The sequence below is a fragment of the Paramormyrops kingsleyae genome, chromosome 9, assembly GCF_048594095.1.
Source record: "Paramormyrops kingsleyae isolate MSU_618 chromosome 9, PKINGS_0.4, whole genome shotgun sequence".
Classification (NCBI taxonomy): domain Eukaryota; kingdom Metazoa; phylum Chordata; class Actinopteri; order Osteoglossiformes; family Mormyridae; genus Paramormyrops; species Paramormyrops kingsleyae.
Window position 1 is genome coordinate 32,490,279 of NC_132805.1, and position 1,065,571 is coordinate 33,555,849.

General features: G+C 46.4%; 36 protein-coding genes, 10 long non-coding RNA genes and 1 other non-coding gene across 117 annotated transcripts; 26 read left to right on the forward strand and 21 right to left on the reverse strand.

Annotated features, from left to right (window-relative positions):
* Positions 1-19,367: 19,367 nt before the first annotated feature.
* Positions 19,368-22,542, forward strand: LOC111844603 (uncharacterized protein C18orf19 homolog B-like). 7 transcript variants are annotated; one of them, XM_023813199.2, is made up of 5 exons: positions 19,368-19,544; positions 20,012-20,059; positions 20,625-21,157; positions 21,706-21,817; positions 21,924-22,542. In XM_023813199.2, exons 3-5 carry the CDS (start codon positions 20,739-20,741, stop codon positions 22,254-22,256), a joined length of 864 nt encoding a protein of 287 aa, XP_023668967.1. In that variant the 5' UTR covers positions 19,368-19,544; positions 20,012-20,059; positions 20,625-20,738; the 3' UTR covers positions 22,257-22,542. The 7 variants fall into 7 exon arrangements, with proteins under 7 accessions (XP_023668967.1, XP_023668960.1, XP_023669007.1 ...); XM_023813192.2 differs by having other exon boundaries at positions 20,714-21,157; XM_023813239.2 differs by having other exon boundaries at positions 19,368-19,511.
* A 3,273-nt stretch (positions 22,543-25,815) lies between these two features.
* Positions 25,816-66,097, reverse strand: LOC111844588 (low-density lipoprotein receptor class A domain-containing protein 4-like). 5 transcript variants are annotated; one of them, XM_023813173.2, is made up of 5 exons: positions 65,962-66,097; positions 59,275-59,415; positions 30,449-30,603; positions 30,060-30,110; positions 25,816-29,542 (listed from the first exon to the last, which is right to left on the reverse strand). In XM_023813173.2, exons 1-5 carry the CDS (start codon positions 65,999-66,001, stop codon positions 29,003-29,005), a joined length of 927 nt encoding a protein of 308 aa, XP_023668941.1. In that variant the 5' UTR covers positions 66,002-66,097; the 3' UTR covers positions 25,816-29,002. The 5 variants fall into 5 exon arrangements, with proteins under 5 accessions (XP_023668941.1, XP_023668933.1, XP_072572905.1 ...); XM_023813165.2 differs by lacking the exon at positions 65,962-66,097 and adding an exon at positions 59,559-59,972; XM_072716804.1 differs by lacking the exon at positions 59,275-59,415 and having other exon boundaries at positions 65,962-66,049.
* On the forward strand, positions 45,980-48,467 carry LOC140592523 (uncharacterized). The gene is made up of 3 exons (XR_011992836.1): positions 45,980-46,206; positions 47,636-47,758; positions 48,103-48,467. It is a non-coding gene; the product is annotated as an uncharacterized lncRNA (long non-coding RNA).
* On the forward strand, positions 63,640-69,773 carry LOC111844623 (uncharacterized). 2 transcript variants are annotated; one of them, XR_011993137.1, is made up of 3 exons: positions 63,640-64,037; positions 64,828-66,147; positions 69,731-69,773. It is a non-coding gene; the product is annotated as an uncharacterized lncRNA (long non-coding RNA). The 2 variants fall into 2 exon arrangements; XR_011993138.1 differs by lacking the exon at positions 69,731-69,773 and adding an exon at positions 67,205-68,935.
* Positions 69,774-88,527: 18,754 nt separating this feature from the next.
* cep192 (centrosomal protein 192) lies at positions 88,528-112,284 on the reverse strand. 4 transcript variants are annotated; one of them, XM_072716807.1, is made up of 48 exons: positions 112,189-112,283; positions 111,728-111,958; positions 110,550-110,745; positions 110,128-110,238; positions 109,824-109,984; positions 109,527-109,588; positions 109,297-109,441; positions 108,977-109,086; positions 108,419-108,571; positions 107,675-107,825; positions 106,481-106,683; positions 106,083-106,202; positions 105,578-105,947; positions 105,308-105,460; positions 104,796-104,860; positions 104,492-104,707; positions 104,076-104,199; positions 103,886-103,971; positions 102,780-103,722; positions 102,517-102,646; positions 102,236-102,398; positions 101,311-102,034; positions 100,568-100,710; positions 100,252-100,482; positions 99,431-99,556; positions 98,903-99,043; positions 98,669-98,732; positions 98,450-98,589; positions 98,088-98,180; positions 97,899-98,017; positions 97,601-97,801; positions 97,265-97,355; positions 96,921-97,100; positions 96,312-96,572; positions 95,869-95,990; positions 95,577-95,686; positions 95,314-95,476; positions 94,701-94,882; positions 94,316-94,439; positions 94,068-94,173; positions 93,591-93,795; positions 93,235-93,311; positions 92,918-93,013; positions 92,493-92,612; positions 92,084-92,172; positions 91,138-91,264; positions 90,481-90,539; positions 88,528-89,683 (listed from the first exon to the last, which is right to left on the reverse strand). In XM_072716807.1, the coding sequence occupies exons 3-48, from the start codon at positions 110,717-110,719 to the stop codon at positions 89,551-89,553; spliced, it is 7,863 nt and encodes a 2,620-aa protein (XP_072572908.1). In that variant the 5' UTR covers positions 110,720-110,745; positions 111,728-111,958; positions 112,189-112,283; the 3' UTR covers positions 88,528-89,550. The 4 variants fall into 4 exon arrangements, with proteins under 4 accessions (XP_072572908.1, XP_072572909.1, XP_072572907.1 ...); XM_072716808.1 differs by having other exon boundaries at positions 102,242-102,398; positions 111,571-111,958; XM_072716806.1 differs by having other exon boundaries at positions 111,571-111,958.
* Positions 112,285-119,974: 7,690 nt separating this feature from the next.
* On the forward strand, positions 119,975-131,483 carry LOC111844781 (tyrosine-protein phosphatase non-receptor type 2-like). Of its 4 annotated transcripts, none has more exons than XM_023813574.2 (10): positions 119,975-120,179; positions 121,304-121,394; positions 121,673-121,773; positions 122,833-122,931; positions 124,908-125,045; positions 125,211-125,420; positions 125,662-125,835; positions 126,385-126,563; positions 126,652-126,791; positions 131,036-131,480. In XM_023813574.2, exons 1-10 carry the CDS (start codon positions 120,123-120,125, stop codon positions 131,359-131,361), a joined length of 1,515 nt encoding a protein of 504 aa, XP_023669342.2. In that variant the 5' UTR covers positions 119,975-120,122; the 3' UTR covers positions 131,362-131,480. The 4 variants fall into 4 exon arrangements, with proteins under 4 accessions (XP_023669342.2, XP_023669361.1, XP_023669352.1 ...); XM_023813593.2 differs by having other exon boundaries at positions 126,652-126,750; positions 131,036-131,218; XM_023813584.2 differs by lacking the exon at positions 131,036-131,480 and having other exon boundaries at positions 126,652-130,226.
* Positions 131,484-136,335: 4,852 nt separating this feature from the next.
* On the forward strand, positions 136,336-144,942 carry cep76 (centrosomal protein 76). Its single transcript, XM_023813562.2, has 12 exons — positions 136,336-136,760; positions 136,936-137,091; positions 137,410-137,482; positions 137,767-137,991; positions 138,303-138,488; positions 139,091-139,188; positions 141,006-141,134; positions 141,243-141,431; positions 143,344-143,510; positions 143,649-143,982; positions 144,248-144,465; positions 144,569-144,942. The coding sequence occupies exons 1-12, from the start codon at positions 136,698-136,700 to the stop codon at positions 144,705-144,707; spliced, it is 1,977 nt and encodes a 658-aa protein (XP_023669330.1). The 5' UTR covers positions 136,336-136,697; the 3' UTR covers positions 144,708-144,942.
* Positions 144,943-250,677: 105,735 nt separating this feature from the next.
* LOC111843634 (neurocalcin-delta) lies at positions 250,678-299,785 on the forward strand. Of its 6 annotated transcripts, none has more exons than XM_023811395.2 (5): positions 250,678-250,740; positions 286,209-286,605; positions 294,531-294,636; positions 295,740-295,858; positions 297,553-299,785. In XM_023811395.2, exons 2-4 carry the CDS (start codon positions 286,228-286,230, stop codon positions 295,835-295,837), a joined length of 582 nt encoding a protein of 193 aa, XP_023667163.1. In that variant the 5' UTR covers positions 250,678-250,740; positions 286,209-286,227; the 3' UTR covers positions 295,838-295,858; positions 297,553-299,785. The 6 variants fall into 6 exon arrangements, with proteins under 6 accessions (XP_023667163.1, XP_023667138.1, XP_023667155.1 ...); XM_023811370.2 differs by lacking the exon at positions 250,678-250,740 and adding an exon at positions 250,747-250,910; XM_023811387.2 differs by lacking the exon at positions 250,678-250,740 and adding an exon at positions 272,934-273,166.
* A 2,576-nt stretch (positions 299,786-302,361) lies between these two features.
* Positions 302,362-321,191, reverse strand: grhl2a (grainyhead-like transcription factor 2a). Of its 4 annotated transcripts, none has more exons than XM_023811329.2 (16): positions 320,849-321,191; positions 318,760-318,946; positions 317,741-317,805; positions 316,921-317,257; positions 316,626-316,684; positions 316,379-316,535; positions 315,895-316,006; positions 311,660-311,754; positions 305,634-305,792; positions 305,137-305,224; positions 304,905-305,044; positions 304,283-304,320; positions 303,979-304,070; positions 302,848-302,933; positions 302,588-302,652; positions 302,362-302,500 (listed from the first exon to the last, which is right to left on the reverse strand). In XM_023811329.2, the coding sequence occupies exons 1-16, from the start codon at positions 320,866-320,868 to the stop codon at positions 302,386-302,388; spliced, it is 1,815 nt and encodes a 604-aa protein (XP_023667097.2). In that variant the 5' UTR covers positions 320,869-321,191; the 3' UTR covers positions 302,362-302,385. The 4 variants fall into 4 exon arrangements, with proteins under 4 accessions (XP_023667097.2, XP_023667105.2, XP_023667088.2 ...); XM_023811337.2 differs by having other exon boundaries at positions 305,167-305,224; positions 316,921-317,275; XM_023811320.2 differs by having other exon boundaries at positions 316,921-317,275; positions 320,849-321,190.
* Positions 321,192-321,211: 20 nt separating this feature from the next.
* Positions 321,212-329,299, forward strand: LOC111843665 (uncharacterized). 2 transcript variants are annotated; one of them, XR_002838223.2, is made up of 4 exons: positions 321,212-323,286; positions 323,466-323,485; positions 323,621-323,772; positions 325,776-329,299. It is a non-coding gene; the product is annotated as an uncharacterized lncRNA (long non-coding RNA). The 2 variants fall into 2 exon arrangements; XR_002838226.2 differs by having other exon boundaries at positions 327,271-329,299.
* Positions 329,300-333,207: 3,908 nt separating this feature from the next.
* znf706 (zinc finger protein 706) lies at positions 333,208-337,008 on the forward strand. 4 transcript variants are annotated; one of them, XM_023815858.2, is made up of 3 exons: positions 333,208-333,478; positions 335,608-335,747; positions 335,990-337,008. In XM_023815858.2, the coding sequence occupies exons 2-3, from the start codon at positions 335,613-335,615 to the stop codon at positions 336,083-336,085; spliced, it is 231 nt and encodes a 76-aa protein (XP_023671626.1). In that variant the 5' UTR covers positions 333,208-333,478; positions 335,608-335,612; the 3' UTR covers positions 336,086-337,008. The 4 variants fall into 4 exon arrangements, with proteins under 4 accessions (XP_023671626.1, XP_023671598.1, XP_023671609.1 ...); XM_023815830.2 differs by having other exon boundaries at positions 333,345-333,478; positions 335,611-335,747; XM_023815841.2 differs by lacking the exon at positions 333,208-333,478 and adding an exon at positions 333,506-334,884 and having other exon boundaries at positions 335,611-335,747.
* Positions 337,009-347,477: 10,469 nt separating this feature from the next.
* On the forward strand, positions 347,478-358,598 carry LOC111844958 (14-3-3 protein beta/alpha-1-like). Its single transcript, XM_023813917.1, has 6 exons — positions 347,478-347,608; positions 350,612-350,917; positions 354,194-354,317; positions 357,072-357,235; positions 357,339-357,434; positions 357,643-358,598. Exons 2-6 carry the CDS (start codon positions 350,624-350,626, stop codon positions 357,703-357,705), a joined length of 741 nt encoding a protein of 246 aa, XP_023669685.1. The 5' UTR covers positions 347,478-347,608; positions 350,612-350,623; the 3' UTR covers positions 357,706-358,598.
* Positions 358,599-365,751: 7,153 nt separating this feature from the next.
* On the forward strand, positions 365,752-386,027 carry LOC111845056 (polyadenylate-binding protein 1-like). Of its 6 annotated transcripts, XM_072716817.1 has the most exons (27): positions 365,762-365,907; positions 367,030-367,264; positions 367,753-367,946; positions 368,091-368,206; positions 368,479-368,618; positions 368,694-368,788; positions 375,377-375,514; positions 375,604-375,699; positions 375,837-376,109; positions 376,192-376,282; positions 376,421-376,531; positions 376,615-376,763; positions 377,864-378,083; positions 380,245-380,438; positions 380,583-380,698; positions 380,952-381,091; positions 381,167-381,261; positions 383,065-383,202; positions 383,291-383,386; positions 383,524-383,796; positions 383,879-383,969; positions 384,108-384,218; positions 384,302-384,450; positions 384,558-384,642; positions 384,737-384,867; positions 384,986-385,084; positions 385,758-386,008. In XM_072716817.1, the coding sequence occupies exons 2-26, from the start codon at positions 367,072-367,074 to the stop codon at positions 385,076-385,078; spliced, it is 3,528 nt and encodes a 1,175-aa protein (XP_072572918.1). In that variant the 5' UTR covers positions 365,762-365,907; positions 367,030-367,071; the 3' UTR covers positions 385,079-385,084; positions 385,758-386,008. The 6 variants fall into 6 exon arrangements, with proteins under 6 accessions (XP_072572917.1, XP_072572916.1, XP_072572918.1 ...); XM_072716813.1 differs by lacking the exons at positions 365,762-365,907; positions 367,030-367,264; positions 367,753-367,946; ... (1 more) ...; positions 368,479-368,618; positions 368,694-368,788 and adding an exon at positions 373,294-373,431 and having other exon boundaries at positions 385,758-386,003; XM_072716814.1 differs by lacking the exons at positions 365,762-365,907; positions 367,030-367,264; positions 367,753-367,946; ... (1 more) ...; positions 368,479-368,618; positions 368,694-368,788 and adding an exon at positions 373,681-373,832 and having other exon boundaries at positions 385,732-386,004.
* On the reverse strand, positions 374,437-375,228 carry LOC140592713 (uncharacterized). Its single transcript, XR_011993143.1, has 2 exons — positions 375,093-375,228; positions 374,437-374,864 (listed from the first exon to the last, which is right to left on the reverse strand). It is a non-coding gene; the product is annotated as an uncharacterized lncRNA (long non-coding RNA).
* Positions 381,758-385,829, reverse strand: LOC140592712 (uncharacterized). The gene is made up of 3 exons (XR_011993142.1): positions 385,729-385,829; positions 382,782-382,908; positions 381,758-382,553 (listed from the first exon to the last, which is right to left on the reverse strand). It is a non-coding gene; the product is annotated as an uncharacterized lncRNA (long non-coding RNA).
* Positions 386,028-386,981: 954 nt separating the features above from the next.
* On the forward strand, positions 386,982-392,339 carry LOC111845052 (polyadenylate-binding protein 1-like). The gene is made up of 15 exons (XM_072716818.1): positions 386,982-387,772; positions 388,167-388,360; positions 388,505-388,620; positions 388,992-389,131; positions 389,207-389,301; positions 389,612-389,749; positions 389,838-389,933; positions 390,261-390,533; positions 390,617-390,707; positions 390,846-390,956; positions 391,040-391,188; positions 391,296-391,380; positions 391,475-391,605; positions 391,724-391,822; positions 391,968-392,339. Exons 1-14 carry the CDS (start codon positions 387,580-387,582, stop codon positions 391,814-391,816), a joined length of 1,905 nt encoding a protein of 634 aa, XP_072572919.1. The 5' UTR covers positions 386,982-387,579; the 3' UTR covers positions 391,817-391,822; positions 391,968-392,339.
* Positions 388,743-388,877, forward strand: LOC140592912 (small nucleolar RNA SNORA5). The gene has a single exon (XR_011993364.1). It is a non-coding gene; the product is annotated as a small nucleolar RNA SNORA5 (small nucleolar RNA).
* Positions 392,340-405,111: 12,772 nt separating the features above from the next.
* LOC111845891 (E3 ubiquitin-protein ligase RNF19A) lies at positions 405,112-434,077 on the forward strand. The gene is given in 11 exon segments (XM_023815592.2): positions 405,112-405,344; positions 423,021-423,824; positions 428,650-428,858; positions 428,943-429,087; positions 429,421-429,583; positions 430,150-430,264; positions 430,888-431,049; positions 431,252-431,465; positions 431,706-431,849; positions 431,948-432,557; positions 432,559-434,077. Coding segments are annotated over 10 exon segments (2,400 nt in total). The 5' UTR covers positions 405,112-405,344; positions 423,021-423,216; the 3' UTR covers positions 432,589-434,077.
* Positions 434,078-434,215: 138 nt separating this feature from the next.
* Positions 434,216-450,474, reverse strand: LOC111845880 (sperm-associated antigen 1). The gene is made up of 20 exons (XM_023815582.2): positions 450,367-450,474; positions 449,942-450,010; positions 449,393-449,539; positions 448,662-448,821; positions 448,451-448,567; positions 448,250-448,320; positions 447,990-448,102; positions 447,806-447,911; positions 447,098-447,228; positions 446,801-446,907; positions 445,821-445,926; positions 444,449-444,883; positions 440,701-440,800; positions 439,883-440,035; positions 439,445-439,602; positions 438,663-438,804; positions 437,021-437,147; positions 436,624-436,782; positions 435,706-436,044; positions 434,216-435,589 (listed from the first exon to the last, which is right to left on the reverse strand). The coding sequence occupies exons 3-20, from the start codon at positions 449,530-449,532 to the stop codon at positions 435,461-435,463; spliced, it is 2,793 nt and encodes a 930-aa protein (XP_023671350.2). The 5' UTR covers positions 449,533-449,539; positions 449,942-450,010; positions 450,367-450,474; the 3' UTR covers positions 434,216-435,460.
* A 76-nt stretch (positions 450,475-450,550) lies between these two features.
* Positions 450,551-455,090, forward strand: fbxo43 (F-box protein 43). Its single transcript, XM_023815603.2, has 5 exons — positions 450,551-450,703; positions 451,680-453,165; positions 453,274-453,376; positions 453,477-453,662; positions 454,567-455,090. Exons 2-5 carry the CDS (start codon positions 451,754-451,756, stop codon positions 454,813-454,815), a joined length of 1,950 nt encoding a protein of 649 aa, XP_023671371.1. The 5' UTR covers positions 450,551-450,703; positions 451,680-451,753; the 3' UTR covers positions 454,816-455,090.
* Positions 455,091-455,175: 85 nt separating this feature from the next.
* LOC111844046 (regulator of G-protein signaling 22) lies at positions 455,176-470,780 on the forward strand. Of its 2 annotated transcripts, none has more exons than XM_023812147.2 (24): positions 455,176-456,014; positions 456,150-456,178; positions 456,918-456,980; positions 457,174-457,353; positions 457,498-457,583; positions 458,272-458,437; positions 459,912-460,540; positions 460,670-460,831; positions 460,975-461,146; positions 461,355-461,585; positions 461,859-461,957; positions 462,252-462,353; positions 462,518-462,712; positions 462,878-462,970; positions 463,059-463,225; positions 464,093-464,255; positions 464,945-465,103; positions 465,833-465,892; positions 465,973-466,134; positions 466,647-466,826; positions 467,290-467,442; positions 467,603-467,719; positions 467,799-467,904; positions 468,626-470,780. In XM_023812147.2, exons 1-24 carry the CDS (start codon positions 455,993-455,995, stop codon positions 469,054-469,056), a joined length of 3,927 nt encoding a protein of 1,308 aa, XP_023667915.2. In that variant the 5' UTR covers positions 455,176-455,992; the 3' UTR covers positions 469,057-470,780. The 2 variants fall into 2 exon arrangements, with proteins under 2 accessions (XP_023667915.2, XP_023667923.2); XM_023812155.2 differs by having other exon boundaries at positions 459,909-460,540; positions 468,796-469,057.
* Positions 470,300-682,437, reverse strand: LOC111844242 (intermembrane lipid transfer protein VPS13B). 14 transcript variants are annotated; one of them, XM_072716822.1, is made up of 63 exons: positions 682,313-682,437; positions 681,971-682,032; positions 681,185-681,349; positions 679,583-679,726; positions 662,652-662,772; positions 657,967-658,134; positions 655,485-655,666; positions 654,903-655,113; positions 651,551-651,837; positions 649,878-649,973; positions 649,039-649,161; positions 648,531-648,668; positions 647,795-647,882; positions 645,317-645,511; positions 644,090-644,262; positions 643,511-643,705; positions 642,215-642,339; positions 631,984-632,168; positions 620,860-620,994; positions 619,866-620,039; positions 591,253-591,368; positions 587,266-587,410; positions 579,491-579,618; positions 571,638-571,872; positions 570,450-570,649; positions 565,836-566,051; positions 562,944-563,115; positions 561,068-561,182; positions 558,985-559,126; positions 557,614-558,049; positions 557,265-557,379; positions 538,919-539,122; positions 534,714-534,840; positions 534,092-534,235; positions 521,050-521,731; positions 520,832-520,969; positions 516,370-516,756; positions 509,155-509,357; positions 508,377-508,590; positions 507,298-507,482; positions 503,012-503,208; positions 501,725-501,906; positions 501,264-501,625; positions 498,224-498,385; positions 489,408-489,563; positions 487,435-487,698; positions 486,445-486,528; positions 485,556-485,731; positions 483,942-484,112; positions 481,852-482,059; positions 480,785-480,973; positions 480,519-480,665; positions 479,288-479,568; positions 478,882-479,009; positions 478,178-478,377; positions 476,325-476,443; positions 475,205-475,980; positions 474,303-474,479; positions 474,037-474,207; positions 473,751-473,927; positions 472,321-472,423; positions 471,407-471,656; positions 470,300-471,278 (listed from the first exon to the last, which is right to left on the reverse strand). In XM_072716822.1, exons 3-63 carry the CDS (start codon positions 681,329-681,331, stop codon positions 471,033-471,035), a joined length of 12,117 nt encoding a protein of 4,038 aa, XP_072572923.1. In that variant the 5' UTR covers positions 681,332-681,349; positions 681,971-682,032; positions 682,313-682,437; the 3' UTR covers positions 470,300-471,032. The 14 variants fall into 14 exon arrangements, with proteins under 14 accessions (XP_072572923.1, XP_072572928.1, XP_072572931.1 ...); XM_072716827.1 differs by having other exon boundaries at positions 644,090-644,259; positions 654,939-655,113; positions 681,942-682,032; XM_072716830.1 differs by lacking the exon at positions 558,985-559,126 and adding an exon at positions 559,764-559,830 and having other exon boundaries at positions 557,614-558,046; positions 644,090-644,259; positions 654,939-655,113; positions 681,942-682,032.
* Positions 682,438-689,222: 6,785 nt separating this feature from the next.
* Positions 689,223-699,902, reverse strand: osr2 (odd-skipped related transciption factor 2). Of its 3 annotated transcripts, none has more exons than XM_023811588.2 (4): positions 699,831-699,902; positions 690,799-691,497; positions 690,253-690,352; positions 689,223-690,024 (listed from the first exon to the last, which is right to left on the reverse strand). In XM_023811588.2, exons 1-4 carry the CDS (start codon positions 699,869-699,871, stop codon positions 689,842-689,844), a joined length of 1,023 nt encoding a protein of 340 aa, XP_023667356.1. In that variant the 5' UTR covers positions 699,872-699,902; the 3' UTR covers positions 689,223-689,841. The 3 variants fall into 3 exon arrangements, with proteins under 3 accessions (XP_023667356.1, XP_023667348.1, XP_023667368.1); XM_023811580.2 differs by lacking the exon at positions 699,831-699,902 and adding an exon at positions 694,002-694,338; XM_023811600.2 differs by lacking the exon at positions 699,831-699,902 and adding an exon at positions 694,002-694,329 and having other exon boundaries at positions 689,223-689,942.
* A 5,130-nt stretch (positions 699,903-705,032) lies between these two features.
* stk3 (serine/threonine kinase 3 (STE20 homolog, yeast)) lies at positions 705,033-759,996 on the forward strand. Its single transcript, XM_023814201.2, has 11 exons — positions 705,033-705,226; positions 706,094-706,174; positions 707,909-708,037; positions 708,664-708,778; positions 716,995-717,159; positions 719,443-719,610; positions 732,917-733,054; positions 734,384-734,509; positions 738,154-738,349; positions 743,664-743,839; positions 756,751-759,996. The coding sequence occupies exons 1-11, from the start codon at positions 705,204-705,206 to the stop codon at positions 756,907-756,909; spliced, it is 1,476 nt and encodes a 491-aa protein (XP_023669969.1). The 5' UTR covers positions 705,033-705,203; the 3' UTR covers positions 756,910-759,996.
* Positions 759,997-760,625: 629 nt separating this feature from the next.
* Positions 760,626-764,212, reverse strand: LOC111844065 (delayed-rectifier potassium channel regulatory subunit KCNS2). 2 transcript variants are annotated; one of them, XM_072716834.1, is made up of 3 exons: positions 763,913-764,212; positions 763,326-763,830; positions 760,626-762,844 (listed from the first exon to the last, which is right to left on the reverse strand). In XM_072716834.1, exon 3 carries the CDS (start codon positions 762,801-762,803, stop codon positions 761,370-761,372), a length of 1,434 nt encoding a protein of 477 aa, XP_072572935.1. In that variant the 5' UTR covers positions 762,804-762,844; positions 763,326-763,830; positions 763,913-764,212; the 3' UTR covers positions 760,626-761,369. The 2 variants fall into 2 exon arrangements, with proteins under 2 accessions (XP_072572935.1, XP_023667952.1); XM_023812184.2 differs by having other exon boundaries at positions 760,626-762,841; positions 763,913-764,211.
* Positions 764,213-770,343: 6,131 nt separating this feature from the next.
* LOC111843728 (NIPA-like protein 2) lies at positions 770,344-792,637 on the forward strand. Of its 2 annotated transcripts, none has more exons than XM_072716835.1 (11): positions 770,344-770,670; positions 778,525-778,611; positions 778,781-778,949; positions 785,344-785,403; positions 785,578-785,699; positions 787,683-787,779; positions 788,141-788,276; positions 788,766-788,854; positions 791,140-791,203; positions 791,298-791,392; positions 791,975-792,637. In XM_072716835.1, exons 1-11 carry the CDS (start codon positions 770,581-770,583, stop codon positions 792,088-792,090), a joined length of 1,125 nt encoding a protein of 374 aa, XP_072572936.1. In that variant the 5' UTR covers positions 770,344-770,580; the 3' UTR covers positions 792,091-792,637. The 2 variants fall into 2 exon arrangements, with proteins under 2 accessions (XP_072572936.1, XP_072572937.1); XM_072716836.1 differs by having other exon boundaries at positions 778,543-778,611.
* Positions 792,638-795,689: 3,052 nt separating this feature from the next.
* Positions 795,690-805,197, reverse strand: pop1 (POP1 homolog, ribonuclease P/MRP subunit). The gene is made up of 16 exons (XM_023811513.2): positions 805,059-805,197; positions 804,382-804,513; positions 802,942-803,076; positions 802,630-802,805; positions 801,614-801,874; positions 801,236-801,323; positions 800,654-800,832; positions 800,129-800,397; positions 799,883-799,976; positions 799,685-799,790; positions 799,417-799,536; positions 798,852-798,988; positions 798,433-798,624; positions 798,181-798,335; positions 797,100-797,321; positions 795,690-796,857 (listed from the first exon to the last, which is right to left on the reverse strand). Exons 2-16 carry the CDS (start codon positions 804,509-804,511, stop codon positions 796,203-796,205), a joined length of 2,919 nt encoding a protein of 972 aa, XP_023667281.2. The 5' UTR covers positions 804,512-804,513; positions 805,059-805,197; the 3' UTR covers positions 795,690-796,202.
* A 582-nt stretch (positions 805,198-805,779) lies between these two features.
* Positions 805,780-810,742, forward strand: rida (reactive intermediate imine deaminase A). The gene is made up of 6 exons (XM_023815416.2): positions 805,780-805,990; positions 807,346-807,451; positions 807,680-807,734; positions 808,256-808,324; positions 809,902-809,957; positions 810,153-810,742. Exons 1-6 carry the CDS (start codon positions 805,926-805,928, stop codon positions 810,210-810,212), a joined length of 411 nt encoding a protein of 136 aa, XP_023671184.1. The 5' UTR covers positions 805,780-805,925; the 3' UTR covers positions 810,213-810,742.
* A 150-nt stretch (positions 810,743-810,892) lies between these two features.
* On the reverse strand, positions 810,893-817,405 carry LOC111845771 (uncharacterized). The gene is made up of 3 exons (XR_002838723.2): positions 817,100-817,405; positions 812,472-812,780; positions 810,893-812,020 (listed from the first exon to the last, which is right to left on the reverse strand). It is a non-coding gene; the product is annotated as an uncharacterized lncRNA (long non-coding RNA).
* A 1,604-nt stretch (positions 817,406-819,009) lies between these two features.
* rpl30 (ribosomal protein L30) lies at positions 819,010-821,061 on the forward strand. The gene is made up of 5 exons (XM_023814996.1): positions 819,010-819,090; positions 819,207-819,255; positions 819,723-819,868; positions 820,418-820,548; positions 820,966-821,061. The coding sequence occupies exons 2-5, from the start codon at positions 819,235-819,237 to the stop codon at positions 821,016-821,018; spliced, it is 351 nt and encodes a 116-aa protein (XP_023670764.1). The 5' UTR covers positions 819,010-819,090; positions 819,207-819,234; the 3' UTR covers positions 821,019-821,061.
* Positions 821,062-821,920: 859 nt separating this feature from the next.
* On the reverse strand, positions 821,921-836,078 carry LOC111845490 (matrilin-2). 6 transcript variants are annotated; one of them, XM_023814945.2, is made up of 16 exons: positions 835,888-836,077; positions 834,177-834,313; positions 833,394-833,966; positions 832,408-832,530; positions 830,418-830,540; positions 828,528-828,650; positions 828,241-828,363; positions 827,958-828,080; positions 827,619-827,741; positions 827,225-827,347; positions 826,694-826,816; positions 826,429-826,551; positions 824,333-824,737; positions 824,079-824,231; positions 822,735-822,836; positions 821,921-822,254 (listed from the first exon to the last, which is right to left on the reverse strand). In XM_023814945.2, exons 2-16 carry the CDS (start codon positions 834,295-834,297, stop codon positions 822,199-822,201), a joined length of 2,517 nt encoding a protein of 838 aa, XP_023670713.2. In that variant the 5' UTR covers positions 834,298-834,313; positions 835,888-836,077; the 3' UTR covers positions 821,921-822,198. The 6 variants fall into 6 exon arrangements, with proteins under 6 accessions (XP_023670713.2, XP_023670721.2, XP_023670729.2 ...); XM_023814953.2 differs by having other exon boundaries at positions 822,735-822,833; positions 835,888-836,076; XM_023814961.2 differs by lacking the exon at positions 832,408-832,530.
* A 794-nt stretch (positions 836,079-836,872) lies between these two features.
* On the reverse strand, positions 836,873-849,123 carry laptm4b (lysosomal protein transmembrane 4 beta). Of its 2 annotated transcripts, XM_023812078.2 has the most exons (8): positions 849,014-849,123; positions 848,425-848,633; positions 846,608-846,719; positions 843,948-844,021; positions 843,386-843,508; positions 843,186-843,284; positions 841,849-841,944; positions 836,873-839,551 (listed from the first exon to the last, which is right to left on the reverse strand). In XM_023812078.2, the coding sequence occupies exons 2-8, from the start codon at positions 848,518-848,520 to the stop codon at positions 839,477-839,479; spliced, it is 675 nt and encodes a 224-aa protein (XP_023667846.1). In that variant the 5' UTR covers positions 848,521-848,633; positions 849,014-849,123; the 3' UTR covers positions 836,873-839,476. The 2 variants fall into 2 exon arrangements, with proteins under 2 accessions (XP_023667846.1, XP_023667842.1); XM_023812074.2 differs by having other exon boundaries at positions 848,425-849,060.
* On the forward strand, positions 847,340-856,399 carry LOC111844017 (uncharacterized). The gene is made up of 2 exons (XR_011993146.1): positions 847,340-847,791; positions 852,890-856,399. It is a non-coding gene; the product is annotated as an uncharacterized lncRNA (long non-coding RNA).
* mtdha (metadherin a) lies at positions 850,098-861,815 on the reverse strand. Of its 2 annotated transcripts, XM_023812062.2 has the most exons (13): positions 860,959-861,815; positions 860,431-860,831; positions 859,281-859,379; positions 858,513-858,597; positions 857,859-858,032; positions 854,994-855,044; positions 854,501-854,671; positions 854,225-854,308; positions 853,902-853,982; positions 853,407-853,516; positions 852,831-852,944; positions 852,401-852,710; positions 850,098-851,803 (listed from the first exon to the last, which is right to left on the reverse strand). In XM_023812062.2, exons 2-13 carry the CDS (start codon positions 860,779-860,781, stop codon positions 851,736-851,738), a joined length of 1,698 nt encoding a protein of 565 aa, XP_023667830.1. In that variant the 5' UTR covers positions 860,782-860,831; positions 860,959-861,815; the 3' UTR covers positions 850,098-851,735. The 2 variants fall into 2 exon arrangements, with proteins under 2 accessions (XP_023667830.1, XP_072572941.1); XM_072716840.1 differs by having other exon boundaries at positions 860,431-861,814.
* Positions 861,317-867,849, forward strand: LOC140592714 (uncharacterized). The gene is made up of 2 exons (XR_011993147.1): positions 861,317-861,374; positions 865,754-867,849. It is a non-coding gene; the product is annotated as an uncharacterized lncRNA (long non-coding RNA).
* LOC111843966 (E3 ubiquitin-protein ligase UBR5-like) lies at positions 862,822-892,441 on the reverse strand. 4 transcript variants are annotated; one of them, XM_023812049.2, is made up of 58 exons: positions 892,191-892,441; positions 886,403-886,447; positions 886,036-886,117; positions 885,703-885,779; positions 883,439-883,558; positions 882,685-882,946; positions 882,425-882,584; positions 882,084-882,233; positions 881,445-881,638; positions 880,732-880,848; positions 880,524-880,634; positions 880,189-880,343; positions 879,933-880,050; positions 879,666-879,850; positions 879,429-879,538; positions 879,081-879,193; positions 878,201-878,344; positions 877,743-877,854; positions 877,493-877,647; positions 877,082-877,279; positions 876,645-876,837; positions 876,410-876,536; positions 876,158-876,309; positions 875,975-876,070; positions 875,756-875,876; positions 875,207-875,304; positions 874,825-874,976; positions 874,640-874,731; positions 874,293-874,439; positions 873,970-874,088; positions 873,726-873,852; positions 873,359-873,488; positions 873,066-873,226; positions 872,609-872,848; positions 872,176-872,299; positions 871,972-872,083; positions 871,741-871,872; positions 871,354-871,611; positions 870,981-871,231; positions 870,372-870,583; positions 869,858-870,091; positions 869,460-869,533; positions 868,931-869,103; positions 867,889-867,999; positions 867,543-867,745; positions 867,334-867,454; positions 866,470-866,815; positions 866,054-866,141; positions 865,785-865,929; positions 865,354-865,484; positions 865,214-865,271; positions 864,953-865,131; positions 864,783-864,867; positions 864,538-864,693; positions 864,202-864,315; positions 863,846-863,990; positions 863,574-863,659; positions 862,822-863,441 (listed from the first exon to the last, which is right to left on the reverse strand). In XM_023812049.2, exons 1-58 carry the CDS (start codon positions 892,250-892,252, stop codon positions 863,229-863,231), a joined length of 8,376 nt encoding a protein of 2,791 aa, XP_023667817.1. In that variant the 5' UTR covers positions 892,253-892,441; the 3' UTR covers positions 862,822-863,228. The 4 variants fall into 4 exon arrangements, with proteins under 4 accessions (XP_023667817.1, XP_023667799.1, XP_023667792.1 ...); XM_023812031.2 differs by having other exon boundaries at positions 864,953-865,134; XM_023812024.2 differs by having other exon boundaries at positions 881,445-881,656.
* An 11,026-nt stretch (positions 892,442-903,467) lies between these two features.
* LOC111844751 (Krueppel-like factor 11) lies at positions 903,468-907,550 on the forward strand. Its single transcript, XM_023813517.2, has 4 exons — positions 903,468-903,620; positions 904,818-905,030; positions 905,133-905,928; positions 906,302-907,550. Exons 2-4 carry the CDS (start codon positions 904,830-904,832, stop codon positions 906,583-906,585), a joined length of 1,281 nt encoding a protein of 426 aa, XP_023669285.1. The 5' UTR covers positions 903,468-903,620; positions 904,818-904,829; the 3' UTR covers positions 906,586-907,550.
* An 821-nt stretch (positions 907,551-908,371) lies between these two features.
* On the reverse strand, positions 908,372-917,786 carry azin1b (antizyme inhibitor 1b). The gene is made up of 12 exons (XM_023813503.2): positions 917,598-917,786; positions 915,525-915,665; positions 913,355-913,545; positions 912,801-912,974; positions 912,153-912,325; positions 911,926-912,060; positions 911,568-911,649; positions 911,321-911,395; positions 910,591-910,756; positions 910,387-910,502; positions 910,090-910,304; positions 908,372-909,973 (listed from the first exon to the last, which is right to left on the reverse strand). Exons 3-12 carry the CDS (start codon positions 913,454-913,456, stop codon positions 909,859-909,861), a joined length of 1,353 nt encoding a protein of 450 aa, XP_023669271.1. The 5' UTR covers positions 913,457-913,545; positions 915,525-915,665; positions 917,598-917,786; the 3' UTR covers positions 908,372-909,858.
* An 8,323-nt stretch (positions 917,787-926,109) lies between these two features.
* On the forward strand, positions 926,110-933,278 carry atp6v1c1b (ATPase H+ transporting V1 subunit C1b). The gene is made up of 13 exons (XM_023815818.2): positions 926,110-926,280; positions 928,153-928,324; positions 928,565-928,632; positions 929,403-929,488; positions 929,773-929,867; positions 929,988-930,079; positions 930,685-930,783; positions 931,176-931,244; positions 931,400-931,492; positions 931,599-931,692; positions 932,036-932,133; positions 932,262-932,388; positions 932,620-933,278. Exons 2-13 carry the CDS (start codon positions 928,184-928,186, stop codon positions 932,713-932,715), a joined length of 1,158 nt encoding a protein of 385 aa, XP_023671586.1. The 5' UTR covers positions 926,110-926,280; positions 928,153-928,183; the 3' UTR covers positions 932,716-933,278.
* A 3,945-nt stretch (positions 933,279-937,223) lies between these two features.
* On the reverse strand, positions 937,224-940,280 carry LOC140592715 (uncharacterized). The gene is made up of 2 exons (XR_011993148.1): positions 940,085-940,280; positions 937,224-938,778 (listed from the first exon to the last, which is right to left on the reverse strand). It is a non-coding gene; the product is annotated as an uncharacterized lncRNA (long non-coding RNA).
* On the forward strand, positions 938,263-976,941 carry LOC111845015 (protein spire homolog 1-like). 6 transcript variants are annotated; one of them, XM_072716841.1, is made up of 19 exons: positions 938,263-938,760; positions 945,514-945,545; positions 956,327-956,557; positions 958,507-958,632; positions 963,057-963,128; positions 963,377-963,541; positions 965,157-965,243; positions 965,718-965,847; positions 967,018-967,059; positions 970,008-970,177; positions 970,609-970,699; positions 970,799-970,941; positions 971,452-971,610; positions 972,631-972,657; positions 973,408-973,545; positions 973,775-973,845; positions 974,091-974,118; positions 974,417-974,559; positions 974,845-976,941. In XM_072716841.1, the coding sequence occupies exons 1-19, from the start codon at positions 938,415-938,417 to the stop codon at positions 975,092-975,094; spliced, it is 2,451 nt and encodes an 816-aa protein (XP_072572942.1). In that variant the 5' UTR covers positions 938,263-938,414; the 3' UTR covers positions 975,095-976,941. The 6 variants fall into 6 exon arrangements, with proteins under 6 accessions (XP_072572942.1, XP_023669819.2, XP_023669834.2 ...); XM_023814051.2 differs by lacking the exon at positions 972,631-972,657; XM_023814066.2 differs by lacking the exon at positions 971,452-971,610.
* Positions 976,942-977,037: 96 nt separating this feature from the next.
* Positions 977,038-982,433, reverse strand: LOC111845038 (uncharacterized). 2 transcript variants are annotated; one of them, XM_023814104.2, is made up of 5 exons: positions 982,215-982,433; positions 980,794-981,057; positions 979,859-979,912; positions 979,595-979,738; positions 977,038-978,314 (listed from the first exon to the last, which is right to left on the reverse strand). In XM_023814104.2, the coding sequence occupies exons 2-5, from the start codon at positions 981,014-981,016 to the stop codon at positions 978,145-978,147; spliced, it is 591 nt and encodes a 196-aa protein (XP_023669872.2). In that variant the 5' UTR covers positions 981,017-981,057; positions 982,215-982,433; the 3' UTR covers positions 977,038-978,144. The 2 variants fall into 2 exon arrangements, with proteins under 2 accessions (XP_023669872.2, XP_023669866.2); XM_023814098.2 differs by lacking the exon at positions 982,215-982,433 and adding an exon at positions 981,920-982,177.
* A 3,328-nt stretch (positions 982,434-985,761) lies between these two features.
* On the forward strand, positions 985,762-995,312 carry prelid3a (PRELI domain containing 3A). 2 transcript variants are annotated; one of them, XR_002838581.2, is made up of 7 exons: positions 985,762-986,145; positions 987,825-987,993; positions 988,638-988,727; positions 990,673-990,743; positions 990,841-991,016; positions 992,504-992,581; positions 992,735-995,312. XR_002838581.2 is itself a non-coding variant. In XM_023814573.2 (7 exons), the coding sequence occupies exons 1-6, from the start codon at positions 986,114-986,116 to the stop codon at positions 992,573-992,575; spliced, it is 537 nt and encodes a 178-aa protein (XP_023670341.1). In that variant the 5' UTR covers positions 985,875-986,113; the 3' UTR covers positions 992,576-992,581; positions 992,735-995,312. The 2 variants fall into 2 exon arrangements, 1 of the variants encoding a protein (XP_023670341.1); XM_023814573.2 differs by having other exon boundaries at positions 985,875-986,145; positions 990,841-990,943.
* A 579-nt stretch (positions 995,313-995,891) lies between these two features.
* fbxo32 (F-box protein 32) lies at positions 995,892-1,002,429 on the reverse strand. The gene is made up of 9 exons (XM_023814561.2): positions 1,002,183-1,002,429; positions 1,001,396-1,001,508; positions 1,001,253-1,001,302; positions 1,001,043-1,001,135; positions 999,035-999,128; positions 998,235-998,419; positions 997,875-998,057; positions 997,532-997,675; positions 995,892-997,164 (listed from the first exon to the last, which is right to left on the reverse strand). The coding sequence occupies exons 1-9, from the start codon at positions 1,002,293-1,002,295 to the stop codon at positions 997,075-997,077; spliced, it is 1,065 nt and encodes a 354-aa protein (XP_023670329.1). The 5' UTR covers positions 1,002,296-1,002,429; the 3' UTR covers positions 995,892-997,074.
* Positions 1,002,430-1,008,296: 5,867 nt separating this feature from the next.
* On the reverse strand, positions 1,008,297-1,014,643 carry LOC111843525 (kelch-like protein 38). Its single transcript, XM_023811178.2, has 4 exons — positions 1,014,260-1,014,643; positions 1,011,364-1,012,714; positions 1,011,167-1,011,272; positions 1,008,297-1,010,711 (listed from the first exon to the last, which is right to left on the reverse strand). The coding sequence occupies exons 2-4, from the start codon at positions 1,012,711-1,012,713 to the stop codon at positions 1,010,422-1,010,424; spliced, it is 1,746 nt and encodes a 581-aa protein (XP_023666946.1). The 5' UTR covers position 1,012,714; positions 1,014,260-1,014,643; the 3' UTR covers positions 1,008,297-1,010,421.
* Positions 1,014,644-1,039,858: 25,215 nt separating this feature from the next.
* LOC111845970 (uncharacterized) lies at positions 1,039,859-1,045,023 on the reverse strand. 2 transcript variants are annotated; one of them, XR_002838782.2, is made up of 4 exons: positions 1,044,896-1,045,023; positions 1,041,577-1,041,748; positions 1,040,784-1,041,026; positions 1,039,859-1,040,651 (listed from the first exon to the last, which is right to left on the reverse strand). It is a non-coding gene; the product is annotated as an uncharacterized lncRNA (long non-coding RNA). The 2 variants fall into 2 exon arrangements; XR_002838783.2 differs by lacking the exon at positions 1,044,896-1,045,023 and adding an exon at positions 1,042,452-1,042,673.
* lratd2b (LRAT domain containing 2b) lies at positions 1,044,971-1,047,853 on the forward strand. The gene is made up of 2 exons (XM_023815739.2): positions 1,044,971-1,045,205; positions 1,045,364-1,047,853. The coding sequence occupies exon 2, from the start codon at positions 1,045,578-1,045,580 to the stop codon at positions 1,046,391-1,046,393; it is 816 nt and encodes a 271-aa protein (XP_023671507.1). The 5' UTR covers positions 1,044,971-1,045,205; positions 1,045,364-1,045,577; the 3' UTR covers positions 1,046,394-1,047,853.
* Positions 1,047,854-1,065,571: the final 17,718 nt, after the last annotated feature.

Here is a 1,065,571-nt window from a genome sequence, read left to right on the forward strand (position 1 = left end):
GGAGCCCTGAGATAAAGAGTTGGAGATACAGAGATGGAGATACAGAGATGGAGATACAGAGATGGAGGTGCAGAGATGGAGATACAGAGATGGAGATACAGAGATGGAGGTACAAAGTCCAAGTAACTGTTACATATAAGTCTATAAAATTCACCACTTTTTTATCCTCCAAAATACATTTCTTTTTTTCCACAAATTATTTTGAAAACAATTCTCTCTACCTGCCTATTGTCTCTGTAAGTGAAAGAGATTTTAAAACACAGAGTTAAGATTACATTATAGAATTTATGGAGTGGTATATTAAGGATTTATTTAACTTCATATCCAGAACGGAGTATATGAAAAATCAAAACAGCTCCCTGTTTCTACAAATCCTGGAATTAAAAGCTAAATATGAGAATGTCATATTGCGAAAAATACTGATGATTATATAAACATATACTAATGGCACTGTATTTTAATTAAGTTCAATACACAGAAGAAATTTAAGCATAAACCCAGGTGAACAGCATCAAAGCAAACTGGAAGTGAATAGTTTTTGAGGTTTAATAACGTAATTAAAATCACAGAGGGGAAGGCACCGTGCAGAGAAGGAGTGAATCTCTGACTTTGTCGTCTGAAAATGGAAATTAAAAGGTTTAAAATTTCCACAAAGATGAGTTTTGAAAATGTAAATACCAGTGTTCCTTCTGAGGCTGGCTGCCAAACTTCATGAAAGTGTTTTGTTTAATTTTAAGACTTAAGAGGTCTTTTGGTTTCAGATATAATGCTAGCTAATTATTCAAACAAAGCATTCATTCACTTATCATGACGCCAGTGGCCCTAAAGCTGCCACGCTAGATCTGGTTTGATCCAGCTTTGCCGCACTTCAAATGCACCACTGTTTTACAGCTGTATCGATCTGATATCACAGCATGAAACTTTCGTTTGAGTTCTGTCCTTGTGTAAACCTTATACCTTGCCCACTTTTTTATCTATATTCACAGTATTTGCAGACTGTGTATGTGAACTACAGTATGGATGACACAGGTCTTTTACAGCTTTATCTGGAATATTGTAGAAATAAATTCAAAAAGCAAAAGTGACCAAATGAAATAGAGTTTATTTTCATTCACTTTATCTTTTAATAAAAAGAACAAATTGTTACATGAGTTACACATTTTCACCCATGAAAACACCATTTCTAAGTGTGAGTAAAAAGAAAATAACACATTTTAGCTGAAAAATAGAGTATTGTGTAACATACATAACACACCAAAACAAATTCGGTAACATTTCACTTAAGGACATATGTTTTTAGTTTTTAGTATTTTATAAACACATTCTTAATGCATTATAATGCATTCATAAATCATTATAAACATGGCTGTAAATATTTATAAAAAGGCAAAAAAATTACATCTATATTTACTATGAGGTTCTCATCTAGAATGCATTATAGATACCTTTATAATGCAGTACAAAGCATCCTTAATGCTTATACCGACCATTATAATGCATTATGAAGGCTTTATAGATGAGAGCTTCATAAAGCATTCATAATGCATAATACACATGCCCATGATGTGTTATGCCTTTTGATAAATATTTATAGCCATGTTTATAATGATTTTTGAATGCATTATTATTTTGTTATGAGTGTATTTATAAATTACTAAAAATATGGCCTTAAGTGTTAGCACAAATTCTTTGGCTAAATAAATGATTTAAAATGTGTGAACAGGTAATTTCATGAAAATAGCTTAATAAAGAATTTTAATGAATCTGAAATATATATTTAAAGTGATACTTTATTTTTTTATCAAGGAAATAAAAAACTGACATTTTGAGCAAATAAAAACAACATAGTGAATTTTGTACCATTATCTTTCAGGAAATAATCTTCGGAACATTTCAAAATTGATTCTATTGTTGTAATTAAATTGCTAGTCACTTAAATGCAGAAATGCTTGGGATTGTTTTCAATTATAAAGAAAACATAGAAGTTAACAGGAATTATGGGGTCCTTTACATAGCATTCAATGCTTCTAATTTCAATTCATGCCTGCACTAAAATAGTAATTGATTATCCAACAAATCATGCATGACACATTGCCAGGGTCTTATATAATCACTGTATGAATAACAATAAAAGTAATGTTCTTGTTTACTTAGGATGTTTATCTAAGTAGCATATTTAATCTGTCTGTGTTTTCTCATATCGACCTTAATTTACTAAACAACGTTATATTATTTCTGACCTCCTGAAGCTGCACTCAATCCCTTTTCCACAAAGTTTTTCAAACAAGTTATAAGTTCATTGTCAGCAGATGTTCTGAATATTTCTCTGAAAGAAGGAATTATTCCACAATACCTTAAAACTGCTATTGTCAGGCTGTTATTGAAGAAAAGTAATCGCGATGGTACAATGCTTAGTAATTATAGGTCATCTCTAACCTTCTCTTTCTTGGCAAAAAATAGAGAAATCTGTGTCTAATTAGTTGATTATCTTACCACTAATAATATCCATAAAGTGTTTCATTCTGGCTTTTGGGCACATCACAGTACTGAAACAGCTCTTCTCAAAGTGCTAAATGATTTAAGATTAAACAGAGACTCAGGAACACCTCCATTCTTTTCTTCCAGATCTCAGTGCTTCCAGACACAGAAGATCCTGAGATTGTGCCGAACCGACTGCATTGCTGGGTTGGCCTTTCTGGTACAGTCTTAGACTGGTTCAGATTGTACCTTAGTGGGCGTGAATATTGTGTTGCTCTTGGTACCTGTGTCTCAAAACATCAAACTATGGCTCAATTTTAGGCCCTATATTATTTAGTATATATATGCTACTGCTACCAAGTGTAGTAAATAAACAGAAAATCAGCTTTCATTAGGGGTGTAAATCACAGCTTTCCTCGCGATACGATACAATATCGATTACTTAAGCCAACGGTTCGATTTTTTTTTGATACCTCAGAAATTCCCACAATAGGATACGATACAATATGATTCGATTCAGTTTGATACTGGGGTTAGTAGTCGAAATGATGAAATTTCACACAATCCTTTATATTTCAATGAGTTTTGGGAAGGCACTTTTCTGTTTCCGCATGACTGATCTATAAACTCTACCTCAGCCACTCATTTTACTAATACAACTAAGAATGTTGCCCCCCCCCCCCCCCCCCAGGCTGAATGACCACACCTCTGCTCTTAGACAAGGCTGCAGAAGGGCAGAGCGTATTCAGCACAATTAATTCCATCTTAAACCCTACTGTTGCTACTGCTGCTGTCACCTTTGCTTCTGCTTGAAAGCTGCGAGACGTTTTTGAAGTTCTTCACTGACATAAGATCCAACATCTCGCCCCCAGACTAAGATCCCTCTGAGACACATCATCCAATCAGCTTCCTCCGGCAATTTCAGCCAGTGCCACCTGCCCAGCTCTCTGAGGTGGTCTCACAAATGAATGTCACTTATTGCCCCTTAGATATCATACCATCTCGTCTTTTTAAGGAAGTTTTCATTACAATCCGTTCTCTTATTTTCTCCATAATTAATAGCTCATTAACTAGTAGAAGCATCCCTTACAGTTTTACACATGCAATAGTGCAACCTCTATTAAAATTACCTAGCCTAGACCCTAATGACCATAAAAACTACAGGTCCAAGCTACCATTCATTTCCTAGACATTGGAAAACGTTGTACTGCCCCAGGTAACCTCCTACTTGAACAAGTTTAAAACCTTTGATAAATTCCCGTCTGGCTTTAAAGCTCAGCAAAGCACAGAATCTGCCCTGCTGAAGGTACAGAACGATATTCCTCTCACTATCGATTCTGGTTCTAGTGCAGTTTCAGTCCTGCTTGATCTCACCGCAGCTTTTAACACGACTGACCATGACATTCTTTTAAAGTGCTTAGAGGCGGAAGTTGGATTGCAGGGCTCTGTGTTAAAATGGTTTACCTCGTACCCGAGAGAATGGAGCTCCTCAGTCAGAATAGGTAACTGTTCCTCCACTCCCATTAAATGTGACATTGCCCAAGGTTCCATCGTAGGGCCTCTTTTATTCTCCCTCACTCCCCCTTAGCTCTATCTTCAAAAAGTACAGTTTTTTGCACCATTGTCATGCAGACGCCACAGAGTTTGTCCTCCCAGTTACAGCTGATAGCACCTGCTCTCTGGAGAACCTGCTGAGCTGTATAAGTGCTGGATGGTGAGGAACTTCCGTCAACTAAATGAAAACAAAACTGAAGTAATTACGTTTGGAGCCCGGACTCTGTCGTTAGTCTTAGCGGTGTGATTGGCCCTCTGTCCGTGAATTTGCATAATGAAGGGAAAAACCTTGGTGTGTTTCTGGATACTTCATTGAATTTTGACGAACAGGTCCGCAGTGTTGTGAAGGGCAGCTTTTGTCATCCTAGCACTATCGCCAAGTTAAAGCCGATTTAATAATCTCACAAGGACCTGGAAATAGTTATATATGCCTTTATCGCCTCTCGGCCTAACTGCTGTAATTCCCTGTATATGGGTTTCACACTTTCTGAACTTCAAATGATTCAAAATGCAGCTGCTAGACTTTTAACTGGAACGGAGAAAGTACTGCTGTCACTCCTGTTCTATCTCATTTACACTGATCACCTGTGAAATACAGAGTAGATTTTAAAGTTTTGCATTTTGTTTTTAAACCACTCAATGGATTAGCCCCACAATACATTTCAGACCTATTAGTACCGTATTCTACCCCCCGGTCACTTAGATCATCCTCACAACAGCTCCTCACTCACACCTCAAAAGTGAAGGTGACCGGACTTCCTCTGTAGCTGTGCCCAGACTTTAGAATAGTCTCTGGAACTCTTTCCCAGAAAACCTCAGAGCTACTCAGTGTCTTTCAAAACTATGCTGAAAATGCATGCGTGTAACAACCTACGATAATCAGTTATTTTATTCATTTATTTTCTGCATTTATATTATTTTCTTTTGTGCTTGATTTTAATTTATTGTGCTTTCATCTTTTAAAATGTCTTTAAAGCACTTTGTAAACCCTGTGGTTGAAAACAGTGCTGTACAAATACTGACTGATTGATTGATTAATTGATTGATTGATTGATTGACTGATTGAGTGATAAACAGTAACAAACTGTAAATTAACTTCAGAACAAGCTTTCCTAAATTTCTTCACTTCATGGCAATTCACATGAATAATACTTAATAACATAAAACATTCTCATTGTGTTATTATTCTAATTAGATTTTGTTATGAAATGCAGGCCTTTGTTTTTTCTATTGTATCCCCAGACTAAGTCAGTGTGTATTTCAGACTGGTGAGTTACAAGACCATTCAGTTATATTTGAATCCAGCTGGTAGACAAAAGCCGGGCAAAATTTACTGCAGCATCCAATGAGCAGCGGACCCCAGGTCCGTTCAGCGGCTTCACAAGCAAGGTGCCAGACCCTCCTGTCAGCCGTGACCAGCTCTGGAGGCAATCGGTGGACGTTCACATCTCCGAATTGCTGCTCTTGCCCTCATGTGCTGGACTTACTCTTTTATTAAGACGGTGCTTTCAGCCATACGTCTCAAGTACAGCTGACATGAGATCAGTTCTGTGGGACATGGTAATGTGTCACTGGATGCTGTCACATGGGCTGGACAGGGCAGCCCAGGAAAGCAGCAATCCAGTGGAATTTAAGGCGGCATATTCAAAGTCACATCGCACTGCATCACATGAATCACAACGCACTAGATGTTAGTAAAATCGCAGAGCTGCACCACACAGCCCATAGCATAACAGACACTTATCTTTTTTGCTGAATAGGCAGTGGAACTCATTTATGGATGACTTTTGGGATATTTACTTGTCCAGTCTCACAGGAAGTTGACATGCTGTGTATTTCATGACACTCACTGATCAAATAGCATTTGAAACCCATTATTAGCTGCATAACAAAATACTATCATCAGTTTCCTCTAAAGCCTTTGTAGAACCGTACATTCAATTATGAGCCGCCTGTCAGGCTTTGTTAAGCCCTTACTAAGAACGTCATTGTCTGTTCCCAGAGCATGACAGACACTCTCGTGCAGAGCCACTAAAAACTCAAATACAAATGTGTCCCACAGCAGCTGTCATTCTAAAGACACTGCACTCTCACTGTACACTGCACTCTCACTGTTGGTAATAACACAGGAGAGGTTAGTCGGGGGCTGCTGAAGGCCAGACATGCACCAGTGTTCAATGACTCATTAACCAGAGACACCCTTTGTTCTATTATCCCAGCTTCTCATCTTCTTATGCTGACAGAATGTCATAATATAATTAAATCAGTAGTTGTGACCTCAGGAAAATGGTCTATGGGGAGAGGTGAGATATGATTAAACAAAGATCACCCTTAATTCAAGACACTAATGCCGATTCATTTTTCACATGCCAGAGAGGGCGAGCTGGCAAACTCATTCAAGAGCTTTTGAAGTGGTACGGTTCATTTTTCTTGAACAATTTGAACTGCATCGTCTTGGCTAAAAAGCATGTCATTTATATAATTTCTCTACATGTGATTTATATAATAAACTCTCCGAGAAGAGGAATACTTAACACGAAGGTCACATATGTTACGGTCTTCAAAAAAACCTTTTTTAAAAAAATAGTTACCACTAACATGACAGGCTTGTTTACCAGAGTGAGTACTGATTCGTCTCAGACTGTCACAGTGCCAAAGCCAGACAGAATATTAAGGAAGCCCACAAGTTTAGTGAAATGTCGGAGTTCACTATGTAGCTCCCAGAACTGCCAATCTGATTGATCCCCAGAACCACATTTCATAAAAAGACATGAAATTATGCTTTTTCGCAAGTGGAACGAGTACAGGCACAGTGGAGTACTTCTTTCTGCATCCTCTATCCTTTGATTCATGCATGCATGCATATATATATATATTTGAGAGCAGAACTTGGGGCCAGTCTCCAGCAGTCAGCCATTTAACCAGCAGCCTGGAGTATTTGTTGGGGGGTGGGGGTTAAGGGCCATGTTCAAGGAGCCATAGCCCCCCCCCATGGCTAAATGATACCAAATGCTTCACCAATCAAAGTGGACTCTATCATTTTGATGTGTTACTCTTTGGGCTTCACAACGCTCCCACAACAAGCATTTGGCAATCCCAGTACGTCATGCTGGGTAAGAGTCTATACAACTGGATGAATATTTGTATATTCAGGCCTGTTATGAATGAACATTACATTTATATAGCACTTTTCAAGACACCCACAGTACTTAACAGAACCACTGTGTAGCCCCCACCTGCATGATGCGATGGCAGCCATTCTGTGCCAGAACACTGACCGCAACAGTAGCTAAGGTGGTGAAGGGGCAGGAGAGAATTCACCAGTTAGATATAGGGGATGATTAGGAGGCCGGTTTTGATAGGGCCATAGTGGGCAATTTTAGGCAGGACATGGGGCTATCACCCCTGCTCTTTCAAAAGGTGCTGCGGAATCTTTTATGACCTCAGACAGTCAGGACCTTGGTCTTACGTCTCATCCAAAGGACGGCACCATTTTTTACAACAGTGTCCCCATCACTGCACTGGGGCACTGGGACCCACATAGGCCACTGGAAGGGCTAACCTTTAGGTCACACCAGCACCAGACCAGCTTTCCTAGCTGCTCTCCCATCCAAGTACTGGTCAGCCCCAAACCTGCTGAACTCCAGGCGGTACGGCGGCAGACAAGTCACATCTTTACATCGAAGGCAGCCATATGTACTACAAGCAGTGCTGCAGTTTAGCGCCATAAGCTAGTAAGCTGCACAGTAACCAACAGAGAAAACAAGGATAAGACCAATAAGAGTGTAACCAAAACCAAAGTGTAACACCTACTGTCACTCCTATCAGCTTTGGCCTTAAGCTATTCAGACCGCTCTGGAGAGATCTTCTGCCTGCATGCCCGATGCCAGCTGTTCATGTTTAGCTTCACCGTTCAACGTTTTAAATCACATGTTGAATAAAACTCCTGTTGCTTGCTGTTTTCTGGCATTCCTGGCCGCTGCTGTCCACATAAGATAAATCCCCTGGCTATTAAAAGTCTGTACCTTTAAAAAGTCTATTTCTGTGTTTACGTACAGAATAGTCCAAATTAGCACAGTGCGTGGAATCTTCATTTTAGCTCCTCCCACCAGGAGTCCAGGTCAGCATGAAGTTTACTGGCTGGACCATGATTGGGCCGCTGCATACCAAGTCCAATGCATGCTTCACACATGTGCTGTGTACAAAAAAACAGTAAAAAGCTGCAGAGGGAACCACACAATGTATTTTTAGAAATAACACAAATGTGAATAATTATGGCCCATGAGCTATCGATAAACACGTGTTAAGGTCACAAAACCTGCAGCCGAACGAAAGGTATGTTATTTTTAAATAGCCACATTCTCTTCGAATAAAAGTGTCATTGATTGACACAGATGCATCTCACTCTTGTGAGATAAATAGCTTTTTTGTTCGGACTACCTGAAAAGTCCATTAGAGATCACTCATCCCCAGATGTATAGGTTTAGATCACGAAGGGTTGAAGATGTTCTGCCCAGTATAAAACTTAATGGAGAGTATATTTACAAAACACTTTCTAAGATTGCAGCCTTAGCTTCACTTTAGCAAACAGACGAGGGGGGGTTACAGCCAATTAGAGTGCAGCATCTTGCTTTGTCCCCCGTTTACAGAACTTCTTTCCACAAGAAAGTATCCTGGAGAAGAGGCCTTTTCTCATTCTGCTGCGTTCTCCGGGAGTTTTTAGGGGGAATTAGAGGTGCTGCCTGTCCTTTTGGTTTCCTTTGGGTGCTGCGATCCCCTACAGGAATGAAACGAGTCGCATATTCAGCGTCTGGAAAAGTATTAAATCCTGATTGTGCACCATCAAGATGTCAGATCAAAAGAAAGGCCACAGGAAAACAATATCGGGCTCGTTCACCATTTCAAGGATTCCTTTAAGTGAGAGCAACATCAAGCACTCAGAAAGCATTTCATTACCATGCAAGCATATATTCTGGTTATGATCCATGCAAAATAATTTTTTTTAAATGTTTTGCGTAGATTTGTAAGGCAGATTCTACAACAGGAGTTATTTCGGGGATACTCAAGTACATATAAATTAAAAAGAACCGTTCTGATAAAAATGGAAATTTAAAAATTTTACAGTTATCTGTTTTTCCTGTTAAAAAAATCCATTGGTGTGCAGAACCATCCTGACCATGAACCTGCGCGCTTCGTACGACGTTCACGCTCCACATGTCTGCCTTGTCATCCGATTTGTGCTGAATCCACACTATGCAGCTTTGAAGGGCAGAGCTAAGATCCTTCAAGTTTCTCCCAAGTGGACTGGACATGTCATAGCCAAGATTTCCAAGCAGTGCTTCTGGAATTTTCCCAATGAAAAGCGCACAGTACTGGCGCACAGTGGTACAAACACCGGCCATCAAAAGCCTTTCCTTCCAGTCTCAGACCCATTGTTATCTTTACTCTGGTTTCGGTCCTCTGTGCATAAAGCCTAGTGAGTCAAAGGAATGAGTCACCAGCATCACAGCCCTGCCACTATAAGGCTGAAAATGTTCCTCTACAATACCACACTACCTTGAGCTCATTTGTAAAGATCATTAAAAACCACAGGTAAAGAATGTCCACCAGAGGCACAACAGAACACTTAAATTTTACGAAACTAAGAGGGAGATCAAACAGCCAAGCTGCCCTAATACATTCTGGAAAATGACCCCTGTCTCTATTCCGTCTGGCAGTAAACAAGGATCTGATTAGCAGGCGCAGGAATCAAATTAGCTACGTGATGATTCTCGTCTTATATGATGTTTTATGTGTATAGTGAGGTTGATGGGTGCAGCAGATTAGCTCAGGTGTTTTCCAGTAAATAACGAAACCTCATACAGATACATAGATGCATGAAAGGCATGAATCGCAACAAAAGGCATCGTTATATGCTTTCTCAGCGGGGGGGGGGGGTTGTGTTCCTGTGCCATTTGTTCCGTTTACAGGGCGCTAATTTGCTATGAAATGTCAGATCGGAGCATCAAAGTCAAACCATAACTCTGGGTCAATGAGTGGGTTTGACAGTGATCCATACTGCTCACAAAGGTCAGGATTTAAAACATCCTCAGAGGTTTCGTGCTTTGCTCAGTATAAGACGAGAGCAGTGAAGGTAAAGATGACGGTTAAGATGAGAGTGACATATGGCAGCTACATACACAGAGGACTACAGGAGAGCTGGAGCAAAGAGAGGAAGTGATCGACACCATTGTCGTAATCTTTGAAGCATTTCCTTTGATCATAATGAGTATTTGGGGTTTCAATTGAGAGATGGTGGGAGAACCCAGGATGTTGGTCTGGTCCTGGACCAGTAAAGGATAGCGACTGCTCCAGATTGTTCAACAGGGGGGAGTCATATTACTGCCAAACCTAGATTGGGTGTCTTCATGTCATAATTCTTATCCTGATTGTTGGCAGCGTCGTTAAGGCTGTACTGACCGTGGAGCATCTCACACTTCACGACATCTCACACGTCACGACACAGTGAGATCTGAGCACTGAGCTCTTGTCCATCACGGTGTGACCGATCCTCGGGAGGTCGAATGCCACAGCACTGTGGGGATCTATTTCCTGTCATCGCCAGCGTTCTTCAGGTCTCCACCATTCACCTTCATCTCACACGTTCACACAGCTAATAATTAATCCTCCTTTGTTACAGAGGGAAAAGGAGAGTGTGACTGGTATATCAGTCTAATCTGGCTTCCTGTGATGGGAAAGGGGGTTGGGCTTGGCCCCTTAGTTCCAGTAAAAGGAACTCTTAATGCGGCAGCATTTGAAGCTATTATGGACAATTTCATGCTCCCAACTTTGTGGGAATAGTTTGGGGACGGCCCCTTCCTGTTCCAACATGAGTGTGCACCAGTGCACAAAGCAAGGTCCATGCCTTGTCCCCGCTCTATGATTTTACGTGGCCTTACCACTTTGTTGCTGAGTTGCGGTTGTTCCCACTTGCTTCCACTTTGTTATAATACCACCAGCAGTTGACTGTGGAATATCTAGTAGGGAGGAAATTTCACGAATGGACTTATTGCACAGGTGGCATCCTATGACGGTACCACGCTTGAATTCACTGAGCTCCTGAGAGTGACCCATTCTTTCACAAATGTTTGTAGAAGCAGTCTGCATGCCTAGGTGCTTCATTTTATATACCTGTGGCTATGGAAGTGATTGGAACACCTGAATTCAATGATTTGGAGGGATGTCCCAATACGTTTGGCAATACAGTCTAGATATGAACACGAAACAAGGAAGCAATTCATTTTAACTTCTTATTATAGAGTCATGAAAGCCCTTCTGGCTCTCAGTCTCTTGCCTACTGTAACATTACCACTATTGTTAATAAAGATTGAAGAAACAAACATTTTTTTTTAAAGTGATCTATTTTATTTTCAAAACATATGAGAGGGTGACATCTACTGGTGAGATTTTTAGTAGCTAAGAAAGGCACGACCCAATTGACTATGAGGAGACATAAATAACATTCATTTAATATAATAGCGTTTTCACCCAGTTAAATGACATCTGGCAGATGCGTTTATCGAAAGGGAAAGTATTTCTTCAGTAAAAGTTATAATGCATCCAATTTACATAACTGCACTTGGCATGAAACAGCCTGGGTAGTATGCAAGTTAACTGCAGTGCAGTCACACGCCTCATGTCTTTGGACTGTGGAATGAACCTGTTTTAATACAGTCTGGGCTAGGAGTAGAAATCAGACATAAAATCCCAGAGGCGTGAGGCTACACGGCCATCCACTGAGCTACCACGAATACCTTCATACTCGATTGATTGACTAATTTATTGCTTTATAAAGACATTAGAAAACGTTGTCTCCATCACAATCTCTGATAGTGTGGTACGTGGCTTCTGCAGAATGATTCAATTAACGGTTTCGGAAATGTGTCTGCAGCTCGGCCGTAATTCACTCTGCCCTGTGAGACCGCCACAGCTGCCGTCACCTGAACGCGATGATCGCCGGGATCTTTCGTTAGCCTCGCGGCAGCTGCGGCTCCTCAAAGTGCGCAGCGACAGAAAGACTTCCAGCTGCACATGTCAAGAGTCATCCTCTAACAACGGCTCCCGGAGGACTCGAAGGATATCGACGGGCTGCAATCTTCTCTACAAATTACACCCCACTCCACATTACTGACCACCCGCAGTCAACTTAATCTTTCTCGCAACTAGGTGCCACATTTATTTGAACTCTCAGCGAAGACAGACTGTTCTCTGAATCTGTGTGTATGACTCGGCACACATTTTACCCCACATGCTGCCATGAGGAGTGGATGGAAAGACCACCTGTACCTGCTGGTGTGGCCAGCCATGACCTGCCCTGCAGGGGGCGCTCATGAACACATGGTCACAGATGAAAGCAGTTTCATTTATCTAGGTTTGAAACCAGGCACCAACACAGCATTACAAGACAGGACAACAAGGCAGGAACAGGCTGTAGCTGTTTACAGGAATTGTTTGGCACTTTCAAAACAAAAATAAAATAATATTAATAATTCCCTGGGGAGTGAAACAAAGGCCCCACCCACTGAGTCACCCATATACACCCAACCCTGGGGAGTGAGGCAAAGGCCCCGCCCACTGAGTCACCCATATACACCCAACCCTGGGGAGTGAGGCAAAGGCCCCGCCCACTGAGTCACCCATATACACCAAACCCTGGGGAGTGAGGCAAAGGCCCCGCCCACTGAGTCACCCATATACACCAAACCCTGGGGAGTGAGGCAAAGGCCCCGCCCACTGAGTCACCAATAAACACCAAACCCTGGGGAGTGAGGCAAAGGCCCCGCCCACTGAGTCACCCATATACACCAAACCCTGGGGAGTGAGGCAAAGGCCCCGCCCACTGAGTCACCCATATACACCCAACCCTGGGGAGTGAGGCAAAGGCCCCGCCCACTGAGTCACCCATATACACCAAACCCTGGGGAGTGAGGCAAAGGCCCCGCCCACTGAGTCACCCATATACACCCAACCCTGGGGAGTGAGGCAAAGGCCCCGCCCACTGAGTCACCCATAAACAGTTGTGGCTAAAACTGGGCAAACACTTTAGAGAATAGCGATGCAGAATTTTATTCAACTGTTGCTTCAGTTACTTATTTAACAATCCAATGTATAGTTTTACAAATATCATGCAGAATATCACTCAGATTTTCTTCCCCCGATCTAAAGTCATGACAATTTATGTGTTCAGCTTCTTTAACTTCTCATTTCACTTTAACTCATTTCAACTTGCCACATCTGTCTTTAGCAAATGTGAGATGTGTTACCAGCACAAATTAGCCCATAGTAACTCATGATGCACAACATGTAAACAATAAATAAGCATCTCTTCGGTTGTACGTACCTGTTGTTCTCTAAACCTGGCCACGCCTTTCCCAAGCCGACCGTTCTGCAGTGGAAAGTCCAAGCTAGCTGGAAGTGCACTGTAACTAGTGTCTCTTTGCAGTATGTCTGGGGCTCGGCCTTGTTCCTGGATGCCAGTGAAAAACTGGCATTTGTCTAGGAACCCTGCCTTACTCACGTGTTCGCTGTCTGAGACTGTGAAATCTCGCGTTTCTCACAGTAACTTTAAAACTTTTCAGTGCCATTAATTTATAACGGACCCAAGTATCATTTGCAGATTTTCACATTTGCGGGGATGTTGCACCCTTAACCCTCGTGAACACGAAGGGCTGACTGCATATTCAGAGCTTCATAAGGCCTGGTGCGAACGAACACTGAGGATTCACACTGTGGGACAGTTCAACATCTGAAGGCAGCAGGTTGTGCTGGACGCCAAAACATGGAGGCCCGTCTTCTGCCGCGTGTCATTTCACAGGCTTTGATTGCGCACTGTGCACTGAAGCCTTGACAGCGAGGAGGGGCTCCATCTCCATGCATATTGCGAGTCTCCACCTTCTCCCATCTACCCTGGGTGCCCATTACTGTTCCTTACAATGGGATCACTCTGCTCTGCAAGCCAAAGCCATCAAACCATCCACTCCAGCAATACACCACCAGCTAAAAAAAATGAGCGTGGAGCACAAACTCAGTGCTGACTCATACGCAGATCGGACAAAAGCCACGGTCAGCACGGCCTTGCGGGGCCACTTAATGTCCGGGGGTAGGAGGTGAAAGATTTCAGTTGTGGTGTAACAGTCAAGCAAACACAACAGTCAAAAAAAAAAGAAACTCAAATGTCAAGTCCACTAGTTGTCGAAGTTGGACGCTGACTGCTTCAAGGATGCACTTTTGAATGGTTTATCCCTGCGCAAAAAATAAATGACGCAGAAAAGAGCCCAACAGTTTATGACAATAAATCAGACACTTCAATGACTAACAAATTACCAGCAATGACCAATATCACATTTGCTGAAGACAGACATAGCAAGTTGAAATGAGTTGAAGTAAAATGAGAAGTTAAAGAAGTTAAACACAATGTGAATTGTCGTGACTTTAGATCGGGGGAAGAAGATCTGAGTCATATTCTACATGAGGACCTGGAGCGGATTAATGTATCTGGGGGGTGTAGGTGGACATCAGCATAGACACTCTGATAGATAGATAGATAGATAGATAGATAGATAGATAGATAGATAGATAGATAGATAGATAGATAGATAGATAGATAGAATATGCAAAAGAATAATAGGGAATAGAGAAAGTGGCAACAGTAACAATACTTAAGGATAACAATAATGATGAAAGGTAAGGTACTAAGAATACTCATCACTACAGAGTAACTATTTCATGCTACAATATTTGCCAGTGAATATAGTGGTAGTGCAAGTGCAAGGGAAAGTGCAAGAAAGACAACACAGCATAATGCAAACATAAATGTTATAATTCAATAATGCTAAAAATTCTATTGTACTACAAATACAATAAATGCTATAAATCTGTAAATACCGTAAATACTATACATACAATAAATACTATAACACTATAAATTGTAGAGAAACATACATGTTGTCTGGGGCTCATATATCATTGAACAGAGAGACGTTAAGTCAGTAACTATAAGATGTATGTGAATCCTAGGCTGTAGTCTAGATTATTCTATGCATTAATCCAACCTGATGGGAACGGCACTTACCCCAAAAGGGAAAACCCACAAATGCAAAAAGAACGTACGAAAAAGAATAATACTCAAAATCATTGAAAATTGAATAATAATCGACAAAGCAGTGAGAAGAACGATTCCCCATAGAAGCAAAGCCCTCAGGGCGACCAGGTTCACCGGGTGGGCAATCACAAACACGCAGGTTCGAGGCATCCACAGCCTCATTAATGACTCAGTGTCACAGACTCAGTGAGACACCCAAAGTGAGCAGTGAGATTTTAATTACAGCATCACAAGGCCAAACCAAGTGCAGGCGGCGGGAAGACGGGAAACCGAGCAGGAAAAGGAGATATTAAGATATGTGTCATTTCACTGGTTTTCTTCATGGACACCAGATGAACAAAAGGCACTGCTGGCTTGAATGCCATTAGCAATTATAAAATCACACTTCACAGGGTATAAACTTCGACTAATTTAATACCATTAAATTATCTGCTAGTAATACCATTAAATAAAGAAAACTATCTGCCCAGTTTGACCAGTGCATTTCACTTCCCAGTCATCATACCAGACGTTCGTTCTCCAGCTACCGCGCATTCTTGACGCTCCTGTTATGGTCGCCCAGACAGGCCGCCTCACTCCTTTATCCAGGGCACAAGCCGCACCACGGAAGCTTCTGCAAACCTCCCAAGTGCACGGACAAATTAGCTGCGGACGGGATTTTTAAAATACTGAGACACAGCCTAATTTCCATATAGATCCAAAAAAAAAATCGCTCTGCTGGTTTGCAGCTGCATAGCAAAAAGGTTGAGATACTTCAAAGCAGCCGCTAGTGCCAGAATGTACAGTGAATTAGGAAGTTGACTCCTATGCATTTCATTCATTTTCTTTGTTCATTACCATCAACTCATTCCATCTGCTACCACACAGACCGGTGATTTTGCAGTGGTCCAGGGTCCTGGATGGAAATGTTTTTACTTAAAAAGAATTTTAGAAAAATGGGTACAACCTACTTGGCTTTCAGAATGAAATATTTACAACTCAGCTTTGCTGGTGCAGTAAGTTCACTGTGTTGCATCGGTCTGCTCGAATAAGCCAGAGTGCATCATGGGATACGACGTCAGCATCCATAAAGAATGCCTGCAAATCAGGAAGTAAGCACCAGTTTGAACCAGTTCATTCCAGTGCGGTACAACTTCTCAGGCTATGTTCCTTGTATCCCACAGAGCGCATGGGAAAGCTGTCTATTCCGCAGCGAGAGCATCCGGCACGGGGTCTGCCAAAACGACAGTCATACATGTCAACACAGCTGCAATGAGAACAGTAAGATGATGCACTGCAAAATTTGGTGAAAACTGTGAACCTTCAAAGGGGTTCACCTTTAAAGTTTTGCAGAGGCGAGGAGGGAAGGCAAAAAGGGCTAAAATCCATGAGACCTGACATCTATATACAGTGGCTCTTTTAGCCAGAGTCAGGTCACAATTAATAGTAATTGAAACTTTATTGATCCCCATGGGTAAATTCTCTTTATAGCTCCCCCAACTTGCTCTCTGCAGGTGACGGCAAGCTGGCCACATAGAGCAGTCGCCTGTTACCCCGAACTTGCCCTCTGTTGGAAACAGCAAGCTGAGTACAAAAGGCAACCAGCTGTTGCGGTGCCCAGGGAGCTGGGGGTTAAGGGCCTTGCTCGAGGACCCGCAGATATGCCAAGGCTGGGCTTGAACCAGCAACCTTCTGATCACAAGCACGGAAGCTTAGCCCACTGAGCCTCACACTACCCACCATAAACTGGTTACAGCACCATGAAGACCTTCCCAGCAAACACGCTCACTTTGTTACCATGCTCAACCCAGTTAGAACAGAGGTAGGCAACCCTAATCCTCAACGCCGGTATCCAGCAGGTTTTCTATCCTGCTTGATCTCTGATGAACTACACCTGATCGCAGGCAGATACTAACTCATCCGGTTTGGCAAAACCTGTTGGTTCCCAGCACACCAGGGTCAGGGTTACCGACTCCTGAATTAGAATTTAGGTTTCTAACAGAAAGCCATCTTTCCATTTTCACTATATATGATGCATTCACTGTTGTGTATTTCTCTACAATTCTGCAAATGCTTAAACATACATTTTGTTTCTAGGACTGTTCCATATTATTATGGAAGATATATATTCGTAGGATTTGAGTGACAATGAAAGTTATTGTTTGTTTATTTTCTCATATCTTTTTAGACAACTGCTATCCATCTCAGACCGGTTTGTTAATTAGTTTGTCAGACAGTCTTAATTAAAGGGAAACCTACTTAAAAAGGCGGTTCCACATTATTGAGCAAGTCACAGTTCTCATGCAATATGGGGAGCTATCTGAAGAAGAAAAGTGTGAAATGGTGCAATATCTTGTAAACATGAAAACAACTGATATTTCACGAAAACTGATCTCTATCATCGAAGAGATTTGTGAGTGACTCAGAGAGCAGATAAATTTAGTCAGATAAAGGTTTATTAAGGAAAGTTTCTGTCAGATAAATTTATGTTATTAAGTGGACAGCTTTAAAAGAGAGCAAGCTGACCAGCAAACGGGTATTTGAAGCTGCTGGTGTCTCTGGGAGTCCCAAGAACCACACAATGCAGGCTCCTCCAGAGACTGGTAGTGGTGCATAGAGATGTATTCTGGTCACCCCTAACCAAAGCTGACAGAGATAAATGTTCATATTCGGCTCAGAAATAAAAGAAGATTCATTTTCAGTTGCATTCACCGACGAACGCCGTGCCGTGAGTTCAGGATGGCTGGGGACCGGCCACCATGTCCCAACGAGACTGCAACGTCACCAAGGAGGTGGCGAAGTCACAGGGGTTGCCTCCACAGAATATGCGGAATTCTTAACTGACCGTTTCCTGCACTGGTTTAGAAAGAAGCATCACATTTAACGCAATGAAATTATTAAATTCATGCAGGCGAATGTACCATCCCAGGCTGCCTCTTTGGCAGCTATGGGTGTAAATGGAGAAAAAAACATGGTGTGGCCACCATCATCTCCTGACCACAACCCTGTGGAGCATCATCAAGAAAAGGTCTCAATCAGCTCTGGGAGGCAATGCTGGCACCTTCAAATGAAACACAGGCAGGAAGTCGGCATGGGCTTGCAGGTACAGTGGATGAGAGGGATGTGTAAGTGATCTCAAAGACGCACTCATATGTTAATATTTAACTTGATCTGCAAGCGTTTTTTGTTGTAAATTGTTTATTTTTGAAAAATGATTTGCCCATGCAGCAAATACAAGAGATTTCTGTTTTGGGTTCCTTATGACTTATTGAATATTTTACAACTGCATTCTACATAATTTGGTACAATTTATTTTGTGTTATTTTCAAAACATTCATTATCAGTAGTTTTGCCTGTAAAAACATCAATATAATTGATGATGATGATTCAATTTTTTTTTTATCTTAATCACAACGCTATTTCAAAGACATTGGTGAAATTGGTGGTCTGTATTACACAGACGATCTACAAACTAAAACTGGGCAGCAGGATGAGCAAATACGCATGACCTTCTACTTACGAGTGACGGCAGGGGCGTGGTTACGGGTGGGTAGACCAAATTTAACCAATCAACAGGGGTTTAAATTCAGGATAAAGGAGAAAGTATGATTCACTGGCCCCCGGAATATAATCTTGTAGTATACGTAGCTCCCGTAATTATTATTATTATTATTAGTTATTATTATTAATAACATGTATATTTTTTTTTCGAAGTAGCTCTCACTGTAAATAAGGTTAGAGAACCAGACCCTACATTGGTGTAACCTTTATAGACTTTCACGTCATGGTTGGACTGCCCACCAGGGACCCCCCAAGACCATTGACCCCCCCAAAACATTTCGAACACTGATGCCCACCCAACAAACTAAAATGCCCATCCCAGGATGGCATCCTGGTAACGCTAGTTTGACAGAACAAGCAAACCAAATAACAGTGAACTAATAAGCCAAAACATTGCCAATAGCTGCAAACCCACTGTAATATAGCTATTCCTAATGCGTCAACAAATAAGTAACAACATGTGCTTGAACTGCTTCGTGATTATCCAAGCACCGTGGCAAAGCATGCTTAGCAGTACTTCCTGTATTATTCCTTCCTTTCTTGGGCATGCTCGCTATGCATGCTGGGAATTGGAGTTACAACAGGAGAAGTAAACACGTGCTTAAATAGGAAATGTAGACTACATTTCCCGAGTACATTGCACATCCAATTTTTACCATGTGGGAGGAACTCTTTCCTAGCAGCAGTTATCTGAATGACAGTAGGGACATGCTTCATTGTTTAAGTTAGCTACTATTAACTGTATTTATAATGGACGAAGAAGAACCGGGAATTCGTGAAGTCGAGTGGATTTACTAAAGTGAGGATGTTTTGCACTGAAAAATCACAGACGGTAAACCCCTAATACTGCATTATGGGCGTTTCGCATACTTTTCTTAGGTTGGTAGTTGCTCAGCCCGACAAACTGGCAGGTGTTCAGAACTGGGCCTCAGCTGTTACTGAAACTGGACTCCAGCTACTTTCCACAATGTTAATATGGATAAGTTAGGAGCCGGAGCTACGTGTTGGTCTTCTGCTGTCCTTCAGAAGGACCTTATATTAATACCAACGACAGAACATCACATTTACGGTAGTATCTAGCAACTAAACCTAAATTGCCGTAGATCACGGAGTATCGCAGGCTCCGACCCAGTAATATTAAGAGTAAATATTTCACATATTTTTTTCTTATAGAAAAGGTAAATAAATTTTGTCTCAGTTCATTTTTGTTACTACATTTGTGTTTGATTAGGACGTTTTTTAGAAGTTAGTCAACTCCTTACCGCTTTGGTGTTAAGCATATTTTGTTTTTCATTCCAGCATCTGCACTATCTGCACTGACTGCACTGCCCATTAATATTATTTAAGGTAACGTGCTTTTATGTTTGTGACAGTACTTTGTCATGCATGCACGCAATACCGGCTGTATTTCGTTTAACCCTTAACTTTCGAAAATGGTCCCATGCGGGAAGACGCGGTCAGGCGCGTGCGTTTCAGCGTTGTGGAAGCGCGCGGCGCTAAAGCGTGCGGTAACGTTTCCACGGAGGACCACGTGACCGTTCAGTGACCTGGCGTGAGATTTTCAATTCAAGATAAGTCTTCACACACATGCGTACGCATTTATATGTATGTAATAGATCTATTACCTTGTAAATAGTCTGTAGGGTTTGCAAAGTGACGCATTAGATGTAGCTAATTTTAGGTTTATAATGGAATAAATTGGCCGTAAGATTTCTTGTGTGAGTCTGAAAGTCAGAATGCGTGACTGTCACACCAGATGCGTGTGGGATTGTCAATCCTGCATCGGGCAGCTTAAAAACTATGTCCGCAGAATATAGCCTTGGAAATAATACCTGTATGCCTTTGAGGCTTTCTTGTGTCTTTCTAACATGAGATTCAGGTTATTAAGCCTTTTAAGACTTTTGTATTGCAGACTAACAAATGAAATGCAACAAATCAGCTGAAGCTGTCTGATCAAGACTTTGCCAGTATATGTTATGATGCCCCTCCCTGGATCCTCAGGAGGTGATATCCAGTGGGAGCGGTGATGCAACGTCTCCTTTCCCAGAAGATCTTATGGCAGACGGCCGCCATGCGGTCTGTGGTCATCTGCCCAGCTGCCCGTGAGCCGTCCGCTGTAGCCTCAGCTTTAAGGAGACGGGCGCCATGCTCGTGTTGGCTGAACACATCGGTGACAGTCAGGGCCGCAGGAAAACGCAGCCCTGACCCTAAAGAAGAACCCCAGCCTGCTCCGCCCACGAGTCTGGCTGGGGCCGACCCCACCTACCAGTCAGACTCGCCACAGATACCTGGCTCTTCCGCAGAAGTAGACCCCCTCCAGGACAGATCCATCGGTCTGGTACAGAGGTTCAAGAAGACCTTCAAACAATACGGCAAAGTCATGATTCCGGTGCATCTTCTGACGTCCTGTGTGTGGTTTGGCTCCTTCTACTACGCTGCTATGAAGTAAGTTAACTTAATCTGTTCTCAAGCACAAAATATCCTTGCTATATAAGTGGCTTATTCATTCTTCCACCTGCGTATACTGGTCAGAGTCACGACGGGTCACGCTGGACAGGATGCCAGTCCACTGCAGAACGTAAATACAAAAATCAGTCAGATTAGATACCAGTTAGCCTAACTGCATGTCTTTAGATTGCGGGAGGAAGGCCACGTGACACGTGCAAACACACGCAGTGGAAGTGAGATTACACCGCCAGGGTTGGAGTTTCTAAAGCGAAAGCACTACCCACTGAGTCGCCATGCTGCACTCTTGTTGGTCTGGTTGTTATTTTTTACGTCCAAGATTTCTTAATGCCACCGATTTTTCTTTGTTTTAGGACCAGATTGCATTACAAAGTGCTAATTTAGTTATTAATTTTGGCCAGTTAACACGTGAACATTTGCTTATATATATATAAGTCATATTTGTCTATATTATGACTATATAATAATTAACTTCCCTGAATTGTGGCAAGTATCTTGAAGCGATTCATCTCCGTCTGTTTCTGTAGGGGAGTGAATGTGGTTCAGTTTCTGGAGTATGCCGGATTTCCTGAAAACATTGTTAGCTATCTGAGGGATTCCCAGAGTGGCTACGCCATCACAGCCTATGCTTTGTACAAAGTAAGGTGGATTTCCAGTGCTATTTGCCATATCTGAACTTCCTTAGGGGAAAAGGCAGTTGATTTTCAAGTTGTTACATAATTTGACTTTTTGTTCCTTTTTGGAGATCGCTACACCAGCCAGGTATACGGTGACGTTGGCCGGAACCTCCATTTCCGTAAAATACCTGCGGAAACACGGGTACCTCTCTACCCCACCACTTGTCAAAGACTATCTCCAGGACAAGATGGAGGAGACAAGGGAGAGGTTCTCCGAGAAAATGGAGGAGACGAAGGAGCGGCTCACCGAAAAGATGGAGGAGACGAAGGAGCTTATCTCAGAAAGAATGGAGGAGACGAAAGAACGCCTTTCAGAGAAGATGGAAGAGACCAAGGACAAGTTTTCCGAAAAGCTGCAGGAAACCAAAGATCGGATCTCCTTGCGAAAGAAAGCCGATTAGCTGTGTGTCCCCAAGTCTCCCGGGTAACATGAATCCATTCTGAGATTCGACCACTGAGTCTCAAACAAAAAAAAAAATGCAATGGAACACAGAGGGACTGAAAGTAGTTTATAGCTTAAAAATAAAATAATTTGTTCAAAGTGATGGCTACCTTTTAAAGAGATCAGAATTGTGCCAATATGTTGTAATCAGTTGTGCATAAAATTGAAGCAATATACTGTTTCTTAAAGTACTTCATTTATGTAGTGCAGAAACAAAAGCACTAAACTGCAGTTGTGCATTTTCAGTGTGTTTGACTTTCTTTCCTGATACGATACTGCATTCACACTTCTGAACTGCACACCTCGTTCTACCCTGGTTGCAGAATGCTAACCTGATGGGTTAAGAGTGTAGGACACTGAGACAGCACGTCCCCCTGAAAGGTTCAGAAAAAAGAGAGAGATCATGCATCTTACTTTAAGCTTTGGAATACAAACATGCCAGGTTGCGAGCAGGTTAAATATTAAAGGAGATGGTAATGCAAACAGTCTGAGTGAATTGGAATGAAATTGTTTGGTGTGAGTGTGTGCCGTGCGCCTACCAAGAGTCTGGGAAAGCTGTTGCACTAAGGTTATGAAATCTTTTCAAAAGCAGCTCCAGACTGTATCCCCACATGTGCTGTCTGGGATCACTGGACTATGGAGCCAGGTGAGCAATGGAGGTAATGTTCTGCTCCAAAAACCTTCCACTGATGACGAGCAGAGACCCGGAGGTGCGGTAAAAACAGGCCGCTAAGCAGCAGTGCCAACATTCCAACTGCGCAGTTCTGAAACGCCAGTGGCGGGTTTGACAGCAGGGTTTAAGGTGTTATATCTATATAGCCTTGGATGAGCCGGCAGGAGGGTGATGCTTGAAAACTGCAGCCAGACTTATAAATATGAATCTGACCTGTGGCTTCACAGAAGTGACATCCACTTGGGAGGAAGTGGAAACAAGCGACTGATGGATGCATGTTTCAAATGAGTAACACTCATGCCGGGACACTGGGTAGCAGTGGAGTGAGCATCAGCTGAAGGTGTTTTCATGGGAAGCCCCAAGATCCAGATTCAGCAGCTGGTCCACTTTCCTGAAACTGGTGGCATGCTTTGTTGGGCCCTGGAGCACAGAATGGACAGTAAAGGGTGGAGAGATATCAATCAACCCCGTCACTGTGGTCTCCATTCCAGCAGTAACATCTGGCAGGTTTCTGTCCGTCTGTGTTCCTGCTGTGACCTGAGACCGTTAGATCTCCTTTCAGGTCTTGCATATCTGGACCCCTGCCCTTGTTACCAAGATGCCACATGTCAGATTCACCGGCAAGGGATGAGCATCTCTGTCAGAATGAAGGTGCTCTGATTTACAGGCCACAAGCTGTCCTCTCGTGCTTTGAGGTTAAGGAGGATTAAACACGTCCATCTTCCATGACCTGAACAAATCACCAGAATCTGGCATCTGAAATGTCTCGGGTTAGACTCCTCAAGAACAGGCCATGTCTTCCGGTCACTAAGCCATGTTGCACAAATCCCGTCCCAGATGTTCGATCAACCTTCCTTAGTTTTTGAGCCACAGTATTGCGTTACCTCTGCTAGAACCTGTCTTTTATTTATCACATCTCTTCAAGTGTGGTAATTTCCAAAACTTGATCACAGAGCACTTAAGATTCACATCCTTAATGAATAAATATGTTAACTGCAAAAAATGTCAATGTAACATTTTCTGGCAACGAACCATCTAAACCTTTAAGAGTTATTTTCAATTGTACTCACCGGTTTCATCCAAGTGTTCCCACATGATAATCCACAGATCATAAATTATCAGAAACACCACAAAAAAAGACCAACAATTCAGCATCCGAATAGGTCAGCCCCACCCCCAAACAGAAGCAGCCCATGTTATTGGTTTCTTTTTTAAGTTTTAATAATTTTGCTGCAGTTTGACCACAGCATTAAGTACAAGCATAAAATCTTTGACTACAACAGCACTTAGAGCAACATTTTTTGATTTTTTTTTCTGTAAAAGTATTGCAATAACAGACCTTAGGCCTAAAACCTATTACATCACAATTGCTTAAATTAAAAAAGGCGAAGTACACGACAGTTTATAAACATCTATATATATCGATATCTATTTATATATAGATATATATAGACAAGTTTTGTAAATAAAGCAATCAAATGTTACAAAGTCCATGATGGAAGTAGTCATGTAAAAACTGTCAAGACTGAAGTATGTGACTGCTGTGACATCGTAAGAACAGAACACGGCTATGGTCTGTGTTTTATTTATTTGTTTTTCTGATGCCTGGTGATAAATGTTGGAACGTGGTGACCAATTCTGTTTGAGCCAAAGTTAGTTCTGTAAGCTAGTGCGGGGGGTGGGGGGGCGAGGGGGGTCAAAGGGCCCTTGGAACAAGAATTACAATAAACGTCTCAAGATGGCGACTTACTGCCCATTTGGTGCACTGGAAAAACAACAAAAAGACAAAACAAAAGTAAAAAATAAATGGCATTGCTATGTACATTACCTAGAGATAAGAATGAACATGCGCAACGATACTGTACAGTGGAGTCTTAGTATATAAATGAATGAGACTACAATTAAAATGCTTTTCCTACACACCACATACACTGAATATGTATAAAATAGAAAAACAGACTGAGCTGCATTCTCTGTCCAGTTACATCCTGGTTTGTTACATGCCTTTCTTACCACAGTGTACAGTTTAGTGCTTCATCCTGATCAGTCGTGTGCTTTTTTAAAAGGAAAGTGTGTGTGGGGGGGGGGGGATAAAACAATTTGCTCAGAGATCATCGAGTGGAAATTGGGAAAACACCAGTAACATTCAGCGTAGGAATCAGAGGAATCTGTCACCAATCAGGCATCCTGCACCAAAGTCGCCAAACAGAAAGTGTCTCGCTTTCACTTTTTCGGGGAATAAATGCGCGGCGCGAGTTTAGGGCAGATGGGAATTCATTTCAAAATAGTGCCACGTGTCCTGTAATGTGTAGGGATGAGTATTTTCTTGGCCTTTCAGATCTTGCAAATAAACTTTATGCTACAAATTTGTACGTTCACACTGACCATTTGTCAGTGGAGTGAACACCTTGTTATTTAATAATAATAATTTTGAAAGTCCCAGTTCAGCTGCTTGGGAAACGCCTACTGGGGGCTGTGGGATGGGAGCTGAGCGCTAGACCGAATCAAAATTCACACGGTCTGGCGGTGGTGGCCATCTGTGCAGTAGGCGAGACGATTCCATGCGAAATGGCTGGCGATGGGAGCCTGTTGTGGTGAAACCTTTCCTGAGCAGACGCCCCGGTGCCCGAAAGGCGTTAAATATCAGAAGCCCAAGAGCAGCCTTGTTTTTATCGGCAAGCAAACTCGAAAGACTTCCATCCCCATGTACCGACGCATCGGTACGGGAGTCTAATGTAACAAGCTGGCTTTAAAAAGTCACCCAGTCTGTCACCTCCACACGCGGTTCACAAAGCAGGACACCCCCTAACTTCACATGTTCAGGTAAAATAAAAACTGACTTCGCTCTGGTTAAATGTGTTTAATACCAGACCAAATGACGGGTCACTAAAGCGAACAGTGAGCACTGTGGTACCAATTCTTTTCTTAAGGAAAGAAAAAAAAAAAAATCTGTTCAATAACATCCTAAATTCAGAACATTAGTTTCATCCTTACCGTAACAGATTATTATTTATAGGAAAATAATATAAGTAGCAATTTGTATTTATTTTTAATCATTTAAGCATTACTTTGCAAACCCTTTCTTGTTTACAAAAAGACAAAAGCACATTTTGAAGGCATTCGGAAACTGGATGCCACCATGTTAAAATTTTATATCATCTGTACATTATATTACATTATTCACAATGTCCGTTTTATGTTGTTTCTACCCATTGGGTAGGATATGTGCATAATATATTCAAGTTATATACAGCACCTTACAAATAAACATAAAAGAGACAGACTACTGAAAAAAGCACCGTTGGAAGTGAGGCACAACGAAGGTCGGGGCTTGAGTGCAACTGGGTTCCTATATCTGCTCAAACGAGAACATTAGGCACCTTTTTACTCACATAATAGTAACATCCAAACCTCCTCATAGAAAACAGTAAATGAGCATTTCTTTTCCTCCTCGTTTAGCTACGAGAGCAGACAGAAACAAGCAAACGTAGAGAAACAAACAGACGTTAAAATGTAACAAACGGAAGAGGAACGAAAACGGCTTCAGACATTTAAAAAAACGAGTCTATCATGCAACAATCCATATAGGGAAAAGTGACACGGAAAATGACGGACGGACGGCGGTGGCAGCAGCAGCAGCGGCGGTAGCAGCAGTAGCAGCAGCGATATAGAAATAAGAGAACGGACTGCTCTCCGGAGCCAATCAAAACGCAGGGAGTAAGTGCGTCACAATAGCAACGAAAGGCTTTCATTCTAGAATCCAAGTTGTTACAAAAAGTGAAATAAAAGGAAATTAAAACATAACCCAAGAACACAGTTCATCTTCATTGCTTCCCAAATAGTCTCTAAAGTTGTATAAATAAAGTCTAGGCCAGGGAAGCTTGCTATTGATTTTCCTATCTTTTCCCATTCAAGCACACAGGAAGAGGAAGGGGGATCCCTTCAGGGAAAAAAAAAAAACATCAGATCCAGGGGAATCCTGTCGCATTACAGCCAAACGCCGATACACTGGATAGTCAGCGTGTTAACGGCCAATCGGTGCGGCCGAACTGCCCACGGCAGCCGTTTCCTGTCATCCGTATGACTGAACCGCACCAGCGTTCCACTGGAAAGCTCCCTCAAATGACCTCCGTGACCCCTCTGAAGCCAGATTATCACGATGTATCAAAAGCGATGAATCAAATACGCACAACAGCAGCTCGAAAGGAAGTAAAACGTACAGTTCAATTAGAAGGGCTGTGGGCCACGTCAAGCAAGGGCCCCCTCCTTCCCCCCTTCGGGGACACCACGCTATGACCAAAGCAAGCCGAACAGTCACCAACACTCAAGGTACCGGGGCCCACAAAGGCTACCATACGAAGGCATGCGGGGCCCCGATGTGAGGCCCCCTGGGGTCCTTTTAAAGGGATCGAGAAGCACTGCTGTATTCAACAAAACATTTAATCAAACGTCTGTGCTGGGTTACGTAGGTGGTACACATCATAAAAAGCTGGGGTTAGCTTTAATACTGTCAGTAATATAGCGATAGCAGAGAAGGCAACGACGCGTGAAGAAAGGCTAGGTCAGAAGGTCACAGACACCACCGTCACATAGCCCTTGTCTTTGACCACAGTCCAAAACCTGATTATACCAACCGGGGACTCCTCGGGACACGCGGCATGAGCCGAGGGCGAAAGAGCGGTTCCCCGGAGTTCCCCGAGCCGTCCGTGTGACAAGCACATGTTGGGCGTACGGGATGAGCCGAGCATGTGTGGGGAGAGCGAGGGGCTGTGGGGTGCAGGTCTCGGAAACGTGAAAATGACCCGAGGAGAGGCTGCCTCAAGAATACTGGTGGATGAAGGGCGGACAGGAATAGAGGGAGGGTTTGAATATCATGGACATTTTTTTTTTTTTTTTAATGTTCAATGGCAACTGGTATGTTCATATCGGATGGCCCTCAGTCATCTACGGTAGGACATGGATGTCCTACACCGGTATGTCCCAACCCGGTCCTCAGGGATCCTCAGACAGTTCACGTTTTTGCATGGGAGCTGGGAGGGAGCAAAAACGTGAACTGTATGGGAGGGAGCAAAAACGTGAACTGTCTGAGGATCCCTGAGTACCAGGTTGGGAAACGGTGACCTAGACAACAAGCAACACCTCTGCTAAACCCCCATCCAGCACAATTATTCTTTAGGCCTTTCATCCAGCAGAATGAGGGCAGAGATTTCATACTGTGTCTCTGAGAATGTGAAAGTAAAAAAAAAAAAAAAAAAAAATCTAAATGTCCCTGTACTAACAATTTGAGTCATGAGGATTTTAGGCTGGATCCGAGTCTCTTGCGTGTTTTCTACAAAAGGAAAAGGATAAACCCCTATTGCTCCCACTGCAAATCTTTGGAGCCAAAATTCCAATCCACAAATGAAAGGACAAATACACACATACGCACATACACACACACACACACACACACACACGCACAGAGTAAAATACATACAGCAATTCCCTCTTTTCTTTAAACGATAAGATAGTGCAACTTTTAGATAAACATTTCTTTTGAGCATTAAGCAAGTCCTCTCCCCATTGATTTTTTTTTTTTAAACTTCCACTTGAATCTTGGCACTCAGATTTGGATTTCCACTGGTTCATCTTGTTTGTGCACAGATCCCGGTCTTAAGAAGAAGAAAAAAAACAAAAGAAAAACTAAAACAAGTCCTGGGGGGGGGGCTGTTTAGAATCTGTGCTAATAATCTTTATACTCACGTGAAGAATAAAAAAAAACAAAAACAAAAACAAAAAAAAACAGCTATGAATCTGAACACTCCACACGGTGTGCGCCCCCCCACAGTTTTAGCAACGTTTAAAAAAAAATTTAGGAAAAAAAAGCAAAACAGAAAAAAAATTGTAGTCTTGGTTCCTTTACTTCTTGTCTGTTGTCTTTGTAGAGAAGGTCGGTATTCAGTTGTGCATGGGAGTGTTGAGAAAGTGACCACATCCCCTTTTTTTGTGAAGGGCGGGGCCAGACTTGCGTAGCCCCGCACACCCAGCCCACCTCACACCAGGTCTTCCCGCTGGCCGTCCTTGGCCTTGGCGGGAGCCGTTGTGCTTTCGGGGTCGCCCTGCCGGGTTGTCCTGCGTCCCGCCCCCTGTGTGGGGGGGTTATTGCCGTGCTGGTGAAGAAAGAAGGCGTAGCCAGGGTAGTGGCCCATGACCTCGCTGTAGGCGGGTGGGGGCCCCTCCATTCTGCCGTGGCTGCCGGAGTGGGCGGCACTGATGCCCGAGTTGCTGCTGGGTGGGCGTGGCCCGCTTCCAGCGCTGTGCACGTCGATCAGGTCACTGTCAAAGATGGTCCGGTTGGGCGGAGCTCGCACCGACTCCCTGTTGAGCTCCATCTGCTGCTCGGGGTCGCGCAGCTGCAGCGTGCAGGGGCCCTGGTAGGGAGGGGGCTCCTCGCCGTCCGACAGCGAGATGGTAGGCGGCAAGTCGATCTCGTGCTGCAGGTAAGGGTAGGTGGGCTGGAAGCGGCTGAATCTGTCCCGTTGCATAAACGAGGGCGTGGTGAACCTCTCCCGAGTCTGGGGGGCGTATGTCACCTGCAGAGACGGGCAAACGGCACCTCAATCAGAACCACCACCGTGGATTTCCAGAGGGAGACCCGTAGACGTCTCAGTGGGACTGTGCTCTTGTCAAGTTTCGTAAATTTAAGTAAAAGTCTGTAAATTACATGCAGATCAACTCGCTTTCACATAATTTCCACAGAGACAGAAATTATCCTCAAGAACAAACACAAATCAGTAAGGTAAATTCTACTGCTTCCCCAATAATGTCTTAACATAATTATGGCCTGAGTTGTATTTTATGTACTCAAGCTACTTTTTATTATCATTAAGAAACTAATAGGAAAGAATGCAGAAGTGGCCAAATTCCAGGAGCCAATGGGCATCAGTTATTGGAATGTATGAAGCTGAAGCTCATGCGAATTCCCACCATTGGTGTGGCCTCACTAGGCGACGTCACCAAACACTCTGGTCCCCATGTAGACGTCATTGGCGCAAACGCAGAGGATTAGTGACACGCGGATGGGGTTGGGGGACATACCCTATAACTTACCTCTGCAGCCCCTTGTCGCGACCCGCTGTCTGGTGGCCACAGACACCCATCCTACATAAGAAAAAAACAGGGGGGTTGGGTTAGGGAGCTCTCTGCCCAATGCGATGCCTCGCTGGGTGGGCCAGGCCACAAGGTGCTTCTGATTGGTCAGTAAGATAACATAACAGCCTTTCAGTTAAACGGACTCCCACATTTAACAGCTGGAGGGCTTGGTCCCTGTAAATTTTAGGTGGGGTTTATCATAATGGATTCAATGGCATTACTCGAGCCAAGCTAGGCTAACTGGGCAGGGCTAACCAGGACGTGCATTTTAGGTTTCCCATCGGTCAGTCACGTGACTGGGTCTCAGAGCTGCCTTCTACACTGCTGGGTGGGACAGCTGGACTCACCGGTTGCAGACTGTCCTCTTGCCTCCTGGCTTGACTCTGCCGGTTGATGAAGGACCAGGTGGAGAGCTTGTAGTGGTTCAGCAGACAAATGATCACGACTACCATCACGGTCATCACCACAATTATAATAATTATCTGAACAAACTCCAGTTCAGCTGGAAAAAAAAAACAAATAGGAGAGAGAGAAAAAAACAGAACAATTAATACCCAATGAGCCCAACGAGAATGCCATTACTGACAACTTACAAAGTGTACCGTACCCACTGCATCTGAGAACCGTCACAAGGAGGCAGCAGAGAGCAATCACAAGTCCTTCCCATTTTTCTCCCCCCAAATCCTCGAACAAACTGTCTGTGCTCTCTCAGAGTTATTAAAGCGCTCAGAGAGGGCCAGAGCAGGCCGGCCATACAGAGGTGCTTCAGATTCGACGCAAAGGAACAATGGGTCCCCTTCAGACGATGGCTGGACGGGAGCCCCCAGCATTAGCGCTGGCTGCGGCCTGACAACAGAACTTTATGTCCAGCGATGAATCATGCACAGAACAACAACGCTTCGGCAGATGAGAGATGAGACACAATAATAACTTCTTGTGCACAGTTCTGTGGTTCAAGGGCATCCCAGGGACATATTAGCATGATTCTCAATGTATTGTTTTATAGAATGATTTTATTTTTCGACGCACCAAAAAAAAGGCGTTTTGTTTTAGCCGGGGCAAGGCAGGGTCGGAGTAAAGGGGTGCAACGGAGGTCCGTCCACAAGGGGGGGGGGAGCAAGGCACGGTCAAAGGGGGACCTTGTTCCTGATCCACAGAGTCACTTGGCAAGTAAATGAAGGCAAGGGGGTGGACACAGCGCTGGAGGTGGAGCCTCGTCAGAACCTCCAAGGGAAAGGGGGGACGCTTGTTTCTCTGACATGTCAGGGAACAGGTCAGCATGACGGGAGAGTTTAGATGAGGCCGTTTGTGGGTTTTAACACAAACCTTTGGCGGTAAAAACCCGACGCAGGGCAGAGGAGGGGCTGAACCTTCTAGAGGAGGTGAATCCAAATGAATGTTCCACTCCCCTGACCATGCTGGGCAGTCCCAAGCCACCCACGTCACAGGTAAAGCCACCTCTTAACCAGGTTAAGCGGTTAAGTACTCCCACTAAGCAATTGAAGAATATTTGGTAAACAGAACAACTCTGAGTTGCATCTCAGAGCGGATGGGGGGGGGGGGAGGAAGAGGAACATCCCAGCCTGTTCAGTATGAGAACAGTGTGTACTCGAGTGGTCAAAGGGGGGGGGGGGGGGTTCCGGCGCTGGCTCCGCAGACAGCCCTGCCAGCTCCCGTTCTCACCAGACACCAGGACAGGAAGAGAACGCAGTGGTTACTTGGGTCATGGGACAGATTAATTTGTTTGGGGGGGGGATTCTGTTAATTATAATCTGGGTTCTGCGAAAGGGTGCGGCAGGTTTCTCATTTCTGAAAACGGTGTGCTGGAAGAGGGGGGTCTAGACAGGAAACACAACAGACAGATGAGAAGAGGCAGAGGGTGACAGCGAACGAGGGGGCGAGAGGAAGCAGATTTAAGATGCCGTCTATCCAAAAACGCTGCCGCTGTACCCGGCGGCTCCTTATCGCCACTGTAAAGCGCCAAGCGTTTGACAAACGACCCTATCGCCCAGTGACCTGCGTCTGGAGTCTGAGCCGCTCATTATAATGCAAATGCGATGAAATACGGTACGGGCTCGCCAAGGCGTGACACGCTCACACGGGGGTGGGGGGCACGGGGACACCGGTGCACTTCACCTGTCGCGGGCCCCTTTCTCCGTGCCGCTGGCCAGTCAGCCGTGACAGGCACCGTGCGGATTTTGCTCACCTTTCCGCGGATCGTGTTTGCGTGTGCGGTGGAGAGGACAGGGGAGTCACAGATGCAGAGATGTTAGCTGCAAATCGACAGGCAAAAGCCATGGATGTGGTTCTTGAGAACTTCTGAACCAGACCTGATGCCCACACATATCTGTAACATCTTCTATATCTGCGGTCAGGTCCCCCAAATGGCACAGCTCCTCCAAGCTGGATCTTCCCAGCACACACCCCGACACTAGACATTATCTTCACCACCCTCCCCCCAAAAATTCTTTTAAAAATTATTTCACTCTGTTTTGGTCAAATGGTGAAGGCAGTCAGATGAAATGTGACATGGCTCACTGTAGGGGCTCCCAAATGTTTCATGTTGGTTTATATTGCACAAAAATTTCACAGGTGGGGTTGTGGGTGGGTACTGAAGGATCGATTGCCGGGTGGACTCGCAGTCTTGGGAAGCCCTAACCTAACCGACGTTTTTCCACAGGACTTTCAGGAATTACTCCTTCTTGGTACATACACATTCTCTGGCACATCTGGTAAGTGAAGACTGCACTGCCAAAGCCATCACTACCTACAAGTTTGTAAGTAAGCACTAGTGGCAGAATGTCCAAACACTAAAAAGCCACGGTTTGCTTCATTTCTTCCTGTCCAATAAACCAGAGAAGCACTTGCTGTACTGAGAGGAAATACAGAAGAAATAAGGACCCAAACTTCAGCCGACAGAAGCTTGCGCTGAATGGACCAAGCTGGGTTACTGTCCCATTGGTCCAACACACCTTGACAGCGTGCGCACACGCACACACACACACGCACACACACGCACACACACACACACCTTGCACTCTTTCTTGTGTTCCCTCTCAACATGAACAAACCCTCCGTCAGAAACTGAGTCAACTGTAGAGACTGGCAGACCTCTGGGACGGGTGAAGGAGTGGTAAGGGGGCTTAAAGATGACGTCTATGCATTAGCAAATCTCAAAGCTTCCTAGGCCCCCCACCTTCCTACAGCCAAACAGGCAGCGCGCTTGGGGTCCAAACAACTACACCTCTACACCCCTCACGACAAGTTGCTGTAGTCCAACTAAACCTGGAAAAAAAAACTACAAAATTAAAACATGATTCCAGTCACATGGGCATGGAAAACTGTATCCTCCTGTTGTAAACACACAGGCAAGGAGTCCCCCCCCCCCCCTCCGCCACAGGAACCCTGGCTCAGAAGCGGCTGAAGACACACGAGTGGCTAAATTTGGCACCTGTCTCCAGCAGCGTGGGGCTGTGCAGGGCGACTCCGGGCTGTGACATTCCCCTGGTCTCTGAGCGACATGCTCAGTCCAGCAGAGCTCAGGACAGCTGTGAGAAGCTGCAGCTCTGTCCCAGATACCGCCAGGCCCCACCCCCTGCCCCCCACCCCCCACGCGCACGCTCACGCACCCATGCCTGCTGAGCTCACTCGGGCCCCACCAGGCAGTGCCGCCGTCACTGTGGCAACGGATGGCTCAGCAGCTCTTTCGATGGCCCCGGAGCCGTGGGGGATCCGAAGCAGTGACCTGGCAGTGAGGCCACTGGCAGACTGAACCAGAGGGAGGGAGGAGGGAGTGGGGGGGGGCATGAGGCCAGGAAACAGAGGGCAGAACACACGCACGCACACAAACACACAGTCATTGCTTTGTGTCTCTGTCTGTGTGTATGACACACAAAGGTACATCCAGACACACAGACCCACAAGCAATGATGAAAGGGTGAAAACAGAGAAACACAGAGATGGACAGCATGACAGAGAGGGACAGACTGAGATTAAGACAGTTATACCAAGAGAGAGACAGATGGAGGCAGACAAATACAGTCCAAGACTGACAGACCAGGACAGAGACAGGCAGACAGAAACAGGCAGACAGACAGACAAGCAGGCAGACACAGACAGACAGACAGACAGACAGGCAGGCAGGCAGGCAGGCAGACAGACAGGCAGACAGACAGACAGGCCAAAGCAGTTAACTCCAGGCAGAGAGAGAGATACACAGCAGCTCACAGACACGCCGCACGGCTGGCTGGGCTCTCTGATCAGACACTCAGGTGGAGGGGTTTCTCACAAGCAGCACGACTTGCACAAAGCACCAGCCTCCAGACGACGCTACACGGCCCAGGCTTTCATCAGCGTGACACAAAGCGACATACGGCTACTGTGATTAAGGCAGGGCATCCCAGTACACCCCAGCAAAATCTATACCGGCGTGGAAGTCAGATTTACAACAGTAAGTGGAAAAGAGCTCATTAAGGCCTAAACTCTTACAGACCGTCCAAACAACCAGGAAATTGACTGATACACAGACACACAGAGTCAATGCATTGCATCACGATACCAAATATTTTAAACCATGCTATTCTATCATTTTGCAGATTTCTGTATCTGATGAATGTGTTCTGTATATCTCTATTGCATACATTAAAAGGCACTTTAAGAAGTATTGTAGCATAGTGGACGTGTCGAATGTGCGCTTTGGGGAGAACACTCGTTTCATGAGTCTCTTGCGTGGAGGAGCTACAGAGATGGAGCACGGAAATGACTGCGGCCCTCAGCCTGCCTCTGGCCGATAAGCAGGGCAGCTGAAGTGAGACGCGGCATTTCGTCGGTTTTAAACCGAACGATGAAGGTGAACCTGCAGAGTCGACAGCCCCAGTAAGCAAACGCTGCTACAAGGGGAAACAAGTCTAACCTGGTGAAGCATCTGTCTCTCACTCAGCCTGATTTATATGAGGAGTTTAAAGATCGTCAGATTACGGTATAAGAGATGATAGAGATGTAACTTAGTGATTGTTACACTTAATGTTTTTGTTTAAAGTCATGTTTAGCTGACATGCGAGTTCTTTCATATCCTTTTCCCCAGTGACGAAAAGGCTAGGCTAAATGACGAACAGAACAAAACACAAATATAAACCATACGTCAGTGTATTATCGATGAGGTTTTGTAACAGCTGAGGCCAAATTAATATCTGAATCTATGCAATGATTGCAGTTTAAACTGCATATTTCACTGGTAATGTTAAAACTGTATAATAGGCTATTGCTGTTAGTTAATTCATAAACAGGACTGTTTACTTTGAAGCAATAGAACACTGAAATAGAAATGTTTTACTGAATCATTTTAGGAGTAATTTGGTATTGATAATGAGGTACCAAAGTAAGTATTGAAGTCAAAATTTTGGTATTGCTCCAACTCTACTATGTAAATTGCATGATTACACTGCACACAGCATAAACGAAAACATCCACACAGAAAGCAACGGCTTTTCCTGTGCTAACACTCACACCATGTGAGCAATGTCCCATAATCATATTAAAAGCTCTGAACAAGATTGCAGTAGAGGCTTATTTTAGAACAAAGCCACGATGGAGATCGAGGAGAGACTCACGCCGCACCCCCCCCCCACCCCGCCACCCCTGTTATCTTCACCGTTTCAGGCAGGCGAACAAAGGGACAGGCACAACCTAACAAGCTACATGGGCAGGGGGATTGAAAGCCAATGGATTTCAGACAGAATGTGCCAGACTGGGAGGGGGGGGGGGCAGACAAGGCTCTGAGGAACAATTATCTGCCTGCTTCTGAGACACTAACCCCCCCCTCCAAAACACACACACGATCTGAGTCATGGTGTGTGTATGCGTGCGTGTGTGTGTGGGGGGGGGCATGCGGAGTGGGGGGGGGACAGGTCTGCCTGAATGGTAGCCATGGTGAGCTGACCTGCATCACCAACACAGGCCCATAAATAGGTTTCCACCACACCACAAGCACATGCACAAGAGCCTATATTGTCACCACTTCCATGCACACAACCGCCCCCCCCCCCCAGACCCTAAATATTCATATGCACAGAAATGAAAAACGGCCACATCTCCACCAGCCCCACCGGAACATCTCCACCAGCTTGGGACGACGCAGAGCTCGAGATGAACGTTTCTGTCGACTCCCACATCACCCAAAACATGCCCCTAAGCAGGAGCTCTGATTAACTAGGACAAGAACTGCACTTGGATGTGAAATTTTATTAATCCCAATTAAAGGCAGCTTTATAAAAGTTGGATTCTGCAGCAATTTCCGAGAGCAAATAAATGTCAGCTTTAAAAAAGAATTACTCTTTAATATGATAGTTATACCCGCACTACAGACACTGGTAGCTGCCATTAGATTCAGCTACATTTTGACCAGGCCAAGAAGAAAAAAAAAAAAAAAAAAACTTCCCATAACGTTTGTCAGGTGTGTTTAAAATTTTGCCTGAAAAGGCTTTTGTTTTTATTAGTCAAAACACCAGCTGAACCATAAAGATTAACAAGATATTTTTCAACATAAGCTAGACAGTTAGCCTCAACAACAGACAGGAGACACCTGGTTATTCGTTTCATTACACCCAAAATTCATTCTGTCTTCCTTAGTACCCAGCTTGCAGGGCATGTTTAGCTGTGGCCGCAGTAAAACCCTAACATTGCTTTCAGGATCGTGCCAGCCCAATAACAGTCATGTTCATACAAGTGCTACCGCCATCTTAAAGCCTGAGAAATCACACGGAACACAACAAAAACAAACAAACAATAAAAGCCAAACAAAACCTAGACAAAACACATACCAACCAAAAACCAAGATATACCCCCTTGCCCTGTCCCCCACCTGAATATTTCACTGCCTTGCTTTGAAGAAAACCAAAACAAACACAAACATGTCTGCGCAGGCAGTAAAAACATAAGGGGGGGAAATGACAGGAGCTGGGTTAGGTTGGTGGGGGGGGGGGGGGCGGAGTGGGGTGGGAGAATGGCAGTTGAGATGTTTAATCATGTCTCTGCAGCGGGACAAAACAATCCATTTGCAGCACGCTTGCCATCTCGTCGCTGACCTTTGGCTCTAATCTCCGATAAAACGGCCGCACATTAAAGGCCCTGCGTGATACACGCTCCAGACGTGTCTAGACATCGCGTGTCACAACACAGACTTCCCTCGAATTATTTAACCTCCCAGTTACGGCTGAGAGACGGCTCAGACGACCTGAGCCCTTGCAAGGCCACCTGTTGAGCCCCCCCACCCCCCACCCCCCACGCTATCAGCTCTGCCATCATACCAGTCGGCTCACCTCCGCGGCCGAGTGAGGGATACGCAGACCGCTTACGGCCACATGTCTGAATCGAGGTCTCCGATTTCATCCACAGTGCTGCCAAAAAGAGGACCTGACACTGCTGTGGTGTATGTTGAGGGGGGGTGTAAGTACACATTAACCCATCAATCATCAGAGCAAGACTTTATACTTCGAGTAATAATAAACAAACAACCTAGAACAGCAGGGAAAAAAAGAATCACTGACCAGTAGGATGTCAAATTAAATGGATTCCAACAAGTAAAAGTCTGATGAACAGCAGTAGCGATGTTTCATGAATATTGACAGATGACGAATTAAAATTTTCTTCGTCTTAGTGGGGTGGTAATGCAAAGTGGCCTCTTAGGCCAGTCTTACAGGTTCACTTTGGGGAATCTGAGCATGAATTTGGGGGGCAGCATGAAAACAGCATGTGGAGAGCCTTCTGAAAGACAGGAGAGGCTAAGACACACGCAGTGTGATCCCAAAGTGACAGAATGCTGGGTCCGGAGTGTCAAAGACTGTTGTAGTCATTCAAGGGGGCCGTAAACGTGAAATATAATTTTGGACGTGCACATGCGCACGAGTGAACGTGTATTTAATGTATCGTTAAACCTCCATCTGTCTGAGTTACTGTCTCTCCCCCCCCCCCCTCATCATAACATTATTTACTCTTATTTTCGCAAAGCCTTCATTCATCTATCAACTTCATACGCTGGCAGTGAGATTAACAAAACAATGATTCATAATCACTTTGATGACAGTTACGGGCGCCACAGTAAAGGAACACACCTCGTACGGAAAACCGATTTGTGCCAAGACGCCTAGGAAAAAAGAAAAGCGCTTAATTTTCTGAATTAACTGGCCAGACTCCAAAGAATTTTTCTTGCAATGCACAACAATCTTGAAGCAATTTCTTGAGCTGGGATTACAGGGGAAAAAAATCATTTCAGAAAAGCACAAAACTAAATCCGCACAATCTTAAACCTCCCTTCATGGCCAGTAGTTGAACCTCAAGAAAGTCAAGGTAGACAAAAGTTAGCTCTCTGACAGAATCACCAAAGGCATTTTTTTGGCAAGGTCTAAGCACAAAGGAAGGCAAAGACAGAAATTGCAACACCGTTTTGTATGAATTCCACAGGAAAAAAAAAATCCACAGTGAAGCTTGATATGCTGGGCCGGGGGGGGTCAAGTGTTGAGAGAGGAATGCGAGACCTTGGCTTGTTCCACACAGGACGTTTTCCGATAAAGGGCCCCCCGTTTAGGTTCCCAGCACCAAACCCCCAGAATAAAGAAGCAGCCTGAGACTGACAGCTGTTCAATGGCCTTTCACAAACAGGAAGAGGTGAGAGAGACTGAGACTGGAGGTAAGTGAAGAAGAGAACTTTCTTCTTCCAAATGCAAAGGTGTCGATGATGGTCCCTCCTGCCTCAGAGTTCCAGTTGCTATGGAGAAAACACCTGGACTGAAAGCATGCTCAAACCAACAACCTAAGCATTCTGAATGGATTCTTACTCAGACCATCCCTGATCCAACCTAGTGATCACCCCTGAGCACCTCGATCAGCATGGACCCTTGGCTGATAGAACATTGTGCCAACATCGACCTCGCTTGCCTAATCTGGGTAAAGTGCCATGAATCCATTTGTCAGGGCAGGGCAGGCAAGAGAGACAAGAGTTAACAGCTGAGGTCTGTAACACTGACCTATATTAATTATTCACAGATGATCTTAAGGATGACTATTACAACACCCACCCCCAACAGACACAACTGGGGATCTGGGGGGGGCTGTGGATCATAACTCCTGACACCAGTCACCAATTTATTCGTATGGATCGTTGACAGATCCTCTACCAAGAAACGTGGCCCGGCAAATCTGTGTAAAGAAACTGCACTGGTAAAAGATGGAGCGCTTGAGCTTGTCCAGTCCAGGTTCTCTCAAATCACCCAATTACAGGTCCTGGGTATAAAGTTACATTTTTTGTAGGGACACTCTTACACAAGGCAGTTTGTAAAATCATGATGGTCACAAGGTGGTATCATACCAAGACTGTTGAAGACGAAGACGTCTATAGATAGAACTATGTGACTGGGATGCATTTTGAGCGTGATGTGCTTGTACAGTGTACTCACACCACGGACAAAGACACCATGGAGAACCTGGCATGTACTGGAAACCATATTCAAGAGGTAGATTGTACTGTCAAGGTTTCAATGCTTATAAACCGACTACTGCAAGCAATGTCTTGCTGGCAGAACATATACCAGGTACCCAACAGAAGTAGAGTCTGGTTCTGCCTTGAATAGGAGGGATATTGTCCATACAGACTGACAGGAGTCGTCACACCGCTATAGACATGGGAAACAAGGTCTTGATACCCGCGGCAGACATTATCAAGTATCAATCGATCTCAGTCCAATCCGAACCAAAATAACACGAGCCAATTGGAGACTGGATGTGTACAGCCATCCCACCCACTGTGGGTTCTGAAGTCCCATCACACCACGCTATGCATGGCTGAGGAAAAAAAGAGACCAAATATAAAGTAGAAAACTAGGTTTTTGGCAGTGAAATGGACTCCTCCATCAGCACTGGCATTGTCTGAGACGGAAAAGACCCACCTGATAGTAACGGGGCTCAGGGATCAGACAGGAGAGACAGGACCCTGTCAGATAGAATGGTCACTCCATTTCTGCTCCGTCAGGTTACCACACCACGCAGATGCCTCCACACTGGCATGTCTCAGCACAGTGCAGCCATAATTTGTTTTGAAATACGATGCTAACTCATTGTATTTTGATATCCTCAACATCTCTTTAAATGACATTAGTGTACAAGTACACTGCTGTTTACATTGTTCCTGCCGTGTTTCTGGGATGACAGCAAATCCTCCTCCTGGCCCAATAAAATGTTCTGATGCTTACTGGCACTGCTTGGCCTACCCTGACGTTTGGGTGGGGGGAGAAAATTGGACAATGGGGCTCTTGTAGCACAGGGTCTTTTTCGGAGCTGGGAGGATTGTCCCATCATATGCTTATTAAAACCTGTGGACCACCGACAACAAAACCCAGGGCTGACAAACGCACGAAGGAACACATGCCTCCCTATTCACTTTTACTAGCTGCATTGCACTAAGCCAACACGACCCCCACCCCCCCTTTAACTTGCCACGGCATGTGTCCAGTTTCTCGTTTCCTGGGAAGCTGCAGAAATGGTAACAATAAAAACAGATGTAAAAGGTTACTCTGCTCCAGGGGAACGCAGAGACTGTGAGGACTCTGCCTGCAGACCCCGAGACACAAGGCATCCCATCATTAGGGAGTCTCCACACGTCCACAAGCTCCAGAGTAAATAAAATTCAGACCCCAGCCCCCCATCCATCCACCCACCCAGACAGACACGCCTCTCCCCGCCACACCGTCTGACTGATGGGCCGACTTGCACAGAGGGGGTGGGGGGGACAAATATGTTTCAGTCCCCAAGGGGTCATGGCGACTGGGGGGTGGATGGCACAAACACAAAGGAGGCCACGTTCAATGTCACTGACTGAGGCTCTCCGGAGCCTTTGCACCTCTGCTCATCCCAGGGCCCCATGTATGTACACACACGTACACACACACACGTACACACACACACACGTACGCACGCACACACACACACACACACACACGCACGCACACACACACACACACACGTACACACGCACGCACACACACACACACACACACGCACACACACACACACACACGTACGCACACACACACACGTACGCACACACACACACGTACACACACGTACGCACGTACACACACGTACGCACGTACACACACGTACGCACGTACACACACGTACACACACACGCACACACACGTACACACACACACACACACACAAATCCCCTCCTCCTGATGGGAATCAGGAGCAAAGCCATCTTGATTCCAGAAAAATAGGGAAAACGCCGCCTTATTCCCTGCAAATTCAGTGTTTTGTATATATTAAACATTTTTAGCATGTAAATAAACACAGTTTATTTGACATGTGCACATCCCCCTCCCCCCCCAGCCCGCACATAAACATGGCCAGAAGCGAACCACTGCAGCTAGGAGGGTTATGAGTTCATGCCGAATTAAAATCCACCTATACACTGATCCCAACACATCATGCGCTAGTATTACTGAACCTATGGACGAGAACCCATTAATTATTGAAAAAGTGCGAGACGAGCAGACCTAGGACTAGACGGCCAGGCTGAAAGGTGGCCTCTGCCACCATGCGTGGGCTTGGCGAGGAACTTACAATGAACATCAAGACAAGTGAGATAGGAAGAACCCGCCGGAGGAGGCTGGATCACGCGAGCAGGGCAGCTGAATTCTGCACGGATCACCGCTAAACGTGACCTCCTGCCTCTTGCCAAGAGATATTTTACCGAAACTTTTGTAACAAGACAATTATTTCCTCCCACACATGTACATATTTTAAAAGCAGGCGTCTAAACAAAATACATGGTGTATCTCGGGCTTTCAGCCAGATGGACCACTCCTAACTGAGATTAAACACCTTGTTTGTTTTACCAGGGGAGAAGAGAGGAATTGAACAAAGAAAAAAATGGTCTTTTCTCTAAAACATAAAGCAAAACGCTCAAAGGAAAATGTACAAAAATGATCAGAACAACTGCATTTCTTTCTCTCCCCCCCTCTGCCACACACCTATCCTGTACATCTAAGCAAGGCAGACGCCACAGACTACCAAACAGGCCGGGACAGAAGCGGATTAGGTGCATCAGTCGCATCGGATCTCCAGTTAATCCTTGCAACTCGGCCAGGTCCAAACTCCGAGTGTCAAAATCTCACCTTGTACAAATGGTTTCCCGCACCAAAGGAAAGGGATCAGAAATGCAACCCAAAGTTGACCTGCAAGTCCGCCCAGCAAGCCATGAATCGGTCGGCATCCTTGGACGCAGTAGTAACTGCAGAAATATACCACTACATATACGATCTGACACCGTGCTTGAGCAGGTAGGAATGTTAAATCGCAATGCACAGTGACTGTGCGCTACTTTGGACAAAGCAGACAGAGGCCAAAAGATATTTAACTGTGCACATTTAACCACCTGTGCACTCACCCAAATGTATCATTGCTGAGAAAGGCCAAAAGCTTCCAGACCGGAAAAAAAAAAGCTAAAACGGTGGCGGAGTCCCGGGAGTCCCGGTCCTCTCCGCTTACCGCCGCGAGCAGACGAGGCACGCCAGGTGACGGCAGACACGACCTGCACCAGATACGGTTACACAAACGTTCGCCAAACATAAATCCCGCAACATTAAAATGCAATGCACTAGCATGGTGCCGGAACATCGAGCAGTGCACAAGGTAAACAAAGCGAAGAGGAACGTGGACACGGCCTGTGTTCGACGGGATTACTATTAGAAGCACTGCATCCAATACATACGGCTCTATAACAGCATACAGATCGTGTTTACGGTTTTTTCTTTTCTTTCTGCGACTGGATTTGCGGTCACAGCACGTTTATACACTCCTGACCGACTGGCGTAACAGCAGCAGTCAGAGTTCAAGTTGTTAATTAAAAGTAGAGGTCATTAATTCTTGGAGCAGAGCTGCTGGGCGAATCGTTTCGGTAAGAGTGTCTTATTTTCTCTGACAGGCTGATTTGTAGCTACTTGATAAAAACGAGGAGATCGATGGCATGAGGGGTGGGCCAACAAGCGGCGTCGCTTCACCCACCGGACTCAAGGAGTCGGATGCGGGCCCGACTCTCTGTGAGGATGGTGTGAGGGCCTCGCTGCAGGCAAGTGAGAACAGCTTCATCACGCACTCCTTTGAGACACACATTTGACAGCAATGTATGGGGTCCAAGGGCAGGGTCGGCCATTTATCTGGCACCCTGGAGCATTTCCCGGCGGATAGGGGCCCAACAGAGATGTGACTACTATGTCGGGGATGTGAACCAGTGGCCGTCCAATCACAGGCCAGAGCTGAGCCACACAGTGCCAGTCACACTGCTGACCAGGGGAAAAACAAAAATTCATCAGGTCTGCAATACATCAGGTTGCGATACTTCAAAGCGATTCCTCCAGGGAATAATTAAATTCCACTGTAGTGTAAAAGCTGCTTATTAAAAATACAAATATTTAGTAAACCGTCTTAACCATGCTAGTTAATCCTTTGCAAGCAATGGGCTAATGAAGGGGAAAAAGCAAGACCTTTTGTTTTTATAATTCCTTTTCGTTTATCAGCCTATCCGTTGAATAATGTCAGCTGTTGCATTTAAGTGGAAAACTAAAGGAAAGCTGCACGTAGACAGTAACAGAACAAGTTACAAAATTTGCTCCCATCCGTTAGACAGCATGCAATGCTATTCCACACACTGCCACTGTAATCGAAATTAAAAAAATATGCAAAACAATGAATGCTTTCACAGCTATCAGCTTCATCTCACTCACATATCTTTTTGCTTCTGCGTAAAAAAAATAAATTAAAAAAGTCACATTTCACCCAAGTTAGAAGGCAGTGGACTTTTGCAGCACAAAAAGCTTCAAATAACATCATTTAACAACGAAAACAATGTGTGCATGTACACACATAAAACAACCAGATAAAAATTCACACACCTACAAGCAGCAATACTTCATAATTAAGTTTTATACTTAAAGTTGGGGATCATTTATATAATTAGAGAAATGTTGACTGCGTATGTATCCTATATTTAGAAAAAGCCAGTCTTCAGAGAAGCAGTGTTTTACTTAGTTTGATAGCACACTAGAGAGATGAAATGTCAAAATAAAATTAAAAAACTGCATATTGATTGGATTTATACACACGGCCAGGCCAACAGTAAATGTAAGTAAATTATAGAATACCAATATTCAAGCAGGTCGAGGCTTTCATGCTTCAGAATTAAAAGACAACTTAACTTTGTTAAACTAGAAATTGCTCATTGTTGAAAGGGGGCATCATGTTTCCTGTCGACATAAATTATGCAGTATTTTCAAAGGGTATCTTTTAAATTCTACACCGAGGTTCAAAACTGTTTTCTTATGTCTCTCGCAAAAGACTGCACGAAATCTTTTATGGAGCAAATAAAGATGCAGGTTTTTTTCCGCATTCAACATCAGGCATTTCTCACATGAGCTGGCCTTACATAAATACGGGATCTAGATTTCCCAATTTCTCCTTTGTAGGGAGGAACAAATTAAATTATGCATCTCGATTCCCATAAGTTAACATTATAAATAGCGATTCATCATACGCAGAAGATGCCCACGGCCGTTTCTTAAGTAGCCCTTTGTCCGCGGTTCAGTTCAGACAGACCACAACTCCCAGCGTCGCGCGGTGAAAGGGCCGGTCTATGGGGGCGGCAGTGGGGGGGGGGAGAGGGGACCCAAACCATCCTCCAAAGCCGCGTCAAAACAACGATCATAATTACACACACAATTATAATACTGCTCGTTAGCTCCCGCTGGGCTCTCCGTCCTTTATGTACGGCGCGGTGTCATAAATGCTTGGACTACTGCAGATGTTGAAACCTCCCCCCCCCGCAAATAAAACATCAAGAAATCCGACAACGTTAACACCGGTTTTTATGTGGACTAACTTGCAGTGCATGCAGCTAAACAGGCATCGCACCACACTTTTTAAATTATTATAACATATGTGAATCGCTCGAGGGGGGTTGAAACTACTCCCAGCCATATAGGCAGTTTCTAGTCCATTACAAATGGGCAGAAATACACGGCGGCGCAAATTTAAACTAAAATACCCAATTTAGCCTAGCGCCGTTAAAACGATGCCTTCGCTAAACCACATCGATGCACCTGCACTGCTTTTTGGATGATAAAATGAAAGAAAAAAAAAAATCACGCTGTAAGTGCCCGATGCACCGAAGGGGGGTACGAGACGGATTTTTTATTTTTTATTTTAAATAGCTAGACTGCAAAAATATGGTGCAAAACCGCTTAAGATAATTTAACGCAGTCCTGCTGCTTGTACTTACATATCTCCATCCCCTGGGTTTGGGGTCCGGTGCAGTTGCAGGAGCAAATGACATTGGAGTTGGAGTTGACGCGGCTGCCCAGAACTGTTAGGTTTTGCATGGAGATCCGGGGAGGAAAGTGAAAGCGGGCAGAGATCCGCCGGTAAAGCGGCCCCAAATGCAGGACTGGCTGCGGCCCACAATTAGAGGAAGCAGCTCCGAGCCCGCATTCTCACGCCATAACGCGTACCGAGCGACACCGCTACCGTGATTCAGCCTCATGCATTTTTTTTTGTCCTCTTCCCCTTTACTTTTTTCGTCCTCCCCTCTCTCCCTCCCTCTTCACTTCATTCAAAAGAATGCCTCTGCGTTACGTGATCGTGTGGGCAGGCAAAGCCTACACCCCAACCCCAAAAAAGGTAGCGGCTCCAGCCATGCATGGGGAGGGGGGGGGAGGGGGGGGGGTGGGGGGGTGGAAACGCACTCCAAGGAAAAACCGATGGTGACAATGGCGATGAAAGAGGGGATGGCCTGGCCGGCGAGGGATGGGGAGGTTAGAATCCCCCCCCCCCCCCGCGCGCTCATTAGTGACAGCCACGACCAATCAAGGAGGCCACTGAACCGCCTAACCTTGAGCTGACCCCACAGTCTAGCTGATCTGTGTCGGATTCCCCCACCCCAACCTAACCCAATGCTCTATAAATAACCGAAGCACTTAAAATGAAGGGAAAAAGTGAAGCAGAGCAGCAACTTATTGCCGGGACAGCAGCCTGCAAAATAATCAACAAACCACTCAGAAAGGTTTGCTATTCAACAGCATGTCTATGTGGCGGTGGTGTGATATTAGCAGTAATATTAGAATACAAAAATATGCAAAAAACGAAGGATGAAAACCAAGTCTCCCCCCCCCCCCCACATTCCGTTCAGATAAACTTTTAAATATTTATTGATCGTTTGGAGAGGAAGTATTTCAATATGCACGCAGGCGACATTACGTAGGCGGTCTTGTCTACGTGTATGCCAGAGTGCCACTGCTCCCCAGGGCCAGCGACGTGGCGCAGACGGGGGGAGGCCGTCGGCTCAGCAGACAGCAGACAGATTACACCGGCTACCGCATACCAAATGCGTCCCCCCCCCCCCCCCCCCCCCCGGGCTGTCTGAGGAGGGAAAACAGCGCTTCACTGGGGACACAAACGCATAAACTGCATTTTATATTTACGTATGCATTGATTTGTACTGCAACGTCATATGTAAGTTATCATATCGATATATACGTGTTTTAAAATCAGTGTTTCTGTTGGCTTGCGAACTGTACCATAATCATTAAAACGAAAGTATCTTCCGGATATGCAAGAGTTTAAACTGTATTTTCCTCAGTTAGCGAAGGTGCATTCTACAGGGCAGCTCCAAAACACATCTCATTGTATTTGTACAGTGAAAATAAGGTTCTCTTATCTTATATTTAAGTAGCCTGTGTAACTAAGGGGGCGGGCGGCGGTCCCTGTTGGGCAGCGCCACCTAGCGTTCACGCTGTTTCGGTGCCGGAGTCGATGCCGGTGCCGGCGAATGGTCATATGGGCAAAACCACGGACGAGTCTGAAATTAACTCTGTCCTACTTTCCTAGTTTCCTTTTAATCTATGCCACTTAAAGCGACTTTCAATTTGTAGATTACAGGCGTTTTTCATAATTCGCAGAAAAAAATACTAAGAAAACGAGGCACCCCTGTACTTTAGCTGACTTTTACCAAGTACGGTGAACTCGACTAATCACTAATAAAACGACGAACATTTTTCAGATGATTATATGACATTAATCTGACAGATACATTTTTACGATGTCAATCCAGACAAAAGTTTATACCTTCATGAATGTTCAGAGAGCCATTCTCACTGTGCTGCAGATATTTCAGCCATGAAGTGTCCCTCCAGGACATGTAAATCGAATGATTAAAATACAAATGGAAAAACACGACTATTACTGAGGCATACGGATATACGTAAAGTGTGAACCCCAGCAAGCTGAATGGTTTAGCTCAGTGCTGGCTCATACGCTATGGCTTAGCTTAGCAGTTGTGTGTCTCCAGGCTGTGGGAGGGGCCGGGTTCCAACATGCCGTCCAGCCTGCAGGCCCCAGCCACTGCTCTACCGTTCGCCCTCGGCTCTCTCCAGGAGGAAACAGGAGCTTCCTGTTCCCACTCGTCCTGATTAATCTTCTCCCTTTCCCTGCAGGTGCCAGCCGGCACGTCCACCTGCGAGCCCGCCCCAGCCCCCGCCTACTCCGGCCCCCTGCCATAGCTCCCTCACGATGCGCCCTTATCGCAGACTGTGACGGCGTCCGTCTGCGGAGGAGTGGTGTGTGTCTGTGTGGGGCGGGGAGGGGGTGGGGGGCGGGCGGCGGGGGTGGGGGGGAGGCGGGACGCCCGCAGACTGCCACTGCGGCGCAGGGAGCACATAATCACCAGGTATTGGGCTTTTCACTCTCCTGCAGGCTTGTTGAGCATCGTAATGGGCTGCCTGCCCAGGAAGATGAGGTAATGTCTAGGTTTAATGCCAATCTCCTGAACTGGCAAGACACAGTGGTTAAACAGGCTCCCGGTGCGACGGGAGGGGCGGTGTACCGTCCGTGTCAGAATTAACGGTATTATCATTATTTAAAATTGGGAAGCGAGCATTATTAGGGCCTCTATCATCCTCAGTGTCACGACTGCAGCACGAACCCCCGGCGTCCACACGTATCCAAGGAAACGCAGTCACCAGACGACAGCCCAGCCGGGTCTGGTGCCTCGGGTCAGTACATCACACCATGTGCCTATCGGCATCCAGTGTCCGCGGCAGTGTTTTGATTCCCTGGGGTGACTGATTATCATAATTGATGATGATGATGACGACGACGACGACAAGCATGATTTTTTTCCCTCAGGGCCAATGACAACGCAGCTAGCTTCCGGTATTACGCCTCTATGCCAACAGCATGATTAAAGATAGGCTGACATCAGTCTTCTAAAAAATATATATATAGCAAATAAGACTTGGTTTTGTCTGCTGCCCAAACCGGTGGTAATAATTACAAAAAAAAAAAAAAAAACTCAAGCAGCTGGAGGAAGACAGGAAATCTTTTTCTGTTTGCATTTCAAGTTTCATGGTCCGCAGACATTAAGAAAAAGAACATTTAGCCTGAGAGGCAAACGATATTATTTCCCACATAAATCTTTTCTCAGGAAAGGGAATAATAATATGATGTAACAAGGGTTGGTCTCCTAGTTTACAATCTATACAAATTACTCACTTGGCATGGGACTGGCCTACCTGTGGTTTCAGTTCAACTTGAACACGGTGGGAAAAAAAAAAATATATATATATATATATATTTAAAAAAACACATACACACACAAAGGAAAAATACAACAAACACACCCTGGGGTGATTATAATTAGCTTTACTATAGCCCCAGGCTTTGCCTACCAACTCTTAGGTCAGAAAGCTCAGCTCCCAGCTACTGCTGTCAAAGCTGTCACCACAATTTGCCGTACGTCCCCTCGCAATACCGAGAGGTCCGACTTACTGAAAGAACAGACAAATTCGCTATAAGACAATGTGGCCTTTGACATGGCGATACAGACACTGGCTAGATAGATAGGAAAACAGGAAAAAAGACCAACATTGGACAGATCTTTGGCCCAGAGAGGGACACCATACATAAGGTACCAGTGATTAAAAAAAAAAGAGAACATTTACCAGATTCTTGGCATGAGCTGAGTGATCATTTGGCAACAGAAGTAAAGCCACCACAGAAAGCTGTAAGGATTAACAGGCAGGGCCACGAGGACAGAGGGATAAAGAACTCTGGTGTAATTTCATCTGCTCATTCCTCCTTGAAGTCCTTGGCTGGTTTTTAAAGCCAAATCAAGTCTGAAATAAATCCATACAGCCGTCTTCTTTACCATGTGAGGCAGAGTGCACTGCTAGGCCACCTGTGGCAGAAGCCAAGTCTATGTGTTACAGCTTCTTTGGCTAATAAACCAAAGTGTCTAACTGCAATCCAGGTGAATCCACCCCGACCCTTTGTCAGCCCACTGTATAATAATGACCAATATGAGGTTTTAGTCGCTAGTCTCCCTTGTGCTGTGGCACCAGAAATCAGTGGCAAACGTAGTCAAAAGGCAACAACTGAACGTTAGTGTTGAGGTGGCAGCAAAGGCGCGTTCCGGGTGCCGGGGGCCCTGGGGAGCGCGGCGAGGGTCCCAGTGTGAACATCCTCTCGCCACATTAATTACACGAGCGACAGGATGCCGCCCACGGGGCTGGTCCCTCCGTCGGATGCCATGGCTGCCTGACATTTAATAAACCCGTTAGTGGCACGATGGCCCGTCTCTGCAGTGGGAACGCACAGGCAAACCGGCCCGACATAAAATTGGATCCTTGCTGTAAAGGACATGGGATAAAGACTCACAGATCTGGGTAATAAGACGGACGTCCTGACGGGGAACCCGGCACCTGAAGGATAGGAGGTTCCAGACAGCGGGGTCACAGGTCTGTGCTTGTACTGCCCCCAGAGCAAAGTCCTCCTCGACCGAGACACCCACAGGAGAAGCCAGATGCTTGCTTCAGTCACGATGATTCATCTGTGCTCAATACGCATCGACCTGTTGCTTCTACTCAACTCAAGACAGCCCTCGTCTGAGGGGGCACACACACGGCAAACACTTCCCATTATCCAGGGCCCCTACATGCCTTCTGCATCTTTCCACTGTTACTCAGTCTGCCCGTGTGGCTAATTTCAGGTGCTGTTCAGCCAAAGTGCGCCAGCTTGAACCCTTAACCAGAGAAGAGAAAGGGTCTTGCTGAATGTGCCCCTTTCAGAGGATGCCCAACAGCTGACAGGCCAGCAGAAGCAGAACATTAATGGGTATGAGTGCATTTGAAGCTCAGATATATTTGTGGCTCAGGACTCAGAGATCTAATTCAGCACATTTTCAGAGAGAAACATAACATTTTAGCACAGTCACTGTGGGTAATTATGTCAGTGTGCTGGACAGAGACCCATGAACAGAAGGAAATAAATGCTTGTTCGGCTGACATACCACCCCCCCCCACACACACACACACACGGGGGCGTACCTATCTAAATGGGGACCTTACATTCATTTCTATGGGAAAAACTCTAATCCCAGTCACGACACCCTTAATCCCTACCCAGCCCTAACCTTAACCATAAGTAACTAAACAAAATAGGCTTCGGCATTTTTAGTTGTTTTAGTTTTTCACAGATTTTTATAAAATTGAGGTTATCCAAATCGGGACCTGAAAAATGTCCCCAAAAGTAGATTCATGTTTTACCACACTTTGGGGACATTTTGGTCCCCAAAACTGATCGAAGCAAACCAACACAGACACACAGACACACAGACACAGACACACATACACAGGCACCTGCTTGTTTTTTGTTTGTGGGGCGTTTAGATCCTCGGGCCTTAAAAGCCTGCTTAATGTCCTTAAATTGTTTTCTCTTCAATCACCTTCAAGCCCGTTTGTCACAAAAATTCTGCCACTCCCCCCATGGTGTGACAGATTTGCCACGTCCCGGATTTATCTTCCTAATCCCCGTGCCCCCACCCCAACCACGCCCTCGCTCTTTCTCGGCTCTCCTGTGACTGGGCCGGGAGAGATGGGAGCCGGCTGTCTCAGCGTGTAACGCAGGCTAATGAATGACGGCCCCAAGAGGAACTTCCTGCGGCGATGAGCGCTTTGTCATGCTGAACGCCATGGCTGCTCCCTGTCTGAGGCCGTCACACGCCAGGCCCCAGCCCTGCCCCGCTGCCCACTTCACGCACTCACTGAGCCACCCCCGCATCACCGCTGCCCTGCTGGGATTCCTCTCGCATCGGGCTGAGCCGTGATCGCTCATGATGGCATATTGCAGAGGTTCTGCCTTGCTTTCTGCCCCCACCGCAAGCTCCAGGGAACCAGACTGCAGTCACTCCACTCTCCAAGCTGCGCAGACCCAAACTAGACTGCAGTCACTCTCCAGGCTGCGCAGACCAAAACCAGACTGCAGTCACTTTCTGAGCTGCACAGACCCAAACCAGACTGCAGATGTAACCTGACTGCGGCACAGATGCATTTCAGGATCCACTGTGGAGCAGAGTGGTGACTGATTCCCCCACGACAGGCTCCCGCTCCTGACTTTACTCCAAAACGACCTACGACCTTCCCTCATCCTGCTGACTAATAAAAACTAATGACACAAGAAGCAAAACATTCCAATATTCCAGCTATTAAGATAAAGGAAACAGCCTGAGAAGTGTTACGTCCTACGCGTCCCCCCCCACCCCCCCCACATTGCTACAGCATGCAGCCTTCATTAAAGGGGGGAGGACGGCTTCATTAGACACTGAGCACAGTGTTGGAGTGACCTACTTCCAGCAAAAACACAACAAACAGCCGAGAACAACAAGACCTGGCACAGCCAGACATGCCAAGGCAGACACGCCCCACGGCGCCGCCGGGCGAGACAAGGGGCCCGTAGTCCGGGAAGGGGGCCCCGGCCTGACCAGGGGATAGCCTGAGTAAGGGACGACAGCCGGTTCTCCAACCACCATGGGGGGTGGGGTTCTAGGCGTACACCCCCACCCCCCAAATAAACGGGCGACACATGCATCAACGTAACCAAAGCATGCTCAAGGTTCCTGGTGCCTCCACATGGTGGCGGGCAAAATACCCAGAAAAGAAAGTCTTACTATAGTAAAAAGAAAAGAGCGAATGAGGCGTGGGGATTAACTTTCATCCTTGCTGACCATGAACCTGCCGCGTTCTCTATTCTTTTTCTTTATCACCGGCAGGCTTCTGAGCCGTTCCCATAGAGACTGCTGGCACGCCGGCACGCCGCTCCCCCCGCTCCCCTCACCTCTGCTGCCGCATTTCACCTGATGGTTTCATCTGGATGAAGACGGACGGCTGCGTGGAGCCGGGGGGGGGGGTGGGGGGTATGGCGAGCTCGGACGTCCGCCGGCTCACGCCGCCCACATCGCCTAAGACCAGGAAGCTGAAACGTCTCCAAACTTTAGTTCCCGGTGTGGTTTTTGGCATCGGTCCTGCGCCGCGTCGCTCTACGGCGCCCAGCAGCACCAGCCACTGCGGCGTGAATGCAATTTACGCTTGCCCCAAAATCGCAACGCAAGATGCCCCTAAGTGGGAGGCCTCTCTGTCCTGCGGCAGGTCCACAGCCTCCCGCCTGAAACCTGAGGGCTACCGATGGGGGGTGGGTGGGGGGTTGTGCCCTTACCATGTCCTCCACACTACCCCCCTCCCACAGTGACACCCCCTTCCACTCTCGCATCTGGTCACCAGAACCAACAGCTGAGTCATGGGTTCAATGACAACAGCAACAGAGAGAGCGGGACTCCTCCCGGCCGGACGATCCAAAGCCTGCTGCCATAATGTGGGACATTGATACAGCTGCTGCGGTCGGCCGGGTGACACGAGCGCCTCTTAAGATCACTAATACACGGCAGTCAACATAAACACAACATGACATGGTCATTAAGTATGCCAGGTCTGTACAGCAGTGTTTCCCAATCCTGTCCTCGGGGATCCACAGTCAGTCCACGTTTTTGCTCCCTCCAAACTGCCAGGCAAAAATGTAGACTGTCTGGCAGGGAGCTCGGAGGGAGCAAAAACCTGGACTGACTGTGGGTCCCCCAAGGACTGGATTGGGAAACACTGCTGTAGAACATAGGGCCTTGTAATTGCTAGAAGAACCAGGCTCGCAAACTAATGCACTCCAGCCTTGTGTCCTGTGTGCCTGGGATAGGGACCAGCTACCCTCCCCATGACCCTGCTTAAGATGGATGGATGGATGGACCCTGCATTTGGAAGATGGATGGACGGACGGATGAATGTTTACATGTTGTTACAGGCATGACTGAGCAAACACCGAAACGGAAGGCACTCCTGAGCGGCTGGTGTTCGATCGCATGATCCCATTCCATCCCATCATCCTCCTGGGACGGATCATGCATCTTATTGGACGGCACAGGACACACATGACCAGCTGAGGCTGACCACGCGCTCGAGAAGCACAGCGCCACGTCACCAGCACTCTTGCCAAAACTAAAATAGCAGTCAGAAAAAAAATATATATAAATATACAAATTAAAAAAATGTCCTTTTTATAGGCTGGGGAGAGAAGCCGTGCCATCTGAGTAGCCAGCAGACGTCTCTGGGCTCATTCTCGGCACCTCATCAGTGCCAGGGCGCTGTGCCCAGAGGGACACGTGGCGATGTGGCGGGGGGGTGGGGGGGGGGGGGGAGTGGGTGGAGAGGGGGCTGTCAGACTTGTCACGATTACCCGCGCCCACCTCCGCCTCCTACCATGTTCTACGAACGGGGGCCCCCGTGCGGCTGACGTCAGGGCTGCGAGGTGGATTGTGGGGGGCGGGGGGGGGGGAAATGGAAGCCGCAAGGACCTACACACTTCCACGGCTCACTGAACAACCTGCTTAAACAATGTCCTGCTGCATTATTAAAGGTGGAAACCGCGGAAATTCAAGGCCCTTCATAAGCTGCTCCTGGAGGGGTTACTCTGTTCGGAATAAACAGACCATTTCGGTATCAGAGGGATAGATCAACTTTTTTTTTTTTTGGGGGGGGGGGGGGGGGGACATGAGAGAAAAATTACAGTCAGCACAGGAATCCCAGTGAGAATGTGACCATCACCCAAACTGCTCATTATCTATGCAGCACCTAGGCTGGATGGGAAATTGAGTCCCGAGAAGCAGAGAAGATTGCTGTGCATCACAGTATAAAGACGTTTTGAAAGGTCCAATGCATCAGCTGATAGGAGACACACTAGGAGAAGGTGGTATATGTGAATACTGACATTTGTACAGGGCACGTATTGCTCTGCGAACGCCGAAAACAGAAACGAAACGTCTCAACGTCGTCAAAGGGTGACATTCTCATGTGATCAACCTTCCTCTAGTCAGGAAATCGCCTAGTGATGAATAAACAGCTGAGGGTTCCACTTCGCTTTGAATTATCAACATGCATCAACGTGGATAAGAAAATGATGCGCTAAAAAACTACGCACAAACAGACATCACGCGCTGGGAGAAACTTCCCTAATTTCCGTCGGCGGCAGATTCCTGACGTCGTGGGGACTGATGGTGGATGTCGGGGAGGCTGGGGGGGGGGGGCACGTGCGGAGCCCTTTGTTGCCTCGGTTTCCGTTTCCTGGTGCAAATGAAGGCCCTCAGTGTTAAAATAAAACGTCTCGTGCAGCACGTCTCTGCGGGCGCGACGGGCCGCTTTTAAAGTCCACTTCACTTCCCTTTGTCTCCTTTGTAGGGTGGGGGTCAGGGACAAAAACAATTCTGCAGCCTGTGAGCCTCGGGCGGCAAGGGACAGATACAGGTCAGGAGCCCCCCACACCCTCCTACCCCAGCAGGGACACCCACACCCACACACAATACATAGAGTGGGCCATGAACCCCCCCCCCCCCCAGAGTAGGAGGCAGCAGCAGATGCAAGGTATTGTGGGATGCAAAGGGAAGAGAAAAAAAAAAACGTGGGGGGAAAAGGAAAGATGTTCGTCCCTCCCACCCGAGGATGAGTTTCAGGCGGCACGCGATGCCTCTCCTGTACCCGATACCCACGCCGGGGATGAGATAGCGGCATGTTGGCAGCGGGGAAGGTTAGACGGCTCCCTTTCAGGGGCACACAGAGGCAAATGGACACCAGAGGAAGAAGAGAGGGTGCTGTGTGGTGCTGAAGACATCAAGCCAAGGGTCTGAGCCGCCCGGCGCCCAGAGCCACTAACGGGCCGGGCTGCTGCAGCACAGTCCACCAGAACAGCACTCTGTCACCTGACCCGAAGACCACAGAACTGGCTTCAAAGTCTGTCCCTGGCAGCCGAAACGAGACCGAAAGCTTGGGGTTAAATAATAATAAAAAAAACCCTCAAGGTATTCAGCCCCACTCAGATGGTCTACTTAAAATAATCCCTTAAACATATGGAAATGAGCAGGGCAGGCGGACACCGGAATCTGCATACCAATGACCGGCTGGGGAGAGAGGAGCAGCGTGGGGTGGGCGAGCGAGCAGGCGGGCGGGCAAGCCCTCCCCCAAGCCCAAGCCCAGCCCCACCCCACCAAGTACCACAAGCAGGTTGTGTAAAATGCCCCCTCCCCATTCAGGGTGGGGGAAGGTGGCAGTTAGAGGTCACCGCTCTGTGAAAAGCGAGAAAAGGTCCCGGCCAAGTGTCCCACTTCTTACAGCGACAGGCCTTTTCAATTATAGTGTCGGAGAACGTACTCTTTCTGCCTGTTTGATCTCAGTCGTGAGTGTGTGTATGTGTGTGTGTGTGTATGGGCGAGGGGGGGCACCAAACACCCCAACCAGCTGCAACTGGCCCTGCTTATGGCTCTCCGCACACTTACAGGTTTTCAGGCTAATTACTCTCACAGCGACCAAACACCGTTTTCAATCGCAGGGCGAAGTGCTTAATCCATCTTTACAGAGTCATCAGGGTTGGCGATAAAACGAGAGGAAGCGATGAATAGGTGAAATCCCCAGAAAAAATGTGGCAAGCGGGAGTTTGGCTTCTAAGAGCTGTGACTTACGGGCAAAGGAGGGAACAAAAAACGTACCTACAATCCTTGACAGCCAAAAACATCAGAAAAAAATATGTATATAGATGAAGAACTAATAAGACATTACACTCAGCCACCTGAGGGGTGACTAGCAGAGTACTTACTTCATGCAAACTATGTATAATACAACTGTTCACATTAAGAGTTGCATCACCATTTTAAGTTCTACAAATTGATTATTAGTGTGTCTGTAAACAAAAGCCAATGTAAAGTAATTCCCTTCCCCTGCCCTTTCTGTAGTAACATGCTTTTTATAGATCGGACTGATTACGTGGCAACAAACGCTGAAAGTCTGGCTGCCTGTTTATTTCACGTCCATATGAATCTGCGCCCACCGCCACCCCCCCCCCCCCCAACATCGTGTTTTTTGTCCCAGATTCGGCCCGCGTGTCTGAACTGCTGCAGCAGCGAATGAAATTTTACTTTATTTTTTTTTGTTTTGCTCCTGCTGGGAAGCGACTGAGGAAACATTAAAAGGGAAAAAGGGATGAAAATGTCTAGGGAGGCAGAGACAAGAGCCGATAACGGGGTTAGGGACTGTGGGCAGCGATATCCCAGAGGAATAACGTGACAGCCCAACAAGAAGGGGGGGCTTGGTTGGGGTGGAGAGACAGACCAGGCCGTGCTGGGGGCCATGGAGCCGCGGTGGAGCCGAAACCCAGACACACCAGTACCAAGTCACACTCTGTACTGCTGCCCATAGTGTCAATGTGACACATTTTAAAAACATGCTCAGATTACCCATCTGTGCGACCGTCTCATCCGAAAATATCAAAGGAGAGAGAGAGAGAAAAAACATATCGCTTCTGACAGTACTAATGCCCCCCCCCCCCCCCCCCCGCTCTAAGGGTATTCAAGTTCGGAACATTTCTATCATACAACGAAAAAAAAAACATTCAATCCTGACACGTCTGCTAAAAGACTATGGATGCTGCGTGACGATTAACCACAGCGGTCAGCAGCGTGGGTCGGGGTGCAGCCCCAAAACACCAGACCCACCCACCCCCCCCCCCCCCAGGCACAACGTCGGCTGGAACTAATCAGAATTGGCTCCGATCGATTAAGCCATCACGCGTCCCGAAGAGCGCCTCTTAGGAGTCTGGGGTTCAGCTGCCGCCTCCCCGTATCTGTAATAATGAGGACTTTGTCCATCAGCCCCCACCCCGACCGCACGTCCAGCACACTGATCGCCATTTGATCAGGGAGTGGGGTGGTTGGGGGGGGCCCTGACTTCCCTGTTACATTGTTTGTCCTGAGAGACCCAGCACCTCACCCCAGCACACAGCGTCTAGACACTATTCATGATCCATCTGTCTGGCAGAGGCGCAGCCGGGAAGATGGCAAACTCGATTAGAATTGAAACATTTTCACCCCCACCTCCCTGTTTTGCCCTCTCCCTCTCTCCCCCTCTCCCCCCTCCCTCCTGCTCGGGCTGTGCGTCTCGCTCCCGCTGCCGGCGAATCAGTATTCCGGCTCTGAAAAATGACAATCGCTCTATGGGTTTTGTCGTAATAGTGCTGCCAGACGCTCTCATTAACATCCGCTCTAGACGGCTAAATATTTTAAAGTACCCGCACTGGTCACAGAAAACGATGCCCCCGCACTCCCCCCCACCCCCACCCCTACAAATGGCACGGGGGACTATTTGGGGGGGGGGGGGGTTATGAACATATTTGAAAAGATGAAATTAATAAAGAAACAAAGGAAAATAGACAGTTTGCAGCCCTGCTTTTGAAATATTACGGAGGCAGAGTGGGGCACACACACACACACACACACACACACACACACACACACACACACAAACACACACACACACACAAACACACACACACACACACACACACAAACACACACACACACACAAACACACACACACACACACACACACACACACACACACAAACACACACACACACACACACACAAACACACACACACACACACACACACACACACGCGCGCGCTCGCACTTTATCCACCCATTACAAAGTTACCCCCATGGCGCAAAACTTTCCAAAACAAAAGCCTGAACGCATCAAAGCCATCTGTCACCCAGCGACCAAGTCTGATTTTGATTCTTCCCCATCCCATCAATCCTGCTGAGCCACAGAAGAAAACAGTCAAAGAAAACAGCCACTTTGTTTTTTGGCCACGTCACTTCGGAGACAGACCACTGACTGCATCCCCGGACCGGACCGCACCGCACCGACCAGCCTGCGCGTGGAGCCTCAGGGATAGAGGATGTTATGCCGATGAACACTTATGTGTGCGTATGTCTCGGAGGAGAGCAGGATGGGATATGCAAAAAGTACAGATTTCCAGTGTACTTGGGCAAATGGCAAATAAAAGCAACATCATCACTTTGAGCAGCCTCCATTTTCAAAGCAGCACAGAAATGGAAAAATGGTGCATATATAAAGTACATTTAACATGGACAAAACACTGCGGAAGGTCAACTAAGAAACCGTGAAATTGCTTCTGTTTTGTGCAGAATGACAGACAGTCGACCGAGGTCGGCCATCACCAGCCTGATGGAAGCAGAGAGAAGATGACATTCTGTGAAACACCAACCCCCCCCCCTCCACTGCCACCACCAGTTCAAACCCCCCACGGAGAAAAGTGCATCAAGAGGAAACTGCAGCAGTCGCAAGTCCACAACCCAAAGAAGGGTGGGGTTTGTCCTCACAAATAAGGTCGCTCTCGTTACTGAAAACCATGAACAGCAGGAAACCGGGTGGGCGACACACTGAGCTGGGGCCCCTGGGAATGGGACAGGGGCTGGGGGGAGGGGGGGGGCGGGGGGACACGCAGCCCAGAAAGACAGAAACCCGAATCGTCATGGGCCAAAAATAATAACAGCGATAGCAAGGAGAACAGAGGAGTATCACTAACGGGCAGGCACAGGAATAAGCAGGAACCAAGGATAGCATAGAGAAGGAACATGTACTGCAAAGCAAAGGATGGCAGGAGGGATGAAATGACAAAAGGATGGAGGAAGGGAGAGGCAAGGACGACAGGTGATGCCCGAAAACAGGGCCAGACGGGAGCGGAAAAGAAGAACAGAGGCACCGTGATAAAATGAAGAGCAGGAGAGCAGAAGAGTAGGGATGAATGGCAGTAAAGATTAAAGGAGGTGGTAGAAAAGAGAAAAAGAGTGAGAGAGAGGGAGAGTGTGTCTACGAAGGCCAACGGCGAGGGGGAGGGAGGGGTACTCACAGCTGAAGATGCCGGGCGGGGGGTGCTGGGTGACCACCGGGCAGTTCTCCTCGTCGCTGTTGTCCCCACAATTATTCAGCTGGTTGCAGATTAAGGAGCCAAGACGTAAGCAGTTGCCATTGCTGCACTGGAATTTGCACTCTGGGGAAAGAGACCAAGGCCTCCATGACAACCAAACTCGCACCTCACCACCCCAGCAAACCCAAGCCACTCTGACCCAAGCTCTTATCCTCACTGAATTCCTTTACATCACAGTCCTGCCCCCACCCCGACCCCCGCCTCACCCTCTTTTCTGTTTTGATCTGCTTGTATCAGCCGAGAGATTCGCTTTGTGTCCTGAACGTTCAGGCTGACGGACGCCATGGGCCGGCGGGTAGAGCGCTCCGTAAGAGGATGATGCTTAGACTCAATCTAATAAACAAAAAGTTAGCTACTTGACTACCTGTAAGATATCCAAGTTGTTCTGGATGGAACTCATGGCTAGATGGTGGAATGATTTCTATGGGTGCAACCGGGCGTCCATTGCGTCAATCAGCCACTGCGAACTGATGCCGTACCACTGAGATCGAGCGAGGACAATGACAAACAAACATATTCCCCGTGCGCCCCACCCACAGCGGGGGGTGGCAGACTCCTGTTCGCTCCACATCATCACGCAAATCAGCGACCAGCAGACAAAATATAAACGTTCAATGTGTGTTCAGGAAAAAAAAAAAGAGAGAGAAAGAAAAACTCCAGCCTCACCTGTGAGGGATTTTCAACATTTTCTTGTCTGACTTTGTTACCAAGGCTTAAATGTACAAAACTAAGACCTTCTAAGACTTTTCAGGTGCATACAAAGAAAAACAAAAGAAGGGAGAAAAATAACAGGGTTGACAGACTGGAGCAGAACTTGAAGGAAGGAAAAAAAAAAAAAAACCAACAACGACTAAGATGGAGTCTGCGGTGCCGCACGCTAACGTTTCAGTTAATTGCTTATTTAAAGTCATTAATTGGATAGGAAGCTACCCCACCTGGCACTGCAGGAGTGAATAAATGAGCAGATTAAAAAGGTAAGTGGGAGAGTCAGTGAGCTGCCCACCCGCGGCTTCCAGCGGAGCCGCAGCATGGGCACCAGGTGCCGGCTGCCCCGGCGCCCCTCCCAGGCACAGAGGAAGCCGGGGGCACGGTGTGAGGTGGGGCAGGGCGGGAAGCAGCCCTACAGAGACACCGCCAGAGCCCTGACACACGGTGCCACTGCGGCGGTGCCACTGCAGCGTCCTCGGGCCGTGATTTTTATTTTTTTTTTTGTATGAAAATATTCCCGAGAGTGTTTCTGGGTGCACATGGTGAGCATCGGTGAGGCCTCACAGGCAGAGAGCACCTATCCGGTGTTTTCCGTGCCGTGTGGCCAGGCTGGGAAAAACAGCAGAGGTTCAAATTCAAAATGTATTTCCTTCAGGAGGCAATTTCCGCTGACCTGCTAAAATCAGGCCGATACTAATAAAAAAAAAAGGAAAAGATCCTAATGACAAAGCAGATTTTCTAACCCCCCCCCCCCCACCCCCCCAAACCCCCTCCCCGTGGCTCCCTGTTGAACAGGAACAGCTTGTGCTTCACTCGTCTAGACAGGCTAGGGGGAGGGAAAAAAAAATAGAGATCCGCGTAAAAGGAGAAAACAGCACGTTTAAAGCTTTCACTTCCTCACTCCTGGGCAGCAATTAGCATGCACTCTCACACCACTGCACCGCCCGTGCACTCTCACACCACTGCACCGCCCGTGCACTCTCACACCACTGCACCGCCCGTGCACTCTCACACCACTGCACCGCCCGTCTCACAGACAGCGCCACCCGGAGGAAAAAAAACAAGTAAAAATAAAAAACAGGCCCAGTTTTCAAGATTAGATGGGAGTAAACTAAATGAGAAATGGGGGCTTGACTTTTAATGAGAGAAAGAGGCATGCATCTCCCGCAGACAGTCACAGCACGACCCTTCTGGCTTTCAGACAAATGATAATTAAGACATTCCAGTGTTTACAGCCTACGGGGCACCTACAGCGTGCCGTAATGCGGCAACACGTAAAACACTGCGAGCGGCGTCTGGCATCTCCGAGGGTGACGGCTGGAATTCATGTGCCATGTTATTGGCCCCGTGTGCTCCGACCCTTTTGGCTGACATGGCAACACCGAGACCCATCTTAACTGCAGGCACAATTAAAAACAAAATAAGCCACACCCAACCCGGCATTCCTCACAAACTACAGCCGCGATGAGAAATGAGGCAGAAATCACCTGTGAACAGGAGGGTGAAGTGGCCTTGGAGACAACCTACATACCAGAAGTGACAGCCCTCACCCCCAAGAGGGTGTGACCTCCACATCACCTGTCCCGCGCAAGCTCCCCCACCCCCACTGGCCTGATCTCAGCGAGTTCCCCCATGTCTCCGCTGCACCAAGTGCCAGTAATGAATGTGCTGCAGATGCACGGACGATGCATGAGGGATCGGGGACATCCTTCCTCTGCTTGCCGCCCCCCCCCCTCCCCCTCCCGGCCCTTGGCTCAGCCGGGATAATTAAGCATGTCTGGGATGTGCTGAGGTGGCAGATTTGACGCACTGAGTGGGAGGGAGGGGAGCGGAGCGAGGGAAGCAAGGAGAGACGGCAGGCGAAAGAGGTGTAGGGGAAGAGACAGCAAAGAGGATCTTCAAACCGCATCCCCTGCACTGCTGTCCTGCAACAGAGCGTGAATGAGGGGCTCAGTAACCGGGCAACTGTCTGTCAGATGGGTAGTGAGTGGCGGGTCAATGGAAGTCAAAGCCTTTTAACTCTCCTCATACCAAAGGAAACGCAGAGGAGCAAAATCCATTTCACAGAAATATCAGCAAAGGGTGCTGTACTGGTGACTACATTTCAGGTTCAAATTCCTACTGGACGATGACTGAATTTCCAGAAACCTCATCAGAAAACACTTCTTAATATTTATCATTATCATCATCATCATCATCGTGATTGTGTTACTAGAAGCTTTTCAATCATATATTGTCGGTTTATACAGCTGGATGTTTAACCGCAGAAATCCTGGGTTTAGAACCAGTAAAGTACCTAAGAACTATCAAAAGCTATGATTAAACAAATGGTGTTTCCTGCAGACCCAATTAATAATTAACAAATGCTTTCCATCGTTTATCAAGAAGACAACTTGAAGACAACTGTGATAGTAGAGTCCAATGCTTAACTCGACCAGCAGGTCAGAAACCGAGAACAACCTGAGATGCTGATGTAGGACCACACTATACTGCAGGCTAACGGACACAGCGCAACAAAGGCAGTGAGAGAAAAAAAACCTCTTCGTGATCTTAATTTGGATCCATAGGATCTGCCTCTAGGACACCGGTAGGCTGTTTCGGGCAAGTAATCTCAGCAAGAGAGTGTTTCCGGGACGTGTCCCGCCTGGCACATTGTGGAACGACAGGGCCTCTCGCTACAGGGTCTCTGCAGGCCGTACTGGTTCTCTGGCAGCGCTCCCAGGTACTTCACGGCCTGGGCCGCCACAGCGGACGAAAGGTCACCGACAGGTTTGACTGAGGTGCACACGGGAGCGCTCTGGTTTCAGTTGGCGACCAACTCCATACACACCCTTCAATGAGCACTGCTAGGATTAAGCACTCACGATGACCTATGTAACACTCCCTGTCTCCTCTCTGCTTACACTACAGACTCTCTCATTTTCCCCAATTCCTGAATGACCTGAAGGGTCGTTCAACACCAAGCAATTAACAAGCAGACGGACAAAAACCCAAAAACGCAGGCAGACAAACAGAAAAACAGATGAAGACACTGGCAAAAACAGACACACATGGGCAAACAAAAACGTTCAAAGAAAAGCATAGGAAAGCGGGAGAACATCATAGGAAAGAAAAACAAACCGGGTAAGGTTAACTTTAGGTTAACGCAAAATAAATGTACCCATGGAAGCCGACAACTAAACACCACCCTTCAAAAGGTAGAGAGCTCATCGGGGCTTTTACTAGGACGCCAAAGTGTGTTTATATATGACTGAATAACAAGGTCACTCGAGCGGAGCACGTAAAAAATATCTCCATTGAAATGTTCTGAAGGGAAATAACTTGATCCATATAAATGAGGCATTAGCGTGGTATTTAAAGACGAACAGAAGTAGTATGCCAATATGCACTTCTTTCATATATATTTAGCATTCGGGTTAAATAAATTAGAGCTTTTTTTTTACAGTGCTGTAGTCAGTAGCGAGGAAAAATTACGTTACGTAAACCTTTTCGCAGCACATTGTGTTAGTGGCTTGTCGTTGCTCCGTAAGATCGAAAACTGAAACTCCACGCGGAATTCTGCGCGCGAGAATCAGCTCGCGTAATCCGCGCGCTTCCCGGCGCTAGCCGGCTGTCGCAATCACAGTCTGCCGGCTAATGTAGGTCACGCTAAACTTGCGCTATCACGGTCGGGAGGCCGGGTTTTAAAAGTGCAGGAGGCGAGTAAACAAAACCAAAGCGCAGCCGGGTTCGTAACGGGGGCGGGTCAGGAGGGAACCAAGCCGTGACTCAGCCGCCTGGTCTGCAGGGACACCGCGGTGACACGACGCCCGATCTCCGCACCCTCGGCAAGGCACGGTTAATGATGCTCGTCTCAGAGCCGGCTCTTGTTATCCCTTTCAGCCTAAGGAGCGGCTCTCAGTTAAAAAAAAATAAAAAATTGCTCAGAAGCGGCCAGCGTGGCTCCGGATACTGCCAGGCCTCAGCCTCCCTTTAGTGTGAGTATTTCTTAACTCTCTGTGGGCAGCTCTAGGGGAGAGAGGAAGGGTGGGGGGGTAACGTGCAGGTTGCATCGAAAGGGATTATTTTTTTCCCCTTTTTTGTAATTAAAATGCATCTGCTTTGTGAAGATAGGTACAATTCTCTGGTGCAGCCCCACTGCCAGACATTACTAATAAATGGTTTTAGCCTCCTTGAGAGAGAGAGAGAGAGAGAGACAGACAGAGAGAGAGAGAGAGAGAGAGAGAGCCTTCCCCTTGTCTGACGATACAGTACTCCCGTTTTGTATTCAGACCTTCCTTCCTCTACCGTCTGCTGCTTACATTCCATTCCAGGTGGGGGGGCAACACAAAGCAGGAAAAAAGACTTTGCCCAGAGAGGGGACAGAGCAGAGTAGACAGGGGAGAGAGAGACATAATAACAAATAATCATGAAACTGGGTGATTTCGGGGAAGAACGGGGGCCAGTCACGGATGTTTGTCTGACCATCCACTTCTTTATATATTACAAAAGTAGCTTCTTCTAAGACTCAGTAACCTACCAGGAATTAAAATCACAAATCAGTCATTGTAAAAAATTGAGTTTAACTGGCTCATTTGTCCTCTGTCTGGCTATCAGACACCTGCAAACCAAAGGCAACACACATGACACAGCGGAGTACTGTGCTGGACACAGCTGAAGTACCATAAGGTTTCCTTCCTTCCCTCTCTGTTCCCCTTTCATCATTCTACTCACTGGTGCAGCATGGCTGAAGATATTTCCCTGATTGAGCTCATCACTGCATCACAGGTGGAAAAGTGGCCTGAACCAGCTCTTCAGCTGGCGTCCGGTACCTGGGAGGAAACATCAACTCATCCCTGCTGCTTTCCAATGCCACTTCAGGACAAAGGGGGGAAAGGACACACTCCGATAGAATGGAGGCCGCAGAAGAAGCCATTTCAAATTAAAGTATGTAAGGATACAAGCCAAATACTGACACCTCAATCTCTACAGGCAAAGGTACTGGATGGAACGGTTCCTGCATACAATGAAACAGAGCGATATAACAGACACTGGGGGCAGGCCGGCCAATTCAGAGGAGCGGCATCGCTCACTCAACACGAACTGCGCAGTAAACAAACACTCTCTAACCTTGATGGTATCGATTTCTTCCCCCTGTTTGCCTACCCATCCTGAACGTGCAGGAGTCATGCCCCTTCCTCTGCCATTCCAGTGATCAGTCAGAACACCTGGTTTCACATCTTTGAAGAGGGGCATCATGGGAAAAAATGTATGGAAAGATGTGAAGTAATGTGTAAGATGTCCAATTTTAAATCAGCAGCTCAAAAAGTATTTCTTCAAGACTTTCCCTGTTAAAAAGTATACTGTTAATATGCAAGGGCATTATCTTGTTTGTGGTAAGATATGAAGTCCATAAAATTGTTTTTTAACATTTTTATGGAGCCAAAACATGCACCCATGTATCACATTGTCAAAACTATTTTCCGGCAAAAATAATTACCAGCTAATGTATTATGCAATGCATTTTTAACCAGTAAACAAACTCTGGGGGTAGGAGCACTCAGAGTTGTGAAGGGGAGCCCATTTACAGCGTTACAAATCTATTAGGAAAAAAAATTAAATTTAAAGCTGGCCTTAATTTCATCAGATTTTGACACTGTTCCATTTCTGAGTTGCCGCTGAAGATTGCAGGAGTCGAAGTATCCTATGAGGGAAACTGTGGGGAATGCCAAACAATTTCGGGGCGTACCGTTGCCCAAACAGCTTCCACTGCATCGCACGCAAACACCAGTCGACTAACGGTAAGGCTGTAGGAGCTTGCAAAATATATACAATGTTAAAAAGGGAATCTGGGTTTAGGCCTGGGATTGATGCTTATTTACAGCAGTAAAGTGATAACCACTGACATCTCCTGGGGTTTACCTGTGAAAGCATTTGTGGCTGGAAAGTCAGCTTCCTGCATACTGCTGCCCCAGCAAAGCCAGTGATGCCAACGTTAACCAGTCCGAGTGGGTGTGGGCTGCTGGGAGAATCGCGGCCGTCGCCTGCCGTCCATCTCAGCCCCTCAGGACCCCATGGCGCTGTCCTTGGGGGTCCCAGCCAGAAGGGGTGAGCTCGCTGTTTGTCAACACTGGGACAGGCTCTCAGGGAAGGGGGGGCAGGGGAGGGAGGGAGGGAGCAGGGGGCGTACAGATGGACAGTACGATGGAGGGTTTCTGATCCAAATGTCACTGATCTCCTGATTTTCAGCCTCGAGACACGTGGTTGGGGGGTGCACGTGTGCGGGTGAGGAGAAAGGGGAGGGGTGGGGGACCAGGAAGAGGGGCTAGAGTTATCCCCCCAGCCAGAAACACCCGGCCATTGCTGAACGAAGGTCCCAGTGGCCGAAATCGTCAGTGCGGGCGTCAGCTTCCTTAGAGATGTTCCTGCTTCACCGCAGCTCGGATCGGCATGCCGGCCCTCGTCCCGGATGCAGTAGCTTGAACCGGTGCTGACAATTACAAGGAGCTAAGAGAGAGAGACAGACAGAGAGAGAGAGAGAGAGAGAGAGAGAACAAATGAAATGCGGCATCATTCCCAAAGGAACAGGGTCTCTCGATAACCCACGGCCCTTGGGCATTCATACAGAAATGAAGAGACACATGGCACAGGAGAACAGGGGCAGGGAAACCCCAGCCCCTCCCCCGCACCACCACCCCCACCCACCTACTGTGACACTCAAAAAACAAAGTTTGAAAAAGGCAAAACACGATGACCCTCTTGTTTTTTTGTTCAGATGCAAAAAAAACATGACAGGGCAGCACTTTGAAGTGGGAAGATAAACAGAGCCGAAGGTGGCGTGTACTGAGAAAAACATTTCCATTTCAAAAGCAGCATTTGTCTGGGAATAAAGGGAGGTCTGTTCGCGAAGATGAACAACACGGCGCTAGTTAAAAATACTGAAGATAAAAAAAACACAACAGGACAGCACAAAGCACTCTTTGGCAACCGGGCTGACAGGGCCAACAGATTCTAGATGACAGACTTTAATCGGGACTCTTTTATATGCTTTTAAACATGGGTGGGGGGTAAGCTCGGGTAATAGAATATGGTACAAGTCCATTGGAATTACGAGAATTATGTGTGTGTATGATACAGAGAGTAACGGGCTGTTAATCCTGCGTAGGGGAGGCTCTGGTGAACGACGCACTGCAACCAAATTCCAAAATGGCGCCAAGGAACCCTTGATTTTCTATGCGACGAAGAAAGAAACCATGCGGCCCGAAGTGAAAGCAGCACATCGGATCAGGAAGGATGCAAATCCGCAAAGGATTCTCTCAGACAGGAACCCGTTAAAACATGACAGGCCTGCTAAGGAAAGCTTACACAAAAATCTGAGAACGGTACCAATCATGGAAGACATTTTTACGAAGGATCAAAACACTTTCGATCGCATGCTCAGAGAATGTCTGACTGCACATACTGTGAAGTCTTAACACTGCATGCAGACTTTAAGGCCTGTTTTTCCAGTACTTGTGAATATATTATTATTAACTCTGCGTGGAACAGTGCACCACCTGGGTGTGCACACTCTGCTGGTCACTGAACCAGCATAAGAGGATCACTGTCCTTAGCAATGGACTGAATTCTGCACACTTGTGTTGGTCACAGGAAAAGTAACAACCGGACAATGTATTACAGCAGCACTTTCTCCCCAGAACCGCCAGTTGGCCTTATGGTCCTAATTGGGGAAGAAATCCCAGAGTATGGTGCATGTGATTGTCTAAATTTATCTCCACACTACATCCTTTACTTCTAATTTTAACATGACCCCACTGCCTCATAATGAGGATCACACTGCAGACGTCTTAGTGGGAATTCCATGTCTCTGACATGGGCTCCAGTACGTCAGTGAACTGGCCACGCCAAACCCTGCAGCTGCTCCCAAGTACAGCGGAGCCCCCACCTTCCCTGACAAAGAGAAAATATACAGTACCGTGCAAAAATGTTGGGGTGCTGAAGAAAGTTATGCTTAAATTACCCTGATGTTGATGTAAACCTACGATTTTATGTCTGTCAAAGTATGCTGGCTTAGACATTTGGAGACCCCCCCCAAAAGTCACCCCAGTATTTGCAGTAACCATCCAATACACCCATGGACTCGAACACAAGCACATTATGTTTAGCTAAGCAGTACCTCATCAAGTTAATTAAAGTGAGCCGGTGGTGAAATTTAGTGAATACATGGTATTGCTGTGGTGCCCCAGAGGAGGTCTGGGAACTGAAGCGGTGTCACCCAACAAGATTTCAGTAACATTTTGGAGAAAATTTCTTAGTTTTTATTGTCAATGTTTATTGATATACTGTGTTTCTGAATAAGTATACACTTACTACCCAAATAAGATTAGCTTTAAACATTTTCTTTGACTTTTGCACAGTACTGAATTCTCACACAGACACACACACAGGTTTGTAAGTATATCTTTGCGGGGACTGTCCATTCATTCCTATGGGGGAAATGCTAATCCCACCATGATGACCCTAACCCCTACCCAGCCCTATCCCTAACCATAAGTAACCAGACAAATTACAAGTCTTTCAGCATTTTTACTTTTTTCACAGATCTTTCTGCAGATCTGAAAAATGGTCCCCACAATGTCAAAATAACAGGTTTTCATTACATTGTGGGGAATTCTAAAAATAATTCCCCCCCCACACACACACACAAATACAAACTTAAATATTAGCATAATTACATTGTTTTGGTAACAATTCCACCTAAATAATTTAATTGATTAAGATTTAAACTACAAGCAGTAGAATTATATTATAGATTATACTGCTTTCTGTTCAATAAATGCATTTAATAAACACAGAGACCATAAATTGAAGTCAGAAAACTTTTTTAAAAATCTGAGTGAACATCTAATTAGGTTCAGCATCAATTTACAATTAAAATGTAGTAACAGATAGCAAAGCACTCGTCTCGGAACCTTAAATTGAAAGCAAATTGGGCAAAATAAATACTGCCCTAAATCTGCCAATATTAAATTGGCATCACTGTTGATGACATTTCTAGAAGTTACCACAAAGTCAGAACCAGAGTCAGAGGGAGGGGGGGGCACCCTCCCGTCTCACCATCATCTCCATCGTCTTGGAGGGTGTGAGAGAGAGAGAGAGAGAGAGAGAGAGCATTTCTTGGGAAAAGCATGTCATGTTACCCTAGATACCCTGCAAAGTGTGGTCACACAGGTGCACAGAGCATTAAAGAGAGAGGCTAGAGAGACAGACACGAGAGAGAGAGACAGAGACACAAAGTGAGACATGAGAGAGAGAGAGAGAGAGAGAGACAGACAGACAAACAGAGAGAGAGAGAGACACCCCCACGAGTCAAAGGCACGGCTCAGTGTCGCAAAGCAGCATTCCACGAAGAAGCGGGATTTCATCCAAATCAAACAGACAAAGTGCCAGAGGAAGCATCTAGGTTATTTCACAGTGAGAGCCCCCCCGTCCCATTCATTTTCAGAACAATGTGATTATTACATAAAAAATGCTTGAATCAAAGTCCTAATTTTTTTTTAAAAAGAGGAAAACATTCAACTGGCGTGCAGCATTGAATGGAAAGCAAAACTTTTTTTTGGTTGTTGTTCAGTTGTGTTTGGGAATTGACTTATTTGCCAGACTTGAATATCTGCCACTTTTTTCTATGCAGAGCCAGAAAGGACAAGAAAAAGAGGGAATTAGAGTCAGGAAGACAGATGTGAGGGAACAGACCCTTATTTAGAGGCATAACTACTGTAACCATCTCATGTTACGGGACCGTGAAACAAAACAGCAACAAAATCTTAACATATATCGTTATATATATAGCGTTAATAAACATTTTTCTGAATCTGAAGAGAGCTTTGATAAGGCTGCAGCAGTCCACTGGGAAGGTTCCACTATCCATTTCACTTTAGTACAGCCGGTCTCAGCGGTACCGATGCTGTCAGATGGACGGAACGCTCCCATTTCAAAGCGCCCCCACGCCGTTCACCAGACAGGCCCCTGAACACAGAACTCCACAGACGGGGTTTATACAGAACATGTGGGCCTCAAACAAGGATGTCCATTTAAAACCAACAGGCCTGGCTGTCAGAAAAGAAAAGACAAACAAGAAACCCACTGCAATGCCATTCTGTTATCTGCTAAGCCCATGGAAACACCAAGGTAATAACTCGCATTTAATTGAGAGGCTGAATGACTCCACGCTACATTCATGTTTGATGTAAGAAACTGGAAATAACTTCACAAACAAATACAGAGTTAAGAGTTTTCTCTAAGAGTCGCTCTGCTCTATAGATTCCCATGAATTTTAAAGATATCATCCTGTGGATTAAAAACATTATTTTTTTTTTGTAACACATATTGGTTTCAAAAAAGGACATTAAACGCCCATTGGGGTGGACCAATGTAACTGCATCCTTCCGTAAACAGTCGCCAGTCTGAGGAAGTTCCGTAACCTTAGGAACGCACCATCAGCATCTGGTGTTAATATGGTGTGGGGGGGGGGCAGAAAGGAGGATCGATGAGGGGGATAATTTCACAGCGTGGCAGTTAAACGGGATGCCGGGCAGAGAGACTCCTTTCACATGCCGAGTGGCTCTGATGGAGACAACGGACAGGCAGAAAGAGGAAGAGTGCAGATGGAGAGGCTGACTGTAGCACGCGCTCATTATGAAAGGTTTGCAGGAAAGGGCCTTTTTATTCTTATTTGTATTAATATAGATATATATATATATTTTTTTTTTACAAAAGCAGTGGTTTTAAAAATACACAGAGACACACGAGCTGTGCTTATAAATGATCAGTAGGAACTGAGCAGGGGACAGAAGATCCCTCACACACACAGGCGAGGAAAGGCCTAACAAGTACACTCCGTACTGCCAAGGCACCTAGGAGGACAAATATTTATGTAAAGGGGGGGGGAAGAAAAAAATCCATCTCATCTGAAGGAGAGTGCCATGACGAGAAGAAACAGAGCAGCCTCTCTTCCAAGAGAGAGAGAGAGAGAGTGAGAGAGAGAGGGAGGGAAGGAGGTGAACGTGGATAGAAAATGAATTCGCAGACCAAATATTCTGGAGCAGTCAGGTATTGAATACACAAAGTCTGAAAGATATAGCGGCTTTGTGGTCTGTGCAGAAAGCTTAGATAAACACCCCCCACACACACACCCACACCCACACACCAGGCACATGTTTTCATTTGACTCTACAGGGTGTGGGTGCCTGAAAGTTTAGGGGTCACCAGGGAACATTCCAGAATCATGAATTATTTCTGTGATATTTCCTGTAGAATATCACCAGCAAATCGCAAAGCTATACATATGGCATTGGTCTTCTCTCACGTACACACCTTGGGCGTGGTTTTGCGGGTTAGTCTTCACCTGCTCATATACGCTTGCACATTTCGGACCAATGACCGTGAAGGCTAGGCAGCACCCAGCAGACATCACCGGCATGCGCAAATGGACAATTAGAGAAGAATCACACGTTTATTCTTATTTTAGCTTTGCATAATGGGATTTCAGGGCCATCAGCCATTTGTCTACTTTCCTCCACTGCTTAATGTTGCTTAACAGTGAAATCACTCGAATGTTGTTTACTTGTGAATGCAATACACTCATACATAAATTATTATACTTATTGTTGAGTAAGAATTCATTATGAGAGACACTTGAGGGTGAAAGATTGAAAAGCAGCATTATCCTGATTTAAATCGGAATCGTGTCCTGCTTTCAGAGTAAACAATTTAAACGCTCGAGTTCTGTTTCAGTCGGCGTTACACATCGTATACACACATATCTAATGGGGGCTATTTAAAGACACCGGTTCCACATTAAATGAAACAATTATACTAGCAAATTGGCAAAATTGTGATTTTGTCTGCACTAACTACTTGGCAAGTACCTCAGGAACGTACGCAGTGCCTTTGATTGACAGGTGCTTATTGGCGCCTAAGAAAGGGGACACAACAGAGACGAAGCTGACAGGAAGCAGCGCATCCAAGCTGCAAGTTCAGCATCTCACACCGTCTGGCCCCTCCCCCACGGCGCCGTTCCCGGTCGCCACACAACGTCAGACATCGCCAGCTATTGCCTGTCCATGCATGACCCATTGGTTAGGCCCTGTGGGAACACCCGACAGACTGTGGGGGGGGGGGGGATTCAGACCGGATAAGAGTAAGACGTAATTTTCGCACCAATATACACGTCTCGTATCTGTCACAAAAGAACCGTAGTGAGCCAGCAGTGAACCATCCAAACAATCATAGGGAAAAAAAAATAGCTTTTCCATGACAACTGCTTCCCTACAGCTGAACAATTCTGTCAATACGCAAATGGGAGCGTATAGGCTGTCCCCATCCCAGACCTGGGGGGGCACACATGCACTAGGCAGGGGTGTATTTTAGTAAGTGTGGCGCAGGAATGGTGGCACAGTGGGTACACTACCACCTCATGCCTCCAGGGGTGGGGGGTTTGAATCCTGCGGCTGCTGTGGGTGCAGACTTTGAATGTTCTCCCCGAGTTGTGTGCCTTTCTTCTGGGTGCACTGGTTAGCAGGCAGGCTAATTGGTAGCTCTGTGGGGTATGACCTCGTGTATGCATACTCTGGTAGACCGGCATCCCATCCCATCTTTTGCCCAGTACTGGCTGGCATAGACTCCAGTTCCCCTATGATCCTGACCAAGATAAGCTTTTGGATGGATCATAAAACACAGCTGGCTTATGCCCCTGTGATCACAAAGTACTGAGATACCCACAATATGGATCCATGGATGAATAGAAGTACTGATGAATATGGGTAATTTAAAAATCCTTTAGTTTCTGGTCAAAGTGTCTGTTTTGATTTCATTGATATTTACTTTCTTTCTGAGGCCACAACACGCTGAGAATCGGCTCAAATGGCACGCAAACTGACCAGCAACTGCCTTCCGCTCTCAATCGTAGAACAGACAGATAATTCTGGTCGGCGTAAATGCGGTCCGTGGTTGCTCTGAACACCCCATAGATCCTGGGCAGGTCCGAATGTTTGGGGCCCAGAGACTGAGAATGTTCAGGGCCAGCAGACTGCAACATCTGCTTAAAAAACCAACATTCATTCCTATGTCCGCCACACATCCCCCCCTCCCCCCCCAATAGATGACAAACCAACCTCTCATACTGGACTGTGTAGTCAAAATAATGACAGATGAGCCTTCACACGCCGAAAAGCTTTCTGACGTTCACATCTCTGGGGCAAACTTCGGTGCGAAGCAGAGTATCCGTTACTCAGAATCCGCCGGCGGGCGAAGGAGGAAGACGTCTCGAGGCGAAATCCGGAATGATGTATCGGGCTGTCTCACCAGGCGGAGAGATGCGGCGGCGGGCGGCCGAATACATTACCGCTCGCTCCACGGCCGTCTGCGGCACGACACGAGCATTTTCGCCAAACTTTCAAAACAGCTTCCCGCACAACCTCTAGCCCTAATTCTTCAAGTCACTGCAGGCATTTCGCGGAATTAAATTGCGGCTTCCTGCCACAGGTCCCGGGCCTCATGCACATTGTGTCATCACACCCCGTCGGGGACAAACCTCAGAGGGATGAGGCTTAAGGTTCAGGCCCCAAATAAACAAAGCTGACAATTCAGCGGTTATCCTCATATGTCGTCCACGTCACGGGACACCACACTTAGAACATGCAAAGAAGATTAGATAGATAGATCGATAGCTAGATAGACAGAGAAAGAGAGAGCTGGGGGGGGGGGGAAACACAGAATCAAGTGAAAAAAATCAACACTCCACATAACAAGTAAGATATTTATATTAAAAATGTGTGTGAGACGTAACAAAGCATTTTATGTAAGCAGACACCTAAACAGCTGGCTTGAGAGCCTGACCACACACACCTGCAAATAGGACACAGCGAGCGTCTCTCTAATTCAAGCTGTTTTACAGCAGGAGGGATGTAGCCGACTGACCACTGGGCAAGACCTATCGTCCCCCAAAACAAGCGTGGCAGAACACCCCGCTCCCAAACTTAAATAATAACCACACAAGGCATTGCACACCGGTCGATGGCAGGCCAGCCCGTAACTCCCAGGATTCAGTTTTCCACAAATGGGGGGGGGGGGGGGATGTCCCTCCCTGCCCCGTGCCGCACATTTTAATTAGCTAGAGTGCCTTACAGCAGTGTGTTCGGAGTGACGGCGAACCTCGGGGCTACGCTGTAATTCTGACATTGATCAACGAGCTAACAACTTCTCCACTTTGTGAATAACAAAGAGCAGGCAGTCATTGGAAAGGAAAAGAAAAAATCTGTAAAGGCTTTGGGTTTCTCCTGTATGCCATTCATCAGATGTAAATGTTAAAAAAAACTGATTAGGATGATTGCAAGTACTAAAATCAGGGCAGCAGGCTCTTATATGTAAAAATATCACGCGCATTTACTTAAAAATCATAAAGCTCTTCTGCTACTTCGAAAGTAAGGACAAAAAAGGGTGTCAGATGCAGGAGAAGCGTAATGGGTCTGGGACGCGGTGACGACGCCGGAATTCTGCTCACCCGGAGCCTGGAGGACTTGGGGACGCCGGCTGGGGAAACCCTGGCTTTGGGTGATGGCGAAGCAGCCAGCTTCCCAGTATCTAATCCACATGCACTGCTATCCAAACCTGCTACCCAACCCCACAACAAACGAGGCACTGAACAGTCATGGAGGAGCTGCAGCGAGGGGGGGCGAGTGGCACAGGGTGCGGTCAACACTGTCCCCAAGGTCAAAACCCTACCCCATCTTACCACCCTGGCTATTCTGATCACATGAGATCTCAGTGGAGACACCCCCCCCACACACACCAACTCAGGAGAGGAACAGCTCCCACAAAAGGGCCCATACCCAAGATATGCTCTACTGCCACCACGGCAAGGGAGAACGCAGGCATATCCAACAGACACACACCCACCTGTCCCAGGGTATTGCTGTCTCTCTCTTGCTCTCTCTCTCTCACACACACACACACACACACACACACACACACACCTGTGCTCATATCTTTGTGGGGACCATCCATTCATTTCTATTTGCAAAACCCTAGTCCCAAAAATGACAACCTTAACCCCTACCCATCCCTAACCTTAACCACAAGTAATCAAACAAAAATGTTTCAGTTCTATGATTGCAGTTTCAGATTTTTATAATAAGCTTCCCCTTGGGGGCCCAAAAAAAATGATCCCCACAACATCAAAATAAAGGGTTTTTAATCACATTGTGGGGATGTTTGGTCCCCACAATGTAATGTATGTCTGACCCACACACACACACACACATATACCTGACTATGATTCTGTACACCATCACATATACTTGGGTATCTCAGACACATGCTTGAAGAAACAGGAAAAAAATATGGGCCCAGTTTCAGACAGAAGCACACAGTCCTGTAGTCTGTCTCTCCCCCTCTCTCACACACACACACATGCGAGCACAAAAATACACACGCAGAAGCTCACTGGCACGCGCACACACACACACACACACACACACACACACACACACACACACACACACACACACACACGTAGGCACATGCACACACACAGGGAGAGACCAAGACACGGAGGTCACGATGCAGAAAGGGGACGCCCTGCTCCGGCTGGATTTCACTTTCACTCTGAGGAATGGGCGAATGATCCCCCCCCCCCAGTGTCGCCCCCGTTCCACCCCCCCCCCCCCCCGCCTGTCTGGGCCGCGCGATTGATTGGGCCCGTCTGAGTGAGTCACTTGAGCGTTGCAATGCCTCTGATGGCACGGGGCTGATTTAACGAGCCCCCCCCCTCCCCCACTGTCGCCCGGACCGCCCGGGATCGCATTTCCACCCAGACAGTGCGGGAGAGCAGCCCAGCAGACGTCGCGGATGTGGCTGGGGGGCAGAGGGCGGTTTGTTAAGGGGGCCGGGTGGAAATACACAGAAATTATTAAAGTCACAGACCCAAAACCGAGGAAAAACCTCCTTCATCATCATCATCATCCCCGGTCCATTTGCATGTGCATGCATGTCTGTGTGTGAGCCTGATTTACAGCCCCCCACCCCCCCAAGACCACCTCTTCGTCTCTCGCTCCCACAGACAGAACCCGCAGCACAGACCCTCTGTCTGTCACCCGCGTCGCTGGGATATTTGCCAGATGCCTGGACACATGTCCCGTTTCTCACTGTGGCCAGTTTGAGCTTCTACTCGCCCAGCCCAGAGGTCAGAGGGCTTGACCCCAGAGCCCCAGCCTTGTAGAGGAAATTACCAGAGTCGCTCAGGTGTCATGACCCAACCATGACCCCCCCCCCCCCCTCCAAACAAGTGCCCCCCCCCTCACCGCAGCACCGTCCCCTTTCTTGTCTTCAGGTCAAATTCAAACCCAAAGCCACCAAGCAGGTCTGCCACCACGGGCCGGGAAGTGGGCCTTCCCTGTCCGACTCGGACCAGCACCTTTGACCTTGAGGGGGATTTTTATCAGAGCTAATGCTTCAAATCAGCCCCCCCCGGCCTTGAATGACTGGCACAGTGCAGCAAAAAACGGTAAAAATCCCAAATTCATATCAACTTTCCTCTGCCAAAAAATTTGCATTATTTAAATTTCTTATTCTAATATTATTCTTAATATCTCGTGAGCAATATTTTGAAATACGCCGATCACTCAGAGCCAGATAAATGCAACACCCCCAGAGAGGTCCAAGCTTTTTGGGGGGGGGGCAAGAGGCCCCATGTGACTGAAAGACCGGAGAGGGGAACAAAGGAGGCAAGGGAGGGGGAGGGCAGGGAGAGGAGGGGGTGGGGCAGGGAGGCTTGTCGTGCCCCCCCCAAAGCTTCTAGGCCCAGCCATGTCCTCCTGCCAAATGATCATCAAGGAGCGGCTTGGTGACGTGCCAACGAAAGCACAACGGAGGAGAGGGAGTCATGTCCACCTATTCACCTGGTGTCCCATTCCTCCCCCCTCCCCCCCATATCATTCCCGTGGCACCTTCACACCACGGGACAAATGGGGCACATAGCAACAGTCTCCATGGAGCCAGCACGAAAACAACTGGCAGCGAGTCACACCGTAACGCGCCACACAAGGGGGCCAAAAACCAACGCACATCCGGACGACTTCCAGACAGACCCCGGTGGACATCTTCAGCCAAACACCCCCCTCCTTTTAACACCCTGGGAATTTGGAGTGAAAACTGCATGTTTCTCTGCATACACAAGATGTGAGAAAAGACCTCCATGAATTTGGGGGGGGGGGGGGGGTATAATGTACAAGAAACCACAAAGCGGGGGCCGGGGGGGGGATTTGTATTTCACTTTCAGCACCCTGGGTGTTAAAATTGACATAAGAGTAAGATATCGAAGACCTAAAGGTTTTTATCTATAGTGAAGAAATCTGGCAAGTGGCCTTGTAAAAGCCTCCCAAAGAAAAACTTAAAATCAGAGAATGAAAGAACCATTTTTTAAAATTCACAGCACCAAACTTACCACATCACCTATGGGTTTGAAAAAAAAAAGAAAGAAAGAAAGAAACAAGTTTGACAATCCAGATATAAATATCAAAGCAGGAAGCATGTTTCATGGACAGCTCCCTGACAAGCTCCCCTTTAATTGTAACAAACTGCACTGCATCTGTCCTACTGCATTCACAGACTGATTCAGCAGTGCCAGTGACTGCCAGACCGTAAGTAACCTCAAATAGATTCCCATCCCAGGACCGCTCTGTCCCAAAACGGGCCTGGCCATCCGTGCCGCTCGGACACACCGACCTCTGCGCCTGCGGAGCAGGACTCGGCTTTCAGGAGCGGAGACCTGCCGAGGGATCGCCAGCACTTCGGGGGACAGTGTCTCTCAGCTCTGATCTCCATGGTGACAACGGCACTTTCACTCTCCCGTACGTGAAAACGTCTGCACAGTGAAGACCCAGGCCTCTGGCGCAGGATGTCCCAACAGCAGCAGAAGTAACTGTTAAACTCAAATCCTGCACAGCTTCAAAACGACAGCGACTACACAGTTATACCCCCGTCCCCCATGACACAGTCAAGGACAGCTGGACAGAAGTGAGGACGGGACAGATGTGTCCTCCTGGGCACAGAAACACATCCATACCACCCACCTGAGAGCAGACCAGCACGGCCTAGCCAGGACCCCCCCCCCCCCCCGGAGGACACCAACCAAACTGTGACCACCCACCCCCCGCCCCCCGCCCTGCAGCTTGGCACTGACACACCTGCTCTGAATGCACTACACGGGCCCTGGCTGACAAAAATGCAAATTCGAAAAAAATATAAGGGCATTTACCCCCCCCCCCCCCTTCTGAAGAGGTTCCAGATGCTTTCATCTACAGGTGAACCCAGAGAGGAATCCTCTCCACAAAGCTGCGTTTTACCGGAAGAGGGCAGAGAGGCCTCTTCGAATAATAGCAGAAAAGAAATTAGGGCTTAAGTCCACTCAAGCAAGTATAAATATGTAAATACACACACTCATTGTAAAAAACAGACATATATAAGTATGCATGGATACATATTTCTATTAGGAATCATTATATCTGCAGAAAAGGGGGAAATTTTAGTGTATAAAGTTTAAATAACACTGTAATGGTTTGCCACCGTCGTATAAACACATAAAGCTTTAAAGGTTACCTTATTTTCGTCAAGGTGATGAACAAGGCCTTCCTGTTAGGAGAGTTTTAAAGTGACCCCCACCCCCTGCCCGCAACCACCCCCACCAGACCTCAGCTGTTTGCTCATTTATGTTCCCGTCTCCCATGGCGATGTCGGAACGGCAACGCCGGCGACCTCAGGCACGCCTCCCAGCCAATCGGCAGGCGGCCTTTCAGAATTCCATTCACGCCGTCTAGACGGGTAGACATTTACGGCTCGCCCGCTGCAACGCGTCGGGGGTCGGCGCAGAGGTCACAGACTGTGGGGGAGGCGCTCTCAGTGTGAATCATTAACCCATGGGAGGGGGGGGGGGCGCTAGTGCACAGCGCCAAATGCTTAACTACCCCTCCGAAAGGGAGTGCGTCCTCCAGCAGGTAATGCGATAATTCAGCTCTGCTTATTAAAAATAAATAAATAAATAAATCAGATAAGCGCATAATATATTCTTGCGCTATTATAACAGTTTTGCAGTATATTGTTTTTATTTTTGTAGAATCGTGATAGAAAGCGTGGATGGAAAAAGCAGCAGAAGATTGCGGGGTTGCTGGGAGACCAAATGAGAACATTAAATCGGTGATTTTAAGCAGATGAAGGAAGCCTGGATTCGGAGTCACTTAAAGGTATCGTAGCGCAGGAACCCAGGGCAGGGGGTCACACCCTGAGCATATGGCAGATTTGTGCTGGATGGGGGTGGGGGTGGGGGTGGGGGGGCGCAGACAGTCCCTTAGATATCTGCAGTGCTCTCAGACGGCAAGACGATCCAGGGAGGATCGCGCTTCACGCTGCATATTCATGAAGAGGGAGTGTGGCTCTTGTCTGCACAGGGCCGACGCGGATGGGAGGGTGTACCAGCAAGACACTGGGACACAGGAGAATCGGCGGGGCCTGCAAGCTGGGGGGGGGGGGGGGGGGTGGGATCGATGGTCCGGGTAGGATAACAGACCATCAGCTAATCCACTGACAGGAAAGGCGAGGGACGGGTGGGGGGGTGAGATGATGGTTTAAGGCGGCCGGTATCGCTCAAAGACACACCGTGACAGCGTCGTCATGTATCAGGGAGACAGAATGCACCACAGAATTATGGGAGAAAATCCCATTCGAGAAGTATGTGAGCTCCAGACCACCCAAACAGTACCCCCCCTCCCCCCCCGCCACCACCACACAGTCTGCGGGGTCCCCTGCAGGACAGAGCTTTCCACTGCGCCCCGTGAGTGGCGCTGCCTGCCAGTGCGGCGGATTAGAACCCGCGGTGGGGCTGAGCGAGCCTCCATCTGTCCCGGCCTTTGAGGAGCGACGCTGGGAGAGCTCCGCAGCCATATGGCGCCCTGGCCCCTGGGCGCTTTGTGCCGCTCCCGCCCTGAGCAGGACATGTGAGCCACGGGCGCTGGGCTAGGCCTCTCCTCTCGCGTGTTCCGCCCAGGCTGCGGGAGTGACCTTTTCATTGGACCGAACCCCCCCCCCCCCCCCCCCGGGTTCATGTCCTCTTATCTCAGCATGCCCTCTTTCCCCCTCCTGCCTAACCAGCATCATAGCAGTGGTGGGGAGAGGGTCCTCAAACCCACCTAAGCCCTCCGATCCCCCGACCCCCGCCCACATGCATCTCATGACATTTTCCTCTGCCAGCGACTCCCCAGCCACTCGCAGGTGACCACGCCTTGCGGCTCCCAGGCCTTAGACAGCTCCCCTGCTACCCCCCCCCCCACTCATGCTGCTAATTTACAGCAGCCTAACCCTGCGCTAAGGTTCCAGGAGAACGGCCAAATACATTACGGACGCTTCAGGCGCTAAGAGGAGAGGCCCAGCTCTCACGTACGCAGGACGGCAGCTCCGCACTGGTACTGAGTACGGACGGGGTGGATGATTACCACGCAGCCAAAGGAACGCCGGTATCACACAGGACCCACTACAGAAGCTAATCCCACTGTGCAAGGCCACTTTCCACGTTCACAAACCATTTACTGCATTTCCGCCTACCACTCTGCAGTCATGTAGTGGGACAAGACTGGACCGACGTGAGATACCGTTATAAACTAAGACTCACACATCCCGGTAATCGCAGAGAGGGGAGGTAAACCGTTTTTTACAGAGTAATAGCTATACAGACCGAACAAATAATTTAACTGATCTGCTTGAATCGTATCAGGGATTAAAGAGAGCAATTAATCCGACTTCTGTACTCCTTCCAAACTGGCCACACCTGGCCGCTCGCAACAGCCATGAAGCAGGAACAGTGGTTTCAAGTAATGCGGCCGGGTTTCTTTAAGGTAAACGAATGGGACGGCACATGAAAAGATGGGTGGCGGGGGCGGTTAGCGTTCCAAGCACTTCATGAGAACACCCCCCCCCAATTAAGAGAGAGTTTCTGTGCCAGGGCGACTTCCTTGAAGGCCTTCCAGAAGCTCTGGGGGTGCATCCTCTGGTTCTTCAAAGATGAACCCCTTTCTCCAAAAGACTCTTGCAATTTTTATTTTTATTTTTTTTTTGGGGGGGGGGGGGGTACAGTTTTTTTTTTTTTTTTTTTAATGAAAATAAATATACAACTAAAAACATAGCAGAACAAAAACCAAGCACGAGGACCAAGATGTACACTGTGCTGTCGAACATTGCTGGGATCAATGCAGGAGGACAGTAATCATTTTATCACTAATCATTACATTAATATGAAGTAAGCAAAGGAACAGACCCCAGCTAATTTTGATATACTGCCATGGAATGCAATTTTAGAGGCCTTCCACAAAAGGTTTACATACATTATATATATATATATAAAAAAACTATCATTTGACTTTTATGGCTCGGGGAAAAGTTCTTCCATTGTGTGTTGCACGAAAGAATTTTAAAAAGCAGTTTATAAAAACAGAGGAAGGAACATTTTTATTCATGTTATCGGCCATTCAGAGGTGGTGTGCCAGGCGGTTATGGCCCTGGGCTATTTAAGACGTCTGCTTTCTGGAAACGGCAAAATGACACGGAATGTTCGGTCCGTTAAGAGCTTTTTTAAGAGGGAAAAAAAATAAATAAAAAATAAAATCTGGGCACTCTGATCCACGTCGACAGATTCTGCAGTCAATTAAATTAATACTTGCAGAAGAGAAAGAACTAAAGTCGCAAAGATAGTGGTCCCAGCGAGTTTGAAAATGTTTTGCTCTTGCAGAGAAAGTCTCAAAAACAAAACAACCAGACAAAATTTATCTTGCAGTTTCCAACTGTGTCACCACTGATGGCCTACAGCCCATCCAGCGAAGCTATAAGAACCCACTTAAATAGGTGCGTTTTACATACAGGACATAGGAATGCTCTTGGTTAGAGGCCTGATACACAGTGACAAACTCCCAAACCATGAATTATTAAATCAACCATTTAATAGAACATTATTTTATTTCTTTTCAAAAGGATATTCATCAGTAATTAACAAATTCAACTTTTAAAGCTGGTTTTAAGTGAAAAGCTATGATTACAGCTGTGGGTAAATTGCAGTGGGGGGGGGAAGAAAACAGAATATCATCCCATTCTTCCCTTCCCTTGACAAACGTCTTGCCTCCAAACTTCTGTCACACTCTCCATCCCACTGAGCAGCTAAAAACAGTCCTCCGGATGTACGGAAACCATGGTCACAGACGACCTCACGCCGGCCCTCGCGCGGCTGAAAGAATCCCCGTATTGAGGCACCACATGAGCCCGCCGTCACCCCGGGGCCTCCCCCAGGAAAGCAGCCCGCCGCTGGGCCTCTGCGCGTGGGGCTGGGCGGTGCTCCCTCCACCAACTGGCTGCATGCATGGGAAACGGACATATTGCATGGCACGACTCTCTATTCCAACACAGCATGGGAGGGTGGGGGGGGGGGGGTGACAACTGTGTCTAAATTATCAGGAGTCTGTACGGCCCGGAAGGCTGCCGTGAAACGCTGCGGATCGTTGGACGGAAGGTGCCGGACACCCAAAACATCACAGTGTAATTTTCAGCCACAAAACTTGACTTGGCGTAACCAGCGACTAGCTGCTCCGCATTCTCGCAGCTCCTGCCCTCCATCCATTTCTCAGTCTCTCTATCCCTCTCATATTCCCAAGTGGCACCTCTAATACAGAAGAAGCCGTTTGAGGTGTGAGTCTGCTAATTGGCAGAGCAAAGGAGCGCCAGTCTGCCCTCTGTGCCCTCTCTCCCAAGCAGCAATGCGTAGCTTTTGTGCTGTTGCACACTTCCTAACGCTGACATTGGGTCAGCGGGGGTGGAATTGAGGGGGAAATTGACAAAAAGGCTGTACCAAAAATACAAGGCAGAGTGACACTCTTGAGTACCCCAGTGGTGTCTCATCGCTGGATGCCCTACACGTCCACAGCTGTTCGAACCCGTAACCAGCTCCTTATATGCATCTGTGATCTTACTGACAGATCTGCCTCACGCACAGCGACAGACCTCCAACAGGTGCTCAGCAAAATCAAGCTAAACACCCAGCTTTGAGCAGGAAAAAAAAATCCTTCATGTTTCTATGTATTTTTTTTCCCCTCCATTTTTACATTTTTTTTTTTCCTTCACAGCTCGCGGACGGCAGACTCCAGCGGGGGTCCGTTCAGCATGGCTTGACGTCTGCGCATCTGCGGATCGCGCGGCACTCCAGACGCGGCTCGCCTCTGCATTATTCAAGACGCGTCCCGGTGATGGTGGCGGCTCCCAGGACGGGCAATGTCTGGGGGGGGGGGGGCAGCATGACGTAGCACCCCCACCAGTGTCGGCCAAGCGGAACAAGACACTTCTTGTGGTCTGCATCTCATTTGCCCGAGACCTTTGCAGCCAAAAAATGCCAAGCCAAATGTGCCCCCTCCCACCCGCAAATGGCAGCATCAAAGATACAGTTTCACCTGGGGGTATCGCTTCACACAATGACGGAAGGGGGAATGAGGACACCTACATCGTCTTCCTCGAGAGACAAAGAAAAGATGTAGGCTTAGGGAGACGGAGGACAGAGGGACCCATCCAGGCCCTTTAGAGGCACTATTCATTCGGGGAATTATCTGCTATTTGACCATGGGCAACCGCAGTGAGGAAAAAAAAAAGCATATGGCTCCTCTGTCCATCCCAGTGACAAGATAAACCCAAAAACCATCACACACAAACGCCATTTCACCTAATTCATCTTCAGGTGGTTGCATCCAGTCAGCAAAAATCATGCCCTGAAACTTACTTATGCATCAACAATATGATACTTCTTGGCAACTTCCAGAACATTCGGTGGACCAATAATACTTTTGGCACTAATCTCACCATATGGCAATTGCATTGTTCAAGGTAAACTACAGATGCAAGAAATATGAGTATATATTTAATACCCCAATTTGCACTTTCCCTGCCGCCCCCCCCCCCCCCAAAAAAAACAAAAAACACATGAAGCATGATGTTCAAAGTAGGAAAAACAGAACTTTATAATGCAGTAGTTAAACCCCCCCCCGCCCCTCGAATGAAGGAAATGGCCAGTCACAGCGGCTGAGAGGGTAGACTCAAGCTAGCTAAGGAGACAGTACCAGCTGCCCCCCCCCAAACCACCATCAGATGCATTAAATATGAGTAGCCAGGGAGGGGCAGGCTGAGAGAACCAAAAGAGCTCAGGGGCTTCAATTGTGACAGAAAGGGCTTCAATTATGGATGCGCAGGGTCCTCCGCCAATGCGAGGCCACAGGGCTCTAATTTTACCGTCCACGCTGGAAGCAGAAGCCGGGACGCGCTCAGCTTCGCCGCCGACAGCTGAGGATCCCACGTCCTACTTTCACTAAATATCTACCCCATCCATTTTCGTGCCGCTCAGCTTGATCTAATCTCCGACTACTCCGCCGTATTTATGTCTTTTAAATTTGCTTCTTTTTTTTGTATTCCAGCGACAACATAAAGACTGGCTGGAAAATGTAGAGCTTTAAGCATGGGTGCGGCCCATGTACCGGTTCGCGCATATTCCAGGAAAGGCTTTTAATCTGCTAACGAAAGTCAACCCTCCAGCGCACCAGCAGCCTCTATATGAACTTAAGCGCAGGACCAAAAAGTTTTCAGACATTGATAGTTTAAAAATGGCTCTTTTACAAGCACGTTTACTCAGTGGTGAAACAGAGATACCATCTCTCGTACCAACATTTGCGTAAAGTAAATTAGGAAGCCGACTGGAATCCAGTTACTCTCCAGTATTACTTATAGGAGCAAAACAGACTCGGTGGCCAGGGGATAAGTTGCATGTCACCCAAGAGTGTCATTCTATGCATCGCTATATGACGGACGGTCTACGGTTTGCACGAAGAATTAATGCAAAAATATATATTTGCCATTCAATACCGTCAATATATTAAATAAAACACAGCGGGGGCTGCAGCAGGGCAGGAAGCCGCCGCGTCGCCTCAGATACACCCGAGCACATCCATGCACATTTACCGTAATGAAACCCGTCTGCCCCAAAAGATACACACGCTGCTTGATTTTATACATCTTCCCGTTTTCAATATCATTCCCCCTATATTTGTATCAAGCAGACATCCGCCTACTTTATCCGATCCATAGTGCATAATGAAGCAGAAATTCGGCAAAGGCATCAAACAACCAAGGAGTCGGATTCACACGTATAAATGTGTTAAACCCCGATTAAATGAGAAAATGTTTACGTTTCAAATCTGAAAAGACCGACACGCGTGATGTTAACCAAACTATTACCGAATATTACTAACAGCTAATATGCACCATAATAAATTAAATAATCATGAAAAACAAAGCCTGGAGCCCCCCCCCCCCTTTCCTGTTATTTTACTCCGTAACACATAGTTAAAAAAAATCTAGATATTAATGGCAGTTATGTAAACACAAACGTCACATAAACTGTACGAGCTGGAAAAGGCGATTTAACGGGCTGGCTCGTGCAATAAACAAGGGCAACTAGTAACCGATAACTAAACGTATAAAAGTTTGCAAGGACAGATAACTGGCCGCAATAATGCGCCATAAACCGATCCGGACGGGAGATGCGCGCAGCCTTAAAACATGGATCCGTCTCCAGCACCCGCAGCCGACGGGACTGTGCGTGCCGGGCGGACTCGGATTACCCAATAATTTAATTCAGAGACAACATTTAAGCGCACAGCATCGGAAATAAGCGCAGCATCAGCGTGCCAGCGCTGCCTGCCGTGCAGAATAAACATGGACGAAGAACGCCGACAGACCGCGGCGAATTACACGCTGATGTGATGTGTGCAACATAACGGGACCGTAGGAGTTTATTAATAAACACGCAAGATGATATATCGTGAGGATGTTAGATAAATGCATGGCAAACAATTTCCACTGACTTCCAGATTTTGCGAACGTTTAAATGCGGCCCCTTTAAGGATTGGGGATCTTAAACTTGTACAGCCCGCAGTAACTCCCTGCAACTCACACCGCTCCTTTAATGCGCCGTATTAGCCTCGTCTAACTAAGCCCGTTCGTGCAAAGCGCTCAGAAATGCCCCCGCAGTCTGCAACGTCCGCCGGGGCGCTTCTGTTTGAGGGTTGCCGGTGCTGCCGGTGGAAGCGCCGCGTTACCTCCAGTCGTGCGCCTTCCCGCTGAGCGCGTCTGTTCCGGGCTGACGGGCGATCCCTCCCTGCGGCTGTCCTGTGCGTCTGGTCCGTAGCTGGCTGCCGGAGACTGGGCGCCGCGATCGCTCACGAAGACTGCGAGTCAGTCAGCGGCGCTCCACCGCTCTCCGCGTACCCCCCCTCCCCCGTACATCCATGCGCCTAATTTCCAAAAAGCTGTAGCGACATCTGCAGAGTAGGAGTACTAACGTAACGGCCACAAAAGCCGGCAACTCCGCTAAGTTGTAGATGTAGTCAGCTGTATCTGTTGGCCTAATGCAATTAAATATGGGAATTTAGTTCATGACACTGTATATAGTTAAGGACATGTATTGACCTCAAATGTCAAGGTTCAGCATACAGTGAAATCCCTGCTGTAGTACATTTCAACAAGGTAATTTAATTTCCTGATTTAACCATCCAAGTGTATAGATTTTGAAGGAAAAAAAAGCAACGGCTTTGTTGCTATATAAAAATAAATCGAATCTAATGGGGGGGTGCACGGTCGCTTCACATGGGTTCGATTCCCCGCCTCGGCTCCATGTGTTTGGACTTCTCTCCGTCGTAGTCCCGCTCCAAAAACAAGCTAAAGTGAATTGTCCGTGGGTGTGAATGGTGTAAGCGACCTGCGATAGTCGGCAATGCGGCCATTGTTTCCGGGATGTGATCCGGACCCCTGCGACCCTGCATAGAATAAGGCGTATAGAAAATGAATGAATGATCCTGTGAGACAAGTTCTGTAACCTTGCTGATGTTCATTACCGATAAACAAGCATTTGTAGTGGGGTGTCATATTATATAATGTAGTTAGTAGTACCCTGTCTCAATTAATTATGCCATGTACAGAAAGCTACGTGTTTGTTTTGGTCTTCCGATTCCCATAGCTAACAAACACTCCCTCTAGTGGAGAAGTCTTGATTGCGCTTCTTCTATTTCCATCACTTGAAGAAAAACAATGGAAACTACGACCATATCCAGACGAAACTTTATTTCTTTAACATTAATGGGCGCTTTAAAAGCTTGACTTCTTTTAAAACGTCAGAAAGATTGGGAATTCTAGTGGAAAGATGGAATTTTCCATGTTGTTTGGAAGGTCAGATATTCCAGTTAGATTTGATTGTGGCTTATCAATTTACAAATTGCGCGATTCTGACGATTTTAATGTTACAAGAGCATATTTAAAGTTACAACGTGTTATATTTGAATAGGATAGGAGAAACGATCCACTGCTCTTTAAGCAAAGTAGTTTAGCCTGTAACTCAATGCAATGTGTATGTAAAATTTATATTAAACTGAACGGAACACCCGTTAAGTGCAAAGGAAATAGTTTCTATTTTAGTTTAAGACCAAAAACAAACGATATATAAAGTACGTATCTACATAGCGAAGAGAAAATATATGACTTACTGTATATAAAAAGCATGTACAATAAATGAGCCTAAAATTCCTTAAAAAAAAAAAAAAAAAAAAAAAAAAAAAAGTGTGTATAAACTATCGCTATGACCGAGTCTCCTGGTGTGAGTTTAATTGAATAAATCCCTCGCCCTCGGGGATGGTGGTCTGTTGATAAACTGGGGGGGGGGTTCAATCAATCTGATAAAGTACCATGCGCTCACAGGTGCCCTGGGGAGGCCTTATAACGTAATCCTAACATAATAACCTCGGGGGGAGGGAGCTCTGGCCCTTTGGGAAAGTAGGCGGGGCGGCTCTGTCCAACTCAGACATGGCCGGGGGCCTTTCAGGTGGGTAATTAGGGCACCATATGCTCCCTGGGCACCGTCTCTGCGGCTGGGAAGCTGACTGTTCCCGGCAATCTGCTTGTGTCGGGTCCCGAGCGCTCCGGGTGCACAGGCTCACTTCCGTGGCGACGGGAGCACCGCGCACGCACTGGTGGTGCCGTGTACCGCGCCCTCGGAGCCCGGCACAAGTGCGTCCAGGCGTCTCCCTCCCGAAATACCGGACGTAAGCACCACTTAGCGGGGATCGCACGCACACACTCATATTTCATAAAGATTGTCCATTCTACACAACCCTCAGGCAGAAGAGCGGTGAAGAGACGTTTTATACATCAGTACAGAAAATCTGTTTACAACGCTGCACTGTCCCAGGACGACTGGTGATCAGGGAAAGGGGCCGTGATCCATTTGTTTTATAATAATTTAATACCATAGTTGTCCCTTTTCCCTGTAGGAGTTATAAAAGGTTTACCTCACAAGAAACTGAACAGGCGATAGTCAATGTAAATCATTTATTTTACCAAGTACATTATTTAAAAATAAATACATCTGTAAGATACATCAAGGAAGATGCAAGAAGCATGTAGAAGTTATGAAATATTTAAAAGACTGGCACACCTCCATCTTTTGGCAAAACTAACAGGATACAAAAAAATACCTGTTTGATGAATATAACATTCCCTGACTGGCAGACTTAGGGTTATCTGTATCAACTCTTAAAATATTGAAAACTGCAAAAAGACCATTACAATGTGAAATTGGCAATGGTAAGGTGTGTGGGGGGGTGGGGGGGTTTGTGCCACATTTCTTTAAAAGGTCCTTGATTGACTCACACACAGGACTATTCGGCAGAAGATACGGGTGTCATGGTAACAGCTCCCACATGACAAAACAAGCCGGCCTCTCGGGCGCCCAGATAGACCTCGGGGTGACCATCTTAACATTGATCAACTGGCTCGCTAATGATGTCGAAACCTTTCCTGATCAAAACCTAAGTGGATCTGGACAGATAACTTGTCAAAAATGGATTATAGTGAAGCATCCCTTAATGTTTAGAGTGAGCTCTGGCTGGTCTATTCAGAGAGATTCACGCTGATGGTGACGAATAGCGTAGCGTGATGTTTGGACCCGCTGTGGACGGGACCATCATGCAGCTTCAATCAGCTACCAGCCCCTAGCAGTAGCTTCCATGGGGTTAAATCACACCAAGTGAGGTAAAGGGAGAGTGAGCCCATCCACAGGCCACTATACCGATATCTCAAAGCAGCATTAGGCACCATAAAACCTTGACTGTGGAACAGGGCTGTCAACTGAACCACATGAGCAGCTAAAGGGGCGTGGAGTGTTGATCTGACAAAAAGCCTGTGGATTTATCTACAGGAAAGATTTTAAAAGAAAGGCATGAGATGCTGAGTGTCAGTCTGCTTCAGAAAGCCAGGAGGGGGACCCTTTTCTGGGAGCTGACTGTTTTGCCCAGACACAGGCGTACCAGTACATGGCACTTCCCCAGGTCTCCTTGCTCAGGGCACCGCATCACCAGTCAGCTGAATGGTGAGGATGCCGCTTGATTCGGTCTGGATGAGCAGTAAGCCGGAGCTCCTGCCTGCCGTCGTGGGCCTGAACTGGACGGGCAGGTTGATGTAGTGCTGGGACCTGGGGGGAGGGGGGGGGGGGCATTAACGCTCTGCAATTTACTGCACAAACACCAGCTGGCATGCTTCAAGCCCCGCAGACTCCCTCTAAATTATGAAGTATGTAAAACATATTAATTCCCACATGGGACATCGATTCTACAGCCGATGCTGATGTTTAATCCTGCCAACAGATAACGAATCAATCCATGCCATGTTAAGAGCACACAATCCGGGTTTAGTTGCAGATCGGCAGCTGAAAATGCATTAGGAGTCACTGCAGACTTTTCTCTCTTCAGTAGACATGGAAGCAGATTATCTGTTTTTTTTTTTCCTCCTCTCTCTCCCTCTCCTTCTCTTGAGGAAGTAAATAAATCAAAAATAAATAAATAAGAAAATAGAAATAAAGCAGTCCTCCGCAGAGGGGGGGGGGGGGGTGTGGAGGGAATATAAAGAAAGAAAAAAAAAAAGGAGTCACTGCAGTCTGGAAGGTAGCTGTCAACGTGAGGCTGCAGGAGAACCGATGGCGCATTCAGCCATGGGACTGCAAGGCTGCTGGTCAGTGACCACAGCACACGTGCAACCTGAAGTGTTTCCAAACCTAAACGACGTTGCGTATAGGACTTCCTGTCACACGCCAGCCACCACAGTACCTGCAGTTTGGTACCATGAGAAACCAGAGGCCCCCCACCAAGCACAATTGGCAGGAATATCCTCTCGCTCCCAGTCTTCTGCTGCCAAACACCCGCACCAGATTATGGCGCTAACCTTCCGTTACCCAGAAAATCTGTGAGATTATCCCGAAGAGGAGCCACTCACCTTAGAGAGTATTTGCAATGCTTGATGTGGAAGGGCTCTCTAGGGCTTACGAATTTCAGCTGCAATTCAATTAGAGAAGCTCAACATCAAATCCATGCAGAGCATTCGGGGGAGAGACAGCGTACCTCATGCATCAAATGTGGTCCCATGCAACATTCTGTGCGTGAATTCAACACATCATATGACAGTTGTAGGTTGGAGCTTGTGGTTTCAGATAAACTTGCTAGTCTAGTCACTATTGACCATCTTGATGTTTTTCTTAGGGATGAAAGCTGGTCCAAAGACCACTTCTTCAGAAGATGACATGGCAGGACTGTTGCCAGACTAATCAAGTTGACCACTAAGGCAGCTCTTCTGAGAAGCATCAGTATGGATGTTAGCTATTGATACCTTGACTCACATCCTAATATCCAAACATGACTAAAGTTCATGGACAGAATTTACAGGAGATAATTTAAAGCTGACAGACAGGCTTCAGAATCTCCTCTGACTCAGGCTGAACGGAGAACACTTGTCCTTTCTTAGCAAACTAAAACATCTATCCGTTTCCCATGAGCCCCTGCATGACAGGCTATCCTCCCAATCTTAGATCTGCTACATTTCCTGCTTATGCAGGCTCTTCCCACCACCCAGAATCCTTTGGGTCATATCACATACCTCGTGAGTGTCAAAGGAGTTGTTACGCACGTGGACCTTCAAGGTGCAGGACTCACCCACCCGCGTCTGGGGAAAGGTGTACAGGTCCTGGGGTGCATAAACACCCCTCCGCTGCATCTCCTCCTGGCTGGAAGAACACACAGCGTTTCTAAAACGCCCACCTCAGACAGCCACACAGGAAGTGAAGCCATCGGCAGCTCAGAGGATGACGCCACAACGTCAGCAGAGGTTAGACCGTTTTAAATACCTTTTCCGTATCGCTAAGTGTTAGCCCCCCCACACCTCCATTTCAGGATGGGGAGAGGGAATTTGGGGTTTTTGTGACGTTTATACAACATATTCATCACACCCTGCATGAAGACAGGAAAGACTGTGTACGTTCCCCGGTTGATAAATTTGTGCCTTTGCTCACAATCCAACCCACGCAAAGCAATGATGTACAAGACAAGAACATTTGGGGGTCGGGGGCCGAGTAAGTTGTTCTCAGATGGGGTGCAATTTTTAATGGTCTCACTGAACAACTACATCTGAAGCGGATAAGGCAAGTACATGGGATGGGACGTCTAGGAATACGATCAACCTGAATGGAAACATCCAGAACCACACACTGGACAGGGAGGAACAGTGTGCAGACCCACGCTGAACTTCTTACATGCTCAGAACCCTACTAATTAAGCATTTAGGGTGTTTGTGTGTGTGGTAAAGTCACAATCTCCCTACACAGCTGTGGAACCCATTTCTGATCCCCACGCAGCACCAGCAAACCAGGTCAGACAGCCTCACACGATGACAGGAACCGGCTTCTTCTACAGGAGGCGAGATTACGGAGCCTGTGGCTCCATCATCTTACATAAAACTAAAGTCAGTTCACACCGCGGGTGTGACACCTACACTGGAGACTGTGAGCAATCACAGCTCTCTCTCTTAGCCAGTCCTGATCACAGACCTCTCCGGCTTCTTTCTGCTCTTCACGGTGGCCTCCGTCCGCACCAGGGAGTCAGCGTTCGCACTGACGGTTGCTCCAGCCTTCACGCCCTTAAGAAGAACAGAGCTTCAACAAGCATCCTCTAGGAGACGGACTCACTGACAGGTCCGGCTGCTTGTCTGTGCACCCTGGGCTCGATATTCAGCAGCAGCATCTGACACCAGGACACAATCCTGGATCAAAGTCTCACAATCCTTCTCATACATCTGTCTCACTCGCTTGTGTACAAATATCAGTGGAGTCAATGTCAAGTATTAAGATTTATAAACATAAACCTCCTTTGTGGATTCCGCTCCAGAATCTGACAACTCTCCCCAGAAAGGATCAGTGATCAACCAGTGCCCCCCTGCCCTAAAAAAGCCAAACCCACCGTTCCACAGAGCTGGAATCGAACCCTGCACTTCTTCAGGGGCTCAGCCACTGGGTGGCATTCCAAGTCCCAGAACTGGGCGTAATCGCCGGCATCTCGTGGCAGGAAGGAGACGGGAACCTGAGGGTAGACAAACACAGGAAAATATTATTTTTCACTTCGAATTATAAATGTGGTACATAGTGCGAGGAGGATTGAAATGACATTCACAGTTATGTCATCAGGAAAAGCCGCAGTGACACAGGAAGCCAGCCTGTCATCACCAAACCTCAGGATTATTAATGATCCAAAGTCAAGGTTTTGCACATTCCTGTTTATTCGATTTCATAGTGCATTTGCACAAGTGTACACTTTTAAACTAATTTCTGATGGTGACAAAGATACTTTGACTTGACGCTGAGCCACGAGCCCAGAGGCAGCCTCACCTTCATCTTCTCCCGCACTCCCAGAACTCCCGACAGGCGAGAGCACCTGAAGGTGGTGTACGTGGCCCGGTACACATCCCCACTGTTGTCCACACCCTGCAGGAAGAGTCACTGTTCAGTCCTCTCTCTCTAACACGCCACGTTCCTGGGTCGAGTTCCTGGGATTTCAACCCTCATGACTCTGGCTGAATCTTTAGATGATCCACATCGGGTTTGAACCTGCTTGTGTCACTCTGGGCCTGAGCCCTTGGTGACTTGAGTTCACAAATGAGCTCATGACAGACAGGACGGGCTCATGTGCGTCACTCTGAACACACCTTCACATACGGCGGGGCGAACGATGACAGGTACCACCGCACTTCATCGCCGGTGTTCTCCATCTCGAGGAAGGATTCTGCGAGAACACAGGCAGTGAGGACGGCCACGTTCCAGAGCTGGGTGATTCAGTACCAGACAGTAAAAGTCCAGACCAAGATTTTGTTTCAACCAACCAGATGAGTATAGAGTCACAGGGTACTCAACTGGTTGGTTGAAACAAAATCTTGGTCTGGACATTTACTCTCTGGAACACCGGCCACAGCCAATCATACAGGAGCAGTTGACAACATACAGTCACCATCCATTATCAAATGGGTCATGCCAGGCAAAGAGATACCCCAGCCACGGCCCTCACCTGAGGCCCCCCCGGACGGCGTTGCTGGGAACACCAGGGTACGGCTCTTAATCACCACCTGGGAGCACAGGGGTGACTCAGGGGAACGCCCCCCAGAGACCGCTGGTGTTTCCGCCTGCGGGGGCAAGGCAGACAGCGGCTTGGGCGAGGAGACATCTGCAGACACATCCAGGGCCAGGTCCTGGCGGATCTGAACTTTGATAAACTAAAGAGGAGATGAGGAGGAGAAAGAGGAAATCAGCACCGACTGTGAAGATTAAACTTGCACACAATGCTTACAGGAAAACTACATTTTTAACACCCCCAAAAACACTTAGAGCTTTTGTCTAGCACTGGACTACATAAACATTAAAAAAAAAAAATATCTAAGATTCACAAGCACTATATTATCACAAGGCACTTTCACGAGAACATACAGCACGAAGAGACTGAAATTATTCACATAACCAACAAAGACAATCAAATTGGCAGGTCCACCTTCTGCTGGTCACCACACTGGACGTAGATCTGTCCAGTCCAGGGCAGCATGGCAGATTTGGGGGCCAAGGACAGGTTGGGGCTGATCAGGATCTGTAGGTGACTCCTGTGTGAGAAGTGACTGCTCAGTCCTGCCCATTAAGAGCCCTGGAAACTACATCTGAACTTATCAGGATATTCTACACAGGACCACCATGGGCCCCAGGTTCAAAGCCGGGTCACACCGGTCCAGGAGAGTAGGTACGTACTTGGGTTCAACGGTCCCATGCTGGGGGGTGACGGTCAGACAGTGGGCAGGCCAGGATAACTCAAAGCGCAGCTCTCTGGGAGAGTGGTTCTGGATCCTGACATGCCTCGTGTCAGCTGCACCTTCTGCCACAGAGTGATGGATCTGTCAGTCAAACACTAACCCAATGAAAGAAAAGGCACAAAGCAGAAGTCCCGCCCCTCTCTTTGCACACATTACAGAGAAGATGCATTAGTTTGCATTACAACTTCCACTGCACACATAACCTGGTCATTCTGGGTCAGTGTATTTTAAGACCGCGTCCTCCCAAGTAATGCTAACACAGCGCCTCATTTCTGACCCCAGGTCAGACGAGTGTGGAGTTAAAAGGGGGGGGGGGGGCTCACTGATGTTGGGAACGGTGAGGACCAGCTGCTCTGGCAGGACGCTCCATGACACCCGGGGCTCAGCCGGCTGGTTCAGGGCCGAATCGGCAACACTGAGGGACAGGGGGGGGCCCTGGGGGCCCTTTACCGGCAAGACATCCAATGAGACATTGCTGATGTGACGGTCCGAGTTTCCAAAGCCACTGTGGGGGAAGGACAGTCAGTCGATTTGGGCTTTAAAGCCCTGTCCTTACAACCAAGAGACATTACCAGATACAGGTGACAGTGATACAATGCAGGACTCATCTACAGCTCAAGATACACGGTTGACTACAAAGAGGGTTATCAGTGAAAGTACAATGAGTGTGGGACTCAGATACATTAGTGCTATACATCACCAGACCCTAAGCTGGAAGAGCTTCCAAAAGATCAGAAAGTAATAGGTATAGAAAAATGATTCCCAATCCGGTCCTTAGGTACCCATAGACCGTCCCGGAGGGAGCAAAAATGTGGACTGGCTGACAAGGAGCTAGGAGGGAGCAAAAATGTGGACCAGCTGTGGGCCCTGAAGACCAGATTGGGAAACACTGGTACAGAATATCAGCGGACCCAGGCATGGGAATCCAGAGGCTACCTGTCAGACTCAGAGCCATGCCGAGGGGAGGGCCGCAAGGACTCGACACAGTCGCTTTCCCCAGAATCGGAGACGTCGACGGTGCCCAGCACGGTCAGAACCACCTTGCTCATGTTGCTGTAGAAGAGTTGTGCCTCGTTGGGCCTCTGCGGAAGGTCGTACACTGCAAACACAAAAACGTACCTGAAAACTCACAAATCTTAAAACTGGCAGATGCCCGGGAACCGCAGCTCCCACCTTCAACACGCAACACGGCTCCTTACCTTCCAGCACCTGCTCTTCACCGAGGAAAGGCTCGTCAAAGCTCAGGTCCTTCAGGAGGCCGCTGTCGGACAGCAGCTTGCGGCCCGCGTCAGGTCTGCTGCACAGGAGCCTGGGGGGAGGAAGCCAAGGTGAGAAAAACGCATGATCACAGTAAATCATGATAGAATTATATAAAAGGACTGATCGCATCTTAAAACCAAACCGAAGTCTTCCAAGCGGGGCCAGGGACCCAGAAGCCGGAGGCCGTCCTCACCAACGAGAACTCGGACAAGCACCTTCCCTGGATCGTACCTCCTGTACTGCTGGCGTGAGACCTCGTCCCCACAGAAGAAGCAGACCGTGGCCAGCAGGGCGGTGGCAGACTGGCAGAGGCTGTGCTCCCTGGACGTCGCTTTCAGCAGGATGGTCACCACCTGCAAGTATGCCCAATCAGTGCAGGCCTGGCCCTCCCCAGCGTGAGAATAGCGGGTCTATGGTCTGTAGCCCCTTTGCCGATTACTACGTAAGGACCAACTCCAGAGTCTTTAGGGCGTTTTATGTGGACTCGCTACTTTGTTCGAGCTACAAGCCGCAACCATTAGCTAATGATATAAAAGCCAACAGTTCCGGTCTCATATCCTGCCTCCATCGTATAATTCGGAACTTCTAACACTGGAGTCTTTAAGGGAACACTTAAATGGAAGAACAGCAAAGTACAGTTAGCGTTAAAGGTAGCCAGGGGTGACCCACCGTACCTCCTGGGTGCGCTCCTTGAGCACGAACTGCGGGGGCGACAGGCTGATGACGGAGGCGTCCATGCGCTTGCGCGTCTGCAGGTCGGCGTAGGCCGCAGCCTTGATGAAGGCGGCCCGCGAGCCCGTGTTGCGCACGCTCATGCACACCTTGCTGACTCCGCCCACGGACACGCCGGCCATCGTCACCACGTAGCTGTCGGACAGCTTCCGCGCCTCCTCCAAGATGATATTGCTGGTGCCACCGTAGCCTGACAAAGGGATCTGAGGGGGGTTCCCCAATGTAAAGGTGAAACAATCCACCCAAAAACACCGAAGAGATATGCTGTCATTGTGGGGGGCGGGGCATAGTTATCAAAGTGCGGGGGACAAAAGCAATAGTGTCATTAACAAAATGCTCCTCAAAATGTGATAAAAACAGAGCAGATAAAGTTAGTCCTGAAGCAAACAGCCAGAGAGCAACCCTCAGGCACAGGACCGAAGAGGGAAGGACAGGGAGACGGGCACAGGACCGAAGAGGGAAGGACAGGGAGACGGGCACAGGACCGAAGAGGGAAGGACAGGGAGACGGGCACAGGACTTGGCAGAGGCCGAGCCGCAGCAAAGTCACACCGTGAACTTGACGCCCGGCTGGGAGGAGCAGACGCCAGACTGCTTGATCTCCAGCTTGGCCAGCATGCAGGCCACGCGGGTCGGGGCGAACAGGAGGTGCACAGCCACATCCTCCCGGGGCCTCATGGTCACCTCCCTGTGCCGGCTGAGCCGCTCCTCTGGGCCAAAGGTGCTCTGGAGCTGAGGGTCAGACAGGACATAAGACAGGGAGCAGACATTTCATTCCACTACTGGATGATCTGGGGACCTTGTGGTGGAACAGGATACACAAAACATCTGGAGGTGCCTGGAAAGAAATGGGGTATCAACACCGTCGTGGGAAGAAGTGCCAAGGCGGGTCTCACCTGGAAACAGTCCTGGTCCTGACCTCGAATCAGAAGGCGCAGTTGCTGCGTGGAGCCTGGGGAGTTGTTGCGAAGGACCAGCTTCTGCTGCCTGAAATGCGACGCACACAAAAAGCAGTTGTCCCAGGAGGAGAGCGGCTTTAAATAGGACAAAAATCCCTAATACTTCTAAACAGGCCATGAGCAAGTTTCTTTTGATAACTTGGCAAGTCAGCCGACAGGAATTCAAAGGCAAACATCTGGCAGCAACGTCAGCAGCTTCATTGTTCTGGTACCCAATAAATCCTGCGAGACGGAGACGGGACAGGGGGGAACGTATTGGGTCGGCTTACTTACACAGCCCTGCCCAAGGTGACCCCTCCCCAAGCCATGAACTGTTTGTTGGAGAGAATAGGGGGAACCTCGCTGCTTTTCACGACCCCCACAGGGGGCACTTTCACCGGCGACTGACGCTTCCCAGAATCCTCTGGGGTGACTTCCCCTTTCAACATGACTTCGTACTGAGGCCCCGAGGGCAGCACCAGGATGGTGAGCATGCTGGAGGGCCAGAAGAACGGCAGATCAGCAGCAGGTGGGGTTCAAGAGAAAATAAGCAAGTGTGGAAGTGAAGGAGGAGTGAAGGAGAGGTGCTTACGTCTCCCTGAACTTCCCATCGCCCTGAGCATGGAAGGAGACCGTAACTCCCTGCTCCTCCCCCTCACGCAGAACGAGGTCCTCCGGTTTGACCGAGAAGCAGCCATCAGCATCGGTGCTCTGCAGGAAAGGCAAGGAGAGCACATGAATGACAGGGCGCTGTGGGGCACGGCGGCCGCGGGGGACGTACCTTCAGCTTCAGCTGCACCTCGATGTTGCCTGCGTTCTTCAGGGGCAGAATCTGCCTGCTGGTCTTTCCCAACGGCGCTGCAAGGTAGACGTTCTGCAGAGACCCAGGAAAATATCAAGAGGTTTGCATCCAAACTTTCCCGCGGCTGATAAACACAGAGTGCTTTTGATTTCACTTTATAGGTCAGCGGTCTACCAAGCGTGAAATTTACACCACTGTGAAAGGCTTTCAGTTAAACCACACCCCTGGGGAAAACCCCCATTATCACCTCTTACGTGACCTTTACGTGATACATTACCCTCTAATGACCTTTAAACTACAGGGGGAAATGGAAGAGGAATGTTGCACCATACTGTCCCTACCTGCATATCCTTGGGAGCGTGTACACGGGCAATGCCAGCCCTGGCCCTCAGCGGGATGCTCTTGATCACCTGACTGGGCCCTGGGCCGTCCAGCTCGATGTCCACCCGAGCAACATACTCCTCCGCTGGGCCAAGCTCCCCTGCGGCCGAGGACAGAGAGGGCCGTCAGTACCACATGCATACCAATAGGGGGCAGTCCTGAGAAACAGCGGAACTTACCCGAGCAGGGGGTGTAACGCTGCGGGGCGTGGAATTGAACCCACAGCATGAAGCTTTCTAGATTCTGAGAGAGAAAAACAACACAGACTATTTTTTAACAGCCGAGGGGAAAGGGAAGAAAACTGAACATAGGAGTTCCTAAAAAACCGAAGGAGACCAAGGCTCAAATATCCAAACCGTTATTTTCTCTGGGAAACAGGGCATCAGTGAGACTAAGGTATGGAGATCACTCACATCTCCATAGCCGGCGTGCATCACGTGGTTCATGACAGAGGGGGCCGCCAGGGGGGGCAGACCACCCGCGTTGAGCGGCCCGTCCGCCGGCGCAGTGACCGAGCTCTTTGAGAAGGTGAAGCAGCGCCAGGCGTTGGCGTTCTGCGGCACACGTGTCAAAAACAGAAGGTATTAGTGGAACGAGGTCGGTGAAAGCAGGTCGGCGCTGAGCTATAAGACAGCAGCTAGAGGGCATAACCTCGCTGCTTCAGAAGGCAGGCCATGTATACAATTACTGCTACAAGGTGTCTGGTGAGAGCTACGAAAGACTGAGGACGACTGCTAAAGGCATTAGCATGACAAGCCAAGCCAGTACATTTACTGGGCACCAGGCATGTTAGCCTGTTAGCCGGCAAACAGCCGGAAGCACGTCTAACAAAAATAGCTATGAAATGAATATAGCTGCTAGCATGCGGTGCTATACAAGCAAATGACGCGGAGTGACTAACTGCTACATTTACGCGTGGTAAGGGAAGGGGGGCGTCTCACCGCGCTGATGACCAGCCGGACGGGCACCGTGGCGCGGGTCCTGTTGACGAGCTTCAGAGGAAGGGCTTTGGCGCTGCCGCCCACCAGGTCCCCAAACGCCAGGCATCCAGACGGTCCCACGTCCACCTAGAAATTAGAGATGCACCAGTTGACCGACTATCGGAACCAGCCAGCTTCCGCTCCTAACACGCAACTGGCCGATTTTGTGTTTATTTCGGCCGATCTGGGTTCCGGTAATGTACACCCCATGCACACAAGCTGCAGCCATTTGTGTGGAAATATGTGGAAAAGTCGGTGCAAAGGAAAAGTTAATTGGGCAGGAACTAGAGCAAACACGATCTGACATGTGCATCACCTAATAGAGCATGATGAGTATCTTAAAAGAGTTGATGATGCCAAATACGCAAAAGCTTTAGCTCTCACTCATCCATGGACACTGGCCATGGATAGGCAATCTTATCCGCAAAGGGCCGGTGTGTACGCAGGTTTTGGGGTAACCTAAGAGTCCAGGTATGAGACAGGTTCAAATCCAGGTATGAGAACTCTTCAGCCAATCAGTCCATTAATTAGCAATCTAATTAAGGAGTTGCAGCAAAAACCCGCATACACAGCGGCCCTTTCTGGATAAGATTACCCACCCCTGGTACAAGCAAAGCTTTAGAAAACCCAGAGGCATGGCAGAGATGGTCAAAAAGCACAATCCATTACAAAGTAATGGAACTCATTGCATTAGACGACCAGTGGTTTTCGATGGCTTGGTTCCTGTATGCCAGTAGAATAGCACCATAGGTACAGCACTGATTGAAGTTCTGCAGCCTTACCTCAATCGAGGGGTTCTCAGCTACAGCAACGAGGACCACCCTCCTGGCAAAGACCTCCACCCGCGTTCCGGCAGCGACTGCTGCAGAGGCAGGCCAGGACGACACGCTGATAACGCATTTGTACACTCCGGCCTGGGGTGGGATGAACAGCACCTTCTGCTCCTCGGTGCTCTTGGGCCCGATGATGGTCTTGCTCTTCACAATGAGCCACTGGATGGGAAGCACGTCCACCTGCGTTTGGGACAGCACCAGCGTCACCGTCGGGCCAGTCACTGGGTAACTAAACACAGGAACTAGTGCTGAACACAACGCTCACCTTTTCGCCGTCGATGGACAGGCCGGAGACGGAGATGCCAACCTGTACCCATCGCTCGGTGGGGTTGAACATGCTCATTGTGGTCTGGGAGGCGATGCCCACACAGCATGCAGTAGGAAACTTCAGCTCCTCGGGGACGATGACTTAACACCAGAGTAAGCAGAGTTTAAGGTGCGTTACAATTCCACAGCAAGCACTGACATTACCCTGCCATGAACAGTAACGTTACTGGGGACGGACTGATACACATTTTTTCAGTTCCAATCTGATTCTGATACACAACGGTTGATACTGATACAAGAGCTCCGGTACAATATTTTATATATACACACAAACAGTTTATATTAATATTTTTAAACTAGTAAATACAGATGAAAAAATGTATGCCGAAAAATCTTTAATTAAGCTAGTAGAAACATACATAACACACTGTTCCACCTCGTTGGTACATCTTGTTTAAAGTGTTTTTGAGGCATTTTACAGCTGTTTGAATATCTTCCAAGTGAGTGGCAAATGCTTAAAAACATCCCACAATTTTTCTCCCACTGTTAACACCACTTGAAGTATTGAATGTGGATCGTCACATATAGCTGATACCCGATCCGTCTAATAAGTCTGGATCGGTGCCGATATCTCTAAAGACTGCCCTTTCTCTCTCAGAATGAAGGACTGAAAAAGAATGATAAGATTCAGTCTATTATGATGCTTGAACCCATCAAAATAAAAAGTAAGGTTTGGTTCACCTTGTTCTGCAGCCCACATGCTCAGAGCTTCCAGGTCATGCTGGCCGTAGGGTTTGCCCAGGCCAGAGACCAAGGGTGGCTGGTGGATTGGGCCAGGGTGCAGGTAGCTGCCAGGTAGGCCTGAGGCACTCAAGGGTATGGAACCAGGAATATGTCCCATTGTGGGGTTGGCACTGGGGGGCCCATAAAGTCCTGAGGCACCACCCATGTGGTATGCCTGCACAGGCAGCTCGACCCCCAGGTACTGCTGATTTAGCTGGGGACTGAAGAGTGGCTGGCCAGAATGAAGGGCCGGAACAGCAGGGGGCAGATCCAGCAGGGAGCCCTGGGGCTTGAAGCCAGCGATTGGGACATAGCGCAAATCGTCCGTGCCGAAGGCTGCCCTGGGGTACATCTCTCTGGGCCACTGCTGGGAGGCCTGGTCACTGGTTCCGGGCTGCTGGATGTTGATATTGCTGGAGTACCCAGAATCCCCTGGGGCTGCTTTCCGCTGGCTGGGCTCCGAGTGACGCTTGTGCTTCCCACCGTCTGGCACCAGACCCCTGAAGTCACACTCGCTCTGCCTGCGGGTTCCCGGATCAGGGCTCTTCTCCCGTAGGCAACAGTCCTGGTTCCTCGTTGGACCCTTCAGATGATTATAAAGGTTCTGAGTGAGGTCCGGCTCCACTGGCGGGGTAGGACTTGCCCGGACGATGGTGGTGCTCAGCGCCAGGCTGCCGTTGCCCTGAGAGACGAAGAGAGTGAGCAGCCCTGCTAATTTGTATCCTATGCTCAAACTTAATGAGACCTCAATGAGATCTCACTCTATCTGTGCAAGAAACCAGGTTTTGAACATCTTTAAAACGGAGCCTCGGCTGATGAAAGATCTGCAGATGCAAGATCACATTCTGGGGGAGGAGCTCCTGAGCCCCCATCCTCAACTCACCCTCACCTTGTGTTTCTCTGGGGTTGGCAGGCAGGTGCTGTCGCTCATGGAGACGTATGTGAGTCTGCTAAGGCTGGGACTAGAGCAGACAGACTCGGGGGACAGGGGCTCCTGGGATCGCTTCCCTGTCAGCCCTCCGACGGAGGCAGGGGAGGACGGTGCCCTGAGAGACCAGAAGGGGGCGTCAGCGAGAGGTGCCATGGCACCGAATGTCAACCTGCAGGCCAGAAGGGGGCGCTAAGAACACTCGAGTCACATGGGAAGAGGCACGGCTGCTTTACCTGCTGGTGCTGGGGATGGACGTCTGGCTTGGAGACGAGTGTGTGAGCGGGGAGGTCGAGGGCCTGAACGTGCACTGGGTCTCCTCCACGGCCGCGGCAGGCAGGTCTCGGGGGAAACCCTGCCCCTCACCTGTGTGTGTGAGTGCGAGTGTGACAGAGAGAAAGGGGGTGGGCCAATCAGAAAACCGCACGCAGGCACCAACCAGCCATTCAGTAAGAGATTAAGCAGCATTGGGCTTGGTTCAGCGACAAACGTCCTTTACCCTCACTGGAGGACATTGTAGCCTCCCCGGCAAAACAGACGTGCTTTTCTGTGGTCCCAGGCTGTGGTCCAGGGTTCTTCCCTGCTGTATTTCTGGTGACTGAGCTGGTCCTGTCCACCTCCCGACTTATACTCCTCTGCTTCTGGGAGCTTGATGTAGCATCCCTGTTAGAGGGTGGTCCAGAATATGCCCCCTGCTGGCCAGGAGAAGGTGCTGCACTGGGAGCAATCTCCATGCTGGACACGCGAGGTCTGACGGTGCCCATCCTAACACCCCCGTTCCCATTGGTGGTGTGAGACCCTGGCTTGCCTGGGGCCTCAGAGATGGCTGGCACTATCTGGGCCGGGGGAGAGGGTTCAGGCACCTGCCTGCTTGCAAGGGCTTTGGCGATGGGGATGCTGCTCCTCTTAGCACCGGCAGAGATCCCGCCAGATGGCGTGTCGCACCCTGAAGGCCAGACTTGGGCCTGCCCTTCAGGGGGAGTGCTAGTAGCCAGCTCCTCCCGTTGCAGAGGCGTGGACCTCCTGAGAGAGTCACCAAGGCAACTGAGGATATCAAAGCTGTAGGGGGAGACTGAGAGGTCGCCGTCACTGCCTGAAACCTCGGCCTTCCTCAGGTACTTCTCCATGTCCAGGGCGCTCAGCTCCCCAGCGTACATGCTCATTTGTGGCGTCCCCGCTAGGCCGCTCCGGTCTCCCTGCAGGGACATGGGGGTATCCGGGGATGCCTCTGCCCCGCCCCCCTCCTGCCTGACCTTTGCCTTGCTCCGCTTGGACAGCTCCATGATCATGGCGGCGAGCTGCGCGGGGTCGGAGCTGACTGACGCGTCGGCGATGGCAGAAGCGATGGTGCTGATACTGAGCGCCAGGTTGCTATTGCTATGGAGGGAGTCTGGGCTCACTGTCGGTGCACTTTGACTCCCGGCAGCAGGTGAGGGAGGCACCTTTAAGAGGCAGGCACAGGAGCGCATAAGCATTACGCATCCTTCCATCCAGACTCTGATCCAGGTTAATCAACCATAAACACAGAACCTTTTAACTCCCTTAACTGCCAAGTAAACCACATACAAATTTGAAAAACAAAAAACAGAAATGGCTCCGACAGACCTCAAACGTTTTTCCGACATCGCCTGGGTGCGCTTGTCCATTTTTCCCTTCTCCTTCTCCCTCCTCAAGCGTCTTGTCCAAGTCTTCTACATGTTCAACAGTGTAGGATCGAGTCAGAAGAAACATGGAAGAAAGTGGACGACTACTGACAACCAGCGCAAACCAACAGCGGGCTGGATACGTGGCGTACCTGGGGTCATGGTCTTATCGGCGTCACTGTGAGCTGAGCCCCCCCGCGAAGAGAAGTCGGAGCTTCGGATAAGCGCAAAGGGCTCCCTCTTCTCTGGGGAAGTGATGACGTAACCGAAGGAGGGCTGGGTAGAAGGGGGCAGGGTGCTTTAATCATGCAGCGATTGGTCTGGTCAGGGTAAGATATTCCCAACACCACCCCAACTAATGACCACCACTTTTCAGGAAGGATCTCCCACAAAACACTTAAACGAACTACAGAGGAAGGGTGTGATTAGAGATCAGAACTTAATCTAATTTTGCCCAGAAACCAACTGACAGAGCACTACGGAATCATCCATCCCCCAACCCTCTCACAAAAAGGCCCTGATTGGTGTGAACCCCCCCCCCCAGCCAAACTGCACCCCAAACACCGACCCGCTTGATGTCCTCCTCACTGTCTCCCAGGCAGCCCAGGGCTTCGGACCGCTGCTGGAAGAACTCGCCCAGAGACAGCCTCAGGTAGCTTTGGCTGCCCTTCTCGAAATCCGAGGACACTTGAGACACCCTCAAGAGGACGTGGTTACTGTCAGGAAGCTTCCAAGAGGTGTCCCCCAGTCCCAGGCTGGGGTCTGGGGCCACAACCTGCTCCTCCTGAAAGATTAAAAAAAAAAAAGATTATTATATACCACCCCAAACATCCATGGTAAAATGGTTCTTCAGAAAAGCCTGCAGAGCTTACCTGCATGAACTGATGCTCTCTCTCAAATTCCTCTTGATCCTCAATAATCTTATCAATGGCGTTAGCTGGCATATAAACAATCATAACCGCAAATTACCACATAAATGGTCAAAATGACAAAATCTACACATCGGCAGAAAGTGTCACTCGTTGATTCCACAGTTTCATCCACAGAGATATTCCCAAATTCTATACTTTTCCAGAAGTGTGGTAACATGTTTTGCCAAATTCTCTAATAAATTAATATCTATAACACAAGTGTTTTACATTTTGAAAGCAGTCGATATGAGCCATCATGAGCAACAATATACACAAATTAAAAATTCTACACTAGAGTACAATAGGACTGTTCTTGCACCCTAACCCTAATTCAATGAGACGGTTGTTTGCACGACTGCATCTGTGTAACACCCAGGAACATAAACACTGGCATCTGAACCGTGCAGTGCAGGGACCTACAGTGCCCTCCATGATATGAACCCAGTGTGTCGTATGCCACAGCCCCGACTTACTCCCAGAAACAAACTGCTCCCCCTCAAGCTGCTCATCCATGAGCTCCGGCACGTTGCTCCCCATCTCCTTTGCAAAGGTGGAGTAATAGGCCAGGTCCGTCACCCACTTCCCCTCCTCGTTCTGGTAAACCACACCGTGTGCGTCATTTGCCTCTGAAAAGCCAAAAGGAAATACCAGAAAAAGGCGCTGAAGATCCCCAGAGGGAAATCGACTCGTCGATAAAATAAAAATTCCTAAAATAAGAGTCCTTAAAGAACTACGGTGCCCACCTGGTTGGAAATCGAGCCCGGCGTTATCTGGGCTCCGGTCCCGGCTGTCAGAGTCCTCCTCCTGGAAGGAGCGGGAGAAGTACTTGGCCTCCAGAGAGGCCGCACAGATCTCCCCCTCACTGTCTGAAGGTTCCGGGAGAGCGGAGTTCCCACAAGGACCCCCCCGGGGCCCTGGGGCATCAGCCTCTACCTCTTCATCAGCACTATGGGGGGGGTGTACTTGGGACAAGTGGATGCTGCCCTGGGTTCCCTGCAATAGAGAGGAGATGGATGCCTCTTGGGGTCTCCCTTGCCCTGCAGCACTCCGCCAGTAGAGGGAGTCCAAGATACCATCAGCTGCAATGGCTGACTCAGTGCTGTCCATAGCATCCTGAAACAGCATTGGAAAACCAATTAGAATAAATTGCACTTAACAAAGCAACATGAATTAAATGAATGATTTTTTTAAGTTAACAGCATGTGAAAAGGCAAGTCAACTACAAACTGTCTCATTCATGGCACTTACCAAGGCCACCTGTCTGTCCAGTGTCATACTCCAGTTTACCGGGGAGACTCTATACCCTCCTGGACCTGTGTCAGCAGAACCAGCCTCTCCTGTGCCAACGGGTCCAACACGGTCCCCCATCTGAAACATCACACAGGGGAAACATGACATACATACCACTGTGGGGAAAGCATGCAAGCAAGCAAAAAAACACACAATCACATGGACTCAAACACCATCTAAAAAAAATAAATAAAATATATCAAGCTGAGTAAACCCAGAACTCGAAAGGGATTCACTTTAAATACCCAACAAGGTAACATGCAGAGCAAACATGACTTCCAGCTACAAACACACACCCATCTCACGTTATATTTCCAGCTTTGCCACTATAAAGAGCAAAGTGGGAGATACTATACCTCACTGTGTGCAAGGGCACCGGGCCAGCTGAACCCGTCATCGTCGTCCCCTCCGGTACCACTGGCTCCCACGATGCCCAGGCCACGGGTGACATCATAAGCGGCCTGAGCACCCCCGGAGGTCAGGGGGACAACTGAGACCCCGCCGTCGCTACCCTGTCCCTCCCCGCCACTGCTGCCATCGCCACCACCACCGCCGTCACCTGCCAATCAAGCCAGGCCGGCAGAGACACCGAAAAGAAACACAAACACACACAGATACAAAACTTAGTGTATAGTTCCCAATGTTCATTCAGAAACATCCAGGAGCATCAGTTGCGCCCAAAACAAAGAAAAAGGTCAATTAGAATACAGATTATTATTATTAATAATTAGAGCTGTATGGATCCATTGAGTAACTTGATTACAAAAAATCCTCGATGCAAATTCTTTGGTTTCGATGCTTCGTTTAATCCACACGATTATGTTCTGCTCAGTGATCATCATGTTTCACATGGAGGATTATTACTGTCGCACAGTGCGCTTACGCTGCATTACGTGTAGCAGAGCGGTAGAAAAAACAGTGCGCCGACACTCACATAGGGACCCATTGTAAAAAATGGCGGAGAAATTTCCAATATACTTCCGGGTCATGGGGACGGTGAATAGTTCCAAACACTGACATTCACGTCAAAGAATCACATTAATTTCCTTTGCTTACCAAGCAGTATGCTAATAAAATATTTTTTTTAAAAACGTTTGATACATTACCTATCATTAATATACTAAATATGTGGTTTTTACATGTGCTCAGCATTAGCTATTAATGTTTCATAGTTAATAGTAATTTAGGTAGCTTAGCAGCTATCGAGGCTAACATTCCCATTTCACTGATAATCTTGTCAACTACTATTGAGGCAGGATAACTTCACATATTAAGCTGTTGTGGTTATCAATGGCTTCATGATTACAGTTAGCTGAGCAGCTACCATATGAATACATCTGATTAAAATATGAGTTTACAGCTCTCCACATGTCACATGGTTCAATGTCAATTTACTACCAAATTTATGACAAAATAGCTTAAATTATTTTGTGGTACTTTATTTGCTTTCATTGGACATCTCATACGGGTCAAACGTCAGCCTTCAAAGTAAGAGTACGAGTTTCCAGCCAGGAAGTAGCAAATCTAAAAGAAACAAAGCAACTCTTTACCTGCAACAGGCGAGTTGATGACCTGGCCTTCTGCAGAGCGTCTAAACTCAATTCCCGAGCTTCCAGGTCCTTGGCGAGTGGCAGGGAGATCGTCGTCTGAGCTGCCCCCCTCCAGCCCTGGCCTGAAGCTGGGCCGGTTGCTCTCCCCCACCTGCAGCAAGCAGCAGACATGAAGAGCAGGCAGCCCAACACTGTGCTATTCAGAAAATTGCTCCCTGGGGGTTGGGTCAGAACTTCCAGGAAACCACTCATCAGAAGGAAAGCCAGTAAGACATTGAAGGATCATTTTCAAAAACCATTTATTTAATTAGAAAGCTGTGCTGGGAAGCACAGGACGTAAAACAGGCAGGCGAGACCCTCAATGAAACGCCAGTGCATCCACACAGCACTCGTGCACATTCACTCACAGCGTAAAAATAACTTTGAATCACCAGCACGTCTTTAAAGTGCGGGAAGAAACACACAGAGCATGAAACTACACAAAACTAAGGACATCTTTGAACCTGGGACTCTGAAGGTGTCAAGCCTACCTACTAGGTCACCATTTTAGTGTAGACTTTAGTGCCCTGATGATTATTTTAAATAAAACCAGTTAGGAATTTATTCATTTATACAGGTTATGGTGCGGCGTCTGAAAAGCCTGTGCTGACTTAATACCCGATCTTCCCCAGCCTTCACTCAGTCACATCCAGCCACCCTCAATGCCCAAAACCCTAGGGGGGGTGTGGGGGGGGGGGTACTGACCAGCTGTCTGGAGCTGCTGTGAAACATGTGCCGGGTCCTGGAGGCACCAGGTCGCCGAGCAGCCTCCAACTCATCCTCCGTGTCCTCGTCGCTGGCCGGGCACGAGTCCATGCCGGTGGCTGCCAGGCGGACGTGCGGCATCTGGAAGTCAACCTGCAGAACCCAATTACAACCAAACTGGGAGAGCGAAGGACACTTCAGCTTCAACACAGACTTCATCTTTATAATACACATAAAGAGCAGTTTCCCAATCCGGTCCTTGGGGACACAGACAGTCCAGGTGTTCGTTCCCTCCCAGCTCCTGGACTGGGAAACACTGACGTAGAGTACTGTGCAAAAGGAAGTTTCAAGCTATATATCTGGGTAGTAAGTCTGCATGTCCTCACAATTATAACATCTTCATCTCTTGCTCTAATGTTAATCACAATTATAGCGACCAAAATTATGTTAACAGTATTATGGGGTTATTGTAAAAATGTACTGAAAACCATCAAAAAGAACTGATACACAAACAAATGGTTTCATCGAGCGAGGGGAGTGCGACAGAGCCTGGCTTACAGCGGCCGGGATCTCCTGGCCCTCCACTCTCCCCCTCTGCATGCCAGGGGGCACCAGCTTGCTGAAATACAGCTCCAACTCATCCTCCTGCAGCGGGTCAACATCTTCGTCTAAGAAAGAAAAGCGAAACAGGCGTCACCATACATTTTACAGTACTGAAGCCATGTTCTTATATCTATAAAATGAAATATATAAAACAACAATACAATGCACACAAACACATTATCTTGGACTAAAAGTTATGCTTCAATTATGTTCATTTTGAAGCAGGGTAGCATCACTTCATTGTGTTGCATAGCATGAGAGTACCCAAAATGCACCTGTGTCGTCGCTGTTCAGGCTATCGAGGGACATAAGCTTCTCATTGGCCAGAAAGCTGGAGACGCTGCCGCTGAAGCGGTCACTGTCGGCCCCGTCGCTTGTCGCGCCGTCCTCTTCCAGCATCGTAGGGAGGGCAGGAGTGGCCTGAGGAGGAAAGGAAGAGGGGTGGTGTCACGGCAACCGCTGCGGTTTCTACAGAAGGCTAAGTCCCCCCCCCCGAAAGCGGTACCTTCAGCGTCATGTCATCTTTGCCACCGAGGTGAGACAAGGTTATCAGCCCTGTTGAGATGTCTGGAAGGAGACGTGGAGAGAATATGTTAAGTCACTGTGGTAATCTTACCAATGTGACGCTACGGACAGGAAAAATAAAGGTCACGTTGATCAGCACAATTTAAAAATCAGAATTAGAATCAGAATCAATTACAGAGCTACAGTAGACATTTGGAACATAAGTATATAAGGTGTGGATGAGGCATAAGTAAACAAGCCACAAGGGACGACTAAATGAAGGACTGCTGATGCATACCATCTCCATGGTCTACAGGGCCTCTAGGGGCCGGCCCTGACTGTGCAGGGGGCCCAGGCACGGAGGGGTTGCGCTTGGCAGCCGACTCCGATTCGTCCAGGTGGATGCTCACTAGCATGTCAGAGAAACGGTGCGCGGCAATGAAGTCGTCCACGTTGTCCCTGAGAGGTTGAGGTCAAAACCAAAAGGAAATCGGGTCACATTAAGCACCCAAACGTTGACACCTGGGAAACTTTACTTAAAGCTTCCCGAGGAACGGCTGCCTCCGTTTCTCAGGCCAAGCACAGAGCGAGCCAGTACTCACAGATCATCATTGATGCTGAGTGCGAACTTCGCTTTCCCATCCTTAGAGGACTGAGAGTTTGCGTGTGAAAGCTGCCCTCCCTCCAGGTAAGAGGCCTGGAAATCGGACACCCTGCAGAAACATACGTGAGACAGCACCATTACGCTGTTACCTAATCGTATGGCTTATAAATGACAGCTTACATGTAAACAATCTGGCAGAAGAGCACGCCACATTAAACCACTTCAAGCCAGTAAACAATCTCAACCACAATGTCACAGTCAATAGCACAGGCCTGATTAACCCTACAATTAAAACTTTGCAGGTGATCCATAATAAGTGTGAGTCAAACACAGTTCAGTGTGGAAACAGGAGGCCAATGTGTGCATGCCAGTCACTGATCCACCCTCAGCAGGCCTGCACGGCAGCCTACGCGGCCCCACCTGCTATCCGTCGCAGCTCTAATTTTAGCCACAGTGGAGGCAGCCATGGGAACCCCCAGCGTGGAGCCCAGCGTCACGTTCCCCAGGGTGGCCCGGCCGGTACTGCTCAGGGAGGCCGACAAGAAGCTGGGGAACGGCTCATCCTCGATATTGCGGAAGCTCTCCGTCATGCTCAGCACCAGAGGCTCTGAATCACCTGTCGCGCATTCATGCGTGAGCGGAGGGGGATATGAAGAAGGGCAACAGGGAGAGGCAAGTTAACAGGCTACACGATAACATCCTCACTGAATAACGAACAATTCTGCTTTTCTACTTCATTTGAACATAATTCAGCCTCTGGTCTAAAGATGAGGCCGTGATCTCTGAGACTGGACCCAGTTGCACCCCTCAGTAAACAAAAGCCCTCAGAAAAGCCTGACAAATCACAAGATGATCATGCTGACTAAACCGGAGGTCTGTGACCCACACATAGACCATTTTCAGGCGTGTTATTGCTTAACCGAACTGTATGATGCGGAGAAGACAGGGGTTTTCAAACTTGTAGTAACATTAATTACAATATCAAGAGTTTGCAACGTAAAATCCGATTAATCAAATGGATGCCATATTGTTATCATATCCTACTGCTTTAAATTAAAAGATTATTAATAACTTACTCAAATAGAAGGGAAAGTATAATTATACGTTCACTGGATGTTAAAATGATAACGATGGGAGGTGTGGGGGTAAGATCCAAAGTTGTCATTTTTACTGCATCCAAACTGAGCCAAGCCAGGCAGAGGGTTGGGGCGACATAAAAACCCTCGTCGGCCAGCCGAGGACAGCAACGTTAACGGCCAAATCCCGCCGGTACCGATCACCTCGGTGGTCGTTTATTGGGCCGTGGAGCTCACACGAACACCGCCGACTTTATTCACACACAACACCAGCAGCCTGCGAAGTTACTCCGAGAGTAAAAACTTTCCGCAGCGCACGAAAGCACGAAAACGGCCTTAAATCTCGCCGAGCACCGATTACTTACTTTAACGGCCACCACTCCGCGAGCGGAGCGAATCCGCCCCGCCGTCCGCTGCGGGATAAACGGTGCGGCGCCAGTAGGGTGCCGAATAACTGCCCCTGTCCCCCAAACCGCGCTAAACAACCGAACTGGGCACTCAAGGCAGCAAGCCCCTACGTACGTCGACAGGTTCATCCACTTCCACGCTCAAAAAAAAGTTCAAATAACTGCGGCTTCTTTTCTCTTCTTTCTCCTCTAGGTTATGGGGTTTGCAGACCAACCAAACCGCGCCGCCCGCCGGGAGCTTACGCCAGGGTGCCAGTTGTCCGGTAAAATCTTTCGCAGGAAGCCCGCGTAGACGTCACGCTGCATGGGCGGGGCGTCGAGGAGGAGAACGGCCGTCTCATTGGCGCTGCGAATTCAAGAATGTAAATTGCGACCATTGTTTGGACAATCTCTGCGTCAATCAGATGCTCCTCCGCTACTCGAGTAAGCCGTTTTTGAAAAAGCTGAACACTTTGCATGTAGTTGTCGGTGGTGAGAGCGTATTTCGCTAATCATAAAAGTGCGCTCTGGGTAGTTCGGAGAAATAGACCCAGAAATATGCACTGCCGAAATTAGACCTACACTTAATTTACTCACCAGATTTTCTGCTAGTTAAACTCCTTATGCAACTTAATGGGTTGTTTCAAAAAGTATGCACAGATTTATCACGGATCGGACTAAGGCCTTCCACTAACCACGCTTAAAAACTAAAGGGAGCATCTTTTACATATTATACTGCAGCCGGGACCTTTATCTTGTTGCATTCAGTCCTGAGATAATCAGGCGTCCCAGCTGTTTGGTAGCACAGTGCTTCCAGTTAAATGCAACAGCTGTTTAAATCCTACTCCAGGCTATACGGAAAAACACACATCTGAGCTGTATATCAAGTGTTTGGCACAAATATAAATAGGATACATGAAAACCATATACAATCTACTTTGAGGTGGAAAAAATAGTGCCAACCACTGTATTGTCTGCCCATTTTATTAGATTATTCTATAAACAATTTCTTGGAAACCTTTAAAAAGAACAAATAACATGAATTAACATTAGCAGGAAAAGGGGAAGTTGTAAGGAGAAGAGGCACAGATAGTGCCACTTCAAAAGCAGGGAAATGAAAAAAAATATATATTAAATAAGGAGATAGATAACATATAAAAGGTACAATATGTTTTATAACCAAATGATGAAACATGGTCAGCAATCATAAAAACACAGTACTCCTACAGAGTAACCTTCTCCACAAGACACCACAAAGCATTTCTCCATCATGCAGTCAAGCTCAAAAATGGGCAGAACAATTGCTTCACCGCTCCAGCATTGTGGCCTTCCCCTGTGTGTTGAGTTTGCTCAGGCTTCCTCCCACAATCCAGGCAGACAGTTTAAAGGCTTTCACTCTGAATTGCTGGTTGTTTGCATCCTGTACCCAAGGGGTGTCTGAGCCCCACATTGGAAAAGTGGATGTTAAAATGTATTGAAGTTGTATTTTCCAGTACTATGTGCCAGCATTAGCTTCAAATTAATGTGTGTACAGTTTCATCAGTATGCAACCAACTGAACAATCATAGCAGAAGTCAGCTCATTGTTTGTTTTGTTACATTTTTTTTACATTCATCACTGTACAGAGGATAAAGAAAACAGAAGTAATTTTCAAATAACTTCAGGCTTAGACTGAGTTACTTCCTCAACCACCCCCATTTTCACTCAGTGTATAGTTCTAATAATAATGAATGAATTATCAAACAGTAATACTGATGAATGTGCATAACAGTACATATTAACACAGCTAAAGCTCTGGGCTGCTGTAGGACAGGTGAAGGTATTTAACAAACTCTCTGTATGGATGCATTTTTTTGTCAAAGCTGGAAAAAGTTTGTCAGGTTCACGTTATCAACAGTATTTAGACTAATTTATTCCTTCAGGGAAGTAGTGCTGGTGGGGATGGGGGGGGTCATTAAAATATGGTTTCAACAAGTTAAGTTTATTCATTTTAATGACCTTTTTAAGACCATTATGATTCCAATTTAAGACAAATTTCACAACCATATTGGCAAAAAAGTATGAAGAATATGAAGGAAAATAAAAATCCCAAATTACTTGCAAAGTAAATTATTCACTTTCAACACGAACATGCAGCTATGTTTTTGGTGAGAGGAGACACCACGTTAACTCACACACTACATGGTGACACTAGCTGGGCGTGCTCTGATAAATTCTGACCAGGCTAAACAGCTTATTGGTTTCATGATGGTTTCGTTTTGTAGTTTTGTCAAAACAAGATCAATACAATTCTGTCACGCCCCGCTCCGTCCGCTCCCGATGTGTGCCACGCCCACCTCATTACCTCCTGTTTCGCCCTAATTGTTCCCACCTGTAGCTCGTTCTCTGTTACCTAGTCTTGTGTATATAGTCCGAGTCTCAGTCTGTATTCCCCAGATCTGTCATCGTTGTATAGTCCGTCGATGTCTGCACCTGTCCTTAACCCTTCAAATAAACCCTTCACCGGACTTTTTGGCTTCATTCGCCTGCTTCCGTGCTCGCGTTCCCCTTCGAAGCTGACACAATTCTATCCGCCAAAGCACATTTAAAAGTGAGACTAAACTTAATAGAATTTTATAAAAGTACAGCAGTCCCCCAATATCCGTGGGTAATATGTTCCAAGACAATGGATAGCTGAAACCGTGAAAAACAGCAAGCCATCCGTGAACCCCATATATAACCTGATTTTTGTGTACATACAGTAAGACACCACCAACATTAACTGCAGTAATACTAAAGTACATTGCTATATAGTACTGTACAGTGCGGCGGATGCTCAAATAAAAGGGACAATATAGCAATGAAAGAAAAATGTATCAAGGGATGATAGAGCAATGAAAATCATGCTTTTCATATCCCTCAAATGATGATGGAACAATAAAAAAACATGGCTACTGTTGCACATTTTAATGAAAAATACTGCATCATGCACTGCATCACATCATAACCTGTAACAGGAAAAATTTGTTTTGAAATATCTTGTGGGTACTCACAGGCTTACATCCTGTGCTCATGTGGTAGCAATTTTAAACTTATGAACTGTTCTCTAATTTTTAAACTTTTTTTTCCGGACTGAAAGTGATCTGTCTGTAATGTTGACTTAATAATCCAGTCGATTTTTAAGATATATCAAAAATTGTACTTAATACATTTTAATCCTAAAATTCAGATAATTGGATTTTAGACGTTTTAATGACCCATGTAAACCCTGTTAAACAGAGGTTTACCCCAAACCATCCTAAAACCTATACTTTTTTTTTTTTTAGACTTTAGAATGAGTTGAATGTTTCAAAAACGCAGTTAAAATCTCACTATCAGTTTCCACTAGCAATTTATACCGCATTATTCTGACTTGCAGTTGTTAATTAAAACCAATATATATTAAACATCCCTTTAAGGTGGAATGGTGGCTCTGAGGCTAGGGACCAGTGAAAGTTGCTGGTTCAAATCTTGTGAATGCCTGGAGTGGTTCTACTCCATAGAGCTCTTAACCTGCAATTGCTTCATCCTGGGTATGACGTTAATCTACATCCAGCCCTATAAGGTCCTCCAACTTACAGGGAAATTTGGGGGTTGGTGGCAGGATTGACTCTCCAGCCACTGGGAAAAACTCACTGGTCCATTCAGACTAGTGTGGTGCTGAAGTACCACCCACCTCATGGCTGCACTCAGGTTCTCATCCCTGAGGTGGTTTGTCGTGTGGTGGGTGTGGCAATGCACTGCAATCAGCCCCTTACTTCTCTATATTAAACACTAAGTCCAAATAGTAGCAAACTGACAATCCAATTGCTTTATTGTCCCCATTTTCTAAATGCAAATGTGCCATCAAAACTGAGTCTGGTTCATTATCCTACATTATAATTTCAAATCAAATTTAATACAAGTTCAAAACACCACCTACTGACACCACAATCAGGAGAAAAGATGATACAGTCTTTCTTCAGCAGAGCACAAAGGAACCAGAAATTATAAAACCAGGATTTCAGCATTTAAACCAAAGATGCAAGGTATCCAGTGAATATTTTCAGTTTACTACTCTGAAAGACCCGAGACATCAGAAGATCAGCCCTGAAGGTTGACAGGACTGTTACCACTAATCCGCGAAATGCCTCCTGGAAACACAAGAGGAGTCATACGGAACTGTCATAAGGAGGGTTCTGGGCAGTGGCCTGAAACAAACAAACATGATTCACTTTTTACCAATAGTGCTCACAGGCTACTGGAAAAGGACATCTGACTCTAGCTCTATACAGTGTTTCATATACACCATTTGAATGACTATGAGTAGCTATTAGAAAACAATGCACTCCGGCACCTTCAGATCTAACCTGTTCGGTGGAGGAGGGAGTTCATTCCGTGCAATCCCGACCACCCATGACGGCTGGAGAGTCCATTTCCAGGAATGTACAAGCCTGCCAGGGGCCCACACACTTCCAAGGCACAGAGCTCTTGTTTTCACACACAGTCTCAGGGCACTTAAGTACTCGCAGAAACAACAGCCGTTTGTACAAATACATGGAGGACATCATTATGCATTTATTTTCAGTAGAGTATGTCTGTGACCAAATGGTGGCGCCATGCCACAGTGGTTGGCGTTGTTGTCTCACACCTCCGTGGGATTGGAGTCTCTGCCCCGGCTCAATGTGCATGGAATTTGTATGTGTGGGTTTCCTTTGGGTTCTCCGGTTACCCCCCGCAGTCCAAAAACATGCTAAGGTGAACTGGACCTACCAAACTGTCCGTAGGCATGAATGATGTGTGACGGCGTGATGCCCCATCCCTACTACTGCCTTGAACCCGCAGCTTCAAGAATAGGCTCCAGACCCCCACGACCCTGCCAGGGTCCCCCATCCCAGGTGAATAACACACCCATTTTGCGGGCGTCCCCGCTCAGATTGGCTGTGCGCCACCAGCTCTCCTTGTGGTTATTTGGTGAATAGAACGGGCATTTTGATAGTTCTGAAACGCCTTTGTGTTCCGCAAACGAGAAGCTACCAGAAAGGAGAACTAGTCTGACTCATCCCAGGATAATGTGAACCCAGCAGAGACCACCTGACTCTGAGGACTTAAACTCAGGGTGGTAACATAAAGATACTCCCCCACTCCATCACTGGCAAGCATCTCGGTGGGAACAAACAGGAACAGAGCTATCTAAACATCTGGACAAACATTCAGTCGAAGAAAATCCTTGTTTTCTACAAAAGTCAAATTGGGGGGGTGGAGGTCATTTAACCTAAGAAAGACAACACTCCCACCCTATGAAATCTGACTGACTCATTTGTGGCTGTCCAGGCCAACAGTGTGTAGGTAGTAGGGTTGGTAGACATGAGATTTTTCCCTTTTGTCTGGAAGAAGGAGCCCCAGTTATCTCCCGTGTCATGACACCAACTGGCCCCCTGAGCTCCTAGAGGGTGACGTCACGGCCCTGCCCAGCCACTACATATGGGAGATTCGGATGTCAAACACGGGTGCGACCAGCATCCTCCAGCTTCAGAGGACTAGGGAAGTTTCTCTCCCTCCTGTCAAACAGCAGTCGGCAGCAGTCATGGACCTGGATCACAAGGTCTGAGCTCCAGAGGAACCCAAAGACCTGGAAGAAAGGTACAGATGTAAAGAAAAAGCATTTCCCTGAATGTAAAACTGCAAGTGTTAAGCTGGTTAGTGGCAGGTGAATGTTAAGTTAGGGTAGCTGCTTGAGGCTGGAGAATGAAATTAATACAGGCTTCCTCTGCAAGATTATCACAAGAATTATGCAAATTAAAGCCCATCTCATAGAAAATGATGCTCTAAAGTCAGGATAGGTGTTATGGAAATAATACCCTGATATTAAGAGATCCTATGTGAGTACAAAAGAAGACTGCAATGTCAAACGTGCAAAACAATGCAGAGGAGCCACAGTCTTGATCCTTCATCTAAAACTTAAATTATAAATACATATGCAGGTATTCATCGACTTAGGTCCGACTTGCGTCCCGGAAGAGAGCATGCATGTCAGTCTGGACGTTTCTTGATCATTATAGGGGTGACATCAGATATACTGTATAAGATATAATATCACACACATGTACTAAAGCTCTATAGTGGCAGTGCAGTTGGTTTGTTTAGGTTCTTGCCGTATGCCACACGTGGTAAAATACATCAGCTAACGGCCACCACGTCTGCTTCGGACGCCTGTCGATACATTTTATTAAGGCTCTCATGGGACGTACAGTAAATACGATCAAACATTACTCTATAGGACGCAAGTTAACAGATGACTGTATAACGTTATACAAATTAATACAATAAAACAGTACTGCTGAATAAAAGTAATAAAAGTTCAATATTGAATTTCTGTTTTTTTTTTTGCAAATTTAGTTTTGACGTTTAGAACCTTCAGAAGTTCTAGGAATGGATTCTGAACATTAACCAGAGATCTTACTGTACTGCAAAATGCCAATCATGGCCAAATTATTCAATTTTATTAGATAAACTCAGTGCTTTACACGAAATAGGGTTAAAAAGAAATGATTAAATGATTAGATCAATTCCGAGAAAGGGCAGGAAATTTAATGAATCCCTGCCAACACAGCAGGATTCCCGGAACTTCAGCACACATGACCTGCCGTGTAGTAAGTGGTGCTTATCGAAACAGATTCCCACACAAGGCTGAAGATCCCCACTGGTGACTTCAGCAGAGTGTTATATAATCCATAGCCATTCAACCTCACAGTCCCATCCTCTCCAATATTCAAGAGAAACACAAAAGGGGGGAAAAACCCAAAACGAAAAGCTATAGGTCAAAATAAAACCATCGGTCTACCTGGACGGGTTTTCAGAAGTGGCTGGAGCTAATACAGGAACCATTGGCTAGCTTAATTGCATCCAGCACCTCGTACACACACTCCTTGCCATCAGCGAAGCATGCAGTCATCCTTTTTTGTTTATGAATTTAACAGGCACCTTTATCAAAAACAACATACGTTTTAAAAGCCTGGCTCAAGGGCCCAACTGTAAAATCACTGCGCCAACCCTGGAACTTGAACTGACAACTTGTTACTCAAAGGCAGAGTCTGCTAACTTACTGAGCCACACACAACCAATGTACTTAGGGACGGCCTCACCTGAGGATTTGACTTAACCAAGGCCATCATTCTCCTGCAGATTTTCAACCCGCAGGAACAAATTGAGGAGGGAAACAGTAAGTTAGAGATATGTACACATGCATTGAGGATCAGAACCGTCAGGCCAATAGGGTCGCAGGGACTGGCTAGAATCACTCAACAGCAGCTAATCACAAACGGACCTGGTACTGCTACTGTCACAATACTGTGAGGGGTGGCACAATTTACGCTACCTAGCAGCAGTCTGGTAAGTAGCGGAAAAGACCAACACCTATCCGAGCTCCTGGCCACAAGCATTCTGCCACACTGACCAATATCGTGCAAGGCATGCCACATGGTTCCGCTGGTGATTCACACTACAAGTCCACTCCAATTAGGACATTAGAGAAGATTAGCATGACAACTTTAGTGTCAGTGTTGGGCTGACTTGGCAGGAAGGTCTTTAAGGAGTTTAAGTAATTAACTTTTTCCAAACACACCCACATTAGATCACTAATCAGGGGAACGTGGTTTATGCAATTTAATCAGAAATGAGTCGGAGGTCACGGGGTAATTACTGTACATGGATGATGCATTATATTTTTTCATTCACAAGTTCCGTGATTAGCAATACTAGTAAGGTAATGTCATACACAACTATAATGAAATAACTGACTTTTCAAGTCGTACGATACATTACAGAAGTGGTCTTTGTGCTCCACTACAGTTGTTCGGCTACCAAACATGTCCTATAAACCTCTGTTCACAAAGGGCGACTTTGACAAACTCATCTGTACATTTTCACGATCCTTGCACTTATTTCTGCACGGGGTAAGCGTCATTAATGGCTAGGGGGGTAACATCACATTCCGGTACCTATGCCCATTATATCAACTTGCATGACAAATAGACCGCACTGAGGTATCCCTATTATAATTATTAATGCTTTTAAAAGCATTCATGCAAAGAGGAGCCCTAAAACGACACAGGATGAAGCCAAATGTTATCTGAAACGCAACCACACATAACGAAACACTACCGTCACCTACGGGAATTCCTTACGAAACGAAAGACGGCTCGTTTTCTATTTGATAGGCGGCCGGGCTTGTGGTTGTTCGCGGAATATGACTAAGAACCGTAGCGGGTCAGGAAGAATCGGCTGCTATTAGCAGCGTCAAAAGCCCATGAAAGCCGGCTGGAGAAACAGGATCAGAGGCGGCGAGCGCGGCCGGCGCTCGTACCGCGCATGCGCCGAAGGGCGCCACATGCGCCCAGCAGCGACACGGACGCGCAGTTCGCTTCGCGGTGTTCCGGCGAATGGCCGAGCCAGGGTATAGGCGGCGAGCTGGCCTGTGACCGGAGCCTTTCTTCAGTAATACCCAACTGAAACAGGGCTAGCCCGAGAGCAAGATGGACCGTGAGTTGAACGACGCCGATTCGGCGGAGCGATGGCACAACCTATACATCGTAAGTTCACCGGCTTTCGGCTATGCTCGTCCGGACCAAATCGTGCTGTAGGTAGAGACGTCGGAATGTCTCCACTTTCATAGGAAGTTCAAGGGCCGCAGGTTTTCCGTGTAAACACCGATTTTACGCCAAATACATGAGAAATGAAATTTAAATGCTACGCGACGACATCAGCTGTACGGTTTGAGTCGCTAGGTTTGTTTTTTTAAAAATCGCGTCCGTCTGTATTTGACCGGTTCGTTTTATCAGTTGAGTTACGCATCTGGCGTGGAGGAGATGTAACGCGCAGGGGAAGCGTGCACGCGGTGCGGGATCGGTGTAACGCTTGGGGAGACTCAGGAACGCGCATTCGGCGTGAAATCGGTGTGACGCTCAGGGGAGCCCGGGGGTGCTGGGAGACCCTTAAGTATTTTCATTTAGCTGTGAGATAATGATCTTATGCTTAGTTCAGTAAAGCTAAACATTACAAGACGGGGAAAGCCAACTTTCAGCAGTATTTTATATAAATGTCAGTTATGTAAACACTCTTGTCAAATAATCTGGTCATGTATGAGCAGTATTTTCCCTAAAGCAATCATTTATGTAACTGTAATATAAACAAGTGACCGTGTTACACTGTAGTTCTGAAGGTACCTTCCAGACGTGTGTTTCAGATAGTAATGCGAACTGAACACCGCGGTACGTGGGACGCCTGTCGCAGAAAGGCCATTAATTGTTTTGGGCTGTTTTAAGTTAGACGAATGCAAACAATATTGAACTATGTTTGTGCTTATAATATTATCGTTAATAAAGATAATATAGCACTGAGATATTGGCAAAATGGTAATAATGATATTAATACTAGCAGTATAGCATGCCTTTGTTTCTATAAAAATATGAGCTTGTGCTGTTATTTAAAAAAAAAAAAAAGATTAATGAATTATATTTAGTTTCAATGCCTGTAAAGAAATTCATCAGCTGCAAATGCAAGAATCTGGGTAATTCAGCTGAACCCAGAGAGCAAAGAATAAAAATGCAGGACCTGGGGGGGAAATAAATACTGGAATACCCCCCAAAAATATGTGCAGCTCGTTTTGTTATGAGTGTATTACACGAACTGATTTTGATGTGTGTGTTGTGCTTAGGAAATCCGTAACCAGTCACATGAATGTTCGTACAGAGTGGCGAAATACCCAGAGAATCGTAATCTGAATAGATACAGAGACGTCAGTCCATGTGAGTAACAAAAAATCTGCCTCTTGTCATTAAATGCAAGTATTCGTCCAGGTATTGTTTACTGTAATCCCATTTAATACTTTGTTTTTAAATTACATTTTTTCTCAGATGCAGCTTTATGATTTATTGTTTTTTATTGCCCAAACTATATATTTCACTCAAGTCAGGTGTATGTTAAAAATATGACGAAATAATATATTTTGGTGCCTTTGGGATTCTGGTGTGCTATTCGCATATAGAATTTATAGTTTATGCATTTTCCTGTCCTTTTAATTTAGACGATCACAGTCGAGTTAAACTAAAAAATTCGGAAAATGACTATATCAACGCAAGTTTAATTGTAATGGATGAAGCCCAAAGAAGCTACATCTTAACTCAGGTAAGTGCATTGTCAGCTATTCTGGAAGGTTACACTGGCTCATTTTGATGTGGGTGGTATTGGATGTGTGTGTCTGCTGCTGGTTCTCACTTTGTGTATGTGGGCGGCGTCCAGGTTCTCCAGTTTCCTCCCACAGTCCAGAAACATGTGCTTAGGTGAAACGGTGCCTTTAATCTGCCCATTTGTGCATGTGAATGTGTGCCTTGCGATGGACTGTCATCTCATCCAGGGGAGCCCCCCCCCCCCCCCGTTTTGTGCCCTGTTCCTCCTGGGATATGGAAGTGGCTAGATATTTATATCTGGTTTTTTGTTGTTCAGTCTTTTTTTATCCACTAAACTGAGGTGCTGAGAATCAACTCTGCATGATATGTGAATTTTGAGTTACTTGTCAAAATTTGTGGTCCTTAAAATAATTTTGAAAATAATGTTTTTTAAATGGCCCTTGTCGTTTTGCCAAATTCACTTGCATGTTTAATGCACTAATACAACTGAACGTTTGTTTTGTGGTAGTGTTTTTTTTATAATTTAATTGAGTTACTTTGTCAGGGTCTGTCTTAAGACTAGAATCAGCAAACCATCTGTCCACCAGTATTCTACCTCCAGGCTTCCAGTAACCATAAACTTTATATGGGTTGTTATTTATAATTTTTTGTTCTGTGATTATTTTGTGATTCCCAGTAAACTTGTCACATAAATGAACTACTGATCACTCTTGTGGGCATAGAGACAGAGAAGAAACTTTTTTTTTTCTTTCTGTGAACTGTCACTGTAATCAAACATTACTCGCACAGGGATTAAATAACACTTCTGACACAAAAGTTCTTCTCCGTGGATTGGGTTTCATCTAGCAACGATCATGCGTGGGACACAAAAACCACAGTGTTCCGCACGACCGCTAATGACTTGTGTTTCGAAAGGAATCCTCAAAACACTGAAAGATGTTTTGCTTCTCCGGAACGAAGGATGAACAGGTTTCAGAAGGGTGATGTATTTGCTCCACGATGGCGCTGAATCTGCTTGCTATGTTTTTAATTTAATTTTTTTTTTTTTCCTTTCCAGGGACCTTTGAGAAACACATGTGGTCATTTTTGGTTAATGATCTGGGAACAGGGGACAAAGGCTGTAATCATGCTAAACAGAATCATGGAGAAAGGATCCGTGAGTACACTCATCTCTTTGAATGTATTTATTTATATTTTGAAGGGTTGGGATCATATTAGTTGAAGCCCACTGTGTATCTAACAGAAAAACCCTGAAGGGAAATTGACCCCGTTTTTCAAGAAGCGTCCTCAGAGCGAAATGTGCATGTCCCCGTGCTTTGATTTCTGCTAAGGAAGGAAGAGGTTTCGAATAATTGCTCCGGAGAGCTGCATCCTGCGAAAGCGGTACGTGTGTCTGCATTCTAGCTGAAACGCGAGCGAAGGCACCTGCGAGTGCTGGAGAGAGCCGGAAGGCAGGCCGCCTGGGGCGGCATCGACGGCTTGTGCAGCCAGACTCGTCCTGTGCCCCCTTGTAGCTCTGCCACATTAGCAGGGCTCCTGGCTGAGGGACACTGGCCGTCCTGAGGCAAAGGCTCTTGCCAGAGATCTTTTTACAAGAAGCAGTTGTTTGGAGTGGGGTGGGGTAAACAAAGCAGGTCAAGGCTGATATTGGTTATGGACAATCTAATTTTCTGCTTGAGGTAAACTGAGATTCCTTGAATGGCTGTTCGGAAGAAGAGTTGGCTGACTTTAACGTGTGTCTTCCACAAAGAATGATGTGGTGACTAAGGGAGCGAATGTCGACTCGCTGTGATTCAGCCCCGAATGATGAAAATGTGGCAAGCGAGTATAAGAGCAGCTCGTTGCTGAACAGACTAGCGATGTACAAATTGGGTGTGCATAACATTCGATGTTGGTATTAATATTGCACATCGTCCAGCCCTATAACATACTACAGCCATTTTTCAAATCCAGTATAAAATGCACTGCCTCACATTGTTATGTCATTCAGCACTAATACCATTTTTTACGCCAGTGGAAAATGGCTGAACCTGGTGTGGAACCTGGTGTGGTGGAAAAACGCCCTTTACTTGAGCAGTGAACTGGACAGCTTTTCAGAGCTGTACGTTTTGTATGTGCTGTAGGGTTTTTATTTTATTTTTAAACAAATGAGATGCACGCTATTCCTTTTGGCTACGGTGTTATCTGAAGGCAGACGACACTGCCGTATGGTCATTTAGTGAACCAATAACACGGCCTCTGCTATGCTCCCAAGCTTCTTCCGTTACTTCTGGGTCAAAGCCTCCTGGGGGGGTGGAACTGAGGAGCATGCACAGAGTGCCTACGCCAGTTTCAGTCCTATTGAATGCATACACGGAGGAATAATCGATTATCAGGGTGTCTAAGCCCGGTTGTGAGAAAATAATTTTACTGTTACTTTATACTTTAAAAGTCCGGTTTTAGTCGGACTAACACAATTTGATTTTCTTAGCGTGCATGTAAACGTGCTGACTGTCTGCTTCCTGAATCGGGTTATGGAGGGTGACTGGGCAGGGCTGGTGTACCTAAAACCCAACACCGGTGGCATAGTTGGACCGTTGGGTCGTGGAGACTATTGAATCGAGATCCAGTAGTTGTAGGGTTATAAGTAAGAATCTAACTCGCGATGATAATTGTAGCTAGTATTAATGCTATTACAAGTCCTTTTTAATAAGAGTGTTCTGTGACCTCACCTCCCAGGGTGGGGGTTCATCTCCTGTCCCTGGTTCTAGGTCTGTGCACGTTGCTTGTTCTCCTGAATTTGTGTGTTGAACCAGAGATTTGGTGGTTTTTTTGAATCTGTCTCTCTGAATTGGCTACTGCTGCTTGTTGGCATGCCTGGTGATGCCCTGGTGTCCCACCCAGCGTGTAGCCCCCTCCCCTCCGGGGGCTCCATTCGCACCATGACTCGGATGAGTAGTTATGGAAAGTTATGGACAGATGTGCCTTTTTCTTTCATTCATGTTTTTCCTATAATAGTTATCTAATATTAATGATGCCTGTTTGTCACATAAATGAAGGGTGTCACCAGAGTAACCGTGGGGGGAGGTGTGTGTGTGTGTGTTCCTCAATAAATACTCACTGGAGTCAGGTTTTTGCATTTTCCCCACACAGGAAAAGTGTGCACAGTATTGGCCGTCATCGCAGGAGTGTGAGATGTCTTTTCAGGACACAAATTTTACTGTGAAGCTGATTTCAGAGGATGTCAAGTCCTACTACACAATACGAGTGCTGGAGCTGCAGAACATGGCCGTGAGTGTGTTCACCGGGAAGGCCTGCCTGTGGGGATTGTATCTGTGACTGTACCCAAAATAGATATTCACTATTGCTGCTGACTTTGAAGATTCTTTTGTAGTTTAAAAGTTTAGCTTTGACCGTTCCACTACCTTTTCGTGACCCTTGTCTTATTTTGTTTAGACTGGAGAGTCCAGAGAAATCTACCATTTTCATTACACCACGTGGCCAGACTTCGGGGTCCCCGAGTCTCCGGCCTCCTTCCTGAACTTCCTGTTCAAGGTCCGGGAATCGGGCTCCCTGGAGACGGAATACGGGCCATCCGTCGTGCACTGCAGCGCCGGGATTGGCCGCTCAGGGACGTTCTCGCTGGTGGACACCTGTCTCGTTCTGGTGAGGTCCGCAGCCTGCCCCCATCCACACCCGTGGCAGAAGTGAGCAGATTTAAATCTATGTTGATGAGACGATATTGTAAGGACAATATCGCATGAAGTAAACGCATTCACATGCGTTTTTGGTGGTACTTTTTGCATTGTCTTGAGTTGAGTGTTGAGATGCGAGAAGTATGACAAATACAATGGATATGATTAATAGTTGAAAGTAGGTCTCTTGACTAGTACCGACACCGTTCTAGATGGAGAAGAGGAAAGACCCGTCCACAGTGGACATCCAGAAGATCCTTCTGGATATGAGGCGGTACCGTATGGGCTTGATCCAGACCCCTGACCAGCTGCGCTTCTCCTACATGGCTGTGAAGGAGGGTTCCCAGTACATCACGGAGGACAGGTCTGTGCAGGTATCTGTGCAGGTATGTGGTAGGGGTTTGGGGCTGGGTGGGGGGCGTATGCCACAGCAGGCTACAGGGCTTGGCGCACAAACACCACATGCACTACAGTTAATTCAGTGTAAGAATATTTGTTTTGATGTACACTATATGAACAAATGGCCAAGTGTCCCAATACTTCTGTCAATATAGTGTGTATCATTGTTTTGCTAATATCATCACAGGTAGAGGGTATAATTTCTTTAATATTTTAATAAAATCAGCCTTCATATCCCCCTATGCGTTTTGTTTGCTGTCCTAAAACCTGCAGGTGAAACGTGTAATAAGATTAGCGCAAGCAGCTGTCCTGGATCCCATGTTGTGTAATAAGCCTCTTCTGTCACAGTTTGTCATTATTGGGTATCTGTGAGTCACTAAAAGGCAGGTAAAAGGCCTTTGGACGTGGAGATTAGGGTGCTGGAATATAGGCCAGTTGTCCACATGGGGGGGGGCAATATGGTTGGAGGGGCTGAAGCCATGGATCTCTGTTTGATGAATCGGTTCTCCCTGCTTCCACCTCCTTGCTTCACTCAGCAACAGTGGCAGGAGCTTTCCAAGGAGGACGGGGAGCCGGAGCCAGAGTCCCCCCAGCTGCCCCCGCCGTGTCCTGTCAGCAGAACCAATGGCAGCCAGGAGGCACCCTCAGGGCCCGCGGGACGTCCCGAGGAGTGGCCGACGGGGAAGGATGCACCACAGCCAGGGAGCGCGAGGAGGTGAGTCCAGGATGGCCGGCTTCGCATCTGCGGTGCACGTGGGTCCCCGCCGTCCCTGACCTCTGACCCGCGCTCTCCGTCCTCGCAGCCTGCGGCAGAGGCACCGGGAGGAGCGTCGAGCCGGCACGACGGAGCGCGTGCAGCAGATCAAGCAGCGGCTCAGCGACACCGAGCAGCGGAGGAAAAGGTGGTTGTACTGGAAACCTGTGGTTCTGGCAGCGGGGGCAGGTGTGGCTCTGGCGGTCGGACTCTATGCTGTCTGGGGGCTCCTCTCCCAGTGAGGCGCCCCAGGGGGGTGCATCCTGCTCCCTCTTGTTAGAGGGACGGGGCTTTTTTATTGTTAATTTTATTGTAACCCCTCCTTACACACACACACACACACACACACACACAGTGACGAGGGAAGAGCTTTCAGGCGCTGGCATACAAGGTCACATGATCTACGCCCATCAAACACAGAAGACCGTGGAATGGGCTCCTCAGGACCTTGTATAGGAGCAGATGTGCTCGTATGCTGTAGGACGCGGCGCCCCGAGGCTCTGCTTAGTGCCGGAGTGAAGCCTCCTTTCTCTTTGTCTTTTCGTAGCTGTGCGATTTCTCTTATGCTTCTGAGGAAGATCTTCGAATTGTACTTCATTGTAAGAGTTAATTCCACTCTCAGCAGCTAAAATGGAGAAAGTTTTTTTTTTTTTTTTCCTTTTCTAAATTCCTCTGCCTCTGTTTATTGTTTCAAAATGACAGCAGTGCAGCTCGCAATTAGACGAACAAATTCAGGTGCTGGTAAGAAACCCCATGTGGAGCATTTTACACAAAACATCTGAATGTGACCAGGACCGGTGAATGTAGCGTTTCATTTGGAGACGTCTGAGCAAAGATATGTTGGCATACCACAGGTGGACTTCATGCCCGCGTCCAAGTTCACTTTACTGGAAGCATAAGTTACGGGTTGACGGGCGTGTTCTTCTGGCACATCACTGGTCTGTCATGACAGAATTTGGCCGGTCGCCTTAGTGACGTCCGTTCGGGGGGGGGGGGGGTAAACATTCTTATGGCCAGATGAGGTTAATTTATCATTCATCTTTTTGGGAAACCAAATAAAAACATGTGCGGAAGACTTAAATGTTAAATTCATTGGATGAGGACCTCATAAGGACCTCATCCACAGGTTTCTCCCACATGATGTTCCGGAACATTTCCTTGCTTTTCTCAGAGGTGTCAAATACTGGGAGTGATGTGAGTGCTTTCAAACGTGACATTTTTTACAGATGAAACTTTTTGGTCTGGTTGTTAACCAGTTTTGTTTGTTGACTCCACTGGTAGCTTTTTTCACCACAGTTACCAGCACAAACTTGGGGTATTTATTTGTTTGTAAATAATATTTGCATATGGTGTTACATGCTCTGTTTACAAAATGTATATACAGATGGAGACAAATAAAAGAATTGGGATCCATGAAAGGATAGTGACTGGGCTAAGGAGGCAGTGATTGGCGGTGTGGGATAATCCCTCCCCAGTGCAGCTTTCAGAACATATGGCAACTTGAGTCTCGATCAGTGACTAGCTGTGTTATCATCACTGTCATTATTATGGGATTAACTAGACAGCACTGTTACTAAGATTCCAGGTTTGGTTAGAGCGGCCCATTGGGAATCAAGGGGAAGGAATCACCCAGAGACGATTTCTTTGTCCACATTTAGTCTGTAGTTAATAAGGTGATTTCTGGCTTTTAACTTTTTCGTTTTATTGCAGGTATTTATGAGTATAATACCTTTTTTAATGGGCTGATCAGGAAACCCTTTATAAACACGTGCCTTTAAAGCAATTCACAAACTTTTCATTTTTAAGCAGGAAATGCCAAGGTCGTAGGTATGTTTATTGTCTGGTCATTCTCTATTTGGTGCGCATCAGTGTTTTTTCATGTTGAAGCCTGTTAGCTCTCACTTTATTATGGGCAAAAAGGCTTTCGTTGGTCAGATCAGTTACAGGAGGGGGCTGGAGTTTGATTTAAGGGCAGCATAAAAATGTACTGATTCAGCAGTCTGCTGTATTTGAGAGATTGTTGGCAGTCTGGCACACAGACTTGGAGAGGTAAAACTGGAGTTGTGAATGTGTAGCAGAGCACCAGGAGGCGCTGTTCTTCCTGTCCTTAGATCAGCTGACCAGCTTGACCAATCGGCTCACTTCATCGCTGTTACGTGCTGTTTAAAGCCCATAAGAGCCCCAGATCTCGAAATGGACCACCATTTTTTTCTAAATAAGATTCGGAAACTGTCAAACTGCACATACACATTTTTTATATCTTCTATTTTGTTTTTGGCAGAATGGCATTTTTCTTCAGCATCACTGTCATGTTTTGAAACCTCACGCTTTCCCACGGGTGGTGTTTGTGGGATTTCAAAACCGGCTTCTTGAGCCTTATGTGGCAGGGGTGCGATAGGTGACATCAGACGGCGCTGCAGTCCTGCTCTGCAGTCCTGCTCTGCAGTCCTGCTCTGCAGTTTGTTTGGCATGGCTGGGCGCTTCTTGTCATGACTTGAACGGAGGTGGTTTCTATGGTTTGCTCGGAGCACGTGGGCGTCCTGCCGGGGCTCTACTTAGAGAGTGAAGTGAAGCGTCATGGGACGTTTTTGTACTTTTCCTAAAATCTCCTCTTCAACCCGCTCTCAGAATCATTGTGAGGACTGCTTCCCACTTTAAAGAATCCCAATAAGTCCAGCTTGTGATTTCCATTCTGTGTTCATTCTCCTGGCTCCCATATTCAGTCACTGTTCAGTCACAGTTCTCCGCTCTGACAGCATGGATGTAGACGTCAGAACTTTTTCAAGCAGGTTTTGTGTAAATGGTCCTACAGTGCTGGGTCTTCAAGATGAAAGCACAGCAGTGGTGTGGCATCAGTGTGTAGAACCTTTATGCTTGAGATGTTGGTCCCGCTCTTCTGACATTTGTGACCTGAACAAAGAGTTGGTGTTGGCCCTGCCCCCTCTTCTCTGTCAGGTGAAGCCAAGGCAGCTGCTGTCACATAGTTGAGCCTGAGTGAAGCAATCCGATTCCCCCCCATCAGGAAGTGTGATTACTACTCGATATGTTTGGGGACCAGATTTTGAGGCCGTGCTAATGGTTCCTGCTGACCCTGCTTGCCTAATGACTGGGACTGTTGTGAAGCTGAGTCTCTGTCCCCTTCTGTGACGTAGACCGGGCACTTTAAGAAACTTGTACTGTATGTAACGGTCCTGACTTGTCATACTGACAGTCTGACAGATACTGAACCTGAACCTTTTTCCACCCTTTGCTGAAGAGATACACGACCAAAGTATTTTGCGTACTGTAATTACATGGTGTTCCAGGTCGGGCTGCATGCCGCAGGCCCCGTTGGCGCATCCATGCGGACTGTCAGCGTGCAGCAGCGGTTGCTCTTGCCAAAGCCATTAAAGAATAACACGTGGCAGTGTGTGCATGTGTGTTTGGTCGCCTGGCTCCTTGGCCCCTGCCCTGGGCCTGGATGTCCTCCGCCAAGGGGGATGAACGCCACGCTTCCTGCGTGTGCGCGTGCTGCAGCCTGGATGATCGGCCCCCCGTTGTTAAATCGGCTTGTACCCCACCCCCCTACTCCCATTTACAGTTTTGTAAGCCTCGTTTCGTATTTAATAAACATGTCAGAATTAACAGCCTGGCTTCGCTTGTTCCTTCACACACGTTTCCGCTTCTGTGCCGTTTTCATTTGCAATATGTGTCTGAGGCATGAATTTGATAGTTTGTCATGGTTTTCTATATTTTAGAATGGGATTTGCTCACAGGACCGAACCCTTTGGGTCGCCCCGATGGATTTCAGCGTTTTTATTTTGCCCTATTAGTCATGTTTTAAGCTGTGACTAAAACTAAGATTGTGAGGAAAAAATCCCCAAGTCTCCCTTAAGAAGAGCCTGTCTGGTACTGGCCTACCTGTCTTCATAAACATCTGTTGTTATAACATGTTTTTATTATTTATTATTATTATTATTATTATTATTACTCTTTGAAGCCTGAAAAACAGCCTTATCTGTGCATAGTCATCCATCCATCTTCCAAGCCATTATCCTGAGCAAGAGCCCTGGATCCTACCCAAGGCAGCAATAAGGCAGAATGCCTGAATGGTGTGTCTAAATCTGACATGCATAATAATCCAATAATAACAGACACCTGGGAGTTAAAGTGATTCTAAAAGTAACTACTACTTTACTTTGGCTTTGGACTGCTTGAGTTACTGAGTAGCTTTGATGTTATAGTGGAGTAGGACTGTAATGCTGCCCCCTGTGGGGGCTTTCAGGGATGTCTTCCAGCTGATGTTGGGCCCCTGTGGATCAAGACGCGTCAATAAGTCCTGTGCACAGTCTCACATCTTTTAGGTCAGAGGGGTGTGTGCTGAACCTCATTTTGTCTTTCGTGTGTGTGTGTGTGTGTGTGTTCCCTCTCTTTTTCATTGTGTTGTGTGGCAGGCCGAGGAGGAGCGACCCCTGGGTGTGTCCATACTGAGGGGCAGTGGGGGTGGAGGGCAGGGATCACATCTGCCCAGCGCCCCCCCCACCTCCCAAGCTCTCTTTCACTGTTTACAATATCAGCACCGTTTGGATTAAACACATATACAGAAAGCATCATTACATTTGGATTATTATTCTTGTTTGTTCCTGCTTTCCAGAACAAAACAACCATACATTTTAAAGTTCGACATTTTGTTTTTGTTCTGTATAGAAAATGTGTAATATTTAAAAATAAAAATGAGGAATTTTCTATGTATGTATGCAGACCCAGGTGTGAATCTTAGAATGGGGTCTGCTTTTCATGCTTTTCCTAATGTAGAGTTTTCATCTTTAATTGTACAGGTGAGCTATTAAAACTCAAATGTCCACAACCAAAAATAGCCTGTGAGTTGAAACACAAAGAAATGAGACATGTCACATGTAAAGTGAAATGAAAACAACTGTATTTGTTTAATGATATGTGATGTTTTGCTGATTAATGTCACACACACACACAGATATATTCTATTAATTCACAAGTCAGATAATCAGAGCAGTACTTTCTGCTCCTACAAACAGGCCCCACTTCTGCAACCAGCTTCAGGGGAAAAGAAATGTCAGATTTTTTTTTGTTTTTCTGTCAGCTGGTGAGTCAGCTACCAAACCCCAGCAGTGACAGTCTAGCTCTCTAGCAAAATGCCTACTTTTGGCCTGTGGGAGGAGACCCAAGCAAGCAGGGTCATGCCAAACCTTTGCAAAGGGCAGGTTCTCCCCCTTGACAAGTCAAAACAGAATTTGCACTTTGCTAAGTCAGTGATTGAAAAGGGGCACTCAGGACGTTAAAAGGGAGTAACTTTCAGGCAAAAGAGGCAGACGGCCCCGGTGTCCCCCCCCCCCCCCCCTTGCGTTCCTGCATGCAATAAGACTCCATATATACAGAGCAGGAACAGGACTCAGAGAAGCAACTGTGAGATTATCTGCTGAGCCACCATAACACCTAAAACCAAAACGTGGGCAAAATGACATGATAATATTACTTGTCAGACAAGTCCGAAATGTTTCTTGCATCACAGCAGCTCTACTTGCAACATTAAAAATAAAACACAAATTAAGACAGAGACACAACAATATATTCATTTAACATAACATCACAACCACGAAAGACAACATTCAACACATATTTGACCTGTGGTTAGATTCCATATTTAAGATTGATGCACAAAACAGTGCTTCGGTGTAATCTTATTAAATCATGCTAGATTTTAGTTGTAGATTGCTGATTTTGCATGATTTTAATCACACACGAAAATTAGGAACAATCACCTTTTCTCAACAAACAAAGGCCAGTAAGTATTGCAACCCAGTAATCTGAGTGATGTGAAGCAGTGATGCTTATGATTGCTTAGACACTGCTGATGGTAAGAGTGGAAGGGCCAGAGGCTGCAGCACAATCAGATTTGAACGCAATAAAAAAAGGTTAGATGGCAGTATGCTCACTTCTGTTCATAGCTAGCCGAGGACACGCACCCCCGGCTGCCCACTCGGCCCTATGAGTCACCGTTTCCTTGTGTGTTTTCACCTCAATTAGCAGGGTGTAATTAGATGCACCTGTTTTCTGTCACATTCCAGGAACCGGGGCTGATATTTCCAGAAAAGGCCATGAGGTAATTCCATCAATCCGATGAGATGGCTAAAGGAATTAGGCAGAAAGGGCAGACCTTCAGTGTCTCAGAAGCCATATGCTCCGTAATTCACATCGTGGAACGCCTAAATCTGATTTTATTACAGCAATAATAATGCAAATATTTAAAGAGGCATATTCCTTCATTTTCTGATCACCAACAAGTAATTTCCAGCCCCTGATTTTGAGCCCAAGAGACTCCGTTAGCTATGTCTGTATACTTAACAGCCATTCGTCGCTGTATTTGGAGGGTGTAACATTCATTTTGGAGATGCAGCAATACTATTCGTCAAGTACCTCATGAAATTACAGCATGCTCACATTCAAATTAATGGTTTATGCCAGTAGTAGATCACAGTGTAAATGGCAGAAATCTTGACAGTTACATTTTAAAAATTAAAAGACAAAACTATGTCATAAGAACATAAGAAATTTACAAACTAGAGGAGGCCATTCAGCCCATCAAGCTCGTCTGGGGAGAACTTAACTAATAGCTCAGAATTGTTAAAATCTTATCTAGCTCTGACTTAAAGGAACCCAGGGTTTTAGCTTGCGCTACAGTGACTACACTAACAGGCATCGGTGTAAATTACGGGGGGGATGGGGGAGTTGTAGCCCCCACAATAAATCAAAACCAGCTAATAGAACCTCCCCAATAATCATGTTTCCCCTGTAATGGGTGAAGACCTCAACCCCCCCAAAGTTCCAGCCAGATTTACACCCTTGCTAACAGGAAGGCTATTTTATTCTCTAACTACATGCTGTGTAAAGAAGTGCTTTCTCAAATTCATTTTAAAAATGTTCTCCCGCTAATTTCCACCTATGGCCATGAGGTCTAGTATTTAAACTAACATTGAAGTAGCCATTTGTCTGAACAGCATCCAGACCTGTTAGAATCTTATAGACCTGAATCATGTCTCCCCTTAGTCTCCTTTGCTCGAGGCTAAACAGATTGAGCTCAGCTAACCTCTCCTCATAAGACATTCCTCTAAGACCAGGAATCATTCTCATAGCCCTCCGTTGCACCCTTTCCAAGGCAGCAATGTCCTTCTTAAGGTATGGTGACCAAACCTGCACACAATATTCTAGGTGGGGTCTTACCAAGGAATTTTATAATCGTAGCATCACCTCCCTTGACTTAAACCCCACACACCTAGAGATGTAGACCAACATCCTATTAGCCTTTTCTATTGCTTCCCCACACTGGCGAGAGTGGAACATGGAAGCATGAACATACACACCGAGGTATTTCTCATAATCAGCTACTTTTATTTCAGTGTAACACATAAAATATCTGTACTTTATATTTCTGCTCCCTGCATCGATTTCCTTACATTTATCTACAGTAAATTTCATCTGCCAGGTATCAGCCCAGTCACTAATTAAATCAAGATCCCGTTGTAGATTCTGTGCTGCTAGATCAGTATCTGCTATACCACCCACCTTGTCGTCTGCAAATTTAACCAGTTTACTGTATGTATTGGTGTTAATATCATTGATGTAAATTAGGAACAATAGTGGTCCTAAAACTGAACCCTGTGGTACCCCGCTATGAACGCAGGCCCACTGTGATACTGTGCCTCTAATAACTACTTGCAGTTTTTGATCCAAGCTGCTACAGTTCCTAAAATCCCTGCAGCTTTGATCTTAAGTAAGAGCCGTTTGTGGGGTAGGGACAACATCAAAGGCCTTCTGGAAATCTAAGCAGATTGCATCTTAGGCCTTTTTGTGATCAATTTTTCTTGTAGCCTCCTCAAAAAACTCAAGTACAATAGTTAAACAGGATTTACCTCTCCTAAATCCATGTTGGCTATCCCTCAGAATGTTATTTGAATCCAGGTAATCTACCATTTTCACTTGGATTATAGCTTCTATTACTTTTCCAGTTATGCAAGTCAATTTAAAGTTCTCCATTTCACCCATAGAGCTAGGCTAAATTTATTTCCTGAAGCACCTTCGGCAAATGTACAGCAGCAGATGAATTAAAGGTTTGTCAACTGATTTTTGCAACAATAGATTTTTGCGGCAAACATTTAAGGGGAGGTGATGTCCACTGCGATCCAAGGGGGAAAGAAAACTTGCTTAACTGACGCTACTTAAAATTCGGGGAATTGACTGGCCGCAACATTCGCACTTACATACTGCTTCCACTAGGTGGAGCAATGGACAATAGATAAATGCGTGTTGATTCATCAGAACTTTTTGAGGGATGCAAGAATTCTAAAATAAAATTTATATGCAAAGATTTGGTCATAAAATGTTTAACCAAACATGAACAATCATCAATTATCCCTTTATTTTTCGGGGATGTATACTTGTATGTGTAGGCTGCTTTTGTTATGAGTTGTACGATCGGTTTGCAGTCACAGTCATCGTCACCCCTGGTATGACGGTTTTCGTTCCAGATAAGCACCTAACTGCACAGTCATATGAATTCTGACTTTAAATTGATATGTCATGGTTTATGAAAGTGAGGGGTGTTGAAAGCGGAGTGCACTATAAAAAGCAAATCTTTTTAACAGCGCAAAACAAACCTTAAACGACTCTTTTGTGTTTCCGCCCTCCATTAATTGTCTTTTATTCACTATTCGTTTATACCAGGCCTGTTCTAAGCTGCCAGTAGTCAAACACTTATGTAATATAATAAATAAAATAAGGTACATTATATAATAATAAATTTAACTGACCCGCACCGTCACAATTCTGCGGACTGCAGCAACTCATCCGGTAATCTGGCTTCTTTTGACCTAAAAGGGTTCACAATGTCAAACTCACAGCCTGAAAGACGCTAAATTGATTCTGAAAATCGCCAGTCCGGGAGTGAATGAACTGACAAATACTAATTAATTTTGCCAACTGCAGTAAGCAATAAACCGACGCGCTTATTGTGCAACAAAATCAGTTAAGAAAAGAATACAACGTAAATATTTATAATATAAATAGCCAAATTATGATGCAATACATGCGGATGCATAGATGTTTTAATGTTATACTGCAATATAAAGTTATGCTGCCACAAAGTCTTTGGTGTGGCCCAGTGGTTGTCTTACTTGGCCCACTTGCCACTTAAGTTGAACAGACTTGGTTTATACCATTGCATGGCAGGTAGGGACACTTAATAATTTGGAAAAGAGTTGAAACAAGTGCCATTATATGTCACGGCTCTGGGAAAATGCTTCGTCACACTTCTGAATATGACTAGAGTGTGCCTCAAAACTGACTGCTGAAGAATTATTGGTTTTACTTTTTCCTGGTGCAATCTATCATTTGGGAAGGAAAATGTGTCCCAATAAAAGCCGAGCACTACAATTAATGTATTATAGTAATTGATAATGTACGATGACAATAATTTACCGAAATATTTATTATTGTTACTAGATATGACCAGGTTTAAAGGACAAGCCACACACTCACGACCCCCTAGAGCCAAGCGCCATACCAAAGTGACGCCAAAGAAAAAGATAACTTGTACTATCACGTGATCGCACATAAGTAGGGTCCTTCCTGTTTTTTTAGGCCGAATGTCGCGGCGGTTGTCTATGTATGTGCCTGATACAAAAGCGGACGTGCAATTTAAATTTATGGGGAACTGTATCTAGCGACATATCCGAGACAATTAGGTACAATATAAATGACACATGTAAAACATTGGTATCTGTCTCTTTATAATTAATAACACTATTGTTTAAAAATAAGCCAGGCCTGATTGAGAGGATATTCCCGCTGGCTTTTCCGCCACAGTTTAAACTGACAGTTGTAGAGGGAGGAGTGTATTTGTGTAGTTACGCTCCGAAAATATGGAAAACAGTAGTGGATATAGATCTCAGAAGGTGTTTTTGATTTGACACGTGACTTAACTTTAACACTGAGATCGGACGCTCAGAAACTTCGTCTTATGGTTAGTCAACCAAGGAGATCAACGGAGACTGAAACGGTGTTAGGTTTAAATCCGGTGCTGACATGTCGCTGCCGCCGGAGAAAGCTTCCGAGCTCAAGCAAATCATTCACAACCATTTAACTAAGGTGGGGATTTACTTACTCGACACAGTTTCGGTGGCAGTCAGAGCTTGGCAGCTTGTCACCAGCTGTTAGCTAACGGACATTATTTGATGTTCAAGGCTGGAAAGCCGGAGATATTCCAGCATTCATGTCAGGACATCGTTGGCGGTCTTGTTGATACATTGTTCGTTTTACGCAGATGGACATTCACGGTAAGATAAGAGACGTGCTGGCAGAGACGGTGAGAGAGGAGCTGGGGCCGGAGCACCGCGCACTATCCGAGGCGGACTTCATACGAGCCCTGCAGCGCCGGGGCATCGTCGACGACCTGATGAAGCAGCTGCAGTTTTCGAAGGTGCCAGATATTAACAAGTGAAACTTGTACAGAAACTGCTAATGACTCCTTTACTGCAAGGCAGGCAACTAAATTTAATCAAAATCCTAACTTTATATAACATAGGACATTAATATTTTCAGCATCACAGTAATTTTATAGCTATCAGATTAGTCATAGTTCAGGTAGACATTGTGGATCAAATTTTTGGACAAGGTAGAAGGACATCTTGACACCGTTGTCCGGAGCGATATTCGAGACCATCAGAGTAACATGATGGAATGTACAGAGCACTTGGCAGAAAGTGACTTATTTGTGGATCTTCCTCATCCTTGCCAGGAGGTCAGCCCAGAATTGTCTCCCAAGCCAGCCACTCACTACGTCGATACTGAGGGGACACAGCTGAGGAAAAGTCAGTGTTTTTTTTGTTTGTTTGTTTCACATCATCTGTGTGTTAGTGTGCTGTAGTCTGCTGCTGAATTGTGGGTAAAAGACAGTGAAATGTTTCTGTCCCTAAGAATAAAACAGAAATTACTGCTTCATCTGTCACATTAATATTCGTACTATATACTAACTACAATAGTACATACAGATATAAATATCTCAAGGCACAGTTTGTTATCCATTTGGATAAAAAGGCACAATTGCATTCAGTAATCTTCTGCTTCATTGGTTTTCTTTGTACTGTTTCTCCAGCCAACATTGACCCGTCGAGAAGATACCTGTACCTGCAGGTGCTCGGGGGGAAGGCTTTTCTGGAGCACCTGCAGGAGCCGGCTGCCTTACCCGGGCAGGTGTGCTCCACCTTCACCCTGTACCTGCACTTCAGGAGTCAGCGCTTCCGCTCCAAGCCCGTGCCCTGCGCCTGCGAGCCAGACCTGACAGAAGGTTTCCTGCTGGAGGTGCATAGGGAGACCGCCGGTGTGTGTCTCTCGTCACCGCCCCGCCCCTCAACCCAACCCCCACCCCTTGCTGTAAACATTTCTCAGGCTCTGTGGTTCTTCAGCATCTCAGTTCAGACCTGCACATGAAGCCGTAGTTAATCAAAACGATGTGATCATTGGAATATTGTATTAAATATTGAGGAGCTCAAACTGGGGAGAATATGAATATGTTTGACATTGTGTTAAATGCACACAATCAGCATTGTGTTTTTGTGGGGAGAGAAACCTGGAATATCTGCATATTTTTTGTGTTAGATTAATTGTATTTGTTGCACAATCCTTATCCAGGGGAGGGCAGCAAAATGGCCGACGCAACCGCCATGCTGTCTATCTGCGACCCGGTGCACATGGTGCTGATCAAGACCGACCCGGCTGGGGAGACTGCACTCGTCTCCTCCCACTTCCTAGACTGGCGTTCCATCCTCAGCTCTCCGAATGGGAAAACCAGTCTGGCCGTGGAGCTTCTGGGAGTGGGTAGGGAAGTGTGTGACCTTTAATGAGGAATTTACATGCTGGGTGCCTGTTGCCTATATGTGCAAAAGTGACCAATGATGGTGTGAACAGGCTGTGTGTGTCATGAGTGTGCATGGTAAGAGAGAGATTTATCCTGTATGCGTGTAAGAAATTTTTCCCAGTAATTTGTGTGAGCAGTCCTGTAGCATGAATGAAACCTCCTTTCTGGTTGCGCTGCTGTAAGTAGAGCAGTGTTAGGGTGCATGGTTGTGTGTGACCCCCACACCAGGGATTCCCAACCCCCGGTCCCAGTATTCCACCAGACCACAGAAATGCTGGGGTTTTTTTTTGGGAGGGGGTGTTGGTTGCTTTCCAAAAAATAAACTATAAATATTCAGTTTTTGCAGCCCTCATGTTCATGCATTCTCTTCACAAAACAATGACCGTTAAACTTAAGAAAGCGATCGATCCATCCCTGACCCCCCCCACCCCACCCCCCGCATTTACTGGCCAATGAAATTTTTGTTTGATGTGAACCAGAGTAGAACTCCACCATGTCTCTGGATATTTAGTCTCTCTCTCTTTTCTTGCCCCCCCATCTCATCCCCTCATTGGATGAACAGGCAGCGAGTGTAAAGTTCCAGCCGGTGTCCTGAATGTGAAACTGGAGCTGTACCCCCCCCTCAGTGACACCTTAAGCCCGGATGTTGTCAGCACACAGGTGGGGTGCGTCGCTCCGTGTAGCCGTGCTCTGCCAGCAAACACAGACCAGAATGTGTGCTCTAGGTTTTATTCATGGTGCTTTTCCACTGGCATTCAGGAACCGAGCCGTATCACGAAAAGACATTACTTACAGCGCGGCTGCAGTTCGCGTCGGTTTTCCACTGCATGAGGGTCGACTCGGTAAAGGTGTTGCCTGGCTTGGAGAACGACAGTGACGTAAAACCTATGAGCCACCTATTTACTGTTCACACGGTGTACATCATGATTACTATGTGCTAATTTCCGCCAGTCATGTCTGTGAGAATCGCCAGGTTATGTAAGCATCAAACACTAGCGGAATTGGCGTTATCTTGCGTAAATCTGGATTACGAATCCATTCCGTTCAGCCGTTCCCTAGTACTTGAACTTGAAAATTTCCAACCTTTATCAGGAATGTATCAATACATTGTGATGTGTGATACTAGTAATAATGAATAATATATAGAATATGTTCTTTTTCCCGTCAGATAATCCATGCATGTCGACACAGATCACCGGTATCTCCATGCGTTTTGACCAGTCAGATAGTGGGGATTAGGGCTGCCAGTAATAACTATTTTTCGGTGGAATAATCGATCAACTATTTTACTCATTAGTACATCAATTTAAACGATTCATTTACCTCCAGAAAATCAAATTGACAGTAATTTAATTTTACTTTGACAACAACGAACTGTGTCATTGCAGCGCTTTATATAAAGGATGCTAGCTACGCACATTGTTGCCCACAATATGATAAGCAGATTAATAGTAGGCCTAAAAATATTAATGAGATGCATATTGTGATGCCCAAAAGTTAGTAATCTGTTTAAATTCCGTGTATGCTTATTAAATTCGGTTAGTGGAGCATGCCACATGGTAAATCATGTCCCTCAGTAGCCAGCATCTTTTCAAAGAGGAGATATTGTGGTTAAACTATGTAGAAAGATGGTGGTATGGCAGTACTTTTGCAGATTAAAGTCGGACACTTTTTTTTTGTAAATACAAGGACAAAAGATTAAAAAAACATTTGTTATTATGAACTGAAGTATTTTAGAAATCATAAAGGTAATTTCATCAAAATAATTTTAAAAGTAAGATGCATCGATTTAAAACACTGATGTAAATGTCTTTTCAGCGTTGATGTCATCGGCTACGTCGATTAATCTCCCCTAGTGGTGATGCAACCAGCTTAGTTTAACCATGCTTTTGGCACTGTTAATAAGCAGGGCCGTGTCAGTGCGGGTATGGCTCGGATACGGCTGGGGTATGGCTCGGATACGGCTGGGGTACGCCTCGGATACGGCTGGGGTACGCCTCGGATACGGCTGGGGTACGCCTCGGATACGGCTGGGGTACGGCTCATATAATTTACGATGGCTGGAAATCGGGTATGGCTGAGGTGCGGCTCTTATAGTTTACGATGGCCAGAAATCGAGTACAGCTCACTTCTTAGTGACAGTGGAAAAGGTCATTAATTTCTTAGCAAATTTTTCTGTTTGTAGTGACTGAACCTTTACCCCTTGGCACAGCAAGCCATTAACTTTGGGTTTAGCTCTTTATTGAAAGGTACAGCAGATGGCCACAAATGGCTATTGGAGCACAAATTGTTTTTGTACGATGCCACCTGCTGGCTGATTGTGAATTTACATTTTTATTTTCCTTGCCCGTTTCAATGCTCCTCTGTCCTTGTGTTGTATCTGTGACTATGCAGCCCATGGCTAACCGACCCAGTGTGTTTGCATGAAAAGTGCAGAGTCCCCACTTTCCCATAGTGACCCTAACTGGCATTTGCAGCAATCCATGGAGCGGCAGAGAAGAGCAGAGAGGGAGCGCTTGTTTTTAGTCTACGCCAAGCAGTGGTGGAGGGAGTTCTTGGAGATCCGGCCGTCACACCAGACCAAGCTGGTTAAGATCTTTGCCCAGGTTAGGAGAACCCCATCTCCCAACAGATCCCCATGTGTGAGGCTCTGCTGCTGTGTGACAGCCATCTCTCCCCCCCCCCCCCCCCCCCCCCCATGTACTACCTCACAGGACGAAAATGGTGTGAACCGGCCCGTGTGCTCCTACGTGCGTGTCCTACGGGCGGGCCGCATCCTGGAGAGCCCCCGACAAGCGGCCCGCTTCGTCAGCCTGCTGCCGCTGGAGAGGGCCCCCGTGGTGGGGGGTGGGGGCCGCCATGAGCAATGGTGCAGCCTACTGGCCTTCCTCTGCAGGAACAAGGTAATGCTGGTCAATTTCACACTTAACAGTATTCTGGGATATATGTAGATATACTTACATACACACACATATATTGTTGGAAATAATGGTGATAATTTTTTGTAACCGGTTGCAATGGTATTCACTATAAGCATTTACCGCAAGAATCACAATACAGGTCTACATAATATTTTCATTATAGCAACAAAACACACAAAAAACAGACTGACGTGAAACAAATCAATTTCAGCCTGCATAATCTCAGCACGGTCTCACCTTTTTGCCAGTTATCTGTCTCAGTGGATCTCAACTTAATTGATCTTCTCTAACCAGTTAGCTAACTTGATTAAAAAAAACAAACAATATACAACCAGACTGCTAAGAACATTGTAGTGTTTCAGTTCTCAGGGGCCCACAGTCGCGTAGGAAACGCAGGGGTCCCCGAGCGCCAGTTTGAGAGAAACTGAAATATTGCGCTTGCCTCACACGTCTATAGAAGGGGCAACTACGCGGTGAAGTACACGGGCAAGTATGCAGTGTGTGCAGCATGGCATATCAGGAAGAATTGGTTCCAGAAAAGCTTCTGCGTTGATCGTGTAGCAATGGCTTCAATTTGAGAAATCTTGCATGCAGCAATCTACAGTTATTTGCAAACTTTGCAAAGATACCGTTCGTTCGACACATGGCAACACTGCCAGTGTTTTTAACGTTACATATAACGTGCAAAATGTGTTTGTGCCATATCACCCACCTCTACATGGAAGTATATGGGCATAGGTTTTATATTATGTTTTGTATGAAAATGTTAATATGCTGATATGTTTGCATTTCTGATGATATAATTACGTTTCTATACGATCAGAACTTTACCCATGATTTATTTTTGGGGGAAAAAAAAAACATTTTAAAGCTGCTACCCATTTTTCTAGGGAATTCAGTGGACAGAGAGCAAAGCATCCAGTGTGTTTTCTGACAGCTGATGTGAAACAACCAGACCAGTTTTGTCTGGATGATGTATGGTTAAAAAAATCCCAGTGCTGCTAGTAGTTTTTTTTCTGGAATCTTCTGCCTACTGCGCCTGTGGGCACTCCTGTGCTTTCATCTCTAAAATCATACTCTTAGACTCCTGTGGGTTGGAGTGTAGATTGCCACGCTGTGATTTATTGGTTCTGTCGCCGCTAAATTAATTCTAAGGCTAGCCCGGGACCTCTTTGGACTGTGTGGTCCATATTAATGGTTCTGCGAGCCATCCGTCATCCTGACCGCACCGGCCTTGGCCCAGTGCAACGCGGGTCAGCTTCTGGAGAAGGGGCTTGGGGATAGGCTCTGACTGGAACACTGCCCTGAGAAATGTTTGTTCGCCCCGCACGCTTGTGGATTCCCCGTGATCTAGTTACTTTTTCAAGCATTTGACTTCTGACTTACCAGGTAATAGAGTGAGTTAAACCCTAGTTCCTTTGGTAAGCATTGGGGATCGGAATTCCACCCAGAAATGAGACTTATTTTCTTGATTGCCAAGCCTTACCCTGCTTATTCAAAGACTGTCAGCCACTGACAACTAAAGATGCGTCTTTTGCATTATTTATGTTTCACTGAAGAAACTGAGTGACCTGTATGCTGCTGCCTGTTTATGGGTTGTTCTGCTGTGTTTACTTTTAAAAGAGGGCCCCTCCCATCCCAGTCTGTGTTGCCGTTCCCTTTGAATCTCATGAATCTGCTGTACAGGGGGCAGCATAGGTGAGGTTTGCTGGGGGTGTGAATCTGTCTGATGCCTGCATAGTGAGCTGAAAACACCCAGGAAAAATATGAGGGCTGACTGTTTGAGTTAAAAGTCCTTTTACTCAGGAAACTGCAAAGATCTTCTTTCCAGGCCGGTGTGTGTGTGTGTGGTCGGTGCTCGGCACGGAGGAATGACGTCCGTCTGCGTTTCCAGGGCGACTGCGAGGACCATGCCACCCTCCTGTGCAGCCTGCTGCTCGGCTTCGGCCTGGATGCTTACGTGTGCGTGGGCACCAAAGCCAAGGCCGTGCCCCACGCCTGGGTGATGACCTGTGGCACCGAAGGTTCCGTCACCTTCTGGGAGAGTCTCACTGGGCACAGGTATCTATGCCCGGAATTAAGTACCAGGAAACTATATACGTGCAGTTTACCCTTAAAATGACTGATTGTGTGCAATGGAAATAGTGCATGAAACAAGTATCGAATTTCAGAGGCACCAGTTTCTTGTGTCATTGGCAGATACCTGCACCAGCCCATCAACCCAGACGACCCTCCTCTCGCACCTCAGCCCCGCCCCTCGTACCCGTACAGAACGGTAGGCTGCGTGTTCAACCACAAGTCCTTCCTGGCCAACTGCCAACCCTCGGACACCGTGGAGCTGTGCATCTTTGACCTGCGGGAGCCGTCACTGTGGAAGTCCATGAGCGAGGACGCCCTGCTCTCCGTGTGCGCCCCGGGATCCGGCTCCTCGGTGCCCCCCTTGCCCCCGCTCTGCGGCCCTGCGTGGGATCCGGCTGCTGCCAGCAACCACTTGGAGCTGGAGATGCGCTTGCTGGTGTCTGAGCACAGGAAGGTACCATCTGCTCGTCGATGGTCTGAGTCTCTTAGCTGACAATCTGTGCAGTGGATTTTTGGTACGCTTAAAGCTGTACATTTAACTGCAGTTGCTCTGATTTAAGTTCTTTAAAGATAAAACCACAGTCCCCACTTGGGACTTGAACCAGCAACCTTCAGAGTCTATAGCCTTAACTGCTACCTGCCCTTTCTCGCTGACTCTAGTGCAGTCTGGCTAACGGAACCAGGCAAACTCCTCTGCTCAGGTGCTCTCCTGTTTCCAGGACCTGGGTATGACCACAGCGTGGGACGACCAGCTGTCCTACCTGCTGTCCGCGGCGCTGTCGGCCTACGAGCTGGAGCGCAGCACAGGGGTGTCCTGTGGGAACGAGGAGTTCCAGGACGCGGTGCGGCGGGCAGTACCCGATGGCCACACCTTCAAGGGCTTCCCCATCCACTTCACGCACCGCAACGCCCGCAGGGCGTTCGCCACCAGCATGCGGTAGGCAGGGGCTGTAGGGAGGGGGGAGCGCTGTGGCACTCAATTTCACACTTAACAGTATTCTAGGAAAGTGGCAGGTAACAGCCCTTTTGTGACCTAACAGGTCTCCGTTCTGTGACGAGATAGTGTGTTGTCGTGGTGACCAGGTGAGGCTGGCGGTCCGAGTGCGGGTCTATACCTACGCCGAGTCTGCATGCGCCGTTTGGATCATGTTTGCCTGCAAGTACCGCTCGGTACTGTGACATCTCACCCCTGGGAAGAGACTGATGAACTGTATTAATCGCCAAGAGGCAATTAAGGATGCTGTTTGGCATCTGGAACCAAACATGTTCTTACCTGTGTTTTTGGTACATATTGTACATATTCCTGCTTTTTTAAATGTAAACCATTTGTTTCCTTTGTACTGTGTATATAAAGCTCTATTTTTGTAAAACTGTATGTGTTTTATTTACCAGAAAAAGTAAACTGTATGTTGAATGTGCAGCATTGATGCTTTACAGTAAGGCCTTTATAATTTAGTATAAATTGGACAATAGCCAAAAGTGCAAAGAATTCAATTGTGTGGGTTCCCCCTCCTCCATTATCCCAGTAGAATAGTCTTTTAAAGTGCTCAGAGACCATGACAGCCAAATCCTTAATCTGTGGAGAGTCCCCCCCCCCCACCTCATACAGTTCCCTGGTTGGGTATCCTGTCCTCCTCATAGACTGATGTCTGGATCATCTGTGACTTTTTCGGTCAGATGGCAAGGAGAGCAAGCCCCCTGCCACCAGGGGGCAGTGGTCTGTGTGGGAGTCAATCTTGATATAGATCAGGGGTGGCCAGTCTCATCCAGAAAGGGCCACAGCATATGCCGGTATCACTGCAACTCCCCATTTAGATTACTAACTAGGGGAGTGATTGACTGAAGAGTCCTCACACCTGGGTTTGAACAGCTGACCTAAAGGTTAGCCCTAAAACCTGCGTACACAGCGGCCCTTTGCGGATAAGATTGGCCACCCCTTATGTAGATGGTACAGCTGCTGTTGTACCATTTGTCCTACTTTGGTCATTTCCTAGTCAGACAGCTAAATGGTGGTCAACCCTGGTCTCATCAATAGCTGTGGGATAATCTTTTCTGTCCTACCTAACACTTAAGTTATTTTTCAGGCTGCAAGCTGCCTAAACTTGCCTTTCAAGTACAACTCAGCTGCGATTTATGACGAAGTAGAGAGAGCGACTTTAAGGACCTGAAAACGTCACCTGGTCACACAAAACTGTTCCATAACCATATATTCAGTGTTTAGCTAATTGATTGGTTATTGGCTGGAATATTCTTTTAAGAATATTATTTAAATATTGTGGTAATTAATGAAGCACAGCGGTCTTGTATAAACGTTAGACAGAATTCACGGAAGTTGTAGCACAGGATTAGCACGGAATATCACATCTCCGGTGTTCCGGTTAATAAACAAGTTTCTGCCGAAAGAAAAATCAGAAGCAACCCCGGATCTATTTGAAAGTTGTACAACGTGATTGCAAGTTACGTTTTTACTGCCGCCCTTTGCATATTGACCGCACGGTAATTGTAAAGGCGGGTGTATTTTATGTCCTATCCACAAGGCGGCGGTTAAGTACTGTCAATGGAGAATTCTCCGTGTTTGCTTTAAAAATGGGAAATAAAATGCTAATTTGCTCAAAAGACAATTATCACGTTTCAATTCTCAATTATTGTCAGGAAATGAGTTCAAGTTTAATATACTTTGGATATAAGAATATAAAAGGTCAATAGTGAATGATAAAAATTCCCCACAATATATTGAAATTTGTTCCAACAATGGAAATGTTGTATTTTGACAGTCAGTTATAGTCCAATTCTGTGTTAAATATAGGAATATATTATTTTGAACTTTTTGTATCATCTCATTAATTTGATTTAGTGGTGATTTATGGCTTAGTCCAATAGGGCGCGGCAAAGTGAGCCCAGTCAGCACCTGTCCGGGCGAAGGCAGAGGACGGCAAACCCAACATCTCACTGAAGTCACTGAGTGTGCATATCTATCTATCTATCCATCCATCCATCCATCTAGCGATCCATACATCTACATTAGAGGGTGGAGTTTAACCCAAGAAGCGTGGGACTCAGGTCAGGGAAACAATAATATAAAATCTAACCAGATTAGTTAGGTATCCGCCTGTATTTAACTTGATGATTTAAGATGATGAGGCCCAATAGTGTATTTATTTATTTTTATTAATTGATTTTGATTTGTGCTTTTAGTAAACCACCTTTTTGGGAAAGGAAGTTTTTATAGATGTATTCTTCCTCACGGCTTTTGAATGATTGTATTAAAATTCTGTCACTCGTGCTGAATGTTGACTGAATATCTGAGTCTCGCATTCGTCTGCTTCAAAGAAAACAATCAATCAATCAATCAATACATCCATCCATCTTCTTTTCATGGTCAGTATCTGTACGGATGTCAGTCCTATATGTGTGGATCGGAATATAACGTTGAAGAAGAAACTTGGAATTTGACTAAGATTTAAAATTCCTATGTGTGTGTGTGTGTGTGTGTATAAAGCAATTCATCATCCATTACGAGGTAGCCTATTCTGCATAAAGTTGGAAGGCTTACTTAAGTAACCAGTAGTTTCTGACAGAAAACCTGTCATTAAAATTACTGTCTTAATTTATTGAAGTTATACAAACATTTAATTAATACATATAATTAACATGTAATTAGTATTTTTTAATTAAGGAGCCGTCTTAATTTAAAAACTCCACGGCGTCCCGCCAATCGTCCCAGTCTCGCCGCCCGGCCGCGACGCAGCGGCGTGACTGAGGCAAACGTCGGCATCAGCCCGAATTTTACAGGCATGCCAGGGCATCCAATTTATTCAATTTCGCTGCGAGCAAATTTGCAATTCCGTGTTTATCCCAAAGTTGTTGAATATGCGGATTGGAGGGGGTGGGGGGGCTAGGCAAAGCTAATGAATAATTCCACCCTTACCGACGCGCGTGCCTCCGCACCTTATTACGGAGCGGGAAGGGAGGAAGTGATGGTGAAAGGAAGCGCCTGACGTGGGGAATCTCGGGTATTTTTCGCCCCATATTAAGCAGAATCGCTCAGGTGTAATTGTCTAATAGGCCCCGCGAGATGGCAGCGCGCGGGAACAGGTGCGCGGGCAGAAGCTCGCGCCTTGCTCTCACCTTGCCGGAGCCTTATTAGCGACTGCGCCGCAGGTTCGGGCGGCTGCGCATAATGTGAGATGATGATGGAAACATCAGCTACCGGCGTATGACCCTGAACAACCTTCATCAGTGCCCTTAAATGAGCGTTGAACTTTCACCTGAAACAACCGCAGTAGAGTCACACCAGTGAGCAGTGTGCACACATTTTAAAATGCCTGACAGGTCTCTGAAACGCTTGCAGTACCGTGTGTGCTGTGTACTAATATTTAGCACAGTGTGTACTGCAAAATTTATAAAGCACCTGTAAAGTATTCGTCATTGCCCGATATGACAGCTGGAGATTTAGCATACCTGTGTCAGGCCTAATCTTACAGAGTCACATTCAGGGCTTAAATATAACATTTCAGATGCCTAGTTCTTCATCTCTCCTGCTATATTTTGGTACAACGCCTATAAATCACACCAAGATTGAGGGGTTGGTCTTCGTCACGCATCCCGGGGCCTGCTTCAAACGGCGATGCTCATTTGCAGAAATTGGAGGTGATGAATGGCTAAATCACTTCTAAAAGGAAGTCGTTGACAGGAAACCCTTTCCATCTCAGTCTCGGATCTGTTTCTTCCCCCAGTACAGGTCCTTTTTTGTTATTTAGCAGTCATTTTTATCCAAAGCGATGTACATCTTTGAGAGAAAGCAGACTCAGCCAGTGCCTGGGATATTTGAGGATTAAGGACCTTGGATAGCACTAAAAATCACACCACTGACTAGGGAATTTGAACCAGCAACCATCTTATCATACGTACAGCATCCTAACCTGTTGTACCACATGCACCACAAGAAACAATCATGCTCTGCTGTTCTGCTCAGATGAGCAACCTTGACTACATCTGATCAATCTTGGCTACATCTGACCATTCTTCACTAAACTGGCAGCCTGCCTATTGTTCATCCTGTCCTTCAATTCTATAAAGAAATTCATTGTTATTTACATTTAAGGGCTGTGTGGTGGTGGAGATGCCCTGGATCACATTCCTGCTCTTGGCATGTTTTCCCAGTACAAAGACATGGAAATTGTAATCTTTACATTTCTCACAGCGCGTGTGTCCTGTGACCAGCCTCGGGTGACCCTAAGCTGGATAAGAAGTTAGATGACGACGGGATTACTAGCATGTAGTAAATATGTAAAGAAATCAATACTGCTGCACATTCGCTTAATCTTCATTTCCACTCTGCATTACTGCAGGTAAATCAGTTCCATTACATTCTAGATGCAGAAATGTAAGCCACGGTACTTGCAGCAGAATCCCTGATGAAGCGATTGGTACCTTTTCACCAACAGCCAAAAGCAGACACATCTTTGTGTGCATTCATGTTTGAATTTGAATTTTAATAACAAACGGCACAGCTGAAGGTATGAGAATCTTTCTGTGCGTCAAAATTATTCTCATACTGCTTAAAAATGCAAAAATGTCATTAACACTGAATTTTCAAAGCAGAGTTTGATTAGGTTTTTGTGGAGGTTTGTAGGTCTTGTTCACAGGAGATCTCTGACATTGAGGTGAGATTAATTCATTTTTTTTCTCAGAAATACTTCCTTTTCATTTAATTCTTTATCTTTTTTTCACGTCTGCTGAAGATAATTGTGTGATAATCCATTTGTGCTTACTCTTCCTTACCTATATTTGACTCATACAAAGAGAGAGATTTTTACCTCAAAAAATTAATTTGAAAAGACAGCATGATGAAGTGAATGTTTTCACGTAACCATTGTTCCCAGGATTGTTTCTGTTGCTTCTATTGTTTATCTTCTTTCCCTTTTAAGTTTCTGTAGAAGCGGAGAAGTGGAAAGAGGCGGGAAAGTTGGGTGTTGGGGGGGGGGGGTGTCGCATGGCCAGAAGTCTAACGGGTAATAAAGTCATTAATTCAGCTGATTAAGTTGGCCTTTGGGTTAAAAAAAAAAAAAATTATATCCGTCTCCCTTTGAGACAACTGGGGAAGCGCGGAAGAAGGAAGAAGTAAAGCTAATTAGTGCAGAGAAAGAGGGGAAAAGGAAGGATGGGGGAAAAGAGGGGTACTGGGACTGAACTATTAATGAGACATGTTTGGGGTAAAGGAGTGACAAGCTCATCAAAACACTGGCTCTCCTGGCGCGGAGACGCTCGCTCAGAGAGCGGGGACACTACCTTTGAGCGGCACACCGCTAGTTAATGATGTGAGGCTTGGGAAGAGGGGGGCAAACTCGGGGTGAAATGTCAGTGCACGTGCAGTCTAATGAGCTTGTTGTTGTGGGCAACCAAGAAAAAGAAAGGATAAAAAGGGAGAGAACAAAACAGGCACTTTTTTTCACCCCATCTCTCATTCCGCTAAGATGCTCCTTGATATCGTCGCTCTGCGAAATGCTTTAAAGATTTCTTTAGCACTTTTTGTGATGGGGGCCAGTGAGCGCCGTCGCTCTGGAGAGCATTGGTGCCGTGCGGCGATCGGCCTGCGGAGCAGAGGGACTGGGCACACCTGAGACGGTGTTACCGACCCCCCCCCCCCGTCACTGTTTCACCATGACCCCCAGAGTTCCGTCACGCTGACGCGTCCCCGGATAAGCATCAGGAGTGCTGCCTTCAGTCACGCTTCAGCGCCGCGCCCATTAACCCCAGCGATCGGCTTTTAACAGACACCTTCATCTTTACCAAGATCTGTACCTTCATATTCCCCTTGCATCTGAACAGTCACAGAAATGCCTGATGAAATGTTTACATTTTAGTATTGCTAAAATGCATCACTGTAGAATATCAGGATGTACACTTCATAATATTTGAACAGGGCTGTGCTTAGTGTGGTGACACTGAGGCTCAGCGTGCAATGTGGGGAATGGTAAGCAGGGCAGCAGCTACCTTAGGCCCAGCCCCCCCAAGGTTGAGAGCCCCCCCTGACTACAAATCTCAGATATATGCAAAACACTTACGAGGAGTAAGTGGCTGATGTCATACATAATATATGAAAATGTGACATTCTACTTGTATATCTCTCATTTTTATATATACAATCTCATTATGGTGGGAGTCATAACACAAAAAATATTTGGTACAATATTAACATCTACAAAATTTGAACAATTTTAAAGTGTAATATTTGGCAATGTTATGTAATCAAATTATATTGTATATGGCATGTAACAAAAAATATGTTTGTGGAATTTAACTACTGCAGTGCATGATGGGTATGATATTTGGAGGCTACTTAAATTTATCATTAATCATCTGCAACTGGCATCGGCAGGCCCTAGGTGTGAGTTTTGAAGGGGGGGTTGGGCATGGTGTACAGTTGTTCCACCACTGGTGTGTGTCTCTGGGGCTGTGACTTCGAGTTTTTAAGTCCCTGTGTTTGGGTGAGTGTCTTCCCACAGTCTAAAGCCATGCAGCCAGGTATAAAGGCCGGTGTGTTGTATTTTGTTTGGTTGCTTATGGTTATTGTTAGAACTGGGTAGGGGTTAAGGTTGTCATGTACGAATTAGAGTTTTCCCCATAGAGATGAATGGAGGGTCCCCACAAAGGTATAATTACAAACCTCTGTGTGTGTGTGTGTGTGTGTGTGTGTGTATAAGGGGTACCCTTGCCTGTACCCTGATCTCGCTCGGATAGGATACCGTCTTCTTTCTGTGTGATAAAAATCATGTTTATAAAAAGTCAAAAACTGAACCAAATGAAAACCTACAAAAAAGATGCATGACGACATCGATAAAATAAAGCAAAACATAAATTAAAATCATACAGTTTAACTGCAGCAAATTTAAACGAACCCAGACTACAGTGTGTCTCGAATGACATTTTGACGTGGAAAGCCACGGTGAGACGATGCTTAAGAAATTCGTCACACTAAGTGGGTTTAAATTAATTTGTATAATTCAGTGCAACAAAGACAAAATTGGGACTCATTCACACAAAAAGCTACTTTCACTCTGTCACAGCTCGAGGTTGAACAGTGCAAATGTGATGCCCCCTTTTTTAATTTCCACCTTCACAGGCACCTTAGCAGCCTGTGAAGAGTGACTCTGAGGGACACGGATATAATTCCCCTCCCTCTTTAAACCCGAAGGGGTGACTCAAGTTTCAGGAGTGATAATGAGCTGGACACTGGCTGTGAAAGGCTGATTCCCATTGGCTGCAGTGGTGAGTTCACACAGGATGCAAATCGAATTTCGCCCATGACATCATAATGAGTTTGGAAGTATACAAGTCAATCAGTGATTCTTCATATTGATGACTTTAATAACGTACTCTTGCCTCTCATTTCCAGAGCTGGGGATTTGTTGCCTGCAGTTTGCTTGCTCTTCCCCGTGTTTGCCTGGATTTCCCTCCATGGTCCAAAAATATGTTGCCAGGCAAATAGACACTAAATTGCTCATAGTTTGTAGGTGTCTGTGTATCCTGAAATGGACTGGCACCTCATCTGAGGTGACCCTGGTGCTTCTCGGGATGGTCTCACGCCTTTATTTTAATAGATAAGTAGTTGCAGATGATGGATAGAAAAGATCCTTGCGACATGGTTAATCTGTATTGCGAAAAATATTTTCCGTGGTGTGTCACTGGTAATAAGCATAAGACGTCCTCTGTGCAGCCATGAGCTTGTTGATATATGTTATTATATAATTAGTAAATTTCAAAACTGTGAAGAGCTCCCAATAAATATGTCAGGCTTGCGGAGTTTAGGTGACTGAAGGCGCATATCCAGTAAGGAATGATGGACTTATAATTCAGTGGGTTACTTTTTAATCGGGCATTGAAGAAGAAAAAAAATTAACCGCTGAGTGGATATGCAAAATGCACCCGCTGTAACGCACCCCAAGTACTAGATCTAAAACTACACACCTCACGTATGCTTTGCTCTCATCTGTCCATATTCACTGCTACAGCTGATTCGGTTGTGATTAATCTAATTTTCTATGGGCCAGTAGGATAGGTTTAGGATTAAATGCGCTTCCAGTCACTGTAGCCTAGGGCTCGGTACTTAGCTCGAATTTCCCAAAGGAGAAAGAAAGTATAGCACGTCGAACCTCAAACCACAGACGAAACATCTGGAAAGAACCAGGAAAATAATAATAAATTGTTTTAAAAAGCTGCACAGTCCACGGAATTTAGCTAATAGCAGTTAGCATTAGGAGCACAGCCACAGTAGGACCGGAGGTAAAGGCCTGCAACTTTCCGAATAGAACAGACAAACACGCTGTTCCTGCCAGAGCCAGTGACCTGAGTGTGTCCTCAACTGCGTCTGTATTTTTGTCTTTAATGCGAAAACCCAGGAGAGTGATTTTTCTAAAAAGTTAGCAACACTAGCGTTCACAGCATTCGCTATGCTAATGCAATACCTGCGATTATCGTTCATTGTATTAATTGACCTTATTTCGGTTGCAGCGGCAGACACAGGTAACAGCTCATCGCATTAACATAACTAAATTTATTTTGCCGAGGTAGCTTGGAAAAAGGGACCCGGATCAACGGGACGCTTCATCGGGAGGACAGAAAGTGCAGGTAGTTGTGAAAGTTTCCACATCTGTCCTTCTTTCATAACCACTTACCCAGCACAAGGTCGCGGAGAGCTTGGAACCAGTCCCAGGAAGTCATTTCAATACAAGATACAAACAAGGTGAGAGTAATTTGGAGACCCCAGTTCGCCAAGCCACATGTTCCAAAGCTGCAGGAGGAACCCCACCAAGACACAGGGCAAACACCGCAGGAACGGGACCCCCAGCCTTAAAGCTGTGAGGTCACAGGACGGCCCACTGTGCCACCCACAAGCCTGTAGTTGCCGAGAGGAAAGTTTCACCTTTAGCTCTACACTGACTTCATATTGCCAGTGTACTTACATTTTTAGTACAAAGCGACTCATGCATTAGATGTGGTTACATGAATAGAAAAGGTGCAGATGGTGTCTCAGAAAATGCATCGAGGTGCCATATGGAACGCTGAGGTACTGCGAGAAACAGCAGCCCTGTCTGGCAGCTCCGAAACGAGCACAGAAAACTTCCCCGGCATCCTTCTCTCCCCTGGTAGGCTAACGGCTCACGATGTTTTCCCTTCCCGAGCAGCTCGGCGACATCGGGATGGAGGGGGGCAAACCGTGAGCAGTGGGGGTAAGGGGGCACAGGCCGTGGTGCATCTGGTTCACCAGCACACAAAGATGGGGCTTTGTCCATTAACTGTACGGGGGAGCGAGTGCGGATGCTGAGAATGCCCCCCCCCTCCGGCCAATGAAAGGCTACTTCTTGGCCCCATTAGAGTCAGCAGGTTCCCCTGTGCCAGCTGCAAAGGGTCACGGCGCCAAACGCAGGGTCACCCGGGGGCCCGGTGGCGGGGCCGGCCATTGAGGCGGACGGACCCCCTCGCAGGTGGAGCCTCTGGAGGAGAGCCAGGGTCCCCCCGTGCAAAGAAATTTTTTTTTTTAAAACGAGCGACCAGCATAGAAAGGCCAGCTTGACACGGGGTGGGGGGGGGGCGTTCTCGCTTCTCCTCCGCTCACACTGGGCCGGGGAGTGCGTCCGGTTTGGATTTTGGAATTTCTGCTACCCCTCAGGCCGTTCGGGCCGCGGTGGGAGGGGACCGTCCGGCTGTTAGATTTCAATAAGCGCTGGGAGTGCAGCATAAGGAGGGATTGTTGCGGCTGAGACGTGCCATCCGTCCCCCTCGCGGTTCATTTCCCATTTCCCGGGCCGGGAGACAAGAAACCATTTAAGTAAGCGGGCTTTCAAATTGAAATCCCTTGGCAGGCTGTGTATGGGCAGATTTTATTTCCTCCTCCATAACAAACAATGCAGCCAATATGTCGGGGTGTGTGGGGGTGTGTGCGTGAAACGGCCGCAGAGGGCAGAGCTGCCTGTGTTCTTTTCTATTTTAAAAATGCAAGTTCAAAGTGATGCCCCCAGGCTTCCTGCGACACTGCAGCCATGATGAACGTGTGTCTCTAAAACGGCACTCAAGACCGACCGAAATGGCAGGAGTGCCCTCAGTCTTTAATGGCGACACATCGCGATCGGCAAGGTGATTAACAGGAAGTGATGTCACCACTGGCGTAGTTTTCGGAAACAAAAATCCTGTGCGTTTAGCAACAGGAAGGAGGAAGAAAACCTAAGACGTTCAATTAACACTCTTCCCAGAGAAAAAGCAGAGTCGGGCTTTGTCATGAAATAATTGCAAAGTTTGGCAGAAAGTCCTTTGAAATGAAAAGATTGGCTCCAGGCACACAATCTATTCTCCTGATCTTTGGGAGCGAAGGTTTTTTTTGTTGAAAGAGTAAATGGAAAGCTGCACACCTGCGTATAAATTTAACTTATCGGGTGTCGTACAGCCGGCTGTATTTTTTTTTTATTATTACAGCCTTTGGGCTGCAGACTTACTATAAATCCCAGAATCTAAAGGCCTCTTACCATCCAAAAAATTAGAATAGTAAACTTGCCACTGAAGGCAGAGAGTCGGCGCTGGTTGGGAGCCTTTGAAACAAAGAGATGTACGGTTAATGGTGAGACGGTCTGATCAGCCCAGACAAATTCAATTACGGAGCAGCTCGGAGATAACCGAGATTAAACTGTATCTAACAAAAACAATCAGGGCCTATCTGATTGTAAGGTTTAGCAGGGGGATGCGTGTGTAATGCAGACTCCCTCTCCCACCGGCTCTGTCTCTCTCACTCGACCTCTATCTCTCTCCGCTCCATCTCTCTCTGCCTCTTCCTCTCTTCTTCTCTCTTCCCCTTTCTTTACTCTCTGCCCCCCCCCTCCCACGTCTTCCGTCTCCCCCCCCCCCAGCCCAGCCTTAACGTGGATTACGGTGGGGCTCTAAAAGGTGGTCCGCCGTTTCATGGCGCTGCACCTCAATAATGAAAATATCACAGGCGACCCAGTGGGCGATGATGACCTTTCGGAAAATGTCGAATTTCTCCTCGCTTGCCTGCTCTTTTGTAAAATGCCCAGGCCATATGCCTCTCCCCGGGGGGGGCAGGGGGGGGCTGGGGGGGGGGGGGGGGGGACACGGCTGAGTGCCTTGCCGTGTATTGAGTGCTTGTAGATCTATATTCTGTGTAAATAATTTATTACCGTGGCTAGGCGTGTGGGGGAGCTGGGGGGGATGGAAAACACTCGGGCCGAAAGAGCATCATGAGCGAAGATGCTGAACACGCCATGGTGGCTGGCGGGGACCCGCTAGCCCCACATCACCCCCCCCCCCGGGAAAGATGCCGGTGGTGGTGTTGCCGTTACAGCTGCGATACTCCCATGTGTGCTCAGCCGTAAAATCTGCACGTCCGCCTCTGTCGTTCCCGTTCGCTGCCCCGGTTCGAACTCGGGAGCCCCTCAGAAGCCGATCACGCTCTACAGAAGATGAAAACGCAGGATTCCTCACTCAACTGCAGTCTCTTTTTTCCCCGATAAATAGAGATGCAGACTCATGTGCCAAGAACATGACATAAATAGTGCTATTTTATGGGGAAAGAGGTAAAACAGGCTGCTACCTGGGTCCTGCATGCCGCTCTCCTTATTCATAACGCTGCATTTTCATTACATCCAAGATGCATTCGAGAGCCTTGCACCGTCATCGCGCTGTTAGGCCTCTTTGGCAGACTGGCCGTAAATGCTTTAATGGAGGCCGCACCCAGATGTTGGGCTGTGCAGTGCACTCAGAAACGAGGCTTTCAGCCGTGCCCCAGCCCTCATAAAAGCCTGAGCCGTTTCGATCTTAAGTGGCCTAAATGCAATAAAGCATCGGCCAAGTTCTGGGCGGGGGGGGGGGGATACAAGTTATGTTTTCCACCAGGGGGAACGGAGGCAGAACCGGGAAGGAGGCTTCGACCCGAGCTAGCGTGAAACGGATAAATGAGTCTGAGGAGCGAGAGAGTATGGCGGACATCACCCCCGGGATGCCCACCTGCAAAGTCCATGCAGCCACAGCTCAGTGGGCCGCCGGCTGCACGCGAGAAGGACCCATAAGAGCATCTACAGATGAAAACCTCCGAGAGAGCGGGGAAGCGGGAACGGCGCGCGCTACATTAGCTAACACGCACGTGCGAGCGGTGCCGTTTGTGATGGGTGTGCGGCGATTGGCGGCAATGCAGGGGAAATCAGCCAGGGGCAGCAACAAATACTGAGCATTATTTCACCTGGGGCACGTCGCCGTCGGCATTGCAGATGTGGAAGGGAGAGGTTACATCGCATTCCAGAGAGAACAAAAAGAAGGATATTAACACCGACCGTGGTGCCAAAATCCGGTGCTTTTCTGCACCATGACACTGTTCAAATATGAATATTTCTGATAAGCAAGTAATAATTTGTCATCGGCAGAATTAGTCTTTCTCTTTGCCAAATTTAACATCCTTTCAGCTGCCAAAAGAGGCCAAACTCTGGCCGGTGAATGTGGCATGGCTTTCAGTGGCGGAAATATCCTGTCTTTCCTTTGCGTCATTGAGTTGAGGAGGAGTTTGTGTGGCCTGTCCGTCTCAGTGTCTCCGTTCACCATTTTGCCATTCGTTAATGTTCTCACACCTTTTATTCCTCAACGTACAGCCCTCGTCTCTTTGTTACATCAGTTACACAAAAAAAAGTTCCCATGATGCATCTGGGCAGTCTAATTGACACTAGTTTCATTTGCTCTGATCCTTGTCAAGTTTTGCTAAAATAAATTAGGTCGCCACATATATTTCGGGGGTGTTAAATGAGAACTTATTTCCTACACCCCAGCCCCCCCCCCCCCCGCCACCCCCAGCCCAATCAGGAGGTGCTCAAGTGAATGGTGTGGTTTAAGTGGTTTAAGGTGGGGGTACAGAGATTGTTCACGAACAGGCACCTGCTATTGGGATAGTCAGTCCAGGACCTACCTGATGTGACCCTAGAAATTGCCTCCCTTCCTCTGCCTTTTTGACGCGGGTCTAGACAGGATGCAAAATGGGCTACATTTATACCCCCAGGGCCTGACAGAGAAAAGCAAGCCGATTTCACAGAGACCCACAATGCTCTGTGACTGGGGCTTCATCGTCCTCAAAATTTTCAAAGAACGCCTTTTTAAAAAAATGAAAAAACCGTCCTGTTTTTCAAGTGACAAGTAATCAAAACTGTTTCACATAAACATGCGGAATTGTAAGACTAAACACACAAGGCAACGTAGGCTATGCATTGAAAGATGATAAGCGATAAACTCGATTATTCTGCAAGTTAATGACAATAACGGGTAATCGACTATATAGCCTTACGCATAGCTTGTGCAATAATTTTATTCACTCCTAAACCCTAAGGGCGGTATATGAAGAGAATGACACAAAGTAAGAAAAAAATCGAATACACTGCGCATTGATAATTAAAGCCACATTTTGAGTGGCTAAATTGCATTAGTACATTTGATTACTTCTGGAGGAGGCAAAAAAGGTAATTTTATTATTAGAAGAATGATTTTTTCCCCCCGTCGCTGTTCAGCCGCGGGAGACAGGGGCAGCGGGGCGTTCGTATTGTGTTGGGCGACACTATGGGGTCCCGTAAAAATACCGTTTGCGTTAACGCAAAATATTCGTGGCATTTACTACATCCTATTTAAAAAAGAGCATATAAATGACCGTGGGAAATAATAATAATAATAATAATAATAATAAGGAATAAATGTTAAATTACCTCTCATCAAATATTAAATCTTAAAGCTAATTTTGCATGCTTGGTGTACTGTGTACGCCAATATGGACTTATCTGTATAATTAGAAATGTTCCAATATTTATCAGCAATATTTATCAGCATCTCGCCGACAGCAATGCTGCGCAAAACTTACTGAATTACGCTAAAAGTGATTGTGATGAAGGTCTTTTATCTGCTGTTTAACTGAATTATTATTTCCTCTTACCGGACGCTCTACAGAAATAAATACTAAACCAGTAAATGTGAATACTGTTTATTGTGTATTCGTTGCTGAATCCACTCCTCAGCTAAGTTGGGGTTTTGATGAGTGGAACCGGGAGCTTCCGGGTAATCGTGACTTCAGACTTAATTGCCGACAGCCGACAGGGCTTTATGTTGAAAATAGTCAGTCCCTTTTCCACGAAAATAGCACGAAAAAGACCAAGAACAAGCTGCACTCGCCTGCCACCGGCGCCGAGAAGCGAAACTTAATGGGTCCGTTTCCGCCCGCTCGGCCTCCCCCCTTACTTACGTAGGATGAGGGGATCAGCATGCAGCGATTCAGGGCCGCGGTCACATGCCAGCAGACTGGATATTATATTTATAGATCGTACCATGTATTTTTAGACAACATGCATATTTTTACGTTTAGGGACAATTTAAGACTATGCGTAAGATTATAAGTTTATATGTTTCACGGTTTATTAATATTAAGTCAATGGAAATTCTTCTTAGCGCAGGTTATGTTCTTTTTAAGGTATGATTTTACATTACTGGAAACCAAGAATTGTTAGTATCTTATTTACACTGTCGGACTCACGGCCTTGATATCTTCAATATTATGCATAATACAAAATAATTAATGAACCGACCTCGACGGGCTTTCGCCATTAAATTTTATTTAAAAGAAGCAATACGTTTTGTTTCACAGAAGTAAAAAATGGATAGTTTTTAGGGGCTTGAATGCTAATATAATAATGGATGCCTCTGTCTTGTTCCATTAGGAAAAAGATATGTGAAAAATAATTGCCACAACAAAAGCATTTCGCCCCAGCCACTTCCCCTCAGCCCCCCCGCACCACCCCCCTCACCACCCCACCCCCCGCTTTTATGAAAATCAGATTCAGGGGGTACCTAATTAGCCGTGATTCAGGGGAAAGGAAGGAGAGAGATGTGAATAAATTGAGACAGGGACGGGGGGAAAAACGCGACAGACTGGTGATTAATGCGGAGACTCCGCGGTGCACGTCGTCTGCGAAGCGAGAGTCAGGAAGAGGCGATTATAAAAGGAAAATGAGTTAAAAAAAAAAAAAAAAAAAAAAAATTACTCCGGAAGTTTCGAAAACTCGATATAGTAAAGTTCGCTGAGGGTCAATGAAGAGGACAAAAACGGAAGATAACATATATGCATATCCCGATATCAAAGTATCCGATACGAGCCCTTAAGGAGAATCACTGCACAACACGTGACGTGGAATTATTTTATTAAAGGATAACATCAAGTAAAAATTATATATATATATATATATATATACACACACACACACACACACACACACATATATATAAATAATGTGAAATTATATATATATATATATATCATTATTATTATTACATTATTTATCCTTTAACGACAGACAGTGGCTATTTAATATATAGTAAAAATTATATATATATATATATATATATATATATATATATATATATATATATATATATATATATACACACACACACACACACACACATACACACAAGGTGTTGATATAATACCTCGGGGAATTCTAGTATATAATTGGTATTTAATATAAAAAAAAAGGTTTGAACTGGAAAAAAAACAGTCTTCAATATGTTTTATAGTTTACTTGTTTTGTCTGCCAGAATGTGCAATGGTTTGTTGATTCACTTTTTCATCACTCACGATTTTTTTTAAATAAACGAAAGCGAGTCAACTGGCAGAGGCAGGGAGGTGATTCCATCGTGCGGCGACGGCGCGTTTCGGCCCCGCCGGAGCCTCGCGGGGGCTGCTATGCGGGCTAATTAGAATGCGACCGGGTGAAGAGGCCGGCGCGCTGCCGCCGATTCCTCAGCAATCAGCCCTCACCGGCTTCCGCGGTGCTAATTGGAGTTGGAGGAGTGTGTGTGCGCGCGCGCGTGTGTCTGTGTGTGTGTGGGTGGGGGTGGTCAATGGCGGTCAGGTCTGTGGCAGCAGTAGTGCTATTGCCTGGTCGCTAATGGAAGGTGCTGGCTGCCCCAGGGCCCTCCTGACCTGTCCGCACCCCCATCTCGCTACCCCCACCCCCAGAGCTTGTTAAAAAAAAAAACTCAGAGATGAAGGAAGGGTCAGGGAAAGGGGGTCCCTACTTTTATCAAGGTTTCTGGTGCCTTGGTGCTTTGCACTTGGGGGGGGGGGGGGGGGGGTTAGGGTTAGGAAATTGGAGGTTTTATGGAGCCTTTTTTTTTATTCATGGAGGTGCAATGTTCACACTGTGGATTATAAACTGTGGGTTGTGGGTTCGACTCCCACCCCTGGCGCTGTGTGTGTGGATTTTGCATGTTCTCCCCTGTGTCTGGACAGGCATGAAGTCTTCAAATAGATGGTGAGGGGGGACATGGCATTTCCACAGTGAGTGATTGTGTGTGTGAGTGTGTTCCCCATAGACGGCTGGCATCCTGTCCGACTTGTCCCGCACTCTTGTTCCCGAACCCAGGCTCTTTGTGACCCATGTGCTGGATAATCTGTCACGGAAGATGGATGCATGATAGCATGCGATTGAATCTTGTGGGTAGTACTCTTGCAGGATGGGTTCCAGAATTTTCCTTTTTGATTTAGAGTTCTCTTCAGCATGCATTTGAACACGAACATTTTAGCAGGCCGGATGCCGTGCAAAATCTCAACAAAGGAGACAAATTTCATGAAGGACTCAGCTCACCATCCCTCATGTCCCACCGTGGGGTAAATTTTGCCCCCCCCCCTTTCCTAATTTTGCCCCAATCACCCCTCACTTGCCACTCCATCAATACCTCATGATTAGTACAAAATTTTAACGCTGGCTTCCAGGAGTGATGTGCTCATGGGATTGTGCTGGGGGTGGGGCTTCAGGAACACCCCCCCCCTCCCCCCCAATGCCAGTGATCCAGCAAAGTCTCATTACCAGCCATGGCAGGATCCGGAACAAGAGAGCTTGCACGTCATGTTCGATTGTCTTCCTCTGTCTTGTAAGCGGTCCCCTAAGATCCGGGGACAGGCGAGAACGGAAAAGATCTTGATTGCCAAAGAGGCAAGAACCTGAAATATTAAACATGTAAAAGACTCTCAGGAATCAAGTGGTTTGTTTTCTTTATGTGTCATTTTAGTTTTGGAAAATAAAGCTGTACCCAGGATTTACGTTCCTTTATGAAATCTTAAAGTCAACACAAATTATCATTTGTCTCTTAAAAAATACGGTACTTTGCTCTCTTTGAACGTCAGACTTGTAGACTTGGGACCGTTTCAGCAGAAGTTAAAGTAAACTTTGCTTTGTGAAGACGAGGCAAACCGCACCAAAGCGTGGGGATCAAAGATCGCCTCCTTTGGGCAGACGCGTCGGGGGTCATGTGGCGTTTCTCAACACCAAGGAAGCGGAGATCATCCTTGTGTTTTTGGCGATAGCGGTCTGGCTGCTAACTCCCAAGAATGAACTTGGTAAAGTGAATCACTGGGTTGTTCTTGTCTGGTGAGGATATAACTAATGCATCCTTTATATTTGAGGTGCAGCAAGAACGACATCCGGGGATTCTTATCGTCCTCTGTACTTGTGTTCTTAGTATTGGAACTGGTCTTCGGCACTGGGAGATAGTGTAAAGTGAGTGTGCGAGACAACAGGAAGTATGAAGATGAGAAACGCTGTGGATACGTTGCAGATGTCGTCGTTGTAGGCACAGTGAATTGTGCTATGAAATAAAAAAATTAAAGGCCAAAGAAAATGCAGTGAAAAGCAGGTAATTGATCACAGGTGTAGGGCAGTATGAGCTGCATTAGGTTAATACATATTTATAAAATTTATCATCATATTTAGATTACGCTAAAAGAAAAACAGCACGATAACTGGATAATTAACATAACACCACATATTTGTGCTGAGAAGCATGACTGATGGTATGCCCCCCCCCCCCCCATCTGAGGTGGACGGTGTTAGATTTACTGGTGGCCGAAATCCAGTTGGGCTGCTGACTCAGCCTCCCGTCCTCCGTCCTGAGGTGCCAACGAAGGAGACCGGGCAGTGACTGAGCAGCGATATGCCAGTGACCCTGCCCCCATGCCACCCCCATGCTCCACAGGGAACTGGTACCCGTGCAAGACCAGTGGTCAAGAGTCTGGATGATAGACGTATCCGAGGTCCCTGCTTGCACTTTGCTACGGCTGAGATATAGAGATGCTGAGGGAATTCCCGGCAAGTGCGGCACGTGGTGTGGGGGGGGGGGGGGGGGGCAGGTGGGGGGAGCTGCTTTATCAACAAGCTGCGAGGCAAGAGGGGGAGTTTGGTTTTAAATATTAATGCATTGTCTAAGGGAAGAGAAATTGTGGCAATCCAATTAAAAGCTGCTCCCTCAGTAAGCCCTGCATAGTGTTATCATTCAGATGCGGTGACCTGGTTAAAAAAACCCCACGCAAGTAAATAAACAGTTTACAGAGACAGGAAGGCGCATTGTTTCAGTCGGAATGCGCTGAAATTGCACACGAATGATTAAGCACTCGAGGCAAATAATCACATTACCATCAGACATTTCGGCATTTTCCAGATTTGATTTGGAAAGGAAAAGAAGAAAAGAACCGCCAATTAGCATAATGAATTATCCCATTTCTAAACCATCTATTGGCACAATGTGTTTGTATGCATGTTTGCGTGCGTGTGTGTGTGTCTGTGTGTGCGCGTTTACGTGTGTTTGTTGGTTGCAGGCCCAGTTGTCTCAAGCTTGTTTTGGACTGCTGATAATTTCCTCATTTGCTAGCTGGAAAATAGCTAATTAAAATCCACTTCAGCTAACAAGCTGTCTGGGACTATGCTAATGTCGCTCAGTGCTAACTGCTGCTTCTGGCTCCTAGTTTCTGTAATCGGAGGCTGTTTCTCCTCTTTTTTTAACAGTAATGGATGGTGACCAGTGATGGCCAGGCTCCATGTGAAGTCGTATGTGCTTGGTGGGGGCCTGTTGTTCACTCTAACTGGTTTCCAGTGAACGTCTGTCCCCATAGCCAACCCTATCTGGTTAGCTGTTCTCACAGCTGAAGGAGGAGTGTTGGTGTGCCCTCAGTCCCATGTGCTTTGCAGTCCAACAATGCTCTCCGGAAAATTCTGACAAGCTTGAAAGTAACCATAAAAATATAAAAGTTATATTATATAAAGAAGCAAAATTTAATACTTTGGGAGTGGAAATTGCAGTTTTTAACCCAATTAACATTATTTAACATTGTTATTACTATTTTATTACCTGTTCATCTTCCACTTATCCATGTACAGTAAAAGCAAGTGGACATGTAGTGAAATTACTGGTTTGAATCCCCACCCTGAAATTCATTTGGTCCCAACCAGACGCATAGTCAGGTAGCAAAAAAAAATGAGTTTGATCTCCCTCAAAATCTGACATACCCCACACCCCCCCAAAATGAACCTCTGCCTATCAGCATGATACAGGATCGCGTATTATTAGATTCAAGCTTGTTATCATTTTTACAAAGAAGCATAAACATTCCAAAAGTACAAAGCAAGAGAAGAAAAACCTTCAAATGTACATTAAAAGTTGTCATATTTCGTTTTCTCTTTTTCAAATACAATCGATCCATATCAGTGGTACAAAAGGGAAGAATTTCAGGTAGCATTTAAATTTACATGAAGAAAATCTGAAGAAGGAGTTCATCTTTCACCACCGTCACTCGCAGGAAAATCACTCAGCACTCAGAACCATGTTATTAAAATAATGCAAAAGCAAAATCTTTAAATGATTAAAGCTGTCAGTCACCGGCTTGCTTTCGGCTCATGTTTTGTTTCTCAGTGCTGCTCAGATGAAAGGCAGGATGGAGGAAAACATTCTATTGATCAAAACAGCCAACAGCTTTCATTTCTGCATGCTTAATCTCAGTTTTGCTATGTCTTTGAAAGTTACTGCCGAAATGGGCTTTATACTCTCCATGTAGTGTGGGTGCAGTGGACCTGTGAATCCTTCATTCCTAGCAAGATTCTTCAGCCTGTAGTGAATCCATCCTCAGCATCCATCCATCCATCCATCCATTCTCTCACCACTTATTCAGCAGAGGGTCAAGTCCAAAGTACTTTTTTGTGATCCAAAACCATTGCAGTGCTATGTCAACTAATACCACACAGAATCATCCGCAGGGATGCACATGAAATCAGAATCTACAATATTAAGACAATTGCCTGCTCACTTGATTTTCAGAGTAACACATTAGTCTCTGCAGAAGCAGGTTTAAAATTATATATAAAATTATATGCCAAAAATCCTTATGAAATTAATTTAGAAGCCTTGTCTTTGTTGTACTGGAAAACAAATAATCCTTAAGTTTAAAAGTAATATGGTAACTGAATCAGAATCAGAATAGAATTTATTGCGAAGTATGTTCACACACACAAGGAATTTGTTTTGGTGGTTGGTGCCAGACATTAAAAGATAAAGGTGGGTTATATATATATATATATATATATATATATATATATATATATATATATATATATATATATATAGGCATACACAGGTATAACATTCCCTTATACTGATATTTGACCTATGACCTTTGACCCCCCAGTACTGTATTGGAATGCACTTTTTGGAAATCTTAAAACAAAACTTGGATTAGGTTGGATGTCCCTGTGCAGCTGCCCAGGGGTGGGGGGGTTCCCATAGTGAGTGACATCTGGGGACGCTGTCCTGGCGGTGTAAAAAGGTTTGGGTTGGGGTGTATTTTGGCATCATGAACATCCCAGGGGAGGGGGTGAGATGAGAAATGGCATTCCCGAGGGGTACGGAGCGAGCAGCCCAGTGGGTTTGATCCCACTGATCCCTGTGTGTTTGGGTCACTCCACTTCACTCACATCAATTCCCAGGATGAGACTCTGGCACCAATGTGACCTGCGATGAAAGAGCGAACAGGCAGTGAATACTGAAAACGCACGATAACATGCAAGACTGAACAAAGAAATGTGATATTTTATGGGGAGACACTTTCAGCTAAAAGGACACATCCCATTTATTTTATATTATTTATAAGTGTAGGAATAGTTGTCACTAAAGACTGTATGCTGGATTGGGAGGTTGGATTGAATTTCATAAAAAATATGCGTTTTACGGCAAAGGTTTGTGATACGTTGGTCTCAACACATTTAGGTCTTAGTATAATCTGATTCGTTGCTAAAATTCATTTTAATTACAACCCCCATCCTGGTTTTCCGCAGGCATTTTGTTTTGACTACATCAAAGTTTACAATACGGGTTCATGAATGTCATTTTGCATAATTACCCCTCTACCATCTTGCAGACTCAATCTGCCTGAATGACAGCAATCTGTCTAGATGGCACCAAGCAAGGGCTGTTGGTGACTGTTTACAGAGGGCACTGGCTAAACACCATCCCTTCTTTCTGTGTATCATTTCCATGCGGTAATTGCCTTTATTTCTGAAACTGTTTTTCGTTTGTCTTGTGAAGTGAGGTTGTAGATCACTGTAGATAGCTGATCCATAAAAGACAGAAGAATTAAGGGTTTGTGTCAGAGTGACGGAAAGGGCAGATTTAGAATTGCTAACTCAGGTCACTGCTGAAGCGGAGTATTTGATTGTTCGCCAAAAAGTCCTTTCTTGTACCCCCCCCCCGCCCTTTGAACAGCTGCCAATTATCACGTTCTACAATGTTTCTCGACAATAGTTTTATAGCACGTCGTTTGTTGAAAGCCACTAGCTTTCTGAAGTTAATTGGATTTTAAAAAGCAATATGAAATCCCATCGCGATGATCAGTCCTTATAGATTTTCCTTTCATCAAAGAGCGCAACTAATTGTTCGGCTGTAAATGGGGGGAGCACGTGGAATTTCAGTGCGAGGACTAACGGAGAAAAATGAGACGGACTGCTGAAAAAACAAAGACAGAGGAATGCAAAGGACGCAGCAGATCCCTGGTGAAGAGCAAGATTTAGTTTAAGGCGTTCTTCGGAAAGCCATCAGTTCTCATAATTAAATGACTTATGATGGATCGGCTTCAAATTTGGGAAAAAAAAAGATTCAGCACCAAGCCATGCAATACTGCCTCTAAGATCTCTTTGTAGCAATCAGTGCGCGCGCTCACGGCTTGTCCGCATCAGTCATTACCGAGCGCCTTAATTTAAAACAAACCTTTCCATTCCTAACTACATTAGGGTGCAGAAAGGGGAGTATTAATGCAACTTACGCAGCCACGGACAGAGAAGACTACTTAGGCATGACCGATTTTTTGAAACCATGTGCATCTATTTATTTTAGCCCGACTGCATTAAGGTTTCTCTTTTCTCCCCATAATAGGGCACCCTACGACACTCTTCTAAGATTATTACTGTATGCGTACCCATTAGTAGGGCATTCTTCGCTCACAGTTGAGCGTGCATTATTCACGAATAATAAGCAGGACTGTCGCATAATTAAATAATTGCTGAAAAGAAATAAAAGCATTAAAGTAGGGAAAATTCTAAGCGTTTTTTTCAACATCCACGGTCTTCCCGAGATGCGCCGGCCGACACATGACAGTTTCCCAATTAATGCGGCGCACGTACTTCGCATCTTATGGCAAGATTTTTTTTTGAATGTCCTTCGCCAAGTACAATGTAATCACATTTTTGATGAAAAGAAATGCTGAACAAAACAATGAGGGAGTAATCATGAAAAAGTGCGTAATGAATGTCACGGTAGCGATATGCATGACATTTTTATGCGGAGTGCCACTAAACATCTACTAATGCTTGGAGGCAAGTGCAACGGTCACTCGATTATGAAGAACGGCGGGAACAAAGAGGTCTTAACTATAATGTAGAGTTTTACAACAATCCCCTTGAAATGTTTTAGATTCTGACGTGAATGTCTTCGTTCCTCCATTGCAAAACAATGCGTACAGATAAACATAAAGCATACATATATGCATGTGTAATATATAATGTGCATATACATGCTGTAATATAACATAACTTTCAAGTCCCGCTACACGAGTTGTCACTCAACGTGCATTGTCCAGTGCCGTATACAGTGGTTTGAGAGGCTGTCAAATATTTGTTTACACTGGAAGAAGACAAGCACAGAAACACAGAGAAATAAAGACCTATAAATATTTCTCGATAGATAGATAGATAGACAGATAGATAGATAGATAGATAGATAGATAGATAGATAGATAGATAGATAGATAGATAGATACTACAAAACATTCGGAGTTGGATAACAGATGGGGAAGTCACACAATAGTAGCATATATCTAGGCTACTATAGTAGCCTAGATTTCCATTATAATCCAATAAATGACTAGTATAGGTTATTCATGTTTATTACCAAGAAAGGTTCACAGCTGATGTAATAAACAATTCACTGGGAACTAGTGTTACTTGTTAATGCTTGCTAGATTTATTTAGGGTGTTCATGACTTGATGAATGAATGACAGAAACGTTTCGTTGCATATAACCTTTAAAGAATACCGCCACTTTTACAATGCCATTTTTCACAATTTACATCTAGATTAATTACTAATCGGTCATGATTTTGTGTTATCTGTAGGGATTTTTGAGGATTTAACATTTTGTTGTGGTTTTAATACACTTTGACTTTTAGTAACTTTTTGATCTTTGTGTCAGCCTATTGTCAATTATGGACCAGAGTAAATCTGCCAGTAATGTTTGATGATCTGTAGGGGGTCTATTCCATCATTGTCAAATCCCTGAGTTAGTTGAGAAGGCATTGCTGATGTCTACAGAGGCTCAATTATTAGCAAGCGTTAGCTAGTTTGGTTGTGACTTAAATTAATGCAGCATATAGTTCTGTTAGAGATCTATTCTTATCATAATCATCACATTAATGGCAACAATACACTACAGTGACTACTTGAATTCATTATAACATCATAAGCGATACTATTAAAAATTTGCCCCGCAGAACCGGCCCAAGGATTCAAATACAATAGAATGTGATGCCTTATTATCAAATTAAATTGTAAATGACATATAATTTATATGCCTATCCAAAAGGCACATTCTAACAATTTAATGTGTATATGTAGGTATAGCCAGCAGCTGCCACGGGTATCATTTCAATTACTGTCAAATCCCAACTGCGTAGCCTCTTCCCAGCATGCTTTACGGCGTTAAATAAAAACATCCAAATCCAAAGTGGAGACGTGGGGAGAGAACAGAGCTTCTCTGCTACAAAAGCCAAAGTCTTTCTAATAATTTGGAATACAGATGAATATTAATATATTATGAATAATAAAATTATTGATAAACAGTTTCACGGTAGTTGCGCCTACAAATGTCGAGTCTTCAATTGTGAGAACTAGTAATGACTTTCTTATTGCGTCTACTCCGGTTAAAGGTGATACAATGTCAACAGGTACCAACTCTCCGCTGTAAATGATAGGATTTTTCCTTTAAAGATACAAAGCCGCGCATATGCGTTGATTTCTCTACGTCGTCAAAAACCAAAGTTATTCTTTAAAAAAATGCCATAACAGGAATGCACGTTATACAGACTCTTCTGATGATACGTCGAATGCGATATTATATCTGGGAAGGATTGCTAACAGTACTCTTTGGGCAAAAAACATCATAACAATTTAAGCTGCATTGTTTCTGTTTTCTATTTTTGAGCTTTATTAATTTTCGGGTCTTTAAATAAATCGGAATAATTTTACCATATCTTTAAATGTCGATACCTTATCAAAATTAATCTAAATAATATATTTGTGAAAGGACTTGGCGTTCTTAACAGCGACCATAATAACAAAAGGGGAAAAAACGCTGGTGACCGATACTCATAAAAGTGTAATTTTTAATTCTTCACCTGTAATTTCTTATCAAAGCGCTCCTTTGACCAGATCCCAATTAAAATCCGCACCTCCGCACGGACTGACCCCCTTCCGCACATGAATATTTATCGCGCAGAATGCAAATAAGAACCGGCGCGGCGCACAACAAAGGGGTCCGGGGCTGAACAAAGGCAGCGTTTCTCGGGCAGCGCAGCATGGATGCGGCACCGTCACACGGAGCAGAGAGGATGGAGTCAGCCCGGCAAATTAAACCGTAGCGGCCGGGTGTCGCTTAAGCACCAGTCGCTCCGCGACACCACCCCAACCTGCAGCTTTTTTTTTTTTTAAAAAAAAAAAAAACAGAACCGTGGAGAGAGAGAGCGAAAGAGAGAAAAAAACATGCACCGAGAGGCATTTAATGATATAAATCATTTTCATTTATTGTGTAAATAGCGACGGTCTGAAATCTGATCTCTCACGCTATGGCACAGATCCCATAAATATTAAATGAAACGGCTGGGGGGGGGGCAGAATGTGACCCAGAGGACATATTATGACACAGTCCAAACAGTACAACAATGTGATATACAGCCCAAATATGAACTAGAGACTGCCCTTTCCATGCATACCGCAATGACTTGTTATTTTTAAAGACTGTCATCGATGCAACACAAATGCCTTGATGGAAGTGACATTAACCATTCTCAGGTGACTGAACGTTGAAATTGCACTTATGAACTTAAAACGGGTGTAAAAAATGCATGCACAGCTCTGATTAAGGGGTTTTGCGTGCGTCCGGGCATAGGTTAGAATTAATAACCAAATAAATAAGTAATAAAACCGACGGCTTCATAGATAGTGACATTTAATGCAGGAAAAGTGCCAAGTTGTCGCGGTGTACAGGGGTCTGCTTGTAAATAATTAATCTTTGCTCTTCATGTCTTCTTGTCACTACAGACCCGGGGCTTGTATCCTGGCAACGAGCCACGGTTTCCACATGCTGCAGGGAGCAGGAGACCCTCAGGGGGGAGCCAATTTTCCTCCAATCCTGGAGCGAGCCCCCCCACACAGCGCCCAAATCACCGCGCGCATCCCGCCAGCGACGGTCCGTGGTGAGACGTCTTCATCACGGCGCCTGCGCTGCCGGCCCCCGTGTGCGCTGCCGACAGTCGACAGGCCACGTGTGGCGCGGATTTGGAGCGCCTGACTTGAGAAATGATTAAGGGTTCAGATTCAGGTATGACATTCCCATTACCCCTTAGTAGTACTGTATTAATGTGCTAGAGAATTATATTAAAATAGGCTTTGTAAGTTGCCTTGTAGGATTAATGTTGTTCATTTGATAATGTTTTTAGGTCAATGTTAAGTCAGAAAACACAACCGTGCTAATAAAACCACTACTTTTAATAATAATAATAATAATAATAATAATAATAATATGTGAAGATTGTTTTTATGAATTGGGACGAATTAAACACTCCGAAAATCGTGCAGCACTGAGACACAGGAGTATAGGGGCTAAATTTAATCAAACATGAAGACAAAATCGGAAGCCTGCATATTTCAGTCCTGATGTCCGCGTTGGCGAAGCACCAGCATCACAGGGATGTTTCTTCTCCATTTACTGCCACGAGGAGCCGAAAGGCCTGGATCCCAACCCCCGAGTTGTTGTTTTAGCTGAAAAAAGAAGCCAGACTTGGAGGAAATAGCGCAGCCCAGCTCACAACTCACTGTCCGAGACTGAGGAAGCCTCATTCCTTCTCAGGCAGCACATCTACCATTTTTTTTAACAACTTGGGAAACTGACCATTTATGGTCAGGATCAAACATTTGGTCATTTGGGTGAAAATGCAGTGTTTTCCTTGCAAATATCCACACTGCTCCTCACGCAGATCTCCCGTTTGCTCTCTGGTGTCTCCGAAGGGAACTGGACTCTGTTGATCTGGGTGTTTGGCGATTTGGACCCTTGGCCAGCTGACAGTTTAAGGACACGTTTGAAAAGACTCGGTGTAGTTTTATTCGGTGACTTGAAGTCAGTCATTTCTGACTTTTAAATAAACCACAAAACAACTTGGTACATTCTGCATAACTTAACAACATTATCTCTGGACTTGATATACATATGCATTCAGCCCTCTTGAGAATCATACCAAGCACTAACCTACCTCCAGCATCAAAAGATGATTTTGCCCCTTTCTGCGAAAAACGAATTCTAATTTCACATTGCATCCAGGACCTTGTGTGTATTAGCAGGTCCGGGATACGTGCTTAGAACATCTGTCATTCACCTCCCTGTACTATTTGTAAGAAATTAATAATATTCACGAAGAAACCCCCCTGAAGATAATAAGTCAGTCTTTGTCCTCGGTTAGGGTTCAGAAGCGTGGGTGAAGTGAGGTCACGCGGCTCGGGGAGCCAGACGATTCCGTCACCGTTCGCCACGGCAACGGCCCTCACCAGCGGGGTACCACACTTCGCAGGTGGCATCCTGCCCTGGGAGCGAGTGCGGCAGCCCTGGACCAGCCTGCAAAGGCCTTTCCTCCAGTGTCAGGCTAATTCAAATTCTAATAGGATCTCAGTCTGATGCAAATGGCTCTAATGGTGGGGCTGAAGCTAAACTGTGTGGGGGGGGGGGAGGAGGATCTCCACAGCTCAGGATCAGAGAAGCACGTATTTCCACACCGTCAAATCTTTCCTTCCCTACAAATGAAGACAAATAACCTGCTGCTGTTAATATGGTATTTCCTAAAATATATCTTTTTTTTTTCTTGCAAGGCTTATAGGGAGAGATTCTGTTTGTCTGAACGACACACTTCATTGCGTATGATGGGTTCTTTAATTACCAGTGGGACGTCCTTCATGTTTTTCATTTTCGTTGACCACACTAAATAAACTGCGCGGTATCAGAGGATATGCCTCGCTGAAAGAAATTAGGTTATAAGTTCCTTAAGGAAACCTGTCAAGTTTAATTCAGCCCCTCCCTTGTGTAGACAACCCCAGTCTCAAACACGCCCAGGCAGACACATGGGAGTTGTCATGTAACACGCGCAAATGAGGGATTTCTCATACAGGATCTGTCCCGTGGAAGCGCAGCGTGTAAGACAGAGGATGCAGACCCTGGAGGATGCAGCAAACGCCATTGCAGGGAGCCTACAACCGAACACGAAGAGCGGCTATTCAGCACCATCAATTCACCCGAAGAACGAGTGTTTGAACTTTGGGGGGAGACCCCAAGTGGAAACGGGGAGAACACGACAAGCGAGGATGCGGCCCAACAAGACTGGACAAGGCCGAATCAGGGTGGATCCATATGTTTTTCCATAGTAACCAGGTATCTTGAGCAGGGCGTTGACTGTGAAGCAGTGGTTTAACAAAATGAGGAACAGGGTTACCCTATTTAGAATGATTAGAGCAAGTGACTCTCACACAATGTGTGGCAAACAACTAACGTCACAAATAACAAGCAATGCTAACATGAGAAAATGTATAAATGTCAGATAAATTTAGATGTATTGGCTGAGAAATAAGTGATGCTACCTAACTGGTTCCTCGGACATAAACCCCATCGGAAAACACTGGATTTTTATTCCGTGAAGCATATTACCCATCTGCCCACAGAGGCACAGGGTTTTAAGAAATGTAGGCTGTGTAAAGTGCAGACTGTCTTCAGTGATTAGGTTCTGCTGCTGAAGAAAGAGAGATAAATGATTGGGCTTGTTTACTTCCTGCGCTACTAATTCACAGAGAGAGCCCACCCGTCCGCCATTATTTTAACGGCTTATCCAATACAAGCTGGCAGGGTTGGTCAACACCATAACTATGATGAGCTCCTAGAAGAACTTCTTCTGCCGGCCTCTCATTGACGGAAGCTCAGTCAGAAAACCCCAAGTAAAGGCACTCTGGCCCTGAAGATCACAGCCTGATGGGGCTTAACTGAAAAATCCTGATTCGAACCTTCAACCCAGGCATGACATGACTACGGCGCTGCCCACCGACTCACTTCACTCTCCCTGCTGCCAACTTACTCATCTTAATTCATTTTCAGCCTCTATTACATCTGCATTTTATTACTAGTTTGCTAACGATTCGCCTTCTACTCCAGACACAGACTATAAACTGAAATACTTTTGACTTAATATAAATTCTTTTATGAAACCTAAGGAGGGTCTTTCTATCAAACACAAATTTATCAGGTAAAAAACAAACTGCATCATGAATTTATAAACAGATGCCAAATGTCAATTAACTAGTTATATGAAATGTTAGATGTTTATTACTTATTCATAATCCTTTAGAAATGCCTTACTGTGTCATTTGATATATATGCCTCCCTTGAGAGTAACTTGATGTAAAATGTAACTGAACAATATGGCAATTACATGCAGAATCATGTATCGGATCTTATTTGAGGAAGAAGATTCAGACACACCCAGAAATCAGTATTGTATGGGGCAAGCACGTTCAGCTTCATGCTGAACAAAAGCTTATTCGGGCCGCAGGAGACCAGCCCTAAAGGATTATGGGTAATGGTAAGAGTATGACAAGGTCACACAATAGTTGTAATAAAGACATGGTTGTTATGGTGTGGTACCTTTGTTGTGTTCCAAAGATTTCCAAGGTTGTTTCAGGCACATTACTGTTTTGCGTAAAAAATCTCGGATATATGGCCTACAGCCGACACCTCACTTAAGATGTCAAGGTCCTGGATCTGCAATTTAACGTACACTTCACCGCAACTCCAGAGCCATGTACGAAGTCAGCCGTCGAAGGTCGTAATGGTATGATGGGAAACAGTCCAATAGGAAAAGACGAGAACTCGCTGCATATTTTCCGAGCCCAATTAAAACAAAGATGCTGAGCAATGAGTAAGTTCTGTACGAGTGTGTGTGTGTGTGTGTGTGTGTGTGTGTGTGTGTGGGTGGGGGGCATCTTTAAATTCACACCAGTGTATCAGCACATAACCCAAGGTGCTTGGTTGAAGCTTTCTTGTTTCCTAGTAACCGAACAAGGCGACAGCCATCGGGAGCAGGTTAATAGCCTCACTGTCGGCATTTGACCACCTCTATGGGAAAAGCCCACACAGCTGGGATCTCTCTCCCTCCTCTTCTGCTTAATCTGGCACATCTCCCACGTGCTCGCGTTCACCTTTTGTCCTTTATCTCTTCATCGGAGGACAATATGCTGGGGTGTGGTGGGTCCTTCCCAAACAAAGCCCTGTCAATTTCATGCGTCGGCCCGGGTCGGGTAATTACGGCTTCATCAGTGCTACGACCCCATCCCGACCCGGCATGCTGGCCACAAGGACGCCAACATGCTTCATTCTGACGGTGTGGTGTGACTGTCCTGAAACGGACAGCGAGTCGTACCCCTGTCCTTGCATTCCTCTCCTCAGTGTTAACTAAGGACATCCTGATTTAGTACCTATTTCATCACGTGTCACTTTACACACTGATTCCAGCACTAATTAATAAAATTGCTCTACAAAGATGTTGTAGAGTTCACGTCAACCAGTCACCCAGTCAGCTGACTGCGGCTGCCATGCCAATTTGACATATTTTTAAAAATAATATTAGCTGTGTTTTGTGCTTTTTTATAAACTCTTTCCAAGTTACTACTCTATCCCATTTTTTCGACTAACTCTGGAACTGGCACTTAGTAAAAACTCCCAAACAGAATTTTGACTGGCCGGTTTAAAACTGCACTGATTTTTGTAAAAAGCGAATGAACGTTAAAAACCAAAACTTGGCATATGTCAGCCCTGAGCATCTTAAATATCAGGGAGGCCAAGGGGACGTGTCCCGGGCACAGCTGTGAGAGTGGATGGGTGTTTGCCTTTGGCCCCCTCAGATTCCCTCTGCGGCGCGCGGTCACCTTCCCGCAAGCCGGACATTCCCTGTAACCATGGCGGGACGAAAGCTTGGGAACAGCATTCCATTGAGGAGTGGCCTAGGCAGGACTAGTCACAGAGTGTTGATTGTTTAGTCAAGTTCAGGCCATTAAAAAAAAAAAAAAAAAAAAACGAGTGTGAGAAAAACAGAGAGTTCGTTTCAAACAGGCTCTCGTCTGCAGCTTGGGCCATGAAGTAAAGTGCGCCTCCGGCTGCCAGAACACCATTGAAGTCCATCATTGAACTTTTGTGACAGAATTCAAGTCCCCTCTCTGTGACAGCTGTGGTTTTGAAGCATCGATTCCCATAGAGCAAGCCAAGCTGCTCTCCTCCGCGGTTCAGCCGCACAATGGGCACAATATCCGCGGAGCAGGCCTTCTAACGGAGGCCGCGGCTGGTTTCCGTGGGCCTTCATTATCCGCCGCGTTTTTCTCACGGCGCTGAAAAGCCCCGGAATCCCTTCCTGACTTTTTAATTCCACACGGCTTAAATTTCCAAACCTTTGTTACGAGCTGTTAGGCTAACATCGTTATCACATGACCCATTCAGGTGGCGGCACTGCGAAACGGAACAGCCGCTCGATTGAGAACACAGGCCACCTTAAGGCGCTAGAAGAATTTTATTATTACTAATAATAGTGATAATAATAAAAAGTAATAAGGAATGATTATATTGCCTGAGCGAAGAATCGGTGCGAAAAAAATATATGGATACGATTAATTAAGTACGACACGATTAATTCCACGGCTAATTGGTTTAGCGCGCAAGAAAAGTATCCCTCGCAGGGTGTCGGCGAATGTCACGGAGGCTGGCCTACCTCCCGGTTCCCGCTTAGGGATTACCGACAGTAGCGCCGTGACGCCCGCGTGTGTCTGTCAGAAAGCCTGGCCTCGGATATCGCTCTGCCCGGGGGGGTTTTCGGTTCAGCCAGATTCTTTAAGCCGCCGTCCGGTTGGCTGCCAGGCCCCAACGAGGCCACTTCATCTTCGCCTCATGCCAGCCCTCAACGCCTTTCAGCGCGGGATTCGCATTTTATACCGTCTCGCTCTGGCTCGGCCCAGCTAATCCATATCTGTAACAGAACATAAAGTGAGCTATTAGGGAGCACGAGGCTGAACGAAAAATGTATTCATTTAATTTAAAAACGGCCCGCAGCGGCCGACAGTAGAGGGAGTGGGATCATTTCGGGCTGGAGTGCTAAGCGCAGTTTAGCGGGACGGAAGCAGTTTTTTTGAAATATTTTTTAATAATCTGTGATTTTAATGGGTCTTTTTTAAAGACCTTGATAAGTACGAATAAATTAGCAGCGCCGAGGAGCCCGTTTGCCTCCGATTGGCTGCCGACTGGCTCGCAGGGCCCGCCACCGCTCCGTTTCACTTTTAATGTTGTTTCCGAAGCAGATGCCTTCAGCGACTTACCCAAGTGTAAAAGTTTACACTTTGTTAATGCATACAGATAGAGGTTTTACTGAATATTTTATGTTTCCTTTGCAAGTAAATTATCTAGCTGAAGGGCAGCGGTAGGATTGTCAGCTTGTGACTGTCGGCGGCTCGGGGTTCTCGAACCCGGCGCGCGGCGGCGTGTGGGGGGTCAGTGAGGTGACCGTGAGTGCAACTGAGGAGGAGACCCAGATGGGGTGTCAGAAGCTGGACAATGTAGATGCTGGGGGTGAAAGCAGGAGTCACACCCGCCTAGAGGCTGCCCTCGCATGCCGGGGGGGGGGGGATGCTGCCTCTCAGCCTTTTGTGTCGAATCTCGCTGTCAAAATAAAATCACCCGCAGGCCGGCTGACACACAGAAACAGACGCGTGCTCCGTTGCGGGAGGGAAAGGCGGCGTGCCTGTGGGCGCCCTAACCCCCCCGGTGAGGTTACCTGTCAAACGTTCATCTCCGTGTTGAAATGTAGGAATCCCATCCCGAAGGATTACAGACATGGCACCCATCAGCACCAGAGCGATCAGAACAGACAGCCCCCCAACGCCCCTCCCAGCGAGCTTGGAGGGGGCGCTGCGGCCTCGCCTTGTTCCCGGGTGGGGGGCAGAGGCGTTTGTAAGGAACAGTACCTCCCACCTTGTGAAATGACTGATGGGGATGTCATGTAGACAGGGAGGCTGATCCAGGAGCCAGCGTGTCACCTTTGTTATGTGCCCCCCCCCCCCCCGGCAGAGGGCTATCTCACATGCTGTGGGTTCGAGCCTGAGGTCCCCTATTCACTCATCCAGGAATACGTATCAGGTTACTGCTGCGCTCAGGGCTACTTCAGGTGGGTCACTTGTTTACCCAAAGAAAGTTTATCAATAACATCCATGTATTCATTTTTGCTTGTGTGCTGATTATAACAACCTGCACTCCCTTTCCGAACCGAAACTCCGGCAACACGTAGTGACACTTCCACTTCTGTCCTGCTCTATAGCCTGTGACATTCATAGTACTTTTATTTGGTCAGGCACCCCACTCTGGGTTATTCCCTGCCTGGTGCCCATAGTGTCCATGACGGGCTCCAGACCCCTGCCACCCTGCATAGGACAGGGGGGTATAGAAGATGAATGGATGGATGGATGGAGAAGAGATGCCACTGGCACCTGAGTTTCAGGATTCTACTAGAGGGGAGTGACTGGAAGAGGTGATCGGTGTGGTGGGAACAGTCAGCAATGATCTTCACGGCTTCACAGCTCACTGTTTTAGGATTTCTGAATCACGATCCTGACAGCTATATTTTGCAAAGTATTTCAGCTAATCTACTGCAGTGTCCACACGTAAGCAGGCCATTATCTTTTCTTGGATAAAGCCTGTCAATTTCGTTCCCATCTTCTGCTCGGCAGAAACATTCCTGGGAGTCCCCCTGAAACCGCCATGCAATAATTATGTGCGAATTCATGACAATATGCTGCGAAATGAGACCTAAATTGGACCCGCCAGTGTTGGACTTTATCTATCCACATTCACTTCAGAGATCTATTATTTCAAAAAAGAAAAGAAAAGAAATCTCCACTTTCGTGCCCGATAACCGCTGACGATGAACACTTAAAAAGATGAATATGCATGTGGACATTTAAATGAGAGCGTTTCTCCCACTGTCTCCAGCGAATCCCGGGCAGGGTTGGCGTGGAAGGGGTGCTGGGTGGGCGGGGCCGCTTGCCAAGTGGGAACAGGCGCTGCATATGTTTGCTGGGTACAGGACAGGGGCTGCCCTCCACAGAACAGCGCTCCCCTGACCCTCCGCCGGCCCCAGGGCGCGACACCAGTCACCTCCTCACTCTTTCTCCTTCCCGTTGACTTTGGAGCAGATGGCTGGGCCCCGCATGAGCTTGACTGACAGAGGATGTGGTCGGGGAGGGGGGGGGGGGTTGCGGTAAACCTCTGAACGTGCCATGTCATCCACAAGCTGGTCCCCTGTACCCTTCCTCCCATCCGAAGCTGCTGTTGGCCAACCGCTGCAGAAACTAATGTAAATTTGCCCACTACTCCACTGTTTACCTCTAACCCCCCCCCCCCCCCACGGCTGTGTGGCGCATGGAGACCCACCGCCCACTGTGCAGTGGCAGCCGTATGGCATGCAACCACAGGCGGGAGAGGGGTGCCAACTGGGCTGTCATCAGACACCCCACATAGCACCTGAACTCTCACTGCGAAAAGGTCCATGTTTGGCAGTGTCCAGTTCTCGTCTCCACAAGGTGTCGGTTGTTTTCAGGTCGACCAATCAGGGGTGCCGATCTCCTCTCCCAACACCTACTGGAATGCTTAAATATGGACGGCTAACCACAACGACAACCGAAGCTCCATTAGCATGCTACAGCCTTGGGCCTCATGGGTCTGATCTTGACGAATTTTAAAATAAATTACTGAAAGTCTACAAAACGGCTGACAACTTTAACAACGAGCTTCAGTTCAAGGATGATGGGTTAAATGACAAAGTAAACACACAGCAGCATCATTAACGCTAAACAACAAAGTATGTTTTCATTACCACGCAGTGCCCCTCTAATAATATAGAGAAATAAATCACACACGACTTGTGATAAGTTATTGAATGACCTACTTATATTTTAAATAGGAATTTTGTCTTTCACGATGAGACTTTAGCCTATTGGTGACCGATAGAGACTGAAGGAAACAGCTACACCATCTGCGTTAGAGCGCTAATTCCCTCCTGTGATTTACTGCTCAAGTGAATCCATTTGCCGGCGTCTGGGAAGTAGGTTTCTGTCCTTGTGAGGACACTCAGCCATTAAGCGAATGGAGACGCTGCCTTCAGAGGACCGGAGTTCGACAGCGTTGGTCGTTCCCCAACGCCGACGGCTTCCGGGCAACGGCGTCCCCCCCGGCACCCTTCCTCGTCCTGGCTGCCTCAGTCCTGCTGTACAGATGGCAGCTGATGGTGACTCAGCAAAAAAGTGTAACCTGAAGCTGAAGCTGAATATTCACAACATCTGGGCACTGGGCCAGCACTGCTCATGAACCTGACCTTTATGGTGGGTTTCCGCCATGTGACGTCAAGCTGAGGACTAACATTATATGGTTTGTTTATACTTTGTTCAGTGCTTTTGATGGCAGTTCAGTGCTACAAAGTGATACATCAACGTAACATGCAGTGGGTAAACAAAATAACGTGAACACCGCTTCAAAACAGACTGTAAATTCGAAGCGGCTAAATCACAATGACAAACACAGCGACAAAAGTTTCCCACCAAAGTTCAGGAATCAAGTTCTGAGTTCCTGGGCCGTCTCGATTGGGAATTTTTGTAGTTCCCGGCCACTTTCGTCTGTCGCTTTCCCGCAACACTGACAGAGCTGTGACCTTTATGCTAAGCATGGGGGATGCAAAAAGCTCGTGGGTTAAACTCCACAAGTAATTTCACACAAAACTACGGCGCCTGTTTGTTAGTCATGACGGGGATCGATCGTGAGGCCTGAAAAACAGGACACTTTTATTTATATTTTATTTATATGACCAGCAACATGTTTATAATTCATTATTAAACCTGGCCAGCAGATCAATCTTTCATTTTCCACAGAATAAAAAAATTATGCATCATTGTTCTGCTAATAAGTGGCGGCAAGTTTTGCTACCAACACCGGGGATATTGGATAAAAGTATATTGGTTATCAATTGCATTTTCCGATTTAGAAAAATGGAGACACAAGCAAAAAGATATTCATTAATGCGTTTAATGTAACTGAAATACAAAAATAATTCCATCTGCTCAATATTCACTGTACTACTTCGGTCTCTTTTTTCCCCGCAGTAGTTAGCGTTGATGCTTGTGGTCACCCAATCAGCAGCTTAATCCATCTAAGCCCCCCCCCCACCCCCCCAGTACCTTGTGGTCAAAGGAAAAGTACCTAGTCTGGAGCAGGGGATAAAAAACAAGATCCACCTTCGAGGAATTACAATCAGACCGAGTTCTTATGTTGGGAATGCAATAGAGGTTCCTGCTTCCTGAAAAAAAATTCCTGACATGGAAAAGTGCTTATAAGGGTGAATAATAATTAGTGGTATGACTTACCTATAATAAGAAGTCCAACATCAGCACTTTGATATGTGTGTTTTTCAAGCAAAACATGGCAACTAACAGAGATCCAAAGGAGTTGAATAGTTAGAATTTCAGGTGCATGGATGATAAAAACTCCTTCAATTTCAGGTGCACAGATCATATAAGCAGTCGGCATTGACCTCTGTGACAGTCTCAACAAAGATTGTATGTTGTGAGCATCACAAAGCTAGAATTTATGGATGGATTTGTTAAAAAAAATGCTTATAGTCAAGGGCAACACACAAAGACACATAACCTGGTATAAAAAGTACAAAACCTGAAACAGGAGAAAAGAAATATGGTCTGAGAAGTCACCTTCCTCCTATCTTTTCCTACATTCAAAAAGCCAAAGGAGGACTTCAAACCATAATCTAATGGGCAGCTAACTGTGGGACTAATTAGGTCCAGTGATTGTTCTGCATGGTCATACCACAGCATGGAACTGAGACCGTTCTCCAAGACCAGGTTCACCCGCTGGTGCAAGCAAAGATCCCATAGGATGTTCCCATATTCCAGGAACTTAACACCCACATAAGCACTGCTACACAAATGAGCACCAGGATGAAGTCAAATGTCTTCCGTGGCCTCCAGAGATACCAGAAATGCACATCATTGTGCCTTCGTGGGAAGTTCTGGAATAGAGTGTGAAATACTTAATCTCTCGATGATCTGGAGGTGGCAGGATCCCAATACATACAGCTCTGGATCTCCCGAGAGTCCTTTCTGTTGATCTTGTCCACCCCGTATAACACTATCCTGAATAGAAATGCATGACATACGTGGAACTGGAATAACTGTCACGCACTACCACTCTCAAATTAGCAATTTTTTTAGCCAGAAAAAGATTCCCCTAGACCACCTTCCCAGCAAAACAGCCGCTAACTGATCATTCCTGAGAAATGAGCAAGAAAGGCGGGGAGATTCCTGTCCATCTTTGTCCGGCCATTTCAATGTAAGCACAGAAACATGCAAAATTCCTCACCCCCCACCCCATCCCGTGCTCAGGGGGGCGGGGAATGGCGTAATGCCGTCTCGCAATCACTTCTCCATTTAATTAAGTTGATGGATGGAGGCCATTTTCCCCATGTTGTGAAACAAACACACCAAAATGCTTCCCCGCAGAACCCCAAAGAGGCCGGCGACGTCACGTATGCTGGAACCCGGCCGCCTTCCACGTCCCAAACCTGAGACGGGGGTCACTTAAAAATATTAAGAACTTTTTATGTATTTTCAAAATAATACGAAAGCACAACTTCTTCTGGGTTAAAAATAATACTGCACACAATAGTTATGAGGGAGTATGCTGTCATGTCCTCTTTGAACTGAGATAAAAATGTACCTTCTGTCTATGCGTGTCTGCGTATGCGTGTCTGCGTATGCGAGTCTGCGTATGCGAGTCTGCGTATGCGAGTCTGCGTATGCGAGTCTGCGTATGCGAGTCTGTATGTGTTTTTTCCCCCACAGTAGATAACAGTTCGCTTATCATTCTGGTTTGACAGCTACAGTATATACTAATGGGAGACCATCACTGGACAAAAGCTTTGAATGTGAAATAAGCTTTAGGTACTGTAAACTAAGTTTAAAAACATGATCATCTGCTCAGCGTTGATGGTAAGGGACACAGTTCAGGCCTCATGCTTATGGTTGAAGTTCAGAAAGCTTCTGTCCAGGTGCTGAGATGGACCGCCCTGTGACAGAATTTCCTGCGTTCAGGCAGCTGAGTAATTCCTTGCCAAAGATAGACTGAGATACTTTTTATATATCCTAATATTTTGTGCTTTTAAAATAGCTGGAACAGTTTTATAAGGTAAAGCTTTCATGTGAAATAATTTTTTAAAAGGCAGTTTTTCCAGTGGGTGGATTTCAATTGTGACTATTTCTGTGACGTTTTAATGTACTGAAAGTCCACATTCAAAACACTTTGAATCTGAGTCTGACATTTGCAATTTTTTAAAATAAAATAATTAGTGTCATACTTATAACAAAAGATGAATTATCCATAATTACTGCCAAAAAGAGAACAGTACATTTACCCTTACGCTACGGAAACTGAGTAACTACACAGAGTACTTAAATATATTCAGCAATTCAATTTATTGTATTGTTTTAGGATTAAAAAGATTTGATTGACCGGTGATTTTTTTCAGTTTTTCAAACAGACTTCTGGCGGGTGGGGAATTCAGATTCACCCCCAAAACTTTCCATCTCCGTTTCCCATTTCCTTCCCAGCGACACCAAAAACAACCCCCCCGGAATTCCAGCCGTCTTTTCCCGATACGGGGAATTTTCCAGCTGCGTTTGCGCCGCTAATTCTCAAACGTCCTATGATTAATTTATGTCTTACCTGCCTTTTCCCCCCGCAGCCCTCAGGGCCCAGCGCCACATGCGATGCCGCAAATAACAGCCCCGGTAAAATGCAAATGAGGCGCCGGCGCCTCCTGCGCCCGGTCCGCAGGGACCCGCTCCTGCCGCCTCGCAGCGGAGGAAGGGAGCGGGGCGGGTATATTATCCGGGGTCAGGGCTGGGCGTGTAGCAGAAGCAGACACGCAAACAGCCGGGTTTCTCACCCAAAGCACAACTGACACTCTTTCAAATTAAAAGAAAAAAAAAAGCCAATCAATCAGGCAGCCCCCTTATCTCTTGCTGAAACTGGAACTTCCGAAATTAGCTCATTTATTTTGCACAATTAGGTTTATTGGAGTGTGACAGAGAAAATTTGCTGTTCACTGGGCCGTGAGGTCGGCAACAATAGAGGGGGCTAACTGGCTAAGTGAGACCTTTAGTGCTGCGGTATTTACTTATGTTACCGCCGCAGTGTCGGTCCTATTAACGATTCCTGAGTCTGATTATCCACCTGAAAGCGAATAAGCCATCCATCTGATTGGGCTTCATTCTAACAGTTAGATATTAGTCTGTGTGGAAATATTCACCCGTAAAAAATAAAGATCAAGAAGTCTAACTTTATTTACAACGAAACCGCTTCGCTGCCTCACACACTGCAACGCCGCGGGTTTCGCCTCCACGTGGACATTTGATTGATTCCAGTCTAATTTGCCTTTTGCTGCTCACAACTATTAATTAAAAATATGAGCAGACCGGATGAACAGAAATACAATCACCGTCAGTGTTTTTGCCTAATTTTCCGCACCCCGTGAAGCCGTGTCTGCTGCCCGAAGGTAATGATTTTATGAAAATATTCACATATTCTGAGGACCAGAGCAAAATAATTTGGGTGAAATCTCACAAGATTGACCGCATATATCAAATGTGTTTGTGTGTTTTAACATTTCAAGAAACAACTTTAAATTAATTTGACCATCGTATTGTAGTATTTACGGGCACAAACTGGAAATATAGGTACTGGTACTGTTAGCTATTTAAACTGAAATTCTGTGCTGCAAGTAATGAAGGATCCCCATTGCTTAGAAACTGGTCTTTACTGGGATGAGTGAAGTCTGACACATATTCTGGAGTGAAGGAACACTTTGTTTTAGCGGATGTGATCAATTATTTGACTTCTCTCTTGTTGCCTTGTTTCATAAATTATCCTGATGGAGAATTTCCACACACTTATCCCAAGGTCTAACAGGACATGGGGTGCTGGGAATATTTAATCATTCTCGCAAGAGATCCCTCTCCTTATGACAACCGACCTGAAAGTGTATCTCCTACAGCAGGGTGTGTGTCCGTGGTGTGACGTGACCTCGCCCCCCCCCCACCCCCCACAGTTCCAAAGGGTGACCCATGTGTGGTTTTTCAGCATCCCACTGTTGAAGTAGTTCTTCATAAAAAAAAAAATTGCAGCCTGATCACCAAAGTAATTCCCGGTGCTCATAAAATGATGATCTTTTATAAAGCAGAAAGCTTTGTTTGTTCATTGTAATTAGATTTAACATGTTCACTCTGTTTTTCTATTTGTACTTAAACACACTGAAGCTATTGGGATTGACCTTCTGATAGGTTAGATTGTGATCCCTGACTACCTCTAAATACTCCTCCTTCCCTCGGTCATTAAAAAATCATTTTCAAAAAGTTTGACACCAAAGGCTGTACAATATGATGAAAAACAAATTGTGAAAGACATCACTTTGCAAGCTGACAGTATGTGGAGGACTGAGCTCTCCTCTCTGCCCATTTGTGTACATGATATTTTAAACAGAATCACATGGGCACACACTAACATTTACCTAACTGGTGATATTAAAATTTAAACCATTTGCTTTTTCTGTAATTTCTCTGCCTCTCTTGGCATAATTCATCATGAAATAGAGGCTGATCTCTATCTGCCTTTTTGATGGAAAGGAACAATTTGCTTCCAGCTCATATAGTCCTGGCTGTCTTCATGTTTCCGTGAGAATCAGAGGAGGCCATTCATCAGGGAATTAACATTTAAAATACAGTTTTAATAAGTAATATTACCCTGGATAAATGAGATGTTTGCTATGCCCCAATTCAGCATTTTAGATGCACAAAGCCGTCAGAATTTCGTCAATATTAACGTGTTTGCAGACTGATAATTGATAGTTAGTAAATGCCACATCCTCTGTATTGCAATATTCACCCCAGACTGTTCCTGCTTTAACTCAGCCAGCTCCTTAAGGTGCTCTGTCTGGGCCTCTGCATGTGCCTCCTGATCATCTTCGCACAATTCTCTGTTTTCCAGATGTTTTCTCTTTCTGAAATATTAGAGCAAACCAAAACAATAGGAATGTGTGAAATATTGCCACCGCGCTTCTCACACACATCATGCGGCAGAGAATATGGAGCAGACTCACAATTCATAAGCATCTCTCTGCTTAGTATCATACGGGAGACAAAAACCGACATTCAAAACAACTCTAAGGACTCGTGGATGCGTAAGGTGACAGCAAAGCGCATGTCAAGAATCATAAACACTGTGGAATTGTGTACCCCCCCATCCCCCCGCCCCCCCACTCACTCGGGACAAGGGCAGAAACACGGTCAGCAATAAAATTTAAATCAAGCTGTAGATCAACAAGAGGCCCCGCTTTACACAGCTCTTTAAAACACTACTAAACATTTAGAAAAATCTCAGTACAGAGGGATGCCACCCGCTATCCAAGCAGTGTTCGTTTGGGGGTTTCGGGTGGGGGCTGGTTGGGTCTCCTGGGTTTTTTAGTCAATCCATGTATGGTGTCCCCCCTCCCGCCCCGCCCACCGTCACCCTGACCCTCTGCCTCCTACATCTTCATAAAGGGACAGCCGGGAACGGGCACGCTGTATGGGAAAGGCCCCGCCCTCTCGGAATGTTCCGGAGTCACGGTCGCGGCACAGCTTCCCATGCCCGGCTACTCCTCCGTCACTCGGCAGAGCGCGGCTGCCGGCCAAGCTCCTTGGCACGCCTCCTAACGACGGCTGGCAGGCCGCCGCGCTCAGCGGCGCGAGGTCCGACACCTGCCAGCTCTTAGTAAGGTGTAAATGTCTCCATTAACAGCGCGTCCCGCGTGTCGGCCTAATAAGCCGAGGGAGCTGGGGCCTCTCCGCTTCCGGCGCTCAAACCCGGGCTGCGGCCCCCTGCCAGCTTTGCCTGAAGCAGCGCATGGCTGGGTCTCAGTCTAAATTTAAAAAAAGGATTTACCCCTGTTTGCTTAAGCCACTGGTATCCGCCATTTCAATGACAAGGCAACTCAGTATAAATACAGTAGCTGTGGCGGCCGTGGATGATCTTCTGACTCGCTATGTTCCATAAAGTGCCGAATTTAAGAAGTGATCTTTAACAAAGGTGTAACCTTGGCACCGATGACTCTCCGCCTGGTTGGGGTTGGGGTAACAGAAGGTGACAGGTGCCGGTGGAGATTTAGAGGTCACCAGCGCTGGGCTGTCAGTCTGGCTACGGGTGGGCAGGTGGGGGCAGGTCTGTACAGGTGAAAGGCGGGGAAGGCAGGTGCGGGAGGAAGGAAAGCCCAGCGTGCATCCGTCACCCCCATCACGGCCCCTCCCCCGCCCACCCCAGCCTCGACGGGATTGGGCAGAACCGCCCTCTACCCTTCACAGTTTTCGCTGGGGCACTGAGAGCAGGTCCATCCATGTTTGTGTGGGCGGCTTCGCCTGTTATTACAATGTTTCTGCAGTTGCCGTCTTCAATAATTTGTTTTCAGCCTCTAACGAGTGAATTTGTTAACAGTCCATTGCAGCGTGACCTCAAAGTAGGCTGAATGACAGAAGTCTTCTGGGCCATTTAATGTTAATATCTAGTGATATTTTTCACTAGCAATCTGTAACAGTTTAGCTGTCTGTCTTCTCTTTATTCTGTTCTTTCTAAAACCAAATTGTAAATTTGGGTGTTTGATGTAACTAGTTAAAAACATCTTTCATCTGAGCCCCAGATATTACTGAACATTTCTTGTTACTTAGTTTTGTCTGACATGGACCTTATGGACGACACGATTGAGCGACTTCACTTGTATTTTGTTGTTTTCTTCTTGCCAATACAGGGAGAGATGACCGCATCAAGTCGATCTCCATCGATCCACCCGGCTTCCATATTGCTTCTGCGGTACGAGGTCCTGGGCCACCTAGAGCATATAACAGGAAGGATACATGCAAATTAAGAATCACTTCAGACGGAACCATAGTCCTGAGTCTTTGGTGCCGTCCCACAGGTCCGACTCAGACCGACCCATAAGTCAGTCTGTTATCCTGTAACATTCATCTTCGAGAAACAGCCGGTTTAACAGCTTTTGCTCGGATGTTGTGACAAAAACAGGCATGTGTGCAGTCATAGTGTTTTCATGCTCCATAGCGTATGTACCTCAATGATGCATTTAAAAATAAACTTTGAAGGTAAACAGTCTGGGGCACCCTGGTGGTTCAGTGTGTTGCACTGTTGCCTCACATCTCCTGGGCTGCGGGGTTGAATCCTGCCGTTACTGTATGTGTGTGTGAAGTTTGCATGTTCACCTTGTGCCACACAGATTTTCACCAGCAGTTCGAAGAGGTGCAATTAGACTAATTGGTATAGTGCAGTGATTCTCAACCGGGGGGTGTGGACCACTAGGGGGCCTCAGTGAGGACCTGGGGGGGTGCTCAATTTACATGAAAAGCATAGAAAATATAAGTATACACAAAACGAGATATAGAATGACACAATACCATATATTTTGATATGCATTTATTATGCATTAAAGGGTTTTATTAAAGATTTGTAATAGAAACTATTGCAATAGAAACAAATAGTATTCCTGGTTCTAAGCAGCATGAGAGCCTTATTACACAGAATCCCAGAATTTACAGTTAAAATCAAACCATTGTTGGCAGCATCTCACAGGGAAGCTAATGGAGAAGAAATCATTGTTTGCTCATTTCGTTTTATTAAAATATTAAAAATACCATAATATGCAATATTTGTTCTATTTTGTTGAAGGCTAATATCTTAAAATGAGGGGGTTTTTTTCAGTTATTAAGATCACATTTAATGGTTGCCAGGCTTCTGAAATCAGAACTTTTTGCCAAATTGGCTTTAGATACAGTTTTTTCGTCCATAAACATTCAACTTCAACTGTTTTGAGAGCAACGTCATAAACTGAGAAAAAGGAAAGAGGGCTGATGGACGGTGCAGCGAAACCTTATTTGAGTCGCGTTCAAAAGAAATTACATTGCAGTGTAACCAAATTAAAATATGTCTATAATAATAAACATTAGCAATTGTTGCAGAACGCAAGCAGAAGGAACATCATAGCTGGTGAAGGGGGGGTGGGGGTCTACTGGTGTAGTGTGTGTTTGCCTTGTGATAGACTGGTAACCCATCCGGGGTGTATCGCAGCCTTGGGTGCTGTGTATGAAAGGCCCCAGCATCGCCGTGACAACGGCCAGGAGAAGCAGTCGGAAGATGTATAAAAACAATCTGGTGAACAAAAGCGTTTATCTAAGCAGCCCTCTTTTGAGCGGCTGCTTAGACCAGCTTCAGCTGAGACAAGAGGATCCACGATGGGCCTCCTGATCAGCAAGGCTGACGAGCCGAGCGGGACATGGGCCTCCTGATCAGCAAGGCTGACGAGCCGAGCGGGACATGGGCCTCCTGATCAGCAAGGCTGACGAGCCGAGCGGGACATGAGCCTCCTGAGCAGCAAGGCTGACAAGCCGAGCGGGACATGGGCCTCCTGAGCAGCAAGGCTGACGAGCCGAGCCGGACATGGGCCTCCTGATCAGCAAGGCTGACGAGCCGAGCCGAGGTGGACATGGGCCTCCTGAGCAGCAAGGCTGACGAGCCGAGCCGGACATGGGCCTCCTGATCAGCAAGGCTGACGAGCCGAGCCGGACATGGGCCTCCTGAGCAGCAAGGCTGACGAGCCGAGCCGGACACTGCAAAAATGTTTACTTAAAGGAATTAAAAATGTGAAGGAGAATTGTCTGTGATTAATTATTTACTCAGTCGACTTCGCTAATACTGCCGAATCAGCAAAGGAGTGCCAAATTTTATGATGCCATCAATTGTTTATGCTCTATTACCAGACCCAACTAGGTCACATGTTGTACTGGGAGGGGGTGTGGTTAGCTGGCCATTGCTCACTGTAATCAAATGTCTTCACTGGAATTTGGTGTGAATCTGCAGGTCAAATGGTAATTATTTATAGACTTTTCTAAACCTTTATATATTTAATTAATAGAAAACCCCCTCAGTCCTCTCATTAGTACAGTATTCCAGCTTTTCCTGGGAACATTTTGATAAGAAAAAGATGATAATCTGGACAGCGGCATTGCTTGTATAATCAGCAACGCTTGGCATGGTATAATTTTCCTAGCAGAAATGAGAGCGTTCCCTCAGGCCATAACGCAGCTCGAAAGTGAACTGGCCTGGCAGATTTCACCAAATTCGCGGGTCGTCCTGTTACATTAATATGGCCCAGCATCCGGAAGATTATACTTCCTCTGTGTCCCAGAGTGGAACATAGTATTTTATTCCAAAAGGCAACTGGGTTCAATTCATCTATCCATTACTAGTAATCCCAGAGTCACAATGAGCCTGGAGCCGATGCCAGGAGGGAGGAGGCACAATGGACTTCCCACTGCAAGGAGAAGCTCCACTGCTCCAGTGAGGGTCATCAGCTGCCCTCCTCCTGCAGCCGCTGATCAGCTGGAGTCCAGAGGGAAGAAGTGAACCCTGAAGCCATGAAGGTCATTGCTGACAGTTCCCACCCCACCGATCACCTCTTCCAGTCACTCCCCTCTAGTAGAATCCTGAAACTCAGGTGCCAGTGGCATTTTTTCTCCATCCATCCATCCATCCCCTAATTGCTTCTCTTGGTCAAGGTCATGTTGGGGGACACAGGACACAAGGCTGGATGAGATGACCACTTCCCCCAATCAATGTATTTACTTAATAAATTAACGGCAGCTGATTCTGAAACAGATCACTGGATATAAAGGAAGTCCCTGCGGTAAAACTCACACTGCCCCCCCCCCCACCGCAATGAAGGCGCGAGGGCCACTGCTGTCAGAAACCCCTTCCCAACCCAGAATTCTGCCCTGGGATATTTTCAAACGAAGGCACAGGATGCGCAAATATTGGATCAAGCAACTCAGACGCTTGACGTGGCAACAGATGGGTCCGTGGGACCATGATGGAGCCAAACTGCGACGTAGCCTGGAAGACGGCAGTTTCAGCTGCTGATGTTTTTAACCTAGTGCGAAGGAAAAGAGTGTCGTCAAAATATATTCTTTACAATCCATAGAATTAATCTTCAGTCTCATTATGCTGGGTGATATCTGTCCACACGTTGCAGTGTTTCTCGTCAACGTCAGACAAGCCGATGTAGCAGATCGATCTTCTTTGTCTCCTGACCTGCACTGTTTACTGAAGGCTGCATGTCTAACATGGAAGAAAAGAAACGATTAAAATGACATCGCTCACTGCGACACGCTGGCCACACATTCCCAGTGCAAACACTGCGGAAAAACGCAGCTGCAGAAACTCCTGCGGCTGATCACGATTGCAGTTTCCTGTCGCATTCTCAGGCGCAGCTTAGCCAAGTTCTTCAGCGAGGTGTAACGATGAGTCTCTTCAGGTCCCTCTTTCAGCCGCTGTTATCAATACACTCCATTTGCTATTGATCACCAAGCAGAAAATGACAAAGGAATTACCTATTTGTCTTTCAGTGGTTTAATAATCTTTAAAAGTATCTTAACAGTCATTCAGATGTGCTATTTGCAAGAATTATGCAGCTGGAGAAGCGATGGTTGACTCAAGTCCAAATGAAATTAACGTTGTTCAAACAGTCAGACTGATGGGGTTATTCACTTATCTGTGCCAACTGGCTTGGTCTGCTTTTGGTGTAAACCTCAGGGATGCCTACCCCATATCTTCTTAATAAGAATAATAATAATGACAACACTATCGATCCTCATGAGGAAATACTCTCTTCGCCTTCACCACCCTTGCTCCCCACGACACACAGATGTAGGTAACGTTAAGCCTGGCAGTGAAGGGCAGCCACCAGCAGCGGCACCCATGGAGCTGGGGGGGTTAAGAGCCTCACTCCGGGGCCCACAAACATGGCACTATTCTGCCGAAGCCGAGGCTCAAACCAGCAACCTTCCAATGGGGGCTCCAACACAAACCAGCAACCTTCCAATGGGGGCCCCAACACAAACCAGCAACCTTCCACAAAAAAGGAAACATGAGCACTAACTGCAGTCATCTGAACCCAGTGTTGGAGAAGTTACTCATTAAAGTAATACATCACAGATTGGGGTTTACAAATCCAGACCAAGGTTTCGTTTCAAGCAACCAGATGAGGACTGTGACTGTGATTTTATGCTGTAATGGACTACTTCTGTGAGGAACTTCCCAGATACCTCCCGCAGCCAACCCCAGATAACGAAATTGACGTCCCACCCCATTGTCCGCCCCTCGTCTTGTGGAAAGTAACAACAGAAGAAAGCGAGTGTTATGCTGGGAGGGAAACGGCAAGACACCTTTGGCTTTTTCGTTTAGATCTTCTTAATCCCCACTACAGATTTGCAGAAGCCAGAAAACAATCTGCGGCCATCTGACAGATCGTTAGAAGGAGTAATTATTGAGAGGTCACTTACATCGGGGTCGTGTGAGTCGTCGGACAATTAGGCAATGGTCACAGTGGGATTTCCAAATGTACTACCACTCCAGAAGGATGTGGGGGGGGTGAGTGGGGGTCGCCAAGCAAACGTACTGCACTCATTTGACAAGTTATCCTGTTGTGTTTCATTCTTGCTTATTTTCCCACATAAAAAGCTTCATTTCTTTCCACACTTCCAAGTTTCATGGTCACTTGGGTGCAAAATTTGGTTTATGTGCAAACCTCTCCGCATTCCATTCCTAAAATTTACTTTGGTCCCCAACTTCCTCTCACAATCAAGACGTACATTTTTCTAAATTTGTTGTCGACCACCAAAACAAACTCCACTTGCTTAACATGTCACAATGTGATCTGGCTCTGCCTTCAGTCGTAAAACAGCTAAGCTGACATTAACCGCAGTCACTGTGTGTGCAAATTCAGTCAAATGGAAAAATTTAAGTACAGCCTGTCACAAAAACCTACAACTGAAGTTATATCATGTTGCAACATATTGTAAAGGGTTTAACAATGAGATAAAGCCATTTACATGACAGTTATTTAAACGGAAAGACTCAGCCGCTGAGCAGGGACATCAAATCTTAAGTGGAGCAGCTTTGCATTCATTAATATTTGGTTAAACTTATGTTCAGGCTGAAATGTCACCACCCTGAAACTCTGAATCAATACCTGGAAAAGATGCTGTCAGAATGAGAACAAATATATTCCCCAGACAGCCCCGTTCCCCCCTCCCTCCATCTAAGCTTTATCCCCCCCAACCGCTACAAGGTGTGTTTTACCTGAACGCTAAGACATAATTCTGCAACTACACTTACTGCACATTCCACTTACATGCCAATTTGCACAATCTTTACCCACTGATTAGGTGGTTACCTATATCTCTTTGTTTACGTCTTATATGTCTTAAAATGTAATTTATTTGATTTATATTCTTTACATGTCTAAATATCTGTATTCTGTTCATTTCTCACAGTCACATCAACAGTATAACTAAATAACTACCATGTAGTGTCATACAGACACATACAGACCCCACTGAGATTTTCTTCTGGGGTCAAATGTTACTGCTGCCCAGATTATTTTTGACTGGACACACGCAAGCCGGCAAAACAATGCCTCACAGGTACACTGGTGTCTATATAAAATCCGTAAAATGTACGAGATCCCAAACTTGTGAAACATAAGCACTACCCAACAAACTAAAAGCTTTTATATTAACATTCTAACTTCGGAAATAAACACTAGACTAGTCAAGATAAGCATGGATGCCAATGGAAAAGAAGCTGACAAAATATGACAGCGATGTATTTCCTGGATAGCCGCATCACACCCCATTCCCTGTTTAATCCCTCCGCCTCCCACAGCCCCGCAACCTCCATCTCTAGCCCGCCTCCCCACAGTGGACTTGGCCGGTATGTAAGGCTGGTATGTAATGCTGTGTATCATCTACCCCACAATGATAGCAATACAAGCTGATAACCACACGTGACGTGGTATTTGGCCCATAGAAACACCGTAGCAACAAGGCCGCAGATAGTGGCTGGACAGCACTGTGTGTACGACCAATTTAATGAAACGCAAATAATACAGAAGTGAATGGGTGTAAATTATAGGGGGGTGGGGGGTGTCTTAAATGGGTGGAGATCTAAACTCCCCACTGCTCAACCCAAAGTAATGTCTTTGCATACGTGCTAATCGACAGTACACAACTACAGCCTTCATGTCTGTTGATAAAGGGGCAGCCATCTTGAGTTCTGAGGTCGGGGTTGCAGACATTCCTGCGAATTTCTGAGCTGGAATACCGACTTATTTAAGGGGGTGTTCAGATTTAAATGTCTGACCAGGAACTTGGAAATTCCAACATCCCAGTTCAAATGGAGCCCAGCATAATTCTTCATACCGTCCATACTGGGAGAGGGTGGGTCTCACCCATAATAAATTTTGCCAAGCGAAAATTCAGCAGTAAACTGAAAATACTACCATAATATTCCTCAAGCCTACCCTCCACACTTCCCTCACCTCTCAAATTTTTTTATGAGCCCGACTGAAATGAAATTTAAATTAAATGAAAATGAAATTATTATTTACAATTTGCACTAGTATGAGTGCAGATACATTGTAATGCTTCTTTTCACATGTCCCATCTCACTCTCCTTTTGAAACATACACACTTGTATATATACATATACATACATACACACTTACATGCATGTTTGATTATATATATAATCAGGGTTGCCAGATCTGCGCCTGTTCTTTCATGTGCTGCCATTAACTTGGGCTAGAACTAAGTGGCATGATGAAATTCCCTGATGATAAATTTCTCTGAACAAATATATCACAGCATAATATTACCATATTACTGACCAAACCTACCCTACACCTCTCCAAATTTAATTAACTTTCCCCACAATAAATAGCAAGTTCCCCAAGATTACATTTTCCGACCACCTACTGATAAGAATTGTGGGGAGCTGGCAACAAAAAAAACATATTATTAAGTTTTTATTTAAAAAAAAAAAAATATTATTTTACAATATTCAGAATATCATCTTGTGCCCCTCACTTTAAGTATCACTGACCTGACTGCAACCAACGTTCCTGGGAAGTTTGAATAAGATACTGAAAGACTTCGGATCGCTGTGTCCAAAGGATGGTATCAGGTCTATCAGGTGTAGATTTTCATCCATATAATTTTTTTGTGGAGTGATAATAAGATCCACCAAAGAGTAAATAGAGTAATTATATCAAATTGAGTTATCCTACTTACAAGGTGAAGCATCGAAGAATCCCATGACTATCAGGAGTGATCCTACTCCATTGGGCCCTTGAGCAGGGTCCTTAACCTGCAATTACTTTGTCCTGGGTATGACATTAATCTACATCCAGCCCTGTGAGGAGTAACTTAGGGGTAAATTTGGGGATTGGTGGCAGGATTGACATTCCAGCCACCGGAAAAAACACTGTTCCATTCAGACTACTGTAGTGTTGAGGTATCACCTGCCACATGGCTGCCCTGAGGATCTCATCTCATGCAGCGACGGGGATGCTGAGCTGTAAAAATGACCGTGTCTTTTGGATGACACATAAAACCGAAGTCCTGGCTCTCTGAGGTCATAAAAGATCCCTGGGCATCCTTCGGAAGAGTAGGATGTCCCGATGTCCCGGCTACAATTGGCCACCGTGGCCCTATCAAATCTGGCCTCCTAATCATCCCCTGTGTCTAATTGGTGGAATCCTCTCTTGCCTTAGCTACTGTGTGGTGAGTGTTCTGGCACAGAACGGCTGCTTTGGCATCATCCAGGTGGGGGCTACAGGATGGTAGCGGCTGAAGCGGCTCCCCATTGCTTCTGCAAAGCGCTTTGGGTGCCTTGAAAAAAAAAGAAGCACTATATAAATGTAACATTTATGAGACACAAACGTCAAAGCTTGGGGTTTTGGGGGTTAAGGGCTTTGCTCAACAGCCCAATAGAGATATGATCACAGGTTAAGGGCTTATCTGAAGGGTCCGGGATTTGAACGGGCACGTTCCTCACCCGCTGAGCCACGCACAAACATTTAATTCCATGTCCTAGTGTCTTTGACGGGTGATAAAATAATTAAAGGAAAATTAGTTTGATTCCACAGACCTTATGACGTTCAGTGCAAACCTTTCCCATTTCCGGGGCAGGCTTTGGCAAGCCCAGTGATTGTTTCCCATCATCAGCAGAGATGAAGGGGGCTGTATTTTGCACTCTGGGATTCCAAAGAACATTAAAAAGCTGCTGTTCACTGGAAGTTGCGTGTGGCATTTGCCGGGTTGTCCGACTCGTCGCATTTTCCACAGCGAGAGGCCGGTCACCCTCGCCCCCCCCCCCCCCCCCCACTTCCCGGGGAGGGCGTAGAGTGGTAGGTAAAGATTAATCTCTGAGTCGAGTTACGTGTGTTTGCCAAGAATTTCTCCGTGCAGCTGCCGGAGCCACGCTCCTGAGCACAAGACAGGTACAGGCCGCCCCCTGCCCAGCAGAGAGAGAGAGAGAGAGAGAGAGAGAAAGAGAGAGAGAGAGAGAGAGAGAGAGAGGGGGGGGGGGGGGCGGGGAAGCCAGGTGTGTTTGTCAGCTGCGCCTTGGTCAGCCGGTCTGCCGCATCCATCTAGCGACCCACCTGCAGGTGGGAAAGTGATTACTCACCACGAAACTCCAGTCCAACCTTCTTAAAAGGAGGGCATTTAACTGGTAAACTGTAAACTCTGGCAGGAAAAAAAACACCCCGCTGTTTCCCACACAGACAGCATTGTTGTCGAAATTCCTCGGCCCAGAAATGAAAGCTTTAGTGTGGTGTGTAGATTATGGCATAGATGGATGTGTTACCTCTGGTTCTGTTAAATGTCTATTTTAAGAGCAGGTACATTTTTTGAAAGATCTGTTAGGTATTTTATCATGACATGACCCATTTTCTGTCGTGCCTTGGAGGTTTTTATGGAAGGGGAATTTTGACTTTATTGTATTGTCGTGGAGCAACAGAGTCTCCACAGAATCTACATATCATTGCTTTGTCAATCATTGTTGAGAGACCTTGACCTGAAATGACCTGAATTTGATTATTGAACTGCAAGCAATAAAACATTTCACAAACCATCCATCTCAGAGAATCCCCGAGCTGATACCGTGACGGGCTGCGACCACTTTTTCACAACAAAATGGCTGTCACTATATTTATTCTGTGTCTCTGGGTGTAAGGAAATGCCGTCTGACTGATGACAGTGCTGTTTTATGGCATACATTGAGATGATTAAAGAGCAGCCATTAATAACGGCTAATGTGTGTTGCGTGTAGAGCCGTTTTCATCTGTCTGTTTCCTGTATGGCACATGCATTTTCGTTAATGATCCATTTCAAGGCTCATTAATTTAACCCATTTTACGAAATGCAGAGTTCGCCTCTCATAACTCTTGCGGTGGGCAGTGCCAGACCCAGCATTACTCAGATTCTATTTCTCTCCATACAGGTTTGATATTTTTTTAAAAACCGGACATGATGTCAACAGTGGTCAAGCTCTTTTCGCTGATGCACACTCTTTTGCTTTCGTTCTGTCAGCCAGGCTTTCCTGGAGAGGGTTATTCCCGTACCCCTAACCACAGTAACCCCTGATCGGAACCCAGCATCAAAACTGTTTGGAAATGCCACCGGACGGGCCTTGTGTCCTCCGCACGGCCGTTTTCAGTCACTCCTCAGGTGTGCGGCGACAAGCTCCCTGAGAGGGCCGTGCTCCATTACTCACTGAGACCGATATCTCCTGTCACCCGCGCTAACATGCCCGTCTTCGTCAGCCCTCCAGCGCTAACCCTTTGCATGTTCTTTGTTACCCCCGGTAAATATATGACAGGCTGTGGCGCCTTTCCCGGTGAGATATATCTGCCAGCGTTATCACTGACAAACGGTGTAAGTCGTTTTTCGGCGGGCTCGGAATGCTGCTACAGAGCCTACTCTGTTACCCGCCTGTGTCAAGAGCCCCTAGCACAGCCTGCGTCCAGTCAAAGCCTGTGTGGCAAACGTAGGCGGGGAGCACCAGGTCACAGGAAGTGATGCGTGCTCATTGGGCCTTAAGGCTGCTATCTCCTTAATGGAACTTGACCAGTCCTATAGTCACCCATGGCTAACTCCATTAAATAACAGGGCCCCCTCCCAGTAAGGCCGACTCACGAGAGGATTAGGAGATCTAATTAAAGAGATTATTTAATGTTTGCCGTCATTTGCGAGAAGAGGTCTTCATGAAGCGACAATGAGGGCGAGCACACACACAAAATTTTTGATTGACTGCATGTTGAAGGTTAAAATAATGAGCTGAATGACATGTATGCATTGGGGTACCCCCCCAAAATGAAAAAAATTACAGTGGATTTGTGTCGGATATTTTTCACAAGTTTACCACATATGGTTTTTATTTTTAATTTAGACCCCCTGCGCAGCCATTTTTGTGGAGCAACAGTTAATGATTCTAGGAAGCGTTTGAATTTTGAGGTTCAAAAAATATTTAGAATCACTATATTTTAGATATTTAGGTTAATTGGCGGCTGCGAATCGGCCACAGTGTGTGATTGTGTATGTGCACCATAAGGGACAGCTACCCTGTCCAGGGTGTCCCCCCCCCGCCTCCCCCCCAAAATGACGTCCAGGCCGACGGTGCTGCCCGCATTCCATTCCGGGCAAGTAGCATGGCAGCAAAGGAAAGAGGAAGTGTGGTTTCTGAGTCAGTTGTTATTCCTTTATTTTTTATATGGTTTGGCCAGTTGCACAGTCGGCTCGAATCTCCCTCCGGATGACTCCCCTTTGTGATTCCCTGCACTCTCCGTGTTTATGGATGCAACTTCACACTAAATAAATCAACAACAACAAAAAAAAAAATGTTCCTCACTCTCCCTGGGGTAAAGTGTGTGTTTGCATGTGAGTCGGTAACAAGTGGAATAAGGCAATTAACTTCCAAAGACATCTCAGGAGAGAAAATGCACTTCGCAATTTTCTACCGACATGAATTAATGGGCTTCTGCCTAAGGGGAAGTTAAAAACTGACAGTCTCAGAGGCATAACTGAGCTGCTCTTCTTGTACACAGAGTGTACTAACTGGACAAGACATCTTGTCAATCTCACAGCACTTCCTGTAGCAAAGTAATACGCCCTAAATGCAAACAGCCTGACAGGTGACAGTTATAAAGCTTCATCGTTCTGACGGCACGTGCTATTCTTGCTAGGTACCCATAAACGTCATTTTATAATTTTATTTGTTGCTGTAAGGATATACAGGATGTTCTGAGCACAACATAAGGCTTAAAAAAAATATATTTCATGACACTTGTTTTCAGTGTAGCTCTGCTATGCTTCAATAGCATTCATAATTAAAAATAGATTTATTTTTTGGAATGTATTAGACCTCATTTTTTATTACACCCTTAATTTACAAGTAAAATATGGCTCTTTTAGTTGCAGAGACTGTGGGAGAAAGGGTTAGAAATAATCTCCTTAAAACTTCTGGAGAGACAGATAAAAACAAGTAGGCCATTAATCTCAAAGTCCTTTTTTAGTTTAGTGCCAAGTTATGGTATAATCACAATTAATAATCATGATTATACTGTAAAGTATGGTGGAACGTCAGGGTCTGGATGTGGGCTACAGAAGCCATATTATACATCTGTGACCTGTCACAGTGAGAGCAGAAAATGGCACGTGGATGTAATAAATAAAATGGGGGGGGGGGGGGGGGGCATACCACTGCTTGACTTGCCTATGGAGAGTTGGGCGTGGCCATTCAGGACAACCACACCTGCTGCAGGTAACCTTGATGTGACAATAACAGTCGTGGTCCCTCTGACCAATCAGCAGGCAGTTCCTGTTTCCAGTGGCGTGATGGATGCCATTAGGTCATCCAGAGGTGCGAGTGTGTAATCCTGCAGAAAGCTAAGATATTTAGGTCATTTTAGATATAAGTGCCTTGTTTGGCAGCTGCCTTATAAATCAGCCTGAGGGTTAGTGCTATAAACATCGCTATGGCTTTATTACTGATGTAAATTCATATAAACCTAAAAAGATACCTTTTCTGTTATACAATGAGATTAAAGTCATCCATCCGTTCATCCTTCCATCCATCCATCCATCCATCCATCAATCCCTCTATCCTCTTATCCAGTATGTATTCGCGGTGATTAAAGTGCATGAAACAGTGCATGGAATAGAACAACATTTAGGGGCCCCAGCTCCCCAGTTGTGACTCATATTTTATGACTTAGACTGTGTAACTTAGCCATCTCTCCGATTTGACTTTCCCTGCCGGCCCCTGGAGGATGGGCTCTCCCTTGGATTCTGGTCCCTCCCAAGGTTTCTTCCTTCTAGGGAGTTTTCTTTGCCACTGTCGCCTCTGGCTTGCTCAATGGGGGCTTTGGGCAGGGATAATGTAAAGCGCTTTGAGACGATGTAATGTTGTGAAAACATGCTATACAAAAATTAATTTGTTGTTATTGTTGTTGTTGTTGTTTTACTGATGATGGGTATTCATTTACAGAGAGACTGGGGGCCCTCAGGTGTTAAGGAAGTTCTACCTGCCATAGTATCCGGCCTTTAGGGTCTTACATGGACGAAACCTGCGAAAGCAGAGCAGTGACTGTGGTGACCCTTGGGGTATTACCATGTTACAATGCACAAGCTCAGCATCCTCTCATTTTCAGCCTCACAAATGCATCTACCAAAGCAGGTTTCCAGTACGGAGAGGGTCTGGACCCAATTCCTGTAGTCACAGATCAGCAGGTAGTGGACACCCTGGATGGGATGTTCATTCCTCAACAGTGTTCCTCTTTGCTGTTAGTGTTACAGCTCATGCTATACTATTACAGCTATTTACATTTAAAAACATTTCAACATCTGGCCCGTTTTGCCGTTTTTTAAAATTGCAACATTGAAATAACAAGACATTGTTGCCTTGCTATGTAAATCCTTTCCACGCTTCTGTCACCAGAAAAAAAAATAAACAAAACATCAATACAAATCTGATTTATATCAAGGCATATATCATGTAATATATGGTTATTTATGGATTAAGGTTCATGGGCTTCATGCCATATTGCCTTCAAATCAGAGGCTTGCAGAAAAAATGGCAAAACACAAATCAGCGAATTTCTGCCTGTAAATGATTCATTAATTCCTGAAAGAGGTATCAAAATTACCTAATCATCAAGGAACAAAATTTGGCACCATTATACACTACTAGCATGGATGAGACTAATTTACTAAACATACCCTCCAGTCACATAATTACATGTAATTTTACCGGCATAATTAACTAATTTAATTACTACTCCTCAAGAGCATCAATTATTGATATTACAGAGCATTCAGACAGCGCTCTCGACGTGGGCTGCATTCAGAGGGCAGAAAACACATGCTCGCACTCTAAGAGGTTTGGCCGTCTTCCGCTGAGCACGATGGGGAAAATCCCTCCAATGGCAGGTGGCGTGCAGCCAAAAGCAGAAACCCACATCGGGCTGGATTAGGAGCACGGCTGGGGACTCTCACATCCCGTGAGCACATGCGAGTCTCCGGGAGAGCAACAGCGCCCGGCTGCCACCCCCCCACCGTCTGCTCTGTTCTTGGACGGGGGCCCGTCTTCCAGGTGCCGATGCTGGCCATGGTCGCGTCTCATCTTGAAGAGGCACTTTGTGGTTTGTTTTTCTCTCTTTCTGGTGAAGATGCTACTGTTCCCAACTTGTCTCCTCGTTAAAATGACACTCCAGCGCAGAAATGCTGCAGCACGCGTGGTCTTAATGGCAGCCCAAAGAGAGTGTCACGTTAGGCCAAGGTAGGCCTTAGTAAAATTAGAGTTTTATTACAGCAAGACAGCTACGGGTGCTCTGATTAGAATTCTGATATGCAGATTCAATCGTCGAAAGGCTAAAGTTTGCATCTGTGAGTGAGCCCACTTTAATGAATTCCTGGGGTTTTTTCAAGTTATCCAGCAAGCAGAACGTGACTGTGCATTAATGCTTTTAATAATGCCAGGGCCTGTTTTGGTCAGAAGAAGCTACCTCTCCATTTTATATTCTAATGGTGCATTGTTGGGCAGGCAATAACGGCATGATTTAAGCTTTTCAATTCCGTGCTGCAGATCTGAAGTGACGTGCCAGCTCTCGATTTGAGAGCGCTCAGGTACGGATCACTTTTACCAATGAGGTCAATACATCGGGAGCCTCTGTTGTCGTTGGCAGAGCTGTGGAATCTGCAGGAAAAGGTCTGTTTCCCTGTCTGTGGCCTAAACCAAACTGGGAGACTTTCTGGCTTGCAAATCGACTCAGGACACCAGTGATATTAAACAGGAAAGACCATTATTTAACCTAAATACACGCTGCACCAGCCCACACACTGAGAGCCCTGACAATTACCTGATATATTATCTTGTGACAGTTTACTGGGTTTGATAAGACTGTTTAGGTTAAATACATATGTTTAGGTTCCATTGCCTTCAGTGTTTTGCAATCATTTCATATTTACATATCTGTAGAAAAATACAGGTTCAGTTAGTGCTATTTTCTAAACAGTGCAAGAGTTTAAAGTACAAACTGTACATTTGTTTCCAGATGAACGGTATAGATCTATTCAGTTATTCCATGGTTTTTTCATTCTACCCAGGGAGACCCACTGAAACATCAAGTATGAAGACATTTTTCATTCCTCTTAGCCATTCTTAAATAGGTTCATGAAGAGTAAGTTTCACATCTGTCCTCCTCAGGTCAACAGTGACCCCAGACAAACCACTGCATGAAATCCCAGACCATAAATCTTCATACAACTGCTGTATAACCAAGGGGGGGGGAGGGGCAAGGGGGGGGGATGCAAAGACAGTTAATACACGAAGAACATCAGTCAAATCCTTCAGTTTTACTCCACCCAAGATTTGCATAACACTTGGCCACAGAGCTTATACCACATGTACTGATGAGGTCAGTTAAATAAACATAGACCGTAAGCTACTGGTACATCAGGAGTATTTTGAAATCCCATTGCAAATACCCATCCTTCAGTGGATACTCCACTCACTCTGTCACTAGAAAAACATGAAGTTCAGTGCTGGGATCAATATGAAATTCTGTACATGTTTATTAGTAAAGTGTAATTACACTCTGCCCATAGTCTCCCAAACTATTTGTATCAAAGTAAATAAATGTATGAAAACTATCTATCCTTAAACCCAAATAAAGCAGAAAGCCTCTTGCCATAGACTGCTGCGAAGTTACCATAGACTGTTGCAAAGTAACCATAGACTGTTGCAATTCCTGCTAACTCATTAACTCACACAATAAGTTTTGAAAAAAGTTTCTGTCCCCAGTGATACACATATTCTGATGCATATATTGATACTCATGATATACACATTATTTAACCACAAAAACAATATCATTCAAGTCATATTTTGCTGCTGTCGGTGAGTGTCCTGGGTGGGAGGCAGTTTTGTGGCGCTGCATGCAGCCCAGCGGACGGTGGACATCATCACTGGAGCTCCAGATACTGTGAACACGCATGAGCAGATACAGTTTTCCAGGGACAGTGATGCTGTAACCTGGAGCGAGAAGCAGCCAGCTTGCAGCTGCGACTTTAAGTGGCCTTGATTTCTCATGAACTTTCTGGCAACACTGTAAGGGTTTTTATCCTATTTGATTGTGACACTTTTAGCGAACCATTTTATGATGCAATTATATTGGTTGCACACTGCTGCCAGGAACAGCACCAACACCTAAACCTCAAAATAAGGGTTGCTTTTAGCGATTCTTAATCAAGTAGTTGACTTTATAATTACGACACTCATAATATCCTTTATTTTTTTTATCTTAAAGTCTGCTCTGCTGCTTTTCGGCAGCTTTTAGCACTCTGCAGTTCTATTTTACATACCAGAGAATTGTTCCCTGCCCATCCCACACATTACCAACCTCTTCACATCCATTAGTGGCATTTGGTGGTCACAGGATCTGGCGTTCAGGCGTAACACTGATGTCGTGAGGAGAGCTGAGCACAGAGCCAGCTGAAATGAGTCACTCCTTCAAGCTCATTTTAAAGTAAATCTCAGCCTATAAAGCTTCGCAAATCAATGTAACTTTATGCTGCTGACTAAAGACTAAAACTTGTTTACAAAATGATGCAATTGTTATCCCATCTAAGGTCTAAGTCAAGCTTGACAGCCCCTCAATCTTGTATCTAAGGTCTAAGTTAAGCTTAACAGCCCCTTAGTCTCGTATCTAAGGTCTAAGTCAAGCTTAACAGCCCCTTATTCTCGTATCTAAGGTCTAAGTCAAGCTTAACAGCCCCTCAATCTTGTATCTAAGGTCTAAGTTAAGATTAACAGCCCCTCAATCTCGTATCTAAGGTCTAAGTTAATCTTAACAGCCCCTCAATCTCGTATCTAAGGTCTAAGTCAAGCTTAACAGCCCCTTAGTCTCGTATCTAAGGTCTAAGTCAAGCTTAACAGCCCCTCAATCTTGTATCTAAAGTCTAAGTTAAGGTAAGCTAAACAGCCCCTTAATCTCGTATCTAAGGTCTAAGTTAAGTTTAACAGCCCCTCAGTCGCTCCACAATCCCTTCAACATACATAATGCCAAGAAACTCTGTATTTTCTAATGTATTTTTTTTCTGGCTCCTCTCTCATTCTCTAAATGAGGGGAATAATTAGCTCTTTAGAAATTCTCGACCGTTAGAGAAAAAATAAAGCCATCAAGTCAAGAGTGGCTATTTGTGCACGTCTCCAAGACATCAATGTGTTATTGAACAACAGGAGCTGGCAAAAGAGCCTTAAGAAAAAAGCGATATTGCTCAAAATTGATGGTAATGTCTAGCAGTTGAAATGAGCAGGATAATATGACGTCATGCCTCCCGCGGGGAGAAAAACACGAAGCACATGTTGCGGAGTTCTTCAGCAGGGAAGTACAGTTTTAATCTGTGATCTCAGAAGACAGGGAGCCATGTCAATGACTCAGGCAGATCTTCTGGATTTCACCAGCCGTAACACAACAGTGCTGAAAATAAGCTAAGCTTGGAGCCATGGGAAATAATGAGGCCGCTTACAGGAAATGACTCCAGCGGCCACTGAGGTCGGGTGCAAGTCATGAAAGGGTCTGAAACTATCTAAGATGGAGACGAATTTGTTTTTAATGGATGGTTTCGCTGGCCCCAATCCGGGGCTGTAGCAAAAGCTTGGCGCTTGACAGCTTTCAGACTAATTATCTTTGGATACATTAATGTAACAATGGCGACCATTGTCCCAGCAGCCACCCCATTCTGGTGCCGGCACAATGTCGGTGTGAGAATCAGACCCAAAGCAGTTAAATGACACAGCACACCTGGCCTGGCCCAGCCCAACCTGCGAGGCACATGCCGCACTCCCTGCACAAATGCGCCATGAGCTGGAGGGGGGGGGGAGGTGCAGGGGAACCAGACACTAGGGTGGGAATTAGCTGGCTGACGTTGGAGGGGAGCAGGCTCTAATTGTCCTCATGACAGAACCTTGAATGCTTGTGCATTCACGTGCTGAATGTGCCACTGGGGTGGAACTCTCGCCACGGGACTCCCAACTTTCCATCCCTGGTGTCCAAGCCGTTGGGCTCCACATCGCTTTACCCTTTTCCACCCAGGCAGAGATCTCAGCTAGTATATAGTAGATATAAAAACAGCCATGACCCCCATAAATGGCCGATCCAGTTCCTTCAGCTCAGTGTGCACTACAACCCCCATTAACATGCAGTGCATTATTGTTGTGAATAATTATTTGTGTTCATTCCAATATTCCTTGCATTGACCTGCCTTCTTGCACATTTTATACAGTTACATCAACCACACAGTATGTGACCACTGACTTGTCATCAGCATGTAAGCTTAAGTAAGTCATTGCACAATTTATTTTGTGCCCTGTGATGGACTGGAATCATATCCAGAATGCCCCCCTGCCACGTGCCCCAAGCCTGTATGAAGACCAGGCTACAGTAGATAACCAACTGGAAGAAGAATCATTGGGTATTTATTATGTCATTTAAGGCAAACTCTCCTCCATGAATACAATTGTATTGTATTGTTTTATTATACATTTATTGTACCGAAAAAAGAACGTATATAAAGAGTTAAACCATACTCGTTTATATAAAAAGGCTTGCTGCATGAAACAGTCATGAACTTTAAAATATCAACAGTTTTACAGGCATATAGTCTTACTTTTAATGCCCACCAAAGTACTCTCAGGTAAACTGTCACTGACAAAGCAGCTGAGATGGGAGCCTGTTTCAAAGCAGAGATGAAACTGGCCAACAGGCCAGGAACTTTTTTTTGTTTGAAATTCTAAACCGTGGTGGAAATGACAAAGATGTAGGATCCAATTATCATCCTGAAGTAGCACTGGACTTCTTGTCAGTCGAAAAAAAGCCCTCTTCTCTCCGTCAATGTGTCATTGCAATTTTCTTCTACTACTTTCAAGACACCTATTGTGCCCCATAAAAAAAACCCTTCAGAAATTGCTTAGCGCTTTCCCTGACATCAAAGCGGCCGCCTCGTCTCGCTCGGCACACAGCCCCTTCATGCCGCCACGCGGGGCACACGGACAGCCATCCCTGCCGGTTGCCATGCGCCGATTGGCCACGCCGATGACTGGCCGCCTGTAACTGTGTCATGTTGGATTACAGTGAGGGTGGCAACACAAAGGAAATTGGGAATGGGATGGGGGGGGTGGATATCAAAACCTTCCCCCACACAAGGCCCTTGCTGATAGGTTTTTCTGGAAGAAAAGGAGTTAATCCCTCACTCCCTCTCTGAAATTGTCTGCTTAGGTGCCCCAATACTTCTGCTCTGTGTCTATGTAATTTTCGTCCCCATAACATCTCAGCAACGTTCAACAACTGTGCCACAGTCAGCCAAATCACACCTGTTGGTGCCACACGACACACAATCAACATAGGTGGAAATCGAACAGGTGGAGGCATTCAATGGGAAATTACAGCTGAACACATGTAGGTGTCTGATGTGCAGAAGGGAGTCCTTCTCAGCCTGAACACGAACAGATCTGCAAATCTACCCGACAAAAAGCAGCCCTGCAAATTTCTGAGGACGGTGAAACCCAGCAAACACCAGGGGGTCAGACAGGGTGTGGAAACCGGTGACAGAAGCCAGTTTGTGGCCATCAGGATCCTGAAGACGCACCAAAACGGGAAAATGTACAGAGGGAAAACACCAGGGACAGCATACAAATTTACGTCTATTGATGCCTGTAACTATATCCTGCTCTGACACCCAATAGCTGAAAGCCAACATCATTTAAATCTCATCACATCATACTACCAGCTATTAATTATTATTTCAGCTTTTCATCAGATCACACTTTCCAACAAGGCTGCATGTAAATTAAAAATATCAGTAAATGCATTTTTGACCCCCCAGTATCTGCCTTAGCAACTGTACAAGGGAATTATGGCTGAATCACATCCACGGCGAAAACAGGTCCACGGTTTTGCATCTGCGTTATTTGCATTGTCGTTTTTGATTGGGTACCATATATGCTAATGGATTCTCATCCTTCATTTTACAAATACACACGTGCACAAATTATAAGTTCGAATAATCAGCTTACGCTTATATTAATCTTATGCAGTTTCCACCACGTTCATTATTCTGCTGCCAAGTCATTTATGCAATAGATATAACACTGTTCCCATTCATATCAATGAATAGCCTTATTCTTTTGCTTGATTAATCAATTAATCCTTGAAAAGGGTAAACAACACGGTTTGTCACTTGACTAAGTTTATAAATTCTTCAACTTTCCACTGTAGCTGAGAGTAAACTTCATTCCCAGGGCAGTTAAAGTTACTGTTGGGTCTTATCCAAATAAATATTCAGTGAATGTGGAAAGAAGGGTATTTTTAATTCCTTCAATTTTCATTGCTGACTAAATATTATCCCCAAAAAATATAAAGCACATTTAGTCCAAAGCAGTGGTACATAATCATCATTAAAAACAAAACATAATAGATTACATTTCCAGCTTCAATCAGTTCCTTTTGATCTTAATAACACACCCAATTTTCTAGTCAACAACTGTGATTTTAAACATAAAATATTCCACCTTATTTTTTTCTTTTCCAATGTGCTGAGGTCTTTGGGCCAGGAAAATAAACAAATTATGGCAGCAAAAATGTACTTTATGTTCTGTGTTTTTCTGTTTTTAAAAATAATCACACTCTTTGACGATTATTTTTCCCCATTAAAAGTCCAGGACACTGGGTTCAACCTCACTGTTTCCACATCTCGTCTCTGTTAAGTAATTTTTATAAACTAGCTAGTTAGTGTGAGCTTTGGCAGTTAATCCACATTATCCGAGGTAATTTAAGTTAAGTGTGACAGAATTTCTTAGAAAATAATATTCACAAGCTGTTTAGTGTCCAATTCAAACATGATGCGGATCTTCAGTGGCTTTGAGCAAATTGGGAGGGGGGAGGAAAGGAAAATCATTACCGGTGAAAATTAATTACGGCTAATTATATAAACTGTGTGCTTTTGTGCTTGGGAATTGACTGGCGGTTCACGTGAAGCTAGGCGGTAAATACTGGGGCCTCCCCTGATCCTTCGGTTGCTCGACCCTTTCATCTCGTAAACAAATGTCCCAGATCTAAGGCTCTGGCGTAATTGTCATGCTAACCTTGGAGCGAAACCTCCCAATTTGCATTTGAAGGAACTAAATATTAGCCAAGAAAAGAAAGCTCTCCTTTTAAAATAGCATGAGAAAATGTCCCCTGTCTTTGGGGCTCAACCATCTGTGTTGGCTGCTGTCCTTCCACCGTTACTGGCTGAGAGCTACAGTACGACACAGCCAGCAGAGGTAATCATGATATCAGAAACACTTTTCTATCCACTGTCAAACATGTGGCCATGAAGAGCACTTTTAATTGGCGTATATCTTATTTGGTCGGAAACTGTATATTAAAAATAGTACCTTCATTTTTCTAACGATTTTTCCTAGTCTGTTAAAATGATGACAGATCACGTCTCGGATAGCTGTTAGGGGAGATGCTTTGGAGAGAGTGGATCTCATCTTTGATCACCTTTATTCCTGACAAATGAGTTTGGATGAGCGACTACAGGCTGGGTAAGGAGAAGCCAGCTTTTGTTTTTTCAATATCCCCCCCACCCCCACTCCCAGCTTGATTGAGATGGAAATGAAGTAATTAGAGAGTTCCCTCCTTTTATATGGCGGGATTGTGAAGGAATGTTGGTCCCAGTCCTTTGAGGCCAAAGTCCCTCTGGGCTATAGGCACACCTGTGGCCTTTTCCCAGGGGTGCAACAGCGGGTGCCCACAGCCCCCCAGGCACAAAAGCTCTCAAAAAACTCACACAACCAGCACCTCCACACCCATCATCACTACAACCACCTCACACCACACGCTGAGAGCGAAACCGATTTGTCCCTCCGTGCATAATGTTAAAAATGTGCCACTAAAGACCTGAACACGAAGTGATCTTTTTGTTTCTTTTGCAAGAGACTGAGTGAATTACAAAGAAATGTGATTCAAAACATATAGAAACTCGGCTTTGACGTCCAGTGAAGGTGTAAACAAAACAGGAAGTGGAAAACAGATGTCAGGGTGAGCGGAAGTGGAGTGAAGGTCCCCCGCCGTCCGCCGGCCTGAAAATAAATAATTCAAATAAATTGAAAGATTAGGTGGGACTCCGATGAAAGTGTCCCGAGAAGGAATGGGGAAGAAAGGAGAGGCTAATGACCAGGGATCAGGACGGCCTCAATGCCTCATTACAGACATCACTCGCCATCTCAGCCCTATTCCCACAAGTGGCCTTTCTCTTCCCCTCCTGGACCTACATTCCCTTACAGGGACACCAAAACCCGCCTGCTTTTCCCACGAGTCTGTTGACACGAGGGGGGGCACCTGTGGCATTTTTTTTGGTCCCCCTCTTTCAGCTACAGAGAGGGTTGCTGGTGGTTGTGGTAGAAGGCGGGGGGGGGGGGGGGGACACTGGAAGGGTCTCCTATAGGCTCACTTTCGCCGTGGGCCCCCCCCCCGCGCCCCAATCAGAATCAGCACGCATTCCAGCAGCGCTGGAGTCAGATCAGAGCCGCGAAACACAGCGCTGGGGTGGCTGACAAGAAAGACAAGGAGCAGATGGCGGTCTTTGTGGACCCCCCTTCGCCTTTTCAGATGGCCCTGGCCCCGCGCCCCCCCCCACACCGGAACGCCCGGGCCCCGAATAGGACCACCACATGCCACCAGCTTGTAGGTACGGACTTCTGATAGCAGATGGCAGGATCATTTGGAGCAATTAATTTGTAGAGTGTATCAGAGGGAATGTGTTTGTCCCACTGACAGGGGCCGTGTGGTGAATGAGCCCATCGACAGCATCCACCCCAGCTCAAGAGGATGGGAACCAGCAGAGCTCCAGCATGAAAAGGACCGGGGGAGGCACTATGGGAACTGTATTTGAAAGGCTAGGGGTCTGAATGAGAATTTCCACATTCTTGAAGTTATTAAAAAAAAAGGATGGTGGGGGGGGGGAGCAGTTTGTGTACAGTTCAAAAATGCTGTTTCTCTGTTAGTCATTATGGCACCAACGACTCGGAGACAATAATCAGGGGGGAAAAAAAAAAAGACAAACAGTGGGAAAATGGGATTTTTCTCTTTGCGAAGAGATTATTTTTTAAGCATGTTTTTTATGAGGTCATTGTAGTGCCAAAGAGGAAATCTCACGTGCCTCATATCATGTCCCTTTGAGGAGAGACACACAGAATCACAGCCGTGTCCAAATGAGATGGGCCACATACTGGCAGAGATGCAGAAGGGCTTTCGTGGTCTGTATTGTGCTATTTTAAATTGTTCATCATAAGGTTCATAGGCAGGTAGCTGAAGTGCCAAGTCTCCTGTGAAACATCTAATGAGTGGGAGGGGCAGTGATGAAGAATCCCAAAGTGATCTTTTACATACTTTACCCTCACAACAAGAGGCGAACAGGCAACGGCTAAGATGTGGAAATTTTGAGGACTGGATCAACTTAGATGGTTCTAGAAAGTGCCAGTAACACCTGGATGTAAATTGTCCCATCTGGGCTTTGGCCAGCGGTTCTTGCAGTGCACGAATCTGGCTCCCATAGTGCTCCGCTGGTCCGGCTCCTCCACTCGTCCAGTCGGTCCACCATGAGTGCCCCACATTCTTCTTCTTCCCATTCTTCCAAGCGTGGGAGCTGTCCCAGTCGGCGGCGGAGGGCCATCTCAGAGCCCGGCCTGACCTCCGCCTCGCTCCTGGGGCCGGGCCGCGTAAAAACACTCCCATGTGCCAAGACCCTGCCAGTAATAGCCACTCAGCAGATGTTTGGCGACAGTCAGATATTTTCTCATGTGTGCCCCCACCCCCAGCCCCCACCACTGCCGCCACTATCACCCTCCCTTATATCCTTCGTCATAAAGAAAAATAACTGACCACCTACACAACCTTAACCTCATTGGAAATCCTGGGAAATTAGACATGTTATAACAACACAGGGAAATAATGGAAATTCTGACTGCACATTCATCAGCGCATATAAAATTCACCATTATTATGAGTTGATAGGACAGAGGTTCCGGAACTGGAACCACAGTGTAGACTGCAACTCGTTAACTTCTATGTGACACGCATAGAATTAGGATGTAATTCACATTTCTCCAAAACATTTATCATTGAGGCCTCAATTCACCCTTAATTTTCCTGAACAAAGTAAATAGTTGCTGGGTGAGAGAGATGTAGTTGTAGGGTTTAGCGACATGGATAAGGAGGAGGGGCCCTTTGTTAAGAGTAAGACAACATTCCCTCCTTGCCAAACATAAACAGCAGGGTCACAGGTCCACTAATCCACTATAGGAAGTGGCAGTTGGGGGGTTTCCACCATAGGCCGTTCAGAAACGCAGATCGGCCATTTGGAAACTCGTGGTGCCATACTGATAGAAATATTGGGGCTTAATCTGAAACCGGTGCTGAAGCTGATTACTGAACGTAATTATGGTGGTGGGGGGGGGGGGGGTCTATGTTTTGATAAAATGTAATGTAAGAAAATGAGTCACTGAAAATGGCACTTGGGAGTGGGAGGGGGGAGGGGGGGGCTGAGGGGGGGGGGTCGTGACATGCAGACGTGTTCAATAACAGAATTTCACATCTCGACCTACTGATTGCAATGTCACCATCCCCTGTGTTTCTGAAGATAAAAAATTCTGGAATTTAAAATGATACCATAACATGATCTCTCTTGCCGCGCATCGCAGTAGTCAATCCTTCTAAAAAGGGAGCTTTTCATCTTAAATTCACCTTACGTTTCCTCCAAAAGTCGCTGCTCGTGATCAGCAGGAGGGGCCTCTTGTATAAATGTTGACGTATCCCCTTGAAGTTGCGTTCCGCATTGGAGCATAAGAGGCTGCGTGTGAAAATAAACAATGAAAACACACTTGAGAGAACAGTGTCTTGACTCTGACAGCTCTAAAAATGTTTGATTACTAATTCTAGATAAAAAAATATGATAAAGATATAATCTGATAAACATATAGGCAAGCATGACTGGTTAACTCATAATAACCGACTAGTGATTGTCAGTATCCAGTTATCAGTTGATTGCGCCAGTTTACACAATATTCCAGCATCAGACACAAGGGACCATATGATAGATAGATAGATAGATAGATAGATAGATAGATAGATAGATAGATAGATAGATAGATAGATAGATCTCAATGATCCAGGTGCAATGGTTAGTCATTCCAGATTTATTCATGTGGGTAATATGCTACTTTGGTTGCACTTTTTATGTTTTCAGAGCATTTTCATTAAAAAGGCTCATAATTAAACCAGACACATATGCATCTTTGAAGTGAGCAGCGAGGAGACTGATAATTAACATATGGTCAAGCAGAATGCAGATGACCCAAAATATGTAAATAAAACACAGTAAAACACACGCTTCCTCTGGGGCCGTATGTGTTCGTCGAATGGAGATTACTGGGTTCACATCATCAAATAGGTGTTTGTCAATGAGAGCTGAATTTTAGCAGATTTGCATCCATTCACGTATTTTCATGTGCGCTGGTTCTTCGGGGTGCTTGGCAAAGTGTGACACATTTGAGCGGCGATCAGTTAGACGGAAGATCAGATATCTCCCCAGCTGCAGTTCCGCAGTTTCCTGTATAAAAGGGCCGAGGAGAAGCGGCAGTAACGTAATCTGCCCTGTTGACGAGGGCGGATCCGAGCAAACAAACAGAAGGAGAGCGCTGTTATTTTTACACTTGCAGCGTGGGGGAGACACAAAGAGTTGTGCAAACGCCGTCTCCCATTATGGGCTACGCTAAGCTCAGGCCCCACCGTCTCTCCCCATGGCGACCGAAACAACCCGTCCTGCGTAACTCATCTGATCGTCTTACATGACAGCGGCTGGGGAGACGCGGACACGGCAGGTGCCTGGGTCCCACAGTCAATGCTGTCACACAGGGAGCTTTACAGTGCTGCCGGTTACATAATTGAAGTTAACAACGAAAAAAAAAAACTATGTATGCAGAGGTGGATAACAATGTTGGACAGATTTTACCAGCAGACTAATAGATTAATAATTAATGTTATTCTTGAAGCTGTCATGGTTTTCAAAGGCCTAAAATTCCAGTTTGGTAATAAATTAACCTGAAATGATTCCTAAAATCCTTCCTTGATAAATCGTAATAATACGATTAAATATTCATTGACATTTTCTATAAACACTACCCAAAATATCAACTGGTAGTGATAATATCGGGTACATAGTGTGACTGAGACCTGGGTAGCAGCTGAATGGAGGCGGAGCTCCACATTCTACCTTGGGGGAGAATAAGCGGCCATTTTCCTGTAGATTGACCACAGAGGATGGATGACTGATAAGCCTCAATCACTTAAACTTTCATTGTGCAAAATTAACATCTGAGGCAGCGTCCAGCATAAAATGAGTAAGTAAAAAACAACGTGGACTTTGATGCTGAGCTCCAACCCACCACAAACACTTATCAGGGCAGACACACAGCAACCCTTTATCAGCAGATGTACACCAAGAAACATCCTTTACGTTGTTTTCCTTATAACCCCCCCCCCCCCCCCCCCACTGTGAGAACACTGTTTCAAAACTGCACCACAGTTGACATCCAGTCTAAATGAGCACTGTCCCGCCAGTCTGTGATTTTAACTGAAAACTAAAATAATATAAAACACATTAAAATAAGTTTAACATTGAAGAGAGAAAGACCAAAGACACGCTCCCCTGACCAGATTGTGAGAAGGTAATAAACACGCTTGAAATCAGTGTTGCTTTAAGAAGTTTGTTTATATCCTGCAGATAGACGTAACAGCATTCAGGTTAGCTTGACATCTGTGATGTAGAGCTGCTTCATGCACACTCAAACCTCAAATCACATTGTTGTTCTTTGGTGAGAAGTTTTAGCGAGCTTATTCAGATGCTTTTAATACAAAATTCAACAGTATGTTTTCTAGGGAGTACTCTAGGCACTTAAGAACACACTTTAAATGCAGAGGAACACATTGGTTTTTGTTTATGTTTGTTTATCCCGCATAGGAGCGGCAGGAGACCTGTCGAGAGGATATATTTAACACATATCTTTGCACATCTCTCTGACACCCAGAAAGTCAAAAGCTAAGGCCGCTTATCCAGGTCATAGTTGTGGTGAGTCTGGTGTCGATTCCTGGGAGTGCGGGACATGAGGCAAGACATATCCTGATCTGGTTGACATGAGGTACCAGAATTATGCATTACATTCTGCTCAGATGCCTTCTGGACTTAAGTCTTATTTCTTGTGCTTTAAAAATAAAAACTTGGCATATTGCAGTCTCAAAACCATAAAATACATGGTAAACCCCAAACTGATAAAAACTGGTCGCAAAATAAAGACTTTCGGCAAATGCCAAGTCTGTGATTACCAGGATAAATTATTGTGACAGGACTAATGAGCCAAAGAAATGCAAATCCTCGCGGAAATTCTTCGTTCACAGCCACGGAACAGACGACTAGTGGCTCTAAACGCTTATATTACAAAGAAATTCTATCTTAAATATTACTGCTCATCGAATTACTTGCAGGTTTAAAATAAGGATCATGACAACTCATTGTGCTATTTGGTATATATTTTACCCAGCTTAAATGTTTTTGTATTGTTTTTAAAACAGTCTCACAGACGTAGAGGTGAGGGCAACACAAACAGTGTTCTCAACCATCTTCATAAAAAGCCTTGCACCTGCAAAGAACTGATCCAACAGCCTGAAAAGCGGCCGAGCAGGAATTGCAGCGGGCGCGCTGCCCCAACGCCGCGCCACGCTTCGCAGAGCGGCGGGATGCGGGAAAACAGCGCGCGGACACGGCGCGCAGCGCGGAAGCCGCGAGCCGGGCGTCCACATCTCCCTGGCAACGCGCCCCGGCTACGCCGGCGGGAGGAGCGCCGTGTGAATGGGGTGACGTCACGGCGCTGGCGCCAGCCAGTCTGGGCTGCTGAGCCGATGAATCAGCTGTCAGCGAGGGAGCAAAACGGCGCAATATGTGCGCGAGAGAGCGGCGGAATGTGGCGCGCGGAGTGCGCAGCTGGGTGAAGGAATGGGAGCGGCAGGGGCTCCCAGCGCCTTTTATTCACTTCAAACACACGCTTCACAGGATCAGTACAATAATCCGAGCCATAATTTAAATAAAATTCATTAGTACAACCGTTTTAGATATTTTCTGTAAATGAAGGACAAACGAATCTATAGTATAACAGTAGCTGTTGTACTGATGACTATGATATATGAAAATCCCATATGCAAATGCAAACAGAAGACTGAATACAGTAGCCTACATTAAACGCCAACAACGGCACCGCTGTTTCTTCATAACTCGGTTTATTTTCTTTCCCGCAACCCTAGCCAGGAGGATGGGTATTTTATTTTCTTCCTTTTTAAACTTAAATGGTATTTAAATGACCACAGCGAAGTAACTATGACATAAAATATAGGTATACGGTGTGGAAAAAATAAAAAAAATCAGACTATCTGCTGCTTCAACAAAAATAATGCTTTGGGAATGATCAGTCTAGTGTGGAGTTAGCATTACTATGTAAGATGCTGACATACTTTCAGCGTATCACTGACTGCATAACACATTTTGTGAGAATGGAATCTACCAGCTTTCCCTGGCGGTACGATTCTTATCAATAAGCGAAATATAATTTTACTGTAACGTAATGATTCTGTAGATAATTCCCTTTGCCAACGAATAATTATAATAATGCTTTTTGTCGTTGTTAACATTGCTATTGTTATTTCAATGAATGAAAAATGATTTGATAAACAATGCCAATAACCGTACAATGATAACGTTTTATTGTACTGAAAATAATTTTATAGCTACCTACTGTAACCAGTCACTCACGCACGCACCGTCACGCACACACACACACGCACACACACAGGATCACCCCCCTCCCTCTACCTTCAACCCAGCGATCAGCCCCTGATGGAGACCCGCCGCAGCGCACGGACACGCCTTGTTATAGGCCCTTGTGATCTATCATGTGCATCGGGAGCCTTGTGATTGACCAGTTTCTCGCCCAGAACTGTCACCCAGTCGTGGATGGCGCCTCCCCTTTACTGTATAAATGTACGGATTCAATTCATTTTCTCTACGCCGTGCCTGGTGAAGTAGGGAGTAGTAGTGCTTCAAGATACTAGTATAGTACAAATATTGTGTTTTATATTAATGTGATTTTGTATTTCTTCTCTCCATTCGACGTTTTCGCACTCTGTCTATATATTTTTACCGTTTTCCGTAGCGGTAGATTTAACTTGTCGTTCGGTGTCGGTGATCATTTCGTTCTCCAAGCTATTCGTTATTTTTTTTTCATAAAATGAAAGCTATTACTCCAGTCCGCCCACAGAAAGAATCGCCGGGCTGCGGTGAGTTCGCTTTGCGATGCCTGTCGGAGCACAGCATGAACATCGCCCGGTGCAAAATGGAAGAAGAAGACCTCTTCTGCCTGCAGTACAACATGAACGACTGCTACAGTCGCCTGAAAAAGCTGGTGCCCACCATACCGCAGGATAAGAAAGTCAGCAAAGTGGAAATCCTTCAGCATGTAATAGACTACATTTTGGACCTGCAGTTAGCGCTGGAAACGCACCCTGCCCTTCTGAAGCAGCAACAACAGCAGCAGCATGGGACATGTCCGTCTACCACCAGCAGGACACCATTGACGGTTCTCAATAATGAACAGGTAGGCTGCCCATCATCCGGGGGGGAGCACGGGGCAACGACCCCGCGAGGGAAACGGCAGTGCGGTGCTCGCGCGGTGCATTTTTGCTGCTCCTGTTAACTCTCCCGCAACTTCTTGCGGTTTTAGCTTTGATGGAGTACATAAATGTTCCACCGACCGATAACCCGTCTTTTTATTTGCCCAAGCATTGCCTATGCGCCAAAGGCCCGCGATGTGATGTAACATCAGTATGCAAAGTAAAAAAAAACCCATGTATATAGCCTATATTCTTACATATACATGTGCGTACATGTATTAAAATATGTCTCGTACAATTATTCTGTAACCCGGTAACTGAAGGATAATTTAAACAAATATTGTGTCTGATGTCAGTAAGATACTTTGCTTTGTTTTTAGGCATTTACTTACGCATTTGTTTTATTATTTCAGGCGACAATTATCAAAAAGCAAGAAGACACAATTTTGTGTCGCTGAAATTTGGCGCAGTGGTGAGTAGCCTACTGTAGAAATATCTGCTCGCAGAATAACATGTCATGTTTTAGACACTGGAATGTAAACAGATCGTATCTGTCAAAGTTTAGTTAGTATTTCGCAGACCCGAATCGGCACAACTGACCGGGCTTACAGAGTCTACAGATTTTGGGAAAGGGCGCATCTGCGCGACAGGGATATTGGCAACGTCGTGGACACAGCTGTTAGTTGCGCAATGAATGTCCCTTGTGTAGCAAGGGTTAAAATGTCATCTCCCTTGTAAATGAGCGCTGACTGGTGCTCTCGGCAGCTGCGTCTTGTAAGTTTGCCCAAGCCCAGGGAACTGTGCTTGTTGTTTGACCTGGTTTGTTTTGGGTTGTTGATCAAGCATGCCTTCTGTTTTGCTGGTGGCGCCAGCCAGTCTGGGGCTCGTCGTTCACACACCCCCTCTATTCATTCCTCTCCCACAGGTGTGCACGCAGCCGATCCAAAAGGCAACTACGCTGCGCGAAGGAATCGGGAGGCAGTGGCGGCGGATTTGTAACCGCTACTGCTAACAAAAATAAATAAAATGCACCCTAATAGACTGTACAGACAAATTTCAAAAGGAAAAAAAGAGCAAAACGCATCTTCTTCGGCGATTGGCAGCTCACTGCTTTTAACCCTACCTTCATTTTTAAGACCGATGCAATTGGATTTTTTAAAGACGTGCAAGGCACAAGACGCCTAGTTGGTGAAAATAGGCTCGGAGCTGTAATTTGACGTCCAAAACATGTCGACCTAGCGGTTGTTTCGTTTCTCCATTCAGCCTAAAGATACGTATTTAAAAATAATAAAATCCACGACGATTTAAAGCTTTACTAAAAAGTAAAATAATTGTATATGCTCAGACATCTATTGTTTAAAATAGGTGAGTTGTGTCGCACAGGGATTACCCTGAGATAAACTGTGTAATATTGTAAAGAGGTATAATGAGTCAGGACAATTAATATTGTATATATAGAGAAAGATGTTCTATAAATGTATGTGGAAGAAATTATATATGCTTAAATAGATTGTTGTAATTATATGATATTTTTTATTAAAACATTTTGTTATGTAAATATTGAGTTTTCACTTTTAAGTGTAGTGGATGAATGCATTATGTTCTGCTAATAAAGTCTTCACGTCATATTTACTTTCTTTGAAGTTATAATTTAAATAGTAGATGAATTCGCAGCATGTGATATATGAACAGAATCCTAGCTATGCCCTACGAAAATATGTGTATTTGTATGTGAAATTTTCAGAGAAACCGGGATTTTCCGACGCAGCTAAACATAGAACTGGAATCGCTTGTGAGAGGGTCGTATTGAGGGCTTCTGGCGTTTACGGGAAGCCGCGAGTTGTCGGATACCCTTAATCCTTTCGCTTCGCCGTTTCCTCCGCTTTTCGCCTCGCTGCCGAGAAGATTTATCCAAAGTGCATCCCATAATATGCAGGCTCCTTTGCCATTGTGTATGTTCCTCGTTGCTCCCTCATTCCTTCCCTCCCCCCTCGTGTTTCTGGGGCTGCTGTTCGTTTAGAAACACCGTTTGCCATTCTTATTGATTCACAGGGATTGTGGTAGGGGTCACGGTGAAGTTTTACACAAAAGGGCCAGTGAAGGAATGGATATCTTATGTTGGGAGGGCCTGGGCCTCAGTCCTTTGTTATGGTGTATTTAAACCAAATGGTCAAAATGCTTCATGCAAGTGTTTTTTCAGTCTCAGCCCTGTAGCGGTTATGGACCGCGGCTCCAAATATCTTTCATTCACATTTTTAGCAAATACATACTATTTTGGATATTTATACAATTGCAGGAAATAGATTGAAAAGGCATTGGTAATATTCCATGGAAGACATTATAAATTCCCTTGCTAAATTCCTTTACTAATTGCTGAAGTTATAAAATCACTTTGGAATATTGCTGGGGAGCTGAATGTGCAAAGTCCCACAGTGTGCTGAAAATAAGCGGTTTTATGCAGGGTGTGAAGGATGAGTGTTTTTGTGCTGTAATTGACTGGCGAGGAGGGCTGTACGGCGCGTCGACATCACCATACTCTCCCTCTGTAGCGTGACCTTCCCCCGACTAGTCCGAGGGCTGCTCAGAGTTGTCAAAATATCAAAAGATTCTGTTTACAGACACCAATCTGCATTATCTATTTATTTATTTTGGCTCAAGATTGTTTCAAGGTGGGAGCAGGACCACCCTGACCGCTTTCTGCCATCACGGCAAATGGCATTAGGGGCAAATTAGATTTTACTCACAAGTGAGCTGGTCAGCAGTCAGCTCTGTTATCTTAGAGGAAATTTCTCCCCCTTTCCGCTGGACTTTTTTTCACTGTATGTAATTATGACCTGCTGAAGGATGCATCACCTATTAGGATCTCACCTTCCGGACTGTCTCCGTGCCCTGAAACACAATCAAAAGCCGTTGCTGTGCACACTGACCTAATTCTCAGAATGTCGAGAAGTGCTGACGTTCAGTGCAATCACAACAACATCATGCTTAGATTTAATCCGATGAGAATAAATTATTAACCCACAGAAAGAAAAGTAACATTAATTTTTTGGATTACTAAATTAAAAACAAAGATCTCCCAGGTATATGAATTGAGGAAATAATTGTATGTCTTGTACTAGTGATGATAAATATTCTCCACTTGTCTTTAATATTTACCTAATGGGAAGACAGACACAGGGAAATGGGTGACTGAATGAAATTTGGAATAAATAGCCTTGTGCTACAGCGAAACACATGGTACAGAAAACACGAGTAAAGGTTTATCTCAACTAACCAAAGGGCTAGTCAATGTATTACTTGGGTTGTTTTAATAACAAATCCCTGTCCAATTAGCAGTCAGGCTCCCTGCAGTTCAGGGTAATGTAAAAAAAAAAAACTTGTATATTTTGTTTCCTGATTTTTATGATTGTAGCAACAGCCTTCAAAAGAAGTGTTTTGATTTTTGCTCTTATGATAAAACAATCTGGACATATGTGTTCCATTGCCGATATCACATTACTCATTAGAGGGATATTTTTTTCATGGTATCTTATTTACATTGTCGTTTCTATGGGTGTGATTTATCAACAAATTCATACAATTTGCCTCACGAGTGTGCACCCTAATGGATTGATCAGTTCCAGAGCTTAGTGTTTGCTCTGTGATGGACCTGGCCTTCACCTTATCGCCCATGTTAACTGGACAGCTGGAAAGCCACGGAAAGTCAGGGCAGGCGGGCAAACGGGGATCACCATGTCCCGCTTGTATGCTACGTTGCTGTCAGTCTCAGAAAAGGCCCCTGTTCTTTACCCCAGAAATTGAAATGCGACATATTTGAGCAATGTTTTATGTATGATTTGTAAGATTTGTGCATAATAAAGCACACTGACTTACTGATTTCTGCAGACTCGGAGTCCAGGCGCTCAGCAAGCGCCATATGGGACACTGATGCTCGCCTGGATCTCCAACACCGCCTCCGCCATGTATCACAAAAGGAAGCGGTTCGAGGTTTTAATTCAAAACTTCCTTTCGGCATCAGTGAGCCCGTTTGGGGGGCAGATTAACAATTAAAATTTGATATCGTCATGGGCCACCAGTCACCGGATGCGTAATAGACCATGAAGGCACGCGGCCCAGAAAGGGCGAACGAGGGTTTGAAACGCCGATCATGACATCACCGACGTGTTCATGTTTAACTGCATGAGGTCATAGCGGACCCCCACTACCACTGCCGTTCACCCATCGGTGTCGCCGCCATTAAATCTGAGGGGGACGTGTCCCCCTCACATTTCATAATTATTTGTTTGGACCCCCCCACATTTAACATAAAATATTAGTTTTATGCCAGAGTGTCCCCCCCACATTCAAAATGCTTCTGAAGCCCCTGCGTTCACCCTATCAACCACAAATGTTTGCAGAACCGATCCTTGACTCAGTAGGGGCCTCGATAAGTTTTCATCCGAGTCACAGCAAAGAGATCATACGTACATATTCCTGTGTAACTGTAATCAAACCAAAACAGTACATGGGCACCTATTCACGGGTGTGTTGTGCGTTTTGTAATTATTTGTACTAGTAAAGGCAGTGCACCTGTTGGAGTCGCTCAGCTGTGTTTTTCCCCGTACATATCGTGGGAAACAATGAGATCCTGTTTGATAAGGACGCTTAAGGATCGTATCGGTCATGAGTAAGCGGCGCTCAAACAGTGCGCGCTAACCTGCGACTTATTTGAACAGGTGTGTGTGCACACGTGTGTTTGTATGTACTGGACGCACACGAAACAAGTCAAGAATTTCAAATATCGGTCCGGCAGAGTGGATTGTTTTTTAAAGCGTAATAATGCATGCTTTGCAGATCGTACTTCATCAGGTAACTCATACCGTCTCCCGACTTCTGCGCTTAGCGCCCGGGCGCCTCCATTAGCGCCAACCCGGGCACTTCGCTTGCCTTTGTGTCACTCCCAGTGCACGTTAGCATAACGCCATCTAAGCTCACAAGTTCTGCTAATTACCTCCTGCTTCGCCAAAGAACAGCCCGAGACGGTTTCCAGTAAAAATGGGGGGAAAAAAACGCTTTAATTGGACAGATTTGGATCTGCGTGCGGCGGCATGACACCGACAATATAGATATCGGGGACTCTCTCTCCCAGCATTAACCTTCTGCTTATGCTAAACTGCAATAAAAGGCGTTTAGCTGTGGCACCGCTGCTCTCCTCCGAAGATTTAGCGGCACATTATTGTGTACCAAGGGGGCCTGTACTCCTCTGTGTTAATCACTGATTCGCCTACGTGGAGAAATACATCACAGGTGCTAGCCTTATAAACGGAGGGAGACAAAATTGTGCTCGCTCTTGGACACTACCTGATTGCAGACTAATTGGCCTGGAGTGATTAAATATCTCGTGCTTCTTGCTAATTGCCGCTATTTAAAGCGGCGATTATCTTAAAACGCCCGGCACCAACAAGCGTTCAATCAAAAACAAAATGTGAGGAGCACATGCTTAAGTCACTAGACAACAGAGGGGATATAAGAAGGAGAGAATGCCTTTAAAAAGGACGTCATTGATATGGGTGATTCGGTTTGATACAAAACCAATACATTGGATTAGAATATTTCGGATTTTAATAGGCCACAATTAATCCATGTGAAGGTTTTTTTTTTTTTTAATTTGTCTGAGTAGATTTAGTCTGGATTAAATATAATTACAAAAATTTTACAAACAGTAGTTCTAATAAATATCCTCCATATTTTGGTACCTCTGAAAGGGTTCCAGACAGTGTCTACTATAAAAAGTAATGTTATTGAAATCAGAAAGTCAAACTCTAGGTGTCATGTATGTGTGCCAGAATGAATACAGTCACAAATGCATTTCTGCCCCTTTTAAGGAAGATGTTTTGATTTTGCATTAATGTGAAAATTTCGCAGTAAGTAAACAACCTCACACATATAATGTCACAGAAGATTTGCTAGGGTGATTAAGTACATCACAATATGTCTGGACTTTTCTGTTGTGGACACAGGCACAAATATCAAATTTGCGCTAAGGTGTGTCTTCTCCAGTCCCCCAGGCTGTGGCGCGACAGTGTGACGCCTGCAAAGCACGTCTGGCTGCCGGGCACTTGTATGAAAAGCTGCGAGTCGGCCCTTCGCCTCCCCGCCTCCGCTTTAGTTTCTTGCAAGCCGCAGTCCTTCCGGCGACTGCCCGTCGATCTGAACGGACCCTGTGGGTGGCTCCTGCTGTGGGCCCTGGTTCCACAGGGTTTTTTTTAACGTGGCTGTTTCAGCTGAGGACACACACAGAGGGGGCGTGTGCATCTGTGCAGTCCGAGCTGTTTCCCTGTGGAGCGCCGCGATGACATTTTTTTCGCAGCGGTGCCACGTGGGAGTTAAAAAACTGCTGGATGTCGATCAGAGAAGCAGCGTGTCCCTGCATTTGCGCTCTGGCGTTACGAAAGTGTAAAAAAAAAAACGCTTCAGGAGATGAAACAAATCTAGGAGGAATCTCGGTGGGATTCATAGTGCTGTTTTGGTCGTCTCACTATCAGGAATTCCTCACAAAGTCACGGGGAACAGAAATTATCACAAAAAACAATGTGTGAGTCGTACATAGGAGTACCACAGTGTAAAATTCCAATATCATTTTTAAACTGGATTTCAAATGGGGTTATCTCCAGATGAACTGGTTGGACTAATTAGGTTGGTGTGGGTTAGAAATAATGTCTGTACTACACTAGTACCCCTTGAAAGCAATGCAGACCAGCTGGGAAAAAACTGATAAGGTCCTGCTAGTTTTTCCTGGAATTTTCACTGATGTATGAAAAAGTGCAGGTTTGGTTCACCACCAGTTTGCCAGGACAGACATTCCTGTACAGCTAAAAATGAAGGAACTGCACTGAAGGTACGCCTTGATACACTTGCTTTCTTTCTCCATCACACTAAAGCATGTACATCTGCATGTTCCTTCAGCTCCCGTCCAGAATAGCAACAGGGAGGTGGACTGAGCGGGGGTGGGGTAGGGTGGGGGTGGGGGGGGTGACGGCACTGCTGCAATGTGTTCGTGCCAGCAGCCAGTTCCCGGGAGACGGCCGACAGATCGCCGAAACGAGATCGGTGATGGATGCCAAGCTTTTGCGCGTCGGAATCAGAACGACTGGGGCCCCTGGAGAATGACACAGTGATTAGAGAGGAAGGCAGGGAGGGCGCCAAAGCCTGAAAAGGATCAGAGAGAGCAGAGGCTGCTGGTACATCAGCCGTGGCAGGGAGCACAACCCATGGGTGCGGCAACAAGGTGATCAACATATTGAGCTAAACGCTAGCAGCTCGTCGGGGACATGTGGGTTTGAAGCCACTGGTCTAATCCTGCTTGAGGTGACTCCCTCATCTAATGGGGGTTTTCTGACTTGGGGAAAAATACATCTTTTCTGTACTTGCATTTTCAAATCTTTGAATTTTCTCTTGCAGCATCTGACAGTTGTACATGGTCTCATTTCCTGTCTATTAGTTCCGATAGCCAGCGAGTCTTAGACACGGTGTTCTGGGACGGGACTTTTACTCACTAGGTGATTATATTCATGTCAGCGCCCAGTACGGTAGCAACAGGAAAGAACCTACATCCGAAAGTCTGCAAAGCCAAGTCCGGTGGCAGGCAAACTGTATTACCCCAAAGCAGAGGGCCCAGTGTCCGTACCCAGCTGAATAAATATGCTATTTCTGAATATGTTTTTAAGCTATGTAAAGCACTTTGAAAGAAATAAACTGCTAGGAAAATAAAGCAATAAAATATATAATGACAGGTTATTTCGGGTTGCCCACTTGGCTTGACAGAGATGTACAAAGCCAGGTTGAACATGTTCTACTGGGTTAATGCTATTTATTTTTCACTCACACCTGTTGGGTGTGGTAAAAGAAAATGACTGGATGACGTTACTAACTATAAGTTATTGAGTTTCTGTACAATTATCCATCCATTCAACCATCCATCCATCCTTCTATCTATCCATCCATCCATCCATCCATTTTCTGTACCTACTTGTCCTGTTCAGTGTCATGGGGGTCTAGAGCCTATCCCTGAAGCTATAGGCACAAGGCAGGGATTAACCCAGAATGGGGTGCCAACCAATTACAGAGCACACACACACAGGTTTTACATTCGTTTCTATGGGGAAAACTCTAATCCCAACATGACAACCTGATCCCCAACCCAGCCCTAACCTTAACCATGAGTAACCAAACAAAATACAAGACTTTTGACATTTTAAAATTTTTGATTGCATTCACAGATCTTTGTGGGAACCTTAAAAATTGTCCCACAACATCAAAATAACAGGTTTTTCATCACATCGTGGGGGACATTTGGTCCCCACAATGAAATATAAACATAATCCACACAGTTCACCTTAGCATGATTTTGGACTGTGGGGGGAAACCAGAGTACTCAGGGCAGGGGTGGACTGGCAACAAAAAGCTGCCGGGAATTAGACTGGGGGGTTGTGTCCATTGGTATATTTTGCTGCCAACCTGGGAGGGGGGGGGGGTGGTTCCGATCTCGATCAAGCAGCTGGCCACCAATGAAATAAAGGACTATCCGTCTCCTGTAATCGAGTGACAGTTTGAACACCCCCTGTGTACTGGCTATATCAGGGGCATGCAACACTGACTCTGGAGTTTCGGGACCCAGCAGGTTTTCTGTCCCACCTCATGAGTTACTATCTGCCTGAGATGAGGTGTAGTTTGTCAGAGACCCGGTAGGATGGAAAACCTGCTGGATACCGGCGCTCCAGGATCAGGGTTGCCTATCCATGGGCTGTATGATACTGGAGTTGGGGAAGAAAGAACAGCCTTCTAGGAAAATTCCCAAGCTTCCCAAGGGAAATCGTGCAAACTCTGCATACTGGGAGCCAGAGCATAGACTCGAGCTCCAATCCCAGAAGCATCAGGCTAACCACCATACCAGTCCTCTGTACAGTTATTGAATTTTAAAATGCTTTATAACTTGTTATTTCGCTACTATTTTTTGTTGATGCTGTTTTGTTTACTAGCAGTCCCAGTTAAAATAATGCAAATTAAGTAAGTAAAAATATATTGTGAGGTAAAATTCTCAGACACTTACTGTGTGATTTTGTGTGTGTGTGTGTGTGTGTGTGTGTCTGTGTGTGTGTGTGCGTGTGTGTGTGTGTGCGTGTGTGTGTGTGTGTGTCTGTGTGTGTGTGTGTGTTGGCGTGCAGGCAAACTTGAAAACCACCGATCAGCAGCTGTTAACACGCCTTTTATTTGTTCGTTATTGTTTGTATTTACACCTCAAATGATGCTTGGGCAAACATAAGCATGACATCATCAAGCATGTCAGACTGGTTCAGAAGTCTTTCGCTCCGAACGGCCCTTGTACTCGGTAACATTTCTGCTTTTCACCGAACCCCTGTTCCTGACCACTCCGGAGCGTAATACCGTGGAGGTGCACGTTGGCCAGGCGCTCTGGGTTCTGCACGAGGGGAGGGGCTTCGGCAGGAATTGAGCACCGCCCACACTGAGCACCTCATTGACACAGCGTCCCCCCAGCTCTCGTGGCCCCCACTGATGAAATCGCCCCCCATCAGCTGCACACATCCCTCCCTGATGCCCCCACTGACACCTGTCATCCACATCGTTGCCATCTCCCCAAGCCTCTCATTTACCCCCCTCTCATTCTGTTGCCCCTGTAACACCTCTACTCCTGTTTTCCGCGGAATAGGGAGGCTATTTTAACAAATCCCTCACAGGACCGGCTGTTCAGTTGCAAACCTTTGGTCCTGTTGTGTTTTTTTCAGTGTCACACCCAAAATATGACCATGTGTTGTTTGTGTCTTATGGTTTATATATTGTTATATGTGGTAATCATCATTTCTTGCATGACTTTGTTAATCACTTACGCAGTAAATAATACTGGGGTTACTCAACAAGGGCGTAGGTAATTAGGTTTCATACCTAAATCAACGCCCTTGTTACTCTGAGTTTTTAGGTTCACCGCGGCCCTCGGTACGGCTCCGCAGGACACCCGCCTCACCACGAGTGCCAGGCAGCCTGTGATTTCATTTCCGTGCCGCGCTAACAAGCTGGCGAAGGCTCCGGGGCGGCAGGTCCGGGTATAGCGGGAGGCGGCTGGCGCTCACGCTGTTTCCATAGTAAGTGTTATCAGAGCCAATCAGAGCGCGGAGCGGCTGCGGTCTCCCAGACCACTATCAGCTCCGCCATTATCTGTGTCACTGAGAGTCTAAAAGGAGCCCCTGGCCCCCCCCCCGCACCCCGTGCCGCAGCTCGTTAAAGAAACAGGAAATGAAAAGTCCTCAGCGATGGAATGGGTGCGTTGTGCTGGCAACAGTGAAATATATACGTGATGAGAGGCACTGAGGCGCTGGCTGCCAGTGTTGCCAGAGGATTGTAACTAGGCAAGACTGTGTCAGCCATTATCATTTCCAACCCCCCCCCCCCCAACTACCAGCCCCAGGCCAAAGGGGGGGGGGATGCTCAAGCTCAGGCCCAGACCCAAGCCCATTGGACCCTGCTTGGAGACCTCCAGGGGCTGTTTGCATGCGGCAGGCATATGTCAGGTAAACAAAGCGGAACCTTCAAGAACTCCCATGGTGCAATGTGGGGGCAACAGGAATTGCTGCGGTTCGGATTTTGAGCAATAATCCAGACAACGCTTCTATAATTAAGTAAATTTAAAGCTCAATTATATGATGATATGGAAAACAGGGCAGCATATAGCCTCTTGCCTTAATATACCCATTAGGCTTGTCTCAGCAAGTCCTTTCTGCCCCATCCTCTGGCCTGCGTCCCCCCCTCCCCCCCCGACTCTCTATATGTCAGATTAGTGAGGTATCATTCATGCTAATTTGCGCTGACTCAACCGAACTCCGGGGCCCGACAGAGGAATTAGCGGGAGCCGGTGCTTTAAAACGAGTGCGATTACACGTCTTTGCCGCCGTTCGCGCAGCCGGTGATTTGGCGCGCCTTAAAGCGCGTGCCAGCGGCTCTCTCCCTCTCTCGCTCACCACACTGAAACCGACAGAGGTGTTTTCGTCACGAGACAAACTGCTCTTTTTAAATTCCATTTCGGCAAAAGCATTACAAAAAAAAAAAACTCCAAAGCCAGACTCTTCTCAGTATGCTCCATCAGATCCCATCTTTGCCACCGTGTGTTTAGAATAATTAACACAAATAATTTGTCTTGTGGCAATAAATGAGACTGATTTTAAACAGCTCCGGGGCTCTGGAGCTTTCTGCTGGACACAGTACATTACCTTTCAGACTGATGAGAGTTCAAAAAGTTAGCAAAAGTAACTTAAGGGACAACTCATGTTTAAGTGATCAAAAAAAAAATCTGTTTATCTAAAAATGTATGACGTGTAGCTGCAGATCACGTGTCTTATTACGATTACAGTTTTATTCTGCGTATTTCTGTAGTATCTTGCTAGTCAAATTGTATTTGCTAATATTGTTCTAATAAAACGATTTGGCAAGAATGAATACAAATACCAGTTTTTATATTTTATATATAATAATAAACTAAATGTCTCTCCATCTTTTATCAGGGTGGTGGTTTGTTATCATACATATATAATATGCAGACGCTCCCTGGATTGTGATGGTGTTACATTCCGATCATAATGGGAAAATATCGAAAGGCGAAAATGCATTTTAATACAGTACACCAAACCTACCAAACATCATAGCCTAGCCTAGCCTACCTTAAACATGCTTAGAACAATTACATTAGCCTACAGTTGAGCAACATCATTAACACAAAGCCTATTCTATAATGAAGTGTTGAACATCTCATGTAATTTATTGAATAATGTACTGAAAGAGAAAAAGAGAATGGAACTGAAATACCCATCATAAAGTCGAAATGTCGTAACACGGACCATTGTAACCCAGGGAGTGTCTGTATATAATTTGACTTTTCAGCGTGTATGTATCTTTGTGGGGCTTTAAGTGTATGTAAGACGATCCCTCTGTAATTAAGAGACGTTTGCCTGCCCGTTCAGCATCACAGGGCACCGGTCTGGGCTCCACCTGTCAATGCATCAGGAAGGCAAGCAGGACAATCATGTCCTCGAATTTGAGCTGCTCATCTCATCCGTCTCTCTGTCGAAAAATGGCTGCCCCAGTCACAGGGGTCAACTGGTCCCGCTGCCTCTCCTCCGCGCCCGCTAGTCCGCTGTCCTGCCCGCCCCGCTGATGGCGCCGGTGGCTCCCTACGGGTACCATCTTATTATGTGTTTATTTATTTATTTCCATTTACATCCCAGCTAGATTAAGTTCAGTCTACCGTCTCGATAACACACTGCTGGTGCGGGAGGCCTCTAAATTAAATTTTGTCTTCTGGGCTGTTTCTAATGTGCGCCGACAGCGGAATATTATGCATTATTTATCTATGCTGCAGATTTACCTTTAATATGATTCCTGCAGATAAGTTCAGTAATATATTGTCATAATATCCGGCTCCATTGGCCACAATGGAAATCATCAGAAGCCTGGGTTATGAAATAACATCCATCATGACTGGGAGCCTGAAGACTGTCCCGCCGTGTGGATTATTCACAAAGAATGCCGTCTGCGCATCTTCGCAGCGCATGTACGGGAGCGCGGTCTGCCTGTAGAGACGCGTCCTTGGAGGGCGACGGAGAGAGGAGATGAGCGCGGCTGCCGGGAACGCGGAGACGCGGTGCTCGGCCGGGGTGAGTGACCGCCTAGGGGTGTGTTTATGGAGGAGGGGGCTGCCCACCCCTGTCCCTAAGGCTGGCTGGTGAACGTGCAGCACCAACGTTATCATTTGTTTTTCGTTTAATCAGTGGGTGCCATTTGCAGCAGAGATTATCAACATTATTAAAATAAATCCTGAACTAGGGTACCAGCAGAGCTGTGTAATATGTGCGTACAGCAAGCTCTGTGGAGAAGATTGGTGCCCCAGGACACAAGAGTAGAAAACACTGTTCCATCATCCATCATCTGTAACCGCTTATCTAGTAGGGGGGCATGTGCAAGGGGCCTGTCCAGGATGGGCGGGGCTAGGGGAGGGGGGCACCGAGAGCAGGATTCCAGTCAACATATAGAATCAAAACATGTATATCTATTAGGTGGAAAATGTTGGGGTTGAAAAACTGAATAATGGAGAGAAAGCATTTCACAACTCAATATTGCCTTTACTAGGAACTTTGCAGCGAGACCCTGCTCTGATGGGTGGGGAGGGAGGGCGGGCAGCTTGTGTGAAAGGTCACCGAGGTATTGGTTCCCCTCACAAAGCAAACGTCGAGCCCACGGTTTTTCGTTTTATTTCACAATGTCCCATGACATGGTGCAGGGCTGACCGCTGTTAGTGTCCATGTCTGGGAGAGCGGGGGGGGGGCAGGCAAACACCCTTCACAGAAATAATAAAAAATACGAAAGGAAAACAGAACCAGGGCCACAAATACGTAATACATGCAGGGGCTGCATCAGCCCAGGCACCGGAAAATAAATAAGCCCCCCCTTCTGGTAGGTTCATTGATCAGATGTTGTCATACCTATGTCTGGCCTCATGTTATTTTTCCGCTTTCTGTTGCTAAGAGAATGAATATTATTAAGGGGATGCAAAAAAGTGAGCAGAGCGGGTGGTACTCAAGGCAATAGGCCCGCTGTGCCCAGGGCGGGGCTCATACCTACACGCAGATGGAAATTACCCGTGTATGAGACGTGGGCCAATGAGAGCTGGCTCCCAGGTCACATGACACGGGCTTTGAAGCGCGGTCACGAGGGAGGCCGCACAGTCGAAGCCTCCAGATTGTTACGTGGACGAAACAGATTAGGTTCGATTTTTTTTTTTTTAAAAAAAGGCTAAGTAAGGGATGTTCCAGAGGTCGTCGTCTGTAAATTAAAATCCCATTAACATCCTCCCACTTTAGCCTGGATATTCATTCGTGGGTTTTTAACCCCGTATATTTAACGATGACGGCTGTGTGAGTGAGAAGCGGATTGTCATCTCTGATAATCTAAAAAGAAGTTCAGTCAAGGAGCACGCATACTAATCAGAGGAATGCATTTGCGTCAGACAGAGCACTAATTGTTTGATTATACAGGTCTCCACGTTAATGAATCGCTACTCCACGGTTTGGGAACATGGCGTGCAACTGAATTACCACCCCAACACTCTAGCTGTGAAAGCTGATTACTCATTAGCCATTGACTGAGTGGCACAAACACATCCTTTCGCTCCCCCCTCCTCCCCCGCCACTGCCCGAGAACCCCCCGTCATCGGTTCCCCGCACCCAGAACCGCAGCGATGGAATACCAGCGCGTCCTGGGGAAAAAAAAACGCCAGCTTGGCGGATTCAGCAGAACCAGTGGAGTCGACTGGCAGTCACCACTATAAATAATAAATACGATGGGGGGCAGCTAAGAGAGGCATGTCATGCTGCCCCCCCCCCCCCCCATGCCCCCGCCATGCCAGCAAACAAAGGAGGATGGAAACTGAGGGCGTCAGTACAGCGCGGTGAGTTCCGGGAGCTGCCGGAATTGGCCAGCAGGCAGCAGCGTGGCCTCTCGTGTGCTTGAGTGCACCCACCCCCCCCCTCCCTTTAGCGGGATGACACAGCGGGGGCTGTAAGTGCGCAGCTGCAGGGAGAACAAGCAGCCAGCCCCTCCCCACATGGAATACTCCCCATCAGAAGGCAGAATTGATGCAGAAAGCAAAGTAATAATAATAATAATAATAATAATGCGCATTGACCGCTGTCGCTGCCTGTTACCGTGGAGCTCACCGCGTCTGCCCCCCCACCGAGGAGAAATGCCTTTGGGACACAGACAGAATCCACGGTTCGGCAGGACGCATCGCGTGGCTGCAGGTGCAGGGGGGGCTTCTTAAAAGCGCCAAGGTTGAGTAGAGGGAATCAGGGCTCTTTGTTTGCCCCCCCCCCCCCCCCCACCCCCTGCCCTTGATGAATACCCTCTTGTGTGTGTCACATGACATTGTGAGTTACCCATTGTCTCAATAAGAGCCCGGGTGCTGATGCTCGGCATTCTGGGAGGAATGAGGAGGGAGTGAAACTGTTTGGGTGGCAAGAAAAAAAAATGGAAGAAAGGGGGATTCTTATTTGGATGTTCCGGCTTGGATACGGCTGATCTGTCCCGGGAAGAATGCCATGTCTCCCCGGAACTATGCGATGGCGTGATACCGTGGGCTTTGCAGCGACACAGCAAGATCCGCCATTTCCCCTTTTTTTTCCCCCTCCTTTCTTGCTGACTAATTAGTAACCAGTTAATTGGTGCAGGTGCAATCGGCTGAATCTTGGGCATCGTTATTTATTAAATGATCTCTTCAGACCTCCCAGGGCAGGAAATTATCCCCCGGCCTGGCCGATGGGTCTCAGGTGTGAGCTGGGTAGGCGCAGGGACAGGTGTCCACCACTGTGATCACAGCAATTAGGAGGCGGTAATCACAGTCGCCTGCTCTTGCCAGGGGCTGGCCGTACAGGGCCAGCCGGGGCGAAACAATGGCAGGAGGCAGCGGAGGAGTGCGGTGGGGAATTACAGCTGGGCCATTAGCCCTTGTGGGTGGGGCGGGGGGGGGGGGGGTTGCGTGCAGGCACCTGACAGATGCAAGCCAAGGATGCGGGGTGGGGGTGCTTCATTACCCCAGTGAACAAAGACACAACATGATTACTGCCATGCCGGTGGGGGGGGGGGGGTCACATGGAAGCCCCGCCCATCAAAGAAAAAGGTTGGGAGAGATGCTTGTTTTGGGAACACATCGTGTTCCCGGTTGTTTAGGGTGAGTGTCAGTGACAAGCTAGCTAGCGTGATGGTTATAAACAGAGTACACTAGGCCTCTTCGAATGTGGCCCTCCAGTCCAAATCCAGGCCTTGTTTTCAGTCCTCCCAGGTAGTTAGTTCAATAGTTACTGATTCTGATTGGCCACAGAGGCTTCACGCCTGGCTCACGGGTAAAGAAAGGCTGGAAAATCAGCAGGGCTCGGACCCTGAGGACCGTGATTTGAATATCCCTGGAGTAGATGATAGACACACTAAGGCAAAGCTTCAAGGGGTAGACAGGCCTGAGTGGTGGGCAAATGCAGTGGGATTATGGAAGTGTACTGGATGACTGCCGCTCCCCAAACTCCCCCAGTGCTCTGAGCACCTTCCTTCATATAGTATCTGTTAACCATCTTCTGGTTCATTGCGTTGGGTTGGGAAGGTAGAGTGGGTCCGTGGTACCGGACAGGCGGGCAAAAAAACAGGTCAAATGGACTCCTTCATGGGCAACGTGGCTCAAGCTGACCGGTCACGGCGCAGCTCCCCGAAAGCAGCCTGCCCGTGCGTGTTTCCGGAAAGCTCAGCCCCGTGGTGCTCATGGGGGAAAAAACAGGGCACCGGAAAGGTCAAGAGCTGGAAAATTGATTTTTACTTGTTAGCTGTATTTGCTCGGCGCTCGCATGGCAAATGATGGTTGCACTCTTGGCGAAATACGGTACAGAGGAGCGGAGAAAGGAACAAAGCGGCAGGTTTGTCCAAGCGAATCGTGTTGCTCTCCTGAGCGAAGCTGAAGCTGGGTCTCCAGGAGGGCCCTGGGCAGCACGATTCGAGCGCCGGGGAAGCGGGAGGTCGGGGTCTCTAAGGGTCACAGGCTGAGTGCTCTTCTGTGTTTGGCTCTGACTCAGAAACGGGCAGATATGGGCAATGTGCCAGGCAGGCCGAAAAAACAGGCGTAAACAACCGTGACAAATCAGGACTAATGTGTTAAAGGTTCATTTGTTGTTACGGTGTTATCCGCAGTGCTCTGTGTCTCGTTCGTGCTCGCTTGTTTCTCACCGGATGGCTCCGTGACATTCAGTCAAGCATTTCCTGTTGACTGCCGGGAATCATGTGACATCGAGCCCTTTCCCTTTGCTGGTTGCACCTGAAGCTCGCCCGCTTCCCCGGCTTCAGGGCGTTTTCGTCACGAGAGGCGAGCTGCTCCATTGGTTCGAAATCACCACCATCGTGACTTAGCCTCTCCGTCTGCGATTTCATTGCGCAGGCTGTCAGCGCTTTCATAAACACGTGAACGGTTCATATTGTCGTTTATTATTTTTTTCTATTAATTTCTGAAAGCGAAACGTGCCACGTGGCGGCTGGAAGCCACCCCCCTCCCCAGACAGCGCCTGCCCCTAATGCAAACAGGATTAGCATAGCGTTTGATGTCGAGTTATACCGTTTAGACGATCCCCGGTTAACAGCTGTGTCAAGTGTCCGCCGCGTATATTTACTTCAATAACGACATCAAACAATAAGAGCGGCAGCGTCCGCGACGTGGGCCGAGTGCGAGGTCTTTGTCTCTCCATCTACACCCTGAAAGAAACGGACTTAAGGTGCTGAATTATAAATGAGGACGGGGCTACTTCACCTTCATTAAGGCTGAGACCCTATCTCGCTTGAGGGGGGGGGCGTCCTGAATGCTTGCTGGCCTTATTTATTTATTTGTCTGACTGCCACAGTATTGCCCCCCATCCCCACCCCCACCCCGGTGCCTGGCAGATAAAAGAGCCATCCCGGCCCACGCCAGCCCCCACGAAGCCAGGCGGTGGGGGGGGGGGCACTGTCACCGGGACTGGAGGGCCAGCCTCAAGGAGTCGTCTCTGGGAGGAGAGCGATAAGGTGGAGGAAGGTGAGCAGGAACACTTGTCACGGCCGATGCTGAGTGCGATTTGGGGGGGGGGGGGGTTGTGGGGGCTGTATGCATGCTGGAACATCCGGCTCTGTTCCCTGGAGCCCTAGTCCTCTTCAGGTGTTCCCGCTCTCCAGTGCACATATTCACGTCATGTGTGTTTTTTTAATCCAACTGAATATTATTTATTAGCAGACATTTTCAGGCCAAACATCTGACATGCAGAAGATTACGCTTCTAATGCATCTCACCCAGACGGCCCTGTTACCGATGCCCCATCTCCCAGGGCGGTTAGACGGACACCTCCCTCAGCCAAGCCTAGTACCTTAACTATTTGCCACCCGTTTAAAAAACACCAACTAATTCAGCGCAAATTTGACAGCACAACATTTTGGAGGTGATATGGTTTGTGATGCCAGGTTCTTATGTGATTATGCTCCAATTTGCATGAAAAAACACCCCTAGAGTTCGTGTTTGAACAAGATCCGTATGGGTTGTTTTTATTGGCAGTATGAAGGGCTCTCATACTTTACAGCACACCCTCAAGCCCTCTCACAGCACCTTCGGATGGAAGGACCTCTTTTTAAACGATCCTGTTGCTTAGATAACAGCTCCATTCAAAGCAACTTGCAATTTCACCTGTTTATACAGCAGTGTGTTTCATTATGGCAATTTAGGTTAAGTGCAACACAGCAGAGACACTCCTGGGACTTGAACCAACAACCTTCCGCTTATGATGGTATAGCCTTAACAGCTATGCTACCAGCTAAAAGCGCAGCCCTTCTGGCTGCAACGGATATGTGTGAGCTCTCCCAGCAGGAGGACGTGTTCCATATGCCGAGGATTACGCCGTACTCTTAAAAGACGGAGGATTATCAAAATCCAGTTAAATGAAATTACAACCTGGCTTCAAAATGAGCAACCCAATCATATATTCCAGAAGGTTCTGGTGAGACGCTGCTTAACTCGGGAATCCTTGGGGCCTTGGTGACTTGGATACTGAGCAGCACATGGGTTTGACACAGATAGCTGTCAGTCTGCTGGGGTACATTTTCAGCCTTACGTACCTATCCCACCAGTAATGATCTGGAATCTTCCTATAACACTTATATAAACATAATTGGGAAATTCAGCACAAGAAGATCCGTCTTCCGCTTCTCTGTGACGTAACTATGGAGACGGTATAAAAACATGCATATAACATAAAGAACAGACGGATGTGTGTAGAGCTTGTATCTTCTCCCCATGTTGTCAAGGGGTTTCCTCCAAGTTCTCTGGTTTCCTCCCACAGTCCAAAAAACATGCCGAGGTGGACTGTGATGTGTTGGCACCCCTCTCTTGTGGAATAGGTTCTGGACCCTCTGTGACTCTCAATACGACAATCACCCATCCTCCAGTTGCTTATGTAGTAAAAGTCGTGCTGGGTTCAGGGCTTTTGCCGCAGCAGAGGGTATGAGGCAGCAAATCACACTACATGGGATGCCAGTCCTTCACGTGCCATCACCTTACTGCACATATTTGGCAGAGAACACACAGACACACAGCACTGGGGGAGGGATCTGAACCCACCCTGCAGGTGTGAGGCAATAGTCCAACCCATGAAGTAATCTTGCCACAACAAAGAATCATAACTACACAATATTAAGAATATATCCATCTATTTATTTTCTATGCCCGCTTGTCTTATGCAGGGTTGTGGGGTCTGAGACTATGGGCACAAGGTAGTAAACAACCCAGGATGGGGTGCCAAGCCATCGCAGTAACAAAATATATGTTATCCTGGGTTGTTCCATGCCCTGCGATGGGTTGGTGCCCCATCTTGGGTTGTTCCATGCCCTTGCATGCCGTGGCCCCCCAGATCGGCTCCAGACCCCCCCCCGCGACCATGGATAGTACAGGCAGTTACAGAAAATGGATGGATGGATAGATATAAGGGCCATATTTGACAGCGTGTCATTTCTCAACAGTTAGTCCTCCAATAGGAGGAGTGAAAAGCAAGACCTGGAAACAAGTGGCCACATCACCCCGAGCGTCCCCCACCCCCTCCACATCACCCCGAGCGTCCCCCACCCCCTCCACATCAGCCTGGTCCCCCTTCCCGATACCAGCCGCGGCAAAAGGCAAAAGGTCCTTGGGCAGAGGTTGATGTACGTCAATCAGCTTCTAAAAGCGGGGGCTGTCAGGACCCCATTCTCCGTGGCGGCGAACCCCCGCGCTGATAACGCTCTGAATAACAGGTGAGCGACTGTGAGCAGAAAGGAGATTGCCTGACCTTATTGTTTGCCTTCCTCTCCCCTTTGTTCTTCACAAATAAAGGTTTTTTAATAAACTGAGAGGTCTTCCGCGGCGGGCCGGAGAGAAAATGAAAGGAGGCAGTGAGGTATGGTACAATGTGGCGGCAGCGAGGAGAGGCTCATCGGAAAATAAAAAAGGTGCAAGAGAAAGATAAGGCGGCTGTCAGAGATTAATCCCACTGCCTTGATTGTTTTCTTTAATACCAGTCTTGCAATGGCAAGCGATAAGTTTGCTGAGTAATTTGGTTTTTTTGGGTTGGGGGGTGGGGGCAGGAAATAATATTCAGGTGCACTCCATAATTGATTTCCTTTTTTTCCCCTCCAGTTTGAAAAAAAAAAACAAAATGAAACACAAAACTGCTTTCACCCGATTTCCTCTCTTCCCCCCCTCCCCCTCCCCACTTCTGCTTTTGGATTAATAAACCTGAAAGGCGAAAAGGCGGGAGGGGGCGCTTGAGTGTGCAGATTTTTATTTCTTTTCTTTTCCCTCCTTCTCTCTCTCTCTCTCTCTCTCTCTCTATTGTAAAGATTTCCGAGAGCAGGGGCTTGCAGTCTGACATTTTGATGAGCCTGAAGAAAATTAAGTCAAAGAACAAAAGATTAAAATCTATTAGTGGCGTAATAAAAGGGAAAGGGGAGGGGAAACAGTTTGCCTTTTGCTAATTTGGGATTTTAAATTAAAATATGTAAATAAGGCAGACAATTGGAATGTCTGGAAAGAGACGCAGTCTGGTTTGTTTAAAGCCCCCTTTCATTCGTACTCTGACCGTCGTTCTTGCTCCTTGCTCCGTAATGCGGCTATTCTGAGCTTTCCAGCTGCTCGGGAGTGAGGAAGGAACCGCGAAGGACAGTGGTCAAAACCCACGAGACAGTAAACCCCGTACAGCCGGACACGCAGCGTGGCGACCCCAAATGAGAGACCTCTCCCCCAACCAAAAATCTAGCCTGAGCCAGGCGGGATTCACAATGACACTGAACCCTTATGGATTCCTCATCCAATTTTACGCTCAGATTATCTCCGGTTATTACGAATGACACACTTCTGAAAGAAGTCATTTCTATAAAGGAACTTAATTGACTAATTACTTCCAAATAATGCATTTTTTTTTTTGTGCAGGGGACATATCTGATGTCTGACCTCTTACAGATTTCGGCGGGTAGACGTTTAGGGTTGGCGGGATGCAGGCATACGTCAGAGACGCCTAGCGTGCGTGCTCACTTGCTGTGCTTCATATTGGGGGGGGGGGGGGGGGATGGGTTGAATGAGGTGAAAAACACTGATTGATTAATCCAATCGGGGCCTCACAGCCTCTCATCCAGTGTGTGTACTTGCCCTCCCCCAAACAATTGTGGGGGCCTTTTTGACATGCTCAGATAGTCTTGGGGTGGGACACAGTGAGAATAGAACAGGTGCAGGGGAATGGATTCGACCAGAGAAAACAGACACGCAAGTTCTCCCCCCCCCCCCAATCCATTTGAACCTCTCTCCAAAGCACTTCTTGCGAATGGCTACACTCCAGAGCCGTTTTCCAATTACCGCCCAGCCTTTTTCAAGGAAGGTCATCATAATTAGAGCCCTATTTAGCTTTTTTCTGTGAAAAGCAGAAAATAATGTTTTGGGATTGTTGCCTGCGACCGCTGTAATGTCAATGTGTCATCCTCAAGTGGACCTATTATAGCTGTGGACCGCGAGCATTAATGCAGGCAAGGATGGGGCCCCCGCATTATGGCTCGCAAATGGGGAGAAATAGACGTGTTGGAAATAGCCCTCAAAATCAATAAGGCTAGCTTGGTCTATTGTGTGCCTTGTGGTGCAGCACTCTGTAAGAGCTGAATACTGAAGCCCTCAATTAGATAGGAGAAGGTGCTATATTTAATAACGCGCTCACCGCTGGTGATGAACTCAACACTGTGTTCACCAGGTGCTCAGTAAGTTGCAGTACATAATATTTAGTGTTTAATATAGTTACTTTAATACTGCTACTTGAGTTCGAACCCCTCCCCCAAAAGGGTCACAAAATCTGCTGAGACCCGTCCGATGCTATGCCGGACCCCCCATGAAATTAATTTCTGGCTATAGACCTGAACGTCACACGTGCAAACTCAAAAAAGTTGCCTTCTCCCCACAATGCACCTAACCTTTACTGGGTTAGCAATGGGGTAATATTTTGCCAACCTGGGGGGCAGGTCTCCTCGATATCAAAACGCCACAATTGATGGATTGATCAAATTTGGTTTACAAAATCAAATTCTCCATATTTTGTTTTTACTGCGACTGGGGCGGCCATGTATTTATGGGGGGGGGGGGGGGGCTGAAATTTGTGGAGTAACACAGACCAGGTTATGGTGGTGATGAGAGGCCCAGAATCAGGGTTGGCTTAGTGTCAGTTTTTTCCCCTTCTGTACTGCCATTACTGTACTGTACTGCTATACTGTACTGTACTGCCATTACTGTACTGTACTGCTGTACTTTATCTCCCTGCTCCTTTTATTTACATACATGTATAAATATAATGCATATAACTATATCAGTTTGTATACATGTGTATATAATTTTGCTGTATTCATTAAGACATGGTGTGTTAAATTATGATTGCTGTCATCAGACAAGAATTAATATAATTTCATCCCAGGTGAGCTAATATACTTGGACAACAGTTAATGAATGTTTGTTGAAATAAGTTAGCAGAATCGGGGAGAAACATAAAAACTGACAGCACGGGACACAGGCGGCAATCCTGGGATTTTATGTGGCCATTGGTTCAGATCAATCCGGCCAAAATTGATTATTCCGGAGAGCTGCGACAAAGTGTGTTTTATTTCTTAAGAAAATTGCCTGTAGTGCACTTGAGACGGAATCACTCCTGCGTCAGACTGGAGAGTCAGGAAGCGCTGAAAGAATCACCGTGGAGAAGCTCAGAGCAGATGGTGGGGGAGCATTTCTGCATCACATGGAAACTGATTAATTGGTTTAATACATGGATATGGGGTCGGACGGACCCCACGTTCCCACAGAGTTCGTCGGTCTCATTTGGCCTTATTGCCAATTACCGCATAGATGGCGGTAAGCTAATTGAAGGGCCCCTCGTTATGGCTTTGAGTCGTCACACAGACACGTGACCCGGGTGCAGTCGTGTCACGTTGGCTTGACTTTCTTGCGTAAAAGTTGCTCACATTTCATGGATAAAAAATGACATTCCCAAATCGAATCTGATATGATCCAAGACTCCTTTGGTTATTTTAGCCACGTCGTCTTAAAAACGAGAGCCTGTGACGACTGTAGACCTTCCATATGATGCAGAACCTCCACAAAGCAGAGTCACAGAGATGTTCTAAGTTCAATACGTTCATGTATGAATAATGTATGAAATGTGCCTCCTTGGGAAGCCCAGCTCTGGCCGTCCCAGAGCTCAGCCCCTCACTCACAGATAAAAGGTTTTTCTCAATGCCAGGCAGACTTTTTTATTTTCCACTTGTCACATACTGACATGTTTCCAGCTCTAAAAATACATTAGTCTGATGTTTTTCTGCCCTGCGGCTAATCAAACAAAAATTACCGACAATGTAAGATTCATGAAAGCCCATCAATCACGCGGCGTTTGATTTCGATACTTTATCGTGGCGGCCGCAGCGCCAGTTGCGCTCCCCCTAGCTGCACGCCCCCTCACTGCAACCCCCCCCCCACGCCCCCTAACCCCTGTGGGTGGGTGTGATCTCCCATGGGCCGGAACATCTCAGCCCTTCATCGCCACAAGAAACAGAGCGAACCCCCCCCTCCCCCCCCGAAACACAGCCAAGCAACAAATAATAAGGAAAGCAGGGGGCATTAATTAGAACTCTATTTAAATAAGTGTCTGCAAAAAAACGTGAGGCAGTTATTAATATTTCATATTAAAATAATTACATTCAGTTCTTTTCTGCCTGGAGAGAAGCATGACTGAGTTAGTAAGTGTGGCCTTGCCTTGTCACGTTTTCTAATCCTTGCCGTGGTGGAGCCTCCCCCTCGCCGGTTCAGTTGGGCCGGCAGCTGGCTGCAGAGACCAAGGAAATGACTGTTAATTAATGAGCTGACAGTCCTCATGCAGGGTTTGATGCAGATTACTCCATGTTCCACGATTGGGTACACACACACACACACACACACACAGTGGCCTTTCCGTGCAAAGTGACCCCGCGCAAATACGTTTTCTGTGACACCTGGTGGCAATCAGGGAAGCTGAGGAGCACCGCTCAATTTCCCCCCCCCCGGTGCCCCCCCCCCGTCCCTAGACTAGCCACCGGCGTGTTTTGTTTTCCGCCTCAATGGAGGGCCGCACACGCGACCCCGGAGCACTGCCACTCCCCGGCACCGGCTAAGGCAGCCCAGGTCCCGTGATTCACCAGGGAGTAACAGCGACTTCAGGAAACTGTACGGTTGCTAGGCAACCGCAGAACGTGCCCCTGGGTCTGCGGCAGCTGTAAAGCTTTGTCAACTCTGGGTGACCCCCCGCGGAGCAGGCATGACGACAGCAACTAGGTACCTTTCAGTGTTGACCAGTGACCCGTGACCAGTGACGCCCCAACAGCACTGGCAAGGCGCCCTAAAGGAGGGGCTGAGCATGGGGCGGCCTCTCCCAGAACCAGTACCAAACATCCCCTGGATGGTAAAAGGGAAGGCGGCCTGGGCTTTGGCTCATGCAGGAAGGAGGCCTACGATTCTGTGAGACGCAAAGCCACAGAACCCAATCCCTTTAAGAACACGTGTGGCTAATGGTTTTGAAAAAATCAGAGATATATACTTCGCCTATTGTTTTTTACTACTAGTTGTAATGTTTGTTTCTGAAAAGAGACAAATGAAAACAAGCTGTGCCTTTTGTAACAGTACAGTAGGAGTGAAATCCCTTAATAAAGGGTTTATTTCCTGTGTATTGTAGGGGAACAGAAATCGCTGATCCAAAGTGATTTCAAATAGTCTCTTTAAGCAGAGTATATGTTGATCTGCCTGGAAGCTAATTTGATTTGATAACATCGAATACCATCCCTGTCCCTCTCTGTATGCACTCCTGTTTACACCTGACTTAATTTTGATGTAACATAGTGCCAGAATGGGTAATTCTATATTTTGGGACAGCTGAACAGCTTGTTTTTCAAACATGCGGATCTAATTTGTTTATAAATAAAAATCAGTTGCTAAATCTGTGGAGTGTTTCGGACCTCGCCGTATAATTGCCTCCTCCGGAGGCGTGTTGACTAACAGGCGGTTGGGGTCCGTCTCCCTCTGTTCATTTGGACCTTCCTGGCTCCGTGCCTCGCGAGTGTAATTTGGATGAGTGCGGCTCACTTGCCTTTGGGCTCATTAACAACCATTTAAACAGTAATTACAACGATCGACTAATTAATTCATTAAAAAATGCGCAGGGTAAGAAGGCTGCGCAAATCTTTCAGAAGATAACAGTTTTATGGAAACATTGTTGAAATAATTAACGGCTACGTATACCACAATACAAATAAAAAGAGGATTTAAATACAGTTCAGTCCTTTCTTATATATTTCCCTTTTTTTTTGCTCGACGTGGTTTCTTTGCCTCGTATTTATGCAGTTATTCACATCCATTGGACAGCATCACGGAAATGGCAGCGTGATCCAGGCTATGCAAAATTCCTTTGTTGTAGCCAATTTTCACAATCCTCTGATCATAAGCTAGGAGTCAGTGACCATTGTGGAGGACGAAAAGCCATTTGGATTTAAAATGCAGCCGTATTCATATCTAGCTAATTGGCCAGTTAATTATAGACAGAGGCCATAATGATGAAAAATATCTGATGAAATGTAAATTATTGTAACATACCTTCATTTAAAATACTTCAGCACTGAACTGAGAACAATTTCATTTCATATTGCTATAAAAATTGAAAACATTTTTAATTAATTAAATAGTTTTTCTTCGGGGGAAAAAATTCAAAAAGTGCCAAAAACATGCAGTTGGGTGTGATAGTGTCCCTATATTGCCCATATGACCATGCAGTCTGGAAACTGACAGCATCCTGCCCATGACCCTTCTGACGCTGTGCCCTGCGCTTCCCAGGATGGCTTCCATGCTCACTGCAATCCTGCACCGAAAAGGATTTGGAAGATGGATGGATGCATATGTAGATGGATGGATTTCCAGGGACCGATGCAGAAACTGTGAACTGTATTCTACTAAACCTATATAATAAACAATAGTTCTTTGTCAGTGTGGTAGTTACTCACCCACATAATAAATAACTTAGTAACCTTGAACTGTGTGCAAAATAAACACACCATACACTCAGTGACCACTTTATTAGCAACCCGTATGATTCAACAGCTTTTACCCCCCCCCCCCTGCCCACCAAACAGCTCTGGGCTCTCTGGCCACGTTAATGCGCCTCTGCATGCGGCTGCAAATATGCGCACTTACAGCTTGCAGGCCGGCTAAGCATTAGAATGACTAAGACAGGTGGCCCCCAAGATTTCCTATGCAGTGTGGCTTGCTGGTGCCAGACATGGTGATTCCAGCATCTCAGATCTACCCTAAAGTGGACAAAAGAGGGATGTTCCAGGTGCTGCGTAGGTGGACCTGATAGTGGCTGACGAGTGTAATTCTAATAATCATGTGGGAACAGCCCCACTATTCCCAAAACTGATCCTTGATTACGTTTAGAAATTACTTTCTACATGTTTAGCAGACACTTTTGTTCAAAGCGACATAAACGCGTGGAAAAGAGCACATTGCAAACGTTCATGCCGTCAAGGAGTCGACTAGCATGAGGGCAGCTTGGCGGAGCTTCCCAACGAACGCCCAGGTGTAAGCAGAATCGGAGCAGGAGCTACACAATGACTTCTAACAAAGCAAGAACATAATAAAACTGGATCGGAAGTGCAACATAAGAACATTCAAGGAAATCAAAGAGGCTTCGGGGCTAGAAGAGGTGTTCCTGGAACAGATGGGTCTTGAGGCGTTTCTTGAAGGTAGAGGGGGAATCTGATGACTGGGTGAGGTTCAGCAGCTCGTTCCACCACCGGGGAACCATCTGGAGTGACACTCCTCACGTGGTGGAGGGAGCTCCAAGTGGCAGTAGATTGCTGATAGAAGGGGGTGAGATGGGACGTAGGTCTTGAGGAGTATAAACTAGCCTTCATACTCCAGGGATTGTCATGAGCTCATGGGAGTTTTACTTACACAAAAAAGTTCTGAGGGCAGAGGGAACAATGATTGCTTCAGAAAGATAACCAATCAAATCGTAGAGGAGGTGGGTCCGAGCAACTAACGGAGGCAGAACCAACCAATCAGAGGTGTTGGTCCCTCGTCATCATTGTTCCTTCTGCCCTCAGAACATTTTTCTTGATTGCAAGTGAAACTCCCAACAGCTTGTCATGAGCTCACTGTGGCTGGGAGCCCCAAGGCTGCAGAGTATGAGTATAACATTCTGCCACATCAAGGGAGAAATATTTTGTCCAGGGATTCCCAGTGCACTAAAAAGTCGGCTTTGCTGCACCATCAGGCACTCAGGAGTCCCTAGGAGTCAGTAGGAAAGGTCACAGACGCTTCAACTCCTCTGCACTGCGACCAGCAATTAGTGGCCATGAATCAGAGAAGCACACTGTCATGGAAACATACGGAAGGCCACCCCCCTATTCTGTGAGTCCATCCTGATTAACTACTATGTCAACAACATTCAATGTACATAGAACAACCCATTATCAGGCCCGGGGGGGGGGACACAGCTTCCTAAACAAACCGACAGCATTCATCACACGTACGGCAGATGTTTCAGCTTCCTGTAGGACCAGGAAGTAATTATGTCCAGGGTGGTTTGGAGCAGACCTGCCTGTGACTTCCGATGGAAGTCAGCCTGCAAAGGGTAAAACGAGTAAGACGAAAAATAAAATACTCCTTTCAACAATGTGGATCTGATACATAACAAGTCTACTCAGGAGGCTGATGGGTCGATTCCTCTCTTGGGGCTGTATGACACCCTGGGATCATCCCTCACGGTGCCATAGCCACCTCTAAGCAGGCCTATAAGACAGATGGCGGGTAGAAACAAAACAAGACGGGGAAACAAAAATGCCTGCTGGCATTTACCCTGCTGTCTACTTTACTACCAGCCCCGCCCCACCCCTCCTGAAAAAATAGTACAGAAAAATGACTTCAGCTTCAAGACTGACTGGCAGGCCCACATCACCCCAAACCCCATTAGACTGTAAGTGATCCACAGCCCCTTTGGGCAAATATGAAGATCTAGCAGTGGGTTGTGGGACCCCCTGTGCAAAGGCAATAACTATCTATCTTATATATGGGCAAAGGTGTTGGGACACCAGGCCATTACACCCACAGGACCTTTTATGGCATCCCTTTCCAAATCCATAGGCATCAATATGGAGTTGGTCCCCCATTTGCAGCTATAAGAGCTACCACTCTTCTGGGAAGGCTCTTCAGAAGACTTTGGAGTGCGACTCTGACATTCATCCAGAAGAGCATTTGTGAGGTCAAGGACTGGTGTTGGATGTGAAGGCCCTGGCTCACAATCACCATTCTAGTTCATCCCAAAGGTGCTCGATGGGGTTGAGGTTAGGGTTCTGTGTGGGCCAGTCAAGTTCTTCCACACCAAACTCACCTAATCGTGTCTTTATGGACCTCGCTCTGTGCACTGGGGCATAGACATGCTGGGACAGAAAAGGGCCTCCCCCAAACTGTTGTTGGAAGCATAGAATTGTCCAGAGTGTCTGGGTAGGCAGAAGCATTAAGAGTTCCCATTGCTAGAACTAACTGACCTAACCCAACCTCTAATAAATGACCCCATATCATTATCCCTGTCGTCATTCCACAGATGACGTTTCCACTGCTCCAGAGTCCAGTGTCAGTGTGCTTTACACCACTGCATCTGATACTTGCCATTAAACTAGGTGATGTGAGGTTTGCATGCAGCTGCTTGGCCATGGAAGCCCATTCCATGAAGCTCCCAATGCACAGTTTTTGTGCTGCAGTTAATGCCAGAGGAAGTTCGGAACTCTGCAGTTACTGAGTCAGAGCGCTGGTGACTTTTACACACTATGGGTTTCAGCACTCGGAGACCCACTCTGTCACTTTACATGATAGGTTCTGTTGGTCCTAAATGCTTCCACTTTGCAATAACACCACTTACAGTTGACCGTGGAATATCTAGTCGGGATGAAATTTCACAGACTGACTTATTGCATAGGTGGCAGTACCATGCTTGAATTCACTGAGTTCTTCAGGATGACCCATTCTTTCACAAATGTTTCTAAACCTGACCGCATGGCTGGGTGCTTGATTTTATACACTTGGGTCTGAATGAACCACCTAAAATCAATGATTAATAGGTGTCTCAATACTTTTGTCGATATAGTGTGTATGTGTGTGTGTGAGTGGGGGGGATTATGTTCATATTACATTGTGGGGACCAAATGTGCCCCACAATGTAATAAAAACCTGTTGTGACATTGTGGGATCATTTTTCAGGTCCCCACAAAGATTCGTGAATGCAATCGTCATGCAATCGTGAATGCGGTCCTTATGTTGTGATCAGAGTTTTCCCCATAGAAATGAATGGAGAGTCCCCACAAAGATATAATTACAAACTTGTATGCGTTGCCTATAGCAAAATGACTGTCATGGACAGCATTAACCCTGAATACTGAGGCTTAAATTTTTTTGAATGTGCTTGTTAAAGGGGAATTTGCTGGGTGACTGCAGCATTTTTTAAAAGATAATGAGGCTGAGACCGCTAATATTCTTGAGAAGGATGCCAGAATTGTAAATTACGGCTGAGTTAGATTACATTTCAGATTGCTGCCGCTGACTGATTTATGGTTACTCCATATGTGTAAATTAAATAATTACAATGGAACAGATTGTTTAAATGCATCTGTTCACTATCATTTGTAACAATTTCAATTACAAGGTAATAAACTTGTTTTACTATCCCATTTTTAACTCGAATTGAACAGCATTCGCCTCTTGGAATTAGACATGTTATTAAGTTCGGCGCATTAATATTGGACTTTTTTAAATGTGAGTTTTAAAATGGAATTTTATATATTTTTTCTTGGTTCGTGGTAAAAGAGAATTTATGGTTTGTCAGTTTTACTTTGTGCGGGTGACAGCATGATTCCGTTCGTGTCCGTGATCCATAAACATTTCTAGCCTATACGGACGATTAACTACCTGCAAATGATATCGCAGATAAGCAGTGCTAGAAACTTCGCTGGTGTAAAGAAACAGTGTCAGCGGGACTTGTTGGCTTCTGCAGCTTTTCCACCTTAGGCAAACAGAAAACGGACACTTTATTTACCTAGATACATTGGTATTTATCCGTTTCACCAGACGTGTGCCGTGTCCTTTTTGGTGCACCTGTTAATTCCCTTCTTCTTTATTAAGGTAATCGTTAATGTTGCGCCAAGCGGTCGGAAACCTTTATCTTTCATCGTCGAGCGCCAAATTAATGTGAATATATGAGCGCCGCGTCGCAGCAGGGACGGCCGAGACTGCGCTCTGTGGACATGCGCAGATGGACGGATAAAACTCACCTGGGAAGTGACCTTGTTTACAGATTAGACCGAGCGCAACAGTAACTTTTTAGCTTGGAACTGCTAAATTGCAAGGAGACAAAAACTTTAAAATGCCACGACCCTTAACTGCATATAAAGGTTACAAAATGGGCGGATGCTTGAACTTGGGACGTCCAGAGATTGTGGCGCTCCAACACTGAAAACACATTATCGCAGTTTGTCATTGACAGGACTAATAGATGTTTTTTTGACTTGACATTTGTGCCCACCAGTAACTTGGTTGTAAGTGTCTCCGTTGACTTCGGGCGAGGGAAGAATTAACATCCTACAAAATTATAACGCTTTCAGAAATGTTTACGAGCATCGGTCAAGCTGTTCGCCACCCAGTAGGATTCATAATGAGGTTTTTTACGGCAACGATTTTGTGTTTTACTATGGAAGTGATGCAAACTACATATTAAATTTGAAAACTCGGTTCTGCATCATAATAATGCATGAGCATGTACTTCATACACGTACTGAACAGTATAGGCTACAATACAAATAAAAAGTCGTCGTATATCAGCCTAATATCAGTGAAATTTATGCAATGTCCCTGTGTGAATTTCTGGAGAAAATATACAATCACAGAAAAATGAACTTTTTCTTTTATTATTTTTCAAATTAAATAACTACAGACTTTGTATTATATGTATGTGACATTGAATTAATGTTTTCAGACTCACAAAGGCGGCAACTGACATTCAGAAATGAGTCCAGGCCCTCCAGTTTTTGGCTTGCCTGCAGTCTGGGCAAGAGCCACATCGCCGCCCTTGTGGCGCCCCTGACCTCTGCACGCGTCACATGGAGCGAAGTCTGCAGATATGCCAGGAAAAGTCACGACACTTTTACACAAATTGCATTTATTGATAGGCATCTTTCCCAGAAGATCAGCCCCAAGGCAGAGGGGGTGGCGCCGGAGTAAATTTGATGGCTTTATGTTGTGAATACCTGTGTTGTAGCCAGGGGTGTAAGCATTTTATAATTAAAGTAAATAATCACATAGCTTGCATTTTACATCTATGATGTAAACACCCATAAACACTGATCAGCCATAACATTAAAACCACTGACAGGTGAAGTGAATAACATTGATTATCTCGTTACAATAGCACGTGTCAAGGGCACCATTACCTATTAGGCAAGTGAACAGTCAGTTCTTGAAGTTGATGTGTTAGAACTAGGAAAAATAGACAAGTGTAAGGATCTGAGTGACTTTGACAAGGGCCAAATTGTGATGGCTAGGCGACTGGATCAGAACATCTCCAAAACGGCAGATCATGTGGGGTGTTCCAAATATGCAGTGGTCACTACCTGAGTACCTACCAAAAGTGGTCCAAGGATGGCCAACCAGTGAACCGGTAATGGGGTCATGGGAGCCCAAGGGTCATTGATACACGTGGGGAACGAAGGCTAGTCTGTCTGGTCCTATCCTACAGAATAGCTACCGTAGCACAAAATGCTGAAAAAGTTAATGCTGGCTGTGATAAAAATGTGCCAGCATACAGTGAATCATAGCTTGCTGCATATTAGGGCTGTGTAGTCACAGACTGGCCCATACTGACCTCTATCCACCGCTGGAAGCCCCTACAACGGGTACATGACTAGCAAAAGGTAGCCTAGTCTAATGAGTTACATTTGCTGTTACATCATGTGAATGGCCAGGCTCATGCAAATCATTTAACTGGGGAAGAGATGGTGTTCATATGGATGTTACTCTGACAAGTACGCCTACCTAAGCTTTGCTGCAAACCAAGTACACACCTTCACAACAGCACAGTTCCCCCAGAATTGTTCAGGAATGGTTTGAGGAACATGAAAAACAGTTCAAGGTGTTGACTTGGCCTCCACCGTATTACAGGATCTGCTGCTAACGTCTTGGTGCCAAATACCACAGGACACCTTCAGAGGTCTTGTGGAGTCCATGCCTCAATGGGTCAGAGCTGTTTTGGTGGCATGAGGAGGACCTATGCAATATTAGGCAGCTGGTTTTAATGTTATGGCTTATTGGTGTATATAGGCCTCTTTCTCAAACACATACCACTTTTATGACATTATACACAATGACAACAGAAATGCACTTCATTTACACAAATCTTTTGAGCTGAAAACAACCAAAAAACACATTTTAAAAACCCAGTAGATCTTGCAATAGGTGTAGACAAAGGCATCGAAATGTATGACCGCATGACAATATAGTTAGTGGAATGGAAGTCTTTACTGTCCCCTGCTGGTCATTTGGTGTTTCGACATCAGCATGATTTACGGTTACACTACATCGTCATTTTTCGGTCCTTACCTCTCTCCATTTTCAAAACAAATTTAGATACATTGAGAGTAACCACACCCATTTTTTTTAACTATTACATTTTTAGTTATATTCATACCTTTCGTATTCATTCCTTTCTTAAATATTACCAATTAACAAGTGAATTAAACTCACAGAGCGTGTCATCCTGGGTGTTCTGTAAGGAGTCTGGATTTGGGACCATGCTCACGTGGCCCTATGATGACCCTTCAAACAGCTGTCTGACGTAGAGGCATGTACTGTCTTTGCACCTTGTCTGTTTTGCACAGGAATTGCATGTTTGTCGTAGCTCTACATTTGGGCTGTTTGCACAGGAATTTCTCCATGGCATCAGTGAAGTTTACCAAATCTAATCTAATCTAATCTAATCAATCCCTGAGAGACCACCATCTCCTCGTCTTCACAATTTGTTATAGTAAGCTTCTAGTTTACTCATGACACCAAGTCAGATGACTTTCCTTTCCAGCATCACTTCATTGAATCCAGTAACAACCAAAGCATGCACTTTATGGTTCTCAAAGCTTGACGTTTTAGAACCCACACGGATGCTGGACCACCAGCCAGGCCAAATTATACAACTACACTTGCAGAACATATGCAATCATGTGTCAGTAATCATAATATCACAGTGCTTAATATAAGATCTGAACTATTTTCACAGAGCATGGAACATCAAGAGTCTCTTCTGCCTCGTGCCTTATGTTTCTCAAGATAGTGCTTGTACCATAAAAACAGCACAGAAAGTACATGAACCGAACACTATATAATTTTACACCCAATTTCAACCACTGGATGGCGATGTCCAGCTTTGGGAATGTATTTTGAAAACTGAAACTCCTCCTGGTGCATAATTATTCATTGATAACATCTAATTTCTTTTAAAAGTTTTTAAATGAATCATTGAGGGACCAGAATTTACTGCAAAGTATTCCTTTATAGTAAAAAACTATAAAACCTAAAAATACAATTTAATATAAAATCATGACCAGCAAATCGTGCTGTACCATAAATATGTCATTAATGTTGTGCTTTAGAACAGTATATGTTTGTAGGGCCACAGCATTACAAAGTTCTGTCGTGGTATTAGATTATCAGGCGTTCCTCAATGGTTAATCTACATGGAAGGTATATAATGAGCATTACACTTTTTTTGTAATGTGTAAATTTGACGAGAACAGCGGCGGGGGGGGGGGGGGGGGCAGGGGGGTAAATCCTAAATCACTAAAGAGCTCATTGATGGTTTGCAACCCGAAAAGTATCCCGGCCGCTAACTCGCGCTGCGTCGGAAGCCCGCGAGGCCTCCGCGCGCCCGGCCACGCCCTCGACGAGTGACGTCACCAGGAGTAAGTTACATTTCCAAAGTAGCTATGCGAAACTGCTAGACTTGACACGGTCATATATACATACAAAAGCATATAGATGTATAACTTTAAATAAAAAAAGAAGCTTCGGCGATATTAATTGTCTGAGTCCACGATACTACTACAAGAAAGAAGGACGCTAGTCATACAGAGTAAGTTATTTTAAAACATCTGCATATCCTATTCCCACCGAAGCGGCTAGGTTTGTTAGTGTCGTTGGTCAGGAAGCTTGTAGATTATTTTATGTTAAAATACACATTTTATCCGGATTGCCGTGGTGCTAACTGCTTGCTCAAAAATTTGAAAAAACATTTGCGTCGTGTATTATGTTCAACAGGTTTTTTTTAACACGCCGATCTGGCTGTGATACCGCTATCACCGCGTCTGAGGGAACGAGATGCGTGTTTTTAAGCACGGTCTGCTTTACGGCTCTGCCTGTTCTTTAAGCCGCATCTGCCGGCGCGCTTCGGTCGCCTAGTCCTCAGATGCGTTTCCCCGCAGCTCTCTTGCCCGGCAGACGCCCACGGATCCGCGCAGCTCCAAAGCAGCGCTCACTGCCGCTCTGGTCTCTCATGCACACGGCGATTTTCACTTTTCTGTGCTGCAGAGGAAGCCTCTTGGTCAAGGGAGGGAAAAAAATCGCCGTGGCTTACAGAGGTTTTCACGCCGCTTAAAGTGAAAGTGAAACATTTCTAACAGAATGGTTTTAATGACTGGTAATGTCCGCTTTAAAATGAAGTTGTACAGTGCATGCCGTTATAACTGATGCGAAAAAAATGTGCGTTAATAAAGCGTTGCACAGAGTGGGAGTTGGAAATGAGAACCTGTGGACATGCACTGTGCCCCGGCGACCGTGGGCTGCAGAGCCGGCGGGGGTCCACGGCTCCGGCTCGATCCTTCTCCCCTTGCCAGTGAAAAGCAGCTGTCGCAAATAACAGCAGATGCTCTTCGCATGTTCAGAACCCTCGCGGCGTCCCCTGGTTTGCCGTTTAAGTCGCATTAATCCCGCAGTCGTCGTCGCAGTCTGCGCTGCTTTGCTCGCGTGGGCCGAAATGTGTGCAGTTAACGTGTTTGTTCCCCGATGAAGTTTGCCCGAGATGTTTACACAAATCCAGCATTTGGGTTACCGTCGGGCCAGAATTCAAGACCTGACATTTTACCTTTTTTTCTATCCACGTGCATGCCAGTTGCTCATTGGCCACAGTGAATAACTGGAACACGTTGTTGACATCTGTGTTTGTATTATAAGCTCATCAGTGCTGCAGGAGCAGCTTCGGTTGTAACAAATGGATTGGACCCGAATTATCTGCCTTGTTCTGGTTTATACAGGGCTTATGGGAGTTCTTAACAGCGTTACAGATTGGCATCACACCATTCTGTTATTTAAGGTATGCTGCTGTTAGACTTGGGGTAGGGAGCGTAAAATGCCATAAAATATACATAAAAAGGAAGTAGTTTGGAGTTCATAAATGGGTCAGAGCAGGTTAAACGTATTTCTCAGAAAATCATAGCATTGTTAAAGGTCACGCTATTACAAACCAGCTGAAGAACGACACGGTAGACAGCCATGTTATCAGAGAGGGTAGTGTTTCAGCCAAAAGTCTGACGGTTTCACGAAGAAGGAGCAGATTCTGTTTTGACAGTCGTGGGCTGTGTGCGGCATAGTGTTGAAGCTGGCAGAGGAAGTAATTCTGGGTAGCTACGAGCACGGTACTGTGCACTACCGGGAAGTAGCCTAAGCGTGCGAGACATGGGATTTTGAGAAGATAAGGCGTCCTAAAGAAAGCGGGGTTTGTTTGCAGCAGAGCTTGGAGGGGCAGCAAGCAGCAGCAGCAGAAGGAGGAGGAGGACAAGTTAAAGAGCAGTGATCAAAACAACACGGGTGTCAGAATGGGAAGGCTGCCACGGATGGAATGACTGTAATCAATACGAGAGATGACGTTCAGAAAGCTGGCTGGCCGACGGCCGCGAAAGCGGGTTTGCTTCACCGAAGCATTCCAGCTGTTTTCTCCTTATCCCCCAAGGTGCAGAAGTCTCCGTCAGTTAAATCAAAAAGCGTATATAAGTATTTTTGTTTTAAACTGTAGGTAACAAACTGGAAGGCAGATAACAATTTGATTGTCGGTCACGTCACCATTGACTCCTGTGCCATAATTTCTGCCGCTTTATAATTTATTTGTCAGGTTAGGAGTTTCTTCATTTTTCTCTGCAAATCAGAACATGCTGCAGTTTATGGGGATGGGAGAATGTAATGGTAACTTTCTGGTGCACAATACCCAGGTTAATTTGGCTGAAAAAAATATTGCCCACCCCCCCCCCCCCCATTTTTCAGAATATACCTACTGTGAAAACCATGCTGAGCTCTCACACAACACCTGCAGAGTCGTCAGAACCGCATGAAGCTTCCTGTGTGTGATGGGGTCTCGTCACCAATTGGTGTAGAATAACTGCCAATGAAGCTTCCCCTCCACGTTGCTTGGTGTATGGCTTGTTAAATATAAAGTGCTTGTAAGTGACACTTGCGCGAGCTTCTATTTTGTGGACTTGTGTGTTTAAACTTATTTTGGCAGTGCCTTAACACCCAAGGCCAGTGCACTGTATATTAATGAATGTCACGGGGTGGCATTTCATTGTGATGGAAATACAAGCTCCTCCGTTGTAACCTCGACAACATCCTGTGGGCCTTCAGAAACCTGCTGCAAAATTCAGCAGACGAAATCGTTTGGGTTACTGAGCAGCCCCTGGGGTTTAACATCTAAAAGCAGAGGTTCTGAAGCTTTCCTGTTGAGATCAGGTTTTAGTTTGTATGTATTGTTGTCACTTTGGCGATATCCTGTGTCAGTTTGCTGTTTACCGTGTATTGTGCAGATTCGGTGAGATGTAAACAGCAGAATGTCAGATGTCAGAGAATGATGGATTTCACGAACATTACATCACACTCAATATGGATGATTTAAAAATATGCAAATGTTACCTGTTCCCTTTCCCTCAAACATCAAAAGATGCATGAGGTTGGATTGTTTTTTTCCTTTCCTTTTTTTTTTTTTTAAAGGTTGAACTTGACCACAGACCAAATCTTAAAAGTAGCCCGTTGCAGCTCGTGTGTTTGTTCTGCTTTCTGTATGCTCGCAAACTGGCACAAGTTAGCGTCTGGAAGAGCTGAGGTGCTCTGTGCACGCTCACCAGCACGGGGCTGCCTTAATATCCCCGTTTTAGCTGTTTAAATGGCATGCATGCCCGGCATTAGAGGAGGAGGAAGACACAAACGTCATGGCTTTTTTTTACGGTTTCCAGCAGTAACGTGTCAGAGTTTGGCTTTTTCTTCTCCTTTTATCTCCGCTGAAAAGGTCACCAGTATGTATTATGTGACCCAATTAATGGATTTGACTTCATTGCGTTTTTTTTTGTCTTTTTATCTCTAACAGTTCAGTCATTTAAAATATTTGATTTTATTTTGACTGAAGAGGCAAGGGTCATTGATCCCAGATGACTTTTGTACTGTGAATAAAGTTGTTCACTGGCCAGTTTTCTTACGCTAGCGTAATCTTGCTGTATTCTGTGGTAGCTCTGATGTGATGAGACAGGTAAGGTTCAGGATATTTTGTCTACTGGTTCCAGTTTAAGATCCCTTACCAGAATTGGCTTTTGGTACTTAAGGTGGTGATCTGAGGGAATACTGGACAGTTTCTCGTCGGCTTCAGGTTTGGTTGGCAGAAATGCTTCTCACTTTACTTCTCAGTTTGAGGTTCGTGTTACAGGCCTTTCTCTCTTGTGCTTTGTACCCAGTCTGGGGCACGGCTGCCTCGCTCTTCGCTACTTTTAATTTTTATTTGTTTGATGCTTCTTTCCAGAAGTGTTTGAAATGTCATTAGCAAGACGAGGTGGACTGGGCACCACTCTGGATTGTTGCTTCACATTGTTCCCCAGTGATAGGCCTGGGTTCCTGGGGTCTCTTGAAGTTTCTCTGATGCCAGTTAATCATCTCCCAGTCTTCTGTCAGTGTTCAGTGGGGTCTTCAGCTGTTGGAACTAGAGATGCACCGATTGCAATTATCTTGGCCAATTTTTTATTTTTTATTTTTTTTGCAACTGTGACCAGCCGAAACCGATTTTTGCTGATTCTGATTTTCTTTCTAAGAACTATAATTGTCAGCATATACAAACAAAAATCAGCTTTTCTTCAATGCAATTTATTTTCATGATAAAAGAAGTCGTTAAACTTTACAATTTCCCTCAAACGGCACTAAGTTACGGGATCTTCTATAACTTAAACAAGTCACAGAATAAAATGCTCTGTGACTGGAAAGAGGTACAAATAACAATTAACTGAAAATTAGTTGCTGTACTTATAGCTTTATCTGACATTTTTCTTTACCAGACAAGAGCAGGTGCAACAGATTTTAAATAACAAGACAAATGTCAGTCAGAAATGTAATTTTCCACTATGTTTAAATTCACCAGATAACACGACATTGAACTTTTTTTTTTTTTTTTTTTTACTTTATCTTAAAATAAAAAGATTCATAGGTTACAAACCTCCAAATACAATTGAAGTGTGCTATACTCTTCCAAGTAACAATAGGTGCAGGGTAATAATATTATTGCCAACATCACAGGGTTGTCAACTTTGGTCAGCTGGCTGGCATGAGATTTTAAATTTTGAGACAAGTCTGCACACTAATTTACTTGTATGTAACAATTGTATTGTCTTGTAAACAAATTTGATGTAGCTAATTTCAGGTTTATAATGGAGGAATATAGATTTGCGTAAGATTTCTTGTTTGAGTATGAGAGTCGGGAAGCATGAGTATCACGCCAGATGCTTAGAGTTACGAACATACATTTCTTACATCGCTAGTAAGCTAGGTTAAGATCAGGCTTTTTCATGCCTTCATACTGTACGGACATTATGGCTCAGGGGGGTTAAAGTTTCACTAAAACATTTCTACTCTGACAGGAAAAAACCTTTTCTAGCTTTGCAATTTTAATGATTATTCCTTTTCAGGATTATCTAGTATATGTTGAATAATCAGTTCAAGTTTACCTCAGATGTTTCACCATGTTTTCGTGGTGGTTCCCCCACGGTCTACTTTGGCTTTTACATGTATTACAAATCGCAAGCTTTGCGTCGTCTTCACTCACAGTGAAGAACTTGCACGCTAACGACAAGTTAATGTGTGGCTGTGAGTGTGGTGCATGTGCAGAACGGACCAGTTCGGAATCGGAAAAACATGAAACTGATTGGCCGGTCTCCGGTCCGGGCCGAACACGCTGAAAATTGGTCAATTCCAGTCTGAGGCCTATCAATCGGTGCATTTCTAATTGCTACAAGTCTCGGAAGAACCTTTTGATTTAATTTAATTTTTTTTTTTTTTTTCTTGCAATTATTCAGTTTCACCTCTTCACCCATCTTCTGCCCTTAGTCTGTGGAATAGTATGATGGTTTGTAGACTAGACCTCTTCTCACACTAAGCCTCGCATGTTATGATCGTCCTCGCTGTCTGAGGTGCCGCTGTTGTGCCTCTGTTTTGCCCTGATCTTTGCCCACCTGCAGTGCTTCTGAAAGGCATCACCTCCTTTGTTCAGTGATCGGTCTCAAATGAAAAATGGTGTCTGTCACCTGTTTCAGTCCGTTTGCAGCAGTGTGTGTGGCTCTGGGTCACCATGTCCCCCGACATCTCTGGCAGGTGCCATCACACCCAATCATTGCATCCAAGTTAAATGTCCCTGTGTTTTTCTTTCATACTCAGCTGCCTATTTCTTATGTGTGGGAAGAATCAGGAAAATTCAAGCACTCCTACCCCTCCCTGCCTATGTGGCTGGTAGACTGACTGAACGAGGCATGGGCACACGGGTTTGTAAAAGAAGCTAAGCTCGGAGAACTGGTAGCTATATATATTTCCGGGTTGCCCTGGGGAGACCTAATGTTTGCTCTGCAACGTTGTTGAGTAAAGCAGTAACCGTAGTGGCATCTTCCGTAGCAGGAGGGAGCGTCAGCAGCAGCTCCCTCACTGCGCTAGGCCGTGATGATAGATGCATGTTTATGAAGGCCTGCTGGCACCGAATGTAACTCACTCACCGTGATTAATGGGTGATGCTAAAGGAACCAAATGGTGGGGCTTCTGTGCGGTTTTTGCACTGACTGTCTGTTAACGGGGTCCCGTGCTTCTGCTTAGCCTCCCGTCTTCCCGTGCTTCACTGTAGTACAGCTGGATATTTCACTGGACTGTGAGAAATGGTGGTGACAGAACGATGCCCTAAAGTCAGTATGTGTTGTGCATCGGAGCCCATGGCAGGCAGATCCTCTCTGAGCTCGCGGTCCCTTATGATTCCTGCGCCCGTTGCATTCTGGGAAGGTACTTGCTGTTAGGCAGACGCTCGCTGGCCATCCTTCAAAGATCTGTTGCGCTGCTTGTACCTGGCTGCGTGAAAGGGCTCCCCGTGCGTCCCCAGCAGCCAATCATCAGACCAGCGGGGGTGCTGTTAGGAGAAGGAGACAGCAGGTTCTGGTCGTCTGCATAGATGAACTCGGCTTCCTTTCATTTGCATTTGACGAGGACTTGGAGAGATGAGACAGGAAGGGACCTCGTCTCATTTGTCTTTCTGATGTACACCCATGCCGTTGGATTTGCCAGGATGGGGAAAAAATTGTCATGAGTATTACATTTCTTATTGGTTATTTTATTGGGAAAGAAGACTTTCTTACTGTCCTGATGGTCATGAGAATGTTTCCCAAAATTAGTTGGGCTCATTTAGTTTTCTTGAAGTGCAGTGATCACATATTTTAAACAGATTTTTCTTTCAGTGGGAAGGTCTGATTTACATTTAGGGTAATTTGACTAACGGAAATGTTATGCTATTACATGCCGTCTTGGAGGCGGAGAACCCAGAGTATTAGTTATAATATTTTTTTATTACCTCATCCATCTGTTCTCTTCGAAGCTCCCCTCCATATGTCCTTCCATTTATTCTCTCAATTCTTTATCGAGGGTTTGTGGTCAGTTAAATATTACTGTTCAAAAAAAACGAAACGAGGACCAGCATGGCGATGGTTTTATAGTGGTTAAGGATTTGTGGCTGTCGTGTTGTCGGTTTTCGTCTGAGGAGGTGCTGCTGTCTTATTTAGCTTTGTCCGCTGAAATTTGCAAGTAGACAAACCTGTAAAACCTCAAACTGTTGTCGGCTGAGCTATAAAATAATACTTGTGACTTAACTGTGTGTCATGTGATTTTCTGTCCTTTTGATTGGTAGCACAAGGCAAAAAAAAAAAATGTCACCGCGGTAGATGTACTGGATAATTAAGTGTGTAACTTCTGGGTGGATCTGAGAATGTTTTAATGGGATTGGCTCTGACTGGGATATCACCCCCTTCCCATCCTACCTGGGGCTCCCTGACTACCTGACTGTTGGTCCAATTATGCCGGTTAACATTTGAGACAGTTCACATGGTTCTCCTACTATGTCCCCCCTGCCCCCCACTCCCCCAGCCCCCCCCCCCAGTCTTTGGCAAGCTGTCATCTCTCAATGCGTCATGTAAATATTGCCTTAGTGATGTAAGAGTGTAAATTATGCGAGAGAGGCAGCGAGAGAGAGCCGGCTCCCACCTAACCTGCCAAAAGTACAGCTCTGCCACACAGGCGTTCCAAGCCAGAGTACGCCAGGGGTAGGGGCGGATTGCGTAACACCAGTGGTGAATTTATCTTGTCGTCTTTCTGGGAAAAAAAATCTTGGTTCTCCTGTAGCAGCCTCCTGTTGTATCTGTTTCATGCGAAGGCACACTGCACCCCAACACCTGACTGTTTTTGGTAAGTGGTAACAGGTTTCCCTCTTCTCTTGGGGGGCCTGTTCTGGGGAAGACCAGCCAAGGAAGTTAGGGTGACCCCCCCCCCCCCCTCCCATTCTTCATCTGTCAAGTGGATAATTCTGTCTGAAATGAAAGGAGAAGCCTGTGCAATGTCTGGTACAGGGTTGGCGTCATGGCGCTGGGGGGGGGGGGACCCACTAGAGACATTGTCTTGTATTTATTTTTTAATAATGGTGTTCATCCTAAAACAAGCTGATTGCCAGTTTCTCCCTGGGGCGTGGCTATGGATTGTCTGCTTAGGCAAAGCCCCCCCAACCACCCCCCGTCAACAACTTTTACCCTCGCCTAGGGCTGGGCGGTAAATTTGAATTTTTAAGGTTTATCAATATACAGACGCTCCTCACTTAACGACCTACCTGTATAACGGCCACTCGCACTTAAGACCAGTCGCTGTTGTACGCTGCATGAGAATGTTGGTTGTGGAATTGGCAGTGCGGCGTCTCCGCATGAAGCATCTCCGATCGCATCACCCTTTCTCAGTCAAAATGGTGTTTGGTCCTTATCAGCCTCCCATGAAAATCTGGAGTAGGTCCTTCAGATTTGTTCTGGCATTGGCACTCGTTCAGTATGTGGTCAGGAGTCAGGGCTCTTGGGGAGTGTGGGCAGCCCAATATTAGTGGCCACTCCCAGACTCCAATCACCAGTCTACTGATGACCACCAGAACTGGGGAACCATAGCCTTTAGCCTAACTGACTGCTGGACCTGTGATTCTTTCCTCCACCAGTTGATCTGGAATGAATGGTGAACAGAGCCAGTGACTTGGCGATGGATTACAGTGATGAGAATCAGCATTTGTGAGGGATTACATAGGGTAAGAGAAAACAAAACTCGATTTAAGGAGCAAAGAACAAGTGAATTGAATGTTGTATGCTCTTCAGCTTACGCTGTGCATTGAAACTGACCTTCTTAGCCCAGCCCTGAAGGAAGAGTACTCTCCAAGTTGTGCCATGAATCTGCTCTTGGCTGGCATAATGCTTTCAGCTCCAGTATTACACTCGGAGCTTCCCTGGACAGCCAACGCTTGGCCGGCATGTTGGTCGAATGTTGGATAAGGAGAGGAGGACTTCATAGTATCCGAAGAATGCTGGGTGACACACTGAGGAACTCACAGCTTGCTTAGGCAGTTCTAGAAATGTCACTCACAGAAATAGTCTACGAAAATGATACTGTAATTTGTTCCCAAGACGGATTGCACCTTGTCCTCCTGCCAGCGTTTTGAGTGAAGGGGTCACTCATGGGTAGCAGATGTGATCATCCGCCATGCAGCCTAAAGCCATGCTCAGAGATTTTCCATTTTCGCAAGCAGGGTGTGGTGTTCTTGGGACACCCGCTCGGGTTTCTAAGATGGGGCAGTTTGGGGAATTTTTCCTCACCACATCTCAACTTTTGTATGGGTACGAGATGTGTGACATGGGCGTGCATAATTACCCACGATGCCCTGGCAGCGTAGCCGCAGGCATTGGCGGCACTTGTTAATGAACTGTAATCTTTAATCTTTTAATTCAAATTTCCATCACACATCTGTGAGTTCGCCATCTTCTGCCAAGAAGCTTGTTGCGGCTGCTCCCTTTTGCGTCGTCAAGTGTGGACGAGGCGAGGGAACAAACCCTTGTCCCGAATTGCCAAAAAAGCTCCTCTGGACTTTAATTTCCGCTCCAAAAAGTTCCTGTTATCAGTTCTTTTGTTGCCTTCCCACCCTTCTTTGACACGTTCTCTGAAACAAAGCACAGCTAAGTTTTAAAAAAAAAAAAAGAGAGAGAGAGAGACTTCTGTATAATTTGTTCTGTTTATGGTGATAAACTGTTCTTATATTACATCTGGACAAACCACCAGAGGGTGGGTGGAGGTGTCATGTGGGATTATGTCGTGGCGATGTGTAGGCCCCTCGTGGGTCTTGCCCTTGCAAACAGTAACTGCGTGAAGAGCCGCGGCTGTCTACATCACTGTGTTTTGCGTAAGTATTCGCGGAGTATTCCGCGACGCCTTCCCTGAACTCTTCTTGTCCGTTCCAGTTTATTACAGACTGTGCGCGTCAAAGTGACTCAGAGCCCACAACGTAGTTACGACCAAGCTCTTGTCAAATGCACCAAATGTTGTCGGAGTGATTAAATGCTGGGACATTTGTGTATTATCTCTGTTTAACTGGTGTGGAGGCAAGGGGATGGTGCATGCATTGCCAAGCTCTGGGCCGACCAAGGTGTTAATCATTGTTTTTCAGAAATGCTGGTTCTGCGTTGGGGGGGGAAAAAGAAATAAATGAAACATTTTTGATAATTATGCGACTTCAGTAATTTTTAGCATTTCACTTTTAAGCAGACTCTTTGTCATACAAAGAAAAACCTACTTATAAAACACTACTGCATCATTACTCCCAGCACAGGACTCCACACAGCCCAGTCGTGGCTGCCCTTTACTGGGTTGTGCACAGTAAATTTGGCAGAGCGAGAGAGAAATTCTCGATAGAGCACGGCAGTAGCCCCACACCCCGTATGACCTCTCCCCAGCTCAGACCTTAGATTGTTCTGGCTTACAACAAATCCATGCAATTCTTCTGTGGCTAGTTAATATGAGACCAGGGGATGTTCCACAAAGAAGGATTTCTTGCTTAGCTGGATAATTTGTTAATCTGGGCTAATAACTAGTCTGGGCTAAATTGACTATCTTTGCTCACTTGCTTTGTGAAACACCCCACACTTCATTTGACCAGTTTCTGGCCTTTTACAATGGTGACAATTTAATTGTTCCTCTTCTGATTGAAGGAGGATGTGATTCATGTTTTGAGAGCATTGCATCCCTATTTATGAATTGTCTTTGTGTGCCCATAACCAGTGTTCCAAGCGACCTCTCCTACCTTATTCACCTTATTTTCTTTGCTTAGTTTGGGGAAACCCAGTTCTGAATTTATGGAATTGTAGGATGTGATAAGCATATTAGACTGATTAAGTTTTTGGTTATTTCATTCTAATATAACCCTTCTTGCATACAGTTTTTTTTTTGTGTATATAAAGTGTATAAAGAGCTACCCTCATGTACATTATCTCCTGATTTCTCAAGATGACACTGTTTGATACCCAGACATTGAACCTAACAAAGCAATAGTGGGAAAAACTGAATTAGAGGATGGGTGTTTGAGTGTTAAAATGATTTGTCAGCTGTGATGGGTAAAGCCCAGACACATAGGTGCTGTTGACAGTGTGTCTGAAGTCAGCCGATGATCTAAGTTCTGTGTCCTACAGTGTGACTTGACTGAATTTTAACTCCTTGTTTATCGTGTGCAAAAGATTGCAAGGATATCAGATGTTGTTTTTACTGATATGGATACAGAGTCAACTACGTCTGCACATTCTCTGTCATGATACTAGATGTTTAGAGGGACAACTCTCAGAAAGTGTTTACCAAAGGACTACCGGTCACTCGGAGTACATTACCAATAAGAGCTTGGAGCTTGTTCATTTTGATCTCAGTTTACACCTCATGCCTTAGATCCTAATTCTACCTGATGGGAAGTTTGACTTGTAGCCCCCAGTCTTTTAATTTAGCCCTTAGGTCACCCAGAAGTACACCAAGGGCATATGGCAGACCTGGGAGTCATGTGTATAGGAGCAGCAGGTGGGGTGGTCTGGCTAAGGAGATGTGGACTGGACCTTTCTGATTAAGCTGCTCAGGCAAGTTCTAATTACAGACAGGGTGTTGCCCTGTTACACACCTTGATAGCAGTGCAGTTATTAGTGAGAGTGTGTGAGAGAATGTTGAGAGCTACAGCCAAGAAATTATGCCGGGTAAATGACACAGCTTGGTTTAGATGATGGGGGGATCGCATTACGCAAGACCCACAGAAGACACTGAAACATCCACTGTCATCACTCCCCGTGTAAGATTTCAGTGTCCTCCAGGATCCTAAGTGATGGGCTGGAGTGGAACGTGGTTGTATTCCCTGGCTTTATGCCCTCGCTGAAGATCTCCTCCACCCCAAGGCGCACAACACAGTTCCCCGTGTCCTTGGACTACGGCCTCATGGCGCGACCTTTTACCCCAGGTGACTGGGCTTTCAGAACCTGGCAGGCAAATGGCACACGACACCGTTGCCTACTCCGAATGCCTGGAACATGCGTTTGAGCACCTCGCGTCATCAAAGCTTCCAGAAAAAAACCATGACTGCCTGGCAAACCTGAACATGCATGTGCAGCCGCACCTGTTCCTTTGCTTTTCATCGGTGTGCCGAATGGGGATTGTGAGAGCGTCTTCACCTCCGTCGCCTTTCTGTCTTGTTGGGAAAAAATGAGCACACACGACGACACCTGCTGTTGGCACGACGATGCCAATTCTGCCTCGGAACAGGGATGGCAACAAAGCAAGAGGCAGGATTTCGCCCGGGGGGATGGAGCAGAGTGGGCTAAAGTCGTGTTGGGTGAACCAGAGGAAAGGTAAGGTGGTGGTGTAGTAGGGCCGCCTCTGGTGTGTGTCGCTACACACCTATGCAGATGGTACCAAAAGCCCCTGCAACATGTCCGCCATCCTCAGCTCTCACCACACCACCTGAATTCAATTCAATTTTATTTGTGTAGCGCATTTTCAAAACAATGTCTCGTCTCAAAGCGCTTTACATTATCTCTGCCCAAAGCCTCCATTGAGCAAAAAAACACTCTAGAAGGAAGAAACTTTGGGAGAAACCAGACTCAAAGGGGGAGCCCATCCTCCTGGGTCTGGCAGGAGAAGTCAAATGAGCAAGTTGGAAAAGTCTCAATTCACACTCTACAAATTTTAAGAATTGAGTCTCCGTGCGGAGGGCAGGTAGGAAATGGCACGCAGGTGCTGGTGCCACTTCGGATGGCACCATGAACAGTGGTAGCTTTGCATTTGCGTCACTCCTTGAAACAGCCGTGACAGTGAGCCCACGTGCAGCTCCCAGACATGCTCCATTAGCTGTGATTCAACAGGCAGATGATGCTTTTAATTTATGAGGTGTATCTCCCCCTCCATGTAATCATATTGCTTTTTTTTCCCTCTCAATTTCTATGAAATGCTGTCATTGGACTGCGGGGGACTTTGCCAACAAAACGAACCTAATCATAGTTTTTGTTGCATATTTGTTTGCAGCCTTCGAACACAGTCCTTGCGTCTCTTGCGTCATCCTTGCCTCGGGCTCTTTGTGGGCTGTAAGAAAATGTCGAAGCCGTAGCTCTTGAGTAACATCAGCGGTAGCATCCTTGCTGTAGAAGTGGGTGTCGAAATGGGTCATTGAGTTTCTAAGATTGGTTTTTATTCCTTTCGTTTGGACATTTGTCTGTTCCTGGGGGTTGGCTGGCTTTTGCGTTGGGTGGGGTGGTCACGGTCCTTCCCCTGCTCGCTGTCTCTGACCTCCTCCTGGAGGTTTCCATGATGACAGGGGCCACGCGGCCTTTTCAGAGGCATGCCGGCCAGCCCTGCTGACCAGGTGCCCGACTCGCACGCCCGTTATTACTGAGGAGGCAGAAGAGGTCTCGCGGAGCCGCAGGAAATGGAATAAACGATACTCGGTAATGGGCTTTGTGCTGCTGTCGCCACGGTGACGGCGGGGTTCCGTACTAACGAGGTGCTTTTTGGCTCAGGAGGCTTTAATTAAAGAAGGCGACTGCTGTCCGTTCTGTGAGCTCAAAGTAGAAAAACAGGACGGGCACAACACGGGTCCGGTCACACATACATACAAGCACACACCCCTGGGCGTGCAAAATGTTTTTCTACTTGTGGTAGCATGTGACATTTCACTGCACGCTAGAGCGTCCTGTCTGACTTCTGGTTTGAGGATGCTCCTCTGAGCCTGTGAAGATCGTTCATTTGTAAAACGGGTTAGAAAAAAACCCACCTTTTGGTGAAGCAACTTCACGTCAGACTGAATAATTGAGAGAAATCCAACCTTTCCTTAATATTTATTGAAAGAAAAACGAATCCATCAAGAAATAATTATCTTTAACATGTATCATGTCTTGCATCTATTTTAAGTGAAGTAATTTAGATGTCTGGTGTCGAACCTCTGGGAACGTGTTTTTAAACTGCACACCATATATTCCTGTTTGGACTGCTTGTCTTGCTGTCAATTTTGACTGTATATATGCAGAACCATGACACCTTTAACAGGGGCCTTGAAAACACACCTGCGGGGTCATCTGAGGGGTTGTAGTCATTTTCATAAACATCACAGGCAAATGCAGAGGTGTGCTGTGTGACGGTGCCTACAGAAACGGGGGGGGGGGGGGGCGAGGGCAGTTATATTTACGGGGATGGCTGTGCTGAACCCTGTTTCTTCTGTGGTCTGTTAAAAAATAAAATAATTCATATATCATTTATATTTTAATGCGGGGTGGTAGCAAGGGTGGCCACATATTCACTGGAGGTGGCCATGGGCCAAGACGCCCCCCCCCCCAAATCCTATCGATCTCCCCCTCGTCCTTTGCGTATTTGTGATGACGGTATTGGTGGACCTCGTGTCCACAAGGCCTTGCTTCGTTTGCAGCCCGCGTTATATGTGAGGGCTGCTCTTTTTTTTTTTTTCTTTCTATTAGCAATTGGCTTCCTTTACTGAGCCCTGCCCCCCCCCCCCCCCCCCAGCTGCTACTCTAATGACAGTTTTCGTCAGAGCCCTGGGGCGTAAATGTAACGTGACTGCTTACAAAGATGCTTAACAGCAAATAATTACTTGGTTATATTTTGTAGATGAAATTGAAACGGGAGAATTTCAGAAGAGAAACTGCCCATTGGAAAATTGCCCTTAGTCCTTAAGTATCATTGTGGTGTTTCTAACTATTGCTCAAGGCTTTTGCTTTGGTGTTTTTATGTCTGCATTGAGTATCCTGTCTTTCTTTCATTAAAAGAGTCTTTATGTTCCTCTACCATAGGTTGTAGGTTCAGGACTCGTCCGTTTTTAGGCCCAACCTCCTGGGACTGTCCTGGGTACATGTGACAGATTGTGATCACCTGACCTTTTGGTTGTGAATTGGACTGAGTGTTGAACCACACTACTCTGGGATCCATTCTGGCATCATCGTGCAATTGGCCAGAATATTCACCTCCCTGGATTGGCTGTCTGGTGGTGTTACTTTTGACACCCTATGGTATTGTGGCCCTCTTCATGACTAAGGGCATACTCACACTTGATCCGGCTGCCTAATACTGTACCCGAGTACGATTGTCCCTCCTCCCTCACTTCCCTGCTGTTCTGCGCTCACACTGCACGGAGCAGGCTTTCGTCATCGCCGTCTGACTTTTTGTGTTGAAGATATAGGAAGAACTTTGCGTGTGCAGGCGGGCGGTGATGCTGCCCTCACCTGATTGGCTGGCCTGTGTCTCTGAACCTCTAGTCACACAGTCAAGCAGGAGCCAGATTTACCCCCCAGTGAAGTAGCGAGGGTCACAGGGGTCAAGAGGGTGCCAGAGCTGTGCTGAAATGGGGTCACGATGTGGGTCATGCCCGGAAATCAGGGGAGAACCAGACTTTGGTGTGATGAAACGGATTTCCTGGTTGAACAAACTTCACTCCCCAAACACACCATGATTTTGAGATTACCAAAGTTGTCTTGTGGTTAAAAGCACCACCCTATGAAGTGGTTATTTCAGGTGAGCAGTGTTAATTTTGACAGCAGATTTCAATTTAGTTTTAGTCATAGTCTTTTGACTAAAATGCAATTTTAGTTTTAGTCATATTTTAGTCATCTGTTTTGTTTTAGTTTTAGTCTAGTTTTAGTCGACTAAAAAGCATAAGATTTTAGTCGACTAAATCTACTGTAGATTTAGTTGACTAAAATATATTGGGTTTAATTTAAATGTAATTTAGTTAAACCGTGGTAATATACAAAATATTCTAACTTAAAATTAAATAAAGCCAAGTCTCATTAAATATGTGGAATATCGTCTTTCCATAAAAACCAAAAATTAGATATGCATTGTTTAGAACTTGCATATGACATTCTTCATTCTGTAAAGCAAAAGTGCAACTCCAAATTATTTAAAAGAAAAACTGTATTTGGCAGTAATGCCATTGCAAATACTGCATGACCTGAAAAAATTACCTTGCAGATGTCGCTTTAGATTTGTTGTATTTTTACCAGCGATTTCCGCTCCACACGGTTTACACAAGGTCTTGTTTGTCTTGACATCAAACGTGAAATTATTCCATATACCTTCTCTTCTTTTTCTCCCAGCCATTGCCATGTCATTTTAGTTTAAGTCGGACAGACACCCACCAATGTATGCAAGATGTACTGTCGCATCTTGAGTCGCAAGGTGGATCAGTATCTTAATTTTCAAATGTGCGTGTGCGTCTTACCGCGCCACGCACCAAGATTAATTCTGATTGGATCATTTCCAAAAACGTCCCTCACTCACATTTTCGTCTCGTTTTTATTAGTTAACGAAAATGTCAATATATTTTTATTATAGTTTTCGTCATCATCACTTGATTTTTATTTAGTTATCGTCTCGTTTTCGTCAGTGAAAATTTGTCGTTGACGAAAATTATAACGAAAATATTTCGTCAACGAAATTATCACTGCAGGTGAGGTGGAACCATGTAACCTAGATTGTTCTGGAGATAACTGGCATGGGGGGCAGGTGGGGATGCAGGGATGGATGGCTGGAGGGAATGGGGTGGATGCCTCCCTTCTGAATTAAACATCAACACTGACCTTTTTTTGGGGGGGTAACCTGGCTGCTGGTCCTGCAAGGGCCCTGCCTCCGCCGTGCCTGTGCAAGAGCAGCGCTACTGACAATCGAACGTTGTACAGTGTTTTTTTTAAATACTGACAACTCAGGGGGTTTCTTTCCTGTTTTTGAGTTCATGTGGAATCATAAAGCGCTAATCGTTTATAAAAGTTTTTTCCGTACAGTGTCTGCATGCAGTGCCCAGACGGCAAAGTGCGAAAGGCAGTGGCACGCACGGGCACACAAACGCATACACTGTTGACAGTATAGAGATGCCAATTAGCTTAACTCTCTTGCTGCAGTTTTGTACAAGCTGCAGGGTCCCCCCAATTGATGGACTGTAGTTATTATTTTTTCCTTTCTGTCCTCGGGATTGAGGATGGTGACACACACACACACACCCCGGTGCTTCTGTAGATCATAAGCATGGAATTAAATTTTCCTTTTCAAAGCATCTTGTTTCTGAGGTCAGAGAGGATGTTAAATGCCATTTACTGGCAGAAATAGATGTGTGTTTCCTGCTGTTCTCAACTCGAAAACACACCCAAGTGTGTTGGGGGGGGGGGGTGTCGGTCATGTTGAGACGTTCAGCCATTCTGTCGCATGCCCAGAGACTCCCTGCCTAGGTTCATGCTGGACGTCCAGTTTAGTGACGCATGTGCTAATGTGTCACCCCGCTTGCATCCGACGATTGTGACAGTGTGTGATTACTGTGGGCTGAAGGTGTGGGTTTTTGACACCTGTGTATTTGAACCCACCCCTCTTTCATACACCTCTGTGTCCAGTTAGCGGCTGACATGGTCGTCTGGGCGCAGTGCCGTGAGTGAGCTCTACCCCGTGATGTAATTTCGCAGCCATTCTGGTCATCGGGTTAAGCTGTAGGCCAGTGGTTCCCCATTCCAGGGGATTTCCACACGAGGGCGTGTGTTTAAAAAAAAAAAAAGAGGTTTGCTGGTCACAGCACTGTGTGGAGGGGTTACTCAATATGGTGGCTATGTTGGCTTGGTTGGTGTGAAAAGATTCTAAACAGAACCTGCCCCCCCCCAAACCAGCACCCAGAAGTGGATCTCACGAGCCCCCCCTGTAGGCCAGACCATGGCTGCTCCCATGAGACCATCCATCTGGTGTAATGCATGGGTTCATCAACCCCAGCCAGTTCTTAAGCATCTAGATTAATGTTTTTCATTGGTGGGGTGGTTATTCCTTTGCTTGTTTGTAATTTGTAATGGCGAGTCGCAAGAGTGTGACCTTGGGTGATGGGAAATCGCGTGACCCGCACTGACTATTTTCATGGCATTCCTCTGGAGAAGCCTCCCCCCCCTCATACACACCATGCATTGTGTTCTGTCTGCCCCTTTATAAGGCACCTAGCTCACTCGTGGTGTCACTGACCTCAGCTCTGTTTGTGTGGTCTTACACTGGATAACCCTCCACGCCGGCTGCTGCCCCCTCGTTCCCATGACTCTGAGGGAGGGGGGAGGGCTTAGGTTCATAATCAGAGGCTTGCAGTATTTTCCCAGGGTTCGCAGCCCCTGAGACTTCGACAAACACAAGCTGCCTTTTGTCCTTGTCATGCACAGACAGACTGCCATATGACCTCCACACCTCAAGGGGGCGTGTACTTTGTGTCCAGCGCCTGTGAGACGCCCTTTTACAGTTGGTTTCAGTGTGTGAATGTGGAGCTCCCGAACACTGCTGTAAAGCTGGAGGTTCTCAGCTGTGGTCACATGTTCAGACTGAATTGTGTGGAACAATCTGTCATTGATTTTAATGCATTACTGTCCCCATGCTGTAATGATACACCCAAGTGTGATACTTGGTTAATTCTGTCATCTATTAACATAAAAGATTATTAAATGTAAGATTGGGGTGAGGGCAGTTGGATAGTTAACCATTTGTAACAGTATAGGAATCCTTGTGTGGGGTCACAAGACACAGGTGTACGTGATTGTGTGTGTGTGTACAAATGTACAAATCCAATATGGAAGCATTAAATCAAAAAAATAATCCACTAACAATCTTTGCCTATGCACTCTATGCTGTAAACATAAATCCAGGGTTCTGGTGGTATGGGGGATATTTTCTTGGCACGCTTTGGGGCGTCGATCAAATGCCACAGCCTACCTGAATGTTGTCCTTCATGAGAAGAGTGTGCCCAGCTTCTAATGGCTACGTCCAGCAGGATGACACACCACAAAGCTCCCGTTATCTCAGACTAGATCTCGATCCAATAGAGCACCTAGGAGATGTGGTGGAGCGGGAGATTGACGTCATGAAGGTACAGCCTACAAATGTGTAGCGACTGCATGCTGCTACTATATCTACATGGACCGAAGTCTCTGAGGAAAATTTCAAGCACCTTGTTGAATCCATGCCACGAAGAATTAACTCTCTTCTGACGGCAAAAGGGAGTTGAACTGGGAACTATCGTTGTGTAACTAATAAAATGGGCAGTGAGTGAAAACACGTGTCTAGGGAATACTGCACGAGTGACATCTGTATTTATGCTTGGTGCCACACTGGGGTTTAGTTTCACTGCCGTGGTTGGTCCGCGGGAAGGTTGTCCTGCAGACCCCTGCGAGGAGACCCCATGCCGGCGTGGCCCCTTTGATCCCCCGGCGATGTGGTGGCAGCAGCACGCTGTCACATCACATCACGAACACATCAAAGCGAGAGCCCCCCGTCTGGCACAGCGGTTACCTCTCCGGACGAGGAGAGGCAGCGATGGTCTAAGAGTCACCACCAGCAGTGTCGGCATGTAGGGGTGCCCACAGCAGAGTGGGAGTTAAGGAGACGGGGTGACCAGCACTCGCTCACATCCCGGCAGGTTTCAGTCATAACTGCCGTTGAGGGACTTGGGAAACTATGTTTAAGTGAAAGGCAACGGGTAAATTTAATCACTCGAGCAGCTGAATGGCGTGATTCTGGGCCTGCGTGTGGCTTAGTGGGTTAGGGTCCTGTGCCTGATTGCAAGTTCGCCATTTCAAATCCCACGGCTGATACGGTGATGTCACCCCTGGGCTCTCGAGCAAAGGCCCTGAAGCCCAGTTGCTTTAGGAACTAGCTGACCCAGCTGGATCAAAAATATGTGGGGCTGCTTTGGATAAAAATGGCTGCTAAATGAAATGTAAATAAATAAAAAATACTTCTGAAATGCCTGAAATGCTTTGAGTCCATAAAATGTAGCTCTGGCCGTCCAAAAGTGTGTCTCGGGGTGTGTGGTGCGTATGGGACGGCCATCCCAAAAAGCAGTAATGGCAATATAGGAACAATCTGTCCCAAATTTGCAGACAGCTGCGGAGTTATTGTGGAGTTTCTGTGGGTGACAATTATTTGATAAGGACACAGAATCATAGGGGGGGGGGAGTCGGGTCATTATTTCTGTCAGTTTCCACTGCGGTGGGAAAAGTGGAGATCTTCCATTTGCCATTGGAACTGCTGATGGCCAATTAGCTGGTATTAAATCTAGCCTTGGACTGGCTGCTTTCAGCTGGCTGGTTTGCTGAAGGATTTGAACTGTTTACTTTGAGAGGCTGTGTGCAATCAGCCCCCCCCCCCCCCCCCCAAATCATTAGCCATTTTACATACTTACGTTAAGTGTCTGGTCTGGGTGCCGCTTTTGTCTGGAGGGATGGGAGGGGGGCGAGAACAGGCTGGTTTCTCAGGTGGATGGAGGTTAGCCGGTCCTGGAAACATGGCCGGATTGATTTAGCGCGCTTGTGGTTTGTTGATATGTAGGACGACATGAACCTCTGGCCCAGTATCTTCTGGATTTAGCTAATCAGTGTTATGGGGACGGGGGGGGGGGGGTGTCAGAGAAGCAGGAGTCAAGGCATCTGCAGGCTCTGGCTGAAATCACCCTGGCAACCTGCGACAGACAGCCGTTGGGCAGCCCATAATTGGGGGCTGGGGGGGCTTGCTGCGTTTTATAGCTCTCTCGGCTGTTAGTCACCCAGGGCAGTCTTTGTTACTGAATGGCCACAGTTGGTGTGGGTTCCAGGAGCAGCACAGTCCAAGCCCCCCCCCCCCTTGAATGTTTAGCACAGAGTTCGGTTATTTAAACAAGCCTCACTTGCCCTCTCATCTGTACTCCTCACCTCCTTACAACTGTGAGGCAGAACTCTTGAACTTGAGTGGGGGTCTGCATTTGTCATTTAAAATGGCTGATTACTGGGATATGCTTTTGAGATCGGTCTCTTTAAGTGCCTCCGGAGGAGCAGCGCCTCCCAGGGCAGAAACGTATCTCCAAGCTCCCTCTTCATCTTAAATGTCCCCTCCCACCTGAGCTGCATCTATCAGCTCTTGTTTACTTTTTTAAGCTCATAAGTGATCTCACTGCAATTCATTCATCACACAACAGGGGCTGCGGTCTCCTGTTTATCCTATTAAGGGCCTTGAACAAACATCGATGTCCCTGCTCCCCCCCTCCCCCAGGACTGCATGCTAGCTAGGCCGGCGTTCATCCTGCCCCCGCAGGTCGCGCGTGATGCCTAGGGCCCACAAATCCCAGTTTGCCCGGGACACCAGATGCTATTCAAATGAGGCATGACAATAGTCCTTAAGCTCTGGCCCACCCTAACCCCCCCAGCTTTTCAGTCCGGTATCGGAATGCTGTGGGGCGGGACTCTGGGGGGGTGGGGGGCTCCAGTTTGTGGAGCTGAATGAACGTTTAAGGGCTTTTGATGCGCATCCTGTTGCTGTTGGCTGGTAAGAAAATCCCGTATCCAGCGTCTTTCGATATGGCCGCATCTGTTTAAAACTCCAAGCGTTCTAGAGGAATCCGGTCTTGATGGTTGACTGCCCTCCCCGACAGGCGCACCTCTGAGCTACGTTTCTCCTGCTGTTACGAGAGCTTCCAAGGTGCCGCTCATCACGCTCCGTCACGCATCCGGGGATAGACACACAGTGACTTTATTGTTTTGGGATGTCTAGTTTGCGTCACGTCCCCGAAGTAATAAACAGCTGCATTTTTGTGATGTTTCTCCTTGGGACGGCTGTACTTTCACAAGTCCAGGGAGGAGTAACGCTCTTCCCCGTTTACTTAATGACAGGTGCAGATCAAGCAGGGATTATGAGAGGGATCCCCCCCCCCCCAATCAGTCCATCCATATTGTTTTATGTCCTTGCGTTACTAATTTTGGCTTTGGGGTTATGTGGAATGCCGTAGCGGGTGGGCAAGGTGGCAGACATTCCTGGATGGAGCTCATTCCCTGTAGTTTTTTAGTTCTATTTACATTTCTTTCTTTATTGCGCCCCCCCCCCCCCCCCCCCCCCCCCCCGAAAGGCTTCTGGCCCCTCGTTCAGCCTCACACTCTGCAAAGCTCCTCGTCTTTTCAGAATTCAGACTTTTTCTTCCGCCAGCTTCTGTTTGGAATTCTTCACTCTGTACAGCTGCCGCTGACCTATTCGTCAGCCCGATTTAATTGCAGGTGCGAGGTGGGGGCCGCTGCTTCTAAGAGCCGTGCCGTATATATTTGGTTTATAAAAGTCTGGGACTTTTTATCTGTGCAGAAGTGTGACAGATGACCTATTGAAATCATTTCAGTGCAGTGCTCCTGTTGCCGCGGCAACGTGGGCTCGCTTTTGCTTTTCATCTGACCATGTGACCATGGGCGAGGGAGGCGGGGGGGGGGAGCTTTGACGTCAGGCAGCGAGGCAGAGTTTGGTGCTGGGGCTGCCGGAGCCTTCTGAGAAATCTCGTGGAGTTTGTAGTTCTTGCTCGCAGCTGCTGCCTCCTCTCTCCCGCGCCGCTGCCGCCGTGATCCACCGGGGAGACGCCGGGTTATGGGCTGCTGAAAATAAAAAGAAAAAGACAAAAAAACAGAGCTTACATTTGCAAGGCGCGAGGTAAGCGTCGCACGTTCTGCGTTGGTGAGTTTGAGGTCTTTATTGGTGGGTTTTTTCGTTCTCATTTCTCTTTCTTTATAAACTAATTTTTTAAAGCATCTCACAGAGCCTATGGGCGTTGTGGGTCTGAGTAGCGTTGGCGTACACCAGGGAAGAAAAGGAGGGTTTCTAGGCGACGGAGTGCGACGCTGGTTGCTTCGGCCGAAGCTGATTTAGCGGCAGATGAATGAGCGGAGTGTTCGCCGCTTCAGGGATCCGTGGCATGGTCAGCGTGCCTTTATCGCCCGCTGGGTCTGCACGGGTCGCCGGAGGGCTCCGCTTGGGTGTGGGGATGTAGGTGCATGGTGAGCTCAGACAGAGCTCTGCTTTCCCACCCCCTGATGGTCCCCTGCTGCAGATCAGGCAGGAAGTGGAGGCTGAATCAATCTCAAGGCTGAAATCCCAGCAACTTCGGACCAGCCTCGGGGGGTGGGGGGGGGGGGGAGCAGCTGGTGTAGGGAGGCCTGTGGAATGGGGGGGGGGAGCAAAGCAGAGGGTGAACGGCATGCTAATCCGAGCCGTGCTGTGTGCGCACACCCCACACAAAAGGAGAGTGGCCCCCGCGGGGACCCTGTCTGTAAGGATAGTCCATTACTGATGGGGGGGGGGGTGCGATGGGTTCTGTGTTATGTGCGGAGATCGGATGAGTTTCATCTCCCCTGCAGAAACTCGCCCTGCCACCTGGCCAGTAATCAGTGAGCCGTCTGCGTCTGTCGGGGATGTTGCCCAAGGCTGGGAGCAAATCCCCGTCTGCGTGCTGGAATGTTCCAATCCTGTGTCACTGCGGACATCAAGGGAAAGCCTCCACTTTACGCTGCTTCTCTCAGAAGCGTGTATATGTGCGTGTGTGCATATAGCTGAACAAGTTCGCGGAAAGTCTGAGTCTGATCGTGACACGTGAGAGGCATAGGATTGGCTGGGGCATGTGCGCTCCTGCCATTCGATTGGATCCCAGGCACCGGCTGGGTGGTGGATCCAGTGCTACGGTGTGTCAGGTGTGTGTTATGGACTGTGCTTGGGGGAAGTGGCGCTAGGTTTTGAGCAAGGATGCCTTCTTCCCCAAGCTTCTGGTATCTATTGATCCATATGTGACACCCAGTAATGGCTTGATGGTACCTACTGGGTTTTTCATTAATATCCTGTATAGCTTATGAGTGATGGGGCAGTGGGCTCAGTCTGTGGCTGGTGTTAGCTTTGTGTGTGTGTGACTGTTTGTGTCTGTCTTATCAGGTCATTTGTCACTGCAGCCCAGCCACTGAGGGTTTGTGTGTTAATCTGCATCCTTTGTGTGCTGTATTATTGGCCTTCAGGCATAGAGATGTTTATCGATCTCAATCCCCAGCATTGGCGCCCAGCTTCCTGAGGCCACATCACTGTAAGCATTTACAGAATCACATCCTCGCGACTCCCCGGTCGGACACGCTGGAACGTCGTCCTTCCTGTTTACGAAGCTGTAATTACTCGGCGGCGCCTGGCGCTGGTCGCACTCCGCCGGCAGCAATGCTCGCTGTCGTCTAATATGGCTTCTGATTAAGCTTAATGAAAGGGAGCAGATCTGGAACTGCAGCCCCCCCCCCTCAGGAAATGTACTCCCACGTCTCTGCTGGAGGAGGAAGAGACCATCCGGCTGAATCCTCATCTGAGCAGAGTGAAAAGCTTGTTTTCTGTATTCTCATTCCGGGGGCCTGGTTTGTGTGTGACTGTCCCCGCTGTCGGGTTTGCTGCGTGTGGGCTGGACGACTGCTATTGGCATGAGAATCAGTCTGTACGCTTCCGCCACACACGTGCGTGAGGACGGTTTGCTAAAAACCTACATTAATGCTGAAGGAGTGTTGACTAGGCTCAGGAGGTCTTAGGGGTTGATATTAGGACTTCTAGTTTGGATTAGGATGGAAACCAGTCGGAATATTTAGGCAAAGATGAGCTACGAATTCTTGCTGCGTTGAATCTTGACTCTCAGGAGCTGTGCTCGCATAAACACATTTAATAAATTTACAGTGTTTTTAGTAACACCAAACAAGTACGCTGGGCGGAGGCCAGATTCAGTATTTTATAGAACCAGCTTGTTTAGGAATCGTGATTCCCTTTTTGTGTGAATTGAGTGTTATTTTTTCTTGCCCCTCTATTCGCTAGTGGACATATGCTTCACTGACCTTTGCTCTGTTGCTGTAACAAAGAAGGTCAAGGGTCATGGTTAACAATGCTGCGGCCTGCTTCTGTCCCACCGCCATAGCTCTTATTATTCCTTTTCATCGTCTCCTCTAACAAAGCCCAAAACATTGGCATGGCCTCCATGCCCACTCTGGAATCGGCAGTGTCAGGGGCCATTCCTGATGCCAGTCCGTGCCCTCTTTCCGGGCAGTCGGGGCCCGTCGTCACCGGTTTTGCAGGTGGGCGGTTGTGCTTCTGAGGCCACAAGCGCAGTGTGTGGGAGGGTACATGGGCTCGGCGCGCCGCCTGCGGGGCACGGAGCAGCTGCGCTTTAACGTCGGCAGACAGGGATGCCGGCCTCCACTGAGACCTGTCTCCGCGTCTCCATGGCAGCCCCTCCCACTGCGTAACGCACTGCGTACCCTCCCACTGCGTAACGCACTGCGTGTTCCGCACTGTTGTTTTTCTGTCGTCTTTTGCCAGAGTGACTCTAAGTTGCATTGAATTACAGCAGCGGATGAATTAATAAGTTGATAGAGGTTGCAACTCAACCGATGGTGTGGGATAGAAATCCACGTGTGGTAGAGACGCCCCCCCCCCCCTGCATCGTGGCACATTGGCTAAAAATGACTGATGTACAAGTTACTATTGTTGGAAATTAAACTTCTTTGCTCTTTCCGCCTGTTCTGCTCTTCCTCCTCCAGCTCCTGCATTCTCTTCCAGCTCCATCTCATCCATCCAGAGTTCCATTCGCCAGCTTCGAGCGGCGTCAGTACTTGGGGGGTGTGGTAGTATTCTTTTAACATTAGTACCTTAAACATTCTTTTAACAAATGATATTTCTTGTTTATTTTTAATTGCCAAGACCAAGTTAAGAGTGTTTGGATGACCTAAGACGGCGGACAAAGAGGACGACCCTCCCTTGTGTCGCACATGACGCGACAGAGTTTCGCACGACCCGAAGTATTGACAGGATAAGGGATAATGGAGCAGGGGTGGGGGGCAGGTCGCAGAGCCACGAGCAGCCCAGTTAAAATAAGATGCCTAAAAATAGGCCGGGAATGTGAAGGAAGCGGGTTGGACGGCATCCTTGCCAAACTTCAGTCACGTGTTGGCCTCCAGCTCTGGAGGTTACTTCTGGACCATAAACCAATGAGATGAAGGAAGCAGAAATGACTTAGCTTTTTTGTTTTCTTCTCGAGGAGGCACCCGGAAGTGGGGTTAGGGAGAGCGCTGGGTGGGTGTGAGAGAAACCTCCTCTGACTCCTCTAGACCTCCTTTCTGCCAGCTGGAATCCCATGGTGCATCTCCAGGCCAGGCCAGGGTTGACCCAGTTGGCTGGGTTCTGGCCGGTTCTTGGTGCAGGTAGGTCACCCTGAAGGAGTACAGTGCACTGATAGTAAGTGTTACTGGGGCACTGTATAAACACTCTGGGCCCCAACTCCCCAGCTAGAGCTCGGGCCTAAATGTCTCTGCATTGCCCCCCCCCATAAGAACTGTGATCCCTAAAATCTGCTTTGAAGTTAGAATTTCAGGCAGTTCTCTTAAAAGTGGCAATAACTGTGTTAATTTAGTTCTTATCCTTGAAACACATGAGTTACCACACAATTAGCAGCCATTTGAGCAGCCATTTGAAAAGCACACAGCAGTTGGCAGGTTAGTTTTTTTATAATAATAATGTTCACGTTCCGCTGTTGACATCAGTTTCAGGTTGGTCACATGACGGTATCGACGAGGCCAATTAAAAGTCCAAAGGGTAAAAGTTCACAAGTGAAGCGGGGAGCTTCCGTCACGTGACATCAGTCCCCGACACCTCGAGAGTCTCGCCTTTTGCTGCAGAGCGTCGTTTTAGACTCGCGGTGAAACCCCTGAAACTGTCAACAATTTATCTTTTAGATTAAATGAACTTCATTAATCCCTGGTGAAATTCTTATGCATGCAGCAGCAAGGCATGTGGAGCACAGACGAACATACATATTGCACAAACGGACAAGGTTCAAAGACGGTACACATAGACAGAATCAGAAACAGAATCCTGAAATCCTGGCAGGGGGAGGGAGGGAGGTGCCGCTCCGCTCCCTGGTCTCAGTTTGCGTATCTCACTTTGCGGGAGACCTTATGTAACACTGGCCCAATGAACCCCTCCTGGGTTTTCTCAACATGTTTCTTTCCCCCCTCCCACTCGCTCCCTCCCTCTGTGTCTTTGTATCTTTGTGGGCCCTGTCGTTCACCGAGACGTCTTCGGCGTGCGGTGGGCTTGAGCCGTGTGTCCCTGGCGTCTACGTGGAACGGCGGCCTGCCGGAGGTCCAATCGCGGTGAAGGTTCTGGAGCGTACTCCCTCTCCCGCGTATGGTTTGCAGGTTTCTTTTTGCGTTCCACCTGGCTGACACGGAACCGGTTCTTTCACTGCTCCAGAAGCGCTAAAAGGCACGCCTGCTGTATGCCAGCCTGGCAGAGCAGTGATCTTTACGAGTTGGCAGTGCAGTGGACTGTTGTGTAATATACAGTTATGACTCACGTCATGATCGAGTCACAGGCAGCCTTGATTGCTTTAATTAGCTTGCTCCCCCACCACCACGCACATTGCCTCGGTGGGTAACGTGGCACTCTTGTCCCTCCATGGTCCTGGGTTCGATTTCTGCCCCCTCAGTGCAGGGTACACATTCTCAGTGGTTTACTCCAAAATTAGAAAAACATGCAGCTCCAGTGAATCGGTCACTGAGCCGCCTGACCTCCTAAATTGCATTGTGGGTATGAGTGCAGCCACCTGCCCCGTGATGGAACAGCAATAGGCACCTGGGGAAATAGCTGGATTTTTTTTCCTCGCACATTGAAAAGCGCTTCACCTGTTTCTGTTTTTGCGGTGGAAATCAGGGGTGAAAACTGCTAATTGGATTGCTGTTAGCATCTCCGCCAATGCCGGGTTCTTCGTGCTTGCATCCTCTGCACGGCCCGGCACCGACGAAGGCTGGCAGGGAGTGAAAATTACCTCCGCTTCTGTGTGACAGGAAGGAAGAAAATGAACCAAGGGGAGATCTCATTGGTTGGAAGCACTGTGAATTCCTTTGCTGGTTGGTTTAGCTGCTCGGGAGCTGAAGTGCTGCTGGAGGAAGCCCATTATTAATAATGTAGCCTAGACCTGATGCCTCTGCTGATTGGCTCATAAATTTTTCCTTGCATGTACATGCAACCCAGTAAACATGCTACTTAACCAAAAATGTTTTAAATATCTATATATTTTTTTGCATTTGTAAGAGCAGGCTTTGTGTGCCGACGGGGTGGATGTTGCATGTGCAGTGTTCACACACTGCTTCTATGCAGCCTACAGAGATGCCGTCTCTAGCTTGGGAGACTGGGCGTGGGCAGTTTTATGCAGATCACCCTTTTTTTTTTTCTTTTTAGTAGAAGAAATGGTTGGCATCAGCCATTTTGTCCTGGTCGGCAAACCGAAATAGCGCCTCCTACAGGAATAACAGTAGGTTGTCAGCAGTGATGGACGTCTGGCTCCCACAGTGTTTTTTTTCGTCTGTGTGTATAAAATCCAGTTGGGTTAGTAAGGAGCACAGTGCAATTAAATTTTGGAGAAAACTAGGAGTGTGGTGGGAATGGGGGGAGGGGGGAAAAAATCAGACAGTGATCGCCATGGAAACTGCTGTGATAATTGTGTATCCAGTGTGGGCACCTCTGTCCCCTTGTGTCACGTTGCATTGCGATCTAATTATCGGGCATGGATTTTTCTGAAGCATGTCTTTGTCGAAGGCATTCCCCAGACAGCACTGCGGTTTGCACTGCGGCAGTGCACCGGGGACGGCCGGCTTCTCGGAGTCCATGGCCCGCGGTCCACCTTGTCACGTACTAACCGCCGTCGCTGGAATTGCACTGAGCATCGTTTCTGGTTGAGATGCCTTGCTTCCTGAGAATTAAGGCCCAGTGGAATTTACATCCCTGATGAAAGATGGTAAAACACTTGAAAGCATGACTGAAATGGGAAGGGGGGGGGGGGGGTTTATCTCACACTGTCTGCGTCAGCCACTTTAGCATGAAAATGAAGCCAATAAATACTTTTTATTTTTTATTTTATTATAAAGTGTCAGAGGACATTAATCTGTAGTTGGGCCCTTTTCAGTGGCTGTCAGTGTCATTAAATTATTGAAAGGCCTTATATTTGTACGACCATCTGAGGTGAAAAAAGGTTTAAGTAACCTTTGGACATTTCCATTTTCATCTAAGCAAGTAATAAAGGGTGATGAAGACAAGCTGGCTCTCACCTCGCTGGCCATTGTCCTTTCCAGCAGTCTGTTCTCAGGTCAGCGAGGTGATGTCCTAACACACGGCTTGTTGTGACACCGGTCTGGCTGGCTGCTTTGGTCACGCATACATCCCAGCGCCCATTTAGTGGGCTGGTAGGGGCACGGGGGGGGGGGGGGGGAGACGGCACCCTGACAGGACCACCTGCGCGCCAGCCACGATTCCCTGACATCCCATGTAGCGGTGGCCAGCATTTGGTCAGGCTTCTAGACCTGCAGAAATCTGCTGCAAGAATTCTGCAGCTTATTGGGCACTGAGTGACTCATGGGTTAATGTGTCATCCGGAGAAGGTCCTCAGATGTAGCTTTGAATGTCATTCTGTGATTCAAATCAGGCTTTATAAACAGGAACTGAATGGACATCACTCTGATTACCTTCCTCTTCAGATTTCTTACCATTAATTCACTGGTTCCAGCTTATATTAGAGTGTTAACAGTCAGTTGCTCAGCAGTTTTCTTCGTGGTTCGACTGCTTGCTCCCTCCACACCTGGTGAAGAACTCGGCCCCCTGACTGCTTGTGTGAGATTTAATCCTATTGCTGTCACTTGCATGGCAGTAGAGTTTTCCTTCTGCTTTTCGCTCCCGCTTGGCATGAGGATTTTCCGTCTCTCTGCTCATTGGCATTCGGTCAGCTGTTAACAGATCGCTCTGTCACTGTGCACATTTTGTTTGTTTGCCCCCCCCCCTCCCCAACCGCAGATAGCCTAATCCCAAAGCCAGGAAATGAGTTTGATGTCAGTAGTGAGGGTGGCAGCCGTCTTGTCGATGTCACCGTCACCTTCCCCACAGTCCTCCCCTGTATCCGGGCCCTTCGTTAGTGGCTTTTCGTAGGCGACCCCAACGCCATAATCTGCTGCCGCTGGCACCGTCAGGATGTCGGTGGAGCTTCTGGTGGAGGTGGCCGAGACTCTGAGCTGGATCCGTCACCTGTCTCCTTCCCCAGGACCTGCTGTACTTTATCAAGACACTGTTTGTATCTTGCGTCACATCAGTAAAAGTGTGAAGCCCTGTAAAACGCTCTTGTAAAACTTTCTGCTCATGTGACCTCCGACAGAAATGATGCGCTAATTAATTACGGATTTTCGCTGTGCAGTCCACCAGCATCCTGAGCGAGGAAGGGGGTCCAACATCTTTTTGGGAATTTTGCCAGTGGTGGTTTGTCGTTTTTCCCTGGAAGCGAACAGCGCTCCAGTGTGCGGTCATATTACATTCCTGTTGGGCTTATTCATGAAATCTACCCCGAGGGCCTTAGCATGTGCCACCTGTCTTTGTGTAAATGGGTTTGTTGCAGGAAGAGGTAGGTACTTTACTTATTTATATTTTACTGCATGCCTGACCTTTACTGTATAGTTTGCACCGAGCTAAAAATCTCGTGCCGCTCCGCGGAAAGAGTCCCAGCCTGTTCTACGCCAGCCTCCCCCAGCATTTTGACCTCTGCTTCGACAAGATGCCCGCAGTTATGCATAGGTGCATGTCAGCCTCGCACTCAGCCCCCCCCCCCCCCCCCCCCCCAAAAAAAAAACAAAAAAAGAAGGTGATCAGTCGTGATTAATCTGTGTGGTTCCCCCCCCAGTTCACAGTCCCTTTCCTGCCCGGTTGTTTACATTCCCTTGCTTTTCTTAGCTTGGCACTTATCACTTTAATTTGCACATCTTTAGCCGTTAGCGTTGCTTACATTACTAAGTAAGAGCCCCAGTCATCCGGTATGTGGCATCCCGAGCCACAGGAGAGACGTTTGGCTTTGCCTGGATTAGCCCGGCTGTCTTTATATACACGTTACTCCATTCTTCAGTCCGTCGGTATTTGCTGTCGGTCGTCAGCAGGCTTTACAAGCCAATCCTGTTACGGTAACACCCTGTGTATGGTCCACTGCCCAGGAAGCCTTGGGCATGTTTCCGGTATCGACAGATGTCCAGGGGCGGCCAAAGCAGGGATTAGGGAAATTAGTTGGGCTTGTTCTGTGCTTGTGCTTGTCATTTGTTTTTTTTTTGGTTTTTTTTTTGGCTGCTGGAGCCTTGTCCTTACTTGGGGAACAGTGGAGTAAGATTGCTTTATCTACACCCCCCCCCCCATCTGCATAAGTCCAGGAGTGGGCAACCCCCCCACCCAGCAACAGTTGTGAGCCTGGAAGAAAAACAGATTAACTCCTTTCGGCAAGTAATTTCAGGATAACCTCAGCTAAGTTTTTATATATTTTTATGGCATCATAGCTAAAGACAGGCAGTTCTCCATTAACGATGTCAGAATCTAATGCAAAACAAGTCACATGGTTTGATTAGTGCTATTTAAAGGCTTTGTGAACACTGTGTAATGATACTTTTTTTTTTTTTTAAAACAAGTATTGTGGAAACTGCTGCTGCTGTTTTTAATGAGAGATTAAATGGGTGATGGTTGCCATGACACCCTGGTCACCGGCGATCCGTTCAGTGTTTTAAGTGCATGTAGCACTAAAAATACTTGGACATGGCTGACATATCTTGCTGGCTACAAATCTTGAAGCTGCTTCTCATACTAAATAGCTAAGAGATCTGGGAAGAAGCACAGATCCTGAATCGAAATTTTAAAATGTCCGACCGAGTTTGTGTGGAATTCTGATGACCCTTTCGATTTAAACTGGCCGTGGTGGATCAGTCATGCTCGATGCCGCTGTCAGTTCCCATGATGCCACGCTGTATGATTCTCTCTCTCCAATGCACGGCCTGGTAAAGTTAGCACAAATTATCAGGGATGCTTGGATTTGACAGCATGCGGTTTGTATCACTGCAGAATAGCAGTAATTGAAAATGGGAGGCAGGACTGACCCCTCTATGTGCCTCAGCTGCCTCAGCAGCCTCTTTCCTTTCCAGTTGTGCGGACCTCCGTGAGGGTGGGTTAGGGCGCCCCCCACCCCACCCCAGGCTGACCCGTCCATCAAATTGACATTGTTCTCCGGCTCTATTCTTCTAGTGACTAAGCTGGCTTTCCTCACACAAAAGGTACAGATGTCTCACTCTGAGCCCAGCACACCCCCTCCTTCGTCAAGAAAAGACCGTTATGAGGTGGGGGGGGGGGAGTTGCCGCCAGTGACAGCTGGCAATACCCACAGTATATTTCCCACCCAACTTTTTCCTGTCGTTTTATTTCCCATTGGTCTTATACAGCAGCATTTGCTCTCATGGTTGATAGATTGATTAATATGACTCTGCTGTACTGCTTTCTGTCAGAAACCTTCCCCACACCACCTGCCCCCCACCCACTCCCTCATCCACCAGCCATTCCAGTCTCTGTTTGCAGTTTTAGTCCCTTATGCCGCAGTCACTGTGGAATATAAGGACTCCTGCATTGGTGTTTCTTTTTGTTTTTTTTCCCCCTTTCTCATTGAAAATGAAAGTGGCAGCCATGTTGGATCCGGTCTCTCTCTTGTGTTGGAATGCCTGTGGGGCAGTGGATGGATGGGGGGGGGGGCATCACCGCCTTTTACCCAGATTAACAAAGTAAAAGGGACAGCACTGGGTTGGGTGGGTCATTCAACAAAGGGCAGAGACGGACATCTGCACAGTTAAAGTATCGGTTTTTGTGGTGACCAGATGGGTGTGGGAATGGTCTCTCACACGCGCGCACACACACACACTCACACGCATGCACAAGCGCGCACACACACTCACACGCATGCACAAGCGCGCACAGGCAGCTACACACAAATTGTTTCCTGTGACTCGCTTGCATATTAGCGACGCTAAATCAATTAGTAACTCTTTTGGGGTGGTTTCCATGGAAACCCACGCAGCACTATGCTGGGGGATTGAAGGAGGAGGTAAAGAGGCCTCTCCGATTTGGGGTTGGTGGGGGCGGGGGGGGGGGTTAACTAGCCCAGAAATGTTGCTACTTGAATAAAAGGGTCCTGTCTCTCATTTTCTAGGGCAGACAACTCTGACATTCATCCAAAGCTCATCTGAGCCCCAGTTATCGTCCCCGTGGGCATCACTGCAGGCAGACCGACGCGGCCCAGCACACATTTCCTGCTGTATTTTCAGATTGAGTTTTTATTTACAGATATTCCCTGTATCAAAGAACAGAAATACAAGATAGATTGTTTTCTGTTTTACTTCCTAGTTGTAATGTGCCCCCCCCCCCCCAATAAACACACTTTCACAGAGGAGCTGATAGGAATGTATGTGTTGATGTTTTGTGTTTTCGTTTTGTTTCGTTAAAATCTCTCAGATTTAGTTGATTGTAATTACTTTTGGATTGTAGATTGTAATTACTACTCTCTTTATTAGAGCCCCCAATTAAGTCTGCAGGGTGAATCCTACAGGCTGTATGTATATTTCAGACCTATTTTTAATGAAGTGTAATTGTACTTGATTTTTATGATGTGGGTTTTGGTGTCACTCGACGGCTGAATAATCGTGCAGAGGCCCGTCTTGGGGGAGGGTGGCTATTCCATTCCATCACTTTGTACCCATTTGGTGGTTAATTCCATGTTGGGGGGGTGAGATCACGACTGAGAGGGAATCCCGCAGCTTTTCAGAACCACTGTAGGTCGACTCCTGTAAAGAAAAAGTCTTGCTGCATCACCAGCGTTTAGAATTTCCACGATTGGGGTTTGGGGGGGGGTTCATGGATTAGGTGCTTCGCTCATTACATGTGAAGGTAGAGTATTGACACCCCTCCTGTAATGTATGCATTCTGATTGAGCTTCAGATTAATCCAAGTGCACCAATGGTAAGGTGAATATGGGGGGGGATGTTAATTGTTCCCCTTCCCTTGTTATCTGCTGTAATTGCGCTCTCACACTATGTTTTAATGCCCTGTTTAGACTTGGTGCAGGGAGGGGGGGGGGTTGATGATAAATGAACTGGGGGCTGAACGCCTGCAGACTCTAATCCCTGCTTCTCTGCCTTAATCCTCCTGGGTCTGATCTGACCAGCAGGGAAATGAACCTGCTTTGTTTCTTTTTTACGTCTTTTGGGATCTTCGGTGTGTTCGTTTAAATTGTTGGGACTGTAGTGTGTGTCTGTGTACTAGGGCGTCTCAAGCAGCCGGAAGCACATCCCTTGTGTGCCCCAGCACACTTGGTGAATAAAGCTGATTCTGATTCTGAGAGGCCGAGTCCTTTGTCACGTATGCAAAATGCAGACACAGGTAGCTTCACTGCCAGTGTCTGGAAGTATTAGTATGAGGACTGCAGTGCAGCTGTTTGTGTTTTGGAAGGAGGGTTGCTCATAATAGGACTGGTGAGGAATTGGACCGGTGAAGAGTTTATGATGCAGACTGATGTTGTTGTGCCTAATTTCTAATAGCTTTAGTGCCTGGTCCCAGTGGGAATGACTGCCATGTGCAGTGCTTGTTTGACTACGTGTTTGAGTGAGGTGTCCGTTGTGCCCTGGAGTTCCCAGCTCATTCTACTGCCCCCGCCCAATTCCGGATGTATTATTTTTATTATTTTCTGACTACTGCTTAATCTCCGCTGTGCCGATCTCCCAGCAGTTCCGCTGGCCCCCCGTCTCAGCATCTGCTGTTGGACCTTTGAGCGTTGTCTGTTTCCCTTATGGGAATGTGGTGTGAGAGCTCAGCCGGTTATTTCCTGTCTCCGTTCTGAAAAAAGTCGAAGATGCACCGCGGTGTCTATTAGTGAGCCAGAGAAAAGTTAGTTACTCTTCACAGCGGCTCTGGTTTCACTGAAACAGGGTCACCAGCTGGTTTTCAGGTCCCTCTCGCGGCGTCCCGGCAAACGCCGGACATCAGGTTCCAGCAGCTCCTCTGCGGCACGGAGCAGAGGTCTCTGCTCAGATGTGTGCGGAGAAAGCAAGAATGAAACTTCCTGTTTAGAGTTACCCGAAATGTCATGTATAGACTGATGCTGAACAAGACTTCCTGATTTAAAAGATGTAAACTGTGTCTGCACAGTTATGGTCCGCTTTTTATTGGCAGTATCCTTTTGGGTCTTTTTTCCAGTGACAGACATGTTGATGTTTATAGTTTAGTTAAAAATAGGCACCATTTAGTCATTCAGGTGAAGGATTTCTCAGTTTGAACTGGTTTTGTGGTATGATGTGTTACGATCCTAAGATGAACCTGTACCTATTTAGAAAACTGATGATCAGCATACTGATGGATGTCTTGCCTTTGAGTATTTAAGATATTTTGAAAGCCTGTGGAGGTGTGTGTGTGTGTTGTAGCCCAGTGGAAAGTCCTGTCAGCTTCCGCTTGCTGCGTGTGGAATGCCGGCATGTGGAGGATGGAGCCTGAGCATGTGGGTGGGCGGGTGGATTGGCGGTGTGGGTGGGTGGATTGGTGGGTGGTGTGGGTGGCTCTGGGTCGTAGCAGCTGCTACAAGCTCATAAGGATGCTGGGATTTGCAGCTGGTTAAAGATACACATTGGCAACCAAATGGTTCACTGATTTGACAGTCTGCACCCAACTGTCAGAGCCTTTAAAGTTACATTGTAATTAAAGTGTAAGGCCGTATGGGGCGTCGTACACAAGTGTGAGTGCTAAAGGACTCCAATTTAAAAAAAAAAAAAAAAGCTAAAGTCATGTGACACATATGTCATCCCCCCCTACCCCCCTTTTTGCCCCATCACAGCCAAGACCGCACGAAAGCCATGGGCAAGCAGAACAGCAAACTCCGCCCCGAGGTGATGCAGGACCTGCTGGAGAGCACCGACTTCACCGAGCACGAGATCCAGGAGTGGTACAAGGGCTTCCTGAGGGACTGCCCCAGCGGCCACCTGTCCATGGAGGAGTTCAAGAAGATCTACGGCAACTTCTTCCCGTACGGCGACGCCTCCAAGTTCGCCGAGCACGTGTTCCGCACCTTCGACGCCAACGGCGACGGCACGATAGACTTCCGGGAGTTCATCATCGCGCTGAGCGTGACGTCGCGCGGCAAGCTGGAGCAGAAGCTCAAGTGGGCCTTCAGCATGTACGACCTGGACGGCAACGGCTACATCAGCAAGGCCGAGATGCTGGAGATTGTGCAGGTGGGGGCGGGATGGGGTGGGGGGGGGGGTTCGTCGTGTGGGGTGGGGGCCACATAACTCTGTATAACCTGTCAGTATGAAGGCTGCCTAGGCACCGTCATGTTGAGGTGCTTGAGGCTTGGAGTCACTCCCCTTAGTGCCAGAGTTTCATGACACTTATTCAGGTGACAGCAACAGCAGCTCCAGTCGGGATTTAATTTCACAGTGAAATTAATAACATCTAAATGATGCAGCTTTTTGTCTTTACTTGCAGGAAGTGTAATTATCCTCCCTACGGCAGAGTTTTAAAAAAAAAATTAAAATGCGAAGACTTTCCTTTGCTTGTTAAGGATGTAGGGCTGTATAGTTCTGGGGGGAAAATGTGAATCGGGATTCTTTTGCTTAGAATTGGGAACACGATTCTGTGTAATGATTTTTTCCCCCCTTACATTTAAAGTTTATTGGACTCATTAAACTGCAAAAAGTAACCCAACAAAACGTGACTGTGCCAAACGTATGATTTCTCCAGGACCGTATCAGCTTCTGATAACAGAAAGAAAACGCTCAATTAGTTATTTAGTTAGGGTAACCAAATCAGCCGGTACCAAAAGTGCCAGCGAGGTACTTTTCGGTATTTTGGTACTTCGGGGTGGGGTTGCCTGCTTCTGAAATGCAATGCAACCACTGTCTTGAGAACAGTTAGAAAACGAAAAACTACTTAAAATAATAATAATAAAAATGGATGCATGGACAAATGAAGTGACCCAAGCTTTAACTGCGATCTGATTGGACGAACAGATACAAGATCAGCATAGCATAACAAGAATATACTATGACAGCATGGTATTGGAAAATTTCTAAGTATTGCAATGTGATGTTGTTCTAATAAACATTGGGGTATTTATAACTCAAAAAGGAGTTCAACATAAATTTCTCAAAAACCCATCAAGGAGTGATTAAAACTGCATGGATGAAAATGATTATGATTGACTCGGAGAACGCATGCAGCGCTCATGCAAAAGCAGGGGAGGTAAACTTAAAACTTGTTTTTAAACATATGCTAGATAATCCTGAAAAGGAGTAATTAAAATTACGAAACTTGGTAATTTTTTTTCCTGTGACAGCGTAAAAATGTTTTAGCGAAACTTAAACTTCCTTCGCGATAATGTCTGTATACAGAATTGAAAGTAAGAAAAAGCCTGATCTTAATCTTGCCGACTGGCGAAGTAACAATTGCACATGCACAATATGCGATGGTGGTATTAATATCGCACATTGGCCAGTCCTAAAATACACATCAGCCATTTTTCGAATTCAGTGCAAGATGCCCTGCCTCAGCACCGGTACCGGTTTTTACGCCAGTGGAAAACCACTTTGAAGTACCGTACTTTTGGTAGTTTCTTGAAGTACCAAAAATAAAGTACATGGTGCAGTGGGAAAGCGTCCTTTAAAGAGGAAGCAGAATTACTGGACACTTGATACTCTCTGGGGGAAAAGTAGGATCGCTTGTTTTGATCCAGCTGATGTAATACCGTTGTATTACCGTTGTAATTTAGAAATGATATCGCATAGAGGTGCGAATCGATATCACGGTTTTTTTTTTTACGATTAATTGCGCAGCCCTATTAGGATGTATTTAATAACTCCTGTAATTATCCCGTTAAGCTGCTGCAGGTGTCACCGTCTTTGGTGTGTACCTCGTGCCTAATGCTTTGTGAACGTTAGTGGTGCGGCGAGTTTTCAGGGTCGCGGGGATAGATTGGAGCGATGCCCACCGGACTTACAGCGATGTCCCGCAAGATGAGCCGACCCGGCATAGCGTAGCCAGGAAGTTCAGACGGTGGGTTTCTGTGTCGCCCTGGAAACTGATCTGGCCACTCTTTCTGGGTCATAACCGTGGAAAGTTTCGCTTATTTCAGTAATTGGTGCAAACTAGTCTCAAGAGCAGGAGGAAAGTGGAAACGTGCCGGCTGGTGCTGTGAGTGGCCCCGGCTCCTCCACAGGGGTGTCATTTTCACCAGCGGAGTGTCAGAGGGACCTCAGGGGGGCCCCTACATCACACTGGTGCTGTCATTGAAACCCGGGGGGGGGGGGGGGGGCTCAGTGTCACCATCCCTCACAGCCAGCGTGACGCATGTATCTGGGTAACAGGGCGTCTCTCTCGAAAGCAGGGAAGGCTTCGCTTTAGGCCTGCACATGTAAACATGCTCTGCCCCCTCACCAAAAAGCAACCCTCTGCTAACCCCCCCCCCCCCACCCGTTCCATTTCAGCTTCACCTTATTCTTGCAAGTGGAGCTCCTATCACCCCCTGCAGCCCCCCGCACACCCCCTCCCGCCCCGCACACCCCCTCCCCCGCATGTGTGTAAATTTAGATGCGTGCGGGGGCACTCAGCAGTCACCGACCCACCCTGGGGTCCGGCCGGCTCCGGCTTCTCCCAGTGGGCTGTGTGAGGCCGCGCTGGGCCATGCTAGGATGGGTCCCGGGTTCGCCGATCAGAACCCAGCAGCACTGAGCTCAGAGCTTTTGCTCCAGGTCGGCCCACGAGATGACACGTTTCTCGCATTTCTGTACATGCAGCTCTTTTTCCCTGCAAACATCCTTTTTCACTCTGGACAGAAATGTCTGCCAGTTTAAAGAAATGAAAATGCATGTTGGCTTTATGTTGGATATAGCTGACTGTGCTGCCATTAGCACTTTGCATTCAGGGGATTTGGGCTGAACTGGATCTTTGCCTACAGTGTTACCGGTTCAAAGAGATGATCTTGGCCCCTGTAACCATGCGCCAGCTGTACAAATAGCGGAACGTGGGAGCTGTGCAGGGGCAGCTGCCGGCTGGTAAATACCATCGTGTTAAAGATGCCGGGTCGTGCTTAGTAATCCTCGGTTAATCCCTAAGTGATTAACTACATGCGGGACGCCTCTGGGATTGGTACTGCGCCGTGATCATGAGTCCTCGTTCAGCTCTGACTCGCGCCCGAGTCTGCATCGCACCAGAAGTGGGACATGGACCTTGAGAGCACTGGAGGGGCTGCGGGCCTGCGGGCGACACCAGGGGGCAAGATGGCATTAGAAGACCCGTTTTACAAGCCGGGTCTGGAGCCAGTTTGGATCAAGGAACCAACAATCAGGATGCCTCCCTGTTCCCTGAATGTTCTGAAGGCTGCACTGCTTGTCATCGAATTCTCTTATTTATGGTTGGGCAGTATATCAAATTTTAACAGTATATGTTTTCAAAACGAGATATAGGATGGTGGTACTGTATATTGTTTGTATCAATACACCATTTATTGTGTATTAAAATTAGGGCTCTATTAAAGATTTTTAATAGAAGCCAATAGTATTACTTGCTGGCTGTAAACAACAAGAGGGGTTTGGTCGTGATGTTGCAAAGACTCCCAGAATCCACAGCTAAAATCAAAGCCTTCAGTTGGTGGGGTCTCATGGGGAAGCTGATGGAGGGGAAGAATCATTTAGTGATGCACCCATAAGGAAATTACTGACCGATAGCCGATTATTTCAAAATTTGACATCAATACTGATTTCTTTGGGAGGTTCTGCTTAAATAAGTTTAAAGAAACACTCGAACCAAATAAATTAAAAAATAAATGAATTGCTTTCCAAAAATACGAAAGTGTTAATTTTTTGTACGAAAACACCAATAGATCGCTATGTATCGTATGTAACCAGGGCCTCTAATTCACTAGCAGTCTAAAGTTTTGCACACTGAGATTTTCTACATCCACGAAGTACGACGAGTAAGATGAATGCATACTTGCGTGCCAGTTATGTGCATCCCTGTTTATAACTCTACACGTCTTATATATATTTCTAACATTTATAACAGAGAAGGGCTGATTATCAAGTGTGAAACTGCACTCTTCTTTTGCTATCAAACACTTGCGTTACCGACGGACTTGTGTTATTCGCCAGCACTGCAGTCTTCACTGGAATGGATTTGTTTTTCAGAAACTCCTCATACTCATCACTGTCTCGCTTTATGGCGAGCAGTGAAATTTGTTGCGCTGAAACATTAGTAGGTCCTCCCCATGAAATTTTTGCAGGGCAATGTTTGCAAAATGCATTTCTAATGTCATTTTCACTAATGTTCGAGTAATTCCACGTAGCAGACATTTTTCTAACTGTTTAGCACGTGGTGTGTAAAGCAATGAGGGGTTCACCATTTTACAGGGAATTATCGGCGGTAAATATCAGCCGATTGTTAAGCATAGGCCGATGGCCGATTGTTGCTGTATCGGCTGACACTGGTAGCTGGCCGATACAATCAGTACTTCTCTAATAATTGATACTTGGTTCATTTTGTTTTAAAACATTGCCAAATGGCTCACAGGCTAAATAGATGGTAATTTGCAATATACGTTTTATTTTGTTGAAGTACCTGAAAATGACGGTCTTTCCAGTTAAGGGTGCTTTAAGTACGCTAGTCGTCACAGGCTTCTGTTTTTACAGGCATTTGCCAAATAGGTTTTAGATTTTAATCTTTTTTTGTCCATAAACATTAACCTTCTGTTTTAAGAGCAATCTCATAAACTGACAAAAAAAATCTGTTGCTGGACATAGTGGAGTGAAAGCCTCTCATGTCGTGCTGCTTTATCAGACCCATGCAACGCAGATCGAAGCAATTTTTATTTTATTTTCAGATAGGGCAGGAAGGAGGAAAGAAATTTTTAATTTAATTTTGGCCACATTGCTTTAAATGTTCGTGACTTCTCACAATTGGCTTTGCGTTAAAATCGAACGTTTCGCCCACTTCATAGAAAATACCAGATTTTTTGTGTTATCTCTATTCTGCCTAAAAATATGGAGATACCAGAAGGTCCACATCGTCCAGCCCTTGCATTATTAGGTTCTTCCTTCGTTAGATGTTGTCTCTCCTGCTCTAATACTGCTTTCACTTGTACCTGGGCATTCATTGTAAGCTCAGCCTAGCTGCACTTACGCATAGTTGACTTCTTGACAGCATGAATGTTTGTAATGTGCCGTTTGACTCACTTTGACATCACTTTGGATTATAGTGTCTGGTAAATGAATGTAAATGAAAATGCTCCACTTTTGACTGGTAGCTGATAGCTTTGTTGTTCTGTAATAAACAGGTATGTAATGTAATATATCATTTGAAACGGTACAATAGTTTAACAGTCTTTTCTCGTGTCTGTGATGCTTCCCTGTTTAAATGTTGTTCTTCTGTGGCTGTGGGCCACCCGCGTGTTGAGGCTTCGTCCCACAGTGTCGGGCGATGTTCTTTAAGCCGGTAATCGGCCTGACTGTGGGGGTGCTTACCGGACGCGTCCCCAGAAGTGTGCCCCCCCACGCCGTAAACGGCCCCGGAGGGGAGCGTGATGCTGAAGGCCCCGCTGCAGAAAAGCAGCTAAAAATCATAAGCGCTTTGTTGACGTGCAGTTGGCGATGTAGGGCCCCTCTCCCCTGAAGTATGTTCGGTGCTCTGAGACTTGCTGTTTTTAACAGTGTGAAAGCGTCTGGCAATCGCCGGCCCGCAGGGGTGATATTTGAAGCCGGAGGGTGTCACCGTCACTGAAGGTTTGAGGGACCGTGATGCCACTAGTTTGGTTCCATCCTGGCCAGTGGTGTGGTACTGAGCTGAGTGCTGAATTCCTACGGAAGCGAGAGGGGATTAAATGAGCGCTCTCAAATGACAAAAAAAAAAGTGGCACGGAAGTGTGTGTTCGCCTGTGTGTGGGAAGAAAACACGCCCACATGCCGGACTCCGTGTGTATGTGTATCACACGTGTGCAGGCGTGGGTGTATGACTGACACAATTTACTGCAGAGAGGAAAGGAGTCTGCCACATGAATAAAACATCACCCCCCTCTCACCATCACACGTCTTCAGTCAGAGGCATCTGTGGCTTCCCAGGCTCCGCCCCCAAGCCTGGGCGAAGCATCTGATTGGACCATGGATCCTGCCATGGGTTGTCTGCCTCTCAAGTTTTACATGCAAACCGCAACTTGGACATGGAAGGTTTCAGTCACTATGGACAGCTAGAACCTGGAATGTCTTCTGACACTGCAGTATTTTTTCATGTTATATGTAAAGTAAGTTCACTTGTCTTGAAGCTGAGCTTGATGGACATATATGGGGGGGGGGGGGGGGGGGGGGGCGATTGATTGGGCCTCAGAAAGCAAGATAAAGCCTCTGCTCAGTGTATACATCTCCTTGACGACCATACTGCCGTACATCACCATGGCAACCACATATCTCCATAACAACCTACCTGAGCACTTTTGCGATTTCAAGCTGTGTTTGGTGGGTCTCCGCTAACGTCCGCAGCGCTTTGAGGGAGCCGGGTAGACCTTCCTGCAGGGTATTGTGGCCCACACCTCGGGGCTACGTATGAGGAGTGTTCAGGGGGTTAGGGGTGCTCGAGTGAGGCTGTTCCATGGGGTATCTGGTTAATCAGTGGCTCCCTACTCCCACTGCCTTTGGAGTGGAGTGGGGTGGAGGGGAGGGTGGCTGGCAACAGCTAACAGAGAGAGCAGGCTTATATAAATCCCCCACATCCAGCAGTCAGTCAGTGCAGAGAAATCAAGCTCAGGCCAGCTTCTGAGGTTCCCCTCAGTGCTAGTTTTCACCTATCTGGTGTTTTTTGTTATGATGTAAACATACACTTTTAGTATCATGTTTTTTTTGTTGACAATGGAAATTGCAGTAGAGGCCGTGACAGGGAAAGATGGAGTTTAGAGAGTAATATTCTGAAGTTTTTGGCCGTCAGTAATTTCTGTGGCATTTCACCCCCTGCATTACTCTCTGTTACCTGCATCCACACCTCCAGCTTGGTTAGCCAGGTGATGTGTTCAGGTGTGCACTGCCATACCCATCTCTATCCACCCCCACATCTCTGTGCCAGGGCTGCCACATCATCCTCACCATCGCAGTGCTGTTGTTGGGGAAAACACAGCTGGTCTTTCCCGAATGTTCTCTTCCATGCTTTCTCTTTTTCTTTCCCTAGTCATTGGGGGCTGATATTGCAGACAGCTTTGACTGTCAAGTGACCCGTAATAACAGCATTTGCAGCAGACTGATTAGGCATCCTGCAATTCATAATCACTTTTAGGGAAGGCTAGGGGGAAAAAAACACAATTTTGGAGTGAAATACTCCATAAGCAGAGCTCCAATTAGTCACACGCTGGCTGTAATTGCCCTGAGGTTTAAGCAGCGCTGTGGAATTGTTCATTAAATTTTCAGACACTCTGGACCATACCAGTGTGTTCATTTAGTGCACCTTCATAACTAGACCCTCTTTCAGGCTTTCCAGGTTTGCATCTCTGCTACAACTGTGCCACTGGTCACTGAGGCCCTCTACTTTAAGATGCTTTAGGACAGTGGTCCTCAACTCTTTTTGTATCGCGACCCACTTTTTACCGTGCCAGCTCAGTCGCGACCCTATATCAAGTATAGGTTTAAATTACCACCATGATCAGGCATGCAGTGCAGCGCAGTTAATGCCAGTCTATGCCTGTAGCTCAAATCTGATTGGATGTGCCAGTGAATTTAAAATTATGCATCTGTGGTCTGCCTTGTGACCATTTCAGAGCTTGCCGTGACCCAAATTTGGGTCGCGACCCATGGGTTGAGAAGTTTCTCTGCATGTGCTTTGTTGATGTAGAAGATTGCACATTGGTTGATCTCACACTGTAGTGGTTTAGGAACTCGACTTTACCACCGTTAACTTTCAGTATCTGGTCTTGAGGTGAGAAATGTATGCCCTTGAGGAAAGTGCTTCACCAAAGATGCAGCAGTGAAATTCAGGAAAACTTACTAAACAGAAACTACATATGCAGGTTTGGATAAAAAGGTTTTTTTTCTAAGGAAGGTCTATGGTTCACTTGAGGGGCGTGGGGTGAATTCCATATCTCGTTCAGTTATAACATCGTCCCTCCTACATGACCTCTGATCCCTGTCTTCAGGCAATCTACAAGATGGTCTCCTCCGTGATGAAGATGCCAGAGGATGAGTCCACTCCAGAGAAGAGGACAGAGAAGATTTTCCGGCAGATGGACACCAATCGTGATGGTGAGTGTGTCGCTCTTCAAATATGTACGTGAAAAAACACGCGCGCTAACCAAAATGACCAGGCTGCTCATACAGAAAACCTTGCCATCTGTTAGTAAATTACGTCACACTTCAGAATTGTCTCGTGTTTTTAGTGAAACCCTCAGTTCCTCAGAAGCAACTAGCTAATTAGATTTTATTTGCATTCAGAAGGTCCTAGCTATTTATTTTATATATATATTTTTTTTTAATGCTTCATTCATTATCATGAATGAATATTAATTTTTGCTGGTATATGGAATGCTGCCCTCTACTGGTAGGGGTGGAATCCTACTCTGTGGTATGATGTGCATTTCACCCTCCGAAGTACCTCCAGTGGCAGTCCCCAGTTTTTCAGTATGTTTTTTTTCCTGCATTCTTCAGTCATTCCACCAAAGTCAGACATCAGAATTAAAATCCTCAAACACTGCGAGGATTCTGCACATTTTCTCCTCTTTATAAGTCATTCTGATCCCGTGAGGGAGGAGTCCATGTGGCTGTGGGTCTGCAGTCCCCATCTCCCCAGCATTGAGGTGGAGACGCTGCAGCCCTGATCTGTTGTTTTCATCTCCATTCTGTAGTAAATTTCCAAACTAGCGTCTTAGGGACAAAGACAGATGTGCTGAGGGATGTTTTTTTCTGATTGTTGTTACAAAATAAACTGAGAATATGCTTTTTTCATCATCTTACATGCTTTGAAGTCACTGTTGGGGGCTGTAACGCAGTAGACTATCATCTGAGGATTGAGGAACCAAGAGCTCATCAGTGGGCCACCTGCTGTACATACAGTGTAACTGCAGTCTGGTGTTCCATTCCACTAATAATCGCATAATTTATTCAGCTGTTCTGCGGACATTTCCCAAATTGACAAGTTTTATCCATTTAAACAGTGGGTTTAGAACTTTATCCCGAACTTTCACCCTCTAAAACTTATAGTCATAAAATGAAGCTGTAAAACCACAGCACCCCCTGCTGGCTCAAAGTATGTCATACAGCCCGGTTTCCAAAACAGGAACGGCTGTGCTGTCACGCACAGACTTGGATGCGGGTGAGCTGACCAGGTCGTTTTATGTCATTCCATCCAGGCAAGCTATCCTTGGAGGAATTCATCAAGGGAGCCAAGAGTGACCCGTCCATCGTGCGCCTGCTCCAGTGTGACCCCAGCAGTGCTGGCCAGTTTTAAACACAGCCGACCAGGCACAGTGTAATTCACTCCTACCTCCTTTCTCTGTGTTACTTCAGCTTACACAGCTCCGGCCAGGAGTAGCAATCACTGAAGTATTCCTGTGTGATGCATCAGTTTGGGTCACTTTCACATGTACTTAGTACTTTTTGATCCACTCTGCAAGGACATAACTTTGGCTTAAGCATTGGAGGGATTGAGGTCTCCACCCATTTAACGGGGTTCTGGGGGTTGTATTAGCTGGTTTTGATTATAGAGGGGGTTACAACCCCCCCCCCCCCCCAATATTGACGCCCAAGCCACTCTATATAGATTATTTTTTAAGGGGTGATTTTAGCAGTGGCACCTGTAGAAAATTTCAGCTGGGATGGTCATCAGGTGGCCAGTTCACACCCTGTCTTTTTCGTTGTTCCGTTTAGACATTAAAATAATCCATGTTCCGTCTTCATTATCTTGAAATGGCCGCCTGTTTAGTAGTGGTAGCCATGACCAGACCTTACACCCGTCTCTGGATTTAAGGTCATTCTATGCTACCCCTGGATGTTGGTGTCTGGTCTTTGGTGGGCGGCGGCCTGTCTACAGTGTGGACGGGGCCACACCCCCTCACTAAGTCATGCCTTAAAAAGGTGCACAGAGGTATCAAGTCACTGAGTAACAGAAATGTTTTGGACTAAGTGACTCACTCCCTGTCATTAGGGACTTTTGCTTGGGGCTCAAACAATATGATTTTTTTTCTGCAATACCAGTGCAGATTTTAAGGAGTGGAAAATTCTGATAACTGACCATTTTGAGTAGTATTGTTATACTTTAAAATAGGCACAAATACTTTAAAACAGTGCTCTCCTGACTGTTATGTTTCTCAACTTCAAACAGTAGAAACTCACCTACTATACAAATATTAAACCAGGAGTTGATGCATAGTAACCTTAAAACAGTAAACATGTACTCTCTCTGAACTCCCAAACGCAAATTTAAAACACTTAAGAAAATCACTTAGAGTCCTAAAGTTTTGTCTGGTTTGATACGATATTTCCATACCCATTGGACCATAGACAGCACTTTGGCTAAGCTGGCTAATACTCCCAGACTTTGCGTGGGGAGTGATAATGCAGGAGGTTTCGCTTCCCAGCATTTGCCCCAGTGAGAGAGCGCCTCTTCTCATCAGGAATAGACATCATCCGTTGTTTGTCAATAGGTTTTGTGAGGTTAAGCCCACACTTGCCTGTCACCATGACATGTTTCAGGTCAGAATTTGACTGATAACCCATCGTCAGAATGATATAGGGAGGGAAATTGTAGTATTAGAATAAAAAATCAGCAGCTGCATCCATCATCAGAGTTGGTGAGAAGCCGTGGGCTGTTTTCCTTGCTTTTCTGCATGATTATGTCCTGAGCTGCACATCCCTGTCTGTGTCTCTGCCCTATTGGGCTGTTGATATCGGCTCCCTGTTGTCTTTTAGTGTCAATGACCTTGCCTCCTAAAAGGGGGGGGGGGGGGGAGCTTCCGGTGTTCCACTGAAACCCCCCTCGGCTCGTCCCACTTTAATTCAGCCTTGATTGCATTCATTAAAATGCTAATTAGCCCTGGCGATGCAAAGGAAAGTGGAGTCACAGTCTGTGTGGAGTCACAGTCTGGGTTTGGCCCCTCATCAGGAGATGCCTGGGATGGATTTAACTTTTTATTTATTTTGTTTCCCATTTCTGCTTCTTTCCAGTGCTTTTTTGGGTTGACCGACCCAACGTGTGTCAGGTGTTTTACCAGAAATCACCCCCAGCCCTCCCCCTCCCCCCCAGCCTTAACCCTGCGGAGAAACTGACAGAAAAGACCTTCAAGCAAGTATCAAGCACGAGACCCCAGCAAGGATCATAGATTCACGGGGTGAACCTCGAGAGAAGATGGACACCCCATCCCCCCCCCCCCCCCCCCCCCCAAACCCCAAGAACCTTCCTTGTGATTTCACTACTGACCATAACCACCTGTTGATTGGTCCCGGTGCTGCACGCTTTCGCGCTTCCCCAGTGCTCTGCAAGACTCAACCACAACAGCACACTCAAGCATGCGTGAGACATGAACAGACGTAGGTATGTTCCTGGATTTGGAGATAGATGTGGGATCTGACCCACTGAAAGGTCATGATTTGTTTTCTTTCCAGTCCACTCTACGCATGATATACACAAATGTCCGTTGAGCATTCTATAACCACAGAAGGACCACACGCCTTGCTATGCATCTGTTCCTGCGACTGCACCGGCAGAGCGAGGACGAGCTTCGCTTGGTCCCTTGGCTTTTCAGCTTTGCTTTCATGTGCATTTCAGAGCTCCGCGCGTCAGCGGTGGTCGCGTGGACTCGCATTTTTTCCTGCGGTGGAGTTTGTTTTGCAACACCGCATTTCTTTGTGCTGTCTTAGTTAACGGGTAAGCTGCTCAAAACAATGGTGTGTCAGTGTCTGGAGACACTGGGGCCAGTATTTTTGACAATGTTATTTTAAAGCAGAACAATGCTGTCGCTTAGATCATTTAACATCTACAGTTTTTCATCAGTAGACTCCAGTTGCAGTGAGATTTAGTGTTTTTTGTTTTTTCCCTAAGAGCTTCAAAGAGGTAGTGAAGCATGCATGTGTTTTCTTTTTTAAAATCTCTGCGTCAAGCAGGGAAAAAAAACCTTTACATCCAGTTTTAAATGTTTTTAAATGGTGCATGTGAGGTTTTTAGTGTTTTTGTTTGTTTTTTTGTAGTTTTGAGATTTGCATACGTGTGCAGAAGGGGGTGGTACCTGTGCATTTTATGCAGCCGTGTTTGCGATGCGCAGATACACGGGTGCACCGGTGCCTTCGTCGTGGCGTGTGGTCACTGCCCCGGGTCATCGCTACAAGTCACAGGGGTGTGTTCACCAAGATGGGGGACGCCCAGCATCCACGGCCAGGCCATGAGAACGTGCCACTGACACATGCGCGACACGGGTGGGGTGGGGTGCCGTGGCGTGGGGGTGGGTGGGTTCTTTTCCGGCTGCTTGTCATGGCTTTTTGTCCACACGTGAGGCTGGAAGCATGGTCACCTTCCGTGCTTGTTGAACATCCGTGATAATCAAACGTGAAACCCATCAGGGTTCTGAGCCAACCAGAAAAAAAAGATAAAGGAGAGGAAAAAGTAAGAATCCCTCCCCAGGGCTGACACTCCTCCTGTGTTTGGGCTCTGGCAATCATTTAAGAATCCCGGGAAAACAGATCTTTTCTCCTTCCCCTTGGACATAGCTGAGATTCCAACCCTAAACTCAGTGGTGTCAGTTACTGCAACACTGACGATTTGGACAAATTTGAATGTTTTTGAATAACTGCTGTTTTGTATTAAACAAAATTAAGCCTTTGAGAACAACTGCAACTACTGCAGCGACATTGATGGTTTCAAGTTGTGCTGTTTTTTAAAATTTTAAATACTGTATCAGGTGAGATATTACACACATCAGCATCATGTGGTCAAGTGCCAAATATACGAAACCAGTATTGTATAAATTTATACTGTACAATTGTTATCTGTCGAACAAAATGTTTGTAATTGTTGCATTTGTAGATTTTGTATGGTAACCTGTATTTTGTGACAGTGTAGTTTTTAAAAATAGATTTTTGTTTTGGTTATCTTATAAAGCAGCAATATTTAAAAAATGTCTGTTTAGTGCTTTGGCTGTGCGTTCATGCTGTTTTTAAATCCTGATAACACATAAATGGTGGAACGTTTATTTGTCAAGATGTAATTATAATCATAGCTTCTGTAGTATAGACTGAATCCAGCACCTTACAAAGTAACCAACTTTGAATGTGACGCAGTGTTACCGTATCATAAAGATTTGCCGAGCTGGAATCTGCTTATGCTCACAGAACAGTGATTTAGGATTTCTGCCAGGATGTTTAAAATGTTAAAGGCCATTAGTAATACAGTTACGTGATTAAGTGATGCTGAGTGGTTATTTTTAATCCAGCCCTAAAACTGCTGAAATAGACATATCATCAAATGTCAAAAGCAATCTCACAAGACGACAGCTTGGGCTGAGCTTGGCTGGTCTGGCTCAGCTCCCCATTGCTGATGTTTTGACCTCGCCCAGTACCAACACCAGCGCCTGTTGTGCATACTGTGCATACATTAGCCACACAAATCAGTCAGGAAAGCATGGCTTTAATGGTTGAAGTTGAGAGAGGCTGGGTTCACCAATGCAGTCAGTCTCAGATCTGTTTTCTCCTTTACATTGTAGCCACTGCACCTTGCATATACTGTGAGCATATTGCTTTTGAAGTGTTGTCTTATTCCAGCCTATTGAGGGTGTGTATTTAGCCACTGGAATTTAATGCTGCGGGATTCTCTCATAAACTCAACATACACACCGGTCACTGAAGGACAATGATGAAATGGAAACAGTGCAGTTGTAGATCATGTGACCGTGCTCAGTTCAGATACCCATTCTCAACTCTCAAATTAGCAGAATATCTGAAGTATTGGAGAGAATTGAACTACGAAGGAGCCGTGATTCCAGGCAGGTTTTTGAGACATCAAACCCTGAGAACCATGTTGGTCCTTGGAGAACAGGTATGAGAATAACCTTCTTGGCCACCAGTCACATGGTCATTGTCAGTCATAGCTCAGAAGGCAGTAAATTCTGTGGTTGTGTGCAAGTGCTGGGGAAAGAGCAGCAGATCTTTGTGGCTTCATTCCCTATTCACACTCTTACAGGATCAAGCCGTCTTTCACACCTGGGAACAAAACAGCTGCGGCCGTATGACTTGAAAATGTTTCCAATGCTAATGTAATTCTAAAAACTGCTGGTTTACAGTTTAGTCTTCTGACCCGTTAGTTTGCTGGAGAGCAATGGTTGTGGAAAGACGTTTCAAGAATTAGCTACCCCTAACAGTTTTAACGGCAGAGATTAAATCCTGTGTTAAACAGCAAAAAAAAAAAAAAATGGTTTGGCGTTAGCATGATTGCAAGATGGAGCAGGGAACCCAGATGATTGCTTGTGTATACAAAGCAATCAAAAATGAGGCAGAATCGCTATTCAGCAGTTATAAGGTCAGTGAGAGTGGCTAGTTAAAATCAAGTACAGTAAAAAAAAATTCAGACTTTAAAAGATCTTGAAATTAGCTTCACATCTTTGATGACAACCAGTAAAAAGCCGACCGACCTAAAGCATTACTGCCTCATTTACGCTGCCGTTTATTCAAAAAAAAGCAGATATGTACAAAATTATATATTCAAAAACACCTACAATAAAATTTTGTACAAAGGCATACAGGATTTCTTTCCAGAGATTTCAGCAATTTTTCATATGGCAAATGGGTTGTAATATATTTACATGCATCTAATTCACAGTGCTTGTTTCTCTAGACCAGGTGTGGGCAATCTTATCCGCAAAGGGCCGGTGTGTATGCAGATTTTTGGGGTGCTGTTTAGGTCAGCTGTTCAAACCCATGTGTGAGGACTGTTCATCCAATCAGTCCTCTAATTAGTAATCGAATTAGGGAGCTGCAGCGAAAACCCACAGGCCCAGCAGCCCTTTCTGGTTGAGCGTGCCCAATCCTGCTCTGAACTTAATGCGCAGTTTGAATTCCACAGAGTGATTCATTACAATACTTCCCCTTCTCCTTAAAATGGTTTAAAGGACTTTGGTCGCTACACATATGTTTTTACAATAAAAAAAAAAAACAAAAAAAGCTACATTGAATAGAACCATGGTAGCAAATTATAGATGCGTAAACACAGGAATGCAATTTTTTTTTGCTTTTTTTTTTTTTTGGCCTGGCAAAGCTAAGTGCTGTAATGGAGAGAAACAAAATGACTTTCAGCTCATGGTGCAGATGACCGAAGTTTCAAGTTCCTCGCGGTGGCTCTCCCAGCGTCTGTTGCAAACGTCACAAGACTTGTTTTCAGATGGACGCAAGTAAGTGGATGTGTGCATCATAACGAATCTATACAAGTACAAGGTGACCTGGCTCCATAAGCATTACTATCAAAGCATTACTGCCAGGACACACCTATAATAAATGCTGTGGTTCTTTAGTAGATTAGCCCTAGAGCCGTTGCTGAACAGTGAACAATGGCAAAGGAGTTCATCTGCAAGACGGACAAGCAGCCTCATGAGAAAACCTCGTTGTGACATACCTCTGTCGGCCTGTAGGGGGCAGTGTAGACTAACTACATAGTGAAGGAACACGAAAATTTGGGAGACCTCGCTTGAAATAGCATTCCACTTATTAGAACCTTTCCCTGGATCTGTAAGGTGACACACTGTTGTAACGATCTCTCACCCAGAAGCCCTAGCAGTCTAAGGACAGTTCTACATCCAGAGTGACAGGCCTAAATCAGAACATGTCTCACTCCCCCCCCCCCCCCACCCCACCCCCCCACTTTGCATGATAGGGACTCTGTAGCATACACCAGTGACACCCTTGGTCCAGGCTGTATTTACAGAACAGGGCCAATCTGCTCCATTAAGTCCCATGACGCTATTGCCCTCTCCTGGGAAACGTGCAGCCAACCGACTGGCTATGGTCCGCCACCCGTCCTCAGATTTCCGTCAGTGTGACTCTGTAGGTGTCGGCCAAGCCCTCGATGCCCAGGATAAAGGTGTCCTCGTTCGAGTAGTGCTCAATGATGTTGTCATCCATGTTGACCAGGATTCTGAGCGAAGAAGTTTAAACGTGGGGTAAGAAATGCAAGGAAAGGGAAATTTCATATTCCCAGTAAATACATAAAGGAGAAACCCACCCTTTTTTGCTCTTCTTGTATATTTTAGCCATCTTCTCTATCGGCAGACCATATTTTTCTGATATCTGTGAAAAGAAATGTACTGCTGATGTACAAGAACACACTACACACAACATTAAGACATTTTTTAAATCCCTCCCCAGTGTCACACAGCCATGAAAATGGTGCCGACGTTGGGTGTACCAAGGGTGACCCCGTGAGAGATCTCCCAAGGTGCAGAGGTGACCCAGAAAAGCTGTAGTGGAGAGAGAGTCACTTACTGCCTCCATCAGTCCCTTCAAAGTCGGGGTCTTCAGCATGAGTGCATCGAACACCTCATCGGACTCCTTCCTCACGTAGAGAAGAACTGCGAAAACAGTACCGATGCACCGATAAGGAAATTTCTGGCTGATACGATAGCCGATTATTTCGAAAACTGACACCGATACCAATACTGAATGTTTGGGTGGTTCTGCTTAAATAAGCAATTTTTTTCGGGTGGAGTGTCCCTTTAAAGAAGTATTTATGTTTCGGTAAGAAACCACCAACTCTGGCGTACACCAGCAGTCCCAGAGCACCATATAACTGTATTTACAACATTTATAACAGAGAAGGGCTGATCATCAAGTGTGATAAACACCATGATTTTCCGAATAATGTCTTTTGATTTCTCACTGTCTGCACTGGATTTTCTTTCGCTATCAAACGCTTGCGTTACCGACGGACTCGCGTTATTCGGAAGCACTGCAGTCTTCTTTACTGGAACGGATTTGTTTTCCGGAAACTTCAATACTCCTGACTCTCTCGCCTTGAGGTGAGCAATCAAATGTGTTGTGTTGAATGCTTATTAGTAGATCCTCCTCATGAAATTTTAGCAGGGTAACATTTGCAAAATTAATTTCTAACGTTTTCGGCAATATAATTTCACACAGCAGACATCTTCCTAACCGTTGGTGGGTGGGTGAAACAATACGAGTCACCATTTTAAAAGGGAATTATCGACGGTAAATATCACCCTCATTTTTAATCATTAGTCAATACCGATAATTGGCCAATACGATCGGTGCATCCCTACGCGTGTGCTGAAAATCCCCTTAGATACTAGGGCATGACCAAAACACTACAGCCTCTTAGCAAATAAAATAAGATGGTTAATACTGCATTAATCAAAGCAAGTGCATGTAGTGTCTTATGTGGGGTCTCCTGCCTGCAATTTTCACCCCATGCTGATTAAGTTGCACCGGTGGAAAAGCAGATGAGCTGCATCGCGCAGCCGTGTGAGCGACCTGCTAAAGTGCTGGCTGCAGTCCTGCATGGCTGCTTTGCATGCAGTGAGCAGTCACCCCATGAGCCATTTGCATGGATGTAGATCAAACGGAGAGAAACTGTTTTCAAGTTTGGGCCACACGCACCTCGCTTCTGCGTCTCCTCCTTGGACAGCTTGGCAGGAGGGGGGCCACAGTCGTCCTCAGGCCCTCTGAACATCCTCTTTACCAGGATACTCCTACAAGCAGGTGTTACTTCAGTTAGCTGGACGGACACCTGTTACTATCCTAGGGCTCTGCTTCCCCAACAACCCCATAGTCATTCAGGCCTAGAGCTATTTTAAGGGATGGAAATGAAGGGATTGCAGTCAACCAGCAACTTTGAATCACGCAAACACGCTATGCTCTTGTTTACGGGCTGCGTGACAGCCAGTCACCCTGCTCCACGTACCCTTCCCTATCGATGTCTTCTGTGCTGAAGGCAAAGACCTGTGGGAACAAAGGAAAATGGCCACTTTGATAAAAGCCGCAATAAAAGTCCCCTAAAGATTAGGCAGTGAGAAGAGTAAGTATGGAGAATGGTGGAGGGCAGTCATCTTATACCACAAACATCTGAAGAGCCCACGAATACTGTACTTCAAACAAGGCCCAAAGCCCTCTAAAGGATTCAATAATCCAGACCCCAGTTACCAGGATGCAGGACACCTTCCTCACAGCAACAAGGAGGGTGAGTTCATCTACTATGGATTTACATTTTATTTTTTTCTTTAAAAAATGGCCAGTGTCTTCTTAAGTCCTAATGAAATCTCCACTATGGGGCAGAACGTGCACAAGTGTGCAATTCACATGAATGTGCCAACAACAAAACAAAGGACCACGCTTATTACAGAGATTTCCTCCATGTTTTCCCTAACAAGTTTTTGAGCACAAACGAGCTTCGTGACAGTTTGCAGAAACGATTCGGGCACCGACAGCTGGTGTGACTGCTGTGCACGGTGTTCGGTCAAAGATACACATAACGTAATAAAACCGGCCGACACATTAATGACAGTGAAGTTCAGACGTTCGCTCACCTGCCCTGCTCTTTGAAGGTTTCCAAAATGGACATCCGGAATGAAGAGGACGGGCTGGGAATCCAGGTTGGACATGGATTTGAAGTAAGTGACGTCAGCCTTCTTGGACGGGGATAACGCTGCCAGGTTGGCTTCCTTCCCTAACCAATGACAGAGTACTCACAGCGTCAACACCCAATAGGAAACAGCATGACCTCAGCAGGTGACAGCTGCTATTGGATCAGTCGCGTACCGTTATTGGTCTGAGTGCTGCAAGCCTGACCTTTAGTCTTCTTACGGTTCTGTTTCCTCTCCTCATCCCGGATCTTCCGCTCAGCTCCCTTTAAAGGGGAAGACAGACGGACACATCAGTAAACCAATGGAACCAAATTTAAAAAGTGAAAGTACAATGGATTTTTGATCCCTATAACAGTCCCAGAAGTATGTTTGCGTCTCTCACTCTCTGGAGGGATTTTCCCATGAATTTTTTAAAGCAATTAATGCAAACGCCAACAAAACACAACTGTTAAATATTATAAAAGGCAAGGCAATCCTCATAGTTTTACTGTTGGTTTGCTGTTTTTTTTTTTTTTTTACAAAACAAGGTTTAAAGATGGTAGCACCTCTGAGGAATACCATATTCAGACTACGGATCAGCTGGAAATATTTCGCTGGGAACACATTAGGTTTCAGGGCACAGATACACGCCGGCATGCTCAGACTGGGGGAGGAGGGGTCCTCGTAGCTCACCTTGTCACAGAACACCTTGATCTGCGAGTAAGCCCGGTGGATGGGCCTGTTGCTGCGGTTGTTGTAGCTGTAGGTGTCAATCTGGATCATCAGGGGAAGCCCTTTCACGCCCTTCTGGGAGGAGAAGTCCGTGCTCAGGCAGTTGACCGTGATGAAGATCTGCGAGGTGGGTGAGGAAAGGCGGTCAACGCATCTGCAGGTCTGAGTGAGCAAGGCTGACCCAAACTAAAGAAAGGTGTCCCTTCTTCCTCTTCTGGCCGGCCATCATCAGGCTCCTCCATCCAAACCATCTATCTAATCCATCCATCTGTCTATCTATCTATCCATTTATCTATCCATCTATCTTAATCCCATTCAGCAATCTATTCTGCCCATCCTATCCATCTGTCCTAATCAACCTATTCTTTTCATTCAACCTCTATCCTATCTATGCATCCATCATCCTATTCCTGTCCATCTATCTATCCATCCATCTATCCTAACTCTCCATCTCTCTCTCCTATCTATCCATCCTATCCACCATTCAGCGGTATTACTGCATGCACTGGCATGTCATTACAAAACATTGGTCTGAAAGGTCTAGCTTGTTCTGCCACAGAAAACATCCAATAGTCTGAGTCTGTGTTAAAGGGAATTAAAAACAATGAAACACCAAGTTATGAAAACTATTCAACTTGTTATGTATTCAGCAATTTACTAAATGAATAAAAATTATAGCACAATTATTGCCTACGCACAGTGCCAGAGAACTCCGAGTGCAGCTTTCAGCTTTGCCCACATCGATTCGAAATACGCTTCAAAAACCTAAATCATTTCAATTCTCCTGGACAGACATCAACACTTCTGATAATGCAGCACACTGCATTCTGGGAAATTTGGTGTCTGGTCATGGTGCGCTGTGGCTGCAAAAGGATTTCAGCGTTTTAGGACACAGATGCTGTGTTATTGCGAGGAACGTCCACATCCCCACCAGGCTGACCTGACCTCTTCTGCACGCGACTGGCTTACGGCAGCCAATAGGAAGCAGGGCAGCGAGGTCGAGACCAGGCCAGTCACTGGTTCATTAAGCAGCCGGGAGCGTTTGAAATGGGCCCAAAGCACTTCCAAAAGATTTATTGATAGGTCACTAATAATCACCCGTCTGGACCTTGTGGAGATGGACTGGAGGGCCAACACAAAATCCCCCACAAAGTCCCTTTTTTGATTTTAGAAGCTACATTAACCCTCGGGGCAGGAGGGGGGGGCAGCCTAATCCAAAAGGCGAAAAGACTTGTGTATATCTGTCCAGCTGATCAGGGCCAGAAGTACACTAACCCTGGCTGAGCAAGGTTTAAAAAAAAAAAAAAAAAATGGCTGAGAAACTTCTAGAATCAGATTACTAAGTGACATGGAGACACCAGGCAGCCATGGTACTGGCAACGCCCCAAGCCCTTCTCATGCCTCGGGGCAATGGGGCAGGGCGGTGCTGTGTGTGGGACCCAACGCTGGGAGAGGAAGCCTCTTTGTACGGCATTACCCATAAACCACCTGAAGGCAGCCCAGAAGGATTTTCAAACACCTTCCATACTTCCTCTACCTTTCCTGGCCGCAGTCCCTGAAATATACCCAGCTGTTGGCTTCGTATGTTGCAGTCAGTGGGAAAAGCCACACCAGTGATCTACAGTACCTCACGGTGAGAGTGCAGACAGTCACAGTAGCTACACTTAGGCTGATCTTGCCCGTTACGGTGTTTGCAAAGATGTTGGGCAATACGCTGCATTAGGAAAGGGGACTTTCCATCATAACTCAAATCCCAGGACAACACCACCTTTGAAGTCATTCTAGAGACAGTAAAACTGCACAAACAAAGGCACGTTACGACGTAAAGCCTAGTCTGCGCTTTGTTTTCCCGCCAGCCAGCACGGACATTCCTGATAATGAAATTTACGGCATGTGGGAAAAAAAGTGAAGAGTGCATTTGACTTGACAGAAAGTGGTTTGCTGGTGCCTCTGAAGTTCTCGCATGCAAGGTTGTGTCAGCCTTTGCTCAATGCTCAGGGACAGCGGTGTTGGACGTGGAGCAGACGTATGCATTTGGGCGAGGCCCCGTCTTCCTGCTCACAGCGGCATCCTAAATGCCAACAGGTCAACACAGGAACCTGTACAGACTATTCAGCTCCCACAAACAACATGTGGGCTTCAAAGGAGAAGCGAACACGCTTCCTCTATCACTCGGAATCAGTGGCCAGCACATTCCCAGACTGCTCCGAGTACCGAGGTATTTATTTATTATTTAGTGCAATATATTAGGTATTTGCAAATAGGTTAAATATTTTAACTGGCCCAGGAATGATCAGATAGACACATAGCAATTAGTTTAGCAACAAACTCAGTGAAGTAGAGACTGTCTGCACACAGTCAGTTGTTAACGGTGAGACACTAAATCAAACTCTTTGCCCAAAGCTAAGGCAGAAATGTAATTAGCGATCAGTGGCACGGATCAATGCATTTCTAGGCAGTTCTAGGGCAGGTCATATGATCAGGCATTAAATCCACACCAGAAGTTTTTAAATGGCTTAGAAATCAAACACTATTTAAAAAAATTTGCCAGGTCAATTAAATAGTTCCCTTACAAACAAATCCAGCGCCGGCTCACTAAAAGACGGTAAAATCCTCTATGACAAGTAATTTTCAAAAGAATTACAACACCACTATCTTGTCTGAACCTGTGAACTGCCAATGACAACTTGCACAAACAACAAAACGAGGCTCCTTCACCAAGTGGTCGACGTGTGTGTGTGTGTGTGTGACAGACAGAAAAATGCTTCTGAGAAGCATGCTGCCCTCACTAATCTCTCTGAATTAGCCGCCTCATTTAGTTAGCAGACAGATATGGAGGAGGACTGCTTGAGCAACTGTCTAACTGGCCTTAAGTAATAGGTCAGCCGTGTGAGTAATCCGCACGCGGAGCGAAAACACACACGACACATCCGCCCGGCACCCGTGCCCATCCCACACGCTTCACACAAAGGTGAGGACGGTTGCCTAGCGACCGTGGCGCTCCATTTCCATGCCGCCTCGGCCCGCCACAATGAGATCCAGGCTCTCAGGACATCCTGTCGTTTTTCGGGGGTCCTGTTCCTGCCACTCTGCACGAAACAGACGTTTTGGGCAGCTTGCTCTTTCCAGACACGAATTAATGAAACCAGAAGGATCTAGGGAGTTAATTCAAAGAATAAGCTTCCATCTAATCTTCATAGTGACCATATCTGAAGATTTGGTACGCGAGAATATCCTTCCTGTTTTCCTTCTGTGATCATGTTTTTATTGTAAGGGACCAACAGACTGTCACCCAAAATGCTAATAATGAGATGGCATCTTAAGATAGCAGCCCTGCAGTGACTCAGCGGAGCAACCTCGAGAGGCACTGCAGAGGACGACAGGTGATGGGACACGTTTGCCCTGGTGCGCTGCATCCCGTTCGTAATGATGTCTACTGCGTATATGACGCAGTACAACCTGGACCACCGGCACACTGAAAATGCCCCTGAATGTGCATATAGGAGTGGACCAGCCAGACACCAGCACACGCACACGCGTGTAGCCGAGCAGGGTGATGGATTGCAAAATACTCTGTGCATAAAACGCACATATCAAGGCCCAAAGATTCCCTGGATTTATCAACTCCAGGACGACAACATAAAACTGATGATGGACCACTCAGGGATCAATCGGCTGTGTTACGAGTGACTTCTGTGTACAGCCATGTTTTAAAGCCCACTGCAGTTACACAGCTCATAACATACCTGCAGTCTTAGGTAACAGCAGTCAACATTCCCAACAATCATATATAGATAACTTATCGGCAATGAAAAATGCACCGGCAGTCATTTTTTGAAACCGATTCTGGATGAGAGAGACACACACACAAATGCTAAGTTCTAATCTTCTGATTTCTCACCTGGACACAAGACAATGTGCCTCTGACCTCCTTTCACAGAAACCTGCAACGCATTTTAATTGAATAGAAGCAAATGGGAAATTTCAACTTCCCAAGTAAATCAAAACGGGAACTAAGCCATCAAGAGGCCGACACAGGAACCTCAGCTGCAAGGCCCCTCCTCACATTCAGCTCTGTATCTCACCGAGTTCCTTTTTAAGGACACAGAATATTTTCAACCATAATGACTCAGTTCTTTGCAGATCATAATTTTAAGAAATGGTCACCATTTAGTTTCTGTTGTATTATTACTGTTGGATCTAAATATTCATAAAAGTTGCTGTTTTGGGAATTATCAGCTCTGGGAATTCTTACATCTTAATTCAAAATGATATCGAAGAACAGTAAGGAATAAACAAAAGCATTGTGAATTTGAGGGAGACGGACTGCTCCGGTCACAGCCAGTGCGGCTCGCCAGACCGTCAGCTCTACAGTCAATTTTAACAGATTTATAATAGGATCAACTGGCACTTTCAAACTTCCCCTCAGCTTATTAGTTCGGTGCATCATCACGCTCCAAAATGGAACCACTGACCATGTGGATTCTGGTTTCCTATCCTAGATACAACTGGCCTTTTAACCAGCTTCTCTGGTTTCAGTATAGAAACCAGTACAGACCGATTAGTATGACTGGGCAACAGTCAAAATGTAAATATGTAAATCGCTTTAAAAAAAATGTATATACAACAACTCCTTTGTATTGATGGAGGCTTAAAAAACCCAGGAAAGAGTATGAATCCCTAATGACAGAGGGGGCACCAATGACCCCGGTCCTCTTCCACCCATCAGCATTCAGAGCCCATCCTGACAGCAAATATTTACCCAGGGAGCCACGGCAGAGTCCTTCTGAGGCTTATTTGCAGAGCCCTCGTTAAACAGAGGAGGCGGATGGCAGCCGGGCTGTTGGGTGGGGAGGGGGTTGCTCCCTTGACCACACCCATCAGCTGTGTTCCCCCCTCCCCCTAACAAGCCATAAACTACAGGGTGAAATGAAGAACGGCACCTTGCATTCCACTAAAACCCGAAAAGCTCTTGGGCTCCATGACTTCAAAAGCCCAGAAAAAATGTACCCAGAACACTGGACCTGGTTCTGCTCTGATCCATCCCAGCTTCTATGTATCTCATGTAGAAAAGGCCATCATGTGAAAGTAACTCTATGGTACCAGACAGCAACTGAAATAGTGGGTTTCTAAACAAAGCGGTGCATCGCTCACTTCAGAACGACATGTGATCGGCAGGGAACCCCCGTCCCTATGACTGCTGGGATGACATCACAGGTGTGTGGCACCCGTTTGCCAAACCAGTCTCTCCAAAATGCACCAATCGCCGCTTTTCCACTGCCACCAAGATCCAAGCTGTAACAGGGTCGTACTGTTAACTGACAGTTTTCCATTGTAAATTATGGGAACTGAACCCAAGCCGTACCTACACTGACATCACCCTGCTTACTAGCAGGGATGAAAGCGTGAATAAACCAAGCTGACTGCATCACCACCACCTGACTGGTCGAAATGCAGAGGGACCAGTGATTTGCGTCAATATGCATGGATTCATTCATTCATATCGCCTATCACAATGTATCGATGCATCCCCGATAACTCGAAAAGTGAAAATTCCAACCTACTACTTAAAATACTATAGAACAGCTGAATGGATTCATAATGCAAATTCCGGTAGCATTTGATGCTAACATAACACGGCGATTCTAACAGACGCGCTGGAAGAAATTAGCAGATACTGTAGTAATCATGATACACATAGTGTGAACAGTAAGCGCCCCTTTGGTTGAATGTCATGTTCTGTCGCTCTCCAAACCACAGCACCTCTCTCTTCGTGGTACAGGTCGGCTACGGCTTGGTTCCTGTATGCCAGTGGAAACGCGCCGTACGGATTCAGTACAGCAAAGCCTTCCAATAATCACAGAGGATTTATAGGCAGCAGCGAGGGGGGAAGATGGAAATAATCTGTGAGTTTGGAGTTAAGGCAAAAGAGAGACGACCACCTGGAGTGTTTTTACCCCACGACCGAGGGGCACAATTCTACTCACCTTCGCCTCCTCATTGACGTCCCAGGTGAAGGAAACGGCGTTGTACGCAATTTCCTCAATGTTCCCAATGGTGTTGAAGCTCTCTTTGTAGTCGGCTGCAGAGGGATATCAGAGACATGAGATTTTGGCCGGACCCCTAACCCTCCCCTCTATCCGAAACGATTTTCATCACCTCTCGACACAACACAAATGGGTGTAATCGGGTCCGTTATTCCCAGGCAAATTTATGACAACAGATGCGACCAAGTCAAACAAGCCCCGCATTTAAAGGAGGATCAATGTTCCCCAACCGAAAAAGAAAATAAAAAACCAACAAGAATTAATTTGAAGCGGTAATGATCCTAGGCGCTCTTTTAAAAGCTGTGTTTTTGAGGTTCCAAAAAGGATGTTTATATGTGTGCCTGCTTAGATGTGCACACCTTTTGTAAGTGAAAGGCAGAGCTGTTGGACAGAGGTTTAAACAGCTTTATGGGTTTAAAACGGGGGAGGGGCAGACAACCGCACCCATAAAAATCAAATCGGCAGAGTTTTATCAGTCGACTGGTTCTGTTTGGCCAGGCAAACAAACCTGACCCCTCCAACGCCTGTCCCGAACCATATCAAACGCAGAAACAAGCAGGTTTATCTTGAATAAACGATTGAAGCTGAAATGAATTGAGCCAATCTGAGTCACTTGGTGAGTCAGCCAGCGCTGTGCCACCCTCCACATCCGCATGGCGCCGGTCCAGCAGTCATGCAGCCTGCCAGCCTCACAACAACTACTGATACCTGCCGCTCCATTCGCCTCCCATCTGGTTCTTTGGGGGGGTTAGGTGGGCCCAGCACTGCAAGGGGTTCTGGTACCGGTTTCACAGCCGACAATCGACTTGCACACCAAAGACTGCAAATTCTCTAAATAGGACAAATGACCACAACTGACCCCTCTGCACCGCGACCTTCCGCATCACGGTTTTGATATATTGTAGGGTCAGCATGAGTAATTAAAAGCGAACGTCGCAGACGACATGCGAAGGCCAGCAGATGACGTACAAAAGGTTTAGTGCTGCTCTGACCTGCATCACGTTAAGCAGCACTTGCCGATGCACCCACTCCCATTGACTCTGCAGATTGCGTAAAACTGAGCGGAGAGTTTGGGGATGGAAATCCAGAAATCTGCCCCCCCCCCCAGCACCCATACAAGGGAAGGCACTGTAGGGAGATCGGTGCCCATGTAACGACAGACACAGCTGTGAAGTAAACTTCAGGTTCTGAGCAGAACCCCTTTGTTTCTACAGACACTTCGCTGTCTTTCAGCCCCAAGCTTGTCAACTCCCACTTCCCCATGTCCTTCACCCGCCTGGCCAGCACCCCACTAGTAAGGGCTTGTTCCTGCATACACCCCCCCCCCCCACACACACACACACACACAAACACCCCATTAACAGCTCTATTCAAATCCCGCATCCAGCAAAACGGGTCCGACAGCTCCTCACGGAACGCTTAACTTGTTATGCAAATCAGCAGCACGGTGTCTGGTTCCAGGTGCGACTCGCATGCCCAGAATCTTCTGCCAACAGGCTCAACGGATCCCCAGCTCCCCCAGGGTAGAGAACACCACCCTTCCCCCTTTTCCTTGGAACCGGCTACTAGGCCCAAACATTCCCACTCTGAGGCACAAATCATAAGCGACATTTTAAAAAAAACAATAAACAAAAAAAAAACCTGCCATATTTACAGTCTCAGAGTTCGAACCCAACATCTAAACATGTTTTTCCCAAAACATGCTACACTGAATATCAGGCACATACTTCATTTAATAATATCTACCATTATATTTTTAAACGGTCACAGTAATCTGTGAGGAGAGGAGTAGAGGTATAGACTCTCAGTAAAACCATCACAGCTGCCAACTTCTGGTGATATCATAGCTGTTATGGGATCATTTTGTAGGTTTTTTGTGCGATAAACCATTTTCTTTTATTAAATTTGATAGGCGGTTGCAGCACACTGGTCTGGACATCATATCTGAAAGTACAGATAATCTTACACGGCCAAACACAGACATCAAGGTGCTGTGCGGGTCACCAGGTCAGGGCACAGTCCTGAAGGTTGTGGGCTCACGTCCTGTGGCCAGCAGAATGATCATATCGTCATTAAGCTCTTGACGAAGACCCCAAACCACAACCGCAATCCAGTGATGCAGATCTTGCACCCCCTGCTCATATTGTGGTATTTTTGAGTTAGCAGAAAATATGAGAATTTTCATCGAAACTTCAGTGTCTCACAAAAATTTACATTAAATATTAAAAATAACTTAAATAAAAAGTTCATTTTAATTACATTTTTATTAAATAAGAATTAATTTAGTAAATGCCAAATCACAGAATCTAAGAATTAATTTATTGATTAAGGAGAAAAAAATTATTTTTTTTTGGAATTTAGTGATAAGTGGTTATTGGTAAGAGCAGGATATGACACAGTGCACAACAACGAAATGCGACCTCTGCATTTGACCCATATGTGACATCGTGACATAGCAGGGGGCAGCTAATTCAGCGCCCGGGGAGCAGTGCTTGGGGACGGCACCTTTCTCAGGGTACCTCAGTGGTGCCTTGCTGGTCAGGGATTCGAACCAACAATCTTTCAACTACAAGTGCGCCTCCCTAACCACTAAGCCACCACTGCCCACCTTGCATACTTTGCATTGCACTACAGCTGTTAGTCTGTTGTGTTTTTGTAGTAAATTATTGCCTAGCAGTTATTCTTGCACTTTTGTGCTATTATGTCTGGATCATTTATGGCGTCTCAATATCGCCACTGTCCTGCATCACACTCCTGTATGCTCCTCATTCCGAAAAGAAATTGTTCCGAGTCTGGAGTTCTGAGAGAGCAGTCATGACCAGTGCTCAGCTCTGGACCAAGTGGGTTTTTAAACATCCAATCTGAAAAAGACTATTAACCTGTAAACTCAACTTAATTCAGATTTGCGTTAAAGAGTAACTTCAGGTGGGAGTTAATCATTGAACTACAACAATCCAGTCTCTGCCCCAAAGTGCCCCAACAATGACAGAGGTCTCTGCTGGCCAAGCACTTTGCATGGTATCTTCAAATCAGTTTCCTGATATACCTAAAAAAAAAACCTTCCCCACAGCAAGCAAGCTGCACTGCAGATGAAACAGACAGATACACAGACAGGCTCCGCCCACATGATATCACTGATCGCCCATGACGGCCATCCACCACACCCATAAGGAACTGGGCTTTAAAGCATTAAAACCACTAATAATGTACAGAGAGAGGGGCAGCTAAATTATAGCTAAATGGCTAAATTTAATTAGCGAGATTAGCCCTTTAGTACTCAGACAGCGTGGCCCCTCTCAGTTTTCAGTACCTATTAACGGGTCGCAAATCACAGCCCGACCCACCAGGCGCCGTCTGGAGCAGCCTATAAAACCGTCAGCCCGGTCAGACGACGCAGACACAATTTATGGGCCGAACGAGGATAGCGAGTAAAACTCAGAGCGGAGGTGGGAGAGGTAGTAAGTTTCCACGCGGCACCAAACCGCACCGCGCGAGAAATGCGGTGTAGTCACGGCTGCGATATCCAGCGCCTTACCGGCATCTTTCGCGAGATGGCCGTCCCTGGCGCGCGGGAAGCATCCTGCCTCGACAAGTCGGGCATTTTTTCGCCGCTCCGTTTGCCTCATGCAGCGCCAGAGATTCACGCGTCCTGGCACGTCCGGCACGCTCGCGCTCGGCGAGGATCGGACAAGCCCTCACAAGGAGCCGCTCCGCCATCACCCGCCCGCCGCTCGGATTGCAGCCGCGAGCGCCACCGGCTCCCACGCGCTGACCATGCCGCAGACTACCGGACAGGCCTCGGTGACTCCCAGCTACAGAGACATTTTAAACTCTTACGGAAAATTAAGCTATTGCATATTTACTAGAGCAGCACAGACAGTGAGGTTTAATGCGAGTCTGTACAACTTTGACGGGTGTGAAAAGCAAACGTTCCTCAAAAGGGTAGTGGGATATTCAAAATGAGGCAAAACATCAGCCTTTGCGGCAAAAAGCAGCAAAATAAAAATACAAATTCTGAACTAAAAGGAGGACAGAGCCAGACACAAAGTGGCCCCCCGGCGATTTCGCTGCCTCTCATCCTGGCCGTCGGCTGAGGCGGCTCCATCCTCCAGCCAAGGCCGTCTACAGCACCCTCGCCCTCCCCCTCCCCCTCCCCCCAGGGAGAGCAGCCTTACCAATGTCCAGGACCCTCTGCTTGGCCGTGTGCTGCCGTGAATGCCAGTACTTCCAGTACTTGAGCTGCTCATCCCGGTTCTTGTCCTCACTGAACACGACCATGATTACACTCTGAAGAGGAGCGGAGCGTGAAAAACGGTCAAATTAATTAAGAAACAAATGGTTCCTAATCTGAGGAGACAGGGTTTCCACATTACTGCATCTTACTGTCACATTAGAGGTAAAGAAGTCTTGGGTGTTCCTTAAGACGTACGATTGACATAAGCCAACAGAAGATGACACAAACTCAACAAGCCACGTTACTGCCGTTGAGCTCAAACTTGGGTCATACTTGACCTACATAACGACAACAACGGGCGACACATTTGAGGCACTTGCAGTTGACGTTCAGTATTTAGTTTGCACACCTCCCGAAAAGCCTCCAAGGTGCAGTAGGCCTTTGGAGTCACAGCGCCCCCGGTGGCCTGGAGATGCCTCACTCACCCTCACTTTGCTGATGGGATGGCGGAGACACTTGTTGGCTCCAGTTTCACTGAGGGTCACGGCATAAAACTGGCCCTTATTCAGGTAGGTCATGGGCCCCTCCCCCTGCTTCTGCCGCAGGGACTTGGTGGCTTCCAGGGTGTACTGGAAGGTTCCACTGCAACGAAACAGAAGGCAATTCTTTAAAGCTGCGGTAAGTACACACAGGATGGGCTTAAGGCTAAACGAGTTAGAACGTGGGCCTTACAGCGCTTGCTGGTCATAGATAAATTCTTCGGGCCCCAAAGATGAAGATGTGTGGTATTTCTGTACAGAAAACGAAAGTGTCTCATAAACGTTTCACATCAGGTACGTTCTGAGGGGCCAATACCACCATGCATTAACGGCACAGGGCTGAAGTAAAAGGGTCTGACAGGTAGCTGGGGAATGTCCGAGACAAGCTGCACACATGTGACACAACCTGAGGTTCTCCTGGCTTTTTTCTTTGACCCAAAGCCTCAAAAGCATCACTTTCTGCCCGAAGACCAAGGCCTGGACCTCACCTCATGGTCCTCCGGGAAGGAGTCTTCATAGCTGCTGTCTGGGGTGCTGCACTGGTCATCTTTGATGTATACGGCATGTTCCACAGAGGGCGCGCTGTAGGGGTTCTGCTCGTAGGCTGCCCGCACCACCTCCTGCCCCTCCACCTTGTAATGACTCCCAGGGCCCATGAAGGGCGGGGCGTACGTCTCCGCCTTCACGGTCACCACGGCTCCGCCCTCCACGCCGTACGGCTCTCGCTTGGCCTCGGACGTCTCCGCGCTCAGGGACAGGTTGACGGGAACGGATTTCAGCACCTGGACGCGGTTCCCCGCGGTTCCCGTGGCCCCCTGAGTGTCACTGTCCAAGGAAACGTTCCTTGTTTGTCAAAAAGACGCAGACATTAACGCTTTTGTGCAAAATTAGTCAATGCTCGTTTTGATGCATCGTAACCCACTTCTAACACAACTGACGAAGTTGTGGAACCTTATTTTTTCCCTATTAATATCTTACAGTCTTTTTCTTGAAATCTGTCATGGGAGCATATTATCTGCACACACACATTCACACACAGCTGCTGTCCTCCAATTGTAATAGATTTTGAATAACGTAACAATAACAAGCATGTAATACATTAATCATTGCACTAGCAAGGCTATATTTTCATCCGTTTTCTTTCCGATTAGCTACACCATCAAAAGAGCTACACTATTACAACAATGCATCGCTTTGAATTATCGATCATTTAAGCTAATAGTTCTAAATTACATTTTTTAAGGGTTCCCACCAATATTACGTGTCTCACAAAAAAAAACAAAAAGGGAATACAAACAAAGTACTGACCGTTTTTCCTGGTCTTCTGGAATTTCAACTACTTTAGCGATCGGCAGCCTCTTTTCTTTGGGAACCTGAAAAATCAAGATCAAATTACGTCGTCAGAAATGAGTATCCATTCACGCGACCAGCCGTGCAGCTACCAAACAGTGCACACTGAGGCTGTTCTGCAAGAGATCACATCAATAGCAACCAAAGTATCACACACATATTCAAAACTCAAATTGCTCAAGAAAACTATTTATATTCTCTGAACAATTACTTTATTGCTCTTGTGGTTTTTTCTGCTGTGGATCTTGTATAGTTTTCCTTCTCTACTAGAGCCACCCAGTAAACTGACATGACCATTAAAGCACCACACTAACTCACCACAGACCATCACTTAGCTAAAACAGACCTGCCATTTTAATTTACTTTTTTTAATCACATTGCTAAGACATCTACAGGCCATTGCTTAGCCACATGTTTTTAGATTGAGACAAAACTGCAAAGACTGGTAGAGACCAGGCCACGCAGTGCAAACACACTAAAATGCCACCCCTTAAACCACCATGCCCCCCCATAATAGGATATATGAGGCCTGAAAACCAGAGGGAAAGCTACCAGCTTTCGGCAAATGTGACAAAACCAAATACACAATGAAAATGTGGTTCAACCAACCAGCAAATGGTTTCATACGACAATCCTGTTTGCCATTTCTGTTTTCATAAAACTACATAATTCTATTTTATTTTTACATATTATGCAATTTATTCATGTAAATAGATTTGAAAGTGTAATTAATGTTTTACTTTTTGATATATATTTTATGATATATTGTTTAATATCACATTGTTACGTTTTTTTACTTAGATAAGTACTTTTATTATATATATAATTTCACTTTTATCCAAAGTAACTGATGGTATGGATGTTCACATATAATAAAATAGCCTCCTCATATTCCAGCGATTGGGGCTCAGGAGGCAGCTTGGTGTCCATGACGACCAGGCGCTGCGTGCTGATTGGCTGAAGCTCCCCCTCCTGACCTTGTAGTAGTCATAGAGCAGCCCCAGAGCGGCTGCACTGTCCTCATCCCCATTGATGCTCATCATGGCCTTGGTGGCGGCCGTCAGCGGGTTCTCCAGGTAGGATTTCCAGGCCTCATCCTCGCTGGTGTAGGCCCTGCGCGTATGGAAGGACGTCTCGCTGGGAACCACCACCACAGGCCGCTTGCTGCAGGGACACGTGCAGAGCAAGGCGACGTGATGTACGCTTTGGAGAACACACTCAAACCGCAGGACCCAGGTCATTCCAGCATTTAAACTGGGAACTGGGCTTCTCAGACAATTTCATAGATGCAGGATAATTTCAGAACCCAAACTCATGCGCCACATTCCTCCATTAACATTCCTAAGAAACTCAGGTCCCCTCCCATCTCAGTAGATTGTCCATCAACTTCGGTATGAAATGACTACTGTCTCTTATTCGATGACCGGTGTAATAACAGCGTCAATGCCCATACGGTACGGCCAGGACAGACGCAGCAAATTCTCCAATTCTGTGCCGTTGCACGTCATACTTCCTCATAGAAACATATCCGCTTTATGGGCTGGGTCAGGTAAAGATCACGCCGAGTATGAGAAATTATAGTCGATGAAAGAAAATACCAGTCAATACACTGATATGACTATTGTTGTTGTTGATATGCGATTAACGGATGCACATGTGAAATTACACAACCGAATATCACGACAAGAAAAACTGGTCGTGTGACTCCTGTAGAATAACTGACGATACGGACTTCCAAAATATCCAAACAAGACACTCCCAAAGCCAGGCGCTGCATTTCAGCACTGCCTGAACAGTGCACTACAAAGCACATGGCTGTTCTATAAACTTTGGAAATTAATAAGAGTCAACTAAATATGGGTTGGGAAAACACTTCTTTCACACTGATTTGTAGTTCGGTAAAAACCCTTATTCGTGCGCATATTGTGTGCCTATTATATAGCCACTTCTTCCACCATTCGTTCCCAGCACAGTATTGCATCTTCCTGTTTATAATATTCTCTCCAATAATTTCCACTCCTTCCAAGCCCTTAACTGAATCTGACAGACGCTATTATACAGCTGTTCTGTAGTTGACCACAACACAGAGACCTTTAGACAGCTGGATTAATTTTCATATGTTTGGGTTTGTTTTTGCTATGTAAATGGAGGTCAGAGCCCCATTCTGTTCCACCCCACCCCCCGCCGCCCATCCAGGTCCCACCGGGGGTGGGTGTCATTCGCTTTTCGCTGGGCCCTCATCACTCCGTCACTGTCTTCCCAAACTTTCCACCAGTCGTATTCTTATTTAAAGAGCTTCTATAGGTTTCTATATGGTGTAAATATAAATGATTTGATTAGAATAAACTAATTTAAATAAACTCATCAATATAAATATAACACAGTTAAGAGGATATCAGAAAAAAATCCATATAATATCCTGTCATTCAGCTCCAAAAAACAAATTGTGTTTCTTTCAGGCCCGTTAGGGATTTAGATTTTCAGAAAACCAACAAAAAGAAAAAAAAAACATATAATCAAACTAACTGAAATAATTAAAATGTTACTTAAACCAATTATGACCAAAATTGGTGTTTTAGATTAAGATTGCAAAACGCGGTATTTGGCAAAACACTTAAATGTTATTTTATAATCACCCAAGTTATAAAATCTTGCACAGGCCTATAAAACTGTCATGAAAGTTTAAAGTTTTACGATTACAAGAAAAATCTCAGAATAAATATCACGGCTCACTTTTAGATATCCGGACACCAAAATGCACAAAACGTCGTATTTTAAAATTCACCTTTTGTTTCTCCAAAAATGGCGATTTTAGATATACAGCCTTGGACAGCCAGGGTAACTTGATTCAACGCAATAAAATTTTCAGATATTCTAACCACTAACATGATAGGCATTTTTTATGCAGCGCTGGAAAACTGCGCAAAATATTCACTATAATCACAAATAGTTCGTGCGGGAACTACAAAAGAATGCAAAAATAACAGGGGGGTCAAACGCTTAAGAGTATCCCAAAGCTTAATGAAGAAAGCGCTGCAGTCCATCAGAACCAGTATGTTCACTTACTTGTCGGTCTCTTGTGACATATTTGTTCCGACGAGCTCTCCTTCTCCCTTTCTTGTTCTTCCTTGTGAAACTGGACTTTCAAGTCTGCGCAGGTAATGGTGCAGCGAACGGGAGAAGCCGTCGGAACTCGGGCTACAGGTACGACTGCTTTTTTAATCGGCTTCTTTCGCATCCCTTGTTGCCGGATCAGGTACAACGCGCGTTCAGGTGCATTTGGAAGGAGATTCACTCCTTGCGCTATTGAGCCTGCATTCCTCCACACACCGAAATATATAAAGTGGGTAATATTATTCAAAAGAAAGTTTACCTTATCTGCACTTGTAGATGAGTGCCGTAAACTTTGTTGGAATTCTTTCAGTGTAAAGTAATTTAGTTCAAAGAGGGCCGAGCTCGCCGCTGATTGGCCGCGCTATTCCGAGCGCGTCGCGCTGATAGGCTTAATTAGAACAGGTAAGACCCGCCTTACCTGTAACGCGCACGAAAGGTAAAGCGCGTTCTTGCGTAAAGGGGGTAGCCGTGACCAAATGACCCATTGCCTGCGCTATATTTATTATGTTCCAACAGTTAAATAATGGGTCTGAATGTTCCAGAATCGGTTCAAGGTATTAGTTTTATGTACGTGCATGCTTCATGAGGTTATCGCTCCGCTTCATTTTGTCTGCGGCACTCGATAATAACATCGCGTTTGGCGATTAATATGATTGATTTACCCTCCATGTTTACCATTAAACGTGCGACAGGCCAAATAATTTTTTGTGCATTTAGTTTTATGGTGGACAGCTGAAGTCAACTTGTGCTGGGGTTGTTGTTTTTCACGTTAAGCCTCTCCGCAATTTTCTTTTGACTACACGTGCTTTTGTTATAGGTCATTTCTGAAGTAAGGCGGTGAGTAATCTATTGACATGATGACATTGTCCTCCTAAGCGAACCTATTGTAAGGATAATCTTAGGTTCTTTAACTTCCTGCTGCCAGATAACCAGTTGTATAAATCATTTAGCTTTTCTCCAGTGTTACCTCCATATTAATTGGCTATTTTAAGTACTTAGCCATATATTAAATTATATATTCTTTTTCATAGCGCCTGACTGTTTCGTCATTCACGAGTAATAGAATATCCTGGCTCCCACTGTGGACAGCTTCTGTTTGGGGGGGGGGGGTGTTCTGAGGACACCCCTCCAATACAGATATGCTGGGAGATAAAATCTGCAGAGCCAACCTGCTTTTAAACAGACATGCTTTTGTTGGCTGGATAAAGCAGACAGACAATCACTTTTCAATACCCTGATAGCGTGATGTGAATGCCTCTCAAACATTGTTATTTATAATACCGATCAAAAATGTCCTGCGGTAAGTGCCCGTCAATTGATTTATGATATTTGAACAGCAGTGACAACCTGTGCACATATTCTTTCCATATTGCACTATAGGGTGTTTCAGTATTTACATATGTGCAGGAGGGGTTGGGGGGGGGGACAGTCATGATAAATAACCTGCATAGAAAGCAGTCGCATGCAGTCAGTGTGTGGTGTGTGTCTGCGTCTCTGTGACAAGCGTGGATCTTTTTTTTCCCCCCTGTAATTTGTAGAAGGGAGTGTCCTGGCTTTTCAGTGTTCCATGAACGGTGGCTATTAGACAAACAGGCGGGGCCCACGTTCCCAGGGCTGATGCTATTGCTCATCCCAGGTGGATTTGCAGCCTAATGCAGAGATGAAGATGACGGCATTGGGAAACCGTCAGCCTCACAAAGGTTTTCTCTGGGCTAAATCTGCCGCAGCTTAACTTGGCAGGACGGGGTAGTGCTGGACTGAGCCGGGCTGAGCTCAGCCGGGCCAGGCCTGCTTGGCGGGATGAGAACGTTGGGGGTTTGGGTAGTAGATCCAGGTCAGATGCAGTTACAGAACGTGCCGGTCCAGTTTCTTCTCACGGTGCTCGGGGACAGTGAGTAAGAGGCTGTTTCGCATGTCTGGGTTATGATGAGGCAGTAGGTTTCTGCGTGGACCTGTTCGCCAGTTCTGGGTTCTTCCCCAGGGTGGGATGCTCGTACTTGTTTTTTCCCGCATCTGCCTTGTCTTCAGAAGAACACCTTCACTCACTGTCTAGTGGCGACAGGGATGACCGACAGCAGGTGCCAGATCCCACTGACACTAAAATGGCTTGTGTTGGCATACAGAACGTTTTGCGCAACAAACACAAAGTTTCCAGTGTTTCTTTGTGCGCACCTGGGATTTCATGGGAAAGGAGCTGCCTGTCCAGGCCTGTCCCTCCAGTGCTCCCCCGCACACAATGGCGAGGGCCTGAGCGACTAGCGGGCTGGAATGCAGCTGCTCTTGGGTCCATGCCGTGCATATCGCCCATACCTGGCCGGGAGGCTGAGGGCCGCGGTGAGGAGAGAGAGGCCAAGGAGAATGCAGGACTCGCATTCCTGAAGGCCTTAAAGGTACAGCAGCACTCCTGGGAGAGGGGGGAGGTGGCACTTAAAAGATAATCTAACTATGATGTTGTTACTGTGAAAGAAGGGCGTGAATGGAGCTACTGGAAAGTTCTGGAGAGACCATCTTCACGGGTGGCAGGACAGGCCACGTTTATGAATTTAATTAATTTTTCTTTGCATTTCAGGTTCATTGCAAGATGACCAGGTACATTATTTTCATTGTTTCACCCAATGGCACATGCTGTAATTAAACTGAAAGTTAACTGTCGCTCTTGTTTACAGTACATTGGTTCTGTGATGTTTTTTTTTTTTTTTTCCTTCTTTTTTGTAACCAAACAAGTTTGACAACCCGCGTGTTCTGTGAGAAAAGCGGAATCTGCAGGGCAGCGCCCCAGAACAGCGTGTCCCTTCACGCCGGCGCTCCTGTGTCAGCTGACGCGGCCCCTCCCACTCGGCATGCCGTTCGAAATGCGCGGGGCGTGCACCTACCAGGTCAGTGGCATAGCATCAACACTAAACGGCACTGAAGGCGGTCGCATTCAAAAAAAACCACCAAAAAATGTCAAGGCAAATGGGGTTTGACTTTCAGTGTTCCTGCAAAGCAGTTTGTCCTTTCACTGCACAATATTGTGCTCGATAATATTGTGAATCTTTCGAGTGAATCAGCTGCGGCAGTGTCAGCAGGCCCGTTTTGGTCCTCTCACTACCATCGCTAACAAACCCGTTTTTAACATGCGACGGTTCATACAATTCAGCGCATGCTTTCCCACAACACAATAGGGTGTTATGTTACAGGCCGCATCTGAAAGCTTCTTTCAGGACAAGCAGACGAGCAAAGGGGCGAATCTCGGGCCGTCTCCGACAAATCCTGCCTTTTTACGGAGACAAAGGAGACCCGGATAGAGTTTTCTCCCTACGCCTCTGGCCTGACCGCCACTGGTGAGATTTCCTTTCACGAGCCGCTGGGCCGGACGGCTCTTCCTGAACAGGATATTAACTTCCTTCTCCTCCCGAAAGGGGAGGAAGCACCTCCCTAAAAAGCCCGGAATGGGGAGGGCACTGCCCGGGGAGGGAGTATTAGCCAGGAAGACACTGAGATACTGTAGGAAATGGGGGCGATTTTGCATTCCGCGATCAGCAGTATAAATGTGCACGTCGCCCCTCCTAGATCCGCTCCCAGCTGTTTATTTATTTATTTATTTTTAACCAGCTTGAATTTCTGTGTCTGACCTGACCAGAACACCCCCCCCCCCCCCCCCCCCCGTACTGCCACTTGCTGTCACCGAGGGTATATTGGTGCCAGTGTGGCAACCGGCCAACCGCAGGTCTGTTCAAAAGTCACCTTCCTCTCCCTCCCCCACCCCCTCCCCCCCTCCCCCCCATGTGGCTGTGGAATTCTGGGACGCCGTGGAAAAGGTGGCGTGGTCTCTGCCTGAAGACGTCTGCCGATGTTTGCCAAGTAGGAGTGACCCACGTTCACCTAAACAACAGACAGAATTCTGTCAACTGTTGGATTATTATTATTTATTTTTTAACACAAGTGTGTACATGTGCCTGTGTGTGTGTGTGTGTGTGGGGGGGGGGGGGTTGAGATGTACAGCCACGCAGGAAAAAGCGGTTGCAAAGACTGCGTATGTGAGACAAGAAGCAGAGCCTTTCTTTGTCTTTAATCGTCATGGAGCTCCCCTGGGGGGAGGGGGGGGGGGGGCAGTCCTTCACAGAGTACGGCAGGAATTTTCCCCTTTTTTCTGAAGTGAAGAAACTGAATCCTTCACGTTGCTTTGAAAGTGTTCTCACAATGATAGCATTTCATTTTTATGAAAGGGTTGCGGACAGAGTGCCAGATGTGATCGGTGCACATATAGAAATCTTAACCATGTTAAATACACCTTAATACAGTATTGTGCCTTGTATTAATAAGGAATGACAAAGACGGCTGTAATGTTAGCTGTGGTCGTGATTAGGGGCCCCATACTTGTAGGGAGACCCCTACTGTTTGACACTTGAAATGTTTCAGTTTTACTGCTACAACAGCATTTACAAAATTGGACGGTAGGAATAAACACAAGCCTTCAGGTCCAGAGGCCTGGAAGGCTTCCTTATTATTACACCGTATAATTATCTGCAGAAACAAGGAAAGACTTTATCAATGGATGTGTACTAGGGCTAATCCTGTGCCTTTCCAAAATGCAGAAGTAGACATCTGTGAGATTATTTAATGTCAGATAATCCATTTGTATTGTTCTCTGTCACATCAAATCAGGTTCTGTGCCAATACAATATTGAGGTGTGGTGTCTGCCAAGTCCTTCATGGAGTGATAGAAGGGTCTGTAAAGGCACAGGGACACGCAGGTATCGCAGTGCTTCACCTGGCTGTCTCCATGGCGATGGGTTGTCAGTCAGTCAGCCCGAGCGTTCTCACCCTTCCTCCTTTCGTTTCACTGGCTCCCTGTCGGCGCTCACATCAAATTCAAGTCCTTGGTGCTAATTCACAGATCCATCAATGGACAGGCACCCATCTCCATCATAAGGCTCCTCAAGCCCTACATCCCATCTCGCGCCCTTCTGCCAGCAACCTGCCACCGCTTGGAGCTCCATTCCACCACGTGAGGAGTGTCACTCCAGATGGTTCTCCTGTGTGGTCCTCCAATGGTGGACTGAGCTGCTTGAACCTTCAAGAAACACCACAAGACCCATCTGTTCCAGGAACACCCCATCTAGCCTGATGCCTCTTTACATTCTTTGAATGTTCTTATGTTGCACTTCTGGTCCTTGAATAGTCTTATTAGGATGTTGCTTTGTTGTTGTGTATCTCCTGCTCTGAAGCTGCTTACACTTGTACCTGGGCATTGATTGGAAGCTCCGCCTACCTGCACTAATGCCTGTTGACTCCTTGACAGCAGCTATCCTTGAACCATCTGCCTCACAAGTTGCATTGGACAAAAGCATCTGGTTAATATACAAAATGTGGTTTTTTTTTGTATGTGGGATAATCAATTCAGGAAATCGAACAGGTAAATTCTGGCTTCCAGTTGAGTGGAAATTTCTAGCTGGGAATATATTGTAGGTATGAGCAATGCTAACAACTCCACACACGAGGATGCAAAAAGCACATTAGTGCTTATGATTTACATTCTGCAGGAAGTCTGGGAATGAAATGGGGGGGGGGGGGGGGTGTCATCAGCCAGAGCTGCCGGTTCTCCTGTAGCTATGGAAAAGAGATGGTGAAGAATAAAAGGCTGTTGTTCTCATCCGTTAACATAAAAAGTCCACACCTTGTTCTCAGGTGAATAACAGGTAGTGTGGGTTGATGCAGCAGAGGAAGTGTGACTCTTTGATGAATTTGTGTTTTGATCTGCCTCAGGAGGTCCTGCTGACCTTCAGTGCCACATCACATTGCTCTGCGTCCCCCTGGGCTTCCATCTTTGCTGCTCCACAGATATTTCACACTTGAAGCAAACAAAACATCCTTTTCACTGAAAAAACACTCTTCTGTGCTCTTTATTCCAAGCTTGATTAAAATGTTAAATGCTGTGAATTTCTGAATATGTCAAATACTTTTTTTTTAACATCTGTTTGGGCTGGGATGTAGTTCTTGCTGAAAACTACTGTAAATTACCCCCGACCATATATACTCTGTCACAGTCCATCTTTAACTCTGTCATTTTTGTCTCTTCTTTATGGGCCAATGGAGTTTGCAGACGTTACTAGAACAGCCCCTTAAAGCACCACCGTAGGGCCGAGCTGTCGGTGGAATCAAGTTTATGGAGGAATAATGAGAATTTTAAAGGAATCAAGCCCAACACTCTCTGGAGAATGTTGTAGCCAACACCAATCCATCCACCCATCTATCGATCATCTATCTATCAAAAATCACTTTTAAAAGATAATGTAAAAAAAAATCAGGAGAAACCCTTCAAAATTAATTTTAATATTGTTGTTGCATCAAATTTGTAGTTTTTTTATGTCTGAAGTTTTGGCACATTTCAGAGCCCGCGGTCCGGATCAGCCCGTAGAACCTGCAATGCCAGGTGAGCCCAGACACAGCGGAGACTCTGCAGCGAAATCAAGACCTGACTCAAAAGCTGCAGGGACAGACCGCAGGAAGACCACACCTCCGCCGGGAAGCGTGTGGGTTCCGTTCAGTATGAAATGGAACCACTGCACTCTGGTTGCGAGGGAGAATAAGCAATGGAACATGAAGAAGTACTTCATAATAAAGGAGAATTAGTGCCCGGACCTCATCACCAGCCCGGGCTGCCCCTGGCATGCGTGCCCACGGCCGTCACCACACGTCTGCCATAGCTCAAGCCTGGCACCAGCAGGTGTGCCCGCTACACCCTCCCTACTAGCCCCCAGGCACGCAAAAACAAAGAAAACCTTGTGTATGATTGTGTGCGAATGAGTATACATGTACATGCCCTGTGATGGACCGAGGTGTGTCCTGGTCTGGTGCACTATGCTGCCTGCGATTGGCTCCAGGCCTTACCACATGACACTGACCAGAATTTGCAGTTAAAAGATGGATGGAGAGATGGATGTATTGGTTAATGTGACCCGTGCCCATCTAGCAGAGTCAGTAAATTTGACACCACATAAAACATTTACTAAAGCTAATTAAGAGCCCAGCTGCCCTGTGAATTTATAGACTACTTCCTTCCGGTGACCTCTTCCACACATGTACTATAAATAACAGTGGCATGTCTGGGGAAGAGAGTGACCCAGATTTGTGTGTGGAGATTGAATCATGTCACCAGCGTTGTATTTGGGCTGGGGGGTCAGAGTCATGCTTCTCCAATTGATTATTTTATATCTAATTAGGGACGATGATGTAAGATTGTATATATACATGCTCATGGCCAACTTGGGTAATGGATTCTGTGATCGACAATTTTTTTCACCGCAAGCCTCCTGTCAACAAGTTTCACCGTATCATCCTTGTCAGCCCCCACCCCGTTTGACAACTTATACTATATCCCCCCTCCCCCCTGGGGGGTAGGGGGTTCTCTGACCATGTTAATGTGCCTCTGCAGAAAGGTGAATTTTTGGAGAACAGTGTTCAAGTAAATAGTTTGTCCTCACTTTTACTGGAGTGGAGCATGCATTTACATGGTTTGTCCTCCGGGGGAGCTATGACCAAGCTGCTCCGTTATTGGTTAGGAAGAGATGCTGATTTGCCTGCTGTTTACCTTAAGGGATTATTTCATACCCACAGGTGATACACAACCTTTGTTATACACAGTAGTGCCTCTATTCTTTCAAATGTGTGGGATTTGTTTCTAAAGACATCGGCCGTAAAGGTAACATTTACTGCATGTTTCCAGCACTAACAAGCAATAAACAAAGACACGGTTGTTTGCCTATTTTTAATGAATGCAGCTAAAGCTACTTAATATCCAGGCATTGTGAACAGCAAACTGCTGTATTCCAGTATTTATAGCTCTGTTCTCTTGTGTTTACAGTGCCCATACAGTATAGGAAAGTCCATTCCAGTGTGGGCAGGGCTGGGCCACAACTGGGAACTGGTTCCCAAGTGACAGGAATGCCTCAGAGACAAGAACCTTTTCTAATCTCTGCAGGTCAAATGAAAAAGAAATCAATTAACAAGATATAAATGTTCTCACATGCACAAAAAAAAATCCTGGAAGAAGGTACCAATTTCTACCTTTGAGGGTAAATGTGTTTGTCACTGGAGCTGTACCTTAGTAAATGTACCTTTTAAGGTATAGAAATGGACTTTGAAGAACGTTTTTTTTTCTGACAGTGTAGTAAAGAAGTAGTATTACTCTCATATAGTGATATCTTTAAATATATTTCATGATTAATATTTAATTAAATGTATATGTAAACATTCCTTTCAGCCTGGGTTCCAGTCTCCCTGTATTCAGAAAGACCCCCTGAGCCCTTCATGTATCTTTCTGGCTACAGCTCTTAGTGAAAGTGCATCCTTACCTATATGTACTTTTTACAATTGTCAAGCATCAGCACGCTTGTGGTTCCCCCGGATTCACATGACAGATGAGGGAAATCCATGGCGGATATGATAAGTTATCAGATGTTCCATGTTGTTTTGTTTTTTTTTTTTAAGAAATCCTGTAACACGAAAATATGTTTTCTCTCTATATATTAAAATATTTGCCAAAAAATGGCACTTTTCTCTCATAATACCAATGCAACCTGTAAGCACCACTGCATATACGTAATGACAAGGGATGAATTATTATTTACTGATTATGAATACACTAAGCATTTCCCTTTCATGACCTTCCACTACATTAGGGAGATCAGCAGTATTATATTGCACAGTCCGGTCGATAAAATAATGGCATATAACAAAATAATTATTAATTAAATAACCGTATAATTAAGTGCCTAAAAGAAACTGCTAAAATGAGACTTAACAGCTTTGTTGATCATTTGAATTGAATTTGAATTTAATATTTTTAGTTTGTTGTTGCTGGTGCTTGCGGATTCAAACAGGGCTAAATAAAAGTAGTGGAAAAAGTCAAGACAGATTTTCATTCAATAATGCTATGCTATGCTATGTCACTGGTACATTGGATGGTGGTAGATTTTAACTACTACCTACCACCCACCATTTTCACTGTGCGATTATCTCCGCGATTATTTAACTTATCAACCATGATTTTGACTTTAACTTCAAGAGATAGTCGTTTTAATGTTTTTGTGGATTTCTCTTTTGTTTCCGTGTTTTCCAACACATCGCAGTGCAACACATGACTAGTGTCTCGGAAATAAACATCGCTGTTTTCATTTAATTACCGGAGGTGCCGTAGCGACTGAATTGAACGCCTGTGCTCTGAAGCAGACGCTAACAGCCCCTTGGTGACAGAGGACTAAAATTCATTCGAAGAACAAAAGTCGGGAAATATTCAGAATCTAATTATCATCTATTGGAAAATTAACGGCCCATGGAAACTTAGAACTGACCCGAAGGCAACACGGTTTGATTAATAACATGCCGTGTATTACTGAAAGCACTGAAGCCTGTAGTGTGAGTGTCTGAATTGCCTGTGGGTGCTATTTCTTCTGTCTGTCAAAAGAATAATGTCCCGTTCCTGCAGCTATAAAAAGGGAAAAAAACAAATCAGGAGCGTAACTAAAGCCACCCTCTCAGAAGAGGCTGCTGTAGTTATAACCTTGAGTAATCTGCCATCTGGTGGACACTGAGAGCGTAGCAAGCCAATTCACTGTATTCAATCAAACCGACGACGGCCAGACTGTTTCCGGTGCTAACGCCACACCCTCGTAATCTGAAATGCAGTTGAATGGATGACAACCATCATCTGACCACTCGTCCTGGTCAAAGTCGCTGGGGGGCAGCATAGAGCGTAAAGCAGAGCGGAACCCAGCTAACTCAGTAATTGAGTTTGTTGTGGTCTCAGGTTGCCATCTATCGGTTATTTTCCCTTTTGAATTACAAGCGGGAAGATTTTTAAGAACTTTAAACAAGTTGAAGCTTTAATATTATGGAAACAACAACCCTAATAAGCAGGAAATACAATTATTGTATTATTCCTCTGGAGCGCTAATCTTGCTATAGCTAAATTAAATTAACTGGTAATTTGTTAACATGCAGCTTTACCTAAATTTTTTTATTCGTTGGTTGGCCTGGTACCTCAGTGGGTAGCCCTCTCCTCCCGGGCCGGGAGTTCACAGTTTACCTGCCAGGCTCTGTGTATGAGGAATGTCTCCCCTGGGGTGTGTGAATTCACTCTGAATATTACAATTTGCCCCCACAGTTCAAATACATAAACATAGGGGAATTAGCATACCTAAATATATATACATACTGTATATATACACATACACACAAGGGCATAATTTTGAGTTGAGCATAGAGGGGTTGAGGTCTCCAGAGGATCCAGGAGGTTGTATTGGCTGGTTTTGATTATTAGGGGGGTTACAACCCCCCCATAATTTACGCCTATGCATACACACTACACACACACACACATACACACATAGTGTGTCAGATTGTCCAATCTGCCATGGACTGGTTCCTTATCCAGGGTGGTACTGAAATGTTTTGATGTCACATGAATCTCAGTAATTTCTTATTCAGTTACTTAATACACTATATTGCCAAAAGTATTGGGACACCTGCCTTTACACATACATGAACTTTAATAACATCCCATTCTTAATACATAAACTTTAATATGGAGTTGGCCCACCCTTTGCAGGTATAACAGCTTCAACTCTTCTGGGAAGGCTGTCCACAAGGTTTAGGAGTGTGTTTATGGGAATTTTTGAACATTCTTCCTGGAGAGCATTTGTGAGGTCAGGCACTGATGTTGGACGAGAAGGCCTGGCTCACAGACTCCGCTCTAATTCATCCCGAAGGTGTGCTCTCGGGTTGAGGACAGGGCTCTGTGCAGGCCAGTCAGGTTCCTCCACACCAGAGTCGCTCACCCATGTCCTTATGGACCTTGCTTTGTGCACTGGTGCACAGTCATGTTGGAACAGGAAGGGTCCATCCCCAAACTGTTCCCACAAAGTTGGGAGCATGAAATTGTCCAAAATGGCTCTCAGTGCTGCAGTTCCTTTCATTGGAACTAAGGGGCCAAGCCCAACAACTGAAAAACAATCCCACACCATAATCCCCCCCCACCAAACTACACTTGGCACAATGCAGTCAGGCAAGTACCGTTCTCCTGGCAACCGCCAAACCCAGACTCGTCCATCGTACTGCCAGACAGAGAAGCGTGATTCGTCACTGCAGAGAACACGTCTCCACTGCTCTAGAGTCCAGTGGCGGTGTGCTTTACACCACTGCATCTGATGCTTTGCATTGCACTTGGTGATGTAAGGCTTGGATGCAGTTGTTTGGCCATGAAAACCCATTCCATGAAGTTCCCTAACCACTGTTCCTGAGCTAGGCCACACGAATATAATATTTTTTATAAATAACAGATATTATTTGTGTTATGACTCCCACTATAATGAGATTATGTAGATAAAAATGACAGATATAAAAGTAGCACCACGAGGTTGTATACATGACATTGCCTTAATCGTCGCGAATGTTGCGCGTCCATGCGAGATTTGCAATCGCAGGGGAGGAGGGGGTCTCGACTTGGGTGGGGGGGGGGGGCACAGGCCCGGGGCGTTCGCCCTGGCTGCCACGCCTACCAGTCTGCCCCTGCTTCCAGTCAAGGTGTTTAGGGTATGTCTACACGTCTGCTGTATTTAAAAATAAACCTGTAAGATAAGCAACTACAGCCACATGCACGTCGCCGCAGCCAGGAGCCGAATGTCAAGCGGGAGGGGTTTCTAACCGTTATCATCTAATACCCCAACTCTATCTAAAAGCCCCTCCTACCCTCGGGATAACCCCCCACCCCCCTCGACATTGCCCCTCCCACTCTACCCTTGGCTCCAGGCTGCAGCGATATACGCTTGACTTCAGCGCTGTTTAAAATGTATGTTGAGATAATTCTTTTATGAATATTCAGCGGGACATAGATAAATCTGTTTCTCCCTGTTTATGTAATAAAATGTGGGTTTTATTTTTTTTTTAAAGAACTGCTTATGGTTTTGTTTAGCTACTGGATCTCACAATGCACCCATTAATGCTACAAAAAAAACTTTATACAAACAATTAAGGATGAATCAATTACAGTTGTCAACAGAATAGCGTGGGAGCGCGTCCCTTTAGGTAGAGCTACTCCTGACTGCTGTACTTCCACAGGGAAGGGTGGCTTAGCAGCTTATAAATCAGAAAGTACACGTAATCATTCAGAAAGGCAGATTTACAAACACAAAAGAAGCGTCGGTCAATAAATGTGTTACACGCTGAAGACATTTTAATAACAAGCGTGCTGATCAGCTTGATACCGCCAGTGTAGTTCAACCCAACTCCAGGGCTCGGAACCCGTGAGTTACGTAACCCGGGGCTGGGAGGGGGCTCCCGGAGCCAGTGATCGCGCAGAGGAAGAGCTGCCGCCTACCTTTCCTCTTGGGGAAGTGGAAGTCATTGGCCCCACCGGCCGCCGAGCGGAGACTTGCGCAGCAGCTCGCAGACGCCGACAAAAGGCACCGCGGCCGCTGGCGTCTGGCTCTTTGGTGGTAGTCGGAAGCAGGAGTCTGCTTTGGTCGGATTTTGACTACGAAAATAAGAGAAAAAAAATCTTATTACGCCTTATTAACAGATCCGCTTATTGTAAGCCCACAGGTAAGTCAGTCTGTTACGCCTGTAAACGTATTTGAAGTTGAAAGTGGATGTTGCTACATTTGTTGCGACTAATAAAAACGGAAACATTTACGATCGGAAATCGCAAAGGAAAAGCCTTAATTATATAGCAATATTATCGCGGTATCGCATGGAACAGAAAGTGCTGGCTGGCACGGTGAACACGGTGTGTGGAGCCGGGATCTGGACGGTGCGTCGGGCGCCTGTTTTATCCAGAATCCTCCGGTTAACCAGCTTTTTAGAAGCTGATCTCGGAGTAAAACGCACTTCCACGGTCATCGCGCTTTTTATTCGACTTCGCGGGGGGTTTCAGAAATCGAAGTCTGTCGTGGTCAGTGCGGTGCCCTAGCCGGTGGATTTATTATTAGCTGTATAGGTATTCGGTTTCTACCCTCCAGATAACTGCTACGATCTGGGATTGCTGGGTAGCCGTTGCTGTGCTTGGGGGATACAGTCTGCTGGAGCAGTGGATCGTTTTCGCCTGAAATCAGAGTCCGGGGTGTTTTGCGGTCACATCTCCTCGTCTGCGGACTGTCAGGTTTCACGCAGCGGAGGAATGACCCGCAGCATGGATCTGCGGAAAGCATGGCCGCTGGCGGCTCTGTTGACCTTTTCGAAAGCGTGCCTAGTCGTCCGGATACGGCTGGTATATTCCAGTCTGGCTGGAATTTTTAAAACTAACCCGCCGCTTTGAAATGTATAGGAACTGGCTTTATATGGTTCGTGTGCTTTTGGGGGGAGGTGTCCGGCTTGTTAGGCGTGCCTTATGTTCGCGCAGGAGGCGTGTAGAGCGTTTTTATTGACTGATCAGCTTTAACAAGCATGCCATATGAAATGAGTTGCATTACATGTTAGAAGTATCATTTACATAAGTCTGTATAGTTAGTAATTCCTCGTGCACCCGGGATGCACATGTGTCGTGTAGCTTTTGGTGATTTTATATACTGGGGGGTTGTGGTGTCAACGGTGTGCTCATTGATTTAATTTCTCAAACCACTTTTTGACCTGTCCGCTCCTCATCATGTCCAGGTGATTAAGCGACCCATTTTCTTTGTGTGATTTGTTGGCTTCCTTCTGGGAAATATCAGAGATTAATTGCCTTCTTTAAATGTCCTAAATAACTGCGATTAACCTAATTCACAAGTCGCCTTAGCGGAGAGTCAGCCGAAGCCGTACCTTTCCATGTGTAATGTTACTGGAAGTGGACGGTTTGAAGGTGATTATGGTAAGAGATAAGAGTTAAGCAACGTAACACGTCACACCTGTGCAAATGTGGAAAAGTCACACCATCACAAGGCAGCTGTACTTGATATGTTTCCCCACTGGACTGAGAGTGTAGCCTCTTTGAAGGCCTTCTGTGCATCAAAGGTAAAACTGACCTCAAGCTGGTAGGTTTTCCTCTGAGTTTTCTGCTAGTTAAATGAATGTGTTTGGCAATATAGCTCAGACTCAGACCGTACACCAGTTACAGTCATCTCTTCTGACCTCTCTGATCCTTACTAGAGATGACCTAATGCAGTGGTGTCAAACTGCAGTCCTGGGGGGCCGTAGTCCTGTGTAGCTTAGTTCTTTCCCTGTTCCACCATAAATGATTCAGCTCAAGAGCTGTGTGGTAATTAGCACAAGGAGTTGAATCAGGTGCGTTAAATGAGGGGAAACCCAAAAATGTGCAGGGCTTCGGCCCCCCAGGGCTGAAGTCTGATGCCCGTGACCTAAAGGGTGAAAGGTCAGGGCCCCTGTGGGATTGTTTGTCTGCTGGGCAGAATGTCTTCAAACTGGAGGCTGAATGTACACAAAGACTAGGCTGGTGACTTGTAACTGTTAATTCCACCTATGGTTAATATATACGCTAGAGCAGTGTTTCTCAAACCAGTCCCTAGACAGTCCACATTTTTGCTTCCTCCCAACTCCCAGAGCAAAAATGAAGAGAACATCAGGAGAAATGAGAGAACATCCAGTGAATATATTGCCAAATGAGAGTGACAAGTTTACTAAAGAGTAGTATAGTCAGTATAGTCAGGGACACTTTTCTGTGCTTGCACATGTCTCCCTGGGTTTATTGTCATGCTGGTGTGTAATTTACACCTTTCCTTGTGCTCCTGCTCGCCCAGTAGCCATGGCCCGCGGGCACCAGAAGATTCAGTCCCAGCAGAAGAACGCCAAGAAACAGGCTGAGGCCAAGAAGAGCAAAGGTCACGACCAGAAAGCGGCAGCCAAGGTGGCCCTGGTGTACACCTGCGCCGTGTGTCGGGTGAGGCGCCCCATCCCAGCCACCTCCACCAGAAACAGCCACTCTACCATCCTGGATAAGCGTGTTCTTCTAGATGCTTTTTGAGATGACTTTGGTGTCTGGGTGCTGTAGTGGTGATTTCGCAGAATAACCAATATCAATAGCGTTCATGCGTGAAATACAGCAAACAAAACCCATAATTTATGCGCTAAGAGCTTTTGAAATTAGACCAACCTCAGCTGAGCTCTTTCTCCTCCCACCAGACACAAATGCCTGATCCAAAGACCTTCAAGCAGCACTTTGAAAGCAAGCACCCAAAGTCCCCCTTGCCCCCAGAACTTGTGGGTGTGGAGGCGTGAGAGGGTGGCTGTGCCGGGATGTCATCACAGGGGCCATGGGCTGCCTGTCCTTATCCTCCAGGTGTCGGTGGCACCTCCAGCCATCCAGGACCCCTGCAGTCCATGAACCGGCCTGGTGACGACCATCTTGTCTCACTACTGTATGACTATACAATCAGATCGTTGCTTGAAAATGATCTCCACCTATTGTCCACAGTCCAGTGCAAAAAATAACAAATGTTAAGGGAAAATTAGCTGTCTTAAAAAGTTAGTTTCCATTAAAGCGCTCTTTGTTTCTTTGCAGTCAAGGGGGTATTTCAGGACATTTGAATGGTGCATTTCAGTACAGAAGGCTTCCTAAATTGTCGGGTATTCTGATACAGGAGTTCTGTATAGCAGTTCTTGGTTCGCGTTTTAGTTCTTTTCCCTCTCGGCTTAAAGGTTCTGCTTTTTTCTGCTGTGGGGACTTTTTTTTTTTTTAACGCTTTAACAAATGTCTGCTGTGTAGAATATTACACGCAAGTAAATGATCATGCCTTTAAAGTTGCAGCCCAAATCAGGAAGTTGGGTTGCGTAAAATTTGGGGTGCTATAGACCCCCCCCCCCCCCCCCTGTTAGTGTTCTCTGTTTGCTGTCCTGGCTTCTAAATAATTACTGTGATGTGTGCGTGCGCATCTGGTTTGGTAGAGCTGCCATTCTTTTTTTAATAGTTCAGTAGCTGTGATTATTTTATTATTTTGGTGGTAAGCTGCTAATATGAGTGATTGGGGTAAATTGAGAGGTTCCTGTCTCTAGCTGTGTGCATTTCTCTTCCACAATGAACCACTGGTATATGGCAACAATGCTCTCTCTCAGAAGACTGGTCTGTTTATTGCAAACCTTTTATACATTTGTATTTTTGCCCCAATGATGTAATATAACATTTTAATAAAATATTAATTTGATTTAATGGTCTGTTTCGTTCAGCAGGTTCAGGATTCCAAATTTTGACAACTAGCTTTCAAATTTTGCTTTCACTAATGAATTCATTTAATAGATAAAGCGTATGTTTTGTGCCATACTTTATGTGTTATGTATAACTTAAATCTACTCAGATAAAATGGCAGTTACCAAATACTCATAGAGGTTGGTGTGTGTGCGCCTGTATGTATTAAAAGGATGGGAAATAATCTTTTTAAAGCACAACCTTAATTTTGAAATCAACACATTATTTCTTTGATCAAATTAACTCATGCAGCATTTTGATATTCAAATGGGATGATAGTGTAAATGTAAAAGTTTTAATGTTAAGTGTGATTTTTCTGTAATTACCAGTAGTCACAATCAATATACTTATTTTTAACAATTCACAGCACTAATATGTATATAATTTTTATTTATGTTGGACAGCTCCAGGTTTATTATGGACTTGTCTTGCTATAACCTCTGTCTCTGTAAAGCAGAGGAGCACATTTTACTGGGCCTAACATGCTGTTGGTGGCCCCCCCCCAGCCCCCTGTTTCATTATGGCACTGCTGACTGGTTGCGCAGCCTCGTTCCTCTGACGTCACCCCCCCAGCGTGGTGCCCAGTGAGAAGGCTCTGAAGCTAATGACAGGGCCCTCGCCCCCCCCCGTCTCTTGTCCCTCTTTCCCACCCTCCCCTACGCGCCCTGCTGTGTACGGGGCTGTTTGGTGTGTGTCGCCTCGCTGGCAGAGTGGAGGTTTTTGACAGGGACCAGCAGTACAGTTGAAGGGAACACCAACCCCCCCCCCCCCCCCACCTGGCCCCAAAAAAAACATAAACCTGATCCTGTCCTGATAAGCTGCTTTCACGAGCTGGTGTGTGTGTCTCCTCAATTAGCTTAAAAAAATCACAAATTATATGAACGGAAAAGAAGAAAGGTGGCTAAATGGATTTTCTTGGGGGGGGGGCGGTGGCGTACAATTCAGAATCTGCATATTAGTGTAACTACGGTCTTGCCAACACTCTCTGGCATGCCTATTATTTATTAATGGGCTTAGTGTCTCACTGAGCCAACTTCCACTCTCCTACCATCAAACCAGTGTGTGTCACAGTGGTGGATCCAGGCACACTGAAGAGAACCAGATTTTAAGAAATAGTCTCATGTCTCTGCAGCTGCCATCCGACATTCCGAGGGCCTGGCAGCGCCATCCGGACAGATGGGCCTTGGAGAAGGTCCCCTGTGTAATGAGGGGACGTGTCTGTGAGCCTTCAGCTGACGTAGCTGAATTAACAGCTAGAGGACGCCTGGACAAGTCACAGCAGGTTAAACCGAGACAGTGAGAAGATGCAAATGGACTGACAGAATGAGGACAAGGGGATTCAAATGGACTAAGTAAAGACTGGGGTGGGAACTGAGAGCATGGAGACAATCAGAGCAGTGCTGAACATACTCTGGGACATCAAGCACTGCTGATAAACCCTTCAGACTAACACGACCTAAATTTATTAAAACTTGGCTATGTTGACCTGGAAACTTTCAATGAAATGGTTCTCTGAGAGATGATGTAATATAAAAACCCTTAAAGGTGACTTAAGAAGAATAGATGGGAACGCGGGTTTGAAGAAAGGAACTGGTCTGTTTCAAATGACTCTGTGGGCAGCGGTGTCACCTCACGCGAGAGGGGTGGGGGTGTCTGATGGACGCATGTCGCAATGCAATCCAGGCACGAAATTGAAATCTGATGATGATGGGGCCATAGAACTTTATTAATCGCCAAAGGAAACTGCAAGAGAAGAATGTGATGATTTAAAGGCGAAACAAAAAACACTTAAACATTGATGAAAATCATGCAGCCCCTAATAGCAGCTGCTGCCCACAATGCCAGACATATAACATAATATCTGAAATTCAGTGATTTCTTGAATTCATGAAATCATGCCAGCTATCACACTAAAGCACTGCTATATAACACATTGAGGACCCCTTGTAATTGAAATCAACTTACAAGCAAACACAGCGGCAGCATGGTGATGCGGTGGTTGGTGCTGTTGCCTCACAACTCTGGGACCAGGGATTAAGTCTCCACCAGGGTTCCATGTGTGGTGCAGTTTGCATGTTCTCCCCATCTCCTGCTGGGGTTTTCTCTGCGGGCTCCTATTTTCCCCAAAAACTGCCTGAGGCTGATTGGAGTGACCAAATTGCCCATACTGCAGGTGTGCATGTGTGAGTGAATGGTGTGTACTTGTGCCCTGTGATGGGCAGGTGCCCCATCCTGGGTTGTTCCCTGCCTTGTGCCCTGTGATGGGCGGGTGCCCCATCCTGGGTTGTTCTCTGCCTTGTGCCTGTAGCCTCTGAAAGAGGCTCCAGACCCTGAACAGGACAAGTGTTTACAGAAAAAGGATGGATGCAAATGGAGATATCACGGTAGCCTGGCAGGTCCCCTCACCCAGATCGAAGTCATATCCTGAAGAACTAAACCCACTTGGGAGAAGAAACAATTAGCTTGTCAATCCACACACCCTCACTCCCTGCTCCAGAGAACCGATCAAACTGTTTGCCCCAACTCCACAGAGGTAAAATCACCATCACAGCAGGCTGACTTAGGCCCGGTAAGAAGGTAGCTTAGACCACAGCATGAAAGCTCAGTTTCAGGATGACAACACCTTTCGAAGATGTATTTAACCAATGAACCACCGCTTCCGTTTTGTGTTGCATGCACAACAGGAGGTACGTTCTTTTAGCACAACATCTTTCAAAAGAACATTCTAGGTGTGTCATTATATATTTTTAATTTCCCTTTCCAGAAAGAACCTGGTTGGTTTATGGGCACCTGATTGTTTTTTTTTTGTTTTTTTTTTGGGGGGGGGTTAAGTCAATTGTACATCTTGGTAAAGCAAGAAAATAATGAACTGGAAGCGCTGGGTCTGTAGCAAGCTGAGCATGAAAATGCTGCCCACCACTAAAATTACTATCAGGAACGTACTTGGGGGTTTGAAGAGTATCTTCTGATAGGACAGCAGGAAGGAAGGACCATACAAGCTCTCTTACTTAAACAGGAAATTGCTGCTTTTTTGAGCGTGTTGCGCTGTATGTCATGTGACCACATATTCTTAGCTGCCCCACCATGTGCGGCCCTTAGTGTCGTCCTCCCCCAGATACGTCTGGCTTTGCCGGGAGACACAGATCTGGCAGGCAGGTGATGGGGGCGTGATGTGGGCAGATAAGTTGCCGCGGTTTCACAGCGGTCCCGTCCGTGCTGAAACGTTTGAAGTTTCGAGAACTCCCCGGAAGGTCGTGATGTTATGGTGTCTGTGATCTCCCCCTTCACCGCAGCCCTTTCTGGCAGTTTCCTGGAGTAATGGGTGGGATGCCAGCCCATTGCAGGCTATACACATTAATACACTGTGGGTAATCTAGAGAGACCACTTAGCCTAACTGCATGTCTCAGATTGAGAGGAGGACACTGGAGTAACCAGAGGACACCCACATATGGGGAGAATATGCAAACTGCTGAATTAAGATTTTTATTCACCTATTTTAGAATATTTTTTCCCGCCAATGTTACATGACCTTTGACCTAGAGCCCACCGGATCGCAAAGTGCTGAGTTCCTTTTTCTGAATAACAGAACAGTCCTGACAGCTACACAGCAGTGAGTAGTGAAGGGTAAGCATGTCCAGTGAGTTTGAAACAGAAGGACTGGAATGACTGGTTTGGTCAAATGAATCATGCAACATTCTCCTCCCCTTTGCATCTTAAACCTGAGCCATATTGTTGCAGGAAATGTTGAAAAGCATCACAGGAGAGAGCAAAAATCCCAAAGCTGTTCATAAAAATGACACCAGCAAGAAATACTGGAAACATTAAAATGTCATTTGGCTATTAAAAATTCGGGAAAAAATTACAATATAATTATAATGTAAATGTAAGATGTTCCTGCTTAATATCGCAGCAAAATGCTTAAATAGTTGAAAAGCTATGAACTTGTATTTTAAATCTCAGATGTTTACTAGAAGTGTTATAAAGAGATAAATACATTTTCCATGGCAACTTATCTAGTGTGTCACGGTGTCACGGTGACACTTTGAACACGATGCCACTTGAACAGAAGGCACATACCAGGGAATTTTTACAGAGACCAATTCATCTAACCACATCTGAACTGTAGAAGGAAACATAAAGCCAGTGTTTCCCAACTCAGTCCTCGGGAATCCCCAGACAGTCCACGTTTTTGCTTGGGAGCTGGGAGGGAGCAAAAATTTGGGCTGTCTGGCAAGGAGCTGGGAGGGAGCAAAAATGTGGTCCTATAACACTGCCCATGAGTCAGCATGCTAGCATCATGAGGAGATGGAAAGTGATACTGCTTTTTATTGGTGGTATGGTAGGCAAATGTTCTGTGAACTTGTGTGGTGAACTTTGATTACTCTTTTTATACCGTAACAAATAGATGTTTAGACCTTCACAACTGTGGCCTAGTTCCATGGCTCTGAAAATAAAACCATGACAAACTGATTTCTTTGGTGCGGAAAGGGAAAAAAAATAAGAATGAATACTGAATGATTCTGTCCCTATATTTGGAAACAGTCTCCATTCCGTTTCGGTTATGGTCTGTTGGTATAGAAAATGCACTCAATGATCATCCATCCATCTTCCAGTCACTTATCCAGTACAGGGCTGTGGAGCGCCAGGCTGTTCCAGGAGGCACATCACCGGGACACGCACACCAAGGGAGATCTTAAGACACTGTAAGGGGGAAGCTGGTTGCCCAGGGGGACGCCCACATGAGTGCAGAGAGAATAAGCGAATTTCACTCAAGCAAAGTTGGAGGTAGGATTAGACCTGTGAGCCCTGGAGGTGCCAGGCTGAACTACTCACCTCCACACCACCCTGTAAGAATCCGATTTCATGCTTTTCCCTAACCCCAATGATACTTATATAAGCCGATAAAAGCAAAACTGAGGGGTAATATACAAAGATCTCTGTTAATATCTACTGTGCTCCGTACACTTTATGAGATTGAAAAAGTAAATCCTGACTTGATGACCGCTTAGTAAGGTACGCAACTTCTGAAATCAAGTCAAGTGATCCACTTCCAGCATCAGGACGATCTCTGCATTTAGTTGCCCCCCCCCCAAGCAGGTACAAGCGCACAAACCATTATGCCCCTGAAGAACTGCACTGACTAATGTCCCACATATTACATAATGGCTTTGTTAAGCAATGTTTATGCTGGAGAGTAGAACATACTCTACCCTAGGCCAATTCTGTGTCTCTAGGCAACATCCAAGAAGCCCTTTGCATGCGCCCCCCATAACATGAAAACAAGACGTTGGAGCAAATTGCTGTGGGCAGTAAATTTGCATAGCTTGAGGCTTTGAGGACCTGAGACGACGAAGCAAGGAGTCTAGCTATGCCTCAAGTGTTCTTACTTAGATTGATCTCGGTCCTTAGCAACGGTGTGATGTGTAAGTTTGCCGGTTTAAATCGGCCTCGACTTATAGGGTGTGTGATGACATTTTTTAATCTGTTCCTTCATCTGACCTACTGTTTTCTCCCTGATATTCAGGTAGCTCAAAAGATCACTGCATCTCTGCAGTATTATCTGCAGTCCAATGTCCTGACTCACCATTCGCCCACATGCAGCGAGGCACCACACCCCGTCTACATGCCCCACTCTCACGGCATCCTACCCAAAGGTGTGTCATCAGTAGTCAAACAGAGTAGCAATGGCATGAAGAGCGGGGGGGGGGCGCGTTGGGTGTGTGTTTTCCCATGCTCCACTGTGTGCCTCATAGTCATAAAACAGTACAGTGTATATTATCTCAGACTATGACAACCACTGTAGTCATACTCTGGAATTTGGCATGCTTGGGGATGTAAGAAAAATGCTTCCTGTCGACCCCCCCCCCCACCCCCCCCCACATCCCGATGAAGTGAAAACGCAAGCCACCAGAGGTCTCTTAAAGCCCCCAGTATTTAAGGCTATGCTACGTCAGGGCCACCCAGTAGAACACCACTGATTTCAAAGAAGCCTACTGAAATGGGTTACCGACTTAATATTATGGTCTGGATGGAGGCATGTGACAAAGTAAAAAATAGAATCGCCCTCCCCATGGAAACAGGCTGAAAGTGTGCCTGAAAGAGCTGTGCCAGGCAGCCCATGTGCTCCAGTTTGCTTTTACAGCACCAGCTGTATAAACGTACATAGTGATTATTAAATGAAATATCATATCATTTTGAAATTGACTCCATTCGCCTTGCCCAATCTTTGGCTTTTTAGTTTTTCACACACACACACACACACACATGTTGGGTAAACATATCTTTATGGGGACCGATTATTCATTTCTATGGGAAAAATGCTAACGCCAACTATGACAACCTTAACCCCTACCCTGCCCTAACCATAACCATAAGTAACCAAGCAAAATAAAAGAGTTTTTGCATTTTTAGTTTTTTCATTGCAGTGACAGATTTTTATTGAGTTTTTCCTTATGGGGACCAGGGGAAAAAATGGTTATTCATTACGTTGTGGGGACATTGTATCCCCATAAGGTAAGATATACCTGCTCACACACACACACACACACTCACACACAGGTTTGCAATTAACAAAATACAACACTTCTGGGATTTTTAGTTTTTTGATTGCAGTCAAAAATTTGTTAGAAATTTGAGTTTCTCCTTGTGGGGACCGAAAAAATTGTCCCTACAACATAAAAATAACCTACACACACACACCGTGGCTGCTCACACATCACCAGGAATATAAGTATGTGTACTAACGATAAACCTGGCACAGCAAGGGTTAATTATCATCTCCTGTGGAATTAAAGTACACAGGGATGTCAGGATATTCAGCAGCCTCATATTCATTAAGTAATGAAAATTCAATATTATCGCAAGCACCGAAGCTGTCACAAGGGTGATGGCAGTTCATTTATTTAAATTTCCTTTTATATGATTCATCTGAACTGTGAAAGTGAATGCAAAATTAAATATGCCTGTCTGTCAGAGATCTTTTAAGCTGTTTTCAGTTTTCTATGTTTTAGGGCCTCTTATGCTGTGTGTCATAATTTACGGTGTCGGATTTCCATAGCAGACCTTTTGCCCTATCAACTTCTGACTATCTGAACACACCCATTTATTAAAAAAAACACCATTGTCTTCACATACACTGTCTTGGTTAGTGTGTCACTAATGCAGCAAAGCTGGCTATTAAAAATAGAATCACATTCTGAGTTATATGTCGACCCTTAGATGGACAGGGACAGGCAATATCACCACGCACAAAGAGGCCATGTTTAAAGACAACTGAGAAATGATTTCTTTTGTGAAATTCCATAAAAGACACACCTCAGATAATTACTAGGTGAGGTGGTTTTCAGAATGATTACTCATTCTGCTCTGAAGGAGAAACTTAGGAAGAATAATTTTGACACCACAAGAAAGGCAACGAGGTAAAGTCTGCCATTAGTGAAGCAGGTTAAACATCTTGGGATCTTCTTCACGAGTGATGGTGAAAGGGAAGCTGAATTTAACAGCTGGGTTGATTTTTTTTTTTGAGGGCGAGAGTTAAGTTTTTAACAAAGTTCATGGTTTATATGCTATTCTATGTGTCTGCGCTCACCCATATTCATGAGCTCAAAAGAACAAATTTGCAAGTGCAAGTAGCCAGATTAGGTTTCTGTACAAGGTGCTCAAGCTCACTTCAGTACACAGTGACCCAGAGGGAGTTCAAACTAAAAAACGGAGTCAGAGATGGTGGATTGTATAAAGATGGTACCTGCGTGGAGACCCCAGAGCAGACCCAGGGCACACAGGGACAGGGGAGGATCCCCCAACACGTGCTACAGCCCCTGGCCGCAGTAGGAGATGTCTGATGCGTCCTGGTGGGTTTGCTGTCATTGAGACTGACACCAGAAAAAAAGCAGTGTAATGATGATGGTGAAGATGAAAAAAGGTAAGGTTACACTGGAGAGGTACAGTGCACACCAGGGTAAAATATTAATTACCATTCTGCCTGGCAAAAAGATTTACCACTACTCTCCTATTCCTGATTAGTTAAATCACCGTACAGGAGTAAGGGTCAGTGCTAGGCTTAATCGTTCAGATCGCATTGAAGTATTCATGTTACAAACTACTTTAGATAAAACTGATCATATATTTTCCCCTTGTTTGTTTCTTGCTTTAAAAAATCATTCAGCCCCCGTGCTCCTTCTGATAAAAATCAATGCCAGTCATAGCAGAAGCAGCTTAAAGGAGCCACATCATACAAATATACATATAAACAAAGGAGATCAACACACTATCATTAGGTCATCATTGATTTTAAATTTAGGTAAACTGCTTGCTTTATCTGAATTGCAGGGTGTGGCCCAAAGCATATTATTATTATTATTATTATTATTATTATTATTATTTAGGAGGTGCATTTCTCCAAAGCAGCATGCATTGATTAGTCATAACATTATAATGACTGGCAAGTGATGTGAATAATATTGATTATCTCATTACAAAGGTACCTGCCATTTTATATTAGGCAAGTGAACAATCAGTTCTTGAAGCTGATGTGTTAGAAGCAGGGAAATGGACAATGAGCGACTTTGACAAGGGCCATATTGTGACGGCTAGATGACTGGGTCAGGGCATCTCCAATATGGCAGGTCTTGTGGGGTGTTCCCAGTATGCAGTGGCCAGTACCCACCAAAAGAGGTTCAACAACAACTGTTGAACCAGTGATGTGGTCATGGCCACCCAAGGCTCATTGATGCACATGGGGAGTGAAAGCTAGCCCGTTTGGTTTAACCCTACAGGAAAGTCACTGTAGGATAAACTGCTGAAAAAGTTAATGTTGGCTATAATAGAAAGGTGTCAGAACACACAGTGTGTTGATACTTGCTGTGTATGTGGCTGCATTGCTGCAGACTAGTCAGAGTGCCCACACTGACCTCTGTGCACCTCTGGAAGAGCCTACAATGGGCATGTGAACATCAGAACTGGGCCATGGAGCAATGAAAGAATGTAGCTTAATCTGATGAGTCACATTTTCTGTTATATCATGTGGACGGCCGAGTGCATGTGTATTGTTTACTTGGAGAAAAGATGTCACCGCTCTGGGCAACGCTCTGCTAGGAAACCTTGGGTCCTGGCATTCATGTGGATGTTACTTTGAGACGTACCACTTACCTGAGCATTGTTGCAGACCCCTTCATGGCTATGGTATTACCCGATGGCAGTGGCCTCTTTCAGCAGGATAATGCGCCCTGCCACACTGTAAAAAAAATTTCAGGAACTTGAAAAAGAGTTCAAGGTGTTGACTTGGCCTCCAAATTCCTCAGATCTCAGTCCGATTAACCATCTATGTGATGTGCTAGACTAAGAAGTCCAATCCATGGAGGCCTCACCTCGAAATTTACAGGACTTAAAAGACCTGCTGTTAACGTATTGGTGCGAAATACCACAGGGCACCTTCAGAGGTCTTGTGGAGTCCATACCTTATTAGGGTCAGAATTGTTTTGGGAGACCTACACAATATCGGGCAGGTGGTTTTCATGTCATGGCTGATCAGTGTACCATTGAGAAAGCAGGGTGACCTAGTCCCTTGAGAAATTGGGGTCAAAGGCTTTGTTTAAGATTCGACAGTGAAATCACACTGATCACATTTACAATTTTCTAAATCTGGACTATGACTTTGAGTGTGCATGTGTCACTAAAGCCACTGCAGTGCTTGTTCTGGACTGCTTTGAACTAGAGCAAAGTTCCTGTTAGTAACAGTCAAATCAAGTGCACTGATCACTTTTCCTTGTCTGTTCAAAATGAATAAAAACAGTTACCTGTGGTTTAGCAGTAGCTAACGAATAAATTATGTGTGAATCAGGGGCCACAGAACCGAAGATTAAAAATGCTATGAAAGTTAATAACGAAATTACCCACAAACAATTCTATTTAAGCCAATAAAACCTTACTAATAGAAACCCGGATTATAGCCATGTTTTTTAAACAAAACAATATTTTTAAGCTAGACAAACAATTCTTGTTACGCACGGTGCTGCGATTTATCTACCAATCAACTCGTTTTACAATGTATAATTAATACTGTATGTCAGTTGTAGCATTAGCCAAATCTCAACACGGATGGCAAAATAATGTTCCATGAAGTTAACGGGTTCCGATAAAGCATTAAGTTATATCACTATCTGCATTTTTCAATGCAAATAGACAAGTGTACATGCCCCTTCAACCCCCGTTCAGATGAATCTGCCGTTCATGGTCTGAATCATGGGAGGTAATAGAGGAATTTAAAAGTATTGCAAACTTATTTAATAAGTGGAGGGTAACTAAAAAACTCAGAGAAATACTGTAATAACCGAGTTACTGAGCAGAGCGAAAGGCTCCTTTCTCAGACTTCCGCGCAATCACGGAGCACGTCAGTCAACGGTTGCCTTGGTAGCCTTTGACGTCACAGTTCCGTGTCTCGCCCCCCTGCTCCAGGGGCCGGTGTGATTGGAGGGAAACCCCGTGGATTTGACCGAAACGGACTGAGGGAGATAGTCAGCTGTGTAGCCCGAACAACTACATCAATAGCGCATACACTCAGGTGAGTGGGAAATATTAATAAAAATATATGTGTATATGTAGCATAATTCATGCTTAATGAGAGGGCTCTTATTGTATACGTTATCGAGCCAGAATTTGGGTAGCCTTTCTGTTTCATTAAAATGTGCGGCTCCAGGTAGCTAGCTCGCTAGCCTCCTAGCCGGAACAATAAAGATTCGGGTTTGGGGGGTTTGTGCGGCTAGCTCTGGCAGGCGTGGCGTCCTATCAGTATTTTATTGACAATTCGAGTGGGATATTTCACGCGTGGTCTGTGGCTTCTCCGCCGGGCAGCGCTGCAAATGCTGATCCGCTCGGTTTCATTGTGTGGCTCGGTCAGTGGACGGATGTATTTTGCCATTGTTTTTCACCCCCCCCTCCTCCTCCTCCTCCTCCTCTCAGCTAACAGGCTATTTGCCGTTAGCCGTTACCCGTGATACTACTCCCCGTATTGTTTTATAGGAGTCGGCCGTTAGTTCACTGCCAGATGTTAGCAGGTAAGGGCAGGGCAAGCCGATGGCGGGTAGCTGCGCCAGCTGACTGGCCCCTCTGTCCTGCTTTTGCGGCTGCGACCTGAGGTCACCCCGGGCGGCTCCTGACAGCTCCCCGAGCTGCGCTTCTAGTATGATCGACATCGCCCCCATTTATTTATTATTTTCTGACGAGCAGATTACCCGATAAAATGTTTTTTTGAACCCCACCCACGTATCGGTCTCTTAAGCCGTAAATATGTTGGCCAAGGCTGGGTTTAGCCTCCGTGTCCTGCTTTCTTTGAAGAAACCGGGTCATTGGGAGGGTTCGCGGCTAAAAGCTAGCGAGCTAGCATCTCCCCCTGGCGTTACATTAACGGCTGCCCCTGACTGCAATGCAAGTACAAAATGAACGACCTCATAGGACTCTACATAAATTCTGGCAGACGCGACCGGTAATTTGGCGGCAGGGACTTTTATCGTGCGCAGAGTCGGCGGCCCTGGGTGAGAGGCGCCGTGGGGCCGTTTCCGGCTCTTCCCCGCGCCTACGGCTGATGGCCACTGAGGCGGTCGAGCTCCGCTGGTCGCTGCTCCGCAAAGTGCTTGCTTTTTTATTATTAAAAAAGGTGCCCCTCCCTACCGAGTTGCCCTGCATTTATAGGCACAACCCGAGCCTCAGGAATTGAACGAAAGCGACGCTAGCTAGCCATTTTCAACAGGTAGGGGGCTCTGGGCGTGGTGGGGACGGAGCAGCATGTCCGCATTTTTCCCCCTCAGACGGCGGCGCGCCCCCGGAGCTGGCCCGGCTCAAATAATGCGATTATTCACATGGTCCTCACCCCAGGGACAGCTATTTTTTGTAGGTTTTTTTTTTTAATTTACCGTCCGTATTACTCCTATATATTTTATTACTTGCCTGGGCTCGACCCGTTTTGCTTTGTAGGAATGCCTAACCGTTAGTGTATTTTATATTGTTGTATATGATTGATTAGGTCAGCGGCTGAAATATCTGCTCGAGAGCTCTCTGTGTGTGACCGTAGTTGGCTAAGAGACATTTATTTCATGGGTTTTAAAACCCCGGGATGCATCCGCGCAAAAAAGCAGCTGAGGCGGCCAGTGCGATTGTTTTATGAATGATACTGGCCGTTTAACTCAGGAAATCGTACCACAGAGGCATGGCGTCAAGCGGTGACAGGCGACAGCGTGGTCTTTTCACCTGCTGGTGAAATGTGGAATTTAAATCCAGGATGGCAAACGGAAGCTGCCGCGTCAAGAACAACCGTATGAAGGTTTATTGAGATTGTACTTTTGTAAGACCTCATCATGATGTAGGGCAACTGATTCACTCCTATGTGAATGTGCCGTTTTGACAAAAAGGATAGATATTTTTGGTTAGTTTAGGAACCTGGCGATACCAAGCTAATGTCTATCGTTGCGTATGGTGGGGATAAATGTCTCGCAACCACAGACATTTAAAATATCTAATTTGTCCTTCCTTACTTTCTGAAAATTGTCAGGTTCCGGTGAAGGGATAATAACGTCATTTTCCGTTATGCTAGTTGTAATTATGAAATTTGTGTAATTCAAATGGAAATTGATGTTCGATCTTCTCTTATAGCACTGTTACTTATTCAGATCTTTAGGGGCTAACTTTTGTCATTGGCGTCGCGTGTTATTCGACTCAAACCTTGTGTAAGGTGTTGCAATTCATTTTAGGGTGATGTTCTGGGTTCTCAGAGGTTACTGCTGTAATTGGGCTCAATGAAGTTAGCATAGAGTGCAAGAGTAGGGTTTGCCACACCTGTCTTCCAGCTTTTTGTAAAGTATAGTGTTGTGGTGAATATGGATCCTATTCTCCTATTCCAAGTTGAACAAGGCACCAGACACCTGCAACTGGATGCCGAACCACTGCAGGACAATTTTATGATGCCAGTTTAACTAATTAAATGTTTTTTGAATTATGTTAGGAATTCCCACACTGGGAGAACATACAAACACCACAGTCACAGGGCTAGGATAGGGCTGTGAGGCTCTGCTGCCCACAGTTGTCCTAACTTATTAAATCAACCCGAATGCACATAATCTTAATCTATGTCTGATTCTAAATAATCTGTTTAATTTATTGCTATTTTCAGAAAACATATACAGTGAAGGGTCAGGTTTTGGCCCCAGTCCTATGGGAGTGGTTTCCACATTGTTCCATGATAATACTCAGTGCTTTTTGTCTGGTTAGTCTTTTATTTCACCTCCCATGCAGCTTATTCAATCAGAAGTGCTACAGCTTATTTCAGTGTCAAATTTTTCAGTGTTGCTGGAGAGCATGTGCAAATCAGAGCAATATAGGTTAGGGTGCAGTATTGCACAGCAAATGAGCTTGAGTATTGAGGGACATGAGGCATGTAAGTTTCTTTTAAGATATAACTTTTTACAGCATCCTTTCCTGCAACCATCTGGAGCCCAGAGTCCTGTGTTGACTAAGTCTGATTAAAAACAGGGATGTTATGCATCTTGAAACTCAGTAAGATTCTTATTTTCAGTACTGAGCAGCCATGGACAAGAGTGAGCTGGTGCAGAAGGCCAAACTGGCAGAGCAGGCCGAGCGTTATGACGACATGGCAACCGCCATGAAGGCAGTGACAGAGCAGGGGGGCGAGCTGTCCAACGAGGAGCGTAACCTGCTGTCAGTGGCCTACAAAAACGTGGTGGGGGCCCGTCGCTCCTCCTGGAGGGTTGTCTCCAGCATCGAGCAGAAGACCGAGGGCAGTGAGAAGAAACAGCAGATGGCCAAGGAGTACCGGGAAAAAATCGAGAAGGAGCTCAAAGAGATTTGCAACGATGTTTTGGTAAGTGACAGTACCCTATTAACAGTTTCACTCAGTGTGGTGCCGCAGGTTTTCTTTTTTTTATGAATGCATGATTTTATTTTACAGGTACAGGTTTAAAACGCATGTTGTTTTCACTCTTCAGCACATAGCGGTTGGTTAGCATGTTGTATCTCAAGTCTGATTTGATTCCCCTCTTTACAGTTTGAATAAGTCCCTGCTGCTAGATTGCCTGGGGCTTCTGAAAGGCTAATTCTGATCTTAGGATATTGTTGCTAGGTAAACAGTTTTTTTTGGCAGTTTCAGATTAAGCTCCATACAACTTTTTCTCCAAAAAAATTGTCTGGCTCATTGACTAAAATGCACAACATGTGAGGCCCTGCTTTAGCCAAACTCAGTTGCGCATTCCTCATCTCATTTGTCCCAAAGGACTTCCCCTCCAAGAAAATGGTTTTGCAGATATGTTCTGCTCCATTCTGGGAGTGGCAGGTGTAGGGCAACTGGCCAGTCAGAAATGGACTGAAATGCTACTGCTGGTGGTTAACATTTTGTAGTAGCCCAACGTACCCAGGTTGTGGAAAAAGTACAGTGATGGTTGAAAGTGGCAGCATGTTAGATATTTTTTTAAGTACTTCTAAGTGTCACAAGAGTTCCAGATAACCTTTGGAAGCACCATTAATTGTCAGCCACTCACACAGCCCTGTTTATGGGCTGAGTCGTCTGGCTAGTAGCGGACATGAAACCTGCTTTTTGAGATGTTTTGATTTACCGAATGTTTTATCCCCCTCAGCTTAAGCAGGAAGATATCAGATTTAGGCTGTGTTTGGGTTTCCCAGTTTATTGTAGTAATTTTGTTAAGGCTGGTATCAAATGTTCTACCAAGAAGAAGCTTTCAGTCAGAAAGGGAATACTTTGAGTATCCCCCCGCCTCTTCATTTATGTGGGAGACTGCATGTTGTCTCTGGGTGTATTTCTTCTCTTGGAGCAACTATTGATTCAAGCAGTGGCACTTGTGTGTTGGACATTATTAAATTGATGATTCGATACGTAGGTAGGTTCAGTTTTGCTGGCAGCTACTTCAGACGTCTGGAGTGTCTCTCTGCAGCCTTGTTTGTGAGTAAATAAAGGCAAGAGAATGCAAATGTGTATTGTAATTCCAGTATGAACTAGTCCATGAAGAACATTGCCTGCTGCATGAAATTCAGCATATTCTTGGTGTACCAATGATTTTGTTTCTGGATAATAGCTACTGCATATTTGATCATCTGGTCATTTGTTGCTTAAATGCAGAATTGCCTGCTAAAGTCAAGTGTAGTTTTTTTTTTTTTTTTGCCAATTTCAGTAATGTGCTATGATGTAATAGCCCTGCACCTTTTCACAAGCCCCAGCCCACCCCACCCCACCCACGTGAACACCTGCAGAGCCCAAGCTCTGTGGTTTTGATGTATTCAGTACAGCGACACCTTTTCACCACTACCGATACTCATCTTTTGAAAAAGCTCCAGCAGTCCTCCTTCCGGCTGAGTTTTCATATCTCCTCTGTAGTGCTTTAGCGTTGGGGATGGTGGTTGGCCCGGTGGGTTTGGACTGGAAGGTCACTGGTGCAAATCCTGTGGCCAGTGGGGTGTTACTGTTAGCCTTTTGAGCTAGGCCCTTAACCCCGAAAACTGCCCCAGGGAATCAGGGTAAATGATTGACCCCTTCCCGAAGCTTTGCTTTCACCTGAATTTGTCTTATAGGAGACAAAAATTGTATATGTGAGAACTAAAAAAATGCGATCTGCCTGTATGAATACTGGCACAAATAGAAAATTAAACTACTATGACAATTTTATTACCGCTGATGCTACTTTTAGAAAATGGATGTAATACTTTAGTAATACTGCCGCTAAGGTGTTCAGTCACTGCACCTGGATTTGCTGTGAATACTCTGGGGCGCTGACATGCTTTGTGGGGAGTTTGAAGTGTTTTGCTCCAGGCATATCCTTGGAATGTATTTTTGTCTATATTGTGTGCTGTTAGCCTAAAATGGAGGAGGGCAATTGTTTGCTTGCTTATCAGCTCACCAGCATTGTAAATCCTTGCAAGGTGTTAATGAATTGAATGAATGAATGAATGAATGAATGAATGAATGAATGAATGAATGAATAGATAAATCACACCCCTCTAGAGATTAAACTTACTGGATCTGTGGTATTTTGGTCATTGGATAACTATGCACTGCTTTTAATGGAGATGGATTACAAGTTGATGTATCAAGTCTTTTAAGGCCATAGTCCTGTCGCTTGCTATATGTTTAAAGCTACCAACCTACTGGCTGTATTGGAGAGTTGTGTGTGTACTAATACTACTAAGAATGTGATTTTTCCTAAAATAAGGTTATTGAGATATGAAACTTGAGATATGACAGTTCAATATGAACATCTTCCAAGAGAGGATACGCAATTTTTCTCTCACTGTTAACAGCATCACTAACACTTTGTTGCAGTAGCAGCCAGCCCTGTATCACAAGCTGTAGCGAGTGTGCAAAACACCCAAGCCAGCGATTCCCAAATCATCCACTGCTTTTTTTATATTACTCGCATTGACGTCACCACAGGCGGAAGTCACTGCGCTCACACCCACTGAGTAGCAAAAAGATTGAGAGGCAGTGTTAGCGTTCAGCTTGAGTGCCACTGAAAACACATCTAAAATGGGAAAGAGCTGTCGTGCGATTGATTAATACAAATAGATTTAACACAAAATAGGAGCTATATTTTTAGAGACTATAAACTAAATAAGTATTGTACGTAGATCAGTCACGTATGAATACCCGATTCGTCAGATAGGTCTGGATTGGTTAATGAAACTGGTGGTGGTGGGTTGATCTCACTGACCAACTTCTGCTACAGGAGTTCAATGGGAACAACATGAATCTGGTTTTGGTCTGTTCATCAAGACTTTCCCCACGACCAAGCTCCTGTGAGTGTGGACTTTGATGCATCTCAACCATGGAGGTTCCTGGCTAAGCATGCTGGAATTTGTGTTGTGTATGATATGCCAATATCCTTCTACACCGCAAAACTCAGTCATTGTAACTATACACCAACACTGTTGCATTCACAACGTGAATCCCCTTTTATGACCATGAAAGAAAATGGAAGCTGTATGTAATACATATTCCAAGCACAGTCTCAGAACAGAGTTGGTTTCAGTTATGCTCTGCTCAATGATGTGTGGTCTTATTTATAGGTAAAACTGTCTGAACATCTAGTGCTACCTTGGTCATTGTCTTAATTGTTACATTTTATTGCCCCAGGGACTTCTAGACAACTTCCTCATCCCCAAAGCTTCTCCAGCTGAAAGCAAGGTCTTCTACTTGAAGATGAAGGGAGATTATTACCGCTACTTGGCTGAGGTGGCTGTTGGAGAAGAGAAGACCTGTAAGTTTTGGAGTCTGTTCTGGGGTGGGGGAGGGTGTTACATAATTCACAGCAGAGCTATTTCATGTGTCATTTCTGTGAATTGGGCAATTTATTCACATAAAAAGAACAAGATCCCATCTCTCCTCTATAATATTCACACATTCCATTATTCCATTGAACTTCCCTTTCCTGCCATTAATTCTTTCTCATAACTCTGGGCTGTATTCAGTAGCCTCCTCCTCAGTTATTCCCTTCCACTTGAATTCACCGTGAACCTTGAACCAGATATGTAGATGAGGAGGCTGGTTTAAAAAGCCCGACTGAGGTGGAGACAGGAACAGAGGGTGTTGGAGCCCAGAGACTCACATCTTCCAAGTGAGGAGAGCAGGGCGTGCCCTGGCTGGACCAGCAAGCAGCTCTGACAGGGATAGGACGGGTGTACTGGGAACAGCGAGAGGACCAGTTCCTGCCATCCCCCCTCGAATGAACCCCTACGGGTGTGTTTCCCTGGCACAGATCAGCGTGGCGCACCCTAGGAGGTGGGGCCAAGGGAAGAGGTAGCAGAGCAAGTCTCGGCGTGTGCCCAGGATCGAGCAAGCGACTGGGAAGGCGGTGCCACTGCCGGCCAGAGCCAATTTTCATGTAGGCTGAGGAGGAAGGGAGCAGCTGATTTTACATTCCTTCCTTCTGGAGCGAGAGATCGAAACCAGTGAAAGTGGAGCAGACCGCACTTGAGATGGGCGTTTCCTGCCATCGAAGGCTCTGGTTTTGTCCCTTCGGGGCCCCCTTCTACCTGGGCCACACCCATGGAGCAGCCCTGCTGACCTCTCTTACCCCCTGCAGAGACTTGCCCCACTGGAATATCTGATGCCGCCAGGACCAGGGCATGGCAGCACTTTATTCAGTAGAGCAAAGCCTCGTTTGGCTTTTTCAGTCTAGTCTGCGGAATCACAAGTGGTTGGGGTTGTATTTGACACAAGCTGCTTCAGTTGTATCTTTTAAGGTCCAAGCAGTGTAACTGCTGAGTAAATGTAATGGGCAGTTAAATACCTCAGAGGTTTTAGACCTCTGATTGCTTAAGTATAATGTGGAAGAGGCCAGCATTGGCATCCACGCTTTTCTGAATCACCCAATATTCATTTTGAAGATATAGAATACAAGAGGACATCTGGTACTTCGTTTGTTCTGTACAACCCATGGGGCAAAGTACTGTGGAGCTCAATATTGCAGGCAGCTTGTTTTTTCCATGTTTTCTACTGCAAATAAAAAGTATTCATCAGATCGCTGAATAAATGCTAAAGCCTCAGTCTTTTTGAAATGTAGCTGGTTTGGATTAGTAGGCCTTTTAGATTCATTATGATTATTACAGCTATAAGTAAAATGTGTGGTGCCAAACAAGGCCCCCGATGAACTCTTGGGTAAAAAAAAAGGCTGGTGCTGTAAAAGTAGCTTTGTTTTCCGACCTGGCATTTATTTCACACCCACACGTGCGCAGTTTTGTCTTTGAGGGTCAGTTAGCTTCCATTGTTTTTCTACCAGAACAGTAGGACCCCCCCCCCCCCATTTGTGACTTCCTCTGTGGGGTATGTAGGGGTCTCCAGGCATTCCAGAACCACTTGTCCGTGATTTTTCTTCCTGTCCCACAGCTGTCATATTTTCTGACTTCTGCTGCTTTTTCCCCACTGCAGGAATTGCCTCTTTTTTTTTCCTTCATGCCTTTTACATACAAATGAATGTATTAGCTCCCCCACCCATGATAAAAACACACAGATGTGTAGCCCTACGCAAAAAAGACACACTTCTATTTGGGCGGCACTTCTTAACACCTGCACAGAGCAGGTGGAGAACTGGTGATATTACACTCCTGCATGATTGGCACATAATTATTTTTATTCATGTTTTTGTGTTTGAATTGGACGGACAGCGTCTGGCTAAATGATTCAAATTTGCCGGGGGACAAAGGCCTTATGTAGAGGCTGTTGCAAGGAATCGGAGAAAGGCACAGGGCTGATCAGGAGCCTGCAGGATGCAGTGGGCTTGGGGGGGGGTGTTACAAAGGGGCTTCCTTTGTCTGAAACAGTCAGACCATTGTGCTGTCAGACATGGAGCGGAAACCCAGAAGCCATCTGCTCGCCTTGCCACGAAGTGTCCAAAATTGCTGCTGTAAACTGCCTAATCTTAAGAAATGCTAAAGCAAAGGTTAGACGGGGCAGCGCCTGTCAGTTAAACATTTAGGCAGCAGCATATGAGTATTTTTGTGCATGAAGTACGTTTCGGTTTCAATCATAAAAGCATTTCCTGTCTTAAGTCTTCCTTAGGGTGACAGCCTTGACTCTCACAGCTGGGATATCACCAGTATCTATATTATGTTATGAATACAGCTGAACAACTATTTTGACAGTGGATGATCTGTTGGTGGGGGTGAGGGTCATTTTCGTCAGTCGGAGATGCTATTCTGTCATCAGATTTCATATTAGGAGGCAGTTTACACAGCAGCTATGGCGATAGGCTATAAGGTGTTGACTCTACTTCCCACTGTGTCTGCTTCCTGCCAGCACAGTTTTGAAGATCCTCCTGGATCACCATATTAGTCTGAAGTGGCGTGTCTATTTATTTATATTTAGCTTAAATGACTTATGGGTTTTGGTAAAACGGAAAAGCTTTGCGGTGCGGCTCGAGGATGGACTTTATGCCGAATGGGGGTTTAGGGCCTAAGATGACGTGCGAGTCATTCTCAGACTGCCCTCGCTCACCGGCTGTCCTGTTCTCTAGCCATCATCACCAACTCGCAGGAGGCTTACCAGGCAGCGTTTGACATCAGCAAGAACGAGATGCAGCCCACACACCCCATCCGTCTGGGTCTGGCCCTCAACTTCTCCGTCTTCTTCTATGAGATTCTCAACTCGCCGGACCAGGCCTGCAAGCTGGCCAAGGCGGTAGGTGCTGCGCCGTGCCGCAGTCTTGCCTGGAAGAGTGGTTCAAAAACCACATTTCAATCCTCTCCTTTTATCCTCCCCTTCTCTCTCTGCCCACCCCAAGGCCTTTGACGAGGCCATCGCAGAACTCGATACACTCAACGAAGACTCGTACAAAGACAGCACGTTGATCATGCAGCTACTGAGAGATAACTTGACAGTGAGTATGACTAGTGTACTATCCAAACGTTAGCACTGCAAGATCATTGTACAGCAACTGAAAGCTTGGCATCATTATCATCTGTTTCGACTCTTGTTCCATTTAGGAAGGGATTTAACCTCAGTTGTTTCCGCTGTGTAATGTGGTACCAAACATTTTGGGGTCCACACCTGAGCTTGATGCAGCTCTTTTCTTCCTTCCTTCCCAGCTGTGGACTTCAGACAATCAGGGTGATACTGATGAACCCGAAGAGGGCAGAGAAAACAACTGAGGCCACTCTGGCCATCGCCAACACTGAGACCACCTCATCACCCTGCTCTCTTTACTTCATTCACCAGTGTCATTTCTGTCCAATTTCAGTTATTTTATTTTTGTTTTGTGGGTGTGGTCAGGGTGTTTGTGGGGGGAGGGGTTAGGGCGTGTCCATTTCCTTTTTTTATTTGGGGGCTCGCAGGAAAAAAAACAGGGGAGGGGGGTTAGACAGTGGGGTTAGGGAAAACACATGCGATGCGGCAAGTTAAGTTTAAGGTCAATAATATACTCTATGTATATTCAAAATGTGTTATAACTTGTTAGGTGTTTTGTCTTTTGAAACGACAGTTTCTCTGCAAGGCTGACAGATGCCTCCCACATCCTAAGGACAACATGTTCAATCCAGCTAATATATCAAACGTCTGGTTGAAAGAAAATCTGCTGTTTGTCCAGCCCATGATGGGAAACGCATTCCAATTACTGTCACTTATTCTATTCCGGTTTTACTTCTCCTCTTAAGTGACCAATGGAAGCCATTTTTATCATTGTAACGTGACCTGAGGGATAGGAATCGTAAGAACAAGACGAGCACTTAAAAGGCTTGATGTTTGTAATGGCGTCCTGTATTGAGCAGATCAGTAAGAATTCTCCTTTTGCTAACGTAGTGTTTTTCTTTTACTCCTGCCCAACGTAGAGTTTCTTATCCCCTTCGGTTAGTTTGTTTCCAATTTTGATACTTGCCTAAATTGCATGTGACTAACTAGTAGTCATTGGGGAGGGAGAGACCGCAATGGGGCTGGCTAGCTGATTCATGTTTATGGAGTTTTCATACAAATCACTCAAGCATAACTGTTATTTGGAGCGAAATATAACAACATGTATGTGGAAATAAAAAAGCTAATTTAAAATGTTTCAACGCCTCTTTACCTTTTGGTGGTTTCCTATTAGGATTTGTCAGTCAGTTTTGCTTGATGACCTTTACTTGATGAAGCCTCCACCGTTTCACGTCTGGCGAGGAAGCGTCCCCGTGCGCCGCGTTTGCAGCGGGGAAACGCCATCAGTGCCTTCAGACGGATATGTGTGTCATCGGTAGAAACAATGACCGCAGGCGAGCATCTTCTTCTAAGTCAAATGTCATGACCTCTGGTAGGAAGAACGACCACAAAACAAGCATGTATTCAGCAGGGTGTTTTTCAGAGCGATATTGTGGCGGAGTTAGTCTCTATGCGGTGTGGTTTCATATAAATACGGCTGGACTCCTGTCAACGCCAGATCTGGTGGTGTAAGAAATCTTAATTGAAATAACTGTGAAGCTATTTTCTTCCGTGGTAATGCAGAAACGGAGATTCATCGCCGAACATGGTACGACGCCACCCGTCGTCAGTCCATGCCTCCCGGTTACGGCACCGCTCCAAACGCAGCCGTCTCTGCGCTGGTGTTAACGGCAACCTACGCATGGGTTGGTGTTTCCAGCATCGGGCGCCTGTGACATCTGCATGCCCCACATGCCGGGCAATTGCACTATACGGCCGCCCGGCCTCATGCAAACCCACACATCAAACTCCTTCAAGTGCTGGTAATGCTGTCTAATGCCTCTATAAGGCACCCTCTGTGTCTGGTTACTAGACGTGCCAGGTCCTTGCAAATCGAATCATTTAAATACACATCGCTGGTCTGCATGTGTAGCAAATTACATCCAAATCGGATCATTACTTCTGGGTGCTTTTTTGTTACTGAGTGTATTATGGAAAGAGTGACCGTGACCGTGAAATCTAAATGCAGGGGCATCTTATTTAGGCAGCTGAATTAACTATTCAGTGCAGTTTCAATATAGTTCATTACAACCACAAATTATCTTGCTTATAGACGTTAAATACTGCGTTGTTTTTATCCATCTATGCATAGAAATTACTGTATATCATTACCGGTTAAGCAATGCACCAGTTTGGTTCTCACATAGAAATCTAATGGTTATGAGCAGCCACTACAAACTTTCAGCTACAAAGACGACCCGCTATTTAATTCCCTACGGACTCCTAGAAATAGATTTTCCGCAGGGGTACATCCTGTCCGTGTGTGATTACCTCGTGCATTTAAAGATTTTAAGCATTCAGAATTTAACTGGCTACTTATATTGGTATAATTTGTGCAGTTCAAATATATAAAGAGCAGAGTCTTGCAGTCATGTTCCCATTGTACAGTTCTATCTCGGAAAATATGGTCCTGCCCATAATAAAGATGGTAGTTTACCATTACAGCCGGTAGCTTACCTATACAATTGGAAAAACAAACGTATTAAATTATACTGGGCTGGTGTAAATATATGTAGATGGATTTCAAGTAATTACTTGTTAATCAATTATACATCTTTATAGTAGTGCACGGTTATCTTGTATCTTAATTTAAAAACTCGTCTGCTGCTGCTATGTCATTGTAGTGCTTTTTTTTTCTTGTTGCTTTGCGTAATCCTAAACGTCTGAGTTTTTTTTAAAACCGATGTAATAGAATCAGTGTTTTAGAGCTCCCTCTGCTGGTCAAGTATTTCAACAGAATACCGGTAATGAAGTTTATCTCTAGGGAAAGGAGCGGCCAGCACGTTCAAGTAAAATATCTGTCCAGCGGGAATTGCTGCCACAGAAAGAATAGATCTTCTCAGTATGTTGGTAGTAACAGGGGTAATTAGGTAACCAAAATAATAACAATGATTTCAAGGACCACCCTCCTTTTAAAGCATCCAATCTGCTATTCTAACCCAATCAGCATGACTGAGTGACCTCCAGCCTTGACCTCGTCAACACTGTCACCCGTGTTAACGAGAGAACCACTGAAATGATGTCAGCAGGTCCTTTTGTGGCCGGGCTGAAATGCAGTGGAAATGGGTTTTTGGGGATTTAGTAAATTTTTATGATAAAGAGGGACTTTTCAATTAATCGCAATTCATCTGATCACTCTTCATAACATTCTGGAGTTTATGCAAATTGCCATCATAAAAACTGAGGCAGCAGACTTCATGAAAATTAATATTTGTGTCATTCTCAAAAGTTTTGGCCACAGCTGTACATACTTTCAGTTTTTTTTTCTCCCTGAGTAGATGGTTTTGTCACAGAAGCCCTTAATTAAAAATAGCAATTATTCTTTACAAATATTCTGCTGCTCTATTGCAGAAGATGATTTTAAAGGTAAGAAAACACATTTTCTGTTCTTAATGATTTAATAAAAGCTGGGTTGTCATTAGTCTAATTCATTCATATTGTTTACATAAATTATTTTCTTTAGGAACTAAATTGAAATATTTTAGCTCGTTTTAAAAAAAATATGTCTGTCTTTGCACTTGGTTATCCTGAATAATAATGAAAAAATACAGTTAGCCCACGTCTGTGGCTACCCAGATGAACGAAATTACCCACATTGACCTGACGGTGGCACTGTAGAAAACAATTTCATTCTCAGGCTTGTAACTCCTGAAGTACTTGGCCTTCTGGATTCCAGGAAAGGAAAGCTACTTTTATTGCTTAACAGATCTTTGTGTGGATAATTTGAATGATTAAATGTTTGCAGCAATGCATCTGTTTGTATCAAATTTGTCAGCTGTTCTACACATCCTGCTTAGCAAGGACGTACATTGGTATGTCAGTATAGTCATCATGAAACTTATTTTTGCTCCCTGCTTTAAGATCATTTTAATTGAGCAACAGCCTGGCTGGTTTAAGTTACCTTTTACTTGATTTAATACCAAGCTCCTATATGGGTATCTTAGTTGGCTAGCTAACTAGCACTAATGCCAGAAATTTGGTTTGTCGATCCAAGCTTATTTGTTATCCTGTCATACTGCTGTGGTGATGTGTCTTGCATCTTAATCTTGCTCCGTGCAGGTTAGCTTGGACTTAACCAGCTACAAGGTTTGTGTATCTAATCTTGGCCAATGAAATGGCAGCAGTCAAACACACCACCAAAAATGGCTTCTCCGTTCCCGCCCAATCTGGTCGACAAGGGAGCACTCAATCATTCCTGCTTTTTGAATAATAAAAGTTCTCAGAGGTCATCAAGACCCATTAAGCCATTCTGACAAATACTTCATAGAGTGATACAGGTTCATTAGGGAATGATGTATCTTGTTAAATTACTAGGACTATATACTCGGAGTTTGACTCCATAATCGCATAGTGACTGTGATTTTTTGATCAGCAGCTTTTCTCCATGTATTTGCAGAGACAGAAGTCTGTCTGCTTTGCCACACAGAAGGTATATGTGCCCACTATTTTAGCTAAATGTTCTAACCTGTTTCATGTGTATCTTTCCTTTGCGCTTTATGCTTTATTTGCATGCTTAGTTACCACATCCATTTTGCCTTTCTTCATTTCCATTTATTAAAATGAATATCCCATGGCAATGGTGGGGAAAATTATTTGAAGACTATACTAAGTGAATGAAAATATAAGCAATGCAGTAAACTTCTATATTTAATATATCAGTCAGGGGTGAATGCAGCTGTTGGGAAGCCATAGGGTCTCTCCTGGGACACACTCGCACCAGGCCGGGGTCGGGACACATACTCACTGGGACCAGGGTCGGGACACACACTCACCAGGCCGGGGTCGGGACACACACTCACCAGGCCGGGGTCGGGACACATAGTCACTGGGACCAGGGTCGGGACACACACTCACCAGGCCGGGGTCGGGACACACACTCACCAGGCCGGGGTCGGGACACACACTCACCAGGCCGGGGTCGGGACACACACTCACCAGGTCGGGACACACACTCACCAGGTCGGGGTCGGGACACACACTCACCAGGCTGGGGTCGGGATACACACACGCACTGGGACCAGGGTCGGGACACACACTCACCAGGCCGGGGTCGGGACACACACTCACCAGGCCGGGGTCGGGACACACACTCACCAGGTCGGGACACACACTCACCAGGTCGGGGTCGGGACACACACACGCACTGGGACCTGGGTCGGGATACACCATTGACATCTCCAAATCCAAGGCTACAGTGCTCTCTTGTCAAAGGAGAGGATTGCTCCTTTTAGGTTTAGCTGGACAGTCTACCTTTACTAAGGGAGATAAAGTGATCTCAGAATCTTTTTCGCGAGTAACAGTAACAGGGAATGTGAGATTGACAGGTAGATTGGTGCAGTGCAGTAGAACGATTCTGCCAAATAAGAGTTGCAGTTCACTGGTCAATATACGTGTTATGGATGGGTATTGCGGCTCACAAAAAGAGAACACAAGAAAGAAAGGGACCATTCGCGGTCAAAAACAAAGCAGGTAAGCAAATTAAGGCAGAGAGCAACACAGGAACAAGAATGGAGCAATACAAGAACAACCATAGCAGAACAGCAGCAAACACAAAGCAACAAAAGCTAGGTGAGGGTCATAATCATGAAATACTCAAACACTAGGAAAGGGGTGGCCAGTGACACCTGCTGGCCAGGCAGGGACTGATCCTGACACTGCAGCCGTGGCCAAAAGTTTTGAGAATGACACAAAAATTCATTTTCACAGTCCGCTGCCTCAGTTTTTATGATGGCAATTTGCATAAACTCCAGAATGTTATGAAGAGTCATCAGATGAATTGCAATTAATTGCAAAGTCTCTCTTTATCATAAAAATAAACTTAATCCCAAAAAACCCATTTCCCCTGCATTTCAGCCCAGCCACAAAAGGACCTGCTGACATCATTTCAGTGATTCTCTCGTTAACACAGGTGACAGTGTTGACGAGGTCAAGGCTGGAGATCACACTGTCATGCTGATTGAGTTACAATAGCAGACTGGATGCTTTAAAAGGAGGGTGGTGCTTGAAATCATTGTTCTTCCTCTGTTAACCATGGTAACCTGCAAGGAATCATGTGCAGACATCATTGCTTTGCACAAAAAGGGCTTCACAGGCAAGGATATTGCTGCTAGTAAGATTGAACCTAAATCAACCATTTATTGGATCATCAAGAATTTCAAGGAGTGAGGTTCAATTGTTGTGACGGTGGCTTCAGGGCACCCAAGAAAGTCCAGCAAGTGCCAGGACTGTCTCCTAAAGTTGATTCAGCTACGGGATCGGGGGACCACCAGTACAGAACTTGCTCAGGAGTGGCAGCAGGCAGGTGTGAGTGCATCTGCACGCAGAGTGAGGCGAAGACTTTTGGAGGATGGCCTGGTGTCAAGAAGGGCAGCAAAGAAGCCACTTCTCACCAACAAAAGCATCAGGGACAGACTGATATTCTGCAAAAGATACAGAGATTGGAAAAAGAAGGGCCAACACTGCAAATATTGTCTCTTTGCATAAACTTAATGTAATTGTCAATAAAACTCTGACACAAAATGCTTGTAATTATACTTCATTGCACCATAGAAACATCTGGCAAAAAGATCTACAGACACTGAAGCAGAAAACTTTGTGAAAACCAATACTTGTGTCATTCTCTAAACTTTTGGCCACAACCTTATGTCCCTATCCTCAATGACTGAAAGATCAAGGCAGTGAGGACAAGTGTGTGAAACGAGGTTGCTCCACAGGGTTTCCTGGCTCATTCTTCATGACAGAGGAGTTCAAAGACCTGGAGGGACTTTGAGATGGAGTTGCTGCTCCTTTGGAGCAGTCAGCTGAGAAGTATCTCGTAATACTTATTTGGGCTCCCAAGACACATTGGAAGGATTTTTGTGCAATAACTGCAATACCGCCACATGGGTAATGTGCAATAACTGAATACTTGAATATTCAATACTATGATACTATACTATAGTATATTATATACTATAATACATTTAACACTGTTATTGCATTACTATTCTATCATTATTTACTACTTACTATGTTTGTTATACAACTATTGCAAAATGCTGTTTGTATGCAAACATAATGTCCGTATGTGTCTGCACTTTAGAAGTAGCCACTGCAATTTCATTGTACAAGTAGCATCCGTGCTCCAGTTATCATGGTTCCAGAGCAGAAATGTGGACGACCCACTTGCGGCTCAAAGAACAAACAGGGTTTATTAACTGGTCTAAAAAAACACAGGACCACAAGGGTCAAAAGTACATGGGGATAAACAAAGACTAATTACAGAAACAGAGCAGGTTAGCATACAGACTTCAGAAGCATCCAACAAACCGCTAGCAAACTAAACAGAGGCAGGGACTTAAATACAGAAGGATAACAAGACTAACAGGTCACAGGTGAAACTAATTAACTCAAAGGAACTGAACAGGGAAACTATGCATGGGCACAAAGAATTTAACCAAAACCAAGTACAAATCACCAGACACAGGAACTAGAAAAACTCATACAATGAAACACTAGGGAACAAAATACAAAAACAAAGGAGATGAGATTTGAACACGCGACAAAAGGGATTTGAACACACGACAAAATGGATTTGCAGGTAGCTGTATGCTCAACATGTTGAGCCATGTGGCTGACATGAAACAGGGAAAACACAAAGACTGACAGGAGGGACAGGATGGCCAGCGACACCTGCTGGCCAAACGGAGAAGGGACACGAAAGACTGAGAGAACAGGAGCTGACCCTGACACCAGTATAATGACAATAAATGCTTTTTATTCTATTCTATTATTCTATTTAGCTTAGAAACATTTGGCCATACCTGAGCACAAGTTGGAGGCTGTAGCTTTAAAATGGCTGGATTCATCTGGCACATTTGGCATGTAACCCTTAACAGGAGAATCTAAATGATGAGGCTGATTATTATTAATGTATGATGATAATTATCAATGATTTCCCACCTGCTTGCAGAATTGTGCTTAAAAGTTCTAGAGTTCAAGATTCACAATTAAATATGTAATAAAGAAAAACAAAAAAGTATAAAAAATAAAATAATCTTTTAATAACAATAGGCCTAACACACTAACAACATTTTAATATCCTGTTAGCTGAATATTTTGAATAATGATTATATATTCATACCTTTATATTGCCGTTTCTTGCAAATGTTCCATGAATCAATTAGCATTCTTGGCAATATTCCTGACCTTATCAAGCGCATGACCAAAGTCCCAGCTTTGACCAGCCCTTTAAGTTTCAACTAAACACTCGAAACTTTCAGTTTCCATTTCTCTGTCAATAAAAACTCAATCCTCCCGTCAGTTTCAGCGCTTCGCCCAAGTTACTGACACTGTTCTTCATGTCTCTGCGAAATTCACGCCTGTAAAATTATATACGTATATACGAAAATACGCATCTCGTCTGTTTGGTAAGTAAAATCAATAAATGGGAATATGTCCATTAACAATAAAATCTCGATTCTACTCTAATTTATTTCAGCTGCGTGTTTCCTATAAACGTATGACATTAAATATTGTGATGTTCAAGTCTGTAAATTATAATTAGCGTTTTTTTTTCCTTTAAAGATTGGGGGTAAATATCATAAGCTGAATAAATGTTATAAATGTTAAGAATGCAGCTAAATTCGGTTCCTCCCACAGTCCACCTGTCTATACACGGACAGACGTGTACGTGGCAGCACTTTACGTCCGTGGAAAAATGTTTTGACTGATTAAAAAAAAATTTCAGGTTACATTTTAAATGCCATGTCCTTGGTAAACAGGGCCGGTCAATCCAATAGGCGACACTTCTAATCGGGTGCCGATTTCCCAGCCAATTCCGCTTTGCCTCGGACGGGGGCGGCGGCGGTGATGCTCGCCTAGGGCGCCACATTGGCTAGGACCGGTGTTCTGTCGAGTTGAGGTACTTTGTTGAGTTATGCTACCGTAGTGCTAATCGATAGCCCTGGCACGTATTTTAATTAGTGTTACACACGTACAATATTTTACAGTCAAATATTGTAATACAATCAAATCTCACTAATCCGACATTAAGTGTCCTCATTTGCGTTTTCGCGTTTTTTTAAAACTCCTAACCAAATTTAAAAATGGAAATACATCGCATTGCTCCGGAACTAGATGGCAGATGGGAACCGATTTGGATCATTCACCGGGAAGAGTTTTGTTAGTCGGTGGTTAGGCTGGATGCACCTGCCTCAAGTTACAAATTTCACTTGCCGATTTTTAAAGTCATGCCTTCATTTTCTGAAACCACTTGTCCTATTCAGGGTCAGAAAATAACCCAGGACGTTGTACCGACCCATCGGAGGTCATACTCACACACATGTCACTCAGACATGCACACCTACGTGCAGTTTGGGATTTTTGGACTGTGGGGGGAGACCCCACAACGACAACATGTCAACTCCACACACATGTAACCCTAGTAGAGACTTGAACCCAGGTCCCAGGGGTGTAAGGAGACAGCATTGCACCACCGTGTCGCCCTGTCAGCGAAGCAATTTAATATTATTGTCTTAATATTATTTTAGTTTTGTTACGATCCACATTTTGTGACCAAGAAAGACCCGAAGATGAATGCCAGCGCACCCAGTTACCCAATGGCCTCCTTGTATGTCGGCGACCTACACCAGGATGTGACCGAAGCCATGCTTTACGAGAAATTCAGCCCGGCCGGCCCGATCCTATCCATCCGAGTGTGTCGTGACATGATAACTCGCCGCTCCCTCGGATATGCCTATGTCAACTTCCAGCAGCCCGCAGACGGTAAGCGTTGATGTAATTACTCTAATTATAATTCATGAATTACGAGAGAGAGAGAGAGAGAGAGAGAAACACACACACACATTTAGATGAGAGAGCGAAAGGTAGACTTAGACTTAGTCTGTGAGATGTAGGTGTGCTGCCTGAGCTGAGTTCTGGCTAATGACAGACAGGCACAGGGCACAACTAAATACTAATTATTCTATCATTAGTTACCAGATCCTATCTTTTTTTTTTTAAATAAATCAATTCAAACTATGTTACACATCAAAACTATATATATAAAAACATATGGATTATGCAATGACCAAAAATGTATTGAACAAAAAAAAATTGTTGCGGGACAGCATTCAGTAGGTTGCTGGTTCAAATCCCGTGTTTGGTACAGAATTTCATAGTGTGGAAGAACATATGTGACAATAAAACTTGAAACTATAGTTTTATTAGTATCATTTAAGTGATATAATATGAAATGAGTGATTACTTTGTAGCTGAACGTGCTCTGGACACCATGAACTTTGATGTGATCAAGGGCAGACCCATCCGCATCATGTGGTCTCAGCGTGACACGTCCCTAAGGAAGAGCGACGTCGGCAGCATCTTCATCAAGAACCTGGACAAATCTATTGACAATAAGGCCCTCTATGATACATTTTCTGCTTTCGGAAACATCTTGTCCTGTAAGGTAATCACGTTGTTACTTAGTCCTGTGAGCCTCCATATTTTGGTTTGAAGCACATAATGGAGAATTGCATTATTGGAATAAAATGAAGTCCCAAATGCATGGTGTAAATTTGTTGATTATATCCATGAATTTTCTCTTCCCAAGGTGGTCTGTGATGAGAACGGTTCGAAGGGCTATGGCTTTGTGCACTTTGAGACCCATGAGGTGGCTGAAAGGGCCATTGAGAAAATGAATGGCATGTTGCTCAATGACAGGAAGGTGTAAGTGCATTCAGTTTCATTTGTGTTACGTGTACATTATAGACTTGTGATCAAACTGACTTATTGGAGAGTTTCATTTTGACAGTGTGTACGTTGGTTTACGTCCTCCTGTTTCTGCTTATCCACTTCCAGTTTTGTCAAATTACGTTTTTGAGTGGCCTTTACTGTATAGCAAAATGGATTTGGATGCGCTGATAACTTAGTTCCACTTTGCGCTTTGCGCTTGGCGTTAGATCGTCAAAAGAGAGCTCTTAAAGTGATTTTTGCTTCAGGTTTGTCGGCCATTTCAAATCTCACGAGGAGCATGAGGCAGAGTTTGGAGAGGGGGATAAGGAGTTCACTAACGTGTACATCAGAAACTTTGGGGAGGACATGGATGATGAGAAGCTGCTGGAGATATTTGGAAAATTTGGTAAGTGACTCTGCAAGTCATTGTGTGCTCCGACTGGTTTATGTATATGGATTCTAACGGACTGATTTTCTGTAGGACCTGTTCTAAGCATCAGAGTCATGACTGATGAAAGTGGGAAGTCCACGGGCTTCGGTTATGTCAGCTATGAACGGCATGAAGATGCCCAGAAGGTGTGAGATTTCTCGGAATCTTTAAATCTTGCCTGAACCAAAGCCAAGTGTTCGTACAGTTTTGTACAATTTGAAGGTTTGAGAAACGTTGTCCAGGATGTGTTGGTGTGTACCACTGTTGTCTCACACTTCCAGGGTCAGGGATTCAAGTTCCACATCTGCTCTGTGGTTGTTGTATTTGTATGTTGTGTGATTTTCTTCCTGCAGTAGAATAACATGCTATTACGCTGCTGTATGTATCTATATTGTATACAGTGTGTGCACATATCTCCTGTGATGGACTGACATTTTGGGCCTAGTTCTATTTTTCAAGTGAATATCATGGCTAAGCATATATTCATGAGTGTCGTGTAGTTTGATACTATAGTCAACATGGAGCTGCTACAGCCTTTGTCTGCAACATGTTCTGGTCTTTCAGGCTGTTGATGAGATGAATGGGAAGGAGATGAATGGCAAGCAGGTTTTTGTGGGGCGTGCCCAGAAGAAATCAGAGTGCCAGATGGAACTGAAGCGCAAGTGCAAGGAACAGAAACAAATGATGGGTAAGTTTGTCCCACCTTACATTCCATGAATCTTGGTCTTCTTTTCCAGTGTAGATTTCACCCCACTTTCGGACCTGGGTGTTTGACACGATTGGTCCTCCTCTGTAGGGGAGCGCCTCTTCCCACTTATCCAGAGCATGCACCCCAGCCTGGCGGGCAAGATCACTGGCATGCTGCTGGAGTTAGACAACTCAGAGCTACTCCACATGCTCGAGTCCCCAGAGTCGCTACGTTCCAAGGTCAGCATTCTGGCTTCCACCCTCCTCCGTGTAAAGATAAGCACTGCATGTGCTAAATGTTTCTGCCACCAGATGTTTCATATTTGGTGTCCAGTCTGACTGCAGTTGTCTGCTTTAGGTGGATGAAGCGGTTGCTGTGCTGCAGGCTCACCAGGCCAAGGAAGCTGCTCAGAAATCGGTGACCAACTCAGCCAGTGTGCCGAGCGTCTAGGCAGAGGTGAGCCCGCTGAAGCAGAAATTGATTCCTCCAGTAAAGCAGTTATTTTATTACCCAGATGGGGAATACACATGCATCTGGGACCAGTCCTTTGCCACCGCTGCAGACACTTCTTAACAGGATAACTTGAAATGCATCTGACAAATCTTTTTCAAACTTCGCAGATGCATTGGATCGGTGTAGATCTGGAACTGATCAAATTTTGAAGCAAATCACAGAAACTGAAGCAACAAAAGGAAGAGTGACCTCAGAAGACATCTTATGTTGTGAACGTGATGACTCAAAAATAATTTGATGGACCTTATTACCATTTCACAAAAACATTATATAGATTAAGTGCTACACCTGATTACCTTTTAAGACAAATTGCACCAATTTTTAGGCAGCACCACTGGGTAGCAGGGAAGGAAGGAAAAGGAGGCTGCAGAAGACACTTGATCTTGTGGACACAATAACTCTAAAAGTAGTTGATGAATCTTTATCTGACTTCCCAGGGATATTGTATGGGTGATCTAGATGGGAGCTATTTAATTTTGAGAAAAATCACAGCAAAACCGAAGCAGTTTCAATTTGTGGTTGCACATACAAGACACATGCAGATCTGGTGAACCTGATTACATTGAGACAAGTTACATAAAGTTGGGATGAAATGGGAGAGGGAGTGACGGGCTGTTCGGGGAATACATTTTTGTAGCATCAAGGTGTATTTCTCCCAGTTTTTGACTCAGGTTGTGCCTTCCACATATCCTGGTAATGCTAAATGTTACGTACCTCTAATTTAAATTTTCTGCTTTATATTCATTCTAGTGACGCTACTGTGTTTAATTGCTAAAATGTAAAACCCAATTCCCTGAATGAAATGCTTAGTGACCTGAACCCATTTATCAAATCACTCTTTTGCAGAATTCTGAACTCATTGTAACTCACTAAATTATGTCTTGCACTGTGATGCACTTGTGATGCAAAATAGTAAACAGCGGCCAGAAAAATTAAATACAGCCAACATGCACTAGTCATCGTTTAAATACAATGACTCAACATTGGTCACATGTTACTAAACATGTGAAGAAGCCAACAAGTGAATAGAACAGAGAATAGGTGCTGTATGATTGTGCAAGTGCTGTAGGTGAGTTGAATTTCTTTGACGAGGTATGGTTAGGTCACAACAGAGGATTCTTCCTCTGTTGCCTAGCAACGGGAAACATTGTCTGTGGTGTTGGCAAAGTTCTCTGTCCTGATCCAGCCCTGAGACAAAATGTGGCAGAATTAATTTTTTCCTTAACTTTTTGGCTTGGCAGATGTATACAATTTTATCACAATGTGCCTTTCATTTTGCGTGCTGAATGCTACAACCTTTCGAAATTGCTAAAGCACATTTCCTGAAACCACTCCTTTCTCAAAACGTCAAACGCAAAGCCCAATTTTCACACTACATTCACAAAACAAACCTTTGGCTCATCCTGCAAAATCAGTCACCTCAAAACCAGATTCTGTTCTCAAAATCAAGCACTACTTTCGGGACATACACACAGCCAGTCAAAATAAAACACTACCCATTACACACTATATCATTAAACACGAGCAGATGTCTGAGATACACAAAGAGCATGGCCTGTTTGAGTACAGCTGGGACAGTTGCTTCCCCTCACCGATTCCGGGATTATCTGGGGTACTGAAACCATTAGTAGTCAGTATATTGCTTTGGCTTGCAGTGTTGCTGCTAATCATATTGCTGTTTTAAGTGTTGCTCTAGTATTCTGACTCCCCAGGCAAAGTCTGTTATGTTGCTGCAGGCTTCCCCTGCCCCACAAGTGGATGATCCTCCCATCCCTGCTTGGCTCTTTGAACCACAACCCCAGGTTGTCATCAATGTGACACGTGTTCTATCCAACCACCGCTGGTCCGCTTCACCTCGTTGCATTATCATCCTGAGGACTACGCCGATGTGGACTCTGATTATCTGTGAACAAAGCGGGTCTCGTGTGTACAAAAGGGGGGAGTTTAGTTCTTTCCCTGTTCCACCACAAATGATTCAACTCAAGAGCTGTGTGGTAATTAGCAGAAGGAGTTGAATCAGGTGTGTTAAATGAGGGGAAACCCAAAAATGCGTAGGGCTCCGGCCCCCCAGGACTGGAGTTTGACACCCCTGTCGTAGGCCTTAGGCAAGACGAGATTGATTTGAATACCGTGTGTCCTCGTCTGACGGTAGCCGGCACGCGGTCAGTTTCGCAGGCCCTGAAGACCTCGGAGAGACAGGCAGCAGAGAGGGGGGGGGGGAGAGAAGCCATCTGCAGGAAGGGATTCAAAGCTGCCCTAACTGGTGCACACAGAGTTGTAGCTTTAAAGTAGTCGCAATATGTCATACACAATACGCAGTAGTACAAATGTATAAGTAGTTGTCACATTAATCATGTGTTAACCATGTATTTACAGCAAATCAATATTCATATCAATATCTCAAGTAGAAGTCTAGCAGTCAAGACATGTTTTGGGAAATTAAGCGAAATGGGTGGATGGACCGTGATACCAAGGTGAACCAATAGAGGAGGAGAATTATGTTTGTCATACGTTTGAGCTTGGTTTGTTGGTGTTTTGTGACCAATCAGGACGTAGAAGTCCTTATAGGGAATTGGGTGTTATGGTTTATTAATTGTTTGCTCTTTGTGATCGGGGCACCTGGTGCCAGAGTGTGATGGAGCACTTTGCTGGGTTGCATGAATAAAAGAGAAAACGTTGCTCACCAACTGAGAGGTCTGGGGTTTTATTCTAAGTGGCTTAACTGGAGTTATTAGAGAGGTTGATTTATATTTTTTCTTCCACAGAAAACATTGTTCAGGGCATGTAGCTCCAGAAAAAAAGATGTTTATTGTGCATATATGGCAAAGACATTTTGTATTTTCCAAAAAATTCCAAAATATATGCAGAACATAGAACAAACTTTAGATATTGTATACTGTAAGTACAGCAAGCAATACAGTATAATGTGGTATTCAGCAGCAAAAACACAATACTGCAACAGGACAAAGAGAAAAACACATTACAGTAACATTTACTGTAAAATATGTCGACGGGTGGGTCATTCGGCCTGAGCATCGCGTCCCGGTGCTGGGTCAGGCCAGAGGACTTCACAGTCAGAGTTCTACCTAACCAGGTAACAGGGGAAGAACCATCTGGTGTGGAAGAACCATCTGGTGTGAAAGAACCATCTAGTGTGTCAAATCCAGCCTTGACAAGACTCCACATCTGTGTCACCACTGGCTATAACTAAATTTTATTTAGGAACTACAAGGAACAGGTAAGCCCCCCCCCAACCTGGAAATGTAAAAGGTAAATGGGTTACCGGAATGCTCTTACCTGAACCCTAGTCATGACTAGGATTTATCTGAAAGTAACGCTATTCATTTATTGCATATTCCACTTACATGCCAGTCTGCACAATATTTCCCCGATTTAAGTTGGCAGGTGGCTGTGGGCGCAAGGCGGTGGCTGCAACGTCTGTTTTCGGCACGCGATCCTCACCAGGATATAGTAAATGAGGATGCTGCTGATGATTAGTGACGTAGCTATGTTTTATTCCGCATTCGGTCTCGTCTGTACAGACGTCTCCCTTTGCTTCACGTTTTGCAAAAAAATGGCAATGGAGCGGTATGTAATGTATTTTTACCCTGTTAGCCTAATTGAGATTGTTGAATAAAACTATTATAGGCTTTATATTGCTGCTTTTTTTGTATGTGATGTATTTTTACCCTATTAGCCTAATTGAGATTGTTGAATAAAATAATAATAATATTGCCTTTTATGTTGATTAATTTGTATTTTTGACAATATTGCTGATCTTGCCTGATTTTGTTCGCCCTGTAAGTTTCATCCAGGCACTCCGATACTTTCAGTTTCCTTTCTCTGTAAATAGCCTACATAAAACTCGTTCCACCCGTCCGTTTTATGATTCCACACGGTCCTTTCTCTGTGAAAATGACGTTTCTACGAAAATAACGTCTGTAAAACGTACTTTTTAATTTTTTGACACAACAGATCTTACCTCTCGGGTAAGTGAAATAAATCAGAATATTGCCATAAAAAATATTTATTCTATTTTAACTCATATTTTGACGTTTGACGTTCGTTGAATGCTATGTTGCTCTATTCAATAAGTGTATTGGACGTATTTAATAATATTTAAAGATTATAGGTAGGCTAAATATTGTAAGTTATAAATGTATTAAATGTTAATAAAACTGTTCGTTCCAGTTTCCTCCTACAGTTCGAAGTATTCCAGTTTCGTGGAGTAGAGGCAGTCCCAGGGTTAAGAACGTCCGATTTACAGACAATTCGTACTTACAAAAATGTTAATTATATTAAAAAGTCGGTTTAAATACAATGGTTCGTCATAGGGCTGCCGCGATTAGTCGACGCAGTCGATGATGTCGACGCTGAAAATCCGTCTACATCAATATATTTTTACTATTGTAATGAAATTACGTTTATGATTTCTAAAGCGCTTCGATTCATAATAACAATTGTTTTCCTTTAGTATCACTACGTAACCATGGGAGTAATACAAATGATCACTAAAGAAAAAGGTGGGTGTGCACTATGCAAAGCTTCGATAGCATACCACAGCGCTATGCACGAGCAGCTGAAGAGAAAACATACACTATTTTGGACTATGGATCATCTGAGTAGGCAAAGTGCTGTCTATTCCTGTTTATTAAATTAGCATTACTATGGAAAGCTTTAAATATCTTTGTCCTTGTAGTTGCCAAATACTCTCATTATTAAAGCCAAAAAGATGTTCAGCTGGGGTGGCGCAGTGGTGCAGTGGTTAGCACTGTTTCCTCGCACCTCTCCAGGTATGTGGAGTTTGCATGTTCCCCCCGTGTCGCTGTGGGGTTTCCTCCGAGTACTTCGGTTTCCCCCCCGCAATCCAAGAACATGCTAAGGCTCACTGGAGTTACCAGATTGCCCGTAGTGTGTGAATGGCGTGTGAGTGTGCCCTGCGACGGGTAGGCGCCCCATCCTGGGTTGTTCCCTGCCTTGCGCTTGTAGCCTCTGGGATAGTCTCTGGACCCCCTGCAACCCTGAAAAGGACAAAAGGTTACAGAAAATGGATAGATGTTTAGGTAATCATATTACCGTGCTGGCATTGATAGAACCTTTGTTAGAATATAAAATGTGGAAATAACATTCCATTAACTTTACAGTAAGAGTTCTCTGCCAAATTTGAGAAAACCTTCATATAATGTTGGCTATACTTCTGGGAATGTTCCTTGTTAACTTTTTGATAACCAATGATCATGAAAATTTACCTAGGATGAGGGCAAAAAGTACCGATTGGCCACGCCTCCCTGTCTGGGCAGCCGCACCTGGAAAAGTCTGTCCACATCACTGGCGTTGATGGCTGGTATTCTGTGAGGCTACTTAATCTGGATGGATCTGTATCAAATTACAAATGTCACCTCTCAGTTAATTTCTGTTTTTTTTAATCAAATCTGTATGACCCAGTATGAAAGGGGCCATCTGTAACACGTTCTATCATTTGCTACTATATTCAACATGGAGCTATTGTAACATTTGTGTTCTGGTCCTTCAGGCTGTTGATGAGATGAACGGGAAGGAACTGAATGGCAAGCAGGTTTATGTGGGGCGTGCCCAGAAAAAATCTGAGCGCCAGACAGAACTGAAGCGCAAGTTCGAGCAGATGAAGCAGGACAGGATGACTCGATACCAGGTTTGTGTCCAAAGACACAGTTGCTGTTGCATGTGTTTAGCAAGGTGTGACGTGAAGTGAGAGCACTAATGAACTGTATGTTTGTCCAGGGTGTCAACTTGTATGTGAAAAATCTTGAAGATGGGATTGATGATGAACGTCTGCGAAAGGAGTTTTCCCCTTTTGGGACCATCACCAGCGCTAAGGTGAGAACATCTAGAACATATCCCTTCATGGCCTGTTCACTAGGAGAATTTGTCCCTTGGACAAAAGCATTAACACAAAGCTGTTATGTTGGATGTCATAAACCAAAGTGTTTGAACCCAGTATTTGTCTTACCCAGGTCATGATGAAAGGAGGTCGCAGCAAGGGCTATGGGTTTGTGTGCTTCTCCTCAACTGAAGAGGCCACCAAAGCTGTAACTGAGATGAATGGCCATACCATTGCTACCAGGCCGCTGTATGTGGCCCTGGCCCAGAGGAAGGAGGAGCGTCAAGCCCATCTCACTAACCAGTACATGCAGAGGATGGCCAGTGTCAGGGCTGTGCCCAACCCAGTCATCAACCCCTACCAGCCCGCACCACCTTCTGGGTACTTCATGACTGCCATTCCACAGGTTTGTTTTTGCTCTAAGTTGTGTTAGACTTAAGTTGTTGTCAGACTTAAATTGCGGCTGGTAACAAGACTTTCTCCCACAGACCCAGAACAGAGCTGCGTACTACCCCACTGGCCAGATTGCACAACTGAGGCCAAGCCCTCGCTGGGCCACCCAGAACGTCAGGCCCCAGCGTAAGTATACCCTACTGTGTAGCACTATTGGTTCAGAAGATTATTTTCTGGTTATATGACACAGGCATCTTGGTTTATTGGCTTGTCTGCTGTTCGCATGTTCTGAGTGGTAATGAAACCATTGCCTTCATTCCACAGATTTCCAGAACATGTCCAACGCCATGCGACCTTCAGCTCCCAGGCCACAGTCCTTCGGTATGAGACCGACATCCTCGCAGGTGCCGCGTCTGATGGCTTCTCAGCGTGTCGGTAAGCCACAACATGGTCACAAATCATAATCGCAAAGGGTTTGACTGCTCCCATGAGACTCTGACACGTTTCTCTACTTCCAGCTGCCCAAACGATGGGACCCCGCCCATCCAGCGCTGCGGCCGCAGCTGCAGCAGCTCCTGTGCACGGTGTGCCACAGTACAAATACGCTGCAGGTGTGCGCAACCCACAGCAGCACCTGAACGCTCAGCCCCAGGTAGCCATGCAGCAGGTAAGGTCCTTTTGGGGGTATCAGCTTGTTCAACAAGGTACACTAAAGTGCTGCTTACATGGATGGCTACCATCTCACCAAATTGATTTGGATGAGGGAAAAACCCTTGAGGGGAGGGGTATTGGGTAGGCTTGGGCGGTATTACAATAATACCCCCTCCCCCCGCACTTAGGTAATATTATCAGGAAATTCTGGTATAGCACTGCTTTTTAAAATACTATCAAATGACCATTTATCACATGTCTGGACTATATGATGGTAACTCTAGTTGGCAGGTGAGGGCATGGGGAGACTTGTAGGCGAAGCAGCCAGAGCAGCTGGTCCAGGGCCCCCCGTGATGTCAAGGGCCCCCCTCTGACTGTATGCTAAATATTTGTGAAGATTAAGGCACTGATATCACAGGCACTCAATGGGCTGATCATGTGCTACTTTTATGTCTCTCATTTTTATGTACATAATCTCATTACAGTGGGAGTCATAACACAAAAAAATATTTGGTACAATACTTATGAATAATTCTGAAATGTAATAGCTGGTAATGTTTTGTAATCAAACTATATTGTTGAGGCATGTATTTAATGAAAAAAAGCATGTTTGCAGAATTTGCTAATTACTGCAGAGCATGATGGGTATGATATTTGGAAGCTACTTAAATTTCATCACCTGCAACTGGCATAGGCAGACCCTAGGTGTGAATTTGAAAAGGCTGGGGGGGGGGGGCTGTTCCATTTTTGCCCCAGGGCCCAATGTAGAGTTGTTTTGCCACTGGATCTGGGTGGCGTTATAATTTGCCAAGCAGGAGGGGTGAGGTTGCGGGAGTAAAGATTCTTGCCGGTTGATTGTACTGCACTGAAAAGTAAAACAGCAGATATGTCAGACGTTGCACATCATTCGCAGGTGTCAGCAAGCTGCTGTCGATGTGTGAGAGACTCACGGGAGAGTTGGGATGTCTGGCATTCTGGCTTTCACCCTCTTCTGTGTCACATGCACGTTTAACATGTAAAGATAACCACTGCACATGCTAAACGTTTCTGCTACCGAATATGTTTTTATTTGGTGCCCAGTCTGACTGCCAGTTTTTGGTGGATGCTCTGCTGCAGGCTCACCAGACCAAGGAGGACACGAAGATGAATCCCAGAGGACCCAGTTACCCAATGGCCTCCTTGTATGTCGGCGACCTACACCAGGATGTGACCGAAGCCATGCTTTACGAGAAATTCAGCCTGGCCGGCGCGATCCTATCCATCCGAGTGTGTCGTGACATGATAACTCGCCGCTCCCTAGGATATGCTTATGTCAACTTCCAGCAGCCCGCCGACGGTAAGCGATACAGACATCCAACTCAAAAAACGTATGTTTTTTTTCATTTTTCCATTGTAATTACTCTAATTATAATTTATGAAAGTATGAGAGAGAGAGAGAGAGAGAGAGAGAAACACACACACACACACACTGAGATGAGAGAGCGAAAGGTAGACTTAGACTTGGTCTATGAGATGTAGGTGTGCTGCCTGAGCTGAGTTCTGGCTAATGACAGACAGGCATCCACTTGTAAAGTCTGACATGATGTAAAACTTTCCAGAGCCTAATGGGCCAAACAAACCTTACTGACAAAATGGGTAACATTACTCACCATAGCGTCATTCTTCAGCAAGGCATTGTTAAGGGGAAAAATGGGGCTAATTTCCTTTAATGGAAACAGAGTGACGGAAACAGAATCCTTTGAAGGACATGGTCTGCATAGTCTTTGTAGGCTCCATCCTCCGAAGGTTCCCTAAAAATCGGTACAGTGAATCTTGGGATAGATTGGGCCATGAAGGATCTATCGGGTTTACCACATCTTCTCCAGAGAGTCGCAATCAGGGTTGGTGATGGAATGGTCCTTACAGATGACAATGCAGCTGTGACCCGCTGGGCCGGCTACTTTGAGCAGCTGTTTAAAACTGATCCTCCAGTTAGGATGTTGGACATTTCTGGGTCCACAGTTCTTGAGGCTGATCCTATGATTAGCTGTGAACCACAGAATCTCACTGAGATTCACAGATGGTGAACCAGCTGAGGGTAGGGATCTGTGGTATCCGGGGTGAATTTCTGCAGGCTGGTGGTAAGGTTGTCCTCCTGGCTTTGCAAACAATCTTTGCTTCCATTTGGGAGACTGGTGTCATCCCAACTGACTGGAAAATGGGACTTCTTGTCTCCAGCTGGAAGGGAAAAGGTGATCAAGGTGATGAACAGGGGGATTACACTGCTTTCAGTGCCGGGTACGGTACTTGCTAGGGTCATCCTCAACAGGATCTGTGATCACATGCTTGCCTACCAGCGACCGGAGCAGTCTGGTTTTACACCTAAGAAGTCTACTATTGACTGAATTCTGGCACTGAGGATTATCATCAAGTGCAAACACGAATTTCGCAGTTTCTTTGCAGCTTTTGTCGATTTTCATAAAGTATCCGACTCAGTTGATTGAGTTGCCCTGTGGGACAGCCTGAGACTTTGTGGGATCCCCCCAAAGCTGCTGAACATCATGGCCGACCTGTACACTGGTACAGTGAGTGCTGTGTACAGCGGAGGCAGAACCTCTGCGTTCGTCCCAGTTGACTCTGGGGTTCATCAGGGGTGTGTTCTTCTTCCTACTCTGTTCAATGCTTGCATGGACTGGGTGTTGGGCAGGGCCATGAGGTAGAGCACTATGGGGCATCTGTTGGTGAAGAAAGATTCATTGATCTTGACTTTGCCAATGATGCTATGATCTTCACTGGATCAATGAAGGCTCTGATATGGGCTCTCAAGAGACTGAGCAAGGAGTCTGAGTATCTAGGCTTGAGAAACGGAGTCTTGGACGCTATCCAGTGACCTGAGAAGAAAACTGGATTCCTTTGGTACTGAGTCTCTTTGAAGAATTCTTGGGTAGCGCTGGTTTGACTTTTTGAGTGGTTACTAAGGGAATCCCGAATGAGTGGTTACTAAGGGAATCCCGAATGAGTGGTTACTAAGGGAATCCTGAATGAGGCACGTTAACTGCATTGTGAGGGAGCATCAGATACGGCATTATGGCCATGTGGCACGTTTCCCTGAAGGTGATCCGGCTCACAGGATCCTCATTGCTGAGGGCTGGCTAGACCAGGCCAAGGGGACGCCCACATAACATCTGGCTGTGGCAGATAGACGGCTATTTCCAGAGGATGGGACTGGACCGGGTGTCGGCCAGGGGGGTCACCAAGTGGGATCCCAAGGTGTTTCGTTGTATTGTGGGTGCAGCAATGAGCTGTACCAGTGCATGCTCCCCAACCTGACCTGCCCTAATATGTTTTAATATTAGGTGTGATTAATCAGGATTAATTACAGAAAACTATGCAATTAATTAGTTTAAAAACTTTTTTTTTGGTTCTCAGCCCGAATAAAAAAGCATTTAATTATATTACTGTTACATAAATACTTATTGAATGTGATTTTGAAATTCATTATTTATTTGTTTGTTTAGCTGAACGTGCTCTGGACACCATGAACTTTGACGTGATCAAGGGCAGACCCGTCCGCATCATGTGGTCTCAGCGTGACCCGTCCCTAAGGAAGAGCAGCGCCGGCAGCATCTTCATCAAGAACCTGGACAAATCTATTGACAATAAGGCCCTCTATGATACATTTTCTGCTTTCGGAAACATCTTGTCCTGTAAGGTAATCACGTTGTTACTTAGTCCTGTGAGCCTCCATATTTTGGTTTGAAGCACATAATGGAGAATTGCATTATTGGAATAAAATGAAGTCCCAAATGCATGGTGTTAAATCGTTGATTATCTCCATGAATTTTCTCTTCCCAAGGTGGTCTGTGATGAGAACGGTTCAAAGGGCTATGGCTTTGTGCACTTTGAGACCCATGAGGCGGCTGAAAGGGCCATTGAGAAAATGAATGGCATGTTGCTCAATGACAGGAAGGTGTAAGTGCATTCAGTTTCATTTGTGTTACGTGTATATTATAGATTTATAGGGAAATTGGCTTATTGAGGAGGTTAATTTTTGCCGTGTTTTACTGATTTATGATTCTCCGGTTTATGTTTTTCTACTTCCAATTTTGTCAAATTTATATGCCCTTTTTTGGGGGTCAATATTTACATAAAAAATCAAATGCAGTTTGTCTCTAGGCTTATCTGTGTCATGGTACTCTAGTTTTGAAAGTGACTTTTGCTTCAGGTTTGTCGGCCGCTTCAAGTCTCGGAAAGAACGTGAAGCGGAGCTTGGAGCCCGGGCTAAGGAGTTCACTAACGTGTACATCAAAAACTTTGGGGAGGACATGGATGATGAGAAACTACGGGAAATATTTGGAAAATTTGGTAAGTGACTCTGCAAGTCATTGTGTGCTCCGACTGGTTTATGTATATGGATTCTAACGAACTGATTTTCTGTAGGACCTGTTCTAGGCATCAGAGTCATGACTGATGAAAGTGGGAAGTCCAAGGGCTTAGGCTTTGTCAGCTATGAACGGCATGAAGATGCCCAGAAGGTGAGACTGTAGATCTCTGGTGAGATGTTTGTAATTGGTGCCTTTAAATCTTGCTTTATCCAAAGGCAAGTGTTTGTACATTTTTGTACTTTTTGAAGTGTTGAGGGATGTGTGTTGGGTGGTGTGTTGGCTCGATGTGTAGTACTGTCACCTTACACTTCCAGGGACAGGGAATCAAGTGACATATCTGCTCTGTGGCTGTGATTTTTGTATGTTCTCACTGAGTCATATGTGTTTCCTCCTGCAGTAGAATGACATGCTTTTAGCCAAATTTATGCCTCAAATTGCATACAGCATATCAACATAAGTGACCAATTCAGCCAGTGTGCCAAGCGTCAAAATTTGTCTTCATCAATATTTTAAATCGATGGATCCTTTTTGAAAATTTAATTTAATTTTATGCTCCTTTAAAGCGCTTAAATTCATAATAATAATTGTTTTCCTTTAGTATCACTACGTAATAGGGTGACCACCTAATCCATGTCAGGGGGGACACTACTTCAGCTTTTACAAACTACTTTAAAGCTGAAAGGGTTCTGTGCTCTGCTAAAATGTTTGGTTAGTTCCTAGATTGAAAGACTCATCCAGCTCTTTCGCATTAACATTACTGACACATATGCATGATTATAGGAGACTGACCAATCAGCATACGGCAAGAACCCAGTGCTTAAGTGAAATCCTGGTCCTTTTAATTGAAATGTATGAAATGGTAGTTTACAAATCCTGTTGTAGCTCATAGTGTCCCTCCTGACATGGATTAGGTGGTCACCCTACTACGTAACCATGGGAGTAGTACAAATGATCACTAAAGAAAAAGGTGGTTTGTGCACTATGCAAAGCTTCGATAGCATACCACAGTGCTATGCACGAGCAGCTGAAGAGAAAACATACACTATTTTGGACTATGGATCGTCTGAGTAGGCAAAATCACCCTAAGTGCTGTCTATTCCTGTTTATTAAATTAGCATTACTATGGAAAGCTTTAAATATCTTTGTCCTTGTAGTCGCCAAATACTCTCATTATTAAAGCCAAAAAGATGTTCAGCTGGGGTGGCGCAGTGGTGCAGTGGTTAGCACTGTTGCGTCACGCCTCACACCTCTCCAGGTATGTGGAGTTTGCATGTTTCCCCCCCGCAATCCAAGAACATGCTAAGGCTCACTGGAGTTACCAGATTGCCCGTAGTGTGTGAATGGCGTGTGAGTGTGCCCTGCGACGGGTAGGCGCCCCATCCTGGGTTGTTCCCTGCCTTGCGCTTGTAGCCTCTGGGATAGTCTCTGGACCCCCTGCAACCCTGAAAAGGACAAGAGGTTACAGAAAATGGATAGATGTTTAGGTAATCATATTACCGTGCTGGCATTGATAGAACCTTTGTTAGAATATAAAATGTGGAAATAACATTCCATTAACTTTACAGTAAGAGTTCTCTGCCAAATTTGAGAAAACCTTCATATAATGTTGGCTATAATTCTGGGAATGTTCCTTGTTAACTTTTTGATAACCAATGATCGCGAAAATGTACCTAGGATGAGGGCAAAAAGTACCGATTGGCCACGCCTCCCTGTCTGGGCACCCGCACCTGGAAAAGTCTGTCCACATCACTGGCGTTGATGGCTGGTATTCTGTGAGGCTACTTAATCTGGATGGATCTGTATCAAATTACAAATGTCACCTCTCAGTTAATTTCTGTTTTTTTAATCAAATCTGTATGACCCAGTATGAAAGGGGACATCCGTAACACTTTCTATCATTTGCTACTATATTCAACATGGAGCTATTGTAACATTTGTGTTCTGGTCCTTCAGGCTGTTGATGAGATGAACGGGAAGGAACTGAATGGCAAGCAGGTTTATGTGGGGCGTGCCCAGAAAAAATCTGAGCGCCAGACAGAACTGAAGCGCAAGTTTGAGCAGATGAAGCAGGACAGGATGACTCGATACCAGGTTTGTGTCCAAAGACACAGTTGCTGTTGCATGTGTTTAGCAAGGTGTGACGTGAAGTGAGAGCACTAATGAACTGTATGTTGTCCAGGGTGTCAACTTGTATGTGAAAAATCTTGAAGATGGGATTGACGATGAACGTCTGCGAAAGGAGTTTTCCCCTTTTGGGACCATCACCAGCGCTAATGTGAGAACATCTAGAACATATCCCTTCATGGCCTGTTCACTAGGAGAATTTGTCCCTTGGACAAAAGCATTAACACAAAGCTGTTATGTTGGATGTCATAAACCAAAGTGTTTGAACCCAGTATTTGTCTTACCCAGGTCATGATGGAAGGAGGTCGCAGCAAGGGCTATGGGTTTGTGTGCTTCTCCTCACCTGAAGAGGCCACCAAAGCTGTAACTGAGATGAACGGCCGTATCGTTGCTACCAAGCCGCTGTATGTGGCCCTGGCCCAGAGGAAGGAGGAGCGTCAAGCCCATCTCACTAACCAGTACATGCAGAGGCTGGCCAGTGTCAGGACTGTGCCCAACCCAGTCATCAACCCCTACCAGCCCGCACCACCTTCTGGGTACTTCATGGCTGCCATTCCACAGGTTTGTTTTTGCTCTAAGTTGTTTCAGACTTAAGTTGTTGTCAGATTTAAATTGCGGCTGGTAACAAGACTTTCTCCCCCAGACCCAGAACAGAGCTGCGTACTACCCCACTAGCCAGATTGCACAACTGAGGCCAAGCCCTCGCTGGGCCACCCAGAACGTCAGGCCCCAGCGTAAGTATACCCTACTGTGTAGCACTATTGGTTCAGAAGATTATTTTCTGGTTATATGACACAGGCATCTTGGTTTATTGGCTTGTCTGCTGTTTGCATGTTCTGGGTGGTAATGAAACCATTGCCTTCATTCCACAGATTTCCAGAACATGTCCAACGCCATGCGACCTTCAGTTCCCAGGCCACAGTCCTTCGGTATGAGACCGACATCCTCCCAGATGCCGCGTCTGATGGCTTCTCAGCGTGTCGGTAAGCCACAACATGGTCACAAATCATAATCGCAAAGGGTTTGACTGCTCCCATGAGACTCTGACACGTTTCTCTACTTCCAGCTGCCCAAACGATGGGACCCCGCCCGTCCAGCGCTGCGGCCGCAGCTGCAGCAGCTCCTGTGCGCGGTGTACCACAGTACAAATACGCTGCAGGTGTGCGCAACCCTCAACAGCACCTGAACACTCAGCCCCAGGTAGCCATGCAGCAGGTAAGGTCCTTTTGGGGGTATCAGCTTGTTCACCAAGATTCACTAGTAACTAAAATGCTGCTTGTATGAATTTTAAGGTTTTACTTAGTCATTTGTTTTCTCTGCAGCCTGCTGTCCACGTCCAAGGCCAGGAGCCCCTGACTGCCTCTATGCTGGCTTCTGCTCCCCCCCAGGAACAGAAGCAAATGCTGGGTAAGTTTGTCCCACCTTGTACTCAGTCAACCTTGGTCCTCTTTCACCCCACTTTCGGACCTGGGTGTTTGACACGATTGGTCCTCCTCTGTAGGGGAGCGCCTCTTCCCACTTATCCAGAGCATGCACCCCAGCCTGGCGGGCAAGATCACTGGCATGCTGCTGGAGTTAGACAACTCAGAGCTACTCCACATGCTCGAGTCCCCAGAGTCGCTACGTTCCAAGGTCAGCATTCTGGCTTCCACCCTCCTCCGTGTAAAGATAAGCACTGCATGTGCTAAATGTTTCTACCACCAGATATTTCATATTTGGTGTCCAGTCTGACTGCAGTTGTCTGCTTTAGGTGGATGAAGCGGTTGCCGTGCTGCAGGCTCACCAGGCCAAGGAAGCTGCTCAGAAATCGGTGACCAATTCAGCCAGTGTGCCGAGCGTCTAGGCAGAGGTGAGCCCTCAAAGCTGAACTTGATTCCTCTACAGACCTTATGGAACTTCTTCATTTGGTGTGTGAGACGTTATTTCTTTTGTAGTAAAATTTGAGCTGCCATGTCTGTGAGGATGTTGGTCACCCCTCAAAGCTGAATTTGTTCTCCAAGCAGACCTCATGGTGCTTCTCCCACTTTCTGCTGGGGTTTTGACCTCCTTATTAATGGTCTCTGCCAGTGATAGGAAGGTCACTAGTTTGAATCCCAGGGCTGGCAGATTGGTGCCACCTCTGGGCCACTGAACCCTCAGCTCCAGGGGCACTGCATGCTTACTGACCCTTTGCTGTGACACACCCCCCCAAGCTTACTCTCACCTGTCTGTGTGTCTCATGGAGAGTAAGATGGAGTAGGCAAAAATACAATTTCCCCATGGGGGTGCATAAATTACATTTAGCATTGTTGCCTGACACTTCTGGAACTAGGGTTCGAGTCTCCGCCATGGCTGCACGTGTGGAGTTTGCATGTTTTCCCCGTCATTGTAGGGTTCCTTTTCACGTATGATGGCCTATTCTGCCCTCCTGTCATAAGACGCCATTATAAATATACTATAGACTGGCCATTCAGCATCAGGTTTGACTTAATATGGTCACTTTGCTCCACTCACCAGGGCCCTCTTACTGTTTCTCGTACAAGGTTAAAGACAGGCTGCGATGGCGCCTTCCAGATGCTGGTACACCCTTCCTCCTGCTTTCTGGACTGCCGACACTATCGATGCCCTCAAAAGACACATGCAAAATGGAGACTGTAATTTCAAATATATTTTAATATATGCATTTTCTTTCTGTAAAATGCAAAGTCACTGGTATCACATCGCGAAGCATTAATTTTGTAATAAATTTGTTTATTTTCCATGACGTCTGTATTTTATGACAGTTCAAGTAAGATGCTCTTAATAAAGACACCTTTTCATCAAAAAGTACACCATGTAACCCCAGTGTTGGAAGTGATTTTATTTTACAAAACTGCAAAATTAACGACCAAAATATTATGATGTAATATTCATTTTAATTACCTTTGTGATAGTTTTGATTATTCATGACATTAGTTTTAGTCACTGTTGTCACTGATGTGGTGTAGCACCCGTGAGTGTAACATAACCCAGCCCTTGGGGACCCACAGATGGTCCATGTTTTTGCTCCCTCCTAGCTCCCTGTCAGACAGTTCACATTTTTGCTCCCAGCTGGAAGGGGGCAAAAAGGGGACTGTCTGCAGTTCACCAAGGACCAGATTGGGAAACACTGGTTTAGAGGTTCAATGAGTAAAACTGGTACTATATGTTTCAGTGACTTCATCATTTTGCGCATTTTGTTTTTTCTCATTCGCAAAACACAGTCACTTAATTGTATGAGTATTTCTATTAAATTCCACATCTTTATCTGATATTGATAACAGTGCATTGTAAAAAAAAAACTTGCGTTTCATATCAAATATATGACATGAAATTTGGTGAGAATGATATAACAATAGCTATCGATTTCCTTAGCGTTTTAAAATGTTTGCTTTGAATTTTATCCCGGATAACCCCAGCGACCCTGGATAAGACGGATGGATGGACTTTGAATTTTAATTTGATGTTTAAAAGGTTATTCATCATATATCGTTAGTCGTACAATACAATTATTGACAGCCACAGAGGAGTATTTCAAGACGCCACAAGGCACAAATGACGAAAACTGACACTGAATTACTGAACTAAAGTTACATTTTTTAGTAAAGAAGCTAACAGCGACGCCACAACTGTATAAAGGTACTTCGGCTGCTGCAGTCCAGAGCAGCGCGGAACGTTTCATTTTCAAAGGATTTTTCAGAAATGGTACATTCCAGTGACGCAATGGAGAAACTATATATTCCACTACATGCGCATGGAGCGCCTCCCTAAACCCCGGCTGTTAGTGCTGTGTGAGTGAGTGTGTGCCCGGAGCTCTCCTCGGCACACATCTTATATAAAAAATTAAAAAACAAAAAAAATTTACAAAACCAACAAAAACAACAAAAAATTGTTTCCTTTTGTAACATAAAATTAAAAATAACTGGTGAAGCGGGACTAGCAACGAGTGGACCGAAGAGTAGAACGAAGGAAATATTCGACGCGTGAAGCCGGCTAGCTAGCTAGCTAACGTTACTGCTGAAGCGAAAGGCCTTTTGAATTTTAAACTCGACTTGTTTGAATTTTTATCTCGCTTGCTCGCACAGACCGACGTAACCTTTTGATATTTCGCTGAGCTGAACACACTTGATTTTTTTTTTACCTCGACTGTGGGCCGACAAGCGTTATTTTTGATCAATTTACCTGCGTATTGTGTATCGTTGGCTAGCCGGTCCAGTTTGCCATCGACGGCCGTCTCAGATTTTCAAATTAGGAGTTTGGCGTGTCGATTTTTTTTTTTTTTTAAAGAAAACTATTAGGATTTTATTTTTTACTTCTGTCGAGCTCAATAAATAAAAAGATACGAAGATGAATAACAGCGGACCCAGTTACCCAATGGCCTCCTTGTATGTCGGCGACCTACACCAGGATGTGACCGAAGCCATGCTTTACGAGAAATTCAGCCCGGCCGGCCCGATCCTATCCATCCGAGTGTGTCGTGACATGATAACTCGCCGCTCCCTCGGATATGCCTATGTCAACTTCCAGCAGCCCGCCGACGGTAAGCTAGGCGCCCTGGCAGCGGACACGTTTTTTAAACGCGATTCCTCCGGCTTGGTGGCGGCGATGCTGGAGCAAGCATGGTGTCCTTGTGGTTGCGCAGTCAGGGTTAGTCAATATGGAGACCTTGTAGTTTTTGACCAGGAAGTTTTAAGTTAGATAATATGAATTTTGTCAGTTTAGTCTGAAGGATGACTAGTTGACGAAATTGATTTTTAATATAAATGGGTCGGATGGACATTTGCTGATTTTTAGGTATCTGAACGAAAACGAAGGGGGGGGGGACAATGTGTCGCAAAGAAATGCCTCTGCCTTTGATACATTAGGTGGAGCGATTCTGTTCGCCGCAGATAAATGTTATATCGGCGTGATCTGAACCGCCGCCTCTCTTTCAGCTGAACGTGCTCTGGACACCATGAACTTTGACGTGATCAAGGGCAGACCCGTCCGCATCATGTGGTCTCAGCGTGACCCGTCCCTAAGGAAGAGCGGCGTCGGCAACATCTTCATCAAGAACCTGGACAAATCTATTGACAATAAGGCCCTCTATGATACATTTTCTGCTTTCGGAAACATCTTGTCCTGTAAGGTAATCACGTTGTTACTTAGTCCTGTGAGCCTCCATATTTTGGTTTGAAGCACATAATGGAGAATTGCATTATTGGAATAAAATGAAGTCCCAAATGCATGGTGTAAAATCGTTGATTATGTCCATAAATTTTCTCTTCCCAAGGTGGTCTGTGATGAGAACGGTTCGAAGGGCTATGGCTTTGTGCACTTTGAGACCCATGAGGCGGCTGAAAGGGCCATTGAGAAAATGAATGGCATGTTGCTCAATGACAGGAAGGTGTAAGTGCATTCAGTTTCATTTCTTATATAAGTATTTGTCAAGAGATTGTCAAAATTAGCCCTCACCAAGATGACAGAGTGTTACTGATCAGAGTTATGCTTCCTGGTTTACATCTTTACTCTGCAGCCTTGTCAAATTCGGTACATCCTTGTTTAGTGGACTGTCCCGGCCAAAATGGCTGCCACAATAAAATGACAGCTCATGGGCCCCACATTACCACATGAATGCTGGGGATAAATTTCTGCTGCCAACACTGTTACAGAATAAAGAAGAGTACATACTGTATACTTAAGTTGTAAACATGCAATTTGTCTCTAGGCTTATCTGTGTTGTCATGGTACTCTAGTTTTGAAAGTGACTTTTGCTTCAGGTTTGTCGGCCGCTTCAAGTCTCGGAAAGAACGTGAAGCGGAGCTTGGAGCCCGTGCTAAGGAGTTCACTAACGTGTACATCAAAAACTTTGGGGAGGACATGGATGACGAGAAGCTACGGGAAATATTTGGAAAATTTGGTAAGTGACTCTGCAAGTCATTGTGTGCTCCGACTGGTTTATGTATATGGATTCTAACAAACTGATTTTCTGTAGGACCTGCCCTAAGTATCAGAGTCATGACTGATGAAAGTGGGAAGTCCAAGGGCTTCGGCTTTGTCAGCTATGAACGGCATGAAGATGCCCAGAAGGTAAGATATTGTATCCTTGGCCAGTTTTATTTATTTTTACCAATGCCAGTTTTGTTCCAATTGTCTGACCTATTTAACCTTCTGGTGCTACAATGTGATGAGGTGGTAATTTGGTAAAATTCCATCTTATTTTATGTTTTCATCTTTGCTCATATTCTAAGGTTTTAAGTGGAGGAATGGATTAGTCCCAATGGTAAAATATAAAGTTATATTTAAGACCCAGAATAGAAAAGAAGTTTTGCCTAGTTTGGATTCATACTACAGTCGACATAGCTACTATGTTTGAGTGGAACTTGTTCTGGTCTTTCAGGCTGTTGATGAGATGAATGGGAAGGAACTGAATGGCAAGCAGGTTTATGTGGGGCGTGCCCAGAAAAAATCTGAGCGCCAGACAGAACTGAAGCGCAAGTTCGAGCAGATGAAGCAGGACAGGATGACTCGATACCAGGTTTGTGTCCAAAGACACAGTTGCTGTTGCATGTGTTTAACAAGATGTAATGTGAAGTGAGAGCACTAATGAACTGTGTGTTGTCCAGGGTGTCAACTTGTATGTGAAAAATCTTGATGATGGACTTGACGATGAACGTCTGCGAAAGGAGTTTACCCCTTTTGGGACCATCACCAGCGCTAAGGTGAGAACATCTGGAACATATCCCTTTATGGCCTATTCACTATGAGAATTTGGCCCTTGGACAAAAGCATTAACACAAAGCTGTTACGTTGGATGTCATAAAGCAGGGCTATTCAGCTCAGGCCCTCGATTCCAAATCCATGCCTTGTTTTCAGTTCTCCCAGGTGGTTAGTGTAATAATTACTGATTCTGATTGGTCAGAGGCTTCACACCTGGCTCACAGGTGAAGGAAGGCTGGAAAATCGGCAGTACTCGGCCCTTGAGGACCGTAAGTTGAATAGCCCTGTCATAAAGCATAGTGTGTGAACCCAGTGATTGTCTTACCCAGGTCATGATGGAAGGAGGTCGCAGCAAGGGCTTTGGGTTTGTGTGCTTCTCCTCACCTGAAGAGGCCACCAAAGCTGTAACTGAGATGAACGGCCGTATCGTTGCTACCAAGCCGCTGTATGTGGCCCTGGCCCAGAGGAAGGAGGAGCGTCAAGCCCATCTCACTAACCAGTACATGCAGAGGCTGGCCAGTGTCAGGACTGTGCCCAACCCAGTCATCAACCCCTACCAGCCCGCACCACCTTCTGGGTACTTCATGACTGCCATTCCACAGGTTTGTCTTTGCTCTAAGTTGTGTAAAGACTTAAGTTTTTGTCAGACTTAAATTGCGGCTGGTAACAAGACTTTCTCCCACAGACCCAGAACAGAGCTGCGTACTACCCCACTGGCCAGATTGCACAACTGAGGCCAAGCCCTCGCTGGCAAACCCAGAACGTCAGGCCCCAGCGTAAGTATACCCTACTGTGTAGCACTATTGGTTCAGAAGATTATTTTCTGGTTATACGACACAGGCATCTTGGTTTGTTGGCTTGTCTTCTGTTCGCATGTTCTGGGTGGTAATGAAACCATTGCCTTCATTCCACAGATTTCCAGAACATGTCCAACGCCATGCGACCATCAGTTCCCAGGCCACAGTCCTTCGGTATGAGACCGACATCCTCCCAGATGCCGCGTATGATGGCTTCTCAGCGTGTCGGTAAGCCACAACATGGTCACAAATCATAATCGCAAAGGGTTTGACTGCTCCCATGAGACTCTGACACGTTTCTCTACTTCCAGCTGCCCAAACGATGGGACCCCGCCCGTCCAGCGCTGCGGCCGCAGCTGCAGCAGCTCCTGTGCGCGGTGTGCCACAGTACAAATACGCTGCAGGTGTGCGCAACCCTCAACAGCACCTGAACGCTCAGCCCCAGGTAGCCATGCAGCAGGTAAGGTCCTTTTGGGGGTATCAGCTTGTTCACCAAGATTCACTAGTAACTAAAATGCTGCTTGTATGAATTTTAAGGTTTTACTTAGTCATTTGTTTTCTCTGCAGCCTGCTGTCCACGTCCAAGGCCAGGAGCCACTGACTGCCTCTATGCTGGCTTCTGCTCCCCCCCAGGAACAGAAGCAAATGCTGGGTAAGTTTGTCCCACCTTGTACTCAGTCAACCTTGGTCCTCTTTCACCCCACTTTCGGACCTGGGTGTTTGACACGATTGGTCCTCCTCTGTAGGGGAGCGCCTCTTCCCACTTATCCAGAGCATGCACCCCAGCCTGGCGGGCAAGATCACTGGCATGCTGCTGGAGATAGACAACTCAGAGCTACTCCACATGCTCGAGTCTCCAGAGTCGCTACGTTCCAAGGTCAGCATTCTGGCTTCCACCCTCCTCCGTGTAAAGATAAGCACTGCATGTGCTAAATGTTTCTGCCACCAGATGTTTCATATTTGGTGTCCAGTCTGACTGCAGTTGTCTGCTTTAGGTGGATGAAGCGGTTGCCGTGCTGCAGGCTCACCAGGCCAAGGAAGCTGCTCAGAAATCGGTGACCAACTCAGCCAGTGTGCCGAGCGTCTAGGCAGAGGTGAGCCCGCTGAAGCAGAAATTGATTCCTCTACAGACTTTATGGTACTTCTGCATTTGGTGTGTGGGACGTTATTTCTTTTGTAGTAAAAGTTGAGCTGCCATGTCTGCGAGGAAGTTGGTCACTGACTCTCATTTCCTTGCAGGTCTTGCTGCCCCTTTAGCTTCACCAAGAAAAACAGTTGGGGGAAAAAATAAAACATTGCAAAAAGAAAATGACTTTAAAAAAAAAAGGAAAAGAAAGAAAAACATGATTTTTTTGCCAGGTCTAATAATGTTAAGGTAGGCCTAGTTAATTGTAAAATTTAAAAAAAAAAAGAGAGAGAGAGAAAAATAAGAAAACGAAGAAAAATGACATCGGTGTGACACATGTCACTGGACCACAATCATTCCTTTTTATTAGTTTTATTGTGTGGATGCTTTAAATATTGGCTCCTTTCAGTGGTGGGGAAAATCATATCTGACCATTGGAGTAATCTGGATTGAACATTGCTTGCTTTAATAAAAATTAAACATTGTCTGCTTGTTGGGTTTTCCTTGAATTTCTGTACACCAATGAAGCACCAAATGGTTTCTGAAAGCAACTTTATGCAGCTTAGAACTCAAAGTGGGTTTGAAAAAGCTTTAGGTTTTAATACTACAGAGGTGATGGACTATGAGTAATGCTGATTAGCTAAAGACAAATGTTCCTGCCTTAAGCATAGATTGACCTGCATGTTCTCTCATGCAGAGAAATTGCTTAAAAGGCTGCCATCAACAATATTCAACCTAAATGTTGTCCACACAATTAGGGAATATTAGCTTGGCTTGCTTTCATCTCAAAACATTTGCTTGAATACTCATATGAAGCATGAATCACCATGACGATTAGCCTCTCCTTTGGCAGGCTCCACTTCTGTGTCACAGACTGGATTTGCTGAGGAGGGGGGCCCCCATTTTGAAGTACGAGTGGGAGTTATTAAAGCGTATGCATCTTGTGGTTGACCACCTGTAACTGAAATGTCATTTAGAAGAACTGGTTCTCCTGCTGTCCCAGAGGTATCTGCCAATGTGCACATCTGTGAAGTATACCCCGACTCTCTCTGTCTTGTAGGGGAAATGCTATCAAGCTTTACGCATGACTGGCAAGATATGTCAATGGATGACTTCAGCTTTTATTTTACAATAACATAGAAACGTTATAAAGCCAGTGGAAATAGCTGACGAAGTATTACTGGCTATTTTATTGGCCCAGTATAAATCATGTACTAAGAGGGACGTAGGACAGCATTGGACAGGAGCTCTTCTGCACTTATCTATGCAATGTGCATTCATGTTCCCCGGAGACACTTTGAGTGTGCCTTTTTTTTTCAACTGGTGGTAAAAAGCATGAAATTTGGATTTATGGACATTGTTCTAATGTTACAAAAAACTATCGAACATTGTCAGTGTGATTGCAGACATGTTTCGATCAAGTAAGTCTTGTGCCACTTGATAACCACCAGGTGGCGATGTATAAATACCAGCCTTTGCTAGCTGTGTTTAGATGAGGTTAGTCTGTGTTTGTAAGGATAACTTGTGTGAAAACCCCACAACTCTCTCTCTCTCTGTACCCTGAGGTTGATAGGCACTTTAAGTCTTCTGGTGGCTTAATGGGACACTTGGAACTGTCCCCTCTGCAGGTGATGTCAGAGGACTGGCTGGGAGAATGATGTTTCACACAGCAGTGTAGCAAGTGGTGTGTGTTGTCCTGCAGCAAACCACGTGATACCCAGACAAACTATCTGAAGAATGACCTTAGTGGAAATCATGTGCTTTTAGAGTAGCAGTAGTATGCATTAGGTTTTAAGCATTATGGTTACCAACCTTAGTATTCTTGCACATTTACCATGGTGGCTTCATGTGACTAAAATGTGACGATCCCATGTGTGCAAATGGGAGATTTAAAATAAGCAAGCATTGCATTTTTGCTTTCCTTTGTACCATGCTGCCATTCCTCCGCCTCTAAGGCAAGTATGGCTTTAACAGTCTGTAATGGTGGAGCTTCAGTGGGTGCATGTGCCCCCCCCCCCCCCAACCCAGTTTCACAACATTGTAATGCTGCTGCCAGGATCACCACCGAATTTCATTGTCATTAAAATGCTTGCCTTGATTAGGAGTCTGTTACTTTAAGCCTGCATCAGCCCCTGACTCGGAGAAATTCTCACGTTTCTGCCCTTGTACAAGCATGTCGCGTCATGCAGGTATTTTTCAACACTCTAAAGCAAGCATGGTTTGCTCAAACTATCCTGCTGCCAGATGCATAGGCCTAGAAACTGATATAAGCTGAATCTGACCTTGAATATGTTTACTGACCTTGTTGAAATGTGTATCTGCAAATGAGGCACATATTATAAGGTTTCTGCTTCCTTGAATCACTAGGCCACCCATGGCAATCTGACCTCTTCTTGGTGGGTGAGGGCCATTGGTTTGAGACTGCGTGGTTAATGACTCGTCATCTGCAGTTATCTCATGTTCTATGTATGATTTTCCATTCTAAATTTCTCTTGCTTGCTCTGGGATTATTCTGGGGTATCCCATAGTGTTCCAGTCCCCAAATTCAGATCAATGAAGTTACCTGGGTGATGTTTGTCCAGTCACTCCTCCGGATTACCATTCTTGCCTGGGTATGTTCACTCTGGTCAATTACTCTGTTCTTTCTGTCCTCTCTTTTTTTTGTTATTATTAGAAAAAGGGTGGGTAGTTGATAGAGCTCCTGAGAGCTCCCAGCTCTATCTCGGGTATTGGAATTTGAGAACTTCTGAAGGAATGCGCTTTCGGATTCTCCGAAGGTTTTATGACCTTTACAGAGGTCTGCTCCCACGCTGACTCGAGAACAGCCTTGTCTGGGCAGTTTTTCCACTTAACCTCGTCTTAGTTTTAGGAGGGATACTCCCTACCATTAGTGCTGGAAGGAGCACTTCCTTAATCCAAAAGTATATCCTGGCTAAGTACACTAGCGGGAGCTCAGGGTAACCACAAACAGCATCACAAATTCTTTCCCCAGCCCCAAGACAAGAGATGTCCCACTCAGGCCTGGCACAAAGCCTCAGTGCCTCTGGATCAGTGCATGTGATGCCAAGACACAAGACTGAAATATTCTTGTCTAATAGGGACAGAACCTTTGGCTTGAGGCCTGGCTTGACAGACATGGGGGAAAGTTGAAGGTGTGCATTTATAATTGTTATGTTTCATTTTATTTTGACAGTCATAGAATGCTTGAAAAAGTAACCAAATAGTCAGTCCAAGAAATGTTTCTCAGTCACACGTTACTTGATGGAGTGCCATTTTAAATCCCAGTGTGCTTCAGGGTCTTTTCACAGTAACGCAAGCATGCTTACATGCCTGTGGGTTGCTCTTCTAACAAGGAAGTTCTCACTTCTTGTTTCTGGGAATATTTCGATTTCTGGGTCCTGGATTTGCACAATGAGCTTTAATGTGTAGACGATCACAGACCCTCACGCTCCTGGTTTCCTGTGTCTTTGAACTGTGAGGAGTCTTGTATGTCTTGTGAAGTTGCATATTTCCCAGAGGTATTGATCTGTGGGGGCACACTGTGTGGACAGAAGCCTATATTATTGCTGACTTAGAAGACACTAGCAGTTTTTGAAGAAGCCGTCCATAGTTGCCCCATCAAATCCCACAACTCGCCACATTGTCGGTGCTCGTTCCTCTAAGAGAAACCACAGCTTACCCCAGAGTTCTCCCACCTCGCATCATGTCTCTCTATGGACTTTCCAAAAAATCTTATGTTTTTTCCACTCCTATTTTTTTTTCAACTTTGGATTCCTCTCATAGGGAAACAGCCCCAAACCTTTTTCCAGTGTTATCCAGATCAGGATAACAGTAAACCTAATCACATGGCTCAAGTAAGTCTACGGCTGCTTTTTAGCGCATGTTCTGTGGTGTCTGGTGACCAGCTTATGCATGCGAGCACCCTGACGAGTGTTGCATTTGTGACGTGTTTCGTTACCCTCGGCCACCAGGGGGACGCAAATGCATATTGCACAGATAAATAGCTTAACGTCATATCTTATGCTGCCCTATGTCCCTCTCCCACTTTCTTAGTACATGATCGATGATATCTACAAAGCTGTTAATGATTGACAGCAAGCAGATTATCACCCCCTACATCTTGGGCTGCTTTGAATGTGGTGAGTCAGCATCTATCAGCAATGAGCGGTAGCCTCATGTACAGAAAGCTGGGCTCACTTCATAACGATGTCACGCTGTCTTGTGGCGATTAGCTCACTCATAGCTGATGCTTCTAGGGCCCTGTTTCTCATATTCCTGACCTGAATCTCCTCCAAACCCAGCCCTAACTCCACCCTTTCTAGGCGTGCGTCATTCATTGTGGGTTTTAAGTTTCTGACCCATAGTTCTTTCTGTGAGTCACCCTAGAAAATTAAATATATATATATATATGAAAAGTGTTGACCTTTGCCTGTTGTTCCAGTTTGTTCATTAAATCTGTTACTTTTGTAATGGGAAACAGCAGGTCAGTCTGCAGAAAGCACACAGAAGATTTTAATTCCTGACTCATGCTCTGTATACACAATGTTTAACACAGTGTCTCTCCCTCTACTCACTCGCAAGCAATAATGTAAATAGATCCTCAAAGGAAAGAAAACGAAACTGATAAGCAATGCTTTAACAACCCATATCAGGTTTGTGGTGGTGACTGAAAATAGATGGAAACCATCTATATATTTTCAATTATTGATTGAGTTCGGAAACAACAGTATAAAAATTACATGATTGTAATATAATACCAAAAATTAGGTAAGCACTGTATGATTCCACTGTTTTTACCAAAAATATCAGACGTTTTATGCAATTATTAATCAAACATTGTTGGTGATATTAGTTCAGCTGCAAAAACATAATTATGGAGTTATTTTTTTCTGAAATATAAATGTCATGTTCTCTTCTGAATTGTAACAAAAGAAATATGTATTACATGATTGTTAATTAAATAATATTTTTTTTTCATATCCATTTTCAGGAAATGTCATTTTATACTTTGCACATTATCCTCTGCTTAAGTTTGACCTGATTTAAATGGAGGGACAATATGGTCAAACTGGGTGTAGGGCAAAGGGGGATGGGGCTAACTGGTGTAGCTGGTAATACGGGGATTAGCGAATACCACAGGCTTTGCCTGAAAAGCAGCGTCTTTGCTGAGTCCAGCTTGCAGGCCCCAGACCCTGATGGAAAGGGCGGCGTTTTCTGCCCCTCTGACATCCTCACGTAAAGCAGAGCCTCAGCACATGGGGGATTGAGCAGGTAGCAACGTAGCTAAGGCGCTACAAATATAGGCAAAATGTCAGGGTCTCCCTTTAGTGGGGATCTTGGACTGGAAAATGTGAAGAATAAAATGTATAGTGATATACGTTGCATATGTAGTTATATATGATACTTTGTAGTTATATATAATACTACAACAATGTTTCCAAAAAAGTTGACATGCTGTGTAAAATACAAACAGAATGCAATTATTTTAAGCAAGTTGCTGGCATCAAATTCAAATTGAGCATATATTTGTCATAAAACAATAACATTTCTCAGTTTCAAAATTTAATATGTTGTCTTTGTTCTATTTTCAATTAAATATGGGTGTATATGAATTGCAAATCGTTGCATTCTGTCTTTGTTTATATTTTACATAGTGTCCCAACTTTTTTGGAAACGGTGTTGTGCACTGAATAAATTTATCTGCCCTGCGAAGACTTCAAAATACAAAAATACTAGTAGTTAATTAGTATATTATGTATTCTGGTTTTTTGAGTCATCAAGAATAAGCCGGGGAAAGCAGCGCACATGGTGATATGGCAGAGATGAGAGTGTGCAGTGAGGCTTTCCCACACACAATGTTAGCCCTACAAGAGCAAACACTCTGGGGTCACAGTACAGCCTGAAGCGCAGTCACGTTGCCAGATTTTCGCGAGAAACCCCACGAGAACGTCTCCGTTTCTCGTTTCGGCCATTATTTTGTCTGAGGTATTTTTATTGCTTTTATTTTCCCGCGACGCCCTGAGCACGTTGAAAAGGCAGCTCAGCTGAAACGTGATTCGCAAACGGCCACCTGTAGCAGCGCTGTCGCAGGCTAACACAGCTGATCGTCCGCCATCCCTTTGTGTTTTTTTTTTTTTTACTTCATATCCAGGGGGATGGGCAGTATTTTCCCCAGTGAGCCACAGGACTGCCAATGGAAACATGGAAAAGGAAAGTGGATAGCCTGCAGCCTTTTCTCAGGGCGCTCCATGTGAGAATTAGCTAGTGTTCAGTTAGCGGGCCTCCATAGAGGCACATTAATCAAAAGACCTTGGAACATGTTTGATGTTAATTTACACAAATCATTATACTTTAACTTACAGAGAAACCAGAATAAACCAGCATAACAGGCAATATCCTGAACAGAGATAGACTGACACATGAAACTGTATATGAATATCCAATCAGATACATTATAAATTTACATTATCATTTGACATGTAAGAATTGAATACGCATGAATGATGTAGCAGTTGGAGAAAATGGATGGATGGACTATCCGAACATATTCAACAGTTTCTGTAATCGCAAGACATATTCTGGACAGAGCTGAAATATGCTGAGGCAAAGTGACTTTTTTATTTTTTATTTTTTTACTGGACTGAAAATGGCTAACAGACTCACATTTTATAGTTCACCATCCCTAGCAGAGTCAGGCCTGGGCTGACCAAGGGCCCTGAGTTGTGCAAGGTTCCCAGTGTCCTGCTGCAAAGTGCCTTTCACCTAGAACATCAAAAGCCAGAGGTCTAGACTTGTATAATTGTATGAATTGTATTTCATTCTTGAGCCCTACTTAAATGTCCTCAGTTTGGCAGAAGAAATAATAATCCAAAACGATCAAAGAGCGCCCACCGTGCTTGATGGATGAGCCTGTCCCCCTCAATTTCTTATCATTCTAATTCCACTATAATGTCTCTAAATGGCAGATCCGTTTCTGGTAAATGAGTAGCTAATTCTCTTACACCATCCCTTCATTTTCCACATTGCTCATCCAGGGCACAGCTGCAGTAAGTACAGGCCACACCCCCTCCATCACAGGGCATACACACGTAAGTGCGGAACATGTGTCTCACAGTGTGCTATCATGATCATTTCCTGGTTTGCAAAATACTGTGAGTCAGTCTCTAAATCTGTGAGCTCATCTGTCTGTTGAGACCTGTCTACAGTAGTTGAAAGGCTTTTTCGCAGGTATTGTGCAACTGGGATTGTCACTCAGGATATCTTGCCTTGCCTGTGTTAAAGAAATTAATGGTTAATTGACATAAAAATGCATAATGACTCAAGAATGAGGGCCTGTGCTATTTTATGCAGCATCTACTCCTATGTCATTAGAAGCTGTGCTTAGTGGGAGGGGTTGTTGACAGATAAAGTTTCTTGAGTTGACAACGGGATAAATCAGAGAGATGGCCTGACCTATTTTTACCTCATCAGGGACTTATAAAAATGAAAGAAGTGTCCATATGCATGAATGATGTACATGGGTTGGGGTGTGACCGTGTGGGTTAGGACTCTACACCCATGATCAGAAGATTGCAAGTTCAAATCCCGCAGCTGGTAGAGTAATTTCATCATTGGACTCTTGAGCAAGGCCCTTAACCCCTATCTCCTTATGGATTGGGTGACCTTGCCTTGTCAAATGTATGTCAATTTGAATAAAAACGTCCGCTATAAAAAATAAATGTTAAGATGTTATGCTTAATTTGACAGAATGTCTACTTCAGTAGCTAGAGGAGGATTTATAGAAGAGAATTTGTAAATTGCTGTTAATAGGAAAGTATCATAAAGTTTGTTGCTATAGCCAATTGTCACACAATGACACACGACAAACTGAAGAAACACATCAATAAGCTTTCGCCAAACCTTCCTAAATTACCTTGCATTTAACTTACAGCTATAATAATACAATATGATATAATAAGAGCATACATAACATAATGTAATTTTCTTCAACATCCCCCATGAGTTTACATATGTATGCAACTGATTCTACCATATTTACAAATTGCAAGAATGTCAAGGGATTGTGCAGTATGTGAGTGTGACCCAAGCTGCAGAGTGACATTGGTCCAGTCTCATTCATATCTTGGGCTAATTTGACAGCCCTCAACTTGATGGAGGTCCAAGCAAATGCTTAAAATGGAGCGGAAACAATTACAGGAGTTATTAGAGGGTAGTTGGGGACACACCTTGCCTGGAGTTCCTAAGTGGTGAATAATAGATAATAAAAGATAATCGTTAAATTAGGCAAATGCCCTGCTATTTGCAAGCTTTGAGAGTTGCATCATTCTCCAATTAGTTTTTGCTGTAGTTAACCATGCTGTGTGACCTGCTGTGTGTAAAGAAAGCACCTGGCTTGGCAGACAGCTTTAGCAGATGGTTGGACAGCCTGTCTTGGAGCCACTGTTGAAGGCTTAGGGGCTACTAGGAAATCTCTAAAACTGTAGAGTGGTAAGCTTAAGCAGATTCAACTCAACTTGCGGAGAAATCGAATCTATTCTTTCAGGACAAAGTCCCTTAAGGATAATGAAACAGATGCACCTTTTGTGACCGGCTGGCTCTTTGTCTTTCTGATGGCTGCAGATCATGATAAGTTAAGAATTTTACAATGGTACTCTAACTTTTTTTGCTGATAATCGTAGAACTTTGGTCAATACGAGTCAATGTGCTTTTAACCTGCATTGTATGGTAGTTGTAGTTGCATCATATGATTGAATTTGTACTAAATCCTCATTGAAAACCATACACACTTGAGCCACAGCAATCACATACTGAAAAGAAAGCAGACAATTAATTGTATTCAGTTATAGTTTAATTACTGATCTTGTGGTGCCCAGGTTGGATGGGCATGAAGACTCTGGTAGATTCAAGGGGCCCAGAACTTTATAGCCTAAGGTGATATCTTGCCAGGAGGCCCAGAATTTCTAACTTTTTCCTTGGTTGTCCCAATAAATCATCTGATGCTAGTCGTGGTTCAGGTGTCACCTGCTTCATCCCTGTTCAGTAATGGAGTGGCTGGTCACCTTCCTATACTGTCCAAGTCAAGACTTTTCACTCCTCACTAGTGTTGGGTGCAATCCTGAATACCCTTATTTAGTCTAGGCTTGGTTTTTCACTTTGAGCATTAAGTGCTGTGGTCTCTAGTGTGTGTCTGTAAATTCACAATGTTGTGTTTTGATGCCTTAGTTGTCATGCCCGGCTCGTACGATCCTCGTGTGTGCCACGCCCCTCATTACCTACGTGTACTACCCCGATTGTAATCACCTGTTGCTTGTTCGGTTCAACCTGTCTTGTGTATTTAGTCCGTGTCTGCGTGAGTTTCCCGAGATCTGTCATTGGTGATGTCAGCCGTTGTCTATCGTGCTGTCTGCTTCACTGCTAACAAACCCCTGTTTCTACCCGTCCTCTCAGCTCGATTTGCCTGCTTCCCCATTCGCCCGCACGGAAACATGACATTGGTATTCCCAAATGCAATTTTCAACATGATAATTATAGTTGAGAATGAGAATGCAAGATTGTGCATCCAGATACGCTAGTGGATCTCTTCACACTTTTGAATTAATTCACACATTTATGACAAAAGTTAGGTATATCATTCCCCCCTAGAGTGCACTTTTATAAATTATTTTGTTCTGTGAAAATGTGGGTGTTTTGTATGACTTGTAGTTTGCATAATAAGACATTTATACTCACACATACGTGATACCTTGTGACACATCTGTTAAGATGCTGAACTCCTATCAGGTCTTTCTGTTTGCAACCGGTCTGGACACTGCGGTTCAACAAAACACTCTCATGCCTTTCATTTGTTTGTTTTACAGTTTTGCTGTTGAAGGTCTGTTTCCTAAAAGATCAGATTCATGCCAAAGCAGAACAGTTCACCATCAGACATGCTGAACTCGTGGCCATCGATGTGAGCCCATATTTTACCTCTTTCATGTTCCCACCCTCCCCAAATAAACAGTCAAATTCCCTGGCTTTTAAATACTGGCAACACAACCTAATGGATCTCCACATTTCTTTAGACTTTAGATGTTTTTGTAGTTTTGTAGCTGTTCTTAAGATATCACGCATAGCCCATGCTCGTGGATAGCTGATTTAAGGTAATTTTATGTAAGTACAGGATGTTGGTAGCCATAACGTCTGTATAAACGTGCAGTCAAAGATGGCCAAGTCTAACCCCAACACATGCTTTGAAGTCTGTTATGACATGGGAAAAGATAAATGTAAATGAATGTAGTAAAAATTAAACATTGTGTCTTTTTCATCAGTTGTACTTCACGCAGTTTTTACTGTTTTGATGAATGTTATCAAGCATACATGGTTAGTTCCATGATTTTTTAGTAAAATTTTTAAATGTATAAAAAAACTGAAAATCCTTGTGTATTTGTTTGTGATTATAAGTAACAGAAAACATCAAAAACGTGTTTTGATAATTTCTGCATGAAAGGCTTTGAAAAATGACTGGTCTGGCAAACGAACAATCTCAAAACAAAACTTGTTTATCTGAGTGGTTTTAGGCTCTGTGGAAGCTCATTTTTGAGCAGTATCAGTAACTCAAAGAAATGGAAGACTAGCATTTCATTCAGAACATTGGTATTTCTTGTGAGTAAAAGTGAGATCAGAGCATTTGTTTGACAAGGCTAGTTTCTGACAGATTTCTAAAAAGGGGTCAGCAAGTGGCATGTATTCTTGGTAGAGAACCTTCGTGAAACTACCATTGTTATATTTTTTTCTTGGAATTAAGTACCTAAGTAAGAGAATATATGCAGTAGCCAATGCATTCTGCCTTGTTTATAAGTTAAAATGCAGTAATACATTGTTCCATATTGTAACTATTAATAATAGGTATGTTCATAGATGAAACCTCATAATTGAGTTCCGTTAAAAAAAAAACTACCCTCTGGTAAGAGACTCAGGTCTATCTAAACCAGAAACACATACCACAGTTAAACTCAAAAAGCCCCCAGTCCCTGCCTCTGTCACACCCCCCCCCTCCACTCACTCTGCATGCATCTTTGTACACCTTTTCCATCTACTGGACATCATATATTTTTGTACTTTTATATTCCAATGTTCAATATGCCTTTGTTTCCTTTATTGTCTTTATAATTATTGTTTGTATATTGCACAACTTCTTACACTGATCTGCACTATTTTATTCCTTTATTCTGTTATTTTATTTCAACTTATCTCATTTTCTTCATTTATGTTCTTCCATGTTATCTGTGAATGTAAGCACCAATCCTGTCAAAACAAATCCCCAGCACATGCAGCTGTAACTGGAGAATAAAGTGAATTCTGATTCTGACTAAGTATAGTACGTCCAGAGAGTTTTGGGAAGAGACTTGGCCTGAAAAGCTGTTTTTTTTCCCCTCTAATATCTTCCTGAGAGGTTTTAGTTTCCTTTTCTGCATTGTTTTTTTTGGCTTTTTACACATAGATTTTGTTATTAGTAAACCGCCTCCAGGCCAAACAACTCCAGGGATGTGGGTCTCAAACCCCCCCGTGTTGTTTTGCAGTTCAGAAAGAACACTTGTGGACACTGAGTGATCCTCAGATTGAGGTGGTAAATTCAAATGATGCCATCTGAGAACCGGAAAGGAAATACTACTGTATAATTAACAATTAGCTTCATTACCCTTCCTACTGGTACTTTTCACATGGAAGTACACCAAAAGGACAATTTAAGCTGTACCTAGACACTATAAGGAAAAATTAAATAATTTATTTACCAATTGCTTATTTTTAAAGTTTGCCTACAAAATTCCTAAAATGCCTACTACAAATTGATTGTAGTCAATTAAAAAGTAACCCCATTTGGCAGCAAGTATTTTAAAAACCCCATCTTACTGTAAAATCTGCCAAGAAAATTCATAGAACTGTCTGCAGCAGAAGCACATAAACATTGTTTTAAATGCAATAGGTCAGTGTTTCCCAATCCGATCCTCGGGGACCCACATTCAGTCCACATTTTTGCTACAGGGAGCTGGTAGGGGCAGGGAGGTTAGAGGGAGCAAAAATGTGTACTGGCTGTGGGTCCCCGCGGACCGGATTGGGAAACACTGCAATAAGTAATTCTACTAATCTTCACTTTTAGAAACACTCCTATTTCGAAGGTCTTTAAAATGACTTGGCTTGATTTGGGATCATATTTCTTCCCTTGTTTACTGGTGACTGGATTCTCCCTCCAAAACATAAAGAGGCTAAGCAGATAAATCCACTTAACTAGTCGCTTGCATTCAATCCCCAACAAGCAACAGAGCAGAAAGACCATTTCAAACCGATCTCAAGCAATTTGTCGGGTGAAGGATGTAATCTTTAGGTGACCTGGTGGAATTTCAACTGATTTGCTGCAAAATCAAAAACACACATATGGGACAGCAACAGAAAATCCTTGTATTACAAATAGCAATCTTGGCAATTGTATAGGAGAATGAATATTCCAGTTATGGGCAATATTGTTTCATTCTGGTTTACCTATGGTATGGAATAGCCTTACCAACACGCAATCCTCTGATGAAATATCGCACCTGTATGACCTTGAACTCATCTGCCAACTGGCCCAGCGACCTTACATTTCTCCATTACCGGCATTGAAATAAAAACCGGGAAGACAAACAAAACAGGATGTGCTCTGAAAAACACTTAATAAAGTATTTCTTGAAATTAAAGATACCTGAACTAAAGAACTCTTGTTTCAGGCCATTATTTGTATGTCATAGATCATTATAATTTATTCTGCTTTATATTTTTATACCATACCAAAACGAAGTAGGCAACTCCACTAATTTTAAATGACAGAACAGCAAAAAAGTAATTTTTGCTTCTTCGAAGTAAGGAAAAAGTTTTTCATTAACTTAAATAGCCTGCACAAATACGACCGCCTCCAAGGATATGAAACCTATGTATAATCTATGTATGTAGTAATAAGTAATAAATAAATTTCAGTAAAATTCTAAACAACGAACATGTAGCCGGGAAAAGCAGACCGAAACCCGGCTTTACGTCTTAGGAAAGTTTTCTAAAAACACCCGAATACTTCACGTCGGTCAGTCAGACACTTTCGCTTTTAGTTGCGCTTCATGCGAAAGAGCAACTACGTTGCCTCGTACGGTACACGCATCCCCAAGCTCCCCAAACCCCAACTTGGCTGCCAAGTGAACTCTCGCGAGCGTGTATCCGTCTCGCCGCCGTCCTTCTGCCGATCTCGCGAGAAGATTTAAACTGGCTTTAATGAGGAGAGGACGGCGGAAGGAGAACAGCAAACCCGAACGGAGCCCTCCTACTGTCGGCTAACGCCAAAGAGAACGGATTAATAAGCGACGGGCTGGGTGTGGAGAGGTCCGCCTTGGAAGTGGGAAGAAAGGGGGCAAAAAAACCAAAATCTACTGTATATAACCACGTAACACTCGGGAGCTGGACGCCGCCGTCGCGGTTGCATGTCAGAGAAGGTACGTTAGTCGCTCGCTCGCGGATTGCCTGTGTGTTCGACTAGTGAAACCGACCGTATGGTTACCGAGGTTTGTGCCCCACCCGGGCGAACCGGCAGCCTTGTCTCGCACCTGGGTCACGCTGGTTTTGCTTGGCTTCTCCGCCTCGCTCCCAAACGTGGGATTTCTTTTTTTGTCGCCGTTTACTTTTTTGCGTCCCCGTCGGTCTGGGCCCTGGCTGGGTGGCTTGCCAGTCTTACATTCCGGGGACATCCAGCTGTATAAAGATATAAAGATGGGGTTGGTTTTGATTTACACAGTAAACAAAACAACATTCGCGGCAGTTTGCTTTGCCCTCATAGTTGTATACATTTGCCACAAATGAGAATTTATTTTAAATCTGTTAGTATTTGCCTAATGGGTTATTTCGCTACTGTTTTGTTTGTTCTACTCAGCCTACCCCGTAGACATTTGTAATTTATTTTTAAAATGTCAGTATCCGTCCAGTGGTAAGAGTCACGTTGTGATCGCTTGTTTGTGGATTAAAACTTCCGCAACTTGTATTTGTTGGACAAATGTTGAGAAAAATGTTGGACATATTCACATTATTTAAGTCAACGAACAGGTTTAACTGAACGGTGAACGTTAACTGCCTCTCCATCCAGCTAGTTTGCTGTAGTTCTTCCAGGGCAAACGGAGAGGTCCAAGTTTTTGGGTTTAAAGGGGAGGCAAATAACCAGTAACAGACTATAGACTTTGTTTACTGTTTGTCACATCGCCCCTGGTTTACGTGACGCCCCCAGAGATGGTGGGGAAATTTAAGGACTGGTTCGTAGTTTTAGATGGCTTAACTTTTACGGCGCTAGCGATGGGAATTACCGCAAAAATGCTGCGATGCTTTGTGTGTGGGCTTTGGATGCGTTCATCGTTAGCAATTGTTTCCTAACCGCCCCTTCAAAAAACACCCGAAGTTAACATTGGTGAAAAGTTCTCTAGAGTTTACCACCTGTTACACGATATTCAACGTGATTTACCTGTAATAACAGTCCTTTAACGTATGGCTTGTTCACTTTGTATCGAAAAATGTTTCCGGCTTCCCACCGCCCCCGACAGATTGCTGATAGTGTTGCATTTGATACGTAAGGCTGCTCTAAGTCGCTAATTACGCTCGCTGGTGTAAGGGGGCAGCGTTGTGATCGTCGCGGACTCTACTAGTGGTCTTTATTTATTTATTAGAAATTGATATTTATTTTCTTGTTTGTTAATCCCATTTTTGTTACAGAGAATATAAATGTTAAGATCTACAACCGTGCCATTTGAGTTTTTTTCTATTTTAAACGTTTCAGGCGAACTCGGTTTAGAGGCTTTGGTTTGCTTTGTCTCTGCTGTTCATATTTCGGAAATAAGGTCATCTGTTCAGTTTACTCACGATAAGTGAAATGAGGAATACGTACTCGCGACCGTACTACCAGAGTGTTTATCTTCCTATCAGTGAAAGACATAAAAGGCGATTTCTCATTTACTCTGCACTATTGTTTTGTCCGGTGTGTAAGCGTTGGTTGTGGCTGGCTGTGCACGCCAGTAAAGGTGGATGTTGGAGAGTCTGGCAGTGTGGAATGTCTGCTGCAACCTTCTGAAATACGGAATATCACGCAGCAGGCTTCAACGACGAAGTAATGCTGTAAAAGACTATGTTCTTGCTTTATGTGAGGCAAGGATAATCGATTGGCGTGCGGCTTCAACTATTCACTGTACGTTGTTGCTACAGTTTGTTCTTCGACGCAGTGTGCTTCAATAAGTAGATATTAAAAAAAAAAAAAAAAAAAAAAAAAAAAAACAGGAGTGAAGCGTAAATGGAAACAGGATTTCCTATCAGGACGTTTCATTATACTGGGGTCATGGAAATAATCGCAGTAAAGCAAATCTGAATGCCATACGGGGAATTCGAAGTGAGAGGGGAGAATGTTTGTCGTCATTTAAAATTTGCTTTTAGGAAAAAGACATTAAATTGATGCATGGGAAGTAAAATTGGTGACCTAAGCTCTCGGTAAAATGGGTAAACTGCCTATAATGTCTAAAGGGGCTTAATTTATATTTGTGGGCAGTGTTATACTGCAGATCATTCTCAAGCACACTAAATAACTTATTCAGAATACTTGGCTTCATTTCTTATCCGTATTTTCCCTTACCTTGACTCTGATTGTATGACTGAATGTTTGAACCTCCTGAACTGTGTTTCTGCCAGTTACCACACCAAATTCGCTTTGGTCCAGAGTCTCTCCGGTTTTAGGAGAATCTCTCTGTCAACTATATGGGGTTGTAATAGATCCAAAAGTTATTGGAACAGAAAGTTGTGCTGGAATATTACTTAAATATCATGATTGCTGTTACATACAAACTAGGGAAGGTTTTTGCTGAAATGAAAATACAGGACACTTTCTGGCAGTGGATAATTGGAGAGTTTCTCTGTTTTATGGGTTTGTGAAGATGAATGGGAAATGGAGGAAGTGCTTGTGTTGTAAAGTCCTGTGACTTTACCAGCCAGGTGATTTCAATAAGCTGGACTATTACACTGACGGTTGCACTGTTATGCTGTTAGCCTGGAAAGCAATTCTTTTCGAAAGCCAGTTGCTGTGTCTTGACCAATAATGTAATTGTTGCATCCTACAGCTTGAAAGCCAGTTCAGCCAACTGCATGCTTAAGAAGTAGTAGAAGTTGCGTCTCAGGAAGTGGAGGCATTTTCGTACTTATGTTTTAGATATTTTTATTGGTATTTTACATCTTAAGGCATTCATGTTCTCTTCAGTAAATTGTTTAGGGTGTTTTGCTTTTTCTTTTGCAAACAAGACATTGAGTATTTTTCATGTCCCCCTGACATTCTGAAGCTCCACCGCAGAGGGTTTTAAGGGCTTTCCTTTTGTCTTGGCTGTAGTAAGATGGTCTGTTGGCTGTATACCCTTGGATTATGTACTTGATTGCCTGTTACATTTGGCCCCATAGTACTTTTTTCTCTCCAGTTTCCTGACTTTATTGCCAAGTGGGTAGTTATGATGACAGGTAGCGGTCAATATTACAAATGCCTTAAGGTTCTATAAATTCTTATTCTCGTGTTGAAGTGATCTTATTACCATCATATGGTATCCTAACAGCCATAAGTTAGCCTTGCCAAGGTTTTTGTCTCTCTTTTGAACACCTTTGTCTCTGACTTGTGCATTTTCTTTGCCTCAAAAAAGTACAAGTTTAGAAAAGCCATCAGCTCATGCTTCTGTGCAACTACTGAATATCATGCTGTCCTCCCTGCTAAGCTCTCTTGGTCTTGTGAGCTCAAATAGTTATTGAGTGGAAAAAGAGAACTTCAGGCCATGGTTGGTTTCTCAGAGGACAAGCTTTTTAAGTACACACTCCCTAACATTTTTTTAATCAACACCTTTATTACCTGTTATTTGCTTGGGATTCTTGTTTATCCAAATACTTTCTTTGTTCAGACATGATCTTTTCTTGTGGGTTTTTATTTGCAGAATTGTCACCCATGAAAATGTGGGAGATGTGAATTTTTTGTAAAGGAATTCTTAGTATTCTGTAGTGCTGTAACTGCTGAGCTGCAAGTTTTGGAAATTGATTACCAGTAACGGCAAGTCTTAGTTGTGCAGATGATAGTAGGTAGGTCATGGGTGGTATTTCTGGCTGTACATACAAATAGTTTGTACATGTGGGTGTTTTTCTATTTCAATACTAAGTTGGCATTGGTGTTTCTAGACATGGGCGGTGTTCCTTATAGGTTGGCTTGTGAGGAATAAGGTTTAAGGTTTTTGCTCTTTGCTTTTAATTTATGGGTAAATGTAAATTCATTGTATTGGTGGTATTTAAAACAGATGGTAATTACTGGGGATTAAATGTTAAGCAACCAATTTCTGTTATGCAAGACTATTTCCTTGAAGCTTATCAGAAGTGTGAGTGCCTGATCACTTCTTTGTATTACAATTACAGTACATGAGTTAAAACTTTTTATATGCATTTTTTTAGTTACTGAATTGACTTTTTGTTTCACCAGAACAAAATTCATTGCTAACCTTTGTTTTCACCTATTCAGGACATATATTAATGTATGTATTAGGCCTGGGAAGTCAGCCTTTGTTATTCAAATAAAATTCAAGTTTTAAATATTCGCGCATTCAATGGTTAAAATGCACATTTGAATTATTGAAGGTTTATGTAGGCTACTATTAGTTATTCTAATGTTTTTGTTTTGCCTAATGGCACTTGTTGCTTAATGTAGAATAAGGGATCTTCCTCTAGGAGCAGTCATTTGTAAATTACTTCAGCTAGCCAGAATGGCTAAGGCTAGCCAGTTAGGAGGCTAGTGAAATATGTCAATCAAAAGAAAAATGCAGCAAAATACAATAACTCCCCAAAACCTGAAACGTGCAGTTTTGAAACTGTTTTTGATTTTGCCAACATTTTTTACCGTGGGGGAGCTCACTTCGATACCGGAAGAGCTTTGCTTTGCAAATAGGCAAAAATATTCTATATACTGCAGCCTAATGCGTGTACAGTATGAAGGTAAGCATTTAACAGTGGCCAAACCAAGTTAGATGTAGCTTAAAACAAAGGAAGGATTTGACTAAATTCCTGTGTCAGCTGTCTAATGTCAATCATTTATTTTAATTTCATGCCACATTGTACACATCTTCTTTGTTGCTGCCGGTGTTTCGCTCCATTGGGTAGCTAAATAACGTGTTATATCTTCGTAATTTTCTCTTTTGAGACGGAAGTAGGTTGATGTTGCAGGTTTCATCTTTCAGTGGCACAAAATTAGCTTGGGCTTCTGTGTGGCGGTGGGCTGAATTTGTACTATAACTTCATAATATTTAAATTTGAATGATAAATTAGAATGGCTTTTTAAAAGGGGTTCCCCAGTCCTTTTGTATGTATATTTATGTATAAATTTATAGCCATTTACAAAAAATTGTTTATAAACGGCAATGTCAAAGTTCTCTCACAGGTCAAATATAGTTTAGTTTTGAGAGAGAGGCTGGCTGTAAAATGTATTTCAAAGCTAGTATTACACCAGGGGTGTCACTCCAGTTCTGGGGGGCCGGAGCCCTGCACAGGTTTTGGTTTACCTTCGTTTAACACACCTGGTTCAAGTCCTTGTGCTAATTACCACAGAACTCGTAAGCTAAATCCATTTGTGGTGGAAAAGAGAAAGGGCTAAGCTACACAGGGCTCTGGCCCCCCAGGACTGTTGTTTGACATCCCTGTATTTTACACTATGCCATAGGTTTCTGTATGACAGAGCAACTTGTGGAATGATTAACTGGAATTTTGTGCCGCTGATTTCCTGAATACAATTTTGTTGACCATTTTCCCTAACTAATTTGCCATTTCTACATACCTGTGTTCCTTTCCAGTTATAGTAACTGTTATCCATAATTTGTCAATTATGCTGCTTTCATGTTTGTTCTTTAGTGAGTTTCCTTATTTCAGGATCTGATATATTTAACCTGTTTGGCCAGACTGCCAAAGATTCCAGCTTGCATTTATTTGGACTGGTTTGCAGAGTGACCTTGATGGTTTCAGATTGTGCAGTAAGTACAGTAGACAATTGTCGAATAGTGTTGTGGTTTATTCTGTTTTGCTCATAATGGCTCATTAATGGCTCAGCCTAATGATTCATTGCTGTTAAAATTCACACAAAATATCTGAAGGACCTTGGTTAGTGAATCCCAAAATTAAAATTTCAGTTATGGTTATTTTTGTTTTCTAAACAAATTGTTTTCTCTTACATTTTTGTTAGCTGTGGGGATTATTTAGTTTTACCGTAAAACACTGCCTTTCAATGGTACCGTCCCTGGGATTGTCTTGGGCATTTGAGAAATATGGATTTTCATGTGGGTGTTCAGAGCCTGGTATGTGAGTCTACAGTGCCTGGCCTGATATCAGGGATGTGTGTTGGATGAGCTTGTGTGTGTGAAAGTTATCTGTGCCAGAGTTGATGTGGATTTGGATGATTTGTTGGTTTTTCAGTCCTCATAGTAGTTCACCACCCAAATTTCTTCTTTAAACTGGTTTTGATGTATCCTAGGTGTTTACTAGGGCTGCCACTAATGACTGTTTTTCTATAAATTAATATATCGATTATCAATTTGGTCGATTAATCTAAACACTTAATTTTCCTGCAGAAAATCAATTTGACTGTTTTAAGTTTGTCACTGGTCCCAACAAGTCTAACGCACATGAACACCCACACTGGCACCGTCAATCAGCATAGAATAAGACCAAATTTTAGCCTAAACATTTTCACAAACACTTATTCAGTGGAGATTCTAATGTAGCAGGCAGACAACGTTATGGTTTATTAATGAGTGTATTTAGCAGCTAGAAGGACAAAAGATATTAAAAAGCTCCCTGTACTAATGGTAATTTAATAAACATGAATGGACAACATGGTGGTCTTGCCTATTCTGGCAGTCTCGAAGGGCCTGTGTGTTTTCTATTCCAGTGCTCATGCATAGAGGTAGTACCACCGTGCTATGACATCGTACGTTGCACAGTAAAACCACCTTTTTGGTTTGTGATAATTTGAACTACTCCCATAATTATTTAGTGATATTAAAGGAAAACATTTGTTATAATGGATTGAAGCATTGATGTCACGCATGGGCCGAATGGCCTCCTCTCGTTTGTATAGTTCTTATGTTCTTATGTTCTTATGTCATTCACTACGTCTAATCGATGCAGCCTTTGCACAGGAATGCTTTTCATGATAGTTTGCTGTGTCAGAGGTTTGTCTCTCTCTCTTTTTTTTCTTCTTAAAGAAAATGGGATAAATGATAGTCAAACCCAGACCAAACTCCCCCCAAGTGATGCCAATTAGTAGTGCTGATTATTGTGTTTTAGTCTCTGTAGAAAATCGGCAGGCCAGATTCAGTGATTTACCAATGATGTCATATTGCTCAGCCCTACTGGCGCGTGAGTGACTGACAAGCATGTCTTAGCATGTGGGGTTTCGGAATATCTAGTTAAGCAGCAGAAAGGGAGAGACTATTAGCAGATTTAGATTTGTTTCCGTGTTTGCTTGCTTTCAATGAGAGTGAGCTGCAACAAGCAAACTACAGAACATTCAGTCCCGGCCAGCCTTAGCATTTTTGACACTTCTGTCTTCTGAGTGGTGCTTAACTCAATGATTAATCTAAAGCAACATGGAAAATGCCTCCATTATTTTTATCCTGATGAGAAATGGTGTATTGACACATTTGTCTAGGGGAAAAATGAGGTTGAAAATGTCAGTGAAAATGAATGGTGTTAACAAAATTCCAAAACGGCAATTATTCACACAAGATTAATTAAAAATTCTTAAACCTAAGAACCCACACACCAACTTGTTTCCATTCTGCCTGACAAGTCGGCATGCAAATGAGAATGTTCCACAGGTCCTAGTAGGGCTGGGCGATATGACTGAAAACTGTATCACGATATGAGTGTTTCATATCGGTCGATATCGATAATTATTGACATTTTTTATGACCCATTTAAAATAAAGACCAGGAGAAAAATATATTACATTTAAACATTTTTATTTTAAACATGTCAACAATCATGGAAAATAAAGTGTTTTTAAAATATGTGCAATGTTTTGTAAACATAAATAAAACTGACGTAGACTGAGATACATCTGTAATATAAAAAAACAAACCTGATACAGTACAGTAACATTGTTTGAAATATAAAACCTGCAGAAATATGAAAAAGTAACTCTTCAAGTTATTCTTACTCTAATCATACTTGAAGTTGAACTATTCAAGTATATTTTCAGTCCAGGTTTTGTGCTAGGAAAAGACACATGCAAACACTAACGAGGAAGACGCGATACGTAGGGAGCCGGAACCCGGAAGTGCGCCGTAAACACAGAGAGGAAAGAGAGAAGGGGAAACCAAAGACACGGCAGACTCGAAACGAAACACGGGATACGCGAAAAACCGGACAACATGACACATACAAACCGAAAGGATACAGACCTATAACTTAATATTCAGGAGACGGGGGGCGAGCGGCGTTAGGGAAGGGCGAGGCGACCGTCACAGTGATTCACAAAAAACCGGCAGAACTTCCATAAAGCAGTTGTTTTGCTGTGCTACGACCATTTATGACAGCTGCGTTTCCGGTGTTCCGGGCAATTCAGTTTCCCTATGTTTCCCCTGTCGCGCGCTGATTTGTACACGGCTTCGCTGTTGTTTTCATGTCTTTTTACGAAGCTCTTGAGGTAAACAAGCCACATATTTTAAAACATCACATGTTTTTTGTTTTTACTGATAATAAATGAAAGTATTTAATTCGCTGGATAGAGATATTTCTTGATGAAAACGGTATACGTATAGTAGCCTATTGCTTATAAGACTATATTATGCGTGACGAACTACTGTATTCGCATGTAATAATGTACCTGAGTGATTTTCAGACATCTCACATACATATTTGCCTAAGTATTAGGAGAAACATTATTTCCTGACATCCAGGATATTTGGTGTTAAAACAGGTATACAGCAACTCTGGGCCTCGGTACTAATAAGAATACAGTATTCACATGTAATAATGTACTTGAGTGATTTTCAGACATTTCACATACCTCTTTGCTTTAATATTAGGGGAAACATTATTTCCCGATAGACAGGGGAAACATAGGGAAAACGAATTGCCTGGAACACCGGCACGGATCCAAACTAGCTTCGCAACGTCTGTTTTCTTCCGACGAAGAATAAAAAATATCGAACGTTTTATCGAACACATTTTTTATTGATATCGATCACGTGTCTATCGCGATACATATCGTAATCGTTTTATCGCCCAGCCCTAGGTCCTAGTCATCTTGAAAAGGTACAATATCTTAGCAGAATCAACTATTCAAAGTCACGTATTTCAAAATGTTTTAACAGCAATAACACTCAATCCTAGAGTGTGATAAAACGGTAAAATCTATGCATTGTAAATAATGCACAGAAGTGTAATTATAATTTAAAACTGCACAAAACAATACCCCTACATTTTGGACATCTCCGTTCACATACAAAACGTTATGGAATGGTTAAATAAAGACATTGCACAGACCTACTTGTCGATGGTTTTCTTCCTCAGATCTCTCTGGCATGGTTATGTTCAAAGCAGCCATTAAGGAATGGAGTAGGATGCTGTGGTGTAGACAACTCAAACTAAGCAAACATAAATGACCCCTTAAAATAAACAAAAAATGGTGGTGTGTTACTGTGGTGCATATTATATGAAATTATAAGGAAAATTAAGACAAGTTCATGGTGAAGTTATAGGTATTACTGAAGAGCTGAACTTTTGCTACAGTGAAAGTGGTAGTCAGTTCAAATGTTAATATAATGCCCGTTGTGATAATGTTTTACCAAACATCTTCCCTAAAACAATGTTCATTGTAATTTCCCCTAAACCACAGCAACATTAGTACAACAGGCCAGTAAGCTGAACATTCCTAAATTCTTTGGCAAAGGAAAATATAAATATTCCAAACTTAAACTGTTGAGCACATTACTTCACTGAATAACCAGAAAGGCGTGCAGTGCCGCACTACAGAAAACCAGAAAGCATTTCCCCCTTTTTCAGCCTATGACTGAATTTCTTATATAATATATTCTAAGCATTAGTTCATTCGGTCCCCCTACCACAGTGCCATTACAGTGGGATGTATGCGGGGAAAGCAGGTCCTATGGTTGGCGCAGTAGTCAGGGGCAAGTTGGTGAGGAATGGGATCCAGCCAAATCCAGCTTCCGGGATAGGCTCCGGACCCCCCCCGCGACCCAGTAGGATAAGCGGGTTGGACGATGGATGGATGGATGTACTGAATCAGTACGACACTCGCTTTCAAGTGGCATGGCTCAGTACGCACTAGTGTAGCCTAACAGCTCTGGGGCTGGGGGGGGATTGAATGCTGGCCTTGGCTCAGAGTGCTCCCTCTGTTCATACAGCCTTTCTCATTATGCATTTGACTTTGTGGGATCACATAACCTGGGTGTCTGGCTGTTTTTTTTTTTTTTTCTCCCCTCCTGTCTAAAGAGGACAATCTTCAGAGCAGCAGGATTTGAGCTAAAATCATCTTTGGTTAGTGCTGTACCAAATTGTTAATTATAATTTTGCTGTTAACTGGGATATATTGTACAGTTTTGGAAAGTATCATGCATTAATTGGTGGACAAAAAATGATTTACCCTATGATTATGAAATATCTGGCATACTTTAAATTTAAAAAACATGTTGAGAATGGCAAATTATAGTTTTGTATTTCTCTGTTAAATGACACAATGGTGATAGTATGTACAATGGCTTTTATTGGGCCTGATTTTTATACTCAAACCAGCTGAACTGAACATGACATTGCAGGGCAATCTTAACTCGATTAAAACATCAGACAGAATCTTCAAATGTTTTATCGGGAGATTGAGACTTTTTGCCCTTTCTAGACACTGTTCAAAGACATGTAATAGGATTTTTATATTGTATGCAAAATGTAACTTTGTGAAGATGTTTTTAGGAAAGAATTAACAGAAGTTTTTATATGGTCAATTTTTTTTGCAGCATTAAATTTCTTCTTGTAAGCTGCTACATTAACAGCAAACCTTTTCCAACTTGATCGCCTTCCCTAAAAATGGCTTCTTTCAGTTCTAGTCAATCTGGTCTAATTTTCTTTGGTCTGAATGTATTTTGCATACAAATGATACAGCAGACTAGTAGAACATATTGAAGTCTGTGATTGATCTTTGTAAGACGAATCTTTTTATGATTGCAAGTATTGCCGTAAGGTCCCAGCTTGTAAGCATTTCCTGCTTCATGCTGCTTGTGAATGCAGGGCATATTTGTGAATGCAGTGTTGCAGACTTGTATGTGGACAGACACAAGCACTTACTCACCCAGCTGAAGTAAGACACCAAACTGCTGATATCACATCCTTTTTGTAGCTGAGTGAGAGGGCTGCGGTACTGGTTGTAGATGGATAAGGGCCCCATACTGGGTAATTTGGCCTTAACAGGAATTGCTCTTTTCATGGTCTTTATTTCTTTGTGTAAATTATTTATTCAGTCTAAAACCTGGACATTTAAATGCTGGACAGTTTGTAGAGTATAATTTTGCTGTGTGCTTTTATGGTCAGGAGGTGGTTGCAACCATCTAGGGGTTTGATGTGAAGCGTACTGCTGGAGACTAGGTAGGTAGGTCATAGAGCACCCCTTTCTTTGAAGCCAGAAGTGTCTTGGGTTGGGGGTGTGGCCACTGGCTGTGTTGTGTAGTACCCCCCCCCCCAAACATTTTGCAGTGGTGGCCTGTTTGGCTGAGCTGCCATACGGGCCAGTGATGCTGAATGTGGGTGCCAACCAGAAGGGCAGTGCCACGGTGTTAATTAGCATGAAGTAAGTGCAGAGTGGCTCATGGTGAGATACTGCCCCCGCATGCTGAGTCACTGATGGACAAGTCTGGCAGTAATTATGACTCTCAGCTGTGCCTCGTGCTCTGACTTGTGCTGTGTGACTCTTTCCTCTAGAATGCTAAGACACTATCTTATTCATTTCCCTCTTAAGCAGCAAGAGGATGAGTTCTGCTTTGAGGAATGAGCGGTTTGGCAATCAAGTGACGCAATGCCTTTGAAAAGGCCAGTCAGATGAGAGTTGCTGGCCCTGTATGAAGGCGACAATGAGGTTGTTGCATTCTGCTGCAAGAAAAACCCGGTTGGTGTGTTCCCAGTCTGTTCCCAACTTGTCAGTGGTTTTGACGCATCCCTTTGAATGTCACTTGGGATAGTTATTGATTTTTTTTTTTCTTTCTCCTTTTGAAAATGGCCTGGTTACTGTCCCTTGCTGTAATGAGTGGCCTCGTTTGCACTCCTTCAAGATCTTTCACTTAGTCCTACTACAAGCCTATTATTCAGTGTGTCAGTGTTGCGCAACTTTCACTTTTGGTGTTGATGCTTATGGCTCATTGTGAGCTTTGTGTATATCTTCATTTTTAACTGTTCTTACTTGCTTATCGCGGTGTTTCCCAACCTGGACCTTTGGACTCGCAGAACCATCCACATTTTTCTCCCTTCCCGCTCCCTACCAGGCAAAAACACGGGCCGTCTGGGGGTCCCTGCGAACCGGACTGAGAAACACTGCCTTAATGCATCTTCCTTAGTGCTTTCATGCAATGGGTGTTTAATCAAATTGATGTGATTTTTGTATCTGCCATTGTTCTCCCATGTTCTCAGTCTGACTGTAGCTTGACCCTGGCTTTGTTTCAAGCACTTGTTTACTCCAGTAAACGGAGACCACATTGCACCTGCACAGAAATTGCAGTCTCCTTGCTGTATTACCTAAAAGCTGGTGTTAATAGATTCTGTATGGCACCTCCTGAGTTTCAGAATATTAATATATTCTAGCAGAAAGAATATGCTAAGATTTATTCAGGGTAAATTTGTTAGTGTTGGGACTGAGCATTGTGTTTATCTGCGTTGATAGTTCCGTATGAGGGAAAGAAGGAGCAGCGTGTTTCAGGACATTGCACTTTTGAAATTTTCTTTTTGAGGCTACAAATGCATTTGTGCGACAGAGGCCTGAAATATTTCCGCCTCCGGTCTAGAATCTAGGGATTTGGCCGTTCTTGCGCTTTATGCCCTCAGGGTCCAAAATTAACACCCACCAGGTGCCAAATGTGGGTAGATTTTCCAGTAAATACCAGAAAATGCTACACTAAATATTTGTATCAAAAGTCTCGTGATAATAAAACACTTTCCTGATAGTGTACAGTGTTTAATTTATGGGCGCTTGGCTTCTGTTCTCTGAGTTTCTCTCTCTCTCTCTCACACTCACACTCACACACACACACACACACACACACACACACACACACACACACACACACACACACACACACACACACACACACACACACACACACACACACACACACACACACACTGTGAAGAACTGACCCAGCTTTGCCTCTTTTTGCGCCTCTAGCCCTGGTATTTTTTGTGTGAGCCTCTTAACAACTGTCTGACAAAAACCATAACCAAACAACTAACAATAGCCAATTAGAGGCAGAGTACGTGCGGGTCTTCACAGAATGTGGGTAACTATCACTTTCCATCAGTCTGCCACCAGCTACTGTTTGACTAATTAAATGTGACGTGGCCATATTTACAAGGAGTATGGCAATCTTTAAAATGAAAACCCACCCAGGAAAAGAACAAAATAGCTGTGAAAAAGTTCTTTGTGAAATGGAGGTTTGGTGACGGCAGATATGTATGAGACGGCTGAGGCTATGGTGGCCTTGAGTTCTGTATATCTGCAGTGTGCCAAAGACAAAAACAGAAACAACTCATTTGTTATCAGAAATAAAATGAGGAAAACTGGAGAACAATGGTGACGATGAAAACGGCAAGTGCTGCATACTCTGGGCCTGTGATGGGTCTGATGGCCCCAGGACCGAGGAGCAGGAGGCCAGACTTCATGGATCATGCAGAGTGAGGAGTCTGAGGAGGAGCTTCAAGTTAATTCAAATGTAACAAAAATTCAAATGTACTTTTGTCCTTTAAGTACGCTTTATAGCAAACATGTTATGTAGAATTTTGAGATCAAGACTACTTATTGTATTGATGCTTTTTAATCCTTAGTTTAACTACGATAAAATTTTGTTCAAATTTTTGTATCCAACATAATACCTGTATTATATGAATGAAATGCTATAACAAATGTATATATGACACAGAAGAATTTTAATTTTGGTCACTGAAAAATTGTTTTGGTCAGTGGAATCCCCCCCACCCTCCCCGTCTACCATCCAGTGAGTCAGAAAGTTAATTTCAGACTCTGCATGCCCCGTTTGAGATGTCACCTGCACGTACAAAATTATTCACGCCAGCCTCCCCCAAGCCCAGTCTCTCGTTTCTGTTTTAAAGTAAAGAAAGTATTTTACAGGAACCACCCCCACAGTCTGTGTTATGAATGACCTGTTTATGAATGAATACAGATCAAGACAAGGGCCTTCTTCCCGGGACCCCCAAAAGGTTAATTATTCAAAGCTTGTGTGTGTGTGTGTGTGTGTACACGCCTGCATTGTCTTATCTTTCTGCTACCTGGGTAAGCATCTAAACTTCCACTGCCCACCCCTCCACTTTCCAAGTAAAGGAGGGTGTGGGGAGGTCAAGGAGTATGTGTGTTAGGAGGGAATTAATGTTTTTCTCTTTTTTTTTTTCTTTCTTTGTATCTCTTGCATCGCTCATAATTTTCTTGTCAATTTCCTGCTTGTTTTTATTTTTCTGGAGTACCAGTGTTGGGGTCCACAAACAGCTGGTACAGATATAAACTGGCTGGAAAGTACACAGCCCTCCCTCTTTTTGTTGATAAATGTAGCTGGAGAAGAACTTGGTAACTTATGGCCAGCATGAAGTGGTTCTTTTAAGGCAGAAAATTTGCTTGTTATCTTTGTGGCTTGTTCACGAAGGTCATGAACGCAACACTCCATGACTCACACAGCTGAAACAGAATCGCGGTGCCCATGGAAACCCCTTCCTTTAATCAACAGTGTTTTTTTTTTTTTCTTTCTTTCTTCAACTACCCTTCTTCCCTCATGAAGAGGGAGCATTATCTTGGGCAAGTGCACTAAGAGATTCTGTTCAGTAGGCAAGCTGGATCTGAATCTTGTCTGCCTAGGAAGAAGATTCTCCTTAACCACTGTATTAAAAACATGAAGTTTTTTCCCCTCTTTAGGGACACCACTCCTGAACCACCACCACTTCTAACTGACGCACCTGTACCAGCAATACTATAATACACTCTCCGCTTTGTATTTGTGTTGCGGTTGTACTGTCACATGCCAGCCTGAGCTGGCCTTTGGCACAAGGCTAAGCGTGTTTTTTTTAAGGCTGGAGGATATCTGTGGCAGTATATGTTGGGGTTTGGGGCAAACTCAGTTTCACCTGCTTGGTGCTTTCATGGAGAAGCACCCAGATTCTGAAGCCTAATGAAGCACCTCGAACTTGCAAGTAACACTTATGCACAGGCCGCATGTTAAATGTCTTAAATTTCATGAGTATTGCAAGGGGCAGGGTGTTAGAATTTGGACATTCTTGAGTGATGAGTTTTTACTGACCTTGACATGACAAAGCTGCACTGCTAAAATCTTAACCTTGGTACTTCGAAAACATCCTGCTCATGAGATTTACTGTTTTTTCTCTCCTCTTTTGCCTGTAATGTGTGTGTTCAGAGGGGAACTGAGACCTGCATGCTTTTTTTGTTGTTGCTTGGTTGACTATTGACAGGTTATGCTTGTACTTGTACAAACTCTCAGAAACCCTTTTATGCACAAAGGCACTGATTACCATAACACATTTTTCCAAATCGTGGGTCACTCCCAAATGACTAAGTGTAGAGGCTTTATTCTTGATGTCATTGTTATTCCACTCAAGACAACCCTCTTTCTAGAAGTTTTCCAACACTCCCAGAAGGTTTTGCTTTCATTTGAGTTGGTAATTGTTGTTGTGGATGTACTTGTTTAAGAGTTATAATTGTGGTCTCAAACCATGTTCTATAATTATGCATTATAGATGCCCCCTGGTGCTACTGCACTGTTCTATTAAGAGTGCTCTTCTGATAGTATTTTAAAGTCTCCCACATTTTGTTTTTCTTCACTTGGTGAGTTTAATTTCATGTGGTGATCAGCCTCTGGTATTAATAACTGTATCATTGTACCCCCACATTAATCGTAATAAGTCATGTACACAGCTGGAACTTTGCTGGATTACGTCGCTGAAGATATCCGACTGGTTGAATATGTTGATTTATTTTTCTGCCAGGCTCTGAGCCTTCGTAGTATTAAGATGATCTTTTTTTTTCTTTTCACTCACCCCATCATTGATCTTTTTAGTGCTCTTATCTCCAAGTGGTGTCAATGTTTAAAAAAGTTAATTTACAAGAAAACGTTATGTGCTGAGTGACACTCAAGGAGACGCTGTTCGTGCTGTTGGGGCTCTCACACAGTTTGGGTTTCAGTATGTGCCCTGTAGTTGCATCCAGTATGTGCCCTGTAGTTGCATCCAAAATCTAATGTGCCTGACCAGATGACCGCTTTGAATTATTGCTTTGACATTTGTGTAGAAAAGGTATCTGTCGAGGACAACTGCCAGTGTTCTAGCTGTATCTTGTTAGATGTTAATATGCATGCTCAAATAAAACCTACTACTCACACTGAGAAAAGGACTGCTTTAAACAACCTAAAACTGAAAGCAAATTTGGTGCTCACTGTATCATCATGACAAAACTTATTTCTAGTCACTGTACACATTCAGGCATTTAGTTGTATCATGACCAGTGTAACTGCCAGCTTGTGGCTGCCTGGCCTGTGATGAGCCCAGTTGCCAGTGTGATTTTGCACTGCACTGAGGTTTCCAGACTTGTCTGGCTTTTCTGTCCTGAAAAACAGGTTGTCATGCAGATTTGCCCTCCAAATCTTTCTTTGTTGGTTACACATATTTTATCAGTGATATTTTGCCCTCCTTAGTTTACCACCAGCCCTTCAGGTTGAAACGCATTCGCTAGTTTTATTAAATATTCCTGTTTGTTAATGCAAACAACCTGGTTCTCCAAACGGCTCTTGTGGCTGCAACTCGGTATATGGCGCATCCAGACTGGGTCAGTAGGTTCAATTACTGTTGGCATAACCATTACAGCAGATAAGGCATCTGATCTAAATGATTTTTAGCTTAATTGCATTTGTTAGTGCTGGATTTGGTCACTGAAGCAGTCTCCTGGGATTTTTAAGCACTTCAGTGTCTAGAGTTTACCAGGAACCACAGAATCAATGACATTTCTTTTCACAAACTGAGGGTGTTCAGGGAAGAATGATTAAACTAGTTAACAGGCAGGCCACAAATGCAATAACAGCTCAGTTCAACAGTGGGTTTAAAACTGCTTTTGTGGTCATACATCTACCCTTGTATTGGTTCTAGGAGCGAAAGTGAGTTCTACCTGGTGTACTTAATAAAGCGGCCACCAAGTGTGTGGGTGTGTGTGTTTTTAAACAGGTTTGACCCAAGTAATTGGTCACTGTTACCCCTCCAGGGTGTTGATCAGGTCTCAAACTGGCCAGAATTCTGAGAACACAATGCCCCTGAAATGGATTGTCACATCTTTCTTAGTCTCCCGCAGTGTGCTTCATTATGTCTCTGCTGCTCATGGTGCTCCTGGCTTTAAAGGATTTTATTTATATTTTCCACACCCTTTTTATGTAAGTGGTCTGCAGCATGTGTCTGAAGCGCAGCCCTGGAGCCTAATGGTGAATTTGTATTTAAGGCTCAATATTAATATTTGCCTGAATATCAGAAACTTGCAATGTCCTTCAGGGTAGCCCCCCCCATGAGCAATCTTTTATTTCCAAGCTGTTTGTAATACTTGCAGCATGTTTATACTTGTGCTTTAGTATTGCCTGTCTGGCTTCTCTTAAAGTTCAGAGTGTTAAAGATGGACATTTGTTGATTGATCATGCAGGCTTGTTCAGAGCTCTCTTCCTTTTGTGGGGAAAATTTTGCCAAATAAGCTTATTGGGATTCCACGTTGGCCATTTCACAGTCCCTGAAGTCCTGTCTCATCGTTTTGCTTCTGTTTTTGTGGGACTCACTTTTTAATTGTGAATTTCATGTGTTTTATTACACAGGTTTGCCGGCGTTGCTGACCTCACCTTCCTCCTGGACTGAGAGCACCCCCCCCCCCACCCCACTAGGCAGTTTGTGACACTTGACTGTCAGATTTGAGGCCACTATGTCTTAGATCCAGTGCTTCCCACTCAGAACACCTGCCCCTCCATCCCCCCTCCCCCCTGCTCTGCTCATGTTCACGCTCCACCTGGAGCTATGAGCCTGCAGAAGCGCCCACCGGCCGGCTCGGACCGGGACCTGCAGTCCTCCGCCGCGTCCTCTGTCAGCCTCCCGTCTGTCAAGAAGGCGCCCAAGAAGCGACGGCTGTCCTTGGGTTCGTTGTTCCGGCGACGGCGCGAGCCCAAATGCCGGTCCCGTGACCTCGGGACAGACGCGGTGGCCAGCGTGGAGAGCGTGCGCTCTGAGGGCTGCCAAGAAAAACCCGCTGCTTCTGTGCCAGCTACGGCCTCCACCTCTTCTTGTGCTGCCTCTTCGGTGCCATCTTCATCCTCCTCGACCTCCTCGTCCTCAGAGCTGCTGGAATGTCCCCTGTGCCTGCTGCGGCATGCACGGGACCGTTTCCCTGAGATCATGACGTGCCCCCACCGCTCCTGCGCAGACTGCCTGCGTCAGTACCTGCGCATTGAGATCTCAGAGAGCCGTGTCAACATCAGCTGCCCGGAGTGTACTGAGCGCTTCAACCCGCACGACATCCGCATGATCCTAGCTGACCGTGCTCTCATGGAGAAATATGAGGAGTTCATGCTGCGTCGCTGGCTGGTGGCAGACCCTGATTGCCGCTGGTGTCCCGCTCCCGACTGCGGGTAAGAATGAGCATCTGTGGGAAATCCATATAACTTCTGTTGAATTTCATGGCTGTTTGCTTTAGCAGCTCGTAACTGCTTATCTGGTGTTGGTTCAAAGTGAGATTCAAGCCAATGCTAAGCAATGCAGGGCACACCCAGACTGGGCTGCCATCCTATCAGAATCAATCATTTATCGGCAGGTACTTTTACATACGAGGAATTTACTTGCAGTGTCATGTTAAACAAGCAAGGACAATACACGCACACACACAAACCTCAAGAGTAACCAAGACTTGCCTGAACCTGGTTTGTTGACCTTCTGCTGCAAACTGGTTTGTGATCAGCGTACTCTCTACACCTTGGCCATTCTGACAGTTTACCAAAACTTTAGTCATGTCAAGAAGTTCCATGCCTTTTGCCAGCCTCCTTTTGCTCCTTTGTTCATGCGAATTATATTTCTCGTCTTATGTGCTGCTTCACTGTGAGTTTTCTCTTGGCCATTTGGCAGGAAATGACATTGGTTGGTATGTGGGTGTGCTCATTGGCCACTGATTCCCCTGTGTTGCATAACAGCCATTGCTTTAATTGTAATTTGAGTTGTTCTGTCCTTTTCCAGGCTTTCTGCGAGGCTCAGTTTCATTAACTTGTCTAAGTTGTCCCGAACCCCCTTAACTTTTAAATTTATTTGTTGCTGGAAGTTGTGCTCGTAGTTCAAGTGCCTTGCAATACACTTACCAACAATGTTTCACCTTGCTGGTCACACTTCTTGCTGCTTTACCTGCTCTGTCAGTGTTGCTGGCTTTCAGTTTCCCTCTCTGGTGTTTGATAAAAGGTCTCTTGTGTGGCGCATACTCTCAGATGTAATATGGTGGATGTATCATGTAGATTGAGCTGCGTGTGTGTGCATGTATGTGTGCGCAATTTCACACTTTACGAGATGAATTGCAGCAGGTCTGTAATTGCAACAGCAAACAGTTTTCAAGCTGCTGCGTCTTAGGTCGCTTTTCCACTGCCAGGTACCGTGCTTTGAGAAAGTACCAAAAGTACGGAACTTCAAGGTGTTGGTTTTCCACTAGCGCAAAAACTGGTACCAGTTCCAAATAACACCACAGCTCGAAGCGGGGTATTTTATTCTGAATTTGAAAAATCACTGTAGTGTATTATATGCCTGCATGATGTGCAATATTTTATATCAACATTACATGTCATGCACATGCAATTCTAACATCGCTAGTCGGGGTTGTGAGAAATTTATGAACTCCTTTTTTGTTTTATAAATACCCTAGTATTTCTTACCACAAAATAACATCACTATATTTACAACAAAATCACATTGATAGGACAGCACTTTATATGTGTGCTGTCCTAGTATATTAAAATACTTCTAAAATTTCATGCCATCTGGATCTTTTTGTTGTATCTGTTGTTCTGACCAGATTGCATTTTTTTCTTTTTACTTGTTTCCAGAGTTTGTTGCTTTTCAGTTCGTTTTTTTTTTTCTTGTTTGAAGCAGGCTATTTGCATAACCAATCGACAAAGAAAGTGTTTCAAGTCTATCCCCAATGTACCGAGGTACCAAAGTAGTACCCCAGCTGGTTTGGTACTTATGGTACTGGTACTTGACCAGAAGTCAATGGAAAAGCAAAAGTACGGTGCTTGGTGCTGTGGAAACGCTCCCTTACACTGGCCAGTATGGGGAGCATGAGGATCATTGAGGCTACAAGCTCAGTGGGTCATCTTGGGTGTTGGCTCCTAAATGCCTTGTAATCCACCCGATCTCACTACTGTGCTTACAACAATCAGATTCCCTGCAGAAGCCTGGCAGAGGGCCAAGAGGCTTAGGCTCGCCAGTCAGCTGCTCTGCCATTGGATTTGCTCCGCCTCCATATTGTACCTGTTGGTATGTAGTGCACAGCCTGTGTGTCACTTAACTTTAATCAGAAGAGCCCTCAGGATTGGTGGTATATTGCATTTAATAATCTTGATTGGAGCCGTGGATGGGATTCAGTCAGTAGGCTTACATGCCCAACTAAGTCAAACTCCAGTTATAGCTAAACTATGCCGTTCAATCGGACTACTATCCTTGTCCCAGTATATATGCACGGGAAGGGAATCGATTTGTTGATCGAAGTATGTCCAACTCTGCTACAATAGGTGGCAATATGGCTCCTTTAAGCTTGTTAGTACTGGGCTTTTTCCAGTTGACCTATTATGTCACAGGCGTAAAAAAAATAATAACGATGTATGCGTGGACAAATGAAGTGACAAGCTATAACTGCGATCTGGTTAGAAGAACAGATTCAAGATCAGGATAGCATAACAAAATATTTTGTACTATGACAGTACAGTGTTTGATTTTTTTTAAATTATTGCAATATAATTTTATTGTAATACATATTTGGGTGTTCATAATGCAAAAAAAGGGTTCAGCACACATTTCTCATGAACCCTTCTATGTGCGTAACATGAAATATTGGTATTAATATCGCTCATCATCCAGTCTTACTGCAGCCATTTTTTAAACTCTGTATAATTACTTGGCCTCGCATTGGATGAATGGATGTGCTCATTCACCGCTTGTAACAGTTTTTACACCAGTGGAAAACCAACACCTTGAAGCTTCTGGGTCAAAACCCGGGGTGGGGGGGGGGGGGACTGTGGAGCATGCGGAGAGCTCCTGGGCCAGTCTGAGTCCGATTGAACGTGTACATGCAGGAGAAAATCGACTCCCAGTCACATTATCTTGGTGTCTTGGTCAGACTTCCAGAAATTCTATTTGGGTTGATTTTAGTCGGACTTAACACAATAATTAGATTTTCTTAGTGTTCCTGTAAATGAGTTTCTCTGCATCTTTCATCCTCAGGATAGTTTTAAGGTTTAATCTTTTATGGTGCAATTTGCGATCTTATTGGCATATAATAATACTGAAAATATGAAAATTGCATTCTATAGTCAGGATCAGAGGTCTACTATGATTTTACTTTGTCCTTCAGCATTGGCTCTAGTGCTTTTTATGCACTGAACAGGCGTTGCCTGGACACGGCAGTGTGGATGTCGCGGCAGACCGCTGACCTCTGCTTTGCTGCATGTGCGCAGTGCGAGCGTGTTGTTCAAGAGCACATCTGCGAGCTGCGGACGGGCCAGACATCCGCAGCCCTGGGAATGGCGCTCTGCTGGGATACCTATTCGCTGACGACTGCTGGCTGGGCCGTTTCCTGGGGGCTCCGTTGTCCTGCCCCATCGGTCAGACGCATGTGGACAGAATGACGTCAGCGCCTTGTGAATATGCTGCTCTTTGTTGAGTCTGTCTGGGGGAGTGTGCCTGGAGAGCTCCTTTTCATTGTTTTCCCTGGCTTGTGGGCTGCTATCTCAGTTTCCTGTTCATGTACTGAATTCAAGCCTTTTTTTTGTTTTTTAAATAACACTAACCCCATCAAAGGGTTACTATGGTATAGTGCCAAAAGACGGGTGGAAAAACTAATATGCTTTCAGTTCTTTGGAACTGAAAATGCCCTCCCCCTTCCCTCTTTGTTCTTTTGAATAGCTGTTTAAAATCTAAACTCCAGGGTCTCATCTGACGCTTGTTGAGGGAGTTGGCTGGCCCATGGACCTGTGATGTATGAGAATGAACTATTCTCACAGAAGCCCCCTCAAGGGAGGAAGATTAATTCCCCCCCACCTCACCTGACCATTCACTTTTCCCCCCCCCCCCCCTCCTCCCTTTATGAGCCGCTTTTGCCGGCTGCTGTCCCTGGCCCTAGGCCAACATACCTGTTAGTGGAAACTTTGTCGCTGAGATGGTGTGGACGTGCACATCTGTGGAGCATTTCCTCCTGGAGACGGTCTGGCCCCGGCAGCACCTTCGCCTGTCCTCTCGCCCCAATCCAGCCTGATTTTTCTCCCAACAGTTCAGCTTTTGTGGAAAGACTTTCGATTGTTTCGATGGAGGAATCGCTTTCACACAGTAACAGTTGGATACAGTATCATTTCTTCCCATATACTCATTATTATTATAATTTTTTTACACACACTGCACAAGCAGTGGTAAGTCCCTGGTTTAATTCTCGGCTGCTTGTCGGTTTTTTTCAGCAGATGGGGCCCTTGTTTGCACTGCACATGCACTTTAGTATGTAACTGAAAGCACACAACAGCGTGGCACTTGTCGTGCAGCACTTTGCTCTGCTGTTCCTGCAGTGTGCTTACAGTTTGCTGATGTGTAAAATGGATTTGTCTGCCGTAACTGTTCTGCTTGGGTGCTGTAGTATGTTGCAGCTGGTAAAGACGCTGCATGGTGTCTCGGCTCAGTGCCAGGCAGGCTGTATGCTCTGGCAGGTTCCTGTCCCCGTATCCTTTTAAACTACTTTTTAAATGCATTTCAGTGCAGTGTTTTGCACAGGTGCATTGGGAAACTCAGCCCCTTGACTAAAAGGAATCGATCACATCTTGCATTTCTAAGGGTTCATTTTTTTCAGCTGTCCTGTCCAGATATTTATTGTTTTTTGAAGCTGCACATTGGCCTCCACATATTGGGGCTTTAATGCAATGAATAAGTCCTTTTTGTTGTCTTGGAGTTGGTATTTGTATCTGAGAAATCTTTGATCATTTTCCTGTGGTCTCTGAAAGCACCCCAGTCTGCGTGAACAGATCGTGTGATCTTGTGTGTGGGATGTGTGCGGTGATACTGGTTGCTGGCTGAGTGTGGCTTGGCTGAGCCCTCACAGGAATGGAGGGGGGCCTTGCACTCTTCCCCTCCCCCCGCTGCCTTTTTGAGGCTCTGCTTAGGGGAGTGGCCCCTGTTCCGTGTCGCTCTGTGACCTTTAAATGTGTCTGCTGTCCTTCACAGGTATGCGGTCATTGCCTTCGGTTGTGCCAGCTGCCCAAAGATCACGTGCGGCCGGGAGGGCTGTGGCACAGAGTTCTGCTACCACTGCAAACAGCTGTGGCACCCCAACCAAACCTGCGATGCTGCCCGACAGCAGAGGGCCCAGAGCCTGAGGCTGAGGACCGTGCGTTCCTCCTCACTCAGCTATAGTCAGGAGAGCGGGGCGGCAGGTAGCTACTCCTAAAACCTCTGTAAAAACTTGTTAGCAGTTGTGAATCCAAATGGGTCTCCTAAGTGTGTCTCTCATCTGACAGCTGACGACATCAAGCCCTGCCCACGCTGTGCAGCTTATATCATCAAAATGAACGATGGCAGCTGTAACCACATGACCTGTGCCGTGTGTGGCTGTGAGTTCTGCTGGCTCTGCATGAAGGAAATCTCGGATCTGCACTACCTGAGGTGTGGCTGCAGTCGGAGGTCCTTGGGGCCTTTTTCCTATTCCCCTGGTTAGATTGCAGTTTCATCAAGGCCTGTAGCTCTTAGATGCAACTCAGACTGTTTTGCAACCAGCTTATTTGATTTTTTTAAAAATTATTTAATTCTAATCTTTTTTTTGTTTTTTTTTTATTGTCTTTGTTATTCATGAAAGAACTTGAACTTGGTTTCTAAAGTCTTGGGAAATTCCACAGCACTGTTGTTCAAACCAATGCTGTAATTTCCTTCAACGTCAGACATGTAGGAATGCAAGTGGCTCTGCTGGATGTTTTGTGAATTATTTCTTGCCACCCTCAGCCCATCTGGCTGCACCTTCTGGGGCAAGAAGCCCTGGAGTCGCAAAAAGAAGATCCTGTGGCAGTTGGGCACGCTGGTGGGGGCTCCGGTGGGCATCGCGCTGATCGCCGGCATCGCCATCCCCGCAATGATCATCGGCATTCCTGTGTATGTAGGGAGGAAGGTGGGTCACGTGACGCTCGTAAGAGGAGGAATGGCTTTTCTAACAAAGGTAGCCATCTTCTGTACGAATGGCCCCGTCCTCGGCTGCATCGACATGTTCCGGGACTTGTATAACTGAAGATTGATTGCTGTTGTAAACGGCCTGTTATGCCGAGCAGCCAGTTTTCATAGGTCGGACCCAGTCCCTTATTTGGCAAATCTGCTTGTTCTCTGGTAATTGACAGATTCCCTTGAGGACCAGTTTTGAGACTCTTAAAACTTAATATTCCGCATTTAAGAGTTGAATTCTCATCCGCACTCATCAGAATCTAAAATTGTCCTGCTGGAATTTAACATTTCAAATGGATTTAATGCGTTTTTCCCTCTTATCCCACTCATAAACCAGGTGTAACTGGACACTGGATCTGTTGATGGTTATTCCTTTGACCAAGTTATTTCAGTCCACCCAAACACCACTCTGTTTCCTGGCTATTTTGGTGACTGTTTTGACACGGATTTGTCTGCCAGCTCTATTCATTGCCATATGCTGGTCTCTCTCTCTCTCTCTTTCTCTCTCCCTCGCCTCAGATTCATAGTCGCTATGAAGGGAAAGACATTTCTAAGCACAAGAGGAATCTGGTGATTGCCGGTGGCGTGACCCTGTCCGTCATAGTCTCTCCCGTGGTGGCTGCTGTGACAGTCGGTAAGCGTTGTCCTTTTTCCCCCTGGCTGGAGCGGAGATGCCTGTCTATGGAGAATTCCAGTTATTTTTATTTAGTGGATGGTTTTGTCCAAAGCAGTGTACAAGTGAGGCAAATGGCACATTTCTAATTTGCTGTCAGTGTTGACTTGGCGTAAATGCAGCTAGGCTGAGCTTCCAGTGAATACCCTGGTCTAAGCAGTTTTGGAGCAAGAGCTGCACAACAAGAATTAGCCTGATGGGATAGCGGCGTTAAACTCCTTCCAGCTTGAACAAAATCCCTGGCTGTAGTGGGGGACAGTTGTGTTTTACTGTGGGGAAGAGAGGAACATTTATCAGTTTATTCCAGGGCAATTCCTCATACTTGCCAGCAGTTACTGAACTGACTATCTCTGTTTTACCGTTCAGTCAAACGAGGTTTAGTGCATTGGTTAAATAATCGCATATTTATTCCCTTAACGTACAATGGCAGGTTTAGATTAAAAGCAGTTTAAATTATTCGTTATATCTTTTTGGTGCCCCCTTGTGGCTGATTTATGTCATTGCTGCTCTGTTGGCATTCTCTCTGGTCCTGGTCAACGTGTTTCCATTCCTGTCTTTCTGACCTGTGTATCTGTCTCCTGTAGGCATCGGGGTTCCCATCATGTTGGCCTATGTGTATGGCGTGGTGCCAATCTCCCTGTGCCGTAGCGGCGGCTGCGGCGTGTCGGCTGGCAACGGCAAAGGCGTGCGCATTGAGTTTGATGATGAAAACGACATGGCTGCGGGCAGCGGCGGAGCAGTCACAGGTGAGGAAATGGTCTGGGAGGGGGGTGTGTGTGTGTGGGGGGGTGTGGAGTGCAGTGACAACTCATGCATCCCCCTGAGATCTAAGCTTATAACATTCAATATTTCTGGGAGCACTTTTAAAATTCCTAAATGTAAATAAAATGGTAGTTTGCACACTTCAGTGATTTGACATTAAAGGCCCCCCCCCCCTGCACCCCTCAGACACAACCTCGGTGGCAGAGACGCGGAATAACCCCAGCATCAGCGAGGGCAGTGTGGGCGGCCTGACGGGCAGCCTGAGTGCCAGCGGGAGCCACATGGATCGCATCGGTGCCATGAGGGACAACCTGAGCGAGACTGCCAGCACCATGGCGCTCGCTGGGGCCAGCATCACGGGCAGCCTGTCGGGCAGCGCCATGGTCAGCTGCTTCAACAGGTCGGGGCAGCCGACGGCACCTTCTGTCTGTCTGAACGTTTGTGTTGGAGTCACAGAAGTCGGTCTACGGCATCCTACCCTGTAGGAGCTGACACAACTTGACCTAATTTCAATGAAGCAGTTAATGGTGGTTAACAGAGGCTGGTGTGTATTTTGGGAGGACAAAACATGGTCTTGCAAGTCTGACTGCTGTTAAGGAGGCCATGTTGGTTACGCCTGCTCTCCGCTCCCTGCCCCCAGACTGGAGGTACAGGCTGATGTTCAGAAGGAGAGGCACAGCCTGAGCGGGGAATCGGGTACCGTCAGTCTGGGCACGGTCAGTGACAGCGCCAGCACCAAAGCAATGGCTGGGTCCATCCTCAACTCCTACATGCCCCTGGACAGGTACCAACTCGGACCCAATTCCAGTCTGCGTAGAGGCCGCTCCTGCAGCCACATGCCGCGACGTTAATGTGGTGTTTCTCTCCGCTTGTGTGATTTAGGGATGGAACCAGCATGGAGGTTCAAGTCGACATAGAGTCTAAGCCCAGCAAGCAGAGACACCACAGCGGTGGCAGCAGTGTGGAGGATGCCCAGCACTCTACCTGTCCTTCCAAGGTGCCCTCCTCGTCCTGCCCTTCCGGCAAGCAGAGCAAGACCAAGCTACGGCGGAAAGGCGGCTCCCACAGCGGGGAGATGCGTGAGGACATGGAGGCCCAGTTACTGGGGCGACGCCGCACCGACTCCAGCGAGTTTGACCCTCCTTCCCTGAGCGGCAGCCTACCGTCAGTGGCAGAGTCGCACTGCAGCCGCGTCTCCTCCGAACTCAGCTGCTCCGACCCCGAAAGCGCCAAGGGCCCAGGCCGTGGCTCCAGTGACTGCCACCCTCGCTTGGCTGCCGTCAGCCCGTTGCCCGAGGTGGAGCACGACCGCCTAGAAAACGGCCCCTCCCAGGCGCACCCTCAGGCCCTCCCGCCGAGCCCCGAGGTTCCTCCGTTGTGCTTCGTCACTGAGGAGAGTGTCAACCTAATGTGCTCCACAGAGCAGGACCCCGGCACAGGAGAACCTCCGAAAGAGGAGAACAACAACCGGCCTCAGCTGGCCAGCGCTGTGGAAAAACGCCTGCATTCAAACTGAAATCTAAACCTTAAGTGCTGTCTATGGAGGTCGTGCCACTTACTTGCCACTAATCACCCTTGCTTCACCTGTTTGAGGGGCATTTCCTTGGTCAAAGGAGTTACTTTCCAAACCAGCTTAAATTTTTGCAATCTGTTAATTATTCGGTTTAAATGAGTTGATGGGGCATCCATTTACACGTGGGAAGCTTCTTACACTTGAGGAGGCGATGTTGAAATTGGCAGAAGAGAATGCTGGTAACTAGCGTTTTGGCTGCAGATGGGAAGCGTGGTAAGTGAGCATAGAAGGTGTGAGGTGGAGAAGGTGAAGGCACCATTTTGTTCTGGTTATCATGGTGCACATTCTCAATTCAGCAAAAAAGTAATGGGGACCAGACAGTGCTATTTTATGCGAATGATTGTGGTAATTATATTACATTTGTAAAAATGATTTTTATTTATTAACTTTGTTGTGGAGATGATGGATAAAAGGAACCTTCTGTGGAGTAGGATATATGGTATTCATTGAATTGGACAGAGCGCCAGAGGACACTGGGAAGCGGAGCTGGCTGACCAGGTAGCGGTGGGGCAGTGTCCCTTCTTGGTGGGCTCGCATGAATGGATGTAGGACGATAGGGTTTGAGAGCAGAAGACAGCTGGAGAAACAGGACTGATGACCACTGTTCTGGGTTGGAACAAATCAAAAGGGTCCTCGAGCCCTCATTTTGTTAGCTGGAGATTTTCGGTTCAAAGGCAATTTATTCAAGCTGTTGAATTCACCTCTTTCAGTTTTATATATTTGCTGACTCATAGTGCCTTTGAAACCTCTTACATTCGCTGTTCTGTTTTCGGCATAAGATTGATGTGAATGTCTTCCTGACGTTGTTGGGAGAGAGAGAGCTATTCACATACTGTGGTAGACATGGTGAAATAACGACTACAAATTGCCTACCAAAGACCACACTCAGGCTTATGCTCTGTGTTCCTGTTAACCCTTGACGTCTGTTCAGAGAGGAGTTCCTCTGCAGGGTGCATGTGTGCACTCACACCCTCACCATGAGGAACACGTCTGTTGAAGACTCAAGTTCACAGGTCGCCGTTTTTGTACCTGCTTAAAGATACTGCGCAAAGCAACTAAGGAAGGCCTGAGCACCTGCACTCTTAACACTTGTTGTGATGTTTAATTCTGATGTACCACAGTTCTCTAAGCATCTGAGGGTCGGGATTCCCTCCCTAGTCCCTGCTCCCCCCTGATTCCTGTCCATGTTGCCATTCTGGTGCTGCTGAATGACTGGAGTGATGAAAATGCCACAAGCTGCAAGCTGCTTTTTGCCTTTCTTCCTCTCCCATTTCTTTTACTTTGAACACTAGTGCCAGGTATGACTTGTGCAGAACCGCTTATGGTATTTGTATATTTGTTTGCTAATTGCTTTATAATATGCGTGTAAATGCATATCTATAATTAAAGAGCTTTTGTGTATCACTTTGTTGAATAAATCAACATTCATGTTTCAAAAAGGTGAGTTTGTTTGTAATATTAGCGTAAAATGGCAAATGAACAGTCAACGGGTATGACATTAACATTCCAGTTTGGGGTACCACTGCTTGTTCCAAGTTGTAAGATTTAGTCAGTTGGTTACCATTTTCCCAGAGCACTGAAATGGTCAGCCCAGTTTATTAATATGGTGGGGGACACTCGTAAGTTTTGCAACTTCATCATTTTTACATATTGTACAGATCGTAATGCTATTACATGACATGCTGCTTTATTGCTCTAACTACAGGAGATCTTTACCCTGAATTTAGCAAAATACATTCATTCTGAGGGTGGAGTGGGATTTCATACAATGGTTGACAGTTGTACAATAACTGTTCTTGGACATCCTAAAATCTGTACATACATTTAAAATCCTTTAACGCCAGGAACAAAACCTGAGTCGAATAAGATTACTTCCAGTTGAAAGTCACACGCCTAGCAGAGATGCTGCTTTTCCCCAGGGATGCATATATACTGATAGCATTACACTATCAGTAATAATACTGCTATGACACTCTTCACCCTCCCCCATTCCAATTTAAATGAGTATCTTGCACATTTCAGAAACATACTCTTTCCCCAATCAGAGTAAAAGTCACCTGCAAATCCTTTTGTGACCTTTGCCGCATAAGCCTATGAATTTTAGCTGTATTATAACAGGTTAGCTGCTGTTGCCATGGCTCCCTTTATTTTTAAAGATGCATCTTGTGCCGGAGAAGGAAAAGCAAGCGTGCATTGAAGCCATGGTGGAGTGTCGCAGTCCTGCTTCAGGAACTGAAGCGCATTGCGGACCGTTGTCTCCCACTGTGGACAACTGTGTTTTCTGACTTGCTTCCAGTGACAGCCCTTGTATACCACTACATTCAAACAAATGGTCCCAAATGCAGTGTTAGATCCCACTGTAATACTCTGTGCCACTGGTCCCAAAAGCTGTCCCATCATACTGCTCATTCCTGATCCCACTAGTTCTGCCCAGTTCTCTACTGGTCCCAAACTGAGTGCCTTATATACCATATTACCATATATTGCTTTTTTGTTCAGGACAACCGTTCTTTACCCGGTGTTATCTAAAGTCTCATCTTCTAGTAAAAACAAAAGACTTTAGACTTTCTGAAAGGTAAACTCTTAACCCGAACCTGTTAACAAAGTCTTAATGTCTCTAAAGTAAATGAGTGTAGAAACTGGGTATATCACCCTTAATTTAATGGAGAATCCATCCTTGTAAAAAGCTTTTCTTTCACCGTAGAGATTTAAATTAATTTCATTCCTTTCAATACATAATGCAGGTTTTTTTTTACACTGTATATCTGTATTGTTTGCATAGATGTTCCTCTCAGATGCATGCGAGAGGTAGCAGGAAGACGTTAGATGTATTTAGCTGCGAGATCCCGTACGTCGTTCCCCGTGAACTCCTCGCTCTCCACAGCCGACAGATGGTCAAACAGGTGAGTTATTTGCTGCCGTTCGTTTTGGCCCAGAAGCATCAGCACCACCTGGAAAGAGAGAGGATGGCGGTCAGCAGGAAGGTAAAGGAGACACCATGGTTCTGGCTGAAGGATCCTCTTTTAGGATCCATCTTTTAGAGTGAGGCCTGCAGGTGGTGGCGTACCGAGAACCTGTCTGCTGCAGGCAGGTGGCACAGGTGCTGGTAAACCAGGCCGGGGTCCTCCTGCAGCAGGTGCCCGTCGAGTGCCCGTGTGATAAAATGAAAAGTCTCTCCATCCAGCTTATTACTCAGAAAGAGTGGTAGAGTCTCAGGTTTGACACGGCGCAGGAGCTCTGCACAGGCGTTCACATCATCCCTGGAATGCGCTGCGTTCAGGACCTGTCCGAACTCGTAAGCATTGGTGGGTCGGAGCGGAAGGCTGGCCCTCTCAGCGCTGTCGTCAGCTGATGCTTGTCTTGTCTTGCTGTTTGAGGGATCGGCCTCATCGTCACTGTCATTGGTCTGCATGAAGGGGAACCCAGTCATTACACTCGCCTGTTGTTAAAAGTAAAATCTCCGCCATCCCGTGAGGTCTTGTTTCACGCATTTGGTTCCCGATAAATTACATTTATTTAATTTACCAAAAATTCGATATACAGAATAATACAAAACTGGCCTTTAAATAATCATAAAAATGCTGAACGTATTTGATATTTCTGTAAAGTAGTGCTGCACAACTGGCATATAGCAGGAGTAGACAACCCTGATCCTGCAGGTTGCATACCTGCAATCCTGCAGCTTATCTGTCATACCTGATGAGTTACTATCTGCCTGAGATCATGTGTGGTTCGTCAGAGACCCTGCAGCATGAAAACCTGCTCTCCAGGATCAGGGTTGCCTACCTCTGGTATACAGTAACACTCTTACTAGAGAATAATTTCTGTACAAAACAAATTTCACTTTTACTTTGTACAGACTTTAGGCATAATGCCCTTGAAAATAGCTGCAATCCAAAACAATGGTATGTTTATAACACCACTGCTGCCTCATTACAGCTGGGAGTTAAACTGCGGCTGATGGACGTGCACGTCTCTCGTTCACCTCTCTGATGGTGATGTTCTTCCTAGGCTTGTCCGGAGAGCTGGCCACCAGTGTCTGCCTCAGCAGTACCGTCACCTCCTGCAGCTCTTGCTCAGCTTCCTGCACGTTGGGGTCCAGGCGCAGCACCTCCTGCAGGTCAGAACTGCATGCCAGGTAGTTCTGGGCATGCACACAACAATGGGGGTCATGTAAGCACTGCCAGCTTTCAAGAGCAGTGTTTCCCAACCGGATCTTTGGGGACCCCCAGAGATGCGCTGGGAGGAAGTAAAAAATGTGGATTGTCTGGCAGGGATCTGGGAGGGAGCAAAAACGTGGGGAGGGGTCTTTGATGACCGGGTTGGGAAACACTGTTTAGAGAAAACCAGGGTAAGGCGGGGTGCCCACTGGCTATACCCACCTCCAAGCCTTTGTAGGCCATCGCCCGTCTGTAATAGGCTTTCTTATTGGAGGGCTCAAGCTGCAGGGTGGAGTCGCAGTCCTGCCTGGCCTCTGCAAAGCGCTCTAGTTTCAGGTAGCACAAGGCCCTGGAATCACAACGCAGACGCCTCGTCCATTACTGCAGTAATGTGTGGCTCTCACTGCATCCTACTTGCTTCTACAGGATGATACCAATTATATATAAAATTAAGACATGTCATGCTTAGGTTTACTCTTCATCTTAATATAAGCCTTACATTTACACTGTTGTCTCGTTTGATAGTTAACAGATAACTAAAACCTTTGAATAAGGACGCAAACCTGCATGCTGAACTCGTCTTAGTCCTTGTGAAGGTCCTAATTGCCGGCTGACTTGTTTCTGCTTCATTTTAGAACCACGTTTAAAATTACGGTCAAATACCCTTCATATTGAAAAATATACATCACATACATTCTGGCGTATTTAGATCTATTTAGCTCTTGCAGATCAATTTACTTCAAGGTCAGTGGTGCAAAATATTCTACTACAGACAGTTGTTGTTTACATTTACAAATGCTCCTCTACTTACGAATGAGATACGTTCCGAACGGCCGTTCGTAATTTGAAATGTTCGTAAGTCGTTATAATTTTAAGGGTATACGCAAGTACTAAGAACTAGGATGCTGGGAGTCCGCACGCGACGCTGCTGTGCGGCGGGAGTAGCGGCCAGAAGTCGTACTAGGTGGAATTGGCGCGCAGAAAAAAAAAATTGATGTTGTGGACAGGAAACGGGAACCCATATGTCTGAAAGTTCGTAAGTAGAGGAGCGTCTGTACTTTTATATTGTCCATTTTTACTTTATCTTTTTATTGGTACTCAACAATGTAAGTTGAATACCTATTTAAAAAATAAAGAAAATAAATTATAGTAGAATTCCACATATAAAACTGATGTACTCATTTTTTGTAGAAGTAGATTTTTAGCACTTCAGACTGAGAGCCTCCCAGGATGTGGCAATAACAGCCACCTGTCACGTTACTGACGTTTCCAAGGGGATTTTCACACTGAACATCACCTCGCACAGCTTCTGAGAGAGCGAATAATCAACAGGAGCTTATGGCCTGCAGCTCCTTAAATGTCACACATTTTAAATCTGCTCAGTGACCCGCTGGGCAGGGACCGTCCATATTGGACACCGGTTCTTTCTGAGGCACTTTCTGCCGCTGGGCACAGTGTTGCAACACAGCTGGAATATTTAGTTTTGGATTCAATGGTTACAAAGTCGGAAGAGACAATGGGAGAGTAGTTGCACAGGCATGTCGTGTCATATGACCCGTCCTTACAAGCCACATGTTCGTCAGACTGCTGCTGTGGTTTCTAGCCTCGGGGCAGGGCCCGCACACAGAACCACACACGTAAAGGGCCCAGTGACTCACTGAGCCAGCGTCTCCAGCTGCCCCTTCCTTTCCGCTGACACCGTACTCTACTGCTGCCACAAACGTGCAGAGAAGCTGAAACTCCCGGACGGCAAACTGCATTGCGTCTCAGTGGGATGGCGATATTAGGACGCATGGCGTGAAAGCGAACTTCAACAGCCAATCCCATGAGTCTTTCGCTCCGGTCGGCTGCAGTGCACACTCACCTGTTGGTGTAAATAGCACACTCTTCGGGTTTTAGCGCGAGGCATTCGCTGTACTTCTCCAGGGCCTTCTGAAACTGCCCTTTCTTCACAAAGTTATTCCCCTCTTCCTTCAAGGCTGAAAAGCGAGCTTCTGCTCTCTTAGCTGAGGAGGGAACAGCACAAACAGCGAGGCATTAAATGGATCACACAGCCATGACATTCTTAGCAGCTCTCACATAGCACCAGTCCTGAATCCACTGTCTGACATTTCTGTTGATTGCCGCAGGTGTGTATTTGATTGATGACATGCCAGGCAGTATCTGGGCCTGCCTCTCTATTCTGGCTGTTACAGGCACGCCCAGACCTTGAATTCATTCAAGCTGACATTCATATTCTATCTATTTTTCATCTATTCTTTCTTTTCTATTCTATCCATCCATGTTGTGCGACTGCAGGCTCACAGCGAGGCCTATCCCAAGAAGAACATGGTGGGCATCACTCTGGGGGGATGCTAGTCTATTACAGAGCCACTTAGTTATTAAAAAAAAATCCAGGCACCCAGTTCTTTAAGATGGACCAAACTCTTAACTACTCTTAACTACTCTTAAGTGTAATATTCTTCATCTCCTTTAGAAGGTCCTCAGTACTTTAATGAAAGTGAGATATCTCTAAAGGAGAATTTGCTCACTACGCCAGCAGACCCAGAGTAGAGCTGCCAGGAGGAGTCTCTAACTATGTGATACTGCTCACAGACCCATTTTTGTGCCACAGTGGGCCCGCTGGTGGGAGGCAGATATACCTACCAGCTCCCTCTGCCGCCCGGGCAGCTCGGGCCTCTGCGAGCTCTGCGCTGCGGGGCTCCTCATGCCGGTGTTGCTGGGCCGACAGCGGCACCAGTGGGATGTCCGGAAGCTTCTCCCGCCAGTCAGGACCATCCTGCTCGATCAACAACTTGGTGATCCTTTCAAAAACAAAAACAGGATCGTAAACAGGCCTCATCATCGGGTCACACCGTTTCTGCTGCGTCAGATCAATTACAAAGCGGTACAGGCTGTCCTGTGCCCTGATCCTTATTTTAGCCCTCTCTTATAGGACAAGTAATTCTGCCTGATGTCAGCCAGTGTGCGCGGAGCTGATGATCTGAGCCACCACAGGTTAACGGGACCAGGATCTAGGTGGACAAAATCTACAGTGCCAGGGTCAGCCCCTCCCACACCGAAGGGCTCTGTGCTGCACCGTACCTATGGATGCTATCGTGGGCGGCCTGCACCCCTACGTCGATCTGCAGCACGGTCTTGTAGTCCACGTAGGCCTTGTGGTAGCGTTCCAGCGACTCGTAGGCCATGGCGCGACGAAGCAGTGGCTTCAGGGTGAAGGGCTGCAGCTCCAGGGCTCTGGTGTAAATAGAATAAGCGTCTGGGTTCAGACCCACGTCCAGAACGTGCCCCAGCCTCTTAAGCCTCCTGTCCATTCATGCGAACCCCTGAGTGCGTGTGTCAGTTTCAGTTCAGACAGCTAGTAGAGGCAAAGCTCAAGGAAGTAATCCTGAGGACAATTACAAACGTTACACTACTACAACGTTACACTACTACAATACAATATTTATTGTGAACCTCGTCTTACATACTTTTTAAAGGTTAAAGGTGTACATCAATATTTGACTGAATATATTTTACTAGTTCACATTATGAGATTCGGATTAAATTCATGAATTATTATTGGCTCCAGGACAATATAAAGAATGAATGCAACGATATCATTAAGGACATAGCATGTTTTTGCATAATCACTATTACGCAGCAGGCAGACTGAGACCCCAGTCTCCACGTTACGGTTATCTGCCCTTCCTGCTTATGTGTGCCTGCATCTGCCCACTGGGTTCCTGGGGCTCCGGATCCTTCTTGCTGCCTCATTTCTTCCCTGCTCCGAGTGCTGAGTAAATCCCCCGTGACCATGCTGATAGGTCTGGCTGTTCCAGCAGATATTACCTTGGTCCATTAGCCTCTTAAAACTACAGAACGTATCTTGGCGGTAGCCTCACGGGTATGTTGGCCTTTACCTGGTGCAGTCCTGGATGCAGTCTGCGCTGTTCCCATCTTTCAAGTAGCAGGCCGCTCTGTTTGAGTACAGAATACTGAGGTCCTCAGGGCTGTCGATACCTTCGAGACACACCAAAGCATACAATGTTCAGCTGCTGGGAACTGCGCAGTACCTGCTTGGTTGATGCTACAGTACAGAGCTGCTCAAAGGCCAAGCCCTGCTGATTTTACAACCTTCCTTTACCTGTGAGCCAGGTGTGAAGCCTCTGGCCAATCAGAATCTGTAATTACTAAACTAACTGCCTGGGAGAACTGAAAACACGGCCTGGATTTGGAATGAAGAGATTTTGAACCAGTCAAAAGTTTACTTACACTGCTCAAAACCTGTTTGAAGATCTGCACTAAATTGTACATACTTGGCTATTATCTGAAGTGGAATTTAGTCTGGACTGATATGTAAATAAGTGGAAATGTTTGGGTCCAACCAATGCTTATTAGTAAGCCAATGAGAGGGTGACCTCTCTGCATTTGTAGTTCCCTTTGTCAATATTGGAAAAGGCAGTGTCATGGTCCAGGCCTGATTTCTGATGACTAAATCCATGGCAATCTGAACCGGCATGGCTATCACCATTAAAACAGGACTGATCACACATACTGCACATCTACATACTTTATGTACCTGCTGGTATGCCACATCTGTTTATTTATTTACACATCTTTTTTTAGCCTAATTGGTTATTTTTATTTCTATTTATTGTATCCTTCTCACCCTCACTGCTCTACAAAAAAAGTTCCCTCTTTTTGACCCAAAACACAGCTCCAATCTTTGACAGAACTATCTAAGGCAGAAGGCCTGTCCTGAACAGTCTCCAGATCTCAGTCCCATATGACTTGACAGAAGAGTCAAAGCAAAGCGATCCCCAAGCGCTGGACAGAAGAGCACAGAAGTTTTGTGATAGACTTTTTTTTCATTTTGAAGTATTAACAGAATATATTATGTATAACACTGTGATAAAATCGAGTTTCCTAATGAACTCAAACCTTTAATTGGTGCTGTACCTAACTACAAAACTCCAAGATAACTGTGTTGTTAAATTATTGTAGCCACATTTCTCAAAATAAATAAATAATGAATATATTCATAAAACTGAAAGCAGAAGTAATGAGTGGTATTAGGCTCTGGCTGGGATGTGCCTTTCTGGCTGGGATGTGCCTTCTGGCTGGAATGTGCCTTTCTGGCTGGAATGTGCCTTTCTGGCTGGGATGTGCCTTCTGGCTGGAATGTGCCTTTCTGGCTGGGATGTGCCTTTCTGGTTTGGGGACATAGTTCAGTTTCTGAGAGGGTGACAAACACCATGAACCCTTTGTCTGTTCCTCCCCCCATGTCAAGTCACTCAGTCCATTGACTGTGTCTATTAAATTCTTACTTCCTCTTTGATTCAAACACAAACATCTGTCTAGTAACTAATAATTAGTGAAAACAATGAATATGTTTGCTCAATACAGAACTGATGAACGAATGTGCTTAAAAACATCATTTTCACTTTTATTTTCTTTTACTAAATTAACAGAGTTCTTGGATACCAGACATTACCACCAAAGATCTGTTACACTAATGTTAACCGTAATTTTCTACAATTGATTTTGTGGCTGAATATTTAGCAGAAATCAATGTCCTCCTCTATACATCAATGTCCTCCTCAATACATCCCGTTTCAGTTGCTGTCAGGTCAAAAAGCTTCTATGGTCACTTGAAAATTGGAATAAAGTGACAAAAATGACCAAAGTCACTCCACTACACCTGAGTATTCTGGGAAACTATCTGTGGTTGTGAAAATTAATTCTGCTTCTTTCTATTTGTTGTGAAGCAGCATCATGGTTGGGTATTAAAACTCACCACTGTCTGTAATAGAATTATGCAATTAGAATTAAAGATAAATTTTAATCCTGTCAGTTCTGTCGATATTTTCAGAACAAAAGAAGATTCAGATACCTGTTGCTCAATGTTATCAGTACTGCGCTGATATCTGGTCTAAGACACTGGTGTTCATGCTCCTGATTAAATCTGCCAGTTGAATCACTGGTGAGTCAGGCTGTTTGTTCTATCCAATCGCCTTCCACTTTCTGAAGTCGGCAAGAGGAGGGCCTGATGGGCTTGGCAGTATTATCTAAGGCCTGAAAGATTTACAGGCCTAATTATTGGGGGCCAAGTGCAGCTCTGAAATTTAATTTCACAGTGAATGGTCAGAAGTCACATGACTTTAAGACCTGATCTGAATAAGGTATCTGTTGAGGAACTGATACAAAACAGGGTACTGCTAAGAGGCAGATTAACACAGAAAAAAAACACCACGATTTTTTCCCCACACATGCCCTTGTTTTATGAAGCTCCCATTCTTCATTATTGCCCTGTTCATACTCATCACCATTCGAAATGGGCTGTATATTCAAGCGTCCTACTCAGCACAGCTCGCCGGCAGCCAGAGCAGGCCTCTAACAGCGGCATATTGACAATCCAAAGCTACGCGTCGACCAATGAATGATGACTTAATGGCACATTTACGACTACAATTTACTACGGCCACAATAGCGACACGGGCAAAACTATTATTGAATATGATCCAAAGTGGTAAAGGATGTAGCAAATTCAACTATATATAAAAAATACCAACAGGAAGAAATAGTTTTTTGGTGTATTTTACCACTCCTGGCACTATCTTAAAAAATGACAATATGCAAAGTGTGACTGTTTTAACAGCTTCATTGTTTTAAGTTCTGGGTTTTAGGCATATATGTCATATATACACAACCAGCGAATGACTAGTGTAAATACTGAGCTGTGTATAATATCTGTTTGTTTATCTTCAACAAACTACCTTTGTGGCCACACCCGACGCAGGTGCACAGCCAACCAGTGACGTACGGGTACTGCTTACACACCCAGCAAACCTTTTTCTCCTTTTGTCCCGTCATTATGTAAAAGCAAACAACATCCCCCGTGACCCAGACCAGGATAAACAGCTGGACGACGGATGGAAAGAATGCAGCATCTGCTGCAGACTGCAGCAGTTTAAATCCTGTCACAGGGATCCCTTGTCATCAGGCAATTGTTTCTGATTGGTCAGTGATCTAGCGCATCAGAGATGGGTGCTTGGAAACAGATGCTTCCCGGCCTCAAATCCCCAGAAGTAAACAAAAAAAATGCTAATTATGCTAACCAAAGTATCCCCACAACATCAAATTTATACGAATATGGTGCGTGAGGAAAGAGGAAGACACTGTGGTCAACAGAGAGCACTTTCTGACGTTACCAAAGAGCTTACAGAGATCCTTCCTTATATGACTGAACTTGGTTTCATATCTTATTTTCCCAGCTCATTATAAAGCCGTCCTTTCTCTTGATCTTTGCTTTGCATGTAGTTCTTTGCTGGATTTGTTTATTACGCATCAGCTGAATTATGTGACACCTTGAAAAAGCCTTGAAATGATTAGGCCCCGCTGTTTAAAAAAAACATATATAATACTGCTATACTTATAACTAGTCTGTTGATGAGAGAAAAAAAATGGAAAATAATAAATGGTTGGTTTTTGCTGTACCTAACAGTTCATAATGGAAAAAAGAGACTGAACGTTTCAGGAGTTTACCAGCTTTTGCTCTGTAATTCTCAACACTTCCAGCATTGTTCTTTCTTTTAAGTTATATTTTAAACATCAAAAAGGAGAATTATTTTCTTCTTTTAAAAGGCAAAATAAAATGAAGAATCCTACCTGCATCTATGCAGCCAGCAATGGCTTGTGAGTATTTTTCAAGTGCATCCCCAAACTGTCCATTTTTGAAGAGCTGGTTCCCTTCATTCTTAAGCCGGGCCAGAGGGGGGGGGAGGGCCCCGCAGGGGGCGTCGAGCCGGCTGCCGGTTCCGCTGGCGGCGGTATTATCAGCAGAGCTGTTGTGGCGGCCAGTCTGATCTGCCGTGCCGCTCCCGGAGGCCTGAGCTCCATTGGGGAGCTTCTTCTCGTGGGCCTCCTGCGTCCTGCACTGATCCAAGCTGCCTCTTTTACCCCTCCGACGTGTTCCGTGTGTGTCGGCTTCACCCTGGGGGGCCCCCTCCGCTCTGCCGGCCGTCTTTTTCTGTGCGTTCCCCATGTCTCCCCTCTCGGCAGGAGCCGCAGCGCTCTCCCCACTCACGCAGAGGCCGGGTTTAGCTGGAGGAGCAGCGGGGGGAGGACACACCCACCGGCAGAGTCAGCGGTTACATCACACTGGGGAAGAGGGGGGAGGGGCTCCACACTGAGGACTTCTGGGAAAGCATACCAACAGCTACCAACAGCTTGTGGCTAGGGAGGGAACACTGGCCGGTTTTAAAAATAAAAATAACATGAACTTCCTTGCGTGTTGTGACAGGAAAGTCAGCCTGCATGCAGCTAAGAAACACCTGACAGCCCTGTGGCAGCTGAAGCGGCCATCGGCCTGCCTGATCTTTTCCGGTGGATTAGCAGTCTAGCAAATCCTTTATCAAGCGCTTACTGCAACGTTGGGGCTGATTAACCCATTCAGGCCCTGCAGTAGCTCAGCTCCCCTCGGAAACAAATGCTTCTCTTGGAAAGCGTCGTCTGACATTTCTGCAGTGCTAGTATAATAATAATGCTATTATCTGGGGTCACTGCATAAAGCCTTTTGGTTTCATTCTGACGTCAGATTAGATTGAGCTCATTACTCACAAGAACACAAGCTGTTGAACCCTTTCTTTGCCCTATTTTTAGCGCCACTGGATATACAGTAACACAATTATAACACACTATAATGTTAAACTTATAGCACCCAAGTTGTAGCTCTCACGTGTCTGTTAATCACTTGGATTCCAGAAAGAACCGGTATGGCTGTTTTCACAATCGATCATCGCCCGGGACACTTATTAACGTGCCCTCGTTTACACACTCCTGCTGCATGCCCGTAAAAGCTGACAAAGGTCCAAGGTGAGATGTAAGCACTGAAAGCCAGTATGCGCCATATTATGTGTGTATGCTCCAAGCAGCCTGAGGTCTCAGGAACCGTGTCGGGTGACATGATGGCAGGTGAGAAATGATGCAATTACTGGGGGTGCTGAGGTGTGCAGGGCGGACACGGCGGGAGACTGCTCACCCCGCAGCTCCTCGTCTTCCACTTCCTCGATGAGGATCTTCCTGCCCTTACTCTGACTCTCCTGTGCACATTCACGCAGTTTTTTTTCCACTTCCTGAATCATTTTCTGCATTCAAGACACACAGTTAAAAAACACTTAGGTTATCAAACGATGTCACTGTAGCACAATTCATCATCGCCACATAAGCAGTTTTTGCGAATTAATTTTGTATTTATTTGGTAGCTACAGATAAAGAGCAATGCTACAATATAGGATTAAAACAAATTATGTAATTGCCTACATCTGAAATAAATGTTTCTCAAGATTAGATGCCCTTTAATCATTACCTCTACCTGTTCACAGTATCCTAAATTAAAGAGTGGACCACACTAAATACAGATTTAGTTTATTTATTAAGCAGCTGAAGTATAAAGTATAAGACCCCACAACATTGCACAGGATAACTGGTTTGAAGATGGATGATGTACAAGGAACTACATGACTTTTTAAATTCTTGACCTGTATGGCCATCTAGTGGAGAAACGCAAGTACTGCACATTTTAAAAAATAGCTGACAGAGTGACTGAACTGGGTGAATTTAGAATTTAGTGATCAGTGGTCATTGTTGACACACCACAGCACACAGTGCACAACAATGAAATGTGTCCTCTGCATTTGACCCATATGTGACATCGTGACATAGCAGGGGGCAGCTAATTCAGCGCCCGGGGAGCAGTGCTTGGGGGTGGTATCTTGCTCAGGGTACCTCAGTGGTCGAGGATTCGAACCAACAATCTTTCAATTACAAGTGCGCTTCCCTAACCACTAAGCCACCACTGCCCAATAACACACAGATGCCACCCAGCCAAGGATGGTAGCCAGATTTCTGAGTTTAATCTTCGAGTGGTGCCAAGAAGGTCAGCCAAACAGCATTACACATCACACTGTTTCTGGAACCGTATCGCATGCAGACCTACAGTATGCTAAACGTTAAATGCACCTTCGCAGACGCATTCTCCGGTTCCTCTCGCAGCACGTTGCCTAAGTCATCAGCGGCCACCTTCAGATTACCCAGCTGTTTCTGCACAGTTGCACGACGTAGCAGAGCTGGGGAAACAGGTCAAGTCGCAGTCTGGTCAATACGGGTGACAGTGAGTGATGTCTGTCCGAGCTGGCTGGTCTTCCCTGGGCACCGCAGTCAGTTACAGAGTTTGCCCGCATTTTGCTGCCTACGGCCTCTGCGTACGTCGTGCTCAGGGCTACCGCAGAACAGAGGCCGGTGATCTCTGAGCAGCACCTTTCACGTTCCCTGGCTCCAGCTCCAGAGCTCTCTCACAGTCGCCGAGGGCGGCGTGCCACAGCTGCAGCTTGATCTCAGCCTGGGCCCTGTTGTTGTAGGCAGCTGCTGTTGGCATTGCTGATACACTTCTGGAGGGACGGAATCACAGACCATGAGCAGCTAAACTCATCGCTTCATCTCTGATAATACCTTCGAAATCCATCCAACTGCTTTTCCAGTATGGGGTTGTGGACAGGATGCCAGGTCACCACAGGGTACATATACACACAGGCTACAGGTAATATAGATGTGCCAATCAGCCTGACTGTATATTTTAGACTGAGGCAGGAAACCCTCAGACACACAAGGAACTCCACCTACACTCAGCTGAGGGAACTGAACTTAAAATCTTTGAGGCACTGTAACCTCACACCTACAAGAATGTGGGTTTAAATTGCACCCCCCCATGTGTTTGTGGAGTTTGTATTCTCTGTGTCATGTGGGTTTCCTCCAGGTACTTCGCATTCCTCCTGCACTCCAAAGGCATTATGATCAATCCTCTAAATTGCCACCAGTGTGTGAGTGTTTACCCTGTGGTGGACTGAAATTCCATCCAGGGTGTCCCCTGTCTTGTGCTCTACGCTGCCTCACATAGACTCCAGGCTCACCACAACCCTGTAGCTAGTAACGCAGTTTCAGGAAGATCAGTCGCTTAATGATCCTCACCTCGTATAATACGCCACAGCCTCATCATAGTCGTTAGCCTTGAATGCCTCGTTCCCTTTCTCTCTCTCCCTGCTTGCCAGGACGGCTCTCTCTTTTTCAGTCAGGCCTGAAAATGTTTCCTTTTTTAGTTCATTTCATGACTAAATTGCATGATAACTATAACAATATAAGAAAAACATGCGACCTGCTGTGTCCAGTTTCCGGTTGATTTTTGGAAGGCACTGGTTGATGATGACTGGAAAATCCTTCCCCTTATTGCTCCCATCAGTTTTTGAGCATTCTTTTTCGATGTCAAACCTTTAACACAAAAAGATGAAAGTGGAAAAAAAAACTTTCCTTTTCCATTCACTATCTGAAACAGAATGTGTGATGTATTTCACAATATTGCTCTATACCATAATTCGTTTAAAAATTATTTTATGATTATGAAGGATATTAACTCACTTATCCCACTCTCGGTAATCCCTAGGAAGAGCAGACTTCCTCTTGGTTTCAGTTCTACTTGGAACTGAATTCTGCCAATGAGAATTTCCATTAAGGAAAAATCAATAAACCATTATGTAATTCTTTTTTCTTTCTTTTCACAAAATGTTACACTCTTACCATTCTTTACATTTCTCACACTCTCCTCAGACATATATTTACCTGCTTCTGAGAAATTAAGGAGTTGGAGCCTCTGACTGGGGGCAGATCTTCCACGTCATACAAAGGAGACACCTCCCTAAGTTCTGCCTCAGTCCTCTTAACCTCGGTCTCCCAGCTCTGTCCGAAAAGGAGTATCATAAGGACATTCATCAGGGCGACCGCAAAAGCCAGTCGGCCCCTGAGCCTAGAAGAATGGCTTGTTCTGCTCTACCTTCAGCTCCTCTGAGATCTGGCTCCACTCGTCGAAGGAGAAATCGGCCGCTGTAGCCGGGGCTCGCTCCTTACGCAGAGCCCGGCTTTTAGGGTTCAGCTTCTCAATGCGCTTCTCGCAAAACTCTGTAAGGTGTGGATACACACCCTCCTCTCCAGACCTATTGTGCAAAAAAAAAGCAACAATACTGCTTACTCACTTCTTTATTGCATGTGTACTCTTATCTATAGCCTGTCTAGTATGCCTGTTATTCTGTAGTCCTATACTGTACTTGGAGATGGACAGCGAATTTCACTTCTTTTTAAAATATCATACGGTATTTAACAAAGTAGAACTTAATTTGTATGCTGACAAAAATTCTGATAGATGTTCTCTCATGTCAGTGTACGTGTACACAGCTGTTGATGACAATACAGTACCATGAACCTTGAACCTTGAGATGAAGGGAGTCACATGCTGTGAGCAGTTCGTGAAGGTCGACACATTTTGACGGGTAAAAACACTTAGGTACCCAGCAGTTTAGGAATGCTACTTATCAAAGTTTTTCCCTCCTCAAGGGTATGTGTCTGTGGAAGGGGGGTGGATACTGACATACAGTACACATATTAAACGTGGAAATGCAATTAACCACTTCAAATTTACATTTGCGTTAGCTGAAACAAGTTTTGCAACAATTTAATAAAATAACGGTACTCCACACTTATTTATACGATGGCACGATGTTTTCTTACCTCAACACTTCCACGATCTTTTCCAAATAGCGGAGGTCCGAGCAGTTCTGGATGTAATCATAATCAAGATGCTCCACCGGGACTTTGCCATGGACTCTCTCGCCTGGTGTCAGCAGCGACGAAACCATCTCTACACTCATCGCGGTGCTGCGATTGTAATATTATACGTTGTTATATACGTTATAATGAAATATCTTGTCAAATGCGTATGAAGTAAACAACAAACATCACCAGAAAAAAATAACATCTTTCTAGGGTGAGAACATTGGATAAATTCCCTACAGTACTTCAACTAGCTATATAAACTAAATCAGTACGCCAAGAAAAACACAAATTATGGGTATTATGGAGAAAGCATTTAAGGCCGCATTAATCGGCCAGGCAAATGGTACGGTACCTATAGCTTGGATTCATAATCCATCCAGCCCGCGAACAACGGAGCTCTGTCTCCAATATAATCTGACTTACCTCGTATGTATTTTAAATAAGTCATAAACGTTTTCCTGCTAAGGACATGAAGTTGTAGTAAGCTATAACTTAACTAGGTACCTTTTTCGATTTCAGCTGAGCGCCGTCTGCTTTGGTAAACGTCGCGTCCCGTTGCTATGGAGACCGGCGCTTATTTCCCCCGAATGTTGTGAAGTGATATTTTCACATGGTCCAGAAGAAGAAATAGAACAGCATGGAGAGGAAACAGAAAATATGAATTCCATATAATGAAAATTAATTTTACTTTAACTTTACAGGGCTATGTGAATTCGATGCAATTGTTCGACAGCTGGTTCTGAGATTAATGAAATTTAAGTAACATTTGACAATAAATCAATATGAATTGTAAAATTAATACACTATGACATTATTCCAGAAAACACAGCTAGACACTAACTGCATTAACTGTAATACAAATAAAAATAAAACATAAGAATCGATATTAAACAGAGTAAAGTTAATACTGGATTGGCGTCTCGTATTACCCTTGCAAACCTAAATGGGCGGCATGTTTCACTCAGCAAAAACATTTTAAATGAAATATTTCTCATTTTAATAAAAAACAAAAAACAACATTATGCTTTCTAAAGCGATGTAACAGATTCAGCAGCAGTGACTGATAGGTGTCGCCCGCTGCTTGTCACGCTGAGGGCAGTGCGGTGCGGCAGCCTCGAGCCAATCAGACTGTCACGCTCCAAATTTGAACGCGACGGGAAAGGTTACTTCAGTTTGTTAGCGGCCTGGCTGTCTACCGTAACATGGGAACGTCGCTTTAGCCGGCAGTGCGGGCTCATTTTCCTCTCCCTTTGGTTTGCTCAAAAAGTAAGTAAACGATAATTTGTTTAACGTGAGGAGAATCAATCGTGTGACACCGTCTGCATTACCTAAATCGCCAATATTTTCCATACTGTTTTTGAGTTGGTGATGTTAATGGTTTTTCTTATTAAATGGAAAGTATTTACAATGTGCGGTTTGGAGGATGGTGGAGACAACTTGGAAATTTGCCTTACGGGTGTTAAGTAACTCTCAAGTGCAGCAGCAGCCATGTTGACTGCCGGGGACATTTAAACATTTTGCAATAGCAGCCATGTTGACTGCCGGTCACTGGGCATTTAAACGTAACCGTCACAGCGAAGCAGTCCCTGCGCGCTCCCGCATCAGCGCGAGCGCGGACGGCCTTAGCAGTGCGGGGGGCGGGAGCGGCTCTCTGGCGCTCGGTTCGCGTAGTTTGCGCGGGCGAGTGGGATCTACAGGGAATCTGCGGGCGCAAAATTCAAACGTGTACGAGGGAGCCGGTATAACTGAGGTTGTGACGTGGACACCTTGATACTGAATAATACGTTACCATAGACCGTTTCAGAAACTACCTGCTAAAGTCAAATTCTTTTGAGTAAAATAAGAGTATTTTATAAACTAGATTTCCCCTTTGTCTATGGGAAACGAGTAATTCTGCAGCTGTAATTGTTGGCATGGTTTTTGCACGGTAATGTATAGTTTGCAGGCGATTGTTTTCTTGCTGGGTGACCGTTTAGGACGCCTACTTTTGTACGTAGCAAATGTTTCGTTGTCTAAAGGGAATACTGTCGCTGCATATGATCTGTTTTGAATATTGCATTCCGATTTACCCCCTCTATAATTTTATTTTAATTATTGCCTGTCCAGTCTAATAAACTTGATTTGTTATAATTGAACAGTGCATTGTGTATGTAATTCATTTGGTATTCCACTACAACAGCATTATCTTGTTTAAAATTCATGTTTTTCGAATATGGCTCACTTTAATTTTGATCTTTTTCAGTTAACCTTGGCAGGAGTCGGTTTAATCAAATCTGTCTGCAGCTGTTGGTCTGAATCCAGCTGCGGCCAGGAGACATGGATGAGATCTTCAGTTCGCATGTTCTCCAAAGCATTAAAAGCAAGCACAATGCATTCTGTCAGGACAGTGGATTCAGTGAAGCACCACACATCTCAGAAGCCAAGGCCAGTGAAGCTCTTTATGACACACCAAAAGAAAACCTTTCACAATACCATCCAGCTAAATTTTCATCTCATACACCTAGAAAGAATCGTCCAAAAGACTTCTTTAGGTCTGCAGAAAAAGATACCAAAGAGAGCACATTTTTAGCTTCCTATTGTGAGACTCCTAAATTACATAAAAAAGATGCTGGTCTCAGAAGACGACTTCTCATGTCTAAAGCTTCCACGGATGGTAAGACGGCTTACACAAAAACACCAGAGAGCAGGTCTTTTATGTCTGCAAGGCCTGGGACTGAAGGAGATCTGTCCACTGAAATCTTTGATTCTCCTGATACTGGGCTGTTTGAGGCATTAGCAACCAGCACTTTAAAAGCTGAAGAGATTACCTTGTCCTGCAGGAAGCGACGTCTCGTATTCTCCCAAGTGAAGTCCTCTACCCTTGAAGACGGAAGCCACAATGTTACTCAGCCTCCTCATTTTGAAGGACAGGGTACAGAATTCCTTGCAGGTGAAGCTGATCTCAGTGAAAGCATTATTTACTCGCTCCCAAACCTCCTAACCCCACAGACTCCATGTGATAGCAAGCTTTTGTTGTCTACAGATGAAACCTTCCATACTCCTGTAAATCTTGCTACAAACCTTGACAGTCTGAGTGGTTTGAGCACACCCTCGTTCACTCCGGTTTCTAAATTGGACATATCGGTTTCTGAGGACAGTGGGTTCACCTCACTAAATAAATCACAGGACTCCTCGGTGGACCATGATGGCTCATTCCAGGAACTGTTGCCTCAGTCAGCCTCCAAAACCAAGGAGACTCCAAAACTGGCCGAACTAAGGCGGCGGACCAAATTGGAACGTCAACGAAGACTACCAACACTTCGGGAGGGAGGTTCACAATCTGAGGAAGAGATCAGGGTGACTGATTTGGTGGCAGGAAAGGTAAAACCAACACCTAAGGGACAAGAGGCCTGTGCCACAGAGGAAGACCATGAACTCTTCCTGGAGAAAACTCCTATTGGAGCCACCACCGTAAAGCTTGAGGACCTCTCCCTGACACCTGCACTGCAGGTGGTACATGCCATCTGCCAGCAGACTGCCAAGTTTTTGCAGCCCCAGTTTAGCCTTGAGGAGTTGCAAATGTCACCAGAAGGTGGCCAGTCTTGTATAATGACCAACCTTCTAACAGGTCTCATAGGGAGGAAGATGGGACTCGAGAAGCTGGACATCCTCAGGGAGCTAAAGATTAGGAATCTCCAGCACATCTTGAAAAGGATTTTTAATTTGCTTTCGTCTAAAGATATCTACAGGTATTTTGAGTACTGTTTTGTAAACTTAGTAACTACGGATCAAGTTATACAAATATGTGAAAACTAACCTGTTTTACAGTTGCATCTTGTATTGTTGTGCATTTCAAGTTTTGGACAAGTGAGTAGAGTCTGGGATGAAATGATTTCACAAGATAAGATGGCGTGTCGACGGAGAAAATACTACTTGAGGGAATTAAAGATGGCACTTAAGGTAATAGCATTTGAAATATCTCCAGCTCTCATCACAAGTCATTTGATTAATACAACATGAATGGTGAAAGTTCCTGATTTGCTCCCTCTGTTTTTCGCAGCTGGGCAGTGCAGCCCATGTTCCAGACGCAGAGACGAGACTGAGTCTCCTAAGCAGGTCTCCTTTGAAGTTTGTTCAGGCCCAATCCAAACTAGCAAGCGTTCGCACACCAGTATCAGGCAGCAGCTCTGCAACCCAAGTCAGGCAGACAACGCACTCGGACAGCAAGCGGGACAAGTTCCTACAGGTGAGAGTGACTGATGTCATGGCCTGCATTGTCGGCTCAAAAGACTTTGACCAGTTAAGAGTCCCAGTAAATGTATGAATGGAATACAAGGTTGAAATCACTTAAAGGGGCAGTTCAGCCTAAAACTTAAAAAAAAAAAAAAAAAAAGTTTTGGATAGACAGCACTACAGCCTCTATCTAGAAAGTTCTGCTGGCAGTTGCTTGGTTTTTAGAGATATTGGCCATAGAAATGTAGGGCTTCTCTCAAATATAATGGGAGTGAATGGCATTGTTTCTGTGGTGATCTAAGCAATTTGAAAAATTTAGCAGCAATATATCTTGCCAAAAATCATGACCTGTTTACTCGATAAGCCACAGACTTTGTAGTAAGCAGCTTAATGTAGCAACTAATTTCTTCTCCTGAATGCCACACACCAGTCGTATCACTGCAGAAGCTATAGCTGGGGTGCTCATGCTTGTGTTTCCTGTGCAGTGATACGGTGGATTTCGTTAGAAGAAAATGGTAAGCAGATTAATGTAGGAACTACAAAGTCTGTAGATTATCTTGCGTAACCAGGCCATGATTTCTGGTAAGAGTCACTGCTGTTGGATTTTTCAAATGTATTTTTCTGGCATTTTAATCAACACAGAACGAATGCCATTCACTCCCATTATATTGGAGAACCACAGCATTTCTATGTCTAACATATCAAAAACTAGGCAACTAGCTGCAGAACAACTTAGATGGATAGATGGTACTAAGGCCTCTCTAAAACACCCATCTTTTGTCAGTTTTGGGTGAACTGCCCCTTTTTAAACACAGTGATTTGCGGCCCCAGCAAAATGTGGACTGCTGCATTGATTGAAAGGGTTGAGAACTGGGTTAGTAACTGTGCTTTTGGGAATTTATGCTCTTGTCCTGCAGGTTGCCAAAACCCTCTTCCATGATGAGTGCCTCAAACCATGTCCAAGATGTCAACATCCTGCCAAGTGCCACTCCTTCAGGGGGGAGGGCCTCTGTACTCAGGAAGACTGTGTCTACCGGTTTTGCACCTGGTGTATGTGTGCTTATCACGGGTCCAGAGAGTGTGCGAGCGGGTCGGCCAAACGTCATGGCAAGAAGGAAGTGGTGCCAGGAAGTGCTCAGAGCAGACGCAGCCTCAGAAGGTTGTGAGAGATGCTGTCTGTGTCGTGGGTTTGGGGGACAGTTTGTGTATGTCTGCTTACCGTTGGAGTTTTTTTATAGTTTGGTTTTATGTGTTTTTAAATTATGAATCTGAGACGTCTTGGGAGAAATCGCTGGCAATCACGCACGTTTAAATCGGTTTCTCTCCGTATCCGTAATGTACAGAATGTATTTTTTCCTTCAAACATGGTGTTGTGCATAGTTTAGTTTTTTTGTGTCTGTACATCTATACTGTTTTAATAAAGCTTGTTTTTAACATTTCATTTCAAAAGGATTTAAATTGTCAGTTTACTTATCATATACTGTAGTACTTTGTTCGAGAAATCAGAGTAGCCGAAGTGGTTTGCCAGATCCTTAATTAAATTGGAATTAATTTCCATTGAGCGTTTAAGGGTTAAACCAGATTAGTGCCGTGATAGATTCCAAATTATGTGTAACAACCTGTACGGATATTTAGATAAACTAAAATACAGATCTCTTGCAAAAGCCAGGAATAGTCATTTTATGTCACTACGACTAAAAACGTAATATCATCCTGGAAATCCATGTCATAGACTGTCATCTAATGCGCATTCAGTGTTAAATGTAGAATATTTTGTCGTAAAATGCCAGTGGTTCAAAATGTCTTTCCCTGATAGACGTTGAAATGCAGGGTTGCCAGCTCATGCATCTGGCGTGATACTCTTGCTTTCAGGTGCACGCAAGAAATCTCACGCCAAATCGATGTTATTCCATTATAAACCTAAAATAAGCTACATCAAAAGCGTTGGGGCAGTTTGTAAACCCTACAGACTATTCAAAAGGTAATCAAACCGTTACATACATGTAAATGCATACGCATGTGTGTGCTGACTTGTCTCGAATTGAAAATCTCACTCCAGCCAGCTGATCAAAGTTGGCAACCCTGGAAATGACTGACTGAGTGGGACATGAGCCGCAGACGCGCCGGTTTATGGGCTTGTAGTCGGGGCTTGTCCGAGGTTCCCCGAATGACTGCGCTCACCTCCATAGCAACCTCCGGGCAGCCGACATTTACACGCGGCTGCCGAGGCGAAGGGCGGCTTTCGGCTCTGCCTACCGTCCGGTGACCAACGACCCCTGCAACTTCCCAGCATTTCCCCCAAAAAGGTCTAAATTTCAACCACAAACTTCATGCGGCTACAAAATGCTTAAGATTCTTACTACAGGTAAAACAGCGGCCCGCACTTTGACTTGGGGGAATAACATTCGTTTTTTAATTTTAAGTTTTAATGAAATATCAGATCACTAATGTGTATTATGTTTTTGAAGATGATTAAACTTAAAATTCACTTTCTTTTCAGAACCTCCGGATATATCGGACGACAACTTTGTAAGTATTTCTCATTGTAAAGTTCTGGAAATTCTGTTAAGCGACGATTGTTGTAGAGTAAAATAATGCCTGACAAGGTAGCATGTATTTCTCTAAAAAAAAGGAAGCTTTATGGCTCTATGTAATTCCGTAAAGTTAAGTGATCTCCGGTCATCGGGAAGCCATAATACAAACCGCTCCTAGGGCTGCCGGCTAAATGTCAGTCACAGCTGTTGTAGCAACAGAAAGCAGCTCCGCAATTTCGCCGTCAGTGTGCAACGTAAAACTGCAAGAATGGCATTGACAACGAGCACACTATAAACGTACCCCAGTAAGGCCCTCACCAAATAAAGTCAAAAGATATAATCAAAACTACCGAAAAGACAGTATGGACCTGATGTTTGAAATATATTGGTTTTACAGCCTATCTAAGCTTTACTTTTTGGTACTTGTTAATCGCGTTATTATTTTCTCCTATCATTTATTTCATCTATACTCTTTAGTATTTTTTCAGGATTCAGTTTTGTATTTTTTTTCTTTCATTATTGTTTGCACCACGTTTACTTGTTTGCAGTCTTTACTGTGTCACGCTACATGTATGGCCTATGCTCTATCTACTTGCTGTATTCACAAGCATATCCCTCTGGGATCAATAAAGTTCATGTAATCGAATATACTCCTCGTTTAGGAATTCATATTAATTAAAATGTAACAGTATGTATATGTAACACTGTTCACTGGATTTATTACTGTTGTGCAGGAGTCGTACCTGGCCTCTGATGACCTCCTTGTGCACTATTTCAATGAGTTTTTAAATCTTCTGGTAAGTATGTCACTGGTACAAATGGACAGCATATCTTAGGTTTCTGTGTGTGTACCTAAAATCAGAACTGAAACAAGCTGTAGATACTTTTTTTTTTTTTTTGATTGATTGGTTGGTTGAGTTTTGGTAATGACAGCCCAGTTTTGTAGTAGGTAACCTGTAACTGAAAATATCTATTATTCATTTTCAACAGGGGCTTCCTGAACCTCTAATGTACAACAAGCACACTGGGGCTTTTGAGGTGGTCAGTGATGTTGCAGAGTCTGTATCGAAGAGGATAAAGTCTGCACTGTTAAAGTATAAATCTGACCCACTCCTCAACAGAACATCACTTCTCCCCGACTCCTTGCCTGACAATACCTACACAGTGCAGGTGGGTTCATGTGGAACAGACACACACTACAGCTTCTCTCTAAGGAAAGAGTCTGGCTGTTTACCGCAGACCAGGAAAAAATGTCAGGTTTTCTTACAAGACCGTGATTATTTTTATGGTTCTTGCGGCAACTTTGTTTTCCAGTGTTTGGATCGAGAACAAGGAGTGCAGTGGATAAAGAAAGAAAGGCTTCCTTTATTTCTGAAAAGTGATTACTACTTTGAATACAGGTAATAAACTGCAAAGCGATTACTACTTTGAATGCAGGTAATAAACTGCAAAGCGATTACTACTTTGAATACAAGTAATAAACTGCAAAGCGATTATTACTTTGAATACAATTGATAAACTGCAAAGCGATTACTACTTTGAATACAGGTCATAAACTGCAAAGCGATTACTACTTTGAATGCAGGTAATAAACTGCAAAGCGATTACTACTTTGAATGCAGGTAATAAACTGCAAAGCGATTATTACTTTGAATACAGGTGATAAACTGCAAAGCGATTATTACTTTGAATACAGGTGATAAACTGCAAAGCGATTACTACTTTGAATACAGGTGATAAACTGCAAAGCGATTACTACTTTGAATACAGGTGATAAACTGCAAAGCGATTATTACTTTGAATGCAGGTCATAAACTGCAAAGCGATTACTACTTTGAATGCAGGTAATAAACTGCAAAGCGATTATTACTTTGAATGCAGGTCATAAACTGCAGTATTCCAAGTGGACTTTCTGTTTGCACCACACAAATACACTTCCATGGGAGCACTGTTTCAGAGTTCCTGGTCATGCCGTCATATTTCCTGAATGTTTCCACTCGTGGTTCTTATTCTTTACTACTGCCCCATGCTTCCTATTAAGAAATGGCATATTGCTCGTTACCATCTGTTCCCGACGTTCTGCTGCAGGCTGGCTAAACTGCTGTCTCAGGTGGACAGTGTCAGCTCGAGTCAGAGTCTGCTGGTGGACCCCATGTATCGGCCCTGGGCAGCGAGCCCAGAGACCCAAGCCTGTTCCTCAGGGAAAGACGGGAACAGATTACTCATGACGATGCACTACGCCTCCCTCCGCCAGGTAATCAGGGTACTCGATTGCACCGTAATTAATCTCAGCATTGAAGACTGGTGCTGTAACAATGTTAATAGAACTTATTTGGATTAGCTGGCTAAAAATGGCAGCAGCTAGTTATGGACATGGCCTTGTTACTTGAAGGATGTTGGTTCAAGTTTCAAAAGGGGGTCTGCTGCTGTACCCTTGAGGAAGACCTTAACCTGGAATCTGGTCTAGTAAAATATCCAGCTGTATAAATGGAAATTAACTGGCAAACCGACATCTAAGAAATCTATGGTTCAAATGTAAAGAACATATTTTTCCATTTTGACTTTTAACAATAGTGCTCTTGTTCTAATTAGGTATATAATTAGATTTCTTTATGGAAAACAAGCCTGGCTTGTCAGAATTCAAATCTGTCCCCACAAAATTTAATACCCAGCCACCAATCAAAAATGTATGCCAGTGAACTGGCAAGAGTATGGATATTTTTTATTTTTTTGTTTGGGTAACAAAGTCTTCTGATTTCACTCATTAGAGGCAGAATGAACATCATGCACTGTTGGAAAACCAACTGGTCTCTTTGTATGTTTCATAAAAGGCAACCAAGCAATAAACGGCAATAACTTTAAATATCAAACAGTTGTCCTCTTCAGCTGAAACATATAAAATTATCCAGTTTTTGCATTTCAGAGTTTTTCTGCATCTGTTCCAGAGGTCAATTTAAATGACTTTTTATGAAGAAATATTTATAGGTAGGATTTATTTTTATATAATAATAGGCAGCGTGATTTTTAATTTTTTTTACCTTCCGTATATCGTGCTTCTCTCAGCGGTTAAAAGAATGTAATAAAATGGAAACTCCTGAATAAATGTCATTAGCGCTTTATTTTAATGATCTCTTCTGATTAACATCAGCATGTTTTATGTTCATATGAGCCATAACAGAACCTGGCAATGCCCTGTAGTTGGCGTGACAGTGATCGCGGCTCGCAAAGTGTTTTCTAATGTCGGAAGGCACATGACCTCACCACACGGTTAGGACCTGGGGACCACAGCACATGCAGCTGGGCTAAAAAAATGCAAATGCAATCCTTGCAGTTTGGCACATGTGTTCACCATTACTGCCACAACAGAGTCGTGTTCCATCACTGTAGAACAACTTAGACTGGTTACAATTAACAGCATTTGACCGTTACTGAGCGGGAGACATGAGAGTGTAGACATGCTGTCAGATGCCTCTTGCCTTTTTACCATGTTAGTTTTAGGCTTTATACAGCTTATGATACCTGGCTTTGGAGTTTAAATAGCTGTTATAAAGTAACCTGAAATTGACCTGACAACATTATGAGGCTGCTATCAAATATATTAAAATGTTTGACGGGAATGCATTTGCCTGGGTTTCACAGAACTTAAAGGTTGCATTGTAATTTGTAATCTTGTGAATGTACATCCCACTGTGACTGGTATCCGTGATTGTTTTTCACTGGATAAGCAGAGTCAGGCCTTGCTGAGCACCCAGTCGGTCCAGGAGCTTGAGTGTTACCTGAAGGAAGGAGGTCCACTCAGCCCAGCAACAGACCCTGCTAGCAGCCATGGATTCCCACCACCCTCCTCTAAAAGCCCAGAAATGGAACGGCCCACCTTTGCCTCCTTGCTCTTGGAGCGTGAAACACAGAAGCAGAAGCACATCAAACCTATGGAGACCAGGTTGACCGCCATCACCTCCAGAAGCAGTGGAGCTACGGCGGACGTGGGAACATCTTTTGCTCAGGGGGTCCTAAGGGGTGCTGTGTCAGAGGAGGAAGGTAAACAGAACTGCAAGGCTTATGGGTCAAGGTCATCACTGCAGGAACCAACAGAGCCATGTGTTGAAAACCTCCTTGGTGGGGCCCCAGTCACTTACCCTACTCAGCCAGCAGAGGAGAGTGTAACCTCAGAGACGGTCAACAAGGAAGACGAGAGTCACAATGACTATAGTCTCCTTGATGATGACCTCCATGACTCCAATTATGGCCTAGAGGAATTTAAAAGCTTTCTGCAGGGAACACCAGGCGAGAAACTCTTCTACCTTTGGATGGATATTGAACGACTAAAAACTCTTCAGAACCAACATAGCAAAAACAGGTATCTTATTGTTGTGTTTGAAGTAAATTGCTGTTAAACAAAATGTTTATGCATTTTTATATCTGGTCTCTTTCCTAAAAGGGGATACAGATTCAAGATTCTTGTTTATTGTGTGCATCCCTGGGACAGACACCTGGTTCAGATGAAAGACCAGTACTTGCTGAGCGCTGGACCCTACACACTGAGTGTGGAGCTGCTGTCCAGGTTGGGAATAACCAGCACCCTCTGCTGGAGGGAGGACAAATTACATCTTGTCCAGGCAGAGATAACAAAGTCCCTGCTCCTCTACTGGTTAGAACCAAAGTCCTGTTACCCAATAAACTGCCGTACTTATGATGGCTTTAAGTTTAATTTTCTTTCTCTTATTTTGTGATGGTTTTTCTTTTAACTTTCGCTAATAAAACACAGCTTTACATTGCTGTCATCCTGCTCAGGTGCCCAAGGTTCTGGATGGTCTGCTCAACCCGAAGTGAAGGCAGCGTGCTTCATATGAGGCTCTGGAAAGAGCAGCAGCTGTGGCCACCAGCACACTTTGACCCTTACCCTGGGGCCCTCGCCGTATGCTATGGGCAGCACCGTCACCCCATGTCCTGGAATGCTCCCTCTGTTCGTCAGCAAGTAGAATTAGTCCAAACCCTAGAGAAGTATTTAGAGCTGTTCTTAGTGCAGTCCCACATGCACATTAATGAATGTCATTGTGTTTCTGCGCCTTGCATTGACTCTTTGTTTGTTACTCTGGTTTAATGGAATTTAGCAGAGAGCCTGCAGTGGTTTTGCTGGTCATCTTGATGCCTGTGTGTGGTGTATGTGTCAGACTTCACCAGTGCTGACTGGGAAAGCTGATTTCCAGTGGAGGCCCCTCAGGCTGCCGAAGCGTTCAGCATGGACTGTGTGTCTGGAGCCTGTGTCAACCAGTACACATCCCATAATGCCCTGGGCACCTTCAATCAAGTGCCTGTCAAGTGCTGTTGAGTCCACTTTAGAGGAGATCCCACCCTTAGATCACAGTGCAAAGAGGATGATGCAGATCATTGAAGAGCCAGAGGTAGGCCAACAACGCTGAGAATACTCTGTTACTACTGCTACTATTACTACTATTACTACCGCTGGTACTCATGCTTGTAGTACTGCTGTTGTTGCAGGTATTGTTGATCATGGCTATATTTCTATTGTATTGCAATTGTACTGCAGCTGCTTTATGAAGTTGTGAATTGATTCTGAACACTGCTAACAGTGAGCTGGGGACCTTGTATCACAGCTTTTGTGGCTGATGGCTCTCTGTATGTTCCTGTGTGTGTCTGGGGGTGCGCACTCTCAGGCTGGTGGTGACAGCACGGACGACATGCTGCGGGCCTTGCACTGTGAGCTGCAGGCGGGGTTCTGCTTCCTGCGCTTCTGTGAGCGTTCAGGAAACCAGGTACTGGCCAAGCAGCGGTTGCCCACGGATTGGCCGAGAAGGCAGCCATGTGGATGGCTTAAGGTCTGTGGCCTCAGAGGTCTAGCTATGCACTGGGCTATACTGAGGGCCAGCTGGATAAATACAGACGTATGAATGTGATAAAATATGATCACTGAAATGCAGACTGATCTGACTGGTCAACGTTGTCTTTGGAAGGGAATGAACGTCAATTCCGCCAGAGAAACACCCCATAACTATCTGTACCGATTGTGATGCTCTGGTTCAGGTTCTGACATTGAGCTTTCTCTGCAGCTGTGGCAGAATGCCATCCATTTTTGGTCTGACCTGCAGAGGTACCATAGTCTGTTCTTCCTGGATGGGCCTGATCCCTTCAAACTGCAGCGGCAGGCACAGGTGGGTTTCGCCTGCATGGGGAACTGTGAGTGGGATGTGCAGGATCTTTTGGAGCATGGCATTGTTGAGAGTGGTGGGGGAAAAGTCACATGACCTGAGAGTGCTAATCAGAAAGGCCTGATCCACCTATTGACTGTGTGTTGATGAATTTTGACCCCTCTCAGTTCCTGTACGCCACATACCTGTGCTCCAAAGCACAGATGAACATTGGGGCCGGGGAAGACTGCAGGCGGCTGGTGTATGCTGGTCTGACTCCGCCCTTTGAGGAGTTATTTGACCAAGCGGAAGAGCATGTTTTGGCTGTTCTTCAGGAGCCATGGAGACTGCTGGTTGCCGAGGAAGCCTCTGCCTTTAAAAGGGTCTGTACCCGCTGTCAAAGGTCATGACCTTCACTTACATTATGTCACTGGCTTTGTTGGCATTTCACAGCATTTGTTTTTAAGATCAGCTGACCCACATATTTAAGGTAGTATGCCTGGAAGTGAACTTGAAACCAGGGTGTGTTTTACTTTTTTGCATCCCAGGTTGGGTTGCAGAAGTCGACCCGGTATGTGGACACACCACACTACAGGAAATTGCAGGCTTTACACAGGAAGTACCAGAGCAGACTGAAGCAGGTGAGCCCCCTGGTGGTTGCTGGCAGTTCTGCAGATGATTGTCTTGTTTCCATCATTTTGGATCTCAGCCCCTAACATGTCTGTGCAGAGCATACTGGAAGAGGACCAGCCTCCGCCTCAAGAGCCAGTCTTAAAAGACCCCGACTTGTGGGAGAAGGTTCCAGAGGAATTCCGTAGATACCGTTTTGGGTCCATATTGCGCCACCGTCTGGAAATCCAACACTTCCAGTCCTTCCTTGAGGAGAACTCTGCCATGTAGGGGTTACTGTCATGTCTTCCATAGAAACTGAGCACCTTGAAAGATATTTACTGATTTAAGATGTGATCACCCTGAGTTTGCCGAGTTTACACAACCATGTTGTTTCCTGTGGTGAAAATTGCGATTAGGTGTTTCTAAAACATTGAGTGAAGACATTGACCTAAATCGCCAGAAGAAACAGAAGCTGTAAATGACTTCCAGTCAAACCTGCGGGTTAGGATGCCGTACCTGTGACAGGAAGGTCGCAGGTTTGAATCTCAGAGTGATTTCACCATTGGGCACCTGGGCAAGCCCCTTAATCCCCAATTTCTCTGGTGATCATCTCACCCAGCCTTCCCAACTGTACGCTGCTTTTGATGAAGTATGTGCTAGATCAGGGGTCTCCAACTCCGGTCCTGGACAGCTAATCTCCAGTAGGTTTTCTATCCTACCTGGCTTCTGATGAGCCACACTTGTTCTGGGTATTTAACCGGAGAACAGGTGTGGCTCATCAAGGTGCTAGATAAAGAGAGATGTAACCTATCAGGACTGCTGTCGTTTAGGGACTTGGTCAGAGGGGTTTTGTTTAATTCTCTTAAAAGCAGCTAACTAGCTCTGTGTGGAATTTGCATTGTGGCATTTTCATTCAGCAGATGTCACTGTTACTCTCACTGAGCTTTTAATATTACCCGCTTCTCCTGGTAATTAATTCCCACAGCATGTGTATTTGTCTGGCATAAAGCTGACTTTAAATGATACAGTTTGCTCAAACATATTGTTTCAAGACGGTTAACAGTGGTTAAATGTGGGTTATGGGGCACCTGAAATTATTTTGGCCAAAACGTTACGCTTGGATTTGAATTGTGTGTTTTCTTTGTGCACAGCACGGACCTGGCCTGCTGGTTGGATGTTGAGCAGTTTCGGAAGATTCCTCAGAAGGACAAAGCGCAGAGGGAGGACAGCTGTAAAGCGTTCAGGAGCAAATACCTGAACAGGAAGTACTACTTTGGGCCCGGCAGCCCAGCGAGCAGAGAGGAACAGGAAGAGGTCAGGCTTAGTCTCACGTTTTCTCATCAGATTCTGTTTCTGCCCTCAAGAAATGCCTTGATTCCTCTACTAGCCTGATGCCTCTTTGCACTTCCTGAATGTTGCACTCCTGGTTAGTGAATCGTCTTATTAGGCTGCTGCCTTGTTAGAAGTTGTTGTGTCTCTCCTGCTCTAATACTGCTTACGCTGTACCTGGCCGTTCACTGGAAGCTCAGCCTAGCTGCACTTGCGCCTCACTGACTCCTTGACAGTAGGTATGTTTGCAAAGTGCTATTTGCCTCACTTGCATGTCACTTGAGACAAAAGTCTCTGCTAAATATGTAAATGTTTTATTCAAGCAGTCTGCCTGGTTTCGGCCCACAATTAGCTGAATTGGAATCTCTAAATTGCCCATAATGTGTGATTGTGTATGCATGTCCTGTGATGGACTGGATGAATGATTTGGGCTGCTAATATTGGATAAACATCAGGACCTCCCCTTGGCTTCACCGGGGAGGCCTAGTGGTGGGTGTGCGGTCTTGTCTTCCTCGTACTCTCGTGCCCTTTCCTGCATCTGTTTTTCAGGTTTGGGGTTAAGAATTTACTGTTAGTTAATTAATACAATGATAGTGCCATAAGCGTTTGTGTCTGTGTCTGTGTGTGTGTTTGGGCTGTGCTTTCCCTGCGTTTATCTGCTGTGTGGATATCAGATGAGTCGCCTGTGCGGCGGCTGGGGGCGGATCCTCCGCGGCCGCCTCTCGGCGCTGGCGCTGGCGGAGGTGCAGAGCCAGGCAAGGCGGCGCATCGACAGGAAGTGGCTGCCCCTCTTCCTGGCCACTCCGCAGTTTGTGGAGCGCCGGAGGTCACAGGTGGGGTAAGCCTCCGGTGTGGGTGGGCATTGAGAACAAGGGAAGTTTACATGCAAGACTGGAGGGGGGGTTGCCGTATATAATCTCCACATTACATCAGCCTCACAATAGCATGATGGAAGGCAATGACTGTCATACAATTTATTCAATATATATATATGAATTTATACTACTGCCTCGAGAGAAAGTGAAAATGCCACCTACCAATATATAGACACTCCTCTACTTACGAATGAGTTGCGCTCTGAACGGCCCTTTGGTAATGTTTGTAAGTCGTTATTAAGGGTATACTCAAGTACAAAGAACTGGGATGCTAGGAGTACACGCTACGCTGCTGCGCGGCGGGAGTAGCGGCCAGAAGGCGTACTTAGGTGGAATTGGCGCTGCGGACAGGAAATGGGAACTCAGTGAACACAATTTGGACTTACAGTCCTCTTCGTTCATATGTCTGAAAGTTCGTAAGTTGAAGGCTTGTAAGTAGAGTGTCTGTATAGCTAATATTGATTGTATATCACATAATATATTAATACTTATATTGCAAATTAGTTATGTAAATCCTGTAGGGGGTGTCATGTGGGTAGTACTGCTAGCTCATATGTCCAGGGTTGGAGGTTGAGTTTTCAGGTTCTCACATGTAAGACAATAATGAGAGACTGAGTAAGGGGGATGCCTTGCATTATGGCAGAATACTGCACTGCAGAGGTGCTGAGATACGGTGTTCTGCTGCAGGTAAAGGAGGTGGAGGACCAGATGTTTTCTCGGAACCGGAAGAAGAAGGAGATGTGGAAGGTGAGGCCCGGCAGCATTTGAAGGTGTGCAGGAAGGACACCCTGCCAGCAGCCAAACACAGCGCTTTAATGGCCCTGCAGCTCACGGACAGTGCTTGGATGGCGACCTCCAAAGAGATCCTGGTCTTCCGCAAGGCACTGCTCAACCCGGTCACCTGCCGGCAGTTTCAGCACTTTGTGTCCCTCAAGGGGGACTTCCTGGAAAACGGGGTGCTCTTTTGGCTGGAGGTGCAGAAGTACAAGGTACATCCCCTATCGCAGAGCATGTGCACGCACTGCACTGCACTGCACACTGCGAGTGATCAGTGTGGTGGAAAAGTCAGATCTCAACAGGTTAACAAACAAGCAGGAGAAGAGGTCATTTTAATGCTAGGTTAGTTTTTGCTTGCATACGAACTGAGTCTCACCGGTTTGGTTCCACTGCAAGTCATGACAGGTTAAATACTTTATAGTGACACATGACATCCATACATTTCACTTTGATTGGTCAAATTAACTTTCTGGCCACTCCTGTTGCTTAACTTGTCTCCACACCCAGGATGGATCGATCTTCTCTTTCCCAAATTCTGTTTAGCAATCTCAGTGGTTTGTAACATTTTTGCATAAGCAGTCTTGTGTGTTTTTATTTCCATAATCTATTTAGCACATGAATCAGTTTTGTAATATGGCATTTATACATTTATTTAGTTCATGAATACTGTATCACTCTCTTGCTTTCAAATCAAACGTTTCTTCCTATGTCTGAATGCCCCCAGGAGCTGCACCACTCGCACTCAGATGAAGCCACCATCCAGAAGAAGGTGGATGCTATCATCAGTTGCTTCATTGATTCCTCCATCCCACCAGCGCTGCAAATCAGCATCCCGGCTGGGCAGGCGCAGGACATCCTGCAGCGCAGGACGGAGCTGGGGCCCTATGTGTTCAGAGAGGCCCAGGTCTGGGAGTGCTGGTTTGTGGATAAATGCTGTCGTTAAGGCAGTGTTTCTCAGTCCGGTCCTCGGGAACCCCCAGGCAGTCCACAAAAACGCAGACTGTCTGGTGGTCCCCAAGGCCAGGGTTGGAAAACATTTGAGTTAAGAGAACATTCTGGAATCTTGGAGATCAAGGATAATGTGTGATTAAGTGGACAAAACTGTCTAGAGTTGGATCAGCAGATCTCCTGAATCATATATATAGGACATAAAAAAGAACATACTACTTTGAATATGCAGCATACATTTTTTGCTAATTTTTCAAATTCTCTTACTATTATTAATGAACCAGTTCTGACAATACAAGCACAATATTCAAGTGCGTATCCAGGACTGCTAAAATGTCCCTTTATAAAGACTGTGGTCCAGCTGGACCGGGTCTTTGTGCTGACAGCTCCCTCTGGTGTTCGGTTTTGTGATTACACAGATGACGGTCCTGGGTGAGCTGTTCAAGCTGTGGCCACAGTTCCTGGCTTTCAGGAGCAGTGTGGAGGATGCACAGGTGCTCCCCCTGCTGGAGAGCAATAAGGAAGCACAGCAGTGGGAAATGAAGCGGCAGAGAGAAAGGAAACAGGCACAGGTAAGAGGCTATAGGTCCAATACTGCAATAGGGTGCATCTCTGATTTAAAGGGGAAAAAAACTGTTCATAAGTGATTTAAAAGATTGTGAAGTTAAGGGGCCACAGTTTAAGTAGTCACAGTATTTATCAGTTCTGCGATTTCTCTTTGCCGATAACCAGGAGGAGGCGAACAGGCAGAATTTGAGCTTTGGTGAGGGTCTGCTGGGGGATTCCGGCAGCCAGGAGGACTTGACAATGGGGACAGGAAGCAGCGACTCGACGCTGCCCACGCGGCCGGTGAGTGAGCCGCGGTGGCCAGCTCCCATCTCCTCCTCTCTCCCGCTTTCTCATTTGTCTTTAATTCACTCCCTCCCAGGTGTCCTGGTCCTATTCCAAGTACATGGTAGCGCTAGAGCAGGAGCGGCTGCTTCTCAGGAGACATGTGCGGCCGGAGCAGGAAGCGGACACCATCCCCAGAACAGGTCCGCACATGCTCACCACATCAGAAATGGTCCTCAGGCTGAAACGATCCATGGTTTGGACTGACAGCCTTCCCTTAATACAGCTCACCATCAGTTAGAGTATGTATATCACTTTACTATATCATACTTCAAAACAGTATCAAGGCTGAAGATAACAGCATAGCCATGTACTTGCAGGCTGGCTTTAGCTTTCCTCTTACCAAAAAAATCAGTGTTTTTTTTTCTTCAGATGCACGTTATCCATCAGCACCATAGAAAAATATCCTTTAAACATAAGAAGAAACCCTACCAAACTGCACACAGCCATATTTATCCATCCTATCCCTTTGTATCCCACACTCTGCATCAGGAAAGCATGGTTTTTATTTTTCCAGCTTAGTTCCAGCAAATTAAATGTAGCCTTGTCTTTGTTTCTTCATGGTGATGTTGTGTAACAGCAGAAAGACACGAGCGTGGATCTGTGTGGCCACTGAACTGAACAGGGAAGGGGGGGGGCGGGTTAAACCGACGTTGGCATCACAGAGCATGTGGCACGTTACAAAGCCGAATGACCGCTGCCGCTTCAGGACGCCAGCTCTGTCCCCTCTAGCAAAGAGGCACGCAGGACAGAGCAGAGCCTATGACTAATCTGACAGGATGTTTGCAGTCCATTCTGTACAGATGTGCCATGAAAGCAGCGTAACCCAACCGCTAAAGAGCGACACTGACCACTATTTGACAGGTATGGAGAATGAGCTCTTCCGGAGGTCGCTGTCCTCCTGGCCTGTTAGGGAGTGGGGATGGAGGGGGCCGTGTCTCTGGTGGGTGCGGGCGGGCGGACATCCTGACAGCATGGAGCACTGCAGCTCCTCACCCCTGACCTGCCTTCCTGTCCGGCCCCTCCTGCTGCAGAACCGCCTCCTGGGTGCAATGGTCAGTGGAAGGGCACGAGGCGCCGCCGGGGCCGGATCTCCATCCCGCCGCCGGTCCATGGCCAAGTTGCCCTGGATGCTCCCGCCTGCTGCTGACTCCAGCTGCTGGGGAGATCGATGGCAACACAAGTGGAGAGATGGAGCAGAGAGAAAGGAGAGGCAGGATGCTACCAGCTCCGGCCCACACACAGCGGTCCCCAGTGTAATTCCATTGTTCAGAAAGGGTTCCCTGTTCCTCTAGAATGACCATCAACCTCTCGCCATTCCTACTTCCACACCATACGAACAGTATAAAGAAATGCTTCATGTGGAGATAGAAAACGGATTTAAACGTGAGGATCTGGCTGTACAGTAAAACCTCGGATTGCGAGTAACTTGTTTTTTCAAGATGAGCAAAAATTTATGAACTTCAGCTTCATAAACGAGCGAGGTCTTGCAATACGAGTATTATGTATATGCATTTTTACATGAATATTTTTGGAACGAATCATCTGAGTTTACATTATTTCTAATGGGAAAATTCGCTTTGATATACGAGTGCTTTGGATTACAAGCACGTTTCTGGAATTATGCTCGCAATCCAAGGTTCTACTGTATATGACAACTTTGTCACCTTTTCAATATTAAAATATATCGGTCTTAATGCCATTTTTCATTGGCTCACTTTAGGTAGGTAAAAGTTGCTGCAATGTTTATTTGGGAACAATGCAATCGTGAATGGGAATTGGTGTGTTAGTCTAATCCACCTGAAGACTGTATAAACGTGTAGTAAGCGTAACGTTTCACTTAATCAGTCTCTTCAATTTCTGGTTAGCTGCTTTACTGAAAAGAAGTGAGGCTGAGTAGTGCTCCCTGTGACGGTCTGCAAGTCATATCACAGAGAACAGCCTATGGCGCCCCCCAGTGGCAAACGTTCTAGAACATGAAGACTAAAGGGAAAGTAAACATTCTAGAAGGCTGAAACTAAAGGCAAAGCAAATATACTGGAACAGAGAATAAGACGATAGCAAAATCTTTGGAATAACCAGACTAAAGAGAAAGCTAACATTCTACAATGCTGAGACGAAAGGGCAAGAAACAGTGTAGAACACTGCGACTAAGGGAAAGCAAATGTTTTAAAACACTGAGACCAGAGAGCTAATGTCGGTCTTGGAACAGCACCAGTAGCCTGAATGAAACAAAAATGTACACAAGACAGTCTAATTTTGTAACCTACCTGTAACAAAATTAATACTTGTGCAAAATTTGAATCCCGCGTATTTTTTAATTACTATAGCCCCAAGCATGAAAACTTTTTACACAAAGTATCAACTGAACATTTCATAAATTTGCTAAAATAAATTTATAATGTTAACTTTGATCAATTTAATCAAAAACACATAGTGGTATTCTTATCTTGAAATGTCATCCTTATAAACAATTATTGGATACCCAAGTACACAGAAATATATGGTATTTACTTTTTTTTTTAAATAATTCTCACCTTTAAGTTACTTCATTTTATTAGAATTAAATATGCAAATATGTAACTATATAAGATTGTCATCTCTATGTAAAAGCATTAGATGTTTTACAAAACCTCTCTTACATAAAGCTATCTTAGTGTCAACATTTTTAGAAAGCCAACATTAATACATTTTCTTCCAGAAAGCAGACTTGGCAAGACGAATGTAAAAAAATTATGCTAAATTTACCTAATGAGTGTGAACCACATGGCATTAATGAGAACATTCTCTGAATGGGGACCATTCTGGTGTAAGTTGGTACTGTTGTTTCTCTTCAGTAAACGATATTTATATTGCACATAAAAGGCCGTAACAGAAACAGCTGCAAGTCAGTTTGATCCGGTTACACACATCACCTGTAAACAGTGATTCTTCCTTCTGGAATCATGTGGAATAAAATGAGAAAAAGAAGCTTAAACATCCGAGCGGCAAACTGCCGGTGCGTACAGGAAAAATGTTACTGACCACCTCAAAAACCAAACATTGAAGTCTTTCCCCCCTCTCTCTCTATTACATTTTTGGTTCAAGTAGTAACTCTAAATGTCTTTTGCATAAAATGTATAAGGCCTTCTCATATCCGGCGATTTAACCTGTACTCTCCAAACAGGAGAATTACGAGAGCTAAAATGTTGAGGAGGAGGAGTGTGTTCAGGGAATCAGCGGTGAGCTTGGCTGGTGCGGGGGGAGGACAGGCGACCACCCCTCCCCCCGATCAGTGGAAGCCTATGCGTAAGGCCTTGTTCTTGACCATGGTGAACTTGCTGACGAAGACGCGAGCAAAGGCGGGCTCTACCAGGTAGCGGTATGTCTTGGTGATGGCAGCTGGGGGCTCAGCGGGGGTGACCGGGGGCTGCTGTGAAGCCATACCCGACAGGGACAGGTGCTGGGAGGCCCGGGTCACGTACTCCACCAGCCGCTGGTACTGCTGCTCCGTGAGACGCTCCCGGCCACCGTCGCCCTGCGGGGACAGGGGTGGGGACCCAGTTCATTCCTGGCCTTCTGGAAAGTTCCCATCTAAGGACCCACTTACAGTGTGTCTGGCGTTTTCACCCACAAATACCCAGCTGGGTGCCCGGGCGAGCTCACCTCGGCCTCGCTGGCCACCCTCTGCTGGCACAGCGTGAGGGTGAGCACGCCCTCCTGGCCCGGCTCCGCCCGGCACTCCACCTCGGTGACGGGGAAAGCCTGCTGCTGGGTGTCCTCGCTCAGGCTGACCACGAAGAGCACCTCACTGGTGAGGAGCAGGCAGCCCGCGTGCTCCTGCCCCGAGCCGCTCACAATGGTCACGTCCAGCGCCATGTGCACCTCGGGGCGGCCGAGGGACTGCAGCATCTTCCTGTGTGACACATGAACGCTCGCTCTGAAGTACGAGCCAGCCCGATTGGACCAGAGGGGCAGCCCTGCTCTCTAAACCATCCATCCATTATCGTAACTGCTTAATCCCCACGGGAGGCCTGGAACCTATCCTGGGAGCATTGGGCGCAGGCGGGAACCAACCCTGGGTGGGTGCTTTCTAAACCAGTGTTTCCTAATTTGGTCCTTGGGGACCCGCCGGTCCACATTTTTGCTCCCTCCTAACCAGACAGTCCACATTTTTGCTCCCTCTACTGAGACCTGGGAGGGAGCTAAAACATGGACTGTCTGGGTTCTCGAGGACTGGACTGGGAAACACTACATGTATCACACAGTATCTCAGCAACTCCTGTACACTCTTCATCCTCCACATGGAGTCTGTCTTCCTTCACATGGCTGCTGCCCCCCCTCCCCCCTTATTAAACACTACAGTTTTATTATTGCTCCCTCCCTGTCACGTTCCGACCCTGCGTCCCTCCTCCCTCGCCTGACCTTTACCACCCTCTTTTCCCCATGAGGGAAACATCTCTGGTTAAGATCACTGTAAAAACGCAAGGCCGCTCCCTCGCCAGGAGGTCCTGCTGACGGCTTTCAGAGAGCGTCTGTGCAGCAGCAGAGAGGGCGCCGTGCCAGCGGGCCACTCTTACCAGGCGTATTTCACGTGGCTGTTGGGCGCCGCCGCCGACCTGTCCTCCGTCGGGAGGTGAAGCTGTCTGGGTAGCTGCCAGAGCCCAGCGCCGTACAGGATGCCTTTGGAGATGAAGCACACGGGTCATCGGGGGACACGGAGAGGGGTGTGGTATGGGGCATGGTGGGGGACATACGAGCTGGAAAGGGACAGAGCTAAAACACATAGTGGGGCCGTGGCATGGAGATGGGGTATGAGCTTCAATCCAAGGTCGGCAGGGTCACCAGCCCACAGGGGAGTTTCCCGGTGCCGTTTCCTGTGTTTCCGTGTCCCTGTGCGAGTAGGTTGTCCTCACCCTGCGCTCGCCCGCACCGGAATGCGCTGATGTCATGCAGTTCATAAAGCACACGCAGACCTCTGGCGATGATGTCTTGGCAGAGGAACACGGGGCGGCTGCTACCATGCAACAACAAAGCACTTAACCTCCCGGAACACGGTGCCGGACAACATCGGGGGGAGGGGGGGGGGGTTCCCTGACTGAGGGGGATTAATTGGGGGGCCCTGGGGGAGCAGACACTCTTACGTGGGTCTATGCACTTCATTTGAAATTAATGTGTCGTAGCATGGCCTTGTTAGCGCCAGAGCTGCGCCATTAAAATGCCGGCCTCTCGTACGTCACTTGGGCTTTCACCAGCCCCAGCAGCGGCGCTCCAGAGAGCAGACCGCACAGCTAATAAACACTCCTGGCCAAAGGAGCCTTGGGCAGGGGGTGGGGGGACAGGGGGGAGCAGCAACTGATTTATCCAGCTTTGAAGTGCCACTCAGCTACATTTAGCCCATAAATCACAGGAGCCAGTTTAGGGCTAAGTACTGGGATCAAGTCGCAGTGTTGTGACAGACCGGAACCAGGGTGGGTGCTTGTCTGGTGCTGGGGGGGAAGGAGCAGAAATGTAGAGACAGAAAAACAGGGGGGGGGGTGTCCAAGGCATCCTCCAGACCTTCAGAGAATTAATGAGCCGTTCTCGCTCGGACATCATAGTGAAAGCGGACCCGAGGTGATCCCACGGCCGTCTGAGAAACACGAACCGCCAAATCTGTTGACTGACTTTTCAAAGAACTCGCTGTCTTTCAACAACCAAACCTCAAACCTAAATCCTTAAACCTTAGACCTGAGCAGAAGTGCCCGCCTGGATCTCTGTCACGATGGCTCAGCTGACTGGGTGCACGGTCAGAAAGACCCGTCTGGCTGCTAAAGATCGACGAAAGCTTACCGTGGGGCAATGAAACAACTTTTTCAAGCAAATAATAAACTGCATATTATACAAGTACAAAAAAGCCAAAACAACAATAAAAGGTCCATGATACACATTCTGTGGACTGAAAACCACCGAAAACATGCCGAGTTGAGTGATGCGAATAAACATCGGTACCACTGACGAGACACCTTACCGTATCCAGTCTGCGAGACCAGCTCAGCTGCGCCCCCTATAGGTTTTGTGAAGACTCCCACAATGCCTTTCCCCACTCCAGAGATGACGCCTTTGGCCTTGCTGCCGGCAGAGCCCGGGGTCTCCCAGGTCCTCTGGAAGTTCTGCATAGGTTGGTCGACGATCCCAGCGATGGCACCTGCATACACACACACACACACACACACACACACACACACGGTTCGGCGAGCGTGTACACATTTGTGCACGTGTACGTGAGCGTAGACACGGGGGGTGAGGGCACCCACCCAGAAGGCTGATTCCCAGGCGGGACAAGCCCTGCCGTAGACCATCTCCCAGGCTCTCTGGCAGCTGCCTCCTCCACTCCTCCTGACGGGTGTAATGGTCCTCGTCCAGAGACAGCCGGTCCATGTTGCGGGCCAGGCTGGTGGCCAGGTTGGTGATGGACGTCAGCGTGCCTGGGGGGGGGGGGGGGGCAGGGAAACTCAGCAAGGAAGAGCGACTCACCTGCACCCGACTCCCCACCCTGGGCTGCGCAGTCGCAGGGCCTCACCTTTGGAGATGTGCTTGACGAATGAGGTGGTTCCACGGGAGACGCCGCTGACGAAGGCACCAGGCCCGCGGGTCAGGCCCTCGTACGGCAGCCGGAAGAAGTCGGAGATGCCGTTTCCCACGCTGCGCACCAGGCTGGCCGGGCTGCCCAGGATCTCCAGGGATCCCACCACCCAGCCTTGGGGGGGCGGGGCATGGAGAGACGTGGTGAGCAAAGAGGCTCCTGACTGAATTCTAAGCCGAAAGCGCGGACCCGTGCCAAGGCAGGGATGTCACCCCCCCGCAGCCTGTCCACACCCATCCTGTAATTACGCCTGTTCATTATTAGTCCATTAAATTATCAAGCACATATGAAAAGAATGAAGCAGATTTGAGAGTTTAGTCACGTGGAGTCTGCAAACACACTGTTAAACAACCTCACATGACAGAGGCCTGGGATTTATGCTCTAAGCTGCCCGCTCTCGCTCGGCAAGAGGACAGCGATTGGCAGTATTTATTTGCTGCGAACTGCATTACAGAATCTAAAAAGGCGCCTTTCATGCGGTTTTTCGCAGATCATTCCTCTCCTTCGCTCTCACGCCGACGGCTCTGCGTCGCTCTACGGGGCGTTTGCATGAGCCGCGCTTTTCGCTGCGGCTCCATAATGACGACATGTTCAAAGGAGGCCAAGAAAATACATTTTGGGGGGGGGGGGGGGGGAGAAGAGAAACAGCCTCACGGCACATGCGGGTATCGGCACACCGATTCGGGACCAACCAGAACCCGCAGCTGGAATTTTCCACGGTTTGGACAGCAGTCCATTAAAACAGGCTGTCCATCCTCACACTCACTTATGGCGTCTGCTTGCTGGTTTGAGCGTATGCATGTTCCTGTGTGTTTTTGTTTTGCGGGAGTAAGACTCACCTGCCCTGAAGAGGGCGCCAGCAGCGTAGTGCATGGCGAGGGCGTGGACCAGCTGCCGGGCCGTGGTGCAGATGGGGCCCCTCTCGAACAGCGAGAAGGCCAGCGGCGTGTGGTCCGAGGCGATGTAGAGCTTGAGCGAGGCGTGCACGCTCACCAGCAGGCTCACGGGCTGGATGCAGAGCCGACGCAGCCGCAGCGGACGCACTAGTGCCCGTACCGATTCCCGCACGGCCTCGGGCACGTCGCTGGCCCCGTGGCCCCGCCCCCCATTCAGCACTGCATCCGGGACGTACGTGTGGAACAGCGTCTTGATGTAGTACACGAAGGTGTCCTCCAGGTAGACGCGGGCGGGCTCCAGCTGGAAGCTGACCTCGTCCACGCCGTGGCCGTTGGCCGACAGCAGCAGCCAGAGCCGCAGGGAGCAGGAGGCCTTGAAGTCATCGAGGCCGTGCGGCATGCTGGCAGGGTTGGCCTCCGCCGTCCAAGGGCCTGGCTCCGCCCACTTTTCTTGGCACAGCAGCACGGGGAAATGGAAGCTGGCACGGTGGTACAGCTGATTGTCCAGCTGAAGCCCGGCACAGTACATCTCCAGCATGGCGCCCTCTGCTGGCCCTGCCCCAGTGGTGCCCGCCTGGGCCTGACTCAAGTTCAGGAGCAGCTTAGACAACGTGAGGCGGAGCAGCTCCACTGAGCCCGCGGGGCTGGTGATGTCATCACGCAGCGCCAGGCTGGCCGCGCTCAGCAGCACCTGGAATGCCAGCGTGCGCTTGGGCAGCCTAGGACAGAAAAATGCACCAGTATTTTAGGATCTACCTCTCCGTCTGGTTCTGGGACAGAAAACACCCAGAGAAATACGCTGGCAGACCGGAAGCGTCACCCACAGAGTTTAATAAAGACTCTCTAAGTGAACTGATTCTTAAAAAGAAAAACACAGAAACTTGTTGCGTTGTTTTTAATTTGCATTCAATTAGCAAGAATCTGCTCTGAATTCAGAAGGCAAGCAGTGAGAATGGAGCTTGTTAACCCAGTTGAGAGCAGGGAAAAGGGTCCAGTGGTACCTGCCTGCGTGTGTGTGTGGCAGTGCGCGTGTTTATGTGTGTGTGTGTGGCAGTACGCGTACCTGTGCTGCTCACTCAAGATGGAGTCCATCTTGGCTTCAGGGGCCAGTGTGAGGATGATGGTGCCACTGCAGAGCTGGACGTGGATGTACAGGCAGCCAAAGCTAGGGAGGAAGAGCACCTGTAAAGACACACAGGGTCAGCAAGTGCTGTGCTGTACGCGCACACACACACACACACACACACAGCTCCTATATTCCTATTATTGTGGGGACTCTCCATTTACTTCTATGGGTAAAACCTGAACCCCTACCCAGCCCTAACCATCACCAGAAGAAAACAAACACAAGACATTTTTAGTTTTTTGATTGCATTCACAGATTTTTAATAAAATTGAGCTTTACATTATGTGACCTGAAAACTGTCCCCACATGCTAGAGTGTCTGGGCACTTTTCTGAGGTACCAAACGTACGGTACTTCTTGTTGGTTTTCCACTGGCGTAAAAACTGGCACTAGCGCTGAATTACATGACAACACGAGGAGGGGGGGACATTGTACTGAATTCTAAAAATGGCTGTGGTATATAGGTCCATGTCCGACATTAATATCCACATCACATATTATTTACATGGAATTTGTACATTGTAAGCACCATGATAGTCAGCTGGGTTGAGATCAGGCGAAGGGAGTTTAAGTTTGGCTGATTCATCGTTACTCTGCGAGATCCACAATTTTAATGATTGTTCCTTTTCAAGATTATCGAGTATAAGTTTAAAAAAATCAGGTCACCGCCTCTGCTTCTGCATCAGCTCTGCATGTGTTTCTCCAAGCCAATCAATCATTTTCATCCTTGCTGTTTAAATCATTCCCAGACAAGTTTGTGAGAAATTAACTCCTTTTTTACTTTATAAATATCCCAGTATTTACTTGAAATTAATTTCCAATATCATGATGCCCTAGTATATTATAGCAAATACTTTGTATTTTTTGCCATGAATTTTGTTGAATCTGGTCTTCCAATCAGATCCCAATTAAAACGAGGGTCTCTTCATTTGTCCACACATCCATTATTATTATTATTATTATATTTTTTTTATACTTTGTTAATCTTTGTTTGTAACTATGCTTTTTCAGGTTGCCAGATGTTTTGTGTGTTTGTGAAGCAGGTTACTTTCATAACCATTTGCAAGTGACGCCTCAAACCACCAAAAAAGTATCCAGCGGGTTTGGGAATTTTAGTACCGGTACCTGATCAGAACTCAAGGAAGAAGGGAAAGTACCAAATTTTTTGTAGCAAAAGTATGGTACTTGGTACAGTGGAAAAGCATCCTAAGAGGCTTGGGTCCCCACAATGTGATTAATACAACCCCCCCCAACACACACACAAGCAGACATACACACTTTTGGCATCAACTCTAGGCTGGCCTGCCACAGAGCCTCAGACGTGGAGTTCCTGACCCGGCAGTAAAAGGAGATGCTGGCTCACAGACATCAGTACAGCCCCCCCCCCCCCGGTCCTGTCTGGGGCCAGACAGGACCGCAAGGCTGGGGGACTCAGCCAGCCTCACTGCCTGCAAGTAATTCCTGAACGGACTCACTGCAGTATCGGTGCACTTGGTTCTAATCGAATAACTGTGAACTCTATCACTAATAGTCAAGAAGAGACATACGACCAGAACATCTTTCAAAATGCATGAAAAATGTGTGAAATTTAGACAACTGTTACATTCATAGCCTGAAGATACATAACATGGTACAACTCAATAAAAGCCGGCAAACAATAACAACATTGCGCAAATAATGTTTGTCACTGTTTTCTATTATGCTATGGGAGGGGAGGGTTCACCGCCCCCCTGTGGCAGCTCATGGGAATGCAGACATCAACAGCCTGGTCTCGGAGAGCGGAGCAGGGACCTGAGGGCCCGGGCAGCTGATGTCCACGGCGTCTGTCCACTCCGCAGAGGTCTGCGCCTCGGGTGCGAGTCGCAGAAACAGGGTGGATGGCGCCTCCTTCTGGCGGCAGTCAGGAAAGTTGGAATAGTGCTGGTACAGCTCATGGTGCAGGGACGAGTTGGCAGGGAGCAGCCGGCAGTACACCTCAGTCCGGGGGGTCTCTGTGGGGACATGTGCACACGTGTGGATATGCAGACGCACAGACACACCAGCAGAGATGAGGACAGCCAGGCGTTAAGGCTGATCAGCTCCTTCTGCTCGGCTCAACGAAGGTTTGAGGAGCAGACAAGACAGCAGACTAGAGGTCCACACAAGATTCACTGCATTATAAGCCCTGCACTGCATTTCCTCTAAATAACCATGAAACAAAGAGCTCATAATTGCATTTCCTCTAAATGACCTTGAAACACAGAGCTCTGCACTGCATTTCCTCTAAATGACCTTGAAGCTCAGAGCTCTGCACTGCATTTCCTCTAAACTACCTTGAAGCTCAGAGCTCTGCACTGCATTTCCTCTAAATTACCTTGATGCTCAGAGCTCTGCACTGCATTTCCTCTAAATGACCTTGAAGCTTAGAGCCCTGCACTGCATTTCCATAGGATGACCATTAGTACTTGTAGTAAATGCAGAACCGTTAATGACGGCCACAGAGAAGGACCCCCTACCTCTGAGGTTCTCCTTCAGCAGGAGGGGGATGGGACACTGGTTGTGGATTAGCATGTGGGGACAGGGGTCCTCATTCAGCGTGATGTAGGTGACGCCAAGGTGTTCCTGATACGTCATCACCAGGGCCCTGCAGACAGGCAGAACAGCTGTCACACACGCATGCAAACACAGTGCCTCCTCTTCCCTGACAGAAGTTTCCCTGGGATTATTACAGCTAGGAAGAGCCTGAACAAGCAGATGCTGTGAAATCATTTCTGCGCCCGAAGGTCTAATCACAGCAGGGAAAGGTGTCCAAACAGATACGAGAGAGTGCTGGGGTTTGGCCCCATAACTACACCATGAGGATGCTGGAAAATATGAGCTGGTGTTTTCAGGCCTGATCGGCTCTTTTGGTAATCCACCCACCTGGTGCTGGTCCCGGTACGAGCACATGGGGCTCCTGGTACCGCCACGCTCTGGCGGGGGAAGTCAGGTCGGATGGGTGCTGGCAGACTCCAGGGGACAGACCCTGGCCCTTCCTCTGGGGCGATGCTGAACATCATGTGCCTTTGGGGAGGCAGAGCCTCCGTCTCAGCCAGGGAGTCCAATCTTAGGACATCCCAGCAGGGGACCGAGCAGGTCTGGGGGGAATCCAGGGCATGGCCGGGGGGGAGGGAGCAAACCGTAGTATCTGGGCAGTCAAAGGGCTGCAGTGCAGATAAATAGATAAAAAAGAAGGAATATCACTACAGCAGCACCCTGTGTTTATGGATATCGACATCCCTGTATAGCACAGCGTGTCAGCCTGTGTTTATGGATATCGACATCCCTGTATAGCACAGCGTGTCAGCCTGTGTTTATGGATATCGACATCCCTGTATAGCACAGAGTGTCAGCCTGTGTTTATGGATATCGACATCCCTGTATAGCACAGAGTGTCAGCCTGTGTTTATGGATATCAACATTCCCATCCAGCAGAGAGCTCTCAACCGATTTAGTTGGCGGGTTCTCTGCAGGGCCCCAGACACATAGCAAGACGAAACCTTGAGGAAAGGCATTCCTGCACTTGTTTGTGGCTTATGCTTTCGTTAAGTGCCTTTTTAAAGTTTGTTCTTTTCAAATAATTAGTGTCAAGTGGCAAAACCACTGTCGTCCTTTTTAAGAGGATCAGAGAGGTCATGAATGAGCTCACGGTGCTTTCAGGGGACTCACACCAGATGAAAGCGAAACCTGATTCCAATTTTTTTTTGTTTTTGTCTAATATGTTGTCTCTGAAGTGCTCCTTACTACATGATTAAAAACGCTGGACTGGAAAAGTGACACCACCCTCCCTCTCCCTACCAGAGAGCTGAGTATTATGGGCTTTTATTTTTAACCAAATACGACAATTTCCAATGGATTGCTAGGCAAAGGGGCACGGGGGGGAGGTATAATGCTTTTAACGGGCAAGATTTACAGATGCCAGCAAATGGGGCTGTCAGAAGGAGCGCCAGTCAGGAGCCCATGCACACACATGCACACACACACACACGCACGCACGCACAGACACACACACACGCACACGCACGCGCACACACACACTGACACACAGACACGCACGCACACACACACACACACACACACGCACGCACACACGCACGCACACACGCACACACACCTGCTCTGAGACTCCCAGGGCCCCGTGGGACAGCAGGGGCCTGTAATAGAGGAGGTGGGGTGTGTTGTTCACCAGGATGGTCCGGTCCTCCACCTGCAGGATCTGGATGCCATGCCTCACCATGGACGACACACAGAACTGGCACACCTGCAGGCGGGCACACCAAGTGGGCACCTCTCATATTTGCCCTGCAACTCAAGTCATACATGTAAACAGCCTGCATTGCACTTGTGTCCATCTGCCGCTGCAGGGGTGGGACGGCTCACCTTGTGTCGGCCCGGCAAGGTACCCAGCGTGATCTGGGTCTCCACGAAGCCCTCCTCGTCGAGGGCCAGCACATCGCTTCCGGAGCCCTCCTTCCAACGCGGGGACGTCAGCTCGTGCACCAGCTCGAGGGCGGCAGACTTGTGCACCGTGTTGGTGTCAGCCCAGTAGATGCCAATCTGGAAAGCCTCCTGTACACCACAACCAAATGACCTTTTAACGGGTAGGGGACTCACGCTGGCCCAGCATCCCGTTCCCCGGAACATGGGCCAGCCACCAAGCCCAAACCTCCTTGATCTCAGGCTGCAGAAGATCAACAGACTCTTAATGAGGCTCCTGCTCCCCTGGATGCTGCTTCTCTCACAGTACTTAATAAATCTCCAGTGCCCTGTTTGTGTCTGTTTTAACTTTGCCTGCCGACGCACTGCGCCTTCATTCAGCACTAACATCTGTGACTGAGAGGGGGCGCCGATGCAGGCAGCCCGGGCTGCATGCTCACTTTCCTGCCCTGCTTGCTAGTGCTGGATAACATCTATGCTGGGTGAATGAACACCAGATCTCTCCCACTGAACTCAAACACGCAGAACAGACACACAGGGAGCTTCCCAGGAACTGAGCACCAGCACAGAAACACCCACATGTCCTGAAGGTCTGGGTTAGTGTTTTTATGCATGATTTTTTTTTTTATATCTGCTATTCTCTCTTGTCTACCGGCTTACTAGCAAGCATCAGACTAACAATGGAAGAAATACAGCAAAAATTCACAAATGTCTCTGTATACACAATTCTGGGTCCAGGTCAGGCTGAGGTTTTAGATTTCCTATTACTATTTGGGTTGGATCCAGTTTGGGCTCAAGGTCTCGGGTACTGGTTGGGCTAGGGGTTTAACTTAAGGCCCATCCAGGACTAATATATCCTGGGGGGGGACCTGGCTTCTGTCATTTTTGAAGTTTTACACTGGAGGCATCGCTTATGTCACCTAACACTGGCAGGTTCATAAATGCAGCCAGGGGCTTGCTGCCAAGCCATGACTTTTGACCTCTGGGCGGGGCCTCCTCAGTTCACCGACCTTGAAGTTGGGTGGCACGATGACCTTCCCGGCCGGGATCTGCACCACGATCTTCTCGCCCTCGAAGAGCCAGAGGTCCCAGTGGGAGCGATTGGCCAGCAGGGCCCAGGGCAGCAGCTCCACGAGCAGGGTGTTGAGACCTGGCTTCCAGGCGGACAGCTTCACCTGCATGGGGCTGTCCCACTGGGCCAGCGGCTCCGGAGAAGGCCTGCAGCGGCGCAGAAACGGCGTAAACACAAAAAGAAACAATGGCAGTCGTCACCACTACCTCCTCCCAGTACTGAAACCATTCTGGACCCGAAACCATAAGAAGCAAACATAGAAAAGTTAAGTCACTCTGTTTCTGTGGCAGTTTAATTAGTCTGCCAAATCTTCCCAGGTTATCTCTGCCAAAGAGAATGGAAAATGGAAACGGGATACGGATCCCAGCCGCTCAGAGAAATGAATCCATCTGACCCAGCGACTCCAGAAAAGTTCAGCGGCACGGAGTGTGAATTCTAACAGCCGTTTAACCTGCTGCACTACAAACTGTTTCCCTAACGATTACGGAGGTGTTTTTCTCATATTAGAGCCCAGCAGAGAGAGAAAAATAACATTTACCGCCTCACATTCTTGTGCCTCTCACCCCCCCCCCCCCCAAGACACAATGTTTAGTCTCCCCAGGCCAAGTACGTGGCTTGGAGAGCACATTAACCCCTGTCAAAACAACATAAACTACATTAAATGTGATCTGTAAGAAAAATATATACTAATTTAATGGCAAAGAGGCTCCCCCATTTGCGATCTGGCCGAGCCTGGAGGCAGCGATCAGCACTAATAACCCTCAGCCGGTACAGGCCGCTGGCAGTGATGGGCCTCCGAAGCCGAAGGCAGGCCTCCGCGAACATGGGAAATGCGGCCTGCATCACAGAGCAGGAAAGTCAGGAACGACAGGGAAACTCAATCTCAAACTGCCAGATGCCAGCACCGGGGGGGGGTTAGGGTGCATCAGAGGAGCCTAACGGCAGGACTGCACAGCTTCATATGGCGAACATGCGGTGGGGGGGGGTGGGGGGGGGGCTCTTTGTGAAAATGGTTGGGGGAGGGACCACGTGGGTGTGCGTGAGCTGGTGTGTGTGTGTGATCAAGATGTTTCAAAATATAAAGAAATAACTTAAAGATTCACTCCCAGCATCTCATAGCAAGAGACACATACAGCCACAGACACCCACATGCTTGTGTGTGTGTGTGTGTGTGTGTGTTTGTGTCTTACGGCAAACAGCTGTGCAGAGCCCCAGCTGAAGGCCAGGGCCCCCCGTCCTCGCGTGAGAAGGAGGACGACATCGGACAGGTTGAGGGAGACGGCCAGCTCTCAGTCTGCGGCCGGGAGGAAGGCTGCAGTGGGGATCTGTGCTAATCTGCGAGGGATCTCTCTGTCATGCCGCACATGTCAGACTTGCGCTCCAATTTCGCATTTTGTCCAGCTCTGCGTATAAAAATCCCCTGCAACGCTGTCGCAGCTTCTCATCTCAAAGATGAAATTTTCCTCTGGCTTGGCAATGATATGATTAATGTTGTTGGACAAGCGAAAACAGCCCTTTACTCTCTGATTAAAACAGCCAGATTGGGGGGGGGGGGGGCTGAGAGAGATGCTGACTTTTCTGAAGGGATGGGGCCATGGGCATTTCTGCACCGTTTCGAACACACATGGCTCGACCTTGATGGAAAGATGAAAGAATTGGCATTGTGTTTGTGTCTATTGATAAAGCATATTTAGGAGTGGGGGGGCATTTGTTGATCCTGTGTAGATATTCATTCCAATTCAATGACAATTCAGGTTGTTTCTATCCGTTCCTCTTGACTGGCCTGCAAGATGCATCTGGACACACTGATGCCTCAACAACATTGTCAGTGAAAGAGGAGATTATGTGACCCCTTGCCAGTCAGCTGGAGTAAAAGGGCATATTCGACTGACTGGGCGGAAGCGTTTCTCACCAAAGGCCGTTTGGAAGTCGGGGTGGAATGAAACAGAGAGGGCTGTGATTGGTTAGAATCGAGCACAAGGAGCGGCTGGATGGCATGCGGGACTGAGGGTCGGGAGGCGCCAGTACCTGTCCACGTCCTTCCTCACGTACGGCCACGGTGGCAGGGCAGAGGCGCCCGCCCCGTAGAAATCGCACAGGATGTGCTCGTGGCTCTCTCCCGCTGGCGCCTTGTTGACGATCTGCTTGATAAGAGCGGTAGAGATGGGCACGGCACACTGAGAGACGTCCTCTTCCTCCCTGCAGCGATGACATCACAGGATACTCAAGGCATCATGCACCAGGCAGAGGACACACATCATACCAGTAAGCCCAGCTGAACCACTGAGCGTGACTGGGAGAATCTCAAGCCTCCAGTTAACCGATCATCATGGCAGGTGAAGGACACCGACGCACAGCTGGTCCATTGGGACATCTGGCAAACGTTATGTGGTCACATCCGGGGAACCGGTGCAGCGGGAAAAAGGGAAAAACCTCAGCATGCATGTTAATAAAGCCCATTGTGCAGAGAACAGAAGGTGACCCACGCTCGGGGGGGGGGGGGGGGACACGCGAATACTGGACGCTTTCACCCCCGCCCCCCCACGGTCCTGACAGGACTCTCGCAGGCTGCTGTCTCCGGCCCGCATGCGGTCTCGTCGCCCCCGTGCAGATACACGGAAGCAGGTCTGGAGTCTCCGGTTTGCCTGTCTGCCCGTCTGCAGCCCCCAACCACAACTTCACAGTGTTATCCCCCCCCCCATTAGAAGCCACAACTATCTGCAATTGCAGGAAGGAAGAGACAAGCCGCCAACCAGCGAACATTTCATTTCATACTGGTCAGGGGGGCTGATTGAATAAAGGGGGTATACAATACAGACAGCCGGGGGGGCGGGGGGGGGGGGGCGTCGCGAGCACACAGTAGACTGCGGTCACAGAAATATAAAGATAAATAAAACAAGACTAGACCATTGTTTTTGTTTGCCTCAAAGGGACTCGATCTCTCAACACGCCGATGCACAAAGCAGGCTGAGCACCGTGTCTACAGTGGGGCTGGGACCGAGTGCCATGTGTCATATGGCAATGGCTTGTAAGGACTCGCTGGCACGCAAAGACTCACAAAGCACCTCTCGAGAGCCCGTCGAGGAGCCACACAGACTGACAAACATTAGAACAGGAAAAAAAACCAAGAAGGATGAGTCTCTGTAAGCATTTTATCAAAACAAGGTGCAATTAAACCTAAACGGGAAACAAACTTCTGGCGAGGAGCCGGCAAGCTGTGTGTTTACTTCCCAGCACTTGATGGCTTGCCTCCCGCCATCTCAGCGAGGGCGTTGACATAAAAGCCCTCCTGGTTGGAAACGAATGAGGCCACAAACTGCCTTATGGGTATTGACCATTTAAGTGCAGATGGAGATTGTTTTCAACACAACACCGGCAATGGACAGAACTAGGAGATTGAACTTACGTTCTCTTAATGCATAATCTTTAAAAGAGTAGTATACATTTTCATTTATTATCAGAATTAATGTGCTTAGATTAGGAGACATTCCTAACAGGAAACAACTCACACAGTTCCTTCTTTTAAAGAGCTGAGCACCAAGCCAAACGCTTCTAGCTAAGTGCTAAAGTAGCACAACAACACTGCCTGAAGTGTGACCCAGACCTGCAGCCTTATGGTCACCAGTCAGCAGACACCGTTACCTGGCCTGGAAGGTGAGATGGTGGGTGAGGTCCGATTCCACGTTAAGCAGGGGTTCCTCCTGGCCCTGCCCAGGGACCAGCTGGCTTTCCCGCAGACCCAGGCTCCTCTTCTCTATATGGATGATGATGGGATCTGGCAGTTGACTCCTCATGATGAAGAGCGGGCTAAAGATCACCTGCGAGGGGGGAGTTCCAGGTGGCGGTCATGCATGGGGCATTCCGCAAACACACGGGTCAAATCGGCATGATGAATCACGTTCAATCTGCTACTTAACTAGCTCAGTTTGATTAGCGAACGCATCAGCCCCACCCTATTAAATACAATCAGCCCTTGTTTAAGCCGGTTTAAGGTCAGGTGGTCTTTCGGGGCCAAATGGGTGCTATGAACAAGATGCAAACTCAGCCTTATGGAGTGTGCTGATAACACAGGGAGCATCTGGCAGCTGTTTCCCAGTGATGTCATTTGGGGTTACATGGACATGCGAACACACATACGCTCGGTGCTCTGCGGCGGGACGGCAGACGCAGCCCCTGGGGGCCTCCCTGGGATCCTTGGCGGTGATGAGAGACCGCTTACTCCGTTCTGGAGCTCCACCACAAGCACTGGGACCCAACATTACTGTCTGACTGGGTTTACCGCACGGAAACCGTGCCAATACTGTTCCTCCCCTACGGGCCGTCAGGAGACCGTGGCGGGAATGTAACACGTCCACATGGACACATTTTCACGCCCAGAGGAAATGGGCAACACAAGCGGTCTCATTACTCACAATGAGCTGGGTGTCGTGCGAGAGGTGGGACAACAACAACACAACAGCAGACAGGCTTCAGGGAGGGCGGACCCTTCCAGGACCCCTTCCCCAGCATGGCGTGAAGGCAATTCACTCACCATCCTCTGCTGCATGTGGGAGTTGGGTTCGACTGTGATGAGGGTGCACCACACGTACAGCAAAGAGCCACTGGAGCAGGGAACCTGCGAGAAGAACCGGCCCGGCTGGTTAAAACATGACAGCACGCCCAGCCGCTCCCTATCGTCAGGGGTAAAGGGGGCACCATTTTCCTCCTGGGGGAGCAGGCCAGGACGTCTCAGCCTGTTTGGACACGCTTGGTTTATTAGTGACTGTAACGCAGGGTTTTAAAACGAGGATTTCATTCGGACATCATCCCGCAAGTCATGCAGCCAGAAGGTGTCCGATTGGCTATGAGCGCTGTGCTGAGCGCAACACTTGTCCCCACTGGCTCTTATAGGTGTTACAGGCCAAACACCGGCATGTCTGTGACGCCATCTGGTGGCCAAGATAAGTAATGCCGGACAGAGACGCAGAGAGTGTAAAGATGTTCAGACCTTGATGTCAGAAAAGTTGGTGAGGAAGAAACAGAAGGGGAACTGAGAAGCGTTCAAACACTAAAACTTCAGAACAGGGCATTTCAGCTTCCTTTTAACCAACGACCCCCTCAAATAAAGAGAAACCAATATTAGTGACCCCCTACTACAAATGTCAACTAAGGACAGGCAGGAGGGTTGATCTCCCTTGAAAATAATGGACCCTGAACCACAAAAACAGCCCCTGTAGTGTTTTTCACGTTGCGTGAAACGCTCGATAATACCAGCATTTCATTAATGTACAAAACATCTCTATGGAGCCCCTGCCTCATAGCCCCTAGGGGGACGTGGGCCCCCGGCTGAAAATCCCCACTGCAGAAGCCCACTGCACGAACGGGGCCGCCATATTCAACAGCAGCCATAAAGGCATTTTTCAAATCCTGCTTTTAATTTCTACTCTCTCAGCATCATTCCATCTCGAAGGACATTTGAAAGCTGTTTAATAGGCACGTTCTGGGGACGTGCACACGCAAACACGCATGTCAGCGGCCTCACCTGCACCACAGAGCTGCCCCCCGGCTCCTGGCGCTCCAGCCGGACGTCCCGGGACCAGTCCTCGTCCCCGCGCGCCCGCACGCACAGCTCGGTCATCTCTGCATCCTCCAGCACGTACGAGGGCAGCTTGCGGCCGGCCTCCAGGCAATCCACATGCTCCCGCACCACTGTCTGCCCGTCGGGGCCAACGTAGTGCTGCACCACCCGCAGGTCGATGTCCTGACACAGGTAGCTGCACATAACCTGCCGGCCGCAGATCACGATCTGGTTGGGGGGGGGCGGGGGAGATGAAGCGTAGACAGATAAGACACAAAATCCCAAAGTAGAGATGTGGAGCGTGGGGGAATTCAGTCTATTGTGTAATGAGCAACAGTGCCTTCGAGAAAAGAAACAGAAAAATAATAAATTACCAAACGTGTCAGGCATTACTTAAACCGCTCTAAATGGGTCCTGACAGCATTTCTCGACAACTGGTATTTCCTTTGGGTCACTGTCTATCACTGGAGACCCAAGCCTGTCCTCTGGCACCGGAGCACATTTTTCCAGCCCCCTAGCAGTCGCCTGGGATGCAAAATCTGGAGCAGGCAGCCTGAGAGATGGTGAGCGGCTAATGACTCCGGGGGGGGGGGCTCGGACGAGATTAGGGAAAGCGTCTCCGCCCGTCGGCCTCATCGATCCAGCCGTCATGCCGCCCAGCCCTTGCGGGGCTGCCGCCCCCCTGCACGCACGCTTCTCAGATGCATTGACATTTTTCTCTGGGCACTCTGGGCATTCTTAGTGCAATTCAAAAATATGCAGTTGGGTGCACTGGTATCGCTGAATTGCATGGTGTGGAGTGGTGATAGACTGTCCTATGAAAGACTGGCAACTTGTCCATGGGTCCTAGTGCCCTGTGCTACCTGAGACAGGACCCAGGCGCACAGTGACCCTATACTGGGCAAGAAGTTAAGGAAAATGAATGGATGGAATTCTGGTAGAACAAGAGTACAACGGCACATCCTCTTTGTTGGATCTGAGGCACGTCCGTAATTGCTGCACTACATATATTAGGCCCATGGCAACTGCATACGTTACATGTGCTTGAGAGCGTCGTTACTAAGGACACCACTGTGGGTCCACTGAGCTAGAGACCCCGCAGCATGACCTCAGCAGAGCCGTAACACATCAAATGCAAAGAGGTCAGTCAAGGCGTTACGCAAGCGCCACAGCACTCATGCATTTTAAACGGAACCTGGACTGAACCGTGTCACTCGTACCAATGAGAACAAGATGCACAGGCGGGGGGCGGGTGAAGCAGCCTGTTTTGTCTGGGGGCTACAGAGATGTGCACGGCACTTGACAATATTTACATAACAAAGCACCAGCTTCCTGTCCGCTTCCACTGTTGTTTTCGAGCTCCTCGTGTGTCTCCAGCTGTTTAAGCATGACTTACAAATTTATTCCTCAGTTAACACCCCGAGGGAGGGGCAGCCGGCTGAGGCCTCGCCTCGCTGTGCTTCAAAAAACAAAGCAGGCCGAGGGCAAGTTTGCAGATAGGTGAGCGGAGGTCACATGACTTCTGACCACAGGGAGGAGACTGGCATATTAGGGGTCAATCTGTCCCTAGTGAGCAGGTGGTGGCAAAGCCCAGCTGAGTGAATGAGCATCTGCTACAGGAACATGAAAACAGTGAAACCTGTGGTGCATACCTTCTAACTGCAGTGTGTACCTCCTCCTGTAATAAATTTAGAGTGCACCTTCGAGTGCACCTCCTCCTGTAGTAATCATAGAGTGTACACCATACTGTACTAATCACAGAGTGCGCCTCCTCCAGTACTAACCATAGAATGCACCTCCTCCTGTACTAACCTTAGAGTGCACCTCCTCCAGTACTAACCTTTGAGCGCACCTCCTCCAGTACTAACCATAGAGCGCACCTCCTCCAGTACTAACCTTAGAGTGCGCCTCCTCCTGTACTAGCGACAAAGGCATACCTGCTTCTGCACTCCGTTGAGCTGCTGCACCTTGATGATCAGCGACGCGGTCCTGCCTTTGTACTGGATGGTGCGCAGCAGCATCCCAACGTTGTCCACACTGAATGGTTCGGACCAGCGCCAGTTCCCCCAGCCCTCAATGCAGATGTGCAGCAGCTGAGGGGGAACACACACAGAAAGACACACACAGAAGTTTTAGCTTTTGATGCCCTTATTTATGCCTGTTCAGATGGCAAGTAAACAAAAAGAGGCTTTGTTTAAAGATCATTTGTCAGAGAAAAGGTTCCTGTTTACCGATGGTCTGAAAAGGCTGAGGGACTGAAGCAATCGCAGAGCGGGTCGCACACTACAGCTCACCGGGAAAACTCGGAATATTTGGAAGCATATTCGAGGCACATGTGTCTGGGTTCTAATAAGGTCTAGATTATTATTGGGGGAGGAAAAAAACAAAAGGATCTATGTATCTATCTGTGGGGAGCATTGTTCTGTGAATTTGGAGGACAACCAAGAAATTGTAAGGTTGGTTGTGCTCTGAAGCTCTGAAGCAGGGGAAAGCATGGCCAGTACCCAAGCAGGGGGGGGGGGGGGGGGCGGGGGCACACGACGGGGCCCTTCTCCGGTGACGGCAAACAGCAGGTAAAACCAAACCTCCCCACTGAGCTTGGTGACCTCTGGTCTTCAACTGACCGGAGCTTTTCAGAAAACAAACCAGAGAATAACTGACAAAAATGCAAAGCAGGGCTGAAATATTGAAGTTATTACAAGATGTTGAACGTTTATCCCATCTGCTGAAGAAGAAAGAAAAAAACTGCTCCGGAGGTCAGTGCCTGAGCGGAGCACGGTCAGGGGCTCAGTTCCCTCCTAACTCATGTTTCCCAGCTTTTTGAAGACATATTCCATTACAATAACACGACTAATCAAAGCCTGAATTCAATTTTAGAGATCATCCTCTTCACTGTGTTTTCTAAGTGGAAATGACATAATTTCTCAGATCGCCGGTTGATATTACTCACCGGGAAGTGGCAGAGTCATCCAAACAGCACAGGGACCCAGAACACCTCAGACTCATCTGCGAAGCCCCCCCCACCCACCCCCAAAGCCAGCCTTCAGGAAGAATCTACGATAAAGATTCTCTTCTCACTTCAAACAGGCTGTTTAAGTCACCGGCCTGCCAGAAGAGGCAAAACCGTGACAGCTAGGCACCGGGCATATATTTGGGGTGGGGTGGGGGGCTTTTACAGAAATAGAAGGCAGTGTGAGAACAGTCCCTGGTCCCCCATGTCTGAGCGGATAGGACCTGTCCCCGCCGGTCTGTTCCATGGAGGCGTGGGCCTTGCAACGCACCGATTCTGTGGCGCGTCCACTGCGCGCATGTGGCCGACACAGAGAGATTAACGCAGTGGGTCGCTTTCTGTCCCCGCATGCGGTTTCGGGAAAAGTCCGGATGAACAAACGCGAGTGCACAACCCCAGTCCGACTCCAGCTCCAGTGTCGGCCTGGTTATTCAGAGCTTAAGAGCCGGATACTTCAGTCTGCTGCCAGAGTGCTAATTTCGATTTTGCAACATATTTAATTATTATTAAATTTGCATCTTGCTCAGCCAAACTTAAAAAGTCCCATAACTGCAAGTGTCATCTGCGAGTTCTCCGTAATAAAAATGAAAAACATTTGACATTTTCCACAGTAAACATTACAGGGGGTGCTGCTCCTCCTCTCCTGCAGAGGGTGGCCCTCCAGTTGCCCCCTTTGAGTCAAAGAGGATGCTGAGCAAAAAGAGGCAGTGTGGATTGCTTTGGGAGAGTTTGGCCGAGCTTCTGATATCCTCAGGCTGCTGCCATTTTTCGCTGGATGAACGGCGATATTTGTGATGCGCCAGAAAGGGCTTCAGTTTTGTAACTGTGGCCTTTGTGCTGTAGGGCGTTTTCGGCTGTTCTGGTAGAATTCAGCAGGCCCTGAAAAGCAGTTGTAGGTGCTCTGTAAGGGGGGCTTTTCGTGACTTCATGCAGACTGACTAAACCAAAGTGGCAAAGGCTCTATGAACCTTTCCCTACATGTACTGACTGCGGCCCATAGATCGTGTTCTGAAACGTATCCTCCTCGTTGGAGAAAAGACCTCATTTAACAGGAAAGCGCCTTGCATAGATCTTGGTCGTACTTGGCAGTATTTCATACTTGCTGGTTGTTCCTGCGGTGGGTCACCGCCGGCGTTCTCGGGGGTGTCCAAGCATTGTCATCTGCAGCAGCTTTATATACGTCGTTTCTCAAACAGATTCAGTCCGGTCGGTTGTTTTCGTCTGGCGGTTCTATCGTTAGCTTTTCTGGCTCCACTGTACGCCACTAAGGTTAGTTAGGCTGACTTTGGCGCGGTGGGAGGGGGGCGTGAAAAAGGGAGCACTTCCTGGGCCCCCTAAAATTCAGATTCCTCACTAACCACTCAGAGGGAAGGGGTCACATGACACTACAATGAATGGCCACAACTCAACCCAGCAAGGAGTGCGGAGCGGCCCAGCTTTTGGTGTTAGATGTTTATCAGAAGAGTTTGATGCTTTTTTATCCTCAAGCACAACACTGGAGCTGAAAGGCCCTATTTTTATTTCGATGGTTAAATCCCTGTGCTGCAACTCCCACCGCATGACATCCTCGTGCTGTTCGGCCATAAATCTGCGCTGAAATCAGATTTCGATCTCGTTATCAATATTTGCCAAGGGTATATTGCGAAGAAAAACTTCAAAACATTTTTTTACCATAGCTCTACCTCCCCTAAGATTAGAGAGCTTAGAACATGATTACAGTTGGCTTGGTTTAGCAGCCGAGTTCCAGTATGTTTCTGGGCTCCAGTTTCCACTGGAATGAACGCATCTGGTCGGGAATTATTAGAAACTGGCAGTTATGGTTAGCACTGGCTCTGGAGTTAAATCGTGGGTGCTTTAATTTTTACCTCTAATGGTGACCTTCCGCGACCCAAACACCAAACTCAACAGGAAAGCAGTTCATAAGCCACAACTCCGCGTTGTGTAGCTGCAGCTTAAACAGGAACACATGACTCCTGCAGAGAAATTACCGGGGACATAAAGTGTGTCACCCTGGCCCAGCACCGAGCACGGCTCACTGAAACGTGAAATCACAGCTGCCATTTAATCGAATTATATACATAACAAAGACACCATATGTACACTACTATATAAATTAAGAGCTACAGGAATTTAAGCGAAAACAGATTTTTTTTTCTGAGCATATTAAAAACAATCGCAGGCTGGTTTCATTGGAAATCGACCCCGATGAAGATGATAACGTACCAAATTAATCTGCAATGGCGTACTTTCGAAAATAACCCTTCATCGTAGCTGACCTCTGTGGCAGCACGAGACAGCAAACAGAGAACAAGCACTGGGTGCACAGCTGCTTTCCTTCGCTGTCAGAAGTGCTATTAATTATCTGACGAGTCAATTAACTGACAAAAGCCTTGCCGCTGTGATTAGCCGAGCATCCTGGGTAAAAACAACACATCATCCCTTCGATAATGTTTTAAGGATCCCCTCTCGTAAGATCTGCACAGCATCACTGCTGAAGTGCAGAAATTGCACAGACCTGATTGCGTCACGGCGCCTGGACCCACACCGGATCAGCGCCATGACCACCCGACCCATTTTCTAGCAGGGGCTGGAAGCGAACAAAGGAGCAAATGTTTATGAGCATTGACAGCGCTTTGAACATAAACACAACAGATGCGTCGGAATACGGGCAAAGACTCTGTACGATCTTCAGGGAATCTGTTTATTCTGTTTATTATTAATGTTTTTTTTTTTTTGCTTGGCTGGTGCGTTTATGGAAATATGCTTATTATTTTACCCAGTTAAACAGATGTCTGTTCAGCCAGCGATATTGAGGATGAAGAGCTTGTTCCAAGGCCCTAGTGCCCCCCCCCCCCCACCTCCTGGAACTGAGTCGTGTAAAATTCGGACCCCTATCCCCCACGACTGGGACAGTGCGTGTCGTCATGCGCCGTGCGGACAGACATAAAACTTGCCTGCATCTCTCCCATTAATGAGTCATTGCCATATAACACCCAGCTGAACCCAACCATGCGTATCCAGTCTATAGTAACCCAAAAAAAATAGCGAAGAAGAAAAATGTGTTTTTGCATACTGCAGGCATTCTCAGAGATGTGACGGGCTGCTTCTGGCCACCGCCACGGCCGAATCAACGTTCTCAGATTCTCCGTGGAATGCCAGACTAACCCAACGTGGTCACTGCACCATCGCAATTATTCTTGGGGTCTCTAGCTAGAACGGGTAAATTGGAAGCATACCGATTTCCTTTGCATTGTTGTCCAGAGCGGTGCGCTCCGACGCAGAAACAAAGGCCCGTTGTCCGGCGGCTGAGGAACGAGAGAACGGCGCGTGTTTAATAGAAAACAGGTTTCCGACGGGAGGAGAACAAAGGATGTTAAATAACAGGTCCTTCCGAACTGGGAGAGAGCAGTGGAAGGGCAAACGCCATAGCGTTAGCGCCGACGCTAAGGGCTAAGGTTACAAGGCCAATGCAAGGGGATACGGCGACGCTTAAATAGCTGTCTGGTTTGTCTATTATTTGGATCACCATGCCGACGAGAGGAAGGGACATCAAAGAACCAATTTGCAATTTAATGCAGTGGTTTATAGCTGGGAGCAGGTAGAGAGCGACAAACAATGGGAACAAGAAAGGGGGCAGTAGTGGGGGGGAATTATTCCCAACAAAAAAATTCCACGAGGCTGACAGACGTTCCAGACATACTGGGTTCGGACCTTCTCCAGCGATGCGTGTCCCACGTCGATGGCTAGGCAGACGGCGGAGGAAGGCAGAAACCGCAAAAAAGCAGTCGTGGTGAGCTCCCCCCCCACCCACCTAAGCCCCCGATGGAGGCATGCTCGGCCGGCTCAAACGAAAGACAAGACGCCCAGACCCCACCTCCACTTCAAATACGCCTCTCGAGGGTGGACAGTACTGAGCCTGCAGCAACACAACTCTGGCCTGGCGTCAGAGTCAGACTCATCAAAGACAAGTCTGTGTCTCTCAAAGGGTCCAGGGAACGGCTGGCATCACAAAATCAAATCACGATGAATGCCGTCACGCACACATCCACCAAGTCTTACCTAAGACTTAAGAGGTTATATATTCTGAAAAATATCCCTAAAATCTTATTAGGGTAATCAACTGAACAGCAGCAATAGGGCTTTGGAGGAAGGAAAAGGCCATCGTCCAATAGGCAAGGGGCTGCGAAGCGATTTGGTCCAACAACATGTCACCGGCAGCCCTCAGGGACTGGGACCTGACCATATGCCTGGAAATCCCAGAGTCATTTCCACTCATCCAAGACCTGCTCTTAGCACGAATTCCATAAGCCTTGGTAATATGCAACGGTCGCTCCTGGATACCACATACGCCGGCCGCATCAGAACGAATTACAAGGAGGAAGCGAAAGGGTTATGATGACTTGCGGCAAGCAAGCCCGAAGTTTACGTCTTTTCTGGTTTCACAGGTGCAAGCTGTGGTCCTGCCTCGGGATAATCCCCCTCAACTACCCCGGTCAGGCACAAGTCCCTCCTACGGACTCCAGCGTTCCGTGAATCCAGAGCTTAATGAACTGTACTGGCCTGGCCAACAGGTGTTGAAGTATTTACTGTGAACAGTGTAGCTTGCGGGGGAGGGGGGCCTTCCAATAAAACAAGACATGTTAACAGAAATATAATGGCGAGAGACGTTTAAAAATAGACAAGGGCTTCATTATTTGTTATTTTTACAAGGTAACAGGAGAGAACTGGTGTCGCTACCGGCCAGCTAGGATAGGACTGCAGAATGGTGCCAGAGAAAATTGTCCCCCATCACTCATTATGCACGGTGGAACCCGGAGGAAAACGCAGGCCTCTGGACAGCAGGAAAGACCAGTATATTTTCTTAATTACTTACCCGCTGGCTTGTCAAGGAATCCACGAGAAAAAACAAACAGACCTTGAAACATAAATTTGACTCCAAAATCAAAATTATAAGAAGATTTATCTTCACATGCCTGTCTGATTTTCGACCCCTCAGCCATGCATTATCCCACCAATCAAAATACAGGCCTTGTAGCAGATAGGCATGCAGAACACGAAGAAACACCAAATAAGGTTGGCAAAAAAACAGGGGCGACATCGGAAATTCGGGGAAGATTTCTTGGCTAAAAGAATGCTTCGACTTGCAGATGCAAATGGCGGCAGGCAGCAGAAGCCTTTCTGTCATGCCGGGTTTTCAGGGGTGACCGTTCCGCCGGACCCCACCGGGCGCATCGCAACCTAGGTGGTGCAGTTGTGCATCGGCTCCTGCGAGGGGCCGTATATCTGTTTGCACCCCATGAAAGGAATTAGGAGCGAGCGGGAGACCCAGATAAATCACTGCCGTCACGTGCCGCAGCCCCACTGAACCCGAATGGCCGGGCGTTGCGCTCGCAAAGGCACCGCCAGGAGAACACAGGCCACGTTAGCGAAGGTGGGCAGCTGGCATGTGGGCCAAGAAGCGAGACCACCAGGGTCATTCTGGACAGCGGGTCGGCTGGCGCTGTCTGGCAGGTGGGCTAACAAAGACCACAATGACCTAATCAAGGGGCCTTCGCCACAGCAGCAAAGGCAGGTACTACAGCATCTGCCCCCAAACGGGCCGTCAGTCCATTTCACAAGCGGCTTTTCACAAAACTTAAATGTTTGCTTCTTTAAAACCATTGAAACAATTTAGCACATTGCAGTGTATTCTATATTCTGTGGGTGCAGCGTGTGCCTGTAACCGGAAGGTGGCTGGTTCAAGGTCCGGGTTCGGCAGAATAGTCATATGTCTGTGGGCCCCAGTAGAAGGTTCTTAACCCCCAGCTCCACGGGTGCTGCTACAGGCAGCTGCCCTTCGCTGCCAAGCTTACTGTCATCTGCGTATGTCTCTCTGTGTCACTGACAGTGAGATGGGGGAGGCGAACAGAAAATTTCATTCAAGTGTCATTATTATTATTATTATTATTGTAGAAACAAAAGCTGGGAGAGCAATAATTATTAAGTCGCATGTAACCTTAAAGGCTGCTGCAGATGACTTTGGACATGATACTTACAGGCGTGTTCTCATAACGTTCTCATAACGTTCTCGTATTCTGTTCGGAATAGCTCTACCCCAAGCTTGCCTCCGCCGCTGCCGGCAACCTGTAGACCAGGTCTGGCGCGGATGCTGGGCTCAGACCACCAGTTAGGGGCCGCGGGCTTGCATTCCCGACGCACTCATTCCAAAGGCTGAAGAACACGGCTGCTAAACATGTCTGCTGTTGAGGCAAATTACAGTTTATTCCCATTATGAATATTCCTTGAAGGCACTTAATGTTCTTCCAGTGCAGAACGCTGTACTCCCTTCCTCAGCCACACAAACCACAAGGATTTCCATCATTCTGCATATCCTGTACGGAGAGGCCAGACATTTCAACCATCTTGACCACATTCTCCACTCAAAAACTCCAAGACCATAAAAAAATAAACAAAACGATGGGTGGAGGGTGAAGCTGGGGGGGGGGGGCGCAGGTCCCTGGTGTCTCTGGCAGGGAGGTCATGTGAGACACACCCCTGCACCAGTGCACACATCACTCTGACAAGTGGGACCCACAGGGTAGGCGAGTTGGGGGCCGGGGGGTGTCTGTAGATCTATCACTGTTAAATTAGTGGGGTGTGAAGGCATGCCGCAGCAGAACTGGGGAAGCTCTGCTCTGACAGAGACCAGGCCACGGGTAAAGAGGCCATGAGAGGCGAGGCCAGGAGAAGCGAGGCCAGAGAGGTGAGGCCAGGAGAGGCTGCTGTTCTAGTTTCCCCAAATGTAGAGTCATACGAGCCCAGCCAGGCCAAAGCCCTCTCCCAAGGAGCAGCTGACTCAGCGGAAAAAACATTTACCTCTCAGCTGGGGGGGGGGGGGGGGGTTAATCACAACACCCCCATCCATTCCGCTGCTAGAACTATTTTGGACACCAGGAAATATGGGGGGGGGGGGGGGGGGTTGGGCGAGGCTCCGGGATTAACTGAGTGCTCTAATCAGCCATAACACCATAATTTAATAAGCCAGACTGTGAGATATTATCAAACCAAGCCCAGAGTTTAAGACATGTAGGTGTATTTGTTAATTTTGTGTAACTATACAGGATTAACTGTGGTGCTGACATCCTAAAAGGCCTTTGAGTGCGATATCTCAAGCAGTAATATTTTAAGACAACAGAAACCTTCACGTTATCATTCCCCCCCCCCCCCCTCAAAGTGCATTACAGAATCAAAAGGAAATTACTGTCAGGCTTAAGACGACGGTAATGAAACAAAAAAACGGCACGACCACGCAAAGCTGGAGCCTCGCACCCTCTCACTGAGAGTGTTAAAGACGTGTATCAGACTGGAGTGACAGCCAACACACCGGCGAAGGAGGGGGGGGCCCCCAGTGCTGATCGATGGAGGGAACCTTGGAACATCACGCATAACAACGCCCCCCCCCCCCAACACATGTGAGCCATGCATTTCCCCAGGCGGGTCCACACGAATCAATGGGTGACGGACGGAACATGTGCTCTCAAACTGAATGCAGAACACCCCTCCAGCACGCCCCCCCCCCCCCACCTCACCCTAAAACCACAAAGGGTTAAACACAATTAATCTTCCTTAACAATGCTGTCAGGGTGAGGTGTGTGTGTGGGGGGGTGCTGTTCAGTCTCTTGACGGGCCCGGGAGACGGGGGCTGACAACGCTCTAATGAGAACCACCAAGCCCCCCCCCCCGCCGCCCCCAGAGGCGTAGTACCTGCGGTGACCTGTGGGAGCGCCAGCTGTACTGGTGACTGTGCAGGCTGGCCAGCAGTACGTTCTCGTCGGTGTCCACCTGGCCAAAGCGCAGAGTCTCATGGGTGTCATTGCAGATCACGTAGTGGCTGAGGACCAGCTCCTCTGCGCTGGTATCCTGGTTCTGCGGGGGGAGGGGGGGCATTAGTGATGTTGGCTGCTTCTGAGGTTAGCAATCACAGCACATTTGCATATTCAAAGTCACTCAGGTCCTCTGTGACCCACTGCCAGTCCATTTTTTTTGCTCCCTCCAAGCTCCCTGCCAGACAGTCCACATTTCTGCTCCCTTCTGGGAGGAAGCAAAAACGTGGAGTGTGAGTTACAGCCATGTGAGTCCCTGTTTCCAGGAGCAGGTGTCCCTAGTAAATTGGCCGTTGGGTGGATTTGGCTGGATTGTATCATGGCATACATATTATACTTCTTTATGCACAAGTAATTTTTCCCAAATTCCATCAGAATCTCTGTTAAGCAGGCAACTGCAAGCTAATAACAGTTTAATAATATTTTGATTCAAAGGGCTGTTGATTGGCCACCTATAATGGAAGCGCAGAGTGTTCCGGAAAGCGCAGGTCATACTGTTGCTATCTGCCCGTGTGTCAGCTTAGCTTATTCCCGGGCTAATGGAAACAGGGGCTTTGGAGAGCCAGTCTCTGCGTGGGCAGAGCTCAGGGGCTCTGGGTTTCTCAACAACACTGTGATGGTGAATCACTCGCAGCCCCCCCCCTCCCCCCGAGGCATCCAGGGGGTTCCTGGTGAACTTTCCCACAGAAGAGAGGGCCACCACACCCCATTGCCCCCAGGGCTCAAGGAACCGCAGGCTTGGTCCACGAGCTTTTCGCTGATCATCAAAATGCCATCCGCCCCCGCCTTGGTGGACACCCCAAGCAGTGACCGCGCCCTACATCGGGGGGGGGGGGTTCATCCCACTAACTTTTATGGTGCAACACAGGTGTGGGTCCCCCATTTATGAACCCTGTGTCATCTCTAAAATGCCAGCATAAGCCCCCTGTCTCCTCTTTCAAAATGGATTCACTCTGCTACTCGATATGCAGGCTGAACTGCCTCGGCCTTCTAGCCTATCGATAGTTTTACATGCACATGTATAAAATTTGAGATATTGTATAATATTCACGTTTCAACTTGTTAAAATCAAAACGCTGCCTGAGAAAATTCTGGATCTCAGAGGGAGTCCAAGTATCAGACGTACATCATACTATGCTCAAGATGCCACGAGTCGGATGTGAAACGACCGTGAGGAGTGTGACGTCACGGGGAGGCGTGCCGCATTGGCTACCAGACACACGCGTGTGATAGGGCAGCGCGGTCACTATGAGGGCGCCTCACCATGACAATCCCATGACAAAATACCAGAACCGTGGAAAGAAGTGGAAAAATCTCCGACTGCACGAGAAATCGCCTGGAAGTTCTGAAACTCCATGTAGCGCTGAAGGGTAATTTAGAAAGAAAGAAAAAACAGAAAAAGCCAGTTCTCTCTCCTCACACGCTTTGTGTTCTGTGAGAAAGTGGCATGAATAAATACTCCTGTGCTTGTCTTTGAAGTTACCCCCTGCACGCCCCCTCTGGAAGACTGAAACCCTTTCGGTGCCTCCGCACCACGGGACTGACCCTGGTGTCGGATGGAACGGCGGCTCGAGATCGGTCCACACGGGCCGGATCAGTGCCGACTACACTACCACATCGCACAGTGGGTGGCAGGCCGGCAGCCTTGACACCAGGAAACACGAAAATTACGGCAACAATTACACAAGTGTATCCTTCTGCGGTACATGTTAACAATCCCACCCCCCCCCCCTCCCGTGCACACACACACCACCCGTCCCTGTTCCAAATGAGATCAACTATTTGCACGATGCTATCAGTCCCACAACCCCCACCATGTGGTTCTGTTTAATTGCGTATACAAGGTTCACTTGATGAGAGAGACAATGAGAAGGTGGGGGGGGCGGACGGTGGGGGTCTAGTGAACGGCGTGTTCACAGGTTGCACACAATCCCATAACAAAACAATAGTGAAAGTGGTGCATTCAGCCTATAGAAAGCATCAGACTTACTCCCTGTAAAGGGAGGGAGGATAAGAATGGAAAAAGAATGTTTTGCCTTCCTGGTTATAAGGTTTACATTATAAGACACCCCACAAATATTGGAAAAAATGTCACAAAAGAAGGGGGGGGGGGACCCCTGACCAAAATCAGATGCATGAATAAGATCCCCAGACATATGCTGGCAGGGGACTCGACGCAACTGGACAGATCAGTCACAGCTGAGGACATATGCGGAGACAGACAGAGATTTCCCAATCGGCCTGACAAACAGCCGTTCCCAAAAGGGCTGGTAGAGAGGACCAGCCCCCCCTTTCCCCACCCCCCAGGCGCGGCGGCGAGTGCTCTCGACGGTGAGCAGTCGTGGCCGGCTGAATCCATGACGCCAGCAACAGGGCGAGACTGGATGCGACTGGAATAAACAGAACTGTAAATTAGCACGCCGGCGTGTGACGGGAAGATGGGACACCGCCCCAGGGAGAGGATCCGTCCCGCGGGATTCAGGCCGTACTACAAGATTATAAACACAGAGCATCTGAGGAGGCATCCAAAAGGCTTCCAGAAGCTTCAGACAATCGAGACAGGAAACAGTGTGTTTATTTAATGCTAAATTTCACTCAAATGTCTTTGAGTCTCTGAAAAAATGTCTCATCTGTAAGTTTACTTGGCTGTTTCATGACGAAAAAGTCAGACAGGGCTACCAAAACGGCAACCATTAATCTGTAGTCGATTCCCCACCAGAAACCATAGTGATGAAGGTCAACAATGTGCCAGTTCTCGTCCAAGCTGGTCTCAGGCAGAAACAGATGAGATGCCCTTAAAACAGTTCAGCTAATCCAATGAAGCAGAAACTCAATCCTGGACCAGTTTAGACCCCAAAGTGCTTAGCATGTGACTAGCTGTGAGGCGGAGACGCCCATCTCGGGGTGTCTGTGAGACTTACCTGCTGCCAGGCCTGCACGGCCATGTCCAGCGTGTGGACACTGTGCTGGCTGACGGAGATGAAGACGGGCTCCACGAAGACGCTGCCTTCCAGCAGGAGCTGCCTCGGTCGGGCCCCGCGCGAGGAGGCGGCGGCCTGGCCGCGCACGGCGAAGGGCTGCACCAGGCTCCGCATGGTCAGGTTACGGTACTCCAGCAGACGGCAGTCCAGCTCGGCCGAGAAGTGGAGCTCCTGAGAGCGGTGCCCGCCGGTGCTCCACTGCCGCGCGTACGCCCGCGGCTCCCTCGCCGCCCCCACCAGGTACTCCTGCTCCTGCGGCAGCTTCCTGTCTGGCAGGAAGGGCCGCAAGTGCCGGGCAGGGGCTGGGGCCAGAGAGGACAGGCGTTCACAGAGGATACTATAGACAGACGGCAAGATGGCCTCCTCGGGGGTCCACCTACGGGCAGAATGGCGGATGGTACCTGTGCCCAGCTGATCCAAGTGGTGACACAGGTGCAGCTCCACCTGAGCCAGCTGAACGGACACGCCCACCGAGGGCACGAAGCTGGGGGCGAAGCAGGAGTCGACGCGGGTGCAGGCCGCCAGGGCGGTAGGCGGCACCAGCTGTTCGCAGGGGGCCTGGGAGCCGGATTCGCTGTCTGAGCTGGGGGGAGATGGGACAAGGTCCCAGTGTCAAAAGACTGCCAGTGGCTCAGTCCCATCTGCACTCCTGATTCCATACTTACAATATCCCACTTAATTAAAAAAAACTAGTAAAAATCCCGTTAACCAAAAAGTGATTTTCAACCCTCCGTGCTTCAAGACACGTCCTTCTGCGACGGCAGCCGCAGGCATCAGGTTTACGTGCCTGCAGTTATCGACAGACTGTAAAAATCAACTTGTTACTTGTTGTCTGCGGTAAGTGGTCACTCTACTCAGAACAGATATAAGGTTTGTCTATTAAAACAGCCGCAGACTTTAATTGCTAGTCTGGACAGATAAAAGCAAAACACACGGTACTGTAATTTAGCCAAACAGACATTTGTCCCGTAATTTGTAGCTACTATAATTCACCATAAAAATTTACTAGAAAGCTTTTGCAACAAAAAAAAATGTTTCTTAAGAGATAAGCATCAGACTTTGACAGTTTTCATTACTTCCAGTTGGTTTTCAAGGTTATTAAGAAACTGAAGAGCGATGAAACAAAGAGTAAAGGCACAGAATTGGTTTTGATCAAAAAGGACAAAGAATTTAAACATAAAGGAAATGTGCTGTTTACAGAATGATTGTAATTAAAGTCACATGTACATTTAAGGTCTTCACTGGAATTGAGTTTTTCTTCTCCCCGTGTTTTCTTATTCCTCCGATCCTCTGAAGCCGCTAAACCCATGCAGAAGAAAGGCTGGGCGGCCCGACCACACGGGGGGGGACCAAGGGGGTATAAGGCCCAGTTTGAGGATGCGCACTGCCCACCCCCTAGCTCAGACATGCTTTCAAGGTACGTGGGGAACGAGCATCGGGAGCTCGGTGCGGCCAGGGAGTCTCATCAGGACCCGGGCCTTTGGATCGCTGCCGATCCCGGGTCGACTCCCCGATCCCGCCGCCCAGATGTGCGCGCTGCGGTGGGCGTGCTGGGGGAGGGACACACTACGGCTCTTTGTGCTCACCAGAACATGTGACTTCTGACTCACACGCGGGCCTCTCTGGCCAGATGGACGTTTCTGTGGTGATGGCGGCAGTGGTGGGGCGACAAGGGGCCGCAGACCTACCTCTGCCCGTCCCCTCCGTCCGCCGTGCTGTTCAGGATGATCCTCCAGAGGTCTGAGGCCACCAGGTCCCTCTGGTCGTCGCCGGGGCAGACGCTAGGCAGGGGAAGCTCGCAGACAGCACTCTCCGACAGGCTGAAGTCACGGTACGGCACGAAGGCCCGCTGCAGCTCGTCCCAATACTCCAGGCTGCACGGCACCTAACGTGTATGGGGGAGGGGGGGGGTCAGCGTGCCATTCCTCATGCTGTTATTTATGATGTCATTCCTCAAATCACTAATTAATTCTGACCCAGGCTGCCTCCCGCCCAGATTGAAGAGGGTCTGGAGGACTACAGATAAACAGCCCCACAAAGCTGAGTGAGAATCATCTGCATTCCCAATGAAATAAGCCCCCCCACCTCCCCCCGCCCCCAAAACCATTTTGCCAACTGCATCTCCAGATGCATCCAAAGAGCTGCTCCGGAAGACCTAAAGTCACCTCTTTACTTAAAGTCCTCAACTTTACTCATGAGCACCGATCCAGTAATCCTGAGTCAATCCAAGTGCCCCTCGGTACGTGAGGCGGCCAATCGTATACGAGAAGAGTGTCTGCAACACCCAAGGCGGCCTGTAGGCGTGAGGGGCTCCATCTCTACACCTCACGCGAGGGGGCGGCCCCGGATGGGCCGCATGGCTTTTATTTGGAAATCACTTATGTTCGGCATGCTGAATTTCTCTCAAATTACACCTGCCACATTTAGTAAACTGTGTCACTGATCAAACGCTAAGGGGAAATTTCAGCACACCTGCGCGCCAGAAGAAGGCGCTGAGCCCTGCATTCGCCTTTGCTAAGCAATACTGCCAGGCCAACCTGCGGAAAGATCTGGAAGGGGAGCGGCGTGCATGCAGTGCAAACACCACACGGAATCCCATACCGTTGTCTGATATTCCAACTGCTGGTTCCCCCACAGTAAAATGAAAATCACATTTCCACACAAAAGAAAACTTAAAATATATATATGTATATATATATATACATACACACACACACATCCGCCCTGATGCAATTTGCTCTGCTCGACCTTCAACGTGCTCGCTCATTTTTGACTGTTTACATTTCCTGAGTGTAAATTTCCATCGTCTAACCGAAACGACACTTACGTGGGTTTAACCCTTCGTGCTCTGGGTCCAACCTGCACAGCGTCAGTCTCCCCCCTTGAAGGGTCGTATAAACAGCATTCGGAGGCCCTTGAATATTTCACATGCCTCCTGCATGGGTGGGGTCCCACGTGTCTGGGGAGGCCACGGCCCCATACGCTTTCCTAACCACCTCTGATGTCAGCTGACATACACTTTAAATGCATTTTCTTGAATTAAACCCTCTGATCGTCACATTCCATAACTACGAAAAATGTTAAAGGAAGACATGTTTGTTTCTCATAACCATCTAATATTTTCACCATGATAACATTGACCAATAAGGTGTCTGATAACTGTTTGCTTGTGTTCTGGTCAGGCCTGTCATCGTCACACTATCACGCTCCCATGCCGTATACAATGCACTCATTGTTGTGTCTGAAAATCCTAAAATAATTCCCTTATTCCTCTTAATGAGCGCGACAGAGGGGTAAACGCAGAGTTACCAGTATGAGAAACAGGGGGCGCCACGAATGCGATTCGGAACCACAAACCCACCTTAGTTAAACCACCAGTTGCTCTTTCATTAATGTGACGAACTTTACGGTTTATTTCAGGTCACAACAGGTCATAAGCGTACCATTGGGCATCAGGGGGAAGAGCTGGCTGGGAGCGGGATGGGGCGGGTGCTATTGGACGAGGGGGGCTGTAATGGAGTTTCCCGCATCTGCGAGCGATGTGGGGCTCAGCATGACGGCCTTCTCTGCGGCCCGTTTCCCAGGCTGTGAGGTTGCCAGGAACCGGCTGCCAGAGGACAGCTACCCATGATTCACTAGGCCACACGGCGGTGCGCTCAACCTCCTCCGCTCCCTCAGGTGCGCAGCGTCCCCCGCCTGTCTCCTACTGTACTGCAAAACACCGCTCTAACAATATGCCTTTGACTGATGGAAGCGTTTTGAATTCCCCTTTGAGATACTGGAACCAGTCGCAAAACCACAGCTATTTAAATGCAGGAAATCTTGATTTTATAAAATGTTAACGTGATCTGCTCTGGGGACGTCCGGGCCGCGCAGGGGGGCCGCCATCCGCCGGAACGACTGTGTAATGTCCACCTGCGCCCCCCCCCATCAGCCTGACCCAGTGAGGTACCAGGTCCACTAACTTCCTAACTGAAACGGGGGGGGGGGGGGGGGACACTGCCACATGCTCCCCCCGCGTGACCACACGCGGCCACGCCGTAACCCTAGAGCCCTGAGAAATCACTTGCGGTCCCCTATCTGCCTGCCCCCCTGTCAAAACGGAATGAAATTCTCGGGCAGCGTGAGGAGCTATTCTGGTGTATCTGTACTCTCTCTGTCACCCTAACCCCCAGAGAAATCAAACTAGAATTAATTAATTTTGAAGTTTGCTCTCTCCAGAATCGTGGGGCGGGACAGCAGCGTGATCACAGAGGCGCGCACCTACAGTCCGACTCCGCTGCCTGTTTCTTTGGATGTTTCAGGCCAAAGAGGTCCGAGAGCCCAGAGTCTAAAAAGCATCCACAGTGTATAAATGACTACCTACATCTGCAGCTCGACACACTAACATATTTCATATTAAGCAATTCTGTTTATTATTTGCTATTACGTGCTGCAGTTTGCGACTTTACTTGCCAAACACCCCTACGGTCCTTCCTGTATAATTCCAGCTTAGATGATTTGCGGTTCCTATTTAAAAATTTGACTTTTTCACACGAGTCAGTAGGACAAATTTAGAAACCATATCTTCACCACCCCCCTGATGGAAAAGCAGGTCCAAAACCCTCCTGGAGCTGGAGGTCTGGAACTGCTCACCCCCCTGGCCTGGGAACCAGGGGCTCGTTCCACAGCTGTGGAGCCCTGAGGCAAGATGGACAAAACCTTCAACACCTCACAACCTCGCCACGGGTCCAGGGCCGTGTGGACACGGGAGAAAAGGAGAAAGAGGGAGGGAAGGATCCGGCAGCGGCCATGTCCGGGTGGGGGTCCACTCATCCCCCCCCCCCACTCCCCAGTCGAGTGACGGCTAACTTAAGAGCTGCCAAAGAATCACGTCACCTAGGACAGGAGGCAAGGACTGCGGACTAGGTTCATATGCGAAATTATGAACAAATTATATTTCGTTCGACTTTTTCTTTTTTTTTTTAACAAGTCGTGCGAGTGCATTGAAAGATTAAATTACTTTCACAGCTGCAGTACTTGTTTGAAAGAAACCGGCGATTTAATCTAAGAAACACATTTCGCCAGCTGCCTTTGAGACAGAAGGGAAGATGGGGGATTGACTCTGCTGGATGATGCCCTGCCCTCAGCGACACTGCCTGGCATCCAGCCACGGACAGGCCGGCAGATTTACATTTAGCTGCACCGCTTGCTTCAGTCTTTCTGGCAATGTAGGCCGCCTCGGTTCAGCCCCTGAGGATGCAGGCCTAACCAGGTGGTGAGAGGGGGAAAGGTGGCGAGGTGAGAGGGGAGCTCGCTCGTGACCCCCATCCAACACGGGACAGCACTGAGAACCACATCCAGGCCTGCAAGAAATGCTCCATTTGAATTTTAATTATGAGTAACGATGGACGTAATGTGTGCGGATGCCAGGGTGCGCGTGAGAAACTGCTGGTATGATGTAAAATAGGGACAGATGCCGGCAAAGGCGGCTGAATGAAAGTAGAATATTATCGAGTCTGGAAGAGAATGGCATAGGAATGACATCACTCTGCCCCGCAGTGCAATGCGAGGGTGTGTCTGCGGCCCTCATGCTACAGCCAGGGTGTGTTCCTGTTTCTCACACTAAGGCAAGGACATGTTTGGGTCCCTCACACGGCTGCAAGAACATGTTTGGACCCCTCATGCTACAACAGGGATGTGTTTCTGTCACTCCCACAATGGCAAGAACATGTTTGGGTCCCTCACACGGCGGCAAGGACACGTTCGAGTTCCTCGGTGAGCACGTGGGGCTCTAGCTGTTGTCACAATATCACGCCGGAGCTGTCGGCCGCCTCGTTGTATAACACCACCTCGTACGTCACGGGGAACGTCTGGGAGGCTGTGTGAGGACGCGCCTGGGTCCTAGGACGTGTTTGGGCCCTCGTGCCATGACGCGAGAGCATTCAGTCGTCACCCCATGGCGTGAGCTTGCATCTGCTCTCTGGGCACTAACCTTAAGCACGTCCCCCAGGTCGGCTGTGCTGATGTCGGGGTCTTCCGTGGTGTTGAAGGGCACAGGCGTGATTCGCACAAAGGTGAGCGCGCGGGGCTCTGGGTATCGCCACAGCATCACGCCGGGGCTGTCGTCGGTCTCGTTGTAGAACATCACCTCGTGGGTCCCGGGGAGCTTCCGGGAGGCTGCGCGAGCAGAGCAAAGCGACACGCTGAGAGCAGCAGAACGCTGGACTGTCAAACCAAACTCATCTTCAATATCACATTGGGCACATTTACATATGGCAGACTGACTGTGACATCTAACTCACAAGCTCTGGAACTCCCTGATGTTCATCTGAAAAATTTAAACCCGGTGAAGCTGCACTAGCTGGACCTGGGAGGGGGTGGGGAACGCCAGAACGGTCCCTGTTTGCTTCAAGCCAGCTGCTGGGTTCTGGCTTTTGTTTTTGGACTCGGTCCTGCGGCCCGGCTTGAAGGTGCACAACATGTTGTTTTTACAGCGACGTGGATTTCCATTGTACCGCCATGGAGGAACGGCGCTCTGCGACGACATTGTTTTCATCTGTGTTCATTTCTACGACTCCCGCAAAAAAAATGAGGGAAGGAATCCACCACCCCCCCACCCAAAGCCGGGGGCCATGTGCTGTACCTCCTTCCCAGAGTGCCAGCCCCTGTTCGCAACATGTTTCTTAGAGTTTTTTCCTACTGAAAAGCAGCCCCCTTCATATGGACATCCAAGGGGAGAGGAGACAATGTGAAAAGACAAAAAAAAAAAAAGGAGTTAGCCATGTTCTTAGGGATGAGGGGGCTCTGGTCTGATTTTGAATGACTGCACTTCGCCCCGCCCTCCCCCCCCCCCCCCGGATAGCAGAGAGCAGGAGTCACATGGTTTGTCACGCTCATGTGGGGGTCGCTACTAACCTGGAACAGGCTAAACAGGCCAGTAATCAATCGAGAACAACAAGTGATCAGACTCCTAAACTTGGATATACTACACATACACCACATATAAACAGCAGTGTCACTGTGTACCTGGGAAGCCTCTGTGGCATACAGCCCCCACCCCCCCCCGGGCACCTGAGTCCTGGATGTACTGGAAGAGGCCGGTCCGCAGGTCGTCCGTGCTGTGTTCCGTCCTCGGGCTGTGGATGTGAGGGGAGGGGGGCGGCTGGTGGCTCTCCGGCTGCTCCCCAGCCCCCGGCAGCTCCACACCGCCGCCCTTCTGGAGGTAAGCCTGCAGGTGCTTCTGCATCAGCACCAGGCAGTTCAGATGCTCCTGCCCCCAGAAAACCTGTTGGGGGCAGAAGAGGCCAGCTTATACCCTGCCGGCCGTCCCCAGCTCCTCCACACGCCGGAGGCTGGCTGAGCCGTCCGGAATCTCTGAGTCAAACATGGTTCTCACACGAACCCTTCCCAAAGTGAGCTGTGAATACATGAGAAAACCTGGAAAAATGTGGGGATTTCAGGTCTGAGCTTGAGTGGAAGAATTCTGACCGGTTTATGTGCAGGAACTGATTAAAGTGCTATGACCTGCCGCGGTTGCCAAAGGAAATGTATGATTATGTATTAAGTGTTAGACCGAGAGATTTCCCCGTTAACGACAGGCAATAAATGCATCCATGCAGCCCATTAAAAGGCTCCGCTCTGGTTTTTAAGTGTGCAATATTCCACTTTGCGGACAGTAAACAGGAAGCTAATCATTGGGGCACACGGCGAGACAGCTGCCTTTTTCCAAAGCCAAGCGGCACGGCAGATTAGGCAACACCGAAACAGCAATACCGGTGCGGCTGGACACGGATCTGGGAGCCCAGTTAAAACCCGGTAAGTGAGGTGGGCACGGACTGTCTTCCCAGACCTGAAGCAGCCCCCCCTTGAGGTCGAGCAGCAGTTTCGGAGGTCCCGCTTCTGGTCCGGGGCTTCCACCATGGCGACACCACTTAGCTTCCAGGTCGGCGCTACAGCAGAAGGGACCCAGCAGGGGGCGGCAGCGATCTCTCAGGCCCGTCTTCAGCAGCACGTCCTGCAGCTCCAGCAGGAAGGTGGCTGCCTGCAGAGGGTCTGCGACACAGAGATGTCACCATCAGCAGATGCCCCATTGACCTGAGTCACATGACCGACCCGAGCTCTGACTGGAGCATGCAGGGCTGTAGTTCCCGCGGACTGCAGTCCTCCGGAAGCAGAGGAACCCACTGGGACTCAACAAGATACACATTACATCCATTTTCTGTAACCGCTCATCCTGTTCAGGGTCGCGGGGGGTCTGGAACCTATCCCGGAATCTACGGGGGTAAGGCAGGGAACAACCCAGGATGGGGCCATTTGAAAATAGGTAAAAATCCATCTATGCATCCCAAGGTGGTAATGACCCGGCAACCTATCCTAGAAGGTAGAAAATGACAGAGGGGACACCCTGGATTACATGCCAGCCCATCACAGAGCGCGCACACACACACACACACACACACACTATGGGCCACGTCCCCTAACCGTATGTCTTTGTATTCTGGAACCTGCAAAACACTTGAAGAACATGCAAACACCAATCACACAGAAAAGGGGGGGGGGGGTGAGATTGAAACAGCAAATTACCAGGAAGTTTATCAAGCCCCCGCCACCCTCTGAGCAAAGACACGTTTTCTTTGCTCTGCTGGATGTCAGACGGTCATTCATAAATGAGGTCTGGCTAAAGAAGGACAGCACCGAGTCCAAACAGGACACCGCAGGACCGGGACCTGGAGCCAGGACGGCCGTGCCCTGCGGGGACGGGGACACGGAGACGCCCCTCCGGTCAGGGCTGAGCCCCGGACACACTGCTCCGCGAGTGACGCCGCAGGAGACGGGCCGCGGCAGCATCTGACTCAGGGAGATGATCCCTGGTGCTTGGGATCAGACGCTTGTTTTGGTCCCGTCGTTCACAATAACCGAGGACGCTGTCTTGTTTTCATGCTGGACTGGGCTCCGTTTCCACAGGGAATCTGTCACAGCTGCTGGGGGCTGATCTGCAGTGCAGGAACATCTTATTCAACACCGAAACTCAGCAATACCACCGAGGGATTTTATTTTTTCCACCTTCTGAAAAATATTTTTCATTTTTTAAAGTATAAATTATCTTGGACATCTCCCTTTCTCATCCTTTTGAGGGACACGCTCCTGGCCCACCGCCCTCTCAGCAGTCTCACATGTTACCCATAATTCTCTGGCTCTCTCGGCGTCTCCGCAGACAGCAGTTTGCTTAAAGTGAGTTATTCTAACCGCGTGGGTGGGGGCGGGGACTTGAGGAGACACGCGGTCCCCAGACGGGGGACACCGCACTCAGAAGGGACCCGTCGCGGCCAGGACTGGATGCTGAACAGCTGACCAAGGCAGTGCACGATTCAGGACAGGAGGGAATCGCATCAGAAACTGGGAGTGCTTTATGGCAGGATGGACTCCTACCATGACTGTAACAGCCTCCCTGAAGAGGCTCCACAATTCCCATAATGCCTCAGAATCTTCCTACTCTATGTTCTGAAACAGAATATAAAGAGAGACAGCCTGTCATGGAAGCTTATGCGGATTTCAGAATGCCAACAAATTATCATGTGGTAAAAATGGGAACGCTGGAATGGGGAGGGGGATGGTTATTAACTTGGGACTCAAAGCTCGTATTTATGATAAACAAATCTTTAAGTCGAAAGAATATGTAAACACCACCACCCCCGGGTTCTCTCCGCAAACGAGGGCTCCGATGACAAACAGACAGCGGGGGGGAGGCCTCCTGAATTTCGATTGCTAATCACTGAATATTTCTGCCACATGGCTGTAATCGAATCTTCTGGCAGAGGACTCTCCTGGTAATCTTAACTGTATTAATGCCTGTTCTTCTCATTTTGAAAAGACGAACAAGCTGCCTGCCATTAGGACAGAGGCAGATCAGGGCAGCGGACGTGACCACGAGGTCCTGGTCAACAGCGAACACTTCTTAAGGACAGAGGATTCATTGTGCAAATGCACTGCATGCAGCACTTGGATTGCTCCTTCAGAGGTGGCTGTGGAGGGCTAATCTACCCATCAGCTTCTTGAGGACTTAATCCAGTTTCACAATCTGGGGCTGAAATCCCAAATGCTTTTTTCCCCACTTTGTCAGGTTCGCCCAGAGTTCAGGTTGGGAGAACCATGCAGGATTTGGTGACTGGATTAAAGCCTAAACTGGGAGTACAGGAGGGGCAAGTAGGTCATGTGACAGGGGAGAGTAGGTCACGTGATATTCTCAAAAGGAGCAACTAATTTGCTTTGCAGATGCTATGATATTTACTTATTTATAGGTGAGACTTTACTGGTAAAATACTTAATTAACGTCACACTTTTCATAGATTCCTTCAGGAACAGCCAAGCATCCCAAGTTAACCTTTTAAAACAGTGTGGCTCACAAGCTCACTGTTGGTTCCAGGTCCATTTCCTTAACTACTGTACCGACCCTTAGCGAAGACATGTGTCGAACCAGGCGAAAGAATGGAACAGTTTTAGACACGCCGCAAACAACAGAACACGAGCCAACTGGCCACTTTGATCCCGAAGGCCTTTGTCTCCAGTGTCTTCTAACGATCATGCTAATTTGAATACCGCTAACGATCTCCGGTCCTCGACACGAAGCAGGAGATGAGTAAAGAGGTATGGGGATAATGCTTTGAGATGTAAAACACAAACTGTCCTCTTCCACACTGGCCTGGGGCAGCTTACGCTGGGCGGGGGGTGAAATTCAGCTGAAAGTGGACTGTCCCTTAATTACTAATGTTGCTCCATCGGGTTTTCTATAAACGATTATTACAAAGTAACAAACATACAAATTCTGAATGCTGCAACTATTGTGCAGTTTCAACACAGGAAATGTCATATTTAAATTTTCCCGTATTTCGGGGGAAAATACAGTCATAAAAAGCGCAGATAATTAACTGCTAATTGGACGACGCAAGCCAGGGGACAGGCTGCAATGAGAACCAGAAGACGTGCACACGCCCCAGCAGGAACTGAGGCTGACTTTCCTGCTTTACATCATCCATGCCGACGCAATCAGATCCCCCTAGTTGTGCGACCACACACATCAAATATACTCTCAGCAAACACCTCCCTAGAACAGATAGAGTATCACACTGAAGGCAACACACTGGCAACGGAGCCTCACAGTGCAGAGTAGACACAGTCGCTACAGACAAACACCAAACAGGTCACCCTGCAAACAGCGGCGATGTTTAATTTAGGATGATGCATATTCTGATTGCAATACAATGTCGGAATGTCCTGTCCCGCAAGTGGAGAAATGCAACGGGATCGTGCGTCCAGCTGTAATAACTGAGAGAGGGCGTGGAAAATGCCGGAAGTCTCGGTACCTAGGAGACGGCGCCATATGGCGAAGTCATATAGAGCCGCCATCGTTCAGATCCTGAACACCTGCCATTTCAGCGGAGCTGTGTTTTGGGTTCGGGCCTCTTTTAATGGGGGGTCTGAGAGCATGAAATGGATCCTGGGGAATCGAGCCCCATCTTTAACAAGCGGCCAGCATGACAACCGCGCCTAATTCGGCAGAGTGGCATCTGAGCTGACTTGGGGGGGGGGTTTCTTCGCGTGGGCTGGCGAGGTCACTCAGCTGGCTGCGGCCCAGCCATACGCCACCACACGCTCCGCAGGCAGGTTTACGGTTCAGGGGGTAAACTCTAAACTGATCTGATCCAAAACACACATCATGCGCTGCTTCTGGAGGGAAAAAAAAAAAAAAGGACAGAAAGTAGCAAATGGAAAGCAAAGCAATTTGAAATACATCTTTGCTTAATCACGGAGTTCAGTTTGATTTAGAGCCTCGGTTTTGCTCTGGCAGGCTCTCTGCGAACCACCTCATAAATAATTCATATCCCCTTAACGAGCTGCAATCAATTAAGAATCCCGACGGTATGAGCCCGGGCAGGTCGGCCGCGACAGATATCATCTCCGATGGCTGCTGGTCCTGTGGCAGTGCTGCTGCTGCTTAGCCAGACGGCTGAGGGGAAACCGCTTCGCTGAGGAAGAAGAGGAGGATGAAGGACAGGCAGCAGCTGACGCTGGAGACATACAGGAGAGACCATAAACGGTGAGGTGGGGGTGTGAGGCCGTCAGGGCGACACGCAGGCTCCACACGCAGGGCGATGTGGTTGCACCCCAGTGCCCTGCCGAACGCAGAAGACACTCCCAAACTGAAGGTGCTCAGTGATGCTCCCCCCCCCCCCACGTGACCTGTACTGCACGCCCGTGACCAGCAGGGCTTACTACCGGAGTCATTTCTGCATTTGTCTCCCCTCCTTGCATTGGCATTAAAACATTAATTGTGAATCTTAGCTGGACCCAACTGTGGTGAAACAACAGTAATTCAATCCACCGCTGTGCTTTGTGCAAGCGAAAAAGGAATATGTAATTAATGACGGCATTTTCTTTGTTCTATTAACACAGGGTCTGTTTCTTTATGAACGCACACTAGTAAGTCACGAGCAGAGCAGTGATGTGCCCGGGGAGGGGTCGGCTTCGCCCCCCCGACAGCCGACGGAGCTTTGGGAGGTCTCCTGTTTCATTAACCCAGGACCATCTGTTCTCCCCACCTACGTGTGTTTGGCTCTCGCTGAACTGCAAATGCACCTCCACCTTTGGGACCGGCGGGTGGAATTCCTGGGGTTCTACTGCTTTTCATTATCACAAGATACAGTAACACACTTCACTGTCAGCCTAATCCCCTTTTACTCCACCTCTTCACTGGCAGAGGTATCGCCATGGCGATGTATAAACCCCCCAGATGTTGGCCGAGTGACGGGGTCCTCACCTCTCCCCGAGCTGGCTTCACACCAGTCCTGACAGGGTGTAAGAGGAAACGCGATTGTGAACCGGCACCAACCCCCACCATCTACCCCCGAATTTCCTCCCCTGTGCGATCTCTACTTCCCACGGCCCCTGGGGTGAACGGCAGTGGCATCCTCTTCGCCTCACCTGTTCAGTTATAACCCTCCCCAGGGCAAATGTATTTCTGTGCTGAAAGCGCAGTGGGGAAACTTGTTTTCCTGCATGAAACAATACGAACAATACAGACACTGCAGGCCCACTGCATACTTCATGACCAGGAGAAATTCCGCTTTTCATTTTTTTAGAGGTTCTGCACGAATTGAAGCTTGCAGCAGGCTTTCACATGTATGCCAACTCTGAAAACGTTTCTAGTGAAAGATCACACAGCTTTGATAAACATGGAGAACTTACATGATGCGTTTACAAGCGAGTTCTGACATTACAGTTTGGTACAAAACTGCTTAACTGTAACCCAAGGGACGCAGCATCCATCGCAATTACACACAATTTGAAACATAAATAAAAACACATACGCAAATACACTTAGCCCTTCCCCCAGCCGAATGAGCTCATAACCCTAACCCTGCTGCTCATGATGACACCATTTGTTTTCTGGAACTTAAATAATTTTTTAATCCTCTCTGGGGGGGAGCTGTCGCTTCGTGCTGGCTCGGCCCCCGATGAACCCGCGTCTCAGTGCCGCTGGGTCGCCCTAGTGACTCGAGCGAGGAAGGACTGGCTCACTGCAGCCCCATTAAGCACTGAGCTGCACCAGCGGAGCCTCAGCAAGCTCTGTTTTTAGTAAACAAAGGAAGAACTCTTAGCGATAAATCTCCCCACGACAGCCATAATCTGAGAAGACTATAGCTAAAAATAGTCACTTCAAGTACGGGATTCATTTCCATATGAACACACAATCCCCCCTCCTTCTAAACCCCCCCCACCCCCCCGCGCCCCCCCCCCCCCACTGCCCCTTCGCAGTTTTTCCACCGTCACCGATGCTGAGAACCCTGATCCGTGTTTATCAAAGTCAACACATCAGATGGGATGAAAGGAGCAGAGCTGGCGAGAATCGGCACGGTCCGCGATGAATAGCATTTCCTCATAGGGCAGTTATGCAGATCCGGGTAAACAAGTGCAAATTGTTGAGGTTTTAATTAAAATTTTTCACCAATCATTTTATCCGAAGTAACCCTATATAATGACATCTGCGGAACAGATGCACAAAGAGCCCAGCCTGACTCCATCTCCACCTCCCCCCCCTTACTCACCATGGTGTGGACGAATCAAACCAAAGCCCTCAGCATGCAGCCCCTCTTGGGGCCCTCACATACCGTGCCCGGCCGTTTGTGGCCCCCAGTCACCTGTGGCCCCCGCCGCTCACTAAGATAGACTCTCCCCACTCCTGGTGCACAGCGGTATATGTGTGTATATGTGTGTGTGTGTGTGTGTGTGTGTGTGTGTATGTGTCTGTGTATGTGTCTGTGTGTGTGTGTGTGTGTATGCGTCTGTGTATGTGTGTGTGTGTGTGTGTGTGTGTATGCGTCTGTGTATGTGTGTGTGTGTACTGCATCACCTGCATCACCTGCAGCTGCCCTTTTCAACAATCAATAGGAATCCCTTACAAATTTGTTGGAACTGAACGACCACAGCTCCCTCATCAATAAACACACAAACTTAATCCCTGGATTCAGGAATCTACCCCTCAGACAGATGGAGGGGGGGATCTAATCAGAGCGGCTTTTTCTTTATTAATGGAGGGGTCTGTTCCCTTTCCTTCCTGGCCAGCACGCTGGGGGACACTGCATCCAGTTTCCGCGAGGACGGGTCATTCCTCCTTAGCTACGTCGTGGTCACGGGCCAGAACTCATGACAGTGAGGTAACACGGGCCGTTTCCTGTGCTTCGTCAGGAACACTTTGTTCTGGTTTACCGTTGAGACATTTCCCTCCGAGCGAGGTATGAAAGGTCGGATGACAGAAGCTTGGCTTTCCTGCCCTTGTACATAAAACAAACTCTGACTTTTCAGGTCATATTGTAGGCCGGGGGTGTCTTGTAGGTAAGAGCATCAGCAGTCAGTGCGTACTCGAGATTTAAATAACGCTCGCTGCGTGATGCGTGGCGTACGAGCCAAGCTGACCTTATGTTGCGCTGGCTAGAACCGCCTGCAGCGGGGAACAGCTGTGCTGGCAGGATCTGAGAAGCTCATCAGCACAAGGATGGGATCCACTCACCTGCAGGTTTGGGCCCGTTCCTCAAGGTCAGGCTGCCGGTCAACCCGGAAACCGACAGTGTCAGGCTTGGCTGAGTCGGGGCGATTTCCGCCTCCAGCACGACCACGATCTGTGCCGTACGGACCAAAGCCCGATGGAAGGGAGCGAGGGCTGCCAGGGCTCCTGCCCTCCCTGTGGAGTGCTGCGATTTGGGCAGGGTGCCCTCCGTGGCCGTCGATGTCCTGCTCGCGGTGGGCTTGGCGGGGGACGGCTGTGGAGGACTGGGGGCTTTTCTGGACTCGCCGCTGCCTTCCGGAAGGATCTTCTTCAGGAAGGCCTTAGCCTGTTCCAGCCTGGTCAGCGTCGGAATGACCTTCAATGGGCGCGACAGCTCGATGCTGAGCTCCGCTGTGGATGACAATGACGAGCCATTAACAATTACGAACCTCTTAACGAGGGCAACACAGCGACTAAAAAGGCGGCGAACTGAGGTGACCGACAGACAGACTGAACATGGGAGACGATCCCATCAGGCGTCACAGAGAGGAATAAGAGGGGAGGCGATGTGGGGAAGCCAAGGCACCAGGAACGGAGCTCCACATTCTGAACCTAAAGGGTTTTCTATACATTTATCAGACTGATGCCCCAAGAGGGATGGACTTCCTCTCACCTGGTTCCTGGAGGAACACCCTCTCCTGGAAGCGGCCCACTGGCTCACTATCACTGTTATTTATGGACTGGTAAATGCGTGAAACGTAAGAACACCAAACAGTACACTGTTTGTCTCTGCAGTCTAGAGATATTCTAGAACATGCCACTGTTCATATATGGTCGGACACATCTGTCACCTGGGATGTATTTCCCGACTGTCTGACGGAGGCCGTACAGAAACCCGTTGGTGAAAACAGATGAGCGGATCAGCAGGAATAAGCAGAAACGGACTCCAGCTCCTTGCACGGCTTCTCACAGGGAAACAGCCGCAGTAGCAACAAACCAATCGCCACAGCTCAGTGTCTCAGCGCTCCTCCAGCGGCTCAGAGATACACAGAGCGGACGCTTCACATTTTCCCCCATAAATCTCGCCAGCGTGGCCGCAGGGGCTGCCTGCTCTGGGCGCGTGCTGCGCTACACGCATACCCCCCCCCCCCATCAGGTACTGGAGAGGAGAGATACAAGCACAGGAGGCAGCCAAGGGATTCCAAATGCCAGAAGAAACTCTTCTTCGCTTACCAAGAACTTTTATTTATTCCTCTCTTTGTGTGCGTGTGGGGGGGGGTTTATCAGCGGGAAGCTTTCCAGCTGCAGAATCGAACCACTCATGTGCAAATTATCTACCGTATGGGAGGAGTGGGCTGGAGACGAGCCCTGGTTCCGTTTACGAGCACCCAGCTCCAGCAGGGATGGCAGGGGGTTGGGGGGGGGGGGGCGCGAGAGAATTTTATTACCTTTTTAACCTGTCATCTGGCCACCTGCATTCTTTACGCGGCTTCAGGGACACTGACGATACGTCCCAGATAGCAGGACCCCGACAAGTACGGCACGAGAGCCACAGATGCGCTGCTGCCCCTTTTGGGCTCCTGCCGGGCCCTGCGGCTCCTGGGTCTGTTCTGGACTTTTCGCTGGTGCCTTTTGAAGAGACTGGTGCTCTGGATTGTTTCAGCATCCATCTGGTGCTCACGGTAGGAGGGCAGTATTTCAACCAGATTCGTGGGGCAGATGCTATCTACTAAAAGTGGTGGAGTAGTTCTTTTTGCAGGAACTGAAAAGCCATAGCGAACGGGCACTCTCATAATAGGCCAGAGCTCTCGACTTCAAAAAATATGGCGGATGTGTTTTACTCAATCTCTACCATCACCTTGTTTTAATCCCCTTGGATACGGCACAGTGAGAAGCGCGCCCGTCTCCTGGAGAGCGTGGGGGGAACTCCCCGGCACCTTGACGAGCTTCCAGGCACCACCTGACCGCCTCCAACGCAGATGGAGCGAAGCACCTTTTTACGACAGTGGAACCACGTCAAGATCCTGTGAGGTGATGTGCGGAAAAAGTGGTAATGAAGCACGCAGGATATGCGTGTGCTCTGCTGCTGGCTCCCCTCTCAGCCGACTTTGCTGGAGGATGGAATCAAAGCTCTAAGACAAAAAGGGCTGGTTTGTCAGGAGCTCGACAGCAAACGAAGCGCTGACATCTCACCATATACTTCCCAAGGGAAAACGAGCGAATGTGACATCCTGACATGAGGATGTTTGTTAGGCTGCCCATTTTGGCCAAACTTGTTAGAGAATCTCGAAATGCCTGGACACTTCACTTACGTTAACTTTGTGCTTTTACGTTGGCAGAACTAAAGGTTAACATGGGGGGAAAAAAGCTATTAATCAAACGAAGCCTGTGAGATTTCAGGCACCAGCATAAGGCAGTAAACAGCAGCGGGGGAACCGTTTACATTCGCTTTTTCACAAACACTTTACTGCCACCGAATTACGATTTTCGTCCATCTGCCAAAGCCATGCCAAAAAGAAACGGGCAATAACCAGCAGAACAGCCAGAGCTGGGACGGCTTTCACGCGGCTTAAAGGCATCGCTAATTTAAAAAGCGTGCAGCCTGGCCGTCTCCCCGTCTCAGGTGTCGACCTCTATTAGCCAGTCCGTCTCAGGGGCTACAGATTCGCCCGAGGGGTGTGTGTGCATCAGGAGTGCCACTGCTCTCATTCGGCCCCCATAATTCCCCCCGCCATGCACCGGGATCCGAGCGCCACGTGTCCAGCTGGGAGGGGTACGCCTAGAAAGGAGAGGGCCTGACAGCCACCTCTGGGACCGACACCGGCTTGAGAATGTATTATAGATTCACACATGGAGCAAAACCAGTGATGAGTCATACGAGGTAAATTAGGGGTATGGACACTTGAGAGGGCCGAGGGTTTCCATGCGGCGCTGACAAGACGTCTCTCCCCCAATGGCGTGATGGGATCCAGGACCACTTCGACTTAATGGTTCCAATTTGTTCTACCTAATCTATCACCTGCTCAACTTCTTGCTTATGAAGGCCTCCATCCCCAGCCCCCCCCACCACCACCACCAGAGGTGGCTGTTACTTCTCCATCCCTGACATGTCCTTAAGAAGAAAATAAGAAGGTGAGGTTCTGGAAGCAGATCCTGATCTATCTTCTAAGACTCATTCTAGTCCTCGGGGACCCATGGTCCATGTTTTTGTTCCCTCCAAGCACCCTACCAGACAGTCCACATTTTTGCTCCCTACTGGGAGCTGGGATGGAGCAAAATATGAGGACTGTCTGTGGGTCCCCATGGAGTGGATCGGGAAACACTGCTCTAAGGGCCTAAAAGCAGTCGGAGGTTAGGGAGAGGAAGCAAACTGGCCAGCTGTCAGGACCGAATGGCCACGTTCCCCAACACAGCTGACCGTACAGATGTAGGCCGATCTCCTACCCTCAAGGGTGAAGCTTTTGATTGGCCTTGGATCAAATTGCAAAGAAGCGCAGCTGAAATTGCGAGCACATTTCTGTAAACACTGCGGACACAATGCGGCCTTGCAGGAGTCTGTTCTGGGTTTGCGCTCCGCCGGCAGAGATCAAACAGAAACACCGTCAAATCGAAAGGGTGCCGTGTTACTCTGAACACCGGCGACGCAGCAGAAGCGGATCGTTTGTTTATTATTATGTTTTCTGTTAAGTTTTGTTCCCCATTGCTTTTTAAATTGCGAACATGCGCGGCGCTCCGCGTCTTGGCCGGGGTGCGAGCCGCGTTGTGGAAACAAACCGGCATGTGCCAGGGCTGCTGGGACACACGCTTCTCCTGGCTCAGAGATTCACATAAAAACAGCCTCTTCCCCATTCAGGCAGGTGGAGATGCAGCCCGACAGACCTCTGTGTTCCTCCAGAAGCCATGAAACGAAGAGTCATGGGTTGGGAACGGCATCTTCAGGGATTGGGGGGGGGGGGGTTTGGAGGGGTGCAGGAACACGTGTGGGCCACCCTGAATGTTCCCCTCGGCTCAGAAGGCCCAGTCCAGCATGACACGCCAGGTTTCCTTCACCCTTACGTGGCACTAACATCTGCATGTAAGGTCTTCAGGCCCGGTGTCGAGAAACAGAACAGGGCATTGTGGGGGGAAAAGGAAGCTTCGCGGATACAGGGGGGGCTTTGTGTGTCTGCAGCCCTGGGGCCAGAGAACACAACATCCGCAGCACGGCAACAACTGGGGCGGCGCTGGAGGGGAGCGCAGCCGTGCACACTCATGCAGCCGTGCACACTCATACAGACACGCACAGAAACAAACCTGCACACACACAGAATCAGGAATGAAGTCTATAACAAAACACAATTACAAATACACTCACACGCATAGAAAACACTGCTTGGGTGCTGACAGACTAGATCTAAACAGAAAAGTTACATTCAGAGGGGAGCTGATCCGTCAGGATTCAGTGCTCAGCTCGGATACGCACAGCATTCCCAAAGGGGCCCCTCACCTTGCCCGCTGAGGAAGTCCCTGATCTGAAGGGACAGCAGGGGAGGGGGGATGCCCGTCTTGCCGTCGGCCTCGCCTGCCACGGTCTGCAGCCAGAAGACGCTGTAGTCCAGGGCTTCGGGGAGAGTCTTCCCCATGTCTATAGAGAGGCAGAAGATGGTGAAGAAGCAGCTCCCGGGGACTGGGGTTGGAAATCAAGCTGCCAACCTCCACACTCACCCAGGCACTTGTAGTCAGCGGCAACGCCCTTGAGCACCACATCAAAGACGGACAGCTCCAGCTTCTGCTTGCGGTGATGGCAGCTGAGCAGAGCTGAAGGCTGGAACACCTGGAGGTAGAGGAGCGGCTCCAGGAGCAGGTCTCCGGAACCCCTGCGGCCCGGCTGCCGCACCATGGTCACGCCCAGAGCCTGCCGGGCCGACGAACGGCTAGGAGCCTGCAGGCTCTCCAAGGACAGGAGCCCGCCGGCCGTGCCTGAGAGGGTGTTGCTGTTCAGGAGGTCCTCGGCCGTCAGTGTGGAGATCCCATGGGCGGTCGGGTCTCGTTCGTCGTCCGGCATGTTCAGAGCGCTCTTCCCTGCCCGGTCGACAGCCTTCTTTTCGGGGGAGGTGGCGGTAACGGCGTGATCGGGGACGCTGACGGAGGCATAGGTCATGAGGGAGACGCGGCTGGCGGTGAGGAAGATATCAAAGGGGACAAAGCTGAGGTTCTTTATTATGGTGGACTTGCGAGAAGGCCGGGCGATGCGGTGGTGGCTGGCGCCGCTCTGCTGCTCGATCTGCACGATGCGGATGTGAGCGCTGTCGCTGCCAAAGCCGCTGTCCTGCGCCCCGCTGTGGCGGGAGGAAGAGTCTGCGGTGGGCCGGGATGAGGAGGTGCTGTGTGACTCCTGACATCGCACCTGCCGCAGAGACAGACAGCGTCAGGCACGTGTCCAGGGCAGTAAAGACATGTAGCCAAAGCAGTAAAGATAGTCAGAGCTGGAGCCAGACAGTAATACCGTCAATCATGCTGATACACAGACTGTTAAGTGGCACATTTTATCACACCTTCAGAAATAAGTTTAAAGATATTTCCCAACAGGCTTGAAGCCAAGACAAGAAACAGCTAAAAAAATAACTGACTTAATACAGTAAGAAGCAGCCATTTTGTCTCACATTTTGAGGAATGGATCTTGCACGTAGATGATGCCATTTTCTTGGGAGAGAGAATGACTAAGCAACTGGATTATGAAGCGTAGCAAACACGACTAAGGCTGATGGTATCTCGCACTTCCCTCACTGCCTATAAATTCATTTTCAAAGCGACAGAAAACCATGGAATCAACACTTTGAATCATAAATTAACAGAGCTAATCCGTAACAAACGTCACGTCTGTAACTCAAATGCGATGTGATTGGACAAGCCAGCTTAGGGGGGTAGAACGGGGGGGGGTTACTGTGTAAGGAGGAAGATTAGACTGGTGGTTAGGATTGCGGTTGAGGAGGGGGGTAATTGTGAAGGTTTAGGTATGGATTCGGGGGGGGGGGGGGTTGAAGGCATGCAGTTCGGGGAGGGCTAACAGGAATCAGGGATGGACAGATGGAGAGAAAGGCACACAGCTGTTCGTGAAAGGCTACCAGAATGCATGGAAGCAGGAATACGCTGCTACTGAGTGCCAGCACCCTGACTTCCGTGACCTCATCACCCTGGCCTTGGGGGGGGGGGGGGCTGAGTGTGAATGACCCTGACTGTGAAGGTCTCAGGTGCTGTGGAGGCCTCTGAGGATGCCGACGGAAAGGAAGGCCGGAAACTTCTGCGTCTCGCTGAGTGAAGCAGAGTGACGGAGAGACTAACGCGGAGCATGTGTGTCTAGAGGAGAATGAGGACGCCACACTTTACCATTAGATAAATAAGGGAAATGGCCTAAGAAATGTGTAATGGCGTATAATACTACTCATTAAATTATCAGATAAATATTTCATGTTGTGTCTATAAAAGCAGAAAATCTTGGATCACAATCTGGTGGACTAACAGCAAGTAGAGAGAACAACTTTTTTTTTTTCTTTTTGCTTAAATTTTGTTTTCAAGAAAAAAAAATCATGTGCACTAACAAGATTGTCTGCCAATTTAAACCATGTAGACATGGGCCAGATGATCAGTGAGTGAGTCTGGAGGTTGTTAAACGCACTTAAAGCCTCGCTCATGGGCTTTTTCGCGGTCTTTCTGAAAACACGACACTCTCTGCAAAGCTTTGTCCGCCATAACCAGATTCTGCATACGAGGAATGTGGCATTTTCTTACAGTTTATTTATATATATATTTTTAAGAGTCCTCTAGAACATTACGGATGGGTGACATCCTGCTAATTTGGAAATGATAAAAGGGATCAAAAAATAACTGAAGACGAGTTAATGGCGCACGTTCATCCCCTGTGACCCGGGGTCTGCCTCCATCCACGCCCAGTGATTTACCCTGAATGGAATGTTTTGCTACTGCCCGCGCTCCAGAGGGACCCGGCTTAACCATCCCTGGGCAGACGCCCGGCTGGCACGGGGTTGGGGGGCCAGGGGCCAGCCAATCACAGGAGGAAACAAAGGGATGGCGTCATAGAGGACAGAGGTGACTAGGTATGGCGTCATAGAGGACAGAGGTGACTAGGTATGGCGTCATAGAGGACAGAGGTCACTAGGCATGGCGTCATAGAGGACAGGGGTCACTAGGTATGGCGTCATAGAGGACAGAGGTCACTAGGCATGGCGTCATAGAGGACAGAGGTCACTAGGTATGGCGTCATAGAGGACAGAGGTCACTAGGTATGGCGTCATAGAGGACAGAGGTCACTAGGTATGACGTCATAGAGGACAGAGGTCACTAGGTATGGCGTCATAGAGGACAGAGGTCACTAGGTATGACATCATAGAGGACAGAGGTCACTAGGTATGGCGTCATAGAGGACAGAGGTGTTCTTTAGTGACCATCCTTATGTTTAACAAGGCAAAACCAAGAATTATGGGAGGGACTCAGAGCTGCCTGCCAGACACACTCATGCCCGACACCAGAACACCCCCGGTTTGCGGGGAGATCCAGCTGAAAGAATGACTGTCTCAGCATTTAAAAGATAAAAGACCAGGCCGGACACAGGGCAGAACATGTGAACTGTGAACAAGGAAGTGACCGATGCCCATTACAGGCCAGGAATGTGATAACCCCCCCACAAACATGCATGGGGGGGGCGGAGGGGATACATGTTTCCTTCTTTAATCAGCTGCTTCTGTGCACTAACATGGCCATGGATGTGCAGCAGGGAATAGTTCTCTGAACACCTATCTCGCCTCCTGCTCCCCCCCCCCGCCCCCCCAGGCAAAAAAAAAAAAACCTCACAGATGGTTCCCATTACAACACTTCAGCCTGCACTCTCAGCTGCTTCTCCCACGTCCTGCCTTCCCTTCCTGAGAATTAAATGTATATTATTGCAGGGCTGTAGATAGTGTTTCAGACCTCCAGGCATATATTAAACGCACTGGCAGCACATTAAAAAGGATGCTTGACTTATTAGATATTTCCTATTCTAAACAGTGTCATCAAAGGCTAAAAAGGAGATCCGTACATAAGCAGTACCGGGCTTCCATGCACATCGCGCGCCAGAATCGCCCCTCCATCCAGCTAATGAGTAAAGGATGTGCACTCTTTTGCACTCGCTCGATACAAATGTAAGATTTTCCAAGCATTCGCGTCAGGGGGAAGGAAAAAAAGAAATGGGGGGAGAGAGAGAGAGAGAGAGAGAGATATCTCCTCCACATGTCTTTTGTTACAGTAAATAGTGTTGGGTAAGAAATATTTGAAATAAGGTATCTGGCAAATGGAGAAGGCCACAACTTCAACTCCTCATTTTCGGGAACAAACGGAATAAAGCTGCAGCTTTTGATTATGAGACACCGTGTAACCGGAAATGGGCCACTTTGTATGCGCTCCATACGTTGAAGCAAACGCCTTTTTTTTTTGTCTTCCAAAAATGCACAAAAATGTTTCCCGTTTTCCAAAAATTTTTAAAAAAGAAACAGAAGTGAAAACATGAAAAATTTCCAGGGCAAAAAACAGCTGTTTTTACAGGCAATTATGCTAAGAGACGCTGTATGGCGTGGGTTCCCAGTGGGGGCCTGTGTCCACCGTGAACATGAGAGGAGGAGGACGGATGGAGAGTGGGAGAGGCACTGGAGGAAAACCCTCAGGTGGGCCGAGGGACACGGGGCTGGGGGTGTGCACCTCTGCGCCCCATCTCTGCTCCCGCTCACCTCTCCCAACAGTAAACCACAAGCTTCAGATACTTTTAATATCCCCATGAACTCACCAGGTACCGATTCTCTCTGTCTTTGCCGGCCAAGGCAGAGAAGCCTGTAAAATCAACACTCACAAGCACACGTGCTTTTCCGCGCCGCTTTTAATCCCATTTTCCGGCCAATACTATTGACTGCATGAAGGTGGCACCAAAAGCACGGATTCCGAGCCACCGCCAGCCGGCACCGGGGCCCCGACCCGGCGTAGATCAAACGGCTCCAGCGCGAGCCAAACCCCGACTGCCACAGGAGCCGCAGAGAGGAAGAAAAGCGTGAGGCCGGATCCCCACTGTGCCCATCACGCTGGGCGGATCTGCGCTGCTTTCAGCCCCGTTTCCCACGGCCGCACCGCGGTCAGTCCTGCCATCTCTGGAGAGACGCCCTCTGATGCCACCCTTCTGTAAGTTCCCATCTGCTCATAACGTGACGTCCCACTGAAACAGTTACTCCTCTTGGGGGAGTTCTGGTCAGGGCTGGGGTGTGCATATAGACCGGTTTAACCACACAGGCAAACTACATGATGCCAGTACTGACTGGCACTGTGACCCCTTTGGAATGATGCCCAGGAGACCAGGCCAATGAACCTACGACGTCCTTAAGCCCGCCGGCTCCCTCTGACAAACACCGAACAGCTCCCTATCAGGAAGCATGAGCAGTTTCAAATTATTCTGCTTAGGCCTCCCCAGGTATGACGCTTTGGCTAAATTACTTCCTGACGTGTGCACCCCTCCCGCATCACCCATACCTATAAACGGAAAATGGACACAGAAGATTGTTCAGATGTGCCTGACAGCTAATCCATCCATGAGAGCCTTGAAGACACAAGCAGACACACGGGTGATGGTGAGGCCTACAGATGACCTAGCACTGAAACACCATCACATAAATCTGCCGGCAAGCAAGTTCTCGATCCTGAAGACATAATGACAGACACGTGTCCATTCGGCCCAGGCACAATACCGCAGTCCCCAGTAGAGCGACAAGTCGGTGACATCACCACCTCGGAATGCCGCTGACACGACCCCGTCGCTCTGTGCTAGTAATGCGACGTTAAGATCCTGCACACCCCCCCGCCCCCCCCCCCCCACTCCTGCAATCAGAGGACCCCAGCATAATACCTCAAGACTCCAGTGAGTCAATAATAATAAATTAAAATCCATAAAAGGCCACAGTTTCTTTTCTTAATTTCAAGGGAAGAAATTCATAATATGAAGTCATTTTCTTTGAAAGTTCAACATCAGTTTCAGCATCAAAGGCCTGAACTCTGCTTCAATAACAACAGCAACCTGCACTGTACTTCAACTTAACCACAACACAGGGACCGCCTGGGGTCGCGACCCCGGCGAGGGGAGGGACAGGGCTCTGGTTCCGAGTCGCTGTCGACTGAGGCCCAACATGCTGGCAGAGACGAAAACGAGTAAACAGCGCAGAGATGCCAGGCGTGTACAGCGCAGAGATGTCAGGCGTGTACAGCACACGAAAGCACATGTGTTCCATGTAGGTATGCACGGCCCTGCCTCTGGGTACCCCACAGGAGGATGAGAGAAAAATCAGAACCTGTGTCCATTTTTCCTGCTTCGTCAGAGGGTCTTCCCCATGTTGGAGATGCCACGCTTGGGCCGGGAACGCCAAACATCCGGGTACGAGCCCAAACGGAACATGTTGACATTCCAAAGACTTTCAGTCGGGCCAGCCAAGACGCAATCAGGAGAACATGTCAAGGAATACGGCCGAGAGCTGCCGTCATCCAGTCAGGGCTGAGCGAAGGCGGGGGAAGCATGTGTGTCTGAGTGCTGGGGGGGGGGGGGGCACGCCCTTATTCCACATCCACTCTGCGGTTTGGAGCGGAGCTGAGCCGCAGAGCTAGAACCAAACCATAAAACCTGTAGCAGTTAAAACAAAGAAGAAAAGTTTCAAGGCAACAATAAATAAATAAATAAATGACATGAAACAAAAGCTAATATCCTCCCTGCTGAGCTCAGAGGAGCTCCGCAGACAGTTGGCCAAGGGGTGGGGCTTGGGGGGGGGGGGGGAGTTTATTGCCTTTAACCCTCTTCACTTCAAACATTCGTCCCCACATCAGCAGCAAGGCCGGCACGCAGTCCTCAGCTCTCGCGTCAAACCAGGCCAGACGTGGTCCTGCTCAGTGTACGGGGAACAGGTCCAAATCCCTGATGTACAGCAGGCTACATAGTGGCAGCACATCCCACGCAGCCTACCCCTGCTGGACAGCACCTGCCCAGAGCGGTCCGGTAAGGCCTGATCCTGAGCAGCAGGTGGGGTGGTCAGGGGTCTGTCTGTATGACAGAGTTCCATTACAAAAGCAGCCTGTTCTCAAACACCCGACTTGCCAGCTTGTTTTCGGGGCTCCAAACCGAACCAGGCAGCACGGGAAAATGTGGACGTACAGCAGAACTGTGCTCAGAATCGCATGCAAAAATGTCACCCTTTTAGAAGGCCGGTGCACTGAGTGAACCGTGGCAGAAAACATGAATATTTCAACTTCTAGGCTAAATTATGGACGTATTTTCCACATATTTTATTATTGTTTTCAACCTCCTGCCCCAAGCAGAAACATGCTGAGCACACCATGCAACACTCAGTATTTTACTGTGCTATGACTATGCCCAGAAGTACAGTATCAGGCATTAAGAAGTTGTTTGTATATAAAGCATTATGGGAAAATTAGCCAGCGAGCACAAACCCTGACAAAAAACAATAGGGGCACAAATCATCTCAGCATGCTGCAGGTATCCCAAAATCATGTGTGGGATAATTCATACAAGCCTTGTGTGTCTCTTGTGGGCAGGCATGTTAGACAGGAGCATCAGAGAGTCAGCAGGGGCTGCAATTCAGTTTTCATGTTTACGATCGTGAGTTTTAAGCGGGATAGCATGCAATAAAAAAACTAAATATTTTTTATTCTAAAAATCTCTGCTTCAGATACAGTATCACATGCTGAAAGCCAGATGGAAACAAAGAAGAATTGGCAGTACGCATGGCCCTTAATCTTTTATAGACAGTTCCATGCTTATATCCTAATGAAACCATATTTTTCTGTCATTCCATTCATGGTATTTTTTTCTAGGACAACAAAGCCATCTTGACAGTGGTGCCGAGGCCCAGATGTGGCCAGAGGTGAGAGCGAAACAGACACCCTGGGGTGGCTGTTATTGGTCTGAGCTGAGCAGACGAAACAGCGACCTCCTGATACCCTGGGGAGCCAAAGACTGGCTCTCATTAGCGTCACGGTTAGCCTTCAAACCCATGTCGGGATTTTTTTTTAACCTAATACGTGAAGGTCTAAAGTCCTGGGCTGGGTCGAGCTTCAGGGACCTGTCTGCCGAAAAGGGGGGGGGGGGGGAGATAAATCACCTCTGGACATTTGTTCGAGTTCCATCGGAATCGTGAGTACGCAAGGACCAACCTGGCAGCACCACAGCGGGAAAACGACTCGGCAAACGGCACCGTCAGCACGCAAACCACAGCAATGGGGGCCCAGCGTTAGCAAATGAGAGACTAAAGAGACTGGGGAACTGTTTGGGGGGGGGGGCGGCTTTGAGGAGGGGGGGCGTGACACGCATGTTAAGGAACAAAATGCTGTTTACTAAACAAGAGCAACACAAAACGGGGCCTTTTCCTTTGAGAGCAAAAACAGAAACACTGAATTGTAACCAAATAAAAGAAATCTGTGATTCTAAGAACTTGTAAAGTGCATTTGCTGCTTCTTGCATCACTGCTTGCTGCAGGCCTCTGTGTAAGAGTGAGGCTGTTACAGCCAGTCGGGCTGGAGTGGCTGCGATCGGCGCCTTGCTGAGGAAGCAGCCCTGTGCTCGTCACGCACCTCCTGAGCAGCTCAGGGGACCTTCACTCCCCCGAGGTTGGTGTGACGTGGAGAGTGCGTGATGACACAGGCGGGGGCCCTCTCCGGCTTGCCCACACCGCCAGTATCGTTTCGAGCGGAGAGAAGAGTCTGACTGGCAGACTCGTTATTGACAGGAATTAAATTCGATGGGAGGAATGGAAAAACATCTCCCCTTTTTCATTCACGTTTGATTTTGGTGAAGAGAAATGTTAATACCGACAGACACGCAAGGACTGCACTGCCATCCTATCGACGTAAGGAAAGAGGACCCCACATGGAAACGCCCCTGTGATCGCGAGGGGGGAGGCCAAAGCTCGAGGGGTGCAGTCATATGCATAGCATTCCAGGGAAAAAGAGAAAGTCGATAGATAAGTGATAATTACGGATAATCATTTGCAGAGTACCACAAGTCAGGACCAATTATACAGCCAAATTTAGCGACACAGAAATAACTCATTTCAACATGAATCCCGCATTGCTGACTCAAAGAAAATCTGACTGAAGAGCAGTCTGACAAAATGAAGAAAACCCCAAGCAGCACGGAGAAGACATGGATGCCGACTCCCCGATTCTGAACCCCAGAAGATTGTGGGGCCCGGGGGGGAGGCGGGGGATGGGGGGGGCAGATCGCAGCATCCACTCCATTCACCTGTTATCACTGCGAATGCAGGGACTTGCTAAGTCACATTTTTGTTTTCGTCCAGGCTGGACTTTAGACTATAAGCTCAGTGTATGACTGCATGCATCACATATCTGAAGCTGACAATAAAAGACACTTTGACGTTGAAATTAAACAAACTCTTGCTTTTACTGTTCCCCCAAGTCTGAGCCAGTTGGAGGGGGGGGGGGGGGGGCTCAGCCCGTTCCTTCACCTGAGCTGAAACTTGAACCACAGGTCAAACTGAGGGCCTGCTGCTGTCACACCAGACTTGTCTGTCTCTCCCTTTAACGCACTGCAGATTTTTATCTGGTCTGACCTGACACACCAAGAGGAACACCCAATTCAGCTGCTACTGATCACAGAGACGTATTCAGGGCCGGGTGAGCAGCCTGGCATTTGGGATGGGGAGGTAAGGTGAATTGTTTTGACTACCTGTCGATTAACAGTTTATTCACATAGGGGAAGGTCAGTGAGTCTCATCTGCAGACGATCCAGTTTCACAACAACGTTCAGAGCAAGGCAAACGCTCAAACACGTACGCTAAAAGTAAGCGGGGGTCACGGATGGGACGCGGCCCGAATGGAGAGAGAGACACGTGGGACCATATTTGTTTTTGCTCGCTACAGCAGTAGGGGAGATGAAAACAACAGCGACCTGCAGGAGGGACCGCGCTGTCTGTCGAGCTCAGTAAGCAATATGCTCCTGTGGGAAGGTTAACAGGCTGAGGGGGCCGGCTGTGACCCCCCAGGCCATAGAGATGTCTTGAACATTCACATACAGTGTAGGCGGCTCATTGGTAACATCAAGCGACGTTTCCATCGCCTCACCTTCCGGATCCTTCCCCTGACCCAATTACCGCCATGGCACTGGACTCCCACTGCGGCCCAGGGGTTGGAACCCGGATCCCTATGGAACCTAGAGATCTTAAAATCCTGGGATTCTTGAGAACCCAAAACTGAAAATCCTTCGAAAGGTAGACATTTGGTAAAACCCTGAACCACTGAGCCCAACAAGCAAATTAAACACAACCAATTCATTGACCTCGCTTAACAATTACCCTCAAACCTCTTTCACCCAAAAACAGGCTTACAGCAAAATCACTGCTCAGCTTAAGAACAATTAGATTTAATGTTTAAGATACACAGCATACAAACTTCTCAACATACTTAACACAAAACAACGTCCAAAAAACTTCAGATTATGATGCATATTCTACTAAAAAGCTGAACGTATCTAGATTACTTACAGCAATCCCTTGATATATAAACAAAATAAATTCCTTCTGTTTGTAAAATTTGAAAACATAAATCCCATTAATTACAATGGTAATTATGTTTAAGCGTCCTGAAGAGTTTTTCATGGGAAAACGCAACTTTCCTCATGTATGCACTGCCACTGAGATGGCAGCCCTGGGAGAGACCAGAGCCCATGTTGGTAGATTGGGAGCCTGTAATCTGAGCGCTCCTGCATTGTGACGATGGACAAATCCACCAAGCCACGGACAGACAGAGATTCATTTACAAGCATCCTCAGAGGTGCAGAAGCAACACCAGACATACACACCTAGATCATCAGAAGATGATCCAACTTAACACGCTCTTATGGTTAGACTTCTATGGTTCAAGGACGCCCCAAGAGCCACGAAAAGGAAACGGGACTAGGAAAGCAAACTTTTTACTGCCTTAAAACCACACTGAGGGATATTTTTTGTATATTGTAATGTGGTTTAGCTTGGATAATATACTGATACAGAGTGATGCTCCTTTCACATACTGTAGAACCACAGCCTCCTTCCTGTAGCCAGAGTAATAAGGAAAAAAAGGGGGAACAGTACAAAACACGGCCTCTGAATTTACTCAAAATGAACTTAGAAGATCTGCACCTTTTGTCAGGAATAAATCTGTAAAACAGTGATTCCCAATCCGGTCCTCAGGGACCCGCAGACAGTCCCCGTTTTTGCTGCCTCACAGCTCCGGATGTGGAATGTCTGGCAGGGAGCTGGGATGGAGCAAAAACGTGGACCGTCTGTGGGTCCATAAGGACCAGGTTGGGATGCACTGCTCTAAAGTAAACTTGGTAGTGTCGCGTGAGGTTCTCGTCCACCTGGAAGACCACTAAGAGGCTAAAGCCACACCGGCCTGGCTGTCCTCGTAAACCTTGCACAAATGAGGAGAACCACCAGCCCACGGTTCTCCAAACAGCACCTTGGCTAACCAGGCCCTGGCAGCAAGACGGAGGAAGCACTCGTGTTTATGTCCATCTCAGAGATGTGTAATCAGCCCTGGATTGTGACACATCCCCAAAGACGCACTAGCAGCACACAGGGACCCAGGGGACACAACTCCAGCCTGCCTGCACATCCCAGAACGCCTCGAAATTAATCCGCCCCCAGCTCATCTGAAACACCTTTGAAGGATGATACTACAGCGGCAGCGAGTAGAAGCGGGGCTGGTGTTTGGGGCCGGTGATTGGGGCCCCTGTGTAGATGTGGAGCCGGTGATTGGGGCCCCTGTGTAGATGTGGAGGACCATAGGGCACAAACACTCAGTGCCCATTCACCAGAACCTGCTCGCTCCCCTGCCAGTCCCTAACCCTTCAAAATAAATCAATTAGCAGGGGGAATTAAACACTGCTGTATGGAGCTATCACTGAGAGAAAACAAATTCGGTTATGTACAGTATGAAAAGCGGGGCACCATGTTTACTGTGAACTGTGAAATGCAGGACACTCATTCTCCAGGGGGAGGGCAGTGGTTAGTTCTGACATGCACTTGAAAGGACCAGAGAGTGCTGTACATCTCTCCCTGACCACTAGAGGGCTCCGTAGCATGAGTAACAGCCTGCTGAGACCAGAGTGACCTCGCAGCTGTTTTCGCTGCTGCAGATCGATGAGAGCAGGCCAGCAGAGGAGCTGCTGTCGTGTCATGTACTGAACCCAGGTGAACTCTGGGTAGCGACCTTCTCAACCCCAAAGCCGTAACGGAATCAAACCACGGATCGTTTACAAGTGAGGGTGCTGTGTTTCGAGATCGCTCCCAAACAAGAAACAGATGTAAAATACCTCCTGAAAAAGTCACCATCTCCCTGGTCGTTTAAAAAAAAAAAAAACGTTTTAAATGAAGAAATTCAATGGCAGATCAACAAAGCTAATGAAAAGATTTACTTTAAAAATGTCAAGTGGCATACTTGGTATTCCCTTGGATTCCATGCAGAGCTTTTTCCCTCAGACATAAAGAGATTCCCAGGATGAGGTAGGGATGAAGGTGTGTGATTCCACTAAACAGACCGACAGACCTTGGGGACAGACCTTGCCTTGAAATCCACATGCTGAAGGTCCTTCTTTAAACCTGGAAGCTGTGCAGCGTAAATGGACCTGGCTACAATATAACAGACCCAGCATGTGCAAGAAGGCCGCTGCTGCAGGTAATAACCGTCTGTAACCTGTGGATACGCTGAGATCACATGCCTGGGCGCTACAGAAGAACCTGTCCGTCCAAAAGATGTATTAATAGGCAGGAATGCAAGCTTATTACAGTACACGACTCACCTAGTCATATGGACTGGGAGATGTCTTTAGGTATCACACTAGTCCTGATGGCTGATCATTAAAAAAATACGGAGGGCTGAAATGGAACATCACCCCCCCCCATATACATCAGGCGTGTATTTACACACAGGTGTACTCCCACACATCAAAGTGAAGGTGACAGCGGGAGATTTCTGAGAATTACCGTGTGTTATCAGACTCCCTCCCCATGCTTATGACAACTCAATAAGTGTAACGATGATAAAATTTCCTGGGGACATGACAATAAAGCAGTGTTTCCCATCCCGGTCCTGGGGGACCCACAGACGGTCCACATTTTTACTCTCTGAGCTTCTGCAAAAACGTGGACTGTCTGCAGGTCCCCGACGTCCGGATTGAGAAACACTGCGATTAGCTACGCTGGCTCCCAGAGGCTGGATGGGGGCGGGGGTGTCACTACGACCACCCGCATGCATGTGCCCACAGTGAAATCAGAACTGAATTGAAAAATTAAAGCGTTCGGTTATCTAGGCGGACTTCCCAAGCCCAGCGGACAGGGTGCCCACATGAACAACAGATGGTAAATATTTTTATATTGTGTTCCATTAAAAAGCTTTATTAACTGGACAGACGGCACAAATGGCGCCAACCCCCACCTCTGTAAACAAGAGAAAAAACTCTGAAAGCTGCAGCTGGGACGATAAACTAAAGCGAGATTAGGGGAACTGTGTTACTACACACGAGTAAATATTTAAGTCCATCTCTCACTGAAAAAATGGTGGAGGGCAAAGATGGGGGGTGAGGTGCCTCAATGTGCTGTCTCCCCATGACGGTGAGAGCTTATAAAGTGGTAGTTGAAGTCTGTAAAAGCACTCTGACCCCCCCCAACGTTACCTCAGCGGCCTTCTCGGGGGCCTCGCTCCCCACCACGTTGGCCTGGAGCAGCTGCTGCAGGAGCTGAACCTGGGCCACGCTGAAGAAGAAGTCCAGGCTTGTGGTCACGTTGACTTCCAGGGAATGGCCACACACCACGATCTCCTGCGGAGAGATGCGCGCGACTCAGCGGCCTTGGGCCCGTCACCGGGGACTCCCCCACAGCCCACGCCCAGCCTGGAGCACACGGCCCGGGGGGGGGCGGGGGGGGGAGGGCAGGGACGTTGCGGGGTGAGTAACCCGGCGCACTGGATACCGGTGGCTACACAGTCCATAATATTTCTCAGCCTCCTCATTTTCGCTTATGTGTCGCCTCGCCTCGACTTGACTACTTGCATGTGAGTCACTCTCCATAATTTTCCCCTAAAGTTACCATCTTGGAATCCCGCTACCTTCTGTAAGCTGCGGGTCACAGCATCTCTGAGTGCAGATTGTGACCCGAGACCCTCAGAGATGCCAGGATGGACACGTGGCACAACACAGGAGCCTGAAACGCGTACCTCCTGCGGCACAGAGCGCTGTGAGGGGGAGGGGGAGAGGATGCAGTCGTGGGGAAAAGCCCCGCCGGTCTCCAGCCGCTCACCTCCACCTGGGTGTTGTCCAGAGTAGCCGGCTTGCTGAAGATGATGGCTGGAGCCGCCGTCACCCGCACGGAGAAGTCGGTCAGGATGGGCGTGAGGATGGCCCGTCTGTCCTGCTGCCGTCGGATGCTGCGGGGGCAGAGACAGAGGTGTGTCCTCCTCATTTTCCATGGCACAGGGAGACGTATAGGCAATCCCCCCCCCCCCATCCCCCGGGGTGCGAAGGGGGCTGTATAATAGGTCCATATGGCCTCAGTGAAGTAATTACTTGGATAGTAAGTCACATTATCTAAGTGCAAAATCAGCCAGGAACCAAAAGGTAAACACTAACCTGGACTCTCAGAGATCGAAACTACTATGCAAAACCTCAGAGATGAACACAGACACAAAACATATGAAAATAGACAAACACACACATACCTATGTAGTAAACACATACACACATTGTCGCAACCAAAGGGCGGCACGATGGGAGAGAGGTGGCACAGAGGGGAGAACGTCTGCTTCACACAGGTGGTTGTGGATTTGAATCCCACCACTGCTCAATGGGCCCTTATTATGTTCCTGCAGGTTTCTCTGGATATTCCAGTCTCCTCCCAGAGTCCAAAGACACACGGTTAACTGGTGACTAATTTGGCCTGCACATTTGTCGGCCAGGGTATAATGCAGCCCTGTGCTGTTTAGGATAGACTCCAGGTGACCCAGACAAGGATAAGTGGTTGAAAGATGGATAGATGGATGGATGGATGGATGTACGATTAATAGACCCAGACAAATTTGAGTAGAGGATGACAGAGAGTGCCCTAACAGCGTGAGGCAGAGCCCCCACTGGGCTTGGATAAGTGTAACAGTATGTCAATCAAACTGGTTGTCATAGCAGGACGGCCCTGTGACAGGACAGGGGGTGGGAATTTGCTCTCTTGTGGACACGTTCCAAGCCCCAGGTTGCCTGCACATCCACGCCTGGAATCCACCTGCGGATCTGGTTTCCTTCTGCATCCCTAGTTGACCGGATTTTTCTGAGAAGCGATCTATGATGTGGGTTCCATGAGAGAGTTGGGTTAACAGAGGCAGCTGGCTTTTCTTCTCCGGCTCCTACAGCTGCTGAAGCCGTCTAAGTCAGTGTCTGCCAACCCGGTCCTTGGGGACCCTCAGACAGTGCAGGTTTTACCTGGAGCTGGGAGGGAGCAAAAACGTGGTCTCTCTGGGGTCCCCACGGACCGGGCTGGGAAACACTGACCTACAAACTACAGGCTGCTATTGGAGGTGATGGGAGGGCCTTTCTGCAGGGGGACTTGTTTTCTTTGTGAATTTTTTTTTCATCACAGGGAGCTCAGCAGAAGACAACACACTAGGTCAAGGAAATCTCATCTCAACCCCCCACGCCAACCACCTTGAGTGGAGAAACATTAAACAATTTTTAAAAATACTACTCAAATTAGCTCAATAAAATAGCAATGCAACCACATCCCTCAAAATTACAAATAAAAAAACACTAGTATGAATTTGCAACCTATGAAAAATTTGTAAAGTGGACTTTAAAGTCCCTCAAAAAATTTCAGCTAAGAGCTAAAATAACCTTAAGAACAATGTCTTGTCTTTGACAGTCCTCTATTGGGAACACACCCTAATTGTATACACAAGCCCCAAACTGAGACCCTCAAATATAAACTTTCCGCGTTTCCCTAATGCTCATTCCCACAATCAAGTCATATTTGTGGGAACATTTGTTAGCAGTAAAACAAATATACCAGTCTGCTTTATAAGGTGCTGTTAATTGCCACATCTGCTGCTATTAAAACAATCAAACAGCAAAGCTTTCAATATTTATAGTCGGGGGGGGGAGAATTAGAAAAAGATGGGCGAGCAGGACCACACGTCAGTGTCATGCCCTGCTGCGTGTCTGCAGTGCCGGGAGGCGATGATCACCGGGACTCTCCAAGGCAGAGTAGGAGACACGGAAGCGAGCCACTCAGCCAAGCAGGAGAATGATTTGCTGTGCGGTGAGCTGGGGAAGGAAAACAGCCACCAAACTGTTCATTACTGTAACAGGCCCAACCAGCAATGCAGTGGCGGGCAGTGCACGCAGCCACCGTTTACCAAAAAGCCCGGCACAGGGATGGAGTGCTGGGGTACGGAGTGCCGGGGGAGAATGTGCACTGCGACTCTGTTTTCCGTAACACTGTAACACACTTTTCCGTAACACGGGATGTTCCACTTGCTTGGAAACACGAGGTACAGACATGGTCAGTAGGGAATCTATGAATCACCAGCACAAACGCATGGGGTGGGTGGGGGGGAGGGAGGATGTGACAGTGACAGGCCCGGTGAGGAAGGTACAAAGTTGAGAGCCCCCCCGAGGCAGAGTGGCTCCACGGAACGCCGTTCCGTCACGCCAGACAGATCCTGTCAGTGCACGGCCATGGCTGGAATTTCCCACACAAAAAACCTCAGGAAGCCGAAGCCAGTGCGGCAGCCAGGGAGATCGGCAACTACTGGAATTAAATGGGAGCAGAAGGCCGTCAACATCCGCAATTCGAGCTGACGAGGCCAGGGTGCCGGGGGGGGGGGGGGGGTCAAGCCAGGGGAGTGCCACTGTGCAGGCTGCACTACAGACAAGACGACCCTGAAATACACTCCATCATGTGCACAATTCAAAAAGGGGCCTTTATTTTTTGAGTTGTTTTATATATATATGTAGGTCTGTGTGTTTGTGTTTATCTATATCCTGTTCTTTTCCTCTAATCCTCTAAGTATCACCAGCCGTTACTTGTAACCAGTCCACCTCAATTTGCATGTGAAGATTCCAGCTTTGCATTTCACATTCAGAAAAGACCATAACGTAATTCGGAGATTCTGGCTGAATTCAAAGTGCATAAATAACCTGATGATTACACTCTATTTGGTCAAATTAAGTCAAGCGTAACTGGGCCAGAATAAAAGAATCCATCCAATTTGGCTGGAGTCTGCGGGCCCTCAGACACTGTCAGAACAGAAGGTTGTTGATGATCGGGTCTTTAAGAACTTATCAAGCAAAGAACAGCTTGATAGCCAATCCTGGTGCAAATATTAATGGCAAAAAGTCAAAGTATTGAGGTTCTGTAGAGGAATGTGAGGTCCAGCCAACGTGCAACTTCCATTAGATGCAGAAAAACCAATTCAAAGCTTCACTGCATCATTTAAACATCCTCAACTGAGATGTTTATTGTATCGCTCCCAAGCTATCTCCGCCTGCCGATCAGACTCGAGATCCTTCTGCACCATCAATCACTTACTTAAAAGAATCGCATGGAAATTTCACGGGCCGGTGGGGGACCCAGGGTGGGCGATGAGGGCACAGGGAGCGGCAAAGCCACACACCAGCTTGCTTAATGGCCCCTCGCTTACCATGACAACCGCAGCTGGCCGAAAAAAAAACAACAGGAAATCGTTTGCTACTGGAAGAAGAAGATGGAAAAGGGGCAGAGTAAATGAGGCTGAATTCCTTACAATAACACCCAGACTTCGATCCTGAAAAATCTCACACCGACAGAACGCAGCAGTCGCTGGCACTGTGCGACCTCCTCCCGGCTGCACATTCCTCATGTGCAGCCGTGAGCTCGCGCCCCTCGATTCCACGCCCCCGCAGGTAGGTCGGAGACGTCCACGAGGACCTGATGAGCTCCCGGGAGCTCTGGTGACCCGGAATCCTCTGCTCCTGCGAGCCCCCGCCCACCTCGGCTCTCCGACCCTCTCTGTCCCTTCACCGTTATTTTTAGCAGACGCGCAACGGATCTGGAATCCCAGTCTCATATGTTTCTTGGGCCCCCTCCCGCTCAAAACACAAGCAGAGGAAAACGGGGATCGCGAGCCAAGCGGGCCGTGAGACCCGCGGTTGTTTTAGCTCCCGGCTTCATAAAAAGCCACAGGGTTTGCAGTTACGACGCCGTTTGGAAAGGAATTTAGTGAAACATTACAGGTTTATCCCACGGTTAACTTCAGAAGGATGTGACTAAGACATTACACACAGATTCAGAGAAAAGACAAGTGATTTCACTAGGGCTGCACTGGCACAGATGAGACCAGAGGGTCTGTGTGCTGCTTTTTAATTGATTGAAATTTTCTGAGACAGGTGACAGAACACTAACTTGAACAAGGGGGATTTTGTAAGAAATGCAATTACATGACCTTAAGCCATGCATGACAGGAAACGGGGCTGCCTGCTTACCTGCTGGCCATGTTCCATTCCAGCGCGGGATTCTGGGAATTCCTCTCGCTCTCTAGCAGTGGGCCCCCTTTGGCCCCCTCCTTCTCAGGCTTCAGCTGGTCCCAGTGGGCTGTGCCAGTGTTGATGCACTGCAGGTCCACCTGGTACTGCCGGTCCTCCACCTCTGAGCCCGGGTCCCTGAGTATGCCCAGGTTCAGCGCCCGCCTGAGGATTTTTTTTTTTTTTTTGGGGGGGGGGGGGGGGGGGATTAAGGAGGGAAAACAAAAAGCCTTCAGTTACTGAACCCTTAATCTCACACTGTTGAGTTAAACTGCAAATACAAAACAATGTTTTTGCTTAAAGTTTTATCCAGCTGAGCCTTTCTCTGGTTATTTGCCATTTCGCCCCGTCCCGAGAGCCGTGCCCCTGCAGCCCCCGCCGGGTAACCCTATACGATGCAGTCACGGCCACGCACATCTGACATCATAGGTAGAACCTCCGCAGCATGTCATCACCGCTTCCCAGAACCCCTGGGGCTCGTTTTAAACCTATTATGGAACATTATGAAGCATCTGCTATTCAGGGATATCGACATCACTAAAAACGCACTGTTGACAGGGAAAGATTCCAATCCCACAATGGCATGACGTACATCTGCGGCGCACAGAGTGAGCTGAGTGGGTAGCCAGAGTTACCCTGCACTGGGGCGCGGTGCAGAGTTATAACACACATAGGCATTAAAACAGGCAGCAGCTTCTCCAGCTGGACTCGAAGCAGACGTGGGTGCGAGGTGCATGCAGCCAGAGGCTGTCTGCATGGTTCCAGCACACACTCGGGCTGTAAGTGCGTTTGTCTCTTTCGCAACCTGACAGGTCATTTCGCAGGCTGCTATGCAGACAGGCTGAACCCTAGCAGTGGGCAGGTACCACGATACAAGCCATGCTGAAGCACAGGGGACTGGCACAGGGCAGGAACCATAGGGCGGCACTGCCGTCTCCACACTCTGCTTCATTCCATCTTAATTACACCTAAAAAGAACATCTCAGTGGCAAGTAGGGGCGGATAATTAACACCAGCACCCTCAGCCAGGTGAAATTACTCGCTGTGTTTTTTTTTTTTCCTCCCCCCAACGCTTTGATTTGTGTTATCATTACCGGTAAACAGCTGCTGACCCAGCCAGACAGCACGGTAGTCTGAAAGCTCCAACCAGGCCTCAAAGAGAGCGCTCTATACACAAACGGCGAGCGCGGAAGGGCCTGCGCTTCGTCAGAGCATGGATTTCTCCTGGAGCTAAGTGACCTCCCCACAGGAGATTAACTCTATTAAACAATGTCGTCATTTATTATTGTTTTTTTTCAGAGACAAGATGCCGCAGAACGCGCGAGCACGGGGGATCGAGCTTTACATCTGCGGATGACATCAGAGCCTGTGCAGTTACGATATGTTTATTTGTCCTGGTGAATTCCGACGAGAGCCCAAGCGCTGTAAATAAGGGTCAGGAATGGCAACAGATGTCGTGGCAGTATGGGCAGCCTGGCCCAACTTCGGCTACGTCAGAGGTCAATTTCTTACGTTGCTCCCTCCGTTGGTAATGCAGTGAAAATTCATTAGCAAACAGAAATGTTATGACAATAATCTCCAAGTACAAAAACAATGGCACGTGGGAGTTCAGAGGAGTATTAACTGGATCTAACCAGCTATGCTGACACACAAACAGCACGGATACGTCTTTAATTAGTAACCAAACCTAATGCCTTTGTCGGTTGTTTCCACGCGTGGGATTGTGGACCTAACATTGTAATGGTTTTGGAAAGGCAAGTCAGCCCAGACACACTCTGAAAGTATTTTTTTATTATTAATTTTCCTGAAGGCTGTGCAGTTACCTCATCTGGAATCCTAAGGATGTGTTCGGTTTGGCCTATTAAGGAAATCACTGTTGGGGTTTTTTTTTTCCCCCCTCCACTAAACTCTCCAAGAATTCTACGGCCAACGTCATTAATAGTACAAACACCATGCGAGCAATACTTGTCTTGGTTGTGTAGCACGTTAAATACAATAATTTCATATTGAAAGGCAAATTTCAGCCAATTTGAGGCCACCGAATGAGCCTGATTTCTGACAAATTAGAAGAGGATGAATTTCGATGCGACCCGTGGTCCGCGATAATAATCAAAACCAGATGCTCCTTTCTAAAACGTGAAGGGGGGGGGGGGGGGCAGGGAAAAAAAAATTCTGGCATCTGCCATATTTTGATAATCTACATGACGACCACACGACTTGGCCACGAGATACGAGATGGAGGAGACCCCAGGCTGAACTGAATCACGCGGGACAGGTGAAAGCCGGCCTCTGCACACTTTTACGGGCCGTTTTTAAACGTGTGTGAAGCTGGAAGGGAAAACGAAAACAACAAGCTTTAAACGACACGTGCGTGGAATGGAGGGGCACAGAACGGCTCAACGTGAAAAGCTGCCGCGGCCCTTGTTCCTGAGCCAAGCCGTTTTAATGGCAGGAAAAGACCACAAAAACATTATTTTTACGACTATATTCTGCTATTTATAACAATGGATCAAAAGCACAGCAATAAGAGAGTTCTGTTTCATGGTAAGAAGAGTTTTTTCAAGAACATTTCTGTTGTGATGCAGCTGGAAAACAGGCCTGGTGAAGGCTGGCATCGGGAACACAATGGCACATGACTAACTGCTAATGAATTAATGAGAGCTTCTTATTAAGTATTTCCCAATAACGGCTGGAACAAAACTTTGGCCAGGTGGCCGCAGCAGCGACAGAACACACAGACCAATCAGCTAGTGTGCTATACTACCAAAGTCTAAACTGTTAGAGACATAGGAAATTTACTTTAGCATGATGGACAACCATTTCAATTTTCCATACACGTGCTGGGTAAAGCTGAGGGCCTTTGACAGAGCACGGCCCTGTACTGCTCCAACAAAATTCTGACATTTTGGAACACCGGTGAGTGGAATTCTAGAGCAACCAATAGAAGAACTTTGGAATGTTCTAAAGACACAATGCATAGCAGTAGCTCAAGTGCAAACAGTCCAGATTCCGCAGCACACCCCCTGGCAGGACAACAGAGGGGCAAACGGACATGGTCTTTGAGACAGAACATAACTAGAACCCCCTGACTTTCTCTCTGTGGTGACTTCACCACAAGCCCAAGAGAGAGAGTCCTGCAGTGAGATGGGGAAGTGGGAGGTGGGATACTCTCTTTTACTCTGAGGTTTCAAAGGTTAACCATGGTTCACGGTAATAAAACAAACCACAGTGAGCTCTGGACTGGAGTTACTGGGGTCCTGCGCAGGCTTGGTTCAAGCTCGGTTAGGCGTAATAACCCCAGTCCAAGGCTGTGGGAGGCCTTGGCTGTGGAGGCAGGAAATGTCGGGGTAACGCAGTACCAGCCCAGGAGCTTCTGGAACTCGTCACTACACCCGCAAACTGAACCTGTTGCACGAACCTGCTTTTTCCCTCTGCCGCATTGGCAATCAAATGCAATACATGCCTGGTGACACACAGGCGTATGTGAAGGTGAAGGGTGCCCCCGGCCAGGCACAGAACATGGAGCACAAGTGGAAATTCAATGTTAAACTTAGCTTACTGGAGTATTAAACACGGGCACCAAACTCAGAAGTGTTACAACACATGTCCTTTATTCATATTTTAAATGGGAACTTTGGGGGACAGCACACGCACATATACGCACACACACACACACATGTATGCACACACACACACACACACATGTACGCACACGCACATGTACGCACACACACACACATGTATGCACACACACACATGTGCACACACACACACACATGCACGCACATGTACGCACACACACATGCACGCACATGTACGCACACACGCACATGTACGCACACACACACATGCACGCACATGTACGCGCACACACACGCACGCGCACACACACATGTACGCACACACACACATGTACGCACACACACACACATGCACGCACATGTACGCACACACACACGTTTGTATTCACATCTTTGTGGGGACCATCCATTCATTTCTAAGGGAACCTTAACCTCTAGCCAGCCCCGAACCTTAACTATAAGTAACCAAACAAAATGCAAAATACAAGAAAATAGGTTTTTATCACATTGTGGGGACAAATGTCCCCACAATGTAATACATACATAACATACACACACACACACAACACATATGGTAGTGGGCAGATGGAGACAGTTATGATTTTAGGCACCAGGTGGCTTTGTTGTACCCATACCATGCATACATAACGCACACACACTGCCCACTGTGCTAGTCTCCCTGACTATGCACACACACACGCTGGACACACACACCACTATCCTGCCAGCGCTACAATATTAAGCCCATCATTTACTTATTTTTTTCGAGACACAGTTCTTTATTTTTCCATATCCCATACAATTATATACATTTTTAGTAGCGGTATTAACATATAAGGAATTTTACTCCTCAGCAGAATCAAAATTAAGTCAGACCAGCCACATTGCCACACTGTTAAATACTTCTCGGCTTCTCATAAATAGCATTTGCACTATAAACTGGAGTCTCAGTCATTATTCGTTCAAAACAATCAGACAGTTTTGCTCAGATGTGGGACATCTTTAGCAGTGAAAGCACTGCACCAAGCAAACCGCAGCCTCTAAGCAAACTGGACAGAAACAGCACTGCACCAAGCTGGTCATGTGGGAATTGATACAGAATATGATTCATGAATCTCTCAATTACTTAGTAAGTTAAGAACCCTGACTGATGGTGGTCCGTTCCAAATTGCCTGAGCCCTATGACTTCTGAGTAGCAATATGGCAAAGATTTATTGTTTCAGTCAACTTCAATTACACTTAATTTGCATCTACAATTACAGTAATTAGTGCTCCGAATTGGAACACTGAACAGTCCTTCACCAGGGGAGTTTACAGCAGCAATGAGTTAGCGTAGTTTGCGTTCGGTTCCAGCGGCCCCCAGAATGACGACAGCAGATGACAGAGAGGATGATGACATGGCCAAGGTGAATCCCGGCGGGGTGGGGTGGACCAAACCACTTAATGGGAAATAGGGGAAAAACGTATGCAACATAAACATCCTGTCTACCAAGCCGGACACCTGGAAGCTCAGGTTTGAGCTTAAATCATAAAAAGAATTAATTCCTGCTTGTCTTTTATTTTTTAAGACATATACTTGGGCCGCATCAACTCAATGCCACTTTTTACGTAAAATACAGGGATGTTATCCAGCAGAAAGCAGTAACATCACAGGTGTGAAGTCAAGAAGACGACATCATAAGACGCCCAAGTCACGTGTGGTGCGACTGAGCAGAGCCCAGCGGGGCGAGGGGGCCGGACCAGCTCAGCATTCTAGAACATTCATGCAGTGGAAACATATGGCGAAAGAAATGGCAGCATGTGCTAAAACTGTTATTTCTTCCTGATAGCCCATAAGAAACAGCAAACATTTCAATTATTCACATTTATTGAAATTAACAGCGACCAGCACTAGATTCCGCTAGAGATCTCCTACAGGAGCCTGTTATTAATTAGGCTGATTGGAGTTTAAAGGCCTTCACACTCGGCGATTAAATCATATTTACATGAAATCGTAGGGCAAGAATTACCTTTATATACAAGGAGGACTTGAGTTTTCCGTCTATGAAAGTGGTAAAACAGAAAAGTGTGGAACAATCGGCGAGTACTTTTGTTTACAGAATAATGGTATACACTAAGAGTCACTGTTTGCACTCGGATTTCAACATCTTAATTGCAGGAGCAATTTTTCTCCTGAATGGTTTACATGTCAGCTAGTCTTGGCTATAAACACGGCATCCTGGCCACGTCGTGCCGAAAACGCACCATGTGTGTAGCAGCACCTACCAAAGATAAAGGTCATCGGATCCTTACAGGCCAGCTTTAAACTGTTCGGGGCCGCCTGCTGTATTTTTGTCTGTTATTACTGGCTCCTTCGCAGAAGTATTTTACCAAAAAAATGACAAAACTACCTTACAGTGCTCTGATCAATAGCGAATCAAACAGGCCAACTTGGACGAGGGAAGGTCGCATTGGCGGTTGAGTCTAGCTGCTGGATTTAAGGCCGCAGGAGGGAATAGCGAGCAAAAAGACGCTCTGCGACATTCAGAATATCTGCAAAAAAGATCTGTGGCAATGGAGCCCAGGGAGGTAGGAGGAAGTGTAACAGGAGTAGTTTGGGATCAGGAGGACTCCCACAGCATCAGTGCTGCACAGTGCCCCAGTGAAGCGGAACCTTGCCGACACCACGGCCACCCACAGAACAGGACGGGACGGGAGCCCCAAAGACACTTCTGGTCTGAGTAACATATGCAGTCTGCGTCGCTCATCTGCAAACTCCCCTTTTACAAAACACGTCAGGCAGCATTTTGGGCACCCGACCTGATGGAGAGGTGTAAGAGAAACATCTTGATGGCGTCCTACACCCAAATGGAAACAGACTCCCACAGGGCCTGGTGCTTTCCAGATGACGTAATCTGTGCACCATTTTAACTGTAACAGGCTTATCGCTAATTAATCGCTAAACACGTGCATGTGATGGATTATTCGGTACTGCCTTTAATGGAAAACATGGTCTGGAGTACCCTCGGAAAAAGTAGTTTTCATCAAGTTCAAACACATACCGCAATGGTACTTAAGTACTAATTAAAGGAAAATAATTCTTTTTTTAATACTCCTGTGCTCCCTTACATTTTGATTGGCTGTCACCATCAGGGCTTCCAATTGGCTTGAAGTGAACCTCCCCAAACACCGGGACCTAATCAGCCTCAACTGTGTCTTATTACATCTGATGCTTTTAAATTGAACTGATGCATCGAATGAGAAACTTAGTATTTTTTTCACAGCCACAAATCATACGCACTTCAGAAAAATAAATAAAATAAGACGCAGCCGGACTATCAAAACACACACGGGACGCGGAGCAGAAAAATGTGTTCTCCCTACTCGACAGTTAAGGGCAGATGTCAGTCTGGAACGGAGCGAACGCGCTGCTCCCGGTGGCTCTTCTGTTCTTCACCCCGGCGATGATGAGCACAAGTTTCTGTTTATCATCTACGCTACAATAAAATCTATTGTGCTGCCCTGACACAATCGCTTGATTTACTTTTCACATTAGATTGCTCATTGGACATTCCAAAAAAGAAGCGTTCAACTGCACTCAAGATTAATCTCGGTTTATGAGATTAATTATGGGATTATGGAATTCAACACTGAGGCACTACTGTGCCTCCCCGCCATAATTGATTAAGCGATTCAATATCATACAACCGCCCAAGTCTGGTTCCTGTTACAGCTTTCAGTGATGAATCTGAATTATGTTTTTAAGATGCAATGAAGATTTAATTTTATCTGCAAGAGGAAAATCCTTGGCACAGGCTTTTGAAGTTGATTAAAGGACTTTAAAGGCAATTATTTAATTCTGACAAATGTTTAAAGAAAGGAGATTACATGTCAGAGATTTATCCCGAACGGAGTAAAGGGAGAGTCGTTCATAAACAATGCAGGAGAAGAGACGCCATTTTTGATTAGCTCAACTAACGTTACCAGTTCGGCAGACAGGCTGCACAAACATGTAATCAGATCACCGAAACAGTAGGTCTTTTCCTGCAGAATTTCTTGACCTTAAACAACATCTCATACTAATTCAAATTTCCTTCCAATAAACAAAAACTAAACGAAACAAAATACAATGAATTAGTACTGGAGTCCCACGCATAATGGAATTAAAAACTCATGTTTAAAATCACCACATTTCGTAAAAAATATGAGTGGGTTTTTGAAGGCCTCAAGCTGCCCAAGACGGCTGAGCCATAACTACTTTCTCATGAGATAATGTCCAAATAAATTTATGTCAGCAAGGAAAACAGAGTAAAATAATTATAATGATCTGCAGCACAGATGCTTCCTAAATCAGCTAATTCTTCCTCCCAGAATGGCTCTTGGAACGGACCTCGCAGCTCGGAGGCGAATCCTAGTACGTCTTAACGTGCCAAGTATATTTATACAAAGTGACAGCTCTGCACAAACGCTTTTCTTTTGCATATTATTAAAATACTTTGTTTTGCGTTTAAAAGCATATTGACGAAAAACAAAAGCAAATGTGATCACAAGCCTGAGTACAACGAAAAAGGCATTGATGACCACCCCCCCCCCCGAATGTGGTGGATCACATGACGTCACTCTGCTTGACAATGACTGTCAATGGCGACAACCGCACGGACCCATTCTGGAAGACAGATACTGCTACACGCTGTGCGTGGAGCCCCATGGTCACATGGGACAGCGGGAGAAAGACATTAATCATCGATGGGTAATGACCCCCAGGGCGAGTGCGATACCTTCCAGCGTAACGTGACGGGCGGTGGGCAGCGAGGGGGGGTGGAGCGCTCCGGCAGGCCTTGAGTGTGGCTCGCTGTGAGAACGACCCACCCCGAGACACCGCGCAGGACGTTGTGAGGAACCCCAGTGTCACGGAGGTCCATGCAATGACAATAAGGAACAGGGTTGAATATCAAAAGCTCGGGTAGAACCTTCAAATAAAACAAATCTGCACCAAGACCCAGCCTTGATTTTATTAGTGCGAAGGGCTGTACAAAGGAACAGAGGACGACAGAGGCAATTGTAAGACCCCCACTGTAGAGGGGGGGTGAGCGAGACCCCTGCAGAAGCTGAAAGAGGGAACAGGGAAGCTGGCTTAGGCCCTCTTGAACTTGAATTTGAGGGCTGGGGGAGCGGGGGGGGGGGGGTTGGTTGAAGCGCTCCTGTTGAACACAAAAGCCCTTCAGTAAACACCACACGTGAAAAGAATTACTGAGGATCACACATCAAACGGTCCAACATCGTGCTTCCTTCCTGAGAGCCCGGCGGCAGGAAATGCTGAACAGCATCCTGTGAGCAGGGCCGGGAGGACGGCGTAAACACAGCGGCGCTCTGCGACCTGGGTGGGGGGCGGCGGGGTGCACCGGGAAAGGGCCCATGCACAGCCTCTCAGCGGACGCAGGGGGAAGGGAACACAGGCGACCTGTGAGCCAAGCGGTGCCTCCGGAATGGTGACCTTCCCCATACAGGAGTCGATCCCACCCTCTGTGTACCAGAGGGCCATACTGTGTTATATATTCAACAGGAATACAGAAGTGTGGAGTCCTGTGTGTGTGGGTGTGTTTTCACATTAGTTGCTTAGTGGACATTTTACAAACAATTCATGGAACTGCACATTGTTATACACAGGCTGCATGACTACGTGTGCCAGTGTGTGTTAGACAGACCTGTTCCATGTGTCAGCATCTCACCTTTTCTGATTGTTCTTGCTGTTACCTCTAGTCAAGGCCAATGACACCGCAAACATTGAGTCCTCTGGGATGGAGCCCCTGTGATAGTGACTCTGTGTGGGGCCCAGCTTAGTGCTGGGGGGTTTCTACCTCAGCTGCGCCCCCTGGGGCCAAGGGTGCTGTACTGTAGCTCCACAAGCAGTAGGATGTGGGCCTTCACATGCCTGCCAGTATGATCTGCTATTTGAAACGGCTTTGTGACTGAGCCCCCTCCCTGCCCCAAGTATATAGCTGTTCCAAAGCAGTGGAGGAGAATGGCTGTCACATGACTCCCAGTTACATCCTAATCCTCTAGCCCAAAACAACATCCAGCAGCTGAGAAGACGATGATGAAACAGGAGATGCTGGCATCGTACTCTATCTGATGGCCGTTTGCATTACGCTTGAGAATGGCCACCGGGGCCGACCCCCCCCCAGTGCTAATCACAAGTCCCCGGGGCCGGCAGTGATCACCCGTGTCCAGGACCCATCAGGCAGAGTGCAATTAACAGGCTAACCGCATGACAGTAGGGGGGAATACGCAAGCGAGCCCGAGGCATCAAGGAGCTGAGGAGGGCGAAGCCCATGACTAGATTTCACAACAGCATCAGAACTGGATCCTGCTTTAATCCACGACTTGGGGGAATAAACATTCTGGGGGGAGACAATCACAAAAAGCAAAGTTAAAACAACAACCAGGAACCATTAATGTGGCTCGATGTTTATGAATGAACTGGGGCGGGGTCGCCTGAAAGCCCAGCGTTTACAGCAGATGAGGCCGCTCTGAGGAACCGCATGAATTTCAGAGAGGGGACATTTTCGAGAACAAATGCCCCCCCCCCCAGTCCCTCATGCTTTCTTCTTTCACAATGACCAACATGATCAAAACTTGGCTGCATTGACCTGTACAGCAATTACACACCCTGTCACCCTGTCAAGTGACCAGAAGGTCCAACCTATTTGCTGTAGCCTTGAACCATAGGATGCTTGCTAGGGAGCCACACGGGGATGGCAGTATTGATGCGGCCAGACCAGTTTAGCATCTAAAGGTGCGATGTACAGACACAACACAGTAGAGTCACTCTACCAACTGGGGAAAAAAATCACTGCACAAAAGCAGTGCTGTGGGAACAGACATGTTCCACTAAGGAATTAATTTATCTAAGACCATCCAAAGAAACGCGGACATCCGAAGGCAGCCGTGCATTCCTCACCGAGCTCTTCCTGCTCCTAAGAAGACGCTTCGGTTACCTCACCTACTGGTCTGAGAAGAGCTCTTTCGCTCGGATGACAGGCGAAAAGATTACGGCTGAACGAATCCCGCCTTTTGTTTACAAACCACAGCTAACATACAATCATGCTATGAGTTTTAGCATCTTTTTTTAAATTTGTGTAGAAAAACAACAACAATACCTACCCACTCTTTATGGCTCTAATTATTAAACAATTAACAAAGCCATCATTATAAAGCCTAGCTCATCCAAAGTACAGCTGAAAGTGTTGTATAACGTATCTGTCTCAAAACTCAAACCCTTAATCAACAGTGGCCTCTCAACTGCAAACATACGCAGAGATCCCTAATATATTTGGACATATCCAGTCTGGCTTCCATCCTGGCCACTTAACCACAGCCGGAAACAATGTACTGCTATCCTCCGGTGCAGAAAACACACAACATTAATGGTCCTGGAGTTTGGCTCTGTTTCCACGCTGCTGACCATTCCCTTCTTCACTGGTTTGTCTGCACCTGTCCTACAGCGATTTTTTTTTTTACTCTTAAGCACATCAGGGGTTTCATTATGTTCAGAAACAGAGCAACTTTCTTGCATCTCCAATCTCCTTGATCGATGAAATGGCCACTGAGTGCATCAGGGCTCAGTGCTTGGGCCAACAATTATTATTATTCTCTGTCTGAGTGTCACAGCTGGGGAAGACTATGTATAATTACAATATCAACTATTACTTATTGAGTGAAGCCCTTAAGGTTGAGGGACTAAGCCCCACAGGCTTGTCTGCTCTGACCATGACTTATCCGTCAACAAATATTTGATGCTAAACCTTTAAGGGCTCTGGGAACAGGCGCTATGTAAACAGAACCTGAAGTGAATCACACACACACACACACACACACACACACAGGCAGTTTAACCAACTGAACTGTGTATTAAATCCAGCCAAACAGGAGCTTCCCGGATGAAGCGGCTGTGTTTTTGTGGAAGTGGACATTCCGCCACAGGATGGCTTGCCGCTTGGCATGGGTGCCGAGGGGGGGGGGGGTCAGGTTTCCATTTCGGTGGGCTGCATGAAAACCTTTATGAGCCCCCGTGGCAGCTGGGGGTTGATCCCACAGCCCCGTGTCACCGCACAGTGCTCCGGCCACTGCAGGCAGTGCGTAAACAAGGCCTGTTCCAGGAAGCGCCAAAAAGGGCCGTCACCTCATATGTCACCATAAACGCGCTACTTTTAGACTGAGCTGGGGAACTAATACCTCTTGGCAGTATCTAGCACATCTCGCTCGAAGCGAGGGGCAGAGGCTGTCACGGCACAGGGCCGACGGTGCTGATAACGTCTTTATTATTCTGTCGGACTTAAAGGATCAGATTTCAAAACTGGAATCATGGTAGGTTTTATTTCATGCAGACCCAAGACTTTAAGGAGGGGGGAAAAAAAAGACAGCTGTGGTTTATTCATTTGATTTTCTAAAACTCTACTGGTGCCCCCCCCGCTCCCCTTTAAAGTATGGTATGACGATTTATCTACACAAAATGTCTGTGAATGTATGGTAGGGACAGACTGGCTTACAATGCTAATCCCTCTAAACCTTTAAGTGCAGCCAGAGAAATACAAGTGTTGCGGTAGAAATTCTCACAGAAGAGAGAATAACATCAGAGGAGCCACAGATATTTCCGGAATGAACCGCAAGCTGTACACAGAAGTCAGCAGATACCACAATACAGATGCAGGCGGGTTTCCGTTCAAACGGAAAACACAGCAGTCCTCTGGCTCCGTTTGCGCACACACAGACACACGCACACCGGAGGGGGGAAAGGAGACGTTACGATACTGGCAGTGTGCGCCATCATTATTACACGAAGCTAACCGTAGATGGTCACTCGCCTCCTTTGAACTGTGAAGGAACTGTGAAGGAGACTTCACTGTATTGCTTGCGTGTAATATCCATATTGCACGCAACCGAGTTAGCAGTCATCCATCTTGCTTAACCTCAGATACACAGGAGACCGTATGTTATCAGCTGGAGATACTACCCATATTTGCAGTTGACCATGAGCGGTCATTCCGCTCCCTTCGGGCCGGCTGCAGGCAGTTACAGTATCGGCTGGGGGGCTATCCACATTACGCACATGTGCCTCTCCTCCCCCCGTCGCCCCCACCCGCCGAGCGCTCTCCTCTTACTCACACTGTCCTGCCTGCAAATCCATCCACTCCCACATCTTTTTAGGGAAATAGAAAATAAACTCTCTCTAATGACACAAACGTGACATTTTCTTCTGTTCCAGGAAATCTGTTTAAAACACACCTTCTGCAACACACACACACCAGATGTGAGGCACTAATATCTATCGGAGATAAAAATGACGACGAATGAGTCTCTTATGAAACTGTAATGGAAAAAAAAATAAAAACCAACCGCACATATGCAGTGATACCCCAGAGAGGAGCAATGACTTCCCTACTCCATTACAACAACTTGTCTCAAACTATTTGTACATGAGACCGGTCCAAATACAATCCACCACATCAGCTCGGCCATCCGAGTCAGGACATAAATTCTTCAGAAATTAATAAAGCGGATGTTTGATTTACTCTGGTAACAGCAGTCACATTTTTAAAACAATTTTATCTTGCATTAATCCTCTGTGTCACGGTAACGTAAAATATCTCTTTCGGTTACAAAATCCAGGTGTTTCATTTGCTGACTGACAAAAACAATGTTTGTTCTGGCTGACCCTGAACTCTCTGGGTTATTTTCTGCCTTCTCCCCGATTAATACCAGAGAGAGAGTGCGAGCTGGGGCGCGGCATTCTTATAAGGTTGATTTAGGAGCACGGGTGCAGAAATTCGAATCATTCGCCTGCATCAAGGACATCTGGGGCTTCCTTGGGGTCATAAAAGATTCGTGTTTTAGGAAATATCATCATTTGTCCTGTAAGCACGTTCTTTCCCAAAAGTCACCACCTTTGCTTTCCCGCTATCATGTTCCAGCGCTTTAAATGGTGGAAACAGAAAAATGACCCTCTTCCTGCGTGCAAAACGACACGGGAGAAAAACGGTATGATTTAACCAAACCAGAGGTAATAGCACTTGATGACTCCGACATGACGGTTTGCCATAAAGAGTGATTTAAGCGTAGTTTCAATAAGGACCCTACTGAGGCTATTCGTATCAGCGTAAAATTTAGCTGAGGTATAACACTGAGATGTAAAACAGTGGAGAAAAACCCAAGATCATTTCATTTTTTTCATTTAATTTCATTTCATTAACTAAATGGCAATCACTGATACCTACTTCTCAAGCTGGGAAACAAATATCTGAAAATAAAATGCAGTTGAATTGAAAAAACGTCAATGCTGCCCAGACTGGTCAAATTTTAGCAGCTTATTCATTACTAATGTTCAGCTCTGAGGGCAGGACACTGTAACACACACATATTAGAGAAGAAGGGATCTTAATGTTTGGACTAATGAGGTGACTGAGCTATCAATGCAATTGTGTGTGTATATACACATATATATGGATAGAAATTTCTCCATGCCACTCACCTTAGAACATCTCTGGTTGCTTCAAAAACAGCAATTAAGCTAAATTATCCAGGAAATTAAACTGTCAAACAAAGCTGGTGTCGGGTCATGGACAGTATACAACTCTAATTACATGACTGAAAAACCTCCGAGAGGAAAAAAAAAAACAAAAAAACCCACAACCAATTTACAGACGCACACTCAACAGTCCCTGAAAGCCCCCCCCCCCCCCACCCGACACATCCTGGCATGTGCCAACAGCAGCGGCAGCAGGACAGAAGCGTTCGTTCCTCCGACCCGCACAAGGAAGCCAAGATCCCAGGTCAGCGTGCGTTGGGCGACTCGTAAACTGCCAATATTGTCTTTATTTGTCAATGTACACAAGGCTAATTTTTTAAAAATACAAGGGAATGCTGAGTCATTTACAATATTCCCTCCACTGCTTGGCCCTGGCAAGCCCCGCAGAACACAGTAAATACAGATCAAAACTAATTTGCCAATTTGACAAAAAGTAAAGACAGGTCGTTTTGGGGGTGGAAGCCAGCCCAGACCCCAAACCAGCCAAAAAGATGGTGCTGCTGCCTGCCTCGTAGAAAATGGTAAAAGTCTGCCTACAAAATGACCGTCTGCTTTCCTTAATATTTACTTTGCATCACCGCTGGAGCGGCCACCGGAGAAGCACGAGGACGAGATCCTCGATTGCTGTAAGATCCACATTTCGGCAGTTGAATGTGACACTGCCAGTGTGGAGGGTTGGGGGGGGGCGAGCGGGGCTTCCTGATGGATCAGTCTGAACATCAGAAAGGCTGTACACAGGGATGCTCAACACCACCCGTTACCCGGCTGCAAGATGGATGCCGCCAGCCCGCCCAGCTCTGCAGGAGGACAGGGGAAATCCTCTCTGTCTACATTTCCCTACCTGCCACCTACCATACACATTCAGCTTTGGATCTCTGGGCCCCACTGGGCCCAGAACTCTACATTAGCATTTCTTTTCCATCCAGCCTCACAACGAACAGCCTCTCGGCAGCTTCCCGACAGTCCTGAAGTCCGTGGAAAACCAGGAATCTGAGCAGGAGTGACGGGGGTCCCTGAGAATCTTCTGCACGTGTGTGTCACAGGAGTTTAGAGCAGGGAGGAACTTCAGATAACTGCCAGAAGATGTCAAAACTACATTAGCCTGGGTGGGGGGTGGGGGGGTGATACATTTCATATGAATTTAACCAGTCTAGCCCAGCCTTTGATACAGACATGAAAGACAGCAATAAGGTGGTAATCATAATAAATAAAGACTGTAATACAGTATTCCTGAACAAATGTATTTCCTGTCAGGATTCGGCCTTACCGCATGCCACGCTAGATTAGCAGAGAGTTGGGAAAGTGTACACATTTTCTGTGTGTTATAAAATCGGACGCGGAGAAGTCTGCTGGTTATTTCAAACTGTTTCACATGTAAAAACATTGACTTTTACATGCCTCCTTTAAAGAAAGGCACCCCACACACCCCCCAAGTCCTTAAAGAGACAAACATTCCCAGCCATTTGTACTGAATTAGAGCAAAGTGGGCCTTTTTAGCAAACTCCCCCGCTTACAAGAAGCTTTCAATTCAGTGTTCCATGAGCGAGATCTCACTGGAAAAAGGGGGGGGGGGGGGGGATCTGTGAGATTTTACAAAGAGCATTAACCACAAGAAAGCTGGGGCTGAAGGCATGCTGGACATTCCCCGGGTGGTGCTGAAACGCGCTGGGGGGGGGCAGGGGTGTGCCCTTTTCAAGTCAAGGGAAAGTGATCTCAGCTGTGTAAATCGACAGCGGCCTTGCAGTGGGAGATTCCGAGTGAGGACCCCCCCCCCCCCCCCCCCCCCCCACCCTCACAGATGACACTGCGGGGACCCTTCCCATCATAAGCTGCTATTGCCCTCTATGATTGCCATGGAAACATGGGCCCCGACACCAGCCCCTCGGCCTGGAAAATGTCTCCTCCTCCCTCTTTGACCCGACAGGGCCGGATTCGGTGCCCAGGGCCAAACTCCTCAGGCCCCCCCATGAGCTCCCCTGGACGGATCAGCCTTGCAGACACTCGGTCTACAGCTATGCTGAGAGTGAAGTACGATGTCACATTCACACCATTTCCATTCTCATTCTGTAAATCACCTTGAGTAATACATAAGATACCAGACCCTAAAAGCAGTCATCTAGTTATAACAAGGGCTGAATTAATGGATAAACAAACAGACCTGAGTACGGCTACTGGCATTTTATTAGCTTTATTAGCTCGCTTTTACAATCGCTCTGTAAAAATCGATGATCATCGCTTTCCGTCACCTGATAGGTGCCCATGGAAGCAGCCATGTGACTTAGGATGGCTGCGGTTGAATCCTACCACCTGGACCTGGAACCGTTCCAGTTAAACTGGCAAGGCAACCTTCTAGAAGGCACCTCACAGGCAAATAAGATGAACGGAAGCTTAAGGTGATCCCTTAAAGTAACCCAATGTAACACTGAAGCATCCATGGGATCCCCTGTGCGGAGGGTCATGAGTGGGTGGGACCCTCTGTGGGCGGGGCCATTTAAATAAGGGGCCCTCTGTGGGCGGGGCCATTTAAATAAGGGGCCGTTTATGGGTGAGACCATTTAAATAAGGGGCCCTCTATGGGCAGGGCCATTTAAATAAGGGGCCCTATCAGGGTGAGTCCATTTAAATAAGGGCCCCTCTATGGGCAGGACCATTTAAATAAGGGGCCCTTTAAGGGTGGGGCCATTTAAATAAGGGACCCTCTATGGGTGAGACCATTTAAATAAGGGGCCCTCTATGGGCAGGACCATTTAAATAATGGGCCCTCTGTGGGCTGGGCCATTTAAATAAGGGGCCCTCTATGGGCGGGACCATTTAAATAAGGGGCCCTTTAAGGGTGGGACCATTTAAATAAGGGGCCCTCTATGGGCAGGACCATTTAAATAATGGGCCCTTTAAAGGCGGGGCCATTTAAATAAGGGGCCCTCTATGGGTGAGACCATTTAAATAAGGGGGCCTCTATGGGCAGGACCATTTAAATAAGGGACCAACATTGGGCTGGATCCCTCAAATTTAGCTCCAAAAGCAGTCGATTAGCTGACATGTATTAGTCTGATGACAATTTGTTTAGAAGTTTTTTCGTAATTCAAATAAAGTGCTAATAATTCACATTCTAAATGACGTTATAAACAAACTAAATACAAGACAAACCTTGTACAACATCCATACCTTTGGGATTTTAGCTCTTTGTACAATCTGGCTCTGAAAGCAGGGTCAGTAGAAAGCCTCGAGCTTTACACAGAGACTGCATACACAGTACACTCTCCCTGCATCAAAGAATCTGACGATCTCTTTAGCAGACACCATATTGTAATATTTAATAGCATATTTAATGTCTTCGGCTGTGAGTCTCTAACAGTCCTGTAATACATTACAAGCTCTTTAATGATGCCATTCCTGCAGCTGCTGTCACGCGTGTCTTGTACTGGACTTTGCTATATTTCAAGGTGGACCTGAGCCGCCTCGCATTGTCACAGAGCCTTTCATTCAGACAGAACTAGGGGTCACTCTGCAACCTGTCTCCATAACTCCAATCTCCATAACTCCAGTGTTTATATGATCTCAAGTCGGTGGGGGGCACCTTATCTTCCCCAGGCTCCAATCAGGCTCCCCCCCCCCCACCCCGCTGTACACCACACGGCACACGGCTGCCTCTGCCTGGCCAAGACTGCTGCGGTTTCCGAAGCAGCCATGACACAATCCAGACCCTCTGGGCCGTGCAGAAAATGTGTTTACCCTGAGCCGCCCCCCCCCCCCAAGCCCCCGTCCCACCCCCCCCAAAGATCTCAGAAGTTTGCTTTCCTTCTCAGCTTTGATCCACATGGCACTGGGGGCTGCATCAACGGTCTTGGGTTTCAGGTGCCTGCCTAAGATGTCAGTCAGAGCTCTCTGCTGCTGCTGGGGGGCCCGATCGCACCGTGGCGCCGCCATTGGGGAGGGCTGGGGGGACGGCTACGCTACACTAACCCCCCCCCCCCGACCGCCATGCCCGCTCGTGGAAATAAAAGGAGTCACCTCCACCCCCGGCCGCTCACATAGCCAGACAAATTTTGAGTGTCGTTTTTTAACACAGGCTGTGGTCCTCTTAGATCTAAAAATAGCAGAAGTTCTGCAAGTATGACCCCCACTAGAGTAGTGGGGGAGCGGTGGAGGGGGGTTGACTTACTGGTATACATCCTTGCGCAGTACTGTTCTGCTCAGCGGGTTGTCGGCCTGCGGGGCCACGCTGACGGAGCCGATCTTCAGCACCAGGGTGTCCTCCTCCTTCTTCAACATAGAGTCTGCATTGACACAGAGGGGGTGTGTGTATGTGTGTGGGGGGGTTGCACGATGCAGCTGAGAGCTTAAGGACTCCAGCTACCAGGTGTGATGTGGTGGTGTGGGGATCGAATCCCCCACGGTAAAATCCATCCATGGTAAAATCGCTACCTAAATTATAACATATTAACCTTTTTTTTTTTAAAATCATATATCATAAAATGAACTCATGTTGGAAGAAAGGTGATCTCCCTCACCTGCTGATGGCGATGTGTCCTGGGGCATGGGGCAGAAGATACGGATGATGCTGGTGTTGACGTAGATGAGCGGCAGGCTGCTGGATGTCAGTGCCCGGCTGCGCATTGGCTGGCCGGCCGCCGACCGCCCCGCCTCTCGGCAATGTCGTCGGTTCCGTGGTGGAATAACCCGAAAGACACTGCTGGCGGTGACCAGCAGGGGGCAGGAGAGCACCACATCGAAGGGCTGCACCGACAGCAGGATCTCGCGCAGGTACTGGGGCGAGCCGTCGGCCAGGCCCTCCGTGAGCCGAGGCGCCCCGCCGCGGGGGCCCCCTCCTCGCTCCGGCCGCGACGTCAACTTGTGCCGCACGTTCTTGGTGACCGCTTGGGTGTAGGTGACGGACAAGAAGCCATGCTGCTGATGAGATATTTCCAGAGCTTTGGCGGCTGTCTGCTAGCAGCAGCGGGGGGGGGAGAAAAATGTAGAAGCTGATGAACGGGTCTGCGTGGGCTCCAAGTGGACCAGAGCGGTTCTGTTAGCTAGCTGAAGCTCAAAGCGGACCTACGTGGTTAAACTGCATGCATCTTACAGGACACCCAGAGGCCGTCTTCCCAAAACACAGGGAACAAGATCGGGGGCATTAAACACAAAGGTCCCGCCAGGTCCTGTTCAGTGACCGCTGGGTATCCTGTGAGCTCTGTTAATTACGTGCTTTTCTGGCACAGCTGGTTATAGCCAGTCATACCGCAATTCAGGAGAAAAGCCATCCCAGTAAAAATCAATGCAATCAGAAGAGACAAGACGCTTAAGGGAGGTAAAAGGAACAACAAAATAGGCCAAACAATGGCAGCTAACAGGTTAGGTCTGCGTGAACTCCCGCTAACACAAGCAACAGCTGCTCAGGAGCAAATAGCACCTACATCTATGCAGGGGTGCTGCTAGAGATTATGGCCCCCAACCCAGACCAATCCAATTATGTTTGAAAAAATTTAGGGCCCCTTCAGGGAATCGTCCCAGCTACCACCCCCTTTACGGTGCCCCTGCGTCCATGACTTGGATGGATATTCTGCCCCGGACACCAGGTCTGAATAGCAGGTTGAGCTGGGCACAGCCACCCTGTCTCGCACGGTACTTCCAGAGGTCCGCTGAACCATCGGGCCAAGCAGAGCTAAACAAAAACAGATTTTGGAGACTCACTGTGCTACCACAGTGATGAGGGCAGATCAAGAATGTTACCAAATCAAAGGAAATTAAGTGGATGGGCCTCCAAAAATGGACCAATCAGCTTCTGAATCCAGAGAGAAACCCCGTGGGGACCTTTTTGTGTCCTTCTGATGGCGGTTAACGGCAGCTCACGCGTGTTGGACGTGTAAAAGCGAGATTCTTACAGGAGGAAAAAAGCCAAAGAACCGGCTGAAAGGGTCCTGCTTGCTGACGGGTCGAACCAGCACAGTACGTCTGTTCAGCTTGTCAGTACAAGAGAGGAGCACCCCTCCGCAGCGGCCCGGGCTACGTGGCCCATCATCCGGGCTGGGGTGGGGCGGGGGGCAAAGGAAAGAGAAGGCAATAAGCTTGGAACTGAAAGAGATTTGTGTTGATTTTTTTTTAGCAAAATCAATACAAAAAACATAGAGAGAGACTGACACAGCTGTAAGCAGCTGTAACAGGAGGTGATGATTGCCGTAGGCTGAGCTAATACTGTTAGCTTAGCTTTAGCACGTCTCCATAGCAGTCATAAGCCCAGGAAGCCCACGGGGTGAGTCGGGAGGGGGGGGCCATCACAGAGACCTGCACCACCCACCAGCCAGAAGTGGTGTATGGGGGGTGGGGGGGGGTCAGTATCATGGGCTCCTGCTTTCTACCTGATTTCCTTAGATACGTCAGCAATCAAGGCTTCTGGGAGGACTGGGGAAACTGTACTGGTCTCAGTAGGCAGGAGACACAGTCAGAATTTTAGCGTGCAGACTGCTTTCCTTCGAATGCCCCCCCTCTCATCCGCAGCCTGTCAGGAGTAGGGCGAATCTTGGCTCCTTAATAACCCCCCCCCCCCCCCCCCAACCCACTGTTTTGAGCCCACAGTGCCTCCTGCTGGTCAGCTTCCCCAGTTCTCCTCAGTATGAGGTAAAGCGGCCCAGGCAGAGGAAGGAAGTCGTCTCTAAGGCCTCACCGCTGCTTTCTCCTTGCACTGCAGAATGACTCCTTCAAAACGGCCAGTATGCCAGCCCTCACCCGGCCTGGAAGATACAAGGGCCATCCTGTCTATCTCATCTACGCAATCCGTCAAAGACTCAACTGTGGGCCTGCCGGAGGCTAAGTGTTACAATAACCTGTCTTGAGGCTGGTGTTGAGGCACCTACACACCATGCTCCCCCCCCCCCAGACCTAGGGCTGAACACAGCTACATTGTAGGATGGTGGTATAGGGGAAAGTTAAACTTTAACTATTATTCATAATGACCACGTGTTTGTTTATTCAGTTAATACAGGAATGTTAAATAATAAGAAAGAGTGATCTTTTCGTGCAGACGACGGTCTCCACTGAGCTTATTGTGCATCATCCCATAGTACCTGTAAAATCAGAATTGTTAAAAACATACACACCTCTGCGGACAAGTCAATATTCATCTCAGCACACATCCTGCTGAGCACAAGGGCTGTAAGACACAGCACCCTACTGAGTCTTATTGACTCAATGACCTGCCCTCCAGTTGGGTTTCCATTACAGCCATTAGATGTTTGCTATGATAAGCCCCAGGTTGTTTTCATACAATAATATCCACATGCTGCCCCTGGCATTTCTGCAGTGGTTTCCATACAATGATTCAGCACTTTCTGGGTATATATACACAACCAGTCAAAAGTTTGAAAACTGCTGCTTGGAACAGTGATGGTCGATGCCAGGGGTACCTGACCTGTCAATCGAGATTAGACAGCCTTTCATCCTTCACCAAAACACACCTCATGGTCAAGGACAACTCAAACTAAAGAACCGGCCAGTCTGCAGACCTCCCATTAAAGCTGCTAGACCCTGAGTCTCTGGGATCTGCTGCAGAAGAACTGGGAAGAAAGGTGAGTGTCTGCCGGAGACAACGGCTGGCCATTTTAACGAATCTAAGATTTTCTTGAACGCTACTTCGGGAGTTATTATTGTGATTTGTTTTGAGGACTGTAATATGTTTGTTTTCAATTCCAAAAACAGAAATTTGAGATATAAAACACAATGAAAAATCCTAGTTTGCAGAAAGTGTACACAAACCTTTGCATTATACTAAAGTCATTCATATGGATGTTTATTCAGGGTCCTATACTAGACTTAAATACCGAAACAGAGTAATAACAGAGAGCTGGGAGGATGCCATTTTGACAGAAACTCCTCAGCGTTTGCCTCCTGCCTTCAGCTCGTGCCTTTAAGGCTGCGCCTGCAGACGCTGGCCATGAGGGGGCGAGCTGGCTCCCAAACACCCTCCTGTACCTGTTCCTGTAGTGGTCAATGTTCAGGCTGCCCACTTTACACTTGATCTTGGTGTAAACATCCTGCACGTCCACAGAGGCACTGAGATCTTCCAGCTCGGTGATGACACAGATCTCTGCAAAGAGGGAAGGACCCACTGAGACTATGGTGGCCAAAGGGAATACCAACTTGAAGGGAGGAGGGGGCAGGAGGGGGCTCAGGATGTCACAAAAAGCAAAGTGGGGGGAGACAAGCACCCCGCTGACATTGAAATGTAATGCACACTTCCTGTTTCCTGTCCCAAAAACAACACTCCCTAACAACACTGGATAGCACTACAGAAATGCAGTGAACACCCTCAATGAAGAACACACTAATTACCATGGAGACAGGGATCAAACACCAGAGAGTCATAGTGACGTGATACACCTTATTCCAGGGCCTAATACAGCAACACAAATAATCAAGTTTACCTACTGACAGACAGACTGCTCTACTTACAAAGCATTTATACAGAACACAGGTTAAGTTAACGTCACTTGGAAACATTGGGACATTTTGACCCCAGGCTACAAGAAATCAGATTTTCCACATTCTGGTACAGCTACACTGGTTCTTCCCGTGCCAACAGCTACCCCCCATGTAAAGCATTCCGATTGGAAGCCGGACACTTAAGGAAAAGGCGCGTGGCGAAGATTGACCCCCATCCATAACGGTTTAAACATTACATCATTCATGCCATTATTGCACTGAAAATCAGAAGGCGACATGGCAGGTTGTCAGGCCTCAGCCCCCCACCCCCCCAGAGATTCTGAGACATTACGTGGATAAACAGCTAACAGGCGGCTGGCTGCAGCTGCAGTAGCCCTACCTAGCTGCTCACATGGCAGGTATTAGGGGAGATTCAGCATAATGCCCCTTTAGGATGCTACTAAATCAAAACATGGCCCTGGCCAGCGATACACAAAGCACTTAAGCTCTGGGATCTGGCCGCGCAGATGCTAAATATTACAGAGAGCAATTAAAGGTGAAGTCCGCTTTTCAACGCAGCCATCAGTCAGCTGAGGACCGGCAGTTCGGGGTGGGTCTCCCCAGCCACAAGCTGCTCTCCCCCTGCTGGCCGGTGGGAGGTTCTGCAGCATCGCCGAACACCGACGACCACATTCACCCAAGCTGCCTACATCTTCAGCAGTTAAATACAGACCACATGCACCTGCACATCACACGATGTCTTAAGAGTCGCAGGTCCCACAGCACTGTTATAGCGTCGTTCTACACCGCTTGCACTAATGTGCAACGCTGCACTTGCAGACGCCTTTTGTCTTTTATTGCCAGCCCTCATCTGCACTCATCTGTGTACTGTTTATATATTACTTGTTTAATAAGTGTCATGTAGTTATTTGCCAATTAAAATAACGCGCCAGGTTCCTTCAGGCTGTTTAGCATTTACATTTACTTATTTCGTTTTTGCACTAAGCGACATACGAGTGACTGAAGCTCAGAATGGGAGAGCAGGGGCAGCCAGTGTCCCCAGTGAAGCTCAGTGTCCCCAGTGAAGCTCAGTGTCCCCAGTGAAGCTCAGAATGGGAGAGCAGGGGCAGCCAGTGTCCCCAGTGAAGCTCAGTGTCCCCAGTGAAGCTCAGAATGGGAGAGCAGGGGCAGCCAGTGTCCCCAGTGAAGCTCAGAATGGGAGAGCAGGGGCAGCCAGTGTCCCCAGTGAAGCTCAGTGTCCCCAGTGAAGCACAGTGTCCCCAGTGAAGTTGAGGCCTTGCTCAAGGACCCAAAGCTGACATTATTCTGCTCATCACAAACTCCAGGACACAGTTCCCTAACCTGTTGAGCTACAGGCTGTCACATCGTGGAGGGACGTGCAATAGGAGGCGCGGGGTAAAGGTACCTGTCCTTTTGGCAGCAGGGTCCGGAGCAAACAGCTTGACTGTGACCTTTGGTAACATCCACTGCATCCACAGGCTGACCTTCCCACTGGCCCCACCGATGCTGCTGGTCTTCTGCTCCAGGGTGACTGTATCCAGGGACGGAGATTCATCCCCTGCCGGCAGAGAGTCACCCTGGGAAGGACAGAGGGAGAGGATAGCTGTCAGTCAAAACATAACTGATGGAGGGGGGCAGGTATCCTTAGGGAGGGGGAACAACGTGCGGTACATCTCTCTAAGATGGGGGGGGTGAGCCTGGAAGGCCAGGTCAGGTCAGGTCAAGTCGGGGAGCATGCATCGATGCAGTGTGTCGCCGCACCCAACACAGAACGAAAATCCTTGGGATCCCGGACAGCGACCCCCCAGGCAGATACACGGTCCAGTCCCACCATCCATCTGTTGCAGCCAGATGTTACATGGCCGTCCCCTTGGCCTGATCCAGCCACTTGGGTCGTCAGCAATGAGGGTATTGTGAGCCTAATCACCCTCAGGGAAATGCACCACAAGGCTATAGTGCCATAACTGACGCTCCCTCACAATGCAGGTAATCTGCCTCATTCAGGACTCCTCTAGCAACCATTCATTCGACACAAAGTCAAGCCAGAGGTAGCCAAGGATTCTCCCGAAGAGACACAGCTTCATCTCAGTTTGCTGGATAGTGTCCATGTCTCACAGCCATATAGCAAGACAGGGAGCACCAGGACTCTAAAGACTTGGACCTTCGTCCTTCAGCTGATATATGAGGAGCACCACACACCCCTTTCCAGCAACCTCATGATCTCATGAACCTACACGCCCCCGGTGCAGGTAAAACAAAGTAAGGTGACATGGTTTACTTTTTTGCCGATTTAACCTAATTTTAAAAACTTTAATACTTCCGACAATGTGCCGATCCCGCCAAAATCCCCCAAAAATTCCCTGCAAGTTGGAGGACCGCTTGCAGGGCCGGATGCAGTTTAACGTCACACCCAGGACGAAACCCACAAGGAAACTTGCAAGGAGAAAAAACGATGACAGCGTCTGGCAAATGACGACTAACAGTGATGCAAAGAAACGCTGGAATGAGGCCCCGCTCTCCGTAGCAGAGTGGCAGAACCCCCCACTCCCCCCCCCCCCCCAACCCAAGAGGACATCAGCGCTGGTTAGCTAAACGTGTCTCCAGTAACTCAGGAAGCCAGGAATTCGGAGGCAGCCTCCAATACTCTAAATCCCTTACGTTACCCGTCTGTCCTCTAGGGGAACCCAAGCAGCCAGCTTCATGATAAGTTGATGCGTGTCAGATTTAAGGGAAGAAACCTTCCAGCTTCTCTGCACAGAATGCATGCCAGCCCCCCAGCATGAAAGATGAGAGTAAGATGCCTCATTCCTAGTTTTGGCAGCAGTTCCCCAATGACAGCATTCTCCCCCCCCCCCACCCCAGAGCAGATCCGTTTTCCTAAACACAAATTTGGAGGAGCTGCCGTGGGGAGAGAGAACCTGTAAACATCACGGGGGTCTCAGACCCAAAGCACAACCCCGCAGACGTCTAATTACACGCCACGTTATGCCCTTATCGGTCCCCGTGGCTCCCCAGGTGTCACCGTGGTAACAAAGTTACTGGCCATCTCCAGCCGGGACCCTCCGCAGCTTCGCTGAAGCCATTTCCCAAGAGTCTGTGGGCTGAAGCTAATTTGCGAATTAAATTTAATTAAGGATCTAAGCATTGTTTACAAAAACAACCGGGAAGTGGAATATAAACCCATTATGGTTATAATTAACCCAAAGTACATTTACTTGTAGTATTAATATGCTTTAGGGCAGCATGTGCATGCCTGTCTCTTCAGAAGTGTGTAATTCATTCACTGATTGAAAATGATTTTGTAGTTTTGCTTAAATTTTTCACGACAATTAAAACCAGGAGATGGAGCGCAGAGCAAACCAGAAGGAGACACTTTAACCATGAGAACGTATCACCCCGCTCTTCCTCTGATTATGTAAGGTGACCCTCGCACCTGCCACCTGAGTCAGACCTCCATGGTACCCGCCCCATCCTAAAGGCACCTCCAGAGCGGGTTACAAGGTGGGTGACAAAGCGGGTCTCTGAGTGCAGCCAGCCTCTGTTATGAGACAAGCTCACACCCCAGCCCCACCCCCCAAGGGGTGACCTTGAAATCCAGATGTGCATAGGAATGGGGGGGGGGGGGGTGTTCTACCATGTTCCCGGGCTGTCAGAAGGGTGGGGGGGGGGGCATGCTATTTCCCACACCTCCACACATGGGCTAACTCCTCCACCGCGATGGCATGAGGCCACAGCGAATGGCCGTTTATTTTCCCTGTGCAGTTTGTGTCCTCGCTCATCAGAGCGGCCCAAACAGAATGGGAGGGGGGGGGGGTAGCCTGGGAAGTGTCAGGGAGCGAGGGTGGCAGGGGTGCATGGGCGGGGGTGGGGGGGCACAGGGTGTTTTATGAAAACAGCTCCCACATTCCTGCTCAATCAGCCAGCTTCCTCGTGGACTAAACACTTCTACCGCTGTTTGCACTTGAGTAAACAGCGACAAGTGGGCACCCCCCCACCCCCAGGCCTCGCAGTCACATCTGGGTGGTAAAAAGTGATTAAGAGTCAGCCGTGCCACAGGCTTGGGTGGGGGGTGGTGATCCCTACAGCTTCTGCTGCTACCTGAAGGAAGTATCAGTTAAACCACCAAATGTCAAACGGGGATCCAAGCTCTCATCAAATATGTCCTCTTTGGGTGGCATCATTCAGTCATGTATTCTCTCCCCCCGTATTTTAAATATGGTTCCTCCTGCAAAGGAAATGATGCGGCATGTGAGGTACCGCTTCTCAGAATGAGGATCCCAGCCAGGGGAACCCGTACCTCGGTTGGGGAGCCGAAGTCTGCGGACGGGCTGCAGGTGCTGGTGTCCGGTAGGGCAGTGCCAGTGCTGCTCCGGACAGGCGAGGAGGGTCCGGGGCCGGGTGTAGGGCCTGGGGAGGGTTCGGGCAAGCAGGGGGCAGGGCGCTGGGTGCCTCGCTTCTGCACACGGGCCCAGGCGGTGCTCCAGCTCTGGAAGACCTCATAAAGCAGCTGGACCTGGGGGGGGGGGGAGGGGAGGGGAGTTAACTGTTACCTACTGAAACTGTCACATAGACAGAAGCACTGACACAGAGCGACATAGCTGTCAGACTGAGGCTTTGCAAAGGGGGGGGGGGCATTTCTGTTTAAAGCTGGTGCAAAAGCTGTACTAAAGCCACGTCTTCGTAAAACATCACCTAAATTCCACTTGGCCGAACTGTAGCTACACGACACCCCCACCTTGGTGGGACAGGAAAAAAAAAATAGGCAGCCCGGGGCAGGATTGGACCTGAACGATCCAGAACCGTGGGAGCTCTTGGGAGACGGCGACGCTCCAAACGTCACAGACTGTTCCTAAAGCAGAAGGGCTGCCCATCAGCAAACTGGAATTAATGAGTTATTTCAGGTCGAAGGTTCTTTTTTTGAATTTATTCAGACTGACCGAAAGCAAACAGGACGTGCTACAAAAAACCTCACAGGAGGAGAACTTCAAAAACATGCTAAACATGAGAAACCCGCTGTGGAAACAATAAAGCGGAGGCTTTAGAGCGCGTGTTTCTGCGGCCCGGCTCAGAGTGGACCGGGACTGCGCGCTGACCTCATGCCTGGCCCGCTCAGGCCGCTCGCGATCCAACATCTGCATCTCCCCTGATGCTTCGCTCCAGCGCCACAGAATGTCCCGCACGGCGGCTCTGGACCGGGTCCGGCCCGAGTGTGCTTCACTTCCATAAATAACTGTAAATCAGAGGAGGGTCGCGACAGCGCCGTTTCGAATGCGTCCAGAAGGGGGCGGGAACACAGATACTCACTTGCCAGGACACACAGCTGCTGAACATACTCAACCCCCCCCGCCCCTGACCTAGAAGGCCATGGTCCCTGATTGTGTTGGGGTGATATGGGGGGGGGGGGGGGGCAAATTCAGAGTGAGATCCGCCTGTGGTTCCCAAACCCTTTACATCCCCTGACCACTCCTCTCATTTCACTTGAAATCAGCGGGTGGGAGTTGTCCTGGCTGGACAGATCTACAGAGAACCTGGCTTTCCCTGAGCTTGACCTATAACTGCCTTTCTGAGAGCATCGTGGGGCGGCGCCTCAGAGCGTTATAACTTTCTCCACTTATCCAGAAGGTCATGGGTTTGAATTCTGTAGCCAACAAAGCAATCACATCACCCTAGGGGCCCTTAACCCACACAGCACTGGGAGCACAGCGTGTTGGCTGAACATGCCCTCTGGCCCCAAGATCGTACATCACTTTGGGTAAGAGCATCAACTGAGCACTGAAAACGTCTGCAGAAACTGAGCAAAAATGAGACACAGAATCTCGAGTTCAGGAGCTGCACTTCCCCGTGTTACTCCACGATATTTCACTTGGCAAACATTTTTATTCCAAAACATGGCCTCGACTTGCTCGGCTCCTGCGATTCCTGGAGGTCAGAGGTCACATTCACCAGCTCGGCAGTACTCCAAAGGAGCCTTGTTCACGCTGTGCGTTTACAGGCGCAGGAAGAGGATGGCGAAGGTCACATAAACACACGCTGGTCCCCGGGGCTCACACACGACGCCTCCGCCTGTATTTCCACGCCTGACATTCACACGCTCACAGATTAAATGTTTTAAGAACATACTTGACAGTTTTTTTTTCTTGAACAGCTTGAAATGGTTTCAAACATAAAAAATGGAAAGCGGGGGGGGGGGGGGTTCTGACTGGTTACTTGTCAACGTCAGCGGCACGTTCCAGGGTGGTCCTGATAAGCTTGGGGGGCCGAGACAGCCACGCCGGTCTCACCGGAGGGCAGTGGATCCGTCACCCCAAATGCTCACGGAGTCTTTGCCTGGTTCATGGGGGGGGGGGAGGGACTGGATCAAGTGCACCGAGGCGGTGAGGGGAACGCAATGAGACCATGTGTTCAAATATGTGAGCCACCAGCGGATGAAAACCTAAATGAGAACCATAAAAAATTAAATGGAGGGGGGGGCAGAGAGCAGCAGTGGAGGGGCGTTAAAAACTCTCTGCGTCAATCGCTGTGACCGTTGCTCTTGGGTGTTCTGGGTGCGTGTGATGTGTGTACGGGGGGGGGGGTTCTGTGGTACAGAGCTGGTGGTCTTCGGGGTGTGTGTGAAAGCACCCAGAAGGCATGTCTTTGTGTGCATGTGTGACACCAATGAAAGGACAGAGAGAAGGAGAGAAGGAGAGAGAGGGAGAGAGATCTCCCTGCTGCCTCTTGGTTCATATTCCCCCTGGAGGACCTCCACAGGTGGTGATGCCCTGTAACCCCAAAGCTCCACGTCCCGTGTGGGGTGGGGTGAGCCGGGGTGGGGCGGTGCGACGAGGACGACACGTGTGGCAGTCACTCGCCGGAGGTCCCGTCTGTTCCCAGCTTGGCAGCACTTCTTACGCGCTGCTGTGCCGCACTCTAATTGTTATTAGCCCATCGTACTCCTGTTGGAAATTAGCAGGTCGTTTAAGACGGAGGGCAAGAGGACACTTGGGGGGGGGGGGGGGGGGGGGGCGGAGGGGGGGCTGTGGCAGGTGGCTAGGTCCATCCCGCGATCTTCCACAGCTCCTGGAAGAACGGTGGCATGATCCCAGATCCAGAAAAAGGCAGAGGGCACACACCACCATGCCGGGGGGGGGAACTTCCAACGTAAACAAAATATGACAAAGACACTGTCCAAGAATGTCATTATCCATATCGCCAAGGCAACACAAAGGACAAAAACAAGAAGGCTGAGTCTCCCAGTTCCGCATGACACAGATCTTCCGACCACAGGAAGGATGTTCAGCATGACCCCCCCCCCCCCCCACAAACAGAATAAGCTGAAACAAAGCGAGTCGTTCAATCAACACACAGTGTTTCTGAGAGTCAGGGCCTGAGTCACCATTTCCAGGGGGGCGGGTGCTGGTTCAGGTGTCAGGACACAGCAGGGATTGGGGGGGTTTGGCGTTCGGATGTTGCTGGGCTGCCGAACTTAGGGCAGCGCTCCAGTGACGGAGGGGCTGACCGTCCCCAATCATGGGGCCCTCGGTGGGAGGATGGGGGTGACCTTTGACCTCTAACCAGTTGAAACACTTGTGAACTTCAGATGATCTGGGGAAACCCGCTGTCTGACATCACACAGAGGATTTCCAACAATGCACTCTGTTCCCTCTCACTTTTAAACATCACCTCCCTCTGCCTTTTAAGGGCAAAGCAATTGCATCCAAAGCAGAGCACCCCCCCCACCTTAATGCTCCCGGGAGGCGTCCTCACGGGGGCACTCGCCAAGCGGGACACTCGGCCCGAGGGCACTCGCCAAGCGGGACACTCTGCCCGAGGGCACTCGCCAAGCGGGACACTCTGCCCGAGGGCACTCGCCAAGCGGGACACTCTGCCCGAGGGCACTCGGCAAGCGGGACACTCTGCCCGAGGGCACTCGCCAAGCGGGACACTCTGCCCGAGGGCACTCGCCAAGCGGGACACTCGGCCCGAGGGCACTCGCCAAGCGGGACACTCGGCCCGAGGGCACTCGCCAAGCGGGACACTCGGCCCGAGGGCACAAGCTGCAGGCTCATGCTAGTAGCAGTATGGTTTTTCAGGGTCGCCGGTTCCTGGGTCGGGGGTGGGGGGGGCCTCCCTCCATATGCATGCCGCGGCGGAAACAGACAGACACATGCTCTCGCGCGCATATGACCAAAAGCCGCACACGCCGCTCCGGATTAAATGAAGCACGTAAAACGTTATTGAGGACCAAGAGGGAGGGGACACATGAGGGAGCGATGCAAGGGGAGGAGGGGAAACGGGAGTCAGCCCACCCTGCATTCGAGTTATTAGCCCGGGGGGTGGGGGGGGCATGCAGGCAGGCGGGCTGCGCAGCACACCTGCAACTGATTCTGCCGCATTATCCAAAAGTGCATCTTAAGCTGTATTTAGGGAACTCCAGGAAAGAGCACAGGCGAGAGAGAACATTTGGAACATTTGAGATCACATCAAAGGGACCATAGGACCACACCGGCCCACTGCGGGGGGAGGGACAATAAAAGCCAGAGAGGGGGAGTGGAGGTGCTGCGATTAGACACGGGAAGAATTTACTGGCGCTTCAAAACGACGTTTTAAATGATGGTTGTCTGTACTTTTTTTTCTCACATTACTGCAGACTGTATAACTGTACAATTAAATACGGCTTTATACAGCCCTGGACAGGTTTATATATTTCTTGTTGTTCTTATTCGTCGAGTCCAGGGCGACATAAATACCCAAAGCAGAGATGCATTTAGCTCAGGAATAGTGGCGCCCTAAGGAATCTAGGGAATCCGACATGGTAAGAGAGGCGTGGCGGTTCAGCAGAAGGTAACGGGACTAAAGGGACAAGCTGTTGCACCCTAGGATGGCGCTTATTGGTGAACGAGCGAGTCGTAAACCAGGGTGTGGCCCCAACCTGTGGGTTGGAGCACTTGGCGTGCAGCGGCTCCAGGTCCACGTGCAGGCAGACGACGAAGGCGGCCTGGGCGCGGTGCGAGGTGACTGCCAGCGTGGAGGTGCATCCCATGGGTTCTAGCAGGCCGAGGGCACGCTGCTGGCCCAGCAGGGTGTACACACTGAACTGCGTCAGGGTCACTGTCCAGGGGAAGGCGTCACCTAGGGGTGCACAGGCAAACAGGGAGCTGATGAGTCTGCTTTACAAAAAAATGCCACCGGGTCCATTTTCAGAGAGACACTGAATTATTCCAACTTTCTACGAGACAAATCAAAACACAGACGCTGGATAGGTGACCTTCACACTAGAGCAGGGCTCTTCAAATCTGGACCTCGATTCCAAATCCAGGCCGTGTTTTCAGTTTTCCCAGGTAGTTAGTTTAATATTTACTGATTCTCATTGGCCAATGGCTTCACACCTGACTCACAGGCAAAGGAAAGTTTGGAAAATCAGCAGTACTTGGACCTTGAGGACCGTGATTTGAACAGCCCTACACTAGAGCACTGAAGGGCCAGCTTCTGCCAGAGAAGAGACTCCAATTACAAATCAGGAACAAGTAGCAGAACGAGTTCCTTCAGGCTGCCCGCCCAGCCTGCTAAACTCTATGGCCGGCCCATCGCAGTGAGGACCTCCCAAGGTTGGGGGCCCTGAGGACACCCCAAGGTCGGGGGCACCGAGGACCTCCCAAAGTCGGGGGCACCGAGGACACCCCTTTCCCTTGTCCCCACACACTCCATGCTTTGAACTGCATAGCTAAACATGAGAGACTAGACAGCCTTCAAAGAAGGGGAATGTCTGACTAAGAGCATGGACCATTCGCTTTTACGGTGGCGCTGACAGTCGTCTGATCTAACTGGCCTTTATTTTCTTTTCTTTTTTGATTTATATGTCCAGTTCTGATGTCACAGTAAAACAGAGGCTATTTCAACTAGGGGTGGGTCTGGACAGACTGCACCTGATCCCGTTTTATCATGGCACATGTACTCGTGTGATTGGCATGGAACGGTCCACCTTTTTAAGTGTGTAGGGGTCCCACGAAAGGAGAGCATAGCTGGCACGTATTCACGTATTTACGCGAGAGCCAAAACATGTACCGCACAAAGAAAACGAACATGGATGGTGACAACATGCTGGAGACGGGCCCGGTACCTTCTTCCAGGATGGGCCGGGGCACCACGAAGGGCACCTCCTGCAGCGGCTCCATGTGGCGGTGGCCTGAGCTCAGCACGCTGACCTGCGGCAGGCAGACCACCACCGTGCCGGGCATGCTGGCCTGGCTGTGGTACCAGCTCCGCACCGTGCCCGGGATGTCGCCACACACGATGGTGCTGGGGGAGGGCAGGCTGTCGTTGGGGAGGAAGACGCAGCATGACTGCAGCTCCACCTGGGGGGCATTTGGGGGGAGACATCAAAAAAACAACAAATAACCAAGATACATAAAGATTAATGGCCTGATTAGCGCCACAGAGAATCTGCTGCACAACGTAGCCTCGGATTCAGAAAGACGACTTCCAGAGCTGCTTTTAAGGAAAAACACAGACCACCGGGAAGGTGAGCAGGAAGGGAGGGGAGATACAATCATGGTGCCACTGAGCAACCGTTTGGCAGGCCGTCAACAGCTGCCCATGCAAGGAGAGATCAAATGACGGGCAGAGAATAAGCAAAGCGCCAGTCCAATAATGGCGAAGTGCAGCCGAATGGCAGCAGATGTGTTCAATAATGCTCCTCCGATCTGAACTTCAGCATGGATGCGTGTGCTCACACACGCACACGCACCTGACACACGTGCACGGCCTCAGTCTGAAGTGGCTGTTTGGCTAACTTTCATCACGGATCGCAAAGGATATATCGTTACATGCTTGTCTCGGGCCATTTCCCGCACGCATTAGGCTTCAAAGCCGTGTTTGAAATCCGAGCACTTTCACGCGCCGACACGTAGGGCTCCGGCTCTTCAAGAAGGGAGCATGCACGGGAAACCATCAACGTCCAACCGATGTGTGTATTTAAAAGGGGAGGGGGGAGGTTAAGCGTTAAAGCAGACAGACGCGGGAAGCTTTTTGGGTCACAGCGCCGTGGGTCATACGACAGCACTGTCACACGAGCACAACCCCAACCAGTGACTACGACACAATGTGAACATGTAATTACCAAACTCTGCCATCCACTGGCCTGCTTTATAAAACGAACTTGGAGGTGCACTGCATATCTGCGTGGATTTTCCACAGAAAAGTGCAGCTCACCCAAACCTGTGGGAGGTGCCTGTTTCTACTTTAAAGGTTCAGTTACAGGCCTGACAAGCTAAATTATTAGTGGCTTTCCATCGTCCAAAACAATCGGATGCCACGTACGTCGTGACTGCCGACCCCTTCGACGTGACAATCCAGCTGACACGGGGCCTGGGAAGACCTCACGGGAGAGGAAGAGGCATCAGAGCATGGCGGGAACGGAGCGGTTCCAGGAAAGAACAGAGGAGAGAGGGAGGCACCTTCAGGCCTGGAAGAAGAGGCAGAAACATCTGCCCATGGCTCATCCCCCCCGGACTCTGCTGGGATGTGAAGTGACAGAGAGCGGAACATGGATCGCATTCATCAAACCCCAACTGGACGCAGAAGACACTTTTTATTATCATGAAATACAGCCTTAGCTGGGCTCCTTCGGCGAGGAGCGGCAGCGGGTGACTGAAAGCCGAGCTCGCTCTCCGCGGACAGCTGCGGCTCGGAGAACCGGGATGTGCGCTCACGCTCACCCTTCCTAGCTGCCGTCGGACTTCGGTTACTAAGTGTGCTTGATGTTTATAGAAACAGGAGCGTACGAAGACGTCACCCTGCTCACCACCGCGGCCGCAGCACCGTCATGAGTGCTACAACGTCCATGGGGGGGGGTGGATGATTTATTAGATAAATGTATTTACAAAACCGAAGCAATTACTTAAAAGAGAACAGAGAAGAAGAAGGTGAGACTGGCATAGGCCAGAGGTCTCTTCAATCTCCTCCTGACAGGGGAAGCCCATTTACAAACAGGCTGGGGTTCTCACCCTCTCCCTGGGGGAGTACGGCCTGGTCCAGACCCCCCAAAAGCCACGCAGATGTTCCACCGTTGTGTCATCAACGATGGGGACTGAGTCACCTAACAGGCCCAGGACGTGCCGAAACACTCACAGCGACCTCATAGCCGGCTCCTCTCCATCCACACCGAGTCGGCACCTGCCAAGCCCCCCCCCCCCCCGTTTTCTCCAGTGCCCAGCATCCCTACCGCAACCCTGCTTTGATTCACGGTGGAAAAAATATATTTTTGTGCAGAGGGGGGCGCTCACACTCAGATTCGGGGTGATGAACAGAACGCCAAATCAGAGCTCTGGAAATTCCCTCGACTTTAGGTTTGAGTTGTGCCGTCAGGCTCCATAGTTAACATGCTCTTGATCGGTTTCTCAACAGTCATTTTTTTCCAGTCTTATTTTTTTCCCCAGTCATAATCAGGGTTTCCGTCACAAACTTCTGATTTACCCTGTATATCTTTGAGCAGAACGGGACACTAGACAACTTTAGCCAAAACATGAAAGGACTTGAACAGTCTGGCAAAAGAAGCCAGTGAAAGTTGGTTTTACTGCACACTTAAAGAATGGAATATCAAAAGGACCCCCCCCCCACCCAGAGTTAAAATGTCCTGTGAAATCAAAGAACAACATGAATATGGGTTGGAAATGACCCGTGCAGTACAAATAATAAATAAAAAGAACTGAACCTATCTGAATGTTTAAATGGTTTTAAGCATCATTTGTGCGATGGGTGCTGCACGGCGGTCCAGAAGGGGGGGAGGAGTTGAATCGGGGGTGATTTTTCTCTTCATATTACATCATGTCCTGTCAAAGTGAAACAGAATCCCTTAATATAACAAACCAGTTACTGTCAACACAGGGGCCCAGTTCAGGACATACCCAGGGCCCAGTTCGGAATTTACACTGTGACACAAGCCCGAGGGAGTAAAAGAAAGAAAAAAAATAGAGGAAAAACATTGGCAGGCCAGCGGGTCCCGATGGTGCCTACGTCTTGAAAATATCATTGGGCCCTCAGCCAAACCGTGCGAACTGAGCTTTAATACACAGACCGGTATTCCCACCCGGGAAACGGCATTCCGTTCCACGTCCACTGGAAACGTGCATCCATTCCGGGGTTTGCTAGCACACACACAGACCCTGTTCTCTACCTACACCGTAACTGTGCCGTCATCTGCAGTGAGCGAAAGAAAATGAAGAAACCAAAAAAAAAGGGTGGAAACGTAGTCAATGAAAGATTCAAAAAGTGTTCTGGAAACATGCCAGAACACCTGAATTAACAACCCCCCCTTTCTGCTTTCACACAAGTGTTATCCTCATGGTGCGAGGGCTTGGGGCTTAACGCTTCCTGTGAGAGGGGCACCTGCAGCGGCAAAGCCATGGGCGGGCTGGCGTGGGGCAACACGGCCCTCCTTATGTTCTCGTCCTGGGGGTGAAATCACAGCTAAGCCCTTCCCAGGCAGCTGGGAAAGCAGAAACAGTTTGAGCAACCCCCCAACCATGAGAGGTCACGTGTGTGTGTGTGTGTGTGTGTGCGCGTGCGCAGAGGGCTCTGCTGCAACGGAGAGCTGACCCCTCCCAAACAAATCACATGACCAAGGCTTCCAAAGCTCCAGGTGAGACCATTCAGCTAAACCACATGATGGAGGTCTCTGATTACACGTTAACAACATGTAACTCCACCACAAAGCAAGGCCTTAGAATTGAAAACATCCAACAAAACCAAATAATCAAGGGCTCTAGATGCCAGAGAAGGATCGGTCAAAAAAAAAAAAAAAAAAGTTATATGACCATGTTCTCTAGATTGCAGGATAGGACAATTCAGCTAAATCACATGACCATGGACTGCGAACCAAAGGTATGATTATTCAGTTCATGGCTCGTCCACAGCTGTTCAGATACCACAAGGCAAATGCCAAGGATAAATACTTTAATTCAAGAAAAAAAAAACTGCGAGTCCATCGAAAGTCACTCTACACAGAATCCTTACTAGACAGACAGAGTGTGAACAGCTGGTCTATTATCTGGGAGGTGGCCAATATTAATCTTCAGGATTAACCTCCATAAAACAATAGCAGGTGCCTCCTGATGATCTTGGTCTCAAGGGATTGGGGAGCTTCTGGATACTTTTCCAGGAAATGAACACGTCAAGACAGCTGAGGGAAAGTGGGCTCATTTCATTTTAGGTGGTATTTTGATGAAATGGAAGTCACCCCTAAAACATCTTCCTTCAATTTTTTTTTGTCTCTTGCCCAATATCACAGGGTCTAAATATAGTAATGTGATTTTGCCAGTTTTGGTTCTGTTTCCTTTCTTGCCCTTAGTGCCCCTCAACCCCCTCCCCAGGACCCCCATGAGTCCTGTCCGGCATCTCTTCTAGCCATTCTTCCACAGAAGGTCTTCAGGGAGTAGTAGACTATATTTCCACAGCCTAACTTAGATCTTTCTCCATCAATCCATCATCTTAAACATCATGACCTTTATCCTTTCAGCAATTTCTATGTCTAAACAATCAAACTAAGAATCCATTCTTCTTCAATAATCACTTATTCAAAAGGGTCCAGGTGCTGTAATGCATGAGACACCGTGGACCAAATCAAAACTCCACACATGTGGGGTTATTCTACATGCTGATACACCATCCAGGCCTGAACATCCCACCCAAAACAACTGTGGGACCTGCATATACAATCAGTTTCATTCTGCCGCCACTTCTGAGGACTCCCAGAATCCAAAGACTACATGTCACAGCAACAACACCTGAGAAATCCACCCGACTGCCGCCACTTTGAACCTCAATCTAAAAATTTGGACAACGTGAATTGGGACTTTTGCCACCTTGCTCATTTGACTTTGACTCCCTCTGTCGCCCCCTGGAGGATGGGCTCAACTTGGATTCTGGTTCCTCCCAAGGTTTCTTCCTTCTAGGGAGTTTTCTTTGCCACTGTCGCCTCTGGCTTGCTCACTGGGGGCTTTGGCCAGGGATAATGTAAAGCGCTTTGAGACGATGTAATGTTGTGAAAACGCAATATACAAATATAACTGAATTGAATTGAGCTGGTGATGGAGAGAGGAAAGGGACAGCAACCTGAAGGCATGTCTACAGAACAGGGGCCCAAACGGCTAAGACTTATGCCATTCAGCCATGTCTGAATCTCAAGGAAAAAAACACAGTGGCTCCAAAACTCCCAATACTTTCTAGATCCTTCTAGCACATTTGATAAGGACGAATGAGCCAAATCTGTGACGTCAGCAAGCAGGTCTAAGAGCCTGGAATCCAGTCGTGCTGTGAATAAGTGCCAAGCCTGGCAAAGGCAACGTGGGCGGCCCCTGGGGGCCCGCATTCCGCGACCCGGCTGCTTACAGGAGCTGACAGGCGCTAGCGGCCGCGCGGCCAAGTCGGATATCTGAACAAATAAACGCAGCATGACACGGAGGGGGTTTTGTTTGTTTCTGCTGGCGGGGGGTGTCTTCCACTAGTGCCGTGAGCTCACTGGGCCTTTGATAGCCAGTTTGTTGTTCCAGCAGCGACCTCCTGATGTCCACTGGGGGCAGGGTTAAAAGCCGCCCTGTGCAGCTCGTCAACCGGCTCTCTCACATCACCCCCAGAGGTCCTCCGTTCTGCTCAAGCACTGCGCTTCTCAGCCAAAGCCTCGGTGACACGGGTCACAGATCCAGCCGCGCGAGCTCACCGGCGCTGCTGTGGTTAAAGGCCCCCCTCCCCCCAGTTGCCACCACTCCGAACAGCCAGCTGCGCGAATCCTGTTACAAGGCCCGGATCCAGATTTCGATCGAGCGCTACCAGAGAAACCCAAACATAATCAGGTGGGAATGTTTTCCCTAGGAATCTGGTATTTGAGATGGATTCCCCCGCAAAAGCAGATCAGAGAAAGACCATCAAAACGGCTCAAAATCAATCCATTAGCCTGTTGCTGAGTCATCATGCTGATCATGCCCAAAGCAGCAACTGGCTGAATGTCATACCCAGTGCTGTGGTATGCATCAATGTCAATTTTGATTGCTGTCATTAAGATGATAAACTACCTCAGTATGCTTTGGGGCACTCTTTGGCAATGGCGAAAGAAATTCTCGTTTTCTCCTAAACAAGATGTTGGAGGACTAATGAGGGCCTTTTGATTATGGGGTGAGATCAAACTCTCACTCCGAGGAAATCAAACCATATTATTGGTATCTACAGTGCAGACCGCTCACACCTCACCCACCCACTATGAAGAGAGAAGGGGGACAAAAAAAAACATGTCATTATTAGTTACAATTCAGCAACAATTCTTTACATCAGCGCAAATTCTTATTTATTTTCGGTTAGATGCTCTGTTATTTATGCGGCCAAGATGAAAAGTTGCAACTGTAAATCTTGTGACAATCCGAAGATCTGACAAAGATGGGGTGCAAGAGGGTGGGGGGGGGGGGTGCAGATGAAGTCATCCACGCTGAAGCCGAGGGGTCAGGTCCTGCTCATGGAAACCATCTGGCCGAGCTCTGCGAGCCACACCAAACACAAACGATCCCCGAAAAAAAAAAAATCCTATTCATTAATGCACAGCAGCTGCGAGTCAGAGTTACTTCATTGTTCCATGGCAACGCCTGCTCTGTTTCAGGGGTCCCATTTCAGTTTTGGTAGCAACGTTCTCCTCCGCCAGCGCTGAACACATTCATGTGTTAAATAGGAGGAATTATTGCGAATTCCTGAAATAGAATCACCTCCTGTTAGCTCCGGATTTTGTCAAGGCCGGTGACAGCGAGCTGGGGTGGCGGGGGGTACAGTATGAGCCCCAGGGCATTAAGCCGGACTGACGGAGAAGGTGACACCTTCAGCCACAGTTGGCACCAACCTCCAGGAAGCCTTTGGTCTTACCTCACTCTTCTAGCGCCCCATTTGGTTCAACACATCCTGGTCATCTGCTGATTCCTGAACAAGCCAAACTGTCGTTTGACCGCTGTTTTTGGACAGGGCTGCCTCCGTGATGTTATGCTCATTACCTTGGTAGCCATGGAGGAGTGTGGCAAAGAGATCATACGGCTCCCTTTCACAGGGAGGCTCTGCGCTGATTAAGTGGGAGGGCCATGGAGTTTCTTCTCAGTTCTGGGTCAACGATCCTACTTCCAATCTACATGGGGTCGGTATTAATGATCCTCAGGCTAATAATACTGCGAACTTGGTCTACAGCAGGACAAGGATGGCTAGGAAATTACGGGCAAAGAGGCCAGGAGCAGAGATGAGAGATTCAAACATGGCATTTCATAAGGTGAATCGTAGAAAAAAACGCTTCTCTGGGACTCTTTCCAAGGAAGACGCCATCATTCTCAAGATATTGGCATATAAAGATTAACTCGGTCTTCCTAAATACATCTCCAACAGCCACACGACAGTAAACTCTCGGTCCTGTTTCCAAAAGAGGCCCGCATGCCAAGGCTGGGCACAGGTGCAGCACAAACGGCTCCAATCGGTTTTCCGTTCGCCCGTCCCTAAAACGACCAGACTACTTTAGGGTTGTGATCTCCAGGCCTCCAGGAGCAGCTTTTTGTTCGAGCCTCACCAACCTACATGTCAACAGGAACCGAGACCGGAGTCGCTGCACGGCACTGATCCGGAGTCAGCTATCACAGCCAGAGGGGGATCACCCCGCCCACAGACTCCGGACCCGCCACGGAGTACGCGTTTCATCACTGGATCTGGGAGGGTGGGGGGAGAATGTGTCACTGTTTTTATTCCTGCATATGAACCCAGGTCCTAATGTGGGTGGAACCGGTCCGGGCACACAGGGGAGCGTGTGGGACATGGTTCCAAATTTCCCAAGGCGGGGTGAGGTCTGCAGGCCACCTCAGAGAGCAAAGCGGGAACGGGGCAGCTTTGGGGATCTGACACATGACATTACGTCACCAGAGAAGTTGGGGGGGGGGTCCTCAAAGTCAGCAGTTTGTGCAGTACCTGAAGCGTGAGCCGTTTAACGCCGTCCCACACCCGACTGATGAGTTCCTTCATGTGCTCCTCTGGGGTGGTCCACGACTGCGGGCTGGTGGGCATGACCTTCACTGGCAGGGAGAGGGGCCGTGACTCTACAAGAGAAACACAGAGGGAGCTGAATTATAGCCTCAGAACACCAGAGCAGTTTCACTGACCCCAGAGCAGTGAAACTACAGAGCCTAGGAACACCTGCGGGTCATTGCTGACTCAGAATCAGCTGGGCTACAGAAAATCACTTCAGCAACCTAGTAAAGTTCATGCATTTAATGAGAAAGTTTAGAGAGGGAGTTCAGGACACCTCCATACAGAGTGAGTCTCTCAGTCACTGCCAGTATGCCGGGAACAGCCGAAGCTATCTGAAGCATCCCCCAAGCAGATACCAGAACACGCCTGAGTCCAGCGGCCAGAGTCCAGCGGCCAGAGTCCAGAACACAGTCACAGTGAGAAGGATGATGTCACACCTCCCATAAATAATTCTCAAACCTTCTGCTCACGAGTATCACTATTACAGCTGAGTGAGTTGCTACAGCAACCATGGTTTTCCAATAAGAGAGCACGGGCGGGCGGGGGGGGTCAGCGGCTCAGCTCCTCTCCAGACTGAGGTCACGGCGTCAAGCCTCGACAGGTGAGGGACCCAGACATGAGGAAGCGGCGCGGGGGGGGGGGGGGGGGGGGGGGGCAGGGAATGACTCGGCCTGACCCGGCCCCAGCCCCAGCCCGCCCCCATGACCCCAGCTGCACGGAAAGGCAGACAGCGTTGGGGCTGCCCCACGCGGGGCGTCACCGTCACTGCCGCCTCTCTGCGGCCACCCCGGGCTTCTCATGTGGGTCCAATGTCTAGACAGCACCCCCCTCCCCCAGCCCCAAAGAGGAAGACTGGGGATCCGGTTCTCTGCGGCCCGTGGGAGAGAAGGCTCCGGCAGAGGTAACCAACAAACAGCTCCGTGCTGACAGCTGACATCAGAAACCAAATGTTACTCAGCCGTGTAAAGTAAGTGAAGAAAATGGCGCTAACAGGGACTTACTCAAAGAGGACCCTTCAGCCTTCACCATCTTATCCTCTTCCACAGAGCCACCACCACCAGCTTCTGAACCGTACCGTTATTCTGTCCTTCCTGGAAGCCCGAAACTCCCAGCTTCAGGTGACCAAAGGCTCCTAAACAGGCCTAACTGGGAACGGGGCTCTAATGGCGCTCCAGAGCCCTGTCAACTGGGAGGCCAGAGGTCGGCATGTATCTGCACCACAGTAACAGCCCTGACCTTATTTCACCTGACAACATGGACGGCGACCAGCTGGCGTTAAAAGCACAGCGGCGATAATGGCCATTTCTCCTGCCTTTTTATTGGCCTGTATGTTACATCTTAACACCCACGACAGCGCGGACTTGAAGCCAAGCAGGAGAGCCGTTCCACCGACCCCAGACCATTTGCGCGCAGAGAACTCGCGGGCCTTGTCAAGCCAAGACGCAGGGGTCAGGGGTCAGGGGTCGGCCAGCGTCTTAACAGCAAAGGAACGAAGAAAGAACGCAAAAAAATAATAATTCAGATCACGAAACTCATCGATCATGTTTTATTTACCAGAGAAACAATAATATTATACACGAATGGGGAAATATAAATGGCAATTTAATTATATACAGCCACCGAAAATAAGGCCTTTTTCGCATGACTGGGAATCTGCTGGAAAAAGACCATCAGTCACAGGAGGGAATTGACATCTTATCAAAAACACGAAGCACAAAAAAAAGGAAACACCCGGTATTGCTTGTGAAATGGATTTATCTGTATTTTTCTTCATCCCTCTGTTATGTTCCTTACGATCTGTTTACAATAAAACGTGTTGTATATGGCGTCGCATCTGCCCAAAGAACCCGCTGTACATTTTAATTAATGACCGGCTTACTATTTGCTTTGGCTGTACTTTAGTGTTTATTTAAATATTGACTCGACTTTGTTAATTGATACCGAGGCTGGCACAGCGGGCGATGCCATTTTCACGTCCCCTCGTCCCTGTTCCAAACGGCATCCGTGTCGTGGGTCCGTCTCTCTCCCCGAGGAGCCTCCCTGTCCAGCGGTCCGGAAGAAAACAGCGTTCAACCGCATGATGTGAACCACACTACTCAGCACGGATACTTTCAACACAACTATCATAACAATAATAATAATGACAATAATAATAATATCAGTAATAATCGTGACTGTTGAGCCGCATCTGCTGAGCCGTCGGACGCGAATGCACAGCCAGCACATCCCCGACTGATACTTCAAAGCCGGCGCTCGCGCTCATTTATGTCTAACATAAACATGGCTGCCGTGCTCGTGCATATGTCAGCCCCTCTGCCGACCCCTCCTCTCCGCCCACAGCCTGGTTAAAGGCTGACACACACGTCTACAGCGGCCTCAGGAAACCACCGGCTGGGGGGGTTGGGTAGCCGGGGTCAGTGCCCTGGTACGCTGGCCCCCACGCCAGCTGACGGCGAGGCGGAGGCGCACGCAGAATGCGAGGCACGCGGTGAGCAGATGAGACTGACGACAGCTACGAGTAAAGTGTGAAGTAAGGTTCCCGTACAGAAACACACCCAGCGTGCAGATGCAGGCATATTTTTTCCTTTTATAAGACAATTATAAAACAGGTCATAATTTCATCGTAACACCCAATGACCCGACAACTGACCCGAATCCATTAGTAAACTATGTATCATCCATGTCAGCCAGTGCAACAACCCAGCCTGAGGTTTCACTGAAATCCAGGGATCCGAAACTGAGGCCTGAGTGCAGCACCGTGACCGAACATGAGCCTCTCGCACAGATTCCTCACCTTCACCAGGGAAAATGCAGCTGGCCCTTCGAGCTGCCGGAATGCCCCAGAAGCAGCGAGGCTCTCTCTGCCGAGCCACCTGATCGCACGGGGCCTTCTAGACGGCTTACGGCCACGTGACTCCTGCCACTATTCCGGCTTCCTCTGGAACGTCCATCGCCTGGGTGGACCGTCGACATTACACGAAACGGCGCCTTCATACAGCAGGTAATGAGAACGGTGTGACCTGCATCACTCTGCAGCCTGATACTAGGTGCTTTTTCTGCTCATATTCCGGGACTCCGGCACAACAGACACATCGGAGCTGCCCACGTGTCCAACAAGGGCATAGTGGAAGGTATGAACACCAGGCAGTAGGGTGGGACACTATATTCCATGAAAAATAAAACACCACCCACTTAACAGACACTGACGTGAACCATGACACCCTCCACACACCCCGTCTCCCTCGGCAGAAAATCAAGGTATACAGCAATTTATCGCTAATTCCATTAAGGGTGGGACAGACGGAGGAAAGCGATATTACCATCTCGCCCCCACCTCCCCAGTGGTGGCAGTTACGAGCAGCAAGTATGTTCCGTCACTTGAAGCGGGCTAGCCCGTATCGCCACTAACAGCTAATTTTAGGCGAAGGGGTGGCTGCCAATTTAGTCGTCATTCAAACAGACACTTCTATGGAGAGACTCACTGGAGACCCGTAATCTCCGAGAGAGCAATGCCAACTTCAGTTTCATTAGAACAATAAAGAAAATACTTTGGGCTATTTCGACTTTGCCTTCATTTGTGGTGCAGACCCAAAAGAAACATCAGATTCATCAGGAAAAAAACTGTTGCTTGTTTGGAGTGCTTGGGACACCGGGTTCTTGTGAAGTACATTACGAGCAAAACAAGTCAATTAAGCGCACGCACACACGCATACACGCACACACATACATATATATATATATACATACACACATATATATGTGTGTGTGTGTGTGTGTGTGTGTGCATATACATGCATTTTTTAAGAAAAAACTTCAAAAAGGTCATCATTAATAGGGGCTCCAAACCAGACTGGGAGTTTATGTCTTTTTTATTTATTTATTGATTGTTTCTTTCCGAATGGCAGTCAGGGAATCTGGTCGTGTATTGCTGCAGTATGAATGCACACATGCCGGTTACGCACGCAGCTCGATTAAAACACACAGGTCATCTGTTTGACGCTTCTCTAAAAGCGACAGGTGGTGTATTTCCAAGGCACATCGTTACAAGCCTCTGACCGGGAGGATAACTGATGTCTGAGTGTCTTTTCCCACACGCTGTCACCGTGTCACCAAACCCAGGAAGGCCAGCGACATGACAGTCACAGGAGGAACGGCTCGGACGCCGCAGGCCGTACCCACGGCCAATGATGAAAAATACAAGTTAACATTCATATGTAATGCTCACTGGAAGGGGGGAACACCCCATTCCCCATTCCCCCCCCCGCTTCAACCTACTCACTGTTTTTCTTGCAAAAAGGCATGTCAGCGATTCCGTGGATGAGTCAGCTGCAGCTGACTGTCTGTGGGCTCCATGCCGGCCACCTGGGTTTACCGTAGGCCTCTCCTACGTGCAGCATGTGCTGCTTACGTAATCCACTGGGGGGTGATCCCAGGCAGTTTCTTTTTGTAAGAAACCATCTTCTGGATAAGTGCACTGGGATGCAACGCTGAAAGCATGACTTCGGAGAGATGTATGACAGCAAGCTCACAGAGGCCAGAACGAAAAAAACTATTCTAATGACAATAAGACGATACCACACTATCACATGCCTGCCAAAGTGAGCTTCATTTTATCAAACATAGCTCTATGTGCGTGTCACATTCATTACTACTTTCGTGTCTGTCAGACAGTCAGATATATATTACATTATGGAGAACAAATGTCCCCACAATGTGTTAAAAACCTATTATTTTGAAGTTGTGGGCTTTTTGGTCCCCACAAGGGGAAAATCTGTGACTGCAATCAAAAAACTAATATTTTGTTTGGTTGCATATGGTTAAGGGTAGGCTGGGTAGGGGTTAAGGTTATCATAGTTGGGATTAGCCCAAAGAAATGGATGGACGGTCCCCACAAAGATATGACTACAGGTGTGTGTGTGTGGATACGCAAGAACAGTGTCTGTGTGTCAACTTCTTTCCTGATGATCAAAGCCTGGGATTGCTAATGCCCATTTGGAAAATAATGTCTTGCGTGACAAAAGTACCAAGAGCAGTCAGAATCCGAGCACAATCCCAGACATGAAAGAGTCTGTTTGAAAACCACAGCTCCAATCACACAGCCACTAGAACATTTCTAAATGAACATGTGTATGACAACTCTGCCACACAGAGCAGCTAATAAATACCGTTTTGACCAGGGCAAGGTCATGAACGGCCGCTGGACCAGAGGGGGTGCTGGGGCACCGGTGGCACACGGTTCTCTGATGTGCCGGCCGTCTCATTCAAACCCAGGACACAGACGGCCCGTTCCAATGCTGCCTCCAACAGTGCCACCGAGGATGATCGCTTCCAAAGATGTGGATTCAAAGCGGTGAGAACCAGAAAGAAATGACATTCAACAGACGAAGAAGAATCTGAAAAGTTAAAAGTCTGCATGATCAGGCTAAAGCCCAGGAGATATTAGTCTGAAAAATACAGCAGGATGAAAAATCAGCCCTGTCATATATTTGGAGTTACATTAAAACAAATACATTAGAGCTACTGGGTGTAATGCCAAATTATAATTTAGGAAAAAAGGCTCTGTACCCTGGCCAAAAAGAAAATCAATCGCCTCATTTGGAACCATTACTTACAACAACGCAATTCATTTATGTACCAATTATCAATTTTGCTGAGCCCTCTCCTGTCTGGAAAGATGAAATCACGGCACATCACTGGTCTATTTTCCCAATTTCAAAACTGTCCAACTATCCAAATAATTGTTTTGGTTTATTAAGGTGGCTTCTCCATTTAATCTAAGTTGTAAGAAACAATTACATATCTTTGTAAATATGCTCTTCCCACCCCATATAAAAGTCCAACTGGAGATTATCATAAAAAAAATAAATGAAATACGAGTCCATCTATTCCAAACATAAGTAACCATAGTACAAACATCCAACGAGGCATAGAGGACAAACAAAAACATAGCAAACAGTTAATCCCCATGGCTTAGCTTTTGCAGACCGAGGGCCAATCGGCTGCCTCCGTTACTTAACGTAAACATTAGCTTTAGCACTAGCTTCCCGGGCACCTGCTTTGTCGAGAACGGCACATGGAAAAGCAATTAATACATCAACTTTTTAGACTTTAATCTCAATGATAACATGTTAAATACCACCAGACCCTTTAAAAGGTAACTTGAGGACCACTAAATCCTATTCTTTATGTAGAGGAGGAAACGGGAATTTAAAGAAGAAGAGAAAAGTTAAGTGGTTCCCTGCAGCAAAATGTGGACATACACATTTATTTCATTATTATAACAGTCTATGCCATGAAGTAATTTTACACGGGAATTAAAAAAGTAATTAAACAAGGGGATTCTTGCTGAGGAGGACAGAGTATGTGGAGAAGGGCTGGCGACTGTGAATAGAAGAAGATGCCGTTTTACTTACAGTTGGCATGCAATCGCCATATTTACCCTGCGTGTTCTCGACTCGCATTTCACAGAAAGTCGAATGGAAATATTTATCTAAGCCCCAATCAGAAAGGACATGAATCATTTTGAAACCATTACGAGTTAAATCCTAAAAATTACGCCTACTTCAAATATGTAGCCCTTGGCTGTTATCACCTCATAGCAAAAGCAAAACAAGCATGAATTATTCAATTAACTAGCTTTAAAAAATGGGATTGCTATTTGTGTCAAGGAACTCTGCCATCAAGTCAGCAATCAAGCCAGGCCAAACAGTCATATATACGTATGTATGAAATACAGGAAAAATTACAAGGCAGTAATTTATTTCACCTGGCTCCTAGAAAGCTAATCTCTTTGTTTCCATTCGCAGGAATGCAGCAATCATGTCATTCCGGGTTAAAAGGTCACACGAATGGGGAAAACAGCTATCGGCACCAAAATCCCTTCTAAATCTGCACGTAACTGTCGTTAACAGCAGATCTGGGACTGACCCCAAACAATACTGCATAGAAACAGCCCACTCGCATAAATCGGGCAACATGAAAATCCAAGCTCAAGGCCCCTGTTTATTTTTCAGCTGACGGCAAACGGACGACAGGCTAAACAAACGCGCAGCCCGTCACAGGCGCGGCTGAAACGCTGCAGCCTGCGTGGGACTCTTTGTATATAATGGATGCCGGTGCCATTGTTTGCTTACATAGGATACTGAAGAAATATATAAATATCAGCATGCAGAGATGGAGGAGCCATTAGAAAAGAGTGAAATGCACCTGATCAGCAGCTGTGACCTTTTCACCAACCGTGCTCACTGTCCATTACCAGGATGGTCCGTTAGTGTCATAAAAACACTATCCAGTGCATTAATCATAAACAGTTCCAAAGGGATCAAAGCATCAATTCGCTTCTGCTGATTTTACTGACTGAATTTTTTTATTGAATAACACCAGTTGGCAGGAAGATGGCGGAGACGCAGGGCTGACCCCAATTCCCGGGGTGCCGTCACCACCGTCCAAGGTAGACCCAACGCCAACGGCCCTGACCGACACACAGGAACACACTGTCCACAGCCAAACCACCAGCGGGGCAAAAGATGGGGACAGTCATGCACTCTAATACAGACCTCAAATGAACCCACAATCTCACGGGGGCCTTTTACGCAGAGTGTATGTATAATAATAAGCAGCAGGGTTTCATAACAGTGCCCCCCCCCCCCCCCCGTGAGACAGAGAGAAAGGCAGAGTCAGGGAGATAGAGTAAGGAGGTGAGCGATGGGACCCACCAGTGACGGTTTTGGTCTTGACCGGGCTGCTGGCGTAATCCGAGGCCTGGTTGGACGGCTGCTTGACCAGGGGGGTGCTGCCTACAGAGGCCTCATCCTCCCTTCTCTTGGCCACAGGCACCGTCATGGGAACAGCTCCGGGGGCCTGCAGTGACATCACATCACCCCCCCGACCCCGGTCACCTGACAGACACCAGCAAAAAAAAACATGGCCTCCGCAAACATAATTTGAGTATGACATAAAACAAGCACAATGTTATTGAAAACAGTTGTCCAAAATAAAATAACATAAAAATTAATACAAGCCATTGCTGAGAACCATCCAGGAGGGGAAATTACATCATGAAATAATTGCAGGTTAAACGGCTGCATTAAAAGCCTAGTTGCGCTTGTGCTAAAACAAGAACAACATGTGTGCAAAGTATCAGGAGGGATTGCAGCCTGAGTTCGTTTCAACCTGCTCCAGTGATTAGGGTATCTGGCCTAATCGGAGAACATAAAAGCTCAGAAAACAGGGAACACGCTGGGCCGCTCACGGCTCCAAGGGCAACACAGAGGCTATGGCTGTTAGTCTCGGAAGGCCTCACACGCCGCTGGCAGCTCACGGTCAGGCCTGAAATGGGCGCTGGAGGCCTGCCACCAAGATTCAGCTGCAGGGAGCCCAGGCCAAATGCCTACCGGAGGCACACAGAAAATCCCACACAGGGTCACAGGCTGTCCCACAGAGACACTCATGGACACACAGGCTGTCCCACACAGAGACATACATGAACACACAGGGCATCCCACACACAGTCACTGGCCGTCCCAAACAAAGACACACAGGCCGTCCCACAGAGACACTCATGGACACACAGGCTGTCCCACACAGAGACATACATGGACACACAGGCTGTCCCACACAGAGACACACATGGACACAGGCCGTCCCACACAGAGACACACATGGACACACAGGGCATCCCACACACAGTCACTGGCCGTCCCACACAGAGACACACATGGACACACAGGGCATCCCACACACAGTCACTGGCCGTCCCACAGAGACACACATGGACACAGGCCGTCCCACACAGAGACACACATGGACACAGGCCGTCCCACACAGAGACACACATGGACACAGGCCGTCCCACACAGAGACACACATGGACACAGGCCGTCCCACACAGAGACACTCATGGACACACAGGCTGTCCCACACAGAGACATACATGGACACAGGCTGTCCCACACAGAGACACACATATACAGTGATACCTGTGAACATACATGCTGCCATGGTCTCAACACGAACCCACAGTCATACCATCTACACACCCACACGGCTACACACACAGCCACACAAATACGCCAAGATTCTCAGAGATCAGAAGTCTTTCCCACACACAGCCCTGCAGAAACCTATACACTCAAACCAACAAGCACTATGAGAAGAGACAGATTCGTTGAGCAGGGAGATGCTGTTCAAGCTAATGCTTGGCTAGTCTCTAATCCCTTTAAGTGAAAACAGACAAACTCATCCATCACACACTTTTTAACCCTTACAGCTGTCTCTCGGGAATCACAGTACACATTAAAAACAACATCTACCTACAATGCATGGATATATCAGCCATTTGCAGAAAGCAGTAAACATGGTCAATGACCACAGTGTTTGTGGTACAAAAACCGGCAAAAACAACAATACAGATCTTTCTTGGGTTTTAAAGTCTCTCATAAACTACTTGCCTGGATGTAAATGTACAGCGTTTCTTTACGTAGATATGCACAACAGGCGTACAGCCATCTGTCAGGCACGGGGGTCTGGCAGCCGCAGCTCACGGTACCGGCCAGTCCGCCCCTTAAGCTATCCTCCACAATGAGGATGGGCATCATAACCTCTACAGCTAACATCACGATGGTGACATCACGACCGTCAGAGTGCTTATAGAGATTAAGATGGCAGTGATGATGCAGGGGACCGTCTCAGGGATGACGAAGGTAATGAATTTTTTTTTAACCCAAACCTGTAACTGATGTATGTTTGTCTAATACTACTGATACAGCTGACCAGCAAACCTCTAGGGAGGTCATCTTTAGAGGAATGACGTTAAACCGTTTTTTTTTTATTCTGTGGAAAACAATGGATCGATCTGTCGACCAGATTTACTAATGATTATTATAAATGTTGCGGACTGATACTTTGTTCAAGATGGTGATGAAGATACTGCTACTGTTCATAATAATGATGTTGGATGATTTTTACAGTGATGGTGATGATGTTGTTAGAGGGTCCTGCTTTTCACGCTGGCTTTGCGTTAAACGGAGCTTTGGCAGCACAATAACTAGCCCTTCGATGAGTAATGACAAAAAAACATGGGAAGACTTGTCAATGGAGACGCCTGGAGAGACATGGCAGGAACATCAGTGGCATGCAGTGAGGCAGGGGCGGCGCGCAGTGAGGCAGGGGCGGCGCGCAGTGAGGCAGGGGCGGCGCGCAGTGAGGCAGGGGCGGCGCGCAGTATTCGACACGCCGCGGTAAAAAGGGAACACACTGCTGCGTTTCATCACAAACTCGGGTCCCTGTCTGACGTGCCGATCCTCGCGCGAGATCACATTATGGTTCACTTACCACTTGTTCCCCAGCAGTATGGTGCAGTGTTATGCAATCCCCCCCGGTCTACAGAGTCTCAGCTAATGAGCTTTCCACTGCTCATCCCACGCCGAGATCCCAGCTCGGTGTCCAAAATCGCATGTGCAAAAACACACAAGCTGTAGTATCTGTAAAGTGTCCACATCCCTGGCCAGTCACTAGCTACACCTTCCACATCCCTGGCCAGTCACTCGCTACACCTTCCACATCCCTGGCCAGTCACTCGCTACACCTTCCACATCCCTGGCCAGTCGCTCGCTACACCTTCCACATCCCTTTCCAGTCACTCGCTACACCTTCCACATCCCTGTCCAGTCACTCGCTACACCTTCCACATCCCTGTCCAGTCACTCGCTACACCTTCCACATCCCTGTCCAGTCGCTCGCTACACCTTCCACATCCTTGGCCAGTTACTCGCTACACCTTCCACATCCCTGTCCAGTCACTCGCTACACCTTCTACATACCTGCTGACAATACATTTCTCTCTCTGTTTACTTTGGACATCTTACCGGCTGATGTCAGGGACAGATGATGGGGCACACGCTTGCGCTTCCAGTTCACCCTCCCACCTCCCATCAAAGAGGCAGCTATAGCCAGACATACTGATGCATAACTTCATATTGGCTGTCTTTGATCATCCGGCCTCAGCCATGATGTATAAGTATATTTTGATTTATGGACAATATGAATGGTGTGAAAACCACCGCTGGTATTTTTTAAAGTCCTAATTTAGGAGCTGAAGGAACCCCAAGGGAAGGTCCTCAAAGAGACGAGCCTTCAGGGAGTGGGGGGGGGCTTCTGGCGGGTCTCATTCCATCTGTTCTTGCCAAGTCGCGAGCACTGGAGCCCTGATCCAGTACAAGGACACATCCCATGCTACCATCCTTCAAACCAAACCGCCCCCCCATTCTGAGCAGCTGAAAAGTTTGGTGGGAAAAATAAACTAACATAAAAAGGTCACGTGCAGAGCAAAGAATACAAAACTTGTCCACGCAAACACAGGACATCGTCCACCTTTCTGTCGACACGTCTCTGCTCAACCCTGGAAGCCCTCGGTCCGCCAAGGAACAAAAACCCAAAGAATGAAAAGAGGTATAAAACCCACCGCGAATATTAAAGCAGGACAAAAACATACTCATATATGGAAAAACCTGCACCACACATGAAATCAATCTATGGGCCCCCCTCCCACATGAGCATGGTACACTCCTAGCACACGGTCACTACCGTGACGTCTGTCAAACAAATATTGGGCCGCTGTGGACCGAGCCATTAATAAGAAAAACAGGGTGTTCAGCAGAGGCCAGGTGACGAGTGAGGCAGACGGACTGAGGCTAGAGACTTACCTGCTGGGATGAGCGACTGCCACTGCCCCCCCGCTGCGGCTGGTGCAGAAGCCAGGTGCAAAAGACAGGGTCCACGTTGACCGCAATGCCCTGTACGCTGACCAGCAGCACGGCACCTACAGGAGAAAACAAGCACGGTAATCAGGGTCTCTGTAAGACGGCCAATCAGGATTTACTTTACATACTGTATTTAGTCAAAGTCTCTCATCTTTGAAAGGAAATCAGGAAACAGCCCCTTACATCCAAAATCAGAAAATCAAATAATTACCACACTACACACACAAACACAGCCCATGTATTCATATCTTTGTGGGGACTCTCCATTCAATTATATGGGCATAACCCTAATCCTAACCATGGTAACCCTAACCTTTACCCACCCTTAACCAGAAGTAACCAAACAAAATAAGACTTTGGGCTATTTTAGTTTTTTTGATTGCATTCACAGATTTTTTATAAAATTGAGTATCCCCTTGCGGGGACCAGTAATATATGCAAAACTGCACACGGACTCTCGGCTTATCCAAAAAGCAAACACATGACTAAAGATCTATGTTTATAAATTCATACATAATGACTCCTATCACTAGGTATTACTGTACTGGTTTACAGAGGAGGAAAATCTGTCATTTCATTCTAGGCCTCCTGTCTGGCTCAGTCAGGGAAGGAAAAATGGGCTCGGCGGCTGTTCCGATCGCAGCTCCAGTGTCATTTTCCGGAAGCAGACAGTGTAGCCAGCAACCAAGAGGCCCTTATGTCAGGCAAGGACTCTGTGCTGGCTTCCCTACTTACTCTGACCTGTGGACCGACCCACACACACACGCAAACACACACCCACCCACACCCACACACACGCACACGCACACACGGTTCAGTATGCAAACAGGCCTACAGACAGACTATAAATGAAAAGTACTCGTCACTGCTGCAGTCCGCTTTCCCGTGGGCAGAGCTGGACAGGACCAAAACTGGCAGGAAACAAAGGGAGAAGTTTCTTCCTACAATTAAAGGAAATTAAATAAATTGTATATACAGAAAAGAATTGGGGGCGGCATGCTGGTGCAGTGTTTAGGATGCAGTGTTTAGGATGCAGTGTTTAGGATGCAGTGTTTAGCACTGTCCCTCTCATCTGGGATCTGAGTTCGAGTCTCCGCCACAGTTCTATGTGCGAGGAGTTTGCATGTTCTCCCCACGTCGTCATGGGGTTTCCGCCGGGTATTCCTGTTGCCCCCCACAATCCAAAAAAATGCTGAGGTTAATTGGAGTTACCATACTGCCTGTAACTGAGTAACTGTGAGTGACCGGTGTGTGAGTGTAGGTTGGCACCCCATCCTGGGCTGTTCCCTGCCTTGTGCCCTGCGATGGGTTGGCTCCCCATCCTGGGCTGTTCCCTGCCTTGTGCCCTGCGATAGGTTGGCACCCCATCCTGGGTTGTTCCCTGCCTTGTGCCCTGCGATGGGTTGGCACCCCATCCTGGGCTGTTCCCTGCCTTGTGCCCTGCGATGGGTTGGCACCCCATCCTGGGCTGTTCCCTGCCTTATGCACCCATAGCCTCCAGGACAGGCTCTGGATCTCCCATGACCCTGAGTAGGACAAGCGGTTTTAGAAAATGGAGGGATGAATGGAAGGACGGATGGATGGAAAAGAATTGTTGGCAGACCAAAAAAACAAAAAAAACAAAAAGACTTCTCTGAGAAAGCCACACTGAAGCAGATAGCCACACAAAGTGACTTTTAACACTACAAAAAAGTTCCTTCAAACTGGCAAAGAAATCTGAGACATAAGTATTTTGGTTTGGTAAAAAGCATCAGTAAGCATTAACACTGTCACACCCACCGCCAGCATATTCAGTTTACACGGCAAGGGCACAGTTTGTTCCAATTGTGTTCAAAGAGTGTCGTGCAAAGCCAAAAATAACATTTTCTTTTGATAAATCTCTATGAAACTTAAGCCTTTCCGGGGGTTTCGCTTATTCTTAAATAATAATCTTAACCAACAATACGAGCCTGAGGTAATGCATTAGGATTCTATCAATAATGACTACCATGCCTTTGGGATCAGACACAATTCACTGACGCACTGTGGAACAGTCCATTCTAAAGATATGGGGGAGAGCATTGTGCTCCTCTGATGACTTTCAAAGCATGGAGGGGCTTTGGCGCGTGCCAAATCTTCCATTTCAGGCCCTGAGGCAATGCCATATCCATGACGGCTCTGGCTAGTGTGTACTGAGCGCGCACACACACACAGACAGAGGCGCACACACACACACACACACACACACACACACGCACGCACACACACACACACACAATAAAAAGTTGGAAGGTGAATCTTTTTAATTTACAGACTGTTTTAACATTTACACTCACAGAACACCACACATTGTAAAAACTAAGTGCTGCGTTTAGAATTTCGAGATCTTCCCCCCTTCAGCCCCCAGTCCCCACTGTAACGAAACACACTGCTGTCGTACTCAAAACGGCTGACAGGAAGACACATTCCGCTCCATTAAAGCAGCAAGGCATGATGGGCCGGCTCATCAAAGCCAGGAAGGCGCCCGGTGTTATTCTTTAGTGACCAGCGCACTGGTGGGGCGATTAAGGGCCGAGTGATGACAATAATAACAGAAGTGTTTTGCTAACTTCGCCTGGAAGCCTCCTGCACACGGAACTGGCTCCTGAATTTCTCAGAGGCTTAAACAGGCCCACAGATCTCTGTCACCAAGGGCCCATTAATGTCCAGGGGCTGCCATTCGTGGCACAAGATTAATAGGAGGAGAGGAAAAATAAATATGTTTAAAACCTACACATGCCCCCCCGTGTTTATTCACGGCTGACATCAGAGCCCTAAAGACGCCGTGGAGTCAGGCCCAGATGGGTGGCCTCGCTGAAGCCTGAGCAGAATGACAGTGTGGAGCAGCATGAGAGAGGGCACGCGTATAATCACCGGCAGGAAGGGGACAGTGACAGCTGGAACAAAGCTGTACTTCTGTGGGGGGGGGGGATGTCGGTGTGAAAAACAAACAGGAAAGTGTCGAGCTGGATAAATTCTGACGGCTCTGGTCAACACCGAAGCCAAGTAGCAAAACCAAACATTACTGCACATGTGCTAAAGGGCAAATGAGCTCATGACTAGAAGGTGTCAGGGAGCCGGCAGCCACTGCACAGGTGGGAGGGGGGGGTGGGGGGGGGTGCAATTCAGCCCCACTGATATCAGAGCGGATACTCAGCTATCAGTCTGACATCTATTAAAATGGGGGCCTTGAACCATCACAGGGTGGGGATGGGAGGTATTCGGGGGGGGGCAAAAAGGAGTGGAACTGAAAAGGCCAGATTTAGGACTACAGACACAGATGATGCAGAGAAAATGTGCTTTTGGGGGTAACAGCTGCAGCGATGATGATGCAGACGCACCTGGCATCTGCCTGCGCAGACGAGCAGCTCTCCCCCCGACGCCTGGCCTTCCTGCTGCTGGAATGTGATTGGTGGGGGGGGGGGCACACGTGTAAACCAGCTGTGTGCGAGGCGGGTGGCACCAGTGAAGTCTCTGTAACCATACAGTTCAGTAGGTGATTCCAGGCACCTGGGTCGTAATGGGGGGGGGCGGGGGGGTAGGGGGTGTTATGCACCGTCAGACTGAGGAAGGCGATGGAAAGCAGCTTGAGCTACCGCAGGTTTTAAGTTTACATCCGATCCGAATACAAGAATCTCACCGGCCAAACTTACTTAGTTATATGTGACATGAACATCCATTTTCCCCAATATGACAAATGACACCTGTAAACCTGTATTTATGCCTATTACTCAAGTTACCCGAGTTGAATCCCTTTCACAGGAAATGTAAAGCCACCCCCCCCCCCACACACACACACACACACACACCCGCCCCTGCAGGCTAGGAAAACCAGCAATCCCAGAGTTCACCACCGGGGGCTCCCTGGATAAAGGGAAGAAGATTATCCTGTGAGTTGTTACTCCACAATCACTGACAGTGAAGGCAACACAACCATGTGACTATCTGTGCACAGCTACTTGGCCTGAAAGCCGAGTGCTTGGTCACTGGTACAAATTCACAGTGCTACCTGATCCACCTTCAACCAGAAATCTAACTGATAGATCACTTCATCAAATGCCAGACTGATAAACGCCTTCGAACGTAAAAACTGGTTCGGCCCTCGACCCCAGTAACCAGACAACCATACGACATGGTCGCAAAACAGCCCAGGAATGGAACCTGTGGGTCTCTCCCCTCCTGCTGGAATTCAGCATCCAGTGCATGTCCATCATGCCACTGGGATGAAGACCCTTCAATCCCGCAACAAACCCAAACCTGTCATCGTGCAGGCAGTGGCTCCCACACCAGCCAGTGAAATTCTCCCCTTAGCAACATCCTTTGCCATCTGTTCACACAATGATGTCATCAATTTTTCTATGGATCCTATGTGATTACTTTCCACCCACGGTTCATGCATGTCATCGAGCGTCACCCTTTAAATGCAGGATGACCGGTAGCCCTGGAGGTCCAGCGTCAGCGTGGAACAAGAGGAGCTTTATCTGTGTCCAGATGTTGATAAGATTGGCATGGAAAGGAACATCCCAGCATTCATAAATCCATATTAACCAATTAAACGGAGAAGAGCAAATAGACCACAATGCGCATGTTGCCATGGCAAAAAGCGGGATCGGTATTCAGACCATTTCAGCTGTTATCTGTGCTGTTATAGGGGAACCTAGCATTTCCTGATTGGACTCGTGCAGGCAGAAAGTCCACTGCCTACTGTAATGTGACCCGGCACACTTTGTGGGATCTCAGCTAGTAATGGAGCGGGACAAATCTCATTAGATGCCGTTTGTTTTTGAGTGCAGTGAAACGGCAGTGACTGGCATCCCGTCCAGGGTGTATCCCAGCCTTGTGCCCGACGTTGCCCAGGACAGGCTCAATGCACCCGGGCACCCTGACCAGAATTAGCAGCTAAAAGATGGACGAAACCGCAGTCTTTCAGGGAAGAAATAAAATATGTCTGTCTTTCCCCTCCACTTCACTAGCACACTGTGAAGCAGCCATGCATCGGCACTCTCCCCTGCGTTCTCCGGTGCTTCAGTCGGGATGCAGGTGTCCCCCAGCGACACAGGTCACCCGTTGCAGACTGTGATTAGTGGGATCAGTTCTGGTAGCAGAGCAGACCTGATGGGATACCAGCGGGGGAAGTCCATCATTTTTATGGGGAGGTTTGCCACCACAGCATCACCCTCAAACAATTTAACCCCTGGGGGCTGGAAAATGCATGCGTGGGGTCTTGGATAGTCTGATTTGGCACACGGCCTCCCCACCAGGGCGCATCCAGGAGCCCCTGGCAGCGCTGGGCCCCAGCTGAGATAGGAGAAAAACTCAAACGAGCTCACTGACAGATTAAACGAGCCAAGGAGACGGGGACCAGGTGGCACTTAACGATGCCACAGCCCAAAATGTGACATGCAGGAAAACACGCACAGGCTGCGATCTGCCTTCAGTGGACCGGGTATGATTCACTGGGACGGGGAGCATTTTTTTCTTAAGGTTCTCATCTGAAATCCAGGAAGGAACAGAAGCAGTAAAGATCCACATGGAGAAGCTGAACACCGTGTCCCTCACAGGAAGCTGGCCCGCTTGAAACAACAAGCAGGGCTCCTTCCTGATCTGCAGAGGCGCGGGTAAAGCTGCTGGCTCTGCCGGCGCTTCTTGTTAGCGGGTCCGAGTTGGCGCTAACGGACACCCGTCTCTCCATGCTGGCACGGCACGGAATAATAAATAATGTCCGGCACAGAAGAAGACGATGTCCGTGGGAAACGGTAAGACGTGTTTAAAGACACGGCCCCCGCATTCCCGCGGCACGCTGAAGATTACCTTTCCTTAAAGCCGCAGCTGTAAGTGGTTGCACATTTCGACCATTTAGCAATTTGAGCTAATGGGTTCAGGCTGAGCACATTTGCCGGGGATGCGCGGATGGGCCGTTCGGCAGAAGCGGGACCGGGCCGGTCCGGAAAGGTTCCCCTGTCGTGGTCGAAGATCTAAGCATATCAAACTTTAAAAGGTAGGACCTTGATAGCGTGAGGAAGCTGACATCACAGACATGATGAGCAGTTTCCGAATGATCCAAGGTTACCCTCTGACTATTTAAGGAAGGCCTTCATGTCTCAATTTCAGTCTAATGCCATAATTGCAATTTCCCACCCCCCAATACGGGACCACAATCAGAACACGTCTGTGAGACCAGCTGTCCATCTGCGCTTATCACCAAGGCCAGGCTCAATGTCGATGGGGCGGGCCGGGGGGCCCGGCGGGGCCCGCAGCTGGAACGGGGGCCCTCCGGATTGCGAGGTGATGAGCGACACGGTGTTTTGTCCGCCCCCCCCCCCCCCCATTTCCATGCACGTGGCCCCGATAGGAGCAGCTGAACATATCCAGCAGCTTGAGATAAAAGGACGTGCCTATGGTGGAGTTCTCCTTCCTGCCGTGACATGCGCGCCACGGTGGAAGGCAGCGGCCTGGGACGGCATCACCTGCGTTCCGGCGGTGGGGTGGGTCGCGGCCCTCAGAGGGACGATTCGGATATCATACACACCAAACACACTTCAAAAGGCCTCTTTGATGTGCGGAACAAGAACGTTGACGAGGAAAGGCGCTTTATCCTGCACCCGGCAATCACACGCCCCCTGTCAGCACCAGGGCGACAATCAGGAAAGGAGTGTTTTCGCGGGGGGGGGCAGGGGTGTACCGGACGTGATATAAACGACAGGCATGCTTGTCACTGAAAGCAGATTATTCCACCACAGCATTTTAAGGCAAAAACGACTTAAAGTCCCAAAGGTGAATCTGTGGAGGAAAGACAAGTTAATAATAATAATCAACACTTTATTGTCTTTACACCTCCCTCAGCTTGCTCTTTGTAGAGTAAGTTGTCTGTGAAGGGCAGCCGCCCATAGCGGTGCCCAGGGAGCTGGGGGTTAAGGGCTCAAGGACCCAGACGTGCTGAGGCTGGGTTTGAACCAGTGACCTTCTGATTACAGGCACACAGCCTTAGCCTGCTGAGCCGCACGCTGGCCCTAAGCCAGACCCGACTATGGCTCTAATTAGGGAAAAATTTGCACGTATAAAACTGGCCATGTGCAAAATGTATGCAATTCTGATACAACAAGATGAAGGTGTTGGTAAATTAATACGCTGATAAATATGCTTCTCAGTAAAGAAAGAGATGATCAGATACAGTGTTTCTGCTGCCAGTCGGTACCAAAAGCCTAATGTTGATTAAGCTGGCACATGGGGGGGGGGGGGGGATTACAAGGCAAACCTATGCCCATGTTCTGTGCAGGCTGAGTGCGTACTGGGTCATACCACACACAGAGTGCCAACGGGCAGCGCCACATTAGGCCATGCTGCCACGTGTGAATAACTGCATCTTCAACTGCTGGCATTCTGGGGTAGACAGTTGTTCTTTTAGGGCGGGGGGCACAACTAAGGAAGAAGTGTAGCAACCTGATCCTGGTGCAGTGGGTCGAACAGAGGCAGGCTGGGAAATCGTGGCATCACCTTACGAGCCAGTGATTTATCGGTGTGAGAGGAACCCTTGAAGGGCTCTGACTGCGATATAAGCACTATGTCACCTCATCAGTCACCATGGTGGTTTGGCGGAGGTGATGGGCGATTTAGCTCGCTGAGAAACACTTGCTGGAGCCAAAACGGATCACTATGAGGGCAAGGTGACCGCATGGCACTAGCGGGACGAGCCACGGGCATGCAGGATACTCGTGCACCAGAGATCACAAACGTAAATGCCCACCAAAAAGACGACAACAAACCTCAAGCGGCAGATGACTTACAGGTGACAGACCGTTTAAAGCAGATAGCATCTTGCAAAGACCACTAAGCATAAAATGCCTTAAAAAAATAAATTCACCAAGTGTATATTGGCAGGGCGATGCAGGGCCATTTGTTTGCCTGAAAGGTTTGATATGTATTTTCTGAAGACGAATGACTTACACATAGCGTAAACAGGGTGATCCGCACACACACACTCCCCAGCCCCCCCCGGGTGTGTGTGATCTGGAAAGCAGCACTCATCTCGGCTGTTATGTCTGCGTGCCGTCAACCGGGCACAGGAAGTTACACCACTGTGGCCGTGGGCCACCTGCACAGCCGGGAACCCCATGCAGGACAGCCACGCCATCATCAGAGCCTGTCACAAGGGGAGGATCTGAGCGGGGGGGGGCTGTGATGAGGAGGGGGTGTTAAGGACACTGAGCAGCCAAGAATCCTCCCAAAATCATCTGCCCCCCCCCCCCCTCTTCCCCACCACTCTTCTCTGGTGAGATACGACGCCTTAGATCTCCCTTTCCTTCGGCGTGATAAAAACCAAGGGTGACCTCTGACCTCACAGAAACACCTGCAGACGTATAAACTGGCAAGTCCAGATCTCTTCTCAGGGCTCCGGCCCATAATTAATGACAGGAACGGTGCAGGAATGTGAGTGGAGTGCTTTCATTTCATCGTGCTCACGTTGACAAACACCGGCACGGTTCCCTCGGGTCTGACATCCGAGCGCATCGCCGCTGCCCATCCTCAGGTCGGGTCTGACGCTCTGAGGAGCCATCAGTTCATCAAAACATCTGAGCGCTCCAAACACAACACATCATAGAGAGGAGGAATAACTTCGTTCCCAGAGACAGGAAGACATGCTGTCACATAGATGTGCTTAAATGAGGCACGAAAATTAAATGAGGAGCCACCAAAAATGAAAGCAGAAGAGTAGGGATGCCACCACGCTGCCATGGGTGCCCCCTGTGCCCCTCAGATGCAAAGCAGGGCAGAAAGGAGCATCCAACACGCTGTACAGCGGCACTGACGTAATACAGCCAGTAAACGCCACTCAGGTGTGGGTTTGTTTTCCTTGGAAGTGCAGGACAGTCGTGAAACCAGAATCCCACCGAAAGCTAAACAATAAATCCTGGTAACACTTTAAGAAACGTTAAGTGGAACTGCTGTTCAAATAAACGCTGGCATCTCGCAGGCATGAGAAGGCACAGGAACGAGTCACGCCATTCTGTGCTCTGGGCTGCGCCCTGCGACCAGCCCATCGTGACTCTACTTCATTACTCCTCGAGAGTAAGAAGCCACGAGGCCTGTATCACTGCTTCAGCTGAAACCCTAATCCCCCAGCTGTCCCAAATTTCTGAATGCTGCAACTGACACCCACCCCCGAGTCATTTGGTACTCTGGCTATGACACAACAGCAAAGAACAGGCATTCTGAGAAACAGGGCAGAGCCTGAGGACGCTGTAGGGTTCCATCTAAGAGGTATAGATTATCCAATCAAAATAACCTCCTCCCCAGTCTTAGGGGTACTGCGCCTGACAGCACACAGAGGGGGTTGGGGGCAGGCCCACCCCACCCTTCTGCACGCCCAAAGTGGGGCGCAGGGAGTGGGATACAGCATAGGGCTCCTGGCTCACCCATGAATGACCTGTGCCGAAAGCCTCCAGACCCCGATTACATCTCTGGCCGGCAGGCCGTCCCATTAGCCTCTCCCGGGCCGCTTCTCTCCACGCCAGCCATTCTGTTGGCCATCTCCATGTTTTTCTTCTGTAAATAAATTTCTCTCCCTTCCTGTCCCACAGATACAGCATGACAGGAAGCGTAAGGAGCTGTCCAAATGGCCGAGCGCGTGGCGGTTGAACGTGAACTCGGCAGAGGTCTTGGGTGCTGCGGTCGAGGCTCTTTACTGACTGAAACATGTACTGATAAACAGGATGAAGTGGAGACCCAAGTCGAGTGTGGGGGGGTGCTTGCGGCAGCACACCTCCTGACCACAAAGCTCACATGGACCACGTTCAGATCACGCCTGATTTAATCTCACTTTTCCTCCATGCTATAATTTCCATGGAAGTAATTCTCCTGCGAACGGAGAATCCACTGAATGAAACCACATCGAATTAGGCTTCCAACCTTTTATCCTATTAATGAAATCATAATGTTTCCCAAGACATTTACACAGTAACCCCCCCCCTTTTATGCAATATGATACTTTACTGAGGCAATCTCAGTCAATGCTGCATGCAGTAACCTTTCTGGATCAGGGCAAACATTTGGCGTTGTGTCAGCTGCACAGTCATACCTACTGTTGATAAAGGCAAGAGAAAAATGATGACATCATTTCCTCTGCACATATTTCTGGCAATACTGTAACCCTCCGTCATCACAGCCGCCACCGCAACCACCACCACAGCCGCCACCAGCACAGCCACCACCGCCTCCACCACCAGCACAGCCGCCACCAGCACAGCCGCCACCAGCACAGCCGCCACCGCCACCACCACACCCGCCACCGCCATAAGCACAGCCGCCGCCACCACCACAGCCACTGCCACCACCACAAGCACAGCCGCCAGCACCAGCACAGCCTTCACCGCTTGACTGCTGGTGGGCCCTAATATAGCACATTCACACGAAGGCCGTGGGTCCAACTGTAAAAGGCAGGACTGACGAACAGTCACCCTCAAACTATGAGGGTAAAGCTGCCCCATTGCCAGACTGACCACAGCAAATACCAGGTCAGTTTAAAAAATTGATAAAGGTTTACGAAGACAAAAGAAGAATTGATGAGAAGGTCAAAAGGTAAACAAGACCATAAATTCACTTTATGTTTGTGAGGAATATAAAAAAAAGCTGAAACCACTTTATGCATGAATTTAATGCCCAAAAGGAAGACTAGATACTGGTGTCATGACCAGAGCAAACTTAAAATACTGCTGCAGTTACGAGACGCTTTGAACGTTATTTATGCAATGTTGCGATTAGGTCGTTATGATTTTACCATCATTATTTATTATCATGCTGTGGGAGAAACAGGAAGGCATCTTTAAATAAAAAATACACCTTCCGGCAAGACAAATCTGATAAGCGAGCAGCCCTGCAGACTGGGCTTGGTCGCTCGTCCTCAGGCGGTACGACGGGCTGCCATGAAATACGGGGCCTAAGTCCCTGTTATTAGAGAAGCGCCAGGATCTGAGGCTTCAGAAGCGCTAAATCACATCCCATTTAATCGAAAGGAAGGAAGCTAAATCAAATAACACATAAAAATCCAAAAGGCTGAGGCGGACAGTATGGACAGAGGAGGAGGGAGATGTCTGGTGAAATCATGGAGAGAGAGGGAGAAACATGGAGAGAGGGACAGAGCCGGGAGGTACAGAGAATAGATGTCAGAAGAAATTGGCAAAGGTCAGTGCATAGGGTGACCATCTAATCCATGTCAGGAAGGACAAACTACTTTAAAGCTGAAAAGCTCCCGTGCTCGGCTAAATTATTTGGCTCGTCTTGCACTTTTACTGGTTTGTTTCCTTGACTGAAAGACTCATCCAGCTGTTTCACATTAACATTAGTGACACATGCATGATCACAGGAGACTGACCAATCAGCACACAGCAAGAACCCAGCGCTTAAGTAAAATCCAGGTCTGTTTAATTGAAATGGTAGAAATGGTAGTTTGCACAGTCATAGCTCATAGCGACCCCCCCCTGACATGGAGTAGGTGGTCACACTATCAGTGTGGCATCACTCACTACGCGGGGACCAAAGTAACAGCTTGCTAGAACAAACCAGGATGAGGAAATAACACAGAATGTGAACACTGACCCAACTATTACACAGATCAACAAGAATTTTGTCACAGAACTACTATGGATTGTCTTTTATGAGCTTTTTAACACTGATTTCAGAAATGCACCCAGTCATTTTTAGGCTCTATTGCAAATACTGCAAGTCTGTTTTGCCAGAGTTTACAGACTGTAATATATGTTGAGATGAGATCCCGCTCTCTCTGATACGGCAAAAAAACTATATCAAGGCAAGTGGAGTCTTCGGCTGGACCCTTAAGAAGGATGTTCAGCAAAAGTACAACAGCAAAAATCATACACTTCTGCCTTTTAGACAAGTCGCTTCCACCATTCTTATATTCTGTAAACACACATAAAGCATTAAGTTGGTGTCACTCAAAATCTTTGCGTGATAGAGAAACAGACATTCAGCACAAAAAACATACTGTACGATTCACCTGTTTTGATTAGTGTGGAAAAAAATGTTGACGAGTGTTATAAATAATAAAAAAAAAACATTAGCCTGTTTAAATAGGTACATGCTGTGTCTGTCTTGAGTTGAATCCTTGGGCCCCACCCAGGGAGTCCTAGTGAGCTCATTTCACAGGCCCTGGGGCCAGCGTACCCAGCTGGGGGCTCTGGCGGGGGTAACCCTGGGGACAGGGACGGCGCTGCGGACTGAGAGCGCGATCGCGGTGTGGCGGGGGGGCAGAACGCAGTCTGTGACTCCACATCGCGTCGCTTCCCTATCCCTGTCCCTCATCCCCTTCTCCAGCGCAGGGGACACCCTGAACGCACAAGGGGACACTCAGAGATGCCAGCTGGCTAAACCTCACATTTTTGAGCTGTAGGAGGAAACCAGAGGATTTGAACCCCACATACAGCAATCCTGCACAGGATAACAGTTGGAAGACAGATTGATGACAATCCACAATAACTGAACTAATCGATTAAAACCAAATGCAAAGCTTCAAAACTTGTAAATCTTAAACACATAGTAGAGAATCCCAAAGGCCCTTTACAGACATTTGCATCCACTGCAAATAATCCTCACAGCCACATAACGGCTGAGCCCCACTGCTTCGCCGTACCTCTTTGCAAAGCGAAAGCCACTGTGCCAAGCAGCCCCCTCCCCCTAACCTGCTCCGCCGTGGCCCGCAGAGACCGGCACATCTGTGCCCCCGCTGCGGCAATAAGGTTTATTTGAGTAGAAAATTACCCTTGCAGTGTTTAAAGTATCCTCCAGCATTGTCATCACCAAATATTTATTTGCAGTGGAGAGGACCTCTGAGCAGCCGACATTCTTCTCCGTTTTGGGCCCGCTTACGGAAATCTCGCCCTCCGTGTTTAAGGGAGGCGCACACGTATGCACCAGGCAGACACGGGAGCGGCCTGGTGAGTCGGGGAGCGCTCGCGTGCGTGCGCACGCCCACCGCTGCCGCCGCGTGTTCCAGCTGGCCGGCTCCCTGCTCGCATTTAAATAAAGGCGGAATGTAAATGTTTGAAACATTTCTTTTTAAAAGTAGATTTACATCTTGGCTCTCGTGGTGACTGAGCAACAGATTACTGCATCGGTATCGTAGCGAAGATAAACAATGCAATTAGGGGAGGGAAAGGTTTGCGCTGCCCTACCTTCCCTCCGCGCACACGTGGGCACACACTCATGTGTGGGTTCACACACACACACACACACACACACACGAGCCGGCCAAGCTCCACCTGCACCACAAGCTCACACTGCTCCGCACTGCATCACGTAACTCCACACAGCCGTCCCCGTCTACAGCTGGACATTTCTGAATGACCCACCTGCTGGGAGACAGCAGTGCAAGTACCCTGATCTCTGTTAGAATTCTCTTGAACTTTTCCTGACTGAGCAGATAGTGATCCCCCCCCCCTCACCCACCCCTCAGATATGAAATTTAGTCAGACAAGCTGAGGCTCACTGAAGGTTATGGCTGATTTTATACAAACCGATATCACAGAATCACCACATCAGCAGCCATCAGCTTCTCCTACCCGTCATGCTTATTATCATTATCATTATTGCCATTGTTATTATTACAGTTAGATCAGGCAGGGACAGTTCGGCGCTACGGCTATCAGCCAGGACGGGCCCCTCGGAGGTCCTTCACCCACAGTCCCTGAAACACAGCACTGAAGGGGGCATCGAGCCAGAAGCCAAAAGTCCCTCATGGCTACAGAAAGATGGTGGAACAAGAGACACAGACTCTGCAGCCGGCTCTTACAGAAGTGCATTTCTGTCATTTGTATGGAAGTATGAACACATTCGGGCCCCCAGAAAGATTAAGAGCAATATTACTTTACTTTCTGCAGCGTCTACAAGTCTGAAGTTTAAGCCTCAATCTGGGTGTATGGGGGGGGAATATATACATAGTTACATATATAGTTACAAAATCTTATATTTATAAAAAACAGGAAAAATTGCACTCCCTGGGTCTTCATACGTTTCACGCCTGTAAATCAGCTGAGGACAGACGTCAACAAGAGAGACAGGGAAGGAGCGAGGATGCTGGCCACAGGGGGGCAGTGATGTCACAAGAAATTGACAAAGGTCAGTGTGTCTTCGCTCGCTACGTGGGGGCCGGAGACACAGGTTGCCTGAGAACAATTCCGGATCGCGACAGCATATACAAGCGTAAGTAGAGCAGGAAATAACACAAAAGATTAAGGCTGGAACATGTCAAACAAACTTTTTTTTAAAAAATGGACACGAGAGAGCGGCACTTGGACCACCCAACTCTCACCTCGGCCTGTTAGTCCGCGACGTGCACAAGCAGACCCTTAATTGTTATGACTGTACTTTTGAATGCAACTAAACAGAAAGGATAACTAGCTAAAAATAGCGGGGAAAGGAAAATCATTGCTGCAGCCTTCTACTGTCTGCAGGGTTTTCCCAGTCTCTTATACCCACCCGAGTGAAACGCCAACCATTATATACGTCAAAGCAAACATTCGGGGGTGGGGTAACCATTTTAGCAGAATTGGGCTCAGACGCAAGGCGACCTGAGGTTGCAGATTATAATGGGGGCTCCACCGCAGCGGAGAAGCAGGTTTCACAGAGGGACGGCTGACTTCAGGCTGCACACGCATGCCCTGCCGCATGCCCTGCCGCATGCCCTGCCGCATGCCCTGCCGCATGCCCTGCCGCATGCCCTGCCGCATGCCCTGCCGCATGCCCTGCACGTCCGTTTTCACAGAGGTGATGAAGGTGCATATGGTGAGGAGGACAGGGAAGCCGAGGGCTGGCGCGGCGTGGACAGCGGGCAATGCGGAGCAGAGGGACCGCCCGCGTCTCTGATGGTGACGTCCTGTCAACATCTTAACTAAAAATAGAGCTGCAGCCATTAACTCCTCAAACACGCAGACCCCCTCCCACAGAGGAGACCTTTTACAACATGTTCCTGTGAAAACAATTGCCATGGTTTTCAAATACTTTTGAGTTTTTAAATTTCTGTACTTGGTATATTTGTGCGTCGCCATGGTAACAGCAGCTGCAATATGCACACCGGTCCTGCCATCCTGTAATGCAGTTAGAAACACACTTGGGCTGAGACGCGCTTGAGTGTGCGCACCGCACTTCAAAAGCTGCTGTTAATTACTCTCGCACTTTAAATCGACAACCGCACACGTTAAAGGCTTCGCACGCGTTCCAACCGCCAACTGGTGTTTATCAAGCTGATGTTTCATCCGGGGGTCTCGCTGTCCATAAACTGCAGAGGCTGACTTCTGAATGTGAGTGGGGGTTCGAGCAGTAATGTACTGCGCTCCACGGGCCTCTGTCTTCATGCTTTGTGCGTTTTTTAAATTTCGCTGGTATATTAGCCTTAATAAATAAATTAACTAACTGAAAGCTATGTATTCAAGAGTACAGGATTACAATTAATATGTGGAGGAATCGAAGACCAGAGGTATTTAAACAAAAAAAGAAGGGAAGAGAAGCTGTAGACACATATGTGTTCTGATATTCTATGTTTACACCTCTGTGGTCTATAAACTTAAACTTAGTTCTGGAGCTTTATAATAATACTTTTGTTTTAATATTTATAATTTGGATCATATTTATAAAATGAGAAAGCCAAATTTCATAAATTGGTCCAATTTATCAATATCCACCCTACAAAGAGCAAAACTATTTCATTAAAGGTACAAGATTCAGGTAGGAAAATGATTGTAATCCCAAGAGATGAACTTTCGTTACCTATTCCAGGATAAAACCCACTGTAAAAATTGGTTAGACTGTCAGTAGTGTTCGATTTACAGGTAGTGAGCTTAACAAGCCAAGACAATTCAGTCAAGAAACTGGTCAACCCACAGCAGGAGGGATGAGGAAGCGAAGGAATGAATGGCATTAAAAAAGAGAGATACACACGTGCATTGGGTGGACGACAGCTGAGGGGAAGGAGGAAAGACAACGTATACGTAGAGAGAGTGTGCCAAAAAACAATCAAGCAATCAGAGTGGGCTGAGAGGTGCCGGTGGGGAAGGACAAACCACGAGAGCCAGTGTGGACATGAAAAACCAGAGGAGTCATTCATCACTCTGATTCCCCATTTAATCAAACTGGGAAAGTCATTCCAGAGCAGCTGGTTGCAGCACCTCAATTATGACATATGGTGCTGGCCGGCCTTCCAGTGGCGTCTGCAGCTCACGCCAGCAGGCACGACCCACCAGCTCCGGCCTTCCAGTGGCGTCTGCAGCTCACGCCAGCAGGCACGACCCACCAGCTCCGGCCTTCCAGTGGCGTCTGCAGCTCACGCCAGCAGGCACGACCCACCAGCTCCGGCCTTCCAGTGGCGTCTGCAGCTCACGCCAGCAGGCACGACCCACCAGCTCCGGCCTTCCAGTGGCGTCTGCAGTTCACTCCAGCAGGCACGACCCACCAGCTCCGGCCTTCCAGTGGCGTCTGCAGCTCCCGCCAGCAGGCACGACCCACCAGCTCCGGCCTTCCAGTGGCGTCTGCAGCTCACGCCAGCAGGCACGACCCACCAGCTCCGGCCTTCCAGTGGTGTCTGCAGTTCACGCCAGCAGGCACGACCCACCAGCTCCGGCCTTTGCTTACAGTCTGAGTAACGCAGGCAAAACAGTAACTATGCTACACGCTAGATTTTGGGGGTAGGGAACGAAAGCCCTGTGATCACTGCTAGAGACGGAATCTGTGACTCCCAAAAGCACGGAAAATTACCCCCCCCCCCGCCCCCCCAAAGTCAGACGCGTATACCTACCTCAAACGTAATTAATCTTCATATTTCAGTGGGTACTTCACTGCCTTTCACAGAAAATAACCTTGTCAGCAATTACATGCATCTCCTTAGGGAACCTTCGTCTAGGTCTACATAAAACATTGTGAGGAATTTAGACAACCGTAAAAAAAAAAAAAAAAAAAAAAAATTGTGTGTTTCACAGTGAAAGCACTGTTGACCATTATAAACAGGTGCAGGTTAATCATTCCAGACTAAGTGTAATTCATTACTCAACACTATTCATTAAACCACCAGAGGATCATGGTGCACATTTGAATTTTCCCTTAATGCAACATTTCTTTTCTGGGCAATTGATTCAAATAAAATTCCACTAAAGAAATCGGGCTTCCTGAAGACAAGCTGAAAACTAGCAGCACGAACCAGACAAAATCAAGATGAGGGGAGAGACAAGGAAATAAACAACCCCCCCAACCCCAACCCCCCAACACACAGGCTAGAAGCACATAATTGATTTCTTGTTAAGGCTGATGCTGGATTTAGTGTCTGCACCTGGTCTGAAGTGACCCCCCCCCACCACATCTGTCATGTGCTATACAAATGAGGGGTATTCTGACTACCTCCATCATCCATCCCCCCCCCCCCACATGAATGCTCCATACTCTGTTCCTGCACCTTGATCTAGTCGCCGGTCTTCTTCGTGCAGGAGACCCAGTGAGAGAAATCCAGGGGACAGATGATGGTGGTAATGACCCTTTAATGACTTCCCCTGCCGTGGGGGGGGACCTGTCTGCCCCCCTCCCCCCCCCCCCCAGGCCCTGCTGCTTCCTGTATAAGCATTTCGAACCATTTACCCAGGTGGATTCCACTGCGACCGACGGACCAGGGCCTTTGTGGTTCCGTCTGCTCCAAATCTCCACAGACCTTTTCAGCTAAACACCCCCCAGCAACCCCACAGGCCCCCTCTCCTTTCATCTTGTGTTCAATCACATTAAAAAAAGGTAAATTAACTGCCAGTTAGTCGCTTACAACACGGATTCTAAATTAGGCACTATTTTGTGCAGCTCTGAAGATTTTGATGGCTCTATCGCTCTCATCTTGAAGGCAGACCCCCCACCCAGCCCCCACCATTCACAACCCTACGTGATTGTTATTGCCCTGGCATTCTTTCATGGGGGAGTTGGGCTGGGGCTGTCTGTCCATCATGGCATACCAGAGCCCGTGCCGTCAGGTGGGAGATTTGGGGCCCTAAGGTACAGGCCCTGAGTCCCGGCTGAACCCGACCCACAGAAGTGTGTCTGACATCTGGCTGGATCCCACCAACAACCTACATGTGCACCAACAAAAAAATTCTACAGTATATTCAGATATTACTCTGGAAACATCAGATCACGTTTCACTGCTGAATGTTTTCGTTATTAATCCCCATAATGGGCAGATCATTTTCGAGTCTCGCCCTGATTTCATAAATAGATCTGATGTCACGCTAACCCCTGTACGCACATGAGTCATGACATGATTCTGTTTTACAGTCATGCTTTGTGCTGTGATATAAGAAAACATGACACAAGGGATGAAAAGAATAGAGTAAAAGAGAGGGAAAAAATGTGCAGCATTAGAAACTTATTTTGTCACCTTTGTGTTCAGCACAAAGTTCCTGGAACTTTTCAGCCAGAACTATACTCCTGCCATAGAGTGTCTCTCTTCCCTGCAGGTGTCATAATGTAAATTATCAATTTAAATCAGACAGTGTAGGGAAATAAACTTGGAGTAACAAAGTACAGAGGCTCGACATCAGCACGTAGCAAAGGGGAAGGCTCAGGCTGCCCAAGAGGCAAGCTTGAGCCCCCCCCCCCAACCTCCCACCGACAGCTCCGGCCTCAGAGGCCATCATCTCTCAAGTCTGCACCCATTACTCTCCTCCATCAACATTCCTGGCCCGTGTGCGCCTGCCATGTTTATGAGGGGGGGGGGGGGGGGGGGCGCATGAAATGGCAGGTCAGTGGTGCGAGGAGGGTAGTGGGCCAGGATTTACAGGGACGGGCAGCACAGGGGCATTAAATCAAGGTCCACTCAGGAGCAGGGGTCAGCCGCCCCCCCGCTCAGCCCTCCACCGCTTGCTGATGGTCCGTGTCATGGGGACGGGACGGGACCACCGCGGGCCGGGCACGGCACCGCTACCACCGGGGTGGCCACAGCCACAGGTCAGGGGGGGGTTATAAAGGAGAAGATGAGAGTCTGCCGAAGCACGCGGCTACGGTTTGAACCACCCATGAACTCCCTGGACCTCAATCTCTCCGTGACAGGGAGCCGCGGGAGGGGGGGGTTTGCTGGGGCAAGACGTCCAGAAGTTCCAGCATCAGCGTGGCACCCTCGTGCTGCCATTAAGGTTCTCAGCAGTATCCGCTTTCCACGGCAGACAGACGCTGGGTACCGAGCACACAAATACAAACAAAGAGCCTATAAACGCAGACAGAGCCAGGGACGGTCCGGCCCGCTTGCGGGGATGAAAAGCACTGTGGCATGGACTGACTCATCCCCTTAATACGCCGTGCCATAGCTCTGGGCTCTGTTGTCAATTAAGGCCGTCTGCAGACAGCAGAAAAACAGAGGGCCCAAATAGCAAACAACTGTTTCACGAGGAGGACAGACGTAGGGCCAGGTGCATCCCATTTAGGGACTACCAGCAGTAAGGCTACTGATTCCCAGCAGGATGTGGGGACAGAGGGGTGGCGGGGAAGCGATGAGCCCCAGCTCTTTGTACTCAGGACAGAGGGAAGTCCGGGAACTTGCAGCAGAAAACCGAAGATCTTGAACCTGGCATGCCTTTCTTCAGAGATGCTTTTATTTAGAGTTGGGAGGAAAACATCCCAGGAAGCTGAAAAATGACATGCTGTCGAGACCCCCCCACTCCCAGAAACATGGGCTTGGAAAACACATATAAACAAGAATATAGTTATAGGTATATATGAGGGGGGTAGGACCACAGGCTCTTAAAGAGACCAAGTGACGAGATGGAATGTGCTGGGAGACGTATTACCGTCGTCAGCCGCGGTAGATTTCACTCCTAAGATTGATTATAATCCTAAATGTTCTCAGCCACAGTATGAGCTCAAGGACACAACCGTGCCAGTTAGAGGTGGAAAAGCAGGCTCTGATGACAGCATGCTTTTTCGGGGGGGGGGGGGGGGGGGGTGATACCAACTTCATGCCAGTTGTCTTATTTACAGAATGTAAATGACCACATTCAAAATCCCACCATGTATAAAAAAATGACATATGTCTGTACACTAAATAGTGGAAGGACAAGCACTTTCATAGAATGTGATGAATTTCTTGGATAAATCCTGACATCCATCACTGACCAATCAAACTCTGCGTATGCTCAATAATGACACCGTATTAACCAGGACTCCACCTATAAACAAAGTCCACCTAACATTAAATATTTTGTTCTCTCACTGGCAGACAGATGACCATGTGGTCCATGCTTTAGTATAACAGGCAGGAAAGGTCTTCTTCCAGCAGACATTTACATGATAAATGATGAAGGGGAAAAGATGCTGGAACCTCGGCCTGGAGTTATGGTCGAGCAGATCTGCAGGGACCGCAATGCTCGGATGTCCTGTTTCATCTCACCATTTGTCTTACAAGGCCCAGAAGCGCATCTGGCACGGCATCTACAGCAAACATGTGTAAGGAACCGAGCATTTTAAGGATGCGTCGGAAGCTCAAAGTCAGCAGAGTGTGAAGATCAGCAGACTCAGAGACAGCAGCATCGGGAGGCGGGACGGGAATAGAGGCCGCGGGGCGGGAATAGAGGCCGCGGGACGGGAATAGAGGCCGCGTGGCGGGAATAGAGGCCGCGGGACGGGAATAGAGGCCGCGTGGCGGGAATAGAGGCCGCGTGGCGGGAATAGAGGCCGCGTGGCGGGAATAGAGGCCGCGGGGCGGGAATAGAGGCCGCGTGGTGGGAATAGAGGCCGCGTGGCGGGAATAGAGGCCGCGGGGCGGGAATAGAGGCCGCGTGACGGGAATAGAGGCCGCGTGGCGGGAATAGAGGCCGCGGGGCGGGAATAGAGGCCGCGTGGCGGGAATAGAGGCCGCGTGGCGGGAATAGAGGCCGTGGGACGGGAATAGAGGCCGCGTGGCGAGGCCAAAGTGCGATGCCAGCTGTTTGGAGGAAGGACTGCCGGGCAGCAAAATAGCGCCCGTCCTCGCCTGGGTCACCCTCACACTTTTCGGGAAGCTGAAAGCCGTCTGTGCCAGGAGACGGCAACCAACTGACCTCTTGACTGGAAAGCATGAGGGGACGGCGCCGCCCAGGTGAAACGTGCCCCAGTAGTGACACACGGGTGGGGGAAAGTGGCGGCACGGCCCTGAGGGACACCGCTAGAGGGAGCCATCTGTTATCAGCGTCCCTCCGGGCTGGTTCACCGCTGACGCTATCAGCTCCGCAAACGGATTGTTTTATCAATCACAGTGCCTGTTGACACCGCTGGTCCCCCCCCCCCCACTGATGGATAGCATCTCACTAGGGAAGGGGCTTTATCTACCCCGGTAGATTATGCTGCCAATCAAGAGGGAAAACTTCCCTTCCTCTTGTAATTCATCACATGGCCATGCCTGGGGGGGGGGGGGGGGGAATGCTGGCAGAGAGCTGCTTTGAAGAAACAGTAGCCATGGAAACAGCCCTGATCCCACCTAAGCATCCCAGCGTTTATACTGCACGATGCGATAGGGGGGGGGGTACTGAGCTGCATGCCTGCCAGCCACTTTCTCACACCAGAGCCGGGGTGGGGGTCTGACAGTCAGGCCCGAGCAGGACTTTGGACTCTGGGGGAGGGGAGAAGACCGGGCCGGGGGTGTCACATTCCATCGCAGTCAGCCTCGCAGCTCCAGTTCCTACTGGCTGATTCCATTAATTACACGCCTCTTTCACATCGAGAGAACGGTGAGAAATCTTTCCCAAAAACAACCCCCCCCCCCCCACCATAACTGAGTTAACTAGTTAGTTACTGGCCTTGCCTCACGATGGGGGCAGATACACATTAATGAATTTCACATTAAATGATTATGATTACAGTCAGTAATGGTTTTTTATCCTTTCCTACAATTTTTTTTTGCAGTTGGGGGGGGGGGGTAACCTTTTAGTGAAGGGGGGAGGGGGGGTCAGCAAGGCTACAAGGAAGCTAATGAGCTCCCATCACTCCCACAAAAAGCAGTGTTTTGTTATCTGCTCTCAACCAGAAACACTTCAATTTGTTCCACTACCAATGGTGGGGGGGGAGTGTGGTGGTGGTGGGGGGGGGGTTCAGACAGCTCTCGACACTGTGGGCACATCTGCAAAGGCCGGTTACTGCGGACTTGAATAATTAACCATCGGCTATGAGAACGCCAGCTGTGATCATGCGTGGAACGAAAATAATTCGGGGGGGGTGGGGGGAATCGAACATAAATAGGCAGGTCTCTGACCCGTGTCAATGAGAATGTCAATAAGTAACAACCATGAGCACAAGGCGAAAGGCAAGACAAAAAACACAGGGCACCACGAGGTAAAAAGCATTCGGCTGCTCTCAGTCCATCTGGTCACCAACTAACAAAGTGTGAGATTTAAAGAGTGCAATGAACGCGTAGGCCCCCACTTTCACAGACACGGCTACAGGTGCACCACACACCACAGAAATGCCCCAGCAAACCTTAAAAACACAACCTTGCACTGATTAGCACGTAACACCTCCCATGTAAGAGTGATGAACTGAGAAAAGGGACGACAGCACAGTCATCAGCGGAAGCAGCGAGTTTGCAGATGCGCGCCCCCCCCCCCCCCGCTGATCTGCGGGGTTAAACCCCAGCCCCCGATTATGCGATGCGGGGGGAACCCGACAGCTCAGCCTGAGTGGGGGCCTCGCCGGATCCGGCTGCCTGGAACGCACCGACCTTTGATCCAGAGACAGGGCTCAATTAGAAAAGGTTAACAAAACTGACCCGTTCCCCCCCCCCCCATCACTACTGACAATTCTCTGGGTAAAGTGTAAACAGAGTAAGCTCATGCAGATCTGGCCGATTGGCAGTGTACACCCCTAGCTAGCGAGCTGTCAGCAAGAGACACGAAGACGGGATGCTCCTTTAAGGGGGGGGGAGGGGTTGGCAACAAGAAAAAATGACCAGCTGGCAAAGCACTTTGAGAAGGGGGGGGGGGGGGGGAAGAGTAGGAGCTTTTACAAAAGAGTATCATTTATAATCACTCATCCTAATAAGTCCGCAGTCAGCCAGCACTTGAAAAGTTAGTTAAAGCCCTTGAGTGGCCTTATGTAAGGCAGTTCCTGAGTGTCTCCCTGACAAACATTAAAAATGAATTGTACCTTTGTGGGAAATGAATCCCGGTGCCCTGGGAATTACAGTACACCCAGTAGCTGACAAGCAAGATCAAAATTTTCCAGCTGTTCAGTAGCCAAGGGTCCAGCCTCCCTCAGTGAATGAGGACTTCACTTCCCAGGACTTTAAAAGGCACATGTTGGATACAGTGGAAAATAAATAACTCCAAGATGGAATAGATAGCACACTGTAAAACTGGAGAGGGGGGGACATTTACGTTTGTTATTTATACAAAAGTTCGGCCAACTTCTGTGAAACTGTAAGGTCAGAACGTTAAATCACCCACGTTATTTGACGACAAGGCATCATGCAATTAAGATACAAAAATAATTCCGTGCAGAGGAGTCATTTGCAACTCCCAGGCTCTACTTGAAAGGGGCCCGTTTACTCGCAGGGATGAGTGCAGACCAGCATTTCGTCTCCGAGGGGAGTAATCATCTCAGCAACCATGTCGACCTACATCCATCCTTTAGAAGAGAAGCGGCTCGTGACCTGGAATGACCCCTGCTGACACTTGGAGGCACACACACACACACACGCACACACACATACACACACACACACCTGCATATTGCTGCCGGTGTGACTGTAGCTGACCACACGTTCCAAGTTAACCATTTCAGGGACAAAGAGGCGGCAGACTCTCCTGCCCCCCCCCAGTGAGAGAGGAGGAGGAAGCTCAGAGCCCAGAGCCCCTGTCACATGACGGCTCTCCTACCTAAACTGCTTAACACCTTTGGCTGCTTATCAGGTCGTGATTTACGATCTGCAACACAAACACGTCCTGCAGTTAATTAAGCTTCACCACAGCTCAAAAGCTCAGTTGGGTCATTTCGCATTACCACGAAAACAGGCTATATGGCACTCATTAGTATACTTGGCAATTAATGGAGATGAGATGAGGTGTTTGCTGATTTGTTCAAATAGCAAACGTTTGTTCCACTGAGATAAATTTTGTTCAAATGCATGTGGAAAACAACTGAATATGCATCAAAAAAGAATAAATATGCAATGCAATGCACTCACTTATTCACATCAACTTTTAAAACTTGTATATCTTAAGATCCCGTAGTGAGTTCTTCTAAACAATTACAGAACCATTCATGGATCCCCTAGGACAGGTTTTTGCCTGTAAATTGGACCTCTGGGAGAAGCTTAGTGTCAAGACGAGCCCACAAAAAGGGCCCAAACTCTGGGGAGGATGACCAATCAGGGCGGCAGTTTGCGACAACAGGAGTCGATCCAGGACAAATTACTCCCACCATGAGCAGAGAGAACTCTATTAAGCCACAGACAAGAGCCGAAAGCAGATACGGCCAAAGGACCACAGGACGGGTCTGTGGAGAAAGAACATGTGCACCCAGCCGGTCAAGGTCTGTCTTGGAAACGTGTCCTAGATGTTGGTAAATACTTCCGATACCCGGCCACGCTGTCAGGGACGTTGTGAGAGATTAAGCCCAGAGCCATTCGTTTGCATAAAGGGCCAATTTGTCCCAAACTATGACCACTGTTTACTTTTATGTGATCTAGTTTTTGGGCCAGGAGGTGGTGCTTATGGGTGAATATGGATGAAAACCCCTATCCTGATATTTTTAGGCAGAATAGCACGTAGGCTAAATGTTTAATTTTCAATCAAAGTCACATGTGAGATTAAAACAGTTTTTATTAAAACAGTACAGTCAAAACTATACTAGTGTGATACTGAGGTATCATCCGCCACATGACTACACTTGTGTTCTCATCCCTGAGGTGCTTCATCGTGTGGTGGGTGCAGCAACGCTCTGTCAGCGCCTGCTCCTTACCTCTATAGTCAGAATAAAATGCAAGTATAAGGTTTCCTTCCCTGTTTGCGAATGTACCGCTCCCTATGCAGGCCCCGCCCATCAGGCCCCGCCCACCATCAGGCCCCACCCATCAGGCCCCGCCCTCCAAAGGCTGCGCTCCTTAAGGCTGTCTCCCCTCGCCCAGCCCCTACCTGACCGGCACCCACACACACTTACATGCTTCCTTTACGGCCTACAGCCCCTATCCAGGCTGCATGCGCAGGCACTTGTGCTACTGGACCCTTATAAGCCCCACCACTTGGTGCGTGAGGCGGCTGAAATGAGATGTTTTCTTCACCATCTGTCTCACGAAGGGCCAATAATCCAAGAACACAGGTTTAAAAGCAATTAGGGAGCTAAATATGTTTAGTATCATGGCACGGCGTTCTCAGAGGATTAATTCCTTGTTGCTTTCATAATCCTTCTCAATACGTTTAAATTAAGATTAAAGATGGCCCCTTTGCTTCCTTATTCCCACAGCGTGAGCGGCATGGTAAAGAGATCAAACCCCTTGCTTTATGTGGAACATCTTTAACATTTGTTCTGCTTTTTGTGCATCTGATTAAATGTAACATTTTGGAATCCCACAGTTCTGAGAAAAGCATAAATCACTGTCTGGCAGCTGCTGGCGGGCCTGGGGGAAACACATGCATTCTGGTTCCCTGTGACCCAGCGTCATAATGCCCCCCAGAGACACATGGGGGTAGGCGGCAAAAAGTGGGGGGGGGACACCTGCATGTTCCCCCCTAAGTGAGCCTCAGGGGTTCAAAAGCCTGTGGAGCTTCACTGCATCTCCGCTCCCCAAAACTGCTTAAACACAATCCACCCCCCCGATTTGGTCACACTCGCGTCACTTTAACCACAGGGCAAGCCCAGATGTGACACCCCCCCCCCCGTCAGCGACTTCCCGCTGGTCGCTGAGTGATAAAAAGCCTGCAATTCTCAGCCTGTGAACCGTGGTTCAGTCTTTCCCAGCTGCAAAAAAAATTCATAGATTAATAACAATAGACGAGGAATGAAGGGATCTAAGCAGTTTGAGGGAGCTTCAGTGACAGGAACAGCGATTGGGCACCATCACACTGCACTGGAAATGCTTCACAGCAAACAGCATTAATAAGCATCACCCACCCCCCTCAAAACTTGGCCCTTTTTGTGATAAGTCAAGCGCCTTTAATTGTGTTTAATTTATTAGTGTGCTCCAACCTCAGCTCCATTAAATGAAAACAGATTGGTTTGGATCCATATGAGTTTTCATTCCCATTTTCTCAGTAAATTGGAATTCCTTTTAATTCACTGGTAAACAATTAGACGCAAAACAGATGTAGGTGGTGAAGCTCAAGAGGTTGCTTATTCTCACAGCGAAACCTTGCGAGAGGGATTACGACGCGTGTCAGGGACGCTTTAAAAACTGGATTACACACTGAATTATTTATGGTAATTTAAGGGCAATTAAACTTTACAGTCTGAATAGTACTTTGAGGTTTGTGTAAAAATCCTCCATAGATCCAATCAAAGCAACGTAAGCCAGGCATTCCCGAATTTCTGATGCATATTTCGCTCAGATTACACACTTACCCTCTTTTTAAATCAAGGTTAAACCAGCGACGTTTTTGGGAAAATCTGACTGCAGGAGGATTCATCTGTAATATCCGTCCAAAAAAAAGACATAAATATATGAGTCAGATGAGCTGGGATAAGAGCAGCCAGGAGATGAATAGGAGCTCCGTCCTGCTTCGCTGACACGACGTCATTAAAAAAAAAAGACACACATTCTCAGATCGCATCCTCGGTTGTTTGGAGGAAGCAATCGCACGTGAAAAACCCTAATTACAGAATAAGATACAAAAAATGTATGGAAGAATTGTTGCCTAGTAGCCTAACATTTAATTCTTGCAATAAATGTGTAGTAATCATGTATTTAAAGCAGCTGAGTAAACCCCAAAGCCTTGTGGGAAAATAAAACTTCGTCTGATGTCAGAGCCAAGGGTTGCGATGATTTACAGGGTCCCGATACCGCGGGCGAGCCCCACGGGAGCTGCGCGCTGCATAGAGGCGGTCAGCAAGCTGCCGTCAACGAGCCGCGGTCAGCAAGCCCACGTCTTCAGATACACCGGACTCCGTCCATCATCCGACCAAACGCCGCGCGGACATTTCAGCGCACAGATGCAGGGTCCGATCACTCAGACGTGGAACAGGAAAAGTATGTCCCTGTTGTGGCCAGGCCAGCCCCCCGGACCACTGACAGAACACCCTGCCCAAGGTGTCGCCACGATGCGGGATGGATCTCATTAGCCGGCACCTTCCCTGCCGCAGAGTGACGGGTACCGTGGAGCTGAAAGGGGGGTGGGGCATCAATACGGCGAACGCGTCAAACGCTCACTCGGTAAGGTCCCATTTGATTAAGATCCCCAGGTCGGGGGAGCCCCCCCCCATTACAAGATCACTCACTGTGGGAGGCCCGCACTTGACAGTCGTCAGCCCATCGCCCCACCATGACATCATGAAGGGGGATAACCAGGGCATCTCCTTAGCCTCTCCACATCTGCTCCAGACTTCCGGGGACTGTCAGCTCGTCCTCACGCTCCCGTCACCCGGCTTCCATTTTTCCCATCCGACTCGGTAAAAAAACCAAAAGGCTGCATTTACAGCCCCTCGGTCCACTGAGGAACGGGTGCGGTTCAGCGCCAGAATTCTCCTGGCTTGTGAAGGCCGTTCCGTATCACATGCAAGCATGCAAGGTTCCCTTAAAACCCACGCAGCGCGCCGTTAAATATTACAATATCATCAATGGGAACTGATTCATTCCTCCTCCAGCACATTTCCAGGCTGCGGCCCGTAGATCCTGGATTTTTATAGCCCAGCACCAATGCACAGAAGAGATAGTTTTACCGTAATTTTCTGGTAGTGGAGACCAATCATTTCCACATCCGCGCACTGACCTTTCAGAGGTAATCGAAGGAAGCATGTACACGTGAACATGAGCGAATGGCCCAAAAGGCCGCTAGCGCCGGAATATTCTCCCATTTACGGCGCCTTGCTGTGCTTTTACTTCGCCCATTGGGTTGCATCCGGGCGCATTAAACAAACAGGGGAGAGCCACAGCACTGCCAAACATTTTTGCAATGCTTTCCCAAGCGAAATCAGAAACTCACGAGATAATTAATTTATCACCTAGCTAACAATATAAGCGGTCAGCCATGAGTCAGCATATGAAGAGCCTCAGGCATCCCAGGGCCCAAAACCAAAAGCTGACTCCAGGCCCAGCACTATAACGGCTTTTGGATCTCAGCACCTTCCAGTGTAGTACCATCAGAACTGGAGTAGGACACAACGCCTTATATGCAACTCGAATTTACATGGACGACTGAAGATCGAATGGACCTTGAGATCGTTTGGGCCATCAAAGAAACCGCGCCCTCAGCTTGCTGACGTCTATGTCTCTGCTTTGTATACCATGCTGGTTATCGTCAAGCAGGTTATGGCATTATTGGTTTGCTCATACACACCAAAAGGAGCCGTCCCCTTAGTAACGCCCGTGCAGGCCAACTCCCCGGCCGTCTTACCAGAGTTGCGGCAGTCGTCCCCCAGCTGGGGCACCTGTGCGGAGAAAGCCAGCAGATCTGGGGCCAGCAGGGACTCGGGTTTGCGGATCTCGTTCAGCCAGCGGCTCGTGTGAAGCTCTCTGGTGTCTGACGGGCCCTGGATAAGAGGCACCAGCTTCTCCTTGGCACCCTCCCCTGGCGGCGACAGGACAGAGTCAGGGCACCGTAAAGGTGGGGGTGGCACGTGCGACGCAGCGGTGAATAAATGCAGGACACGTAAGGCTTCCCATCCCATTTACACACTCATCCATTATGTCATATTTTCCCATCTACTGGTGGAAACAGTACTGGGCAGTAACAACTGAACAGGTGACAATGCCACTCACCTCTGGATAATGAGTATTGTGTGGCAAATATTTCATTATATGTTCCAGTTTCCGATGTATTCTTGTCTGCGTTCTCCCTGCTGTATTTGTGCTTTGTATATGTTTTAAAAACTGAAAAAAAAATAGAGTCTAACAAGTGGTCACCTGCCCCCAATACCGAGCCCAAGATGGTGCCACAGGCCTAAGCTGTACCACTTTTACAGGCAACGGGGGGGGGGGGAAGAAGTGTGTTTTTCTCATAGTGCTCACAGGGTTCTGCCCAGCTGAACCTCAGGTCTCCCAGAGACACTCGTGAAAAGCAGCACATGCAGATATGACATCATGACGATGGAGAGCAGCTACTGGCCAGTTAATCTGACAAACAGTGTCCTCGTCCATGTTTTACGCCATTTGAAGAGACCAACTATCACAGCCTGCCTTCACCTGTGGGCTCTGACGGAAGAGATGGAGAAACCATACTGACTTTAAAACAGCCCCATCTACCCAACACGCTCACGAAGAGGACGGCAATAATCCCTGTGACAACAGCCGTTACGATATGCGGGTTGGGGGGGGGGGGGGGCTGTAAAGAGTGAGGCCAGTTCCCCAGCGCAGGCTGTAAAAGTTTAACAGGCCGCAGCTGCACACACCTGGGGTCCTGGCGCAGACTTTCACGGCTCCCACGGTCCCGGCAGCGCACCTCACTGCCGGCCGGCTGCAGTACTTCAGCTCCACGTTCTGCACGGAGCCCTCCAGGGTCGGCGACCAGCTCGGCGACTTCGCACCTAATAAATTAGAGAATGGAAAAAAAGAGAGAGGAAAGCGGAAAAAAAAATAAAAATCAACCACTGCTTTGTCGAGCGGACAGGCAGAGTGACCCGCTAGGCCGTGGACGTGAAGGCTGGCTGGGGCCAGGTGCTCTGGAGGGATCTTCGATACGTCTATCACAGAAGAAGAGGGAAAGAGAGATGGACGAAGAGAAAGGGAGGGAGAGGAACAGAGATACGCCCCGCTAGCTCTGATGAATGCTGTACAAGATGCCTCTGAGAACGGTGACAGTGTGGACTAGGGGACTTCAGGCACTGCTGCAGGTTTTAAATGAGATAAAGCTGTTACCCTGTGTGACCTGTAAGGGGCACTGTGCTGTGTTATCAAACAGACTCAGGGGAGTCGGGCCAGTGCAAACTATCGCTTTGATTCCCGAACAGTCCGAACATCCTCAGCAGATGCACATGTGGTCCACTGCCGACTCTGCACGCCTGTTCTGATGCTAGTTGCATGAGACATGCTTACTACCACATATCAGATAAGCACCCTATACACAAGACTCTACTTATATGGCGAGGCAGAGCCAAGCTCCTCTTTATTTGATCACATTTTTCTGTGCTAGCTCTCGGGGCCTGGACGGCGTCCACCGGCACGCCCCGGAGGTTGGCTGCCTACTGCTAAACGCCCAGCGACAGGAAACTGCTACTTCAAACGGAGGGGCCGACGACAGCCGGAGAAGCGGCACACAGGCCCATCGATCATGCAAGCGGGGTCCATCGGAATTTGGGTGACTCAACGCGCTAATCGCAACCGGCCGCCGCTGCGTTGGTGCGAGGCTCGTCCCTGCAGGTTTTAAACAACCAGATCCCCACTGCGCTGAGATCTGCAACCTCAGGTAAGGTGGCTTGATGACAGTTACACGTGTGACAAGCAGGGACTGTCACCTGAAGGAAGGACAAAGCCCTGAAAATTACATCACTGAGCTCATTGCACCGGTGGTGTGACCAAATAGGTTAGTGGTACCGGGCATGCTGGAAGTTCCCCCCCCGTAATACAGGGCTGTTACAGCAGGGGTCAGCGGATCCCACTGTCTGCCGGGACATCAGCCACCCGGCCTGCTAGCTGAGACAGGTAGAGCTGTTTAAATCCCCCGGCATCCGCTGCACACTTTCAGGCCACAGACGGCTGCATGCTGGGGAGAGTCTGTGACGGTTACATGCAAAATGCTAATTAGCCAAAGATAATAGTGCTGAATTAGTAAAGTTATCAAGCCAAGCCAAAGAGCCTTAAACACCAAGCATCCGAGAAGAGGGCTCCAGGCCGTTATTCTGGAAACGGGCCCTGGACTCACTCCAGGAAAGCCGTTTGAAGGCACAGGAAATCAGGGCAGGTTGAATATTTCTCTCTTTTTGTTTTTTCGCTGATGAATGTTACGGACGTGTTCAAGGACGGCCCTGAGGCTCGACAGCCCTGAGGCTCGACAAGACACAAAACGCCAGATGCCTCAGCAGTATGCTGCCAAAGTAGCAGCTTTCATCAAAGAGGCCCGGTCGGCTGTATTAAACCCCAACCAACAATCTGTACGAAGAAGGGAGGGGTGACATTAACCTGAACTGCTGAGAAATGAAGCCCTCATTCTGTTTCCTGCACAGCATTTGATCCCCCCCCACCCCCCCGGGTCCAATCAAACCTGCCCAGTGCCATTTCACCTGCTGCCACATGGGGCTCCCGGAGCACCGGCCCGTGGACCCCCCCACACCTGGAACCAGCAGCATGTGCTGCCGATGCCCGAGACACTTGACAGCAGCCGGTTAGGTTACCAGGAGACATCTGGGCCAACAGCACCCACCCACCCACCCACCCAGGGCCAGTCGCTCATAGTTCCTCGATCACATGCATGCAGCCGGTGGGCGCTGCGTTTGAAGTGATACCAACCCCACCGCAGCAGAGGGACAACCCCCCCCCACCCTCCGGGTCCCCACGAAATACAATATGGGGACCATGGCTGGGTGAGAAAGGTGGGGCGACTCGCCTGCACTGGGTTTCCCGTTTCCCATTTCCTGTTCCCAGCACCGCGGAGAGATCACCCGACACTGCAGCCTGGAGAGAGAACGCGTGCCCTCAGGCCAGACCGATACGGAGGGCCGGCCTTCACTGCCACTCCCTCCACAGGCCCTGCGCAGGTCAGCCAAACAGCTGTGACGTCGGTGGCAGTGTGTAGCTCAGTAGGTTAGAATTCTCCAGTAGGTCGTGGGTTCAAATCCTGTGGCCAGCAAAGTAATCATATCATATCACCACTGGGCCCTTGAGCGAAACTCTTAACCCCTGCTGCCCCGGGGACACAGATGACTCCGCTTTCTGATCCTCGCTGGTATGCGGCTGCCAACAGACGTATCAGCTGAATAAATAAATCCAATGGCTGGGGAGGCATTTGAATAACTTACTTTAAACTGTCAGTAGACAACAGAACACAAGACCCAATTAAAGACCTGGGCCTTGATATGTACTTGGCGTATGAAGTAATAACCAAGCAATGCATAATTTCCGGCTTTTAACCATCATCACTAACAGCAGACACAGCTGCACCCGGGATACAGGTGGTCTTACACATTTTCCTGAATGTAACTCGAGACGTAATGTCAAAGAAGCATTTCAAATCTTTATGTTTGAACATTTTAAAGCTTTGAAATACAATAATGACAGTAATAACTATCATCATTATTATTACTATTACTTTACTATTACTATACTACTACTATTGTCTTTTTTATGAGAGTTAAAAACAGTCCACTCTGCGTATCTGGGTATGACATTCTGAGAGATCCTCCATAAGCGATCAGAGGGGGGGGGGGTCAAGGCAGTAAAACGTGAAAGGGGCCCGAGTTATTTATGAAATGTGGCCTTAAGGTTGAGCGCACAGGTCCATCAAACCCCCCTGCGTGCCCCTTCCCCCCGACAGCTGTATCTCCCACCGAAAATGGGGCGGCGGCCAGGGAAACACGTGGGAGACGGAGGCGCTAAAGCCGCAGGTCCGCGGGCACGGCTGGGCGCAGGGCAGGGCAGGGCAGGTGCACACCCCCGCGCGCAAACACGCAGCTGGGGGCCCGCGGGGTCATGCGATCCGTCAGGCCCAGAAAGCCCACAACACACAGCTGGATTCGCCATCCTGCGAGTTCCGAGAGAGAGAGAGAGAGAGAGAGAGAGAGAGAGAGAGAGAGAGAGACGCACCAACATGCAGAACACAACTGAAATGCACCGCCTCCATTCACGCTGCCCCCAGTGAACATCCGCGACCCTCACAGCAGTAACTTCAGCGGTGACACATGCCCTTCAGCGGCCAAACTCCTCATTCCGGCACCATGGGGCACGGTACTGGGAAATGCGGCGCGGCCACAATCCACGGACTTCTGAAGATGTGTGTGAAGCCACATGTTCTCAAAAGGTCACATTTATTCCATAAGACGGAATGTAAAATCCATCCATTCATTTTCAACACCCACATGTCCTACAGAGTGTCACGGCAGTCAGGAGCATGGGATGTAAAACACGCAATAAAAGCAGAAGTACTGTATTTGTGTGTGTGTGTGTGTGTGTGTGTGTGTGTGTGTGTATACATTACATTGGGGGATAAAATGTCTCCACAATGTGATAAAATCCTGTTATTCTGATAATGTGGGGACCATTTTTTCAGTCCCCACAAAGGGAAACTCAATTTTATGAAAAATATGTGAATGCAATCGAAAAACTAAAAATGTCAAAAGTCTTTTTTGTTTGGTTACTTATGGTTAAAGTTAGGGCTGGACAGGGATTAAGGTTGTCATAGTTGGGATTAGGGTTTGTCCCCACAAAGATATGAATACAAACTTTGTCCATCACAATTGATTTTCAGACACCAGCTCTAGGGTTGGTGATGCTTTAGAAGCTTCATTCATTCAGACGGCTGCACCTCCTCTCTAGCACACTGAAGGGTGGGACTAAACACTAGTATGGTGCACACTGCATCCTTGATCAGGCATCCCAGCATGCCTTGCATCACAAATCAGTCAATGAACAAGTAAGCTACCTCACGAAAGCAAGCTGTCTCAACACCCTCCCCCAATCCCCCAAAAAAATTCTCAATATCATCTTTCTGCAGGCTTTGGTGATTAATGATGACCCCCCCCCCCCAAATCCACCAATGGGTAGAAAACAGCACATGCAGACTGTGGAGGTCAGTGATGGCTGGTTAGCTATCCACCCCCCCCCCCCCAAAATACATCCATGCAAACTGAGGCAATGGCACTGGAGATGTACGGAGGCACCAGCGACCTCCTGCTCTCCAGCGTCCTGAGCTATTAGCCCGTGAGGGTGAGGCGAAGCAGGCTCCGCCGGGCCCGGGGGGGGGGACTTCGAGTCTGGATTGACTTAAAACGTCATCATCTGTATGGAGGGAGAAAGCCAGGCTGTGGTCCATTGAAGTTCTCACTGAAAAGAGTGGTTTCGGGTTCCCACAAGATTTATTTACTTATTGTCTTGAGCTGACACCACTTTTTCTGTTTCAAAAGGTCGCGTTTAAATGAAAAGGCCGTTCTTTTTTACCCCAATGTCAATGCATGAAGCAGACATACATAAATTCCTCAAAAACCAATAAGATACCTCTTCAAAGCACGTCGGAGGCTGGAGCGAAAGACCTTGCTACACTGAAACAGACGTCTTTGGGTCCTGATTAATCATTTTCTGCCCCCAGCTGACAATCAAGACAAAGCACCCCTGCTTTGCTTAAAATAATTCTTTCCGGAAGGGCTTCAAAGGGAAGTGTGCATGGCCCCTCCCTCTCTGTCCGTACCTGAGCCATCCGTGAGCCACAGGAAACCAATTCGACTGGTCCAATTCAATTCAATGTGCTCCCCCTGCAGTGACAACGGAGTTCGGCACTTGTGCCCAGAGCCACATGGCGTAAGGACGAAGCCACATGAAAACTTTCGTCAGCCCCGCATTTCTGACGAGGAAGATCAAACAGGAGTAATGACTCCTAAAATATGACCCCAAGCTCCCCCCCCCACCCTCCCCACAAGAAGAAAAGGGGAAAGAGACAAACTACCAGTGACAGCCTTTTAAGCAATTCCATTCGCTCCAGCGCGTCCCAAAACACTGACCTGCAAAGTGAAAATAATGAAATAGAGCGCAGAATTAGACATGAATGACGTAAGCTATTGTGTTTTCTTTGGCGGAAGGGGGCCAAGACGAGACACTTCAAAACTTACGAAAACAAAGCGTTGTTTTAATAACAGTATCGCTGTGAGTCATGAACCATTACCGACATCCCGCAGAAGACACGCAGAGACGGCACCGGCGACACGTATGTGCACACGCGCCCGCTGTCGCCCGCTGTCGCCCGCTGTCGCCCGCTGTTCAAAGAGAGCGCTGAGGAGATGGGGAATCCACTGCGAAAGTGGCCTGAATTGCAAAATGGTGCCAAAGGAGGATGAATGAAAAAGGAATCTCTCCGACTAGTCAGGGACAAACGCACCTTACTGTACGCAGCTCTGGTGGAGATGCCGCACAGCACAGCACAGCACAGCACAGCACGCTGACCAGGCGCTCCCAGCCACTGCGGCACACCCAGCCGCACTCAGGACACAGCAACACAGACCAAAGTCTGCAATCACTGCGATCGCAGCACGTCCCAGTGCCGCCGCCCGGAGCTGCCAGCCACACCCAGCCAGGATGCGGCAGACAGCATGACGCGTGGCGGCTTAATAAAAAAAAAAAAAAACGAGAAGAGCTCCCCTCCTGGAAGCCTCTAAAGAGGAGGAGAGTGCAGCCCGAATGCATCTTCTCTGACGAGTCCTGAGCAGCTGGCATTTTTGGTGACGCGCATGACGCCGGAGAGCTTTACTGCCTGACGCGACGTGCCCATTTCTTCTGATGCGCAGCAGCGAGCAAAACTCCAGTTTCCTCTGCTGTGGGGAAGGAGCATCAATCACATCAAACCAGACCGAAGGTGGTGTCACCCCCTGGCATGTCAGCAACCGGCCAGACTTTCTGCAGGAGGGGCGGGAACAGTCTGCCTTATGCATCCTTCAGCATTTAACAACTCAGGCAATTTCCTTATGTCTTAAAGATAAGGCCCCGAGAAATGATAGCTTTATTCTAAGAATTCGAGCAATAAAGCTATTATCAGAGACACAAACTAAATTAAAAAGGAGTCAGTTCACTGACTTAACAGAACTTAACTGGAGCTCGACTCCAGTTCCCAGTTGCGTTGCCAGTTCCGCCCGTCAGATCCAGTGTGGGAGGTCAGTGACCTCAGGGCATGAGGTTGGCGGTTAGCTGGGGAGCGGGCAGCGTGCAGGCCGTGTGTGGCCCCCATGCCAACCACGCGGGTCTGGAGAGGAAGGCGAGGACGCGGCTCCTGGACGCCTGCGGTTACTCGGCCCAGCCGGCCCTCCCGCGCTGCAGCTCTGCTGGAGGCTAACGCCGGCTGGGGCGGCGCAACAGGCAGAAATGTCCCTGTGAGAACGTCTCACTCTGCACCCGCAGAGAACCCCAGCGCTCTAGTGCTAAAAGGACCAAGTACTCCATGACTAACCCCAAGTAACCACCCCAAAGTCAAACAAAATGATCGAGTGAAAAAGTAAATGTTTCTTTTACCAAAGTGCTCAAAAACACTGCACCAAAGAGACAGTACTGTGAACATATCCTTACTGCCAGAAGTCATATGACATCCATTTACTGCATGAAAATACTCAAATTAATGTTCAAATCATCATAAAATTAGCTAAACATAAGCAAATTTATTCAGGGACTGTTGAGGTCCTCTTCAATCAATCCCACGTGTGAGGAGAAGGGTGTTCTGGGAACTGGACACCTGGCAGATGAATAACGCCACAGAATATGGCAGGATAACCAGAGAGTAGCAGCCAATGCTGAAAGCACTGGGCAAGATTAAAAACCACAGTAGCCAATCAGCAAGAGCAAACTCTGGAGCCAATCCACAAGAGAAGCAGTAAAATCTGCAACCAATCAGCAGCAGTCCGATACTGGAGTCAATCAGGGAAGAAAAACAACCATCAGTACTAGACTCAGCATCTCTGAACACTAAAAGTACTCACCACCAGTCATTTCAAAAGAGTTTTATAAATATATAAAAACTATAAAACCAACATTCAACCAGAACAGATATGTTGATAACAGCCCCCATTCTGTTATGAGCAGAGGAGCAAAGGCAGACACTGTTTATAGATCATTCATGCATGTGCTATTTTATTTGAAAGTAAAGAAAAAGTCATTATTTATGCTTCTTCAACAATTAACAAGATATTGTAAAGAAATGTTTTAATTATGTCTCAATAAAACTGAAAATCAGTGAATTATATGTTTATATTATCTTAAGACCTTAATCTCAGAGCGACTTTAAATGTTCAAGGTTGAGCTGCACTTAACTCACATCCCAGCCTCTGATAAAACCACAGCTGGAGAAGGAGCCAAGGGTTATGAGTGCTAACAGCTAGGCTCCAGCAAGCTACTGCCAGCAGACCCTTCCAGGGGGCTTTTATCACCCCTCCCTGAATGAAAGCACACGGTGACACCTCCCAGGCCTCGGCCCCATTGCTCTGAGGAACCCTTACGCCTGTCAGTACCTTGAGATTAAAACCTGTTTTCTCCACCCCCCCCTCCCACCCCCAGAGGAAGTTTTTCCCTTGTAAGGTAAAGGTGAAGAGGTCCGCGCCAGTGCTTTGTAGCAGACGAGCGCTGGACCTGAGCATTGTCAGCTACACGGAGATATGAAACACCTTCCTCTATTGAGCACGGCACTTCCGAAGCAGGAAGACTGCAACGGCATTTCCACACTTGCCAATCCCAAGTGCAGCGTTAAACGCGGTTTACGAGATTAATTTAATCTGGTTGAAGCTTACTTTAAACACAGAGCGGTCAAAGCGGTTCTGTTCTCCGTTCCTGGGGCTCAAACGAGGGCATTAGGTTTCCCCAACGGTGGAAACGGTAACATTTGAAAACCTGAGGTTTTAACACTGGCTCTAACAAAGGCACAGCATCAGACATCGACTCAGTAGAGTCTCCTGCATTTAACCGTCAATGGCTTTAAAGACTGTAAAATAAATAAAGTCAACTTTCATCAGGACTTAACGCGTAGGTTTGCGCTGGCCCCCCTCCCTTGCGGAGCTAAAGAACAGCCAGATGGCGCGTCGACGTCACGGCGCGGACCCGACCACAGACACCACAAGAACGACAGGAACCGAAACTATTCACCAAGGTGGACCATGCAGGCCTTCAAACCGCATGTGAACCGGCCAAGGAGAACTACAGCAGACTACAGAGAGACGTCTTCTTCCCACCTAGAGTTCAGCCCAGAGAACACACCATCGCGTGGGTGTATATACATTTACATAAACCTTTTTCCCTGACCTGCCCTTATTCAGCCCAGATGGTGCCAATGTCTCTCAATGCTGCCTTTCTGCACTGTTTCAGGGCATGAGGGGGCAGGCCAATAGGAAGGCCTGACCTCACTCCACAAGAGACCCGTTTAACAGTCTGGCGGCGGAGGCAGGGCAGCCGAAGGTATCTTGGCGCGGCCATAATGACCTGGAAAACACCGGCACTCGAGGGGGCGGGCCGGCCAGATGCTAGAGTCACTAGAACGCTACCGTTCTCAGCAGAAGTGGCCTTTTTACGAGTCCAGTTTCATAGTTCGGCCAATGGCACCCTGGGAGATGGTGGGGGGCGGGAGAGCCCGGTGCCCCTGATGCGTGCTGCCTGGAGGCACGGGTGCGAGAGGCCGGCTGGTTTGGTGCTGAGCGGTACAGAGAGAGGAGAAACGGGAACGGCACAGGGGCAGCAGTGACGAACGGGAACGGCACAGGGGCAGCAGTGACGAACGGGAACGGCATAGGGGCAGCAGTGACTAACGGGAACGGCAAAGGGGCAGCAGTGACTAACGGGAACGGCACTGGGGCAGCAGTGACGAACGGCACAGGGGCAGCAGTGACGAACGGGAACAGCATAGGGGCAGCAGTGACTAAAGGGAACGGCACAGGGGCAGCAGTGACGAACGGGAACTGCACAGGGGCAGCAGTGACGAACGGGAACGGCACAGGGGCAGCAGTGACTAACGGGAACGGCATAGGGGCAGCAGTGACTAACAGGAACGGCACTGGGGCAGCAGTGACGAACGGCACAGGGGCAGCAGTGACGAACGGGAACAGCATAGGGGCAGCAGTGACTAAAGGGAACGGCACAGGGGCAGCAGTGACTAAAGGGAACGGCACAGGGGCAGCAGTGACTAACGGGAACGGCACAGGGGCAGCAGTGACGAACGGGAACGGCACAGGGGCAGCAGTGACGAACGGGAACGGCACAGGGGCAGCAGTGACGAACGGGAACGGCACAGGGGCAGCAGTGACGAACGGGAACGGCACAGGGGCAGCAGTGACGAACGGGAACGGCACAGGGGCAGCAGTGACGAACGGGAACGGCACAGGGGCAGCAGTGACGAACGGGAACGGCACAGGGGCAGCAGTGACGAACGGGAACGGCATAGGGGCAGCAGTGACGAACGGGAACGGCATAGGGGCAGCAGTGACGAACGGGAACGGCATAGGGGCAGCAGTGACGAACGGGAACGACACAGGGGCAGCAGTGACTAACGGGAACGGCACAGGGCCAGCAGTGACTAACGGGAACGGCACAGGGGCAGCAGTGACTAACGGGAACGGCACAGGGGCAGCAGTGACTAACGGGAACGGCACTGGGGCAGCAGTGACTAACGGGAACGGCACTGGGGCAGCAGTGACGAACGGGAACGGCATAGAGGCAGCAGTGACGAACGGGAACGGCACAGGGGCAGCAGTGACGAACGGGAACGGCACAGGGGCAGCAGTGACGAACGGGAACGGCACAGGGGCAGCAGTGACGAACGGGAACGGCATAGGGGCAGCAGTGACGAACGGGAACGGCATAGGGGCAGCAGTGACGAACGGGAACGGCACAGGGGCAGCAGTGACGAACGGGAACGGCACAGGGGCAGCAGTGACGAACGGGAACGGCACAGGGGCAGCAGTGACGAACGGGAACGGCACAGGGGCAGCAGTGACGAACGGGAACGGCATAGGGGCAGCAGTGACGAACGGGAACGGCATAGGGGCAGCAGTGACGAACGGGAACGGCAAAGGGGCAGCAGTGAAGAACGGGAACGGCATAGGGGCAGCAGTGACGAACGGGAACGGCATAGGGGCAGCAGTGACGAACGGGAACGGCACAGGGGCAGCAGTGACGAACGGGAACGGCATAGGGGCAGCAGTGACGAACGGGAACGGCACAGGGGCAGCAGTGACGAACGGGAACGGCATAGGGGCAGCAGTGACGAACGGCATAGGGGCAGCAGTGACGAACGGGAACGGCATAGGGGCAGCAGTGACGAACGGCATAGGGGCAGCAGTGACGAACGGCACAGGGGCAGCAGTGACTAAAGGGAACGGCATAGGGGCAGCAGTGACGAACGGGAACGGCATAGGGGCAGCAGTGACGAACGGGAACGGCATAGGGGCAGCAGTGACGAACGGGAACGGCATAGGGGCAGCAGTGACGAACGGGAACGGCACAGGGGCAGCAGTGACGAACGGGAACGGCATAGGGGCAGCAGTGACGAACGGGAACGGCATAGGGGCAGCAGTGACGAACGGGAACGGCATAGGGGCAGCAGTGACGAACGGGAACGGCATAGGGGCAGCAGTGACGAACGGGAACGGCATAGGGGCAGCAGTGACGAACGGGAACGGCATAGGGGCAGCAGTGACGAACGGGAAAGGCACAGGGGCAGCAGTGACGAACGGCACGTCCGAACGGAAATACCCCAGGTGCTGACGACACTTTGACCTTCAAACCCCTCCTTTCTGAGTGCCGCCCGCACACCATCCAAAACAAAAAACGGAGAGAATGCCGGCCTTCTCCAGGAGAGGGAGCGGCTGTAAACAGCCAGAAAGAGGTCGGCTTCCAGCTCGGGGAGTTACCTGGTGCTTTGTAGACCTCGTGCAGCAGGGCGTCGCTCACCCCGGGGGAGAGGCCGTTCCCCAGGCTGTGCGTCCAGCTCTGGCAGATGGCCTGTAGCAGAAGCGTCTGCGACCGGGTGGCCTGCAAGCTGAAGTGGGGCAGCTCGAATATGCACTCCGTGATGGGGACGCTAGACCGCTTGGTCCTGAGAAAAAAACAGAGGGGGAGGCAAGAGGAGTCAGCCGAGGGTGTGGGGGGGGGCGGGGGGAGTGACCGGTGCTACCACTGGTGAGCAGAACACATGCGGGTTACAGTCACTGGTTACTGCAATGGTCCAAATTTCAGTGCATAAAGGGGCTCTTTGCAGGCAGGTTTTACTCAAACGGCATCAACATTACAATATAAATACAAACATGACTCTAAACAGCCGACGATACTAATGTGCAAACCTACAGAAAAATTCATCAAGACAAAGCTTCAGAATGCAACATCAAATATCATGACAACAGCTCCACACAAACACACCACACTGTGTGCAGAATGTGTGTCGGCTGTTCGGTGTCTTAAAACCCAAAGAGGTGATTTACTTCATGCCGATTTGATTCTGATTGTACTAAAAGTTAATTGCAGGACATGTGGCACCATCCCCGGTCCTGGACACCTGGCGCAGTCCAGATGGGCTCGCAGTCCCAGACCCCTGGTTTTATGGCTGCCCGTGATGTTACTCCCACCCAGAGAGAAACTTACAGCAGTGTTTTCCAATCCAGTCCCCGGAAACCCACAGCCGGTCCACGTTTTTGCACCCTCCCAGCTCCCTGCCAGACAGTCCACATTTTAGTCCGCTGTCTGTGAGTCCCCAAGGATCGGATTGGGAAACCCTGACTTAGAGTGAGGCAGCAGCAGCTTGGACTGCTGCTCTGGGAGACACAGGTAAAGAGTGTTTCCTCTAGGCACTGCTGAAGGCACCGGAATCCAAACTGAACTACCCTGAGCTCTACAGCACCAACAAAATACCAGGCATCACGCTGCACCGGGCCACGCCAGAATCCCTCACCGCAGAAAAACAAATCACCGAAAAACAAAAAGGGACACCCGTGAGGCCGTGATGCGTCACGAAGCAGTCCGCTCCTCTGAGGATCTGAGTGACTGCGGCACGCTGAGCCAGACACCACACATCGACTGTTTGTTTAATAACCGATCGCCATGGCAGCACCCCCAGAATAGTAACTATGCTAATTTCTCCAAGAGTACCGGCTCGTCACAACCAGCGAGACGATTAGTTTAACAGCGGCCCAGCTCTGAGTCCAAGGAATTCCGTCGGTTAATCCGGGTTCTGCAACCGTTTAAAGACGCCTTTCTTCTCGGGCCCCGGGTGGGTCAGCCAGGGAGCTTCAAATGACCGTGCCACCACGTTACTCACGAGTGACCCCACTGACCACATGACTCCTGTGTTGCCTCGGACACGGATATCGGGCACCTTTGTTGAATTCCTTCATTCATCAAGATGAGCTCAGACCTCCAGTCACCTTTTCAGGTAGAGAAACACAAAACAAAACGGAGCAAAGATGAGCTCTGATCACGGCCGACGCACACAAGGATTGTCAATCTTCCTCATAATATTGTGGGTAATGTTTGAATCAAGATTTTTCCTACACACATTCCACCATCTTACAGCAATGTTTCATGTCCAATTTATCCCCTCAAAAAAAACAGGAGAGCAGGAAAAGAGCGAAGGCCGAAAACAACAGCAGCATTCCACATGCAGAACAAATGTGTCTCAAAAGCCACTTCAAGGGGAACTGGCAAGCGATGAAAGTTTGTGTGACTTTTCAAGTGTTTATAACATTTGAGCGCGCCATCGCCGCCCATGTGGCCGTCTAAAATTTTAATTGTGCACCTGTATAAATTATTTACACACAACACAGTTGCTAATAACAACGAGAAATTTGATCTAATCAAAACCATGGCAGAAATCGTGCCATAGCACAGTGCCTAAGTGACGGACCGAAATGCGGGTAAATGATCACTAGGTTTTTAGTGCCGCTGCATTGAGCTTCTGCGTCAATTAAGGCAGACCTTAGCTAATTCACACTAGTCTCCATAAGCACAAAGCACAGACTCGCGGAGCTATATTAAGCCCACAGAAGACCAAGCCACCGGGGCCAGAGGAGAGTGAGCACTCAGTTGGGTTAGGAACTGAAAAAGGTGCCTCGGTTACCGAAACAGGAGTATTTTTAAAGTTTTAAATTACGCAGGTCTCGTTTCCCAGAGCGTCCCGGTGGAGCGCTCACCGCCTGTGCGTGGCTGGCACACAGAGCTCCTGGCCCCCCCACCCTGAGGCGAGCGGGGGGCAGAGTGGAGCGCCGGGTCGGTGGTGAGTCATGAACGGAATAACAGGCGGCACCGTGGCACGCGGTCCGCGACAGCGGGTCCCGCATCCATCGCTGCGGCGGCCACTTCAGGAAAGTATCCATTCGAAGATTATACCTCGTGTGCTGCCCCCTGTCTCAGTCAGGAGGAGGATAAACCGTTCATAAATCAAGGAAAGAAAACAAATTCAAGGCACTGGCTCTTTACGTTTCTGAGTTTTTTTGTGTGTGTTTTTCATACAGCTTGTACCCACTGGTCCGAGGCCTTAATGGCCAGGTGCCTCGGTTTTCAGGCCCCTATTTTTAGCTCCACACGAGCCTGTGCCAGTCGCTACCCGTTTGAGGTAAGGGGTTAACTTTCAGGACATCGTGGCAGGTGAGGGGACCCGGCGGGGCCAGGCTGGCATCGGCAGATGGGGCTCTTCTACCTATGGGCACGTCTTTTCCTTTCTTTTTTTTTTTCCTTCAGCTTTTATAAAGTCCCTGAAACCACAGGATAATTGGGCAAGAAGCAGTTACCGCTGCTAAAAGCCAGTGCGCTGGGAACATCTGTGGAGCCCGAGAGGGAAAGAGATGGGCAGGTTGGTCATGATCCTCTCTGGGAAAGTAATTCCACATACCCAGCAGGACAAGAGGCTCATTTAAATAAATAAAATCAACAAACAAATAAATGAATAAAACTGAAACTTGAAAGGACTCCAGTTCAAACTTGGGACTTGGCAGGTCACTGGTTTGTCCCCCTGTGAAGAAAAATTTGACTCCTTTACGGGGGTCTGGAAGAGCGCCGCCCTGCTGTGAGGTTTGGGGAGATGCGCTGGCCGGCACGATTGGATCCTACAGTAAGATTTTGGTCGGTTTTCTGTTTATATGCTTAAACCCACAGCATCAACCAGCGTGCGCACACCAGCAACTGTGCTTGACAGAAGGTGCTTTTGCAAACACCAGCATGGTGGGCAGATCTCACAAGCACCAGCCACGGTGGGGTGGGGGAGACTGGGCAGTCCCTTGTCCTTTTAAAAACGAAAAAAAACTTAAATCAACGCCTCGCGGTGATTGGAAAGCCATCGAAAGCAGCAGCTGCAGCTCTAATGGTTTACATAGAGTCCCTGAATGTGAGCTTGGAGCCTGCCGGCTGTTTCCAGAACGTTCATTTTGTTATTACTCATATCCTGTACAGTAAGAAAACGATTCCCTCATTTTTTCCAAAATAACAGGGACAGCCCTGAGTTAAGCAGAGGACAGTGGCCCTGGCGGGGGGGGGGGGAGGGGGGCTCACAGGCACAAGGTGCTGGAGCAGCACTTGACCGGAGCCTAGGTGCACCCATGCGCTTACCCGCAGTGACGGACATCACCTCTGGGGGGGCCACAGGGTTCCTGCGTCTCTGTCCCCCAGCCCAGTTTTGGGGACACCAGCCATTTTACAAACAATCACCCACTTGCTCAGTGGGTTGTTTTGCAACTCAAATGCAGCCAAAGTGTATTATTCCCCGCCAAATAGAGTTTTTTTCTGCAAATAAAAAAACGCTTTCACGGCGATTTCCCTTTTCATTTTCATCCCTTATCAGCGGCTGTTTACAAAGCACATGCTCAGGTAAACACAATCTGTAACCCCTGACATATTAAACCAATGCCACAGATTAATAGATAACCGGGTCAGCACTGACCGAGCTGCTCAACACAAAGGCTCTATAAATCATTCATACCTTCAGCACTCACTCCCTAATTAGTCATTTAAAAGCACGCCACTTCATCAAGCCATCACTATCAGCCCCTGCTGCAGATTACAGGGCGAGGAACCTGACTCAGAAAACCAGCCGCTGATAATCGCCCCCCTCCCCATCCATTCTAACTGGAATGGTAGCTGGGAAGACTGGGGGGGGGGTTAAGAGACTCTGCCCAGTACTCAGCTCATTACTGTTACTAAGATTAGGACGATATAGTGTATAACAGTAACCTGACAGGTGGAGTACTGCAGGTTTCCCTCTCCTCTACACATCTTCCTGTCCCAAGCTGGTGTGCTTTCTGCCAATAAAAAGCAGAAGGATGGGAGGACCTACGACGGAAGGACCCGCAAGACACATGGTTGGCCCATACACATCTGTTATGGGAGGTGAAGGTCACCTGACCCACTCTGGGATCATAACCAGAAAACAAAACACCACTATGACCAGAAGCAGCACGTTCTGAGAGCAGGGGGAAGACCGGGGATGAGAATTACATGATCAGTAAAAAACCAAACCCCCCCCCAGGCTCCCAGGCCTCCTGGCCTATACTCGCCAGCACCCGCATAAGATCCAGAGGGAGGGGTTCATTTTCACGAGGATCACGGCGCAAAAACAACTTAATCGATAAGCTGCGGACAGCTGTGGGGCGGGTCTGCTGTGCCAGGCTCCGCACGAGAGGACACAGCATGAGAACGTCGCCGTCGCGGCTTCCTGCCGTCTCTCGGATTACCGGCCCCCACCACAGGACACGCCCCCTGCTTTCTCCCCCCTCACTTCCTTCCCAAAAGACGCCATGTTCTTCTGGCTTTCCCGGCACTCCAGTGACGTGGCCTACGGGAAGAGGACCCCGTGACAAAGCGCCCTCACTATCTGCGGCCCTCTGTCGCGCCGTGGCTGGCCAAACTCACCACAGCGCAGGACAGCTCAGCTTTTAATGTCTGGGCGGCCGCCGCTTATCGTATTGGCAGCGGGGCAGGGCCTGACGCCCCCCCTACGGCACGTACCAAGGCCGTGACGGCAGCTTTATGGTTTAATCACATTCTTCCCCACTCCTGTCACTCTGGTAAGTGGCTCTCATGGAAACTGTAGCTGAAGCAGATACCCTGAGAAACACAGCCATTAAAGGGGCTGAGTCACTGGGGGGGGGGGGGGTTGCTCTCCATGCAAATACCCGCCACCCGTGAGAAATCGACGTGAAGCCACCCGGCTGGGGTTCCCCGACCCAAAGTGCTCAAAAGGCCCAAAGTCTAATATAACACCTGGGGAACCTATGCCGCTCAGCCTATACCGCGCTCAGCCTATACCGCTCCGCCTATACCGCTCAGCCTATACCGCTCCGAGGAACCTCAATGGTGCCCACATGACACTCAGTCATACGGTGCCTCATTTTATTAATGGGCGCCTTTATAAGAGGAAACAGCAGACAGATGCAGCTCACCGCTAACCTGCCTGTATCAGTACCGCAAACCTCCTGAGCGAAGGCCAATCGGGCTGACGAGCCCAGAGCAGAAAGCAGGCCTCACCCCCCCCCCCCCCCCCCACACCTGCGAGAGGAGCACTGCATCATGTGATCTTGGCTCGGGCGACGTACATAAAGCAGTTCCACTGGAGGCAGATGGTGCAGCGCTAATGGAATGCATCACCCGACTTCAAACATTCTGAAAACATCTTGTCATCTTACCTCACAAATATAACGACGTAGGTTCTGGCTGCCGTTCCCTTAATTTCCTCTGAGGATTTTTCCTTCACCCATAAAAAATAAATAAAAATAAAAAATGTGTTCTCCCCAGCACAATTTACTTCAGTCATTTATTTTCACATCTATAAATACACAGTGATGGATCGGCATTTCACGGAGACCACGCGCTCCAGAAATTGCGAATATTTATACGGGCATATTTCATGCTGCTAAGCAAACACGCCGGTTTACGTCGGCGCAGTCCGACGCACCTGCAGCACAAAGCCGTGTAAATACAGTCGCCTTCAGAAACAAACTCACCCACCCTTGTGGCCAATAAAACCAGGCCGTTAAAGAAAAAAAGGAAAAAAAAAGCCAATGGTGCTAAATTACAGGCCGCCGTGGCAACTTTCCCGCGGTGGGTCCTGCGGTCGGCTGGGCGGCACGTGTGCCTGTCAGGTGCCCGAAGGAAAAAAAAAAAAAAAAAAAACACAAGGGCCACAATCAAGCCAGGTGGCACTTTTCTTCAACTTTCCTTTAAGTTATTATTATAAATATATTTTACGAGGATTCGTTCTAAGTGGGATAACAAGTTTAACAGGCAGACGGGGTCGGGCTCCCAGCGAACTCCCCGAGAAGCTGGCGGGCCGGCGGTCCGTCCACCGACTCCCATTAAACCCCAGTAGAGCTCTGATGCCTTTCAGCTGCGCCCTAATTCACTGCGAGCAAAAGTTAATTTAACGGGGTGCTGCCTCTTTCTGCTGCGCGCTCGGCGGTTAATTGGGGATGGAGGAGGGGATTGGAGGGCCGCAGCCCGCTGAGAGATCACTGCCTCCGCCTCAAACCGGGCCCCTTATTAGCAGGAGCCTGTGTTTACACAGTAGTGAAAGGCTACCGGAGTGGGGGCCCAGCATCTCGCTTTCGCGTCCTCATGGGGAGCCACACACCGCTTAATGTTCCCCCCTTTGTTCTGCGCCGTACGGTAAACGGCCCTGACACTCTGGGAGGGCCAAGACCCACAACTCCCACCGCTTTGATTTTAATGAGTGCTTCGGCACCCCCACCCCGCCCCCCCGCCGCCCCCAACCAGGGCACCAGAAAAGTTCTGCACATCATCTGGGCCTCCCAGAAATCGGGGGGGGGGCTGGCTTTTTGAACAATCAAACGCGTTCAGCAACGTTCTTTTAGCAAAGGTACTATAAGACCGGGACTGGAGGGAAACAGAACAATGAGGAGCAGAAAGACAGGGTGCTGGGGGGGGGTCACTGGCATGTCATGTGACCCTCTGCCATGGTGAGGCGCCATCTCCCGCCTCCAGCCACACCCACTCAAACTCCTCGTCTTGAGGACAGAGGATGCCACTCTCAGGCTTTTAAGAAGTCCTCAATATGACACAACCCCAGCCAACAGCTCCATTTTAGTGCACGGGTGTGCGCGTGTGCGTGTGTGCATGTGCGAGACATCACCCTCTCTCTGCTCACCAAGACCTCCATCCAAACATTAAAAAACCCATTCAGAGGTAGCTTTCTGGAACGGGCTGCCCTCCCCTCTGCACCTTGCTAATTTTAAGCTGGCGAGCGGTGAACTAAGGCCAAAAGAACATGACATCTTCGAGGAACTTACATCACCTTCTGAGCGGCTCCCAAAACAAACATAAATAAATGAAATTAAACACCACCTGCTGGTGTTGCTGTTTATGCAGAGCAGCGCCTGTCACCTCTGTCAGACCTCGCATTCAGGGCACAGACGGGACCGGCGGTGAGTCTGCCTGACCGGTTCATCGCCATCCATCTCCCCCCCCCTACAATAAAGTGTCAGCTCCCATTAATAGCCTCTGGAGGGAATTCAGCGCTTTTTGGAAAAAGGAGGTGAAAAAGCAGGGATGGAAATCGAAAACGGCTCTGCTCAGCCACAGTCAGGTTCGCCGGAGAGGGGGAGGGGTTAGCGAATGAAGGAGTTCGTGCCTTGTAACCTTTTAAAACAACAGGAGCTCATTATTATCTTGGCAGGGGGCGGGCAGAGGGGAGCAGGAGGTTAACTTGAAAAGAATCGGCGTTTAAAAAGAAGTGCGTCGGGGGCCTGTCAAAATATCGGAAGCCAGTCTTAGAAGCTTTGGGGGGGGGGACCGGTATTCGAAATTGAAAATGGGACGAGGAAAGCAAGCAGGGCAGGTAAAAAACAGCATGACCCCAGGAGAGGCCAGGCAGAGCGGACTCCCCCCGCCAGGCCCGAGCGGCTAAAGGCCGTGAGCGCACTGCAGACCTAAGCTATGGAAGACATATGAAATGCATTTCTCTGACGTCAAAGCGGCCTCACTGGGCCTGTCAGATTTATTAAACTCGCTGCCCGGCCCAGAAAGAACAACAATAGGGCCGGCACTGCTCTCAATTGTGTTCGAGATGAGAAACACAGCAGCTGTCAAAGAGGTGGGGGGGGGGGGGGGGGGGCACGACACAGATCTGACGTCGTAATATGCCACAGGCAAGAGACCAAAAGCAGGGCAGGCAATAACCGGCGTAATGATAGAGGAGGCGGAGCCGGGCTGCCGGAGCCGACAGCAACCGCGAACTGTCCCAGCGCTCTGCCACGCTCAGCCCCTCAGCCAAGCAAATGCAGACAGAGACATTTGTTTTTCAAGGGCAATTGTGTGAGGATGTGTGTGAATGTGTGTGAGTGCGTGAATGTGAGTCCGTGCACATGTGAGGGAGCACGACTGCGCGCACATGTCAGTGAGAGAGTGTGTGTGTGTTTGTGCACTGTTTTAAAAACCTGTAACTTTTTACCTTGTGGGAACATGTTTCTTGGTCCTCACAAAGATAACCGCGTTTTTATAAAAATCTGTGACTACAATTAAAAAAATAAACACTCGAAAAGTCTTACTTATGGTTAAGGTTAAGGGCTGGCGAGGGGTGAAGGTTGTCATAGCTGGGATTAGGGTTATACCCATAAAAATGAATAGAGAGTCCCCATAAAGATATTAATACGTGAACTAGGCGTGTGTGCGCGTGTGTATGTATGTATGTGTGTGTGCATGTGTGTCCGTGAGTATGTGTGCGTGAGTGTGCGCGTGTATCTGTGTTTGCAGGCCTATGAGCGTGTGTGTGTGTGTGTATGTATGTGTGTGAGTATGTGTGCGTGAGTGTGCGCGTGTATCTGTGTTTGCAGGCCTATGAGCGTGTGTGTGTGTATGTATGTGTGTGTGTGCATGTGTGTCCGTGAGTATGTGTGCGTGTGTATCTGTGTTTGCAGGCCTATGAGCGTGTGTGTGTGTGTGTGTATGTATGTGTGTGAGTATGTGTGCGTGAGTGTGCGCGTGTATCTGTGTTTGCAGGCCTATGAGCGTGTGTGTGTGTGTGTGTATGTATGTGTGTGAGTATGTGTGCGTGAGTGTGCGCGTGTATCTGTGTTTGCAGGCCTATGAGCGTGTGTGTGTGTATGTATGTGTGTGAGTATGTGTGTGCATATCTGTGTTTGCAGGCCTGCGAGCGTGTGTGTGTGTGTGTGAATGTACTGTATGTGTGTGAGTATGTGTGTGCATATCTGTGTTTGCAGGCCTGCGAGCGTGTGTGTGTGTGTGTGTGTGAATGTACTGTATGTGTGTGAGTATGTGTGTGCATATCTGTGTTTGCAGGCCTATGAGCGTGTGTGTGTGTGTGTGTGAATGTACTGTATGTGTGTGAGTATGTGTGTGCATATCTGTGTTTGCAGGCCTGCGAGCGTGTGTGTGTGTGTGTGTGAATGTACTGTATGTGTGTGAGTATGTGTGTGCATATCTGTGTTTGCAGGCCTGCGAGCGTGTGTGTGTGTGTGTGTGTGTGTGTGTGTGTGTGTGTGTGTGTGTGTGTGCGCATCAGTGTGAGAGTGTATATTTGTGTTTGCGGGTGTGCAGCAGTGCGTGTGTCCATGTGTCTGTGCACACACGCTCACTGGAGGGGGGGGGGGCGCCGAGAGCTCCCACATGTTGCCTGAAGGTCCCCAGTCTGGGCAGAGGGGCACTTTCCCCCTTTTATCTCCAAGGCCCCCGCACGGCTGTTTTTGTTTACCCCCCCAGCAGCTCTGACATTAGCAGCGCTTCACCAGACGCTGTGTATGAATCATCTTGTCTTGTCTTGGGTGGCGCAGGGGGGACTGAGCCCAATGTTTTACACCCCCCAGGATCTTGGGAACTCTTTGAGAAACGGCAGTTCTCCCCACCCCCCACGCCCCCGGCTCCGACTCCAAGAACACAAACGTGCCCCCACCCAGCACAATGCTTGCTATTACAGACATCATTGTGACATCATTCCCCAGTCAGCTTCATCGATGCTGCTGAACAGAGGAAGATCACTGAGGGATGAAACAGCTCCACACCCTGGGTAGGTAGCAGGGTCCGGGGCATTCAAGGGAAAGACAAAACCTGACATAACACTTCAGCGCTGTAAATGGAAAAGTGCAAAGTCACAGCATAAGTCACAGCACCGAGGAGTGAAAAGACACTGACCAGAGGGCGGGCAGGCGGAGCAGCTTGCCGTACAGAGCGGTGCTGAAGGAGGGGATGATAGGAGTCAGGGGCAGGAAGCAGCCATTGCTGTCCATGGATGTGAGTCCAACCTGGAAGCCAAACACCTGGAGGAGAAAGAGGAGGAACATGGAGTCAGCTCCTGCTCACAGGTCACCCAGACTGGGCGGCCGGGGGGCCTGCAAGCACCGCAGGCAGGGAAGGGTGAAGGCGGGGGCGAGGCCGGGGGCAGGACCCACTCACGACTCGGAGCAAGAGGACCGGCGTGCGGTTCTGTGACTTTACAGAGCGTGCTGGCGAGCATTAGGCAAAGCTGCTCGGGATCTTACTGTTCGGTCGGCGGTAAAATAAATGGCGTCACCTTGAGTTTGAGGGAAAAGGCATGTCAGGTCAGGGTGCCGTGTGACCTTTCTGTTCCAGTAACTGAGGAGGGAGGGGAGGTCCAGCAGCAACTGGTGGGGGGGGGGGGGGGTGACCCCAAGGGCTGACCACTGACCCCAAAGTGACCTACTGATAAGCGCTGTCAGCGTGCCTGGCAAACATCCCAACCTTAGGAAAACATAGCCTGACGCTCCATCACCGAGGCAGCCATGGCAGGGAATTACCATCATCGAAGGGAAAAGGCCAGCTCCGGGGCAGCCATCTTGGCTCTGGGCTAAACCTTGGCCGGGATTTGGGGCAAGCACAGGCTTCCGGTCCATCGGGCCAAGGAGGGACCCTACGATTACAGTCCCAGAGCTGATCTTGGAGGAACCGGTTTGAGACACGAAGGGGGACATGCACAGAGCGGTGAGAGCATCGGCGATGTGTAAACTGTGGCTGAGAGGACGGAGTCTTACATTGCGAAACTGTAAATCACCTGCCTTCATGAACAGTAAGAGACAAAAACACCTCTGGAAAAATCAGCACTTGGTTTTCCAAGCGATTTCAGTCTCTTTTGACATGGGAGCAAATGAGATCCTGCATACAGAGGGTGAGTCACGCTTGGGACCAGTTGCTCTTTTGGGACTGTCTCCTGCCACTAACAGATCTCTCCAAAGCTATGTGTGCATCATCCACAAGAGAACATGGGAAATCCACAAACCAGATCTAGAGCCGCAACCCAGGAGCTGAGAGGCTGTGCATGATATATGAAGGTAATCACAGAAACGCAAAAATCAGAAATGCTAAGTCTGACCGTATGTTTGCAAGTATTATTTACATACACAGAAATAAAATATGCAAAAAGCTTCATATAAATGTGACATGTGGGTGTGTAGGTGTGATGTGGGGCCCCACCTTCAGGTAGCAGTGGGCGTAGCAGTGATGCAGCAAGCTGTCTGACGGCTGGCTCAGGCCGCTGACGGCGCCAACCACGTGCGACGCGTACATGGGTACTGAGTGCTCCAGATTCACCTTGTCCACCTGGAGGCGCAGAGCCGGCAGCGGGCGCACGGGCTGGTACGCAGGCACGCTGGGGGGAGCGCAGGGGCCCTGCGGGGCGAAAGATACGGGCACCTCACACCCTGTTGGCTCATCTCAACCACGGCTAGACGAGCACAGGGATCACTGTTCTCCCAAATGCTGGTGTTGACATCTAACCAAGACACTCAGAACTCCGGGGTTTAATTCCATATGATCCAAGCTTACTGACTGGTTAGTATGACTAGGGAAGACAGCTGTTGATCTGTCATTACGCCTCTATAGTCCACGACGTTAGGGAAGACACAGCAGAGTCTAACATCTCTGAGCACTTTACTATAGACCGACTCCAGGTCCCCGAAGACCGGATTGGGAAACTCTGCTATAGATGACTATCTATGTCTGATTTTTCCCATCATGGACCACAAGGCCTGTAGGTAGCGAGATGGTACTGACCTTTCGCTCCAAGATCGTGGGAAGCAGGTGGTCTAGAAGATTGAACTCAGCCATGGGGACTGTGACAGACACCTTGATTAAGGTGACAGAGGTGAGGCGTGTGGGGATGAACTCCTCCAGGCCAGCTAGCTCCTGGGCTCCAGGAGCGGTTCGACTGTCCTCACCAACATCTACTGAAAGTAGGAGGGGCCTTCTATCAAAACCATTGGTTGTTACACCCTAAAACAATCTTTTGAAAAGCTACCAATCATCAGACTCCATATAGGCCATAAACTTCATTCATACTGGCTGCTAAACATACAAACTTGCCAACTACTGGCCCCAAAAATGAAAAAACAAAACAAAACAAAACAAAAAAACAGACTGTAAATGCGGAATTCCTTCTTTCACGTGCTGTTCCAACGCACTGTTAGTCATCTGGCCTTTGCAGCAGGGAATCTGGCTCTGTGGTCGGACCCACAGGTTATTTTATATTTTTGGAGAGCAGCTCATCCTGTGCTCCTTGGGCTGGTGACCAAAGAAGCTGGGAGCGGCCGTGATGTAAAGGCCTCGGTTTCTCCATCAGCTGGGCTCCCCGCGGCCACGGCAGGACCCAGCGCCCACCACAGCTGCCGCCCACAGCACCCACAGGCGCTCCACAGTACCAGAAACATTCCCATCCTGAATGAATTCCCCGCCAATCTTTTTGCTTATTCACCTTCATGCACACGCGCCACCAGAAATGGACGCAGGCTTTTGCTGGGCTCTAATTACTGTATTTATCGCAGATGCAGAAATAACAGAAAGCAACGGATGTTGCTGACCCACGAGCAGGCCAACCCATCTGAATATCACCTGAGCATCAAGCCACAGAGAAACTGGCCAAACTCTTTTAGTCTAATAATTGTTATTATTCAATTTTTTTTGCTGCTTTAAAAATGTTCACTGTTCCCACTATTTGCAAAATAATTAAAAGACTCTCGTCAGATAAACAGGTCAACACAGGTAGTATCGCCCTAGTGTCAGACACTATTTTCATCTGGAAAACGTGACATTTCCTGAGCTCCATGTTAGCACATTACTGTAGAGGAATTAGTCGATCCCAATACAGTCTCCTTCACACAGTGACAGCATGTGACAGTCAGCCCCAACTACCTTGAGCAGGCGGGGCAGAACTTAGCATTATATCTGAACTCGTTAAAACACAGGATAGGCTGTGGAGGGGACTGGGTGTTTGCTGGGTCTGACCTGACTGAGGCCTGCAGTAAGGCTCGTATTCGTGGTCCAGGGCACACGCCACCATCTTGAGGACACGGTGGACGGCGCTGCTGTGGAGATGGATGTCCAGCGGGCCGACGACCAGCCGCTTCTCCGAGGTCTCCTGGGCTGGCCCGGCTGCCTCGTTCCCCATGGCCGAGTGGCAGTCTGGCTGGCCCACGTGGTCTGGGGCACATGGAGGCAAAACGCACGCTGAACGGAGCCGGCAGAGATCACAGTTACCGAGCCGACGACTAACAGGCCGGCTCGACATTCTCCCAGGCTTCCAGATCACCGGGGTCTGTAGTGACCTATCAGTTTTGGGGTCAAACAAAGTCAGAGCCGTGAACACTTTGCTGCTTATAACCCACGTCCATAACAAAGGCAGCAGCACGCAATTTTACCGAGCCACTGAGGGATCCGGGGATGCCTTTAACAGGTAACCCCCCCCCCAACGTCGGGCACATAACAGGTCGCCTGATTTAAGACGGTGCGACTCCGTCACCTCCAGAGCCATCTGTGGGTTTATGACTGAACCGCAGAGCAGGGAGAGCAGAATCGGGGGCTGATGAATGACCCCAGAGGCTCACTGGGCCTCACCTCACTCATGCAGCTGTGCCTTCATTCAGAGCCGCTGAAACAGGGCACGCTTTAAAACCTGCTGCTCGCCATAATAAAACTGGACAAATTTAAAAGGGGGGGGGGGGGGGGAATAGTAAAAGCTTCCCTTATTTCCATTACATACATTCCAAAGCACAGAGAGTCAGGCTCGAAATCCGCTTTTGGTGTGAGGGGTTTTCGAATTCCTGTTTGATTTCTCGAGATTAAAAGGGCAGGGGGGGGCAAAGACACTTCCTGCACACATTCTCGCCGATATCCACCCACATGGATTAGTTCTAATATTAAACACATGGGCAACAGCAACGCCAGATGATGGAGCGGAGGATCCAAATTAGCTGGGATTTAGAGAATTAGAAGCATCTCCACCTCTCGCCGCACATTATTTTGACGTGAAGTCAGCGCCAAGTGCAAATCGGCGAGTTCGGATTACGTTTGCCTCAAGTTGGCGTTAGCCCTGCAGCAATGGCAACTAATTTGTTTGGACGACACCGGAGCCTCCGGCACGGAGGTTAATACTGACCAGGAGGCATGGAACTCGCCGCTCCCGTAAGAGCAGGAAGCCGGCGCTTTATCTGAGCGTCAGAAATTAGCCTGACAGCTGAAAGGGACAATATCTGTATTGTTTTTCATTTAGATCCCTATCTGAAGGCAATGAGAGGGGAGTCAGAATGAGTAAGGAGGCCACCAAGAGCACGAAGGGGGGAAGACTCCTTCACATGCTATGCAGCAACAAGAGCAGGGCACCATCACGATCTTTACATTGAGGTTACCAAGCAGGGGAGAGATAGAGAGAGAGAGAGAGACAGAGACAGAGCATGAAACAGAGAAAGAGAGACAGAAAGAAAGAGAGAGAGGGAGAGAGCGTGTGAAACACAGAAAGACAGAGAAAGACAGAGAAAGAGATACACAGAGCATTAAACACAGAGGGAGAGACAGAGAGACAGAGAGTGAGAGACGCAGAGAGTGAGTCTCTTTTAATCACCCTAGAGCAAATTTGCTTTGGTTTTGTTTTTCAAGACTGAAGGATGAATGCAGCATTAGCGAAAGTTAGCAATATGATTAGCAAGAACAGAGAAACAAAAAATGCAGACGACAAGCCAAGGGAGTGTCGTCATCACTAAAGCGCAGGTCTGGCTGACCCCCTCACTTTCAATCAGCGCTCGGCACAACCCACAGATCTGCTTGGCACCATGCAGACACTGACTGTGGGTCACACACTTCAATGAGGTTCAAATCAACAGGTTTTTGATTCGCTTAAAAAATTAAGCATTACAAGCAAGCACACTCACAAACCTGTTTTATGAAGTATGGTTTAAGCAAGCATTTTTTTTATATTTCAGTCCTGTAATAGTACTTAAATGCTCAGCAAACTGCCACATGAATCAGTGGTCAACTGATACTCGCGTTACTCCAATAACCAAAATAATTTTTCCACAGGGAAGAAAATTCTTTATGTTAATTTTTAACTAGAGGGCAAAAATGAGTCAAGCAGTGAGAAGAGAATCCACCTAAATCCGACTGAAAACATGCAAGAACCCAGCAGAGAAAAATCCCCAAAGATTCAGGGCTTCTAGAGAGAGGAATCCATGTGATCAGTCAAGGGAAATATTCACTTTCTCAGGATCCTCAGGTATGGGCAGATTTACACATCACACATGTGCAGGACAAAGGCAAGCAGGTATGTGTCAGAGCAAGTGAACACTCAACCGAACTGACAGTGTGCCTCTGGGTACAAGAGGGGTAACAGCGGGGACAGGCAGGTGGGGGGGGGGGGGTCAAGGACCAGGTGGCTCCAGTGCAAACAAAAGTGGGCTGGGGGTGGGTGGAGAGGCAAACACACAACAATACCTGAGCCGCCAACGTTCTCCGCCGTGTAGAGGTAGTCCATAAAGAAGGCAGAGAACCGCTGCATGCCAGCCGTCTCCGTGTAGGTCTCCTGTCGGGGAAACAAAGGCCATCAGGGGCCGGGCTGGTGGGGGCAGGCCTCCATGTTTGCACTCCCAATCGCCGCAGGGAGTTAATCTCCATGGGGGACAGGGGGTTATCTGCGGTCATACTTCTTCAGGTAGGTAGTGCTGCTTCAACTGCAGGCCAAACAAAGGAACCCACCTCCCCCTCAATTGTCCACTGCCCACATAGATGGGGTGGGGGGGGTGGGGGGGGACCAGGGTGCATAAATGGGGACATCCTGCAAGTTCTGTCACAAGCCCTGTCAAAGGTCCAGTGGGCCAAAGGTACGGCGAGTTAAACAATAGGGTGACGACACACTCGCTCCACATGGCCCAAGCGCCCTGCAAACACCACAGAGCACCTACAGAGGTTCAGGAAACCTCAATAACGAGCAGCAAATGGAATTAACACGAGTGGCGGGTCCCCAAAGACCATGGAGTAAAGGGTCTGTTTACGGAGCACAGGGGTGCTGGGACACCCCAGCACACCCAAAAGCCCAACGACAAACCTCCCTGGGCCTTCCGCTGATGAGAATAAACACGTCGCTCTATTTACAGCGCACTCAGCAAATATGAAAGTGGCTCCTTTGTTTTCAATTGGTGAACTTTCTGAGGAATGTGTCAGACGGTCTGACCTTGTGCTGGGCGGCGTCAAGGATGAACTCGGCGAAGACGCCGTTGTTCTCGGGGCTACGGTAGTCAAACAGCGAGTTGGTCAGGTAGGTGTTCCCCTTGACGCTGAGGGGCTGGCCGCAGCTGAAGAAGACAGCATCCTAACAAGGAAGAGGAGACCAGGCATTTTTAACACTGATCTCCAGTGTTCCCCACCCCGTTTCAGGAAACATGGCTACCAAAGACGCAAAATCAAAACATGTTCGAGAAAAGATTCACCAGCTGAATACTAAAACATAAACAAGCCCAGGATCTTTAGGAAGATACGCTTGATTAAAATTACCTAAAAAATTATACAAAAGTAAAATAACAGACACATCCTCCATGTGAAGAATAAGTAAAGCAAGGGGCCTGAGGATTAGTTAACCAGAGACAGACTGATAGCGGTAAACCCCGCCTCATACGCACAGGAATAGTGTGGATGCAAAGGAATAGATGCCTATAGGAAGGGCCAGATAGAGCCTGTTTTACCTCATCGCATCGGTTCATGTTGTCCTCAAAGTCCTTCACTCCCATGATTGTCTTCATGCAGAGTGCCCGGCAGCCCACGAAACCAATCTGACAGTTGAAAAAGGGCTCCCCCATCATTAGCACCTGATGCAATTAAAAGGGGAGGGGAACAGAGGAGAGATTTACAGACCAAGGATGGGCCCCCCGCTCCTACATCGATTTGCTTGATGTCAAGCCAAAGTGTTGGATCCCCACCCTTCCCCAGTCACAGGTCACAAATTCTTCCATAACCAGTTTTGACGACATTAAAAGAAAAACAGCGGTCTAGGCTACGGTGCCGGCGACATATTTTATTAGCGATGTTAATTAAAACTGTCGACGCTTGGCCCAAATGCGGACCCGAGGCTGCTCGCACCGTGCGGAGCGGCATCTCTCCTCAAAAGCCCTCGATGTGCGTAACCAGACAGCGATTACGTGAAAGTGTGTTTCACCACGCCATAATTAGAGACTGTGAGCCTCCCCCCCGCTCTCACATATGTGGTCTTCTCGATTTTGGACTTTGAAGAAGTCACCACCAGCGAGAGCATTAATTAAGAAATTGATAGGAAATCTTTTTGGATTTTCACATCTGTGAAGAAGCTTTGAGGACCATGGGGATTCCAGCTCAGATGCTATAAAAACATCCGTGTGTCTCCAGGACTAAGAACGTAAGCAGGGCTGCCAGATCAGCCTGGAAAGGACCGGAGTCTCACAAACAAACCTAGTGAGACAGGAAACCCGATCTGAGAGCGTTTCCCCAAACGCGGATGATAAAAGCAGCCAGAGCGGATCTCCCTCTGGGATACGCATGGCGCTCGTACCTCAATGGTGATGCCTTCCTCTTCCAAGCAGAGCACCTCCCTGGACTTGACCTTCTGGGGGCTGTAGTAGCTGCTCTCTGCCTGGGTCTCGGTCAGCTGCTCAGAGACAGGACACAGAAGTGGACACACAGGGTCCACAAGTGACATCATTCTTGTTCACATGTTCACCGAGGAGCGTCAGAATTCATGCTAAAAACCGGCTTCGGGACTAAGGGCCTGTTTTTTTGGACTGAACCATTCCCCTGTTCCGTGAGCTGAGATCAGGGCCAATAAGCTACAGAAGCGAACAAAATAACATTGAGGGAGTGATGCAGAGATGCAGAAGATACTGAACCATCTGACTGGGTACTAGAACCATCTGCCAAGAGAGAGAAATGGTGACCATTTACATGGGGGACAGCAAGGGGCCCCATGGGTACTCGCCAAGGTGCCTGTTTAATCAAGGCTCACCGGCCGGGCCCTTCACAGAGGAACAGAGGAAGCAGGTGCCGGGGGTGGGGGGGACAGCTGTGCCTCATTATTCCAGCGAAAGGTCTCTCACAGCTCGATCCAGCAGAGAAAACAGAGCGACCCCCCCCCCCCCCCCCGCCACCATCAGCCTCCCGCTCTTTGTGGCCACGGCACGTGATCGGGCCTCCATCAGACACTGACTGCGCCTGATGCTTTATCCAGAGCCAAAATGGCCTCCGTCACTTTGATGTCAAGCCCCCCTGACTGTACGCCTTCCTAAAACAACACATTACGGGTACTGGGGCTACCACTGCCAGTTCACCTCCAATCGTTTTGACTAAAACACAAATGCTACACATGTGGGCAGTTTAAAATGAAAGGGGGAAAAAAACCGACTTGGTATTTACCAGAGAAGATGTAAGCAACTTTAATTAAAATATAAAAAAAAGTTATCAGAATGGACACAGGAGAACCTTCAGATGCAGCTGCAGCATAAAATGAAAGGTTAACATGGTGTCCCATTTACATACGTGGGCCATCTAAACTTTAGCATAAAAAAAATGGTAAAAAACCCATCTGCTGTTCCGTTAATCGGCAGTTATCTCCCATTTAGTGTGTTTTTTTTTTTTTTTTTTTTTTATGAAATTCCTCTGTCTCGTTTAACCGTTGTGTCCGGGGCTGGTTTGCATGGAGACCGTTCAAAGTGAACACCCACAGAATAAATTCTTCAGCAAAATGAACCCCTGTAAAACGGGCGGGGGGGGGAGTGCTCAGCTGCCTGCAATCACTGCCACAGCAAGGCAATTAATTGATTAAAAGAATTCAAACACCACAATGACAATTTCAAACATCATTAGGGGAAGAGGGGGTGTGCTTGTGCTTGGCGTGATCCCTGCTCCCCAGTGCCAATGCATAAATCGGGGGGGGGGGGGGGTGGTGGTGCAAATAAATGGCAAATATTCCACGCATGTATGCAGGACAGTTGAACATATCAGTTTCCTCAAACCATTCTGGGATGTTTAAAACACTCATGTGAGCAGAGAGATCTCAAGACCACGACAATCACCTCATGTGAGGCCTGGCATATTAGCAGGCAAACATTTACTTTATGCTAATTAGACGATTCTCAAAAGCACATTAAACGACACTAAGTGGCAATGAGTGGGATGTAATTCTAACCTGCTTTTTCTGGGTGGGGGAGGGGGGCATGTTTCTGACCTCACCTTGAACGTGACACTGGCTTTGGTGCAGTAGAAGCCGATGGACACCACAGGGGTGCGGGGACACTGCTGCAGGGGGCTGCTGGATCGGCCGCCCTCCCCAACCTCCTGGTAGTATCCATGCCCGCCACCCTTATCCTCGATGTCTTCCTCCTCCTCATCCTCGCTGACGATGGCCGGGACGAAGGACCAAGCCCAGGACACCCAGCCCTGCTCGGCCTCCTCCCCAACTGCCTCCATGCCTGGGTACAGGCCCGGCGAGCCCTGGGCGTCCCCCTCGCACTCTGTGCCTGTGGGTGACGGCAAAGACAGCGACTGTCAGTCCTGACGGCTGATGGCTCCATTTAAAACCCAGTGGCCTGTAAACAGCTCCTTTTATGTCCCAAATCTCCTTTACAGATTTAGCGAGTGCCGCAGCTCGGGGAGTAATTACTCTTAGCCATTAGCTTTCCATGCTCACTGTAAGTACCATAAACATACACCAAACAGCCCCATTCATCAAGCCATTATTGCAAGCTCAGTGGAGTAAATACTGGATGGGGGGGGGGAGCGGCTTCAGCTGTCGACTGAGCATGTAAATAATCTAGGAGAGCTGTGACTTTGGCTGCCTGTCACCCTAATGCGGTCAGTGTGGCACGCCACCTACAGGCCACCCTGACAAAGGACCCCTGCCGCTCCCCCAAATCCCAGCTCATGGTTCCAGTAGTGATGGCCAGTTGCCCGCAGTCACCGCAGCTCGAGCTAAACAGCTGCGACTGCCTTGGTCAGTTAGACACAGTCCGTCCCTTATTACGGAGGGGGGGGCATAGCACCACATTGAGACTACCCAAATGTGTGGCGGGAGGGGGGGGCACAGTTGCATACAGTGCAGCGCCTTGACCTGTGAACTGTAAAAGCCCACCCCATCATGTCCCACGCCGGCATGCGCGCTTGCGGAGGCCAAGCTGATGTCAGTTGGTAAGAATGTGTAATCCCATTCCACACAGGCTCACGCGTCTCCCAGAGAAAACAGTATCAGCCGTGAGGTCACAGCCCAGGAATCCCCCGGGCGGGAGCTGCACAGCCATGACATGCTTTTTAATTAAATCTTTCACTTTCCGAAATGGCAGTTGGGAAAAGCCCGGTTTCTGGCTCGGTTCCCGACCCAAACAAAAGCCTTCCAGGTGTCTGTTCTACAAATTGATCCCTTTCACACTGGGCCCTGCCTGCTATGTCATGTGCTCATCCCGAAGTGTTTAAAACATGCCTCAGTGATTGAAAGGGAAGTGATTAAAAACTCTGGGGGGGGGGGGGTTGTGAGTCCCTACAGGCACCTCAGGAAGCAGGAACGAACAGGCGGCCCCACTGTGAAATTCCATGTCCGATCCACCCCCCACCTGGGGTGTCACAGCCCCTCAGTCCCCTAGAACTTCCATGGCTTCCTGTCCTCTCACCTTTCCAGCTCTACCTTTCCTACCTTACCGGGGAAGGACAGTGCCCAGCTGAACCAGCAGAGGTCCTCCCATGTTAATAATACGAAAACCTCGGCGGCAGAAGCAGGCAGCCAGGCCTCACGCGCAGACATGCAGACATGCAGACACCCTCTACCAGTAACAAACACATATGCACGTCTTGCCACCAACAAGCACAGAACACAAACATGAAGAATATTCCAGACCTGCGTAACATGATCAGTTTTAATACTTTTTTAATTCCTAAACCGCACAATCAGCCGTGCAGAATCGGGTTTCATTTCTACTCCTGCTTTCCCAGGTAATCTGACATTTCTGCAGCTAATAACGGCAGTAGTGACCCTGGCAATTTAGGTAAACACTCGGCAAACACTCCCGGATCCCGCTGTCTCTCTCCACCAAGATCAGAAACCTTGCACCTAAACCCTCAAATATCAACAGGAAATCAGTTCTGGGACCATTACATATGACCTTGTGTAAATTCCACTGACAGTCCACAAGGATTTTTAGCTGCTGATAAGCAGTGACCTTCAGATGCTAGCCTGAGGACCACTCAAACCTGACACAGCACCGAAGCTGGAAGAAACCTTCTCTCTTACTAAGCAAACACGGCGCCGGTATCCGTCCAGGGCAGCCTTACTCATTCCTTACACTCCACTTTTCTCCCCAATTCTTTCCATTCTTTCACCTATTTTTTTTTTTGTGCCTGGTGGGTTCATTAAAGTGTATCAGTCACAGATTTCTAACTGCTAAGCAGAAAGGCAGAGGTGCTGGCAGAGTCACACACGGCTGTGGTGTGGCGATGCGGAACCTGACGTGCATGTGCCGGCTGCCAGAGAGTGTCGTGCAACACGGACACAGGACAGGCTTGCACGCGTGTGCCTTCACACGGATCTGTTTAACTTTTTATGACGTCTTAACACGGGGAGTGGGGGGGTGGCACACATGACAAGTTAATATTCCATTTTGAAACATTCTCAGGACGGCTTTGTGCAATTAAGTCACAGCCAATTAATGCAGCACATCTCCAGAGGTCCACGGCCGACCCGGCAAGGCCATGTGTTACTGCCGTGTCAACTATCAGAGAACAGACAGGAAGCAGGGAAAACAGACATGTTACACTCCCCACCACTGCACCCATTCAGCCTGAACAGCTGGAAACGAGAACATATTATTCGATTCTACACACATGGAAATATTACCATTATTTACCGAGCTTTTGTATCACCAAAGGCCCACTTTACTGCCTTCCCGCAGGAAACGAAAAAGTATATATATACATGATGGACTTCAATATGCCGTGCCCCCCCCCTCCCCAGTATGTTTTAACATTCATCCTCTGCATATCCATACTATGACACAGAGCCTTACATCTGGCATGGGGGGGGAGCATGAAGACTGCCTGCCAGCTAGCACTCTTTGTCTCTTTGCCATAAATTTATTCCACCACACAGGCGACCCCCATCTCATCTCCACTGCTGTGAATCGTGAGGAGGATTGGTGGGGGGGGGGGACGACTCAGACTTGTCGTTTCTATATTTCACAGGATAATCTTGCCTCTGCTTAGTCTCCAGGTGTCTCCCACTTCCTTGGTGGTGAGAGAAGGGAGATGTGATCGACCCCCCCCCCCCCCCCAACGTCCTGCCCCCGCAGATGGAGGGGATCACATTTGACGACAGCCCACCCTATCGAGTTACACACACTCACTCCGGGCAGGAGACACACGTGGGCCTCGTGCACGCGCACGTGCACGTGCACACGCACACCACAGCCCAGCACCCACCTGCCGAGACAGTTTAACGAGTCAAACCCTGTGACAGACATTAAGGCCGCGTCACAAGTGGCTTCTCATGTATTGTGTCTGAAATCTGATTACAAACACGGTACAGGCCGGGGTGCCTAACCATGACTGTCATGGTGCCGTTCGGAGCACCACTGACCGGGAACGTTGAGGCCGACCTCCCGGCTGTGGCTGTCCGCCTCATCCGTCTCACGGTCCCTCTGCCCTCCGAGCTCCCCATAGTACAGGGCGATGCCCAATTCCATGACGCGGATGAACATGGGCAGCTGCTGATCGGTGATGGACAGCTTCAGAGTCTCCACCATCGTCTGGATCTGTTATCATAAGAGCCCAATAAAAATGCCTCATTAATAAAACAAAACAGCAAAACATTGACTTGAGATAATAGTGAACAAGAACATGTTCTGCAGAAAACACATCGCATGTGTCCAGTCTTCCAATGACCCCTATTCTACATAGACCATTTAAGTTACAAAGACAGCTTTAAGGAGCCCTTCATTTCATTTCATCACTCAAGGAATTAAGGCCTGATTTTCAATAACAAGTACTAATAAAACCCCATCAGACGACAACATGGAAAACATGAAAACAGCACAATAACAAGCATTAATCGCTGCCGTCACGTCCGGCTGGCAGCTTCGGGGGGGGGGGGGGGGGGGTAGGAGGGGGTCGTCTGGGCTCTCACTTTAATGACAGAAGGGATCTTGGCGTTGATGTTATCGTAGGTGAAATGCAGACGCGTCCTGAAGGAGCACTTGTAGAGCAGCGGGTCCTGGTAGAATTCAATCTTCCCGCTGGCGTTCCTCTTGTCCAGGCAGACGGTGCAGTCGGAGAAATTGATGGCTTTCCTCAGGACGAGGTCAGGGGCTGAGTGAAACACAAGAGCGCAGTTTTACAAGGGCGAGGGGGGAGGATGATGAGGAAAAGCAGCCAGACCCTTGCAGTAAATCCCAGTTATCTGCCTGTTTCAGTCCAGGGAAGCAGACAAGGAAGGAGAGGACAACATAGTCCAGGGCTCAGCCGGGCCGGCAGCGCCAACGAGTGAGGGAGGACCAACAGGTAAGTCATCTGGTTGTGAAACGTCACTCGTTTATCCAGTTTATGGGGCACTGAAGCCATCTTATGGGGTATACAGTGGTTCAGGGAGCAGCGTCACTGCTTCCAACCTCCAGCGTAGAGGATTCGGCTCCTGCCTCTGCTGTGTGTGAGGTTTGCATGTTCTGCTTGTGTTTTGTCCCAAAGACACGCACAGAATGGCATTTCCCCATGGCCTGTGACAGACTGACATCCCACCTAGGGTGTCCCCTGCCTTGTGCCCTGTGACAGACTGGCAGCCCACCTAGGGTGTCCCCTGCCACGTGCCTCAGACTTCCTGGGTTGGACTCTAGGCTCACTGTAGCCCTGTCCTGGATAAGCTGTTATACAAGATGGATGGACGCATAGAAGAAGCCTTATGTGACAAAAAAGGAAGCTAGCTACAGACAAAATATAGTGTAGGACTGTGCCCCCCCGCCCCCCAGCCCCCCCGCGACCCGTGGCCTCACAGAGCCGCTTTCTGTCCTACGCTGGTACAGAAACAGCTGCACACAGCGATACCGTCTCTAATGAGAAAGCCAAACGGCCCACAGCCACGTCTGGCTGTTAGCGGAGCTCCCTCATTCCTTCTGGCCAGGAAGGTCACATTTAGCACACTTAGCCCGGTAACTTTATGCTTCCGTTGATTATTTTTGCATACCGCGCAGCCAGGATACAATCCAATCGCGCCAGCTACATAGAGACACCACTCAACGACAAGAATGCTCATATTTCGACCTCTACCATATGTAGGGACTTGAGAATACGCTCGTCTGAAGGACCACCTCGAAGAAAAGTGATTTACGTACGAACTGCACCAAAGCGCAAACCTGGGATTTAAACTACATGTTAAACATTGAGTCTTAATCTTCCAACATAGCAGTAAGTATATTAAATGGATCGAAACAGCAACATGGCTACTGCTGTCAATAAATTAGATTTATTTCTAAAGCTAGCGGCTATCGGCAATGTTCCTCGGTATATTAGCTGGCACGACTCCAAACACCAGGTCTGTGCGTCATTCTGCTAACATTTTTCAAAATAAATGCAACCATCATAAATCAAGCCCCACCTGATTACCCCCCCTCCACCAGTGCTTAACTTAGGTGCTTAAGAACGGAAGGCTGCCAGTTCAAGTCCCAGTAAGGACACCACTGTAGTATAAGATGTTCAACCTGAATTGTTCAACTAAAAAATAAGTGTAAGTGCTGGTCTGGGAGAGATAACACAGAATAAGAGAGCGGCGACACTTGCCTCCATTGCATGTCATACTATATCACTGATATATAAATAAATCTAAACGAATGAAATATAATAATAATAATAATCATAATAATAAATACGCAGAAACATTCTGGGCTGGACCAATTATTTTCAAAGTAGGGCTACATCCAAACAGGGTAATTTTTAAATGGTTTAATCATTCTTATAAGCTACAATAATAGTAGCTTTTACAAAATTAACTGTAAATTCAAAGGAAAAGATTTGCAGGCATCTGCATAAGTTTGAATAAAAAACTTTACCTATACGAATATAATAAATTTATAAACGAGAGGAGGCCATTCGGCCCATCAAGCTCGTTTGGGGAGAACTTCACTAATTGCTCGGAGTTGTTAAAATCTTATCTAGCTCTGATTTAAAGGAACCCAGGGTTTTAGCTTGCGCTACAGTAACAGGAAGACTATTCCATACTCTAACTACAAGCTGTGTAAAGAAGTGTTTTCTCAAATTAATTTTAAAATGTTCTCCCGCTAATTTCCACATATGGCCACGAGTTCTAGGATTTAAACTAATACTGAAGGAGCCATTTGGCTGAACAGCATCCAGACCTGTTAGAGTCCCCCCTTAGTCTCCTCTGCTGGAGGCTGAACAGATTCAGCTCAGCTAACTTCACCCTTTTTGTTTTTTATAATGACCACACCAGTGACCCAGTAAAAATAGCGCCAAAGGCCGTCTTGAGCCCAGGTTTGGCCCCATTTCATTAATTCCTGCCCTTGATTGCTGTGTTTATCGAGTTGTCCAGGCCTCTCCATGTACTTGGAGGCTGACAGACTAAGAAAGGACCCTGCGTGGGCGCCCTGCTCCGCCAGCACCTGTCACGTCCATGAAGGCGCGGTCCCAGAACTCGTCCACAGTGAAGCAGTCAGCTGAGGTGATGTTGACTGAGAGCACGATGTCGTCCTCCACGTACTTCAGGATCAGGTTGTTCACCACGATGTTGACGTTGTTCACCACTCGTCTGATCAGGCTCTGGACATAACCTGGGACAAACGGGGGGGGGGGGGGGGTTAAGACATCACAGCTGCACTCCTACACCCTACCGACTGCAACCCCCCCCAGACGGTGAAAGACTGACCTTTGTGGTCCACACACACTCATAAATAAGCGGTGGGACTGACGTGTTATTTTTCGCTGTGGTGTTGCCCTTGGACATGAACTGTGAAACAAGCTAAACATCCATAAGCAAACATTTCTGCTGCACTAGTCGGCCCAGCAGCAGCACTCACACCCAGCAGATTTACGGAGCTCGGACGCAGTGTCCAGCGTGGCTGGAGGCCAGGGGCCCGCAGGCCAGGGGCCCGCAGCCGTGCGCAGAGAAGCTGCATGTTTCCTGATATCGAGCGCTGCTTCTTCACATGGCTAAATGTTACCTTACAGCCCCCAGGGAAATCTGCAGCTGTACCCTCATTGTTTCTGTAAATATTAATGGCTAAAGCAGAAAAAGGCGACTTCGGCACCCCCACAAAAAAGAATTTGCAAGGTGCAATTTCAATAATAACTGTTTAAAAGCCTTACTGCACAAATCTGATTACCTAAGATCAGTCTAAAAGAAGAAGGATTTGAAAAGGGCCGCCATCCCATAATGATGGGGGAGAGGAATTACACAAAAAGTTGCCGTATTTGTTGACTACACCTCACATTCCCTCTGCCTGCAGAAATCCCTCACTGACCTTCAGTCACTTGACTCCACAGTCCCCCCAGGTACCTCTACTAAATGCCCCTGAAGGGGGTCGCTGCCACTTGCATACCATGCATGTGCACCAGTCACCGACCATCAGTAACTCCATACCAATGCGGAGAAACAGAAGCTCGCAAGGAAAAACATACATGGTAAGGTCGTTACTCAACAAAGCAAGAAAGAACTTAAAATATTACAGACAGGGGAGTCTCCACCATAAAATAAAGAAAATATACTGCAATAAATCCTGCTAACCACAGGACCAATAGCATTATTCATTCTTCCCATGTACTGTTAAACACAGTCACTGAGAGTTAAACACGTAAAACTAATGCCTTCTCCTTATTTTCCAAGCAAAACGTTTGCCTTCCTGCATCTGCACGGCTCAAGTGATAATTAACGCAGCATCGTTAACGAAACTCACAGAGGGCCGGTGTGTACCTGAGTGGACATGACTGCCCCCCCAACCCCCCCACCATCCCACTGGGACAGCTTGGCTGAATTGCGCTCCACGGCGCATGGAAAAAATAATGGAAATGGTGGAATTAATGGTCGGAAACCGTGCCGACCTGGGGGGGGGGGGGGTCGTCCTCAAGCCACGGAGGCCGGCTCTGCAGAAACCACCGAAACTGTGCGGTTTGACTGACAGTAATAAGAACGCAGTCACAGAACCTGACCTGTAACAGCAGAGGCAGAGTGCCAGCACCAATGAGAGGCAGGCAAACATGTGACCACATCACTAACACGGACTCTGATTGCCTGCGTGCATTAACGACGATAACAGTAAACTGAAGTCCCCTGTCCTGCCCTCTACCCCCCCATGGCCCCGCCTCCGCCCCGCCCCAATCCTTTTGCGTGAGGTATCCGGGTCAGCAAGAAGGCTGCCTACTGCACCTGCAGCTGGGGCAATAAAAATCCAGGCTTTGCCAAGCACCACCCCCCACCCCAACTCCACCAACCACCACCATTCCTTCCTCTGGATCCAATTTGCTGTGCCGTGGAGCCCCGCCGCCTCTCCCAGCCTCCGCCGCCTCTCCCAGCCTCCGCCACGAGGTATTTCTGTAAACAGGCTGCGCCGCCAGCACCTGTGCCGCGGCCCCACAGCCGAAGGAGGCCACTTAAAGCCGCTCAGCCATGAAACGAGTGGAAAAACCGAGGCCTTTATGGGATCCCCGGGCAGGCCGGGTGAGCGGAGAGGAAGGAGAGGCAGGCCGTGCCGTGCCGCGCGCGAGGAAAAGGCCGGCCAGCTAGTGGTGCCCGGGCACAGAGGCCATCGTAGGCACACCCACACCCAGCAGGCCTGCATTCGGCTCCTCTCACAAACCTACAATTAGCGTTTTTACCGAAATAGATCTTTTAATCTGAACATATGGCTACCGATGCGTAAAAGCCTCTTTCAAGTGAAGGCGCCATATAATTCACAGGATTTAAAAAAGTCATTTACATCTCGGAAGAACTGTTTTATTTGTCTTCAAAGGGCTGTTATTAAGTGATACAAACTTTCAGCCCTTCCAGATGGCCTTTTAATTATTATTTTATTTATATACATACATAAATATTTTTATACATACCAAACCTGTGAACAGGCCAACGTGGCTATTTATATACGAAAGTTCATTTTTAAAATCAGATTTTAATTGCAGGTTAGAAGTTTACAACGTGTTGTGCAAACAGACTCACGGTTGCGCGCTTTAGGTTCTCGTCTTGAGGACAGTCGAAAACAGCAGCAGCCCCGGTTCTGGGATTTTAACACAGAGCTTAAAAGGCAGCGTTGTGAGTCAGACCCGCAGAGTTCCCATGTCACGCCAGGGCACCTCACCTCCCCTCGGCCCCAGATTGCCCTGACGATGTTCTTCTCCAGCCGCATGGGGTGACACGATTTTCCAGGCAGCAGCAGTTAATCAAAGCAAAGGGCAACTGGTTTCTAAACGAATCCCAAACTGGGAAAATTCACAGAGGGCAAACATTTGGCCTCCCCAGTTGAGGCAGATTCCAGATTCTTCTACAGAATCATGGAGTAAGAAACCTGACTGCAATCACCGGTGGCACAAAAAGAACATCTGACCTACGATCTGAACTGGGCCTGGTCTCAGTACCACCTCAACAAACCAGCCCATAAACATGAATCGGTTTGTGTCATACACTGGCTTTTCATCCCTTCTCACCAAGAGAGAATCCCCGTCTAAATCAGCACAGGTGAGAGACACCCAAGCGTAAGCCACAGCGCCCCCCACAGCAAAGGCAGAGTGTGTTATTATTGGGCACACCAGGGAGGGACAGCGGGCATCGCCAGGCTCACCCATGGCTTAAAAAAACGATGCCTCTTAAAAAAAACACTTATCGGAAGTTCTTCAGAGTAACTTACGTTGTGCTGGGAAACGTGTGTGTGAGTGCAGGGTGGATGGAATTTAAATGTCTGTGTGTGTTTATACATGCTTGACCTGGGCGGGTGAGTGTGTTTGTGTGCGTCAGATATATATGACATTGTGGGGACCAATGGAGTCGGGGCTAAGGTGGTCATTGTTGGTATTAGGGTTTTGTCCATTGGACGGTCTGTGTGTGCCTTTCCATAGGCTGCAGCATTGCCATGGGGACATAAAGGAAGAAAAAAAAGTCCAATAAAAGTCCACGATGATTTTCAGTGATGCTCTTCAGTGCCACTGCAAGAGGCTCCAACTCAGAGCTTCCAGCTGGAAGCTGTAGAGTCTCCCAGACACGAGGAACCCCAAAGACCAGGTTGGAGACTGGGGAGAGGCGCGCTCACTGGGGCGAGGGAAGGCACCCAACATGTGAAGGAGCCCCACAGAGCTGTCACACACCCAGTTCTGGCTGCTTAGCTTCAGCGACTCAGGCCACGACAGGCTTAGGAGTTTAAGAGCAGCGCCATGCTTAATATCACACGCCATTCCCCCACCAAGGGAAAAGTCCTTTCAGCTTCTGCTTTTCATCAGAACCACTCGCCTGATTTTCGGCCCCTTATGCGAAAGCTGACTTAACGGTTGCCGATCCCCCAGACTTGCTCTGGAGTCTCTGAACTGTCCCCGATGCCCATGTCGGCACAATCCCCACAGCCTCCGTCTGCTAGAGAGGCTTTCATTCTTGGGTCAGGACCGCCAGCGTAGGCATGGCGGAGCGGAGCAGCCCGACTGCAAGGGAAGCTTCTGAGCCAGCTGGCCCAGATTTGACTGTAGAATCCTTCTCAGCCGAACGATGCCAGTTATGTTTCATCGCTACAGAGCTGCTGGTCCCATAGCAGCAGGTCGCAGCTCAGCTCAAACCCTGGTACTTATTCACCGACCCAGACCAGTGCTCACATGATCATGCTACACAGCCAATTCATTTTATATATAGAAAAACAATAATCGCAACACGCACACTGACATGCAATTCATATTTCTAAGACATAATATTAGCATTGATTTGAGAGTATCATTGTCCAAACAGTAAACGGCCAATAAACAAAATAATCAAAACGACCCAATAAGATAAAGAGGAAGGTTAAAGTGAGTGGGAATTACAGCATATTGTTAACACAACATAGTTCTGATGATACCAGTGCCTCAGAGCGATCAAGTCCTGGCTGGTTAAGAGCAGATTTGAAGGAGGCTTGCAGCTGACATGAAGGCCGTGGGTCCGACCACATCCTCCTGTGGCCAGACAGGCATCTGGTCAAGTGGCCTTGCAGATAAGAGTTGTCCATCACTGATTAAGAAGCCCCCCCCCCCCCACCCCTCTTTCATAACCCTCATAAAGCCCGGTCACAAGAAGCGGGTAGGAGGAGTGGCAGTCCTGTCCGCTCCCCCTGAGGCCATCACTCACCTGGGGGCAGGTCCGGGTCAGCGGGGGCTGCCTGCGGGACACGGCGGGGCTTGGCGGATAACTTTGCGCTGTCCGAGGCGCTGGGGCCCGTGGAGCCGGAGCCGCAGCTCTCATGGTCGTCCTGCGGAAGGCAAACACCCACAAACAATGACGCTCGGGTCACCCCTCCCCCTTTATAACCCCTACGGCTTTACAAATAAACTCTGGGCCCGGGATGAAAAGAACGATGGGCTCTCCTGCGAAGCCCAAACTCCCATCGTCAGCGACGGAGGAATGTCAGCACGAGGAGGAAACGGACATCTCCTTACTGACGGCCCTCAGATAAACGGGAGTGGGGGGGGGGGAATCCCTAGTTATTTATTGTGCAGCATAAATGCATGGAAGAAAGTGGCTTGTTGTTAAACGAGGAGTCGAAGGACACCAAGAAGACTGAAAAGGGAGGAGAAAGAATATCACTGAGTGATCTCAGCCTAAAACGGGCGACGCCGCGGCCCATCTCTAAGCTACGCCGCGGCCCGTCTCTAAGCTACGCCGCGGCCCGTCTCTAAGCTACGCCGCGGCCCGTCTCTAAGCAATGCCGGGCATCCTGGCGAAAGACCACGTAACATCGCAACAGCCAACCGCTGCCAATTCTGACCGCTGTATAGGCCGTATCACGCAGGAAAGACATTTAAACAAGCAGTAATGATCAACAGGGGACTCGCAGCTCCGGTGAAGCCCCAACGTTCCTCAATTAGGTTCAAATTAATAGATCCGATAAGAATTTTCACTTCCCTCCTCTCTCTGCCAACACCGGAGATCCAAGAGGAGAATTAATCTCCCACTGAAGCAAAACACGAAGAAAGTGAGCCGCCCTCACCTCCAATGTGGCACTGATTAGCGTTTATGAAGCGACGTAACCTTTCCAGCCAAAAAAAAAAAAAAAAAAGCATGTGCAGACAGTCAAAACTGCGCGGGATCACATCTGGTTAGCATTTAGCGGTGGATAAAAATCGCAGGGCCTCTAAAGTCACAGTTATCCCGAGTAATGTAAACAGCCAAGGTGTCAAAATGAATCACGTCTGCCCCCCCCCCCCTCCATCTGACACAGCGTAATGAGCCCTGAGTGAAGAAGATGATTACATTTTAAATGCGCTCTGCATAATCTGGAGGCGGGCTCCCACGGGCACGAGATTCGCCCGTCGCAGTGAAGTAAACACGGCGATGCCGAAACACGCGACTTGAGAGCGCCGGAAAAATATTTACGTGGAGCTCAGCAGAGATCCCGGGCCCCACGAACAGTTTTTCCAGGAATCGCCAAACAACAGAGGAGCAACAATAAATACCCCATCCGTTATGGAAACTGGCAATAATACGTGGGGGGGGGGGGAAACCAAACAGTTGATTGCTCACACATCTCTGCAAGTTTCCATCGCTTCAAAGCATCACTCCTTGATGTTTACGCAGTAAAGTGAGATTTAATTTTTTGGTTAAAAAAAAGCTAATTAGGAGACACTAACATTTTTGGGTTTGTTGTAGTTATGGTGCACCGGTACAGAATGCAAAATGAACACACGACCCCTTTAATCACACTCTTATAAAATTCCTGCATTTAAATAAATAAAAAAAAAGGTCTGCCACTTAAAACTGTGTTTGAGGTCCACAGTGCTGTTTGAGGTAGTACAGGAAGATTCTTCTGCCCGGATCAGCAGCCAGACTCTCCTCCTGCGAGACCTTCAGGTGATCACTCCCTACTGCTCCACTCCGAGGGCAAGTGGACAAACCGAGGAGGGTGATGGACCGCAGACATCTGGGAGCTATAATACAACAGCCTTGTCAATAGGGGGCGCTCTGTGGCAGACATGTGGGGTGCCTGGCCGCTTAGATGACTCACGCCTTAACTCACCTTAACCCCCCCCACCCACCCGTATGTCCTCGCCTTTAAAAGCCAGAAGGTAAGTTCCAGCCCTAAACAGATCGGGCATAGTTTGACCTATGAAGTGAAATTGAAACCTAATACGGTCATTGTTAACAGAGCTCAAGGCCATCTCCTCAACATCAATTTGCCTCAAACCAAAGAAACCAGGAGTCCATTTGGTTTGAGGAAAAAACTTTTTTTTTTTTTTTTTAAGTGACATGTTGATAAGGAATAAAAATTCTTTCACAGATTTCATTTTCTACAAAAACAGTGTTTTTTTAAGGGGGGATTCAAACCATCTTAGGAATCTGTAAATTCCACACCATTTAAGTGGTATTAATTAGCACGTGTAAGACCAGCCACTTGTAGCCCCCCCCCCGCCAACCCCCTAGTGAACTCGTAGTGACTTCAAAGGAGCACGCCATGAGGGACGGCCCAGTCACAGAAAATAAACAGGGGAAACCCAAGCCAGCCCTTATCTGGGCAACGCAAACACACCCCTCTCAGGTCTGACACGGCAAGGCCTTGTCCTCCTTGTCATGGCTCAGTGAGAACTGGGAGTGTGGGGGGGGGGGGGCACTCAGACAGCAAACAGTCAGCGAGCGGCTTGCTCCCTGCCTGGGGGTGTCGAGCGACAGCCGGCTCTGTGGGTGAGGAACGAGACTGAGGGGCTAAAATAGCATAATTAAGTGGCCAAGCGGAGATAAGGGGACCACAGACCCAGAGCCGACTACCTGAGCCTAAGCACGACCCCCCCAGACATTCAAAGGCCCCTCAAAATACAGCTCTGCTACCCCCCCCCCCCCCAATCCAAATACATGCCCCTCTTTCTCTCACACACTGCACAGGAGTTTAACATTTTTAAGCCATTACTACAGCTGGATATTTTACGGTGCAATTTTAGTTTAAGTCCCTTCCTTAGATTATCCACAAATACAGTATCAAGATTCATTCATTCATACAGTATATCACTGTGGTACAGAGAAATGGTTCTGAAACAGGGTGATGTTTCCCAAAATATTTGTCCACCGTAACAGGCACAACTGCGTCCACCTCAACTCCTCTCACCAAACTCAGTTCCGCCCACTAGTGGTAGAGCCCAGACACTGATCAACTGAAAAACTGAAACCAAGGAGAAAAAAAAAATAAGAAAAATTAATATGTTAGCTAGTCAAGTCAGTAGCAACAAATCCACATAAATCTGGATTTAGTGTGAAAGGGACACACATACAACTCACAGCTGCACATTCAATGGTATTACAGCTTTCCATCTCCAGGGACCTAAAACCCTTCCAGCAAAGAACAATTAAAAACTTTTTCCTCCTTGGATGTGTTTTAGACCTGGAGGAGTAAAAAAAAAATAATAAATGGACCAAAAACATAAATGACAGAGTAGGACCGACTCCGGAGAACGTCCAACATTTCACACATTGCCATCAACAGCTTCTCAGGAACACCAAGACTCATCGCTCCCCACTTAAACTGCGCACCACACCCGCAGAAACATCCATCATCTCAGCTAAAAATTAGCTGTTAATAGGTTTTTAATGAAACCGTAACAAACGCGAAAAGCCGTTAGAGTGTGTGATTAAAGACGAGCCTCGTTTGCCCGGCTGAGGGAGTTAAACGAAAGCGGGGAGGCCGGTCCCACCAGCCAGGAGAGGGGGATGAAAAAAAGTAAAGAAAAATATAGCATACAGCTGGAATCCCTGCCAGCTCCCCGGGATTACGCATGCAGACGAACACGGACGGGTATCACAGCATGTCAGCGAGAGCGAAGCTCTGATTGATTCCCTCACTGAAAACGGCTAATTAAAGTGTAAAGCCCCAGAGATCTGGGGACGAAGGGTGCGTCTCTCTCACTGAAAAAAAGGGCAGGCCAACTCCTCGCACCCCCCCTCCCCAAACGCACCATTTGTCAGGGATATTAATACATGGAGAAAACTATTTTAAAGCTAAAGACCTCCATCAGCACCTCTAATGCCTCGCAGTCTACTGAAAGGTCGTTAAAAATATGGAGGAACGAGTCTGACTGAGCACGACTGCAGAGCTCAAACGCATCACACGAATCTCTCATTTTCAATGGAAACTGCGTTGATGCATGAAAAGCAGAAGTTAAGAAGAAATACTTTAGATGAATACACAAGTTGCATGATTTATACGGTGCGAGTGGTAAGAGTGGGAGGTCTTTCTGGAATGACAGAAATCTGTGGGCTGTAATGTTCCTTAAGGCTTGAGGAAAAAACTAAGGAGTGGCTGAGGAAACCTGACGTGTCATTCTGAGCAGAGCCGTGCTACAAACGTGCATGACGCCAGCGATGCCACCGGTGAGAGCCATACAGCGACCGCCACCACCATCAACACCGTGCCACGCCAACTGGCACCAACATGCATTAGACGCTCCACTATGGACCCAAACTCCCACGCCCTCTTCAAACAGGTGAGCTGCAATGCTCAAAGACTATCTGCCTGGCATCTGTGAGGAGTGCATAGAAACATCCATGGCAGTCAAATCACATTTATTCATTACGGGGGGGGGGGGGGGTTAAACCTTAACTTGTAATTACGAAGCTTGCGTTTAAAACATCTTCCAAACCCTCATTTCTTTCGTACGACCACACACCACAGGCCAGCTAACAATTCAGCACATACTGTACATGTTTGCATTTGCAGAACCGATAAACAACGTACCCCTAACTTCAAACATTTGTCAGTTGTAAAAATCCCTTGAATATTCAGGGGGGGGGGTTTATTTATTTCTTTTTACCCAACTGGATTTCTTCTAGCAATTTCACTTAACAGTCCCCATGCCCAAGAAATTAGCTCACCCACTACAAAGGCAGCGGGCTCCCAGATTTCTTTTGTTACTGTTCTAAAAGTAGAACTGTTTACAAGGTCAGCAAGACCGAAAGTGTTACTAAGCACATTGAGCTCTGCATAATGGCACAATGAAAGCACTCCATTAATTCTCTAAACATGTGCCCCTTTCAGAAGCCCTGAAATAAAACACATTTATTAAAGGGATGTGAAGAGAAAAAGAAAGTTCCAAGTAAACTGCCAAAGGCCGCATAATTACAGAAGTATTTCACACTGGGACCAAGAGGAATCGCGGTGATGTCAGAGCAGAGCCGCAGCCAGGGGGCTGTGCCCGGGCAGGGCGTCATGTTCCTTTAAGCCATCTTCTTCTTGTTCCACGTTGAGATCGGCAGGAAAAGGAACTGAGGGAAAAGGAACCGCCACGGACGAACCCAGGATGCTATGAGCTGCTCCTAATCATCCTCCTTGTACAGCGGGGCTTTGAACGGCAACAATGGGCCCTTTCTAACGGGCCGACCTGGAACGCCAAAATTGGTCGCAGTTGCTGTGCAGATGTTCTGACAACAGGACGACCACAGGCCATGTGTTAACAGCTACCACGGCAGCGCGCATCTCAGCCGCCGTCACTGCGGCGACCCACGTGACGTGAAGCAGCGCGTCACCCAGGAGCTCCGACATTTACTGTCCCTCCAGTCACACAGGCTTCAGGTTCCTCATCTGTGTTATCAAACTGATGACATAGCCTGAAATATGCCCCCACAGCCAACAGCACGGCTGCTCGGTTAAATTCAAGTGCACTATATAATTACTCACGAAACAATTTACAAACTAACCAAAAATGTGTTTCCTTATGTGTCCTGAGTGTTAGCCACAGGAAATAAAAGTCCTGTCTGTGTTATAGTAGCTACTGGTGGAAATGCAGGCAAAACTGAATAAATGAGGCCCAAGGCAAATAAAATCCTACCAAATTATTTCACCACCACCCCCTCCCCCCCACAGCAGAATAATAACCAAGGAGTGGGATTTGTGGGTTTCTCTCTCAGTTGCTGGCCTCCTTATCCCACTGAAACCCTTACTGCTGATACAAAACCCATTGCTGAGGAAAGGAGCCGTTCTGATGGCTTTGGTGGGGGCCCAACGCCCCGTCCGGCTGCCGATCGCCCTCAGGTGTGACATCTTGACCTGGATGTGGCCTATACTCCCAACATAGTATTCTATTAACAGTGGCACTGGACCGGAACCAAATCCCGAATTGCGGCACAGACTGCACGGAACACAAAGTTTCTCACACTTTGAAGACAAAAAGGTGAACAACAACTGTGAACACTGGGTTGATGATGTAACCCTGAAATTCATCCCAAAGGAACATCCCACTACTTCCCCCGAAAAAGAAAAGACATCCTTTTGGGGTGACCATGAATTTCATTTTCTGTTGACCCCTATTTACAGTAGCGAGGGAAGGGGGGGGGGGGCGGTTCAAGTACAAATCCCCGCTCCCATGTGGAGGCTACAGTGGACTGGGGGGGTTGAAAAAACCACACACTTTTCAGGAGGGAAGTAGAACTGGAGTAGCCTGGTCCATCAGTAGCGATATACACTATAACCAAGCTCTGTCAAGGGAGAGGAAAACACAGATCTGGCTCACATTTAACAGCTGTATTCAAAGTAAAATACATTTTTTAGTAAAACTACATTAAATCAAAAAAATGTACTACAATAGGCAGTTTTTTAACATAAAGGAAGTCTAAAAAAATAATAAAGAATGAAATTTGACCAGATTTCAAAGGCACACAAGGCGGACAATTCGGAATATCAGTCTGCACACAATCTGTCAAGCCGGAACTGCAGATGGTAAATTAACTCACTTTGCGTGTCTGAAGGGGTAATTAAGCATTAGCTAATAACTCATTATAATAACAGCTCTGCCACCGACTGCCAAAATTGCGGAAAGAGCATTCAAAGCCACGCAAACAATTAGCAATTATTAAAATCACGCTCTTAATAACGCTTTTCCGATGTCTTTAAAGGAGGCCCAACATGGGGTCTGGCTCCCCAGCAGAAGCAGGAGCGCCCCCAGAAGGGCAAACAGCTTCTTCAAACAATGACTTTGCTCTTGTGTCGTCGCTAATAAAAACAAACAAATAAATTTTTAGAACGGGATAGGTGGACTGACGAGCGTGTGACTGACTCCCATTGGAGAGACGGGGGGTGGCGGGAAGGGGGGATATGGGGGGGGGGGAATGCTCTCATTTTAGATCTGAGGGTTTCTGGTCCTTCAGATGTCTCCGCTGGCTAACCGCAGACCCTGGCAGCGCATGGGAAGCATGCAGGCTGCGCTGGCACACCAGCCCGTCCGCGTTAATAACTGCAACGTGCACACCCAAATCACGGCGGACGGCCCCGCGGCGTGCCGTCGTACGCCAGCAGTGGGGGTGGAGTGCAAAGCCACATCTAAAAACCACAAATTCCTAATGGACCCTAATCACTGATTTCTAATACGGCCCCATCAATACACATTCCTCAGGCAGGAACCCAGACGCTTTCAGGTCATGCAAACACTGGTGTAGAGTTTAAATAAATAAACAAAGTGTACAGAAAGACAACTATCATGTTTGTAGAATCACATCCCTCCGCCCCAGAGCTCAGATCTGTTTAATACTGGAAGTTGTGATTTTTTTTTTTTAATTATACGATTATCTACTATTACAGCTCAGGTCTAGACACAACCTGTCATCTATGGGTCTGTGACCATCATGAAACCAGGAAATTCTGAGCCTGCAGGATGGTGCCGGAGACAGAGGGAGCTGCAAGGGCCCAGTACCCCTAACCCCTGACATGCATGTGTTCACCCTGACTGCAGTCCCCATGGGATTCCCCTACCAGCAGGGCGGCGGCGGCGAGGCTGTGTGCTTTAATGGCGCTGAGTAAACATCACGTCTCACTGTTTTCCATAAGCCAGAAACAAACAAGGGGGGGGGCACATTTCTCCATGTTTGATGGGGTATGAGAATCGCATATAAAACACTAAGAACCAAAGGGCCTTGGAGACTGTCAGCCCACTGCTTTCTCTTTATATTTCCTCTCAACAATGGGGGGGGGGGGGGCAAGGGGCTGGGAAACCGCCTTCACCCCATCAGCTGGAATTTATAAGCAAGCACCCACCCTCACAAAGAGAAAATTTAAGCAATTACAACGCAATTATAACACATGTAAATTCTTATCATGTTGGTCATTGTAAGCAGCAATGTGGTGCATCTCAAGCGGGCGAGAACACTGTGTTTATTATCTTTTTAGCTAACCATATGCCTTCAGAAGGCCTTCAGCACCCCGAGCCCTGAGGATGGAGAGTGACACGCAGGGCGGGTCTTCAGGCTACATTCCTTCCCAGTGAAACCCCCACCTCGCATGGAGCTGCCTGGCTTACATAAGTGACACCTCCTTTCCGGAGGCGAGCGCCTTAAGAAAAGTCACCAAGCTTTAATTATGTAAAACTAAGCGGCTGAAGAAACCGGACAGAAGCCGCGTGGAGTGGTTTAAAAACCGGTTCACCATCATTAACCATGAATAGGGCATATGATGGACAAGAGAAAACAGGAGTCAGCATGGCGTGATGATTACTGGTCAGTGACAAGCATCAGTGTTCACCTTGCCATACCCCCACACCAAAACTAAGACAAAAATTATGCTACTTGAGAGATATTTTAATCCAGTTAACAAGGAAAAGGGCATAATCTGCCATAACAGAATGAAAATATGGTCATTATTTAGAGAACACCTATTTGGGCGGATGGGGAAATCAGGAAAAAAGCTTCACCAATCATCTGTGGGCACTAGGGATGCTCATATTGACCGTTTAACCGTTAACCGAAAGAATGAATTTTGATCGATTAAATGGTTTAAAATGTTTATATATATATTTTTTAAATTATTATTAGTAGTAGTAGTAGTAGTAGTTTTGCGGCACAAATATGCTACACATACGCTATTTGTTAGAAAAAGAGCCCCACAAATGATGAAACTGGAGGGACATTTAGCGCCAGGCAGCTTGGTCCCTGAAGGAGAAAAATCCAGGAAGAGATTCCAGCTGCAGCCATGACCAGGGCCTCCCCGCTCTGTCACAGGAGCATGCACCTGCATTTGCTGGGGGTGGGGGTCTCCGCCAGTGTCTGCCAGTGGCTGCTTGATGGCCGCGAGGAAAAGGAAGTAACCCATCTTCCTTACAAACAGCCCCCCAATTACTGGCCCTCAGTGTGGGATGGTGGCTCTACGGGCTGCCTGGAGACGCGCCTACACCAACAGTCCTCACCGCTGTCAGATCAGGAAAGACTATGATGAATGCTGCTACTGTCAAAACCATGATTCATAGCCAACCTCAGCCCGTGCTCCCAGAATGCCGAGCTGCTTCTGCAGGGTGAGTGCCGGACATGCCCGGGCACTGACACGTCTACCACCAGAAAAAGGGATATTACAAACATTCACTGATAAATTGTTAAAAAATGCATGGGTATTAAGTTCCATCATTTCCATTTCTCTACAAAAGAAATGAATAAACTGACTTTAACCAATGACATAATAAACATTTTACACATATGGTGGTATCTGAGTTTATCAGGCCACATAAGACATTAACTGCACAACAAATGAAGGGAACAAAATACACACCTGAACTAGGAGATTCAGAAAAATGTGGAGGCTCTCACTCCGAAGAGCATCTCATGATACGGGTCAATTACAGTTTTGCGAATTGTCAGCTTAAACCCCTTGACGTATTAACAAGGGGAAGTGAGTCATTTGCTCTTTGTGATCACTGAGAGGGGCCACATTGCTAAGAGGAGCCAGCCGAACACAGGGGGGGACACTATCCGGTTCAGACGGCCACTTAAGGGGGATTAAGGCCAGGAGCGTGAGCCTCATGCTCGTAGGAGGCTGATTACCAACTAACCGGGCCGGAGAGGAAGCCCAAAAGTAAGGTTCCTCACCGCCTTCTTTTGGGGCAAATCAGCTGGATAGGCGACACCAAACCTTATACAAAAACAAGACAACACTTTCGCATGTGTTATGCCAACAGTCAAACGAAACGGCAGAAGCCCTAGTGAAATGTGCCAGGTCAACAAAGATGGCAAACAAAAAAAAAAGGAAAAGCAAAATGATGACATCAACTTTTTTTTTTTGGAGGGTGCGGGTTCCATACCTTTGAACAAAACAACCTCACAATTTCACAGGGAAATGCAAGCAAGGAATGTTTATTGATCACCCCTGGATATAAAAAACAGACAAGACAGGGAGGCTGGCTAATTAGCTCCTAGAGATTAACACCAAGAAGGCTTACAGATGTGAGCAGCCCAAAGGCCTCTTTCGCTGGACCAACTGGCTAACAGAAACAAACACTCGTGCAGTCATGCTGGACCATACAACACAACAGCACCAGGTCAAACGGGTCACTGAAAGGTACATCTAAGAACTGTTCTAGACAAAATACAGGCAAATCCATTCAGGGAGCTGGATAACCTACAGCAAACAATTCGGCGCTAAAAGGTAGAGTCCACATCAAACTGAGGAAGGGATGCTGTGAAAATATACAAAGCGAGGCGGCTTTGACACGGCATACGAGCGGGAACATGGGGCGTGGTAGGAGGTGGGTGGGGGATGAGGACAGAAACAAACACTAGCTGTGGGGGCTGCTGACAAGTTTACCAAAGGGTCCAGTGCAATGTAAACACAAGACCACCTGGGGCTTCCTGCTCTCAACACGGTTGCTGTTTCTCACCCGTGTGTGGGGCCGTGAAGAACGACCTCATTCCAACACACACGCTCCTCAACCCCAGGGTGGCGTACAGAGGTGCACGGTTAGTCAAAGTCAAAACATACAAAGGAAAAACAGAGCTTCACAAACCAAAGCTTGGAAACCTACTGACTGAAGCCAGGGAGAACACAAAGCAAACACCCTTTAGTTGGCACACAGAGCGAAAACCTAAACAAAACTGACATCTCACACTTCAAACCAAACAAAAACAAAACAACAAACAAAGCGGTGGGTGCATGGAGCCATGCTGTCCTGCCCCAAGCAGGCGCATGCAGGATGAACAGCCACGTGGTGCAGGAGACGTGGATCTACAGAGCACGCTCTGTAAGCCATCTGCTCTCCACAGGCCCGGCAAGCAGAGCAGAGATTTCCGGACGGCACCGAACAGAGATTATCCAGTTTGTACTATCTGATTACAAAGCTCCAAGGCCTGTTTTTCTTTGTTCTTCATTTTCTTGACTTTTCCCCCATTCTTTCATTTTATTCGGTTGGAGACTGAATGCACCTGAAATTTTCCCCTGAAAATCTTTTTAACGGGAAATGTCAGAGGATCAGAAAATTAAGTGACCTTCATTAATCTACACATTTTCATCCAGTTAGAGGAAAAAGAAGACAAAATAAGAAATGTTTAAAAAAAGCAAAGCAAGAAACACTAATCAAGAAAATATATAATCACTTATATTTAATTTAATATTATTTTAGGGTGGGGGATGGTGATCCATTGTTACATCACCACAACCCACAAGAAAGATTACCAGTCACCCAGTGGGACAGTTGACAAAAACACTGCAAGACTTCCACGCCCAAGAAAATAAATTACCACATTCAAAAGCACAAATTAAAGAAAGAGAAATCAAAGCTGACATTAGGCCAAATTTACAGCTGCAGAAGGGACAGGATAATACAGTGCCAAGAAAAATGAGACAGCCGTCAAACGGCATGCATGAGCTTTTCAGCTGAGGAACCAGTTCTGTAGTTAGTAGCAGTTAAGTAAATAGACTTCCAGACAGAAGGTTGTAGGTTCAAATCCCAGGAGGATCCCCTCACTAGGGGACACCTGAGCAGGGTACTTAACCTAAAAGGGCTCAGTAATATGCAACTGTATAAAGCGCTCAGACTGAAAGCTGGGAGCTTTGGTGAAAGGGTCCGATAAGCAAATAACAGGCTTAAGTGAGCGTCAGATAAGCGACATAACGTGGAAAGATCCTCCGCACTGAAAGAGGAGGGCAGCTCTTACCAGCAGAATTTATTATTTATAAAGCGCGACATTGTAAGGGCACTAAAAATAGTTTTGAAGGAATCTACAAAGACACCCCCCCAGAGGCACTACCACTACCCCCCCCCCCCGCTGCCTCGCTTGGAAGCCAAAGCCGCAGGTCCTGAAGGCACCTCCCCCCTGCATCTTGTGGCAAAGCATCAGTCACATTGGACACATTAGGAGAAAATCCACAGGCTGCAGTAAAACTCCAGTTACCCAATGCAGAAGAGCTCCGGAGAAAATCCCCCTATCTCTGCCTCATTAAAACACTGATATTCATTGCCTTCATCCCACAACAGTGCTGTCCGCTTTGCCCCTTTACATTCCTTTTTTTTTTTTTTTTTAATTCTCAGTCATCCTTCCTCGTTCCACATCTGGTGCAGCTTAAACTGATATTTTTTAAGAAAAGAATGTTCCCTGTGCGCTTACAAGCAACGAGAGCGATTAACTCTAATTAAGCAGACAGGGGAGCCCTTTGGTACCGATTTGGTGCCACGATCAGCTAAACAGAGCAGAAATTTTATGGATACCACAAGGTTAGAAAACAGATGACAAAGAGAGGTCTTCCCACCAGCCAACCTTGCTTTTATTTATTTATTTTTTTTCTCAACGATTAAATTCTAGAAAGTGTGAGGCAGAAAGACAGATGCCAGGTCGCTGTTTGTGGGTAGGAGCTTTTTAAAGTTTTATAGAGCCCAAGTGGTGGTACTTTAAACTAACTGCCTGTGTGTTACACCCCTTCTCCACACACCACGCTTAACCGCTTCCAACACTCTGAAAAAGATGTCAAAGGAGCACGGGGGCTGTGTACATGCAGGAGGGCCGTACCGTGCCCTGGGCTGACCCCCGAAAAAAAGAAATTAGCCACCACCAGCCCCGGGCTTGCACTTTGAATGCTCGTGTTACACTTACTGCTCCTAGAGGAGTCTTATTAGGTTCTCACTTTATTAGTTATACGTGTAGTTATGCAGCTTGTGTAGCTCCTGCTCCGATACCGCTTACATTTGTACCTGCACATTGATTGGAAGCTCAGCCTAGCTGCTCTTATGCACAGTTGACTCCTTGACAGATGTGCCATTTGCCTCACTTGAACTAAAGAGTCTGCTAAGTATGTAAATGCAACGATCATGTAGCGAGCTTCCAGCTTCCCATAACAGACAGCTTGTTTTCCCCGGGACTTCCAAGGAAGGCGAGTCATGGATGGGAAAACTTGCACCTCAGACACCCTAAGAACCAGAGCAGAGTCGCCAGAACAAGAAATCAAGCATTTCTGTCATTGTTAAAAGGTGCCCAGCAAACTACCATGCAAAGTCAATTAAGCCACGTGCAATTTTACACTAAACCTTTTTGCTGGACCCACTTAGTGACGCAACCCAGGTTAGCTAAGGGATATAACCGCACTTGCCCATTAGGACATAAAAATTCCCACCTTACAGCCAAGGCACTTGGCCTATGAACACATTCTCCCTCCGTGCCCACAGTTTCTCTTCAAATCCATTTCAAATACCAGAATTCCCATTTTCCAGTGAATTGTCAATCCCGACGTATGGTGCTACCATTATCCAGCCAGTTTTATTTCACATACAGAAGCAACACCGTCTCCCATGACCTAAAGTTCAGTTCCCAAACCGCTGCGCTACTGGCTAACCGGTAATAACACACATCCAGATAAAACACAAGGCGCTCTAATATGTGAAAAGTAGCTCTATGACTCGAGAATAAGTGCCTAGACTGATATATAATGGTGAAGCCAGACATAAACCTTTTCTTTTGTTTTAGTAACTGTTTTTTTATGTTTCTTTAAACTTTCCAACTTAAACAGCAGACAAGTGAACTGTAATTTGTAAAAAAATAAACTTTATAAAGAAAAATGTAGAAAGTACCATCGCACACATTGTTTCATATTCGTTGTGGTATGCAGATCTTCCCCTCACCATCTATGTAAAGTGTAATTTCATGAGCATTACACTGGAAGAGCAAAATTATTGTGCTGTTCAACTAAAAGAAAAATGGGGCAGTACTGAAATTTCATGAGTAACATCAAAAGACTAACTTAACTTATTTTGCTGCTTCCGGTGGGATTAATTCATTCCTCACTTCCGGATGGATCGACTGAATTCCCAAATCAAGCAGTTTTAATCACATTGCGCATTTCCAGATGCACCCATCATCATTTCCACCCTTCACGTCTAGCAGAGTCCAGCCAAAGTTTTTCAAATACAAGTGTTTCATAAAGGTTTTCAAATGAAGCATCACCGCAAAAAATGAAATGACATTTCACACTTATGATTTAATATTACTCCAGCTTGAAATTAATTTTAATTTTAGTGGAGTTCTGCTGAGCAGAGGGGGTAAGGGGAGCTTTTATGGCAAGTGTTCACCCCAACTTCATCATGTCCTGAACTATTTGAAGCTCAGTGGTACACGCCAGCACCCATCCAAGACTGGGGCCAGCCAGCATTCGCGCATGACACTCAATTAACTGATGCAGTTCTGTAGGAGAAATGCATATGACTCCCATAAATCATAGTGTTGAGATATAATAGTGGATCGCTAACAGCAATGTCTAAGAGGTGCTCCACTGCATGAGCAACACCTACAAAGGGAACCTTCGAACCTAAAGCCCTCAGGGGGACAAATGAGAAAGTGATTGGGCAACCTCCCCCCCCTCCCACCCCACCCACCATTACGAGGGGGATCAAATCAATGAGTCGTCGGGTTTAGGTCGCAAAGAAACACAAGGGGCCATTTTAACCCCTCTGGTCAGAGCTCAGGAGTTTGGCTGTGGTCCAAATTCTCTCTCCTGGGGAGTTTGGGGGGAGCAGTGCACTCAATTCAATAATTTGTCCAAACGTCTTTCACAATTTTCCAAAGGAACCCTTCCTTTACCAAGAATCCTACAGGACATCTGTGACGAATGCCCGATTCACAAGACTACATTACATAGGAGCCCTGTGACCTTGGAATGGCACACCCAGCGGGGAAAGTGTGTTAGAACGACGTTTGAATTTCCGTAAGGAGAGAAACGTGATCGGCCCTGCGGTAGCCAGCATCTGCATAATGTAATATTGGGTTAGAATTCCCATTAACTCTGGCCAGCTCGGTCTAGCCTGCTCCAGGCCTGCAGCTTCAGTTTCCCTAATTGGCTGTAATTGGCTACTCCTGAAAAGCACTTCATGAGGGACCTCTGGCCCCATCGCTCCCACCTTTGCCTGCAGGGCTACACTCAACTGCATGGGTGGCGCAGGTGAGACCAGGCTCTTCGCAGAAAATAAATCGCCAAGTGAAAAAATTTTAAAAAGTTCTCTCATTACAAAAAATATTTCTCCTTACAAATACATTTACATTAATATAAAGTGCAATAGATGAGAGGATATTTCTGTCCTTAAGGGGTTTAGCTTTCACCCCCCTTAGTCTAAAATCTTCAATGCCAAATAAAATTAAAGCACACAAAAGCTGTTCACTGTTTCAATACATATATAAAAAACTGCTGTTTTTCTGTGCATGGTACAAAACATGCTTGATGCACTTTACATTAAATTACAAACTTCTTAAAAACTTATATTCTTGCGAATATGATTTAATGGATGTTCCCTTGGACGATGTTTTTTGAGCTGCAGATGTACATGGAAAAAAAATGTTTTTTTAATCATAAAACCAGTGCCTGTTTTCATGAATGAACAAAATGACCAGCAACAAGCAGAAAGAAGAAGAAAGAGCAAACTGCAATGCCAGGTAGTATGAAATGCTACCAAACATGCAGAACTGTGCCCTAAAATGCAAAACACAGGAGCAACTTCCTCTCTGCACTCACCAATAAATATCCAGTGAAGGCATCGCATTAAAAAGCCAGGGGCTCCATTCTCAGAAAGCACTCTGCTTTGCATCTAGCTAGATAGATAACCACAGCCATGTCACACCCCCTCTTAACAGGGTCTTGTCTTAGGGAAAATGTGGAAGAACACTGAAATGCATACAAGCCTCTTAAAGGTCTTCTTAAAGTGTCCTTTGGGGAGGAGAGAGAAATGGAAACCATTCAAGCATTGTTTTTATTAATAAAAACCTGCCTGAAGAGTATTGCCATCTAGGGCACTCATGGCACCAAACTGATGGCATAAAAACTACTGCATTAACAGTTGAAATGCACAGAAAACTTCTGCAGACGCAAATTTAAACCCAGCAAGCTGTGGCAAAAGCACAGTAGCACCAGGTTGCCGCTTCTCCAGCACAGAGACAGAAACGCCAGTCAAAGCTGCACTACAGCGAGAAAATGCAAAATACACAAAATAATTTCAGATGGAAAAACACTACCGCCAGGCCGGTATCCTTCTGGTACAGAAACAGAGCCACGCTGACCACAGGAAACCACATAATATTAATCATCGTCAGTAAAGGAGGAAAAAGAATTAAATAAAATTCATATTCATGCCCCAAAAAAATGTTAATTAATTGCTGATCTTGGCCTCTAAGGCAAAAGCCCAACTGGCTCACATAAAGCAAGTCCTGATTTCACAGAGAGCATTTGCAAATGTTTAATTCTGGTAGCGAGAATGACGAGTTGCTTTTATCCCCGGCTCCTCCAAATGTGCTCCTCATCCGAGACTTCCTTTAAAGCAAGCGCCAAATTCTTTTTTTTTCCGCCCCCCCTCCCGCTTTTCCTCCGGCGTTTGAAAATGCAGATCAAAATGCAAGGGCTGCACAGAGGCATTACCTCATCTCTAACAAATAGAAATTGATTTTTTTTATATACCCCCCCCCCTTTTCTTTCTTAGAATAATAGAGGCCCAATACATGGAGTGGTGTTAGACAGACAATCACACAGGAGATCACAAGGCCAGGCTGCTTGGCAATATGGGGCTAGAGAAGTGTTTCTCAACCCAGTCCTCAGTGAACCACAGCCAGTCCACGTTTTTGCTACCTCCCAGCACCCAGCCAATCAGGAACACCGAACAGCTGGTACAGATGCGCTGGGAGCTGAGAGGAAGCAAAAACATGGACTGACTGGGGTTCGCTGAGGACTGAGTTGAGAAACACTGGGCTAGAGGGTCCTGCACCTCGTCTAATAGTGTAACACTGCTGAGTAAGAATATGTGGTTTTGCGCAACATTTGTGAAAACAGGAGAGTGGAAGAGAATTCAGCCATCCCTGCTGCTAACCTGAGCGCCGTCCTTCAGTTTTAATATGCACTCCATGGTATTGATGGTAATGACCACAGGCTCAGAGCCCAGCTTGGTCCAAGGCACGTGGATTCGCAGCTCATGGATGTGGCCGCTCAGGAATGTGAAAGGCAACTTCAGCTCCTGCGAACAGAAAAAGACAGCGTCGCAGGTCACAACGCGGGCCCAGCGAATCGGTACATCCAGCAGTTTGCGCGCAGGAAAAGGTAACGACTCATAAACTGCATTGTGTCACGATCGCGGGGCAAGCGAGCCGGAAAGCAGGCGATCGGAGCCAGGAAGCAGGGTAAAATGGGGATTTATTCCAAGGACTGGGACCGGGGAATCACGACAAGTAACATTAATGACGAGTCTGGGGAAGACGGACTCAGACGAGGACTAAATACAAAAGACAAGCCACAGGTAACAAGCCACAGGTGAGAACAATCAGGGCGAAACAGGAGGTAATGAAGTGGGCGTGGCACACATCAGGAGCGGACGGAGCGGGGCGTGACACATTGTTTTACCATTGGTATTTTAAAAAGAATAACCAATCAAAAGCAGCTCACAACATTTTATGGCACAATTATATTTTCTGTCATGAAGACTTATTTGTGTAAGCTGAGGACAAGTGTGAAGAAACTGGTCTGAAGCAACAAGCCAAAAAAAAATGCCCCAAGAAACCATAATGCCTACATAGCTCATTTTGTTTCTTTCTCTTTTTTCTGACCAGAGGAAAATAATCAAACATATTTTCAGGAATGGGCTGATGTAGATTTACTACATGTCTGCTTTAAACCCATATTGTTTCACTAAAAAGGCCATTTATAATGATTTCTCGTTGGATTATATACTGCATCCAAATTTGGGACTATAAAGAAACTACAAAGGGAAAAAATACCCACCAAGATTTTAAGATTGCATTACGCATCCAGAAAATAATATACTCCCACTGTACAATGGGGAAAAACTGCTTTCAAGAAGGATGCCCAATATGTTCTTTGTTTTGTCCCCTACTTGGGAATAGTCAGGAAGCTCTCTGGGGACAGAAAAATCCACCCTAATTCCATTACAGATTTAGGAGAATACTGGAACAAATAATGTCAAAATAATGAGGGTATTCATCCAAGAAATAATCACCTAACTACACTAATCTGTTGATCAGAGGGGGAAAAAATCTCATTACAGTTTATGCCAAATGCACTGGTAAATCTATGTTAAAAAAATATTCAATTGTCCACTTTAATACAATAAACAACAGCATCCCTGGTGTTCAAGGGCATCACATGACATGGTTCTAAGGTGGTGCACTAGTAGTACAAGCAGATCCTTCCCACACTGAAAAGCAGGATTCCACTACCTTAATTTCAAGATTTATTTCAACCTAAATATGAAAGAAACAATATAATCAGAATTAAAGATTTAAATAAATATAAAAGTGCAGATTTTGTACCAAAACAGAAAAATCCTGGGCTTCCTGCTGCATATATGAAGCAGTTAAAAATGAGAGCTTTTTCTGATGACCTTACACTGGCTGCCCATCTCCTTCCACTCTAGTATGCGACAGCCATCCGGCCCAAGTTGCCATTAGCTACAGCATACCTGCTCCAGCACATCCAGCCTCAGCTCCAGCTTGCTGAGAACCACATCCCCTCCCCACAGCGAGAGCTGCAGGTCTGATGGCTTCAGGTTCTTGATGTAGCGGTTCACATAGCTCATCAGGAGCGGGGTGACATAGGACTCCAACATGGTGGGACACCTTCAGTGCTATCAGGACAAGACAGAGCACTTTAAAACACTGACATAACGCACCAGATCTGCTTCCGTTTTATAGATGGCAGGTAGCAACAGAAGAGTAAACTATCTCCCATATTTAGAAACATGTAGTCAACTCAATATATCACTGTCCCATTACGCTGGATGTCTTGGGAGACGGTTTTATTACTAAGCCATAGCTACTACCTCTGGCCCTACTTTCTTGACATTATTATTAGTAACGTGATGCTATAAAGCTGATCCAAAACAGACGTGGGGAAGAGCACAAGTAAAAGCAGTTTCTGACTGGGTGATTGTGTGGATGTGGGGGTCTTATTTAAACACAAGCATGAAAGTCCTCTCGCATCAATAATTCAGCAACTGACAAACACAAACATACGGCCGGAATACAGTCTTAGTAAATACAACGGAGCGAGTTCATCTATTGGCTTGGAAATCCGTGCTGATAGTTCTACTTAAAGTTACAATGCTCCGTAAATGCATTTTTAATATTCCAGCTATTTTTCTGATTCTCACACTCTCTTGCCTAAACTTCGCTGTCGTATTTAAATAAAGGTGTTTCGGGGTGGCCAACCTTTCTTACCTGAACTAAACTATACGGCCGCTTGTTACCTTCGCGAAAGCTGCGAATCTCCCAGCCTGTGAAACTTCCCAGGCTTCGTTTGTGCAGGACACTGCAAAAGCATGTGAACTGAATAAACTCAGACAAAGAATTTACTAACAGTGGTGAGTTTTTTTCAGGTGAAATATCCATTTTAACCTATAACGCTTAACCAATCAGTTACCTTTAATTTTGTTAATGCTTTAAGCGGCTGCGATGTCGCGAGACACCCATAGCTCAAATCTTAGCGAGTCGAACTAAATTAACCTGACATATTAAAAAATGTACAAGTAATAACAGCTTACATTTAATGATATTCGGATGTATGGCAGCATAATTTAGATACTGCTTACTTGACTACTGTAATCTCTGGTAATTTCTTCCGTTCCACATTGATTCATCCCTTAACAATCTACATAAACACAGACTGAGAGGTAACTGCCAACACAATCGTGAACCTCTTCCGCGTGCGTTTACTTCCGGTATTTTGCGTGATGCAACTTCCTGTCAACTAAAGCGGGCGTGCCCACCGTTAGTAATGCAGAAGTGGGAGATCTATGATGTGGTATACGCATATATATATGCGTATATATATATTTTTTTTCTTATTTATTTTTTTAGGTTGTATTTGATTCGTAGAATAATTCCGAGTAGTTCTAAGTGGAGTCATTAATGTTAACATGAGATTAAAAGTTATCTGGATAGCCAAGTCAAAAGTTTTATTTGTAATATACACAGTGTGTACAGTCTAATTTTGATGAGCCTATTTATTAAGTTGTGGTCATGTTGGTCGACTACTTTGTTTCCTACAAACGACTTTTTTTCATGTCCAACAGTTCAAAAATGTCCAGTTCTGTATCGAGTTTGGTAAAGAAAAAATAATTGTACTAAAGTGATAAGGTTCGACCAAAAATTACCACTTTTAGACATAAACATTGCTCTGGTTCCATCCATCCATCGTCCAAGCCGCTTATCCTACTGGGTTGCGGGGGGGCAGCCCATCGCGGGGCACACTCGCACACCATTCACACCTAAAGGCAATTCAGCAACGCCAATTAGCCTCAGCATGTCTTTTGACTGTGGAGGGAAACTGGAGTACACGGAGGAAACCCCACGACGAGAACATGCAAACTCCACACACATGTGACCCAAGCGGAGACTCGAACCCAGGTCCCAGAGGTGCAAGGCAACAGTGCTAACCACTGCACCACCAAATTACATGGCCGGAAACTCTAGCTAACCGCACTGAACAAAAGGCTAAACTGCTTAATTATTTTAGAACTTGTGTGTCTTTTATGTTGAAAGAGTGTTTTAAAATATTTGAAAGATTTACTAAAATAACCTAAACGGTTTTCCCCAGGTATATTTAAAATTTGTGCCAAATCCTGCTATCCTATTGATTCAATGTAACAAAAGTAATATTGAGTTTTTTTTCCTGCAAACATTGCCATGTCCATTATCTGTTAATGCCCTCATGTCCTCCATCTCTATCATGATGGCAATGTCAAGTAATTTTTCCCAACCTCAAGTAAACCACCTAACACTTCATTGCCAGCAAGTAGCATGCTGTCCAATTACCAGTTTTAAACTGGTCATTCTATAGATCAGGGGTGGGCAATCTTATCCAGAATGGGCCGTTGTGTGTGTGGGTTTTTGCTGCAACTCCCTAATTAGATTACTAATTAGAGGACTGATTGGCTGAAGAGTCCTCACACCTTGGTTTGAGCAGCCGACCTAAAGGTTACCCCTAAAACCTGTGTACACACCGGCCCTTTGCGGATAAGGTTGGCCACCGCTGCCACAGGTAATTCTCCAACTTCTGATGTTCTGCCATGTTGCTCCACGCGGGCTGCAGCAATATGAAGAGAGTGAAACATTCAGCCTTAAATTCTTACAAACTTTCTCGCTGTGTTTCAGCATCTAGATGATTAATCAATGTACCTAACAAGCTTCGTATGAGTGACCCAGTTCAAAGATAGACAGAAGTGTACATTATGTAAATTATATATCTGTCAATACTTGAAATCCTGTCATGATATTTCTTTTTATAAGCCCCTTTATTTTATCTTGATAACCACTGTTCTTCAACTTAAAGATTAGTCTGCTATCAGTGTGTAATACTTCAATGGCAAAGCACTAAAAGAAGATTAACCTGGACACATTAATCTGCAAAGATGCAGCCTATATGTGTGCTGTGCTTTGGGTGTAAATTGTGCGACTGTTCAGTGACTGACTTGATCTTTTGATCCCTGCAACAGCCAGTAGGGGCTTGCCGGGAAGTGTTCTACAACTGAATTCTACACCAGTTGTCAGTTTAAAAAATTATGTGTAATCATTGTAATTCACATATTTATATTATTATCAGTGTGGATTATAGCCCTTAGTGTTTTTCCTTAAATACAGAATTTGAATTATCATAAAACAGTTTCACAAGATATATTCATAGCATGATTAGTAATTACATTTTGATTCGTCAATTTTATGGTATGATAAATATTGAATAATAGTAATAATAAAATAATAGTTCGATCCCTTCTGGGACATGAACTGATAACCTTTTGGCTTCACATGCATTACATTAGGATGCAAGAATATACGCCGTCATTTTTTTTGCAATGATCTGTGTTTCATTTGACTATATTCTAATGGCCTGCAGTTTATGTAATGCAGCAGTGTCTCGTCTTGCGCTCTAGGTGCGTGCAGCGAGAAGTAAATATTATGGAGTGTCCGTCAACCCAACCAATCCCTCCGCCTCGTCAGATTTTGGATTTTGTTCACCGGGAGGGGGGTCCCCCTCGCCTGAAGGGCTCAAACAAATTTCTGGGGGTGGGGTTCAGGCTGTAGTTTTACTACCTGGCTACGTTCCTGGGCGTTTGGACATAAACGAAATATCTGGCGGGCAAAAACGTCATGTTAATATACATACCAATTGATTAATTCCTGGAGGACTACGTGGTTCCGATCTAGAATACCTCTCAGCATCCAAACAAAAATGTGTTTTCATCACGGTATCAATTCAGTGGTCAAACGCGTAACTCTAAAACTTTCACACTGTTTACAATGTTTAGAGCAATTTAAGTAACACCCACGATCGACTAAACCTCCCTGCCATTATCAGCAAGGAGAACGCTCACCAGAGTCAAACACATAAACGGTCATGTCAAAAGCAGGAAATCTGACAACTCCTATTTGCTCCTTGTTTAAACTCCACTTCCTTGAATTTCCATATAAATAAAAAATGGTTATGGTCTCCATTGCTTCTCAGCCCACAGCTTAACCCCAGCGGGAAAGGTTATATTCATTTTTGTGTGCATTAAGGCTTTGGGGTAGGAATAAAACAAGTGGCTTTCATTTAGCGATAGATTAAATATCAATCTGGGATGGGGTTCACGCGCTGCGTTTCCATCTATGAGTGTCACCGTACTTACATGGTGTTTAAATCTGATATTAGCGAGGGGCAACGTCCTTGCTTTGAAACTTAAATTGAAAGCCATTTATTATTGTCTCATGCCATTTTTTCCTTCCCTTTTCCATTTTTTGGGGTGGCGGCATATGCTCTACCCATCTTAAATCTGAGTGCATTACTCTCAGGCGAGAGCTAAGTTCGTGATTTAGCCTTCCTCGATAATGATAAAAGTACCTTTGTCACATGTGTACATATATTTCCTTCTTTCTCACTCAGACACTGTACAGTTAAGTCCTGGTAATAAATATATATGTTTATATCTTCAATCAAATGTTGTACTTATACCCGCAAATTGAGTCATCAAAACTGTCATGCCACTATTTTTTTCCAATAGCAAAATACAAAATATTATTTTCCAACCAAACAAAATCACCGTCTCATTTTAAAAATTGTACATTTTTAAGTAAAACTGTTTATGTTCATTTTAAACGGCAGCTTAATTGTCGTCAGTATCGGAATGTACGATTAGTCAACAGACCAAAGAGTACGACGGGGTATAGTGAATTCTGGGCACGTTAAATGCACACCGGCGAGCTATACGCCGCTTCATGTCATACTGTGGGGAAAAAACTTGATTTTCACATGTTTAAAGCCCTGTTTGTCGTCATAAAACAAACTCCAGTTGTACATTAATTGTGCATTAATTAGTACCATAGTCAAACGATTATCGAGCATCATTTCTAAAATCACATTTTGATGGCCTACCTGGTAAATGCTGAAATATTTCGTTAAATTTTATTGCATATAAAATATAAGGTTTTCTTGTAAATATGACAATTGTCAGTCTAATTATAAGTGCGCTGAAATTGGATGGTTGTGCATTATGCTTTATGCGGCACAATTAAACACTTTTGAAATATATTACTAATAATAACAATAATAATAATAACAATAGTTATAATAATAAATATTATTATTGTACAATTAACTCGACGAACTTGGCTTAACTTGGACGTTTTTTTAGTGGTAACGCTGGGCAGTTACCAAATATTGAATCACCACGGTTAATAGTTTTAAAAATCAAATTTACGCTATTTTGTTTAATTTATCAAAACATAACCTTTTTGTCGCACAGTAGGCCTATTTGTCGCAGGTGTCCTGCGAACAGTTAATTGGATGGGGCATTACATTTTATGGGCAGTTAAATAAAACTGCTAAAATGTGTCCGCTGACGTTATTCTTTCGTTTACATGAGCTTTAAATTGTGTGTTATCCATTCATATTTCATGATATAATCAATATTTGCCTCGGATGGTGTATATGATCTTATTCATTAATAGGCTTATGCATTAATTAGCTCGATCAATAATTTTAATTTATATTAGTAATAGTAGTACCAACATATTTATAATTGTTGTTGCAATTATGACACTCTTGATATTGTTTATAATTTCCACTTATTATTTCAACTTAATGGAATGCAGTATACGATATTTTATTCACTTTCCTAAATAACAACGAAGAATCTACATGTCGTGCAGTTCCTCATTTCAATCGTGGACGTTTGTTGAAGCGCAGTACTTGAATTAAGGTTTACGAGGTGTGTCAACATTACTACCGCAAAAGGGAACCGAGCGGTTCCTGTTTAAAAAGACGCTGTTGACCGCAAGAAAATAAACCCTTCCTGTGGTAACTATCACAGTTTTTATTTTTTACAGGGTTGTACAGTAAGAATATGGTAGGGTTGAAAATCATGATCTGCATTTCAAACAGGAATCTGCCCTTTACAAATTTCACACGTATAGCCTGTATAACGCCGGTGCATTTGTAGGTCTCTTACTGATTTTTTTTGTACATTCTTAGTAAAAGACAAATTCATCTTGCTCTCTCACTTTAATTACTTAGGCTTATTGGCTGCTCAGAAAATGTTCTAGTTTGGGCCTTCAGAGAAAAATAGCGAAGACGTCCTGTGGCCTACGTAGCTGCGTGTGTTGTGTAAGTTGCGCTTGTTCTTGCGTCCGTTTACTAATCACTTTAACAAGGCTTTTCACATACGCTTTGTCGCCGCAAGAGATTTTTTAACCAGTTTTATATCTGTCTGCCTCCTTTACTCTTCCTTAATTAAGTCCAGAGCTTTTATTTTCACACGTATCTGCGACAGTGAGACGTTTTCGTATCATTGCGTATTCCGCTAATTGCCCCCCAAAATGACCGCGTATCTAAAGCCTTTATCCTGTCACGAGGGGATGGGTGTTAGAACTGGGGACGCTGAAGTCGTTCCAGGAAAGAAAAAAATAGATGTGTTTTGCAGGTTTGTGCTTGGCGGCGCGCTCAGATTCAGTGAACAAAAATGTTAAATGTCTTCTGTCATAGAGGACATAATTACGCAAACCGTCGACCTCAAAAGATATTTTTACATCCTCGGCATTAACAAGTTAAATGAAAATTCTTGGCGTCGTCAGCGATTTCAGCCACTTTTAGAAAGTGTGTAAGATGTTTGTTTTGCATTTACAAGTGCAGAGGGTTAATATTGTGTTTTTCATATAGCCCGTTTTCAATTTTCACAGAAGACATGTAAAGTATTCGATATAATCGTAGGACTATAGTAAAAATACTAGATTATTTTCGACTACATAGTGTACCTTACAATGAAATGTTAACATACTATATACGGAAATATATATGAAATAGGCTTAAGGTAGCGGTGGCTTGCATGCTAATGGAACGTGAGCGGTAAGCATTTTGGTTCTGGTTACTCTTGTCGATCTACTGCTGCTGCTGTTAATCATCAGACAATACGCAGTCACCGATACATATGCCAGCCCCCCGGCGATGAAGCAGAGCATTATTAAAATTATGTTCAATGTTTTCCACATAAATTTATTATTGATGGAATATAATTTAGTTAAAGCCTACTTACTCTATCAAGGTACATGTGCAGTGATTTAGCTGTAAAATGCACCAAGTCAGCTACTACAACTACTACTTATAATAACAATAGCGTCTGGGCGGCCTACTTCTATCTCTTTAGTTAAGTAAACATTCATTTGCTATGTTCATCGATAAGCTTTAAATGTCTTATATACATAGACGAGGTATGTGTTCATTTATCATTTGTAACGACTATACCTTTTTTAGCGTCCTTGTTAATACTAGACCAATTTATTCTCTGCCTGGTTAAAATAGTACTGATTTGGGAAAAAAAAATCTCAATTATTTTGTTACATATTGTAATCATTTTGAAATTAGCGAAAGTAACGAATATGTGATTGATTCAAAAGTGCAGTGCACGCAACAGAATGAGAACATTAAAAAAAGCAATTCACAAATATATATAGGCTATATTCTGAATTAACCGCCAAAACATGACTCCATAACATATATAAAACGAATGGTAAAACAAACAAAATTTCTTGCCTCACAATTTCTGTCATGCTTTAATCCCGATTTACACCCTACAAATAAATATGTCCTAAATGATAAAAAAAAAAACATAAACAGTAACATTGTTGTATATTTATTGCACGAATCTGGAACACCTCGCAATCAACAGCCTGTAAACTGTAAGAAATGCATCCAAAGTGATTTGTAGTCATATAGCGATTCGTCTTGATACAGGTCGCACACTCGTGTTAGACAGGATAGGAAACCTGGCGAACTTTCCGGGAGACACTGAAATGCATCGATTGCAAGTTGAGTGCAGGTGCTGGCGCTTCGACATTGGAAAGGAAAGAATATCTAGACAGCAACATCATATATGTATATATAATTTTGTGATATAAATGTATATACTTTTTACCAAGTGATGTTATTGTTTACATTTCCAAAAAAAAAATACGTAAATCAATAGCCATTACAACTTTACAAATAGGTTTTCTTTATTTTTTCTTCATAAATAACATGGTTTCAGCCAAGCACGTGGTAATTCCCGGAATGTCAGGTGGTGCCCGCAAAATAACTTTCAAACCGATGCAAAAAAAGGTGCACAATTAAGGAATGGTGCTTTAATAATTCCCACCGTCGTGTGTACAGTCGTTTATTATGGGTGATCATTGCAGGTATTCATTCCAAAAGGTTTAATAAAATATGATATTTGTAGTTCACCCAAAAAAGAAACGAACTAAACAAAATAGTACCATTTTCCAGCGCGAATAGTAAACTTTCTTTATTTCTAAAATACAATTTGACATATGTCCATCATTAAACAACATTACCTCTTTTTACATTTTCATTTCAAAGACTAATAAGAAGCAGTATTTACAGAGGATGCGACAGCTTTGGTATTTAAACGATAGGTCGAAAAAAACGGTCACCGGTGATGCTCTCCTCTCCCCTTGTTCAAAGTTCGTCAGTCCATTTCTGAAGCGTTCATAGCGGTCCTCAGAGCATTTGTCTTGTCTTCAAAAAGTCGTTGATGTTTTAGTTCTCTTGTTTTTTTTTCCTTCCATATTTTTTTTAGATGTGGAGCCTTTGTGGCTAGTAGTCCGGAGCGGGAGTATGCGTCAGACTATGCCGTCGCAAGTCACAGTTGCGCCGAAACACCTTTCCGCAGCGGTCACAGCTGTAGGGCTTGATGTCTGTATGGGTGAGAAGGTGAGTTTTCAGATTACTTCTTTGATTAAAGGTTCTTCCGCATGTGGGGCATTTGTGAGGCGATTCCTGTTTAGATTTGAAGCAAGCAAAGGATTATTCCCTTTAATTGTAAAATAATATATTTGTGTTCGTATACACAAAAACACAATAAGCAAAAATGTACAAACTGAGGGACTCTATGAGATTATATAAAAACAGAAACATTTAAAAAAGAGCGTTAAGAATGTGTATTGACGCCTAACGCAATGAGATTCACTCCATTATGACGAAAGAAAATGTGCACAAACGGCTTACCTGCATATGTAATGTTTTGTGGACGGCTAAAGTTCGAGACTGGCAAAATCCCTTCCCACATTCTTGACACTTGAAAGGCTTTTCTTTGGAATGGATGTATCTGCAAATCAACACACGGATGGGATGCAATCAATGTTTTGCTAAGTTTGCGCTTGTTTTGTAAACGCTGAACGGAGCATTGCAATAAGAACTTTTTATGGGGCCGGTAGTCGAGCATTACTGGGCTGTAGCGCCCTCGTCGAACGCACCAAAAACTACAGGCTGACCCAGCGGAAAATTGATATCCCCGACCGACTAAAATGAACCTCTTTCCCAAATACATTGCGTTTTTCAGTTTTTCTTTTAAATAACTGTCAGTGACAGCAGAATTTAATTCATTTTACGATTGCATATGTGTGACAGCATAACATTAAAAACAACACAATAAAAGAGTCATTACTATAACACGGGGAGCAATTTCACTGGCAAATCTAACTCTGGTTACTTCATACTAAGGCTACAGCCGTAGTCATAAAGTCATAAATGCGACAGCCTTTTTCAACTCACCTATGGTCTCTCAGGTGATCTTGTCTTCTAAAGGCCTTGTGGCAGATATCACAGGTATACGGTCTTTCGTCGGTGTGGGTTCTTTCGTGGATGAGCAGGTTGTATGATTTGGTGAAATGCCTGCCACAAAACTTGCAAATAAATTCCTTTTTTGTCTTCGACGGCAGCCTTCCTCTCGTCGGTTTTCTGTCCGGGGACAGTTTGTTTAGCTCAGAAATCGTGCTCCCGAGGCCAGCAGTCAGCTTGGAAATGTCCCCCGATTTAGGAGGGTCCTCCTGGGTGGCTGCTATGGCGAGGTTGGCAAAGTCAAAGCGCGGCCTGTCTTTGTGCAGGGACGGGATAACGTGAGCGATAGCGCCTTGCTTCGGATGGAAGAGGTGCGCGGCAAACGGCAATACCGGCAGAGGAAACCGCGGATCCACGAGGCCTTGGGCACCTGCCATTTCTGTGATGGTTGACCTCAGTCCCTGCATGTGCGGGTAGGCCAGAGTCCAGTGGTTCATGTGCATGGTTTGTACAGCACTGAGACCGTAAAGTCCCTGCAGCTGATCGACTGCCGCGGGAAAGGTATTAACAGCCTGGAGGAATGAGTAGTTGGTGAGCTGAAGCGACGGGTGGAGCGGGATCGGCGCCGGTAACGCTTTACTTCCCATTTTCAGCTTCGCAGACGAACCTCCTGCTGAAATGTCCTTACAGTTCCTGGGTAACAAAATAAATTAGTTAGCTATTACATCATTATGTAGAACGTGTCACCATTTACAGGTCTGGTTTAACATGACGTGCCACTGAACACAACATTAACATTAATGACATACGACACATAACATAAGAAGTTAATTTCAAAAGCAAATAAGTAAAAATTACAAACCGCAAGGAAACCAATAGCCAATGAAACAAAAATAACAGCATATCTGGACACGCTTCTCTAATTAAATACATTAGTGCGTTTATCAGATAGGATTATTAGCCAATGACATTATAATAATCACCATTTAGGCCTAATTTTTCTTTTAAATCTTTATTTAATTTCCATGCCTTCAACATTAATTTATAGACGAGGCCCGTCCAGAAGGCCAAAATAAATCGTTTGTGGAAATTGCAACATTTAAGAAAATCCGAAAAAAAAAATAATTCAGACGTAGGCCTAAGGGTATTGCGTAGTTTCCCCGCTATTTAATAGGGAAATGCAATTTTTGTAAAAACCCATTACTCCACACTCGGATGAAATAGTCTATTTAAATTTAGTTATGGAGAAAGACATCTGTCGGATGCTCAGCATTGTAAAGGTCGGTAGGTGCTGTTATAAAGAGCACAAATTAATTAATGAGCTCGTGTCTGGAGTCTAATGGGGGTCTGAAGCGGCGCGCAGCGCTGTGATTTTTCTTAATCCAGCGGCAAGTCATTCATCAAGACTGACGAAGGAGAGAAAGGAAACACCTCCCCGGCGGTACAGAGCGGCAATTAAATTAGGCCGACACAATATGATGTGTTCCAGGTGGGGGGGACATTTCAAAAAGTCCCATTACACTTTTTTGTGGAGTTAAAAAGCACTATCGCCTTGCAAGTAGACAATAGATTACTCAGAGAAAACAACTCCCACGTAAAGTTGCCTTTATACAAGTAAAACCTCCAAATGTGTCTATGCAAAACGAAATTTCGATTCAGCTTAATTTTACGCCCTATAAATGGCAAGCGCGTGTATTGTAATAGACGCCATTGCAGCAAAAGTTTTCAATCCTAATTTTATGGTACCTCACTGTTGTAGGCCTACTTATATTTTGGAATCAGTGTCGGGTCCAGTAATAATCACTTTCTGTTGTTTCTGTTGGCAGAGAAGTTAATTACTTATACATGTCGGACCATGCATGTTTTATCGGAACTGCAGTGACATGGTTGTTTCATAAATGCTGTCGCACTGTACGTCGCTGGTGAAATTAATTTGCAGCAAAATAATGCAGCCGTTACTGACGTCCTCCCGCCAAAGATTTTTTTTGTCTTCGGCGGCCTCATGGACTCGACACCATACCGGTGAATTGAGTTAATGAGATGCGGACTGTCTGACAGGTCCTGGGCTTCATGTGAGCTAGTGGAGCGGAACAGCAGATTTAGGGTAACACGTTTCCACAAGTTAACTCCACCGCTGTAGTACTGAATACATCTATCCTTTAATCTGCTTCCCTGACTCGGAATTACCTAAAGCCGACAACTAAAAACTTAAACTATTTCGTATGAACACCTGACAAAGTAAACCACCGTTGAAAGTTTGCAATTGAAATGTTTTCTTAAACATGTGTTCTTGATAAACTACCTGTCCTATATATTTATTCTGGTTGAATATAAGCAATGGCTCACTCGTATCTACTGTCAACATTTTAGTGTCAGGGTTATTAAATCATATACGTTTCGAACAGATGACATTTCATGGCACTTCAAACGAGCATGGATTAAAGTGCCACGCAAAAGGAACGATTATGTTGGTGACGTAAGATTTATGAAACATTAATTCAGGAGACTGTAATTTACTGTAACTTACTTTTGCGCTACAAGTTCAGCTCAGTAACTCCCACGAAAGCTGCTACAACCACGTTCTGTTATTAGCAATAAATATTTGCTTATTCCTCACGGTGTGCATGACCACACATGATACTAAATCTACTTTAGAAATAGAAAATTGTTGTTAAAACAGTACTACTTAGTTACAATGCGATTTTGTCTACAACCCATGTTAAAGTTACGTCAACATTTACAGCTCTTCCTCCAAACGCTTGACTACAAGATTTAGTGACGGAAAAGTTCTGAATTAGAGTTCGCTTCACTGAAACGGCAGTTCTTTGCATGTAATCGTGAATGACGGTTTGTCTAAGGTTTGCGGGCTTGGTAATTTGTAAGCGTTTGACAGATGTATTGATTTTCGTCCCTCTTGCCAGTTTTATTGAAGTTACACGAACTCTAGATTTGGTGTTTTCTGTCAGGTTAGCCTGCGTGTCATTTACATAAAAAGCTCACCTAATTATATGTTTCCAGTTTTTAAAATCGTATTCGGTTATTACGCTTCTAAATGTAATATTCTTGTTACATTCTGCAATTGCACCTTGTTACTTGGTAAAGAAGTTTAAGTAGAGTCCAGTGCTGTGTTAAACAGTATCCACGCATATTTTATGGGGCAATGTTAAACATGCATTTACACATTTTTTTTATCTTACCCCCAGTAAATCGATGCAAAAAGTCGACGGCAGAGTGTTCTGCAGTCTTTCGGTAATCCACAATGTCTACGGTTAGGCGACGAACTCCAATTAAACGTCAGCAAAAGCCTTCCAAGTTCTTCCATATACAGTTCATGGTTGCTTTTAAAGCTAAATACTCTTAGACGTTAGACTTTGCACATGTTTTGAAAGGAATAAAAAAACAACAAATTGGCTCAGAGTGTAGAAGATTACATTTGCTACAGGACTCAAGACAAGACCAACAGAGTCGCGTGCTCTCTTTGAGTCGGACTTGAATGCGAGCTGTGGGCTGCAGGTCCTTCACTTTTTAGGGCTCGGGCACTGGCTTAGCGGTCCCGCCCTAGGACACGCCCTCTCCCAGTGATTAACTCCAATGCTCTTCTCTGTTTATTTGTGTTTGGATAGCAACTACAATTCGAGGGGACATCGTTCAGCTCAGCTTGCATCTGACACTTTCAAATCGCCACTTTAATTTTTTTTTTCAGGATTCGGCTTTGCTGGAGAAATGATAAGATAATCAAAAAAAAAATGTCTTATGAATGACAGCTCATTTCCATTAGCGGATGTTTAAAGTTTCAAGGAATTGTTCATCATGAATTACTTTTTTTTGTGCTTTACAAATTAAGTGCCATAGGTTCTAAAATCGTGTTTTAGCGTTTTCCTTGGAAAATAATTTACAATGGATGTCCTTTGTAGATTCTTGGACTATAATGTTATTGTCTTTGCTTGTTACTACCTAAAACACATTGCTGTGTGTGTGTATGTATGTGTGTGTGTGTGTATTTGCACATTTATATGTATATATGTATATATATATTTTTTATAAGCGAGTATAGCTTAATTTATTAATTTATTAATTTCAGTATTTGTTGTTTTTTTTTAATAAACCTACGACAAAAACCAAAGAGCTTGCGAATGTTTGAAGACACGATCTTTGCAGAATATTTATACTGATAACTATTTTATTTCACCTCTCTATCTTTGCAACAAAAATCCTTTTATCGTTCATTTGCATTTTTTTTTGTGGCGAGCGTATGTACATATTATATACACGCACAAATAACTTTGCGTGTTTCTTCCATTAAGAGCAAATTTGTTTTACAAAAAGCATTAAAGGACACTAATAATAATATACTTTACAATGACGTAGAATTCTCTGTGCACAAATAACACATACATTTCAAGGTTTATATATATATATATATATTTAATCACTGATCCGATGCAATCAATTAAACGTATATGGTTTTCTTATTAATATAGTTAGTCAAACATAAAATTGTATGTTTGTAAGATGGTGATTGAACATTAAATTGAATTTGAGGTCAATTTCATTGAGATTATGGGAAACATTTGGAAAGTGTTTACAATGTACGAAGCATTTGACATTGCGGCATTTTTATTATTTTGTTATTTATTTAATATGTTTGTCGTCAGATTAATTACGGCATTGTTTATAATTAATTAGAATACATTATGGAGCTTAAATAAAATTAACAAGGCAGTGAGAGCTATCGATTAAGTCAATATAAAATTACATGAATAACATATGGAATATTAAAGCATTTAATGTCAACTAATTTGTGAGTTGGAAAACGGTACTCCAACACACATCGCGAGGGAAATAAAACCATTCATTTAGTTGTGTACAAATGTTAATGTGGTATTAAAGCACATTAAAATAAAATAATTATAAGAATTACCTATAGATGAATTCTTGTTTTTGAACACACTGTAAAATCTTTGTTAATCAATTCCGCGTTTGTTTGCAGTTCTCGCTACTTCTGGGTGACTAATCAATTTTTGAAAGGAAAATCCAGAACGTGCCATTTGCTTGTGTATCAAAAAAGCCTGAGAACCCTATGTAGGGATTGTTCGAGTTTTATCACACCTTTTGAACGATTCGTCTGCTCTGATGCATAAATTAAAATTGCAGGGAATATGAAATCTGAAACGAATGTGATTATATTGGAACATTTCTAACACGAAATGAATGTCTAGTTCATTTAAAGCAAAATGCTTTAGGAAAGATTATGAAATATTCATTAAATGACCAAGATTAAAGAACATACAATCAGTTGAGCAATGTCTGTTCTCACCGAGTTGGCTGCATATTGCAGGATTTCGAATGTGGCATAATTTGTAAGAATAAGATTCCCAAAACGAGAGCCATGCTTCATTGTGTTTAAAATGTAACGTCTGATCCAAGGTACATTCCTCAGTATAAATTGCTAGCTGGTAAAGGATGGAAGCCGAGCAACCTGCAGCAGCACATCTGTAACCGGATTTTTGCGATGACCGAAAATCGGGTATATAGCGCCGCCTACCGACGAAAAAAGAAGAAAAAACAAGCAAGGAATGAACTATTTTTAGAGTTTTTTTTCTCAAGAGACATCGTTCATGTAATTTCTGTTAAGATTTGTTCGATCTCCATAAAAGTGAAACGCCATGATCATTATATAGTCCGGTAAGTCAAACTGCTATCGTGTTTAGAAGTGTAACTCATAGTGATTTTTAGACCTTTATTTCGTTTTCTACTAGGTACTAATTATGTATGTTTATTAAGAAAAGTCTTTGATCGATGTACCATTTGGTTGTGTGGGTGTGGGACAATTGAATTTAACAAAAGAAACAATAATAAAAGTATGTTTTCTGTGTCCATAAATAAGTTCGTATATAAAATGGATTCTATTAAATAAATATATTTTTTCTACAGCGCCTGTCTGGTTATAAGCTTAAACAGTGAATTTAACTTTATCATTTAACAACATTATGAGTAAATACATTCTTTTAAATGGAAAATAGTTTATGCTGGTTACGACTTTAATATAGGAATGTCAATTTATTGCGTTTAATGTAGCCTTAATTAATGTACCCGTTCCCCATTAAAAGTGAATCGATATATTTCGTGCTTCGGGATGTGATCGTTAAAAGTTTCTGACACAAGACACGGTTGAGTCCTGTAATTTTCATGTACAGTACGGAAAAAAACACAAACCGACATCAATTGCTCGGAAGACCTATAGCTAAATAATATCAAAAATAAAAAAAAACTTCCATGAGCGACGTTCGTACATAATTCTTACATGATGGGAATTTTAAAACTGTAATTGAATTCTTGTTATCCAGATACAGAAAAACGTGCGTAGCTGAGACAAGAGTACTGCTAGTGTACTTTAAATTGTTTGCATGGTATCGTTGACGTATTATAGAAAAGGAGAATATTCCATTCCCCCTCCTACGCACAAAGCATTGAATTATTTTTAATCTATTTGAAAAAGTATGATTCAGTTCAATTGAAAAAGGTGATATGACGGTCATTTTAGATAACAATAAGACGTGCTGTCTCATGATAATATTGTTGCATTATATGGCATTTTGTTTATATACATTCGAGATTATGATATTATCCAACCAGCCGTCTTATAACCTTTTACTCAGTTCAGAGAGCGGAGGTCTTATTCTTTGATAAACTTAACAAGTAAAATTCTCTTTATTTAAACACATTATTTCAGTTACCTGAAAATATGAACAGCCTTTACTGAAGTATTTGAAAAACCTTACACAGAACAAAAAAGGGAAGGGGGGGGGGGGGCGAACTTTTGTATTATTTGTTAAAACGAGGCGATTGTATATAATGCATAACATAGCATTATTCTGTTTTAATATTTACGCAGAGTATAAGAGTTCAGTTTCAGCTTTCAGTGTTCCGATGTTACAAATAAACTATATTCATTAATCAGGTAATTTGATGCAACCGTTATTTAATTAACATCATAATACAACAAAATATGACGTTTATCCTTGACGAAAAGCCTGCATTACAATAACAGATACCTGGAGAATTTTTATTTTATTTTTATATATTTCTACACATTACATATAGTTATTATACAAGGTAAGCAAATGGTCTGTATTTTTAGGCATTTAAGCAAAAATGTGAGGTAGGTAGGAAGTGATACGTAAAATGTTTTCGACTAAGTACTACAAATGAGAAGGTATAGATACTGGAAAAGAAATCTTGTTTAAATAAACAATAGAAAAGTAGTAATGATAGTTATGTTCCATGATGCAAGCTGATACCCAACATCCGTTCGAAACTACATTTCAACTTTGTTTTGATCGCAGTAACATTTACATTTTTACAAATATCGAAAGCAATATTAACCTTTTCAACGTGCACATTACGGCACCCACCGCCCAGCTGCTTGCGAAGATGAGCGACGTAAAACAAGATTTTAGGGTTAAAAGAAACAAGTCATAGCGCAATGACATGATACACTCCCGTTCACCGTTTCCTTATAACCTGTCTGCCTAATGTCATCATCTTATGTTAGCCTATGTGTTTTACAAGCATTTAAAAGTAACAGTCAACACACTAAAACATGAGTGGAATTAACTTGCGCGTGGGTCATCTCAACGCGATCCTATCAGACACCGCGCGCAGCACATTAACAAAACTTTAGAAAAGAAAGGTCAACAAAGATGTATAGCGGAAGATTCAGAGAGAATTCCCAGAAATATTAGATGGTTAGACTGCTGAAGTTGCGCTACACAGAGTATATTTGTCTCGCTCCAGAGAGCAGACACGCCCAGGCACTCAGCCTGACTACGCGCTAATACCGCATCCAGCCCCCTCCCAAATCTGTAACTGCAGTCGCTGAGCGTGTGGGTGACCCTGGACGGACCGCAATCTCTAATCACAGACGGACGTGACCGCTACCATCGCCCCCGGAAACCCGATCAATCAAACCGTTCTCTGCAGATGACGTCGAGCTTCCGCAAAAATTAATCGCACACGCAAAAAAAAAAAAAAAAAAAACGGGCACGTGAGCGCGCATGCATATTAATCGATACTAATTGTTAACATGAACTTTGCGAACAAGCTAAGACCTAGGCTAAGAGAACATGAAAATTTTGCTCTGTCGTTTTTTTTTTTGTTTTTTTTTAAATTGATTAACCGTAGTAGCCAAATCTGCAAATGAAGAAGTCCAGGGTCCACTCTGTGTACAATATTGTTTTGTTGCTTTTTTTAAAATATAAAACCAACAAAGAATATTATATTAGATAAAACCTATTTAAGTACCAGCTACAGCTGCAGTCATCCTGAATGCGTGATGCAGTAGGCATTGCTCTGTAATGTGGTGCTTCTCAGCCAATAGCATAGATGGTACCTGCAACAAAACCACCAGCCCTGGGGTATGATGTATGAAGCTCCTCCGCGCCCACTGTACACGTAGGGAGATTCGGGTACATGGGCTCGGAGAAGCGAAGCTTCCGGCTCTGTCGTGTCCCAATGCTTCTTGTCCACTGCTCTCCACTTGACCCATAAATAATCCACACAAGGTCTATTTAAATGACCGCATTTGCTTCCTGTTACTCTTATTGTTATTCTACTAAGGCTGGATGGTGACAGTTGGGTGTCAAAGCCACATCGTGTTTTGACGACGTGATGCGATGAGGCCTTTACGCAGATGATAAAAAAGAAACTAAAATCTGGCAGGTGAAATTAGACCGTCCTCAATACACTCTTAAACGTTGACATAATGCCATTTGAAGGTGCAGACCTGTTTTTAATAATGATTCATTTGCAGTTTAGTAGATGGTAAGATTGACTTTTAGGATCTGAAATGAGTTAATGTCACTTTCAGTGACGAGAAACCAAGAATTTAGGATGTGGTAGATGGGATTAACGAATTGCCCTTCGTGTTATTAATTAACACTGTTGTCCTACGGATAGATTCTAAATTTTTTTTACCTCTATTCACTATTCACAGAAAGTTGATTAAAAAAATCCCAAAATTTTACCTGAGGCACATCCTTCTCGTACACGCAAGCGTCTCTCCCATAACGTCTGATGATGTCTAAGGTCTGTCTTTCACTGACGTAGGCTCGCGTTCTTGGTTCCAGACTTGGCTGCGTCTCTTCGAGTGAGCGAGACTTGACAGGATGTCAGGTCCTCGGCGGTAACGACGGCAAGTTAATGTTACCTGCTGTGGTTTGGAAGCCCCCAGCTCTGCACCTACACCCTCACTCATCCTGCCCAGATCTCTCTCACAATGGCTGGTTTTTCTGAAGCCCCCCCTCACCACACCTCATATCATACTTTTTCAATCTTTGATGCTTTTTTTTTCCAAGAATGTTTTTCTGAACTTTTCTTGTCGTGGAATATTTTCAGTGTTCCTCTTTACACTGGGTATTATTTTTCATACACTTTTGCAAGAAATGGTGCGCTTTGGTGTTTCGTCGCACGGTAATTGAGATGAACATCAAATGCCACTGAGTTGCAGTTACTTGCTTCCAGACAGTAAAATCAAACTGGTTGAGCATTGTTCATCTCCAGTGTCTCCTGTGTTTATTATTATGCGGCTCAAGGGTTGCAGTTGACTCATAACCAAAGAATGATGGGTGTAATAAAAAATATATTTTTGTACACTTCTGCCAGATTAATCAGAGCAGAAAGAGAGAAGATGTAACTGCTGTTATTTGTACACGACCATCGAGATCATAAATCTCATTATTTTTACAAAAGGACAAATACATCAGAGATGTGTGTATTTTAATATAAAAAACTATGTGTCTGAACATCTCCATTATCAGGGATTGGCAGCATTGTGGCCAATTTAAAAGCATTCCAGTGACTTTTGTGTGTTTTATTTGTATTTACACAAAATTATCTGAATATCCTTCAATCTCGTAATTCTGAAAACATCGGAAATATACTGGTTACATGAAATCGTGAATTTCCCACTGACAGTCTACAACATCACTAATATCTTCTCATTTGTGGTCTGTGTTCTTCGAATTGGCCACCATTTCAAAACCAGGGGTTGGGGCTGGGCTTTACATGCACTACTGTGATCAATTCATATTCAGGGTGAGTTGCCAGCAGTTCAGTTACTTCGTTTCTGAATTCTGCTTGCCACCTGTCTTTGGATGTTCTGTAAGGACAGCGCATGCCTCTGATTGGCTCTAAATCTCCAAAGCCGTGGTTTGAAATGATGAGAATGTCAGACGTGGCAAACTGAATGCAGTACAAAGGGTGACCTCCAGGGGTAGTGAATTCAGATACATTTCTCTTAGGGGACAGCTGGGTAACAAAGTCGTTAAATGACGTGCCTTAAGCATAAGGCATTTAGCTCATGTCCCAGGAGGGGACCTACTTTAGAACCCTTGAACAAGGCACCTAACCTGAATTGCTCCAATATAATATCCAGCTGTAAAATGATTTGAATTGTGTGCGCTTTGGATAAAAGTGTCAGCCATATGTTATATACAGCCTGCTCTTCAGCATTAGCAATAATTTGATGTCTTCAAGGATGGTTATACATTTATATTGTTTGAAACACCAAGTTTAACTCCTTAACCACTACAGCAAGCCAGATGTCAGTGCTGGAAACATAATATTCTCTTTCTAGCCAAGGATCAAAGAGAGCGTCTTATGTTAATGCACACATCGGCCATCTTTCTTACATCAAGGGAACCACACTGACCAAACAGCTCCGAAAGGCAAATGTAAAAACATCTCATCAACTTCACGGTGCAAAACTTTATGAACTTTAAAAAAGACTGACATGGATAACTGCCCACACCCATGTGCAGGAAACCAGAAATTCTCAACAATATGTTAAGGTTTCTGCATGTTCCAAAACAGAAGATGGCTGTTTCCAGACAGGGGTGGTGAATTATGCGCCGTCTAGCACTACCCAAATGGATACCATCATGTTACAAGTGTCAACAAACTGGGACTTTTCTCCTGGTGCACGTTAAAAGTACGATCAAAAGATTGTAGTTAGAATAAATTCTCCCTCAAATACTGCACCTGTTGATTTTCTAAGTTTTATAAACCAACATACATAGCATTATTGGAACAAGTGTTTTATAAGAAATTGTACCCAAAAATATGAAAGAAAATAAATTACAGACAACAAGTGTATATTTTTTTCTTTAATACTTCACTGACATCGTTCATGACAACATGTCCACGTGGCGGGAATTAGCTCTGTATCTATCATCGCTTTACCATCAGCAGATTTCCGTTCCTCATGCGTCAGTTCTAAATGTACCACTGTTTGACTTCTGCCCATGTGCTATACATGGAGTCTGCTTGTCTTCCAAAGACACGTTTTTTGGAATGGATGTGTTTTTATGGAAATAAGGCCCTTATATGTCTCGATTTAACCGACCTTTTGATATTTATTGTTCTCCACTTGAAGTCTATTTTAGAATTTTTTGTGTTCAGCTAGGACTCAGGATGATCCTTTTCTTCCTAAACGTGGCTTGGCTTAGCAACAGCAGAGCCAGAAATGATAGCCTGGGTGGGCCGGCAGAAAATCAGGTGGGCTAGTCCCATAGCAATTCACTTGGAGACAAAACCACACTACAGACTCAACAACATATATTATTTTCTGTTTTTAAATGATCCGTGGCTCAAATGGACAAAGAGAAAGAAAAATGTATTTGCCAACAGTACATTTCCAAATAGTACATTTCCTCCAACTGATCTAACCATGTAACACATACCTGAGAGACACAATCGTTTCTGTGTTACTGTATCGCTCCCTGTGAACGCTGAATGGGGGGGCGCAGGACGGGGTCTGCTGCAGTTGCCTTGAAGATTTGCAGATGAGCTGATTGAGGCTTCGCAAGGTGTTCGAACAACAGTGACTGAATGCTAACAAATCTGTTTAGTTCCAAAATGTAACTGCTTATACTTGAAACCGTTTTAGGTTAAGTTTCTTCTTGTCTGTCTGACAGGAGCAGATGTTCTGACAAGGCTGTAGGTTTGGTTTCAGCATTGGTAAGGAGCAAATCCTTCCACAACCTCCAAACACACCCACACACACACACACACACACGTAAAAATGAATGAAGCTCGCTTTGCACTATATGCTTTGTGCTGTCAAGAAATTTTCCACTGACACTGTACCACGTGCAAAATTATACCGAACATAATCCTTTGAAATTCGCACGATGTGCACTTACAATTAACAAATCGAACGATATTAGTAAACACTCACTGGACTCCCCTCACGCGCGGCTGCACGCTCCCATTTGCTACTGGGAGTCACAAACCTCGAGCTAATTTGCATATCAGGGTAGGTTTCAGTACATATTTTAGTTTAGTTGTTTCCTTCCCTCGTCTCCTCCGTGAGCTTTAATAAGGACAACAATGCGCTACTGAATCAGACAAGGAAGAAAATGAAACACTGTTGGGACTCACCCTTACTTTCTCACAACAAATTTCAGCAGTTAAATGTTTTACCTTTAATTCTACTCTGATGATCTTACCGTGAAAATGATGTGTCTGCTCCCGGCAGGCAAAATAACCAACTTGAATCAACCTGTCTGCATTTTTAAATTTGAGATTGTGACACTAAATAATTAAAACTGCTGTTTGTCCATGTGATCAGACGAATTTTATGCATCAACCTTCCAGCCACCAACCATGGTTACATGGGCGCTGAGAGCCCATCCAAGACAGCGCAGGAACCTCCCAGGATGGGGTGCCAGTCCATGAAATAGCACATATATACACACACTCAATTTGTTGGGCGTTATGCCAAACAGTCTAATTGCATGTATTTGGACAGCAAGGGAAAACGTGCAACCACCACACAAGCAGAGCAGGTTCACACTCGACCTTTGGGGGCGTGAAGCAATATCGTCTACCTAGCGAGCCACCATGCTGACCGCAAAACATACATTTTTAAGTTCAATTTACATTAAACCGTCATCAAAATAAGATGTTTTACAGTGCATTTATGTATTTGTAAATTTAACCCTATAATTAAATATTCAAGGACATTCACCAGGATAAGCAGCAAGAAGATGGATAGGCCTACATGATTAAAATACTGTTAAGAACTGTACTTGTTTGAGTAATAAACAGTCAAGTAATTCTGTCATAAGTATGTCCATCTATCAAATGTGAAATACATTTATCAACAGATGCAATAACTTATGTAATGGATGCATAACTCCTTGGTCGGGGGTTCAACCCGGTGCCCACTGTGTTCGTACTTTTACCGTGTTGTATGGGTTTACTGCCGCTGTTAAAAACGTGATTACGCAAACGCATCTCCAAACTATTCTTATTATGTTTGTGAATCCACGTACCCTGTGGTATACGATATCCAGTCCAGAGACAACGTTGTCTGCGCATGCGCACGGAACTGTGCCGTTCTGTGCATATAGGTCTGTAGTAATTTTAACAATTATTAATTGTTAAATGTCAAATTGCACATACCTAAAGTAAGGTTTGGTGGACAATTACAATAATTCGAGAATAATACCAGGAACGAGCTTTTTAAAGACTAATCAAGAACGGTAAAAGTATTTGTGATCGCAGGTTAACACGTAAGAGCAGACTGGTCGACACAGAGGGAAAATGAAAACAGTTTTTAAAATCCCACCTACATTTTAAGCATCTCTAAATTTGCATTAGAAAGTGCACAGATCCAATCAGTTTCCAGACTGACATCTTATCTTCAAGATGAAAACAGAAAGGAAAATGTATGAATGGAACGATGAATGTATCTGGCTGATCTCAAGGAAATAAACGTACCTAATATCCCAAAATGTCCCCTCACCCATCGTTAAGTTTTTAATTAATGCCTCGCGAATTCACTCCCACACGTATGCTTGCATAGCAATAAGTGCAAACTGCTTAAACGCTTTGACAAGGTAAAAACAATAACGAAACAGCATTAAAATCAAATGAATAACCACTGCTGTTAAATAAATCAACAACGCGGCATCTGAACTACTGGATGGTGCTGAGCATATAAGCATATAAGGAAGGATCTGAGTGTTTAATGAGTGTTACGCCTCACCACGCTAACCCACAATGCTCCACGTTCGCACATGTTTACTTCCTACAGCCACGGAACGGTGTGTGGAAATGGAGGGTAGACGCCTGTATTGTCCAATAGGGGGACAACTGGAGGAATCGCTGTCCAATCAGAAGAGATCAGTGCGTGGAGGGCCGTCCCCCGTGGAGCAGCATGTTCGGAAGCGCGCGCCGCCTACGTCATGGGATTGTCACCAACGAGACAGCTGGGCAACCGAGTATGAAACTTGACTAGAGTTGGCAGTAATATCCCTCTTAATTTTATATTTCAGGGTAGAGCATCGCGGTGTCTAAAGGACTATTTTTCCCTTTCCTAAGATTAAAAAAAAATGGAGCCGTCAGCGCCGAAAAGGTGGGTGATAAAAGCGGCGAACCCACATTTGCTCGTGCGACGGGCTGAACTTCGTTTGTCCAGTGTTGTGATCCTTTATGCGTCCCTCCCTGCCATTTGTATCATGTCCCCCCTTTTTAATGCAGTTGGCTTTGCGGGATTGGTATTTTAAAAAGACAGTCCTATTTGCGTTAAACTCAGTCTGTCACGGTTACAATGGCCGTGACGCCGCCAGTGGCCGCAGCTTTCGCTTCTTTGTGTCCCGGAGGTCTTGTCTTCCTCCCGGCCGTCGGCCGCATCGGCGCCTGCCTTTCTGACGCTGTAGTAAAAGCAAAAGAGTCGAACCGGTGTCTCCAGTAGCGTCTGCGCTGTACTGGTTCATCCGCTTCACTTGGCGTTATTATTATTATTATTATTATTATTATTATTATTATTATTAATTTAGTTGGCCTAAAACCTTAACATTGTTTTCCATGAATTGGACGCTCGGTAGTGGGGACAGCAGCAGCCAAAGATGGGATGGTGACAGAGATGTTAACTATACTTGTTATATAACTATTATTCATATTACCACCTGAAACCAGTATCCGTCTGCCGCATTCTTGTAATATTTCATTATTCTGCCCATTAATAAAACTGACCTGTCTAGTTTGTAAAAAATCCTGCAGTATTATTTATAACACCAGTGCAATGGTTGGTTGATCTGCACATGAGATTTATTTTTTATTGATAAACACAAATTCGTTTAGAACGGTCTACCATCATCACAGTTAAAGAAGTGAGGGGGAAAAAGGCAGATGGGCAGCCACTGAAGTAATGCTTGTGAATGTATCTTCTGTGAGCAGTAAGAGATTGAGGATAATGACATGTTCCTGTTATGTCTTACAGCAAGCTAAAGAAACTGAGTGAAGACAGTCTGACCAAGCAGCCAGAAGAAGTATTTGATGTTCTGGAAAAACTCGGTGAAGGGTACGAACCGTCAGCTGGTCATGTTTTGCCTCCCATGTGCATGACCTGCTTGTCATGTATGATTGTGTGGGCAGATCTTGAGTGGCCATCTTGAGTACCAAATGTGTGTGTGTGTGTGTGCACGTGTGTCTGTCTGTCAGGCATGTTTCAAGCTTGTGAATGTTTGGGATGTGTGTGTTTTGTGTATCGGCTGTGTTTCATGTTTAAGATACGTGCATGTCGTGTGTGTCAGGCGTGTGTCATGTTCGAAGTGTGTGTGTATTGTCTGTGTTGAGCGTGTTTCATGTTTGAGATGTGCATGTGGTGTGTGTGTGTACGTGCACATGTGTTTTGGATGTGACAGGCATGCGTGTTTCACAAAACAGTCTCACGGATTGAAACTTTCGTTTCTTCATTTTGGAGACAAAGAGCATTTTCAACAGCTTCGCATCTTCCTCATATTTAAAGGAAGCACAGGTCAAAACATGAGACCCCGGGAAACACAACAGATAGGCTTGTTAGACTGGATTCCCAGAAAAGTCACCCTGGTATTTTGCCATCTGTTGTCTGTCACTACAAATATCCCCCTTCCATAACTTTCAGTTTAACAGATTTTCACCATAGCATACAAGCATCTATGTAACATCTCTTCAACTCCAGCGTAACATGCAGTGCTGTAGTGGTGTCTTGGTAGGTGGGTCTACTGTTACACCGTATTATCGTCTGATGCATTTCTGAAAATTTGTAGCTGGTTATACGGTAAATCCATTTGATAAGCAGAGGAGTAGTACTTTTAGAATATCAATGACAGGCACATTTTTATGCCCCAAAAGTTAGTATTACGTATAAATTTGGTGTGTATTTATATTTAATAAACGTGTTGAACTTGAAACTGCAAAAAGTAACACCGTACCACTGGCGTCTTTCTACCTTATCCACAATATCTCCTCTTTTAAAAGATGACGTGGCTGTTGAGCTGTCCCTTTCGTCACCGCCCCATCAGTGCTTATTGGTTCCATGATACAGTAGCATATCTCTATAACTCCTACATAACACAGCATACCAGTGTCTCTTTAACATTTCAATACACTGTCCTAATATATGGGTGATGTCTGTGTAACATATCATCCATCCATCCATCCATCCATCCTCAAAAGGCTTATCCTGGTCAGGGTTGCAAGGGAACAGCCAAGCATCTTTGTTCAGTGAAGTGTTTAAAGCATCTGTATCGCCGAGCATCAGCGTTTCTGTGGATCAAACTTGTTGTCCAAACTTGACTTAAACATTACTTTACTTAAATTGCACCTGAATGTAAGCCCCCCCCCCCTTGCACTTGATAGATGAGGGGGGAGTTGCCTGGCGTCTCACTCCAATCTCATAAAACCCTCTGTATATTCTGGTAATTTCTCTTCTCTATTTTCCTTTGCCAGGAAATGGCTTCCTCCGTTTTACTCCCCCCTCCCATTTTCCTCTGGGGCATTTACTCCTTCCAGTATAGCAGTGCTTATGTTGTCTGGGTTAAAGAAGATTCTGAGAAGTTTACTCTCTCTATTTTTGTCAATGGTTTCATTCTTATATGCGGAATAGGTTGTTTAATAGGTGCTTTCGATGTCCCTGACCTTTGACCCGTTTCTGAAATGTCTCACATGTACTGTCACTTCTAGCTTTCATGCAAAACAAAGGTACAGGTGGCTTGTTATACTTATGGAGACTCTTGGGTGGCTCCGCAGTGAGGTGCAGTTTGTCCTTGTGCAGGTCCTATGGCAGCGTTTACAAAGCTATTCACAAAGAATCCGGCCAGGTCGTCGCCATCAAGCAGGTGCCGGTGGAGTCCGATCTGCAGGAAATCATCAAGGAGATATCCATCATGCAGCAGTGCGACAGGTATGGCTCGCTTGGAAGCTCGGATGAGGCACTACACCGTTCCTATGTCTCCATGCTCTTAGTCAGTGTTTCCCAACATGATCATAGGGACCCAGCAGCTGGCAGGGAGCAAAAATGTGGATTGCCTGGCAGGGAGCAAAAACCTGGACCATCTTGGGGTCCCTGAGGGCCAGACTGGGAAACCCTATTCTAATCGTTTGCTTAATTCTTAACATTTAATTTATTTAGCAGATACTTTCATTTACATTTAGTCATTTTGTACAAGCTTGCATACGGGTACGCGGGAATTTTTTTTGATTTTGCAAATGCCTTCTGGAAAGTGAAGCTTAGGGGTGTCCTTGGAGCAGTGTTCGGGGTTAAGGGTCTTGCTCAAGGGCTCAGCAGTAATATGATCAGTGTGCCCAGTACAGGATTCACCATGGTAACCTGCTGATCACACGCAGTCCTAACACGCAGAGCCACAAAGGGGGGGTGGGGGGGGGGTGCCTGCACGTCGGACTTGCTCTCGGGCATCTCGAGCAGCAAGTAACTGTGCTTTTTCCACATTGTGTTCCTGCTCTGGCAGCGCCTGCAGTAACTAGCTACATGCATTATAATTTTCTTGTTTTCCTTGCTTGTGCCTCTAGTCCCTACGTGGTGAAGTACTATGGCAGCTACTTTAAGAACACAGACCTGTGGATCGTGATGGAGTACTGCGGAGCGGGCTCTGTCTCCGACATCATCAGACTGCGCAACAAAACGGTGAGCACATCGCGCAGACATGCAAGGGGGGGGGGGTCACCTGCAGTATTTGCATCATGGGATGATTTCAGGTGCTTTTCATATCTGAAGAGAAAGGTAGCTCTGCATTCACTATTGTTTTGTCCAAAAAGACACAGTCGATGGCATCCTTCCATGATATAGGACAGGGTTATTCAAGTCACGGTCCTCAAGGTCCGAGCACTGCTGGTTTTCCAACCTTCCTTTACCTGTCAGTCACGTGTGAAGCCTCTGACCAATCAGAATTAGTAATTATTAAACAACTACCTGGGAGAACTGAAAACACGGCCTGGATTTGGAATCGAGGTCCAGAGTTGAAGAACCCTGATATAGGACAAGGATAGGCAACCCTGATCCTGAGGTTTTCCATCCTACCGGGACTCTGACAAACTACACCTCATCTCAGGCAGATAGTAACTCATGAGGTGGGACAGAAAACCTGCTGGGTCCCGAAACTCCAGAGTCAGGGTTCCCAATCCCTGATATAGGGAATAAAATCCTAGTGTTTGTCTTTGTTTAAATGCTGTGTGGAGCGTGTTCCTCTTCATGTTATATGTTCAAATTCCTCTGTGTGTTTCGCTCCCATGAACTTCAGTATTTTGAGAAGTTTTGTAGCTTTATTGGTCGGCTTTGCATACTAACATTTACATTTATTTGCTCGCTCGTTGCCTGTGTTTAAATAGGGTTACAGCTGTTGTCTGTTGGTGCCGTGGTTGATTTTCTGTGCTGGCCGCTTGTGCTCGTGGCTTCGGGTGGAAACGTTTACGTAGTTTCCATGACGGATCTGTGGATCTGAACCCCTCGGGCTCACCTTTTGCATTAGATAAACGAGAACTCTGCCAGAACGAAGTTTTGATGTCGAGCTAGTGTAACGTGACATGATATAGTATACACATGACCTTTCTGATTCTGGCATGTTTGCAGGGAGGAAAGAGGAAGTGTGATTAAGCGGACATTGTTGGCCGCGCAGGGGGATTTGCAAAGCAGTTTGTGTCTGCTTTTAATGAGAGAAGAGGGTTTATAAAAGCACACGTCCACAGGAGCTTGCAGGAAGCGAGGAGCGATCCCGTGGGAACCCCAGACGCCATTTCCTGTCGTGCCGCGGCATTGACGGGCCGCGCGAGTCCTCAATGGGGCCCCCAGGCTTTCCTTCCCCTCTGGCACCCGGGTGAACGCGAGCCCGGCCGGCGTTATTAAAAAAAAAAAAAAAGCGATCCAAAGGCAAAGCGATTGTAAAAGCAGCTTCTCTGACGGGGGAGGAAAGGCAGCTGTCCGCTGCAGTGGGGCGCCTCCCGGGGGGGACGTAATGGCCGCGGATTGTGGCATAATTGTCCTGTCACGGCTGTAAAGCTTCATATAAACAGGGCCGAAGTAGGCAGAGCTTTTATGATTTTATAGATCTCCATGTGCGTCCTTGCCGGCGGAGAGGACTCCCCGGCTGGATTAACCGGCCATAACCCCATCCCCTCTTCCACTGTGACCGCCACAGTTCATACTGGAACGGGGGGGGGGGGGGGCAGCTGTAAAACACTGCCTCCTGAACACCTGTCTCCAGGCAGTGGTGGGCGGCTGTTAATAGGCTTGATGAGAGACGTAAAGAAAGTTACCGCTTACGCTTTCAGGGATAAATCACTGCAGCCGCAGGCTGTCCTCGGGGTGCCTGCCTGGGGGGGTGGGGGGGGATAGGCTCACGATTTTAAAAGCTTCGGACTGTTCCTCCATGGCCGGGCCTCTCCCCCGCCTGGGACCTCCTGAGTGATCCGGCCTGGGTTTGCAGTTTGCAGCAGGAACCTGTGGAGAGTGATGATGCTGCTGTGTTACTGGAACCCATTTGCAAGCCTCCAACTCCATCACCATGCCAACACCATACATATATTTTTGATGCTTACATATGTGTGATTTGGTGGTTGGATGCTTCCAGATGTCTTACAGTAAGGACAATTTGAGTGTGAAGCTCCGTTTCGATAGGTGTTGCATTCTATTGTATTTGGCTTGATTTAAAATTTTGTCGTTTCAATGGTAATATTTTTGTAGCAGTACTTTTAGTGGCTGTCCGCTTAAGGTTGGAGTACAGGACCAATTTTTTGGCGTTGATGTCCTCAGAGGTGCAGTCCGTATGGTAGTTGCATCGATTCGTTTTAATGTGGCTGAGTGATTATGTCTGGGGGAGAGAACCTATCTAGCTCCTGTTTGGAATCTCAGCTGTCTTTGGGGGGGGGGAGGGGGGTTGTAGGTGGGCTATGCATGACAGTTAACGGGTTTGATGAGCGATGTGAAGAAAGCCTGTGTCCTCAAGTCTTTACACGGGAGACATCCGCGGAAAACGATTGTGGACGGGGAGCAGTGAGTTTGCAGACCTGAAAACCACAAGCTGTCTGTGCCCCCCACCCCCCATTCAGATTCCAGATGTCAGAAGCACAGAAACATGCTCACAGACGAGCAAAACGAGAGCAGATCCTGACACTGTTAGGAAAAAGCCAGTGAGTTTTGACAGGACTGCTGTCGGCAGGACGGCCTGGGGGGTTTGGTCCTCTCATGTTGGTGGCTTGTTGTGTGTTTTGGGTGATTGTTTGTTATGAAGTGCGCTCAGTTGAACATAATGGCAATGGGATGTTCCATTGATGCTGCCCTCTAAAAATATCCAAGCCCCTTGGCAGAATCCCAAACCTTCTGCTTTCTCCTGACTTGTTTTTCCTTCTCCTGCCTGATATCAGGTCTTCCGGTTCAGTGTGTCAATGGGTTTAACAGAGCCATGTTTCGTTGTTACCAGGGGTCTATGCAGAAACTTGTCCAGAAACAGTGCCCATGTTTGGACTCCTTACTTCGGCTCTCATCAGTCTCAGGACCTCGGATCACCGCGAAGTATTAATGGAACGCGTGTTTGTGATTCTCTGACGAGGAAATGAGTCGTATGCTTCTGGATTTGTTATTTACAGTCAACTCACAGACAGGAAGTCTTGATTCATAAATGTCTACTTAGTTTGCAAATGTATTTTGTGGGGTTTTAATAAGGTTTTAGGCTGTTTATGACTCATGGGACGAGAGCGAAGTTATTGGTCACGGGAGCCCGTTGTTCGGTTGTAGATGTTGGCAGTGGGTGTGGTTTCGTCCAAACCAGTCCTGGGAAGGCTGGGGGGGGTCCCAATGACCTGTTTTATACCAACACTGGTGCTGTGTCATAAAACCAGGAGGATGTGAAGTCAGAGCTCGAGCATTCGTTCGAGGAATATGTAACAGTTCTACTGTGTTGCTTAATGCCGTTTTATCATCGTGGAAATCTCTTAAGGCTTTGAGGCTGACGTATTTATTGTATGCTAGCAGGAAAAAGTTGGGAAACATTAATGACAACCTGTATCTTAAAAAAAAAAAAACACGGGACATGTGCGCAGACCGGTGCACATATATTTATCTATTCGATCACGTGTCACTGCACAGTGATCTTGTAAGGTCTGGAACCTATTCATTTTAATATAGGGTTTGTGCCGTATATCCTTTCCATTGTTTTAACATCAAGCACTGGTAAATCATCTTTTTATTTTTTTCTTTAGAGTGACGGGCTGACAGAAATGTGCACTGCAGTTTGGCGTTCAGAGGGTGTCTTCTACTAGGGTCGCACCCTCTATCCCCGCTGTCTATACTTTCAAGTTGAGGATTTCGCGAGACGTCACACTTCCTTGGCAGTGCTACTTGGGCTTGACGGCGCAAGTGAGGATTGCGTTTAAATGGGGGGAGTATTGATTACACGTGTGGAGGGGTACCCGGGTTCCGTGCTGGGGATTGCTTTTTGGGTCTGGACCCTCTCCCTGGATGTGCTGGGGTCATAAGGAGCTTGGTGCTCGGAGTGATGCATCTGGGAGCCGTTTGGAAACACTATAAAAGTTCCACATCCACAATTACTGAGTCCTCAAGATTTATAAATCTCTCCTAATGCTTATGGTAGATGTATTACTGGTTTAAACATAGAAATTGATTGCTGCCCTTTGGTAACGGCACACTTGATGATTATAAATGAACTCGTAAATAAAAACCCTACTGACTTTTACAGATTCTGGCACAGTAGACGTGGTAGTTCTGCCTGACCCCTCAGGGTCAATGCTAAACAGATTGAGGTGTGCACTGTAACCGTTGTGAAGGGCAGCCATGCACCAGAAACCTCTGGCTTTTGAAACGTCACTTTGTCACCGCTGGTAGAGGACAGCGCCATGGAAGGGTGTTCATCTTTCTGTGGGAAAGGTTGCCCAGGTGATGACGATAACTGGTTTCCCCGTGGACTTGTTGCGATGTACCTCTGGAAGACTGTATTATCTGCACAGTTAACTGGTGTGTTTTTATTCATTGTTGTCTTTGTTGGCCAAGGAAGGAGCCGACAGGCAAAGAAAAAGCAGTTGCTGAGTAGAAAGTCTAAACGAATGCTCCTCATTACTGGAGTCTAGCAGTGAGCTAACTTCTGTCTAGCATTACCACTGCTTCGATCTGTTATCCTGCAGTCTAATCCATATTTCCTGTTTGTGCATTTGAAAGATCGCCCCCTGGAGTTTTGGATGTTAACTGCACACTTTTCCCGCGTAAGAAGCCTCAGTTGAACAGTTCTGTTCTCTGAATGGATTCTTTCATGACTTTTCCGTGATTCCAGTAATTTGTATCTCAGGTTGAATCTCCTTTCCCGTTCAAAGGCAACATGGTTTGGTATCGTAGTTTCATCCTTTTTGCCAGCCATGGTGCTAATTAAACTCTCAGCATTGATTGTAAGGGTGGCTGTTTGTTCCTCAGTGAACATTGTGCAGATGTAGTTTTAATGCAGAGAAATAACAGGCAGCTGAACAGGAAACGAAAAAAACCCTGAAAATTGTCTGTCAGCTACATTGTCACTATGACATACAGTCATGTGTAACTCATTCATACTTTAATTATGGCTGCTTACGAAGTGGGAGCGTTGTGTATTTTTACTTTGGATTGTTTAACAATCGACCATTTCAAAATGATGCCAATTTGGGGCAAATGCCTGTAGGGTGAAATGAATTTGAGACTCTTGAGCTTTGTCCTATCGGCTTCATGTTTCTGGATACATACGCATTTGGAGTGATGAAATGATCCTTCCACCTCAGATAACTTGTTTTTAAATTGAGTGGCTGCTGTGGGTCTCCGTGTGACAGACATTCCACTTTATGCAGATTAACCTGGTCATAGTTGTGGTGGAATTGAGGTCTATCCCAGGTTGCACTGAGATCGCGTACCCGGCTGGGGTACACCCCGAAAGGGGTGACGATAAAATATAACTTATTTTTGGTCAAAAAAACCCATCAGGCTGTTGTTGATCTTGCAGTGAACACAGCTGGCTAAACAGGCAGCTCAGAACTGCCTACAGTTTTTTTTTCTTATTTTTAGAATATTTTAGAAAGGCTTTTCAGTGCTCAAAACCGTATCGCCAACGGAATTGCAGTGTATGAACTTAACATTGAAACCATCCGTCGGTGAATCAGTCCATTAACGTACATTGATGGCTTTTCCCATGCTGAACATCGCTTGTCGGTCTGGGGGTGAGGTAAACGTCGGTATAAACATCGGGATTCTGCTGGAGAGACCCTGTAACTTGAACCATGCGAAAACCCCGAGGGCCGTTCAGCCCGTATTTCCCTCAGTCGGTGAGACAGCTGGTTTGGGGAATTTTTCCATCAAAGGTTCTGAAAGCCCGGGAAATTATAGGTGAACAGACACCGTGGTCGATGGCGGTCAACCGGTTAGTAGGAGCAGCCATTTCTCAGGGTACTTCTGATCTTTAAAAGAACCACATGTATAGAAGAATTGATTTTGTGTTACGTTATTATTGTTGGGGGGATTAGATTGTTATCCTGTAATTGTCTGGCCTTTTCTGTGTCACTTTAATCCATAATTTTTGTACAGCTGTGAATGGCAGGTCCAAAATTAAAACGGTAACTGGCCTAAATGCGTGTTTATTCTGAGATTTTTACGAGTGGTTTTGCAAAATCATAAAAATGAATTCTCTTGCGTACCACGCTTTGTTTCAGAGTAGCTAAACAAATAAGGGTGGGGGGGTGGTGAGGCTGCTGGGATCTGTAACAATCCAGGTGCTGCTCCACTCAAGCCTGCCGCCGGCAGCCAAGCGCACTCTCCAGCGTGTGGTGGGGGGGGGGTGGGATGTCCGTAATCATCTCCCCCATGTGCTTGAGACCCCATCGACATGAAAACAGCGTCTGTTAATAATCCGAGGGCTTCCGCCCCGCATGTGTGTCGTCCCCAGGTCGGGAAGCTCTGAACTGTTCTGTCCTCAGATATAAACCTTTTTCCAACCACATACTTGTTTTTCCTGCTTCATGTTTTAGGTGCAACACCCCCCCTCGCAAACCTCAAGCATGTCTGACGTTTCCTTGCAACACCGTTAGTCAGGGGATCCAGCAACACTCTCTGGTTTTGACCGTGTGAATGCGACCGGTTCTCAGTGAGAGACACCTCGACGGCCCTCTGGACATTCTCCCATATGGTCTCGGGGCGCTCCGCTCTACCCCAGCTCCGGTCCAGGAGGGGGTGGGGCTCGGTGTCAGGTGGTCTCCCCGGCCTGGGACCCGCGGCAGTGTTTCCCCAGTCTGCAGGGGGCCGCTGGCAGAATGTTGCCTTTCGGATTTCGCTGCACCTCCTGGCCTTTCCACAGAAGTAGCATTCTTGTGGAAAACCTCCCCACACCCCAACACGGGCTGTTTTCTGGCTGGGTATTTTATTGGCTTTCTCGGGCCTCACAGAACTTGGCCCGGGCCTTGCTCTCCCCGGTACTTTCCCGCTAATGAAGTGCACATTCCGCCAGAGCCCTTGGCCCGGCCCGGTCTGGCCTCACCGCGGCCGTCCCTTGACAAGAATTCCCCTCCGTTTCTGACGCTTCCAGTTCGTATGTGTAAAGGTCACAGTCCAGGCTATAAGCTGGGCTTGTGCAGGTGGGTGACTTAAGCTAATCTCAGTAACTTCTGTGTTTAACAGGATTATCAATGCAGATCATTGCTTAACATCCAAAAGGCTCACTGATCACTATGTTCTGCTGGAGATGCAAAAACTAGCAGATTGGTGGTAATATACATTGCCGGGCAACCATTTCTGTTTGTTTTGTTACAGGGGACTTAAGCTAATCTCCACGCATCTATCCACGGCTGACTTTACTATCCTCCTGAAGGTTCTCCCAAACTCTCCACTGAAGCTTCATTCAGGCAGGCATGAAGTGAAAAATAGCTCCCACAATAATCAGTCTCAAACCTTTGCTCATGAAGATTATCCGTGAAAGAGATTTCTTAGTTCTGTGTTGTATGGTTTGTGAGCTGGTCTGTCACCTGGCATTGTTTATACCAGAGGTACTCAATTATTTTTCCTCAAAGGTCCAAATTTCATAAGCGACACAAAGCCCAGGTCCTTTGCCCTCAGTTTCGGTGGGGGTAGATCAGTCGTGTGGTCCGGATTAAATAGTGTTTTGGCCCCATAGTGGACTGTATTCCGCCAGTTGAGTTTCCTTTGGGAAAATAGAGTACCTTCTCTTCTCTTACCTGTTTATAGCAAGGTTTCTAGTCTCCTGGTCCACAATTATCAAAAGGCTGGATTACCCCTTGTTTATACCATTCAGGTCTATGCGACTTTGTCGCTTGCTGGATGCCTTCATTGTAAGTTTATTTCTCCGTGTGACAACAGACATCCCCACAAAGGATGGGGAAACCATCATTCATGCAGCAGAGAACCATTTACATTTTATTAGTTTCTGACGCTTTTATTTAAAGGGACTTACAGGGTGAATTTCAGTAAGCATACTTGACTGTACTTGCGTACCCATTTTACGTCGTCTTCCATTGCCGCAGACCAGTACCAATACTCAGAGCACAAATACGGGAGCGGTAAAAATCCCCGGATGTCAAAGGTACATCAGTTGCATCCTTGCCGAACAACACTAATCCTGTGATTCGTTCCACCCCAAATTCATTCTTAGAAGGCGAGTTCGCAAGACCAGTCTTACCAAGACCACGAGTATTTTCTTTGGGTTCTTGATATTGAGATTCACCCACAGTCTTGGGAAGGTTTACAATTTATGTGTTCTCCCTTGGATTTGAACCTACAATCTTTGTGCTGTCAGAACATCATGATGGAATCTGTTTTATTTGGATCAATTAAGTTTTTAGCGTGATGGTTTCTGTTTAATTTGTCCCCCCAAGCTCACAGAGGACGAGATCGCCACCATCCTCAAGTCCACCCTGAAGGGACTGGAGTACCTGCACTTCATGAGGAAGATCCACAGAGACATAAAGGCCGGGAACATTCTGCTGAACACAGAAGGCCACGCCAAGCTGGCCGACTTTGGTGTGGCTGGTCAGCTGACGGTGAGGGCAGTTTTTACATGTTTAACATTTTATTGATTTACCAGACACATTTATCCAAAGTGGCATATACTTTTTGATCAGGCAAGGGCCAACAATCCCTGGAGCAGTTGGGGGCCTTGCTGAAGGGCTCAAAGGTAAAATCGCTCTGTCGACCCTGGGTTTCGAACCGCCAACCTTCTGATCACAGGCATTATGGGAGAATGTACCTGATATAAACGGAGAAGGTGAACATTTTGAAGCTTCGCTTCACATTTTTCATCTTTTCAGCACGGTATTGGCTAATTGAGGGGGATCCGAAATAGCAACACGCTGCATCGTAGCCAGCAGGCCACCTGCACATGCTCAGATGGAAGAACAAATGTGGCGGTCTTTCCCAGATAGACAAAAAGTCAGTAGAAAGTTTGGATTTGAGTGTGGCGCCGCCGTCCGTGACGGGAAACCTTCACCAAGGGCAGTGGGGTTGTGTCCTTTCACGCCTGTACCTCCAGTGTTCCCGGGAATCCCAAATCTGCGGCCTGGCACCGGCCAATCACAGCATGCGTAGCTCGTTTCAGATGGCTAATGACCTCAGTGCATACATACATTGTTTCACTTAGCGTTATACCTAATTAGTCTGTGAGCATAAGTGCTCACGCAGGATTTAAACGCACCCTGCCAGGAACAGCCCGTAAGTAAGTTACGGTTTGTGTGGACTGTGTATGCCATACAGCCCCCCCCCCCCACCCACCACCCCATTTTATTATGGTACTGCTACCAGTCAATCAACAAATCCAGTTTTATTTGTTGTTATGCATTTTTACAAGTGGTTTGTGACGGACGCAGAGAACTACCTCTTCAGCAATTTAACAGAAAACAAAGTTTTCTGGGTGGGGGTAAAAAAAAAATATCTCAAGGCTATGTGGGGAGAATAGCTGGGGGGGAAACTTGGTTATTTCCTCACCGAAGGGGAGCAGCTCGATGCCAGAATGGAAGTAATTGTAACCTGACAGGTTCAGAGTAGAGCTTTGCAGACTCACTCTGGTTATGGGTCTGTCCTTGGGGCATCTTCTGCTGGTCACCTAATGAACTGGGGGGGGGGGCAAGGGGAAAAAGTTACGTACATTTTGATCCTGTGTACAGGAACTAGGAGCTGATCCATGTCGCCTTGCCCGGTACCACTGCTCCGAGTTTCAGTTTCAGACTCTGTCTGAATGTACTGGGGCTTGTAGATGGCAAGCGATCTGACTCCAATTTCAGATGTGCCTGGAGATTCAGTTAATCCGGTTATGATGGAGCCGTTGATAAAGGGCTAACCAGAGCAACACGGGGGGTGGGGGCGGGGGGGCCGGATGAGGTCAGGAGTGGTTAGAAGAGGGGGAGAACGGCGGATGTAATTTGACAAATCACGTAAGAATTTTCCAATAAAGAAGAAAGGGCGACTCCTGAGATGTGGTCTGCCAGGCCTGTTGGGGGCGCCCTGCTCTCAGCGCGCGTTCCCAGTCACCTCCCGGACCGTGTCGCGTTTGCACCTCCTGAGATGTGGTCTGCCAGGCCTGTTGGGGGCGCCCTGCTCTCAGCGCGCGTTCCCAGTCACCTCCCGGACCGTGTCGCGTTTGCACCTCCTGAGATGTGGTCTGCCAGGCCTGTTGGGGGCGCCCTGCTCTCAGCGCGCGTTCCCAGTCACCTCCCGGACCGTGTCGCGTTTGCACCTCCTGAGATGTGGTCTGCCAGGCCTGTTGGGGGCGCCCTGCTCTCAGCGCGCGTTCCCAGTCACCTCCCGGACCGTGTCGCGTTTGCACCTCCTGAGATGTGGTCTGCCAGGCCTGTTGGGGGCGCCCTGCTCTCAGCGCGCGTTCCCAGTCACCTCCCGGACCGTGTCGCGTTTGCACCTCCTGGATGCACAGCTGCCCCGCTAAGCACTTGGTGATTTAAGGAGACCTGGAAACACTGCAGGACCGTGGTCCTGAAGACCCAAAGCGGGCCGTGGCTCTGAACGGCTTTTCAGTTTATTGCAGCCACTATATATATATATATATATATATATTACACAATAAATTATTTTTTCTGAGCTCCAAGTTTAACACAACCGGGCTTTCTTTAGGTCTCGGCCAGTGGATCTGCGAAGCACATCAAGGCTTATCGTTGCAGGGTGTCCGCGACTCCGAGCGCCGTAATCCACGGCGGCCTGATGCATTTCGCAGACTACCCCGTGCTGGCACCTCGCGCTCATCGGGTTCTCATTCTCCCCGTGCCTCTTTCCGGAAAGTTCCCCCATGACGCGTGTGCTTTCTTTTCCCCGTGAAGGACACCATGGCCAAGCGCAACACAGTGATCGGCACGCCCTTCTGGATGGCTCCAGAGGTGATCCAGGAGATCGGGTACAATTGCGTGGCGGACATCTGGTCCCTGGGCATCACCTCCATAGAGATGGCGGAGGGCAAGCCTCCCTACGCGGACATCCACCCAATGAGGGTGAGTCTCCTGGTTTGCAGCCTTTCCCAGAACCCACTCATCCATGGTTGCCTCTCTTTCCTAAAAACAATTGCGAAATAGTGTTTTATGATCTTAAGCTTTCATACACGGTAGGTCGTCTGCTTTTCATCTGCGCTGAGTCACAGTTAATCGTGATGGAGATGAGAGTGAGTCACCTCAGCTTGCTTTCGAAATACCGCAAACGGGGAACGATTTTGGGGGGGAAAAGCTGCATCAGAGGGGTGACGTGAGGGGTGATAAACAAGTGTGATGGAAGGGTGTTGAAGCCCCACCCGCTTAATGCGGATCTCTGTGTGGCCCGGCTCAGTGTTTGTGGTACCGAACCGGCTGGTCTTTTGCCATGTTTATGACACTCTTATTAGGTGGTGAGTGTTGTTGGTTAATGTGAGCTTTTCCCAGCCTGTGTCTGGCTACTGGCCGATTTGCAAGTTAATTTGCCAGATCAACTTCGGAAAGACAGACATGGAAACGTAAACATACAACACTGATCTGATTCAGATCCCATCTCTCAGTGTTTGTAATTATGAAGGGGCTTCTTTAATATGACTGCTTAGTTTATATTTACTCAAAAATAGAATTGATTTTGTTTTTGGGTTTCAAAGGTCCTTTGGAAGCTTATGAACAATAATGTTCTCATCTTTTCTCACCCTTTCCCTTAATATCCTGCAACAGTGCTTCCAATTTTAAAGTATCCGTGTTGGAGGGTCTCGGGCCCGCAAATTGAATCTGGAATTATCACTGCTCTTCTGGTCTGTATTGTGGAAATAGGCACAGTTTCCCCAATCCTTCCCAGAACTCCCGAACGAATGGTCCCTGTTTGGGACACAGTGTGCAGACCGGGGGGAATCAGAGGGCCGCTGACTGTATGGGAAGGTTTCTGCCTGGTGTACACAGTGCTTCAGTGGCAGGACACAGTCTCCATGCCCTTTGTGCAGCCGAGTAGAAGCACCATCTGCAGCGCCTCCCCAGCAGTGGATCGCTGTGAATGGTGATCCCTCCCATCCGCTTTTGACTGCTTTAGTACAGATTCATTGTGATATTGGTGCTGTTTGTTAGTGTTCTGTCTTCAGCTTCTCCTCACGCTTCTTCTCCTTCACCATCTTCAGCTTCTCCTGCTTCACCTTTTGTTCCTCTTCGTGCCTCTTCTTCTTTGCCACCTTCCACTTCCCTAGCATCCCTTTCTTCCCCCAAAGAGGTAGCTCTTTCAATCCTCTGCTGTTCCTTGCAGCACGAGTATTTTAACAGAGCTGTACAAGGCCTTACTCCCCTGAAGTGTGTGTGTGTGTGTGTGTGTGTGTGGGGTGGGGGGGGGGTGGTGCCAGGGAACGGTAGATTAAATTAAAACAAGATCAGTTGCCCCACTTGTTACATGCTCAGCTGCTGTCCTGTTCTTGGCCGTAAATCTCTGTCTGTCTGCAGCCGGTCTTTATAAACAAGACGTCAACCAACGGCCTGTCATCGTGCACCGGAACGTTTCTGAAATGGGGGGGGGGGGTGGATTCTGAAGTATTCCACATTAAAGTGAATCAGCGGAAATTATATAACGTCGCAGTACTACAGTACTATGTTCATTAGGTCTAACCCTTCTGTTATCAATTAGCTGAAACTATTATTAATATTAATCTGTTAATATTAAAGCTTATAGCAGTGCAGATCTCACCAGAAAGTTGGTGCAAAGGGATGGTGTTTTAGAGGTGAAAAGGAAAAAAAGAATTGGAGGAAAACTGAATAGAATAACGACTTTAAAATAAAGATAAAAATAAAGATAAAATAAATCTTAAAAAATAAGATGACAGATGGTAAGACCTCAGTTTCTTAGAGATGTCTATTCGTGGTGAAAATAGTTTGCTGGAGGACTGGGGTGGGGGGAGCGGGTGGCTGCCGGGGATCAGCCTCCAGCATTAAAACTTTTCTCCATTTTGTCACAAGCCTGATGTGCAGCCCGACCCCCCGGGGGGCTGCCCAGCCTCTAAATTTAGACCGTTTGTTGCTCTTTCTGAGCATGTTACCCCTTGCTGATATAGCCGGGCCTGTTTTCTTAACCTTGGGTCATTGGCTGTGCGGGGGGACAGAGAGGCAAGGCCCCGATGGTTCTGTGGACCCCGGCCGATGACATACGTGGGCTGGACGAGCCCTTCAGGTCGAGACCCTCTTCATAACTCTCGCTACTTTACTGCCGTGTCAGTGCAGCACTTTCCTGATGCCCGTGACCTTCCTGTGACCGTGGGGGTATTTGTTGGTAGGAGTGACAGTCGGAGTTATTCCTGTTGAGTGGGTGTGGAGGCGAGACGGTGTTGGTCCCTGCCATGCTCAAGTAGAGGTAGCATACTGGTTGGGGAGGCGGCCTTGTCGTGAACTTGGATGGGGGCAGCCTCTGGGAGCCCCCTCGCTGTCAAGATCTTCATTCGCAGCCCCCGCACCTCCCCATCTCGCTGTCAGGTAGCTCCGTCGACCTGCCATGTGATAACCAGCGTCCGGTAGGTTCCACTCCGCACTAATTTGGTTAAAACAGGGGAGTGGGGGTGAATTTGATCCTGTGTTACCAAATGAGGCTTCAATTAGCTGGCAGTGTGGTGGCCTGTTGAAAACAGACCTACCAGGGCTGGAAATGCAGAACTTGCCCCGGCTGGTGGTCGGGTTCCCTGCTTTGATGTACTGCAGAGTCAGCAGTCAGGCTGGTGAAATGCTTTGTATAATAGTCTGTGATGGAGTGAAACGCTGCCTTGGGCATTAAGATCCTCCATTTTTCTGCCATTTAAAAAAAATATTCCTTTAATGTGTCACCCCAGTTCAGCATGCTGTTTATTATTGAGTACCGGTTAATTTTGCAATGATTTATTTATGAATATAGCTGTTCTCATGATTATTTTAGAAGTGACTATTAATTAAATCAGCATTTTGTTCTGAATGTGTATAGTGTTCATTCTGAAAACTACTTAAACCTCTTACTGCCAATCAGCTCTCTCAGTTTTGGAGGGCTAAGTGCTGATTGGCGGAATGTTGCAGCCTGTAATTTAGAAGCTTGCCGGACCTAACAGAGCTGCGTGCCACAGGCAGCCCAGGAATGAAACTCATTATTTTTGTTAAATGCATTTTCCAAATTATTGCCTCCCCCTCTCACTCCCCCTTCTACCAGTAGGAAGCCAATTTGTTTCGCGGCTTGGAACTTCGCAAATGGTAAATGGCTCAGGACTGAAACGGCCTGTTGGGTGGGGTGGGGGGGGCATCCTCGCTGCCATGGCCTCTTGGGAGAGCCTAAGAGTTTGTCTTGGTGCCGGATTGTGTTAGGGATCACCGGGAAGGACTTAATGCCCCCGTGTTCTTCTTCTTTCAGATGAGCGTCTCTGCTGAGAAGGTCTTCCCGCTAATGTTTAATGTGTGGCTTTGAAGAGCTTTCCAAGCTCTCTGCCTGCCTCCTCTTTAACGTTGCCAACGTCAAAGATGTAAAATTAAATCACGGGCCTCGTTTGCCGTCTCACCGCTTCCCGACCGCCGCTGAAAGCTGTCCGAGCGCTCGGGAGGTTCGCGTAGACTTTTATTGCGATCTTGATCTCCCTCTGACACTTTGAGGGCCGTTCCTGTTGGTTTTGGAACGGCGTCTTATTGCGCATCTTCCTGTGGAGGCAGAAGTCGACTGGAGAATGGAACACTGCTGTCTTAATGCCATATCGAGTAACACGCTTTTTTTTTTTTTATTGTGGTTTCCCATCATGCACTTGTCCCATTACGAACTGAGGCTCCAGCTGGAGATCCGTGTCACCCTGACATGAAGTTCTTAACTTCTACTCGCATGTACTGTGTTTCCAAACTTGTATCAATATCTGTAACTCCAAGTACTGTTTAATATTTGCGCTGCTTTACGGTAATTAAAAATCAGATTCCATTTTTACCAATGGGGGAAAGTTACGGTGTCACAGTCCTGTTGTAGTACTTCTAATGCTGGTGCTTAAACCAAGTACATGCCCTTCAACATGTTGTGGTGCAAAAGTTAAAAAAACTGTGGGCAGTGTTATGCTGCTCTGGGAAAGACAATAAAACATTACAGTAGCCATTTGCCGTGCGACTTCCGGACCGACGTTGGAGGTGAGCGTCCCCGAAACACGGTGGCTCATGTTTGGTTTTTATTCAATAACATTTGCATTTGATTTTAGGAGCCAGTCTTATAAAAGGCTGTGTAAAGACGAGCGGACGGCACGGCAGGGCGTCGTAAACGGCACGCCTCTTTACGGCTGCCTCTGAACGGTAGTTTATGACATGACAGCAGCGTTTACTTTGCGTTGTGTAAGAGGGCCCCTTTCATGGCGTTGGGGTCCCAGAGTCCCCATCAGGACCGTGTGGGATAAGGCTTCTGCTCTGCGTCCTTATCTCCTCCTCAGAACCTTCGGCCTTCACCCCTGCCACTGGTATCTTCTGCCTCCGATGACCGATTTTATGGTCCCAGTCTCCCTTGGTGCGAGATTCTTCCACACTGATCGTGTTCAAAGGTGCTCCTACTAAATGATAATGGTTTACGGTAGTTAATTGGTGATTAAACGACCAGATGGCCTAGTAACGGCTGGCTACCAGTGTTTTGACGCACAGTACTTAGAAACGGTGCTTTAGTTTCTGTCTGCATGCTTAAATCCCCCCCCCCCCGCCCCCTTGGCAAAAAAAAAAAGTCAAAAAAGATCCATTCATCCATCCATCTTCAGTGCTGACTCAACTTGGCCCAGATACCCGGCGTGGCTGAAGTCGGGCTCTCCCTGACTCAGTCGCTGGCGGTCTCTCTCTCTCACACACATACATGCACCCAGGGCGATCTGAAGGCACCGGTTTGTGGACTGTGGGAGGAAAGCAGAGTAACAGAGGAGAAGCCCCATGACCACGGAGAGGGTGTGCAGATTGCACGCACACAGAGCCAGGGCCTGATTCATGTCAGCAGCCGCTGCGCTGCCTCTGTGGTTGTGCAAAATATATAGTAGTAAATACTGCCAAAATGATGCAAACTTCACTATGGGTTGCCACATGTTAATATGTACACTATACTAAATATTTATACAGTGCTGAATACTTACACAAGTTATACAGAGCATATACAATTCAGCAAATACCTAAAAGATTTTACAACTTGCAACACTTTGTTGCCTAAAACGATGCAATATAGTAATCATGACTGGCCCCATATTGGTTTCTGCTCCAGCTTTACAGCACTATTAAAAAGAGGCATTTATAGGACGTAAATAATGGGAAGGCTTTGCCTGCATGTCAGTCGGTTCGGGGGAACATCGGAAACAGCAGGCAAGCATGGAGGCCAGATTCGACCGCCGTCAGAATGATAGCATGTCGTCTTTAATGAGGACTCAGTTTTTTGACTGAACCACCATGCTCGTTCTCTCCTGTTTTCAAGGTTTGGGGGAGGGGGAGGGGGAGGGGGAGGGGGGGGGGGCGAAGGCCGGCCTGCGTTATCAGCAAATTAAGAGGACGTGCTATTTGAGCTGGAGAGCTGTCGCTGGGACGGGGGGACCTTGCACTGGGATGGGAGTTATCAGCATAAATCTCAGACCGTTTCTCCAGAGCCTTTTACACTTAAAACGAAAACAAATAACCCTGCTTTCAGTAGAAATTGTATACAGCATGAGAGGGCTCCATTGCAGCTGTGAGCGGGAGGGCCACATCTGTGTAAAGGTCAGGGCGGGGTAACCCTGTTTATATGCCACTGAAACAGTGTTTAAAGTTGAAAGCATTTCATCTTTACTCTGTTATAAAACAAAGAAACTAACCTTTTCTTTTTTTCCTTTTTGAAAATATACCAGAATGTAGCTTTTGTTTATGCCACATTCCATTCTGCAATTTCTGATTGGTTGTGTCTGCCCAGTAAACAGGTTGCATTGGTTATATGTTGGCATCCTAATTTTCCGGCTGTTGGTTGGTCTTTTCCTTCATTTTCGAAATACAAAGTGCTCCGTCCTACTGATGTGGTATTAGGGTAGCATTTGTGTAAATGAAATTCTTCCTTTGTGCTTAATGAGTAGCAAACCATTCAGGGTGCACTTTCCTTTCTGTTTTCATATGATCTCTGTGCGCCAGTTCTTTCTGGATGATGGTTATTCTTCAGTCGCCAAATTACGTATTGCTGCGTCATAAAGGGTCTGTCTATGATTTGAGCCTGTAAACTTAAGACCGGCTGCTGCCCACTTGTGGTGGGATGGGGGGGGGGAGAGAGGGGCAGACTGGACCCACCCGGGCTTAAACCACTCCACCCTTGAGCACAGCATGAGTGTCTTGCATTTAATGTGGGTGGCAGGAATGTCTCCATGCAGGTGTCATCGGGTTAAAGGAGAAGGACGAGGGCTCCGCCCACCTCCTCCGCATCTTCGCTCTCCCTGCCTGCCGTCCCCGATGTTTATGGCCGATGGGAGATAAGATTATTCCACCCCCCCCGACCTCTGAATGCCAGCTGACTGCGACCTTTGCCCTCCATAAAGCGTGGGACGCATTCCTGGCGCTGAGCAGAGGGTTTTATTTGCCGCTCATCCTTGAGCCGCGACGATAGGAAGGTTAGGAGCTGCGAGCTGGCCAGCGTCGCACAGATAAGGATCAGCTCACCCTTCGCTTTTTCCACGGGGGGGGGCGGCTTCTTTCGGCACCGGGACTCGTAGCATTTAGGGTGGATTTCGGAAAGCGAGATAGCTGGCCTGGCGTGCGGGTGGCACATCGCGTGAGGTCATCGGGAGGATCTGCGGTTACGCTTGTTGTCATTGTTCTTATCAGTCATGCATCTCATTTCAGGACCTGGCTAACCGAGTTCTTCCAGAATTGTTGCAATTCGGAAAGCCGGAGAATGCGATGTGTGCACGAGGGTGTGACCTTAAACTGAAGCTGCCCCCGCCCTGTTTAAAGATTGAACACGCACACATGTTTGAATGCCCCCTCCCCTCCATGAGTTCTTCTCGAGTTCGCCTGCTAACTGAATAGAGTCTTGCTGCGTTGTCTTGGCTCACGGTGGTGCAGGAGTAAGGTCCAGCGACACCTGGGGTGGCCTGCATTCCTCAAAGTCGGAATGGTTGCCAGTGCCATTGCATTATGGGAAATTGTAATAATAGTCATCCCTCACAGTGCATACACTAAATCCCACTTGTTCCATCCCTAAACACATTATGACTAGCCATAATTAAATCAATAAATCTGTGAACGGTGTGACAGTGGGTTGGCCAAACATGATTAATTACAGGATGAATAACTTTCGTTGAGCGCTACGCTCAGATCTAGAAGGTTCTACAGTATGCGGAATGTGGGCAGGCTTCTTTCCCCCCCCCCGTCCACCTGCTCTCGCTTTTCTTGGCTGTGCCTGACGAGTACCGACCCAAATGAGCGGGACACCATGCTGGCTCGACCGCGTGGCCCGTTCACGGCCCCCCGATGCGGTTGACACGGGCCGTGTGTTTTCACACAGGAGGGGAGCTGCTTAGGCCGGCCGGCAGGTTGAGAGCTGGGAACCGGCCAAACGGGAGCCAGCAGGATTCGCGAGCTTCAGGCCGACGGCGCCTTTAATTAAATCCTCACAGATGAATGTGCTCGTTAACAAAGCAGTGATATATTATGTCTGCTAAGCACAGTGGAGGTTCAGTCAGTGCACGTGGACCCAGTTCGAGCGGCACCGGGGGTCTCGCTTTTTGCACCCTCCAGTTTTACTGCAGCTCAATTGCTGCAGTAAAACATCAACCAGGATAAACAGTTTAAAAAATTGTAATCCAGCTAACCAGCTAAATGTAAATGAAAAATTTTGCCCTTCAGGCCAGTAGCGCAGCTGCTGTAGTGTTAACTGCATGGGGGCGATCCAGTGAAACAAAATAGGACAGTGGACTTGGGCAGTATATAATTTTTCATATAATCATACATTATATCGTGGTATTGCAGTGGTATATTCAAATGCGTCACTGTTACGGTATTTGCTGATAAAAGGGGAGTCCTCCACAATACATTTTTCAGAATGGGTAGTTTTGTCGCCAAGTAGCTTGGTACAGCCAAAATACTGCGGTATTCTGTATTACCGTAACTTGGGATGGTTCGAAGCAAGGTTCTTGCTAGGGCTGGGCTATATCTCCTCAAATCAAAGTCACGATTAATTGAGTGTTTTACCTGGATTACAATTAATGAACGATTGTTTTGTTTTGGTTTTTTGCCCTCGTATTTCTTTGACAAGGTTTGTACTATAAATATGTTGAACTATTAAAGCTGGGATATTTTTTCTAATGAAAGGCTGTATAGCTGTATGATTTAAAAATAACTGAAGGAAACTCATGGGAGGAACCATTTATGGTTAAACTGAAAACAACTGAAATCAAAGCACAAATTGCTTGAAATGTAAACGTCTTACGAGAAAGGTTACATTTTAGTTTTAATGTAAAAAGCAACTTCCCTGAAAAAGTAGAAAATAATTTATTTGCAAGAAATGTAAACTAAACCGTTTATCGCATCTGTTTGGGTGAAATTGATCACTATACGCGGATGATCATTATAGCCGTTTTTTTTTTCTTTTTTATGTCTCAGGCAGATTACCTTTTGTAATTTATTGCATGAATATAAGGTAACAAAATGGACAGCATTGCTACATACTGAATTTTATTGACTCTTTCAAAATACAGTACAGCTGTTTCAAATGCTTTTCAAATTATAGTACTGCACAAATTAAATTACTGAACTGTGTATAATTCAAATGCAGTTCAGTACTGTACATAAAGTATAGCTTATTGTAGTTTTACTACTGCATCTGGGTGGCTCGTTTTTGGCGGTTTATCATAAACTTTGATGAGTCTGGTTTTCTCTCAGTTACGAATATAAAGTAACCGACATGGGCAAGATTACATTGACTAGAGCAGGGTTATTCAACTCACGGTCCTCGAGGTCCGAGCACTGCTGGTTTTCCAGTCTTCCTTTACCTGTCAGTCAGGTGTGAAGTCTCTGACCAATCAGAATCAGTAATTATTAAACAACTACCTGGGAGAACAGAAAACACGGCCTGGATTTGGAATCGAGGTCCAGAGTTGAAGAACCCTGGACTAGAGGTTCTGAGTTGGTTAATTTTCGATTAATTGCCCAGCCCTAGTTCTTGCTGAGGATGATGGTCGATTGTCATGTCAACAAAGAAATGAGGCAGAAATGGCTGTAAAGTATTTTGATAATGTTTTTTTTCCCAATGGCAAATAATGACATGATATTTTGGCGTGTTGGTGGGAACCTCACACCTTGCAGGGATGGCGGTTTGAATCCGACCCGCCAGCTTCCTCCATGTGCCCTGATCTCCTGCAGTGCAGACATGAATTAAACTGACCATTATGTCTGTGAGTTTTTATATATATATATATGAGTATATATGAGTGTCCGTGCATCCTGTCTAGTTTGGGCTCCTGTCCTGCGTATATGCTGCCTGGGACGGACTCCAGGCTGCCCTCATCCCCGTGACCCGCCACCGGATACACACTTGATGGATGGATGGATGGATGGATGGATGGAAAGAATTTATTAAAAGATATAGGATGTGTTCAAAAACCACATTTATCTGCAGTACATTTGCCTCTGAGGATTGGACGATGTGCAGTTTTTTTTTATTATTATTGTTTTTCCTGCATTAATAAAATGTTGTTATGAGCGCCCTCTAATGGTGATATTGCTTCTAACAACAGCAAACAAAATGGCTTGTCAGATCACATCCTGCCTTACACTGGAGAATACACATTTTGTTTCCAGTGTGGTTCAGGTCATTGATACTATTTTGTGGTTAAACCAAACAATTAAATCTCATTTCAAATACTTAAGGTTTTTGTTGCTTCCCTTGCGACCAATTTGTACCCAGTTGTTCCCTAGTTTGATACTAACCAGCTGGTCATGCCATTAACCTCAAGTAAAGTTTCCTTTATTCAATTACGAGGCAGTGATTTAATCCTTCTGTGCTTTTCTCAAAAAAGAACTTTGAATTTGCTGCCAATGGCCGGTCTTCCAATCTGCTCCTGCTTGCATTGGCCCAAGTAATGGAGGGAACACGTCTGTTTGGAAATCTTTAAAGAAATGTATAGAAATTCCTCGGACGCACAGCGCTTCTTGTGCCTGTATCCTGTTTCCTAGAGGAGCTTTGGCAATCTCCTGCCTCTCATTCCCATTCACCATTTTCGGTGATATACTTGCATGCAGTGGGCGGTCCGGGCCTGGCACTGGTGGGGGTGTAAAAGAGACCTTATCTGAGTGGACAGGGGCATCTTCTCTGGGTTCTGATGCTGGTGATAAGATAAGGACCTGAGGAGGCAGCACTTCTTATGATACCACTTGCCAGCATGGTCACATGACAGTCACCCACCAATAGCCGCCTGCGGCTCCCTGAGTAGGCCGCTGCAGGGTCATGGTCTGTTCTGGCAGGCCAGTGAATATGTGTGCGTTCCATCTCCTATCTGCTGGCGAGGTCGCCGCTGAGAGAGAAGGTTGAATTCACTCCCTTAGGCAATCAGCGAGTTGAATCGATCCTTTGAGTGCATAGCAGAATGAAAACTTGGTAGTTAGACAGCTGTAAAAGGAATAGGATTAAGGAGTGCTAGTTTGCCCCGCCCCCAGTGTCTTCTCATTGGCCGGGCTTGTTTTGCCTTCACCGTTGGATCACTCCCGCTCCCCCCACCCCTTCTGCAGTTGTCCCGTAGCCAGGCGTTTATCATGTCGCCTTGACCGTCCAGGACAAAGGTTAACTTTATGGTACCCATTATCCTCTGGCCTCTGGGTTTGGTCCCCCTTCGGTCTGGAGGTGACAGAAAGTAGCATTATGAAGGTATTACTTGTGTGGTTCCTTTATGGTGGTCCAGATAGCCACCACCTTCTCTAGCAGGGTGAGATTATCGGTGCCGATAAGGGCACGGCCTCAGGGCTCAAAGGCTGCAGGTTAATCACCTTCACGCTCTGCCTTTCTTTTCGCTTGACTTCTCCCGTCTGTGTGGACTCGCCTGAGAAGCACATGACCTTTTTTGATGTTTTCCTCCATCCTGGCAATAAACCGGAGATCTCGTGGAGAAGCCTGGTCCCAAGCCACACGCGGAGCTCGATAACAGGGATTTAAAAATGTGTCGAAAATCATCCCCTTGACCTTTTGAGGGCATCGATTTTCTGGAAAGTCAGCAAATGTTGACTCATGTTCAGCATAAATTATTATTGTAAAGAATTTTTATTTGTTTATAAGCCAGCCATAGGCTGTAACGAGGCCATGCATAGAGCCCTATGGCCAAGCCATCGCAGGAGTTACTGCACGCAGGGTGTTAGGGTGTCCCTGCCTTGCAGCCTTGACATTGTCGTGTTGCATTAGTGCTAGTTTATTTGGTTGGCAGCTCGTACCCGCTGCAGGCCGAACTGCATGCGGATTGCACAGTGTGGTTTGCTGAAGCAGATCAGGATAAGAACCTTTAGGCTCGAACCTGCAATCACTTTGCACAGCTCTTTGACCGCTAACTGTGCATCTCTGTGTTACCGATCAGTGTTTCCCAATCAACAATGTGAATTCCGTGAGGACGGTGAGCGGCGCACGCGTTGCTGATCCCGTTTCTGCTGAAGCTCTGAGTCCCGCCCTCAGGGAGCCCGGGTGTGAGCTGAAGGAGCTTCCAGCTGTGACGCACCTCCACACACTGCGCCCCCCCTGCGTGACTTACAGCGTCCTGTGGGGGGCGTAAGTGAGCTCGAGCCGCATCCATCTGCCTGCTTCCTATTCTGTAGTGTTCCTCCTATTAAATGTGCCGCTCTGGGGTCATGATTAAATTGTGTTTGCATGCGAGTCCCAAAGCAGTTGTGGGAAATCGCTGCCGTTGATCGTTCTTAATAAAATAACACAAAAACCAATAATAAATATGAAATGACCCCGTTGGTATGGACTTTGCGGTATTTCAGGCCATCTGTAAGTGTGAATGGGGGGGGTGGCCGCTACCCCTGCGGTCCCTAGAGGCTGCTCACATGCCCTGTGTTAAACATGCCGCCCCCTCAGTTGTTGCTGTGTGTCAAATGACGGCCTCCCACCCCAAAAAAAAAAAAACCCTTTATTTTTCTTCTGGCTAGACGTGGATTATAAGCATTTGATTAGTTAACTTATTTAAGCCCTCTGACCTTTCACTTCACGCCGACTGTTTGTCCAGCGGACGCTCAGGCGAGCGGGAATCTTCGGGCGACGTTTGGGGGCTACTGTGCGGGGACCTGGGGATTCGCCTTGTACCTTTCACCCCCCCAAATAGCCTCCAGATGTCTCGCTGCCCCGTCGGCGTTACGGGAGGAGGCCCAACCCGTCCCAGACCCAGCCTGCTATTTTTTCCAAGTCGGCGGGGGGGGGGGTGCCATGCACCAATACATGGAAAAAGACTCTGCCAGCTTCTTTATCAACACTGAGACAAGAAGGGGAAAGAATCCGATCTCTGTGGCGACAAGACTCCCGATGTGGGGGAGAATGTTATGTGTTCTGAAGAATACCCGGTAAAAACGGACCCCCACCTCTCACCCAGACACCCCCAGACACAGTGCCTTGCGGTGTCTGCTGTCCCAGCTGGCAGCTGGGCCGGACCTAGTCGGGTCCAACTTGTGTTACTGTTATCCTGTGCTAGGGGGTGTTTGTTTATTCACATTGTTGATAATTGACTCTGTGGTCCGTTTAAGCCCAGTTCCAGAACTTTGGTGTTAGTGTTTCATTGTTAATGAAGAGGCTGTCAGTAGAGGTATGGTTACCAAGCTTTGCTCTTGGAAGGTCCAGCTCAGGCCTGTTTCAAAGCGTGGGGGGGTGATGGGGGTCTGCGTCCCCCAAAGAGTCTGACCCATGGGATTTGATTTAGTGTGTGGGGGGGGGGGGGAGGAGATAATTAAGTCTCTCCTATTGTACTTTTTGGCAAGGTACTAGGTAACCTCACAATCAGATGTCCCGGGAGGGGGGGGGTCATCCAACTGCCGCTGTATCAGGAGGGGCGGGTGGTGGCTTGTATGGCTGAACTGAGAGAAGCAAGTAGGTATATGGGATGGATGGGGGTGCATGCTGGGTAAGCAAAGCTCCGGGGGCTTGCCGTGCCGACCGCCTCCCCAGGCGGAAATTCAATGGGAAGCGGCTACATTGGTAGCAGATGGAATGGCTTCCTGCATCCCGGTCACGCTGGAAACCCTAGACTCCTCCAAATTTGTTCGCCAGATTTACAGTCTGATAGAGCCGGTAGATTATGTGGTGAGGTTGGGGGGGGGGGGGGGTGACTGTGGATCCTGGGTTCTAACCGCCTCTTTCCTTTCCCGCTCCATGCTTCTCCTTTGACAGGCCATCTTCATGATTCCCACGAACCCACCTCCAACCTTCCGGAAGCCTGAGCTCTGGACCGACGAGTTCACAGATTTTGTGAAGAAGTGTTTAGTGAAGAACCCTGAGCAGAGGGCTACAGCTACACAGCTCTTACAGGTGTGTGTGTGTGTGCGTGTGCATGTGCATGCGTGGGTGGGTGTGCGTGCGCATGCGCGCATGTGTGTGCCAGTGTAGCCGCGCGGCTCCAGCCCACGTCCGCGGCTCCCACACTGCACCGTCTGCTTTCCGCCATGGAAGCCACAGTGCCTGAGCTCCACTATTCCCCGACTTCTGCCATGTCAGACCCACTAGAAAACACTCCACATGTCACCTTGCTGCCTCTTGGATCTGAAATATGTCGCTCTGGTAAAAATATGTGAGAGTTACATCCACAAGAAATTTAGACCTGTCCAATTTGTGTATTTTTTTTTTTTTATTTTTAAAAACCCAATTCCTGGCCCCTGTTCCTGTTTCTGATCTGGTCCTAAGCGTACGCCACTTGCGGGCTGGCTGCCCTCAGTCCTGCATCTTCACCGCGATGCAGTGTTGAGTTTGGCCACAGTTTCAGGACGTTGCAAATCACATGCAAATTTCAGCTTGGGGGCAAATCAGACGATCATGTTTGTGTGACGCACGGTGGAAGTCGGATTTGGACCCTTCCGCACCGCGGTGTTGTTTTTGCCTTAAAAATAGCTCAGAATCTATGTTCCAAATGTTTGCCGATCGTGCTGATTAGCAGAACAAAATAATTAATTCCGGAGTACCCTAATTGGGTCTCTTTGATACTTTTAAATCGCGGAATTTGCAAGAGGGAAAGTATAGATTTGACCTGGCAGTCCGTGTGGCATTGAGGTGTCGGGAGATGCTCTCGCTCCCCCACCCAGAGTGTGGGGCGGCTTGTTGGCCGACTGGTAATTGACGTTATTTTTGCCTGATTCCGGAGCCCTGAGCGCTGCCCAAGCTGTTAGTGTCCCCCGGCAGCCTCCCAGCTCACACTGCAGCGGGGAAGTCGTTACGCGGTTTCGGGTTTTATTTCCACCCAAGGTGGGTTTTGCAGCGCCACTTCTTAACGGCTTTTTAACGAGCGGCGGTTTCCCCCGGCGAAACCGTAAACCGGCCTGCCGTAATGTCGATGGCACTCATCCCCTTCCTTACCGCGGGTGTGCCGCAGCTGGGCTGAGAGGCACGGCTTCCTGAGTCAAGCCGTGGTCGTCGGCCGCTCCAGTCCCGATGCCGCTTTTTACGCTCTTCCTCAGCCCTTAATTGCTTTATTGGGGTCATTAATTGCACGGCGACTGAGTCACCTTGGCGATCCGGCTGTGAATCAGGATGTAAATCCATTCTGAGGGTTGTGCGATTGGCGCGATTGGCGCGATTGGCGCGAGTGCCGATTACCGATGTCGCCGACCCTCTGTGACTCCATCGCTGTATCTCTCTCTTCCCAAGCATCCCTTCATCAAGAACGCCAAGCCAGTGTCCATCCTGCGAGACCTGATCACGGAGGCCATGGACATCAAGGCCAAGAGACACCAGGAGCAGCAGCGCGAGCTGGAGGAGGATGAGGAGAACTCTGTAAGTCCGGGGCACCCGGCGACGTCATGGCAACTGGGCATTGCCACAGATAGAATTTCCGACCCCCAGCAAAACCTAAAGCCCTGGTCTTCTACCTCCAGCAAACACCTCAGCAATGACTTATCGACTGGAAGCGTAGCTCCTTGTCTGGGGAGAGAGGTGGTCGGAGTGTTGATGTTACAGAGGTGTTGCCCAGGGGCTTAGAATATTCCACTTCCCCTGTCTGATGCCTGTAGGACTGAGGGTGTCTGTGTTATGGGTGAATCCCTTAGCTGATAACCTAATGTGGTACATATATGCCCTAATATGTGTGGAATATTACGCTTAGTTTGTAATGTCAACACACAATGCTGCAGTAATGTTCGGTGCTGGCATCTCTAGGGAAGAGTCGATCAACTTCGGCAGACTGGACATATTCTAATGCAGGGGTGTCAAACTCCAGTCCTGGGGGGGCCGGAGCCCTGTGTAGCTTGGTTCTTTCCCTGTTCCACCACAAATGATTCAGCTCAAGAGCTGTGTGGTAATTAGCACAAGGAGTTGAATCAGGTGCGTTAAATGAGGGGAAACCCAAAAACGTGTAGGGTTCTGGTCCCCCAGGACTGGAGTTTGACACCCATGCTCTAGCGTGATGCTTGGCTTTGTTTTCTGCTGTCAGAACTGATGAAAATGCACTTTCAGAGCCTCAGATGCCCCCCCGAGTTCCTTACGTGAAGGGAGTAGCTGTGAGCAGCACAGCTAGATGAGGAGATGGTCTCGACTCCCAAACACTCTCGTCTCGTGAAGGTGGCACCTGTGCTGTACTCGTGTGGGTTGAGGCTGAGGTTGTCCTGCAGGGCTGCGTGTAGGGAACCGGGGGGGGGGCACCTTTGCCTAATAGTTACCGAGAAGACTTTAGTTGCCAAGTAACCTAATAGAAACATTGGCAAACAGGCATGTGCGGGTCTGCATCCTCTGACGGCCAGCTGTGTATGGAAATCTCGTTCTGCTAAATGAAGACCCCCCAGCCCCCCCCCAACCAGATGCTCGTCTGTCTTTTACTGGTCACCTGGACCCATTAGTCTCCCTGCTAGGTGGGTGGAGAAAGGCGTGTTTTCACACACGGTTCCTTCTCCTCCGCCCCCCCCCCCCCCTCTCGATATGTCTTTGTCATGAACTTCAGGCTGCTTCCCCTGACAGGCCGCCCCCATACAGGCACGCATTGAATCGTGCTGCTCAGTTTAGCTGCAAGCTGCATTTGCTCACGCCGTCTTACTTTTCAAGATATAATGTCGGAATGGGAAGTTCTTTCAGGCGTGACTCTGTACCGTCTCAGTCACGTACCTGCCGTCGCTTGGGGGTGGAGTTTAGGGGGGGGGGGTGTGCTGTTTGGGAGCAGATGTGGGCATTTGCACTGGGTAGGGCCATGTAGCCCTTTACGCCTGATTTGCTCCCCCCTTAGTGATCAGTGATGTTTGGAAACACACCCCATGTAAGAGCATGTTCCCAGCTGAGTAAGTGTGGCCTGCAGTTCACGTCGTAATTAGGGCCTGATTTACACCAGGTGAGCTGGTTACGGAGCAGCACCCCCCCCCCCAATGCACAATCTCAGTATCTGCTGTAAAATCCCTCCCCAAACAGCCTCTCCCCTGCAATCAGCCTGTGACCCATGGAGCGCCGCTCCCGGCCTGCCCCCCAGATGTGACCGGAATCCGAGGCCCGGCAGCCTGGCGAAGCCCCCCGACCTGGAAGCGGGATTAACAGACCGCCGCTTCCTGTGGAAATGACCAATTAGGAGTTAGGCTCAGCCTGCTTCCGCCGCTACCGGTTCAGATGCGTGCGCTGGCCCTGTAATGCGATTCGCTCTCGGAGATAAATGGAAGTGGTTTGGAACAGCATGAAATGTTTTTTTCTTAAAGAAAAACATCTGAGTGTGTAATTGAGCTCAGCCTTAATTGAGTTTCTCTCCGCCCCCCCCCCCCCGCCCCCCCAGCACACAGTGGTGCATTGTGTGTCCACTGCAGCAATAACGTACCCACATTCTGCAGGATATACGCACATTTCGTACCCCTCGCGTTTCCCCCCAGCAGAACTGCATTCTGGGAGTGATCACCTTATTTGACTCCGCGATCTGGCAGGGGAGTCTGTGGGTGGGAGCCTGGCCGTCAGCGCATCAGCCGTGAGCCGCCCTGCCGCAGGATCCATCTCTGGGATCTCTGTCATGCCAGGCCAGTTGGTGGAGCTGATCCCTCAAACCCGACGAGGCCAGGGTCCCCCCCTCGGCTCGGTTTGTGGGGGAGCCAAGCTGTCAGCCGCACTTTCGCAGCTGGGGGGGGCGCTTTACGGTTCCTTGCAGATTCGTGCCCCGTCCAGCTTCGTGATGGATGTCCCGGCTTCCTGTCCGCACTGTTTTAACGCGCCGCTGTGAGGCCGAGTCGTACAAATCTCACGCTGACGTCATGTGACTGTGGACGGCTCTCCCCATGGCGCTCTGTTTGCCAAGGCTACCCAGGGCATGCCCCCTCCGCCACCTCCTCCATTCTGTGTCTTTGGAGACCTCGCTGTCCTCATCACTTACTGTTAAACGCAGAACGGCACCAGAAACGTGTGCCTGTCGTCCCCCCCCCCCCCACCCAGCTTCCCTTTCTCCTGTGGCCCATTTGTGCTTTAATTAGGCTTGTTGGAAGTCTAGTCTGACTGTCCTAATGCCCGTTAAATGCTTTTCCCAGGCAGACAGGAGGCCCTGCCCTGCACGTGTCGGAAAACTGATGTGCTCTGTTCTCTGGTGGGATGCATCGATTAGATTGCCAGTGTTTTTTTTTTTTTTTTGCGTGGGGCAGCATCGGCCTGCAGGGGGGGTCCTGATGATAATCAATCACCAGCCAAGTGTTGAACTGGGACAGGAGCAGCGGTCTCCAGATTATGGAGGGAGAAAGAGGAGCATTAGGGGGTTCGTTAGGGGAGAGGGGATCTCCCAAATGGAGCCCTATCGAACGGGACTGCAGTCGGATCACAGGTGAGGAGTCACGGCGTCGGTAGGGGTGTGAGAGGGAGAGAGGCAGGCGTCACGACCTGCGGGCAACATTTGGGGAAGGTCTGCCCGACCACACGCAGGCATGCCTGTATTTCACGATTTAAACATTAACGGCCATTTTGTCCCTGTCATCAGCCTTGGATGACTCTCCGCTTATCGTTATCTTGTTAGAGAGTCTGAGTCACCGTGTTGGTGCTTCTCGGTGATCTGCTTATGACCGTAGGTACTCTGCGGTTCTCATCCACTGCTTTGTGACGCGTGGTTAAAAGTTAACCTCATTCTACACGTTCGCCCGATAACTAAGTGATATTTATTTGCTGGGAAGAGTTTGACCTCTTTGACCTGGAACGTTCTCTGCAGATGGAGCGAGCCAGGTTTGGTGCTAATTGGACCTCGCGTAACCCATTCTGTACACACACCGTGTGATTCCCTCAGCCAAGCCCCCCCCCTGCGATTTCAGTGCCCACACCTCATTGTCTTTAAGATGGCACAGCACTTTGATAGGTGGCAGTGATGTCACCAGCAGCGTGATGTCACCGTGATGTCATCGTGATGTCACCAGCCGGTCTCATAATGACAGTATGGTGGTTTTACGTGAGAGTCTGTGTAGAGTAACTGGCCATGCCTTTGGCAGGAGGAGGAGGTGGAGGTGGACTCCCACACCATGGTGAAGACCAGCTCGGAGAGCACAGGTACCATGAGGGCCACGGGCACTATGAGCGACGGAGCGCAGACAATGATCGAACACGGCAGCACCATGCTGGACTCCGACCTGGGCACCATGGTCATCAACAGCGACGAGGAGGAGGAGGAGGACAGCACGATGAAGAGTGAGTCTGCCGACACCGGCTATTCCAGCCTCCAGTCATTACCCCCACACTGAAGCATGGCTTTTTGGTTTCCTTTGGGGGATGGGGGTGTTGGAAAGGGGGGGGGGGGTTTCTCATAAATTTTAGTCAGGGAAGATGTGGGTAAAGAATTCTGACTGGGTTTTATATTAAACGGTCCTGTGATTTATGATTCATCCATTCATCTTCTAACCACTTCTCCCAGTCAGAGTCGTCGTGGTGATTTACGGTCCTCTTTGAAATTTGGGAGACTTTTTTGGGCCAAAGAAAGGTGCCAGATGCCTGGCAAAAGTTCTGGCTTCAACATTCAGTTCTGTGTGGCTGCAGAGCCATAACTCCAAAATGAAGGAGGAGCTGGAGAGCTAGAGCTCTGCGCCTTGCACGGACCTTCTGGGTCATGCTGTTGTACCTTACACAAAATTGGTATGTATAGATGATCCTCCATGGACTATGCGACCATGTGTAGAAACACCTTTTCTTTAGAGTTTGTTGGACGAATGTTAGAAGCCCAACATTGTCCTCACATACATGCTGGTCCCACTGTAGTTTATACATCTGCCACTAGATGGGAGTGTTGCGCCATGTGTTTCTCATTGGCCTCCGTTTAAAATTTCCAGCCTGGTGTAAATTGAGCTGTAGCTCCTCAATTGGCTTTTAATTGTTCTGAAAACTGCAAGTCTCCAAATCTCAAGAGACTAAGAGTTGGAAGCTAGACTGTGGTTTAAAATGTCTCAGAATCCTATGAGGATAGCTCTTCCTTTCCAAAAATCCGACCCAGTTTGTAGCCCTGACCAAGTTACGTTCTTCCCCTCTGGCAAAGCATGTGTTAAAAGTGATTAAACTTTAATATAATGATAGCTGAGTTTGTGCGCTTGTGTGAAATGACCCGCTGTAGCCATTAGTCTGTCCCCAGAAGGATTATATAACCGAAAAACTGAATAATTCCTGTCTTGCAATTTAACAAAACAAAAGTTTTGCTTGCAAGAAATGCCGCCCACGTCTAAACCCCCCTCACAAAGCGCACAGTAGTCAAAAGCGGACAGAAACGGCACAGTGATGTTGTTTATGTAAGGCTGACAAATGAGTGTGGTCTCCATTTCTGCTTTGAATAAATAAATATTCAGAATGGGAGGTGGCCGTCCGCCGGGGGTCCGGGGAGCACCAGTGACTCCAGCTGGCGCACAGAGCTCGTCGGAGAGCTGGTGTGTCACTTGGAGCACTGGAGTGTTTGGTGCTGGTCATCTTGGGGGGTGTCGACAGGCCTGACAGTCCCGTAAGCCTGCTGGCCCCATTTGGGGGGGTTTGACTGCCAGGGACACACACTTCGTGAAAGTCACTGCCATCGCACTGTTTAAAACCCGCCAAGTGGGGGAGGGAAAGGCAGTTAAGTCCGACTTCATACCTGCATTTTTAATAATCTAGTTACCAGAGGGTAAAAAAATATCCGGCTCTTTGTTTGGATTAAAAAAAAAAAAAAAAAGTTATAGGTGAGTTTTTTTATATAATGAAATAAGTGAATTGGCTGAAAGTGTAGATTAATATGAAGGACTTGTAAGGATCCGCACCTCCCTCTGCCTTTATCGCGGCCCTTAATCCATCCTGGACTGATGTCCCGCACTGTGTGTGGTGGGATATTGCGTCACACTGTGTCTTTGTGCATTGGCCTTGAATACGAGCGCTTTCCGAATGGCAGCCCTGCCGTAGATTCCAGCCTTGTGACGCTCGTGGTTTTTGTTGAGGCTCTGATTTGTTTCTCAGGCTGCCCTTCTCTGGCATTTAGCGGCTGTCCAGTCTGAGTCCGTCTGTCCAGTCTGAGTCTGTCTGTCCTTGTCTGAGAGCTTTGACTTTGATGTTGCGGTTTGTCTGTGTTTAAATTAGAATCAGTTTTATTTTGCTATGTCCGTGTATGTACAAGCAATGTGTGTACTTTTAGCATGTTCTGTCATGATTTTTGGTACTGTTGCCCTCCGAATTGAGCCGTTTCGCCTTTTATGTGACTGACACACCTGCAGTTCTGGCACCGACGATTTGGCTCTTTCGGATATCTGTCACTCGCTTCATGTTGCTTTGAAAACTCGCGTATCAAAGTCCCGATCGTCAGAACTCTTTCGCTGGACGACACACCTGCTAATTGCCATTCAGCCAAGGATGACTTTGCTGTTTGTAATTGTAATTTCGATGCTTCAAAGTTGACGTCCTGTTTCATGGGGTGTTTCCACTATTTTGTTTGTATGTTGTGTGTATATATACTACTGATTCAAGCCTGTATATGTGCATAACACAAGCATGCACAGAGCATAGTGTATATAAAATAAAGCATTACAATGAGTGCAATGAGTATAGGGCACTATTTTAACCTCTAAGTTGTTTTGGATAAAAAATAACGGGCTGTAACTTGGACGGCCTCGGCTGGGGTCCTGCTGGGTGCTGCTCAGAGGCCTCATTGTCCCTGCGGCGTGACACAGGACTCGCGGAAACCCGCGGAAACCAAGCTGGGTGCGGAGTCTCCCTATAGCACACTCATTATGGCCTGGCTGTCATTGTTTAGGATAATGTGCTGTTATTTGCTATTGTGTATGTGTGTGTGTGTCTGTCTGTGTATGCATGTTTTTTGCCTCGTCTCAGTGATTAGAAGGCACTACTGTGCACACAATAAGTGGAAACTAGGGTGTACCAACTGGGGGTGGGGGTGGGGGGGGGGTGCAGGCAGAATTTAATAGAATGTATATTGTAGATAGACACAAAGGATGTAATCCAGGTCCTTATCCTGAGCCTGGTGAGAGAGGAATATGAGTCACAAAGGTTTTGGGGGTGGGGGGGGGCAGCCTCCAGAACAGTGGCATATTTCAGGGTTCATACTGATAAACTGGCCCGCAAACTGGAAAAGGAGTGTTTTCCGGGTGTTAGTGAGGGCCTGGGGGCAAATGTATGAGGACATAAGCGCTGTTTATTCCTGATGGTTACAAAGTAACTGCTCTGACTCGAACCTGCAGGTTTCTGCTTAGTTCAGTGTAATAGGTTGCCGGACCAGCGACTGCCCTTGAATGGAAACCGGCAGCGTCTGATGAGAATGGAGGCAGCATTCAGTGTCTTTGTTCCAAAAGTGGGCCGCTGTCTGTGCGGATTGTGCTAAGGGCCAAAGTGCAGGTTCGAGTGTCGCAACACACACACACACACACACACACCCTTGAAGCTGGAGACATCGGGTTCGGAGACTCTGTGACAGTGACAGTGCCGCAGCAGAAAGGAGGGGCGTGAGTCTGTCGCCTTGCAGACGTGGCGTCACTGCAGCGGGTGTGAGTCTCAGTCGCCTTGCAGACGGGGCTCACTGCAGCGGGCGTGAGTCTCAGTCGCCTTGCAGACGGGGCTCACTGCAGCATTGGCGAGGAAGGAGTGTTTCTTAGCTCAGTTCTGGGGGAGCGTCAGTGCCAGAGGGCTTTATTCACTGTGTGTGTGTGTGTGTGTGTGTGTGTGTGTGTGTGTTATAGCAATGAACAGTTCTGTTCTCACGCTCTGTCCTGTGTGTGTCCGAGCCTTAAGCAAGTCCTGTATGGGGACTGTAACATTTATTTTTATTAGTATCAATAATAATGATGATGATGATGGTCTACATATGCTGTGGTTGAGAGAACAGTTAGAAGCAGATGGAAGAAATGATGATGTTCTTCCCAGACCGAACACCTGTCTGTGTGCTGAAATATGTCCGCCGGCTCTCCTGCGGCAAGACTGCTGTGATCGTTGAGCCGTCGGGAGGACATCAGATCTGACTGGCAGAGGTCCAGGTCACCCGGGGACCCTAGAGAAAGAAACGGGTTTTATTTGCAGGGAGAACAAGCCCTAAAGAGCCTCTCGGTCCCGTTGCCTAATGTTGCCCCAAGAACCTCATCAACATCTGCTGATCTTCATACGTATCACCCAGAAGGACAGAGCGTTCATCACTAAAGCAGTGAGCAGCTCCTACCGTGTTTGGCTCATAAAATAACAATGGCGCGGCCGTTCTGCTAGAAATGCTCACCGCAAGCAGCCATAGTAGCAGAGAATCCAAGGTGGGAGCTCAAGTGGGACGGGGCCACTTGGTATAACCAGAGGGGGGTGTCAGAATGCCAGGAATATGGAATGACGGGGAGTCAACATGGATCTAGACTAAATGGTGCACCTGCCGGTGGCGTGTACCTGCCGGTGGCGTGTACCTGCCGGTGAAGTGCACCTGCTCCAGTCTGATATCACGCCTGATTCCGTTAGAGATGAGAGCCCTTTTGCGGGACGGACCTTTCCCAGTACGCCTCCGCCCTCGGGAAGGGGGGTATTTGTGATTTATCAGCCCCTCCCTGACAGCTCCGAAAACACTTGGAGAGCGACTGGCTGCGCTGTTGTCGGCCTACATTCAATATAAGCTCCACACAGGAAACCTTCAAAGCTTTAGTTTCAGAATTCACACTGTATTGTTTTAACTTGCAGACAGCACAGTTGGTTAAAATGGACGGCAATAGGGCTGGCTGTGTGTTTTATTCGGTCTGAATTTGTTTGGCTTCCGTTCAGTGGCAGGAAGTTGCAAATCGGTTTGTTTCCACAACGGCATCGATCACCGGACCCACAGTATTAACATTCACAGGTGCTTTTCGATTGTTCCTGAAGTAAATGAGAGCTTTTAAACCTGCAATCTGTGAGGGACTGAGCAGAATTACAGGCAACTGAGAACCAAGAGGCTGGCCTGTTCTGAAGTGTAGTTTGACTTCTGGGGAGTGTTGTGGAAATGAAGGGTGTGTCTGCAGCTGAGTGTCCATCGAGGGGGAACAAATGGCGACCGTTTGTTAACGTTAGGGCCAGTGAGATGGTCCGCCGAACTTCCCTGGCAGATGGAGCAGATGGCGCAGTAAGGGGTAACGTGACCTCTGAGCAAATGCAATGTGACTGGTACAAACCCCCCCCCCCCCCTATCACATATCGAGGCTTAAACGGCACTGACTGAATGGTTCTAGACTTTTGGTGATGATCCTCTGGGTGTGTTCTGATGCTATGCCAATGACTCTCTTGGTACAACAGCGCATATTACGATCTACATTAAGGTTCCCCACATCCAGTCCGGAGGGCCAGTCTGCACCACGATTTGCAGATTTCCCTGCTCAAACCTGCCTTGTTCAGCTCACTAGTAATTGCCAGATTTAGTAGGTATGTTTGAGTAACTGGGGAACCCTGGTCTAATTAAATGTTTCTACAAACTTCACATTAGCACCTTCCTAATGGACTGAAGCTGGGTCGTCAGCCCCTTACTCCACACGTCTTATTTCCCCTGTAGGAAACGCCACTTCCCAGCAGGCTCAGCGGCCCTCCTTCATGGACTACTTCGACAAGCAGGACCCGAAGGGCAAGGCCCAGGAGAACTGCAACCAGAACAGGCCGGATTCCTACCACATAGCCAAGAATGTCTTCCCTGACAACTGGAAGGTGCCGCAGGACGGGGACTTTGACTTTGTGAGTATGGGCTCCGGCTGCTGGGAGTGCTGGGAGTGCTGGCCGAGTCTAAGCTGGTGTTCTGGGTCGCCGCACGTGCCACCCGGCTCCTGCTCCTGCCGCACTGGGCAGCTTGTGGCGCCTCCTCCTGTCCACCGCGCTCCTCTGCTGCTCTCCCTTTTCAAAGCGAAACGCCTCGTTTCCTTCTCGCTTCTGCCTGCGCATCCGGTCGCTGAGAGGCTGGAAACGTCCCCACTGATGAGAAGACAGCAGTGGGTAGCTTTCAGTCCCCGAGCCCAGGCTCAGTGTGTGTCTGTTTACCAGCCACTCTACTTATGTATTTTTCCAGAACTAGAGCGGACTGCTATCGAACCGATAAATAAATTAGCTTCCGCGCATGAATGGACATGGCAGCGGTGCTAATGTGACAGATGTCACCGTGCAAGTCCGCTAGAACAAACTGGGCTTGCTGGAATTGCGCTCCCCTCCTCCGCACGGCCGCTAGGTGCTAACGGCTGTGACTCATTGGGTCCCCGCGAGGAATGAAGTCAGGCCGCATGGCCTCTGTTCTTGGGCATTACCTGGCGCCCCCTGTGTGCGGGGTTCCCCATGGGCATGCTGGGTAAACACTGCCAATTAGGATAACAGAACTTGCTTAGGCGCCAGATAACAGGGTAAATTGGTTTTTAACTATTGGCTTTTCCCTGAATGGTAGTAGAGCAGAACCGGGCTGACAATGAGCCTGTTGAAAATCAGACCAGCTCCCAAACTTGGTAACTGCAAGCTGAGGAGTTAATTTCTTCCTGTAGGGAAAGGTGTAAAGAACATCACTCCAGGCCACGGTAAAATCCTGAAATCTCATTCTCACCTGCCCGATTCCCCCCCCCCACCCCTCTGAAAACATCTCTCCCTGGTAGAAGGATAGGCCTTGTCCCCTCTGTGGCCGCAGGTCTGTCACGGTGCCAGTGGAGGACCGACTGCAGCCCAGCTCCGCATTTCATATGTCAGCCGGGAGCCACGTTTCACCCGAGTATAATTTTAGGGATACGGAGGAAAGCGAGCATGTCTCACCCCGCTGGCTGCTTCGTCGTCGTAGCCTTTCTGTGTTTTGTGTTGTGTGTATTCATAATTTTTTCCGCAGCTGCCTCCAAGTTAACAGCTGTAGCTGCTCTCAAGTCAAATTCCATCTTTCAGCATGCGCTGCTTCCTTTGTGTACGTGTGTCCCAGTCCTCCTTGCTGGGCTGCCGGTGCTGGGGGGGGGCAGCTCGCAGCCAGAGCGTGCTGCTGTGGGAAAGGGCTGTGGGTGGATGGCATGTACAAGCTGTGGGGCGGTGTCATTTGGCTGTACATCCTGTGGCCCTGGAAGCATTCTGCTGTGCTTTGTGCTAAAGGGGATATAAAGCTTCAAAATGCATGCTTTAGAAATGTGGACGTTGCATTTAATTTGATTGGATGATGTGAAAGCCTGGCTGGCCTATCAAATTTTTAAATGATTAATTTGAGCCAAACAGGAGAAGACCCGGTGAAAGCAGATCAGAATCACTCGGATTCTCACACACTGCAAAGTCAGGGAGGTGATGGGTTTTGGAACCTGTTCTCAGATCAGTTTGTAATCTCACTGTGATGGTTAGTAAGAAGCTGAATCAAATATAACTGCTTATTTTGAGTTTTTAATGTACTGTCACCTTGGGTTTCTGAGATCACTATAGATTCCATTTGAAAAGTGGATACCAAGGTGACAGTTCACCAAATCAAAGAATTAGCAATCATCTTAACCATGGCGACGGAGTTCTTAATTCAGGTTGTGTCAGTTGCCAGGTGTGTTGGGTGAGTCGGATGCTAGACGTCTCTGCGTCTCTTGTGGGCTGTGAGCAGGGAGCCTCCTCCTCTGGCTGCATCACGGCACGATACACGAGAAAACCTGCGAGCTGTGGAGCAGGAAAGAAGCCGGCAACTGTCAGCATGCGCGCTTGAGGGAGGGGCCTCGCCTTTACCCCCCCCCCCGGGAGCTGGTGTGGGCGTACTACGTTGAGTGGGAGACCCGTGCGAGGAGAAATAAAATAATAGGCAGCTCCACTGAGAGAAACATAAAGAGCAGAGCCAAGATACATGGTTGTCTTAGCCGCAGATGGGGCCGAAGTCAACGTGAGCAGCCTAAATGGCAGCTGAAGCCCGACTCGAGCGCGTCCGTGAACATGCTGACGGGCGGGATGGCTGCGTGACGCTTAAATCCGGGAAGATTTGCCTTCGCATTGGGAAGCATCTGCCGGTCCAGGGCCTGTGTTGTGAAGGTGGTGTGTGGGGGCCTAGGCAGGGATGTGGAGAGGATGTGGGCCCTGCGGCGTGGGCAGGGATGTGGAGAGGATGTGGGCCCTGCGGCGTGGGGAGGGAGGTGGGTGTCACTGTCCCAATCTTGGGCCTTGCAGGTCGGAGGGGGGGGCGTGTCTCTGCGAGCGGTATGTTTTTCAGCTGCATATGAAAGCTGAAGAACAGGCCGTGTGTGTGTGTGCGTGTGTGCCTGTGTGTGTGCGTGTATGTGTGTGTGTGTGTGTGTGTGTGTGTGCGTGCGCACAGCCTCCCCCTATCACTGCCTCTTCATTAAGCCAGCCACTGAAAAGGCAGACAGTGCAGAACTGGAAATTGGAAATTGTGTTTCCTAGGGAACGGCGTGTGTTGTAATTACTTCCCTTCGCATCATGCGTCAAGGAAGATCTTGTGACACACTTCTCGTTAAATGTTAGGGTTTTTGAAAGGACAAAATTTGAATGTCGTCCATAATTCGTCCACCTTATCAGGAGGAGGCTGTGAGGATGTTGCTGTTCGCTGGGAGAGTGTGGATGTCATAAATATCCGGCATGAACCCTTTTAGCGATTTGGAGCTAGACCAGTGATATGCAAATGACCCATTACTGCATCGTAGAATGCGGATTTCATGAATGACACGTACAACATGAACTCTGTTGCATTTGTTTGTAAACAAGCTTGTGCATAAACAAGCAAGCTGATAGCATGGAGCCTGAACACATACTCACAATGTCCTAAACATAACTGGTGCTTTTTTTCAGTGGGTGTAACAAAAAACAGATATGAAGCAGAAATTAGGTCCTTCTGCTTCTGATACGGTGGCATTGATTCAGAACCCCTAATCCAGCTAAAATTTAGAAGGAAATTGCCTAAAAACTGATCACCAATCAATACACCCGACAAGGATGAGAAAGTGGGTATTAATGCATATTGCTGTAATCTTTTTTTTTTTTTTTTAAGACCTTTAGTTGCCTGGATTTTTAGACTGCTTTAAAAACATCCTGAATACGAGGATCTGAATAGAGGACACCAAATCATTATATGTCTAGCTCTGTTTTCTTTATTGTATATTGTTGACCATGTATCTTGTTTTTTTGTTTCCTATTGTTCACCATGTACCTAGATCCGTGTCGTACTGCCCGAGAGGGGAGAGATGCGCGCTCCTCATTCCTCTGTCATTCCCCCAGGGATTCGCCCCATATGCACCCCTGGCCCTGAGGCCTGTCTTTCTGACCCCTCTGGTGGTCCGCGAGGGGTTAAAGCGGCTCTCTGCCATACGCTGTGCCAGGCTGTCTGCTGCTCTACGTGCTGGAAGTTAACGCTTGACTTTCACACATCTTTAAATAGTTTGCTGCAGTTGCTGCTGGCTTTCAGTGTTTATGTATGTGACATAAATTCATTATATGATACCGTTCCATTTGCGTTATTCTTTATTACAGTATAAATGTACCCGGTATTTTTTGTATGTAATGCTCCATTAATCTTTCCTGGGGTATCTCAGTGCACTTAGTGGTGGGATTTATGAGTATTAAATACCAGGCCCCCTCCTCCTTTAATGTTCAGTAAATTCAACCGTTAAGTGGCTATTAGATCCTTCCTCTAAGCACAGTAATGAAATTTTAAGTGTGAATGTGTAGCAGTGATGAGATGAAGCCGTTTGAGTAGGTTTAACTCTCAGTGGTAATGACTCATGATCAGCGAATTAGGCTCTCTGTCTTATTTTAATGTAATGTTTGTTACCCCTATATGAAAACTGCACTACAGAGGCACCAGAAAGTAATATAGCTGCTGTCTCCGTTACCCAGAGTTCTCCAGGAAAATTCTCCTACTTGGAGAGAATATGCAACAGGTGGCTCAGTGGCCAAGGATCCTGACTTGTGATTGGAAATCTGCAGGCTGTATGAGCAGCCGTAGTGAGTCGTACTTAGGGAGAAGGGGTTTCGTTAAATGTGCAGCCGTGGGGGTGCCAAGGAAATCATGAAATTGTACCCTGTCTAGACTGAAATAGACAGAAGCATGTTAAAAATAATGTGTTTGCCTGTCTGTTACTGTCATAATAATAATAATAATAATAATTAATTAGTGTTATTTCACTGCTTTCTGGTGTGCCATTTGGTTCGTTCACGCAGTAGAGTGTTTTACTACGGCAGTCCAGGTTGAGTACTGTGCCAAATGCTGCTGTAGCAGAGCCCCCTGGAATGCAAACTGGCGACCTTCAGGTTAATGCTGTCAGCTATACAGCCCTTTTCTGGGTAAGGACAACAAAGGAGCGAGAGAAGCAGCTGGGCGAGACCCAGGCAAGCTCTGCCCACTGAGTAGAGCAAGACGCATGTCTGGCTGCTATGACTCAGGGGAGAGAGGTGAGGGTGTTGACAGACGACAGGAGAGGTGAGAACTGTGACAGGACAAGATGATGATCACTGGAGGAGGTGGTGGTGATGACCATGTCTGTGGTGCGGATGGTGGTGACTAACGTCAGTGGTGCATGCGTGGTGGTGACGATGACATCGTCTGTGGTGTGCGTGGTGGTGACGATGACATCGTCTGTGGTGTGCGTGGTGGTGACGATGACATCGTCTGTGGTACGCGAGGTGGTGACGATGACATCGTCTGTGGTGTGCGTGGTGGTGACGATGACATCGTCTGTGGTGTGCGTGGTGGTGACGATGACATCGGCTGTGGTGCGCGTGGTGGTGATGAAATCAGTGAAGGAGGTGGTTTATCAGTATTTTGCTCATTCATTTAGACTCTATGTAAAGATACACAAGGAAGTGCGTATCAGTTTTGAATCACCCCAGCATGAATTAACGGTTGGTTTATGGCGTGACACATGTGTTAGGTAAATAATATCTGTGTTGTTTGATACATTATGTCACTAATTGCAGCACCTGTCAGCACATAGCAGATGTCTCAGCATGACTTATTCTGTGACATTGATCTGACTGCTTTTGTGTGGGTTCCTGTTAAGTGCTGGGACCTCACCTTATGGCGGGGATGCATTTTCCTGAACCGCACACCGTCCCGCTTTCGTGACATTTCATCAGGCTTGGCGTGACGGCACCTCCTGTTAAATGCCACCCCTTGTATATTGAGATAGGGCTCCCGCATTTTGATTTTGTGTGTGGATGCGCGTGTTCCGTATTCCCCAGGGTAGCTCTGCTTTGTCTTCGTCTCGTTGGTGCTGAGTCTGTCCCAAGAGCCCCTGTCAGCTTCCAGCCAAGAGGAGCGTCGTCCTGGTGTGATCTGAGATGTTGCGGTACCCCTGGGGGCCTTCAGAGTGCGCCTCGAAGAGCCCCAAACCCTGAGGCGAGAGGAAAGGGAGCGACATCTCTAGAGCTCTGCGTACGGCGGCTAGCAAACAGCTGCACACTTTCATTACTGATTTCTGTTCTTTTGTTCCGATCCAAGGGCTGCAAGGAGACCCACCTTACAGTGAGCAGATGTGCAGCTGCACTTGTCAGGTGCCTTTAGATGAATCAACTAGTGAGCTTTTCTAACCCATTTCACTGCATTGGATTTCTTATTGCCTGACTTGGGCCCACCTGCTCAGCAGACTGGTTTGTGCGTGTCCAGTGCCTTCATACTTGATGAGTATGATCTTACCCCCTGTTTTAAAGCTCTCAGAATCTGCTGGCCGTGCAGCTGCTGTTATGTCTCCTGCTGTTGTATTGTGTTATAAGTGCTGTGTTAATTCTCAGCTGAAGCCTGTTTTGGTTTGCAGCCTGGTAGCTGTCTTGCGACAGGTGGAAGTGGCCCGTCGCGATTTTAATGAAACGCCTCCAGCCTTTGTTTTGTGTTCCGATGCCCCGAAGAGTCGTTTATCCGCGGGCCTGTGATCGCTGGACGTCCACAGTCGTGAGACTTTTCCGCAGCGGTCCTCTGGGAGTGCTTCTCTCTCACTCCTCTTTCAGAGTTAATCTGATTATATGTTATTGTCAGCTTCTGTATTCCTCTGTGGTGTTCAGTGGTTGACTTTGCTGCACTGGGCTCTCTGAAGTGAGACGGTACACCGTAATTCACTGAGAAGAGACTCCGAAGCTGTGCTTGGTTAATGAAATGAGCCCTGGGAATTGGGACACGGGCTCCCTGAAATGTCACAGAGGACGACGAGTGCTGTGAAAACGTGCTGAGCTTTATGGAGATACAGGTCATCATTTGGTCATGCTGGGGACGCATTCTTAGAACATCCCCCATAATCTGCTTAGCTAAGTAATTATGTTTTTTACAAATGAAGATCTATGCTAATTGTTACTGCAGATGATGCAGATCTGAACTGAGGTAGAATTGGGGCCTCTGCTGTAAGCCTTTGCTCAGTCTGCATGCTGCATTCCTCCTCAGCAGGTACAGCCTGCCACATTACCATGAGGTGCCTTGGGGGGGGGAGCAGTGTGCTCCATATGGGGGGGGACGCAATAAGGAAGCACCTAACAATATATTAATACCAAGGACCAAGTAAGAAGTTTGGCCATTGAAGACGAAAAGCCTCAATTTCTTTGTGGGATTTAGAGGTAGAAATCTGCCTCACATTCCATATTTCAGAGCATGAAGGTTTAATGGTCTGGCCACTGGGGAGGCCGTGGAAGGCATTTGACTTCATCCTACTGTTCATGAAACCAGCCTTAAATTTGTGTGTGGGGCTCAGTCATCGTGAAATCCGGGGAGACGGTAAGGGAGCAGCGTTCATGCCGTGAGAGTCACCTGCTCCTGTGTCCTCTCTCCATATTCCACGGCTGCTACCGTATATAACACAGAGCGACACAGAGCGACCGTCGGGCCTAAAGTCTCGCCGGTTTTTCCTGCCCCTGCCACCTGTGTAGCCTAAGGAACCTTTTTTTTTTTTTTTGAGGTTGGCTACGTTATTTTTTTTTAACCTTTTTGCCCCAGGATTTATTTTTTTTGGATGCTGTTTTCTTTAGGGTCAAAATGCTTTTAACAATTGCACATTCATGGGATTGTTTACAGTGAAGTTTCAGTCGCAGCTCTGAATAAGGAATACTGTAGGTTTGATATGACGTCCATCAACATTTCCGGGAATGTGAAACTTATAGAACTGTTTCTGCTCTGAACAAATGTGGTTTACAGCAAGGGGGGTGAAGTTCTTAGGGCAGTTTTGGATACGTAACCTACAGTAGATGAGGCGTCAGAGATCCGCCGGGGGCTTTGCGGCATAATGCCACTCTTTGTTCATTTAACTTTAATAATCCCGTCTTAATAAGCCGCTTCCCTCTGCGGCAGTGAGCTACTTTAGGCAATTAGCGAGAAGCAGGTGGGCTGAGGAAGCAATTACCTAGTGAACTCCATGCAAAAGTCAGGGGATGAGCCGGCCGGTGATAGAGCCCGGCGCGCCGGCCGGTGATAGAGCACCAGCCCTGGGCTGTAGCGGCCCGGCGTCAGGCCACGCGCAGCTGGGAAATGACCACACTCATCGGAAGGCTTGAGCTACCTCGGCACTCCTGATAACTACTTCAAGGCCCTTCAGCAATGTCTTACGCCTTTTTAGTCACGCACCTCTTGATTACACCCTGAACGTTCCTCATAAATATCCATCCCTTGTGAAATTACCAGGGTCTCTAAGAGCAGGAATGGGCGCCTATGGCAGCATGCCGAGTTAAGATGCCGGGAAGGTGATGAATGAGTGCGTCTCCTGCGCGTCCTGCACACATCTGCATTGTGGTCCACGCAGCGGGCATCCATCCATAGCTGTGTGGCATCCATCTCAATTATGGCTTTTCTTGTGCATTTTATTTATTTAGCTGTTGCTAGCGTCCCGAGAGGCTCTACAGTCATCGGGAAGGGACGGCATCCTCATTTTTCACACTTGATTCGGCTCTCGTGCCAGAGTTACCCAGTCCCAGCAGCTCTGAGAGAATCTCCTCTTTCTCTGTAAGTGTGATATTCTGTTCCTTTTCCTGAGCTCTTCTCCAGACATCCCCGGTGACTGCGGCCGTTGAGCCCTGGCAGTCTTCATTCCTTAGGCCGCGTCGAGCCCCCCACTCCCCCAGCTACAGGAGCTCACCTTGGTTCTGTCCCCAGCTGTCCAGAAAAAAGGCGTAAAAACGCTTGTGCAGGTCTAGTAGGGATCACAGCCACGCCATTCGTTTTGCAGTCTATTGATTAGAGATGCTGGGTCATCTGCAAAGGATTTGCATGAATGAGATCCGCCTGGCAGGAGATGCACCTCTGGCCTTTCCGAGAGGGTAGCTGGACCCCGTGTCCCGCTCTGCACAGCGTGCGCCTCTGAGCTGCTCCGGTCCAGCGGGAGGCCGGGCCGACCCCCAGCGGCTGCCTGATGGAGTCTCGACATGAGTCAGAGCCGTTTGCAATGGGGTTTATGCCAGACGGCCAGCATCTCCCCCGGTGGTGGGACTGTGTGCAGGGCCTCAGACGCACTGAGCTGCCGGCTGTGTAAATGGGGCCTAGTGGCTGCGGGAGCACCTGTGAACGGCTTCTCTCTTCCCTGTGCATTGTGGGTGAGCGATTCCTGGAGAGGGTCCCTTGGGTGTTTATCGACACCAAGAATGCAAAGAACATACTTTTGTTCTTGGCAATAGCAGTCTTGTTAACTTGCCTCCCAAGAACGAACTCGGGATGCACAGAATCATGGGATTGTTTTCGTTGGCAAGGATGCTACTGATGCATTGATGCATGAACCTGGGCAAGAACAACATCTGGGGATTTTTACTATCCATTGTGCTGCTGTTCTTGAGTATTAGAACTGTAGTTCACACTGTCCAAATAAAGGCTACAACCCTGGTAAACTTTTGTTCCCCATGCTACAACCAATATTAGTGTACCCCCATTAGTACAAAAATGTTCCCCAGAGTCCATTTCTGTACCTTAAATTAGACTAAAAGGTACATTTACCTGCAGTTAGGGTACAACTGGCAGACCCTTGAGGGTACAGCCCCAGCGCCATGTAATTGTACCCTCAAAGGTACCCTCAGGTAGTGCGCCAATGGATGATGATGTCAAACGGGTTAGCAAAGACACAAGAACAGTCCGTATTATTGATAAACACCCCATGCCTTGTAAGTCTTATTGCCCAGCCTGCTTTTTATAGGGGGTGTGAGGCTAAGGAACGAATGTGGAATATCTCTGGAATAGACTTTTTTTCAGGTGCGTAAATTTAGAAGCTTTCGATATCTCAAGATCAAAAGGCAATTGCAGGGCCGCAATACTGGCAATTTTTATACATATTTTACAAAAGAGTATCACCCTCTGCTTCTCCCAGTGCTTAATAATGTTTAATAGTATATCAGAACATTTATTAGCCTTCCTACCCCCATTTATACAAGACTCATGGTCGTCCTGTTTCAAAAACATGGTTAAAATGGCTTTCTTTGAATCAGAAAGTAAATCGCATCATTCTGTGACTATTTTCAGACCAGAGAGAGACTTTCTTCTTCCACTTTTACGTTTTTACTGGGATATGTCATACTGGCTCACATCAGAGAATCAGATCCATGATTTGTTGTGTTTTGAGAACTGCCCAGAGCTGATTACTCTACAGTGAATCTTGTGGACAGCACTAGCCAATGGGTGTAAAGCATATGGAGAAAAACAGGAATGCACATTTACAAAAGGTGTTTAATTACCTCCAACCACCGGAATGGTCAAGCATTTGTGTTTTTTGGAAGGAGACCATAGGTGTTTTGTCGCTCTGCTTGTTTTCTACTCTGCGACACTACATCCAAGGTGACAAATCAATGTCCGCTTCAGTGGCTGCAGGAATTCCGAACACTAGGCCGGGGGAATCTGCTTTGGAGAGCCGAAATCACATGGAGCTGTTAAAGTCACCCCCCCCACATCACCCTCCTTTTCCAGGCATCTCGGGTATATTGCTCTGTGTGACGAATGTAAGCTCTGAGGCTATCAGTCTGTGAAGCAGTTGTGCGGATGTGTTACCTGCACTGTCAGTGATGTCGGCATGGTATTTCAGGAAGCTGTCTGCTGGTAATTGGCTTGTAGACTCTGGCCTGAGGCTCATTTTGGGCTGAATGTGCAGTGAGGACTCCACCCTCCGGGATTCTGATGGGCCTCTTGAAGTCCTCGGCTTCACCGAGTCTTCCTGCCTCGCGTGGGGATACTTTTGTTTTTGGGTTAGCTCTCCTTGCGCAGCTCACATTTATTAGGCCGGAGCAACTAAAAGAAGCAGCTTGTCTACAGTGTCCCTATGAAAAAAAAGTTAATGAACATTTCAAAATCCCTAAGAAGGTAAATGGGTTTTATTGCTGTGTGAGCAATTCAGGTTTAGGTTTTGTTTTGTTTTTTTTGTTTTTTTTTAAAAAGTTTGTTCTTCATTTGTCTGCCTGAGACGAAATGGAATCATTTTCCCCGAAGAAGCTTCTCGCACTGCATTTCCAAAATATCCTCGCCACGTGAAACATTGACATGTTAATGTATTTGTCTCTGTGTTTCCCAGTCCGGTCTTCAGGGACCCACGGACTGTCCATGTTTTTGCTTACTCTCAGCTCACGGAAGCTGGGAGGGAGCGAAAATGTGGATTGTCTGACAGGGAGCTCAGGGGGAGCGAAAATGTGGGTCACGAGGTCCCTGAGGACCAGATTGGGAAACGCTGCCATAGGCTGAGTGTTCAGTGCTGAGTGAGAGTGCATCCATGTCTCCTGGCCTGGTCTCCGGAAGGGTCTTGGTACCGTCCGGTTGGCTCATAGTCTATGCCAGGTCTTGTCTTGTTTCCTGGCACTGCACGTAGCATCCTGATGATGGCATCAAGGAGCCGATTAATGAGACCAGCGGGTTTGTTGGTGTAATCGCCAGCCTTCTGTCAGTAGTGTGTAGGTTCACCTTCGGGGATCAGTCTTGACCATTATTTATGCTGTATAAGAAAACGATCGATCTAACAACCAAAATTAAAAAAAAATAAACTGAATGTGCACTCGGTTAAGAATCAAGCACCAAATGTTGTCTCTTGTACGTCAATCCAATAAAATCCAATGAAATATTGACATTTGCACCATATGTTTTCTCTTTTTAAAAAGGTCCATTTTTCTGTCGCCTGTCAGCTGTGAAGTTCCCCATTTTTTCCCCCCCTGTTTTGTAAGATTGAGCATGAACCTGCAAAATAAATTGCCTTTCGTGACAGATATTCCAGAGCTTCCAGTTTCTGGGGGCTCAGTGGGCTTGTAGGTGACAAAGGTAGCGATGGTTCTCTGCCTGGGGGCTTGAACTGGAAGGGACAGGAAAGCAAAATCTTACTCCATCTTGTGCTGCATTTACAGGTTCATCGGGGCAGGATTGATCGCCATATATGGCGTGAGTGGAATCCTTCACTGCGTTTAATTATAAATATATTTTTTGAATCCGTGTGGGAGTCTGGATCACACTCGGGTTGGCTGCTAGCTCAGTATCTTCCACACGTTTGTCAGGTCTGCATGAACAGCTGATCATGTGTGTGCGCTGTGTCGCGTGGAAGCGGCGTTCACGGCCCTGGCTCGTGCGGAAGCATGACGGTGACTGGTTCACACTCCCGGCTCTGTGTGTGCGTGCGCGTGCGCGTTCTTCCTGTGCCCATGCGACTATCCGCAGTGCAGTTAGATGAGTTGGTGTCTCAGAATTGTCCACGGTGCATGTATGTCGCAGAGTGGACTGACATCCCATCGTGAGGATGACCGCTCCAAGCTCCAGGTTATGGAATATGGGACGAAGAGCTTACTAAGCAATTTCTGAAAGGACTTTTATTACTGGGCTTATTACACAACATCCAGGCAAATCTTGATATGTTCTCATAAGTTTTCGTTGTTAACTGATGAAACGGATCGCAGACAACTGCTGCTGGGGTGGCCTAGATGTTTGTCACGAGTGGGTTCTTCTGTCCTCCTTCCTCCCCTCGCACCACCTGCTCCGCCTCTGTGGGAGGCGGAGCAGAAGTAAATAAATAAAGGTTCCCCCCTTTCCCTGTTTGTCAGCCTGGCCGCGCAACAGATGGTGATGCTCCTCACGAATCAGACAACGTTCGCGGGCACCGGCGACGCGCGTCACGTCACCGTTTAGTGTGTCGCGATTTAGATCTGGACGTCTTTCGGGGGGGGGGGAATGTGCGGACTTGCTGGCAGAGAGAAGCAGGCCGGAGACGAGCCCTCGAACCCGGGCTGCCGGCGTGGCGGCGCCGTGTCTTGCTTTCTGCCTGATGTCTCCGCACACCATCTGTTCGGGGCGGCGGTGCGCCTGTGGCAGCCAGCCAGGCCGTCTCGTGTGACCATGGGGAGAAGCGTCCATGGCTGACAGCGCAGATGTCCACAGCGGCGCCGGGGATGGGCCCCCTCCCACCGGCTCGTACCTTTGTCCCGGCGGTCTGATGTCTGTGAATCGACGCGTCCTCCGCCTTTTAGAGATTAAATCTGTCAGACCACTGTTTGGGAAACTCCATGCTTCGTTGATGCTGCATTAAGCGGGGAATCTGTTCTGGGAACAGTGGCAGCAGTGAGTCAGGTCATTGTGGTGCGATCATTAATTTATGTTTAATAAAGAGGTTTTAAAATAATATTTAGAAAGGAACCTTGTGAGAGTGTGAATCGCGCCATGGTTGACAGAGCTGTGGCTGTACCCTGTGTCTGCGCAGCTGAGGCGCCTCAATGTCCCCGTGTCTGTGCCCCTTGTGTCTGCGCAGCTGAAGAATCTGAGCTTCGAGGAGCTGCAGATGCGGCTGAGTGCGCTGGATCCCATGATGGAGCGGGAGATCGAGGAGCTGCGCCAGCGCTACACGGCTAAGCGCCAGCCCATCCTGGACGCCATGGACGCCAAGAAGCGGCGCCAGCAGAACTTCTGAGGGCCATCCGGAGGGGGTGGGGGGGGGCCCTCCCCACACCAGTACCCCACGGATCTCTGAAGCCCGATCCCTGGGAGTGCCACTCCCATTTATTCTGAGCCTCTGTGTAATTATACAAACCACTCCTCTGATCTGGGAGCCCTGCCCATCGCATGGGCATGAATGCCTGTGGGCGCCATTTCTTCTTTATCCTGCCCCCCCTGCTCCTGGGTCATGCTCGGTTTCCCTTCTCCACCGGTGATCCCAAAGCCCTGTCGCACGGTAGAGGTCATTCACACCAGTACCATGTCTGTCCCCCTGGATCCTCCTCGCCCTTTTTGTCCCTTGTGAGGCACACTACCTGACTTAGCTCACCAACACTGCTGCACGCCCTTACGGAAGCCCCCTTCCAGCACCCCTGAACCCCCACACACACAATCGCTCTGGTTTTAATGCACATGTGGTTCCTCGTTTCCATTGTACAATCTGCCTGTCTGTCACTACCAGCGTTTCTGGGTGATATGAAGCATAGCTGTTAATAATTATGCTAATATACTATATTTGTTATTTAAGAGAGGGATAGAATATGAAGTGTTTAGGGGGCCTTACCCCCGTTTGTGTTGGTTTTTTTTTTACGTTACCATTAGGTTTGAATTCCCCCCCCCCTCCATCATCTTTCACTGAGGTTTGAATAGATGTGAAAGAGTTGGACTCCAGAATGTTTGAAACCAAAGAGACTCTACTGAAGGATGCATGTTACCATGGTGATGCAAGATGGATTGGGTGCCTTAAGAAGGTCTGAAGTTCAGTCTGTGGTCATCAAAAGCACAGCAGGTCAAGGATCATCGGGTGAAATGTGTTTAGAACGGTCCAAAAAAACATGCAATATTGAGTTTTGGAAAATATTTGGTGCATTTAGTCTGATTACGATTTCTCAGCACCTTTTGGGGACCAACTGAAAGGTGAAAAGTTGAATAAGGACAAGTATTTGTTTCCGGCGTGTTTCTGACCATTCAAGGATGTTTTTATGTGCTTAATAAACCCTAATTTACATTTGCTAAAAAGCAAGTTTTCTCCAGTACTTATAATGTTACGAATGTCTCGAATATGTTAGAGTATGACTTTGATTCCTGTGTTTTGTCCCGAGGCCTGCGAGTGCATCCTTAGCCAGCGCTTTTCTAGAAACTTCCACGCTCCTACGATTTTTACCGCCCTTGTTTTTCAGTAGATCCATGCTTTCAGTCGCGTTACTACGCTGAGGAAACCCGCATTAGTTACTGAAGGCTGTGTGGCCCTGTGCCGTCATATGAGATCCTTCTACATGAAGAAACCCATGTTAAAATGTCAGCGTAACTATTCCTGAAATGTTTCAGCTTGCAGTCTAATTCTTCCCCAGTTTTTAACAGCCAACGGTACCAGTACTGAGGATGAAGGCGGAGTTGGTTCTGTCTGAGATGTGATTAGCTTATCATTATAAGCTGGATGCTGAACTGTCAAACAGGCTCATCGGGTGCAACCAGATGGAGGCATGAAGCTGCATTTTGGTCACGAGCTGTTGCCTTCATGTTGCTATATTTAGCGAGACAGTTTAAGGCTGGAAACAAGCAGACTTTATTGAAAAGCCAGTTGAAAAAAAAACTGACACTGAATCTTCCCGGATAGACATGGAGCTGCACTTTTTTTATTTATTGATATTTTTCTTAGCTCAGGGGATAAAGTACTGCTTTGAAGTTCTCGTATTTTGTTCTTTGTCGATTTATGTTGTAAACGTTTTCTTTTTTAGCCAAAGCTTATCATTTGGTGTGTCCTGAAGCTTTTCGGGTGTGTTGCCCGTTGTTCAGTCGTTCAGAAGTCCACACAAAACAAACTGTTTATTTACAGGAAGCGTTGCGTCCGTCTTTCCTGGCTGAACCTGAACCTGCAGTGTTTGGGTCGGGCCGTGAGACGCACTTAGCAATAAGATGCCGGATTTTAAATGAACGCGCAGTAGGAAGACCTGTGCTATCATCTTAAATGCATAAAAATGGCATCGGCGGTGTCGCAGCCGCTGCACTAATGCCTAGCTCCGCTCGACTGCACTCCACTGGGGCGCCAGCAGTCGCATTTAAGGCGCAGCGATTCCTTCGGCCATGCGGCCAATCTGGTCACAGAATTTAAATGCGAGTGACATATCGACGGGCTCGTAATGTCAAATGAAATTGGTTTTCCTGTCTTAGAAATAAAGACTTTAGCTGTAAGACCGATTTACATACGTGAAGATAAATGATTACTGGCAGGACGGTCCTTGGTCACTTGGATTAACATGCTAAAGGAAATAGTGCTTAAAGTGATCTTTCAGATTTACGACTCATAGAGTGACATTTAACTGCCCCCCCCCCCTTTCATACTTTAAAGGGGATCACAGATCCCTGCTGCAATTATGTCAGCTTCCTGTATATTGCCATTGTTAATCTGTTTGTACTTAAACATGGAATTCTGTCTCATTAGGCTTCTAGACATTTTCTCTGTTGGTTGAATCTTGTTAATGCCAAGTTTGCCTGCTACAGTGAAGGTGTAACGTGAATCAGCCATCAAGCCGGAGAGGGCAGAATGCGTGTTTCTCAGAGGCGATGATAGTGCCCCTCCCCCCCCCCCCCGTCCTGATTCTCAGAAGCAGTGAAGGAGTTTTTCATTTGACTTCTAATCAGCAGTGACTCTAAATCAGGACCGAAAACCTGTTTCTGTCTCAGGGGTGTTTAACAACAACAACAAAAAAATGTTTTATTTTATGATTCCTGGTTACCTGCGTGTAAAAATGAAGAAAATTCAGCCTGAAGATGATCCTGTTTTTCTGGATTCAGCCCATTTAAGATTAAAATGCAAAAGCTAGTATGCCACTTTCACAGCCGTTATTATTTTGGGGTTTTAAGGTGTAGCCAGACTGCTCCTCCCTGCGTCAGTTCTGCCGGTTGTAAATAGCTACTTTTGTTTTTTGAAAACTGCCGACTAGATGCACTGACAGGCCGTGGGAATTTTTGGAACAGATTTGTAACCTTGTACTGAACATGCATAACTTATTTTATGAAATGTATTTTCCTACGAAGCACATTAAAACCATAGCCCAGCTGACAGATGCCTCTGTGCCTTTCTTGGTCTTGGGTAGGAAAAGTGTCTCCCAGGCCATTAGCGGTTGATTTCAGTTCCATTCTGCGATTGATGTTTTGTGGGCGAACTGATGGATTTGATCTCTGAACACATCTCTGGGTTATAGGGTCTCGGTGAAGGACGGACTCTACGCAGGCAGTTGAATGAAGCCCTGTTCCAGAGCTGACCAGTAACACCAGTATCCATGCACTTTCAAGTCCTTGCCCGTTTGTCTTTTCGAGCTGCCTATAGCTTGATCTCGTTAAACTAGTTCATTCATTTCACTTCCTCCCTAAGAGGAAAACTGGTGAATTTGTGCCTCACTTCCCTAATACATTTATAGAGATGTGGAAATTTATAGAGATGTGGAACTCTCAAGTCCAGGAAGTACAAATCCAGACTAAGATTTTGTTTCAACCAGCTAGTTGAGTACTCTGTGACTGTGACTCTTTACGCTCGGCTGGTTGGTTGGAAACGAAATGTTGGTCTGGATTTGAACTTTCTGAACCTGAACTTTCCACCTCTGTCTGTACTTTCTGACCACTTAGACACGATCATATCTGCCTGCCATTCTTTTGCCAGTTTACTGCAGCATTTGTTAAATTATTGAAACGTTTCTTCTACATTTTAATAGTTATAAAACATGACAAATCACATTCAAAAATATAGTATTTTGATACACATACATGCACACACATACATATAACCAGACGTTACGTGTTATTACACAGCAAATTGATGGTGTTAATTCAACACTTTATATTAGTCAGCTTGGTGGTCAGTTAACGCTGCCAGTCTGTTTAAAATTTACCACATATTGTGTAACATTTTCTTTTTGAAAATAAATCATATTAATCTGTCCAAGGACAGGCTTCTTCCATATAGATGTTTTCCCAAAACAGTGTAAGTTTTTTTTTTTTTTATGTCTCGATACAGCATTCAAACATCAAACTCCTTGCCAGGAGAAACGTTTCACGGACACATGGAAGCTGATGTCAAGTGAAAACCCAGAATGGCAAATGCTCATGTACACATCAACACGCATCACTTCCTGTGTAACGGCACACCAGTTCATCGCCACCGTGCAAAGGGGCGGTGTGAGAGTAAAGTTACCAGTGCACGGTGGTTCTTTTGGGGGGGCACCAGCAGGACAAGCACACTGGGAAGGCTAACTGTGACTGGAACACAAACTAACGTGTGATGGTTAATTACCCAACCCGCTAACACTGTACCAGACAACTCTTCATGCAATGCTTTAGCAGTATATAACATCGATGGTAATTATTCGTACATGTTTTCCCTATTTAGAGGCAGAGTAATGTAATTCTGTTTTCCTTGCTTCATTTTATAGGTTCCCTTTAATTTATGGACTCGTTTAGGCTGTGTTCACTGGGAGAGCTCCTGCTCATGTTAGATAAGCTCGCCATCAGGGATTTCACCTTGTGCGCGTAATAGTTTCGCAGATTGACCGACGGGACCTCCTTGATCCCCTCGTCGAAATCGCAGCTCCTCATGGCGATCTCCAGTTGCTTCTGTCTTTTGTAGAACTGCGAGAATTTGTTAAATATGAGTGTGATCGGAAGCACGACTACCAAAATGCCGGCCAGGATACAGGCTGACGCAGTCAGCTTTCCCGCTATCGATCCTGGGACCACGTCTCCGTAGCCCACAGTGGTCATGCTCACGGTCGCCCACCACCAGCAGGCTGGGATGGTGGTCAGACTTTCGTTGTCCTCTTTCTCGATGGTGTAGACCATAACGGAGAAGAACGAGACACCCACAGCCAGGTAGAGCATCAAAAGGCCGACCTCTTTGTAGCTGTTCTTCAGCGTGGCCCCAAGGGACCGGAGCCCCGTGGAATGACGGGCCAGTTTAAGGATTCGGAAGATCCTCATTAGCCTCAGCACCTGGGCGACACGCCCTAAGTTGGTCAGAGCCGGGCTGCTCTCTGCCACCATGTTTATGACGAGGGTCAGGTAGAAGGGCAAGATTGACACCAGGTCGATGAGGTTCAGCGGGTGCTCGAAGAAATGCAACAAGTCTGGAGCCACCACAAACCGGGCGATCAGTTCGAAGGTGAACCAGCCTATTCCAAAATGCTCTATGGTCTCGAACCGTGGGTCCTCGAGTGGCTGGCCCTGGCTGTCATGCAGTGTGAACTCCGTCATGCTGTTCATGCACATGGTGGCAATGGAGCCCAGCACGACGAGGATGGATAAGATGCTGATTATCCGGCTGGCGATAGAGTACCCAGGATTGTCCAACATCAGCCAGACCCTCCGTCTCACACTCCCAAGCGGCTGTTTGTCGAACTTCGTGGCGTCGGTGTAAAAGTCTAAAATTTCATCAAAGGAAGAAGCCGTGCTTCCTTCCTCGCTTTTCTCATCCCAGTCTTCTCGGCCGGGTTCCATCTTCCTGCAGTGATATGCATTGCTGCAACAAGAGTCGATGAAGAACTCATTGATGCCCCAGTACTCTATTTCTTGACTGAAGGAAAAAATGCACAGTTCTGCCATGACGTGAAGCCGACCCGTATTGTAAAAATTCAAGACGTAGGGAAACAGCGCCGGATTTCTGTCGAAGTAAAACTCTTTCTCCATGTCGTCGTAATCGTCGCACAATTCTAAGATTGATTCCTTGGACTGGCATCGCAACAAACGAGCCAGTCGCGTCTCCGGGAATCGAGACAGCATATTAGACAGGAGTCTTTTCTTGAATCCTCCGACGTTTATGCGTATCGCATTGTCCTCAAAATGAGACCCGTTCAGCTCCTCTAGGCTCTGTCCTGTCATGCTGAGAGTGCGCTATTCAGATACGAAGGTAACAGGTCCTGCTTAAAAAAAAAGACAAAACTGTATTATTGAAATCTTTTGGTTTTTAACATCAAATAACTGTTTCTAATGTGGTGCATATGTAAATGAAGGCGGAACGTGATATCGATACATGAAATAATGCCCTTTGTAAAATTGTTTCATTTTATGCCTCCCTTACCTTGACCAATAATATGCGAAAATAATGTTTCTATGCATTGTTACAAATGACATTGAGTAGAATATAAAGTATTCTTTTAAAATGAATGTCGTTTGTATATAACGATGTTCTCTTTTTTGTTTATATTTTTTGTATGAGTTTTTAATACAGGCTTGTAATACACGGTTTTCGATACTGCCTATAATATAGATTTTAAATGGCTTTGCGATTACAGCGTTTAATATTTGTACTTTGAGCGAATATGAAAAATGTTTAAAAATTAAAGCGTGGATAGTGAAAATGTTGCGCAAGTTGAGGAGGGACACGCCAAAGTGCACACTTACTGGATATGATGATCGTGTCACGGTCCTCCTGTATGTAGCCAGCCTGCCACCTCCATGGGCTCCCGGGGAACTTGTGGATTCGTCGGGTCGCCTTGTCTCTGACTCCAGGTTACGGTGAAAAGGTAACGCCTGATGTCCGCGTAGGCTATACACGCACATGAAGGGGTTTCCCGGCAGCCAACGCGATGCCTGTTTCCAGCCAAGATTCCCCCCGGTGCCCTTTTTGGTTATTACCCTCTCACACCGTCAAACGACATTCGCCATGACCGAGAAGCCGCAGGCACCCGGCGTAACGCGATCCCCGGGGGTCCGTCACCGGGGGAGTTCCTGGAATCCCGGCCGGGTTCGGTGTGCCGCTGCGCCGTAACACGTACTATCTTCGGGCGTGAGAGTGGCACCTCCGCGGTGCTGAAAAGGACAGCTCCGACCCAGCAGTCACGAAATACCTCTGCATGGGAGAAGAGGCGTGTGCCATCATCCACCCAAATACGGTGACGGACCATCCCTAGTCAAATACAAAGAAAACAGACAGCATTAATATTGGACACGCAAAAGATAAAAATGACATATATATGTGCATTTTTCACCTTCAGCATGACGTTTCCTATTAAACTGTTATTTTATAGCTGTGTACCGTGCGCCATATGTGACAGATTATAATAGCCATATCTAATTCATTAGGTGGCTGTGCGATCACAGTTCAGCAGCTTTATGCGTCGCGGTAAAGTTGTTTTCTCGGAGCGGATGGCAATAAACATGCTCAACGATGTTTAATTCGTTCATTTGCGCCTCGCCTTGGGTACAGTTATGAACACCTTGCATAATGATTGTATAATCTAACCAATGCTTTATTATTGCCATATAGGGGCAGCGTTCGCCTACTGATAGCTTGGTACCATGCAAACTATGTGTCTTAGTTTATTCAGTGTTATTTAGATGAAATTGTTGCATTTGCTTTGATACTGTGGCGACGAGCTGTAACCACGATTTACTAGAATGAGCTATAATCACCAACTAGATATTATAATCAAACAAACAAATAGTGCATTTTTTAACGAAATTAATTTCAACTCTCTGTTCTTCTGTGATATATCTGTGTTAAACTGTGCCATTGGTTGCTAATGAAAATCTAATGCTGAATTTTACGAGTAAATGTGATTTATGGATCTAGACACCAGCTGCTCTGTGGCATATTACATTAAGGAAGGAATGAGTTAACACAGTGTGACTGAGTTCAGGGATTTTCTCGTTTTTGTTAACGATAAACATGATAATAGGCCTAAACGTTTAGTTTTATTTTTAGTCTTGGATTGGTGTTGGTATGTTGTTGTTTTACGTAGGATTTGATTCAAAGTGAAAAAAGATAATCTGTAAAAACAGCTGAGTTCCCTCGGGGTGTGAGCCACTGACCTTCACGTCACATGGCCCTAACCACTGCATTATCCATTGTCCTGTGTTTTAATAGCCTCAAAGGACGATTGCTGTAATTACACAACAAGGCACCTTTGTAAATCCATTGTGTTTGCTAGCAGGGATCGTATTAGAAATCAATATCTGAGAATTAGCTTCTTGTAGCCCTAAATGCAGAAGCTGTTTGACACTTGGGGCTCGCTGTGCCTTTTGCATCCTCACGGCACGCCCTGTTACCGGCATACCGTCACTGATGATCTATGAGTGCCTGCTACAGCATCTTACCATACTGCCACGGCATCTCGTGACTTGGCCAGGCAGCGACTCCTCTTCGCGGCTGCGGCTGCGCACGTGAATATGTACGAGGCTTAATGTTTGTCACAAGTTTGACATTCATCATAATTGGACGACACCGACAGTCCTGGTCAGGAACTGTGAAGCCCTCGCTGAACATCTCACATCAGGCGTATCTGGGAAACAGCTACCCAGTCAGGACTCTCCTCGGGACTCCAGTGACGGTCTCCTTGCAGTTAAGGGAGGACACTTTTTTTGCTAACTTTCATTTCACAAAATGAAGAAAATACCCTCGAGATACATCTGCTATGGTTAGGAGGGGTGGTGACTTCCTTCTGTGGCACCTTGTGAGGCGACTGCACCTTTTAATCGTTTTTTTAAAGTTTTGCACATGTAAATTTGAGACCTGGCTTCTAAATGGGTTTTACAGTGTAACTAATTTAGCTTATTAGTACTGCAAGGCAACTGTAGCTATATGTTCATCGCTTCATCTTGCTGTTTTTTTTTAGGATTGCTCTAGCTTGTTTTTTTGGTTTTTTTTTTTGTGATATATCTTCCCTTAAATACTAGGCTATTTATACTATTTGCTGCTAGCTGATCTGCGGATGTTGACATCAGGTTTTTCGTTATTGTGAGCTGTTTTTCCCTTTACCTTCTAATAATAAATATGATAAACTCTAATTATTATAATGTGTCAGTGGTTTGTGTGGTATGTGCCCATTTTGTTTAGTCATCTCAAGTTAGTCATAAGTCCGGTTTTTTGATAATAATTTATTTACCTCTCTCTCTCGTGTCCAGGCATCGTCAGCGCTGATCTAATGCTTGTCACTCGACCTAAGAGCTCGGCATCCCTGCCTGAGCTTCAGATTCGTTCTTTCTTCATTCGCTGAAATAACCCCTACAGTTTTTGTAGTGAATCTCTCGACTCCATTGTATCTGAAAACAAGCCACATATTAAGCTTTTCTTTGCCAGCCTGATATCTGCAGCATGCGATCCTCGGAGTGCTAATCATGCATGATTAAGCAGTAATGATGGCATCTACGTTTACGCTTGTGAAATCTTTTGTAAGTTGAACTGATATGGGGTTTATTATGCTGATCCCTTGCCTTATTTTTTTGGTGCCGCGCCAGAGTTTGTGTTTGATTGCATGCTTGGTTTATCTGCAGCCTTCAGGAGGACACATTGGGCACTGTTCCTTCATTAAATGTACTCTCCCCTGTCTTTTGCTTTGACACCAGTGGGATAATGTACCTTAAAGTGGAATTACTGAAGCTTGTCATCAGCTTGGATAGCAGACGCTGTCCCTGTTTCCTGATGTCTACACACTGCGGCAACTTTCATTTCTGGAAATTGGCTCCTACGTTCCGATTGCAGAATGAATCGAAAATTGCTTGGAGTCAAACTGCTCAATGTTTTAAATTCATTTTCCTGGGGAAATTATTGCAACATGTTAAACATGCCAGTCAAAATTCTTTGCCTGCATAGTTATGGAATGGGAAGTTTCCAGTGGTTCAGGAAATCACAGCCCTGTGCTTCATGCTTGCCGGGAAACAGCGACAGTGCCTCCGACTTACGTAATGGTTCATATTCTTCAAGGAGGGGGGGTTCATAAACCAATGTCATAAATCCAGCTGTTAAACCAGGCTCTGTGAGGGGGCTATTGATCAGGGAGGATATTAAATGCGCTGTGCGCTGGGATCATCGATACGGAAAATGTCGGACACGCCCTTAAGCCAGGGGGAGTATAAAGGCTGTTCAGCCCTACAGAGTCACGGTGCTTTAACGGCGTGATGTATTTCTGTACCTAAGGTATTTACCCCTGAACATTCTTTATAAATTATGTATTTGAAAACTCAGCAGGGGGTCATAAATTTAAGTCAAAGCCTCTTTTGCTCCTTAACTCAGTTTCCAGAAGCATGGTTTAGAAGATTTAGGGTGTTTGAAATAATGCAGATTTAGATACCAAAATAAATTGGGGATGGAAGTACCGTTCCAGAACAAGCAGGAGAACGCATCAAGCTCTCTCTTTAATTTCCTCCCATCTCCTCGAGTAATTTTCCTTGACTTGCCCTTTTTGCCCGTGATTGCATCTCCTGCCAAAAGGTCTGGATTGCCGGCTAAGTCCCTGTTCGGCAGCTCATTAGATGTGAGACGAGAGACCTGTAGGACCTTGACCGCTTCCAGGATGGGTGTCTCTGCACACTCCACGGGCCTCAGGTGTGGGCACAGATGAGATGGTGTCGATGCACGAACGTGGATCTCTAAAAGGAGGCTACATCCATCAGATTTAATGACTGACATCAGGTCGTCACCCCCAGCCCACAATCACAGGAGTTCAGGCCCAGTGTGAGCTATGACTGGGCTGTTAGACGTCAAACCGGCAGATATATGAATGCCGTTCCTGAAAGGTCATCATACATTGAGAATCTGCTGATCGCTCACACCGGGCAGGTCTGTGGGATGCTACCCCTGAATGCAAACTGAAGCACGTCACCAGAATTTTTCTGTGAAAGTCAAGGTTCTGCCGTCAGTGAGAAAAGCGAGCAATAAATCTGAAGCTATCGAATAAAATAGCGACTTTGAGCACTTTTCATCACCAACAGCCTGCACTGGGTAAGTGGCCATGGAATTGCATCACACGTCCAGGCTTGTGGGTTCAAATTCTGCCCCTGCTCTGCGGATGTAGAGTCGGCTCTTTCTCCCACTGCCCAAAGACATGGTGTCAGGCTAATTGGCATCTCTAAACTGCCCGTAGTATATATAGGCTGTGTGATGGGCTGCCATTCTGCCCAGGTGTACTGCCAGCTCGTGCCTTCTGCTGCCCTCTACGCGCTCCTGCCACACAAACTGCATGCAGACGATTATATATTAATTATATAGTTCTTCACCCGTCCAACTGACGCCTGGAAGAATTTAGATAAAAATACAGATTCATCCTTCCACAGATAAAGCACTATTTCACAAGCTGCTGACAGGCAGAATCACAGTGTATCTGTTTCTATACAGATATAGAGTTCCGTTCTCTTTATATTTTAACCTTATAGCCACTCATAAGATATTGATATGAGTATGAATCATAAGGCTCCCTCTTGACTCTGATGTTTTTCCGTAAATGACCACCAGATGGCGATACCAAAATGTTGTTTATTGTCTTCCAAACCTCAGACCTGTATTTTGCTTTGCGGCAAATTTCGCATGATTTTATTTTTCAAACAGTTCAAATGATGTCTTTGCTGAAACGTTTCACTTCAAACCTATTCCAACATATATTTATATTTTAAGCACCAAGTTATATGTGAACGTTACCTATGATCACTCTTGGTTTTATTAATCATAATTACTACCTTGATCTCTATCTTGACCTCGCTGAAATGTCCTTCCAGCTTTTGCTTTTTATCCTAGCGTCCACCCGGTTGCCTCCTTGCATCTTTATTCCCTTTGTCCTCCATGCCTTTCAACAGATGTTACAGCACTTAGAAAACAACACAATGCTTCCATTATAAGGAACCTGTTTTCTTATGTCCTTGACCAGTGAAGTTGTTACATTCACCCAATGTTTTTAAAAATCTTTGCGACCCAGTATAACGATCCAAATCCACTCAACGTAATCGACTTTGTGACTCACGACAATGATTCGGTTATGTCAGCTTAGTTCTTCCCCTTGCAATTCAGCTCGATCCCTGGGTTGTCTTTGTTGCCATCACAGAACAAATTAAGTTTTTTCCCCATTAACGTGATCATCAGCAGCTCATCTAAAGTCTCCGAGCAGCTCAGGAACCCGCTGCTATGTGGGTCTTCGTATGCATAAATTAAAATGGCTCATTGGAACAATTTAGATTCTCTGCATCTCATCATACCATCTTCGAAGCAATTACCCCGCTCCAGAGATCTCACCAGCTCATAATGCTCATACAAAATGGGATATTTGGCACAAAAAGATCTAATTACTCAGACAGTATCAGTCACAGTCTACCTTGTTACAGTGCAAATATTCAGACTTTGCAGCATGAGCACTGAAGTGTCTTTGAAAGTTTTCCATGACCATTATGGCTCGACGTTGCTGCCTCTTTATTCTGTCGGCTATTGGATAACAGGGGCCACGTGGGGGAACTGCGAGATAATGGAAGTATAAGGCATGTGAGTCACCCAGAGCGTGCTGTGCTCTACACCGCGTGGAGATGTTCCTTACTGATTTTCCCCTGTTGTAGCATAAATCACGTACATTACACTACCTTTCCTGGATAAACATTAAGACTTCATATAAAATAAGGTAAAAATCAAGAAAATTGAGTTGGTCATGCAAGATAGCATAATATATAAAGTTTGTAATACATACATAATATAGATCGGCTCCAGATGTAGTGCCATCCATTATAACAATAAGAAACACCTGTCCATCCATGGTGACCCTTGTGCCTAACCCAAGAAGCACTGTACGGGTGACACCATGGATGGGATGCCTGATCATCAGAGAACACGTTCCAGCAGCTTCAGGGGCATCATCTCACACATCCAGGGCCAGGAATCAAGTCCACTACCCCAGTAGTATGAGGCTGCAGCACTGGCCACTGAACTTCCCTACTTACCATAACTGTATTTAACAATAACAGTTTTACGTGACACTGCAGTTTCCCAGCATATGGAATATCTGTACATATGCTGCTTGGGGATCTGCTGACCAGGACAAGTGGTTAGATGATAAATGGGTGGATGGATGACATTGTACAGTTATATCCAAAAAAATTTGCTACAATTATTGGCACCCGCATGCTGAGTGCTTTGTGGAAAGTCCATAAATGAATTCTGTGGAGAACACATTTATTGGTTTTATATCTTGGTGAAAAAGGAGAAATTCCTGCTCCTTAAGCCTAAAATGAGCATAAAAAAATAGAATTTTCTGTAGATAAAATTTCATTTCATTATCTTTAGGGGTGCAATTAATTTTAATATGTTTTGATATAAATACACTTTTCTCTGGCCAATTGCATTAGAAGAATACAGTATACAAGATGTATACAAGAATATAGTTTTTCCATATATTTGAGCACCTGAGGGCCTACCTAAGAAAAGTAGTTAGAAGATGAATGGATGGGTGTATCTCAGCGTAAAACTACTGTTATTTTGTATTTCGTGACCTTAACTGGCGAGGTATTTTCAGCATTTGGGGAAAGACGTCCCTTTCTATTTAACAATGACAAAGTAACATACAAAACAATCACGTTATATCACATTAAAGTGACATATTCAGTTTATTACTTACGCCACCCTACGCTACACTTGTCAATAATACGTAGTATCGCCTGATCGCATCTTGAAGGCAAACTTCAGTGTATCCGTCCGGGGCGCCACACCCCAGCCGGACGTGCTGCCTGCACATTTTCACCTGTTTGCACCCTCTGGCAGGAGGGCCAAACGCACAGGAAGTCAAAGGGGAGGTCGTTGTATTAACCAAGACATGCTTTGCCGTCTTCAATAAGGGACAAAAACCGGAACAATTAAGGATGTCTGCTTGGTGAAGAAGTGGCCGCGACTCCACGATCTCCGGGAGAAATGGCGAACGCGACGTGGGAGCGTCTGTTTGCTCAGACGCCGGTAAAAAGCACGACGCAGCCTCCTGAAATCAGCGATCGCGCATATAAGGTACCGCACTGTCCTTATAGAGTTTTTTTCCCACCAAATCAATGATGCATTTGTTAAGGCGAAAAGCCTTGTTATATATTATAATGGCCTATAATTAATATTAAAACACCACAGAGGAGCTGGTTCGTAAGTCCTTGTAAATGTCTGTATATTTAAACTTGATACTGATTTCTTGTTTTGTACTTTTCCTACTTAATGCGATCAATGGGAACAGGTGTACTTTCTGGACACCTTGTGTTGTAGCCGTTACATAAACGCAGACCCCAGTAATATCAAACAAAAAACGAACAAATTAGCTATTTTAAAAATTAGCTATTTTATTAGCTACCATAACTTTTTGTTTTGTTTGCAAGTTTTTATGAACTCTATGATCAATCTGATTAAATTCACAGATCCGTTGTTGATCACACATTTTTTTAACTACAGCGTACGTCATTTACCTCATTAACAGTGAGCCTTACGTTTTTATTGATTACCCGTCTGAAATGAAGCCAAATGCGCCAAACAACTTGCGCTAGTTTAACGAACCAGTCTGAACTGTCATGAACATGTGGTATGTAAACATTGCCTGATCATTATGAAAGATTCTTAAGTTCCTCTTCAAACTTTGTATAGAGGAATAACTTACTGTATAATATAAACTTTATATTCATGAATATAAACCGTTATTCTAATATTTAAATTACTTAAAGGTATAGTACATATAACCTTTAAAATTTGGAGTTCACAGCATGTTACCAGCGATTCAAAGTCTACGGATCCTTTGAAGGAAGGGATTTATTTATTATGCACTGATAGACCTTACATACTGAAGTGCTGAAATTGTAGTAATGAGACTGCGATTCCCTGAGAATGATGCAGAGCAACGGCTGCATGACTGTGTGACTTAATTCCTGAGCAATATTTTATAACTTTTTTTTTTTTTAAATCTATGAGAAGATTAATGTTAATGAAAAAGATGGGCTGCGGGAAACGTGACAGGATTCCGGCGTAACGCTGAGCGGAGGGTCTCAGATCATTATCTGCACGCAGGTGGATAATGATCCAAAAATCACAGTTTTACAGTTCAGCCTTTGCGAAAGATCACTTGGAAATGTACTCTGCTCTTCAAGAGATCATGAGAAACCGGTAACCTAAAACATAAAGCATGAAATAATTGCGGAGAAAAAACGTCAGCTAAGTGAAACCTTTCTTAATTATGTTGCTTATGGGATACAGTCCAAATTCCTGGGATTATCTTCCAGAAATAACGGAGTGCTTCCTGGTTTGGCAGGAAGAGTATCTGAGCTCAAACAGCGGACCTCTGAATTTCTCTAGATGTTAAAGAAATTGGCCATCAGTTTTGCAATATAACTGTCGCATCATTATATATTGCTGTAATTTATACTTTTTTCTGTCCCGTCCTTCTGTTCCTCTGCTTGTGGTTGAATGAATAAAAACGTTTTCATTCAATTTCATTTTGCAGCAGTAAGAACTGATAGCCGTGTAGATGTTCAGAACCAAGAGTATCAAATATCTTGTTAGCCTCCCACCAGTACTTTGGGAAAGGGCAGAGATTGCTCATAATCTTTGAGGTAGAAATCTTGACTTGGGCAAAGTGTGTGTTTTTCAGAGGGGAACACATCCAGCCCTAGAACAAGGGTTTAAACTTTCAGCGAAATACCCTGCAGAGTGAATGTTCTCTGATTTCTGAAGTATGTAACTGGTTGTTTCTTTGAAGCTCTCTTGCTGGACTGTGGAGACGGCATCTCCGTGGCCATGGTGAACAGCCTCTTAGCTTCACCTGGGATCAGTTGGCGAGGTTTTGCATTGTACATTCTGGAATTATATGAAATAGTTGCGTGGTTTGTCTTCGCCAGCGTGGATTTCATACTTAAAGTTCCAGAATGTAGTATGTCACCAAGAGCAGAGAGTCTCGAACCCCAAACCAATGGGCGTATGGAACAAAGATACAATGAGCTGGAGCTTTGAGAATGGCTGCTCTGTGGTGACCTGCAGCTGCTGGTTCTGATTCAGCCTAACATCCCACCCTTCGTGCCCCCCCCCTCATCAATGCCTTGCCCCATTCCAGCAACAGATTACCATTGTCACTCAGTACAAAAGGACACCCTGTCCCCCATCCGTCCGCAGATAGGAGGCTGACTTCTTCCTACTAGCTTTCAGTCTTATTCCCCAAGTCTTCTGGAGCCCTGAAAAACCGCGTACAATGGAAAGACCTTGGTACCTTTTCTGAACCGTTTCATTTGTGGTGCTTGAAAATCTTCAGATATAAAGATCTTTGAAATATCATGCTTCCTCGAATATTACCAATAGCAATCCTTTGAGGTCACTGGGGGGGATTTTGATTTGAATCTCTGTCCTTGTAATTTCACCTCCAGCCTGCCAAATGACATCTTATTACTTGACTCTATTTTATTATCTGCTTAATATACTAATACATATTTCATTTTCGGACTGCCCAGATAGTTTGTAGCATTGTACCTTATCCAAATATCTCGTTTGACTTTACTTGTTTGAACTCTGTGTTGCTGGTTGCTTCTCCTTCAGTGTTGATACTACATTAACATTTATGTTATTTTTTTGATTTACTTTAACGTGACTGATCACACCAAAACAAACTCCTTGTTCTCGGACTGTACATGACGAATAAAGTTGACTCTGATACCCATGTGAATTAATAATATGTGAAATTTAAATGTTCTCCCAAAAGCTTTTTATTTAACCTAACCAACGTAATCAATGGCCACACTAAAAGACTGTGTTTATTTGCAATTTTATTTTTATTTTCTTGTAGCTCTTACTCATTCTCCAGTCCTCTTTACAGTGATACTGTTACTGTCAACCAGGTGCTTCAGGGTGTTTCATCTCATAAAGTGCGGAGACGCCGTATCGATACTCTGCTGGTTTCTGGATTTGGCACTGAAGCCAACGGTGGGAACCCAGCAGGAAAGAGTAGTGAAGTAGTAAGTCCAATTAACCGCATGTGGTGTCCTGTTCACATACGAGGCGCGGTGAGCATGCAGAAGAGTGTTAATGTAAGGAGCAGCTGGAAGCTGCTGAAGATGCAGATGCAGACACAGGTCCTTCTCCTCAGCGACATGTCAGCCAAGGATCTCACCCAGGGGTAGGCAATGCTGATCCCTTGCAGAAGTGGAAAGTTCAGGTTCAGAAAGTAAATATCTTGATTTTGGTTCAACCACCCAGTTTTGTACTCTGTGCATGTGCCTTTATATTTATACGGTGGGTTGAAACAAAATCTTACTCTAGATTTGTGAATCTTACTCTGGATTTGTACTTTCTGAACCTGAACTTTCAACCCCTGGATCCTGAGGTGCTGGTATCCAGAAGGTTTTCTAACCTACCTTCTAGATAATGGCTCTTCTGGATTAGGGTTGCCTACCCTCCCCAACCATCCATCCATCCATCCATTGTCCAACCCACTTATCCTACTGGGTCGCGGGGGGTCCGGAGCCTATCCCGGAAGCAACGGGCACGAGGCAGGGAACAACCCTGGATGGGGGGCCAGCCCATCGCAGGGCACACTCACACACCAGCCACCCACACATGCACACCTAAGGGCAATTTAGCAACGCCAATTAGCCTCAGCATGTCTTTGGACTGTGGGGGGAAACCGGAGTACCCGGAGGAAACCCCACGACGACACAGGGAGAACATGCAAACTCCACGCACATGCGACCCAGGCGGAGACTCGAACCCAGGTCCCAGAGGTGCGAGGCAACAGCGCTAACCACTGCACCACCATGCCGCCCCCCCCCCCCAACCAATGTAGAGCATCAGTCTGGTCAAATTTTGGGATTAGAACTGAATTCTCCTTCCTGGGCCACTTACTAGTCCATTAAAGTGGAATGAGTTTGATTCTTTTCAAATGAACTGTATGTGAAAACAGCCTAAATGATTCCAATTATTTACCTGACCTGTGTTTTGTCATTACTTGTTAATTAGAAGGTGGGTCATGTGACATTTCAGTCAAATTTCCTGTCTCACGCAATCTGGAAGGAAGAATGGATCGGAAAAGGGAAGCTCTCTCTCTCCTGCCTCATTCAGAATGTAAGGAATGGATTCGCTTGTCACACTTGTGTCAGGACGTGAAACCCTTTGTTTGTTGCCATACAATGATTGAACTGAGCTGGAACCATTGTGACGTCAGTTACAAAGTACCAGTACAGACATACATACATGGGTGAGAGCCTGTATAATCACGGGTGTTTAATTCTGTGATTGTTTAGTGCTGTCTGAGCCATTGTGACTATAGGTGAACATGGGTATCAAACTGTATTCTTGGGTTCCAGCAGAGTATTAATGAGGTTTTATTTGATTATGAGGGGAAAAAAACACGATTTCAGCTTCGCAAATAATACGTAAAATGTTATACTTTAACTGGATTTAGTTCATTCTGCCTTCCAAATGTCTTCTTAAGCTATACCCAGTGCACAATTAATTTATTATGGAATCTAGACATTTAGAAATGTGTTGTTGCATAAATGGCAAATTAAAGAGCATTTTTTTGGGGGGTTGATATCAATTCAGTTACAAAGACCACTCCAAGAAAGCTCTGAGGTATGATGTTTGGGTTAGTTATGGTTATGAGCCATATAAATTCAATCGTGGGTATTTAAGAAAAACAAGCACACACAAGGTTTAGAGCAAAACTTGAACGTGGATCTTTAAGTACGGTGAGTACGGATGTCTGGTGCTCTTCCTATAGCTGGAGGTAATGATGTCGGGGTTGGGAGACCTTCCAGCAGCTGTCTGTTAGGTGCGGCCAGATCTCATCTGCAGCTGGGAAGGTGGCTGGGCTGACCCTCCTCTGGACTGTGGTGCAGTAAGTGGAGCATCGGTAGGGCAGACCATCAGGAGCCGACAGCGCAGGCTTGACGTGCCAAGGTCATTGGCTGCTGTTTTGTCACATGCTCTTTCAGTTTTGTTTTATTTGGTATCACACCCACACACACACACACACCTTTTTAATGTCTTTTGCAGCAGTGGGTGACTCACGGTCCAAATCAATTGAGGTTATGCCCGTGTCAAAATTAGCAGCAGGTAGGTCTGCAGCCCCGAAAGCGGCTGTTTCTGCAATATGGGAACTGAAAGTCCATTTCAGACGTAGTCAGTCGCACCCAAATTTCCATTTTCCGAACCCACGGCTCTTATAGCTTCATGTCAGGTTTTAATAAATTCTTTTTTTCCCGGAGAAATATATATTTTTTATAAATTCTGGCAGCGTGGCGCCGTATGGGGTTTGTAGCCCTGGCTGAGGTTAAGTCCGAATTAAAATGGTCCGTTAGAATTTAGCAGGAAATTCCAAAACGGGAATTCCCTCAGCTGCGTCCTTCAAATATTCTGCTGTGACAGTTTAATGAATCTGGGCCTGCTTGCTGCAGAATGCTCCTGCTTCCCCTCTTCTGTGGAAATTTTGTAATTCTATGATTGACTTATCTGAATGTTTCCAGGATGGTTTCTATGACTGAAAGAAAAATATGTATTTTTTTACAAACAATGAGAAAATGATGAAAATGTTAGTTACTGATGCTGATAATTATCATAATTTTTTAAACATGGTCAGTTGGCCAGAAAAACCACTTGAACTGTTTTCAGATATTTCTATTTTCCACAATTATCTATGATAGTTTATTAAAGTTTTGAATTGTGTTGGTCATCTTGGTGTGGAGTGGCTGACGGGTCTATTCCTCCCTGCGGGGCCGGATTCTGGCCGCTGTGCTGACACTCTGTGCTGACACTCTGTGCTGGGCTGTGGCGTGTCTTGGTTTCCCGAAGCCCTGCTTACTCAGCCCCTTTCCCCAAACTGACAGGAGCTGTGTGCTCCTTCTTCTCCTTGATATGACTGTTGTCGGCTGGTCCACGCCTGCGAAATGCCTTGCCTGTATATTGTTGCTTTGCCCGCCGTGTGGTGGACTGGCATCCTGTCCTGACCATTTCCCAACCTTTGCCCTATGTTGCCTGGGAAAGGCTCTAGGCCAGTCGTGACCCGTTGATACATAGATAGATGGATGGATGGCTGGACTCAGTGTTGCTTATTGGGTGCTTTTAACCACGCAACCAATGACATGACCGTGTTTTTACAGTTTGGTGTTGAGCAGAAGTCGTCAGATGATGAGGCCACTTCAGGAGATATATGACTGAGGCGTCTTTCCTGTGATTCGAACCTTGATTCTGTTCCCCCATAGTCATGTTTCTTCAGCACTATGACCAAATGCAGCTTCAGTGTTGAATTTCTTTAGGTGTTAACTGCTCCAGACTTGGTTTTGCTCCATTAAACCCTGAACCCCGTCTCTGTGAAAAGACATTGGGTCTCCACACGTTCGTCCCGAGAAACGTTGACTCTGCTCTTTCGTCACGCCGTTGCACGTGTGCCGCAGCTCCTGTCGTTAATCCTGATATTCAGGTCCTTAGCGGTAATGTCAGAGATGGTGGGTTTTCTCGTAGAGCATGTATCCTCTGTCCGGGTCTATCGGTACAGTGTTTGTCTTCACGTTTATTTTTATATTTGCTAAAATTTTAAAGCAGATGTATGTAAACCTTGGCAGCGTGGACAGAATAACCGGGTTTTTCTGTGTCTCTGTATTATTCTCATAGTCACAACCATATTCGTCAGTTTTTGCATTACATGAGCTGGTTGTACATTAACTTATGCCAGCATTAATAGGCCTGTCACAATAACTATTTCTCTTGGATGATATATTGTCCCAGAAATAGTTGTGATAAACGATATTATTTTAAGTTCATTTTATGCCACTGATATAATATTACCATAATGATACAAGAACACCGTTTCAAAGAGCAACAAGCTTTTAATTCTTAAGGATATTCAGACTTTGGAATTAGAATATCCTAAATAAATCTAACTTAAATAAAGCTACACAACCAAAAAAAAAAAACAAAACATAAAATGGGCTCTCAGGCTCTGTTAACTAAAATTTCATTATATATATATAACATTTGGCAGTGGGGTATAGAGACTCATTCGTTCCTTTACAATATGCTGCCAGACCAGAGGTTCTGCTCAGCGACGTGAACCTCAGTCGTTCATTGGCCGGGGGAAGGAAACGGGAACTCAGACCGAATATTTTATATAAATACCTTTTCTACCCTCTGTGATCAGAATGATGGCAGAAATGGCTCGCGTAATTGAAGAATGGTTGGTTTTATTAGTTTTTATTTTATATATGTTAATCTGTTTAGTTGTTATATATCTTACTTTAGGTTTTACTGTGTTTGTTTCTAGGGATAGATGGAAAGTTGTAGGATTCTGCAATAGGATGTTGTTTGCTGTTTCCATGATTCTTGTTAATTGCACGAGAGGGCCAAAGATATACAAATTATTACTTTGGATAAATAGTAAAATGGGGTGGTCAGATTGTCAGTTGTCCAAGATTTCTGGGAAGGAGATAGCTATAAAATAACGGAGCCTGTTCCCTCCTGTGTAGATACCTTCTGTATGATGCATGTGACACACATTTTGATGTCATTCCATAATCCCTGCATCCAGTCACTGGTTCCCGTGACTGAAAGCCGAACCGGTTTGTGAAGTGAAGCCTTCAAAGATGTCAAGCTGCATTTGAAAGTTTCTTAGCTTTTCCCCTTTTATACAGCAGGATATTTTTACTGGAGTAATTCAGGGTAAGTATCTCGCTCCAGGGTACAACAGCACACCCCCTGTAAGGCTTCCTGCGTGACTCATCACCCTGCCTGATGTTCCCAGCTGGTCGGGTAGCAAAGTTGAGCTGTTTGTCACTGGCTGTGCCGCCGATGCTGCATCGGGAGTCCCGGAAAGATTTAGTGACACCAGTGAAGAGTAAAAATAATCACCAGCAGCCTGCTTTTGTGTTGCAGACGTACCTCATTGGAATCGTCATCGCAATATGTGGGAACTTCCTAATCAGCATCTCATTAAATATTCAGGTAAGACAACCAAGTGACACCTAAACGTTTATTTAAGTACCAGTTTATTCAGGAATTTTGTTTGACTATTTGGAGTTTATGACTGGAGGGATGGATTTGCTTACATCTGTGGGTTTTGGGTGACATGGGGGGGGGAGCATTTATTGATGCTATATCGCTCCTCCCTTAGAAATACACACACATGCGACAGGCCCAGAGTGGCTCCAAGCCCTACTACACCAGCTCCCTCTGGTGGTGTGGCATCGCCCTCATGGGCATTGGTGAACTGGGCAATTTCGCCGCCTACGGCTTTGCACCGGCCTCCCTCATCGCCCCGCTAGGCTGCGTGTCCGTCATCGGTAAGGCCCCGCCCTCCGTTGGCCACGCCCTGCTCCTCCACCCTGTATGCTGTTTGTTTAGGGCCCGGTCAGGGGGTGGAGGAACAGTAGAGCTGCCACAGCACCTGTCTCACACAAACCCTTCATGTGCAGGTTAAATATTTAACAGAGCCGGTTTCTTCGCTTCTGTTTACTCTGCGATGTCTGAAGTGATATGCAAGGTCCTTTTAGCTGCACGCGTTTCCCTTTCAGAGGTGTGGAAGACTCACTTCACACTTGGCCTCTTACTATTGTGTCTGCTTTGGTAGTTTTGCTAACTTAGTTGGCATTAGAACTAGTGTGATGTTCTTGTTTAGTGTCTCCTTTGTTTGCCTGCTTGCTTGGGGAACCCCGTTGAGTTTTGTTAACGCTTCCCATTGGTGGCCCTACCTGTACGGTCTGGAGCCCTGTTTCCTGTCGACGTGGTTGAGCCCGCAGTGGGACCTTTGCCGTAGGCTTAGGGAATATCTTGTTTTTCATACTGGCACAACTAGGGTTGGGTATCGTTCGTGTTTTTTTCCGATACTGGTGTTTTAAAAGTGTACCGATGCCTAAATGCTGCCTAAACTGGTACTTTAAACAAATAAAGCACAAAACGAAGGTCAACAACATTAAGAAACGTCTTTTTTTGTTTCTGTCATATGCCAATTGTTTGTAAACATTTGTTGCACATCCAGGTGTTGGGATCTTTATGAGTGAGATGCAGCCACACTTTAGACCATTTAGATTTTAGTCTTTTAACGGTCATTACAGTAGCTGCTAGCTAATGGTAGGCATCTGCTGATGTCAGAGCAAGTGTAACGTTAAGTAGCAAAGGTACGTGATGTGCAGCGATGCTTCTGTTGCCTGAGCATCAAAGGGCAAATATTTCAACTGGCAGCTCATCAGAAAATGAGGCCCCAAAATTTGTATTGAAATACGATTCGGTACATACTGATCATATAAGAATTATTAATCAACTGATAGCTTAGGCCGGAATTTCATCTTGCGTGCATGTAGACCAACCGGAAGAATGAGGGTGTTACGATCCAGTCTAGGGTTGGACCGCAACAAAGTGAAAGGGAAGGAGGGATTGGGGAGGACAGGACAACTAGGGCTAGGAGAAGGGAACACGGGACACAGAGGGAGTCTTTTTTTATAGTTTTTTTATAGTTTTTCACAAACGCAGTACAAACACTAGGTGTAACGAACGTCAGGAGTGACAAAGGCCAAAGAAACAAACAAAAACACATCTACCGAGTAACCCAAGCTGAGCTATCTAAGTGAACACAAAGAAAAATGGTGAAACGAAACAACAATGCCTAAATCTATCTCCCTGACCAAACAAACAATAATCCCCACGTTAACGAATAAACAAAAAGGCAGACACTCCCTACACACCTAGTGAAACACGAAACACCAAGCCGAGGCAAAGGTATCAAAAGGGAAAACCGAGAGGCGAAGTCGAAACACAGGCGAAAGTTCAAAACCAATCAAGCAATCAGAAACAAAGGCGAAAGTACAAATAAGGGCGAGGCGAGAATCGGAAGTCAAGGGCAAAACAGTCATACACGATCAATCAAACAAAGCAAAAGCGAACAGAGAGCGAGCTAGCAGGCGAGAAGCAAGTAGCGGGCAGACGAAGGGACGAAGCGGCGAACTCTTCAGCTGGCGAACCGGAAACGGCTCCGAGGGCAAGGGAGGCGGGGTCAGGTCCTGAGGGCGGAGTCGAGGGGGCGGGCGACCAATCGGCGAGTGGGCAGGACGTCCGAAGGACCTGCAGGCATCCTCCTAAACTTACGGCACGTAACACTTACGGCACGTACCCGAAACTTACGGCACATATCCCTTACGGCACGTAACCAAAACTTACGGCACGTAACACCCCCCCACACAAGAGTGAACCCACACGGGTCACCAATATACACAGATCCCAAATAGAAAACAACAAAAACCACAAAATAAACATAAGAAAACAAACAGAACGGAACTTCAGGGGAGGTAACAGAGTCATTAGGATCCGGGGTCACAGACTCAATCTTCGAAGGTTTATCCAACACTGGCACGGACATGAACGTGTCCTCGAGGTCAATGTCGGCAAGCTGGCGCCGCTGTGCACGAGTAAGCACACACGCAGGAAACACCTTCGGGTGTTCCACCGCTACATCATTTTCACACAGCACAGGGTCCAGAACGACTTCGGGTAGGGGAACGATTCTCTTCCCCGCTATGTCATTCCCAAGAATAAACGTAATGCCTGGGACAGGTAACTGGGGCTGGACAGCAACCCGCACGTATCCCGAGAAATCGGGAGTACACAAATATACAGTGTGCAGGGGAACTCCAGCCACACATAAATCGATTCCCTGCACCAACACATCCGTACCACAGTACGTTTTGACAGACAGGGGAATAACCCCTTCCACCAAGAAGGACTGAGCGGCTCCCGTATCCCGCAGGATAGTCACAGGGTGCCGAGCATCCATCTCACTGAGCGAAACCGAACCAGTAAATACAAACGGTTCGAAAGCAGCATCAACACGAGAGGAGGAGGGCGAAGAACTGTTGGGGCAGGCAGCAACATTTACTTTCCTAGCTGCTGAACGAGCTTCCTTGCGCTTTAACACAGGACAAACAGATATAATATGGCCCACTTCGTGGCAATAGAAACACTCGCGTTTCTCCACGGGTGGTGGAGACGCTTGCGAAGGGGAGGTTACAATCGGACGAGTTTTACGAGGCAAAGGAATCGGAGCAAACACCGTTTTGTGGGTCAAAACGAACTCGTCAGCGAGGGTGGCAGCTTCAGTTAGCGAAGTGACTTTTTGCTCATTCAAGTACACTACCACTCGATCAGGAACACAGTTCTTAAATTCTTCTAACAGGACCAGTTCCTTAAGCTGGTCGTGGTTAAACACACCACTAGCGCCGCACCACTTATCAAATAAGACGGCTTTCTCGCGTGCGAACTCCACGTATGTTTGGCTGGCGGATTTGGGAAGATTTCGAAAGTTCTGCCGATAAGCTTCCGGCACTAACTCATAAGCGCGAAGCACAGTAGCCTTCACAATGTCGTAATCTAGGCTCTGCTCTAACGCAAGAGCCGAACAAACCTCCTGTGCCTTACCCACAAGCTTACATTGCAGTAACAATGACCAAAGGTGTTTGGGCCAGTTCAATGTCATAGCAATGCGCTCGAAAATGGAAAAGTAGGCGTCTACCTCATTTTCCCGAAACACAGGAACAAGACCGATGTGTCGGCTCACATCAAAGCTCGATCTACCAATTTCCGGGGAGACAGGCGAGCTCAAGGGAGACCGGGGACGGGGTCTAGGAGCGTCTTGGGCGTCAGCCTGGTCTCGGGCGGAGCGAGCTGCGGGTGGAGGTGTACCTGGTGTGGGTACCTTACGCGGAAGAGGCATTGGTTTTTGGTCGCCCATGCTCATCCGACGTAACTCCAGCTCCTTCTCAGCCTCCATCTCCATAGCCCGGACACGGAGTAGCTGAGCCTGGTACTCCTGTCTCTTAATCTCAAGCTCGAGCTCCCGTAGCTTAATCGTCAGCAGTAGGTCCTCCCTGGTTGAGCGGGGATCTCCAAGATCCATGCGGTGTCCACTCCCTGGATCGTCGCTGCTGGCCTCCGCTACAGCAGACATCCGAACCGGGGTGGCAGCAACACTAGGGGATCCACCCAACTCAGGCAGTATACCTTGCTGAACCAATTCATCGAGCAGAATTTGCTTAACAACCCGCTTGGAAGCCTCAGCGGGAACCAAAATGTTAAAGAAGTCTGCTATCTGTAGCAGATCATCCTTGCGGCACACATCAAATTGTTCGAGTGTGGGGTAAAGGGTGAACGCAACAAGGTCGAATTGGGCCATCACGATTACTGCAATCACCACAACACCCCCCCCACACAAAAAAAATCCGCCAGACAAGCACGAAAGGGAAAGAAGGAAAGGACGAGCCCCCAATTTTGTTACGATCCAGTCTAGGGTTGGACCGCAACAAAGTGAAAGGGAAGGAGGGATTGGGGAGGACAGGACAACTAGGGCTAGGAGAAGGGAACACGGGACACAGAGGGAGTCTTTTTTTATAGTTTTTTTATAGTTTTTCACAAACGCAGTACAAACACTAGGTGTAACGAACGTCAGGAGTGACAAAGGCCAAAGAAACAAACAAAAACACATCTACCGAGTAACCCAAGCTGAGCTATCTAAGTGAACACAAAGAAAAATGGTGAAACGAAACAACAATGCCTAAATCTATCTCCCTGACCAAACAAACAATAATCCCCACGTTAACGAATAAACAAAAAGGCAGACACTCCCTACACACCTAGTGAAACACGAAACACCAAGCCGAGGCAAAGGTATCAAAAGGGAAAACCGAGAGGCGAAGTCGAAACACAGGCGAAAGTTCAAAACCAATCAAGCAATCAGAAACAAAGGCGAAAGTACAAATAAGGGCGAGGCGAGAATCGGAAGTCAAGGGCAAAACAGTCATACACGATCAATCAAACAAAGCAAAAGCGAACAGAGAGCGAGCTAGCAGGCGAGAAGCAAGTAGCGGGCAGACGAAGGGACGAAGCGGCGAACTCTTCAGCTGGCGAACCGGAAACGGCTCCGAGGGCAAGGGAGGCGGGGTCAGGTCCTGAGGGCGGAGTCGAGGGGGCGGGCGACCAATCGGCGAGTGGGCAGGACGTCCGAAGGACCTGCAGGCATCCTCCTAAACTTACGGCACGTAACACTTACGGCACGTACCCGAAACTTACGGCACATATCCCTTACGGCACGTAACCAAAACTTACGGCACGTAACAGAGGGTCAGGTGCTTCCTTCCGCCAGATCAGCTGTCAACGTTGACGGATATGAAATAAGGACTCGCTGGAGAAACCCAGTCAGTAATATGGGTACGGTCCGGTTTTCTGTGCCGTCTGGCCATCCATGTGTGGGTGACAGGCGATGTAAGCTGACCAGCACTTTCCTTTGATAGCTCACCATCTTTATGCATCCCAGTCACAGATCTAATGAATTTTAATGCCTGATTGGTTGTTAAAATACAGATGTGAAATAAAATCTTTGCAACTAAAAGTCAAATAAACAGGCTTGACCTTAGCAAGCTTATTAGCCTCTGCTGGGACGCGGCCGTAGTGATTAAATTCTGCCTCTGAGGGTTAGATGTTAGACGTTACCTCCTTCCCAGTGGTGCTGCTTGTGTGTGTGTTTTTGACGATAGACTTGCCACGGAGTTGCTATGGTTACGTGCCGGCTTTGCGTGCCCTGAAGGGAGAGAGGAGTTTTTATGCAAAATTAACTTGCTGAGGGAGCGTCGCCTTTTCTCGTGCAGCTGTTTGCATTATGACTATACTGATGGCGTGACACGTTTCCGTGTGACCCACCTGGCCTTTAAAAGCCCCGGGTTTTTCAGCTCTAATACCCCGAGGTGCGTTCCAGGCCGTCGGGGCCCGTGTGCTGCAGCCACTCTGTGACCTACATTCCTCGCTTGGCTGGGCCCTGTCTCCTCACACGTTGCATTACGGTTTCATCACAGCTCCCGGTGATTAAATCTCCTCCCTCAGATGTGTTTGATTATTGCTCGAGGGACCAGTGTTTGGGCTCCAACTCTTATTTGGCCACATATACAAGCTTGGCTTTGGATTCTGCTACATACCTTCCGAGTTCATGGGTCCTCAAGTGTGCAGCATCCCTCAGCTTACTGGCCCAAGGGCCCAACCACTGCATTCTACCGGTCCTGGGGTTTGAACCAGCAACCTTCCGATTTACAGGTGCAGAGTCCTAACTGGCTGAGCCACACCCCGTGTTAGCTGTGCCCCGTTAGGTTTATGTGTTGGTACATAAGGGTCACCCCCGGGATCCCGACTCCCCAGTCAGCACCTCCCAGCCCTGCTGCTCTCGCTCACTGCATACACGGTGTCTTTCAGTAAGACGGAAACCGTTACCAGGGCAAAATTAAACCCAACACATGGTTTTGTCCTGTGACGTGCATAGGAGTCTGACACGGTGAGTTTTTTAGAAGTGGTGCATCACGCTGTAGCATGAAATGGAACAACATTGTTCATGAATTTCTTTTTCTTGTGTTACTGGGTAAAATCCTGCTTGTTGTGGTAATCAAAATTGCCTGAATTTGTTGGGGTCTATTAGTGTGATTTCTCTAGATCTGAGTATTCTGAGTTCTCGCCCTGCACCAGAGTCCCGCGTTGCTGAAAACCTCACTCACTGATCCCATTTCTCCCTGATCTGGGTTCTGAGGCTGACGTGCAGGTTTGTCTCCCTGCTGATGGGCCTGTGTCTGGGCGTCACACCCGTCGTCATGCACGTCACCGGAGAGATTTTCCATGGCTCGGTCTGACCCGCACCTGTGTGCCTTTCTGCAGCCAGTGCGGTGATCTCTGTGGTGTTCCTGAAGGAAACGCTGCGTGCCTCTGACATCCTGGGTGAGCTCTCTGTTCTGGCACCATCAGAACAGACAATGACAGCAGATCTAAACTTTGTGATAAGGGAGATTATGGGGTCTTTGCTGGTCTCAGAGGAGATTCTGTAAAACTGTGGGCTGTTCAAAAACAACCCTGTGTTCTGATGTCACTTTCATTTCCCCTTATTGTCCACAGGGGGAGCCCTGGCTGTCACTGGGACATACCTGCTGGTGACCTTTGCCCCCCACACAGTCCAGCACATCACCGCGCATCTGATCCAGATGTACGCCGTCAGCTGGCAGTTCCTCGTCTACCTGGTGGGGGCTCTCCCTGGGAGGGGGGGGGGGGGGTTAGCAGTACCACGGTGATGGTTCCATTCTGGTCCAGTCTGGTCCAGTCCAATCACACACACACTGATCAGCCATAACACTGAAACCACCTGCCTCATGTTGTGTTGGTCCCTCTTGCGTTGCTAAAACAGCTCTGACTTATCGAGACATGGACTCCTCAAGATCTCTGAAGGTGTCCCGTGGTATCTGGTACCAAGATGCTAGCAGCAGATCCTGTAAGTCTTGTAAGTCGTGAGGTGGAGCTTCCCTGGAACGGATTTGTTTGTCCAGCACATCCCACAGATGCTCAGTTGGATTGAGATCTGGGGTATTAGGAGGCCAAGTCAACACCTTGAACTTCATGATCCTCAAACCATTCCTGGGGAGTTTTTACAGTGTGGCAGGGTGCATCATCCTGCTGAAAGAGGCCACCGCCATCGGGGAATACCACAACAATGCTCAGGGAAGTGGTACGTCTCAAAGTAACATCCACATGAATGCCAGGACCCAAGGTTTCCTAGCAGAGCGTTGCCCAGAGCATCTCACTGCCTCCACCGGCTTGCCTTCTTCCCATCCCAGTGCCATCTTTTCTCATGACGCTCGTGCACCGGGCCGTCCACATGGTGCAACGGAAACACAACTCATCACACCAGGCCACCTTCTTCCATTGCTCCATGGTCCAGTTCTGACGTTCACATGCCTACTGTAGGTGCTGTTCGCAGTAGACGGGGGCCTGTGGCTACGCAGCCTCACACGCAGCACACTGCGACGCACTGTCTGTTCTGACGCCTTTCCATCCAGGCTATTCTGGGTTCTGAAACTGACATGCATGAAAAAGCCAGCAATTTGTGCTTCCATATCTCTCCTGTGGGATCGGACCAGATGGGCTGTGGTTTTAATGTTATGGCTGGTCGGCGTGAGCCATCTCCTTCTGGCAGTTCTGCAGCGACACGGTTCAGTACAGCCTCTTGTCTTAGGTAGCCCAGAGGGTGTAGCTTAGCTTAGCATCTCTTAGGTTAAAGTATAGAGGTGGTTTTGGATCCCTGCATGGTATCTTTAATTAGTTACTGATACCCAGTACATCAGATGGGTCGGGTCTCCCTGCACAGCCTGAGACATTTGTTCAAGGTCAGTACAGGGGGCGTCAAGGTGTGTCGGACGTTAGCTTTGAGCAGCCTGATATGCAGTCCTGCAGTCTGTGCCCTCCGTCTGTCCTGCTCCCTGAAGGGTTGGGCCAGGATGGCTGAACAGCGCCCCCTACTGGTGAATGTATCAGGTTTCTTTTAAACGCCATAAATGCTCACTGAAATCATTGCCGGGACGTGAAGCGGCCTTCGTCCACGCCTGAGTGCATTCTTTTCATTTCTGAATCTGTTATTTTATTTTCTGAAAGGTTGATGAGAACGAACCCCGTCTCCGTCCTGCACCGCTGCAGGGTCCTTTGTTTGTGAGCAGGTTCATCACCCAAGAAGCAGAGAAGGAAAATGAAAAAGATTATTAATCTCCTCAGAAAGAAATTGATTCGGGGTCTTGGCGGAGGGGGGTGTGCGAGAACCCACACCAGCCCACTGTGTCCGATACAGGCTGTTGTCTGCGATGCCCCAGCGGGGAGACGGTCTCCGGATTCTGAGTCGTGTGTTTTGTGCTTTATTAGATTTGTGTTCACAGCTGGGTTGTAGCAGTATAAACATGAAACAATGTACCTTTGTATATATCTGTTTATTTATTCTTATATTCTCCCCTAACTCAGCCAGCGCAGTTTGTCTTAATTAAAGGACGCTACTAGTCTACAGTCTCGCTCGCTAAACACGCGGAGCGATCCTTCCTTATTGCTTTCACACCTCCAGGTATACGTGTAACAGATGTGTAAACGAGCCCTAATGAAGCAGGAGAGATGAGCTCCGTACGTGGCGCTTGGGGAGGGGGGGGGGTCATTGGTAACCTGTAATTCTGCCTGACTTCCGCTGCCAGGGCCTGGAGATCGTGTTGTTTTGCGTGCTGCTGTACCTGTACAAGAGGAGGAACATCAAGCACGTGGTGGTGCTGCTTCTCCTGGTGGCTCTCCTGGGTAAGGCAGCCAGCAGGCAGGTATCTGGTCACCAACCCCCCCCCCTGTAGGAAGCGCTTAATGCCAGGTCCGGTGCAGCATTGCACAGTTAGCATAGCCGCAGTCTGCATTAGGTTGCATGTAAATATGTTTTAATCATATATTCCCATCCAGGGTATATATATATATGCTGTCTGGGATAGGCTCCAGCCTCCCCCCCCCATGGCTGTTGAAAGTGGAGGGAAAATGTGTATAATCTTTACTTGAAATTACGCACCCAAAAATGACAGGCAGCCAGATGTGCATTTCCGTCCCGCCTCTGGTGGTGAGTGGCCATTACCGTGAGAGTGACTGTCACCTCCCCCCCCCGACCCCGTGGCAGCCTCCCAGACCGTCATCTCAGTGAAAGCCGTGTCCGGGATGATCGCCGAGTCAGTGGAGGGGAACATGCAGCTCACATTCCCCATCTTCTACGTTATGATCGTGGTGATGGTGGCCTCCTGTGGATTCCAGATCAAGTGAGTCCCACCCCCTGCCCCCGCAGCCCTTCATATTGCTTCATGTTTGCTTCATATTGGAGCAGTGTTTCCCAGTCCGGCCCTCATGGACGCACGGCCAGTCCACGTTTTTGCTCCCTGGATCAAATCCCCGAGGACCGGATTGGGAGACCCTGATTATTAGACGAACGGAAAGGTTTCATTCCTGTAGTTCCTGACGTTGAGGTTTTTCCCTGCACCTTGTCACCCGTAATTAAAATCTACAAAAGCAAGAATAATTACATCGCTGCGAATGGTTAACTGAACCATTATATCATGCGGCCATTATACACGTTTGTCATTCGCTAGACGCTTTCAGATAATCTGCAATTAGTAAGCTGACAGTCTAGTTAGGTTTGTTTTACCGCATTGCCAGACTTGCATTTGTGTCATGCTGCCTGTACGCGGTGCTCGAACCCGGAGCCCTACCGCTGGTGATCTGTTTGTCCCCCCCCCCCCCCCCCACTGTAGATTCCTGAATCAGTCCATGAAACTGTTCAATGCAACTGAAGTAGTGCCTATTAACTTTGTATTCTTCACGGCCAGCGCTATACTCGCAGGTAGGTTTGCTTGGGGGGGGGGGGGGGGGGAGGATTTCTCTTGTCCATAGGCAAAAAAAGTTAAAGGACATTATACTGACATTTACCATTGTCGAAAGCCCTGGGGCGAGACTGTTGTGAGCTAAAGTTATAAAACTTTTTTGAATGAAAGTGCAGACAGTCTTGATTTTAAAATAGTGCCGATGTGCTGATTTAAACATTGTCACATTCTGAGTGGTCTGAACTGTTTTGCCTTGACATTTCTTTGTCCATTTTTCCTTATGTAACCTATAAGAAATATATTTTAAACTCATTAATAAAACACAATTCCACATTTCTCCATACAAGTTGCTATGGATTGGAGAATAATTTTATAAAATTATCAATTATTAAAACCCCTAGATTGTTGGGGGGGGTGTTTTACTTTTACATGACACAAGCAGGTACAGAAAATGGATGGATGGATGGATAGATGGATAGATGGATGGATGGATAGATGGATGGATGGATGGATGGATAGATGACTATTTCATGGCGCAAAGGTATCAAAATTGCAACTAAGACTGTTCAGCTGGACTGCAGAAACCCTTTTTTATCACCCTGCTTCCCTGTGAATCTCCATTTATTCATTTATTTCTTGGCCCCTTTGGACACGTGGCTGACTTGCGGTGTCAGACATGATGCCTGAATGATCGGCCATCAGTGGGCCACCCCTAAAGCTGGCTGAGCATGCCGGCGCCTCTACCCACTGGGGCAGCGGGACCCGGGGCCACAGGATGCGGGCCGGAGATGGCGCTCACGGCCTCCGAGGAGGCAGCCTCTGCCTCTTGACGTTTTGTTTTCTGGTGAGGAGTACAGAGCTTTAACAGCGCTCTGCTTAATCACTTCCCGGTCTGCAATGGCAACCTGTCAACATGAGATCTGTAAACGACGACAGCTAATTACAAGCTTCCGTCTTAACGCCTTTATTATGACCATGTTGCCGTGGTTTATAAATACTCTCCTCTTGCAGTGTCTGTATGTTAGCCCATCGCATGATGTATGTTAAGAGTCTAGAAGGACTCTTCATCCCATCATTTTACATCCACGCTCCTCTCTCTGCAGTCCGGTGCGCTCAGATCCGTCCGTGGTCCCACGGTTCTGTGTGGGCCACCCTCCCAGAAGTGGCCCGATGCTCTGACCCCTGTCACGACCACTTCTGGGTTTCTGCATTTATTCCAGCAACTTGTCAGGGGAAAAAAAGCTGGGAAACCATAGCAACCACCAATGCAAGCACCGGCGGTTTTTTAAACGGGACTCTCAAGGTCGGACCGTGACCTGGGAGGATCAGGGATGAGGTCCGAGCCCGCCGGGTCCCTGGATACGGGCTGGATGGTTCCCCTGACACACTGTGACCCTAGAGGCACCGTGATTGTGGTGCACATTCACCAGTGAACCCGGAGTGTTCCTAATCGTGCTGGGCTGGACCCTGCTGGAAATCCTCGGGGAATAAGGCACGCCATGGCACTTCTGATTGGCCGGACTCAGGAGCCTAATCGCAGGTCATAACGCCTGCTTTGGCGTCAGTGACTGGGAGGGTTTTTTTTTTGCATGGTGGCTGATGGGTAATTCTGTTACCTCATATCTCTGAGGGTTGGGGTGACCTTCCTGCTCTGGTATGTGAATTATTATTATTATTATTATTATTATTCACTTTACCATGTAGTGAGATATATATCTATATATCTATATATATATATATTTATTTTTTTTATATTATATGTTTTAACAGCTGTGGTGCTACTAGTGGGGGCTGTCACCTGCTGTGCCCCCCCCCCCTTACGTCAGCAGCAGCTGTGACTCATGTTGCAAAGGACTGATGCGACCCAGACTGTCAGCAGTGCGCTCATCCTCTGCTTGGCAAAAAAGACGTTACTGTCCTGTTCATACAGACCGTATGCCCCCCCCCCCCACTGTTGGTCTGTGAGCATGAGGCAGGACGGGACTCTGAGCAGGAGAGACGCGGCCCCCCAGGGGCTGATCGTGCGGTTGCCGGGGTTTAGGTCTGCGTCTTAGTCCTCCTTTTTTTTCGCTGATGCTTAAAGTTTTAACAAGTCACTGTGGGGGGGGACTTTCTGGTCTTCTAACTTGAGCAGTACCTTCCCAAAAACAGGGAAAATATTTGAGCAAGATTAGTTATTTCTTGTTTATTTTATCTCCACGTAGGCGGCGGAGTTAAAAAACTTGCAGTATGAGAGTTTTCCTTTTAGAGGTAATAAATGTGCATAGGAGATCCTGAATGGCCCTTTTCTCCTCTCATTTTACAGGAATCGTCTTCTATCAGGAGTTCTATGGCTTAGCTATGCTCAATATATTTATGTTTCTTTTCGGGTGAGTGTGGCGTCATTCTGCCTTGATAGCTTGCGGGGGAAACTTGGCCCTTTTTAATACTGTCCAAACAGAAGAGACACTTTTTTCCCCCAAGGTGCCTGCTGTCGTTCGTTGGTGTCTTCCTGATTGCCAGGAATCGGCCGAAAATCAAGACGGACCGGCCATTCATCGACATGGGCCAAGTCCCCGGTGGGCATTTCCTGCAACGACACCCGTCGTCATGCTTCTTAAGCCAGAAATAAGCAGGAATTTGATTGGACATGATATCTCTCTATCCGACTCGGGGGGGGGGTGGCGGCAATTCTGTGTATTATTAGGTGGCTAAAAGTGAATCAGAAAACCGAGGGGAGAAACCGCTGCAGGTTCTCTTATGGCTGTCGGAGCGGCTCGGATGAGTTTACATTTATTTTAAGAAAGACCTACTGGAATATTTTTGCTCTGAATCCCCGCATCTGCCCGGGATCGTTAAGACAGACTACCGGTCCTGCAGATCCCTGCCATGCGAGTGCGGCTCTGCCGAAGTAATGCGAGGATGGGTCCGGTCACAGGAGCCACGGGCAACATATGGGACCCGGGAGGGGGGGGGTAAATGTCGTGTCCATAAGCGTTTAGAATTCATGAAACATAAAATATTCGAAACTAATAAATGAAGAAAAAAATTGCTTGTATGCGATGCATTTTGTCTTACGTTTGTCGTTTTTGTAGTAAACAGGCTGATAAGCATCTAATGCTTTTTTCTTATCCCCCCCCCCCCCGTTCTCTCCAACGCAGGCAGGAGGTGCACAGACAAAGTGCAGCCAGAAAGCACTAACATCACCTACGGCTCGCTGACAGGAGACGCCATCCAGCTGCAGGCCAAGGGCGAGCAAACGGAGAGCTCTGTGTAGGTGCCACACCCCCTGCTGTACGGATGCGTTGCCTGCGCTGGGGGGACGCAGGCTGGTGGACGGTGCTGCCCCCCCCCCCCCCAAAAAAGCTGCTGGTCTGGAATATTCCTACCCACCTTAGGACTGAAGAGACTCCTATTAAAACTTGACTGAAGGAGGAGTTTTACGACTTCAGGGGGGGAAAATCATTAGTGGAAAATGTTTCTTAAAAGAACTGTAAGGCTTTACTATCTTGCGCCTTTGGTACGCGTTGGTGCCGTGGTTACAGAACACCACCTTGGCCTGTGGGCTGCATTCTGAAAGAGGGTACGGCTGTTGTCCTGTTTGAATAGGTAATTAACTTGAACTGCTGTACAAACCCACAACACTTACTGTTGCTTGTATTAACTGCATAATATCAAAAAAGCCATTGAGAATGTAGTAACAGGCAGCCAATAAATTTAATCCTCCCCACCTCTGAATCACCTCTTTCTAAAACATGCAACAAAACCAGGTGAGATATTAAAAACAGAGGTGAGGGGAGATTAATCTTCATGCACATATATAATGTGTCCAACTTCTTTGGGTTTAAACACTAATGAATTTTTTAAAGCAGCACCGCAAAGCCAAACAGCTGTGGGCCTGCCTGCCGTTAGCTGTGGGCCTGGCACCATCTGTGCTCATTTCTGTTCGCCGTTTGGATGCTTCGCCGTTTTGATTGGGAGCGTTGGGGATTCATGAAGACTTATAAAGTTTGCTGGACGAAATGCTGTCACCAAGATACAAAAGCATGCAGCTGGTGCGAGAGCCGGGTTTAAAGAAATCGGTTCCTTCTGCATAATTCCATTATGGGCGCGGGGAGGGTTGCCATGACACCCACCCGCACGTTCCTTGCCGGCTGGTGGAGGGTGCGACGGGAGGCCCTCACTCGCTCCCCGAAAGCTGTGATTGGAAAGCAGAACCCCCACCCCAATACTGTCAGGCTGAGTAAGGATCTTGGGAGAATACCTGAGTGAGGTAACAGCTGGTTCGGGGGTGGGGGGCCTGAGGATTGGGTGGATGTTCTTCAAAATAAAGGTATATATACAAACATAGCAGCACACTGAGGTGCAAGTGTCAAACACCGTATGTGAAATATAGATTTGTGTGTGTGGGTGCACAGGACACCTACAGTGGAACTAGTGTCTGGCCTGTAAACTTGGCTGTTCTTAACCTTGCCTGTCAGGCACCAGTAGGGAGTGGACTCTAAATTGCAGCCAGGACAAGAATCAGGGGCATATGAAAGTGACATCAGTTAATTCCAAAGTTCCTCCAAAATCATTCCGAGGCCTGGAAAGGAAAATTGTAAATTTGACCTTTTGGGCCCAGTTCCTCCCCCACCTGAAATCTGATCAGCTTAATTGCTAAACGCAGGGCCGTGAAAAAAAAAAAAATCGTTGGCCAAGCATAAATCCAGTGTAATTCTCTCAATTTCGAAAAGCAACAGTACCCCCTAGTGGCCAAAACAGTTTCCGTCATCTGCGCACGTTCTGTAGAATCAGAATCAGCTTTTATTCGCAAAGTGTGCTGGGGCACACAAGGAATTTGTTTATGGCAGCTTGAGACTGTCTCGTGCACAGACAATAAGCGACACTATACAAGAAATACAAATGTGAAAAATTATAAATATAAATATACACACATGGGTAACACTGCAATTTTAAGGTGCGAGGTACAGTAGAGTGCAAACAGGGGGGAAATTGGCATAAGGCAGGTGACAGCTTAGCTGTTTATGTGGGTGATGGCCTGAGGGAAGAAGCTGCCATGTCTGATGGAGGGCAGGGGGGCACCAATGATTTTTCCGCTGCAGTCTGTTCCTGTCCTGATCAGTGGCTGCTCCATACCAGACTGTGATGGAGGAGCAGAGGACAGACTCAGTGACTGCAGTGTAGAACTGGATCAGCAGCTCCTGTGGAAGACTGTACTTCCTCAGTTGTCTCAGGGAGTACATCCTCTGCTGGGCCTTTTTCAGGATGGAGGAGATGTTGGGTCTCCCATTTCAGGTTCTGGGAAATGGTGGAACTTGAAGAACTCCACAGTGGACAGCGGGCTGTCTGATATGGTGAGGGGGAGCAGTGTTGACGGACGTCTCCTGAAGTCCACTGTCATCTCTACAGTCTTGTGCGTGTTCAGCTCCAGGTTGTGCTGACTGCACCAGAGTACCAGCCGCTCAACTTCCTGCCGGTATGCAGACTCATCACCATCCTGAATGAGTCCAATGATGGTGGTGTCATCTGCAAACTAGAAACAGGATCCTGGCATAAGTTCCTGGCCGGTCGAGATGTTGCAGGATATAATGCAGCCCCATATTCACTGCATCATCCACCGACCAGTTTGCCCGATAGGCAAACTGCAGTCGTTCAAAGGATTTCATGACCACAGACGTCAAGGCGACAGGTCTGTAGTCATTCACTCCTGTGATGGTGGGTTTCTTGGGGACTGGGATAATGGTGGAGCGTTTGAAGCAGGAGGGAACTTCACACAGCTCCAGGGATCTATTGAAGATGCGGGTGAAGATGGGAGCCAGCTGATCAGCACAGGTTTTGAGGCAGGAGGGGGATACACCGTCTGGTCCCGGGGCCTTCTTGGTTTTCTGTTTTTACCCATTTCCATTCAGTGCTAGTCAGGGATGTATTGAGCCAAAGCCTCTCCGAGGATAAGTAACCTATGCAAGTCTGGCAGGCAGTTCAACAGCCTTAAAAGCGATTAGTGATTAGCACATTCTTTTTTTACATAGAAGAAAAACCCTTATCTGAAATTAGACGCCCAAGATCATCTCTGACAGCTGATTGTAGGAGCAAGCCTGGGAATGGCATTATGATGACCTCATCACTGCCACATCTGTGCGTCTGCGTGTGTGTGGGTGGACAAGCCAGAAGCTCTGTAGCCGCACGAGTTTTCTGCAGAAAATCCGTGTGTGTGGAGGGGGGGGGGGGCTAGAAGAGGGAGCTGGCAACATAATCACTACAACCATGAGATTCGTGAAGGTAAACCATTGATATCGACCAGCTCGACCTTGGGGAAGCGAAACTAGGATACGCTGCTTTCATATCTGCCAAGGCTCTTTTCGGAGCAGTGCCTTTTCCCTGCAGCCAACATTCCGCGTCCAAACCACACTGCAGAACAAAACTGCCATTTAGAGACGAGCCGGTTTTATCTGATCCAGAAGAGCCGTTTGTTTTAAAACGTATAAAGCCACATTTCACAGATGCCAGGCCCCAGCCCCCCCCCCCTTAAGAACAACTAGCATGTGTCTCGCCTTAATGAACCAATTTAAACGTCCCAAGATACAGTGCTAGGGAGGAAGCATATGGACAGGAAGGTGTCTTAATTTCCTGGGTTGCTAAGCAACAGAATTCTCCTCACACACCTACACAAGTTTCTCCCGCCACAAAGCCCTATTAATAGGGATGACTGATGAAATTACTGGCCTTATAAAACTACCACAATATGCCAAAGGAAATCGATACTGGGGTGGGGAGGGGGGGGTGGTTCCAGCACCACCTTCATATTAAATATCAACATAGATTTCAGAGATGTAGTTCAAGGTAAGAATCTGAAAAGAAAGTCTTCAGTTTGACTTGTGGTTGATTGGTATTTATTTAGAATAAACATTCCCTGGCCATAACACTGCACCAAATGTTCTTTGAAAAATAACATTTCTCTAAGGGTAGCATTTCAAAGCCCAATGATTTCTTTGCATTAGCAAAATTCGCAGTAACTAAAATTACTTTTTGCAATCATACTGGCATATCCTACCAAAGTTGTCAATAACATATCGATAAGGCAAGAAGAGTAAAATGCAGAACGCAAGTGTTTCCGTAAACCATGCGTTTGTCTGTATGCTTTCAAGTACTTTGAGGCAGTGCAAATTTCCTAAGCAAATGTTATGGCTTGTTTACATCTTCCACGATACCAAGATCGCATCAGACCATCTGTCGTCGTCTCCAGAAGAAAATATGTGGTTCTCGCTGCTGATCTGCAGGCACAGACCCACCCACACACACACACACACGCCGAGCGCCTCCGAGCTCCGTCAGCCACCCGTGGACGACACCTCCTCTCCCCGGACGGCTGGAGGGTCCTGCCCGCACTCACGCCTCGATGGTGATCTTGGCAAAGCGGTACTGCAGCGAGGCTGGGTTACGGAGCAGCACCAGGCCGCGTAGGTCCTCAGGCTGCCCGACCAACATGTGAAGCAGGCCTGTCAGGCTGACGAAGCCTAGCGCTTCACCGCAACCTGCTGCGAGGGAGAAGTCCCCTTGCGTCGTCCACCCAAGGGTCACCCGCGAGCAGTGGGAGGTCACACTGGGCAGCGGGCTAGGCCACAGGCCCAGAGTGAGGCCAGGGGCGGAGCCAGTGTCCTGGTCCACAGCGAGACCAGGATTCTTTCCGAGCTTCTTTGAAGAGTTGCTGTCCATTTTTGCCTTCTTGCGACGTTTCATGCGACTCTTGAAGTGGTCGACGTGCTGGGGCTCCTGCGGGCCGCAGCAGGCCGGATCCCGGCACAGCAGCACGAAGTCCTCCGCTGCAGGCATGCAGATCGCGGCGTGGAGCGCGGGACGGCCCTTTCTCAGCAGCGACAGGCGCGCCCACACCAGGCTGCGGTGCTGCAGGGCCGAGAGAGACGCCGCAAACGGCTGGATCGGCCGCTCAGCCTGCCGTGGCCGGCCGGGCCTCCGTGACCTCTGACCCCTCGATGAGGTGGGCCTGCACCAAGCAGACAGCTGCTGCAGAGCCTTCCTGTCCCTTAAGTCGGCCAAAATAAATGATTAGTTTCACAAAGATTCTCATATCTCTGCTACGAATGACATTACCAGCAGCCCGCACCCATTAAAATAGAGCACGCTGGCTTGTCACCAGCAACCCCCCCTGCAAAAGGGGACGTGAGATTGTAGTGATGGGAACCGGGGGAGGGGGGGCAGGGGGCTGTCAGTCAGTGATGTGTAAGTGCAGGGGAGGCTCAGAGTGCCGGATAAAAGCAGACCCACCTCAGGACAGTAAATCCTCTTTCTAGCCGTAGGGCATCGTCTGCAGGAGATGTCAGGTCCTGCGGCTGCGGATCAGGGACCTCGGATGGCGGCAGCGAGGGGGCGCCGCCCCCCCCCTCCCCGGCGATCGTCTCCCACTCCTCGGCCAGCTGCTGCCAGGGGCAGAGGAACGGCGCCAGGCTGCCGTGCTTTATGAAATTGGGTCGCTTGGCGGGTGGGCGCCTGGACACGGGGACAAACACGGAGTCAAGCCCAGCAGCTCTGGGTAACTGGGCTGACTGGTACATAACTGGAGAATAGATACCATTCCATACCATTTATAGCAAAAAAAAAACACACACGTACAAGACAAAAATGTACTGGTAATTCATACTAAAGAAGATATTAAGTTATATTATATAAATACAAAATATTTTAATGTACTGTATGTCACCTTTCTGCATTAGTGCTTCAGTGAACTATGCATCATTTTTTTGTCTGAGTCCGGAGCTGGTTGTAAAGCACAGAAAAAGCGGGAGATCAAAGAGGCAACCAGCTCATCAGAATTATTTTAAAGTATGAACTGATTGTCCATCCATCCCACAACCGCATAGCCAGCCCAGTATCAGCCAGGAGCCAAAACGTAGGCAGGACAGAGTACAGAGCAAAGGATTGGGGACAGTATCCACACACACACACACACACACACACACACACACACACACACTTCTATTCATATCGTAGTAGGGGGGGGCATCCATTCATTTCTAGGGGGAAAACTGTTATCACAACATGGCAACCTTAACCCCTACCCAGCCCTAACCTTAACCATGAGTAACCAAACATAATACAAGACTTTTGGCATTTTTAGATTTCATTTACATATTTTAGTACATATTTACATATATAGTATATTTCTCGCTCTCCGACACACACACACACACACACACACACACACACACACACAAATTAAATTCATCCTTTAGAATTAAAACAGGCCAGGACAGCAGAGTACAGACTAACCATCCATTACAGACGGACCTCTGCGGTTATATTTGGTGGCCGTAACCTGCGGCGTCCCGGGGTCGTGACCCCGACGCACCTCTTATACGTCTCGCAGAACTGGGCCTCCTGCTCGGACTGGAACCGAGCCCCCGCTGGGCAGTCTGGGAAGTCATGTGGGAAGTGAGGGGCCCCCTTATTCTGGGAGTGTTTGAGCGCCTCCTGCTGGCCACCGACACGGACCCCACGGTACACCTGCAGGCAGAGGGGCCTGTGTGACAGACGCACTATGCAGCAGATCCTCCGATTTGTGCTCAATCCGCCCCCAGCCCCCCACCCCCAAAAGACATACCAGGGGCACCCAGAAGGCCATTCCCCAGCCCTTGGGCAGCAGCAGATCCCAACCCGCGCCCCACGACCCCATCTCAGTGCCCGTCTGTTTCCCAGGCTGCTGCACCAGCAGCACAGGGATGCGGCCGTGTTGGGGTGTGGCCTGCAGCCTCGAACCCGGGACCAGCAGCTCACTCTTCATCTGGTTCAGCTCCTGTGACACAGGCAGATGCACAAAATGCATTAACTCAGAGCAATGAAAATCTGAAACAAATGCAAAAAATACATTTTTCTGCAACTGCTGCTTTTCCATGAGGCTGCATGTTTTCCACTTGCAATGTTAGATGCAATCAACTTCCTCACTGCTTTAAGCATTATTTGCATTGCAGGCTTCTTCAGCCTTTCCAGCAGTGACTGGAGGCCGACAGTAGGGGGCAGCACCTGCTCTGATAGCTTGTTATCCGTGACGTTGTCCCGTACGGAGCGGTCCCACAGGGAGCTCTGGCTACACTGCTCAGGGAGGCCTTGCAGCATCACAGCCTTCTGCTCTTCCTCTTGATCTCCACCCTCAGCATCACCTGCAACAGAGGGACACAACAAGGAACACTCCTGCATGACCGGCAGTGGGGGGGGGGGGGGGGCTATTTTCCACTGCTTAAGTCAGTATTAGACCATAAAGGGTGTCATGGAGATAACAGACGACAACATGCGTCGTCTTCAAGGCAATTTCATTTACATCTTTAACACCAATAAATGCAATAGCATTAAGAAAATAATAATGAAAATCACTGAGGAGGGGGGGGGGGTTTAGGAAGGGTGAGGCACGTTCTGGGCACAGAGAGCGGGTCTCGCCGGGATTCGAACCCGGGACATCTGCATGGCATGGCAGAGGCTCCTCAGGAGCACAAGACCGGAGCAGAACTGCGCATTACACAACGTGCCACTGGGTCCACACCCCAGCCCAAGAGTCCCAACTCGGTGCGGCTGTCACCGTCTCCATGGTTACCTGGCAGCGAGCAGCCATCCGGGGTCGATCTGCATCTCCGACTGGGCAAGGTCAGCCTGGGGTCATCGACGGCGAGTCCGAGCACAGAGCCGGCCGGGATGTCAGCTGTGGATGGCAGCCCTGGGGGAGCAAACGGCATTCTGGGTACTGACAGGCGTTCAAATGCTTTTTTAGAAGGGGAATTAAACAAAGCAAAAAAGTGGTTCCTCTTAACACAAAACGAAAACAACTTCATGCAAACGAAAGAGAGTCTACAGCTGGCAAAGACCTCGGAGCAGCTGGAATGCTTCCGTCTGTCGCTGGTGGAGAGACATGTGACTCTCCTCTCTGCAGTGTGCCGGCCACCAAAAGGACGCTTCTGTTCCATCTGAGGCCTTTTAAAGGCAAAGATAATTCAGTAAATAAACCTGAGATTTTTTTTTTTTTAAATAATAATTCAATGGTTCTTTCCCCTCCTGCAGCTTACCTGACAGGCTGCAGCGGGCGTCAGAGTGTCCGTCAGGATCATGTGAGAGAGAGGACCAATAAGCCGGTAGCGCACGAGCTCCATGGTCAGGTCGCTGTGAGGGAACATTTCAGACGAGCTGTGGGCCGCGTGACTGAGCCCGCTGGGCCGAGGCTGGACCGGCACCAGCCTTCAGAGAGCGGCATCGCCGGCTTCCAGCAGCACTTAGGGCCTGGCTTTGTCACACACGAAGGAGCCGGTGCTGACCTCATAACGACGCCCGTCGAGTCACATCTCCAGCACGTGGCAGCAGACCCGGGGCGGGTTCCATCTCCCAGGATCTTCTTCGCGGGGACGCCGGCCTCTCGGTGGCCCCCCACCCTCTTTCTCGCCTTTCCCCGTGGCTGCTTCCCATCTGGCACCTCTGGGGTCTGGGCCGGGTCTGGATCCGGAGCCGGAGGTGCGACTGGAACTGGAACCGGAGGGGTCAGGGGCTCGGAACACTGGCAGACGGCCTGCAGCTCGGGGAGGAGGTCCTGAGGGGTAAGGAGAGCAGAAGGGAACAGAACAGGAGAGAACTCTAACCACAGAGCTGACACAGATCTCATTCATCTCACAGCAAGAAGGATCTCAACTCAAATGCGAGCTACTGCACCCCAAAGGGTACAACAGCAAGAGCCCCTTCCTGGACGACAGCAGCTGCACTCAGCTTACAGCTCTGCACCCTCGTCTAGCACCCAGCCTACAGGCTTAGTCCCAAGGCCCCTTACATTCCCGTGGCCCCACACCGACCTGCTTCAGGGTGGGGTGACTCCAGATCCACAGCTGCCTGTGGCTGGAAGCCCCAGACTTCGGCCTCCACAGGAAGAGCACCGGGCCCAGGGGGGCTGCAGGGTACCCGTCCGCTCTGTACAGCACCGCGCTGCCCTGTCTCCTCCCAGACAGGAAGTGTGCTGCGGCAAACGTGGGTCCTGATTGGTGGGACAGGACGGCCGCGTCAGCTTATAGGGCCCGACTTACAGGAAGTGCATCTTCCGCAAGTAATAAATACTCAGAATTACACTAGTCTGCCAAGTAAATTAGATGGAAAATGTAACTAGCTTTCCCTCCTAATAATACTGTAGGTTTCTATATCTCTTCTAACCCTATATGCCTTGTATTAGAATGTAGAGGGTGAAGCTCCTGGGAGTTTTACTTGCACAAAAATGTTCTGAGGGCAGAATGAAAAATAACCAATCAGATTATAGAGGAGGTGGGTCCAAACTAGAGGAGGTGGGATCAACCAATCAGATATCTTGGTCCCGCCTCCTCTAGTTGCTGGGACCCCACCTCCTCTACAATCTGATTGGTTGAGAGAGAGAATAAGATGCTCACCGGTCTCCTTGCTCGTCAGCCTGGACAGAGCCGCCAGCAGCGCTTCCTCAGGTCCTTGCAGCTCCAAGCAGCAGTAGTACGACAGGTCCTGTTCGGGGTAACCAATGAGACGAAAAAGCCCCACTTTCACAAATGTTTAAATTGCTTTATTACCATATGAAACTCCCCCCACAGTAAAATACCACACTCCTATTCATCCTCCATCCTTCCATACCAGTCATGCATCTGACCCCTCTTAAGAGGGACAATGATATAGTCTTTATGCTCATGCCCCAAAAACAGATTCTGCCCCTCTGATTAAAGGGTGAATCCCAAGACTACAGCTATACACTTGAGTTTTTCGCCCCCCCCCCCCCCGAGAGAGAGACGCAGGCTGACCTGCAAGAGGCAGTGTTGGCTCATGGCCCTGTAGCAGGCGCGGTAGCACTTGTAGGTGGGCCGGTCGCCGAGGCAGTAGCCCCACCGCTTTACCATGTGGAAGCGCTTGGCGTGCCAGATGTGGGTCTCCAGCCACACGTTCTTCCTCTGCCGCCGGTTGAACTCCAGCAGCAGGTTGCCATGGCGCCGCCGGGCCTTGCGACTCTTCCTCTTCGACAGGTCCTTCTTCTCCTTGTGGCCCGCCTGCCTGCTCTTCTCCATCTGGGGAAGGGGGACGGAGGAGAGGACACTCAGTGCTGGAGTCTCACGGTGGAGCTTCATGGAGCGGCAGGAACATGCGACGCTTAAGGCTGTGATTCCAACATGTAATGTTAGAGGGGAAAATTACACAAGGCACAGATGTTAAGGGTATGATAGAGACACAACGCGAAAAACATTCCCTCACTCACACAAGAAAGGCAATTTAGAGTTAGGAATTCACCTGTCGGAGAAAATCGAGAACAAGGCATATTAGTTACATTCTTTAAGTCTGACTTCTTATTCTGATACCTTATACACGTTTATTGTGGTTGTCTGTGTGTAACTTCGTAAGTGACCTTGCAGAAACACCCTGACGTAGGGAAACATTTCTGTCTTATACCTTAAAGAAATTATACAGGAGGCAACGATGTAACAACTGCTAATAACAAATTTTCCATTATCAATGTAATAAATGTCGATAATATAATAACTGGTCAATAATGTAATTCAATTTCTGAACCAATGGCATAACTTGTCGCCGACAATGCAATAAGTTATAATGTTATTAGTCAGTTATTACATTATCGACTTTCATTACATGACGAACAGGGAAATTTATTATGTTATTGGCATTTTATTACATTATTGGCTACAAATGACAAAGAACCTTGAATGTACAGAGGAGGCACCAACAGAAGAGGCAGCTGACAGGCAGCGGGGGCGGGGGCCGATTCAGCCACAGGACACCGAAGCTACGAGGGCGCGGGGGGGCATACCATCTTCTGTGCCCCCTCTCTGAGCCGGCGGGGCAGTCTCTTCGTGTTGTGACTCATGGCTCTCCTCCGCATGTGTTTGGGCAGCCCTCCGAACACGTGGCAGCTGCCCGTCGTCTTGGTTACAGCCTTCATCATGGCGCTCACCTCCGCTGCACGGGCCATAGCAAAGGTCGAGGCTGGAGGGGGAGGGTTTCCAAAAAAAAAACAGTTACGTCCATCCATCCATCCATCCAACAGGGATACATGGCAGTTATTCAATGCATTGGCAGGGTTTTTTGAACGCGTTTTTGCCGGGCGATGAAGCATCCTTACCGGTGATGAACCTGGGCAGGGCCGGACTGGCACCTCCAGCTGGGCGCCCCCTCACCCAGTCAGTGTACTGACCGCCCGCATCAGAGGGTGGGGGGCCGTGGCCTCTGGCATGTCCGGAGTGCTCATGCTTTTGACCTGCAGAAAATATCACCGTCAGAATCCTTTACTTATTCGCAGTCTTTCACCATAAACAATCTTCTCCCATCTTGACAGGAAATATCCAAGTGTTTCTGTTTAAGGCTGCACAGTATCACATTGAGAGATGTGTAATATCCACAAATAATAATGCGATATTTATAAGGCAAAAAGATTAAAGGTTTACAAATATTCATGAATTCAAGCATGGTACCGTCATAGGTGGCATCCTAAGTCAGTTCATTAAATTTCTTCCCTGCTAGATATTCCACTTCAACTGTGGAAAGTGTTTAGGAACGACAAAAACTCAGCCACAAAGTGTCAGACCACATGAAGTAACAGCAGGGCCGCTGAGTACTGTATAGTGCACAAAAGTCACCAACGCTCCGTTGACTCAATAACTGCAGAGTTCCGAACTTCCTCTGGCATTAACTGCAGCACAAAGACTGTGCACCTGGAGATTCATAGAATGGGCTTCCATGGCCAAGCAGCTGCAAGGAAGCCTCACACCACCGCATCACCGCAATGCAATGCCAAGCATCAGATGCAGTGGTGTAAAGCACACAGTCACTGGACTCGGGAGCAGTGGAAATGTCATCTGTGCAGTGACAAATTACTCTTCACTGCCTGGCAGTCTGATGGATGAGTCTGGCTTTGGCAGATACCAGAAGAACATTACCTGGCTTACTGCACTGTGCCAAATATAAAATTTGGTGGAGGAGGGATAATGGTATGGGGTCGTCTTTCAGGTGTTGGATTAAGCCCCTTAGTTCCAGTGAAGGGAACTCTTAATGTCTGATGTGAAAGTGCAAGCTTGCCGGGTTGTTGCTGTTCGGATGTGACTGCTCTCATTTGCATAGTCTTTGCCTTTGTAGAAATTATTTTATAGTTAGTAATATTTAATCATTTCATGGTTTGTTGTATCATTCCGGGGAGTGGGGGCAGAAAAGGGTTCTATGGAAAGTGTCGCCTAGGGGCCCAGAACCCGTTAATCTGCCACTGTGTCCTGCCCAGGTTATAATGGTACAAGCACCTAGAACATTGTTGGCCAATCTTATTTGCAAAGGGCCAGGGCTCAGCTGCTGAAACCCAGGGGAGGGGACTATTCAGGGAATCAGTTCTCTAATCAGTAATCTTATTAAGGAACTGCAGTGAAAACCCACACACAGAACGGCTCTTTCTGGATAAGACTTGAGCATGCCTGGTCTAGAACATGGTTCTCTAACTGTGGTCCTAGAGGGCCAGAATCAAGCACAGTTTGCAGATTTCCCTGCTCAAACGCATCTTAATCAACCAGGGCCTGACCAGTTAATGGGGTTTCTTCTCCATTACGCCAAGGGCCCTGTGAGGTGTCCCGCCCCGTCGAGGTGTAGGTGATGCTGCTCGGCTGATTCCTCATCTTCTTACTGCGCATCCTATGTTTAGCTCCTGACATTTCTAGAGAAATATTATATGGTGAATAACATTCTCGCAAACACCTTCAAGCAACACTGGCACGACTGACAAGTATCTTTACACAATGCACATTCAAAACACCTAAACCTCAGTATACTTTGACAACCTATCCACCTAAGATAGAACAACCAACATTTGCTGTTACAATTATTTAAAATCTGACATTGACAAATGCCCTTTCTTATTAATCAGACAATGATTTCCATTAACAGATAATTCGACGGTCACGGTGACTTGCATGTAGGGTCTGTAGGAATGCAAGCAATCAAGCTAGATGGTCAACCAGCGAGTTAGATCGTTTTTAAATTGTAGACGATACACAAAAGACTTCGCAATAAAACAAAAGCATGAAATTGTACAAGTCACATAAAACTAATATATAATGCTAAACGTTTCCAACAAATTACTATGTAAAAAAAATGTTTCAGCTCGTGTTTAACAATTACTGATATTCTTTTAAATGTTCTGTATCCCTCCCCGTTCTCTCTTAGTATATAAAATAGGTAAAAATCAAAATAAACTACCACCTGGTTTGTGTTGAAGCCACCAATCTGCACGCTTCTATGATGCCACTCACATTGCTTCTGAGCAGCCAACTTTTTATTCCGCATGTTGTGTCACATGTAAGTCTTTCAGTTCCGGATCGGGGCAACGCAAAGGCACACGGGAAACGTAGTGCAAGGAAGACCGAAGTCACTGAAAGAAAAGCGACGTTATATTGGAGCGTGAGCCAATCAAGTGATGAAAATTCAAAAACGAATCCTTACACTCAGTATACATATTTGCCTTCTACCTATTAATCAAAATGTAACCACAAAGTATTCGTTGTATGGAACATTTTTACATCTATGTTGTAACACACTAAATACAATACATTAAATATAAAAATGTCAATGTATAAATAATTATATCTGCCAGGAGTTGTTGTCTGTATACACTTTGTATATTTTTTATAAATTATGCGGATGATTACAGATGAACCTAGAACGAAATATGCTCAAATTCTAAAAGGTGCTATATGGCAACGTCCACAGGGAATGCCAGTCTACACTAGTCAAATGTTATATATCGTTTATTTCTCTAAAATTATAGAGGTATTATCCATAGCTTTTAAATATCTTTTCAGAAAGGAAGTTTTTGGGGACATCTGTGCTTTTTCTAATACAAAGGAAAATCCACAACAAAACTGACTGCCAATGAAGTTTTAGGGGTTGAAGTTGCGTTTATAGTTTAGAATATACGGTAAAAAAAAAAAAGAAGAAGAAGAAAAAAAAGGACTAAAAACGACCTCTCGCCGTTCAGTCCTGTGGGCTCGGGCAATTAAAATCGTACAATATTTAGTGCATGTAACTACGGCTTGAAGTTCATTTCAGGCGAAAAGTTTGAGTGCAGCCATGTCCGCAGTCATAAGGAAGATTATCAGCACTGCAAAAGCTCCGGCGGCAATTGGGCCATATAGGTGAGAATGTGTCATCAGCTTCCTAGACTTAAGTACAAACGTGCCACTTGCACATTAAATTTTTTCAAACTTGAAAACTATGCATTCATGTCGCCGTTTTGAACTATTCAGTTGCCTTCAGAACACAGTGTAAATTTTCTTTACGACCTGAGATGTTCTCAAAGACATGAACATAAATTACTTTGCAAGAATGGCTCTGCAGAAATACGGACAATTGTACTTTTATTAACGAAAACGTTAAGGATTACATGACCTGCTTGATTTTAAACAGAATTTTTGTTTTACTCTTTACGTCTGTGCATCACGAACTAGAGGGTTTATTCATTTCGTTAATTCTTAAACGCATGATATTCTGTTCAGGGAGATAAGGTCATATCGACTTCAAGCGATTTTCTTTTCTTTATTCATACATCCATTTGTAACATATTTCTTAAATGCGTTTTAAGCTTCAAAATGTAAGATGCTTGACTAACAGATACCGTTTACGTTTAGTCTAATTAAGGTTAGTTTATTAAAGAAAGGCTTTTAATGAACCCAGGATTCGCGGAGGGTCCCTGTATTAAATTTAAGGATGGATGTACATAATGTATTGTTTTATACTGCGCTAATACTGGTACAGTACGGTACTGGTGTCAGGTATGCAAAGCTGTAGCTGACTGGTCGAGGTGAGGGGCGTTGTGGTTTCAGCCAATAGGAGAAGCCGGCTGGAGTCCAAACTTCAGAAGACGGTTTAAAGTCCTCTTGTCTACATTTCTCCTCTGTGGGAGAATGCAGAATAAAATATGTATTTTCGTTAATGTACATTGTATATGTTAATAATTAATATTAATAAGTTAATAATTCAAACATTGCCACTGAATTTGTAGTATCACATCGCAAACTGACAGACATTTAGTGTCTTATACCTAATATTCTGTCAGGAAAAAGCAGTACTTGTGAAAGGAACATAATTGTTCTTGTTAAAGTAATGTTTTATGTTGGCTCGGACTGACTGAATAGCATTCTTCGCTGTTTTGTAAACTGGTTTAGTTTTTTTAAAACCAATTTTCTATTTTCAGCATCTGTAATTAGTTTTGACAAATATGCTAACTAGGGATTGAAGAAAGCATCTTGCAAATATATGTCACTTTTCAGTGATGAACAGGAGAGTCTTGTTCCTTGTAGGTTATCTGTGAGAACACCTCATCTGTATGAGTAATTTTGCTTATTTCAATTATAGGAAGTAGAGGCCTTTATATGTTCGCATTATATGACCCCTGTTTGTCCACATTGTTTTTTAATGGAATCTAAATAGCGATGATAATGTGATTAAATACTGTATTCAGACTGCTGTAAGCACGTACATTCGTATCCAGCCAGGCGGTGGTGGTGGATCGTACCATGTACGTATCAGGGCAACTTGGAATGGACCCTTCCACTGGGCAGCTGGTCAAAGGGGGAGTGCAGGCCGAAGCCAAACAGGTGAAAAGAATCTAGTGTTTAGAAAACACTCCCTGCTCACCTTGGTTTGTTTTCCCAAATATCCTAAATCACCCTTATAATGGTATTGAAAAGATTAGGGAATTGATAAAATTGGCACGTTCTGAAACCAAGACTAATTATTTTCTCTGGGGGAATGCAGAGGTAATTTGTACTTAAAGCTATTGATAATTATCTTCTCATTATTATCTCCTTCATTATTTTCTTCAGGCTCTCATCAATATGGGCGAGATTCTTAAGGCAGCTGGTTGCAACTATGACAACGGTGAGACTTTAAGGTGTTTAATAATTTTACAATGTTCAATAATACAGTAAACCAGTCATATGCCTTCCTCTAACAAGTTTAACATGACCTAACACTATATATTAAAATTAATCACCAGTTGATATTGCCTAAATAAGTTAGGAGTAGCTCCAGTTAGTATATAGTATTTGAAATGCTGTTAAAGTATTTGGTAACACTTTACATTCACTGCACCTTCATAATGCATTCATAATGCATTCATAAGCAGCATGTACTTAACATACCTTAACAGTTTTAATATACGTTATTAATGAACATTACATGATAATAACAAACATTATTAAAGTATATTAAAGCTGTTAAAGTAGGCCTATGTTAGGATGTTACGGTATACTTACATGCTGCTTATGAATGTTCTATGGATGCATCATAAATGCATCATGAAGGTGCCATGAATGTTCTATTAATGCTTAATGAATGCACTATGAAGGTGCAGTTAATGTAAAGCATCACCAGCCATTTAAATCTTTATTTTCCTTCAGTTGTCAAGACGACAGTCCTTCTTGCCGACATAGGCGACTTCAACAACGTGAATGATGTTTACAAGCAGTGTAAGTCATACTGGGAGAAGCATTGCTATTGCAACTTTCAAGATTTCTGGAAAACTGGATTGCAAGATTTCTGGAAAACTGCTTCAGTGCTGAATGAAGAGGAAACTTGTGGTTTTAGTTTACGGGGTATCATGTATTTACAGGAGGTTTCCACAAGGTGTCACCACCTTTTGGTGCCTTTCACACCTGCTCGTGTTTAACGGGTGCATTTTTAACGGGTGCATATCTTTAAAGGCGGTAGTTTTGGTTTGTCTGTTTTGCATGGCGTGCCTGCATGCATTTGCAGCATGTGTCCACAGGAAGGGGGGGTTATTATTTTGAATAGTGAATGATAGTATGAAGGAAAACCTTTTAAAAATACTAATGATCAGGATCCTACACATTTTCTTCACTGTATATTCCAATTGACATCAATCATAGATATACCAGAGTATTGTGTCATTGCTGTAAACTTCTGTTAGTAGTTAAATTACTTTTTTAATGACAATTCATTGATCCCTTGTGGGGAAATTCTCTCTTCGCCTTCCCCACCCTTGCTCCCCATGACACACAGATGTAGGTAACGTTAAACCTGGCAGTGAAGGGCAGCCACCAGCAACGGCACCCATGGAGCTGGGGGGGGGGGTTAAGGGCCTCACTCCGGGGCCCATGGACGTGGGACTATCTTGCCAAAGCCAAGCTTGAACCAGTGACCTTCTGAGCACGGAGCCTTAGCCCCCTGTTTGTTTCCCTAGTGCTGTGTATTTGTCTATAAGAGACAAGGTGTATATGATCGATGGCAAGATGGCAATGGAAACGTCACACATTGCCCTGGAGACAGGGAGAGGGTGTGTCTACGTGCCCTTTAAAAAGTGCTGTTCTGGGTGGAGTTGTCCGTTTAGACCAGGTGTGGCTGGCACTGCTGTCGGGTGGGTGTGCCAGTTTTCGGTCTGTTTAGATGATGGTTTTCCAGTTAGTCCTTTCAGCTGTCAATAGGGAATTAATTGTGCTTTACCTTGTTGTTAATCGCCTCACTTCAAAGCAGGGCTTCCTAAACCTCTCTTTGAGACCCTCAGCCAGTACATAAGTTTATTACAATCTACCGCCCAACACTGAGCTAAAACAAGCTCATAACTGGCTTAATCTGAATGAAATATGGCGCTATATGGGATTGGAGGGGGAGCACTTAAGGTCTGGTTTGAGAATCAGTCGTAAGGGGCGTAAGCAAGCAAGTCTGGTGCTAAAAATTACTTCAGCACAACCCCACAAACTACAACATTCAGACTATTTACTTCAGCACAGATGGATGCTACAAGAATGTGTTGGCTTCAACAATTGTTTAGAGATTCAGTTATGTTCTATGTTGAGATTCAACCCCTAAAGTCTTTCTTTGTTGCTAGAGACATTAATAACTAATAATAATACTATACTTATAATAATACTATTATGCAATACTAATAATAAGTATTGCATAATATTGTAGTGTTGGCATACTCTGCTACATGCTGCAACTTCTGTTTCAGTTATGAAAGGACAATAAAATGTGGCAGGGCGTCATCATCCTGGAAGGTGACGGTTCTCTCTTCTGTTCCTCGCAGTTTTCAGCAGAAACTTCCCAGCCCGAGCTGCCTATCAAGTTGCAGCCCTCCCTAAAGTAAGTAACCAACCCTTGCTCCTCTAGACTTACTTTCTGTTTCAGCAGTGGAGTAAGACCTACAGATAGAAGAGGCCACAAGTAAATGTATTTTTTAGTAGTGTTGGCTGCAGTGTTGGCATGGTGGACCAGTCTGTGGCTTTTGTTCGCCTAGTGTTTTGATGTTAGCCTATATGCTCTGTTTCCCTCCCCTAGGGTGGACTTGTGGAGATAGAAGCAGTTGCTGTGCTGGGTCCCATCACAGATTCCTCCTGACTACCCGCCCAGAACCTAAACAAACTGTAGCCACCATCTACAGGAACCAGCTGCGGAGCCTACTGGAGAGGCCTGGGTTGGATGGCGTATCTCCTTCTGGCGCATTGTGAGGGCTCCTAAACTCACACGTCTGTAGATGTCCACGCACATCGATGCCTGTAGAGATCAGGCTTGACACAATGATCAGTTTAAGTTAGTTTTGCATGATTCTGTTCTGCGTTGTTCTAGCTGTAACTTCACTCAATTTGAGGGATCAGAATTTCAGTTTTGAGACCACATCTCCAATGCTTCCACCTGATCTGCACTCCTTCTTCAGGTTGAGCTGTTTCTGTGCTTTATACCTGTTTAATTTGTGTTATACAGACTATACTTGATCACGCTGATGTCCCAGCTATGGCTTAATAGCAGAATGGTCCCTCTAACGTCCTATTCACCATTTCTCTGGCCATCAGCTCTCTGTGCCTCACAGCCTCACTGACGAAAGAAAAAAATCTCTTTTCTAACCAATTAAAATGATGTAATTGTAAGAATTCTATGGCATGTGTGAGTTGCTGATTTCTCCTGACAGGTCTGATGATCATCCACAGGTCTGGGATGACATTCTTGTGAATTTATGCCACTCGTCTTCACCCCTGAGTCATCCCTTTACCTGACTCTAGCTCAGAACAGTACCATGTGCATTAGTAACACAATACTGTTTATTTATAATCTATACAGGGTAGCGGCTACATCAAAGTCAAGCCGACCAGTTTAACAATTTAAAAAACCCACTCTGAAAGTCTAGGTAGGAAAGAATTTAAAGCACATAGATGCACACACTGTAAATGGCTTAGACACAGTGTCCAATCAAACACCAGTTATCTAAGTATCAGTATCAAGTAGTCTTGCCTTCCAAATAGCAGTAGACGAGATGTGTGGACAGCAACCCTTGATTCAGCCTTTGGGGGATGGAGGTTCAGGTAGTGGAGACAATAATCCCCCAGCCTTTCCTCAAAATAAGCTGAATCTTCCAGTCTGTAGTAAAGTATCTGAGTAATCCCAGAATGGCAGGAGAGAATACTCGGGTGATATGGGATAGTCCATGGCCGTACACATCATAATGGGACAAAGCGAAAATCACTATGGTGGAGAGAGAGAATGTAAACAAAACACAAAACATTTTAAAGTCCTTAACAAAGTCTGTTATGAGATCAGATTAATTTGCACTTGCTCAGAGTGACTGTCATTTTAAAAACAACGCAAAAAACTTTTTTTTCTAGGTTTCTACGATTAGCCATACTCTGGTATACATTCTGTCATATACTTCACATTAATTTAGTTCTCCGCAGTGAAATACAGCGTTAAAAGTACAAAGTTAAAATTCTGATAAGTTGCAATACTTGGTGAGATTTTAAGGTGAGACACATATAAAATTATACTACAATTTTTTTTATTCCAGTTTTGAAAGCAAAACCATGATATGCATTTATATTTAAAAACATTAGAAATGTCAGTAAACACCTGGTCTAAACGGACTGCTTCATGAATTTTGCCATTAATCTAATACTCTACAAAGTTATTCCTACTGAGACAAAGAATGAGACTTGAAATATCGGGGTCATTTCACTTCGAACTGGTCAGTACGGTGATTTCACTTAAATGAAACTAGAGAAGCATTTGACATTCTTGTGCGCCATTTCAGTGGGACAGGCCCTCACCCAGGACCCCAGCTTGGTCATTCTCCTTGGTCCCTTTCTTTCCTGGTCCCTGTAAGGCCTTCCTTTCCATCATCTCCTTTGTGGATCCACAGGGAGACTGTAAGGACTGTGCTGAAAACACATTTATAACCAAACTGCATTAATTCAAAACTGGCTGACTTAATTTCATTTGCAAACACCTCCCGGCGATTAGTAACATTTAGTGCTCACAATGAATTGGTCTCATAAAGAGAGTCTCTAGGGAGTTTTATGAAAGAAAGTAACAATGTACATAAATACTATCTAAGCAGTAACTCCGAATGCTTCTAGAACAGAACAGCTCTCCATTCAATACTAACTGGGCCACAGAGAATATAATCCCAATCGTACAGAATTATATCAACTTCATTTACATTTACTTATGTTAGCAGGTGTTTTGTCCAAGGTGGTGATCTAGCTCTCAGTCATTTAGCTAACAGCTGTGTGCTGTCAGACCATTTGCATGGTATTAATTTGGCTGCCGACATTCATTTAATTTTTCTAAGGATCAGACGTGAGGCCAGTTCTGCATTAAGGCACATACCTTCCATCTAGTTTCCGGAGGTATTGTTAGACACCTCCACCTCGATACCAGAAGGGTCAGAGGTCAGACTCTGATTCAACTCTGTCACTGGCTCTGTTTCAAGTGTTGGTTCAGATGTAGAGGTGGGCTCAGGTCCAGGTGTTGGTTCTGATGTAGAAGTGGAGTCAGCCTCACCAAACTGGGGCCCAGCAGGCAGCTCTGCCAGGTCCTTGCATATTGCTTCTGCTAGGTCATGAGGGATGATTAACACACTCTGCTCTGTGATTGGCTTGCTCCCCTCAACAATAGTCCCATTATGATTGCAGGCATCTGTAAAGACAAACAGAATGTATGCAACACCGTTGCTTATATTAACATACCAGCAACATATGCACCTTCAAAAGGTCTCTTAGAGAATCAGCTTTAAAATTGCCACTCTTAGGGATCTAACCTTCTGAGTGGTGATCAGGTTATTCTATGATAGCAAGCCTTAAAAGAACAGCAATCCACAGGTAGTGACCATTAACTCCGACTGTTAGAAACTGAACAGATTTAACTGAACAAACCTACCGTCAGAACAAGAAAAAAGCAATATGTATAGCACCTTGTGAACAAAACCCTTTGCATATTAAGAGCCTTACCTGGTCAGTCTGTGTATGGCATTTTTAGAGGATTGTTATTTTCTTAGGTCCAAAAGTCACAGCATGGTATAATTGTCTAACTGATTGTCTGTCTAATTTTTTTTCCTGACATACCGGCACAAAGCAAACTCTAATCTCGTGGCGCCCTAAGTGAGATGTGAATATCACGTGATCTGTGAAAATACACAGAAGCCATGGAAATAACTGGATTCATCAGAATACAGCTATGGCTCATATCCAGCTGCACCAATCAGCATGTCGCCATTCTTATAAATAGGCACTAATAATAACAGTGGCAGTTTTTAATTAGAAACTCTCGATAAGTAGCTTGGCTTCTAGCACAATTCGGGCGAATCTTTGCTTGAGGAATGAATTCATGCTGATCTCATGTGTGAATGGAAGGACTGGAGTGCATGGCGACGTAAACTGCTTCATGCTGTGCTTTCACCCAAAGGTATGAAGCTGAAACGGCAAAGTGCAGGCCACACACTGGTTCATCGTGTCATGTGTGCATGACAACAGGGTGTGTAAGCCAGGATCTGTGTTGAAAAACATTCTCACTGTACTCACTGTAACTGTATAATTCAGAAAATATTCAATGGAAAATTCCATAAACAATTCATAAGTTTTAAATTGCGCGCTGTTCTGAGATGTGCAATAAAATCTCGCGCCTGGGATGTAAATCACCCCTTTGTCGGAAGTATCCACGCTATATGCACCATCCACCCATTGGCCACTTAGTAGACACCTTGGTTATTAGATCGACTGTCGCGGTTTATTGCAATATATGGTTCTAATTGTTCTGTTTTGTCAATGGTTATTGTTGTGATTTGCCTTATTGTGTCTAATTTATAAATTTAACTTTATCGTGGGTATGTACTGTATATAAAGGAAAAAACATAGTATATTTGGGGTTCAGTACTATCCATAGATTCAGGCGGTCTTGGAACATATCCCCTGGAAATGGGGGGGAGGAGGTGCTTATGTATTCCACTTTACTCCAACAGTACAAAGACAAGCAGTGAGGATAATTGGAATCTCTGAACAGGCTCTTGTGTATGTGTGTATATCTATCCAGCCTGGACTCCACCTGTGACCTTGCTCAGAATAAGTACTTACTAGATGGATGAAGTAGATTAATATGCTTTTCATCTTCCTTAATTCCACCCCATATATCCAACTGCCCTCCCCAAACTTTGGTGATTGTACAAACCAAAAATATTTAGCTTTTCATTTAAAATCTAAAATTCAGTGACACTGTACTAGAAGAGATTGTGAGGGATTAGTAAATATGAAAAAGAAATGCCAATAAACAAAACATTACCAGGAGGCCCGGGTGCACTACTGCAGCCAAGTGGCATGACGCCGGAACATTCCAGTCCATCTAACAGCGAACAGTAAAATCTGGCTTTAGGTATGGGGAATCTTTATTGCGTCCAACCTGTCGCATATATCCCTCACTTAGTAAGACATTTAAAGGGAACCTCAGACTATGTTAGTAGCTGGGCAGAGCCTTCAGACCACATTACCCAGCTGACTGGTATGGGACTGGTACTGGTTACAGTATTTACTAAAGGGGAGGCAGCTGACACGTGTGTCACGTGTGCGCTATGACGTAAGGCTGCATTACCGTATCTGAAATACATACCAACTTAAAGTCACGTAAGTTGAGCTGAGGCTGTACACCTTTCTCACCTGGACTGCAAGAGGCCTTAAGTCCAGACAGACTGTCTGTCATGATCGCAATACAATCATGGCTGAGTATCCTGAGAATCACAACAATAAATCACAGTGCAGCCAATCACCAAATGGAAAATGGGGGCAATCGGGTCACCATGGCGACCCACTGATCTTATTTGGCAGTGGTAGCTTGATGGTTAGAGCAGTGTGTTTGTGATTGAAAGGTTGCTAGTTCAAATCCCTGACCAGCACAGTACAACTGAGGTACCCTGAGCAAGATACCACCCCCATGCACTGCTCCCCAGGGGTTAGATAGTAGCTGCCCACTGCTATGTCACAATATGGATTAAATGCAGAGGACACATTTCATTGTTGTGTCCTGTGGTGTATAAACAACGACAGTCAATCACTTTCACTTTTAAAGTAGGGAGAATGATGCATCTGTACTCTTTAGTTGCAATGTGGCAGTGTTATGTGAAACAATCATTTTGTCCAGTGTTTCCCAAGCCGGTCCGTAGCGACCCACAGACAGGCCACATTTTTGCTCCCTCCCAGCTCCCTGTCAGACAGTCCAAAAATGTAAACTGTCTGCAGGCCCCCAAAACCCGGTTGGGAAAAACTGATTTAGTTATGGACAACTGTGTTGTTTAACCCCCCCATCCCCCACCTGGTCCATCCAACACCCACCAGTGACAGTATCCAGGTGACTTATTTTACAGCCAAAACAAAGGAGAATATCACCCACATTAAAACTGACAGAAAGCGAGACCAACCATAGGATCCTACTAACCAAACAGGCTCAGATCAACTGCAGATCAACTTCACATCTGTATTGATGTAAACACACGTCAGATACAATGATCTCTGGCTGCACTTCTCAAACACAGAAAAATGTAACTGTTACGTGTGAGACAAAACAAGCTTCAGAAAGCAAAAGGTTTCTCTAATTTAGCTCACGGAATGTACATGTTTATAGGTGTCCTACGTGTAAACTTATCAGTATCAGTGTGTGCAGATCCGTCTGGAAGGTCAGCTCCACCCAAAGTGTACATATGTGCTGCTTGGACACTCCCATAGTGCTGTCAAAACTGCTTCATCAGAGCTGCGTGAAAAACAGCCTCACAACAAAGCACACGTACTCACATTACTCCAGTTCCCAAATAAACCAAGAACAGCAGATAAAAACAATGGCACTGCCCTCCTATCAAGACTGTTATGGAGAAAGTCAGGGGCGGACTGGCTACAAAAAAAGGGGAGGGGCTTGGTATATATCTGCCGCAGACAAGGGCCAGCTATACCAATTTTGCCTATATAATATAAGGCTTGCCTATATGATATAATTCCAGAATTATATATGTGCATTTAACACTTCATAAACCTTAGCCAATGAAGCCCAATTTACCAAAAAATCCAAATATAAAACCATTTTCATTCGTATATTCAATATGCATTGTTGTATGTTATGTGTTGTATGTGGTCATGGGTGGCACCATAATGTTTTATAGAGGGGTGCTTCAGGGGGGGAAAGGCATTTGGACAGGGTGCTTTTCAGTGAGTAATTGTTCTATTGCATAAATGCTACGTTTCAATGGCGTTCTAAGCAGTCGATCATTTCACTTACCTTAAAACGTTAAAGGAGGACAATCCGCCTGTTTATGTGGTTGACTGCTAATAAGTCTAATATTTGATTTACTTCATTATTATTTGATTGACAATTTTGCTGGTAAGGACAGAAGAAATCGTTCCACGTGATGTCATGTTAATGACCACACAATCTTTACATTTTTCACACAAATGAAAAATACGTTTACACAGTAGTTTTATTATTTAAATACTTTTGGTGATGTTACAGTATTTTAATGGGTGCTATTGGGGGTGCTCGGCAGTTTCCAGCCCCCCAGCGCCCCCCCCGTGCGCCGCTCCTGTATGTGGTTAAGCTACAAATCACGAACCGTGACGATACGAACCATGTTAACAATGGCATTATTTGGCATTATAGGTTTTTTGTGTTTTAACAAATTAATAAGTAAGAACAAAAATAAAACAGGATAAGAGTAAAAAGAAATCCGTTTATCTATACCCTATCAAACGGGGTACCGTTAATGTTACTTTATGGGTAGCGGCCGTGAAAAGTCGTCATAACTTCTGTGCAGTAAACTGGATGCTCTCGTTCTCAGTATTGGGCGCAATACTGACAAATGTTAAATACATGTTAATGATTTAATAAACTACCGAACACACCATTGCTCGCTCAAAAGAGTCATACATATAAATGTACATGAAAACTGTATGAAGTGTAATGGGATCCAGTGGGATTTTTACACTTACCGACCCGTTCTTCTTCAGTCTGTTCCCCAGGCTTTGCCTCCGGTCTGTCCTCTCCAGGGGTATGTGAGCTAAATGAGCACCCCATCCTAACTGTGTAAAGACAGAAGATTTAGAAGACGAATTAAAAACCCTGGTTATTTCATCTGCTATAAAGGGAAAAAAACTACGGGCAGGCTTTGGTTTGGGAGCATATGCACAACTCCCTCAACTGCTAAGTTGCTGTTTATTTATGCATGATCTGCAGCAGGAGCCAGACAGCGATTTGTCGTGATGAACACCCACACGGGCAGAGTCTCGGCAGCCCTGCATACGCGGACATTATAATTATTCAGGGACCCATGCAGTGCGCGAGGGAATGTCCGCGAGCACAAGAAGAGAAAAATGCATGATGATTAGTGTTAAACTTGCAGAAGTGGCTTTTTGATGAGTAATGAATAGTTTGCATGATAGGCAAATAAATAAGCAAACAAATGAATAAAGAAACAAATAAATAAGAATAGAAACTATCAAATGTAAAATAAAACGAGGCAGACCATTTGACGGGAATTTTTTAATGGTACAATTTAAATAGCGGAGGTGGTGTCCGGAACCCACATATCTCATTTATAAAAATGTAACTGCAAAAAATGTTTTCTACTTGCACATCGACCTCGGCTACATAGCTTGTGACAAATATGCAAACACAGGTTTTATTATTCAATAATTACCGTTGCTTCTTGCGTGAAGGAGTACACAGTAGGATGCCGGTTTCTCGGTGTTTAAAAACCATTACGATTATGATTTGGATGTTCAGGTGCAATAGGTGTTTTCCTGTTAGTATATATTAAGCTGGAGTTTGAAGAAGTCATTCCCTTTTTTTCCAACATGAAAATATCTACTTTAGTTTTTTTTCGCACAAAGGCTGTCAAATGTGATAATAGGAGTTAACTGAATGTGACAGAAACAAGAGACTGAAGCCAAAACAGCCCTGTTTGGCTGTCTGATGCTATTCGTGCATTTTGTGATGAATATGAAATCCACGGCGGAGGCCGTCAGTCGGGGAGATGGGGACTTGGCAAGCTGTGATTTAACATGATGGATGGTCCTTTTGAAATATCGGATGTCAGCCGTCAGACGCTTCTTAAGTGAACACCTCTATATCTGCTACATTTAAATCATAGTACATAATCATAATCTGGGGCGATTCTAGGTTTTGACACCCCCGGTAGGACTGTGACTTTCACTAAAAATTTTATAGTAATTATAATATACGGGCGGGTCAGAGGGCGGGGCGTCAGTCAAACTTCTATTTTGACAGGGCGCCCTCTAGAGCTGGTATGTTTGCTATGAGCCCCCACCCCCAACACACACACACACCACACACACACACACACAACTTTGATAAGGTCACTTGATATGATGCTTCCATGAGCAAGTACTTGTGCAATACATTTCAAAGTCATGTAATTTGATTTGAAAGAAATCATTCGACTTTCCAGCGCAATGTCCTTGTTTCCTCTCTGGTGTCGTTTTAATTTGATTGACTTCAAACTCATTTAGGCAGGTTACACGTACAAACCACAAAAAGGGCCGTACCTCTCCATTGTTAATAATGGAAGTAAAACCGTATTCCAGATACGCGGCGTCATATTTTCTGTTTTTGCTCGGTCTAGGTATTGCTTTACAATACATTTAAGTAAAAGCTAGAAATGTCTCCATCCTCCAAGTATGCAAGCATTAACTTCCATACCGTAATATTTCTCTACAAAACATTTACAAATCACATTTTGATGTTGTATATAAATTATACAATAGAAAGTTTATTTGACTACAACAACACATTGCTAAATCCATGATGATACTATAAACCGTCCAGTCTAAAAAAAACATCCTCCAAAATGTCGAGTTACGTCACTGTTCTTTGTCTCGCGATAATAATTTTAGGGGCCAACAGCAAAGCATGCTGGGAGCTTCCTTCTTTCTCCCGGACGTCGTGTTACCGTTGTAGGCTGGTGCGTGGCGGTCCGTCTTTAATAGTTAATTGTTGTCGTATATGCTGCTCTTTTCTGTCCGGGATTCATATGTGACGCTACATAAGGTTCTCATTTTTATTTCTTATTCGCTTTAGGTGAGCCACAAGGTACCGAACCGCAAAAATGGTTGCTGCGAAGAAAACGGTGAGTCGGATGAGAGGAGCCGGGCTACGCGGCTGTGCTTCACGTGGGAGTCTCGTCGTCGGTCTTAGGCCTTAAGCTTACATTTTGTGTGCTTTTCTGTGAGCCTTCTTGCGTTAAGACACCTCGTATATGCATTCGTTGCTATTAACACGAACCGTGCCGCATTTTGACTGTTTAGAGTTACCAGTTTAAGACGCATGTAAGCACCATGCGGCGCGGTGGTGCTAACTTCGTTTCAGACATACGCTGGTCAGTCATGTCAAAGGGTAGTATGCAGATACATCGTATGCTGTATATGCAAACGTCACAATTTAACTGATCGGAGTCTTAGCGTGTTGTGCGACAGTTTTATTTTCCCTAAAATATTGTTGGAACAGATGTATAGCCTCAACTCACGCTTTCGTTGTTTTGCTTTTGTAGTCAGTTATGACGTTTATATATAAATACATTTTAATCCTTGTACGCAGAAAAAGTCTTTGGAATCCATCAACTCCCGGCTCCAGCTGGTGATGAAGAGCGGTAAATACGTGCTGGGGTACAAGCAGACGCTGAAGATGATCCGCCAGGGAAAGGCCAAGCTGGTCATCCTGGGCAACAACTGCCCGGCCCTGAGGTAAGCAGCCCGAGCTGTCACCGAGCCTTTGCGGGCACTGAACAAACTTTAGTTGCTTTAGGATTTTTTCCCCCAATTGTGAGCAGTTAGATTTTGCCTTTTTAAATTTTGGCTGTTTACCATAAAATGGTGAACGTTGTTCATTTTACCAACAGGTAATTCAAGAACCAGTTTATAATTAACTCATATTTGTCTGCCAAAATGAGCCTTATAAAGTGTTTGTTCAGTGTCCCATATAGAATGTAAATATCCATACATCTATGAAGCAGGGATTATTGAATTTTACATTCCTTTTGTGACATTAAAAATCTCCTCAGCATTGTATCACATAAAAATGCAGAATGATGATTAAGTACGGCCAAGACCACTGATAAATGTCTGTAAAACTGCAAGTTCAGAGATCAAACCCAGGTTGTTACTCATGACTGACTGACCGTTTTGTAAAAAGCTTGTTCTGTACACACTGACATGAGCTTAGTAGGGCATATAGGTTGTACCTTTGCTTACTGTGCAGCTCATTTTCTTTCAACCACAATTTTCTGTCTCTAGGAAATCTGAGATTGAGTACTATGCCATGTTGGCCAAGACCGGTGTCCACCATTACAGCGGAAATAACATCGAACTTGGTACAGCCTGTGGTAAATACTACAGAGTGTGTACTTTGGCCATCATTGACCCCGGTAAGTTTCTCTGTGGTCCTGCAGTTATAGCTGTGTGTTTTTGTGATATACCCAGCAGCCTGGGATATTTGGGCATTAATCACTGTAAAAGCTTTTATGTTGTTAATCCACTGTTCTTGTAACAATACTTCACAAAAGTACATGTCACAAAAATCTTAACACCAGTCTTGGTTAACCTCAGCGAATTATTCTCGCCTGTTCGATCTATCCGTGGTCTGATCAGGGCTAGACATTCGCGAGATTAACGCCTGTCTGAGAACTCACAGATCTGACCTTATGTCTTTTCTGTTCTCTTCCCTGCCTTGCTGGTTACATTTAAGGCCGAGCTCCTCCTCTTAAGCCATGTTAGTGTTCAAGTGGGCCTCCACACCAATGGCTACTGTAGAGCTAATGTGCTGCATTCTTGTTTTTCTACAGGTGATTCTGACATTATCAGAAGCATGCCAGAGCAGCAACAGGGCGAGAAGTAATTTCGCTTTCAAAAAAAGTTATAAGTAAACCTAGTGAAATACATTTGTCTCCTGTCTTCAGTCCCACAGCTTTATATTAAGTAATATGAAATTTGTGTCGTTTGCATTGAATCACTGATCGGGAGAGAACACACACATGCGATAGATAATTAAGACCCTAAAGGTCCTATGTAGGGTTAGCCCTGAGTACTTTGCATTTGTTCTGGTATAAATTATTGCAAGGTGTGTCAGGCTCCTTTTGATTAGAATTTGGTGATCAGTGGTCAGGTTGTTGACACACCACAGCACACAACAACAAAATGTGTCCTCTGCGTTTAACCCATATGTGACATAGCAGGGGGCAGCTAATTCAGCGCCCGGGGAGCAGTGCTTGGGGGCGGTACATTGCTCGGGGTACCTCTGTGGTGCCTTGCAGGTCAGGGATTCGGACCAGTGCCTCCCTAACCATTAAGCCTCCGCTGCCTCTTTCATTAGAACATCATCTTATGCAGAACTGGCCAATTCTTTAGTTGTGTTGTTGCAAAATCGGTCAAATTAATAATTGTGGAGCTGGCATGTCAGTCACATGCCATTAGGTGGTTAAATTTCATGCTGAACAGGGAGAGGCTCTTCAGGGCCTTTATGCCAGTATAAAAGTGCCAGGCAGCTGGATCTTGCTGCCAGTCAAACCTGGATTACTTTATACCAAAACCAATGGCTAGTTATGAAGGAGCTGCTGGAATTCTAACACAATGGGTATTAGTGCAAGCTACAATTTCTCCAGGTGGGCGGGGAGTGATGTCACAATATAAATAGAAAAGTTCACTGTAAATATCCCCACATAAAAAACGATTGGTTCAGAATATTTTTAGCAGCTTGTGTGGAATGTGCTGGCAAGTTAATCTGGTCAATTTAGAACTGAGAACTGCCACTGATATTTAATATTCCCTCCTATTTTGACCATGTACAAAACACTCATTTATACAACATTTATACAATATTTGGCATGTAGAAAATGAGGTATACAGGGTACAAGTAGGAAAAGTAGGGTAAACATTCTTCAGCGCAGAGTCAGCTCAGTCCGCAGCCTGAAAGTATATAAAACATTTGCTTTTAACTAGTTCATGATAGACGTTAGAAGCATTCTTCTTTGAAAGACTGCTTTGAGTTTCTCCCTCCCAAGATGCCATGATGGAGTTGTTCAGTTGTGTCCCAAGTCATTCTCCAAGGTGTCCAGCCTCTTAGTCAAAAGTTCTAGTGCTTCTGGATTAAGGATAAAATGGGTCAAAATGTCATTTGTAGCTTTTTAACGTACTATGACTGATCCCAGATTGACTCAGTTCAAGTTTATAAAAAACATTGGGGCATAATGACTTTTGTGTCCATCCTGGGCTCCTCGTGTCCATTCACCTGAAGTGCAACACCACCATGCAGGTTATAACCCCCCCCCCCCAATACAGCTGAAATCCCCTCTTTGTGCTCCGCAATAAAGACATTTCCCTTGAGCAATTCGGTGATGCTAGTGTTTATGAACTTGACCAAGACCAAAACATTTGGTTGGAATCAGACCAACATACCATAAAGCATGCAGATTTTAAAATACACAGAGGAATTTTTTATACCATGCAAAATGTGATACCAAAATGCAGAAGGACAGTAGTCCAGAGGCAGAGATGAGACGTCTTGTATAAAGTTGGCTATCTGCCTGTGTGCCCATGCCACAGTTGTAAAGGATATGTTTCAGATTCAGCCTGTTCAGTTGTTCTGCAGCCTGGTGCCGGAAGGATATCATGTTTTCACATCTGCACAGATCTTCAGTAGGAGGCTTTGGGACAGCTGCTGGGAAAAAGTGTCATCAAGGGAAACAAGTTTTAACTGTCTTTCTTAGGGCAGTGCACTAAACTGCTATTAACATTATGAAGCACATTGATGGGGTACATCAAGGCTACAGTCTGGGTGGTTTTTCAGCTCTTATTTGACCAGACAGCCAGGTTGCTTGCTTGACATATAGGAGTTTAAAACCCAGCTAGAATGAAAAGCATGAAATGGTATTGGACCCCTGCAGGATCAAATCAGGGCTTAGTGGTCTAGGCCTTCTGGGTCACTGGAAATTTCAAGAGCAGCCAACAGAGGGCAGACAAGACCCACTGGAGCCTCATTTGGCCACAAGTCCTACAGAATGTCTGTTTTCAGATGACCAATGGAACCTAACAAGGCACCATACGTCAGCCCACAAAATGGCTCCAGCAGCATTCTGAAGATTTAAAGACTCTGCAATAAAGAATAGGTCTGGTTCAGGAATTCTCACCCCATATGGTGAAGTACTCGAGCAGATAGTTTTACACGTTTGAGAAATTTAGCTGAAAAGCTTCCAAAGCATGCATTAATTTCAGTTTGACAAATTATTCACTCTTGCCTGTAAATACATTCATTTTACTTTAGTTTCTAGAAGTACAACGTTCTTCCTGTATTCTATCAGTATGATAATTATAAGTATGATAAAAGCCTTTAAAGTTTTGAATGTTAGGCATTTTTATGGGAGCAAGGTGCTAAAATTACTGAAGCTGAAGTGATCATGTACCTGTGGTCATCTGAACAGTGAAAGCATGTGGTTTTGGGGGTGAATTTGCTTAGGGAACCACAGGTCAAGTCAGGTTGTGCAGCATGCACTGGTACAGCATGTGACGAAACACCTCGGGATCCCAGTTGATGACCCCCCCCCAGGCCGACTCTCGGTCCAGTCCCACCCATCTATCTGCTGCAGCCAGATGTTACGTGGGCGTCCCCTTGGCCTGCTTCAGCTGCTCTGGTCATCAGCAATGAGGATCCTACGAGCCGGATCACCCTCAGAAAAACTCGCCACATGGCCGTAGTGCCGTAATTGATGCTTCCTCACAATGCAGGTAATGTGCCTCATTCAGGACTCCCTGAGTGACCCCTCATTCGACAGTCAAACCAGCCAGGGAAAATAAACCGTTAAACAAACCATTTGAGCCCCAACAACTTTGAAGCAAAATATCGGCATAATATAAGCCCTTACACATCGTTTCAAATCAAAACTATGACTGTGTAGTTTCTCACCTTCACATATATGTGACTTGAGTTTATTTGTGATTTCATCCATGCGGCTGAAGTCTTTGGCGTAGAGCAAGTGCTTCTCATCTGGCTCGGAAGCTATTTCTCGGAGTTCATCCTCGATGGCCTTCCCCACTCCAACCGCATAGATGATGATGCCTGCAGGAAAGCTGGGGTGGGTGAGGCTCCCCCCATTCAGTGCTCGCTTCCCCCCCGCCCTGCTAAACATAAAAGCATGGCCAGAAAAGCGAACACTTTACCAGATTCCTGTGCCTTGGCGGCCCACTTTGAGACGTCGTCCTGGGATCGGCCATCTGTGAACACAATGCTCACGCGGTGGACGCTGGGCCGGGACCCCCTCTCTGGGGAGAAGCTGACCTCAAACATGTGGCGTAGGGCAGAGCCCGTCATGGAGCCGCGGGCCATGTACTGCATGCGGGAGACTGCCTGCTTGATGGCGGGGGCAGAGGACAACTGGCCCAGGGAGAACTCTGTGCGCACCTTGGTGGAGTACTGGAGGAGTCCCACCTGCGTGTGCCCGCGGGACACATTCAACGAGCCCACGATGCTGTTCACAAACTGCTTCACCAGCTGAAAGTTGGCCAGTCCCAGGCTCTTGGAGCCATCGATTACAAACACCAGGTCCATCTTTCCACACTCGGGCCCTGCCATAGAATCGGAGTCAGTGAACCAAAACCAGAGTCATGGTTACAGACTCATAAAAACAATAAAGCGAAAGCATTCAAGCTCTGGAAGTCTTTGTGAATATAAATGACTGCATGTCCAAATTCAAGGGAAATTTTTATACAAGTGAAAGTACATGAGTTTACAAGGCTTCAGCTTCAGTTTGTTACACTTACAGGGTTGCCAGCTCATGCATGTAGCATGACACGCTTTCAGACTTACGCCAACGCGAGAAATCTTACGGCAAACCAATCCCAGTTCATTATAAAACTAAAATTAGGTACGTCAAAAGAGTTGCAAGTTTGCAAACCCTACAGACAATTTACAATGTAAATAAAAACTGTTACCTACATGCAAATGCGTGTGCATGTGTGTGCTGACTTCCCTCAAATAGAAAATCTCACTCCAGCCAGCTGACAAGACAACCCTGGCAACCCTGCACTTAATCAAAGGTGGAACTGAAGAAGGATTGAAATTAAGCCACTTTGTCTTTTGAAATGCAATTAGGTGGAAGGCTCAGAAACAGCACATTACATCCATTTATGGTTCAACCCCACCACCAAAAGCACAGCTGCCTATTCAGTGTCTCTCCACACAAAAGAATCTGCAATGGAGGCTAATTATGATCGTTTTCCAAAATCAGCAGACACCAGTGACTGTTCAAATATTCCAACCATCAATCCTCCATAAGCCCTTAATCCAGCAGAATTTGGGACAATCTTCAGAAGTGCAAGTTAGGACAGACCTGAGATGGGACACCAGTCCATCACTGGGCACAGTCACAGTCACACTATGGCTGATTTAAAGACAAAAGCGTACAGTTTTCAGAAACGAGAGCAAACTGAATTACTTAAGGATGCAAGAAAAAAAAAACACAAATCAAGACAAAAGCATCACAAAGTAACTGCAAAAGTGATCATGGCAGTTAAACTAGTGGACATGCTGTTAGTGTCCAAGTGTCTAACAGGACATTGTGTGTACACCGTAAAGATGGTTTTCTCTAGCCTCGTCATTAGATCGGCTGAGCAAGAAAAATGTTAATATAGAACCATTTAGATCCAGTTTAATACGCAACATCTAACAGCTACCCACACACTGCCAGTGCAACGCAGCGTTTTATTTTTATTAACCAGGGTCAGGACCTCCCTGACATGGGTGAGAAGCTGCGCTCAGGGGCCGTTAAGCAGGGTTACCTCTGCTAAGCTGGGCCGGGCGATCTCCCCTTAATCCAGATACAGAACTGTCTACTGGGATTGGTGGCATTTGGCCATGAGGACACATGCAGTATTACGCAACTGGCGTTTCACACGCTGCCAGTGCAACGCAGCGTTTCGTTTTCATTAGTAGGGGTCACGACCGTCCTGACTTGGGGCTGAAGCTGTACCTAGCAACAGCCAAGCACTGCTGATGATGTACTATTCGTGTATTGAATGATTGGACCATAAAACGCACAAACCAGGTATTTAAAAGTAGTCTAAGAATGCTAAAAAGTAATTAATGTAGATTTATTTTTGAGATTTCAATTACTAATCAAGTACCAATACTAAGAACTGATATAATATTACCCTGACATAATACAGCACTATAAAAAATTATATTAAAGCTAAAGGCTGAACGACTTCTACCTCTGTGCCGTTCTGGAAATTAGCTTCTTTAGAATACAAACACTTACTGTCACAGGTTTTCCCATCAGCGTTAAGTGTGTATCCTGTATGACACTGACACTCATATGAACCATCCGTGTTCACACACTCATGCGCGCATCCATGGTGACCCAAAGCACACAGGTCAATTTCTGCAAGGGCAAAAGGTCACAGGGGTCAGGGTACCTACATTAGAATCATAATTATACTGCCTGCTTTTACATCTATGCATGTCAGTTTATGAAGTAAACACACATTGCATTATGAGCTAAAAGTTATTTTAAAACAACCTACTTTTGCAGGTTTTTCCATCAGGGTTGAGCGTGTGTCCCTCATGACACTGACACACAAAGGAATCTTCTGTCTTCACACACTTGTGTTCACATCCATGAGTACCCAAAGCACACAGATCACTTTCTACAGCGAGCCGCATTAGGGAAGAGGACACAGGAGGTTTTAAAGGTATTTGTGAGCAAAGGAACATATCAAGTGAGGAGCAGCATTTGCATATTCCTCCCAGGGATTTTCCAGTCACTACAGAGCCGTATTGGATTCAATTTATGAAAGTTTTCCTTGTGAAAAGCACTAACATCTATGCCTTCAAGCACTGATATGAAAGCATACGATGGAAATAGTGGTGAACTATCATTGTGCTCAGTTATTCGACTTCAAGACCAGCAATCAAGGTACATTCTTCAACCTGCTATTCTGGAGAATCAGTGCCTACTGGCTTTCTATCATCAACAAGTTTACAGGTGAGTTAATGTCAATTGTCACACAAAAAAATCAGTAGTTTGTTGTACAGTGTCTTACAAGCTGACTTACTTCTGCACGTTTTTCCATCAGGGTTGAGTGTATATCCCTTATGACACTCACACACAAAGGAGTCTTCAGTGTTCACACACTTGTGTTTACATCCATGGTGACCCAGAGCACACAGGTCAATTCCTGCAGGAGTCAATTTGCTTGAGAGTTGGGTAACGCCACTATGCTACCAGCTGGATTATCAGTTTTTAAAATGATGTATTTCAACTGCTGGACAGCCAACGGTTATAACCAAATGTCACATTACGATTTACATCATTACTGTGAAAGGGCAACAGGAATGGCACCTCTACTTGAATCATAATTATACTGGCTGCTTTTACACCTATACATTTGAATTTATAAAGTAAACACACATTGTTTTCTGAGATAGAAGTTATAAAGAACAACATACTTTTGCAGGTTTTTTCATCAGGGTTGAGCGTGTGTCCCTTATGACACTGACACACAAAGGAATCTTCTGTCTTCACACACTTGTGTTCACATCCATGGTGACCCAAAGCACACAGGTCAGTTTCTACAGCGAGCAGCATTAGGAAAGAGTACAGAGGAAGTTTTAAAGGTATAACGTATTTGCGCGAAAAATATAGTGCACACTAGGTGCATAGTTGAAGTCTACCAGCAAAAGATTATGGGTGATACGTTTATGTCAAATGTTACAGAAGAAAAAAAATATGTTTGTAATCTGGCATCAAAGTGTCGACTTACTGTACGAGCTGGAATGTCAACTTACTTCTGCAGGTTTTTCCATCGAGGTTGAGCTTGTATCCCTTATGACATCGACACTCGTATGAGTCTTCAATGTTCACGCACTTGTGTTCACATCCATGGACACCCGAAGAACACAGGTCAATTTCTGCAGGAATCAGGGGTAATTCGGGCTATGAGTGATTGGGCAGCAGTAGATTCATAACAAATATATTGGAGGTTTTAAAGCTACGCATCTCACTTTACAAAGCAAACAAATCACTCTAAGGCACAAATCATACCAATACCGTAAAAGGGATAAGACATACTTTTGCACGTTTTTCCATCAGGGTTGAGTGTGTATCCCTTATGACACTGACACTCATAGGAGTCTTCAGTGTTCACACACTTGTGTTCACATCCATGATGACCCAAAGCACACAGGTCAATTCCTGCAGAAGTCAAAGGTCAATCAGCATTACATGCAACAGCTAGATAACAAATGTAAACGTTACTTCAGTTTACAATTACAGCATTTTATTGGCTGAAAAACATTGTTGTATAAAAGCATTAATTTATAAAACTACAGGTAAAGCTAATCCTAAACATGACTTACTTTTACAGGTTTTTCCATCAGGTTTAAGGTCATAGCCCTCATGACACTGACACAGAAAGGAGTCTTCGGTGTTCACACACTTGTGTTCACATCCATGGGTACCCAAAGCACAAAAGTCAACTTCTGCAGAAATCAAAGATAAGTGCCAAGACATCGACAGTGTCATGCAGAATCTCAACAAAAAACCTCCCAAAACACAGGTCAGAATATTTACCATTCCTGCATTTAGTACATTGAGCACGCCTTCCCCATGTTCACAGCACTGATACTTCACTAGGTTGCATGGGAGAACACATTTAAATAAATCTGAGATCATTCTGTCATACAAAATCTGTCCAGATCTCCACATCACTCTCCTCTATAGCTCAGCCCAGTTTTTAATGAGGTTAATGTCAATGGACTGGGAGCAAGTTTGATTCTAGAACCATTTTTGTGAATTTATAAGTATGCTTTGGATCGTTGACTTGTCTAAAAACAAAACAACCATGTCCCAGTGTCAACCTCCTGGAAAAAATCAGTCAGATTTTGGGGTAATATCTCTCAGTAGTTGAGTTTGCAATGTCTTATATCCCAGCAAGATTCCCAAGACTTCTGTAAGAAAAACAGCTTTACAACATAACAGATCCTAATACTTCGCACTGGACATTAGCTTCTTCTCTTCATGACCTTGGCTTATTTAACACCATACCCAATACCCAACTTGTGAGTAAAGGGACAGTGGAGATGTACACAAAGCAATGACTATTAATAGCAGACGAATAAACACTGTACTCTGTGTGCTAAAGATAGAGGTGGAAGCCATAGACCCATAAAGATCCACACCATAATCCACAGAGGATTTGCGGATGGTATTTAATACTCTTTCATTCATGAGTTTAGTAAGTTGCAGATAATGAGTTACATCACTGCACTAAGCTTGTATAAAAACCACCAAACAAAGCCTCCAGCTGGACATGTATGTGGGTGATGAAAGAGTATAGTTAGGGGTAATTTGTGGTACCCAACAAGAAGAAAAATGATGCAACTCAAGCTGTCTTTTTCCCTGCAAGTGAACCCCCCCCCCACCCCGGGAGGAATCACTTAGCAGTGATTGTGGTCAATGGGCTTCTGAATAGACACATCAACCCTGACACTCAACATAATGAAGACGTCCATTTTTGGTTATTACATGATGCACAGTAGTAAATTTGTCATTAAGAGGCGAAACTCTCGCATTTAGTAATAATCACCGCAATTTGTAATAATTTATTACAAAATGCCAGGAAATTTATTACATGTTGCGTTCTAGCCATTGCATAATGCGGTATTATTACATAATGCATTGTTACACGGCTCAAAGAAGCAGGGAGCTTCCAGGACCACAGTCATGTCAGGTTGCTGTGTCTTACCACATTGCTGCACTGCTATAGGTGTCTTTTACATTTCAAAAAAGAACACAGAATTAAAGCACTAACAGGAAAGAATCCCTTCAGACTGAGAAGCCAGGTGAGGGAGGTGATCATTCTATCAGAAATAAATTAACGACTCCCCAGTTCAAGCTCACACACTAGCCCATAGATTACTGGCCTCACCATTGACTCACACTCCAGAAATCTTCAGCACAAGAATAGCCGACCTCACTGGCAAGGACAGTCAAATACATAACTTAAGGGAAAAGTCCACCGAGGGCTAATTTTATTGGATCGTACTGAAATATGGTTTCTTTCTCTTTGGGCTGGAACCCTTAAAGGATGCCGAATTGACATTGAAAGACATAGTGTGACATCTGGTATTTTATGGGGAAAGAGGATTTAAGCCGGACTCTTCTGCCCTCCTCTAGTTACTGAATGTTCAGCGTTTCACACACCGGCGGTCGGAGGAACATCATTCGACTTGGTGGCTCTTACTCACCTCTGCAGGTTTTGCCATCAGCATTGAGTACAAAACCCTTTTTGCATCTACAGACGTAGGAGTCAGGAGTGCTGACACAGTCATGTTCACAGCCGTGCTTCCTATGGTCACAGTGATCTATAACTGAAACCACAAGACGAACTTAATGGCAACATATTATGAGCCATTAAATGAGATTTAAATCTATTATTAAAACAGATGGCACTTTATCATCTAAACTGGTGTTTTCTCTCAATTGGCTGCCTTTATACATCTAGCCCACTTCCTCACAAGACCCGCACAATCCCTTTCCCCTCCTTGTCCTCCTACAGTTTTGTGCAGTTGCCGTTTCTCCTTCATTTTTGGAACATCAACTTAAGTTCCCTTCCAGGGCCTGAGCCAGTAACTGCATCACAGCTCCGCCCACAAGCTAGTGCATGGTCCTGTGGAAGCGGACAGAACAGGGCGAGGTATCAGGAGGCGTTTGGTGGGTGGGGGGGGGACTACACTCCAGAGGAGACACCGGCCCCTGGCCATGACAGCCAGACTCCCTTAACAGCCCCAAGAAGAAGTCCTGTCTGTTGGAGACGGATACCCTCCACCAATCGGTGTTCCCGCTACTTCTGGCACAGCGCATAGACAAAACATCTGACATCTAAATTAGGACTTGGAGAGAAAATTCTTGAGATACAAAAGGTAATTACCAAATCATATCTCTTTGGCTAAAACAAACCAAATATCCGCCTCTCTAGATTCACCCAACTTCCATGACCACATGCCCAGTAAGCCGTCCTATCCTCCAAATGAGATGCTGATGCTGACCCATCATAGGGCACTCAATATCCCCAATCAGAATGCAAGAGGAAGGCAGTAAGAGTGTATAAACACACTGCACAGAGCCAGCCAGAAGCCAGAACTGAATTCACCACTCTGGAGATGAGAGATTAAACTGCTATCTTCTGATCTCCCATACCGCCCTAGAACCAACCCTCAAAATCAATAGGTAGCCCTTAACCATTAATTTAAGCACTAACCATCATCTATTAACCAATAGATTTGCCAGTAGATTTGTTACGTTGCACCACATCGACTTTTGTACCAATCTGGCTCCGACGGCAGTAAATGTACCGTACTTTACTGTATCCATCTGACAGACCACTTTACACGAACCTTGATCCTTCCTCCCAGACCTTTAGGACGGTTTATAATTCCTGTCCCTCTCACCTCTTCCTACTCCCACACTGTCGAGCAGCTGGTGGAGTTATGGGAAAACCATTCCACAGGAAATCTCCCAACCATACGCTAAAAGCTGCCCCAATACCAGAGGTGTGTCACATGTGGGTGATCAGGACACAGAGACCGAGCCCCGGCAGCGAGGACGGGGAAGCTTTCAGGAAACCTCTGGAGTCACCGCATTATCCTCCAGGGTTACACTGGCTCCAGCCTCAGTGCTACATATTTCATTCATGATAAAGTAAACTACCATTAGTCTCCATTTCTCACACATTTGTTCAGTGATCCACCTACATATTTCAGCTTTAAGCATATATGCTATGCCTAGTAACTCTAGGCTCCATTATCAAGCACCAATATACAGACTCATCCTGAACCTACACTATCATACATTTGTTGATAATTTTATCAGCTTCATAAATGAAATGACTTCTGTGATCCAGCTGCATAAAGGAACTTTAGCATAGCATTAGCATAATCTGCCCACAAACTCAATGGATAAACAGAAATGCATCTAGCCTCTGAACCCAGCTAACATGACCATTTCCAGGAGTCCCACTAACAGAGAGTCCCCCCCCGCCCAGAGTCCAGCATTCCTCAGTCAGGTTTGTCTAAAGCATAAAAAACAAGCTTACAAACACAAAATTTCATTATAAAGTAAACAAAAAATGTTTCACCACAAATTGCAATTTATTCCCCAAAACAGAGCTATAGAATAACTAACAGCTCATTTCAACGTGACAGTTTCAGCCGTAAGTCTACAAGTTTGTTCCCTCACCTTGGCAGGTTTTTCCGTCACTGTTCAGAACGTAGCCTTTCCTACACCTGCACATGTAGGAGGTGGGGGTACTGACGCAGTGATGGTCACACCCGTGGTCCACCACAGAACACAGGCCAGCGCCTGACAAACGGCATGGTCAGTCACATGACACACAGACGAACCCTTAACTAATAGTCCCAAATGGACAACACTGCCATGTTATGGATATAAATCGCTAAAGCAGAGCAGATATACCGTTGGCAGAAACCAGTTTTGCTCAAAATGCTGTAAAAGTACACAGGTGCACTAAGCGGTTTCAAAAAAGATTTCATGGGCTAGGAACATCAACCGGACGGAAACTAGTCGCACTTTCTTCCAAAAGAAAACATTCCTGGGGACATGCCGTGTGCAAAACCCATTACAAATAGGAAAAACAGTCACTCTATTCTGCTTTCTAGGGACGTCTGTCACATCTTGTGCTTCAATGGCCAGAAAAGCAAAGTACACAAAACAGAAAGCTGAAAACCTGTACAATTATTTATGGGACAGATGAACAAAGAATGAGTTTAGAATACATTTTTTAAAACCCTGTAACAACAGATTATGTAATAACAAGACTAACAAATTTTCACTTCATTATGTAACAGCAACTGCATTTTGTAATTATCCATCGCATTATGTAACAGACAGTTTGAATGCTATATGTAATAAATCTCCCTGCATTTGTAAATAATTGATTACATATTGCGGTGGTTATAACAAAATTTGGGAGTTGCATTTTTTAATGAGGAAAATGTATGTAATTAAAAACAATATGTAATAAACAACCAACTATGCACGTCTTCATTGACACTTATTACATAATACAATGATATGCCACAATACATTGTTACAAACCTTGCATTCAGCTCAAAAGGAAAAAAAACAATCCTGGATTGAAGGCTTCATAATTACCATAATTATTAGAAAGGGGAAAAGAAAAAGAGGCAAAGATGTGGTCTCACCTCCACAGATCTTGGACTGGAAGACAGAGGTGAGAGTCTCGATCTGGCTGAAGTTGGCCACCAGGAAGACGTGCTCTGCATGAGGCTCGCTGCCGATGGCAAGCAGCGTATTCATGTCCACCCGCCCGACACCGATCGCAAAGATCTCAATACCAGCACTGCGTGCACTGGCAGCTACCTCATGCACTGTATCCTGGGGGCGCCCATCAGTGACCACCATGGCCATGCGGGGCACGTTTGCGTCTGGTGAGCGGGCCCCCTCAGCCTCGGAGAATGCCACATTCATGGTGTACTCGATCGCCAGACCTGTCATGGTGCCACTGGCCAGCTGAATCATATCATCCACAGCCTTCTGCATGTCAGACTTTCTCTGGAAGTCCCGGAGGAAGAACTCATTCTGCACCACACTGCCATACTGCAGTAGTCCTACACGGGTAGCTTCAGGACCCACATCCAGGAATTCCAGTATGTTCTTGATGAAGGCCTTGACCTTCTCGTAATCATGGGGCCGCACACTACGGGAACTGTCGATGATGAAGACAAAGTCCAGGGGCTTCCCTTTGCATGGGCTTTCTGGAGGACAGAAGAACCAAATAAAATAAACTCCTGATCCCAGCCATAAACACTTCAGACACCTGGGTCCACAGACACAGACTCGGCAGATGGTCCATGATACATTGCTTTTCTGCTATTGCCAGCTTAATCCACAACAAATATTTGGACTTCAAAGACATCACACACCAAAGCAGCAAAACAAGCATGACCTCTTTGTTGAGGACTTACCCAATAAAGGGGTGTCATTCCCTTTCTTATTGACTGCAGGATGTGAATGGTGGGAATGAAGGTCGGCAACAGCTGAATGACCACACAGGAAGCAGAGTAGGCAAGTCAGTGTGACCCTCATCTTAACCCAAGGTGTCCTGGGGGCCACAAAAAAAAAGACAGACATCTTACTAATCACCCCTTAGCTGTGGTAAGACATCTATTTACACAGGCTTCTCTGGTTCTAGGTGAATCACATGACATGCATATATCTGTATCCAAGTCCATCATAAAAAAAATGCTTTAATGACACAACTTACCTAATATGGGCGTCTAGCTATGGAATCAGGGGCTGAGTCAAGTTTACATTCTTAACTTTTTTTTTTTTTTTTTTTTTAGGAAGATTGGATCTAACAATGCCCATACTTCCTAAATTTATTGTATGAAACACACATATGAATTAACAAATGTCGATGCCCTGTAGGCACTGAAATTGTTATTTTACAAAGGTTGTCATTCGGAATATATATGTGTATAATTTGTTGCTCCACCTGACACTATTCAGCCATATTCGTTGTTAACCCTTCTGACATTCAGTCAGACTCGGATTCAGGCATGGTGCAGCACCTAAATGAGGAACCTCTCATACTGTCCATGTTATACATTCTCAGATGAGGTGTTCCTGACCCAGAAATTTTGACATGACCGTCACCATGAGTCAAGAATCTGTGTTTTCTAATGAAAGCAGAGCAATATTAGTGAAATAAATGAGGCAGACCTTTCAGAAAAGGTCACTGACTACTTTGGGGGAAAATAACTGAAAAGAATAATCTACATGTCAGATCTAGGACATTACCTAAGGTATTGGCAAAACGGCTATTGGGATTTACCACTCCAACCACATGATTCCAGAACAATGGATTTTCATCAAGATTATATTACACCTTGTAATACTGTACAAAGTTTATTTTCACATGCAAAGATCTACTGTTACCAGTTAGAAGATGGATATTCCAGCTCAATGAGAATTACCATGTAAGGTTCTGAACAGTTTTCCATGAGTATGCATTGGGCGTAGGAAAGTAAAGTAGATTAACCGCCTTTCAGCCAAAGATGCGATTTTAAAACGATTAATGCCCATAGACGCAATTACCGTTTCTTTTCCCGGACGATTTAAACCTGACATGCTTTTACTGCTGGTCCACAACAGAGGGGCGACTAAAAGTGAAATAAAGATGCAGGTTTTAACGAGAAAGAGGTGTTTGTCCAATGCATCCTAACCGACATCGTAATAGCTATGCGGCCATCCACAAACCAAGGGGGCAGGAGAGCATTTACCTTCAAACACATATGGACCGCGACACCCCACCCCAATCGTCCTGCGTCACTACACAGTATTTAGGAGATAGGAGCCTATAAACCAGTCCACAATTCTTTTCCAAAATTAAAAAGCGTACATGGTCTCCTGACACAAATACCACATATTACAAGTGAGAAAGCAAACAAGTGCAAAAACAAGACAGATGCGCGCGAAGTGTATCAGTCGGTTAGGCAGCACTGCACGGCGACTGTCCCCGCATGAAACGCCGGGGGCCACGGCAGGATTCATCACGCCCAAATACAATGGCAGGTAAATACTAAGCTACTCAAGTGCTCATTCACCATAATACCGCAGACAGAAAACCCTATCTTGTGACTTGTCTTGCAAAATTATAAAAAAGAGGTAACTTACCTTAAAAAGGAACAGGAAAATCCTGTAGCAAGCGCCAGATCCAGTGATGTCTCCGCAGTGCACCTGGGACACAACCCACCGGAGGATCGAACTGGGAAATAGGTTCAGCTGCACTTCACGCTTTTACCTCCCTTGTAGTGTCCGGCATCTCCGGCGCCTCCCATTCCCTAATCGGGAGTCTCTTTCCGTTTTCTGTCTGTTTTATTTGGCTTATACAATACACGTACATGTAAACAATAGCTGGTTCATAGAAAATTATATTCTAATGTCTTAATTTTGAAGGATAGATTTTCTAAATCATTTAGAAATCTTAAAGTTTTTCAATATTCAGAAGATTTATGGTAAACTTAAAATTGTACAAATATATGCAGACTTGTATAGACTGGGAATGCCTTTCGTAAAAAGAGATTTAATTAACTGTACTGATGTTAGTTAAGATGAAGTAAAATCTCTTGCAGGAAGCAAATACAGTAGCTACACTCTTAACTGTCTTAAAAGTATTTGCGCTTCTCCATAGCGTCTTTTTCCTTTTATCATAAACAATATCTACGAAGTGCACGCTAAATTTATGTTCCACTTAAAAAGGACTCAGTAAATGATCTATCTGCTGTAGAAACACAGGCACTGACCTGATAAAATCTGTAAGACACACAGATTAAAATCAATAGCCTCTCTGAAACGAAATTCTATCCCTTATGAAAAATTATGAATTTGTAAATTGTCTAAAGAGGTCTTCAGAAATTGAGAATTATTTTTCCTTTGTATATCTTGCGTTTACTGGGAAAATATCAAATAACTGTTTACATTTATAGAGATGTTCAATACATTAACGGTAAACATTTTCTGGGCATTTATAATTCAACCACAAGCCTGTCACATTTCTATGTAGTGGGTAATTAAATGAGAATTTTGAATTTTATTATTGCCCGATTCTTTAATGAACTTTTATTTTTTACGCATGTAGCATACTTTAACAGAAAGCACCTTTTGTGGATGAAACTCAAAACTTTATTTTAAACCAAAACACAAACCATCTCAGCTCTTACAACAATATGAAGGTATCTGAATGAACATTACACTGGGAAAAAAAAACATTTGTTCAACTGGCCTACCTTCTGCATTTTTAACCTTGGGTATTTTTCAAAGCTTGACCAGGACAAACAGAAGATAGATGAATGGGATGGATGGATGTTTTTGAAGGTCGAAAAAAGTGATGGAACACACTTCCACTCATCCCCGTTTAAATGTTCCAGTGGAATAAAGTGCTTACCTCCCACTTATTGGCTCTGGAGCCGTTGGTTTATGCCATGTACAAAGATCAGTATGCATGCACTTTCAATCAGTATTTATACAGCATAAAAGAATGTAATATAACAAACAGATTGTGTTTTCACCAGTGGTGACCGAGGACCAACGATTCAATAGCAACATTTGTAATATTGCAAGTGTGTGTGTGTATATATATATATATATCAGCTATCCTTTGAAGATATAAAGATATAAAAGTAGAACATGTCACTGGCTCCAGCAAAAACATTACAGTAAAAGGTATGCTTGCCTTACTGGTTCCTACTTCAAGCATAATCTCTTAGCACAGATGTCGATATCCAAACTTTTTAGCACTACAGTAATATGCACTTTAAGTGTGCCATGTATAGTATTAACCACCAGTATGCTTTAGAATCCTACACGACAGTGGATGTCAGAAAATACTAGACAGTGACCTGGTTGTTTAGTTACAGAAACATAATTCATTTGGATAAAGACAATACATAGTGTTTATGCTCCAGCTGAAAGCTTGGTCCATCATTTTTCCAGAAATACCGCCTACCAGTATTGAACCCAGAGAGACAGACGATCTGCATTATGTTGCAATAGCCTAGTTTAAAAAAAAATGTTTTTGACTTTTCTCCTATTTCTTGCATAGAAAATTACATTTAGAAATGAAGACACTCAACTGAAGAATGCAAACAATCAGCTCAAAAATAATAATTATTGTTATGGACAATGACACATGCTGCAATATTATTTATATTAGGGATGCATTGATACCATTTTTTTCAGGCCAAGTACGAGTACTGATGCTCGCTTTCTGGTACTCTATAGTAGTGATTCACAAACTTTTTATACCCCAAACTGTCTCAGAAAGTCTAATATTCTCTGCTTACCACCATTACATTATGCTTGATCGTCAAGAACAATATATACCGGCTTAGAGCTGCTGCTGTTTTTCCTGGATGGGGGTTGAAGTTTGACATTTTCTCGCTCTGTGCTAATGTTTGCTGCATGGTGGGTTGTTGCAGAGTGTTTTGGAGGCTATTACATCACACTCTTTCTTGTTTAGTTTTCAGATGTTTAATTAGATTACTTGTGTTGTATAAACTTGTTTTTGTATCATATTTTAGCACAGCACAGTTTGCAGTCTGCCATGCTTTGGTTTTTGTGGTTAATTTTGAAGCGCCACCAAACATTTCGTGGTCCCATTTATTTCTCTCATTAACGATATCGCGGCTACATCACGTCATTATTACGAGGATCAGTATGTGTACATGATCACTGTATCAGACCTGATACTGATTATGGATATCAATGCACCCCCTAATTTATACACACAGAAAATCATGAGATCATTTAAATTTGATAACCGGGTAGGTGCAAATTTCTGGACACCCCCATATGTGGAATTGCTTCATCTGGCATATCTTCCCTACTAAAGTGCAACCATTGACAAAAACTCATTTGTAAAGGTGATTTCAGACAAAAAAAATAAAATAAGAAAAGAAAATTGGCCTCTTGGAGTAAATCAAAACAGCAATTCTATTTTGAGGAGCATAATGACACTGCAAAGTTTAAGGGGGTTTTTAAAGCCCTGTAATTAAGGAGGAGGCGTGGCCTATAGCTGTCAGGTGACCAGCATTTTGCATTCTGATTAGCTCCATTAGTCCAATGAATATAAAATGCTGCAACATTTTTGTTCTCAAGCCCTAGTAACCTGAATAGAAATGCTGGCAGAACTGCAAGCTTTCCTGTCTCCATTCCAAACGTTATAATTTAATTCCCACCCCTACCCTATCCTCACTGCTTCTGGAAACAGCTCGAATTCCCCCAAATAAAGGCCCTGTTCCCTGACTCATGGCCCCATGGTTCTATTTGCAGTCTTGACAAGATACTGTATTCACGGTGAACTGTTATATTTTTACAATCAGCAGCAACAAAAGAAAATGTAGAATTTGGAGACGTCTGGACTATAAATGGTAGTGATATGTATGTTTATATCTCAATATCATGACCGGTGATTACACATCAAATTAAGACTATATATGACTTTCATACCTGAAGGCCTAATACATCCAGCAGAACCTCTAACTTTAGATCATTAAACATAATGTGGGTAGAAAGTGAATGGAAACTGATGCATTAAAATGTGCTAAATGTCTCTCTGGGTGCAGAGAGAACAAGGTGACAGTGTTTTGTACAGTGGATACACACAGGCTGGATGGATGTCAGACTGGGACTGTGCATTAGAGAGTGAAACCTGCCCGCAAATGAGAGACCGGGGGAGGGATGGGGAAGGGAGGGGCACATTCTGTCATGCCCCAGGATATGGGGGAGGGGGGTGCTTCGGTGGAATAGCCACAGCCTCTTCATATGGGGGCAGGAGCACCTGAAAAAGACACATTAAATCATACAGTAAGTTGGTGTCCTTTAAAATCCTTGAATCACCTCACTTTGTATAAACACTTAATCGATATTAAATAAGAATAACATCTTTAAAAATACATTCGTCAGGTCTGAAAAGAGGTAGCATGAAAGTTACATATAAGCAAACTTTCCAGAGTCTTATATACTTATATACTATTCTTTCAGCATTATTTTAAAGAAATATTCAGCATGTATGCTATAATATACAAGAGGCTTATCTGTTTAGAAGGATCCAAGTTAAAATAAAATATGTGGTGTGTATTTTGTGCTTTTACTTAAAACATGGCTTGGGATTTGTTAGTAAAAAAGTAACACAGCGCTTAGTCATTTTCTATTGAAATTCAGTTCTGCTGCGCTACAATATATTTTTGAGTCATTTTGAAATACAAATAATAATGGTACTGAAAAAAACATTTAAAGTTCAAGATGTATATAATTGTATATAATGTTAATCAGGAAGAGTTTAAAAAGCCTCAATAAAATAAGACTGAAACTGACGGTAGCCTGATACAACAATCAATGAGAGGATGTCAAATGCCCATGACAAACAAATGCAACACGTGACACCCTGCAAGGAGAGAAAAAGGCGACACATTTCAAAATGTTACTGAAAAAAACACAGTGACCGATAATGGTAATGTTCATAACATCAGAAAATCCAGGCAAAACACTCAAGTAACTGAGTGTTTATTGTGACAAAATATTGGTACATCCCCATTAAAACGTATAAGTCGAATTTGCTATTCCTGCTAACAAACACAGATCCCCTCCACGGATCACTGCACATTTCCTACGACCTCAACAAACAAAAATCCTCCTACATGTGACCTCAACTTCACCCAGGTAATGAAATGTAGGAGCTTCAGTGGTGTGTTAAGCTTCAATCAGCCATCACTGGATGTTCAGTTCCAACACAGCTCTGTGAGAGTCTGGCCTAATCAGAGTTGGTTGAAGAGTTTAAATTTTAAAGTGTCTTCTTGAAATTCTATACCTGTCAACGCTTCTATAAAGCCCTGATGCAAAGGTCACAATTAATTACCGTTGCATTGTTTTAGTTTGGTTTACGTCATCAACACGAGTAAGAGTAGCAACAGCACCATCAATACACTAAAACAGGTGCAGGATTAGCTTTTTTGCAACCTTTCACAAAGTTTCCCTGAATGACAGTTCTCAGTTGAGAATCATGGGTTATTTTTCAGCTCAATTAACTCAGTCAGCCGAGCATCAGATTACACTGCAAATTGCATTAACTCCTGGAGACCAACCAAAACAGAATTCTACACCTTTAACAAATCAACCACATCAAGCCAGGAGTGTCTAGGCTGAATGAAATGCATCTTACTGAGCAAACATAACGGAAATGTTTGCATGTTTATGGTGTATTTTTTATTTGGTGGTTTAGGAACAATTTACTTTTTTCAATTTACTTAAGACAGCAGTCACCAACTGTTCGATTACGACTGACAGGTTGATCAACAGCGCAATATATTGAGGGGTAACTGGTTGACAAAATGTATACATTCACATATGTACACAGTTCCATCCATAAAATAAGCAGAGGTAGTTCTTTTCATTTTGTGTGGTCCACCATAGCTATGACTTAACAATACCCAGAAAGTACCGTGCTGTGTTTTTCTCAGAACAGGCTGGTAAGTTCAGCAGCTGACACCTGATGGAGAAACCAGACCCTGTCCATCGACTGTGCTCATGTCATTCATCTTGGAAGTATGTCCTGCAGTCACGTAAATAGGAAGTTGTGCATTTGGACACATTTGGCCAATTTGACACCAAGTCAAGGAAGTTTCACTACGGCTTATAAACCATGCTTTATTGCTCATAGCATGATGCCATATGCATGCTGATGTGTAATTCAGAAGCAGTTGGAGCAGCCCCCATCCTTGTGCAACAGAACTTTAGCAATGGGAATTCTTCGTTAAATGAGTGTACACAGCATGAATTTGCCCCCTTAAACTGTATATGAAACCTTTCTCAGAGGTTCCCTTCTTTGCTGTTTAATTTGGAAAGTTAAGAACAGAGACAGTGCACTGAATGAAGACGCCTGGGTGAAATATGGCAGACTAATCCTATAAGAATCTCAGAAGCTTGTGGAGGTATCAGCAGCAGGGGTTTGACTAAGATGGGGTGGGGGGTACATTAATCCACAGCGATGTGTAATAGGTTAAAAAAACAAAACATTTTTCACATCAATTTAATGCCCTTACAAAGGAGACCCTTGACAGGGAATTTTTCCCTGCTTACCGTAGTGTCATTAGTAGTAACGTACACCAACACCTCAGTGGTGCTTCTCCTTCGGACATATCTGTAGCAGTTCCAGACACAGCTAATCAAGTAAGCCTAAGGAGTGAAGCAAATTCCCATATTAATATCAGGCATAGTACTGTACACCATAAGAAAGTTCAATTGCTGTACGAACTGGCATGCTGCTGGCAAACAGAACACCACATGCAAACCCGCAAGACCTGGCGCTTCAATCGGAAATCCAGCACCAAGTAGGATACCGCTGCCCAAAGGCAATCTACATCTCTCACACAAGGATAAGTATGCTGCTAATTAGAATGACACATTACCATACAACACAGTGCCATTCTTGCATATGTGGTTTGATATATTACTATTTAACAGAAATTATTAGAACAATTAAGGTGGCGTGGAGGACCACTGCATAGCACTGTGCTCTCATACTGCCAGGTTTAGGAGTTTGAACCCTGCCCCATTCTGTGTGTCCTCCAAGACATGCAGCTAGGTGATGTGGCATCTGTAAATTACCACCAGTGTCTTTTTCTAAAATGGACTGGTATCCAATTGATGTTTCCCTCTCTTGCTACCTGGGATAAACTCAAAGCTCCCCATGATTCTGTACTGGCAATTATGACAGAAGACAGAATTCAATGTGAAGAACCTTCAACATCTTTCAGCATCTTGTGTCAGTGCTGCAACCACCCATTTCCCCATTAATGGTTTGCAGTAACATTTTAGGTAAGCAGTACTGAAGGAGTTGGATCCAAAGTTAAAACAGCCATTTCACAGACCCGTTAAATCTGCAGTAAACTGTACCCAAGGCGCCACCAAAAATGACTTGAGTACTCTTTCATATGATTTTCCTTTTCTCTCCTTGATTCCTCATAATGTATGCAATACCATAGTTATCCACATGGAATTATCCCAGCAGCTGTATTCGGGACCAATAACATATGCCATGATAATACACAAGCAGACTAGTAATCAATTAATCCATCCATCCATTTATCTTGAAAAAGGAAAGTGAATACACACAGCTACCCTACAAATAGTGTGTGTTTATTTGCGAGGGAATAGACTAAACTGTGACAGATGCTTCTTGACCTATTTTCCTCTATGTTTCTCAAAGCACTCCCTTTCCCCAAAGGGATATGTCTACTTTCATCAGTAACAGCTACTGAGAAGTCATTTTTTTCCGTACGGGTGTACTGGGGATTAACCATGTATCATGATAATGTCACTTTGTGCGTATATATGAATATTCTGCAAAAAGAATATGCAGAGACCTTAAGCTGGGAAATGTGCAGCTACACACGGCGACGGAACAAGGTCGTTACCTTGAAACCAAGGATGCAACCGATGAAGAGAAGCACGATAAGCATCAGACACATACTGTTCATGGACATAAATTCCTCCTTGTACGGGAAGTTCCCTGGCTGTGAGAGAAAAAAACAAACGTCTGATATGACATGCCAGCATCAAGTTTTGGAGGCCAAGAACCAAATGTTTTGGAAGGCTCAGATATGGAGCCACTCACCAGCTCCTGAAGATATTGCTGAATGGTGCTGGGGTACACCACAACACTGACGGCCACCATTAAATTAAGGGCAAAATCAAATACTTGGTAGCAGAAGAACGGGATTATCCAGGCAGCATGTTGCTGTAAAGATAAAAAAAAAAAAAATCTGTAGGGACTGGAAAATTATTTTGACATCATCATTGGGAAGCTTTCTTGATAGATGAATCACAAAAGACGGGATTAAGTTTAAAAAATCAGGAATATTTGCCAGTTGCAAATATGGAAGTCTGATTCTCAACGTGCCATCATGTATGGCTTTGTAATTCATTTTGGAGAGGTATATTTATAACTCAGAAATATTTTGCCCTGTTGCTTCCTTCCTATTTATATTCATGTAAGAGGTTATAAACAACTATAATTGTACCATAATATAAGTTTCAATTTCATTGCAACTTATTGCTCATATTTACTAAAACATATCATTTACATGGTATTTATAATAAAACTTTTCTAACTTTTTCTAACTGGGTTACTATGCTAAATTCTGACTAGAAGTGTCTAATTTTGCTTATACAAATACCTTATAAGCACCATATGTTGCCATTCCACAAATCAATATCATTAGAAGCGAGATTGCTGTAGCAATGCACATATCTGGGGAAAAAAATAATAAATTAGAAACACAAAAGTTATCATTATATCATCACCCATGATGTAACAGTACATAGCTTCACACAATAAGCAAAATCTCCACAGACGCCTTTACCAAACAGGACATAAATCATTAGTTATTTAATCTAATAGTTGAGTCAATCGTTCACATCTGTATTACAAGCATATGAATGCATATGATTGGCCCCAATGTGCCTTACGGTTCACTTTATGTGAGACATACAGGGAGTTGTAGGATTAATTCAGCTCACATGAACTGACTGGAGTAACAGCAGGCCCAAAGCCTAGGATGAGCTTCAGTGAGTCATCTCGCAATGCTTAAGCAGCGATACGAAATACAGCACCAGAAATAACTCTGACCTTGACCTGCATTGACAGATGTAAGGTGAGTTGACATGGACCGCCCAAATGTAAAACTTCCACAAAGGCTTACATATGAAAACTACACACACAAAGTTAATGTGTGTGTAGGTTAATACCTACACTGCAGCAGCATATTGCACTCAGTTAATGGTGTCATCCACTTTGAGACAACTTACGCAAATATATTACAATATATACGTATATTTTTATACTACTGACCTTTTAGGAAGGAACTAAATGTGAGTCAACTGAATTAAAAATGACCCTGGCTGAGTGAGCATCACAATGTTATCTGTTTTCCCCAATGCAGCCACATAAATGATACATTCTTACAGGAACTTAGAACAGAAGCAAATAATTACTGCATGCAATACTAAAAACGCAGAAATTTCAAGGTGGCCACTGAATAAGTCATATCATGAATCCAGACCATAATATCCTTCACAGCATTTTATCTTGTGTTCGATAAGTTGGCTATGTTGGATTGTTGTATATGCCTTCAACTACGTGTTTTTTCCGTAAAATGTATTTTTTGTTGGTCAGTTCTGAACACTTGCACAAAAGCTTTTGGTAGGTTTAAATATTGCAAAGTTTGTAATAGAATTAAAAGCTAAAAAAATTACAAAAATCAAATTACATTACATAGCTTACTACCAAAGCATGGTACGTATTCATTTAATTCTGTCAGGCAATCGATCATCAATAATGATCATCAAATCCAAACAGAAATGGTCCTTCCTATGCGACAACAGAGGTGCTGATGCAATAAAAAATTAAAAAATAGAATGACAGACAGGCCCATTTCCTAAATCCCTCATCTGTGTTTGGTAGACTGGCAGCCGCAGTATTACAAAATAGAGATGCTGGTTGGGGTCTTAAAGCTTTGCCCCAGCTCTGACACAAGACGGTCTGAGCCAATGGCAGGAAATCACATAGCTGCCTAATCCTCCCAAACTGGGACAGTACAGTCAGTATTAATCAAAGCCACTGATGGAAGCGGGAGGCATGTCCTTTCGGCATTATCCTCAGAGTCAGTGGGTATTTTTAAAATAATAACAGCTCAGTTGGTTTTTAGAGATGCTCATGTCAAGACTGAAAATAGTGTTTAATGTGGCAGAGCCGCATCCAACAACGCTGACCGATATGAGTTTGTGGGACTGAGCACGTGATCTCGGCATGTTCATCTTTACACAGCGTGCCACGTCACAAACTCATGCATGCAATCTTTCTGTGGCTATTCATTTTGTATAGGTGGAGTTAGGTTTGCTGGTTCAAATCTCGCGAATGCCCAGAGTCATTCTACTCCGTTGGGCCCTTGAGCAAGGCCCTTAATCTGCAATTACTTCATCCTGGGTATGACGTTAATCTACATCCAGCCCTATAAGAACGTCCTCCAACTTGGGGGTTGGTGGCAATAATGGCAGTCCAACCACCAGAAAAAACCTCACACTGGTCCATTCAGACTAGTGTGGTGCTGAGGTATCACCCACTTCATGGCTGCAATCAGACTCTCATCCCTGAGGTGGTTTGTCATGTGGTGGGTGTGGCAATGCACTGTAATCAGTACATGCTCCTTACCTACCTTTACCTTATGTATTCACTTTAATTGAATTTCATGGGACAACACTTTTCAACATATAACATGTAGACCTTACAAATAAACCACTGATCATCAGGTTACAAATTTATGCATTTAACCACCCAACTGCCGCATGAAATCTGATGATGGCTTGTCAAATCCCAGCAAGAATTTAATGACTTCGGATTTATAAAACCATAATCTCTAGTTTGGAAGTTTAAATATTCTGTTCATGCAATAAAAGTTGTTATTTAAGGTTCATCTGTGTTTCAGTGTAATGGCATGGATTATGTCTTGACTTCAGCCAGTAACCATTTCCTCCAAGGACCCTCTAGAACAGGGGTGGGCAATCTTATCTGCAAAGGGCCGGTGTGTATGCAGGTTTTCACTGCAACTCCCTAATTAGGTCACTAATTAGAGGACTGATTGGCTGAAGAGTCCTCACACCTGGGTTTGAACAGCTGACCTAAAGGTTATCCCAAAAACCTGCATACACACCGGCCTTTTGGCGGCAAGATTGGCCACCTCTGCTCTAGAATGACATAAAAGTAAGCCATGATATTTTAAAATTATATCATCTAAAGGATATGGAATTGGTATTTTACGGAGGTCGTGCCCATACTTACTAGCATCATCCATGACATCGAGGTCATTGGCCAGTTCAGCACTGGTCAGGTGGAACTGGTCAGGGTCACTGAGGGAAGTCAGCAAAATGAGCAGCACCACAGCATTGATGAGCTGTCAGTGACAGGATAATGAGACATCCAAAGTATTTAGAAAAGAAGGGTTCCAATAACCCTCTTCACACATGTATTACATAAAATCAGGCATAGTTAAATCAGGTTACAATTTTACGATGCATCTTATGTCTTATAAAAATTAAAAAAGTCTGAATAAGTATGAATAAGCTAGACGTTGGTTTCAAAAACTGTTTTTTGTCCCTTCACTAAGTGCTGAGATGATGTTGAAGTTGAACATGATGCCAAGTTCAATGTATTGGCTTTTCTGATTATTTATATTTATGCTTGAAAAATTATTGGCTGAACTCCTAACCAACAGCCATCACTGTTCCACATAACCAGCAGTGTCATCTGTTAGATTCAATTTATTCAGTGCTCTTCAGTCTATCGAATGTGATGCTGCTGTTAATGAGTGAGTTCAGGCAAGTGCACAAGGTGGGGGAGGGGCTGGGGTGTCTGAGCACGTGCACCTGCCCATTTTGCCAGGACTATTTCATGTTAACTTGTGCTTTAACGGTACTGAGTGCCACTCTTTTTAACCTTTGAGCAACTGCCCCTCAAAAATTCTCTACGCAGCCCTGAAGCACTTCGACCTTAACCAAAAACATCAAAGTAACATTGCGCGTTATGGCACTATCACTCAGCAGCAATAGGTTACTCTCGCCAGGATCCGTCTCTGGTTCTACTCACTAATAGCACTCCGAAACTGATCCGAATTATAACTAAATAAACGCCCACAAAACGTTTACCTGTCATATTTATAAATGCCCTGACACCTGACAACATAGTACCTGTAAAAGTCTCTGCAGTCACAACCCAAAACTAGTAAAAACAGGTCCACGGCTCGGCCACCCAGGACACCCAGGACTGGAGGACAGCTCCGCGTGGGATTGCGCTCGAGACGCTCGCGCCGATAACGGAAAACCCGACGTCGTCTCGTGAAACCGCATCTTTCCGGCCGGCGGAGGCTCGGGTCGGATTTCGGCGTCTGCTGGGTCGCCAATTCACACAGAGAACCGGCCGAATAAAAAATGTATGAGCGCAACGCAGACGTGCCCTACTTGGTTCTAGTAAGTAAATTCGGAATTAATAATCTTTTTTTGCTTTTGATTCAATTTATACTTAACCGCGTTTGTGAACGGCGATCCAGTTCACATTTACAATAAACTTTTGGTTTATCCATTTAGACAAACTAGATATTACATTGATTTAAATTATTATGGTTACATGATACGGGGATATAACTTCTCCCGTGAACAGTATGGCTAGAGCACAAAAAGTGTGTTTTTCATGTACAGAAAACCCGAATATTTCAAATGTGAGGATTCGACTTGTTTTTAAACAACCGATTTAGTAGTATTGCTGCGACTGTCTTTTTATATTTTACACTTACTTAACATTTTATGCTTCATATTTCAAATATTTTCCGTCGACTAAAACTTTAAGCTAAAGCAGCCACATTGTCTTACAGGGGATTTCTTCAACGCGTACATACAATTGCTACGTACGTGATAAATAAAATCACTATTCATTTAAAGATGTGAAGTATGCTACTCACTGTTTTGTGAACAAACTGTGCGGACATTTAACACAGCCGTGGTTAGCTGTATACTCGAATGTACCGAAAACATCTAAATGTAAAGCTTGTGAACAGATCCCATATAAACGTTTGCAGCGCGCGGGAAGGGCAAAATAGCGCTCACCATGTACCAGATGCCGAGTATAATGGTGCCCGTCCGAACGTGGCAACAGAGGCAGCAGCCCGTGGACTGCGACTGGTCCCAAGGGGAAATCATCATTGCGATCCACCAGATGATTTCACGTACGGTCCTTCAGTTGTTGGGCATGTGGGCCGATTGGGGCGTCTCGCAGCCAGTCGTCGTGGATCTGTGTCCTCCGCGACGAGACTTCGCTGTCGTTCAGCACCAACGGATAAACACACACACACACACACACACATCACGTGACCCAAGCTAGGCTCTAAACAGTGACCGTGGAATCCGTGATGAGGCGCGCTGGGAAATTAAAATTGCAAAACGAAAGATTGTCTGACACTGAAATTGCCCTTTATTTGGTTGCTTGTACTGACTAAAAATCTTTTGGTGTCTATTGGCCAGTCGTCATTATACTTCTGTAAAGCTTGAGTGTCTGTAAACCGTTTCCATGCTGTTGATAGTCAATGTCAGTCGCCGTAGTGGGGTCAGTGTTCCCCCATTTACCGTGAAGAGTCCAGAGATATAGATGTGAGTACTGTCCTATAGATTACAGTAAAAAGTCGACATGAATATTCACCTAGAGGTCGAATCTGGAACATGTTTTGAACTGAAGAACAGCAAGCAGATCCTTGAATAAGTTAAGGGATAAAGGTAACTGTAGCTCATAACATGGTAACTGAGTCTTATGTGACACCAGCTAAATCTGAGCTTGTATCACTGCTGTGTAACAAATCCTTTTCACCTTCCTACTGCCAAATAGTTCTTCAAAAGGGCAGAGGGAACCTAATGATTATGGACTTAAGGTCAATGCTCCAAATAGTTAGCTATTAGGGACAGGGAAAATGTAAAAGTGGGGAACCACCCCAAATATTGCCTCAGGCCTAATCCTAGGACCATACCATGGATTCGACCAAAACTTTATATGTATTCTAAAGAATACTCAGCAACAGATTTTTCCCCAGGAATAAGAACTTGTATATGACCTTCTGCTTCAGAGGACACCCACAGGATATGGTCAGTTTTAATTTCCTTTTAATGTCTTGACTGTTCAATTTGTCATCTTATATTTCAAACAATGATGCCACCTAACTTTAAAAAACATATAGACAAGAGCTGTGTATACAGCGTGAAGAACAATGGTGGCTGGAATTTGTAACAGTCTTCTAGCAGCTTAGTGTTCTTGTCAATCAGGTTAATTCCAGCATTTAAAATTACCTCAAAGTATAGGTAAATTGTCAGCCTAAAATTCCACATATAACAAAGCCAGTGACTGATGGATACAGCACCTCTTCATACATTTTACTTTTTTTTTTTTTTTTTTAAATAGGCAGTATTAGCTGTATTGGATGCATAGCCATTTCCTTCTGCGGGTGCCTGTCAAGCATTAAATCCGTATGAGACTGATGGGCATATTGTCTTCTTGACATCTTTTAACAGGCTGGGAATATACAAATAACTATTTATTATAGGACTTAAAACATGCTCAGCATGTCACACATTGGCAAATGTGATATTCAGTAAAATAATCCCATTCAGGTGACATGGAAAGCCAGTTAAGCATCTCCAACCAGCAAAATAAGGATTAACAGGACACAAACCTCCAGCTGTTACATTCTCTATAAATATCCCTTTTGTAGAAGCCAAAAGACAAGATGTACATATCAAGTTTCTCAATTTATTTAAAGAAAAATCAACTAAGAAATGACATGGCATATTTAACAAAGTCTTCAAAACACGTGATCTTAATTTTGCAAACCGCAGAAAAAGATACAAATACACATCTCAAAGTTTTAGTTAGCATTATTGTCTGGGAAAACAAAACCAGTGAGGCAGGTCTTACTGAAGCTGTATCAGGCTTGTTTACACAATGCAACAACTCTGAAGGGCTGAGAAAACCTTCACATCTTCCACAACAAGGTCCTAACAGTGCCTGCCTCAGCAAAAGCCACAGACTTTTACTTCAGGATGATATTTGTGGTCCACGTTACAGGTGAATACACATTAATAATAATAATAATAATAATAATAAAAAAAAGCCATTTGCTGTTCATTGCATTTCTTACATCAAGACTATTTAGACTCAATTACCAAGTAGAAACTTGCCCATTAATTTGTTAGGTGTTTGAACATAGTACTTCGCAGAAGGGAATAATTTTAAGGTCAGACTTCAGTCACATAGTTGCCCTGGAAAAAAAAGCTCAAAAACACAAACACTGCAGTGCCGGATGGGGGTTGGAAAGAACAGGATATTATACACATACACACACAGTTGAGGTTAAGGCAATAGAATTTCATTCCTGATAATTTATTAATGACTCATGGATTAAAGCTGTTCAAAAAACATTCTTACTGTTACTCAACCACATATTGCACTCATCAGTTCCTTGACAAAGCTGGAAACACAAAGGATATTGAACTAAAAATACATACTGTAGGAAAAGTGCAACTCATAGCACATCACAGCCAAATCTCAAACCTCTTTCTTTACATGTGGATTAGCTTGTCCCCCCATTACAAAGTAGTTGTGAGAAAGTTCCTCAAAGTTTTTTAACCAACAGTACTAGGACAGTAGCAGTTTAAAGTATTACCTTCTATGTAAAGATCAGGGCACAACATAGTACAGTAATATAAAGGATGAAAAAAAAAGAAAAAAAAACACTAAGAAACTCTTAGTGTCATTTACAAAGAAATCTCTAGAATGAGATGTTTCCTAAATCCTGGATGTTTTGGATAACTAGCCAGTCACCAAATGATCAAAACCCAGTCTACATTTGCGGTCATCGTGCCATCTGGATGTCACTTTATTGGGTCCACAGCTCATTCTTTTCACTACAAAGTACACGGTGACTCAGCCAGAGCGTGCAGCACGCTTAAGCGTCAAAGGAAAACGTCCATGGCTGCAATGAGGATTTTTATCATATATATGCATTTCCACTGCAGGTATTAGCCATGTACAATAAAGTTTACTACATCAGGTTATTAAACAGACATATTCCAAAACTATTCTCATTTTGAATAATAAAAAAAAAAATCGTGGCCAGCTACATATCAATCTGAAATGCCACTTGTAGCAAGGCTTACAGTGCAGTGTCTAATTGCAGTCTGCAGGACCAGAGGACCACTTGCTCCATTGGGTTTTTAAGCTGGTCAAAGTGAAGTTTGACTCCCCCCTCCTCTCCAATGTTAAAAAAAGTAGTTCTAACTTGTATAAAACTTTCTTTACACTCAAATTATTGCATAAACTTGAATTTTCTTTAAAATCCTTTTGCATATAATGTCATCCAGACTCCAGCTACAGCTCATGTTTCTCTTCTTGCCTTCTTCTTTTTGACTTGCTTTGGGGATTCCCAGTTTTCCTCAGATTTTTCTAGAAGAAATGGAAAATGCATTTAACTTCAAAAAATTAAGGTGTGAACGTCTAAAATACTATAGAAGCAACTTAGCATTAGAAACTGCTGTCAAGGGCTAAGCGTAAAGGCCTTTGTTTGAACCATTACAGTGCATGCAGTATTCGAACCGTGAGCGCAGGGGACAGCTGGTAAGAAGCCATCAACTGCAGAGTCATTTCCTCCCCTGCCATAAATCACAAACCACATGACCAGAATGCTTTTAAGCAACAAGGATGGGGTGGATTCTGGCATCCTGCTGGGTGACAGAAAAGCAAAGCTTGCACAACCCTGACTCTCAGTGCAAGTACAGCTGGAATCTGAATCTCAAATATGAAAACTACAGTGCCACAAACTTTAAAAATGTCTGAAGTATTATTTTTTAACAGATAATGACAGGTGAGGCAAGTCACTATTGTGTAATTTAAGTGACATGCTGCAATTTTTAGCACTAGTACCAGTTTAATGAAGTGTGTTATGAAAAAAAAAACATTTAAGAAGCTGAACAGAATACTGAGAATTGGCAGCCCACCACAAAGGTCAAAGCAGCAGAAACGATACAAAAATGAAGGACTCACTCTGCAAAGGAGTTGGTTGACTGGCCTGCTTGACTGCAGATTCTGCTTCAGTTGATCTCCTCGGTGCTTGCTTAGCTGGTTTGGGGAGGACGCTCTCTTTTGCGTGCACTGCTGGTTTCTCTGCCTTCGCCTGCACAGGGCAGAGTGTCGCAGGGGCAGCCTTCGGGGAACGGCCCTTGCGGAGCGATTCTGAGCCATCAGCAGCACGAACCTCAGGTGATGGCACTGGGACAGATATGGCAGGCCTTGTAGGCGGGGTTGGCTCCTGAACCTGCTGGAGGAAATCCTCCTTCTCCGGCTCCCCAGATTCCTATAAATAAGGCAGATAACAGTGCTTAAATTCTGCCAAAACTGTACCTCTGTCAAGCCTTATGACTAGGGCCCAAGGCCCTGCTTCAGTGCCATGACTGGTGGACGCCAGTGTGCTTACCAGAGCAGCTGTGCCTGTCTCTTCTCCCTGTTTCTTCTTCTTTTTCTTCTTCTTTTTAGATTTTCCGCTGCCTGCTGCAGCAGAGTCCTCCTTCTCCTTTTCGTCATCGGAGCCCTGAAGAACAGAGACAAGGGCCCAAAATGAATGACAGGTTAAACTGCGTAATTACTGCCAAGTACTACATTTGCATGCAAATCAATATTCATTGTTGCATCTGAAAAATATTAGGGAAGCACAAACACAGCAACACAGCACAAAACACTGAACGCATCACTCTTACAGCAGCTTTACACAACTACGCTACCACATGCTGTTTATGGGAAAATGCTATTTACTATCCAGCTTTCTATATTAATCACAATACTCAAGTGTTACTTATAGGGGTGTTTCCCAAACCAGTAGTCAGGGACCCACAGTCGATCCATATTTGTGCTCCCTCCCAGACAGTCCACATTTCAGCTTGTGGAGTATACGTAGGTCCCCAAGGACCAGACTGGGAAACACTGGCTTATAGTATTGTAGCATATACAATGATTTCAAAACAAAGTTCCACTAGGCTGTTCTGGAGGGACTGACCTTCACGGCCTCTGGGTAAGGCTCCTCAGATGGGATGTCGGCTTCCTCATAATTGCCCCACCGTACAGAGGGAGCATTCCAGTCAGAGCTTGGGTCCTCAACCATTCCATCTGTAAGACCAGTGTCAGGATTCTAGCAGTATATTCCAGCTTTTATACCCCCCATAAATTTCAAAATGCTTCAAAAAGTTGAATTCTGCACACAATACAGGCTGTCTCGCTGGCTGTGGAGTTCCTAAGCTAAATCAGAGTGGGGCACACTACTGTCAAGCTCCTACCCAGAGCCTCCTGGCAGAAACGCAAACTGCTCCTGTGGCAGACAATGCCCCACTACTTCAATTATATTCAGGCAGTTTTCTCCAAAACTTGGATCACATGAGCCATCACAGAATTTTCCCCAAGATCTTACTAGCCCCGGTGCTCTTTCAAAAAATGAAAACCAAAGACATGTGAAGTTATTTCAGCACCCAAAAGAAGAATAAAATGTGCTGCTTACTCAGGCCAGACCATTCATCATCGACTTTGCGTTGGCTTTGACTTGGCCACTCCAGGTCAGGCACAGCCTGCGGCTCAGCAGCTTAGAGGGGAAAAGGGAAAATGTTCCATATATAGTAGCTACACTCGACTACAAGGAAAAATAAGACATGGTCAATACAATTAAAAAGCGTTTCAGTGTATTTTTTTCTCCATAGGTGAGCAGGATGCTCCCCCTACTGGTGTAACATTAACAGTGCCGTTTCAGTACCATCTATTGCAGAGCCATAAAGAAATACTTGCACTTACGCTTGACGTTTCCTATAATCCAGCAATGCAACTTACCGATGGGCTTCACTGATCGGGTACTAATGGAGACTGGATTCTGGTCAGACTTCTTCCCCCGCCCATCCACAGCACTCCATGACCCTAATTCGGATTAGCCCATTAACTGAATGCTATCCTACAAGCAGCTGGTGTTTGCAAAGGACAGCATTTGATTGAGTGCATTAAACAACCTAGTAACAACTGGGAATACCTGAACTACAATACTATGTTTGGCAACTTATCTTCTCTGGAATTATGAATGCTGGCTTAAGCCAACAGCTACTGCACCAGTACCTTCATTTTCTTGCATCCAGGCTGCAGATTCTGGATTCCGGCGAGCAGCCCCTTTTGGGAGAGGGGTCCAGGTCTCTCCGTCCAGGCTGCTTACTGGAGCCGAGATTTTTGGTGTCCCCTCATTCCAGCCCCGGCCATTAACAGCCGGCATTTCGTTCCAGCTGGCTGACACTGTGGGAAGTGCACCAACAGGCAGTATTTTCACCCAGGACGGCCCAGCATGGCTTTGGCTCCACACGACAGAAAAACCGTCACCCACTGAACAGCCCTTGCAGAGATGGCCAGCCATGAGAGCCTCAGTGTATACAGCTCTCTTGTCACCATCAACCTTATCAGGTGATATGACTAACTGCTATATCAAAATCAACATGCCTGCCAAAGTCCAATTGTCTCTAAGACCACAGACCTGAGCAACAAGGTGTGGTTAGCTCTAAGCCACAGCAATCAATTACTTTGATAAATGAATCAGGCTTTAAGCTGATTGGATAAACACCTTGGGTTATGATGAGGTCTCCCTTCCCAGGCTTGGAACGCAAAGGTTCTCCTGAGGAGGGAAATAAAAAGCACTACGTGAGAACGCACCCACAGAAAAACGACCACCGATGAAGTCTACAAAAGAGTTTCTGCAATCTTTCACCAGGTTCCAAACAAACAAAGAGTGAATTCAAGAACAACAATGTATTCCCCGGACAGCCCAGTCACCCTACCACCCACCTAATCCACCCCCCCCTCCCCCACCTCTACGTTCTCTAGTCCCCTAAGCAGCACTGTTTCAGTATTGGTGCAATTTCTCTCAAAATGAAATAGGTCCTTACCAGATCATTACCTACAAAACGACCCCGAGGTTTCATAAGATCCACCAAAATATGCCCCTGGGATCAATAAAGTTAATCTTACATTTAAAAATCTGCAGCCGCCCAGCACCACTGCTTCAGTTTTGGTGCAATTTGGGTCTCAAAATTTGATTAGTTTAGATAATCACCCATAAAATGGGTTAGCAAAGTTTGAAAAGGATCTGTCAAATATTTCAAGTTATCATGCTGAGATCAGGTTCCTGTGGTGGCAGGAAAAAGAAAAAGGCTTGACAGTCACAAAAACATTTCAGTACTTATTTCAATAACGTCACCAACTACGGAAACGCACCAGGTGCACAACTGTCCCATCGGCAGCCCAGAACTAGCAAAAGTCCACAAGTGCTCATTGGCTTAAGAGCCACAGGCTACTGTGCTGGCAGGTGAACTATTTATAGCAGTTCTACACAACAACAGGGAACGGGGTGAGGCAGGTAACGCCTCCCAGGGGTCTGCAAGTGTGAGGTTAACCACCACCAAGCATAGAAAACTTAAATGTAACAAGTGTTTGGAAATTCATTGGAGAGGAATAACAAATGGATATATTAACATCCATGGTCTTAAGCAGAGCATACAGGGAGAGCAGGTAACTCCTCCCAGGGGTCTGCAAGTGTGAGGTTAACCACCACCAAGCATAGAAAACTTAAATGTAACAAGTGTTTGGAAATTCATTGGAGAGGAGTAACAAATGGATATATTAACATCCATGGTCTTAAGCAGAGCATACAGGGAGAGCTTTGTTCTGTTCAAATGTGTTGATATAAAGTGTGGTCTCAGTCTAATCCAGAGGTAGCCAATCATCCACAAAGGGCCGGTGTGTATGCAGGATTTTGGGATAACCTGTAGGTCAGCTGTTCAAACCCAGGTGTGAGGACTCTCTCAGCCAATCAGTCCTTAATTAGTAATCTAATTAGGGAGTTGCAGCGAAAACCCGCACACACAGCGGCCCTTTGCAGATAAGATTAGACCAGGGGTAGCCAATCAGTAAACCTGAGTCAGTCAGGAGAGGAACCTATTAAAAAATAAATATGGTAGAATGATCAAAGAACACTGAAGTTTTCCCTTTGTTGGTTTAAAAGCAAATATTTAAGTTTGATTCAAAACTGCTGAGACACTGGAGTAATTTAAGCTTTAAACCCCCCTAGAGATAAATGCCCGTTTTCTGTTAGACTGACTATCACAGCCAGAGTGCAAAGAGTTCTCCCCCCATGTATTTGTACAAGGTTTCTGTAGGTTTCAACAAGGAAAATAAGTCCCAAATTACTTGCAAAGTAAATTATTCACATTCACCATGAACATTCTGCAATTTTTTGGTGAGAGGAGACGACACCACATTAACTCTCACTACATGGTGACACTAGCTGGGTGCGCTCTGATAAATTCTCAGCAGGCTGCACAGTTTGTGGTTATTGGTTGTGGTGGTTTCTGTGGTTTTAGTACAGTGTGATCAATGCAATTTTTTTTTCTTAAATGCACATTTAAAAGCAAAACTTAAAGTTAATGCAACATTATAAAAGTAACGTTGAGTTCATAATCCAATCAATTCAAGTCTCGTCAAAATTGTATTTAAGACATTAAGACATTTTTAGGCCTAAAATTCAGATTATTGGATTTTTAAGGGCATACTCACATCTGGTTACCTTGTACCATGCCCGATCACGATTGCCTCCTGACTACCCATCTGGTCTGTGCTCATATCACACAGATAACATAGGAACATGCCATCTCGCAGCAGAATGGAATTCATGATGGATGGACTGACATTCTTATTTTGTGGTTTATTTGGAATCATTTGGAGCTTGAAGACCTGCATTATGCTCTGCTGCATTTTAAGGAGTTAGATAATCAAGCATAATGCGCTAAAGTGGGAAGTTTTTTTTTTTTTTGAGAGTGTGACAGTGGAGTGAGCGAGTTTGATCATTGAAGAAATATATTTTACAGTTGTGCATGCTTGTGTGTTTTTGCCCCCCTTATTCATCAGCACAGCACCCTCTCAAAATCCAAATAATAAATCATATCCATTCTGACCCCCCTGTCCCCCCTAGCTCCCGAAAACTCTCCCAACATTATTTTTTCAGAACAAAGTTTTGCAAGAACAAAATGATGAAAACTGCACAGCGTAGCTAGTCTTTTCCTTCCGGATTTGGCTCATGTATTGTACATGTGCGTTTGCATCCGTACCGTGCCCGAGTCTGACTAATTACGCTCTGGCCTACCTACGGTTAAGCGTACCACGCTCAGGCACGGTGCAGATCAGCTCCAGTGACTATACCCTACGACCTAAAGGACCCACAGAAACCCTGCTGTAGATGGAAGTGACTCAGGAACCAATCTTTCAATTCTGATTATTACATGTAGCTGAGCAATCAGAGCATTAAACAAGATTGAAGCCAAACTTCCCATCAAGCAAAGGGAAATTCCTACATAGAGATATTGGGACAAATCAGATACTCATCATAGGATAAATCAGGGTGCCAAGGATGCATCTGGCACTATTGGCACCATACCTTTGTTCTTTTTCTGCACCACAGGGGCAGCAGCAACTGTGGTTTTAAGGGGCTCCACTGAGATGCTGGTTGCAGGTTCCACTCCCCCAGGACTGCCTGAGTCATCGCTAGCCGTCTTGTCCTTTCTGCGCTGCTGTCGCTTCTCCCGGTTACTGATCTTTGTCTCCCAGGCGCCTGGCAGACACAGGGGAGAGATTATGGGGAGGAGGATGGACTGAAACACACTCTTGTTTTCACCAAACACAAACAGAATTACAAGAGGCTCAAATTAATTAATCAAACTCAAAATTAAGGTCACAGAGCAACAATTCAGCTAATCACACTATCCTTAATACCTTTAGGTGGAACATTTAAGAATCTGTTTTAATCATTTAAAATTAATTGCTCTGACTGCCGTGACATTACATGATCAAAGTGTGATTTTTTAAAAGCAGTTTAATCTATGGAGACGCTATCAAGGCAGTGCTAATAATGAGCAGAGGTTAGGGTGTCAGACATAAGGGATTTCTTTAATATTTAGATCTGCCACTGAGCAGAGTATTGACTGGCATTGAATTGAGGGGTTTTTAAACTGCCAAGCAGATTAGTGCAAAGTTAAGCTTTTCTAAACGCCAAACTACTCATTTCTAATGGACATGTGGTCACCAACCATACCTTCATCGGGCTCCTTGCCATCATGGGTAGAGGCGCTTTTCGTTTGGTTCACTTCAGCCTTCTGCTTCTTATTCTTCTTCTTTGCCTATTGAGAAGTTAAAGGTGGGTATCCCCACTTTTTAGACCCTTTAAAGAAAAATGATGTATTTTGGAGAATACAAACGTCTGCACACACTTAATGGGCAAGCTGTCAAATGGCACTGAAGGCACTTAATTCAAACTCCAACACGACCAGGAGATACACATAAAAATGGAGATCCAGAGTGTTCAGGTATCAATCAATGAAGAGCTCAAATAGACTACAGCTGCTACCATATGGGAAAAACCATCAGAAGCTCCCCCCCCCACATCCCCTAAGGGCAGAGTACCAGCTGCATTTGCTACATCTGCATGTTCAGAAGGCAATATGACACTGTCCAGCAGCTCTTCCAAATCACTGTTATTTTAGGGACCCCAGAGAACCCCACAAACCTATAGTGTGAAGCTGCTCAATTTATTCCATCAGCATGCCTCAGAGCAAGGGGGCACATTTCAGGGATACTTCTCAATATAAAATGTCACAGGCTAAAATGAAATGACCACAGCAAGCTACACAATACCTTATTTTCAGGTCACATCAATCTCTCATTAGTCCATGAGAATAACTTCTGCAGTTTTACAGAAGTGGAATATAGGAACCTCATCTTGGAGGCACAGGTACACTGTAAGCTCAAAGTCTTTGTTAAGTTTCCCCATTAGGTTAACATGCCATTTTAAAAGCTCACAAACCTTCTCAGTCTTAACTTCCACTGTCACCTTCAGGTTTTCCTCTGCATCTTTGACTTCCTCTTGCAGCTCTGTCACTGTTCGGCCGTTCGGCTGTGGTTTCTGAGCGGTAGGGCAATTACAGGTCATGGACGTCAGAAGTACTACCAAACATAACCAACCATTTCGGCAGGCACTACAAATTACCGTTTGGTGTAAATCGTACCGATAAGCACGCCATGCAAAATCACGTCATGAGTTCGGTAACATGAGAAGAATTTCAGAAGAACATAATTTGGTTTACAACACAGACATAAACCTCCGCACCTTGGGGCAAATACGGAAACCGCAGCCACCCCCCTCTCGTGACAGACATCCCTGTCGCAACCTAGCTGCTCAATAGAAGGCAAAAAAGTGGCCAGCTTGGCAAACACCCCTTGCCACGCCAATGCCTAACGTGATCTTTGCCCGGCCAAATTTTAGATATGGAAAAAAAAAAGAACAAATAAGGTTCTAAAAAACAAAGCCGTGAAATCGGCGCGGCCTTTCATGCGCCAGTTCGCTAGCTGCTCTACTTGGCAGCTAGTACCGGTTCAGCTCAGATCGCCACATAAAAATCCCTCTTCCTGAAGACACCTTCTATCACGGGTCTTTACGAACCGTTTACTGGCTTGGTGGCTGGTTATGGACACAACGGAATAACTGCTAGAGACGAGCTACAGGCCAGCTAGCTTAGGGCTACGCGGTGAACCGTACTAGCAGCCCAGTTCGCGTAAAACGCAGGCTGACTACCGGTCTTTTTTCTGGCTTTGTGGAAGCGATCTTAAATATTAAACCAATTTCTAAGCCATCGAACCGAACCGCCCCATATATTCCTGATCGACATTTTAAAACAATCCCTTTCATTGTCGATCACCCGCCAGCCGACGTTAGAAGATATACAAGCTATCAGCGCTTTTCTACACCGAAATTTTTTGAATATGTACATATAAGCCACAGACAATTTAAACTGTTAGAGAAGAATATAAACCGGGAATAAGAATATTTAGATAAACGGCACCGCATATTACTAATCCGTCGGCACAACGCGAGGTAGCTTAACTGGCTACGTGTCACTGGGAGCGAAAGCACCCTGTGCTGGACAGCAGCTCGGCTCTCGGGCCGTCCGCCTCACCTTATCAGCGGGCTTCTTGCGGCTCCTCTTCTTCTGTTGCTCGTCAGTTTTCACAGCCTTGGCCGCAAGGACCTTGGTGTTGTCGGGGCTCGCCTCCACGCCGGTTCCGCCCGGCCGCCTCTTCGCGCCGAAGACAGCGCCGCAGACTGCGGCCCAGAGCAGCGCCAAGGCCAGCGGCCCGGCCAGCGCCGCGACGAGGATGGCCCATGTCGGATAAAGCTCGGGCTTCAGACCCAGATCCACACCCAGTCGGGAGCGCAGCAGACCCAGGCCAGAGGAGAGGAGCTCCCTCACATGATCCGACACCACTTCTCCCCACTCGGTCGCCACGTCCTGCCAACACGCTGCCATTTTCGCACCGCGAGTGACAGACACACACTAGTACAGCAGCACGATCGACGCTGTGGGCGAGGAAAGCAGTAGGAGGCGAAGTGAAGAGGGCGGGCGAGGGAGGGAGGGGACAGTCAGCCTGACAGCATCGTCCCCAGTGTGCGGATGAACGTTAAACAGCAATATTAAAATGCGTACCCGGGGAAAGCGGAAAGAAAGACACCTGGGCTCGTCTCGGTGCTGATATCTCGAACGGGCCCGCACAGAGATGAGACGGGAAAAATCCAACTTGAAAGTGTTGCGACAATGATTTTATAAATATAGATATATATATATACTGTGGCAAAATAAAAGAAGCTCGTCTCCAATCGGACTGTCGCAAAGTCCAGCGCCTAAATATACTCAAAAAGGGGCTGCTAAGGCAACCGACTTTGAGTGCAGGCTCACGATAAATGCAACGTCACCATTAAAATGGCAGGGCGGGGAGCGCCGCGGAGCGCTGGGGGGGCGGGGGTAGTCGCGACGGGGGAATCCTGGGAAGGCTCGCGGGATGGTGAGGGACTTCCCGGCTTCGACGCGCCGGTGTGCTGTCCAGCCTACGGATAAATGGCTGTGTGAGTATGTCTTTTATTAGTATAAGGCTTACTTGTCACAACTTAATATTTACTAGTAGAAATAACATTCTTACTAGTAAAAATGCAATATAAATTCAAGATATCCACAATGCAGTTCTTACTAGTAAGAATATTTTTTACTAATAAGAATTCATATTATAGTGTTCTATAATTCACTTTTTACTAGTCATGTAATGTATTCCAATTTACTTCCATGCCATTGTAGATACCTTACGGTTGTTGTCCGCCACCGTGGCTTCGGATTTGCCCTGCCTTAATGAGGAACACATATTAACTCTTCGTTTATCACCTGCGACCGGAGACGACACACTCGGTGATGATTAAAAGGAAATGTTAGACTAGCGGTTTTCAAGTTTGCAAGAATTTAGTGAAACTGTGGCCTGTACTACGAAGCAGGGTTACTGGCTTATCGGGGTAACTTGTCGGATTTAAGATAGTCTGGGCAAAATGTAAGTCAACGAATATGAATTCCATTTAAACTGCGGTACCTTAAATCCGACAAGTTACCCCGTTAAGCCAGTAACCCCGCTTCGTAGTCTTATTTCACGCCCGTAGCCTTAAAAGATACTACACGGGGAAAGCTGTATTATCAAACCGCCACCGACCGACCTCCATTCGCCTAATGTGTGTAGGTTCATCTACAAAACAATGTCCAGTTATTACCATAGTAAACGATCTCCCTTATTGTGCGATATGGGACACACAACAATACATGCCAACAATACAGTTACCTGTCAACAATACATTTAGGTGTCACTACAATCCATCTGCAAAACATCTTGCTTTGTAAAAAGTGATAAAAGCACAGGGTTACCAGGTCTCACGCATCTGGCGTGACAGGCAATAAATCTTACGGCAAATCTGTATTATTCCATTATAAACCAAAAATTATCTACATTAAAAGCGTTGGGGTAGTTTGCAAACCATAGACTTTGTAAAAACGATTACATATATGTAAATGCGTGTGCATGTACGGGCAGATTTGTCTCGAATTGAAAATTGGCACCAGCGAGCTGACCAAGCTTGACGATACTAAAAAGCAGTGTCGGTCACAGCACATGCATGTGGCGCCGGGAGCGCGCTTCACCGCCCAGTCAAACTTCATCCCCCACGCTTCCTGTGTCGCTTAATTGGTCGACCGGCACTGAATACCAGCTGAAGTCATAGGTTGTTCCCGAAGAAAGCCTTCAACAGTTGTACTATTTTCATCCACCTACTGCGTATCCTGCTCATGGCCGCAAAACCACGCATGAATTAAACAGATATGCGAGATTTTAAATAACGCGCCGCACGTTGTTAGCGTATGTATTGCTGGTGACAGCCCTAAGAGCACATTTGTTCTTCAAACTGCCAAATACGTTTTATTTAAAAATTAAGATGAAAGCTGCAATACCCCCACCCCATAATCAGAGAAATAACAAATAAATATTTTGCGTCCAAGTTTATTTTTGAAACTCCCTACTCCCCCTATACAAATTACTTTTGACAAAGGCAGCAGTGAACTTTCAATATTACGTATTCTGTCCAGGGCAAAATAAATCATAATCACAGTGTAACTATTTTAAATTTTAATATTTATTCTGTCATCTTTGGCTAGGTTCTGCAGACAGTTTACTGTCCGACCAAATTCCTAGGAAGTTACAGTTCAAGCTGGTGATGCAAAGAGCTGTACAGGAATGTACATATTTTTTTTTTTTCCAGGAAAACACAAGTTACCTGCATTTAGGACACAGAAAAATGATCAACCAGGGAGGCAACAGCCTTTCTAATGTTGTAAAGACAAAAAAAAATCATAATAAAACTAACAGTACACAACAGGAAATGTGTTAAGCTCTACACAAAACCAAAGTTCTTCGTCTTGATTGCTAGTAGGAGTTTCTGTTTGAGGATCTGTTTGGAAGAGTATAGCGGCACGTAGAGGCGGGAGATGCAGGTGTTGGCGGTGGGAAGGTGCTGATCGTCGGGGGGTCGGATGGTGATGGAGGGCATAGGCTGGAAGCCCTCCTCGCTGGCTGGCAAGGATGGACTGGATGTCCAGAAGTACACCTGTAGGTTGATAGAGTGGGGTACTCAGTCTTACCTAGATTCTAAACATGGCATGAAAACCACAAGGTGCTGGTACAAGGTGTGTGGTTTAGCATGTGATGTAACCAGAAGATACTATGTGAAGGAACCCACCAGATCCTGCCTCTCAGCCACACTCATTTTTTCCACGATTGACCAAAACCAGCGCTTGAACTGCAGTAGTTTCTCTGCATTCTCCCCTGTTCGAATTCAAAAATAAAACAATGAAAATGTGCAAGAAAAAAATTACATATGCAAGACACAGCATGAAATGGGAACGTGACAGTGTTAAGAATGGCGCTTAATTATGGAACTGCAAGGATCATCCATATTATCCAAAATGAAACTCCTGATCCCTCCATTACCACCTCATGTGAACAGCATACCAGATTCATCGTTGAAGGATGTGAAGCTGATGAGCATCTGCACGTTGACCTCTCCACACCCATTCACCAGAAGCCTGAAGTCTTCGGCTGTCAGGTCCTCTAGGGCATTTTTGGGAAGCACGTCCAGGAGGCCTTTCCTCATTGCCTGGAGTAAAGGGGAAGTTTTTATTATGGGAAGTGAAAAATCTCATGACCCACTTCTCACTGGTTATTTTATGTGCGTGCCTCTGGATGTGCGCCTGGTAGCGACTGACAACGTGCAGTACACATCCCTCCTACTGCAGATAAGGTGGAAATGCAAGAAAACCGTCTCCTGAAATGCTAGCTGATGCCCCCACATGTGCAGCCACACTTACATGCAGAGGCTGTTCAGCTACCACCAGCATCCGATGTTCCGCATACTTTCTCACGTATTCGTACACATTCAGGGGTGTCACGGGGATGTAGACACCTCCAGGTAGGAGCTCCACCTAAAACAAGGGAATTATCAAAGCTGGCATTTGCCTTCACTCAGTTATTCTATTCAACATGCATGACTTTTACTGCTCTACTTGAAAGTTTGATCTTTCATTAATGGCGTTAAAATCGAAACACATATTTCTGGCGAGCACACCGCCACCGCGTGTAAGGTTTCAACCAACTGAACTCAGCAACATGCAATATGCAAAAATGCCCACAACAGTTCTCTTTACCTGGCCGCTCCCTTCCTCTTTGCAGAGGTCGATGGCGAAAGCCAGATCCATGGCGGCGAACGCTGCCTCTGCCTCGTTTGTCTGAGAGTGACGGATCAGCTGTCGCAGGCTCTCGTACATCACGGGATCAAAGAATGCGAAGTCGTGCCAGTTTACCTGAGCATGACACACACCGTTGGCCACCGGTACACAAAACACACACACACACACACAAACACACACGAGTCTGCCTGTGCTGCCTTTACCTTTCTCCCAAGCAGCACCTTGATGGTATGTCGGTTCAGCGTGATGGGACATAGCTCATTCTGCAACAGGCACAAGCCAAGCATTCTGGAAGAACAGAAATGAAATTTCGAAACGATTTTCTTCTTTTCCACCTTGGCACAAACCAGAGCACAAACGGGCTGGTCCACACCTGCCGATGTTGCGAAAGCAGTTGAGCCGTGCCTCTGTGTTCTTCCCGGGTCGGGGGGAGTAGAAACCCCTCCGACCGGGCTGGTAGAAGAGGGGGGCGCTGTCGTCACTGTCGTCCCCATCATCCAGCTCCATGTCCACCACACTGCGGCTCGAGCCGTGCTGTTTGCGACTCTCCTGCTGCTGAACGATAGAGTGTTAAAATGGGGGGGGGTCCACAAACCTGGACATAAGCTTTAAGGAGCATGAACCGGAACCCTACCTGGGTCTTTGAGGCATCTGACAAACCAAGGTCTAATATGCTGTCTGCACCATTTTCCCTGAAGGAGAAGAAAAATTAATAACTACACTACTACTGAATGACCAGTCAAGCAAGGCAGGAAACGCCCAACATGGCCGCACCTTCCATGTGCAATGATGAGCTCCATGGCCTCCTCCACCCGGGCCCGGAGGGAGTCCTCGCTGGCCAGGAGCAGCAGCAGCTGAGCTGGGGACAACTCCAGCAACATCCCTGTAATCTTGCTGGCAAATGCCTATATGACGCAAGACAAGGCTTCCTTCAAGTCTCAGCAAGATATTTTAATGATTACTGTCATTAGCCTATTTTTCAGGATTTGCAATACCAGAGGCACATTCCTATAGATCTCACTGCATTAAGGCTGTTTTGGGTGGGATCTGCTCTTAGTAGATACCCGTTTTAAGGTGATATTATGGATAAATTCAGCTGACTGGCGGAACTTCTTACCCTCCTCTGTTTGGTCTGTTTAAAAAACAGTTTGTTGTTTTTTTTTTTTTTTATAAGTTCTGTTTTGGGGAGGACAGGAGGGACATACCGGCTGCATGGCATTCACCCGCGGGTACAGCCTCTCTCCCAGCGCCTGTCTGTGAGCGGGCAGAGGGTCTGCATCCTCGCTTGGGTTTCCTTCAGCTGCGGGCCTGAAGGGCCGAGTATCGATGGACAGCTGTCTCCTCGAATCTCTGGCACACAGACAGGATGGCGGAGGGACAGCCAGTTACAGAGCAGCTCGGTGAGATTTGACTGCACGGTCTGTAGAATCTGGGCCTATACTTTGGTGACTGTCATGGGGGGGGGAGTTCTCACCTGTCACGGTCTCGGCGCGAACTGGTTCTCAGCCCCCCACTTCTCCTCTCCCTCTCCCGGTCTCGGTTCCTCAGGCGCTGCATCAGACCTGCACATGGGATGCTGACTCGTTAGGCTATACAGGGCTACATCTGAGAACCACAGACATACATTATAATAATGTGTAAATGTACATTAAAAGAAGTGTTAATGCACGGTGTATAGTATCCAACAGACACAAACATCTATACTGAGACACGCTACTGACTCAGAAATGCAAGCATACATTCATCCTCTACCTCTCATCCTCTCTAAGAATTTTTAAGCCCAATAAAAGTCAAGTCGTGAAATTTGATAGATAACTTGACCATCTGCACCACTGCCATGTACACATCCATGCACGCACACCCACAGTAAAGGTACAGAAGCTCACGCACTGCTGGCCTGCATGCCCTTGCCAGCACTCTGCAGACAGTCCAGGCTGGGCAGCTTCTCGTTGGAAAGAACGGCCTGGGCCACGGCCGTGTAGAAGCTCCGCGCCACGCCGCTGCCCTCGCCGGGCTCGTCCTTGAAGGTGACCTTGACGCGGTGCACGGCCATGGGCGTGGCAGCACAGCGGCGACCAAAATGTGCGTTCAGCTGTCGCATGGTCTGCTGGATCAACTGGTCGCGGTCGCGTTCCACCTCCAGCGTCAGGTCACGGGACTGCTGGTTCCGCAGCTTCTCCATTTCCCTCCTGAACTTGGACTCCTTCACCTCAAAGCCCCCTAGCTCTGTCAAGATCTATAGTAGGAACATTTAAGCCCACAGTCAATCAGCTTGTTACATTACAAAAGTATTTGGGCACAAAATCAGGAAATTAGAATGGGAAAACTAACAGTTATGCAGCCCAAAGTTATAAAGACCAGAAGACAAAGGAAACATTCACTTCCTCCTCATAAATGCTTGCACATGACTGATAAGACATTTTCCAAAGCAGGGGTGTGGAATCATTTTCCATGTAGGATCACAAGTTCTGCAAGCATCTGACTCATCATTCAGACAGCAACTCATTTATTCTCAGATTATGGGGTGAATGCCATTCCCATCCCAACACCAGCTTCAGTACAGCCCTTAATATGTTATGCAGAGTTAAAACCAGCAGAACATGCAGCTCACAACTGACCAGACCAAACCAAAACAAAACCTGAACCAACAGGTTCAAAGGAATCATATTCTGGAGGTTACAAGTTCAGTACGTTGACTGTAACATCAAACAAAACAAGGACAACAAGTGTTAACTGAAACCAAGCCACACCCACCGATCCAGGCTCCGCCCCAACATCTTCCATGAAGACCCGCCCAAAGAGCTCAAGGGAGAGACGCCAGCGGCCCAGCAGCATGTCGTGGGAGATCACCATGCCCATGAAGCTGCAGCGTGGCCTGATGAACAGAGCACACCACCACTTATAAGACATTTACACAGCATGCATGTTACATGTATAATGACAGACACTCATGGACGCATTACCTGAAGGAATGCAGCGGTGGGCCCGCGCTGGCCGTCAGGCCGATCTCGGCCAGCAGGCTGCTCTTCAGTTGGGCAGCCAGGTCATGGGCTGAGGGGCCGGGCTCAGGGACCTCTGCTTCACGTGCCACCATGACCTTCTGCTGAGACTGCATGGACATCACATTCTTCATGTTTGTAGAATAGGACATCTTAGTGGGAAGGACCTGTGGTGGGAGGAGCAAGAGAGAAATCGTTCAGCTAGTAACGACTGTACGTTCCTGCCAGCCTGTATAAGATGTGCAAATAAAACACAGTTTCATTAATGTCATTTAGTTCAGCGCGTGCATGTGCTCACATCGATGGTTACCTCAAGACAGTTTCTTTCCTGAGAGACTTCAGTGGGCCCTTTGCCTGTGCTGTAGGGGGAGCACAGTCCCTGGCTTGGACGACCAAACAGATCTTCCTTCCTTGCATTTGGCTGTGGGGAACAACGGTCAAAACATGTGAATGTGACAAAAGAATGGTCTTATAGTTTTACTTTCAGCAGAAAGCCAGCACTGCTGTTTAGTGATCCAGTAGTACAACAGTTTTACAAACACATCCTGTTACTGACTATCATTCTTAAGGCTGATCTATACTTCGGCATCGAGTCGACGCCGTGAGTTCGGCGTAGCCATGGACCCTAATCTGTAGCCTGACGTCCACCTTCCTAGAAATGTAACTACATCTCGCAGCAACACAGACCGCAAGAACTCTGATTGGTCCACTTGGTAGCATTTGTTTATTTATGGGAGTGAGGAAAGTGTACATCACAGGTGTACTTATATCGCTGATTGAAACAGAAGCGCCATTTATGTCTAGCATTAAATAATCCACCCCAGGTGTCGTAGAAACAGGTCTACAAAACACTCAGGATGACATCGCCCATTTCACTTAGGTCCATTAAGTTTATTCATAGTTTACGGGACTGAAAAAAAGTAAGAATGGTACAGACACTAACTTCAGAAGGGAAAATGCATAAAAGTGACCTAGTAGCGGCTAAACATTGTTCCAAATTTGTCTACATGTAGTTTGGAGCAGCGCAGATAAAACCAGGACTCGATAAATGGATACTTTGCTAAATGTTTGTTTTTTTCCCCCTGTTTCACTAGCGTGATTCAATAACTGAATATATCGCACAGTGGGAAGACAAAGGCAACATCCAAAACTATGTATCACGTTTTGCCAGTGTAATTGCTGTGCGACATAGACGCACTGGCTCACAAGTATAAATACTAGCAGTGACGAAGTCCACTTGCGTAGATCATGGCGTAGTCTTGACGAATAGATCAGCCTTTAGCCTGACGATCAGCCCTAGAGAGTAAAATTGGTGGGTAGCCTGTGGCCCAGAATAACCTGTGGATTCTAACCTGTAACAGGTGAGACTTGTCTGCTAGGGGAATGGCTTCTGCCAGAGAAACCTCGAAGGGGTTTGGGGGGATGCAGCCCAGGAACGTCATGGAGTCCGAGCGGCGGAAGAAGGGGTGGTTCTGACCCATTTCAGCCGGAACAGACTCCTCATCCTTGTCGTTGAGGGTGGAGCCTGAGGTACAGTGTGTCAGTGATGGATTGGCTGCTCAGCGTACACTGTAACCACTCAGTATTTAATTAACTCACTGTTACACAGCCACTTATTCAATTACCTAATGACTCTGGCCATTAATACCTATGCTAGGAAGAATGAGGCAGGGATGCTAGTTGACTTTTATCTTTAGGTCTTCACTGCAAGGATGCCATTCTTATATCTGTACTAAACTGTTTTTCACTGCCTCTCATTCCTGCTGTTGTCCTTCAGGACGAGAAACGGAATTAAGAGGTTTGTCAAACCAGCCCAATGGGGGCAGGACAAACTTCTACAACTCGAAGTGACACGGGATTCAAAGCGACCCGCCCACTCACTCTGATTGGTGTCCTCGTCGTTTTCCTGCTCGGAGTCCTCATTGTCTAAACCCAGTTCGAGTATTTCCCGGGTTCTAGGAGGTCAAGGGAAGCAATAGAATCAGGATCAGAATTACTTTATTAATCCCCGTGGGGAAATTCTCTTACATTACAAAAACAAACTCCTGATGAAAATAAAGATTTAGGAAAGTTATGTACAGGTGACAGAAGAGATTTTAGAATAGGGAAGTGAATCCTGGTCATGCACACCCAAACAACACCCAAATGACAACGTGAAACGCACAACCGCTAGCCAAAGCAGAGGTGTAGGAGGCATGAGATGTTCGTTTCTTTACCAAACACGCACCGTACACATTTTACACATCTGCTCAGCAGTGGGAAAGGGGAGGGCGCCTTACCGCTTTCGGTCCACCTGTGGGGTGTCCAGCGTGGTCTGCTGCTTCATGGCCTTGATCCAGTAGATGAGGGCCTGGAAAACGTAGGCCACGTGCTTCAGCGAGCATACGTCGAGAACCGGCAGCACGTCGGCGTGCTCGTCTCCGTGGGCCCGCATCAGGGACAGGGCGTAGTTGAGGAAGTCGCTGCGTGCAGATGCAGCGCCGTGGCGGGCCGCGAGCAGCATAGAAGCGCGCCTGTAAACAGACCCAGGGGAGCTTCGTCAAGGACTGGCCTGGGTAATACCAGCATCACACTGCTACCCAGGATTACTGCAGAACTCTAATCATTTATTAGCTCATCTCAGTGTACAGAGAGCACAATTAATTATCATGAAAGACCCACAAACGAAATACTCCATCAAGAGGGGATTGCTCCTGTCCCTGTAAGAAGCATTTAACCTGAAGATAAGTAACGCAAATAAGCGAGGCACTACACTAATGAGCAGCCCTACTAAGCAACATGACGTCAAGTGACCTGCGGCCCTCCAGGGTCCGTAAGCTGGCCTCCTCGCGGCTGGTCGCGCGCTCCCGGCGGCCCGTGTTCTGTGCGGCTTGCAGCGGGTGGCTGAGGTGGCTCGGGTCGCCCGCCGAGGCCAAAGCGGAGCCGTAGCGCAGCTGCACCTCTGTGGAATCCATGATGGACACCATCCAGGTCCAGGTGGGAAACAGCTTCTCCTCCACATAGTTCTGAAACGTAGAACAAGGCCGAGTGAAGCCATGCGCACGCTACCAACAGCAAAACACACAGAAAGACATTTCCCATAAAGGTCAGTCTTGAAATGAAATGGAAAATGGAGTGATGCTTTATTTCCCGTTTGTACAGGTTTGAGTACAGGTACAGTATGGGCTGCTTTTCGCAGGTGAGTGAAGTTTGGGGTCAGAGCACAGGGTCAGCCATCAATACGGTGCCCTTGGGGCAATCAAGAGTTAAGGGCCATGGGCCTTGCCCAGAGCCCAACAGTGACACCAGTTTGGAAGCCCTGGGATTCGAACCGGCAACCTTCTGATCACGGGTACAGAATGCTAACCCGCTGTGCCAGATGGATGGACCCCTCCTAAGAGCCTCCCGGAAGCTGGGGCTCACCTGCAGCTTCACCGCGTCCTGGTAGGTGAGCTTCACGGCAGCCGGGTATTGGCTGTACACCAGGTGGTTGTGCTTGGGAATGATGCCCATGAGGTCCGACACCTGGCGGATGACGATGCTGTAGGCGCGCGCCAGGCTGCTGGCTGACGTCAGGTAGCTGCTGGCCTCCGTGGCGGCGGTGGCGCTGGTGCTGATGGTGCCACTGCGGCGGAGGCTGGACGGGTCGATGTAGATCAGGCCTGTGGAAGTCCCTGCAAGGACACGCAGACGTGCAGTCTCCGCATAACTATTGTTCTGCATCCAATATACAGCTGGAAGTCGTTAAAGCAGGCATATGGGATGGAAATAGGATGAGAAAGGATTTGTCACGGACCGGCAGGGGTGGAGGAGCTGGAGGGGGTGCTGACAGGAGTGCGCTGGCCGGGGCTGCCTCGCACTGCCCACTGCATGGAGCGCGGAGCCTGGGCCGCCCCGTTGGCGCCCGCCGCGCCCGTCGTCCTCTCCAGCGGCTCGTCCACCAGGAAGGTCTCCTGCTCCACGTCGTCACTCTGGCTGCTGCTGCTGTCAGAGTCGCTCGAGTCGTTGGACTGAGAGTCATCCTCAGAGAAGAACGCTGGGACACTGCTGGCACCTTTGGGTGGCGGTTTAAAAAATAAATAAATAAAACATTGCGATGGCTGTGTGACAAAGTCGACAGCGTAAGCCTCTGCATTCAAAGCAAAGACCACAAAATATTCCAGTGCATTTGAAGTCCAGGTACCGGCTTCGGAGCCTGCAGTGGCAGCAGTGACCACGCTCCTCCGTCCACTGGCGTTGTCCTGGTTGCTGTGGTTACTCTCGCTGTCGCTCTCGGTCTCTGCAGCTGCTAATAAGTCCAGCTCCATGTCGCTGCCTGCGGAAGCAGGACAGGAGGGTTGGAGCCTTTGTCTGGATTGGGAAGGGGGTATCGCCACGGAGACCGGCAGCCTCCCACAGAACCTTGGGCCCTTACCGTCCTCGTCATGCTCGTCATGCTGCCCCTCCGCCTCCACATTCTCCTCTCCCTGCTCTTCCTGGTCGTCATGGTGATCCTCCTCCCCAGCCACACCCTCAACCACCTCCACCTAAGGAAAAGGCAGAGCTGAAGTGCCGACTCCCAGGCACCAGGAAATCACCACACTCTAAAGTGAAACGTGGCTGAGTTTGGCCCACACACCTCCTCCACGTCCGCAGACACAATGTCCTCCGTCTCCTCGTCTCTCCCACGTGCCGGCTGCGGCTGGTTGCTCCGCCGGGGCTGCGGGTTCCGTGCGACATACGAGGATGCAGCTTGACTCGAGCTAGAACGCACAAAGTCGCCAAGGTTACCACAAGCGCCGCAGTCAAAAACTCCACCCGAGTCTGGATACCAGGCTCAATCGACAGCACAAGGCTAGTCTATTTTAACGGACACAAGACCACATGAGGGCAGTGAATGATTATTTTACAGTGTATTTAGCCCTGGTAGTAGGAGAGCAGGGCCAAACTGGACCATGTTGTTAAATTTCGATCTCTGTAGGACGCACAAGCTCGGCCTGCGATAGTCAGGTGCCACACGGGGGTTACAACACCCATGTGCGGCCAGGCACTGCACCCCCCGCCCGCCTCACCCGCTGGGCTGTTCCGCCGAGGGCCGCGGTGGCAGTGGCTCCACACAGAAGAGGTCCTCGCTGCCCTGCACGGCGTCGATGCTGGTGCTGGCCAGGCTGAAGGGCGCGGTGGGCCGGGCCACGCCCATCCGCACCGGCGCGATCAGCGACTCGGCCACGTTGCACAGCTCCTCCACGGCATAGGGCAGCAGGGCCTGGAAGACGCGCCGGCACTTGCCAATGGGCTGGGGGACGAAGTTGCTGTGGTGACACATATCAGACAAGGATTATCCAATCGGAACGCACAGCCGTCTACATCATGGAGCAATCTGCTTATTATGGGAAGTGGGCTGGGATCAGACAAGCAGATGGGTTCATAATCCTAGAAAAGGGGTCCGCTGTTCTCCAAGATACTACTTTCTATGAATGGAAGTGAGGCTGCTACAGGACATCTGAATGCAAACTAGCAGAGACGTACTTCTTTTTCTTGGACGAGGCCATTTCCACGCTGAGGATGACGAAGACTCGGGCCACGGAGCGCAGGAATCTGGTGGTGACAGTGACAGCCTGCTCCCAGCGGCCCACCGTGTACCGGTTCTGCAGCTCCTTCACCAGTGTGCCCAAAAGGGTATCGATGAACTAGAGAGCATAAAGTAGGCATGATGTAATAGCATATATCAGCGCAATTCTGTTTGGCTAACCTCTAACCTTAAAGGGCTTCATCGCCAAATCGCCACACCGGCGGCGGACAGAGGCGCCGGCCGAGCTTACCGTGATGTCAGGTGCGCACTTGACAATGAGGCAGTGGGTGAAGCAGTCCAGCCGAATGGCTCCACTTTGCTGCCGGAGGTGGACCTGCTCCTCGGGGAGGAGGTGGCCGATGAGGCTGCTGGCGCTGAGCCTGGGACAGGGACAGGGACAGGTAAGGGATGCTACGTGAGGATCCTACTGTCATTTCCTTTGAGAATACACATCTGAGATTTATCGGTAACTAGCCCTCGATCATCATTCACAACAGGAGACGGAGCAAGACTAAACAGCTCCGTAATGCATAAAACATGGCCAGTTGTACTCTTGTTGTAAATTTAAGCTCTAACTCCAAGCCCATCTGAGGGCCACGAGACGACCAGTAACTCACGGGTCCTTGTTGTCCTGGGAGCCGAACAGGACCATGGATCGGAGAGCATTCCAGTCCTGCAGGACGCGCTCCAGGGCCAGCTGGGCAAATCGCGGGGGCTCCAGGTCATGGTCCGGCATGTCCGAATCTGCGGAGATGGGGCGTCACTATGACGTTTCTCTATTGTGAGTCTGCATTACATCAGTGTTTAAACAGTGACAGGGTTTGAAGAAAGTCTGACTTCAGAATAGCTTCGAACACACACCTTCGGCACTGGCGGTCTTGCGATTCCTGTCTTCACGGATCCGCGGAGGCCGGTACTGGCAGTGCTCCACGCTCTGCCTAGCCACCGTCTGGACCAAAAATAGCAGGATGTGCTCCCCCCTGTGACAAGACAGGGGAAGTGCAGTGCATCAGCCCACGTAGCTCTGATGAAGGGTTTCTCCTCCCTAAAATATTCCCTAGCAGGCTGTAGTGTTAAAGGGCACCAACTCCAATGGACGGAGAAGAAACAAAGAGCTGAAATGGTTATATGAGGACAGTGATGCTGAGAGCTCAGCACACGCCGGCCTGAGCCCGAGCGCTAACCTGCTGTTGGGCATGGTGACCAGTTTGGTGGCTGTGAGCAGCCGGTAGAGCAGGTCTAGGCGAGTGGCCTTCTGCCCGGAGATCAGGGTTCTGCATTTGCACTTCTCCCAGCAGTCGCAGTAGGCAGTGGGGGACGTTCTCTTGAGCCTGCAAACATGGGGAATTGAAGAACAACTAAGAACCAAAATCCAAACTGAAAGTCTGGTGTTCGCTAACATTATGAAAGGCTAAATACATCACCTTGGAAATTATTTTTACTTATAAACCAGTCTGACAACTGTTAGAGGGTCGAACGTATCCAGATTAAACCCAGCGTGCTATGGTGCAGCTGGCTGCCACTGGCTTACTTGCAGTCGTGCCCCTTGTGGCAGACCCTGGCACACTCCGTGCAGCAGCAGAGGGACTCCAGCAAGCCGCAGGTCCGGCATTCGAAGATGTCCTGAAAACCACAGGAAGGACGGCCTGGTGAGCCGGCGTCCGGCAGGGAGGCTCCAGTCCCGTCACCCGAACTAGGGGCGTCCCGGCCACCCACCTGGTTGATGTGCTCTGCCCCGGTCCAGGTGAAGCTGCAGGTGTCATTGCAGCAGAGCACGTAGAGCGGAGAGTCGTCCGGGTTGGTCCCAGGGGGGCAGATCATTTCCATGAACACAGCGTCAGCGTCCTCCTCGCCGATTCCAGGGTCCCCTGCAGGTCAGTAGAGGAACTGATAATGTATAACAGGTCCTGTCTAAAGACAACGGTACCGCTGGAGGAGCGCTTTGGCTTGGACCGGTAGCTCCCCAGCCTGCTAAAGCAGCGTTTCCCAATCCAGTCCTCGGGGACTCGTAGCCGGTCCACGTTTTTGCTCCCTCCCAGTTCACGCAACAAACCTGAAGAGACAGGCCTTCCATTTACTCGTTTAGAAGGGGGCCCACCTTTGGCTATCTTCTGAGCCGCCTCCAGTATGGTGATGGCTGCCGGGTACGCTCTCCCACTGACCGCCACCATGAACGGGGTCATCCCACGGGCATCCCTGTTAAGCCAGGAGAAACAGACTGCTGACTGTATAGCCAAGGCAGCGTCCTCGTTAGGGCAGCAGATGGCGAGGTGGTTAAGGACTGGCATGAGTGAGCAGGAGGTTACAGATTCAGATACAAGTGCAGACAGTGTTTAAACAGAAATCCCACAGAGAAGACGACCACAGCTTATTAAAGTGTGAAAATGTGAATTTAAATTGCACTGGATGAAGGAGCTATTTACTTTACAGCAAAACAAAAAATACATAATGTTTTTGTAGTTAACAGTAAAGACGAACAGCAGAGCCTGCTTATGAATGTACATTTAATCCAGTTATAAATTATTAGATATAAACATTTATGAAGAACACGCATTTATCACATCATCATCGGGGAAGGGTGTGGCAGAAACCCCTAAAACGAAACAGTAACTCCCGCAGGAAGATTCCTGAACAGAAAATGGCGTACTTGGCGGAGAGCAGCTCCCGGATGTACGGGCGGAGCACGGCACTGTCACACATCATCTTGAGGATCAGGTGGGCGTTGGCCTTGCGGTCTCTCGTCTCGAGCACCGTGGGCTCAGATGGGCCTGTTTGGTAGGAAAAACCTCAATTTTACAGCTCACCTTAAAACTTACAATATGTAACAGGAAAGCATAACTGAGGGGGTTACTGAACCTATACCCACCTGGTACGGTGGAGGTGCTGGGCCCCGGCCCCGGGCCGGCCGAAGCGGCAGTGAGCGAGCCCACCGCGGGGGCCAGGATGAAGTCGATATCACCGTCTAGAGGAAAAAAGACCAGGCTGAGATCACTGAGACCATTAAATCACAAAGTAAATCAGCTGCCTCAGTGACAGAAGCAGGCCAAACCTGGGTCCATGGGTGGCGGGTCTGGCACCCAGCTCGGCGGCGCGATAGGTGGGGAAGTGGGGTCCTGGTGATCACTGGAGGATGGGCCCGATTCGTGACGGCTCAGGCCGGTGGCCCGGAGGGAACGCCTCATCATCTCCCGCAGCCGGAGGCTAACGACAGCAAACGCGCATGCAGAGCAAAATATAAACGGTTTCCAGACTAGCTCACAGAACAGCAGCATGTTGGCCACCAGCTGCCGGTGCTACTCACCCTCTGGTGCCCGACGAGCCCGGCCTGTTTCCAGAGCTGTTGCTGGACACCACGGAAATGGCGTTCGCAATAGCCTCAACGGCGGACAGCCGCTCCGCGTACGTGTTCCGCTCTGACCGCTCTGCTTCTGAAATGCACGGGACAGGCATCACACTCCACCTTGAAGCCTTACAGTCTCTGTTCCGTCTCCCAGTCCTGGCTCCGCATGGGACAGTGACCGCTGACCCCAGCACACCTTCCTCCTCCTTGGTCTCCTTGTTGCTGACGGGAAAGCAGGCAGACACGCAGGCGTGCAGCACGTTGCGGTTCCCGTCACAGCGGTGGCCCAAAAGGGCGGCCAGAGCGTGGGGGTCTTGCTCTAGGGTGCAGAGGTACTGCCGACACGCCTCATAGTCACAGCGGAGGATGTGCTGCATTATCGCCTGCCTCTGCAAACAGACGTGCGAGCGGTCAGGGACATACAGGGCTGCGGTAAACTGCAAGCTCAGCAAAATCAATCAGTTTTTTTGGCAGATTCATTGAGCCAAATCAATGCAATTCTAGGAACCCATGAATTTGCTCCCTCCCAGTTCCCCACCACAGTCCACATTTATACTCCCAGAACCACATGCACTGTCTGGGGGACCCCGAGGTCCGGGCTGAGAAACACTAGACCAGGCCGAAGGAAGTTACCTCAACAACCATGACGATGACGGCGGCCTTCTTCTTGACCGTGCAGTTGGCAGGGAGGTTAGATAAGGAATGTACCCCCATGGCCAAACTACCGATTGGTGGCAAATCCAACCAATCAGGGTCTCGTATGCCCCCTGTACAGTCCTTTGCCATGGGGTAGATTGTTCCATTACCGTCCCGCAGGACAATGGGTGACTCCTGGAAGACGAGCCACAGTCATCAAGAACGAACATCCGACAGATAAGCGGATTCTACGGGTGTCACTTCATGACAAATGATTTCAAAGCACAGAGGCCATGATTTACAATGTGCCATTTAATTGCTCAAAGTAAACAGGAAGTGAGTTCAACCCATCAGAGGCAGGACATAGTACTGCGTTCCTACCCATAATGCATTGCTGGCAACGCTCACCTGGCCTGCGGTGAAGATGGCCACGTTACGCTCATTCTGGCCCAGGAAGGCTACGCTGCTGGTGGGGAAGCTGTGCTCTTGCTCGGCCTTGCCTGTGGCCAGATCAAAGACACAGTAACGCACGCAGCTGCCCGTCTTCAGCACGGCGTGAACCCCTGGGGGGGGGGGCGAGAAACACAGGTTCAGTTTCCCACGCCGACAGAGACTCGCTGGGCCGGACGCAGGCTGCGGAACACCTGCTGCACTGTACCTTTGGAGTCCGCGTTTACAGCCAGGATTTCAGCTTTTTCTGGGATACTAAGTTTTTTAGGTGTGCGTTGGAAGCAATCGGGAACTTTTGCAGTTCCACCAGTTTTTACAATCTGTGGGAACACACAGAGAACAAATGCTGACATTAGCGGCAGAAAGGTGCCTCAGTCAGGCCGGATTCAACATCCTAACCGAACACGCAGAACTCTAAGAATTTATTTTTGGAACCTAAATGAAAAACCGAATGGGTCTGAGAGTCACATCTATAACACAACTATAAGGTGATCAGAATACGACACATGTGGAAAGTGCCTAATCTTACAGTGACTCTCACTGTGCGGAAACATCTCCTCCAGTTACTGAAACCTGTCTGACAGAAGCGCACGGGAACAGAGAACCTCCTTAGGCTGCGTTTAGCCAATGTGAGGCGTGTGCGGGTCCCCCCATCGCAGCCGGTACCTGAAGCTCATCAATTCTGAGGAGCCTACAGTCCTGCAGCAGTGAGGACGGATCAGAGTCAGGGGGAGCTGCGCTCTGGCTGCCCACACTGCTCGACGTCCCTGGAAATTTCACAGCAACATACGCACCATCGACTTTTAGCACCTTGAGTTCAAAAGAGAGAACTGGTGCAAATGTTGTATCATCAAAAACGCACATCACACACACACACAGCACAGGTCAGACAAGAGAAACAGGGCACATTTCCATCAACAATACATTAGATTTTAGCTGAAAATAACCTGTATTAATTATACAAATTGACAGCCTATTCTACAGGTGTTTGCAATAGCTAATATAAATACATTACATTACTGAGGTCCAAAAGCAAACAATATGGTGGACACTGAGCATGAACCCAGGACAAACCGATGATCTGTCACATAATTAGGAAACTTAAATCAACTCTGAAGGAAAACATCAGCCTTAAGGACAGCTCAAGTCCACAATACTGGATTTTCCAGCACTTGGGCAGTATCAACTATACATTCTGCTTAAACATTTACATAAGTTCACATTTCTATGATTACAGCTATTATTCACCCACACATGAATAAATAGATCTTATATAATTGGTTTAAAAAAAAAAAAAGTTTTAAATAAGTACAAAAACATGTAATCATCTTAAGACATAAGCCTTCAGATTCAAACAGCCTACACAGAGTTGAATTTCCTGACACAAGGCCATCATCTATTCTGTTGTACCTCCAAAATGGCTGCACAAACTGCTGTACAATCAAAAAAGGAAAATAAAACGGGCTTGAAATTTTACAATGACGAATGAATGAAGAGTCCATCTTCCCCCGCAAGCAAGCCTGCTCAGCGGTGCTGCTGTACCCACCTTTCCCACTGGAACGTTTTTAACATCTTCCACAAAGACCACTTCACAAAGAGGCCACTGCTCTTCGTTTAGTTTTTCCTCCTCTTTGGGGGCAGGTGTCGTGCGCCGTCGCTCTGCGGCACAGCACACAGCTGTAAGGTTACTTTCAGACGTACTGCAACGCGGCTCTCAGCACACGGGGCCACACACACACACACACACACACTCACTCTCAGGCATCCATCAGGCAAGGCCTGCCATGATCCCACTGATTCCTGTTACTAGCATTACTCTGACGCCAGGAGCAGGCCGCTAACCAAAACGGTAACTGCTGAAGCCCACAGAGAGCGTGATCCACCGCTGACGTACTGTAGGGAAGCGAGGCGCTGCTTGCGATGGACGACGTGTCACTACACGTGGAGGCCGGAGATGGGGGGGGTCCCATCTCAGTCTTCAGCAAGTCCAGTTTGCTCTCCGCCCTGCCAGCAGAAAGGTGGGTGAGCTTGGGAAGGTCCCTGAGACGGAGCTACCCCAGGCCCGAGTTAACAGACACGACGCTGCTCTGAAAACACCCCCGCCCCGCCCCCCTCCCCCTCCCAGTCTCACTTAGCCTCCTGGGTCTTGCTGCTCTTCTCCATGTTCCTAAGGCTCTCCGGGGAACGAAGCTGGAACCGGCAGCTGTCATTCATGTTCCACACGGACTCGAGGAGGACGCCCACTTTGGGGACGCCGCTGCTGACGGAGAAGGCCACGGTTCCGGCGTGGTACAGAGGGTTGTTCCTCAGGCACACCTGAGAAACCAGACAGACTGAGATCGCTGGTGTCCTCCGATGCGCTGAACAGGAGAGCCGCGCTCAGTACGACAGCAGGTACCTGGGTCCCCACAGCAATGTTTGGAACAGACGACATGCCGGCACCCAACTTGGGCTTTTTGTTCTTGGTTCTGGCCTTCTCCAGCATCTTCTTCCGCTGGCTAAATGGCACCACGCCCCTGAAAGACGACGGGCGCGATTCAGAAACTTTGTCGCATTTTAGCAGCGGTTCAGCTGCTGCAGCCACGAAAGGCCCTGGAGACAGTGCCCATGACAACTGTCGCCATGGAGAGACGCTGAGCCGCTCGCTCGCTCACCACCAGAAGAGGCTGTGCTCTAGCTGGACACAGGTGTACAGAGCGCAGCAATGCAGCGACAGGATGCGCTCGCCCTGCAGCTCTGCGAAGGCCTGCGCGCTGTGCTCCAGCTTCAAGCCCACTGTGCTCAGTGTGTCGTCCAACCAGGTCGCCACCTACAGGTCAATGACAGAACAGCCTTGAAGCTTGGAAATCTGAAGCAGAGCTTCTCTTCAAACACATCTGGGCAAAATGAATATTAAATACACAAGTAGATCTGGTCACGGGGCAGGAGTGCTGAATCAAACTGACTAGCTACTTTCATTTAGCCTCCAGAATGAATTTCTTCACTGGACCTTGTTGGACTCTGTGGCTACTGTAGCTCTGATGCTATTGGCTGCCAGGAAGGTGATCTTCTCATTAGTCAGGCCCAGGAAGGAAGTACGGGGGTGGTGAAGTGAAGGATTCTGGGGAGCAGTGAAGGAATAAAATTAACAGCCAAATTAGCGTGAATTTTTATCCATGAACATTATGAACTCTATAGGCACATTTTCTTGGCCTTACCTGAGAGTTCCTGTAGGGTTCTGGTTCAGCCCACTTCCACTGGTACAGCTCTCCTTTGCAGCTGACTGCCACCAGCTCTGAATGTAGTCCCCCGATGCTCAGGAACCGGGTACCGTCCTGTAGGAGGAACAGAACGGGATCCAAAAACATATATGCTCAAGTCAGCAATCTGTACATCAACTGCTGATCAGGCAAAGGCTGTGAATTAATCACCCAGAATGGTGCCGTCTCTCTGAGATGAGCCCCGGAAGGGCGAGGCCCCGCTCCTCACTGCTATGCCCTCCCCAGAGCTAGCGCCAGCGGGGCATGTCAACAGCAGAGAATTCCCAGGCTCTGCCAAGCAACCCAGGCCCAGCTGTCGCCTTCAAGTGTCCGAGAGATCAGCTGAGGGGACAGTTTAAAGAGCCTCACCTTCCACCATCTTCCTGTGTCTCAATAAGAGCACAGGCAACACTCCCCGGAGCAAGAGAATCTCTCTCTGTCAGTGGGCATCTTCCACCAGACGTGGAAGGTGGCAGACTTTCTAGTCCCTAAAAACGGCGGCCAGGCCGAAAACAGACCCGAGCTCACAACACTTCTCTACTTCTGACATTTTAATAAGTCACCCTGGTAGCGCTATTGTTTCGGGAGCGAGGCAGCTAAGATCTCGTGTTTCTCCTGCATAATCCAAGAGGAGCAAAAACTGCTAAGGGGAAGTGAGCTGGCAGACCAACCTTGTCAGGCCACCACTGGAGGTCCTCGCCCAGGGAGACGGGGCTCTGCGTGGGGACGCCCTTCTTGTCCGGGCCGGCCTCGCACTCCCTGCTGGTGGAGCCGCGCTCGGCGTCGAAGGAGGCGCCGTCGAGCCACCTCCTCTCACGCAGCCTCAGCACGGACTCACGCTCACGCAGCAGTTCGGAGTCGCGCTCTAGGGGAAGAAGGAAAACTGGTATGCAGTGGGGGGGTCACACCAGTGGGATACGAGTAAGCCACTCTCTGGACAGAACCTCCCCTGCCTTCATTAAACACAACATCAAACACGTAGACGTCAAACAGCAGCCTCAAATGCCCAGTCTACATCACTGCAACCCCTTCTCCAGAGCTGGCAGACCCTGGCAGTAGCACCTCTAGCAGGCCTGCCCCCCCCCATCCCCCCCAGCACACAGTCTGCTTGCACAGCTGCGGAGAGCGTAGAGTTCGCCTTGATGGATAACACACATAAGCAGTTTTGACAGAGCAGGTAGGGAATTGGGGGAGGGGGGGTTAGGAAATATCTAGTCTGTTTTGTCTTAAAGAGAGAAATACCAGAGGTTTGCCACCCTGATCCTACAAAGCCGGCCTTCATGTACAGGAAGGCAGATGAAAAATGGTACCTCGCGAGGAGCCCAGCCTGGACAAGGAGGAGCGCCTGAAGGAGGGGTATCCGAAGTAGCTGATGTCCTCCGAGAACATGGCGTCTGCATCGATGATGACGCTGGGGTGTGAGGAGTGAATGTCAGGATCCAGGAGAGACATCAGGTCCTCTGCATGGTAAAAATAAAGACAAATTTCAGAACACAAACACTGTTGGCATAAAGCATTTTATATCACACACAGCAGCGTGAAATGTAAAAGGAAACCTTTATTAAAAAAAATGCTTAAGCCTAGCAGGATATTTCACACCCGCAGAGAGACTTGCGGACGGCAGCGGGACTGAGGCTCAGGCCACGCTCACCTCCGGGGAGGTAAGACTCGCTGGCGGCCTCGTCGCCGTCGTCGCCGTCCTCGTCGTCTCTGCTCAGCAGGTTGTTGACGGCCAGGTTGACGTCGAGGTTGGTGCGCTGCAGCTCGCGGATGATGACGCTCCTGGACTTTCCTTGCAGGACGACCTGGGCCTGCGCGTTGGCCAGTTTTCAGAAGTCGTAACCTCATGCCGCCAGCCGTGTGCGTATTTGTGCGTTTCTGCGTGTGTGCGAGCGCGCGGCCGGCGCCTACCTGAGAGATGAGCTCCTCTGGGATGACGGAGGCCGGGATGACGGGCTGGGGTTGACTGCCCAGCAGGCTGGAGCCGCGGTCCCTGCCGGTGCGGATCACCCGGGTCTGCCTGCGGGAATCCCGCGCCGACGCGGCCGCCGATCTGCCCGATGAGCCGCCCCCTACGGCACCTCCGCCACTCGCCCCACCTCCGCCACCTGTCACGCCGCCTCCGGTTCCTCCTCCAGGCCCTCCTCCATTCACACCAGAGCTCCAGCGACTCCTGATGCAGGTTAAGCCCAGCGGTCACTGAGGATGACCCCACGCTTCACACCCCCTTAAAGACCATAAACCACTGAACCAAACATAGCAGGAGGCAAAGAGGAAGCCAGACTGGAATGTATACTATTAATATGCCCTGTGCGGCTTGGGATAGGCTCATGGTTCACTGCTATACTGGATAACTGGTTATGAAAAATGAATGAGTCTTCAAGGCAGCTTAGTGAAAACAGCATTCCTGTATATCACTCTGCAGCTCGAAGGTTAACCTCAACCCCATGCATGCTATTCCAGGTCAAAGGTCCCTATGTGCTGCCGCATAAGCCTCCAGTACCATACCCAGGACTTTTATTCCAGATGAATATCAGCCCAGTACACTTTAACATCCACAACCAAAAGCATGGGGTGGTAATGTTAGACAGAAACAGCCTGGGTCATGTTAGGGCAGTGACCTTGACCACGACGCTACGTTATCGGCGGCCCTGCCAAGACTTACCCGAGGGTGTTGCCTGCCAGTCGGCCCAGAGTGTCAGAACTGGAAAGGAACCAGGGTGAACCACTAGTCCTGCCTGACCTGGAGCTCCTCACTGCCCCTGAACCACTGCTCAACTTTGAGCTGAAAACAGAAGACGGGGGATTGGTTACAAGCGTGCAGTCCGGCGCGAGATCGGTGAGAACAAGCTGGAGGTCCTAGCTAGCGAAGCCCTTGGGCGTACATGGTGTCGACTGCCCTGGGGAACACCATCGGGAAGCGGAGGACACCCCTCCGAACCTCGTCCTCCCACCTACAGGCTCCAGCTGAACGGTTCTCACGTCTCGCCCTCAATGCTAGCTTCGCGTGGCTTTGCGCAGTAGGTGTGATAATTAGAAACAAACTGAAAGATCCGATGCGCCACTAAATCAGACCACAGTTTTACGGGTGACGGTTATTTAGTGCACCATTAGTCATCTGTTTGGGAAACTCGCATATTGTACATTTGAAAAGCAGTGAAAATCAACAGAATTGTGAATTTTGCCTGTGTGAAGTGCTTTGTCAGATCCTTTTGGTACCATTTTTAAAAACAATTACAGAAGGATTTTCCATTAAATAAATAGCAAATCTTATTTATATTTGGGTATATATGAGCATATATAGGGTGGACATTTTTCATTGGTGGCTAATCTGAGCGTTTTAACCATTCCGTGCTGAGAAACGGCATGTGCAGAGCCAGGCTGAGAGCGAGCACCATTCCACCTGACTATCTATAGTCTCCCCGCCCAGCCCAGCACCAAAAAAAAAAAAAAAAAAACACCGTCCACTTTGGCCGCTTCCATTTCTGTACCTTTCAGCTGTCCACAACATTCCCACCTTCTATTCAGAGGATGTAAGGGCAGCCTGAGCACAGCTCCTATTATGCCAGTGCTCTGGAGGTCGGAGGTACAGAGCAGGCCTCCTGAATGAAATCCAAGCTTTTCTCCCAATTAGTTTAGCGCAAAGGAAGAAGTGACCCACCTTTGCTACAGATCTCATGCCAAATGCCCACGCACCCACAAACAGCACACGGTCAAGCTAGACTTCTATCATAATAACCATCATCACTGTTTTCATAATAATCAGACTCAGACCAACATTACATTACAAGTAAAGACACGGTTCTTACGTACTGAGGCTGCTTTGAGATAAACCTCACTGGGGTTTTCAGAGCTTGCTTAGGGCCGTCTGTCAGTGTACCCTTATTCACCCTGCGCTTTCTTACACCACAGACACTAAATCGACACACAATGCAGCCGACTGCTGGAGATGTATAATTATGTGCAAAAAAAAAAAAATAGGTGTGCATGTAATTCCCCTTGTAAAGACGCATCTTGTTTCGCTGTGCCTGTCAGAAAACCGGTATTTACTGGTTCATGAAAATGCTAGGATACCATGAACACACCCTAAATCACCATTAGCCTCTGCTCCAGGGAGATACTGCAGGCTCATTTCACTGTCACAGCTTCTGGCCGCACTGCCCATTTGGTTGTGAGCTGGTGTCACTGCAAAGGAGAATTAGCATGCAGGTGTTCCAGCCTGGATGCAGACTCGATAACAGCCAGGTGATTCCTTCATGTTCATGCACTCCTATAGCCCTCAGTGTTAGTGCTGTTCATAATATTCCACGTTCTTCTTCTTCGGGAGAATAAAGCAATTGACGCAAGACTTCTTTAAACTTTCCAAACTCTTCAGTATGTAAACATACCACAGTACAAAACTGCAAAGCTCTTTCAATATCGAAACAATATTTTGTAGCCACGGTCAAAGACTGTAGCAAACAGCACTACCGTCATTTTACGGCACTTAACCCGTGACGTCAGACAGTTCTTCATATCTGGCGAACAATATTAAACTGAAATTCCACATTACAAATAAACAGTCACTCCTTTAAATATTTCTATAATATTATACTTCACAAAGAAACACCATATTCTCTTATCTATACTATGGCTCTAACAGTCAGAGATCCTGACGCGTTACGTCTGACTGCAAAATTAAACAAGTGACTGCTTTTCGTACAGAGTCTTAATACAGAGTCTTAATGAATGCTAACATCTCTCTCTTGTAATCAGAGTGTTTGGCAACTTATACAGCCTGACAGTCGCTCTGACTTTCATAACTAAAATGAAGGGGAGCATGCGATTTACAGTGAGGGAAGTTGCTTTGAATCACAAAATGATAGAATTGTGACAACTGAGAAAGAGCTATAGCACTGCTGTACTTCTCCTATAAGCGGAATGGCTCACCCATCGTTTCCATCTGGTTTGCCCAACTCCAGTCGATCAGGCTGTACGGCAAAGCCGATCCTACAGACACGGCCATCCTGAAATGAGAAAAGAAGTTACCACCTGTTTCCCAGCTGCTGTCCTTCACCTGTCACTCAGGCAAAGCAGTTCACATCAACAGAATACGACTGAAAATTAAATGTCATCAGAAAGTGTTCAGGCCAGCAAACTGTTTCAGGGATCATTTTATGAGTAAATATTTGAGCAATCGGAGTCAGGCTTATATTTGATTATTTTTTAATAACATAGGCAAATTTAAATGGGCAACTGAATAAGAAAAGCTTGAAATGTTACCTCTAGGAGAAAAGCAGCATGGTTTGGACCAACAACACATTGTTTTATGATGGCCTGTTCCAACACACTCAGAGGAGGGTGACTGGAGCACAACAGGAGAATAATAATTGTCATTTAAGGAAACATAAGCCAACGGATTAAATGTAATTATCAAAACCTGCGCAAGTACGGTAACAGAGTAGCATTACTCAGAACACACCAGAAACATGCCTGGAAACCAAACACAATTTGCCTGTAGCTCTAAATGATGAAATGTTATGTTCAATCACCTGGAACAAACAGTAAAGCTCAGCACTAATCCCAACCCTTCAATATTAAAACCTGCATGAACTTTTGACATGTGCTTAGTAAAGAGTGTATGACTCACCTAGTACAATTGTATTTATTGAGCTTCTCAGAGACCTCCCGTAGCCTGTTGAAAGGCATAAAAGTAGAATCAAGACACACCATGCAGAAAAAAACCCAGAAAAAACTGCAATTCAGCCAATTTAAAATCTAATTATGAATGAGATGATGTCAGAACGAGAACATCCAAGAGTCAATTTTAATCTTACACACAAAGTACCCGCAATATCAAGTATTACCATAATACTGCCCAAGCCTAACTGCCACCTAGCACTACTGTTTAAATTTGGTGTGATTTCAAAATGAAACAGGTCCCAAATCATCACCTATACAATGCTGAAGTTTGGAAAAGATCCAGCCAATACTTTTAGAGTTACTGTGTTCACAGGATCACATATATAATGCAGCTACCCCTTCCTTCCTTTGTGCTGCTTCATTCTTGGCGAAATCTGTCTCTAAATGAAATTAATTCCAAACCTTCTCCTATACCATGAAAAATCATCTTTCTGAGTTTTCCAATGAGCTACAGCTGAGCCATGTAGCTTTAGTAGTAAAAAGGTTGCAGGTCGTAAGAAAACACCCTGAATTAATTTATTTTTTGTCCTACCCAAGGTGCTACATCTCAAAGGGAGCTTGTCTTAAAAATAAGCAAAACATTTCAGAGCTCTGGAAGGTGTCTAATTCACATACCAAACATCAAAACTGGTAATGCAAATTAATGTAAAATAAAAGATTGTGTTCAGAACAAAAAAAGGATGCATGCGACAGTGTGGTGTTAGATATGGTACATACAGGAAGGAATGTGTTTAACTGAACCATGGCACGGTAAAATAGACAGGCCTAGTAGGGCATTATATAATATAGGCCAGTGGCGGAGTAGCTGGAGAGATGCTACATAAAGTAAGTGTTCAACTACTACAAGGAACCCCTCCAGGTTTCACCGGGAAAAACAGTAACAAAGAGGCCAGGCCCAGCCAAGAATCAACCGCCTGTTTTCAGCCATGTACAACCCCCCCCCCCCAGGTAACAATACATGTGGTGTCTGTATCTGTGGGCTTTGCACATTATGCAGTGGAAATCACAAGAGGCTCTCTGCAATTAACATGGGGACAATGCATCAATGCGGATCAATGTGTGAAACCATTTTCACAATTTATTAACAATGATTCAGAGAAAAAAAAAGAACAAACTCCACCAACTACAAGGAATTAGTGACATCAGGGAGGCATTTGTAAACAGATTAAAAGCTTAGGAGCCATTTTCAAAATGTGAAGCTTGACACAGAAAAGACTTGAAAAGCATGGGTTAATACGAAAAAAAAAAAAAAAAAATCTTCTTGAAAGACAGCCAAACAGTTCTAATTAAAGAATAAAAAACAACACATATTACCAAATGACCATAAATTTTAAAGAATTTTTTAATAATTCCAAATGACTGTAAATGGGCTTTGTATGGGAAAACAAACTGGAAATCCAGATAACTGGGTGACAGGTTAAAAGTGGGATATAGCAGAGCGCTTAAAAGCTCACTCTACATTTTATGCCACTTCCCAGGTGAAAAAGTACAACCAAGAGCCACAGACCTCTTTAGAAGCCATGGATTGGGTTGACCTTTTGGATAAGCTTATACAGCAACAATATCATCAATAAATGCTAATAAAAGACATTAACCTTTTTTAAAAAAAAACCCTGCTTACCAACAGCAGTACAGCAGAACCACAACAAAATCCTTTAGGCCAGAGATACTGAGGCTAACACCTCTCGAGGAAATACCCAGAGATTTCTGTAAAGACCTCTTCCATTACAAAAACATGAATGCAGCCATGTTTCGAAGTATTTTTGGAACCCAGAACTGAACTTTAGAAGAGCGTGGAGGTACAATACTTCAGAGAGAAGCTGCAAAACTTCAACTCGGCTCTGCTTAAAGCTACAGCCACACGGCTCACCGCACAGTCCCTGGCATTTATTAGTGTCAGCAAGAAAAAAAAGCTTCAGTCAGGCGCTACCCATCAAACAGCAGCATTAGCCTTAAAAAATGGCAGAGACACAAAAGGTCACAAAGCATACATTTGGAAAATCTACCCAAGTGTCAACCCAGGTCTTCAGACAGCCTCCGGTACTACAAAGACATTAACACTACGCCCTGCATCAAGGGTTATGACGGGCAAAGGGACTTAAGTTGTAATGAAAATCCAGTAGTTACCGGGAAACAAACATTAGGTGGTTAATAAGGTATTTAGGAACAGAAGGTGCCAAGCTGACTCTGCTCTGCTGGAGCAGAGGAGTTCAGTTCAGTCACTCCTCAGATTGCCAGCAAGCACTGGGATAAATGACTGATTCCCGTTATACGGGTTTTGTATAAAATACATAATCACACGTGTCGTATCAGGCAGGGAGCCAGTCATCTGAGCAGAGTACTAACTGAACTTGTTCCAGAAACTGGGAGGCGGATTAAACACTGCAGGGAGCAATAAACTTCTGCTCCATGAAATCTAATGAACAGCGAAAGTCAACTGCTTAATCCAACACAGATGAAGCCCCACATATTTAGAACCAGCTGCCACATCCACTGGGGGAAAAACATCACCCAGCTGAAAAGGACGTGAAAATAATTTCCCCACATTGCCAGTAAGGCAAAGCAAGCTGCTTATGAAAGATAAAAACGTAGCGCCTGCCGTAATGATAACATGCATATTTGTCATCATTTCGGACAGTTCTTCACATCTGTCTTTCCATCATCAAAAACAAACTTCCGCTGTTTCTTCACTTACACTGCATAGAGCACTGTGTACAGATGAAGACCAGAGACAGATACCCGGACACAGTCCACATGAAGAAACAGAGGCAGTCCGCACAGACAAATCCCAGAGGCAGACACACTATATGGACAAAAGTATTGGGATACCTGGCCATTACACCAGAAGGAACTTTCATGACATCACATTCTAAATCCATAGGCATCAGTATGGAGTTGGTCTCCCCTTTGCAGCTATAGCAGCTGCCGCTCTTCTGGGAAGACTTTCCACAAGAATTTGGAGTGTGTCTGGGAATTTTTGCCGATTCATCCAGAAGACCATTTGTGAGGTCAGGGACTGATATTGGATGTGAAGGCCTGGCTCACAATCTCCATTCTAGTTCATTCCAAAGGTGTTTCAAAGGGTTATGGTCAGGGTTTTGTGTAGACCAGACAAGTTCTTTTACACCAAACTTACCCAACCATGCTTTTATGGACCATGCTTTGCGCACTAGGGGCACAGTCATAATGGAACAGAAAAGGGCCTTCCCAAAACTGTTCCCACAAAGCTGGAAGCATAGAATTGTCCAAAATGTCTGGGTGTGCTGAAGCATTAAGAGTTCCCTTCACTGGAACTAAGGGGCTTAATCCAACCCATGAAAAATGACCCCATACCATTATGGCACAATGCAGTCAGACAGGTAACATTCTCCTGGCATCTGCCAAACCCAGACTCATCCATCAGACTGCCAGACAGAGAAGCGTGATTCGTCACTCCACAGAACACATTTCCACTGCTCCAGAGTCCAGTGCCAGCGTGCTTTACACCACTGCATCTGACGCTTGCTATTACACTTGGTGATGTGAGGCTTGCATGCAGCTGCTTGGCCATGGAAGCCCATTCCTTGAAGCTCCAGGTGCACAGTCTTTGTGCTGCAGTTAATTCCAGAGGGAGTTGGGAACTCTGCAGTTATTGAGTCAACAGAGCGTTGGTGACTTTTATGCACTATACACCTGAGTACTCAGCGGCCCCGCTCTGCTAATGCACGTGGTTTCTCTTGTTCCTAAATATCTCCACTTTGCAATAATACCACTTACAGCTAACCATGGAATATCTAGCAGGGAAGACATTTTCTGAATTGACTTACCACAAAGCTGACATCCTACGACCATGCTTGAATTCACTGAGCTCTTCAGAACGACCCATTCTTTCACAAATATTTGTGGACCTGACTGCATGATTGCTTGATTTTATACACCTGTGACAATTTATCTGAATGAAATGCCTGAATTCAATGATTAAGAGGTGTGCCGCAATACTTTTGTCCATATAGTGCATGCAGACACAGTCTGCATGGATAAACTCCAATGACAGGTAAACAGATGCAGCCCACACAGATAAATCCGAGGCAGATATGCAGAGGCAGTCTACATCAATAAACCTTAGATATCGGCTCATAACACAGCACAGTGAATTTGCCTTGACTCTGTGGTTCTTTGTTTTCCTTATTGATGGGGTCTCATGACCAATCCCACCCTGACAGATCATCTTAAAGGGGAAAGCCCATCATCACAAATGACCTTTCATGGGGGGGGTAATCTTCAGGAAAAAAGCTCAAATGTTAAGAGATGTTTAACAGTTTAATAATACATTCCATGTGGACATCATGTTAAATGTTTTTTTTTTAAGTATAAAATGGCGCTATATCAAAAGAACAAAAATATAAATACTTTTGCATTTGAAAATACTGGGCTAACATGAAGACCAAAGCATTTTCTATGGTTACACTTCCACAATTTACAGTGGATGAACCAGATTTTTAACAATTTATACACCTCATTAAGCTGCAGAAGGTAGAAAATAAAACAGATTTACTATACAGCTTTTGTGGCATTAAAACTGGATGTAAGCCCTGATACGTAAAGATTATGGTGTCTTCTCTCCCAATATGCAAAGCTCTCCAAGATCCTTTGTTACAGAATCATGTCTAGCCATTCTTCATTTCAAGCAATTAATCTCCATCTCACCCTAAATCGGCCATTCTTTGCTTTGGAGTGACCAGCCAATAAGCTGCAAGGCTGATGAAAATTTCACTGGGAATTAAGGCAAGCTTCCTTTACTACAGAAACTGCATCTTCAGGCTTGCAATACATCGCTTTGTGAATGCATAAAATGGCATCCGACGTGTGTATACTGACAGATTATCCATCTGACCTAATTTAATTACATTCAAAAATACTTTGAACTGACTGCGTATAATCCTACTGTAAACAAAATTACCAATCAGTCATATCAGATATTGAGGCTTTCCATACAAAAGGTTCTCTTTGCAAACCGTGATGACCTTAAACATAGAGATAACTAACGGAGCCGGCATACTAACTGGTGGTAGATGTGAACTATAAATATAGCGAGAGGTGTGCGTGTTTCGATTAGACCTTAAATAAAACTGGAGAAAACAAAAATACTACAGAATTACCAAAACGCCGTTAAAAAGAAAAGGGAACGGCGGGCAATTTGATGGGAGCCAGAAAAACAAGGGGAAAAAAATGTTCGCATGTACTATAAATATATAACCGACTTAGCTGGACCTACATTTTTAAAAAGGTCGGTATTAAGAATACCAACGCGTTTAAATTAATTGCAACAAAGCAGTACATGTCACTTAATTGCAGCTACGCTAATTGCAGATTAGTCAAGAAAATGTATGTTTATAATTATTCACTCTGTATATAAGATCTCCCCATCGGATCACAGGATTACATCTGCAATATTTCAATAAAGAAACGGGGCGGCTATACAGGTTTGATGTTAAAATGACTGCAGGTTTGCCGATCCCGATCCGTCCTATCCCCCATCCCCCATCCCGCATTGTCCCTCTCAGTCCAACTTTGAGTACTGATCTCGGCGGGGCCTCGTCAAGACGAGCTAGCAAATCGCTTCCACTCGTTCAGAGCAGACATAACGGCACACGGCCGCCGTGCCCCTCCAGAAGAAAAAGAGCCGCCGTCTACCACACCCAGCACATTAATATTGATCTGAAGCGTCTTTTCGCCCGCCCGCAGTGAATAGCTACCTGTCATTGAGCTGGTCTTCGGTCCCAGGCAACGGATGAACCACAAAGTGTATAGACGTCATGAGCTCAGCCCGAAATTGGACGATTATGTGTGAATAATGTATAACGGTTGAATCCTTATTTATTGTAGTGGGGCAGTTTAACAGAATCCGACTTTAACGGAAGAGACCCGGAGCTTTGAACCGTCGTCTCACCGTCTACTCCGCCATCTTAACTCTGCCGGGTTTCTCCGCTCTGCGTTGGTTAGAGCGGATTCAAACTCGACGCCTATTGGCTCGACAGACCATGAAGGGGAAAATTTATACAGGCGACTTTGATTGGTCCGAGGGAAGATCCGCGAGCCGAAATCTTTTATCTATGGGTACATGACGTAAAGCGAGTGAATAAACACGTGCGTTTAGGCCAGAAGATCGACGTGTTTTGTTTGAGCATAACATTAGTCCGGTTTCCCAGCATGAAGCGACATTCTATCACTCGCAGCACCAACATAGCTATAGTTTTAACATTTATGATGTACTGTTTTGTTATATGACGTTATTTCTTTTAATGAATATAGAATAAGATTACTGAATAGAGATTTAAATTATATTTTTATCTACATTTGCTTAGGTAGGCCTCACTTTTCTGATTTCGATGTTCAGTGTGTTGTTAACTTATGTAGTACCGAAAACTTACCGCAATGGGTTGGCGCCCCATCCTGGGTTGTTCCCTGCCTTGCGCCGTATTCTCCGGTAGGTCAGGGCCCCGCAGTCCTGAATTTGACAAGCGGTTATAGAACATGGATGGATGCGTGAAAATGTTATATTATACCTTTACAAATCTGATCTATGAAATAGCAGTTAAACATGTGCTAAATTCCCGTAAATACTTAAGCACACTGAACTGAGGTTACAACTGCACACAGAACGCTGTATGAATTCATTTTATTATACATTAATTACCAAAAGAAATGTATGTAGATTTCTGCAACATTTAAACGTTCTTCTTGTTTCTTTGTATCTGTGTACCTTTATATGAAACACTGATATCTAGCGTATACTATTTTATGGTACTGTTTAGTTAAAATGCAGTATTTTTCCCTATAACAGTTCTATCTGCAAAGAAGGGAATTTTTTGTTTTGTGGTACATGCAAAATTTTGTATTAGTACACTATGGATGAGCGAGTTTAATGCAGTATAAACAGTGTTTCCAGGTGCAGGAAGAGGGAGTGGAAAAGAACTGTTAATTTTAGAAAGTTAAAAATGATGCATGGTAAGTCAGAGACTTGGGGGATTATGCAGACCGTGGTAATGGCTGTCTGCTGACAGCAGCCACCACAAACCAATGGGCCTCAAATTTAGCTCTTATATTTATGTTCATGATGAATCCTCTCTTACATGACTGTTACTAGTTGCTGTTCACTACCCTGGATGTGAGATACTCATTGCATTGTTCAATAATAATGGTTAAGTGCAATGCTACTCTATTTCTACCTTGTACCAGATGTTAATACTATATAATTAATACCATTAATACTGTAAGTGTATATTATGTCAACTGTATCCCATTTACTTTTTTCTTATTACCTCACTTACATTAAGTTAACGTGTTTTGTACTACTAGAATGGCAATAAAGACCGAATCCTTTAAGATAAACAGCACCATCAGAATTTTAATGTGCATAAAGCATGCGTAGTTTTGTATCATTCACGTGAGACAGTTACCAAAGTCACACATTAATTGACACAAGTTATTGACACTGCGTGCTCCCTCTAGTGGTCTGTTTTTGACACTTAAAAGCAAAAACTTCGGGAGAAATGGGGTTTATTGTATGCTGTAGTGGGATACGTCTGGAAAAATACAATTTCCTTTTTACAAGGTCATACATTCACTTTTTGTGTTCTATTAGAATCATTTATTGTTCAAAGACAAAAATAATATTGGTTATCAGGAAAGTGATCCCAGGCATTCAACTTCAATATCCTCTTTGGATTACTGTGTTGGTTCTTTACTGTAGGAGGAACTGAATATCAAAGTCTGATTTCAGATTCATGTAAAACAAATCATAGAAATCAAACATAGAATAATCAAACACAGACACAGTGTGTTTACTGTGAACGTCAAAACAATCATGCTCATGGTGTAAGGACTAACAACAGTATATTTTATTGGAATACAGTTTGTTGAAAGCCAGTTTCAAATAGATAATAAAACTGCTCACAGTGATTACAGAGCTTTTATTTCATGTACCTAGGAGCACCACACGATTTTAGAGCTTTCAGATTTTCTCTATTTTCAAGTCATTGATTTAGAATCACAAACTATGAAATATTTCTGATTTTATTTGGAACTGGATCCATATGTGGGCAGAATGTATGTTTGTGGCTGCCTCTCCAGCAGGTGGCAGTCTGGGAAAGGGGTCCGCTCGCGTGAGAGAAACTCCCCCTGGAGCTTTTGGTGGGGCATTCCCATTCCGCGGTGGGATTTTCCGTCAGCACCTCTCGCGGGCGCCATTGCCAGGCTGAGCGGGAACAGCTGGCACATCAAATGCCGTCTCCAGGGAGACATTTATAAAATGGATTATTGTAGCCAATCCTTTAAAATATTTTGGAAAGTAAGAAGCCTGATAAAGTTCTTTTTTAATTGGAAGGTATTGGAATTCAATCTGGGACATTTACAGTATAAATAATAAAATAACTCATTGGTGTGTGAGAGAAGCAGGTGTAAAGCCCAGTGTTATTTCTGTGTGCTAAATCTGGAAGCTGCCATAAGGGGAGGAGGATCCTAAGAGCTCCAGTGAGTGTCTGCAGGTCCCTATGATGGGGGGGGGGAGGGGGGGGGGGCGGGTCAGCCCAACAACCCTGAGAAGTCTCCTTCCTACTACTCCAGGAAGCTATGACCTACAAAGTAAGACACCCTATGCTTACAGCTTTTTTTGTGTATTTCTTTCTGGAAGAGTCATGTGACACAAGACCACATATCCAGATTGGACGCGTAGGCCTTTAAAGCAGCCTGCAAAATGAGCTGTGGCGGCTTGAACAGGAAGCAGACGTAGTGGCAGCCAGAGAGCTGCGTCTGGCCACAACCCTGAGGAAATGATAAAGAGCTTCACGGGTATGACAACATAACCTATGGCTCGGACAAAGTGTCATCTCCCTCAGAAAATCCAAACATATTTACCTAAGCAGCCTGACCAATGATCTGCTTTCGCTTTCAGGGGGCCAAACAGCACCAGGAAATATTGCAAAATATCACTAAAAAGAACCCAGAAGGGACTAACAGGAAAAGTCAATTAAAACGATGAATATGTTGGAAATGATGGACATTGTTTTCCAAATGACATTCATATTAAATACTGATTCTTTTATTTCCATGCTATTTTAGATGTAATTTTAGATACTTATGTCAAAAGACATTTTGATTTAATTTTTTTAAAATTAAGCAAAGTCAATACACTGTGACTCTGTTCTGCATAAATATATAGAAGATAAATAAAGTTCATATTTCTCAGTACAGTTCAAAGTCAGCATTCTAATACCAAATAGGGTAGGGGTTCAGGCTGGTCCACGAAAAGCTGGAGGTTGAGTTGCCATCTGTCTTGCATATTACAAAAAAATATGTTTTACAGGTTCATGAAATTTTTGTATGACATAAATCGGTCCACAGACATCAAAATGATAGGAACCATTATATATTACAGCACCATCAATCTATAACATATGGATCTAATCAGACAGATCAATTCTAGACATCAGGATGGCTTAAGTATTCTAAAAAAAAATCCAGAACAAGGAGGGACACCAGAGTCACCTCATACAGAATGTCCAGGATATTTTTAACTCAAGTGTGAGCTGTAGGGTCCAGGTCATCAAGCAAATCATCGACCTCAGTCACAAATGGTAACTGCAGCAGTCACAGAGTAGGAGAGATGGCTTCCATCATAAAGATTTTCTGTAAATCAGTGCAAGCCATCTTAAGCCCCTCATTAGACCAGAAGAATTTTGGCATCCTCAAAATAAGAGAGTTCACAGGCAGCTGGACCTCATGTAAAGAAATAAATCAGTATAAACTACCAGAAGTCACTTTGAGAACATTCCTTAGTTGTACCCATTGTTATTACTGGATACTCAACCGGACGTTTCTCCACAGCCCAACAGCATTGATTATGTTCCAAATAAGCTTTATTTCTACTGTTAAAAGCTTTTTATATACGTTTTTTTCTTAAACTTTTTTCTTTCACTTATAAAACAAATCATGCCACTTGAGCTAACTGTATGTCACGTGTATTCCTCCGCGTTGGAAAAACGTGCTTAAATGGGGATGAAATTGCGTAGAAACTAACGCGAGATTTATACAGCGAGATTTGCCGCCTACTCCCGCTAACCTGCCGATACTCAGTAACAAAATTACTGAAGATGTTAAATCTTTGCCAGCTGTCGCAGCCTGCACCAAGTGTTAACATCTTAATTATGAAAAATAGGAAGATTTTAAATTGGGATAAATGATAGCTGGAGAGAAATCTAAGGAGTATATACAAAAATTAGGAAGCTCTAAATTAAAGCTCTAAATTTGCTGATCTTAGTAGTGAAAACACAGAATTCATCTGTAGGCAAGTTCAGGTAGGCAGTGTATATCCATAACATGAAAGAATGAATACCTTTAAACATTCCACACTTGACGTCTGTAACCCTCTACTCTCTATATATTTCTAGATCCTTAAAAAGAATCGGTGCAGAGCACTTCTAGTTTCAAGTTCTCTTGTCACGTGTTTCAGGTGCATGAAAGGACGGGACAAACAGCCAGTGGTGGAGGAAGTACTGAAGCTTAGTACTTAAGTAAAAGTACAAGTATCCCGCAAAATATGTACTCAAGTAAAAGTAGAAGTGCTACATCAACAATCTTACTTAAGTGAAAGTACTAAGTACTTACTTTTAAATTTACTTTAAAGTATTTTTTTAAGTAAAAGTACTCACAATGGTTTGTCTCAACGTCTGGGGTGTGCCATTTTGTAAAAGAATAGTAGATATACTGACTTACGCCCCTACCAATGTCATTGCTCGTAATAATTACAAGCAACTATACAGTATATGTGTATGGGAAAGTTTGGTGTGCTTATTGTGCGTGCACTCTGCAATACTGTCTGTACCCTAACTTAGAATTATGTGGATGACAAGTTATCTACTAGGTATTACCCACTAATATACCATTAAGATAAACCAATCAGGACATGATATATCTTTAAATCATTTATGTACTTGCAAAACTATTCAACACATCTGTTAAGAGCAGTAAAAGGGAAAGACAAGAGTAAACAAACACTAGTGGTGGGGTGGCGCCATGTTGAATGTCTCGTCTTCTTGAAATCAAGCCAGTCTACCAGCTCGTGCTGCTAATTGACGCGCGCTCTTCCATCATTGGAACTAATTAAGTCACCTGATTGGTAGGAAATGGCAAACAACGCCAGAACGCAATAGGCTATTTTTTCATGCAAGACTTTGAGGAAATTGTGTTCATAAAATGTAACGACTAACGGCATAAATTGTAGAAATGTAGTGGAGTAGAAAGTACAGATAATTGTCGCAAAATGTAATGGAGTAAAATAAAAAGTATGCATTATTATTTTTACTTAAGTAAAGTACAGATACGTAAAAATGTACTTAAGTACAGTAACGAAGTACAAATACTTTGTTACATTCCACCACTGCAAACAGCAGTGCAATATAAGAATAAAAAGAGTTAATAATAAATGTAATACAGTATAAAGTGTTAGGAGAGTGCTGGAAGTACATTTATGAAATAGAACTGTACAGTGCAATGGTTGTGGGATAGACAGTTACAGGATACTGGTTGTTCAGTCACCTGATGCCTTGTGCCAATAAACAGCCAGAGTTTTTACTACGGCTAGAAAATTGTATCTAGTTTTTTTTATCCTTTTTTGCCTTTTTTGTCATCTTTATATTGGATTCCTGTTTAGTTTTGTTTTGAATTCTACAATTACTAAATTATAGAACTCTGAAAGGCCAGAGTACTTGTGGGATCTGTTCCAAACAGCCCCCCACTTTCCTTTGCTCTCCAGGGGTAACTTACCTATTAGTTTCCATGGGGGAAAGAGGTATGTCTGGCTACAGAGCATTCTCCTAAGGAGCTCCACAGCTGTGGAGTAGTCTGCTAGCAAGTGTGCGGTATTCAGGTTATGATAAAAACACCTCGTTTGGTGTATCTTACAGGGACATTAGCTCCTGATAGTTACTCACCCCCGGCTGCAGTTATAGGCTTAGATGTGGGTGGGGATCAATGTCATCGACTTTGGGTGAACTGTACTGTCAGAACTGCCACCACAGCTGTGGCGTTCCGTGTTGCTGGAGTGCTTACATGCAGGGATACCCTCTGCTGTCGTGCTTCTAAGTGCCTCTTGCTCCTAGTTATGTCAGAGCTGCTTTATGGTACTTATCCTGCTGTCCTGCCACCCCACCAGACCCCCCCCCCCCAGACCAAGATTCTGTTTCAACCAACCAGTTGAGCATTCTGTGATTCTTTATAGGCAATTGGTTGGATGAAAAACAAAATCTTGGTCTGGATTTTTGCTTTCTGGACCTGAATTATCCACCTCTGTACATCCCCATGAGAGCCAAAGGGGGAGGAGCAGCCCCCTTGAGTCCAGTTACTCCTCAGTTTTATTCCACTCTGTGAGTTTTTCCAAGCCATTGTCACCTCAGTCTTAATCCTTTGGAGCCCCTGGGGTCCTGCAGAGTGCAGTGTGATGGTGCACCTTGTTATAAGCTCCATATAAACAAAACTAAACTCCATTTAACTGAATTAAAGTCAGACCACAAACTATTACCATTAAAGTATTAACAAAGTTTAATATCATGCTTAGATGGTATTTGATGATGCATTTCTAATATTGACTTGCCTTGGTATTGGATCATTCATTTGTTGTTCTTTTAATACTGTGGCATTTTTTAGTTTTTACTCTCATGTACTTATAAATATGGTATAAATATATATAGTAAATTACTATATTCTTTTTGTTTCTGATCTCCTGACTGAACAAGATTTATAATACTGTAGCACTGGAAGGGGGAAATATTTATTTTGAAGAGTCATCTTGTTTGTTTGAAAAAAGCTTTTACTGTCGGGCCATTCATATGTTGAATGAAAACTCCGATAGATAACGAGTCATGTTACCCACTTTGCTTCATCCCACACTGTCACTGCACACCTTTACTACCTTCCAATATACTACTCTTGTTTCTTTGTATTGCATAACATCTCCGATTAAAAGGTTTATTTAAAGTACCCTTAAATTATGGCTTGAACTGCATGCCATCACTTTTAATTTGTGATCTGAGCATTTTGGATAAGAAATGTAATTAATTATTAGGAAGTTTCTAATTTCATCTCAAGGTAGTATTTCTAGGGCAAGCTGTAAATGGAGTGGTCTACATCCAAACCTGGTGGCGAATGATAGGTGGACATCGCTCGTAAATGGAGTGGTCTACATCCAAACCTGGTGGTGAATGATAGGTGGACATCGCTCGTAAATGGAGTGGTCTACATCCAAACCTGGTGGTGAATGATAGGTGGACATCGCTCGTAAATGGAGTGGTCTACATCCAAACCTGGTGGTGAATGATAGGTGGACATCGCTCGTAAATGGTGGATATCTCTAGTAAATTGAGAGGAATTCAATCTGGGAATATTTATTATGAAAGTATATCGTGTGGCGACACATGACATCTGAGTTACGTGAAAAAGGAAGATGGGACCACTTACCATTTTGTAGAATATCAGAATAAGTCATATTAATGAAAATATTACTCTTAAGCTGCTCTTCTAGAGAAATGTCATATTCATAAAGTCAAAGTGATGACATCTACTCCTGATTTTATATTGATTTGTTTTGGTATCACATACCTGTTTGTCTTTGTGGAAACAATGTCAATGCCTTTGAATAGTAAAGCCTACAAAACGTATACAATAATGAAAACCACTGTCGACAAACTTTCTTCACAATTAAAGCTGCTTAATATAACGGCCACATGTGATCACTGGCCACGTTACTTTGCTATTCTTTTAAATAAAAAACAACCTTAAAAAACTGGTGACCCAAAAATAGCTGTGCTGAAAACATTGCAAATGAGGCGTGATTTTATATTTTAGTAACATTATTTTTCTATTTGCCTGTGTATGACAAAATCTGGATGTTTAACAAAGCGTTATAACAGGGTGGACTGTGCTTACATACGTGTATGAAAATGATCATAATTTTGATCATGTTTATCATTATGCTTGTGATGAGGATAATGGGAAAAATGTTAGCAGTGCTGATGATGATATTTGTTAGTGAGTGTTTGCACTTCTACACATTCATGCTTCTGTATTTATGAAGTATTAATATAACTTCCTTGAGGCTGGGAACCAGCCAACACTTGATAAATGCAAGTTTTTGACCATGAAAGCAGAATGTCAGTCTATGATGCATCAGATCCTTGACTAATTCCTTCAAAATTGCGCAGGGCCCTCTACACTGGCAGGCCGAATACAGCCCCAGATATGCTGAGATCAGCCAAGCCCCGCCTACACCAGTGAGTGTTATCAGAGCCAGGCACATGACATACATACGCAGCCTTAGGCACAGAGATACACAGACACAGCCATACACAGCAGGACACACTCAGAGGGTTGCCAGATTAGGAGCCTCTCATGCTTCTATTCAGTGGATGGTAAAGCAACGAGTTGAATTTGATCCCTCTCTCATAATTTTCCTGGCCACCACACTTGTTAAGTGACTCTTATCCTCCAAGGCAACTATGACAGACAACGTGAGGGAGGGACGTTACACGGGGGACGAGGATGAAAGCCCCAGCTGGATGCAGGCCTTGGGTGGGGCACATTTCCCAGGAGACTCACCCCTCTCTTATCTTGGTTCCTGTTATGGGAAATACCAACTGGCAGACTATTGTAATCGTTTTATGAGCCTGATGCTATCTCAGGTAATCATGACATTAATATGTGATGGAAGAGAACTGCATTGTGAGCGGTCCAACAAATTTATTGACATGACAAGAATACATGGTGTAATGTTTAGCTACTGTACTCACATTATCTATTATATCTACTGATATGAATATCATTGAATTCAGCTGATTGAATTTGACTATAACAAGTTGTCAAAGGTTATCACGGTCAGTTAGAATAACAATGGTGAGTTATTTCAAGATTAGTATGATGAGTCCCTCAACTAACAATGAGTTCTTCTGTAATTACGATGGATTATTACAGTTGTAAAATAAATTACAGGAAAACGAAGGTTGACCTGGGCAGTAATTAACCAGATGTGTGATGTTCCAGAACGAAAAGTTAATGTCCCATACAATGACAATATTTGAGAACTATTATTGGTAAAAGTGCCACCCAGGTCAAGTCAATGATTGACACCAATGTCAGCAAAGGCTAAACTATCAACAAATAACTGTCGCTGACCATAGACTGAGACTGTGCACTTCCAGCACAGAAGGTCACTGTTACCAAGTGCATCAACTAAAATAGCAACAGCCTTGATAACGCCCTTAATGGATAAATACTGAATGAGTTCTGAACCTGTAAATACCTACAGTGGGGTAGCCTCACTTTCAGCCATAAGGTCGCATCTCCAAAATGACTTAGAGAAAGTGCCAACATTCCCCATGTAGCCAGTATAGCCATACATGTAGATCCACTACTGGGTCATAATAAGCTGGAAACACATCAAAACAGGGTTCCCCAGTCCTGGTCCTGAGGGGCAGAATCCAGTAAGTTAGATCACCCTGCTCAGCACACACCATAAGCAGCTAATTGCCAGGTTTAGTAGATGTGTGTGAACAGTGAAGTTTGCAAACGGTGTTGGATTCTCTCCCTGCATTAAACACATTATGGGCAACTTAGAGGCATTAATTAAGCTGACAGTCTATGGACTAAAACCAGAAAACCAGCAGGAAATCCACAGGAACACGGGAGGAACATACAAGCTTCATAAACACAGAGCTAAGAGTGGGAATCGATCCCGTCCAGATTTCTGATGCCGGCCGCAGATTAGACTGGAGGCAGCCGTTATAGCTGAACTGGAGGCACTGGCATTGAGCCATGCCAGACGGGCGTGATGGAGCGTACATTCCCACATTGTTCTCCTGTTATCCATGCTTTGTTCCAGTACTGGCACCAATCTCGATGGCTGCATCTGGTCTGGTCTGTATAAGTGAGGCTGGGATTTAGTCCAGCCAGCACGGCTGTGGACAGGCCAGTCACCTGCCGGAGAGGGCAGTGGGACCAACAATAAACAACTGCCGCTATTTGATAAATCCTTTATTTGCCATTTACACACTGGAGTTCTTCTTGTCTTTAGCTGCCCCCCTCTAGCTCTCCATAGCTTGGGGGTCACAGCGGAGGGTCAGCCAACGGGCAGCTTGTCTGGAGCTGGGGGTTAGGGGTCTTCTTCAAGGGCCCATAGACGTGAGAACATTCTGCTGAGGTCAGGGCTTGAACCAGCAACCTTCTGATCATGGGCACAGAGAGTTAGCCCCCCCGAGCCACTCATCGCCCCCATTTATGGTAAAGAAAAAACAGTAAAATATGATCTTGATCTATTTGAGTTATTTAGAGAAACCTTTAAGTATAATATATACAGATGGGTATTTATTTCAAATGATTGAGGTTAAGCACCTTGTTGAAGCCCTCCTTCGGACAGGAGTCGTGTTGGGTTATAAGTCCACTGATACTTCTTTACTAAAAAATTTACAGTATCTATCCTTCATGTTTAACAACGTGGAAACTGAATAATTTCCCTTAAATATCAGATTACATGCAATAAATCAGTTACGGCTAAGTGGAGTATTTTTTTGTATGGTTAAATTTACCTATGCCTCAAAACAGGTTTTTCTACTAATCCAGTTAAGTTGAACGGGTTTTTCTGTTCGTGACCTATTACCTACAAAAACCACAAGAAGTTAAAAGACCATTAAAAGTCCTTAAAGCATGACCATGGAATATAGCCTTAATCTTGTGTTTAAGGAGAAATCTGTTAAAACCAGAGGCACAGTCAGCGGAACCAGCTATTTGATTAGTCACGGAGGAACCTACGTGACCCATGTGAGGCTCTTACCAGAACCGTCATCACGTTACTGCATGCCAGTGCAGTTGTGTACCACGCTATTTTGACGCTATTTTCACGCTGTATATCAGCCTCTGAGCACGCACCGCCTGCGTTTCTATTGGCTAGAGTTTCACACACCTTTGGCGGTGATTGGTTGCGAGATTAACCCTGCCTCCTCCGAGCCTGTCTGAATGAATCTGGAAAAAGTCGCGGAGAAACATGTCCCGTTGCATTCTGCCAAAGAAAGACGGGAAAACTGGAGCTACATAGTGGGCAGCTACTGATCGTTAGGCCTTCCATCTGATCCTGTAACTTTCACGTAAGTCATACTTAATGTCACATCTACGAAATCAGGATGTTTCGCATTGTTGTTCGAAATTATTTCATTTATAGTGATATGTGTATTTCGTTACAGTTATAACAAGTAACAGGCGCAGAAATGTCAAACAAAAATACAAATTCGCAACTAAACCACATATTTTGTTGTTTATAGAAGTAAATTAGTCTTTTAAAGAGCTGCATTTTGATTTGCCATTTAGTATTGTGTTACTGTAGCGAATATTGGCGTAAATTGATTTATGGCAGCGTTTAACCTGCAATCAATATTATTTATTTCCGCGCCGATGAAAGGCACAATATGCCGCTTGACCACTCCCTGTGTTGTGTCGTGCACCCAACAGCCGCAGTTTTTCAGAAAGTAGGGGAAAGGTTACAGAACTGCGGCTCCCCGGGTTCACGTCCCAAAACGCTGATGAGAGCAGGCCGATCACGCCTTCTTCACATGGTCATATGCTTGTTGGCTGACCAATAGCAGATGAGCAAAGCAAGCCCTGGCACCAAACGTCGTGGCAAATTTTGGATCGAGGGGGGGCGTGTCAGGGAGTTACGGGAGGTTCCACCTATATCAAATAATAACTGCGCGGCCAGAGCATATTTTATAGAGAAAACCTAATAGTTTTTGCCAAAGGACTGCATGCACACCGATACTAATACATTGATATATAAACTTGATTTCCTTGAGCAGTCGTGTTTGTGGAAGTTAATTTAACTTTAATTCCAAAATGCATTTCCCAAGGAAACGGCACCCCCTAAGCTCCGGAACTTCATTAGGTCAGCAATAAACAGGACAGATTTTCAGGCGAAAGTTCACTGGGCTGTTACTCTGACCAGGCTAGTACTAGCAATACAGATATCTGTGCGGAGATTACCATGAATTTAATAGATACAGTTTAATAGGCATCCTTTTTTACAAAGAAGGTAGAAATTATATTTACATTTTATTTATTTGATGGATGCTTTCATCCAAAGCGACGCATTTGAGAAAGCAGAGTCAGCCAGTCCCTGATTGTTAAGGACCTTCCTCAAGGGCTCCACTGGCCTTTTAATCTTTGGGGCCACACACTGGGTGTCAAATATTGTTTGATTTATTTGAAGTACTAATAGGGGCACTGCTGTTGGACCAATGAGCAGCTGGCAGACAGAAAAAAACAATGATGTCTTTACCATATGTGGCCAGGAGAGGGAGCCAATGGATTCAGATGCCTGTCTCCCGAACGACTCTCCACGAGCGAAGGACATCGAGGCAGTGGAGGCCCTGATGGCCATGAGCAGCTGCTGGAAAGCTGGGAGATTTGGCCATGCAGATCCCCGTCCCCTGACGCCTCACTCTGACATCTTTGAGGAAGGGCTTCCTCTGCCGGCCCCTGTCGAGTTCCAGGGGTCTCCTCTGGTGAGAGCCTGGGCGCAGCCAATCCAAGCTGACGTCTCGTTTGTCGTGGAGACCAGATCTAAATGATTCGATGCTTTGTCCTTGTTTGTCGCTCTTTCGCAGTGTATGACTCCACCCTACAGCCCGCTGAACTCTGAGCTTCCACATACCCTTTCGGCATCCTTTCCGGAGCCGGTTCGGACCCCTTCCTGCCAGAGCAGGCCGCAGACAGAGGGCGGCCCTTGTGATCCCGTGGGGTGTCATAGGTCACACGCCACCAGCGTGATCCGCCACACTGCAGACTTGCTGCCTTGCACCTGCAACAGCTGTCCTGCAGAGAAGAAAAAGAATGTGTGTGGATCATTGCAGCCTGATGGCGGCACTCCTGAGAGAAGTTCATCAAGCCAGCCGGAAGACAGAGGCGCTGGAGCATGCCCAGCTGCGTCTACAGCACATCATTCTGGGCTGGCCCCCTCAAATGGCCCGGTCTTCTTGAATTTGTCATCGTCTGTTGGACTGCTACAACACCCTGTGTCCAGTGGCCCTGTGAACATAGCTTCCATGCCGGTCCTCTGTCAAGTGCTTCCTGTATCACGCACAACTCCGCCTGTTGTTTCTGCACATGGCCAGCAGGGGGCGGTATGCCCACCGGTGGTCCTCATGAGTGGAGAGGTTTCCAAGGGTTCGGTTATGTTCCTCGTCCCCCAGCCAGTGCTCCCCAGACAGTCTGCACTGGTAACCCCTGGAAAGCCTAAGCTGGCTGCCATTGCCCCCGCACCGGGCGTCCCCTCCTTGGTCCAAAGGAACAGCCCGCGGCCCAGCGTTTCCAGGATACGGAGCCACATCTGTACCCACCCGGGCTGTGGGAAGACCTACTTCAAGAGCTCCCACCTCAAGGCCCACAGGAGGACTCACACAGGTGAGAACCTGCTGTTCCTCTCACATCAAGTACCCAACCTAAAATCCATATATCTCAAATGTCTAAGGTCTATTGCTGTTCTATTTTAGTCTGTGTTCAGGGTGTGTGATCTGCGTAAATCTTCAGATAATGTAAATTATCTTTGGGTGTACAGTCTTCACCCTAACGACATCACTTCATGGGTGCCATGAAGATGGGTGTAAATCACATGGGTGCTATTCCATTATCGTCAAAGTTTTGCTTACGCTCAATTTACAGCGGTAGTGATATCTGATAATTCAAACATGGATTATATAAATCACTTTATCAGTGAGGAGGAAGCAGCAGGTCCTAACCACTAAATTCCAGCTTGTGTCTCTGTCGCCCCCTGCAGGCGAGAAGCCTTTCTGCTGCAACTGGGAGGGCTGCGAGCGGCACTTCGCCCGATCCGACGAGCTGTCCCGGCACCGCCGCACACACACTGGCGAGAAACGCTTTGCCTGCCCCGTGTGCCACAGCCGCTTCATGCGCAGCGACCACCTGGCCAAACACGCCCGGCGCCACCTGGCGACCAAACGGATGCCCACCTGGCAGGTGCAGCTCCGGAGCCTCAGCAGCCTGGCGGCTGCCTGCCCTCAGCACCTGCCGTCCGGCCCCGAGGGCATGCTGGCATGTTAGTGCATTGGCTAAGGAGCCAGACTCGTGACCAAGCACCTTTCGGTCTGATTGATGGCTCTCCTTGGTGTAAGTCTTGAGCAATGGCTTAACTTAGACTCCCTGTTTGAAACTCTACAGCGTCTCTAAAGAAAGAAGTTAAATGATAATGGCAATTACACGATTGTATGTTGCTTATTTGCTGAGATCACCTAACATGAGATTTTGCACAATGGCTAAATTGCACTCAGAAATCCTGAAAGTGTAGGTGTCTGATTAAGTTTAAGGAAAGCCGAATTATGGTTTTTTTTCCTTATATAATTTTTTTTACTGTCATTGTTTACACATAAAAATATGATGTTTTGGCATCACGTGATTCACAAGCTCAGGGGTTATTGCCTAAAGTCCATTGGTCGGACGTCCAATTTCCCGTACCTATCAGCGCCTGGATCAGTGCGGGCACTTTGTAGGAGCCCCGCCCCCTGTGGCACTTTGTAGGAGCCCCGCCCCCTGTGGCACTGAGACACTTGGTGGTGATGGCCGGTAGACGGTGAGATTTCAGGGGGGTGTCATTCTGTTTGAGGGAATAGGCTTAGCAACAGCGCTGAAATGTCAGGGTTTTTGTTTCTGTGGAGTTTTTTTTTTTTATTTACAAATATTTTGTATTTTTAAATTCATTATTTATTTTATAATGTTGGTCTTTGTTATAGTTGGGAGTCATTTTTTCATTCAAGCAAGTATGACCAAGGAACAGCTGGGCAATGGTATAATTCTTACAAGCAGGCCATTAAGACTCCTGTGAGTCATTTCTACTACCGTTAAGTCTTATGTTTAAATCTGTACTGGAAAAAACCTGCTGAGCTCCTGACCAAAGTAGTTTCACCATAACGTACAGTGGAATGTCATGTTAGCTTTTTTTTTGCACAATATTTGTCATTGCAAATGTTTTTTTTTTATACAAAGATGAATAAAATGTTTTGGAAAAGTCACAGGTGTAGCTTTGGTGTTTACGCCATCTTACAATGGCACGGACATCGTCAGTGTAGGTGTAGTAATGACTCCACCTCATGCGTGTTTTTTTGTACCCTTACTGGCAGACTGGTCCGTTTCCTCATAGGATTTCACCATCAACACTTAGTGCAAGGTGGAGATTGACACATACAGTAGGACCCTCAGATCTTCTATCCACAGGCCTATACGTGTCCAGTCAATTCAAAACTTTTCTGGAGCGTGCTGAATGAAACAGTAACATTCCAGTAGAGGGTTATCTGGACCTCCAGCTGGGCTCAGGACACCCCCCCCCCACAGGACGCCCCTCACTTGGAGGTGAAACACGCTCTTAGGCCAGATGTTGGTAGTGCTGTAGATCTCCAGCCTCTTCTGAAGGCCCCAGCACCTGAGCACCACAGGTTGTCACAAAAGCTTAACGTAAGTGAACCTTGGGAGTCCTTGATGGCCAATTCAGCCAAATTGGTCTCTTTATATTCCAACCAGATGAAGTGACAATGAACTTTCACAGGAATGCATGCCTGAAATATTGATCACTCGTCACCTTCCAGGAAAGCCAACAAGGTTCCCACTCCTGAAATCTACACTCCTTTCCTGTCCCTGAAGAGCAGTGAGATTCACACCACCGACGGCTGGTTGGTACCAGGCACTGGTCACAATACGGCACTTAAGGTATTTTTGCAGCTCAGAACATCATATCTATAGTATTATAGTTAGGGACTCTTCGATGACCAATTGCTGCAAATTGTCACCGAACCATATTTTTGACATTCAATTTAATAAGCACTGCTGCAAACGCAAGTCAGAAACGGAAGGTTGTTTATTTCATACAACAGAAAAGCCCTTTTTGCAGAATGTGAACGCTTTGTCATTAGGCTAACAGAAAATATGGCTGTCACAAAGGAGAATGAAAATAAGCACTGCACATTTCAGTCAAAGGTGTATTAATCACTTCCATTAAACGAACACAATGGACTGATTGACAACAGCTTACAACCATTAGCATTGTAGCTAAAGATGTACGCACTTGCAGGCTTGTCTCTTCAAGGAAAGGGTTATGAAAGAAGCGGCTCTTCAAATGACAGCGTTAATTCTGATGCGCCGGGACACGTTGCTCCTGAACACTAGCAGCGACGGGGAAGCCTGAGGTGGGGCATCAAGAATGACCTTCAACCTGAACGACTTCCAGCCAAACGAGAAGTGAACAGGAGAGATGTTTCCTTATGCTTGTATGAGCACATTTTTGTTTTGTTTTGTTTGCAGCAGAGTCGCAGGCACTCACAGCGCGAGAGGTTTACGTAGCAGTCGCCGGGCCTGGAAGCGAGGGAGCGGACAGGATCTGCGGCTAACCTGATGCCCGGGAGCGATGTGCAATGGCCGAATATAGCCACAAAAAACCCACGACCATAGACGCTACAGGGCTACTCGCATACAACCCTGTAGACCTGCTCAGTTGTTAGATAACCATAATTGAAGCACCACAAGCATACTGCTAATATTTTGGCTGGATTGATTCAGCTCCCGCTCCAAGCTCGAAATGACAAGAGTGGAGAGCAGTTCCCCCAGCCCCCGTAGGACCGTAACGACCCTCACAAACACAGCAAAGCGTGCCTGTTTCTGCAGCCGCGCGGCGCAGGAGCTCGACGCGCACGCCGCCACCGTGTCAAAACCCAAATAGATAAATAACACACCCACGTACGTATTTATTGCAATTACAACATGGCTGGATCAGGCTCCATAGCACGAATGGAACACCGTCTCTACTAAAGCTACCACTCAAAGCACAAATTTACATTTATTTTTGCATTTAAAATCACTTGAAGTCAGATCTTGGCATTTCTATAAACAACTGCTCCAGTAGGGCAGACAGCTGATGTACAAGACTGGCAAAATGTAATCTATATAGATTTATATATAGATATGAAATAAAATTAAATAAACTGAACATGTATATAAACTGCAGTTGAGTAGGAAACCCAGAGATGGGCCATCTCTACAGAGTCGTCCATTTTGTTGCATATTTTCTCTTTTTTTAACTACAGAACAGGGGGTTAGCTGTTTGGGGGGGAACCGGATACAGATACCGGTCAACTTTATGGTGATGCTGAAAAATGAATATTGTCACCACACTATGACTGGTCCCAGTAAAACCCTTCTACCATTTAATTACAAAAAAAACAAGTGTCCTACAGCAGCCGGCTCTTCTCTTGGAATGCCAACCGGACCGGCTTCGCAGAAACCCTACTCCACCCCCAACCCCATCCCCATCCCCACGACACCGACGTAGGTCTAAGCTGGGGTGGAGAAGGCGTCCTCCTGCTGGTTAAACTGGAAGGAGTACGGGCCCAGTAAGAGGCTCCTCATGGGCGTGTCCAGGCCGATTCCAGCATCCTGCATCTCATACCTAAAAAAAGGAACAGGGTTTTAAAAAAAAAACAGGTCCTCACGCCCAAAAAGTAAACCCAGCAGAAAGTTCAATCTCCACGTAACAAATACCTGCACGCACATGCTTCTGCTTACCAATCGTGCTCTGAGATGACGTGGTAGACGGGCAGGCTCTCCACACTGGCATAGGTGGCCTGCTCGCCCACGCTGTGAGCCCCCATGTTCCTGAAGAGGAGCCAGTCCCCCACACTGAGCTCGGGCAGCAGGCAGTGGTCTACTACCTGGTCCAGGGCGTCGCATGAGGGACCCCAGAGGCTGCTGGAGAACAGCGGCTCCTCCACCAGGGGGGCCTGCGGGGGACAGGGGCACCCATTTAGGGGGCGGGTCCCAAGTGCGCCCCTCCAGCTGCGACAGACGTGCACAGACGCTCACCTTGTGCACAGACGGTGCCGGGATGGCATCATCCAACAGTTTGCTGGAGAAGGACCCGTACACGCCATCGTTCATATAATACAGGAACTCCGGCTCGTCGTTTGGCGACAGGTCATCTGGAGGCAAAACACGGACAACGCACATTCACGCCTCTGAAAAAACGACACGCCGACGTATCAAAACGTGGGAGAGCGAGAGACTGACCGCAGGGCCGCCCGCACCGGTCCCTGGCCACCACTTTCTTGCCGATGACGTTGACGGCCAGGGTGAAGGAGGGCGAAACGTAGAAGGCCCCCGGCTCGGCGATGACGGAGAAGCCACACAGTGGAGAAAAGTATCTCTCTAGCTGCGGCTGAATGGTGCCGCGGATCTGAAGTAAAGAGGAGGGTCTTTAGTCCACCAAGAGACTCCCTGTGACAGAATGACTTCAGAATTAAAATCTCAAAATGCATACAGTTTCACAAAAACAACCCCCCCACCCTCCATTGAACGCATCTATACTGATGAAGGTGCTTTGGTCTAATCCTCAAGGTAAACAGAAATGACATTCAGTTTGAAATTCCGCCCATGCTACAGGCTCCGACAGCCATTGCAATAATCTACCAGCCGATTCGCAACAAAAGGAGATGAATGCATTTGAAAACACTGGGACTTTTACACATTGACAACTACAGGAGCCATGCATCAGTGATTCAACTGTCACTGACAGAATGCGGCTGGTGACCACGGTGCTTCATCTACATTTGCATTCCTGACATTTGCTAGACCGAACTGAACAGGAAATATCCAGTTACTCTATACATGTGAGCATTACTGAGAAAGATCACTTTAAAAGCATATCTAGTACAGCAATCACAATCATTTATAATAGAGCTGAATGTAAAAAAAAAAAAAAACATTGCGAACAGAAAACCATAAACAAATCATTCAGTACCTGTTCCAGCTGGTCTTCTGAGCCAGAGAAACCTCCTCCAATGTCTAGGATGTTCATGTCGAAGCCAAACTCCACCTGAAGAAACACCACCCATTAAACAGAAATCTGACACGGGAGAGGCAGTAACCTGCTAAGGATTATGGGAAGTATCCGTTTTCAACATAACGTCAGGGTGACACAGCGGTAACAACGCGAACACGTGCACGTGACCATAGGCATCACGGGTAGCGCGCCCAGGCGGACTCACCCCCATGTCGAATACGCAGCGAGCGTCCGCCACCGCGTGGGTGTACGCCTGGACATCCCGGCAGGAGCTGGGGATGTGGAACCTGACAAAATAAAGTGGGAGGAGCTTAACGGCGAGACTGCGAAGTACCGTGGAGAGGGGAAAAAAAATGCCAATAAAAAATTTAGGAGCGAGTAGCTGCAGGTCTCAGCAGCACAAGGTTAGTACATCTATGCTGAAAATGGACCAGGAGAATCTGCCCTCAAAGCTAAAGATGTGATCCTGCAAAACGGGCGGATGTTACAGTGTAGCACTATTAATGCAGAGTCTCCCCCACCTCTCTCTGACTCCGTCCCTCAATTCACAGAGCTGGACTCACTTGACTCCAACGACCTGCATGCCCAGCTCCTGAGCACATTCCAGGAGAGAGCGGCAGCCCTTCAGCGTGGCACCGAAGGTCATGCTGGTGGCCTCAACTTCACCCGGAGCCTCAGCGGCGATCTGCAGCAGCAGCCTGGCGACGGAGGCACAGGGACACATCGTCACGGCAACCGTCGCCACGCCGCGCGCAGCTCCGCCCGTCGCTCCGCCGCACAGGCCACTCACTTGGCACCGGGGTGACATCGGGCGATCTTGCGCATCTCAGTCTCGTTGTCACAGGTCAGGGTGTCGACGCCGTTCTTGGCGGCGTACTTGAGGTGGGACAGCTGCTTGCAGACACCAGAGAAGATGATGTTCTCAGGGGCCACGCCGGAGTTCTGCACGAGTACCAACTCATTCTACCAGGGGAAGAGAGCAGAAGAGGGGATGAGACTGCAGAGCCCAAAAACTGCAGGGGGGGAGGAATCCCAGAAGCCTAACTATAGATATACAGGGGACCCAAAAAACAAGCAGAAATAAGAACCTGCCCAGGAGGAAATGCCTTTTCTCCTTTCATTTTGTAAACTGCTAAATGTTGAAATCCAGATACAATTACAACAGCTCCACCTCTTCCCAGGCCGGGATAGTTTAGTCACACTTCGGATTGTAACAGAAACGCACCATCCCAGGACAAATTACTCAGCAGCGGCTAAAATAATTACAGCAGACCCATGAGCAATCATAAAAACAAAAGCGTTATTCCGTTTCAGTTCAAAGGCAGCTTTTTTGGAGAAGGAGATGTTCCATGTTGTCCTCTAGCGATTATGGTGGATATGGAAGACAGAAGAAATCTGGAGTTAAACTACTAGGGGCAGCGCGGGTGGGCATGGTCACCTTGTTGGAGCAAACGAAGCCAACGCCAAGAGCAGCCAGGACCTCGACGACAGCAGGACTGCTGTTGCACCGGACACTGTAGTAGGGCTGTATGGGAGCCATACTGGTCTGCCAACGGAAGTGCTGTCGCACGAGGACCCCAAGGTCAGCGACAAAAAATGCATTCTTTTCAGCCTGAAAGGGGGAGATCGAACACAGGGGGTCAATCAATCATTTATATAGCACTGTTTTAACCACAGGGTGTTTTACAGACATTTAAAACAATGGACTTAAAATAAGCACAGAAGAAATGTATCATTCATAATTTATCATCACCAGCAGCAGCAGAAACATGGGACTTAACCTCCCGCAATCCCAGTGGTAGACTAACCCTTACCACACTGGCCTCGACCTCAATTAATGTAACAAACACCAAGTTTACTACTGATGCCGAAACGTGTAAAGAGTTCGGCTGAACTCAAAACATTTCAATTAATGCTGCCGATACTCTAAATGCGAGACAGAGAAGAAGTGAGGAGCGCGTGAAGCGGTGAATGAGGCTGGAGCACACTTACCAGGGCCTGCTCGTAGATGTGGCTGTCGATGACATCACAGAGGGCGGTGCCCCCCTGCAGCAGTTCAATGGAGTAGTTTGGTTCGTCAGCAAATCCTTTCATCTCAACCGTATTCCGCAAATCCAACAAATCATAAAGAGTTGTATAATCGAAGCCCTGAGCCGTTGGGAGTCCTAGGTATACGCAACAAACTGTATGGGAGAAGAACGAGAGGGGAAAGTACAACTCAGCGATGGGAAATGCCATTATCAACGCACACGTTTGGCGAGCGTGCATCTGCACAATGAATACAGGAAGAATGGGCTGCACCTTGAGTAGCCGTGACGAAATGTACGGCACACAGTTAAAGATCTGTAGCCAGTCAGCGGGGACCTGGCATCGCGCTAAACACTTCCACATAAAATTGCCCTAAATCGCTGTGGTCTGATGAAGGCTCCAGTTATTTCCTGCATTCAGCCTGTCCCCCTTTTCCTCTCCCTCCTAAAACCATCGTGTAACTGGAAGACAGTGAACCTTCAAGGCGAGATTCTGCAGACAGAGTGTCGTGTACCATGGTGCCTTGATCAGAACCGGCTCAGGAAAAAGAAAAAAAAAACACAACACTTCAATAATCTCCTGCTGGAACAAAAACGTCCTTTTGGGGGTGGGGGGTGGAGTCCCGGTAGCGTGTGGCCCGCGAATGAGTCATACGCGAGGTGTCACATGACTCATCGCGGAAACTCCACCGCTGCCTGAAGACACTTCCTCCTCTCCGGGCCACTTGTTCTACATACAGTATATATATGATCCACCAGCCGAGGCCACCTGGCTGGATGGACGATACCCATGTAACGCCACAAGCCCACCGTCACTCCAGCAACCACAGCGTGCGCTTCCTGACGCAACACTGACAGGCTCCGCAGTACCGGAATGATTGCCGTCATCCACAGCCATCTCAGGCTTCAATACCACCCAGAGCAAGGCACCGTGACGTGTCACACCTGCAGGTACTGGGTGGGAAACCACCTAGCCCCGATCCACAGGATTCCTTTCACACGCTTCTGGTCCACAGCGCTTGCATGAACACCAAGAAGAAACACTCGCCGTTATTGCCCCGACCCGAGCCACCCCCCGAGAGCGGCCAATCACAGGACGGCACGCTAACCGGAGAAAGCCGAAACGCAGACGTCAACACGGCGACTGCGGAAACAAAACCCCGGGAGAAGCACAGCCTGCAGACTTTACTGCAGACCATCACGCTTAATCCCAGCACCTGTGACCCATGAAAGGGGCTTTTGCTCAGTGGCATTAGCTTAGCACAATGCAGGCTGCACCAGTGTCAGATGTCTGCTTTTGATAAGATTACACAACTGCTGGCCAGGAGAGCCACGTGACTTCACGTCAGCTCTCCAGTGCACGGTCGGCTGAGCTTCTCACGAGGGCCAGACAGAGAAAGGCCCAGCAGGGGCCCCTGAGACAGAGGCCAATGACATTCTGATCTGGAGTGAGGGTCTGACATAACCCCCTATATCCCATCCATCCACCTTCCCAAGTCACACGCAGAGGCTACATCTCTAGCTACAGGATTGATGTCACTGCCACTCTGCAGGTGGCTGGACCACCCACCCAGGCACCCACCCACCCAGGCACGCACGTAAACCCACAAAGGCTACAACGTCTGCACCCATCTCACGAACCTGCACACCAGCGTTTAGAACTAAAATTATCTACTTTTCAAATGCTGTGTCGTTTGGGGGGGGAGAGAGGAATCTAACTGTTTATGGAACTGAATTTGGAGCAGCTTGGGCAGAAGGGAATCACTGTCAAGTCATTACCAAGAACAGAGATAAAGATAGATATACTTTACTGGTCCCAAGCGGGAAATTCTGAAAGACAGTCCTAAAGGATGACTGCAGTAGGAAGAGAGAGAGAGAGAGAGAGAGAGAGAGTGAGAAAAAAAAAAGTTTCATCGGGTACGGCGGGCCCCCCTAACGGCCCAGTTTAGAGCACCAAATTACGCAATTAGCAGACGCGAGAAGGCTTAAAGATGCCAGAAACTGAGAGATGAAGGACAGTGGGAAGTGTGTCTCAGAGTCTGGTGTCCTTAGAAAAAAGATGCTGAACAATGAGACACTCAATAACAAAAACTGTGACTAAGAAGCAAGAACATAGTACATTGGACTTAACTCACATGGACAAGTCAGGAGATAGACCACTCCCACTATCAGCTAGGGTCCCAAGGCGGCTCGGCGTTGAAGTCGAATTGTTCCCTGTAGAGCGCCGCCCCTAGGCCTTCTGGGTAGTTGTACACCTGCACAGAATGGGGTGTGCCCTGTGGGAGATATGAGACACGGCCATTTCAAAAGCATGAACTGGGTATTATACACTGCTGCGAGCGTGTCTCTGTACATACACACACACACACCCACAAATAAGCTCCAAGTTTCAATGAGCTCCTTGCGCAACTTCAAAAGTATCAAACAAAGCAACACGCTTCTGAACTTGTTTTAAGTTGTAATAAAGACGTCTAGATACAAACATTACCTTAATGACAAACAGCCCAAAATCAGTAATACACACAAAAACTATTGACTTGGGACTATGATTTAACTACTATACAACAAATGTTTAATAAACAGAATTCAGTGAGACTTTAATAAACATACTTTAACCACTGCTGAGTAACTTCCCAATCTTTCACAAAGTACATCATAAAACGTTACAGCTGCGTCGTAAATGTAAGAGGCGAGATTAGGAAGTTTCCGTGCAAGTCTTACCAGTCAGTGGCGGTCTGGACAGACCTTAATAAATTACAGGGAACAGGACGAACTCTTTGGGAGGGGATGCTTACCAGTCCGTTTCCGCACAAAATTTATCGTAAAAATATGAATAAGGACACTAGATCTGCGATTTCAGAACGACATGTCAGCATGTGTGTATTAACAAGGCTTCGGCCACAAAGTAACAAGGTTCAACCGGCTAGAACCAGAAATCCTCAGAAACTACGTCGCGGTGTCGCTGTCCAAAATCGCTTCGTACGTTTACTGCACTCTTGGTGGAGGAGGGCAGCCAAGTAATGTTTAAACACTCCAATCATTAAAATAGCCAAAAACTCACTTTCGTCCATTTTAACTACCGGGCTGATTCGTCATCTTGCCCTTTATCTGTAATGAAATGCACTACATGTTGATATCGATCCCACACGCTTAGAAACTTCCAGCTCGGTGAAGCGTGTGAGCAAAATAGGGTTTTAAAAGGGTTTTGCGCAAACAAAAGTGGCCTCAGATAAACACCGAGCCGATCCGACAGCCGACGCCGCTTAAAGTACATCGTGTAACTATGCGTCCGCGGCTGCGTCACGGACTCGCATCCGCCCGCGTTTATCGAGGTCAGGCAGCGCGGACGAACAGATAACTTACGCGGATCCTGTCATCTAATAACCGCGCTACAGCAGCCGCTTTGGGCCGGTGGGGAGAGCCAACAAAACGCGCTGAGCCGGATTTGAATGGCCGAAGACGCAACTTCCCCGCCGCAAACCACCCTGCTGACGTTAACGTTCGGCGGAGAAGTGCGCCGACATGCCTGGCGGATCAGACCCACCGAGCCTTTAAAATAACGCCAAAGAGCTGGCCGACGATGCCCCTTCGGATGGATGGTGAAATAAAGCGAGCGGAGGCTCTCAAAGAGAGAAGGGGAAATGTATATATATATATATATATATGTGTATGTATATATATATATATATATATATATATATATATATATATATATATATATATATATATATATATATATATATATATATATTTAAAAAAAGGCATTATGGTACCGGCTCGTTTATAAAACAGCCATGATCAAAAATAATGATAAAAAATACAAAACCGATGTAAAAAGATACGAGCGATTAATACGCCCAAACACAATGGGCAACTTAATAACACCTTAATGTCGCTTTAAATTTCAAAGCCCCGGGTGCCTAACCTCTAACCGCAATCGCTTTTTGGAATAATCCCAATAAAACGTAAATTATACATTTTTGCTAATAGTCTTCTAAATTATTAGGTCTATATAAGTATAAAACGACCCACGGTTATACAGCTAATAATGAAGACGTAGACATGTGGCGGAGAGGCGCCGCGTCCGATGCAGGAAAGCAGGCGGCTGCGTGAAAGACGAGCCATCGCCATATTGTAGCGAGTGCGCGTCTCTCCCGGCTGCAGCGCGGCGAGCGAGAATGAAATAAACCAGCCGGGGGGCTACTTACGTGAGGTAACGGCCAAATTTTTTGGGTAAATCGTCTTCTCTTTTTCGGCGGAATTTTTAAAGAGTAATGGGGGTACCAATAGGAGAAAGGAAAAAGGCCAAATTTGCCATAAGCCTTGACTGAGGAGGTGCTTTGAATAGCGTGCTGCCGCTTCCCGTCTCTGTGTATCGAGCTGGAGGGGGAGGCGTCCGGATGGGGCGGTATATGTACCGGGATACAACGTCCTTCGTTACAGCCGTCACACGGGACGGGACGGCACCGATCGGGGCGGAGATTGTGGGCTAAGCTCAGTATTTGTCAATTTCCAAAAAGTGACCCTGAATAAATTCGCATTTCCACAAAGTAGCTCGTAAGCTATGGGTGCTGTAGCTTCGCAGGCTAAGTAGGACAACGAACATTTAAAATACCCGTTCATGTATTTTTGGTTAAGTATTAAATTGACTGTCAGCAATACGCCAACTGAGTTTTTAAAACGTTCTAAGGGAAATAATCACGCCAGAGCATGGAGAATAAGATGTAACATGTAACATAAACGTACATTAAAACGAAAGATAATACTAAAACTCTCCTCTATATAGGCCTATATGTAACTTTCAAAGTTCACTGAAGATTCAAAGAAGGCGCAATCCAATTACCTACCTTTTGGTGTCTACTTTCACCATGCTGCCAAAATAAGCATTATAGGCTTCGAGGTCGCGGTGATTGCATTTTATTCGGCTTTATTCGAAAAGTCGAACGATATCCTTCACATTCTACTGTCCCAAATGACAGCAGTGAGCTGCCTTTACTCCATAAACCTGAAGATGCTCATCCTGGGTTTCATCGTGGAAGTCGCGAAGAGTTTGACTCAAGTTCAGTTTACATCCACTCAGTCCATTGGCTGAGAGTCGCCTGTAGCGCATACTCGCAAACACTCGGGCTTCCTAATGAAGGACGAGAAGGGTTCTGGTTTCATTGAACTGGCCCGGGTCCATGAGTTCCATTTATGCAGTCAAACAGCCGCTTGGAGACTGAGCATCCCCACAGAGCACGAAGAACGTCTAAAACTGCAGCCCGTCATTAATTCACACGTTTCAGCCAAAATTTGTGGCCAGATATCGGGCTGTAATGGAACTTGCTGGTTCAAAAACCGGTTTCAGTAAAATACATAGGGGACGTCTATCAAGAGATGCTATTATTTTGCTGCTCAGTTAGTATTAAATTTGCCCATCCATCCATCCATTTTCTGTAACCACTTATCCTGTTCAGGGTCGGGGGGGGGGGGGGGGGGGGGGGGTCCGGAGCCTATCCCGGAATCTATGGGGGCAAGGCAGAGAACAACCCAGGATGGGTTAAACTTGCCGTTTATTTCAAACCTCAAAATGCTGACCCTGTAATGTACTACCAGACATTATAATAAAGTGATTATTGATTGCAATCTCTATTTGTAAAGCATGCTAAATGTTTGAATGCAGGAATGTCTCGGTGAACAGTTTACCCCATTGTCTTAAATACACATTGCCTGTTTAGCCTATTTTTGCATTGTTCTGCGGGAAATATTTCAGGAGAAATTGCTGAAGGAGTGAGGTCACCCTGTTATGTAAATTCCTGACAGTCACAGAACACAATAAAGGGTGGAGGGGATGTAATATTTAATTAATATATATATTTTCTGTCTCTGATATGGAAAATAACTGTGACACTGTACTGGGTAAGCAGTTATGGAAGATGGATGGATTATAGGGCAAATTGTGTTTCATTGTCTGTAACACATTAAACCCATGCCTGGCCAAAGTTTGGAGCACTGCAGCAGATTGTTGATTAATGGATATGTTGCATTTCAACGTTGCACAAAGCTTTGTACTGCTGCTGTGTTGCGGGCCGCTGGGCTGGACGTGAGTGTGGGTCTGGTGAGAGGTGTGATGCATCAGGGGCTTCAGTTCAAATGTTCCTAATAGGTCAGGAAGAGTTTAACTGTGAGTGGGCTAAAGGTCTTCCTCCACGCACCCCCATCTGCCCCCCCCCCCCCACTTTTCACACCAGCTCCTCATGCATCCAGATCGTCACACCTGAGATATCCTCACCCAACCATTTTCCAGATGACTGCATCGGGTTTGCGGATTCACGTGTAAACATCATGGCACTCATGTTTAACCATTTAATACAACGTGCCTAGAAGCAAATGCCACCTTCAGAATAAAAATAAAAATAAAAAATAAGTAACAGTTGAAGCTGTCATGTTTAACGCATTATAGATACCTTCATAATGCAGTACAATGGTTGGTATAAGAATTAATCAAGCATTACAGTATCCTCTATTGACAGTCATAAGGCATTATAGTGTTCATTATAATACTTCATAAGCACCAATGAAGCTCTCATCTATAATGCACTATAGATACTTTCATAATGCATTATAATGGTTGGTATAAGAATTAATAAAGCATTATAGCATCTTCTATGGACAGTCATAAGTCATTATAGTGTTGATTATAATACTTCATACAATGAAGCTCTCACTATAGGTACTATATAGATATAGATCATAATGCATTATAATGGTAGGTATAAGCATTAAGGATGCTTTATAACTGCATTATAAAGGTATCTAGAGTGCATTATAGATGAGATCTTCATAAAGCATTCATAATGCATAATGAACATGGCTATAATGTGTTATGCCTTTTTATACATTTTTATAGCCATGTTTATAATGCTTTATTAATGCATTAATATATGTTATGAATGTGTTCATAGATTCTTATAGACGTGGCATACATAGAAAGTTTTACCAAAATATCCTCCGTAATTTTGGAAGAATGTTTCTTGTCGTTAAGACTTATATTTGTATTACCCTCTTCTTTGTGACATAAGCTGTTTCCATGTTAAATACGCTGCAAATGTATCATGTCGGTTTGCCTGCAGGCTGTGTGTGCTGTCAACCTTTCAGACCTGTTGCTGTTGCAATAATATCGGCAGGGGGGCTGCATGCCACTGAAATTTCCCCATTTGTTTTAACAGCAGAAGCACTGTTTTGTCTATTGTTGTGACTTGGGAGTGAAAGTTTCTCTCTTGGATCATATGAAAGCTATTCCTAGCTTTTTGTCCCCCCCCTGCCACAGCTTTGTGCCTGGCCACCCCCATGCTTAAAATGAAAGTGTGGCTGCTAATCGCACATAGAATCTGAAGTGGCTTCCAGTAATGCTTGATGGCCATTGTTTGCCTCTTATAATGGCTGTGTCCGCAGAAAGCGCCCATTGCACTGACTTGCGCCTCTTGCTACACACACACATACACACAAGCACCTGCATTGTGCACCAGGAATTCACATCAGCAAACAGGGGCCAAAACAGCGATTGTGGTTGAGCAGTGACCCACCCAATGGTGATGGGGATCCAGTGCAGGCACGGCCAACAAGATCTCTGATGCAAACAGCGAACCCTGCACCATCAGCGCATCTGGGTTTTTGGGACGTGAAAAATTATGTGAAAAATAATCCGCTGCAAAAACAGATATATGCATGTCAGAAAACAGAAAGCAAAGACCTTCACTCCAGTGCATCTGTCAGTTGTTGAGGGTAATATCCATCCATCTTCTAACTTGTGGTTGGTCTCGTGAGAGGATAATATATAATGTATTAATATGTATGGAAGATGGATAAATAGGTGGAATATATAATAAAAACAAGATGGTGAGATGTTAGCAATATCACTAGTTTTCTTGTCTCTGCAACTCCATTGAATTTGAAATAAATAATTCATTTTTCAATAGAAGTACCAGGGACAATCTAGGAGACACCTTGGATAGAATGACATGAGGCTTAGTTTAGTGTCACCTGGTTTCATGTGGAAAACAAATTGGGAATCCGGGATGGAATGTGCGAGAGAATGTGGACTGGACCACCAGATTCAAACCCACATTGAGGTCTGAGTCACTGTCAGTATTTGAAAAGATAAAATTGTATATTACATTGCATCTGAGGTGCACTTTAATTCCAAATTTAAGGATGCTTTATTGAGGTTCATCCCAGAGAACTGTAGTTGAAGAATGAATTTAATTCCAGTAGTACCTGTTGAAGATGCACGAAACTGCTCTGGTAGTGAAGACTTCCCCTGTCTTTTAGCTGTTAAATGTCATGTGGTCGTCCACAGTGTACAGGCAACAAACCACTGGGTGATGTCAAAACAGAAGTTTCACAATGAGAAAGTGCAAAACAGGAGCTGGCTCACGGCATCCTCAATGCCCACTTACTGTATCTGCCAGTTTGTGTTTGTTTGTTTATGTGCTGGTTTGTTTGTTTATTTACAATAAGCTTCTGTTCAGTTTAATTAAGAGTTCAATTAAATGAAGATCAAATGCAACACAATTTTAATTGGATTTACAATTAGCTCTCCTATCTAGTTATGTAGAAAAGATGGAAGAAAGAAGAGATGCTGTTTGTGATGAGGCTCGTTCTGTCTTTTTACACGAGTGACGTAAATGTGGTTTGCAGACCCACTAGGCCCACAGCTCACCTCAAACGCCCTGGGGCAAAACACACCAATGGTTCACCGATCTGTACCCACACCTAACCTGGATGGCCACGTGAGCCACCTCCGGCCTGCCGCCCAGCAGGGACACTGCAGAAAGTCTACTGCAATCCCACTGTGTTCCATTATGGTTGAGTATGTAAATGAGCACAGTCGCTGGTTTGACATGCAGCTTCTGTCGCTGCTCAAAATATGACCATGATGATCTATAGTTGACTGAAAGGATCACACTTTCATTTTATGCATCTCTCCTGGTAATGTTCCGTTTTTTCTGCTCAAGGTTGGAGTTTGTTTCCCTCCTGGTTGCTAAGGAAAGCTGATAAAGTTTCCATTTCCATTTCAGCAATGAACCAATGTTTCTAGAACAATAGCAATGTAGCCTTTATATTCATTTCTCAATCTATAAAGGCACAAAAAATGCAGTGTCCCCGTGACAGAGTGTTGAAAATGTCACTATAAAAGAAAAACAGAGGCTGGCTCCCTTGACCATGTGTGTCTGACCATCGACGTTCTCCCATCTGCATTCTCTTCATCTCTCCTCAACCTGGTAGAGCTGTCCTCGGTTTCATGAGAAATGTCTGCTGCCAGTGACCTTGAAGACCCTGAACTGTATCCCTGTCCACCGCTAACACAATGGCCTTATCTCCCTTGTTTTGCTGGTTCATTTCTCACCTTTGACCTCCTGACCACCTAAATTCCTCCTTAGTAAATCACTGTGGACTTCAGCAGACAATAATGGACTGTGCCATTCGCCGTGTTTAGTCAAACAGGCTAAATTAGAGCAAAGGTATGGTTTCACTGGGCAAGCTAGCCTTGACAAGAACTGTACTGTATTTAAAATGATGAGTTTGCATTCTTTCTCAGAAAAAAATCTTTTAACTTTGACCATGTATAAGTTTCATAGGCAAAAGAAATGACTTAATAAAATGCACATCCTGTGCAGGGCTTCCTGGGACCCAAACCAAGCAGTGTGACCCAGTACTCAATAACCAGTATGGAAAATGGATCCCATTTCCACACCAGACCAGAACTTCGATGCTGTGAGCGATACACCCAGAAACAGCCCCCATTCTTACCTATTAGCTGCTCTCCTATTGGTCAGACCAGGCACACCTATGTTTGTGGTTAACCAAGTCTTCTCAAGCTGGGCCACTTGGTGTGAGTTGTCCAATGATATTAATTGTATGAAATCACTGTTTCAGACATAGGAACTCTGAGAATGTAAAAGATTCCTTTCTTCATGCAACATTTTATTATTTAGTATTTTATTCCAATACAGAATGATGGTACCAGTGTGTGTGTGTATATATACCCTTATGAAAATTCTCTATGGTTTCCTATGGTTTTTGTGCAGTAACCATAGTTTTACTATGGTACCTCATGGTACTTTGGTACTACCCATAGTACTACCATGGTTTACATATAGCACTTCATGGTAACTATGGTACTACATGGTAAAACAAAAACCATGTTTTATGACCAAGATTGTACTAGGGTTTAACTGTAGTGAAACCATGATAAAACCATAGTCATGGTTTCCATAGTTACCCAAAAAACCATGTGTTTATGATTAAATAACCATAGTTATTTAATCATAGTAAAACCATGGTTAATTTTTGTAAGGGTATGTGTGTGTAGTGTATTTTACTCTGAACTGTATTGCCTTGTTTATTTTTTAAAGGGTGAGAGCTTATATATAGTTGCTAGTTCTTTGCTCCTTCTTCCTGACCAGCGCCCCCCCGCTTGCCACCTACCTAAGCACCCTCATGCGTCTGAAAGACTAATTAAGGGGCGCGTGGCCAGACTTGCTGCAGCAGCTTGGCCTGGCTCCAGCGGTGGGTAACCCGCCCCGCCGTCTGATCTGTGGCGTTGGCTCCAGACAGTCCCATCATTGTATCCCAAACAATGCACCCCATACCCACTGAACTCCTTGTTCAAATGTGGGAGACACCCACAGTCAGGAAGCAGGACTCCTTTCCAATTTTAGAAGGCCAGCAATTCTGTGAAAGCTCCGGCCAACGCTGGCAATCATGGAGGAAACCCTCCGGAGATCCTGGAGAGCTTTTCTGAGGCTGGTACATTGGGTCAGATCATTGGACTGGTTCTGCACCACAGGCTCCCGGTCAATCATCAAACTTAATGCATCTTAAGACTGAATTCTAGTGCTATACACAGTAACAATTTCTCTTTGAATATTTTTAAGGTATGCATTGTACCTGCAGTGGTTTGTAGAAATAGCTGATCTTCAGGTGCAAACATCTTAATAAATGGGAATTAAACGTCAGTTTGAAGACAGCCTATATTGTTAAAATTTATTTTGCGTACGCTTTTGTTTAACAAAATGTATAAGTGAAGCAGTTAATAAAATGAAAATTATGCTTTATTTGCACATCCCTCCTTTGACACATATATATAGTTAGGAGTGAAGCTTGGGTACAAGGTCGGCTGTTTATCTAGAGGGGGTGGGGCTTTGTCACGTGCCCAATAAACATATAACTGTTCTGCTAAGGATGGGATTTGAACCATTAGCCTTCTGCTCACAAACAAAGAGACTTAATCTGCTGAACCACATACAGTCCTCTGTACAGCACATGCTTCCAGCTATCAAAAAGCCAATTAGAAATTAATCTCTTGGGTATTTTTGCTAGCTAAAATGTACCTTTTAAAAATATTGTAAAGAACAAATATCAATATATCAACAGCAGCTTATAAGAATGAAGTAGCACATTGGAGATATTACAAACGTCTCACATTATTCTCCAGCATGGTGTGCCACTCTAAGCATTTAAATCAACTTCTAATAGAGTGGATTTGTCTTTTTTTCCAAAATTCTGAGGCTCTTACAGCATGAACAAGATGTAGAATAGGAGTGATGTGTGTACTCTGGGCTGAGGAAGTAAATAAAACTTAATAGAATCCATGTAGATATTAAGCACAGCATAACAAATGCACACGTATTTTAAAATACCTGTTGTGGCTTGGCGTGGTCTTAAATCTTAAGGTTGTGTGGGTGTCTGGTTTTCATTGGTTCCTTTTTGTGACCCAAAAATGTGGTTAGGTGAATTGGTGCCTCCAGATTGGCTGTAGTGTATGCGTGCTTGTCCTGTGTTGATGGACTGGCAGTCTGTTCTGTGTGTCCCCTGCTTTGTTTCCTATGTTTCCTGGGATAGACTCCAGGCCCCTCTGTGACCTTGCACTGGATAATGTATGGAAAATGGATGGAAATCTTTTAGTCCTGTGTCTTTGTTTAATCAAGATTCAAAAAGGTTTATTGTCATTCTGAGAACATGGGGATAGCATGTTAGGGAATGAAATTAGGTACTGAGGTCTTGTGAACAGCACTACAGTGTAAAACATACATTCACTTATAGGAAAAAAGATGTACATAGTAAATTTAGAAGAAAAACAATGACATGATATAATATTGCAAAATAGCGTATTAATTCATTTTGAAACAAAAGTGCAATTATAAAGGAAAGCTTACATAGTCCAACAGGTTTTCTTCCCACCTGAATTCTTAATAATAATGAACAGCTTCAGCTTGCTATGTGAAATATAGTAGTGTTTCTGAATTCCCGTTTGTGGTGATGAGCAGTGTTTAATAGCCCTCACGATTCCACGAAACTGCACAAATACACCCAAGTAACAGAGGCACATCATGCTTGAAACACGCAATACTTTCAGGGGTAGGATGTTCCTACTAAGGAATGTGTTGCTCATAGCTATTAGCGCAATAAAACATCTATCCACCCATCCATCTATCTATCCAATAAAACATCAAGAACATAATTCATTGGAAGCTCATAAATGAACATCTGCGTAGGGTTAGGTTTGGTTTGTTTTGAACAAAACACCAGAACGCACATGTCTCTTCAACGACCAAGTCTGACTTGACAAGCACGTCACTGCCAAAAAAGGAAACCCTTCTTTTCGATATCACCACCCAGCCACTAGGGGGAGGTAGTCAAAAATGTCAGATGACGGAGACGTCATTCGTTCCCTGCGCAACCCTGCCTGCGCACGACAGCCCTGCTTGTCGGATCAGCTGACCGAGTGTGATTCGGTCACGGAATCTGTCATATTTGATGCTGACTGAAAATTATGAATATTTGGCTGTAGCAAGTTGCCCCGCTGTAAGGTTTTACATAAAACCATCGCTTCTAGTTTTCGCGCAGGTGAGTGAGGTGGTGGAGGCGTTTTGTTGGCCTCCGCGTCGTGCTGTCATTATATTATTGCTGAATGGGAGTCGAGGGGGGGCGATGAGGGTTAGCGGTTTCTTTAGATAAACACAAATAAAATCGATATCAGTGATCGCGCTTTGATAAATTGTCATACTGTTTATACTTCCATTTGACATCCGTTTCGTATTCTTTGTCATAACGCCGTATACCGTAAAGGGATAAAAGGGAGTAGTGGCTAATTTACGTTAGCACCAACGGGGGTTATTTAACAAATATGATGTAATTGTACTAAATTCTCCCCATTTACTATAAATCAAGTATCATTCGCACGAAAAGTTGCATCTTACTGTGCTTAATGAGAAATATAACATTGCAACATTACGTTAGCTTGCAATCATTTACAAAAACTATTTGCTTTAACCAGGGCTATATTATATGGCTCTGGATCGGGACCACAGACCAGAAACATTAGCCTGTCCGTACATGGACAACCGTGTCCGTGGCAAGACTCGTCTGTGACACTGGTGTTTTTTTTTAATCGGCTATGGAGGCTACACTTCTAAACACCATGTCCGTTGCAAAAATTGTATTTTACTCACAGTGTCCGTCAGACACGCTGTAGTGCTGACCCCTACCGCAGACTCGTGATCTGTCCGTGGTTTAGGGAAGTGTGATAGACGGAAGCACGTTGGAATAACGCATAATATCCGGCAACTCGCATGTCACACAGGAGTGACTGTTCCACAGCACCCCCCCCACACACACAAACACGCGTGTAAGGGATGGCTCAGGTATGCCTCCACAAAATGAGCGTCATTAACGCTAACCGTTTGCTTTAGACCTATTTAACTCTATCTCCTTAGTTTGACTTAAGTGTTGTAAAAATAATAAAACATTTAAAAAAAAAAACTTTTTGGAGTATTAAAAGTATTTAATATAATATATGTCTTTGTGTAGTATTGATCAGTTATGGCTCAAAGTGCTGCCAACCTAGCTGTGGTCTAAAGATATTGTGAATATGCACATACTGCTGTGTATGTTCCTCGTGACATTTTGTCACATTTTTAATACTCAGACGATAACAGGGTTGCTTTGCTCTGTTAGTTTTGCCTGGACAAGTCTAGGATTATCTGGGCTTTTGGGTTATCAGGGATTTCCGCTATTGTTTTTCAAACTTGACATTCAGGGGAATCTAAAACACTGAAAACACTTAGACAACTAAAATATTTAAATAGTAAAAATTGTTATATAAAAAAAACATAGTAATTAATAATCATTCTTTTTATTTGTTAATTATGTTATAGGTGTGTTGCGTTACTGGGGAACAACTTTGATTGGTTATCAGTGTCACCATCATTTATTTCACAGATATTAAAGACACTGGTGTAGTTCAGCACACAGAGAAGTCTGAGAACAGTGCACTGATTTTTGAGGAACAGAGGGTGCTTGAGGGCACAGACTGAAAATTGCACATTCCACCAAGAAATATTGGTACAGATTTAAGATGGCGGCTTTGGGTACAAATTGTCATCAGAGCATTGCAAAGTTCAAACACTTCGACAGTATGTTAATTAATGTTTACTTCTTTGCACATTACTTGTTTTTTGACAGCTTATTTTAGTGTGTAAGGGGTTTCATTTTGATTCTGCACGTGTCTTGCAGCATTCGGATCCACTTACCTTAACCTTTGATCTGTCCAGTTCTAATAGATTTGAGAATTCAGATATCAGCTGCTGCAGTTATTAATACCCTGTACAGGAAGTTGGATTGACTATATCTATCTGTCTGTCTGTCTGTCTAATCAGTGATTGTTCAGCTGGTACTCATGGTCTGCATGTTCCTAAAGGAGAGTTCCATTTCTTTCAGTGTTCCTCAGCCTGTCCTTCCTTTCTGCCTGATGTCCATCACCATGACTGAGTTTTGGTTGATCTCTGCCCCCGGCGAGAAGACCTGCCAGCAAACTTGGGACAAGCTGGTGGCAGCCACTCGTAACAACAACCTCTCCGTCAACAATAAGTTCAACATCCCCGACCTCAAGGTTTGCCCTACCGTGACCCAACCCATCGCCCTGCTGCCACAAAGTTATTTCCCTTCACTGCCCTGTACCACCTCATATTGATAGTTATTCCAGTCACATGACCTTGGGATTCCAGTCCTCTTTTACACCTGACGTGACCCTGCATGCCACATGGGTGACCATTCTCTGTGGAAAGTCAGTAACATTGTTGTGATTGGATGCCCAGGATGAAAGGATTGTATCTTTTCTCTCTGGATACAGGTGGGGACCCTTGATGTCTTGGTGGGACTGTCAGATGAATTGGCTAAACTGGATGCTTTTGTGGAAAGGTAACGTGTCTCACGCCTTTGAATAAAAATCATCAGAGATGGACCTGTTACGTTCGTCTTAGTCAGCTAAGGCCGCTTTCAGCGTGCTCTGTCTTTGGATATTCATAGGCTCGGAATCTGCTGGACCGTTTGGTGCTCAGACTTGCTGGTTCTTGGTACTCTGCGAGGCCAGAGGATTTTAGTTCCTCCCCAAACCTCGCTTCGGCGAGGAATTTCACAGCGCACTGGGGATGGAATGACCACAGACTAAATTTAGCAATTTGAAGTTTGCTGGCAATCTGGCATTTTTCCCTCCTATGATGTTTAGCCTGGTGACTAATGTACTATGGTATCTGTAACTCATACTTAAATGGCTGGGTTTCTTTGTGGGGCATTCCGGCAGCTGAAAATAAATACTTGCTGCTTCTGTCCCAGTACTCGGTCCGGATTTAGACGTGTGGCCACCTTTGATGTAAGATTCCCTGAATACTCCCACCTGTGTTGTCATGCTTGGCCAGTTTAGCCTCTCTGAAGCTTATCCAGGGCCTCCGAAAGCAGAAATGCTTTTTCTGAGGCACTTTTAGAGCAGTGTTAGATGTAGGGTTGTCTCCTACTTCGCTGTTGTCTGATCTATAATACATGCCAGCTTTGGCTTGTGTTGCCTGCTGAAGTGCTTCGCTGAAGCCAAATGAATGGTTTTCATCTGCTTTGGGTCCCTCTGTGGTGGCCAGCACTGGTGCCGTCCAGTCGGTGCTGTCTGGCTACGTCTGTTGTCTGTTGCCTGCTTTCAGCGTGGTGAAGAAGGTGGCGCAATACATGGCTGATGTCTTGGAAGACAGTCGAGACAAAGTCCAGGAGAACTTGCTGGCGAACGGAGGTGAGGTCATCCTACAATCTCCAGCAACCAAGATGGACGTGTTCAAAAGCTGCAAAACAAATGTATTTGAAAATATTTTTCTTCTGAACTTGACAAGAAGGATGGTAGGTCACATTCCAAAAAGGGTGAGAGGCTTAGCTTGGATGCACACTGTGAAGGTCACAATCACCTCCTAGGACTCAACACAGCAACTTTTACATTAAAATATCTGGTGTGCGGTTGAACCACTACAGCAACTCGTCAGTGTGATACTGACAGTGTGATAATTTGCCTCCTCTTTTTAGTGGACCTGGTGACCTACATCACACGGTTTCAGTGGGACATGGCCAAGTATCCCATCAAACAATCTCTGAAGAACATCTCTGAAATTATCTCCAAGGTCTCGCTCCTTTTGGTTTTGGATAGTTGTGTCTGTGATTTCCAGTGTTGTTTGTGTGACTGTCGAGGATCGTGCTGAGTGCCGCCCCCCCCCCCCCCCCCCCCCTTGTGTTTTCTGTAGCAAGTAAGTCAGATTGATAATGACCTGAAGTCTAGAGCCTCAGCTTACAACAACTTGAAGGGCAACCTGCAGAACCTGGAGAGGAAGAACGCGTGAGTCCTTAACAGACGTGTCGACTTAATGCTAACAGCTGTACTTACACAGTATGTATGCAGTTCTGAGGGTACAACAGCAATATCTTACTTGCCAAATAACCATCAGTGCTTCTCATTGCTGTTCTGCATTTTCTCCTTACATTTTTATAAATGCAGAACAGCATAGTGGGTAAAAACAAAGGTTGTCAGTGTTGCATGTGGCTACGTAGCAAAAATGATTTGTCCCTCCCCCCCCCCCGACAAAAAAAATGTTTGCTCCAGGACAGGCATGTAGCCAGGCAGTAAAACCCCCACAAACCCCCCATAGTGACATCGTGACATAGCAGGGGGCAGCTAATTCAGCGCCCGGGGAGCAGTGCTTGGGGGCGGTACCTTGCTCAGGGTACCTCAGTGGTACCTTGCGGTCAGGGATTTGAACCAACAATCTTTCAACTACAAGTGCGCCTCCCTAACCATTAAGCCACCACTGCCCCGTAAGCAATTGGCCCGTACGGGGACTTTGTAGCCAGTGTAACCTGATGATCTCTGGTGATAAGTACATGCTGCTTTAGATAAAATCATCAGGGATCAACAAATTAAATATTAAAATATTTGTTTATTAGAGGCAGCTTGCTGACCAGGAGTTTGGCTGACATTGTGAAGAAAGAAGACTTTGTGCTGGACTCTGAGTACTTGGTCACCATGCTGGTGGTTGTACCAAAGTGAGTACATGAAGTCTGTGTGAGTAAAAGGATGAAGATAGAGGACAATGTGTGGGATTCAGTTTTAAATAAGTGCATAGCATCCTCCTATAGTGTTTCATATGGATTGTAGTACTTGGCATGTAGTATATTGTTGAAATTGGATTTTGTTCTTTCAGATTGTTACACCAGTCCATTTGTCTTCATTGATAAGAATGAAGGCTCCTTTGCCGTGTCTGTTAAACTGCAGAAAGAACCCTACTGAGAGTTTAACCCCAAAGTTTTTGGTTGCCTCACAGATAAGCAGAACAGTTGGCGCCAACTTGTGGCCAACAGATGTTTTACATCTTCTATCGTTAATTCCTCATTTCTGTGCGTTTCTGGAAATCCCTCTGGCAAATGTTTTGCAACAGGACAAATTACGCGGAATGGCAGAAGACGTATGAAACGCTCTCTGAAATGGTGGTACCACGATCAACTAAGTGAGTGCGTACTGGGGAGGGACAATCCATGGTGTCCGTGGTTACTGGGATACTGAGCTGGCTGTGCAGAGAATCTTGTTGGTCTGTTGTACTGGTTGCAACTGTGGCTAATTGCTTTTACCCGCCCGCATCCTAACCCTCCAACATCTACTCAGCCTTCTATTTGAGGACCAGGAGAGTGGTCTCTTCAGTGTCACACTCTTCAGGAAGGCCGTCGATGACTTCAAGCACAAAGCCCGGGAGAACAAGTGAGGGGGCCTGCTGCTTTGCATTCTGGGTTATGCTGGGGGATGAGGAGCGGGGGCAGAAGGAGAACCTGCTGATAACCGGGGGAGGGCCCGTCTCTCTTTGCAGGTTCACTGTCCGGGACTTCCAGTACAACGAGGAGGAGATGAAGGCTGACAAGGAGGAAATGACTCGGCTGTCGACGGACAAGAAGAAGCAGTTTGTACGCGTTGCCACTCCCAAGTGCCGTTTCTGTGGCTCATGTAGCTGTATAATGCTGTAAAACCCTCAAATGGACACAGGTCTTAATATCATGGCCCGACAGCATCACATGAGCCTTCAGGCCAGTGCTGGTGACCTTGGTGTTCTGATGGACAGTCCAATCTTTATCGTCCATATATGCATCATTTTTGCATGCTTATAATGTTGAAATAAAGGATTCCACAATATTCCCCCCAGTCTCAGCCAACAGCTTCCTACAAATGGCGTTGTATGGTAGTTCCTAGCCTGGCCACTAGTGGACGCTTCTGAGGGTAATCCTGACGCTGCTCACTCTGTCTCAATAGGGGCCACTTGTCCGGTGGCTGAAGGTGAACTTCAGCGAAGCGTTCATCGCCTGGATCCACATAAAGGCGCTGAGGGTGTTTGTGGAGTCAGTCTTGAGGTAGCGCTCTTCGTTTTTACTTGTGGAGCTTAACGTTCACATTCTCACCTGCTTGTTTATGCTGTGCGGCTGATCTAATAATGGCTTCCGTGAGTATCCCTGACGCCACAGTGCTGTCACCTCCGCAGGTACGGACTGCCCGTGAACTTCCAGGCCATGCTGCTGCAGCCCAACAAGAAGAACATGAAGAAGCTGAGGGAGGTTCTCAACGACCTGTACAAGCACCTGGACAGCAGCGCCGCCGCCATTATCGACGTGAGTACCGGCTCTTGCCAAACCTGCCGGAAGAGGACCATCTTCCCGCCCTAGACTGACAGGCCGGTGCCACCTAGTGGCTGCTGGCAGATTATCATTTTTGCTGCATCCACAACGTTTGCTTTTAAAGTCGTCCCCCGGCATGCAGTTGAGGGATGCGAAGGGGAATGGAACAGCGCAGCACAGATACACAAACACACAGTTTGAAATCCACTTTTTCTTCTGTACCAGGCCACCATGGACATCCCTGGTCTGAACCTGAGCCAGCAGGAGTACTATCCCTATGTATACTACAAGATCGACTGCAATCTCCTGGACTTCAAATAGATCCTCACTGCACCTCTCTGCCACTACTTCATTCCGCATTTTAGATGTTTTGATTTTTATGTTGGATGCAGATGAATTATGAAAATACTGAATTTAAATTGGCTTCTGGTATCACGCGTGGGTGATCCCACGCTGCTTGGGAAAGGAATCCCACAAAAAAGCGGGTTCTCTGTGTGGTGTGGAATCTTTTGCTCTTATTTAATTCAGTTTACATTTTTAAAAAATGTAATCCAGCTGGAAAGGTTGAGGTATTTGTACATGGGTGGCTTATTTAAAAATAACCGTCCGCTTATGTGTTTTGAATCATTCCTTGTCTGTACATCATGGGGCAGTGGTGTTCGTGGTCGGAGCTATTTATACACCTTTACTCTGGGTTCTCCTATTCTCTCGACCCAGCTTACCTGGTCTTCTTCCCCAAGTACTTGTGAAACAACAAAAACTGTGGTACTCAAAAACAATGTGTGGTTCAGTTCCATGTCTGTATATTTTGTGTTTAAATAGTACATGTGCAAGATCTTGTCATTATCGTAACTATAAACAAATAAATATATATGGGTATAAAACCGAGTGGGTCTGCTGCACAATGGCATTAACAACCCAGCGGCGTGAATCTGGCGCTAGGGTAACTTTTGATACACTTCTTGAAACACCGAAGCTTTGAGACAGGCAAATTAACCATTTGTCTTGTACATTAATAAATAAATACAGGCATTTCGTTGTAACCCACTGGGCAAGAACTAGATGGGCCAGCAACACCGAATAAGGAGCATTGGTACTTGCAAAAAGCTGCCAAAATAATATTAAAGCAGAGACTTTCAAAATGGCAGCTTTAGAAGCAGGAGTTTTCTGTCAAAATAGGATGTAGGCTAGGTGTGTTTCATAGGGTTTCTTACCTTTTTATTCAAAGAACATATGATTACATTAAAGGCAAAGCAAGATCCAGTAGGCCCTCTGTCTGCTAAATCAGTACCAGGAGATGCTTAGACGGTCAGTGCGTTTATGTCGTGTGACAGTACGGACACACACGTCAGGAGAGCCTCTGGAAACCAGTCAACCAGACAAGATGTTAGCCCAACTGCGGCTCATCCCCTCATTCCCTCATTCTTCACTGCCAGCATTACTCGTTAAGCCAGAAGAGAAAATATTAAATGGTGAAATGTTGAAAATGTGAAACACTGACTAGACTTTTATGTCAATACTTTAACACCAGTAATAACAACAATAACAACATGCCTAATAATAATCATAATAACAAACATTTGCAAGCTCCCTACATTTGCGAACAGTATATTATTGTTATTCAATTATTCTAGGTGCCTGAAATGAGCTAAAAGACATGTGCGCTATAACAGAAATTACGTGCTATACATATTAAGAGCAGTCTCCGGTTTGTTTTCAATCTAGTACGCCTACCGTGACGTAGACAGGTTTTTTCATTTCTCCCGCAGATCCCCCTACATCCGTAGAGGGGGTTTCGTACTTATACCCGTTTCGGAGCATTTTCGTTGAAGCAAATGGCGGTAGGGGCAGAAGCCTTTCGGGGAGCGATGGCTTTGAGCATGGTGGGGGCTCACGGGGGGAACTGAAAGCCTTCGCTTTTGGACGGCCAGCGGGGGAGGGCAGCGCGGATGGGTTGCGGTGGAAGCAAGGCTAACGCAATCGAGCCACGCTACTATGAGAGCTGGACCAGGGAGACCGAAACGACATGGCTAACAAACACCGACACCGAGGTCCCCCAGCTGGGTGTCATCAATAAAAATCACGGCAGTGCTGAAAAAGAAGGCGCCGCAACATGTGCAGGTTAGTGACGGGTAAGCTCCCGGTCATTGCAATAATGCTGCATTACATCTGAATGAACTGCGATAACTCCTGCGAAAGACAGGGAAACATGCATTTCTTTTAAATTGAAAATCGAAGGATCCCATTCCTGATAATCGGATTTTATAATGCACGCAAAAATAGCACAATTCGTGAAAATTGCTCCTCTAGGAACACCCAGGTAATACAAGGCAGTGTTGGTACACGCAGGAATATCGGAAATAACGGGAAAATCATAAAGCGCAGAATCTAATTTATCACAAGGTACGTTAATGGCTCACAGAAAAAACGGCATATCCTTGGAAGATGATCATGTGTATGTCAAAGCCTCTATACGTTTATTTATCAATCTCTCTATTTATTTAGTTCATCGTCATTATTATTATTTTAGTCTTATTATTTGAGCTGTAACGTAAGAAATTTAAAGTTAACCAAGGGAGGGCTGTTGACCCGGCTGTCATGCCTGGGTCAGCGCTCCTATCTTGACTTTCCAGGTAAGGGGGATGAGGGAAAACAGGAGAGCGCTGGCGCCTCCCATCGGCCGAAAAAAATGGTGAACGCCTGCACGCAGTGTGGAAAAGAGTCCCTACCCTCGGGCACCAGCACCAACAGCCAGATGGGGTCTTCTTATCACGAGGAGGTATGACTGACAGGTCTGGGTTTACATTCATGCTCTGTCACCTGGGTGCATTACACATGTACTCTAGATACCAGAAAGGTCCAATAGTATGTTTAATCTTTTTTCTGTACACAAAAACCCTAAAGAAGTCTGTGTACAAGTAGGAGGTGGAGTTCTAATATTAAATCTCCTAGTCCAAAATGTATTTCCTTGACGTAACTGCTGCGAGGTTCTGTGAATGTTGATTCCCCCGGTGTAACTAGTTAGCGCTGTTAGGCTGTACAAAGGCTTTGGATTATTATGCTGTTTGAACATAATTCACCCCTCAAGAGACAGACGTTCGCTTCAGTTGAGCTCTTCACACATTTTCCAGTTCCAGAGTGTGGAGAAAAGGCACACGGACACTGTGCGTGTGTGTGTGTGTGTGTGTTTGTGTGTGTGTGTGTGTGTGTGTTTGTGCGAGCGAATCTCTCCATCTTTTTTAATGGTAGGTCACAGAGGAATCCGGAAGGGAGGCACGGGGGGGCGGTGCAGACAGCCCCCAGGAGACGGGTGTGCGGCCGGCGACACCCCAGAGTGTGAAATAGGGCCCAGCATTCCCAGGAGATCCCAACCAGAAGGCCACACCTGGAGTCTCTGCTCTCCGTGTGACTGACTGAGGCTGCTGGAGGAGCTGTTTCTATTAAGCAACCCAGGAGGAGCCGAAGGTGGCCCAGCTTGGCGACGGGCTGCCGGCAGGCGCATGCAGAAAGTGCCCTTTTGCTGTTTTGAAAGTGCCACTGCGTCGTCCACCATCAATGATCGTGCTGGTCCATTGATAGGACGTTCCACAGTCCTCAACCATCATGTCCACCATGAATTTCACTAGAACTAGCAGTTAAGATATGCCAATCCGTCTGAATGCTTAATGAAATATCCTGCTTCGATACATGAGAAGTATTTAAAACCACAAAATCTCCTGTTATACAGATATGTTCCCAGGCCTTAATTAATGGATGACTTTCTTCTGTAACTGTTATGTGTCCAGTGTTATTTCTTCTGTTAAATTAAATAAAAGAAACCTCCATCTTGTCCGGTCCATCTCTGTCTGTCCTGTGTCAATTTACCAAACTAGTGTTTCCCAATGCGGTCCTTGGGGACCTACAGTCGGTCCGTGTTTTTGCTCCCTCTGATCTCCCTGCCAGGCAGTTCACATTTTTCCTCCCTACCGGGTACCCAGTGCACTGCTGAGAGCTGGAAGGGAGCAAAAACGTGGCCTGTCTGTAGCTCCCCGAGGACCGGATTGGGAACTATATCTCTAGCTTGTCAGAAGAGGGATCGATGTTTACACGGCATGTGCAGATGCCCTCTGTGCTATGATTAGTTGTAACAGTTTTCAATGCGGCTTGTCTGATTTTTCTTGGCAACTGGGCGCACGACAGGGAATGATTGCGAGGTACTGTACCAGCTGGTGCACAACATGGTCATTGCATATGTACTACATCTGCTATTTCTTTGCAACTAGCCACCTTAGGTTTAAGTTCCTTGTATGCTTGATCTGGGGTCACTGCAAAGGATGTTGTGCTCTCTGGCCTGCGGGCAAGACGACTGGTGCAAGTCACAGGCACACTGCTGCAGAACAAGAGTCTCACTGGAAAACAGACTTTCCTGAGAAAGACTTCCAAGATTCACTCTCCTCTCCAACTGTGAAAAAAGAGGCTTACCAAGAGACTGGTGTTCTCTTTTCAGGCTTTAAGAGAGTTAGGGGGTCAAGGCTGCACAGTGAAAATTTGTGGGGGAAACAGCAATAAACTGAAATTTGCAACAGGGTCTGGTCTGGACTACTGGACCCCTAAACCTACAGTTGTGAATTACACAGTGAATCAGCACAAACAATCCCAGTCACCTGACTTTCCCTCCCGAGAAGACCACGCCCCCTCACTTCACACAGGGATAAAAATGGCTCTCAGTTAGACCCCGTGTTTATTGCATGAACGATCTTACAGTTTTACCATCCACAAGTAATACGTGGAATTTTAATCCCAAACGAATATTATTTCGCCGTTTTATGTAAAACAGTCAAAACAGCCACTTAGCGTTAAGAGCAAATATTTAATGTCTGACAAAAAAAATCGTGATTGAACAAGGTCTACTTGAAACTCCTTGAAAGATGAAAGGCTTTAGTGCCAAGATGCGACAAAAAAGCAAGTCGTATTTTACTTCCGGAATAACTATTTTAAATGCGAATTGTGGTTTTATAAGATGCATGTGTTTCTCAAACAAAAAACAATATATAATACAAATAAACAAAAAATAATAAAATACATCCAGAAAATATTTTTTCCGAAAGTGATACGTTGGCTGTCAAATATCGGCAGAGGGCGCAATAAATCACGGCAAATCTATAAGCTCCAGAATTAATTTTCCCTACAGGATTACAAATATTTATTAAGCACTTCATTTAATGGCACAGCTCGTAAGTTTCTTGAAAGAGTAATCAGTGCATCTTAAATTGCTAACAGTAGGGTCTACGCACAAGGCATTTCATTTACGGAGACAAGGAAAATACATTCATCCAAAATAATCAAAATCGATGTACTGTTTGTGATACCTCGAATTTATGTGTTACATTTACTTCTAAAATTTGTTCGTTATACATAGATGATTCCCTTAGGTAAACATCCGTGAAATGCCTGTCATTTTAAGGAAGAAAACAAGAATTCATGTGACGAATTCATCTTAGGAATCCCAGTTAATATAAATAGGGACAGGTTATGAAACAGGATTTCAAAATTTAGTATTATGGCGAAAGGAAATTCACAACGGGGGTCACAGGCTGGGGTTCAACACTGGATGCACAGTACAGGGTAACAGTACAGTAAGTGAAGGGTAACATAAATAATGTACAGCATTCGGCTATGATTCGTAATAACGACAGCTATTTGAGTGCGTTATTTTAATACATTTTTTATCAGAATATGGGGAATTGAAAATGAATAGAAATCAGGATTCCTGCAGCGCAGAGTCATAGCTGGAGGACGAAAATGACAACACCGGCACGAATTATACAACTTAGCGGGCATGTGGACCACGTAAGCAAGTCGGTCACGTGACCAGAGCGCATAAAAAAGGCTGACAGAAGGGCGGCTGTATTCATAGCGCTGGTGTTACAGTCGGGATTCACGTTGGAGGGTCCAGCTCTGCCGTATGACTTACGGCAAACACTAGTGTGATTAGCTGTTTAGGCTCGGACCTCCCCACCTTTGACGGATATAATGAGAGCATGGCCAAGCGGCGGGACGCCGATGAAGGGAGGCTGAGCGCTCCGGCGGCGCGACCGGAGCGCGGCGATGCGCTGGATCCCGGGCAGCTGACCATGGATGGCGAGGACGGAGCGGAGGAGGAGCTGTCGCTGGAAGAGATCTTGGTTCTGTACGGCCAGCCGATCAACGAGGAGCAGGCATGGGCCGTGTGCTATCAGTGCTGCTGCTCCTTGGCGCGGGGAAGCGGGGGAGAGTCCAAGTCCCGTGGGGCTTCAGCGGGGTGTCACGCAGGCAGGATCGGGGGACCCGGGGACGTCAGGATTCGCAAAGATGGGTCTGTCAGGTTACAGCATCAGGATGCTCCAGGTAATAACACCAGGCTGCCTGTAAGGTAGCATCATTCCCCTGGTCATTTCTGACAGCTTCAGGGATGATCTCAATGTGTTCTCTTATGTTATGCTTTATATGAATAATCAAAATCTCAAAGCTTTACACTTATTTGCATTAAGAATTAAAACACCACTGATTTGCCCCAGTTTACGAATAATGGATGAGATTAAAATAGTATATGTACGTACAAAACATTAGTCGCGCCGATGAAAATATTCCTGAAATGCTCTCCATACTGTTTATACTCGGTTGACAATTCTGTATTATTTCATGTACAAAATAACATTGATGTGAGCGTTTGGATAGGGAGGTTGTGTCTGCGTGGAGCCTTTAGAGTGGCCATATTTGTCGTACATAAATGACATAAATGTATTTTCGGTGGTGGGTTGCAGAGATGCCAAGCGGGCCGTTAAAATGCAGGGATGCTGCGCGGGTCCATCTTGTCGGCTGTTCGAAATTATACCGCAAATATAGATTATGTAACACGCGTGGAGATCAAGCCCAGCCCTGGCTTTTCCGAGGCTGAAAAAAACATGCGATTCCATGGCTATCATTGATCTATCGTATCAAAATCAAAAGACACGTCGATTATCATTTTGTTATCAGATGTCATTTAATTCAGATTTTATATTAAATGTTCTGAAGTCAACATAAAACCAAGCGGCTGACACATGACGCCTGCTGAATTACACATTTAAATAACGATATTTACAACTGTCCGTCTAGCTGCCACCCCAGAGATCATTCCAGATGGTGGCCGACACAAAGGTGCTGTCTCCCGGGCTGTCTGTCTGCCGCTGTAAACAATGGAACCGTGCGATTTAATCAGCCCAGAGCTGGGACAAAAGGACCCCCCCCCCCACGGCCATGTTCATGTCGCGACATTAACCAAGTCGCGCCCGTCGTTGACCGCGAATTGCCTCCCCATTGAGAAATTCGGGCTGCCACGAATATCAACCCGCAGTTATCCTAACATCAAGATGCTGAAGTGCCTTTGGTGTAAGATTTAATGATATTTACCTGCCTATCGTTACCAGTATGATGTCCGGCATGACGAAATAATTTAAAGCAATATCTCCGGATGATTTTAAGCAAGTTAACTAAAGAACAGTTTAAATCCTTGGTGGTTTAGTGAATTATAAATAAACTTGGCCTATTTTTATGTAGAATTTGTTAATATAAAAAAGAAACATGCAATGTGAATTAAATATTTTAAGAAGTTTTAAATTTCCACTCATATGCTAGTAAATGGTTAGATACGTTTACACACAAACAGACTTAAATGTTATCGTGATCTTACTTTTGGTTCAGGTTTATAGGTGGGGGTCGGGTGGGGCAGGCCCCTGAATTTAGAGAAATGGTTCCAAACAGTTCCCATCTATCTGCTGTTCTCTCACCGGCTCCTGTCCATTACTGCCGTTTCTGATTACCGCTGTAATACACCCGGCGGTCGTCCATCTGGCAGCTCATAGTGCCCGTTTGTTCAGCCTCGCGCACTTAGGCTCTCGGTGACGAGGGGCAGGCCTTGTTATGCTGAATGAATGGACCGATAAGCTTCGTGTTGCATCCTCAGTCACACTCTAATGTTCGTAATCGTACCTCTGGATGCTTGCGGTGGTTTTCGCAAAGGAAATGAATTAAGGCTAAGGTGGGGCTAACCTGCCGTCCCATCCAGGATGCCCTCAGTCTAGTGTGCTGTATTTCCTGTGATAGACTCCAGGCTCACTGCAACACTATACTAGAGAAATGGTTATGGAGATGCAAGGTTGGATTGGTGAATAATAACAATAATAACATGATTATAAATACAGATAATATGACAGACGATTAAGGAAGGAGCCACGAGGCCTACATGTGTTAATAATCTTTGAATACTGTGTTGTTTTCAAGCGTTTTTTTTTTTTTTTTTTAAATGCTGCTCTGGGATTGGAACATAAGACCTACTGAAAGTGTTAGACTGCCCAGTTCCCCCTGCCAGCCACCCCAAAAAAAAGATCATAGTTAAAGCAAAAGTGTCATAGGGAAGTTTCTCCAACACTCTGGTGTGCAGCAGAGCGCTTACACCATGGGATTCTGGGAGCTAAGAGGCAGTTTGATTAGCTACAAGATTGTTTGCGTTGGGGCCCAGTGATAGACTTAGTGACATCACGGCCATGGAAATATGTTGCAGCCTGAGATGATCTGTACTCTGCTGTATAGCACATGGCTAATTTAGGAAAGTCATGTGACACTCAACTTCATTGGACTCAGAGATCTGAAACTTGTGGAGTCTATTAACCCAGATCCTGGGATCTTAATCCTGGGATGTCATTACTGGTTGCGGAAAATCAATACTACAGTAATAAGTGCTCAACTTGGCTTCTAGTTACGACAGGTCATCACACTGGCCCGGGGGGGTTACAACCCCCCACCACACTTGGTACATTTAATGACATTCAAATTATCCGCAAACCTGTAGTCACCTCTCTTAGGTAGTTTTTTTGTGCAAATTAATGCCTAAGCTCAGAGCTCGAATGAGAACTGATCTTTTTTACTGCTTATCTAGTACAGGACCGTAGCAAACCTGAAGCTTTTTCCAGGAAATACGGGACACCTTTGATGGAATGTAAGTTCATTGCACACCAGGACGGGTAGAAATACTAATTCACCCAAACTCATGGTTTTGGGCCATGGGAGGCAACCAGAATGAAACTTAGAAAGAACATGCGACGCCACAAACACACACGGCCTGTGGTCACATTCAGACTCCCAGCCTCGGAGGTGTGAGACTACAATGCCATCGGGTGTGTCATCGCTTTTGTGATCACCGCATACTTACAATGACTTGCCTTGATTTTTTTTTTATCTGCTGCTAATTACATTCCTTCAGAGCATAATTGTCTTCGCGTCGCTTCGGCCTGAGCCTCGCCCACCGCACGCATCGCCGATCGCCTGCATTGGCTACAGAAGTATTTGCTGAATTTGCCAGAACAGGAATGACGGCATTCTGTGCCACGGATAACCATAGCGACTCACTGGGTTGGTCCAAAAATGCATCCCGCTGTTTCCATTTGATGATGTGTTCCCTGCAACCTTTTCCTCTTCCTTGGCTGAAGATAAAATGCGGGCTCCAGCAGGAGCTCTGGGCGGCTTTGCGAGGCAGAGGCGAGGGAACATTTCAGGATGCGACCGACCTTCGAAAGGCGTCCATCTTAATTGTGACAGCAGCGTTGCGACGGACAAAGAGACTCGGGGTGGGGTGGGGCGCGCTGTTTACTTCCTGCCTTTCAGGTTCTATGTTCCTGACTCACTTTCTCCAAGTCAAAGAACTGATATCTGTTCATCTCTTGAGCAGATCGATGTGATATATTTTGTCTATTTCAAGGAACTATAACACAGCAGGAAGTTAAAATGAGCTCCGGTATCCCAATTATCACAATTAGGATCAGTTATCATCTTAGGGAGGAGGCTGTATTTATTTTTAATTTTTTTTCCCCTTTTCTCCAGGTAAAACTTGCACCTGTGTAACCTTTTGTGCCATATTTGCATATTCTATGTGGCAGTGCCTCACACCAACAGGGTTGTTGGTTTGCGTCCCGCCTCAGTTCTGTGTGTATGAAGTTCTCATGTTTTCCTCTTCTGGGTTCCCCGCTTGCCTTCCGAAGGCCAAAGACGCACAATGAGGCTGATTGATGCATCTGATTTGTACACGTGTGCGTGTGTTTGCGGCCCGCTGTGGAGAGGCCTCCAATCAGGGAGTATTCCAGCCTTCTGTCCTGTGTCGTGTCAGATTGCTCCAGACCCCTCGTGACCCTGACTAAGATAAGCATTTAGAAGCCAAATGAACAATTTCTGAATTTACAGATGATCATACACAGAAAGTAGCTAAGCTGGGTTCAGTATTTTGACCATAGGTGGCCAATAAGTCTGATTCTGAGTGTGATTCAGGTTAAATTCTGTTGAGGTAGATAGGCTGCCAAAGGTCAGACAGTTTAAATGCGGGGCTGCTATAATGTACAGGTTTACTTGGGCTGGAGCCCAGGGGCTTCCGTTAAAAAGGGGCCTCAACTAACTTTGTTCAATAAAATTTAAACTCCACACCCACCCCCTGCCCCCCAGCATCAGTCAACAAGTTTTATTCTCGTAGATAACAGTGGGGGCCCCCTGACAGCTCAAAAAGCCCAGGGCCTCTAACCACAGTAATATGCCTCAGCTTAGAATAGATGCATTGTTGGTTCCAGGTCAGTTTTTTCTCTACAAGTTAGTGTCCAGTCTTTTCTGGTTTGCTTGGTCTTCTGACTTGTTAGGCAAGTAGAGCTCAGAATGACCTGGAGACAGTCAGTCAGGCCTCTAGCTGTGTCTGCTGTCTCTCCATGTCAATCCAGCCAACATACCCTGGCTGGTTAGTTCCCTCCTCCATCAGAATTGAATTTATTCTCACGTCACAGAGGTCCTGATGGGTAAACGATCTGTTACATTCTGCTCTGTTGTTTGTCCTTCATCCTGTAGACCCCAATAGATAGTTCAGGTCCAGAAAGTAAAAATCCAGACCAAGATTTTGTTTCAGCCAACCAGTTGAGTTCTCTCTGACTGTGACTCTTTATACTCAACTGGTTGGTTGAAACAAAACTTTTTGGACTTTTATTCCCTGGACCTGAAATCTCCACCTCTGCTTGGCATGTACTTTTGAATTTACTTTAAATACCAAAATATAAGGAGGAGGCTGACATGAGCTGTGACTCAGATTTACTAGAATCTCTGATCAGAATGTGCTTTATTCTATAATAAAAGCGGGAAGCTGGATATTGTCAGTAGAGCCATTTTACAGATGGGAGTTTTAAGTGGGTGAGAGTGACATGTACTGCTTCACTCCCATGGAAACAAACACTACCTAGCCTTGCTAATCTAGCAGGGAAGTTGAATTAAAAGGGGAGGGGGGATGTCATATTTTCACTGGGTCGCAATTAGACTGCACTGCGTTCTTCCTCATAAACAATTAAGACATCCGTGTTCACCGTCATTTGTCCCTGCAGGAATGACACAGCTTTTTGGCAGATAAATCTCCAACACAGAATCATGTCTTTTTTTCCCTCCCCAAGAATCAGTTTATTAATGTGAAATCCCTCAGCCCCGCCCCCTGTGACACGCCCCGCCCCCTGTGACACGCCCTGCCCCAAGCGTTAAGTGCAGCTGAGCTTCTTGCTTACGGTGTTGCTTCAATTTCATATTGGAAAGATTGTAATCAAAGTTAAATTATATTGTATGATAGCTGAAATCTTCCTTTGACTCTCCAATAGCTTTGGTTTAGCAGCATAATTAATAATAGCATTAATTTGTAATGCACTTCCATTTAATCAGTGATTACTTGTTCATAGTTCGTGAGTAAAATATGGTAGAAAAAACTGGTAAATAACATTAAAGTTTCACAAAAGGTGAAAAATTTTCAAAATAATGGGTACAGCTGTTTGACTAACAGAATTAAAGTGTATAGCTTGTGCATAAGTAAAGTATTTACCCTCATGATGGATTGTGTCACTCAGTCAGTTAATTTCCTTATCAAACCTGAGGAACATAACTTGACAGAATGCTGGCATTTATGGGTGCTGTACAGAGCAGGGCTGGGAAATTCTGTGCTACTGAACGGTGAGTGTGTGTGTGTGTGTGTGAGCGGGTATACCTATCCTTATGGGGACACAATGTCCCTATAACGTGATAAATATCTGGTTTTTTTCCCTTATGGGGACCGATTTCCTGGTCTCCATAAGGGAAAACTCTATTTTATAAAAGTCGGTGACTGCTGTGAAAAAACTAAAAATGCAAAAACTCTTGTATTTCGTTTGGTTACTTATGGTTATGGTTAGGGCTGGGTGGGGGTTAAGGTTGTCATAGTTAGCGTTAGCATTTTTCCCATAGAAGTGAATGAGCTGTCCCCGTAAGGACAGGTATACCTGACTGTGTGTGTGTGCGTGCGCACGCGCGTGTGAGATAGTGTGTGTGTGCACGCGTAATGACGGGACTCGCCACAAAGTGAGTTTGTGTTCGCGCCAAGCCGTGAGTGTTAAACGGGGCAGCACTCTGGCCGTTTGACCCCCTGGCTCTGCTTTAGCATTGTTGGAGTTGCCGTGGTGTTTCCATAGCAACAGCTAGCCGGAGACAAAATCCACGAGGGGGGGGGGGGGCGCCAGGAGCCCGATAACCTGGTATCCTATTCTGTAAAGCACCTGCAAAATAATAATAAAAAACATCTCAAGAAGCTTAAGATTCTTACGTTACAAGTAATTTAATATTAAAAAGACGGCGTACTGCAAAAAAGCAATTATGAGTTATTTTAGTTTGTCCTTTCTGTGAGTTCGGATTGTCTGTTTTTCTTCCCTCCTTAATATAATAAAATGCTTACAGGCATATCTCACAAGAGGGCTTTTCTAAGCTAACTATGGCTGATGGAGTTTACAAAATGTTTTCAAAAATGGGCATCATTGTAACAAAAAAAAAAAACAGTAAACTTATCCCTCTGGTCCTGAATTAACTCCTGATGGTCTTTTATCCATTTTAAGCACTGTACAGTTGTTGTCCTTGTAAAATATGGGTCAGAACAATGATTAATGTACAGATTTTTTATCTGAATTTTGGAGATCTTAGCTCCAGTCGTTATCAAGCCCAGAGACTCATGGTGACAGTCGCTGCCATTTTTCATGACCTGCTCTTCCGTAGCTGTACGTTTGACTTCAGTGTTTCTCTTTTCCCCAACAGATAAGCATCGGTCACCATGCACAATGACAGAGGTGAGTATCATTCCTTTATTCTGTGGATGCTGTGACTTTAACTTTCACACAGCTGTGGCCATGTGCTGGAGGATTTGCCCCCCCCCTTGCATGGGAGTGAATTTTCCAGTAAATGACACCCCCACCCCCCACCTGTGACCTTATGGGTTAGCCTTCACCAGTATCTACCTTGAATTCAGCCTGTGCTCACAGGTTCTGTCCTCCAGCCCAGGCTGCCCCAACCATGCATGTATGGGGCGGAATTAACCTTCAGACTCCGACTTGTTCTTCCTTCGAATCGCACCAAACTTGAGCAGTGCCCGTTCCTCCGTCCCAAAGACAGGCAGCTAAAAAATGCCCTAGATCAAGTCGGATGACCTTGCATGACTGCAACGCGACAAGCGGTGATTCTCAAGTAGCAAAGACCGGTTTAGCCATGGGGAAATACGTAATGTTTATATTATATTAACAGTATTAAATGACCCATTCTGTCCTGACCAGAAATTTGGATTGGACCAAACCCAGTTTACCCACGAGCATGTCTCTGCTTACACTGGAGATGTGGATCAATGAGTTTGTCAACACTAAAGCAGAAGCTCACTGAAAAATTTTATAATAAAACTATACGCAGGTTTGTTTGTTTGTATGAAGCTGTCGTTTGCCGCTGTCGTTTAAACCAGGATCTTGGCCTGTCTGAGACGGCTTAGTCACCTCTCAGGTTTCCTGTGGTTGGTGTGATTAATCTCCTTGGCTTTATAATCTATTTGTTCAGTAATGACCAGCATGAATGATTATTTTTTTACCTACCTGAGGGCCAGGCGAGGCTTGCCTCACTCCGCTAAAAATATCCCGGGACGGACAGTTTTCTCGTGTAGGCGTGTCCGCCTGTCCTCCAAGGTGTGGGCGACTTGCTGCATTCCTGTGGCGGTTGCGCTGTTTGTCATCAGCGTCTCCGCCTAGATACATTTTCAGGGTTGTAATTAATGGAGGGTTTCGGTGTGAAACGCGTCATGCTGGTGTCCTGTCGAGCAGGCCGGTTGCCGGTACCCTCAGCTGCTGGTTGCTAAGGGTACCCAGGGCAGGCTGCCCACATACCAGCCAGGACTTACTCCCAATGTCCCTCCCTGTGGCGCCGAGCACCAGGCCAGTCCCTACGCGGGCGGCAGCGTGTCACCTTCCTGCTAATTTGCTAAGTGAGCAAGCGTGTTGGATTTAACTGCAAGATCAAATAAAAGCAGTCAAATAAATTAAGTACAAATTGAGGATGTTGTGACGTTTCCTCTCTGCATGCAGTAGACCAAGACTATTCGATGCAGACCCTCGATTCCAAATCCAGGCCTTGTTTTCAGTTCTCCCAGGTAGTTAGTGTAATAATTACTGATTCTGATTGGCCAGAGGCTTCACACCTGGCTCACAGGTGAAGGAAGGCTGGAAAATCGGCAGGGCTCGGCCCTTGAGGACCGTGAGTTGAATAGCCCTGCAGTGGACTGTTCATGTCGGCAGTTTTAAAGCAGCTATGATGATATTTACAGAAATCCCTGCATGAAGCGAACTGTTAAATGTGATGATTACTTAGTTACTTCTCCTACACTGTTGTGGTGTACGCGTCCTGTGACAGTCCCCTTTTCCCATTTGTCCCTGTCCCCATCTGCCCTTATTTTCCCTCCAACACATTCCATGCTTGTATCTCCCCTAACTTCCCTGAACGGGGATGTTTGTCTGGCGGCGCCGCGCCATAAGCTGCCTCGCTCTGTGGTTAGGGTCCACGCACGCATGCAGCTGTCACCGAGGCTGCGGGACACCGGGGGTTGCCTGTCGGCGGGACGGCCGGAGCAGATGGCACAACTGCCGGGGAGGGGGGGGGGGAGGTGGCACGAGCCGGCGGCCGAGCGCAAACACCTGCTCGCACTCACAGCGTCACGCGTGGCATTACGGACACGCGTCTGCTTGCACACACGAACCACGGATGCCATTCATAGCGAGCGGATAAATCCCCTCATAAGCTGCTTTACCCCACGATGGTTCCTTGATCTGTCTCACGATGGATTCCAATCGGTGAGTCCTGGAGCTTCGGAGTAGTATGATCTGCACGGCCGGCCGCCCCCCCCCCAGTCGCAAGCCTCCGAGTCCAGCCGTCTTGGCGTTCGTGCACCGGTCATCGCTGCCTGCTTTGCACCCAGCATGGAGGGTTACATCAAGAGCCTGAGAAATTGATTGCAATGGATGGATTGGGGGTGTCACTAAACAGGCCGGTCTGGTGCTGATTTTTCATTATTAGGTGCAGAGGTATAATATAGCAGTTTTACTTGCTTAAAATCATCATGTCCAGGGTTGGGAGTCTGTCACCAATCGTTGGTCTTTGGTTCTATGTCAGTACATTGAATTCTGTTGCAATGTTTATGATACAATTTCCTCCATGGTAAAAATAGCCCCTTAATGTACTGTATTTCCTAGCAGTAGTGGAAGGAGAAAAAGAGATCATATTTTTCACCTGTCTGAACACTGCTGCACGCTCTACTTTTCTAGACAGCCTTTAGTTATTTCTCCTCACGGGGCTTTAATCAGCCGTAGGGTGTACAGAAGAAAGCACATGCACCGTGCATGCGATGGCCATGAGTCTGAGCGTGTGACCCTGGGCACAGCGCCTCCTACTGATCTGCAGGCTGCTCTGTCTCAGGTCCAGGTTCCAGTTCAGAAATTCCGAGTTAATTTTAGTGCCCATTTTTGTTTAAGCAAAGAATATAAATATAAACTGATGTAATTTGTTTGTCATTTGATGATTTAACTCCATTATCTTAAAAATCATTCAGAATAATATGCTATTATCACAAAATGATCCTGGTTATGCTGTAATCGATAGCTCTCAGTGTGGACTAGGTAGCTGACTACCCCAACAGACGAAAATACAGCTTTGTTTTGTTTTTGTCGTTGTGGCCGAGTCGGGATTCGGCGTTTGGCGCCACAACCCAGAACATGGTATCTGTGTGAGGAAACACCTGCTTGTAGGATGGGAGAAGACGCACAGGAGCTGTGGAACATTCCAGAACCTGAGAAACACCTCTCCAGGCAGCCCACAGCAGATGTCTTTTTCCACGGCCGCGGACTCTGGCTCGTCTTGGGACATCCCCAGCCGTTTCCTCCATAGACTTTCCCCAGCGAGCTGAGAGATATAATCCCCAAAGTGTCCTGGGTCTCCTCCCGCGGCCACTGGCCAGTGGGACGTTCCTGGAAACACTCCCTCCCGTTTGGGCAGCAGGCATGAATGTAGCATCTAAAGCAGCTCATTTCTATATATGGGCCAAATATGTGAAGCGGAAGCTGCAGGTGGCATGACGAAGAAGGTATGAGCAGATGGAGGAAAGGTGCATCTATATATTCTGCAGCCAAATCTATAAATGTATATAGAGATCTGATTATTCAGCACAGGACCTGGAGGCTGTCTTAGGTCAGAACTCGTACCCTGCTAGGTCCTGCAGTCAGCATGGAGCTCGTATCCAGGTCCATGATACAAACAGAAGGTGCAGCCATTGATGGTGACTCAATGAGTCAAGACAAATTTCTTGTTTCAGTGGAGACTATAGCCTTTGAAGCTGTCCCATTTGTTTTGTGTGCATCTGTGTTTATGGGAATGTGTCAGAGAGAGTCGGACAGACGCAAGTGTCCTGAAAGCTATAGAGCACGTGAAAGTCACGCCTCGTCTGTGACGCTCCTTTGGTACCTCAGCCAGGTGGAGATATGGCTCCATTTTACCTGGAAGTGACAAGAAGCTCTTCTGAGGGATTCATCTGTCTTTGTCCATCAGTTTTGTGACTGACGTAAGGCTTGTGTTCCTTCCTCACTGCGTATCGCGTATCTGACTCCATTTTTACACCTTTGGTCTCACTGATAAAATTCCAGACTTTTCAGTGCAAGTTAAGGATGCAGTTGAATAGATCAGGGAAACAATGGAGTAGATTCGAAGCCACACGGTGACATTTCACTTTCCTTTGTTCTTTTATGGACGCCCTGTGTAGAGTCTGATTTGTTTGTTTGAATCCTCCCGTCAGCCACAGCCAAGGAGATGACCTTCCAGCCCTCCCAGCTGAAATTTCCTCATTCATGCTTAGGGTGACTTGAGTTGCCAGAGTAACGCCTTGGCGTCATGGAAACTTTTTTTTTGTGGGATGTTGTGGGACACCCAAGCTATTAGTACTACCATAAAAAAGTTCATTTACTAGGGCTGCAATGACATATATTATTTTAGGGCAGTACAATGTATTGTGCTACTGCGCAATAATCATGTCGCATTTGTGAGCACTGCTTTGTGTCTGTTGACACAACTTGCAACAACACTGCCAACTTAATAACAAATCATATTCAGCGTAACTTAGTTTATTTGATTTCATCTCCATTTTTGTTTTATGAATATAGTAATGCTACTAGGGGAAATTTCCCATATCGGAATATGGCATCACGATGTGATATCATGCAGTCCTATTATTAACACGTGATATTTGGAATAAAAATGCCCTACGATTATTTTAAGTGGAATTATTGGTGGTTTGTAAGCCCGTTCTGTAGACTAGATTATTACTGTGGGTCCTGTTTTTTCCCCCCTTTAACCATCAATGTGATGCATTGTGGGTAAAATCTGTGGCTCACACTCTGGATGTCCAGTATGTGTGGCTCCCTATAAGCCTGGAGGTTGGGTTGTTTTTCCTCACTGCACTGTGGTGGATAACGGCTTCACTGCAAATACAGTCCCGCTGTTTCTTATCTTCCTTTGGGGGGGGGTTGCTGGACCGCCTGGTGCACTGGGCGCAGCAGAGCGGTTCTGCCAAGCGGGCCTCACAGGCCAGGGGGGAAGGGCGGGAGGATGAAGGAGAGCCCTTTGAGGAGTCGCGCGGCACAGGTGATAAGATCGTGGCACGCCTGTCGAGACGCCTGGGCACCTTGGCGTACGTCGTCTAAACCGTTTATTCCTGAGAAGCAGCTTGGCATTGGGGTAGAAGGTAGGAGAAGAAAAATCTCTCTTCGCTGGCATCTTCAGAATAAGGTGTCTTTGCCCCTTTGATTTGATTAGTTGTTCAGATCTCCTCAGTGTTAAGGCCCAATTTAATCCCATTTCTGACTGGAAGACCGTCCAGTTTCTCACTAGTGCTGTGGCTGGGTTCGTGTTCGATTGACTCCACGGTCAGTTTTGTTGCCATCTTCTCTCCCAGCCATGCCCAGCGATTGGCACAGCCGCCGTTGGATGTGCCAAATGCCATTCCCTGCCCATCTCGCCCTCGTGTTCTGGGAGGTAAATTAAACTTGTTTGTTTAATCTTCTTTCATAGGCGTAATTTGCTGACTTTGCCCATCTTATGAAAGTCTACATTTCCTCAAATCAGGACTATTTATTTATATGCCGGATCCCATCAGGAATTAGCCTTATTATTGGGTCTGCTTCTCTATCCACGCCAAGCATGGCTTTGCTTCTGGATCCAGAGATCTTTCATGTCTAAGTTAAACCCAGGAGTGCTGGCCTCTCTGAGCTGGCATATCTGGAATGGAGTCCTTCGCCTCGGTGATGTTGATTCCCCCCCCAGGGGGAGAGACGCACACAGCCTCCAGAAGTATCAGATGTGTCGCCGTTATCCAGTCCCGTCCTGTTTGCCCGAGGTGTGTCAGCATGCTGTACATCCCAAGTGAAATTATTTCAACTAAACAAGGAGCGCTGTCATTAAGACTCTCCTGCTCGCTCTACAGCACCATCATTTGATTGGACACCTAACGGCATAAACAGAGTCTGCTGGCGGGATTACAAGGGGCTGCACAAGGAAATGGATCATTTGACTCCTCAGTAACTTCACAAAGGGTTTCTGGTAGTTGGTATTTGATTAAGTATTTACATGTTTCCTTTGAGAGCTCTACAAGGTCTCTGTCATATGGAGGAAACGTTTCCATGAGATGTCAATGTAAAACCTGTTAGACTGAAGATTCTCTGACACCTGAGCTTGTGTTTTTTCTCATTTCCTTGTTGGCTTGTGGCTGCAGTCAGCAGGACATGGATAAGGCCCAGGGCAAATATTTGAATGTATGTTTAACAAGTATTCACATGTACATTAATTAAGAGAGTGATTACCAGCCAACAGCTGTGGGGTTTCCGTGCTGGGCAGCTGAATCGGCCATCACTGTTACCATTAAAATTACCGGTGCAATTACCAATTACAATTACCAATTACAATCACCAATTACTGTAAAGCGGCATGCATAATTTTGACCTTGTCGGTGAAAAGCCTCTTACTGTTCAACAGTGCAATTTGCACATGGGCTGGGAGATTGCAGCTTTCACCAGAGTCAGAGAGATTGAGGTCACCTCCGTTGTGAGGCAAAAGTCATTTATTTCTGTATGCGATTCACTCTGCCCTCATGTTCTTCACATCAGCGGCAAAGCTAAGCTTTGTCTTAGGGTCACTGACAGCACTTTTCTCAGGATGGGTATTTGCTAGCAAAATCAGAGTATGATTCCTTTTGCCTGCTAATATGAGTGTATTTGTTTGATTTTGGTGCTGGTAGGCATCTGTATATGGATTCTGTTCTATCCAGATTGTGCTACAGAGCCTTCAGGTTGTTTTTTTCATTTAATTTACCTGTAGCCTCTTGCAGACGCTCTCTGCCTAACAGCATAGAAGCAGGTTGGACGTGCTTGGATTGAGTGTGAATCACACCGGCTACGGAGGAAGACGGCCATTTCTTGGTCTAGAAATGTAGCCATGCGAGGACAATGTGAGCAGGGAGTGATGGAGAGCTCTGGGCAGGAAGGGGGCCTCCTTCTGGTGGGGGGGGCGGGCGAGTACCTCCAGTGTGAAGAAGGGCAGGATCTGAGGAAGACCAGGGCCCTGCGTGGCTGCTGGTTTTGCTCTGGCTGTCGTCTGCATGTTAATTAATTGTTCTGTGTGCAGCACGTAACTGGCGTGAGCAGTGTGTTCTCAGGGATTGGTGACATGTTAGGCCCCTTATTCATAGGTCCTGCCCTCCCCCTCAGCCTCATTCCCAGCTCTGAGTCAGGGATCGTCGCAGGTAACTGGACCAGAGTCTCTCCAGCTTTCTCTGCGACGTGAGAAAATGCTCAATTCAGCTTAACCCTGCATTACCCACACCAAAGGCCTAGGGTTTATTATGGATTCTGTCACTAATGCTACCAGGCTGCTTATCGAGTTTCTCTTATATTGTTAAATGGAAAGAACTTGTGATTTTCATATTTTTGCTCTGGTGTGTTTTTGGGGAATATGTCCCTTAAATCCAACAGTACTGCAGCGCTTTAAGCACAAACAGTGACAGCCTTTGCACTCAGTGGACACATTATTAGGTACACCTAGCAAGCACCTTAGGCGCCTGTTTTACATCCAGAACCACGTCAAGGTTGGACAAGTTATGCTTGCAGAGAAGCCTTTCTGCACTATTATACTCAGCTGTTATTTTTGTGCTTGTGGCCTTGCTGATAGCTTTAATGAGTGGCCATTCTCCTCTGACCTCTCTCATTAATGGGATATTTTTACCCACAGAACTAACGCTGACTGGGTGTTTTTTTTTGTTTGTTTAATGCACATCGTGACAGTCCCAAGAGAATGATTGTTTCTTAGATGCCGCAGCCACAACATCCAGCACCGACGATTACACCGTACTCGAAATCGCTCAGATCGCACGTCTTAGTTGCTCAGCCAAACAGTAACCGAACCTCTTGTACTGTATGTATTCAGCTGATGTCACACGATTCTCTGTTTTCGAGGAGCCAGCTGTGTAAGTTACCTGGCTGCCGAGTGAATATCTGGGCTGTACCATCTTGAACCAGATGGCTAGTGTAGGGCAAAACAGAGAGAGTCTCTCAGGCCTCTGGTTTTGTTTGGGCCTTGAAAATGATAGATCACACTGGCATGGGGGAGGGGCTTAGCCAGACCTGGGTCCTGTAAGGAGATACCACCTTCTGTATGGGGGACAAAGGGGGGGATTCTTCATGATGGACATTGTTTCACTGGTCCTATCCTGTCACATGTATATCTCCTGCTGTATCTGGGGCAGGAACAGAAGGACCCTCTTCCACCATTTGTTGTGTTGGGTGCGGCCTTATCTGTCTCTGCCCTCCCTAGTCTTGTTTTGTGTTCACCGCTTAGGCTTCTAGAATGATCTCGGGTGCCATTCCCAGTTTCTGTCACAGACGTGGTGTTGAATGGGAGGCTGTGTACTGGGCGCCAAACTGGCAAAGGGCAGCATCATTACTGTCAGTCCAGCTGCTTAATTCTCTCAGTCAGTCAAATTATTTACTGTGCTGCATTGTTACAAAGTTTTGCATAGGCATTTTTTTTTTTGATGCAGAAGAAAAACTAAACAAATAGTCTCAGAAAACTGAAGCCTACTGATATCTGACTGCGCGAAAATGTGATTTTAGTTTGAAGATTTGTGTGAAAGCACAACTGGCTACTGAGAATGTCTAAACAAAGCAATTTCGCACAGAATGTGAACAGTTACCTCTTCCTGTCCCCACCACCACGGAATGGTTGAGTCCATTTTCTGTAATTAAAAACTCAAGTTTACACCATTTTCTGGACAGTGCATTGCGCTACGGTGGCTTTGATGAGCCAAAATTTTCATGACAAGCAAGGAGTTAATGACTGCTTGTAAAATAACCCGTTACTGTGTTGTCCTGAAGGTGGCTTCGGACAGGTGCAGTAGTGAACACGCTCATTATTGTCCTGCTTTAACATCACAGATGGTTGCGATGCGGTGGTGGACTGTTACATAACACCAAGAAGTCATACTTATCCCTGTCAAGCTGAAGATTATCATTCCACAGCAGGGATCACAAATCCAGGTCACATAATCCTTTATCTGGTACCGGGTCACAGGTGGCCAGGAGGTTACCCCCAGTAGTGCGGGGCACGAGGGATAGCACTCCCATCATAGTGCACGTGCTACACCCACTGTGGTCGGTTTGCAGGAGGAAACCAGACCAGCAGAAAGTCAGCGGCGCAATCGCCGGGAGAACACACAGACAGGAGGGAGTCGAACCCACAACCTGCAGGTGTGAAGCCAGAGTGCTACCCGCATTGGTACTTTATCTAGGCATCGTATTTCTGGAAGGTGCACTAAGAGTAAACACTCTGCATATTCGAACACAGTGTTAAGCTTTTTTGAGTTGCGTGTGTTGTTCAGTCTGCTTTTTGAAAGTTTGAAAAGCATGAGAGTGACAGAATCAGGGGGTGAAACCATTAGTGCATCATTACTGATGCACAGGCTTGGCAGCTGCAAAAAAGTTTTTTATTTCTGTCCGACTTTCCCATCCGCTTTCGCCTTGTTTTTAGTGCATTACTTGTATGTGTCACTGTCTGTGGGATCCATTTGTTGTGTAAACTAACCCCCCCCCCACCCCACACACACACACACACATTCCAAAATGACGAGTGCCATGACGATTCCTGTTGTTCCTTCTCGTCCCTTTGACCCATATGTGTCACAAGAAGGCGACTTCACGTGAAAGCCATCTTAATCCGTCACACGAGAGCCGGAGAGGTGCTGAGTCCATGTTGTGTTAAAGAAAACACTAACCTAACTTTGGGTTAGGGTTAGGGTTAGGGTTAGGCTTAGGGTGAGAGCAGTTACACTGAATACTCACACGTCCGACAGCATTTCTCTGCCTCCATCCATTTCACGCCCGATTCCTCAGTCTCCAGTTGGTTTGTTCCCCTGACATTCCAAACTAGCCACACATTGTGTCCCTCTCATGTCACAATTGGTGGCATTGCTTATGAGGTGGCGCCTCTCCGGAAGCTGTGTTGTCAGAACCCGGCACACGAACGCCCCGCAGTGCCACCCACTGCTCACGGTGGCCTAACCCCTATGACGGAGCCGTTGGGCGTATTCGTTTAACAAGCTGCCATTCCAGAGATGCCAGTCCACATAACCATCATTGTCCAGTGGCTGTGCCTGTGAAAGTGAGGCCTGGTGCCCACCACTGAAGGGGGCACTCAGTTTGGGGGAGTGGGGGGGGGGGCTGGTAAACCTAGGAATGTTCCAGAACACAGTTAGTCACTTATCTGCCATCTTTCTGTTATCTGATCTTCTTTTTGCTGTTTTTGAACTCAGTTGAAGTTTCCCCAAGTCTTTCTGGAACTGTCGATGCACGTGTTTGTTTTAATGCTGATAAAAGGGATCTTGAATTTCATGTTTGTTTTGATTAACTAGAACACATATACCAAACTACCACAAGAGAAAACCACGTCAGACTATAAACCCCACAGCCCACCCCAGACCCTCGAGTCCCTACAGAGATGTACATACGATGCCCCATGGCTAAAAATTAAGCTTGCCGACTCGCCTGAGGCAAGAAATTTAGACAAAAGGCGAGTACAAAAACATGAACACTAGCCTGGTGGCCAGTAAAAAAAAATCATGTCGAACTACATTTCCACAGAACAAGTCCAGCTGGCTAACAACAAAAATGTTTGAGTTCCTTCCCTGGATGCCTCACCTTTCACTCTTACTTGCTGTGTACTTACTCACTATGTGCATTTTTGCCATGAGTGGCAGGACTTTGTGCACAGATTTCTCACCTGAAGTTTGTTTCAAGTGTCCATGGTAAGATGTGGGTCTTGAAGTTCATTGAAGAAACAAGTGATAATATACATCAAAAAGCAGGACTGTCTTCCTAGCAAAGCTCCAGGTTCCCTGTGACCTGCTGCATGAGTGGTTTGAAGGTGGATGGATGTTTGGGATGACCCAGTTTCTGTGTCACTGGGAATCGCGCACTGAGTAAATGCCCCACCTCCCATTTTGTTCTGCCAGATGATCGAGTCACTGGGCATCATGATCTACAAGGCCCTGGACTACGGGCTCAAGGAGAACGAGGAGCGGGAGTTGAGTCCCCCACTGGAGAACATCATCGACCTCATGACCAACGTGGCGGAGACAGAGGGCGACGGCTGCCCCGATGAGGGCTACGAGGCCACGGAGGAAGAGGACGAGGAAGTCCAGGCCGAGGTCCTTAGTGTCCGCGGCTACAGAGACATCCTCAAGGTAGGTTCTGGAAAGTTTTTACCTTGTGCTTCTGCTTGGAGCGTTACAGGACTTATGATAATTCCAGAGTTTAACCCATAAATGGTTGATGGGTCTTTACCCATCTGAAACTATGTCCTGTATTTCCATATTTGTGTGGATGTATGTATGGGAATGTTTGGGTGTATAATGTTGTTTAAACCACACAAATCACCCTGAGGTTGTATGGATTTGAAACATCCAGCACCGATTGGCCCTTATGTGATATCCAACTGTTGGTGGTAGCCTTTGCTGATACATAAGAACATAAGAACATAAGAAATTTACAAACGAGAGGAGGCCATTCGGCCCATCAAGCTACTCGGAAATGCTATGAAATGATCCTTTATTTACATTTACACACGTAGGAGTACAGGTACATTGGAATGCTTCTCTTCGCCTCCCCCATCTTGCTCTCCATGAGACACACAGAAACATCGCACTTAATGCTGTTCCTGTGAGATGAAATTTGGCGATTTTGTGTGATGTGCAAGAAGCAGCGCAGAATTCCCTCATGGAGAACTGAGCTACGGCCAGCTGTAGTCTCGCTCAGACATGCCCAAGTTTCAGCCGACTCTGGAAGTGAATCATCTTCATTATGAAAGATCTGAGTTCCGTGTCGTCATCATTTTGATTCTTCTGGGGCATTATGCAAGACTGTTTTTGGAAATACTTCTACCTATTGTCTTTCTGATTCGTTGAAAATATGCTATTATTCTGTGTTTCATCTGCACTCTGCATTCAGCTTTTCCCCATCACTCATTCTGATTTTTATTAATCAAAGTACAAAGGAGAAAATGTTTCCCCATCAAACAACCTTCAGGGGCCTCTGATTCTACATGCAGAGAAACCCGACCTGATCAACTCTCTTTTAAGTCAATTCAAGTCAAGTCAAGTCAAATATTATCGCCATTTCCAAATATGCAGGCATACAGTGAGACAAAATAGCGTTTATCCAAAACTTTAAAAATGGCTTTACACGGAACATGAAAAGTTCTGTGCAAAAGACAATAATGAATAAATAAGTGAACATCCTGTATATAGTGCACCTTTTGACTGAGCAGAAGGTTTGATTGTACATTTGATAATGTACATGTAGCTTACAGTGAAAGAACTGTCGCTATACACAGTGAAGTACAGTGTAAGGAAGATCTTCCATTGTTGTGCGCAACTGATGCATGAAGAGACCAGCGCTCATGGGTAATAAGCAGGTTTTAATTTACGAAGTTTGGTGGAATTTTGGTATTTGAGTCGCTGAGCATGCTGGGAAAATTGCCCGCAGACCTGTGGCCCGGGGCTTGTGGCCTGGGGGGTTGGAGTGTCTGCTTCTGGGGAGCCCGGAGATACCTTTGTTAGGGATTTTGTGGTCTGGCGTTTCTCCAGGCCCTTTGTGCCAGCTGACAAGTGCCATGTTCATTTTAGTGGCATTTGTGTGAGTCCCTGAGTAGCCCGGCTAAGGACAGCCGCTCGGGCCGCAGGCGGGTGTCTGTTACTTTCCGACCTCACCAGCCCCCCCTGCCCTGTCAGCCTCATCCTCTGTCCCCTTTCTGCTGCCGCTCGCTCTCTCTGTAACAGAAGTGCTAGTGCAACACATTTTTCATAATCCTGGAGTATAGTCCTGGTCAGATTTCCTAACCTAGCCTGAGAATGGAATGTACCCAAGAGATGGTTAGCAGGAAAAAAACTACAATGACGATGCAGCAAGTGGTGCCTTTTGTTCGACGCCGAATCGAGAAATTCCTCTAAGCGCAAGTCAGCCTAGACGGCATGAGAAGATGTTATTTGACCTGTTTTTTTTTTGTAAATGGGAATCATAGTATGAGTTTACACTATTGCTGCCAAATTTTGCATCTCTCAGGACTGTGCCAGCCAGATCGATAATCACATCCTTGCTCTTTTTCTCCACCTCTCACCCTCGTCCTCATGGGCAGCTCTGCACTTCCCATCTCCCCAGTCCCTTAGATGCCCCCGACCACTACCAGGCCGTCTGCCGTGCCCTCTACGCCGAGACCAGGGAGCTCCGCACCTTCCTGGAGAAGATAAAGAATGCCAAAGAGGTGAGACCTCCTAGTCTATGTAGACACCATAAATGCTAGTCTGTGCGACCTCTCTAAGACGCAACGAGAGCCAGCAGGATGACCTAGATCTGTCTGTGTGTCCGTCTCCCAACTGCTTCTCCTTTACGATACGCTGGGAGCTTGGAGCCCAATGCGTTGCTGGGCTCCCACACTCACATGCTATGCTACCCACACTAATGGTCCACTGGGAGAAATGGAAGCGTGCCTCCATAAGAGATACTGTCAGAAATTAACAAGAGGTCTGATCTGCAGCGACACAACGTGGGAAGTATTGGGTGTCACGCGTCACACACCGGCTCTTCAGCGTTGTTTACCGAAGGCAGCATAGACCAGGAGCTCAGTGATGTATAACAAAGGATCATCTCTGGGATTTTACAAGCTCGCTGCCAGAGAGGTGAACGTGAGAAAACGGTTCAGTAGAATCAGCACAGTAAGCGGATGGTTAAGCAGTTACATTCAGTAATAAAAGGATTCTTTTTTTTTCTGGGTCTGCAGCAGGAAGCACTGCCTGCGTCACGCTGTTTCAGAAAGACACGCTGCAGAGAGGATTTTGCCAGCAGGTGGGAGGGAGGGAGAGAGAGGGGGAGGGAGAGAGAGAGGGAGGGAGAGAGAGGGGGAGGGAGAGAGGGACGGGATGTAATGTCACGGCTGGGGAACCGCACACTGCGCTCAATGTTACTGATCAATAAAAAGGAACTGCATCTTTATTCACCTTATTACAGTGCTGTAGAGTTTGTTTTCAGGTCTTCCCGTCCACCACCGTTCATGCGAGTGGGATGAATGGCTGAGTCAGACTCATGTGGAGGTTTTCCAGGTTACAGTATAGATCAGCCCTCAGTGTCCCAGAAGGGGACACCTCTCCTCTCCATACTTTCCATCTGGTGATGCTGTAGTTGTCACTGAGAGTTTTATTATGGTGGAGGCATTATAATTAATGTGGGAGGTGGTACAGTTCTGGCTAGTGAATGCAGAGAAGGTCAGGAGGTTTAGTTCGGTGTATTTGGAATTCTGGGTTAAAAGTATCCAAGTCAGGCCAGTCTGAAAGCAGAGAGGGACGATGGCTAAGGATGTCGACACCTGACTGTACTCTTCGATAGTGGGAGTAACATGTCAAGCTAAGGATGTGGACACCTGACTGTACTCTTTGACACTGGGAGTAACATGACAAGCTAAGGATGTGGACACCTGACTGTACTCTTTGACACTGGGAGTAACATGACAAGCTAAGGATGTGGACACCTGACTGTACTCGTTTAACACTGGGAGTAACATGACAAACTAAGGATGTGGACACCTGAATGTACTCTTTGACAGTGGGAGTAACATGACAAACTAAGGATGTGGACACCTGAATGTACTCTTTGACAGTGGGAGTAACATGACAAGCTAAGGATGTGGACACCTGACTACTCGTTTAACACTGGGAGTAATATGACAAGCTAAGGATGTGGACACCTGACTGTACTCTTTGACAGTGGGAGTAATAAGATAAGCTAAGGATATCGACACCAACAGAGATGTGAACCAGCACCTAAGCTGTTTCAAAACCTTGTGCTTTTTTATGCAACCTCGGCCTGAAAAATAACAGATTAACTCTTTATTTATTCTTGTCCTAGAGTTGCTTAATGCAGCATGACGGAAGAAAGCAAATAATGTCATGTGCTGGAAAAAAAGATTAGGGAAGGGGGCCTGTTTCTGAGACTGGGTGCAGAAATGTATGTGTTTAATAATAGATACAGTAACATGCTGTCACATGCTGTCAGAGTTGATGGTCGTCATTCACGGCTGCTTATAGTAAGTTGACTTATGTGCTCCATCACACTGCAGTCACAGTGTTCACGCCGTAATGAAGAATTTGTGCTTAGCCGGGCATTTAGGGTCTTTAGTGACCCCACTTAATGTCGGGCTCTGAGTTGCCTGTGAGTTATCAGTGAGAAGCCTGGTGACTTCCTGCTTAGCTTTCTGTGCCGTTGCTCTAGTATGCATTTCAGTGGTTATGGATCTGTGTTTATGGCCAGCAGTAGCCCTATGGTTGTACTCTCTACCAAGGTATCAAAATTACTATGTCTGTGTTTACTAAAAGGTCAGTTTTAAAAAGCTGAATGTTGTGTCTGGTCAGTCATACAGGATTTGAGTGGCCTGGAGTTTCTCTTCTTTAGCTGGGTTTTAGAATTCTGGCCCTTGAACGGATTCGGGGATTCCTAGCAGTATTAGTCTGTGACTGCTTAGTATTGTTGCTAGTGATTTTGGTGTCATCTCCGCCTATCTGTCTTTCAACAGCAGCCTACATCTTTGTCACACAGGGAGTGTAATATTACAGGGGAATCAAAGTACTCAATTTACTGTATGACAGACGAGGCTTGCCGCCCAAGAGTCCATTTTGTGTTGCCCATTCACATTGGTGTTGCCCATTTGTTTGGGTTACAGTAAAGTACAGCATGTACGTTTTGAAACAGTTCTTCTCTTTTGTTCCTATGAAGCAGTGGACATATAATACAATAGCTGCCAGTCGATATTCGGGCAAACTAGTCCGCCATTCCGCATGGCGGTTCCTCGCTGTTGCCTGGCCAACAGAATTTTAGGAATTTGAGTCCGGAGCCCGTGGTACGGCTCGCTGTGGATGGATGGGGGTTTCTTTGGGGAAAAAAAAGACACTTTTCTCAGATCTGCTCTAGTAATCTGTAGGCAGCAGGGTGGAATTTGTTAGTGGTTTGTGCTGTCAGTCTCACAGGTACGTCAACATGTGTCACCATGCCGGTGAGTACGCACACACCCGTGCAAACACACACCCATGTGCACACACACCACAGTTTGCTCTTTCCAGTACCCGTAATGCCATGCTGTCATCATACTTCCTAAATGTAAACTGTTATCCTCCTTTTAATGCTCCCCTTAAAGGGAATAACCCTTAACTGTTTCTCTACCTGTCAGTGTACATAATGAGTATCCCATGAATGTGAACTCACCCATACAAAATGTTTCACTTGTGACTCTCCTGGGGAATGAGGGTCAAATATAGAAATCCCACTCCGGCTGGGGTTCAGTCCATGGACTTTGATCCTTGCACTATAGATCAAACGCTGTCCGAAGACTGTATGCAAGTCAGTAGTATCTTCATATGACTCTGTGCTCTTATCTTCCGCAGTTCTGCTCCAGAGTCAATATTCCAAAGCCCTTAATCATTTAGTGTTGATGTCACATGGAGTGTTTCAACGCTGTTAATTTTGCCATCACTTTAACTATCTTTCTTTAGACATTTAGTCTTTTCTTTTGAGAAACCTTGTCCCCCTTACACTGTGGTATAGCTCACCATCTGTATGATACCATCCCGGGTGGCAATGTAGCAAAGTCAGTTACAGTATCACAATGACCACTGTGATACCACTGTTTACCCTAGAGGAGCTTCGGAATTAGTCAGCGTCATCTGCAGAGCAAATAAGTAAAGGCAGGCTGGGCCCAAGTGCGGATCTGCAGGTCAGGACTCTGCGTCCATGATCAGAAGGTCGCTGGTTCAGATGCAATAGCAGGCAGAGTGATGTCACTGTTGGGCTCTTGAATAAGGCCCTTAGCCCCAGTTTCTCCAGAGATGCTCTCTGATCGTGACCGAATGCTAAATAAATCGATGTGATGGTAGTCAGTGCACCTTGTAAAGCCCGTCTTCAAAGAGCATCACTGATTGCTTTTAGGCTGGAGTCTGGACAAAATGACATGGATCCTTCCAGGGATAAATGATTGCTCCTTAATCAAAATGCCTCATTTAGGGGGCTGAACTGAGTAACCAATACACCCCCCCCCCAAAAAAAAACCCTTAGGGAGCATCCAATAACAGGATAATGGGCAGTTCCCCCATAAGTTGGCTAGACTTGTTTTGCTCTCTGAGCAGTGACATCACCCCCCACGGGGGCCAGAAATTTGAATTATTACCTCAGCCGGCCACTGGTTTTATTTCTCACTGGGGCATGGCACAGGCTACGATTCTGACCTCAGATCGAACATGATCCCACCATTATATCAAGTCTGTTCTGTCCTCTGATTTGGTTACCATGGATACTTCTCCTTCTAGATTACCACCACCATGAGAAAATTGCTGAAGGTTCAGGGACAGACTTTAAAAAAATAAGTGTTACATTTAGATATAAGTTTAGGTGTTAGAACGGAACATGTGTACGGCGTACAGACTGCGATGTGAGTCAGGGTGTCGTGGAGGCGATGCTGGAGAATTTGGCTGATGTCCAGCTGCCGTTAAAGGTTTCTTTAACTGCCCATTGATCAGCTGTCAACCTATCAATTAAAAAAAAACTGCCTGACGATGTACCAGCATCCCGATATTGGCTTGGCTGCGAAGTCGAGGCCGCAAGCGTTTGCGGAATTACTGTCCCTGAAAATGAGCCTCCTCTCTGCAGAACCTGAGGAAGATGGAGGGGGAGCAGGAGGAGGAACCGCGGGACCTCAACGACCTGCAGAACGCCGACTGGGTAGGAGGCCCGGCCCTGCACCCCCCATACCCCCCAGTATGGGAAGATCAGACATCTCACAGATGTGCTGCAGTGTCATTCCAGTTGAATTCAGACTCTACGTTGATACTTTCTAAGTCAGCTGACACTCAATGCAGGACCTAGTCCTTTGCAGATGAAATAGCTTTACAAATGCATTGATCATACGGTGCAGAGTTAACGGCGGTGCGCGGCGGGAATGTGACATTGAGGTTGCCATTATCCATCAGGCTCGGTTCTGGGTCCAGGTGATGAGGGACCTACGCACCGGTGTAAAGCTGAAGAAGGTCCAGGAGCGTCAGTACAACCCGCTGCCCATCGAGTTCCAGCTGACGCCCTACGAGATGCTGATGGACGACATCCGCTCCAAGCGCTACAAGCTGCGCAAGGTCATGGTGAGTGTGGGCTTTTTCGGTTGCGGTGGGCAGAGGTCAGAGGTCAAAGGTCAATGGGTGTGACAGGCAATGATTGCTCATTCACATCTTTAGGTCATTAAGGTAACCTGATGCTGTGTAGCTCCTCATAAGAGGATAAAATATTGTAGATTGTGAAAGATTGTAGACGGCCAGCTGCTGACTGGAAGAACATAACATAAGAACATAAGAAATTTACAAACGCCTTCTGGCCCAACAAGCTCATTTGGGGAGAACTTAACTAATAGCTCACCCTATTGTTCCATTAATATACAATGACGTCTGTATGTGAAGCACTGCCACATAGCTGTAATAAACACTAAACTTTGACTAAATCTCTAACTGAAGTAAGGCATCAAGAAGGATGCGCTCAGCAATAACGATAAGAAGCATAACGTGTGACTCTGAGGAGCATCAAGTCTCTGTCAATGTCATGTCAATCACATGCTAGACACTTGTTCTATGGAAGGTTTTGAGGACACCTTGCACTTGTAGGTGCCCTAAGGAACAATGTAATGACATATCTTCTTTGATATTCCAGTGAATAGCTCTACTTTAATATTTCAATGAAGAGCTGTTCTTTGATATTCCAGTGAATAGCTTGTCTCTCGCTTTTTTTAAGGTACAACTTTCTTTATGCTTGTCATTGTAAAATGGTTGCATTGACATTTTTGCAGACTGTTTTGATGTAATAGTAAATATAGGAGCTAATGCCTTTGAAGCTTGTCTTTATAGTCCATCGACTCCGAATTGCACAAGACTCACTGCAACAACCATGCAACCTCTGCCTTGCTTATGAGACGAAGGGACGATCATTTTCTTTTTGTTATTTTTCCCACAATCGCTTGTGGGATTCTTGTTATTGCCGTGTTGCTTCAGATGAGGGGCGGCGACGTCTAATTGCTTCTAATTGCCAGATGTAAAGGTGTGATTGTTTTTACTAGTTGACCTCTTTGTGGCATTCTGTAGCTGAGGCGTTGAAGAGGGAGTTCACGCGGCGTTCCCACCAAGATACCAACACTGACTGCAGTATTTCGGCTCACGTGCCTCTGCTTTTATGTGCATTGCCATGGCGATACCGTAGCTGGAATGTGAGAGATGTGCTTGCGGCTGGACGTCCCGCTCTGGGACTTCTGCTCGTGTCACGCATGACGGCACTTTCACATGAACAGTGAAGCGTATGTCTCCATAATTTAAATTCTCAGAGATGTTTTTAATAGGTCGCTTTAAAGCACGCAATGTTTTGTGATGGTGTGTATGGTGAATGGAGATGAATATGAAAACGCCACAAGAATGGGTGATGTCTTCCTCCCCCCCTGCGTGTTCCTCTGCGTCGCGTGTTCGGTCACTGTGTTCGGTCACTGTGTTCGGTCACTGTGTTCGGTCACTGTGTTCGGTCACTGTGTTCGGTCACTGTGTACGGTCACTGTGTACTCTCTGCTCCTGCTGTTATCGGTGATCTCTGTTAACATAGCTGGGCGTGGCTTGTTTTCCTGTGGCTGTCGAGCCTCATCTGATAGCAGTGAGACCACGCCCCTTGCTCCATGTATCTCCGTGCCCTCTTGTCCACATACTCAAACCCATACCCCTCCCCCAGGTCAATGGGGATATCCCTCCCAGGCTGAGGAAGAGTGCCCATGAGGTCATCCTGGAGTTCATCAGGTCCAGGCCGCCCCTGAACCCAGTGAGTGCTCCCAAGGCCCGCCCACGTGCCACTCCGCCACGTCATTGTCATTGGCCGCAGTCAGCCTGTCAATCACAACTCAGCACCAGCCCTGCTTCACTAACTAAAGTTGATTTACAGCATTACAAGATCAGGATGACAAGTAACAATAAACTGGTGGCTCTGTTTAATTTGCATGAATGATCACAGAATTGATTAGCTGCACTAAGAAATGGGATGTATAAGATTGTCGGATAATAATTATTCATATTTATAAGGTGATAGAGTTTAGGATTTACGCAGTCAATACAACACAATGGGGCTGTTTGCACAGTCAGTAGTAACACAAGAGGATGATCAATAAGTCACATGTCACTGAGCAAAAGCCTCTTATTGATGCCACTCTCAAGCTTAAGGGGGTTTTGTGGGCGGAGTTTAGAGACTAGGTTCTGTTGTGTCTCTCGGGGTAGTCCGTCATCTAGGTCCTGTGTGCAGGTCGCAGCCCGGAAGCTGAAGCCCCACCCAGAGAGGCCGCCAACCCTTCACGAGCGAATCCTGGAGGAGATCAAGTCTGAGAGGAAGCTGCGGCCCGTGTCTCCGGAGCAGATCCGCAGGAGCCGGCTGGGTGAGTCCTGCTACCTGAGACTGACCACACCCACACACTCGTGCCCCATCCTCCGAACCTACTGTTAATATCGTTATTATCGGTGTTGCACTTCCCAAGAAATCCAGGTCCTTAACGACCACGGCAGCCATAAACGGACACTGCCATCTCAAACATGTAGATAACGAGTAAAGCATGAGTAAAGCCATCTCTCCATTTAATGGCCCAAAAGCTGTTTCAATACTTCCAAGATCCCTGGGTGCATCGCTGTGGCATTTATATGCTCAGCCTTGGCATTGTTGCCAAGGTTGCGGTGGATTGTGGGTAAATACTCAGGCGGTCCCTGGCAAACAGCTGGGATCCCCCACCGTGTTCTATCACCTGCTGAATGTGGCTTTATCTCTGTGTGCTGCCACAAAACCAACTTGTTGTTACATTCCTAATATGTATCTGGACTACATCCAGATATATGGCTAGTCCTGCTTTTGTCTCTTTTTTTACAGCCTGTATTTTGATTTCCATCACAGCTGATAAATTCTTCATTTGTGTTTGAAGGGCCACGCTGAGTAGCTTGGCAAAAGTTTTACCAGCCGTGGATGTTTGCTGGAAGTCAGGTGCACAGTCAATGCCGCCTGTTCAAAAGGGAACTCAGAGGTTCGGGGTTTCTTGGTGAACGTCTTGAGTCCTTCTGCGGCTCGTGTGTGAGCGGGCCTCATATAGAAGCTGGAAGCATTTTAATAAAGGCCGCAGCCTAGATGTAAAAGGAATAACAGCCCATTCAATCATCAATGCACATAAAAGCACTATGCAGAATGTGGTTGTAATCTGAGTGGATAAAATGGACGTTATCTAATTTCTTAAATGAAAAAAGTGTTTAGTTATATACTAAACTGCTTCTCCCCTTGTGATTGGCTGTTAAGTTCATACATGCTTCATATTTCTGTGCTTTCACTTATGGTAACTGGGAGATTATGTCTAGATCTATGAAAGTTGTATCTAAAGTTAATTAAGAGAAGCTTAGGATTCCTAATCAGGAGACAATACATTTCAGCTTTTGGCAAATTAAATAACTGGAAAGTTCCAGGTTGAATAAATATCAGAGTTGCGTCACGCTGCTGTGTTTTTGTTTTTCGGTCATTTTCTCCTGCCTTTCTCTTCTTCTTTTTAACATCCCACTTGTTTTCCTTGCAGTATTTCGGCCTCTTAGCATGTCTTACAGTTTTGACTTGTCAGGTAATGATCTCCCTGCCTGACCTCGCTGTGGGCTGCTCCTTGTGCTCGTGTCCGACCCGTGACCCTCCCCCCCCCATCTCACGCTCACATTTCGTGCCTGTATGTTCACCAATTCCCATGCTGTGAGGTCAGGGGTCATGCCGGGTGCGGTGCTGGGGGGGGGGGGGTGAGGTAAACACAGTCGTCCAGGGGTTACTGCATGCCCCCTAGTGTGGAACTGTCACATTGGCTCCCATGGATCAAACACACACACACACACACACACACAATGTTCAGAGGACCAAATTATTGAGGCATCAGGGGTGTCCATCAAGTCTGACTTTGGTGCCTGTTTCTGCTCCAGACTTCTTGTGCTGAAGCCAGCCCTTCTCTGATTGGTCCTTGACCAGTACACATCAGTTACACATTCCTTAAATCTTAGTAGATGCCAGTACATTATAATGTGCCTCTTTTTGAATTGTGAGCTTTTTCCAGTTATTCAGCTGGTCGGAAAACCTGCTCCCAGTTCTACTCCTTTTACCCAGTTGTACAACTGGATACTTACTGCTGTGCTTTTGAGTTATAACATCAGGTCCCCTTCTGGGTTATAAGGCAACAAACCATTGAGTCATTATTTAGAGTCAGTCTTAAATCTGCCTAAAGTCTGATGCTGATGCTGCTGGAACATTCTTAAGGATGCTTTCCCCGTCACCCTGGGCAGCGACATTCTTGTTGGGTCTAAATTTGGCTGAGGTGCATTTGGCTTTAATCCGCCGTTGCTGTACAACAGCAGCATGTTATTAACATCAAAGGCCTTAACTAATTCAGGCAGGTTGGCTAAGATGTCACCGAAATGTCAGCAAGCATTTCATTTCATGAACGTCAAGTACTCTTACAGAGGAAAGCCCCGATTATATGAATTCAAGGATTTTATAGCACTGTGATTCCTTTCATGGTTATTCAAGGCTAAATCGGATAAAAGTCTGAGGACAGGTGCCACCTTCTCTGATGCTGGTCGTGTAGCACTGATCAGATCCAGTGAGCAGCAGCCCTTAGCCAGACACACTGGGGTCTTTCAGTCCAGGGAGCGTCTTTCCCAGGGGAAACCTGAGGAGTAAATGGGTCGAAACTGAAACGTAAACCCGTCCGCTTTCCACGCGGACACAAAGCTGGCCTGTGAAAACGGGGCCACTCTGCACGGCCCATATGTCAAGCTAGGGGCGTGGCGTTAAAGTCACCCAGCGGCTCAGAGGGGGCTGAGGAGTGATTCGTATGGCCCTGACCAATCAGAGGCCTCTGAACTTAAGCCCTGATGTTCTGGCTGTGAGCGAATCTGGGAAAAGAACCGAGATCTGACATGGAAAATGACACGCACACCTCCTGCTCACATTCTACTAGTGGCTAAAAGCATTTTAAGCAGCGAGGCCACGGTCCTGGGGAAGCGAGGTAACAGAACCCGATTTGGGCCCGAGTTCCAAAAGCACCGTGGTGACCTTAGGGGTCAGGCTGCAGTTTAACTCACAGGTGTGACCCCGTCCACCTACCTGCACCGGTGTCTGAGGGCGGGTCCCAAGATACCGCGAGATCTCGGGTGCCACCGCGTGTGTGTGTTTGTGTGTGTGAGAGCCGACAGCTAACCATGCCCCGCCCTCTCTTCATGCGTTGCTTGGCTTTCACATGTCGTTCCTTAATTCACTGGTGTTCATTCCTCACTCACTCGACTGACAAGGTGGCCTGTTCTAACCGGGGGTGGGTTTAGTGTAACGTTTAACGCAGCTTGTTTCCTCTTTTGGCCAATGTGACTGTGTGTGATCTGTGTTTAACCCTTTTAACCTCTGGCGTAAACGCGATGTGTGCGGCTCTGTGGTGTGTGCTGGGCTTGCTTACGTGTGTGGCGTGTCAGTGGCGTGTCCGCAGTGACCTTCCTCCCCGCCGATCCCCGACCCAGGCCTCTTTTCGTCTCTGCCTCTGCGGAAACGTTCTTTCCCGCTACACTGTTTACGCGAGGACTTACAGGAAGTCCCGCCTTGCTGGCTCAGGTCGCCCAATCCCACGCCGCCGTGCCCGGGCACTGTGCTGGAACCTGCTCCCTGCCTCACAGATGCCAGGCCAGCCCGGCTGCTGGGGCCTCAGACCGGCAGAACTCCAGCTACGAAAACGCCCCCCCTCGCCGCCCCGTCAAAGTGACCATTTACAAAGGGTGGCGTTTGCACGCTCGTTAGCGCACTCGTTAGCATGCTAGCCGCGCGTCCTCCCCTTACGGGCAGCGCCTGGCGCGGCGTCAATGCTCCGCCGGACGCCCTCAGGCCCCCGCCGCCCGGCGTGAACCCCCCTCACATTCTGTACCTCTTTCATTTAGTCCCGGCCCCCCTCCTCTACTTTCCCATCTCACTTAATAAAGCATGAGGCAGTGCTGGTAATGATAGTGTGACACTGGAGAACAGGCCCCTGTCCCAGTCACTGCGGTCCGCCGGACCAACCCCAGCTCCAAGTTCTGGAATATTCCATACTCTGACCTGCACATAAACTTCAATCCCTTTGATTTATTCATACTCAGTTACTAATTCACTTACTCAGTTAAGGTGCAGTAGAGTGAAAGGCAAGTGACACATGAGACCTGTTAATGCTGCAGAGTGTCACAGAATAAATAAACATGGACTGCACCACTTGGGTGTGAAGTGACTGAACACAGTTCTCCGTAAGACGGTTGTCTCTGGCATTACTTCTCATGCACTGCAGACTGCCTTGAAAAGGGGGTGCAGAGTATCTAGACTGCAGGAAAAGACCAGCCACTCCTGCGGTCCGATATAAGAGCTGCATTCTGTATTTTAAGTCACTTTATATGTGAAATCTATGAAATGCAGACCAGACTAGATGAATGAACCTCTGATTGCCCCCCCCCCCACACACACACACTCAGCATGATATCTCTGTGTGCGGTTCGTTTACTCTCACCACATTTTGCGCAGACATGTCGAACGGGGCCTCCAGGAAGAAGACTCTTAGTGCCCTCGGACTGACCAATGGGACGGCGGCTCAGGGCCAGCAGAACGGGGTGACTGAGGGGCAGCTGCTGTCCCAGCGGAAGAGGCTCCTGAAGGCCCCGACGCTGGCGGAACTGGAGAGCTCCGAGTCGGAGGTGTGTAGACCCAGACGTGCAGGATTAGGGGGGTGGGGGGTGGGGGGTCCGACTGGTTTTAGTATATGGGTCATTCCCTGCCTTGTGCCTATAGCTTCCAGGATAGACTCTGAACCCCCGTGACCCTGAATAGGACAAACGGTTACAGACAATGATGGAAGATCAAATATAGTTCTCATGGCTACTTGCTTTTGACTTTGATTGATTAGTTGGCTGGTTAACAAGATTCTAGGATCCAACAGCAATCCCTGTGTGCATTTGCTGGTCATACACCCACGCTGTGATCTGCCATGCTTGCTTACTGAGTGCTTGTAGTATTTAACTAGGTTAAAGGGGTTCAATGGCAATGCCCTCTGTGTGAGTACTGGTTATTGGTATATGCTGTGGTTGTAGTTGCTGTTGAGTTTAGGCGTCTTTGTTGCTCTTGGCAGGAGGAGGTGACACGCCGGTCGGCCAGTAGTTCCAGCATCTCCACGTCCATGGTGGAGGACACCTCCCCAGAGTCTGTCCTGGGCAAGAAGAGTAAGGCTGGCTTCCTGGTGTCGGCCCCCACCGCAGCGGCGCGTGCGGTCAGACCCCCCCTTCGACCACGGGACTCATTCTAAGGTCTTTCCTCCCCAGCTCCGCCCCTGTTCCTGCCCATCTCCTCCACACCCCAACCGGAGCGACGTCAGACCACCCAGAGGAGACACTCCATCGAGAAGGAGACCCCAACAAACGTGCGGCAATTCATGCCCCCGACGCGGCAGAGCTCCAAGTCTCTGGTGAGTCATGAGGGTCTGACTGTGTGGGTAAAGCTCTGGTATGAGTGGGGATGGGTATGGCGTACAGTTTCTGAGCGGGGGTGTGACCCTGAAGGCAGTTTGATGGGGTGGTGGATGGAGCTGAACTCTTTCATATCCAAACTGAAATAGCAGGCTGTCCCACCTGAAGACGACACTCCCCCCCCCCCCCCCCCAGTTGACTCTTAGTCCAAGGATGCCCTGAGGTCACTGGCCCTCATGTTCCTGCCGGTGAAAGAGCAACCACCAGGTTTGCAGAGTCACTGGGGGGGGCAGGTTTTGCGTCGACAGGGAGGGGGCACACGTAGCACTGCATGGATCCCAGCTGAGGGTCCCTGGTTACAGTCCAAAAACTCGCTGTTGAGGAACTTCTAGACCTTCTCTGTTTATGCAGCATAATAGAGCCAGAGGGAGGTCAGTTAGTTCGTCCCCCCCCCCCTTCCCATTTCTGCCCCCCCAAACGCCTCCCCCATCTGTATGTTTGTCACTCAGGTGGCGAGGATAGTCCGTTTGTTTCCCAGGATCCCCCCCATGTCCGCCCTGCACGCTCTGCAGAGCGCCCACCCCTCGGAGACGGCCGTGCTGGGGGTGTTCTGGGCCGTGTCCGCCCTCTGTGAGAGCGTTTGCGTCAGCAGGCCCGAATCCTCCAAGGTTTGCCTCCCCCCCCCCCCCCCCCCCCAAACCTCGCCCACGTAGACCTCAGCATCTCTTAGCGCTTTCTTGCTAGCTGGGGAAATCGACAGCCAGGCTGAGATCGTGGCCCTGGTGACCTAACCTCACCAGCGACGTGCCTCCTGATCATCACGCTTACTCCACAATAACAGCCCCCCCCCCCCCCATAGCACCGATCACTAAAAGTCGGCTTCGCTCTGCGCTGTAGAAACCATAGCTAGACCCTGGCTAACACCGACCAAGCTCCCCCATTCTCAGGATCACATCCCAGTAGAGCGCCATCTTGCTGCTCATAGATAGTAAAACATTTAACTGTAACTCTGTGCGTTGTTTTGTTTCATACTACAGCAGAGTACCACGCGTGTTCCACGGCGTTCCGATGTTCAGTGTCCTTCGTGGAGGGACGCAGTTTTTTTTATTTTTTTTTGCCAACGTTTTTATTTTCAGTCCCATTAGGTTGCCCAGGCATGGGTTAGCGTCTGTGTATTCTGTGCGTGCTTTTCCAATTACCCACGATGCACCAGGGCAACCCATCTGCTGAAACAGCAGGCCCTGTGGAAAAGGTCCAGCTCTCTTTGTATCAGCATAACTGGTGTTCTGGGCACGGTTTGGGTACTGCGTCTCACAGAGGCCGATTCGCTGGGGGGGGGCCAGGGGGGTTGAGTGCTGAGGGTTTTTCATTTGTGTACATCTCCAGAGGCGGTTTGTGTGGTGTGAACTCGGTTTGGTCTCAGCTGACTACCCATGTCCTTTGGCAGTAGGACTGATTCCTAACATCCAGAAGTTTCTGGGTCGCGAACTGTAAAACTGGAACTATGTCACACTCTATTGCCCGCAGGAATATTTCCGATACTTGTAAATTAGTTGCATGTTCCACCTTGCTCAGTGAGTAACTGAATAGTTATGTAAACTGTGGAAGAAGGACATCCTTACGTTTAGTGTGGTTGTTGGTGGCGTTAAAACAGAGGAGCTTACCTGTGTAATTTCTCCAATGATCAGGTTGACAGTGACGTCTGCACCCAGCCGGTAGGTGCTGCTTAACTCCCTTCCTTCCCGGAATACTAACAGCGTGCCGCCCCCCCAGCCCCCAGGCTACCTCAAAACCTAACCCTTTGGGTGGGGGGGGGGGGGGGGACTCAACAGCCACGTTGCCAATATGGGTTTGATCTGTGACCTGGTTAAGGTACCATTATTAACGTCGACCAAATACTGATCTGGCGCAAGAATACAGACACGATTTGATACTCAGTATTGGTAACGGTGTTGTGAGGTACACTGGGGATTGAGAGTGATGCTCATGTTGAATGTAACCTCTGTGCGTCTTCCTAATGTGCTCTGATAAATTGCTCAGCCTGCCAGTGAAGGTAAATTTCACACATGAAATAAAGTGTTTAGTCCCATCAGCGACTCCTCTGTCCGTCCCCCCCCCCCCCCCCCGGGAGACAGGGCTGCACTCGCGGTCGTTCTTCACCTCCTTTAGCGCTTGGTGGAGCATCCCGCAGGGCCCGTCAGGACATCGAGGCGGGGGGTGTTACCCATACTGCCGCTGAAAAGGGCTTTGCACAGGAGCAAACCATTTTTGAAGGAGGTCTGACGAGCGTGTGGTGCTCCCTGTGGGTGTGACACAAAAAAAACACACGACGAGATGTTTGCGGGCGGCGGCCGATTTCCTGTAGGCCGAGCTCTACCCAGCATGCTCAGTAGACGTGGCTAAGACTTGGGCGGGGGGGTCGTGCTGGGCTCGTGCCGGTAACCGGAGGCCCCTCCATATTGCAGGAGGAGTTCTGCTACCCGGTGGAGTGCCTGGCCCTCACGGTGGAGGAGGTGATGCACATCCGGCAGGTGCTGGTGAAGGCCGAGCTGGAGAAGTTCCAGCAGTACCGGGACGTGTACAACGCCCTGAAGAAGGGCAAGGTAAGGCGCCAGTCCTACCCGCCACCCCCCAACGTTACCCATGTTACCACCGTGGCATGTTATGACTGTTTAGTCATACAAAACCCCAGAAACCTGTGACTAAACAGAATAAATCGTTTTCTGTAGCTGGCTGCTTTCCTGGAAGAATTTACTTTCAGGACGGCAATCTGTAAATGCTGCCGTTTCATATAAAAGTGAGACGAGGCCATTTTCTGTGCCTCACACACAGCTTTGCTTCTCCTGCCGGACAAAGAGGTTCTCCTTCTTCACCTGGTCATATACCTGCCAGTTCTGCAAAAGGTAAGACGCATTCCTGAGCCCCTGCCCGGCCTCGAGGCCCTCACCACATTCCTCGAGTGCATTTTGGACGCGTTAATCATTTCCTCAGGGCTGGTACAAGCTACGCAATTTCCCATCCCATCTGATGGGCAGTTAAGCCTCGATTAAAGTAACACTGGGATTTTACTTTGAGACCTTTTCCCGGGTTATCGGTGATCATGCATGCTATCTTTCTCTCTTTCCCCGCTGCTGCTCTCTTCATGCAGACCCGTGTGCTCACAGTGCTGTAAAAAGGTACGTTCCTTCCCTTCGTCGGCCTGGGGGCTGCTTTGTTGCGATTGGTGGGTTTGGCTGCCCTGGGTTAACTCTCCACGGGAGCCTATGGAGTGGAACCATGAGCCTTCCCTACCTCACCCCGTTAAATGAAGCCATCCTCGGGCCACAGCTGTTTTGTTGGCCGAGGATGGGGTGGGGCGGAGCTCCCGGGGGTGGCTTTGCACGCGCCAACTTGCCACGGAGGTCCTCTCTAGCCATTTGATATTGAGCATTTGCCAGTAAGAGCACCGACACTGCGGTCCCTCCTTTGTCTCAGATGAGGCTTCCGGCCAAACCCTACGCCAGCCTGCCCATCTATTCGCTGGGTCCCAGTGCCCTGCCCCACACCACCTCCTCAGCCCAGCCCGAGACGTCCTCCTCCAGTCCCCAACGGCACAGTCTCCAGCGAACTGTCTCCAGGTACCACTCTTTCATTCCTCATCATAGGGGGCAGTCTGTGGCTCAGTAGGCTAAGCCTGTGAAGGTCGCGGGTTCAAACCCAGCCTCAGCACACCTGCGGGTCGTTGAGCAAGGCCCTTAACCCCCAGCTCCCTGGGTGCCCCAGCAGGTGGCTGCCCTTCACAGACAGCTTACTCTACACAGAGCAAATTGTAAAGACAGTTTCCCCATGGGGATCAATAAAGTATTGATTATTATTATTATGTTTACCTCCATCTTACCGGGACATGGCTATGTCTACCACAGGCTGACCAAGCCTGGAGACGGGACACGTGGGGAGGTGGCTCTACCTGAGGAGCTGACAGAGGACTGGAACACCATGGAGGTATGCATAGACTGCAAGAAGTTCATCTCAGACATCATCTCGTCCAGCAAGCGCAGCCTGTCGCTGGCCACTAGGCGAGCTCGCTTGAAGCGCAAGACCAAGTCCTTCTACATGTCCTCACCCAACACGTCAGAGTACCGGCCGTCCGAAAGGACCATCAAAGAAGTGTAGCCCGGTGCCTTGTCCTTACAGGCCCCCACCCCCCACATCCCAGACCTAATCCCCCCCCCGAGAATGAAACGGGACAAACTCTCAGAATCTGACTGGGTGGTGATGGTCAACCCACTGGCAGGTGGTGTCCGTCCCACTGGGTTTGGCCGACGTCTCCCATCGTTCCTGTGCGCTCACGTCACGGGCCCTGGGCGGGAATGGGGGCCCCTGGGCGGGAATGGGGCCCCAGGCCGGAACGCCGCTGAAATCGGGTGGATGGCTGGGGTTGATGTTTGGTTGGCTGCCTGTCTGCTGTTGAGTACCAGATCTTCCAGACAAAAAACAGTGACATGTGTCCTGTTGTTCTGTGGCTGCTGTGTGCGGTTCCCCCTTTCTGCCAACATCCCCCCCCTCCTGCCTGGTTGAAGTGTACAGGCTGGGGCAGGGGCAGGGCACCCAGCGTGGTGCAACCCCTCCCATCACCATAGCAAATTTGGATTTATCACGTTTGAATCCCAGAGGATTCTACAAATGGCTCGGCATCTGGCCCCTCCCTCCATACAGGATTATATACAAGCACAATTCTATGGAAAAACTTGTAAATACAAATTTACAAAATAAATTGTACAAATTTATTTGAACATTTTCAGTGCAGCTTATTTAAAAAAAATAAATAAAATCAACCCTAAATGAATTAAGGGAGAAAAGGTCAGTCAGAACAGTATCCTGAGCCAGTGAGGCAACAAGCCAAAAGTAATGACAATAATGGATGTTTTAAGGATTATTTATACCAGCTTTGGATTGTAAATGTTTTCCTACATGGTGATGTTTTTTACGGCAAAGTTTACATGTGTGTACACACCGTGGTGAGGCCAGTGCTGTCTTATGGACTCCATTTCCTCACTCTGTGTGTGGCTTTTTTTTTTTAAAAAAAAAACATCCCTTGGTTTCTATGGGCTGGAACTACAACAGCAGACCAGGCCAGTACTATATCACGTGTTTTGAGGGAACCCCGTCCACACGTTGGAAGAAAAGCCCGTTTATAAACGGATGTTTGTTTGTATCGTCAGGGTTGCCATACAATTAATCTGTTCCAGCAATTATGTCCCGCCCCTGTATTTCCAAACGGGGTATACCTTGATCTTCGTTATGGGCATTTCAGGAATTTCAGACTAGAATGCTGGTCGTTTCTAAGTTGAGACCCCTTCCCGGACATTGTGACGAGGAGGCAGAAACAGGCCGCGTTATCCATTGTACAGCGTAATTCATATAACTAAGATATTTAAGAACAAGGTCTTTTCTGTTTGTGGAGGTTTCGTTTAACATTTGAGTTTTTCTTACTTGCCTAAAGGGGTCGCCTCTGTATTTGCTGGATATTTCTGCTTCTCCTTGCTGTAAAATACTTAATGCCACATGACAGAAATGAATATGATCCCAAACGTGCCAGCTGAGTACCATCTGGTCTCAGAGGGTCATGAGAGACAGAGATGGGTGACCATTTGTGTATAAGATGTACAGTCAACTTGTATATTACCAATCGCTACGGTCTACTGAACTGTGCTAAAAACTTTAGTTTATTTGAATAATTTGAATTAATGATTTATTATTATTACTAAGAATGTTATTGTCATTGATATGAGCATTTTTAAGTTGTTTTCCTACAACCCTAACATTCAGTCCTAGTAAACCAGTTACAGGAATCAGTTTGTTTTGCTTTTGCCTTGTGTAAAAAAACAAAAACAAAACAAAAAAAACTGCAATCCATTTTCCAGCCAGCCTGTACTCAGCCTGCCCTGTTCCCTCCCTCATTTTGGAAAGTACCGAATTTCCTAGTCGTTTGTGGAATAAAAGGGAACACCTTTCGTTTACAGGCGGCTGTGTGCTTTGCTTATTGAACGGTCACCCTTTACCGTGCACCAGTCTCCCCCCAACCATGATTCTGTTATAAATGACAAACATACATGTCCATAAATATATTTTTAATGCAAATACACATTTAAATGAGATTAACTTAATTATGTCATTTAAAAAAAAATTCCTTACACCTAATGCATTTCTATGGACCACATGTCATCTACATGCTCCTAAAGGGAGGAACACGGACGATGACAGGCATGATGAAATGTTCTCGTGCGTTTGCACACATTCACGCGACGTAACAAAAGGGAGAAACCAAACACGCACCTTGCACTATGTTTAACCTGCTCTTTAAAAGACATCCACGCCCAAAAAAGAAAACCAGTGTATCTTGTTGTGGATTTTGTGTCCCCACCGAAAATGTTTTGTTCTAAAGTTAACATCGCGGTGCAATTCTTGGACTGAACTAACAGGGTTCATAAAGAAAAGGCAGTCATTCCTCACGTCACAACAGCACAAAAAAAAAAAAACCCAAAACAAAACCATTTGCTTCCCGGTCAAAAAATGAACGGTTGTGCACCTAGTTGATGCAGTCAGAGTGCCAGTGTTGCCCTAAAGATCTGTGCCATCTCGTATACACAATACTGAAAGTGTTAGTATATTTTTTTTATATAAAATACTTGCAGCACAAACAATACCACAGATGCAGGACGGTCCCCAGGATATGAAGGACACCTGTTCCCGATGTCTGTTTTGAAGTCAAATTTGTACACAAGTCAGTAAAACAATACAGTACACAATGATAATTAGGCAGTAATAATAAAAGTAATTCCATACTGTACTGCCAGCCAATGAATCACTGTCACAAAGTAGTGCATGCATTCGTTATAACAAACCATTGTGTTTAACCCATATTTTAACAGACTTTATGGAAGTCTGTTCATAAGTATGAGTTGTCTGCAAGTAGGATGTTCATCTGGGGACTGGCTGTACTCCTCTAGGTAAACTTTGGGGGTCAGCCCCACCAGTCCACTTTACCGGGGGGGGCATATGGAGATGGGCTGAAATCCAGACATTTTCCCAGAATGAACCCCCAGTGCTACCTGATTTAACCTGATGTCTCCAGAGAACAGAAGTCTGGGTCAGCACCACTTATCCATAAGCAGCCCTGGTCAGATGTCCATGACCCACAAGGGCCACCACAGAGTTCTCCTTCACTCCTCAGGGTCACTGGTCTCCTCTCCTTCCTCAACAGTCAGGCTGTTTTTGTCTCCGATGATGACGTACTCCAGATTGGAGCCGTGAACCTGGAGGTCTGTAGATGATGCAGCGGTCTGTGCTGCCCCCATCTGGCAACACACACATTCGTTGCCCGCGGCTACATCTGCCAATGTAACAAGGAAGGAAAAACGTGTTAAGATAAGACTTGTATGTAGGTAAGCTAATGCTGCTTGTGCACCAATACTATTCTGTTGCTTGACGTCTTGTTCTGATTGATAAATCGGACAAATCACAATTACACTGCATCTTCACAGTGAAGAACTCGTTCGGTTAGGGCAGGTCACTGGTAGTGGTTCTCAGTCAGTAAGATTACTATAGAAACTTCTCCCACACTTAAATTCAACCCCCATTTGGACCGCGGTCAGCTAGCATTGAAATCTCTGCCAAAATCTCTGGAATTTGAGGCCAACAACTTGATATATCATTGGGTCTACAGTGAAAGATACAGATTCATTAGATGAATATTCTTGGAGCCGATCGTCTTTTGGAGCCAATCCCAGGACTTACGGGACACAAAGCAGAGGACCAGGCTGAATGGAATGTCAGTCCACTATGGGGTGTACGATCACTATGAGTGTCAGCGAAGCTAGTACACCGCAGCTGCATGTTTTATGGATTGTAGGAGGAAACATGGGCGGGTCGTTCCATTTTAATTCAAGACATTACCTTTGCATAACTATTTATGACATTACATGTGGCATGTGAGAAATATGCATTTAAAAATTCCTAGATAGATAGAAGATAGCAAGAAAAATGATACTTTCAGAGAGTTTTCTTATGTGCTTTTTTAACCTGGTGAGACTTCTAAGCACGTATGTTTCCAAGCTTTCCAGTGAGCTATACCTGAGCCAGTGAGCTATACCTGAGCCAGTGAGCTATACCTGAGCCAGTGAGCTATACCTGAGCCAGTGAGCTATACCTGAGCCAGGCAACTGCAATAGTCAAAAAATTACAGTTCATAAGAAAACATGTGCTATATTTCAAAGGGATTTTTTTTTATAATTAAAAAAAACATTTCTGTGATCTGGATGGTAAGTGGAATGAATTACGACATCAAAATTAAAAATGGTGATTCAAAAACTTTTTTGGGAATTTTGCTGAATTAACATGGAATGACCGCGGTCCAAAAAGAAAACACACATTAACTTGCAATTTCACAACCCTGGAGGTGTGAGGATTATTCCAATTTCCGCAAGACTTTCCTCAAGTCTGTCAGTTTCATATAAAACACTATTGCTGTGGCTAGATAAGCAAACAAAACAGAGCGATGTTGTCAGGTGACTAAACTGCACAGCTACAACAAGCGACGGGCAAAATCTGGCCGTTAACCCCTGTATGCATGACAGGGCAACACAAACAATGGTGTTGTTGAGTGGTTCTTACCTTGTCGAGACTCCATGAAACTCTGAAGTAGCTGGCCCTGTTGGTCGCTGTTGATATACTGGTCATTCTTGCTTCCAATGATGCAATTGACTAAGGTGGAATTCTGAATGTTGACGACGTAGGTGGGAGCATTGCTCTGTTCGTCTGTGAAGGTCCGATAAGAACGCCCGCATCATTGTTAGCTGTATGTCGCATTTAGAAACTAGTTATGCGATAGATTATTAAGACAGCGACAAAGGAACGAAAGAATTTCATATCACTTACTTGGCAGGGTCCTGTCCTGAAGGGGACAAGGTGTGGCCACAATGGGGCACTTTGCTGCAGGACATGGGGACAATCGGTCAGATAAACTAGGACATGCCAATATGGCGGGAAGTGAGACCAAACACGCAGTGCAGTGGACATACATAATGATGATAATTAAAAATTGATACTTTTATTGATCCCCATGGGGAAATTGTCTTTACGCCTCCCTCAACTTGCTCTTTGTAGAGTAAGCTGTCCGCGAAGGGCAGCCACCTGTTGGGGCACCCAGGGAGCTGGGGGTTAAGGGCCTTGCTGAAGGACCCACAGACGTGCTGAGGCTGGGTTTGAACCGGTGACCTACTGATTACAGGCACACAGGCTTAGCCCACTGAGCCACACGCTGCCCACCCAGTTAGGCTTAAAGGAACGGGGGAGACAGGTATCTTAGCAAGATGACTAAGAACGTGAACAGAGAGAAAGGTTGCACGTCCAAGTCTCTGAAGAAGCCATGTTAAACAATAAACATAGCATGCGGAATCACAACAGACAGTACCTAGCCTGATCTACTGGAGCAAAATGTTCAGCTGTAGGTTATTATAGCGTATTTTTAGGGCTGTCAAAATTAATGTGTGAATCCTTTCGATGAATTTAAAATTAACACGTTTATTTTAACACAATGAACACGATTAACAATGTCATCATGCAGTGCATTATGGGCCATACAAACCATACAAAGAGACACTTTTTTGTACTATTTTACATTTATGACCTCTACTACATATCTGTGTTATATCTGAATTATACATCCTTGGTGTTTATTCAACATTACTTTGGTGATTGATTTTACATTTAAATAAGATTATAGCTTGTTGTAATGCATAAGAAGATTTCTTTTTCTGGATCATTTGTACATTGCTGGAGCTATCATTTGTCATAGATATGTACATGCTCACCTTGGACGCCTGTCACCTGCTCAAACAAAGAAGGGTCCAAAGATTCCAGAGCCTCGTAAAACAGCCGACAGGCACGGCGCCCCTTGCGGATCAGGGTCTGCATGAAACAGGCCGTCTTCTGCAGGTCCGTAGGCTGAGACCGGATGACCTGTCCCTCATAGTTAGTCAAAGTCTCCGTGCTGGACAAGCAACTGAATATCAGCTCCAGCAACCTGGGTGACATGCCTTTGCTCAGTGTGTATTGGTGAACCTGCAACTGCTTCTCTGCATAAGGAGAGAATGGAACAAGAATAAATCATTTTATCCCCATTCTCTTGTAAAGAAAAGGCATTAAAATGACGTCATATTGTCACAAGCGTCATCGACGACGAGAAATTCAGAGAAGCGACTACTGTCCTTGCGCGATACTGTACGTGCCGCCGATATTTGGTTTTAGTGCTGCTGAACTCCGCTAAAAAGGGGGTACGGGTGCAAGGCAAGGAACGACCCAGGATGGGGCACCAGCCCATCACAGGACACACTCATCATTTACTCACAAATGCACACCTATGGGCATTTTGGAAACTCCATTCAGCCTCAGGATGTTTTTGGACTGTAGAGGAAAACCGGAGTACCCGGAGGAATCCCCACGATGACGTAGGGAGAACATGCCAACTCCAGACACGGAGCCGTGGCGGAGACTCGAACGGTACGAGACGAAAGTGCTAACCACTGCAGTGGTTTAGCCAAACTCCTACTTTGACGGAGCGTTTGGGTGCGTGTAATATCCTATAAGAAATCGTTCATATGTACTCGTTTTAAATCAGGAATTACAGACATAACAAATGGCCCACAAGTTTCTATTAGCGATCGAACTGAAAATGAAAAACACGTACAAATCCGCCCGACAAATTAATTGTCATCTTTCCAATAACTATACACTACTCCAGTTACGGAATATATTCTACAATGTATTTGGGAGAAATTCATATTGCTTCAGTATCGACGCGTCAAACATATTTAAAATATCTTCATTCGCTACTATACAACTTAATTTTCCGGAAACCAAACACCCAAAGTTACAGCCGCATAGTAACTTAGTAAAGGTCCACTAAATCAGAAAGAGGCAGACGTTTTAGTGACTTACCATACGGCAAAGACCGGCTATCCCGTGCCAACACCGCGGACTCCATGCGCAAGTGATGCTGTTAGTAAACGCGAAAACCTACTTTCTTGAAGCAGAGACTGGGAAATTCCCATAAAACTGCGCATGCGCACGTAATTCTCCTAATGGCCGCGGGTACGCGTGTTTTGGCAAAACCCATAATACGTAAAGGTGACTTCATACTTCACTTTTCCGCGGGCGGTTTTAGTTTCTCGTACCCAGTTCGTCCAGGGCATGACGTTTATCTACATCCAGGCAAGCAGGCCCTCCAACTTACAGGGAAGTTTTGGGTGGTTGGTAGCCGGATTGGCACTCCAAACTCGCACTGGTCCAACTAGTGTACTGAGGTATCACCCACTTCACGGCTGCACTCAGGTTCTCATCCCTAACGCAGTTCGTCGTGTGGGGTGCAATATGCACTGTAATTAGCGCGCGCCCCTTATCTCCCTGTTGCTCTTTCAGATGCTGACGAGGAGACGTGACGTAAAATGGTCGTCAGGGGTTGGCTGCGGTCGGTGCGCGTGTCAGCTCAGATTTTTAAGTCTAGAGTAGACTCTAGAGGAAACCGTGCGCGTCGACTGCGCAGGTGCACGATAATTGACTAGGTATGTCCAGTATGTGGCATGTGTGTAAACTTCAATATGTTCGGCTAAAAACAAATATCAATAGCTCTGGAAATCCCTTTTCATGCATATTTATTCAAGATTAATGATATATTACTGCGGAACCCCTAAAAAGTCAGGATGAGAAAATATTTTTGAAATAGTTTTAAGTTCCCTCGAAATAGTTTTCCGTTACTAATAATAACTACTGTGTCCGTTTAACGTACAAAATAGAATTAATCGACTAATAAGTATAAACCTAAACGACACAGTCATGTCCAGTTAAGTTCGCATTTAACTATGGGGGACAATGCACACCATGTAACTTTGACGCAGTGCCATTATTAATAAATACGTATAAAAACATTTATATTTGAATTTGTGCATGCTGAATGTGCTGTGTGTTGTCAGGATGGTTGGTAAAACAGCTTCTCATTAAATTGAAGTCTATTATTGTACCGATATCATTTCTGCTGTCAGAAATGGGGAGAGAGGTGGAGGTGATCCGTGGGTGAGGGTGCAGCTGAACCCGGGAAGTGTTCCCTCCTTAAGTGGAAGACAGACTTCCTGGGCCATGTCGTGAGCATGGAGGGCAGCTTCCTGGGCCGGGTTACATAGTACTGATACTTGGCCGGGTACTTTGCCAGCATTACAAAGCTACTACACTATCTTACAGAGAAGGGAAGTGGCTTTGTATTGAAGGGAAGTGATGCTTGCACCGTGGCCCTCAGCCAGCTTTGAATGGCACTCAACAATGTTCTCATGCTGGCCGTGGATGCCAGCAGTGAGGGGTTAGGCATGGTCCTGTCACAAGCAGGACCTGAAGGGGAGCCCATAGTTGCAAACTTCAGCCAAATTCTGAGGAGGTTGGGGTGCAACTACTGCGTGACTTGATGGGAACTGCTAGCTGTGGTCCAGGCCTGCAAGAACTTCCATCCCTACCTCTGTCATTGGTGGTCCCAGTTGTGGATGGCCTGTGCCTCCCTCACCTGGTTGCTGAGCTTCTGCAACCCAGAGGGACAGCTGGCCCATTGGTTAGAGGTGCTGGCGGAGTTTGATTTTGAGGCCCAGCATCACCACAAGAGGCCGCACGGGAACGCAGACACCCTGTCTCGCCAGCCTGGTGTTACTGCAAACTGTGGCCACTGCTGCTGAGCAGAAGAGTGGGACCAGCTTGCTGCGGAAACAGCCACTGCCCAAACAGAGCTGCATAACAAGGTCCGCCGGAACGTTGATCGGCAGCGGCTCATAACAGAGCAGAGCAGCGACCCTGTGCTGCCAGTGTGAGGAAGTGGCTGGACAAGGGTGGGTAACTGGGCTGGGAGGCGATCTTGCCCTCAGGCCCAGAGACCAAGGCCTACCACTCCCACTAGGGCACTCTGGGGGAGCACGAGGGCCTACTGTACACATGCTGTGATCGCTGGATGGTGCAGAGGAGCTACTGCAGCTGCTGGTGCCCCGAAATCCACGCCCTGTTGTGCTGAAGACAGTTCATGGAGTCATCGGGCTTCAGGGTGAAGAATAGAAGGGGAAGCTAAGGCAGCACCTCCACTGGCCTGGCTGTCAGCAGGACACTGAGCTGTTCATAAATTGCTGCGATGTGTGCATGGCCTGGAACGGTCCTAGACGGCAGTCCGGAGCTTCCCTGCAGCCGCACCTGGGGACGTCCTGGGTCCCTGCATAGTGACCAGGGGAGAAACTTTGAGGCGCAGATGTGCTGGCAGCTGGGGATCACGAAGACTTACACTACTCCCCTTCATCCTCACAGTGACAGGCTGGTGGAGGGCTTCCATCATACCTTAGCTGCACAACTGGCAATCCCTGTCGACCAGTATTAGCATGACTGGGAAGCCCACCTTCCCCTGGTTCTTGACTACATGTGCCAGTTCAATGTACAGATCATGCAGAAACTAAGCATGCAACCTCAAAACACAGCCACAGTCAGACAGAAATGGGGGGGGGGGGGGGGGGTATGACGTCCACTGCCAGGGACAGGCCTTCCAGCCCAGGAGATTCTTCTGACAGTATCAAGAAGAAGGGGGAACACCCAAACTGCACAGCCACTGGAAGGGAAAGGTATATAGGGTGTGGATGCCAGAGCGACACAACGACTGTCACGTTGCATCGAAACTGCCTGGCTCTGTACCAACCCCTAGTCCACTCAGAGCACCATTCTTCAGACCAAGGGTGAGTACTTGTTACTATCTTTCACATGCCGCTCAGTGTCCGAGTCGGCCCCCCACTGTTAAAATGTGTGACCCCTCCGTATTTCCTCTTTTTCGGTGTGCGTGCGCGCGTGTGCATGTACTGAAATTCACTCTTGCTTGCTGGTTGTGCTGTGCTCTTTTCAGGACAATCAACAAAAGAGCTCCTTGCTGAAGCAACATCTGTCATTGTGGCGTCACCATATCTTGTGAAATGTCATATTATATTGGTTTTCAAAGTAACGTGAGACAACTATAGTACAGTTCCAAATATAGGAAGTAGTTAGTGCCAAAATTTCATTTGCAGTTGTCACAAAAACGCAAGACCTATTCAATTTGCCAAGGGGAAAACTCTTAAAATAATACCAGCATATACCATATGCAGACAAATAGCTTTGAAAAACAGGAACCGTGGCTGCAAGTCGAAGCTCACTGACTGTGATAGACGGACACTTAAAGGTATTGCTGCTGAACAGCTGCTCTCTGACTCAGCCTCGACAAAATTATATGTTGTGAACTTAAAACTGAGATTTGTAGCAGGTCTATCATGCGGAAAGAACTTACATTTCAGACCATGGACCGCGGAAACGGGGGGGTTTGAACCATCAGTGAGGATGCAGTGATGAACAATCAAGGAAAAATGCCTATAAATAAATTTAATGTTCTGTCTTGTGGCATTGTATGGGCTCTGTCGTCGTTTTGCAGAAAATCAGAGATAAAGGGGGAAAGGACGTCTTTTCTGAAGCGTACTTTACTGCTCTCGATGGTTCCCACGATTATTGCTCTGCGTGTCAGTTTGAAGGTTATTGTATGGCCGCTTTACAAATGCGGCACTATGCCTGTCGTCGCCTCCTGGTTTGGGCGCACCAGGGTTAACTGGTCGCTTTAATCACTATACTATGTTGCATCCGGGGTGAGTGGACAGCTCTGGTTGACAGCCGGTAATCATGCAGTTCGCTTACTGGTACAGGGTAACATTGATGTCAAATCCGGAACAGCAGACCAGTTATCCCACAATTCGCATTTCAAAGCAAGTACAATAACAGATGTGCTTGCTTTATCAGAGAATACAGTCTATAATCATAGTTGCAGTGTCTTAAGCCGGGACACGATTCCGCACACCTCGTGATTAGTGCCCTTTTTTAAAAAAAGAAAAAATAAAACCCACATTTTTGGGCCATATTGGCCAAAACTGGGCTCCCGCACGGCGGAACACCGGCAGCCATTCGCTGCCTCGGTGCAGGGGCGGGTCTGCTCCGTGCGATCGGGCCGTACGTCTCCCTGTGAGAAATGTGACCGGACACAATCACGGGAAATTTGCGCTTTAGTTTCGGACAAAGGCGAGAGCCGTGGACCCGAGGAGGGGGGAAATGAAGATCTGGAGCACAGAGCACATATTCAGGTACAACGCAGTGTAACTAGAAACCGACCTGCTCACTTTGCAAGTCGTGTATCGATACAGCTTTTGCATCATTTTTTTTTGCAGTGCGGTTCACTGTTGCAAGTGTAAGTGCCGTTTTCATTTTCATTTTTTAGCTAGCCGGCGTTCATGCAAGCGGGGTACTATTCTGTGCTTATTGTTTTGGGCCTTGACGTATAGCCTATGTTTCTAAATAATAGGAACACACTCGCATAATGTGAAATATAATGTGCCATTATTTTTTTTCCAATGTAACGGTACATTGACTGCAAGCATTGATTGCATCACTTAAGTAGGAATCGAAATGTCTAATCTTTGTTAAATCGAGGGGAAATCGTCGCAGGTTAACAGTGTGGCATTCTAACTGGAATCGGGATGATTTTAAGGGATATACCGTTGTGCTCAGTCTCCCCACCATCACACTGTCCTCCATTGTGGACGCTAGTCCATTTCGCCGACTAATGTGTGAAACAGGCCGGTTGTGTTACTGTGCCTTGTGCACGTCAGGATGAGATTCGCCGTCTCTGTTGAAACTAGTTTGCTTGCTTTCCCCTTTGGATTCGACTTAAATCCGACACTGGCCATCTTCCTCTTTCCGTGCATCGTCACTGTGCCCAATAATGCGCACTGCCAGCCGCAAAACGTCACAATATTCATAGCAACCGACGACTTCCCAATATTAATTCAATATAAATAGTAACACGGAGTACAATCCCATTAAAATGGCAACAGTCAATTAACGGGTTTCACCCATTTGGAAAGACCTGCATTCAGACATTGCACATTTGTACATTTCATGTGTTTATTTGTATTTGTGGATGCTGTGATGAACAGCCGACCATAGTGCTCCTATGCTGACAGAGATGGACGAGCAGATTGACACCCGGACAGATTCCGCTGTGTTTGACCTGGCCATTACATTTGATTGATGGCACGAGTTTTAAATGTTTGGCATTAAGCAGCTGACTGTCTCTGCAGTCGATCGCGCAGTACGCCTATGCTAAAGTTAGCAGTCCGGATAACTTCACAAAGGCCTCTTATCAAGACTTGTGGGTCCTGCACGTGCGCCTGTCTTTCCTGTTGATGTACAATTTGGCAATGAGGTTTCAGTGAAGTAGATGTCAGAAGTAGTCAGAAGTGGGGTGTTTAGCTATTTAGCTGTTTATAGCAGCTGTGGGGAGGTAATCCTTGGGATAATTACTGTTTTGGCATGGAGGTTGCCGACGTAACATTGGATAAACCCGATTGTGCAGCGAATGGATGAGATGACAAAAATAAAATACAGCTATTTTTTTTTCATGTTTTTTTTTTCTTTCAAAATTGGTTAAATACCCCATGTCTGGGTTTCCCTGCTTTCAGAAGTGATGCAATGACAGAAAAAGGAAAAACAAGCAGCCTGGGTTTTTCTGTTCCTCCAACATTGGGAGTTTTTGTTCTCTGTTGTGTTGTGCAACAGGCTGGTTGCATCAAAGAACTAGAGGTTTGCGGTGAGGGGGCTCTTGCACTCCCCCGCTAAGACCTTCACAACAATGTAGACCATTTGAGGCTTCCGCGGTTCGGATATGCAAGTCTATAAACACCTCCTTATGACGTTTGGTGCATTAGTGACCGTTGCCAGGGTCTGCGTTGCTCACAATGCTGCCCTGGTCGTTCGTGCACAGCTACCCATGGGAAACGGTGATCAAGGCGGCTATGAGGAAGTACCCTAACCCCATGAACCCCAGTGTGGTAGGTGTGGACGTCCTGGACCGCAATCTGGACACTCACGGGCGCCTTCACAGCCACCGGCTCCTCAGCACAGAGTGGGGTCTGCCCAGCATCGTCCGAGCGGTCAGTGCACCCCTGCACCTCACCCCGAGATCTCTGACTGAGAATGTCTCAGTCTTTCTGCTTCTGTTTGCGGTCAGCTGTAATATAATAGTGGAACTACATTTGTGCAGACTCTAATTAATAATGATGATAATTATCATTTTCAAAGTAATTTAATTTGTATGCTAAATGGAAAGAAAGATATTTCCTCAGTAGACATATTAATAATAATAATAATAATTGTTATTATTATTAGGTAACACTTTACTTGAGGGGGCACAAGTAACTTAGTAACTGTTACAAATCATGAACAAATATAGTAACTGCATGAAATTCTGTATATGAACCATTATGATTAATTAATGATGAATGAACTTGGGATCAGAACGTAACTAACACTTAGTTTCTGATTAATTAATACATTAAGTCAGTGTGCCGCTATATTATTTGTACCCCCTCAGGTAAAGTGTTACTTATTGTTGTTTTTGTAGTTGTTGTTGTTGTTGTTGTTTTAAGAGCAACAACAAGAACTATATCAAATGAAACTTGGAGAATGAAAAGTAGTGCGATGGTTGGGTTTGCACAGTAAGTACTGAACACTGTAAAACTTGACATGACTCATAGCACTTCATTAGCTTATAAAACTCACGTTTCTCACCTTATAGATACTGGGAACCAGTAGGACTTTGACCTACATTAAGGAACACTCCATAGTGGATCCAGAGGAGAAGAAAATGGAGCTTTGCTCAACAAATGTAAGCGTGATTTCCTTCACAAATACAGTTGAGTTATGTGAACAAGATAGACTATTTTAAAGTAATCTGATGCCCTTTGAATTGTTTCTGTCCACTTAATTGAAATTAAATGCATTTGTTTTTGTTAATGTTTGGTTTCAATTTTTCCTCACTGGGGTGATTCAGTTTGTCTATTAGTGTCATTGAATAAAATTGTGGTGAACGTTGTGAAATTGTGGACACCTGGGGGTATTCCATGAAAGTAGCTAAAGATAGGCAGACTTTCCCGAAAAAGTCAGACTCAAACTTCCGCCATCTCTAAACTTAGCCTCATGTCGTCCCACGAATGCAGTTCAGCTTTAACTAATCAAGGCTCATTCAAGACTGACTTGCATAGTCTCACTTAGTGCGTACACCCGCGATATTTAAGAAGCCCAAATGAATGGATGAACGATAGATCGATCAAATGAGTTGGAAAGCCTGTAAAACGAGAGCGGTGTTTTTTTCCACTGCAGAATAAACGCTGCTGATGGAGCCGTATGAAGAATACAAAGATGTAATCCTTAAAAAAAGGCAATACTGTGGCCATAAACACAGCCAGGGAGTTGGCTTGGCAATGAATTGCAGACAGACTAAATGCATAAGTTACGTAAATGTTACTAGTGCTTAGTACAGTGGCACGGTGGTACACTGGTTTAGCAACACTGTCGTCCCTTCTGTCGCTGAGATTCAAGGAAGAGTTTATCTTCTGAGTTACTGATGAGCTCCATGCCGTTGGCATGGGCGATATCAAACAGCTCTTCAATTGTGGTTAAGAACTCGGACTCATTGGCTTGCTGGGTCTTACTATGTCGGCTTACTTGTTCTTCTTTAGAGATTTCCAGTAAGCAAATAATAGTTCTATCTTTTTGATCGAGTCTTGTCGATGCTTCGTTGGTATGTTTTCGCGAAACCAGAATTCTTCGACACGCTTTGCTGCTGTTCGAATGTCCTCGTGCAGAACATTGTGACAATGCAGAAAGGAATTAAAAACCTGCTCTTCCCAGATGGCAGTTTACTTCCTTCAATACCTTCTGCAGGGTTAACTAAATAATCATGTGAACATGTTGCCATCTCCTAAAGTACTTGCTAAAATGTTCAAACAATTTAGTAATTACGCAGTCACAATACAAGATGATAATTTGTTGACTTGACAGTAAACAATGAGGTCACAGTCACGTGACGTCACTCGTTAGTGATGGTCCTATCAAAAATTTCAGTAGTTATGTTTGCTTTAATCATATTAAAAACAAGTAAGTCCTTAAATCTCAAACCTTACACAACTTCAAATATTGTGAAAATTGTTGCATTGCCGAACTATATGGTAAACTTTGAGCCTGCTGAGCTACGTCAGAATGTTAATTGACCCACTTAATATTTTGCAGGATTCACTTTTTATTGAAACTAAACCACTTTAAGGGTTCAGAGGTAGAGATTTCCAAGATGAAAACATAAGGACCACCCTAATGAGTAGTGAGATCGCGGAATTTCGTCCAACAGAACGATCTTTTGGGAATCTGTTCCCACACGTTGGACGTTCTTTGAGACAACGCTAAACTAAGCCAGACAGTTAACCTGGTCCGGAGCAGACTTGTTCACTTGCTGAAATTACCATGTTAGCTCAGCGGGGATTCATTTAGAACAAGTTGATGGAACGGAACTGCCACTTAAATGAGCCAGACTTGTCGAAATAAGTCAGACTTTCCCTTAATCCTGCTTCGTGGAATACCCCCCCCCCGCTGACACTGGCATATTTTCAGGATGTTTCGATGTTCTGGCTTTAGCGTTCCCATTTTTAATGCTGCCACTCTGAGAGCTCGGGCGAGCTTGTCTAGAAGGAAGGTGGGCCCAGGGAATCTCTCTTTGAGGTCAGGTGACACCTGGCTTATAGTGCGAAGCTGAAAGGCAGGGCTGACTCTCTCTGCAGATAACCCTGACTAATCTGGTGTCTGTCGACGAGCGACTCGTTTACCAGCCGCACCCGGAAAACCCAGACGTGTGAGTTTGATTGCATCACTTAAGAAGATTGCATCTTCCCCGGAATGGTTACACGCCTATAATATGTTGCTGCTCTTGGTCGCCTCTCCTCCCCCAGGACTGTTCTGACCCAGGAGGCCATCATCACAGTAAAGGGGGTCAGTCTGAGCAGCTACCTGGAGGGGCTGATGGCTCTCACCATGTCGACCAACGCCCGGAAGGTACAGACGCCCAAGTGGTGCCGAGCTGCCTAGTTTAGACCCGCCTGTCACCTGGCAGAACCCAGACAATGGGGTATGTGGTCGATGATTCAGCCACAGACCTAAAACTCAATAGCTCCTTTACAGTGCTCTCTTTTACTCCCGTAGTCCGAATACCTGTGGTTGGCTCAGTGTTTCCCAACCCGGTCCTTGGGGACCCTAGAAGGTCCACGTATTTGCTCCCCCTAAGGACAGTCTGCGGGTCCCCCTGGGCCAGACTGGGAAACACTTGGCTATGTGACCTGGCATCCCTGAATTCCCCATAGCGTGTTTGTGTCTGCTCCATGTAATGCAAGTCCAATCCAGGGTCTCCCCTGACACATCGCCTCTGCTTCTTGGGCTAGAACCCAGGCTCACTGGGGCCCTGTACTGGATGAGCCTGGGATGTACTGGGATGGATGAGTTTGTTTTTAATGTATTTTGACAATTTATAAGCATTGGCCAATATAACAGAATGTCTATGTTTAGCTGCATAGTCATATTTTTAAAATCTCAAATGACCAAGCTCTTCCCTGTTTGATTTGAAATTGCATTGAGTTTGGTTAAATCAGGGCTACTTCTGAACAAGAAGATTCTTAAAGGTCTTTTAAAATGTAGAATAGTGATACTTACCTCATCTTGCTGTCCATAAGAGACAGACAGGTGAGAGAAAGCTTGGGGAGCACCCCCATATGTTACACCCCCGGAGCTGGGGGCCTTGCAGAAGGGCCGGCCCACTGACATGGGGCTTTTTGCAAAGAGTGGGGCTCAATCTACCAACCTTCCAAACATAGGTTTAGCTACACGCTTCCCCTAAGAGATGGAAATGCCTAATGTGGGGTTTGAACCCACGACCCTGAGGTGCAGAGTCTTATGCTGTAGCAACTGAGCTAGCTGTGTAGCCACAACATTCTAGATGGCTGTGTGTTGTAACGTGAGCTGTTAATGTCTAAATGAAAGGCGCATTGTTACAGAAAAAAGATAAAGTAGTTGTAGGAAAGTAATAGAGACTGCTAATAAGGAAGTGGGGAACGTTTTTAAATAACTTACTGCTGCACATTAAGTTGTTGTTCGTCTTGAGTAATTACTCTGCCCATTGGGGTGGGAAATAAAGCCAAAATGTCATGTCACATTACATCATTTATGGTTAGAATCTCGATCCACGATGTTGGCCACTATTTTTTTCTCTTTATTTTGTTTATAAAGCAACCGAATTGAAATGTAATATTAATAAATCAGACTTTACCAATGCAAAGGTGTTAGAAGAGACGCATCCCAAGTTCATCCCAAACTATTTGGTGCATTTTTTTTTTTTAAATCGGGAAAATTGCATCATGAAGTGTCATGCTGGTTCGCCGATGCAAATCGGAGAATCTTATCATTCCTGGTGGGTCCATTTCCAGATTGAAATAAAATCAGTTTTAGCCAGTCGATTTTTTTTCTTTGCAGTGAAATATGGTTTTGTTGTGACTTGAAATCATCCGGGGTTTTTTAGATTTACAGGGAGAAATATTGTTAACTGCAGTCTTTTTGTCCTTGTAGGGATGGGATGCGATCGAGTGGATTATTAAGAACTCTGAACGGGAAAACGTGTCCCTGTGTGACCTGTACTGAGCAGCGGTAACTACAGCTCACCATTCTGTCCCACAATGCTTTGTGTGTTCCCAGTGTTCTGTGTGCTGAGTCAGCCATGCGTTTGTTTCACATCTTAAGCTGTTCCTGGCTATGTTGCTGCTTTGCACTAACGGTATCTCACCCTACGTCACCCTACAGACGTCCTCGCCACGTAGCACGGAGATCAACAGTGACGTGACGTCAGGAACCTCCCGGGTCAGTCGGTGATATTGGGGCCCTCTGGGGAGAACCGGGCTGGCCCCGGTCACAAGGGTGGGGGGGGGGGGGGGGGGGTTTAAATGCAGAGTTCCATAAACCAATAGGAGTTACCAAGTTGGGGTTATTATTTTGTCACTTGCCATTTGTTGCAGTATGTATATCTTGTGTTGCTAGCTTCCTTCTGTGGTCCTTATGCTTGTGAGACACCAAAGTCTGACCTTCACAGACACCTTCACAGGTCTGACGCAAGCAAGTTTCAACTCAAAACAAGGTCCTCTGTACCATGAGCTATAACATAGCTAGGGCTAATATCGATGCAGTATTTATTTATACACTAATTTATTTATTTATTTATTTATTTATTTATTTATTTATTTGAGTGAATGTTGACCTGTCACTGCATATTTATAAGTGAATAACGTTTGAATTTTGAAAGGCGTTGGAGCAGAAGGAGAGGTTCAGATCTTTTCAGCTGTGTTGCTAATTGCCAGGGGTGCCTGAAGGCAATGGAGGGACCAGCTCTGGACAGGGGCCCTTAAATACGTAAAATTATACGTAACGTTGGTGATTATTTTGTTAGGGGGCTTAGAATTTCTAGGTATGCCCCTTGTAAAACTGGTCTGAAACTGCTTTAAACACATAGCATTTTCCTATAACGTACAAAGAAAAATGTCACAGTCACTTTCTGTTGATTTAAGAGCATCTTCCTGTAATTGAAATTTACTGGTTTTACTGGTCTAACTCTGTTTGTGACCATATGAATTAGCTCTCAGACAATGCTTACTGTGTACGTACTGAATTTCACTGAGACCCTGAGAAAGTCGATTGAGTCAGTGTTTTTAACTGATGATAGATCATGAGATTACCTCGACTCCTCTACATGCGTTACCTCAAGACGTGCCACCCTGTGATTCACGTTGCATGATTGCTTGAAGGTTTATAACTGAACCGATTTTTCAGCTGGTCTGATCTTCCATGCCTCATGAATGCACGTTTTTTTTTTTTTGAATATCTCATATGTTCTGAAGGGCGAGCATATAACCTCACAACCCTCCACTGGATACTGTAGGGTGACCTACTCTTTGAAGAATGCTGCTGTGCGTACAGTGTTGGGGAAGTTACTCAGAAAAGTAATCCATTAATGACAGAGGTGGAAAGTTCAGATCCTGGTAGTTAAAATCCAAACCAAGGTTTTGTTTCAACCAACCGGTTGAGCATTAAGAGTGATAGCCACAGAGTATGCAACTGGTTGGTTGTAATAAAATCTTGGTCTGGATTTGTACTTTCGGGACCTGAGCTTTTCACCTGTCTGTAATGGCTTACTTTAGTGAGTAACTCCCCCAACACCGTGTACATATACTTGAGCGTTTCTTCAACCTCTCAGCACATTTTGCATGCTAGTTTTGCCCCGATAAGCCAGAATGTTTTCGCATTATTCAGACTTGACAAAAAAAATGGAAGAAACTAATATTGAACTTGAATTTCTTCTGCAGCTACTTTACTGAAAATAAAGATTAATTAATTATTGTTTCTTTTTAAATCAACAAATGTAATGCTATAATATTAGTTACCTTTTTGCAATATCTCTAACTGATTATTCGGTAGACCTGTTTTCTTCCTTCCCAACTTTTATCTTCTATGTAAAGCACTTTGATCTGCATTTCATATACTGTATGAAAGGTGCTAAATAAATAAATAATAGGGTTAGTAGTTACAGGAAATCGATGGATGAATGTTACTAATTTTATTGCAATTTGGTGTAGAGTTGCAGTGTTATGGATTGGCATTATTAGTGTATTATTCTTATTGGGAGGTACTGAGAGATTATCCAGTGCAATGGAATTTTGGAGTTTGTTCTCAAAACGAGAGCCTCCCAGGCTGAGACTGGCAGCTTAGCTTACTGTGCTGGACCTGCACCTTCTCAGAGTTCATAGTTAGTTCATAGTTCATAATCTCTGCCTCAGTTTATTTGTGGCTCCCACGCTAAGGATGTCTTCCCATCATATGTGCAGATTTGTGTTTGCTGACTGGCCTCAGAGGCTGCAGTTGAGTCCTTAGCTTGTGCATTTTTTTTCTGTCTGATGAGCATCCAGATGCAAAATTGTGGACTGCAATTCTGTATCTCTTAATTAAAGGTTTATAAGTCTGAAATACCGGTAACACTAAAAAATGAGATATGGTTGGAATTAAATGTTTGTGTGTATATGTAGGCTTTTTGGATTTCAACATTTGTTTTTAAAATAACGCCATAATCTTGTATGTTTTGACAAGGAAATTGGTCTAAAATGTTGGTTTTAGGGGAATAAAAGCTTGTTAAAATCTTGTATAACTATATTCTTATCTGGTTTCTCACCATTAAAAAGTTAGGATTTGAATAATTGTTAATTTCTCCCAAGTTGGTAATAAAGAGCTAATGTATCATTGTTGTAACAGGAGATAAAAAGGTTAAAATACATCAAGCCAATATATGAAAATTAGTTTTGCGTTATGTTAATAAAATCAACTTATTTTAAACTTACTGCAGTCCTTTAGCCTTTAGTCCTTTAACACAGTGACATACATACAATGCCCCAGCCTGACATTTTGCTATTTGCAGCAATTAAAATGTTGTCCAGCAGGGGGCGGAAGGGGGCCATCAAGAAATTCCAAGCAGCTTGGGCAGTCTGCCAACTTCAAGTTTGATGGCATTGGTCTAGTGCCTAAAAATGCAATATTATTCCTGCTGCCCTTCTCAGTGGAATTCTTATGTGACCAGTCTATAATCAGTTAACTGAGCTGTTGCAAAAATATAGGGCATAAACAGTGGGTTTGGCAGCCTCGAAGTTTAACTAATCAGAGGTTCATGGCTTCCTTTCCCCCCTGGGGCTATTAACATCAATACCACGGTATTTCACAAAACTGGGTCCAGTGAAAAGAAATCTATTGGGATTTGGGGGAGGAGGGATTTCTAGAAGCCTGTAGACAATAAATCAAGTGACCATTACATGATTCTTCCCAGCATTGTACCTTCTGTAAACGGATGAGGCGCTATTACTTTTTCCACATGGAGAAATGCAGGCAGGGGGCAGCACACAAGCTGCAGAAACTCACACTGCTGTAATATTATTAAGCGATTTATTTATCCAATAAATCACAAACCCTCTTCCCAGCACCACATAGCTCAGTATGGTCACATGAAGATACATCCATTCCTATCCCCTCATTCACCTTAGTGCTGGTCTGTGAGTCAAACACAGGAAAATTATAATAAAAAACCCAAACATTTCAGTAATACAATTTTGACCATGCAGGTGCTTATAACAAATCGGTAGTTTTGTAACAGTGAAAAACCTCCATGAAAAAAAAATAGATAATAAAAATATGAGTGTTGGCCTGTATTTCAAGCCTCTTCACATTCTGCACTTTGGCTGGAGCGTTTGATTTGTGCTTCCATGAATAAACAGACAAAACATTTCCTTCCCTAGACAGGCTTTCACTGAGGGAGCCGCGGAGGGTGAAATGTTCTAAACCCCGACTTGGCCGGTACCATCGAAAAATGCTGCAGTATTGCACAGAATATACGAGCAAACATGTTTATACAAACACTTTCAAAGAGCCTTTGAAAATATAAATCATAAACTCCAAAATGTATAAAAGTGGAAAAAAAGAATACTATATATACAAAAAAAATTGTACAATCCCAAATCAGTGACCATAAAGTCCATCTGTACACACACACACACATCCTGAGTCATATCTTGACACTTGAAGTCTCATCACCCAGGTCAAAAGCTATAAAATGTTCGCAAAGAGCTTAGAAAATTCTTCAAATGCTCCATTAACATATTAGATTTTAACGCACGATTCCTATTAACTATTAACATGGAAAAAAACATCCGACTCAAATAATCCTCTTTAAGAAGCCGATATTTGCTTACATTGTTACAACAAATGAGCGGTTTATATGCTCAAGAGATCTGAAAAACTCAGTCAAACACAGCGGAATATTTACAAAAAGAAAAATAATTGTTCATCTACATATTTTTTGCTGTGGAGCTCTTCGGATCATACTAGAACGTCCACAGAACTCCCCAGCACATTCTATCCCAGACGTTCCATTTATCCATCTGTCACATTGACCCCACCCCCTTTGCTGAGTCACCCCCTCCCTCCCCTTTTCCCCTCAGCCCTGCCTCTCACCCCTCCCTCCTCCCGAAATGAAATCCCAAATCTCAAGGCATTCAGGAATCAATTGCACTATGAATACTATGTACAGAGTGTCATAAGCCCCTCCCCCCCCCTCAGTATTTGAAGAGGTTGATGAAACCTTGGGGGGACACAGCGATGCAGCAGCTCTCCGTGTTGTTGGCAGTGCAGGGGTGGTTTGTGTCCTGGGGAGACAGGGACAGATGGGGTCGTCGGTTCAAGATCACTTACCAGACTACAATACAACTCCTCCAGTAAGTTAGCCAGTGTTTCACAACCTGGGCTTCAGGGAACCGCAGACGGTCCACATTTCTGCTCCCTCCCAGCTATGAAGTGCAGATGTGGACTGTCCGAAACGGAGCTGGGAGGGAGCAAAAACGCGGACCGTCTACAGGTCCCCAAGGACCGGGTTGAGAAACAGTGCGCTAAGCAAACTCAGACATTCCATGAGAAATCACACATACATTTTCTGCAAGATTTTATTGCCTTAGGCTGTAATAACAAGGGGGGGGGGGGACAGAGTGACAAGAACCAACATGTCACACATCTCACCTTCCAAAAGAGGATGTGACAGTGGGTACAGAACTGCAGAGTGTCGCTGTACTGCTCCTTACGAGGGTAACATCTGCAGAGTTTGAAGTACATCTTCTTCCAATCCAAATGGCCATTGTCGGTCAGAATCAGACGCTTGCGAATCTGCGTGTTGGGGAGGGGATGGTTCAAAGTATCCATCTTTGCTACCTTCTTTATATAAAGCAACAGCTTGACTTGATTTGAACCCAGGACCCCGGAGGTGGCTCTCTAAACTGCCAGCAACTAAATGCAGCTTTCAAAGAACGTTCCATGCCATTAGCGTCACACAGCCAGAGTTGATGCAAAATGCAATTCCTGGTACCTGTCGCTCGGTGAAGTGATACTGGCACAGCTTCTTCCACAGCAAACGGTCCTCGGCGAGGTCGTTAAGGTCTGGGGACACCTGACCCAGGCTGACCAGGTCCCGCCCATCTGACAGCATCTGCATGATGTTGAGCTGCAGGCTAACTGGCAGGTCGGTCAGCGTCATGCCTTTGGATGCTGGCTGGGGATGCAAAAACAAATCCAGTGAAACATAAACGCAAGTGCAAGCTTCCATCCTGCATCAGGTCTCTGACCATTATCATTCTGCCCATGGTTACCTTTCCAGACATTCCTCACATTCCCCCTATTTGCCTTCTACCCATAATTCCCCATTGTTTTGACCACCTTCTCTGCTCACCCGGTTGATCTGGATGTTGTCCAGCTGTTGTTGCCAAAGCAGGATGTTCTCCATACGGTGGACCCAGATGTTGATGTTACCCACCAGCACTGACTTGCCCATGTCCTGCACCAGGCTGCAGAGGGACACGTAGAGTGTCTGCAGGAGCTCCCTGATGGGCCGCACGTTCAGCTGGTTCTCCAGCACTGCCAGCAGAGACGGAAATGTCACAATGGTTAAGTTTCAGGCATTCAGCTTAGTATACTAATCAAACGCCATCAAAACACCATGTCATACAGCATTGACACATCTAAATACTTGTGTGTGCTTATTTTTATTGTCCAACTCACACTTGACTGCATGTTTACATGCCTTAATAATATATCGGTTTTGGTTATGAGTTATAGTACAAAATATCTGTGTATGTTGGCAGCACAACCATATTCTCCAGGCAGGATCTGGAACAGGGCATTGAAACAGTTCCCCAAACAAACTGGCTCTGTTTAGCTTAAGGAGAACTTCGTTTACAGGAGTGCCGTTTGTTCTGAAATGTCTGTCGCTCTTCCTGTTAAGAGCAATTATGAAATTCCCCAGGGGTAAAAGTGGCTGGGGACAATTAGATTACTTTGCAGTGTAATTTGTTTTAATTCAGCAGTCCCTTCCAGCCTTTCCTCTGGAATACTTTAAACGGGTATACGCATCTCAGACTATTTTTTTTTTTTTAACAAGCAGAATTTTTGGGAAAGTAGGTTTTCTGCATTAGCATGGACTCACACGTTGGCCTTCGCTCAAGCGAGACATGCTGATCCGCGACAGCTCACCTTTCTGCACCACTTTTTCTAGAATGTTCATGTAGTTCTTCTGCGCCACACCACTCAGGGACGGCAGCTGGGACTTGGCAATCAGCTCCAGCAGCTAGAGAAGGGGACAGAAATATACAGGCGTGAGCTGTGGATGCCATCTCTCCCTGCCAGTGTCAGGGTGGCTTTGTCTGGAGAGAGATTGTTTTGAAACAAAAGCTTGAGCAAAATAAATATAGTAGCGTCTGGAATGGTTCGAGCACGTTGGGGGGGGGGGGGGGGGGTGTTTTCTTGAGGCTGTCCTCCCTACCATTAATAACTGAAGGCGGAATGATCTTCATCCCAGATCATGCTGCTCATCTAGATTCTGTTCTTAGGAAATCTGAGAAAGACCAGCCCACAGCCAGACGGGACCGAGTACATGAGCCGGTGTGACACAAAGGCCAGCCAAGGGCGCGTAAACATACGCAGCTTCTGTCACCTTCACTCAGACGCTTCTGAAGGTCCCAACAGTCCACAGATTTCTGGTGGACCTTCTAAAAACTCCCACTAAGTCCCATACTTGTACTCAAACCTCATTTTTCCATTAGTTTTTTCCAATTGAAAATGAAACAAGAGGAAGTCCCCACAAAGACATAGCGTGTCTTTAAATGTGATCCTCCCAAGTGGTTTGGAATTGGTTCCATTTTAAATCCAAAAAGCCCCACGGTGGGGGAGGGGGGGTATGGGGTGGCAGGGCATCACAGAGCTGCTGTGGCATCCAAGTCAGGCTGCCCACCCCTGCTGACATCATGGAGAAAAACTGTTCACGCCTCCCGCTTCTTGCTCAACCCAAGCATGTGACCATTGTCAGCACCCAGGCATAACACCCGCACTCTCCCCTCTCCAAAAGTCCCATCGAACACCTCTATTTATCTCAGAGCAGAATGGGACATCACGTCTCTGCTTTTAGCTTCCACTTAGTCACAGACGTTTGACTTGGGCCGATTCCCGTCGGTCTTCCACCGTTACGGGACGGCTGACTTACGCCCCTGACCACCATCTGCACTGCACCTTCTAACGCTGCAGTAAAAGTGCATAACAGTGGGCAGCCAGTGGAACTGGTGGCTGTAGCCCATTCACATTGAGATGTGGTCAGTAAGGAGGAGGCTCCTTGAAAGCAGGCAAAGGGACATGATCAAACTCAACCTGACTCTCTCAATCACTCCTTAGATTACCTAATGGCGAGGGGGTACACTGCGCAGACCGCTTCCTGGTTCTAGAAAGAACCGCCAATAAATCAGCCACCAGCTCTCGTTCTGGTGTACACAGCCAGGTCATGGAGAAAAGGCACTCGGCCATCGGGGGGGCAACAGCCCCCGAAACACAGGACCACCTGTCACCTCAGACATTTCGGCAAAGTGAAAGGTTGACAGAAGTGAAATCTGTCACTGAGAAAATCTAGAACGGTTTGTGGTGGGGGGAGGGGGGGGGGGCAGCTCTTGTGACTGGAAACAAAGTCATAACGGCGGTGATAAGAGGTCAGATGATCAGTTGTTCAAGAGTGACTGGGTCATGTTTCACGGCCATGGCTGCATCCTCACCAAATAGTGGCGAGTCGGGTCACCACCTGACAGTGGACTTCAACAACAAGCAGTTGTTTATCCTCGGCAAGACAGTTCAACCAGGGAGCAAAATTATATATATCTCCCTGTTTACATAACTGCCACCACAATGGCGTGCTCTACACCTACAGGACCTACAATGAAAAGAGGAGTCAATTTGGAGGTTCTCAGCATAATGCTAATCTGTTCCCAAGGGGGGGCTGCTTCCATATATCTACAGAGACGGCCGCAGACCAACTTTCCCTGCTCCTTTAAGTGACGTGGGAGCGCCTGTCTGGGCCGGCGTGATAAGGGGGACTGCCTCGGGCCTGTTCGACCGGCCTCTGACAGCCTGCCGGGAGGCTACTCTTTTGTAAGAAGAAAGAGGGAAGGAAAAAAAAAACAACCACAACTTTCTGAAGTGACGTCACTCGAAAGGAGCTCACCCTGACGACGTAGTTGAATCGTCTCGAGTCCATGATGGCGCTGGAGAAGTCCAGGCGGTTGAAGGCCTCCCCGAGAGTGCAGTATCCATGGCGCTGGGGGGGGAAAAAAAAGACACACAAGGGTGAATCTCTGTCTGACCTGAAAATTCTGTGAACACGTCCCCCCCCCCCCCCCATTTCCCACTGGATATAAACAGCCTCAGACAGTACCTCCTTGGTACTTCCTTTGTGGACGTAGATCCATTTGTCTTTGTGGAAATCTGCAAACAGTATACATAAAAAAAATAATTTGAATGTCTTATTCATGATAGATTCCAGTTTTGAAACCCTATGAATGGGGGGGGGGGACTTACAAGGAACCTTGGTGCTGTTGTTCAGGAGGTCTTTCTTGCGTTTCTTTGCTGCCACATCATAGTTCATGGCCAGAAACATGTTTTCTTTGTACAGCTCCTCATCTTTACAGCAGCTGAAATATTTTTGTCAGGAAAAATGTTAAATAACACACATGATTCCCACTGCCCCCTATACATTGGTCTTTTGCACATCAAAGGCAGCTACAGCCATGCCTGCCTTTATCAACTTAATATCTTGTCTTGATACAAATGGTTTGTTTTGCAAGCCGCACGGTGCCTAACAGATGCCCATTAATCCTATCGCGATGGGCTATTTTTACGGCAGAATGATTAACGGCTGGCAAACACCAAGTTTACAAAGCGCATCACGTACCCGACCGAGTTAACTCCAGACGGAAACATAGCATTCATTCTGTACTTTAATAACCTTATTTTCAGACCATACTTAGAAAAAAAAATATCCCAAACACGCCGAGTTTTTGATCCAGAACCGGGGTTAGAAGGCGGGTTTAAAATGCGGAATTAAAAAAAAAGACGCAACGCAGACAGAAAGCTACCCTGCTGTGTAGCATAACAACGCAGATTCATACACACATCACTCTGCGTCTTTGAAAAGCAAGGAGACCTGCACTAACTAAAACTTTCATAACTTTTTAAGAAGATGCATAATGTTGGAGACCTACACTTACAATCGTAAGTGTCACAATCGTATGCCACTGGATTAATCTTAACGAAGAGCCGTGAAACAACAGCAGTATAACAAACAGGAGTAAAAACGAGCACTAACCCTTTTAGTTCTGTAACATTATTGTTCTTTTCGTCCGAATACTTTTTCCAACCTTCTTCAGTTTTAACCCAGGTCTGCCCAGGCGACCTCCAGTCCTGTCCTAGAAATGGCATCTTCTAAACCGGGCAAAGCAGCAAAACCGGAGTGAAATTACAAATCAGAAATTATTCTGTTTCAGTGCCTTTTCCCCCTTCTCTAGATCAGAGACCAATAACTTCTGACTGACTATGTGCGCAGTTGTACTTATATCCGAAAGCGAAGTTTCCGGAAGTGTTGGCGGCCCCGCCCCTTTTGGAAACGCTGTCACAACACGTGGCTTTGTTTACCATTTTGCTCCGTGTTGCAAAACCTCTCTGGAAATATCATCCAGACTTTTAAGCAAATTGTCAGCTGCTCCTTAAGACGAACGCGTCGGTCTGTCTTCATTCCTCGGAAAGAGGCCATGCTATAAAAATATTATTTGACGTTGTTGTTATTTGACTGAGTAACGGGGGTATGTTTTCCACATTTTACTCGAAAGTAGGCTATCTAATAATGGAGATTGGTTGTTTATTTTAAACCTAAAGTATCTATGCGCGATTCCCCTTCTCTTACCTTCCTTTATACAACATTAGAGAAACTTAACACAAGATTTTGTTCCTATGATTAGACTGCTAAGAAATTAACAAGGGCGCGTTTCCCATCTGACATAGTTGGAAGTTGGAACCGTTCAGTTGTATGTTTCCAACTATGTCAAGTTGCTAACGTTGTTAGCGACTATGCTTTTCTGGAAACGTACCCTGTAGTACAGTATATGCATTCCGGGCAGAGTCCGACCTCGTGCTCTAAGCGCCGTTTCTACCCGCGTTCACTGAGCTTTGGTGAGGATCGTAGGCTTCGAGCGTGTCGGTAGCTGTGACGACTCGAGCGAGGGGAGCAGTATGTTTTGTTTTAGCAAAACAAAAACGTAAACTAATAAAAATGAGGATAACGGTGTAAAACGGGCATCAGCATAAAGCACAGCCATACAAATAACCGGCAGTAGTTGGAAACTATAACTTTCAACCTGTTGTATTAATTTCTGTCAAATCTAACTTCATCTCCACACAATGACAAAAGCTTCACCAATAGCGGAACAAGCACAAACGCCTCTGATTAATGTGTAAAAACATCTTTGCGCTCTACTTCGAAATGTTAATTTGTAAATGAGCAGCCCACTTTGTAGGCCAGACAGTTCATACATCCAGGAGGACACTGTGTATCAGAGCAGTTACACAACTGGAAATGTGACCAACCACATCACAGCATAAGGGGTCTTTTGCAGTAGCCCCTTAGTACATAACTGGAATTTATCCAGCAAACTATATAGGCCTAACTATATATTTGAAAAGAATCTGTATTGAAATATCAGCAATTCAATGGTGAACAGCGTGCTTCCTCATGTCTTTAAAGTATATTATTACTTTGCTGTTGCTTATGTTCTATCCAATGCATCTTGCATAATTTTTAGCACACAATCACAGAGGGACGTTTCCCTACAGCAAGTGGCCTTCAGGCTACAAGTCCAAGTCATTAACCCCTGTGTCACCCTGTATGAAAATATGAAAGTATCTCAGGGCTTTAGTGTTATTGGCATAACGGTGATGCATCTCATCACAGCGAGGCTGGGCAGGTCAAAGTTGTGGTACATGAGCAGATGCAGGGAAACTGGAGCTCCATAGCAGGTGACTCTCCCATGCTGGGTGACCCAACACAGCATCTAATGTGATACCAAAGGTCAAAGGGCACACCGTGTCATTAATCGGGAAATAAAAACAAGGAACAGTGATAATACGGTTTCAAGTAGCCTAAGTATGAGGCGCACAGATGAAAGCACGTTTCTGGAATTCTTTTTTAAAATCCGTACAATTCTCTCTTCTTTATTTAGTTCTTCGCTGAGAACCCACTGTCCACGAGTTATTAGATATTATACTGCAAGGTATCGTGTTTCATCTGAATGTTTGACAACTAAGTTTGTGGTGTTGATGTTGGCGAACCGTCAAGTATGAGGAGTCTGACTGCCGAAAATGGTTTTTATGGTCTAGCCGGTGTTCAGACACAACATGTACTCAGCATTCCTTATCCTGGATGGTAAAACTATAAAACGTAATTACAACGGCAGAGGTATTTCGGACAGTATTTCCTACCTGGGGGGGATACTTTAGGTTTATTTCTGAAACGCCAGGAAGCAGTAGGTGAATGCGTGGGAATCTGGTGAGGTAATAGGTCCGTCTCGGGTATAATCGGAAGTAAACGTAAGAGCAAACCAATATGCCAGAAAAACGAATAAAAAAGAAAGATGAAAGCAGTACAACATAGGCCTACATATAGTGTAACGATAAGATAAGTCTTGTTCAGTCTCTTGCCCAGGTAGATTGAGGTTTAATTTAAAAACAACAACTAGGCTATATAAATAAGATAAATTAGCTTTAAATACCCGTAACATTTATCCTGCTTTTCCAGTGTATTTAACTGAGCTTAGCGTTTGGCACGCAGTAGGCTACTGGAATGAACGTGTGTTTTCGGGGGGTCGTCCCATAAGAAACTTTCATGGATCTGCCTTATAAAAGAAGAAAAAGTTGAAAAGACGGGAATCCTCGCAAATCTTAATCTAAAAAAATTGCGTCACGTTGGGCGCTGGGACATAATCCACGGGACGATCTTTCGCTGTTTTCCGTACTCATAGTTCACAGCTGGCAAAAAACATATCGGTCGTTAGCACCTGTTGCTGCACATCTATGAAAATTTCATCATCTGCCCCAAGCGAACAGCAGCACCGGGGTAAGAGCACCCAGCGAAGCGTCTGACAGCCAGTATGACCGCGAGTCGCGGGTGTAATGTTCCCCCTGTTCAGTGTTTGTTTCCCAAAATAACGCCGTAACACCTATAGTTTCCGACCTCTACGCCCCCCATCTTCCATTTTCTGCTTCACGATGAAAACAACCTTTGGCCCAATTTACAGGAAGGAAACGTGATCGGGACTCGCTGAACGGACCTCTGGCCACGCAAATAGAATTTCCTTGAACCCCGGAAAATGCTAAATATATTAACTAACAATATAAAAGAGCGAAGGTTAGACCCCTAGGTGCGCTCGTTAGTAAGTTAGGTACGTGATCTGTTCTGTTGGTTTTAATTCCACTGGTCAGTGATTTATAGATAATTTTCCTGTGATGGCAAAAACGCCAAGCAGAGCTTTGTTTTATAATACTAGTACATAATTTTGGCCTATCCTTGTAAGTACACCAAATTTATCTTCCTTATATGCATGCAGGTTTCTAGAGAATTTATAGAATATATTAGTGATTTTGTTTCAAAATCCATTCATCTAAACAAACACCTGTCTATATTGAGAGAAAGCGCTATACCCAGCCAAATCTCACATACAGATACCCAGCAGACTAGTGGACTTTTATGAGTGTACCGATGCGATTTCCTCGACTAAAAGAATATGCACCTGGTATACAATCTGGTGTGAACTCTGGGTGCATCGTTTCTAACATCTTTACATCGGTAAAATCTGATTCATTAATACATAATTATTAGTAAAGGCCTATGTCTTTATTAACCCGTTTAGAAATGTGACCAGTAATTTTTGACTCAATGACTGACTAAAGACCCGAGCAAAGGCAGGCACAATAGAGAGCTGGGCTAAGGAGAAAGGTGAAGAACATCAGACAATCAACCAATCACAGAGGGCGCAGGACAACAGGCAACAGGTTAACTCAAAGGTACCTGATTTGATGATGACGAGTAAACCGCTAATGAAACAGTACTAATTTGTACCTTTGTTTATCACTGGGACTGTACCCTCAAGAGCCTGCCAGTTGTACCCTGGCTGTAGGTGCATTTTAGTCTAATTTAAGGTACAGAAATGGACTCTGAGGAACATCCCCAAGGTACAAACAGCATTAATATACCCCCAATGGTACAAAAATGTTCCTCAGAGTTTCCTCAAAGTTTCTGTACTTTACAGCTACCTACAGCTACGGGTACAACCCCAGTGACAACTAAAGGTACCCACTGCTACCCTTGTTTTCTGACAGGGTACCACTTATTCCTTACCAGGTTGCAACTGGCAGAAAACATTTGTAATACACTGAAATACAGCAACACTAACTTCATAAACATTAATGAGAATTTCAGATTTAGTACATGACGCTTCAGTGTTGCCAGGGTGGATTTTCGAAAAGAATTCCAAAAATGTGTTTTTTTTTTCCCGAATTCCTGAATAATAATTCTAAATAATCCCTGTACTATTGAATTTTGGATAAAATGAGGAGCTATTATATTTAACGCTGATGAATGACTGAAAATGTTTGTGCTGTAACTTAGGCCGTTTTAATGAAATGTTTAGCTTATATTTCAGCGGTATGCTAAATGAACATAACTGATTTTGTGACATTAAAGCTTCAAATCTGCCCACAATATTTTATTGTGGTGTTAAAAAATTTGCTTTACTACATTAACTAACATGTTAGTCCAATCAGTAGTAATTGGAAAGAATAGTTACATTATTCTAACTGTTTCTTCAATGCCTTATGTGATTCAGAACAGGTCTAAGTATATACCCATTAAAAGTGTAAGAGGCGCTGCACTGAGCATATGAGCCGTTCCCGGAAAATTAAGTCGGAGGTAATATTTTGAGGCGTTTTATGACCCTTCGCCATTAGACCCAAACTGTAGCATCAGTAGGAAGTGGACACGCGATGGACAGGTTCAGTGCTCCTTTTGACACGGACTGTGGCTGCGATGCACTCAGCTCAGGCAGCCGGACGCACCTACTGCCCGTCTCCAGTTATGTTCCACGCACGTTCATGTTCCCACAAGCTTTAAATGTATGCTATTTAAAGTACATAACCATCAAACATGAAATGGCTCGTTGCCTTCACCTACCGCGTTGACGAGTGGCGTGATGATGGACCAAGACTTCACAGCCAGGCCTTCTCTGGCACCCCGATACTCTCCTCTGCACTTTACACTCTGTTCTCATGGGTAACACTTTCTTTACTACCTAACATAACATACAACTCTCTTAACTTCTAACCCCAGAATGGAAAATGCATGAATTATGATTGCTATGGGATCTGTCCTCACACATACAGGGTTATGGGTTCAGATCCCGCGTATGTTCTGGGTGTTTATATGTTCTCTCCGTGGTGTGTGTACGGCCTGCAGCTGGCTGGTATTTACCCCTGCTGTGTCCCCTGCGCTGCCTGGGACATTCGTCTTTAAATACAGCTATAAAAAAAACAGCATATATGTAAATAGCACTGGATATTTCCCAAACAGTAATTCCAGCAAGGGTATAAAAATGCTTTATTTTATTTGGAAGAATAAATATTGTTATTTGAAAAAAAATATTATATTCAAATTTTTTTTATGTGCTTTCTTTGAAACATAAATGTCCAACCTCATACATTGAAGTATGTGGATTAAAAATGACACCCAATTTACAAAATATATTCTATATATCGTTCTGTATTTTGATTTTCAAGAAAAATGGTGGGATTGCTTCTAAGAAGCAATTTTAATATAAACTCCCAATAAAATTTATACTTTTTTTACTTTTCAGTTTAACTCAATAAAAATGATTTTTCCCCTTCTAGGTGTTTGGTTTGCAGCAGTAAATGATTTCAAAATACTTTAAAGAAGGCATTTTCCTGGCAACACAATTATCCATCCATCCATCCATCCATCCATTTTCTGTTTGTCCAAAGCAGTTGCTGAAACGTTTTTTTTTTTTTTAAAGAAAATGGACAAACTGCAGAATTTATGAGAAAATGTGCAGTTTCAGTGACTGTAAAAGATAAATAAAAATTCAAACTTTGTACATTTTAAAATTATAAGTATTCATTAATTGATTAATATTCATTAATCAAATATTAATTTTAACATGGATTTAATATGTAAAGGCTAACAAGAGCTGGACTGTATACGAGGTGTTTATTTTTTACTTCTGTGTTCAAAGGTAGTTTTTTATATATTGTGTTTTTGTTAACTTTCTTTTATGCAGTTTTCTTTCTTTAAATAATCATTTTACTATACGGACTGACAACCCTGCCAAAGTTAGAAAGTGCTTCCTCCACCACAGTGAAATTCCAGGTTTAAGTGTTTTTATTTCTATGTATAGATAAAGCAATTTTTAAAAACGGACACAATTATAAATCAGAAGACATACCGTGAAAAGACTACTGTAAATAAACAGAACATGAAGTGTGTATGAAAAGAGAGATGTTTTGTTTTTCTGGGGGTGCTGAGTGGAAGTGTGTGAAGGGTTAAAATCAGAGGAGCGATACAAACACGAGCAAATCTTGGCTGCCACAGAGACGCTGGGGTCAAAGGGTGGCAGGGGCATCACCATGGCGATGCGATGATGCGGGGAAAACTACAACCGGGAGTCTCTTCAGCCGTCCAAGTGTCACATTCATTTTTTTTCTGTTTGAAAATTCCCATAAATGCACCCACATGGGAATTCTGGTGCCCTGAGCACATTAAGCGTGTGTTCTGTGTTTCTGTTTCTGTGATATATATTTTTACACTGAACTTCTGTTACAATCATCCGTTAAACAGATGTATCCAGTAAGCTGTTGTGAAAAAGTGATTTCTTACAGAAGAAATTCACTAATCGTGTGCTTCGGAAGCCATACCAATCCTTCAATCTGAAGGTCAAGTCTTTAGATATATTGCACAGAATTTTGTGTTATTTCATATTTCTCAGATCCCCAAGTCATCTAAAATCTGTATTATTTCTGCTCTGATTTTGATGTTAAAGCAGATCTGCTAATATGAGAAGGAAAATATTATGTTTAAAGGCTGGGGATGTCATGCTCACTTGGGGTCGTATGCAGTGCTGGGTCCCTGTGCCTCGACAAGCCTTCCCTTGAGAGTTGTTGAATTTTTATATAGAGTTTAAATTATGTGGCTGAACAGGACAGGAGCTTTTAACTAGAGGATTTTCTGGCCTAGATCCTGTTGTGGTGCCCTTGAGTGTGGTATTTAACCTCAGCTGCTGTATATGTGCAGCTGTTCAAAAGGGATAAATGAGTAAAACACCAGGTCACTTTGAAAGCAGCTTAAAAAACTGCATTGTTAATGAGCCAGTGTTGTTCTTTGGACCTTCAGCACCAACACACACCACACGTGTTTGTACTCATCTTTGTGGGGACCATCCCTTCATTCCTATAGGAGAAACCCTAATCCCAACATGGCGACCTTAACCCCTACCCAGCCCTAACCTAACCTTAACCATAAGTAACCAAACAAAACACAAGACTTTTGGCATTTTTAGTTTTTTGATTGAAGTCACAGATTTGTGTAAAATTGAGGTTCCCCTTGTGGGGACTGAAAAAAACGATCCCCACAACATGAAAATAGCAGGTTTTTATCACATTGTGGGGACATTTGGTCCCCACAATGTAATATGTATGTAACACCCACCCCCACACACACATATGTACACAGACACACACACACACATATATATATATATATATATATATATATATATATATGTACATACACATATATATCCATCCTTCCATCCATCTTACATAAACACTTGAACCTGCATTGAACCTTCAACCTAGAGCCTATCCCAGGAAGCACTGGCCACAGCCTGGATGGGATTCCACAGTGTCTTATATATTGTTAGCAAATAAATAATAAAGTTAGTGACAGAAAAAAAACTATTTTAGGAGTTCACTTTTGTCTGTCACTTCAAATTACTTTGAAAAAAAAAAGGCAGTCATTTTTAAGTGAATTGCAACAAGAATGTCCACTTGGGAGGAATGTCTTAAAACCATAATAAGAGTTTTCAGATGTGCAGAACTTCTGAGTTAATTCACAGAGGGTTACAAAACATACCACTTCAAAACACTAAATACTGTTTTTTTTTCCATGGTCACATGGCTACATTGATGCTCACGATCTGCACCACAGGGGGAACCAGCCGTTGAGTTTATGGGGAAACCATAGACCTCTCACTGAAAACCAACTTCCATTGGAGAAAACAGTCTGGTTTCTACTGTACTGCTCATGGATGCGTATAAAGGTGATTAGGACGCCTTGGAATGGATCCCATGCATGACCATTCGTAACAGCTTCTGTTTAAGACACGCTGCAGACACACTAGTCAGTCTTTCTCCAAGGGTCTTATGAAGAAGAAGGACCAATCAGGTGGCTACCCTAATCCGTGATGTAGCCCGAGGTGAGGGGAAGCCGTTCAGGACGGGTTGGGTTTGTTGGAGACGCAGATGAGCGGCAGGGAGCCGTGGTCAAACAGCTTGCAGGGCAACGTCCCCTTGGAGGTCCACACATCCGTCTTGGGGTCATAGCAGTCAAAGCAGTCCGAGTCTTCGATGACATCGTGGCTGTTTATGTAGCGCCCCCCCGTCACGTACAGTTTGTTGTTGATGACAGTAGCCGCATGGTGCATCCTCCGCTCCTTCATGTTTTCGCATTTGACAAACTTGTTGGCCCTGGTGTCATAGGCGATCACTCGTCTCGTGTACCCTGTACAAGATGAGAGGATCATTCTAGAATATTGCATAGTTTCAATGATAGTCTACATCAATCTCCACCAGAGGTGGACACTTCAGGTCCAGAAAGTAAAAATACAGACCAAGATTTTGTTTCAACCAACCAGTTCAGCATAAAGAGCCACAGTCACGGAGTACTCAACTGGTTGGTTGGAACAAAATCTTGGACTGGATTTTTACTTTCTCAATCTGAAATGGCCACCTCTGATCATAGCAGCTCATCGATCTATCCTGGATGAATGCCAGACAAAACACATACAAAAATTCAATTTATGAACATCAACTCAACCACCTCTCTTTGGGATCAAACCTGAGTTCCCAAAACAAACCCAAGAAAATATAGAAAGAACATGCAAATAGCACACACACAAAGTCAGGGCAGGAACCAGACCTACAATCATGAAGGTTTGAGGTTTAAACATTGCTCACCTCCAATAATGTAGATTTTATCATCAATCACTGCAGCTGGAGCACATACATTCTTCACAGTTCGTGTCTCCAGCCTGGACCAGAGATTCCGAGCTATGTGATATACCTGAGAAGGATGAAAGCAGTGTTGCCAGTCAGCGACCCCGCAGAAGGAGTTCCCCATGCACTTGTTATAAGCCTCCCGTGAACACTGGTACCTGTATTAACCTGACAGGATTCTGCATGGCGTCCTCACCACCAAACACATAGATCCTTTGGTCATTGGCGGCCACAGCCGGGTGCAAGACAGCTGTCGGCATGGCGGCCATGGGCTCCCAGAGGTTGAACATGCTGTTGTATCTCTCCATGGTGTTGGAGATCTGCTTGTCGGGCCCGATGCCACCGATGACAAAGATGAAGTGCAGGTAGGATACACTCTGGTGTGCGTAACGTGGCTTCAGCATCGGCTCTGCTGTCCTCCACTGGTTGGTCTTGAGAGACAGGGTGTAGACGGTGGTGCTGACAACTCCATCCCCTGAGCTCATGGCCAGACCTCCCAGCACGTAGAGAATGCTGTGGATGCAGACGTAAGAGGCCTTGTAGAGTCGGATGGGCAGCTTAGCCAGCCACTGCCAGCGCTGGGTACGCTCGTCATACAACAGGGCCTCGCGTGACGTCTGCTCGCTGTTCTTGCGTCCACCCACCACCACCAGTGTCTCGTGGCAGGTGTAGCGGCGTGGTGTCACCCAGAGCGGCCCCAGCTCGCCGCTACACTTCATGCTCACGGAGAACATGAGCCGGCGGACAGACTCGATGATCTCAGTGCAGAGGGTGGACGACTGGATGAGGGGATCATTGGCGATGAACTGGAAAAGGTACGTGGGATGGATGTAGCGCAGGCGTACCCTCTTGAAGAGGTCGTGGATGGCACCACGTCTGGAGAAGGGGTCGTGGTGGATCCAGGCCAGAAGGGTCTCAAAGACCTGCTCCTCCTCAGCACACAGGCGATCGTCCTCCAGGTAGCACAGCAGTTCGGGCAGGGTGAGTTCGCAGAAGTCCTCGGAGGCAGCCACATCTGAGAAGCTGCGCACAGCCATCTCCTTGGCCTTCTCCCGCAGGCTGTGGCAGTGTAGGATCTCGGAGAGTCGGATCATGCTGAGGCAGTTGTCTGGGCTCAGCTGCTCCTGCAGAAACGTGGAGCAGGCCTCAAAGAGCCTGTGGTACTGCAGCATGGACGCGGTCTGCATCAGTGGCAGCACCAGATCCATGGTGATAGAGATGGTCCCGGTGTACACATAGTCCACGATACCAGAGAGGACAGTAGAGGAGATGCCTTTCAAGTCTATTCTGGTCTGGTGGCTCTCCTTGAAGTTGCTGCAGAACATGGCCCGGAAGTAGGGGCTGCTGGAAATAAGAACATTCCGGTGGCATGGGATTTCCATGTCGTCCGAGCAGAGCAGCACATCAGTGAAGATTCTCTCCTGCCTCAAGTAATTCAGCTGTGTTAGGAGATGAGAGGAAAGCTCTCTGTCCTTGTAGTGATAGACCTCAACTGGTGGACAGTCCATCCTGCGAAGGGAACGAACAATAAGGTCCATATGACTTTGTTGCCTATGGTCAGTCACGCTTCTTTGGAAATTTGATCCATATTATAATGGTCATTTCTGCAGCTTTAATGTTCGCATGAAATGGCCTGGCTCGTTGCCATAAAGCGAGATGTCTCTTTATCGTTTCATTTTTTATAGTTATAGAGGAAGTGTCATTACAAAGACTGCCCCAGGTGAGGAATAACTGACAGAGCTTTATGTTCTGCCGCCCCTAAATCCCGTGAATGTGCTCTCCCGGTTGCTCTGCCCCCTACTCCCCGTCAAAGCTAACTTTATCATAGGTCTTATATAACTGCCCTGCTGTCACTCCCAGTTTAAAAAGTCTGTCCTTGACAATTCCAGCTTTTACATACAAGCATTCTACAGAGCTATTACCAAAACGAGGCGAGATCTGCCTCATCCCCCCAGAGACTGCTACTGATTTAACTTCAGAGCTTAAAACAGGAATACCTTTCCTGTTATTATTAACTAACCTGCACTTTATATGTTCTGTTTAATGACAGATTGGATTTCCCAGCCCTAGAAGAGGCCTTTAAATAGAAATGATTACTGCTGTTGCATTTCCTGTCGTGTTCTGTTTTCCTCCACGGATGCATATATGGAATATTACCTATTAGTTACATGAATAATATTATTTGCTGGTAATTGTATGATTTATGGTGATTTCACTTTTACATATGGTAAAATATGTCATATCAGTGTTATTCAGGCATGACATAAAAGTTTTCTTTTCATTATTATTCCATATCAGTATATATTAGTAATAAAAACATGGCAGCAGGTTGCTTTGTTGGTGTTTGTGGAGTTTCCTCGAGGCTATCTATCCCTCAAAGGAAGGAAGTTCTCAAGCTAAATTTCACTGAAATAACCAGCTATTTAAGGGGCAGTGTGTTAGTGCATTTTGGATTATGCAAGAATATAATAATTGTAATACTATTCCAGTATAATAAGCAGTGTTTAATAGAAAAGTAAATTCAGAAATTACTTATAAGAACTTAGAATTGAATTTATACACATACCTGGTATGTGTGTGTATGTGTGTGTGTGTGTGTGTGTGTGTATATATATATATATATATATATATATATATATATATGCACACACACACACAAACCTGTAGTCATTGTTTTAATGACACATCTATGAATCATGGATCATTGTTTTATCCCAGTCTGTGGAGTTTTTCCATTACAGCAGAATTACATAAAATTACTGACTATTCATCGCCTCCAAAAAGCAGCCAAATGTACTTACTTTATGCATAATTAACATGCAGCACTAAGCAGAAATTCTCAGCAGCTCGAACACAAAGGCAAAAATGACACCTTGGGTCCAGGTGTTGGAAATCTCTCTGTTGCCAGACGACAAACACCTCCCTGTCTCCGTTAAACTGTAAATGACTGAAATCAGGAGCAGGCTTATGAAATGACAGGACAACGCATGCTGTTAATTCGCAGGTCAGCCTGTGCGAGTCCAGCCAAAGCCGTGAGGAGCGCCGGTCACTCACTTAGTCCCAGTCTGCTCGGGTCCTGAAACGGCGTCCTGTGACTGTGGCTCCAACCCAGAACGGCACGGCTGGAGACGCCTGAAACTTCACATTTTCTGCCCCCTGATTCTCTCCCTCCAGCTCTACCTCCCTCATACATATATACGGGCACACAGTCTGCAGCACGCTTCAGAAATTAGTGCGTGTGAGATGGGGGGGGAAACGGGTTCTGTGAAGTTTGTTGTCGGGATGTCAGTGCTCCCCCCCCGTTAGGCCGCGGTTTACATTCCAGCCCTAAAAATATCCCCCGTGCACAGCAACCAGCCCAACCACTCACACGTGACCCGCTGTGTGCTTTTTAAAAGGGACATGAGTCCCACTGCATCACCTCGCAGTCATGGCCGCCCCAGGATACTGCAGAGTGTTTACAGTGGACTCTGAAGCACAACAAGGCATGGGGGGGGGAGATGGGGGATGGGGGGGGGGGTCCAGTTATTTGAGGAACCAGCTCTGGAACTGGGAGTACCCCACCCCCCCCATCCCAAAGACCCTGTAAATGGAGCCTGTCGATGACGGCAAGGATGACCGGGTGGAACAGCTGAACTGTAGAGACGCATGACTGCCCCCTACAGGAGGGGAATGGAGGGAAGCTGAGAGATACATTATGGGTTTGCTAAGCCCACTGCTTGGCTCTAACAGCCAGGCATAGGAAAGGAACCAACCAATGAAGCGCTCAGCCTCATTAACAACTCGATTTTAAGGCTTTAAATAAACAAACATCCACAGCAGGCGCGTAATGGTTCAATAGCCATGGAAAATGGATGGATGGATGGAAGCTGTATCTAAACTCATCAGTTAGCAACACCTGACATGATGGAGCTGAAAGTGACTCCAAGTCAGAAGAATTGTTAAAATCCTAGAATATGTCGCTGCCTCAGCCTATTTCTTTGTGACGAATACAAATACATAATTTTGCGTCATCTGGGAGCTAAGAATAGTAACTGGAATGTGACTTGACATATACCAGATGGGCAGCTATCTGGTCAGAGCACAACCACACTACTGTGGGACAGGGTTACATACAAGAATAACTGTTTTCCAATAATTGATGGCTATATCATGTTTGTTTATGACATTGTTTCTCTTCATCATTCAAAAGGAATTATAATGATCTTTTTCACAAACAGGCTGTCCCGGTTTTTCTATGGCCATCATACAACGTTACAACAAGTTAAAATGTTAAACTTAAACTACTAAGTGAGTTGAAATGGGCCTGACAGATGACGTTAATGACAAACCGCTGATTTAAACCAACGTCGAAGTCTTTTAAACAAACAGCTCCATCTGCTGTCACTTCACTTTTTCAAAACATTTACCGGTGCTATAAGGAGAGAATGTTTATAAATATGCACGCACAAAACAGAAATGCATTATTAAAAATCAGAGAGACGGAAAGAGAATTTCAGCTTTTTTTGTTTTTTAAAAAGATACAATTATACAATAGCAACCGACACACACCAATCCATTAGCTTTTAATTGAAAAGGTTGCATTATTAAATTTATCTGTATGGATTTGGTAGTGGCACACTGACTGCACGCATGCATTTTTTTTCAGCCAGCTGTAGGCCTGTATGTCATAAGTGAAAGATTAGACTTCAAAAATTAATTCATCCATCTATTCACCCATTTTCCAAAACAGTTTATCCCAGTCGCGGTCGCTTGCTTTCAAAAATCCCATCGCTGATGCCATACTTTGATAGCCACCGGTAGGCTGAGCTTCTGCTAATGAACAGAGGGCTGAAATCTGTCGTAAGGAAAAGTCTGTATTTTCAAAGGAGAAAAGAGAATAACATTCATCCGCGCAGTATATCATATGTATTATTATTTTGGAATATTTACCAATTATCCAGGGAGGTTTTCCACAAAGCAGGACTTCTCAGTTAGCTGACTTAACTTCAAGATTCTTTATTCAAGATTCAAGATTCAAGATTCTTTATTTGTCACATGTAGTTATAGCTGGTACAACATACAGTGAAATGTGTTTTCCTGGCTGAACTTTAGCTAGAAGTAACGATCGTTCAATAATCGTTTAGGTAGGGAGCATTCCTATTGGACAATCATAAGGGTTTAGGTAAGGAGCATTCCTATTGGACAATCATAAAGCTTTAGGTAAGGAGCATTCCTATTGGACAATCATAAGGATTTAGATATGGAGCATTTCTATTTGACAATCAGGACTTCTAGCTTAAGTGAACCCAGCTAACTGAGAAATCCCGCTTCTTGGAACACCCCCACCCACCCCGGTTCCTGAAAATCCTGAGGTGAGAATTTCACTTTTCCAGGCTGCATCATATACATGTAATTATATTATAGAGGGCATCACATGGCGTTTTCCATAAGTCCTGGTCAAAACGATTTTTAGGTTCTGTATCACACTACATTGGCCTCTGTATCACACTGCATTGGCCTCTGTATCACACTGTATGGTCTCAAAGCTTAGTACGATAAACAGCATGCTGGGACTTCATACAGCAGGTAAAATTTTATACAAGGCTGTAGATGAAATAACCTGCGCTTTCCTGTGAAACTATAGGTTTTTCAGCCACTGCTCAGATACGGCACAGTGCTTCGGATCTGACAGTGACGCACAAAGACACACACTGTAACAGGTGGAGAAGCGCTGAAAACACCGTCGGCCTGTCAGCTGGGGGCAGCTTCTCTGCGGCTGATGGATTTCCACCTATCTCCACCTCTCTCCTGGTCTGGAGAGGAGTTGTGTATCACATGCTCAGCTGGAGCTAAAAAGAATATAAAAACAGGAAGCCACCTGAGGCCGAGCGTCTCTAGGTCCCCCTGGTGGGAAGGTGCTCATGGCTGGGGCAGGAGACGAGCCTCATCATGAGGCTGCAGATAGGTCCCCAAAGCACCTCTGGCAGGAGATGTTCCACACCCAACCTTAAATGCATTCCCTGGATTTTGTTTACTGATAAATTCTGTGGGTAATAGAGAAACAAAGTTGGGCATCTAAGGAAGATTTGTGTTTTCTTTATTAAAACCTTAGAGATTTGCTATTGAAGACGTCACACTTTCGTCCCAGTTCGACTCCTGCTTTTCAGGAAGGAAACGGGGATTACTAAGTACCATTCTGTTATTATGTCATTGTTATCATATTTCATAAAATAAAATTACACCGTGGTTGGGTCCAGTTCATCAGCCCAAGTAGCTGTTAAAAGTTTTGCATCACAGTTAAACGTGCCATGACAAATATTTATATAAAAATAAAGTTCACCTGAGTCATATACAAAATTCAAAAATAACCACGGAAAGCTCAAATTTTGAGCCAAAGCCTTTGGAATAATGACTGACTTTTTATTGTTTTGTCCTGAAAATGAAAAGAAAAAAAATCCCATTTCCCAATTAATCTCTGTAAAGACTAGATAAAACACGTTTGATGTTTGTTCCGCTCTTTGCAAAGCAACAGAGATGGAGAAAAGGCTGCATTTTTTATGAGATTAAGGGTTATACTCACCTGCCAAGTTATGAAAATTAACCCAGACTAACATTTTAATACACAACAAAAAGTTTAACAGAAATTCAGGTTCAGTCATCAGCTTAATATGTGCCGGTGGGTTCAGTGTGACAAGGTGATGTCCACTAAACACAGATTACTGCAATAAATGCAGGTTTTCATGCATGAAATGGAATTCTTAAGGAAGCCATTATTTAATATTTACGGTATGATAAACATACAGACATTGAATTCACTGGAGATTTTATACATCAGTACAATATAAAATTTCACCAATCCACTTCTTTTCCCAGAGGACAAAACTAGATGTATCATTTTTTCCCATTCCTTCATTTTCCAAATTTAAATTTGGCTATTTCTTCCAGGTCTCCCCAATCATGCCAAATCTAGGCCCAGCTGGATGGGGTCCACCCCCCCGCCCTCGCCGTAGAGCCAGGGGCCTCATTTCACTCTACAGGCTTCACTGAGCCATTCAGCACTGGGGAGGGATCTCGCTCTATTCTGCTCTGCTGGCTGGACCACAGGCGAACAGTAGGTGTCACTGCAGAGAGGCGAGTCAAGCCCAGCCAGCTGACCCTCTTAAGGGAAACACCGTCGACTGAATGCTGCATCGCCAATAGGTCACCGGATGCACAAAGGAGCGCAGAGAAGCCTTACTTAATAGGTGCGCATTGACATGCCTCCTTACCATAACACTGGAGCTGAATACACTTAAAACCAGTGTGGCTGGTGGAGAACAGAGATGACAGTCTGCCTGTTTGAAAGAGGGGAGATGGTGGCCGGCATGAGGTCCTGCTTTCAGCGTTTATCACCATTGATACTGCTGGATGTATCTGTGGAGCCCGGCACTGACCTGACTTCATCAAGCGACCTCATACCTCTTCCTGTCTAGCGTGACACGATAATAATGCTTTACTGGTGATTTACTGACCCTTCTTGTGTAATGACACATAGCGGCACGCACCCTGTTCCCAGAGGCAGCTGGTTGAGCTTCGATCCTGCGAATGTGCACGATTGCTTTTACAGGCCATTGTCATCAAGTGTGATCAAAGGCAGCCGCTGCTCGGCGTGAGGGACTAAGCGGCATGTGGCAGGTTTGTGCTTTGATAAGATCTAACACATGTGCTGCCATTTTGTAGACAACACTGCCCGGGGTCAGGGGTACTTCTGGGGTCCGCTGTGGCCCCGTTTGTTTACTGCAGTCCTCTGACATAGTCTGGGCTCATAAGTGGGAGATGGTGTGGTACTCTTGGCTTGATACTCTTGCAGAATACAGCCTTTAATAATTAATAATAATAATAAGAAGAAGAAATACTTAGCACAGATGTACTGCCCTTATCAGTAGACCTCTCCTGTCCCGGTAATATCCCGTTTTGCTGTAGCTAATAAAATGGCGAAGCTTTATCTGGAGTTCTGAAGCAGGAGATGATAGACCTAAAGGAACAGAGCTCTCCAATTTAATGTGTTACTAGCCTGCCAGTAATATACAGCAGGTGTTGCTTAGGGACCGCGCTCCAGACTGATGGCGGATAGAGGCACGTCCCTGGGACCACAACTGTGTGTTTTTTGATTGGTTTCTTATACCTGTGAAAACATCTGACATCTTATTTCTCTTGGTCAACACAAAAAAACAGACTGTACCTCATTGTGTTTTCCATAATGAAAAACTAAAGCCTGAGCCCCTCTCTATCCACAATCACATGATACGTGACAATCTACCCTATGGATTCCGAAGGATTTACAGCCCGAAGACACCCACCCTGGCTAATAACGCTTGGGAAGCTGTTGCCTTTGCTTCTCTGAGATCTCACCGAAGAGTTTTAATGAGCTAGAAATCCCCAGATTCCCCACCCCGCATCTCCCTGGCCAAAGCGACTTAACATCCTTTCAGGAGCCGGAGAAGCTTCACAGCGCGGGTGTCAGTTAAATTCACAGCGACAGAGACAGATAATAAGTTTCAGTCTAGGTCTGGGCCTTGGCTTTCACACTCCGACCAATTATTGACATTCCCTCCACTTTAATACTTTGCGTGTCAGTAGTGTTTGAGCCAGTTTGAACTGAACTGGGAGGTGGAAGAGAGAAGATAATAAAGTCTACGGTCAAACAGAAGTACCGTGCTTTGGGGGCTTACTGCTGAATCAATCATGTGACAAGAAAAGCAACACAATTCATATTAAGATCAGGGCAAGATACATGAAAGCAAGCCATCAAAATCCAACTTGTAATATGTACAATGTCACATTAAGTCAGACTTGTTCAAAGGTGTACAGGCCACATATTCAGTTTACTAAACAAAACTCATGAAAACAGCATCGTTGAGAATCAGATGAGTGGCCCATTTGCTGTCAGTAACTGATAGAATTTCCCATTTACAGAGCTGCTGTATATTGCCCCCTAGGAAGGACTTTTACATCAGTGCCCCCTCTGGCAGGAATCAGTCACAGCCCCAGGTGTCCCCTTAAATATGTAACAGCTGAGCCACCTGACTTCAGAGCACGTAGCACAAAGTCTCATTTGTGCTCCAGCTTCCTTTGTCACCTCGATGAAATTGAGGAAATGCATGCTGCCATACAGCCGCTAAACATTAAACAGGAAGCCCCTTCCTTACAAGATCTTCCTCCACATGATTGGTCACCGTATAGCATGTCCATCTTTGAATTTCCTCCTCCAACCTACAATGTTGCTCACTAAGTACATACATAATGATTGCATGATTGACTAATTAGCCACTATTCTATTGTTACATATTGCTTGTACTTACAGTGGTTATACAAGTGTACCTGTTACAGTATATCCTACAATGACAGTAAATACTTCATATTAGCAGCTCAAATGACCATAAACAGAATAAAAGTAGGGTTCTCCCCTCCTAACTGCTCAGCTGTTCGCTGTTATCATGACAGCCTTTCCTCACAAACCCCTCAAAATCCCCTCTTCCCAGTTAGGACGTGCAGCTCCTCGACTGGCGCCAGGTCGGCGTGTTTCACAGCGTGTGCTCTCCAACATTCTCCCTCTCCTGCATTTCACCAAAACAACAACATACTCTGGCCCGAAGCCTAGGACAAAGTGTTCTCCAAAAGTCACAACATTTTCTTACCTAAGGTCTAACCACAATCCCAGAATGCAACAGCATCTTCTTACCCAAGGTGTAACCACAATCCCAGAATGCAACAGCATCTTCTTACCCAAGGTGTAACCACAATCCCAGAATGCAACAGCATCTTCTTGCCTAAGGCCTAAGACAAAAGATTAATCCCATAATTCCCAATACCCATCTTCCACACCAGGACAGCCCCCCCCCCCCCCCCCCAAGTAGGTGAGAGTTTGAGGAACACCAGAACAATGAGTGAGACCAGTTGCTGTTTCACATCTGCATTTGGCATTTTGGGTCATTGGAAGGTTTGGGTCTTTGCAGCGCAACACCTGTATACAAGTAGGGGAGACTAGGGATGATTGCAACATGGGGTAGTTGTAACAAAGTCTGTTTCTCCAATCAGGAACGAGATGCAAATCACAGAACTCACTCTGCACATGCTCAGTTAAGTCTTTATTTCACATGTGAAGAAGGAGGACCCTGTAAGAAACACACTCAGATCTGTAAGGAAAAAAGAAATTTGAGGTAAGAAAGTATTTTTTTTACTTTTTTGAGATAGCACTGCAAGCTTTGCACTTACATTCTTCAAACTTAAATATTTTTTATTATGTACCTGTGTAAATATCTTTTATGCAAGTTCTTAGCGCTAATATTGTTGCTGTTAGCTGCAAAGTAAACTTGTTCACGGCTGCCACAGTCTGGGATAGTTGTAACGGTGATTCTCCAATTGCCCACCAGGGCACTTCTTAAGCCCAAGGTGCCCCTGCATTGTGTGTGTGGAACATTTCAAAGCCAAAGGAAAATTGTGTGAAATGCATAGACTGCCCAAGGTGGACCCATCAAGCCGATGTACCAGGAGGAGTTCAATACATCAGTCAGCACTGTGATTCTGATGGTGACTAACATCACACACACACACACACACACACACACACATAGAATGGATGTACATCTCCATCACTGAGGCTAGTGCGATACGCATCTCGACTCATTGTCAATGATCCGATATATTAAAGATACATATGAGGCAGCTATTAAGGTGATATGACATGATTGCACCCCCATTACAATTCAGTGCAGTTCAAGTCAGTTTGATTCAACACCATGTGATACAATGCAATTCGATGTGAAATAATTTGATGCTATGCAATTCAATTTGGTACAGATAGAGAAACAGTTTAATGAAGGGGAATCAATCTAAACATAAAATTATTGGTCACGTTTCTAAATTACAAAGGCATAGGGTCCGTACTAATAATTATATATTAATGAATTGGGATTTTACTGATGCAAAGATGTTAGAGATGATGCAGCCTGAGTTCATTCCAGATTGCATCCGGTCTTTAAATCGGGGCAATCGCGTCAGGAACTTTTATGCTGGTGCACTGATGCGAAACAGCGAATCTTACCAACCCAATCACACACCGCCGACAATTTAGATGCCACGTCGGGAAGCCGCCAGAACTGCAAAGCAGGCTGGTTGCCAGGCTTGGTTAGTATGTCCTCATTTCTCAGGGCAGGGAGAATACAGCTGTCAATCGCAAACTTCCAGTTCCGGCTGGGCGATATGAACATTACATCGATTTATCGTCTTATAAAACTCAAACAGTTTGAAAAGCTGTTGACGATGAACATTGTTCGCAGACGTCAGCCTATCGCATCACAGGAATAGATACAATTTCAACCAACGTTATGCTATTCAGATAACCTACGTCCAACAAACACAGCAAGGTTGTTTGGGTTAGCGGAGCACGCTACGTACTACAGCTTCGCTAATATCATGGAAGATATAAGCACCCCCTTAGAGGAAACTTCAAGTGTCTGTGAAGAAAGGGACAGCTCAACAGCCACATCATCTTTTTAAAGGATAAATAAGGAGAAAAGGGGGATGGCGATACTTTGGCAATTTAAAATACAACACGCAACAGTGTGTATCGTAAGCTCTCCTGAAAGCTGGAAATACTATGAATTTATTTCACCACTCGAAGCTTGGCCATGCTGTAGACCACACAGAATGTAAGCGCGTATAGTCACAGAGACCAGCAATTAGGCTTTTCACTTACAATCTCACGAAATATGGAGCATAGCGTATCCCACACTGGTTCAAAATGGGACACATCTCCTAATCCTTCAATATAGGATGGTTGGGAACTCTACCCGCTCCGCAGACCCGCCCCTGGAACGAGCAGCGAGACAGTCAGAGAATAAACCCAACAACAAACCGTATTGCTGCTCCATTACATACCGTGTGTGCGTTACTAGTGGTGCGCCCTGCATCTCAGTTTAATTTTGTATGATTTATTTATTACAATTAGATTTCCATTCCATTCATTGTGTCATCCTTTTCCATGTTCTGAATCTGTTTAAATGGAGCCCTAAGGGAATTTTAAGCAAAAATGGAACTTTAGAATTAAGCAGTGATGACTTTGGATTATCTCGCGATAATTATCGATAGCAGCTAATATGAAAAACATCATCATAATAAAATATTTATCGCCCAACCATACTTCCCATGCATTACCCCCCCCCCCCCCCCCCCCCATTCGTTTTATCTATTCATCCAACTATAGGTTATCTAAAGATATTTATCTGTTCGGGTCACAGATTTATGTCTAGACATTCACACACAAACCATTTGCTAATTCATCCAAAGATCACAGCCGGGGTTCAGGAAGGAAACTCAACGTGACTAGATGGGAACATGCAAACTGTGGGGACACACGTTGACATTGGCAAGCGCTCTGGCTTTTTTCTTACCGTACTCAGGGAGGAAATTAACATGAGTTGGGGTGCAGGGAGGGTGGGCTTCCCGTGCCTGATAAGAACCGCGGTTTGACGTGGCATCTGTGCCAGGGTGAGCCAGGGGCCTGGCACACGTCTCCACATTTTTGCAGCCTTTCTTGAATTGACCGATCTAGCGACTGACCGCATAAGGATGCCTTTCCTCTGAAGCCTAACACCCTAACACCCCAGCTGCAGATTACTAAACATAAAGCGGCGCAGTTCGGGCCGAATCAGTGAGTCAGCCCTCTCGTTTGTGTAAGAAGGCCCCATAACCACCACGTATGCTTATCCTTCCTCTTTTCATTCATGTGCTTTGTTTGAGGTTTCCTTTAAGCCGATTGCTGCCTCCGAGAAACCTGTGCTCTTTTCCTCCTCTCTGATGAAGGGGTAGAGATCTGAGGAGCCTCAGTCTGGTATAGCAGCCTGAGTGCAGGTATCGATGCCACAGACCGACTCGGATTCACGTACCTCGCTGCACCCCACCTCAGGACTCTGGTCAATCACCTTAATCCTGCTGCCTTTGTGCTAAACTGGAAATGAGCCAGCCCCCCCCCTCCCATATCAGCCCAGGCTGGGCCGGGTTCCCGGGGACAGGAGAATGAGCTGTGAGCTGTGAGCTATGAGCTGTGCTGCTTCAGTGCACTGGCTAAACGTTTTGCCCCACTAAGGCAATAAACTTTCACTCTAGTGAACCATCCCTTGCCTCACAGATATATATCATACATATAAAGAAGTTTTTTATGCACAGGCAGCCCGGTGGACCTCCTGGATGTGGGTTTGAGTCCCGCCCCAGGTTCAGGGTGTGTGGGGTCACTCCCTCCCCTTTTGGATGAACACACTTCCTGCAACATCCTGCCCGCGAGTCACATGCTTTTCACATTCCAAACACTGACCAGGCTTTTGCTGTCTAATTGCCTTAGTTTTCCCCCGGATCAATTTAGTGTTCACATTAAACAATAAAAAATAATTGTGACACCAAAACAAAAAAAATAATAAGGAAAAGTGATTTCTGGGCAACTAATAAAGTACACTGGACTGACTACAGTTCAGAGGAGGTTAATACAGTAGAACGCAGTTGTGACTGAATCAAGGTGTTTAATGACCAGCCGGACCTGGGTTGCGGATGTCGCTGGTCAGGGGCCACGGTTCTAATAGAGCTTTGACACGTTGCGCGCCATTACGGTTCCCCGATTCCCCGATTCCCCTCCATCAGCCACGTCTGCCAGTGCTGAGCGGTACCTGCAACCCAGCTGCCAAATTCACATTCTGCTCACAATCTCTAGGGCAGGAAGCATTTCTACGCATTTCATCACCATCTCCTCCTGATGAAAAGTTTTCTTTCTTTTTTTTTCTCTTTTCTTTTTTCCGGCAACACTTCTGCTACTTGAGGGGACGTCCCCTCCCCGTGTTCGTCATCAGAGATGTCAGGAAGTGAAACTCGCGATTGCCTCCCGGACATCCAGGGTGGTCCGGAACGTGGAGGCGCAAGCGCGACCTTCGCGGGGGTACCGAGCGTTCTGCATGTGTCCACAGAGCTGCGTCCATGGTCATCGTGTCCTGATTAAGAGCTATTTTTTGAAGCACTAGAGATTTTCACCTGCAGAGCTGACTAAATGCATGCATATAGAAAGAGTGTTTACAGAGATAAGACATGACGCAGGGAGTGATTTGTGTCCATTAGTTCTGGGTCATTTTGCCATTATTTTCCAGCCGCGTGGCTGCTCACGTCCCCGGTTTTCAGGAGCCGGGGACAGGCTTTGATGTAAGGCAGCTGTGTTCGTTTAAAGTTTGGAGAGGAACGTGGCCCCCACCTCGCTAAAAGCTTACCGGGTGTCGGGAGCTGATGGCGGCTTTGAAAATGCACAAAGGGCAGTCACACGCTTAAAAATAAGTAAAGGGGGGTGACAGCTTCACAAATGGACTGACCTACAATTTGACCAACAAAACCCCCCCAAACAGCTGATGAACAGAGACTGACGGATTTACACAGGTGCTGCGTTAAAATGAATAGTGGGAAGAATTTTTTCTTTTGGTAAAAAGTGGGTGCGAAATGATATTTGATGTAATACATTATGTCTGTCTGTCTAATAGTGCAGATGCTAAGGTAACAGGCCACAAGCAAGCAATAAATGTTCATAAATCATTAGTACTAATAACAGAATGAACTCTGTTAGAAAAGGGAAGTTAGTGATAAAGTAGGAATAGCTTTGGCACCAAAGCACTTTGTGTGCTGTGTTTTGTGAAAAGCAAACCGATGGAGAGCTACTGGGTTGCCATGGACACCGTGGCTCTTTAGAAATAAAAAAGAGGAGGGAGGGAGCGAGGGAGCGGCCGTGCGGAGGAACTGTGAATTTTCAGCCACGCGCCGCCTTATTGGGTCGTACTTTGCATGTGACACCAGTGACCGCTTAAATAATTAGGGGGGGGGAGGGGCATCTGAGGCTCGGTCCCAGGCTGCCACAGAGGGCCCCCACCTACAGCAAGTCTGAGCCAGCGTTTCACCCGAACAGCGTGGCGGGACATCGACACAGACACCAAGGGAGCAGGACTACGGCAGCGCAGCTGGGTTCAAATTTCAGCCAGCAGCCCTGGGGCCATACAGAGACAATGGCATCTGCTGGGCCTCCATGCAACACTGTCCAACATATGATTATTACTTATTTATCCCTCCTCTTGGGCTCTGATGCAACCTGGTAGCAGTGTGGAAGGTGTACTTAAGCTGGCCAGGAAAACACAGTGTAGATGTAGGAGTTTGTCAGGCAGCTGTAGAGTCTGATAACTGCCATGTGACTCTTTTTCTGGCACTGGAAGATGTCCACAGATGGAGAAGGTAACCCCCAGGAGACTTGATCTCTTTGTGGAAAATTATATAGGGATGTTTAGGGATGGAATCACAACGACGTGGGAACCAGCATGAAACAGATGAGTGCGACAAGCGCTGAACCATCAGAAGATGCATAAAACAGCTGAAATGTGGATCATAAAGTCAGCATTTTACATTAAATCTTATCTTCTGAGGGGCCTCATAATATAAACATCTTGTGTGTCCATCCATCCATCCAGTACAGAACAGTACTTGTGATGATTTAAACCAGGGGTGTCCAACTTTTTTTTACAGTGAGAACTACTAAATGCTAAACGTTGTTTTTGATGACTGGGGGGAGGAGTATTGCATAGCATTTATAATAAGTGGTATGCAAGCTACTCATTGGCTTCTTGTCAACATGTTCACACAGTCAACGTGATGGTAACCACTGATATAAGCATTCATAATGACCACAGTGATGGGGGGGGGGGGTGTCTTTCAGGAATGCTTGGAATGAAGCAGATTCAGCACTTGCCCCCACTGAATTGGTGGGTCTCACCAGATACTCACTGTAGCTATGGTGCCAAACCCGATGCAGAATCAGAATCAGAACTCTTCATTGTCATCGCATGATTGCACATACAATGAAAAGCGACATCGGGAAACAAGGGCGAAGACCCAAGTCAAAGGTCAGCTACTGTAACAGTAAATAAACCATAAACAACTGCAACAAACAATAAATAACCCAACACCTGGATTTATGGTAATAAATAATGTCAGAGTGTAAAGTGGCAAGTGTGTAAACAAACTGTCATGTGTAAACAACAGCCCAAGGCAGCTGCTTTAACGGTCTTGGAGTCGGGCTACAGCTCTTAGAAAGTAGCCTTGTGGTCTGTGTCTGTATGGCCCCGTAATGTTTGCCTGACGATAGTGAGGCAGACAGGTGATGTCTGGGGTGTGTGGAATCGCACAAGAACCTGGACCCTCTTGTAGAGTCCGTTGTACCTAATGTCCGAAACACTAGGTTGCCCATTTTGACGTATAATTCCTGTTTTCAGTGCCAGATACTACTGGCATCTTTCCATGCTGCTGCTGAGATTAACACGTTATGTAAAGTTTTCACAGCTTACTGTAACAGAGGTTGAGTGCAGCATGCTGTTTGTCAGCATCTAAGGTGGAGATTTAGATCTCGAAATAAGTGGTATAATAGGTGGTGTAATAGGTGGTATAATAGGTGGTGTAATAGGTGGTATAATAGGTGGTGTAATAGGTGGTATAATAGGTGGTATAATAGGTGGTGTAATAGGTGGTATAATAGGTGGTGTAATAGGTGGTGTAATAGAAGGTATAATAGGTGGTGTAATAGATGGTATAATAGGTGGTGTAATAGGTGGTATAATAGGTGGTGTAATAGAAGGTATAATAGGTGGTGTAATAGATGGTATAATAGGTGGTGTAATAGGTGGTATAATAGGTGGTGTAATAGAAGGTATAATAGGTGGTGTAATAGATGGTATAATAGGTGGTGTAATAGGTGGTATAATAGGTGGTATAATAGGTGGTATAATAGGTGGTGTAATAGGTGGTATAATAGGTGGTGTAATAGGTGGTGTAATAGAAGGTATAATAGGTGGTGTAATAGATGGTATAATAGGTGGTATAATAGGTGGTGTAATAGGTGGTGTAATAGAAGGTATAATAGGTGGTGTAATAGATGGTATAATAGGTGGTGTAATAGGTGGTATAATAGGTGGTATAATAGATGGTGTAATAGGTGGTGTAATAGGTGGTGTAATAACTTCACACCTTTAGGGTTCTACATTCATATCCCCCCCTCAAGGCTGGGTGTGGAGAGGTTCCATACCCTCCCTGGGTTTGTGTGGGTTTCCTCTGGGTACTTCATAATCCTCCAGCAGTTCGAAGATGGTGAGATGATCTGTTGTATGTAAATCATACGTGCATCCTGACTCTGTGGTTCCTGAAATGAGCTCCAGGCTCGTCTTGACATTACACTGCATTAGTGGTATGGATAGATGTGTCAGTTTTCTTCCGGGATGTTTCAGCTATTAAATGTTTAAATTTACAAAGTTTATTAATTCAGGTACTAATGTTGACAAAATATTTCAGTATTTGACAGAAGCATGACTGTGTCAGAAAACTTAAATCTGTAATGTGGGAGCAAGCCTGCTTAGGGATGTCTGCGTGATAATGTACTGTGTAATATCTGCTTTCAGCAGTTTGCAGTGAGCTGCACTGTCAGATTCACCAGAAACCAGCTCAGGGCTACAGGCCTCAGTCTACACACCACAACAACCAGCCTTTGACAGGGATTCATAAAGCATAAAGGGTTTTGCTATCAGGCTTTGCCCAGAAATCTGTAACAGATCTTTACATAATTCAAGGGGAAAAGATGCTTTAAAAACATACAAATTCTGCATCTGGAGCAATTTTCGTGGAAGGTTTTCAGTGATGTGTAACTGAACGACATGGTGAAGATGAATGACAAAAATGTTCTGAGGGCAGAACGAAAAATGATTGGTTCAGAGGGATAACCATTCAGACTGCAGAGGAGGTGGGTCCAAGCAACTAGAGGCAGAATCCCAGACATCTGATTGGTCGATCCCACCTTCTCTAGCCGCTGGAACCCACCTCCTGTAGAATCTGATTGGTTATCCTTCTGAACCAATAATTTTTCTTTCTGCCCATTTGACATTATTGTATAAGTAAAACTCCCATGAACTATTGACATCTACGTACCGGTGATGATTATGAAAGGTTCTAAACTGTATTTTCCTAAAGCGGTGGGCGATGACCCATGTGACTAAAGGGTTGTAGGTTCAACTCTGTTCAGGGACCTTGTTCTCTCCATGCCATCAGCCACGATAATAGACAACGATGCTCATCATCATCATAGCTTTTGTACAGCATCTAGAACATTCATAGTCGATGGCACTCCTGTCAAACTGCACTAAAAAAATACAGCATCGAGATAGTTTGTGGAATAACTTTTTAAACAGTATTTTTTTTAATGAAAACATGTCCCTCCCTTGTGACCTTGATCTTGCTGTGTTCCTGGCAAGTGTCCCACCAGCGGGTGTCTGCAGCGTCGCGACGCGTGCAGAGATATGAAGGCTCTAACGAGCAGGATGCGTGCCGCGCTGCCGGAGTGCCCTGTGGGCCTCACACGCCAGCACACGCCACTACACAGCCGCGCGGTTAAAGGTCCTACCCCTGACATGATAAGGCAGGAATGTCAGGTCAGCTGAAAAGAAAACCATGAATATTTTCTGCATTTCTTTTTTTCTGCACAGCACCGAGAGTCAAAGAGTGAGGATTTCCACACAGCCTGAGTTCTCGAGGCAGAGAACCCGTCCGATGAGTCACCGGGCAGTTTCGCAATGTAGCGTGAGAATGCTTTGTTACAGAAGGCAACCAAAACTCCAAGACCACAGGTGCTGATCTGACTCCACGCCAACCTTTAAGGTGCTCAGCATTGCCTCTAACCCTCACCTTTTGGATTTCCCCTGTGCTGACGGAAGGCACTGACTACTGCCCCCTGTCTACAGCATGCGGTATCACACCCAAGCACATATGCCTTCAGTTTGACTTGGCCTGCAATCATTACTCTTAGTGTTTCTTCATCTTTTTTTCACAAACAGGGGCCTCTGGGGTTCCTGCAGAGTTTATACACACAAAAGCAACCACCGTTAATAGGAGCCGTTCTTATCTAGAGTGTCCTGCACTCGATTATTCCTCAGTTTTGGGGATCCTCTTTTATAGTGCACTGCTAAACACTTTGGGTACCAGTTTGACTGTAGGAGGGATAACAAAGACCTGGAAAGAACCTGAACAAAAGAAATATCAAAATGGAAACAGAACATGGGTGGGTTTCAAATCGGCCAACCCTGGAGGTACGAGCCATCGGTGATATTCGCTACGTGGGCCCATCTAAACGCCCCAGCTGATTAGCGTAATGATGTGCACCACATGTGGATTCATGCAGTAACTTTGCAGTGTCAATGATAAGAGTTGTCAGCACACCATGTCTATGAGTGTGCGTGCCAGTCGTGGTTCTTCCCTTTGGTCGGTTCCTGCTCCCATGATCCTCCTGGGTCTCGGGGCACCTGCTCCACACAAAGCAGAGCCCGCTGTCTCCATGGGGCTCCTCGGCAACCAGATCCAACGGCAACGCCAGATGCCCGCCCCAATTAGTAGCTGCTCGTCCAGGGTGAGGCATTAAGCTGAGCCTCCCACAGCCCAAAGTGGCATTCTAGAAGGCTCCGTTACCCCCAGAGCCTCAGAACCTGGAACATGCTGCAACATCTCTGCCGTATCTGATTCCAGGCTGCTGCAGAAGACGGTGACGCGATCAAAAGTTATTTCAGTACACAGCCAGATACTAATCTTTCCACCTTTATTGATTGAAAACAGGATGTTTTTAAAAATTGCTTTAATAAGAGCAGGGTCCTTTTTTGGATTTTCATTCTGCTTTGTATCCTCACTAAATCACCCATATGAGCTGGACCCCGAGAGATAAATAGCCCCCCCCCCCTTTTTCTGTCTGGGTCACATTTTTCCGACTCCCGTGGAAATGTTCCAGGTGAGGCTGTGATCTCACTGCCCAAACCAGCATGCCTTATATTTAATATTGAGCATCTGAGGATCTCTGCTTTCAGCACAATAGCGCCCATATCAGGCCTTAGACACGAACTGGCACCAGTGTGAACGAGATCAATGTAATTAAGGCAGTGGACACTGTACTTGTCTGCCTTAATTAATTAGCCCTTCACACTGTCTTCCTAAGCTGAACCAGTGATGAGAGATTAAGGCTGGGTCAAATGGACTGTAACCAGAGGTGGGTAGTTCAGGTTCAGAGAGTAAAAGTCCAGACCGAAGTTTTGTTTTAACCAACCAGATGAGTATAAAGAGTGACAGGGTGCGTTCGACTTGGGCTTAGGTCTGTGTGCAGCTGACATGATGTGGAGCGAGATGTGCAGGGGCTGCAGAGGTGGAGTATAAACTGATTGCAGCCAAGTCGTAGTGTGAGACCTGACTGCAGTGGCTGATCTCCTGGCGTTTTTCATGGCAGACGAAATTGACATTGTGGAAATTCCCGTGTTTTTGCATGACGAATTCGGCGAACTGCGAAAGTAATTTAAAACTGTCTAAAAATATGCATCATGTCATATTTATACCCTCATCCGTCTAGTTTCGGCTCACGCCTGTCCGAATGGTGCAGAGACAGCAACTTATCTCTCAACGTTGAAAAGACAAAAGAGATAATCATGGATTTTAGAAAGACTTGTCCTGTCCATACTCAACATCAACGGGTCAGCTGTGGAGATCTTAAGGAGCACCTGGTTCCTCGGTGTGCACATAACTGAGGAACATACATGGACAGACACCCCCTCCTCCCTAACCAAGAAACCCCAGCAGAGATTATACTTCCTGCGGGGGCTGAAACGGGCGAGACTCCTCCCTTCCATCATCACCACGTTCCACAGAGGCACCGTCGACATTATTATGAGCAGCTGCATCAATACCTGGTACGTCAACTGCAAAACATTCGATCACAAGCGCCTGCAGAGGACAGTGAAAACAGCAGAGAGCTCTGTCGGGGTGCCTCTTCCTTCACTACAGCACACGTTTCACAAGCGCAGTGTTCACAAGGCTTGCAGCATTGTGCAGGACTCCTCACATGGACTGTTCACTCTCCTGAGGAGGGGAGAGTCAGATCTGCCACGTTAGAGGACAGCTTTTATCCCCAGGCAGCTACACATGCACAACCACTTTACTGTAATGTCCAGATGTCCAGTTTGCACATAGACCAAAAGTACTAGAAATCACACACCACCTTTAAATATCTCTTGCATTTGTCACTTTGTCATGTCTGCGATGTGCAGAATCATCATTGTTCTGTACTGTACCGCTTCTATTGTAATTCTTTAGCTGTGAAACATTCTGACCTGCCAGCTGTTTACACATGTTCTTAAACATATACTATCACACACTGCTTTCAGTACTGCAAGTCATGCTGCTACTCTGATAAACGTGATGTACATATACTAGGACCATACATTGTATGAATCTACACATTACTTGCTACATGCCACATTGCTGCTACTTTTTTGTCTTGGTTGTTGTGTTGTGTTTTTCATTTTTATTCGCTTTAAGTATTTGTTACACTGTGGACCCTGAGCTGTGTCATTTCGTCACTATACTTCTATATGCTTGAGATGACAATAAAGTTCACTTTGACAGATTTGCCATTGTGGTACTGGATCACTGCATTGACTTTGACTGCTTTAAAGGGGGTGGTGGCTACATGTAAATCAAGTGCATTTTTAATGCTTTTTATGCAGACATTGCAGGAACTTTTGTTTTGCACCTTGTAATTTACCTTTTAAAGGCAGAGTCTCACGCTCAGGAGCCCTGCAGCTACCTGGGGCAGATCATGGAACCTGGAAGCCACAAAACTTGGCCAAATCAGCAGGGAATCTCAGAGTAACTAGTGGTCCGTGGAGACCTAGACTGACTAACCAACTGCTGACTTTAATGTAAATGTTATGAGATTGGAATCCCCAAAGGGAATGATGATACGTGGAACACAGTTTTGTGTTTTTGTGCGCTGTACATTCTGCAAGAGTCTAACAATTTCTTGTCGGCCTTTAGCAATCTCCTGCAAGCTCTTTGAAATTTGCCCAGGACTTGTGAGAACTTTCTTCTCAAAGCTTCTCCTCCTCCTCTCCATCAGCCTTCTGTTTCTCTCCAAATCTGGGAGCACAAGGGACTCCAGCGCAGCAGCTCTCCGCTCAGCATGGGCTTCGTATGACTCAAAGACTGATGCAGCTTGGCTTGCTGGTTTCCTACCCGTGGCCCCGTCTGTACCTGTTTTGGTTGAAACAGCAGGACCAGGCTCTGGTGCTGAAGGCTGAGATGTAGAGAGGGGCGTGGAGGTTATCGTGCCCTCTGTGACACTCCCAACTCCTGACCGGCCGAATAGTTCATCCATAATCTGTGGAAACAAAGTCAGGTTTAAGTCCAGCAAAGTGACATTAGCGAGAAATTCTGTAGTGATTGCTGGAAAACTGATACTACACAACCTAATTAGTAGTGTACAGTTAAAATGGAATAATGTTAACTTTAATATCAAGACTGGCAAACATTATTCTACTTACTGTGTAATAGTTCCAGTTGATTCTTGTCTCTCCAGTGGTCTGACCTGTCTTTGACCCTTTTGTATGTCGCCATCATGTTACAAATTTTCTTCCTTTTCTGCTCCACTGCGCATTTGTGGTCCCTTTGTAACACGTCTTCATGGACTAGTTTATAAAAAGCTGACTTATTTGTTTTTTTTTTTTTTGTTGCAAGCAGAAGAAGTGCGAGCCGGTGTTTCATTTCTGGGAGGAAAAGATTGTACTGTCATTTCACAGTGTAAAATTTAATTGTGATTTTTCTAATAGGCACTATACCTGGTTGTGACTCTGAAATGTCCTGGTTTGAGTCCACAGCGCTGGGGCCCGCTGAGTGCGCTGCTGGTGGATGAAAGCGAATGGCAGGGTTCAGGGGCCCAGGTGGGGTTGCAGCAGTGGGTCTTGGGGATGCAGATGGTGCTGGCAGAATTAAAACAGGAGGCAGAGCAGATGATGTGGTAGTTATAACTATAATCATCTAACTGGTCTCCCATTGTCTAATAAATGTTTTAATAAAACAAATACAAACATACAGCCTTCTTCACAGACTAGACGATTAAACAAATAAAGCAGCGCAACATTACAGTAGTTAACAATAAATAAACAACTAACTTACGTGTACTATTAGAGCATTTATGTCATTTATTTAAACTTTATTTTACCAGGTAAATTAACTGAAAACCAGTTCTCACTGCTTTATGTGCTTTTCGAGAGAAATAGCAGATAACGCATCGGAACTACCTGGGATACAAACCTCATGCGTGTGACTAAAATTTTCAGCCAAAAGTTGTGTCGTCACGGAGGCGGCTCCAGTTTGTGCAGCCGGCTGAGAGGTGGTGTACAATCTGTCTTAAGTCGTCTTGCTCTTGCAAGGTTTTTGTACCATGTGACATGGTGACGCGTCGTGACGTTTTGTAGCGCCGGGTTAAATCGGACAAAAAAAAATCTAACCATGATGCATTGCATCAGGACCAGAATGCATTGCTTTAAGCCAGTGCATGCAAGTCGAATGCACCTACAGTCACAAAGGGTTGGTTGAAACAAAATCCTGGTCTGGATGTCAGGACAGACTTTCATAACTGCCAGCAGGAGCGCGGTAAGAGAGGCATCACACATCACGAGGGTGCAAAGGGGAGCTGGCCGGGGCTCAGTCCTCAAGGAGGGAAAGTGACGCCAAAGTTCAGCAGAGCTACTCCTAAACAGGAAGGCTGGGGAGCCAGACAAGGGGATACAAGCAAGACTGAGCTTCAAACACACTAACTCAACCAAAATAATTATGACAGGTGCAGAGCCATCATTAGCTATGCCAATTGAACAATTAAATAACGTGCAACAATTAACAATTAATCTGCCTCGATGAGTTTCAGGGTTTATGACAACAAATAAAAATAAATTTGGTTAACATACAACATTAAAATACAAATATTACAGTAATTGTGCTTGTCAAACACGTCAGTTCAGTTATGTTCTCGTAAGGCTTTGGTCTTATTCAGTTGGGGAATGTTCTAGAAATATTTTCCTTACGCCAGGTGGGCCACAAAGCATTTTACTTCCTATCATTGATTTCAGGCTCCCTGTTATGTATATTAATATACTGATGGAAGCTCATGAAAGTCACAGTGGGCCTGACCTCTATCATTTAAAAGAGCTGCTTTATCATCCATGTTACAGGGGTAGAGTTTTATGTAGGGTGTAGACCTGTTGTACTTGTGGTCAGACCATGACCACCATGACCACTGTAACCAGATCTCAGTCCATATCATTTTCTGTGCTTCAGTCCAGATGGTCACATCGGCAAGTCATCTGTTTTCCAAGCTCAAACCTGCCGGACGTCATTATCAGCAAAATATTCATGGGGCCCAAATTGATGGATTTCACTGCAGCAAAGTGACTAAATCCTACCCAGGGACTGCATTCCACAACCACCTGGATCCTACAAAGCCTGGGGGGGGGGGGACGCTGTCACTTTCTCAGGAGCACAAAATGGGTAATCATCCCTGGGTGCCTAAGTTCATACCTCTTTCATTTTCAGTTCTGTCTGTATGAGTGTATTACTTTAGTCTTATCTTTTTATTAAAGAATATAGTAACAGAACAGATTGCGATCACAATCAGCGAAAACAAGCTCTCAAAGCAGAGAGTAATGCTTCTCCATAAGTACACTGTGGAGCTCCAAATCAGCAAGTTTGCATTTGTTATTCCAGGATGTTTTGTTTGCTATGCAGGTCTCAGCGTCCATTTTCAACGTCCGTTATCAGCGTCCATTTTCAACGTCCATTATCAGCGTCCATTTTCAACGTCCGTTATCAGCGTCCATTTTCAAAGTCCGTTATCAGCGTCCATTTTCAACGTCCATTATCAGTGTCCATTTTCAACGTCCGTTATCAGCGTCCATTTTCAACGTCCATTATCAGTGTCCATTATCAGTGTCCATTCTCAGCGTCCATTATTAGTGTCCATTATCAGCGTCCATTTTCAACGTCCATTTTCAACGTCCATTATCAGTGTCCATTATCAGTGTCCATTCTCAGCGTCCATTATTAGTGTCCATTATCAGTGTCCATTCTCAATGTCCATTATCAGCGTCCATTATCAGTGTCCATTCTCAGCGTCCATTATCAGTGTCCATTATCAGTGTCCATTATCAGCGTCCATTATCAGTGTCCATTCTCAGTGTCCATTATCAGCGTCCATTATCAGTGTCCATTCTCAGCGTCCATTATCAGTGTCCATTCTCAGCGTCCATTATCAGTGTCCATTATCAGTGTCCATTCTCAGCGTCCATTCTCTCCACTTCATATTCAGCCTGAAGAAAGACCCTGTTCAAATAAAGCCTGGGGTCTGCTCTGAGCGCACCCTGTGCTGTGGCTCGGCCGTCCAGACATTTTCTCAGAAATATATCACCACTGCTTTCTCCTTTTGTTTGCTTAGCATACACAATTAACAGCAGCAAATAATCCCTTTCACCAGCCAATACTATTATTATTATTTGCATGTTTATTTTGCTAGCAATTTATTCCTCATTAGTCATTGCCCAGTAGTGCGTGCACAACAGCCACTGGGTGAAGTTATCGGTGTGAAGAAAAAATGTTTAGCTCCTAATTTACAGCAGGTATTTCCAACTGTGGTATTTCACTGCATCAGACGTACTTTTTGCCACTGGGGAAGTAGGAAAACTCCACTGCTGCTACTCTGCTACATGCCGATCGGCCCGTTTTGGTGTAAAAATGTGCATGGGCTTAGCAGGAAGGACACTGAAGGCACAGACCCTATTACTGGGATGTCCAGACAGAGAGCCAAGAGAGGCTGTGAGGACACCAGAGTCGGATGCTGAATACGATTAAGCAGAGGTGGACCTTTTCACCCTACAGTGGGATGCCTCTGGATATAATGGCAGAAAGGTTTCTGAAGAATTTCTTCAAGTGATTTCCATTAAAAGCTGTTGTTGAGCTGGAAACATCTCCCGCATCTTTAAACCCTCAGTGAAGGTCTGGAGAGCTTTAAAGAAGTTACAATGGGTGTTTTGTGACAAATTTATTTAAAAAAAAAAAGTCTATGCTGAGAACATGACTGGATATGCAGTGACCTAATTTCACAACTATCTCAGAGAGCTGAAATCACACACCTTTTCCACATCGACGCACCTTTGAGTGGACTTGGTGTCTCATTAGCATAAAAAAAGTAAAACAGAATAATTTCCTATTGGTTATTTTAAGGTTTTTCACATCTTGCCTGGTGCGCGGATCCTTTGATATTTTCTTTGGATCCCTTCCTCTGAGGAAGAGCGTCTCCCTCCCTCAGAACTGCCCAGCTGCATCCCCCCAACCCCCCCCCCCACCCCCAAAGGAGGAGGATGACTCTGTCCTCTAATTCAAACCCCAGCCAGCAGAAAAATCCATGTCCCTTCTGCACCAGACCCTTCCAGTGGAGTGTGGGTTCTTTCCCACGTGAAAAGCCGCCATTTCTAACTGGACTGTGACCCATAACTGAGGCCCGGCGTCCCACTGAGAGGCGGAAAACCTCCATTCCAGCTCACCTGACTAGAACACGGCCCATTGGAGCATTTACCTGCTACCACACAAGCTTATTGTGCTGCTCTGTTTACCAAGGCAGCTCCATTAGCGAAGAATGCTCCGTGCTGACAGGGACGAGCAAGGCGCACAATGACTTTTTTTGTTTCTGTAGCAAGTTAAGTATTTTACGAGTGAAATTAAAAAATATGTGTAACCTAAGAAGCCACCTGCTGGCAAAATCATGTTGGCGGGGGGCCTTTCCCAGGAGACGGCGTGCGGATTAATGAAGCAATGAGCCATTCACTGTAAAACTGCTGCCATCTTCTTGCCCAATTAAAAATAAGTAAAATAAGGGGAGACGGGAAGATTGCTGGTTTGAATCCCAAGGTTGGCAGAGTGATGTCACCATTGCCCCCCCCCCCCCCCCCCCCCCCCCAGCGAGGCCTTTAACCCCTAATTGCTCCAGGGGCTGTCTGACCCAGTTTTCTAAAAAAAAAAAAAAGAAAAAGAAAAAAAAAAGTGTGTCACTTGTATAAAAGTGTCTGCTAAGTGAAAATAAGTAAAATATACAATCATTGCTCCGAGTGCATAACTACCCCAGCCAGCAGGTGGCACTGTGTGGCCAGGTTTGTAATTGGTAAAATTCTTCAAATGTGTGGGAGTATCCAGCAAAGACCATCTATTGTGCAACTACAACAGACGGACGTGCGCGATATGTGGCCTTGCGTTTGTGGTTCTCCGCTGTTTCTCCCTTTCTGCATTCTTTGGCAACGCATTCGGGGCTGCCAGCTCTGCTGGGCTCCGCTAAGCTCACACAAACATCTCGGTCACCTCCCCCCCCCCCCCCCCCATCAACTGCAGACCCACGCAAAGCTTCTCAGGAAGGGGTTGCTAGAATGTGTTTGCTGCACATAAAGAGGGGAGAGGGAGTCTCCGTACAGCTGATACACAGGAAAGGCGTTTAATTGCCGTTTAGGTGTGACGGTACCTGAGCCCTGACCCCACTATCCCAGTTTAAAACTCAGCACGACCCCCAGCAGCCCTCCATTAACCGGGCAAGTCGGGCAAGTGAGGAGCAGCTTGGGCTAAAGCAGAGCCTTTCCAGACCAATAAGGTTGCTCAGATCCCGCTGCGGTTGGAGGTAATAAAAAAGCTCTCCCCCCCCCCCCCCAGGCTTTCACAAACTCCGCGCCTAAGCGTCCAGCTCCTGCCTCTTTTATTCGCCACACCGTGGGCGTCCTTAAATTCTCCTTTCCCCTTTGGCTGGGTCTTACCGCCATAACCGCTTTTACAATTTCAAGCCACGTTTGGACTGCATTTCTACTCTCTTTGATGGTGCCACGAAAATAAGTCCACATGCCACAAGTCCTTTATGCGTTTTATGAAAATCTCCGCAGAGGGAGAGCGGGAGAACAGGCAGAGGGATCCTGCTCAGGTAGACTCTGCGTCTCGCTCCCCCAGGAGCAGCCTGACAACGGCGACTTTTTGTGTTCCGCCGGGAACCTGATGTTCTGCCGTCGGAGCTCTGTGCAGATGAGGCCCCCAGCAGGGAAGCATGGACGCCAAGGAAACACTGAGTCCAGAAGGATCTGTCCGCTCTTCTCTCACCTTGAAGTGGCTGTGATGTGGATGACATGCCGGATTTCATGCAGACACCCAGTTCCCAGTCACTTAATAGCAGGCCGCACCCATCACACTTACCTTATTGTGAGCTTGACACCGAGTGTTTTTCAACACTATACATATATCCATCCGTCCATCCATCCATCCATCTGTCCGTCCATCCATCCATCCATCCATCCATCTATAGCCATTTACCCAGTGTGGGTCACGGATGGCCAGTAGCTATTCACTGTGCATGATAGACACTCTAGACAGGATGCAAGTTCATCACAGAGCACATACACACACCTTAGGGCAAATAAGTCACCAAACTGGAAGGACACCAGAGCACCCAGTAGAAATTTGTGTAAAGACAGGAAGAGCACACAGCATGCAGAGTAACAGCGTGGGAGTGGGATTTGCCCCCCCCCCCACACACATTTATGGGTGAGGATGCATCTGGTTAAATAGAATTTCAATTTCTTTCTGAAATGTAATATTTCCCTTTGAATGTAACTTGTGACCCTTATTGAGGCAAATTGTTTTGCATTTTTTTTAACCATTGACATTTCACAGTGAGAATGTTTTATTTTTCCACGTGTTAAAAATGTTTCAAGGCAGAACAGAAACTCCCTTCCAGAAGGTGGGCGTAACCCACGCCTCCCCAAAGATAATGTTCTCAGCTTGTATTCTGGATTCTCCATGTCCGGTACATTTGCTGCGTTTTGTCGTCCCACCCCCTGAGTCTTAGCGTCGAAAATATATTCATGAATCACCGGGAGACTGCAGTATTACCGAGGGAACTGCCGTTTGATCTATTCAGTAGCTCAGTAGGGCTCTGCCTTTCTTTGCCTAAAACAATAACAGCAGGGCTCCCTCTATGCCACACTGAGACTATTCAAAATTCAACCCAGAGAAAGAAACATCAGCTTGGACTTTCAGGATCTTCCATTATCTCGACACTTTAGAATGACTTTAATGCTGGGACTGGAGCTTGACTCTGAGTGGGAGGGGAGGAGCTATTGTCTGGATGCTGAACGCAATGGTAGAACTTCTCCTTGAGCTGGTCCTTCACATGCATGCTGTACGATGCACTTCCTGCAGTGTTTTTGTTCCCAGCTAGAGGCTATATGCGGGCAACCCCCCCCCCCCCGGAAGAGTGCAATATCCCGACCCAATGGGGGATCCAGAAGACTCCACTCAGGCTTTAGCATAATCTACTCCAGCCTGCTGTGGAGACACACAGAGTGTGAGGTGGCCTTCTCCACCGACGGCGATTTCCGGTCCTTGTGCTCCACTAGATGTCAGTCTAGAGCAGTTCTGACGCATACATCAGGCTAACACCCCACTGGGGTTCATAGGGTGGTGATTTCCTTTCCGCCATGTCCGTATCCTGCAGGGAAAAGGGGGCGCGTGCGTGAGACAGAGGCTGGCGGCTGGCTGGATGTCCTCCAGAACAACAAGGCAACAACATGATGAGTTCAGGATCCTCAAGGAAGAGGCCACTTTGATGACAAGGACCCACCCATACTTCTCTCCCCTGAGAGGCAGCAGGCCAAAGGTTCCTGCATATCACGTCTATCATGATCAAAGAGAGTCAGACTTCGGATTCCTCCTTCCGCCGAGCCAGCAGATCTGCACGCCTCACAGAGCCTGACCGTCACCAGGCAGCAGCTGGAGCCGAATCATTCCAGCCTTATTCCACACAAAGGTATTTCACTCTGCCTGGCTGATGAATCCTCATTATTAGCCTTAAGAAACCAGTAACCTGGCGAAGAACAGAAAAAGAAATAAATTAAAAAAAAACACTAGTGCCCCATTGCATTGTGGGCAATTTGCAAAGCCCACTGGGAGTCTGATCTACAGGCCGTGCTGTTTAGCCTGCCCAGTTAAGCACCCCCCACTCCAAAAATCTACTCCCCAGTACCATACTCTACAGTTCCAGAAGCTTCTGGAAATCCTGGGATTTATACATATTTCAAACAACCCCCCCTTTGTTGGGCCCTTTATACCCAGGTAGACACAGGCCAAACGCATAAGCAGCACAACCCATGAACGATGCAGAGCGGCCCCATCACAAATTCAGAGTGAAAGGGGCCCTTAAGGGGCTTACTGTTAGCTGCTTAAAATTCTTCAGATGTAACCAAAGCAAACGGTTTGAAAACAAGAAGCGCACTCCAGCTAATTTATTTTGTTTACTTGGGGCGGGCCTGGCCCAGCTGCCTTTGTCCAGGCCACTCTCCATGACATTTGTAAGGGCTTCTGAAATATTACAAGGGATTATGGGTAACCTGGGTCACAAGTTACCCATACTTCACCTGGAGCTCCAGTTTCCGGGCCATAATGGTTTGTTTGAATCACGCGGAGGCTGAAGATATGCGTCGGCCTGACAGAAAACACGGGTCCAGGAAGAGAGCGGCAGTACAGGGACCCAGCTCCGAGCCTCGAGGGCCTTCCGGCTCAAGGTTGAGTGAAATGTCGAGGCAGATGCTGAAATGTCAGAGCATAAATACCTAAAAGTTATTCCCTGTGAGTGAGAGCACAGGAAATGCCCAGCTACCTTCAACTAGCCCAGTTTCTGCCCTGAAGTGACCAACAGCGTTTTCAAAAATGACAAATAAATAATAATTGGAACTCAGAACCCCCAGCTGGATTAAAGACTGCTGACTGCATAATGCTACTGTGGACAACAAGAACATCCATCCATCTTCTTTCTATCACATCTCCCAGTACAAAGTTGCAGTACAAAAACGGGGAAATATTTAAAAATGTTTCAATATTTCAGCATAAACACCCTATTATTAAATTTAAAGATGGCTATTACATCATTGCCAGCGTGAAACTCTTTTTCCACATTTACTTTTAGCTACAAGAAAACCGAACGACATGCACTGGGCTAGCTGTACATGTTAATGTGGGTCTCAGCCACCACCGTAACCAGGGGCAACCCAGTGCTGACCTGTCACGTCATGCAGGAAAAACACGAATGCCACACAACTGGAATGCCGGGAAAAGTTTAAACGTCTAATCTAAGCCCCCGAAAAGCACGATGAGCAAGGAAGCTCACATTCACAACCGCAGGTCTGAGGAGATAAAGAGTCATGCGTGACACAGAATTGCACAGTTCTTCCACCCCTGGAAGATATATTTAAAATTATATGCTTTTGGCAAGGGCAGTAAAAAACCAGCCCACCTCACTGTAAATGTTATGCGCCATCGACCAATGGGAGATCCGGATGACTTTCAAGGAAGAGGCATGGGGGGGGTGCGGGGGTATCTAAAAAGGAAATATGAAGGCCTCTTAGACTTCTTTAGCATACAAACTTAAAAACACCATACTTTCCGAAATTACACCCCAATGTCTATGATTTGTTTATATTCATGCAATTCCATGTACTAGTAAAACTATACTTGCGTCACGTACGTGAGTTTGGGAAAACAGTACTCCGCATTCTATTACTGACATAAATTCATGCATCACGGACAGGTAGCCACAGGTAGTGCATGGTGGCACTCATCCCTATAGCTCAGAAGAGATGATGTCATATTTTGAAGAGGTGATGAGATATTATGTCAGTAAAATGCATCTTATGCAACATGGGGATTAAAGAAAAAGGCGTGTCATTGAAGTAAGCGCTCGGACTTCCCACGCTGTGAGAAAACGGACTTGTCTGGTTGCTTAAAAACAAGAATGGTTTCAGTCTGACAGCCACAGGCCGTTAACGTGGCATAGCTGTTTTGTCCGTGGTGTCTGCCTGACAATCTGGCTTATGCGGATTTAGAAGAACATTCTGACTCGCATAACGAAACAAGATTAGAACCTTAATCGTCAATTTCATGAAAACATGATTAAGCCGGTCATACATTGGGGATAATGAGACAGAGTGAGATGTATTATACAAATAAAACAGAAAAGAGATCCTCGCTGTTCTTAAGCTGAGAGAGCGGCGGTAGCGACGAATGCACCCGCGCTGTTGTAGTTGAGAAGCAGATGGAGGACAGCTTAGATGGGAGGTCTTTAGGAACTGGACCGCAGGCCTGTCTGTCACACACCTGCTGATCAGGGTCTCCACAGTGACAGAAGCCGGCGGACATGTTGATGGGGAAAAGGGGCGGAGCTCACGGCTGCATTCACGGGGACAATTAACGTTAATCATGATATCGTTTGGATCAACCCTCCTAGGTATGCCGTTCCTCATGGTATAAATAAATCAAGACAGAGCGACAGGCGTGGACGAAACTAGATGCTACAAACATAGACCCACAAAAACCAAGCGTGCTAGGTGACCCTACACGGAGCACTGCTCTGGAAAAGCGCCCACAGTCTGGGTCTTCAGGGTACCCACGGGCATTTTGCAACAAATTTTTACGTTTTGCACCATTTCCTGTTAGTCAAGACTGCGCCAAAAACAAAACCGTCTAGTTGCCTTTGCTATCACAGTTTTTCCATGGAGATAGGAAACCACACATCTGCCTTAACTACCCACACGGAACTGGCTGTGAGTCATAATTTTTTAAAGGCGAGACACTGAGGTAACCTAACCTTAACCTAGACTAATCTGACTGACATCAGGAGTGACCTGGTTAAAAATGTGCCTGTGCTCCACATGTGCTGCTTTTATGAAATGTGAGGCTTACATGCACATTTCCTGTAAAAGGTTTAACGACATTTAAAATTAATGTTACAGTGTCAAGATCTATCTTTTTGGGTTTTGGAGGCAAAGTCTTTTGAAGATGACTGCATATGAGCTCAAATATAATTATTTCTAATTTCTTAATTCGTTACCTAGCCAACAGTTTAACAAAAATGTAATGACTCAATGTACGCATTTATACGAGTGCAAGTCTATTGGACCGAGCTGGTTCACCAATATTTCTATACGGTACGACCTCAGAAACTCTTCCTGAGTGTGTACCTAGGAGACTTCAAGTATAGATTCTTGACAACCATGCCATCCTCTGTCTATTTTTGACAGTACGTTTTAACCAAACAATTAAAACAGGATCCCGTTTGTTTATACGTTGGCCGCTAATTTAACTGAAGTTCAGTCTCTAGTTCCAGGAGTTTAGCACACCCCCGCAAATATACCCATGGTGCATGAACAGCTGCTAGACAAGGTTACAAGCTACGCCTCGCATATCATACAGAGGCCCTGCAGCGGATCCGTTTGCAACAGTTTTAGTTTTAAGCCAATGTGACTCAAGTACGACCTGACAGATGTGTCACACTGTGGTTACAGAGGTGCCCCCCCTTTACTAGAGCGCAAGTTTAATAATGTTTTTGGCTAATCACGACACCATCTCTGCAACCCTCTTGCCCTCAAAGACTACTTGGTCATTCTTGGTGTTCATTTATCAATCGTTTATTTCTTCATGAAAATCTCTTTAGCAACCAATACACCATTTTCCACATCACCTTTATTTGCACTTAGCACGCGAATCAGAAAATTGCAGCTTGGAACAAACCACATCCTGCCATGTGAACACATGAGCCTGTGTGTATCGTACCTCCGGTATTGATAATGCCCAAACATTAATTACGTACCATACCCGGCAAAAGCAGAAATGAAAGAAGACCTCTGGTACGACCACAACGGCATTTATTTATAGTTGCAGTTATTGCTATTTTTCACTCACAGAAGTGACTTGTTAGAGGGCTCCCGATTGCTGGCCTGAGTGTACTTTCGGTTTTGCCTGCGCCGGGACGGAGAATAAAAGCGCGCTGCCCCTTTAAACCGGCAGTCCCGTCTAATTACTGCTCTGTCGAGTCGCGCAGCTCTGGGGGAGTCGCGCTTGTACCGAACGCTGCTATACCTGCCTGACCGCTGTGATACTTTAACAGGGCGCTTGCTAGGAGGAGAAAAAAATAAATTAAAAGTAGTTGTTCGCCTTCGATGATCACCGACCCCCCTTTCTTTGCTCTGGCTATGTAATATTACGCTTCGGGGTAAGTTTAACGCTGCCTACGTGTGTGGGATATGCGGGGTGTATCAGGTGTAACACACCTGGCCGGAATATACTACAGTCAGCTTTCCTTGGATTTTGATAATGATCACATTGTGTTAAACGGCACTTGAACGATGGCTTTTTGTTTCTTTTCGGCAGGTCGGGACGTCGACATCTCCGGATCCTTATATTTAAATAATGTCGACAGTGGACCATGGGTTGTAATCCTATAGCGCGAAGGAATTAGTCGTGCCCAGGTCATATTACGTGTTGCGTTTTCAGGAGCGCTTTTTACACCCTGCCTTGAACAGGTGGAACCGCGTCATTTCCCTGCCCCCTTCCCCCGGTCGTATCGGCTACCAGCGGGCTTGCAATGGGCAACCAGGTCGAGAAACTGACTCATTTAAGTTACGCAGAAGTTCCGACGGCGGATCCGAACGGGCTGGACCCCGAGGAGGACGCGCCGCGGATCGGGGTGTCCTACATCTTCTCCAGCGACGACGACGACCTGGAGGATAACGTCGGGGAAACGGACAGGGAGCGCAACGAGGAAGAGGCGCAGTATGACGGGCGCAACGAGGTGGAGTGCGCCGTCTATTACCGGGACGACTGCGTCTACGAAAGGAGCTCAAAGACCGGGGACTGGAGCACTTACTCCCCGGAGAACCTGCTGAATAAGTGCAAGCCGGGCGACGTGTTGGAGTTGGTGGCGACGGGCCAGTATCCGCACTGGGCCGTGTATGTGGGAGACTTTCAGGTTGTCCACCTGCACAGAGCCGAGATAAAGAACAGCTTCCTGACGGATGCTAGTCAAGGCAGACGGGGCAGGATCGTGAACGACCTGTACAGGTTTAAGCCCCTGAGTCCGGACGTGGTGGTGCAGAATGCCATGGAGCAGGTGGGGGCCAAGGAGCTTAGCTGGAGGAACTCGGAGTGCTTCGCCGCCTGGTGCCGGTTCGGGAAACGCGAGTTCAAAATCGGCGGCGAGATACGCATCGGCAAGCAGCCGTACAGGTTAAAAATACAACTATCCGAGAAAAAGAGCCATGTGCTGGAGTTTCAGAGTTTGGAGGACCTGATCATGGAGAAGCGCAGGAACGATCAAATAGGGAAAACTGCTGTGGTCCAAGAGCTGGAAAACCATCTAAACTGTACGGATGAAACGAGGCACGAACAGGGTACCAACTGATGGATTAAAACCGGAGGACGGGGGGGGAGAAACTAAGATTTAATGACGTGAATTAGGACGAGACAACAGGACTTCTGAAAAGCCCTGAAGTCATGTGTAAACATTTTTAATTAAAATTATGGCACAGCCAGTGTCATAATGAAACTAGTCGCTGATTGGTTCAGATCAGTCAATTATAAATAAAGCAAGCAGCGCACATGGTTACTGGTGCAAATACTCGCGAAACTCACATTACTCCTTATTAGTTACGGGGATCTTACATCCGTATTAAATGCGTTTTTTTATGCTGTGACAAAAGCAAGGATGAAACACACACTCCTTACTCTGACGAAGCGAACGGGATTTACCGTCCGTAACTCTTAGAAAACACGATGGTCTTGAAGAGGAGACATCGTAAAGGTGAATTCATCGTGTTCCTTAATATTCCATGAATATTTTTATCTCCGAGATAACGCTCCTTTTATAGTTTTACTCCGTCTGTTGTTACTTTTCACTGGCACTGCTTAGAGCACTTTAATCGACTAATAAATTGTTCGAAGAATTCATGTTCTGGACTTTATCATTAAGAAGCAGATGCACTGAAATAATTGCCTTATACACTTAAAATTATATATAGGCCTATATATCTCCAGCAATAATTCCCAGAACTCCCATTTGGAACCTCCACCTATTTCCCCAGCACATCTTGTTTGCTTACCCAAGGACTAATTTAATCCAGTTAATTTAATCAGATGGTCAGGGTGGTGCGATATACTTCAAACTTGTACAATAATTAAAGGCCCCGAAACCCGCTCTTCAGGCGTGCTGTGCCGTTTTAGCACCTGCTCTTAGGGTGTGTGACTTAAGTGCTTTGATCAAGTAACTTAGACCTCAGCATAAACATATCACAGAGAACTATGGCTCTGCTTTCCTCTTCCACTACATGTTTGTGATGGGAAAAGGTTTCGCTGACTGCCCCGTAGGTTCGTAATTGACAGCACACGACCTGCTATCGGATGTCCGACAGATCCTTTCGGTCGTAGATTATCTAGTTGCCAGTGATCAACAGGTGGTTCGAGGTGACTTGTGGGGTCATCTCGCCAGGTGCTCTCAAAGTCGGGCCTTCGGGTGTGCCACTCCGCTTGATCGTGTAGGGGGTGGGGTTTGGTTAATTATTTTCCTCGCTGGTTATAATTATGTTGCTTGTGAAGGATCCTTTGTACAGTCTGTAATTAAAATGCTAGGTGAGAGGACATTTCTGTGTTCCAGTGCCGTCAGCCAGGGTCTGCTCAGAAAATGGTCTGGCCTACAGTGAGCTGCACTGGTTCAAGTGCCTTTGGTTACTGATTTAGAAAACACACAGCCACTGTAGACTATTCTTTATGGAAGTATTTAACTGGAATGAGAGAACTAGCAAAGAATGACTTGTTTGTTTTTAACTTGTTAAACTGTGCATAAACTTTCCGTTCTGTCAATTATGACCATGCAGTCATTTTTGCATTTTTTTTCTAATCTTAGGTCTGTGATCATCAGATGTTTTTTTTAGACCAACATTATTGCACAAGGCATAAATCCGTGTAATATTTAAACAATGTTTAATTACGCTGAATTGAATTCATTTTAATGTACTAATTAGGATTTCCGCTTGTTTTTAAATTTCAGTGGTATCAGTTCTTGGATGTCCTGTGGTGCTTCAAAATAGAACTTAAATGGACTGTGGTCCTTGTAGCTTCTTACCCAGTATGTTAACTTTCACAGAGGAAATCTGTAGCATTTCCTGTTTCCTGAGGGGAAAAAATAGTATTGTGTTGTACTTTCCCTTAAATAACGCAAAGACCAAAAAACATAAGATGAGATGATGGAATTGAGAAAGTGCAGGCGACTCAATGAGAGGCACGAGTAATAAAAGAATATATTAAAAATATACATATTGCACTGGATATATAAATTGCACTTATGAAATATAAAAATTAACAGTTCTGTTTAGAGTTTAAGGCCATGACTGCTTTTGGATAAAAACTTTTTTTAGGCGGTTTGTCCTGATGGCAAAAGCTGAAAGAGACAGTGATCGGGATGTGATGAATCATGTAAAATGTCCATAGCTTTTTAAAAGGAGCAGATTTTTGGGGAGACGGTTCTTTCTGAGGATTCTCAGAAAATACAGTCTCTGCTGCACCTTTCTTAGCAGCTCCTTGGTGTTGGCGCTCCAGGTCAGGTCATCCTCCAGTACCCAGGAACCTGAACACCGGGACCTTCTCCACATATGCTCCGTCGGTTGTTTATCTGTCCAACCTGGGAAAGTCTCTTATCGAGTAGAGCCCTCTCACAGAAAGCAGGCCTACACTGTGTGTGGTGGAGACTTATGTACAACCTAAACTTTCAGAGCAAAATCACGTCAAACTGAATTCAGCTACGGAAGCTTCGGTCATATTCGGCAAATTAATTCATGAAGACAGTGTGAGACATAATCTGATAGGTAGAAAAAGCGGCCTTCTATTTCCGGCAAAAATATATCCTTATTTAAAGTTTAATACTCACTGGGCAACTGGTTGTTGTTATTTTTTTCTTGCCATTGGCGTGATATTTGTAATTTTCTTACAGATCTTTATGTAATGCTTTCTCTGTGAATACGAGTTCCGATCTGCCTGAAGTTCATTCCGTTATTGCGACATGATGACACCTTGTGTGCTCATGCCCATCGTGTCGCCTTGATGTTGATGTTACAATTCTGGCTGAAAATGAGGATTCCCCTCTTATTTGCTTCCTCTTTGATTTCGATCTGCTTTCCTTTCTTTGTAGGACCAATTCATTCAGGTAACTTGCCAGTTTTATCAGTGAAACATGTCAACACATACAGCTAATGGACCCCCCCCCCCCGTAGTTCCAGCCGGGGTGAGTATGTAGGGCATGGAGTCAGAGTAGGTTTAAAAGTTACACTCTGGCACCTGGAACTTTCCAGGAGTCTGTTCTTCTTCAAATCAGTTTGGGGAGGGGGGGGGGTCTGCTGTGCACAGCACCTCTGCAGAGCACCAAACAAAATATTATGCTGATTGCTGAGGATGCTGAGTGGTCACACCACATGAACTCCGCCGTCTAAAGGAACGGACAGATCAGACTCTCGCCCACACACTGCAACGTTACACATCAGGGCGACCGATGGCACTGGGCCATAAAGTTTGCTGGGCTTTATGCTAGTCACATGACCCTCTCACTGCTTTAAGCATCTGGCATCCGTTGTTATAAACGGTTTTTGCTTGACAACTAGCTGTGGGTTCCAGACCTGAGAATTTCCTACGCAACTTCTCCATTTATAATAAGATGCTTGGACTGAGTTGCCTTTTCTGTTTCATCTTATATATCAGCCAAATGCCTGTGTTTCACTCTGAGTTTCGACTGCTTCTGTTTTACTGGTTCTTGTAGATGATGATGTTTTCCTATAGCCCCCCTCCCCCACCAACCCCTGTGATTCGTTAGCAGTTAAAACGCTGCGTTTTTCAGGTGCTGACCAAAAGCATTAACCCTCCCTTTCCAAGCTGCAAAACTCAGTGGTAGCAGGTCTGATGGTTTGCAATAACAGACGCGCAGCCTGTTCTGCTTATATATACACATCATGACAAGATGGAAAGAGCATTTATTTGACTGCTCTCATACTACAAACATGTTGTATCACTAAGATTTTAGGGACTCTGGGGCCCCTAGGCCAAAAATTCCATGGGGCCCTCCAACTCTCCCTCCCCCGGTATGGTAACATGTATTACCTTTATTTTATGAAATATACATTAATAATATCAATAATTAATAATATCAACAAAGTCCTGCATCCTCTAGTTCCTTGGACTCACGTTCTTTACAATCTGATTGGTTATCTCTTTGAACCAATCATTTTCCCTTCTGCCCTCAGAATATTGTTGTGTAAGTGCAACTCCCATGAGCAAATAAAGCAGATTTGTCGTTGCAATGTGCCATGTAATCAGCCGCCCTTCGGGGGTGCCCTCCCAGCTCGGGGCCCCAGGCCATTGCCTGCCCTGCCTGTCCTGTCGTTGCACTTCTGCTTGATGTGACTTTTCTTTGTTCACATCCTCTAATTCCTCCATTTGTTACATGATGCTGGTTTGTGGGTTAGAAAGCTTTTAAAATTCTAACATTAACCCTCCAGTTTCTTTCCCCTGCACAAGGGTAATAATCTGTTGTTTTTCTTTTTGTAGTTTATACAGTGAAACATTAATTACCCATAATCAGGATAAAAACAATGATAATTGAACACCTGTTAACCATCTTATTGTTTTGTTAGTGTTTACTGCGGAACAATCTATATTTGCCCCCCAGCCAGAAGCCATAATCGCCTAAGTGTTTCTCTGAAAACAAACACATCTGAATGTGGATCCTCATTACTGTGTGTTTTATCGAAGTCTTCAAAATTTATTGGAATTGCGTACAACTGGACGGCAATCATTTCAAGCAAATTTAAAGCAACTCCAGGAACCAACTGCTGCTTTCAATTATATAGCTAAAGTGTCAATATTACGGACATTGCCGTAAGCTTCTAATTGGCATGTGTGCTTGCGAGCTCACGATTGGTGTCTGCATATCAGATCGCGATGCTGTGCACGCCTGGCCGGTCAGACAGTATTCTTTGGTATCCTTTGCTCAGATCCTTCTTCTCAGACGAGGCCTGTCTGAGAGGAGTTTTAGTTCAACCGTCTTCTGAATTCAAAAATGTGGCGATATAAATGTTTAACATAAACATGGAGGGTGCTAGCAGTTGAAATACATACGTGTGACTGAATTTAAATTTCAGTGTCTGGATGGATATAAACGTCACTGAATATTTAGGACTAGGTGCCACAATTGAGTTTACTGTGCAAAGTCAAATTTGTAATTGCTATGTCAACCAAAAAAAGTAATAAATAGCAGCATCAGTTTGGGTGTATAGATATTTCATCACTTTTAGTTCCTGATATTTTTGACCAATAGTGGAGCCAGAAATGATAGCCTGGGTGGGCTGGCAGACTATCAGATGGGCCAGTCCCATAAACATTCACTTGGAGACAAAATCACACTACAGACTCAACTGTTTATTTATTAAATCGGCTTTTAAACAATCCATGGCATTCCTAAGACCAAACTAGCAAATCAAAAAAAAAACTTTTTGCAAATCAACAGCACGTTTTCTCCGGTTGTCCTAGCCACGCACGCACATACCTGTCAGGCACCATCGTTCCTGTCGTACTGTATCGCTCCCTGTGAATGCTGAACGGGTGGGCCCAGGACCACCGGGGTCCACTGGTGTCGCCGTGGAAACGTTTGACTGTCAGCTGATCATTTATCTACCTCTTCTATTGACAAGTTGCTTTCTAATTGCTTTACATTTTTTCCTGGCTGCGCCCTGTGATTTATGGGAATACAGAGGAACCGGTTTTCTCCTCAGAAAATGGAAACCATTAAACATGCCCCCTCCAAGGACGAGAGACGTGAGCGCTGCGGCTCTTGCTTAATATCCTCTGCTGCCAGATTCATATTTTTTCTCTTTTATGTCTGTCAAATATGTGTGAATTAAATGTGAGTGAATAGAGACATTGCTCCGTTATTTATGTCCCTTACTGCCCACCGTACCAGTGTTTCTGTTCCCATCAGGACCTCTAATAGGCCCCTCAAATCTGCCAGTGTTTTGGAGAAAGCCTGAGCTGATGAATTGGAGGAAGCCTGGTTTGTACTGCCCCACATTATACTTAACTGCAGAATTTCCTGTTGCACAGACTGCATATTGCATATATCTGCTATCTGACTGCTACCAGAAGGTTTCTTGAGAAGATTTGCATGTGAAACCTCCTTTCTAGCAGCTATATCGCATTTTTTGTCTGTTTTGTGGTGTTTTAGATTGCTGGGTCCCTGTAAATATAGTCCTGACAAGCACATTCTGGTGTGGTTCGAGACCTGAGGCATATGTGTGTGTTTTCTGTTTTTTTTAAACAAGTTACTGGTGCTCTCTATCCAAAGACCCAACATAAAGACCTCTTTATACACTGTTTATACTGCTCTTAATGGAGAACTGCGTTTTCCATCAGGCTACAACGGACACACTGTGCTATACAATTCCATTTGTTGTTCATATTTTAAAATGTGGGTGTGAATGCAGCAGTATTGTTTGAGTCATGGAGGATGCACCTTTTTTTAAACTAGACCACGGTCACCAACATGCTAGTGGTTAATGAGGTCTGGCTCTTCAGCATTACATCTCCATTGTACTTTTGAAGCAGTTCAAAAAAACCCATCTTGAATTAAAGTGATGCTTTGATCAGATCCATTAGCAGCCAAGGCTGAATGGGGCTGCGGTTGAGGTCTCAAGGCAAGTCTGAACCAGTCCCGACAGGCTGTGGCCCTCTTCTGTGTTTCCTGTGTGAGATGATTGAGGAATTTACTGCATGTCGTTTTTTTTCGGGGGGGATTTGGTGGTTTTCTGTGCCGGACTGTCGTCTCGGGCTTGCTCGTCGTCTTCCTGCTCACCAGAAAAGTCCCCTCTGGGCGATTTGGTTGCCTCCCACGGTCTTGAGACGTGCAGCTCATTTGAGATGGTATTTGTGTGATGGGATACGACTGAGAGACCAACAGAGCACTGGCATCCTGTCGAAGGTGGACCCCACCTACCCGCCTAATGGGCAATCACGGTGGAACTCACCTACCCGCCTAGTGGGCAATCACGGTGGACCCCACCTACCCGCCTAGTGGGCAATCACGGTGGACCCCACCTACCCGCCTAGTGGGCAATCACAGAATGGCTATCAACGTATCACGGAAAGGCGTACAGAAGTGCAATGGGAGGTAATTACAGCTAGTGAATAACTTAACTTTCAGCCAATAAACCAATCAAACATGCAATCATATCTCTAAATCTGTAATTATAGAAAAGTTTGTCACAAAGGGTTTGTCATAAAGTGCCAACATTGGCAAAATGTAAAATTTCGAGGAAGGTGATGGAGAAACAACTTCTTAGGTATTTATAAATATTTATTTTATACATCCATATATTGTACAGTAGCACTTTTAGTATGTTTCATAGTTTGTGCTGCTACACAAACCTACAGCACTCCCAGATTATGTGTTAATGTTCTTTGTATGCAGTTTAATGCATTTTTTTTTCCATTGATATGCAAATTTACCACACACAATAGCTAAACTGCTGCTAATGCTACTACGTTAGGTTTTTTAAGAGCTGGTGGAGGACGTTCAGGTCTGTTCTATTTGAAAGGTTCCTCTTGGTTCTTTGCGATGAAGGTGAACACCACAGGCGGAAATCCTTCTTGAAGGGTCATCAAACAGCTGGGTGGATTACTTCAGCTTATGTTAAACTGTTGTACATTGAAGATGGTCCTATGGGCGAGCTTGTGTTCCATGGTCACCCATGAGAGCTCTACTGTAGGGCCTCGAGAGGCTGAGGTTCATGCCGCTGAGTTCCTCCTCTTTGGGTGCTCTTCAGTGTGACGTGTTGGAGGTTTAAGGCTCCCTCCAGCCGTTGGTAGAACCGTCATTCTAAATGCAGAGGGTCTCTCCTCACATAATATTCTGATGCTCCTCAGCAAGTGTCAACAGATCCTGGTTGAAAAAAAATAAGCAAGCAAAGAAATATTTAGTGGCCTGACTCTCTGCTGCGAAAGAACCCGCTTGCTGTTTGCTCTGCATTCCATATGTGGCCCTTGCAGGTTCCACTAGACAGCCTGTGCTCTTATTAAGTGTTAATCACATGACATCGTTTGAACATATCAGAACAATAGAAGCCGCCAGTTTGGTGGCCAGATTTCTGTAGTGATTTCCAAACACCAAATTACATGCGCTTTTTAGCCCATAACTGCCCTGTATCACTGCTGTGATGATGGCCTGACATTTACTGCCCATAACACGAGGAATAGAGGCAAGGGATTGGTAGACCATTCTCATGGCCGACATCATGCAGTGATGGAGAGATCTCGCTGATTTCCATTAGTGGAATGTAATGCACGTTTTCCAAGTGCCAGGAAGAACAGTTGACTGGTGGTACAGAATTGTTAACCAGCTTCAGTCATCTGGATTGTTGAGTCACACTTTTAGGTTGTCACCTTGTTGCATCTCAGCAGTGTCCAACTCAAATCCCTGGGACCCACTGGCTCTACTGGTTCCAGCGCCAATCATGTTTTTAACCAGTCAAGCTTTCAAAAAAAGGCCCTTATTGAGGATTCCATGTACATTTGCTGTGTTGAATCGAGCAATATGAAGGTAAATCATAAATTGACTAAAAAAACTTTTCACCCTTGAAAATTTACTTGAAAGAACAATAATCAATGATTCATATTTTGTTCAATTAATAATTACTTGAATTCTTTCATTCTTACACCTCATGCAATTACGTTGCTTTAAATAATTGATTAATCAATACTTGCTCAACAATAATTTGTTCTAGTTTTCTGAAGAAATCAGAAAAGAAGGACATTGTTTTGTGCAAACTGATCCTGTGATTATTTTTAATAACAAATTAACTAATTATGTTCACCACAAAAAGCCAAAACTTTATAGTTTATAGTACTCATATCCTTGACGTGAACCTCATAGTCAGATGACTTCTTTTTTCTGCGAAATCCATCAATGACTTTACGGAATTTATAAATTAATCCTTCAGCAACCTTCTTATCTGTTGTCCAACAAAAATTCCAGCCTTTAATTTAGCATCACTGATTTCTGGAAATTCACTGACTAGGTACTGAAAAGCTTCACCTTCCTTATCCAACACTTTAACGAAGTTTAAGGTCAGCGTCAGTGGACCCGCAGCAGCATACCTGTAAGTTTACATAACTGCAAGCTGCCTGTAAACCCTGCTGACTAGTTTGTCCTAAAAATGAGTCTATGACAGGCTACTGGTGATTTTATATGACTGGTATCAAAATGACATTATTAGGCATGCATTGTATATGAAAAAAAGTTAAGTCGAAACCAGACGTGCTGGAGCAAAACTAAATATACTAAAAATGTTTGTTTATGAAGGGTGTTTGAAAAATGTCATTTGATATTATTCACTAAATTTGAGGTCGGCTAGTGTAATACACTGTGTTAAATATTCTAGGTGTTTTGAATTAAAAGTGGGGAACATTGGTTTGATATTGCCAAATAAAGATATAAAATTTACACATAATCACAATAGATTAGTCAATACTGGTTGTTACTTTCCCAGTATGTCACTGAACTGGGTCAATGAAAGTCTGGAGAATTCTCTAGAGGAACTGGCAGATCTCTTTTTGTTGTTTCGCATTCCATCCTTGCATGAAAGCAGCTTTTGGAACAGGACGGCTCCTGTGTAACAGTGGTGATGGAGAACCGGTCATAGGAGAACCCATCACCAAACCCCCCCCCCCCCCCGATCTGGAGCCTTCATCTCTTGTCCCGCTCTGCCTGCCTGACAGCCAATCTGTGAGAGCCAGAATACACATTTGCAGAAAGGTAATTTATTTCCCATGCAAACTTCCCCACAGAGACCAATATTTCCTCTTTCTACAGGTCTTACTCAAACTGACTGTTGTACGTATTTGCATACAGATGTGGTTTCCATGGCTTTCTTCTGCACGGTCTAACTACATATAGCCAGTCACTGTGTCCTTAGGCAATGTCACATTTCCCTAAATCTCCTATATTCTGCTCCAGTACCTAAATAATAAAACTGTCCCAGCCACCGGATACCTGCAGTGCCCCCCCCCCCCATCCTTTTGGACTGAATCACAGCTTTTCCAGCTTGTATCTGGCTGGATCTCTGTTGGACTTCAAACGACTAATTGGGGATGTTTTATGAGAGTAAAAAGACCTACTGAATCAAATTATGCTAATTGGAAAATGCGCCTCCCCCTTCACACACTCGCGCTTTGTGATGAAAGCAAAGGGGGGCATAATACGGCAAATTATTCCCTTAATGTTCTGCCGTCTCTAACTCGGCGGCGGATGAACGCCCGAACGGCCCTTTTCAGTGGGGATTCGCCTCGGGTGCCCTCGGTTCAACTGGAAATAATGGGCATGATCCTCTCTCAGGCTCTTGTGCGGAATTAACCGGCTCTCACGCCTGCCTGCCGTCGTTGCCACATTGTGGGAAGGGAATCGGCCCGGAGACTATCCCCGCCTCAAGCTTAATTTTCACACTTCCCTCCCTGTTATTGAAATCTCCAGAATGAATAATGTTTATGATACTGTTAGCTGACATGTTTACCCAGAAGCTCTACTCACTCATACATACAAACACACAAGTATATTTAATTTTTTTTTTCCTTAGCTGATTAGATGGAAGTACATAATTTTGGTGAAATATATGACATAAGGGCAATATGTGTGATACTGTCCATTTGGGCGTCCGTTACGATGAGCCGGTCACCTGCGCAAGGCACAGGGCTGGGGTCACCCAACTAGGCCTGGCTTCACTCTGGTGTCAATGCACTGCCCCCGTGTCACTGTGTGCCCCAGACAGCCCCGAGGGCACACCCCCCATCTTCTGCTGCCAGCACCATTTGCCCGGGAACGAGGAACATTTATGGGCGTGAACCTGCTTTGATCAGTCACTCCAGCCCCCAGAAAATCCCAGAACCGCTTCCCAATGCCTCTACGACGAGGTAGTTGTGTGCACTGGACGCCAGGTACCTGCTGGGCCAATCGAAGCTCAACAGATTCTCATTAAAAAGAACCTGTAGGTGCGGACGCCGGGCCGCGGTAATAACTGGCGACTGAAATGCAAACAGAGCATGTGCCGATTTACTGTGCGTGCTGCTGTGACTGCATGGCGTGTCCAGACCCTCCCTTCCTGCTCAATTAGACGCACATTCGGGGACGAGCGACTGCAGCAGCGTGTCCACAATGACGAGGCAATGAAATTACAGAATGAGATGAGTCGGATAATGTTGGAAGGCTTGACAAAAATCATCGGAAGCGACTGATCTGTTTGATAATACTCGTGGCTGTCGTCCGCCTGACCTGAAAAAGCCCCAGTTTCATGAGCACCTTGCATTCATACATAGGTGAAATATTTTAGGAAGCTGTCTCTCTCTAAAACTCTGGGCACCTATGAATTATCTAGATAAATCACAAGGAACAATTGTGCAAATGATATTATATTCAGGGGCGTAGGAACCAGTAGTAATGGGGATGACATGTACACTCCCAATATTTAATTTGGCTTCATTCATCTGCCCCCCCCCCCCCAAAAAAATAGACCTTTACATTGAAATTATGAAGCTGTGTCTCCCCCAATATCAAACTCTTCTCTCCCATTGGTTAAGTTGGCCACCATTTAAACACACATCATAACAACCCTATGCAAAATGGACGCCGAATACATTCCGTATTTTCAAAAGCATTACAGTGGATTCATACACAACCAAAGGGTTTATTTATATATGTACATATTTATGATTTCATATGTTGACTTCTACTTAAGAATCTGAGAAGATTTTGGGATATTGAGGTCAACATCTAGGATTCCTAAGTGTCGCTGTTGGATGTCCTCATGTAGAACTCAAACACCTTTCCTTGAAGTATTTCAGTCTGCATGGAATGAAGCCCTTTCTCACAAATCACCAATTTTATGTAGGAATGTGCTGTTTATTAATGTGGTTTTTGCAGTGGTTGCTACTTTTTCTACCAGACAGAGCTGAACATACTCAGCCTCCGCTCTGGCATAGTCTTCCAGAACCTTCCCCCAGCAATCTGACACATGGTTATATGCAGCCACTACAGAATCAAAGTGGAGGAAGTTAAATGGGTGGAGATGTAAGGATTGGGGGGTTTTACTAGGTGGTGTGCCCAGAGGCAGCCCTGAGGAGCGCACACCATGCTGAAGCTGTGCCAACACCCCTCACCTCTGGACACAGTCATGGACCCAGCATGGTACTGACACAGGCCAAGGACAGCCAGCGCATCTGACAGCCCCTGTGATTCACTGTTTGCTGCTGCACAGTGCAGCACTAAAATTATGTCTAATTGCATAGTATTATTACATACCCATGACCCAGCAACTGTCACCCACTCCCCGGTCAAAGTCGGCTTCAATGAAAATATGTTTCGGGGCCCTTTGTGACCACAAGACAACAAGCCAAGTCACGAGAAGAAGGGAAAAGATCAAAACAATCGTATTTTTACATAACAGATAATAACTGCCGTCAGACAAGCACAAAACATTGTGGTCGTGATCTGTCTTTCATGAAACGACTTTCCTACTAAATTGCTGAGCATAGTTTCTTAGTTGGGGGGTTATTATTTAAAATATCTGAATTCGAGATGAATTCTGCTGCTGAGATTGATTCAATTTAAGGCAGACTGGGAATGAAGAAGAAATGAATGAGGGCAATTATACTGCGGAGACTACAACGTTCCGGCATATCTTACGGCAGGGTGGGACCTGCTCTTCTCCTGAGTTATTCAGACTGGATTGCCTTGTGTTTTTCTCGGCCGATGGGAGTGGCGAGCTGCAGTTAAACATCGCCTTGTTATTTCGGTGCTTGTTCATTGTGGTCCTCCATCCTCCGGACTCCATGTCGCTCCACAATAGGAGGGTGGAACCCAGGAAGTGGTGACTTTAGGGTGGAAGCGGCCAGACACATCAGAAGAGCGGGAAGTTATTTACCTATCTAGCCTCTCTGCGGATTTATCTAAACAAGGCGTTTTTAATAAATTCTGCCTGATTCAAAGACATTGAGATTATGAAGTGGTCTCCTTATTGCCGTCACCCTGGCATAGAGCATAATGCCATGGTGTCGTGGGCCTGGGGGGGGACTGGTAGCGGGGGAGGGGTTGCCTTTTCACAATTCAGCCTTATCAAAGTCTTTTTTTCTTTGTTCAGTGGCCAACTCCCCCCACCCCTTCCTGCCAAGCCCCCTCCCCTGAGAAACCCTACAAGGTTACATTCTTGCCTTAGAACAATTTTAAAAGAATCCACCCCCCCCCCCTCCTTTGGGAATCCCTGTCTTGCTATTTTTTGAGTTTTGATGACCCCACCCAAACTCTCCACTCTGGCGGAAATTAAAAGATAAGTGATCTGAAGTCCTGCAGTCTGCATATGCTGAGCACAGAGTGCAGAAGCTTGTGTGTATATGTGTTTAAACAACAGAAACACACTGATTTTTGTAATGTTACTTGTTGCAAAAGGTTTCTCTGATGGCCAAACCGCCATTTTCACTCACAGTGTCATCATACAGGACCCCACCGCACGCACACCTCTGTCAGGACCCCCCCCCCCCCCCCCCCTCACCGTTTTGTGTAGCGGACCACAGTCGACAGGTCAGTTTTTGTCACCAAAGTGCACCAACAGTGACATTCTGGCAGTGTATAATGATGCGGGAGACTCCTGGAATTAAAATCTAATGCAATCGTTTTAAAATCGGTAACATAAAACAGGCATTAACTTAAAGGTCTCCGATTTACATCAAAATGCAAATAGCCACTTTTCTTTTCTACATCTGACCTTCATTTTTGTTAATTAGAATAATGTCCGGTGGCCTCTTCGACACGGTAAAGGACGGCCCAGTGTCCCCCAGTGCCCGGCCTTTACTGGCGGGCAGGAGACGCAGCACGAGGGACGTGCTGCACTCCACATACCCCAGTTTCCCCCACAGGAGAGTTTCGGAGGTTCCTGCGTGCTGTGTGTGTGGCACTGTGCTAATGTGAGTTTTTATGTGGGGGGGGGGGGGCAAGGGTTGGATGTCGGTAAGAAGCAGTTCAGGCCCTGGGGGTGCATTTGCCCGACTGCTCTCCCCATCCGGTATAAATGCCAGTAAAACCATGTAACTATGCATAAGAATTTTTTTTACCCCAAAAGATAAACCCCCAATAAACAAAAGGCTTGTATACAGAGTTTGTAAACATGTTACCCCCCCCCAACCCCCGCGCTCAGAGCGCCTGGGTCCTTGCCGGATGTTTGCCAGATAGACTCCTACTCTGGGCCGCTTTGCTATCAGTCTGGGAGGCTTCCAGGATATCCGTCGTTTGTGTGTGTAGATTCCCCATGTTTGCTTTTCACACGGGATCCCGCAAACATGCGGAGGCCCACAGCAGCGCAGGCTTTTAGGCCTTGGTGTGACTCCCCGTAACACTCATGTGGTCTCTGCTCTGGGACCTGTGGAGAGAGCGAACACAGAAGCTCCACAAGCTGCTCCAAATCTATTTGCATGTTGGCAGCTGAATGCTGATTTGTCCCCACCTGAGCCCGTCAAATGAGGGACCTGCTTTCCGTTCCCACCCCCCTGCCAGTCCCCATGGGGCGCTGATTGGCTGAGACTACCAGACCTGAGTGACAGGGAAACGCTTAAGGGGTCGCGTTAGGGTTAGCGAGTCCAAAGGAAGGGGCCTTTCGGAGTGGACAGACAGGACCTGAGGAAATAGGGGACCAGAGGCAGATGGGATGCCCTGCAGCCCGATCCCCTAACCCCACCCTTCAGGAAAAAGGTGAACAGAATGAGCAAAGAGAGCCGCTGTATCCAGGAAGAAATGATGGTTAATCATTCACCCGCGAGCTGCAGGTGAGGCTCTCGCTCTCCCTTTGGAAGCCGCCGTAGTGAGATCAGAGTGCGGAGGTGTGGACCAGAGGCCTTCGAAAGTCGATAAGAGGGCTGGATGGGGGCAGGGTTCACTTCCGGGACCCATTACTGCTTCTTTAAAATTTGATCATGCCCTAAGTCACAAAGTTTGTTGTTTCACTCTCTCCGTGTATAACAGGCCAAAGAAAAGAACCTGCTACATCATTTTCGGCAGGTTTTTCGTCTGCCTCTCTGTCTCCGCTTTGCGTGGTGCATGCGAGAGACAGGCTCGCAGCCTGCTGCAGGGGCCACGCTGAGGCCCCCACAGCCTGACGCAGGGGCCACACTGAGGCGCCCGCAACCTGACGCAGGGGCCACACTGAGGCGCCCGCAACCTGACGCAGGGGCCACGCTGAGGCCCCCACAGCCTGACGCAGGGGCCACGCTGAGGCCCCCGCAGCCTGACGCAGGGGCCACTCTGAGGTGCCCGCAGCCTGACGCAAGGGCCACACTGAGGCCCCCGCAGCCTGACGCAGGGGCCACGCTGAGGCCCCCGCAGCCTGACGCAGGGGCCACGCTGAGGCCCCCGCAGCCTGACGCAGGGGCCACATTGAGGCTCCCGCCACAAGCCCCACCCCCTTCTACAATTATATTGAGAGCAGTTTTTCTGAAAGCATGTTCCGTGTTTCATTCATGATTTCCATCTCCCCTTGACGAGCAATGACGGGCTACTGTAACGCACCCCCCTCTTAATAACCCTCCCCCCCCCCCACATGACCCTGGGTTACAGGATTAACGGCAACTCTAATCCTCCGCCCCAGAAATGGCACAGCCTTCTGTCACAGGTGCAGCCCAGGCCAGTCGCAGGCCAACTCGGGTGGGTCTGACACTGCAGCCCTGTGAAACGGCCCCCCCTGGACCCCTCCCACCTGCCGTTAAAGCCGCCACCACTGTGAGCAGCAGGACGACATTCCAGTCCAAAGAGCGGAACTGAGATCCATGTGCAGAGTTATGGTGCCCTTTGGGGCGGCCATGCTGGGAAGGGGGCTATATAAATGTAATATACATCTGAGTAGCTAAAAATACCCCCCCGGTGGGGTTTGTTAAGCAGCTTACTGATGACCTCCAGGACACGTCTGCAGTCAGATGGTTTGCATTTGTATGTATGTATGTATGAGGTGCTTCCTTGGTAATAGGACACCGGCGGGTCTTCAGCGGGATCGTGCAGCAAATGGCCGCGTGGCGCTCAGGCAGAGCTGCCACCTCAGTGTCGAGGACCGAAGACCGTCACTCCAGAGTCTCCTCTGCCTCCAGCACACGCCGACTTGCTCCCGGGAAGATCTGAAGAGTCCCAGACACCCTCTGGAATTTTGGATTTTAAGAGCTAAAGTGTTTCAGGTTAAATACCTCTCTTGAGGGTTCAACAGCAAAGCCCCCTTTTCGGGACTTGAACCAGCAAAGTGTGGTTATTTAACCACTTTCATCTCCTGCTCTATCTTATTTGGCACCAGTCCTACATTTCTGGACAGAACATGACACCTCATTTCAAGTCTTTTCAAACCATTTAAAACACAGATGTTGTCTCCCCCCACCGAGGGGTCTCATCCAGCACAGCAGGACACGGCGATGGGGTCGTCATTTCTGTGGATACCCCAGTTTCTGCCACCGTGGGGTTGGCACACAGCTGCCGCCGAGCAGCACCCTTTGTGCCCGTCACGCTGTGTCCGCCAACGCGGCCAGAACAGCACTCCCGATTAAATTAAGACACCGCAGGTACCTTCATTACACCATAATATCGCAGGCAGAAGACCAAGCGCATTCATTGGCATGAATGCTGTATTTCACTGTATTCCCAGCATGCACTCTGTTTGGCTTTACAAAGTACTCTGCGTCCGTGACCGAAGGCCAGACCCGAGGCTGTTCACTTAAAGCAAGCCAGCTGTAGGCCATAACATTGACAGGAAGTGATGCGATTCATGGCTATGTCACCCGAAAGAGGGTGAGTCTTTTTAGTTACGAGGGAGGGGGGGTGTGTAGGCCTGAGGGCAGTGGCTCTGAGATTATTGATAAAGATCTTGTGAGTTGATGGCATCTGTATTTGGGCACGCTTTGTTTTTTTCCCTGTAATGTTTGAATGAACTCACTGAACAGTAAAGTCCTTGTCGCACCACCGCAGCTCATAGTACAGAACTGCCAAGTTCCTTACAGCGTGACTCCTCCTGTGATTTTTCCTTAATATGAAGGTTTATGTTGACATCATCCTCCAGACAGCACGGCACTTGCCTTGGGATTAGCGAGCGCTACGCTCCGTGCTCCTACGAAGGCCGGGACTCCCTATCCTCCTGGTGCGATAAGTGGATGAGCTTGATTATGTGTGGGTTGCGAACACTGATCTTCGCAGTATTGAGGCACCAGCTGCCTGACCTCATGCATCTGACTCGCTGGTCTCCTTGTTTGCTAAACAACTAGGTTTGCATTTTTCTGGGAATTTTCTCCACTTCCCCATGTCGGCCCCCAGGATGGGTCACGAACCTGACCTCAGCGCTCGCTCCGCATGCCTCTATGGTGATCTACTCGTCTCTTATGTTCTGTCTAGAAGGCATCACCTCCCCACTTCCTGTGAAGTCCGGCTAGACAGGAAGTACAGCTCACCTTTGAGTTCGGTGTAGCTCAGTTACACCGGGATAAAAGAGATAAACAAGCATGACAGAGACTTCAGAAAGACCTTGCCTGGGTAAAGCTGCTCGTCCTGACCTGTGCTCTTGAACTTCTGTGTCGTGACCCCAGCTACTGTGACTGTTGTTAATTAGGAATAATTCAGTAATGTTTGGCTGGCAGCTCTACCCCAAGTGACACGACTCTTCCTCTTTCCATCACTGGATATCTCACTGTATCGCTCAACGGTCTCTGGGGACCTTGGATTTCACTGTCATGTTTATTAATGTCCATCCATGATAAGCCTGAACTGTATTTCCTGTCCTCCTCTTCCAGCTGAGGTTGCAGCTTGTTCCTGGGAGCTGAGATGTAGAAATTACCAAAGGGCATAATCTGAGCCTCCGGGATTCCTGTTCCCAAAATCTGCTTTTTCCTCAAAGCATCACTATTTATCGCTGTATATTTACAGCTGCTGTAGAACCGTGGGGTGTGCTGTTTGTAAGGCGTCTGCTCTAGCGTCTGATCTTTTGAGATCTGTTCTGAGTCGTGCAGCTTGATGCTTTAACCGTCTTTTACTCATGTTGGGCAAATGGTTCTAACAAGTAGGAGATAAGCCAAAGAAATTAAGCTGTTCCTGTGTGTGTTGCAGTAACTGCTATCCAGGATGGCACGGTACAGTATGAATAGGCACAGCATGGCACGACATGGAACAGAGAGGCACAACATAGCATAGAGAGGAACAACATGGCACAGCACAGCACAAAGAGGCACAACATGGAACAGAGAGGCACAGCACGGCACAGAGAGGCACAACATGGAACAGAGAGGCACAGCATGGCACAGAGACGCACAACACGGCACAGAGAGGCACGACATGGAACAGAGAGGCACAGAGAGGCACAACACGGCACAGAGAGGCACATCATGGCACAGAGAGGCACGACATGGAACAGAGAGGCACAGCATGGCACAGAGAGGCACAACACGGCACAGAGTGGCACAACACGGCACAGAGAGGCACATCACGGCACAACACGGAACAGAGAGGCACAGCACGGCACAGAGAGGCACAACATGGAACAGGAGGCAAGACACGGCACAGAGAGGCACAACACGGCACAGAGAGGCACAACACGGCACAGAGAGGCACGACATGGCACAGAGAGGCACAGAGAGGCTGATTGGAGCATCCCGGCAACCTGGACCTATGGGTCCATCGTGCCCGAATCACCAGCGATTACAGGAATCAAAGACAGATGCCAGCTGTTATTTCCGGAAGCTTCTTTTGTTTACACAGGTCTCTCACGTCATGCTCTTTCCATAGCGACAGGGCTGCGGAGTGTTAATTGTCTCGCAGAAGGAAGAACTTTGTTATAATTATTCACGGCGGCGAGCATTATGCAGAAATGAAGCAGCACATGGCTGAGGATTAATTAAGACTGAGGAGGGGAAGATTAAAAGCCTGACATGATTTATTGTTTACTTTGGCACTTTGGTTTGGTTTACTTTGGTCCCGACTTCACAGACAAGTGCTACGTCAAAGTGGATGTTTCTTGGGATCCCAGAGAACACAGAAAAAGCAGGGGGGGCATGCAGAGCAACAAGTGGGGGGGGGGGGGTTATTTTCCTTGGCTGTTTAAAACATGTGGAAGGTTCTGGATTGATTTAATAAGGTCTCTTTCACCAGTTAGCCCACTGTGAGGAGGTATTACTGTGAGCTGGGTGGGAGTGTTTTTTTTGTTTGTGCGGGGTGGGGGGGGGGGGATTTAAAAAGGTATCCACAGCCATTTTGCTAAAGGGGAACTGCTAATACACACACACACACCCTCCTTGTTCAAGGTAGGAGAGCCCTCGTTTACAGACGTTTCTGGATCCAGAATCCGTGCCAGTTTTGTGTGTGTCACACTGAGTCAGAGGCAAACATCGTGACCTCAGAGACAAACACACAGTTGGGGGGGAGGACCAGTATTTAGCAAAAGCTGGATACCCTCACTGCGCAGTGTGAAGCGGACAAACCAGTTGCCAGGACAACTAATC

Bases quoted from the DNA above. Each gene is read 5' to 3' on its own strand.
- LOC111843634 (XM_023811395.2), top strand. From the start codon at position 286,228: ATGGGCAAGCAGAACAGCAAACTCCGCCCCGAGGTGATGCAGGACCTG. The intron at 286,606-294,530 runs GTGGGGGCGGGA...CCCTGTCTTCAG, and splicing joins AGATGCTGGAGATTGTGCAG to GCAATCTACAAGATGGTCTC. The intron at 294,637-295,739 runs GTGAGTGTGTCG...CATTCCATCCAG, and splicing joins GATGGACACCAATCGTGATG to GCAAGCTATCCTTGGAGGAA.
- LOC111843525 (XM_023811178.2), bottom strand. From the start codon at position 1,012,713: ATGGACTGTCCACCAGTTGAGGTCTATCACTACAAGGACAGAGAGCTT. The intron at 1,011,273-1,011,363 runs GTACCAGTGTTC...CATCCTTCTCAG, and splicing joins ATCCTGTCAGGTTAATACAG to GTATATCACATAGCTCGGAA. The intron at 1,010,712-1,011,166 runs GTGAGCAATGTT...CATCTTGTACAG, and splicing joins TAAAATCTACATTATTGGAG to GGTACACGAGACGAGTGATC.
- LOC111845015 (XM_072716841.1), top strand. From the start codon at position 938,415: ATGGCCAAGCGGCGGGACGCCGATGAAGGGAGGCTGAGCGCTCCGGCG. The intron at 965,244-965,717 runs GTGAGTGCTCCC...TCCTGTGTGCAG, and splicing joins CCAGGCCGCCCCTGAACCCA to GTCGCAGCCCGGAAGCTGAA. The intron at 970,178-970,608 runs GTGTGTAGACCC...TGCTCTTGGCAG, and splicing joins TGGAGAGCTCCGAGTCGGAG to GAGGAGGTGACACGCCGGTC.
- znf706 (XM_023815858.2), top strand. From the start codon at position 335,613: ATGGCCCGCGGGCACCAGAAGATTCAGTCCCAGCAGAAGAACGCCAAG. The intron at 335,748-335,989 runs GTGAGGCGCCCC...TCCTCCCACCAG, and splicing joins ACACCTGCGCCGTGTGTCGG to ACACAAATGCCTGATCCAAA.
- LOC111845490 (XM_023814945.2), bottom strand. From the start codon at position 834,297: ATGAGGGTCACACTGACTTGCCTACTCTGCTTCCTGTGTGGTCATTCA. The intron at 826,817-827,224 runs GTAAGTCAGCTT...GGCTCGCTGTAG, and splicing joins TGATGGAAAAACGTGCAGAA to AAAGTGATCTGTGTGCTTTG. The intron at 824,232-824,332 runs GTAAAGTGTTCG...GCTTTCCTGCAG, and splicing joins CGCCAAGGCACAGGAATCTG to GCATCATCATCTATGCGGTT.
- LOC111844242 (XM_072716822.1), bottom strand. From the start codon at position 681,331: ATGTTGGAGTCCTATGTCACCCCGCTCCTGATGAGCTATGTGAACCGC. The intron at 655,667-657,966 runs GTGCTGGCGGAG...TGTTTCACTCAG, and splicing joins CGCCTTCATGGACGTGACAG to CCCCTGACCTCGTCCTGAGG. The intron at 480,974-481,851 runs GTCGGTGAACTG...TGTGGTGTACAG, and splicing joins TCGTGCCACCCAACTTCAAG to GAGGCTTTCCAGATTGGCAT.
- laptm4b (XM_023812078.2), bottom strand. From the start codon at position 848,520: ATGATGATTTCCCCTTGGGACCAGTCGCAGTCCACGGGCTGCTGCCTC. The intron at 844,022-846,607 runs GTAAGTATGGGC...TTTTTTCCCCAG, and splicing joins CGATGTCATGGATGATGCTA to ATATGTGCATTGCTACAGCA. The intron at 841,945-843,185 runs GTAACGACCTTG...TTCACTCCTTAG, and splicing joins GTTGCATCCTTGGTTTCAAG to GCTTACTTGATTAGCTGTGT.
- LOC111844751 (XM_023813517.2), top strand. From the start codon at position 904,830: ATGGATTCAGATGCCTGTCTCCCGAACGACTCTCCACGAGCGAAGGAC. The intron at 905,031-905,132 runs GTGAGAGCCTGG...GCTCTTTCGCAG, and splicing joins AGTTCCAGGGGTCTCCTCTG to TGTATGACTCCACCCTACAG. The intron at 905,929-906,301 runs GTGAGAACCTGC...CGCCCCCTGCAG, and splicing joins CCACAGGAGGACTCACACAG to GCGAGAAGCCTTTCTGCTGC.
- LOC111844781 (XM_023813574.2), top strand. From the start codon at position 120,123: ATGGACCGTGAGTTGAACGACGCCGATTCGGCGGAGCGATGGCACAAC. The intron at 125,421-125,661 runs GTGAGGTCCGCA...ACACCGTTCTAG, and splicing joins TGGACACCTGTCTCGTTCTG to ATGGAGAAGAGGAAAGACCC. The intron at 125,836-126,384 runs GTATGTGGTAGG...TGCTTCACTCAG, and splicing joins CTGTGCAGGTATCTGTGCAG to CAACAGTGGCAGGAGCTTTC.
- LOC111845038 (XM_023814098.2), bottom strand. From the start codon at position 981,965: ATGGAGTCCGCGGTGTTGGCACGGGATAGCCGGTCTTTGCCGTATG. The intron at 981,058-981,919 runs GTAAGTCACTAA...CTCCTTATGCAG, and splicing joins TAGCCGGTCTTTGCCGTATG to AGAAGCAGTTGCAGGTTCAC. The intron at 978,315-979,594 runs GTAAGAACCACT...TTACATTGGCAG, and splicing joins TTTCATGGAGTCTCGACAAG to ATGTAGCCGCGGGCAACGAA.
- stk3 (XM_023814201.2), top strand. From the start codon at position 705,204: ATGGAGCCGTCAGCGCCGAAAAG. The intron at 708,038-708,663 runs GTATGGCTCGCT...TTGTGCCTCTAG, and splicing joins ATCATGCAGCAGTGCGACAG to TCCCTACGTGGTGAAGTACT. The intron at 708,779-716,994 runs GTGAGCACATCG...TGTCCCCCCAAG, and splicing joins TCAGACTGCGCAACAAAACG to CTCACAGAGGACGAGATCGC.
- grhl2a (XM_023811320.2), bottom strand. From the start codon at position 320,868: ATGTCACAAGAGACCGACAA. The intron at 316,685-316,920 runs GTGAGGTCCAGG...TTTTCTGTACAG, and splicing joins CCTTCCCGGAGGACCATGAG to AAATACCACACATCTTCATC. The intron at 305,045-305,136 runs GTACGCGACTGA...GTCATTGGTTAG, and splicing joins CAGCACTCAGACCAATAACG to GGAAGGAAGCCAACCTGGCA.
- fbxo43 (XM_023815603.2), top strand. From the start codon at position 451,754: ATGGATGAGATCTTCAGTTCGCATGTTCTCCAAAGCATTAAAAGCAAG. The intron at 453,377-453,476 runs GTAATAGCATTT...TGTTTTTCGCAG, and splicing joins AATTAAAGATGGCACTTAAG to CTGGGCAGTGCAGCCCATGT. The intron at 453,663-454,566 runs GTGAGAGTGACT...CTTGTCCTGCAG, and splicing joins AGCGGGACAAGTTCCTACAG to GTTGCCAAAACCCTCTTCCA.
- rpl30 (XM_023814996.1), top strand. From the start codon at position 819,235: ATGGTTGCTGCGAAGAAAACG. The intron at 819,256-819,722 runs GTGAGTCGGATG...CCTTGTACGCAG, and splicing joins TGGTTGCTGCGAAGAAAACG to AAAAAGTCTTTGGAATCCAT. The intron at 819,869-820,417 runs GTAAGCAGCCCG...TTCTGTCTCTAG, and splicing joins AACAACTGCCCGGCCCTGAG to GAAATCTGAGATTGAGTACT.
- rida (XM_023815416.2), top strand. From the start codon at position 805,926: ATGTCCGCAGTCATAAGGAAGATTATCAGCACTGCAAAAGCTCCGGCG. The intron at 807,452-807,679 runs GTGAAAAGAATC...TATTTTCTTCAG, and splicing joins TGCAGGCCGAAGCCAAACAG to GCTCTCATCAATATGGGCGA. The intron at 807,735-808,255 runs GTGAGACTTTAA...ATTTTCCTTCAG, and splicing joins TGGTTGCAACTATGACAACG to TTGTCAAGACGACAGTCCTT.
- osr2 (XM_023811580.2), bottom strand. From the start codon at position 694,126: ATGGAAGAACTTGGAAGGCTTTTGCTGACGTTTAATTGGAGTTCGTCG. The intron at 691,498-694,001 runs GTAAGATAAAAA...TTTGTTACCCAG, and splicing joins TTTGCATCGATTTACTGGGG to GAACTGTAAGGACATTTCAG. The intron at 690,353-690,798 runs GTGAGTTGAAAA...GTTGATTTGCAG, and splicing joins GATCACCTGAGAGACCATAG to ATACATCCATTCCAAAGAAA.
- lratd2b (XM_023815739.2), top strand. From the start codon at position 1,045,578: ATGGGCAACCAGGTCGAGAAACTGACTCATTTAAGTTACGCAGAAGTT.
- prelid3a (XM_023814573.2), top strand. From the start codon at position 986,114: ATGAAGATCTGGAGCACAGAGCACATATTCAG. The intron at 986,146-987,824 runs GTACAACGCAGT...GTTCGTGCACAG, and splicing joins AGCACAGAGCACATATTCAG to CTACCCATGGGAAACGGTGA. The intron at 990,944-992,503 runs GTACAGACGCCC...TTGTCCTTGTAG, and splicing joins TGTCGACCAACGCCCGGAAG to GGATGGGATGCGATCGAGTG.
- LOC111844046 (XM_023812147.2), top strand. From the start codon at position 455,993: ATGCTTAAGATTCTTACTACAG. The intron at 457,354-457,497 runs GTGGGTTCATGT...TTTGTTTTCCAG, and splicing joins ACAATACCTACACAGTGCAG to TGTTTGGATCGAGAACAAGG. The intron at 467,720-467,798 runs GTGAGTGAGCCG...ACTCCCTCCCAG, and splicing joins CGACGCTGCCCACGCGGCCG to GTGTCCTGGTCCTATTCCAA.
- LOC111845052 (XM_072716818.1), top strand. From the start codon at position 387,580: ATGAATAACAGCGGACCCAGTTACCCAATGGCCTCCTTGTATGTCGGC. The intron at 388,361-388,504 runs GTAATCACGTTG...TCTCTTCCCAAG, and splicing joins GAAACATCTTGTCCTGTAAG to GTGGTCTGTGATGAGAACGG. The intron at 390,957-391,039 runs GTAAGCCACAAC...CTCTACTTCCAG, and splicing joins GATGGCTTCTCAGCGTGTCG to CTGCCCAAACGATGGGACCC.
- LOC111843966 (XM_023812008.2), bottom strand. From the start codon at position 892,252: ATGACGTCTATACACTTTGTGGTTCATCCGTTGCCTGGGACCGAAGAC. The intron at 880,849-881,444 runs GTTGGTCTGCCA...TTCCTCCTACAG, and splicing joins TCCAGTGGTGGCCTGACAAG to GACGGTACCCGGTTCCTGAG. The intron at 878,345-879,080 runs GTGGGTACAGCA...TTTGAACTCAAG, and splicing joins AAAACGTTCCAGTGGGAAAG to GTGCTAAAAGTCGATGGTGC.
- LOC111844958 (XM_023813917.1), top strand. From the start codon at position 350,624: ATGGACAAGAGTGAGCTGGTGCAGAAGGCCAAACTGGCAGAGCAGGCC. The intron at 350,918-354,193 runs GTAAGTGACAGT...TTATTGCCCCAG, and splicing joins AGATTTGCAACGATGTTTTG to GGACTTCTAGACAACTTCCT. The intron at 357,236-357,338 runs GTAGGTGCTGCG...GCCCACCCCAAG, and splicing joins CCTGCAAGCTGGCCAAGGCG to GCCTTTGACGAGGCCATCGC.
- LOC111844065 (XM_072716834.1), bottom strand. From the start codon at position 762,803: ATGACAGGACAGAGCCTAGAGGAGCTGAACGGGTCTCATTTTGAGGAC.
- mtdha (XM_023812062.2), bottom strand. From the start codon at position 860,781: ATGGCAGCGTGTTGGCAGGACGTGGCGACCGAGTGGGGAGAAGTGGTG. The intron at 852,945-853,406 runs GTCAGTCCCTCC...TCTGTTCTTCAG, and splicing joins CTTACCCAGAGGCCGTGAAG to GGCTCCGATGACGAAAAGGA. The intron at 851,804-852,400 runs GTGAGTCCTTCA...CATTTCTTCTAG, and splicing joins TCAACCAACTCCTTTGCAGA to AAAAATCTGAGGAAAACTGG.
- pop1 (XM_023811513.2), bottom strand. From the start codon at position 804,511: ATGTCAGGAGCTAAACATAGGATGCGCAGTAAGAAGATGAGGAATCAG. The intron at 801,875-802,629 runs GTATGCCCCCCC...CCCCTTCCCCAG, and splicing joins GAGAGGGGGCACAGAAGATG to ATGGAGAAGAGCAGGCAGGC. The intron at 798,989-799,416 runs GTAACCATGGAG...CCTCTGTTGCAG, and splicing joins GGATGGCTGCTCGCTGCCAG to GTGATGCTGAGGGTGGAGAT.
- LOC111843728 (XM_072716835.1), top strand. From the start codon at position 770,581: ATGGCGAACGCGACGTGGGAGCGTCTGTTTGCTCAGACGCCGGTAAAA. The intron at 770,671-778,524 runs GTACCGCACTGT...AATCACCAGCAG, and splicing joins TCAGCGATCGCGCATATAAG to CCTGCTTTTGTGTTGCAGAC. The intron at 778,950-785,343 runs GTAAGGCCCCGC...GCCTTTCTGCAG, and splicing joins AGGCTGCGTGTCCGTCATCG to CCAGTGCGGTGATCTCTGTG.
- fbxo32 (XM_023814561.2), bottom strand. From the start codon at position 1,002,295: ATGCCATTTCTAGGACAGGACTGGAGGTCGCCTGGGCAGACCTGGGTT. The intron at 1,001,509-1,002,182 runs GTTAGTGCTCGT...AAAATATTTCAG, and splicing joins AATGTTACAGAACTAAAAGG to CTGCTGTAAAGATGAGGAGC. The intron at 997,676-997,874 runs GTACCAGGAATT...CCCAACACGCAG, and splicing joins ATCACTTCACCGAGCGACAG to ATTCGCAAGCGTCTGATTCT.
- atp6v1c1b (XM_023815818.2), top strand. From the start codon at position 928,184: ATGTCCATCACCATGACTGAGTTTTGGTTGATCTCTGCCCCCGGCGAG. The intron at 928,325-928,564 runs GTTTGCCCTACC...CTCTGGATACAG, and splicing joins TCAACATCCCCGACCTCAAG to GTGGGGACCCTTGATGTCTT. The intron at 929,489-929,772 runs GTGAGGTCATCC...TCCTCTTTTTAG, and splicing joins GAACTTGCTGGCGAACGGAG to TGGACCTGGTGACCTACATC.
- LOC111844588 (XM_023813165.2), bottom strand. From the start codon at position 59,637: ATGGCGTCCGTCAGCCTGAACGTTCAGGACACAAAGCGAATCTCTCGG. The intron at 30,604-59,274 runs GTGAGTACCCCT...TTTTTTTTCCAG, and splicing joins CCCGCCCGGCATCTTCAGCT to CTGAACTGGAGTTTGTTCAG. The intron at 30,111-30,448 runs GTGAGTCCAGCT...TTTCTTATGTAG, and splicing joins AAGAGGACAGTCTGCAACCG to GATGGGTGTCTGTGGCCACC.
- LOC111844603 (XM_023813199.2), top strand. From the start codon at position 20,739: ATGCAACGTCTCCTTTCCCAGAAGATCTTATGGCAGACGGCCGCCATG. The intron at 21,158-21,705 runs GTAAGTTAACTT...CTGTTTCTGTAG, and splicing joins TTCTACTACGCTGCTATGAA to GGGAGTGAATGTGGTTCAGT. The intron at 21,818-21,923 runs GTAAGGTGGATT...TCCTTTTTGGAG, and splicing joins CAGCCTATGCTTTGTACAAA to ATCGCTACACCAGCCAGGTA.
- LOC111845880 (XM_023815582.2), bottom strand. From the start codon at position 449,532: ATGAGTGTAGAGATGGTTTCGTCGCTGCTGACACCAGGCGAGAGAGTC. The intron at 448,568-448,661 runs GTAGAGCAGAAC...CTTTTCGGACAG, and splicing joins AGATCTCAGAGGAGCTGAAG to AGCTGGGAGACCGAGGTTAA. The intron at 438,805-439,444 runs GTAGGTATATCT...TTCCCTCCTCAG, and splicing joins CCGGGCGGCAGAGGGAGCTG to CTAAGAGAGCAGAAGCTCGC.
- LOC111845056 (XM_072716817.1), top strand. From the start codon at position 367,072: ATGAATGCCAGCGCACCCAGTTACCCAATGGCCTCCTTGTATGTCGGC. The intron at 368,789-375,376 runs GTGTGAGATTTC...CTGGTCCTTCAG, and splicing joins GGCATGAAGATGCCCAGAAG to GCTGTTGATGAGATGAACGG. The intron at 381,092-381,166 runs GTAAGTGACTCT...GATTTTCTGTAG, and splicing joins GGAAATATTTGGAAAATTTG to GACCTGTTCTAGGCATCAGA.
- azin1b (XM_023813503.2), bottom strand. From the start codon at position 913,456: ATGAAAGGATTTGCTGACGAACCAAACTACTCCATTGAACTGCTGCAG. The intron at 911,650-911,925 runs GTGAGTCCAGCT...TTATTTTGTCAG, and splicing joins ATGCAGGTCGTTGGAGTCAA to GTTCCACATCCCCAGCTCCT. The intron at 910,305-910,386 runs GTGAGCGTCTGT...TGTCCCCCGCAG, and splicing joins CGGCACCGTCTGTGCACAAG to GCCCCCCTGGTGGAGGAGCC.
- cep192 (XM_072716807.1), bottom strand. From the start codon at position 110,719: ATGACGGAGAGCTTCCGCAATATCGAGGATGAGCCGTTCCCCAGCTTC. The intron at 109,589-109,823 runs GTATGCATCAGC...GTCTCCTTCCAG, and splicing joins CCCTGTAGACCATGGAGATG to ACATCTCAACAGGGCTGATA. The intron at 97,802-97,898 runs GTAAGCACCTCT...CTGGCCCTCCAG, and splicing joins GATGGGAAGTTCAGGGAGAC to CATGCTCACCATCCTGGTGC.
- cep76 (XM_023813562.2), top strand. From the start codon at position 136,698: ATGTCGCTGCCGCCGGAGAAAGCTTCCGAGCTCAAGCAAATCATTCAC. The intron at 136,761-136,935 runs GTGGGGATTTAC...CGTTTTACGCAG, and splicing joins TTCACAACCATTTAACTAAG to ATGGACATTCACGGTAAGAT. The intron at 137,092-137,409 runs GTGCCAGATATT...CATCCTTGCCAG, and splicing joins AGCAGCTGCAGTTTTCGAAG to GAGGTCAGCCCAGAATTGTC.